Raw genomic sequence first — 1153433 nt, 5'->3', positions numbered from 1 at the left:
CTTCAGGAACACAGGATGTCCTGAGCCAGATCCTTGGTTCATTTAACTCAGCATCATCGTTCAGGCTGTTTGGAAATGCCAAGGATTGAATTTGGGACCCCTGGCATGCAGGCCACGTGCTCTGCCACTGAGCTGTGCAACAGAGGTGAAATCATGAACCTACCACTGCTCCCTTTCTGCAGATGTGTGTACCAAATTCATCACACACCACTTTCAGCCCGAAAAGGACTCCTCCGATAACAAACAAGGGCAAGCTCAACTGCTTGGGAATTAGAGGGCGTTCCGTGGCTTTCTCAGCAGAGCTCTACTGACAGTCGTAGACACAAAACCAACAGGTCAAAAAGGGGCACCCAGGAGCCTTGTCTGCTTTCAGCACAGGCCTCTTTGTCGTCTCCTTGCCTGTTGCGAAAAAATCTTAATCCTCAAACAGGCAAGGAGAGATTTCGCTGGATCGCTGCCAATCCCTGGCTGCTGCTGCTGCTACTTCTGCTTTCTTTTTCTTTTTAAATTTCCACTAGCTGCCATCTTCCGAAAAGGAAGCAGGTCCCTCTTTGCTCCGCACAGGGGCTGTGGAGCTTGGCAAGAGAGCACAAGGTGGCTTGTCTCCCTGTGTGGTCTGTTTTTAAGCGCCATCTGTCTTGAGTTTAGCACAACAACATGGCAATGAGAGCAATTAAAACAATCTGCTCAAGTTGAAGCCTGGATAAATTCAACGCTGTAAGAGGTTGGGATGCAGATAAGTAGACCCGGGTGGAGAGGGGTAAGGGTATGGTGGAATATATTGGACAGTGAGGAGGAGACAGTACTGGGGGAAGAAAGGGGGGGTTTAATAAGAATCACCAATATTTCAATATCATGGCAGCTTTGGATATCTGTGATTTCTCTGCTCCAGAAATGAGAAACATGCACTTTATCACCATCCTATCTGCAAATACAAAGCAGCGGCTTAACTGTACATGTGGCTGGTTTATCATGTAATTTGAACAGCTGTCCTTGCTTTTGAATGGACTGCAAGATGATGTGCAAATATGATTCAGGCCTGCTTTTTAGAACGATTGCATATAACGACACAAATGCAATGTGCAAGAACAATGCAGATCCTGTTTGCAAAAGAGAACCTATCCACTTTTATAGATGGATGTCCCATCCATGCGACAGCAGTATATGAATATCAGCAAAATCACCAGGTCAATTATTTTTCTGCCTGATCAACAAAGTCTTCAGGGGAGGTACCATTAGTGGCCCCCAATAACTTGGATGGACAACTCATATATACCAGGAACTGTGCATTTGTTATTGTGGGCCCAATTTTATGGAACTCTTTTCCAGTTGAGGCCAGACCAGTCCTCTCCATGTAGAACTTTCTGGCACTTACTAAATACTTTTTAGAAACTCCAATAGCTTTAAAACTGAATTCTTACTTTATTATTTTGGCTCATTTTTAGTTTCACTTAGAGACAACTGTGTTTAAATTGTATGCAAATTTTCAAAATAAAATAAATACGTAGAGAATAAACTTCATCTAGCATTGGCTGAAAATCTTCTCCCTCAGCAAATGGATATCCAAACACATCAGCTCCATTTAATCACAGCTGTGTCTCAGGCCAGCTTTCTGTTCCCTCACCCAGTCCATCCTCAATTCCAGGCACAGGAGAGCTCTCCCAAAGCCCTCACCTGATTTAGATGAAAATGAGCATCATGCCCACAGAAAGACAGCACCTCAACATCAAATATAATATATTTTTTTAAAAACTGTTGTTAATTGACAGTGGGTGAGGGTTTGCAAGAGAAGCACGGAAGTGATAAGGCAGCCAGGACCTGTGTGCTTTAGGGCTGATAAATGGTTGTTTCACTGCCTTTGTGAAAATCAATCCAATTTGCGAACGAGAAACGCAGTCCAAAAAGCAACCCGAACAATGTGGAGTGGATCTGCAAGAACTTGTTTTACAAGAAGGGGGGAAATGAGAAGCAGGGGGGGGGGGTGGAAGCCCTATGAAATTTCTAATGAAACAGTTCCAAAACACGGCTAATTGGTCCAAAATGTGAGACTGGCCCTCCCTGCTTTATGTTTTATATTCAGGGAAATCTCCCAGTGTGACAAGTGTTAGTAATTAGCGAGGACTTTTCAGGAGTAAGGGCAACACACATACTATTGTGTTCATAACTTGTGACTGAGAAGCAATCAATACCTATGTGTATAATCAGGAAAGGTTTCCAAAAGGCTGCTTTATGCGCTATAGCCCCCGTGCAAAGGACAGGCAAGAATATTAGGTGGTTTATGGTGCTGTGGCAGCAAATTCCTCAAGGCATTAAAAGCAAACAATGACATTTCTTTAAATACATGGAGAGAAGGGGAAATCAGTCAGGAACCTGAGGGGACTTCAGACAGCAAAGGTGTGAAAGGTGGACTGAAGCAAAACAGGGAGACTTCAGAGAAGTCAAATGGATTCCTTCCATCAGTCTCTACAGCAAGTAAGATGGGTGAAGGAGCAGGGAATACATTGTAGTAATAATAATAATATCAATATTAATAATGTTATTATTTGTAACCCACGCATTGGTCTGGGTTGCCCCAGTCACTCTGGGCAGAGCCAGGGAACTTCTGTCACACGAGCCAGATGTGGCCCAGCATGGCTCTTAATTTGGGCTACGAGGTCAATATCCCCGAACCAAATGCACCCAAAATCATCCTTTGTGATATCAGGTGTTGGTTGGGGAGACATATGGCTGGATCAGCTGAAAATCTGCATGGACAATCCCTGCACAGCCACAATCCAGGTTCCTCATGAGGAACACAACTATACAGCCAACCTGCTCAGGGATTATTAGCCATGATAAATCTATGAACAGCTGTTAGGGGCAATAGGGTAATTGACCATCCATGTTCAGAGACAGTGTATCTCTGTTGCCTCCATGCTTTGCTTCTGAACTTCCCAGTGTCACCTGCTGCCTATGGTCGATGCCAGACCCAGTGGGCCGTCAGTCTGATCTAGCAAGGCTCTTTTTACTTTCATAACTGATATCACATCAAAGCCAAACACTGGAGTAGCTAGTTGGATATTTGGCCATAGCATTACTCTTTGCTGAGGTCATGATGATTTGGTTGTTGCCAGCTGAAGAGATACATTTAATATCTAGTAATGGGCAGCTGCTGCTGACCTCATAGCATTCCAACGGCAGTACCATCTCAAGTTTTCCTGCAGAAACAGATTCATTCACAGTTTGAAGTGGCTTTGGAGGTCAGTGAAGGATCTGTTCAATGGAGCATCTCTGAGAGATGGCCACCCAGCCTTTGCTCCAATGCTTCCAGCAAAGCAGGGCCACACAAGATGCAGGAAACTGCCTAATACGGAGTCAGTTCATTGATCCATCTAGCTTAGTATTATCTACACAGACTGCTAGAAGCTCTCGAGCTCAGCCAGGGAGTCTCTCACAGGGGGTGAACATGGGACCTTCTGCATAATTATTATTATTATTATTATTATTATTATTATTATTATTATTATTATTATTATTATTTATACCCTGCCCATATGGCTGAGTTTCCCCAGCCACTCTGGGTGGCTCCCAATCGAGTGTTAAAAACAATACAGCATTCAGTATTAAAAACTTCCCTAAACAGTGCTGCCTTCAGATGTCTTTTAAAGAGAAGTTAGCTGCTTATTTCCTTCACATCTGAAGGGAGGGTGTTCCACAGGGTTAGGCCCTCTGTCTGGTTCCCTGTAACCTCACTTCTTGCAATGAGGGAACCGCCAGAAGGCCCTCGGTGCTGGATCTCAGTGTCCGGGCTGAACGATGGGGGTGGAGATGCTCCTTCAGGTATACAGGACCGAGGCCGTTTAGGGCTTTAAAGGTCAGCACCAACACTTTGAATTGTGCTTGGAAACATACTGGGAGCCAATGCAGATCTCTCAGGACCGATGTTATGTGGTCCCGGCGGCCACTCCCAGTCACCAGTCTAGCTGCCGCATTCTGGATTAATTGCAGTTTCCAGGTCACCTTCAAAGGTAGCCCCACGTACAGCGCATTGCATGTAAAAGTGGACATTCTACCACCTGACTATGAACATTCCCATGGTAGTCTGTTCTACTGTCATGCAGTTCTTGCTATTGGGGAGTTTCTCCTAATGCTCAGCTTCCTTGCAGCCTTGAATCTGCTTCCTTGCAGCCTTGAACAAGTCTGCTCCATCACCTGCTGCAGCCTCTCAGACAGAAAAGGTTCACTGGGTGGGCACAGAATGCTTTGGTTGCATGGAAGAGGAACCCGCAAACCCAGGTCCAGGAACTCACTCTGCAGCTGGAGCAAACCACATGAGAAACCCAAGCCGGCCAAACCATGAACATGCCCTGTGCCACGGCTATCAGTTTGGATAAACATAAGTGAAAGTATCCTTAGCACCAACACCCGTGTGGTCACTTACCTGCTTGTGTTTGCCACCCACACACTGCTTTATTAAGATGTAGTAAGCCTCCAGAGAGAAATGTTACTATTGGCAAAATTTATTCTAACATGTGGCTGACTCAGCCCAAGGAAAACATGTAAAAAAACTTTTTTTTTTTTTTTACAACACACAAGAAAAACCAGGACTACTCTTTGCATAATGGGCGCGTTACGGACACACACACACACGCCATAATATTTATGAGTTCCAAATGTATAAACTTTTATAAAGTAACACCAGTCATATGGTTATTTGATAAATGAAAACAGGCTTTGTATTGGTCCAAAAATGTCAGCAGCGTTTTAATTTCCAGTGTGGGTGAGAGGTAATTTGTGGTTTCATAAATGGTGTTCGCGCCATCATGGCTGATGTTTTGCTAATGGCTGCCAGAGGTACATGTGCGATAACAGAGGAGAAGTGGTGTTCAGAGAAGAGATGGGCTGCTGGCATGGCTATTTGTACAGAAATGACAAAAGGACGTTGACGTGCAGGCAAGTAGTTGTGGGGAAGATGTAGTAGCATTAGCATATCCAACGTGGTACCCTCGGGGTATTGTTGGACTACAACGCCCATTAGTCCCAGCCAACATGGCCAATGGTCATGGATGATGGGAGTTGTAGTTCAGCAATGCCCAGAGTGCACCGTATTGGCTATACAGTGGTACCTCAGGTTAAGTACTTAATTTGTTCCGGAGGTCTGTTTTTAATCTGAAACTGTTCTTAACCTGAAGCACCACTTTAGCTAATGGGGCCTCCCCCTCCCGCTACGCCGCCAGAGCACGATTTCTGTTCTTATCCTTAAGCAAAGTTCTTAACCCGAGGTACTATTTCTGGGTTAGCGGAGTCTGTAACCTGAAGCGTATGTAACCTGAAGCGTATGTAACCCAAGATACCACTGTACCTACTCATTGCTAGTGGCTCCAGCTCAACATCAGGAGTCCATGTCTAACATCTATATGAAATTCAACAGAAAAGAAGCCACTCAATATGTTCCAATGCATATGTTCACATGTGGCAAATGCAAGAGTACCAACTAATAGGGCTTCCATTTCTTCCCATGTGCACAAAGTACACACTATTTACTATTTATTAATTTTATTTATACAATTCCTTACTCACCACATGCTCCCAGGGCAGGTTACCGTAATGGAAAACACAATTATAAAAACAGATAAAATCAATACAAGGATAAAATGCCTCCAGACCATTCCAAATAGAACAGAACAATATGAATTCAGCGAAAGAGGTGGCTCCCACTAAACAGTATTTCAGGGAGCCAGATGGAAGATGAGTGTCGGTTTCACAGCCATTCCAGCCTATTGTGGAGGGGACAAAATCTCTCGCTGAAAAGGACTGTTCATACATAATTGAATTCCAATCTAACAGTCTTGCCTCTTGCCTCTTTCCTTCTCAAGCTTTAGGCATAAGCTGCTCGTGCATTACCTTACGTTAATATTTCATGGGGATTTATTAAGTGACTTCCTCGTCTTAGGCTGCAAACTGACGGATGATGGAGGCAGTCACATTTGTTTATTCACCTGTCCGTGTGCCACAATCACAGACGACAGTGAATGAATTCGTAATTTATAATGGAATAGGGCAAGGGAAGGCTAATGTACTCCTTTTCAGGTTAAAATAAGATCTTAACTTAGGGAAGACCCACAGGCAACGACCATGGCTGGATCCATCATATCTAGCTTGGCTCGATATATCTACAGTGGTACCTCAGTTTAAGAACACTCCTGTTTACGAACGATTCGGTTTACAAACTCCGCAAAACCAGAAGTAGTTTGCGAACTTTACCTCGGTCTACAAATGGAAACCGAGTCTTGGTTTAAGAACGGATTCAGTTTAAGAATGGACTTCAGGAATGGATTAAGTTCATAAACCGAGGTTACACTGTACAGTGGTACCTCGGGTTACAAACACCTCGGGTTACAAACACTTCGGGTTACAGACTCCGCTAACCCGGAAGTAGTACCTCGGGTTAAGAACTTTACCTCAGGATGAGAACAGAAATTGTGCGCTGCCGGCGTGCCAGCAGCGGGAGGCCCCATTAGCTAAAGTGGTACCTCAGGTTATGAACAGTTTCAGGTTACATACGCTTCAGGTTACAGACTCCGCTAATCCAGAAATATTACCTCGGGTTAAGAACTTTGCTTCAGGATAAGGACAGAAATCGTGCTTCGGCGGTGCGGCGGCAGCAGGCGGCCCCATCAGCTAAAGTGGTGCTTCAGGTTAAGAACAGTTTCAGGTTAAGAACGCACCTCCAGAACGAATTAAGTTCATAACCAGAGGTACCACTGTACTTGCTTCTTTGATGATTAAAACAAAGCCACACTTCATGCAGTTTAGAAGCAGGGCAGACTCCGGAAAGATTTGAATTTGTGGTGGCCAGATGTTGCTGGGCTCAAAGTTCTGCCTCTACTGTTGGAGGCAATGTGTCTCTGAAGACCAGTTGCTGGAAGTCACAACTGGGGAGAAAAGGCTGTTGCACTCAAGTTATGCTTGCGGGCTTCCTGAAGGCATCTGGTTTTCCACTGTGAGAATGGGATGCTGGACTACATGAGCCAATGGCCTAATCCAGCATGACTCTTCTTATGTTCTTAAGTTCCACCAGCCTCAATCAGCATGACCAACGGTCAGGGATTATGGGAGTTGTGATCCAAGAACATCTAGAGGGCCACAGGCTTCCCTCCTGTGAACTGAAGGAACATGATGAAGGAACCTTGTGAAAGTAAGCAGGTCTGGGTCTGCTTAGTCCTTGGATGGGGGTCTCCTGGGAACCCCATGTAGGTGAACCTGAGTTCTGTCAGAGAAGATGGAAAATGCATGTGAAAAATAGCTGTTACAGGGTTCCTCCCGTAACAGCCTTCCTCCTCTAGTTTAAATTCCAGAACAGATGCAATGGAAGCTGCAATCCAACAACATCTGGAGGATACCAAGTTGGGGAAGACTGGACAAGGACCATCTCCATACTACAGCACATAAGGTAAAGGTAAAGGTACCCCTGCCCGTACGGGCCAGTCTTGCCAGACTCTGGGGTTGTGCGCCCATCTCACTTAAGAGGCCAGGGGCCAGCGCTGTCCGAAGACACTTCCGGGTCACGTGGCCAGCGTGACAAAGCTGCATCTGGCGAGCCAGAGCCGCACACGGAAACGCCGTTTACCTTCCCGCTGGTAAGCGGTCCCTATTTATCTACTTGCACCCGGAGGTGCTTTCGAACTGCTAGGTTGACAGGCGCTGGGACCGAGCAGCGGGAGCGCACCCCGCTGCAGGGATTCGAACTGCCGACCTTTCGATCGGCAAGTCCTAGGCGCTGAGGCTTTAACCCACAGCGCCACCTGCGTCCCTACTACAGCACATACTTGCCTTGTAAAACACATGCTGAATAGCTGGAACAAAATTAGTGCCATGCAGCAAATCTGTGACTCAGTACCTGGTTGATTCATGCAAATTGAAACTGATGCAGTGGCCAATTAATGTCATAAAACTCTCAAGAGGAGAAATATGAGCACAGGTCAAGGAAAGAATCAAGATTACTCCAGATTTGTGTGTTGTTGCAGCCAAGATGAATCAGAAGAAAAAGTGGCAGGCACAAAGGAATAACTCAGAGACTGTTTGGGTGGGGTACATCGTGTATACTTAATTCTCATTCCGGCCTCTTCACCAGCCACACAGATTTGCTGCCAAGTAACAGGAAAGTCAGATCAACAGTTTGAGCCTGTTCTTGAAGTACAATTTGGTTTGCGAGTCTTTAGCCATCCTACACACACATGACTTCAACTAGAATCCAGTGTTAGACATGAGACAGCTCATGGTTTTACACAGCCAGTATGTTCAATCACGTGATGGTTTGCTTTAGGACAGGTGTGGAGAACCTGCAGCCCTCCCACTGTTGTTGTACTACAACTCCCATCATGCCTGGCAAATCTGTCAATTTCAGTTCTCTGAGTTTCTCGATTTTGCAATCTTAGATTTAGTTCCCCGCCTTTCCCAGCAATTTGCATTTTTGTTTTCAAATCATGAATATTCATCAGCATTTTAGTGTGTATTTCCCCTAATGAACCCATTTTATACACAGTTTTGACTAACGCGCACGTCTTTTAGAGCAATCTTCTCTGATATAATGCATCTCTGTATTATATTATTTTCACCTATATATGTATTTTTATGTACACTTTCCTTTGAGAGATGCAATTTTGGAAACACTACTTGGCTGGAGAACCGCATTGCAAAAAGTGGGTAAGTGCAAATGTTAAAGGGTAGCTCTTTTTTTGGAAATTCTGGATTTGATAGATTCGCCTTTAAGTGGGAACTGAATCAAATCTCTCTCCCATCCCTTTGTGACAACTGATCATGCTGACCTCTGAAAGGCCACAGGTTCCCCTTTAAGAAACCTGCCTATCTCTACCACGGTTTCCTTGTATGGACAGTCATTTTCTTTAACCATCACTTCCCTCTTTCATCAGTATTAGGCTGGTAGGGACCCATGGCAGAGCATTTCTGGTTCTGAGTTTCAAAAAACCCCAAACCCATTTCTGAAGAATGTTTTTAAGAATCACATGTGGTTTATTGTTTGTTTGCTTGAGCTTTTTGTGGCTTTCTGTGGGTTCTGTTATTGTACTTGATTTGCTTTATTACCGTACTTTATTGTGGCCCTCAAGATGCTGCTAGATTCCCGTTCCCATCAGCCACTGCTAGCACGGCCATTGGCAAAGGATGATGGGAGTTGGAGTCCAGCATTGTCCGGAATGTCACAAGTGACCCTAGGCAAGCAGCAGCAGAACAACTGGGGAGAAGGTAAGCAATCGCTATCTCCTCTCCCAGTGCCTGTGTGCTCACACTAAACAATGGCTTGGCATGACATGCAAGTCAGACCATACCAAGTTTATCACAGTTCCTTGTTGAGTGCGGGTGTGTTTCAGATTGTATCTGCTGTTCCCCAAACGCAGCAGAATACACACTTACAGCAGCAACTTGCCTGCTGCTCAGCGTTACACTGAGCTAGGTCTGTCGTGCAGAAGATGGGCCAGACTTGTTCTCCGTTGCTCGAGGACTAGAGTCAGCAGGAAATGCAGGGAAGCAGATTGGGGCTAAACCTTAGGAGAAACTTCCAAACAGTCAGAGCCATTTCACAATGAAACAGACTGTGTTGGAAGGTGGTGGTGGGCTTTCTGCTGGGTTGCATTCAGCAGGGCCTTCAATATCCCAATTCTATGATCCTCCAGCTCAGCTTCCCCTGGGTGTTGCTAGACTACAACACCCATCAGTCACTGCTTGTTGTTGTTTAGTGATTTAGTCGTGTCCGGCTCTTCGTGACCCCATGGACTAGAGCACACCAGGCACTCCTGTCTTCCACTGCCTCCCGCAGTTTGGTCAGACTCATGTTGGTAGCTTCGAGAACACTGTCCAACCATCTCGTTCTCTGTCGTCCCCTTCTCCTTGTGCCCTCCATCTTTCCCAACATCAGGGTCTTCTCTTCTCATGAGGTGGCCAAAGTATTGGAGCCTCAGCTTCACGATCTGTCCTTCCAGTGAGCAGTCACTGCTAGCGCTGCCAATAGTAAAGGAACATGGGAGTTGTAGTCTGACAACATCTGGCAGGCACCAGGTTGGCCGAGGCTACCCTAGCTCCTGCTTCCAGAGCAAGTGCTAATTGCGTCTTCCTCCAAGTGTGCTGCAGTCACACAACGAGCTCCTGGAATTAATTCAGTCCGATCCCTGGTTCATCACTGTTGCAACCCATGCCTGTTCTCTCTCATATATCTTTTATACGGGTGGGATGACTTGTTACCTCCGCTGACTCAAAAACTCCTTATAATTAGTTTGCCAGTTTCCATGGCAACAGATGCCAGCTCTGTTTTAATAAGAAACAGCAACAGTGATATTTTAAAGTAGTAGCATCACAGTGCCACAGCTCTCCAGAGCGATGAGGGCGGGGGGGTGATGAGCCAAAGAGGGGAAGGAGAGGTTTTTCCCTTCATAATTGTGGCAAGAGTTAAACAATGCCCGTGTCGTGCAATTGCTGCACCCAAGAAGGAGCTGGTGGTGGGAGAAGGAGAGTGACACCTGAGGCGCTAAAGAAAGCCACCCTTGGCGATCCAGTCAGATCACCTCCTCCCAGCCCCCAACTTTGAGCGGGAGCGGCGAAGACAGACGATGTTAAGAAGGCAGAACTGCTCAGCGCCTGCTTCTTCTGAGTCTTCACGGGGAGAGGATAAGTTATGATGAGACGATAAGCAGGTGGGGAAATAAGTGCTTGCAAAGGAGTGCATCAAACAAGGCATGGATGTCGCAGCTTCACTCAGTGGTGAAACACGTCCGGGAAGCCAGGAGGAGGCACTAAGCAAGAGATAGGGAACTCGATATTTCAGAACTCACCAGAGGGTGGTGGCAATGTAAAGCTATCACTGCTTTGTGCCTGGGCATGGAAAGAGGGGCCACATCAGATCTCCCCCCGCCACAAAAAATCTGTCACCTACTCTACGTCAATTCCACTCTCCACTCCACACTGACAACTGGCATTGCCCCAATGACTGCATGACCTGAGTTGGGGGGGGGCTATAAGCCATTAAGTCCAGGAAATCCAGAGTATGGTATCCTAAACTGCCTAGCCCAGGCTTCCTCAACCTCAGCCTTCCAGCTGTTTTTGGCCTACAACTCCCATGATCCCTAGCTAGCAGGACCAATGATCAGGGATGCTGGGAATTGTAGTCTCAAAACATTTGGAGGGCTGAGGTTGAGGAAGCCTGCCCCAGCCTCTGTCTGAAGACCAACACCAAGAGAGACACCACCATCCCACAACTATCTCGTTGTCAGGCTACTGTTATCAGCAAAAAATTTTGCTGCAACATTCACGTGAAATCTGTCCTCCTAAAACATAACGCCGTTAGATCTTGGCTGCATCCACACAGGCGTTTATTCCATTTCCCTGACGTTTCCCCAACTGTTAAGTTCCAATATTATATTTGAGTTTTCACATGATGTGAAAGCTTCTTCTGTAAAGCTAGTTACAGATAGGTAGCCGTGTTGGTCTGCCATAGTCAAAACAAAAAAAATTCCTTCCAGTAGTACCTTAAAGACCAACTAAGTTAGTTCTTGGTATGAGCTTTCGTGTGCATGCATCTGAAGAAGTGTGCATGCACACGAAAGCTCATACCAAGAACTAACTTAGTTGGTCTTTAAGGTGCTACTGGAAGGAATTTTTTTTGTTCTGTAAAGCTAATGTAATATATCATGCTTCTATGTTATTTGATTATGGGGGGGGAGGTTATGGGTTATTTGATTATGGGGGGGAGGGGGAAATCCGTTTACAGTCTCCTTAAGTCGGAAAACTGTGGGAGTAAAGTGATAGAATTTGGGACTGTGTGCCAGCATGCTGTTCTTTCCTGTCATTTTCCAGGGGGAATGGGGAGAGAATAGGGACGTTGTCCAATGTCATTCATTGTTGTGTCACAACACAGCCGTCGGTGAGAATGAAATTGAGTTTGACATGCTGGTATCGGCCGAGAAGTCACAGTTGTGACAAGTACTGCAATGCGAAAGGAACATTTGAAAACAGGACAGGTGTGTTAGCATTATAATCAGGGAAACTAATGCAATATTCCCCACATCTCAATGCATCCCTAATTCTGCCTTCTGGGGCAGCAGCAAACAAGTTTTGCCCTTTTCAATGTGATGACCCTTCAGGTTTTTGAAGATCATCATCAACCTTTCCTCTTCCAGTCTAAACAAACCAGGTTCCTTCATTCTTTCCTTACGGGACTTGTTTTCCAAAGCTCTTCTGAAGACATTCCAGTTGGTCTGCATCTTTCTCAAAGTGGACACGGCATTCCACATGAGGTCAGACTAGGGCCGAAGAATGCGGAGCTACCTGCAGAAAGTGACAACCAAAATGTATCCAGCAACTCCTTTATCAAAAGAATGCTTTGGGGCATTTTTGGTTTGCTGTTTTTTTTATAAAAAAAATAGCAGTTGAAAAAGGATATGATAGAGGTTTATAGAATTGTGCATGGTGTGAAGAAGAAAACATAGATGGTCATTTTTCTCCACTAGAACTCAGGGCTATCCAGTGAAGCTGACTGCAAGAGTTCTTGAGTATGAACAAAAACAAAAGGCTTCTTTGCATCGTTAAACTGTGGGACTCACTGCCACATGATGTGGTACACGGCCATCAACTGACATGGTTTTGAAAGAGGAATAGGCAAAGTCATGGTGGATAAGGGGGACTGTTAGCCATGAGGACTATGTTCTACCTCCATGATCAGAAGAAATGGGCCAGTTGTTGGGGTCCAACATTGGGAGAGGACCACTGCTTCTTTCCAGAAGCTTCTGACTGGCCACTGAGAAACAGAACACTAGACTCATAGTCTCTAGTAATATCCTTGCAGGTCTCTCCTTATGTACCTAAAAATCCTAATGTCAAAACCTGGTTAGTGATAAAAAAATAAGATTGCTTGACTTTAGTAAGGCTTTGCTAAGTGGCCCCCTCCCTCCCACTTTAAGAAATGGAGGCAAAAAAAAACTCTCTGCAAAAGCGTGGTGGACAAAACAGCAGCCAAAGAGTAACAGCAGATAACAATCCAACTAGAAAACAGATCAAATGAAGTTCTACAGGTGTCACAACCCTTGGGACAGAGCTGCTCAGCAAACCTCGCTGCTAAGTGATAAAAAAAAGCACTGAACGGAGGATTCGAGCAACATATTCAACACGTATGAACTTCTGCTAACTGTAAGCAACCGAAACAAAATAGAAGAAATAAAAGGGCAAGTGGCATTGGATGGGAACCTCCATCAAGCAGGATATACCATACCCTTCAACGGTCCCATGTTAAGCAGAACATCCTGGAATCACAGAAGACAATTGTGGCGATCACATAGGGTCCCTGGACGTTTCACCGTCTATTGATCCCTGTGCCACCACTTTATTTCTCGCTGCCACCACCCAGGCCCTACCTGGTACAATACTGAGTCCAGTCAGGGTTAAATTGGAACATAAACTTCTGTTTATTTATTGCAATTTAACAAGCGTGTTTCATGAACGTTATCAGTCAATTACAATCATGGAGTGCCTATCCAGACCTATAACTTCCGCTACCTGCTCTCACTCACTAAACCAGCTCTCAGATATTTACTTGTCTTCCTAGCCCCTAACTGTCCCTGACTCAGCTTATTTCGCTACACTAACTCAACCTACCCACAGACTCTATCCCAATTCACTCCCACTCCAACCAACCACCAAACTCCCAACGAACTCCTCCCTTCGCCCCTCCCAGAGCTGGTTTTATAGTCCATCTGACTCCACCCCCTGGGCTCTGATTGGGTAGCCTGTTTAACTATTTCACCTCCAGTACTCTCATATGTTAACATCACACCAATCCTGGCTTCTGATTGGATCCTGTAATGTCCTGCTCTGGCATAAGTCAGCAGGGTCACACCAGAGCACCCAGCCAAAAGATGCTCGTTTCTTGTCTCGCAAGACCAAAAAATGAGCGCCTTGGTCTCGCGTTCTTGCACATGCGCGAGAGCTCGGGACGAGAAAAGGAGCACCCCGCTTTGGGCCCTAAGAATGTTGGAGGGTATCATACACAGGTTATAGTGAATAACAAGTCACAAGTCAAGAATCTGATGCTATGGTGCAAAATTCCAGTGTACTCTCTAAGTTCTTTTAAAAAATCACCACAAGACTAGGCAAGGAATAAAAGCAATCCTACTCAGTACTGCTGAAGTTCAGTCTGGGAAACCTTAACAACTGAAGGCCCAAGGCCTGGAAGACGCCTGCTTTAAGGATGTCTCTCTGTCACCCACTTGCCTTAGTATTCCCCAGTTCTGGCATTGTCTCAACATTTCCCATGGTTAAGGGTGATGGGGAGTTGTACTCTGACAACAGTCAGAGGACTGTTCCCCATCCCTGCCCTTTTGAAAACTACAAGCAGCAAAGGCCGGCGTCTGGTATCAGGCGGCGGGGGGGGGGGGGGAAATCAAGCTACCAATGTCATTGCAACAGCTCTGACTCCAGCAATGAATTCACAGGTGAGAGCCTATGAAAGCACCATGCAGTATAAGACAGCCACAGAAAAGTAATCTGGAAAGCTTCTTCTTCTTCTTCTTCTTCTTCTTCTTCTTCTTCTTCTTCTTCTTTCTTTTACTTTAATAATGATCTGGTGCGGGTGTCAGGAAACGAGAAACAAGCCACACCTACCGTGAGCCGAGCGGGCTACAGAAGATATGACATATCTCTGGCAGCAGCGCGCATGAATCATGTGTGGATGTCTACGTTCTGTTTCTAAAGCAATAATACATTTGGCCAGGCGTCTGTAGCAGAAAGTGAAGTTAAAAATACGCGAGGGGGAAGAAATCATTTCTATCTGACCTTTCTCTACAAAAGAAAACTCAAGCAGCTAGCAAAACCCATTTAGACACACACACACACACACACACACACACACACACACACCCTAAAATGGCTCATTCTTCATTTTAGGCTGCATTGCTCTTTGTAGGAGTTGGGAAAGGAGCTGAGATTTTGAGACTAGCACAGGCAACAGCCGGAAGCATAAGTGAGACAACTGGAATTAAAAGCAAGACATCAGAAGAGTGAAAAGCAGCTGGGAAGTGCAGGGATACTAGATTTATTTAAAGCGAGCTGGTCAGTTTATAGCTTCGTGACAATAGCTGGCAAAAACTATGGTTTGCTGTAACGCTTGTGCGCAAATGATAGTTTGTTTGGGGCTGATAAAGCAGAACTGGAAACCACAGTTTGAAGATGCTCCACAAAGCACAGTTTCTGTTAATTTACAGACAGCTGACAAACCACAGGGAAGGACATTTCTCCGCCTTAAAGGCTGCTGCACCATGAAAAAAGGGCAGAACATGTGAACCAAAGAATAAAAAAGAGCCCTGCTGGACCAGGCCAAGGGCCCATCTAATCCAGTGTTCTCACAGTGACAAGGTGGCTGTGGGAAGCACACAAACAGGACCTGAGCACAACAGCTTTCTTCTCACCTTGCAGAACTGGTATTCAGAGGCATCCTGCCTCCAACAGTGGAGATGGATGAGTCCTGAACAGATGGAGGCGAAAAACAGGCCAAGCAGCTCACAGATGTGGGTTGCCTGCCATATATCTAGCTGCTCAAACACAGGTTCTTAATTGTGTTTAGCACAAACCACAGTTTAGTGGGTGTTACGTACTGAAGTTCTCACCCTGGGCCAACAGGGGGATACTGTAGATAGTTTTCACTCAGGTCCACATATGCAAATAAGGGATTGAAAATGACGTTCAGTGATTGGATAGTTACAGAAAGTGGTTACTGTTGCGTTCTAGTGGAGCTCTATATAAGCAGGCTGGCTGAAGCCTTCAGTTCAGTTCTGTTCTGGCCTGTGAATAAACAAGAGCTGTTTGAAGAATCGCTGTGTCGTCTGATATGTTCACCCACAAATTAACAGTGTGAATGTGTGAATATGCTGGCTCCCAAACAGCAGCTGCTTAACCATCCCAGCCTTGAGGATGTTGTCAGGTTACAGCTTCCATAACCTCTGACTAGAGGCCATGCTGACTGAGGATGGTGTGTGTGTGTGTGTGTGTGTGTTGTGGTCCAACAACATCCGGAGACCCAAAGATGGAGAAGGCTGCTTTAGGGAAAGCTCGCCTGCCCTTACTGTTCTTACAAATGAACCTTGATAAGCTCGTGCCTTTAGGGTCCACCAGAACACAGCTGGAAAAAACCAACAGAGCAGTCTCTCAGTAAATATCACCAGGCTCCCCAAAGAAATCAAAGAGGAACTTTTTGTCTCCCTTCATACAATGTCCTCATAGCACTATAAGCTGCAGATGCTAAGAACGCCTAGATTTTTTAAAAAAGGAAAAAATCCCTTAGCAACAGTATGGTGTAAAGGTTGATTTTCCCTTCTCTTTCTTTTGAAACGGCAGCAAATATGTTCAGTGGGTGTCGTCAAAATCCTTGGAACGCAAATCACATTTTTTAGAATCGGCGGCAATTGGGAGAAGGAAGGTAAAGGTGGGGGCAGCTGGGCATTGTTCAGAGGAAATGGCCAAATTGCTGGCGCTTGTGAGCCTCTGCCTTCCACCAAAACAAAAATCACTTTAAATGGGTGGCAACAAACTGAATATTCAACTTTCGCATTTAATACCTTACTAGAGTTTCGTCAACATATTTATCTGCCTACACACCGTAAAGGTCAAGTACAGTCAAAATCTGTTCCATGTATAGCGCTGGTGCACAGAAAATGTATTCTTTCTGCAATTCCATTCTTTTGCAGTTCATTTAAGAGGGCTGCATTGCTCCCCCCCCCCATTAGGTGCTGGAGAAATGTTTTCTTTCTATTGGCATGCAGCCCAATTCATTGGGGGAGGGGACCCTCTCTCAATTTCTTAGCAGTACAGAAATGGGACCCGTTATTCACTTTAACTCTTCTGTTACATTTCAGGTATTTGTTTTGGCTGTCTTTTTTCATTTAGTTTTATTTATTTTCAATAACAAGCCAGACTTCCTTTCTAGCTTTGTCATGCAGCTAGTTGCTGAATTCTTCATCAGATGCTAAAAGCAACTATGAATTCCAAGCATTGCTGTTATATCTTGTATATTTTCTCAAGGCTGCCACCATTGCTGGGCTTCTGGTTTCACATACTGGACCTGTTCGGTTGATCGTATCGCAGCTACAAAAGCCAAGATATGCCCAAGGCTTTTGCCTGCTCACTCGGTCCCTTCGCAATGCACCTCAGTAAGAAAAAAAGGGGAGGAGTAATTGACCATAGTTTACTGTTTCACTCAAACCAGTAAACTATGGTTACCAGCTTCAAAAAGGAAATCAGGATTTTAAAGAATGCTTTGTGGATCTGGCTTGTTCCGAACTATATTTAGCTATAGATAGGGAAGGGGTTACATGAGTGGGCAAAAGTCTTTCTTGTGTCTGAACTTATTAGGCTAAGATACGAACAAATGAACATAAATAAGCAGAAATGTTTTTACTGCAGCAAACTATTCCTGACTGTCAGTAGCAGAGAGGGGTTTCCTGTCTCTAAGCCAAAGAAACAAATAGAATGAGCTTTGTTGCTAGTCCAGATGCAAGCTATATTTACCAGATGTTGGCACAAAGTTTCACCAACCAGTTAGAATTTTACTGGGCAACTTAGCACTTTATGACGTTTTGCTGTCTGAGGCAAAGGACAAGATGGCACCCCCCTCCAAAAAACCCCCCAATGTACTAGCTTCTTCTGTTCTTCTATCACTGCTCCTGGCTGGATCCAGCAAAATCTCAAACGATCCTACAATATCTGGACATTCCATGGAGAAACGGGGGGAAGGGGGGAGTGTCTGCCTAAGCATCCTTAAGAATCACCTGCAGTTTAGCCAACATTCCTTCCACCCACCCACCAAGAAGTGGTCCATTCCCATCATCCCACTCCATGCATGATCTGGCCTCTCTAGCCTTGCATGAGCTTATTATTGCTTGTTTGATGCTTCCCAGTTTTAAGCCCCATTGCTTGCCTGGGCCCTCCCACGGTTATCCAATTAAGCTGCAGTTTTGCACGGAGGTCTACAATGCAATATCATAAAGCATTTTAACTGTGTGTTTAAGTAGTTCCCATTTATTGACATTGGCACAGGCAGGTTTTTAATGCTGCGGAACAATGTGGGCTTCCATTGGCTCAGTTGTTACGAGAGTAAATTGGTGTTATGAATTTTTTTTACAAACAAATGCAGGCGTATTCGTGATGAACACCTCCTGTGACTGCACCTTCTCAAATGGCCAGAGTACGAAGGTGCCCTCATTCCAGGGCAGCTGGCACCTTTTGTTCTTCCTAGAGCATTGCTACAGCAGAGGAGCACAACAAAGCAATATTAGAGATGTTCTTTGGTGCAAGAGAGCCATGGGTGGTGCAGTGGTTAGAGTGTTGAAGCAGGACCTGGGAAACCAGAGTTCGAATCCCCACTCATCCATGGAGCTTACTGGGTGACCTTGGGCAAGTCAGCCTGACCTACCTCACAGGGTTGTTGTGGTGATTAAATGAGGATGGGGGAAACAGTGGGCGCCAGCTTGAGCTCCTTGGAAGAAAGGTGAGATAGAAATATAATAAATAAGTAAGTAAATAAGAATCCAGAGACGTGGCGATGGAGGGCAGGGGGCCAAAAAATGCTTGCCAGGCCACAGAACGTCAACTCATCTGCCCTAGAAAAGACTGCTTTAGCTCAAACTGCTGAATGGTGGGGTCAGCTTGCTCTTCTAACACTGACATCTTGCCCTATAAGCTGATTCAGAAACTACACTGATCCTGATCTTGCAAGGGATACCATTAGACTGCAGTTACAGTAAGCTGCTTATGCTGACTCCTCTCTTCAAGTCCTGCGCTACCTTCTTGTCTGCTCCCGGACCCTGCGCAGGCTTCTTGTCCTTGCCTCCAAAACTCTCCAGGGCCAGTGTGGTGTAGTGGTTAAGAGCGGTAGTCTCGTAATCTGAGTAACCGGGTTCGCGTCCCCCGCTCCTCCACATGCAGCTGCTGGGTGACCTTGGAAAAGAAAACGTGTATATTCTGCTAAGAATAACAGTTTTAAACTGATAGTAAATTTAAACATAACGTGTAAGTGCGACAGTTTTAAGATAATAGTAAATTTAAATACAACAGAGAAACGCAAGAAAATTTGGATTCAATTATCTAAGACGCATGTTGAAAAAGAATTGAATGATATAGACTTCCAACAGATTTATAGTCCTCAAAAAACCGAGCTGAAGAAGGCGTTTACTCCGAAACAGGGCCCTGTCCTGGTCACCACTACTGAGTCGTACATCTGATTCACACTCCGGATACTTCTTTTTGGCCCTATTTGATTCTTTATTCTTTATTCTGATTGTATATAATATGGACTCTTTTTGACTGCCATTGAGACTTGTATAAAACAATTGTTGTGTACTGGTATTTTATGTACCTTTATACTATATCACTGCATATTTGAAACTACATTATTTCTGCACTTAAACGTTGTATTTAAATTTACTATTATCTTAAAACTGTCGCACTTACACGTTGTGTTTAAATTTACTATCAGTTTAAAACTGTATTTGTACAAAGTAAGTACAAACGCGGGTGGCGCTGTAGTCTAAACCACTGAGCCTTGGACTTGCCGATCACAAGGTCAGCTGTTTGAATCCCCTCAACGGGGTGAGCTCCCGTTGCTCGGTCCCTGCTCCTGCCAACCTAGCAGTTTGAAAGCACGTCAAAAGTGCAAGTAGATAAATAGGTACCACTCCGGCAGGAAGGTAAACGGCGTTTCTGTACGCTGCTCTGGTTCTCCAGAAGCGGCTTAATCATGCTGGCCACATGACCCGGAAGCTGTACGCCGGCTCCCTCAGCCAATAAAGCGAGATGAGCGCCACAACCCCAGAGTCAGCCACGACTGGACCTAATGGTCAGGGGTCCCTTTACCTTTACCTAAGTACAAATTGCTTTTGTATAATTCTTCCCCAATTCTCCGTGCCGACATTACCTTCCCCTTCTAGATGGTGAAATGGTCTAGCTCCAAAGGCAAGTCTAGGGGAGCACAATGGGCTTGGATGCAAGGGTGATGAGTTTCTGGGGTACCGCAGCAATGACATCCAACAGAAGGCAAGAGGCAGAGGTGCCAAGGTCCGCCACTGCTAGCTCAGTGGCAGAGCATTTGCTTTGCATGCTGAAGGTTGACAGTTCAATCCCTGGCATATCCAGATAGGCCTTGGAGACCCCTCTGCCTTAAACCCTAGAGATCTACTGCAAGGTAATATAGTGAGCTAGGAAGACCAATGGGCTGACTCAATACAAGGAGTTTTCCAAGTTCTTTCCTGAGTACCTACATTCCACTGTTTTTTGGTTGTAAAATTCTTTTTTATATATAATTTTCATTTATAGTTTTAATTTCTATACATTTCAATAGTTTAAAATTAGTTCTATCATTTCAAACCTCAACTTCCTTCCTCTTCTTTCTTCTTAAATTTATTTTATGATTTTCCTGCATATTCTAAATTAACTTATTCTGTTATTCATCTATTTTGACTATATATTCTTTTAAAACTGCAGGTTATTACAATAATCCTGCCAATGGCTTTTTCTGTTTATAATTCATTTGTAGATATTCAATAAACCATTTCCATTCTTTTATAAAATATATTTATTTATTATCTTGATTTCTTATTCTTCCAGTAAGTTTCACAATTTCTGCATACTCCATAAGTTTTTGTATCCATTCATCTCTCATCAGGACTTCTTCTTTCCATTACTGGGCAAGTAACATTATTTTACTCTCATCGTTCATATTTTTTACCAGGAGTTTGGTTTTTTCTTTATTAATTTTAAGACCTGCTACTTCTCCAATAAAATTTAATCTCTTTTAGTGCTTTTGGGATCGACACTATTGGTTCTTCTACAGATATCACTGCATCGTCTGCAAATGCTTTTAGTTTATATTGTCTCTGTCCCACTCTTATACCTTTAATTTCTTGATTACATCTTATTCTTTGCACCAAAACTTCTAAAACTAATATAAACAACAAGGGTGACAACGAGCAGCCTTGTCTCATTCCTTTAGTTATTTTACAATTCTCAGTCAACACTTTGTTTACTATCAATTTTGCTGACTGTTCAGTATATATTGCCTTGACTTTTTTAATAAAAGTGTTCCCATAGTTCATATATTCTAAAACTTTAAACATAAAATCCCAGAAGACATTGTCAAATGCTTTCTCTGCATCTAAAACATTAAGGCTGCTTGTTTTTCATTTCTCACTTGTAAATATTCTATTATATCAATTATATTCCTAGTATTGTCCTTCATTTGTCTTCTTGGCAAGAATCCGGCCTGATCATGATGGATTACCTCGTGATCATGATGGATTACAGTTTTCAACCTATTTGCTAATATATCTGCAAAAAGTTTATAATCATTATTCATCAAAGATATAGGTTGATAATTCTTAACCTGCTCTGGATCTCTATCTTGTTTAGGGATCAAAGTTATATGCACACTCTTCCAAGATTCTGGCAATACCTTTGTATTTAAGGTCATATTCATAATGTCTTTTAATGGTTCCATTAGGTAATCTTGTAACTTCTTATAATATATTGCTGAAAGTCCATCAAGTCCAGGTGCGTTTCCTACTTTTGCCTGTGAGACTGCTTGCTGTAATTCCATCATTCTCATCAGTCCATTCAAAATAGCCATTTTATCTTTTGGTATCTTATAGTCCACTGTCTTCTAGATATTTTTGCATTTCTTCTATATTGCCCCATTTGGCTCGATATAGTTCTGTATAAAACCTCACAAATTGATCTCTTATTTATTTAGGATTTTCCACAGCTCTACCTCCTATATTAATTTTGTTAATACTGGATTTTTCTTGTTTTGATTGTAGGTTTCTTGGCACGGGGACCTGTCATCCCCTTTCTGAGTAGAGAGCCAGATACCTAGGTGGTGCTGTAGAAGTGGCAACCTACCACACCATAGGAAGAGCCCTGCTAGATCAGACCAGGGGCCCATCTAGTCCAGCGTCTTGTTGGCACACTGGCCAACCAGATGCCTGTGAGAAGCCCAAAAGCTGGACACCAACATGATAGTAATAGAGAGAGAGAAAAGTGCCAACAAGAAAGCTGAGACCAGCTACAATCCTGTTCATGCCACCTTCAAAGTAATTCTGGAAATCAAGTGGGCTCTGACTGTGGGATGTTTCTGCTGACCATGAAGGCGTTCCCTGGCCATTAATCCCAGGTTCTGTAATTGGATTTTTTTACTTTGTTCTATTGAGCTAGTTATACAGTGGTTCCATGTTTCCGTCATACAAGAATATGGTATGTAAACTTGTTGTTTAATTTCTTTGTTATGTTACTTAGTTTGTATAAGGATTATGTTACATCATGTTTGTTTAATTTAGAGTATGCACGGCTGACAAAGCCCGGTTGGGCGAAACAAGGTATTATCCCGGAATCCTTGTCGTGCCATCTGATCCGATATCTACATACAGCGATATGTGGAACATCATAAAATAAGCACACCATATTGTGGTTACTGCGAATATGCCAATTTACGAACCGAATGGACTTTATCCCCTGACCACCCATTGGACTTTAATTTCTCTTGATATGTTCTGTTTGCATTATGTGTTGGTCTATGGAATGACACTTTGTGAGAGATTATATGTTGAATTGTGTTTGAAATAGAAGTTACATAGTCAAAAACAGCCTGTTACGTTGTGTGTGTTGTTACCAGTTATACAGTGGTACCTTGGTTTTTGAACGTAATCCGTTCTGGGAGTCGGTTTGACTCCTGAAACGGTTCAAAAACCAAGGCACAGCTTCCGATTGGACGTTCAGCTTCCGAAAAATGTTCGCAAACTGGAACACTCACTTCCGGGTTTGCGGCGTTTGGGAGCCGATTTGTTCAGGAGCCAAGCCGTTCAAGCACCAAGGAACCACTATATTGCAATACTGTGGTTGTTGTTTTATCTGGTTGTGAACCATACTGGTATTTCTTTTTGTAATGAAAGTTGTTACACAAATTCTGTTAATAAATAGCTCATTGAGTTCAAATGGGGTTTTATCCCAGGTCAAAGTGGATTGCATCCTTTTCCCTCCCCCTGCATCATCTCTAAGATCATTAGTTTCATACTTTTGACACATCTTATCAACACAGCGAGTTGATGCTGGTCATTCATAAAAGCTTGGCTTCAACGGCAGGGGGGAAGGAGGAGGTCTGGGTGCCTTGAATGTTGAATTCATTTCAAATTAGTGGCTAATATTCTAAAATTCAGCAAAGCATTTTATGGTTCCGCCATAAAATGCATGGCCGAGAGTGTAATACTGGAACCCCAGCTGCTCTGAGTAGTTTTGTATCGCTGCGGGAAAGCAAAAGTTTAAATTGAACACAGACTTGGCATTTTCACCGTTACACAGCTACTTGTGGAACAAGTGCCAACCTCCAAGCTCCCTTCTCCTATATAAAATGCAAGGTTTGTTTTTTAAGGGAAAGAATCCGTTGGAGGTGATCCCAGCAACACAGAAGCTAATGGTAGAATTCCTGTCAGCTTCCACAGATCCAGGATAATTGTACTGACCCAACAGCTCCCTTATGCATACGTGAACTCTGCGTGAAGAAGAACATTCTTTCCATGAGTGGAGAATGTGCAATGAGCAGAACAGATACACACCATCAGGAGTGTAACACGCTTTGACATTCAATTGCTGTTCACACATAATCTCCATGTGTACCCTGCGGTCCTGCCAAGTTTGGGATCAGAGTTGTAGGCCCAGATCCAAAAGGCTGCCTGGCAAATTTCACGCTCGCAATACAACTTCCGAAGCCACCATCTGCAGAAGAACACAAAGCACCTCCCAAAACCCAAGGCAACATCAGGAGCAGTTTCAAAGGCATCCAGAAGAGAAAAGTGGTGAAAACTCCAGCGAGCGTATTCAGGCCTTAAGAAGGCTCCTTGGATCATAGCTGCAATTGTTTGTACAGTTTTACCAAGAAGTTCTTTAGGAAAAACTTCCTGACAGTAAGAGCTGTTTGACAGTGAAATTTGCTGCCAAGGAGTGTGATGGAGTCTCCTTCCTTGGAGGTCTTTAAGCAGAGGCTTGACAACCATATGTCAGGAGTGCTCTGATGGTGTTTCCTGCTTGGCAGGGGGTTGGACTCGATCAGGGGCGCCGACTTATAAAAAATATTGGGGGGGGGGCGAGGGCCTATACCGACTTATAAAAAATATTGGGGGGGGCAACCTTAAGTGAACCTGTGAGGGCCCGCCCTTTGTGGCAGCCGATTGGCTGCCGCCGTGGGCGGTGAATATTAATGAGCTAGGGAGAATCCCCGCTTCTTGCGGGGCTGACGCCAGTCCCGCAAGATTGTTGATGGGTCGAGAGCCCGCAACCCCACCCCCTCTCTAGATCGGGAGTGGCTTTGTTTTAACTCATTACTGAATGTATTTTAAAAGGTAACTATCGTCAAACAAGGAAAATAAAAAATACCAACATAATTTTGTGATTTTAGAAAGCATAATATAACTAATAATTTTCTTAAATTATTGGGGGGCAGAGCCCCCCCAAACGAATTTTTGAGGGGGCTCGGGCCCCCTCAGGCCCCATGGAGTCGGCGCCTATGGACTCGATGGCCCTTGTGGTCTCTTACAACTCTATGATTCTATGATTCTAAGAATGCATTCCTTCTATCCATGTCTACTCTAAAGTAATCAAACAAATAGCAGTCACAAATTGAGCCTGAAGCACAAGGGATGACCCTTCCTTTCCCTTGTGCAGTGTTCCATGCAAAAATCCCCCTTCCCCTCAGTGATATTTGACCGAGGAGGAAAGTTGCTATCAATGCAAAAACTAACTTCCTTTCCAGAACAAAGAGCAGCTTCAGCAGGAGGTGTGAGAATTTCAGTCAGAAAAATAGTGCAGGGATAAAGGTTAAATAAAAATGCCCCCTCCCAGGTGGCACCCCTCACACACACAATATCACAATTGGAAAACAGCAGCTGCTTAGCACTGCAAGGATTCCTGTTGCCTGGTGTCCAAACAACTCGCTTATCAATTACAATCTGGGCTTCACTTTTTGGCTAAAAGCACTGATAGGAGGGAACAGCCAAGCTGACTGATTTCACATAAACTGCTTAGAACGGTACTGGCACATTTTGTTTTGTAACTTTCTTTCTAGAGCACTGGCTTCTGGGAGCACCAATGAAAGTCTTCAGGGGTGCTATATTGGTGACCCCTGTTCTATTACTACAGGCTCCCCACATAGTGATTCCGCAGGATTCTAAATCACGAATGGAGCCTCCCCACTTCAGACTTTGCTTCTGACTTGTGGAGAACAACGGGCAGAGTGGTGTGTGGGAGAACTTCGTGCATTCATCCCTGCTTGCTCTGCTCACGCTTTACATGCACGATGCATGTCTGAATAGGGCTGGTGTTAATCTGGCATAACCATCTCAGGCTCAAAACACCCACGTGCACTTAATTTCCATCTTCATATAAGAAACAAAACCTGTTCAGAAGTCAAAGCCAAGAACCATTTCTCATGCAGAGAGAAAACTGTGTGCTCTCAACACGAGATGCTTTGCTGCAAGAAAGCAAGGAGATGGCGGGACACTGAGGTCTGGATCAGACGCAATGGCGAATAGTGACTTGCCACTATGTGAATAAGCCTTAAAGGACAACCAGTTCCCTCCTTCTCCACTCACGCCCCAAGGATTCCCTTCCCAGTTTGTGGCAAATAATAGTTTCTTGTCCGTCCCCCCTCAAAAAAATTGGGGAATTAGAAACCAGGAATGAAAAAAACTACAATCAAATCCCAGTCTCTGTTCTTGCTTCACACGACAAGTGCAAACTTTAGTAAGAACCAACCCTGTGTCGTCTTAAGTTCATGGACTGTACAAACAATTGAGAAATCACAAAATTTCACAGCAACTTTTTACCTCTTCTAGGTCAAATAAAGAAAATGTCAGCTTCAGAATTTACATATATTTGCTGAAGTATATGCAACAGTGTGACCTGGGTGATGTTAATTTGTGACCTGAAGTTATAAATGCCGCTAAGAGCAACTTGCTCTGCTCTGCTCTCTCAACAGCTTATTTATTTAATTGCTCAACTGCTCATGGTTTTCAAAGATATAAATTAAGTGGGTTCCTCCCCCTGCCCCAGGATTCTGAATGGCAATAAATTGCTTTTAAAGCGTATCCTGTCTACAGGTTGCACTCCTCTGAGCAACACGCTGCGAGCATTTACTACAGGTTAATTACTTACTGAGATATGGAACGAGTAAAATATTAGCTTGCTGGTTTATCAGAAAGCCTTTGTTTTGGAATTGTTTTGGTTACCTCTGGCCATGTTACTTCAGTGGCTCATTCTCTGACATTGTCATCCCGCTGCTTCTATGCAAATAAGGTAACAAATGTGAATGGGAGAAAATACAGTATTATCAATGGGTCAACTCTGAGGATGACTCATCGCAGGTAAGCAAGATTGCTGCTGTGCTCAGGTGGTCCCTGCTTGCGGGTTTCTTGTGGTTGGCCACTGGGAGAAGAGGATGCTGACCCAAATGGGCCTTTGACCTTATCCAGGAGACTCTTTTTATGTTGTGAAACCAACATAAGATGGAACTGTTTGTTCTGCAGGCAGCTCCCTGGCAGGCCTTGACTGTATTGCTTCCATATGTGAGTTGGGTGGGTGGTTATGATCCTGCCTAGATGGCATATGGTTCCAAGTGTAGGATTCCAATTACTTTTCCCTCTGTTCTTAAAACCAGCTCCTTATACACCAAATTATCAGTTAGCTTCAAATCTACCAGTAGAAAAAAAAGGTAAACAATAACCAACACAACAGGTCACAAAATTGCCTGCAGAAATTACCGGTACTTTATCCTCCCCCAGTGAGGTGTGGGGAAAAGAAATCAAACAATCCAAATTCATATAGTTTTCATAATATGGGGGGGGGCACATTTAAAAGGTGCAGCTTAGCAACATAGGCTGCCATCTGGTGCTTGCTGACATAAATGTTCTTTTTTCATGAAATATTAATATTTATAGCAATCTTTTAGGAGGGGGAATCTTTATTAAAACAACGGTTGCGAGATTCAGATACGGAGAGGTGTTGGTGCCTGAAGGCAGACTGTTTAATATTTATGTTTCATACACCCTACGTTCCGCTTCACCTCTCTAAGAAAGATAAATTTGCCCTCTTCTGACTATCATGTGACCCGTGGCAGGGTTGACTCTGTGTGTGTATGTATCTTAAAGGTTCTCTTGTTTATACTGAAAAACCAAAAGGAACTGAAACCAGTGGTGGGTGGAGACAGAGGCAAAAGTGGAAAGAACAACTATTATTATTATTATTATTATTATTATTATTATTATTATTATATTATTATTATTTGTAAATGTAGCCAACAGGGTACTTTCTGCACACATTCAAACATTCCCCTTTGTCCTCCATCTGTAAAAGCAAGAAGCATTATCAGAGTTCTAGGACCAATCCCAGCCAGGCAAAATCAGTATGAAGAAAGGCCAATAACGAGTGTAGGCTGGGAGAGTTCAGAGGGCCAGACAGACGACCAGAGGGCCACATTTGAGGTTACCTATCGCTCTCTCAAGATGTATTTTCCAATATATATATAGAAACTAGGAATGTAAGAAAATCCCTCTTGCTGGCTGGACCCTCTCAAGCCAACCATTGGCCATGTAAATAATTTGTCAGGAGTGAGTCAGCAATAAATCACACCGAGTAAGTGAAGTTAACTCTTTATTAGACAAAACAGGCTGCTCAGTAGTGCCAGGCCTAGTGAGCACAGCAACTCTTCCTGGTAGGTCTTGCCTCTATGAGGCAGTTGTGGAGACAGCAGGTCCCCGCCTTCCCACACCTGACTAAGCCTTTTCCTCCCCTGGGTCTTTCCCAAGCAGTCTGAGATTCAGCTGGTGCGCCTGTCTCTGCTTCTCCCTCTTTATACCATTTCTGGTTCTGGGGGACCAGGGGAGGGGGGAGCTTGTTGTAGAAGTGGGAGACACCCTTGGCTCCTACACCAGCCTGACTCCACTCTGCTTCTTGGCCTCCGTCCTCCTCTGCTTCCACTTCTGCCTCTGATTCTGGACTTCTCTCTGCCACAGACTCTCCCTGCTCATTACGTCCTGCTGCCTCTTCATTTTCCCACCCTTGCTCCTCCCAGTCTTCTCCCTCTTCTCCCTCTGACCACCCATTGTCATTCCAACACCAATTCCCAGGCTCTGAGCCTTCTTCCCTTGCGGGTTCCCCAGCTGGTGCCTCCCACTATTCCTCTGTGCCCAGCCAGTCCATGACACATACAGTGGACACTTAATTCGTTCCGGAGGTCCGTTCTTAACCTGAAACTGTTCTTAACCTGAAGCACCACTTTAGCTAATGGGGCCTCCTGCTGCTGCCATGCCGCCGAAGCACGATTTCTGTCCTTATCCTGAAGCAAAGTTCTTAAACCAAGGTAATATTTCTGGATTAGCGGAGTCTGTAACCTGAAGCGTATGTAACCTGAAGCGTATGTAACCTGAGGTACCACTGTATAGATGTGGGAGCACATTGTTGTTAGCCATTTGAAAGCATTCTGTTTCAGCTGTGGGAAGAGGACAGAAAAGAGCACCAATATGAAGAAAACAGAGAATGCCATCGAACAGAGGATTGTTCTCTGACAGCCTTTCAAAACAGAGCACACACAACCACCCTAGCATGAAAGCAATAGCCCTTCCTATCAGTTATCTCCAAACAACTGGTATTTAGCAGAAGATTACTTGGGAGTAATGAGGAATGCAGTCCTTGTGAATTGCTATCGGAAATGACCTAATCAGCATCTCTTGGACCAATGGGTGCCTACCAGATCTCATACTTCTGAATGTTGCAACACACTTCTCAGCTGTTGAAATGACCAAAATATGTATTTTGAGGGGATTGGGGGAAAAGAACAGCAGCTTACTACACAGGCAGAACTGAATTATGGGTTTAAAAAATGAGAAGGTGATATGGGCTGGAAATAGATTCACCCATCCCTAAAATTGTTGTGCAGGCCTAATTTGTTTTCACTAAAATGCACATTTCAGTCTAACAGAGCAAAGGAAAAGAGCCGCAACACTGAATACATTCAAATTTAAATGTTTATGATAGGTTGTACATCATGATAATTCCAGGGGCATATGTGTGTGTAGGTGGGGGCAGTGTGCTAAGCCCATAACACCTTTTTGTTGTTGTCATGGGTGTGGGGAACAAGGATATTATTGCGTTCACATTTTCTCCTCCTATAAGTTTGACTTTTGAAAATGTGACATTTAGAGACAATGCAATTTCCCCCACTTTAAAGATAAAGCTTGGAACATAGATTTAATACAGCAGGAGCGCACGCTTGCAATAAAATGTTATAATGAATTCCCCATGTGGAGAGAAAGAAAAAAAGAATTATCCTGCACCTCAGCACTGCATTATTTCTAGGTAGCTGCTTGTTCTCTGTTGTGTAATTTTGACGTTTAGAAGCACGAATCTTTTATGTGGTGGTAGCCTTTGAAATGCGAGTGATGACTCATAATTCTATGTATGGAGACAACCCAAGACATTTTGCAGCCTGAGGCAAAAGGCAAGATGGCGGTCCCTCACATTCCAGGCCTAAAGCTGACTGGATTTCCACCTGAATCTTATTTCCACACTGGCAATGGGAGTGTGTCTTCCACAGAGCCTGAGGGCACCATTGTTGCTTAGGGGATATAGGGCAGGCCACAAGTGTCAAGACGAGAGTTGGGCGCAGGTCAGCAATAACTCACAAGGTGCCAGTGAAGTTAACTCTTTATTCAAAGAAACAAAACAGCTCAGGCCTAGCAAGCACAGCAACTCTTCCCAGTAAATCTTGCCCCAATGGGGCAGTTGCAAGGACTGAAGGTTCCCACCTTCCCACAGCTCCCTAAGTCTCCTCTTCACCTGGTCTGCCTTTGCTCCACCCTCTTCAGACCTCTGCAGGTTCTGGGAGACTGGAAGGATGGGAGCTGGTTGCAGCAGGAGGGAGAGCTTCCCTGGCTTTTTCAACAGCCTGCCTGATCTCTGTCTCCTGGCCCTCCTCCTCTCCTCTGCCTCTGAATCTGGACTGCTTTCTGCCACAGCCTCTTCCTGCTCACTAAACCCTGATGCCTCTTCAGCTTCTGACAGCTCCTCCTCCTTGTCTTCAACCTCTTCTCCCTCTGATCACTCATTGTCATCCCAGCACCAATCCCCTGGCTCTGAGCCATCTTCCCTTGGGGGTTCCCCAGCTTATGCCTCCCACCACTCCTCAGCTTCCAGCCAGTCCATGACAATGGGGCACATACTGCTCTGTCCTCCAACACCTTGGTTGCCATTGCTTCCTGCTTCACAGTAGTTGCCACCTGAGGCAATTGCATCCCTCTGCCTAACAGTTAGGCTGACCCTGTCTATGCATCTAGATTCGGGTAGGTAGCCGTGCTGGTCCGACACAGTCGAAATAAATAAAAAAATTGTCCAGTGGCACCTTAGAGACCAAATAAGTTTGTTCTGGGTGTAAGCTTTCGTGTGCATGCACACTTCTTCAGATACCTGTCTATGTATGTTTACTCAGAAACAAGTCCCACTGACCTCAGTGGCACTTGCTTCCAGGTAAGTTGGTACAGGTTTGCCGTCAAAGACCTTCTGCAGAAACCAAACATTGCATTGTGGAGCCGAAATCTGTACAGTAGTACCTCGGGTTACAGATGCTTCAGGTTACAGACGCATCAAGTTACAGACTCCGCAAACTCAGAAATATTACCTCGGGTTAAGAACTTTGCTTCAGGATGAGACCAGAAATCGCATGGCGGCAGCGCAGCAGCAGCGGGCGGCCCCATTAGCTAAAGTGGTGCTTCAGGTTAAGAACAGTTTCAGGTTAAGAACGGACTTCCAGAACGAATTAAGTACTTAACCCGAGGTACCACTGTACTGCAAATGTTGGCCTGTTTGCATCAGATGGCGGGACTTTCTGTATGCAGAGCATGTTCTCCACATTGACCTATGGGCCTCTTGCCAACCAAATGGCTGGTAAAAAAACCCCCACTGTTTTCTACAGCCATTCCCAGAAACCTCCAGGGCCTCATTTCCTTGGGGGCTAATCTATAGAAGGTTGCAGTGAGTGAGGCCTGGGACAGAAACCATCGCTTTCTTGGGTTACCACAATTAAGGACCAAAAATGGCCAAATAGAGAGACTATAGCATTTTCTTCCTTCATCCTCCAACCAGCAGGGAATCAGAGATTTCCCGCACTCTTGAAGGAATGTCACATTTTAAACGTTCACGTCACCTAAGGAACACAGCAAACATCCTTTTCTGTTCTCCTTTTAGCAGAGCTCACAGAAGACTCATAAAGCCTGCCATTCCTGTGCACAAAGTAAACAGTTAAAATTCAGGAGGCAGAAATTAAAAGAAGACAAAGTGTGTGGGGGGGGACATATTGTGAATGCTCCCCGTGGTTACTGCTACCATGGATATTATTCTTCTGACATTGTTTCAGAAAGAAACCAAATCATGTGTTCTCAAGTCGCCCTTTCAAAACGAAGCACAAAGTGGGGAAAATGTAAAAGGGGAAAAATTACACCTACATTCAGGCACAACTGTTTCTCAGGGGAGGGGGAAGGTGGCACTGCTGTTCTGTTGGGTGAAGGAAATTCTTTTATTAAGCTGATTGCTTGCTAATAGTAAGGGACTGTGGTTGGTTGGGGTGTCCTGAATGGGAGCTAATGACGAGGAAAATGTCTTCCTGAATGTGCAATTTATCAGCTGAGGCCAGCGTTGCAGCTTTGAATTTGGACAGAGACCTAAAGAGGATTTAGCTGAATGAGAAGCGGGCTTGATGGCTACAGGGTCCCCGATGTTGCTTGTGAAATCTTGAAGTGGGATCAATAATTCTGGTGCCTGTTTTGGGGAGTCGTCTACCTTCCAATAGGCTCTGCTTCTACATCATGGGCTGTATGCAAAGCTCCTGTTCCACTAGCACAAGGGATATGCACTAGTGGAACAAAACATTTCCCTCTTCTCCTCCACAGTCCTCTGTCACAAAGAATGTGATTTCCCAGGCCACCACCCTCTGCTGATCTTAACTTCTGAGAGCAGGCATAGGCAAGCTCGGCCCTCCAGATGTTGTGGGACTACAACTCCCATCATCCCTGACCACTGGTCCTGTTAGCTAGGGATGATGGGAGTTGTAGTCCCACAACATCTGGAGGGCCAAGTTTACCTCTGAGAGAGTCTGTAGGGAAGGGGGCAGTCTTTCAGATGTTTGGGGCCTAACTCATTTATGGTTTTAAACATTATCATCATCATCATGATATATATATATATCCTGGCTTTTTCCCTGATGGGAAAAACAAGATGAAAACAACAACCACTAAAAGCATAGAGAAAACAATCATTAACCAACAATTAAACATCTAGCTTCCCTAGGAAGGGAGTTCCAAAGTCTGAAGGCCCTTTCTGATATCTCTACCCAGTGTCCCTGTGAGGGTGGCAGCATGAAGAGAAGGCCCTCTCCTGAAGTCCTCAAAACCCAGGCAGGTTCATGCGAGGGAATATGGTCTTTCAGGTAGCCTAAGCTGCGTAGGGCTTTATGGGTCATAACCAGTACTTTGAATTGTACCCGGAAACAGACTGGCAGCCAGCGCAGCTGTTCTAACAAGGGATTCATCTGACCCTATAACCAGATCCCGTCAGCAGTCTGGCTGCAGCTCTTTGAGCCAGCTGAAGTTTCAGAGTACTTTTCAAAGGCAGAGCTTATTACAGGACTCGGAGCAGGATGCAAAGCAGGCATGTGTCACTGTGGTCAAATCAGGCATCTCAAGGAATGGCCACAGCTGTACAAACACACAACTGTACAAACGCACAGAGAACTGTGCATCCAACGCTAATGTGAGCACCTTGAATTGGGCCTGGAAATAACCGGCAACTAGTATTTGATTCGTAATATATTTTATATATTACAGACAGGCAGACAGGAGTGCCTAGCGTGTTCTGCCCCATGGGGTCACGAAGAGTCGGACACGACTAAACGACTAAACAACAACAACAAAATATTTTATTGCCTTGATTTTCTGTTTCGATTTGTAGCGAGTTCCGTTTTGTGCATCGTTCAGAGAGGCTTGTGAATCTAAAACGATGAAGACGTTTTCCGAGTCAATTATAAAGGCCAGTCAAAACGTGTGGTCCCTCGCAGAGCAAATCTGTGTTTCGAAAACTCGGCCCTTCCTGTAGGGAAGGGGGCAGTCTTTCAGATGTTTGGGGCCTAACTCATTTATGGTTTTAAACATGCCTCTGCTAGGACCACCCCACCCAACCAAGTCCTAAAGCCGCCTTGTGCATTGCAGCGAGTGGGGTCGATGGGCGAAGTGATTTGTGCAGGAACAGAGCGCTCCCTCCTCGCCTGCTGCTTTGGGACCCTTCCAAAGGCTTGGGAAGGGTATCTGAGTTGCAATCTGGCAGCCGTAAATCAGTGGTGCGCACATGGGGATATCTGCAGCATCTTGCGCCACGGCTGGCAGATTTTCCTCCACTCACTTTGTGGAACAGATCCTCTCTTTGCAAAATAAATTTTAAAAAGCAATTTATTTATTTTTTTAAAAAGCCTCTGTAATGTGACTTGCCTGTGGCTGGGCTTGAACATTTTAATCTTGCTCTTGGAGAGTTGCTAGGCAGTCTTTCATAAGTCACAGAGGCTTGGTGTCAAGAAACGGGAAGAAAGCAGGAGTGGGGTGGGGAGAGATCTTTGCTTGAGTTAATTGCTTGCAGCTGTGACTACACAGCCCCACTTTTGCTTACCAGCTGGAGTGTGTGTGTCTTGTGTGTGTTGGAGGGAGGGAGGTTAGGAAAGAACGGCCTTTTAAGCCCTTCCTAAGCTTATGCAGTAGTTGCATGTCATGGAAGTGATGTGCAGGAAAAGCCAGGCCAGGGTGGCCTGTCTCTCCTATTGGAAAGGGCATATCTTGCCTTTGCTGACCAAGGGCTGGTGTAGTGTTGGGAGATGCCCCCTCTCCAGAATTAGCTGTTACTAATTTTCTAGAAGCATCTAATACAGTGTTACTTCGGGTTAAGAACTTAATTCGTTCTGGAGGTCCGTTCTTAACCTGAAACTGTTCTTAACCTGAGGTACCACTTTAGCTAATGGGGCCTCCCACTGCCGCCACACTGTCACCGTGCGATTTCGGTTCTCATCTTGAGGTAAAGTTCTTAACCCGAGGTACTATTTCTGGGTTAGCAGAGTCTGTAACCTGAACCGTCTGTAACCCGAGGTACCACAGTATTAGAATAATGATTAACTGCATTTACACCCCACCTTTTTCTCCAAGGAGCTCAAGGGGGCGTACGTAGTTCTCCCCCCCCCCTTCCCATTTAATCCCCACAACAGCCGTGTGAAGTAGGTTAGGCTGAGAGGTCCAAGGTCACCCAGTGAGCTTCAGGGCTAAATTTGAACCCTGGTCTCCCAGCTCCTAGTGCTCTAACAAGCTAATCGTGCTGGCTTTCACAATGTTTTATACTAATTGTTACTTGCAATAGTGTGTTTGTGTGCGCGCATGCGCATATTCCTCTCTGAATTCCCTGTTTGCTTAAGAACTCAAAAGCACTGAAAGCATAGGAAGTTACTTTGCACCAAGTCAGATCACTGGTCCATCTACAGTAGCTCTGTACTAAGCTTTCGGGCAGGAAGTCTCTGCCAGCTCCACTAGGAGACCATGTTGAGGGCTGAACCTGCATGCAAGGCAGATATGATCTATCGCCCTTTCTCCCCAGCTTCTGTTCTGCCAGCCTTGCTTCTCCCTTACTCCTCTTGCCCACCTCCAAACTTCCGCTTAAGCTCCATGTTTCTCTTTTGTTTTCCTAAGAGAGAACATAATCCGTTCGATCGTTCGGCTGCAGAGTTTACTGGTGGCATGGGAAACCCACATTGGACATTAAACAAGAGATGTATACTCAGGGTGTGTCCTCGCGCACACACAGCCACACATCACTACTGCACATTGTCGGTGTAGCCAGAAACAAAGAACATCTCAGAGTCAAGAAGGAAGGAGACTGGGGATCTGCAGGTTTTTTCCCCCTTTGCTGGCAAAGCTTAACAAAGAATCCCAGTGGCGGTTGGTGCTCAGCAGGACTGGAAGTGCGGAACGCAGGGAGACCCCCAATAGGTGGATGACAAGCAGAGCCAGACCCTGATTGGCTGCAGGTGGGGCCTGGATGAGGACAGATTGGGATAGGTGGAACAGTGCTCCACTCACCCTGATGGACCAGCCTCCACAGCTCGCGGCTGGTGGAAGTCTGAGTCGAAGAACATCTGGAACATCTCCTAGATGTTCTCCTCAAACATCTTTCCTTCGCCATTTACCTCACTCCATATCCTTAATACTTCGTCTTCTCTTTTTCTGAAAAGGCCAGCCTGCAGGCGAGACCGTCTCTGTTTTCAATATTCCAAAAGGTTTTTCATAGACCCATAAAATGTCAAGCAGCAGATCTGCAGATGTCACTGACCACTGTTCCTGTGAGGCTGCGATCCCTGCGCATGCCTCTTGGCAAACAATTCCGGCCCCGTTGGACTCGCTGTGACTGATGCCTCACGGAACATGTTTAAGATTGGGATGAACAAAAACAAGCTCTATGTAAAAAACAAAACACTGAAGTATTTATGTCTTGAAGACCACCAGATAAGACAGTGGCAGCTATTCATTATTGTTCTAACGCCACCTAGGGGGCCTGCTAGGCACTGCACCAACACAAAGGGTATTTCTGACGCCTTTCTCTTTTGGGGTAAATTGGGTGTGCAAATGTGGGAAATCCATATAGAATCGTAGAACTGTAGAGCTGGAGGGGACCATAACGGCCATCTAGTCTGACCCCCTGCAATGGAATCTTTTTGCCCAATGTGGGGCTCAAACCTACAAACTTGAGATTAAGAGTCTCACGTTCCACTGACTGAGCTATAGGTTTTCCTACGTCTTTAAAAAGTTGACTAGCAACTGCAGGGATCTCTGATTTGAAGCAGGACCATGGTGATGGAGAAGGGAGTTTAACCCTGATCAAAATTGCTGTTTCCCCTATTAGCATCAGTTACCTTCACAATTCTTCCTGTGGATCAAATAGCAGCTTTGGGAGAGTTTAAGAAGAAAAAATGGTGTGGGAGGTGGGGAATTAGCCTCCCTCCCACTAGCACTGCATTGCTGGCCCAACCCACAGATTCTATTAAATTGTTTTAAAAATTGTGGAATGTTGCATTCACAGATCTCCCGGTTCGTGGTTAGTGGCACCCTAAGCTTTGAAAGGGGAACAGTATTGTTTCCATTTTACAGAAGGGGAATGTGGAGGGGTGGTTAACCTGTGGCACTCCATGTGCTGTGAGTCTTCAGACCAGCTCCAGTCAGCAAGGCCAATGGTCAAGGGTGAAGGGAGATGTGCTCCAAAAACATCTGGAGGACCTCATCTAAGGTTGGTTTAGAGACCCTACATGAGAACATGCATTTCGGTCCCCACAGTAAAGTCTTCAGAAATTGTATACTCAAGTCAAATGACCTGGGCCCTGACATATCAAACTAATCAACACAGATTTCTGTGTGAGCCTATTGTGAGTTTCCACATATCATTCCGGCAGACCCCTGGAATTTTGTACTGAGCAGAACAAATATACTGTACAAGACATGCTGTTATTGTTTGGGCCTGAAAGTGCCTCTTCCCCGTAGCTCATTTATGGCCTCAGAAGCAGCCTTCACGTGACACTTGGCTGAACTGAGCAGAGCTGTGTGCGAAGGGTCTCTCAAAATCCCCCCCTCCTCCTCTTTGTGGACGGAGAAATTGGGAGACCATCTCAACAAATTTATCCAAGGAGAAGGGTAAATCTCTAACATTTTTACAGGGGCAGGGCAAATGTGAAGGCAAAGCACCTGCTTTTCACACAGAACATCCCAGGTTGAATTTCTGGTGCCTCTTCGGTGGAAGACAGCTTGCTGTGTTCCTGTTCAAAGGATCATAGAGTTGTAGAATCATACAGTTGAAGGGATGCTGAGGGTCATCGAATCCAACCTCTTGTGATAAAGGAATCTTTTTTGCCCGATGTGGGGCTCAAACCCATGACCTTGTATGCTCTACACAGCCTCATTCTTTTCTGTTGTTGCAAGAGGCAGCAGCAGAGGCAACTGCGTCAACAGCCTAGATGCCATGGTGCATTCTCCATTGAGCGCCATTTCTTGTGTCATGCCAGGGCACTGTTGGAGAGGAGATAGTGGGGGCCTCCTCGTGAGAAAAATGGTGGAGGATATGTTTCTTCTTATTTTGCAAAGCGGCCTTCTTTTATTAGTGGGGGTGAGAATCTTCTGAGAGATTTTGGCTCAGCTCTACTAAGTTATTTATTGACAGGCTACAACTTCAGGAGAGAACAACATCACGAGAAGGAAGTTTGCAGCTACCCAACTTACTGCCTCTTATAATGAGTTGTTGCAGAAGAGGGATTGTGAGCAAGGGAGAGGTGTTTGTTTCTAGGTCCAAGGTGACACCGTCAAGCTCCCTTGTTATTTTTGCTGTAACCTTGCAGTGTTTACAGAAATGTCTATTGTTATAATGTTATATTTGCTATTATGATGTTTTATCGTGTTATTATGAAATTGTTGAGTTTGAGATGTGGCCCTGTTTTCTTTGTCGTAAGGAGCTTTGAGCACGATTCTCTTTCTGGAAAACCAGCATACAAATAAAATTATGAACAAATGAGGAAGTGAATCTTTCGCAATATAAGCTCTGTGCATTTTTAGTGGGATGGGCTGCCCTCCAGGTGTTATTGGACTACTACTCCCCAGAGCCTCAGCCAGCATGGTCACTGGGAGTTGGACCATCAATGCTGGGAGTTGGACCAGGTTGACTACCCTTAGGGAATTAAAGCATGGGGCAAGCAGGTGTGATCAGGGTAAGATGTAATGACTTCCATTAGCAGGGATGGAGAATGACTTCCCAATGGAGGGCTGGACCTGGAAGCGGATGACCCCCTATAGGGCCACCCACCTGTCAATCACCTGATGTCATACGACATCAACTGCATGAAACTTCAAGCTATGGCTGCAGATGAAGAACCAGGAGTGCGCTTTGAAGGAAAGGTGTGTGTGTGGTTTACGCTACGGTGACCTGGAGGGACTAATCAGGGCCACAGGCCAGCAGTTCCAACCACTTTCCTATATTGCTATCCCTTCCTCCATTTATGCCTCCAGGAAACCATCATCAGATCTGGAGGCCGCATAGAGTTTAGTCCTGTGAAGACTATTATTATAGGCACAGATAATTGGGTCAATGGGAAGAGATTCATCCCAAGAACAAGCACATATGTATATGTACTTTCCCCGTGTTGAGTGAAAATGCCACCTTAGCTCAGAAGCTGAACAGCGAGTGACAGAGCCCGGCATTCGGAGGCTGCAGCAGATCCTTGTCAGCCTCAAATGCCATTTCATATCCTTCCGCAGCAAATTACAGACGCCTTCGGATAACCTGGCTCCCATATGCTGAGGGCAGGATGGAACAGGGAGTCACTTGATCTTCCTGTTCCTGCTACTTCTAATAGGTTTCCTTGCTGGTATTTAAAAAGGATGTTCAGAGACTGTGAGTAACAATATGGCTCTATCGTCATTGGCAGTGCTCATTGTTCCTTTCTCTAGTCTGTGGATCCTCCTTGGATTAGATTTGCTGGATTTTATGTTCTGCTAATTCAGGAAGCCCTCAGCGGTTTACCAAGATCTAAACAATGCTGAATATTCAGGAAGGTTTCAAGACCCCATTGTGGTAGGCAGTGAATATGAATATATAGTATTGGTATATGCACACACACACACAATAAAAAAAATGGGGTGAAAATATGCATGCTACTTTCCTCATTTTGCTTTTAGCAAATTTTATTGATGCAAACTGATTAATGTATTCCCCTTTAAAGCCAATTGTTCTCCATCAGTGACAAAGGGAATGGCAAGCATCTTTGAGACAGAATTTTAATGGAAATAGTTCTGTTCCATTCTGGGGAGCCAGAATTCACCTCCAATGCTTCCAGAGCAAAGCTTGAACATCACTTGGTCCAGAAATCCAGTTATGTGAAAGGTGCTTTCACTGAGCAACACCTTTAACTCCACAGTCCCATTCACCATATGCAGGGGCAGCACCTATGGGGGCCAAGGGGGCCAGGGCCCCCCAATATTTTCAAGAAGCTCCCCCCCCCATTCCAAGGCGATCCTCAAAAGGATGAGTCAGGACATAGACATTTGGCCCTGACACTTCCTTTTGTGGAATGCCAGGGACATTGCAGAGCGAAGTATCTTTGACCCAAGTGTCCCTTTAAACAAGGTACGTTGGCTGGCGGTGGGGGTGGGGGGTGAGTTGTCCTGGCTGGGTTGGGGAGGGGCATCAGGTGTGTGATGTTATGAATGCAAAATTGACCCGTCCCAAAAAAATGTTGGGTGCAACTCGGAGCCGCTGACCATCTCCCACACTATCTGGGGGAGCGGGGGTACAAGAAGAAGAAGAAGAAGAAGAAGAAGAAGAGTTTGGATTTGATATCCCGCCTTTCACTCCCTTTAAGGAGTCTCAAAGCGGCTAACATTCTCCTTTCCCTTCCTCCCCCACAACAAACACTCTGTGACGTGAGTGGGGCTGAGAGACTTCAAAGAAGTGTGACTGGCCCAAGGTCACCCAGCAGCTGCATGTGGAGGAGCGGAGACTCGAACCCAGTTCTCCAGATTACGAGACTACCGCTCTTAACCACTACACCACACTGGCTCTCGTGAAAAGCAAGTAGGAGATTGCATAATCAGTGAGACCTCCTGCTTCCCTAGATCCAATCCACACTCTCTAGTTGGTACAAGAAAGTCATGTCAAAAGTGAGAAAGTGAAGTCAAAGGCTAAGTGGAATTGACACTACAGTGATACCTCGGGCTAAGAACTTAATTTGTTCTGGAGGTCCATTCTTAACCTGAAACTGTTCTTAACCTGAGGTATCAATTTAGCTAATGGGGCCTCCTGCTGCCACCATGCAATTTCTGTTCTCATCCTGAAGCAAAGCTCTTAACCTGAGGTACTATTTCTGTGTTAGTGGAGTCTGTAACCTGAAGCATATGTAACCTGAAGCGTCTGTAACTCGAGGTACCACTGTATTTATGAACTCCTTTCAGATGTGTTTATGGCTCTCATGTCAGTCTACGTTCTTCTACTTCTCGTCAGCCTGGTTCTTTTTCCTAAAGAAGTAATGGCTTCTTGTCTCCCACAAATTCCTTGCCCGTCCCTCTCCCACTTTCCTCTTGATGGGTTGCAGAACCATCACTGCATCTCCCCTCTTAGTGGAAAAACAGTGGTGGGTGTCAATAAGGAAGCGTCTAAACCAGAGATGCAACAGCAGATCCCACTGTCCTCCAGCAAACCCATATTCCTGACAGATCTCCTTAAAATAAATGATGGGGCATCTCTGTTGCCGAGGCCAGAGCAGGAATGGCAAATGTTCATTTACATTATAAAACAATGTGTGTGCAGTTCAGACAACTTGTCACTGTTATCAGTTTGATCATAGACAGTAGGAAACTGGCACATTTCCTCAAGTATGAAATGGGGAGGACGACATTTTGTTTAGTCTAGCAGGGAAGGGATAGATGACATCAGAACTGATCAGATTTGGGGCGGTCATTCCATGCCAATCAACGTGTTCATACACACAGTGTAAGCTGCCGGTCCCCCAAAACACCGTTTATTTTTTTGTTAAACCACATCCCAAGATATAGAGCATGTGTAAACGACGGAACACCCCTTTGACATCCAATACGGACAAAGAATCCTATTCCCTAATTTAAGTACCAGGTGAAGCCCAAGGCACCAAATGTTTACTGGCGGCTGTCAACGTCATACTCTCAGCTCCAGCGCCCGTTACGCCAGCTGTGGATTTGCACAATTGATCTGAAAAGTAATTCAATCAGGCAGCTTTTCAAAGCCCCTTTAAACCCTTGAAATGTAATCCAGAGTAACTTGTAAGAAGTCAAATATTTTAGACAGAGTCGCCTTGTATTTGCCAAGCACAAAGTGTACGCTACACCTGCTCCTTTGTCTCTTTCTCTCTCCCTCACACGCACACGCACGCACACACAACACTTTAATAAATAATAAAATAAAATAAACCAGTCTCTGAGCCCTTGGTGGAAAAAAATGCAATACATAAGAAAGAGAGTTGCCCACCACTTTTTTAAAAAAATAAAGGCTATAGAAACCAAGCAACTGAGACAGGCTTCCTACGTAACCAATCTCTGTGCCTTTAAGAATTGCCCAGTATTGGGAAACTCTAGGGAGGGGATGAAACTCAATGGAGTGCAAATCAGGCTTTGCCACCTCCTTGCAAAGTCCATTTCAAAGTGATATTGGTCACACTGTTGAAGAACTCTACTGGACAGCAACAGCAGGTGAACCTCTCTTCTTACACAGAGGCAATATTCAACATGGTTTTATTCCAGGGATCAGTTTCCTTTGGTTTTGCATTGATGGGCAAAGACATTTCTTCTCTCTCAGGCATTTATTTGAGCGTTTTTCTTTCCAGCAGTTGGAAGTATATCCCTCCCTCCTTCTGCTTTGGCTATCTGTGGTGGTGAGACCCATGTTAGGGAATGCAGTCGTATTTCAGGCTTGAGTATTGTATCATACTGCACTTTGCTTTGAATGATTTTGCACTGTGAATTTTAGCATTATTTGTAAGCTGCTTTTCAACTCTTGTGTAAAGTGACTAGATAATAATAATACTTCAGCAAAGCTTTCTCATTTCACAAAAAATGTGCTTAGGAAAGTGAAGCAAGGAACTATAGACTGAAGTTCCAGTGGCTGATTTTTATTGTTACTTTACGAATGTACCAGGGAAAGCTGCATTTCACCAAATATCAGGTGTAAGGTAAAGGTAAAGGGACCCCTGACCATTAGGTCCAGTCGTGACCAACTCTGGGGTTGTGCACTCATCTTGCTCTATAGGCCAAGGGAGCCGCCGTTTGTCCGCAGACAGCTTCCGGGTCATGTGGCCAGCATGACTAAGGTGCTTCTGGCGCAATGGAACACCACAACCAGAGCAGTGCATGGAAACGCCGTTTACCTTCCCACTGGAGTGGTCCCTATTTATCTACTTGCACATGATGTGCTTTCGAACTGTTAGGTTGGCAGGAGATCAGGTATAGTTCTGTCCTAATATTAGATACCACATCCAAAACTGCACTGAGCTCAGGCCGGCCCACCCATGAGGCAAGGTGAGGCGACTGCCTCAGGCAGCAAAATCCACAGGGACAGCAGATCACGATATCGCTCTTAACCCTCCCACACACTTTTGGATCCTCACTCACCCCTTCTTCCCTGGCAGGGAGCAGGGTGCCAATTCATGGTTTGCCTCAGTTGTCAAAATATCTTGGGCCGGCCCTGACTGAGTTGCAACTATCCATTTGGATCATAGCCTCAGTAGGTTCCCCCCTATTTCAGCAGCAGAGGTTAAGTGCTCGAAACAGAAGTGCATTGCATTAGCCAACATCCAGGGGCCTCCTCTTAAGATTAAAAGCTGTTTTATAAATCAAATCCAGCGAAGCTGAGCAGACTGTTCCAAAGCATGTTACTCATGAGAGGAACGAAGTGCAAATGTGGGTGTGAAAAATTACAAAAATACTTGACGCATATGGGAGCAATAATTCAGGCAATTTTGGGGGGGGGTGTGTTTTCTTCCACCAGAAACAATTGCTTCATCATTCACTGTTATTCATTCCATTGCTACTTTGAACAGACACTTTTAACACCCCCTCTCTCTCTTTTTGCCCTTTGAAAATCTGTGCCAGTAGTCAAAGCAAAGACCGAAAATAAACCCAGTTAGCTAGGAGTCGGAATATTCCTGAAATTCTGCAAAGAAGAATTAGCACTTAAAGGCTTCAGTTATTAATTGAATGTCTAAGAACAGGAGCATCTAAGACCCCGGCTCTTTTGTAGGGCCTGGACCACGCATAAATCTTGGTGAGAGCAAGGCAGCGAGCAGCCTCCTGGAGCCACGGTGGCAGGAAAAGTAATAACCACCACAAACAATGCTCTCACGCAGATACGAGCCATGCCACTGCCAGACAGGTCGCAGAATAGTGTGCCAGAAATGGCCGCACCAGTAGATCACAACAGGCAGAATAATAACTGAACGGTCTGTTCGTGCAGCGCTCGGGAAGACTGAATAAATCGGCTAATTAAAATGAGATTTCTGCATGAATTCAAAATGGTGTCCTTGCAGTCCTGGATGTTGAGGTTTGAAAGTGCTAAGTGCCTTGCTGGATCAGACCAATCTAATCCCAGCACCCTTTCCCTACACGCAATGGCCAACCAAATGCCTATGGAAGGCTGGGGAACCTTGAACCCACAAGATGTTGCTACACTACAACCTCCACCATCCCTATCTTCTAAATCCGGGCCACGGATGGTCTGGGAATCAGTGTGTTTTTACATGAGTAGAATGTGTGCTTTTATTTAAAATGCATCTCTGGGTTATTTCTGGGGCATAAGAATTCATTCATTTTTTCCCTTCAAAATATAGTCCGGCCCACCACAAGGTCTGAGGGGAAGTGGACTGCCCCCCCTGAAAAATTTCATGACCCCTGGTCAAGAGAAAGTTAGCTTTCTTAAGTGCTACACAGCAATATCCAATTTTTGATTTAGGTAACTTAAATCCATTGATATTCTGATTGGAACATTTAACATTTTATGTTTTTATATTCTGCTGGAAGCTGCTTGGAGTGGCTGGGGAAACCCAGTCAGATGGGCGGGGTATAAATATAATCAGTGCTTTTTTCCTAAAAAAAATAATGTTTAGGGGTACTCTCATTTTTCTACTCATATTGAAATACTGCCCCTCAATGAGGCCAAACTTAGATTCACAAAATGTTTAGGGGTATGCGTACCCATGCGTCCCCCAAGAAAAAAAGCACTGAATATAACAACAACAACTTAGTAACTATGGCTGCAGTCCTAACCATGTCTATTCAGAAGGAAGTCTCATTTAATTCAATGGGGTTTACTTCTTTGTAAACAGAGTTCGGATTGCAGCCTAAATTGGATGCCACGCATTGTAACAACTAAGCATGCTGGATTGGACCTGAGAAGACAAGGGGAAAGTTGCATGACACAATAGGAGACACCTGGCGTGGTGAATTCTTGACAGTCCAAGATGATGGGATGGCAGCGAGAGGCAGATCCCAGCGCTCCCTCCGCCAAGTGTGCAAGGACTCAGGAAAGTGGAGCTCTAATGTGATTGTTACACGTGCCAGTCAAGAGTCTTCCGCACTCTCACCCTGATATTTTAAGCTACTGCAAAAAAGGAAACATAACTATGGCAACAACATTTCCAGTCGGGAGAGTTTTAGCGGCAGCACCCTCCTCCCACACAAGAATGAAATAAAGATCCATGAGGTGCCTGCACACACATTGATCAGAAAATACCAGGCCCCAACCAGAATATTTTACGGCCTGCAACAAAAGGCAGTGGCGCATTTAACTTCAAATCATGTCCATCTGAATAGGCCATTTATTATCATCCTCAAAAGGCCTCAGGATGGCAAATGCAGCTTGCCTCATTCATCTCTAGCTAGTAACCATTTGTTGCCCTTAAAGGTTTAGATATTCATCCTAATTGCATTAGGGACAGGCTGTAAATTCCCTGCCCTATTCTCTCTGCAGACCACCGCTTTTTTCCCTGGGCCTTTTTTTGTGGAGAGAGAGAGAGAGCATTATGCAAAAGGCACTCCTAATAGCCATTCAGCCACCCAGCTCCAATGACAGCTTTATTCAAGGCCCAAAGCTTGTTAACAAGCTGAATGGAAGGCAGATTAAGGCAAAGCAGATCTGATTAGGAAACAGCAACCTGACTCCCTAGGAGTTAGCAGGATTTCACTTGCACACACAATGCCACCTTCTCCAAGTGCCACCACAGCTACTTCTCCTCATCTGTTTAAAAGGGGGGGGGGGGATATAAGGACATCCCTGGGACTTTCCACAACATACGCAGATGAATATTTCAGATCTCAGTTGGTTTGCAGATGATTTTCTGTGTGGAAAATTCTCAGGTATTTAAAATAAGAAAGCACTTTGGTTAGCTGTGAAATCTAATCATCGCAAGTCAACTGCTATGGCGCGGACAGGTATTCAGATATTCTGACATATACAAATACACACACACACACACACACACACACACACTAGAGAAACATCTCCAGAGATTCAGAGCAAGCACAGAGAAATTAGGGGCAATTCCAGGTGATCTTTCTTTTCTTTTCAAATTATGGATTCAGCATGCCCAACAACAACAACAAATCGAACAGGAGCTTCAGCAACACCCACAATGAACACTAGCTAGTCCAACAAGAAGGAACTGCAACAGAATGTTGCAGCGAGAAGCATTACAAGTTTACGATTCCAGCGGCTGTTCTCAATCCTCTCTCCAACCCCATTTTTGTTGCCCCAGTGTTCCATGGCTACTGAGCATGCTCAGTCCCCATTATATGCTTTCTGAGGCTCCCCCTCCATTTAAAGTCCCACTCCCCATATTTTTATATATATATATATTTGTATTTCTGCAAACTTTGCAGTTCCGCCAGCCTGCTTCTGTTCTTCGCTCTTGGTGCCATTCCAGCTACATAAGCAACGCCACACATAGCCTGGACATCAGAAAAAGGGGGCATAACGTTAGCCTGGAGGTTTGCAAAAACATTGTGAGTGTCGCAGTTCAGAGCTATTGGAAGGGCCTATTGCTCAGAAGTGGAGCATCTGCATTGAGGTACAGTCATGCCTTGGTTGCCTTGGTACTCGGACATTTTGGCTCCCTAACGCCACTAACCCGGGAGTGAATGTTTGGGTTTGCGAACATTTTTTGGAAGCCAAATGTCCAATGGGGCTTCCGCCGCTTCTGGTTGAGTTCAAAAAGCTCCTGCAGCCAATCAGAAGCCTGGCCTTGGCTTTCAAACCGTTCCAGGAGTCAAACGGATTCCTGGAACAGATTAAGTTTGACAAGCAAGGTACCACTATAGTAGGAACTCAATAACTGGCATTTCCCCTAAAAGCTCAGTCTCAAAGCTCAGAAAGAACTCAGCCTGAGACCCCAGAGAGCTTCTACGAGTCAAAACAAGACAGTTTTGTGAAATGGTCCATTTTTAGCACAGCGTTTGGGCTCCCTGATGGAACTATCTGAACCCCCATATTCCAAAGAGGGTCAAGGGGTGTACCTAGGGGTCAGTGAGGTCACCCAAGGGGATGCCAAAATCATGCCTCTCCACTCCGGTTTGGTTCCTCTGACAGTCCGGGGCACCAATACATCTCCTTGCCAAGGGAGCCAGTGTGGTGTAGTGGTTAAGAGCGGTAGACTCGTAATCTGGGGAACCGGGTTCGCGTCTCCGCTCCTCCACATGCAGCTACTGGCTGCTGACCTTGGGCCAGTCACACTTCTCAGAAGTCTCTCAGCCTCACTCACCTCACAAAGTGTTTGTTGTGGGGGAGGAAGGGAAAGGAGAATGTTAGCTGCTTTGAGACTCCTTAGGGTAGTGATAAAGCGGGATATCAAATCCAAACTCTTCAAGGGTACAAGGGAGCCTGAGTATGTCTTTGAGTGGGACTGTAAAGAAATGGTTTGGTCTGGACTTACATGCCTACGATAAGGTTACCAGATTTTTTTCAATGAATCCAGGGACACTTTTCAACTTCAATGGATTTTTTGTGATTTGTAAATCGGGGGACTGTACCCGGGAAACAGGGACATCTGGTAACCTTAATAAGAGGTCATTTCCCATTGTGCTCCAAAGTCAGCAGCAAGTGCCCACTTAAGAATACCATTTATGCTCAGCAAAATATCATTGAAGAGTTCCCTCCTCCCCACAAAGCTTAAGGCCAAAAGTTTTATGGAAGCTTTTCCAATATACATACAGTTGTACCTTGGTTTTCGAAAAGCTTAGTTTTCGAACGTTTTGGGTCCCGAATGCCACAAACCCAGAAGTGACTGTTCCAGTTTACGAACTATTTTTGGAAGCCAAACACCCGACGGGGCTTTCCCAATATATATACAGTGGTACCTCAGGTTACATAGGCTTCAGGTTACATAGGCTTCAGGTTACAGACTCCGCTAACCCAGAAATAGTACCTCGGATTAAGAACTTTGCTTTAGGATGAGAACAGAAATCATGCGGCGGCAGCGCAGCAGGCCCCATTAGCTAAAGTGGTGCTTCAGGTTAAGAACAGTTTAAGGTTAAGAACCGACCTCCGGAACGAATTAAGTACTTAACCCGAGGTACCACTGTACTTCCAAGGTACGACTGTATTTTGTATTTAATCTCATTTAAGATTGGGGGTTGAGTATGTATTATGTTTCAGTCTTGGTATCTGCTGTATAATTAGAGGGCCTTACATCTTTTGTAAGGCCTGCAGCATGTCCCCTCTTTCTGTCAACATCAGTATGGCTCCAGCCCCTCTCCCATCTTCTCTCCTCTCCACTCTATTAAAAGCCAGCTTTGGGAAGATCGGCAGGCCAGTGGGATCTCCTAGCAAACAGCAGGGAGGGAGAAGAGGTGGATGCCAACACAGACACAGAGGAGGAAGAGGCAATGATGGCAGGGGCAGGTGGAAAGGAGGAGTCAGAATTGATGAGGGGGTGCTGATAGGCCCCCAGGGCAACTTCCTGTTGCTGCCAATTGGCTGGACTATAAGATGGTACTCTTTTCTCTCCCCCCCCCCCCACTTGTATGGATAATTGCTCTAATTGAAACTGTACTTTCAGGAGAATGTTTCTGAAAGCAATTTAAGGAAAGGACAGATTGTAAAACAGGCCACATCCTGTAAATTAAAATAACGAACTAGAAGTACGGTGCAAATTAGCTCTTAAAGGGAGAGGAATGAAATCACATAAAATGAAATGTGTGTCTCCAAAGAGAACATTTGGAATTACATTTTTCTTTTTCCTTTTTAAGTGATGCATCCTACAGAGGAGGAAGAGAGAAAGATAGATCCAGGAATATTTTTCAATCGTCAGTCAAGACATTCTCCTCCTTTCACGAAGGACTTTTAAACATCCCCTTTGATCTTCTAGCCACAGCAATTTTTGCCCGGGTTAATAAAACGGCAGCACAGATCATGGCGAAAAAGAAATCATGGCTAATTAGGAAGCATAAGGTTCCACATAATGATAATAAATGCACAACGCTTGCATCAGCAATTGGGACAATTTGCTTTCTGAATGTATCACAGGCTTAGAACTCTAGCCTCCCCGAGGTATCTTGTAAATTCCCATCTTTGAAGCCCCAAGTCCAATTTACATTTAACAGCAAAAACTGTACAGTTAAAAGATTACGAGAAAGAAGCTTAAGAACCCCAGTGGTTAATTGATCTAGCCTTGTTTCCTTAAGCTGTACATTCCCTTGAAACCTATTGTTTTCTTTTAGCTTTATCAAGCATTTTAATGTGGCTGAAACAGGCTTGTAGCTTTTCCCTCTGTGTACAAAATCACAAAAGCCAAATTATTCGGGGCTGTTCTGAACACCAGAACAGGCTGTGAAGAACTCCCCCCCCCCTCAAAAAAAAAATCTTTTCAGGCAAGGTAAGTGAGCAAGATGGCAAATTATAGATTAGATGCACAGAAAGTATAAAGCCATTCACACTGGAATAACTAGTCACCAATGGGGGCAAATGATCCCAATATCAGATTTCCTTCAGCACATATATTTCTAAGGGTGAATGAGAGTGTAATTGCTCAATAAATAAATAAGTAAAGAACTTGATTCTGACTAAGGCTGCCTTCTATGGCCCAGAGGCAGCATTCAACCTTGGCCAACCAGCTAAAGTCCACATGCTGGGAGTGGCCACCCGCCCACAGTCTGCATCCCCTCCTTAGTTGATTAGAAAAAATTGCTGGAGGGATTCAATCAGGCCTCCAGGCCATGAGTCATCCTAAGAACATACAAGGAGCCCTGCTGGGTCAGGCAAATGGCTCATCAAGTCCAACATTCTGTTCTCACAGTGGCCAGTCAGGTGCCCATGACAGAAGTAAATAAACAGGGAATCCGCAAAGAGTGTCCCTATCTCCTCTAGCGACCACAAAAGCAAGTCCCCATCCTCTTTACTGGGAAGAAGGGGTGTCCCCTGCAGAGATGCTGGGCTTTGGGGTGTCCCAAAGGCCTCTGGAGCCCAGTGTAATATAGGAGATGATGTTCTGCCTCTTAGGAGAGGGTATTGGTTCATGGCGATGGCATATTTTGGCTGGTTCTCGAGGTGGGGGTGGGGGGAAGCAAGGGGGTGAGGGAATCGTATCTCAAGGGTTCACAGTGAAACTAGTTGGCTGTTGATCCAGGGACTTCATAAAATGCATAATTAACACACAAAATTCATAGAATTGTAGAGTAGCATTGCAAGAATCTCAACTAAAGCATCCATGACAGATGGCCATCCGACCTCTGCTTAAAACCCTCCAATTTAATACTGTGGGTTTAGGTGGCTTTCAAAAACGAACCAGCACACGTTCACGTAGGTTAGGCATAGATGTCATCTTGGATGGAAGAGATGAAGCTCAGTTGGGTGATGGCGCTTGGCATAACAAGGTCTTGGTTTGGGTCATTAATATGGTTAAAGAAAGGGTGTCTTGGAAGGTCCCCTCCTCATTTACCCCCCAAAAAAAGGTTAGGCTGAGAGAGGCAGTGGCTGGCCCCCAAGGTCACCTGGTGAGTGAGTGGTTTGAACCTTGATCTCCTGGGGTTCATGGTTGAGTGGGGATTTGAACCCTGGTCTGCCAGGTGCTGGTCCAACACTTTGAACCACTGCGCCACACCAGCTTGTCTTCACCTGCAGAGGCAGAGACAGCCCAACAGAACTGCAGCACTGCTACGAAACGAGATGCAAATAGATCTTCTCACATCCGTGCAGCTCTGATACCTCCACACTGCATATTGGAAAAGGTCTCCTCTGTGTGGCTTTTTTTGGAGATGGGAAATGCCTTTGGTCAGCTCCGTGGATGAGAACAAGGGCAACAGCCAGAAGAGACCCTGTGAGGTCTCTTAAGCCCTTCCATGTGCACAGCCTCAGCCCTGGACCATAGGAGAATTAGGCATCAGCCTGAGGTCACCCTACTGCCCATCCCCTCTTCAAATATTAGCCCTTGGGTTAACAAAACACAAATAAACATGGAAAAGTGCATAGAGCATGTCTCCTTTTGATTCATAGAGTCTTTTTCACTGTTCGTTTACATTTGGTAAGAGGAGAGAGAGAGAAGGTGGATCATGATATTTCATTCTACTGCATAGTGTTTGTGCAAAGATTCTGTGTCAGCATCAAGTGAGTAGGTCCTTTATTTGTTTATATATATATTATTTTTGGCATTGCAAGAGATTGGAGGGTTCCAGAGCTTCATTGGTTGCATTCGGTTGGCTGCAGTGTGGTTTGTTTGTAACAACACCTTCACCCTAGTGTGGCTCCCCTTTATCACATATTAGCCCTATACACAGGGAGGGGAACTTCTGAACAGGACTATACGCTTCTTGGGTGCAGCCTGGTGGCCTGCATATGATGTTGGACTATAATGCACAGCAGCCCCCTCCATCATGGTCAGGGGCCAGGGGTGATGGGTGCTGTAGTCCAACCATGGTCTCTCGGACCATGAGAGCGATTAAGAGTTGGCATGAATAAATCTAAGGAATAATATATTTTTTTAAAAAAATCTAGAGGGCATCAACTTGGCTACCCATGGGCAGCTATGCCATCAAATATGAGTGGGAGAACTGGAAGAAAAGCTTGAAACCATGCACTGTTTATATTTATTTTTAAATAGCATGAGTTTAAAAAAAACCTGTCCTCAAGATCGTCTACCAAATAAAAGGGGAAACAGAAAAAACCACTATCTTTATACATACCATATCACTTAACTAAAACAATAGCATTACAATAGTATGCCATAAAGCCATAATGATAAAATCAGCACCAATTAAAATTATATATTTTTGATTATATCTTTATGTCTATGTCTATGCCTGTCTGGCTGGCTGGCTATCTACCTACTTACCTACCTACCTACCTACCTACCTACCTATCTAGTGGTCTTTATGTTGATTGTTTCTGTGAACTGCCCTGAAACCTCCTGGTATAGGGTGGTATATAAATTCAATAAATAATAACAATTATAATAAAAAATAAAAATAGGGAGGTTGCCAGTAATCCCTCCTGCATAAGGGCATCCTGTCAGGATGGAGCCACCACAGAAAAGGCTCTGTCTCTTGGGCCCACCAATCTGATACTTCCCCCCGCCCCCGCCACCAGCAGGTCTATGGTAGCTTTTCTCCCTAAGATTTCTCAACAGCATTGCCAGGATAAAAAGGGAAAGGTACTCCTGACCATTAGGTCCAGTCATGGACTCCTCTGGGGTTGTGGCGCTCATCTCACTTTATTGGCCGAGGGAGCCGGCGTACAGCTTCTGGGTCATGTGACCAGCATGGCTAAGCCGCTTCTGGCGAACCAGAGCAGTGCACAGAAACACCGTTTACCTTTCCGCCGGAGTGGTACTATTTATCTACTTGCACTTTGACGTGCTTTCGAACTATAATGGCTCCTCCATCTAAGCAGGGCTTGCAGCCAGCAGTAGAAAATGTCCTATTACAGCAAACTGCAAATGCACCCACTCAACCCACAGTGAATCATGTAATGAGACAGGCTGTACCATGGGGTTGCAGGAGTTTCTCACCCTACGGTAAGGCGATTGCAAGACGTTCTTGCACAGAAACATGCAGATCTTGCAAAAAGATGTGAGGGCTGAGCTGCAGGCAGCTGTCAGAGGTGAGTCAGAGTTAAAGGACCGAAGCAGAGCCAGAAAGAAGTTATTCACGCAAGAAGCGTTCCTGTCCAAAAGGGCCCAGTGGGGTGGGGAGTTGAAAATACTTCACTGATAAGATGTCCCAAGCTCTGGTTCTGATGGCTCACCACACAAAGGTGCCACACAAAACCAATGGCTCATCGTGTTAAATGTTTATGTACAGTACTGTTTTTCAAAACGGGTTTTATAAATGTAGAGTGTATGACCACCTCTCAAAGAATAAAGTAGTAATAAATCAGCTTGCGGATAATTGCACGATGCCTTACGGTTTTCAATAATATACTTTCTTATGCAACGTCATACAATAAAACTAAATTAAAACAAACCAACTAACCAATGGCACTTGGCTCTATAGCTCAAGTCAGTAGAGCATGAGACTCTAAATCTAAAAGCTGTGGGTTCAAGCCCCACGTTGGACAAAAGATTCTGGCATTACAGGGGGGTTGGACCAGATGGCAATTGTGGCCCCTTCCAACTCTACAATTATATGAGTCCCTAAATTTTTTTGTACCCCAAGCAATTGCCCTGTTAGGCCTCTCCCCCCCCCCTCCACACACACTATGCATCTGGGTAGGAATAATAATAATCATAATAATAATTTATAGCCCGCCCATCTGGCCAGGTTTCACCAGCCACTCTGGGCAGCTTCCCACCAAATATTAAAATACAATAGTGCGTCAAACATTAAAAGCTTCCCTAAACAGGGCTGCCTTCAGATATCTTCTAAAAGTCTGGTAGTTGTTTTTTCCTTTGACATCTGGTGGGAGGGCGTTCCACAGGGAGGGCGCCACTACTGAGAAGGCCCTCTGCCTGGTTCCCTGTAACAAAAGCTGTTGTTGCCATCTTACGGTTCTGGGTCACAGTTAAGGAAAAGGCAACCATGGTCAGAATCCTTAAGGTATATGACAGGGGTAGGCAACATGGTTTTCTCCAGATGTTGGAATTCAGCACTCATCAGTCCTGACTATTAACTGCTCTAGTCCAAACACATATTGGGCAGGCAGGGTTACCAGCTTGGGGAAGGCTGGTGTATTCTTATTGACCTTCATGAATTTATATGGTGCTTAGCTGCCAAAGCCGGCCTCTAAGCAGCTTGCATGTATAAAAACCAATTGCAAAACAATGTAAAAGCATGGAAATAAAAATGCCCAATCAAACCATTTCATTGAAACATTAAAATAGGCATCCACGTTATTTAAAAATACAGTAAAGCAAGCGCATTTGAACAGCGCAACAGTGAAGGACTCTCAGTGCATCCAAAAAGTCTGTAGCAGAGTCCAGAACTGTGCTGGTGCTTCGAGAGTACCACTGCCTTTCCCAGCAGATGAAGAGAAAAGAAAGCTCACCTGGCAACTGTAGCGGTTTTAGGAATTCACTTTCCTCTCAAGTGGCCACAGAGGGGTTCACACGTTGTATTCAGCAGGTGTCCAGCCTCTGTGCACAATAACTGAGCTGTACAAGTCAACAAGTGTACCCTCCTCCCAGAAGCAGATTTAGGGGAGTGTGAATTGATGCTTTTGAATTCTGGTGCTGGAGGAGACTCCTGAGAGTCCCCTGGACTGCAAGAAGATCAAACCTCTCCATTCTGAAGGAAATCAGCCCTGAATGCTCACTGGAAGGGCAGATCCTGAAGCTGAGGCTCCAATACTTTGGCCACCTCATGAGAAGAGAAGACTCCCTGGAAAAGACCCTGATGTTGGGAAAGATGGAGGGCACAAGGAGAAGGGGACGACAGAGGGTGAGATGGTTGGACAGTGTTCTCGAAGCTACCAGCATGAGTTTGACAAAACTGTGGGAGGCAGTGGAAGACAGGAGTGCCTGGTGTGCTCTGGTCCATGGGGTCACGAAGAGTCAGACAGGACTAAACGACTAAACAACAACCAGTTCAGTCACACTGGGCACAGAGCCTTGAGGGTGCCACAAGGGGCACCAGAACTATGAGGCAGAATGGAAGGGGGAGAGGCAGGGGGCGAATTTTAGTGTCGCTGAAATTTGAGACGCCCAAGGTCTGCCACTGCTTCTCTACACTTCTACATATGTAGAGACAGCTTGCATCTGTGTGAATTCTTTCTTTCTTTCTTTCTTTCTTTCTTTCTTTCTTTCTTTCTTTCTTTCTTTTTAAATGTATTTTTATTAAAGATTTTCTTGGTTTACAGTTCCAGTGCCTCTTCAGCACTCATTTTATTTTTACTGGCTGATTTTGCTAGTCTATCCCTCCTCTCCTCCAAGGAGCTCAAGGTAACATCCAAGCCTCTCTCCCCGCTCTCCATATTGTCCTCACAACAACCCTGTGAGGTAGGTTAGGCTGAGAAATAGGGACTGATCTCCAAGATCAGTGAGTTTCATAGCTGAGTGGAGATTTGAACCTTAGTCTCCCAAGTCCTAGTTCAGCACCCTAACCACTACATCACACTATCGCTAGGAAGACAATAAATCACTAATGCAAGGAAGTTTTGTTTTTGTTTCTTGGTTAATGGTTAAGTCAGGTAACCATCTTCAGATTGCGACAAAATATAGACCTCAAGGCTTCAAGAGCCTACCAATTTTTCTGTAACAACACCCCCCCAACCCTGCAATTCTCAACCTCTGCTTTGTAGACCATCTACCGGTATCTTGAAGATGACTTCTGGAAAATTCAAAAGATTGCACACTCTTTAGTGACATTTTGGTCAGTATTGCCCGACTGTGGATTTCAGAGTTGTTGCTTTTCTTAAAATCAGAGGCACCTGTCACTACATAAAAACCTACAAACAAAGGGCAGGTCCTGCTCACAAATGAAGCACTTAGAGAAATGCCACCCAATGTTGTTCGTCAAAACTGAAGCAACAGGAGTAATAATAATGGAACTTTGTGGTGAGACCTAGCGCAGATAATGCCACAGAGAACGACTGCTGGAAAGGATGATCACAAGCCGGAAAGAAGTCTTGAACAAACCCAACAGAACAGCACACCGATATGACAGGGAGGAATCAACAGCACCAACCACCAAGTTTTATTACACGTCCAGAGATCACATTTAAAGCACACAAACACACATAGGGCGTAAGGCTTTCCAGCGAGCTTGCACTCTGCCTCTCATTGTTTTCACAACTCCTTGGGGAGTGTGTGTGTGTGTGTGTGTGTGTGAGAGAGAGAGAGAGAGAGAGAGAGAGAGAGAGAGAGAAACGTTTGTCTCCTTACCTCCATTTATGAAGCGCAAAGCCCGGACACTGGTCACCGCAGTTGTTGCAAGGCCGCTCTCGTTCCAGCTCACCCAAGGCGGTCAACTTCATTGAAGAAAAAGAAGGAACCCCATGAATACAAACAACATGCTCTGTGTCTCCCTCTCCCACCTCCCTGGAAAGAATGGCGGGGGTGGGGGGGGAACAGACCCAACCTTGTTAAAGACGCACCAGCTGATTGCTCGCCCATTGATAAAATGAGGAGTAGATCTGTTTGCAAACATTTTTTTTTTAATTATCTAAAGACAAATTTAACAAATCGCTCCATCGGGAAACGGCATCTCCCTCCACGGAAGAGTAGCGCTGGGTGGTGGAAGGAGATGATTAGCATCTGAAAAGGTCCAGCTGGTGGGATACTGACCCGGTTCTCCCCGCGCCTTGGACAAAGGGAGCAGCGAGTCAAGGTGCTTTGACCCAGCCATGGCTGGAGCTTTGCCTTTGGAAGCGGGTGGGCGCCACAGTGGGGCGGGGGGTCCCGGACCAACCTGTTCAAAGGGTGGAGAGGAGGTGCCCAGTGAGGCGCGATGCCCTGCCCAGGGCGCACGAAGGGGGGGGGGTCTCTTGCTTGCCAGGGTGGGCTCTCTCTCCGGGACCCATTTCTTTTCCCCCGCCCAGACAACGAAATAATCTTAGACACACGCGGCAGATTCCCACCCCCCTCTCTCCCCCATCCACCGGGTCTCCCAGACCACGCGATCCTCCGCGGACTCACCGATCGGCTGGAGAGGCGCTTCCGCGCGCTCCGGCTGAACATGGCAGCAGCGAGAGGGGGCTGTCCGGCCGGCCTGGGCGCGCTTCGGCTTGGCTAGGGTGGCCGCGCGCGTTGCGCACAGGGCGAGCCGAGGCTGCTGCGCCTTCCGAGCGAGGGGCCGCGGCGCAGCTGCTGGCGCTCCGCTTTTGCTTCCTCGCCTCCCCCCCCCCCCCGGCAGGCTGTCCCCTCCCCTCGCAGCCCTGCCTGCCTGCTTGCCTCCCACTCGGCCCCCGGCTGCTTCCCCTCACGTGTCTCGGGCGCCCTTTGGGGCCGGGCGTGCCGTCACCGCCGCCTGCTCCTCAATGCGCTCTAGCGCCTTGATGCTTCCCTACGCGTCCTGCCGCCTGCCTGCTCCTCCTCTGGCATCTCCTTAGGGGGCCACCACCACCTCGCCTGCGTTGCGCTTTAGCGCGTTCCTGCGCTCTGGCTAGTTGGCACCTGGCGCCTCCAGTGTCCCCTCCCCCGGTCCTCTCCCCCTTCTACCTTCGCTTTCTCCAGGTGCCACTTTCACTCACTTGCGGGTTGCGCGCACGCGGCCCACGTGGGATTGGGGGGGGGGGTCGCCCACCTGCCCTGCAACACTCGCTCCCACATTGACTCCGCTCCCGCCGCCGGCTAGGGAAGCCGGGTTTGCGCACGGCGTTGGTAGCCGCACGCACCATCCGTCTCTGTCCCGTATCGATCCTGCACCGTCTTAGGAAATATTGCATTTTTATGTGTCCAAAGCCAGCTTCGATCCGAATTGGGGGTGGGGGCGTGAGAGAGGCGAGAAAATGAGATAGATGTGCTATACGCAGGTAATGCTTCTATAAACAGTAAGGCCCGTTCAATCTGTAGGAATACATTGATTTATTCACAAATCATGGAGTAACAGTAATGGCCGCATGCCATAAAGTCACGAAAACATCCTAAAATTATGGCGTCATAAAATGCAGGTCGTGCATCTGCAGAAAGCGTTACCTGTCTTCATTTTCTCGGATGGTTCCTAACTACATTAGACAGTACATTGCATGATAGTACTACCATTATAGTACATTGCATCTGTACAGCACCAGGCTGATGGTTCCCAAGGCCATTTTTGCCCCAAGTAATCAGCCAGACTGAGAAATGCCATCTCCAGGGGTGGGGAACCTTTGGCCTTCCAGTTGTTGCTGAACTACATCTGCCACCCCACCCCCCAGCCAGCACTGCCAATAGTCAAGGCTGATGGGAATTGGAGTCCAGCAACATCTGGAGAGTAGAGAATGTCTGGTATGGGCTGGGCTCTCCATGGCTGCAGCATCTTCTCAGGAATAACCTTGGTGATTGTGGTCACTGAATAACAATAATAATTATTATTATTACCATTATTATTTATTAAATTTCCAGGCAGCCCTTCATGTGAAGTGCACAGGGCTGTCTACAACATAAAACACATGCACAAAAAGACACCCCATAATAACAAACAAAAACAACACCTCTCCCTAGTTTAAATGTCCATAGATTGCTTAACTGGCCAAAGGCCTGTGAGAAGAGAAATGATCAAGATACATAATGAGCCTCCTTAGGGAGAGCATTCCAGAAATGGGAAGCCATCGCAGAAAAGGCCCATTCTCGTGTTGCCACCCTCAAGACCTATTGTGGAGGAGGAACATGAAGAAGGCCTCAGATGGCAATCACAGGGTCTGGGTCAATTCATATGGGGAGGGGCAGACAATCACCTTTCCAGATTTTGCAGGAAAGAGACAGTGACTGTATTTGGGAGGATCCTAGTTCATAAGGGAGATCTGTAGCTCTGGGAGACAGTGTTCAGTGGAAGAAAGACGAAGGAGTGCATCTTCAACCCTTTCCCACCAAAGGCAAATTGTGTGCATGAAGGGAGGGGGCTGCACTTTCCCACCACCTTGTCTGAATCTAAACTTCTGTGCATTTTAGAATGTTTGTTAGCATTCTGTAATACCTCCAGAGACAAATTAGTAGCCAGGGAAACTTCATTCCTATGTACCAAATCCTGAGCTCTTAGAACTAGAGAGACTTGAAAGAGGCTACACACGCTACATCTCATTACTTTCTTTTGCTAAGTTTATCTCTATTCAGGACAGTGCCGGATTTACGTATAAGCTAAACAAGCTATAGCTTAGGGCCTCACTCTCTTGGGGGCCCCCCAAAAAAAAATTAAAGGGAAAAAAACTGGATGTACATTTCCAAAAATTTATGATAAAAAACAAATAAAAGAAAACCTACATACAGCAACAGTGTTTTGTTTTGTGTTGTGTAGGCTCCTATTTGTTATGTACAAATGGCTTTAGATACCTATTAGGTCCAGAAATTACCATATAGCATATAATACACGAAAAACAGTGAGAATTTGTTGTTGACAGAGGACAGCTGGACATACAGTGGTACCTGGGGTTAAGTACTTAATTTGTTCTGGAGGTCCATTCTTAACCTGAAACTGTTCTTAACCCGAAGCACCACTTTAGCTAATGGGGCCTCCTGCAGCCGCCATGTGATTTCTGTTCTCATCCTGAAGCAAAGTTCTTAACCCCAAGTACTATTTCTGGGTTAGTGGAGTCTGTATGCTGAAGCGTCTGTAACCCGAGATACCACTGTATAAAGGGCACCATTACCTTCAGTAGTTTAACCTCATCAAACCTATATCTGGCCCTGATTTAGGGTGAAATGGCAGACCCCTTTCCTCTCCCATCTGTCTTCTTCTTTGCTTTTGTTTGAAGCTTCCATCTCCCAGTGAATGTAGTAAGTGCCTTAAATGTTATTTTTCACAGCTGGCATTGGTTCTGAAGGAAATTTAAGAGAGACGCGGATGGTGCTGTGGTCTAAACCACTGAGCCTAGGACTTGCCGATCGGAAGGTTGGCAGTTTGAATCCCTGCGACGGGGTGAGCTCCCGTTCCTTGGTCCCTGCTCCTGCCAACCTAGCAGTTCGAAAGCATGTCAAAGTGCAAGTAGATAAATAGGTATCGCTCCGGCGGGAAGGTAAATGGCATTTCCGTGCACTGCTCTGGTTTCGCCAGAAGCAGCTTAGTCATGCTGGCCACATGACCTGCAAAAACTGTCTGCGGACAAACGTCGGCTCCCTCGGCCAGTAAAGCAAGATGAGCGCCGCAACCCTAGAGTCGTTCGCGACTGAACTTAACTGTCAGGGGTCCTTTACCTTTACCTTAATCATGATCACAGGGTCAGGAATTGCACCCTCGCAGGACGGATTCAGGCAGCCGTGCTTTCTCTCAGGCATAATTATGGAGATATATTCCAAATGTTAGAGGTGAAGTGGAATTAGGAGCGAATCTTGACAGCTGTACCCCATACTGTGGACAAGTTCCAAAATCTTGCTTGCCCAGGTACCTCAGGTTACATACGCTTCAGGTTACATATGCTTCAGGTTACAGACGCCGCAACCCAGAAATAGTGCTTCAGGTTAAGAACTTTGCTTCAGGATGAGAACAGAAATCATGCTCTGGCGGCGTGGCAGCAGCAGGAGGCCCCATTAGCTAAAGTGGTGCTTCAGGTTAAGAACAGTTTCAGGTTAAGTACGGATCTCCAGAACTAATTAAGTACTTAACCCAAGGTACCAATGTATATGATAGTCACGGAGTCCAGTTGTGCATGTCGGACTCTTTCAGACAACTTTGACCTACTCAATTCCTGCTGATCGTCACTGAAGGTGCTTGACTCTCTACCAGTGGAAGTTTTTAAGCAGATGTCAGGTGGCCATCTGCCAGGAATTATTCAGCTGTGATTCCTGCATTGCAGGGGATGGACTAGATGACAGGAGTCTGTTCCAGCTCTACAATTCTATGGCTCTAGGATTGCTGTGTGCCACGCATAACAATCTGTATGTATCTCCGACACAATATACAGGGTAAAGTAATCCACACTCAGCCATAAAGCTCACTGGGAGACCTCAGGCCAGTACTATCTTTCAGCCTAACCTACCTCACAGGGTTGTTGTGAGTATAAAATATTTTCTTAAATTTATACCCCCTCCCTTCCTCTAAAAATAGGTGAGGAGAGAACCATGGAGGGACATAACAAATCTAACCAAATGTAACAGACCAAAAAAACCCCTGTTCGTTCTCCTGGGTGTCTCAGTGGTTTCTGAGACCATCAACCATCGTTTCCTGAGGCGCCTTTCTCACTTATCAGTTCCAGAAGTGGTGTTGGGAGAGCTTTTTACAGTGTTCAAACCTTCTTTTAGTGACTCTTAGTACTGTACTTAAAGGGCTTTTAAATGTATCATGATCAGCGATCCTCACACTCCCCCTGCCCACTTGAAAATTGCTGAGTGCCCTGGCCGACCGTGTAAGGATTTTTCTGCCTGCTGTACTAATTGTAATGCACCGTGGTAGATCCTGTATGGTTTTTAATTATGTTTGTATTGCTGCTTTTATTCCTTATATTGCATTACAATTTGCTTTCCATAGAATTCAGAGGGTCATACAACAGAAAACAACACAGGAAATAAAAGAAGCAATAAAAACACAGTTAAAAATAAATATGAATATTTTAATGTGGGCATGCTGTGGACCACCTGAATGTATTTTGTGGGATGCTGTTGCTGCTGGAATATGCTGCTGCTTAAAAAGATGAACAAGGGGGAACTATCTTTAGAAAGATTTTTTTAAAGAAAATGTTTCTAATCAGACATCACACTGAAGCATTGTTTAGTGCTATGTGAATGAAGCTTGGGATCATTCACCAGCAGTGCAGTTAGATAATTTTAGACTGTTATGGTAGAAGCTGCTCTTTAGATGGTATTTTTTTCACTTTTTTCAGAATGTGGTGAACCATGTCTGCTGCATTTGGGGATGTGGTGAGGGGCTCCCTCCTGATCATTCTGGTAAGTCGAACCTAGCACTTCTGCCCCAAAGTCTTGTCCTGGTAGTGCCATCATCGTGCTGTCTCCTGAGGTTGCTCACCCCTCATTTAAACAAGGAATTATGACATCCTAGGAATGAAGAGCTGGAGGACAAATGCTTGTAACAACAATAAAAACTCATACTGTATATAAAGACATGATTTTCCTCCAGCTATTAATTCCTCCCATATGGCTGTCTTCGGAATGTGAGTATTTTCTTAAGCCTGTCTGTAATGGAGAGCACGCTTCCTTTCAGCTGCTGCCGTAGCCTTACGATTCTCATTATTTTACGGAACTAATAACTTGGAAGCAGCCATAAGAGGAAGGCAACTTTCAAGAGGGCTTCTGTATTAGTCCCTCACGGCCAGACGCTCAGGTGCTCAGTTCCTCTCTCCACACGAAATTATAGTGGTTGTTCTGTTTTAATAGATCTTATATGGGGGCAATTCTACTGTGCTTGGCAATTCTACAGCGCGGTTGCAGAGAGATGCAGACCTGAAAGATGCCAAGGAACCAAAGATGGAAAAATCCGTGCGGTGGTTCTCAAAGGGTGCTGCGTGGCACACCTTTGTGGCAGGAGACGGTGGCAAGTGTGAAGACTGAAGGATAACCATACATTTTAACATTTCAGTGTGGTATGGATATGCAGCCAGAAACAGTATCCACGCCTCTCTTCAAGAGTGGTGCAGCAAGAAAACTGTTAGTATGTTTGCAAAGCTAAACAAGGGTGTCTTATAAAACAAGGTTGGACTCGATGGTGCTTGGGATCCTTTCCTAGAATGCCTTTTTTAAAAAAAACAACACCCTGCTTTTTAGGTTTATACATTTCACTAATTTTACAATCATTTTAACATTTCAAAACTTGAATTCCTTTCCCCTCTTTCTGTGATTCCTTAAATTTATTTTTAATAACTTCTGCATATCCAAATGCACTTAATTTGCTCATTTATTCATCTACTTTAAATATATACTCTTATAAACCTGCAGCTTATTACAATAATCCTGCCAATGTTCTTAACTGTTTACAATTTATCTGTCAACATTCAATAAACCATTTCCATTCTTTTATAAAAAGTTTGTTATCTTGATTTCTTATTCTTCCAGTAAATTTCGCCATTTCTGCATATTCCATAAGTTTTTGTATCCATTCTTCCTTTGCTGGAACATCTGCTTCTTTCCATTTTTGGGCGAGTAACATTCTTGCCACTGTAATAGCATAAATGAATAAGTTTCCATCCCGTTTCAGTAGTTCTGTTCCTATAATTCCCAAAAGAAAAGCTTCTGAGGTTTTTTAAAAAAACAAATGTTGTTTTAAACATCCTTTCCCAGTAAGTTTTAACCTTACTACAAGACCACCACATACGATAAAAAGAATCTTCTTTCTCTTTACATTTCCAACATTTCTTTGATTTAGATTTATACATTTTTGTCAATTTACTCTGTGTTAGATACCATCAATATATCATTTTCATATAATTTTCTGCTTTGGGGTCCCTTCCGACTCTTCTTTGAGTCTATGAGCACCAGGTCTTCTTCTACAGTTGCCCATGACATCCTGTAGTGAACAGGGATTTTCAACGCCGACAAATATGAAAGATCGGAAAAGAGAAAGGCTTCTTTGTGTTATTGAGGAGATGAGAGTTGGACTGTCTCAAATGAGACCTAATGTACAGTGGTATCTCGGGTTAAGAACTTAATTCGTTCTGGAAGTCCGTTCTTAACCTGAAACTGTTCTTAACTTGAGATACCACTTTAGCTAATGGGGCCTCCTGCTGCCACCGCCGCACGATTTCTGTTCTCATCCTGAAGCAAAGTTCTTAACCCGAGGTACTATTTCTGGGTTAGCAGAATCTGTAACCTAAAGCGTCTGTAACCTGATGCGTCTGTAACCCGAGGTACCACCGTAAATGAGATTGCCTGGCAAAAGCAAGCTCATGCCTCTCATTGAGTTTGTGTATATGCTTAAGGTACATATGTAAGAGGCTCGTTTATCATTATATTTTGGGAATGATTTATGTTCTCATGTAGCTGCCTTGTTTTTCTACTTTCTGGATGTCCCGTGATCATATTATAAAGTAGTTGCGTTCTATATCATGAATCAAGCAATGTTGGAATCGTTTCTTTTTGTTTTCCAATGCATTTCTTGTCAATAAAAGATCCAGTGTGTTCTGGGCAAATTTTTATTCTGAAGGTGTGGCGCAGAGAAAAAGGTTTGAGAACCACTGGGCTAAAATGAACAGCTAAACAGGGATGGACAGCTCACAATGTAGAGTCACATAGAATTGTAGAGCTGGAAGGGAACTCAAGGGCCATGTAGTCCAACCCCCTGAAACGCAGGAAACTTTTGCCCATGTGGGGCTCAAACCCACAGCCCCAAGATTAAGAGTCTCATGCTCTATGTGGCATGCAATGCAATGGACCTGCTCAGGGTTCTTGGTGTTGGGACATTCTTGAAGAATGAGAAGCTGGCCTTCAGATAGCTTAGACTACAACTCCTGTCAGCCCCAGCCAGCCCCAGTGGGAGTTGTAGTCTAAGGCCCAGGGGTCAGCAAACCTTTTCAGCAGGGGGCCAGTCCACTGTCCCTCAGATCTTGTGGGGGGCCAGACTAGATATTTTTTTTGGGGGGGGGATGAATGAATTCCTATGCCCCACAAATAACCCAGAGATGCATTTTAAATAAAAGCACACGTTCTACTCATGTAAAAACATGCTGATTCCCGGACTGTCCACAGGCTGGATTGAGAAGGCGACTGGGCCGGATCCAGCCCCCGGGCCTTAGTTTGCCTACCCATGGTCTAACACCAGGTTGACAAAGCCTGTATTAACAGCAATAGTCCAAGTAACTGATTTCTTAGTAACTGGCTAAATTCAAGATGCTGACTGTGACCCATAAAATTCCTGTGCTTTTAATATCTACATGAAAAAGCTGGGGAAAGAGATCAGGAAGTTTGCACTGCTGTGCCACGGGGCTTTTTGCTACTTTTAGGACTCTTCCCCCCTTTTAAACACTTTTGTTTTGGGGGGAATAAAAAAAAATATACTTCTGCAAATCTCAAGATCTCTCCTCAAAGCCAGTCACTCTCGTATTTATAGGGTGGCACTTCTCTCATTACACTAGCAATTAGAGTGCACAGCCAAAGCATCAGAAATAGACTGATATTATGTTTTGATATTTAACAATCCATATTATACCTCTCTGCACACTGCCTTGCAGGACATCTCTGGAATAAGAAACGGCTAAGGAGTAAACCCTACACAAATTCAGAGCAGAGTCCCTAAGGCGGTTTGGTGGTGCCTTGTACACCTCCTTCCAGCAATTCCTGCAGCCAAGCTTGTACCAAACATCTTGCTCTGCTTTGCTTTGGACCACATCAGCGAGGCCAAGAAGCAGATCTTGACGTCTGGGCAGCCCAGGACTTCTATATACACTGCCAAGGCTTGCACCTCAGGCAGAAGCCACACTCCATTGTCTCTAGAGACAGATGGATGACAACAATTATACCTCTGACGCAGGTGGTGCTGTAGGTTAAACCACTGAGCCTAGGACTTGCCGATCAGAAGGTGGGCAGTTTGAATCCCCACGACGGGGTGAGCTCCCGTTGCTCGGTCCCTGCTCCTGCCAACCTAGCAGTTCGAAAGCACGTCAAAGTGCAAGTCGATAAATAGGTACCACTCCAGTGGGAAGATAAACGGCGTTTCCATGCACTGCTCTGATTCACCAGAAGAGGCTTAGTCATGCTGGCCACATGACCCGGAAGCTGTACGCCGGCTCCCTCGGCCAATAAAGCGAGATGAGCGCCGCAACCCCAGAGTCGGTCACAACTGAACCTGATGGTCAGGGGTCCCTTTACCTTTACCTTTAACATTTATGGTGCTGTAACTCATCTGTCCTAACACATGTTAGATAAGTTTTTTTAAAAACCTAAACAAGCAACAAACAACGCAATCCTGATCAGATTTAATCAGAAGCAAATTCCATTATGTTCAGTGAAACTTACTAGAAAGCGCACTGAGGATTGCAGCCTCATCTACTCAGCATGAGCTCTGGGATCTGGGAGGAAGCGAAAGAAATACAAGTCGTCTCTTAGGACAGAGTTTTATGAAAAATACAGTGGGGAAATCTGGGTAGCGGAATATGAAGATGAGGCAATATAGTTTTATTGTTTCCTCTTTAAACAGTTTTCTTTCTCATTCGGGTTGTTAATGGTGTGGCGGCTTTGAACAATTCTGACAGAATTAATGGCTTTTGAATGATTTCCCAGTATCCATTCTTGTTTCAGATTCTTGATGATAACTTGTTCCAAAATGTAACTGATAAAAAGGCAAGCTCTTTTGTGGGACTTTTGCAGAGTCCCCCCCCCCCTTCCCAGATTTTAATGATGTATTCACAGCATGTGTTAATAAGCTGCTTTTTCCGTTTTAATATCCCACAAAAAGTGCGGTTTTATGTATTTTCACTCATAGGTGTGGCCTCAGGGTGATTATTACTACTGTTATTATTATACTCCTGCAGCCAGGCTGGTGCCAAACGTCTTGCTCTGCTTTCCTTTGGACCACATCGGCGAGGCTGAGAGGGTCGTCTAGGACCTCCAGACGCACTGCCCAGGCTTATGCCCTGGGGAAGGTCACTTCAGCAGTTTGACTTCACCCCCAGAGGCACACTCCATTGTCTCTCGAGACAGATGCCAATAGCAACCACGATTATTATTATTATTATGAGTCATGGAATCATGGAAGGGACCCCAAGTATCACCTGGCTCAACCACCTGCAATGCAGGAATAACAACTAAAGAATCTCTGACAGGCGACAGCAGCAGCTTTTGATGCAACCCACTGAACCATGTTTAAGTACCACATGGTCTGATTTACTAAAAAACTAGAAGCAGTGCTTGAAGGAAGCTGGGAGGAAAGAGGAGTAACTCACTGAATATAATTTCTGCAACAGAAACAACAACAACAACAACAACAACAACAACAACAACAACAACAACAACAACAATTTATTTATACCTTGCCCATCTGGCTGAGTTTCCCCAACCACTCTAAGCGGCTCCCAACAGAACACTAAAAACAGAATAAAACTGCAAACATTAAAAAACCTCCCTAAACAGGGCTGCCTTCAGATGTCTTCTAAAACTCAGTTCTTTATTTCCTTGACATCTGATGGGAGGGCACCACCACCAAGAAGGCTCTCTGCCTGGTTCCCTGCAACCTCACTTCTCTCAGGAAAGGAACCGCCAGAAGGCCCTCAGCGCTGGACCTCAGACTACAGCTCCCATCACCCATGGCCATGGGCAGTGCTGGCTGAGGCTGATGGGAGTTGAAGTCCACAACATCCAGCGGGCCGCAGGTTGTGTATCCTTGGCTTGGAAGTAGTGTAGGCCTATATTTGCCCTGCAGACAACTATCCTCTGGAAAACACAGCTTCTCTCATCTAGCCCTTTCAGTGATGAAAGGAGACCTGGCACAAACCCTTTAAATGTCAGCCAACGCTCCAGTTGAAAGACCGAGTCTAATAAAATGGAGGTATATACTCCACAACATTGCTTCTCTCCCCCCCCCCCCCTTATTCACAATCTTCCCCATCAGGCCCTTTATACGAAAGTGCAATCTGATGCCTCTGTTTTATTTGCGAAGCTCTCCGCTGTTTGTCAGAGAGGCGAGGGAGGGCAGGGAGCTGAGGGCCATAGGACTAACTGACTTCGTCTGGCCTTCTGAGGTGTCCCTGTCATTAGCCGCGTCTTGGTGCCATTTGTAAAGGTTTTGCGATGGGTAAAAAATATATCTCAGAATAGCTCGGCCAGATACCAAATCAAACCAGCAGGCCGGCCTGCCAGTCTCTCACGTGTTCATCACTGTGCTGAAATTGCTGTGCGGCGCTCTGCATTCAACTGACGAAAGTTACCCCAGCCATCTGACTAACATATGAGCAATGCTTTCGTATGTCTGAATCATCTGCTGCAACTAAGTCAGGGCAAAATTCTGCTATCTATCACAGACGTCCACCTCTCTTTCTCCCTCTCCCTTATGTACACACCGAGGTATTTCTAAACAAACTCCCTCCTAAGCTTTGGGGATTGGTTTTTTTTTTTTATTGTGTTAGTTGCTAGGGAACTGAGCAAGATTTATAGTCATCTATTGTTAATTTGGAAAGGCTGGTCTTTGCTATGGCTGTTAATAAATAAATAAATAAATAAATAAAAGCATTTGGAAGAGGACAGCATGCCATAAAACCTCCTAGCTAGTTTCATCACATTGAGATAAAAGACCCGGAAACCCAATTTGGAAGAACGACAAGGAGCAAAATGTACCCCGAACTCTTCTAGCGGAACATTCAGAGCAGAACATTTGCAAGGCTTCTTCTTTTAGAAAAGAAAAAGTTGCAGCATTTCAAAAGCAGCTCTTTTGCGCCCCCTGGTGCCACTTCAGATAAATGTTTGTTTTTAGAATTTCAGAGTATTCTCCCAGCGTGGCAGAGTTCTACATCCTACACGGAATCACTTGACCAATGTCAAGATTCGATTTTACCTCTGTGCATGCAAAGTCTGTAAGTCAAAAGTTTGTACTTGCCAAAGAAACGGGATAATAGCTCCCACTAGAAACTTATGAAAAACAACAAGAAGATGCCTTTAAAATAATGAATCGTTTTGAGCATGTCTTTTACGACAAGGACTAGCGATGAGCAAACTGTCACTGGCTTAAAAAAGAAAAGGAGGGGGAAACCCTTGTGGATGTTAAAACACACTCACTACTTTGGCCTTCCCAACTCTTCCAAGGGAAAAAAAAGCAGCAAGTGGATTAGACAATCCCTTCTGCTCGCCTATGAACTGTTTCATTTCCCATCCCTTACCTGGCCTCCGCCCAAATTTACCCAGCAGCAGCAGTGAGTCAGAAAGGTCTCTCTTCCTCCTTCCTCCACTAAAGTGCCATGGATTTGGGCTGGTTTTCCCTTTGCCATGATGTGCTGCCTGAAAGGTTAGGGGCTTCAGCCTCTGATACAGTGGCATAGCGTGGGTTGTCAGCACCCGGGGCAAGGCAAGTAATTTGCGCCCCCTAACCCGTGGATTTGCGCCCCCTAACCCGTGGATTTGCACCCCCTAACCCTAACCCCCAGATGTTGCGCCCGGTGCGGCCGGCCCCCCCTGCACCCCACACGCTACGCCACTGCTCTGATATAGCCCTTGCTCAGTGGCTGGGGCCACTCCATCCTTCTCTTCAAATCTGAATATATATTTTTTTACTGTTGGAGCTGATCAGGGCCGACCAGCTTTCTTCTTCTTCTCGCTGCTGGAGGGTTGTTTGAGTGTGTTAACAAATTGCAACCTCTTGGCTTCTTGCACAGAAATATGCCGAGGAAGTAACAGCTGCTTAATAAGGTGACCAGAGGCAATGCTTAACAAGTCTCCTGTAAGTTTTAAAAGCAGCACGGAATGTATTGTTTTCTACACATACACATACTTTATTTTATGTTACACTTTACGTTTTTAGGTAAAGTCAAAGACTCTTCGTGTAGCTAGTAAGCAATACATTTAATAATAATTTTAAAACACAGCGGGTGGCATTCAACTACGTATCGCTTTGAATAGACCTGTTGAAATCCATGGACCGATTGTAGCCATGTTCATTAGCTTCAATGGGCCTATTCTAAGTAACACTTTGTTGAACACCACTCAGTGGGTTACAGCTGAAGAAACCAGCAGATGTAGAGGATTTCTTTAGCTCAGTGCCAGTCCCACCTGGAGGGCATCTGTTGAAACTGATGAACCTAAATTGTTGTTGTTGTTGTTTAGTCTTTAGTTGTGTCTGACTCTTCGTGACCTCATGGACCAGAGCACACCAGGCACTCCTGTCTTCCACTGCCTCCCGCAGTTTGGTCTAACTCATGCTGGTAGCTTCGAGAACACTGTCCAACCACCTCGTCCTCTGTCACCCCTTCTCCTTGTGCCCTCAATCTTTCCCAACTCCAGGGTCTTTTCCAGGGAGTTTTCTCTTCTCATGAGGTGCCCAAAGTATTGGAGCCTCAGCTTCAGGATCTGTCCTTCCAGTGAGCACTCAGGGCTGATTTCCTTCAAAATGGAGAGGTTTGATCTTCTTGCAGTCCATGGGACTCTCAAGAGTCTCCTCCAGCACCATAATTCAAAAGCATCAATTCTTCGGCAATCAGCCTTCTTTATGGTCCAGCTCTCACTTCCATACATCACTACTGGGAAAACCATAGCTTTAACAATACCTAAATTAGTCATGTCCATTAACTTCACTTGGTCAACTCTGGATAGGACTATGAATGGCTACAACCCAATAAAAAATAATGCCGAGAAATGGTTTTGCTTTATAATGTGTGGGATTGGTAAAACAAATTTTAAAAAATAATTTTTTCATGTTGATTTTGATGCGTGAGAGGTCCTTCAAAGCCAAGGGGGAGAGAGCAATTTCTAACTTATTCCACGTGACAAAGTCTGTCTACATAAACATGTGCACTTCTCTGTTGCTTGTTAAACCCCTTGAAGCCAGCCATCATTGTCTACTACAATGGGGAAGAGCAGCCAAAGAATTTTACTTATGATACTTTTTCCCCAGTGCAGTAGATGGAGGTGTCAAATGAGAAGGTCACCAGCCGCTGGAAAGAATGGATTACTCTGGGACCAAGTCACAATGCGCTGATTAATTGAATTGTTCTTGTGCACGGTAGTTAAGGAGAGGAAGCGGATGATGAAAACGATCAACATATGAAAGGAGTTGAGTAATAATCACTTTTATGTAAGGGAGAAGGCGGGTAGATAACCTTACGGAAGCTTTGCAGGCAAGGATTAAACATCAGTGTGTTCAGCCGCTTTGTTTCAGCCAACAATTAATATGCTTATTACACCACTCTCAAAATGTTCCAATGGGTTGCATGTCATGCAGTTAATTCATAACCAGGGCTGCATTAACGCTTTGCCTTTGTGCATCATAGAGATTGCCTCCTCCCCGGTTCTCCAAAAATAATCCAGGGAAGCCGAATGAATTCCTTGCACATCCTCTGGGCATGTGGAAATGTAATCTGGACTCCCGATTGTTAGGGAGGCTAACAGCACAATCATCGTAATCACAATAATAATTTATCAGTTGCTTTTATGCAACTTGGCGAAATAAAATGCAACACCTAAATGCAATTTAAAACCGGTGTGTGTGTGTGTGTGTGTGTGTGTGTGTGTGTGTGTAAACAAAAGAATGACATTGCAGAATACATAACATGCTGATCCATCAGTGTGTTAACCAACAGCTGCTACCTGTTCAATGAAAAGATGTACCTGTTCAATGAAAAGCATCATTGTAATTATTAATTATGGTCAAATCCACACTGTACATTTAAAGCTCTCTTATCCAACGTTAAGAGTCATGGCTTCTCCCCACAATGAACCATTAGAACTGTAGTTAAGGTGCTGACCTCACAGAAGTACAATTCCCAGCATCCTTAACAAGTTACGGTTCCCAGGATTCTCTGTGGCAGTGCAAAGTGCTTCAAATGTCTGGAGTGGGTGTGATTTCTGTTGTTTGCCTTTATACACTGCCATCAATGTACATGGCTCTGCACACAATTAAAAGATGTACCCCAAAGGGCATACAATCTAAAACAACCAATAAACAAAACCATGAAATGCATGACTCCCCGTGATTATGTGATCTGTGATTCTGCATCTGAGGGCTTTCTCACATTTCCTCTTGTGCCACTGCTTTCCCTCTGGGAAAACTCCCTTCTTTACCACTGAATCAGAGCAAATGTCAACCAGGTTTTCGGTGAATTGACATTTGCTCCGATTCAGCAGTAAAGAGCAGGTTTTCCCCGGGGGAAAGTGGCGGGGCAAACAGAAAACAGTGCCTGGAAAGAACAGGGCAGGCAGGAAACCTCTCAGACGCACACTTTCTAGGCAGAGGACAAGCAAAAGTGTGGCCAAGCCCAAAGTGAGCTGATCAGACTGTGAGCAGACTTTCGGATTCTTGGATTGCATCCCTGTTTGGCAGAGTGTTTTGCTCCAGGTTGTGCCAGTATGCAGGTAGTGGTGCTTGAGTGATATTGGGGCAGCATGACTCGTGGATCATGTGCCTGGATCTCCAGATTGTGGTTCCTCCTCCCTTACGTAAGGTAATTAAAAACAGTTAAAAACACCAAATACATTTAAAACAAGACTCAAACCCTAACAAAGTAGATACTTGTGGTAAAGAACCATTTATCCAACGGAGAATGCCTGTGGGAAACAAATGAATGTCTTCAATAGTTTCCAGAAAGGGCTGTGTTATGTACTGAGTTGAATAGGATCCAAACTGCAGCAGTCTGATTGGTCCTAGAACAATAGGATCCAAAAGGCAGCAGTCTGATTGGTCCTAGAACAATGCAGCAGTATGATTGGTTGGCAGGAACCAACCAATCATGCTCCAGATAGAAGTGAATCCACAACCTGATTGGCTTACAGTAGAATTCCGGAATTAGCCAGTCATGTGCAGCCCATTGTGTAAATAATGTATATAAAGCAGATACTTTGAGGGGACTTGCATTCATTCCTCCTCACCGCTATGAGCTGAATAAAGAGCATGAAATCACTTTGCGACTCTGAGTATATTTCAGGCTGATAGCGAGTGCCTGTCGTATCACAGAACAAGGGGCAACCACACAAAAAGCCCTGCTCTGAATTACTGAGGAGCGGGCTTCCAAGATTGTTAGAACATGCTTTTCCACTTGGAAGAAAAAGTGTCAATTGTTTTCTCAAGGCTCCTAGATCTAACTCAAAACACTTACATGAACAGCGCTGTGGACATTTGTTTGGAATCAAGTTCCACAGCGTTCAATGGGGCTGACTCCTAGGCGTGTATAAGATTGCACCCTTTAGCATTTAATGTGCAGCATTAAACATTTAAGTGTTCTGGCTGAATTACTGTGTCTTTTTTCAAGAAACCTATGCTAATAACTGCTTTCATTTTAAGCACATTTTTTTTCTAGCCCTCATGATCCCAGAGAAAAAGAGCTAGAAATTATGTATTAAAGCCTCAGAAATGGAGAAAAAAGGCCAAAGTATTATTTTTAATGCATGATTTTAGTTAAATTCTTATAAAGGAGCTGACTGGTGTTTTTTTCTAGGCCTCTAAGTGGAATCTGTGATTAGAAATTTCACTAGGCTATTAACAGAATAATAATTTTGTAATGCGAGGAATATTTTAGTCTCCTTTACATGTCAGTCAGTGCATTTACCATTACTATTTAACAGCTCTAAAGTAATATTTATTTTATGGATAATGCCTACTTTTCTAACATAACATTGAAGAATGAAATAGAGATGATCTGAGTTTAGATCAAAATTAAATTCTAGCCAAATATCACACGGTCCCATTATTCTCAAGAAACATTTGCTGTCAGAGGCGAGCCTTCTTTTGGTTCCTGCAGAGGTCACACAGATTTTTGGACCACTGGGTATACGGTATTTGGGACTCTGAGAAAGTGCTATGAGTGCCAGGCACAAAATGGCAGCCATGAGGTGTGCAGCTTAACACACAATGGCGGGTCTGCAGTGTAGGTGTGTGGGTGTGTTTGGCACAACACAAAATGGCTGCCAGAATTGAGAGAGAAGGAAATGATCATCACCCCACATCAGTTCCATCAAAAGGGATAAAAGGCACCAGCCCCCACCAGGCTCACTCAGAGAGAGAAGCTCTTTGCACCTACCATACCCTCTGACATCATGAGTCCCCAAACCGGGATGTGGGTCTTGCTTCCCATGCTCCTTCACAAGAAAACAGGATGTCCTTTTTCCCCCCGGGGCGCTTGTGGTGCATGAGCTAATGCACACCCTCTTGGTGTCCCTGGGTTTGGTGAGAATATTTTAACGTTGTTTTTAAATAGCTGCTCCCCATGGTGAGCAGGTAGAAAGGGGTATCGCGAAAGTTAAAAACCACTCGCAGGATTGTTTTCAAAGCTAAGAAGCATTTTCACATACAGGTGTTCCCTGTTGCATCTTAATGCCTATGGACATCACTGAAAACTTAGGGAAAGGTGGACCATTGCTAACAGAGAAGATGTAGAAACAGTTTGATCAGCTCAGTGTGCAGGTGCAAAAAAACAACAACCAACAGATCCCTTGAAAGACCTACCCTGCCTCCAGTACGTTTCCAAGCACAATTCAAAGTGTTAGTGCTGACCTTTAAAGCCCTAAACAGCCTCAGCCCAGTATACCTGAAGGAGCTTCTCCATCCACATCATTCAGTCTGGACACTGCGGTCCAGCACCAAGGGCCTTCTGGTGGTTCCCTCCCTGCGAGATGTGAGGTTACAGGGAACCAGGCAGAGGGCCTTCTCAGTAGTGGTGCCTGCCCTGTGGAATGCCCTCCGACCAGATGTCAAGGAAATAAACAACTATCTGACATTTAGAAGACATCTGAAGGCAGCCCTGTTTAGAGAAGTTTTTAATGACTGATGTTTTAATGTATTTTTAATCTTTTGTTGAAAGCTGCCCAGAGTGGCTGGGCAAACCCAGCCAGATGGGCAGGGTAGAAATAATAAGTTGTTGTTGTTGTTGTTGTTGTTGTTGTTGTTGTTGTTGTACAATCTAAAAACACATGGATGAATAAGGGAAATAGAGGCAGGGAAAGTTGGTAGGACTGTTTTAGTTACACATGCTTTGGCTTACAACTGGGTTAACTGGAGCAGAGTAGAGGTGGCTAATGTAGTGCCTTTCAAATATTGCTAAACTACCATTCCCATGATTCCCAACCATTGGCTATGCTGTCTGGGGTGATGGGTGTTACACGCCTCAACATTTGCAAAGGGGGGAGGGAGGAGTGGGAACTGTTAAGGATAATGGTTTAATGTACTGAAATGGGAATGTTTGCTTGTGTTGAATTGCAGTGTATTTTTTGTTTTTTAGCATAGGGTTTTCCTTGGGCAGAATCTCTCTCATGTGATTGGCTGACTGTGAGTCACATAAGAGCGGCATTCCATTCTGTTGTGACTGTTATTCTAGTAACTGTCGTTTTTAACTGTTTTCTGTTCTTTTCTCTGTGTGTGTCAGGAGAATGGCTGTTGAAAGGTTTCTTTCTACTGCTGAGGATGGTGTGCACCGATGTGTTCTGTCTGGGGTGAAGCAGACAGAGGAAGATCCCTAAATGTTAATAGGGAGAAATCTGAGCATGGCATTGTACACTCACTCATGCATGCATGCATGCACGCATGCACACACACACGAGACCACACTGTTGATCCCTATAGTAGGACATGAGAACAGGGTGGATGTGTATATGTGCATGTATAAAGTCAAAAGTTTCACAGAAAAGATGACTTTTGAGGAGGGATTTGAAGGAAGTAAGAGAAGTCTTGGATACAGTACTTTAGCTGAAGTTCCTGTATCGAAGGGGGTTGGACTAGATGGTCCTTCCAACTCTATCATTCTATAAGTGGTATTTTTTTGCAGGCAGTAGCAATTTATTGACTTCTGCACCCATTGCAGGAACAGCAGAGTATGGGGTTTTTCTTTTCTTGATTTTACAAGCACGCCTCTCTCCCACACATAGGTTTCTGCCCACGAGGAGGTTATATTCTAAGTTTTGATACAGAGGAAGGGGAGGGGGTGAGTGATGAATAATGAGCACCACCTTTCACGAACGCATCTCTGTTTCCCTCGAGAAGCAGCCTTATCACAACATACATCTCCTGACCACAAGGTAGGTCTAATCTTCAGCTGATTAAATGCAATTCCTCTGATTGCAAAACACTGGAAGACACAAGATTTACCCACGCTGGAGGAATGGCAATCACAGTTGATGGACTACATGGAATTGGCTGAAATGACTGGCAGAATCCGAGACGTGGGAGAAGAAACAATTGAGGAGGACTGGGAAAAGTTTAAGGACTATTTGAAAAAACACTATAAGCTGTATGAATGTTAAAAAAATGCACCTTTCAGGAAACTCTAGCTTCAGCAAATGTAAGTTAATGAAATGAAAATTAAGACACAAGAATTTAGAGGTAAAATAATGAAACAACTTTATTGTGTTTAATACAAAGCATATAAGAATTGGGTTACAGTAAAATTGAAATTAGGGAACATGATAAAATGGAAGATACAATAAGTTTTGAAATAAGTTAACAAATTGCTGATGCTTTATAAGACAGGGAACGTAGGGCTTGGAGGATGTGGGGAAGTCCTTTAGATTGGATGGAAAAAGAACATGGAAATTTGTTATTCTTCTATTCTATTTTCTTATAACTATTCTTTATTCTTTTTTCTGTATTTCTCAAAAGTAATAAAAATATTAATAAATAAATAAATAAATGCAATTCCTCAAGGTTCCTACAAGGCATGTGCTTAATGTCTTCAGTGCATTTAAGCAATTTGCAGAATACAAAGTTCACACACTTGGCATTATCGCCAATACATCACCCGCCTCCAGACGCTTTGCTATCGCCGAAGGGATATATCAGGAAAGGTTAACAGAGACACTAACTAACTTGAAAGAGAGCGAAACCGTGACAGTGTGCTGAGGAAACAGCCAAGGAGGTTATCCAGGAGTCAGGGATTGCTGCGAGAACATCCAGGGACTTGTGGCTGCAGTCGCCTTGCTTTGCTTGCCCTGATTTATTATGATCATTGGGATTACCCATCCCTGAACACATTCAGCCTGACCAATAAACACTGTGGAGGTTCATAACGGGAGATGAGGGGACGGGAGCAGGAAATAGTTAATCCATGTGTTGCAGGAAATTGACCACAAAGGCCATTTGGGGGTTCCAGAATTTGGGGGGGTTGGGAAGGCTATTTTTACATTCATCTCATTAACTTCCTTTATAAATCCGTACGTGGAAATTCGTAATCGTTTCTGCAATCCAGCCGAAATGTGTGAAGCATTTGCCAAAACTTTTTATCTTCCTTTGACTCATTTCTTTTAAACTGCCCCCCTTTGAATTTCTTCAGTGATTATTATCATCATACTTTGCAAATGTTTCTGCTAGATACTCCTTTCCTTATAGCTTGGCTCCAGTATCTATCAGCTCTCTGCAATCCCAGTCTCAGGTTTCGTTCCCGCAAGAGAGCTTGTTTTGGAGTTTGCTATTATGGAAGTACTGGCAGTTTATTAGAAATGAGCAGAAGCAGGAAAGTAGATCTGAGCACCTGTACAGGATTACATAGAATGGTTGTGTAGTGGTAAATTTTCATATGCAAGTAGTGATCAGCGAATCCATCCATTTCGGTTTCTTTCCGTTTCTCAGATTCTTTTTTCTATTCTTATGTTTACTTCTCCACATTGCTTTGTGATTTTAAATTGAAGTTTTTAAATTGAAAAGCAAACCATCTTGCAGAGGTACTACTACCTAAATTGCACACACACTTTATGGCCTTTTAAATGTGTTTGTGAGAGGGGTTATTGCTTTGCTTTGCTTTTATTATGTATGTTGTTCTCATTTTGTATTTTCCTATTGTAAATTGTCCTGTGATCTTTGGATGAAAGGTGGTATACAAATTTAATAAATGATGATAATGATAATAATTATATACAGTCGTACCTTGGTTGCCAAACTCCCTGGAACTTGGAGGTTTTGGCTCCCAAATGCTGCAAACCCAGAAGTGATTGTTCCAGTTTGCGAATGTTCTTTTGGAACCTGAACATCCGATGGGGCTTCCGTGGCTTCTGATTGGCTGCAGGAGCTTCCTGCAACCAATCAGAAGCTGTGATTTGGTTTTCAAACGTTTTGGAAGTCAAACGGACTTCTGGAACAGATTCCGTTCGGCTTCCAAGGTACGACTGTATATTGAAGAACTCGAAAGCCTATCACTTCATTTGCTTGCCAAGGGGGATCTGCCAATTTTCCTCATGCTCCAGCAGAAGGCATCACTGAAAAGAAGTCCTGGAGCTGCAACCCCCTGTATTCTGCCTCCTCTACATGACTGGTGTAGAAGATAGGACTTGCAGCATGTACAGGTTTCCCCTAATGTATGGCAAGGTTATGACCTTTCCCCCTTTTGCCGAAGCCTTGTCTGCCTTTGTACTTGACCACTCTAGTGGTTTTGCTCTGGCACCAAGGCTTTGTCAAATAAAGATGAATGAATGAATGGAAATCTTGTGGTCTATATTATTCATTCTGGTTTAAATTGATGGTGAATGGAAGACCAGGCTTCCAAACTAAGGAAGAAAATAATGGACTTTATTCAAGCAGAAAATCGTTACAACATCTGGAAAATAAAAGAACTTCATAATGTGGGTTGCATGCGGTTTTTTGAAGCGCCCAAATCATTTGGAACGCGTAAGCCTGGGTCCAATAGATGGAACGACTTGTTCTGCATGCCCAAGGAAGCTCTTGCTTCTTCTTTTGTTCCCAAAGTGGTTTGTGGCATTACATGGGGGACTTGCTGTTCAAAAGGGGGAAGGATCTGCTGCAGATACCCTTAGGATGGTAAAGGTAAAGGGACCCCTGACAAATAGGTCCAGTTGTAACCGACTCTGGGGTTGCGACGCTCATCTCGCTTTATCAGCCGAGGGAGCTGGCGTACAGCTTCTGGGTCATGTGGCCAGCAGGACTAAGCCACTTCTGGCGAACCAGAGCAGCGCACGGAAATGCCGTTTACCTTCCCGTCGGAGCGGTACCTATTTATCTACTTGCACTTTGACGTGCTTTCGAACTGCTAGGTTGGCAGGAGCAGGGACTGAGCAACAGGAGCTCACCCCGTTGTGGGGATTTGAACCGCCAACCTTCTGATCGGCAAGTCCTAGGCTCTGTGGTTTAACCCAAAGGCCCGCCCTTAGGATAGCTCTAGAGATAACCACAGCCACTGTTAATTGGATCCCTTTGAATGTGGTACATCCATTTCCAGAGAAGGGATATGATGAACATCTACTTTGGACAATGGGGGAACACCTCAGTGACCAGGAAGAGCTAGTGCAGAGCCACCCTCCAGACACCAGCATTGCCACAGCTTACATGGATGGTGCTGAGGCAAGCCAGTGGTGAATTTGGGGCTGTGCAGATGCACAGGCATGGCTCATCCATGCTGCCCTGGTACAACCACACCGGCCACTACTGCCAGCGACAAAACAGAAACACAGACTCAAAAAGCTTCTAAGGATTGGCAACGTTTATCAGCTTGTGGGCTGCAGTTTCTAAAGGGCACATTAGAGGCAGGGTAAGGCAAAAGTAGGTGGAGCAACAGATGCAAATTAGCCTGCATTCCAGCCTTGCGAAAGTCAGATAAGTACCCACCAGCTTTTATCCAGGCATTATTGCAATTCACGTTCCAAAAGAGAACATGGCACAGCTCATGGCCTAGAAGAGTCTCAAGGGCCAAAGAAGTCTGGAAGCATTTGGCTAGGCAGCTCCAGAGATTTGTGGGGATTTCCTATTGGAACATTGATAGCTGGGCAGGTGCCCAGCTATAACCACCTTTGATGCCAGCCCTGAATCTTCTCCTGAAAAGTCTGCTCGCATCAGCCAGTGTCGCCTGATCTTCTTTCTCTTCCTCAGGAACGAATACAGCCATTGCAAGATCTGACAGTATTCTTTTTTTAAAAAACCATGTTATTAATCCCATGTGTGCAGTGTGTTTTGTGTCTAGGATACCACGCAAGTGATTATGCTGGTGAACAAAGGAAGACCACACAAACTTAAAAACACAATTTTTGTTTTCTTTCTGGTAGTCCAAACGAGAGAAGGAACAGAAAAGGTAGAAAGGAAGCAAAATAACGAAAGTGCTTGCAAAAGTTATTTTCATTTTAAAAAATGGCATTGGTACAACAAGAGAAAAATAATTATATATTTGCTTTACAGGAAGTGTCTAATCATTCAGTGGTCCTCCTTTTGCAAAACAAACCAACCCCATCAGGCACACTACAAATTAATATCTATCAACAGTTTCCTTTCATTTTATAATTTTAAGGCTTCCTCTTTGCACTGTTGTTGATAGCCATTATGATACTACATAGTATAAAGGAATGTATAGATTTCCCCCCCTTAATAATATTTCTTTGTATAAATACTCAGTCACTTCATTACTGAAAATAAAAAGCAGATTGCAATTTTCTAAATATCAATTAAGCACCATTGTTTCTGTCCTAATGCTTATAGTGCAATTTCCCCTTTTCCCTATAGAAAGAAGATCTTTAAGGATAAGTGGTGGGCTTAAAAAAAATCACTACTCCTTTAAACTACTCGTGGTTTTCCTAGAATGTACTTTGAAATGGTATTTTTGGCATTTTCTCAAAGTAGTACACAAACATTACCACCATGCATTTGTTAAAACAATAAAAAAACCATGTATCTGAAGAGCTTAGCTTGCCTGAGATATGGATTTATTCAGTTCTTGCGAGACTTATGCTAACATGAATTATGCAGAGAATAGTTTTACTACCTGTGGAGCTAAATGAAGTGCAGCCTCCTTCATCTGAACAGCAGAAAGCAAAAACATTTAGTTGGAAGTTTAGATCAGTGGAGTGAACATACAAAACTGCCTTGTGCTCAATATTATTTACTTAGACCAGGGGTCTGCAAACTTTAAGACAAAAAGAGCCACTTGGACCCATTTCCGAAGAAAAAAAAACTGGGAGCCGCAAAACCATTGCGACATTTAAAACAAATATATCTCCGGAGCTGCGATCTGACAGTGGGCGGGAAGGTGACGTTGGGACGGTGCGTGACTAATGCACACACCGCCCCCATGCGACGTCACAGCCAGTACAGCGCCCACCACAGTGGGGAGTGTCGGGGCGCACAATGCGCCTCCTCCCCTTGCTAGTATCCACCCCGGAGCCGCGGCAAAGGTGTAAAAGAGCCACATGCGGCTCCGGAGCCGCGGGTTGCTGACCCCTGACTTAGACAGACAGCAATTCTCCTAAGGCCAGTTTTATGCTACTGTTGCTACTCAAGAGCTGTTTCAGAGGGGACATGAAACTGTCCCCCAGATCTTCCCATAGCTGTCAACGTTTCCCTTTTTTAAAGGGAAATTCCCTTATTCCGAATAGGATCCCTCACAAGAAAAGGGAAAAGTTGACAGCTATGGATCTTCCACACGAGTTGTCCACACACTGGCCTTGATCCAACTGTAATTGTGTGGAAGCAATTGTGCACAACTAGTGACCATCGTGGGGCACCATGAAGCCAAAAAAGGTGTGTAAAATTAGTATAAAAAAAGGGGGGAAATAGAGATATTAATTTTGCAGACAACGAAGCACATTTTGAAGGCACCTTCTCAACATATGATGCCTATTTTGTTCTGCCAACTGGATACCATGCTTAAGCCTTGCTAAGAGTTTGATTCGGGGGAAACCACAGTCCTATTTCTGGAGAGAAATCCAATAATTTTCCCCATTCCTATGCAACCAACTGAACTGAACAGATGGCTTTATCTAGAGTGGAAATTATATTCTGCATGATTTAAATCTAAGAAATGAAAGACATCTGTATTTCTACATGTAAACTTAAAATTTTGAGAATGGGAGGGCGTTTCCCACACCCAATTTGACAGAGATTAGATGGTAATACAGCTAGAAGATCCAAGACATGGGAGAAACCTTCCACAGAAACAGCCATAGCATGCATACAGAGGCATATATGAATCCATATTATCCACCTGTAAGACCCCATCTATACTCATTAGTGCTAGGTTCTCCTTTTGACAGGGGTGGGGATATGAATCAGTATGCTGGGTCATTTGATCTTGCATGCTACTAGTGAGGCACGAATAGAGTTTGACTGGAGTCAAGATATTTAAGAACAGTCAAGCATTCTTTGGGTTTCCAAAAGAAATCGGCTAAAACTGAATTTCTGACACGGAAGAGGAAACACACAGTTCACTCTGCATAAAAAACATCAAATTTTGATACCATTTAAAAAAATATGAATTTCTATGTAGACATTTGAAATGTGTGTTATGCTTTCAGGGAGTGCTGGGGTTCTTGATAATCAACATTTTTTTAGAAGTACGTTCATTTCTCAAACCTTGAAACATTCACTAAAAAGAAAACAGGATTCATTTTGGGAACCAAACCCAGGGTTAATTATTCGGCTTCAACTGTAATGTGTGGGATTAACCTAACACTGATCCCATGCAGCAACCATTTCAGTTTTTTCTGGAACACTCCCTATGCCTTAGGCCTTAGCCTGGACTTGCTGCAGGTGTAGCACTCACCCCTGTAACTGAGGGAAATAATGATCTGCAGCCCTTGCTTCTAGTATGAGCTTGACCAAGACAGCACTTGACTGTGACCTTACGCCACCTCATCAATTTGGTGGTGGAGGCCTTCTCCTTCTGCTACGATTAGGAAAAGGGACCTTCCATTGTGTGCCAGGGTGTGACACTCCATCGGGGGAGCAGACCAGCTGGCAAACATCTCTACTCTTTTGCTCCATGGGAGCAATATTGGAGGCTTCTGCCAGGCATTGCTATATCCTCCTGCAGGAGAGTCTTTGGTCGAGATCCTGTAGCCTGGATGGATGGGGGCAGTCAGTCCCCATCTCAGCAGTGTTTCCCCACCCAGCTTCCGCTCTCCCTTGTGCATGAGTGGATTGGGGTGGGCATCTTTACTGCAGAAGGGCATGGGGTAGGGGGGAGGCTTGAGAAGCTGTAGCCTGTGTCTTTCCAAAGTGTCCCTCAATATGCTGGGCCAGGATGAACAGGAACTGTTTTTGCTGCAATTTGAACCCACTGGTTCATGCCCTACCATCTGGAGGAACAGAATACAAAGGTGAGGCCAAGTTGGGGGTGGACATCTCTGCCTTCTCTTTCACTCACTAACATTTCTCCATCTTCTCTACTCAGCTGATCTACCACTCCCTTACTCTTCCTATTGCTCCAAACAGAGCAAAAATATAACCCCCTATAACTATTTTTAACATCTGTCACAAGGTCAAGTTCCTTCTGAGGTTTAGCCTTCCTGACATTCTCCCTACAAGCTTTGGCTACTTGTTTGTAATCATCTTTGGTGCTGCTGCTTCTTTCCCCATCTGTAGATTTCTTTCTTGGTTCTCCTGGAGCCTCAACGGAGCCTGCCTCTCAGTTATGATGCAGGAAGTCAACTGGGGATGAAACTCATCCAGAAGAATGCAAGGTGGTCACATCTGAGGCCTGGAAGACAGGACATTTCCCAGTCTTGATGGCCTCCTCCACTTGAGGAGAGATCTGTTTCTATACCACTGTGACTGCCACAGGATCCCAAGACAAAGGAAGGGCGTACAGACAGTTCACAATGGGGTGCTGGTCACAGGACTAGGGCCTGTTGCCCCATCCAAACTGCAAGTACACCCTAGAATTACACAAGTAGTCTCCTGTGGATGCACAACGCAAGCTTAATAGTGGCAGTCAAATGTTATTTATCTTTCCTTTGGGGAAGGAGCTCTTTTTGAAGGACTGAGAATACTAGGATTCCCTAGAACAGGTTGTTTTATTAAATGCTGCCTCAGATTAAATATTTGAACACACCCTCAATTTTACCTATAGTACTTACTCGTTCTCCATGGCTATATCGTATGGTATGGGATTCAGCTTTTAAAGCCTACAGGATACTAATAAATATTACCATGTTAGCACCAAACCAGTAGCTGTTAGCACTGGCCAAAAGAGGTCACATGCCATTAAAAAAACACACCTAAGAAACAATTGTTGATAAAACCATTGTATCATAATGTGTGTTCACTGAGTCCCTGTGTAGTGCTGATTGCCTTGTGAGTTTAAAAAATAATAATCACAATCATCATTGTATTCTTTTGCTCATAAGAAAAAAATGCCAAAAATACCCCAATGCAAACCGTTTAGCACCTTGCAAATATCAGTGCAGCCTGTAACAGGAAGAGAAATTACTGATTGAAAGTAAACAATTGAGTACAGTGACAGTAAAAGTATCACTTTTGTCATAATGCTACATATAATGTAGAGTACGTAAAATGCAGTGGTGTGACTGCAAGATTTTTTTAAAAAAATTAAAAAACACACAGGATAAGCAGCCTTAATATAAACATTTTACGTACAAAAATATTAAATCAAAAATAAATAATTCGAGACATAAATATTATACTTTACAACATTAAGAATATACAATATATATATATATATATACACACACACACACACACACATACACGCACACACTTGCACACACAGGTACACACACACACACACATATTTGGATGTGCACACACACACAGGAAGAAGTACAAAAAGGAAGGCAGAGGTATTGCTTCATTGTCCTTCATCTGTCTTGCTTCAGCTCCCGGTGATCAGAAACCCTGGGAATTAAAAGCATAATGGAGAGTTCTCATCTCTACTTTCAGCACTATTAATGCATTTAAAAGAAAAGCGCAATCCAGCCCTTCACAGAGGCAGATATCTGCACAGCAAGGAATATGAAAAGGGCTCACTGTTTCCCTCTACTCTTTGTTGCACAGCTGAATCAGGGCCAGATGCTTTTGATTTCCATTCGAACAGTAATGTCCTCAAGCGTAAGCCCTGATGTTACCAAATCACCGTTGTGCCATTTCGCTTGGGATCTGTAATGCTGATTATTCTCCATGGGCTGCACACAAGAGTTGCAAAGTTGGAAGGGATCCCGAGGGTCACCTAGTCCAACCGCCCCCAGCAATGCGTAATATTCAGGTGACTGGCAGCCATTCCCACAAGCTCGGTGCAAACTTTGGGAGCTGCCAAGATGGCGGGAATGGCTGCCATCTCATGTCTGGGACTATTTCCACCTGGCTGAGTCATGAAGAAGCCCAACGGCTATTGCATGAAAGTTCAGTCTTACTACTTTCTGCACATGCTGAGGGCTAAATTAGCAATGGACACACTACAGTGGTATCTCGGGTTACATACGCTTCAGGTTACGTACGCTTCAGGTTACAGACTCCACTAACCCAGAAATAGTACCTCGGGTTAAGAACTTTGCTTCAGGATGAGAACAGAAATCGTGCTCTGGCGGTGCGGCAGCAGCAGGAGACCCCATTAACTAAAGTGGTGCTTCAGGTTAAGAACAGTTTCAGGTTAAGTATGGACCTCCGGAACGAATTAAGTACTTAACACGAGGTACCACTGTATAATTAAAGCTAAAGTAAGGTCCCAGCAGTGGACAAGGGGGAAAACACAGGGTTGTACCAGCTTTCTTTTCAGTTCCCAGGGCACTGTGCTATGGTGTTGCTAACCTACTGCATTTCCTCTCTCCAACAATGCAGAGAAAATTGCATTCCCCATCCCTCCTATGTGGGCAATGCGGTAGTTGGTGGTTGCTATCCCGCTGTGCTAGTTCAATTATGTCATTAAGCTTGAATCAGTTGGGAGCCTTATACCCAACTGCCTAAAGCTTAGCTGCTCGCTCAATGCACCATAGTTTTGAGCTGTGGGGTTATGATGCAAAGCCTGAATACGTGGAATGAAGTTTCCCTTGAAGTAAATGTTTACCTGATTTGGTGCCAGGTTACTACCACTGCTATTCAAATGTAGGGCTTTATAGTAAAATGCACAAATCTGAACTTACCATTGCTACAACACTTGTACGTCGAGGCCAGTTCCAGATGATGGAGTACACTTTCCGCAGTAGCCGCCACATTTCCCTATTACTTTGGTACCATCCTGTAAGTAAAATCACAAAGCAGATCTCAGGAGAAAGCAACCAAAATCTGTATCAAGTAAGACTAGAGCTGTGACCGTAAACACGTTAACTGGGGAGCAAGTCCTTTTAGAGACAATGGAACTTAACTTTTGAGTAAGCCTGCGTTAAAAAAATAGAAATACAATTAAAAACTGAAATGTGTGTGAGAAAGGTTGAGCGAGCGAAGGTTGGAACGTGAACATTGTGTTTGCAAGAGGACTATGACACAAGGCTGGAACAACACGAATGCAGGAGCTATTGCTTATAACTGCTGAGGACAAAAGAAGGAGGGAAAGTTGCTTTGCCTTGTGGTTAAACCAAGAGAAGCTAGTAGAAGGAAGCACTGCCATATGTGGTCCTAACTCCCCCTTTGATTTTAAGTGTATAAATGCTTGTGCTATTTTCGTACTTGGTGTGCCACCACTCAAGGACTTTTTGCTTAAGGTTGAGTCACACTGGCCTTGCAGTGGCTAAACAAACATCCTCCTTGATTGACAACTGGAGTCAGGCTCTAACTGGCCGTCCAGGCTGAACCCACAGGGTATTGGTTACTGGTATTTCCCCAACGCATGCCCAACGTGGGAAATATCTGCTTTTAAAATATGTGTTTATTTTGCAATGAGAAGGGTGGGAAGCAATCACCTGACACTGAAGACAAAAAGGACATGCAAGAAAAACCGCCAGCCCATCCTAAACTGATCCCCGTGCCAACGTTTTAAAATACTGTGAATATTAATGAAATTTTAATATATACAAAGTAACACAGCCTCTCCCTTCCACAGTTCAGCGAATATCAAATTCTGGCCAGCGTAATCTATGCTAGCATACATAAAACCACAGCAAAGCCTTCCGCACCCCGTTGTGTGGTTGATAGCTTGTTCTACCTTCGTATGGTTTTACACTCAGAAGCAGCAAAATATATCAAAGCTCGACCAAGCTCAATGGACGACTTTCCAAGCCTTTTTGTTGTTGTTACGCTGTGGTGTCTGAAGCTTCTGCGCTTGATACTATTGATCTGTTGATGCTGCTACCACCTCCTAAGAGCATCTTTGTTCTCATATTCTCCTGCCACCTACGCTTCAAGAGCTGTGCCTCACAGGTGAGCCAGGTAACGTGATGTGCCCTACATCGATTGCCTCTTAGGTTCGGCTTTAATTTGGTCAGTCGGGACTCCCTCGGTCTTTGTGCTTCAGATTTCCTGTCGAAAGGTCCCTCTCTGCGCTGTCCCTTTCCAGATGAGCCTAACGTCTTTTATTTTTCACTTGTCTTTTGCCATTTTAATTGCAGCAGCTGAGATGGCAAATGGCTCAAACGGGCCAACAGCTCTCTTGCTTCAGATGCCAACGCAGTGCAGCCAGCCACTAACAGCAAGGTAGACACATACATTCTCTGGGCCATTCCATCTTCTGCGGCCTTGCATGCCTGGGACTCTGTATGGAGCCTGCTAGTGTGTGGCAAACCCATTTGATTCTCGAAAATATCAAGCCCAGTATTCACGTTAATCGGTTTGACGTGTTCGAAATGGCCCTAGGTATGAGGAACGAAGGCCAGTTTGGTATTCTGGAAAAATGAAGGTCCTTGTTTTGACAAGAGGCCTTGTGGTTCCCAACTTCCTGCTTATCGATAGCATTCGCTGGGTGGGTTTGGGGAAGGAGAAACCCCCTCAGCCTACCCTTGTCCAGTGGGCAATGTAAGGACATTTCCCCCTTTACAATTATTGCATTTTGTGTGCTGAAAAGTGCCACAGATGTGGCAAACATGCTAACACATAACCGATGCTAAATAGAGGCTTTACGGTGCTATTGTTGTACCTGGATCCACAAGGATAGGAGGAGGGAGGTGAAGAACCGCAGGCACTGGAAAGTAATCTCTTTGGTACTTTATTATGCTCAGTAGCACTGTTAGAGCAGGCTCCCAACTGCATGCTTCCTGAGGACTCAGACAACTAATTAAAGAAGTGTCTGCACCACTGTGCTCAGTGTTTTTAGCTTCACGGTTAAGCAGACCCACTAATTAATTGCAATAATACAGATCAAGTTGAATTTACTCCAGTCTGTGGCTCTAAACCCACCAATTACAAACCATGCTTCACAGTTCTTATGCTTCACATTAGATTTCAAGAGGTTATTTTAAACTCCCCCCCCCACCGCCCCATATGTACAAGGCACAATTTACAAAGGTACATTACAATATGATTTGATAGGTTAACAGGTACGATGTCACAATTAGCTGCAAGGTAAAACATTTTCCTTACTGGTGATTTTATAATTTCAGAAACCGCGTAATTCCCTTGGGAAAGCCATTTTGACGTTTGTGTCACGGACAGGCCGGTTCCAGAGAGGTTGATGCTAAAGCGGCCCTTGAAAATGGAAAAGGATATGCATCAGGTCTGAAATGACAGCTGAGTAATAAAATTTGCTGAAATGAAGGAAAAGAAAGAAAACCTAATTCTGAACGGTGCCGGTCTCCACTGCCACAACCCTGCAACAACAAGCCATTGTGTCGTTATTCTAACAAGATATCCCCGGCTATGTTTTCAATTGTTCCAAGCCCTCATAGCGATTAGCACATACTGTACAAATCACAGCAGGAGTGAGATTAAGCATTTCTTCCCCTCTGCAGCTTCCTGAGGAAAGGCTGTTTTTGCTGCAGATGGCCAGCTGAGGGCATCCTTGCCCTTTCCCTAGTAATCTCTGTTGCTCACTGGAGAAAGTCAACTTTCCACTTTTGAAGAGACATCATTCCCCCCCCCCCTTTTTTTAAACCTGGATGGGGGAAATTCGATTTAAAACATAAATAAATTGTAGCATCTGCCACACTCTTGTTTGCTCACTGGAACGCCAATCATCCTTGGTTCCCCTCCCCACGCTTGCAACAAAAGAAATGGGTCTTTGTGCAGGACTCTCAATATCTTTAGGAAACAATGTAATCACACGTACAACTAAATGGCTTAGGACCACTGTGCCTCAAGGACTGCTTGCTCCCACACACACCTCCCCAGGGATCCACAAAACCTTACTCCATCACCCTTTTCTGAGTTTCACTGGCATCTGAGCTGAGGGTAGGAGTAGGGCCAAAAGCAGGGATTTCCCTGTGGTCAGTCTTTGGAGTTAACACCCAATAAAGGTTTACCTAGCAACTGATTTTGATATCTTTTCAGATACCTGTGAAAACCTTTTTTTGTTTGCCCCGTGCTCTACAGGGAGCTGGCTTCAGACAGTAGGCCTGTTGGCAGACCAACTCTGCGTTACAAAGATGTCTGCAAACATGACATGAAGTGACATGACAACGTCAACCCTGCCATGAGGGAATCCCTCGCAGACGACAGCAGTGCCTGGAGACAGACAGTCAGGTTGTGTATCCATAGCGGTGACCAAAGGAGGAATGACCACTGGAAGAAGCATACAGTAGAAAGAAAAAATGCCATGGTGCATCTGCAGCAGCACAACCAAACGCCTTCATCTGTTCCGGCTGCAACAAAACATGTCACTCCCATATCGCTCTCTATAGTCACAGCAGGTGCTGCAACCTTCCAACGGTCTGACTTTTCCCTCCTTCAACCATCTCCCAAGAGAGATGGTTGCCAACAACAGCTCTCTAAAGGAACCCCTGACCATTAGGTCCAGTCGTAAGCAACTCTGGGGTTGTGGCGCTAATCTCGCTTTATTGGCCGAGGGAGCTGGCGTACAGCTTCCGGGTCATGTGGCCAGCATGACTAAGCCACTTCTGGCGAACCAGAGCAGCGCATGGAAACACCGTTTACCTTCCTGCCAGAGCGGTACCTATTTATCTACTTGCCCTTTGACGTGCTTTCGAACTGCTAGGTTGGCAGGAGCTGGGACTGAGCAACGGGAGCTCACCCCGTCACGGGGATTCAAACCGCTGACCTTCTGATTGGCAAGTTTAAACCACAGCGCCACCCATGTCCCAGCTCTCTAGGCATGTGTTTTTACACCAGTGTCTCTTTTCTGTCTCTCTAATGTTTAATCTCTTTGTCCTTTTTAATGTTCATGTTGTTTGAACAGTAAATTATTGTTCTAATTGTCTGCTGTCCTGAAAATCCTTTGTGGTCAAAGGGTGGAACGTAAGTATACAAAACCAATGCCTGTCATGCTGACAAAGGAAGTGCTAGATTTGGAGGGGCAGCGGCTGGAATATAACGCTAGAATATAACAAATGGAATCATGGTTTGAGAAATATTGTTGTGGAGATACCTGTGGGCACTTAGCTGCACTGTAGCAGTCCCCAGCAGTGGCGAAAGGTACAGGTCGTCCATCAAGCGTCTGCGCAAACTGCAAATCGGTTGCTGTGAAAAATATTCAGTAAGAACCAGAGAGACAAAGGGAATGGAACAGCAGGGAAAGGGAAAGGAAAACCGAATGCATTATCTGATCCCCATTTAATATGGCACACCTGCCTTTACACATTAATCTTGTGAACCCGCTGGGATCCTCCCTAAACAATAAGGTTGGCCATTAAATGCGACACTTGGCATAACACGTGTGCATGTTAAAATTGAGGAACAACTCATTTATCTTTAAGGGTGGAGGCATTCTAAATATGCAGGATGCCAGTCTTTTAACAATATTTTTTTTACATAGAGAAAATATGCTCAGGACCACAGGGGCGCTGATGGTGTATCTGACCACCACCACCACCTTTGGGCTTATTCCTTTATTATGTTTTGCATCACGCTTGACACCTTAGGATTGTCCTGGGCGTAAAGCAGAGGACTTGAATTCAGAAATGCTTCTCGAGTTCTTCTGGGAATGGCATGAACAGGCTTTGGATAGGGCCCTACCATGTGTAAAGAATCTAATTTCCTTTGGCCTGGCTCAAATTCCACTTCAATCAGTAGGAATTGTGTCCAGTTCCAACTGTGGTAGAAATGAAAAATAAGCTACCACCTTGCTTCAGTGGAATTTCTATGATTTCCAGAGGGACTCAAATCTGAAGGGAGCTCTGGGGAGACTATAGACCTTTTATCCTGAGGGTCTATCATGCCACTGGAGAAAAGGCAGGGGAGTCATATATGAAACATAACTTGCAGGCCAAACGTTTATGATTTAAATTCTGGTTCTGAGCTCAGGAGGAGGAGGAGGAGAAGGGAACAACCTGAATGTGCAACAAAGTGAACAAATTCAGACTAAAAGGAAGAGTTGTTTTTTCTTGCTTCAAGTGAACTGAAGAGAAATCCATTTTTTGGTGGTTTTAAACTACACGACCATTCAAGTACAAAGTGCTGTAGTATAAAATGTTAGCCTAGGTATTGTAAGGACCTTACCCTAGCTTTAAATTGAAAATTGTGCACACGTGCATGCACAGACACACACACACACACACACACACACACACACACACACCACAGAGCATTTTGAGGGTAAAGCCCTATTGTTACTCACTTATTATCTGCATAGTGTTCAGGTCCAGCCTAACTTTGCTGAAGGCGGAAAACCCAGCTGCTGTGTAATCTTTCCGACACTGGCAGTCTTCTCTTCTGCTTCCATTATATGGACATTCGGTCGGGTTATGTAATCTGAATCAAAAGAAAAGCCCTTTTCTACTCATGACAAGAAACATAACACCAGGAAGAGAAAACAAAGCACTGCCAAATGCAGAGTGCCTTGATGCTCTTACCTGTAGCTGTATACTTCCGAGAAGTTCTCCGCTTCGCCATTTGCCAGAGTCACATATTCTTTTGGTCTGTCAGATTCCATGCCAGTACAATAAATCTGAGAGAAACAGGCCTTCAGTTTAATCAAACATCTAATGTTAGGTGTTAAATGAATGACTAGGAAACCAAAGGATGGAAAACACACAGGTACAAGTCACAAGAGAACTGAAATGAATATGAATTATTAGTTTTTCATACACACACACATGCACAGTGGACACTCGGGTTGCGAACGTGATCCATGCGGGATGCACGTTCGCAACCTGGAGCGGTGTGTCTGCACACGTGCGGGTTGTGATTCGGCGTTTCTGCACATGCACAACCGCTGAAACTCGGAAGTAACCTGTTCCGGTACTTCCGGGTTTCGGCGGGTGCGTAACCCGAAAAAAAGCAACCTGAAGCGGCTGTAACCCAAGGTATGACACTGTGTGTGTGTGTGTGTATCAAAATGCAAATTGGCCTCAACATGCATGCACATAATTAAAATTCAAAGGATTAATAGCACATGCAAACACCCTCACATGGACACAAAGGGATTGTGTACTTCCCACCCCCCAGTTAAAATCAAGAGGTTGAATGTACTGGATGAACCAGGGAGTTCTATTGACCATGAGGCCAAATGTGGAATGTAATATTTCCAAAAGAGGGATTATAACATTATAAGCAACCAAGTTTTAGTTCTTCTAGAAATGTACCATGGACAGTCATTCTCCAAAGTCATCTGATCTCTGAGAACTCATGCAGCCCTGGAAATTCAATGAAATGCACACACAGAAACGATGCAGAAGTGGCTGAGCCATACCTTGAGGAGCTTTCCTTTAACTTGAAGGTAATATTCTCCATCTTCAGTGGTGACTTTGAGCCTTTTTACTTCTTTGCAGCTTGTTGGTAATTCACCTAAATTAAAGAATTATTAGTAAATAATATTAATACAAAATTTCAGAATGCAAGCTCTAAACAGCTGATTTTTTGATTGACTTGCCTAAGATCCAGGACAGAAATCCCCCCTGGTAATGCCCGGAAAAATCTGAACATAGGCAGCCCTAATCTGTATCTATCTATAATCTATCTATCTATCTATCTATCTATCTATCTATCTATCTATCTATCTATCATCTATCTATGAGATGAACACCAGTAATACTGGTCCCATTTCCTTTCAGCAGTGGCCTGGTAATTTTAAAAATGTGGTGTTTAGTTATTGGAAGGCTATGTGCTCCTATTGCCAGCCAATGACAACTCCCCTAACTGAAAAACAGAATGACACACACACACACAACCCAGCAGCAGCATCTAATGGGGCATATGGCTACCCACCTGTGTAAAGCTTCATGACATCAATTCAGTGGGGACAGGAATACAGAATGAGAGGCGCTTGATTGTTGCCAGGGATGGTTATAGCATTAAAGGGAAAGTTCAGGTTCTTTAAAAAACAAACAATTTGCAAAAGGCCCTTACAGTCATGAATATTGTGGCATGTCCTCCTTTCTTCAGGTTTCAGTTCATCAAGACACAAAGGGCTCACTTGGTCATTGTTTGTAAGGCACTGAACTGACCGGTGCATTACTCCATTTCCACAAGTCACCGAACACTGGAAAGCAAAGGAAGTAAGTTCAGTTCAACTGCTGAAAACACCCGAAAGTAGGTAAGACCTCAAGCAGCCTCCATTCTTATTCCCAGGTTATGGGTGCAAAGAGACCAGAAGTACGGCAATGCTATTTTGCTCTAGTGGAAATATACTTTATTCTGAAGCCCACAATTCCCGCATCTTAAGGCAATAATAATCACTGCAAGGAAAGAACTATGGTCTATTATTCCACTTGTTCAATACAATGGATTAACTCCCCTCCTCCCCTGGCCATCAGCAAAAATGTGCAATAAAAGGCCATGCACAATGCAATTTCTGAAGCCAGGTGAACATCTATCTTAGAAATATGAAACTCACTCACTCTGGCTGGAAACGCTTCTGTCTAAAGTCATATGGGCTGGATTTTATTTTTGTATCCAAGCGTACAAACGGTTGGTTACAGTCAGATTAGATCCGTCTGAACTCCAAACAAATGCCAGAAGCTCTCTGATTGCAAAGGGTTTGTGTTAAAAGGAAAGATTTGTATGTGATCCTGTAAGTGGATTTCCTAGTAGCAAAATTCCATAGTTCCGAGACACACGAGGACCACACAACAATGCATTTGGGTCTGAGAACATTTTAATTTACAGTAGTTCATTTAATGGTGCCCTGACAGCCTCCTCTCTTCATTTAGTCTCATTTGGCCTGTGAGGCTGTTTTATCCAAGCCATGCCCAGCCATATACATCAAGTGTGGGACCTGAATGCGAAGGAACAAGTGGGGGCCTTAAAAAAAAGCTTTGGACTTGTTGCTTATAAATTTGGCACCAAATGCAAGACAATCAGAGCAAATGAGTGAAGCCAATCCCTGCTAAAAGTGAGGCTTGAAGTCAGTGCTGCTCACCTAACTTCAAGTGGTGCTCAGGAATGACTTCAAGCGCTGTTGGGACTGGGTACATTCCAGTTTCCAGTCAACTATCAGCTCAAACCACACCATATGAGAAAAATGGGTTTCCCACCACTGAACTAAATGATGGATCATCATGGTGATGCCAGGTGTTTTACAGGTGAGCAGTCCTGCCCACCTATCCCAGCCACCCATCAGAGGTGGGGGAGCTTGCGGTCCATCTTGGAGTGGGGAAAAAAAATTGTGCCTGATTTAGCCCCATAGCTGCCAAAGGATTGCACTGGTTCTCCTTGAGGATGGGGATTATTGGCAAAGAGAGATCACCTATGCGATGGAAGGAGAATCTCCCTGTAGCTACACTCAAACCCAGAGCATATTCTGTGCATTGGCTGCTACTTCCTGTTCATAGCAACTGGTTGCTCAACTCACAGCTCATCAGCAAAATTTGCAATTTTGTTAAGCCACCCAATCAATGCAGGCTGAGCAGGGGATGAAAAATCATGGATTTCTCCCACCCCTCCTTCCAAGTCAGGGAAAAATGAGTAAATTCAGATGTGATTGACTGTGGCAGATTAATGTGATTTCCCCCAAACCTCATTTCCTATTGGTTCTTCAAGGTACCTTTCCTTTAAGGCAGATAATATTCCCCACCCCCTATGTTTTCCTGTTCTTAGAGCAGAGTGGGCTACACATTAATATTAAACAACAAATAATAAAAAAGGAGTAAGATTAGAAACATACACTTCCCCAATTTCCAACTCTCCATGATGCCAAAACTGGGCACTCGCCTAGATAGCATGACTGCACGTTTGGTGGTTGTGTTCCTGGACAGTTGACTGTGTTCTGATAACCATACTCATAATGATCCTTCCCTGTGTAAATTTCGCTGCAGGAAACCAGCCTTTGCTTGTAGCCTTTGCCACATGTCACGGAGCACTATAGGAAGAAAGAAAATCAATTTGTTTTGGTAACATTAGGGACGCTCAAAGTAAGCTTTTGAAAAAGAATAAATGACCTAGCCTTTAAAGCCCTAAACGGCCTCGGTCCAGTATACCTGAAGGAGCGTCTCCACCCCCATCGTTCAACCCGGACACTGAGGTCCAGCACCGAGGGCCTTCTGACGGTTCCCTCGCTGCGAGAAGCCAAGTTACAGGGAACCAGGCAGAGGGCCTTCTTGGTAGTGGCACCAGCCCTGTGGAATACCCTCCCATCAGATGTCAAAGAGAACAACAACTACTGGACTTTTAGAAGACATCTGAAGACAGCCCTGTTTAGGGAAGCTTTTAATGTTTAATAGACTATTGTATTTTGGTGTTTTGTTGGAAGCCGCCCAGAGTGGCTGGGGAAACCAGGTATATTATTATTATTATTATTATTATTATTATTATTATTATTATTATTACTACTACTACTACCCCTTGGTAATACTTACCAGCCAAAGCCCACCAAGTGCAGGTGGGATCTGGTGTTTCCCATTATTCTCTTCCTGCACTTAACCACTCCTACCTCTGATATTTAAGGCCTCTACCTTATACCCTAGTCAGCACCTCCACTTAATCTGTGATCCAAAAGGAACCCTTTTGGAGCAGGCACCAAAAATGAGATAGTAAAGGATCGGAAACAGATTGTCCTCTATAACCAAGGAAGCTGGCCACCAAATTTGCTATTCCCTTCTTATTCCCAGGCAGGATTCCTAGTATTCTGTCTCTGTGACACAGTCCGAAAATTCAGAGTGTGCCAAGGAGATGAAAATGAGTAAAGCTGCCCCCACATGCAATTTCCTCCCCGCACTGCCCAAATGACGTTACTGTCATCTAAATGCCAGCCCTTTTCAAACGTTTAGTCTGGATTTCCTCTTACTGCAAAAAATATATATATTATTAGGTAAAAATAACACTGCTGGTGTGGAAGATTGTTAGCACAATGTTTCAGTGAGTGGTTTGCAACAAGTAGGATTACATTTCGATGTGTGGTCTCTATCACCACATTCCTCCTTCGGTTTGCTCCCCACATGAGCACAGCTTAGCACAACCCACTTTAAGGGAACTAGTCCATCAAAATATGAACAAATGTGGGGAATTCCCTTGCAGACGATCATTGCAGCATGCACATAAAGACTTAAAACAAATTAATACAGAGATTCTGCAGAAGACTTTTTTATCGGAATTTTGCTATAATTTGCTGTTATAATCTACTAATGCACACACAATCACATTGTTTTTACATGGTATGGGGGGAATAAACTATTATGTGCTGCCATTGAAGAGAGTGCATTTCCCCACACTCCCGTGGTGAGGAATATATTACAAGTTACTGCTGGATTGAATATCCTGTGGTTTCCCTGTAGCGTAATATCAGGGAGTCTATGGGCCACACACTGTAATCTGCAAACAATTCTACACAGGAAATGTTACCACGGGATGTCAAACCAAAGTAAAACAAGGTGGTTGCAAAAGAAGCAGATGAATATTTGCCTGCAATTCTAAAAAAAGAGAAAAGAATAGAAGTTCTTTGCCTTTATACACCCCCCCTCCTTCAGCATCAGCGCCTAAGAAGAGCTTGAATCATATATTCGAAGAAGAGTTTCATATATAGATGGCAAGGCCTCATGAACCTAACTGAAGCATGACTAGAACTATGACAATTTAAAGAAAGAATATGCTATGGAAATTTGCTTTGAGGCCATTTGGGAACAGCACCATTTCTGGTAAAGGGCCAGAAAACAAAATGGAGGCACTTCCAGTGGCAAAGGCACAATCTCTGTTGACTAACCAATCCCATTCCCTTTGTTGTTGTTTAGTCGTGTCCAACTCTTCGTGACCCCATGGACCAGAGCATGCCAGGCACTTCTGTCTTCCACTGCCTCCCGCAGTTTAGTCAAATTCATGCTGGTAGCTTCGAGAACACTATCCAACCATCTCGTCCTCTGTCGTCCCCTTCTCCTTGTGCCCTCCACCTTTCCCAACATCAGGGTCTTTTCCAGGGAGTCTTCTCTTCTCATGAGGTGGCCAAAGTATTGGAGTCTCAGCTTCAGGATCTGTCCTTCCAGTGAGCACTCAGGGCTGATTTCCTTCAGAATGGATAGGTTTGATCTTCTTTCAGTCCATGGGACTCTCAAGAGTCTCCTCCAGCACCATAATTCAAAGCATCTATTCTTCAGCGATCAGCCTTCTTTATGGTCCAGCTCTCACTTCCATACATCACTACTCTTTACCAACTCCTGTAGCTCATTCTGTCATCTTCTCCATTTATTCATTCTCTTTTATCACTCCATTCCCTGCCCACCCAGAATCTGAAACTATAGAGTAATTAGGGAATATTATGCAAAATCCACCTGCTCTGGATAATTTATTAATTTATTATGGCAGCATCATTTAGATTAGTAGTACAGAAACATAGCCAGGTTTCTCTTCTACCCATTTAAGGATGGTACCAAGAACCATCACCTCCCTCAATAATCTAGATTTGGGATATAGGCGGGCCCAAAGAAATGTGGAATGGGGGGATCAGCTGAACCTCTTAGCTCCTTCTTGCACCAGACATCCACATGCATTTTCTTTTCATGCTTCAACTCCATTCTGCTCTAAACAAATTCCTTTTTCTGCTAGGTGAGCAATAGCACTGCCATTTCTCGACGGGGCTTTTTCCCGGCGCGAAACGCTTCTTCATATGATGCAGAAGGAACAGGCCAGGATCCGTCTGTTTCCTTCTGTGCTGAGCTTGGGCATACATGGGAAGCAGCTGATTTCTCTTGACAGGTGTGCTCAGTGTTGTGGGGGTAGAACTGCCAGCCCAGATTTGCTCAAGAAGTAGAAATCTGATCTTTGTATTTACGAGAACGAATTGTTATTTTCAAAGTTGTCAGGTAATTCCTTAGCCTTCTCCCTCCCAGCCTAATTTTCTTTTTGTTTCCTCAACAACTGGACCAACAGTGGGCACCTCTGCCGGGTATAAAATATAGGGACTGAATAGTAACCTCTCCTGCTATCATTCCCCATCCTGACTCACTTTTTGACAAACAAATCAACCAATGTAAAGTGCTATTTTGCAGAACATCACTCATCAGCTCTTGGAGAAAATCAAGGAGCATTATAATATATGATTTGCATATATTATTCTTGGCATTCTGGGTGGATGCAATTAATCAGAGCACAAAAGCAGAGTCTCCCCCTTTTTGCCTTCCTGCAGACTTACCTCTGACCAGTCCCCTGTAATCCAAATGTATTCACACGGTGCCAGGTTGCAGGCCTCAATATCAGACGGCCTCTTGCTTGAATCGCAGTGAAGGCTGTCGGCCTTTTGCATATCTTGATCCACACAGGTCACCTTGCGATATCTAGAGCCTTCGCCACATGTTTTGCTACACTGTTGAAAGAAGAGATCGAAAAGAGAGGTTGGTGACCGTGTGGCAGAACTGATGCAGCGAGGGAGAAATATGGTGGACGGAAGGACTGGTGTTGGCTGTTGAGGGAGATGTCCTCTCATTGCTTTTTCAAGTTTTGGAAAAGCTTCAGCTGCTTCCCACTTCCCTCCTTCTGTGCTGGATCTAGGACGGAGGCTTAGAACACTAGTGGCGCATGCCATGGGGTGGAACTGGGAAGCTGCCCACTTGACAATGGCTCCACCTTGCACCACCATGTGCCCCATGATTGGGGCTTGGAGTGGAACATACCTGAGGGACAGCCAAAAGGAGAGAGGCCTAATTTGAAGCATAGTAAAGGTAAAGGTACCCCTAACCGTTAGATCCAGTCATGACCGACTCTGGGATTGTGGCGCTCATCTCGTTTTACTGGCCGAGGGAGCCGGCGTACAGTTTCTGGGTCATGACCAAGCCGCTTCTGGTGAACCAGAGCAGTGCACGGAAACGCCGTTTACCTTCCCACCAGAGTGGTACCTATTTATCTACTTGCACTTTGAGGTGCTTTCAAACTACTAGGTGGGCAGGAGCAGGGACCGAGCAACGGGAGCTCACCCCATCGCGGGGATTCGAACCACTGACCTTCTGATCAGCAAGTCCTAGGCTCTGTGGTTTAACCCACAGTGCCACCCGTGTCCCAATTTGAAGCATACAATTACCAAATTAATAGGAATATGCTGGTAAGTCTACTATATGACTTCACACCAACACATGGTCCCGTGTCACTCTTCCTTCTGCAAGCCTCTATAGCTGTCACGTTTAGGTAGATATATTAGAACCACGGTGGCAGAAACAAAATAAAGTTCTGTGGACCAAGGAGGTGGAAGCAGCCCTATGATATATAAGCACTGCCTGTGATATATGGTGTGTTTCTTACTTGACAAGATCCTTCTGAGCAAGCAGTGGGGAAGAAAATGGGTTTGTGTTTCATTCGTTTATTTAATTAATTGAAATGTGTAACCCATCGTTCAGCCTTCGAGTTATTTTTTTGACGTTGGAAAAAAATACCCCACGATTTAAAACGCAATGAAACAAAGCAAATATAATCATAAAGCACAGCAGATTAAAAATACAGACAACGAAGGAAGAACAAGATCCACAGTCTGCACTGGAAAAAGCGACAGTGAATTGCACTGCATCTGAATGCTACCGATGAGCCAGCCGGCTTCGTATATACCTCAAGGATGCTAAGAGAATTTAGGCAGGGCAAATGGCTCCACACCACAACTTTAAGGTAGTAAGGACTAGGCCCTAGGTGGGCAAAGGCCAGAATTTGCACTTTGAATTAGGCCCAAAGACAACCTGACAGCCAGTACAACTTTTTCAGCACTGGCAAGATGTTGTCCCTATAGGAAGTCCCTATTTGCCAGACCATCTTCAAGGGCTGCTCCACGTAGAACGGCATTGCAAACAATTAAATAACAGTAGAATAAGCTCACTGGAACTCAATGAGAATTGTAAACAGGACTGCGGAAAATTGAACCAGTCAGGGATGGAGGTTCAAATGCAGGCCTTAATGAGGTTGTAACCTTGTTTCCAACAGGTTTTACGTGTCAGTTTGGATTTACTACCAGATGGCTTAATTCAGCTTGCACCTCATCCCTCAATAAATAACATGAAAACTAGTTCTATGGCAGACAAGGTGCCGTTTTTGGCAGTTTATCAGTTTGAAAAAGAGGGGGTTGCGGGTTGGAAGTGGTGTGAGGGGTGCAGGACTGCTGGAAAAAAGATATCCGAAGGACCAAGTGTTTAATGTATGCAAGATCTGGACTGTCATTCATGATTTCTTATGAGGAAGATGTCAGGGATTTAAAGGTTGGTGGGTTGTTTTTTTTAAGCATTCCTTGAAGTCTGTTCTGTCACATGGTAGAGATTTACAGAGCACAGACGCACACACACACGCTCACACAAAACCAGCACACGGGGAGCCTGGAAAGCGTTAGAAAACCAGCGTGACCCATCAAACATTCACCTCCCACAAAAAGGGCCGGCAGTGAGAGTGGGGGAGGGGTCCTTAATGCTTTCCAGTTGTGTAGAAGTTATAACAAAATTTGCGAGAAACAGACAGAAGGAGAAAGAAAGAAGAGAGTGAGGGACTGGGGAGAGAAAGGAGCAGTTGCTTTGGGAACAAAGTTACTCCGATTTGGGTAAGTTCCGCCAGTGCATGCTATTTGGTGATCTTTAAATGTGCTACCTGGACCTGTTTCAATGTGTTCTGTTCACACTGTGCTTCCTACAATCTTCCACACCATTTTTTTACAAGCAGTTCTGCAGGAGACAACAGCTCAAGGCTGAGTCCTCCTTTGTTTCTTGCTTACAGAAAGGACTAGGCTGTGAGCCATTGTAGTGAAGCTCAAGCCACAACATTTTTACACCACTTGAAGTAAGTGTTTCCTTGGAGCTTCTATAGATCCTCACTTGTCACTGCACAGGATTAGAGTATCTCTGGACCTTAAGACAGCAGCAGAATGTCAGAAGGAGTATCTTTTCTATATATAAAAACCATCCCTGGGGCCCACAATTGACGTGGGAGTTAGCTGAGGGTAAGGAACTCTGCCATGTATGCTGTTAATGCAACATTTTGTGGGAATTCGAGGACAAGCAAATCTGAAGGAGAGAGCTGTTGACTTCACCTTGAACATTCTCTCTGCTCTCTGAGGAAAGTTTGTTCCTTCAGAATCTGAAGAACTGGGAGTTGCTTTTTATTCTTCCTTTCTCTCCCAAGTAAAGGGGGAGGAAGAAAGTGTTTTATGCAACGGTGAATGTGCTAGAAGGAAAGATATACTGAACATGGAATTCAACAACCTGAGCAGACCATGCCAGCTACCAGTTAATGCAAAAGTGCCCTCATGGTGCTAACATTTTACACACACAATATACTGTAAATATATTTGTGTGAGAGTGTGTTAGGCAAACAATCCCTCAGGCTCACTTACAACTTTATTCTGTGTTTGCATAACTCAAGTATGTATTACAAATGTATACTTTTAATCTGTTAAGAGCTGCACACCTTTTGAAACAAATACCACTATACGCCCACAATGTACGCTCTCTCACACACTGTTTCTTCTCCTTTTCAGGCTGTTTGATTTAAAAAAATATATATTCTGTTTCTTGCTTTCCTTTTCTCATACATGCCTCATAATCTGATCTACCTGTCTAGAAAATGTTTACGAAACAAAGGAATGGGAAGACAAGAGAGGGGCAAGAAGGAGAGCTCTCTATTTATATAAGCTAGCAGAGGTTTCTTTTTGCTTTTTCTTTCTTTTACTAATCTGCTGTGAAATCTTGACTGTGTAGGGCAAGATTAACAAATGCCGGCTGCTATAAAGCCACAGACACCCAGAACTTTCTGGTACATCCCTTTTCCTTGCTTCTGAATAATGACAAGTTATTCTCCACCTTATAACCTTTTCCATAATCAGATCCATTTTTAGCAGGCTCTGGAGAAACATTTTTAAAAGCACCACAACAAAACGTTTAAGGCAGACATTTGTTTCTAGATTCATTTATAACTACATGTGTCAGCAAATGTGCTGGTACGCCACTGTTTTGTACTAGATGGTGCGTATTCACATCCAAAGATGCCTGACCCTGTTTGCAAAAGATGAGCTACAGGTGAATTCTCCAGGTGAATTCCAAGCACTTGGGTACATCAGGATATGCTCAGACACAAGTGAATAGACCAAGGTTGCATTCACACAGCAGCTTATTCCATTCCCGCCATTATATCTGAGCTTTCATACCACACAAAAACCACTTCTGAAAATATAGTGGAGTAAATAGAGGATATTTAGTGCTCATTTAGTCTCTCATCATAGAGAGCCAGTGTGGTGTAGTGGTTAAGAGTGATAAGACTCGTAATCTGGTGAACCGGGTTCGCGTCTCCGCTCCTCCACATGCAGCTGCTGGGTGACCTTGGGCCAGTCACACTTCTTTGAAGTCTCTCAACCTCACTCACCTCACAGAGTGTTTGTTGTGGGGGAGGAAGGGAAAGGAGAATGTTAGCCGCTTTGAGACTCCTTCGGGTAGTGATAAAGCGGGATATCAAACCCAAACTCATTTATGTTGGGGGTTTTTTGCAAACCGGTGTCTTTCTGGACCAAGTAAAAGGGAAATAAGCACTAAATTTGTGCCACATTCTGCTGTATTTCTGGAAGTGGCTTTTATGTCATTTGAAAGCTGAACAATGATGCAGAAAATTAGGGAAACTTTGAAGAAACTGTCGTGTGAATGTAGCTTAAGTTCCAGCAAACATTGGATTCAAAAGGGCCAGCCTGTCATGAACAATTTGGGGATCTAAGTAGTCATTTCTAGAGCTGGTTTACTGCCCAGAACCATGCCTCCAGTCAGCCAGTGCGAGACACACTCAAAGAGAATGACCATTTCTAGATTCTGCCCAGACACATCCAGATGTATCCTAGGTTTAGCATATATCGGAAATATATACACTATTGCCTTTTCCTAATATGTTGTTCTCCAGATGTTTTAGATTACAATTCCTATCAGCTCCAGCCAGTGTGGCCCCTGGCCAGTGCGGATGGGAGGGGTGGACCAAAATATCTGGCATTACGACCAGAAATTCACAGAAGACTGGAGTAAATTTACGGATTATTTGAAAAGTATCTGTGAAGACCAGACGACGTTTGTAGGTTTACAAGAAGTTCTGTGAGGAGTATTATTGGAAGTATTGCAAAAATAGATAAAGGAAAGGATAATTTGTTAGGAGATTTAAGGGCAATATAAAGTTAAGAAATGTATAAGAAGTGGACAAAATGGTGGATTATCAGAGGTGCTGATGGAAGTCTAAAAAGATTGTATAAGTGATAAGTTTCGTGGTACATTTTATAATTTATATGTTAAAATCAATAAAAATTATTATTAAAAAAACCCCACAAAATACCTGGCATTACAATAGCTATTCACTACCAATGGGGACAGTATTGAAATCTGTTTCTAGAATAGCAAAAATAAAAACAAAGTACCGGTAATTGTATTCAAAGGAAGGTGATCTTACATTTAAAATTATTTAAAGAGGCGCGTTTTTTTAATAGAACAAACTTGCTTTCTTCAATTATCCTGTATCAGCTCAGTAGATTACATTGATGAAAAGAACAACAACCCTGGTAATCATATGCCATGCATAGTGGTAATTAAATCTGCTTATGCCGTCCACTTCTTATGTGGGGTAGATCAAACACTTCTCATTTAAAAAGCTCTGCCTTTTACCTTCTGAAAATTAAGCTTCCTGCTTTAATTAACAAACCAAGTCACCAGCATTAATAGGTTTGTGAACATGTCCTGGTGTTTCCTTAAGAACTTAATGCTTCGCATTTGCCTGAACTAACATTCCGATGATCGAGCCGACTCTTGCCCACAGCAGCATGTCTACTCTATGCCTGCTTGCCAAATGAAAAGCGGTAATGCAGGATTTAGCTAGCACAGCAGAACTGATAAACTTTCTTACTGCACACTAGGTCCAACAGGTGTGTGTCAGTGCTTCTGTAATAAATCTGCCACATGTGTTCCTACTGGCTCGTGCTGTAGCACTGAACACTTGGTAAGCATTAAAAAGGGGGTATTTTGCAAAGCGTATCTCCAGACTTGGTCATGTAGAAAGCATAAACAAGGTTTCTAGAGAAAGGAGAAAGCCATCACACTGGTGCGGGAACTCGGAGGGAGATCTTATTATACCTATAGGTAAAGATAAAGGGACCCCTGACCATTAGGTCCAGTCGTGACCGACCCTGGGGTTGCGGAGCTCATCTCGCTTTATTGGCCGAGGGAGCCGACATACAGCTTCTGGGACATGTGGCCAGCATGACTAAGCCGCTTCTGGAGAACCAGAGCAGCGCATGGAAATGCCGTTTACCTTCCTGCCGGAGCGGTACCTATTTATCTACTTGTACTTTTGCAGGTGTACTTTTTGCAGGTGGCGCTGTGGGTTAAAGCCTCAGTGCCTAGGACTTGCCGATCGAAAGGTCGGCGGTTCGAATCCCTGCGGCGGGGTGCACTCCCGCTGCTCGGTCCCAGCGCCTGCCAACCTAGCAGTTCGAAAGCACCTCCGGGTGCAAGTAGATAAATAGGGACCGCTTACCAGCGGGAAGGTAAACGGCGTTTCCGTGTGCGGCTCTGGCTCGCCAGAGCAGCGATGTCACGCTGGCCACGTGACCCGGAAGTGTCTCCGGACAGCGCTGGCCCCTGGCTTCTTAAGTGAGATGGGCGCACAACCCCAGAGTCTGTCAAGACTGGCCCGTACGGGCAGGGGTACCTTTACCTTTACCTTACTTTTGACATGCTTTCAAACTGCTAGGTTGGCAGGAGCAGGGATCGAGCGACGGGAGCTCACCCCGTCGCGGGGATCCAAACTGCCGACCTTCTGATCGGCAAGCCAAGAGGCTCTGTAGTTTAGCCCACAATGCCACCCACGTCCCTTATTATACATATAATTGGTGGCTAATTTGTTCAGTGCTACTTATTTGTGTATTTTTGTACCTCACTTGTTCTTTGGGGATCTCAGTGTCCCCCCCCCCACTCAAGGATTCAACCTTTGCAATGACCTGATACATGAAGCATGGTGACAGTGTGTTTTTAACCGGCCAACTATCCCATCATCTCTCTGTGCCGTCTAACTCCCCACAAAGACAAATGTGATGGCAAAGAGTATCAGGAACACCTTTGCTCTGATTCAATGTTAGCATAGTTCCACCACATTATAGTCTGCTTACATCTGGAAACAATTAAATCACTTAGAAGAATATGGAACATACTGGCTAATAAAAACAAATTTGATCCATTTTCACATGCTATATTACACTGTGGGGAAACTGCACACGAAGAATTGCAAAAATAGATGGTGATATGGGAAAACTGGATGGAAGCAGGTGTATTGACATTGGAAAAACTGATATAGATAGGGAAGGTGACTTTTATACTTTTGCTGTTTTAAGACAAAAATATCACCTATCAGATGCAGCCCAATGGAAATATCTTCAATTACAACATCTCCTAACAAGGTTGTTTGGGCCGTCAGCCCTTTCAGCTTCCGAGATACCTGAGATTTTGGAGCAATTGGACAACTCATTCAAAAATAAAAAGCCAGCAATTACTTTTTATACGTATCTATTAACAATACACAAGTTTAATATGCAGACTGTAAGAGATGATTGGAATAAAGAATTGGACCTTACATTATTACCCAGCTACTGGGAAAATGTATTAGCTTCAATGCCTAAGGTGTCATTAGATTTTAAATTAATATTAATACAACAGAAAACAATATTTAGAGTTTATTGGACTCCTGTACGGTTGTATAAAAAAGGGTTAGCTAAGATAGCTCAGTGTTGGAGATGTGGCAAGGACAATGCCTCTCTGAAACACATGTTTGTACAGTGTTCTTTACTTAACAAGTTTGGGGAGAATGTGCTGGACTGTGTAACTATGACTAGGCAGAAAAAGTTAAATCTTTCAGAGGAGAATATTTTTATGGAAATTATCAATGGCACAACAGAAAATGTAGTAGGCTATTAGTGTTTACATAAACACTAGGACAATAACACTATACTGTACCAATTTATACAAGAATATATGGGAATATCCGGGACACGGGTAGCGCTGTGGTCTAAACCACAGAGCCTAGGGCTTGCTGATCAGAAGGTCGGCGGTTTGAATCCCCGCGACGGGGTGAGCTCCTGTTGTTTGGTCCCATCTCCTGCCAACCTAGCAGTTCGAAAGCACGTGAAAGTGCATAAATAGGTACCGCTCCGGTGGGAAGGTAAATGGCGTTTCCGTGCTCTGGTTCTCGAGAAGCAGCTTAGTCATGCTGGCCACATGACCCGGAAGCTGTACGCCAGCTCCCTCGGCCAATGAAGCAAGATGAGCACCGCAACCCCAGAGTCATCTGCGACTGGACTGGTCAGGTGCCCCTTTACCTTTATATGGGAATATAGAATACTGCCCCTCCCCTATATTTTCACTTTTATATGTATCTTAGTTGTTGTTGTTTTTCTCCTTCTCACTTTTCCTTCTTTTTTTCTGTATCACTCTATTTCTTTTAGCTGAAATCACCTTAATAATATATAAATATTAAAGGCAAAGCGTAATGAATAACTTTATAAACTAACTAACTAACGAATAAATCAATAAATTATCTACTTACATCTTGCCAATCCTCTGTTTTCCAGCTGTAAGAGGCACATCCTGCCATTTGGCATTCTTGTTCAGAAGCTGGCCTGCTGGACTGACTGCATTCGGTGTCGCTAGTTGTTTTGTGAGTACCAAGGTGGCAGACAACGCTTCTCTGCTGAACTCCTCTCCCACAGGACACTGAGCACTGAAGAGGCACAAAAAGTAAGGCTCAAAAGTTTTGCCTATTTTCACCCCCAGTCTCTCTTCAACATTGAAAGTTTTTAGTTCAGATATTAAAAAAGAAGAAGTTGTGAGGTCTCCTCCAGGCAACATGTTCATTGAGCGTTCACTCTGATCTGTTTTCACAAGTTTGTGTGAAGGTTACACAAGCCCTGCACTTTATTGAGCTTTTATTATGATTTGCTTGTGTGGAGGTTATAATATCAGTGCCGGATTTATGTATAAGCTAAACAAGCTATAGCTTAGGGCCCCACTCTCTTGGGGGCCCCAAAAAAATTTAAAGGGAAAAAAAAACACCTGGATGAACATCTCCAACATATAAGAAAAAAACCAAATAAAATAAAACCTACATACAGCAACAGTGTTTGGTGTTGTGTAGGCTCCTATGATGTAAGTAATGGGCCCCACCTGCTAGCCTGCTCCCTGAAATATCACTGGTTTGCTCATTTCTATATATAGGGTGCCTACATTCTACATGGACTGGTTGCAGGGCAACATGTGCAAATGGCTTTAGATACCTATTGGGTCAATAAATCACCACATACTGTAGTATATATTCAACACAAAAAACAGTGACAATTTGTTGTTGAGAAAGGACAGCTGGGCGTATAAAGTGCCCCATTACCTTCAGTTAGCTTAGGGCCTCATCAAACCTAAATCTGGCCCTGTATATGATATTGCATAATGCAACTGTTACCCCACACTTCACACTGCATTTCCCCCCAGTGCTTTCCTTGTCACAAAGGCCTTAAAAAAAAAAAGTTTGTTGTGCCAGAGTGCCAATCACACTTTGACGTGAGCAGACTGAATCTCACCAGCGAAACAGCAACAGTCCGAATCCTAAGAAAGGTAGTTCCTATTGCTGTTTTGTAGGAAATGCTGAAATGCTACATGCCAGTGGTTTTCAGCAGGACTAGTCCAAGACCCTTGTGGACCTGAGTGGTACCTCACTTCCACATATGCAGTATTTATTTAAAAATGTTTTCATGCTATCTTTAAAGATATAAACCATCTCAGGGCAGTGTATATAACATAAAGGTAAAGGGACCCCTGACCATTAGGTCCAGTCGTGGCCGACTCTGGGGTTGCGGCGCTCATCTCGCTTTATTGGCCGAGGGAGCCGGCGTACAGCTTCCGGGTCATGTGGCCAGCATGACTAAGCCGCTTCCAGCGAACCAGAGCAGCGCACGGAAACACTGTTTACCTTCCCGCCGGAGCAGTACCTGTGGTTGAACCCACAGCGCCACCCACATCCCTGTATATAGCATAAATGCATGTAAATTCTTATGCTGTGTTGATAACTGATACAGTATGACTGAAGTAATCTCAGTTGTTTCACACCTTTTCCATTAGGGTAACACACTCAAAATCAGTGTGCATTACTTTCTACAGGACAGAGGGTAATAGCACATACACAAGATCACTTTTCCAACTCAGCTACTAAAAGAAGATTATAACTGACAATAAAGCTACCGTTTAGTGCTGTCGAGAATCTGTTGACTGAGGCAGCCACCTCAATTCTGTATCACATTAGGGCCAGCCAAGCTTTTAAGCCACCGAATTCATCTTTTTGTAAGGAAACATGTTGCAGGGCCACAGGGCCTTACAGAAACAAGAAGAAACATTTCCAGCTACGGGATTCTAGCAGAATTATTCAGTGCACAGCTACACGTACAGAACTCCTTGTGCAAACGTTTTTCTCCTTCCATTGTGTGAGGTAAATGACAGATCACAGTCACATAGAGAAGACCTGTGTGAAATTATCAACTTATTGAATGTCACAACTGGTTCCAACAGCTCCATAGAAAAATGAAGAATGGAGCTGATCTAGAAAATTGCAAGGGTGGCAAAAGGTGGCACTTGCAGATAAACAAAGCAGAGAGGCAGAAAGGTTGCCATTGTTGAAAACTATGGAGTAACAGGATCATTATCAGGTTGCTGGATATGTCCCTCTTCCCACATCATGCTACAAGCTTCCCCACAGGTACTAAAGCAGACTTGAGCATATGTCTAATTCCATAGCTAACTATCTTTCCACGTTATTTCTCTCCCCCCATCCTAATTTACTATTATTTTTGGAATTATTTTAACATATTCAGTCTAAAGCTAATCCTAATGAAGGTTAGGAAAAATAGTTTCATTTGTCCTTGTTTTTAGAAGATTCATTAAAATCATATAAAAGTAAGCAATAATAATGTCTGGAGTACGTGAACAATCTTATATTTGTGAGTCAGTCTCACTGAGCTCACTTATTCACAGGGAATGTGTTACCAACGACATACTGAAAGTACTTCAGTCCAATCCTACACATTGTTTACACGGAAGTAAGTCCCACAACTCAACTGGACTTTCTACCTGGCAAGTATACATGGAATTGCTGCCTGAATATGGCAAATGGATATTATTGCTCATTGAAAGTAAAGGTAAAGGACCCCTGGCAGATAAGTCCAGTCACGAACGACTCTGGGGTTGCGGCGCTCATCTCGCTTTACTGGCCAAAGGAGCTGGTGTTTGTCTGAAGACAGTTTTTCCAAGTCATGTCGCCAGTATGACTAAGCCGCTTCTGGCGAACCAGAGCAGTGCATGGAAACATCGTTTACCTTCCTGCCGGAGCGGTACCTATTTATCTACCTGCACTTTGATGTGCTTTCAAACTGCTAGGTTGGCAGGAACTGGGACCGAACAACGGGAGCTCACCCCGTGGCGGGGATTTGAACCGCCAACCTTTCGATTGGCAAGCCCTGGGCTCAGTGGTTTAGACCACAGCGCCACCCGTGTCCCTTTTTTGCTCATTAGTAGATCCTGAAAGGCAGTTTGAGTGTGTGCAGAAGAGGATAATTAATTTTACGAAGAAAAAAGTTTAAAAGTCAAGAAGGTTTGTAGCTAAAACACAGATATTATGGCTGACATTTAGCATTTTTGAAGATTGGCTTTTGCTAATAATGCAAGGACCATTAAGCAACACTTTAGAATCCAGTAATGTAGTATCTTTAAGCTTCCTTGAACTTATAAGATACTTGAAATACAGAGAACATGAATAACATTTGCAAGTATTAGTTTAACAAGTTTTAGAGCATTTGTTAATATAAGAGTTATTAAAAGCAACTTTATAAACCCAATAATGTCGTATCTATCAAAGCAAAATGTCCTTGAATTCAACACAAATTATCATTTTCCTGCAAATAACAATTTCATATCATTTTCTTACATTTACAGCTAGTTGTCAATTACAATGCGCCCCCTGGCAAATCACCATTCTTTATTGAGTAAACAACTTTAAAAAGGGCTTCTTCAGTGTTGCACGCTTTAGTGGTGGTATGCCCTGTAAAGTGAAGAGACCCAAAGAGCAAATGGACTTCAGACATATATATATTTATATATATATATATATATATATATATATATATATATATATATATGCTTTCGTAGATTTTCACGGGTACAGGAATGCAGGTTTTGGTGTCCTCGGGTGTCTTCCCGTGTAAAAGTTGGGGTGTCTAGGCGACGTTTCGACGAGGTCTCACTCGTCATCTTCAGGCTGGTGCTTTCGGCTTCTTGTTACTGGAACAGAGCCAGTTCCAGTAACAAGAAGCCGAAAGCACCAGCCTGAAGATGACGAGTGAGACCTCGTCGAAACGTCGCCTAGACACCCCAACTTTTACACGGGAAGACACCCGAGGACACCAAAACCTGCATATATATATATATATATATATATATATATATATATATATATATATATTGGGGGGGGTTATAAACAGTTATGAAAGGGTAGTTTTATAAGTTGAAAAAGGGGAGCACAATGCAGCTTTATCTGTTCTTCTTTGGTGATCACTCGTAGCCGGGTAAGATTATCTTCCATAAATATGGTTTTAACAATGATTCCATAAGTGACTGTGGAGGCCAATTCTGGATCCACATGTCCTTCCACAGTGGGGACATTGGTTTCCAGGCGGGAGTTGATCATGGTGTGGTCTTGCCAAGCATGCCTTCCTCTTAGCTCATTTCTCCCTTGCGTCTTGCGTTTGAATGTCTTCAAAGCCCATGAAACCTTTGGTAAAGGCGGTTCTCCAATTGGAGCGCTTTTTTAGGATCCACTGCTCACCCCCAAAAGGGGGAGGGGCTAGAAAAGGTGCCCTAAACATAGTCTGCCTCCCTTTCCTTTGACTGCATTACTGCGCAAAGTGGGGTCACCACCCAGCAGTTGTAAAAGACAATCAAACTTTGGAACATGGAATATATGGACCTTGTCAGATAATGAGTGTCCTGAATGCAGAACTGCCATCATTGCAAGAGAGCTGCGATGTTTTAACATTGATATTGCAGCACTTCAAGAGACTCAAAGAGCAGGTGAGGGACAACCGAAGGAAGAAAAAGGAGGCTACAAATTCTTCTGGAAAGGTCTATCTGAAAAAGAACGTCAAATACATGGGGTAGGCTTCGCTCTCAAAAACGATCTTGTGAAGCTCCTGTCAGAAGTCCCTACCAGCATTAATGAACGACTCTCAACCCTTCGAATAACACTCACCAAAAACCAGCAGGCTACTATTATAAGCCCTTATGCACCAACACTGGATGCCGATGAAGACATTAAAGAAAATTTTACTCTCAGCTGGATACCGTCCTATCAGAGACGCCTAAGGAAGATAAAATTATCCTCCTTGGTTATTTTAATGCAAGAGTTGGGCGAGATTTCAATCTGTGGCCTGGGACTATTGGGAAAGAAGGAACTGGCAACAGCAACCAGAACGGAATCTTACTTTTGACGATATGTGCAGCGCACTTCCCTTTGACCTTGCCGCCTTGGGTAACCCTGCTGGGAGTACGAGATTCCTGACGGCTTCGCTCACAAGGGTCATAGGAACGTGCAAGCCCACTCACCATGACAAGGTGAGGATACAGCAAGTGAGAGCTTGATCTGTACCCAAATGTGGTGTGGTGCCTTGCATTGTGATTAATAACACTGCTTATCCTCTGCAATCCTTATGGAATAGTTGAATAGCAGAATCACAGCCAGAGGAATCTATACAAAACCGTTCCCTTTAATGTATTTCAAAAAGGAGTTTATCCCTTGTTTCTCATACTTACGGGCGTTCATTTTCAGGAATGCTGTGATAATATAGAAGACTGATACAAAACGAGTTAAGCTAAATTGAACTGGAGGACTTCTCCCTATTAGTAATGAGTCAATATCCTAGCGAGATAGTAATAGCTCCTTAGAGGCAGATGTTAGTAGTACTTATCATGTGAAAGCAATCTTGCTGTTCAGATCTCAATGTACATAACTGATATTTGTGAGATCTGTCACAATTCTAGCAAATAACTACTTTACCTGAAAGAAGAAAATGCAATACGGCATTACCTTTAGTATTTACCTGGTAGAAATCAGTATTGTGAAAAATGTTGCTTTGCCCTTTTTTAAAAAACAACAACCAAAACTTAATTTAAAATGTGCTTTACCCCTAATTAAAAAAAAAATGTTGACAGATGAGTCAGGATATTATGCCATAATTAAACCATGGCTTAATATCATGGGTCAGTTTAGCTAACACCAGCTGTTGTGGACTATAACTCCCATTATCTTGATGGGAGTTGTAGTGAAATACAGCTGGATGGCACCATGGCAGCTCCTTCTGGCATAGGTTACTAGCAGTAATTTCTGGGTTCACACGTAACAGGAAGCTGTGGTTAACAGTGCTTTAGGAACTCACTCACTGGGCAAAGCAAAGCATCGGGGAATGGTTGTATATGACCGCATACCTCTCCTTTACATCATGGCTTAGGAAACCAGGATGGGACCCTGGAAAGTCACTCATTGTCCTAATAATTATTTGCCACTTCCAGGATGAGAAGCCGCCTGCCTCTGTGTACCAGCCACCAGGGAACCAAAGCAGTCCTGTTTGTGGGCTTTCCATAAGCATCTGGCTGGTGACTGCGATATACAACTCAGGGCACGCAGCTTATGCATATCCTGACTTACGTAGCCCAAGATATGATTGTGCAAACTAGGCCATTGTGACCCTTCAAGAAAATTTGTTGCTGACCAAAACCACAGAGAGTGAGAACTTGAGTCATTCGTAACTCATGGTCGTGAGTTTTTGCCTGTCTCTCCCCTTCTTCCATAGGCTGACAATTCTGGAAACCTATGGGGCAAATCATACTTTCTGCAGGCACTTCCCCCTCCCACAAGTCCTGCCTCCAGGCACCTTAAAGAACACAACAAGGCTGCATATCTCCTTCCCTGAGATTAAAGTGCAAGGCACCATCCACATCTTTTTTTTTTCTTATCTTACACCCAAGTTCCTTCCCCTTGACGTAAGAGGAGCCCACAAAACCTTGGGTGCACTGAAATCCCTTTTATATTCTCTGACGTCCAATGAAAATACTGTATGAAGAATACATTGAAGCAGCTAATAAATCCACCCCCCCCAAAAAAAATATATATGTCGGCATCTAGCAGAAAGAGCCATGACATTCCAATGAGGCATTATTCAAGCCTCCTTGTACTCTTGGTTTTCCTACAGCAAAGCTAGACAAAATGTGTCATTGCACGGCATGGTGATGAATGATAGCCCTTTCTAGACCAACTATATAAGGAACTACTGTTGGAACACTGACAGCAGATTTTTAAAAGTTCTCTGTGGGTGTCATTAGATATATATTTGTAAATGAAAATAAAAACCAAAAAACAAATCACTATCACCACAGCTTGACGTCCAGATGGCTTAGATTGGTACCACTCACTATACTAAGGTGACAGACATTTCGGTTTACACCATCTGAAGAACAAAGTCTAGATCTCAATGGCCTGTTCATGGGCTAACCATTAGCATACAGATTAGCTGTTTACCCCACTCTTTTCAATGGGGCGAAGCACAGGCAACCAGGCAGAGCATTGCAATCATAGCCTTTAATTGCCAAGTCACAACAGATTATCGCAGGCTATAAATCATACTATATCCTTATTAATTTGCGTCCTTTCTGAATTGGGCCCCAATAATCTGAGATAATACTTGGAAATTTCAGAACGTCTGTTTTTATATAAGTTCAAGCATCTGACAGGCCGTCGTGCGTCGGCTGGCATGCCTTCATTAGCCACAAAGATTGCTTTCAGGGCAAGATGTGATTTCAAAAGCAGAGGTGCAAAAAAGAAAAAAGAAAAGCCTGGGCCCAAAAATAGTATGGCAAACTCACTGCCTCTTAAAAATGATGTTCCCACACTTACAAAGGCCGTTCTCCTCAATCTGCCAATAATCATATGAGTTCCACAGAGAGCTGTCTGCTTAAGTTAAAAGTCTGTGACCAGCGACAGCATGTTAAGGGAGTAACCAAATTATACATTCGACTAAAGCTGAACTAAAGCTGCCTGCCCCTAACCAGCGATGGCGAGTGACTCAACTCAGCAGCTTGGCTCTAGGAAAGCTGAAGAGACTGTGAGTGTGCGTATATATGAATTTGTATTTTAGAAGTCCTTCCATGTTAAGATTCTCATGGTCTTTAGGCCCTCTGCCTATTTGCATTATGATTAAGAGCAGGTTCTTGGGGCCCTGAAGGAGAGAAATTACCTGCTTTCCTAGTCCAGCCAGAGAGATAGGAAGAAATATGGTTTGCATTTTAATGTGAACATACCCGATTTGCATATTACAGATCAATACGCAAACTGAAATTCAACTACAGATAGGTAGCCGTGTTGGTCTGCCATAATCAAAACAAAAAAAATTCCTTCCAGTAGCACCTTAAAGACCAACTAAGTCAGTTCTTGGTATGAACTAAGTCAGTTCTTTCGTGTGCATGCACACTTCTTCAGATACACTGAAACAGAAGTTTCCAGACCCTTCTATATAGTGAGAAGGTGGGGAGGGGTATTACTCAGAAGGCTGGTGGGAATGGGTGATTGGCAGATAGCTGTGATGACGACTGCAATAGGTCTTACAGGAAGAAGCAAGGGGTGAAAACAAACCAGGAAATCCAGGACGCCCCATCATTTCAGGTATTGGCACTATTACAGTGGGTGTCTCCGGTTATATGGACTCTGTTCTGAAACCATATGCCATCAGTGCTCCCAGCTATGTACGTGACACCACAGATTTTCTGAGGAAAATACAATCTTTAAATAATCTTCCCAACAATACTATACTAGCTACTATGGATGTGGAATCTCTGTATACCAACATCCCACACAACGATGGTTTACAAGCTATAAGGAACACCATTTCAGATAAAACCACAGCGGACTTTGCCACCAAACTCTGCCAATTTGTCCTTACCCACAACAACTTCAAATTCGGTGATGACCTGTTCCTTCAGATCAGCGGCACAGCAATGGGCACCCGCATGGCCCCACAGTATGCCAACATCTTCATGGCAGATTTAGAACAACGTTTCCTAAACTCCTACCCACTCAAACCTCTCTTGTACCTGCGATACATTGACGATATTTTTATCATCTGGACACATGGTCAACAGACCCTGAACACCTTCCACCAGAAATTCAATGATTTTCACCCCACAATCAACCTAACTATGAATCAATCTATGCAAGAAATACATTTTTTGGACACTACTATAAAAATACAGGATGGGCACATAGACACCACCTTATACCGTAAACCAACTGACCGACAAACATATCTACATGCCTCTAGCTACCATCCCAAACATACCAAACAGTCCATTGTATATAGCCAGGCACTACGTTACAGCCGCATCTGTTCCAATTCTACAGACAGAGACTCTCACCTAAGAGATCTACAGCAAACCTTTTTAGAACTAAAATACCCAACAGATGAAGTTAGACAACAGATCAACAGAGCCAGACTGATACCCAGAGAGAACTTGCTGCAAGACAGACCCCAAAAAGAAAATAACAGAACACCTCTAGTCATCACATACAGCTCCCAAGTTAAAACAGTACAACACATCATCAGAGATCTACAACCTCTCCTGGACAATGACAGTTCTCTTTCTCAAGCTCTGGGAGGAAGACCTTTCATTGCCTACAGACAGCCACCCAGTCTTAAACAACTCCTAACCCACAATAATACTACAACCAGACCTAACACGGACACTGGCACCAGAGCCTGCAATAAACCCAGATGCCAACTTTGCTGCCACATACACCCGGACAACACCATTACTGGCCCCAACAACATCACACATACCATCTCGGGACTATTTAATTGCTCATCGTCTAACATTGTGTATGCCATCAAATGCCAACAGTGTCCTTCAGCTCTCTATATTGGACAAACAGGCCAGACCTTACGCCAAAGAATAAACGGACATAAATCGGACATCAGGAATCACAAGACAGAGAAACCAGTAGGAGAACACTTCAATCTCCCAGGACATTCTATACAAGATCTCAAAGTAGCTGTTTTACTACAAAGGAATTTCAGAAATAGACTGGAAAGAGAAGCTGCTGAATTACAACTTATCACCAAACTTAAAACCATGGAGAAACCTGGCCTGAACAAAGACCTTGGATTCTTATCTCATTATACATGACAAAGCCATTTTTCACCTTTTCACCCCTTGCTTCTTCCTGTAAGACCTATTGCAGTCGTTAAGAGTCGTCAACAGGCTCATCACAGCTATCTGCCAATCACCCATTCCCACCAGCCTTCTGAGTAATACCCCTCCCCACCTTCTCACTATATAGAAGGGTCTGGAAACTTCTGTTTCAGTGTATCTGAAGAAGTGTGCATGCACACGAAAGCTCATACCAAGAACTGACTTAGTTGGTCTTTAAGGTGCTACTGGAAGGAATTTTTTTTGTTTTGAAATTCAACTGTCTTTCAAAATTCCCACTTCTCCGCGTTGGATGTGTATACCGTATTAGGAGAAACATGCACTAAAATGCTGAGGAATTTTTTGTGTGTGCAGACTTTTTCTTTTAATAGCAAACTGATGCAGAAATGGCAAGGTTTGACAGCAAGCAAAAGCACTCCTGTCTGTACTGAAGGTAGGCGCAACACTTTCTCTCTGACACTGTTACTCTTCCCTTTGGGGCGGCCAACGATTTGTAAGGTAAGAAGCTGTGGCAGGTTGATGGCTGCCTGAAGAGTCTCAAGTCTTGTCATCTCCCTCTGCATGTCCTTCAACCATACCCCCTGCCCGCTCCTTGCACAACCTCATTTTATTCCCTCGCCTTTCCCTCAGTTAGCCCCAGCAGCAACTGCTGAAGCACAGGCCCGGATATTTTGCATGGCCCAGGTTGCTTATGTATGACACCAGCCCTGACAGCAGCCCACAGTTGCTTAGCAACCGCAAGGGCCGATCTCCTCTACTTTTGTTTACAAAAGGAGCTGTACTGTATTAGCTGGAAGTATGCTAACTGGAATGGCCACAGCATAGATAAAAGTGAAGGTCTAGGACAGGAGGAGATCACTGATCCAGAGTGACAGGAATTTGACATATGATTTCTTACATCCTCCCTTCCGTCTCTCTTTCCGTTAACTAATGGAACCTTCCACAATAGGCTTTACAAGAGGGGTAGTGAAATGTATCCAAGGAAGCTATTAGCTGTGCAATTCTAATGCCCTCTGCTGGGAGCTTACTTCTGAGTATCATTTTCATGCAGCCTAGGACCCACATACCTACGGGACCGCCTCTCCTGGTATGCCCCGCGGAGGACCTTAAGGCCCCAAAATGACAACACTTTGGAGGTCCCAAGTTGCAAGGTGGTTAGATTGGTCTCAACTAGGGCCAGGGCCTTTTCAGTACTGACCCCGACTTGGTAGAACGTTCTGTCACAAGAGACTAGGGCCCTGCGGGACTTGACAAATTTCCGCAGGGCCTGCAAGACAGAGCTGTTCCACCTGGCCTTTGGTTTGGACTCAGTCTGACCCTTATGTTTCCCTTTCCTTACAGTTTTGATCTATGGGCTACTTTTAAAATGAGGCTGTATTTTAAATTGCATTTTAACCTGTATTTTAAATTGGGTTTTTCCCCTATTATGATTTTATTGTAATTTTACTGGTGTTAGCCACCCGGAGCCTGGCTCTGGCTGGGGAGGGCGGGGTATAAATAGAATTATTATTATTATTATTATTATTATTATTATTATTATTATTATCATCCTCCTCCTCCTCCTCCTCCTCCTCCTCATCATCATCTCAGTTTGTGAGTTGTTGGAGAAGAGCTATAGTTCAGTGGTAGCGCATCTGCTTTGCATGCAGAACATCTCAGGTTCAATTCCCAGTATCTCCAGGTGGGAGAGACTCCTTCCTGCAACCCTGGAGACCTGCTGACAGCCAGTGTGGACAATGCTGTGCTAGATGGACAATGGTCTGAGTTGGGAGAAAGCAGTTTCCTGTGTTCCCACAAAAGATTCAAAGGAACTTACAAAAATTAAAAATCCAACACAAAGCAAAATGTTGAAAACAGTACTAAGGGGGTCACACAATAAAGCACATCCGTCTATGTCCCCCCACAGACTCGACTACCAAATATCCCCCCCAGTGATAGAAACCAAGATATGAAAGCTAAGAGCTAAATGGCACCTTAATCCTAGGTTATGGGTACAGCAATGGAGTGTCTATGCACACTTTTTAAATAACAAGAATACAAAGCTGAAAATGAATGAACTGTTCATTTTTCACGTGCTCTAGTCCTTCCCCTGCCCACCCACCTAATGTTTTTAAGAGGGTCTCTTTTCCAGTCTTCAGAGAGTGGATGGAAGTGGGGAGGCAGAAAAGGGTCCCCCTTTCCTTCCACTCTGCAGAAACTGAAATCTTAGGTGCAGTACTGCACTCAGAGCTCAGAAACTGCTCACGTTAATGAAATTCCTTGTCGCAAAATGTGCCTAGAGCAATGGGAGTTTCGAACACTGATTCCTCCCCCCCCCCAAAAAAAAAAATTCAACTGCTGCAGAAAATTAATACTCAAAAATGCCTGGAGAAATAAAAGGCGACTGATGGGGGGGGGGCGAACGACCAAGCAAACAAAATGCCAGCATTGGTCCAATGTTCCATAGACAGGGAACCACTACTGAAAAGCCTGACAAATATATATAGTACTGTAAAATACATTAAAAAGGCAAAATTCTATGTCAAGCTACAGAGGAAGGTTAAAGCTTGAATTTACATGCCACAGTGGAGGATTCCTACAGCCAATGTTAGATCCATCTGCCTTTGACTGTCCCATTTAGAGAGATTGGACTGAATGAAGCCATCTGCTGGGAAACCAAGGAAGATTTGCAACCCAGGGGTACGCAGACATCTCTCATCCCATGCCTGCATGATGAACGTGGGGGGGGGGGGGAAGCAGGATCATGCCCTTGGACCTTGTCTCTCAACATTGTTGCTTGGACCTTGTTGCTCATTCAACATTAGCGTGGAAATTTATGCGCACACAATACTTTTCACGTAAATGCTGAACAAATGAGAAGTGGGAAGAGGGGCAGGGAGAGAGGGCAGGCATGATCCTGCTCCCTCCATGTGTTCAAAAAGAAAAACATATAGAGGTGTAGGGTGGGAAGGGAAGTCTACGTGCCCCTTCCATCTTGAACAATGACACCATATATCCAGGAGGAGCAGCTTTAATAAACTGGAAAATAAAATATAGATCAACCCCCTTATCCATCAAGCTCAGTACTTTCAGGTGACAACTATACAAGGCCTCTTGCAGAGGTCAATCTCAGTTTTGTTACTTGGAGAGGGTGATAATTGAACTGGTGCCTTCTGAAGGCAATGCACGTGTCCTACCACTGAGCTATGATTCCCCTCCCTTAAAACAACCACAACACCCAGATGTTTATTAACAGCCATAGCTGTTGGCGCAAAAAGTAGGATGTCACACCTTACCTGTCCCCAGTCTCCTGTTTTCCATTTTGGGCACCTGCCACCTCTACACTTTCTTTGCACATTCGGTTTAGCCAGGTGTTTGCAAAGATTGTTTTCTAAATGTGTCCCATCCTTCGACAAGCAATAAACTTCTCGATACTTCTGCCCTCGTCCACAAGAGACAGAACACTGAAATGTAAAGGTAAAGACAAATATATCTTATACAGCTAGTTTTACGGCCTTCCACATGTTTAGCGAAAAATACAGCATAAGACTATTTGGGTGTTAAGTGAGCAAGGAAGTGGATTTCATGTCCCCCACTCAGAGAACTAGAAAGAACAGAGTACCCTGAGGCTGCTTAGCAATAATAATAAGCAATAGCTGTCCCTCAACCTCTAACTTCCCATAAATACGGCACAGGTCATTATCCCAAAGCATAGCAAAGGAGGAGAGAGAAGTGGCAACTGAGGAGATTTGGTGAAAAAAACCTGCCTCTTCCACACTATATTTTCAGATCTTTTGTAGGCAGTGCTATTTTTCTAGAAAAAGAGGTCCTGGAACTCACCACGAATGCCTCCCTTGTTCTCATATAATGGCAATGGCGCCTACCTGAGAGGTGCCAGAATTGAGTTCCAGTGAGTTCCACCTGAAAAAAGCCCTGGTTGTAGGTCTTTTACCAAAATTACTGCTGTGAATATAAACATTTTGTGTCAAACTTAACGGGCATTTCGATATTCTCTAGAAAGTTCTGAAATGCAACATTTTTATTTTTATTTTGAATATCTAAGATTAGCAAAGGATCAATGATGAGGGAACACAACTGACCTGCATGGATTTGTGAGTAGCTAGGACTAAGGAGTGACTCTGAAAAAAAGTTTGGTGAAGCAAAGATTGTTATTAGGGGAGCAAGAGCTTTGCTGTACATGTTAAATGCAAACATAGCATGAGAAAGAAGTCTGAAATATACTGAGGAACGGTGGTGGTGGAGAAGGTAGGAAAAAATATCTGGGGCAAGTATCTGCCACCTCTCACTATCAGCGGTGACAGGAATCAGTTCTTTACACTTCTATATTATGATAGAATCGGGGTGTTGGGGAGGCAGGAGCTCCAGAAGTCCAAATTTTGTTGTTGTTTAGTCGTTTAGTCGTGTCCGACTCTTCGTGATCCCATGGACCAGAGCACGCCAGGCACTCCTGTCTCCCACTGCCTCCCGCAGTTTGGTCAAACATGAAAAGCAATTGGACAGAACACAGGGAGGATTAACAGTGCAATCCTAACTATGTTCCTCCAAACACTGTCAATCATGTGTGACAGGCAGAAATGGGGAGTAACACACTCGCTCCCCAGCTTTTACTGCATTTCTGGTCTACACCCATTGGAGGGTGGCTGCTGTGTAGGCTCCCTCTGCATTTTCTAAATCTTGTGGGGAAATCTACCTAACTAAGCTGGCTCCCCACTACAGATGATCACCTTCCAATTCATGGCAAACATCGGGAATGCAACTGATCCAGTGGGATAAGAATGTTTGCCCCCTTTTCCTCCTCTGTACCACGATTTACCGCAACACATGCTAGGAGACAGTGTTGAGGGTAGAAATGCCTCAGTCAGTTCCGTACAAACAGTTGACTTGATAGCAACACAATGACAGATGCTTCTGCCAGCAGCCTCAGTGGTCACTGCTGCCTCCAGCAGTGATGGAGAAATGTGTCAGAAGCAGGAAGATTAGATGTTAACAGAGTGAGATGTATGAACTGAATGAAAAGTAAACAAGGAATTGATTCTGTGTTACTTAAGTATATCGTTTTGTTATACAAGCGGGCATCATCGTGGAAACTGTAAAGATCTCCTGCAGTGGCAATTCAAAGGTGCTGGATTATATAAATAGTAAAGAGCTGCAGAACTTTGTTGGAAGTACAAACAGTCCTGAATAGCAGGTCATGGAATAAAATTAGTTGGATAACTAGCCTGACATATCTTGGCACATAATTTTCACCTTCTGTTTTGCAGAAACCTGTCTTTTAAGGACCGTAACAACAGAAGGAAGGACAACTACAAATATTTAATATTGAAAATGTTACTAGTGCTGCCTTTTAAAGTGTGGGTTGGTGACTTGCTGCTGCTTGTTAACTACACGTGTATTTAACCAGAAGGGGTTCAGTATTTTTTACACTTTATGTAGCCAGCTCCAAAGAAGGCAAAGCGGTCACAACAGGACATTACAAGCCCAAGCAAAAAGCAAACCAGCAGGTGTGTTGGCTGCAAGCTTTGTAGTAAAGCAACAAATTTCAACCTCCTTCTGCAGGTTCATTGAACTTTTACAAATGTGACCACTTCTGGCATGTGGGCCCCTGAACCATTTTGATTTTAGATTAGTCTCCACCAAAAGATTTAGGAATCAAAAGGGGTCTGGAAGCACAACAAGAATTTAATATGACAGTTCCTTGCCGAACGGGCCTCTTACTCAGCATGACGCAGGGAGAGATTCAATTTCGATTTCTTCATTACATGTTAAACAAGTCATTACATGTTATATCACACACAATGTCAGCTTAATCCTTTAGCACAAACACATTCTGTGGTGATCTTTCGAAAGTAACACTCTCCTGTTTTCTTTTCAGAGCTGAATCGATGCAGGAGAATGCAGACCACTAACATCTAACAGGCCTCTCAGCTCTTCTTTTGATTTACAGAAGCCTCGTTCTGTGCAGGGCTTTAAATTGCAATTATGTGCGTGCCCCCAAGCATTTAGATTCCTGCATTGCAGGGGGTTGGACTAGATGACCCTTGGGGTTCCTTCCAACTCTACAATTCTTTGATTCTATACCCCCACCCCACCCCCAAAGATTTAAGGTAGCTAGAAAGAGGTGGATACAGGAGTTGAGAGAATCCATCATTTTGTCTGGGGATTTAGGAAATCTTCAGATTATCTATTTATCATACTATTAACTGCACCTTAGCCACCTCTTATAATTACAATGCCATTAACGCCAACACATTAAACATTTCCATTCACAAAAAAAACCTGGCAACTGCCCTTCACTGGCATATATTTCTGCTACACATGCTCACCCACTTTCCACAAGAAGCCCTGCCAAATTGCACGACAAAGTGATGTCATGACCTTCGGCTATAAGTATTGTAGGGTTGGCAGAGTAGCTCTCCTCTTGCTTTGCTCCCGGTCTAAATGCTCATTTGCTACTGGTGGGATGATATTAATAGGGCTCTGCTTCTGCAATGTGGAATTAATAGCAATTTGGATAAGGGATTATTGCACAAAACAAGTTGCAGAAGCAGAAACACGCATTGTAGATATTTTACTTGATATAAGGTTCATGAAACACAAAAGCAGGGAACTGGGAGAGGCCATCGCGGCCTGCACTTCAAATGTGGCTCTCAGGAGACTTCCATCTAGCCTCTCCTCCTTGGCTTTTGTGCATCCAATTTTATCTGCTGGGACCCCATTCTACCTTGGGACCACAACAGGGGTCCCAGCAGTGTTAAAGCAGTGTTAAAAACTGAGATAAGAAAGCTAGGAGCTAAATGGCACCTTATGGGCACAACAACAGAATGTCTACAGGCACACTTTTTTTTAATAACAAGAATACAAAGCTGAAAATGAATGAACTGCAGCTAAAATATTATGTTCATTTTTCACACGGTCTAGTCCTTCCCCTGCCCACCTGCTAATATTCTTAAGAGCCTCTCTTCTCCAATCTTCAGAGAGTAGCTGGAAGTGGGGAGGCAGAAAAAGGTCCTCCTTTCCTTCCACTCTGCAGTTTTAATCTGAAATTTTAGGTCCAGAGCTCACGCTAATGAAATGCCCTGTTGCAAAATGTGCCTAGGACAATGGGGGTTTTGAACACTGGTTTAAAGCCCTCTTGTTCTTCACACTATGGTCCACATCTGCACTGGACCCCTGCTTCCTACAATTTGCATTGCAGAGGGGAACTCCCATTGGAGAGAATGGAGGGTGTGTCTGCCCCCAGTAGTTTGCAAAGGGTTAAAGTCGTCCCACTACCATGCCAGGACCCTTTGCATTGGAGGGTTGTTTTTTTTGCAATGCAAATTTCAGGTGGACTGTCAGGGATTATGAATCATCTGATGGATGGGTTGCACTATGGATAAGGGTGCAAATCACTGTGGGGCAGTCCTGCTCATTTTGACTCCAGCCTTACCTACCTGCTGTCATGCTGCCCCCAACACATTACCCCCATGGGGATGTGCCCTAAGAGAAAAAAAATTCCCCAACCCTGATCTGACCGTTCAACCTAAAGACAGGACCAGATTTTTATTTTTATAAAATGTTCATACCATTTTCAACACAACATTATTTTCCTAATTATAAAAAGACAGACAACAAAACAACACATACATTAAAAAAACAACAACTCAATTTTCTTTAAAAAAGAAATAATTATGAGGGGAAGAGCCACCAGCAAAATCTTGCTTTCATACCTACCTATGGATCACTCCATAGCAATTAGCCCATTGTTCTGTTTGTGAACTATGTTTATTAATCTACGGAACCACAGAATAAATAATGAAATTAAAGCAAATAACATCAATAATAAGGAACTCAGTTATGCCACATCTACCACATACACATACAGGTGCCAGAGCCATAGTGGTGAAACCACGTTTTGAGTTCTCTATGCAGAGACTAGAAATTTCACCTACTTCCCCCACAATTTTTATTCTGGCATACTCATACACAGTGAGTTCCATCCTGACAGAAATGTATGAGCCACGTTCAGATACAGAAGGCAGTTGTAGAGTTCAGATTGCTATAGCATGTGGTTGACTTTGCATGGGTCATACAAAGAGGCCAAACAATCTCCTCTTGATGTTATATTTTTCTTTCATGAACTTCTCATGTCACTGGCTGACTCTAAGTCCTGTTTTTACAGCTGCAAACTACACGTCCTGTTTGTAACTTCCATCTCTAACAATTCCACAGTGAGGCAAGATTTGACCCTAGGCTTCTTGAATACACAGAAAAGAAGAACAGAGCAATTGCCTCTCTGGTTATATCTGTTTGAACTGAAGGGTTTACAATCTCTTTCTGATACTCAACTGCCTTGCTCTAAGCTCTATGAACTTGAGAGAAAGGTTCTCTATCAATTTCATTTGAGGAACTCAAGTAAGTCACTCCACTGACCTCTTCCTTATGCCAGTTAGTTGGTATAGATATTAAAGGTCAATTTCAACTCTACTTACTCATGAAATATGAGTTGCAAAAATAACTTCTGAATGGCCATGACAAGTATATATGAAAATTAACATCCCCCAAGTGCCCCTGTCCTAGGAATATGTGGTAGAGACTTTGAAGAAGGAAAACAAAGCAAGCCAAACTCTCAACATTGATAGTGAGGATTAAATAAGTAGTAAAACAATTATCAGCTGAATGTATTAGCACTGACAGCCAACTGTCTTAGAGTAAAGAAAATGAAGATCCAAATCTCTATAGAGCCTCAAAGTCGATACTAAAACAATATCACACAATCTAACTCGCCTATCAAAATTAATGTGGGTATAAAACAACTGCACAACACATTAAAAACTGAAAAATGCCATACAAATCATTAACTCACTTAAGAATCAACACACCTGCCATGGACAATTAATTTCAAATTAAGTTCAAAGTCAAATTCAACCATTCAAAGTAAAAGAAAAACCCAACCCCATTCAAGTTTTAAAGTGTGCCTTTTGAACAGTGATGACACAAACTTCTCCAATTGGAGTAGACAACCTCATTTACACTGTGCACTGAATTGTAAAATACATTATGAGCTGCAGAAAGCTATAACTCCTCTGCATGTTTTAGTAATTGTATGTTTTGCATATGCTATTATTATGATGGATGCAAAGCAACAGTGGTGCACATGCTGATTTCTTGATATTCCTATACTGGAAATGATGACTCCAAAGAAGAGGAACATGAAAAAAATAATGACAGCAGAAGCTTTGGAATTCTGTGCTAAACAAGTTCTGGTTACTAAATTTATCAGATTAGGCACATTTACTTTTATCAAGTTAATATATATGTATTTGATTGTGAGATTTTTGTGGGTTCAACAATGGTAGTATATGGTAATTGGTAGTTATTAGTAATTAGTATTAGGTAATTAGTAATACTTGCTTTCCTTTTTTTAGTCATAGATTTAGGAATGGGCAATATATACAACAAAGCAGAGAGACCAAGACTGAAGGACCCACAGAGGCATGGAAAGCTGTGATGAAAATTACAATATGGCAAGAGAAACACACACAAAACCCCAGACCCTCAAAACGATTTCATTTCTTAGGATTAAAACTGAACTCCAAATATTTCACGATCTTTTAAACCTGCAGGTCTACCAATGCAATCGGAGCTGTCATATGAACTATGAGATCACTGGAAGAGAAATATTTTGTGGTAGGACTGGTCTAAATATTACTCTCCACACACAAGTGCCTGACTGCAGAGGCCTGAATTATTCGATTTCCTCTTTGCAAATTGAACCAACTCTTTGCACAGCTGCTTTATGCAGAGGGCCTGCCTGCATGCTGGAGGCTCTGCGTGGTCGAGTGAAGAGTATCACGCTGATTCTCCACTGTGCTATTTCATTGCCACTCTCAGCAAAATGTTATGAACTGAGTGGAGCTAAGTCTACAGGTATTCATTCAAGGTCATTTTCTTGTCATCAGAGTTAATTAAGACAGAGTAGTTATAGCCAGCATGGCCCCTTGGACAGATGAATTTTACATATGGATCTAAGAATTTCTTTTTTAATCTGTATTCATTTACAGCCTGGGGCAAGTCAGTGTAGTCCTCAGGCAACAACTCATAAAAATGTGCTAATTTCAACACCACCATCGTTATTAATACCATTACTTTCTTTCCGTTCCCGTGATGATAAATGGGTAAGGATTGCAATGTACTGTAAATACTGTCAGAATGCTAATTAATACTATCAGCATCACCTCTGGATTTATATTCAAAATTACTACCCTGGTTTTGGATAACACAGAAAGGCTTGAAAAAAACAACAAAAAAACACTTTAACTCATTAATAGTCTTAGCCTGTCCAGTCCTAAAGATTTAGCGAGTTTAACAGCATCACCTTATACATGCCTACTCAGAAGTATCCAACACTGAGTACAATGGAATTTACTCAGAGGTAAGTTCATATAGGCTGCAGCCTAAAACAAACATTGCAACAGAATAGGGGTGGCAAAACTTCTGGAGTTCCACAAGCCTGATTCTTATCCGAATGAGCGCTGTGGACCAAATTTGGAAGGTGGACAGCGCTGGCTGTCAATCACAACATCACATATTTGCTGGTGGGTGGGGCAGCCCCTCGTGGGGGAGGGGGTGTTCCTACTTGGGAGGGGTCCGTTGCCAACCTCACGTGCAGCAGACTGGGGAGCTCATCGAGCATAGTTCTGGCAAGCTACTTGCTTCCCCCCTCCTCACCACTTACACAGAGGGGAGAAAAAGCTATCTTTTGCAAGCATAAGCAGCCAAGTGGAGAAGCTTTGCTTGTTGCTGTTGCTTGTGAACACCCGGATGAAGGAAGCAGCATCACTCTCCCTTCTCTTTAGCTGATTTGGGGACGGGGTCCAGCTAAGAGATGAGTTTGGTTGTGCAGGAGAGCCCAGTGCTTAGCAGGATGGCTGTCCTGTTGCATCAGCGGCTTCAAAGAGTGCTTTTGAGAAGCTCCTCAAACATCCCCCAGGGTTGGGAGATGCCTTAGACTGCTTCTCAGAAGCATTGTCTGAAGCAGCTTGTGTGCTCCTCCTGTGCAAGAACACAGGAGGCAGCGGGGGTGGGGGGTGGAAGAGACTCTTCTGCCACCTGGTTGCAACAGAAGCAAATGAGCTACAGTGCACCTGAGCAGGATTTAATCACTGACCATCAGCTGAGATTAAATCCTGTTGCCATGGCTGTGTGGTTCTGTTCCCTGCTGAGAGCAGGCATGCAGTCAAGTGCGGATTAAGCATTGTCGTCCTGCCCATCAGCTGATGTCTCCATGATGCCAGCTGATGGGCAGGAGGGTGTGGTTTGGCAGGAAAGGCCTGGCAGTCCCAAGACTGGTCCGCAGAGCAGAGGTTCCTCACCCCTGCGATAAGTGACAAGGTATGGATGCTGGACTCAAGCCAAATAGAGATCACAGCTCAAAAACCAGAAAGTTGAATTTAACCTGGAATACTATAATGCTGGGGCATCAGTGTGACAGGTTCCCAGGTACCATTTACGGAGAGGGGGGCAGGTGTTAATTTTAGTAAATAATTTATAGTATGTGCAGTAGTCAATTCATGAATAATACGTGCCAGAAATTTGGTGGAGTTTAGCTGTCCTGTCAAGGCAATTAAAAATACGCATTCCTTGCCCTGCAAAATGCAAGCTGGATCCAGGAACACTCCTAGTTGTTGGGCGCTAGAAGGAAGTCATGAGCAGCAGAATTCTGTTCTAAGTTAGTTTATATTCAAAAGCATGTTTGAACTATGCTAGTCTAATTTTTTTCTTAACATCCCAAGGCAGCTTGTTATATTGCTAGAGCTCTTTTGGTTAGAATCACAACCCTGTGAGACTTAAATCAGTTTTGATATACACCAGATTTTTGCTTGCTCCTAAATGAGTTGCTATTTCCCAGGATATATTTCGTTCATTCACCAGTCATGTGGGCCCCATTCACAGGGTCTCTTTAGCAACCTCTGAAAACAAGGGAACAGTCACACGAATGCCAATTTAAGTTCTTCCATGTACTTAAATTCATGTTGATGACATGGAAAGAGTGTTCACACATTTGACTTGCAAATTTAAAGAGCACTGCATTTTTCAGGTCTGCTATTTCCCCCCACATTTTTAACATTCACCTAGCTTTTGCAACCTATTTCTATTTTATTTTTTTCAAAGGCATTTCTAATTCATTTCTAGATAGCCTTGTTTACTCCAGCCACTGCTCTTTCCTTTACAAGCCCTATGCTTGGCACTTTGAAATGTGTCAATCACCTCCCGTTATGTGGTGTCAGATAATTTACCAGCGGGTTGTCCCAGCCAGCTATCAAAATGGGTCCGAGGAGGACGGAGAAATAAGGATTGGTTTCACCAGGCCAAAAAAAGGATCCCCACCGCTGTACCTTGAAAACATAATATTAGTCCAAGTTAACTATGGTGACAGATATTAAGTGATCTTTCTGCTACAACTGCGCTACTCCTAACATGAAGCCTGTGGTTGTATTCATGAGAAATTCAAAACCATGATTTTGGATGAGTCCCAACAAGCTCAAGAATAGTCTTGGGTTCATTTGCTTCCCTCTCCTCCTCCCGCATCGCTGGAAAGAGGATTTTGATAGAATTTAGTTTCACCTTTGAAAGGTTTTGACTTAATATTGCATTCAAACAAAGCATCCTGGTTTGAACGCACAATGGTGTTGAACAAATCAGCTTTCTAACATTATGCTGAGATCCCTTAAGAGTGCAGCTTCTGAAGATCTGTTCACATGAACTCCCCCCCCCCCTCCAAATAAAACAAAGCAACTTTTAAAAACTATGGAAGAGCTCTGCATACAGTGCTGCCTTAGAGATAATTTAACAAGCATTTTGACTGGAAGACCTGCATTTTGACCTTGGTTTTTAAAGATACGTGGGCAAAGCTGGCCTGAATTTTGAATACAAGTGGAACTGTATACAAAGGGCTGAGCCCAATGAACTCATTGAATGAGTGGAATAACTTCTGTTCATGCAATGGAACTTCCCCTTCCCCTCTTCCCCCTTCCAAATCCGCTCTGGGGACTGACTTCACTGGCTGCAAACCAAGATTGGGATGCGAGTGAATATGTCCCAGCTGGACCACACGAGTCCAACTTACCAAAAACTCCACCTGTGTTAGCTGCCCCTTCATGTCTAGCTAAATACCAAGCAGCTTTGTATTGTCTGAAACCATTTGCTCCTGTACAAATTGGACCAACTGTTAGCAACTTATTTGCTTATCTGCATTAGTTGTGCTCTCAGACATGGAACAGCTCCATGTTCTGGCACCCGATCAGGGGGAAAAGAAGCCAGCAAAATAAATCAGTAAGCCAAATTCTATCAAGTGCTCTGAGGACAGAATAAACCATGTAAAACCATACAAATATTTATTTGGTTTTAAATAAATCAAATATTGCACATTACATCATAAACCGAATTCTGTTCTTACCAACAGAAGTGATAGCTGTTTACTGGAGATTATGATACCCATATTAGGTTAAGTACTTTGCCCTAATCACAAAACAGAGAATTGTGCACTGTTAAAGAATCATAGATTGTAGAGTTGGACAATATTACAAGCCTTAAGAGTCGTATTGTTCAACTCATTCATCAGGACCTTCTTCTTCCTGCTATTATAATCTGGGTCACGGGGTGCCGGAATCAGACAGCAAGTTTGCTGAACAGGACGGATCATTAGTTGTAGTTTCCCCTCAATAGCAGCTAGCTCAACATTCATTTCTGAAGAATTTGCTTCTGGTGCATTATTTATAGTGTATCAGTTAAAAAGAATCTACTTCCAATAGTGCACTGTGAAAATTCATGAGCTTGGAGCACATATACTTCTACATCACAGAGTCCTATACGTTTAAAGACATAAGACACAATTCATTTAATGGACCCTGACAGTGCTCCCACTTGCACCATAGGACTATTTTATTTTATTTTTATAGCACCCTTCACCACAAGGTCTCAGGGTAAAATACAGGATAAAAATACAAGGTAAAAGCACAAATGAATAGCTAAAACAACAACCAAACCCTCCCTCCCACTTCCTTACCCTTCTCCCTGAAATTGGGGGGGGGGGGTGGGAGAAACCCCAGAGGGGATTGTTTCATTTGAGAAGCTGCAATGCTTGTGCAGACGGAAGGTCTGACACAGTGCGACATTGAATTCCACCCATCATACGTACATATTCAATCCTTAACGGGGGTAAAAATCTGGACAGGTTTTTAGAATTTGCTGTAGCCATTCCAGCTCAAAGACTAGACATTTCATCAACCATGTAGGGCTCCTATAAGGGAACATGTTATTAAATCACTACCTGTAGAATCAGTACTTTGGGAGAAGACAGATGTTTCCTTAACTAGAAAAGCCACAGTAGAGCCACATGCTATTAAGTATCCTACTGCGGCTTTTGGATTTCTTCCAACGAAACAACATGGCATCCTTTTGTATCCTTAAACAGAAGTTGCCATGGCCACGTTTTCTTTGCTATCCCCTCACATTCTCTGGTAGCAGGATCTTTATGGAGTCAAGACATTGCATGGCGTCAATGGAATAACTTAAATAACATTCTTCTAGGCAACATCACACTCCAATTTGTATCTGCTATTCTCCCTTCTCCTCCAGATTTGCGTAACTAACACTGCTACTTATGCAAACTTCAAATTTCCCAGTATGTTTGATGACAGCCAGACCCTTTGGAAAAATTGCATACACTTCCGCATTTTGCAAACCAGCTGAAGATCTTTATAACAGATATTCATGAAGGTCTGACAAGTACTAGTCCCATACTTCCGCAGGATGCCCATCTTGTTAGGAAAAGGGATATCAAGATTTATTATTTTTTTAAAAAGCAAACCGGTAAAGCACTTACTTTATAGGTTTCAGCTAAATCGAAGTTAAACGCACTCAGCAATTATGCCTTCCTCGCTTGAGGACTCTCTCCCTAATGCATTTCGAAGTAGAAGAGAAACTGGGTAGTTATGCACCAAATTACTAGGCACCAGTAACAGGGTTAGATTGCAGACTTAGGAGCTCTCTGGAAGAAGGAAAGAGAAAATTGTCTAATTCCCATGGGCATTTTAGTGCAGGAAACCCATACAGAAATAACAATGAAGAGAGACCAAGAGCAATGTGTTGAAAGAATGTGTAAGCAATGCCTCCAGACACTGGCGCTATTGTAGAATGAAAAAATTACCTAGGGAGTAAAGGAGTTTCAGCTTATGAAGTAGTGTTAGAAAATAATTTTGTTCCTGCTCTCTTTCTGGTCCCCTGGGAAGAGGGCAATCATCAGAGTGGCCCCTTCAGGGCTTGCCAGTCCATGTCTGCAGCACTCTAGCATATTCAGGTATTTCTTGCATACAGTGGTATCTCGGGTTAAGTATTTAATTCGTTCCGGAGGTCCATTCTTAACATAAAACTGTTCGTAACCTGAAGCACCACTTTAGCTAATGGGGCCTCCTGCTGCTACCGCCGGAACCCGATTTCTGTTGTCATCCTGAAGCAAAGTTCTTAACCTGAAGCACTATTTCTGGGTTAGCAGAGTCTGTAACCTGAAGCGTATGTAACCCGAGGTACCACTGTATATGCAGCCATCATTACGCCCAAGGACGGCAGCTGCAGACTGCTTCTGTTCTTGGATCAGGCCCTCGGTTTACGGCACTGAGAAATTCAAAACATGGTGTGCAGAATTATTAGGAAAGGAACTGAATATAAAAGGTAAAGGGCAATTTATGTCCCCATACAAACACTTGAGGTTGTTCACTAAACTGCTAGTGAGGATAAACTACCAAGCTGTAGGGCTCACTAGGGCAAACGGCTTTTAAAAAGAGGCAGGTTAAAATCTTTAGATCCAGCCCCTGGCATTTGCAATTGAAGGATATCGGATTGCAAAGCCAGGAATGCTTGAGACCCAACTAGAGCCGCTGCCAGGAAGATTGGAAAATTCAGAGCTCAATGGAGCAATGGCCCGATTCAATAAAGACAGCTTCCTATTTGCCAGTGTTAGAAAAAGAATTGCAAATCTATTGGTAGGTATAGCTATGACCTCTGCGGGCGTCATATAACCATTGGAAATATATAGTCCCAACATTCTAATTTCACTGGGGCTGCTCAGGCCCATGCCACAAGAACCTCCACTATGCGTCAGGACTCTCTCTCTCTCTTGCCAATGCTTCAGAGTGGATCTGCACTGGGGCAGCCTGTCCTGTCTCGCCACCTGAGGAGAAACGGGGAGGTGCCACCCCTACCAAAGCCACACTTTCCAGGGTCACAAGCCTGTTGCATCTTCTGGCAATACTCTGTGGATCTCTCATGAGATCTCACGGAGCTATCACAAGAGTTCCACAAGATTTCGCCGGAAGCTTCTCCTCACTTCTCTGGTGGCGGCGGGCGGGCTGCCACCTCATAGGATTCTGACACCTGAGCCAGCTGCCTTAGGCCAACTCATGGGCAATCCCAGTCCTAGATCTGCATGTTAACTTAAAACACTGAAGCCCAAGCATGTGATATTTGCCACAGTCTATAAAAGTCTACAAGCGAGAGTTTCATTCCCAGTCCTGGTTCCCAGGGACTACTTATCTCTATACATAGGAGGTTTTTTTGCGTGTGACATTACTCACCAATACAGAGTACTGGCACTTCTTTTTTTCTTTTGCTGCCCGTGGCGGCCATTTTGTGCTGGCATCCACAACACTTGTATCAATGAGTACAAGCACCTCACTTTTTACAAAAAGAAAAAGAAAAAAAGCACTGTCCATATGGGCTAACTTACATGACCTATTCAGATGTACACCCACAGCTGATTAGAGGGACAGAGGCATCCATTATATAATAGTAATGATAATAATACCCTGTCCATCTGGCTGGGTTTCCCCAGCCACTCTGGGTGGCTTACAGCATATCTAAAAACACAATAGAAACATCAAGCGTTAAAAACCTCCCAATACTTTAGATGTCTTTTAAAAATTGTGTAATTCTTTATCACCTTGACATCTGAAGGGGGGGGGGCATTCCACAAGGAGGGTGCCACTACTGAGAAGGCCCTCTGCCTGGGCAAAGAAATGTGGAGTTCAAGCATGTTAAGGACAAACACGAATCTCTCCCAGGCTGTAACCTTTGATGTACAGAACTTTTGTTAACAGTAATTGCATTTACTTGCTCTTCCCTAAATGGAAAATGGGTTCATAAACAAATATATTCAACGAGGGCAATATACAACAAAGTCATAATCAGAAAAGAGCCACAGAGTAGAAATACTTAAGTACCAAGTCCATTGATGGTCCATAAAGGCTTAAAATGTTGAATATGACTAATGTTACTATGTTAAGCTTGGGCAAGAGACAAAGGATGACATTTGTAAATCCTTGCTGATGCCACAGATGTACAAAGGAATAATGTGAGATGGAAGGAACCTGAGTGGCACAGGGAATCAAGCACCACTCATAGGCCCTCAGGTAGAAACAATATGTGAACTCACTTCAAATTTCTGATTCGTTTAAGCATTCAATAAATTATTTAAAGCTGTGTCATGTGGAATACTTTGTATCTGGGAGCCAATTCCTCAGTGAAATGTGTCTTGATAAATGGCAACCATATGTATACATTGCTTTTTTTTGCTTGCAAAAAATAAAATAAAAATTGTGGTAGATGGGAAATGCATGCTTGGATGCATTTTTGGAGATAAAAATCGGACTGTGGAATAAGTTAAGATTCTCAGCAAAAGAATGTAGCAAAAGAAAAACAGACGGCAGTGCTTTGCTCACTAGAACAGGAAAAAGCAACAACTCTGTGCTAACAGCCATTGCATCTTGGGTGTAATGAGGCCGAATGAGAACCACAGCTTAGCTACAGAGCAGTTTTCAGCAGGAGCGAAAGTCCCAAATTAGACTCCCCCCCCCCCAGCATTTCCAGGCAGAGTTAGGAAAGAGTCGCGTGTGAAAGATGTTGCCAACCGATGTGCACAGTAATGATTTAGAAGGACCAATGGTCTTAAAGGGCCTAAGACCGCTTCCTATGTTCTTCCTAACAAAGAAGCAAGTAAATAAAACGAATTCCGTCCTGTCTTTTCTGGTTGAGTGTTAAGACTATAATCCTACGCATACAGGAAGTAAGGGCTGACACACAAGTTCGATTTAGCATGCTGAAAGCAGCTGTGACACTCAGTGCTATGCGCATGAACACATATTGCATAGAACACATATTGTTCTAAACGAATCAGGCATGCCCGATGGACTAATTTCATCAAAATAAGAATAAATTACTAAATATAGATTTGTCACTGCTTCTATGTGATCAGGCCCTACAGGGTAATGTTTGTGTAAGGGAATGATGTGGAATGGTTTGATAATGTTGGTACTTTTCAGTTCCTCAGGAGGCAGTGTTGTGGTAAATAACTATGAGCTTTTGCTCATGGCATTTGGTCCCTGCTGCTTTCTGGTGCAGATGGGACCTGGCCACGTAAACTGATCAACAATGGTCATGTACAAATAGAGATATAAAGAACGGGGGTGGAAGGATGACCCAGGGAAAACCCATGGTTTTTTTCCATTTCTGTTTTTAGTCCTTTTAATCTCTAGTACAAAGTGTCTCTAATTCCCACTGATTTAGTTGAATGCTACCAAGTGAATATGTTCAGCACTGTCAGTTTAAGAGTCAATGCTAAACATGGTTTAACTGCGAAGAAGTCCAACAGCTTTTAAAGGAAGTCACTTCCTGATAAGGATGTTCAGTATACCAAGAGCTGACTCAAGTTAACAGTTTTCCAAGTGAGAACATGATTCAGTCAGTTCGGTTTATCTCTCAGTTGAAGTTTGGTTCCTGCCAAGCTACTGTGAATGATATGCAGTGTATGTCAATTACCTGCCACTTAAGGTATGCCCTCTGGGTCTTCAGCCAGCATTGACAAATTTATGAGCAACACACTGAAGAAAAAATTGCCTCCGTCTATTACAGATTAAGTTCTACCAGCGACACCTTATTTTAAGTCACCCAAACAGAAATATGAAGAATATTTGCAGGGCTCTCTGCATGGCTGCTCTGGGATCCTTCAAACATTACCATGTCTGACACAACAGTCTCTGTGCTTTTGACTCATATCCCACAGGAGAGATAACAGGGAAGCCAAAAAAACATTAAAAGCACCATAATCAAAATTGAAACCTCGCCCCAGTCCCATCAATTTATGCAGGAAGGTATACTCGGTTATTTGCAAGATATTCACTGGCAATGCTGCTCAAAGATCAGATCTATACTCTGTTCCATGGATCAATTAAAACAGATACAAATATATGGGGCTGGTGGGAACTTGCTCATCCTATATCCTTTAAGCACAGACACGGAGATGGAGCAATAGACATATATTTAAGAACTAAGAAGAGTTTGCTTGATCAGGACAGGGGTCCATCTAGTCCTGTTCTCACAGTGGCCACCCCAGACACCTGTGGGAATCCTTCAAGCAGGAAGCCCTCAAACACTCTACACTCCTGTGGAGTTGTTTCCAGCAACTCCTATTCAGTAGTGCAGTGGTGGCCAAACTTGGCCCTCCAGCTGTTTTGGGACTACAATTCCCATTATCCCTTATCACTGGTCCTGTTAGCTACTGTGGATCTCTATTTTTTACTTTCTGGGAAAGGAATAAGGATCAACAATACAGTCGTACCTCAGAAGTCGAACAGAATCCGTTCTGGAAGCCCATTCAACTTCCGAAACATTTGATTTCCAAAGCGCGGCTTCTGATTGGGTGCAGGAAGCTCCTGCAGCCAATCGGAAGTCGCGGAAGCCCTGTTGGAAGTTTGAAAACTGGAACACTCACTCCCGGTTTTCAGTCATTTGGGAGCCAGAATGTTCGACTCCCAAGGCGTTTGGGAGCCAAGGTACAACTGTACAAGAGCTAGTATAAGTGCCTCTACTCAAGCTGTGATCTCAGGCATGCACAATTTGCGACCCATCAAGTTGCACACAGCCTGCCAGAAATGGCCTGGGGGGTCTGTCTTCCTGCTGCAGCTCCTGTGTTAATCATAGCCAGCAAAACCAGATGGTGTTCATACCCGCAAATGGGCCACAATACACAGCCCATAGCCTACGTTCAATTTATTGGGTCTCAAAAGGCATACCCTGGCTGCTAAAGCACTTGCCAAAAAACCAGGCCAGAAACCTTTTGGATCAATGTGGATTGTGTGGATTGTTTGCATTCCCATGCAAACAATGTCCATTGGCTGGAATGAACTGATAATACTTTTAACACAAACATAGTCTTTTTCGAGTGTTATGGGAATGCGAACATGAATAGAGGCCATGAAGATGCCCCCATCTGCCAACTTTGAGTTTTTCTCCATTCACCTGGAAGGAGATCTCTATGCATGTTCAGCTGAACACAAATAGAGGTCTGATAACACAAGATTCTCTTGACAATTGGAGGAAAGCTTCTAAGCACACCCAGATGAACGCACTTAGAAGCCCTCTTCCGACCTTCCTGTTCATGCCAAAATGGATGGAGAGGTTTGGGGTGGGGCACATGGACGCGACTTGTGCCGCCATTTTTGAGTGTTCACAGCCTTTGACATTAGCACATATGTTAGAACAGTAATCGGCGCAACAACCCAGTGGGGGGGTCAGTACTATTACCACAAATGGAGGAGAGACAGTGGTTTGTGTAAGTGCCTTCATTGACGAGACAGAATCTGAAGCCCAAAGTTTGGAGAGAAATTAAACGTTGTACCTCCCTCCAGGTATAGGGCGGTATATAAATTCAATAAATAATAAAAAAAAATTTAAAAAATCTGATTGTTATGCCAGCACAAATATTTCGGCCAGAGGGAACGCTCTCCACTATCTTCCCCTCACACAAGGTTCTGGGGGCTCCTCCAAACTCCCAGAGCGGATTGTGGGGGAGTGAGAGGGCAGAAAGAGAGGAAGAGGTCCCATTGTGCAACGGGACTTGTTGTGTCGGCTGTCACTGGCACCTACTTAGCTGAATCCGGCCCTCAGTTTTTTAACCATGGCACCACACTAGCTCTGCATTCTGTCAGCTTGAATGAACCTGCCACGAGGCTATACAGTATAGTGGTCTTTTGAACACTTAGCCTTTGCATGCAAATTCATGTTTATATTACTTCATTATATAACGGATCAGTTCCGCTCCAGCAGGCCTATCGATCTTGTGTTCTGTAAATAAATACGCCTCATGACTCTATGATTATCAAAGCCAAGAAATCATTCTGCGAAACGTATTGATGATTACATTCTACTTTTAATTTCTCTGTCTCCTTTGCCCAGCATTCAAACATTGTAAATGCAATGCGACGTTTTTATAAAATTAAATAACAATAGTTGAAAAATAAATACACTTCATTAACATAAATACATAAAGAGATCCATTCTGCTGAAGAAAAAAAAGCTTCAGTCAATACTATACTCTTGTTTCAAAAGTGTCCAAAAACATGGAAGCAACACTCCATCTGGGGCAGATGAAGTAGAAACATTTACAGCAGAAAGGTGGTGATAAATGTCAGAGCCAGGAGAAAGTGTGTGGCGACATGAAACAAAAAGACAACTTCTTTTTGTCCTCTACTACCTACAGCAGTAGCACATGGTCTCAAAACGAGGTAGACAAACATCATTGGTTGAATTTTTCAGGTGAAGCGAGAAATCTTAGTTTAAGCTCATTTATCAGTGTTTTAGTTCTGTCTTCATTCAGCACCATTTGTATCATCGGCCATCTAAACTGTAAGCAGCTTAAAGTAAGTTTGTGTGAAATTTATGTACTTTTTTCACACTCTCTCTCTCTCTCTCTCTTTAAAAAAAATAAATCATGATTTGCAAATAAAGTGGCTCAGCCCTGCAGACTTTTTCTCTGGGGAAATTTTTCATCTGGATGGATGGCTGGAATTTAATAAGGAACTCTGAATGCTTGGATCACAAGACTCCCCACTGAAGAGCCAAAGACCATTTGTGTTAAGAACAGGAGGACAGTTTAGTGTTCCATGCATCATTTCAAAAGAGTGGGGGGGGGGATCTGAACCTGGAACTACTTTTGCATTGAGCAGCACACCCAGAACGTAGTTCAGTTCTGATACTACCTGCCCTTTCACCTTCGAACCTTGCATGTTGAGTGGGCAGCAGAAGAGAATGGGCCAAGAGATTGCAGTTGTACTGTGCTCCGTGTGCGTGGCAAGATAGAGCAAGAGGACACAGATATGCAACTTAGGGCACATGTTACTTCTGCACCACAGAGTCTTGTCCATTTCAGGATCTGGCAAGCTTTCATTTGTGCACATTAAGCCATGCGCTGTGCACGAGACTTTATAAACTACGTTGATTACATTTTCATGGCAAGCTAGCAGACATTTGTGTTGTTGTTTAAAAAAAACGGCAGCACTACATTTAACTACACTTTGTACCAACAATTTAGATGTTTAGATGTCTAGTTCTCAGAGCTGTTTATATATAAAAAAGATGAAAATATCATTTGGGTTTATCCTATACACACAAACACACACACACACACACACACACAGAGAGAGAGAGATAGAAGTATGCTTACTTTTGGAAGTGCTTCCCTGATTCTTTTTAAAACAACATAATGGGAACTGTGGCCTGCCTAGTTAAGGAATCAGAGAATCATAGAACTGTAGAGCTGGAAGAGACCCAAAGGGTCATCTAAGACCAACCCCCTGCAATGCAGGAGTCTCAGCTAACTCATCCTTGACAGATGGCCATCCAACCTCTTCTTAAATACCACCAGTGAAGGAGGTTGACTGAAGCCTGTATTATAAATTCAGTGGGAAGTCTTACTATGGTGAGAAAGAACTCCAATGGAATGGTCTAGAAGTTTCTGCAGGGCCTGCTGCTGAAGGAGGAAATTGCCAGAATGCATATGAATCATACATCAAAACAGTCTCAATGTCATACCTTTGTTTTTGTTGCTGTTAATGTTCAAAGCAAGTGTAATCCAGTGTCAACAGAAGTCTTTGGTACATAGTTTTGGGCTAGAGTGGCCCACACTGTGCCTCCAGAAGCTGTGGACTACAACTCCCATCAGCCCAGGCCAGCATGGTCAATGGAGAGAGGCACGATGGGAGATGCAGTCAACATCTGGAGGACCGTCATGTTGGCCAACCCTGGTTTGGGGAGAAAGTCCAAGGCATGCAGATGCCTAGCCACACAGAGCACATTTGCATTTAGCACCAACTCTGCCCCCTCAACATAGAAAGGGCTACAGCAGCACCTTGGATGAAAGTGTTTTATAGCACTGTCCCTTGTAATGATAAAAAGCACCATAGACATACAACTTGAGCAAATGTGCGGCTATTGACATTGTTTGCTGAGGTATGAAAGTGAAAAATGGTCACAGAACTCTCCATAGAAACAGCAGGGAAGGACGGAACAAAGGAAGGACTATTCCAGCAATAAGACTATGGCAGTTTTGGAAGTTCATATATTGGATGAAAAGGAGCTTCTTTTATATAAAGTGCTTTAGAGTCAGATTAGGACTTTAAAAAAACCCAAACCCTTTAAATTACATTATACCACAATAATGGTATTTGGAGGCTGATTTGCATGAGGCTTTGAAACGGGCACACTTATGGTTTCCTATCCAGCCATTATTTTCCACCGTCTTAAACTTATATGGGCTTCAAGAGCCCAGGAGAAGGTGGGATAAGTTCCTTCTGTCAACTCACATTCACCCATGCCTACATTCCAAGCTGCAGTGGTTTCTTGAGAATCGGCACCCATGGGATGCTTGTGAAGAAGCAGAATCTCTGTTGCGGGGAAGTTCATTGTGGAAGAAGAAGGAAACAAAAGACTGCCTAACCCCTTTGGTGGAACCTGTGAGACAAGGGCAGCTGTAATAAAGGTCTATCTTCCCCTTCCCTCTCCTCTCCACAATGGGCCTGGGAAATGTACCTAAAAAATATCTGTGCAACCATTTTATGGCAGCGTTCAGAGGGACAAGGCAAGTGGATAGGCAGCAGCAATGAGGAGCAGACGGGGAAACTTAAGGAGAAGTGGTCCTTTTGAGCATCTTGTCCAAGAGTTTCCAAACTATGGATATAAGATGGATGCTACGGTTTGATTCTTCGGACAGTGATGTAAGTGAGGAATTCTAAAGTGAGCAACTATTCTCAGGCATACCTGAATTTCTGAAGATCAGGGGTGGGGAACCTGTGGCTCTCAAAATCGCTGCTGGACTCCAACTTCCATGAGCACAGCTGATCATCAGGGATGATGGGAACTGTAGTCCAATAACATATTGATGGCCACAGGTTCCCCCATCCTGGCAACAGATTGTGTTCATGTAGCTTATCACACCAACATGGCAACACTGACCTATGGAAACAAAAATGCTCCAGATCTCTATTTTGTTACCCACTTGTGGGTTTGTGATTGGGAGGGATTTTAGGTATTTTGACAATCTCTTAGGGGTGGTTAATGTTGGGGGTTTCCCCCTCCCCCCATCTTTCTGCTGGAGGTTAAGAAGCATTGCGCAATGAGCTTATGAATATGTTTATGCCGTCCAATCAAAAGGGCTTGGGACAAGTAACACAGAACTTTTAAATCAAAACCATCTGCTGTTGTAAGGTTACTCTGAAATGCAAGAAGCCACTGTTAAAAGCATCCCCCTTTGGTCTTCATCATTGACATACAACACAGACACCCAGATAAACAACTATGCAATACGTTGCTATTAAAAATATTAGCTATCCTTTGATGGAGCCCAAAGGCAGCATCTTTCTGTGTCATTCTTACTTATTGTTGTGGGTTGTGTTTTTGTTGTTGTTGTTGCTAAAAAGGATGTTCCTTCATCTGAACAAGTAAGTCTGTATTATACAGTTCTAAATACACAGAAAGAGCTACATGGATGACAGCAGCTTAGCACTGGAATTATCCCGTAACTATAGTAGCTTTGAAGGTGGCTTGTTAAGTGTTAAAACAGGAGCTTAAAACAGATCTACGAAGACAGAAGGAAAGGTTTTGGAAACAGTCGAATACTTCGACGACTCTCATTTGCTTGCAATGGGTTTCCTTCATAGTGAAGATCAGTATCGTGCAGCACTTGTCATGGGCTAATAAAATGTACAAGCTTCATTAACAAGCAGAAAGTGCCTTTTAAAACGAACAGATTTCCTAGCTGATGCTCTTCCTGAATGCCTATTTATTTGGAATGCATCATTTTGTTTTTGTTTTTTAAACACCTTTAAGTGCAGTTTCCTTTTTTAAAAACACGGGCACATGCACCAAGTATTAGCACCTTGACATTAAGGACACTCATTCCGTTCCTATGAAACATCTGTGAAAATGACTAACAAAAAGCAACAACAACAACAGAAGTATGTTATGGCCGTACCGAGCTCCAAGGACCAGTATTCCAGGCGGTATCTCGAAGGCAGTCCTGCATATTGCACTGCTCACGGTCTGGTGGCTTGTCAAGGATTTCGCAGCTCAGATCAGTAAATCTCTCCCCATTGGGATGCTGGCACACAACCAGTCTTGTTCTGGTTCCTCCACCGCATGGCTTTGTACACTGGGGGGGAGGAAGGCAGTAGGTGGAGATCACATTAGCAACGGCTAGGTTCATTTATACTTCATGATTGCTACTTTTGTCTTCTTTGATCTGACTCACAACCAGTTTAGATGCTGCTTTCCTTCTGATGTGAGAGACTCAAAACTCTAGACTCCAGGGGAAAAAAATACAAACATATGCCTTATACCAAGCTGCACCCATTGGTCCATCTAGCTCAGTATTGTCTACAGTCCGGTTGTAGACTACAACTCCCATCATCCCTAGCTGGCAAGACCAGTGGTCAGGGATGATGGGAGTTGCAGTCCAAAAACAGCTGGAGACCCATGTTTGGGAACCCTGGTCTAAAGTACCTGGCAGTGACTCTCCAGGGTCTCAGGCAGGGACTCTTTTCCAGCCCTACCTGAAGATGCGGGGAACTGAACCTGGGACTTTCTGAATGCAAAGCAGATGCCCTACCATTGAGCTATTGTGAGATCTGTATGTTAAGATGTGTATGAGAGCGTCCTGATCTGACTTCAATGTATTGCTACTTTTCACATGCCTTTATTTTCCCCCTGGGACTGTGGATGTGTGAGGGACTCCCACAACTGTACAATCTGGGAAAGAGAAAGCATCTAAATTTGCTCTCATGAGTGAAGTGAATGACACCTTTGTTATTTGTTTCAAAATAAACTGGGGAGCAGGTTCCAGATTAGGTCTTTTTGTGGGTGGGAAGGTAGAGCAGGGAATAATAAAACCTATGCATAGTTTCTGGGACTCTTCCCCAATGTTGGAGAGCCATCCCAAAGGAAAACACAAAGGTTGCTAAAATCTGGTTTTATCTACACTTCTTAGTTTTATGGCTGATTCAGGTGTAATGTCTTGGTCTTACGAACTGCTGATTAGAGCGAAAACCAGGCTCCACATGTACCAGACTACCTGCTCTTTGCATACCCAAATCTGGGGCTTCTATTATGGTTTATTAAACCACAGTTTCCTTTTATAGCCTAATGGGGAAACTGTGGTTTAATATACCTTTGCAAACCAGGCCATGGAACTGGGATTTTGTTTTTACTTCCTGTGAACAGTAAACAGAGATTAAACCAGTTTCCCAATTTGGATGGATTGTGAAATGGTAGCTTTAGCAAAATCTTGGAAACCTTGAATTATGGCGCACAAGAGGTGAGAGGACATACAGCCAGGAGGAAGCCCACGGAAACATGGTTTGCTCCTGGTCTAATAACCATAGTTTATCCAGACGAACAACAGTAAGTCTAAACTATGTCTCAACAGTCCTTTCAGCACTACTGGATAAATAAGTGTTATTATTTCCAACGAGGAAAGGTAAACAAGCAGGATAATTAGAACATCTGGATAACGGACTTTCTGTCGAAACCTATTGGCTTATGCTATTTTGTTGATTTTTTAAAAAAAGGTTTCAAGGAAATTCAAATACAGCCACATCTTTAAAATCTACAGTCAAGAATGCTTTGCCTTGGGAACGGGTTAGTTAAAACAACAACAACAACAACCCCAAATGAAGTAGCATTTGCTCACCTCACCCCAGCTGCCATAGGCCCATTGTGGGCAGGGCCCTGATTCACATGATCTTTGCTCATCTGGTTTCATTCTTACATCACAGTTACTGGCAGTGTATCCATTTTCATCCTGGCACACGACAGCCCGCCGTTGGAATCCACCAGCGCATGTACTGGAACACTACAAAACATGGTTTCATATGACTGAGGAGGCTCCACCGAGCTTAGCGCACAACTAACTTAAGCGATATAGCCTAGTAAAGTGAGGAGTCCCAATGGCTATGAAACCTGCAGCCATAATCGAAAAGTCGTCTTCTTGATGGAGCCCCAGTGCCGTTCCTTAAAACTGTAAGATCAGACTCTTGGCATTAAAAATTCAGTTTGAGGTAGCATTAGCACAGCCGCTAAATTTTTTCTCTTTGACATCAAAGGCGTTTTAGGCAGAGAGTACCCTGTCCACTTTTATCAATGTAGGTACTAACGAGGGGAAGTCCAGTGGGAGATTTCAGAGAAGAAACACATTGCCATTGCATTTAAATCAGTGCATTTTGTCTGAGAAGAGACAAAGGATGTAGACACACCAGAATTTCTTTCTTTCTTTTTAAAGAGGCAAGTTGCTAGTCCCTGTAATGACAAGGACAATCTTGGCAACTTTGCAAAGCCTAAAAAATTAGGACAGTGCCGGAACAGGGCTTCTCAACATTGGGAGGGCAGATGATAGGTTCCTATCACCACCACCACCCCATGGTTACTATTCCTTGCCCCTCTAATCCAGTGTTTCCCAACCTTGGGCCTCCAGCTGTTTTTGAACTACAATTCCCATCATCCCTGACCACTGGTCTTGTAGCTAGGGATGATGGGAGTTGTAGTCCAAAAACAGCTGGAGGCCCAAGGTTGGGAAACACTGCTCTAATCCTAGTGATTGTGTAACTAGGCCCCTTCAACTCTTCCCATCCTCATTGATAATATTTATATATAGTAAAATGCCTTGGCGGAGTCTTGGGGTTGTATCCATCCTAGTTCTAGAACAGAATTAATGAACCTAAGTTAGTCCTGCCCATTAACTTCAGTGGGTCTACTCTGACGAGGACTAACATCAGATACAACCCTTAGGGGTGGAGGAGGCTGTAACCCAACTCACAATGGATTAAGAGTATCTCCACCAGCTACTCACCGCTCCCCATGGGCCAGTTCTCCACTGGTTGCCTCCGTGCACATGCGCACGGCCTTGGTTTCGGTTCACGCTTCCACCCTGGTTGTTCTTTTGGCGATAGTCAGGGTAAGGGAAGGAAGGGATTGGTCTGTTGTACTCAGGGCTGATCTGCTGGCACGACGGCATGGAGCAATCTTGCTCCGTTGCAGGGACATCCTCAGCATCGCACTCACTCCTGTCAACCATCTGGTCGCTGTAATCGATGCAGACGACTTGCCGGGTCACCTTGCCTTGCCCACAGGTTACAGAGCACTGCGTCGATAAGAGGGGGAAACGGGGAGATCAACGCCCTTGGCAACAAGGCACAAGTGTTAAGAATCGCAGAACGAAACATATTTACGTAAAACTATTTTTTTTATGTATGCGAATCTCATGTGGTTGTTGATTTCACATGATTAGGAAGACGGGAAGCTGCCCGATCCCATTCGCTCGTCTAGTTCTCAAGCAGGAACAACCAGAGGGGAGGGACGGTACAGCAGACTTGTCCCCCAGGAAGCAGTGTCACTGCTGTGAGAGTGCAGGATGGTGTGTGGGGAGGGGAACAGTTGGGGTGGTTTGGGAGCACTGGTGGAGGCAATCCAGTACTCCTGCCGCTAGGCCTGGTCCCTCACCATCCTGGCCGTGTAGCAGCAATGCTAGTGCCAGGAGGTTGGGTGCATGGCGGTGGAGGCCCTCCCCACTGCTCACTCCCACTTTCCAAGATTTCAGGCAGAGGCGATTCATCTAGCTGGAGATGGCAGGGGCCGGACTCAGGACTTTGTGGATGCACCGAGCTCCAGCCCCTTCCTTAACTTGTGTCAGCTGGTATAAACTGATCCTCTTCGTCCCCAGCTTGCTGTTCAAAGAAAAGCTCTTGTGAACTGCAATGACAGAATGTACGGTGCTAAAGGAGAATATAATGTAAATGATGTATAGATGGTATTTGACTCCTGTAAAATTAGCAAAGATATACCACAACAGTGATCATTTATGTTGGAAATGTGAAGAAAAAGAGGGTACCTTCTATCATATGTGGTGGACCTGCCCCAAGGTGAAAGACTTCTAGGAGAAGATTTATAACGAATTGAAAAAAAATCTTGAAATATACATTTATTAAGAAACCAGAGGCCTTTCTTCTTGGAATAACAGGTTTGGAATTGCCCCCAAAAGATGTTAAATTATTTTTGTATGCCACAACTGCAGCAAGAATTTTGTTAGTGAAGAATTGGAAAACACAAGAAATACCAACAGTGGATGATTGGCCGATGAAGATCATGGACTTTTCGGAGCTGGCCAACCTGACTGGAAGAGTCCGCGACCAGAAGGAGAAGGAGTATCAGGAAGAATGGATGAAATTTAAAGACTATTTAGCTAAATATGTTAAGATAACTTAATTGGAAAAGCTTGCAAATAATAGATAGGCTTAGGATTCAAATATGTAAGGATAAGATTTAAGATGTTTAAAGACAAATTAGAAAGAATGAAAGATGTTAAGTGATCAAGTTAATTTTTTGAGAAAATAGATTTTGGAAAACTGTTATAATGATATATAATGACATTCAACCAAGGGGATTTGAGAAAGTCACTTAATAATGTTACCAAGATTTAAACAGATTTATTACCAAGATTTATGTATGTCTGTTTGTCTGTGTGTTTGTTTTGAAATTTTGAAAATCAATTAAAGAAAAAAAGGGAAAAAAAGAAAAGTTCTGCTGCTACTGCTGCTGCCACCACTACACTATTATCACTTCTGCTCCGACAACTACTTCTACTGGTTCCCGATTACAGGAAATTCTGCTGCCTCCATTTGAACCAAGCGTTATCTTCAGAAGGCCTGATAAATGTTGAATAAGCAACAGGCACCTGGGAGAGACTACACCTAAACAAGAGGAAGCTGCTTACTGGGCTCCACTCCATGGCCTTCCACTGTCCACACGGGGTCACAGAGCAGGCTTCTGTCGCCGATGGCCTTGGGAGGTGGAAGCAGGCGGCCTCGTCAGCCACAGAGCCTTGGTCGTCGCGGCAGCTGACGTATCTCATCCTGGTGCCTTTCCCGCATGTAGTCGAGCACTAGGGAAGATGGACAAGGAGTGACAATGGGGGTTGGAGGGGGGAGCAGCTGACCCCTTTTTGACAATAGGGGGGAAGCCCCCCCCCCCGAGTCGCAGGACTGTGGGGGAGTTTATCAAGGGATCTCCTTGTAATCTACGCTGACCAGTTTAACGTACGGGAGTCCAGGATCCAAATCTCCACTGGGTTCTGTGGCTGCTTTGCTTCGTTTCCGGGCTTCCTGGGCGGAGGCGGCATGGCGCTGTTTCACAGTCCTATTTTATCGGAAAAAGCAAGCTATCAGCAATTCACAGGGGTTTCAGCGTAGGTTAGATGGTTATAGCAATGCAGTGATGGAAGCGGGAGGGGGCAGTGGAGGGAGGAAACCCCTCCCCCATTACATTCGTCATCACATCTTTTGTTTGATACAAATGGCTCATCTTAACCCTAAAGGCGGATGCTCCTGGAGCATCTGCCAAGCTGAGAATATACATGCCTGAAGGCTGTCACCTCGATTATTTTGCTCTAGATGCATTCCCTCCCACCAACAAAATGCCAGCCCTCACAAGCATGCTAATTTACAGAAGCACCCATCATTACTATGAAAATGACTTATATAGCACCAAATTGCACCATGTCCTGTATAAATCACAAAGGGCTTACAACCCGTGCCACTGGGATGAGGCCCAAAATTAATCTGAAGAGAAGACTGCAATTAGCGGGGACTCTTTGAATGTCACACTAAACCATGATTTAATGTGAAGGGAATGTCCCTCCCCTCAAGGTCACATGCTTCCCCCTCCTCTCCGCCAGTGTGCTCACGAGGAGATCAGAATCTTTCGCTTCCAACGTCAGTTAAATGCATGTTAGTACAGTGGTACCTTGGGTTTACTTAATTTGTTCCGGAGGTCTGTTCTTAACCTGAAACTGTTCTTAACCTAAAGCACCACTTTAGCTAATGGCACCTCCCGCTGCTGCCATGCCGCCGGAGCACAATTTCTGTTCCTATCCTGAAGCAAAGTTCTTAACCCGAGGTTAAGTTCACTAACCCGAGGGTTAGTGGAGTCTGTAACCTGAAGCGTCTGTAACTGAAGCATCTGTAACCCAGGGTACCACTGTATTACATCTAAACCACGGATTGTGGCTAATCTTAACGATGGTTTGTTAAAAACAAGCCAGCTTTGTAAATCATGTTTGTTGTTGCTGCTGCTTTTTACTGCTTCGAAGAGGGCTTGTTTCAAAGAAATCAGACTGAGCACACTTTGACAAGTTCAGACCAAATGACAAGCTGCTTTTGAGCTCCTCCTTGTGGCCATGGGAGAGGAGGAGTGGGGCACATGAGCCCGGGGGGGGGGGGAGGAGAAAAAGGTTGGTTCCTGGCATGATGCTCTGAACCTGACAGATTAAGTGCTGGCAAATAAATAGAAGGGCTCAGAGGGGAAAGTTTTAGATGAGAGATAGGAAACCTGTGCCCCACCAGGCTAGACTGGTGACTGGGAGTGGCTGCCGAGACCACATAACACCGGTCCTGAAAGAACTACATTGGCTCCCAGTACATTTCTGAGCACAATTCAAAGCATTGGTGCTGACCTTTAAAGCCCTAAATGGCCTTGGCCCAGTATACCTGAAGGAGTATCTCTACTCCCATTGTTCAGACCAGACACTATGGTCTAGCTCCGAGGGCTTTCTGGCGGTTCCCTCACTGTGAGAAGCAAAGTTACAGGCAACCAGGCAGAGGGCCTTCTCGGTAGTGGCACCCACCTTGTGGAACGCCCTCCCATCAGATGTCAAGGAAATAAACAACTATCTGACTTTTAGAAGACATCTGAAGGCAGCCCTGTTTAGGGAAGTTTTTAATGACTGATGTTTTAATATATTTTTAGTATTTTGTTGGAAGCCGCCCAGAGTGGCTGGGGTATAAATAAATTACTACCATTATTATTATTATTATTAGGCTAAGCTGAAATCCTTGCCCCTAACATGCTCATTTTTCATTGGGAGCGAATGCTTGCGAGAGCATGCCACCATGGACCATACTTCTCCATGACCCCTTCATCACACCATGTGTGTTTCAATCATTTCCCAGCAAGCTTAATTCACCCCCTCCCAGTCGAGGCAACGTTGGTGGCTGCATGCCCTTCCACTTTTCTTGACTGACAACACACTGCACCCACCCCCTTTCACCCTGATATATATATATATATTAATGGAGATTCTTGTGTGGCTGCCACATCAACGCACTTACCTGTACATCTGTTGGCTTCGTAGCAGCATTGCACTCGTTGTCATCTACCACAGACACGTAGGCACCAACCACGCATTTCACCGCTCTCATCTGATAGCCCTGCCCACATGTTGCAGTGCACTGTGGGGAAGGAAAGAAAGCTGTGGGGATAGCTATACGGCAAGCAAGCCTAAGGATGCGAGAAGGCAGCTTCCACTGAATCAGGCCAAAAGCCAATCTGGTCCAGCATCCTGTTTCACAGTGGTCAACTAAACAGCTATAGCAGGAGGAACGTGCTTTTGTGATTGCCAAAAGATGGGAACTATTGTTTTTATAGGACACAGAAAACCCCAGCCTGCCTCTATAGTTTCCCACAGAGAGGGAATTAATATCAAACCAGTTCAAATATATGCCCTATGTCCCAGGCTTCATAATGCACCTGCCTTAGTTCTAAATGCATTAAAAAGAGGCAAGGAAGTTCAAAGCACCTAACTTCTTTGGCCAAATCCAGAGTGATTTAAAATATAAAAAAGGAGCCCTTTCTCCTTCTTCAGTCGCTTCCATTTAAAATTAGGTCAAACGGTTAAAATGCGCTGCTTCCGCTGGAATCTTCCATGCTTCATTTATTCCCTTCAAATATACATGTGCAAGTGTTTAAATCATTTACCATACTGTGGATTACGAGCCTCGCATAATCTCTGTCACATTTCTTTACCAATTGATTCCTGCAACAACCTTAATAGAACACGATCATGACAGGAAGGCATGACCGGCTGAAGAGAAGTTTGTGTGGTCTGGACAGGTTTATTCATTTACTTGTTTTGAAAGTATAATTAGATGAGAGCTGTTACTGCACTGGAGACGGCAAATGAAGTCTCTCTGACAGATTGCTTGGAAGTTCTCATTCTGTGTATGATGTATTGTTAAAAAGGAAAAGGTCAACACAAAAAGTTGTGTCCGTGTGGGTTGTTTTTTTTAAAGGATCCTTAAAGCCAACTCTAAAGCAGACTTTATCAAAACCTGCCTTTCCTTTCCAGTGCTTATTCTTAGCTAAGTTACTTGCTTTCAGGATCACAGCTGCATTGAAGAGTAATGGACTTTCAGCAGTGGCTCACAAGGTGGGGTGCAGCTTCAGTGCTGGTTTCCAGGGAGGTCTGATGCAGCAGGGAGGTTGGTGCGGTGCAAGCACACCGGTGGTTCTGCAGACGCACCTGCACCATGCCATCCTACCCGCCACCTCACCCCTCTCTCCCCACCAGTAAGAAGCACTGGCACGCCTTCTGGGAAATGAGTGCTGCTGCTCTGTGCCACCACTACTGTATGCTTTGCATGTACAATGGTACCTCAAGTTAAGTACTTAATTCGTTCCGGAGGTCCGTACTTAAACTGAAACTGTTCTTAACCTGAAGCACCACTTTAGCTAATGGGGCCTCCTGCTGCAGCGCCGCCGGAACACAATTTCTGTTCTCATCCTGAAGCAAAGTTCTTAACCTGAGGTACTATTTCTGGGTTAGCAGAGTATGTAACCTGAAGCGTATGTAACCTGAAGCGTGTGTAATCCGAGGTACCACTGTATAGGGATCCTTGCCAACTGGTATCCAGGCTGGGAACCACCTCTCCCGGAGAGCACATTAAGTGGTGGACTGCAAGTCTGCGCTAACAACGCTGGTCTAAAATACCCACAGTCTGATTCAGCAGAAGGGATGAGTTCTTTGGAAGTCCAAGAACACTTTATTATTATGGTCAGCAAGCGAGCTAAGGCCAAGAGCCTCCATTTCTGTGATAAACATAAGACGGCAATGGATGTAAATATTTAAAGAGAAGGCGCAGCACTTCAACAGCGGCATGAGGCTGGCTCCCCTCTGGTTTACATTATGAGTAATTGTGGTGGAGCAGTTTGGAGACTGGGCTAGATGTGGCTCGAAATCACCGCTCGCTGGGTCACTCACTCTCGTTCTTTGCTTAACCTAGGGTAATTGTGAAGGTAAAATGGGAACTGGAGCCATGAACGTTGCCTTGAACTCCCCCAAGTAAAAGCAGGATATAAATGAAATAACTCAGTAAGCTCAGTAAGCTCAAAGTCTTGTTCCTCCTCCTGGAGACTCCCAGACGTAAAGAATGCAAAAGCCCACCCAAAGAAACATTCATTGGTTTATATATACATCACCTTATTTTAAAGAAACACAAATATTTCCAAAGCAACTGCAAAAGTGGTCCAGAGATGGAAGGGAGGAATCTGGGTGAGGCCAGGGAAGTTATCCAAGGTGGTCAGGGTACTTCCAAACCAGCCAGGTTGCTCTATGAACATTATATCTGTGTTCATCCATAGGCTATTTGTCCAAGTAACAAAAAGTTGTCTTCTGCAGCTGCACCTGTGGCTCCACCATTGGAAGCCTTGAGCCTCTCTTTTGGGTGCTGGGACAGAAGTCATGACAAAGAGCCTGCATATTTTTTTTAAAACACCACCCCAAAACAACATCTGCTGGAGTCCATGAAAAGCCCCATAGCAGTAAAAATGAGAAGAATGGCTTCAAATACCTGGCCCCAGGGTCCTACTTGCCACGCGGCACACTCCTGTTGCTGACAACTTTGCACGGAAACTGGTTTGCTCTCGGGATGGCAAAGCCTGTCGTTCAATCGGTCTCCTCCAAACTGGCACCAGATCTGGCGGTGTTTGTGCCCTTTCCCGCAGGTTACCAAGCACTAAAAGAAGGAAACGGCAAGCTTTAGGCATGCATAAGCAGCTGCTCATCCAAAGCCAGTGAAACAATCACTGAAAAGCTAATTAAGATTGGTAAGATTTTTATGGAGTTGCCCTGGGACATTGGAACCGAAGGACAGCAAACTCTGGCCTCTGCTAATACCCAGGGGGCGAGGGAGCTGGCGTTTGTCTGCAGACAGCTTTAGGGGACCAAGGAAGAGCTGCCAAATATGCAGGACTGGTTGCAAAATGGATGGACCTGCAGCACAGGGAGGACACACCCAAACTTCCACTTGTCCCATGCCTAGAAAGCATGCTTCCGAGTGGTTTCCCCTTGTCCCTTTCCCAGGAAAAGCTTATTATTTTATATTATATTGTATTATGTTATTCATGTACACCGTTTAATTTCTGGGAGTTAAGAATAGGGCTAGGATAAATTGTGTTTGCTGTACCCATATTTTATACAGTTTGTATAAGATGTCTGTTTGTTAATGTGTGGTGTGCTATGCCTAATAAAGGATTTTGAATTGAATTGAAAAGCGTACTCTTTAGCTCAAAGCCTGTTTGCTGTTTGCTCCGAATGTGCGCTAAAGAGCAGTTTTCCCCAGAGCAAAGCAGTGGGACTTGTCTCTGTCCTCCACAGCCACTCCCTTCACAAACCCACATCTGCACTGCCTTCATCCTAAAAAGACAACCGTTCAAGTTAGTTGTGACTTCAATGGAATTAAAGCCTCTCCCACATGTCAAAAAGGAAGGTGGGCCACTTCCAGATCTCACCCCTGCTTTAGTCCCATTGAAATCACGACTAACTTGTATCATTGAGTTAAAAGCCTGATTAACTTGGTCTGAATTTAACCTGATATAGCACTGCAGTTCTAACACCAGGGAAAACCCCTTTTCTGCTGCCCTTCAATGAGCAGGCAGAGGTTTTTCCTGCCTCCTGCCCTTTTCTCCTCCTTGCTGCCTTTCAAACAACAGGCAGTGGCTGATCTCCGATCTTAGCGCTGTAGTCTGACACCATTAAGATCGGATAGAGGCTTATCTTATTGCAATGGTGCTTAGCTCCAAGATTACAGATAAGAGATTTTTTTATCTCCGATTTTAGAGCTTATATTGGAGATAACAGGTCTCTGTAACTCATGTCTCACAACTGATAGCAGTGGTTTGCCCAAAATGGCCACACAGACTAAATTTAGAGGTCTCACAGCCCTAATTAGGCCCCTGGGTCAGAAGTTTCTCAATGCTTGACTAAAGCGCAACTAATTTAGGCTATAATCCTCAGCGCTTACCTGGCACTAAGTCTCACTGAAGACATGTATGAAGACGTTTGCAATCCAACTCGATATTTTTTTTTGTCTGTGAGTGCAAATATTGATCCCACAAACCTTGAAAATCATAAAGGTCCACAAGATATGACGTTTTAGTTGGACCTGCAAACATGTAACACAAAATGGCAGCAGCTACCATTCAGGAAAAGGTTCAACGGGCTTTCCACTGGGCTTCAGATTCTAAGGCATTATCTCTAGGTGGTGAGGGATAATTCCAACCTGGAATTAAGGAGTGCAACTTAGCTACCATCCCTCACTAATCAAGGAGGAGAGTGTGAGCAAAGTAAATCTAAGACTTGCTGAGAAGGAAAGGAAAAGGGAGAAAGAAGCATGCACATATTTTCCTAATGATGGTGGCAAACTGATTCAGGGTGCTTCTGACATCACTGCACTGCAGCTTTCCTGTGAGCAAAATCTACAGTGCTGTTTACACCTTTAATGCAAAAAGCTCCTTACTTCTGACCAGTCGCCGGTCTTCCACTGCGGGCACGAGAGTTCGTTGCATCGCTGCACGGTCACCTTCTCCTGCTGGCTGCATTTACTGTCCTCCAGGACGTCGTTGAAGGTGTTCATGCAGACAGCTCTGCGCCTCTTTGTGCCCGCCCCACAGCTCTTGGAGCACTGGAAGGAAGAAAAGCAGAGTCAGCAACAGCAGCAGAAAGGCCCACTCCCTGCTTGCCCCAGGTCAGGAGTGATGAGCTCCCATTCGTCAAAGAGTGACAGGAGGTAGTTCAGAAAAAAACGAGGTAGGAATCTCGTTTCAGAAAATCCTATCTATAATGAATAGTTCTCCCCTAATTTTAAGGAACTGGGGGAATGTTCTTAAGTTTGGTCTTCAAAAGGTTTTATCACAGGGGTAGGCAACCTAAGGCCCAGGGGCTGGATGCGGCCCAATCACCTTCTAAATCCAGCCCACAGACGGTCCAGGAATCAGTGTGTTTTTACATGAGTAGAAGGTGTCCTTTTATTTAAAATGCATCTCTGGGTTATTTGTGGGGCATAGGAATTTGCTCATTATTATTTTTCAAAATATAGTCCGGCCCACCACATGGTCTGAGGGATTGTGGACCGGCCCATGGTTGAAAAAAGGTTGCTGACCCAATTTATCCATTCTAGGAAACGGTGAAAATGATGAGCCCCTTTCACTTCTGTACATGGTATGTAACCCAACAAACTTACAATATTCAATTATTGCTATTTGGCTTGCTAGCCTCCAGTTGACTAACAACATGTTTAAAATCAAAAACATTTCCTCATTAGCAGAGTCGTGCAAACACACACACACACACCAGCAGCTACAAGAATGTTTAGCGGCACACTGGCAACAAAACAACACCATCTCAGTTCATCAAAAGCTGGGGGTGGGGGGTAAGTCTTTACCTGGTGCCAAAAAAGATGTCAGTTTGGGAGCCAGGCGGACTGCACTGGAGAGAGCATTCCACAGACAGGGAACCACAACTGAGAAGGCCCTGTCCTTTTCATATATGTCTGTGTGTGTGTGTGTGTGTGTGTGTGTACACACCCAGACACATTCAGTACAAAAAAGCATCAGTGGAAGGAGCCACAGTAAGTGGCAGCACTTACTTCTGTCCAGGCAGAATAGCGCCACCCCCCAGTGTTACATTCTGCTGAACATTTTTCTCTAGAGCTTGGCTTGGGGATGCCGCTGCAGTACCGGTCATCAAATTTCTCGATTTTCCCTTCCAGCTTGCTGTACTTGGTGCAGGATATCTCCAGTGTCTGGTACCCCAATCCGCACTGAGCAGTGCATTCGCTCTTTCTCGCAACGTGCCACCTAGGGACAATCAAGGGCACCATGTTAGAAAAAACACTGACAAGACAGTGACAAATGAGCCTGAAACAGAGAAGAGAAGCAGAAATACAGGAAGCTGCCTTACACCCAAGTCAGACGAGTCCACGCAGCTCAGTATTTCCTTGGCACTGACTGGCAGCAGCTCTCCAAGGTTTCAGTCACGTAACATTCCCAGCCCTACCTGGAGATTCAATTCCTGGAGAGGGCTGGGCTAGATGAAACTCAGGGTTCTTTCCAACATTACAGTTCTGTGATTCTATGAGATGTCACAATTTGAACCTGGGCCCTTCTGCATGCAAGCAGACACTCTCCCACTGAGCCTCAACCAAAGAAGACTTACAGTCCAATCTTAAACATGACTATATTCTCAAAAAGCAAAAAATCCTATATGAAGCTGCAGACTAATTGTCCATATAGCCTGGTACTGCCTGCTCTGACTGCCAGTGGCTCTTGGGGGACTTAGGTGGAGACCTTTCACATCACCTGCTACCTGAACTTTTCGCTAAATGGAAATGCCAGAGTCTGAGGCTGGAACCTTCTGCACGCAAACCACGTGCTTTTTACCACTAATCTATAGAACCTCACTGAACTTCCTTTAGACCTTGGATTTTTTAATAGGTGTTTTGAGCTTAGGACAGACACGGGGAACCTCAGACCTGGGGGCCAAATGCAGCCCTCCAGGCCTCTCTGCCTAGCTGTTGGAACTCTTCCAAAGTCACAGCTTTCGACAGTCTTGTCTCACCCCCTCCTGGAGTGTTTCTGCCTGACTAGAATGTGCCCTTGCGCTATTTTAACGCCTCTTGTTTGCCTGGATTAGAGGGCAGAGACGTGGGCGCATAGAAACTAGTCTACCATGCAAAATTTATGTATCTTGCTCCACCCACTTTTGCCAGTCTTCACCCAACACTGGCATACGGGCCCTGAAGATTGTTCAGAAGGGAATGTGCCCCTCAGGCTGGGAAAGATTCCCACCTTGGGCCTTGGTAATTGCCTACTCCAGGAGCAAGCAACCATTTTTCCCCATCGAGGGCTACGCTCCCTCATTCCCCCCTTATTTTTACTTAAACAATATTTTATTAAGACCTTTCATAACATATTACAATTTTTAAAAAACCTGAACAAAAGCAAAGGAAGAAGAAAGGAAGAATGCAAAGTTCTCTTTTGCAGTTAAATCTTAACCTGTCCCACACAGAGAAAGGTGAGCCCTTCCAGCACTCACCTGGGAGCTTCCCTTTCTTCTCCCAGCCTCCCACCCTGGGAAAGTATCCCTTCCCTGCCTATCACACACAGGGTCCTTCATCCATCACCTTCAACTGCATATTAACCTGTCCTTAAGCGTGAGTAAAGGTAAAGGTACCCCGACCATTAGGTCCAGTCACGGACGACTCTGGGGTTGCACGCTCATCTCGCTCTATAGGCCGAGGGAGCCGGTGTTTGCCCGCAGACAGCTTCCGGGTCATGTGGCCAGCATGACTAAGCCGCTTCTGGCAAACCAGAGCAGTGCACAGAACCACCGTTTACCTTCCCGCTGGAGCGGTACCTATTTATCTACTTGCACTTGACATGCTTTCGAACTGCTAGGTTGGCAGGAGCAGGGACCGAACAACGGGAGCTCACCTTGTCGCGGGGATTCGAACTGCTGACCTTCTGATCAGCAAGCTCTAGGCTCTGTGGTTTAGACCACAGTGCCACCCGCGTCCCCTTTAAGCCTGAGTAGAAGACTGCAAAAAATACAAAAGAATGGAGCAGAGCAAAAACACAAAGTGTTTGATACAGTGGGACAAAGTTTTGAACCATGGAACTGCTTCATATTGCAGCCTCTCCAGTAAGGAGCTGGTGTTTTACGGACACATGGAGAGAACAACCTTAGCGCTGTAATCTCACAATCCTCGGGAAGGCGCCTAAAGAGCACACGAACAACGAAGAGTGCCAGGAGCCACTGGACATTGCCCTGGAAGTGTGGCAGTCACAAAGTTTGGAAGCTTTTGCTAGCTTCCTCTCCTTGGCAAAACCACAGCATGGCATGCAATGCTCCAGCGGAAGGAACACTCTGACACCACAGGGAGCAGCCATTCCAGGCCTCTACGCTGCCATCTGCAACACATTCGGAAACATTTTAACGCCCCCCCAGCTGCAAGTGCAGAACACAGAGGAAGGTGGGGCTACTTTTCACTGGAAGATGCTCCTTAAAGAACAGAACTTTCCACGAAATAAGGAACAGTTGCTGTTGGATAGACAATGGAAGATGCTCCTTAAAGAACAGAACTTTCCACGAAATAAGGAACAGTTGCTGTTGGATAGACAAGACTTTTTTCCATCAACAGGCTCTCGTGTCCACTGCATTAACAAGTAAGTGGCTGGCAGACGGAACTGTGTAAAGAAAGCATGGAATGAAACACTCCAGAGTAGAGTAAATCTCACAATGCTATTTTAAAGCCTTGTTTTCCCTCTGCCAGGACTGGGCCAGCTCCTCCGGCAGTAGCACTGCTCCTGAATGGAGTATGCTACAGGGTGACTTACGTAAGCTGGCAACCCAGCCAGATGGGCAGGTAATATAATGATGATGATAATGATGAAGATGATAATAATAATAATAATGTTCTGCCCATTTCCTATACCAAGGATAACTCTGCCCCTGCACTGGCTTTTAAAGAAGGTTAGTAAACTTGTAATAACAAGTTTCTTTAAAACAACAACCAAAGAATACATAGCAGAATTTTAATCTCATAAAAGATCTGGTTGTGCTTGTTCTAGAATGAATGCACATTCAGCAACATTTACTATCTGGGTGGACCACTATGAAGGGAGGCACGTGACGAGAAAGAGGAGCGAATGCAGATGCGTTCGTGTTAACACAATGCTTTAAAAGGCATCCCCTAAGTCTTCTCCCCAAAGCCAAAACGTTTGTGTCTGTGTGTGTGTGTGTGTGTGTGTGTGATCTGCCAAGGACAAGTGCCAGAAAAAAAAGGGACTGTCCCATGACAAATAGGGATTTTTTCGAGTGTATGCAATTCTGGTTGCCAGATGGATGCAGAACTAAGGGAGAGAAAAAATGGAGTGGGGAGCGAAACAGAGAAAGACTGTTGTCATTTGTTTTGTGGAGCTTAAGTGTTCTGAAACCGGAGGAATCATTTGTGTTCTATGGGACTATGATGCTCTGAAGGAAAAAAAGAGAATACTGTAAACACAGTGGAGGTTGGGCCATTAGAGTGAATGGGCAATTGCTCCACCACCTTAAGTCTTTCCCCAGTCAGGCTACACTTGCCTGCCTTCTTACCTACAACCAGTCCAGGGGGTGACCCTAGCTGTCAGCTTCCTCTTCCTTAGTCTCTGTTTTGCTGCCGGAGGATGGGGTCCAAGCTATAATCAGTTGGCCCTGTACTCCAGAAACCAAGGAAAACCTCAACACTGCACTTTGATTTTTAGCAAAAATCCGCCATGAAAACACAGATGTTAGGAAAGGCCTGATATATATGATGCACCATATGTACAGACTATTTTTGGGGCAGCAGTAGGGGAGAAGGGTGTCAATACCTTAATTCACAGTTTGTATTACACAACTCAGTTACTGGGTCCGGCTGGGGAATCCGATCACATCTTTGGTCAGATACCGTGAGCTGGTCAGATTCTCGGGTGCAAACAAGTTTCCTTTTTCGTTCCCCTACAATAGAAAAGCGTAGTTTTATGAGGCCTATAGAAAGAGATACATACCCCTTATTTCTCAAAACTTCACCTCTCATCTTCCACAAACTGGTTTACACGTCCTTGCATCAGGCTGCACACAGGCCTCGCTTCTACGAAGCCCTATATATAGTTTTTTTTTTAATATATGTGTGCAAATTGTCTCTCAAAAGCCTCCTCCCTGTTTGTGGGCAGAGAAATTGGGAGGACCAGGTTCGGGGGGACGATGCTCTCCATTACCAATGGCAGTAAGCACCACTGCTTTCTAACCCCCCCCCCCCCAAGGTTAGGAAGGGACGTGACAGCAGGAGCAACTATGTTGGCAGCCAGGACATCATTTTACATGCTCCACAATGTGTCTGTTTCGCATAACTGCGGGTGGTGTGTGCGTGCAGGGAGGACAGGAGGATGGCAGCTGTAGAGAATATCCAGAGAAATATTCTATTACATAAGTAGTCTTTTATTTGGTTGTGGTGGGTGAGGATAACAAAAACCTCAGACATTTTCTCAGAAAGATGTCTGACAAACTTTGGTTCAGCTGTAGTTTTAACTCCTCCTTCTTTTTATCCTTTGTTAGGGCATCACATTACTCCTTTCCTGTTGTCCTTTACATTACTGGACCACGACTTCCATAATCCCTCTGCACTGGCCATGAATGGGAGCTGGAATCCAACAACATCTGGAATGACATAGGTTCTCCACCCTTGCTAAAAAGTAGGGCAATGGCTTCAAGACTTATTTTGGTTGTTAAAGACTGAGTGTATTGGAGACCTTGATATCTGCCTTGGTGGCTATCCTCAAATGCTCAAATGCTGCCTTCAAGAAGCAGGATTCTGTGTACAGTACTATGCTTTGAGGCTTGGTTAATGGCAAAGAGAGGCCTGGGTGTGACAGGCCTCTCTTTGTTAAGATAGATCCTGTTCCACATCTCATTAAGGCCCAAATGGCCAATCTGTAATAGTGAATGGTTGCACCAATGCTGGAGTTTCTGCCTAGTGAAGGAAATGGAAAAGAATACTTCGGCCAGTGTCCATAATTCATTCTACTTGCTGTGTATACATTTGTGACATCTAGTTATCCTGACTACCAAGATTTAGATCTTTCATTCTCAGTAAACTGCAGGCCGTTTTGTTTATGCATCCTGAGCCCAGGGGTATTCAGTGCTCTTCCCAGGATGCAGCTGCTGTGTACCTGGCTGTGAAAAGAGGATTCAGCTAATGGCTGATTCTGCTAGGCCAGAAGAGGTTGGGGTGACTTTGCATGGTATCCTGGGAAGAACTTGTGCTTCCAGCTAAAGAGGAACAGCCAGAACCTGTGAAAAAGCACTGTCGAAAATATGGTAACCAGGGGAGTAGACTTTTCTGTGAGCAGGTCCAATTTGTGGTGCTGACAATGAATTTACAGCCTTCAATATGGGGTTTAGAGAACCACAATGCTGGAAAAGGCAAGTAGGCTATCAAGACAAGCAGGGTCCTTCACAATTCAACAAGTGTTTCTTTGCCAAATTGTTTGCCGCCCTGCTGAGCTGCTCATTAGCAGTTCTTTCAATACAGGCACTTACCCTCCCCTCCAATGCCACTAACCAAGGAAGCAGGATTTCTGACTTCACAGTGAGAGCCAGAGTGGTCCAGGAAATAGAGTACTAGCCTTGTTTGGGAAACTTGTCATGGACTCATTGCATGCCTTTGGGCAAGTCGCTATCTCTCAGTTTCAGTTTCCTAGCTGAAAAACTAGAATAATGAAGACTTTCTTGTCAGGAGCTTTCAGGACCAGAACTGCGCACTCTGGGTTGTGAGTTATCTGAACTGCAGCCTGTCATAGCAGGAACGTGGCTCTGGACTGGCTCTGCCAATCCAGGCTGGCCTCTTGGACAGGAAGTGCTGTAAAAGACTTCCTATAGGGACTTGGATCTCTCCTGAGTGATGAGGTTTTCCTGGCTCTTTTTCTGCATGATCCTCAGTTCTGACTTGCTGCCCTTTGTTTCCCCAGCTTTGGTTCATTTCTAACAGTTGCCTAAGGCTCAGCCTTGACACTTCCTCAAAGGGTTTTTCTATACACTGGGGCAGAGGGGGAACCTCTGGACCACCGGATGTGTGCTGAACTTCAACTCCCATCATCCCTGGCCTTTGGCCGTGCTTGCTAGGGCTTATGGGAGTTGTAGTTTAGCAAACATCTAGAGGGCCAAAGGTTCCCCACTCTTGCTGTGCAGGTTCAATCTCTGTCATCTGTAGGTAGGTCTGGGGAAGACCCCTTTCTGAACCCCTTGGAGAGCCACTGCCAGTAACTATATGAGCCTATGTTCCACTTTGCAAATTAGAATCATGGGATCATAGAGTTGAAAGTGACCACGAGGTCACAAACAAAGCAATAATCTTTTGCCCAACATGGGGCTCAAACCCACAACCCTGAGATTGGGAGAATCACACTCTACCCACTGAGCTATCCAAGTGCTATCTAAATTAATTGTAGGGGCAGGGGGAATTCATTCATTTAAAAACATTTCTAAACCTTTAAAGATCAGTAGGAAGTATACAACATAGGTTCAAACCGTAGTGAAACCTATGATGGCTATGGGCAGTAGTTGCATTGTTCAGATGTTGTAGGAGTTGGGACTGATTCATACGTCATTTGGGATGTTGTTCAAGGAGAAGCAACTCCTTCCTGCTCCTGCTTTCACTTCTTCCACCCCACTCTTACGATCAACTGTGTAATCTCCAATATCAGAACAGTCTGCATGATGCTCTAAAGACAGGTGGACACCAGGATGCACTAAACACGTTCCGTTCCATACGCTTCACTTAGCAGCCCGAGCTGCCTTTGGACAGCACCTTCCAAAAGGGGGCTCAGATTTCTGCAAGCAAAACTGCAGTGTCTACTTGCACATACTTAACCATTTACGCTATGGCTTTGCCTTGAGCAGGGCAAGGTAAGAAGCCACCTGCCAGCAGAATGGTCAGCCATTAGTCTGTGGAGGAAGCAGGAAATCTGAAGCGTTAAGGGGGGGCCTCAGCATTATCACGTGACTTGCAGATAGTATGCATCATTCCACTATGACAGTTCTCGGAAAACAAAACACTTGAATTTTATCAGAAGCTAAAAGCAGACATGAGAAAACGATGGTGATAATGATAATGATTTTTTAAAATAAAAAACCCCCTAAGACCACATACCTTGGCATAGTTTACTGCAGTGCTGCCAAGGGCCATAGATATTCCAATAAAACTGCTGAGGTTTATCTTCAATGGGGATATTGAATGTGTATCGAACATCAGGGTTATATAAATTACCCACTGATAAAACCTAAGAGGGAGGGAAAAAGCATAAGGTGAAAAGAATTATCTCAGCTATTACAATTTAGAAGAACAGTATTTATGAGGTTTTCATTTTAAAGCGAGATGTTTCTAACCTGAAGAACTATTTCTTGGTCAATACGGTATGTAGAATTGATCCTTTCCACAGGGGTGTCTGAGCCACTGTATTCTATCACTGCATTTCCAACTTTGATTTCCTTCTTAAACATGCTGACAACGTAGTCTCCGTTTAATATGAACCCTTCGTTACTCGACAATGCTGTGCAGATAGAAACAACAACAAGCAGGGACACAGAATCAGTGTAATCTGCTTGCCTAGATAAGAAAGGACGTTATTCGGAAGCCATCTGATTTACATAATGCTCAAAATGAACTCGGGGATGTCTATCTCCAGAAGCAACCAAGACAGAACAAGACTGGGAGGGAACCAGAGACCGCCTGCACTGATTTATGTACTCCTTATTCATTTTGTTCCCTTTATTGCTTCTGTCTCACTGTCCCTTCCTGACAGAAGCCCAAAGCAGCCAGTAGCAAAACCAAAAGCAACTAGATTAATACAAAAGCATCAGGCTCTCAATATAATGAAACACTGGCGGACAGGAAAACATAAACCAAGTCAAACTCAAATTCAAGTTGAATTCCTTGCAGCGCCGGTGTCCCCATGCTCCCATTCTTGACCTCATTTGTACAATGATGGGAGCTGCTTCTCCATGTTGTGATCCCACTGTCTGTGTCTGTGTGTGTGTGTGTGTCTAGTTCTCCCACTACTGCAGCCTAACCCCTGACAGCTTTCCACCTTGGCAATACAGCCCAAAGTTCAAAAAGGCTTCCCTACTACCCCTGAACAATGACTTGGAAAATCAACACAAATCCACCAAATAGTTGGAAATCCAGGAATAATTAGCCCCTACTAAAGGCTGTTCTTCAGGTAAGCAACAGTAGAGACCAATTCAGTCAGTCACTGGAACTCAGGCAAGGCAATGGTGATTGCATCACACTTTTTTTTTTGGCTGCTGCAACCAAGTAGTTGTCAAAGGGTTGGTGTGGGCACCGGCTGGCCCTGTTTGTTAAGGAGCTACTGAAGTCCCTGAATGCAAGATGCAGATGCTGCAACGCTGCACTGCAGGGGCACAGCATAGCGCTTGCACATGCTCTGCTTGGAAAGATTCCAGGTTTGATCTCCTGCATCTCCAGCCAGGGTTGTAGCTCAGTGGTATAAGGAAGAACCCTGGCTCAGCGGTAGAGCAGCCACTTTGCATTCAGAAGGTTCTATGTTCAATCCCAAGCTCCTCCCAAGTTGGGATGGGAGAAAGCCCTGTCAGAAACCCTGGAGAGCTGCTGCATAGGCAATGCGGAGCTAGATGATCAATTGTTTGACTCTGCACAAGGCAGCTGTCTGTGTTGCAAGCTCTAAAGTAAAAGGTTTTCTGTATCAATACTGTGAAGGACATGCATCTCAAGCTTGCAGAGAGGGAGTTATTAAAAAAAAAAAAGACAATTCTGGAATGGTGCAAATTTGAAAGGGTGCAAATATGGAGGGATATGTGAAGCTCCTCAGTGAAGTCAGGAGAACCAGCAACCATAAAAAGGTGCCTGATTCCTCCTTCACGTTCCTGCTGGACCCTGATACCAGACGTGGCGTGATTGGCTACAGCCCTCACACTTCCAAGTGGTGGGTGCTGTAGAAACACCTGTCTCAGGAAGAGGAAGACCAGCAGCAGCAGAAGAGGAAGTGGGATGACAAAGGTGAAAGTTTTCCAGGGGTCCTTTACCTTTTACCTTACTCTACCCAAATACTGGGACGCAGGTGGCACTGTGGGTTAAACCACGGAGCCTAGGGCTTGCCGATCAGAAGGTCGGCAGTTCGAATCCCCGCAATGGGGTGAGCTCCCATTGCTTGGTCCCTGCTCTTGCCAACCTAGCAGTTCAAAAGCACATTGAAGTGCAAGTAGATAAATAGGTACCGCTCCAGCAGGAAGGTAAACGGCATTTACGTGCGCTGCTCTGGTTCGCCAGAAGCGACATAGTCATGCTGGCCACAAGACCCGGAAGCTCTAAGCCGGCTCGCTCGGCCAATAAAGCGAGATGAGTGCTACAACCCCAGAGTCGGCGACGACTGGACCTAATGGTCAGGGGTCCCTTTACCTTTTACCTTTACCCAAATACTACATTTAAGAAATGCAACAGAGGCATCCATTTGGCCTCTTTTTTCAAATTTCCCTGGATTGTGCTTGCTTCAGATTCAAATACATGTATCAAATATACACAAATCAGCAAACACGCACGTGCTCATGTACAAAATCTGGAGTCTACAAGCATGCAGCATACCAAAACCCAAGACACAAATGCTCATGGACACAAATGTCTATATCCTCTCACATCAACCCAACCTTTCACACAACCAGTACAGAGACACTTCAACACTCTCCCTAATGCAAACGTGAACATCCCACACCTGTATCAGTTCATTCTCTCTTATCTTCCTACACAGAACACACTTGTAGGATGGAAGTTAACTCCACCACACAACACCTTGATTTAGCTGTAAAGAAATACTAAAACAAGAGGATCTAGTCAAAACATCTAAAGCTGACCGTCCAAATGGGAGATTCAGAGGTGTTTGGCCAGCACCGTATTTTGCGTTTTGCTTCATGCCAAACATGAGCAACACACAAAAATGTCAAAAAGCTTAAAAGTCTAAAAGCTTTCTCTAAAAGGGACGGTTTCCTGAAAACAGCAGTCTGCTGCACAAATTCACACTAATGCGATTATGTAGTTAATTTCCTAAGTTAGTTTCCCCACCATTTCACCCATCACAGCTACTATATTAGCCCTAAAGGAGTACTCGAGTTGCACAGAAAGGAAGGTGTTCTCTGAAAAGGCCTGCAAGAGATAAAAAGCTATCACACTGCAAAGGGACAAGGAAGGGGAACTTTCAAAGCACACAGAATCCAGCCACTGTTGCTTTTCACGCTGGGGTGGGCTCTTACGGTGCCAAACGACACTGAAACCCACAACAAATCTGAGTCCTTCCTCTCGCGGGAGGGTGAAGTAGTGAGACAAAAAAGGTACACCTCTCAGTTGAAGATGTGGTTGGATACTTACTAAAGCATGAATGTCACCTTTGACACAAACAGGCCACCATAAGAGGAAATGAAAAGTTCTCAGGGCGAGAGGAAATAAAACACTAGCTTCAAGTAAGACACACTGGATCAGGTGAGAGTCGCTCCGCCATCTTATTTGTGCAAGGAAGCCTTTGCTAAGTTGTTACCCAACAGATGCTTTTGACTACAACTCCCATCAGTCCCAGCCAGCACAAGGCTGATGGGAGTTGTAGCACAAAGCATCTGGAGGGCACAAGGTTGGCGAAGGCTAGCATAAGGTATATTAGTGGCTCCCCATTTGTGGAATGCTTTCCCCGGTGAGGTCCATTTTTAGGAGCCAGGCGAAAACATTCCTCTTCAACCAGGCCTTTGGCTGATTAATATTCTACAGCCTTTTAAATGTGCTTCTGGGAGCAGGGGGCTATTGTTTTGTTGGTTTTGTTTTACCTACTTATTTTTGTCTTTATCTTATATTTTTACCTTGTGAGCTGTCCTGAGATCTTTTGACGAATGGCAGTATATAACTCTTAATAATAATAATAATAATAATAATAATAATAATAATAATAATAATGCATTTTATTAAATACTTCTGAAGGCAGCTCTGGGTGAGTTTCCTTCTTTTGCTCCATGCTAGGTTTTGATTGAGAATGGGCTAATACACATTTTTGCTACAGAACCATCAGGACTAAATATCCAGCACAGAGGAACTCTGCATCAGATGACCTTTGAGTTCTTTCCATACTAGAAGTCCCGTGTTAGCCCGATGGAAATATAAGCACGTCAAGAAAACAGCATGGTTTTGCCACTGCTAACAAGTGCCATGTCTTACCAAGGTAGTTATCATCTTCTGGTTTCCCTGAGTAACTATGCTGCCGCACATCGATATTTGTAGCACCAGCCGGTATGCGTATCACAGTGTTATAACCTGGGGAAATAAACTAGAAAGTCAAGCTTGCCATGCATTTGTATCCTCTGCTTTTCTTTCTAAATCATCTTAGTAAAGAGGGCAGGAAACCAACGTAAAAATTTGCAGTTATGTCAATTAAATTAGTTGTTTGGTGTGATCACAAAGTAGCAAGAAACTCACATTTCTGGTAGCTAAAGTGAATTCCTCCTTATTATAAGTGTTATAAGTGTTTGAGCGCATCATGCATGGTTAATGGGTTTTCCATCCTGGTGTTCTGCCCGAGTAAAGTTTTCTGTGACCAATTCTTACCATAGTGCACCGTGTTGAATGTCCCTGCAATGGTTTTGCACGAGGAATTGTCACCGCCACACACACCGCACTTATCTCTCCTGGCTTTCGAATTGAGCACGTGATCACATCCAGCTTGCTTTAGAGAAAGAAAAGTTCAGAACTAGATTCAACAAATACGGAAAACAGGATAGCGTTTAGCAGGGCTCCAAATTGAAAACATGCATCTGCCACCGAAGGCCTCCGACTGCCTCGCTCATTCGTTTCTTTTCCAACGTGCTCTGCTGAAGCTATAATTATAGCCATCTTCCAATTAGGACTTGAAAAACGAGTCTCTTCCAGGCCCGCCATGTGAAGAGCAAAACCACTCAGCGTGGCGGGGAGAAAAGGTGGGGGGAGAGCTAAGGAGCTGTGGGGGGCAGGATTACACCGTGGTTAAAAGTCACACGGACGTGGGATAGGGTCATTATCAAAATGGCATTGGTGTATTTATTAAGTATTTGTAAACTGCTCTTTTCATAAAAGCATACTGAGGAGGGAGCACAGCATGCAAAGTTATAATAAAACGAGCAAAACCGTCCATTAAGACATAATTAAAATATCAATAAAACAGTAAGTAGATACCGGTTGGTTAAAGGGGGAAATTCATGTTGTGAAGGCCTGCGTAAACCACACAGTGAAGTGGAAATGCCTAAAAGAAGGCAGGGGTGGTTCCTGTGGAAACACCATTGGCAAGGCCTGAACCTGCCACACTATAGTCTTGGTTCCCAGTGAAGGCCAGCTAAACCTGAGAGAAGTGGGAAAGCATCAGTTGTAGGGCCATCAGAAGTCAGGTGCTCCTTAATGTGAAGTTACTTTTTTCCAGGCTTTGTATTTTAACAATTTCCCCCCCCTGTTTTAAATTGTTTTGACTGTGGGGTGGGGGGTGGGGCAGGCTGGGTAAGGAGGGGGACGTGGCACAGGTGGCTAGTGACTTAGCCATGTGCCAGACCTGAGGAATTGTGGTTGTCCTGTCAACCAGCCCTCGGGTCTGCAGCTGCTGTTGCTGAATGCCAGGTTGGCTCTGAGGTTGGCCACGATCTGATTGTGGATGAGGAGGCTGGTCTGGTCTGTATCACTGAGACCTGGATGGGTGAGCAGGGTGGAGTTGGTCTCACCCAGCTGTAAGGTAAAGGTAAAGGACTCCTGGACGGTCAAGTCCAGTCAAAGGCGACTATGGGGTTGCGGCGCTCATCTCGCTTTCAGGCTGAGGAGCTGGCGTTTGTCCACAGACAGCTTTCCAAATCATGTGGCTAGCATGACTAAACTGCTTCTGGCACAATGGAACACCGTGATGAAAGCCAGAGCGCACGGAAACGCCGTTTACCTTCCCGCAATAGCGGTATCTATTTATCTACTTGCACTGGTGTGCTTTCAAACTACGAGGTTGGCAGGAGCTGGGACAGAGCAACAGGGGCGCACCCCGTCGCAGGGATTCAAACCTTCTGATCGGCAAGCCCAAGAGGTCCAGTGGTTTAGACCACAGCGCAACTTGCGCCCACCTGGGAACTTGGTGTAGCTTCAGGGCACACTTGAGGGTCGGGGATGGGGAGTTGCTGTGGTGGAGGAAAACGCCAGTCAAATGCAATCAAAGACTGGTGAGGGTTCATCATCGAGACTACCTAGTGCCAGTGAAGAGAGCGAAGAAGGCAGGCACTCTCAGGGAAACTGATTTTCTAGATCCATTTCAGTCTGGGGTTAGTTTGGATTTTGGCACAGGAACTACAATCCTTTACTCCTTTGTATTAATGGTAGAGGAAGCAGCAAAATCTGTTATACGATTTAGATGCCGGAGGTTCTGTGGAGTTCATATCCCACAGAACCATTTTGGGAACTGACTGGCCTGTTTGTCCCATCCAAAGTGGATTCTGTCTGGACTGTATGAAGCCTCCAGGTTCTGGCACATAGCCAACACACAGGCATGCACCAGGGCCCCACAGAATCCATCCCTATCATGGCTATTATGTGGGGAATGAAACCTCACTCCTCATACACTTAAAACCCCTCATTATTTTGTGATTTGGGGCTTTGGCAAGATACACCAAATGCGGTTGTTAAGGCAGCTGGGTAATACAAAACAGAACCCTAAAGGGAATATATTACAGTCTAAAGCAGATAACAAGGCTCTTGGGTTTAATTTAAGATAAAGAGTATGGAATAGAGCAGAAGTGGGGAGTCTTTAGTCCTGATTAGGGCCTCCAGGCCTTCCCATTTGCCCCACAAAGCCATTTAGGCCAAGTCATGCCCACATGCCCTATATCTGATGTCATATTTGCAGAGCACTATGCAGAAACTGGTCATCGTGAAGACAGGTGACTGACTGGTGCCGCGCCCACCTGTGAAACCTGGAGGAAGGCGCTCATGGAAGAGGAATGAGCTGGTTCCTCAAAGAGAGTTAGCCAGTTAAACCGAAGGAGGCTGTATTTACCCGACAAAGTCCTTGTACACAGATGTCATTTGTGTCTGGGCCACAAGGAGTGCCATCAATAACTCTGTCCCTGAGCTGATAATACGCCGTGTTTCCTGCCACTCTGCAGAAGAGCTTGCACCTATCTTTCATTAAAACTGCCAAGAGAAAGAAAGGAGAGAGAGAGAGAGAGAGGAGAAAACCAAGTTAACTTAGTGCTGGTTGTTTACTTTGTATGGTGAGAGAACACTCTTATTCACTCTCCCACAACTCTGAGCTAATATCCCTTCCCTCACAGGCCAAGAATCAGATGCCAGCACCTCCTTGACCAAATGAGGCACTCATTTGCCCAGCTGGGTTGCTCTCAGCTCAGTTGCCATGGCAGCAGAAGGTTGGTGGCGGTGGTGGAGCGGCCTATGGCTGCAGGCAGGCGACTGATTCTACTAGGCCAGGTGGTAAAAGTAAACTGGACAGCAGAGGCAGGGCTCCAGTGAAGAAGAGTGGTAGGAAATCATCATGAGGCAGCTCCCCACAAATTCCTCCTTAGACTGTAGTTTTGCAAGGTTGAAATCACTTTATCCTGAAAATCTCTAGAGATCTTGCCTACATTCAACAGCCCCTCACTCCCAATATTGTAACTTGCTATTTAAATAATGTAAGGGAGCTTTTGTCAGACCAAACTAGTCCCATGAATATCTTTTCTGTGGGGGCAGAGATGCCTCAAGTTAGGGCTTTGCTCTTAAAAATGGTGGCGCAAATCAACCCTGGGGCTAGGAATAATACACAGAATTAAGCTGCAAGGTGCATGTTCCTTGCATCTAGTCCACAGATGAGGGACCCATTAAACTCAAGGGCTTCATTTCCTTCATGGCAACTTCTCAGCTCCTGGACTTGGGCTTACCCACCCTGATCTAATTGCTAGATTGTTTCGATATACTTACTTCCGCTGTATTTTGGAACCCAGCGCACATTAGGAGGTAGACCGTTAATGTTAAAATGCTTCCCATCGAAGACTGCACATTGCTCATCGCGGAAATCTTTCTTTTGCTTTGAACATGGTTCAGTGTTGCAGGATTTAAATTTCATTCGTCGTCCCACACAGTATTTTCCACCATTTTTGGGTCTTGAAAAAAAGAGATGGGATAAGTATACAGTTACAAATTATAACATTAATTAATAAAACCCAACCCTCTCTCATCCATTTTTTGAAGCCTTGACTAGTTCTTTGATCCTTTCACTTCTTTCCAACTTTTAAAGCCCTACCACAATCTTGGTCACATCAGACATACTGATAGCTGTGGTGGTACTTTGTGCCACGTGGTTTAAGAGACAAAGAAGAAGCGTTGCGCCCACTCACTCCTTGCTTCCTTCTCTTGTGTGCCTAATGCCATACTTCCAGGGTTTGTCAAACCAGAGTTTCTTGTTACGTCCAAACCAGGAAACTGTGTTTTAAGCTCTTTCTAAAATCCTGGCTTGCAAACAAAAATCAAACCAGGTTTGTAACATAGGAAGAAATTCAGGGTAACATTATCATAATCTTTCTATCGCAGCGAGCATTTCAGCTTGCCAGACGGAACAGTACCCCCTCTCTTCCCCCCATGTGCTGTTCTGGGGCTTCTCTCAACCCCGCCAGAGCACAACACTTTTTCTCAGTCTAATAGACCAGTGGTTCCTAAACCTCTCCCTATGGACTGCTTGAAAATCACTGAGAGTCTTAGAGGAACACTTAGCAGCTTTTCTGCCTGTTGTAGCACTTACAATGCATTGTGCTAGGTACTGTATAATTTTAAATTGTATTTTTATTGCTTCTTTTATTTCATATATATGGTGATTTGAATCCCATATAATTCAAATTATAACCCAATAAAATGAATGCATGAAATGAAAGCAGCAAGAAAAATCCAATTAAAAATCAATATGAATATTTAATGCAATGGATGTGCCATCTCTCCCCTTCAGCCACAAATCCGCAGACCACTTAAACAAAGCTCACGGACTACTGGTGGTCTGTGGACCAGTTTAAGAACACCTGTAATAGTCCATTGGATTGAGATCATTATGTCTGAACTGGTGTTGTATGGTCAGGATTTCTCAGCACAGAAGGAGAAGATGAGGAATCTGAACTGACTTCAGTTCTCCAAAATATTTTTGCCACTCATGGCAAACACAACCCACCAGCCTTGTATGACATGCCTGCAGAAGCTAGTATTTCAATGCTTGCCTGGACTGATATAAGATTACCAGGCAGGCCACAATATACGGGTGGTGGGCTTCATTTAGAGTGAAGAGTCACACACTGTGCAGGCTGGCTTCCTTGTTTCTGAACAGAATTAGAGAGCGCTGCTTCATTCTGATTATGAATCACTAACATGACCTTCCAGTATTGTTATAAGGATTGATGAGGTAAGAATTGTCAAGCACGTGGGTGTTCTCCTTGCAAAACAAGTTTGCACACTGCATTTCATATGTGACAGCACTTACATACCATTCCCCCAGTGGAGATGATCTGTGCAGAATAAAATGTCACAAATAAAGCCGTGTTGAGACCAAGAGCCAAGACATACCAGTCACTTAATATGAAAATCTGGATTGAAAACAGTACACACTCTACTGGACTATCTTGGTTCTCAACAAGATACTGCAGGATCCATTTAAGAGCTAATTACGTGACAGGAAATACCCCCCCCCCTTTGTTGTGAAAAGCTAATAAATTAATCCACAATTGTTTGAAAGAAAATTAGGCTGCAATCTTATGCCCACTTTCCTAAGAGTAAGCTATGATGAACTCAGTGGGATTTACTTCTGAGTAGGCATGTACAAAGGTCCATATAGTTAAAGCTATGGTTTCCCCAGTAGTGATGTATGGAAGTGAGAGCTGGACCATAAAGAAGGTTGATCGCCGAAGAATTGATGCTTTTGAATTATGGTGCTGGAGGAGACTCTTGAGAGTCCCATGGACTGCAAGAAGATCAAACCTCTCCATTCTGAAGGAAATCAGCCCTGAGTGCTCACTGGAAGGACAGATCCCGAAGCTGAGGATCCAATATGGACACAACTAAACAACAAGGCATGTACAGATTTTTTTCAAACCATGACACCAAAAACAAGTTTTTATGAGGATGGAACTTTTATTATTTGAAGAGAGCAAGCAACAATGTATGGATTCCAATCCACACGAAACTGGGTTTGAAGGTTGCTCACAATAAGTTTTCAAGGCAATACCATTTTCCTGTGCAATTTTTGATGTCAGAGGCAACACACTGCACATATGGTACTGTCACAAGCCGCAGGAAGCTGGGCTTTGCTGCCAAGCTATCATTCATCAGCTTCACAGTCCCATAATGAAACTTCCTTTCAATCAGGATGTTGGGGTTAAAACATACTTACAGCTCTGAAATTGATTTTTTTTCTTTTCTAAACTAGCCCTTAACCACCCTAACAAATTTTATGACAACTTTGAAGCCTTTAAGGCTTCATACCAGCTTTGTCAGCAGCAAGCAGAGACAGATCTAAACCTGGCTCGATGTACTTTGAAGCGGAAGAAGTACCCACTGGCAGAGAGGGTATGTTCCCAATTAAGTACTGTCTCCAATATTGCCATGCCTTGTTCACAACTGCCATTTGGGACATTTCCTATTCTTATACAATCAAATTCCATTCTGTTTTTTCAGTAGATATACGAAATGAAATCTTTTTATGCATTCAGACAGTTGGAAAGACTCTTGGGCTATCAACCCAAACTTTCTGCTCTACAGCAGGAAAATATAGGCAGCTGTAGTCAGAAGGTTTTCTAGACTCATCTTAAGCTAAGGGACCTGGCATGAGAGCAACATGAAGGGACAGGAGGTGACACAGAGTTCTGATTGTTTGCATCAGAGAAAGAGCAGGGGGGCGTGGAAGTAAGTGTGCCCATGTACAGCCCTGGCACAACCTGTTCCTGCTCCCACTCCTGTGGCCGGAACACCAGTGCTAGCGGGCATTCCCATTTTGCATACTAGGGGACCTCTGGGGGCGTTTACTGGTGGTCCTCCCTCGGTCAGTAGAATGGCCTTTGTGCCAGTGGTGGCACTGTGGGTTAAACCACAGAGCCTAGGACTTGCCGATCAGAAGGTTGGTGGTTCGAATCCCCACGACGGGGTGAGCTCCTGTTGCTCAGTCCCTGCTCCTGCCAACCAAGCAGTTTGAAAGCATGAGGTGCAAGTAGATAAATGGTGGGAAGGTAAACAGCGTTTCCGTGCGCTGGTCTGGTTCGCCAGAAGCGGCTTAGTCATGCTGGCCACATGACCCAGAAGCTGTACGCCAGCTCCCTCGGCCAATAAAGCGAGATGAGCACCACAACCCCAGAGTCCGCCACGACTGGACCTAATGGTCAGGGGTCCCTTTACCTTTACCTTAAGAACGTAAAGAGCAGGGTTTCCCAAACTTGGGTCTCCAGCTGTTCTTGGACTACAACTCCCATCATCCCTAGCTAGCAGGACCAGTGGTCAGGGATAATGGGGATTGTGGTCCAACAACAGCTGGAGACCCAAGTTTGGGAAAACCCTAGCCTGGCGGCGTTTCCAAGTAAATACAAGATTGTTCCCTTAATTTTATTTAAAAACAAAACAAAAACAAAAAATATCTATAGCTAAAAACACGGAGAGCAAAAAATATTAAAAGGATGAAAGAATGCCATATAAAAAAGTCCAACACAACAGACGTCTCAGCTGTTAAAGTGAGTTTATACTTCTGCCATATTTACTCCAATTTTACTTTTACTGTTGAAATTATGACCATTCTTTTAATTGCTGCTTTTTATTGTTTTGCTGTGACGCTATCCCACTTGCCAGCTTGTAAATCAGTTATGTCGAAGAGATGGGATACAAACATTTTTAAGCATATACGATGTGTATATGATTGTCAACATAGATTTGCAAACAGTGGTTGAGGCCAGTCTTGCTTTGCTGAAAGTGTCTTCCCCATGTGGCATCCAGTAAGTACACCAATCCCATCCATCAGTGGCTTATCTTAAGCCTTTTTTCTACCTTGGGGACTCAGCAGAGCTTCGCGAGGAGACGGGGTCTGCTCTGCTCATTGCTTTGATTGCTATGAAAGCATAGTCTGCTTGCAAAGCCACTTACATCTTCTTAGAAAGAGCTGGTCCGTGTATGTGTCAGAATAAATTCATTTTAAATAAAATAAAAAAAGAACGACTGGCAGCAAAAGCTCAGGATAAGGCAGTGAGTGTCTTGGGCTTTTCAAGCACCATCAAGTTTAATGGGGAGGCAGCACTAAGCCAGGGAAAAGAGGCTTCACATGGCCTCCTCCTCCCTTTCTTCTCCCAGCTCACTCTTCGTACCATTGTCCTTCAACACGGCCAACTCGGGATGAGTGAAATCTGCCAATTTCTATTTCGTCCCCTTTCTCGTTTTTCCAATCTTAAGTTCAGTTCCCAATATTTCATCACCAGTTTGCAACTCCTTTTTCTTTTTAAAAAATAAGTCTTCATGAAAAACCACCTGCAGTTTAGGGAGAGAATTTCTCCTAATGTACACATTGTTGAGGGAAGTGGGTGGCGCTGTGGGTTAAACCACAGAGCCTAGGGCTTGCCGATCAGAAGGTCGGCGGTTCGAATCCCCGCGATGGGGTGAGCTCCTGTTGCTCGGTCCCAGCTCCTGCCAACCTAGCAGTTCAAAAGCATGTCAAAGTACAAGTAGATAAATAGGTACCACTCTGGCGGGAAGGTAAATGGCGTTTCCGTGTGCTGCTCTGGTTCGCCAGAAGCGGCTTAGTCATGCTGGCCACATGACCCAGAAGCTGTACACCGGCTCCCTCGGCCAATAAAGCAAGATGAGCACTGCAACCCCAGAGTCGGCCACGACTGGACCTAACGGTCAGGGGTCCCTTTACCTTTACACATTGTTGTATGTAATTATGCATATTTCTTACAAAGCATCCCCAATATAACTTGTTTCCCCACTAAAATATGCATATTTATGCACACTCATTATGCATTTGCGCATTTCTGCATACTTAACTTGGCTAGACAACCGCACATTCAGAGATGTGTGAACATTTATAGATGGCTGTGGTTCAGTTAGCATGTTGATTCTGAAAGTGAGAATTTGCTACGTTTGTCTTGTATTTGTGAATGGAGTCCTATTTCTCCCTCATGCCTACTGCTACACCACACCCCAAGCTCTTTAAGAAATCTACTGACGTATGAGAATGAGAGCAGTCTATGGTTGCCTTGTGAGACAAAATCACTTACAAGTATTCAGAAGTACTATTTGGCCCAAAATGAATATGACATTAAAAACAAACAGCATTTTAAAAGAAATTTGCACTCTGGAGAATTCCTGAAGTGGCTTCTGATTACACACACACACACACACACACACACACACACGCACAATGTCAGTAAATTTAAAAGGAGTAACACAAAAATTAAACCACAACAGCAAACTGAATTAAAAGGCTTGAGAAAGTTCAAACAAGGTATTTGACTGATGCCAAAATTAGATCAGACACCATGTGACCCTCTCTTGTGGAAGAACATTCAACAATTGACGCATTACTTCTTCTCATTCTGCTTATTTGAGATCAGTACTGATTAAAAATCTTCATCGTCAATTGTATGACTTCCACAGCTGGAAACTGAGGGCTGAAATTCGCAACACAAAAGAAATTTGTTTTAAAGCTAAGTGACCTAATTGGCCAGTTTCAGTTTCATAAGCTGGTCATAATGCAGCTACAAATCAGACTATGCACTTCTCCAAATTGGGTGATGTAGCTTTCCTTCAAAAAAATACGCCAAAAATGAATATTTTAAAGAAAAAGATGTGTATACAGATGCATGTTTTACTGGAGAATATTGAAAAACATACAAAACGTGTATTTCAGAGTAAGAATATATATAAAATGAATATAATTTAATATATAAAATGAATATAATTTAAATGCAAAACGAGGATGGAGTACATATAACTGAGGGCTAAGAAATAGGTTGATCCATCCATCCTTAGATGAAATACTTCCTTGTGATATAAGAACAAGACATCCTCGCAGGTGATATATGGTTTCTACAGCACTAGAGATATCAGCATTTTAGCAACATTATTTTCATTTGGGAGGGAGGCCAACAATGGCTGTTACTTCATCAGTAAGCTTGACAGTTGGTTAGCACTCCTGTACTTACTCAGGCCTGTTGCATTCTCGAACAGCATTTTTTATGCCCCCACCACATGTTCGTGAGCATGCGCCAAAGGGACTCCATGTGCCCCATGCTCCATCCGTCATGGATATCTCTCGCTCTCTGGGAACACAGTGGCCATATTTGCAGTGCTACACTCCAGAAAGGGCAACAGAAAAAGAAAGAGTTTCACAACATTGTTTCATTTCTATGATCTGGATCCAAGCATTCTAAAATGAACCCGAGATACTACTACTACTTTATTATTTATGCCCCACCCATCTGGCTGGGTTTCCCCAGCCACTCTGGGTGGCTCCCAACAAAAGACTAAAAATACATTAAAACCTCAGTCATTAAAAACTTCCCTAAACAAGGCTGCCTTCAGATGTCTTCTAAACATCAGATAGTTGTTTATTTCTTTGACATCTGATGGGAAGGCGTTCCACAGGGCAGCTGCCACTACCGAGAAGGCCCTCTGCCTGGTTCCCTGTAACTTGGCGTCTCGCAGTGAGGGAACCGCCAGAAGGCCCTCGGAGTTGGACCTTGGTGTCCAGGTCGGATGATGGGGGTGAAGATGCTCCTTCAGGTATACTGGGCCGAGGCCGTTTAGGGCTTTAAAGGTCAGCACCAGCACTTTGAATTGTGCTCGGAAACATACTGAGAGCCAATGTAGGTCTTTCAAGACTGGTGTTATGTGGTCTCGGCGGCTACTCCCAGTCACCAGTCTAGCTTTACCCCTGAATGTGGTGTTGTCAAACTTAGCAGGAAAAGAAATTGCACCCGTCAGAACACAATATTAGAGATCAACCTTCTCTCCTAACCCAAGTTGCGCAGGAGGCATTTTCCTGTTTACTGTGAGGTGGGGAGCTGCATTTGCATTTTGCTGCTGCTCAAAATCTGGTTGTAACACTATGATAAACTGGTATTTTCCATCCTACTAAAATGAAATTCTTCTACTCATTATTTTATTGAGGGGGTTGATTAAACTATGGTTAGTGAGGATAAGCCAAGATAAAGACATAGTTTCAGGTGCCGACTTGTTCAAAAACACATAGTTTATACAAGCCACAGTTTTTCAACTTCAAGCATCACAAGGAACCAAAGTTTGCTTAAAAACAGAAGTGGATGCTTTCAATGTTCTCTGTCTGGTGCATGTAAGAGGAGAGGGGAGGGCACAATCTTGATGTATGTGTAGCAGGAAACTACAGTTTCCCATTGTATCTGAACCAGGGCAGTGAATTTATAATCAGTTTTTAGTTATGGATTAAGAAGCTTCCACTCCCATCAAATTCTACTGCAGATATGAATGAGGTTTGAATCTCTGAACAATGAAGGGCAATCAATCTGCTGAGGACAGTGGAGTGGCAACTCCCCAAGCCATTGAGTCCTGCTCATTTGCTGATCCAGGACAAGTAGCACAAGCTGTAACAGCTTCTGAGGAAAGCAGCCTGGCTGATTTTCTGATCACAGGTTAGATGTCACAGTGTGTAGAAAGAAAAGATGCATCTGCAGATCAGGCATGTTGAAAGAACCTCTCAAATACTGAAGGCTAAAAAAAAAAAGATGATGTAAATAACAGGGGTGGGGAGGAAGGAGAGAGTGGATTCATGTCTCTGCCCTGTCAAGCTGGATGCCCTAGGCACAATATGTTCCCCTTCTGAAAAGATCCTGCACCACTTATGTGCAACCACATCACTCCCAGCGAAGGGGAAGCTCGGAGAATTTAAGAACGGCAGCATCAATTCCTACGCTAACCTTCTGCAAGAGCACAGAGGTTCTGCAGCTGTCAAAATAAAGATACACATGGCATCAATATAGACAGCGCTATCCCCAAAGAGGAACATCTTGCAGAACAGCTGCCATGTGCAGTGAAAATACTGAATAGCAATCGCGCTCCGCGCAGAACAGACCAATTTGGCTCAGGAGCGCCTAGAACTCACACGACGCGGCATGTTTTACGCATGTTTGAGCCAGCAGTGAAAGGCGGAAGCCTCACTAGAGAAACTGGTGTAATCCAATGATGGCAACTGCAGGTGAGTGCTACATCTAGTTGTGTGAATCAGATGAATCTGAAATAATGCTGATTTAAAAACAAAAGCAGAGACATCACCTTGCCAACAAAGGTTCGTATAGTTAAAGCTATGGTTTTCCCAGTAGTGATGTATGGAAGTGAGAGCTGGACCATAAAGAAGGCTGATCGCCGAAGAATCGATGCTTTTGAATTAGGGGGCTGGAGAAGACTCTTGAGAGTCCCATGGGCTGCAAAAAGATCAAACCTATCAATTCTGAAGGAAATCAGCCCTGAGTGCTCACTGGAAGGACAGATCCTGAAGCTGAGACTCCAATACTTTGGCCACCTCATGAGAAAAGAAGACTCCCTGGAAAAGACCCTGATGTTGGGAAAATGGAGGGGACAAGGAGAAGGGGACGACAGAGGACGAGATGGTTGGACAGTGTTCTCGAAGCTACGAACATGAGTTTGACCAAGCTGCGGGAGGCAGTGGAAGACAGGAGTGCCTGGCGTGCTCTGGTCCATGGGGTCAAAAAGGGTCGGACACCACTAAACGACTAAACAACAACAACCATGGCATGACCACGCTTGAAATATTGTGTACAGTTCCGGTTGCCTCCCCTTAAAAAGGGTATCGTAGAGTTGAGAAAGCTTCGGAAAATGGGAACCAAATATGGTCAAGGAGATGGAGCAACTCCCCAAAGGTTACGACATTTGGGCCTTTTTAGTTTAGATTGGGGTTTCCCAAACTTAGGTCTCCAGCTGCTTTTGGACTACAATTCCCATCATCATCTAATGCCTCTAAAAGAGGATTAGGCAAATTCATGGAGGAAACGGCTAGCAATGTTCCATGGCCATGCTTGGAGGCATTACGGCTCACGTGTTTGGGGTTAGCAAGAAAGAGTCAAGGAGCTGCAACAAACCTTGCCCTGGCCACATTCCGTCCCATCAGCCCATGGCGTGTGTTGAGTCCGACATCCTTTATGTGCTCCATCAGCATTGATGCACCAGAGTCTCCTGCACTGCTTCTGCTTAAGTGAGTTCAAAAAGTCTCAGCATTACTGAACAGCCAACCCAACATACATCATAGCCCAGAGACATAGTTTAGATTATCTCCCTGGTGTTGTTACCATCGTGTGTAAACAACGAACGCAATAAAGCAGGGGAAGATGACTCGGGCTCTAGTTGCAAATGTAGAAGCTTTCTGCTCAAGTGCCTTAACCATGGATTTCAGCGGCCAGGTTAGTAGCCAACAGCTCAGTCCAAACCGAAGATCCATTGGGGCGGGAGAATTTGGATTTAGTGGATCTTTGGTTTCCTGGCTCAGCTGGGGCTTTCTGTGTAAGACACTCACCCTGGCTCAGCCGAGGCTCAGCCAGGGGAACTTAAAGCATTAAAACATCAAAAAGGGAGTATTCTGGGGGCAGGAGAGAGCAAGGAGAGACTTACACCCCTTCAAAACCCCTTTCAGCTTGGTTACGTAACCTAAAACAAACCCCTGTGTTGCAATAAGAACCAATCACAACAATACAAACACAACATGTAGGCTAATAGTAGAGAATATATAATAGAATAATGATACCATTCAAATTATAGGAACAAGCCAATCAAAATTCATATGTACAATATAACAGAGGACTGTGTGTTCAAAACAGATGTCTAAGGACAGTCTCACAATAGTCTTTCAAAAATTTCAACAGAAGACATCTCAAAAGTTTCAAAAGTAAAGTCTCTCAATAGGCTTTCAAAAGTTTCAGCGGAAGAGGTCTCAAAAGCCTCAAAAGGACAGTGTCTCCGAAATGATACTACTAATAGTCTTTGTCAGCTGGAAATAAGACACAAGGCATACAAATCTTGGCTTACTCCTATAATTTGAATGATATCATCATTCTATTCTATATTCTCTACTAACTATTAGCCTACGTGTTGTTTTTGTATTGTTGTGATTGGTTACGTGACCTGGCAACCCAGCAGAACTCAAGTTTGCAAAAAGGGTGGTGTAAGACACATTCCCCCAGATTTTTCCTGAACAGATTCTGGAATACAGTTAACTTAAGCCGCTGCTTACAAAAACAACAGCCCTTAAGTCAGCGCAATTTACACTAGACTATGCCTTGGATTTCCAAACACAGAATTGCTCTGTTAGTTTGTATTCACACAGAGCAGCCTGAAAGTCAGACTATGGAAAGCTGGTGGGACACCCTGCCAAATAAGAGTAAACATAAAAACCTGGACAACCCAGGAATATTTCTGATTGTCCAGAAACGTGGCTGCATCATGAAAACAAAATGGTCCCCAAATTATTAGCCTTGTCTGAAGCATTGTGTTTTTTTAAAATCAGCCATATCATTTGCAGTATGGAGCCTCTGAAGTGTAGAAAGAAAATCAGGTTGGCAATCACAGTTTCCAATGAGACTGCCTTACATTCCAACTCTATTACTATTAAAACATGTGGATAAGCCATTTCCCCTCTGTGATTCCTAATTTGGAAGAGTTATATAAAATTTTAAGTTCTTCCTGTAGAAGCATACAGAACCTGCTCTAGGTGAGAATTTAGTGATATAAACAGGGATTTCTGCGACATCAGCCCTTCCAAATCCTATCATGTTTCCTCACCTGGCAAATTTAAAATTGGGCACAAGTTTTACCACATATTGTGCTTGTAGACTGAAGTTACCTAACATTGCCTGTAAGCTTAAATGTTGCTGCTCAAGCAGGCCCCATTCACACACCTACCCAGAGGCATCTCTCACATGGCTGTGTAATGAACATGAACAACCAAAATATATGGACTGGGCAGACTGCATGGATTTCCCAAATCTGATCAGCACTCTGTAAGGAAGTAGGGTATTGACTGGGTAAGAAAGGTCCATGAGATTAACCTGACCCATTCATTGTGGTATTCAAACACATACAGTATTTGCTATTGGATTTCTTGCTACAATTTTATTATTTTAATGTTAGTATATTCAAATTCGAAATGTGATATCCTTGTAACATCCCTGGAGCCATTTCATGAAGGGCGATCTGTAAGTATTAATACTACTATTACTACTACTAATAATAATACCACAGCCATGTGAGAGGACCTGGGGAAGTGGTTTTCCTGTGTGTGTGTGTGTGTGTGTGTGTGTGTAAGACTCACATTGTAAAGATTCAAATCCAAAATGACTGAAAGGCTGCAATCTTTTTCAACAACAAAGATTTGACTCATTTAGGAATCTCACATACAAAACACATGCATGCATCTTATTCGAAATGTGGCTATCGGTATTTCATACTCAAAGCAAGTTTGGTTGCTTTTTTTTAAAAAAAGTGTTCTTACCATGTAGGGGCAAACCTTAGCTCCAGGCCCAAAAATTAACTCACACTGCTTATTGACATCATATATGTATCCTGGAAGTTGTTGAGGCAACGCATACTTTCTCGGTGAAGGTTCATCAAGCAAACACTCCCCATAACCAGTGCTAGAATGAAAAGCGTGACATTTATATCCACGGCTGCACTTGAGAAGACGGTTAAGATCATTCTAAAAATCTCTCAATGGTTAGTGAATAGAGTATTATAAGCACGGAATAGTAACATACAGCATAAGGCCACTTAAGCTTACCAACCCTCAAAAAGCCCATTTATAAAAAGAGTAATCTACTAAAGGACCACAGTTGTGCCATAAAGTTGCTTCACTGCATGATAACCACTTGCTCACAAAGACCAACAAAAAATTAATTTTCACATAATATTTCTGTACAGTGGTATCTCGGGTTAAGTACTTAATTCTTAACCTGAAGCACCACTTTAGCTAATGGGGCCTCCTGCTGCCGCTGCGCTGCCGCAGCACGATTTTTGTTCTCATCCTGAAGCAAAGTTCTTAACTCAAGGTAATATTTCTGGGTTAGCGGAGTCTGTAACCTGAAGCATATGTAACCTGAAGCGTCTGTAACCCGAGGTACCACTGTAAGTTATAGCAGTAGAGAGGGGTTTAAGAGGTGCACAAGGCTGGAGCCAAAAGTTAAGTGAGAGTGGAAGGTAAAAATAACATCCTACTCTTCTCATTCCCCCCCCCCCGCTGCCAATAATAATAATAATAATAATAATAAAATAATAATTCATTATTTATACCCCGCCCATCTGGGTGTGTTTCCCCAGCCACTATGGGCGACTTCCAACTGAATATTAAAAACAATAGACATCAGACATACACTATGAGGCCAACCCTCCCATCTAGCACTGCATCATTCCACAATTAAAACAGAGAACCTAAAGGCAGTGCAAGCTGCCTCAAATCACCTGTCACCCTCTTAGACTGATGAGAAACTCTGCCCGAGAAAGAAACTCTGATTTCTTTATTATATAAATTAATGTATAGTTGCAGAGTTCGCCTTTTAGGGTTGGAGAATATTGCTTTTAGACTGGCAGAAAGCAAACAGCTGTTCTCAAATGCATCTTAGTAATGTGCACAGTAGGGCTTGGAAAACTGGGGGCAGGGCGGGGGGGGGGGGGAAGCTGCATACACCCCATACATTTAAAGCACATTTTCCTCCCTGCAAAGGAATTGTGGGAACTGTAGTGTGTTAAGGGAATTGTAGCTCTGTGAAGGGGTAAACTAGTCCCCAGGATTCTTGGGTGAGATATGTGTGTGTGCTTTAAAAGTATGTTGTGTGCGTAGCCTCAGGACATAATTTTGGCCTGTTTCCCACCCGCCAAATTTTCACATATGGAATCATGTTGGAAAAGCACCCCCATGTGGCACTCTTGGAAGAGTGCTGTACACATGTGAAGAAAGAGGATCAGATGATAACCCAGTAATACAACCCAGTAGTTCATTTTCCTTTGGTGAGTTGCTGGATACAACACTCATGTGGGTTTTGCACTTTCGCCATCACTCACGGTGATTGTCTTTTTATTGCCCACTTCTACAATTAAGAGTGTTTTGCATCACAAACCACTGAACCTCTTTATCACTCCTTCTAACCGCAAACTCAAGCATTGACAGGATTATAGCCGAAATAAGGACACTGGGGGAAAAACCAAGAGGGAGGGAGGTATCTGCATGCTCAAGGGAACCCCAGAGGCTGTAGAAGTGCAAGAAAGCTATAAGAAAGCCTTAACTTGAAAAACACCAATAAGAACTAGGAAAGGCCCAATTAAGGACTGAGTATGCTCAACAGTTGTGGAATGTCGAGTATCAGATGGAAAAGAAAAACAGAAAGGGAGGCAGCGATTGAATGGCCTGATGGAGGAGAGCGGTAACCTTGAACAGGAACACTTTCTTTAGGATTTGAGGATACACTCCAAGGTTTTTTGCTTGCAATCACCAGATTTTTCTCTTTTGTGGCTGGTACACTTTGCTTGTACCTTTAACACCCTCCCTTTCTTTTGTTCTGCTCATCATGGAGAGCAGCACTGATATCAATTGCTGCTGGCCATGATGTCAGATACAGTCTACCTCTGTATACCATTTGCTAGGAATCGCAACTGGGGGGGGGGGGGAGTTCTTGGGTCCTGTTTGTAGGCTTCTCACGGGCATCTTTCAGGCTATGGTGAGAACAGGGTGCTAGATTAGTTGATCCAGCCCAGCCCTCCTCTTGTATTCTTACGCTTTTGCCAAGGAAAAGTTGCAAGAATGAGGTATGAATGGACCAAGCGCCCGGACCTTTTGATTCACCAACGCGTAATATGAGCAAACGAATCCACAGTGTGCATGCAATGTATATTTGCATTCCAAACCTCCCCCCCTGCTGCTCCGCCCCCTCTGCTAAGCATGCATTCATATCCAGGCAATTTCACACAAACTCAGGAATCTATGAAGTAGTCATTAAGGCTTTACTCTAGAAATTCTGTGATATATTTCCGGCTACATTTTGACCACATCCAAGGGTTGGTGTTGTAGTTCAGGGTGGGAGCCATCACGTGCTGCTGGTTTTTCCCTCCGTCTTCTTTGCACTTATTGTTGTCGTCGTGAGGCATGTTAAATCTACAAGAGACAGCATACAGTGGCCAATGTGTTTAGCGTGAATTTTGAAAAGGAGGCAAAGTTAAAAACACCTGCAAACATAGGGGATTTCAGTGGAAGTGAGCCAAGCACCTCGTCAACTCCCCTACTTAGAGTCATAAGGTAAAGGTAAAGGGACCCCTGACCATTAGGTCCAGCTGTGACTGACTCTGGGGTTGTGGCACTCATCTCGCTTTATTGGCCAAGGGAGCCGGCCTTTGTCCGCAGACAGCTTCCGGGTCATGTGGCCAGCATGACTAAGCCGCTTCTGGCGAACCAGAGCAGCACACTGAAACGCCATTTACCTTCCCGCTGGAGTGGTACCTATTTATCTACTTGCACTTTGACATGCTTTCGAACTGCTAGGTTGGCAGGAGCAGGGACAGAGCAATGGGAGCTAACCCCGTCATGGGGATTCAAACCGCCAACCTTCTGATTGGCAAGTCCTAAGCTCTGTGGTTTAACCCACAGCGCCACCTGTGTCCCTACTTAGAGTCATAGAATGTTAGAATTGAAAGGGGTCATCTATTAAAAGCATTTCATTCAGAGTGCTCTGGGTAGGAATTATGGAGCAAAGGTTTACAGAATTCCTACATAAACAGGGGTTTGTCCTAGGGCTGTGTTCAGAAATTACGGCCCATGTGAGGGGTCTCCTGCCTCATCTCCAAAACAACAATTCCCAGCTCTCCATTGGCAAGCAAGCAATAGTATTTCAGATGTTTTGGACTTTCTGCTTTGGAAATCAAAGGGTGACTATATGCCTAACAGAGTGCGTAGGCACTCCATAGGTTTTTAAGTAGTAAAGCAAGCTATGCACATGAATATATATATATATATATATATGCTTTCGTAGATTTTCGTAGATTTTCGTAGATTTTTTCGTAGATTTTCACGGGTACAGGAATGCAGGTTTTGGTGTCCTCGGGTGTCTTCCCGTGTAAAAGTTGGGGTGTCTAGGCGACGTTTCGACGAGGTCTCACTCGTCATCTTCAGGCTGGTGCTTTCGGCTTCTTGTTACTGGAACAAGAAGTAACAGTAACAAGAAGCCGAAAGCACCAGCCTGAAGATGACGAGTGAGACCTCGTCGAAACGTCGCCTAGACACCCCAACTTTTACACGGGAAGACACCCGAGGACACCAAAACCCATATATATATATATATATATATATATATATATATATATATATATAAAATTCTTGATGAAGCATTGTCAGGACACGTAACTAATGATCTGGGGCGGTGGAGAAAGGAAGGCATTTTGCATGCTTTACCAAAACAACCACAAGGGGAAATGTTGTTTATTGTATTACCCAATCAGAAATCCAGAAAAGCAAAAAATTTGCACAAAAATCTCCCACCTTATAGCAGGACAGTGTCACCAACTTTCCATATGGCAACATGCTCTGCTAATAAGCCTAGCAGCATCAATAGTGTAGTAAATGATAGTCTACAGTCACCCAACACCAAAAAAATTAGTATTCATTTTCTCACTTTTCAAAATATTTCCCACTACAGTATTTAATGCTCATACCACAATTTCAAACATTGAGAAAACATTGCCCTGAAGCCTAGCTCGCTCCTCCATTCACGTAAGGGAGCAGCGGATTGATTTCTGCCATGTGGCAGGTTGAGTGGAGAGTTTGTTTCAAACCTGGTGGCTGAGAGGGAGGGTGTCTCAGAAGGGAAATGAATTCATATTGATTTATATATATTAGTAACTCTGTATTAATCTAACATTATTATATGTAACTGTTTATTTTTGTAATATTCTGTTGAAGTTGTCTAGTTTTGCTTCAGTTTTCTGTACACCACTTACAGATGTTTTATTAAATTAAGTGGTATAGAAATTAAATAATCAAATCAACTCTCCCGTCTATTTACAGTCCCCAGTGCCATATCACACACCATTATCACACCCCAACTCCCTTAATCAGATTTTTGGAGAGGTCAGGGGGATGCAGAGGGGAGGGGAAGGCCCTGTTCTATAACTCTTCAGTTTACAATGGGAAAGTCTGGACCCAAGCCAATATTGGCATTTACAGTTGTATCTTGAAAGTCGAACAGAATCCATTCCAAAAGTCCGTTCGACTTACAAAATGTTCGAAAACCAAATCACGGCTTCTGATTGGCTGCAGGAAACTCTTGCAGCCAATCAGAAACCACAGAAGCCCCATCAGACGTTCGGGTTCCAAAAGAATATTCGTAAACCAGAACAATCACTTGCATCCCCATGTAAGCTTTATAGTTTACATATCTCTCTCAATGCTGTTATTTTTAAATATATCTATGTTTTTATAGAACATACACATGGCCAAGTTCATGTGCAATCGTAAAAGCAGTACTTAGTCCACTGTCTTCACTAATTGAGCAGCTCCGGTATGGATCACAGACTGTACCCAATTCAGCCAGACCTGGAAAATCAAAAGCAGAACAAGAGAGAGAGTTTGCTCTCTAAATAAAGGCACGCAAAACGTTCTGTCAAAAACATGTTAACATTGACACCTTAAAGAGTAAAAGAAAAAGGAGATTAGGCTTACCTAAAGTATCACATTTGTCGTGAGCTCTACAAATATCCTGTCTGAAAGCAAAACAGACTTGATGCTTTTAATTTCCATGCAAGTTAGCATTCAGAACACACAATAATAAACATAACACCATTTAATTATATGGCTTTGGGTTTCTTGCTTGGCATTAATTTCAATATGTAGCCTGCCCAATTCCAAATGTTCAAGACGGGGATAATAGTAGATTAAAAAAGCAGGAATAAAAATCCAATTTGATTTTTCAAAGGACTATCATTAAGGCCTGATAATCTCACATTAAAATATTTTGCGGCATTATAAATAAGAGACATGAGCGCTCACTTTAATGAAAATTTCAATGCAAAAATCCAAGGCCCTGCCTTGACTGAGTGCTGTGCATTGCTCATAACCGGTAGCTATTTTAAACTAATAGCAGAAATGAAGAAGAAACCAAATGGGTCTTTCTATTCACTTTTTTTTTTATGCGCTCTGGAGTAAAATTCAAACTGTCCAATGTTCTGAAGGTAGCAGGCAATGCTCCCCATCCACTTGGCATCTAGCCAGATTTGAAGTCATGGAGGCAGCTGCTAGTATCCTCTAACCCAGAGGTGGCTCATAATATTGAGTAAGAGCAATCTTCCCCAACCTGGTGCCCTCCAGACGTTTTGAAATACAATTCCCATCACTGCCCCCTAGTCAGCATAGCCAATGATGCAAGTTGTAGGCCAAAACCTCTAGATGGCATTGGTTGGAGCAAGCAGGACTAGAAATAAGTGCCTACTAAAAACAGCCGATGTTTTTACTATCTTATGTCACTAGTACAGGCCAGTGTTTCCCAAATTTGGTCTCCAGCTGGTTTTTTGGACTACAACTCCCATCATCCCTAGCTAGAAAGACCAGTGGTCAGGGATGATGGGAATTGTAGTCTGAAAACAGCTAGAGACCCACGTTTGGGAAACACCGGATAGGCTGTGGTGCTTTATTAGAACATTTTTACAAAGGCAAACACTTACTGCAATTTCCCCCACTTTGCCAAGGCTCAATTAGGTCCCCACTTGAAATACATGACCACTTGTGAAAGTAGATTTTATTTCTTTTTTCATTTCTGGTCCAGTTGCTTGTCCCTACCTGCCCTACCCCCCAGCTGACAAACTGTTTTAGAACCCTACACATCTAAAACATAGTGTGCAACAGGGAGGCTGTGAGAGCAACAATGAAATGAAGATGTGTACATGTCAGATCACGGCCTCCAGCCACAGCTGTAGTGCAAATGCTTATGTATTCATAAAGCCACTTCCGCCCCAGCTTGAAATCCCTTCCTCAATACCTCTCCTTTTCTGAAAAGGAGAAAGCATTGTCTTTATTGCTAACTGGTGTGGCTTAATAAGAAACTCCCATACATTGCAAACTTAGCACCAAAACCCCAGAAAGCCTCACTTTGGGTTCAGCCAATGACCATATGGCTGAGTAATAGGATTGTATACTCTCACTCCAAAAATAATAATAAAAAATATTGATCCCCTGGTAGGGATGGGCTAATTTCAGTTCCTCTCAGTTTCTTGCCTTTTGTTCAGTTTTCCACATTTCCATACCAGTTTTTAAACATATATTTTTAAAGCCCTCATGAAAATTCAACAAAATTCTAGTGCAAATTTGTAATATTTGCAAGCAACTTCCCCGATGTAACACACATTTGTGTTTTGATTTCACTAATATATGCATTTTTATGCACCCACTACCATTCATGTATGCAGCATGTTATTTGGCTGGCGAACTGCGCTGCACATTCTGTGCTTTGTTTGCATTATCGTTTCCAAAAGGGGGGAATTCAGTAGATCCGCCTTTAATTGCAAATAGAAATGAATTCCTGATGGCCCTATCCGTAGCCCTTAGAGCTCCTGTTCTCATCACTGCCCAAAATTAGACAGCAATATAATACCTTTCCCCATCATGCCTCAACATTTCAATTATCCTTGATGATAACATGCATTGTCGTTCAGTTGTGATCTGTAACATTGCATTCTAAGGGCAATTACGGTGAGGCCAAAAAATAAATTAATCTGCCCATGACATACCTTGTCACCAATACAGCTGTGTCATGCTTTTCTGGATGATCTTCGTTAGGGTGGTTCTGGGTCTGCTGCCATTGACAGAAATTTTTTAGTGTCGTCTGAGCATTGTAAGATATGGAAGGGCCATCCTAGGAATAAAGCAAACGTGTCGAAGGATTAGGACTCCCTATCCTCCCCAGTTCCCATCCCTCTGTCTGCGGTGCCTTTTATTTATTGACCATTTTATTTTACATTTATGGGCCACCTTTCTACCTGATAACATGTCTCAGAGATGGACGGCCGCAGGAAAGAACACTGAACGTAGTCATCAGAAAAACAGTAAACCATCTCTCTCTGCTCAAAAGCATTCAGCACCGGCATTCTACTTGTGGATTACTTTCAAATTCCTAATGACTTTCAATAAGGTAGCAGTGTTGCTGTTGTTTTTTCCACTCTCCCCTCCTCCATAAACACATTAACGCTATTGTGAGACTGATGGGTGCTGTAAAATTTAAATAAAAAGCCCTCTTCTCCCCATGATATTCCCATTTGCTCAGTAATATAACAACAAAAAAACATGGCAAGTGCAGTGAGAAAGGGGGGGAAACGTTCCTTCTGAAATCCTCAGCAAGAATACGAAGCTCTGCCTAGGTTGTATGGTCCCTGAGCAGGAACTGCTTTGCTAGGAAACGGGAAAACACTGCAACAGCTTGTTTAGTAGGGAAGCATTGGTTTGCCCGATTGGGGGTGCTTCCAGGTGGGTGATTAATTGAGGAAATGGTACCCTTCGTGCATACATGTTATTCTGTAGCATCTATCATTGATATTTATATATTAAATATTTGTTATCCCTATTTCAATTGGCCCCTGAGAACAGGATGCTGGAATACTAGGGCATTTGGCCTGATCTACAATGGCAGAGGAGCTGTGTTGGGGAGGGAGCTCCCTGACTCCAAGCTCATGAGGAGTGTTGAGGATCTTCCATGTGGTGCTGTTGTTTGAAGAGCACCTTCCAGCATACACGGCACGGATGGTTCTTTGTCACTCTCCTGCAGACGGCGAGGAGATGTTTGGATTCTGTTGGACGCCATTTTGAATCAAGATGGCTGAACTGAACCTTTCAAAACCTCACAATGATCTTAACCAAATTGCGCACAATGGCTCCTGTGACCAAGGAGTAGGTTTCTATCTATGCTTGGATGCACAATTTTGAAAATCAAGAGTCAATATTTCAAAACCACACTGATTTCAACCACCGATTTCAAAACTGCCCTGAAGTTTTGGCTTCTCAGAATTCTGAGCTACGTTGTACACAAGGCTGCTGGTAATAAATAAGTGGGAATGTTTCTGCCATTGCAAATAGTGGGGGCAAGGCCCCCCGATTCTGATTGATATTGCAGCAGTGGCAAAGCGTTAACCCCTTCCCGCACCCATGGATATGGATAAATCTCCTAGTATTATCCCAATCACACAAGTGTGGATTACATCGTTAGGGAAGGGCGATTGCTCAGTGGTAGAACATCTAGTAGAGACTCCTGTTCGGAACTCTAGAAAGCCACTGCTGGTCCATGTACACAAATCTGTGGGCCTCTGAAGCTGAGACAAGCTTGCCTCATACTGCCTGCCCCATACACCCAACTTTCAGCAATACAAATCTCAGTGAGCTTTTGGGAAGGACATATCATGTTTTTTTCTCAGTTTTAGAGCATTTAAATGACCAAGAATAAGACATTCCTAGAAATATGTCTAGGCGAGAAAGAGAGTGAGAGAGAAGAACGAGGGAAGGAGTAATTACCTGCTCATTTTGTATGACCTCTAATCTCACGATAACAATATTAATTAAATTTCCAATACTTGGGTCTTTATATATAGAAGCTACCTGCATTAAAAAAGGATAAATTTTGAAAAGTTAATGTTAACACTATACAAGCAAGCAAATACTTGACTCTTTTTTAAAAAACAACAACAAACACACACCTGCAGTACAAAAAGCTGATTAAATCCTGACCTCAGGAAGTACATTCTGTTAGCGACAGATTCTGAGAGCAAGGAAGGGGTGGGAGACCTCATACCTAAAGGCCAAATGCAGCCCGGCGGGTATCCTTATCTGGCCCTTAGAGGTCTTCCTGGGCCCTGCTGAGCACCACACCTTCCTCAATATCTTCTGCCTGACTAGGGTGTACCCTTGAACCCCCATAACTCCTCTTGTTGCCTGGATGGAGGATGGAGAGGTGTATGTTTGCAGAGAAACCACTGGCCTGTTGTACAAAGCCAAGAGTCACATCTTTGGACTCCAGGTTGGAGGTTCCTCATCTCTGCCACCACACAGCAACGAAACACTCGGGTTCGTTGTGTGCAAGTGCCATGGGGGGAGGGGGAAGAAAGTGCCCTCTGAAATGCCCAGGAGTACTCCAAGTCTCCATCTGGGCTGTCTGGAACTCTGAGCAGGAGCACTGCAACAGCTTGTTCCCCAGGCAAGCATTAAATTGCACAGATCTGGCATACTTAAAATCCCTACAGTGGGATTTTAATACCTACTATGGACATTAAGGTCAAAATGTAGTGCTGTAGATTTGCTCCATGGTAAGCAACCATCCGACTGTCTGCCACCACCATGACCTCCACGTATCGAGGGTAGGAGAGGAACCGCTTGGTTCTTCGGCGCGTGCTTTTCCTCCTCACGCTGCTAGTCTTGTTTTTACTGGATGCAGGAGACTGCGCTGAGGCTAGGCCACGTTTCAAGGCCTCCACGTCAGACAATATGCTCGCCGTGGGCCACTGTCCCGTCTTGCTCCGCCTCTTAAACTTTCTGTGGCTTTTTTCATGCCCTGCAGTTTTAAAGAAGGCAGGAAGACAAGAGACATTCTTGAAAATATGCCTGGATGAGACCAGTATTTTTCATTCATTCATTCATTCATTCATTCATTCATTCATTCATACCCCGCCCATCTGGCTGGGTTTCCCCAGCCACTCTGGGCAGCTTCTAACAAAAGATTAAAAATACATTAAAACATCAGACATTAAAAATTTCCCTGGCAACAGCCAGGGCTAGGACTGCAGCCCAGATCACTGTGGCTCCATTCAGAGGTGGGGGTATATTGGGTTAAGTTTTCCTAGTTATAATGCTAGCATTTCTAATGTTCCTTTTACACTGCAGTACCTGTTACGTTATGGAACCGTGGCTTTTTGAGCGACATATATCGGCCATGCCGTGCTAAATTTTAAACAGCAAGGAAGAACTGTGTGCCAGAAAAGCACCCTGAATTTCATCACATGAACAGGGGCAGCACGATAAATGCAAAACAAAGGTAAACTGCAACACAACACAACAACCCCCCCCCCCAAGTTTGCCAACATTTTTTTTCTTCTGGAAACCATTAGCAAGGAAATGAACATGAAACGTCTGCTGGGTTGTGCTAGATTTCCAGAAGTGGCTTTCACAGCCAAACCAGGAAGGGGCATGGGCTTGGCAAACACTGTTTTTGGTTTGGTTATTAAGGCCAGTCCCTGGACTCAATGCTTACTTGTTGGCATCTGTCTGTCTCAGGAGTCAATGGAGGAATGCACCTCTGGGTGGGGAAGTCAAATTGTTGGAAGGTTGTAGGGCTTGCTCTGGATCCAGAGACCGATATGGGAGAGACATGTTTTGTTGCAGCTGGGGCAGGTGAAGGTGCCCAGTTGTGCTGCTGCAGGTACACCAGTCACTAAATTCCCAGCACACAATTTCTTTTATTTATTTTAAGAGAACACCCTGTGAAATTGAGGACAATGCAATGGTATCTAGAGGTTCCTTGCAGACTCCTTTGTCTGGAGTTTCTCTCTAACAGTGTTTCTCTCCATATGTCATTGGACAACAATTCTCATCAGCCCCAGCCAACAGCCAGTGGTTAGGGTTGATGGGGGCAGTATTCCTACAACATCTAGAGGGCCTCTAGGCAACTATCCAGTTGAGAACTTACAAGGGGATTTTCTGCAAGAATCTTCACCTCCACTGCTGCCTCCCAGTACCCAAGGCTAGGAATTTTCCTCTCCCTTCTAACATCCGGCAGCAACCTGCCAGCAGTTTCATCGAGCAAACTCTCTCTCAGACTGTGACTGTTTCTTCCTGAAGCCAGAATTTCCTTCCATGCCACAGAGCTTCAACGCATACAGGGGTTTTTCTCTTTTCCCATTTCTAAAGTATTGACGTTCCACAGGTACTGAAATGCTCACACAAGCGTTCCACCTATGCCTTTGAGTATCTAGGTCGCTCTAGATCAAGGGCTTAATCTTTAGAATCTCAGTCCCTTTTTGTTTTGAAGATTTGCTTTAATTTACATCATGCTGGCTGAAAATATTCAGCACCCTACTGGGTCCACAGAGAAGAATACATGCAAAGTCATATAATGGAATTAAGAAATCCCATAAGCTGGCACAACATCTAACAAGAGCTAGAGTGCCTTTCCTGTGAGGAGTTCTCAGAAATTCAGATATTAAAAATACAGAAGCGTGCATCAAGATTCACGCTAGTATTATTTTGCAAACTTTAGAATTTAAAAAAAGAAGCACTTTCCAAACTAAGCACAACTTAAACTTTACGCTCCCCACTTTTGTGATCTTGACATTTAAGCTCGGCCAACCATGCACCTTTAAACTCTGCCCTCTGATGTGAGCTGTGACAAAAATCACACTGACCCGGCCCGCTTAGCTTCAGCAAAATGGTGGTCTAACTGCCTTCACACCAAACCCTGGGCCATTCCCTTGCAAAGGAAAAAGCATCATTTATATATGCTCCAGGGCACCTTACTCGTAAGGCCCTTGTTTGGAAGAAAGGGAGGATGAACTCTATACACTCATACCTACATGCCAAACAAAAGGCAGAAACCTTGAGCACACACACAAAAGCTGTAACCGAAGAGAGGAGTACAGAAATCTTGTCACTTTCTTTATGTGCAGTTGTTCCAATGACCTTCTGTCAATCTTAGCAGTGAATTTCCTTGTTAGTTACAACAGTGGAACGCAGAACACAGCCTTGTTTCTTTACTAAACAATTGAGCAGAATATTGCCTGTAAGGTCCCCTTATATCTCAGGCACTTTCTCTCCCTCTATATATACCGTATTTTTTGCTCTATAAGACTCACTTTTTCCCTCCTAAAAAGTAAGGGGAAATGTGTGTGCGTCTTATGGAGCGAATGAAGGCTGTGCAGCTATCCCAGAAGCCAGAACAGCAAGAGGGATCACTGCTTTCGCTGCGCAGTGATCCCTCTTGCTGTTCTGGCTTCTGGGATTCAGAATTTTTTTTTTCTTGTCTTCCTCCTCCAAAAACTAGTTGCGTCTTATAGAGCGAAAAATATGGGTGTGTGTGTGTGTGTATATATATATATATAAATTTATAATGTTAGTTTTATATATATATATATATATATATATATATATATCTAACATTATAAATTTATTTACGTTCCAATAATAATTATAATGATAACAACAACAGATTTATATACTGCTTAATTGCCCAAGTGACTTCTAAGTCATTTGCAATTATAAAACCCGATTTCAAAAAATATAAGCAGACATACTCAAAATACATAACAATTCCATAAAAACCATTGAAACAGAAATGTATTTTGTAACAAAAGAAAACGTGAATCCAGTTCAGGCAGCTAATGCCTCAAACAGGCACAAGGTGGCAGGCCTAGAATCCCAGCAAAAATTTGGCTCTCCGGGCAATATGGCAACGCTACACGATGCATAATCGCTGTGTCCACAAGCATTGTTATGCTAAACTGAGAAATTGAAAGAGGGCAACCACTTATGGTGAGTCACTCTAATCCCCTTCGTTTCCACAATAACGTGTCCTTCAGAAGAGACACCATTTTGCACTATTTAATGGGACATGTGACAATGGACGCAAGTCCAGTTCAGGCTCATGACAGATTGGGGGGGGGGGGGGTCAGTTTCTATAGCTACTCTCAGCCAGCCTTGCAGTAACTAGGAAGTTAATTATTTCACAGGCCTTTGCAGAGCTGATCAAATGTTAACCAATATACCTTCAGGCAGATACACATGTTATGAACTAAAAACAAAGGTTTGTTTGTTGTTGTTGTTTTAAGCAATTGGCACAATCCGAAACGGTGTTGGTTGGTGCTATGTATGACTACAGCAAAAATAGATTTTACCTCACGATACAAGACATTCTGTCATAAGCGAGGGTGCAAGGCAGCAACATGGGGTTCCTGCCACAGAGCTGCACATCTCTAGAGCTGTCAATGGAGGCAAACCTAAACTGGAAAGGGGAATTTTACCCTTGCTATCTAGCAGGGAAGCTGTGTTGGCTTTCTAGCAAGTGGATCGCTGGTGCTTACTATCAGGGAGAAAGGCGACGCATTGGGGAGGTTGGTGCAGGGAGAGGGTGCCAGTGTTTCTGTGCCTCATCTTTCTCTCTGCCACATCGGCCCTGTTCTCTCAGCGAGCTGTTACTGTATATACTGCATGGATGACCCAAACAGATGTCCATTAGAACTTTGTCTGCATCTCTGTAGAAAGCATCTTGTATTTCTGTAGAAAGTATCTTGTCATAGCACAGCATTTCTCTGACCAGTGCACTCCAACTCCCTCTGTCCCTGACCACACTGGCTGGGGGTGATGGGAGTTGGATGGAGTCCAATATCTCCTGGAGGGTACCATGTAGGTGAGGTAAAGGTAAAAGACCCCTGGAGGGTTAAGTCCAGTCAAAGGTGACTACGGGCTTGCGGCGCTCATCTCGCTTTCAGGCCGAGGGAGCTGGCGTTTGTCCACAGACAGCTTTCCGGGTCATGTGGCCAGCAGGACTAAACTGCTTCTAGTGCAACGGGACACCGTGATGGAAGCCAGAGCACACGGAAATGCCGTTTACCTTCCCGCCACAGTGGTACCTATTTATCTACTTGCACTGGCATGCTTTTGAACTGCTACATTGGCAGAAACTGGGGCAGAGCAACAGGAGCTCACCCCGTCACGCGAATTCAAACCGCTGACCTTCCGATCAGCAAGCCCAAGAGGCTCAGGGGTTTAGACCACAGCACCACCCGCTCTCGCTTAGGTGAAGCCTGTCATAACACACTCCTTGTCAATTTTGCAAGACGTTCGCTGCACTGAAAGATGCATCTCTTGGTGTGAGTTTGACCGTAGGCAGGTGCTACTTGAAAATTGCTATGCTCTTCCGCTTATTTCTCTAATGGCATCTCCCTACTTTACAAATAGTCTGTGCAGCCATGAAAGAAGGAAAGAAAGAACTTTGCTTCAGGATGAAAACAGAAATTGTGCTCCGGCGGCGCAGCAGCAGCAGCAGGAGGCCCTATTAGCTAAAGTGGTGCTTCAGGTTATGAACAGTTTCAGGTTAAGAACGGACCTCCGGAACGAATTAAGTACTTAACCCGAGATGCCTCTGTACTTCAACTTCCCGGAAGAAGTCACATTGATATCAGATGTCATAGAACAGACTGTTTGGTAGGAAAAGCCTGTATTGCTCCTGAAGTCTAAGCAAGGAAGATTTCCACCCTCTTCCTGGATCTGCTTCTATGCTCTCAACCAAGCAGCCTGCCCCACCAAGAATTACAAACACTGAACTTCGACACAACATTCTTAGTATATTCAGAAATGTTTGTCCGAGCGTTTGTTGTTTTATTTTTTTATGTACGGTAACTATCGCATGTCACATGCTCTAATGTCAACAACGGTATATCGCAGTGCAAGCGTGTTAAATGGTTTGAGGGCGAAATAAAAATGACATTACAGAAAAACCCAACACTGAAACTTTTGCTACCGTTTCATCTCCATGCCAGACAAAAGTCCTCACCTGCAATATTCTGCATGCCAGAGTATTAATTATTATTGCTATTAATTAATGATGATCGTAATTTTAATGTAACTTGTTAGTTACCTAATACCAAAGAAAAAAGTCTCTAAGCGACATACAAAAAAATTAAGAGTCAAAGGCACAGTGGAAACACAGACAAAATGTTTGGTTAGTACTGCTATGGCACAACAGGAGGTCCAGTAAAAATCTGGAAATCCTAAAGGCTCGTTGCAGCTTCATCACCCAATTTGAGGACATAAAGGTTAAAACTGCCCCAGGGTATTGTGCACTTTGCGACCCTTTCCTCCAATGGTCAACACATTTACCTTCCTCCGTCTACCTGAGTCTGGACAGCAACAGCAGGCAAGAGAAGAAGATGAATGAGAGCAGGTGTGGTCAACCTTTTCAGGGTTTTGAGGGCTCCATTTCCATGGGAAAGGATGTTCTCATGAAAATCCATCAGCATTATCCCATGAATTATTCCCACTATACACATTAGCTCAGGACCACAATACTTCAAGGACCGCCTCTTTCCATATGAACCTACCCGGACCCTGAGATCATCTTCTGAGACTCTCCTTCATGTTCTTCCTCCTTGAGAGTTCTGGAGGGTGGCAACATGAGAAGGGGCCTTCTCTGCAGTGGCTCCCCATCTGTGGAATTCTCTTCCCAGGGAAGTTTGCCTGGCACCTTGATTATACACCTTAAGGCGCGAGGCAAAATCGTTTCTCTTTAACCAGGCATTTGGTTGGTGCGATTTATATCCTATGCCCTTTTAAAATGTGGGTATGGGGGGGGGTATTGGTTGTTGTTTTTATTTTCATTAGGTATTTTTGTGGTTTTATATCTTGATTTTATTCTGTGAATCGCCCTGAGACCCTCAGGTATAGGGCAGTATATAAATTCAATAAAATAAATAAACAATTTTTTATATGCAGTTTCCCCTATCAGAATGCATTTTTGTACGTTAATTTCCACAAATATACACATTTATAGGCACACCAGTATCTGCAGTTTTGTAAACAATAGTTAGCTGGAGAACTGCACCGCAAAACCTGGATAAGTATGAATTCTGAAGGACAGCTGTATTCCAATGTGTGTTACTGTACAGTGGTACCTTGGGTTAAGAACTTAATTTGTTCTGGAGGTCCGTTCTTAACCTGAAGCTGTTCTTAACCTGAAGCACCACTTTAGCTAATGGGGCCTCCTGCTGCAACTGTGCCGCTGCCGCATGATTTCTGTTCTCATTCTGAAGCAAAGTTCTTAACCCGAGGTACTATTTCTGGGTTAGCGGAGTCTGTAACCTGAAGCATATGTAACCTGAAGCGTCTGTAACCCGAGGTACCACTGTACTGGAAAAGGCAAATTAGGAAGGTTTGCCTTCAAATGTCGAATTTCTCCCTAATCTGGGGGCTCTACAGGAAGTGTGAAGGCTGTAGCCTAACTCAATGCTTCAGATCATGTCAAGTTGTAGCTATTCCCTGAAGGTGAGGATGCAGCACCAGTATAAGCCAGAAGGCCACAAAATGGATTTATCAGGGAAGGAAGAAGTGCATTTTCCCGCTTCCTGTCACTCAAGGGCACTATAGGAGGTGACAGCACCATGGCACACAACTCTGAAAATCCTGGCTAGGTGGAACTAGTCCTAGATCACCCATAACAACAAAGGTGTCTTTTCAGTTCAGCTTATCTCTAAATGCACCCATTATAAATAAGTTTCCATGATTTCAAAAGACCCTTTGATTAAAACTAATGAAAGCTGCTATGGCTGGAGATAGTGGAAACCAAAGCTCTATTGCCACTGGCATTTAAAAAGAGAGGGAAAAATTGCTCCCAGCTACATAGTACGAGTTGCAGTAACCCAAGCTCCTCATATTCTGCTAATGTGTTTCAACCTTGACTTCATGGGGGGCTTTTACGAAGAGTTCCATTTCTTATGCCCAGTCAAGTGCACACAGCCAACTCAGGTCGATGCTTTCTCAAAGTGGACTCTGAAACTGATAGCATTTCACGAAGGCAAGGCTGGAAAGAAATATGCCAGCGCTCCCCGCTACACCCCCCCGTCCTTTTCGAAGGATTCCACTCAAGCACGCTTCTCGCAGTTATTTCTTTATTTCAAGCATTTACACCAAATCCTTTCTATGGGGATGCGCTCAAAGACGCTAAGCGGTAGCGTTTGTGTTGCACGCCACCCCATCTCAGAGGAGTGTGAGATTCCAGGGGCTCCAAGCATTTACCCTGGAGTTCATGTTTCCTTTTGGAACGAGGCATAGCGGAGACTGCGGTGTCTTTAGGATATATGGTTTATTTACACCTATATAAATCGTGAACCCACGATGGAGGGGTTCACAGCATGAACACCCCAAAAGGGTCTTGTTTCTCATTGGATTCAAACAGAAATCTGACATGGCGCTCTCTCTCTCTCTCTGCCTGCTGCTTTGCTTCTACGTCACACCAGTGCAAACTCTCCACTCCAAACTCTGGCTTTTGCCCTTCTGAATATCTGCGAGTTGAGGGAGAGGCCCCACCCATTTGCCATCTCCCTCATAGCCCCTTCCTTGGTTCCCCTTACACCTCAACAGCAGGCTAGCCTGCCTATTCCAAGAATCGGAAGCCTTGATTAGATTGTAACACTTGCTGGATCCAGGAATTAGAGGAGTCTCTGAATACAGCCTACTCCCCCCCCCCCCCCACGGCATCCAAGTTTATATTGGGGGAGGAAAGAGAGCGGTGACTAAACAGTGGACGTGTAGAGTAATTAAAAATTTCTGGGAGATGATATATAATGAATTGAAAAAAAATGTTTAAAATAACCTTTGCTAAAAAAACAACCAGAAGCCTTTTTATTTGGAATTACAGATACCAAAGGACCAGAAAATTCGTGGACACAACAACAGCCACACAGATGCTACTAGCATAGAGATGGAAGGAAGAAACAACCCTGACTAGAGAAGAACGGCAAACCAAGTTGATGGACTATGCCGAAATGGCAAAATTAACTGGGATACTCAGAAATCAAGAAGACAAAAACTTTTAAAAAGAATGGGAAAAGCTTGTGATTTACTTACGAGACCACTGCAAGCAAGTTAAAACTTCGGCGGGATTTTAATCACACTTGTAAAGTAACAGAAAGGATGGATAAGTTATAAGAATAAAAAATTGGATAAATATTGATATGCAGTTGTAAATATTATCATTAGGACCCATGGAAGGGATGGGAAGTCAGAAGATTCAGAGTTGTTTGTAATTTCTTTACATTATTTAAAATCAAATAAAAAATTATGAAAAAGAGAGAGGTGACTTAACAAAATATCACTTAGGTGGAACCCTAAGTGGAATTACATCTTTACTGCTCCACCTCCCCCGATTCTTGCTTCTTTCAATCAAATGTCATTTGAATTGCAAACCACATCCGACACACACACATATCCTGAAATCTGCCAGCTATTTCTCCTGCAGTTAAGCCTCAGTGAGGAGGGTTCTTGGAAGTGCAGAAGAGAAAAAGGATCTCAGACCAAGCCCTTACTTTTGGTCTCCCCTCCACCTTATCAGCCACTGCTGAGAGGCGAAGAAAGACTTTGGCGTCAGATCCTATATGTTCTCCCAGAGGCTGGCACTGTGCTGAGAACCATTTCAGCTTCTTGCCACCACGGTGAGAATCGGCGGAAGTCCTTTCCTTCCTTGATTACAACCCCTTTACCTCTTCTCAAGGAGGCGAGGTCTCTGGTCACCTTTCCTAGCCACAAACGAAATGTGCAGGTTTAGGTCGCTGGAGCGGTCAAGCCTTTGTGGAACTATGACACATCAGGATTGAAATTGACCTCAGATCTAATCTGTTGCAATCCCTGCCCTCACCACAGATGCTTTAAAAGGCACAAGAAGTGCAAGGCGCCTCACATTCCACTTGGAAAAAAGGAGAAAAAGTTGGCCCCGGACAACTGCTTTCATTTCCCATTTTGACATATCAAATCCACCCTTATCAGTTGCTGCAGCCAGAGGCAGACCCCGCTGCAATCCAAAAACAAAGGTCAAGGGGGAAGTGGCGTGGTGCACGATGAGGGCAACTTGGATTACATTTCTTTTTTTGGGGGGGGGGGGATCGTTAAGGTGAGGCCAGGAAGGAAACCGAGTAAGCCCAAGGAAAGGTCAACTGATAAGAAAACAAGAGTTTAAAACCATTCATGACATTGAGAAGGAAATACCAGAAACAGCTAATTAAAAATACAGCCTCTGAATGCAATTTTTTTTAAAAAAAGGAAGACAGAATGCAAAATTGGAAAATAAAATCAATTGATCAAGACAGAGAAGCAGCCTGAGACTGCAAGCTACTTGCAAACGTGACAACAATCACATATGAAGGTATTCCATAGGTATTACGCACTTCATTTGGTAAGGAAGGCCAGCACAGAATTGTTCTTAAAGCTGGTTTTCTCTGACACTTTCCCCCCCTTGACACTGGCTGACTCATTCGCAATCTACAAGTTTCTGAACACCAGCCATAGGTTTTGTAATCAGGAGCTGAGCAGGACTTTCTGTGTCTTGTATCTCACATGTAAGTCCAGTATTACTGACTAGAGATATCTGGGGCTTCAACAAGGGGCATCATACATACAAAGGATGTGTAGCACTCTACTGACCTATGACCCTCCTCTTCTACTAGAGCAGGCATAGGCAAACTCGGCCCTCCAGACGTTTTTGGACTACAACTCCCATGATCCCTAGCTAACAGGACCACTGGTCAGGGATGATGGGAATTGTAGCCCCAAAACATCTGGAGGGCCACGTTTGCCTATGGCTGTACTAGAGAAACCCCTGAGAAAGGGGAATACCTACCACTAAAGTTACCTCAGAAGTAAGGGGGGGTGTAACTGTACTCAGTAGCTTGTGGGTTCCTTCCTCAGCGCTTCCACAACAAATTTAAATACTGCTTACAGCATACTGATCCTGTGCCACCCACTAGTCCATTTTATTTCCCCCAAACGTCTCTACAGCAAGGTCCTTGGACTACCAGAACCTTAAAATCCTCTTTGGATGCCCTTTACGGCTTAAGCAAGGCAGGTAACCACCAGGGACAGGGACTTTTCAGTGGCGGCACCTGTTATAAAATAGCCTTCCTGGGAAGGCTCTCCTGGAGCCATATTTGTGACCCTACTGGCATTAATGAAGAGCTATTTGTTCACTTAGTCCTTTTAAATAATTTAGGTAACGTGGGCCTCTGTTCTTTTTTAAAAAAACAAACAAACCTGAAGGAGCTCTTTTTTCTCCAATTGCCTTGTATGAATATTACAAAGTTTATGAGGCCTTCTTGATTGTGCCACAACCTTTGGAAGTTTGGTTGGTGGCAGCGACAGGGAGGACCTTGTCTGTGATGGAACACTTATTGCGGGGATATGACCCCTTCTGAGCTTAGCCAAACTCCATCATTATTAACATTCAGCGACTATTAAGGTGACATTTATGTTCCCAAGCCTTTGCTGCTTAGTCCCAGTACATTATTTCATTTCATTTCAACTGGGTTTTATTCTGGATTCTAACTCTTCAGTGTTGCTATATCGTAAACATAGCAAATCTGTTTTTAATTTTGGGTGTGTGGCGAGTTCTGTATTGTTGTTATTTATGTGGGATTGCCCCCCTTTTCTAATTGTTTGATCTTTTCCACTTTGTACAGTAAGCCGCAAAATGTGAGGGTTACATTCTGGGGTTTGCACCTAAAGCCAAAATCGTGCACAGTCAAAACCCATCGGGTTCAATGGTGGTTGGGATTGCCCAAGTCATTTTTCCTGGAAAAAATGTTATTTTTATTCTTTGCCAAGCACATAAAGCTGAATGCACACCAGTTAAATGTGCATAAGTTGTGGACTTGCTGCAGTTCATTGTTGTTGGACTACTGCAGTTGGACTACTGCAATGCGCTCTACGTGGGGCTACCTTTGAAGGTGACCCGGAAACTACAACTAATCCAGAATGCGGCAGCTAGACTTATCAAACTCAGATTTTGTGGCCCAAATTTGGACAGTATATGCTAGATTTTAGGGCATCCTGCCATTCTGGAAAACAGTTGGACCATAATGACAACAGTTATCATCTACCAGGAACGAGAAAGCCAAGGGTGCACCAGGCCATAATGTCTTTCCTATAGGTAGATTTGGAGGGGGGAAACCCCACCTGTAGTATAAAAATCTAGGAACAATGGATGCTGCCTCAGGCCATCTAGTCTATGCTGACTGGCAGTGGCTCCCCAAGATATGAGGCAGGGTTCCTCCACAGCCCTACCTGGAAGTGCCAGGGTCCCTCTGTATGCAGAACAGATGAGTGATGTCGCTTTCCCAGCATGGAATACTTGAGACACATTGTAAGAAAATACGTGCAGAACTCTTAACCAGGAACGATGAGAGTGTTATGAAATGAGCATCCGGCATTTTACAACAGCATGACTCGGTAGCATTTTATGACCTTTTCCGCTCTGAAGGGTCACACCTCCTGCCCTTAAAACTATTCTCCACCTCCTCCTCCTCTCCCACAAGTCAAGCGAGCATCCGAACTATTGAGCCAATCTCTTTTTTTCCTCCGTCTCGTTCTCAAGCCCACCCTCCTCCGTGGCTCACAGGAAAGACGAGGCTCCCGAGTTCTGCAGTGCTTCCTTTCTTTATTAAAGATTATTTTTAAGTTCCCAGTCCCTCCTTCTTCCTTCGCTTCCCTGCCCACATCCCCTCCCCACAATAACTGGAAATGTTTAGATCAAATGTTATTTGAAGCTGGGATCTGAAAGGCCAACTCAACAGGGATGCTGGCACACACCAGCAGAGAAAGCACTCGAAGTTGCCTCTGATTAGAGGAGCGCTAAGCGACACAAAACCCTGCACACTGGTGCTGCTGTCTTGACCCTTCTGCATCACAATCCCGTTTAAATAGCCTATCCTTTTCGGTCAAGGTTGAAGGTGCATGGAACTGGGGGAGGGAAAACTGCTTAACATTTCAGCAAGACCTGCTGAAGCTGAACACCACACAATTTTTTTAAATCTGGCAAGAGTTGTGGTTCAGTGGCAGAGCATCCACAAGGCCTCAGATTCAATCTCTGGCATTCTGAGGACAAGCTAGGAAAGCACACCTTTCAGGATGAGGCTGTAGCTCAATGTTAGGGCGTCCTCGGTTGAATACCAGGTCTCCCCAGGCTGGGAAGCACTCCTGTCTAAAACTCTGGAGAGCTACTGCTAAGCTTGAAAGGCCAATCTGTCCAATTTAGTCTAAGACTAAGTCCCTATGAAACAACAGGGAGCTGGTTGGCCAGTCAGTGTTGTAGACAGTACTGAGCCAACGCCCTGACTCTGGTAAAGAAAAGCTCCCTATATCTGGCATGTACACTATTGGTTTCTCTGGACCTTGGCCCCTTAGCCCAATCTCAAGCTCCACAATCACTGTGATACACAGATGGAGATCTCACACAAGTGATTTTAACCATTCATTTCAATGTTTGGCCAGCTCTCTTGTGTATAACCCCTTCATGGATCACTGCCTTGCCGTGGCGAAGGGGCTTGAAGAACTCAGAGAAGCTATGAACTATGCCGAGCAGGGCACCCAAGATGAACAGGTCATAGTGGAGAGTTTTGACCAAACGTGATCCACCTGGAGGAGGAACCGGCAAGCCACTCCAGTATCCCTGCCAAGAAAACTCCATGGACAAAGACAACAGGCATATAAAAGATATGACGCTGGAAGATGAGCCCCTCAGGTCGGAAGGCGTCCAACATGCTACTGGGGAAGAGCGGAGGGCAAGTACAAGTAGATCCAGAGCTGATGAAGCGGCTGGGCCAAAGCCGAAAGGACGCTCAGTTGCGGATATGCCTGGAAGCGAAAGGAAAGTCCAATGCTGTAAAGAAAAATATTGCATAGGAACCTGGAATGTAAGAACCATGAACCTGGGTAAGTTGGAGGTGGTCAAAAATGAGATGGCAAGAATAAATATTGACATCCTGGGCATCAGTGAACTAAAATGGACGGGAATGGGTGAATTCAGTTCGGATGACCATCATATCTACTACTGTGGGCAAGAAACCCATAAAAGAAATGGAGTGGCCCTCATAGTCAACAAAAGAGTGGTGAAAGCTGTACTGGGATGCAATCTCAAAAATGATAGAATGATCTCGATACGAATCCAAGGCAGACCTTTTAACATCACAGTAATCCAAGTTTATGCACCAACTACTTGTGCTGAAGAAACTGAAATTGACCAATTCTATGAAGACTTACAAGACCTTATAGAAGTGACACCAAATAAGGATGTTCTTCTCATTATAGGGGATTGGAATGCTAAAGTAGGGAGTCAAGAGATAAAAGGAACAACTGGCAAGTTTGGCCTTGGAGATCAAAACGAAGCAGGGCAAAGGCTAATAGAGTTCTGTCAAGAGAACAAGCTGGTCATCACAAACACGCTTTTCCAGCAACACAAGAGACGACTCTACACATGGACATCACCAGATGGGCAGCATCGAAATCAGATTGATTATATTCTCTGCAGCCAAAGATGGAGAAGCTCTATACAGTCAGCAAAAACAAGACCTGGAGCTGACTGTGGCTCAGATCATCAGCTTCTTATAGCAAAATTCAAGCTTAAACTGAAGAAAGTAGGAAAAACCACTGGGCCGGTAAGATACAATCTAAGTCAAATCCCTTATGAATACACAGTGGAAGTGAGGAACAGGTTTAAGGATTTAGATTTGGTGGACAGAATGCCTGAAGAACTATGGATGGAGGCTCGTAACATTATACAGGAGGCAGCAACGAAAACCATCCCAATGAAAAGGAAATGCAAGAAAGCAAAGTGGCTGTCCAATGAGGCCTTACAAATAGCGGGGGAGAGAAGGCAAGCAAAATGCGAGGGAGATGGTGAAAGATACAGGAAATTGAATGCAGATTTCCAAAGAATAGCAAGGAGAGACAAGAAGACCTTCTTAAACGAGCAATGCAAAGAAATAGAGGAAAGCAATAGAATGGGAAGAACCAGAGATCTGTTCAAGAAAATTGGAGATATGAAAGGAACATTTCGTACAAAGATTTCCACAATAAAGGACAAAAGTGGAAAGGACCTAACAGAAGCAGAAGACATCAAGAAGAGGTGGCAAGAATACACAGAGGAATTATACCAGAAAGAAATGGATGTCTCGTATACCCCAGGTAGTGTGGTTGCTGACCTTGAGCCAGACATCCTGGAAAGTGAAGTCAAATGGGCCTTAGAAAGCACTGCAAATAACAAGGCCAGTGGAAGTGATGGCATTCCAGCTGAACTATTTAAAATTTTAAAAGATGATGCTGTTAAGGTGCTACACTCAATATGCCAGCAAGTTTGGAAAACTCAGCAGTGGCCAGAGGATTGGAGAAGATCAGTCTACATCCCAATCCCAAAGAAGGGCAGTGCCAAAGAATGCTCCAACTACCGCACAATTGCACTCATTTCACATGCTAGCAAGGTTATGCTTAAAATTCTACAAGGAAGGCTCAAGCAGTATGTGGACCGAGAACTCCCAGAAGTGCAAGCTGGATTTAGAAGAGGCAGAGGAACCAGAGACCAAATTGCAAACATGCGCTGGATTATGGAGAAAGCTAGAGAGTTCCAGAAAGACATCTACTTCTGCTTCATTGACTATGCAAAAGCTTTTGACTGTGTCGACCACGGCAAACTATGGCAAGTTCTTAAAGAAATGGGAGTGCCAGATCACCTCATATGTCTCCTGAGAAATCTCTATGTGGGACAAGAAGCTACAGTTAGAACTGGATATGGAACAACTGATTGGTTCAAAATTGGGAAAGGAGTACGACAAGGCTGTATTTTGTCTCCCTGCTTATTTAACTTATATGCAGAATTCATCATGCGAAAGGCTGGGCTGGATGAATCCCTAGCCGGAATTAAGATTGCCGGAAGAAATATCAACAACCTCAGATATGCAGATGACACAACCTTGATGGCAGAAAGTGAGGAGGAATTAAAGAACCTTTTAATGAGGGTGAAAGAGGAGAGCGCAAAATATGGCCTGAAGCTCAACATCAAAAAAACGAAGATCATGGCCAAGGGTCCCATCACCTCCTGGCAAATAGAAGGGGAAGAAATGGAGGTAGTGAGAGATTTTACTTTCTTGGGCTCAATGATCACTGCAGATGGTGACAGCAGCCACGAAATTAAAAGACGCCTGCTTCTTGGGAGAAGGGCAATGACAGGCCTAGACAGCATCTTGAGAAGTAGAGACATCACCTTGCCAACAAAGGTTCGTATAGTTAAAGCTATGGTTTTCCCAGTAGTGATGTATGGAAGTGAGAGCTGGACCATAAAGAAGGCTGATCGCCGAAGAATTGATGCTTTTGAATTATGGTGCTGGAGGAGACTCTTGAGAGTCCCATGGACTGCAAGAAGATCAAACCTCTCCATACTGAAGGAAATCAACCCTGAGTGCTCACTGGAAGGACAGATTGTGAAGCTGAGGCTCCAGTACTTTGGCCACCTCATGAGAAGAGAAGACTCCCTGGAGAAGACCCTGATGTTGGGAAAGATGGAGGGCACAAGGAGAAGGGGACGGCAGAGGACGAGATGGTTGGATAGTGTTTTCGAGGTTACCAGCATGAGTTTGAGCAAACTGCGGGAGGCAGTGGAGGACAGAGGTGCCTGGCGTTCTCTGGTCCATGGGGTCACGAAGAGTCGGACACGACTAAACGACTAAACAACAACAACAACAACTTGTGTATAAGCTTTCTCCCAAATCAGGGTTGCTGGGCTGAAAGACAGAGAACATATACGTGCCTTTAGATCTCCCAACGCAGCAGGAGATCAGAAGTTCTGCGACGTCTCCTGCTCATTCCCTCTATGTCCCAATTGCCCAGCCCCCTCCCAGGCTTGCTGTGTGGCATACCTGGGACTCTGACAACATTGGGGAGGAGGGATGGATGAAGTGTTCCACTGAGACACGTGTTGGAAGGAATCAGGAAATGGCCTGTTAAGCCATGCATGAGAGGAGAGGAAGGAAGGGGGGAGTTTCAGAGGGGAGGATTGGGAATGTGATCAGTGATTTTGTGTGAGTCATGGGAAATTCACCAGGACGTGGTGTTTCGTAGCACCTTGGAAGAAGAGGCAAAGAGAAATAACTTATTGAGTGTAGGTGGTGTTCCAAACAAAGACTAATTTCCCTTGCGAGGTCCCGGTTCTTATACGCCATCTAAATAATCATCGTGTTTAAGAAATATTTACTGGATACTGGTACTCAGAAACCCTCATTTCCAGTTAAGCTACACTAAGCTCTTCCCTGTCTCACAGAGCTTAGCTATTAAGAATGCAGCTTGCAGATCTCTCCGCAAGTTTTGCCGTTTTTATCCTTGAGCCACTTCACCCCTTTGCTGCAAAAGTTGTGGCGTTTATGCAACTGTTTGCTCCAGTAATGCTGTAAAAGCTAACCCAAGCATCCCACTGGAATACAGCTGAGCTTCAAAGACTCCACGAGATTATTTCTTTTCTCTCTGGTTGGCTGGCAACTGTGACTGATGGAGTCGGCCCGCACAAAAGGACCGGGGCGAGCCAAGTTGCAATGATGAAGCTGACAATAGCCCCCGCCAGCCCCCCACTCCTCTTTTGATGGCAAGCCACTCTCTCCAAATAGAAAGGTCAGAGCAGGGGAGTATGAGCAAAGGAGCACACTGCCTCCCATACATCTTCAAGGCGGTTGACACCAGCACAAGAAGATACACTGTGATGATCATAGGAAATGATGAATGGCAATGCAGGCATCTTCTGGAGAAGAGGGAACGTAAGAACATAGGAAGCTGCCTTGTACCAAGTCAGACCACTGTCCTAGCTCAGCACTGCCTACACTCCATGGATTCAGGCATTCTCTCTGGAGATCTGGGACCTTCTGCATGCAAAACAGATGCACTACCACTGAGCTATGGATCTGAACCTTGTCCTACTGAATCTTCAATCAAGTAACAAACAAAATGGTGGAGTCTTCCTTGGTTGAGTTACTAAAGAAAGCCAAGCAATGTGAGGCTAGTTAGAAGATGGCCCTCATTATCCTCCCCAGATGTGTGGACTACTGGATCAGTGAATGAATGGAGGGAGATTAACAGGAGGATGCCCAAACAAGTTGTTGTTTTTCCAGGGTCCCTCCAACTACCTTTGATTCAGTGGAATCCATGCTCTGCTGATCCACTCTCCCAAGGGTTGCTGATCAAATGTGCCAGATCCCATGGTTCTTTCCAACTGTTCTGAGTCTCCAGCATCTGATCTCCAAGAAGGGAGCAGAGACAGCTGGAAGAGAGAAACCAGAGGGGCATAGTCCAGCAGCAACCTTTGGAAGAACAAACAATAAAAAGCCTTGTCAGAGGTACCGTTCTCTTGAGAGGTCAGCCCTTCTTACACCTCTAGGTGAGTGTTGCTAATTGGGGCCCCAATAAAATTTTTAAGGGGGGGGGACACCTGTATGTACATTTCCAAAATATAAGATAAAAAACAAATAAAATAAAACCCACATACAGCAAGTGTTTTGTGTTGTGTAGGCAATGATAATGATAATAATTTATTTATACCCCACCCATCTGGCTGAGTCTCCCCAGCCACTCTGGGCAGCTCCCAATCAAGTGTTAAAAACAGTACCGTATTAAATATTAAAAACTTCCCTAAACAGAGCTGCCTTCAGATGTCTTTTAATGATAGGATAGCTGCTTATTTCCTTCACATCTGAAGGGAGAGTGTTCCACAGGGTCGGCACTACTGAGAAGGCCCTCTGTCTGGTTCCTTGTAACTCACTTCTCGCAATGAGGGAACCGCCAGAAGGCCGTCGGCGCTGGATCTCAGTATCAGGGCTGAACGATGGGGGTGGAGACGCTCCTTCAGGTATACTTACTTATGATGTAAGTAATGGGCCCTGCCTGCTAGCCTGCTCCCTAAAATATCACTGGTTTGCTCATTTCTATATATAGGGTGCCTACATTCTGCATGGACTGCTTGCATGGTCCATATAGCATATATTCAACACAAAAACTAGCGACAATTTGTTGTTGACAAAGGACAGCTGGACATATAAAGGGCCCCATTACCTTCAGTAGCTTAGAGTCTCATCAAACCTAAATCCAGCCCTGGCTGGGCGATATCTGGTTTCCAACACTGTAATACATTGATATATCACAATGTCTGAAATAAGCATGGCGCTATGCAGAGTCAATGGCTGGCTTGATGTTTTTCCCCACATCGTGATTTTTCCTGTCAGGGGAGAGCTGAGCTGGCAGAGATAAAAGGGGCTGCAGGAATCAAGAGAAGCACTGGCTGGCTTCACAGTTTTCCCCACATTGTGATTTTTGCATAGCACACATACCACGATTCATGATATATTGCCAAATTACGAAACTGGTATCACAATATGGACCGGTTTTGGACGATTTACAGTGGTACCTCTGGATGCGAACGGGATCCGTTCCGGAGCCCTGTTCGCATCCAGAAGCGAACACAACCTGCGCCCCCGTGTTGCAATTTGCCGCTTCTGCACATGCGCGACGTAATTTTGACCGTCTGCGCATGCGGCGAAACCCAGAAGTAACGCGCTCCGTTACTTCCGGGTCGCCGCAACGCGCAACCTGAAAATACTTATCCCAAAGCTACTTCTACCCCAGGTATGACTGTATTGACATATCGCCCAGCCCTACTGATTGCCATTAAGACACCTCTCATGCTTTCTCTAGTTCTCTTCAGCCATAATTTTCCTGTACACTGGTACCTCAGGTTAAGAACTTAAGTCGTTCTGGAGGTCCGTTCTTAACCTGAAACTGTTCTTAACCTGAAGCACCACTTTAGATAATGGGGCCTCCCACTGCCGCCGGAGCACGATTTCTGTTCTCATCCTGAAGTAAAGTTCTTAACCCGAGGTAATATTTCTGGGTTAGCAGAGTCTGTAACCTGAAGTGTGTGTAACCTGAAGCGTATGTAACCCAAGGTACCACTGTATTAAATTACCATATTTTTCGCTCTATAAGACGCACCAGACCACAAGACGCACCTAGTTTTTGGAAGAGGAAAACAAGAAAAAAATATTTTGAATCCCAGAAGCCAGAACAGCGAAGGGAATTGCTGTGCAGTGAACCCTCTTGCTGTTCTGGCTTCTGGGATAGCTGCACAGCCTGCATTCGCTCCATAAGACGCACACACATTTCCCCTTACTTTTTAGGAGGGGAAAAGTGAGTCTTATAGAGCAAAAATACGGTAACATGGGGTGGGTGCTCCATGGGAGGGGTGAGTGTTAACTCCACCCCCACTACTACCACCCCCACTACTATTCCACCTACCTCCCCCATGAACTGAAGGAGCGTTGACTGAAGTGGGGAGCCCCATGTACTTGTAGAAGGTCCCCACATTGGAAAATCAGGATGCTAACATGAGGAGCCTCCTCTGCTGTTGAGGGCAGTGGAATCCCAAGTGGGGAGAATGTTGTTGCCCTCATCTCCAGCATGTCAGCTTCCTTTGGCTGCTGTGAGAACAGGAAGCTAGACTAGATGGGCCTGTGGTCTGATCCTGCAGGGCTTTCGTTATGCAGATCCCTGCTCCAGGATTTCGGCTTCCAACTCATGGCAGGCCATCGGAACGAGTGGTGGACAGCAGAGCTGGCAAGCTTACTCCCCACAGCCTTCTCACATGTTAGCGCAACTCCTGGCAAGGGGTTTTGCCTCACCCACTCGCTTTACCCCTAATACTAATTTTTGCACCACTAGTTCCAGTCAACACGGCTAAGTAAACTGGAATCAAATGAATTCCTGCTTCAAATCAACACAACATGAAAGATTAACGATAAAGAAAAACCACAACAAAGCAGCTATGATTAAGGTGATGGCCTGGGCAAAAGACTACCTGCTCATAACACAAAGAGAATTAGCTCGGGATGAGTGCTGTGGCAGATGCCTGGACCTTGAGAGCCAAATACCGTTTAAAAGCACATCAAAACAATGAACGTCATCTCTAAGGGGAATAGTACACAGATATCTGGCACAGGATATTAATACATAAAATATCACAAGAGAAACTGTGGAAAGCAACTATGGTAATGGGGGGGGGGGAGAGAAGTCTCTTTACGATGTTGGCATAAATAGATCCCGCTACAGGTTTGTAAAGTTCTATATAAAAATATTGGAAAAGAGGTATTGAGAGTGGTTTAGGAATCAAAGCAATGTTTATTATTAAGATAGTGTTTCATAAGAATTGCAAGAGCGGTGGAGGCAGCTGTTAACCCTTTTCCTGTAGTATAGGAACATCGTGTACTTTATTTTCTCTGTTTATGCGATTACAAAGACGTGTGCAAGTATAGATTTGTTTTCAAATTTTGCATTATTTCATTATTTACTGTGTATTGGCAAACTGTTCTCTCCAACCCCCATCCCCCCCTAGTAATTGCTAAGGGGGGAATTGTATGCCAGAATATTCCACTTGAGTATTGGAATGGGTAACAACGGATTAAAAACCAAAAGTTATTTTTTAAAAAGTCTATCTTCATTTGAAATTATCTATAAATGCCCACAGCTTCCAGAGGTACATATCTCCTGGAGTATATCTCCTGGGTACAACCATATAAAATCGATAATAATTAAATCATTTTCAGAATTGTCAATCAGCTTGAACTTGAACTATGTATTGAGCTAGGTTTGATTTTTAAAAGGACTGGTGCTGAATTCAATGACTGGGGATGCAAATACAGCACAATATGGGAAGTAAGAAAGAAGTGACCAAGCTGCATTAGAAAAAAGGTGGAAACGTCTCCAGCCCCCCCCCCCCCCCGCAACACGAAAATTCATAGTGAAGGCAAACGATCAGCTTCATTATGCCTTAGTGATATTCTCACATACTGTATTGGCCAAAATATAAGCCGCAACCAAAGATAAACCAAACCTTTAAAATTCGGGGGGCGGGGGAGAGAAAAAGACAATACTTGAATATAAGATGACCACATGGCGGCGACCACATGGTCCAAGCAAAAAATTGTGGCACTATAGGGCCAACATGGCTCACTGGGAAATGAAGGGGGCCTGCGGAAGAGGCCCCCACACTCCTCCAAAGTGCCAGCCTTACACAGTGCAGCTGGGGGAGGTGGCCCAGCCGGGCACCCGCAGCCAGCTGCCCCCTCCATGCTGGGTGGGCCCTAACAGCAGCAGTGGGAGCCGACTGGGCAAGAAGAGACATTCTGTGGAGGGCACAGCTCGCCTCACACAGCACCAGGTAGGCGTCCCCTGCTACGTTAACAGCGGCGGGACAGGCAGAGGGGGGTCGCATGGCAGTGGCAGCATGGCAGCCCCCGCCGGCACTCGCCATCTCACCGCTCCTGGCACTGGGCGGGCACCCCACCCAACAGCAGAGGCCCACAGCGGGAACCGGCGGCACTGGTGGCCGGCCACCAGCAATCTGCCACCCCGTTTGCTAGGGCTCCAGCAGCAGTTACAAGGCTTGGGAGCAGCGGGCAGGCTGTGCGCCATTGCCCCATGCTCCTGCCCACTTTGCCAGCGGCCTCCCCCCCTTCGCTCTGACGGCTCAGGGGAGGCTTGGGAGCGGCGGACGAGGCAGGCACCATTGTCCCGCACCCCCAACAGCCCTTGTGGTGGCATCCTAGGCTGTTTCAGCAGTGATATCATAAGGCCGCGAATATAAGTCGCACTTTAACTTTTCACTGTCAGAATTTTTGGGGGGAAGTGTGGCTTATATTTGGGCCAATACGGTAGTATGGTTGCATATAAACAAACCCCTTTGCGCATCTTAAACATGTTTGAGGTCAAGGGATAGCCCCCTCCCTGGCCACTGATTCATCTGCCAGTCATGCTATTCACTTCCATGCTCAGTGAGTACAAAGGACCTGAGACATGTACTGATGTATGCAAACAGGGCTTCTTCTGTAGGACCCAGAAAGACCATTGCAAAAGGTTGTTTTATGTGCATAGCTAGTACACGCGCAGGGGACCTCTTTACCCGCTCGCCAAACATGCTGCTACAGGCAGGTGTGGTGAGCAGTCTCAGGGAACAGCCACCCCCTCCATGTGGCATTTAAATATGTGAGAGGTTTGCCTGACCACCCCCAGCATGGTATTTGACAAGCTGGAATCATGTTACGAATAGCAATCAAAGATGGCACCTGGAGCAGAAGAGAGGGGACCTGGAACAAGAGAGACTTAAGTTATTTCACAGGCAAAATTCTGACACAATCCTACTCAGTGTGAGGACCAGCACTGGGGGTTTCAGGTTCAATATTCATTCTGCAGAAGCCCACATTTAAAGCGCTTATTCCGCATTGAGAGTCATGGCTTCCTCGCCAAATAATCCCAGCAACTGTAGTTTGTGTCTCCAAACACCTCACAGCTCCCAAATCTCTCCTGTTCCGGGTTGCCTCTCTCCTGCGTGGCATGGACGGCACACAACCCGAGAAAACAAACAACAGCTACACTAGAATGTGTGGCTGCCGTTGAACTAGGCCGGAATGCGCCCAGGCAGTTGGAATACAGGGACAGTAAAAAGTAAATTTCAGTGGTATCTCGGGTTAAGTACTTAATTCGTTCTGGAGGTCCGTTCTTAACCTGAAACTATTCTTAACCTGAAGCACTACTTTAGCTAATGGGGCCTCCTGCTGCCACCGCGCCGCCGGAGCACGATTTCTGTTCTCATCCTGAAGCAAAGTTCTTAACCTGAGGTACTATTTCTGGGTTAGCAGAGTCTGTAACCTGAAGCGTATGTAACCTGAAGCGTATGTAACCCGAGGTACCACTGTACTGGATGCAAACAGACACGCAGAGAGAAAAAGACATGTTGTGTTGAAGTTGGGGCAGGGGGAATCTAGTTATAGACAGAGAGTGTTTGTGCTGATCATGCCATGGTTCAACCCTTGTATGAGACAGTTGCATATTCCTGTATTGAAGGGGTTCAAGGATTCTGTAATAACAGCAAAGCGCAACGTAAGTCAATGGCATCCCTGCTCCCCAAATATATGTGGACACACACACACAAGTCCATACATGTGTTTTAGGCAAATATGGCTCTTTATGCCTCTCTCATAAATGCGCGGATGTATTGCAATGAGGCAACTGGCGGGAACATTGTAGTTGTCTCCTGGCACAGCGATGGATGGTTCCCCCTATGCAAACCCGCTACGGATATTTACGCCGGATGCTGGGGAAGCGTGTGAGATGGGAGTGGAGCAGGGCCTTTCTCCTGGAGTGTCGTTTTAGTGGTCAACATCAGCCTGAGACCAAGAGGTCTCATCTGAAATGTTTTGCAAGGTTCTATAGGCCTGTATCGTTAAGTGGTAATCTTACTCCCAGCTCTTGTCTTCCAAATCAGTGTATAAGATTGTGCATGGTGTGAAGAAAGTGGACCTTTCTCTAATACTAGAACTCAGTGTCATCCAGTGAAGCTAAATCTTGGAAGAGCCAGCACAGATGTAAGAACAAAAGGCAAAAGAAAGTAAGGCGATCAGGGCTCTCCTTACGTTCTTATGTTAATGAAAGTAGCAACACCAGCCTGCATTGCATTAACTGTATCTTCAGTTTTAAGCATGTATCATAGAGTTGGAAACTTGGAAGGGACACCAAGGGTCATAAATAAATTTATTTATGTATTTATTCTTATAAGTAAATGTAACATAAAGGTAAAGGACCCCTGGACGGTTAAGTCCAGTTAAAGGCAACTATGGGGTTGTGGCGCTCATTTTGCTTTCAGGCAGAGGGAGCCGGCGTTTGTCCACAGACAGCTTTCCGGTTCATGTGGCCAGCGTGACGAAACCGCTTCTGGCACAACAGAACACCGTGACAGAAACCAGAGCACATGGAAACACCGTTTACCTTCCTGCCGGAGCGGTACCTATTTATCTACTTGCACCGATGTGCTTTCAAACTGCTAGGTAGGCAGGAGCCTGGACAGAGCAAGGGGAGCTCACCCTGTTGTGCGGATTTGAACCGCCAACCTTCTGTCGGCAAGCCCATGAGGCTCAGTGGTTTAGACCACAGCGCCACCCGCATCCCTTACTTGCATTATAAGTAAATGTATTTGTGCACAAACACTATGAGAGAGAAGGCCGAAGGAGCTCTCCCCTTCCCTCCTGCCTCAGGGCATTATGGACTGAGTTTCATGCAATATTGTGCCCTTGTAGTTTGAAGGAGAAAAGGGGCACAGCTCCACAAGCAGTGCGAAACAAAAAAGGGAAAATTCAAGCACAAGAGATGAAAGGCAGACCTGAAAGGAGCTGAGCTTTGCCTTGGGGGAATCAATAAAGCTAGAGCCCAAAGCAAACTCAAATGAGCAACGGGACTAGGTTATCCATTCCAGGGAGATATTCTTAGAAAGTAAGCAGCCCACATCCATCAGTTCTTCATCCCCGATTTAGGATTCCAATCCTCGTGGGCTATCTTGGATGGTTTCAAAATTATTCTTACCTCCTGCAAACTCAATGCTAAAGGTCAGGGGAAAGCAAAATATGGGATTACCTGAAGTGTCGCAAGTCTGCTTGTCCCTTGGCACGGCTGTCGGAGGTATGCTGTGTCTGTAGACCACGTGTGGCTTTTTGTGCTCTTCTGCATACTCCTGCTGGTCAGGCGGTATCAGTGGCTCTACAAAATACTCTCCATCATGAGACCTGAACGTGCCGAGCTGAGAAGGAATGAAAATAATACCATGAAGCTTCCGACAGAGCTGTGCCGAGGTGGGAGAAGATTCATTCAAAGACTCTGAAACAGGGCAGAAGGGGGCAAAAGAGAACAGGACTCCTTACCTTTCAGAGGTTTGCAGAAGAAGGGATTCCAACAGGCAAGGCTTGCCTCATCATCATCGTCGTCATCATTTTATTATTTATAACCCACCCATCTGGCTGGGTTGCCCCTGCCACTCTGGGTGGCTTCCAAAACATATGCAAACATCTGGCCACTCTGTTTCTAAACTCCTGCTAAGAATGGGAATTTGCGCAAAGGCTGCATTTGCATGACATTTGGGTGGCTTTGGTACACATGGCATGTACAGTATTTGCTTTGCATCGTCGGCTCTTTCCCAAGATTCCATAAGGTGAATACTACGTGACATGTTTGAAGGCCTGCAGAGCAGGGATGATGAAACTGCATGCCTCTGGACATTGCTGAACTGCAACTCCCATCATCCCCAACAACTGGTCATGCTAGCTGGGGTTGATGGGAGTTGGAGTCCACCAGCATCTGGAGACCACACCAGTTCCCCACCCCGGCCGCAGAGGAACAACATCCACTTGCAGCTCCTTGAATATAAACTCAATGGCCAGAAAGAATCTTAGGTACCACAATGAAGTAGTAAGCAAATGACTTTGTCCTGCTCTTTGACTCCTTGAACTGTTTAAAAAACTGTGCAAACCACACACTAACTCTACCACTGGGGTGCAATCAAATGAGCAAGCCAGCAGGGGGGAATTTCTCAGATGTTCTGCTTTTTCACAGAGTTCTCCCCGGCCACAAGCTGCACCTTGAGGTATTTATGTATTCTTGGACGGAGGTGGGGACTACCACTTTTTCTGGACTAACCGGCAGCACTGGGCATGGATCAGTGAACTGAGAGAGAAACTTCTCTTTTCTCAGGCTGGATTTCTATAAGAAGCTAAAAAAGAGCCAAGAAGAGCCTGTTGGATCATCCAGTCCAAGCATCCTGTTCTCACAGTGGCCAACTGGATGCCTGTGGGAAGCCAGGATTCGAACACAAGAGCACTCTCCCCTCCTGCGGTTTCCAGCAAGTGGAACTACTGCCCCCATCCGTGGAGGCTCAGCAGAGCCCTCTTCTCCATGAATTCATCTAAAAGAAACCTCTTTTAAAGCCATCCAGGTTGGTGGTCATCATCACTGCCTCCTTCTGGAGGGAGTTCCATATGCACTGAGTGAAGAAGCACTTTGCTTCATCAGTCCCAAACCTTTCAACCTGCAGCTTTGTCGGACGTCTTATCATCCTGGATCTCTCAAACACGATCAAGATTGGAGGTGGCACAAGAGATCACATCTCAGGAACACTTAAAGACACTCGCTGCTGCAGAGGTGGCCCCTCTTACGGATCCAATCAAATTACAAACAGGGCCCTGCTCGGTCCCATTCCCACCATTCCCCACAGGGGCTTGTGGAGGGAAGATCTCTCTTGATGTCTTCCTTGCCTTTCCACCTTAAGTTCCCAGCAGGCTGAAGAGGCTGGGAAGTTCCTGGACTCCCTTAAGGTCGATCCCAGTAGGAAGGCGCAGTGCCTGAGCTCAGTTAGGAAAATGAGTGTTATTTCCCCTCCTCTTCTGGTAAGCCATGCTTATCTAGAGGGCTGGCAGAACACACTCCCACCCCCTGGTGGCTCTTTCCGCAGAACCCTGGGCCCTCCCTCCCCTCCACTGCCTCCGCCCCCTAAGCATCAGAACATCACAACAACAACAATGGCACAGAGGTTTACTACAACTGCGCAAGCAGAATCTTGGAGGAAAGGAGCATGGTTTTGCGGGGGGAGAAAACGGGCTACCTGTCACTGCATCCCTTTCCCACCTCTGATGTACACCTGTGGGGCACTGCCCCAGGCAACCCCAACACCAGGACAGTTCTGCCTGGTAAGTATGGCGAAAACTTAGCTGCTTGCACCTCTCTCTCTCTCTCTGGAACAGAGGGGGGGTTGGGGAGGGGGGAGAAAAGCAAAACCTCTCGTCTTTTTTCTTCCCCTTGCAACTGGGACAGAAAGCTGATTTGCGTCAGGTTTTGACAGCAGGAGCCAAAGCTTTCTTACAACTTCTTAAAACAGGACTTCTTCCAAGTGGGGAAATGACCGCTTAATCAAATTGCTCTTTTGGTGCTCTGAAAGCTGGGAACCGTACCACTCTTCCCGCAAACCCACCTCCTGGATCAAAGTAGCAGTATCTATCCTGACTATATACCCCCATCCTTGGGCAGGCTTCCTTAGCAAGAACTGCGCACACTGTCTGACACCATGCCATGCTTTTCAACTTAAAACCTGTTAAACTAGAGAGGAGCCCTGCCGGCTTTAAGGACACTTTTCAAGAAACTTCCAAGTTGCAGAGCTGTAGAGCAGTAAACTTTCGTCCCTAGGGGGAGCGAGGGGGGAAGAAAAGGGGAAAACACACGCTGCTTCTATTTGTCTCCTTCCACCTTAAATGGCTCTGGGCTCAGAGCACCACCCTTGTTTGGGGTTCTTCTGACTGCGAATCCTCCTCCCACCAAACCCACCCATCTGCCCCTTCCTCCAAAAAGCTGCCTGGGGTAACCCCACCTCCCAGCTTCCTCTCCCATCGCAATCCCAGCCTCACGTCAGAGCCCTGCAGTTCCCCTGTTAAGTCTCCTTGGCTGGACACTGCTCATGTGTTTGTCAATGGGAATAGGAGGGAGAGAAGGACTTGGCTCTAATGACCTTTGGGAGAAAAAAAACCAGAATTTGCTAATGATCACTGCTTGTTCCTGGCAGATCCTTGCCCCCCCCCTCCTTTCTCCCTCCCCACATTGCTTTTCCCTCTTCCCCATCAATCAAAACGAGCTCTCCTCAAAAGTGAATCCTTTGATTTTTGATCTACTGCTCTAGCCTCGGAACACAATGGCAATTCCTTAACTTTTGTATCGCTTTTTTTTTAAAAAAGAGTGCTTTGTAAATAAGGCGGGGGGGGGGGGGGGAGATGCTGAAGGAAGGAAAGCAGCCAGTTCTGATATCCATCAGCAAACAACTTTTAACAAACAGGAGTTTTGCTTTGTTTAAAAGTCTTATCTTTAACTTCAGCACTCCTCCTACATGCAGACAGGTTCCAATAGCACCAAGGGGCAAGGATGTTTAAAAAAAGTTTAACATAATCCCAAGCACCCCCAATTGTGGTTCAGAATCAAGGGCTGAGAATGAATTCCTCTCACCCCACCCCACCCCTGCCCCTATAAACAACAAGAGGGGCTGTCCATCTTGTGACAACAAAACTCCATCCACAGCCAAGACCAGCAAAGGAAGGCCACTTAACTTACCATCCCAGAGCAGAGGCTGATGACTGCTGTGTGCTGGGGCTCGGTATTGACATGTCCTTTGTAGAAACAGTGCTTAATGTCACTTTCCTCCTCCTCGGTGTAAAAGTTTGTTTGGTTAACCTCAGGTACTCCCAGGAGGCTGACAGTGAAGAGAGGAGCAATAAATCCCGAATAGGCTGTAAGGTTGAAAAAGAAGTGTTGCCCAAAGGCTGTGAGCCTATAGTGCGCTTGAACGGCGCTGGAAGATGGGGAGGGGGAGGAGGTAGCATCCGGGCCCCAGGCCTCAGCGTCCAAATGGAGACTCCGCTTCTTCCTTCGAAAGTGGACCTTGGGAGGGAAGGGCTCTCCAAACTCATTCACCCGGGTGGGGGTCACTATCTCGTACTCACTCAGAGTCTCCAGCAGTTTAGCTGTCGAGAGGGAACAAAACAGATCCCCTGTGAGCGGATGCGAGTGTGTGCGTCTGTGCACTATACAATATTATTTCCACCCCATGGGACTGTGAGAAATCCAGTACCAAGGGAAACCAGCAACTGCTCCATAGAGGGGCCATTTCCTTATCTGTGGGAAAGACACAGTGAGTGACTGTGGAAGGTGCTTTTTCTGAACACTGCCCATCTTTCTCCCTTGCCTCATTCACTTGAAATATTTGATGTGCATTCTGCAAACGCTCACAAAGGTAAAGGAGGCTGGCGGTTTAGAGCAATAGGGCAGAGGCTGCCTGTGAGGGGGGGGGAAAACTTTCCGCTCTTATGTAACCACGCTAAGCACTGCGAACAGCACATGCACTCAGCAGCAATTGCAAAAACGGGATGTAAAATTCCTTAACCACCGCAAAATGCACACAGGTATATATGAATGTATGTGCACCGGAAGGTTGACATCTCCTAAAACCCTATGCGGCTCTGGAAAGAAAGCACTTAGTTCTGGGCCACTGCAAACAGCATCCTTCTGAGGCTGAGCCAAGCAGTTCAGTTCAGCCCAAGGAAACGTTCGGGAGGTGAACGAATTAACAGGTTTGCTAACAGGAGCTCCCTTCCCCCCGCCCTCCCCAATGCAAAACTTTTGCCTTTAAACACTGAGCACAAAAAGAGCCAACCGAAATGTCCAGCTGTTTGCAGCAGAAGTACACATGGCACAAGTGCTGGAGTTCTAGGTTTTGTGTTGTTTTTTTTAATTAAAAAAAATGTTTAGGGAGGCTGCTTTCCAGCCACAGGCAGCGAAAGAGAAAAGCAAAGCAGGCTGAACTATCGACAGCAATGTTGCGGGGCTGCAAGTGTTTCGAAATCTTAAGCACAGCATACATATATTTGTAGGCGGAGCTGCTAGCAGACTGGATACGTCTGGAGCTCCAATTGCTTAGGAACGCTTTCTGCGCTTTGCAGATTTGCGTTGAAAAGAAAAGCGTGACACCCCTTTCACCCCACCCCGCCACGAGCAAAGCAATGCCAAACTTAAAAAGAAAAAGACAATTATTTTTATTTTTTAAAAAAAGAAATATTTCAGGCGCTGCTGTTTCTTACCTTGTCTCAGATGCAACCTTTCCTTCCTTGCTGCTGCACCGGCTACATTCAAGAAGTCTTGCAGGAAGAGCGTGCTTAATCCCACTGCCCATAACACAAGCTGCATGGTGGTTTGTGCCGCTCCGTTGCAGCGGGTCAGCCTTTCCACACCCCCGTTTCGTCCCCTTCTTTCGCCTTCTTGCTGCTTGGAGGTGGGGTGGGGGGAGCGAGGAGAGCGGGGGGGGGGGTAGTTGGAGCCAAAACTTCAGAGAGAGCTTTTTCCCCCACTCTCCTTGGCTGCCTCCCCTCCTCCCTCCCTCTCTCCTTCTTCCCTCCCTCCCTCCCTCCTCCTCCACCTCCCGCAACTTCACTTTTATTAAACGTGGGGATCCCTCCGATCCGAGTCGCTTTCTGCTGTGGCCACCACTGCCCGCTCTGGAGAGTTGTTGATCGGCAGGAGCGGAAAGACTCGAGCGCGGTGGATCGGGTGCACCATAGTGCAGGGAAGAGAGACTGGTGTGCGGGGGGGGGGGCGGGAAAGACGCCGCTGCACTTTTGGTGGGCTGCCTCCTTTGCTCTCCCACCCACCCCTCTCTCCCTCTCCCCCCCGTTTGCCTGCCGGACTAGAGAGTGCTTGGGAACCACTTTAGGATACCGGAGTAGGGGCGGGATCGCAGAGATCAAATGCCCGGAGATCCCGCCTCCCTTTAAGGAGGGGATTGAGAGAGAAGGAGTTGGTTGCGTGCGTGCGTCCGTGTCCCCCGCGTTACTTGCGAGAAGGGTGTCCCGCAGCGAGGCTCTGGGATTCGCCTTTCCAAATGAAATGTTGGTTCTTGCAGGTTCGGGTGGAAATCGAAAGGGCTGGGCCTCCTTCCGAAACCGAGCCCAAAAGGCACGAGAGATCCGAGATCTTAAGCTTTTGGAAGAGCAATCAGGGCCGGGGTTGGGGGTGGTGGTGGTTGAATTATGCAGCCTGGGCTGCCAATAAATGTGGCACAATATAATCATTTCCACAAAAAGTTTTTAGTGGCCGGCTCTTCGGTTTCCTTTTTGCACTCCTCCTTCGTCACTCACTCACTCTCTCCACCCCTGTCTGCTGAAAGCCAAAACTGCCCGCTTGAATTACTCCCCTTCTCTATAATTTGTTTTCTTCCAAAAAGAAGAAGAAGGAAGCTACTTTGAAAAGTATAGGCGGCGGCAGGCAAGGTTCGCACCTATTTATCGTTCCTTGGACTGAGAGTTAATCTGGAACAATCGCGCGTATTATTAACACTTTATGGAGTGTGGAAAAACCCTTTGTCGCTTCCTTTGATACTGAGAGAGAAAGAAGGGGGGGGGGGAGAGAGAGAGGTCACCAGCCACAAGAATCTTACCTTTCTCCCTTGGTTTTTTGTTTATTCTGTGCTTATTTGGATTTTGTTGTTGTTAGTTTTTCTTAGTGAAACCGCCGGACCTCTTGCAAAGTATTTAGAACAAGATATACTTCCTTGGAAGTAAGCCCCATTCATTGTGATTTACTCCGGAGTAAACTTCCACAACATGAGTTGCCTAATTCAAAGGAAGCCAAAGTTCACGCTTGATAGGGTGATCCTATGGCCCAGCTAGGTGCTGCCACTACAATACCAATACATATGCGGCACCAATCAAAAGCTGGCGACAGCTCCCACTGGCCAATCAACATATGGCACCAGAGGAACATCAAGGTGATGCCACTCAAACCAGAATAATACAGAATGGTAGTTAATGATGAATTAAAGCAGGCATAGACAAACTTGGCCCTCCAGATGTGTTGGGACTACAACTCCCATCATCCCTGACCACTGGTCCTGTTAGCTAGGGGTGATGGGAGTTGTAGTCCCAAAACATCTGGAGGGCCGAGTTTGCCTATGCCTGAATTAAACAGCCATTGCTTCCCCCAAGGAATCCTGGGAACTGTAGTTTGTTAAACACGCTGAGAGTTGTTTGGAGACCCCAATCCCCCCCGCCCCCGCAGTGCTGTAATTCCCAGAGTTCCCTGTGAAAAGAGATTGTCTGTTGAAACCATTCTGAGGATTGTAACTCTGAGGGGAATGGTGGGGGGGGGGGGTCCTTCTAGCAAGTCCCGGCACCTTTAACCACCTACAGCTCGCAGAATCCTTTGGGGGAAACAGTAGAGTGCTTTAAAATGCATGGTGTGAACAGGACCAGGAGTTTGGCTTCTTAAAAACCCTCTTCGTGTGTTACTTGTGTGAAGGGGCAACATGGACACAAAATGGCTGTGGTGTGGCCTCGTGTTTAGTCCCACCCCTAAGGCTGTGCAGCTCCTCTGCCCACCTCACATTGTTGAGGGTTAACTTCCGAGGTGGGGAACCTTCCTCTCTGTGTAGATTCCCTGTGTGATATATATATAAATACAATTTTATCTTCAACAAAATCATTATCACATATAGCATATATAGATCCCCCTCAGTTCCTTCAGTTGCCCCTTCTCATTCTTTAAATATTGCTTGTCCTGCCTAATTTGTTGTACCTAAATTTTGTCATCTTTTAATTAAATATTGTTATATTCTTACCATTTTATGCCCTATTTCCCAAGTCACATCTTACGTTTTATTATTTACTCCTTTATTGTCTCTTAACTTTTTTTGTTTATTTTCTTAATTGTAAGTGTTTACCCTGCTTGTGAGTCCACTTCTTTGCAATGTTTCTGTAGATACACCATAAACGGTTCCCAGTCCTTTTTAAAGTCTCTTATTGTCCTTGTCTCTTAGTTTTCCAGTAAGTTTCACCATTTCAGCATATTCCATCAGCTTTTCTTGCCATTCTTATTTTGTTGTTATCTTGTCGTCTTTCCATCTGGGGGCTAGTTAGTAGCATCCTAGCCGCTGTTGTAGCATACATAAAGAGTTTCTTCCATTCTTTTGCCAAGTCTTGGCCTGTAATGCCTAACAGAAAAACTTCTGGTCTTTTCCCAAAAGTTATCTTAAACATTTTTTTTCATTTCATTATAAATCATTTCCCAATAGCTTTTGATTACTTTACAATTCCACTACATGTGGAAAAACGTGCCTTCTTTCTCTTTACATTTCCAACACTTATTAGAACTTGTTTTTGCTATTTTAACAGATTCCCTGTGTGATTTGGACCCTTGAAAGATCAGAGTCCTAAATCACATGGGGAACCCATGTGGATAGAAAAGGTACCCTCAAAAAGTTAAGCCTCAACATGGGAGAGGTTGGGTGGAGCCATGTAACCTTGGTGACAGGCTAAACCCCTAAAAAAACCAAAAACCCCACATTGCCTTCTCAGGCAAGTAATGGGTGAACAGGGATCTAAATACCCTAATATTACAGACCCAGTCAATGGCTTGCTTTCTCTCCCCGCCTAAACTGGAAAAACAACAGCAATAGGGTCATCAAGCACTAGACAGACCCCATAGCCCGCCAACACAATTCTGGTGTGTTGCGTATAGGTCACAAGTTGAGCAGGTGTGGTTTGATAAGGTTTTCAGCTTCAATGCAGGACAAGGGTCCTATTCATAGGTGCCGTTTCTCATCTTGTAGAGCAGGCCTGAGGGGAGAAAACCTCACTTGCTGAAATTTGCCTTTCTGGGAAATGGTTTCCACCAGCCATTTCAAGCAAGGGTATTTGACCCTCTGCTCTCTGTGGTAAACTTAATGCGGGGGGTGGGGGGCAGTAAATGGAAGAAAATAAAAGCAGTGATTAATATACAATGAGAACAAGCAGTATGCAGTTCCAGGCTAGGGTATTTGTTTTTTTAGTAAATAATCCAAGTTGCACTACGCAGAGTTTAGGTAAATCTGTTTTTAGGGTGAAGTTAGGTCAGTAAATTAATGTAACAAGGTTTTTTATCTATATTTTTATGACACACACACACAAACACACACACTACAGTGCTATTTCTCTAGAAAAAGAGGTGCCAGAACTCACCATGAACACCTCCCTTGTTCTCTTAAAATGGCAATGCAGTGGCGTAGCATGGGGGGTGCCAGGGGTGCCGGCCGCACCGGGCGCAACTTCTGGGGGGGCGCGAGTCCAGAGGGAAGGGACAAGTTCCTTCCTCCGCCGGGCTCCCCGCCGCCACCGCCAGCCTTGCGCCCAAGTGCGCGCGTGCCCCCCGTCGCCGCCGCTGCGGCAGCGCTCCACTCACTGCTCGCAGGAGGAGCAGCCGCTGCAGCAGCGCCGCCACCGCCACCAACGCCTGGCCGGGCACGAGCAGCCTTCGCACCTGCACCCGCCGCCATCCCCTCGGCCCAGCCACAGGCGGCGGCTGCTTCTGCCGACTGGGAGGGAGGAGAGCTCCGAGGGGCCTCGCCGTGCCCTGCGCTCCCCAAAACCCTCCGAGAGGAAGCCGGCGGGCGGACGAGGGTCTCCCGGTGGAAGGGAGCGCCGCTGGCTCCGGCTCTCACGCAACTCTCAGCCGCGGGGGGGGGGTGTCGGGCGAGGACGGAGCGCGGCTGGAAGCCCCCGGACCAGGCCGGGGGGAGGAGAGGCGCTCGCCAAGCCCCGATCTGGAGCGCCTCGGAGCGTGGGCTCCACCTACAGCCCAAGGAGAGGAGGGGGCGGGGAGGCGCCCGGAGGGGAGGGGGCTTCGGCTGCCTCGGCCCGCGGGGGCGCCGCAGATAATAAATTTAATAAATTCCTGCTGAGCCTTAAGGGGGGGTCCTTGGCTCCTTCGCTCGCCCCCAGCCCCAGTGGTGTAGCGTGGGGGGTGCAGGGGGGGCCGGCCACAACATCTGGGGGGGGCGCGCTCGCACTCGAGTGCTAAAATCCAGGGGTTAGGGGGCGCAAATTACTTGCCTTGCCCCGGGTGCTGACAACCCACGCTACGCCACTGTGGCAATGGAGCCAACCTGAGAAGTGTTGGAACTGAGTTCCCTTGAGTTCTGGCTGAAAAAAGCCATTGGGGATAGTGGAGAAATTCATTTCAATTCAAGGAGAAGCTACCAAATCTGCAAGACAATATGGGAACCATAACACAGCTACTGTACCTTTCAAAATTTGCACTTTGAATTTTACAGTGCAGTTCTCCTGCTAGGTAACGTGCGCAATAATGCATGTAGGGCAAGGATTGCATTAGAATGCATACATTAGTGAATTTATGTTAGGGGAACTAGCATTGGAAAATGTGTGTATTAGGAAAAATAGCGACAAAAGTTTGATGAATTTTCTAGAGGACTTTTAAAAATGTGACTGGTGTGGAAATATGGAGAACTGAAGACTGGAAACATGAGAAACATGGAGAAACCATAATCTATTTCATAAAATTTATACTCCACTTGAAGGGACATGGGTGGCGCTGTGGGTTAAACCACAGAGCCTAGGACTTGCTGATCAGAAGGTCGGCAGTTCGAATCCCCGTCCCTGCTCCTGCCAACCTAGCAGTTCAAAAGCACGTCAAAGTGCAAGTAGATAAATAGGTACCGCTCCAGCGGGAAGGTAAACGGCGTTTCCATGCGCTGCTCTGGTTCACCAGAAGCAGCTTAGTCATGCTGGCCACATGACCCGGAAGCTGTATGCCGGCTCCCTCGGCCAATAAAGCGAGATGAACACCACAACCCCAGAGTCGGCCACGACTGGACCTAATGGTCAGGGGTCCCTTTACCTTTATACTCCACTTGACTGTAAAAAAACACCCCAACAACCTCAGTTTACAAAAAGACAAAACAAGAAAATCAAGAAAAATTCACAGCCATACTTTGAAACACACCAAGGTGAAAATACTAAAACGGATTAAAATTATCTCAACTTTCTAAGAATCTAAGTAGGCTTGTCTAAATGAGAATGTTTTTAGCAGACATCAAAAAGTAAAGTGATGGCGCCTGCTAGATCTTAATAGGCAGGGAGTTCCAAAGTTCAAGTGCTGCCATACTAAATGACTGAGCTCTTACAAATAATAATAATAAATAATAAATTTTTATTTATATCCCGCCCTCGCCAGCCAAAGCCGTGAAAATGATATTGATTGACCCCTCCCTGCATGGTACGTTACCATTGTAACTAGTTTACTAATGCGGTAAGTACAGTGGTACCCTGGGTTAAGTACTTAATTTGTTCTGGAGGTCTGTTCTTAACCTGAAACTGTTCTTAACCTCAAGCACCACTTTAGCTAATGGGGCCTCCTGCTGCCGCCACACCGCCGGAGCACGATTTCTGTTCTCATCCTGAAGCAAAGTTCTTAACCCGAGGTACTATTTCTGGGTTAGCGGAGTCTGTAACCTGAAGCATCTGTAACCTAAAGCGTATGTAACCTGAGGTACTACTGTAATTGTGGTTGATTTCAGTTGACCTTATTGCTACAGAATAGTCATGCCACAAAAAACTAGAAGGACATGCAATTCACAGGGTCATTCTTGTACAGGGACGATTGACTGGCACTGCCAACATGCCCAGTGAATGCGCCTTTGACTTTCCACAACCCATCGCAAATCCCACATGGTTTATATATTGATACAGAATTAACCTAGACTGAATTAACTTTTGGTGATGACGAGGACAATACAATGCTCTGAAGAAGAGCAGGATTTTAAAGTGCCTTAGTTTGCCTGGATAGTTCAAACAATAATAGTAATGATATTGTTTTTATAGCTTCTCTTGTCTATTGGCACATAAGGCACTCCATGTGAAAAAGCGCAATAAAATCTAATAGCGCGCCATCATAATCCATTGTGATCTTATATCCAGATTATTTCGAAAGATGTGTGCTATGTATTAGCTATGCTTCCTTGGGCTTTTTAGCTTGCTGAAAGCTTAGAGCAAGCATTTACATTAATAAGCAAAATGCTGATGTTGTTGTTGTTAAATTAACAATGTATTTTCAAGTGGTGCAGAAAGAAATCAGCCATTGAAATAATCCCTTGTTCACCCACATGAAAATATTCCTATCTTAAAATTTTTTTTTAATTATTTCTGCACTCCTTTCCCATCTTCATAAATATACACAAGGAGGCTTACAATAATGTATAAAACAGCAGCACAATAAAGCCACATAATTAAAACTAAAAGCAGGTTAAAAGGCAGCAGCAGCAATCAAAATGACACTTTTAAGAGCAGTTCTCAGGGAAAGCTTGTACAATTGTATTCCCTGCCTGTCTAAAAGCAAACAGCTGTGTGCCAAATAGACCTCCTTAGAAAGGTTATTTCAGATTTAAGATGAAAAGGCCCTGACCCAAGTACCAGGCTCAGCACCAGTAGTCAGGCTGGCACTGCATTACCTCTCACACTGACTCAATGCAAATCTTTATTACGGTCATAGACCAGCATTTAAAATCTAAAAAGCGTTTGGATTTAAAATCTAAAAAGCGTTTAGACAAGGTGAATATAAAAGTCTATAAGAATTTAAAAGAAGCTAAAAGAATCCAAAAGAAGGGTCAGGAACATTGGGCGAGTGTGGAAGAGCACAAAAGCTTGATATATAAAGGCTTTAACTATCATTTACAGAGCACTCTGATATGTTCATTAAAGCTGATTTGTGGCACAGGTCATCCTCCTACGAATCTCGAGCGCTGCTGTGCAGAACCTAGCAAAACTATACGTTGCAGCAGGATCGGTATCCAAGAGCAAAAGGGAGGTGTGAAATTGTCCTGTGCACCCTCGGTACTTATGAAGTAATGGGGAAATCAGACTAGTAAGGATGTCTCTGGAATACAGTGGTATCTCAGGTTAAGTACTTAATTCATTCCGGGGATGCGTTCTTAACCCGAAACTTCTTAACCTGAGGTACCACTTTTTTAGCTAATGGGACCTCCTGCTGCCGCCACGCCGTCAGAGCACGATTTCTGTTCTCATCCTGAAGCAAAGTTCTTAACCCAAGGTACTATTTCTGGGTTAGCGGAGTCTGTAACCTGAAGCGTATGTAACCCGAGGTACCACTGTACAGGCACTAGAGAAGGACATGCTCTAACGTTTCTATTTGTCCCAAGTCACAGGAGCATTGTCTTCTGGGTAGTCAATCTTCCGGTATCGGCCTTCAATAACAGCTGAGGGGAGGGCATGACATTGAGCCAGGGTGAAAGCCCTTCTGTGTTTAGGGACTTCGATTTTAGTAAGATATGCCATAGGGGAGGCAAGGTGGATTCCTTGGCAGTAAAATTTGGAGTCCTGGCTAGATCCAACTGGCGCTCTGTGTCTACTACCTCATATTGACTCAACCCAACTATGCTGCCACTCCTCAGCCTGCCCCCAGGTCACCATTTTAGCAATGGGTGGCCAATGAGGCCACTTTCAAATGGGATCCATGCTTGACTGCATGGCCTTATAGTGTGTGTGTGTGTGTGTGTGTGTGTGTGTGTGTGTGTGTGTTGGGGAGCCCATTGGTAGCACTGAGCTGAGGGCCTCCCAAAGTCTGGTTCTTCCAAGAATCCTCCAACCATATATCTGATGGTGGGTGGACCAAAGGCAGGGGCACTGAATGTTGAATAAAGCACTTTGAGCAGGTTTGTATGAAGGACGCCATTATTGAGATACTCTTCCTATCCCTTTCATTACAATTGTATGCTCAAATTATGTCTTCTCAGCCGGATAGGATCATTACTAAGCAATATTACTTTGGCAGAACGGATGCTACCTAGATTTACTGGATTTTAGCCGTAAACCTCAGCTGAAATGTTTGAGGAAGTCTGAAGGGATGGAAGAGAAATTAATAAGACCAGCGCAGCCTATGAACCCTATATGTGCTCAGTAACTCGGGCACTGCAAGTCCCATGATGCAGTGCAGAATAAATCCACAAAACAATCCACAGGTCTGAAAATTGTACTGAAAAGCCACCTGATGATTCCAAATCAACAATCCCGGGAACTGATTTTTTTTTCTTGCAGGAATCAAAACAATGGTTGTAAAATCAGAGTTTAATATATAACAACAACAACAACAACAACAACAACAACAACAACAACAACAACAACAATAATAATAATTTATTATTTATACCCCGCCCATCTGGCTGGGCCTCCCCAGCCACTCTGGGCGGCTTCCATAAAAACCAAAAATACAGTAAAATATCACACGTTAAAAACTTCCCTGAACAGGGCTGCCTTAAGATGTCTTCTGAATGTCAGGTAGTTGTTTATCGCTTTGACATCTGCTGGAAGGGCGTTCCACAGGTTGGGCGTCACTACCGAGAAGGCCCTCTGCCTGGTTCCCTCTAGCTTTGCTTCTCGCAATGAGGGAACTGCCAGAAGGCCCTCGGCGTTGGACCTCAGCGTCTGGGCAGAATGATGGGGGGTGGAATATGAATCACCTTGCCATTTTTATTTTTTTTTTGGAAATTTCATGTATGCCTGATTCTGTTTTCTACTTTCTCTTAATAACCCCCCGTTTCTTATTGGCTGACACAAAATAATAATGGAAATAATTGCTAGAATTCTCATTTCTGCAGCAAAGACTAGGGAAAGGGATTTTGTTAAATTTATTCTATCTCAGTTTGTGTCTGTCTTTGGCTAATAGAATTATGATATATTTTAAAAAGGTGTATATGGACTTTTTTGTTTTTAACAAGTCTATATAAGAAAGTTTGTTGTTTTATTCAATCAACCCACAGAACCCCTTGGTACTGTTTTGATATGCAATACTTTAGCCATCTTTCCCTATTGAAATATTTCAGTTCATCACAAATAAGGGAAACCTCTTTGTGAATAAAACAACATTTACAGACATGCAGAGTGGGGACAATGTAAGGGAGGGAGAGAGAGAAAGGTTTCAAGCATGTGAAATGAAGGAAACAATCTTGTTTAAGCTGATTAATTTAAGAACCTTGAGGACTGATGGGTTTGTGTATTTAAAAGAAGAGACATCACCAAAGTTTATAGGCTCTGAAGAACATGGGCTTGTACAACTTTCAGGGTTCAGATGCACGGGCAGAGGAAGAGGGGGCCAGGGGAGCACACTGCCCTCAGCAGTGCGATCCTGGTGGGGTTCCATTGCAGCTGTCCCCCCACCCATGCTGGGTGCCCCTTCCCCTCAGACGGGGCCCCCCACCCCCAGGACTTGCACCCCGCCCCTTTGGGCGGTGCGCCCCACTCCAGGGACACACACCAGCCCTGCCCCCACCTGCTTTCCGCCCCCGGTGCTGGAGCATGAAGCTCCGCCACTGTTCAGATGCATTGCAAATACCGCTGCATGTTCCTCAAAAGTTGTTTTCTGGCTACAAATTAAAACAATCACCAACTTCCTTCCCTGGTGCCTTAAAATTTGCATAATAATAATAATAATAATAATAATAATAATAATTTATTTATACCCCGCCCATCTGGCTGGGTTTCCCCAGCCACTCTGGGCGGCTTCCAACCAAATATTAAAAACAATACAGTGTGAGACATCCCAGAGAGCAAAAACCCTGGGAAATGCAATTTTGCCTACATTGACTGGCAGCACTTCTCCAGGATTTCAGATAAAGAATATTTCGAGCTCCACTGGGGGAGGGGGGTTGATCCTGAGCCCTCCAGCATGCAAAACGGATGCTTTACCACTGAGTTGCAGGCCTTAGTGCAAATACTGGTAGAGAAACTCTATTATATTTTGCGCATATGGTCATTATGTGGCAAAGTGTGGTTAACCCCCCACCCCACCCCCAGCAACAAGCCCAGACCAGCTGGAAGCTGAGTGCGAGAAGCATGTTTGGCAGAATTAGGTATGTTCCTGGATGCATGTCAGGATGTTTCTCAACATGCTTTGCAGCCACTAGCTAGCGCTACCCTGCAAGGTCCAATTTTTGTAAACCACATCAGCCTATTAGTAACTAATGTAATATACATGTCCAAACAAGTTAAAATAAACCCCGGGAATACAAAAGAGGCCAATCCGTTCTTAAAATTACTTCAGTCTGTTGGGCACACTTTCCCTGAAAAGCCATTGTTCTTGCGTTCTGTCCTGGCTCGGGATGAAAGCAGGCCTTTGAAGGCTGAGGGAGGTCAACCACGTCTACGGTGGTGGAGCTCTGACGTTACCTGCTCTGGGTAAGGGACTGCAGAAAATAGGTGAGCCTGTGGGAAATTAGTTGGGGAAAGAACACAAGGCTGGACAGTGCCTCCTACTGTGGAGAGAGGATGGATAGGTGAACATCTGCACAATCAGGTGCAGATGTGGTTTGGGTCAATGTGCAGGCCAGAAGGAGCCCACAAATGTTTGTCCAAATAAATATTACTAACATTAGGACCTCTTCACATCACCTTCACCATTCATGCTAGAGCAGTGTTCTGTTTTGCTGCAGAATAATGACCTCATCACAGGTTCCCCTTCCTTTTAAAAAAAAATCAAACATGGCCAAAGTGTGCTATAGCACTGGAAAGAAAAACAGCATGTCAAATAATTAAAGAGACTAAGAAAAGAAAATCTGTTTGTGAAATGGGAGGAAACTGCCGGTGGGATGAGAGGGAGGGATAGTTGCTGGTATCCAGCAGCTTAGGTTTTATGTGTGTGCTTTGTTTTATTTTAGAAGGCTGTTTAAGGGCTTCTGTTGGATCAGTGCAACCCCTAAAAGGAAATCAAAATACTTTTGGTATTCTCAGAACATTGCATGCATGAGAACAGAGTATATGGTTGTTCTTCACCAGTGATGCCACAGGCACTAGCCAATAGGCACCCATGGCAATCACATGACTCACAGCCTATGAAATTGCAAGGGCCAAGTGAAAACTTTGCATTTATTCTAGCCACAAAAAACTGAAGTATGTGGCAGGAAAAACTGAAATATGATGTATCTGAAAAGACGCTGGAAATACTGTAAAGTTGCTGCCTTCCGTGAGGTACTAATTCTAGCTCTCAAAACACTGAACACAAGCAGGTCATAGTGTTATGATCAGGCTGCACACATTACTGGTGGTATCTATTTGAGTAAAGCTGCAATTCTATAGTATGCACACTTATCTGATAGTAAATCACACTAGACCCAATGGGACTTACTTCTGAGTAGACATGGCTAGGATCCATTCATTCATGGCATTCTGCCCCATAACACAAAGTTCTCTGGATGGCTCAAATTAAACAAGAAAGAAATAATTTGAATGCAAGTAAGATGTAAAACATAATGGCATGATTGTCTGTAAATTGCATTAAAGAGGGCCAATGGGGTCATATCCTCAGATTGTTCCAGATTCTGAAGAGTACACAGGAAACCTGGACAACCTAAAAAGAATCATGCAAAAGAAACCCCAGGATCTAACCAAAATATTTCATCCCAAGCCTGTAAAGCGAATGGTGACTTTTATAGCACAATCCTATCTGCTTACTCAGAAACAATTTCCGCTGTGTTGACTTGGAGCTCCCCCACCATGTAAGTGTCTAGGACTGAAGTCTTTAGGATTGCATCAATGTTTTTGAGAAAGGATATGATAGTGGGATGTTACAGATAGGTAGCCGTGTTGGTCTGCCATAGTCAAAACAAAAAAAATTCCTTCCAGTAGCACCTTAAAGACCAACTAAGTTAGTTCTTGGTATGAGCTTTCGTGTGCATGCACACTTCTTCAGATACATGTGTATCTGAAGAAGTGTGCATGCACACGAAAGCTCATACCAAGAACTAACTTAGTTGGTCTTTAAGGTGCTACTGGAAGGAATTTTTTTTGTTTTGATAGTGGGATGGTTTCTTTAAGGAACAGTATTTGGCATTAAATCCTTTGAAATAATATTATGCCGTGTGACAAGACTATATTGGCAAACCCAGTCCTTTCACTGTGGTTAAGAGGGGAAAGATACATCCTTTGAGGGTAATGATGGCCATCTGAATCCCTTAGCTTTTTTCTTCTGTATTCTTTAAAACCAGCTCCAATCTCAATGCTAAAAGGTCAAACAATAAATGCTTTTGCTGTTGTTTGTATTTCCAGGCTTAATCAACATACTTTTATGCTAACACTTAAAAGAGCCATCAACTGAGGAATGGTATTATAGATCAGCCCCTGCTGTGGCCACCAGTTCCTGGGTGGTATAGGGTTTGAATGACTTTTTATTGGCAGTTTGGATGATATACAGACAAGTCTCGTACAGCTCGGCGTTGTGAATCTTTGCAGATGGGACGCCCGGAGGAAAATCACAGCCTAAGTGAATAGATATGCAACATCTGAAGGAATGGAGCCGTAATCCTAAATACCAACTCAGCAAATAGCTTCCCTATCATGAAGGATCTGTTTTTACTTACAGACAGCTCTGGATATAATATTAGTGCAAACATTACACTATGCACACACACAGAAAGAGAGGAATGTTTCGTTTATGTAGGTCTGAAATCCAGATCCTTCCCACTCTATAAGATAAAGGTAAAGGGACCCCTGACCATTAAGTCCAGTCGTGGCTGACTCTGGGGTTGCGGCGCTCAACTCGCTTTATTGGCCGAGGGAGCTGGCGTACAACATGACTAAGCCACTTCTGGCAAACCAGAGCAGCGCACGGAAATGCCGTTCACCTTCCCACTGGAGTGGTACCTATTTATCTACTTGCACTTTGACGTGCTTTCGAACTGTTAGGTTGGCAGGAGCAGGGACCAAACAATGGGAGCTCACCCCGTCACGGGGATTCGAACCACCGACCTTATGATCGGCAAGCCCTAGGCTCTGGTTTAACCCACAGCGCCACCCGCATCCCTTTCCCACGCTATAGGATTGGATTAATTACTGAGTGAGCAGCCCGAATCTATGTGCTTGAATATTCATTCAAAATATTTGGGCGTATTGGCCCAGCCTTTTGTCATTTTTATTCTGACAAAATTCACCAAATCAGGGAGACTTAAGCTAGTAACAGCTAACTTGCCTGATGATTTTCACCAGCGTTTAGACCTGGTTCAATATATTAACGGATCTGCATGTGAACAGGTCCCCTGAGAGCCAGTCCCAGGCAGAGATGGGGAGAAATTCATCGGGTAATTTTCACTTCGCGAATCAGTAAGCGAACTGAAGACAGCTGTCGTGTGGAATTTGTACTTTTCCGAAATTTGCAATGCTGTCCTCCCAACATTAGGTGTGGCGAAAAGAACTGGTGAAAAATGTTAGGTTGCAATGAGCTGGTGAGTCCCTCAGCTTTCAAATTGGAGCCAGCTAGATCAGAGCCAGTGAATTTAATGAGCACCATGAATACAGCTGCAGCCCATGTTCTGTAAAACCTCAGACTGGGGAGGGCATGGATTCAATCCTTTAAACAAGCGCCTAAATACCAGGAACAAATGCTCCTTTGCTGTAATAGAACTTCATCAATGCCCCTATGGTTTTCTTTGCTTTGACTTTCATGGGCTCCATATGGCACTTCACTAAAGAGTATACAGTGGTACCTCGGGTTAAGAATTTATTTCGTTCTGGAGGTCTGTTCTTAACCTGAAACTGTTCCTAACCTGAGGTACCACTTTAGCTAATGGGGCCTCCCGCTGCCGCCACACGATTTCTGTTCCCATCCTGAAGCAAAGTTCTTAACCCAAGGTACTATTTCTGGGTTAGTGGAGTCTGTAACCTGAAGCATCTTTAATCTGACGCATCTGTAACTCGAGGTACCACTGTACCTTGATATCTAAATGAACAAATTTGTTCTACAGCTTGTGGATCTAAACATCATTTATACCTGCCCAAAATCCCACTGAAATTAATGGGCTAACGTAAGTCAACCCAGGCCCTACCCCTCACTGGCTCAGTGGGAATGTGTCCATGAACACTGGTAATACCCCTTGCTTGCCTATATAGAGGATAGACACCTATATAGGTGTGTTTATAGAAACTTGCCCTCTGTACAAAGGCAAAATTTCCATTCCTTGCTCCACCGACTTTTGCCTCTGGCATGTGGCCCTAGGGAGGTTGTCCAGAACAGAATTTGGCCCTCAAGCTAACTGACTCTTAACCATCAACCACTGAACATACCCAGTACATTTCAGAGAGCAAATATAGTATCTGAAATGTTATACTAGGCAAAATGTCTTTGTCTCTACAGAGTCAGAACTGTTTCAGGACTTCCGGGTTAGCGCGAAAGGCTAATGGCGGATTCCCTCCGAGCTCAGGAGGGAATCGACTCCGTGGAAGACGGGTCCTGCCGCGCAGGCAACGCGGGGACCCTTAAAAACCGCAGGCGCGGAAGCCTGTGGACTTGGTGACTCGGTGGGCACCATTTGCGCCCCCCCAACTCGCGAAGAAGCCTTTTTAAAGGCTCCGGAGCGGGGGACGGAGAGTGGCGCGGTGCTGAGAGTAGACCGCTACTTCTACGGAGCGAAGCCGCAAGCCATGGCCAGAGAGCGCTGACTTTCTTCCTTGAAATTTGGACTGCAAAGAAATAACCCGTGAGTAATACGGAAATTGGAACGAAAAATTTCTTTTCCCTTTGAATTTTGTAACGACCGGGGGAGGTGTCAAAAGGAAGTCCCCCCCCCCCCCCCAGTATTGTAGTGAACTTAAAGCAAGAATTGGATAACTAAGGTTGAGAGACTACTTTCTCTCTTTTTGTGAATGAAAGTTATTAATTTCACGATTTGGATATATAAGTATTGTGTTAGAAGAATTGCAACCCACGAGACCCGGGAGTGAACCGTGAAAGAACTGGCTGGAGACATAAGGATTTTGACAGCTGTCAAATGAGCTGTCAAAGTTAGAAGTATCTGTCTGTTGCTACTTTTGCTGAGTTTTTTCCGCTACATTTGATTTTAAGTTGTTGAAAATAAAGAAAAAAGAACAAAGTAACTTGATTGTTGGAGAAAGAACACTAAGTAACTAGAATCCCTCTAGAGGGGTTCGGAGACATTACAATGGCTGCAGATGGAAAAGTACTGGCTGAACTAGAGAGAATATTTTCTATCGTGGGAAAGTTACAGGAACAGAGTGAAGCTTTGGCTGCAGAAGTTAGGACCTTGAATCTCAATGTAAACAAACTTGTAGACTGTACCACGGATTTGACTCAAGAAAATCTTGCAGCTGAACAAGAAGAGAAATGTGTTGTTTCAGAAGGGCCAGAAGGAGGAGCTGAAAAGTTTTTGGTGGAAAAGAATAACCAGAGGCCTCCAAAAATGGATTACAAGGAAATTAAGATTTGGATGACCAAAATTTGGTTTGAAACTGAGAAGGAAGATTGCAGAGACCTTCCAATGCGGAGATCGGAAGATTTAAGGATTATAAATCTGTATAAGGTGAAAGATGGAGCCTTTGGACCATTTGGGACATTTGGATTTAAAAGAAATGTGGAATATGATTTGGGTTCCACTTTTGAGCATGGAGGCCAGGTTGGAAGAAATACTGATCCTTTTGGGACTGAGCTTCTCCGCGACATGATGTTCAACATAAAGGACTACCACCAAAACCGGCTGAGAGGGCCTGAGAGAGACTTAAGAGCCTCGGACGTGAGGGATCCAGGATGAGAATTGACTGGTTGATGGGCATTTTTTGGGATCAAAACCGGGAGAGGGGGGGAGGAGGAGAATTTTAGAATTTAAACTATAAGTTGTTTTTTCTGTTTTTTATTGTCATTTGGTTTGGAATCAATATAAAATTGGGAATTTTGTGGAAGGGAACTTGGGTCGACCTTAGAAAAAGGGGTAAGAATGTGCAAGTATATAAGTTAAATCTATAAGTTGAGTATATATAAGCTCATAAAGTTAAGTATATAAGTCATATTAGTAAGAACTTGCTGAACTAACCATGGGAATTGGGATACAAGAAGGGGAGGGATGGGGAAGTCAGGAAAAGTAGTTAAGAAATAAGGGATTGGAAAGTATACATGTTTGTCTGTATATTAGTGTGTATGGTGTGTGTCTATAAAAACTGTGTAAAACCTAATAAAAATTTATTAAAAAAAAAAGAACTGTTTCAGACTCTCTGCCAATGAAAATAATCTACAGAAAGGTGTTTCCCCCTTAACCTCTGGATTGGTCATTTGAGGGTGCAATCTTATCCTCCCTTATTTGGGAGTACTTAAATCTGAGTGGACATGTATAGCATTGCACTATTAAATTATGGGCACAATCCAGATTTTCTTGGCATTACACCTTTTAGTTATCATATATTCGACAGAGATTTTGCCCCTTTCTTCCGAGGTTCTACTATTTTCTGAATTTAGTGAGTCTTATCTTTACAGGAAGGGTTATCTCTTACAAATATATTTTCAGTTATTATGTCAGAGCGTTTGCTGTAAACCCTACAGCATCCAAGATTTTCAACCCTAGTCAGGAAGCCAAAAACCTGCAGGTTCTTGGCATACATTTAATTTTCAAAAGTCTGCCTGCCAAGCAAAAGCTTTTGATCATGCACTGGTTGAAGGGTTTTTAATTTATGACCAAACTCTTACCCAGTAGCTAGTTCTTCTGCCTCTGGCTTCCACTTCCCCGTTCCCCCCATATCTCATTGGCCCCACATAGAGCTCAGGGATTTGGGGCAGTGCATGTGTTTGAGCGAGTGTCTGCAGAATGCTGGAGACAAGTTATAACTCAGTGCCCTCCAATATTTGCCAGACAAAACTAGGTGTACTTGTTTTACATTATATGGTGGGAAATGGCTCCTTGTAGCAGAGCAGAAACTAATCGGAACAAGCGAAACACTTATTTATTTATTTTATTACAGTATTGAAATTTGGAGGCTTGGAAAGCTTGTTACACAATTTACGAATTGCGGTTCACTCTTATAAAACTGAGGGGAAAGAACATCTATTTCCATCCTGCCAATTCTAGAGATGCTGAATGAATGCTGAATCTCTAGATGCTGAATTCTAGAGATGCTGACGTTGTCAGGTCTTTCATTTTTTTTTAAAAAAAGATGTATTATATTTTTCACAGTATCTGAAAGTTGCGATGGTCATCATTCAAAAGGCGATATTCCTACCACATCCGGCCAGCGCAAGGGGCCCCACTAGCATGATGGGACTAACCCTAACCCTAACCCTTCCCTTCTCCCTGGATTAATAAATAATCCATTTTTGCAGGGAACTCTGGAAATTGTATCTCTGTGTGGGGAATAGGGGGGTCTCCTAACAACTCTCCCTAAACAAAACTGTACCTCCCTGAATTGTTAGCACAAAGCCATGATGATATAGAGTGGTACCATAGTGCAATAATAATAATAATAATAATAATAATAAATTAAAAAAATACCATGCCCATCCTGCTGAGTTTCCCCAGCCACTCTGGGTGGCTTCCAGCAAAATATTAAACTACAATAATTCATCAAATATTAAAAGCTTCCCTAAACAGGGCTGCCTTCAGATGTCTTCTAAAAGTCAGATAGTTGTTTATTTCCTTGACATCTGGTGGGAGGGCATTCCACAGGGCGGGTGCTACTACCCAGAAGGCCCTCTGCCTGGTTCCCTGTAACCTCACTTCTCACGGTGAGGGAACCGCCAGAAGGCCCTTGGCGCTGGACCTCAGTGTCCGTGCAGAACAATGTGGGTGGAGACGCTCCTTCAGGTATACTGGGCTGAGGCTGTTAGGGCTTTAAAGGTCAGCACCAACACCTTGAATAGTGCCCAGAAACGTACTGGGAGCCAATGTAGGTCTTTCAAGACCGGTGTTATGTGGTCTCGGTCTTAAATGTATGGTGTGGATGTGGCCTTAGCTGCATACCATCCTCTGGAATATTATCATGGTTCCTCAGTGAGAAGATCACGAAAAGTTAACATGCTTCCTTGAAAGGCAGGTAGCTCTACTACCTCCACTATCAGAGACACCTTGTGTCGGAATTCCAGCTGCTGGGAATAACAAGTGGGAGGATGGCTGCTGTGTGCAAGCTTTCCATAGCCATTTGGTTGGCCACTGTGAGAAGATGCTGCTGGACTAATCGGATAGGCCTCTGGCCTGATGCAGCAAACCACCTCGGACAGGATAATCCAGAGGCTTTCTTCTGGATGCACTGATGTAGTTGCCAGGCCCAAGGAAGCTGGCATGTTGCCAAGGTGATGGAGGCGCAATCCAGATGCTTCTTTGGAGACCAGCTGCCTCTTGCAGGACTATGCTGCCTGCCAAAGATGAGAGGCCAAGGGGAGACAACCCTTGCAATCGCTCTGCATCCAGGAGCCTCATGTATGCAGTCAGAGGAGAGTGTGTTTCTGTGCCAATGACACAGATGTGGCAACCAAAGTTGGAAATGTAGTATGGTCTGCAGCTTGAAGAAAATGCTTGATTAAATATTGCATTTGGGGGTTGTTGCAGAGATTCATGTATATGTTTGTGTCCGCTTTTTAAAGCATAACAGTTTGACATGCTAAAGAAAGATTTCATGTTATCTGAAATACAGAAAAGGCTTTTGCAGTAAAACAAGCAAGCAAACAAACAAACAAATGTCCATTCACTTCCTGTCGCTCTCCTCCCTTCATAATTCACAGTACCAGCCTTCTTGCAGATGACAGTGATACTTTTCGTGGAATACCGTACGATTTTTGTACTCAGATGTGGCCCTCAGGCTGAAACATTTGCCCGTCTCAGCTCTGACATACTATATAAATACTAAAATGAACACTAATGTGGAAGGCCCATAGATTTCAGTGGTGTGGATGGACTGTGGGACTGCAGCCTTATTGAGAAAGAATCTTACAGAGGAGGAATTGCAATGGCTTATGGATGCTTCCCAGTTTATTTCTGCCTTTTCAGCAATTTCACATTTTTCAGCTCATATTTCACTGAGCGGTATTTTTTGCCTGGTGTGCAGCAACCCTTGGAGACCCTAGCCAAACTCATTTCAAATACTTCTTCAGTGTTGTTATATCCCTCTATATAACAACAATGTAAGAACGTCATCATGCCCCAAAGCAGGACCAGTGGTCAGGGATGATGGGAGCTGTAATAGAACAGCTGCTGGGGGCCCAAGCTTGAGAAACACTGCCTGGTATGTGTGTGTACACACACACACACACACACACACACACACACAAACAAACACCCTTATTGTTATCTCAGGAGGAGTTTTTACCATGCTTGTTCAGTCCCTCTGAAATCAGTGTGGTTTCCTCACAAGTAAGCAAGCATGGGCTTATTATACCATGACCCGGTAATGAAGCTGCAGGAACAAGTGCACTTGGGAGTGTGACCCAGGTGTCCTTGCCAATAAATTTATAAAGAGTACCCAATTAAGATAAGCTATGGGAGGAGCTTATCAGAGCTTGCAGGGCAGCAGCTGAAGAAGGAGCAAAAAGGGTTTTCTTGTGTGTGTGTTTCTTTGTGGCTGATTACCGTATTTTTCGCTCTATAACACGCACCTGACCATAACATGCACATCGTTTTTAGAGGAGGAAAACAAGGGAAAAAACATTCCAAATGAAACAGTGGATGTATCATTTTTGTGCTTCATGCTGTGGCCACAGACATGTGATCTGATGGTGAATTTGGGGTGACCCAATGCAAAGATCCTGAGGATCCATGTAGATCCATGCTTTTTAACCACGTTTTTGCACCATTGCAGCCCCAGGCAACTGGGTGCGTGATTTTTGGGGGGCAGGCTGTAGCCATGGACATGCTATGTGATCTGATGGTGAATTTGGGGTGACCCAATGCAAAGATCCTGAGGATCCATGTGGATCCATGCTTTTTAACCACATTTTAAGTGGGGAGGGAAGGAAAAACACAGAATGGACAAGGAGCACGAGAGGGGTGTGCAGAGAAGCAGCTGGCTAAGAATGCAGGAGAGGGGTATAACGGGAGGGAGGAAAGGAAGGCAAAAGTTTTCCCTCACCTACCCACCCAAGCCAGCCAGCTCCCTCCCTCCCTCCCTCCCTCCCTCCCTCCTGCATGTTTTCAGCAGCACCGGAGCACAGAGACGACACTCTGCTTTCCCCTCTGCTTGCCTGGAGGGAAGGGGCTTTCCCTGCTCTTTGTTCCGTTTGAGCAAACACAGCAAGGAAACAAAGGAGGGTGGGCAGTAAGACCCTGAGGCAGAATGCAGGAAAGCAGCCGCTTCCTCTTTTCAGGTTTCCCTTCTCCGAGATGCGCGATTTGATTTTTGCCTGATTTTTTTTGCCATTTGGCTCCAGGGACCACACATTTGCTCAATAACACGCACAGACCTTTCCCCTTCCTTTGTAGGAGAAAAAATCTGTGTGTTATAGAGAGAAAAATATGGTAGCTGCTCTCCCTGTGCAAAGGTCAGAGGGGGCAGGGTTTCTGTTGAGGCAGGTGATTAGCTGTGGGAGGAGCTTATCAGAGCTTGCAGGGCAGCAGCTGAAGATCCATCTACGCGCGCAGTTTGATCCATCTTTTAGATTTAGGGGAGCTAGTCTCAAACGTTTGTTGGGGGAGACCTAGGGTTTTTTTGGGGGGAGTTATTTGTCCTGTCTTCACACTTTTTATGATGGAGGACCGCTGTAGCCACCCCCAACGACACGTTCTCAAGATGGAGGGTGAGGGAACAGCTGCAGTCGCCTGCGGTTCCTGCGCAATGTTTGCCAAGGTTGCAGGCAGCTTTACCTGCAGCAATTGCATGTTGATTGCCCTCTTAGAAGACAAAGTCCAGCAACTGGAGAAACGTGTAGCTACGCTCCAAAGAATTAGAGAGCTGGAGCTCTTCTTGGAAGCAACAGAGCACACCGTCTCCACCAAGGAGGAGACAGGGGACTCCCCTGAGAAGGAGTCTAGTTCACCAACACAGGAGCCAGATATATGGAGAAAGGTGACTCAAAGAAGTAGGAGGCCCAGGGTTCGCTCTGATTGTTTAGAAATACACAATCGCTTTGAGGTCCTCTCCCCTAGCATGGAAGACGAAGAGCAGACTCCATTTGAGGATCTCTCCCTCATTACAGTCGATCAGGTATATGAAGACGAGCAGCAAAGTCAGTCCTCAGGGAATGTGCAGGCGATCTTGGAACGGACAGCTCATGAAAGAACCCCGACCAGACCTAAGAGGAGGCGTGTAGTGGTGATAGGGAATTCCCTACTGAGGGGAACAGAAGCAGTAATCTGTGTGCCTGACAAGATGTCTCGGGAAGTGTGCTGTCTCCCCGGGGCTAAGATCCAAGATGTAACTGAACGACTGCAAGGAATCATAAAACCCACTGACAAATACCCCTTCCTCTTGGTTCATGTGGGAACCAATGACACTACAAGCAATAGCCTCCAGAAGATCAAAAGAGAATACGAGGCTCTGGGCAGGAAATTGAAGCAATTAAATGCACAAATTGTCATCTCATCTGTCCTCCCAGTTGAACGACGTGGCCCAGGGAGAGAGGGAAAAATAGTGGAAGTGAACAGCTGGCTTCGCAAATGGTGTAAACAGGAACGGTTTGGATTCTAAGATCACGGACTGCAGTTTCTTGAAGATGGACTTCTGGCAAGCGATGGGCTGCACCTCACAATGGTTGGGAGGAATGTTTTTGCCAAAAATCTCAGAAACCTCATCAGGAGGGCTTTAAACTGACTAATGTGGGGGAGGGAGACAGTGCTCCTGAAGGTAGGAGCCTATCAATTGATGAAGATGATCATCCAAATGTCATAGACCAAATGGAGCAAACAGCACGCACACCTAGTGGTGGGAGGAAAAAATCCTTAAATAAGAGACACGGGGGAATGATTAATGGACTTCAATGTCTGTACACTAATGCGCAAAGCATGGGAAATAAACAAGATGAGCTTGAGTTCTTGGTACAGCAAACTAAATATGACATAATAGGCATCACTGAAACCTGGTGGGATAAGTCCCACGATTGGAATGTAATAATGGAGGGATACAATCTATTTCAGAGAAACAGACCAGACAAGAAAGGTCAAACAGATTCCTCACTGGCCTTGCAGACAACTTCATTGTCCAGAAAGTGGGAGAAGCAACAAGAGGAACAGCCATTTTAGATCTGGTCCTAACCAATGTTGATGACCTGGTTAGTGGGGTAGAAGTGGAAGGATCATTAGGCACGAGTGATCATGCTCTTCTGAAGTTTACTATATAGCGGAAAGGAGCAGCCAAGCATAGTAAAGGTAAAGGTACCCCTGCCCGTACGGGCCAGTCTTGACAGACTCTGGGATTGTGCGCCCATCTCACTTAAGAGGCCAGGGGCCAGCGCTGTCCGGAGACACTTCCGGGTCACGTGGCCAGCGTGACATCGCTGCTCTGGCGAGCCAGAGCTGCACACGGAAACGCCGTTTACCTTCCCGCTAGTAAGCGGTCCCTATTTATCTACTTGCACCCGGGGGTGCTTTCGAACTGCTAGGTTGGCAGGCGCTGGGACCGAGCAACGGGAGCACACCCCGCCGCGGGGATTCGAACCGCCAACCTTTCGATCGGCAAGCCCTAGGCGCTGAGGCTTTTACCCACAGCGCCACCCGCGTCCCGCGCAGCCAAGCATACTAGGACTCAATTCCTTGACTTTAAGAGCGGACTTCATAAAACTTAGGGAAGTGCTGGGTGAGATTCCATGGACAGTAATACTAAAAGGAAAGGGAGTTCATGATGGCTGGGAGTTTGTTAAGAGGGAGATAGTAAAAGCACAACTTCAGGCAATACCAATGAGACGGAAACATGGAAGGTGCCTAAAGAAGCCAGGGTGGCTATCTAAAGAACTTTTAACTGAGTTAAGATTAAAAAAAGGATGTGTACAAAAAATGGAAAAGGGGGGAAACCACCAAAGAGGAATTCAAACAAATAGCCAGCATGTGTAGACACAAAGTCAGAAAAGCTAAAGCACAGAATGAACTCAGGCTTGCTAGAGAGGTTAAAAGCAACAAAAAAAGGCTTTTATGGGTATGTTCATAGCAAAAGGAAGAACAAAGAAACAGTGGGGTCACTCAGAGGAGAAGATGGTGAAATGCAAACAGGGGACACAGAAAGGGCTGAACTCCTCAATGCCTTCTTTGCCTCAGTATTCTCCGATAAAGAAAACAATGCCTGACCTGAAGAATTTGGAGCAAATGATTCAGCAGAGGAAACACAGCCCAGAATAACTAAGGAGATAGTACAAGAATACTTGGCTAGTTTAGATGTATTCAAGTCTCCAGGGCCAGATGAACTGCATCCAAGAGTATTAAAAGAACTGGCAGATGTGATCTCAGAACCACTGGCAGTCATCTTTGAGAATTCCTGGAGAACAGGCGAAGTCCCAGCAGACTGGAGGAGGGCAAATGTTGTCCCTATTTTCAAAAAGTGGAAAAGAGAGGACCCAAATAATTACCGCCCAGTCAGTCTGACATCAATACCAGGGAAGATTTTGGAGCAGATCATTAAGCAAACAGTCTGTGAGCACCTAGAAAGAAATGCTGTGATCACCAATAGTCAGCATGGATTTCTGAAAAATAAGTCATGTCAGACTAACCTGATCTCGTTTTTTGACAGAATTACAAGCCTGGTAGATGAAGGGAACGCAGTGGATGTAGCCTACCTTGATTTCAGCAAGGCATTTGACAAGGTGCCCCATGATATTATTGTAAAGAAGCTGGGAAAATGCGGTCTTGACTATGCTACCACTCAGTGTATTTGTAACTGGCTGACTGACCGAACCCAAAGGGTGCTCATCAATGGTTCCTCTTCATCCTGGAGAAGAGTGACTAGTGGGGTGCCACAGGGTTCTGTCTTGGGCCCGGTCTTATTCAACATCTTTATCAACGACTTGGATGATGGACTCAAGGGCATCCTGATCAAATTTGCAGATGACACCAAACTGGGAGGGGTGGCTAACACCCCAGAGGACAGGATCACACTTCAAAACGACCTTGACAGATTAGAGAACTGGGCCAAAACAAACAAGATGAATTTTAACAGGGAGAAATGTAAAGTATTGCACTTGGGCAAAAAAAATGAGAGGCACAAATACAAGATGGGTGACACCTGGCTTGAGAGCAGTACATGTGAAAAGGATCTAGAAGTCTTGGTTGACCACAAACTTGACATGAGCCAACAGTGTGACGCGGCAGCTAAAGAAGCCAATGCAATTCTGGGCTGCATCAATAGGAGTATAGCATCTAGATCAAGGGAAGTAATAGTGCCACTGTATTCTGCTCTGGTCAGACCTCACCTGGAGTACTGTGCCCAGTTCTGGGCACCACAGTTCAAGAAGGACACTGACAAACTGGAACGTGTCCAGAGGAGGGCAACCAAAATGGTCAAAGGCCTGGAAACGATGCCTTATGAGGAATGGCTAAGGGAGCTAGGCATGTTTAGCCTGGAGAAGAGGAGGTTAAGAAGAGGAGGATATGATAGCCATGTTCAAATATATAAAAGGATGTCACATAGAGGAGGGAGAAAGGTTGTTTTCTGCTGCTCCAGAGAAGCGGACACGGAGCAATGGTTCTAAACTACAAGAAAGAAGATTCCACCTAAACATTAGGAAGAACTTCCTGACAGTAAGAGCTGTTCGACAGTGGAATTTGCTGCCAAGGAGTGTGGTGGAGTCTCCTTCTTTGGAGGTCTTTAAGCAGAGGCTTGACAACCATGTGTCAGGAGTGCTCTGATGGTGTTTCCTGCTTGGCAGGGGGTTGGACTCGATGGCCCTTGTGGTCTCTTCCAACTCTATGATTCTAAGAGCAAAAACAACAGATGCTTCTTGTCTGAAAGCCAAATGGCCGAAATATTGGGAAATTTTGGAACAAAAAGGGGACAAATTGAAATTGCAGAGTTTTGAGAAATTAAAAGATAAAGTGCGAGACTGGCTTCATTATTATCAGATAATGGAGGTTTATAAGATGGACAGGAAAATTGGCTTCCAGGTGGAAAAATCAAAATTGGAAACAGGATTGTTAGAATCCAATACTAAAAATTTGTCAAAAATGTATAATTTGCTGTTGAAATGGAATACGCAGGATGAAACAGTGAAATCAGCTATGATTAAGTAGGCAGAAGACATTGGTCATAACATTATGTTTGCTGACTGGGAAAAGTTGTGGACCACCGGTATGAAATTTACGGCATGTAATGCCTTAAGAGAAAATATTATGAAAATGATTTACAGGTGGTACATGACCCCAGTCAAGCTTGCAAAAATTTACCACTTGCCTGATAATAAATGTTGGAAATGTAAAGAAAATGAAGGTACATTCTTTCACCTTTGGTGGACGTGCCCTAAGATTAAGGCGTTCTGGGAAATGATATATAATGAATTGAAAAAGGTATTTAAATATACCTTTCTGAAGAAACCAGAGGCCTTTCTCTTGGGTATTGTCGGCCAAACGGCGTCAAAGAAGGATAGAACATTTTTTTGTATGCTACAACAGCAGCAAGGATACTCATGGCAAAGTATTGGAAGACACAAGATCTACCCACCTTGGAAGAATGGCAGATGAAGGTGATAGACTATATGGGACTGGCAGAAATGACGGGCAGAATCTGAGACCAGGGGAGAGAGACAGCGGAAGAAGATTGGAAGAAATTTAAGGACTATCTTAAGAAATACTGTAAAATTAATGAGTGTTAGAATGGCGTTGGCTTAGAAATTGCATGGTTTCCAGCTGAATTGGATAAGAAAAAGAACAAGAAAAGAACGGTTAAAAATTTAAATGAAATTAAGGGGAAGGATTTGCTGAATTAACATAATAGAAATTGGAATACAGAGAGGGGAGGTATGGGGAAGTCGGGAAAGTAAGGTATAAGAAAAATAGGGAATGAAATTATACCTGTTCTTTTTTGGTTTGTTTTTCTTTGTCTGTGTTTTATTACTGTTTTATTTTGCTTTTATACAATTATTGAAAAACTTAATAAAATTCTTTAAAAAAAAAATGAAAGCCAGAAAAGGACTTGTGAAATGTAGAGGTTATATACAAAACCAGAGAGCTTTCAGCCCTATTGCTATATATTCTTACAGCAAATATTTCATAAAGCATGCAGTAATAGTAATTACTCAAGCAAGCCCATAAGGAAAGGCGGGTTGGTTTTCTGTTTTGTTTTTGTCTTTCAGCTGGAAAACCTGCAGCAATCAGATTTTTTATCCAAAGGCACACAATCCATCAGCAATGGAGCCCAAGAGGACCAGACTTCTAAATACACATGTTTTTCCTTTCTTTGAAAATGGGCCGACACTGTGTGTTCAATACCTTTGCACCTGCATAAAGTATGGACAAACCTGATGCGTTCCCATTGAATTATTAACACCATAAGACCTCAGAAACCCCGACAAGTTGCTTCCTTCCCACACACTTGCTCTTGTAGTTTGGCACGTGTTAGTTGTATTATATCTCAAAGATTGTCACTGTGGAAGAAAACAACTTGAAGCTTTCCCGTAGGATGTCATCTCTTCCTTGTCAGCGAGGAACCCTGTGGTGCAGGCTTCCTGCATAGCAGAGGACTGATGCCTCAGTTGACGAAATAAGCCACACCTACCTACATAAAACACTCCTTACAGCATGCAATAACTTACTATTCCAGCCAGGTCAGTGATGGAGTAATTCTATTTTAACCTATGACGCCTTGAACGGTTAAAGAACATACTTTAGAGCAGAGGAAGGCAGATTTCAGGCTTGCAGGATCTACCTTGGTGTTTTGTTTTTTAATCCACCAACTGAAGCCTGTTGCAAAAACTACACAGAATGAAATTCTGAGTGCAGGAATTTGTTTTGAGTACCAAAAGTGAATGGAGTACACTGCTGTAATGCGATGGAGGCACTCTAGAAATACATTTTTAAATGGAAAGTCTCTGAAAACACCCTATTTCAGCAGGATATTATTGGAGGTAACTTTATTGTTATACCTCAGGCATCTTTGCCAATCTACTTCAGCTCACCTGGAATCTGTCAATATTCCGATCTACATTCTGCCACTCCTGCCTTAGAGAATTCCCTTTCCAAAGGGTTACCAGATTGGAGAAGCTCCTCTGTCCCTTTAGTAATTCTGGAGCCACGAAGGAAGAGGGAGCTATTGTCTGCTCCCATCACATATGCTGGGCCACTAAATGAGAACTCTACCAGGTCCAGCAGGTGGAGAGAAGGAAGAATGACAGGACAGGGGTAAGATAACCTTGGCTACACATTTTCCTTCAGATTGTTGACAAAGAGACAATGGAGTTCTCTAGGTTGCAGCTACCAGGATCTGAGTATGATGGGGTTTATACAGCGTGGTACAGTGGTACCTCAGGCTAAATAATTCGTTCCAGAGGTCCGTACTTAACCTGAAACTGTTTCTTAACCTGAAGCACCACTTTAGTTAATGGGGCCTCTTACTGCTGCCATGCCGCCGGAGCACAATTTCTGTTCTCACCCTGAAGCAAAGTTCTTAACCTGAAGCACTATTTCTGGGTTAGTGGAGTTTGTAACCTGAAGCATATGTAACCTGAGGTACCACTGTATATGCTAAACACAAACTCATATGTTCACAACAAACTCTTTCTCTGAGTGTGGATCCTTAGAAAGCCAAAATGGCACCAGTTGGACATGAGCAGAAGGTATCTGCTTGGGGGAATTTGAAGATTTGCAGGAGTACAAAGACTCTTTCCAAACACACAGAGGGTATGAAGTAGCCCATTGACAACTGAGCATATTGCATGGGCATGGAATACTGATGGGGGAGGATGGAAAATGGATGGCTGGATGTGTGCTGGCACACCGTCGACCAAGACATGGCTGGCCAGAACTCTGAACAGGAGCACTTGCAATGTAGCATTTTTGTTGTAGCTCTCACTTATTGCTGTATAGTGAAAAATGCCACATTCTGAGATAGGCTATGGGTGCCTTTTCCTGCCTTCATAAACCTTTTAATTCCCTATCCCACTGCATAGTTACATTCTTCACAACCAAGCAACATGAGCACAACAATAGGCACCATTTTGAGATGTTGAGTTCACTGCTGTGGCTTCCTGTGGAACGCTAATGAAGTAGGAGTGCTAACCCTTAAAATAATGGGTGTGGAAAGCAAATGGAACATTACAGCACCCCACCCAAACACAGCCTAATTTCTTAAAGAAAGGAAAAAGAAGAAAGAGAGAGCATTTTGGCTAGTGGTCAGCAAGACCACAACTGCTTTTGTTGGGATCACTAAGAGACTAACACAAACCACCCACCAGTTCTAGTTAGGCTCTGTTGTACTGCTTGAAATATTCTGTCTGAACTAGTACCCAAGAGAGTCTAAGATTAGAAGCAGAATCTTCTTCTAAAAGAAATAAAATGACTGTGTTTCTTGGCCACGAATGTAAGATACCAGATGGTTTTGGAAGAATATTAAACAGAAGACAAGTTCTCCTGGCATGCCTAAATTCATCTAGGGGTTGTGTTTATATTTATAACAGAGCATTTCTTTCGAGGCAAAATTTGTCCATATCGTCAGTTCTAGTCACTATAAAAATATGAGCTGGCTAATAAAAAGGGAAACACAACAGAACCAGGGCATTTTCTAAATATAAAAAAGGTCGGCTGGTAAGGAAGGGGCTTGCTGTCTGCCCCCTTTCCTCTGAAGACAAAGAGACAACTGTGCGGAGCTCAAATGGTTTGTGCCTCCTGTTAAGTTCACAAAACCGATAACATTTAGAAGAGACTCCTAGTTCAAACAGTCACTTTCTAATACCGCAGGATACTGTCCCCCAGGGGCAGCCACTTGCTTGAAAGGACCCTCCAGAGAAAAACTGTGTGTGCCGCATGACGAAATGTACCTGGAAAAGAACCTGTGCCTCTTGAAGGAACAAGGTTTGATGCAGAACACTTTCAAAGGAGTAACATCCCACATTAAACAAACCCAGGGACATAGGATTCATACCCTCAAGATTTAAAACCCACCCACTCAAAAATATTGGGAACTATAGTCTAAGAATTCTGAAAACTGTGACTCTGTGAAGGGTAAATTGCAGTTCCTGGAATTCTTTTTGGGTGTGTGTGCTTAAAATGTATGGTGCATATGCAGCACTAGGATCTACTGATACATATATAAACATACACATATACAATACACACCAGACCACACCTGCCCATTCCCTTAGGTTGGATTCAGTGGTATCTCTCATAGGCCCAGAGGGCTTTTCGATCCAATGAAGATTTTTGTCAGTGAAATGAGGAATGAGGCCATTTTTGTCGGTTCCCCTTCTCCCCTGTAGCCTTCCCACACCAAATCAGTTCCAGATGAACCTTTTGGGACAGTTTGACCCGGGGGGCAGGGGAATCAGAAGACATTGCCCCCCTCCCCATTGTTGTTGTTGTTGTTTAGTAGTTTAGTCGTGTCCGACCCATGGACCAGAGCATGCCAGGCACTCCTGTCTTCCACTGCCTCCCACAGCTTGGTCAGACTCATGCTGGTAACTTTGAGAACACTGTCCAACCATCTTGTTCTCTGTCGTCCCCTTCTCCTTGTGCCCTCCATCTTTCCCAACATCAGGGTCTTTTCCAGGGAGTCTTCTCTTCTCATGAGGTGGCCAAAGTATTGCAGCATCAGCTTCACAATCTGTCCTTCCAGTGAGCACTCAGGGGTGATTTTCTTAAGAACGGATAGGTTTGATCTTCTTGCAGTCCATGAGACTCTCAAGAGTCTCCTCCAGCACCATAATTCAAAAGCATCAATTCCTCGGCGATCTGCCTTCTTTATGGTCCAGCTCTCACTTCCGTACATCACTACTGGGAAAACCATAGCTTTAACTATACGGACCTTTGTTGGCAAGGTGATATCTCTGCTTTTTAAGATGCTGTCTAGGTTTGTCGTCGCTTTTCTCCCAAGAAGCAGGCGTCTTTTAATTTCGTGACTGCTGTCACCATCTGCAGTGATCATGGAGCCCAAGAAAGTAAAATCTCTCACAGCCTCTATTTCTTCCCCTTCTATTTACCAGGAGGTGATGGGACCAGTGGCCACGATCTTAGTTTTTTTTATGTTGACCTTCAGACCAAATTTTGCTCCCTCCTCTTTCACCCTCATGATCGCCGAAGAATTGATGCTTTTGAATTATGGTGCTGGAGGAGACTCTGGAGAGTCCCATGGACTGCAAGAAGATCATACCTCTCCATTCTTAAGGAAATCAGCCCTAAGTGCTCACTAGAAGGACAGATTGTGAAGCTGAGGCTCCAATACTTTGGCCACCTCATGAGAAGAGAAGACTCCCTGGAAAAGACCCTGATGTTGGGAAAGATGGAGGGCACAAGGAGAAGGGGACGACAGAGGACGAGATGGTTGAATAGTGTTCTCGAAGCTACCAGTATGAGTCTGGCCAAACTGCGGGAGGCAGTGGAAGACAGGAGTGCCTGGCATGCTCTGGTCCATGGGGTCACAAAGAGTCGGACACGACTAAATGACTAAACAACAACAATTCCTCCTTACTTTCTGCCATCAAGGATGCGTCATCTGCATATCTGGGGTTGTTGATATTTCTTCCAGCAATCTTAATTCTGGCTTGGGACTCTTCCAGTCCAGCCTTTCGCATTATGAATTCTGCATATAAGTTAAATAAGTAGGGAGACAATATACAGCCTTGTCGTATTCCTTTCCCAATTTTGAACCGCTCCCCATACAGTACTATTGACAAAAGCCTCTGCTGGATCAAAAGATACTTTTGGCAGTTCAACAGACACCACTGGATCATACAACCCACAAGCTGCCATTGACCCTCGTTGCAAAGATACTGAGAAAATGCAACACAACTCTCAGAACATTCCAAAGTGCCATATAAATGCCAAGTGTGTGCTTGTTGTTACACTGAGCAGGTAGCAATGAGGTTTTATCACGCATCAGGTACAAAAGCTCTGGTAACAAAAGGGCTCCCATCTAATCTTCAGCAACTATGAGGACTGACAGTTGCATAAATACATTTCCACAAGGGATAGGTGCCAGAGAACCAGCCACAGTTGTAAAAAGTCAAGCCAAGATAAACTTCACTTATTTAGTTCCACTTCTACAATGATGATATAGTACAGTTCTGGAGAGTAAAAAAAATAAAGATTAAAATAAATTAAAATAACAATAATTCAACACACCGATTAACAATGGCTTAAATCTGGAAATAGCTTAAGGAAGTAGAGTAAACCAAATAATCACAGAGGAACTAATAATATCTTCAGAGGCACAAGATTTGTTTAGACTGTGATAGATGGGACACATTTTTAATCAATCCGTAGAGAGGGGCTATAGAAAAACATAAACCTCTTCAGCTGGGGGCAAGTATGGTGTCCATGATAATGAGAGCAGATGCATCCAAAGGATACAACCAATTTTCTCAAAGAAGCTGCATTTCTTCCCCCACTTTGTGATACGTAAGGCTAATCAGTTGACTATTGCATCTTTCCAAAGGCAGAAGCATATATAGCTGTGTTTTGTATTATTTGGTAGTCCAATGCTATTTGTTAGGGTGGGTATAGGGACCTCAGCCATTGTCCTAAATCAGGGATGGGGTACCTGTGGTCCCCAGGAAGCTGCTAGAATCCAACTCCCGTCACCTTGAGCCATTATGACCAATGGCTCCAGCAACGTCTGGAAGGCCACAGGTTCCTGGTGTCCATCCTAAATCTTAACATTACTGGTAACATTTAGACTGGGTGTATTCGTCTACTTTGAATCCCGATCAGCACCATATACTTTAAGCAGTATCACACCATGTTAAACTGTCATGGCTTCTTCCCCCAAGTAATTCTGGGAAGTTTAGTTTGTTAAGGTTCTGAGTGTTGTTAGGACAGACACACACAAACAAACACACACACACACACACACACACACACACACACAGAGCTACAATTACCATGGTGGTTTAACAATCTATCCTTCTTCCCAGGGAACTCTGAGAATTGCAAGTCTGTGAGAGGAATGGTGCCCCAACAACAACAACAACTTAAATCTGTATACCACCCTTCATCCGAAGATCTCATAGTGGTTTGCAGCATAGAAATACAAAATAAAGAGACAAAATACATAATAAAAAACAAGAACAAACCAAAACAATCCCAGGATTCCTGAGGGAAGCAGTGACTGTTAAAGTGTTTTACGTGTATGCTGCAGATGTTGCCTTAGTACCAAAACAACTTGGCTAGCCTTGAATGCCACATACCCTGACTTGGGGAGGGAGCGGGTAACATTTGCTATTGAACCTCAGGGAGCAAAATGTCTTGGGCAGGCCCTTTCCACAGATTCGGTCCCTGGTAGGAACATAAGGAGAGGGCATTAGAAGAACTTGCTGAATGAGGCCAATGGCCGATCTAGTCCAGCATCCTGTTCTCATAGTAGCCAGCCAGATGCCTGTGAAAGTCAGCAAGCAATCCTAACTAAAGGAACTCAGCATGAATTTGGCGAGCCATTGCCAGCCAGAGAGGGCTTTTCAGTAAGGCTTCAGTTCCAGCCTGCGGTGTGTGATTACTAGGCCTTACTGCCAATTGGATTGGCCTAAAACAGCAGGCCTTGTGCCAGCGCCAGCTTCAACACCATTCACGTTAATATACATTTAACATGGGAGTTAAAAAGAAAGAGAAAAAAGAACTGTGGAGCAATAGATCCATTTATTATTTTGATGCCTAACAAGAAGGCAGATAAGGATGAGAACAACTCCAGACCAAACTAGGGACTGGGTTTTGCGAAGAGAAGGACAACTTGTATCGTCCTGCACAGATACAGATACCAAATAATTCACACAGCAGACGATGAGAATGCAGAAGCCATTGCTTGATAAGAAATTTGAGGAGAGGAGACAGAAGCTGGCAAGGTTACTACTCAGTTTGTTGTTACAAAGGGGATTGGTGAAAGGCCTGCTCTGCAATTTCATTTTATCTTTTCGTCAGCACGCTGCCCCAGTCTTCGCTGGTGCGGGTTAAGCTCCCTTCTACTCCAGCTTTCTAAAATGGGCAAGTCAGGCTGACCTCTGTTTTCAAGTTAGATGGGGATTCTTGAAGGCTATTGCTGAGGAGGACTCTGGAGCCAAGGACTTGTTGCTGTTATTGAGAAACAATTCTGAAGAGAGGCTGAAAGTGGGGCAAATTTCTTTTCGGCTGCTTCAGTGAATCTTGCAGCATGTTTAGATTTGCTTTGCTACATGCCAGTGGGCCTTGTGCAAGGAAGTGAGGTCAGATCCAAAAGGCAGGTCTCATTGCAGATGCATGCTGAACGTGGTTCTGAAGCAGGCCTGAGATTTACCCTGGATTTTGTGCTTACTAAACCTTGCTGCAAATTTGAGTTCCTTAAACTGCACGGCTGCTGTAAACTGCCCAGATTGGTTGGGGAAACCCAGCTATGTGGGTGGGGTATTATTATTATTAATAATTAATAATAATAATAATAGCAAGGAGCCAGGAGTGAAACCAAAAGTAGACTGACCAGCTAGCTGAATCAAATTATATTGCTATGGGGGGGGGGGGAATAAACCTCTAACATTTTACTTTTTGATACTTCCAGTTTACTTTGTAAGAACCCTCCCTCCCTGGGAAAAGCTAATGTTTGAATAGCAGCTGGTTAAGGAACAACATTGGGCAGACACCATGATTTGATTTTATCGGGACTGTGTGTCGATAAGGCAGCTACCTGCAGTGGAAGGCTCCTGGACTGATTCGGCAGAAACACCAGTTTGTGAAGAGAGGATGTGAATTTACAGAGGGGAATCTAGGACTACAGATTTGGGCTATAAAGAAGAAGAGTAAAGACATAAAATCCACACAGAAACATTTTATATGGACTTAAACTCACTGGCAGAATGAACGCAGAGGCTGTTGAAAATAATGAAGGATTAACAGCAGAATGTATTAAGGGAATTATTGTAATATTTTGAAATGCAGTAGAACTATGAGATGATTAGGATTCCCTCTGATCTCGAAGCTAAAAAAAAATAATAATTTATAATTAGGCATAACATTAGGATTGTTTGATTATTGGATAATTTGTATAATTTGGAATATATAATTTGGTTCAATTGGAATTTTTAAAATAAATATTATGTTTAATAACAACAACAACTAGGCATCCTTAGGCAGCTGCCATGGTCTCAGTGCAGCTGAGAAGCAGGTCCACTTCTGATGCCTGCCGTGCGTCCCTCACCGTCGGTCCAGTACTTTGGGTCTAGACACCCTTTTAATTTCCCACAATGCCTCTGACCTAGTATCACCCCAGGGGATTATGTGGAATTAAAATGGTATCTAGACCCAGCTGCCTGGTTCTGATTGCAGCACTACCACCACAACCAGGAAAACACCTTGAGGACCACTGACAGAGGTGAGGGGACAACAGATGAACATTTTATCCAGGACCCTCTTTCCCTCCTCCCCAAGTTTTAAACCCTGCTAAACAGATTCTAAACGCTAAACGCGGGTGGCGCTATGGGTAAAAGCCTCAGCGCCTAGGGCTTGCCGATCGAAAGGTCGGCGGTTCGAATCCCCGCGGCGGGGTGCGCTCCCGTTGCTCGGTCCCAGCGCCTGCCAACCTAGCAGTTCGAAAGCACCCTCGGGTGCAAGTAGATAAATAGGGACCGCTTTCTAGCGGGAAGGTAAACGGCGTTTCCGTGTGCAGCTCTGGCTTGCCAGAGCAGCGATGTCACGCTGGCCACGTGACCCGGAAGTCTCTTCGGACAGCGCTGGCCCCTGGCCTCTTGAGTGAGATGGGCGCACAACCCCAGAGTCTGGCAAGACTGGCCCGTACGGGCAGGGGTACCTTTACCTTTACCTTTAAACAGATTCTTTGTGGAGTAACCAGCCTCCCATTTGGCATAAGTAGGAAAATGTAGGTACTTCAATTTTATTGAAAAGCTGCACCTAGCATTCTAAGGAATAAATTGTTATAAAAACCTGTTCCAATGATATGCCAGCAGCTGGGTTGTGGTTGTTGTTTTTTTAGGGTTATTGTTGTTTTATTAAAAAAAAATTCTTATACAAAATGCGCTTGTGTGACTAGACTAAGATAGGAGCTATGAGATGGCATGTTGCCATTTTCCATTTTTGGAAGTAAAGGGGTTATCCCGCATGAGTTAGAAAAAGACACAGGTGTTTGGGCTCAGATCCACCTGGGTCTGAGTCATTATTTGAAGGCAGTGGGGTCTTGTCTATAAAAGTGTGTTGGTTGCACTGTGGTGTTCAGTTTGGATTCTTATTCCATAGTCCTTGTTTTATCATCTAATAGTGCAGTGGAGAGTTTGTCGCACTGCCTTGCTTTCTGCCTTAACTTTGGCTTTGTAGCTTAGCATCTATCATCAGCTTTCGTGCTTTCCTCCTAGTTTCTCTTCTCTTTATCCTTTTGTTTTGTGAAGGGACCTTATACGAAAGCACAAAATGCTCATACTTGTAGAGAAGCAAACTCCAGCATGATGGATTCGCATTTAATTCTGGAAAGAATTTGTGCCAAACTTTCTGTTCTTTCTTCACATTGGAAACAATCCCAAAAGCCACGACGCATTTGGAGAGTGATAGGAATGATTTTGAGCACAGAATTGAGCAGTTAGATCAGGGGGTACCAATGTGGTGTGTCCCAGATGTTTTGACTCCAACTCCCATCAAACCCAGCCAACATGGCCAGTGGTCCGGGACATTACTCATGGGAGCTGGAATCCAGCAACATTTGAAGGGCACAACAATGGCAACCCCTAAGTTAGATTTATCCCAAAGAGTTAGGACAGAGTGGAAATTAAATGGCTCTATGTATTAAAAGGGACTTCCAACTGAAATAATGGGGGGGGGGGGATAGAATTCGTTAATGTTATGGAGTGCCTTTTTTGTTATAGTATTGCAGGGCTATAAAAAGGTAAAGGGACCCCTGACCATTTGGACCAGTTGTGACCGACTCTGAGGTTGCGGCGCTCATCTCGCTTTATTGGCCGAGGGAGCCAGCGTACAGCTTCCGGGTCATGTGGCCAGCATGACTAAGCCGCTTCTGGCGAACCAGAGCAGCAAACGGAAACGCCGTTTACCTTCCCACTGGAGTGGTACCTATTTATCTACTTGCACTTTGACTTGCTTTCGAACTGCTAGGTTGGCAGGAGCAGGGACCGAGCAACGGGAGCTCACCCCGTTGCGGGGCTACGAACCGCCGACCTTCTGATTGGCAAGTCCTAGGCTCTGTGGTTTAACCCACAGCGCCACCCGCGTCCCATATTTGCATAAAATAAAATGGAACCACACTACTTGCAATTTACTCAACAGCCACTGCATACAAAGTCCCCCTTTTGTTCCAATGTGTGCTGACTCTGCTAAGCTTTGCTCAGAGGAAGGGCTGATGGGAAAGAGGAGCCGGGTTGTGATGATGACCCATTTGTGCATTAAAAGTTGTGTGTCTGTCTACTACACCACTCTGTGGTGCAACTTTCTCTGTCTGAACACAGTGGTCGTTCTGTCAATTCACAGATGTCCATCTCCACCCCCTTTTTGATAACATCTTATGCAAAAATGAGGCATTAGCAAAACTTTTGTATGGTGTGGCTAACTTGTGGCCCTTTAAACGTTGGACTCAAACTCCCATCTTCCCAGCCAGCATGGCCAATAGCCAGGGATAATGGGTGTTGAACTCCAGCAACATTTAGAGGGCCACATTTCCCACATCCCCAGTGTAACAATATCCTGCACAAGAAGAACCTCACCTCATATTCCACAACTGCTTCGTCAGGAATCTTCGATGAGGTGCTTTATTGAAAGCTTTTTTTAAAGTCCAAGTAGTCTATGTCAACTGGATTGCCTCTGTCTATATGCTTGATGACACTCTCAGAGAAATCTAAAAAGTTAGTGAGGCAGGACATACCATTGCAGAAGCCATGCTGGTTTTGCTTCAAGCATGGCTTGTTCTTCTATATGCTTGGTTGTTTAACCATTAACGGTAATTCCCATTAGTTTTCTAGTGTCATTTCCAGGATTCCCCCTGGATTCCTTTCTAAAAATTGGTGTTACATTGGCCACTTTCCAGGTTGTTCCTTGGGACACATTACATATTTTTTGTTAAGAAACAAGCAATTTCACATTTGAGGTCTTTAAGAATTATTGGGTTGATGCTGAAACTGGACCAGATGTATCAGCACACCTGCCAAAATGGTACCAGTTTGTGGTAAGGTGACTTGTACCCTAAGCTGAAAGAGATCTATTTATACTGGGTGGGGAACCTTTGGTTTTTTCTAATGTTGAAACTACCACTCTCATCATCCCTTGGCCATTGGCCATGCTTGCTGGGGATGATGGGAGTTTTGGTTCAACAACACTTGGAAGACCAAAGGTTCCCCATACCTAATCTATAAAATAAGAAACAAATGTGTGGATTTAGAGGAAAGACTGCTCTTGCTGTTGGATAAGGTTGAGAAAATGTGGAAACAAATATTTGTTAAATATAAAAAAGGATTCCAAGGTGTAGTTGGCAAAATGTACCGCAAAATTCTTCCTCAGGTCACGGAATCAGGCAGTTGATCTTCAGATCTCTGGCAGCCTTAGGAGCTTCCTTGGCCTAAATCTCCGATATACTGATTTGAGCACTTCCACAACATATGGCTCTTCATTTATTCATTTACCAAATTTCAACCCAGCCTTTCCACATATGCGACCAAGGCAACTAAAAACAATTTGCTGTCAGAAAATGGCCTGTAAAATGCAGAACAATAAAAATGCAAAATGTTCCAGTTAAGTACATCAGTATTAAAATCAGATTTTAAAACACTATTCTTTCCCAAAGCCATGTCTAAGTAATAAGAATAATGTTGGCAATCTTCCAAAAGCTAGGACTGGGTCACGATGAATAAGCTATGTTGCTAAACTACACCAAGCCCTTAAACTGTGATGATAGGATAGTGGCTTCTCTTAAATCAGATTGTTTCCAGGCAACACAGGGTTTTAAAGATAAGCACCAGCATCTTGAGCCTGGAAGTCAATGCAGCGGAAGGGAAGTTATCTGATTACATCAGTGGTATAGTGGAGGACAGCATGCGGGAGTGCACAAGCACAGGACATTTTCAAAGCAGAAGCGATGACATCATCTGCTGGCGCACCAGAACAACTGGTGGACTCTCCTTTGCCTGGAATGAGGTGATAACGAGGCTTTTAAGTTTGTTTGTAACAGATTAGCTTGGAGGAAGTCAGATAAGGAGGGAAATAATCAAGCAGAGGCGGGATAGTTTTGTCCTTTGATGGAATTCCGAGTTCACGCTAGCAGTTTAAATGATAACACTTCTGCGCAGTTTTAATTTGCATTTCTAATTGGACATCTTAAGGTTGTGTTTCGGCTGATCTTTCGCCAAAGCTCGTTTCAGTTGGCCGGAATTCTTTCATTGAAGTTCAGTGTGATTTACAAGCTGGACCCATGCTGGCAATGGTAGACTCATTCCCAGGAAACAAGGCACAGGATTACAGTTGCACTGAGTCTAAATAACTGTGTATTATGGCTGTGGCAGGACCAACACATGTGGCAGGGTGAGGATGTAGACGCCACCTTCCTGATAGCGGTATTGCTCCTGTTTACCTGGACAGATCAGGATGGGGTTGTGGCAGTGTTGGGGTCATGTGATTGTACCGCCAATCCATCCCTCTCACTGGGGCAACCGCACACCACAGCCTCACCATTGACCTGCCTGGCCCCATCCTCATGCAGGTTGAGAGAGCAGTGACACACTGCTCCTGGGCTATAGACTCTCCTTAGTGGACTGATGGTGGTAGGAGAGCTCTCAAGAGGAGCTCCTCCTAGTCAGACTTTACTGCTATGCTGACAGGAGTGAGCCAGCAGTAAATCACACAGGGCAAGCTGAAGTTAACTCTTTATTAGCAAAAAAGGATCTGTGAAGGATCTTGTCCCCAAGACAAGACTAATGGGGCTCCCCACAGCCGACTACATCTCCTCCTCTCCAGGATGTTTCCCAAGCAATAAGAGACTGGGCCTGTGTGTGTGTCTTTGCTCCTCCCAGTTCATGCCCTTCCTGGTTCTGGGAGACCAGGATGGAGGGGAGCTTGTCATGGCTTGCCATGCCTCTTCACAAGCCAGACTCATCTCTGCTTCTTGGCCTCCCTCCTCTCCTGCTTCTGCTTCTGGATTTCTCTCTGCCACAGACTGTCTCTGCTCCCTAAGGCCAGCATCTGCCACCTGCTCCCTCAGACCACTCATCATTGTCTCACCACCAATCCCTGGGCTCTGAGCCTTCTTCCTCTCACCATTCCTCTGCGTCCAACCCATCCATGACATACGTCACTGTAACGTCCTCAGTTTCCAACAGCCTTTAGAAAGCAAGGTGCAGCATTCTGTAGCAGCTGAACTCCAAAAGCCATCCCATACTGTATAAGCAACATTGCAGCAGCCAGGCCTTGAAGTGAGTTTTTTAAATTAAAAAAATAACAACCACGAAAGCTTCTACCTTTCCTATCTTTTCTGACAAGATGGCCACCAGTGAATAAGGTGCAAATGGCAAAACATCTTTAGCCCAAAGTACTCCCTGTAATTCTTTACTCTCTTCCAAGCTGTAAACCTATCACACTTTATTTTTGGGGGGGAAAATTAGTCCAGCATTCCTGCTAAAAAGACTGGAGGGCAGCTTGCATACAGTTGATTAAAAGCAAGAGGGCCTCTGTCTATCGGCTTAGAAACCTAAAATACATGATATAAAAGGAAAAAAGGAGGCGGCGGCAAAAGGCAACTCAGAAATATTCAACCAAAGCGAGGGATAAATTCCAAAAGGGTAGCCTTATTAATCTATAGTAGAAACAAAATAAAAAAATTCCTTCCAGTGGTACCTTAGAGACCAACTACTAAGTTTGTTATTGGTATGAGCTAAGTGTGCATGCTAAGGACGCAGGTGGCGCTGTGGGTTAAACCACAGAGCCTAGGACTTGCTGATCAGAAGGTTGGCGGTTCGAATCCCTGCGACGGGGTGAGCTCCCGTTGCTCAGTCCCTGCTCCTGCCAACCTAGCAGTTCGAAAGCACGTCAAAGTGCAAGTAGATAAATAGGTACCACTCCAGCGGGAAGGTAAACCGTGTTTCCGTGTGCTGCTCCGGTTCACCAGAAGTGGCTTAGTCATGCTGGCCACATGACCTGGAAGCTGTACGCGGCTCCCTCGGCCAATAAAGCAAGATGAGCGCCACAACCCCAGAGTCGGCCAAGACTGGACCTAATGGTCAGGGGTCCTTAAGTGTGCATGCAATAACACACTTAGTTGGTCTCTAAGGTGCTACTGGAAGGAATTTTTTTATTTTGTTTCGACTACGGCAGACCAACACGGCTACCTACCTTTGTTGCAAAAGCAACAAAGAATCCTGAAACATTGTTAGAAATTAACACTTTTGTTTTCAGCTTTGGAGAAACCAGCACCAGCTAATTCCCTCCTTTCCAGACTCCAGCCCTTATTCCCTCCATCTCTCCGAGAAATTGTTTGTTTTCGACCAACTACCAAGGGCTTCCAGGCCATGCTCTGGGTTAATCAACAGAGCTTCTTCTTCTGAATGGATTTGGGGGAGAAGACAAATGGAATTGGGTGTCATCAGCATATTGGCAACAGCTCCCTCCAGATGATTATTCCCAGTGGCTTCATGTAGAAGCTGAAGGTTTCTGCATTTATTGGTGTAGCTGTCTGTTGGCAGGCATTACATTATCTTCAGCAAATGAGACAAAGGAAGATGAGTTGGTCTTAATTGGAGCTACTAAGCCAGAAGAAAAACAATCATGGATAATAAGTTGCAGATGCTCAGGCCGGGGCTGGTGGTGTTCTTAGTCCTAAGGTTGCCCCTGGATCTCCTCCACTCCACATAAGGAATAGATTTCAAAAGCTATTAATGCAACATAGATGTGCGGTTTGAATGCCTTAGATCAGCATTAACTCTAGTCTAGTCTGTTAATCAATAAATGAAAACATTGTGGTTGCTAGAGAATGCTCCGTGTAAGCTTGATCAAATTCTTCTAAACCAAACAAAGCCAAAGCTTTACATCTTAAAAATGGAACATTTTAAATATAAGCAGGGGATTCTGTGGAGGTCCTGCCAATTGTTTCTTTTCAGGGCTTTGCATTATAAAACCCTACCTGTCCTTGCATATAAAGTTTGTTTAAGTTGGCGTGAGGATGTGGCCATTTCCCCAGACACCCCCTCCTCTTCCACGCCCCCCAACCACACGCTCTCTTCTCAATATGGGACCTAAGGCCTGCTAGCCTTGGTCCCCCCCCCCCGTGGCATGCATTTTTGTGTTATTATTGCCTTTCAGATGAAATGAGGTATAGACATTTATTTAATAATAACAGTAATAAGAAGGATGCAGAGACAGAGTCCATTTGGGACTCATTTCTAGCTTTACTGCTCTACACAGCTACCCCAGTTATGTAGGTGTTGAAAACAGCAGCACCAGACTATAGAAATTCTGTGTTTTACCCTGGCTTCTAGCATCCTGGTATAGATGAGGTATTCGGTGACTGACCTTTGCCAAATTTCCCCTTCTTTCCACCCATTAGCCCATTAGCTACCCTAGCAGGGTTGGTTTCGCAACTGCTTGACAAGGGATGTAACTAAATAGACCAATGACAGAAGCTCCCTTCATGCACAAAATGAAAATGTGGATACTAAAGTACCATATGGTGTACATTTAAGCCCCCCCCCCCCCGGCTCATGTGGCTTCTCCCGGCCACTCAAGTGTTGAGGGATAACCTCACAAGTTGGGGGCCTTTTCTATTTCTATAGACTCTCTGTGCAATCATAGAATTGTAGAAATCTTTCACGTTTCCAAATGGTACAGGGAGCCCCTTTGAAGAGAAAAGGCTCACTGCTTCAGAAGTTATCCTTCAACATGCAAGAGGCCGGGGGGGGGGGAGACTGCATGACCTCATAGTCGCCCCTCCAGACCTTTAGGATCTGTATTGTACACTTGCATGTGAAAAGGGCCTCTGTTATTAGTCTGCGTGGTTATGGTCCCTGTGCGAAAGGCTAGAGGGCAATTGGACACTTGTTTCGATCATTCAGTCGGCCCTCAGCGTCAGCGTGGCAGTGCTGGAGATCAACACAGTCCCCACCACCACCATTTCTGTGTGGTTTTCTGAAAGCATTATAAAGTAAACTAGATTTGTCATAACAAGCTTTCCCCTGTCAAACAGCACATTTTCTCAGAGCTAAACTATGTGGACAGCATCGTATACAGATAAGAGGGATTTTTTAAATGTTATGTGTGTGTGTGTTTTAAATTAACACTCCACTTCAACCCAGTGATGCCTTCAAGGCAGGATTGGGGGGCAGATTAACAGAAAGGCCCCCCGAAACACAACATAGCTGGTGTACCACATTTTTAAATTAAAGAAGTAATAGTATTTCCATCCAAGCGCGTCTCTATCACCTGAAGAACAGGACGTCCAGAGCCCAAAGAGCCAAAATTAGCCCTATTGGGCTCTTACAGGAATTGAAATTGAAATACTTTATTGTCACTTGTATAATTTCTATACAGTGAGATTACACGAGCACCCCCCACTCAGCTCTCTTAGCCTTAATTCCCCTCCCCTTGTTTACTGACGCACACCCACCAAATCCGAAAGTCAGTTGCCCTGTTGTTATCTTTTCATTCAGCAGCCTAACAGCCCACGGATAGAAGCTGTTCTTTACTCTTTTGGTGCAACTAATCATGCTTCTATATCTTCTGCCTGAGGGCAGGAGATCAAGAAAGTGCTGGCCAGGGTGTGAATCATCCCTGAGAATTTTCCTCTCTCTCCTGAGGCAACGTTCTTCCGCTATTTCATCCAGCGGATTCATGGGACAGCCCATAATATCTTGTGCTGTATTCACCACCCTCTGTAGGCACTTCCTATTAGTTGATGTCAAACGAGCGTACCACACCGTGATGCAGTATGAAAGGACACTTTCTGTTGTGGACCGGTAGAAGGAGATCATCAAATGTTGATTGACATCATTCTTTCGCAATACTCTGAGGAAATGGAGTCTCTGTTGGGCTTTCTTAACCACCTGGGTTGTATTTATTTTCCAAGTAAGGTCTTCACTGAGATAAACTCCTAGGAATTTAAAGGAAGAGACTATTCACAATGAATTCACAATGAACATATAAGTGACAGAAGAAAACCCAAATGCCATCAACCTCAAAGAATAAAACAAACAAAACAAACCTCACCAGCCTCATATACCTTAGAACTAGGGATGGGGAAGAAATTTTATTCCGTTTGCATCTGAATGTGAACCCCATCTAATTTGCAACCTGCGAACCAAACCACAGCCCCCCCCCCTTGAAATTTGTTTTTCTCCAAATTTTGCAATGCCACCCACCAGCCAGCTAACAGGTACAAAAATGTGCATACTAGGGTAAAGCGTGCATAGAAATGTGTACTGAAGTAAAAATAACATACACAAATGCATTTTATTAGGGGACACTGTTTTGTAACCCCCCCCCCCAAAAAAAACCTGTACATTAGGCTTAAGAGTATATGAAAACGTGTGTGAGAGGGGAAATTGACACTAAAATACTGGTGAATTTTCATGAGGGGTTAATTTTTTTTTGCAAACTGATGTGGAGAACTGAACTTAATATTCGAAACATTAGAAACTGAAATTCAAAGAATCATAGAATTGTAGAATTGGGAGGGACCTCAAGGGCTGTTCAGAGCAACCTCCTGCAATGCGGGAAACTCTAAAGGATCCATGACAGATGGTCACCCAACCTCTGCTTAAAAACCTCCAAGGAAGGAGAATCCACAACCTCTCGTGGGAATCTGTCAGACAGCTCTTACTGTCAGACAGTTCTTCCTGATGTTTAGTCAGAATCTCCTTTTTATAACCCCTCCACTTCAAAGCGATGTGATACTAGGATGGTAATGCAAATTAAAACAAACCAATATGATTATAAACTGAAAAATACAGGGAGCAGATAAAAATTGCAGCAAGAGCATCAATGGTAAGAATAAATCAGAATCTAGCCACTTGTGTCATTAGACAGGCCCTTCTCATTTGCCTACAACCACCCTCCACACAAATCTTTATGATTTGCTATTCTTCTTCCTTTTTTGCTGGTTTCAGCTTCTGATTCTTTACTTTCCGTGATGATGTTTATTCTGCAGCTCCTTTAAGCAGATCTCTACCCCCTTTTTTTTTGCCTTGGCATTTGCCATATCCATCTGTGGCAGGCAAGCCTTTATTGAATATTTTAATTTCCATTCTGCCCTCCCCACTTTTCCCCTCTAATCCCAGCATGCTTAACTGATTACAGCTAGGATTCTCGCTGCTTCTAAGATTTTTGTCTAGCATAAGGTGTAGCAGAGCAGAACTGACTTCCTGGCATGGTTTCACATGCTGCCTATCGGCTGGCTCTCATATCTGTAGGCTCCCTGTTAATGAATCTGAATAGCTTCCTATGCCAGTAGACACGCTTATTAAAACTGAGATTACTTAGAGGTGATTTGCCAAAGGGACAGAGGGATTTAATCCCTCTCACACACCCCTCCCCATCAGGTTATATTTTAAAGCAGGCCTGGATGAATTGTGACCCAGCAAATTTAACACAGCCCACCGGGTATATATGATTGCAGCTTGCCAAGAGTATTTAACAGCCATCCTGGTTTTACTGTCCCAGAACTGGAGGCAGGAAGGCAGCCAAAATTGGAGGGCCATTGAACCCAGACCTACCAATGGGTTTGGGAGGCATTTCCTCCGCCCCCCCTTGCCTAAATTAAAATCTGAAGCATTTTTTTCCTGGGGCAGGGGGTGTGTTTATCCATGTGAGAATTTCAAAGGAAGCACACAGAATAATTTTGTCCACTGAGTGTGAACTTGCAAGAGAAATGGACTTTGTGGAGACAATTCATGATTTTTCAGTTGGGGGGGGGCAGAAAAAATAAAGCTTAAAAGCTCTATTTTATTTTATTTTGAAATGTATGCAGCTGTGTTGATCCATTATAATGAGGAGAATCAAAACACTGACAGATGAGGACCAACCGTAAAGTTGTAAAATAGTCAGCAAGCTTTAAACAAAAGTAGCCCAAAGCAGCATGGTCGAAAAGCCACAGTTTGGACATTAGTGTAATTTTAGAAATGAAATTTCAGAATTAAAATAGAAACTTTCCTTTCATAACTTGTGTTAGCATATGTAAGAGACAGAATCATGGCATGCTTGTGGGAGGGGGACCATGTTACCAGTTTGTACTCCATGTGCCCCCCCCCACGCAAAAAAAAAAGGATACTTGGGGCCTGCATCATTTACCGTATTTTTCGCTCTATAAGACGTACTTTTTCCCTCCTAAAAAGTAAGGGAAAATGTGTGTGCGTCTTATGGTGTTCTGGCTTCAGGGATAGCTGCGCAAAGCCTCTTCAACAACATTGTATTCAGATTTTTTTTTCTTGTTTTCCTCCTCTAAAAACTAGGTGTGTCTTATGGTCTGGTACGTCTTACAGAGCGAAAAATACGGTAGGTCTTGCTAGACCCACAACATAGCTGGGTTGTGCTTGGCTTGGTGGGTTGGGAGTTGTGCAAGCATATATTTTTTATAATCCTTTTATTTCAAAGCCTGTTTTCACGACTCTCACAAAGGCTTCAGCAGCCCACTTACGGCAGTTGATAGTCGCCTATTGTGGTTCTGGTGGTAGATGGATGTATGCCTGGTGGTGCACTGGAATCAATGCCCGTGAGGTAAATTCTGGTCCGAACCTGAGTCCATTACTGACTGCCAAGTGCTAAGCTAGCTCCATAATTCTTATGGGAGACATAAAACCCTAAATCAGATGAGCAGAAAGTTGTGAAAGGCAAATTGGACATGATAATATTTGGCTTAATCTTATGTTTTTGCTAAAGGGAAGGGAGTGATGTTTTCAAGGCTCCAATTATAAGGAAAACGACTTGGAACTAAATGAGATTTACATCTGATTGAACCTGATTAAGATCACCCTACAGTAGTTTTAAACTAATTTTCTGAGTACCTGGAATTTAAGAGTGATACCCCTGCAGCCTTAATTTTTATTGATGCCGAAAAGGCATTTGACAACGTATCTTGGTGTTTCCTACTAAAGTGCATGCAGGGAGTCGGAATGGAGGGGCCATTTATGGAAGGCATAAGGGCAATTTACTCGGGACAGAAAGCCAAGATGATTATTAATAACAACTTAACTAACTTGTTTGAGATCTCGAAGGGCACAAGACAGGGTTGCCCCCTGTCTTCCCTCTTGTTTATTATGGTGTTAGAAACAATCACAAATAATATAAGGGAAACCCCGGAAATAAAAGGAATTAGTATCGGAGAGAAAGAATACAAACTAAAAGCCTACGCAGATGATTTGGTAGTAACATTAAAAGACCCAGTAGAGCATTTGGATAAACTTATGGAGTTGCTGGAAGAATTTGGGAAGCTGGCTGGCTTTAAACTGAATAAAGCTAAAACCAAGATGTTAACAAAAAATATATCGGAAGATCAAAGAAACCAGATTGAGCAAAAAATGGAATTAAAGTAGTGAAAAAGGTGAAGTATTTAGGTATTTGGATTACTACGAAAAACATAAATTTAGTGGAAGATAATTATATAAAGACCTGGAAGGAAATAAAAAAGGATTTGGAGATCTGGAGCCGGTTAAAGCTCTCCTGGTCAGGGAGGATGGCAGTAACCAAGATGAGCATCCTTCCAAGGCTGCTGTTCTTATTCCAAAACATCCCGGTAATTAGGGGCACGAAGTTGTTTAAAGACTGGCAGAAAACCCTGTCCAGATTTATTTGGCAGGGAAAAAGAGCAAGAATTAAATTCAAAGTGCTCACAGACCGAAAAGATAGAGGAGGGTTCGCGGTTCCAAACCTGAAATTGTACTATGAGGCCGCATGTTTGTGTTGGATTAGGGATTGGATTGTGTTGAAAAATACTGACCTGTTGGATCTGGAGGGATTCAATGCTAGATTTGGCTGGCACGTGTACCTGTGGCAGGGTAAGGAGAGGGCACATAAAGGATTTACCAACCATGTTTTTAGGGGAGCGCTATTCGAGGTATGGAACAGAAATAAGAGACTTTTGGAAAAAGACACCCCTTGGTGGCTATCGCCAATTGATATTATTACAACTAAAAAAACCAACATGGAAGGGCAAAGATGGACTTATGAGGAAATATTGACAAGATCAGATAAAGGGTGGAGACTCAAACCTTATGAGGAAATAAAAGACAAATTAACGACCTGGCTGCAATACTATCAGATTAATGCGGTTTGGACTGAGCATAAAAAAATAGGGATGAGCGAGAGAAAGTCCAGATATCAGATGGAAATAATAGAAGGGGAGTCAAAACTCCTATCTAAAATGTATAAACTACTATTAGATTGGGACACCAAGGATGAAGAAGTGAAGGAAGTTATGATCAAGTGGGCCATGGACCTTGGATATAACTTAGAATTTGATAGGTGGGAGAAACTCTGGAACAAGGACATGAAATTTACAGCATGTGTTGGACTCCGAGAAAATTTACAAAAAATGATGTACAGGTGTTATATAACCCATGTGAAATTGGAAAAAATGTTTAAGTCCGGGGACAAGATTTGCTGGAAGTGTAAATCAAAAGAGGGTGACATCTTCCACATGTGGTGGACATGTGGAGAAGTGAAGAGGTTTTGGGGACTTGTCTATGATGAACTAAAAAAGATCCTGAAATACACCTTCCCTAAAAAACCCGAGGCTTTTCTCCTGGGAATGGTTGGGGAGGAGATAAGACGAGAAGACCAAACCATGTTCCAATATGCAATGGCAGCAGCCAGGTTACTCTTAGCGCAAAACTGGAAAACCCCTACTATCCCAACTATTAAAGAATGGCAATCCAAGCTACTTGAATACATGGAGCTAGCAATGATGACACAGAAGATCAGGCATCAGAAAAATGTTAAATTTATTAACGATTGGAATAAATTCCTTACATATATAGAAAAAAACATAGGAAACATCAAAATTACAGTAGGTACAATATAAAACCTGAGAGGTACTGATTTAGATGGTAATAAGAAACCGCAGAGATATAAGGCTAAAATAGAGCTCAAACCGTGATGGAGGGAAGTCTTTTAATGTAAGTGGTATGTGTTTATTTATGTTATATGTGTGTTGCTTTGTTTGTTTTGTTTTGTTTTTAAATTTGTGGTGAAAATTAATAAAAATTAAATAAATAAATAAAAAAAACTAATTTTCTGTATTTGCCAGCATGTTTTATGATATAGTATTGCTGCCTTTGTAATCTGCCCTATGGCAATAGCGTAAGACAGTGGGATATCCTACGAAACATAGAACTGGGTTTAATAGCTGCTTAGCCTTAAACACATTTGGTAGGGCTTTTGTTTTGTTCTTAGGTAACAAGCCTCCTCCCCCCACCTTGTCTATCCATTTCCTATGTGTAGAACAGGAACTGTCACGATATTGCTCACTGGATTTTTGTTGGGATGTGAACTGGGTAAGGGACAGAGCAAACCTTATACTCTGAAAGTGTGTACGGAAATTGTTTTGATTAATTGTAGCATGACTGCTAAGTAAATGTGTTTTTGACACGGTCAAAATTAGACCCAGATTGGCAGAAAATGAGGGTTCTGTTCTGTGTATGTTCTCATGTGGAAAACACATGTCCGCTGGGTGGTACATAGCTGAGGGCATGTTCTTCGAATTCTAGCACAGGGGATCACCAACATCTTCCCATCTCCCACTCCCAGTCTTGTCAGATGTGGTACTTACAAGGACATAGTTTTGTCAAATTATTATTATTAAAATGTGTATACCGCCTCCCATCCATAGATCTCATGGCAGTTCACAACATAAAATTACAACATGCTATTCAATAGACTGAGTGGAATGGTCTTCCACCCACATACCAGACTGATCTAGCCACTTCCAAACCTTAGGGTCATGGAGGGTGATGGACCTGAGTTCAAATCCCAGATCAGTCCTGCCTCCTCTGCTCTGTCCATAGAATGGAAATTGCAGGTATTAGCCCCATAGGGACAAGTGACAGATACGGAGCAAAACACTCTGAGCACAGAAAGGTTTTCAAACGGTATGTAACTTAACTCAAAGAGTACGCAGCCTCACGGCCCATTGCTGAACTTTGTGGATAACCCAAAGCCAGATGCAGAGGGTGAACTGGGGCAAACGCCTAGTGGTACTATGGCAGCCAGATCGCAGATAGATCTACCTGCAGTTCACATGCCAGTCATGTGTAGGACTCTAATAGATTCAGGCCAGAGTGGGGGAACACTTCTTACTCACATGAACTGAGATTTCACCGCAGCGGACACCACTACAGTGACTTAGGGTGGAAGTTGAGAGGCGGGTTGGGGGGTGCCAACTTTTGGCATTGCACAGGGCACCACTGAAATTTGAAAGTCCGCCCCTGCTCCAACAACCGCATACCGAATGAAGTTGTTTTGCCAGCCTGGGATCCACACACAGAGAGCCTTTTTAACTGCTCCAAGCATTAGTGACAATGAGTTGCTGTTCAGAAAGACATGGCCCGACCACAGTTCTAGAGAGCCAGTGTGGTGTAGTGGTTAAGAAGAAGAAGAGTTTGGATTTGATATCCCGCTTTATCACTACCTGAAGGAGTGTCAAAGCAGCTAACATTCTCCTTTCCCTTCCTCCCCCACAATAAACACTCTGTGAGGTGAGTGAGGCTGGGAGACTTCAGAGAAATGTGACTGGCCCAAGGTCACCCAGCAGCTGCATGTGGAGGAGCGGAGACGCGAACCCGGTTCCCCAGATTACAAGTCTACCTCTCTTAACCACTACACCACACTGGCTCAGAGTGGTAGACTTATAATCTGGTGAACCGGGTTCGCTTCCCCGCTCCTCCACATGCAGCTGCTGGGCGACCTTGGGCCAGTCACACTTCTTTGAAGTCTCCCAGCCCCACTCACCTCACAGAGTGTTTGTTGTGGGGGAGGAAGGGAAAGGAGATTGTTAGCCGCTTTGAGACTCCTTCGGGTAGTGATAAAGCGGGATACAAATCCAAACTCCTCCTCCTCCTCCTCCTCTTCTTCTTCTTCTTCTACGACTACTACTACATAAAAGTGTCTTAAATCACAACCCTAAACCAATGCATGTGCAGAACTGCAGCTTATGTATCGCAGTGGACCATTTATTCCGTGCAGCACACCTTAGTGTTTTCTTCTGCACCTCCATTCTTTGCTGTATCCCCAGTTTAGAAACTCTTTCCACATGGAATCAGTTGCCAAAGAGCGCAAGAGACCCAGTTAGGGAGGAAGAGAGTGTCTTTCTACAGCTCTGTGCACTGCGTAGGAAACACTGCAGTGAAGGGATTAGGAGGCTATTTTCAGGCTAGCATTCTTTGCTGTCTTGGCCATGAGGCAGAAATCTGTGCAGAAGTGGTTGCATAAACATGCTAAATTAACAAACAGAAGGAGCATATTCCGGAAGAGATTAATTCCAGCTACCCTTTTTCCCCCTATAGAGCAAGTTGCCATTTTCATCAAACAAGAGAAGCGAGGCGGCAGTGAAAACAGCAGGTGGGTGGGGGGGAGGGAGAGGGAGAACATGCAAGGAGCTTGGAGGCAAGTGTAGGAGGTTATACAGTTTCATTGGAACTCCCCCAAAAAGCTGGGTGTGCAGGCTGAGAGTCGGCATAAGCAATGTGCACCACCTCTGAGGTGTCAGTGGGACAGGGAAGTCTGCCATGTCTGTGCCACACACCAAAAGCAGTGTGAAATATGGTATTAGGTGAACTCCCTGTTGCTCATCTCAAAAACTATTTGGGTTTTAAAAAGAAAGCACCAGCTTTCTTCCAACCTCCCCCCAGCTGTAGAGCGGCTGAGGGCACGCACAGTCTGTATGTGCACGGCATCCGAACAGGCTGCTGCTCTCATGCGCCATCCATATGGGCATCCATACGGGCTGCCTCTTGCATGGCGACCGTACAGGATGCCGCGCATGCGCGGTCCATACAGGATGCCACACATGCATAGTCCGAACGGGATGCTGCTCACGCGGCAGCCTGTACATTCACCGTGCAAGTAGCATCCCATATGGACCGCGCATGTGCAACATCCCATATGGTTGCTGCACAAGCACAGTCTGTATGGGGTGCCGCTTGCACGGTGTCCATACAGGCTGCTGCACATGCACACTTCGTATGGGATGCTGCTCACGCGGTAGCCCGTAAGGTTGCTGTGCAAGCAGCAGCCCGTATGGATGCCATGCAAGCGGCCGTGCGTATGGACGCCGTGCAAGCGGCACCCCTTATGGACTGTGCATGTGCGGCATCCATATGGGCTGCCGCACATGCGCAGTCCGTACAGGATGCTGCACATGTGCAGTCCATATGGGATGCCCCGCCCCGGGTGCTGGAGAGGGTTCCTCCAGCACTGGAACTATTAGAGGTGTGTGGTGGGGAGGGAGCAATTTGTTTCTGTGCATTCTACAGGAATGTTTGGAAAATAAACAAGGGAGCCCCTTCCCTGCCAGCCCGCCTGAGCTTTTTCCAAGAAAAAGCCGGAGAAACCGCCCCCTTCCTTTGAGAAGTGGGAAAGAATACTCAGTAATCATCACTAGAGCAGGGCCTCATCATCATGGGCCTCCAGGTTAGCAATGGGGGAGAGATTCATTTCAGAGTGCATCTAAAGGCAAACCTACCTAATTCACACTTTCTGAAATAATACAAGAACCAATGCAAAGACATCCTTCAGCTGTAGAGCATCTGCCTTGCAGGCATAAGGGCCGGAGTTCAAATCCCGGCACCTCCAGCTAGGGCTAGGAGAGACTCCTGCCTGAAACCTGGAGAGCTGCTGCCAATCAGTGTGGACAATACTCAGCTTGATAGACCAATGGTCTGACCAAGTATAAGGCAGCTTCCCATGTTCCTAATGTGCACTTTTCTGAATTTCACAGTGTTTAATAGCAATGGGAAGCCAGTGAGGTAGCTGAGCCCAAAAGCAGAGTCATGTCTCCTTTCCCACCATCTTATAGAGCAGAAGCATCAATACAATTCATTGAACAACAACTGCAGGGCTAGGATTGCTATATAAGGCAGATGTTTGGTTTGTGGTATCTGTATCATGGAAGCATCACAGTCGGTCAATGCAGTGGTACCTTGGGTTACATACGCTTCACATTACATACGCTTCAGGTTACAGACTCTGCTAACCCAGAAATATTACCTCAGGTTAAGAACTTTGCTTCAGGATGAGAACAGAAATTGTGCTCCGACGGCGCAGCAGCAGCAGGAGGCCCCATTAGCTAAAGTGGTGCTTCAGGTTAAGAACAGTTTCAGGTTAAGAACGGACCTCCAGAACGAATTAAGTATGTAACCAGAGGTACCACTTTACATATCTTGTGAGCATATGTTTTGTTTGTATACAAGGCTTTCTTCCCCATCTAACATGGATCCATATAACGTCCTAGTTATATGAACAAATATCAGAGTGTTTTGTTCTTGCTGGGTTTTTTTTACTGTTCTACATCGCTACTTATTTACTTGGACATAAATCCCACGGATTTCAATGGAAGTCCCTTTCATCTAAGGGTGCTGAAGATCACAGCTTCAAGTGTTTTTTAATAGAAATCACCAGAGGATCTTTTAATGAGAGAAGTGACAGAGTACGCCAGCCTCAAATCTTTTGACAATAGGCCACCCGATTCTTTCATCCCAGCATGTCTACAATGAGATGAGACAAAGGCAATAAAAAGAAGGGAGCTCAATGAGGCTGAAGAGACATGAAACTGCAGCCTTGTCATCAGCTGCTGAAGAAACAGAACAACATGCTAATACAATTATCTTCTCCAGAATAAAGTAACTTTTTGCACATAAATGTGAGAAGGGGGGGGGGGAATCACAAAAAGTGACAATGCGCTAACACTACTCTGGTGGTGGTGGGGAATTCAAGGGCAGAGATAATTACGAGAGGAGGAAAGAACTTCACGCTTATGTTTCTATTAAACTAGAAATGCTTCATTGTGTGTGAGGATTATTAAGTAGACAGGAGATCAGTTTATTCCCTCATCCCTGGTGGTCCTCAGTCCAGTCAGAGACGACCAATGCGAGAAGTGAGGCTACAGGGAACCAGACAGAGGGCCTTCTCGGTAGCGGCGCCCGCCCTGTGGAACGCCCTCCCATCAGATGTCAAAGAGATAAAGAATTACCTGACGTTCAGAAGATATCTTAAGGCAGCCCTGTTCAGGGAAGTTTTTAATATGTAATGCTGTACGGTTTTTAACACTGATTGGGAGCCGCCCAGAGTGGCTGGGGAAAACTCAGCCAGATGGGCGGGGTATAAATAATAAATTATTATTATTATTAATGGAGGAACCAGGAATAGCCAAGGATCCTGAACTTTGTGAATTCCAGTGCGAACCTTTCAGGCTAAGGTGCAAAACTCCGAATTAAGCCTCACTGACTTCATAGGGGTTCACTTCCAGGTAAGTGGGGTTAGAATTATAGCCTTTGTTATTCATCAATTTTTACACTTGTTGAACCTGACCAAAGAACTCAGTTATATGGGATGTATACAAATATAATGAATACATGCATAAATAAAAAAATGATCCGCCACAGGTCTTGAATAAAAAATGCATAGCCTGACCTCAGGTGAAACCTTGGTGGTCGTGCCGTCACTGACCTGTGGCAGGGCCTTTTCAGTGATGGTTCTCCAGTTGGGGAATGCCCTCCCTAGAAAAGTGTGCCTGTCTCTGTCATTATTAACTTTCAGGAAGAATTTGAAAACATCCCTGCAAATCCAGGCATTTGGTGCATGAAGCATGCTGCTCCTGGCAACCTTGAACTCAATTTTTAAAATTGTAATTGCCTTTAGAATGTTTTTAACTGTAACTGCTTTTAGATGCTTTCAATTGTAATTGCTTTTAGCATTATTTAAACACGTTACTTTGTTTTTAAATTGTATATCTGTTTGCCTCCCTGAGCTCCTAGGGAGGAAGGGAAGGATGTAAATTTAAAAAATAACAACCACAACCACAAATAATATCCTGAGAGAAAGGACGTTCAGAAATGTATGTTTAAATACATATTTAAATTTGAATTACCATGGGTGGTATTCAGTGACATATCTGTGCTAGAAGAAGAAAAAGAGTTTGGACTTGATATTCCACCCTTCACTCCCCTTAAGGAGTCTCAAAGTGGCTAACAATCTCCTTTCCCTTCCTCCCCCACAACAAACACTCTGTGAGGGGAGTGGGGCTGAGAGACTTCAAAGAAGTGTGACCAGCCGAAGGTCACCCAGCAGCTGCATGTGGAGGAGTGGGGAAGTGAACCCGGTTCACCAGATTACGAGTCCACCGCTCTTAACCACTACACCATGCTAGCATAAAGATGAGTGTTAGCTCACTGGGATTCCCTCCTCTCTCCTTCCCCATCCTGTTACCAAATCTGCTGTTGAGTGTTGGGGTAAGCCCGGAACAGATTTGGGGAATGCTTGTGGGGAGGAGAAAGGGAGAACATTCTGCTGCATGAGGAGAAATCCTTGCACTGATGGGACATGCTTCGTTGAATGCAACCCCAAATGGTTTGTTTCAACAACAACAGCAACAGATCAGTGCATGAATGGGAATGGTGCAGTGATAAAACTGCTAGCACATTTGCAAAGCTAGGTATAGTTTCAAATTGGATGAGGGACTGCGTCTTGAGATGCCTGCATTGCAGCGGGATGGACTAGATGACTCTCACGGTCCCTTCCAACTTCTATCAGTCCATGATTCTATGAACTGCTGTATATGCAAAAGTGACAAAGACCGGAAATTAGCTGATTCACCTGTCTCTGGGTGGAACCTTGGAAGACATTGCAGAAAACTGTCTGCCACTCCTGTTCTGTTTCTGGAGCCAGGAAGTAGCTGGAGCCAAATATACATTTAAATATGCATGTTTTGTCCCACAGGGATCACAAGACTGAAACATAACATAAATGTTGTGCATTATGCCTATAAGTTTAAAGACATGCAAATAGAGGAGTGCAAGTTGGGAGTTTGCTTGAAGGAAAGCTAGGTGCGTTGAGCCGTAACTCTTTGCAGATAATTTCTGGATGAGGCAATATCTGCAATAAAAACATATGCAAAATACAGTGCAAGTCCAAAACCTACCAAAACAGGTTGGTCCCCTTGCCCTCCAGCCATGTAGATGACTTAATGCAGGGATGGTGAGAACCTGTGGCTCTGCAGATATTGTTGGACTCCAACAACCATCAGCCCCAGGAGCCATGGCCAATAGTCAGGGGATGATGGGAGTTGCAGTCCAACAACACCTGCAGGCCAGGGTTACCCAATTCCTGGTCCAGTGGTTACCCAGCACATGAGTACTCACAACCCATTACTGGTACACTGCTAAGATTACAGTAGAAGAGAAGAAACAGGAAGTTGTGAGTGCTATTTTGCTTCCTCATCATTCGCTACTCAAGAGAGGAAGGACCACAGCTTAGTGATAGACCACAGCTTCTTTACATGCAAAAGGTTCCAGGTTAAACTTGCAGCACTTCCAGCCAAAAGCTTATCAGGTCAATGGAGTGAGATCTGCCTGAGATCTTGGGGAGGAATTGTCTCGTATATAAGACTAGACTAGAAGACCAATAGCCTGACTCACTACAAGGCATCAGCCTATAAGTTTGTATATACTCTGAGCACCCAGAAGAGCAGCTAAGTTTGGACCAGATGGAAACTGGTGAGGAGATACTTCTGTCCCAAGTGAAAGCGATACAGTGGTACCTCGGGTTACATACGCTTCAGGTTACATACGCTTCAGGTTACAGACTCTGCTAACCCAGAAATAGTACCTTGGGTTAACAACTTTGCTTCAGGATGAGAACAGAAATCGTGCTCCAGCGGCGCGGCAGCAGCAGGAGGCCCCATTAGCTAAAGTGGTGCTTCAGGTTAAGAACAGTTTCAGGTTAAGAACGGACCTCCGGGACGAATTAAGTACTTAACCTGAGGTACCACTGAATATGAAAAAGGAAAGACAGGGCACTTACACCCTCACTTCAATTTCTCTATACTGACAATATTCCTGCAAATCAAACCGGTTGATAGGGAAAGGGCAGGACTCCCAGTTTTCTGTTGCTGTTGTGATGGAAGTTACACCTGCATGAGCCCCACTGATTTCATTGGACATAACTGAATGCAGGCCTACAGGCAATCAAAAGGACTCTCTGCTGATCCTTTGGTTCAGCTTAAGCTGCGGTAGCGCAAAGAGCGACAGACAACAGTGTTGTTGAAGTGCGATCCTATGCTTGGGAAACAAAGCTGTCTGGCGATGCTCTGCAAGAGAGTAGTAAGGTAAAGGGACCCCTGACCGTTAGGTCCAGTCGTGGACGACTCTGGGGTTGTGGCGTTCATCTCGCTTTATTGGCCAAGGAAGCCAGCGTACAGCTTCTGGGTCATGTGGCCAGCATGACTAAGCCGCTTTTGGCGAACCAGAGCAGCACATGGAAACGCCGTTTACCTTCCCGTTGGAGTGGTACCTATTTATCTACTTACACTTTGATGTGCTTTCGAACTGCTAGGTTGGCAGGAGCAAGGACCGAGCAACGGGAGCTCACCCCGTCTCAGGGATTCAAACTGCTGACCTTCTGATCGGCAAGCCCTAGGCTCTTTGGTTTAACCCACAGCCCCACCCATGTCCCTTAAGAGAGTGGTAGAGAGAGCCTTATCCTCTACTTCATGCCAATGCCAGAGAAATGTATTGGCCCAACCATGCCATGTGGTATAGTGGCTAGTGGTTGGGCTATGACCTGAGAGACCAGGGTTCAAATCCATGTTCACTGGGTGACCTTACCCTCAGCCAGCGGTGTAGCATGGGTTGTCAGCACCCGGGGCAAGTGCGAGCGCCCCCCAGATGTTGCGCCCAGTGCGGCCGGCCCCCCCTGTGCCCCCACGCTACGCCACTGCCCTCAGCCCAACAACGGACCTCACAGTAAGAAGTTGTGTGGATCAAATGGGAAGGATAACTATGTAAGCCATCTTGAGCTCTTTGGAAGAAAGGTGGGAGACAAATGTAATTAATGGTAATAGTAATGCAACAGCTGTCCATGAATTGCGCAGTGGAACAGACCAATGCCCACCATTGGGATGAGAAGGCAACTTCTCTTTGCACTAGATCCTGCATATTCCAGAAGCAGGAATGGATCTCTGGCTTAGCTGAGGACAAGTAATATTGGTTTAAACAGCCCATAGGCTACAGCTTTAAATCACATATGCAGAAAAATAACCAATACGCTGTGATTGAAAGAGCTGCAAATGAACCCTTTCTGTTGGTTGCAATATGTGGGGAAGGAAACTTCTTTTTGATGTGCCACAGATTCCTAAAATACAAATGAAGAGATCACTGAGCGGTTCAGTCCATTTCCTTTTCAGTCTGCGGCTTGCTGGGTGTCCTTCCGAGTCCTACTTATCCTGGTTTTTAAGGCAACGATCAAAGGTGATGTTGCATCTAATGTGGTGAAATGGTCGCTAGGGCAGAGGCCCCACACCCATCAAGGATTTATGACTTGTTTGTTCGTTGTGTGGTTTGAGTCTTCAATAAACCAAAACAAGGAAAACCATTTAATTTCAGGGTACAAATATATGTATGTGAGAGTGCAACCCAGATGAAAGCTGCCGTTCTCAGGACTGAAGACAAGATACACGAAACCAGCCAAGAATGACAGAAGCAAGGCAATGTCTGCCAGATTTCCAGTTCGGGTGGATAATGAATGAGTGCAGCTATAAAACGAAATGACTTCTCTCCCTCTGCCAATGTATGGCTTTTTAGAGGGTTGCTACGAGGCTATTATGAGGGAGGAAAACAGGGCAAATTAAAATACGAGCAACTTTGTAAAATCAAAGATGTTCCAGGCCACTTTGAGTGATGCTATGTCATTTGGTAGCCTTCTGTGTGGTTTAAAAATAAATAAATGGTGTGTCCTACTGATGAATGACGCTATTCGACAGGGATAGGGAACCTCAGGCCTGGATTCAACTAATCTGGTATGCTAGTGAAAAGCAGAACAAGGGCTCCTACTAGTGCAAAGGGCCTTTCCTGCACCCCATTTCTGCTCTGTGAGTTGGGGAAAACAGTGCATGGGGGAAGGAGAGAGGGGATTGTTTCATCCAGCAAGTGGAAATGCTTCTGCTGACAGAACAATTGGAAAAGTATTCCTCTGAGAGGAATACTCAGAGATCTCTGGGCCTAAAAGCAGCTCCTCAGCCCTCTCTATCTATACCTCAGGACCTTTCTCAGGCCACATCTCCTCCAGACCAAACTCCACAGTGGCCATGTGTCCTTCGAGTGAGGTAATGCCTCTTGCTTGCCTTGACAGACGACTGAGATATGTGTATGTCTCTGTGTTGAAACTTCTCGCAATTGCATGACCGGATTTTACAAAGAAAAGAGTCGCAACTCTGGCCTTGCCCACTTTTGCCTCACGGTCGGCATGTGGCCTCTAACAGGTTGTTCATAGGGGAATGATGGCCTCGAACTGGAAAAGTTTCCCCACCCTGACTAGATGGCAATATATTGTTGCTTTCAGGGGTATTCAGTGCTTTTTTCGGGGGGGGGGGGTACGCATATCCCTAAACATTTTGTGAATCTTTGTACTTTTGTCCATTTACTGTATTTATTTACCCTGATTTGAACTATAAAATGGTGATTTTCCTGAGTCAAAATGAGAGTACCCTAAACATTTTTTTTTAGAAAAAAAAGCACTGGGGGTATTCTGATTCAATACATGATATCCATTCATGTAGCATTATCAGGTTTTGTTTCTACTGGCATTGGCTTTTAAGCTCTGAGTTGCAATTCACAACTTGTGGGTTTAGACAGCCAATCACGATGGGAGTGGGAATGGCCCAGGCCTTCAGAAATACATACAAGCAGTTGCTTTTCCCCTTTTGTTCAGTTCTATTAGCTCAATAAAGTCTCTTGCTGTTATCACTGTGTCTCACCTTGTAGAAACCATGTACAGTGGTACATCGGGTTACAGACACTTCAGGTTACAGACGCTTCAGTTACAGACTCCGCTAACCCAGAAATAGTACCTCGGGTTAAGGACTTTGCTTCAGGATGAGAACAGAAATTGTGCTGCAGTGGCCGTGTAGCGGCGGCAGGAGGCCCCATTAGCTAAAATGGTACCTCAGGTTAAGAACAGTTTCAGGTTAAGAACGGACCTCCAGAACGAATTGACTTCTTAACCCGAGGTACTACTGTACACTTCAATTGGGATGGAGAGTGTTGGCACTGAGAAAAGTCCTGCTGTTGCTACTGCCAAATAAATGGCAGTGGAAGGACGCAAGGCATAAAGAGGTGAGCAGATTTCACGTTCCCCTTTTGCCTCCCATCTGTAGTATCCACAATACTATCTTCAGTGGTAGTTCTAAAATGCAACACAGTCCAGCAGCAACCTTACAATAGTGCTGGAGGAGATCTGTTGCCTCATCTTCACCAGGAATGTGATCCTTTGCTTGCTGATTTGGGTTTCTAGGCCCTCTTGGTTTCTGGTGAGATGCAAACCCCACGTAACAGCTCAGGAATGTCAGAATCGCTATGTACTATCAACTCTTGCCCATTTCATTTTCGCTTTGGGCTTGCTTCCAGCCACTGTACATGATGAACAGCCTTGTGGGATCCCAACACGTGAGGATAACTTATGATCTCAAACATGTGATCCCCACCTCCCACCCCTCAAGTCAGCAGTCATACACAACTGAGTTTCTGGGGAAGCAGCAGACAAAGCATGCCCAAAATGTTTTCGGATTTCTCAGACACATGGAAGCGATACAACTGCAACTTGGAATGGAAAGCTACATACTCAACTTCTGAAGCTAAACATTCTGGACCCAAACATTTATGCAAAGCTTAAACAACTAGCAGTGATAATTTTCGTCAGCGGTTTCACTGGCTGCTTCGTGAAATAATCTAGAAAGCAAAACAAGCAATATCTTTTTAAATGACATAAAACATGACATGTATCAGATTAGAGCCCCCTGAAAAGCGCTATGTAGTACAGCTGTATCTGACCACTCGTTTGTATACTTCTCTAGTTTCTGGGTCACAAATTCTATTCATTTTCCAAAGTTGGCTAAGCATTCCTTTGAATTGAATCCTGCTGGCTTCATATTTGGCCGGATAGCAGCTTCCTGGCTGTACAGATGACATTCTGCAGCAGTAAGCAACAAATACTTTCAGAGGAGTCAACTTCTAAAGTAATCACTGGATGCTGGGGTAGCTATTCAAAAGTCCCCTGATAGATCACTCACTCCCATGATATGTCAAAAGAGAGAGAAGCAAAATTAGAGAAAGCCAGAGAGGGGGGGGGGATGGAATCCCCATGCAATGAAAGCGATGGCTACTAATATGCGTAACAACTGCCCGAATTCATTAACCTGTTCTCCCTTGAGGAGTCACAGCCCCAAGGCAGAGGCAAGCACAGGAGACGCCTTGGCCAGGGATCCTGCAAAAACTGGAGCTGGTGTGGTGGAAGGAGACAATTTCACAAGGGCGCCTAGGGCTGCTCGCATCATTTTTTCAGAAGGAAGGAGTGCTAAGACCTCATAGGAAGCTGCCTTATACCAAAGCAGACCACTGGTCCTTATAGCTCAGTACTGTCTACACTGCCTGCCAGTGGCTCTCCAGAACTCCAGGCAGGGAGTTATCTGGAAATGCCAGGGATTGAATCTTCTACATGCAAAGCAGTTGCTCTGCTACTGAGCTACCGCATTGTTTTGTGTTCAAAACTTGACATCTATGCTTCACAGAAAGCATTATTTTTATGAAGAGTGATTTGTTTATTATTCATTTAAGCTGGCCAGGCCTTGGACCTGCTATGTAGGTGTGCAGGGTATGGGGTTGTTTGAAGAGACAAGACAACAAAAGAATAGTAAGCGGTTGATTATCGGTCCTTTTGTCTCCTTCGCTTCCTGTTTTGGGCCTCTTGCTACATCCTATAAACAGCCTACCCCCTCCACTTGTCAAGTCACTTCCTCATCCTGTTCCACATCCCTCCTCGCAGTTCACGCAAGAGTGCCATTTAGGGACAGCAGGGGAAAGGATACAAACTGCCTCCCCACTCCACCAGTGTTGAGGAACAAGTCAGGAACATCTCCATCTCTCTGGCTAACACACTTGCTCCATACACTGAGTTATGGAGTTCCTCTTCATTAAATAAAGAAAGAACAAAGTCTTGTATATGTGGCATATGGTGAAGTGATGCTGGGTCCCATGACTTCGTTCTGCTGTTTGTGTGCTCTCAGGCCCCATCAGACCATACATTTAAAGCACTATGGTACCATTTTAACTGTCATGGCTTCCCCCAAGGAACTGTCATGGGGGTAATAGTTTGTTATGGGTGCTGAGAGATATTAGGAAACCCCTTTTCCCCTCATGGAGCTACGGTAGTCAAAGTGGTTTAACAGTCAATCCCTCTGCACAGGCAACTCAGGGAATTGAAGCTCTTTGAGAAGAATAGGGGTCTCCTAATAACTGCCAGCATCCTTAACATTTACAACTCCCAGAATTCCTTGGGGGGAGCCATGATAATTCAGAGTGTTATTGTTGTGCTTTAAATGTGTGGTGTGAATGTGGCCTTATGTAGGCTTTTAAATATGACATCTTCCAACTTAAGTAAGGACTTCTGCACATTTGCTTCTGAGGAGAGGAAAAGGGAAAGTAACTTTTGGGAGGATAAAATAGTTAATTGGCGAGTTTTCTCAGTGTTGAATAACTTATGCTGCTTCCTTACTCTCATAATTATGTCCTGAAGAAAAGTCCTTACTGACAATTTTGGTATTTCTCCCTGGAGATTAATTCACTAGTTGGGATAAGCCTAGAACTGAAAATGGCCAATTAAATTGTCCCAAAAGGAAGGGCCTTTATTCTAACTGCTGCTGGAGCCGTTCCCTCCCTCCATTGATTCCACTAAATAGTGAGCACTGCAGCATCTATGTACAATTAAAATTAATGGCCAAATTAATGGCCGCAGTGAGAAATCAATGTAACCATCATTAGAAAAATAGGGATAGCTCCTCGTGTGTATCACGGTGGCAAAATGGCGATCCGTGCTGCAGATAGCAGTGGAACAAATAAAATCGATGGTGCATTTTTATTGTTCGTAGAATGTTTGTAAAAACAAATGTCGCGCCAAGGAAATGGATTCCGTGCCACTGGCTAGCATGGGCAGCTCACCCATATTTCTGCCATGCAACAAAACCAAACCGTGTTATTCCACAAGTTTTATTCACCTTCCTGTGGCAGGATGCTTTATGGCTGGCTTTGTTAAACTGCTTATTTCACCCTAGTGGCGATCTTCAGGGCTTGGTTTATGATCCCTTAAAAAAAAGGTAATAAAACCAAGGTTCCAAATTGCCCATATGTCCCGGGAAGCACATTTATGAAACCAAAAGATTTCAAACCCTGGGAAGATGGATCAAAATTAAATCTGGTTGCCCCATGGAAATGGACTAAACTGTGGTCACTAGTTTATTTTGCTTTTCAATCAGGTAAAGGAACAAAGAAAAGGAGAGATATTGATATTGGCAGTGCAAAGACTACAAAGAACACGTCCATACTGGTAGGGGCTTTTGTGTGCGCGCGCAAAGGTTCTCTTTTATCTGATGACATTATGAGGGTCTTATAGGATGTGTTTCTTCTGATTATGATACAAAGGATGCTTTGTCTCCTAATTCCATCTCCACATCTCAGCTGACCTCTAGATATTTTCCTTTGGTTGCCATGCCAAGTGCAATGTTTATCTTGTTATGCTCACGTTTGTACAGAAAAGACAATGTTTTTTTCCTTCGACGAGAGAAGAAAATATCATGTATCAGATACTCGCTCAAAAAGATTACAAAGAAAACCACATTATAACTTCCCTTGTTACAGTTTCCAGAAGGGTAGTTGTATTAGACAGCTGCAGCAAAAGCAGCAAAGAGGGTTTTTTTTGTGACACCTTAAGAACTCACACATTTATTGTGACATAAGTGTTTGTGAACCATGGATAACTTGCCTGAAATTTGGCAAGCTTAATCCACTCTGGAGGGGTTTCTTTGCCTGCAAATTTCATCCACTTATGTGAAAAGCAGGGAAAGTTGCAGCCATGTTTAGATTCTCCATTTTAATCAATGGGGACAAAACAGAACTTTGTGTTTAACAGAGCAGATTTCAACCTAAATAAAGAATTAAATGAGAATGACACCTAGCCGTTCTAAAACAGATCGGGCTGTTCCCAAATGCCACAGATATGAGAAAATATTGTGGTCATTATACACACCTTAGCATACACCAGGCCAGACTATTTACCTACCAAGCACATTGTTGTTTATTCTGACTGACAAGGTCCCAGACAAAATATCTTTTCCATCATCTGCGACCTTTTAAGTGGAGATGCCTGGGATTGAACCTGGGACCTTCTGCATGCAAAGCATTTGCTCTATCTTCTGAACTATGCTATGCTCCCTATCTAACCTCGTGGGCAGGACTCTTTCAGTAGCGGCGCCTAAAATGCAACTCCCTTCTTATGAGAGACTAGCACATCTTCTTCAGTTAATATTGCGATAGTTCATTAAGAAGGACCTTCAGAGGACCTTGGGGATAACAGGTAATAACTTTGATCCTCACTAGGCCTCCATGAGCAGAAGGGCACCTTTCATCAATGGGGGGAACAAGGATCCAGAAGATGCCCCATTGGAGTATAGGGGTGGGGCAGCATTTTTCTCTGATGAAGCCTTCACCCTGTGGTAAAGGTAAAGGGAACCCTGACCATTAGGTCCAGTTGTGTCCGACTCTGGGATTGTGGCGCTCATCTCGCTTTATTGGCCGAGGGGGCCGGTGTACAGCTTCCGAGTCATGTGGCCAGCATGACTAAGCCGCTTCTGGCGAACCAGAGCAGCTCACGGAAACGCCATTTACCTTCCCGCCGGAGTGGTACCTATTTATCTACTTGCACTTTGACGTGCTTTTGAACTGCTAGGTTCCGAGCAATGGTAGCTCACTCCGTTGTGGGGATTCAAACCACCGACCTTCTGATCAGCAAGTCCTAGGCTCTGTGGTTTAACCCACAGCGCCACCCGCATCCCTTTCGCCCTGTGGTACTTGCCTGCTTTATCTGAAACACCCTCCAACCCTCTGGTGCAAATCAGCAGAAAATGCTACAGCCCCCCTTCCACTGGCATGTGTATCCCGTTATTGGAACTTCTGTCATGAGATGCTTGCATGAGCAGAACCTCAGCTGGACTCTAAGCCAATTAGTATTTAGATATCTGGATTTCCTGTGTTGGCAGAGGAATAGACTAGATGTCCTTTGAAGTCCCTTCCAGGTCTACAATTCTAGCTGCTCCTATGCCCAGTTCAGTTCTGGTTCATGATACTGCTGTTTGCATTGTGGTTTTCATTTTGTGTGGTTTTCATTTTGTTATTAGGTTGTCTTGCAGATCCCACTGAAAAGAAAGGTATGGTGTAAACGATTAAAGACCTATTCATTCTTACCAGACAGTAACCCGTACTTCTGAATAACTATATAGATCAAGCACAGTTCATAACAAACATATTGTGCAGGATCTTATGTGGTGGAAAAAAAAACTTTGAGGAATCCAAAATTTGATGTAAAATAATCACACAGAGAGACAAATCAGCAATGGATGCCAGAAAAGTCCTTCTGTCTAACCCAGTGGTTCCAAACTTTTTTTTGCCATGCCTCACCTAAGCATCTCTAAAATATTGATTGCCCCCCCCCCCATGGCATATAATTCTTATTATTAAAAAAGTGAACTCCTATTCAAGTGGAGGAAGGCTAAAATGCCATTAACTTGGTCTAATTCATTCTTGAATTGCTCATTAAAAATCTAATTGCCTCCCTGTGGGGTGTGTGCCCCATGTTGGGAACCCCGGGTCTAACTCCTTCTCAAACCCTTTGCTTAGTCAGTGAGTTGGACATAGTAGCTTTGTAGGGGGCAACTGGTTAACTTCTCCTCTTTGGCCCACTGATGTAGGAGTTGCCCTTTTCTTTGTTATTTCCACACATAGCTTAGGGTTGTTATTAGATGGGTTCCCCTCACTCAGTTTACTCCTTATTGCGACTCTCGCTACTGGATTGTTTCGGTTGATGCCTCTCCTTGGTTCAGAAACCTCCTGGAATTCTCTGTGCAAATTAGTCATGCATTGTTGTCCCAGGGTAGCTGTGTGTCCCATTCCTCTGACAGTCCTCCATTGGAAGGTCTGTCTAGTCCAAGACTGGTTTAAAGATAAAGAGATATCATAATGGAGACCGGGGCCTTGTAGTTGTCCATCTACAAGTAGCTCCTGGAGAGCAAGGTGAGCAGGCATGCAGGTTATCTGGTCACACACTCCCAAACTATTGTACTATACATCTATTTAAGTTATAATACTTCTACACCTAACGTTGGTGCTATGGGTTAAACCACAGAGCCTAGGACTTGCCGATCAGAAGGTCAGTGGTTCAAATCCCTGCGACGGGGTAAGCTCCCGTTGCTCAGTCCCAGCTCCTGCCAACCTAGCAGTTCGAAAGCACATCAAAGTGCAAGTAGATAAATAGGTACTACTCCGGCGGGAAGGTAAACGGTGTTTCCGTGCGCTGCTCTGGTTCGCCAGAAGAGGCTTAGTCATGCTGGCCACATGACCCGGAAGCTGTACACCAGCTGCCTTGGCCAATAAAGCGAGATGAGCGCCGCAACCCCAGAGTTGGCCACGAATGGACCTAATGGTCAGGGGTCCCTTTACCCTTTACCTTACCTTTACTTCTACACCTGCATCTATTCATACAGATAACACAAGCGACTTGCATGCAAATATATATCTTTTGCGGGGGCAATGCATATGTGGCTACCATATGCGGTGCTTAACCAACTGGTTTGGCCTCTGCCCTTCCCCCAGGAAGGAAGAGAGAAACAAAGGACTATCTTACCATTTGAGATGCCTGTCCTCAACCCAACTTCGAAAACAAAACAAACAGCTTGGGAGATAACAGTGTCTTCTCCTCTGTCTTCTGACCTACTGTGCCAATTGTGTTTCTCAACCCTGGAGGCTCCTGTGGTGAAAAACGATACTGTCTCTTTATATCTCCCCTTCCTTAACTGATTCCTACATCAGCCCAAGGCCATCGATGTTGCTTCCTTCCTGCTAGGGGTGTGTGTGTACCGGTAAGACATCAATGAAACCCAGCTCCTATTTTCTACTTTTCTCTCCCCTCTTCGTGCAATTGTGCAATTGTAAACCATGCGCTCAGTACTGCCTGACTGCCTCTCCCCTGTTGTGCTAAATAAGCACTTCAGGAAGTGTCCCCCTCTCATCAGAGTGTGATCTCAGTAAGATGTGAAAGGGATATTGAGCTCCCTGAGGAGCCCAGGCAAAGGACAAGTGGCAAACTACCAACTGAAGAATAAAAAAAACAGGTGGGGTGTGTGTTGCAATCCTGCCTATAGGTGTACCTGGGTTAAGTCCCACTGATTTGGGGGGATTTGTGCATGAATAAGGAGGAGCATCACTGCCGTTCTTATGCCTTACTTATTGCTATTTGAGGCACTATGCAGAACTCAAAAGGGATATAATTCTCCATGGAAGCTTGCAGTCTGATAACAAAGGGGAAAGGAACTGGGCTGTTTTTGCAAGAGCAAGAGCATCCCAAATGTTGACCAGGAATCAAAGAAGGACCAAGAAGGAAAAGCAAGTGTAAAGAAAATAATAAGAGGAGAGAGGTTTCGAAAAAGATCTTAAAGGAAGAGAAGAAAGCATTTGGATGTATGGTGGAAGAACGTTCCGAGCAATGCAATTTGACAAGAAAGAAAGGGGAAAAGGACAAAGCTAAGAAATAGCAGGTGATAAATGGGATTTAAAAAGAAGATTTGTGACTGAATACAGAAGAGGCCAAGATAAAAAGAAGGGAAGAATGAAAGATAGCAGGGGCTAAGCCAAACTTGTAACAATACATTTATAATATCTATCTCATGACACCAATAATAATGATGATAAATGAATTGCTGTGAGAGGAACATGCCCTTATACAATCCATCTGTATAAATCACCACTGGTCTACAGGCCTTTTTAATAGGAGAGTAAAGTCATGTTATTTGAACAGACTTGGTGTTTAAACTCTAGCACAAGAAAACTCCCTTCGGGAAGGCTGCATATTGTGTTAATTTACATATGGTAACTTGGCATTCTTAGTCAAAACAAAAAAGGGGTTGATTTTGTTTAACTTGATTAATGGGGATGGATTAATGGAGATTAGTGGAAGAGGGCATTCCCTGCACACATGTCCCCAGATACAGGTTGCAACCCTAAACACAACTACAGTGTGATCCTATATACATCTACTAGAAATAATTCCCATTGAGTGCGATGGCACTTACTCCCTGGTAGGTGTGTATTGGTTTGCATCCTTACTAGGAAGTAAGCTTCACTGAGCACAGTCAGACTTAATTCTGAGCAAACACATGATAAGATTACCCTGTCAACCCTTGGCATCTGCACTTTAAAAAGATTGCAGCTATGGATGGGTGCATCTTCTCTGGCGGTAAACAAAGGCAAATGCAATACAGATTGTCCTTGCAAGAAATGTGACGTGAGAAATTGCGATAATGGTTTCTCTGAAAGCATGATCCAAAACTTTGTGGCAAGTAAACAGAAGTTGGAATCAGCTGTGGGAGTTGAGATGGACTTGTTTTCTAGTGGTGCCTAACTTCCAAAGTGCTTGGGCTAGATTCTTCTGCTCTGGTGCAGAAGGCGAGTCTAAATAAGCCATTGGGTTGGAGCCCAACTTCAATTTCCATGAGTGAAAAGGCTTCTTCCATCCTTGGAAGACTTTTGATCCAGCAAAGGGATACTACTGATTGGGATGGAGTGTTAGGAAGGCAAGTTGGCTGCTTCCTCCCCTCCTGCATTCCTGAAACACTGTATGAGTGGGAAGTCTCTCCAGGTAGTACTGAGGAAAACATCTTCACAAGACTCTGGAGAGCTGCAGCCAATCAATGCAGGCCATATTAAGCTAGATAGACTAATGGGTCTGATGTGGCATAAAGCGTTTGCTGCCTAAGGCTGTTGCCTCCTTGCCCCTCACGGTGAAGCTTTTAGTCTGAGCATTCAAAATGGCGCAATGTATTCAAACCGCAGAAACACATGACAACTAGATTTTCATTGTAGAGTTCCAGGTTCCCCTTAAGCCAAAGGAATGTCCAGTTCAGCACCAAAGGCCACTATGGAGGTGAGACAAGGTGGGATCCATAGGAACTTCTGCACAGAGCCTAACTGCACAGTTGTGGACTGGATTCTTGAGGAAGGACCATCCTCAAGGCTCTCTCCACAAAAATGCAGGGTGCAGACTAGCCTACATGCATATTGCTGGTACATGTGTTGGGCTCAGCACAGGTGAATGCCAGGTGAATGTGTGACGCTAAGGGGCAAGAACAGAAAGCGTGTTCTTCATCCATTCCTATATGCACAAAGATTCCTTATCCATCAGATGTGGTTGATGGAGCAGGGCTATTATTGGACGCTTTGGAGAAAAAGGAAGTGTGGCGTTTGCCCTCCTAGGTGTGTGACATCATACTGAGTTCATAAGGAAAGGGTTAACTAAGTGTAATATGACTAACCAATAGGAAGCCAAGGGGAGGAGTTAGAGTTAGAGTTGTTAATAAGTCAGTCTGGAGTTAGAGAAGGGAGAGGGAGGATAAGTCTGTGGGTTGGGCTAGTCTGATGTGAGAGAGTGAGAGAAACTGTTAAGTTGAGATAATCAGTCAGAAAGTATTAGGAAGGTATAGGCCGATAAAGAAACTAAGGATAAGAAATTGACAAGAAAATTAACTGAGAAACCCTAAACTTGTTAATACTTATATAATAAACTTGTTTATTTGATTTAATTTTAACAACTGTCTGGACTCAGTGTGTACCTGAGAGTAACGGGTTGGTGGCAGTGGGGAAGTGAGCACAGTGGTGGCACAGGGATCAATAGACCGTCAAACGTCCAGGGACCCTGTGTGATCGCCACAAGAAGGTTTTCTTTTCTTTTCTTTTTTTGTTTTTATATATAAACAAATGCCACTTGGAAGGATCAGCCATGAATCCCATGCCTCAGAAATCCATTCTGAAAAGTCAAGGTCTTCTTTTTCTGATTGCAGTTACTGTTTCAAAGTGAGGCAGTGCAGAAGGAAGATCGTGATGTTGCCATAGTACTGCAGATCATCTTTACTCCATTGCAGAGCTTTTGAAATGGATACTTGTTTTGCTCAGAAAGATCATTGGAAACAACTGGAGAGGTTGCTCAACCAGAGCTGATTCTGCATGTGGAACTATAGGGATCCTTTGCACCCATCGCAGCCAGGATCCAAAGGGGCTGCATATTTAGCCCTGCCAGGCATTGTGCAGCTCCTCTCAGCCTCTCATGTTTTTAAGGAATAACTTTAGAAGGGAGGCACTTTTCCCATCTGTGTTGGTGCCCCATATAATTGAGAACTCCATTCAGTCCCCCCCCCTTCAATTCTGTGCATCCATGTACCCCCTATGCATTCATGGGAACTTGAAACAGTGGAGTCCCACAAGAATTACAAAAGCGGCAGGTCCATTACTAGGACGCCACATGCCACTAAATGTCTGTGCCTGCACAAAAGCACCAAGGACACTGATAAAGGCAACATATTTGACATGGTGCAAATTGCAGCCTTCTCACAGAAGCAAAGGATGCTGATTGATAGACTGAGACCATGTGTCCAGCTCTGTCAGTATCATCTACAGTGGTACCTTGATTTACAAACTTAATCCGTTCCTGAAGTCCGTTCTTAAACCAAAGCCGTTCTTAAACCGAGGCGCACTTTCCCTAATGAGGCCTCCCACCGCCGGTGCCCTTCCACCATTCGGCTTCCATTTGTAGACTGAGATAAAGTTCACAAACCAGAACATTACTTCCGGTTTTGCGTAGTTCGTAAACTGAATACAGTGGTACCTCAGGTTACAGATGCTTCAGGTTACAGACTCCTCTAACCCAGAAATAGTACCTCAGGTTAAAAACTTTACCTCAGGATGAGAACAGAAATCATGCGGTGGCGGGGTGGCGGCAGCGGGAGGCCCCATTAGCTAAAGTGGTGCTTCAGGTTAAGAACAGTTTCAGGTTAAGAACGGACCTCCAGAACGAATCAAGGTACCACTGTAGTTTGTTAACAGGGCTGTTTGTAAACCGAGGTACCACTGTACACCAGTGGTTCCCAATTAGCTAAGTACTGCAAATGCCCTGTTTTTCAAAAGCCAAGCCATTGACTTTTCATGGAATCTTAGAATTGGAAGGGACCCCAAGGGTGATCTGGTCCAACACCTTGGAATGCAGGAATCTCAGCTAAAGCATCCATGACAGATGGATGTTCACCCAACCTCTGCTTAAAAAACCTCCAAGGAAGGAGAGTCCACCACCTCCCAAGGGAGTCTGTTCCACTGCTGAACAGCTCTTACTGTCAGAAAGTTCTTCCCGATGTTTAGTCAGAATCTCCTTTCTTGTAACTTGAAGCCATTGCCTCGAGTCCTACCCTCCAGAGCAGAAGGTATTTTGATATCTCCATGGTAGTTTTTTTATGTGAAGGGTGACATGGCCGCAGACTTCCTGGGGAACCAGCAATTGGGAACCACTGATCTATACTGACTGGCCAAGGCTTGCAAGATTTCAGATAGGATGGAACCTGGACCTTCTTCAGGCAATGCCTGCTCCCTACTATTGAGCCTCTTCCCTTTCCCCTACACTTCCGATGGATTGTTGGGCATGGTTGGGAGGGTTTCCTCCTTGCTGTGCAGGTCAAAGGGCTCTAGGCACTGACGGACAGCACTGGAGACGTATTAGCATCAGCAAGCTTTTATGGCTGGGGGCAGACAAAGGAAAATCACCTCATCGTCCACGTTGGGAGTTTGGTTTGGCGCTCACGGTTATATATATATAAAAGGAACCGTCCCCTATTAAAGATACCTATGTCGATGGTTCCCATGGGATTACTCACATTACAGTGAAGCCTCATATGGTGCTTGGAATTAGGGATGCATAATGCATGAACAGACAGAGAGAAACACAAGGCGAGGTCAGTGAAGTGAAAAGCTATAAAATAGCTTTAGAATTTAGGTACTTGGGATCGCGGGGAAGAAAATTCTATCGCCACCCAGGCCTATTCCTTCCACGCTGCTAACAGAGGGCAGCCGTTGGAAACAAAGTCTTATTATCCCGAGCAACAGACAAGTCTATTTTATTTTATTTTATTTTATTTGGATGTAGAATCTGTCATCTCTGCCAGGCAACGAACAACATCTAGGAATACTCCTTCCTGCAAAGTACAGTGGTGTATTTTGGCTTCTATCTCTGCAGACATGATATAACAAGCAGGGGCTGCCAGTAATTCACCCAGTGAAGCTGAGCAGTGGAAGATTCAGGTCAGTTTAAGGCAGTGCTTTTTATTTTTTCTTTCTAGAAAAATAAGTGCTGGTACTCAGGGGGTGAAATCAGGCTTTATTTCACCCTGGTCAAAGACCCAATTTGGTATCCACAATGCATATTTGCACACATACACATGCAGACTGGGAGCCTCAATGGCGGCCCTCTGCAGGTTTCACCTGGGGCAAAAAACCTGGCTAACCCTCCTGTAGCTACGGCTCTGTGGTACTCACCATGGAGTTGTTACCGTAAGTGCCACACTTTTTAACAACAAAAAAGAGGTGCTGGTACTGCATACCCTCGAGTACCCCCTAAAAAAAGCAGCACTGTTTTTTTTCCACACAGCACACAGTTAGTCAGTGGAATTTGCTGCGCCAAGATGTGGTGATGGCCACAAACCTAAGTGGTATTAAAAGAGAGTTAGATAAATTCATGATGAATGAGGCTCGCAATGGCTATTTGTCATGATGGCTTTATGGCCCCTCCAGGATCAGAGGTAAACTGCCTCTGAACACCAGTTGCTGAGGAATAACAGGCTGGAAAGGGGCCTTGTTTGTGAACTTCCCATAGGCATCTGTGGGGCTAGATAGGCCTTTGGTCTGAACCAGCAGGGCTTTCATACTTTTATGTTTTTATGATCCTGTGCCCAGTCACCGAGTTACAGCCTGTCTCTCTAATACACACGTTTGTTCATACAAGAAACACAGACTCAAACACAGAAACACAAAAGCAGATTCACGCATGGTCTCACATGGAAACAGACTCAAAGCTAAAGTCTTTCCACGAGCCCAAATCCATCATAGCTCCTACCAGAGTTGTCCATTGGCAGAGAGGCTTATGTTGGCCAGCTTGACACGGGTAGCTTCCAGAGGGCAATTCTCAGTTTTTGCAAATCATCGAAGCTTGCACACTGGCTAGCTGTCCTGTAAACCAGTCATTTGTACAGGAACTTCCAAAGCTCTAATTTCTCAAGCATGCCTATGATGATGAGCAACTCCCCTTTATTTCTAATGTGGTAGTCAGGCAACCACATGGTTGAAGCCATTTTGAAATGGCCTGAAATGACAATTATACTTTCTTTTTCGGTTTTGAAATCTACGTGATCTAAATTTTATTTTTTTGGTAATGTTGAATTTATTCTGTGTTTACCAAACTGTTGATTTTTGTCATTTTTTAATTTTCTGACATGCTCTGTATTTTGTCTAAACTGAGCTTTTCCCACCACCAAATTCTCTTTTGCTTACTGGTGAAAACTGATTTTTTTCAACTGGAACTCACCAGAACTCAGTTCAGGCGCCTCTCAGGTGGCTCCATTGCCATTATAAGAGAACAAAGGGAGGACAGATGGTGAGTTTTGGCACATCTATACTTATACCTATATCTATCTATATCTGTATCTATATCTACTTAGACTGTACAAGTCTAAGTGACTGGGGGGAAATCAGTTTAGGCCCTGTCTTACACAGGAATCAACTCCAGTTCCAAAGCACAAAGTTTGGGGTGAAAGGCAGCTATGCAGCCCCTTGGTCCAAAACAACGATAATAAATTGGCACAGATTACTTGCAAGCTCTTGAAATTTAGGTAGGGTTTCAGAGCTGTGGGAGGTTGGCTTGACCTCTCACTCTTTTATTGCTTTGCCCAACATTCCCAATTTTTACCCTCACTTCTCAGCAGGCAGAACGGCAGCTCAGAAATAGATGCCAGATGTTCATAAAATGCACATCACCGATACTATATTTTGCTAGCACTCACCCTTGCTTAACCAAGGCCATCAAGCTTTTGCCCTTGCATCAGCCCTGAGGATGCTTGGATTCTGGCAAACCTCAAGAGGGTATGGGGAGCAGGGGCGAAATGAAGCCAATGCCCACTGCAGTTGACGTCTTGATCATTTTGGAACAAACTCTTCCTGTGTCCATAGCAAAACTATGGAACTCTCAGGCAAGGCTGTGATGGTGACCAGCTTGGATGGCTTTAGACAACTTGGATGGATTAGACATGGATAATTCATGGAGCACAAGGCTACCCAAGGGCTACTAGCCACAATGGCTCTGTCCCACCGAAATTATCAGAGAGACATCATGCCTCTGAATGTCAATTTCTAGGAATTGCATGTGAGCAGATTGCTGGTGTGTTCATACCCAGCTTCCCAGCTTCTGGCAGTCATCTGATTGGCTACCATGAGAACAGGATGCTGAATTAGATGGACCCTTGGCCTGATCCAGCAGCCTTGACTTACATTCTTATGTTCACAATCACTGCACAGCTGCCACACCCGCAGCTGTGACTCTCATTTTATTTCTGCTGCGCACTGAAGAACTCAGTTGCAATTTGCCTTCTGTGGCATAATGTCAGATGCAGGAAACAAACAGATTTCCGAGGTTTATTTAAACAATACGAGGAAGCCATCACTGTTGATTGTTTAACAAACTGCACAGGGTTGAGATGCCACCTACAAGTTATGCCCAACGGTCCGCCCAACGAAGCCATGCGTTCAGCTCTTTGTACACAGCTCGCTTCAGATTTTCTGACGTTCACTGCAGTCGATTTCTCCTGCTAGGAAAGCTGGCAGATGGCTGTTAAGCAAATGATTGACTTTCAAGCTAAATCTCCCCACTCACAAAAGTCAACAGAGGGGAAGGGTTCTCCATGGGATTTCTTGCCCATGATGGAATTAGGATGGAGCATGGACTGAGGTGAGCAGCCAAGATGATAAAGTGTCTGTGAACAAAGTCTTATGACAAACAGTTGAGGGTATGTTTAGCCTGCAGAAGAGGAGACTGAGAGGTGATATGATGGCCATCTTCAAATATCTAAAGGGCTGCCACATGGAAGATGGAGCAAGCTTCTTTTCTCCTGCTCTGGAGGCCCGGACTTGATTATGTATTTGTTTGTTTGCTTGTTTGTCTTATATACTGGCCTTCATAAACAGATCTCAGGGTGGTTCACAAGACAAAAATACAAGATAAAAGCACAAATAAACAGAAACAAGAAAACAATAGTCCCCCTCCCATAAGCATATTTAAAAGGCTGTAGAATATTTATAATAATATTTTATTTATATCCCGCCCTCCCCAGCCGAAGCCGGGCTCAGAACAGCTAATGACAGTAAAATGATACAAAATTCTAAAATCAGTTCATTATAAAATCAGTTCAAATCAGATTAATGGCAACCATTAGGCTGGAGTTCTGTGAGTTACAAGACAGGAGATCTTCTGCTGCTATGTAACTTTTCTTCTTCCTCTTCTTCTTCTTCTTCTTCTTCTTCTTCTTCTTCTTCTTCTTCTTCTTCTTCTTCTTTTTCAACAGCTTTTTCTGTTAAATACAATCCCTGGGATGCCTTTATACACTTCCAATTTAGAGCAGGTCAAGCTTTTTCTGTGCTGAAACCTTATGCGCTAAACTGATCAGACAGAACTCCCTCAGCATGAGATCATGCCTTTCTTAATGACTGCAACTGACCTAGGCCAGACCATTGAAAAAGGCAGGCTTCAGAACTCCATTCAGAGAACAGCAAGCTATGTTTGAGGAGCTGCGTTTCAGTCTCCCTTGCATTTAGGGCATGCCCCCCTGCTACAAATCTAATATGTCCAGGGACTGTTAGGCAATGCAGGAGTGCCATGTAGAATGCTATGGCTTGGGTGTTCTGAGTCTTGGGCTAGAATATTCTTTTCCCCCTTTCCACTTCCAATTCTGGAAAGAGGGTTGCTGGGTGTCCTACTTTACAGAAGACAGTTCTTTCTTTGAGGGGCTATCTGGCCCAAGGCTGTTTGAAAGATAATAATAATAATTATTCTTATTCTTATTATTTATACCCTGCCCTCCCTGGCCCAAGCAAGGCTCAGGTTGGCTAACAACAGTAAAAATTACAGTAAAAACATAATGGGGGGGGGAACCAATTTAAAATACAGGTTAAAACGCAATTTAAAATGCAGCCTCATTTTAAATGTAGCCCATAGATCAAAACCATAAGGGGAGGAAAACATAAGGGTCAGACTGAGTCCAAACCAAAGGCCAGGTGGAACAGCTCTGTCTTGCAGGCCCTGCGGAAAGATGTCAAGTCCCACAGGGCCCTAGTCTCTTGTGACAGAACGTTCCACCAAGTCGGGGTCAGTACTAAAAAGACCCTGGCCCAAGTTGAGACCAATCTTTTTTTTTTTAATAAGATATTTATTCAAAATTTTCTTAACACAATGTAAAAAACAAACAAAACGACATATAACTTTACAATAATCATACTTTCTTCACTTCATTGGACTTCCTCACGTCTCTCGTTCCTGCGTTCCAAGTTTATCAAACTTTGTCCAGCAATTTATTACCTTGCTTCAATTCTTATTTTATAACTTTCAGATATTATGTCCAATTGTTAAATAAAGACCCTGGCCCAAGTTGAGACCAATCTAACCACCTTGTGTAAGAATGGTGAGCAGCGCCCCTGAATGTATCCATCAGCAGTCAGCACATAGACAGCAGACTGAGCATCCAATCACAGTCTACTCCCACTATGGTGAGATTTACTGCATTTTAAAAATCTTAATTATATCAAGTATCTCTAGATTTGTATCTGTCTATGAAAAAATTATGCAAATCTGTACTCCCTTCTCTGATTATGAATAAATGGCTACCCTGTTTGCAACCCATTTTGATTTGGAAATGGCTACCCTGTTTGCAACCCATTTTGATTTGGATTGAGGCATTTGTTGTTCCATTCCAGGAATCAAAATGTCTTGGGCTAGCCATGTTTGGAAACAGTGCCCTCTGACCCGGAAGTGCTTCCTTTAATCCCAGATGTGGGAGATGAACTCCCTCTACTTGCCCAGTGAAGTTCATCACACTCTGAATCAGTGCAGGTGTGCTCCCCCCCTCACACTTCAAATTTAGGTATAGAATGGGTTGAAATTCATTGAAAATTATTGTTTTGTACAAGTGCTAGCAGTCTGGGTCTGTATGAAGAGATACAAGAGAGGCCTCAATCTATAAACAGAATGAGGGACTGCCCTGTGTCTGCTCTGCTAGATCAAGTAAAAGAATTTGAGAAAGCAGGGTTTCCATAATATATTTAAATTGCTTAACCATTCCAGACCTTGTTCGTTTTAATGGCGTTCTTGCCAAAAAGCATCTAAGGCTGCAATCTTCTGCACACTTGCGTATGGGAACGTTTGCACCATTGAGCACAGTAGTACTTACTTCTGAGTAACCCTGCATGGGATTGCAATGTATAAGATCCAGTTTCTTGGCAAAAGAAGTTGGACCTTTGTTCAAGCTGGAGTCCCTAGTTACACTAGATCAACTCTGAAGAATGGCTTTGTTTGTCAGATACAGAGAAATATGACTGTCCTTTTGCCCAAAACTTCGCCATTGTTTTGCTTAGTAACCACCTGAAATGTTTACATTTGCACACTGCAGTGGTAGTAAAAGGAAATCTTATCTCGTAGCAAAACCAACAAGCTGTTTCAACACAAGAACAATGTCTGCAAAACTGTCATGCCATCTGTGCCTGTAAAATTCCGTCTTTCATAGACACAACATGAAAGCCAAAAAGAGAGAGCAAGAAACAAGAAACACCCTCTGGTTTTTTTGGGTTCTGGAAGACAAAATATTCTGTATTTTGTTCTCCAGTATGCATTTGCTGAATTATGCTGAATTTTGAATTATGGTGCTGGAGGAGACTCTTGAGAGTCCCATGGATTGCAAGAAGATCATACCTCTCCATTCTTAAGGAAATCAGCCCTGAGTGCTCACTGGAAGGACAGATCGTGAAGCTGAGGCTCCAATACTTTGGCCACATCATGAGAAGAGAAGACTCCCTGGAAAAGACCCTGATGTTGGGAAAGATGGAGGGCACAAAGAGGAGGGGACGACAGAGGACAAGATGGTTGGACAGTGCTCTCAAAGCTACCAGCATGAGTTTGACCAAACTGCGGGAGGCAGTGGAAGACAGGAGTGCCTGGTGTGCTCTGGTCCATGGGGTCACGAAGAGTCAGACACGACTAAACAACTAAACAACCACAACAACAACATGCATTTGCTTTCCTAGAAAGTAATATGTAAGTATAGGAAAGAAGAGGAAGGATTCTGTCTTGTCCCAGGGCTGCAGAAGCTGCATCCCTCCAGATGTTGGTGGACCACAACTCCCATCACCTCTAAGCACACACCATGCTGGTTGGGGTTAATGGGAGCTGGAGGTCAACAATATGGAGAGAGTGCCACAGGTTCCCTATCCTTTCTCTACTGCACTATATAGACGACTTACAAAACATTGTATTGAAATGCTGAACTCTTGGCTCAATTTCCAGCCCTTGTGTTGCAAATGAGTCCGGTGGTATTTTGAGTGCCATGGTAGGACAGAAAGGAATAGATCTTCTGTTCATGAGAGCAGCAGTGGAGATTGCAGGGCTGGGGTAGCTGCTTAGATTTTGTAATGCAATTGGTTGCAAGGCTCTGCATCAGTCTTTGCTAGCCTTTCAGATGTTTTGGACCACAGGTCCCATCAGCCCCAGCCAGTATGGCAGTAGGCTACTGGAACTAAAGGGTCAGGATGCTGTCAGTGGTTCCCGGCTGGTTGCCCAGGAAAGTATAAAGACAAGGAAAAGTTTCTTACAGTCCTTTTTTATTTCAGTCTTTACAGAGAGAGGCTATAGAACCCAGCCTCTTGGATAATGGCGTTGTCCTGAGTGAATCTCCACCCCCCGTCTCTCCCACTTCCTCATTCATCTCCTCTACGGGTGCTGCTACATGCCCTCTGTCTTTTGAGTTCTTTGCTCTCCTTCTTTTAAGGCTCCCCAGGTTCTGGGAGATGAAGGGCCTGGAATGCTATCTAGTGACAACATGTCAGCCAGCTGCTGCTCCGGTTCTGCCTCCCCCTCCCCCCCATCATTTCCCAGCTTTCCCCCTCATCTGTCTCTAAGCTGCGAGCTCCCTCAAACCCCTGTTGTAAATCTATACTGTCTTCCTCTTCCTCTTCCCTGGGAGGGTCAGGATGGGGAGGCGGTCTCAACCATTCCTCCTCTGCCCAGTCCCTGACGTAAATGCAGCTGTAGCCCAAAACATCTGGAGGGCAGGAGGCTTCTCTCGCATCCTCTCGATTCAGTTGCCACCACTATTCTGTATCTCCTGAAAACTCACAGGTTCTCGTCAGCCCCCCACCTTCTGCCCTAACTAGCAGGCCATTGGCTGCGGTAGTGGCTCTCAGTCTTTCAGTGGCCATTAGTTATTATGGTTACAGTGCTACCTTGGTTCTCAAACGCAATCCATTCCCGAAGACCGTTCAAGTTCCGAAATGTTCGAAAACCAAAGCACTGTCTGCAAATTCAGTTGAGAAAATTGAAAAACATGCACCATTTGACTTCCAAGGCACATTCGAAAATGGAAGCATTTACTTCTGGGTTTTCGGCATTCGGGTTCCAAAATGTTCGTCAATGGAGACATTCAAGAACCGTGTTACCACTGTATATGTATATGCTAACACCAGGTTCATGGGCAGCATAGTACAGTGGTACCAGTGGCGTAGCGTGGGGTGTGCAGGGGGGCCGGCCGCACCGGGCGCAACATCTGGGGGTTAGGGGGCGCAAATTACTTGCCTTGCCCCGGGTGCTGACAACCCACGCTACGCCACTGAGTGGTACCTCGGGTTAAGAACTTAATTCGTTCTTAACCTGAAACTGTTCTTAACCTGAAGCACCACTTTAGCTAATGGGGCCTCGCGCTGCTGTCATGCCGCCAGAGCACAATTTCTGTTCTCATCCTGAAGCAAAGTTCTTAACCCGAGGTACTATTTCTGGGTTAACAGAGTCTGTAACCTGAAGCATCTGTAAGATGAAGCGTCTGTAACCCGAGGTACCACTATACTTGTTGCTGGGGAGCACCAACAGAAGATGGTTGTTGCCTTCAAGCCCTGCTTATAGAAGGGCACCCCAGAAACACCTGGCTGGCTACTTTGGAAAACAGGATGCTGGACTGGGTGGGTCAGAATCCAGTGGGGCTCTTCTTATGACCCAGACATCTAAAGAGAAGCATGTGCGGTTTGGGGAGTTAAAAGGACTGTCTTCTGTGTCCCAGTACTTTGCTGAGACCTTGGTTGTAGCTAGCATCCTCACTGCTGGTATGGCAAGCATCATTTATCTTGTGCTGAAAACCTACCATTTCACAACAAGAGATATTTTATCCCTCCTTCTTCCCCCTTCGAATGCTCTCAAGCAAATCTGTCTGAGGGATAATAGAGAGCCGTGTGCCCCAGCATAGCGTGACCGGCTCTGAAAAAGATATTTGCCTTGAGAAGTGCTTTTCAGACTTGGCACAGACAAGGAGAAGAGGAAGGCGGTGAGCTCTATGCATTTTGCATGTGATTATATGTTTCCTGAGGTGGAGCTATCCTGCTAGGAACATGAGGCAAACAGATCAGGTGCAAATGAAAGGGAACAGGATTGCCATAAGGTCAATGCTTCATGGGGCCAAAGGGGGGCCCATATGATAGAAATATCATATGAAAAGCTGCCCCTCAGGAAATCCTTCCCCTTATGTAACTATCTAGTTACAAAATGCCCCTTTTGGCATTGAATGAAGGGATGGGGAGAAATTTCGTGACAGTACTCCATATCGGTGAGTACCATCATACAGGTAAAAGGACTGTTTTCACAGTTTCCGTTATTTATTAAATTTATATACCACCCTTCACACGAAGATTACAACAGAAAAACTACAAAACAAGAAAACAAAATACATAATGAAACAAAAACAAACCAATAACCCCCACCCCTTATCATTAAGGATCAGGCAGTAGTATTATACAACAAATAGCTTTATTTAATCAGGCTTTCTTTCATTCCTAACTTTCTCTGACCCTTCTGTGTGTGTGTTCTCTCTCTCTCTCTCTCTCTCTCTCTCTCTCTCTCTCTCTCACGCTGAATCTTTTTCTGGTAGCTGTTCCCTCTCTATGTGACTAAGTGGACTGCTTCCACGTACATTGACACATTTACGTTCCATATTTTGGGATGCTTAAGTAATCACAGAATTGGAGAGTTGGAAGGGATCCTGAGGATTATCTATAGTCCAATCCCCTGCAATGCAGCTGCCCCATACAGGGCTCGAACCTGCAACCAGCACCACGCTTTAACCAACTGAGTTATGCAGGCTGATGAATGGAACCTGGAATTTAATAGAGACGGATTTATACACTTCAGATGCCTGTCTGTGAGGAAGAACAACACACACACACACACACACACACACACACACAGTTAGCTTTTCTAAGTATTACTCAAGTAATCTCCAGCCTTGCCTTTGTCTTCAGGCAAGGTCTTTCTGAATGCTGGAGCCTATAGTCTCAGCTCCCTTGTTTCCAGCAGGCAGGCAGGGCTAAGTTCCACGCCTTTAATTTCTCTTTCATATGTTCCTCCAGAGCCTTAGAGGGTGTGGTTTTTTTTGGAGGGGGGAGGAATCTATTTCTTTAAAATGAATCGAAAACTGTACATATTAACACAGTGGATTAAAAAACACAAACCCATAGAGTAAATGTGGGCTGGCCGGGGAGGGGCAGGGCAGGGGGCTGCAATAAGGCTAAAATACTTATTGTTGGGCGGGGGGAATTGTTATGAGGAATAGATAAGAATGGTTAAGAATGAACTGTCCTACTCTATCCTAGGGATCAGCACAGTTTGCTTACTCAGAACAGCATGTTCTTATTAATTTGGTTTACTGGACACTTCAAGCATGGTGGCAAAACATATCTAAGGGGCCATCAGATGGCTGGAGAAGATACTTTGAGTACATCGCATGGGCTGATGCCATCTTTGGTCCACTTTTATGTGTAATGTGGGCAGCAGTTTTTGCGCATATATATGGTGAAGCAGTATGTGGACCGAGAACTCCCAGAAGTGCAATCTGGATTTAGAAGAGGCAGAGGAACCAGAGACCAAATTGCAAACATGCGCTGGATTATGGAGAAAGCTAGAGAGTTCCAGAAAGACATCTACTTCTGCTTCATTGACTATGCAAAAGCCTTTGACTGTGTCGACCACGGCAAACTATGGCACGTTCTTAAAGAAATGGGAGTGCCTGATCACCTAATCTGTCTCCTGAGAAATCTCTATGTGGGACAAGAAGCTACAGTTAGAACTGGATATGGAACAACTGATTGGTTCAAAATTGGGAAAGGAGTACGGCAAGGCTGTATATTGTCCCCCTGCTTATTTAACTTATATGCAGAATTCATCATGCAAAAGGCTGGGCTGGATGAATCCCAAGCCGGAATTAAGATCCCTGGAAGAAATATCAACAACCTCAGATATGCAGATGACACAACCTTGATAGCAGAAAGTGAGGAGGAATTAAAGAACCTTTTAATGAGGGTGAAAGAGGAGAGCGCAAAATTGTTATTCTAAAGCAGCAATGCTGCAGCAAGCAAAGGCTCTAGCAGCTCAGTCTGCTGCTTGTGGCTGGAAAGCCAAACAGGAAGTATGTGACTGTTGCCATGAAAACGAAGGGGCAGTCCATTCTCCTTATTGAGCTCAGGATGTGTTATATGACCTGTACAGGATGTACGTGGGTGGAGTTTGGAGTTTCTCTCTGTTTGTTGAAGAGAGCAGACATCTTTTACTGTATGACTGCTAAAGACAGGAATAAAAGCATGTAGTTACATTTCTGTCTGTGTCTGATTCCCCTCCCTGGGGATATGCAGGGAGCAGGGAGGAGGAGAAGCAGTTGGTGTGTTTTTCTCACAGCCTGAGGAAAATCGCCGGAACGGACCTCGTATGTTTTTCCTGCCGGGAGTCGCCGGAGGGAGGTCAAAGGAATTCAGCCGGTGCCTGGACTGATAGGCACATACCTCTGACCGGGCCAGAATTCCAACAGTGGTAGCAGAGGATGGTTTCTACGATCCATGGAAGTCTGCAGAAAGAGTGGCAGAGCTGCTGTATTCATTGCTCCATGGAGGCCTGAGGTGAGAAAGCTGATTCTCTGCAGCCAGAAGCTGACCAGAAGAAGCTGAAAGCCAAGCTACGGAGCCCAGGTATGAGATTTTCGGGCTTGGAAGTGTGAATGCAGGTTGATTCATTCTCTGCTTCAAGGGAGCAAGGTTTGGGAAAAACAGCTCCGAGAGAGAAGAGCTCTGCATTCCAAACATTCCTGTGGTTAATCCTGTCCAAGGAAAGGAATGCTGTTGCTTAGCAACGAAGGCCAGTTTCACGAGAGGGCTGGAAGTCAGGCTTTGCCTCAGAGAGGCAAAACAGCCTATGTTTTGACTTAGGCCCAAAGGAACTGTTGGAAAGGGACTTTCCAAAGCGGCCAGTGTTATAGCTGCCAGGTGCACAGAGTGTAAACAAGCCAGCTTTTGGATTTTAGAGGCTTGTGTTTGAGAGTCAATGCAAGGACTCAAAATGGATGCCAAGAAGGGGGGAGGCCTGCCTTCTCCACCCTTCCTGACCAGTGACAATTATGCATCTTGGTCTATTAAGATGAAGGCCTTGCTGCAGAATCAGAGACTGTTTGGGGTGATTGAGAACCCCATCCCTGCAGCACCAACGCGTGCTTGGGAGTCACAGGATGTGAAGGCCAGAACAGCTATAATTCTGTGCGTGTCAGACTCTCAGCTTATCCATATACAAGATTTACAGCACGCGAAAGATGTTTGGGACACGCTGAGAAGGACACATCAGAGAGATGCAGGTTCTTCAGCGTTGCTGTATTTTGAGAAGCTGACCAACCTGAGGCTTGCGCCTGATGGAGATGTTCAAGCGCACCTGACGGAAATGAAATTTCTGCGTCAGCAGATGGTGGAACGCAATTTCCGTCTGCAGGAGGAAGTGTTTTGCTTCATGGTGATCAACAGTCTGAATCGGACTTACAAAACAGTTGCCAGTCAGCTGGGGTCTCTCCCAGCAGCTGATCTAACGTCGGACAGGGTCTTTGCCGTCGTTCTGAATGAACATGACAGACTTGCTGCCCTGGAAGTCAAGGACAGGGGGAGACATGAACGGAGTTCTGACACCCCCACTGCTGAAGCTACTGGAGAAAACGCTGTAGCTTTGAACGTCGTCCGATGCTACAATTGTGGGCAAACTGGGCATCTTCAGCGGTACTGCAAGAAGCCACGTCAGAACAAAGGAGCCAAGGGAAGCTCCACAAAGTCTGGGGCGTCAGACAAAGGTCACACCAAGCAAAAGGCAAAGGCTGCAAAGGCTTTGATGTCGCTAAAAGCCACACCAGAAGTGAGGAATTCTTTCGTTTTGGACACGGGAGCGACAGTTCACATGACAGGACACAGAGGACTATTTTCTACGTTTAAGAAGCAAAGCTTCGCGGTACAACAGGCCAACGGTCAAGAGCTGGAAGCCACCGGAATTGGGACTGTGTATCTTGAAAGTCTGAACTTGACTATAAACAATGTATATTTGGTTCCAGAGTTGAAGTACAATCTGCTCAGCGTTTCGCAGATTGCCAAGAAGGGACTAAAACTGTCCTATGATGATCAACACTGCGAGATCTACAAAGATGGAGAGTTGTATCTTTCTGCCAAAGAGAAAGATGGACTGTATTTGTTGATTTTTGATCAAAGTGATTACATGGAATGTAATTCTTGTGATTCTAACATGATTTCTTTTGCAGGTGTAGCCAAGGAGAACACCAAGAAGGTGACCTCGAGGGTCAACAGGGCATTTCAGCGGGTGTATGCTGATGTGATTGGTCCTTTAGCACCATCTAGAGGCAATGCTAAGTATTACCTAATATGTGTTGATTCTTTTACAGGTTTTGTCTGGATTTATCTTTTGGAGAGACCGCAAGAAGCCTTAGAAAGGTTTAAAGAATTTTGTGACAAGGTTAAAAATATGCATGATGCTGACATAAATTGTCTTTGCACAGATGAGAAGCCAATTTTTCTTTTACAGGATTTCCAGAGGTTCCTGAAGAAGAAAGGGATAAGACACAAAATTGCTAGTTCCGAAGAAGCTTGGAACAGATGTGTCTGTGTTAGGGTGAACAAAGAATTGCAAAAGGGAATGGAAGCGCAATTGCTTAGTTCACATCTGTCACATGAGTACTGGGCTGAGTCGCTAATGTCATTTTGTTATACGTGGTTGAGAAAGTTTTCAAAAGAGTTGGGAAGTTCTCCTTTTGAGAAACTGTTCCACAGAAAACCTTCTGTTGCCCATTTCAAGGTGTTTGGGTCTCATGTGAGGACAGAAGCTCCAGGTGGAGTAAAGAATGCCAGAGGCATTTTTGTGGGTTATGAAAAGGGTCTCTACAGAGTAATTTTGTCTGAATCTGGTAAGGTGATTCTCACAAAATTTCTAGAGAGTGCTCCTGAACAGGAGAGAGTGATTGTTCACACATTTCCCACAGGTGATGATGATGATTCTGATGATGATGATGATGTTGATTTTATTGAGTTCAGTAGTACTGATGATGACAGTGATAGCTCAGACAGCTCAGTTGTCACAGTCATTGAGAGGAAATCTCACATAATGACTAGACCCTCAGAAGAGGAGGATGAACCACTGTTTACAATTGGTACTGGTTCTCCAAAGGGTCCAAAGGTTGAACCAGAAAGCAAAGAAGAGCAGCACCTCTTACGTAGGTCTGAGAGAGCAACGAAGGGTGTACCACCCAAGAGGTATTCACAAGAGTTTGCTAACTTAGCTGTTGCTGTTGTAAACGACCAAGGTCAAATTGAAGCTGTGTCTGAGTCAGAGACAAAGGCACAACAGAGAGTTGCTAACCAAGGTAATGCAGAAGCACTCATTCCTTGGAAGTCACACAACCAGAGAGGTACATTGGTAAAACCAGTGGCGGGTAGTTCCAAGGGTGGAACTGAAACAACAGGGGAATGTTATAAGTATAACAACTGTTTGTTTTCTTCTCTGGATGACGCTTTGCTCGCAGCACGCATTGATACTTTAGGGGGAGTATGTTATTCTAAAGCAGCAATGCTGCAGCAAGCAAAGGCTCTAGCAGCTCAGTCTGCTGCTTGTGGCTGGAAAGCCAAACAGGAAGTATGTGACTGTTGCCATGAAAACGAAGGGGCAGTCCATTCTCCTTATTGAGCTCAGGATGTGTTATATGACCTGTACAGGATGTACGTGGGTGGAGTTTGGAGTTTCCCTCTGTTTGTTGAAGAGAGCAGACATCTTTTACTGTATGACTGCTAAAGGCAGGAATAAAAGCATGTAGTTACATTTCTGTCTGTGTCTGATTCCCCTCCCTGGGGATATGCAGGGAGCAGGGAGGAGGAGAAGCAGTTGGTGTGTTTTTCTCACAGCCTGAGGAAAATCGCCGGAACGGACCTCGTATGTTTTTCCTGCCGGGAGTCGCCGGAGGGAGGTCAAAGGAATTCAGCCGGTGCCTGGACTGATAGGCACATACCTCTGACCGGGCCAGAATTCCAATGGTCTGAAGCTCAATATCAAAAAAACGAAGATCATGGCCACTGGTCCCATCACCTCCTGGAAAATAGAAGGGGAAGAAATGGAGGCAGTGAGAGATTTTACTTTCTTGGGCTCCATGATCACTGCAGGTGGTGACAGCAGTCACAAAATTAAAAGACGCCTGCTCCTTGGGAGAAAGGTGATGGCAAACCTAGACAGGATCATTAAAAGCAGAGACATCACCTTACCAACAAAGCTCCGTGTAGTTTAAGCCATGGTTTTCCCAGTAGTGATGTATGGAAGTGAGAGCTGGACCATAAAGAAGGCTGATCACCGAAGAATTTATGCTTTTGAATTATGGTGCTGGAGGAGATTCTTGAGAGTCCCATGGACTGCAAGAAGATCAAACGTATCCATTCTTAAGGAAATCAGCCCTGAGTGCTCACTGGAAGGACAGATCCTGAAGCTGAGGCTCCAATACTTTGGCCACCTCATGAGAAGAGAAGACTCCCTGGAAAAGACCCAGATGCTGGGAAAGATGGAGGGCACAAGGAGAAGGGGACGACAGAGGACGAGATGGTTGGACAGTGTTCTTGAAGCTACCAACATGAGTCTGACCAAACTGCGGGAGGTAGTAGAAAATAGGAGTGCCTGGCGTGCTCTGGTCCATGGGGTCACGAAGAGTCAGACACGACTAAACGACTAAACAACAACAACATGGTGAAGCTTGAATTGGTTTAGGGGCACTTCTGTGCCCCTGCACCCCAAACTGGCTGAGCATAGAGGCCTCTGACATGCCACACATTGACGAAACTCAGCATCATTGTCAAGACGCAGAATGCGCCATAGACTTCCATGTCTATTCACACTCAACAAGCCAATCAGATTCTGCCATTCCAAAAAGCAAAGAATTACCCAAGCCAATAGTGAAAGCTCAGCAAGATCTATCTGACTTTTAACATTCCATTTAATCCAAAACATCATAGCGCCTCTACTCATTTTCAGTCTTTCTTTTTTATTTCTTTACATTGCCAATTATAAAGAGGGTATTTTTACTCTATTAGCAAAACTACTAATTTCTATGTGGTATTTTTGGACCCTTGCCTGCAACCCTATATACACTTACTTGGGAGTAAATCCCACTGAACCCCATGGAGCTTAATTCCAACTTAGTAAAGACAAATGTTATGCAAATAATAACTTTTATGCAAATAAACTTTTCAGTAAATCCTTAGGAAGAGGAATACTGAAATTGATAATCACTTTACTATTCTAAACTATAGCCTGTGTTCAATAGAATATAGATAGCCCACTCTTTAAGAGTTTCCAAACACCAACAAGTATGACAAGGAAGTATGCCTCTGTTATTTTTGATTTATTTTTAATTGATTTGAAGTTCTCACTTTAATTTATTTTTAACTGATTTGAAGTTCATTCCTCCCGAAATTATTTTAATGAGCCAAACACACATTTGTATTTGTTCACAGTCTAGTCTTACACTTTAGGATCAAGGTACTGGGGCCATTACTTCTTATCCTATCTAAAGTGTGTAAGATAAACACTTCATTCCAGCCACAAACATCCCTTCCACCCCCCTGCCATTCTTTAAATATTTGAAAGCAACCAGCTTCTCCCCTGAGCTCCCCATGACCAGTTTCTCCCGCTGTTCTTCATATCATCAGCCAGACATACACTTAGGATGGAGTCTCCAACCCTTTTGACCTAAGACTGTTATATGTAAATGATCCTCAAATGGTGTTTAGAGGTAAGTTTCACGTATTTACAGAGGTCCTTCTGCTTTCCAACAGAGATAACCTATCACAGTCTGAACGATAAAGCCATGTGAGATAAGAAGTCAGAGCCCACAAACCAGACCTGAATCAATATTTACTGTACACCCGAAGATGACTTCTCTGCTGCCAGTCTCAGACAAGACCCTCAAGAAGATGAGATCCTCAGTCGAGCCTCTTTGCCAGGGCGGCGTGTTTGGGGACACATCTTGGGATATTGGAATGACTTGAACTCATGAACCTCGTTCTGTTCTACATCACTTAAGGGACTGAGCAGGCTCAACGTTGTCAGGGCAGTTTAGTAGCCAGGTTAGCCGTAGCGATGGAGATATCTGTGCCACCTCCACCAGCTGCTGCTGTGCAGAACAAATCTTAACAATTTACACAAAAACTTTCCAAAGTGGAGGCATCACCTCCTAGAACTATTCCAACACAGGACTAGACTGTGTTCTGGATTCCTCCTGAGAGTCATCTGCTATAATATACTGGAGGATGTAAGTGACTTTATCATAGATTTGTCGCGTTGGAAGGGAACCTGTTTGAAATGCTTTGCAAACAAATCACAGTGGGCCACTGCTGTTTCTGGCCAGCATGTAAAAAGCCAAGAACTACCCCCCCCCCCCCAAAAGCTCTGCTGGATGCTATAACGAGGGTGCAATGACAGCAGCCAAGTGTCTTCACTGGCACCAAGATAATGATTCTTGAGATCTTAGTAATGATTCAAGAGTCAAGACCCATCAACAACTTGACTCATCCTTGTGTTCCACAAAGCCAGGGCTTTGACAGGTGTGCCATTTTAGCTGGCAAATCCTTCAGAATGGTCAGAAACGAGTTGAATTCATCAACCTCCAGGGACAGGCCTTTCCAAATGATCCTTGTCTGTGAAACTACTAAAGTAATTGTGAGAGGAAAAGGGGTCTCCTAATAACTGGATGGCTATATTGATCCTCTAGGTTCAGAGACAGTATGGCTCTGATTAGCAGCGGAAAGCACGTAACAATTGGAGCAGGCTGTTGCTTCATGCCTTGGTTTGAACCAGTAGGTTCAACTTCTCCTCTCATGGGAGTTTCCTCCTCTGGAACCCCTGACACAGATCTTCCACTAAAATAAATAGATAAGTCTGTCTTCCCCCATTGTCACCAAAACGGTATCAGTTCCAAAGTCAGGTCAGAAACATAACTCAATCAACCAACCAACCAACCAACCAACCAGCCAATCCAATTTTATTACGCAACCACAGACCCATGGGAAATCTTACTGGGGGGAAATCGATATCTTATCCAGAAATGTTCTGGGCTGATCATGTGCTCAGTTAACTGCTCTAAGGAAGGAGATCAGAAGCAGGCAAGTATAGTCGCCAGAGGTTAACGCAGTGGCGTAGCGTGGGTTGTCAGCACCCGGGGCAAGGCAAGTAATTTGCACCCCCTAACCCGTGGATTTGCGCCCCCTAACCTGTGGATTTGTGCCCCCTAACCCCCAGATGTTGCGGCCGGCACCCCCTGCACCCCCACACTACGCCACTGGGTTAACGTGCAGAATCACAGCTGGCCACAAGAGAACCTTTGGACTCCATCAACTGCAGTTTTAAAAGTGCTGCTTTCTAAAGGCAACTCCACAACTGTATTCACAAGCTTGCAACACATAACTGGAAAATACAGTCCTAAAGCAATGTCTGATTATTAAACTTGTTTGGAAATATATAGAAATGAAACACAGAAACTGAAACCCTACATAAAAAGTTGGCGGATCCTGCATTTTTAAAAACTAACTATGACTAGGATGTTAGGGTCTTAACATTAAGGAGTTCACATCTCCAGGGGCCATTGATGCTGGCCAGCAAAATTTTATAAATGCCCATACAGGGAGAATGAGCCGATAAGATGCAATTCTGGCACAAGTCCCAAAATCATTTATATTGGTAACTCCTTAAAGTGCAATTTTTCATAGCAACATTGTTCTACAGTTTGTACAACATACTGGAGGTTCTCTCCCCCACCTGCCACCCCCAGCTAAAGAAGCCCAAGAGGCATAATTGACGGAAATGTGATGTAAAATGCCAAGGTCATTTAAATAATAGGTTCCTTTCCAGGCCAGATTACAGCAGAAAGGTAATCCCCGAGGGAAAAGAAATGAGCACATGTGCTAAGAAATGTGTGGATGTTATATGGCAATGCTTGGCTATGTTACAACTACGTCTAATAGCCCAAAATAAAAGCAGTTTGGTCATGGCGGAAACATGCACATAACCAGGCTGGGGGAAAAACCCCTCTTTAAGAACTGTATTTAAACCTGTATCTTCTGACTACTAATAGAGAACCCAGGGACTGAGTGTTAATTCATTCCCAAGTGAGACAAGCTGGATTTCATCCCGAAGAAGGAAAACATCATAATTGTGACCTCATTGTCCTGCTGCCACTACACCAGCAGCCTTGAGGTTGTGGACTTGGGGGTGTAGAGGGTTATGTCATCACAGTGAGGTTGGTGAGCCACACATTGATGCTCCAACCTAGATGAAACCTGGGATATCTGTAACAGGGTCTCCTTGTTTTTTAAAAATTGAGAGCAGCCTTTGAGTGGGAGGTTTGTACTATGGTGTGGGAGAAGGAACCCTTGCCCTCTGCCATTTTCCTGATGTAATTTTGCCCTCCTAATGCTACTTCCTGTTACACATTAAGGCATTTTTTTTTCAACCTACGGGGAGGAATTTGATGTAGTGCTAAGATAAAGCCCCTTAGTGTTCACAGTCATGGAATTTTGACCCCCAAATAGTGGGAAACGCCAGGAAAACCATCTGAGACCTTGCAAAAGGCAAGGAAGGAAGGGAGGGAAAGCTCGCTTATTTGCCCAGACTCTCTCCCTTTACTCCCTTCCCACCATAGCTGTCAACTTTCAGATTTGAAAATAAGGGATCAGCAGCCTCGAAAATAAGGGATCAGCAGCCTCACCTGTCCCGGGGACAGTCTATGGGCTATCTAACAATCCGGGATAGCAGTGGGAAGCAGCGGGAAACGGCGCTGGAATAAGGGAATTTCCCGCAAAAAAAGGGAAGGTTGAGAGCTATGCCTCCCACATGGTTTCTGGAGAAGAAGTTGCCACAAACCAGCAAAAACACAAAAAAGCAAGGCTTGCTTGAGGCTGCTTATTGGCTACACACACACTACACACAGGTCTGGCTGTTTGGATATCTGAATCCAGGAGAGCTGTGTTCATTGCAAGAAGAGGCTGAGTCAGTGCAATCAGGATCTGAGCAGAATTTTTGAGATTTTTGCCAGACCCTCACAGGCACTACCCCTGATTATAAGGCTTTATTTATTCTGTTTTAATGAGTTGACTCTTATACGTATGTTTTAGCCATATTGATCCCACTGCTCCCCAAAACTTTATGGATGGGGTGACCTGCTAAACAAATGTGGTTGCTCACCAGGCAAGTGTAGCCTACAATGCTTCTGCCTGCCTTCGGAAGGTGGTGGACTGTCCTTCATTGGAGGTTCTTAAACAGAGGGATTATTTAGCTGTGATACCTGCATTGCAGAGGGTTGAAGTACATGACCCTTGGGTCCTTTCCAATTCTACAATTCAGTGGTTCTGTGAAAGCTCATGGCATCCCCCACCCCATATTTGCTGCAAGCATCTTAAAAGGGCACAATTGGTGTGTGCTTAGGAGCAGGTGCTTAGTCAGTAATCAAAGGACTGGCAAGAAGAAATAGCAAGTTATCGAGTGAAAGTCAGGATATTCACAGTGGGAGCAGTCCAGAGCAAGGTTTGTTTCTGGCAATCATTTGCTGCAATCGTTCAGTTTCTGCTTGGAGTGGCTGGTTCGTAAACCCACAAAGTGCTCCCTTTAAAACTCGTGGGATTGAGGCGAAGTCCGAAGACAAAGAAGCGAGATGTCTTGACTTTGAGGTGGCCTTTCTTCAAAGCTCAAGGCAAACGCTGTGCAAGGCAATTACAGCCGGGGCCATTTCCCACCGCTGCACCCATTCGGAGGGAGCTCTAAAATGGCCAAACATGGTTAATAACTGCATTGAGCTCTTGTTTGGGGATTAACAAGCCCTTCAGAAGAGTTTAACCTGCCCCTCACTTGGCTCAGAGCTCTTCACTAACAAACTGGGCATTAACCACTGCTGAAGAATCGCTGAGTGGTTTCCTGGGATTACATCAGCGGTAATTAAAAAACCTAATCGCTCCCCACAATGGCCTGCTAAATTACACTAATTTATCATTCCACCTCTTGAAAAGGCCTCAAGTAAGTGGGCAACAAAGAAAGGGACAAAAACACTGAAGGGAATGTGATCCCCTGAAGATGCAATGCAAATTGAGAATTTCCTTGGCATCAGATCTTCTTTTTTATGTTACATTTGCACACATGGGCCAAGACTCCAGTGTGCAGGGGGGTTGAGGGTGTGGGAGCTTTTGTGTGTGTGTGTGTGTGTGTGTGTGTGTGTGTGTGTGTGTGTGTGTGTAGCTCAGGATGGGTGGAAACAATGTGCATACTAACTGGAATTTTCACAGGAATCAGATTTAAGGCTTCCTTGCAAAAAAAAGAAGATAGGAGAATTATTTTAATTAAGGGATCCAAAAGGAAAAAGAAGCATTTTTTTCATTGGTTAAACTACCAGTCAAAAGGCAACACTTCTCAAACAGCTGCTCTGTATCTTAACGACAGCACAGCAGTTCTTATTAGGGCTTGCATGCATGTATGTGTATATCTCCATTTTACTGATAACTGTGATGTAAATATTTACAGCAATTACTTATGCTATTATTGAAGCTATTTGAGGAATATCTTACTCAGCCACCCCTACCTGCTGGCAGCATCAGACTTTGTGGGTGTTAAAAAGCAGATGTGTTGAGAGGAAAAGGCAATTGTTATGAATGGGGGGAGGGAATTTTAATGGGGGAGAGAATAGCTTGTTTTAGATAGGCTTACCCTCCTTGTGTCTAATGCCTGAATCCAGATTGCTGTTACTATGCCAAGTTACTTCTAGTTCTTTAATGCACAACATGCTTTAAAATTCTGACTTATTTTCACCCTACCCACCACCTCAATGTTTCCGGATTAATCCATATCTGTCCATATTGAAGGCCATGGGGGGGGGGGGGGGAGAGTGTGGAGCAGAGGTTAGGATTTCCATTGTGCCCTGAGTTTCTTCAGGTCAGGGGCAATTGTGCCACCTCCTGGTGGCTGGCATCATAAAGGGGGGGGGGCAGGGAATCAAACAGAGTGTGATTCAAGAAAACACGGCAAGTGCATGTGTTGATAGAATTTGATGAATTACAGTGGTATCTCGGGTTACAGATGCTTCAGGTTACAGATGCTTCAGGTTACAGACTCCGCTAGCCCAAAAATAGTACCTCGGGTTAAGAACTTTGCTTCAGGATGAGAACAGAAATTGTGCTCCAGCAGCGCGGCGGCAGCGGGAGGCCCCATTAGCTAAAGTGGTACCTCAGGTTAAGAACAGTTTCAGGTTAAGAACAGACCTCCAGAATGAATTAAGTTCTTAACCCAAGGTACTACTGTATTGTATTTTAATATTTTGCTGAAAGCTGCCTAGAATGTCTGGGGAAACCCAGCCAAATGGGTGGCGTATAAATAAATTATTATTATTATTATTATTATTATTATTATTATTATTACAGCAAGGAGCGTGAATGTAGAGGGGACGAGGCCTCAATGCACCCAATTGAAAAATATCTTTTAGGGAAGCGTTGCAGGCTAACGCTTCTTATATGGGTATGGACATTGATGACTGCATTGCTTCTTATACATTTGTTTTTATCCATTTATCTCATAACTTTTAAGCTGCTTTTCAACACACACATTTTCCCAAGGCAGTGTACAAAAGGGAGAGAGAGAGAGAGAGAGAGAGAGAGAGAGAGAGAAAATGGAAATAAATTAAGATCCTTTATCAACATAAAAATTGTAGAACGGACACACAAGGACAATGATGAACAAAAAGTGCAGCAATCAAAGCATTAATAAGAACATAGGAAGATCCTACTGGAAGAGGTCAACGGCCTATCTAAGTCCAGCGTCCTGTTCTCACAATGGCCAACCAGGTGGCTGTGGAAAACCCAGGCACAACAGCTCTCTCCCTCCCATTGGTTTCCATCAACTGATATTCAGACGCTATACTGCCTGGTTGTAGAAGAAGAGCATAACCATCATAGCTAGTAGCCCTTGATAGCACTGTCCTCCATGAATTTGTCCAGTTCATCTAAGTTGGTGGCCATTGCTGCCTCTTGTTTGAGTGAGTTCCATAGTTTAACTATGAGCTGCATGGTAATTTTAGCCAGCCACGTTAGCAGAATCAGCTGGTGTGGTAGGGCAGGTTTTGGGGCATACCTGGAAGGGGCTGGGGTGGGACAGAGTGGTGATGAGGTCAAGGCTTCCTGCGCACATTGGCAGGGATGCTGCATTGGCTCTGTTGCCGGTGCCACCCTGTCCCAGCCTAGCTCCGTTCAAGTAAGATACTGTACAGCAGCGTCAGAGTGGTATCTGAGTGGGGAGGATATTTCTGCTCCTTTGCCTGACTGCAATTTGGCATAAAATCTAAGCAGCCTATAAAATGCCACCAGGAGACAGAGAACGAGGAGCAAACAGAAGGATATAGCTTACAGAAATGCCCTCCCTGCCTTTTGCGAACCAAGGAGCTGACGAGTAAATGAAACACATAGAGCAATTTTACTCGAGGTTAATTTGCTCAGGAATAAATCCCACTGAGTTCAGCAGAGCTGGGTCAGTTGGATTGCAGCCATATTGCGCTGAGGTAAATCTTCAAATGAAGCCAAGTTAAAATACTCACCTTATTTGTTTTAACTTTCTATAAAGAGCAGCACAGCTCAAAAGATGCATGTATGGGTTGGGTTTTGTTTTTGTTTTTAAGTCCAATAAATTCTTTGTTTCTCTTGACCAATAGATTCTGCTCCCCGCCGGCTTTTACCCACCATCCACTCTGCTATGTGGTAGAGTGTGATCTTTACTCTCTCTTTCCCTGTAGGTAACAAACTTGGCTGCTGCACTGCCTAATCCTGTGATCTGATGCCCTCCTGGGAAACTCAATTCCAGGCAACTTCCTGACAAAGCTATTCATCAGGCATATGGACCACATTGATTCTGGAAGAGCAGTCATCATCTCTGGGGTCAAAACTCACTCAGCCTTTGAAATGCTAAACTGCAGAAATGTCCACAATCAGGTAAACATTTCCCAGTTACATTACTCATTCAGTATCTGCACCTAATTATTTAATCTGCATGATTAACTGTGTGTATGTAAAGTCTACATGATTAAGAGCCCCGGTGGATTAATTTTCATTTGAAAAGCAATTTGTACCTCTCAGACATACATTTGTGAACATAACAAGATTATCCCAAGAAAAGACAGAGTATTCTCCTATGGAAATATTGCAAATGGGTAATGAAGAGAAGAGAAAGGGAAAAAGTCAGCGAAACATGCCTTCCTGTTCTGCAAAGAAATGTTTTGCTCACCGAATTTCAAACATCTCAGCCTACGGTAACTTTGAACTTCCCATCCTTGGAGCCTCTTCACACAATTGTAGTTGTAGTGTATGGAACTCACTGCCACAAGATGTGGATATGGTTATTGGCTTATATAATCCACATCTTAAAGGGTAAAGGTACCCCTGACAATTAAGTCCAGTCGCGGACGACTCTAGGGTTGCGGCGCTCATCTCACTTTACAGGCCGAGGGAGCCGCCGTTTGTCTGCAGACTACTTTCCGGGTCATTTGGCCAGCATGACTAAGCTGCTTCTGGCGAAACCAGAGCAGCGTATGGAAAGGCCATTTACCTTCCAACCGGAGTGGTACCTATTTATCTACTTGCACTTTGACTTGCTTTTGAACTACTAGGTGGGCAGGAGCAGGGACCAAACAATGGGAGCTCACCCCGTTGTGGGGATTCGAACCGCCGACCTTTTGATCGGCAAGCCCAGGTGGCACAGTGATTTAACCCACAGCGCCACCTGTGTCCCTAATCCACACCTTAGATTATTATTTTTTAAATGGAAGGCAAATCAATCAATGGGTATGACATATGTTAGAACCCCATCTTCAGAGGCAGCATATCTCTGAATATGGCTGCTACTTTCATGCTTTGCTTGTGAGAGTCTCGGAAGCATATGTCTAGCCATGGTGGGAATCTGCCTACTGGCCTGGAGGATATTATTTGTTTATTTGCAACCATCTTTATAGACTGCCACCTCATATAAAATATCAAGATGGAGTCCAGCAAAACATCCTTCTTCTTTGGCGACACAGGTGCAGTAAAGGATTAGCTACTATCAAAACAATACAAATAATCATTAAAAAATGACCAGCTACTATGGAAAAGGTTTAAACAACTAAATAGGCCCTTTGGCTGCAGCTGTCCATCTCCAAAATCCTTGTCCCTGAAAATGACTCTTATATTAACACTTTCCACACCAATGTACTCACTGCCTGAAGCAATCCAATGCTCCAGCCATCTCTCCCAGTTCTTCATGTTCCACCACCAAACACATTTCCTATTACTCTTCTTTTACCTTGTAAGTAACAGGGGCACTAGAGGCAGGTGGAGTGGTTCATGGCCTGAGGGTTCCCTCCTTATTCTCCTCTTTCTATTGCCCCCAAGCACCAATTTGCAGTGTGTCAGGGTGCAAAAGCCTGGAGATAGTCCATAGTCTTCCAGGCCTTCTGCTTTGCCACGCCGCTACCCATCTTGCCCATTAACAGGAAGTGAGAGAAGAAGCAAACCTCTCTCTCCTCTCTCTCTCTCCCCACTGTTCTCACTGACTCAACAAGTTGCAACCTATGTGAACAGGAAGGGGAAGGGGAAGGACTGGCAAGGAGGGCTTTTGGAGATGGTGAAGGCTGATGGGAATGTGCCAAGTGAGGGAATTCTTCTCTGGCTTGGATTTTGATCCAAGCAGCAGTGGAATTCTGGGGCTATAAAAGCTTGCATCTCTGAGGTGGGTTTTTGAGAACCCCAAATATCCAATCCTGGCTGCTGGGAACTGCTGCAGCACCTCCAGTTCGTTCTATTTCACACAGAAGCAAATTCGGCGAGCTTGGGCTCGATTGGCGGTTAGGCATTGGTAGGGGTATGGTTCTTCTGTTATGCAGATGAAGGGGGGAAGGAAGCACCATCACCTTCCCCCAAAATAAAGGGTAGTCCGGTAAAGGATTCCGGGGGGTGTGGCCTTGTCCTAAGCCTATGGAGGTGTGGGACCACGGCACGCCCCCGAGCAGTAATTTTGGGGGGATCTCCTAGTTGACGTGCCTCAGCAGGACTTCCCCTACTGGTAGTTAACCCTCACCGGTCTTCCAGCCAGCGGGCTGAAGCCGGTTAATGATTAGGACCAATGCCTAAGCCAATACCGCTCAATTCCTGTAATCAATAAAGTTGTGGCCTAATTTGACCCATTAACTCGAATTCTTGTGTCTCGTGTCTTTATTTCTGAGGGAGGAGGCAGGAACTCGCCACGCAACTGCTCCAGCACCTCCAGTTAGTTCTATTTCACACAGAAGCAAATTTGTAATTGGCACCAAGTGCACATTTGACAAGGAGCTGCAGCCAGTCGTGTTTGACCGATGAACATACCTGTATGATGCACATTTTTGCAAGGATGTATTTGTTGCATTGCATTTTTTAAGTGCAGGCTTAGAACATCTTGCAACAGCGTGCAATTGAAAAGGGAACGTGTTAATTGGGCATTAGTCTCTAAGAAACGAAATAGCACCTTAGGTTCTAACTGGATTGTTTTTGCATAGGCTTTCGCCTGTGCCAAATAACCTAGAACACAAAAACTGTGTTCTTCCGGTAAGGAGGTGATTGCTTTAAGCACCGTGTGATAATGGGGACCCGAATGAAGCTGCTATTGTTGATCGGGATTAAGATTGGGCTGACTCTTCAAAAGAGGCTAAATGGATGGAGAGGCATTGTGAATGAATATGCCAAGACAGCAACTCCAAGGATTTTGCTAGCCCTGACCATTCACCGAATGGCAGCTGATAAGGTTTTCAGTAACATGAACTCCACTTTTTGGATAATGCCCCCCTGTAATCTAGGCATAATTAAAAGTGTTAACAATTTTGTTGCCTTTATCTGAACACATTTTTCCCACATGCTTGAAGTGACCCAGGTCATAATCTAAAGACAAGCAGCCTTCTTGTTTTACACGCTATTAGTCTCGTGAGCTATTCCTTCAGCGGGTGTGCAAAGGTCACTGTACCCCAGGCAACATCTTTTGCCAGCATCTCCCACAAATCCAGGATGCACCAAAACAAACACAGATGGATTACATGTTGTCTGTGAGCTCAGCATTTCTTTCCCCTACTTTCCTTGGATGCCAGAGAACAATTAAAGGCTCTTTGTATGTAAGCTGTGATGATGCAGACAAATTATTTGACAATTACCCTGTCGGTTACCTTTATTAAGTCCTCCATAAAATGATTCAAGTGGGTGCAATGTGGTTCCACTATGTTCTTGTTGCACAGGCTTCCTTTATTAAGGAACAGGAATAAAATTTTAAGGTGAAGTGGAGGACAGAATTGATGATAACAGGTACTGAACCCAAAGTTGAATTTAATTTTTTTAAATAAATGGTATCAGGAAAAAGTAATAATTTCTAAAACACTAAAACTAAATCCAGTGCAGTACAGCAGCACTGTACAATTGCATTGTACAACACTGTACAAACTCATAACCATACAATTAAAATGGGTGGGATTTACAAAAAGACCCAAAAAAACCTCAGCAGGTTGGCTACGCAATGAGTACATGAATGATCACTTGATTACTTAGAAATCTTTACGGTCTCTGCTATAATTGAGAAAGATAAACATGCCATTTGAAATGCACAAAAATGGTGAATATATTTATAGAATGTGTAAACCATTTACTTAAAAGACAGCAACCCAAAACTCTAAATGGCGTACAATAGATTAGCCAACAGTTGTCAAAGAAAGAATACCATTTCCTACAGGGCATCATTGCCAAGAGATTCTCCAGCAGCAGGGAGGGTCAGTTCATGAAGTGAGACCATTTGGTTTATATTCAATAGTCATTTGATATTTGACAGCCACTTGGTTTCCTCAGTTTTCATTATTACCAGAAGGCTGTGTGAATGCCAACAAATCAGCTTGCTCATCCTTGATTGGGTCTCCTGAGGGAGGTTTTGTGTGTGTTTGTGTGTGTGTGATTTTTTTTTAAAAAAATATATTTGCTCTTCAAACATTGTTTAAGGAACTTTCCAGTTTGTGTGAAGAATCAACAGCTTAACCCTCTTCAGGTCAGTAAGAAAAATGATAAGTCAGGACAGTTACACATAAGGGAATGAGAATGTATAGAAGAACGGGAAAGGAATAGTCTCCACCAGCTCACTACACCTCTTGGCGCCAGTCGCTCTGTGTACAGTTGCCACCCAACTCAAAATTCATGGTTCATATCCAGAAAGTGTGGTGTAGTTTAAGCTTCAGACGGATTGGTACGTTAGCTTTGTGGCAGCAAGGCTGAGCTGGCTGCAGGGATGGCCCAAGACATTTGGGCGCCTGAGGCAAATCCCAAAATGGCAGCTCCCCCCGCCACTGCCAGGGAAGAAAGAGTGAGTGAAGATGTACATTAGGAACAAGGGGGAAATAAAGATCAACATTGGGATCTGCTGCCCCTATGGGTCCTGCTGCCTGAGATGGTCTCCTCACATTGCCTCATGGGTGGGCCAGCCCCGCCTGGCTACGTAGATAATATATCAAAAACCAGCACCTTTATGCAGTTGTTGGGGTCACAGCATCCCAGAGGAACCCACCTGCCCCTCCCCAAGTAGACTGCTACCGACTTTGAGCCGCCATTTAAATTTCCCACAATGCACCAGAGTGATATTACATTGTGTGCTTTGAGGCATTTGGGGAAACTTCAAATGGTGACTTGTGGACTGGGCTAGGTGAGCTCAGTAGTGCTTCCCACGTCTTAAATTTACAATGAAATGGCACTATTTCACTATAAAAATGAAATTTGAACTTTTATTTATTTATAGAAGTATTTTTATACCTCGACCTCATAAAATATATCAAGGTGGTGTACACTATAAAACATAGAATATCAATTAGTTCTGTTTTTTAAAATGTACAGATAATCAATTGTGGTGACTCACTACCGTATTTTTCGTTCCATAGGATGCTCTGTCCCATAGGACGCACCTAGTTTTTTTGGGGGGGGAATAAAGGAAATTTCCCCCCCCTTTATTTCCCCCCGAAAACCAGGTTGGGGAACAGCAGTATGGCGGCGCTGCGCCTCCCCGCTGTCCCCCGAGCTTGTGGGGCTGGCCGATGTCTGCCCAGCGCGCGGGGCGCTCTGCTTCAGGGCGCCCCGTGCGCCGGGTGGCAGGCTGCTACCCGCAGCGGGGGGAGCCCTGCGGGAGTTCCCGCAGGGCTCCCCACACTGCGGATGTCTGCCTGGCGCTAGGGGCACTCTGCTTCAGGGCGCCCCGCACGCCCGGCGGCAGGCTGCTATCCGCAGCGTGGGGAGCCCTGAGGGAACTCCCGCGGGCTCCCCAGGCTTGCTGATAGCTTCCTGAAGCCTGGAGAGCAAGAGGGGTCGGTGCGCACCGACCCCTCTCGCTCTCCAAGCTTCAGCGAAAGCCTGTATTCGCCCCATAGATTTCCCCTTCGCACACAGATTTCCCCTTCATTTTTGGAGGGGAAAAAGTGCGTCCTATAGGGCGAAAAATACGGTAATAACAAATTAAACATAAATATAAAATGACTCCATCCAGAACAAGCAACTGGCCTATCTTCTGCACACAGGAACTACCCACCACAAAGCCTTCATTCCCCTCCCCCCCCCAGAGTTCAAACTCAGTTTTTTGGCCCTCATCCAATCCACCACTGCATTAAGGCACAGCCCAGGGCTTGCAAAGCCTCGCCTGATTCAGATGTTAGGGAGAAACAGAGCTGTGTGTCATCAGCGTACTGATGGCACTGTGCGGCAGAACTCCTCATAAAGTCTCCTAGGAGCTTCATGTAGATGTTAAATAACACAAGGGGACATAATGGTGCCCTACAGAACCCTATAGTCAAAGTGCCAGGGGGTTGAAGAGCAGTCCCCCGATGTTGCTCTCTGGACTTGGCCACACAGGTAAGATTGGCATCAGCCAAGTATGGTGCTTCCAAGAACCATCCCACTCAGTCATCAAGGAGGAGCTACATAGCCACATAGAGCTACAACTGGTCCCCACTCGTTCTGATTTTAGGTGTCAGATGAAGACACATTTGATTTCCCATACCTATGGAAACTGATGTGAGACTGAGAGTCCTGCTGGATTGTTCAGGCTTTCCTCTTCTTGTCTTCTCCTCCTCCTTCACCCTCTCAATTTTTTGCTTTTCTTGATGTCTGTCTCATATATGGTTGGTTCTATGGTTTATGTATTGATCTGAGTATTTTAACAGATTGTTATGTATCACCATGGGATTCTTTAGGTTGAAGTGTAGGCTACAAATGGTGTGTGTGTGTGTGTGTGATAGACACCTTGCCTGGTTGAGTATTGAAAGTGTTGGTTGCCTGGGGTTCTTCCCAAATCAGCGTTTTATTTTTACAGAATCTGGTAGGCTAGAACTTTTGGGTGGGTGGAAAGGGATCTTCTTTTGACTCTCGGTGCTGAGAAGTGTAAAAAAAAGAGGGGGTGGGGAGAGGGGAAAAAGAATGTCTTCTTAATTGGTAGGTGTTGAGAACTTTACAATATCTGGTTCCAATTGTGGTTGAAGAGTTGGCCTGAACTGGAGAAATCCTGGCCAAAGGGATAGGCCATAGCCATAAAACAATGAGGAAGCAATGACTCCCAGGACAGACTTTTTCAGTAGTTTCAAAGGCCAAAATAAATGGTCCGGTAATAGCTGGAGGATATAAGCTAGCTTATCAATCAAAGAGCCTTTCATACAGTCGCTTGCTCACTCCGGGTGCTGCTGGTAATGCCATATAAGCTTCTGAATGAGGCCATGAATGGGCTGTCTGGAGGATCCCCTGGAGATAAGACTTGTGCGGAAAGCTGAAAATAGGGGTATTTGCAGATGTGAATTACTGGCCGTGGGACTCACAAGCATTATTACAGTTGCCAACTGACAGCCGGGAGAGGGAGAAGCGTGGTCTGCCTCTGTATCTCCATCCAAGTTTAATATGCAGAAACCGGCAGCTGAAGCTATTGGGGCCATTGAGATAAACACAATCACCTGCTAATTGCTGCAGAGCCAGCCATTGGTGATGGGACAGGGGCCAGTGTTGATGTGGGAAGCCTGACTACTGCTTCCAGACCTGAGGGAAGGAGCAGACCCAACTCTGCTTATACGCTCCTCTACTTCCCATTCCATTCCAGCTCCAGTCCCTGGCTGAGATCAATGAGCCTCGGCTTCTGTTCAGCTTAGGTTCATCCCAGCATTGTTTATCTCTTCACAGCTCTGCTCCAGTGTCCTTAACAACTGCATGGGTGCAGAACGAAGCAGGATACTTCACCCCCATTACTTCTCCCTGCCCCCAATTGTTGTTGTTGTTGTTAGTTGTTTAGTCGTGTCCGACTCTTCTTGACCCCATGGACCAGAGCACGCCAGGCACTCCTGTCTTCCACTGCCACCCGCAGTTTGGTCAAACTCATGCTGGTAGCTTCGAGAACACTGTCCAGCCATCTCGTTCTCTGTCGTCCCCTTCTCCTTGTGCCCTCCATCTTTCCCAACATCAGGGTCTTTTCCAGGGAGTCTTCTCTTTTCATGAGGTGGCCAAAGTATTGCAGCCTCAGCTTCAGGATCTGTCCTTCCAGTGACCACTCAGGGCTGATTTCCTTAAGAATGGATGCGTTTGATCTTCTTGCAATCTAGGGGACTCTCAAGAGTCTCCTCCAACACCATAATTCAAAAGCATCAATTCTTCGGCAATCAGCCTTCTTTATGGTCCAGCTCTCACTTCCGTACATCACTACTGGGGAAACCATAGCTTTAACTATATGGGCCTTTGTTGGCAAGGTGATGTCTCTGCCCCCAATTACTCCTCCTCTAAGCACTGAAAGAAGATATACAGGGCTGGTGGGGAATAGCCCCGCCCCAACCAACGCATCCAGAAACCACATCTCCCTGCTGTTCATGTTTTTGGCTGATGTGCAAAGAGTCTGGACATAGTAATGAACTGGTTTCCATGACACAGTAAGCCAAACTATGGTCTTGCTTACAGCTCGTGATTGGTAAGGAGAGAGCTTAGTTGTTTGGGTGACATATACAGTGGTATCTCGGGTTACAGACGCTTGAGTTACAGATTCCGCTAACCCAGAAATAGTACCTCGGGTTAAGAACTTTGCTTCAGGATGAGAACAGAAATCATGCTTCAGTGGCGCGGCAGCAGCAGGAGGCCCCATTAGCTAAAGTGGTGCTTCAGGTTAAGAACAGTTTCAGGTTAAGAACAGTTTCAGGTTAAGAACGAACCTCCAGAACGAGTTAAGTTCTTAACCCGAGGTACCACTGTAAAACCAAACCTTGCCTTAGCTCAATGCATTGTGGCCCACCTTGCCTTAGCTCAACACATTGAGAGCCCACAAGTCTGCTCACTGTGGCTCACTGTGTTGTGTGACCCAAATCAATTTGATTTATTTACATCTGTTGTATCTACACCCCTCCTTTTCCTCCAAGGAGCTCAAGGTGGTGTAGATGGTTCTCCTCACTTAATCACCACAACAGCTCCGTGAAGCAGACTGGGCTGGGAGGCCATGACCTTCATGGCTGAGTGGGGATTTGAACCCTCATCTACCAGGTCCTAGTCCGACACTCTAACCACTACTGCACACTGGCTCTGTATTTCGGCATGTCGAGTTCCTCTGTGTTAGAGGGGACCCAGTTTAGGCGAGGTTCCCCATATGGAGAAGCCCTACACACATGTATGTCTACTTCCGTAGAGTCTTTTCATCTGTTGCCCAAATGCACAGCCGACCCCCCACAATATATATATTTCAACAGTTTAATCCCTTTGTCATGGAATGAGCACTCACACTTACACTGTGGGTGCCCTTTGTGGGATCGTGCACGGTGCTTCAGACCCATGGGAACTTATCAGTTGTATGGGCTGATCTGCCTCTCCAGGTTATTCTTTGGAGGTTCATGCCCAGCCTCAGTTAGTCAATTTACACTGCTGGGAGGTGGGGCCAGTCCCATAAATAGGGGGTGGAGTCAGCAGCACCCAGACAGTTGGCTCAGCAGCTTCACCCACCCACCCAACCCTCCCTTTGTTTAATGTTTCTTGTTTGCAGGTTAACCTTTTTCTTCCTGTTTAGTGGGTGCTGCGGCGGTCTTTTGATTGGTTGCTGTTGAAGAACCAGGAAGAAATTTTCCTGCATAGGCAGGTTTTGTCTTCCCCGTAGCAATTCGTCACAACTTTGGTGGTTTAAGGCCTTGGGGGGAATCCTTTAGTCTTTTCTTCCCTAAATTGGGGGGGGGGGGGGCGTGGCGTGGCATGAAGTAGTGATTCTGCTTTATATACATTATCTGCTTTATATACATTATTTACACAATGGGCTGCACGTGATTGGCTAATTCCGGAATTCTCCTGTAGGCCAATCAGGTTGTGGATTCACTTCTATCTGGAGCTGGATTGGGTGGCTCCTGCCGACCAATCATACTGCTGCATTGTTCTAGGACCACTCAGACTGCTGCATTCTGAATCTTATTGTTCTAGGATCAATCAGACTGCTGCAGTTTGGATCCTATTCAACTCAGTACATAACAACCCCCCTGCGCGGCCGCAATTCTAGGGTCCCCTCTTAAAGGGGTTGTAATATGGGTGTCACTGGCCATACATTAAAAGGTTGTCAGTGAACTACGCTGCTTGCGGGGATATGGGGTGGGCTGCCTGCCTACACATGCAACTTGCAGGGCACCCTCATATCCCATTTACCCTGAGGAGCCCCAGTTCCCCTGGCTGGGGGGCTGGGAGGGATACACACCCAATGTCTAAGCCAAGATCTTCCTACATTTGAAAGTTTAATAAAGTTGCAGACAAATTTTAATTCCATAACACATTGTCAAGAGTCTTTATTCCTTTCTGGTGGTCCCTTGGGCTGGGACAGTTGCTGCCTGGTCACGCAAAGTTAAATTTCTGCAGAGCATGGTGATGTTTAAGACGTAGGAGTAAGCTGGGGTGAAGAGTTGAGAATCCTAATTAAACTCTAGGAATATTGGGAGAACAGCTGAGGGACTAAGAGGCTCCAATAAATAGCTTTTTTTAAAAAAATCATGGCTGTGTTTCCCATTTGTGTGATACAAATGCTAATGCTTTAAGAATTATTAATGTTCCCCGGCACACCCACAAGCTCTAGAATATTGCTGAAGTACACTGCCAGGGAACTCTTCTGCTGCAGTCCTATGCACACTGGTCTGAGAGTAAGTCCCCTTGAGGATTTGCTGCTAGGTGTACAGACAAAGGATTGCACCGTTAATGCCTATTCCTTACTCACACAAGAAATGTGTGTGTGAATTCAGAGGCAGGAATGACAACCCCAGATGTTGAGCTACAGTTCCCATCATCCCTGGTTGGGGCTAATGGGAGCCCAATAATATCTGAAGGCCACAATGTTGGCTATCTCTGGACTAAGGTTGTAAAGGTAAAGGGACTCCTGACCATTAGGTCCAGTCGTGACTGACTCTGGGGTTGCGGCGTTCATCTCGCTTTATTGGCCGAGGGAGCCGGCGTACAGCTTCCGGGTCATGTGGCCAGCATGACTAAGCTACTTCTGGTGAACCAGAGCAGTGCACGGAAACACCGTTTACCTTCCCACGGGAGCGGTACCTATTTATCTACTTGCACTTTGATGTGCTTTCAAACTGCTAGGTTGGCAGGAGCAGGGACTGAGAACGGGAGCTCACCCCGTCATGGGGATTTGAACCGCTGACCTTCTGATCGGCAAGTCCTAGGCTCTGTGATTTAACCCACAGCGCCACCTGTGTCCCTCTCGGACTAAGGTCACTTCAAGATATATTCCCCCCCATTAACTCCTAGTCCAACTACTACACCACACTGTCTTGTTGTAAGTACAGGAAGCCAAGGAGATTGCCTAACATCTTGCTGGCAGCTGCTCTGTACAATTTATTTTTTAAGTCATATTTTTACTTTTAAAGAAATCAGCACAGAAATATTTTTTTTAAGGTGATAAAAGGTAGAACTTCCCTTAAAAACCAAAACCAGTGAGTGCACCAATTTCATGTGCTTCTTAGCCACCCTCCCTGGCTTCCCTCATTTCAATTAAAAACTCAGGAGAAGGTGTCATGAGGTAAGTCCTTCCACTGAGCTTTTTCAGATCAGGAAATTTCAGATCAGGAAGGCTGCCAAACCCTGGAGAAATAAGTAGCGGAAAGTAAAACATGCACACCAGCCCCCCTCACAAGGATAAAGTAAGCTCACCCACTAGAATTATTCAAAATTCTAAAGTGTCCATCAGATGAGGAAGAAAAACCGAAGGCTCTTTCACAAGTGTATGAAACTTTTGAGAAACTGGAGGACAGTTTTGGCACAAAACTAGTGTCGATCATCCAGTCTGAGTTAGAGGACCCCAGATGGAAGGAGGGAGACTAAAGAGACCAACAGTCTGTGTCTGGATTCATTATTCATCAACACTTGGTAGAAGCACATCTCAAGATGGTTGTTGGGGTGGAGGATCCTGGGTGGCAATGCTTGATGGTTGCAAGGGGCGATGCAATAGGCTAAGATTATGCTGTGTGTATTTGCCAGACACACGACGAAATGGCTTTCAGATGGAAGATGCAGGTTGGGTGGTAAGCTGCATCTAAACATGTGCCAAACATATGTCAACTGAACATTCATGGCATAAAACTATCCTTACGGCCGCACTCACAACCCCCCAAATAGTCAACACCACCCTTAATATCCATCACCTCATCACCATATTTGACTGCATCTTTTGATGTAGAAGCTTTCAGTGTCAAACTGGCTTTAGCACACCCTTAGAAACTTAGGAATCTGCTTTTTACTGGGTAAGACCAATGCTCTCTCTAGCTTGGTATCCGGGAGTGATGCTTAAGTGAAAAGAACACATTTGATCACTCACTTGAAACATGGCACCCTGCCATGGTACCACCTCCTCTTTATTTGTGTGGCATGTAGATTTTGTATTACATAGGCTAATCTGGGTCTGTGGTGTGCAGAGGACTCTGCCTTAGAGTAGATGTTCACAGTGCTATTTTTCTAGAAAAAGTTGTGTCGGAATCACCAAGAATGCCTCCCTTGTTCTCTTACAATGGCATTGGTGCCCACCTGAGAGGTGCCAAAACTGAGTTCCGGTGTTTTGGCTGATGAAAGCACCCTGGATGTTCAGATTTTATTGTCTTTCCTCCTAGGAGTGCCATGAGTCTATCAGTTTTGGTGTTCAACCATTCAATGTCCAATGCACTGGTTTTTAGAGAGCTATGTGTGGACATGTATACACATATATGGGTGTTTAAAATCAAAATCTGCTCAGAAGATTGCAGAGATGGGGAAAGAAACTGAAAAATCAGGAAGGATAGAATTAAGCAGATTGTACAGAAGCAGCAATATTTTTCTAACGAGTTAATGAGGAAAACGTGCAAAGAAGAGGATTTGAATAATGTTCCTAGTTTTGACATGTAAAAGCAAATATTGTGCTTCAATAGCTAATGTGTTGATGGATATTTACAGGAATTTTATAACAACATAGCTAAGCTTCCAAAATTATCAACCTGCACTGATATGAGATCATTTTTTTTCTGGTGTTGGCTCTTTGCCATGCAAAATCTGAAAATGATTTCCGGTTATTAAAAGAATCCATTCAATCTGACTTTCATAAAGTTAAGGGAAATTTGGAGCTTTATTAAGGGCAATCCGGAGGGACCTACAGGGAACTATAGTTTGTGACTCACATGCACCTGACCTATGAATCACATGTCATCTGCTGATTGGATGAACTGGTGTGAATAACCAGTTGCCCAAGACACACGGCATATTGCAGTCCAGGTTCTGTGAGGGAACAGAAAGCTGTTTGTTTCATTAGGATTCGGGAAGGGCCATAACTCAGTGGCAGGACATCTGCTTTCCATTCAGAAGGTCCCAAGTTCAATACTCAACATCTCCAGGTGGGGCCGGAAGTGTCTGAAACCCTGGAGAACCACCTCCAGTCAAGCTTAGACAATACTGATCTAGATGGACCAACGATCTCTCTCAGTTTAAGGCAATTTCCTTCCTATCACCCAACACGATTAAAACCTCCCAGGGTGGTGCAAGTGAAGAAGAAGTGCTGAGAGTTAAGAAAGCTAAGGGCCAGGGATTTTAAAGGCGGATTTGTCTCTTTCCACATAGAGCGTGAGAAGGATTTATTATGTGTGTCTTCGTTCTCATCATCACGAAGAAAACTTTTCCACTTCTCTGTAGGTAATTGTGGGGTTTTTTGTGGGTTTGTGCTCCTTTCCAAAGATTTTAATAGCTAGGGGGGAAACCAGCTGTTCAGTGGCACCACCCCACATTCTTTTCCTTGATAGCAAGATACCAATCTGTGCCAAAGCCCTAAGCAGTCTGGGGCTTGATTATCTCAGGAAATGTCCCTTCCAGCGTGACTCCTCGCCTCCTGCCCTGAAATTTAAGATCGAATGCCCTGCTGCAAACACCATCCTATGTTGAGGTCAAGTCAGATTCCAAGAAGCACAGGGTCTTCTTTGTTTTAGCTCCTGAACTTTGGGAGGCCTTCCTATCTGGTCATCTTTCCAGAAGCATCTCAAGAGCTTCTTTTCCTGTGATGCTTTAGGAGGCCGAGCCTAATGAAATGTGGTTCTGCCCAGTGCTATTTAATGTATTCATTGGTTTTACTCATCCTGCACCAACCTGGCACCCTCCAGATGCTGTTGTACTACAACTCCCATCAGCTGCAGCCAACACATGCTGATGGGAGTTGTAGTCCAACCAAATCTGGATGGTACCTGGGTGGCGAAGAGTGGTTTACTTGTATTGTGTTTGTGGTTTTTACCTCAACCCTTATTTATATAATATATTTTATAATGTATTGTGATTTGATTGTTGTACGGTGCTTTCGTATTGCATACCAATATGTTTTATATCTTATAATTTTATTCTAAAGTACTTTGATGCAAGCATAATTCTGTTCTGTGCCAGCATCATATTGTAGTTCTTTAATAAGCAGTGTGCCATCAAAAATTATTATAACTATCTGTTGCATAGTTTTGTTTTATTTAAAGCTTGATACATTTCAGAATTTCTTCAGGGCTGCTATAAATACACTCTCTCTTTCTCTCTTTCTCTATACAGAGGAAATGGGATCATAAAGTATACTACAGTCTCATGTTTATTAATATGGTGTATTACATACATTTTGCTGTCCTTGACGTAGTGCTCTGGTTTTTGGGAAGCTAAAAAAAAAATCCATAAGTAATTTGGCAATTTTCCATCCTATTTATTTAGTATGAACATTCACTACCCCATTCCCTGTGCGTGTATTTTGTATATTTATAGTGCCCCAGAAGAAAGATTCTTCCAAAATGTGTGGGACTTGAAAAACATCCTCCCTGCCAAATATCCGGAGCTCCTTTCTCTACCTGAACCCCCCTGTCAGCAGTTTTGTGGTAATTTCATCTTTATTCCTGCAAAGAAGGAAATTAAGAAGAGTTTATGTACTGGGATTTGCCAAAGGACCATTGGACACTGTGTGGATGGTATGAAAGTGCTCCCAAGGAGCAGGAGAAATTTATCTTTAATAAGTTGTCATGCTGTGGTCTAACAGCACCAATCTGCACACTTTACAGGGTTGCATTCAGAGCAGACCCACTGAAATCTATAGTCATATCTATTCATTTCAATGGATCTACTCTATGGTTGGATACAGCCCCTTAAATGTTAATTCTGCATGTACATAGTATTGGGGCCAGGGTAGTACAAGAATGGCAGCATGCAGGGAAGTGGAGCAATGCTTTGCTCCTGCACCACCATCTTTATGAATATTGCCCAGTTCCTAAAGCAGCTATTTGATACGAGAAGAATCACCTTTATGGGGGATAAGGCTACCTTTGAAGGTGACCCGGAAACTGCAACTAATCTAGAATGCAGCAGCTAGACTTGTGACTGGGAGTGACCGCCGAGACCACATAACACCGGTCTTGAAAGACCTACATTGGCTTCCAGTACGTTTCCGAGCTCAATTCAAAGTATTGGTGCTGACCTTTAAAGCCCTAAAAGGCCTCGGTCCAGTACACCTGAAGGAGTTTCTCCACCTCCATCGTTCATCCTGGACACTGAGGTCCAGCGCCGAGGGCTTTCTGGCGGTTCCCTCACTGCAAGAAGCGAAATTACAAGAAACCAGGCAGAGGGCCTTCTTGGTAGTGGTGCCTGCCCTGTGGAACGCCCTCCCATCAGATGTCAAATAAATTAACAACTATCTGACGTTTAGAAGACATCTGAAGGCAGCCCTGTTTAGGGAAGTTTTTAATGACTGATGTTTTAATGTATTTTTAATCTTTCGTTGGAAGCTGCTCAGAGTGGCTGGGAAAACCAGCCAGATGTGCGGGGTATAAGTAAATAATAATAATAATAATAATAATAATAATAATAATAATAATAATAATTAGCTACTAGCCCCGATGGCTGTACTCTGTCTCCACAGTCAGAGACAATGTGTCTGAAGGCCAGTTGCCAGAAAACACAGGAGAAGAGAGCGCTTTTGTGCTGAGGTCTTGCCTCCAGGTTTCTCACAGGCATCAGCAAAACGCTTTCCATCCTGACCTTTACTGAGTTCAAGCCCCGTTGGGTCAGACCAAGGTCTAGTGAAAAGGAGCCTGATTTCTCCTTCTCCTGGGGACCACTACTGGTAGAGGAGATTACATAATCTCAACTAATGTTCTCCATGTTCACCATGTTCTCAAAGTGGCCCAAACCAACTGCTTATGGGAAATTTATAAGCAGGGCATGAGTGCAACCGTACTCTCTCTTGTTGTGATTTCTAACTCTTCTCTGAAATTCCCAACAAATCTCTTGCCTGCTTGCCAATTCTCCTTGTATTCCCTACTCATACCTCCCTCTCCCAACATCCTGGCCAGCCAGAAGGGCAGCAGAGCTTCTTTTGTTTCTATTTTCCCCTTTAGGTTTCAGTTTCCTCGGCTGACCTATCATACCTCCTATAGCTTTCTGGACCTCTTGTAACCTCCAGAATCTCATGGCAAAAAACAGCTTCTGAACAGAAAAGCGGCTGTTCTCCAAGTAAGAACGGAACATAACATGGCTGAGCTGTTCCATTCTTTCATGATATAAAAAGTCGTATCTGCAAAGTGAGCAGTGTTTCACAATACCAATAGGGGTGGGGTGGGGAGAAAGGGCATTTTAGGATTTAATGTGCAGCATATGGATCAAAACTCTGAGCTCCATAAAACAGTTTTTGTGGATAAAGCTGTTTATCTCCTGCTTTTAATTGCTGGTTTCCAATGTGATTTGGTTTTGTTATACTGAACGTATTGTTCTGTGTTTTATTGTGAACTGCCCTGGAAACCATTTGGCTGGAGGGCACTATATAGATGTATAAAATAAAAATCTAGATCAACAAAACCTGAAAACAAAATCTTGCACACACCCACCCTCCCCCATGCTTAACTTGTTTGGCACCATTTTCTCAGTATTCCTTCCTTCCCTTTTTTCTTTTGCTTAATCCTTCCAATAATTATTTCATTACACTGTTGATCTCATTCAAACATTTTGATACCTCTTGGTACTGAATTAGGCAAAAAATAAGCTGTAACAACGAATCCATACACCTATGGAGGACAAAAAGTGCTAAAAAGGTTTGCACTCTTCAGAGTGTCCTACATCCTGGAGATAGGTCATCTACAGTTTTGCAGATGAAATTTTACATTATAGTGGTACCTTGGGTTAAGTACTTAATTCGTTCCGGAGGTCCGTTCTTAACCTGAAACTGTTCTTAACCTGAAGCATCACTTTAGCTAATGGGGCCTCCTGCTACCGCTGCACCCCCGGAGCACAATTTCTGTTCTCATCCTGAAGCAAAGTTCTTAACCCGAGGTAATATTTCTGGGCTAGTGGAGTCTGTAACCTGAAGCGTATGTAACCTGAAGCATATGTAAACTGAAGCGTATGTAACCCGAGGTACCACTATATAGCCAAAGAATAGTGTGTTGTGACCCTGGCCTTGAACTTTGAGTCAAAGGAGGATGAGCTGGCCATGGAAAGACTGATGTGTCACCGGCTGAGGAGCTAGACTGGATTCCTGATACTGAACCTGAGGCTAGTGGTCAGCAGCCAAGCCATTGTTGCTATCCCTTGAGCTCAATTCAGCAGATTTGAGTAAAGTCCCCCCTCCCCAATGTAGCTGCCCTACAGTGCAGGGAATAGGTAAAAAAGTAAAGGTAAAGGACTCCTGGATGGTTAAGTCCAGTCAAAGGCAACTATGAGGTGTGGTGCTCATCTCGCCAGCATGACTAAACAGCATGTTGCCAGCATGACTAAACCGCTTCTAGCACAATGGGACACTGTGACGGAAACCAGAGTGCACAGAAACTCCATTTACCTTCTCACTGCAGTGGTACCTATTTATCTACTTGCACAGGTGTGCTGTCTAACTGCAGCTAAAAAAGCCAATGCAATTCTGGGCTGCATCAATAGGAGTATAGCATCTAGATCAAGGGAAGTAATAGTGCCACTGTATTCTGCTCTGGTCAGACCTCACCTGGAGTACTGTGTCCAGTTCTGGGCACCACAGTTCAAGAAGGACACTGACAAACTGGAACGTGTCCACAGGAGGGCAACCAAAATGGTCAAAGGCCTGGAAACGATGCCTTATGAGGAACAGCTAAGGGAGCTGGGCATGTTTAGCCTGGAGAAGAGGAGGTTAAGAAGAGGAGGATATGATAGCCATGTTCAAATATATAAAAGGATGTCACATAGAGGAGGGAGAAAGGTTGTTTTCTGCTGCTCCAGAGAAGCGGACACGGAGCAATGGTTCCAAACTACACGAAAGAAGATTCCACTTAAACATTAGGAAGAACTTCCTGACAGTAAGAGCTGTTTGACAGTGGAATTTGCTGCCAAGGAGTGTGGTGGAGTCTCCTTCTTTGGAGGTCTTTAAGCAGAGGCTTGACCACCATATGTCAGGAGTGCTCTGATGGTGTTTCCTGCTTGGCAGGGGGTTGGACTCGATGGCCCTTGTGGTCTCTTCCAACTCTATGATTCTATGATTCTAGGTTGGCAGGAACTGGGACAGAGCAACAGGAGCTCACCCCATCACATGGCGCTGTGGTCTAAACCACTGTGCCTCTTGGGATTGCCGATCGGAAGGCTGGCAGGGAGTACAGCATGAGGAAAGCCAGAAAAAGGTGAAATGCTCATCTTAAGGCCAGGGGGTTGGCCCTTTAAGGATTCACACCCTTCAGGCAAGCGGTGGAGCCAGGGCTGGCCCACCCGTGAGGCAAGGTGAAGCGACTGCCTCAGAATGCAGGATCCACCGGGGCAGCAGATCCTGATGTCAATCTTTCTTTCTCCACTTTATTCCTTTTGTAGATCTTCCTTCATGCCTTCTTCCCTGACGGGGAGGGAAGCACCATTTTGGGGTCCGTCTCAGGTGCCAAAATGCCTCACGCCAGCCCTGAGTGGAGTGTGAGGACCACAAAGTTGGAAGGGACCACAAGGTTCTACCCCCTGTAATGCAAGAATCTCAGCTAAAGCATCCATATGGTCTTACTCACTGCATCTCCAGCCTAAATTGGAGCTAGTTGCTCACCTGGAGCTTTCCACAGTACTGGAATTGCCTTGATTCATGGGGCAAAGATGCCTCAGTATGCAACCCACTGAGAAGACAAATGAAAAGTGGTTCCCAGACGGTGGAACAAGCATACACAATAACGGGTCTTTACAAAAATTCATATAGGGCTTAGGATGGGTTGTGCACTGTGACAGGAAGGAAGCAGAGAAGCAAAAGTTTCAAGCTTGAACTCTGAGCAGGTAGGAATGGGGGAGGAATTCAATTCAGTTCACATTTCAAGGTGAACCTGCCTAATTCACACTTTCTGAAACGACACACGAAGCAAAACACAGCCATCCTTTGAAAGTTGCTCTTCTCCAGCAGGGTGCAATTCTCCAGCCAAGTGATGTGTACAAAAACACACATATATTAAGGCAAAATGTGCATTAAAAGGTATATATTAGGGAAAATAACAAAATGCATCATATTTGGGGAAATTCCTTTGCCAAAAATAAAATAAAAAATACTGTGTATATTCGGAGAAATCCACACTAACATGCTGGTGAATTTTCATGAGGACCTTAAAATAAAATTCAACTGATGTGGAAAACTGAACTTAAAATTGGAAAGATGAGAAGCTGACATATTCGCCCAGCCCTATCAGCAGGGAGTTCTGTCTGTTGTACTTGCTATTGCCATTGCAGCATTATAACCTGGAAACCTGAAGGGGCCAATGAAAGCCAAGAACCAGAGGCAGCGAGGCTGAATTTCACGTGCTGATTTGACAGCTCGTTGTTAACTCTTGTCCCTTTTCAAGATGTCAGCTGAAAAATGTAAGACCCAAGGCTGAAGCTCTCTCCTTAAACCAAGAGTGTAATTCACATTATTCTATGCCTCCTGTGCATCCCATCATGCACACAGTCTGGTTTGTGTGAACTGAGATTATTTTGTTTAAAAATAATTGTGATGGGTGACCTTTGATGTTACGGGTCTCACACACTGGGGTGGGGTGGGAGTCAGTGTCTGAATACAGAGAATCTACTGTAGCTTTTAGAAAACCATTCACAACCAATAGTACAAATGTATAGGAGAGACAAAAACGTGTTCTCTAAACCACAGGGTTTATAAGAAGGCATATTGGTTTCATGCATCTAGAACTCAGCCAGCACATCGTAGAGCCAGGACCATATAGTCTCTTGCACTCAGACTTGAGGTTCTACCATGAATGATTCAGCCTTCCCATATTGGCATATTTCATGAAATCCAAGTGGTTTTTGGAACGATCATTGCTGGGAGATACGAACTGTGGGCAGGATAAGATGTGGAGAGTCTGGAGGGAGTGGGAAAGTACACCTCTCTCCCCCCCCCCCCCGGTTCTATAGCATGTACTTGAGGTCAAATTGCAAATACTGTGCTATATGCAATTTTGGCAGCCGGGGGGGGGGGGGGGGGGAGAGAAATACATAATCACACTGGCATGCAATCTGTAGAGAAGGCTGAGACCAGATAGGATTACACCACCAGGAAGCCAACCAGCCCTCATTTGCAAAAGCCACATAAAGCAAGGCAATTGCTCCATACCTCTCTCTTGTGATTTAGAAATGAAAACAATAATTGCCTCTTTGAAAACGCTTGGATATTAATTGAACCATGAGACATGCATTATGCAAATGTTGCCTACAAAAAAAGCACCATTTCCCTCTCCGCTTTCAACCCAGACTCCTGACTGCGGAAAGCCAGCGTGCTTGAAAAGGGTTGTGTTCGTTCCTGTGACATAGCACAGAAGATCAACACTGTTGCCTTTGTCCATCAGATGCAAGCAGCGAGGTGATGTGTAACATCGTTTACCTTCTTTGCCCTCCCTTTCCATTCAGACAGAAGAAGATTAAGGTCTTCAATGTGCTTGACAGATACAATACAGACACCTGCCCACTTGTCAGAAGAAACGGCTGTAGATTTGGCGGGAATGGGAGACACTCCAGGAAACCTGGGAAGTGCCACACAAGGGCACTGGCACAACCTCAAGCTGGATTTCTTCCTGTCTTTGATGTTTTCTGAGCATCTGTTATACTAGATTGTGCAAGCATAAAAAATACACATTTTCATTTGTTACGTATGGGAAAACAGGAAACCTCAGATGGGAGGTAACAGACAAATATTTGCTCCTAGGTTTATCTCGTTCACTCTTTACCAACTTGACTACAACTCCCATCAGTCCCAGCCAGCACTGATGGGAGTTGTAGTCCAACAACATCTGGGTTGCAAAAAGCTGATTCAGTTGTTTAAGTCAGCCTTTCCCAACCTGGCACCCTCCAGATGTTGCTGGACCGCAACTCTTGTGCATGGGACATATTAGAGGTGTTCACACGTTGCACTCAATGAGCATGTGTACCTGCATACACAGTAGTTGAGTAAACACTCATACAGATGTAACTTTCTATGTGCGCCCAATAGTTTACCTGCACAAATCAACAAGTGTAGACTCTTTCACACAAACATGTGTACATGTGTGGAGAGCAGCTTGTACCTATGTTCTGTATCGCATTGGCTGCCGTTGATGGGACATTGGAATGCACAACATTTAGAGGACATCAGCTTGGGGGGGGGGAAGCTGGTGTGAAATATTTTTTTTTATCCTGCTCTCCAGCTGGTGAAAAGGCTCCCACAGCGGATTACATAAGGACATCAAAAACAAGAAAGCCCCATCCCAGAGGCAGGTTATGTTTTCAAAATTCAGGCCCTGTTCTTTGATGTTTGTATAAAACTGTGAATTATTGATTCTCTGGCTTGATTGTCAGGCAGCTTCATAAATAATCCTGGAGACTTGACTAACTATGTTAATCAGATTTTACCTAGCCTGTTTCTTTTAGCCCTTTTCTCCTCGTGCGTTCTCTGCATGTCGAGTGGTCTATTATAACACAGCTACACTCTGGAAAAGTAGTTGGGCTTTTCAAAGAGGAGAGCTGTATCGACCAACCCAGGTTCCAGAAACGCAATGTGTCTCTGAAGATAAGAAGCTGAACTTTGCAAGAAAACGTAAGGCTCATTTATTTATTTTGTGCAATCCGTATAGCTTGCTTATGTATGTTTAGGTATACATGTGAAGGCATGTCTGCAACATGCCAAAGAACATGTCTACAGCAGGCAGCTGGAACTCAACCACACTTCATGGTATGACATTCAAGAGAAGTGGCCCAAACTTCTGAAGCAAGCTTGTGTCTTCAGTTCGAAAGGAAAGAAGCCATATCTTTACCCCCTAGCTCTAAAAATCCTCCTATTTTTCAAAAATTCATAAATTACTGCTAAAAGTGCTCAGGCACCCCAAGTGATAGAGTCGCCATTTTGAATGAATGTGCCATGTTGGTCCTTTGCTATGCATGCATTTGATGAATTGAGGCTTCTGTGAATTGTCTGGCCTCAGCTGACCTGGGGGAGGGGATCAAGAAAGATTAGGCTCAAGCAATTTAATCTGTGAGTTCTCTATGAACAACCATAGATAACCTCAAAGCAGGTGTTACTTCTAATCCAATCTTGGCAAAATCAGGCGTGTCATTTTAAGAATAATGTTTCATGCCACCAGTTTGCTGAGTGGTGGGAAGTCTGAGCCAGCGTTTCAAGAGGCCAGTTTCCTTCTGGAGGGCAGGAAGCAGGAAAATTGTGGTTCCTCTGCAGGCATTCAGCTTAAATGTCTGAATGAGCAAGTGGGGGCACAGCTATGCCTCATTCCCAATGTTGATGTTCCTATTGGGCCCAACACCATTGCTGGTGTTGACCTTTAAAGCCCTAAATGGCCTCGGTCCAGTATACCTGAAGGAGCGTCTCCACCCCCATCATTCTGCCCGGACGCTGAGGTCCAACTCCAAGGGCCTTCTGGCGGTTCCCTCATTGCGAGAAGCAAAGCTACAGGGAACCAGGCAGAGGGCCTTCTCAGTAGTGGCACCTGCCCTGTGGAACGCCCTCCCATCAGATGTCAAAGCGATAAACAACTAACTGACATTCAGAAGACATCTTAAGGCAGCCCTGTTCAGGGAAGTTTTTAATGTGTGACATTTTAGTGTATTTTTGGTCTTTGTGGAAGCCGCCCAGAGTGGCTGGGGAAACCCAGCCAGATGGGCAGGGTACAAATAAATTATTATTATTATTATTATTATTATTATTATTATTATTATTATTATTATTATTATTAACATCCCTGCCAGTTCCATTCCTGACCTTCATGCACTGAGTGAAAAGGTCTAATGCAGGAATCTTCATATGTTTGGCTGAAGGTATTTGGAATTCTCCACATAACTGAAAATTCAGAACTCGGATTTACAGTCACATTGAGGATTGTTGGGGGTGGAATGAGCACTGATGGAAACATTTGGGGCATGTCCAATGTGCAGAGCCTCACTTCCCCTCCTTACATTTTTTTTTTTAATGTGGAGGAATAATTTCTGAAGCAGACTCTGGTTTGTTTATTAATGCCTAGGTCACACAAGCATTATATGGGCACAGAAACAAGCACAGAGTTGGGAGTTAGCATACTGACATCATGACTAGTGGCCATGAATAACTTTGTCCTCCACAAATTTATCTACTCTCTCTTTAAAGCCATCTTAAGTTAGGGCTGTTACCAAATTTTACAAAAGCGAATTCATCAATTACCAACGCATTGCATGAATGAGTACTTTCTTTAGTCTGCCAGCCTCATTGCATGATTCCAGTATTATGGGGGAAGCTTGCTACAAACCATGCACAATTCTATAAGCCAGAGGTTTTCTTTTTTTTAAAAAAAATATTTATTAAATTTCATCAATAGACATAACAAAAAAGAAAATAAACAACAACACAATAGAAAGGTGAAAAAGAAGAAGAAAGAATAACAAGCTTAAGATACCTAAACAGAAAAAAGAAACTCAATTAATTAATTAAAATGCATTTTTATAAACATTTTGGTTGACTTCCTCTAATCTCCTCCACCTGAATTTCCTCTTAATTTAAATATAGCAGTTTCCAATATAATTATTTCATAAAACAATATTACAGTCGTATTCCAGTTTCTTTACCTTTCTTATAATACATTTTCTTATTTATATATTTAAGTCTAATTTAATCCTAGGCCTGATTGGTTCTTTCAAGTGGTTACATAGCTTTAATATGAGAGTATTTGTTCAAATAGTCTTTAAATTTCTTCCAATCATCTTGGTAGTCCTCTTCTTTCTGGTCGCGGATTCTCCCGGTGAGATCAGCCAGCTCCATAAATTCCATCATCTTCATCTGCCATTCTTCTACCATTGGTAATTCTTGTGATTTCTATTTTCTGGCTAGTAAAATCCTAGCAGCTGTTGTGGCATACAAAAATGCTTTCACATCTTTTTTGGGCAATTCAGTACCTACTATCCCAAGGAGAAAGGCCTCTAGTTTCTTAATAAATGTATATTTCATCATTTTTTTAAAAAAAAATCATTATAATTTTTTCCCCAGAAGTCCTTTACCTTGGAACAAGTCCACCACATATGATAGAAGGTACCTTCTTTTTCTTTACATTTCCAGCATACATTGTCACAATTATGGTACATCTTTGCCAATTTAACAGGGGTTAAGTACTATCTATACATCATTTTCATAGTATTTTCCTTTAACATTGTACATGCGGTAAACTTAACCCCTTTCTTCCAAGTCTCTCCCAATCCTCCATCATTATGTTATGTCCCACATCTTGTGCCCTATCAATCATAACCGACTTTATTTGTTCATCTTTTGTGTGCCACTCCAGTAGTAACCTATACATCCTAGACATATTCTTAACATTAGTTATAAGCCAGAGGTTTTCAACCTTTTTGAGTCCATAGCTCCCTCAACCAACTACATTCTTTCTGCTTCACCCCTGTGGGGTTCAGGAGCCCAGATGTGTCACCCCTTGCCTGGAGAGCATCCTTGTGGAGTGTTCCCTAGCACCCTTTCCTCTTCCCTCTCCTTGGGAGTCCTCTGAGCAGCCACAGCTGCCCCCCTGCCCCAAAGAGAGGTGCCTCCTCCCACTGCCCCACAGGGGCCTGGGAAGCCAGTCCCAGAGGAACCAGTCGCCTGGGGAGCTTGTAGCCAGGGCTGTTGCAACAAACAGCTGTGCAAGTCTTTGGGAGGCAGAGACACAAGAGGGCATCAAAGGAGGAAGGGAAGGAAAGAGGGACAGAGGCCAGTGTTGCCCGTGGCACCCCAGTCCATCTGCCACAGCACACTGGTTGACTATACAGTGGTACTTCTGGAAATTGTATCTCTGTGTGGGGAATAGGGGGGTCTCCTAACAACTCTCAGCACCCTAAACAAAACTACACCTCCCTGAATTGTTAGGGCAAAACCATGATAATATAGAGTGGTACCATAGTGTAGTAGTAGTAGTAGTAGTAGTAGTAGTAGTAGTAGTAGTACAGTGGTACCTCAGTTTACAGATGCTTCAGCTTACAGACTCCGCTAGCCCAGAAATAGTACCTCGGGTTAAGAACTTTACCTCAGGATGAGAACAGAAATTGCACGGTGGCAGCGGGAGGCCCCATAAGCTAAAGTGGTACCTCAGGTTGAGAACAATTTCAGGTTAAGAACGGACCTCCGGAACAAATTAAGTTCTTAACCCGAGGGACCACTGTATAGGGTTCCATTTTTTTCTAAACTAACCCCCCCCCCCCAAACATTGTACCTCTTCCTCATATGGATATTGCTTTAACATTTTGATCATTTTTGTCCCCCCTTTCGGCACCTTTTACAGCTCTATAATATTCTTTCTGAGAGGCAACAATCAGAACTGTACAAACAGCGTTCCAAGTGTGACTGCACCATAGATTTCTACAAAGCCATTGTGATATTTGCATTTTCTAGCTCTTTCCAAATGAGCCTTAGCATGAAGTCCACCCCTCCCACACACACATCTGCCATACTCTAGATCTATATATTGAGTTATTTGTCATGATACCAATAACTCTTTCCTGGGCAGCTCAGATCACACAGGTCTAATCTAGAATTTATTCATTTACGTACCCCATTTTACACCATCTTCTACTTCCTTACATTGAGCCACACCTGCCAGTTGCTTGCCTATCCACCCCCCTTTTTTTAAAGATCCTTTCTCAGCTTTTCAGAATCTTGTTTGGTTTATTCACACTCCCAAATAATTTGCTGTCATCTGTAAATTTGGCCCCCTCATATCTCTGGATCTTTTAACAATTCTGCCTACCTACTGCAAAACTATTTCATTCCTCGGTTCTTGCATCACGAACAGTTGCCTTCAGATAAAAATGGTTTCCTGCTTTCCCTTGAGGACGTGATTCACATTCCAGACATGTAGAGAAAGAAGAGAAGCCCAAGGGCTCATTCAACGTACCGGTGACAATCAGGCTGTAAAGAGGCTCTGCACCCAAGACACATCACAAAATGGCTGTGACAATATTGGTTTGAAAACAAACATACAAACCTATATGTGAAGACTGTCACAGTACATGCTAAAATGGGATATGGGCCTTATCTGGTTTTGCAATGTTGATCACGGTGTTTACTTTGGCTAAGCGTTTAGTTCTTATTTTCTGAGTACTGTATACATTTTGCAAGCCCCTTTGCTCTGAATAAAAAGCTTGACGTACACATACTTTGTTGTTTTTCAGAGGGCTGAATCGTCCACATGTAGCCAGCTGTCCCAGCAACAACGTGGAGATTCAGCTGCTTCTGAAAGCCAAAAGGAAAGCTAGATTTAAGCCCGCTGAGTGCCAACTGCTGCCTTGCATTATTAACATTCTTCTGCGGCATCTTTTCCCTCAATAAATAGTGTGTACACATAATCCTCACATATACACATTTCTTTCACATCACATCAAGTTCTCTGGTTGCCCCTGCCCCAACTTTTAAAGGAAGGAATCAGGAAATACCCAGCAAATAACTATTTGTTTATTTATATATTTATTTTCATACTTTATATATATATATGTAGACTGTCATCCCAGCGAGGGCAGCTAACGGCACTGAAATACAAGTAAAAATACAAAATAATAACCAAAAGCATAACAAACAGGTAGTTAAAACATCAGTAAACTCTACAGTGGTACCTCAGGTTACATACGCTTCAGGTTACAGACTCCGCTAACCCAGAAATAGTGCTTCAGGTTAAGAACTTTGCTTCAGGATGAGAACAGAAATCATGCTCCAGCGGCGCAGCGGAAGCAGGAGGCCCCATTAGCTAAAGTGGTGCTTCAGGTTAAGAACAGTTTCAGGTTAAGAACGGACCTCCAGAACGAATTAAGTACTTAACCCGAGGTACCACTGTATAGCCCAGTAGAGTGCAGTTGGTACCCTAACCTTAGCTGTGCCCTACTGAAACCTAGGCAGAAAGGAGAAGCAGATTTAAGTGTCATCAGCATATTAGGGGTACCAAAATCCGAGACTCCAGGAAACTTCACACAACAGCTTCATATGTTAATTTAGTCATATGCTCCATGGGAAACGTTGATACTCAGCAAATTGCTGGAAAAAGACAAGCATGTTAGTGCCAGGTGGGCGAGTGTTACATAGTTCAGGGCAGAGGCACAATCTTCTCAAGATGATTGAGGGGACCCAATGCAATATCCAAGTGTCATATGTGTGATGTGGTGACACGTCCTGACAACATCACAAGGAGCCAGGTGGTGTAGCCGAATACCCTCTGAACATTCAGGCCCCCCCTCAATAAAAAAACAAACACTGGGGCAGGGGAAGAAGTCGTGCTTTGGTTCAGACAAGCCCCAAATCTGTCCCCAAGGTGGCCTGGGGGTTTGAGGTTTGTCCAGCTCCATAGTCTGATTAGTGCAGGGTCTTAGTTCAGTGGTGGGGCACATGCTTTGCGAATAGAAATTGCTTGGCTCAATTGCTAACCCAAAGAATTTTGGGGAGCAAATTTTTGGAGGCCCTTCCTTTCCACTAGAGATCCCAGAAAGCCATAACCAGTCAGAGCAGACAGCACTCAGCAGGATGGGCCAATGATGAGATAATTTCATAGTAGTTAGCGGAATGTACCGTATTTTCCCTTCTATAACACACAGATTTTTTCTTCTAAAAAGGAAGGGGAAATGTCTGTGCGTGTTATAGAGCGAATGTGTGGTCCCTGGAGCCGAAAAAGCATGCAAAAATCAAATCGCGGCGCTGCACGCTGCACGGAGAAGCGAAACCTGAAAAGAGGAAGCGGCTGCTTTCCTGCATTCTGCCTCAGGGTCTTACTGCCCACCCCCCTCTGTTTCGTTGCTGTGTTTGCTGAAACGGAACAAAGAGCAGGGAAAGCCCCTCCCCTCCAGGCAAGCTCCGGTGCTGCTGGGGGGGAGGGAGAGAGAGGGGGGAAGGGAGAGAGAGAGGGGGAGGGGGAGGGAGAGAGAGGGGGGAGGGAGAGGGAGGGAGGGAGGGAGGGAGGGAGGGAGGGAGAGAGAGAGAGAGAGAGAGAGAGAGAGAGATATGGCTGGCTTGGGTGGGGGGAAACTTTTGCCTTTCTTTCCTCCCTCCCGTTAAATCCCTCTCCTGCATTCTTAGCCAGCTGCTTCTCTGCACACCCCTCTAATGTCCCTTCTTTGTTTTTCCTTCGCTCCCCACTTAAAATGTGGTTACAAAGCATGGATCCTCAGGATCTTTGCATTGGGTCACCCCAAATTCACCATCAGATCACATAGCATGTCCATGGCTACAGCCTGCCCCCCAAAAATCACGCACCCACTGTTGCCTGGGGCTGCAATGGTGCAAAAATGTGGTTAAAAAGCATGGATCCACAGGGATTCTCAGGATCCTTGCATTGGGTCACCCCAAATTCACCATCAGATCACATAGCATGTCCATGGCTACAGCCTGCACCAAAAAAATCACACACCCACTGTTGCCTGGGGCTGCAATGGTGCAAAAATGTGGTTATAAAGCATGGATCCACAGGGATTCTCAGGATCTTTGCATTGGGTCACCCCAAATTCACCATCAGATCACATAGCATGTCCATGGCTACAGCCTGCCCCCCCAAAATCACGCACCCACTGTTGCCTGGGGCTGCAATGGTGCAAAAATGTGGTTAAAAAGCATGGATCCACAGGGATTCTCAGGATTTTGGCATTGGGTCACCCCAAATTCACCATCAGATCACATAGCATGTCCATGGCTACAGCCTGCCCCCCCAAAATCACGCACCCACTGTTGCCTGGGGCTGCAATGGTGCAAAAATGTGGTTAAAAAGCATGGATCCACAGGAATTCTCAGGATTTTGGCATTGGGTCACCCCAAATTCACCATCAGATCACATAGCATGTCCATGGCTACAGCCTGCCCCCCCCCCAAATCACATACCCACTGTTGCCTGGGGCTGCAATGGTGCAAAAACGTGGTTACAAACCATGGATCCACATGGATCCTCAGGATCTTTGCATTGGGTCAGCCCAAATTCACCATCAGAGCACATAGCATGTCCATGGCTACAGCCTGCCCCCCCAAAATCACGCACCCACTGTTGCCTGGGGCTGCAATGGTGTAAAAACGTGGTTACAAACCATGGATGCACAGGGATTCTCAGGATTTTTGCATTGGGTCAGCCCAAATTCACCATCAGATCACATGTCTGTGGCCACAGCATGAAGCACAAAAATTATACATCCACTGTTTCATTCAGAATGTTTTTTCCCTTGTTTTCCTCCTCTAAAAACAATGTGCGTGTTATGGTCAGGTGCGTGTTATAGAGCGAAAAATACGGTAGTTTGGGAGACTCGTGAGTGAAATGACTGGGGAAAAAATAAATAATTGTGCAGGGCTTTGTTTTTCTGTTTTTTAAAGTGAAGGTCACGTGATTAGTTGATTTCCTACTGCACCGCTTGTTATGTCATTAAATTCTGAGTGAAGGCCTGCTCCTCCTTTTGGATGTGGTCTGAACATGTTTTGCAAGCACATTGCCATGTATTGCTAAGTAGGACCCAGGGGTCTCCTGGAATAAAATCACCATTCAAAAATGTACTGTACTCCTACAGCTGGATTCCTACTTTGTTTTGCAAATCAGAAACAAACCCTGAATGCAATTAAAAAAGAAAAATAGAAAGCTGGAGGTTTATACTGGCACACAGAGGATGGTGGCCCTGATCCAAGAATATGAAGAATGATGTGTGAAAATCCAGGGAGGACATATGGGACTTCTGTTTTAACTTGGGACCGGGGGGAGGGCAGAGGGAACGAGTGTATTGGATGTATCTGCCAAAACTAAATCACCTATACAAAGTGTGGGGAAGAAACAGGGTTGTGTCATGGAAATTTGGATAGGTAAAAGGCAAGATGGCTTCCAAGAAGGTACCAGGGCTGACCCTACCATTAAGCAGAGTGAAGCAGCTGCCTCAGGCGGCAGATGCTGGAGGACAGGGAATGGTGAAGAGGCGTTGGAGCACAGGGCTGTGTACATTGTGCGTGGCTTGCCATACACCTCCCAAGGCAGCCTGCTGGCCTGAAATGCAGCAAGGGATGCTGTCAGCTGGCTGGCTTCTGTACACGGACTTGGACATCAGGCAGCAAAATGCCTTGGGCTAGCCCTGGACGGTACACATCACCGACTTTCGTTACTCAACTTTCCTTTTATGGATCTGGAAGGCCAATGTGCTTGTTTATAAGCTGGCCGGTTTACTTAACACATGCTGCTTTGGGAACAGTGAAGCATAGGCCAGTACACAGTGAATGGATATAGCAGGCAGAGAGGAACCAGCAGCAACATTTAATGGGAGGGAGTGGGGAGACCGACCATTTTTGTTTCTCTGTTTCCACTTCTAAGTTCAGTTCTTTACATTTCCAATTTGTATTTGTATTAAACAACAACAGCAAAAACTCCTCCTGAAAATTCATGTGATTTCCCCCCCAGATACACACAATTTTGTGCACACATGTACAAAATATACACATTTTTGCAAAGCAATTCCCCTGGTGTAATGCATTTTTGAACGTTACTTTCGCCGATATATTCATTTACATTCATACTTCATCCTTGCATATGCATTTCTGGACACATTACTTGGCTGGAGAACTGCATTGAAGAATTCAGAGAAGGGCACATTTCTAAGACTCTTGGTTCACATATTGTCTCAGAAATTAAGAATTAAGGGGGCATTCAATTTAGAATTGGATTTCTGCCGCATCCCGAGGGAACAGTAATCCTTGGTGTGAGGATATGGGTGGAACAATCTAATGTGATTTCTACTGCATTCCTAAGAGCCCATCCTTTTGTTTGAGCTCAACATCTACAGCTGTAAGGCTGCTCTTCATGTGTTGGCTCCCAGTTGTGAACCACTCTAATCTGTATAGGTCAAGCTGCATCTGAAGTATTGGGCTTTAAAAAGGACCGAGACAAATTGCAGTGCATGTAAAGGGAGGCAACAATAATTCTGAGGAGTCTAGTAACAAGTAACTCATTACTGTTCTTCTAACAGAATTTATTTCTTTTCTGACCTGTGAATTTTATCACTACTCCTCAGATAAAATTCTAGCCTCCTAGTGAAAGTGGAGTGAACCACCTGGATTTGACTGCCCATTTCTTACCACCCTAAAACCTCATTTAAAAAGTAAAATTAAATTCAAAATTCCTCTCCTCACACCCCTAAGGCTTTCTTGACTTATAGTTAAACTATCCATCTCTGGTGTGGGGGAAATGAGATAGGATGACAAGTTTATAAAAAGGTAAAGGTAAAGGGACCCCTGACCATTAGGTACAGTCGTGACCAACTCTGGGGTTGTGGCGCTCTTCTCGCTTTATTGGCCGAGGAAGCCGGCGTACAGCTTCCGGGTCATGTGGCCAGCATGACTAAGCCGCTTCTGGCGAACCAGAGCAGTGTGCGGAAACACCATTTACCTTCCCGCCAGAGCGGTACCTATTTATCTACTTGCACTTTGACATCCTTTCAAACTGCTAGGTTGGCAGGAGCAACAGCCCGTCGCAGGAATTCGAACCGCCAACCTTCTGATTGGCAGGTCCTAGGCCTGCTAAATCAAGGCAGTGCGAATGATTGCAACCCTAACTCTTGCAACCCTTACCTGGCAGTAAACCCCACGGAATTCTATGGGACTTGCCTCTTATGGACTCACTGTTAAAACCGTGTTTATGGAAGACAATCTTACTCGGTTACGAGTGATCGCTGAAGAAGAAGAGACATGAATAAGTTTGCATATACAGTAGGCACTGCAATAACTCTGAAAGGTCTGACTTGAGAAGGCCATTGATTTGCAAATATGTTGATGGATGAGATATGTTTCTATCATGTGCTATGTTTAAAATATGTGAATATTTCCACATAAGCAAACTATGAGATGAAACACAGATTTGTGCAAAGTAAACAAGGGGCAGCAAAACAGAAAATGCCAGATGGAAGTGCAAATCAATATCAGAATTAATTGACACATGTCCATGCATCCCTGCACCAGTATCATGATGGGGCTCAACATCATCCTCTCCTCCTGAGAGCCAGTGTGGTGTAGTGGTTAGGAGCCGTAGACTAGTAATCTGGTGAACCAGGTTCGTGTCCCCGCTCATCCACATGCAGCTGCTGGGTGACCTTGGGCTAGTCACACTTCTCTGAAGTCTCTCAGCCTCACTCACCTCACAGAGTGTTTGTTGTGGGGGGGGGGGGAAGGAGAATGTTAGCCACTTTGAGACTCCTTCGGGTAGTGATAAAGCGGGATATCAGATCCAAACTCTTCTCTACTCTTCTCCTGCTCATCATTGTCACACAGGTCTGGACAGAGAGAGGTTGAAACTTCTCTGCTCACAAAAGTATGATGATGGGGTCCAACAGTGCCACCTCCTGCTTGGTAAAACAGCAGCAAAATTACTGGGCAGCTTGGGGGTCCATCAGAAATTGCTTGGGGAGTAGGCCAGATATGGTGCACTAGCTATAGGTTAGCCACCCTTGACATGAGATATGTTTTCCTGGGTTATTTGACCAACTTGGACCTATCAAATCCCCAGTTGTATTTCTAACAGGAACTAGTAGCCAGGTTCCTCTGGACAAACAGCATCATGACCTCAAAACTATATTCTCCCTGTCATTTGCTTATCATGTCCAATAGGCTGCAACTGAACTGTGGTCCATGAAGATGTCTAGACCTCTTAAAAAGTCATCTGTGCTGATGGGCATTGCTATACCTAGTGATATGCGTCATTGTGTAAGGAAGTACATCTTTCTGTCTATATTGAATCTGCTCCAGTCTCTCCCCACACTTATAATTTTATCAACCTTGACCATGTTTATTTTATTTCATACGCAGCGTGGCACTGTGATTGACCCTACCTTTGAGGAGGGGAGTTCTCAAGTGCATGTGGAATGCAGAAAGATATGTACTCCTGGTACAAATGCCACAAATTTATCAAGTCTGCAACATATGATCCTGTTAAAACTGTAGTGCATGATACATCCCATAGCATAAAAGCATTTTAGACAATCACATAGCATCTTTCCTCTCTAAATTACATTATTTAGAGATGGGTGAAGTGGCCTCCACCTGCTACTTACCTATCTTCTTATCTTCCTTTCTTCTGATTTTCTTCCTTTTTCAACTTCTAGAAATATTTAAAACGCACACACACACACACACACACACACGGAGAGAGAGAGAGAGATAAGCTGAAGGATTGTGCTCACTTGCCATAAGATGGCAGCAGGTGGGCCTTGTACTGTAGCCAAAAAGTACTAGGGACTTAAAGATCACCGTCTCTTTTTTATTATTTTATTTTTTTAAGTTTCTCCTGGATGGAACTAACTGTTGCTCTGTAAAGTTGTAAATTCGCAGCAGGGAAGAGGAACTGTAAATGCAAACATACGGAAACCTCCTGGACTTATTTGGATAGCTAAGATGTGAGTCACTGAGGATAGCGCTGCATCTGTGGTAAATGACTAGTTTTACCTCCATCTCCTTACAGGCACCACAAAACCTTGTTATCTCAGGGCCAGACAAACACATTTGCCTGATAGTTGTCTGTTTTCCAGACGGATCTCTTTATACTTCATCTCGCTATCTACACTTTGACCTTCTGCTCATTCCTTCCCCACTTTTTAAAGATACACTCTTATTGCCTTCCAAATAATTGGAGGGGAGAAGAGGGCATAGGATGACAGTGGATGAAATTTACAGTCACAGGATTAAGCCTGCCAATTTATAGCCAAATAGGTCCAGGGGCTTTTTGTGGGGGGAAGTGATCGAATTTCCTCTATAATTCTATATTGGGAAGGTGTTTTAATCTCTTGCTCTTTCTTACCTTAAAATAATAGGGGTGTGCACATTTGGTGTATGTATTATTGCTTGTATATAAGTTTATAGTTTTGCACATGCCGTTCATTTCTGATGCTTGTGTCCTCTCATGCACCTTACAGGCCTCTGACAGGCCTCGCAACACGAGGCTGTCTAAAATGTTGCATGCTTTATACTTTAAAAAAATCCTCCTCCGCTGGGCTTTAACAAACAAACAACAACCAATTCAGAGCCCTTCAGCACTCTGTGGGAAATATTTTGGACAATTTTACTTCTTGCAAGGCTCATGGACCTAGAGAAATGCAGAGCTTTTGGAAAGCATAGACTGCAGGGGTCAGCAAACTTTTTCAGCAGGGGGCCAGTCCACTGTCCCTCAGACCTTGTGGGGGGCCAGACTATATGGGGGGGGTGAACGAATTCCTATGCCCCACAAATAACCCAGAGATGCATTTGAAATAAAAGGACACATTCTGCTCATGTGAAAACACACTGATTCCCAGACCGCCTGCGGGCCGGATTTAGAAGGATCCGGCCCCCAGGCCTTAGTTTGCCTACCCATGGCATAGAACCTTGCTCCAAAATGGGTGGTTGTCAATTGGCCAGTAATTAGTTTGATTTTCTTAACTCAGGGCAGGTTTTCTAGCAGGCAGGGACCACTCCCTCTTGTATGGAGGCATTAATCTCCTCCCTGGCCCAGCCAGCTGTCCCCTCGCTGCTAATTTTTTATCAGCCAAGAGGGGCAAGGTTCCAGAAAGCAAGTGGTTGCTCTTACCAATCCAAACAACTTGTCCATGTCGAGCCTTACTAACGGAAACTCATCCAACACAATAGGAGTAGACAGTGCTGTGGACACCCTATGAGTTCCATCTGCTGTAACAGCGCAGTCAAGGTTCTGGCGGATGCAAGCATTTTATCATCATCATAACCCCCCCCCCACCATCATCATAGCAGCTCTGGAAGTGCAAAATATTGTGCCAGTCCCACTGAGGTGCATTTTTGCAGTGGAGTCGTCTATGAGGTGCCACCAGCCTTTTTATCTTGATAATTAAATTTTAAAAAGCAATATTACCAAGGTGGGGGGGGGAGGTGATGTTAATTTGGAGAGAAAGCAACACATACAACTCACGTGTTCCCTCTTTCATCAGTCTTCCTGAAAGCATCATTGCTATCCTTGCAAACTCCCCCCACCAAAAAACAGTTTGCTGTTGAGATTCCACCTGAAAATAATTAGATGTAAGCAGATGTTACTGCTGACTAGACACTGAATCATCCAAACATTTTAACATGGCTTTTAAACATCCAAATGGAGTGAGCTGTAACAGAGTGATAAATCAGATTAAGGTGATTAAGGAGCACAATAAAGGTGCAGTCACTGCCATGCTCACACTGTTATTAATCAGGCCATCAGAGCCCATTTAAGTAAATGTAGAGGCACCAGTTCTGATGCGAGATCAGCTGCCTGGCATTCCTTAATTTTAAGAAATGTCTCTTTTTCAGCCTCTACCACTAATATGGTGCCCCCCCCCCCCCGATTTTGGAATGCAAGAACCACCAGCCCCGCCCTGCATGGCCTATGGTCAAGAATTCGAGTAGTTGTAGTCCAAGACATCTGGAGGACCTGAGGGTGGAGAAGTCTGCAGTAGAGAAATTAAAAGGACATCCCTTGTTTTGGAAGACTCTGGAGTTCAACATTTGAACTAGCAGCCTTGAAAGAGAATCATATCTATAGTCTTTTTGCTTAGTTTAACATTTGCCACCATGCCAATAATAATAATAATGATGATGATGACGATGATGATGATGATGATAGAGTGGTCTTCAGGTAGTAACTAATATGAAGACTGAAATCTCCTAAGTGACCTGACTTGTTTCAGTTTTCCAAAAACTATTAGGGCAGACTTTTAACTTTCTCTCTCCTGCTGCTACCCAGAGAATTATAGATTAGGCTTTCCTGCTTATTTTTCTGACAAAACTAAATCCTAATATCTGCACCCCACACATTTTATATATCATCAACAGGAAAACCTTGACAGAAAGCCGACCAGCTGTTTACATAACCATCCCCTCAGTTAGTGATGTTCAGAGGTGAGTTTTGATTCTTATGTAGACAAAATTGCATTGTCCACACCCAAAAGGGCAGTATCAGCAGCCTCAGAAGCAGAATCTGGGTGTTTGCAGAAACACAAAAAGTATTTAGGAACAATTTTGGGGGGGAGGGAACTGTTTCCCAAAAACTGCTCAGTGAGAACTGAGCATGTTCAGTAACCATGAAACATTGTGTTATTGGGCAGGGGAGCAGGCTAGAAGTGGGGCCGGCCCTACCATTAGGCAGAGTGAGGCAGCTGCTTCAGGTGGCAGATACTGAGGGCTGGGGGCTAAACAGAATGGAGTGTGTCATATGTAAGGTTTCCAGGTGGCCCCATTTCCCGGGGACAGTCCCCAGATTTACAAATCAGTCCCCTGACAAAATCCTATCATTCCTACTGGCGTTAAAAAGTGCCCCCAGATTCATTGAAAAAAATCTGGTAACCTTATCATACGGCCTGCCCTGACGTGCTAAGCTAGCCTGCAGTCCTCAGGCATAGTGGAGGATGGTGCCCCATTGGCAATGGAGGACTAAGATTTGACTGCCTGTCTTTTGCGCTTTTGTATAGGGATGTGGCAGAAATTTGTTTCTGTTTGCATTAAAAAGCCTGGAGCTGACCCTGAGCGCAGGTCCCCGAACGTACAACAAAGGCATAAAGGATGTGTGGCGTGCCTGGGCAGGAGCAAAAGGGCTATGCCACCTTTGCTCAGATTCCATCTATTGCCTTGGACCTCCCAGGCTCATTACTTTGTCTTTTGCAAAGCAGATGTTCTGCTGATGCAGCAAATGTGGGTGCAAAGAAGTGGCTTGGGCTCAGAGCCAAACCAGATGTTGCACTAATTTAGTGACTCATGCCTGTGATTTTAGAATAAAATATTAATCCATGCAGGGCTCCCTGGTTTTCATCTGGACAGCGGCACAATGAGAGGGGAGGTTTAACTCTTATATCTCCACCCGTGAACCTGGCACAGTTCATCTACACATCACCATCAGCCTGGCACAAGACTATAGCATTGTTGGCCACGGAGAGAGCTGTTTTTCTAAGGGTAATTGCAGCACTGGGGATAGTTGTGGGTTTTGTTTTTTAATGGCATTGCAGCTAGAAGGATTAAACCCAATGAGTTGTGGCCCCAGTGAAAATCACCCTCCCCCCACACACCAGAATTTCTTTTAAAATCATCATCATCATCAGGACATAAGAACATAACAGCCCGCTGGATCAGGAAAATGGCCAATCTAGTCCAGGATCTTGCACTCAGAGTGGCCAACTAGATGCCTTTGGGAAACACACAAGCAGGATCCGAACACAGGATTCAAACAGTTTCCAGCGTTGGTCTTCATAAGCACTGCTGCCACCTAGGCTGGTGGTCACCATTGCCCACTGTGGCAGTGAGTTCCACAGTTAAGTACGCCCTGTGTGGGGAAGTATTTCCTTTGATCTGCCGTCCTGATTCTTACAAAATTCTGTTTCATTGTAAGTCCACGAGTTCTAGTGTTTTGAGGGAGAAAAAACTTCCCACTGTTCATTCCCTCTGTGCAATGCATAATATTATAAGCTTCCAGAGAAAACTACATGTCAGTGGGAAGGATTCCAGCTCAACCCTTTTCCTTGCGTAAGATGGTACTCGGTAGATGGAAGCAGTTAAAAAGCTGCTCCGTTATTTTTATTTGCCTATTCAACACATGTTTGAATAAATAATGTTATAAATGCTTGAAGGAGCCATCTGGAGTCTTGGGAGGGTTAAATATATAATGCTGTTACATAGTCACCTATTTTATATTGCGGTTTTGCTGATATTAGGGCTCTGTTGTAAGCTGCCTTGGGGTGATTTTGTCAGGAGAAGACAGTATTAACCATTTTCGATACAAACAAATTATGACAGTAACATTAAAACGGCAAACCAGAATATTACATACTTTAGTTCAAATCCTGACTGTGATGGTAATCCTATGCAGCCATCATGTGGGTAAAGTGAGAAACTTTTGCACAACCTGGGATGCCTTGACTGTTTCCCCCACAGCTGAGCTGTCTTACTGGCGTGTTGTTGTTTTTCCAGCAACTCGGTTGTGATTGCTTCTCTCCTTCCCTTGTGTCTGCCTGGAACTGGAATTGCACCTTAAATGGGTATTTTGCTGAGCAGATTCCATATGAGGGCCTTGGAAACATCATTTTCATCCTTCATGTGTTTGATCTCCCTGGCTTTTTTGTTTTGTTTTGACCATTGCACCATCAAACTACTGTCTGTAATGATGGATACTTGCAGTCCACATAACTTCCTGTACTTTAGCTCCTTCTCTTTTAGTTTACCATGGGTGCAACATCTGTATAAGCAACATCCAAATATTTCACTTCACTTTAGATTCTGGTAAGATGAAACTAATGAGACTTGTGTCTGTGTGTATTATATGTATGCGTGCTCTAATTCAGATTTTTAAAAAGAGAATATATAGATACTTAACACACACTTCTTCTTTGGTAATCACTCGTAGCTGAGTAAGATTGTCTTCCATGAACATGGTCTTAACAGTTACAGATAGGTAGCCGTGTTGGTCTGCCATAGTCAAAACAAAAAAAATTCCTTCCAGTAGCACCTTAAAGACCAACTAAGTCAGTTCTTGGTATGAGCTTTCGTGTGCATGCACACTTCTTCAGATACACTGAAACAGATACACTGAAACAGAAGTTTCCAGACCCTTCTATATAGTGAGAAGGTGGGGAGGGGTATTACTCAGAAGGGTGGTGGGAATGGGGGATTGGCAGATACCTGTGATGAGCCTGTTGACGACTCTTAACGACTGCAATAGGTCTTACAGGAAAAGGAAGGGGTGAAAAGGTGAAAAAATGCTCTCTATATTAGACAAACAGGCCAGACCTTACGCCAAAGAATAAACGGACATAAATCGGACATCAGGAATCACAAGACAGAGAAACCAGTAGGAGAACACTTCAATCTCCCAGGACATTCTATACAAGATCTCAAAGTAGCTGTTTTACTACAAAGGAATTTCAGAAATAGACTGGAAAGAGAAGCTGCTGAATTACAACTTATCACCAAACTTAAAACCATGGAGAAACCTGGTCTGAACAAAGACCTTGGATTCTTATCTCATTATACATGACAAAGCTATTTTTCACCTTCTCACCCCTTGCTTTTTCCTGTAAGACTTATTGCAGTCGTTAAGAGTCGTCAACAGGCTCATCACAGCTATCTGCCAACCACCCATTCCCACCACCCTTCTGAGTAATACCCCTCCCCACCTTCTCACTATATAGAAGGGTCTGGAAACTTCTGCTTCAGTGTATCTGAAGAAGTGTGCATGCACACGAAAGCTCATACCAAGAACTGACTTAGTTGGTCTTTAAGGTGCTACTGGAAGGAATTTTTTATGGTCTTAACAGTGAGTCTGTAAGTGACTGTGGCGGCCAATTCTGGATCCACACGTCCTTCCAAAGTGGGAACATAGGTTTCCAGGCAGGAGTTGATCCTGGTGAGGGTTTGCCAAGCGTGCCTTCCTCTTAGCTCGTTTCTCCTTTTTGCCCTGAGTTTGTGCTTCTTCAAAGTCCATGACACCTTTGGTAAAGGCTGTCCTCCAACTGGAGCACTTGCAGGCCAGTGTTTCCCAGTTATACTATATTTTTTAAGATTTGCCTTGAGGACATCTTTAAACCTCTATTGTTGTCCACCAGTATTTCACTTTCCATTCTTAAGTTGGGAATAGAGTTGTTGCTTTGGAAGATGATAATCAGGCATCTGAACCACATGACCAGTCCAACAAAGTTGATATTGAAGAATCATTGCTTCGACACTGGTGATCTTTGCTTCTTCCAGTACACTGGCATTAGTTCATCTATTGCACAGTCCTGGCTTTTCAATAAACACAGCACATACTTAAACTATGGAACGATGACCACCAACCTAGATGCCTTTAAAAGAGGATCAGACAAATTCATGGAGGATAAAGGCTAGCAATCGGTACTAACCCTGATAGCTATGCTTGATCTCCAAAGCTGGAGGCAGTAATGTTTCTGAATACCAGCTGCTGGAAATCATAGTAGAGAAGAGTGTTGCTGTGCTTATGTCCTGCTTTCAGATTTCCAAAATACATCTGGCCAGTGACTTTGAGAACAGAATGCTGGACTAGATGGACCATTGGTCTGACCCAGCAGGCTCTTCTTATGTTCTTAATGGACCCACATACCCTACTTGTAAACCATATGAATAGTTTGACATTCCTGGTAGAAGGTCTGCCATGTTGAGCACACTGATTTATGGAAAAACAAAAAAATTCCTTCCAGTAGCACCTTAAAGACCAACTAAGTTAGTTCTTGGTATGAGCTTTCGTGTGCATGCACACTTCTTCAGTGTATCTGAAGAAGTGTGCATGCACACGAAAGCTCATACCAAGAACTAACTTAGTTGGTCTTTAAGGTGCTACTGGAAGGATTTTTTTTGTTTTGACTATGGCAGACCAACATGGCTACCTGTCTGTAACTGATTTATGGAAGTGAGTCATGTGCAACTTACACTTAGCAGGAGCAATGCCTTAGTGCCTTCTGTATGAGCTGTGTCAGGAAGATTCTGGGCATCACAAGGCAAGACAAAGATGTTCTCTCCCAAACCCGCATTTCTTCACTCCTTTCTCAGCGACATCTACACCGGCTTGGTCATGTACACAGAATGGAAGATGGCAGGATCTCCAAGGATGTGCTTTACAGGGAGCTGGCTTCAGGCACCAGGCCTGTGGGCAGACCAACTCTTCATTATAAAGATGTCTGCAAATATGACACGAAGGCTGGCATTGTTAGCCCGCCATGTAGGAGTCCCTTGCAGATGACCACAATGCCTGGAAACAGACAGTCAGGTTGTGTAGCCACAGCAGTGACCAGAGGAGGAATGACCACTGGGAGGAATGCAGAGAGGGGAAACATCATGGTGAAACTGGGTGAAACTGGACATGCCTCCATCTGTCTCCGCTGCAATAAAATATGCCTCTCCCATATTGATCTCTACAACCACCGCGGGTGCTATAACTTTCCAACAGTTTTACTTTACCCTTGATGGTGTACTCTTCCATTGTCTCTCAAGTCTGATAGATGCCAACAACTTATTGATATTCACAGGTTGTCAACAGAACCATTTCAAAGGGAGGGTTGAATTCTTTGTAAATACAAAAGAAATGTGAAGGCTTTTGGTTTATCTCCAGGAAGCCATGTTTTACATTAACAATGCTATCTTCCTCTCTCCCCTACTGTCACCCTCAATTACCCTGCATAAGATTACTTCAAACTAGATCTGCCGGTTGCCCAGGAATTGCCATTTTGTTCTTCCCCCCTACTGAAACAAGAGCTAGGTAGTAAACGACAGATTCAATTGAGAGTATTGAGATCTTATTCCTGGTGGGCTGGATACCTGCCTAGACAAAGAGCTGCTGTATATAAAAAAATAAAATACAAAGAGTTCTTTTGTGCTTTATAGAGTCATATTAATAAAGTCCTCCAGGACCAGGGGCTCAAAATGTCTTTGCCTATAGCCTTGATAGACAAAACAAATATAATGGCGCCCGGTATTACAGGGACTAAAATAAAGAGCAGAAGATAACTGATCACTGGAAAGGTCCTTGACAATTATGGTTTCGATTCCGTATCCATGGGGATGGCATTGCTTCACTCGTTCCGTTCCCCATCTTCAGAATAACAGAGCTTCAAAGATGGCAACTCTTCCAGAACAAAGGCTGTTTGAAGGAGGGAAGGGCATATTTGCAGGCTGTAGCTCTTGGGGAGAAAAGAAAGGAAAACAGTGCGGATCTCATCAGAATGTAAGAAGAGCCTTGCCTAAAGTGAGTCTGTGTGTCCTACTTTACAGGTGCAGTCCTCTGAGGTCCCACCTCTGTTTGAAGGAGTCCTCTACTTGAACGGCTATTCTGTCAGAATCGGGTCTAAAGGTAAAGAACCCTAAGCAGGGAGGGAGCACCATGCAAGAGAGTCAAGCCTCATGTGACACTATATTTCTGCAGCCTTTCATATATATATATATAATTGAATCTCAAGTATTTTTATACTTATATGCACCTATCCATCTACACATCTATTTTCTGTAATTTCCCCCTGTGGCGTTTGCCCTCCTAGGTGTGTGACATCATACTGCGTTCATAAGAAAAGGGTTAACTAAGTGTAAAATGACTAACCAATAGGAACCCAAGGGGAGGAGTTAGAGTTGTTAAGAAGTCAGTCTAGAGTTAGTGAAGAGACGGAAAGGATAAGTCTGTAGGTTGGGCTAGTCTGATGTGAGAGAATATGTTGAGAGGAGTCAGTCAAACAGTTGAGATAATCAGTCAGAAGGTATTAGGAAGGTATAGGCCGGTAAAGGAACTAAAGTTAAAAAACTGACCAGAATATTATCTGAGAAACCATAAACTTGTTAATACTTATAAAATAAACTTGTTTATTTTGTTCAATTTTAACAACTGTCTGGACTCAGTGTGTACCTGAGAGTAACGGGTTGGTGGCAACGGGGAAGCGAGCGCAGTGGTGGCACAGGGATCAATAAACCATCAAACGTCCAGGGACAACTGTGTGATCGCCACCCCCACCCCCCCCATTTCCAGCAATCAAACAAATATGAAGTTGCCTTCTGCAAAGTCAGACCAATTGTCCGTCTACCCCTGTATTGCCTCTCAGACTGGCAGTGGCTCTCCTGGGTCTTTCTCATTCTCTCTGATCTCATCCTTTAAAGTGGAGTTGCCACAGATTGAACCAGAGACTTCTAATGTGTAAAAAGCATGCACTCCACTGCTGAGCTTGTGTTGCATCTATGCCACTGAGCACTCTTCTTCACTGGCGGCTGCTTCTCATGAACACCTCCCTCCCCCTTTCTCCTTCTTTGCCAGCACTGCCCTTGACATCATTTACCCACCCTGCCCTTCAGTTTGATTGGCTGTGACAGCCTATGTGATTTTGCCAGTGGTGATGTGACGCGACACCTGACATACTAACCATCCTGCATACCTGTGGAGATATGCACACTCCATGCCAATCCGAAGTATGCAAGGCCGTGAACTCCACCAATGGGGCAAAGGGTGACGCAGAGCTAAGTACCACTTCATGCTTCCTTTTTCCATCCAGATATACCATTCATGTTTTGTACTAAACAGGAATCTTCTATGGAGATATGCCCAGAGAGAGAGAGAGAGGGAGGGAGGGAGGGAGGGAGGGAGGGAGGGAGACTCCACCTTGTGCTTAGCTCCCAATTACTTTTAAACTTGTACAGTGGTACCTCAGTTGACGACCTTAATGCATTCCTGAAGTCCGTTCTTAAACCGAAAGCTTTCTTAAACCGAGGCGTGCTTTCCCTAATGAGGCCTCCCGCCGCCGGTGCCCTTCCATCGTTCAGCTTCCATTCGTAGACTGAGGTAAAGTTCGCAAACTGGGACACTATTTCCGGTTTTGCGGAGTTTGTAAACCGAATACAGTGGTACCTCGGGTTAAGTACTCAATTCGTTCCGGAGGTCCGTACTTAACCTGAAACTGTTCTTAACCTGAAGCACCACTTTAGCTAATGGGGCCTCCTGCTGCTGCCGCGCTGCCAGAGCACAATTTCTGTTCTCATCCTGAAGCACTATTTCTGGGTTAGTGGAGTCTGTAACCTGAAGCGTATGTAACCTGAAGTGTACATAACCTGAGGTACCACTGTAACTACATTAATATGGATCATAAAATACCTGGGCGAAAGAAACTATTAAGTTTCTTCATTAAGTAGTTTGTAAACAGGACTGTTCATAAAGCGAGGTACCACTGTATTTTAAAAAGGGATAAGGAAAAGCTTTGGAAATGTTTTCACACGGGGGCGGGGAGAGAGAAAAAAACTGTGAATGCCGGGATGTGTGTGTGTGTGTGTGTGTGTGTGTGTGTGTGGAGATCACCAAAGATAACTTGGGGGTTGTTTTCCCCCGCCAACCCCGGGGAAAAAGTTATCTCAGACTAACCCTTTTTGTGTGAATGAGGTCATTGGGTTCCTGAAAGGGCACCGTATAATTAGGCATGAAGGAGACTGGGAAACAGATTCAGATTCCGGAAGCACAGCTGTGGCTCCAAACAAGATGCTGCCAAATGTGTGTGTGCAAGGAGAAGGCGTGCCGATGGACTTGTATGACAAGTCTCAAGAGGATCTAACAAAGGGTGGCCACTGAGCCAAGTGACGGTGGATGCCATCACTCTTGGAAATGTAGCCCTGGCATAGGCAACAAGAGCCGTGCCTTTCGATACAGGAGAAGTTAAAGGTTTAACTCCACACATCTGGATGTATTTCCATGGGCATCTGGTTGGCCACTGAGAGAACAGGATGCTGAAGTAGATGGTCCTTAGCCAAGAGGAGCAGCACTCTTACAGCAGAGTCACAGAAATCAGGACTCCCAAGATGCAAGCTGATCCATCGCCAACCAAATACCTTTCCAAGCCTCTTCCTGGATTTGTTTATGAAAGCCTTATCCATTGGCAATGAAAACAAATCTTTGCTAATTGGGGCTGCTGCTGCTGCTGCTGCTACTAGGTCACAGGGCTTTCTAGGAAACCAGCTGAGCCCATGCTCAAACTGTTCCTAGATTGTACCACTTTGGATTATATGGAGATGATTTTATGGCCGCTCCCTTTTTTGTGTGTGTCTACAAATATTGCACACGTATGTATGTGTAGATTGACTCATTTGGTTTTTATTAATTGAATCTGCACACAACCGCAGAGGAGGACCCATAAACTACGTTGGATCTGAACTACATTAGTTGTCCCTACTCCTCAATGAGACTTGTAATCAGGCCTAACTTTTCACACTGATTTCAATGGGAGCTGCATTCACAACCGATTTCAAAAGGACTTCTGAGCGGACTTGGTTAGGACTGTGGCGTTAGCCTGGATCCTTCATGTTTGGATTGTGAATGCATATATTTCAGCTGATGCTATCTAAGAGCAGGAGAGGGTCCTGCTACTTAGATAAAATACTTGTTTTAAACCATAAGTAACTTATTTAAAGAAAAGAAAGTTTGCCAGGCTAATTGGGGATGGCTTTTTAGTCAATTTAAAACATTTGTAATTGATAAAGTGAGATTGCCCTGCTTTTTCAAGAGAAAAGAAGGAACACATTTCTAATGTGCTTATACTTTTTTTAATTAAAAAAGTTCTATTTAAATAATTCAAAATGGCCACTGAAAAGTGCAAATTTCATCCACCATGAAGACCATGCTGCCATTTGCTTGTATAGCTAGAATCCAGAGTGAACCTGTTTTGTGTTCTTAGATTAATTACCTTGTCAATTTTTTCTTCAAAGCCCGAAAAGGCGTAATTTGAAGGTTACTCCTTTCTGTAACTTGATGAAGGGTATAATGATTCCTTTTTAGCTACACTAAGCAGATGGGGTATTGTTGTGAGACAACATAACATTAAACAGGGTAGATTAAATTTCTTTTCTTATGTAGATTGCTTTGGTGGGGAAACTGGACACACCCTTGTTTCTAGCATCATTTGCAATGAAAAATCTTGATTATCTACTGAGGAGCAGAGGGAAATTAAAATCTTACACATATTTGTTTCTTTACTGGAGAAAAGGGTTATCCCATCCCATTCGGAATTTGTGTTCAGACATCTTTATTGGCAAAACTTCACAAGCCATGTAAACTGACCTAACATGCGGAAATCTAGAGTGAAACAATGCAGTATAATCATGGATGTAACCTGGGGGGAGGGCAGCTGCCCCCCTTCGATCAAGTAAAACAAGAGAAATACTTAACTGACCAATAATGTTGGTTCTGCCCGCCAACAAAAATCCTGACTCCGCCCATGAGTATAATCCTAATTTTTTAAACTCTGAAGTAGAAGAGAAACTAATATTTTCCTCCCTTCTAAGGCCACATTCACACCATAAATTCAAAGCACTTAAAGAGTTTCCAGTGAAGAGAGGTGTAGGGTTTTTTTTGGTTAAGCCACTGTGGAAATTGTAGTTCTGTGAGGGGAATGGAACTAAACTCTCAGAACCCTTAACAAGCTACAACTCCCAGAATTCCTTGGGGGAACCATGACCTTTTAAAGTAGCATCATGGTTCTTGAAATGCATGGTGGGAATGTGGCCTAAGCAGGGCTTTTTTTTCCGTCAGAACTTGCTGGAACGTAACCATCTTTGGAGAGGTGTCTATATGGTGCTGTATTTGCAAAAAATCATGCTAAAGAAATTCTCTTCAGTTACTTAGGGGAACTTTTTAGTTGACTGCACAGTCTGTCCCCAATCCATTCCCTACAAAGAAAACAATTTTTAATTGATCAATATAACTGATTAATTGATTAACTATGGCAGCTCTGTTTTTAATACGGTACATTGTACAGGCACCAAAGTAGATGTCGCCCAGCATTTCTTGAAAACTGGGGAAAGGGTTAGAGGCAGGTTCTGCACATCATTTTAGAGCTGTACGCAATAATGAAATGTAGCCGGAGCTATTAGTCTTGCTAACATCTGTCCCATTGAAATGTATTAGCGTTAAAAGTAGGCTGCAGGGTATATTCACAGTTAAGCATTTTCAGTGCAAATATAATGCATGTGGCGGGGGGATGCTAAAAACCTACCAGACTTTCCCCTTGTTTGTTGTTGTTTAGTCGTTTAGTCGTGTCCAACTCTTTGTGACCCCATGGACCAGAGCACGGCAGCCACTTCTGTCTTCCACTGCCTCCCACAGTTTGGTCAAACTCATGTTGGTAGCTTCGAGAACACTGTCCAACCATCTCGTCCTCTGTCTTCCCCTTCTCCTTGTGCCCTCCATCTTTCCCAACATCAGGGACTTTTCCAGGGAGTCTTCTCTTCTCATGAGGTGGCCAAAGTATTGGAGCCTCAGCTTCACGATCTGTCCTTCCAGTGAGCACTCAGGGCTGATTTCCTTAAGAATGGATAGGTTTGATCTTCTTGCAGTCCATGGGACTCTCAAGAGTCTCCTCCAGCACCATAATTCAAAAGCATCAATTCTTTGGCGATCAGCCTTCCCCTTGTTTACTCATTGTTTAAGAGCTGGCAGCTCTTTTGGTGCTGTCAGTGGTGTAGCAAAGTCAGGTGATACCCGGTAAGGAAAATTTCTTGTCTCCCCTCGCCCCATTAAAATCTAGTTGGACTCCAATGAGACTGCGATCTACTCACAGTATAAAAATACTGGCTGTGACCCATTGTCATGAGTTGCTGAGCTTTTTTTTTTGGGGGGGGAGGGTTGACCAAAGTTGTTGAGCTTTGGGGGGGGGGGGTGTTACAGGGTTTGGGTCCTGACTTGAGGGAGCTTCTGTTTCTCTCCTTCCATCCACCCTCCACTTGTTTTCTTGCCAGCCTCCTTCCCATCATCTCCCTGCCTGCCTCCTCCAGCAGCCCAGGGCAGGCGCAACGCTGAATGTCACCCCCCTCGTTGATGACACCTAGGGTGGACCGCCCCCACGTTGCTCAGCCCCCAGATGCCATCATCCCTTGGGTTACCACATAGGAAGTGTGATTGTCTTGCAATACCAATATGTCATCACATGGTCTGGTTGGGCCATATGATGACATTACAAAGCCAGTTAGGAGAAAGAGCAGAGAGCATGGGTGTCAAGGAGGGTACAATGCTGCTACCACTGTTGCTTGTAGCCATCCTTACCAATCAAAGTGTGTGTGTGTTTGTTTGTGTGTGTGTGTGTGTGAGAGAGAGAGAGAGAGAGAGAGAGAATGTTTTGTAGGGAAGAATGTTCAGAAGAAGTTTCCCCTTCTTCTGGATCATGCAATGTGTCTTTTGTCTTGATAGTGTTTTTTATTAAAGATTTTCTTGAGTTATTTTTAAATTCCTCCCTCTATGAGGAGGTTCAGCAGCCATGGCCCTGCTAGTTCAGCTTATAACAGAACAGTTGAGCTCTTTTTCCACCTGCTGAAATTAGGTTTGGAAGAAGCATTATACAGTGGTACCTCGGGTTACATACGCTTCAGGTTACATACGCTTCAGGTTACAGACTCTGCTAACCCAGAAATAGTACCTCGGGTTAAGAACTTTGCTTCAGGATGAGAACAGAAATCGTGCTCTGGCGGCCAGCAGCAGCAGGAGGCCCCATTAGCTAAAGTGGTGCTTCAGGTTAAGAACAGTTTCAGGTTAACCAGAGGTACCACTGTACTGCCACCAATGTAATAGGTTGTGGTGCTTAGTTGTGGTGCATGTGCAATAACCACGACAGTTCCTTTGGCCTGCAAATGTGCCCAGGTGCCCAGCCAGGTTGGTGACACCCCCCCCCCCCCGGCTGATGGCTATTCTTTTCTGTTGGCAGATCTGCCTTTTGTTTTAGCGGGTCACATTGCGGCAACAAAAAGCCTAACCCCAAGGAATGAATTAAAGTAATTTTCTTGGTGATAGCATGTGCAGCTGACATGGGAGCAGCCTCCAACATCTTGTAGGCAGCTGTGAACATCTGCGTCAGTGCCAATTAATAGCATCGTTGGTCAGGGAGGCAGCTCAGCCAACACACAAAGCTCTATTCAGCAACGATAAAGAAGTTACGCAGGTGTTCAAGGAGCTTACCCCCGCCCTGACCTCTTGCCGATGAAATCTTATGCCTGAAATTTCGTAGGTGCAGCTTGGGTTTTACAAAATAGTTGCACCACAGAGGAGCTGTATTCAAATTACTGCGTTCCTGATGGTCTCAGATCCTGTCTTTTCTGTTTGGCATTTTCAAGATCTCCAGCACTCTCACTATCTGAGATTCCCAGCAACTGGTGTTCATGGGTAGACTGCTTCCAGCACAGGAGGTACTGCACAGTTAATGTGGCTATTGATATCCGTGAACGTCTCCCCACCTCTTTGAAGCCATCCAGCCCAGCCACCCTTGCTGCACCTTGAGGCAGCAAACTCCATAGTTTAACGGTGCATTCTGAGGCATGCTGCTTCCTTTTGACTGTCCTGAAGTTTCGACACCAGGATTTCTTCGTAAAGTTTTCATTCTGGCAGATTCCACAGTAGAATCTTCCGAAATAGTAATAGTAATAGTAGTACAGTAGTAGCAGTACAGTGGTACCTCAGGCTAAGAACTTAATTCGTTCTGGAGGTCTGTTCTTAACCTAAAACTGTTCTTAACCTGAGGTACCACTGTACTGCTACTACTGTACTACTATTACTGTTAATATTACTATATTACTGTTAATATTACTGCCGCCGTGCCGCCACCGTGTGATTTCCGTTCTCATCCTGAAGCAAAGTTCTTAACCCGAGGTACTATTTTTGGGTTAGCAGAGTCTGTAACCTGAAGCATCTGTAACCCGAGGTACCACAGTAGTAGTAGTAGTAGTAGTAGTAGTAGTAGTAGTAGTAGTAGTAATAAAACAAGCAGTTGGGGTTGGCTGTTGAGAAGGAAACTTGAGATAGAATCTCCCCCACACGCACACATATTTCCATACCAATCTGTGTGAAACTCCAACCTGTTTTAAAGGTGGAGGGGAACCCCAGCAGAGTCTAATAGATTTGATGTTTCAATGGGGAGGGAAAGGGAAAACTAAGTTGTATGAATGGCAGGCAAAAGTCACCAGCATCGGTGAGCATATTAATTAAATTAATTACTTAAATTTATAGACTGTTCTTCACCCAAAGATCTCGGGGCAGCTCGCAATTATTGCAACTTGGTTATAAAAGGACTGCACACAAGTGGTGCAGCAATAAAGCTATTAGCACATTTGCAGAGCTTAAGCAGGGTCTGGTGTGGTTTCAAACTGGATGTGGGACTACAGAGGGTTGACCCCCGAGGTTCCTTCCAACTCGACACTTCTACCATGTCTCTAACTCATGAAGATATAGTGCAGAGAAACACACTTTTTAAGCTGAAGGGCCATGTTACCTTCTGGACAGCCTTTCTGAGGTCCGCATGCCAGAGGTAGGCAGGGCGAGGGGCAAAAGTGTGCAGGGCAACAAAAGCAAATTTTACCTTTGCACAGTACACTGGTTCTCTATTCTGCATCCAGGCATGCAAAAAGCATTGTTGAAGGACACAGCTCTGAGTGCCCCCGCACATCGTCCTGTGGGCATCTGGTTGGCCGCTGAGTGATCCGTTTGCTGGATATTAGATAGGCCACCGGCCAGCTCCAGCAGGACTCGTACGTTTTTATTCCAGCAGGACTGGTGAGGGGCATGGCCTGGGAGGAAGGGATGTGGTTGGATAGGGAGTGTGGTGAGAAAGAGCCAGGTAGAGAGGTTTGGAGAGCCACATTTGATCCCTGGACCTGAGATTAGCCAACCCCTGATGCTGTGTTTAAAGTTTTTGTTGTTGTTTTGTCATTTAGTTGTGTCCGACTCTTCATGACCTCATGGACCAGAGCACGCCAGGCACGCCTGTCTTCCACTGCCTCCCACAATTTGGTCAAACTTATGCTGGTAGCTTCGAGAACACTGTCCAACCATCTTGTCCTCTGTCGTCCCCTTCTCCTTGTGCCCTCAATCTTTCTCAGCATCAGGGTCTTTTCCAGGGAGTCTTCTCTTCTCATGAGGTGCCCAAAGTATTGGAGCCTCAGCTTCACGATCTGTCCTTCCAGTGAGCACTCAGGGCTGATTTCCTTCAGAATGGAGAGGTTTGATCTTCTTGCAGTCCATGGGACTCTCAAGAGTCTCCTCCAGCACCATAATTCAAAAGCATCAATTCTTTGGTAATCAGCCTTCTTTATGGTCCAGCTCTCACTTCCATACATCCCAACTGGGATAACCATGGCTTTATCCATACGGACCTTTGTTGGCAAGGTGATGTCTCTGCTTTTTAAGATGCTGTCTAGGTTTGTCATTCCTTTTCTCCCAAGAAGCAGGCGTCTTTTAATTTTGTGACTGCTGTCACCATCTTCAGTGATCATGCAGCCCAAGAAAGTAAAATCTCTCACTGCCTTCATTTCTTCCCCTTCTATTTGCCAGGAGAGGTTGCTTCCCAAACCAACCCTGCACTTGATCAATCTGGGATAGCTCTGTTGGTAGATGATGAGACTCTTAATCTCATGGTTGTGGGTTCAAGGCCCACAATGGGCCAAAGATTCCTGCATTGCAGGGGCTTGGACTAAATGACCCCCGGGATCCCTTCCAACTCTATGATTTCATGATTCATTTGTTGCAAGTGACTCCCATTGGAGTTTATTGCGCCGCGGAATGAATGATGCATTCAAAAAGAGCTAGCAATACAAATGTAAAATGATGGTCACAGGTTAAAAGAATTAGGGTGTTCCAGTGAATCTCTCATTACTACTAAGAGACACGCTCTCTGTTTGCTTTCGCCCAGATGCAATAGGTTCCACCGGAATGGCATTATTAAAAGCAAACATGGAAATGACTTTTAAACGACCTGAGTCAGCAGCAACAACAACAACAGCAAGAATAACAGAATTCCCACACCCACTAAGATTTATGTGCAAATACTTCATAAAGTTTGGAATAATCCTTGCTTATGACAAAATGTTTGGAATAATCTTTGAAGGACCAGTTTCTTCATTTGTCAAGATGGTGGTAAATGCGGACTGAGAACAAGCAGCCTGAGTCAATATTGTCTTCTAAATAAGCTTGTAAGCAAAGGCTGATCCTTTATTTCAACACATAAACAGGGCTGAAATTTCGCTGGTGTTTCAAAATGAACACTGCTGAAAACACACGACAAGGTAGCAAGTGCAGAACATGGGAGAAAAAAGCAATGTAGATACAGCAAGCAGTTCTGAAAAAAACAAAACACACACACACAGATATTCAGCATTTTCCTAAATCAGGTAATGCCTTTCTTTTAAATCAAACACTCAGGACCTATTAAATGTGATACTAATGGTGTGCTTGTTCATGATGCCATGTTTAGAAAAATTAAATACAGCTGCTGGGGGGGGGGTATTATCAAGGTCACAGCATGCTGGGAGGGGAGGGTTCAGCCTTCCTTCCCCAGCCCCGATCTCCATCAAATTGCCCTTTTCCCTTGCAGCAATTCCCATTGGTGGCCAGATAGCAGGAAGGTATATTCATCAGAATAAGCATGGAGATTGGGTCTACACCCACACGCTCACAAACAGTAAAAAAATTCCTAGTACATGGTTAATCCATTGTGCTGAAACTTGTATTTTTATACCTTAAAGGAATTACACACACGCGCGCGCGCACACACACACACACTGGAAACACAAGAGTATACCTGAGAACAAAATGAGAAAAATGGTAATGGCCATCAAGGGGAATGATCAGCCTGTTGATTCAATAGCTGAAATTTCAAGGTCGTCCAGGGATCTGCAAATGGACAGATGTATAAATAAGGCAGTCTCCTGGAAATGAAGAAAGCAGCTATGCCTGCTTTTGTATAATGATTCATTATACAGTATAGGGACACATGTTTCCCAGCCCTGGTAATGGGGAGTAGGTCCCCTTGAGCTCATTTCTGGGTAGACATGTACATTGTATGGACAATAATTGTGCTGTTAAACAACTATGTAGAAAATACTTTGAACTCATGCGAAAGTGGTTCTTTGTAAGCTTAATCAGTCAGGGGAAAAGGGCCAGTTTTGGGACAGGGGAGAGTTTGGATAATAATAATAATAATAATAATAATAATAATAATAATAATAATAATTTATATCCCGCCCTCCCCAGCTGAGGCCGGGCTCAGGGCGGCTAACAACAATAAAATAACACAACATTCTAAAATCATTACATTAAAAAATTACTTCAAATCAAATTGATGGCAACCATTGGGCCAGAGTTCTGTGAAGATTGCCAAAGGAGGGAGTCAGGCTGTGCCCTGGCCAAAGGCCTGGTGGAACAGCTTTGTCTTGCAGGCCCTGCAGAAAGATGTCAAGTCCTGCAGGGCCCTTGTCTCTTGTGACAGAGCGTTCCACCAGGTTGGAGCTGCAGCCGAAAAAGCCCTGGCTCTGGCTGAGGCCAGCCTAACCTCTCTGTGGCCTGGGACCTCCAAGATGTTTTTGTTTGCAGACCGTAAGGTCCTCCGTGGGACATACCAGGAGAGGCGGTCTTGTAGGTACGAGGGCCCTAGGCCATATAGGGCTTTGAAGGTTAAAACCAGCACCTTAAACCTGATCCTGTACTCCACTGGGAGCCAGTGCAGCTGGTATAGGGACACAGCTCAGTGTTGGGTCATCTGCCTGGCATGTAGAAGGCCTCAATCCATCCACCATCTCCAGGCAGGCCTGGGAGACACTTCCTGCCTGAAACTGTGGAGAGACACTTCTGGTCAGTGTAGACAATACTGAGCTACATGGGCCAATGGTCTGACTCAGTTGCAAGGCATCTTCCTCTGTTTCTACCAGAGTAGCAGATCTGGCTGCTGTAAAAGTCAGGTTGAGTTTGTAATACGGTGAACTTAGTAGAAAATGCACATGTAATTCAGGCCTATGAAAGTGTCTGGGGATTTCCTTATTCCAGAGTATTCCCTTTCTCTCCGCCCCCCCCCCCCCACTCCTGAGCCAAATCTCACATCCTTTCCCTCCAACCAGCCACCCCATTTTCTCTCCTAGTTTCTATTTCCTTAACTCTCCCCCAGCTCCTTTCTTTGATCTTTAACAGACGCTTTGGCGCCCAGCAGATTCCTTCCATTTCATGATGTCACACTGGGGATTCTCGGCAGATCTGGTAACTTTCGTTTTTTGGCGGCTGGCCACTTTCTGTATTAACGCTCACACTCACCGGGGCTTTCTCCGAACGAGAGGTGGGTCAATTTATGTCACTGCTCGCCCGGCCTTTGGGGAGCCCCACAACTCACGAGCTCTGGAAGAAACAGGAGAGAAAGTCAAGTAATGGCTCTGGAACATGCAGAGTTCAATTTCAGAATTAAGTGTGACTGAATCCTAAAAGGGTCCTGTTGGGGCACTTAGGCAGACGTTATCTCAACCACCTTTTCTTTCTGATGAAGTGGCTCTGTGCTGCTGAAAGGGGACACCAGCATTGGTGAGGAAGCAACACAGCCAACAAGACTTGCTATATGAACAGGTCATACACTGGGTAAGATTGTGGGCCCATTTCAACCAGTATGTGTACTCCAAGTGGCAGTGCCCCTACACCCTGGTAGGCTTTACCTAGCCCTGCCATCCAGTCCCCTTTTAAGAGAGCCAGTGTGGTGTAGTGGTTAAGAGTGGTGGACTCGTAATCTGGTGAACTGGGCTCGCATCCCTGCTCCTCCACATGCAGCTGCTGGGTGACCTTGGGCTAGTCACACTTCTCTAAAGTCTCTCAGCATCATTCACCTCACAGAGTGTTTGTTGTGGGGGAAATGAGAATGTTAGCCACTTTGAGACTCCCTAGGGTAGTGATAAAGAGGGATATCAAATCCAAAATCTTCTCTTCTTCTTCTTAACTGGAGAGGCCAATGTTTTCACCTTGGATCTGCCCATGCTGTGCTCTAGAGCTCCATCTCATTTGCACAGTCTTCATTTTCAAATTGCTACTGTTCTTTGGCTGCTGAGTTGCCACTCGCTCCTGGTTTCTCACTCCCAGTCTACTGATCTTACAGACTGTACCTGTGGTCAGAAGGCTATGGACCAGTGAAATGATGAAGAAGTGTCCTGGGGACTAGATACAAAATCCAGTCATTGCATGGAGCGGTTGATGATTATGATGATCATATGAGGTAGGTTTGGCTAAGAGGCAGTGAATGGCCCAAGATCCCCCAGGAAGCTTCATGGCCAAAATGTGAACTGAACTCTGGCCTTTCAGGTCTAGTCCTACAGTGTAACCACATTGGAAATAAGCAGCTATTCTATCTTTAAAAGGAAATAAGCAGCTATCCTATCTTTAAAAGACATCTGAAGGCAGCCCCGTTTAGGGACGTTTTTAATATTTAATGCTGTACTGTTTTTAACACTTGATTGGGAGCCACCCAGAGTGGCTGGGGAAACTCAGCCAGATGGGCGGGGTATAAATAATAAATTATTATTATTATTATTATTATTAGCTCTTAGGAAGGATGAGGGATGCAACTGGCACTTGGCACGGGAGATAAGGCGAAAGATGTTATGTGGTGAACAAGGCCAGGGAATTTTATATGTCCCAGAACAATGCATTTAGCCTTGTATAAGGTGATACGAGTAGAGGGCAATGTGATCTGAGGGTATTACTGGAAATCAATACCCATCTGGTATCCAGGAAAGGCTACTTAAATTATGAAATGGAATTAATCCCTTGCACAGGAGAGGCTAGGATTGCATATATTGATCTAATTAGGAAAGCAAAGGAATGACTTACATTAAAGCTCACAAATTTGGGACGTGGATCCACCACCCTCCTTAAAAACAATATATTTGGTATTGTGAATACATGTCCCAAACTGAAAGGCCTCTTTCTGGACATGTTGGTCATCTGTTTTGGACCTGGTTATAGGCAGCCCCATTCTTTCTCCTTCCTAACAGGTGATTCTTTCTCTCTCTCTCTCAGCTAACACAGTCAACAATCTGTTCAGCAGGAGACACTACCTGGTGGAGATGTTTAGTGGGGCCATATTCACACCATAAATATAAAGCTCTATGATGCAAAGTGTTAAGTTGTGGGTGAACATATCAGAAGATACAGAAATTCTTCAAACAGCTCTTGTTTATTCACAGGCCAGAACAGAACTGGGCTGAAGGGTTCAGCCAACCTGCTTATATAGAACTCCACTACAAGGCAACAGTAACAACTTTCTGTAACTATCCAATCACTGAACATCACTTTCAATTCCTTATTTGCATATGTGGACCTGAGTGAAACCTAACTACAGTACCCCCCTGCAGGCCCAGGGTGAGAACTTCAGTACATAACACAAAGAATCTTGGGAGCTATGGTTTCTTAAGGCTGCTGAAAGCTGTTAGGAAGCCCCTGTTCTCCTAAGAGTTACAATTTCTGGAATGTTTTAAAAATTTACCCCTCTTCCACAGGGAGCTCTGGGAATTGTAGCTCTGTTCCGAGGGCATGTTTTAAATGTGCATTGGATGTGCTTTAAATGTGTGGCATGAACCTGCCCCATTGAACTCAATAGGGCTTGCTTATGAATGGAGAGGGCTGGGAATGCCTCCTGTCTAAACTCTCATCCTCCCTAACAATGGGGATAATGGCCCCAAGGTTACCAATCCTAGCTGTAAGGAGGCAAGTCCTCCCAGGTGTGAGGATCTTGATTGAGACCCAGGTGCCACAACTTTAATTCATTTTTCCTTCCCAGGTGTAAGAGAGCTATTTGTTAACTTTTCTCCTGTGCTAATTGATCATTTGTTTTATAATTAGAAGCCAACCATAAATGGACCTTCTGCTTTTTTGTATCTTGTTGAGCAAGACGTACCTGCTTATGTGATTCAGCCTGTTGATGGCTTTCAAGAAAGCAAGCACAAAATCATTATCTGAATGTTAATTTATTTACTGAAGTGTCTAAGAGGAAGGCGGGGTTAGGAGTATTCTTAGTGGTAACTGTAATGCTTCCAAGGAACAAGAGAAGAAGAAGAAGAAGAAGAAGAAGAAGAAGAAGAAGAAGAAGAAGAAGAAGAATCAAACAATCCCGTTGTTGATTGGTACCAACAGTCTAGGTGGAATTACATTTCTTTTGCTGCCATGGCAATTCGCATCTGTAAGAACGCATCTGTCAGGGGTTCAGAAGGAGAGACACAGGAGGGGGAGCAAATGGAGAGTGAGGAGGAGGAGTACGAGGGGGGCGCAGGCAGTGACAGTGGCCAGAGTTATTCCACAAGCCTCTCTAGGGAATCGGAGGACTCACAGAAGGGAGCGCCGGTGGCCAGAGCGAGGGGGGCTCCAGGGGGGAAGCCCCAGGAGGAAGGGGCCAGCGGGGAGTCCCTGAGCAGCAGTTGGAGATCAGGACCAGCGTCTCCACCAGAGCGCAGTGGGGAGGGGGAGTCCCAGGAGTCGGGACCAGTGTCCTCACCACCAGAGGGAGGAGAGGAGTCAGGTTTGGCAACGCCCACATCAGGAAGCGGGGAAACGGTCAGAAGGAAAGTCACCGGCTGGGCGCGCGCGCCAAGTTCAAATGTACAGGAGCGCGGCACAGCGGGGAGCCCGGGAAGGGAGCCAGGTCCTAAAGCCTGCCGGAGGGAGGGGCAAGACTCAGGAGGCTCAGCGTCAGAGGAGTCCAGGAAGGAGGGAACCCCAGAGGGCAGAAGGACCCAGCGAAGGAAAGAACAGCGTAAGAGGTGGAGCCGGGCTAGAATCTTAAACTGGTGTGGGTGGAGCAGTGAGTCAGAGGGGACTTAGCCGGTCTAGCGTCGAGACGTGGGTCTGCGCGCCCAGAGCTTGGAAATGGAAACTAAACTTTAATAAAGACTTTTGTATATAACATCCACTGGGCGTTGGTCCTCTGTGAGCTGGGACCTAGCGGCAGTCCTGACAGCATCTCATCCAAGCCACATTAAATACGTTCTTCTTCCAAACCTCTTTTGCTTGCCAAATATTCTCCAGACCTTTAAGTCAACAGCTGCTGTTTAAATTGTCAATATTCATCAAAGACGACTCGCCGCAGAGTTGTGAAACATATGTGTTGCGCAGGGTTGGTTTTTTCAGCTGGAACTCACTGGAACTCAGTTCCAGCACCTCTCAGGTGCTCACCCTTGCCATTGCAAGAGCACAAGGGAGGTGTTCATGGTATGTCTGGCACCCGTTTTTCTAGGAAAAAATAAATAGCACTGTTGTGCGTGAAGAATACGGGTCCCATTCAAGACTAAAGTTAATAGACATGGTAAATCTGAGCTGTCTCTGGGGTGGCCAGGTGAAAAGGAGGACAGGGCTCCAGTACTGTTAATAGTTGTGTTAGGAAAGGAGTTTTCCGCAGGTGTAGCTTACCATGTAACCTAGTATGCAGGGCCTGAGGCTACTCTGCTGCTTCCTGGTGCTCAGTGATTCATTACACTAGCCACTGTATAGAGATCCAGCAGTTCCTGAGGCTTCCATGGAGAAAACAAGCCCTACTTGGAGAATGCAAGCATGTTAAGATGAAGGCTAGACTAGGGCCCAAGTCCTTGACATCTAGCTTTTGAGGTGCAGAGACTCTTTGGTGTGCCATAGGAAGCTGCTCAGAGTGGCTGCGGAAACCCAGCTAGATGAGAGGGGTATACCGTATTTTTTGCTCTATAAGATGCACTTTTTCCTTCCTAAAAAGTAAGGGGAAATGTGTGTGCGTCTTATGGAGTGAATGCAGGCTGTGCAGCTATTGCTGAAGCCAGAACAGCAAGAGGGATTGCTGCGCAGCGATCCCTCTTGCTGTTCTGGCTTCTGGGATTCAGAATATTTTTTTTCTTGTTTTCCTCCTCCAAAAACTAGGTGCGTCTTATGGTCGGGTGCATCTTATAGAGCGAAAAACACGGTAAATAATAAACAATAATTGTTATTATTATTAAGCTGCCTTGTACCACCAGGTCAGATTATTGATCTGTGTATCCTAGTATTGCCTATGCAAAATCATAGGAGGAGGAGGAATCCATCACCAAAAAAGGGAGCAGAGATTTCCGGAAAGTGTGCCTTTGCTTATTTATATGCATAGCTGGTTGTGTGGAAATAATAGCTGCAATTTAAATACAGCCATCTCACCACACTGGGGAAGGTGACCTATATAAGCATATAGCCTGCTGTCCAGATGCAGCTTTTAAATGGACAGGGGTCCTGCCTTTTCACCTGCCCCCCACAGTCCCCTGAATAACTCCTCTAGATGACAACCAGTCATTCCCTGGCCTGCGTTGCACTCAGCTGTTGCAGGACTCTGTACTGAGCAGCACGGATGCTCTTAAGTAAATCCAAGTCCACACTTCTGTGGAATGGCTGGAGGTCAGTGGCAGAGCATCTGTCTTGCATGCAGGAGGTCCTGGGTTCAATCCCCAGCATCTCCCGGACGGTTCCAGAGAGACGCCTCCCTGAAACCCTGGAGAGCTGCTGGCAGTCAGTGTAGGTTTGACTCATTATAAGGCAGCTTCGAAGACTTGAATGCTTTTGAATTATGGTGCTGGAGGAGACTCTTGAGAGTCCCATGGACTGCAAGAAGATCAAACCTCTCCATTCTGAAGGAAATCAGCCCTGAGTGCTCACTGGAAGGACAGATCGTGAAGCTGAGGCTCCAATACTTTGACCACCTCATGAGAAGAGAAGATTCCCTGGAAAAGACCCTGATGTTGGGAAAGATGGAGGGCACAAGGAGAAGGGGACGACAGAGGACGAGATGGTTGGATAGTGTCCTCGAAGCTACCAGCATGAGTCTGACCAAACTGAGGGAGGCAGTGGAAGACAGGAGTGCCTGGAGTGCTCTGGTCCATGGGGTCACGAAGAGTCGGACACGACTAAATGACTAAACAACAACAACAACAACAACAACAACAACAAGGCAGCTTCCTCTCTCTCTCTCTCTCTCTCTCTCTCTCTCTCTCTCTCTCTCTCTCTGAAATAAACAATGGTTCTGATCTTTTTTAAAAAAATGCAAATCCTTCATTCCATTTTCCCCCTTAAGTGTTTCCTCTGCACCAAACAGCCTTTTTTTATATGGAAAACTGAATATCTGTTAAAATAAAAAACATCTGTGCTGCTGGATACGCTGGTCTCATCCGGCATTGGGTTTCTTCACCATACTGGAATTATTCTCTCCCTCCCTCCCCCCTTCCCTTTCTCTCCACCTCCCCCCCCCCAAGCTGCTGAACTGATCACATTAGTCAACGGAGTTTATTAGGCACAGTGTTTGTTGAACTATAACATTTTACACAGTCTGTTGCTGCCTAATGCCTTTTATAAGTAACACATTTCTAATTCTCATTGCCCAACACCGCGCTTCCCCTCCTGTTAAAAAAATGTTGCTATTTAAACTGTGACAAAAGATCTGATTCTGTTATTAATTACATCCACGTCAATCAAAGCTAACTCCTTCAAAGCCAAGACAGAATAAATCAGGTATGAGAGTGGAATCCATCTACAATGTTTGGGGCTACCCCTTGAGGTCAGAAGCTTCCAGTTGGATTTGCTCAGGCTTTGAGGGAAGGTTTAATGCTAAGGTGGTAAGAGAGAGAGGGCACGAATTTCCTTCTAAACTAGAAGAGAGATGCTTTCTGCAGCAGACAACAGCAGAGGCAGCAGCAAAAGCAGAGAAAGGAATTGATTGAACAGCAATGAGAATCAGAAATGTGTTACTTATAAAAGGCATTAGCCAGCAGCAGACTGTGTAGAATGTTATAGTTCAGCTCTGTATAGTTCAGCTCTTGTGCCGCTCATTTATTTCAGTGGGATTTGCTTGAGGGAACTTTAGCATGGGAATCTGTTGCAAGGTAAAAGGTAAAGGACCCCTGAACGGTTAAGTCCAGTCAAAGGCGATTATAGGGTTGTGGCGCTCATCTCGCTTTCAGGCTGAGGGAGCCAGTGTTTGTCCATAGTCAGCTTTCCGGATCATGTGGCCACCAGGAGTAAACTGCTTCTGGCGTAACAGAACACCATGATGGAAACCAAAGCGCACAGAAACGCCGTTTACCTTCCCACCACAGCGGCACCTATTTATCTACTTGCACTGGTGTGCTTTCGAACTGCTAGGTAGGCAGGAGCTGGGACAGAGCAACAGGAGCTCACTCCGTCACGGGGATTTGAACTGCCAACCTTCTGATCGGCAAGACCAAGAGGCTCAGTGGTTTAGATTGTAGCAAACCTTCAGGCTCCAGGCAACTCCACACAGACACACACACACATCTTCCCTGGGACTTTTCCCATGTGACTCGAGGGAAGAAGGCAGAAGCACATGCCAGGAAGCTTATGAAGTTGGCCTAAGTATACTTAGGTACCATTTTTTGTCTAAACCCCCTGGGGTGCCTTTAGAGAAAGACAGTATAAAAACGAGATAAAATAATAAATACCAGTCCTTGGGGAACATGAGCAGGGAGAGGGCTCGTGTCTTGCTCGAGGGCTTCCCCATAGGCCATCTGATTGGCCACTGTGAGATCAAAGATGCTGTTCAAGTAAGGCGTTTGGTCTTCTTATGTTCTGAGGATGCATGAAAGTGTTTCAATAATTTGTATCTAAGGTGAGTGCATGCCTACACAGATTCATGAACCTTTATCACAGTGCAATAAGAAAGTACACCAATGTAGAGAAGGAAAATAGAAAAAAGCAAGAATAAGGAAAGGAAGGAAATAAAGAAGAAGAGAAAGAAGAGAAGAGTGCAGAATTCAGCAGCCAGGTTGCTCTCTGGAGCAAGACAGTTTGAGCATATTACACTGATCCTGGTTCAACTGTATTGGCTACCAATTAGTTTCCGGGCCCAGTTCAAAGTGCTGGTTTTGACCTATAAAGCCTTAAACGGCTCAGGACCGCAATACCTCAAGGGATGCCACTTCCCATATGAATCTACCCAGACCCTGAGATCATCTTCTGAGGCCCTTCTTCCTGTGCCTCCTCCTTGAGAGGTCTGGAGGGTGGCAACATGAGAAGGGGCCTTCTCTGCAGTGGCTCCCCATCTGTGGAATTCTCTCCCCAGGGAAGTTTGCCTGGTGCCTTCATTATACACCTTTAGGCGTCAGGCAAAAACATTCCTTTTTAACCAGGCCTTTGGTTGATCCGATTTATATCCTATGCCCTTTTAAAATGTGTTTTTTTGTTGGGGGTGGGGTGGGTTTATTGGGTTGTTGTTTTTATTTTTATTAGGTGAATTTCTACTTCCCCTAGATAAATTTGGTAAAATGTCCCCCTCCACTTTCTCTCCCACAAGCAGAGTGGAATTTCTTGAGGGGACATTTGCACATATCGCTTTTGTCCAGAAGTGGCTCACTGGAGTGGGTGGGGCAGAGCTGCAGGTGAGTCACGGGATGAAGAGAGCGGCAAGGCAGCAGGGAGGTTGGCGCAAACACACCAGCAGGGCCCATCCAGTACTCCATCTTGGTGCACCTCCAATCTTGCCCTCCATTCCACCTGGTGAGCTACTGCCAATTATGTGTTCTCCAGGAACAGAGGCATCCAAAGAAGCTGGTAAAAGCTTACCTTAGCCGCTGAGGTCACCTGAGCCTCAAATGGCAAATCTGGACCCAGGAGTGCCCCACACTGGGCAAAAGTTTGATGCATTGCAGGGGGTGGACTAGATGGCTCTCAGGGTCCTTTCCAATTCTAAAATTTGGCTGTGTAAATAGGGAGTGTAACCCTGTCCAGAGCAGACAACTGGCCTCCCTCCCAGACACAGCTTGCCAATACAATCTAAAGACATTGAGTTTCCATATCCCATAAGCTAGTGCTTATGTGGAAGATGCCAAGTGTGGTGAGGCAAGGTGTTATGGAGGGAGTTCTGCCATTTTCACCAGCAGTAATCGTGTGAACCCAAGCGTCCCTGGTCCAAGTCCAAATTGTGAGGGAGCCACTTACGCATCACAAAAAAGAAGACAAGAAGAAGAGAAGAAGAGTTTGGATTTGATATCCCGCTTTATCACTACCCGAAGGAGTCTCAAAGCGGCTAACATTCTCCTTTCCCTTCCTCCCCCACAACAAACACTCTGTGAGGTGAGTGGGGCTGAGAGACTTCAGAGAAGTGTGACTAGCCCAAGGTCACCCAGCAGCTGCAGGTGGAGGAGCGGGGAAGCAAACCCGGTTCCCCAGATTACGAGTCTACCGCTCTTCACCACTACACCACACTGGCACATGGAAGACACCGATTTGCATAAAATTTGCACATGCTAATTTATATGCATAGATGCAGATTTAGAATTAACTACTATATTGTAAACAGAAATACTGTGTGTGTCTGCTTTGTCTGCTCTCCAGATGCTCATTATTGATGGGAAATCGGATTCTTTATCTTTAAACTAGTCTAGGACCAGGTAAAGGGAACCCTAACCATTAGGTGCAGTTGTGACCGACTCTGGGGTTACGCGCTCATCTCGGAGCTGGAGTTTGTCCACAGACAGCCTCCGGGTCATGTGGCCAGCATGACTAAGCTGCTTCTGGCGAACCAGAGCAGCACACGGAAACGCTGTTTACCTTCCCACCGGAGCAGTCCCTATTTATCTACTTGCACTTTGACATGCTTTCAAACTGCTAGGTTGGCAGGAGCAGGGACCGAGCAACGGGAGCTCACCCCATCACGGGATTCGAACCACCGACTTTCTGATTGGCAAATCCTAGGCTCTGTGGTTTAACCCACAGCATCACCCACAGTCTAGGACCAGACATCCCTGCAAATAGGGAACTGTGCTCTGCAAAGTAGGGCACATGGCCGCCTTACCTTCCTGGTGAAAGTTCTACCGTGCAACGCCATGCATGTCTTTTCCAAAGCAAGTCATGCAGAATCCATTAGGATTTATTCTCAAGTAAGTGCGTAATGCATTGTAGCCTTAACCTTCTGCTCCTAACCTTTGGTTTGCTACGCCACGAAGTCATAAACTGAATGCCAGGCTAGGCGAGCCATATGACATGGTCTACTATTTCAGGTTAAAACATTTCCAGAAAGCACTCTTCTATGACTGTTTTATTTAAAACCAGGAGATAAATAGGTCTTCCTGCTGGAGCAATCTTGTTCTCTGGAGTACTGCTGCTGATATCCAGTTACAAATCACTTCTTTAAAAATAAAAACGAGAAGGTCTGTTTGGCAGAAGCGACCAGGAACGAATGGGTAACACAGAGCAAAAGCAGTTGCTTTTTCCTCTTTTGTTAAATGGGGATATGCTATCCATCAGCGGGGATGAGGCAGAAAATTCACCCCCAGGCTATATTGGAATGAAATGGCATGTAGTGTGAATGCATCTTGTCTCTATAAAGCTTTTTAGCTGAACAAATGAATTTTACAGAACTCCAGTGGTTAACTTAAACAGCTGGGGCAGCAGGGAGGGAGAGTGATTTAATAACTGAACACTGGGAGTTGGAATTATGGGAGAAAGATGGCTGATGGTGGTACACAATGGCCACCACCTGTGGTGTTTCTATTTATTTATATACTTATTAAAGAATTTATACATCACCCTCTCATAAGATATTAGGGCAGTGTATAAAAACATTTTAAAAAAATTAAAAGAAACGATCAGTAAAATGACTAGCTACTAAAGAAATGTTTAAACACCTGGATAGGCCTGTTGGCATGATGATGATGATACCTTCAAGTCATTTTGTTACTTTGCATACAGTCATTCCTTGGAAGTCGAACAGAATCCATTCTGTTCGACTTCCGAAACGTTCGGAAACCAAAGTGCGGCTTCTGATTGGTTGCAGGAAGCTCCAGCAGCCAACTGTAAGCCACGGAACCTGCGGTGGATGTTCAGGTTCCAAAAGAATGTTTGAAAACCAGAACACTGGGTTTTGATTGTCCCAGAGCCAATTTATTCGGGAGCCAAAGCATTTGAGATCCAAGGTATGAATGTACTTTAGCTTCCGGCTCCACCTACCATTGGAATGTGGCCCCTGGAAAGTTCCCCGAGTGGGAATGTGGCCCTCAGTTTGAAAAAGAAGTATCCTCCACCCCTGCTCTACATAGCATAGTATTAGCTGGCATCTGTCTTGCAGGAGGGCTTTCCCCCCCTCCAGGACCTTAACGAAAGGTATGTCTCTGCCCTCCGAACTGTGATCATTGTGGTGAGAGATGCCAGAGATTGAACACAGCAGCTTCAGCATGTAGGAGGAATGCATTTGACTTCTTAACTGTGGTGAGAGGGAAAAGGAAGTAACCACACCTGGCAGTGCCTTCCCCCTGACGACGAACATCAGATCCAAAGCACCTTTCTGTCAATGGATTAAAATTCATTAATTCCACCATCTCATTAGTTTTCTTTATGATAGCTTTTATATAATGAAAGTTGACAAATGAGATTAGCTGGTGCAAATTAATTTCCAGTGGCAGGTGTATGTAATGGAAGGCATAAGTACTGCTCATGACATGGACTGTAATGCTTTCTGGTGGACACCCAACAGGCGTAGTTTCTGAATATGATACATTCATTATAGGATTAGAAGTCATTTGAAAAGGCATTCTGCAGAAGGCCATTTCCTTCTAATGTGTACGTAACCTGAGCCATCCACGAGCTATGGCCAACAGCAGGGATCAAAAGTATATTTTGAAAACAGACGGAAAGGACCGAAGAATTTGATGGTTTTCTTCTTGGGGTTCTCAAGCGATTTAGAGGACCCTTTGCCTGACCTTCTGCAGTGATGGATCCAGCGATGCATCCAGTAATGGATCTGTTTGTAAGGGGAAAGCAACATCTTCTTGACAGATTAGAAAAAATGAAATTGAAATTGAAACTGCAGCCTGCTAGAGCTGACAGATTGACCCTGAGCTCTCAAGCTATCCTTGTTCTAAAGTTGAAAACTTAAGTCTTCAATCCACCAGGCAGCTGCCAGGCTCTGAAGGCTCTGGGTATTTTTACGAGAAAGAAGAGAGAGTGAGAGGCAGCTTGATTTATTTTCGTAATGACATGCTTTAAAATCCCACTCAACAAATCAGCATAGGGTGCTAAAATTGGGACCTACCTGAAAAAGAAAGATCCAACTAGCCATTCTAAATGGAGAAAGAAGGCAGTCATATGAAAGAGAAATGGAGCGTGTCTTCTTATAAAGCTGCTTATCTTTTTATAGCACCCCACTACATTCTTTCCAATGGTCTCCAGTTAAGAAAGACTTTCCACTTTCCAGGTATGTTTAAGGTCCGCAGGAACATCATTCACATTGACGTTTCCTCATACATGTTCTTACCTGGAGCAGCCACAGTTAAAGAAAAGCATTCCAAAAGCAATTAAGCACATTCTTCCATCTGATGATCGTAGGGTTGCCTGAAACAGTTCAGTTACCAAATTCCTGGGTAAACAGGAATGTTTTCAAATTCCTTCCGAAAGTTAATAATGATGGAGACCGGCGCACCTCACTAGGGAGGGCATTCTGCAACCGGGAGCTGCCACTGAAATGGCCGTCTCATGGGCCAGTGCCCACCAGGCAACCCCTGGTGGTAGTGCCAACAATAAGACCTCATTTTCTAGAAGTTCACTCTTTAAAACTTCCTGGGGCCAATCCATGAAGAGCTTTAAAGATGATCGCTGGAACTTTTCACTAAGCATGACAGCAAACGGATGGCCACCAAAGCTGATTCAACAGTGGAATGCCATGTCCCTGAAACCCTGGTTCTGTTCACAACCCTGGCATTTTGCACCATTTCAAAATATTGTTCAAGGGTCTCTCCATGTAGAGCTCATGACCAGCCTTGGTGTAACCATGGCATGCATAACTATGGACAAGGAATGTTTGAGCTGATCTGTAGTTTGGACTTCCAAGTCTGTCTGCTACTACTTTGAATTATAAGCTGCCTGATAAAGTGCTTGGGGCTATTTGGAAAAGACTTCACCACAATCCGATTCCACAGAACACAGCTATTCAGTATACAGTACACAGCTGTGTGGGTTCCCCCCTCCCCCCTTGTTCCTTCATTATTCCTTCTTGATCTAAGCAATTACACTGGGTGCCGCAGCACTTAAGAGCTCATCAGAATTTATTAACTTCCAGTCTCATCCCCAACAACACAAGCCTTTTCCCTTCCCTTTAAACCCTGGCAGCATCTTATTCAAACAGAATCCTGGGAAGGAACTGAAGGTCACCTAGCTAAAGGCTTTTTCAAATGTTGTCAAAGTGAGCTAAAATCAAGGAGGAACCTATTTGGGTCCCTCCAAGTGTCACTAATGGCAGATAAAATTTTAAAAGAGTGGGCAAGGGGAAAAGTATCAGCCTACACTATTGATAAAGAGGGCAATTGCAAGGGAGGCATCCCAGCGAAGCAAAACGCCACACAAAAGAGAGATACAAATAGCGGGTTACTCCTCAGTACTGACAACCAACGCAACAGCACATTGTGAATTCAGGCACTTCCTAGTCCAGTGAACACAACCATAGAAGCATGTGTTACGAAATCTGTGGCAATACTACTATGTAAATTTTCTCTGATATATGTGAATGTATCTTTAAGAAGCTTACATTTTGCCCAACCATAATATCTGTGAGTATTTCACAAGGTTGCGTTCTGCATCCTCTGGTTTTTGGGAGTGTAGAGCTCCCAAAACTCCTCCCTTTCTCATTCTCTCTCTCTCTCTCTCTCTCTCTCTCTCTCTCTCTCTCTCTCTCCCCTGGAGCAGAGCTAAAGGGAGGGGTCCCCACTGCAAGAAACTGGACCACCTGAGTGTTCAAGGCATGTCAGGAAGTAGGAAGCCAATGGTCAGGGATGATAAGAGTTACAGTCAAGCAACAACTGGAGGGCCATAGGTCCCGGGGCCGGGGCCTTCTTTTGCTGTGCCTACCTCTTCCCAACTGAGGACCCTCTCGGCCCACATGGGACATGGATTCTCCATTATAAACAGATTGCATTCAAATCGGCGCCAAGCAGAACACAGAGCAAAACATTGCCCACTGTACATTTTGGCACAGTATTATGGTAAGAAAAGTGATGTTTGGTGATACGCAAATATGAACTGAAAAAGAGAAAGTGCTTAAGGAAGCGAACAATATAGATGTGGGCAGAAAATGGCACTGATAACTATTCACTGTTGACTGACACTAGCCCCTGGTATGACATGTGATACTAGGGCACCGGGCAACAAGATTGGGAAAGAGAAAAGTAGCCCTTCTGATTACTTGCACAGTTTATTGGGTCCTCCCTTAAAGAGGGCACGTATTGCAGTGAAACCTGGAAAACTGACACCCTGTGTTGTGGGTGGGTATGTTTGGATAGCCACAACACCCGATTGGTAGGTCCCTTGATGCAGGGTTCAATCAGGCCAATGGAACGCAGCCTAAACGGATCAAGGGGCCTATATATACCCATGCACGTGACCCAGAGCTTCCACTTTTGGTGCGTGCATCGGAATACCTGCCCACCTCTCCCTATATTTAGGGCTTGCGCGCCTGACCTTGCTATGCTGTTGTGTGTTGCCTGTCATTGGGACAGGGGCATGGCAGGAATTTTCTACTTGGCTGATTGGCTGTTGCCATTTGGGTTTCGCCTGCCATGTAGCAAATTGTCACAACTTGTAAGGTTGTGGACAGGCTCTGGTTCAGGTGATAGGGATGGGAGAACGCTCTCGCCATCCCTATGTGAAGGGTATTCCGTTAAAGGAATCCAGGGACTCGATGGTTTGGTCAACCCCTGAGAGGGGGTTGTGCCTGTGCCTGAGTCCAGGGGGACATTTGGGTGGCGGAGATAGCTTGTTCCCGGCTTTCCACTTATCCAGGTGTTCCTATGCTGGAACCCTGGGTCAGCGCTACCTGCATGGCAGGGAGCTAGTTGAACCAGAGCCTATGCAACCAGTCACTTTCTGTAATCAATAAAGTTGCGGGCTAAATTCTGCCAAAAACCAAAACCAAAATTTGAGTCATGTGTGAATTTATTTAGGCGGGAGGTTTCTGGGTCTGAACATGCAAATGGTTTTGCACACGAAAAGAGTATAGAATGTAGGGGAAAACTGCTATTCAAAGTATCATATCTCAATTTTGCATTGTGTAGGAATCAACATTTTCCATTTGGAAGTCTGTGAATCTGTTTGAGGACAAGGCAAGGTGATGGTCTGATGTTGTCCCTTTGGGGGATATGTCCCCACCGATTTTCAAGAAACTGACATTTGCACGATCCATCCTCTGCAATGGACAGGGTGCCTCCAGGCTCTGGCAGGTATAAATCTTTGGGACGCTGAACCCTCCGTGTCATTTGAGTTCACTTCATTGATGCTTAACAAACACAGAGATTTTCTTCTTCCAGCTAATGCGCTCGCATCTAAAATGTTACATGCCAGTTCTTTTCTTAGACTTTCAGTATTGTAAGACCTGTTCAATGGTGTATTTGAAGCAGCTAATTTCCTGGCTCGCAGTCAGCCCTAACAAGTCTCAATCTGTATCCAAGCAACAGAGTCTGTAAACATTTCATATGTCTTACCCTCCCATCTGCAAAGAACAGAGCTGGAGAAGGCATTCCAGCAACTGCACGGCTTGTATGGGTAGGAGTGTCAGGGCAGGGGAGAATGGAGGAGGCAGAACCCAAAGGAGGGTGCTTATTTTATTTTTAAAATTCACTAAATTTCCCCCTCCCCACTGACCCACCCATATTAGCCCTGTATGACTTTGGCTGGTGCAAAATCTACCTGATGTGACGAAGGTGTTTGCACTATTGATAAACCTGGTTGGAATGCAAGCTCAGATTGAAGTTACTTTTACTTCACTGCTCCTGTTGCTTTTCACTTTCTATTTGGAAAGCATCTTGGAAAGCTCTGAGGCTTCCACTGTATTCCTTGAACTGAAGTGGTCCAGGGAAAGGTATTCTCACAAATGGAGTGCTCTTGTTTTGCTCCCAGTGGTTTCCATGGGGCTCGCACAGGAGAGCTATTTCACTTATTGACTAGAGAGGGGGAAATCTGTCCCTTCTGGCTCCTCTCAGTTTCTCATTTTCCCAATCTTAAATTCAGTCGCTTACTGTTCCACATCACTTTGTGCTACCCTGAATTCCTTCAGTAGGAAGCGGGGAATATTAATTGAAACAACAACAATTTTTACATTCCCCAGAAAATTCACCAGCATTTTAGTGCATATTTCCCCCAAAAAACAATTTTTTGCATGCAATTTCACCTTATATATACATTGTTACAAAGCAATTTCCCCTAATATAATGCATTATTATGTGATTTTCACCAATATATGTGTTTTTACTGCACATTTTGCTGTAGTGTATGCTTTTTTGTATGCATTAATTGGCTGGAGAACTGCCTTGCGAAATCTGGAGAAGGATTGCTGTGTTGTTTTGGGAAGTACAAATTACATAGGTTCGCACAAAACGAGTCAAAGTCCTCCTCCATCCTTAGTGAAGACTGTGAGATGCCCCTTTGTGTGCAAAGAGAATGAAGTTCTCCTCGGCAGATTTGGTTCACATTGATTACAAATCATTCCCTGGGTTTCCAGTGTTCGATCTGTGTGAGTGTTATGTAGCCAGACAGCATCACTCATGTAGGCTAGGGGAAAGCCCAAAATTACAGCAGAGGAAAAACTCTACAGGATGGTAAGGAGGAGAACCCTTAGAACAGCCCAATGAGGACTGAGCATGCTCAGCAACTGCAGAATGTGGTTTAACTGTTGGGTAGGGGGAAATGAACCAAAACCCACTGAGAGGGGGGATGGAACGGAGTGCCTGGTACTCTGAACAGAGTGTTATCCATGCTGCAACATTTTCTTACAGGTCCTACCCGACTTGTGTCTTTTAGTCTCCTTCTCCGTGTCTCTTTCTTTTCACACCTGATTAAAAGGTAAAAAAGGTAAAGGACCCCTGAACGGTTAAGTCCAGTCAAAGGTGACTATGGGGTTGCGGTGCTCATCTTGCTTTCAGGCTGAGGGAGCCGGCATTTGTCCACAGACAGCTATCCGGGTCCTGTGGCCAGCATGACGAAACCACTTCTGGCGCAACAGCACACCGTGATGGAAACCAGAGTGCATGGGAACGCCATTTACCTTCCCGCCGCAGCGGTACTTATTAATCTACTTGCACTGGCATGCTTTTGAACTGCTAGGTTGGCAGGAGCTGGGACAGAGCAACGGGAGCTCACCCTGTCACAGGGATTCGAACCGCTGACCTTCCGATCGGCAAACCAAAGAGTCTCAGTGGTTTAGACCACAGCGCCACCAGACACATGGGTCCAGCTTTCTTTCTCCATCAGCCTTCCAGAACAATATTGTAAATGATGAAAGACATTTCTTTCACTTTTTAGGCAATCACATAATACTGGAACAACACAATTGTACTATGGGGGTGAGAGAAACCGGCAAGCGAGGGCACATTTATGCCCACCCTCAATGGACAACTCACGGCATTCCTGTTTCACCTGCATCCTTGTTTCATAGCAAGCTGAGATTATGGCTGTTTGCCCAACTCAGATCAGGCACGGAACTGGGTTGAAGACATGATCCCAAAATGCTTGTTGGAAACACAATCTCTAAATTATAGGGAAATCAGGGCCAAATTAAATGCATATAATTAGCAATTGCACATGTGAATTTTTGAAAGTAAATTGCAAGTACGGAACTCTAATCTGGTCTGAGAACCAGCCCAAGCGTAGAGGTGGGGGCATGGGAATTTAAACATTGCTGCAGTTCTGCGGGGGGGCGCAGATGGCAGCTTTTATTCTAATAGCAAACCTAAATTCCAATCTAAATCATGAGCCACAGTGGAAGGCAAGGATTAAATCACACACACACACACTACTAAGATACGGATCTAGATCAACACCTGAGCTTGCTCTTGTAGGATTATTCAAAAACAACAGCGTAAAATCGTTTGGTATGACCCCACGTACTTCGCTTTATCATTAAAAGCTACCGGCAGAGAAAGGGATGAAAGCGGCTGATCTGCAAAAATATCCTCATTTATTTTCCTCTCCTCCATTCTTCTCGCCTCCTTTTGCTGACTCAGAACTGTGCAGAGCAGGAGAGCAAGCAGCACAGAGCGACTAACCCTCTCATCCTCCTCTTCCTCCTCCACTGACAGAAACCAATTACTCTGGGTCTCCTCGGAGCATGCTTCTACCTCTTCCTCACTAAGGCAGGGCATTGTGTTCCCTGTTTATGTTGCATCACAGAAAACACAGCTGGGAGACCGGCAAACTCTTTTAATTTCTCTCGCTCCAAGGAAAGTTAATTATCCCCCTTCTAGGATCTAACGAGGGGAACACATCTTGCTGACAGGGCAGGGCTGCAGAAGTTCGGGCTTGTATGCATTCGTGTGTTTTCTCTCTGCGGTGCCAATTTAACCCACCCCAAAAATGTGTGTGCGTGTATGATTACATTTAAGAGAAGCAAGGAAGGGAAGGACATTGTCAGGACAGTGCTTGGGGGGACGGGACGGAACACAAAAGCAACAATAGTTAACACAACACAGTGCCTTTCCAAAGCTTGAGACGCTTTGGTTTGGTAACTGGTTTCAAAATGATGAATACCATTACAGTGGTACTTCTGGTTGTGAACGGGATCCATTTCGGATGCCCAACCACAACATGAATAGAATGCAACCCGCAGTGGCGCACCTGAGCATGCACGGGTTGCGAATCACCACTTCTGCGCATGCACGTGATGTCATTTTGCGTGTCTGCGCATGCGTGAACGGCAAAACCCGGAAGTAACCCTTTCTGGTACTTCTGGGTCGCCGTGGGACGCAACCTGAAAAAAACGTATCATGAAGCAAACATGAGGTATGACTGTACCACAGGCTGAACTCCAGGGCCGGCCCTACCATTAGGCAGAGTGAGGTGGCAGCAACTGTGCATGCTATATTTGCCTGCCCCACCTCTCAGCGCATCTGCTGCCTTCAGGCACAGTGAAGACTCTGTCCTGTGTGGACCTTGCATTCAGAGCACTATTATACCACTTTAAAGGTCATGGCTTCCCCCCCAAAATCCTGGGGATTCATTATACAAAATACTATTCCACTGAATTACATCTGTACTGAGGGGAACAGGGGTCTCATCCTGCTGAACAAATTACAGTCTCCAGGATTCTTTGGAGGAATCCATGCTTGTTTAAAAGTGGTATAAGAGTGCTTTAAGTGTAAGGTGACCAGTGTCAAATGAAGATTCAGCTGCTAGTCTGGTCAGCTTTAGCACATGGAAACAAAAATAAATTTAGCGTTGTATCCAACCAGAGCCCCATCTGTACTATACATTTAAAACAGTACTGTAGCACTTCAAACAGTAATGGCTTCCCTCAAAGAATTCTGGGAAGTGTAGTTTGTCAAGGGTGCTGAAAGTCGTTAGGAAGCTCCCTTTCCCCTCAGAGAGTTACAATTCCCATAGTGGTTTAACAACCAACCCCTCTTCTCAGGGCACTCTAGAACTACAGCTCTGTGAAGGGAATAGCGGTATCCTAACAACTCCAAGCATCCTTAACAAATGACATTTTCCAAGATTCTTTGAGGGAAGTTATGGCAGTTTAAAGTGGGATGATACTGCTTGAAATGTAAAGGTGCAGGTGTGACCAGCGTCAAATTGAGATTCAGCTTCTAGTCTGGTCAGCTTCTGCACATGGGGAGGTGCCATCTTGTCTTTCAACTCAGGCAGGAAAATGTCTTGAGCGGTTCCTGCCAGTCATTTTGATAATTCACTGATACTTCATTTGGTGCCAGCAAATACTAACTGATGGTGCAGAGGTGGAAAGGCACATGTCTACTTTTTTGAAGCCTCTGGGGCTCTCATATTCTCCTCTTAACAAAAGTACAGTGGTACCTCGGGTTACAGACGCTTCAGGTTACAGACACTTCAGGTTACAGACTCTGCTAACCCAGAAATAGTACCTCGGGTTAAGAACTTTGCTTCAGGGTGAGAACAGAAATCGTGCTCCGGCGGTGCGGCAGCAGCAGGAGGCCTCATTAGCTAAAGTGGTACCTCAGGTTAAGAACAGTTTCAGGTTAAGAACAGACCTCCAGAACAAATTAAGTTCTTAACCCGAGGTACCACTGTAACAAGAAACAAAAAAGAAAACAGATGGCAGTTTCTTTGTTTATTGAATTTTAATTACTCTCTCCTGCGCTGAGGTTTTGGTAATTATACAGATGTGTTTAAAATGAATTGATTAATTGGTCAAAAGGCAAATAATTAATCAATAAAATGATCTTTCATCAATTGACAGCTTAAGTAATTATGTTTTTCAGCAGCAACGGAAGGCTATCTGTGTAATTTCAAGATGCAGAGGTCTTATCTACAAGGCTGTCAGCTTTTTAGTGGCTGCCAAACCTAAATTCAGTTTGCGACTTCTCACTATCATTGTTCCTTTATCTTCAAACCAGAAAAGGCTTCACTCCTAAATATCTGCATATCAATCTGCTGTTAAAGGCACAACAATTCCAGTAGAAAGGCTGACAACTCTATCTAATAAGAGTGGTTTGCGCTTGACTCACTTTCTGCTTGAGTTTTAAGCTCTTTCCTGCAGAGTCCCTGTTTCTGAAACTATTTTCTGCCTCAGTGTTCCAGGTCTGTAAAATGGGTAGGCATTAAATTCCTTGGCTTGACTCAAGTCAGACTATTTTCTGGAATCTTAGGGGAATCCCAAGGGCAAAGCCTCCTAGTTGTTTAAATGGTCAGGCAAGCCATCTGAGGCTTGGAAAGCAAAGAAAGCGAAACAAGAACCTGCAGGTGACATGGCTTCTCCTGCTTTGATTTTGTCTGTAAGTTTATTGGGAGGCTATTGAGCATATATGTTGCTGGAAACGTTGGGATACAACTCAGCTTGCACTGGAGGCTGATGCGTCTGCATAGGAAAGAGCCGATAAGAGAGGGGAACTGTCCCTTCTGACCTTACCTGTGAAGTCCTCCACCTCTGAAATATACACATACAGTGGTACCTCGGGTTACATACGCTTCAGGTTACAGACTCCGCTAACCCAGAAATAGTACCTCGGGTTAAGAACTTTGCTTCAGGATGAGAACAGAAATGGTGCTCCGGCGGCGCGGCGGCAGCAGGAGGCCCCATTAGCTAAAGTGGTGCTTCAGGTTAAGAACAGTTTCAGGTTAAGAACGGACTTCTGGAACGAATTAAGTACTTAACCCGAGGTACCACTGTATATTCAGACAGGACCTAACTTCACTATCAGCCTACAACATCCTGTTCCTCACAGTGTGGCCATTCCCACTACTGAGAATTTGTGCTTCTTTCTACAAAAGGGAGACAAGCAGAGGGCATTTGAGGAGGAAAAGTGACAGCTTAAATATTCACAAACAACAAGCAAGGGAATGTTAACTTTGGTGCCTGCCACCCAGGAGTTGCTTGTTAAAAAACACAAAATCCAGACAGACAGGCTGAAAGGTATCCATTGGGGGGAAGCCCCAGAAGGATCCAGCAAGATGTGCTGACAAGACTCCCCTCCCCAAAGAGTTCCACTGCTTGTCAATTATCAGCTATTTAACATCCCTGTGTGATTTCCTCATGTGTGCTGAAAAATGTTATTCACAGCTTTGATGTCTCCTAAACAACAGGAAGTCCTGAAAGGGTGGGGGGGGGGGATTAGTAAAGAAATGTGTTGCTAAGGAATGATTTACATTTGCCAGGATTGGGGACTGAATCTCATTTGCTATCATCCAAACAGAGTTGAAACAAAATAAGGCCTCTGAAACATGGCCCTCTGAGGCCCTCAACCCATTTCCTAGCGGCTGGCCTCTGTATTCTGCTTTGTACTACACTGACACACTCATTTTCGTTCCAACACACACCCCTAAAGGTAGTGGAGAGCACTTCTTGGCTACTTTCTTCCACCTACCCCTGAAGTATTGCCAGTACTGATTAGGAAAATCCTGTCGTAACTGGGATATATCCACACTACAGACTAAAAGCTGGTTCAACCTCTTTGATCTGCAGTGAACCGCCCTTAGATCTGCGGATGAAGGGTGTTATACCAATTTATTTAATTAATTTTAACAACAACAACAACCAACCAACATTCCCTCAGTCTAGGGAACCTTGGGAACTGTAGGTCTGTGAAGGTGTCTAGGCATTCCTTACAGAAAATTCCCAACATATCACCAGCCTATAATTCCCAGAATCCTTTGAAGGAAACAATGAGACGTTGAGCCACATAAAGCAAATTACTATTTTGTAGCGTGATACATTTCTGTCTTTCCATTTCACTCTTAGATGTCTTTTCTGGAAGGCTTGGCAATTATGTATTTATGGATCACATCTGTATTCAGCTTTATACAGTGCAGGAAACAATAGTGCTTTGAGAGGAGCTTATTGAGATGGTCTTCAGAAACCCTACTCAAAGAGCTATCTAGTGCAGTGCTTTGAACAGGGCTTCTGAAGACAATCAACAAAAGCGTCACCTGATGTCATAATGATCCACAATGGAAGCACTACAGTTTCCTGAACTTCACCAGCTTCTGAAAGTTGGGAGGACTTTTCTTCTTCTTCTTCTTCTTCTTCTTCTTCTTCTTCTTCTTCTTCTTCTTCTTCTTCTTCTATAAATAATTTTTTATTAGTTTTTACACATATATTCCAGCATAACAACCTTATAAACATCATTTCAATTTTTTTGGCTATCACAGCCTGAGATTTCCTTCAAGTCTTTCTAATTATGCATTTTATTACTATAGTTATTGCTATAAACTCAGATTTCCAATACATCTATTCTTAATTCTCTTCACAATAATTTATAAATTACTCCTTACAAAACTTCTTTTAACCCTACAAGCGATACAAGTGATTACAATTGCTTTCCAGATATGTCGAAAACTTCTTCCATTCCTTTAGGAAATTCTGGTCCTGCTAGTTCCGAATTTTCCCTGTTAGTCTCGACATCTCGGCATAGTTCATCAATTTCTCTTGCCACTCTTCTTTGGTTGGTATTTCTTCTTGTTTCCATCTTTGGGCTAATAGTATCCTTGCTGCAGTTGTCGCATATAAAAACAGGGTTTTTTTATCATTCTTATGAATGTACCCACAATACCCAATAGAAGGGCTTCTGGTTTTTAACAAATGTATATTGCAACATCTCCTCCTCCTCCTCCTCCCCTCCTCCTCCTCCTCCTCCTTCGTTTTTTCCCGTTGCCTCCAATGGAAGAAAAATAGCAACACCTGCTGTTGAGTTCACATAAAAAAAGCTCTGTTTGACATAGCTGTCAACCGTCCCTTATTTGGTGGGAAACTCCCTTATCCCAGCGCCATTTCCCACTGCTGTCCCTTACTGATGATGTCCCTTAAATTTCCCGGGTTTCAAAGGAAGCAGCTCCTCTCCCTCCCTCCCTGCCGGCCAGGGAGGAAGGAGGCTCCAACTGTGCTGCTTGGCTGAGTTGCTCACCCAATAAGGAGTCTAAGAATGACTGGGGGGTGGAGCTTGCATGCCTTGTGCCGATCAAATCGGCCGTGTTTCCTGGGGACTCACCTTTGCTCAGCGCTTCTCAGCGGAGAGGTGATGGTGGTTTTCCTTGCTGCATCCCCTTTGCCAGGTTGCTGCACTGTGGGAACCACAGCATGAGGCTTCGTTTGGCTGTTGGTTGACTAAAATTCCTTATTTTGGCTGCTGATCCCTTATTTTCGAGGCTGCTGGTCCCTTATTTTCAAATCTGTAAGTTGACAGCTATGTCTGTTTGGAGAGGTCAGGGAATAAGGGAACCTTGGTCACTCCCAGCACCCAAAGTGCCCTGCTCAAAGTGCCCTCTCAGCACTGTTTAGAGAAGACCTCTAGCAGCAGCTCTCCCAACCCAGCAGGTGCATCTCTCTCTCTCAAGTTGCAGGCGCCCATGACATCCTATGACACTCTCCCAGGGACCATAGGATTTCACCCTGAATCTCTTTGGCTACAGATTTTATTATGTGGGTGCCTTAGGCTAAGGTTTGCTTTAACATGCTCATGAGAGAGAGGGGAGAAAGATTACAGATGAAATCATATTTTTATCCTTCAGCTTTTCCCAGTACAGTGTTTACAAATTAAAAATATTTGTGTCTCTTTTTTTACGATTGTGTATTAAGTTGGGAGAGATTTCTTAAAAGGATTTGTTAAAACTTGTCTTGGATCATTTTTCATTTCCAAGCAGAACCTGCATATTCAATTAGCCCCCGATGAAATCTAATTACTCTTGATATCAAAAGAAAAAGGAGGAGGAAGGACAGGAAGAAAGCAAGCCAGCGGTCAAGAACACAGAAAAGTGACTGCTCATTCACATTTCCATGGAAATGAATCCCACTCACTCCCAATGAATTATTATTTATTATTATTATTTATTTATTAGCTGCTTTTCAGGAGACAACTTGAAGCAATTTACATAATAATGTATATAAAACATGCATATAAAAACAGGTAAAACAATTATGTATATGAAAGCATTTTTTTAAAAACCAACTATAAATATAAAAAGCAGTATGGAACCACAATAGCCCCTACGTAAAATCAAGCCAAGGCACATACCAACTGAGATAAAGATTTTAGAAGGTTTGTTGAAATATGCATAGGGCTGAGGCCTTGCTGCAGATTGGGAAGTATTGCTTTGGTTATGAATACAGATTTTTTAAAACTGCTGTGGTAAATAACTACATTCCTATGGATCATAAAAAAACCTGGGCGAAAGAAACTATTAAGGTTCACCAGGTCAGTGTTTTCATCACACATTTTCAAGAAGTATGTACTCACAGAATAAGTTCTAATTGCTCCAGCTGGATTTCACAAAGCCGTTTACAAACTGTAAATAGCTGTCACTTGAGCCACAATAGATATTGATGTTCTTCTGAAATGTGCACATTATAGACTCAATCCAGTGCCTTAAACTTATTTAAGGCAATTTCAACGAGAAAATGAACTATACAGTTCTACCTTGGATCTCAAACAAATCGGCTCCCGAATGATCGAAACCCAGAAGTGAGTGTTCTGGTTTTCGAGCGATTTTCGGAAGCTGAATGTCCGGCACGGCTTCCGATTGCCTGCAGGAGGTTCCTGCAGCCAATCAGAAGCCATGCTTTGATTTCTGAATGTTTTGGAAGTCAAACAGCCTTCTGGAATTGATTCCGTTAGACTTCCAAGGTACAACTATACAGAGGAATGGGACTTCCTACCCACAATGAGCCACCCTTGTGCTGGATATTGGTTTAAATCAATATGTTTGAGAAGGATCATACAATGAAACTGACGAGGCTAAGAAATCCAGTAATATAAATTAATGTACATAGGAGTGTTTGTAAATAATCTGCAGAACAGTGGTGGGGAACCTCTAGCCCATGGGTCAGTCATGGCCCACCAGGGGTTCCAATTTGCCCATTTTCCCCAAACTACAGCTACTGCCGTGTGTGGGTTGAGGCTCCAATCCTGCTCTGCTTCTAGTGAAGCAGATCCCCTGGGGAGAGCAGGATTTGAATCCTCCACTTATCAGCTGTTGAGTAGAGAGTTCAGTTTTGCTTGGTGTTGTTTCACCTACATGTGAGTTCAGGTCTCAGGCATGTTAAGTTCCCTGCCATTGCCTATAACTAGAATGGGGAATTTGTACTCTCTCTCCCCCCCCCCATTGTTGTTGGGCTTCAACTCCCATCAGCCCAGACAGCATGAAAAATGGTCAGGGATGATGGGAGTTGTAGTCTCACAACTTCTGGATGACCATAGGCGTCGCACCTTGGGCTACAAAGTGTGATGTATGATGCAACAAAAGCAGGGGAGCGGGGAATGAGATACGCCAGGAACTCTAGATTATTTTATCCTGCAGTTTGATGAGCAGTTTTCTTATATATAAATCTTTAATAACGAAACCTAATAAATAAAATATACAGCATGATGGTTTAGTGTTTTGTTTGGGTATTTTTAAAGAGAAACTGCTGTTCTGGGCTTTATGATTTTGAGTTGCCTCATGAGTCCTGACTGCAAAATGAGATAGAAATAATATTAAATATCTGCAGCAAGTTCTCAGTGAAGTTTTGCTATTGCCTCTTCACACTACTGTCATAGAATCCAAAAACATGGGGAGCAAACAGGGAGAGAGTCCTGTGCTTGAGGCTTCTGAAGTGCCACTGATCACATGATCCTGTGTGGTTCTGCTGAAGCCCCAAGGATCACCTGATCACGGGGCCTTCTGAAGCACCAACTATCAGCTGATTGGCTTCAGAAGCTCCTCTTGTCCCAGCCCAGGCTCCTTTTTACCTGCCCTCATCAAACATCATATATCTCAGGTGATTGGAAGGTGGACGTGGCTTGGCCAAAATGACCTGCCAGGCCAAATGGGGAAGCCTGGTGGGTTTCCCCACCCCTAAGCTCAGTGAAGCCCCCTTCATTCATTTTTTGATGTGGTGCAGTTCCGTACCCCCAGCATCTGCATAGAGGAAGTCTATGTATGTACACTTCTAGAACCCTGCATGTTCCAAGTTCCAAATAGTGCAGAAGCCTATGTGTGTAGCCCTCAAATATGCAGATTTTGGGAGTGGAGCTGGGAAGCCAGATGACACTGGTGTGAAGCCAGCCATTTGACCCTACTTCCCCTTCTATGCAGAGCTGCCTTTATGTAATGGGAAATTTACAAATTTAAATCGTACATCTACAAATTTACTCTAGAAGCCCACCTTTAGTTCTTCATATCTGTCTCAGCTTTACATCTTGTTTGCTGGGATCTATGCACAGGTGTCCTGTGTGCCAAACCACTGAACTGCAGGTGAGAGCCTTTTCAGTGAAGATCCTTCCATACTCTGATGAAAATAGGGACATTCCTCCTCCTCCTCCTCCTCCTCCTCCTCCTCCTCCTCCTTCTTCTTCTTCTTCTTCTTCTTCTTCTTCTTCCTCCCTAACCCATGTGACTAGGTTGCCCCAGCCACTCTGGGTGGCTTCCAACATATATAAAAGCATAATAAAACATTAAACATTAAAAAACTTCACTGTACAGGGCTACCTTGAAGGACAGATCCTGAAGCTGAGGCTCCAATACTTTGGCCACCTCATGAGAAGAGAAGACTCCCTGGAAAAGACCCTGATGTTAGGAAAGATGGAGGGCACAAGGAGAAGGGGACGACAGAGGATGAGATGGTTGGACAGTGTTCTCAAAGCTACCATCATGCGTTTGACCAAACTGTGGGAGGCAGTGGAAGACAGGAGTGCCTGACGTGCTCTGGTCCATGGGGTCACGAAGAGTCGGACACGACTAAATGACTAAACAACAAAAAGGTTGTATAGTTACTTATTTCCTTAGCTCGAAGGTCACATAACTCCATACCCTCCAGCATTTCTCCAATAAAAACAGGGACATCCAAAGGAAAAGCGGGACATTCCGGGATCAAATCAGAAACCTGGACAGTTTCTGTAAATCCTGGACCGTCCCTGGATAATAGGGACACTTGGAAAGTCTACCCTTCTGGACCGACTCCCAATTTCCAGCTGAGGTCTGCTTATACAACAAGGCTTTTCTGAGCTCCAGTGTGATCCTGTTCTTGGGACCTGCTTCCCAATTTGTCCTCAGGTCCTAAATTTGCTCTTTGGTCCTGCCTCCTGGCATCCTCCTTGATCCTGATTTATTTGCTATTCTCTTGCCCATCCGTTCTGGCCACTGACCTGTCACGTGACTCCTGGCTCCTTATTAACTTCAGACTGCTGCTCATAGCCTAGACCTAACAGTCTGAGAGCAGTCATTTTTTTCTTCTTGCCTTCCAGTCTCATTATTTTGTTTTATGAAAGGAAGGTCACGGTCAGGTACTAGAATAATAATAATAATAATAATAATAATAATAATAATAATAATAAAACCATTTACATGAATGTCTAGCAATATCTCCTCCATCGCCTCTTCTTTGTCAACTTATAATTGGCCTTGCATGAAGATATCCTCTCCTAAACTTATGCACATGTATTACTACAGATGCCTGAACAATAATGGCATAGATAATGAATAGATGTTCGACAGCTGTGAGAAATTCTCTTTAGACGTATGTCAAAGCCAAACAATGACAATCTTCCTTAAACATTAAATGTTTCCAGTTCATTTGAGCTGCCAATTCATGACAGGAAATAACTTCTTCTTTATAAGTTTGAGAGTTGTATCTTTTTCTGTTTTTTTACATTTTTTTATTGTTTGAATTGAACACTGAACTTAGATCAACTGGTATCTTAACTAAGATTTTTAATAGCAGGTTGCAAATTGGTGAGGCTCATATTGAGTGGCATCTCACTCTATAAGGATGGGAAAATGTGCTCACCCTCCTCATCATGTGCTAAACTTTTGTGGGCTGGGAAGTTTTTAATTTTGTCTTTTAAATAGTATTCAAAGCCAGCAACTGAGTTACATTTCAAAATGCAACCACTGTGGCTTTCCGTCCAACAATATGTCAAGTTTCCTAATTCCCAGTTAACTCAGGAAGAAGAGTTTAAGGCTTATAGTTTAAGGACTGGGTGGACTGGGAAGAAAATGGCAGAAATAAAATGAGAATACCTGTTTCTGTTCTTAAACCTCTGTCCTAAGTGCTGCTGCTCCTTTGATATTTTCAGCTTATTGTTTTGATCGTATTACATCTTTGTACTACTCTCTTCGCCCATTCTCTCTCAACTCTGATTTAAGCATCTTATTTACTTGTAAATGCCTCCAATGCCCTGGTCGACTGTATCTGTCTTCTCTTCTTTCTGAATATGCTGCACTTGGATGCTTTGCTTTTTGGTGCCCGTCTTCAAATGCAGTCCAAGATAACTTTCCATATTCCTTACTTATACTCTGCTTCCTATCACTTCCTTCCCAACTGCAGCTCTAAATTGCACAGCTACCCTCCTGGGAGGACCACAGCTTCAGACCTTTGATCTCAATCAAAGGTCATATATGTCCTCAATCAAAGGCCATTTGTCCTCTTTTTCCAGGACACATCCTCTTTTTTTGTCATAACGATCCATAGTTAAAATGAGAAGTTGGCAAATGTGTCCCTTTTTTTGCTCTTCAAAATATGGCAACCCTAGCTTTAGAGGGGACCTGCCAGAAGAGGAGAGGCTTGACAGCAAGTCCCTGCTTCCTCTCACATGTTGGATGTGAGTATGAATGCTTGAAGAGGGCTGTGCAGTCAGGTCCCAGAAGCCCTGTTGTATGTAAAAAGCCCACAGCAAATCTCTCTCACTGTTTGGAACAGCAGTCGATAGATACCATGAGTTTTTAGGTGGCTTTCATCCACGAGATAGCACTTTGACAGCAGCCTTCATCTAAGGGAACGCTCCTGATAAGGGAGCACTCCTCTGGCTGTGAGTTAAAGCAGGAGCGGTGCAGATCCTGCATCCTACCCGCAAATAAAGAATGCAAATACAGAGTTCTCATGCCACATGGCCATTGCCTTTTCCAGGATATGTTGGAATGCTAAACTGGGGAAAGGTGAGACCTGGTGGCTATACACCATGTTTAAAAGAAGATGGATTATAGGAGGCGGAGCTATTTTGATAATCAAGTAAAACTCTGTTGTTGTGGCTGCATAGATATTTGGCCTCAAAGGCAGGGTTGGCTACCCTTAATGGGCATGCAAATGTCAGATTTGTGTGGTTTTTTTTAAAGTGGGTTACTTCTTACATCCAACTCATGCAATAAACTTAAATAATTCTGTCTTTGCCTCTGCTGCAGTCTATTAGAAAAGTTGTGTTTTGGTTTGCTTCCAAATTGCTTTCTTGAATATTATTTTAAACAGAATGAAGATGATCTGAAACAAGATTAAGCTAAAATCCTTACTGGAATCCCCCATTGACCTTCATTGGACTTAGTTCTAAGTGGGAATGTAAAACTTTGCACTGTAATTGCATTAATTTACATTATGTTGTCAATGAAGATTTTATATATCAATATATATTGGCCTGACTTAAAAAATCCCACAAACTTGACTTGTTGTGTTTTTTAATCATAATGATCTATAACAGGGGTCAGCAAATGTTTTCAGTAGGGGCCAGTCCACTGTCCCTCAGACCTTGTGGGGGGCCGGACTATATTTTGAAAAGAAAAAAATGAATGAATTCCTATGCCCCACAAATAACCCAGAGATGCGTTTTAAATAAAAGCACACATTCTACTCATGTAAAAACACGCTGATTCCCAGACTGTCCGCGGGCCGGATTTAGAAAGCGATTGGTCCGGATCTGGCCCTCGGGCCTTAGTTTGCCTGCCCATGAACTATAAGGTACCTCTGTGTATGTAAAACTATACTTTGTCATAACAAAAAAAATTCCTTCCAGTAGCACCTTAAAGACCAAGTTAGTTAGTTCTTGGTATGAGCTTTCGTGTGCATGCACACGAAAGCTCATACCAAGAACTAACTTAGTTGGTCTTTAAGGTGCTACTGGAAGGAATTTTTTTTGTTTTGACTATGGCAGACCAACACGGCTACCTATCTGTAACTATACTTTGTCATGTAACTGTGCAGTTTTGTTATACAGGCACCTCCCCCCCCCACTTACGCAGGGGTTATATTCCACGTCCCCACGCACATAAGTAAAAAGAATAAGTGGGGAGCACCCTATAAAAAGCTTCTAAATGCCCATTCTTTTTCATTCTCCCCAGTTCTCACTCTCTCCTGTTCTCTCTCCACATAAATCTCTCCAGCTAGAGTTGAAGCTCTGGGGCCGGCTGAGCACATGCAGGAAAATGGCTGTTGCTGCTGTGCTACCATTCACGCCAGCCGCTAGGTGGGTTGGCTAGCTGAAACAAAGCACTGATATGCCTCTGGTCTCTGTGGAGCTTCCTCCACCCTTACCAAAGTGCTCTTCGGTGTGGTGTAGTGGTTAAGAGCGGTAGACTCGTAATCTGGTGAACGGGGTTCGCGTCTCCGTTCCTCCACATGCAGCTGCTGGGTGACCTTGGGCCAGTCACACTTCTCTGAAGTCTCTCAGCCCCACTCACCTCACAGAGTGTTTGTTGGGGGGGGGGAGGGAAAAGGAGAATGTTAGCTGCTTTGAGAATCCCTAGGGTAGTGATAAAGTGGGATATCAAATCCAAACTCTTCTTTTTCTTCTTCAGGCTCCAGGGAGCATGTCTCCAGGTCTCTCCTGCCATTTCCTGGTTTGAACCTATTTATTTATTTCCCGGCATCGCACATATACGCGGCTGCGCACATGTCAATTGTGCATAAATTGTGGGGAGCCTGTATTCTATTTTTATGCCAATGCACTCCTTTGTTTCTTGCCTATGGCTCCTGCACTTTACAAATACCTAGGATCCATTTTAGACAGCGACGTAAAAGGTTCAGTTGTCCCAGACAGCTGATGTCAAAACAGGCTAACGTTGAGCCCTATCACATTGGGGGGAGGAGGGGGGAGGATGTATAAAATATTAAGATAATTCACTCTTAAAGGGTGAGCAAATACTTAAAAAATACCAGTCCTTGAGGTCGTCACCTAGTAGCTTCTACACAGATCTGCTCTTAGCCATGATCTGAGTTGACATGTGTTGCTGAAAGGATCTTTAGAACAGTATTGCTGATGGAAGAGGACATATTTAGGGCATATCTCCTAGCACTGTGCAAAATTTCACACTCAGACATTTTTTAAGATGAAAAAAGGGGTTTACCAAAATGTCTTCCAACCCCTCTCCCAGACTGTTTTTTCATGGGGTTTCTTTGGTGGCTGGTTGTAGCAGTTGTGGTGCCGTTGCTAGAGGTCTGCTTAGAAATGCACACACTGAAATAAAACGTGCGTTTAGTGATAAAATACATATTTGAAATCAATTTTCCCCCCTCGGGATTTTTCTCTCGCTTGCAGACTGTGACAGGCATGGCATAGGACAGACTTATGAAAGGAGGCGTGTGAAGTGGACAAGGTCCAGGAATGGGCTGATCCATCCGTCTGTGATGCTCGCAGGTGATGTTGCTCCAAAAGCTTGACCTCTGTCCATTGCTGTTCAAACCTGCCAATGGGAAGGTAGGCTCAGTAAGTTGGTGAGTGGGCTCATATGGGGAGATGCATTCCTCAAGGTAGGGGAGGGAAATACTTGGACTTAAGGCCGGGTGCAATCTGGCAACCAGTGCAGCTGGTGCCAAACAAATTGAACACTACAGGTAGGCCAGCTAAGTATACAGTTGCTTGCCTTACAAAGCTATTGCACTACCAACCTTACTGTATGCTTGTGAAACATGGGCCACTTATAAACGCAATCTCCAACTCCTCGAAAGATTCCATCAACGGTGTCTCCGAAAAATTTTACACATCACTTGGGAGGACAGGGAAACTAATACCAGTATACTGGAAGAAGCAAAGATAACTAACGTTGAAGCAATGATTTTTCAACATCAACTTTGTTGGACTGGTCATGTTGTTCGGATGCCTGATTATCATCTTCCAAAGCAACTACAGTGGTACCTCAGGTTACATATGCTTCAGGTTACATACGCTTCAGGTTACAGACTCCGCTAACCCAGAAATAGTACCTCGGGTTAAGAACTTTGCTTCAGGATGAGAACAGAAATCGTGCTCCGGCGGCACGGCAGCAGCAGGAGGCCCCATTAGCTAAAGTGGTGCTTCAGGTTAAGAACAGTTTCAGGTTAAGTACGGACCTCCGGAAAGAATTAAGTACTTAACCTGAGGTACCACTGTACTCTATTCTGAACTTAAAAATGGAAACCGTAATGCTGGTTGTCAACAAAAGAGGTTTAAAGACTGTCTCAAGGCAAATCTAAAAAAATGTAGTATAAACACCAACATTTGGGAAACACTGACCTGGGAGTGCTCCAACTGGAGAATAGCCTTTACCAAAGATGTCATGGGCTTTGAAGACACTCAAATTCAGGACACAATGGAGAAACGTGCTAGGAGGAAGGCATGCTTGGCAAATCCACACCATGATCAACTCCCACTTGGAAACCAATGTCCCCACTGTGGAAGGACGCGTGGATCCAGAATTGGCCTCCACAGTCACCTACGGACTCATTGTTAAAACCGTGTTTATGGAAGACCATCTTACTCAGCAACAAGTGATCGCCAAAGAAGAAGAAGAAGAAGACAGTCGCTTGCCTAATACTATCTTATAAGTGTGGAAGTGAGACTTGAACTAGGAACTTCACAGCTCACACTCTTAGCCACTATAATTCACTAGTTTATCCTATATTAACTAGAGGCAGATAGATCTGCCAGTTTCGTTTTCTCTCAGCTTCCGTTTTTTCCAGTGTTGAGTTCAGTTTGCCACATTTACACATAACTTTGTAATATTTTTTTTAAGTTCTCATAAAAATAAGTGCATTTCTTCTGATGTACATCTTTCTGCAGGCAGTCCCCCCCCCCCCCCAATATGCACATCTTTGTTTTTTTTGTCAGAGAACTACGCGGCAAAATCTATACAGTAGAAGTGTGAATTTCATAGGACAGCTGTGTTCGTTTCGCTTGTTGATTTCAGAAGGGGGAATCAGGACATGAACCAAACTCGATATTTCTTCCATCCCTGATATCAGCCTAGTCACACACAAAAAAACAGATTAAACATTTTTCACTACCAAGGAGGCGAGGCAAGAATAAACACCATTGTAACTGTGAAAGGAACCCTTTTAAGATTTTACCAGAGAGATAGTTTCAGCACATCCTACAACGTATGATTTCCTTCTGAATATTACGTAAAGGCATGGCATATACCTGGTGTGCCTTTTCTTTACCATAGATTTCAACAACGACTCACTGTATTACTTGCAAAATGAGACGTGTGGCTTTCCTGTCCATGCCAAATGGGCAAGACACCAGCTGGCTCAGGTTTATAGTTAGAGGGGGTAAATGTTTGAACTGCAGATGCAATTAAACATGAAAGCATATTCTCTTTTAAAAATAAAATAAGGGCCCCTTTGCTGAAGGCTTCACAATCAGATTTTCAGTGCCTATCAGAGCTAATTTTTAATGACTTCTATGAAATTAATTCACTTGGAACCTACACAGAAAAAGAGAGGAAAGAGTTTGTGGGGGTGGAGGGGGGAATACCCCACTATTGAAACTTCTAGGTACAATAACTGAATTTACTGCGTGCCATCCATAGATTTCCCTGCCTCTTTCTTTAATGAGCAGTTCCATTTATATACCACTCCTAAGGGACCCTGTCAGTTGCACCTGCAGAAACAGAGATCTGCTCTCCTGCAGTAACATTAACCTGACAGCAACTTCTCTGCCCCAAAGTTTTATTGTGGGCAATTTGCACTGGAGAAATGGCATGGGGGTGGGGTTCTCAACCCCCCCCCCCACTTTTCACCTAATTTCCCCCAGCACCTTTTACCTTTACATCACAAACATAGGCTGGAATCTTGTGGGCAGAAAAATGACTTTGGGGAAGGATAGTTAAACCTGTGGGACGCTGGTGGTGCTGTGGGTTAAACCGCAGAGCCTAGGGCTTGCCAAACAGAAGGTCGGCGGTTCAAATCCCCGTAATGGGGTGAGCTCCCGTTGCTTGGTCCCTGCTCCTGCCAACCTAGCAGTTCGAAAGCACATCAAAGTGCAAGTAGATAAATAGGTACCACTCTGGTGGGAAGATAAACGGCATTTCCGTGTGCTGCTCTGGTTCACCAGAAGCGGCTTAGTCATGCTGGAGAAATGACCCGGAAGATGTACGCCGACTACCTCGGCCTATAGAGCGAGATGAGTGCCGCAACTCCAGAGTCATCCATGACTGGACCTAACAGTCTGGGGTCCCTAATGCAAAATATAGAGGCATGCATGTGTTTGTGTGTTTTTGTGTGGGTGTATGAATGTACACCTGTGATATGAAGTTCAAAAGCTATTACATGTTCAGATAGGTAGCCGTGTTGGTATGACGCAGTCAAAATAAAGAAAACAAATAAAAAATTGTCCAGGAGCACCTTAGAGACCAACTAATTTTGTTCTGGGTATAAGCTTTTGTGTACATCTGAAGAAGTATATGGTATTTGGTATCTGAAGAAGTGTGCATGCACACGAATTTTTTGATTTTTTAATTTATTTAAGAGATTATATGTGTTTGTGTTGGAAGCTGTTTTGTAGGACAGGTTCTTTTGTTCCTCTAGTGAAAAGTGAGCAATAAAAGATTTATGAATATGAAAATTTAATAGATTTTAGTCAATAAATCTTGCTAGTAATTTTTAAAAATCAGCCTGCACCCCCATTTCCCATGAAACAGGCATCTCCTTGGGTGGGGAATGACATACTTTTTACAACCCCCATTTTGAAATGACAGTGATTTAAAGTTCATCAAAACTTGACGCAGCAAAATCCTGACATTTAATGAATTATCTCGTAGCCCAATCTTATGCATGTCTAGCTGGGATACTTACTCCCAGGGCTGCAGCCTTAATGGGATTTCCTGCATCCTCACAGCAAGCAGCGATTCCACAAATAGCTGCACTTATATCTAGATCCCTGTTTCCCAGGTGCCCCTGTGTCACATGACTTTGCAGCTGCTTCAGTGCTGCTTGGCTGGGATTTTAAGAGCTGCCCTGAACTTGTGTGGTCCTGCAGAGACACAGCTTACGTGCAGCACACATAAGACACAGCTGCCGCCAAATACACTCTTTGTCCCTACTCAAGGCAGGACTTGGATGACGGTTTGGGTCATCCCCATCCCCCCCCCATCACACACCCTTTTGTGTACGTGTGTTTTCTTTGCCTTTTCTCCAGTCTTTAGATGCTAAACCGGAATTATTTTCACATGGGCTCATAAGCTGCTGCAGATACCTGCTTGCATTTGAGAATTAAGCAGGGCCACAAACTGTACCATAGAACAAATTGTGGAGAAAAGCGGTGCCTGTCGTTTCGCGGTGCTGGAGGCACAAGGTTGGGAAACACTGCTTTAGAACAGCTGCCATGTGCACAGATCCCCTCCTCCATAGACACACACAAACACCTTCCGGTCATCCAGCTGCCAAGAATCAGGCTGAACCAGTCGAGAGAGCATTACCACAAGGCAGTGCTTTGCTGGCAAGGTTAGAAGGCTCACAGAACACTTTGCAACTCAGAGGGATGTAATGTAAACAGGTGCTTCTGGTTTAAGCATAGGTAGCACCAGAGTTCCATGAATACAAGAACAAGCCAAGACAGCGGCTGTGGGTGCTCCCTGCAGTGTTGCTATCCTAGCTAGGCTTCTGGCTAAGGCTGCCATTCACTTGGGTTTTCCTGGACACATCCGGCAATTGGGCAGCGAAATGGCGTCCGGGCTGATTTTTGCTGAATTGGCAAAATATCCGGGAAAACAACCCCCCCCCCAAAAAAAGCTCCTGATTTTCACTATGGGGAATTTGGCAACCCTACTCCTGCCATTATAACCAATGCCGCCTAGAAGAAAAAGGTGTGGGGGGGGTGTTGAAATGCTTTTGAGACCGGCCATTGATGTGACTGGCACAAGATGTGCACGGCTTGCAGAACACCGTGAGAAATGGTGTGAAATTGCACTGGGTGGGTGGTTCTAGCTACAGGTGTATTCAGTCAAGTACATCTTGTGTTTTCAACCCAGCAATTTCCTGTCAGTGGAAGTGATCGTTTCTGCTCATTCCTGTGGGAAGTGGTCATTTTAGAGCCTTTGCAGAAGGTGGAACCAGCACTGCTTCGTAACAGCCTTGTCTCAGCATTAGCAGTTCCTCTCTGCATAAAGGAAGTCATGCCATGATCACAAGTGGTGCCAGATACACTATGCAATTGATGGCTCTGAATGTGAAAGGTTAAAACTTTCTTTTGCTCTCAGGTGTGTTGATGGCATGGGATGATGAACTGCTTTTGCTGACAATTTTTTTTTTATCTGTAGTTAAATGTGTATTCTGCCAATTTGATTTCTATGAGATGCATGCTTCTTGTATTATACAATTCCTTATTGTTTTATTGTTGGTTTTAAACTATATATCTACTGGTATATATCTATCTGTAAGCCACATTGGCTCATTTTTGAGAAAGGTACTTAAGAGCAGTGTTCTTTATGTATTTCATAAAATTTAAATGCCACTTGGTCGTAGAAAATCTCAATGTGGTTTCCAAAAGAATAAAACAATAGGATTATTAGTAAAAACAATCATAGCACTTGAAGTACAGATGGAAAAGACCATGCTCTGGGTGTTTCAGCTGGACTTGCTCCAACTGTGGCATCCCAACTCTGTTCAGATTGTTGAAACCCCTCCATGAGGAAGCAGTGATAGATAGGAAAATATATTGCAGGGTATATTTCAGCCATTGGCCCTGGAGGAACTGTAGGTGTCACTTTGCATGCAACCAGTCCCAGAGTCAATCTCTGGCAGTCCCAAGGAATGATGGGAAAACTCCAGAGAGAGCCAGTGTGGTGTAGTGGTTAAGAGCGGTAAACTCGTAATCTGGTGAACTAGGTTCGATTCCCGGCTCCTCCACATGCAGCTGCTAGGTGACCTTGGGCCAGTCATACTTCTTTGAAGTCTCTCAGCCCCACTCACCTCACAGAGTGTTTGTTGTGGGGGAGGAAGGGAAAGGAGAATGTAAGCCACTTTGAGACTCCTTCGGGTAGTGATAAAGTGGGATATCAAATCCAAACTCTTTTTCTTCTTCCAGGCAGAGTTTCAGATATATCCTGCAGAGCCGCTGCCAGTTAGGGTAGGCACTACTATGCTTGATAGAGCCAGGGGCAGAGGAAGGGGGGCCGTGGGGACAGTCCGCCCCGGGTGTTACCACTGAGGAGGGTGACAAAATGCCCAACGGTACTCATCGCGGGGCCTGCAGCACGCCCAAGCCACGCGTCTCTCCTGGAAGTGACATTGTGGCTTGGGTGCCTGCAGGCTGCAGGCTGCCCTAAATGGTCCATCTGCTGCCTCCCCCTCAGCTGTAGGGCGGCTGAGTGGGAGGAGGCAGGCAGACTCCGCGGAGGCCCCTTGGAGCGTCCTGGCCCAGCGTGCCCCAACCCACAGGTGGCTGGCTCAGCCCCTGGGCACAGGGCACACGCACCGCCCCAGGCGCCCGATCAACTTGTTCTGCCACTGGATAGACCCACTGGTCTGACTCCGTGTAAGGCATCCCAGTCTGCTCCTTAGGCTTTCTCTCTTTCCCTCTGTTGTTTTCTAAGGATCAAGGCAGCACTCTTTTATTTAGCTTTGAATTATCAACAAGGAACGAACATGCATGTCATTCTGACAGGCAGAGAGGGTGTGCAGAGAAAGCTTAGAAATTGCCAGAGCATGTTCTCACTGCATGGATACATATTTCCCCCTCCCGCTTTAATGCCCTGCTCAGTGTAAGCTCATTGGATAACCAAGTGTCATGCCTACGGAGAAGAAGGTTTTTTAAAGATCCACTTCAGTCGTCTTCCCCCAAAAGGTATCCAGCCTGCTCCAGCTGACCCTCCGTGCTGGTTTTTGAATGAATAAAGATCTGTTTTATTTTACTGGTACTATTTTTAGCTGCTGCTATTCTTTTTGTAGACGTGTTATGTTTTACCTTACAATCTTAGGCTCATGATGCTTTGTGTTTTAATATAAATGGTGAGTTTACTTGGTGCTCTGTAAATAATGGAATAAGCCAATGAATAAAAATGGCAGGCAGTAGTTTCCCTATCCTTCCCATGTTTTAAGAATTCTAGCTCATTTAGTTTTTTCCATAGAACTCGATGGGAGCACTGAAGCTTTTGGATTTGATATCCCGCTTTATCACTACCCTAAGGAGTCTCAAAGCGGCTAACAATCTCCTTTTCCTTCCTCCCCCACAACAAACACTCTGTGAGGTGAGTGAGGCTGAGAGACTTCAGACAAATGTGACTAGCCCAAGGTCACCCAGCAGCTGCAGGTGGAGGAGCGGGGAAGCGAACCCGGTTCACCAGATTACGAGTCCACCCCTCTGAACCACTACACCACACTGGCTCACACTGAAGTCACTCCTTCCTTACCTGTGTGACCTGGTCACTGTATCTGAATGGCTCCACCCTACGCTCCACATATTGGTGACTTGGAAATGTAACAATGAGAGAAAAGTCTAGGAAGTGGCTTTGACCATGCCCAGTGCTTGGAGCAAACTAATCTGGATGAAGTAATTAACTAAATTAATTAAAGATATCTGAATTACCAATGAAAGTAGTTCCTGTAATTTCTGGGTGAAGTGGCTGTGAATTAAGTTTCCTTTGCAGCATAACTGTGGGCAACTTTCACTTCAGTTTTAATTTTAAGTCAACAATTTATCTATGTACGATAAATCTGTGTAGGTTCATCACACTTAACTCATTGCTTGATGGTGTGACCATTGCATTGCTCATTTTTACCAATCTCAAAAGTGAAACTGTTGAAGCATGGAGGTCATAATTGCTGGGAAGAATAAATACAACAATTGTTCACATTGCACATTGATGTTTTCTTAGTTTCTTAGCTTGTAAAATTCTGAAGGCTGGGGCAGGGAATGCTGAGGACCATGTGAATTGAACTGGAATTCTATTAGTTGCTTTTTGGAGGGGAGGAACTGGAACTGGAATTAATTCATTTTTAAAATGGGCTTTCCAAGCACTGACACACCACACATTTAAAGCATAGGGACCCTGGGAACCAAGCTACAGTTCCCAGAACAACAAACTACAGTTCCCAGGATCCTTCAGAGGGAGCAGTGTACTTTAAACATATGGTGTGGGTGTGACCCAAATATATGTGACCCATATCATGTCACAGTTGGGATTGCAATAGAGCATTCAATACAGGAAAACAAAATTTAGGGGTTTAGTGGAAAGTGTGCTTTTATTATTCTTTTATCATTTATATAATACATGTGTGAACTGTATTATTGTAAATAACCATCTTGGGGACATTTCTTTTAGAAAGCAGAAGGGAAGTGTAGGAAGAAATTATTTTTAACAATGTGTAAGTCCTTATTCTTGTACCGTTGAGCAGGGACAAATCAAAGTTTATACCAAACTACACATAACGATGGATATTGACCTAAATAACTGAAGCAAAATGGAGCCCGGTCTTCAAAGCACTGCCTACAGCTACCCCACTGTGTGGGGTTTTCCTTCTTATCGTGCAAAAGGGTCAGCTTGCAGATAAGCCAAATATATGCTCTCCCCCGGTATAAATTATCCACCACAATCTCAAATTCCTTTCTCCCACTTGGCTTCATTTCTCTTGCTTGTCATTCTCTTCTCTTTATTGATGATCTGGGACTCCTCCTGACAAGAGTGTTTTATCAATAAAAGCTATGCCCAGGCATTGGGATCAAAGTAGGAAGTCCATTGCCTGGGTTCTTCCCCTCCTTTGACAGAATCAATCTTACCTGCTGCAACCCTTTCAACTCGCCTAATTTATGACCGCGATGTGCAAACATTCCCTGTGTACCAAAGCTATTTATATTGTAACCTTCAGGGGTCTGATTCATCAGCGGTGCTCCTCCACGTAGTTTCGTATCATTAAGAACAGCCTCTTGCTCAATGAAAGATGCTGCTTGCTAATGAAAAGAAGGTAATCTGGGAGATCATAAGGTATAAATAGCAACAACAACAACAAAAAGCAGCGTCAGGATTTTAAGCGTTGCTTACGCAAGCAAGGCCAGGCAAGTTAACATAATTATTCAGTGCCGTTAAGAGAAAATGGGAGCCAGTAATAAGCCCCACAGAGAGCTGTAGACTGCCTTGTGTTCTTGGGCAATAACTTCTGTTTTAACAGCTCTCATGCTTTCAGCGTTGAGTCGTAAATGGCTAAGGTCACAAGAGCTGAAGAACAAGGCATAAGGACAGATCAGGTCTAAGGCTGTTCTTCTCCAGCCTCCATGTTTTCACATGGTCATCCAGATGCCTACAAGAAGTCTATTAAGTAGGACATTAGCACAACATCACTCTCCACACTTGAGTCTCCCAGCAAACAGGTATAGAGAAGGTACTACCTCAGATACTGGAGGTAGTACACAGCCAACATGGCCACAAACCATTGCTTTGCCTGTGTGTGGGTCACATGTAGGACGTTAAGACAAATAGCCTCTCCCACTTTGACTTTCTAACAACTGGTAGTCAGCAGCAATAATAATAATAATAATAATAATAATAATAATAATTTATCATTTGTACCCCGCCCATCTGGCTGGGTTTCCCCAGCCACTCTGGGCGGCTTCCATAGAAACCAGAAAACACTAAAATATCATACATTAAAAAGTTCCCTGAACAGGGCTGCCTTAAGATGTCTTCTGAATGTCAAGTAGTTGTTTATCGTTTTGACATCTGATGGGAGGGCGTTCCACAGGGCGGGCGCCACTACCGAAAAGGCCCTCTGCCTGGTTCCCTGTAGCTTTGCTTCTCGCAATGAGGGAACCGCCAGAAGGCCCTCGGCACTGGACCTCAGCGTCCGGGCAGAACGATGGGGGTGGAGACGCTCCTTCAGGTATACTGGGCCGAGGCCGTTTAGGGCTTTAAAGGTCAACACCAACACTTTGAATTGTGCTCGGAAACGTACTGGGAGCCAATGTAGGTCTTTCAAGACCGGTGTTATGTGGTCTCGGCGGCCGCCCCCAGTCACCAGTCTAGCTGCCGCATTCTGGATTAGCTGTAGTTTCCGAGTCACCTTCAAAGGTAGCCCCACGTAGAGCGCATTGCAGTAGTCCAAGCGGGAGATAACTAGAGCCTGCACCACTCTGGCGAGACAGTCCGCCGGCAGGTAGGGTCTCAGCCTGCGTACCAGGTGGAGTTGGTAGACAGCTGCCCTGGATACAGAATTGACCTGCGCCTCCCTGGACAGCTGTGAGTCCAAAATGATTCCCAGGCTATGCACCTGGTCCTTCAGGGGCACAGTTACCCTATTCAGGACCAGGGAGTCCTCCACACCAGCCCACCCCCTGTCCCCCAAAAACAGTACTTCTGTCTTGTCAGGATTCAGCTTCAATCCATTAGCTGCCATCCATCCTCCAACCGCCTCCAGGCACTCACACAGGAAGCAGCAAATTGTTCCTGAACCTGGAGGAACTGCATAGACATCATGATTCGTAACCATTGACAGTCTCGTTCTCTGTGAATCGGTCTAATATAATCTGTCTGAGCTGGTGGCCAAAACCACAGCTTTATAGCAGCAAATTTCGTAGTTCAACTGTGCACCACAGTTCTTTTTGCCTGTCCCGAATTTCCCACCGCCCAGCTTCATGCATGACCCGAAGTTCCAGTATTGGCTGAGGGAGGAAAAACTGCCTACACACCATGCATTCGTTATTCTATACAACTCTCTCATGTCCTTACTCGTCTTTGTTTCCTAAACCAAAAAGCCTCAGATGCTGTATCCTTTCCCAACAGAATACGGTCCAGAGACTGGTATACGATGCACTGCTACTATGGAGAACTGGAGCAAAGGACAGGAAATGATGTAGTCAGGTAGAAAGTCATTCATAGGAAGCAGTATTGTGGAGGGATGGAATTGGGTTAGGAGACCATAGGCTGTCTAGGGAAGAGACTGGAGAATCTGGGAAGCAGAAAACACAGACAAGGAACGTTGCTGTTTCTGGAAAGATCACAGGGTGAGGGGGTGTTGAGCGAGTGGAAATGTGCCCTTATTAATTCTCCTTGAGTGGTTGACCATGGTATCCTTCTGGGGCGGCTGTCTGAGTTAGGAGTGGGTGGCACCGCTTTGCAGTGGTCCCAGAGGGTGATGCTTAGGAAGTGCCCTTCAGCCCCATGGAGCCTTCAATATGGGGTTCCTCCGGGTTGGATTTTATGGTGTTTATTATCTGTAGTGTTTAATACCTACATGAAACCGCTGGGTGGGGACACCCGGAGTTTTGGAGTATGTTGACAGGAATATACTGGTGACACCCAGCTCTGCTTCAGTCCTCAGGATCTCCAGGTCAGGCAGGGAATATCCACCTGAAGCCTTGGAGAGCCATTGCCAGTTAGTGTAGACAGTACTGAGCTCCATGGACCAGTATAAGGTAGCTTCCTATGTTCCAAAAGTGGGAGCTGGACATAAGGAAGCAAAGCAAGAGCTGGACATAAACATGGGGACTGGAGGCAGTGTGCAGTCTCTTCATTAAACTCGGCAGAGGCCGCTCTCTTTCTTTCTTCAATATATATTTTAACTTTTGTTCACGAGCCGCTTTACTTCACAGCATGGACGTTTTTCATCAAGAATGGCCACTGATTCTGGGCTTTGTTTCCTCTAAGGGCACTGTTAAGAGGTAGGAAGTGGAGCCAAGTATTCTAAACATTAGAAAGCGCCGTTTTAAACCGAGCAGATTCCATTTGCAGGGGCTCATTTTTGGTATCTCAAACCCTTCTAAGAAAACATGCCATTCCCGGCCGACACTTTGATATTTAACATTAATTCCCTGCTCGGGGTTGACATGGTCTCTTAGCAACTTCCTGCCCTTTGCCCCCTTTCATTCTTGTTCCTGTTAGAGCACTTCCTTTTGTTGCCAGCCACTCTCTCTCCCTTTCAAGACTGCTTTGGAGAAAAGATAATAAAAAAAAAATCCCTGAGTGGAGTGTGTGTGTGTGTGTGTGTGTGTGTGGAGAGAGAGAGAGAGAGAGAGAGAGAGAGAGAGTGATAGAAAAAAGCCAGATACAATTGGGCTATGTGTGTGTATTTATGGTAAACAGCACTGAGGAACAAGCTGTTCTGCGTTCTGGTTTCCAACTGTAACCATAAATCAGTCGGAATAAAAGTTACACATGCTGGAGGAGGAGAAGAAACTTTCTCCACAGTTCTTGCAGGGGTGTGAGGCCTTCACAGTGGGTTGAAAGAGCTGTCTGCCCATGGCACTGGGCACCAAACGCATGCACATCACATTAAGATCACGGACACATGAAGTTGCAACACGAGGAATCTGGTCCTCTTTTCATGATGCTGATGCTCCTGTTGCACTGTTCTTGGCAGCAAAAAGGGATTGCATGGAAATAACCCCTCTCCGCAAGAATACCCCCTGCTTAGGGGTTTAAGGAATCCATGTTAGCCACCCCACCCCACCCCCATTCTTCACCCTAGTCGAAGGGAGATGGTGGAACACACCAAACAGTGGCTGTTCCTTGTTTCCCAGGGTTCATAAAGGGCTCCTGCCTGGCTCCAGAACACAGGAAATGCAAAAGTAGCTTAAAGCCACCTTAATCCCCATTCTTGTCCAATTCTGAGCAAAGAGCCGGAATGGAGTAACCGAGTAGTTAGCTTGAGGAAGGGGCTCTCCTTTTCAAAAGACGGGCCATAAATTGGCTACATTGAACCTCCCCTCCCCCTGCAGGGCTCATTCATTCCTAGCAAATATCCAAGGAGTTTTTTTTAAAAAATGTTCATTTGCATACCTATTTAGTATGTTGGTGCAGACCAGCATCTGTACATGCAAAGAAGCACTTGTGTCACAAATGCGTGTGTACAAAGTCATTCTATAAACTGCAGAAACTCTGTCCAGCTGCCTCTGTCCTCTCGCCCAAGGAATGTTGCATAGCTCAAACGAGAGCTCAGTCAAAATTTCAGCAGACATTCCGGTAATAGTTTTGATTCTTGAAACCCTCCAATTTGATAACATTGAAAAGTTTGAAGTGGGGAAGGCCACCTTGAACGAACTTGAACGAACTCCTGTTTTCCAATGATGTCTCCTGGCTGCATTGAGAACATAACCATTCTTTTGTTTGTTCATACATTTTAAATTGTCGTGTATTGTTGTAGGTTCAACCCTATCCCCACCTACCTGGGAGTATGCCTCATGAAACCCAATGGGATTTACTTCTGAGTAGACGTGTAAGATTTGCAGTATACAGTGGAACCTCAGGTTACATACGCTTCAGGTTACATACGCTACAGGTTACAGACTCCGCTAACCCAGAAATAGTACCTCGGGTTAAGAACTTTGCTTCAGGATGAGAACAGAAATCGTGCTCCGGTGGCACGGCGGCAGCAGGAGGCCCCATTAGCTAAAGTGGTGCTTCATGTTAAGAACAGTTTCAGATTAAGAACAGACCTCCGGAATGAATTAAGTACTTAACCCAAGGTACCACTGTATAGGCTTAGATATTTTTTTACAAAATCAACACAAAATGTTTGTCCAAATAAAAAGTTGTTATACGACATCTGGAATATGGGAGATACATGTGTATTGTGTTGGATGTGAAGATGCCTGCTGAAATAGAGTGAGGTAAAGCCTACTTTATTTGAAAAGAAAAATCTGTGCCTTGAGAATATGTCTTGTTTTAAACTGCTTAGGTTGTAAACCTGATGGTGGGGCCTGTCTTATTTTTAGTGATTTGTAAACCACTCTGGAATCTTTTCCAGCTAAACAGCCTTTAATGAAATAATGAATAAATAAATAAATAAATGTGTACAATACATGAACACATTGGTGGCTGTTGCCACTGATGGAGCTCCTACGAAGTCACGGGTGTGTGGCCAGCGAAAGCTCACGTGAGCTGGTGGGGTGGGTTTCAAGCACATGTTTTGTTTAAAGCAGGATTGAAAATGACAAGAGTCCAGACAAAAGGAACAGCATCTATATTTGCATTTTGTTTTCCCAAAATGTAAATGCCAAGCAGATTCGAAAGGACACTTCTTGAGGAGAATTTTGAGCTTCCTGAGGGATGGTGAGAGGATTTCACTCACACGTAATAAGTTTTTTTAAATGCCCTGCTTTCCTCTATTGCAACACACAAGCTATCCACAGGCAATTTCTCCTCCCGATACTCATATAGTACCCCCCCCAACCTATTCACAAAAATAAATGCAAATGGTTTGAAAGGTAAAATAAATAAATAAATAAATCCCAACAGGTAAATATATATAAGTGACATGATGGTATCATACCATCCCAGCCAATCAGATTTGACTATGTGATGAAGTTACAAAGCTAAATAAGAGTGAGGTCTGTAAGCATTCACCTTCCTCTGAGTAGGCTTGCTGATGATGCCTTTGTGTTATGTGATTATACAAAGGCAGATTAAAGGCAGCAGTTCTCTTCATATATCCAAATAGGCAATCATTTGCTCCCCATTTTTTGGTCCTTCCTTTAAAAATGCCAAAATGTGGGTGCTTTTCAAAGAGGAATCTTTTTAGCTAAACATGGTCCTCTTTCAGTTCAGCCTTAAAAATAGCACAAATTAAATTGTTATTGTGAAGCGAAACACAACGAGTCTTTACAGTTAGTTGGCAAGTCCACTTTGTAAGATGTCTGCAGTTTTATAAACCAATTTAGCTCAGATCTAATAGAAACTGTTCCTTCACTATAATCATATTGGCCTGCATTTTAGGTTAATGGAGATGAATATTACTGCCAGAATTTGTTCTTTCCTTGCATGTAATCTAATGCCAGATGGTTCTGAAAGGGTATTAAAACTCCCATGCTCATGACCTCCCAGAGGGTTTTTTTTTATCATTAGAAGTGCAGCATAATTCAAGGAAGTTTCTCTGCTCGGCTCCTGATCATAAATCTTCCTAATGAGGCACTGAAGCCAAAAAAACAAAATAATTTTGTTAATTTCAGTTGTTCCTTTTTCATCAGATGAAGTGAGAATTCACTACACCAGGTATCATTTTAAATAATGCTAGTGAAACACCATGGAAATTAAATAGTCAGGTCAAGAGTTCAACCCACCGTGGGGAGTTAGAAAATGAAGCGGAGGTGGAATGGACCCACCTTGTACAGTTTAGTTTCTAATTTAGGACACAGAGATGCTATCCTGTGTGGTATTGAATTGCGCTTAGCTTTGCATAAAATCCAGGGGATTTATTGCATAAGCAAGGGTTAATTTATGTTGCACAGAATTTGTCGTATTTTGAGGATGAAACAAAATGGAGTCCCTGTTGCAATGGAAGACAAAAGTGGGCAACTGTTCCAAGGAACTGAGACCACAAGCCGAAAGCACTGATCTGACTTTTTAAGGTCCAAGTTGCATCACAGTCATGTGCTGTTCTGGGGGTTCTCCTAATTCCCCCAGAGCCAATGGCAGGGGGAGTATGTCCCAGGGAGAGGGGGGCAGCCCCATTGTACTAGCAGAAGGCATTGCATGGGTTTTCGCTGGCAGTGCCAGTTAGCTGAATCCAGTCCTCCGTTTTTAAAACAAATAGTAAGACTAAATAGTCAAACAATATAGTTTGAGGTTTTATAAGCAGATTCGAAAAATCATGCACCTGGAAAGTAATTAAAAAGCACAGGCACGAATATATAGAAATATTTTTGTAATTCAGTATTATATATTCTGAAAAGAGAGAGATTAGACAATGAGATATAATAACCATGGTGTGATATTTTGAAAATCCAATACCATGTCTTCTTTTGAGAGACCATTCTGCTTTTGATGATATACATTGAGTCTGGACAAAACACGCACACATTCAAATCAATAAAGTATGTCTTTAAACTTGAACATCTGATCTACAAAAGGATGCATAATTCAGGCTAGACCATTCATTTTAAACAAAAATAAATTCTAAATCAATAGACCAATAGTTTTGCCATGGGAATTAAACTTTTGTCTGTTCACGAAACTGCTTTCAGAATATATTTTCCCTTTGAACTGTGCTATGCTATGTTAAGAAAATACATACATGCATACTTACCCAGATTGCTAAATCCACATAAAATTGTAAGGGCTTTTCTCTCTGTTTATATAATGACAATGGCTTGTATCCAGTTAGTCATACTCAGAGTAAACCTATTGAAATTAATAGACATAATTAACATAGGTCCATTAATTTCAATGGGATACTTTGAGTTAGCTGAATTCAATTTGATATCTGTATGTATTTTTTTTATAGAGTGTCAATATTGGGAGCTATATTTGAGCTAATTGACATTATCAGCAAAAAATAAATAATATTAAATTCCACTGAAGCAGTTGCATTTACAGTACAATGTTAGGCATGCTTACATACCCTCCAACATTTCTCTGATGAAAATAGGGACTGTGACGTTAACATATGAGAGTGCTGGAGGTGAAATAGTTAAACAGGTTACCCAATCAGAACCCAGGGGTGGGGTCAGGGGGACTATAAAACCAGCTCTGGGAGGGGGGAAGGGGAGAGTTTGTTGGGAGTTGGGTGGTTGGTTGGAGTGGGAGTGAATTGGGATAGAGTCTGTGGGTAGGTTGAGGTAGTGTAGCGAAATAAACTGAGTCGGGAAAAGTTAGGGGCTAGGAAGACAAGTAAATAGCTGAGAGGTGGTTTAGTGAGTGAGAGCAGGTAGCCGAAGTTATGGATCGGGATAGTCACCCCATGATTGTAATTGACCGATACCGTTTATGAAACCACACGCTTGTTAAAGTGCAATAAATAAACAGAAGTTTATGTTCCACTTTAACCCTGACTGGACTCAGTATTATCCCAGGTAGGGCCTGGGTGGTGGCAGTGAGAAATAAAGTGGTGGCACAGGGATCAATAGATGGTGAAACGTCCAGGGACCCTGTGTGATCGCCACAGGGACGTCCCATTCCATAATGATAATTTTACTATTTATACCCCACACATCTTACTGGAGTGCCCCAGCCACTCTGGGCAGCTTCCAACATATATAAAAAACATAATAAAACATCAAACATTAAAAATGCCCTACCCTATACAGGATTGCCTTCAGACGGCTCGGGGTTGGATAACTCCATACCCTCCAACATTTCTCCAATGAAAATAGAGACATCCTAAGGAAAAGTGGTACATTTGGGGATCAAATCAGAAACCAGGATGGCTTCTCCAAATCAGGGATGTCCCTCAAAAATAGCGACACGTGGGGGTGGGTCTGTGTTTACAGAGACATAAGCCCCACTGGCTTTAATGACAATTATTCCTTGGTAAGCATGTCCAGGATTGCATCTGTAATCATAACTGACCGAAGCTTAATTCATTTTCAGTGGGGCCTGCCCATTGAAATAACAATAAAAAAAACTGCAAAATGTTGATTTAGTTGAAAGTAAATTCAACTGAGATCAATGTGGCCTACCTCCAAATGTGTTTAGAACCAGACATAATGATAATCCTTCTAAGTATAATATTCCAGAATAGCCTGATTTTTCTCTTGGAAACTTGTTTATAACTAGTAGACACCTTTATCCTACAAGAGTGAAAAGTCAGTGTTATCATTTTGAAGCTGGCTGCACAACATATAACCTGACAAATGAGCAGTTGTTGCTTAGTTCTGGCAGGAGAGCCAGATGTTGACTCCCTTCCACAAAGTGCTTCTATTTGAGGGCTATCTATCACATTTCTTAAACTCTCAAATGGTGGCATCTTACTGATTTGTATTACAATTGGGAATGCCCTCTGGAATATTACATGTGTGGGGGGGTATATCACCTTTTGGATATTGCCAGTGGATTATTCTTGAGGATCAACACAGCTATGTTGGTGTGCTCTCACCGTGTTGTGAGCCTCACGCTAGCACTCAGCCTACAGAATGGGGATTCACCGCAAGAAACTGAACTATTTAAATGCAAAGTAGCACTGTGGAAACTCCTTCATCCTTTCATCCTTTGTACCTTCCGCTTGTTGGTTCCTCTTCTCCAGGCTTCTCCAGATTTTTGCTTTGATAAGCTGATAACAATCAGTTTTGGCACCTTTGCAAAGGCCCTCTGTGCAGAATGAAAATTCAGAGCTTCTTCAAACATCATCATGGCTCAATCTTTTTCATTTTTTAAAGGAGAAATTGGCTAGTCCTCCTCCCACAAGGGCTCTACCAGTCATGTGATAGTAGGACTATTGTACTATCACCTTCAAACAAGGCCAGCCACATTTCCCCACTAATACTTTTTAATTTAGTTAGCTATACTTCTTAACCTCTCTTCACCATAAGGTTCCATAAGGGTAGGTTACAATACATATAAAAACGATGGAAACATTGTGACTGTACAACAAGTAAAAATGTTCCAAGTGGAACAAAAACAATACAAATTCAGCACAAGAGGTGGCTCCCACAAAACAAAATATCTTTACTGTCAAAGGCCAAGAGGCGAGGGCTGCTTTTAATGTATTGCGTTGGAAAGCCCTAATAAACAGAGCTGGGGGAGAATGGTCAACCATGTCTCACTGCAAGCGCTATCATGAACTTTGATGGTGGTGTGGGAGAGGTCAGCATTTAGCCTCCTGGTCCAATCAAGGCACTCATAAAAACTGGTCTTGAACTAAGGAAGGCTTGTAATTTCTCCCTGCTTTGTCCCCTTTGTCTATATCTCTCTCTCCCCCCCCCCCCATCTGCTTGACGCTCCACTTAACTGAAATGTCAGCATCGCCCGGGCTGTTTGAAGTGGCAACTCTCAGGATTATGTTTAGATACCCTGTTCACTTGCTTTTTTATACTAGTTCCCCAGGTCTTTTTTCCCTTGGGTTTTCCCAATAATATTCAATTGAGTTTTCTTTTCTTGGTTAGCTGGAGTTGAATAACCACATGTATTCGGAGTCTGTGACTGGTTGAAATCACAACCAAATAATAATAATAATAATAATACCCTGTCCATCTGACTGGGTTGCCCCTGCCACTCTGCGTGACTTCCAGCATATACAAAAACATAATAAAACATTAGACATTAAAAACTTCCCAATACAGGGCTGCCTTCAGATGTCTCCTAAAGGTTGTATAGTTACTTACCTCCTTGACTTCTGATGGGAGGGCATTTCATAGAGTGGGTAATGATGACCCCTACTTGGAAGGTGTTTTTCTTTTTTTAAGCACAATTTCGCAATATTCTTTGGTTTGGACCCAGCCTGGACCATGCACAATTTGATTCAGTTCTCATTTGAAGGCAAAACTTACCAATAATAATAATAATAATAAATTTTATTTATATCCCGCCCTCCCCAGCCGAAGCCGGGCTCAGGGCAGCTAACAACAATCAAATAATCAAACAGTCAAATAATCACACATTCTAAAAATATTTCATTATAAAAATTAATTAAAATCAAATTGATGTCAACCGATTAAGCAAAATTCTGTGCGGGTTGCCAGAGGAGGGAGTCAGGCTGTGCCCTGACAAAAGGCCTGGTGGAACAGCTCTGTCTTGCAGGCCCTGCGGAAAGATGTCAGGTCCCGCAGGGCCCTAGTCTCTTGTGACAGAGCGTTCCACCAGATTGGAGCCGCAGTCGAGAAGGCCCTGGCTCTAGTTGAGGCCGGCCTAACCTCTCTGAGGCCTGGGACCTTGAGGATGTTATTATTTGCAGAACGTAGGTTTCTCTGTGGGGCATACCAGGAGAGATGGTCCCCTAGGTACGAGGGTCCTAGGCCGTATAGGTCTTTAAAGGTTAAAACCAGCACCTTAAACCTGATACTGTACTCCACCGGGAGCCAGTGCAGCTGGTATAGTACCGGATGAATGTGATCTCGCAGCAAAGACCCCATAAGGAGTCTCGCCGCGGCATTCTGCACCTGCTGGAGTTTCTGGGTCAGTCTCAAGGGCAGCCCCACGTAGAGCGAGTTACAATAATCCAGTCTGGAGGTGACCGTTGCATGGATCACAGGGCGAGAGAGATAAGGGGCCAACTGCTTAGCTTGGCGGAGATGAAAAAATGCCACCTTTGTTATAGCTGTAATCTGCGCCTCCATAGAGAGGGAGGTATCGAAGATTACACCCAAACTCTTAACGGACGGTGCTGGCACTAATTGCACCCCCGCAAGAGATGGGAGTTGCCCCCTCAATCCCATATCGTCCCGCCCCAGCCAGAGGACCTCTGTCTTCGAAGGATTTAACTTCAACCGGCTCCCACGTAACCATCCAGCCACAGCTTCCAGACATCTGGTCAGTGTGTCTGGGGCCGAGTCAGGATGGCCATCCATCAACAGATAGAGTTGGGTGTCATTGGCATACTGGTGGCAACCCAGCCCAAAACTCCGGACAAGCTGGGCGAGGGGGCGCATAAAGATGTTAAAAAGCATCGGGGAGAGAATCGCACCCTGAGGCACTCCACACACCAAGGAGTGGCGCGATGACAATTCCCCATTGTCTCCATTTCCCCCCAAAAATACGCAAATCAAAACAATGCCATCCTTCCAAATTTGCAATTGAATGAATTTTGCAGTGCTGTTTTTCAGCCAAATTATGTGTACCAAAATGCACATACTGGGATAAAGTGTGCATCAAAATGCATATTGCTGAAAATCACATACACAGATGCACTAGATTGGGGGAACTGATTTGCAAAAATGTCTATATTAGTCAAAGTTGTGTATAAATATGTGCACAGTCGAAAAATTTGAACAAAAATACTGAATAATTTTCATGCGAGATATATATATATCTGGTGGGGAAATGTGGAGAATTAAATTTAAGACAGGGAAAATTAGATAAATCAAAACTGACTTGTCTTCCCATCCCTACCCTGGGCTTAATGTGCTTATAGCACGCGGGGGTGGGGTACCTTTAGATGGTCAAGTGTAGTACTTCAGTTACAAAGCACACAATGGCATTTCCCTTCTCTCTGTGTCCCTCCCCCCCCCCATCATTCCATACTTTACAACTGCTTCTTCATTCCTGGTATGTTAGAGCAAAAAAAAAAAAAAAGCGAGCAGTTTGCAATCCTGGGTTTTATTTTATTTTATTATTTTTTGAAAAAGAAGGAAAACAAGTACTCTGCATAGCGAATTTTTAACTCACTTAAATTGTGGCACCGTCACGACTACGGGAAGTAAATTGAGTTTGCTTCTATTTGCTTTAGCTGATGCTGAACTCATTTAATTAGGAATAAGCACCGCCTCGCTGTATGAAGGGACAAATAATAAATTGAGCATCTGTAACCACGCACATGTCTGGTCAGCCACTCCCTTATTTATTATTTAAATAAGAAGAAAGAAAATATGCTTCTGTGACTGTTGCCAGTCCTGGTGAAGCCTGGAATTATAGTGCAACTGATGCCAGGCCTGTTGCCCAGTACCCTGACCATCTGTCATGTTCTGGGTGCACATTTGGGTTGGGCGTGGCTTGGGCTGAAAACCCTCTGAGTTATGACCCTGAGGTTCAGGCAGTAGTGTAGTGGCAAATTCAAAAGTGTAGGGACCATTCATGATAGTCAGAGCCAAGCCCTTTGGAAGATTATATAATAATATTATAATTATGCAAAACAACAACACTGAAGAGATCAATGCAGATCTCGATGTGTTTCAGATTTGCTATTTTTGTGTGCAAACTTGGGAAATGATTTGAAGTGCTCCAATAAAAGGGCCTCTGGATGGTTAAGTCCAGTCAAAGGTGACTATGGGGTTGCAGTGCTCATCTTGCTTTCTGGTGTTTGTCCACAGACAGCTTCCTGGGTCATGTGGCCAGCATGACTAAACCACTTCTGGCGCAACTGAACACCGTGACGGAAACCAGAGCGCGTGGAAATGCCGTTTACCTTCCTGCCGCAACAGTGCCTATTTGCCTACTTCCACTGGTGTGCTTTCGAACTGCTAGGTTGGCAGAAGCTGGGACAGAGCAATGGGAGCTCACCCCGTTGTGGGGATTCGAACTGCCAACCTTTCGACTGGCAAGCCCAAGAGGTTCAGTGGTTTGGACCACAGCGCCACCCGTGTCCCTAGTGCCCCAATATCTTCTTCCAGATAGGTTGTGTTTTTCATGAAGTTCCATTGTATGTAGCAGAGCTACATTCGCTGGAAACTGAAGCTCCCTATGTTTTCAGTGTTCTTTAATGTTTTGCTGTGGAACACACAGTGGCTTAAAAAGCCACTCCCCTTTCATGATGATTGGGTGACTCTAGACTGCTGGAGACTGGGACCTTGCAGGCACTGCACTGCAGAAATAGTAGTGGGTCTACTTTTACTACTACCGGTGTACTCGCATTGAAGTTTAACTTGTAAGCTCCTTGGGGCAGAATCCTCCTGTACTTTTATAAAGCACCATGCACACTGATGGTGCTGCATTAATGATTAACACAGTGGTTTTAATGTTACGCCTGGACTCACGTTCTTTCCGTATGATACCAAAAATTCCCCAGGAATTCCTGGGCATGCACATATGTTGCTAGTGATGTAAAGACAGTGACAGATATTTTTGAAAACAGAGTATATAAACTCAAGTCAGTATATATATATTGACAGAGTATATAAACGCAAGTCAGTATATACATTCAAGCTGTATATATTGAGAATGCAAAAAGAGAGAGCCATGCATAAACTTAGTTAGCCACTTAAATTTTATTGATGCCTAAGAAAATTCTGTTGCTATTAGAGGATCGCAAACTCATTACAGAAGATAGTCCAAAGAGGGGAAAGTGAATTTTTTTTCGCCCTGAAGCCCTAAGTAAATTTACTCAGAAGTAAATCCTATTTAATATGAAGCTTTTGTGCCATTTTGATTTACATAAATGGAACACCTTCCCATCATTGTGGATGAAGAGGAGTCGGTCCATGGCCTGGCAAGACAGAGCCAGAGCTGGACTAGTATTTCTCTAGTTTCTCAGAGAAGGGGAAGGAAGACACAAAGGAAGGGAGGATGTGAAATCTCCAGGCTGAAACTTCTGCTCTCAAATTCTACTTAATCCAATAGGACTAATTCTTAAACAAGCAGACCTAAGCTTCCATCCTTGCTTCATATTTCTTCTGATTTAATCCAAGCACAGTAGCAAGGACTCAAAATGAAAAGCCTACCAACTAAAAAGTCTCCCTCAAATCAAAGCGGCTTCATAAAAATCTCCCATCTTATCATCCCAGCTCTGATAAAACTGGTGGTGATGTCTTCTGTTTGTATGCATGCATCATTAATAAGGCTGTATTCCTGAAGCGCTGGATCCAGAGTTCAAGCAACATAGCTTTCAAACAAGACAAGCTTTCAAAAAACAGCAGCAACCTGGGCTTTGTCCAGAAAAGCAGTTATGAGAATGACACAAAGCCCAGAAGAAACTGTCATAGAGTAAAACCTTAGGAAGCTCAATCTATTTGGCTTGTCTCTGGCAGACCGATCTGAAGGGGCTATTCAAGCTGAAGCTGTGCCCAGAGGTTTTCCTTACTGTGGTGAGTTCAGTAACATCCAAATTAAGATAGATAGAGAGATGGATAGTAGATAGATTAGATAGGTGATAGATAGATAGATAGATGATAGATAAATGATAGATAGATAGATGATAGATGATAGATGATAGATGATAGATGATAGATGATAGATAGATAGATAGATAGATGATAGATAGATAGATAGATTAGATAGATAGATAGATTAGATAGATAGATAGATGATAGATAGATAGATAGATGATAGATAGATAGATAGATAGATAGATAGATAGATAGATAGATATAGATAGATAGATAGATAGATAGATGATAGATAGATAGATAGATAGATATAGATGATAGATAGATAGATAGATAGATAGATAGATAGATAGATGATAGATAGATAGATAGATAGATAGATAGATAGATAGATGATAGATAAATAGATAGATAGATGATAGATAGAGATAGAGATAGATAGAGATAGATAGATAGATAGATAGATAGATAGATAGATAGATAGATAGATATAGATAGACAGATAGATAGATATAGATGATAGATAGATAGATAGATAGATAGATATAGATAGATAGATAGATAGATAGATAGATAGATAGATAGATAGATGATAGATAGATAGATAGATAGATAGATATATAGATGATAGATAGATAGATAGATAGATAGATAGATAGATGATAGATAGATAGATAGATAGATAGATAGATAGATAGATGGATGATAGATAGATGATAGATGATAGATAGATAGATAGATAGATAGATAGATAGATAGATAGATAGATAGATAGATAGATAGATAGATGATAGATAGATAGATGATAGAGAGACAGATACACATGGATAGGTAGATAGATGATATAGATATAGATATAGATATAGATATAGATATAGATGATATAGATATAGATAGCGCAAAACTAAAACCAGCCATTTGCCATCGATTAAGATAATTTAAACTCTTGCTGCTGCTTCAAACAATGTAGTACTCACACAAGTGATCTGGAACCTGTATGAAGATTGCTAGAATCTGGCACAAAGATCTGCTGTGAAATAGGGGCTCTTTTCTATTTTGCATACAGCCACTGGAAAGCTATCCCATGAAGCAGAGAGTACCATCAGGCTATATTGCCAACAAGACGTGTTTATTAAGCACTTTCATTTCTGGCCTTGGAGAAGGGAGTAGGACTATCCTACTGACACCTGCAGATTGTGTTAATCCAAAAAATGTGTCACATTAGGCAGGATGATTGGGATAAGCTACTGTAGCATTAAGTCAATAGTACTAATGTAGTGTGATAGACGCGGGAAGCACTGAGGATTAAACCACAGAGCATAGGACTTGCCGATCAGAAGGCTGGCGGTTCAAATCTCCGTGGTGGGGTGAGCTCCCGTTGCTCGGTCCCAGCTCCTGCCAACCTAGCAGTTCAAAAGCATGCAGTGCAAGTAGATAAATAGGTACCGCTCCGGCGGGAAAGTAAACAACATTTCTGTGCGCTGCTATGGTTCGCCAGTAGTGGCTTAGTCTTGCTGGCCACATGACCCGGAAGCTGTACGCCGGCTTCCTCGGCCAATAAAGTGAGATGAGCGCCACAACCCCAGAGTCGGCCATGACTGGACCTAATGGTCAGGGGTCCCTTTACCTTTACCTAGTGTGATAGATGTGGGTAGGGAAATAAACTATTCATTTTATTGGTCCAGGGCTCATCCACTGGAAGTGACAGGGCATGAACAATCTTGGAGTTTTGTTGGCTGCAAGATGGTTATGATCCGGCTGGCTATGTTGAGATCAGAAGGAGACCAAGAGCAATTATTTTATGCATTGGGGAAGGCGTTTCTCATCGGTGTGGAAACACACTTGTGCCTTTGATAAAAGCAAGCTAACTTGGACTTGCAAGCAGAGATTAGAAGAATTCAGAGTTGGTATCAAGGGTCAGTATTGCAGGGCACCTGCTGCAGCAAGGAGAACACTGCTGGTCCCCAGAGGCCCTCCATCTCCTCCTTGCTGTTGCTTCCTATCCTCCTGCCCTATCCAAGCAGCAGGTGAAAGCAGCAGAAAGAGCAAGGAAGAATTCCAGCCTCCACTTGCCTCGTCTTCTCCTACTGAGCAATGCTGAAGATTGGTCCTGGAGAGGAAGACCAGGTGAAAGGCAGTGACAGCTTGTGACAATGAGGCAGGCCGGCGACACAAGCGCTCTTGCCCATATCAGTTTGCAATTAAAGAAAAAGTATTCAAATTGTTTTAGTGCACATTAAACCATAACACGCACATTTCCGCAAGTCGTTTCTCCTAATATATTCATTTCTGTATCACAAATTGTTTCAGGAAGTACCGATTAGGTAGGTTTGTGTTAAGGTACAAGCCAAACCAAATTTCTCCCTCAATCCCTATAAAGTAGAGGGTGGTGCTATTAGTGTCATGAAGTGAAGATTTTCTAGAGTTATTAGGTTATTAGGTCATGGCCATTAGCACATTGCATTTCCAGCAGTATCGTATTGGCCCAAATATAAACTGCACCCGAATATAAGCCGCACCTTTAAAATTGGGGCGGGGGGGGAGAGAAAAAATACCTGAATGTAGGCTGCTTGATTCCTCACTGCTCCTGGATGCATCCTGGGGCAGCCATGCTATATTGCCGGTGGCCTTTCTCCTTCCTCGGAAAGGGGACTACGCACAGGGCGGGTGCCACTTTGTCACGCTCCTGGTGCTGTTTGCCCCACACTCCTGGCTGCATACCATAAAGTCACGAATATAAGCTGCACTTTAACTTTTCACAGTCAGAATTTGAGAAAAAAGTGAGGCTTATATTCAGGCCAATACGGTATTCCTTGCTAGCCACATTTAATTCAGGCAATCTTTCGGTACTCCAGAACTGATCAGTTTTTACATCCTAAAGGTAAAGGGACCCCTGACCATTAGATCCAGTCGTGGCCGACTCTGGGGTTGCGGCACTCATCTTGCTTTAGTAGCCGAGGGAGCTGGCGTACAGCTTCCTGGTCATGTGGCCAGCATGACTAAGCCACTTCTGGCAAAGCAGAGCAGTGCACAGAAACGCCATTTACCTTCCCGCCAGAACGGTACCTATTTATCTACTTGCACTTTGACATGCTTTCAAACTACTAGGTTGGCAGGAGCAGGAACCGAGCAACGGGAGCTCACCCCGTCGCGGGGATTCGAACCGCCGAACTTCTGATCGGCAAGTCCTAGGCTCTGTGGTTTAACCCACAGCACCATGCATCCATGTATGCACCATGCATCCATGGATGCATGTAACACCTTACAAACTTCTATACCCTTGTTACATGTGTAAGCTGTTAACTATGAATTCTTTATTGCTACTCCTTGAAAGCAATGAAACTTAGACAATAAGTAACTTCTAGCTGTTGGAAGGAGGGGGAACCTGCATCCATGTACATCCTGCCAAACAGTAAAGAGAATTATACAGCACCCCCTAATCACATCAGAAAACTGGAGAAGCCAGTGAATGGAAATATTTTCCTCACTACTTCCGCAATGCTTCAGACTGCTAGGGAGAGCATTCCACAATCAGGTAGCCACTGCAAAAAAGGCCTGTTCTTGTTTTGCCACCCACCGGATCCCTCATGGATAAGGCACACGAAGAAGGGCCTTGGTTAATCACCTCAGGTTCCAGGCTGGCTCATATGGGGAGAGGTGGTCCTTGAGGTATTGCGGTCCTGAGCCAGTTAAGACTTCATAGGTCAAAACCAGCACTTTGAATACGGCCTGGAAACTGATTGGCAGTGCAATTGGGCCAGGATTTGTCTAATATGCTCAAACTGGCTTGTGCTCTTGAGTGATGTTATGTACTTAGTGGTATGGAGCACCATCACTTTTTAAAAAAATACCACAAGCTGCCATTTTGTGGTGGTACCCGTGGTACTTTGACCAAGCTATGAGTAGTGGCACTTGACTCTTTTACAAAAAAAAGTACCACATGTAGATGTATTCATTCATTGTGGTAGAATAATATGGAGCCTTCTATCCACATGCTTCCATCCAACACACACCTTGCCCTATTAATTCTACATTTCCATGCCATGAAATTATATGTAGAGTATATTATTTGCCCAAGCTATAGGTGATATGGAGGCATGTAAAAAAATACCCACAAACTCATCAAGGTGGGCTTCACGTGTTCACCGCACCTGTGTGTGTAGCCAAGTTATCAGACCCAAGTGGTTTGATGGGAATAGCACTAAGAGAAATTCACAGCAACAGTGGCAATCTTTTAGACACAGTCAGTGACTTAAATCTGCTATTTTGATGCCTTGGCTGAGTTTTTCCTTTACTCCTCTAGTTAGCTATTGACGGTCTGTCAGTGAATGTTGCTAAGTAACACCTTACAAACTTCTATACCCTTGTTACATGTGTAAGCTGTTAACTATGAATTCTTTATTGCTACTCCTTGAAAGCAATGAAACATAGACAATAAGTAACTTCTAGGTGTCGGGAGGAGGGGGAACCCACTGTCAAAGTCCATCCCAAGTTATTTTACTTATTTATTTGTTAGATTATTCTGTTTCCAAAGAGCTACAGGGAGATACATTGAGTCATGCCTTTATCTCCTCACAACAACCCTATGAGTTGGGCTAGAGAGAAAGAGAGGGCACAGGTCAGTGTTTTATTATTCAACAATGATATAAGTAGATCATACTAGGAGTAGAAGGATTTGTCAATTTCATTTCTTTCCGTTTCCTTTTTCCGGGCAGAGCTACCTATCAGTTTTGGCAGTTTTGTCCTCTGCTATAAGGAAATGAAAACATATAACTAGCACGAGTATAGGAAATCAACATTTATTTCCTTTTTATCCCTCTGAGCTTGCTGGGGTTTTTTGTTTTTTGTTTGCATTGTTTTTTCTCAATGCTTGAAGCAAGCTTAACACCCATCCCACATCAAGATGGGGATAGGAGACTTGGCACTATGCTACTTTCAGTGGTTAGCTTGGTGTATTTTAAAAATACTTATTACAGGCAATTTTCAAGAATTCAGAAATAACCCTTGGTTACACATCTATTTCTTGGGAACCGTTTGCTGTTGATGCCAAACACAGCTCTCTTTTTTTGTCCATTTGAATTTTGTTTTCTTTTGCTGCAATTATCAACGTTTAAACTGTCCCAAGCAAGCACAAGAGCTCTATATATTTTCCCTCCAAAATGTTTGCAAGGGCTTTCCTCAGATCTATCTGGGAGACACAGAGGATGGAAACCAAGCCCTTCTACATGCAAGGCAACTGCTGTACCACAAATATGACTGCAGTTATGCAGCAGCTATGAAGCTCGCCCCCTGTTTCCATAAAAGGAGTACATATCAATAAACATAATCATGTTAAAGATCTCTTGAACTTCTCCACAAAGAGAGGCAAGCCTGTTTATTATCATTAGCGCCATTTTGATTTCCCTACACTGTTCTTTGGGGCAATGCATGGGGCCTACCTCGAAAAAAACTCATTTCTTTCCCAAAAGAAATTATTTCCTTCCCAAAAGAAATCAGATGATTGTTTGAAGGATGTACCAATTTGTAGAACACATGTTGATGATCTTAGCGAATCCTGTCATTTTCAAAAGGTCTGATAGCAATAAAAATTACATGCTGATTACTGGTTGAGAGGGAAAATTGGCCTAGCAAGATTCTAACCTTTTAGAAATAACAAAAAGTTGAGGCTTAAAGAGGGACAAATCACCATTTTAGTCTGATTGTTCTAACCACAAATGACCAATTCCCTGACTTTCTCTTTTCTTCTTCCCCTCAGTTCTGCAAAGACTGATGAGTTACATGCCGAGCCAACAATTTAACATTTTGCATTTGGTTAAGGGGGGCGGGGAGAAAAGGGAGGGATGCCGTTCAAAATGCTTTGATATGTTAACTGAAAACAGGAGTTTTTTTCTGATACAAGGCAGGATTGGACTAAAATTTTAATTTTTTCTCGCAAATTGGACAAATAAGAGGCATGAACTAACCCCACATGAGTTCAGCTTCACCTTGGGAGGTTATGGGCTTACTTCTCAATGGAACCCTCTTCCCTTTGCCACCATCTCCAAACAGTCCTAAGGTCTACAAAGTGCAGCCCACTGTTTGGGGTGGCAAGTGGGTGCATGTTTCCTATTTAGCCATCCATATTCCTCCAGGACCCTTATCTGCAGTTGTTGTATATTGCTCTGAATATTGGCTGAGAAGGGAGAGATGAGACTCCACTGAGGCTTATGTCAATGTCCACATTTTGTTTTGTTTTTTTCCCATTCTATGTCCCATGCATCACCGTTTGATTACTGCTGCAGTTCATCTTCCACCCAAAAAACTAAACTATTTGTTGCACTGTCTGCTGTGGTGAAATAATGCAACTTCTGCAACTAATTACATAAATTACCCTGTTACATTATTCCACCTCTTTTGTTTCATTGCAAAGGAAACAACAATGCAAATGGGGAGGAGGAAATTATAAATTACACACCCTTTACAGACTGAAAACAGCAGCAGTAGTGAACACAGATCATATCTGCTGGATTGACTTCTGTTCTGCACATGGGAGAAATAAGCAAACCCTGATAATTTCCATTCCTGTTCCAGCTTTTGTTGGAATTCTCTGACATCCTTCTTTTTATTATGTGTTCCTGGAAGAGAAAGGAAAAGGAGGTTTGGGTTACTGCATCTGGCAGCCACTGTACACCTCCAATAGCTCCTCATTCTGGTTGAAGTCCCATTGAATTCAATGAGACATAGGTCTGAAGAAAACATAGGAAGCTGCTCTGGCACCCAGGGTGGTGTGCCCATAGGGGTGGGGCGAGCCACCCTTAGGGGCAAGGTGTGCCCTTAGGGGTGGGGCGCACTGCAGGGCCTTCAGAGTCTGCCTGCCTCCTCCAACTCAGCTGCCCTACAGCTGGGGGGGGAGGCAGCGGGCAAATTGTTTGGGCAGCGCGGAGCCTGTGCATGCCCCAGGCACCGTGTCTGTCCTAGGACATAATAAAACTGTCTTAGGAGAGATGCGTGGCTCTGGCATGCTGCAGGCCCCACGGTGAGTGTCGCCTGACATTTTGTCACCCCCCCTCAGGGGTGACTCCCAGGGCGGTCCACACCCACCGCATCCCCCTTCCTCTGCCCTTGGATCAGGCTGAAAGGTTTTTGATCCTATGGAAATGTAGTGAGATTTCCACTCAGGTAAAAATCACAGTACTAAACTGTAAGTGGCAGTAAAGATCTGAATCTTGCTCACAAGAGCGGAACTGGATTACAGCGGGAAGAAGGCCTGGGATGGATGTAAACAACGCTTGATTCTGGTGGGAGTTTTGCCCACATAATAATGGAAAGGTCAGGTCTATAATTACTGGGTGAGGGGAATATATCTTTTTACTATGCCGAGAAGAGTCAAAACTAAACAAATACCTATAGGAACTTCAAAATGCCAGGCTTTCTCATTAATCTCTATTCAGCATAAACAATCTCCCACGAGGTTCTAAAGTTGTGTTTATGTGAAAGCATTTCCAACCCCCAAATCAGGCTGTGTATATTATGGAGTGTTCCCCCCCGCAAGAAAATTAGGTGCCAGTACTTGCCATGAAGTTGTTACAGTAAGTGCCACACTTTTTAGCAACAACAAAAAGAGGTGTCGGTACTGCGTACTCTTGAGTACCTTCTGGAAAAAAAAACATATTATGAGACAATGAGTTTCGAGGGCAACAGACATTGAATCGGTTTATGTACAAAATTTTACCTCTTTTCAAGGGCACTAAATCTTTTCAAACGGCGTACAGTGGTACCTTGGTTTACGAACCTAATCCGTTCCGGAAGTCCGTTCTTAAACCAAAGTGTTCTTAAACCAAGGCGTGCTTTCCCATAGCAACGGGGGATTCAATTTACAAATGGAACACACTCAACAGGAAGCGGAACATGTTCCTATTCCAAGGCAAAGTTCACAAACCAAAACACCTACTTCCTGGTTTGCAGCATTCTTAATCCAACTATAGGTTATGGAGTGAATACAAAAAGGTAAAGGTAAAGGTACCCCTGCCCGTACGGGCCAGTCTTGACAGACTCTGGGGTTGTGCGCCCATCTCACTTAAGAGGCCAGGGGCCAGCGCTGTCCAGAGACACTTCCGGGTCACGTGGCCAGCGTGACATCGCTGCTCTGGCGAGCCAGAGCCGCACACGGAAACGCCGTTTACCTTCCCGCTGGTAAGCGGTCCCTATTTATCTACTTGCACCCGGAGGTGCTTTCGAACTGCTAGGTTGGCAGGCGCTGGGACCGAGCAGCGGGAGCGCACCCCGCCGCAGGGATTTGAACCGCCGACCTTTCGATCGGCAAGTCCTAGGCACTGAGGCTTTAACCCACAGCGCCACCTGCGTCCCATTTAGTGTTGAATACAACACAACACTAAATACAATTTGATATGCTTAATTCTGTCCCTACTGCCATCACAGTTTTGCTCTGCTGTAACCTTCTGTTTACATATTGTGTTATACAAATGTTTATTTGGGAAGAGGCTGTTGTAATAAAGCAATGAAAACATTAAATACATAGTTTGTTTTAGGGTAGTTATATGTTATTAACTTTGCATTACCCATACTGTACATTCCAGTTTCTTTAAATGAGTTTCTGAAGCATCCTGACTAACCCTGACTAAGTCGCAGTGGTAGTACAGTTGAGGATGGTTTTAGGTTCCTTAGCACAATATTCAGAGTACTCGTCTGCATTTCTCCTCAAAGAAATTTGAAAACTGAATTGTTAACCCCATGTTGGGCAAAAGATTCCTCATGGTCCAGTGCAACTCTACGTTTCTATGAAATGTTACCTCCCTACCACCACCGGCTCCACAAATTCCAAGAAAACAGCAACAACCATAAGGCATTTCATTTGGGTTGTCTCATACTCAGAGTAGACCCATTGAAACCAATGGCCAAAAGACTAATTTGAATGCACTTACTTCAGTGGGTAATGCCATGGACTCGCTGGACACAGGAATGGGGGGAGGCACCAGCTGGGGAACCCCCAAGGGAAGATGACTCAGAGCCAGGAGATTGGTGGTGGGAAGACAGTGAGTGGTCAGAGGGAGAAGAGGGAACAGAATGGGAGGAGGAGGTGTCGGAAGCTGAAGAGGCAACAGGGTTTGGTGAGCAGGAAGAGACCGTGGCAGAGAGCAGTACAGACTCAGAGGCAGAAGCGGAAGCAGGAGAGGAGAGAGGCCATTTGACAGGGATTTTAAAGCTGTGGTTCCTTCATTGCATGGGTTTGAGCTAGTTGACCCCTGGGAATTTCTTCCAACTTGGCAATTCAGTGGTTGTGCTAGTCCCTTTCCACACAATATGGGGGGTGGGGAGGTTGAACTTTTATTCAGTTTGTGTTTAAAGAAAATGCATAAATACAAAAATGCTCAAAGAATGTCCAAGGAAGATGCCTCCCACCATCTGCATACTTTACATTTCACAAATAGACCTGTAGGTTTGGAGGCAAGAAGGCAACGCTGTGTTTTGTGACTCATTCCCCATGACTTGCCTTTTCCCATGGGCTGGGTTACAAAGCAAGGCCCTGTTCTACAATGTAGGAAAATGCAAAACACTAAAAACTAGACAACAAAAATGCTGAGGGAGAATACTCTTGAATTTTTCCTTTACTAAGGAAAAAGAGCTGTGAATGGTGCAGGAAGTTAAAGAAACGGCAATAGATTTCCTTCCATCCCACCCCCCACCCCGCAAAAAGAGCTAAGAGCTGAGCAGAGCTTTAGATCGTTCGTAAACCTGGGAGGCCCAGATGAGGTAAATTGACCTGAATTTATAACCCTGTTTTGAACGAAATGTAATTTAGGGCTTGAATGATCAGATAATTTGCAGAGCAGGATTATTTCTGCTGCTCCAGGCCAAGCTCCCAGCTTGAGAGTAAGCCTTGTTTTGAGAAAGCGTATATGTACCAGACTGCAGAGAGGTTTCAGCATATGACGCTACAAACGTACACTGAATTTGTCTGCATGTGTGAATGCAGAGGGGAGACAATGATCGCAAGTCCAGTTTGATCAGAATGTTGTTCATCTTTTACAAAAAAAATATACCCTACTAAAGGTAAAGGTAAAGGTAAAGGTACCCCTGCCCGTACGGGCCAGTCGTGTCCGACTCTAGGGTTGTGCACCCATCTCACTTAAGAGGCCGGGGGCCAGCGCTGTCCGGAGACACTTCCAGGTCACGTGGCCAGCGTGACGAAGCTGCTCTGGTGAGCCGGCACCAGCACAGCACACGGAAACGCCGTGTACCTTCCCGCTATAAAGTGGTACCTATTTATCTACTTGCACTTAAGGGTGCTTTCGAACTGCTAGGTGGGCAGGAGCTGGGACCAAACGACGGGAGCTCACCCCGCTGTGGGGATTCGAACCGCTGACCATACGATTAGCAAGTCCTAGACACTGAAGTTTTACCCACAGCGCCACCCGCGTCCCAACCCCTACTAAACACCTATTCATGATAAAGATATGCCTCTGACTCTTTGAATGTACAGATTGAAAGGCTGAGTCTGGGGAAGGGAGAGCAGAGGTTTCCTAGCTCCTTGCTCTCCCTCCAGCCCTCTGCATGCCCTCAGAAAAGCTGTTCCGGATGGCTAAGGGGACCCTCTGGGATGGCATGAAGGCTCCAGAGGATGGGGAACTTGCAGAATTCAGGGAAAGCTGTTTTCAATGGAGAGATGTGTGTTTTGACTCACACAAGACACCTTTGGAGCCTTCTAATACTTTGGCAGTAACCTAACAATTAGGCACATAGGATTTCTTACAGTACAGTGGTACCTCGGGTTACAGACACTTCATGTTACATATGCTTCAGGTTACAGACTCCGCTAACTCAGAAATAGTACCTCAGGTTAAGAAATTTGCTTCAGGATGGGAACAGAAATCGTGCTCTGGCGGTGCGGCAGCAGCAGGAAGTCCCATTAGCTAAAGTGGTACCTCAGGTTAAGAACAGTTTCAGGTTAAGAACGGACCCCCAGAATGAATTAAGTTCTTAACCCGAGGTACCGCTGTATTAGGTTGGATCTAGACTTAATTAAGCTTAGAATACATAGACCCATTAAGATCAGTGGCTGGTATCAGATGCAGCATGAAGTAAGCATCCTGTCAGCACAAGAAATTTCCGCTTGCACAATGGGACTTTCCCCTCTCTCTCCCCCCTGCCCCACACCCTGCGCCCTCCACAGATCTGCTCTGGAGGATTGTGGGGAAACTCAGAAACAGATTCTAGGGGTGTGAAGGGGAGGAGAGGAGGGAAAGTCCCATTGTGCAAGTGGAAATTTCTTGCTCTGACAGGATGCCTATAGAACTAGAGAAGCTATTTAGATGCATCTTTGCTGTAATATTCTCCGGCTTAAGTTTTATTTTTTTTAAAAAACACCATATATGCTGGCCTAAAAAATTAAAATGAACAGACCAAAGTACTAATGTTATGTATGCCAGCTCAGAAGTAAGTCCTATTAAATTCACTGGGACTCACTCCCAGGTAAGTGCATATCCAATTGTAGCCTAAATGACCATTCTTACAATTCTTACAATGGTTATTTGCAATAAACAACATTGCAAAATGGATACAAAAGGAATCGGCTTACAAAATTGTATATATGGCTTCCAATGGTTTATAAACAGTTCTATTTTTGTGTGTGCCTTCTTCCATCTGTTGGGATCAAACAGCACCCCTCTCTCCTTTTACTTAAATTAATGCAACATTGGGAAATTATAGTAGTGTAGATCATATTCATTCATTTCTAGTCATTATACCATTATTATTATTATTATTATTATTATTATTATTATTATTATTATTATTAACAGTGTTTAACGAAATAAAAGTAAGAAACAGAAGTTAACTTGGACACATAAATGACAACATGAACAAGCTTAGAATACTGAATTTCCCTGGTAAATCACAGCATGTTGCTTTTAAAAGAAAGGACTGTTTGTCTTAACAAATATTAAAATGCAACACACACACAAAAATCTGGATAAAATTACATAACACCAGAATGAATAAAACCATAAGACAAATGTAAAAGCCTGAATCATCCTGGCAAAAACTGATGTCAGGCAAGGGAGGGTAGGCTTATCTCTCCTCTCCCTAATGGTCCCATGTACTTGGAACACATTTTTTCAAACCTACAAAAGTATTTTCCAAGGGTTGTAATCACACAGGAGTGGTGATATTAGTTTCACCCAGGATGGGGAGGGAAGAGATAAGCCTTCCCTCCCTGCATGCTGCATTCCTGACAAGGATGCCCTCCTCTCGCACACCTGCAATTAATAAAAATAAAAAACGAGAGGTAACAACCAGCTACAAGTGACCTGCAACATGTAGGTGGACCCTTTATATAATCCATCAATTTGGTCATTACTGCGTAGTCACGCATTTCAGCAATCCATCCTTTTTATTTTTGCTTTCCAGTATTTTGCCCGTAGTAACCAAGCAGCAGTTTCCATCAAGCTTGCCAATTCCGAATGTTCTTTTTTTAAAAGGCACCTTTTATTGCATCTATTTGTTAATATCAGCAGGTTTAAACTTATGTTGTAACTCAAGGTTCTTTCCACAAGGATCCTTTCTTTATTCCATCCCCTCCCCTGCTTTTTTTTTTTGGGGGGGGGGTAAGATAATGAATCCTCCTCTTTTGAAAGATGTGTCTGTGAGCTGTTTGGCATCTCCCTCAATGAAGGCTGTGCTGCTTCTTTGTTTCAGATAGCATTGCTGGGACAGCACACCAGCTACCAGCCATCATTTTCAAGCAATTATTTCTTCTTCTTCTTCTTCTTCTTCTTCTTCTTCTTCTTCTTCTTCTTCTTCTTCTTCTTCTTCTTCTTCATCTATAAAAAAGCAATGAAGTAACCCTTTTTCCTATATGCTTGTTGCAAAAAAATTTCATGGACACAATTCACCTGTGAAGAGCCCTGTCAGCACAAACCCTACAGCAGTGCCGAATTTACCTATAAGCTAAACAAGCTATAGCTTAGTGCCCCACTCTCTTGGCCCACCCAAAAAAAATTAAAGGAAAAAACCCTGGATGAACATTTCCAAAATATGAGATAAAAAACAAATACAATAAAACCTACATACAGCAACAGTGTTTTGTATTGTGTAGGCTCTTATGATGTAAGTCATGGGCCCCGCCTGCTAGCCTGCTCCCTAAAATATCACTGGTTTGCTCATTTCTATATATAGGATGCCTACATTCTGCATGGACTGGTTGCAGGGCAACATGTGCAAATGGCTTTAGATACCTATTAGGTCCATAAATTACCATATAGCATATATTCAACACGAAAAACAGCGACAATGTGTTTTCGACAAAGGACAGGTGGACATATAAAGGGCCCCATTACCCTCAGTAGCTTAGGGCCTCATCAAACCTAAATCCGGCCCTGCACAAGAGGGATTTCCCCTCCTTGCTGTGTGCCCCCTGCTGCCCCCTGAAATTGGGGGTTCAGGAAAACCCTCAGAACGGTGCAAGGGGAGAGGAGAGATTGTTCCACCTCACAAGCTACAATTCCACCCTATATATATTCATTAGAGGAGGAGGAGGAGTAAGAAAGAGTTTACATTATAAAACTCCAAGTGCAGAATTTTTTATCTTGTTCTAGTGCCTAATAAACATAGACCAAATTTCAACAAAAAGTAGACTTTCTTATCCACCTTTGTATATTTAATAATGTCTGTCAGATTTCAGCATTATCTACCACATCCCAAATCATGCTTGGCCAATATCTTATGAATGGAGGTTTTTCTGTTTCCAGTTAGAGCTGCTTGTTCATTTACTCACTGCAGCTAGGATGGCAATCATTTCTCTGCCCGCCCCACCCTTAAATACTCCTCATTTAATGCTGCCAAACTGGATAACTATCTGCTTGAATGTTAGCTGGTATCCTGTGATTTCCTCAATATTATCCAGTACTTTTAGATACTAATGCATTCCCCCCAAAACATGGGCCATATCCTTCCACATCTCCAATGTTTGTCTTCTGGATAGATATGGCTCATTCTTTTAGGTGTTAGATACCATCTGCATAAGAGCTTGCAAACCGTTTCTTCAGATCAAGACATATGGCTTCCATTCCCCACACCTACAAAACAAATTTCACTTATATTCATATGTGGAGAAAGAGTATTTCCTTCTTTCCATATGCATCGTTAGGTCTGCCTTTTTATGAACCCTTTTACTTGTTGCTTGTATGTTATTATGCGTTCTTAAGAAACTGGGGTGCCCATAGTAATATTTAAGGAGCCAGAAAACAGGGATGAAGTTCTGAAGTTCAGTGCTATCTTGTTTACTTTACTTTGGAGGAGAGAGCACAGGTAGCACCCAATATTCACTTTATTTACAGATGTTCAAGCAGAGGCAGCAGAACTGCCAACCCTCATAAGTACTCAGAAAAAGAGCAAGAGACTCTGTGCCCCAACGTGTTTCAGCTAACATACTATTGTCTCTCCCTGCTTCTATGTTGTTTAAGCTGCTCCCTCTCAGCTCCCACTATGACCAAACTTGCAGGTGAATTGCCCATGCAGAGGACTGTCCATGGTCAACAAGAGACTCTGAGATTTATTTGTCAAATCCTGCATTCTAATCAGGTGTCACTTTAAGGCTCACTTATAATAATAATTTTATTTATTTGTACCTCACCCATCTGACTGGGTTGCCCCAGCCACTCTCAGTGGCTTCCACTGTTGTATAGTTGTACAGTTGCTTATCTCCTTGACAACTGATGGAAGGGCATTCCGCATGGCAGGCGCCACTACTGAGAAGGTCCTCTGCCTGGTTCCCTGTAACCTAACTTCTTGCAGTGAGGAGCTGTCAGGAGGCCCTCAAAGCTGGACCTCAGTGTCCGGACCGAATGAAGGGGGTGGAGATGCTCCTTCAGGTATACAGGGCTTTCAAGGTTAGCGCCAACACTTTGAATTGTGCTCAGAAACGTACTGGGAGCCAATGTAGATTCTTGTAAATACTAACCTGCTGGTGGCTAGTTGAAGAGGGACGCTAGTACTTACAGAAGGGATATGGGGAGGTGTGAGATGTGGAGATCTCATCTCTGTGCTGACAAGACTGTTGGATTGGCTGAACCACACCTCACAACACTGATCTCCCCACTCCTCTTCCTTCCCCATTTCATTCCATTAAGCACCAGCAACGTACTGTGTTCAGAAGCCGGGAGAGCATCAGTGATCTCCCCACCGCGCAGGCCGCTACCGTGTGAAGGATTGCATTGTTAGCTATCGAGATTTGCAGGAAACGAAGGTTCGCCCTCACTACAAACGCTTCTTCCAAAAGTTAAGCAGACAACTTAAAAACTAATCTGATGGATTTCCACTCGGTCGGAGACGCAGCGGAAGAGCCAGCAACTTCCACGGCAGTGAACTAATCTGAACTTTGTGCAAATTTCGAGGCTTGCCAACGCCGCTGCTCAGGATAGAACTTGTAGTAACAGGACTGGCGGAAATTAGCCAACGAGAGCGATCTTTGGCAGCCTCCGCAGTGCAGCTGTCACTGACTTTCACTGGGTCTTCCTAAAGTTACAACATGCGAGCAGCAACTTTGCAATAAACTTTTTATCTGGCAAAGGAGAGCAAAAGCAACCAAGCACGACCTCGTACACTTCACCCCTTTCCTTTTTCCTTTGTGCGTTATTATTATTGTTGTTATTGAGGATCTTCTCAGGTTTCCACAGTCATGAAACAGGACCTCAGTGTGGTGCATAGCGGGCAAATACCAAAAGGATAAACAACGCCTGTTCATAAGGAACTTACAGTCAAAATACGAGCCAAGTTATAAATAAGTTTATGCAACGGAAAAGAACTGCCTTCTGTGTCACAAACTACAGCTGTAACACAATTGCCTGCTTGTGTGAAGCCACCGTCACAAGTCTGCCAACTAAGACTATTGTTTCTATCAGGTTGCCTTGCTGTGGAAGCATGAAGGGGGGGGGGTATGAAAATAACTCCCAATCCCAAGCCACCATTTTGTGAAGCAGCAGCGCACATCGATTATCATGGAGGTATCATGTATTCAAACATGAACGCATACATAAAGGCAGTCTTTGCCAACCTGCTGCCCTCCAGATGTTTTGGATGACAACTTCCATCATTTCTGACCACCGGCCAGGCTAGCTGGGGCTGATGGGAGTTTGAGTCCAGAACATCTGGAGGGCATTGGGTTAATGAAGGTTTCACAAAGATCATCTAAGGTGCAGTATGTGGGAATAAATAATAGACTTTTCAAAGGTGGCGTTTTTCTATGCTCACCCCAGGGAAACTCACCTAGTACTAGGAGTGTGAAATGAAAGCATTTTTTGTTTTGTCTGGCATTTTTATTTTTGAGGAGACGTTTGTTATATTTTACCACAGTTTTCATTTCCCCGCTGATTTCAGCGAAGACCCAACCTGTCTTCATTTGTGTGCAGTTTTTTTTCTTTTGTGCCCAAGTGGCATGGAATTTGTGGACATACTGCTGGTCTGAACAAGAAGAAGAGGTGAATCTTGGGTGTTAAAAATGTATTTATTCACAGACGCATGCCAGGATTAATCTGACTGCTGACATTTTTTCAGTTGTGTCCTTTTTCAAGGGAATTGAAATACAACAACATAAAAGTTAAAACTTTTCAAAATCATTCAATATCCATTGCTTCAAAAAATACTCATTGTCACTACTAAAATTAATAAAATACATATTTTGATAAAGCAATCTGATTATCGCTCCAACAGAAAAGTTGTTGAAGGAATAGAAGAGGCGGCTTATGAAATAACAACAGTCTGGTAAATAATCATCTTCCCATTAAAACAGTTAGAACATAATTTCTCTAGAGCACACGGACCTGTAATCAGGGCTTTTTTTTAGCTGGAAATTGCTGGAACTCAGTTTTGGCACCTCTCAGATGGGTGCTATTGCCATTATAAGAGAAAAGGGGGTAAGTTCATGGTGTTCATGATGAGTTCCAGCACTTCTTTTTCTAGAAAAATAGCACCACACGTAATATTGCAGTTTGTTAATATATGTGATATAATAATTGATTGTGTATCTTTTCCTGGGTACATTTCAATAAAGGGGGAACCTAGTTCACTCACCAATATGATTGTTCTCAGATGCAAGCAGTTTCAAAAACTGCAGAATAGCTCAGTCTTAGGATATTATAGGAACTGAACTGGCTGACAAATATCTTCCTACTTAACAGTGGCCATTAAAGTAATGGCTCCCCCCCAAAAAAAAGTATTATTTAAACCCAAGGAAGAGTAGAAGCCCAATGTACTCACTGATATTAGTTAGCCCTTTACTTACCTTGACCCGGAGGTCACCACTGGGTGCTCCTGTCAAGTGAAGCTGCTATTAGGGTCTGAAATTAAAAATACCGTATTTTTCACTCTATAAGAAGCACCAGACGACAAGACACACCTAGTTTTTGGAGGAGGAAAACAAGAAAAAAAAAATTCTGAATCTCAGAAGCCAGAACAGCAAGAAGGATCACTGCGCAGTGAAAGCAGCAATCCCTCTTGGTGTTCTGGCTTCTGGGATAGCTGCGCAGCCTGCATTCACTCCATAAGACGCACACACATTTCCCCTTACTTTTTAGGAGGGAAAAAGTGAGTCTTATAGAGCAAAAAATACAGTAATCTCACCGTACAGTGCCAATATTTTTTCTCCTCTCTCTTTAAGAATGTGGAAAGCTTACCTTGGCAAATACACTGTGATTTCTTTTTCAGAATTGTAACGTGTGATTCTCCTTCCTTAGAGGTTTATAAGCAGAGGTTGAATGGCCATCTGTCATGGATGATTTAGTTGAAATTCCTGCATTGCAGGGGGTTGGTCTAGATGACATTTGGGTCCCTTCCAACTCTGAAATTCTATGACAAAGCGTAAGCTAGATATTTGGGGCAACACATTAGTAATATAAAGTTAAAGCTTGTTTAGCAAGCAGCTACTTGCTAAGAGGTTTTCAAAGGTTGCAGCCTGAGTTTGCCTCAAGTGTTTATTTCATGTTTAAGAGATTTTATTTATGATGCGATTTTACCTTCAAGGGTAGGTATTGTGCATTAAGGCTTTCACCCTAAACATATTCTCTCTGAAGACAATTATTTTGAAGGACTTAACTTCCAAGTAAGGATGGATAGATGAACGTGTCAATTTTGGTTTCTCTCAGTTTCTCATTTTTCTAGTCGTAAGTCTGCTGCTACATTTCCACAACACTTGGTGACTTTCTAACAAATTGTCCTCATTAAAATTCATCTGCATTTTCGTGCAAACTGCACCATTATATATATATATATATGCACACAATTTTGCCTGATATACTCATTTTTGTAGAGCGTAATTTCCCTAATATTTAAAGTTCTAACACAAATGCATATTGAATGTTATTCCCATGAATACATGCATTTTAATGCAACTTTACCCTAGCTTATGCATTTTGTTACTTGGCTGGAGAATGGAATTGCAAAATTCAGAGAAGTATGAATTCCAGAAGACAGCTGTGTTTGGGCTTGCATATTGTTTCAGGTAGTGTGAGTTAGTTAGGTAGAGTCACATTTAAATTCAAACCAAATTGGATTTCTTCCCGATCCTGACTTCCAAGTAAGAATGCTAGTGATTGCATCCTTATATGTGCACGTGATGAGTGTCTTTCATTCAGGACTAGCAACTGGACAGAGGGGTGAAGCGACATGATTTTCCTACCCGTCTCTTCATGTGTAGGACACGGGTGGCGCTGTGGTCTAAACCACTGAGGCCCTTGGGCTTGCTGATCGGAAGCTCGGCAGTTCAAATCCCCACAAACGGGGTGCGCTCCTGTTGCTCTGTTCCAGCTCCTGCCAACCTAAGAGTTCAAAAGCACACCAGTATAAGTAGATAAATAAGTACCGCTGTGACAGGAAGGTAAACGGTGCTTCCATGAGTTCTGGTTTCCATCACAGTGTTCTGTTGTGCCAGAAGTGGTTTAGTCTTTCTGGCCACATGACCTGGAAAGCTGTCTGTGGACAAACACCAGCTCCCTCGGCCTGAAAGCGAGATGAGCACCACACCCCATAGTCGCCTTTGACTAGACTTAACCATCCAGGCGTCCTTTACCTTTTTTTAAAAAAACAAACCTTATGTGTGTCCAGTATGGGTGCTGCTGAGGTCTTGGGCCTGTAACATATCACATGATGTGTGAGAGTTCAGAAAGGAACGTCAGAATAAGACAGAAAGGGACACAAATTTGTCACCCTGATGGGGCTGAGCCCAGTTAGATGTAACAGCCCCTTTGCACGTCTTGGCAATGAAGCTGCCTGATGGCTAATTATTTTTATGCAAACAGTTTCCAGTCCCTTGGGCTGAAGGAACTAGGGCGATATTTCAGTGAAGCCTACAGGTATTTCAGAAAGGCATAATTGCATTTGTTGCTGTCCGTTGCTGCTCCCCAACGCAAGTCAGCTTGCTTGCCGCAGATGACAAAATACTAGGAGACTGCTTTCACCTCTGGTATTTATAAGCATTTTCCCAACTCCAAAAGCTGGTGTGTGCATTTGTGAGTGTGTTTTCCTAAGGCCTATTTGTGTGCATTGCTGCGGTTGTCCTTTTACTGCTTGTTTACTCTTTAATATGTTCATTTTTTCCTCCTTTTGACCCCCCTCTCCCTTCTGAAAAAAATCCCCTCTCTTTGGTGGTTAATTCTAGAAATGTTTGTAGTCCAAGCCAACAGTTATCTTAGAATTCTGTACGCACTGGCACAGGCTCTGGAGGAGTACTTAAATGTACATGTAATTCAACAAACTGATTGTTCTGCCTGTCTCGGAACCGTGTTGAAGATGCTGGTGGGAAGTTTCATAAAAATGGCCACATCATGAAGAAAACCCGCTTTTGGAAATCTGCTTGTGAAAAGTACAATGTTGGTATGAGATTATTGAAGAAAGAAAGAAAGAAAGAAAGAAAGAAAGAAAGAAAGAAAGAAAGAAGCCCTTAAAACTATGTACAATTATATATAAATATAAATAAATATAAACATCCCAACCAAACCTTGCCAGCTTAAAATCAGAGTTAAGGCTTGTGTTGCTTCCTCTTCTACAAAGCTAGAATATTAGAAGCTAAGGCCGATGCTGTAACAAACAAATCTCATGATCCACAACGATGTAATGTCATAAATTGTGCTTGCTTACCCTCTTAGCACTCACACATTTTGGCTATTCAGACAGAAATTCAGATGGAGAGGACGGAGTGACTGGGAGCATCAAAGTTGCCCCGTGTAGTCCTGTCCTGGTCCTATATTGCCTTCTGAAGTCTGAGCCTTACCAAATTGCTGGAGGAGCCTTCCTGTGAACTGACCCACACTGCTTTGCTGTTTACATCAGTAGCTGTCAGGATGGGTTGAACAGTGGGAGGGTCCCCCTTCCAGCATCCTTCGCTGTGCTTATGCTGGCTCACCAGCATAGAGCCAGTGTGGTGTAGTGGTTAAGAGCGGTAGTCACATAATCTGGGGAACCGGGTTCGCGTCTCCGCTCCTCCACATGCAGCTGCTGGGTGACCTTGGGCCAGTCACACTTCTCTGAAGTCTCTCAGCCCCACTCACCTCACAGAGTGTTTGTTGTGGGGGAGGAAGGGAAAGGAGAATGTTAGCCGCTTTGAGACTCCTTAAAGGGAGTGAAAGGCGGGATATCAAATCAAAACTCTTCTTCTTCTTCTTCACCACACAGAATGTTTTTTTTTGTGTGTGTGTGGCTCAACAGAAAGACTGGATGACATGAGGGTTCAAGTTTCTTATTCTGTGCATGCACACGAAAGCTCATACCAATAACAAACTTGGTCTCTAAGGTGCTACTGGAAGGAATTTTTTGTTTGTTTGTTTCGACTATGGCAGACCAACATGGCTGTAACTTATTTCCGTGTGGTATTTCAATGTGAGATGGGGTGTTGGGGGGCTATCTATTGAGTGAGGGGTTCAGTTGTGTGGTGCGGTGTTATTCTGGAGAGGGTATTTGTTTGAGGTGTTTTGATTTATGTGATTGGCTGTATTTCCTCATAACGGGGGGGCATTCCAAGGTGTAGGTGCCAGCACGCTAAAGGCCAGGTTCCTAAATCATACAGACTGGACTTCCCGATAAAATGGTATCTGCAGGAAGCTGACCCCTACAGAGTGCAGTGATAAGTGCTAAGCCAATCTGTTACGTATCCTAGTCCTGAGCTGTTTTAAAAAATGTTTTAGCTCTTCGCATGGTACAAATAATTGCTTATCTTCTTTGATCAGAATTCTTAACTCTGCTCTATATTTCTGCAGTTCCTTGTGCTTTTGCTCAGGTAATTTTGAAGTTATCACCTTCTAGTGATTAAAAGGAGAGCCCTGTAATTTATTTTGCAATTTTTCTGTCTAGTTTGTCTCTTTTTGTCACGAACGTTCCAGCGGAAATGTTCATTTTTCTCAGTGATCAGGTCTATCCCTCCCCTCACCCACCCCTTCTATCCAAAACCATCATCTGCCCCACTCTCAGAACTCAATAAGAAGTGACTGTCAGCTGGAATCTATTTTTAATGCTTTCGGGAAACTTTTTCAAATGAGAAATGTTTGAACATAGTTGGAATTCAAGTCACTTTTGAAGACAGGAAATATTTTCCCCATGTTAGCACAATATACTATAATACTGTCATCTTTGAAATTAACAATTCCCCCCCCCCTTTAAATTGAAATTCAAATACGTTTATGCTTTGAATTATTTATTTCGCTCACTGGAAAGGCAAGGTGCAGTCTACAGTGCTAGAATAGCAGCCACAGAAAATGTTGTTGTGTAAGCAAATGGGTATGATTGTCTCTTGAGTGCACACAAAGCTGCACAAACCTTTGCTGGGTCCCAGTCAATGAGGGTGGGTGGGAGGGAGAGAGGCTCTGAGATCAGCCCTCTCCACATCGTTGGCTATTAGATATCACCAGAATTGTATCCAACAGTGTGTAAGTGCAATTTTGCTCATGCAACAGGACTTCCCTTTTCCCTGCTCTAGCCATGTGCTCCCTGTTGGGAGGGACAAACCAGGAAGCACGACTGAAGGAAAAGCCAGGTGTCACCATCCAGAAAAATAAGCAAGGGTGGCGGAACTCAGATGCCAGAATTCAAGAAGGCCTTGATTGCTTGAGCAAAGCCTAACTGGCACAGGGAGCCCTTTACACGTCTACCTGCCTAGAAGGACCCAATGTCCAGCCTAGGTAGCTGGAGTCAGTCCAGAAGCTTGGAAAGGGTATGAATCAGGAATGCCTCGCTCCTTACTTTAGGAGTGTGGCAGGGGGAATAGGGGCTGGGAGTAGTACCAGCCTGACTCACTGCAGGGTGGACTCATCCAGTTCCAACAGGCTTAGACGTCTGACAGGGCTTTTGGATGGTTTCCTGCACATGGTCTCATCCCCCTTATGCAGCTTAGAAGTTTAGAAGTTCTTGAGTTCTGTTGTTCATATGTTTTTCAGCTATAGTTAATAAATCTGCCCTAGTTTACCCCACACTTGTGTCTTGCCTCTTTTATTTCCACTTTCTTAATACAAAGGAGTCTTTCAGTTTTGGATTTATATTACAAATATAAAAGCGAACACAAGGTAACCCCATCATTAGAACACAAAATGTCAAACCAAAGACAGCAGCAATCAATCAATCAATCAATCAATCACACAAAGAGGAGTACTCAGAATCAAAACATTAAGCAGCAACTACAGTGGTACCTAGGGTTAAGAACTTAATTTGTTCTGGAGGTCCGTTCTTAACCTGAAACTGTTCTTAACCTGAGGTACCACTTTAGCTAATGGGGGCTCTCACTGCCACCATGCTGCCGCCGCGTGATTTCTGTTCTCATCCTGAAGCAAAGTTCTTAACCTGAGGTATTATTTCTGGGTTAGCGGAGCCTGTAACCTGAAGCGTCTGTAATCCGAGATACCACTGTAAGTCAAAATCCTTGTTTGTAGTAACAGGATGCTTTCAATTGCCTGCAGAACGCATATAAAGAGGGTGATAACCTTGGGGCAAGGAGTTCCACAGACACAAAGCCACCAAAGAGAGAAGGCTCCCTCGTGCATTGCCACCAACCTTGTTGCAGAAGCCAGTAGCACAAGATGCACAGGCTTTGAAGGCAAGATTGGCAGTACTCGAGCAAAAATAAGTGGTCACAAGTCACGGGTTTGGAGCTTAGGATCATCTCAGTTAATGAATATATTATGGTCCCCATGTACCCTCCCCAACACATAGAGCTTAAGAGCAGAGGATCAGAAGAAGAGCCATGCTGAAGGGAAGAGCCAGTGGCCCTTCTCACATCCTGTTCTCACAGTGCCCAACCAGATGCTTGGGCAAGAAGAGGGGTTGGTGCAGCATGCCGGATCCCAATCTCCACTCCACACCACGTCCAATCTCACGCCCGGGGGAATGCCTTCCATGAGGTTGTGATCTGCTGCTGGCTCAGCCTTTCCCTTGACTCCATTGGGCACCACATCAGATGCTGCCAGAGCTTCTGTTCAAAATGCAATTTCTCAGCTGGTTTTCCTTGCTCCAGAGGTTTTGCAAGAATTAGATTTTACTCGTCATCGAGGAGACTCAACGCCACATTCTGGTTCTGGAATTCAGACCAAGCTTTTGAGGGATTAGATGTCCCAGGCTAACCTCAGCTGTTCGGAATTACTTCTGAATTTGGCTAATGTAGGTGAACTAAAAAGAGAACAAAGGGTTTTGTTTGGTTTTTTTCCTTGCTTCCCTCCCGCCTTCTCTAAAACAAAACAAAACAAAAAAACCCTCCTTCTTCTCCTGCTTTGGTTTTTATTGGGTATTGTGTGCTTAACTGGTATGTTTTAAATTCAGAAATACAAACGAAAATCCCAGGAAAGGAGGAAGTAAAAAAGACCCAGAGAAGTTCAAATACAACATTCTTGCTCCCATTGGAAAAGCTAAGCCCTAAGCAGAATAGTGAAAGGAAAATAATAATTCAAGCACAGATCATCCAATGTGGCTATTGTGGCTGGGTTGATCTGCTTCACATTTGGCACCTACCTGATGTTGCCATGTCAAAGTTTGTCTTCACCTCCGTTTCAAAGTGTTCAGTGTTAAATGGCTTTCCAAGATGATATCCAGCATTTCCCCCTCCTAACTTGTCTCCATGTAATGATGTGGGGTTGAGGAGGCTTGGGGGCGCGCAGTAAAAGTTAGGGAAGGTAGGAACTCCAGCACTCCAAAAACACCGAGAGATGGGAACAAAGTTCCACACAGTTTTTCAAACAACCAGATCAGGGATGAGACCTTCCAAGCAGTGCCAGATTTACATATAAGCTAAACAAGCTATAGCTTAGGGCCCCACTCTCTTGGCCCCCCCCCCAAAAAAAAAATTAAAAGAAAACAAACCTGGATGTACATTTAATAATAATAATAATAATAATAATTATTATTATTATTATTATTATTATTATTATTATTATTATTATTATTTATACCCCACCCTCCCCAGCAAATGCTGGGCTCAGGACGGCTAACAACCAATAATAAAAATGAGTTGAATGAATACAGCTTCAAAACAAGATTAAAATACAACATTAAAACAATTAAAATGCAGTCTCATCACAGTAGGAGAAAGGAAAAGGAAAGAGGGGGAGGGAATCAAATTGACTCCAATTCATATGTTTAATGTAAGAAGAACATGAGAAGAGCTCTACTGGATCCAGCCAATAGCCCATCTAGTCCAGCAGCTTGTTCTCACAGTGGCCAGCTAGATGTCCACAGGAAACCTGCAAAAAGGACCTCAAAGAGCACTCTCCACACTTGTGATTCCCTGGCAGCTGGTGTTCAGGGACATCTTGCCTCTGACAAGGGAGGTAAACATAGCCACTGTGGCTAGTAGCCATTGATTGCCTTCTCCTCCATGACTGGGTCTAATCTTTTAAAGCTTTCCAAGTCAGTGGCCAAGTTTAAGTCAGGATCAATGGGATATTTTTTATTGTTAATGTCAGCTGGCAATTTTTCTTTCTCCCCTGTTATATTTACAAAAATTAGATTAAAACAAAACAATATGAACTTTGCTACACCAACAACAGAAGCACACACACATAAAAAAAACCCTTCGGAAAAGACATCTGGATCCAATGCAACAACTAAGTAACAATTTTGCAATGACTTTTCTCGGTGCAATTATCTGGGAAAGGCCCTTGCTGTACTCTAATTCTGTGATCCTGGCGCTCAACGACAAATGGTGCTTAATCTAATTTCAAGCATTATTAAAAAAAACACGCTTAAATGTGAGAACAGTTGGGCCAGCAACCAGGGTACTAGATCTGAAACTTAGAAACTTGCATTCGAATCCTCGCTCAGCTATGAACTTGGCAGACAGCCCCGGCTGTTGTAAAATGGGGGTGTGAGCTTTGTGTGCTCACAAACCTATGTTTGCCATGATAACATGAGTGGATAGAGGGGCATTTTAATGTAAAATCAGTGGGAGGGAAGAGTGCCGATCTTGCCTTCACTGTGCCTCCAACGGGGGCACCATCCAGCAGGCAGGAAAACAAGAACAGGTGGCCTTAGGAAAGATTCCATGATCAAAGGAAAGGAGGGGAAGCTTCCCCTCCTGTGTCCATATTACCCCTTGCAAATGCCCCACCACTGCATTAGTGCTACAAGCACTTTTTGGGTCCCAAGCATTTTGCTGCCTGGGGTAAATAACAAGACGGCACTAGAATTCATGGAAGCTGGACGTTGGAAAATTCAGAGGATGGTATTTGCTCTCACAGGATGCAGTGATGACCATCAACTTGGAGGAGGATTGGATAAATTCATGGAGGACAAGGCTATCATGGCTGGTAGCCATGACAGCTCTGCTCTGCTTCCATAGCTGCTGGAAACCACAGGAGAGACAAGTGGTCTTGTGCATCTGATTGGCCACTGGGAGTACAGGGTGCTGGACTAGATGGGCCCTTTGCCTGATCCAGCAGGCTCCTCTTATGTTCTTATTATCCTCCTCCCACCTTACTTCAATACTAAGACAGTGTCCTTCACCACACCTGATGCTAGCAGACTAGTTGAGGGCATAGCTGTCAACTTTTTCCTTTTTTTAAAGGGAAATTCACTTGTTCCGAATAGGATTCCTCGCGAGAAAAGTTGCAGGTTGACAGCTATGGTTGAGGGGGTGCAGGGCAGGCCGTGTGACACCAACAGCTCACTGTCATTCACTGCTCCCCAGGATATGCTGCGTGAGGTTGCCACCTGATTTTAACAAGCGTTCGGGGCAGCCCTGGCTTCATGGAAGCTTTTAGAGGATGCATCTTTCTGGAAGTTGGATTAAGCCAGGGCAAAACAACGAGGGAGGCTACTGACTCCATCCAGATGCAGCTAAGCCTAGAGCTACCTAGTGACTCGAATCTCATGCATTCTCCAGACAATGAAGAAAGAAGTAAAACACTCTTGCATACTGGAAGTGATGTGGGTAAACTACATGTTACATTAAACTATGTGTGAGAGAGTTAGGGTGGCCAGTAATGTAGTGCCCAAAAAAAAGAGAGAACAAATGAAGATATCATTTTGTGTAAAATCTGCATGTGGCAATTTATATATAGAGAGAGAGACATACACTTTAAAAATAATTACTATGCTTTAAGTAGTAGAACAAATCTCACCATAGTGAGGCAGGCACTATGTGAGAAGACTTCCGCAGGGAGAAAGACTTTGCCTGCCTGCACAGTCTGTTGACCAGGTGTTGGGAGCTGTTGATGGGCAACTTCAAGGCCCCTCCAGCTCTCCCTTTTAGGATTCCTTATCTTTAAACCAGACTTGACCAGGACATCTTTCAGAGAGATGGCTATCCTCCACCACCCTTTAAAAATAGAGGAGTGCCCTTTATGAAATATGAGAAATGACTTGGTGTGTGTTTATTAAATAACAGCCAGGGGCTGAAATTCTGCTCATACTCTTAGCAAGACATCTGCGGCAGTTCTGTGTTAAGAGTGTGCCCTGCTGGAATAGGACCTAAATTCTGTTCCTACACCTTGAGTTCAAAGAACTGGGGAAAGGCCCTGACTGAATTAAGGACTTGCATCCCTTGACGAACTGTATGGTAGATCTTGTCTACCATAAGGGCCCAACTTTTATCCTGTCTGTTTTAGAGGTCAAAGGTTGTTTTAGAGGTCAAAGTCAGTAGAGCAAGGTGCTGAGGTGGATTTGGAATTCAGTCTAGGTTTCAGTGCAATGGGAAAATAGCACAGTTGAAAACCAAAGCTCACAGTTAAGTAAGATCATGGCTCCCACCACCTCCCATTTCAAAAGAGGTGCAATCCTGAGCAGTGTTAGATTTCTAGTGGGCAGAAAGATGAGCACAGAAATCCTATTGTTACAAGCCGTAATTCAAAGCACTTGTACTCCTCTAACATATAAGATAGTGACATACTTTGCTCCAGGGCACTGTAGATCACAGCACCATCAAAACCCTTTCAGTTACATCTAAGATAACTTGCTAAAGTTGTGAAACCCACATAGCAGGCATCAGATGGAGAGAGAAGAATGGCTCTTGGCTAACAAGGCTGTAAATGCCACTCCACTCCACTAGGAAAAAACCCCCAAACACCTAGAAACATCTCATGAACATATATAATGAGCTGTCTTATACTGAGTCAGACTAAACAGGCTATCTAGCCAATCCCATGGAACTGAGAGAAATCTTCTGTTCTTCTCTCCCAGACTGGCAAAAGCAAAGTCGGGAGAAATGAGGACATACAGTACCATTTGATGTCCACATCTGCAACAATTCCCCTGGCTCTAATTCACTATGGTTATATTCACCGACTGCTGGAGAAGAATGTAGAGGCAACTTAGCTTCTCATCATCAAATCATAGGATCATCAACACCACCACCATCATCTATAGCCCTTTGGGGATATTCAAGGTGCTTCACCCTCCATTCTCTTAGTAATCCTAAAAACAACTTTGTAACACACATTAGCACTGAAACGTGTTGGGAGCCATCTCTGTTATGCAACTTGTCTTTTTTTGTTGTTCTTGGGTTTTTCTGCTGCTGATATTAATCCCTCTCTGTTTCTGTTTGGATAATTTCCTGCTGAGGAATAGGAAAGCTTCAAGGAGGGGTGGACCCTGTACACTATACGTAGATTTAGCCCCCCGAGCCACTCACAAAGGATGACATAAATTTGTGTATCCTTCGTGTCATGTGCCATTTTGTGAAAGGCCCCAAAATAAATAAATGTAATTCAAATGTCTGAGAGGCGCAATGTAAACAGGTGAAGCTTTCCTCAAATTTACATTTCCATACTACAGAAGGTATAGCCCAGGGGTCTGCAACCTTTAAGACAAAAAGAGCCACTTGGACCCGTTTCCGAAGGAAAAAAAAGCTGGGAGCCGCAAAACCATTTAGACATTTAAAACAAATATATCTCCGGAGCCGCGATCTGACAGCGGGCGGGAAGGTGACGTCAGGACGGTGCATGACTAACGCACGCACCGCCCCCATGCAACGTCACAGCCAGTACAGCGCCCGCCACAGTGGGGAGTGTAGGGGTGCACAATGCGCCTCCTCCCCTCGCTAGTATCCGCCCCGGAGCCACGGCAAAGGTGTAAAAGAGCCACATGCGGCTCCGGAGCCGCGGGTTGCAGACCCCTGGTATAGCCCCACTTTCTCCCAGTGCCAACTCTAAACCAAAGGAAGCACAAAACACGTCTCCTTTATTGGGCCTTTGGCTCAGCTGGCTAGTTTCCTTGATCTGATTGATTCTGCTCTTCGCTTTTCTTTTGATTGTTGAGGCTGTTCTGTTTGTTTTTCGACACTGTATGGTTCCTCCAGTGCTGGGAAGACAGCAAATCCTTAGGAACACAAGACCATTGGAAACTGCTTTATTTATACCAAGTCAGACCATTGGCCTTAATAGTTCAGTATTGTATGCAATGACTGGAAGCAGTTCCCTATGGATTGAGGAACATTCCCAGCAATACCTGGACAGTCTGGGGATTGCACCAGAAATAACCTACCCCTGAGCTATGGCTTGTCCATCATCGCCATCATCTTCATTGTTGTTGTGTTAATTGTTATTGTTACTCCAATTGTGAAAATGGCTTCTTAGGAAATGTCAAGATTGCTTTCCTGACATGGAGAGCTGCGAACTCAACTAGAGTGACAGTCTAGTTAGTATAATGCTTGGGGTTTTTTTGTGTTTTTTTTTGCAGGGGGTGGGAGCATTTTGTATCTGAGTTATACAATTACTATGTTAAAAGATACACCAGCCACATTATCCTAACTCAGACCATGAGTCACTTTCCCTGCATCAACAAGGCATTCAGTAACTCCTAACAGGTGCGACTCTTAACAGGAATAATCCATAACATTACACCTGATGGAACAGTAACCTTTACAAAGGAGAGCTGTGGACGTCAGAAGAGAAAAGAACCAGGAAATGAGGTGTAGAAACTGGTTGCAGAATACTTAAATCAGATAAATACTCTCCATAGGTTAGTGACCTTGAAATAAATGGGCAACGTAGCCAATGCAGAACAGTAGTGATTTATGTGCTTGCCCTGCACAAATATTGCAAATGCTTCTTGAAGTGTGCAATATATTATGAAAAGCTTTATTGGATTCATGAAGAGAGAATTTATAAAGGAATGCTGAGGAGTTTAGACTTCCTCGCGGATTTCTCATCATCAACACCCCCCCGGCAGACCCAATTTAAATCTCCTTTTTTTTTATTTGTGTGCTAAGCAGTGGCATTTTGCTTGATAGTTCCTTGTCATTTACCTGGAACCAAATATTATACATGCCGACAGTAAAGTAAGTCCCAGGTGATAGTGCACAAGACTGCATCCTTAATTAATTGACATAAATCTTTGTTAACATCGGCACGATGGGGAGGGGGGAAATGTGCTTTTCGGAGTAGCAGCTTGGAAAAGGCAAATTTCAGCAGCACATGAACAAAACAATCAGCCATGCCATTAACAAAAATCTTCAGAAACTCTGTATGTTTCATGAGCTTGTTAAATCAGAGTTATGGATGCACAGACCATGTTCGGCTGATTATATCTCATCCTAATAAGCCAAAGTACAAATGTGCATTGTGGCCTCACAAACAACCTTCTCATGCCATCATCTGTATGTGAACAAGCCTGGAAATCTTTAGCTATATATTTATTTTTACCTAACAAAATTTATATGACACTTAATTTTTTTTTAAAAAAACCCTCTGAGTAGTTTTACAAGACATATCAATTATCAGCAAAACAGTTAAAAGCAATTAAAACCCTTTAAAATAACTAAGATTAACAGTGAAAGTGACTCATACTTAGCGGGCCATTATCAAGCTATTCCAGCAATCAAATCTGCAATGGATCCAGGAATTAGAAGGCTTGATAGTTTCTTTTAACACTCGCTGGATCCTGGAGGCACCCCCCATCCCATAATGCTACCTCCTTGCAAGAGTCAGATATCTGCCCCCAGATGTACAACGAAACAGCAATGTTTACTTCCACATGCCTGTTTACTTCCAGCACTTGCTGGGAACTTCCGTTTGTATATAGCTTTTGTGTTACTGCTGTTTTGCTGGAGACGAAGGGAAGCAGACATGTTTTCCTCTGTTCCTGAACTATGCTGAATAAAATGCTGTGCATTATGCTTACACATTTCTCTGTCTGCCTCTTCTGCTGTGAGAAGATTTATGCACTCTGCTGATAGAGTGTGCACGGGTCTCTAAACGTATCTGAGGCTCGTGTTGCTAATTGATGCTGTTCCAAGGGAGACCGGCTGCCAACAGTATCCCAACACATTTAACCCAACACCAGTGCAGTGACAGCTTATTCCTTTCAAGCAAGCTCCAGTCCATCAGACTCTCTTCAGGCCTGCCTATTTCTCCTTGGCGCATGCTCCCAGTCACAGCTCAGCATCCCAAAGGGGAGCCTTTAGCTTCAGGCTTTGCCCACCATCAACATCCAGCCCCCGGAAGGCTGCCCATGAGGGAATGTGGTCCTCACGCTGAAAGAGAATCCAAACCCCAATCTAGACAGCATATGTTGGTTTGGGAAAGCCTGTGGAGAAATATTTTTGTTTCTGTTCATAAAGGGAAGTCTAGGTTGGGAGTGCCTTGTTTAGCGACTGCATTACTAATGCTGGAGGCTTCACAAGGTTATGGTTAAATATTGTAGATAATGGACAGCTCAGGGATAGTTGAGGGTGGATTACATCTCTGATGAAACCCTCCTATCTTCATCTTTTATTTTTGTAGGCTGTGGAAGAACTTGCCCACCATGCAAAATGAAAGCGGAGAAGGTAACCGATGAGAGTAAGAACTTGCCAGGAAAAGAACGATCAACCTACCAATTAATCTGGGGCTTAGATGCCTGAAGAAAGGTAACTTTATTCTTCCACAAACGTTGCTCACCCATGTTCAAATTGAGGTATTTATCAATTTCACATTTCTTCATCCCTTAGGAGAAATCTGCCATTTATATATAGAAGTGGGCAGGATAAATAAACAAATCCCAGGAAACATTTACTTGATTCCATGAGGCTTAGCCCACACATGATTGGAGTTTCAGTCTCAGTTATTAAAATAATAATAATAATAATAATAATCACCTGAACTCTTGATGAGTAAGCTCAGTGGAGCAGCTCATTAATAGCTAATGAAATTGTGGCAGAGGCCTAATAAATAAATTTAGCCAATTATTTGGTAGCATAAATAAGTTCTGTAAATACTGCCATGAACTTACTACTTGTTATCTGTGTGGAGGGGAGGAGGGGAGGAAGAAGTTGATAGGAATAAGAAGGGCTTACCATTCATGTGGAAGATTACTGTTACATGCAGTACAGTGAAATGGAACGGTTTAATTTTCTTCAGTTGAGAGAATACTGGAGACTCAAGCTTTCTTTGTTAATATATACAAGAAGAGATTTATGGAACCAAATGGGCTCCTCAAAGCAAGCAGGCAGCAAATCTTCCAGATAGCACACCCCCATTTTAAGCTACCTCTAGGCAGAAACTCTAAAATGACTGTTTTGCTTACCTGCAGGTGTGAAAAGTGCTTTGCTTGAACATTTGTGTATACAGTTGTACCTCGGGTTACATACGCTTCCGGTCACATGCGCTTCAGGTTACAGACTCCGCTAACCCAGAAATAGTGCTTCAGGTTAAGAACTTTGCTTCAGGATGAGAACAGAAATCGTGCACCGGTGGCACGGCGGCAGCAGGAGGCCCCATTAGCTAAAGTAGTGCTTCAGGTTAAGAACAGTTTCAGGTTAAGTACAGACCTCCAGAACGAATTAAGTACTTAACCTGAGGTACCACTGTAATAGCAAATGTTACCAAAAGAAGCATATCACCGCTGCTGTCCTCCCTGGAGGAAAACTTAAGCCTTGCAGTGTTCTCACTGACCAGAGAAGTGGTTTGTGTATGCATTTATAACGCTGGTGAAAGACGTGGGGTATTGTTTCTGTGAGAGACTAAAGGTGAACTGGTGCGTTTGAGCTCGCATGGGGGAAATGGTAACAACGTTCCTTGCAGAAATCACTGTATTCCAATAGCAAATGGAGATATTCAAAGTGAGCCTGAAGGAAGAACACGATGCAACAGTTAAGGGGAGTTTGGAGCCCCACGCGTAGAGCAACAATGAAGGGACAGCTGATGAGCTTTGATAGTGTAGCATTGTAATCAGTAGCAGAGAATCAGCAGCTTTGTCTGTCCAAAGAGCCTGGCAGCAATAACGGAGATGAAAAGCTGGAAGAAACTTTCGCAGGAAACAAGAGAAAGTAAGAGGAGTCCCACCAGCATCAGACCAAAAGCCCATCTAGTCTAGCATTCTGTTTTCACAGTGGTCAATCAGATGTGGCTTTTCTAACCAGCAGGGCTCGTCTAATATTTTTAATGGCTGAGATGGTGGAGAGAAAGGGATTAATAGTTGGGTCAACTCTAGACAGTGGGTCAGACAATTTGTCTAGCTAGCAGAAGATCTTTGTAAAGTGCTTTGAGGTTTTGTTTTGTTTTGGGTTTTTTTTTACAATAAAGCAATGTTTAAATTTTATGGAATGAATGAATGAGCTCTCTAGACAGAGACCATGATTTTCTACTTACTCCTTTTCGTTGGGGATACCACTGACTAAGATTGGAATGTTCCACATGCAAAGCATGAGCTCTATAGCTGATGATGCTACTGGGTTTATCACTGGATAAAGGCATGTGAGACCTTAGATGAGCAGTTTAGATCATGATACCAGCCAGAGTAGACCAGGAATGCAAGAAAAGGAAGAAAGGGGTACCTTATGCAGAAGGGGTGAAATACATTTGTCAGCATGGCACATGGAGATACTCAAAGCAAGGCCAAAGATCATGGTGAAAGACCACTTCACTGTGATTGGAGATTTGATTGGATCTTCACTTTAATGTTTCTCGAGATCCTTTGCTAAGCAGCAAAAATCACTACAAAAGTGAGGTCTTCCTCTGCAGTCTCTTGACAAAGAGAAATGTGGCTTGTCAAAGGGAAAGTATGTGTTTTGACAATGTGGCTGCAAAATTAAGTGTTTAGTTTTGATAACTGCTGGAGTTGTATGACGTTATTGGATATTTGGAATGCCTGAAAACAGAAATATGAAAAACCTATTTTAGATGGATAATGAAGATGCCTTAGAATAATTAGAAGAGGTGTTTGTTTTGGGGTTTGGGGGGAAGTCACGTGTAGCAAAATAGCATTCTTTAAATCCTTGCCCTATCGATTTTAGTGAAACTCCATTTATTTAGAAATTGCCTATGTAATAGGAGACTCTGGAGGGGGTCTGGCTGAGGAAATTCTAACTGGTGTTTTGTGAAGAGCAAGAAAGAAGCTGGTTTGCCAAATGGGTGTCTGGTTTCCTGTAAATAAGGAGACACTGGGGACTGGGGTTTTCTTAAAGACCTAAATACTGCATTTTTGTCTTCCACTCACAGAAGGAGTCTCCACCTGGTTTTTTATGGACCCCCCCCCTCCTTTCCTCTCAGTACCCACCCCAGGCTTTGACCCTCAAAAATAGGAGATGGGGGAGAATTTTGTTGTGTTTGTATTTTAATGTGGTCCTCCTAATTTCACACTTCCCAAACCTATAAGCAAACTGAAACACAGCTTCCCTTTCCAAGTCAGTGCTTTCTCCCAAATTTCGTGATGCAATTCTCCAACCAAAACGTGTGCAAAAATGTATACATTCATGAAAATAATGTACAGAGCTACATTATATTAGAGAAACTTGGTAAATTTGCATACAAAAATACAATGCACGTGACATTTCATATAGATTCTTGTGTGGATTTTTTTTTTAAAAAAAGGAAAAAAACCCTGCAAATTGAACTGAAGGGCGAAAAAAATAAGAAACTGGGAGAAACTGATTTTTTTAGAATTATCCATCTCTACTCAGAAGAGACACTTCTCTGTTTCCAATCCCTTGGCGATAAGCAAACAACACAGCAGCAGGTGAATGGCTGACAAGACATCATCTTGTATGTCCTTAATCTTTGTTAACCTGGCAACTGCCTTCTACACAGGAAGTGCTGCAGGCACAAAGTTTCTTTGGGATAAATTTTATGAGTGTTACAGCAGTTGTGAAGCTCAATTCCTTGCTAAGATTGCTGATCATCTGACAGCATCTCACTGCTAGGGTAGTGTAGTGGTTAGAGTACTGGACTAGGACCTGGGAGACCAGGGTTCAAATCCCCACTCAATCATGAAGGTCACTGGTGGCCAGTCACTGCCTCTCAGCAATAAATAAATAAGTGTATGTTAGGAGGTGATTTCTTGTCTAAGTTGCAGGCATATAGTCTGAGGCATAAGATCTCTTCAGGTGGGAAGATTGGTGGGAATGAAGGTGTGAGCTCCACCCCCCCCCCCAATCTTCATGCCCATAGCCTTCCGTGAGTTGTTGAAGACCAACTGCATGAAGAAGTGAGGCTGCCTCTGCTTGTGTAAGTTCTGGTGTAGAAATCAGGGGTTCAGCATCAAGCAAGGAGCCTACATGAGTAGAAGCTGGCTTCTCACTTCAGGTTGTTGCCCTCCAAGAGCTTGGGTGGGGATAGGGATGGAGATAGGGTCTCATTCCCATATCTCCTCACCTGTAGGGTTGCCATATTTTGAAGAGCAAAAAAGAGGACACATTGGTCAACTTCTCCTTTTAACTATGGAGCACTATGATGACTCTACCCATGAAAAAGAGGACGCGTCCTGGAAAAAGAGGAAATATGGCAAGCCTATGTGACTTGAACCACATTCCTGACATTACGGAGATGGCAAAAGCTCCTTAGGTCTACAGTATTCACCCATCCAATAAAACTACACCCTGCAGTGGCAACCAGAGATGTGGTCTGCTAGGCCAACCTAGCCTTTAGCAGGGAGAAATGCTCCATCATACTGTCTGCATGCTGGAAGCTGGTAGTGGAGGTAGAGGGTATTATAACCAGCCCCAAGCAAGCATGGGTTGCTGCCTGGGCAATCTTTCCCAAGAGCTGGCCTTTGCAGATTGCAGCAGTACTAGGGCAGCTATCCAGAAGCGGTGGATGGTCCCAATAGGGCAGCCAGAACCAATGGCAGACAGCTAATTCTAGCTTTGACCCCATCCTCCTCCTTGCCAAGTTCTGCATGGGCAACAATAAGACCAAGGAAGAGGAAGTTGTCAGTCAGTGCCAGTCATTGCTTGCAAGAAAGAAGACAGGCAGGTGGGGGGCTGGCTGAGAGCAGACTGAGGTTGGTGGGGCAGTGCCCCATTTGCTCAAATGGACCGGTCTTCACAGCATATTGACATACTGTTCAATGCTGGCTGCAGCAGCCTCTACCTCCACCATCCTCCTAGCCAGAGCTGGCCCTACCATTGGACACAGTGAGGCAACCACCTCAGGTGGTGGGCCCTGGGGAGCAGCATTCACCTAGACTAGCCTGCTGCTCTCAGGTGCCTTGGAAGTAACATTCAGCTGCCAGACAGTTTCTGTATATGGGGTGGGGGAGTGTGCATGTGAGAATTCAGCCTAGTTCTTTGCTTCAGGCAGCAAAATGCCTTGGTCCAGCCCTGCTCCTAACACATAAAAGGAATGGATGGGGATTCTCCTCACCCAGTACGTTTCTGAGCATAATTCAAACTGTTGGTGCTGACCTTTAAAGCCCTAAACAGCCTCAGTCCAGTATATCTGAAGGAGCGTCTCCACCCCCATTGTTCTACCCAGACACTGAGGTCCAGCGCCGAGGGCCTTCCCTCGCTGTGAGAAGCCAAGTTACAAGGAACCAGGCAGAGGCCCTTCTCAGTAGTGGCACCTGCCCTGTGGAACACCCTCCCACCAGATGTCGAAGAGAACAACAACTACCAGACTTTTAGAAGACATCTAAAGGCAGCCCTGTTTAGGGAAGCTTTTAATGTTTGATGTATCACAGTATTTTAATATATATTTTTGGAAGCTGCCCAGAGTGGCTGGGGAAGCCCAGCCAGAATGGCAGGGTATAAATATTAAATTATTATTATTATTATTATTATTATTATTATTATTATTACCTCTTAAGCAGTCACTGTTGAACCACTGTTGCTCCTGTCTCCAGAGCTTCTCGCCACAACTGGAAGTTGGGGACACACGGCCATCTTCTGACTTTGGAACGAGCCCTTTTTACAGAGCAGATATGGGAAGCAGTGGTGCGGGTTAGGGATATGCGATACGAGGGACCTTTCTTGCAGCAACACCACGGAATAAAAGTTATGTCCAGAAGCGAGGACTCTCACCACAGCCAAGTGCTGATGAATGCTGCCAGGTGCCTTTTGTGCTCAATATGGATGAAATATTAAGTGAAAGTAGTCCGGGCAACGTACTTCCCAGTAATGGAAGCTATTCATATATGAGCCGTTTATATCAGTGGCAGTGATCTGGTCTGGAAGCTACAGCTACCTGGGGCTGTGGTTGCATTTGCCCTGCGTCTTTTTACAAAGCATTCTCCAGGCCAGGAAAGTATTCGAAGTATTTGGCTGACAGCTCAGCATTCTTTATTTAGAACCCCCTTGTCTTTTATTCGCCATCCATTATTTAGCATTTTTGACAATGTCATGAATATCTTAATGGAAAGCAAATTAATGAAAAAGAAGGCTGATAGGATGGGGAGCAGCACCTTCTGTTCTCAAAGGAGGTCCTTTGTGCTTTTAGGGCTAGCAATGGGAAACGTCTCTCCAGCTGCTTAGCAAGCTTATTTTCAGATGACACATTTCCCTTGCGGTGTTGGCAACGGCCGTGGGGTACATTGTAAAGCTCACAGCTGCATTTCACTCCTATGTGATGCTGTGAATAGCTCAGGAGTATTGCACTAAGTCTGGATGCACAGACGTACTGGGAGACCAGCAGAATAATAATAATAATAATAATAATAATAATAATAATAATAATAATTTATTATATATACCCCACCCACTCTGGGCGGCTTCCAACAAAACAAAACACTAAAATACAATAACCTACCACATTAAAAGCTTCCCTAAACAGGGCTGCCTTTAGATGTCTTCTAAAAGTTTGGTAGTTATTTTTCTCTTTGACATCTGGTGGGAGGGTGTTCCACAGCGCGGGGGCCACTACCAAGAAGGCCCTCTGCCTGGTTCCCTGTAACTTGGCTTCTCGCAGCGAGGGAACCGCCAGAAGGCCCTCGGCGCTGGACCTCAGTGTCCAGGCAGAACGATGGAGGTAGAGACACTCCTTCAGGTATACAGGACCGAGGCCGTTTAGGGCTTTAAAGGTCAGCACCAACACTTTGAATTGTGCTCGGAAACGTACTGGAAGGAAGGAGGGAAGCATAGAACCCAGCTCCCAGGGGCTGGGGTCTCTTTGGCAACCCCCCGATAAAATATTTGAGGAGGCCATTCCCCCAAAATGGATGGCCATTGCCATTCAAATGATGTGCCTGCACTGTGTCATTGATCAATTATGTGAGGCAGGGCTTACCTGGAGGGAGGGCTAGCAGCAGTGCCAAAGACCTCTTATTTAAAGCATGGAGCATCCTGAGTGTGTTTGGGATTGCCCATTTCTCCCCTGGAGAACACAGAAGTTATAGTTTTCTGATCTCAGGTGGCACAATGTGTCAGTGTGTCTGGCTGTTAAGCAGAAGGTTGGTGGATGAAGCCCACCCGGGGATGACAGTGGTCAGGATTCCCAACCTTCAGGGTCCCTTCCAGCTCTATAATTCTATGGTTCTATTATTCTCCTAGATGGATCCATTGAGTAAGGAGACAGAGCAAACGACACCCCCCTGCTCCTTGGTGTTAATGAACACAACAGATGAACATCCAAGCCTTCAAGATGAGGCCGATCCCACCCAGGCCTTTCCATTTGCTATGCCTAGGGATGGAGGCCTATCAATTTGGGTGTCTCCTGCTTTCTAATTTTTCCAGCTAAAAATTCAGTTCTCCCCAATTCTACCACAATTTGTGTGTTTTCTTTTTTAAAAAAATAATGCTAACAAAAACTGGCCAGCATTTTAGCGCAAATTTCTCCAAAAATATACATTTTTGTTTGCAGCTTTGACTAATAGACACATATTTCCTCTAATATAATGCATTTGTGTGTGCTATTTTAAATCACGTGTGCATTTTTATGTACCCTCCCCTGTTGCATGTGCATTTTTGTACCCATTGTTTGGTTGGAGCACTGTGCGTTCCAAAGGGTACTTGTGTTTGCGCATTTGTTCAAGAGGTGAAAATGAGGTAGTTTCTCATTAAAATGCTAATTCTCCCCCATGCCTAGCTATAACCACCAACCTCTTTTTCCCCACAAGGGTAAATTTTGGGACATGCTATCTGAGAGAGCTTATTGGCAGCAGGGGAGCCAGGTGCTGGATGAACTCAATACAACTTGGGCCGTAACTGTGGAGAACTTTGGACTTGGCTCACAATGCCCCAGTCCTTTTTGCCTGCTTTGGGGAGGAATTCAATGAAAGTGCAACACCCACAAATTTCGGTGGGGCTGTTATACCTATCAAACGTATGTGTACCCTTATGAGAAGAGGGAGCCACCTTCTGGATTTAGCTCTGTACTGCTTTGCTTTGATGACTGACTCTGTAAGTACCTGGACTTCAACTACTTTCTTTAGAGTTGTTGTTGTTTAGTCGTTTAGTCATGTCCAACTCTTCGTGACCCCATGGACCAGAGCACGCCAGGCACTCCTGTCTTCCACTGCCTCCCGCAGTTTGGTCAAACTCATGCTGGTAGCTTCGAGAACACTGTCCAACCATCTCGTCCTCTGTCGTCCCCTTCTCCTTGTGCCCTCAATCTTTCCCAACATCAGGGTCTTTTCCAGAGAGTCTTCTCTTTTCATGAGGTGGCCAAAGTATTGGAGCCTCAGCTTCAGGATCTGTCCTTCCAGTGAGCACTCAGGGCTGATTTTCTTTAGAGTAGTCCTATTGAATTCAACACAATTACTCTGAAGCAAGACATCCAAGGACAGGCACCAAAGTGAGGATTTGTGTTGACCTTTTTTAAGAGAGAGAGAGAGAGAGAGAGAGAGAGAGAGAGAGAGAGAAACACAGGGACTGCCCCTGCAGCAGCAGGAAATCGAAATCATAGGGGGAAACCCCTCAAAACTCTCAGTTCTGGTCGGTTATTTACTGTGGAAATAGATGCCAGAAGCCTTTTGAGCTGCTACTGCAAAAAGCTTTTATGCAAAACTCTGTAAGCAGCATCACTCTGAGTTCTGGCTGAAATTGGGCAGACCATATAGACATGTTACAAAAGTCCCTTCTGCTTATTGCAGTGTTTTTGGATGAAAGTGTTTCCCAGCTTTTATCCTTCTCTAGGAGGAAAGCCCGCTCAACAATGCAGAGGACACCCAATTCCCCAATAGATAGTTGGCACCGGCTGCAGATCTCTTTTTAAAAGACCCGTTGAAGCAATCAAGTCCCCTTACATTGAGCCATTTAACCCAATTAATATTTATTATGCACGGAGCGCCTCAGACTCTCCACACTGTGCAATTATGAAATTAAAAAGAACAGATCCTGCCTGCAGGCTTACCATATATATATATATATATATATATATGGAAGAACAGAGCAAACAATAATTGCTTTGCATTATTTATACAGAACAAACAGTGGAGGCATGTTTGGCGGTGGGACTCCTCTGCTTCTTAATTAAGAAGCCAAGCCTGCAGCCTAATAAAGACTGTGATAAAGCAAATTGTTCCCTAGTCTAAACATTCCCACACTAGCCTTGGAATATCAGATTCAGCAGAAATGTGTGCACAGTCCTCGAGACAAGGACAATGCTGTGGAAGGGCTTGTTGGGTGCACCAGTCGGAAGTTACACAAAGACATTGTTGTTACAAACCACCCCAGTTTCCACCAAGCTTGCAGGGGTTCCAGGAGCTCACCCAGGGTCATGTTTCTGTGTTGTGAATTCGGGTCATGGCAGAGGCTGGAATGTTTTAAGATATATGGTTCCCCCCCCCCCCGTATACATCTGGACCTACATTCCAGCATTACATCTCCAGAGTGTCTCCAGAGGCACAGCATTACATCTCCAGAGTGTCTCCAGAGGCAGAGCTAGCTGCTCATGCACCCAGGGGCGGGGCTAGTTGCCCGTGGGGGCAGGGCTAGTTGCCCGTGGGGGCAGGGCTAGCTGCCCACAGGGGTGGGGTGAGCACCCCAGGGGGCGGGGCAAGGGTCCCAGGGTGTGTGCCACCCGCCACGAGTCTCCCAGGGGCTGCACCACCCGCTGCGAGCGTCCGGGGGGCGGGGCAGCGATGTCACCCTCCCCTAAGGAATGGCACCCGGAGCGGACCACACCCAGGCCCCCTTCCTATACCTCTCTCTTTGTTTCTCTCACAGCCAGCTGGAGTCCAGAGAAGCCAGCCATGCTCCACAGTCTCTGGGTTGCAGCCTCTCCAGTCAGATGGTTCTGACTGCATGACCTCCCCTTCTTCTTCCCAGCACTCTTTGCAGGAAAAATAACTCCACTTCTGCTTCCAACATCCCCACTGCCTCTCTGTAACTTCTGTTTCAAAAATATCCCGTAAAAGGCACTTTTTTTCTGTCATCGCCTTGGTAACCTGCCAATTCCGGGGGAGGGACTTTCATCTTTCAAATTTCAGTGGGGTCCTGTGTGACTCCAAAATTCTCTGTGTTCCCACCTCTTGCTTTCCGTTCTGCTCAGTTCACTATGTCATCATTGGGATGCCCTGCAGCATCCCCTAGACTTGGTGTCCAATGTGGTCGAACCAGCCACACTGCCCTAAATCTGACTTTGCCAACTCTGCCGATTCTCCTGTCTCTGTTCACTCCTCAGAACTTGGGGTGGTGGTGGTGGTGATGATGAGGACAGTTCTTTTGCCCTGCCAATGGCCCTTAATGTCCCAGTATTGTTTCTTAATGGTGCTGCACTTTTCTAGCCTGGGTACGGAGCTGAGAGGGTGCTGTTGCAGGGGGCCTCAGTCGCTGGATCATCACCCTGTCGTGATGATTGGGCTTGCACGTTCCTATTAACCTTTGAGTGAAGCCGTCAGGAATCTCGTACTCCCAGCAGGGTCACCCAAGGCGGTAAGGTCAAAGGGAAGGAGCTAGACAAAGAATAATCCAAGAAGTTCTCAACGGCTGAACAGGTGGATGATAACAAGCGGTATGCTACAACGGCTGTGAAGCCGGATGAAGGCTGCAGCAGATAAGAATCTACCGCTTGTCGTGACTACTCATGCCATCGGAACAGGGCCTTACTGCAAAGACTGTGTGTTGGTCAGCGTGCACTGATCTACACACATAAAACAAATTCATGCACAGGCATCTTCTAAAAACCCAACCCAAACCCCCAAAGTCCCATGGTGATCGGCAAATGGTAACAGAGGCATGATTGTGAAATCTGGAAGCCCCTAGTCATGAACCAGCACATGGGCGGTGGATACAGATTCAGTCGTTCTGACTCAAGGAACGAGGCAGTTGAGCAGCTCGGCAGCTGTATCCATGAGCAGCCCTTTTTAGGATCCATTCTCTTTCTGAAGCAAGAACAGCACATCCAAAGGAAACACCACCAAGAGGCAGTTAGGTCCAATACCACTAGTTGACTCAAACATACTATAGCACTTTCCATGCAGGCAGTAGTAAGTTATAAGGACATAGGAAGCTGCCTTGTCCTGAGTCAGACCAATGGTCAATCTAGTTCAGCATCTAATGACTCTCCAGGGTTTCAGACAGGGGACATTTATAATATAATAATATAATTTATTATTTATACCCCTCCCATCTGGCTGGGTTTCCCCAGCCACTCTGGGCGGCTTTCAACACAATATTAAAGCATTAAAAGCTTCCCTAAACAGGGCTGCCTTCAGATGTCTTCTAAAAGTCTGGTAGTTGTTTTTCTCTTTGACATCTGGTGGGAGGGAGTTCCACAGGGTGGGTGCCACTACTGAGAAGGCCCTACATTTCCTGCCCTACATGAAGATGCTGGGGATTGAATTTGGGACCTTCTCCATGCAATTTGGCTTAACATTGGAAAGTTATCCTCTAGACACAGAGCACTGTGGCCAATGAACAATATCCTTATTTGCTGTGACTATGTTCCAAGGATGTGGGGAAATTTGGGCTGATTTCCGCTGACATTGTCTGAGCATCAAAGGTTAATTTGCCCTGAAATTCTGGGGTTTTATTTTGGTTGCTTATCAAGCAAGCAATTACACAATGCTACATCCCGTGAGACATCCTTCATTGGCCTTAACCTTTTTTTTTTTTTAAAGGTCTCTGATCTAAATGATGTTCCGTCCCTTACAAAGACTCAGACCATCTGATTCAGAATCACTGAATCATTATTCTAAAACCAAGGATGTTCTTCAGCATCAACTCTTGCCTGAAAATTGATTCCCCCCCCCCTCCTCCATTCTGTGGATGACACATTGGACAAATTGGCGTTCACAAGACGAGAGACTTCCAGACTTCTGCTTGAAGAGTTGCAATATCCCATCTGCGCTATACATTTAAAGCATCATCATACCACTTTAAACAGTTCTAGCTTCCCCAAAATAATCCTTGGTTTGCTAAGGGTATTGAGAGTTTTTAAGAGTCACAGAGGTACAATTATCAGAGTGGATTAAAAATCAGTGCCTCTTCCCAGGAAACTGGTAATTGTAGTTTTGTAAGGGGAATCCTAACAACAACACTCCAACAAACTACAATTCCCAGGATTATTTTGGGGGAGCCATGACTATTTACAGTGTTATGATACAGCATTAAATGTGCATTGCAGATGTGGCTGAGATAAGTCAGCCCAAAGCAATTTCCACTTACTTAAAAGAGAGGAGACCTAGGTCCTTCTTACTCATTTCACAGAGTCAAGATGCCCAGCTTTCCCTGGAGTCTATCTATTTTATTGGATTTCTTACTTGGCCTTCACCACAAGGTGCTAGTGTGGATTGCAACAATAAAATACACCATTAGAAAGCGAATGAAACAATTAGAAACCTAAAGCAAGAATAGTATAAAAACCAAACAAAAACGCTTCCATGTAGAGCATAATGCAAAAAACTATTCCACATAGAACAATAGTTCTACCAAATTCCACCAAGTTCTACCAAGTCACTTAGTCCATCCAGTTCAGTATTGTCAACACTGACTGGCAGTGTCTCTCTAGGGTTTCAGGCATGGGTCTTCCCCAGACCTACAAGAAGACACCATAGATTGGACCTGGGACCTTCGGCATGGAAAGTATGTGTTATGCAACTGATAGGGGTGATCTCAGACATGGTGTAGTTTGGGCAGAGTTTATCATTACCTGTATTAAGGTCTTGATGCATGTCAGGACTCGTCCACACACATCTTTGGGGGAGAGGCTTCTTTGCACCCCCCATCAAACTTCTCTGTAGCAGCAGCCAGACTTTGGAATGCCCTACTCAAAGAGTTCTCAATCCATTTCCCACCCTCTGATAACATGTCAATTCCAGCTGACAACTGTTTTGTTCCAATGAATATTCAGGTTCAGTAGAATTATGATTTTTAGACATGGTTGCCTAGATTTATATTTTTTGTGTTGCTTTGTTGTTGTTGTTGTTGTTTTAAAGAAATGTCCATGTTATTTATTTTTTTAATATATGTTGTTGCTGTGCTGTATTATTGTGTCATTTGTAATCCAACTGGGAAATTGTTATTCGGTGGAAAATGCAGGATATACGTGATTCATCCAATATATTCTTTTGAATGTGCTACAGTAAGTAGCTGCTTCATTAACATCAGTGAGCAGCTAGTTCAAATAGCCATTTGGCTTGTCAAAACACTCAAAATATGGTGGCTTCATCACATCGTTTGGCTTGTTAAGTGAATGAATAAATAGATACATTAAGGCCGGTAAAGACTTGTTGAGCTCTAGAAATGAATTCAGGAAATCATTTTAATATGTCAGCTCATATTATTATGCCACCGTCAACTTCCACACAGGATTGTTAGTCCTATTAACTCCTGCAGAACTGACTCACCTTAAATCTAAACTCTAGTTTAACTAGCATGTGAAATGGGTTGGCAAATGGCGAATTCCCAACATCTGCGAATAGCATATCAGCAAGCAGTATGAAGCAAGCTGAAGAGCCAGACCAGTGAATATATTGAGCTGACCTCCCTACACAATACTCTTTACTACACTGTTAAAGTCTTCTTCCTTGGGCTTTTGTTTTCATAAGAATCAACACTGCTGGATCAGAGCATTTTACCCAGCAGTCACTCTCCAACAGTGGCTAATAATAATAATAATAATAATAATAATAATAATAATAATTTATACCCCGCCCATCTGGCTGGGCTTCCCCAGCCACTCTGGGCGGCTTCCAAAAGGATATTAAAATACTATAATACATCAAACATTAAAAGCTTCCCGAAACGCCCTTCCCTGAAGGGCTGCCTTCAGATGTCTTCTAAAAGCCTGGTAGTTGTTGTTCTCTTTGACATCTGGTGGGAGGGTGTTCCACAGGGAAGGCGCCAACTACCGAGAAGGCCCTCTGCCTGGTTCCCTGTAACTTGGCTTCTCGCAGTGAGGGAACCTCCAGAAGGCCCTCGGTGCTGGACCTCAGTGTCCGGGTAGAATGATGGGGGTGGAGACGCTCCTTCAGATATACTGGACCAAGGCCGTTTAGGGCTTCAAAGCACCAACACTTTGAATTGTGCTCAGAAATGTACTGGGAGCCAATGTAGGTCTTTCAAGACCAGTGTTATGTGGTCTCTGCAGCCGCTCCCAGTCACCAGTCTAGCTGCTGTGTTCTGGATTAGTTGTAGTTTCCGGGTCACCTTCAAAGGTAGCCCCACGGAGAGCGCATTGCAGTAATCCAAGTGGGAGATAACCAGAGCATGCACCACTCTGGGGAGGCAGCCTGCGGGCAGATAGGGTCTCAGCCTGCGTACCAGATGGAGCTGGTAAACAGCTGCCCTGGACACAGATTTGACCTGTGCCTCCATGGACAGCTGTGGGTCCAAAATGACTTCCAGGCTGTGCACCTGGTCCTTCAGGTCCTTCAGTTACCCCATTCAGGACCAGGGAATCCTCCACACCTGCCCGCCTCCTGTCCCCCAAAACAGTACTTCTGTCTTGTCAGGATTCAACCTCAATCTGTTAGCCGCCATCCAACCTCCAACCGCCTCCAGGCACTCACACAGGACCTTCACTGCCTTCACTGGTTCTGATTTGAAAGAGAGGTAGAGCTGGGTATCATCCGCATACTGATGAACACCCAGCCCAAATCCCCTGATGATCTCTCCCAGTGGCTTCATGTAGATGTTGAAAAGCATGGGGGAGAGGACAGAACCCTGAGGCACCCCACAAGTGAGAGCCCAGGGGTCTGAACACTCATCCCCCACCACCACTTTCTGAACACGGCCCAGGAGGAAGGAGCGGAACCACTGTATAACAGTGCCCCCAGCTCCCAGCCCCTCAAGACGGTCCAGAAGGATGTTATGATCGATGGTATCAAATGCTGCTGAGAGATCCAGCAGAACTAGGAAACAGCTCTCACCTTTGTCCCTAGCCCGCCGGAGATCATCAACCAGTGCGACCAAGGCAGTTTCAGTCCCATGATGAGGCCTGAATCCCGACTGGAAGGGATCCAAATGGTCTGCTTCTTCCAGGCATGCCTGGGGTGGTTCGGCAACCACTCGCTCAATCACCTTGCCCAAGAATGGAAGATTTGAGACTGGGCGATAGTTCGCTATCGTCCAACTAACTAGATGACTCTGGGAAGCTCACCAGAGAAGCAAGATGAAGACAGTCATTTTGCTTGCCATAGCATCTCGTAATCAGAAGCTAACTGCTCTTGAATGTGGAGGCTTCATTTTGCTATCACTCATGGGGAGCAGCAACTAAAAGTTTCTCCTGGAGCTGGATTTAGATACCTTGCCCTCGCCAAACAGCTGACTGGCACTGACGGGAGTTTTGCCTGCACGGCCCTGGCCACAGCATGTACCCAGGATTGGATCAGGGCCCAGAAATAACAGAGAGGGCAGGGTGGCAATTCCACCAGACGTCCAGGGTGATGTGGTATGCCAGGGATTCATTAGGACAGCATATGGTGATTTATAGCAGATAGCATCAGCAGCAAATTCCTTACCAACCCGATTTGAAATTCAGCTCGGCTCCCCTGACAAAATTCATTGTTAGGAAATCAGTGAGGTGGCGAAACTAATCAGGATGCCTCTGCTAGCTGGATACTTCACCTCATGTGTGGGATGGAGGGTTGAAGGAGGGGGGAAATGAGCTGACAGCAGAGAAATGGACAATCTCCAACCCGTACAGAACTGGCCCAGGGTAATCAGATTCCTCACTTCCTCCTTTGTTCCTGGCTTCCGTCCCGTTCCAGCCTGATAAAACATACCCCAAGCACAATGAGCAGCAGCGCCATTGAAAGCCAGCAAAGTGATGGATCATCCTGGCACTACGAGTCGTCAGATTTATGAAGAGATGCTGTTCCCTGACTCCCTTCTGGAGGCTTGGGGTGATGGGAGGGAAATCTAGATTTCACTTTTACACTGCACAAGTTATTTGCAGGGTGTGCTTGATTTTCCAGCAAGGTAAAAGGGGGAGAGTGAAAATGCATGGTTTTGTTGTTTTGTTTTTAATCTCTTTCCAAAGTGATTCTAAGACTTTGTTTTAAAACACAGGCACATTGAGGATCTAGTCTTTTTATTTTAGCCTCCCCGTTTTACTCAGGTCACATCCCAAAACTTTATGAGGTCTCCGTCAGTTTTTGCATTGCTAAAAAAATCCTGATCTCTGCGGGCCGAGGTCAGAAGGGCTGCTCCCTGACTTATTCCTAAATAGCTGTCCATTAGTGCTGAAGAAACCAGGAGCTGTGGGGCTCTGCAGCCTGTGAATCACACTGCTCTCATTTACAAATCATTTGCAAATCTTGACCACTCACACTCAGCAGTCGAAGACTATTCAGCAAACCACTTCCTGTCCAAGCATGTGAGAGTACAAAGGACAATTAGTCTTGGGCTGTCATAAGCACACTGTCCCCTTCCTTGACTTCATCCTGCCTAGAATCTTGCTTTTGTTTTACTGTCCCACCTAGCCTTGATCTGCCACCTCATCTCTGTGGCACAAAGGAAGCGGTCTTCTATTGAGCTAAGCCATCTGGCCATTTGCAGTGTCTCTCCAGGGTTTCAGACAGAAGTCTTGCCCAGCCCAACCTGGAGACACTGGAAACTGAACCTGGGCCTTTCTGTGCTCTGTCACTGAGCTAAGACCCTTTCTCAGGTGGTTAATTACTGATTATCCTCTAGTAGGCTAGTCTTCTCCAGTCTGACAGCATCCAGATTCCCATCAGTCCCAGACAGCATGGCCAATGGTCAGGTATGATGGGAGTTGTAGTCTGAGATACCTGGAAAGCACCAAATGGGGGAAGCCTGCTCTAGGTAGTCTCCAATCTATTCACCAATTCAGTAATTTCCAAACTTCCTGCTTTCAGGAGAAATCCTTCTTCAGTGTTGACTTATCTGCCAAGGTATCACTGAATTCTACAATAGAACAGCATCTTCAGTTCACGTAACGAGCTGTTGAGCAGTGGTAGACTTTGGGCTCTCAAATTTCAGTGGTGTCCTGTGTGTTGCTAAAATTCAGCACCCCCCACCTCTCACGCTCCGTTCTACAGCATTGTTGTGGTGCCCCCTGCAGCATGGTACCCAGTGTGGCCGCACCGGTTGCGCTACCCTAAAACAGTCTCTGTGTTGAGCCTCAGCATTGCCCTGTGTGAATTTGTATAACTCCCTGTAGCTTGAACATATAATCTTGAACTCAGGACGCAAGGGAGAAATGTGCTAAGAGGAAGGCATGCTTGGCAAATCTACACCGAGATCAGCTCCTGCCTGGAAACCTATGTCCCCACTGTGGAAGGACGTGTGGATCCAGAATTGGCCTCCACAGTCACTTACGAACTCACTGTTAAGACCGTGTTCATGGAAGACAATATTACTCGGTTACGAGAAGAAGAGAAACATATCATATTCAATGGATGCACGTTGGTAGTGGTGACCTAGTGGTTTTTCATGGAAACTTGTCCACATTATTATGGGTGCTCACACTGAAGGAACCCCCCCCCAACAAACCTCCAAGTAAACCCCAAGTTTGTTCCCTGGCACAATCTGAAACCGATGGGTCTAGAAGCATCTGGAAGGGAACACAGTCAGCCAAGCTCTATTTAGCAGTAAGTTCAAGGGCATTTATTGTTGAACTCCTGAGGTGATTTATCAGAGTAAACCATGAAACAATCCTGGGCCTGTGATTTATTGCTTATGTGTGCTGTGTGTGTTTGGAACAGATTGGGGCTTATTCCCAGGGGAAATACTAGTAGGCATTTTTAACACTGCCTGAGCAAGGACAGAATGGCAGGTTTCCAGAGGTACGTATCGTTTGAGTGGTCTAGTCCAACTGAGTTTCATTCCCAGAGCAAATTCTGAGGGTGATGATTGTGACAGCAGCAAAGAGGAATGGGTCATTCAAAGACTTGACAGAATATAACCCTAGTTAATGTTAATAAATAATGTTAATGTTAATAAATATAACATTAACGTAGCTTCGTCTTGAAACCAAGATCATGCCATTCCCTCACCATCTTCAGTCCATTTGCATACTGCCTTTCTACAGCACTGTACTCAAGCCAGTTTACAATCCATGGAAACGACAAAATGTGCAGTGATAGCTGTGCTGACATCTTATAACAATTCGGGGGGGGGGGCAAAAACAAATTTACAAAATTCAAATCCACAGGAGGCCCTGAGGACTGCCAACTTGGATAGCTTTAAAAGAGAATTTGACAGGTTCATGAAAAGTAAGGCTTACAATGGCCGCTATGTTTTACCTCCACTGCTGAAGGCAATATGCCTCTGGATAACAGTTGCTAGGAATTACAAGTGGGAAGGCTGCTGTTGCGTTGCTTTCAGGTTTCCCACAGGCTTCTGATTGGTCAGTCTGCGAACAGGAAGCTGGAAGTGTGCGAACAGGAAGATGGACCATTGGCCCAATTTAGCAGGAGCCAGTGTGGTGTAGTGGTTAAGAGTGGTAGTCTCGTAATCTGGGGAACCGGGTTCGCGTCTCCGCTCCTCCACATGTAGCTGCTGGGTGACCTTGGGCTAGTCACACTTCTCTGAAGTCTCTCAGCCTCACTCACCTCACAGAGTGTTTGTTGTGGGGGAGGGAGGGAAAGAAGATTGTTAGCTGCTTTGAGACTCCTTAGGGTAGTGATAAAGCGGGATATCTTCTTTTTCTTAATGACCAATAGTATCTGAAGGACCACAAGTCCCCCATCCCTGCATTAGTCCTCCTTCTCCAAACAGGATCTCCTTCCTTCACCCTTGTTTGTTGCCTCTTTTCTTGGCATGTTCCTAACATTTTTTCCCCTTCCATCCAGCAACAGCTGTGCATAGTTGGCCAAGCAATCCAAGTTGTTTTCCACATTCCCTCCCCCCCCCCCGCACCCGGCTTTTCATCTCTTCTAATATGAGAAAACCGAATATAAGTCAATGTGTTGCCTTTTACATAAGCAGATTAGTTCAGAACCCAAACATGCAGCCTCAAGTTTGGCAGAGGTTTTTAGCAGCTAGAGTGTAGAGTTCAGAAGGAGCTTGTTTCCAAGAGGGGGGGGGGGTTTGAAGGTGTGGCAAATATTTTCCGATTAGCATATTTGAACTTGGATGCAGTGCTGCTTACAAAGCCAACTCCTTTTCAAATAGAAATGTGCAATTTCCTATTGGATGGTGGATCGGCAGGTCACAGGCCTGCGGCCAAAAGGTTTCGCAGACATAAAAGGCGGTTTGTCAGAAGTGACATTTCCGAAGGGAAGCCTCTACTTTCAACATCCTTTTAATTCAGAGTTATTTCTCCCTTGTTCCGTCAATTGGCGCTGGACCAACAGGCACACTTCTCACACACATCTTTTCCTATGGCACCAGTGGCTCACTTATATTGCACTTTCTTTCCAGCCTCTAATATTTATTGAACATACATATGGGTTTTATTCAACAAAGTTCTACTCCGAGCAGACAATTGGAATTAATGGACCTTAGTCATGTCCATTAACTTGAATGGGTCTACTAGAATTGACTACCACCCAATGTTTGCCCCATCCCTCAAATAATCATCTGTCTTCATGTCACATGTGTCCTTTAACCTTCACTAGATGCCAAATAGCCATTTGCTTCATATATCTTAGTTTTACCATCCTGGTGTTCCCCAGATGTTTCAGACCAAATTCCCTCCAGCCCCAGATGGTCAGGGTTGGTGGGAATTGTCCAAAACATCTGGAGGCCACTAGGAAAAGAAGGCTATCTTAGATTTCTATCTTAACTCATCATCTTCTTGGGCAATATGTGTAATACATATGATCTTCTAGTCCAGGTATGAGGAAATGATGGCCCTCCAGATGGGTTCCTACTGCCATCATCATGGTCAATCGTCAAGGATGCTGAGAGCTGTCGTCCAACATCTGGAGGGCCCATCCTTGTTCTTGTCTTGACAGAAAGCTGTGTATGGCAGAGACCCGAAGCTAGAAAGCCTGAATTAAATTGATGGAGCTTTGGCAGACATGGCAGAGTGGCCTAGCAGCAGATGGTGAGACAGGTCACAGGTGGTGGCAATAGGCTTTAGGCCAGCCATTGACTAGTAAACAGGGGAGGAAATGGCTTCTGTGCCCTTACAGGAGGGTGCTGTGGGAGGTGGCATGAGGCTAGCAGTGTGGGTGAGAGCCATCATAGCTTTATTTGGATCTGGCCCTCACCAAGAAAAAAGAGGTGCAATGCAGCTTTCAAAACGGCAATGGAATTGGCAACATAGTATAGGAAATATAGTTGTGCTGTATATAAGGCTAATGAATACAGTTCTGGTCCCCTTACACACACACACACACACACACACACACACACACACACACACACAGTGTAGAGTAAGAAAAATGATACAATACATAATTTAGCCAAGTATTACATTTGATATTTTCATGCCATCCAAATACCACTAAGTACACACTTGAACATAGATCAAGCTAGTTGAACTTTGTTCTTACTGAAATCAATAGTGGACCAACTTGCCCCATTCAGGACCAACTTGCCCCATTGATTTCAATGGGAACTAAACTCAACTTCCTCTGGATCCAACCCAATTTTTTGGAGCGAGGAAAAGCAAGTTTTCCTAGGAAGGCACTCTTTGCTCCCATTGCATGCCCATTTTACTGCCAGCCTTCACTAATTGGTGTGATACAATAGTGTCTGAATGGAAAGTATACTTTTGGAAGATTTTCACTACCAAGTAATCTTTAGATGTGTGACCTTTTGATGTGTTCATTTTTCTTTCTGTCAAGGGCAAAAGTGAAGGTTGTCAGATGGACCTCTGTTGCGGAGACTCTGTTTCATTTTTTTTCTTGACTCAGGGAGACCTCCTATTGATAACCTTGGAGCCAATATAGGAAAATATTCAGTCCACTTCTGGCTAAGGAGAGCTTGCTAGCAAACCCAAGCCTGAATGTGTTTGGATGGAAAAATGTACTGAAGAATTTTGATCAAACACATGGTGGAGGTTTCAGGGAGACATAAGGCTTTGATTTCACGGTTCGAAAAAAGGTCACCATCACATATCAAGCCAGAGCCAAAAAACAAGCTTACATTATTTGTTGCAGGAAGAAATAGTAATCTTTGGCAGGGTACTCTATTTAATTGAATTAAAATTTGCCTTCATCTCTACAATTGGACCAGCCACTATTAAAAGGAAGGGCAAGGCAATAATAAAAGGAGGGCTGAGGATTTTAGCTGTGTTCACAGTTTCACTGTGGAAATGGGGGAGAACCGTAACCCAAGAGCGTTGTTAGCTCAAGCCTTTAGACACTGTCCTGTTACATTCCTGGAAAGAGTAATATGTAGAATCCAGGTGTCACCTAATCCAGCGCTAAACAACAGATATATTCTTGCTACAGTGATCTGCATCCGGACAGGCCTGATCCAGAATTTTAATTTCAGATCCATTAACATAACTAGCAGGTCCATAAATGTCATCTTTCCCTTACCCCTACAGAGTTCTGCTGTAGTGGGGTTCCAAATAGGACAGAGACCCAAGGGCATCTTACCCATAGAGGCTAGTGGTGTGGGGCGCCAGGGCACCAAGTTCTGGAGGGCACCAGGAAAGAGGCGGAGGTTGGATGCAACACCTCATGGCATCAGTTTGCCACCCTTGCCCACCTCCGTCATGCCGCACCAAAGCAACGCAGTGCCCGGAGCCTCTGTCTGCCATGGCCACCAAGGCACGAAGCTGCCAGCTGAGCTGGGAGGTGCCGTGCCCAGCCTCCGTCTCTTCCCCGCCGGAGGAACCGCCCTTCAGCCGCTGCCCGCCTCTTCCAGCCCCGCTGGCAGCGCCGTCCTCCCTAAAAAAAGGTGGACAATTCTGGGAAACGGGGGGGGGGGCACCGGAGGGAGCTTTGCACCACAGCGCCAGATATGCTTAAGACGGCCCTGCAGAGACCACATCAGTCCAGAAATCTGATGAGACATTCATAAACACTCCTGCCATGCCCCTTGGAAACTTGTCTATTAGCTTGTACACAAGGCACAGTGTTAATGCGTTTGTTGTGGTCAGATGCCTGCAGATTTGAGCAATACTTACAGCAGAGCTTTCCAAACTGCGTGTTGCAACATGTTAGTGTGTCAGCTGCAGTTTGTAGGTTTGTCACGTGAACACTCCCCATGCTCTTCCTGGGGCTGGAAAGGGGTTAGCTTAACCTTCGGTTTGCTAGTAAAACTGAGTTACTGTGTCACAAAATGATGCATGTCTAAAAAGTGTGTCACCAACATGAAAAGTTTGGAAAGCTCTGTCTTATAGCCTTCTGAACTGGGCTTCTTAACAGTAAGTTCTTGTGAATAATTATTCTGGTCCTATATTTGGAGTAGAATACGATTAGATTAGCCAAGGTTATTTAGCATGACTTGGCATGTTTTGCTAAGAGATAAAAAGGGGAAAATAACTTTGATGAGCTACACTAACATACTTATCTTTGATAGGTTGCACCACATTCGACAAGTTAATTCTTTTAATCCTCTTGTACCATGTGGAGATGACTAAGTCAAGTATCTCTCCTCCTCTTTTTGTTTCTCAGTTAATAACACTCATTTTTTTTGCTAGCTATGCAATATTTATGCTGATTGTCAGGGTATGATTTGCTATTTCTTTCATCCTCTTTCTGCGGGATGGGGGGGGGGTAGAAATAGTGCAACATTTCCTTTTATCTCAAAGGATCTTTAATCTTCAGCACCTTTCCCAGAATGCACACCACCTTTGCACTCAGTCCTCAAATCTGCCCTGTGTCTGGTGTAGTTGCAAAAGAACATAATGCAAACAAAGCCTGATGCATTTGTCAGCAGATTAAAGCTTGCCATCTATTCCCACCAAAATCTAAAGTTCTCTCTCTCTCTCTCTCTCTCTCTCTCTCTATATATATATATATACACAAACAGAAGAAGCCTGCCAGAGCAATTTAGTTTCTCCACAACTCCCTTCAGTATTCCTTCCACACACTGGTCATTGCTCCCTCTCATGCTGGCTTACTGCTTCTGATGTTCTTCAGAAATGTTCAAGCGATTATTAATGGTCCCCTGTTTAAATAGTGCCATTCTACTGCGGCTACAGTGGTGCTGGTGAAAGAGTGTTGGGCACGAGAGACCTATGTGTAAATCCCTTAACATATATCATATTGTCACTTTCTACATCAGGAAATAATGGCTTCTTCTTTCAAAGAAAGGCACAGTGTTTCCAAACCAACATCAAAACTTGGACCAAAATCTCTTTTTAATCTAATAGTCTGGGGCCTGATTTATGAAAGGTTCTCAAAGAAAAGTCTGCATTCCCCAAGGCGAGACTCAGAAGAATCAACTCATAAAATCTTGGTCAAAGTTCCATAAATACAGGCATCTAAAAGAAGCCTTCTCAAACGTTCTCCCGTCCAAGCTTTTCATCAGCACTTCCCCTAAACCTGCCCTTGTTACAATGCAACCTGAGTGGGGTTTGCACCCAGGAAAGTGTGTAATGTACAGGATTAATGTCTTAGATTGTTTAGTCGCATTTATAGAAAGCTGGTTTTTATATGGGAGATGAGTCATGTTGTCTGATCAAAGCTGCAATTCACTGGCCTCTTTTCTGGCATGTCGATGTGGCCATTTTTGCAGGACTTTTACAAGCCCAGATCTTCATTGTGTGCTTAATTGTGTGCATTTAGTGCCTGTCAGTTTGTTAGTCAGTACAAATATACAGTAAGTGTAAAAATGTCGCTTTGACAAGATTTATTAAGTCTACCCTTTCGCTGACTCAATTTGTTGATTTCGTGCTACCATTTCTAGGGCTCTGTTTTTGTTTGTTTTTTAATACAGACATTTCCCCACTTACATGTGTTCTACTCATGCTCAACCACATATATGTGCAGCACTAGTAAGTAAGCAAATAAAGAATCATACCAGTCCTATTTGTTCAGACCAGTCCTGTTTGTTCTGACACTGACCATTAGCTACTACATCTACTAAGGAGACTGTTTCCCTTCCAGAACTGCCAATCCCACACTGCCATTTTGAGCAATGGCAGAATATCACACCTTGAAATATAACGTGCACATATATCTTCAGAAAGCATTCATTCTTGTAACCATCCTGTTCCTTCACCTTTCATGCCCACTCAATTTTTGTATCTACCACAGATAAAATAGAATTCTTTACCAGAGCACCAAAAACAACACTTCAGAATCGGATATTTAATTGGACAAAACTTCGGATACAGTTTTCTTCTTGCCACCTGGTAACCTTTTGTGAAATGTTTTGTTTTTTTTCACCCTCAAAAATAAAACATTTCTCCTTTGTGGGTGCTAAAGCTCACCTTTTTCAGAACAACTCTGCTTGCTACAACATGTCTCTCTGTCATGAATAATGGAATTACAGTTGCCAAATGCCAGACTCATTTTCTGTCATATTATTCTTTTGTAGACATTTTCTGAGTGCACATTATGTTTACTTGGCAATTTATCTGCCCAAATACTTAAAAGAAAACCAAACCTTTCCCACCATCATCAGCACATCGTCACCCTCCTCTCTTGAATTATGGTAACTAATTGCCTTAGATGTTTTGCTGTTCTTTTTCATTTCAGCAGATGCATGGAAATGAGTTGCCATTTTTGAACTTGGATGTGGTGCTTGAGAAAGATGCCTACTCTTCTATCTGAAAGGAAAGAGCCAGAAGCTCTCTGCGGATGTTTTGCTCACATGTAGAAACTGCCTGTGTCCTGTTGTGTAAAGGTAAAGGGACCCCTGACCATTAGGTCCAGTCATGACCGACTCTGGGGTTGCGGCGCTCATCTCACTTTACTGGCCGAGGGAGCCAGCGTACAGCTTCCGGGTCATGTGGCCAGCAGGACTAAGCCACTTCTGGTGAACCAGAGCAGTGCATGGAAACACTGTTTACCTTCCTGATGGAGCGGTACCTATTTATCTACTTGCACTTTGATGTGCTTTCGAAGTGCTAGGTTGGCAGGAGCAGGGACCGAGCAACGGGAGCTCACCCTGTCGCAGGGATTCGAACCGCCAACTTTCTGATCGGCAAGCCCTAGGCTCTGTGGTTTATCCCACAGTGCCACCCACGTCCCACCGCACCACAGTCCTGCTCTTTTCATTTTGGCCTGAGAAATACCTTCTTTCCAGCACTCAGTCCAATTTCCCTATCCTAGCTTCCTCAAACCTCTCCATATTCCCAAATGTGTTGCTCTCTTACTTTATTGCTTGTCCATTGGCAAATTAGCCCAACGCCATTGCAGCTAATTTTTTGGTTCCTTCCAATTTTGGAGAGCTTTGAATTGGGCTAGATTGTTAAACATACTGAAGTGCATTCCTAGAGTGAAGAATTAGGTGGTTACTGCTGTAGTTTTGAATAAGATGGTTCATTTCAGGACAATTCTCCCATACTGATCTGCTCCATTATGAGATGACCACCATTAGGAGGCCATGCTAAAAACAAATATTTCTGACCCAAGAATGAGTTCAACAACATTACAGCCCATTAGTTTTCCCTGTCCTTGAAACATCAGTTGATAATGCAGTGCCAGAAATCGAACCCAGAATTAATAAACCATTTGTCTAGAAAAACAAATTCTACATTCTAGCAGGGTAGAAAGTTCGGTAACCTTGTGCACTTTGTGATCTTTTTGTTGAGGCTTTGGTCAAGGTTAGCTCCCAATTAGTCTCTGGTATACGGATGGAATTTATTTTCTATAGGGATGTGTCAGTACGGGATGGAAACAAATGTTTTATTTCTTAAGTTTTCTGTACTTAAAACAGATACCTCCCCTAATCAGCTTGAATGACACATCCTGGATTTGTCATCCTAGACTGGATTTCATCCCAGTCCTATTTGTGCACTGTCAAATATATATTTTAATTAAGAGCCTGAGATTTTTCACATGTGTATGTTGACCGCAGTCACAGTGCATCATAGATTGGGTGACCTTCAGTCTACATAAACAGTTGGTCGTAGTTGAGCACGATATCCTGAAGCTACAGAGAAAATGAACTAGGCAGCAGAATTCGGTATACACATGATTGAATATTGGGCATGGACTAACACTATAAAATACTGGCTGCATTGCCATTTTCGTTCCCAACCTTTAAGTCTGCTTTCCGATTTACTTAAGGACTCCTATAAATCCAGATGGCTCCAACTCATACATAGCAAAATTAGATCTATTGGTATTGACTTGGAATTATTGTATAATTCTAGTGAGGAATATATTTATCAAAATATCCAAATTAGATTAAGGGATATTGAAAAACAAAGCATTGAGCCAGCTGTAAATAAAATCTGCTCCCCCAGCTTCTGTGGTTTAAATACAGCCGATAACAGGATCATTTATATCTCAAAGTTAATAATTCCAGCCCAACACAGGGCATTTATGTTACCCCAACTGAACGTTTGTTAAGGGCAGATATTTAAACATCCCTAGAAATGATAGACATTGCGGATGTTATTTGAAAGTGCCGGACACTGTAGAACAACCAGCTACATAAATGTGTGTTATCCTCCTTTTTGGGTAGTTAAATATCATAGCACAATGAAAATATCATATTCTATCTGTCTGATATTAACCCGGAAGTAACTGCAAGGGTGGCTGAATTCCTGTCAATAGGGTGAATGGCACAGTTTAGCGGGAAGACATTCCAATGAAAATTTCTGTTACTGTATATCTTATATGGCTGTTCCTTTGTATGCTTTTTTGAATTTTTTGTATATGGATGTTTTAAGATGGTCTATATCTGTAATGCCTAATAAGGGTTTAAAGAAAGAAAAGGAACCCTGGATAAATATGTAACAGCTCTCACTAAATGGGATTTTAAGGCTTCCTCAGCTTTTTGCCCATAATTCCTCACTAATGAAACCTCGTATTTTATAGGAAACCCTAGATATAGTAAGTGATTTCCTTCCAAGTGCCAGGGCCATGAGACATTGCAGTGAAATAATGTCACATTGGATCAAGAGGAATTGTCCTAGCAGCAGCAGAATAATTTGAAGGCAACTACCAGATAGCATGGGATGCGGGTGGCGCTGTGAGTTAAACCACAGAGCCTAGGACTTGCCGATCGGAAGGTCGGCAGTTCGAATCCCTGCAATGGGGTGAGCTCCCGTTGCTCGGTCCCTGCTCCTGCCAACCTAGCAGTTCAAAAGCATGTCAAAGTGCAAGTTGATAAATAGGTACCGCTCTGGCGGGAAGGTAAACGGTGTTTCTGTGCGCTGCTCTGGTTCGCCAGAAGTGGCTTCGTCATGCTGGCCACATGACCTGGAAGCTGTACGCCAGCTCCCTCGGCCAATAAAGCGAGATGAGCACCGTAACCCCAGAGCCGGTCACGACTGGACCTAACGGTCAGGGGTCCCTTTACCTTTACCTTTACCTTTACCAAATAGCATGGGACAAGGGTGGCGCTGTGGGTTAAACCACAGAGCCTAGGACTTGCCGATCAGAAGGTCGGAAGTTCAAATCCCCGCGACAGGGTGAGCTCCCATTTCTCGGTCCTTGCTCCTGCCAATCTAGCAGATCAAAAGCATGTCAAAGTGCAAGTAGATAAATAGGTACCGCTCCAGTGGGAAGGTAAACGCCGTTTCCATGCACTGCTCTGGTTCACCAGAAGCGGCTTAGTCCTGCTGGCCACAGCCAGTAAAGTAAGATGAGCGCCGCAACCCCAGAGTCGGCCACAACTGGACCTAATGGTCAGGGGTCCATTTGCATTTACTTTTACCAGATTGCATGGGTTCTGTAGTTTTCTCTGCCTCCAGTCCAATTAAGAAAGAAGAGAAAATTACAAATCAATTGATTGTGTGTGTGGAAGGATGCTGCCGAGTATCGGTTCAGTAGTGCCATTTCCACTTCAGGAGAGGGCTGGCTGGCATGGCCTTTCCTCTTCCAAGCAATCCTGTCTTACTCCCTTTTAATCCTTTCTCCCTTCTTAAAAAATAAGAGGGTTTGCTTGGAAAGAGAATGGGGGGAAACTGACGGGAGTAGGGGCATGGTTTACTTATTTTTCGAGCTTTTACCTCGTTTTTCCCTTCAAGTATTCTCAAGCTGGGGGATGTGTGTGTGGAAGCCACTCTGTTTCTCAAAAAAAAAAAGAGAGAAAAGCTGAGGCTGAATTAAATTTCACAGTTCCTCTTGCCCCCTCCACAGCCACTTCCCTGGGAGCAAAAAAAGTGCCATTTCCCATGTGACATTTCAGATCCAATAGCACAATGACCATTAAATTTTAGATGTTTTCCAGTTCCAGTCTTGTTTATCATAGTTGTCTAATTTACAGAGAAATGTAGATAAGCGAAATGTTTTAAGAGGCCTGCAACCAATAAACAGAAATCACAAGACCACAGTTGCATTTAATTTACAACTTAGTGTGGGTTTTGCCTTTCTCATTTCTTTTTGCTGCGTTGGCCAAAATGTGCTGTTTAGATCGCTTTATTACTGCAGACTCAGCATCATATTCTGCCATGTATCGCAATGTTTTAAAGCCCTTGCTATTGTTCTGGTTGAGATGTGCCTTTATTAATCCGATAAACTGTTTTTCTGGAAGTGCATTTCCTTGACTTATTATTGTCTAGCAGCAATAAGGAAAGTGCGGTGAGCCTGTGAAAGGTTGAGATAAAGGTAAAGCAAAGGACCCCTCGACCGTTAAGTCCAGTCAAAGGCGATGATGGAGTGCGGCGCTCATCTCGCTTCAGGCCGAGGGAGCCGGCGTTTGTCCACAGACAGCTTCCTGGGTCAAGTGGCCAGCATGACAAAACCGCTTCTGGTGCAATGGGACACCGTGACAGAAACCAGAGTGAATGGAAACACTGTTTACCTTCCTGCCACAGCAGTACCTATTTATCTACTTGCACTGGTATGCTTTCAAACTGCTAGGTTGATAGAAGCTGGGACAGAGCAACGGGAGCTCACCCTATCACGCAGATTTGAACTGCCGACCTTCTGAGCCCAAGAGGCTCATGGAATATTTTCCCCAGATGCAGGCAAGAAAGGAATGCCCAATAACCAGCAGATGGGAGACTCTCATTTTCACACATGACAGAAGGATCAAGAACTTGGCTAGAGTACATAAGAGCACCAGAATATTTAGGCACTGGGTACAAATTGCCCATAAATTGTGTCCTCTCCCTTTCCTCCAGGCTTTTCAGAAGAGACTTGGTCTGCAACCATTCCTTAAAGCTTGAGAATCTTGCCACAACTGGTTACCAGGCATAAGTCATGAAATTTGGCTCGGCCAGAGATAGCTGAGTTCAGCTCACTCAGGCAGCTCAGGTCAGCCAAGTCCAGTGGGAGTTTCCAAAAGGTGTGTTCCAGGGACATGGAAGATGGGGGGATGGGCAGGTGATTCCTTATCCTGGTTCCTAAGCCTGTCGTCATGTGACCTGACAACCCAGTAGAAACTGCACTTGCAAAAAAGGGTGGTGCCAAGTCAAACTCTATTTTAAAGCCTTGTTTTCCCTTTGTCAGGCTTTGGCTAGCTCAGTAGTAGTCTCACTTCTGAACCGGGTTTGGAGATGGTGTCCTTTATGCTTGTTTAACTTAAACTGGCATAAATTAAGCTCGCTTCCCATAGTTAGGGTTGCTTCCTTCTGGCTGTATTCAACTAAGTACCACTCAGTGTAGACTCACTGAAATGAATAAAACTGTGCATTAACTTCAGTGGGTCTACTCTGAGTAAGACTAGAATGAAACATCACCCTAAACCTCTGAATTCTTTTAATAGTTCAAAACTTTGTTGTGCTGCTTGAAAGTTTGACTTTTTTTTTAATTATCCAGGGCTGAATGTTGCATTATATATAATTTCATTCTTTTTGCTTTATCATTTCAACCCCCCCTTTTTTTTGCTTTAAGCATGGATGAATTTATTGAAAATGTGGTGCATAAATAAATAGACTATGACTACAATTGTATTTTAATGTATTTGTTGTTATTTTAAAGCACACAGAACACTAGAATATCAAGTGGCGATTCAATAACATTAATACATAGATGTTGTGCATTATGCATATTACAGATTGTCTCCCTTGATTGGCCTTCTGCCTTTCCTCTTTCATTATCCTGGCTCTTTAAACAAGCCCCCCTCCCCCTCTGCCCGGAGCATGACATTTAGCAGTATGTAAATAGATACTCAGACAATATTGTGCAAATTCAGCATTAATGAAGACTTAAAGAACTGATCCTGCACTTGGGTGGGGGTGGGGAGACAGTGTGTAGGCTTGCAAAACAAGCCAACACAGTATCAGAATAACAAAAGCATGATGCAAGTTCAATTAAATGCCACAGATTCTCTTCTAGACACACCCCACCTTATAGCCTAATTGCAGATAGTCCAGCTCCGTAAAAATGGTAGCATCTCTTAGAAACTCAACTAATTGGAATTTGGCCTGGCAAACTATGATATTTATAGACTTTCTCTCTGTTAAATTGCACCAGTGATCTTGGATTGACTGAGTCAATGATCCGAAGCAGAGTTAAGTGAAATTTGCAGGATGGTTATGCCATTTCCTTTACCACATGGGAAAGCCTCACTACACTTATTCCCACCAGATTCACTGTTTCAGAATCTGAGCAAGTCAGGATTCGGTCTCTTACTCATAACAACGTAACTTACGGGAATTTGGAAGAATCCTGGGTCCTTGAGGGCTAAGGCACAAGCCTCACAGGACTTTCTGTTCCAGACAGAAGCTGTAAGAAGGAAGAGTCAGAGAGAGAGAGGATGGATTCCCGGAGGAATGCAATGCTCTAATTGCAATAAAAGCTCAAATAAAGTGATTCAGCACATTGATGGACTGGGCACATAGGAGCTCATTGTTAAAATTCTGCCTCTTCGCTCAGAGGAAGCCTAGACCATTTCCCGGCCACTAATGGAATTCCCCTCACTGCTTACCCTGAAGAGAATACTTATCCTCCACACAGCTCGTAAAAATATGCCCTCATAATGGATCTGATAGCACCATCTAGTTGAGGTTTCCTCCCCATCATTATGACTACTTTTTAAAGACATCCTTTCCAGGAACGGATATGATGAAGCAATTCTCTCTTGCAGATTATGTCACCTTTCGGCCTTACATTTTCAGATGGCATTGAAGAGCGAGAAACACAACATTCGGAGCAAAACTTAAAGTGAATTTAGTTGCGGGGGGGGCGACAACATCTCAGAGTTAAATGGGAAAACATCACACTGCTCAATACAGGAAGTCTAGCTTTACCATGAATATCTCTGCCTCTGCAGAACACATTACTACCTCAACAAGCAGCACAAACAGATCCTTCCAAAATCCCCTACCTTAACACATTGCCAGTTCAGCTCAGGAGTGAGGTCATATAATATTGTACCCTGCACCGTGTGGCATATTCCTTTTCGCTGGCGGCAAGCTAACTAGCAAATTTACCTGGGGTTTTGTAAGACCACTTGCCTTCCCAGCTTACATTCTTATGCTGCTTCAGCTGTGTCAGAAGCTACGCAGAGCATGGAAGATCCGTGCTGTGTCATAAATTGTGCGATTTGTTAGCGTGATCAAACACAAGGGAATAAATACCTAGGAGAAGAGCAAGTTGCTAGACATCTCAGGGAAAGACATGGCATCCTCTATGAAAAGGAAGCTATCTATGGTTACATTTCCCCCTCCTCCATATCAGGGGCTAGGAAACTTAGAGGATGCCCTGAGGGTGGTGGGACTACCAAGAGCTTAACACATGAGAAAGTCTCTGGACAGGAATAACCTGGCTGCAGTACTTTATGCTGTGGAAACCTTAAGACTGGAGGGAAACCTTAAGACTGGAGGGAAGGTGTTCCACAGGGTGGGCGCCACTACCAAGAAGGCCCTCTGTCTGGTTCCCTGTAACCTCACTTCTCGCAATGAGGGAACTGCCAGAAGGCCCTCGGCGCTGGATCTCAATTTTTATTTTTATTACATAAATTTTGGTAGAGTTTGCAAGCCACCTGCTGGCTTCGACCTATAAAGCCCCGTATGGTTCTGGACCCCAGTATCTTTAAGATATGAACCTAGATGGCCCAATGTCCTGATCCAGCAGGCACTTCCTATGTTTTTTATGTTCCCAACACTTTGGTCTTCACCTGAGGCCCTCATCCAGGTGTTTCAGGGAGGTTTGGCAGCTGGTGACAATGGAGAGAGACTTTTCTGTTGTAGCTCCACACTACTGGGAGAACATTCCAGAAGTCCACCTGGCACTATCACTGGCACCATGTAGAAACTTACCTCTTCTCCCAGACATTGGACAGCTCATGATAAATGTTGCTGTTTATTGATTAAAGGTTTTCTGCTGCTGCCATTTTTGCTGTTCGCCTGGGACTGTTGTGGGTCATTGCAAAGTTGTTGCTGCTTGTAATGCAACAGTTTTATCCTGTACCATCAGTTCTTAATTTCTGGTAAGTTGTCAGTCACTTACTACCAGAAAAAAGGTCCCCAACTAGCCAAATAAACATTTCCTCTGAAATAGGATACACACAGGTCCCGCTCTCCAAATGCTCATTTTCATTTTTATAATCACTTATCCAAACATGAGGAAGTAGTATGCAAAACCTCACTATACACACCACAGATTCAGATATCCAAACAGCCAGACCTGTGTGTAGTACCCTAAACAAATAAGCTGACTCAAATAAGCCTTACTTTCGTGTTTTGCTGGTCTGTGACAGCCATTATGCCAAAATCAATAGTGGGAGTGGAGGAGGAAGGGGAAGAGAACAGACAAATAAGAGGACTTTCCCTCTTCTTCTTTGCCTTTTGCAAGGCTTCAGAGGGTTTTCCGGGATTTTTCTTTTTCCTCCCCATTTTATGGTCAGGAACACATTAGCATTTTCCCTATAGGAATTAAAGGAAATTGCTGACTTGTTGTGCAAATGCTCACCTAACGAACCATTGCCTGAGGACGCACTGTGTTTGGATAGTGAGATCTGAGTTTATTTCTGAATACAGTGGAGATTACTTGGCATCAAGATGCTGAATTCTAACTGGGAGATGTGGCTGGCTATTGCTAGCTCAAATGGACCAGCAGGATTGATCAGCATGCGTGCATCTGTATTGTAAAACCAGCAATCACACTGTGCAGGTACCGATTCACTGAGGTGCTTCCTACTACTACCTCCCAGTCTGGTTCATAAATCACGATAATGATCTAGAATCATAGAATCATAGAATCATAGTGTTGGAAGAGACCACAAGGGCCATCGAGTCCAACCCCCTGCCAAGCAGGAAACACCATCAGAGCACTGCTGGCATATGGTTGTCAAGCCTCTGCTTAAAGACCTCCAAAGAAGGAGACTCCACCGCACTCCTTGGCAGCAAATTCCACTGTCGAACAGCTCTTACTGTCTCATGTAGCTCATACTGTAGCTCATGTAGCTCATCTCATGTAGCTCATACTGTAGACCATCCTGATTTTTTTCTTTGGTTTGTGTACATCGAGCAACAGGACCAGGCATTAAATGTTTTTTGATTAGTTACAAACGTGGTACGAAATGTTGATACCATATTTTTTTTCTTTAAATTATCTAAAAAGAATAGTGTGTGCATTGGGCATAGTTGCATGAAACTCAGTCTATTGCTTCTTCCTTTTTCTTACACAGACAAATAAGTGAATACATTTTATTTACCACTGATTAAGATTTATTATTTTACTCTAAGGAATAAGCATACAATCTAAAAGCAATTTTGGCTAACTTGTTGATGGTTTTATACACAAATTAAGAAATGAGTTATGACAACAGCTTTGAAAAAGACAGTGATTTATGCTGGGTTTCCTGAGATTGAAATATTTAAAATTATTGTGAAAAAAAGAATTGTGATTTTCAAAAGCAGAGCAGAAAATCAAGGTTTACATTACCATTACGTATAACAAAAATAAAACCCTCCTAGACCACCAGCAGATCTTTCCTGATTCCAAACTAACCTACCTCCAAACAAAACTCTACCATAATCTATTATTACTTATTTAGAATAATTCCAGCCTGTTTTAGATCCCCCAAGGCTCTAAGGTGACTTACAAAAGATACTCAAATCATCTTCACATATCTCCTAGGAACAGAAATTACATGGAGCTTGTATGGAAGCAGCATTTCCTGCCCTCATCCTTGTTCTAGCCTAGTGTCCTACCAGGTAGCAGAGGTGGTTTTAGGGCAGCACGATTGGTTCCCCCACACTGGGCCCCGTAAGCAATTGCCTGGCTACAGGAAGGAGGTGTGAAGGCTCTGACAGGGTCCTAGAGTCCTCTCATCTACATCCCAAAGTCTAGTTAGGGTTTGCCTAGCTTTGGGAAGGAGATGGCAGGGCTCTAGGACCCTGCCAGAGCTCTTACACCTCTTCCCCAAAGCCTAGCTTGATGAGTGGACCAAATTTTGGCCTGCCTCAGGGTGGCATAGCACTAAAGTCTGCCCCTGTAGGAAGAAGCTCACCCTGGACCTTTCTGAGACAAGAGAGTAGGGCTAAGCATCTAGAACTCACTCAGCCCAAGATGGGAGCAGTCTTCCCTTGGTGGCAACAGCTCATCATCCCTAGGAAGCTTAGCCGATGATAAGAGAGTTACCGGTGAAACAATACTCTAGAAATCCACAAGCCATCTTCATAGAAATCTCTCCTCACCCATCTCAACCCATGTTGTTTCTTCTTCCAGCATGGCTTTTATCCTGATTGTTCCTGAGTATTATGGAGCTGGAGGTGACAGTTTGGAATTTCAACTGTATTCCTCTGAGAGGTTTTTCTGTATTTTGGTGAGCCACAGAACTCAGGCAGAAGGTGCCATTTCCATCCTATGCAGTTAGCGCAATCTCTCGATAGTCTGGGTGGCTTTAAAAATGCACCCCCACCTATATCTTCGAGAGAAGCCACATAGAAGGTAAGGAGATGGAAACTGGAGAGAGCTGGAGTTTGTAAGACAAGGCAGTCTTGTGGAGGAAAGCTACGAACCTGGGAGGAAACCATAGGCGCTGACTCCATGGGGCCTGAGGGGGCCCGAGCCCCCTCAAAAATTCGTTTTGGGGGGCTCCGCCCCCCCCAATAATTTAAGAAAATTATTACCGTAAATTTCACTCTATAACACGCAGATTTTTTCTCCTAAAAAGTAAGGGGAAATGTCTGTGCGTGTTATTGAGCGAATGTGTGGTCCCTGGAGCTGACTCGCCGGAGCGCAGGGGCAAAAATAGGCAAAAATCAGGCAAAAATTAGATCGGGCGGTTGGGCGGAGGGAAGGCGGAAGCTGCTGCTTTCCTGCATTCTGCCTCAGGGTCTTACTGCCCACCCGCTTCTGTTGCTGCGTTTGCTCAAACTCAACAAAAAGCAGGGAATCCCCTGCCCTCCTGGCAAGCAGAGGGTTAAGGAAAGGATCGAGTCCTTCCTTCTAATTCTTTCCTAGTCACACTGCATGCAGGCTCCAGCCCACCACCTCCTCCTCTCCCTGCTCTAGGGACTCGCAGGCAGCCGAAAAACAGGTGGGAGAGAGAGAGAGGGCTGGCTTGGGGGGGGGGACTTTTGCCTTCCTTTCCTCCCCCCCACCTCGTTAAACTCCTCCCCTGCATTCTTAGCCAGCTGCTTCTCCGCACACCCCTCTTGTGCTTCTTGTCCCTTCTGTGTTTTTCCTTCCCTCCCCATTTAAAACGTAGTGACAAAGCACGGATCCACATGGATCCTCAGGATTTTTGCATTGGGTCACCCCAAATTCACCATCAGATCACATTACATGTCCATGGCTACAGTCTGTACCAAAAAAATCACGCACCCACTGTTGCCTGGGGCTGCAATGGTGCAAAAACGTGGTTACAAAGCATGGATCCACAGGATCTTTGCACTGGGTCACCCCAAATTCACCATCAGATAACATAGCATGTCCATGGCTACAGCCTGCACCAAAAAAATCATGCACCCACTGTGGCCTGGGGCCACAATGGTGCAAAAACGTGGTTACAAAGCACGGATCCACATGGATCCTCAGGATTTTTGCATTGGGTCACCCCAAATTCACCATCAGATCACATAGCATGTTCATGGCTACATCTTGCACCAAAAAAATCATGCACCCACTGTTGCCTAGGGTCACAGTGGTGCAAAAACGTGGTTACAAAGCACGGATCCACATGGATCCTCAGGATTTTTGCATTGGGTCACCCCAAATTCACCATCAGATCACATAGCATGTCCATGGCTACATCTTGCACCAAAAAAATCACGCACCCACTGTTGCCTAGGGTCACAGTGGTGCAAAAACGTGGTTACAAAGCACGGATCCACATGGATCCTCGGGATCTTTGCATTGGGTCACCCCAAATTCACCATCAGATCACATAGCATGTCCATGGCTACATATTGCACCAAAAAAATCACGCACCCACTGTTGCCTACGGTCACAGTGGTGCAAAAACGTGGTTACAAAGCACGGATCCACATGGATCCTCAGGATCTTTGCATTGGGTCACCCCAAATTCACCATCAGATCACATAGCATGTCCATGGCTACGTCTTGCACCAAAAAAATCACGCACCCACTGTTGCCTAGGGTCACAGTGGTGCAAAAACGTGGTTACAAAGCATGGATCCACATGGATCCTCAGGATTTTTGCATTGGGCTACTCCAAACTCACTGTCAGATATTAAAAATCTTTATAAAATAGAGAATTAAATACATACTGTCAGGGAACTGCCATCGGAGTTAGAGGTGCTGGACAGGCTCCAGCAGAGTAGGAGAGACTCTGCAGCAGAAGCAGGAACCAGCAGGGGGAGTGCAGGAGTTACAGCGGAGGGGAGGCTCTCAGACGCTTCTAGTGAGAATAGTGAAGAGGTAACTAGACCCCCTTTAGGAATTCCCTCCCTTCGCCGGAAACTGTCACGCAGAGAGTCACGAAAGCGCATGTCCGTCAAACAGCTTTTATGTTGGCGTAAGTTCCGTAGACGCCCACTGTCAGATTCTACCAGCGACTGACGGAGTCATGCTTTTGGGGGCTCCGTTAGTGCCTGGGTTTGGATGACCGGCCAAACCCCAGCGGGATCAAGCTTTTACGCACAAGCAGCTCATTATCCCATCACAGCAATCTGACAGTCTCCGAAAGCTGTTTGTGCAAGCAGAGGGCATCATGAGTGAACCAGCAGGAACCGGGGCAGCTGGAGCTGGAGCAGATCCAAGCCTGGAAGAAAGGTACAGGGCGTTGGAGGTCCAGCTCGCACTGCAAACGGCGAGGCTGGAGGAGAGGAGGGCTCAAGATGCAGATAAGGGGAAAACCACCCCACTTGCCAGAAGGGTGCCTGGATTGGTGCAGAAATTTGGGGGGAATCCCAGGAACTATCAAGCCTTTAGAACAGAGATGCAATATGCTCTCAATCTACTGTTTGATGACTTCCCCGATGAGAACTCTAGAGTGGCGTACGTGATTGGCCATCTAGAGGGAGGGGCGAGGGACTGGGTTCGCCCCCTGATGGCAGCCAATAATGAAATCTTAAAGGACACAATGAAGTTTTTTCGCGCCATGGACTTGATGTTTTCCAGCGAGATTGAGCAGGGGATGGTGCGCAGGGAGTTGATGGCTTGTAAACAGGGGAGCCGATCTGTACGTGAGTACTGGACTGAGTTCACCATGCTGATTCATAGACTGGGGTGGAACCTTGCTAGTGAACCTATTCAAATGCTATTTGAAGAAGGTCTCTCTCCGGCAGTGAAAGATGAACTTTCCCGGGCGCCTAGGGCGGAGTCTATGGACCAGCTGACTAAATCAGCGCTGTCCATAGGAGCACGCCAGGAGGCTAGAGCTTTGGAAAAGCGGGAAGGAAAGGGGGAACGTTGGAAGGACTTCCGCATTCCAGAGATTCCGGAGCAGCCTTTCCCGCCAGCAGAGCCGATGGAACTTGGAGCAGCGCGCGCGCGCACAGTTTCAAACACCAGTGAAGGGCGGAAGAAGGAGGGAAAGAGCGGCAAGAGATGCTATCTCTGCCAACAGCCAGGTCACTTTGCCAGAGTCTGTCCGCAAAGGAAGGAATGGCAAGGGATGGCAGGAACTGTTGGGGGGAAGGAGGAGGATGAAATGAAGGAGCAAGTAAAAGCCAACGCCTGGTTGCCAACATCGGGGCACAGCAGCCAGGCCAGGGAGTAGTGAACGTGCCCACGCCGGAACCCCCAAGACCAGCACTTGTGATAGAGGTGTTGCTGGAACTGGCAAACGGACACGCACTAAAGATAAGAGCGCTATTGGACTCAGGTAGCTCATGTAATTTCATGAGTAAGGAGTTTGCAGCTGAGCACCAGATACAGACTATCCCATTAAGTAAGCCTTTGCAGGTTACCACGATTGATGGGAGGGAGCTGTTGGGAGGAGAAGTGAGCCAACAGACTGTACCAATGATAATGAGGGTGGCACGGCACACAGAACTGATAGCGTTTAACGTAGCCACCCTGGGAGGAGCCCCTATTATCTTGGGAATGAGCTGGCTGGCACTACATGATCCGCTAGTAGGCTGGCATCAGCGCGTGGTTTCCTTTGGATCAGCACATTGCCTAGAACACTGCAAGGAGGGAGAGGCCCAGGCAGGCAGCAGGGCCACTCTAGCAGGGGTGGAAGTGATGGACAAGGGGAAGGTGCCACCACAATACGCTGACTTGAGTGACGTATTCAGCGAAAAGGAAGCGGATAAATTGCCCCCGCACAGACCCTTTGACTGTCAAATTACCTTACTCCCAGGAGCACAATTGCCAGTGGGGAAGCTGTATGCAATGTCAGACAGTGAGATGCAGGAGTTAAGGGAGTTCATTGACAAGAATCTCAAGAGAGGTTTCATCAGAGAGTCACGAGCGGTGGGGGGCAGTCCAGTGTTCTTTGTGGACAAAAAAAACACGGGCAAGCCCAGACTTGTGTGTGATTTCAGGTCCCTGAATGCAGTGTCAGAACCAGTGACTTTCCCTATGCCTAGAATTGATGACATTCTGACACAGGTGAGAAAAGGGAAGATTTTTACCAAGCTGGACCTTAGGGGGGCATATAACTTGATACGTGTGAGGAAGGGGGATGAGTGGAAGACCACTATGTTCACCCCCTTGGGGGCGTTTGAGTACCTCGTTATGCCTTTCGGATTACAAGGAGGCTCCGCCTGTTTTCAATCATTCATGAATCACGTCCTGGGGCCATTGCTCTACAAGAACTGCGTAGCGTTCTTAGATGACGTCCTGGTGTACTCAGAGAATGAGGAGCAGCATGTGCGAGATGTAAGAGAGGTACTGAGCAAACTGCGAGAAAACCGGCTGTGGGTGAAACTGGAGAAGTGTCAGTTTCATACTAGGGAGGTGGAATTCCTGGGGTACCGGTTGTCTGACAAGGGATTGGCCATGGATCCCAGCAAGGTTCAAGCGGTACTGGAATGGAAAACACCAAAGACCAAGAAGGACGTGCAAAGGTTCCTGGGGTTCGGAAACTTCTATAGGAAGTTCATCAAAAACTTTGCCCATTTGACCGCGCCCATCACAGATTGTCTTAGTAGCAAAAAGAAATTTGTTTGGACGGAAGAAGTGCAGCGGGCGTTCGAACGCCTAAAGCAGGCGTTTGCGTCGGAAGAACAGCTTCTGCACGTGGATCTACAACAACCAATGAGAGTGGAGACTGACGCGTCAGACCGAGCAGTGGGGGCCGTGCTTCTCCAGCCGGGAAAGGATACGTCGGAATGGAGACCGTGTGCATTCTTTTCGCGGAAATTGAACAAATCCGAGAGGAACTACACAGTGTACGACAGAGAACTGCTCGCCATTCATGAAGCATTCCGGAAATGGCGGCACTTGCTGATTGGGGCGCAACACAAGGTTCAAGTCCGAACTGACCACAAAAATCTGGAATATTGGAGAACAGCCCGTGTCCTGAACCAGAGACAAGTGCGATGGGCCCAGGAGTTCTCCAAATTCCACTTTGAGATTCGTTACGTGCCAGGTTCAGAGAACGTGAGAGCGGATGCCCTTTCCAGGAAACCTGAGTACTTAGAGGGGGAGGGAGCGCCTGAGGCAAGGCATGTAATCTCCGAAGACCGCTGGGTGTGTGGGGCGGCATTGGTGGGGCAAAGGGAACTGATGGAAGGTACGGAGAACGATGAATACGCCCAAGAGAAACTCAGAGAACTCAGGAGGACAGAAGAGAACACAGGGGGATTTGAAGAAAAGAACGGGGCGTTGTATTACAAAGGGGCACTGTACATACCAGATGGGGAACTGAGGGGCAGAGTACTCAAGCAGTTGCATGACAGCCCCACAGCGGGACATTTTGGACAGCACAAAACCATGTGGTTGGTTACCAGGGAGTTTTGGTGGCCCAAGGTGAGGGAGGACGTGCGGGAATATGTTAGGGGTTGCGACAGGTGTCAGCGAGCAAAAGGAGAGAGGGTGGCGCCAGCGGGGCTATTACAACCCTTACCCACGCCAGAAAGGCCTTGGGAGGCAGTATCCATAGATTTTATGACGGACCTGCCAAAATCCAAAGGCAAAACAGCTGTTATGGTGGTGGTAGATCTATTAACCAAAATGTGTCATTTTATAGCCTGTTCACATGCGGTTACAGCGGAGGAGACCGCCAAGTTGTTTGTAGAGCATATTTTCAGGTTGCATGGCGCCCCCTTGAGGGTGGTCAGTGACAGAGGCAAACAATTTACTTCCAGGTTCTGGAGGAAACTTATGAGCTTACTGCAAGTAGAACTCAATTTCTCCACTGCCCGACACCCAGAAACTAATGGGCAAGCGGAAAGGGCAAACGGCATTTTGCAACAATACCTGAGGTGTTATGTAAAGGACAGAGAAAATGATTGGGTAGATAAGCTACCGCTGGCCGAATTTGCCTACAACAACGCGGAGAATGTGTCCACAGGGATGAGTCCTTTCCTGGCAAACTATGGGTGCCATCCCCGGGCATTCCCAGGAGAGGGGGGGGAGAGATGGAGCGTGCCGGCAGCGGAACATTTTTTTGAAGAGATGGAAGCGATCCACCGTCAGCTTCAACTTAACTTAGAGAGAGCCAAGGAAGAATATAAGAAGCAAGCAGACAGAAATAGGAGGGAAGGTGAAATCATAAGGGTGGGAGACCGAGTGTGGTTGTCCACCCAAGGACTACCGTTCAAGGGTGGGAGTAAGAAATTGAGACCCAAGAAATTGGGACCCTTTGAGGTCATACAGCAGGTCAACCCAGTAGCATTCAAACTCAGACTGCCCAGTCACATGAAATTACACCCAGTATTTCACAGGTCATTACTGTCGCCGTACCGAGAGGGACGTGAGTGGGGGGAGCGTGAGAGAGAGGCCACCCAAACGCTCGTGATAGAAGAGAGAGAGCGCGACATGAACGTGGCAGGAATCATTGATTCCAGGTGGAAGGGGAATCAGGTGGAATATCTGGTAGAATGGGAGGGGGAAGTAGAGTCGGAAAACACTTGGGTGCCAGCAGAGGTAGTGAATGACGAGATCTTAATAGAAACATTTCATCAGCGTTTCCCAAGAAAACCGCAACCCGTGGCACGATTTAGAAGGGAACACTTTGGGACCACCGATGAGGAGGGAGAGTTTGAAGGGTTCCCAGAGTCAGGGGTGGGTGAGGAAGCTGCCTCCGACGAAGAAGAAGAAGACGGGGAGAGAGATGGGACGCCGTGGCTAGAAGTGTTTGAATCCTCTGATGACGAGGATTGCTCTTTCAGGGGCTTTCCGCCCTCACCGCCAGTGGGAGAGGAGGCGGGAGGGGGTGAAGGGGGGCCTGGGGGGGAGGTGGATGTCAGGGAACTGCCATCGGAGTTAGAGGTGCTGGACAGGCTCCAGCAGAGTAGGAGAGACTCTGCAGCAGAAGCAGGAACCAGCAGGGGGAGTGCAGGAGTTACAGCGGAGGGGAGGCTCTCAGACGCTTCTAGTGAGAATAGTGAAGAGGTAACTAGACCCCCTTTAGGAATTCCCTCCCTTCGCCGGAAACTGTCACGCAGAGAGTCACGAAAGCGCATGTCCGTCAAACAGCTTTTATGTTGGCGTAAGTTCCGTAGACGCCCACTGTCAGATTCTACCAGCGACTGACGGAGTCATGCTTTTGGGGGCTCCGTTAGTGCCTGGGTTTGGATGACCGGCCAAACCCCAGCGGGATCAAGCTTTTACGCACAAGCAGCTCATTATCCCATCACACATACAGAATGTTAATTTTTCAGTTTCGAAATATTAGTACTAGTTTAGTACTGTATTTCTATATTACTATAGTACTGTATTAGTTATTTTCAAATACTTAAATATTTTTAGGGTGTAAGACCCAATTAAAGCCCGTTATTTACATACAGTATTACAGTATTTACATACAGTATTAGGCATACTGTATTAACTTTATTAACTGTATTAAAGCATTAACTTTGAGATATTATTTTTATTTAATGAACCCTCAGCCTTATTCAAAGTAAGCTTAAATTAGCTATTTCACTTATTAATCAAAGTGCTATTACTGTGCGACAGCAATATTTTATGTTTTATTCTTTTAATGATAGTTTAGGATTTATTTAAATATCATTTCAGTCTTTTCAGAGCTATATATTCACTGCTCTGTAATGGTCTATAAGCATAATTGTTACTGTAAATTAAATTAGCTTTTTACGAAAATACCGTGCGTGTTTATGTTTTGTTTCTTTTTTCAAAGCCAAAAAGTGTTTCAGGATTGTCGAGTTTCCCGGAGTGTGGAGTTATAGAGAGTCGAGTTTTCGGGGATCTAATGTTGATCATATGACTCTAAAATACTTTTAAAAAACTTTAAAACGCACTAATTTTCATCTAAAATTTAGAAAACTTCCCGGGGCAGGACCCCGGTATGGGCCCCCCCAATATTTTTTATAAGTCGATCCCCTGGAGGAAACACAATATACAGGAAAGAATAAACAGGCATGGTAAAGAGGCTGATTTAGACTCTGAACCTGACATAAGCAGCTTATATATATGCAACTGAAAAGCAGGGTTTCTGATCATGCAGAGACAGTCCTATATGTATGCAACTTTGCATGCACATACTATGTATAGACTTTCCCCAACCTGACGCCCTCCAGATATTGTTGGACTGCAATTCCTATCAGCCCCAGCCAACAGAGTCAAAGGTAAAGATGACGGTGTTGCAGTCCAACAATATCTGGAGGGCGTCAGGTTGGAGAAGCCTGGTATAGACCTTCAAATGCTTGAAGCAGGACCTGTCACTGCAAGGTTGATCCTCTAACCATTTTACTTCGCATGTTGTCTGAAAAAGATCACAATTGAAACTTTAAATCATGTAAAGAACAAGATGTGCTAAGAATAGAGTAGTGAACGAACTGTTGCTTATAATATATAGTGATGGAAATGAGCAGACAATCTCCTGGAAGCGGGTGAACTGGAAGATGAGAAATGGCAGAGAAAAAGTGAACTCAGATGTCAGAGCTTCGAATGTTTGGATGAACCTATCCAGGGATATAATTAGAATCAAATCTTAAAAGGACCCCTGATGGTGATCTTGCACAATAAAAGTTGTTTAGAAACACCATGGATCTATCTACAATGCAAGAAGTCACTGTAGATGTCTAAAGGAGCAAAGTGGAGGGAGGAATATATTTATGGACTCATTATGCGATAATTGTATTCTTATGTTCTGAAATAACTCCGTTGAAATGCAACAGTAAGAAAAATTATTTTGTTTAAAAGAAATCGCAAACTTACAATGAATACAGGGCAGCCAATTCTCATTTTGTATTTTTAGCAGTATTTCATGTAAAGGTTTGCAAGAAGCAATTAATCATCCTTGATTTAAACAGCATGCTGTACAATCCCCATGTTTGATCTTCCATTGTGCTCTCTTCTTACCTCCCAAAACATGGCTTTGACATCAGAAAAAGGCCAGCGAAACCCTTTCTCATGGGCCAAAACTCCTGTTGTAAATGGTACCAAAGCTCAGAAATAAATGTTAGTTGCCTTCCAGTCTGTGTCTAGACCCTTTTATTTTGAGGTTGGCTCACTCCACAGTCAATTTCTTTTGAATGTGGTACTGCCATTGAAGTTAATGCCAACATGTTTCTAATACTGCCAGCCACAAATCAGGAAATTGCACCAAAGCTGAGTTCAAGGCATTAGATTATTCCAATTTTGCAAAACTTTAGGGCACAATGGTTAACAATTTTGGAGTCCTTGAATAGTTTAAAATATAGGACTGGCACAGAGAACCTATTCAGGGGAACAAACTAGTGAGTTGTGTGCAATTGTTTTCACAATAGGCAGTAATGATTCCATAATTCTACATGGAAATCACGATGGTAGCCAAAAGTTACAGTTGTACTGCGGCTGACTTATTTGGTTGGTTCTTTCGGTCATCTGCTGAAACGCACTGGGGGATTTTAAAGTTTCATTAGTGACTGGTATTATTTGATAAAGATATTGTTCAGCACTGTTTTCAAGGATCTGCCCTGTTTTTTATATCCTTTCGGGTTTTGCTGCTCCTTCCTCTCTTCCTCTTTGTCAAAAGTAATAGATGACTCGCTCTCACATACAGAAGTCACACACACTTAAGAACTGGTGAAACAAATCTTTTAAAAGAAACAGTGTCAATGAATAGAAAACTCAGCATAGGAGAAAACAATAATTTACGTTTACCATTACTGGGTTTTTGAACTACTGGTAAAATTAAATTTTTAAAATACTACAAGTAACCTAAAAAACAACTACTATTTAAAACAGCAATAGCCCTTTCCTAGTTTGGTAGTTTTTTCCATTCTGAAGGAAATCAGCCCTGAGTGCTCACTGGAAGGACAGATCGTGAAGCTGAGACTCCAATACTTTGGCCACCTCATGAGAAGAGAAGACTCCCTGGAAAAGACCCTGATGTTGGGAAAGATGGAGGGCACAAGGAGAAGGGAATGACAGAGGACAAGATGGTTGGATAGTGTTCTCGAAGCTACCAGCATGAGTTTGACCAAACTGCGGGAGGCAGTGAGAGACAGGAGTGCCTGGCGTGCTCTGGTCCATGGGATCACGAAGAGTCAGACATGACTAAACGACTAAACAACAACAACAGTTTGGTAGTTTGTTTTTTGGGCACTCACCAGCACCGGACTTGGGCAGCTCACACAAATTCATTAGATGCAAAACCAAAACCCTGCAACATTTATTTTGCTTTTGTAAAAAGATTAACCTAGTTTTATCGATCCAGAAGGAAAGATATATAACCAAAGGCAGGGTGCGAGAATAATAACTTCCTATCCTCCTTTGAGTTCTAAGCTCTAATCGGAATCAAGCATGTAGAATGCAGCATGATAGATGCTAGCTAATGAGACCTAGGAGTTTATTTATTTATTTTTAAAGGTTGAGCAAATCCTTTCCTAAAGTAGTAGTGGTACCTTGGGTTACAGGCGCTTCAGGTTACAGACTCCGCTAACCCAGAAGTAGTACCTCGGGTTAAGAACTTTACCTCAGGATAAAAACAGAAATTGTGTGCCAGTGGTGCAGCGGCAGGAAGAGGCCCCATTAGCTAATGTGGTACCTCAGGTTAAGAACAGTTTCAGGTTAAGAATGGACCCCCGGAACGAATTACGGTAAGTTCTTAACCTGAGGTACCACTGTACTGGAGAAGGACACTGATGTAATCTCAATTCATGGTTTCACTCTGTCTTCTTTCTTCCAACAGTTTGCAGAAATAGCTTGTCCCCGTCCCTGTGAGGCAAGACCTTTTTCCAGAGGTGTCATCATGGTCCTGCATATAAATTTTCACATTTGAAATAAAGCAAAGCCCCATATATTGCACATAGCTTCCAGTTTCTTGGCACCACAGGTTTTTAGAGTCTTTCTACACTATCATTCATTAATGCATCTTAACTGTCTTTCTTACTGTATCTTACGAAATGCACGCACACATCACCCGCAGAGTTTTGAGCAAATATAGGCTGAGACATCTTAGTATAATTTCTGTCTACTTTATGAGTACAGTTTGGTTATTAATACTGAAGGAAGACCCAGCAGAGTGACCTATTATCCTTCAAATCTTCCAATTAAAATGCAGAGGAAGGAAGCCGAATGCTTATGTTTGCTAAGTAAATTCCAAGAGAACGTCGTCTTCTCTGGATCGTTTATATGTTGTGTGCAGCTGGAGCTTCCACATAAAAATGTCCAAAAATATTAATCCCATATTGCTGCTTTTGGCTTTTTGGGGGTGGGGGTGGATACAGCAGATTCGATCTATTTACAAGTTCCAAGATGGGGGAATATCCTACTCCCAGCCTGATGTGTAATTAATCCAGGAAATTATTCAGATTAATATTATTTTATCAGTTTAATTATCAGCAATTCATTAGACTTGTTCTTAAACCCAGTGATGTCAACACAAGTTACTTCCTCTCCACTCTACCTACCATAAATCCTTATGCTGTTTACCAAAGCAAGGCAGTGGGCTGGCAGCATCCTTTGCATTGTGGTTCGTAGGATCTGTATGGTGAGTGTTAAGTATAATTGGTTTAATTGACACTGAAATGGCAATGGCTATGTGTATTAATGAAGGCTTTAACATGGGGATTTTTCATGCGGTCATATTAAAGCCAAGTATGGGCTCTCTGAGCAATAACTGAGTTGATAATTTACTGTTACAGATAGGTAGCCGTGTTGGTCTGCCATAGTCAAAACAAAAAAAATTCCTTCCAGTAGCACCTTAAAGACCAACTAAGTCAGTTCTTGGTATGAGCTTTCGTGTGCATGCACACTTCTTCAGATACACTGAAACTAGTTGGTCTTTAAGGTGCTACTGGAAGGATTTTTTTTTGTTTTGATAATTTACTATTGTTGTTTCCTGCTAGCTAACACATGGGTGTTTAACCTTAGATCAGGTGACAAAGGTATTTGGTTGCAAATCTCCATTTTGAAGGGAGTTGCCTCAGGTTCTTTGCTCCGTGGAAGTAAGGACATGTAAATGAAGGTAAACAGCCTAAGGCGGGTCACAGGCTGGAATGCAGGTTGTGGGGAGAGAGAGACCTCTGCTTCTAGGTCTGTTGCAATTATTTCATATTTTCTGAGATGCTAAGCCTATGCCTTGGACTGGCATATGTCTTATGGAGCTGTTTGGATGTATCATTTACTGCTTTTGGTTATTTTTGAAGGAAGTTCTGCAAGTAAGGTTTTGAATAATATCTAATAGGTCTGTACATTGCTTTATTTCCAAAAGGAGTCAGTTTTCATGCATCCAGTCACTTCAAACTGCACTATATTAGTATCTGCAATAGTGAGTTACACATGGTGACATATTACACCCATTATGTAGGTGCATTTGTGACAGGAAAAGTATTTCAGGGGTATTCTCAATGGCTAGTATAGTGTGTAAGTCAGTTTTGGTTCTTAGACATATTTCAGCCTTTGGATTGGGTCCTTCAGAAGCATAAATTATCAAACTGACTACTGGGTCATTCCACTGTTTTAAAAGCAATGCCAAACTCTCTGTGGAGCTGGGACCACTGGTGAGTTTTAGCCCACTTTTAAGTAGGCCTCATCCCTCAGCTGTGCTGTAGCCTTTTGATTAGACTAATGGCTGCAGCGGCATCCTGAATTCATGAAGTGTAGACTTCTGTGGAACAGGAGCTGATTAGAGAGCAAGGCTGGAGCATGCTAAGCTGGGGCGGAAGAAGGGAAAGAAAAAGAGAAAATGGACAGAGTGGCCAACTGAGTGGGAAGGAAGAGAGAGAAAGATGCAAAAGGAACAAATGGACTGAGGGACTGGAACAGGAGAAACAATTTCCAAAGAGGGACTCAATGTCAATAGTAAATAGTAACTGCCAACTGATTGTGCCAAGCGCCGCCTCAAATTTGCCCCCATTTTACGACTGGCTTTGCCCCTGCACTGCCATTTTGTGACTGGTGGGGCCATGTAATTTCTATCCCTCTCAATTGGGCCCTGGGGATAGGTAAGTTCCAGAACCTCCGAAGCAGAAGATGCCTTCAAATGGAGGACAGTCCTCTGTAAAGTCAACCATGTGGCAGTTCACACTGACTCCTGATATGTTTGAAAGCCCAGAGCTCTCATAACACAAGGAGAGGCCCTGGGGAGGTAGAGAAGTGTAAACTGCCTGCACTTCTCTAGGAAAGCTGAGCTGAGCTCATGCTGAGTTATGTAGTAGGTTTATACAAATGGCTTTGGGTGGCACTGAGTGACTCACGACATTACATAAACAGTACCTCCATATGTAATAATTAGCCAAAGGTAAACTGCTTTTTGACTTTATACGCACTCTTGTGAATGGGGCTTTCCATTCTGATCAATGTAGGCACTCTATATCCTTCATTTTTATGTTCCTTTGTCCTGTATTGATTCCTGAGGGCCTGGAGAGCTCCCCCCCGGGGGGGTTATATTCGGTGTCAGTGAAAACAGTATGAATTTATTCTCTGCACTGGAAACAATAATTCTTATAGTCTAATTAGTTAGTTTGGCTCCCTAGAGAATCTATGTAATTATTTATTTTCAGCCCAGATGCCTTCACCAGCTCTTATAGGGCCATTTAATAGTATGCAATACACAACCCAGATTAGATGTTATTGCTGATATAACCACTTCAGGCAATATACTGAGGTAAAATTTAATACTCGGAAGGTCTTAATGTAACTCGCCGTCTCCCTATTGAGCTTTTGGTATATTTTATTGATTTCTTCCCCTGCATGTAAATGAAGGGCTCAGCACTCACACTTAAATATTGTTCCACTGGAAGCAGAAATAATTCTTGAATGTTTTTATTTGCTTTAAATTAGCATACTCCAAGTTCACTTAGTGGGAAAAGTTGAGCCAGGGGTTGCCAAACAATTTTGGGTCTGTGGACATTTGCAAACCAAGGGAACTACACACGTAGGCACTCTGCAGCTTATTCTATTGACGTCAACAGAATCTTTGTTTCAAGCTTAATTTCAGCAGCAGAAAGAGATCCTGTGGTTCCCCAGGAAAGCCTCTGTGGGTGTATGTGCACCTGTGAATAGCACATTGGGAGTGGCTGGGCTAAGCTAAAGAAAAATGGCAAGCAGCCATAAATAACATCCAACAGGCAAACACACACACACACACACACACACACACACACACTGCCAGGGATGTGAAACCTGTGATCCTCTATGTGTTGTTGGACTAAGACTCCCAACATCTTGGGCCATTGGCCAACCTGACTGGGGCTGATGGGAGTTGTAGTCCAACAACATCTGGATGGCCATAGGTTTCTTGTCCATTAGGTTGATGCAGCAGATGCTGGAAAAAAGGCTTCTCTTCTTTTTTAAGAAATTAGGAAAGGAGAAACAGTTTTGTATTTCTTCACACCCAAAGTCCACATCTGGTTTACTGGCACATTATCTGAAGTTTAGAAGATCTGTATTGCATCTGCACTTATGAAACATCAGGTGTGAGGCAGAAAAAAAACAAGTCATGCCAAAGACACCAAATGCCAGATACGAAGTTGAGAATTGACAGAGTGCACAGAAAGCAGGGCCTTAATCTTTTATTTTGGACACATATTATAGATAGTTGCAGGTGTAGATGTCTCCACAAAACCCACAAGACTGGTTAGGACTTATGAGGGGAACCCCACATTCAAATCCAGGTTAACACATATTCTCACAATATTGTCCTGGCTCTCACTCTTGGACTTGGAACTCCAACTCTACACACAATTACACCCAAAAGCTGTCTTGAAGAAATCAGTACATGACCTGTACATGAGCTCAGACTACAGGCTAGTTTTACTGGCAATGGAGAAGCGTTTTGGATTTCTTCACACCCAATAGCCACATTTGGTTTACTGGCACATTACCTGAAGTTTCAAAGAAAAACCTATACAACATCTGCACTTACAAAACACCAGGTGTGAGGCAGAAAAGTCAATGCATGAGAAAGACACAGATGCCAGATACAAAGTCTGTGAGTAACGGACTGCAGGAAAAGCACTAGGTGACGCTTATTGGGGTGGATCACCCATAAACTGAAAAGTATGAAAATCTCAGGGATGCCCAGGCATAGCTGTCAACTTACAGATTTGAAAATAAGGGACCAGCAGACTCGAAAATAAGGGCTCAGCAGCCAAAATAAGGGATTTTAGTCAACCAGCTGAAATACGAAGTTAAAAGGGACCAGATAATTTGGGAGAGCAGCGCCGGTTTTTAGCCGTTCGTTTCCAGAGGTTGCTGCTCAAGACACCAGCTAATGAAACACTGCAATTAAATAACTACAAGCAGCCACCACTTGCCACCACCTTTCACGCAAAACGAAGTCCAAGCTACGAAGATGCTGCTGCAGTTCTATATCTTTTCTCTCGTGCTCCATCTGCAGCTCTCAGTTCCATCAGGCGGGGCGGGAGGAAGGGGGGGAATAGCGTGTGAAGCAAACCCACAGATCAGACCATCTATGCTAATCTACCACTACAAATCTATGGGAAAAGCGCTTGTGGTCCTTCCTCCGCTTTCCTCCTCTATGGTTAGCCCTTGGAACACCTGCCCACGCCTCCTCCTCTTCCTCTCTCTGAACTGCTTTCTCTATGGTTGCCCTCACTCTCCTCTCAAGGCTCCTCAGTCCTGGTGGGGAGGGGCTCCTAGGGGCCAAGGCTGGTGAGAGGAGGCCAGAGGGGGACAGGCCAGGCAGCCAAGCAACACAGTTGGAGCCTCCCTCCTCCCTGGCCGGCAGGGAGGGAGGGAGGGAGAGGAGCTGCTTCCTTTGAAACTTGGGAAATTTAAGGGACATCATCAATAAGGGACATCAGCGGGACATGGCGCTGGGATAAGGGACTTTCCCGCCAAATAAGGGACGGTTGACAGCTATGTGCCCAGGTGGAATCAAGTAATAAAAAAGGAGGGAGGACTCTCCCTGTGGCTGGAGTGGTGCTGTTCCCCACGGAAATGTCATGTTGTTGAGGGCTGCCTATGCCTGGGTGCTGTGTAGCAGCAGGGATAGAGGAGAGATGTTGCTTTCTGCTAGCTCATACACATCTACCAGAGGTCCGTCAGCAGCCAAGCCAGTGGGAATGGGAAGACTGGAGATTATTGAAGGTAGGGATGGATGCAGTTTGAATTCAAAAAGCTTGAATATTGGTTGAGTTGTTTTCCCATGGGGGGGGGGGAGGCAGAAATAATAGCTTGTCTTATTTCCAAGCCTGTCTAATTTGAGCCAGGGGGCAGTTCTTCCCCCTTCAGTATCCATGATTCTGCCCTGAAATCTTGCCTGGTCTGTTTGCCCTCAGCTTACTCCCGATTCAGCAATGCCGCCCACGCCGGCGGGCGACTCCAGATAAAATTTAACCCTAGTACTAAAAAGTGAAGCTAATGTCATTTTTAAGGACAAAGAAAAGAGGGATCACCTGACTATTAAGGATTTGGGGAGAGCAGGAGACAACGTTAGCACACAGCTGCAACTGGACAAAGGGCTATTTGTAAAGAAATGAGTCATGACAGAATTACATTCTCTCTCTCCCCACAGACTTTATAGGCCAAGCAGACAAATAAATTGTGCCTGTAATATGCTTGGTTCAAAATGCTTGGTAAGAGAAAACCTTTCTTTTGTCTCCTGGCAGCCCAAATGACAATAACATGCTTAAGGAGCAGAAGAGCAAATGGCTCCCTGTCTTTTGTGTGGTGAGTTAAAAAAAAACACATGAAGGCCTCCTTTTCCCAACCACAAAACCAGGAGTTTGTTTTCTAGCTGGTTTTTACCTTCCAGGCAGAGAAAATGACGATGTGGCAAATGAGAGAATAAAAGAACAAAAGATTCTGAAGGCACTGATACTCTTCTAAAGTTATAATGATGTAAGAGTATATTTACAAGCAATTTTAAGGGTGTTTCAAATTACTACAGGATGGCATCTAATAGGCAACTAGGCTGCAGTCTGTTCACATATGTTCTTCTATTGGTAATAATGCAAATAGCATAATTTGTAGTGTATCTTGTGACAGAAAACTGCTGCTTCATTTCCAGAGTTTTCCATGTAACTCAAGTTTAATTATAGTTAAAGAGCCCCATTTCTGGGTTAGCAGAGTCTGTAACCTGAAGCGTATGTAACCTGAAGCATATGTAACCCAAGGTACCACTGTACCTGTCTACAAGCTGAATTGCAGTCCTGAAGAAACACTGCCAATGTATGAACAGAACTCATCAATACTAAGCTGCTGATAATTCACATGAAACAGTCAATAAACAGCCCGAAGGATACTGATGTTTGAACACCCCTTTCCTTTTTCTTATCTCTTGTATGTTAGCTTTAGGCTTCATTAATCCTTCACCTGTCATTTGTGTGTGTGTGTGTGTGTGTGTGTGTGTGTGTGTGTGTGTGTGTGTTTATAGGATAAAAGGAGCAATAAAGCAGAACTTTAACTCCATAATTATTTGTTCCATGTTGTATTTAGACGGTGTATTATTATTTTAAAAAACAGGGATGAAATAATGAGATAACCTTTTTAGTTAAATAATAATTAACCCAAGTTAATCTGTTTCCTTTGCTGTTAAGAAATGTTTTTATAAACAAGGAAAGCTGGAGAAAGAGAGACGTCCGAGGAAAGCTTTGCAACAAAATACCTTTAATCAATCATTTAATAAGGCAAGCAACTAGCATCATCCAGTAAATGCAAGTCTCACACATGAAAGGGTATAGTTAACTGTTGGGTGGGTTAAGACTCTCATCAGAATTACTGGTACTACATACTTGCATGAGTGACTCTTACATGTTCGTACAACTTGTTGATAACACAAAGGCTTGGGAATTCATGAAACCACTAGTAATTGAATTCACTAATAAAACCCTTTCACGAGCTGCCGATTTACACAAGAAGTTGTCAAACTGGTCTAGGAACTCCCAGTGAATATCCTTGCAACTTCTCAAGTTTTGAGGATCATGCCCTAGATCATATGATCAAGCTGAATGGGGTTTGGAATCGGTGTACGTTTCCAGTCATGCCATGCCACACTGCCAGAATGCTCCTTTTTGTGGATTTATGCCAGCATAAATTCCATTGGCTTAAGTTCTTCTGGTTGAGCCCTGCCTAACCTGTGGTGAGGGACTTATGCCAATGTACCTCCATCTTAGCTAGAGTAAGAGACTTGTGCCAGCACAGTCCTGGCTAATCCAGGAAAGCCCTAAATCCACCAGATCCAAACACTGCAAATCATTATATATCCTGCTTCTATTTTGTCTATGTTTTCCCATTAATAATACCTTTTCCATTCATTTTCCTCATTAATACACATGTCAATGATCAAAATCATAAGAATGAAGGACAATTTATTTGAAAAGAAATAATGAAGAACCTATCAGTACACATCACCTTCTTTATTAATTTGTACATCCAAAGGGATCTTTTCATCTCTTCACTTTTAAAGCAGAGCAGAGGCAAGGCATGCAAATATGCTTTTCAATAATACCCTTCTAAGTTCAACCAGGCTGGCTGTAAAAATAGACTTGTTGAGTGTGAGAGAAGCACTGCAATGGGAGCTTGATTTAACAACTTTTCATCGTTTCTATATATGTAATTGTTTTTACATAGGAAATAGTTTTCAATTGTTTTAATTGTTGGTGTTTGGCTGTGAAATTGCTCCGAGGCATTTTATGAGCACTGGATCATAAATGGAATTAATTAATTGACCAAATTCATATCCACTGCTGTAAGCTTCCATTCCCACCCGCATTGATGCTTTGCTCCCCTCAGCTTTCCCACAATTAACATGTCTCAGATTCCCCTTTTTATCAGTGAAGGTAGTACAATTATTGAGCCCATTTACCTGACTCGAAAGAATTTCACCAAGGGGGGGGAGGGGTATATCTGTCCCCATCTGCATGTTTCCATCAGGAAGAGCATAGAAAGAGGACGATGTCCTTCAGTTTGTTAAACCTCCTTAAGTCGTTTGCATACTGTCTTTTCTTGTACATTATTTACTACAAAGCTTGATGACTAAGCTCTTTAGCGACAAAACGTCAGATTACTGGAACGCCATCCAAGCACTGGTTATCACAAGTGGAGCCTTATTACTGCATTTGCAATTGTTTAAGAAAACGAATTATTTTGGAAAGAGAAGAAATGAGCACTGAACCACTGAACCACAAGAGAGCTCTTTATTTACTGTGTTTGCTATTGTTTAAGATAAAACCTATTTGAGAAAGAAACTACTTTTGCCATTTTAATGGATGTTTATTGTTTGTTTCCAGATAGTTGCCTTGGTGATATTATCTTGTGTCGATTGCAGTAGTCATTGTATCACCACCCTCTTCATTTTTTATCGAAAGAATTTCAGCAGCATTCCCGTTTCAGACTACCGTCTATTTATTTATTCAACAAAATTTATATACCACTTCGTTGCAATAAAACTAGATATTTGTAACATGTGTGCATCTGATACTGCCTCCAGCCAATAATGTATCATTTCAACATTTTAAAATTCAGTTTGGGGGAAAAAATCAAAGGCTACCCATCGCTTGCTCTGCGATTTCCCCCTTCTCTTATGCTCCAATCCAATTCTCTTATGCTCCAATCCATTTCAAATGTTGAAACTCAGCATTCAAAGTTGCTAACAAATGCAAACCACAGTGCAAAAGGCAACAGTTGGTACTGTGTGATCTGCATTAGATAAAAATTATTTGCCCACCACAAAGGAAGATACATGGCAAGCCAATAACATGCTTTCTAACTTTACACAGTCAAAATAGGGGCACATTTGTGAGCTTCTGACGTTCCTTTTCTCTCACCAAAGATCTGTGCTTGAGGACTTCCTTCAATGCTGCCTTAATACCCTGCTGGGGGATAGTTTCCCACTTGCTGCACACTGCATTAATATATGGATAGTCACTGCAATGACTTAAAACCAAATAGGATGTCCTTTTGATTAAATATATTCTACAAATATAATTGCCCCATAATACGTAACCAGCAGTTCGAAATGAACACCGCCAGCAACTTGCAATTTGTTCAGCTTTCATTACGATGCCTTTGTGTGAATATGAGTGCTTCATTCACGCATATGTATGCTAGAGAAATCTGTCTCCACTCCTGTTTTATTTCATTTTTATTTTCTAAAAAATCACCAGACAAGGATGAAAAGAAAAATGGGCAACAAATGTAGGATGAGCCATGTAACAGGTGAGACCCAACTCATCAAACTTTTGGATTTCTTTGAGAATGTCCACCAGGATCTAGTTGGAGTGATCCAGCAGATACTGACAAAGTTCCTGACCAAATACTCATTGGACTCAAGATCTGGAAAGGAATCAGAACTGTGTGGAGTTCTGGTTGCTGCACCTCAAAAAAAAAGGTGCAGAAAAGGACAACCAGAATTATCGTAGGGATGGAGCAACTCCCCTGTGAGAAAAGGCTACAACATTCAGGGCTTTTTAGCTTCTTCTTCTTTTTAAAAAAGAAGAAACAAATAAGCAGGAAGGTATAACAGACGTGTATATTGTGAAGAAAGGGGATAGTGGGATGCTTTTCTCCCTCGCTCGTTATACTATAACTTGGGATCATGCAATGAAGTTGCGCTCTATTGAGGTTTCCCAAAACCTCCTTGGACTACCCCTCCAGATGACCTGTTTTTTTTAGTAGTAGTTATCCTCTTCCCCGCTTTTTCTTCCCCAACTGCTTCCAAATTGCAATCGCTCTGGATCCAAAGTCACACTGCAGAACCACATCACTCACCCTCAATCCCTTCCATCTCGCCCTCTCTCCATTCCTGGAAAGTCTTCAACAGCCAGTGGTTCAGTTAATAGTTTGTTATACTTCCTCAATAAAACATAGTTCTGCTGTTCTCTCCATTACTCCCTTGATTACCTTATGTGCCGAAGTGCCAATGTGGGCCTGCAATTGTGGGTGCCCAGGGCTGTGGGTGCATGGCCCTGGCACTGAAATTTGTGAGTGCCCAGACCCTTCATGGGGAATTTTGTGGGTGCTCAGGGCCCCAATGAGTTGTCACCTATGCTCACATGAGTGCTCCCATGTCTTGACTAGTTTTCCCCACAGTCTCTTGTGCTCCAGAAAGATCTGTTCCCTGAACACAGAGACACTGACCTCAGCAAGCATGATGACAAAGTTTTTACCCAAAGAATCACAGTGGTGCAATGGTTAGAGTGTCAGACTAGGAATGGGGAGACCCAATGTTTGAGTCCCGAATCAGCCATTAAACTCACTGAGTGACATGTGTCCTTTGTGCTTCTCCTCATCTGATCACCACACAAAAAAAGACAGCTGGCTGCAATTATTAAGGGATGAGGGCCAAACATTGGCTCCTTCATGTCCTTAGAGCTGAGTCGTGCCACTGAAAGACAGTTTCTAGGGTTAAGCCCTGGCTCAAGCCAAAGGACGCAAAGGGATTCCAGCAAAGCTTGGTGAAGCATCACAGAGACATAAGTTGCCAAATGTTATCAAATCTTGGAGCAGAGATGATTTCGAAATACATCTGGCAGCAGTTAAGGTATGAGATTAGCAGGCAGGTCTAGGGCTTTAGAGGACTAAGCTTAGCGGAACTGACGAATAAGACATCGGGGAAGGAGCCCGTCATCAAAGCCAAAATAAACCCCTCAGAAAACCCAAAGGAAGAACTGCTGGAAAATAAATTGTGAGCAGGTCAGACACTCTTGAGAGCGGGCTTCCCGCCTCATCACCATGAATTGTCATACTATTTCCCTGCCACTGCCATTCAATTGCCTTTTTATTGACCCAGAAGTGTCTTTTCCATTCCATTAGCACCTGAGTGCCAACCAAGAAATCCGGAAGAAGTTATATAGAGCAGCAAATGCCTGCTAATTTCATCCTGTCACAATAAAACAAGGCCTGACAAGATTTGTTTTTTTAAAAAAAGATGGAGAAGAGAGATGGCCAAGAAGCGAAGCAAAGACCATCATTACGCCATGTGACAACAAAGTCTTAAATACTCACTGTGAGGGAAAGGCTTTGGAATAAAACAAGGAGTTTTGTCCTTAAGATAGAAAATAGTTTGGTATATAAGGTGCTGCTGGTCCTAAAAGCAATAACTGCAGCAGCTTCTCATGGTGACAGTTTTCTTTCCACATAATGTAACTGTTAAGGAAAGATCTCCTCTGAAATTACAGTGATGTAAACGGTCGAGCCTGAAGTTCTTGACAGACATTACGATAACTGCATTGGGGTAGGGGGATACATTCATTTGAAAGTGCAGTCAGTTCTACTTGGAATGACTCTCTGCATGCTACTGTAAAACCTGGAAAAGCAATTGTGCAAAAAGAGGCCTCTACAGATAGAAATGTGCATGCGTAATATCTCTAGAGGGAAGGGCTGTAGGTCAGCAGTAGAGCATAGGTTCAGTCCCTGGCATCTACTGGTAGGCCCTTGTCTGAAATTCTGGAGAGCCATGGCTAGTCACTGTGGACAGTTCTGAGCTAGATGGACCACGGGTCTGACTAGGAATATGTACCTATGCTGGTATTGAATTGAAGGGCTGTGGAGGTCAGGATCTGGGAAATGTTGTGTAATCCCATGTGTCCAGTAGTGTAGTGACCAATTCAGAAGTGCAGAGTCCCTTCGTGATAGTAACAGCCATGCCATTTCCTAAGATCATGTAACCTTCTACGATCATACAATAAGGGAAAGGTAAAGGACCCCAGGGTGGTTAAGTCCAGTCAAAGGCGACTATGGGGTACGGCGCTCATCTTGCTTTCAGGCCAAGGGAGTGAGCATTTGTCCACAGACAGCTTTCCCGGTCATGTAGCCAGCATGACTAAACCACTATTCATGCACGGAGGACCATGACGAGTGCCAGAGTGCACGGAAACGCCGTTTACCTTACCGCTGCAGGGGTACCTAGTTATCTACTTGCACTGGTGTGCTTTTGAACTGCTAGGTTGACAGAAGCTGGGACAGAGCAATGGAAGCTCACCCTGTTGCACGGATTCAAAATGCCGACCTTTCAATTGGCAAGCCCAATAGGCTCAGCGGTTTCGACCACAACACCACCCGTGTCCCTTGTTAAACAATAATCTTATCAGGATAAATAATAATAATGAGGGGTGTATTGCAATGATCAATGCAGATCTCTATGTATTGCTTTTCAGCTTGATCTACAATATTCCAGCCACATATATGGGCCAATGAATTGGAGTACTCAAATATCTACTTTACTCGTTGTTTTCCACGACGTTCTGTTGCACATAACAGAACTTGTACACCATTCTCTTGAAACTGGAGTGTCATACAGTGGCTAAAAAGCACTCCTTTCATGCTGATTGGGTAGTTGGAAACAAGAACCCAGCTGCAGGGGTAGGAATGAGTCCTCAGCCCCCACCCACTTGAGCCCAGAGCACTACACCGCTGTACTCGTCCCTCCATAAATTCACTGCAATGTCTGCACAGAGCTGCATATACCGTACATTCCAAATGGTTTGAATGCCAGTTCACAGCATTCTGAGGCATTTGTTTTGGAACCACTTCTGCCTCACTTAGAATGTCTGTCTTCACTCTTAAATGTAACAGGTTGACTCTTTGCCTTCAGTAGAGTCAACCAAAAGGCAGAAGAGGAGCGGGAATGTAAGTCAACTTCTGCATCAGCTCAATGCTTTATTTCTTCACTCCAATTAAAAAATTGCAGCAATATCTGAATCCAAGGAAGAGCTTGCATCTGTCCAAGCAAGTGTCCAAGTTTCTTCAAGTTCCTCCCCACAAACTTTGAGAATCAGGGAATTTAAGGCTGTTTATGAGCCACAACGGCTCTTTTGATTCAATATGAGATTAACAAGCCTGAAACAAAACAAAACACTCACCTTGTGTATGGTTATCACTGACACTGTTAAAATGGAGCAACAGTTCTTATCGGGGGGGGGGGGGTATCCTAACTCTGACTCCCAGGGAGCTTACCTGGTTCCTTGTTGCTGTTGTTTAGTCGTTTAGTCATGTCCGACTCTTCATGACCCCATGGACCAGAGCATGCCAGGCACTCCTGTCCTCCACTGCCTCCCACAGTTTGGTCAAACTCATGCTGGTAGCTTCGAGAACACTGCTCAACCATCTCGTCCTCTGTCGTCCCCTTCTCCTTGTGCCCGCCATCTTTCCCAACATCAGGGTCTTTTCCAGGGAGTCTTCTCTTCTCGTGAGGTGGCCAAAGTACTGGAGCCTCAGCTTCACAATCTGTCCTTCCAGGGCTGATTTCCTTAAGAATGGAGAGGTTTGATCTTCTTGCAGTCCACGGCACTCTCAAGAGTCTCCTCCAACACCATAATTCAAATAATCAATTCTTCGGCGATCAGCCTTCTTTATGGTCCAGCTCTCACTTCCATACATCACTACTGGGAAAACCATAGCTTTTACTATACGGACCTTTGTTGGCAAGGTACCTAGTTCCTAAAGCTTGCTAAATGCTCAGTCAGCACAGCAACGAAAGTTGCAATCTGAACTTGGGTCAAGCTTACCTCTCTTTATCTTCACTCCATGTTAACGTGCAAAGTTAAAATTCTAAGAATGGTTTTTGAGATCTTGGGCTCTACCATTGAGTTCTCCTTCAGCATCCTTTGAAGGTGATTGTGTGGGGAAATAGTTTTTGTGTGCCAAATGATGGAATACATCAGGTATTGCTATTTACACTTAAAATGATGATAAATCATATCCCACTTTGGAAGCAAATAGGAAGCCAGCACTCCAGTCCTGACAAAGGATATTGATAAATCCCACAGACCTATGAACTTAAAAGGGCTCATATGTATCTAGGACATATTTTAAGGGAAAAGGTGGTGTGGAGGTGCAAAGGCAGTGGGGGGAGAGGGAGAGAGAGATCAGTATGTCTTTCCACTGACATCTTAGGGAACAGAATGTGCATTTGCCATAGCAGCTGATCTATTCCTAAAGGGGGAAAGTGGAGTGTATATTTCTTGCAGCGAAGAGGCTAATGTAAATAGAAGAGACTACTGTAATGTATATCATCTCTTCCCAAAAACAGACACTTGAAAGTACTCCTAAGAAATAGGACTGTTTTGACTCACTGACCCAATTCCTGGAAAGGCGTCTGTGAAATACCAACTCTGACAGCAGCAGAGTTTAGCCCTCTTCTTATGGAAACATAAATGCACGGAGCTAAAATGTACGTACACTTAACAGCCAGAGGAGCTGAGCCAGCACTGATCTCCAGCCACAGATTTGTGAACGTCGAGAAGGGAAAGGCTTCAGATTTCATTGCCTGCAGGCCCCAAGGGATTCCAAAGCATTTAGGAGAAATAGCTTCAGAACGTTATTAGCCAGTGAGTGAGTGAGTGAGGGTGGGTATGATGGCTAGCAACTCAACAAACGTCAAATGCCACCTCTGAAACAAAGTTATTATCTTTGAATCCTTATATTGCATTGCAGATGAGAGGGAATCTCATTTTGCCAAGATGGCAGCAAATACAGATTGAAGTGAATTTGTAAACTCACCACGAAGATTAAGCTTACTTTAAGCAGCATTTGTCAATGTCACAACTAAGTGCCAACTTAGGGGGCGAACTAAGTGCCAACCTGGGGGCGAACTTGCCCACGGAGCCTGAGGAAGGACCCCAGGAACTGACTCATATACAAGTGGACAGAGATATACTGGTTGAAGCAGGTGGTGAAGATGTTTTTTAGTTTTCAGGAGGGATGCAGGTGGTGCTGTGGTCTAAACCACTGAGGCATTTGGGATTGCCAATCGGAAGGTTGGCAGTTTGAATCCCCATGACGGGGTGAGCTCCCGTTGCTCTGTTCTGGCTCCTGCCAACCTAGCAGTTCGAAAGCATGCCAGTGCAAGCAGATAAATAGGTACCTCTGCAGCGGGAAGGTAAACGGCATTTCTGTGCACTCTGGTTTCCATCACGGTGTTCTGTTGTGCCAGAAGCGGTTTAGCCATGCTGGCCACATGACCCAGAAAGCTGTCTGGACAAATGTGAGCTCCCTCGGCCTGAAAGCGAGATGAGCGCCACAACCCCGTAGTCGCCTTTCACTGGACTTAACCATCCAGGGGTCCTTTACCTTTTTTATATAGTTTTCAGGACAAATGGGATCTTTGGCTGGTTATGGAGTTTCTACCGGGAAGGGTTATGTTGACCTTACTAATGAAGAAGAGCATTTTATCAGAGCAAGAAACATGGTTTTATGTATCTACTGGTCTTTGATGCCCTTCAACAGCTTGGTTTCACTCGCATAGATATTAAGTCAGCAGCCTTGCTCTTAAACAGGGCTTGGGATTTGGCATAACTTTATACCAGCCAAACTTATTCCAGCTTACTTTGCGCTAGCTTCTCATATGTAGGCTTGCTCCCTGTATGGTATTCAGGCCCATTGCAGCAAGGCCTACTGTGCACAATCATCAGATCCCCAAAACAGTGTTGTATATTACCCCAAATTGTATTTCTTTGAATGCATGTTGAAGGTACACAGGCACATAGGCACAGATCTGGTAACACATGATTACCCCAGAGAAACAAAATAAGACACAAGACATTGTGTATTTTGTGTTTTTTATATTGTAATTCTATGTTGTGAACCAGCCTGAGATCTATGGGTATCAGGTACTATACAAGTTCAATAAATAACAATAATAAAATAAGACTCTTCTGGAGGAGATGTGCTGAAAGCAATAACAGTTATATAGTAATATTCTTTTTTCAACAACAAAAATGAAACAAAGCATTAGCACAGTGTGGGTTAGCCATTCATAAAACCTACCCTGTAATTTCCACTGTATATTTATGGAAACATATCAGCATTCATGCTTACAGCAAAAATGCCCTATATATTAAAGGAAGAAGAAGAAGAAAGAATAGCTGCAAACCTATCTGCATTTGCCTTGTGACATTGCCATTAAACAAGCCCTGAGGCAAGGGAACCCTCTGTAAAGCTTCATGAGAACTATTTTTGTACATATGGGTCTCCCAAAATAATAACAATAATAAAATGGCATTTTTGGATGTTTATGAGATAACCATGCAAAGGAACCATTAATGTTTGGGAATGGGTTTACAGCTGTGGTGCTTAGTTGTGCTTTACCTCTCCCTCTATTAATTTTGCATAATTTTGTCATTTAGCAACATTCAATGTTTTGCTGTCTGTAGGATGGTCTTTGGCAGCCTTCTCCAACCCGGTGCCCTCCAGATGTTTTCGACGATGGCTCCCATCATCTCTGATCATTGCCAGTGTTGGCTGCAAAAGCATATTCACCAAAGTCTCGTTATTCTAAAGGAAAGGGGGGAAGCTGGGCTGCATCTATTTTTGATTAAAGCTGGACTCCGAAGCCCGTTTTCTCAGAGGTCCCACTGAACGCCCTGGCACTTTCCTCTAAGCAAAAAAGCACATCAGTTCAGGCAGCAGTTGGAGGGAAACAGCCAGCCTTGTGCCTCACATTCTTCTGCTCATCTGCATGATTTCTCCCTCCCAGTTGCCATCACAATATGGCTTCCTGCCAAGGGCCTGAGGTGAGCTTTGAGCTTTTCTTATTTCATTCAATATCCCAGCTCAGCTGTAAAAAATTAATTCCCAGTTCTTCTTCTTTTCTTTTGTTCCTGAGGGACTTTGTTCTAAAATTGGGAGGGAATTAATTTTTGTGGTGGCATGGTTAAAAATAAAGCTAACAGGAGATTCCCTGGTGGTGCTATAATCATGCACTCTTTGCTGAGGCTCTTCCCAACCTCCCTAATCTTCTACATGATGTGCTTTCCCCTTGACCTGAGGACAGCACAGCACAGATGCTTGGGAAGGGTAGATATGGGAAATACTAGATTAAAAACTTGCCAAACAATCACTGGACTCAAGATGGGGACTCACCCAGGTTTCCTCCTGCGTATCTTCTTTCTTAATAGCCTCTTGGAATTATGCTTTTACTAGATTTCTTATAGGACTACTAAAACTATTCAGCTTAACTGCAGTGTAGTAAGTGTAATTGTGCTATATATAAATATAAGTGTTCCTATATAAAACCGTGCTAGTTAAATGTTAGCATTACATTACTAACAACCGTTCATCATAAGGCTTGGTTTCCAGATAGGGTTGCCATCTTTCAAAAAGTAAAAAATCACGACAGCTTTTTCTCTTTTTTTTTAGGCAACCACCGGAATTTCTGAGCTTATTTAAAAATATATAGTGCCAAACCCACCCACCCCACCCCACAATTTTTCAATTGACTTGCTTAAGATCCAGGACAAAGTGCCGTCTTTCGTAAATCCCCGGCAGACTTCAATTCCAACTTTGAAATCCCAGTAATATCAGGGGAAATCTGGATATATGGCAGCCTTATTTCCAGACCCTTGATCATCTTGGGTACCCCCCTCAGCACAGATTCCATCTTGCCAATATCCTTCTTGTTAAGTTGTGGGCCAACATATCAGACGACACAGCGATTCTTCCAAAGCAGCTCTTTATTTGTAAGCTTGAACAGAACTAACTGAGGAGCTCAGTCAGCCTGCTTATATAGAGCTCCAGAACAATGTAACTGTTCCATTTTCTAAAACTATCCAATCACTGAACATCACTTTCGATCCTTCATTTGCATACAAACTATCCAATCACTGAACGTCACTTTCGATCCTTCATTTACATAACTATCTACAGTATCCCCCTGCTGGCCCAGGGTGAGAACTTCAGTACATAACACTTCTTAAACCGTGGTGCCCAGAACAGGACACAGTACTCCATGTGTAGTCTAACGAAGACAGAATAGAGTGGCACTATGACTTCCCTTGATTGGGACACTATTGTCTCCAACTGTAGAGGTCATAGGAGCCAACTCATAGGGGCCGAGGGGTCTTCGCCCCCCATAAAATATTTGAAGGGGTTTTCCCTCCCCAAGTTGATGGGCATTGCCAATCAAATAGTGTGTGCACTGCATCATGTGATCAATTACGCAGGGTAGAGCTTACCTGCTCCCTCAATATTTTATTTAAGTTGACACCCCTGATGGAGTTAGAGCACAGCCATCATGTCTAGTAGCCATTGATAGCTTTACCCGGCATTCCCTCATGGGCAACCCTTCTGGGACCCTCTACTGAGTGGCATATGTGGGTAGGTGTGTCTCTTACCTTCATTGCAGAAGGCTAAATTCCAGGTACCTTTATATGGTCTTAGACTTTACAGGTTTGCATCCACACCTACGCCCCCTAGATGATGGAAGTTATAATTCTGCAATGTCGGAAGAATCACAGGTTCCCCTTGTCTTTCCATTCTTCCATGAGGTATTTGCATCTAAGTGGCAATAGGAAGATAGCCACTTTGGTGAGCCTCACAAAACCTGCCTGCCTCTGATTTTTCTCCTTGCAATCTGCATTCATAAACTGACAGCTTGCTCCCGTGTGCAGCTTTTGTCTAAATAACTCTTCCTGAATTTCTGCCTGAAACTCAGTGATTTTAGTCAAGCATTCCATGGTCACTTTTAGAACCATAGTTTGACGGCTATCCAAGCAAGCTGTCCAGCTTGGGCATTGTAGAAATGGGAGGTGTTTGTTGTGTTTGCCTGGGAAATTCTGTTTTGCAGATTGAGTGCAGCCGAAATGTAATTGGTAGTTTTAATGGCTACAGCTGAAAGGTACACATGTGGCTATGATTTTAATACAACTGCTAAATGATCATTTAAACCCCTCCTGTGTTTGATCTTGCAGTCAAATACACAATGCATATGCATTTGAAATAAGGGAGGAGATAGAAATTTCAGTAAATAAGCTCTGTGTTTCCAGAGTGTTTTAAAATATGTACCCACATAATCAACCAAGTGGGGACATTTTGAATTTTGAGATTGTGTTGGGGGCGCCGGTCACAAAATGGCTGTCAAGTGGCACCACACAAAATGGTTGCCAGGCAGGGCATAACATAATATTAGATAAACCACCATACCGATAACTTTATGCTTCCCATAGGAAGTCAGTCATGTCCTGCTGGCCCTGATTATAAAGATCACACAAACACTGATGCTGTTGTTGTCTAATAACCATCCCTAAGTCCCCCCCCCCCAATAGAGAAGGGTACATATTTTCTGTGGCAGATCAATTTAAGATCATGTACTCCCTACAGATGCCAACAATGGTACTTCCTAAAGTTACTTTACGCAAAGACTATTACACAGTAAGTGTGGGTGGATGCTAAAGTATTCCCCCCTCCAAAATGGCAATGAAAAATGTCAAATATTTTGCTAAGAGGTTTAGGCATATCTCCTGCTGTGCAGAAGCTGCAGACCAGGCACTTCTTGAGAATTAACTTGCAATATAATGGTATGCATCTCTAATCAGAAGTAAATTACTTTGTGGTTAATGGGGCTTCCTCCCAGGTAAGCGGGTACAGGAATGCAGCCTAGGCTGTGGTTTAGGGTTGGCCTTGGGAGAAAGCTGGTGTCCTGTACATAGCTGTCAACCGTCCCTTATTTGGTGGGAAAGTCCCTTATCCAGCGCTGTGTCCCAGTGCTGTCCCTTATTGATGATGTCCCTTAAATTTCCCGGATTTCAAAGGAAGCAGCTCCTCTCCCTCCCTCCCTGCCAGCCAGGGAGGAGGGAGGCTCCAACTATGTTGCTTGGCTGTGTTGCTCACCCAACAAGAAGTCTAAGAACGACTGGGGGGTAGAGCTTGCATGCCTTGTGCCGATCAAATCGGCCGCGTTCCCTGGGGACTCGCCTTTGCTCAGCACTTCCCAGCGGAGAGGTGACAGTGGTTTCTGTTGCTGCATCCCCTTTGCCGGATTGCTGTGCTGTGGGAACGACCGCTTGAGGCTTCGTTTGGCTGCTGGCTGGGCTTTCTGCCTTTGGCTCGGAGGGGCTCAGAAGTTGAACATACCTGTGCTTGGAAAATCCCTTATTTTGGCTGCTGATCCCTTATTTTCGAGGCTGCTGGTCCCTTATTTTCAGATCTGTAAATTGACAGCTATGTATCCTGTATCCTTTGCAGCTGCATGGCAGGCAGAAATTCAAACCTTTTATAATAATAATAATAATAATAATAATAATAATTTTTTTATTTATCCCCCGCCCTCCCCAGCCAAGGCCGGGCTCAGAGCGGCTTACAAGCAATAATAAAAACAAGATGAATGATTACAACTTAAAAACAAAAATAAAATACAACATTAAAATAATGGAACATTAAAATATTAAAATGTAGCCTCATCGCAGGAGAAGGAAAAGGAAAAAAAAAAGAGGGAGGGAATCAAATTGGCTCCAAGCCAAAGGCCAGGCGGAACAACTCTGTCTTACAGGCCCTGCGGAAAGAAATCAGATCCTGCAGGGCCCTGGTCTCATGAGGCAGAGCGTTCCACCAGGCCGGAGCCAGAGTTGAAAAGGCCCTGGCTCTGGTTGAAGCCAATCTAACTTCCTTAGGGCCTGGGACCACTAGGGTGTTGTTATTTATGGACCTTGAGGCTCTCCGTGGGGCATACCAGGAGAGGCGGTCCTGGAGGTACGAGGGTCCTAGGCCGTGAAGGGCTTTAAAGGTCAAAAGCAGCACCTTAAATCTGACCCTGTACTCCACCGGGAGCCAGTGCAGCTTGAAAAGCACTGGGTGAATATGCTCCCATGGCAGAGACCCCGTGAGGAGCCTCACTGCAGCATTCTGTACCCGTTGGAGTTTCTGGGACAGCTTCAAGGGCAGCCCCGCGTAGAGCAAATTACAGTAGTCAAGCCTGGAGATGACCGTCGCATGGATCACTGTGGCCAGGTCGGGGCGGGAAAGGTAAGGGACCAACTACTTGATGCGGCGAAGGTGGAAAAATGTCGCCTTGGCTGTTGCTGTAACTTGCGCCTCCATGGAAAGGGAGGCGTCAAGGATTACACCCAAACTCTTAACGGAAGGCAATGGCACTAATTGGGCCCCCGCAAGAGAAGGGAGTTGGTCCCTCATCCCCATGCCATCCCGACCTAGCCATAGGACCTCTTTCTTCGAAGGATTTAGTTTCAATTGGCTCCCACGAAACCATCCAGCCACAGCTTCCAAGCATCTGGTCAGTGTGTTCTATTTCTATTACAGAAATAGAATTATGGGGAAAGCTTTGCCTGTTCACATTCTGTCTGACCAACATTTTATTACATTGATTTCCCCCCATGTATCTGCAACCCTACCTCCAAAAGAAGACACAAATTGGCATATGTCCCAGAGCACCTGCACATTTTATACATCCTGTTTGGCAAGAGAGTTGGAGGGCTCAATCACCATACAATGCATAGGGCCCAGAAAATCCACCTGGCACCCTGAGCCTATGTATGTATGTATGTATGTATGTATGTATTCATTCAAATGTTGACTTTTCTGTCAGAAGAAAAATCAAGGACAGAATGGCTACAAAGGAGAAGACAAGAGGACTTGTAGAGGGATCAGCTTGTGGAAAGACCCCTTTCCCTTTCCACCTTTATTTATTTATTTATTTATGTTTATTTAAAAAATACAGTTAAGAAAACCAAGCAACCTTTGGGTCGATGTGTCCCTGTGGTAAGCAAGTTGTTCATGCTCCAGTTTGTCTTACTATATTGTTTTCGTTAGCATTATTATAACCAGATGTAATCTGAGCATGATTCTTTGAAGCTGTGGTTGTAACATCTGATGTTCCAATAACCTAGGGAGGCTGTGGGGAGGAGAATAATAAAAATTTATTTCAAATGCCAAGAGTGGTTCCAGAACTCCCCTCCCCCCACAATCCCAATGTTATGTTGACATAAATCCAGAAAACAAGAAGCTCGTTATGAACATAAATTTGCTCCTCAGTTTCTTCCTCTTGGTCTGAACATTTGCTGTGCTCAAACAGTAGAATATATGAAACAGTTTAGAATATACAAAGAATAGACTGCAGCTGTTCCTACAATCAAGCATTCAGGTGTACCACACAACTTCTGATGCTGGCACAGGGATGCAACCCCTACTCAGAAGGTCCATTACAGAAAAGTCCGTGGTAGGCAGCCCAAGACATTTTGTTGTCTGAGGTGAAAGACACAATGGCACTTCTCCCTCATCTCATGCCCAAAAGCCAACCAGACCTGGGTAGTGGAATATTACTTCATCACTGGTGAGGAGACAGCATCATCCCTGGCACCTGAGGGAGATCTGCCCATTCCCTTCCCCTCTGCACCTGCTGTCTGAGGTGGCTGCCTCATTCAGCCTCATGGTAGGGCCTGGTTTTCTGCTAGGTTTGGGCCAGAGCAATTCCACTTAAAATGGTCTTGGTTAAAGAGAAAAGGCATGTTCTCTGGTGAAGGCCTGATGGTAGTAGAGGTATTACACTAGGGGGACCAATGGTCTGATTCATTTTTGGTAATAAGAATGTGTTCAACGTGCATTTTGTTATCCTGCTCATATTTCTTTTTCATCTTGGTTCGCACACTGGACAAGTAATCCTCTGTTTCATTACATACGAACTGGAGGAATGTACACACACTTGGGTATCCATTCTTAAGGGAAGTTCCATAGCTTATGCAAGTAGCTTGCCAAGCCCCAACCCTTCAACCACCCATGCCACCCTCCCTTTCCACCCACAACTCACCAAAACAGCCCTCTGCTTACTCCTTGTCAAAGCCACCCACCGCTCTCCAAGCCTATTCAGCTCACCTGTGATGCCCACTTGCTGGCCTGGGCTGCCTACCCATCCACCCACCTGCCCACCTGCTCATCCACCTGTCAGCCTCCATCTCTGGTTCCTCCTCCTCACCCACTGACACTGCTGCAGTGGTTCAGCAGCTCTGAGAGCCCAGTTTCTTGCAATGCTGCAGTTCACAGCAGCACTTGTCTGTGACTAAGTGAACTGCAGCGTGACAACATTCTTACATTTCTATTATATGTATGGAGAGGCATGGGCAGTTGCTGCCAATCCTGCCTTTCTAATTTCTAATTGGAGAAATGGTCATATTCTCATGTTACATTCTTTAGGATATGTTTGAATGATCTTAGGTGTATACCTAAAACACGTAATGTGTGAAATAGCCTTAAATCATGAAAGATGTGTGGATTTGCATGTATGCAAACATAACATGGCAACAGGCTTTCACAGTAGTTTTTAAAACAGGGGTTGATGTGGATTGGAAACTCTGCTCCATAAAGCAACACGTCAGTGCAAAACTGTGGTACTGATCTGCTCTGTAAACCATCTAAAGGGATACGATTACCTCATGTGGGTGCACAGTTGCCCTCCTTGCTGGTTATAGAGAAATTGGCTCAGAACTGGATAAGATTTTTGAGAAGATGCAAGCTAAACGTTAACAGGAGAGCTAAATGTCAGATCATTCCATTCTTTAAGAAGCTAGCCTTTAAGCATTTTGATGAATGGGAGCAACCTGAAAGAAGCCACAGTGGGGGAAAGGATGTTAATTGAAATTAAAATAACGCATAAAGTTCAGCTTTAGAAGACGAGTATCTCTTGTGCACAGTACAATGGAGAAAAGGAACCCTCCGACTTCAAAGCTCTCCATAATTTAAGAGTCAAAACTGTCAGTTTACTGCTCTAGTTAATCTCTCAACCCTTTTTCATTAAGACCTTGACTTGGCGCAAGACAGTCATTTGTGACATTGCCTATGAACTAATGAAATTTGTTATCAGTGATTTTTTTTAAAAGCTTCCTGTATTCAAAAACAGCAACCCCTCGCCTTTTTGCAGCATTTAGCTTGTTATGTTACTCTTGAGGCACCCCATTTAGTCTGTCAGCCAACACAAAATAATTCATCCAAGCAATTGAAGCTGCATGTTTGGTTGTAGCAGAGGGGATTAAATGTTGTTGTTTTTTCTTCTAAAGGGACCGCCATCGGAGAAGCGAGCCTGAGAAATGGGACACCCCTCAAAAATAAACCTCTGTAAGCAATCACCACCTTTCCAAATGGAGGAGGAGACGTGTAGGTAAGAAAGGTTCTCCTCTGAAGGAAGAGATGCCATACCTTTGCTGGAAAATGTTAATTGGTCAAAAGGATAATGTATTTCTGAATAATAACCTGGTGAACTGTTACTGGTTTCCCCTACTCTTAGGAGTTCTAGTTCAAAACAACTACCTCAGTGGCAGCCTCTATTAACAGTGGTGATCATTTCTTCATTGAACCCCCTTTTCTAGATCATAAAGGTAAAGGGACCCCTGACCATTAGGTCCAGACATGGCCGACTCTGGGGTTGCGGCACTCATTTCGCTTTATTGGCCAAGGGAGCCAGCGTACAGCTTCCGGGTCATGTGGCCAGCATGACAAAGGCACTTCTGGTGAACCAGAGCAGCGCACGGAAATGCCGTTTACCTTCCCGCCAGAGCAGTACCTATTTATCCACCTGCACTTCATGCTTTTGAACTGCTAGGTTGGCAGGAGCAGGGACTGAGCAATGGTTTAACCCACAGCGCCACCCGCGTCCCTGTTTCTGGATCATAGAGAGATTTATTATATGACATCATTCTAGGACATGCTGAGGGAAGCAAAACAGTGAGCAGAGCAGCGAGCCCTACAGGATTGGGGTATGGATTTAATTATGTTGCAAGTATGGACCCATCAACTCTGATTGCCTTCAACTCCGTCCCCAAAACCCACCTTCTCCAGGAAGTCTTTGAAACAACTAATAGCACAGTTCTAACCATATTTGCTCAGAAGTAAGTCATATTTAACTCATGAGGCTTACGCCCAGGAAATAGGATTAGTGTTGCAGCCTGAGCCTGTAACTAAGACTAAGGATGTACAACTGAAACAATCACTTCCTGTCGCTGGTGATCATGTTGTTCTTTTGTGATTATGTGTGTGTGTGTGTATGTGTGTGTGTGTTTGTGTGTGTGTGTTAGATGGAATATTGTGCCAGGAAATGAGAGGAAAAGGAAACAGGCCATTTGATTTCGGAGGTCTGGTGCTATCGTGGGCTGCATTCCAACCAAGCCTTCTGTGCTGAGCTGTTTTGCGTCCCCTGCACCCCCAAGAGGCCCCATCCTGGATGTAGGAAGCTCCCATCAACATCAACCTTATGCAGAACTTAGCACTCTCTCAAAAGGTCTGCCCAGATAGACAGGGGGAGTTGCAGGCCAGGAAGAGTAACGTTTCTGGAAATGGTTCTGCTCAATTCCAAATGTGCCTGAAAGGGGATTACGCTGGAAATAAACTATTGCTTTAAAAATACGTAAACTGATAAAACAGCCTTGCTTTGATGCTTTCCTTGGCAGCCCCATTCCAGCTGAACCACTAATAATGGAGACATGGCGTATTCTTTCCTTCCAATATTCAGTGCAGGCAGAAACGTTTTCTGCTTCCTCCCCAATCCCTTCTTTTTAATATATGCTGTTTCCAGGAGGCCTGGGATTCTATGAATGCTGATATTTGACATGGGTTTAGCAGAACATATTATACCAGCAAAGAGCTATAGGATACACAGCTGCAGGGCTTTAGGCTTTCCTCAGTAAGCGACTTTTTTTGGTTTTGTGCACAGGATGTGCTATTTTCCATTACAAGTCGAGCAACATGTGGGGATTCTGTTTGGCTTTTTCCTGCTCCAGAGACAATAGCTGCCCAATATAGCCTTCCAATATAGCCTTCCAGAGGCCTGGCAGCAGGAGAGGAAAAGCTGAGTTGATTTCACATCATTAGTCAAAATGCAAAGCCTGCTAATAAGCATTCAAAGGCTTGGCCACAAAATAACAGAACAGACTTACTAGATACACTCCACCCTCAATTAGTTGTAGTCCACCAAAATAAAAATTACAAGGATGTTTCAAGACCATACAGCCCCCGTTCTTCTTGTACCAAAAAATAAATCCGTGATCAGAAAACAGAATTTCAAAGAACCTGATTATGTATTCAGAAGGGGAAAGGGCCAAGTTCAGCCTTTATGTCCAACCATGTAAAACTGGAAATGCAATTATGTGAAGTTTTGTTTCTTATTAGGAATACAAGAGGAAATGTGTGTCTTTTATTGTTTGCTTCTTCAGTTAACGGGTAATAAATCATCTAATCAAATTTGCAATATTTACTTCAGTTCAAATGGAGGGGTTCCTCCCTCCGCTCTTGTTTACCTATAATGGATATGAACCCCCTTGGGCCTGTTTCCTATTACAATCTCATTCCCATTTCTCTGTTCGTTAAAAGAGGTTTCCCCCACTCTGCTCTGTTTTCATTTGCTTTCTCTTTCCCTCAGTATTTAGCCACTGTGTTGTTCTGCCCATTACTCTTCAGTTCTTCTCATCGCTGGTGATTTCTGTCACACCACGGGTTATGTTTAAGACAGGTCACATTCATATGTTCAAAGCATGTGGCTTCCCCTAAAAGAATCATGGGAATTGAAATTTACACCTCCTGAGCCAAAATTCCTAGCATCTTTATCAAACCACCATTTCTGGGGAACTGTACACCAGGGGAATCATTGTGTGGGTGCAACCATACATTTTGCTTTGGCCTCTCACACTTTGGTATTGTGTAGCACGGGGTAAGCATTCCTTAACTGACCAAATTGCTATATGCTTCTACTAAATCCCATCATTCATCAGCCTTAGAAAACACTAGCCGGTCTGGCGAAAACTCCCTTAGATTTTCTGGCGTGTGCTTTCTGCTGGGACATTCTGTGGTATGCCAAATTTCACCATGCGCATCTGTCAGCGAGCAAAAAGGAAGCAGTAACGTTAACATTCATTTCAAGAGCTCAAATTCAGTCCAACACGAATTCATCTCAAAACTCTGCTTCTCCACCAAGAATACCCACCCAGCACTCATAAGAAAATGTGGCGTAATTACTCTTAGAGTAATCAAATGAACCTTTAACACATGGCACGATAAAAGTCAGTAGTTTTATCAGGACAAGTTCTTTGTTGTTTACTTTTGTAACAATTGTTTTCTCAAAAAGTATCTTCTGTACTATGAAAATAAATAAATTAAATAAATCTTATAAATAAATTAAATAAATAAAAACAGTATTTTATTTTATTTTAAACACTCTGTTTCTTATAATGGATAACATCAGCCAGAATTTTTTTTAGCCAAACGCCCTTACTATAGGGTTTACTTTTGAGTAAGCCCATTTAGGATCATACTGTTAACGTACACACTGTTTATATCTTTATATTGATGCACTTCCAAGCAAACAAACAGCTCACTGATATGTGATGGGCAGCAATTTGATGATGAGGAGGAGGAGGAGGAGGAGGATTAGAGAAATTCATGGACAATAAGGTGATCAGTGACTACTAACTACAACAGCTATGCTCTACTGTTAAGCATAATTGTTTAAGCAAAGCAGAGGATCTTCCCAGAAGAGTTCTGAATAGTGGGAGAATTGGTGTCTTTCTACACTCACTATATACAGGTTACAGTGCAAGAAGAATGTGATCAACAGAACCTATTGCTCCAGCTCCACAAAAACCTGGGTCCTCTTTTGCCAATATTGTTGGTGATGTGTAAGAGGTCACCACCTCACCAGAGTGGTGCACGCTCTAGTTATCTTCCACTTGAACTACTGCAACGCGCTCTATGTGAGGCTACCTTTGAAGGTGACCCGGAAACTACAATTAATCCAGAATGTGGCTGCCAGACTGGTGACTGGGAGTGGCTGCCAAGACCATATAACACTGGCCCTGAAAGACCTACATTGGCTCCCAGTACATTTCCGAGCACAATTCAAAGTGTGGGTGCTGACCTTTAAAGCCCTAAACGGCCTCGGCCCAGTATACATGGAGGAGCATCTCCACTCCCATCGTTCAGCCTGGACACGGAGGTCCAGCGCCAAGGGCCTTCTGGCAGTTCCCTCACTGCGAGAAGTGAGATTACAGAGAACCAGGCAGAGGGCCTTCTCAGTAGTGGCGCCTGCCCTGTGGAACACCCCCCCCCCGTCAGATGTCAAGGAAATAAGCAACTATCTGACTTTTAGAAGGCATCTGAGAACAGCCCTGTTTAGGGAAGTTTCTAATGTTTGATGCTTTATGGTTTTTTTAATATTCTGTTGGAAGCCGCCCAGAATGGCTGGGGAGGCCCGGCCAGATGGGTGGGGTATAAGTAATAAATTATTATTATTATTATTATTATTATTATTACTACTACTACTACTACTTAGGCAATGTGCTCCAATGCCTTCTTCTATCTCAAGCTACCTCTGTGCTGAGCTCTACATCTCCATCTCTCAGGTGCCCCCTGCCATCAGAAATAAGATGGGAAGCAACCAGAAAGCCTTCCTTTTTTTAATGATGATGCCCTACTTTTGGAAGACCTCAGTTCCCAGGAAGCTTCACCTGGTGTCTGCTTTCCTATAGTTTTGGCACCAGGCAAATTATTTCATTTTTCTAGTGCTTTCAACCTTGCTACATTTAATTAAAAAAATGTTGTAAGCTGTTGTGGATGTTTATTCTAAGCTGCTTTTTCCCATTGTTGTTTATTTTATGTGCTTTGTAACATCTGTATTTTCTTTTTACTCTTTTGTAAGCTGTTTTGGGAATACTCATGAACTTCTGAAGGGCAGGGTATGAATCTTAGAAATAAATGATGGCCCTCTCGTAATTAAATACTATTTGGAAGTTTTGAAGGAGGAAGCATAAAAGGAAGAAGATGAGGTTGAGGGCAGGATGGAGCTCAGGGCACCTACTTTGCATGCAAAAGTTTCCATCTTCACTTCCCTTGATATTTTTCCAGTTAGGGCTGGAAAAGCCTCAGGTCTGCAACACAGAACAGCCACCGTCAGGCAATGTGGACCAGCCTTTTCCAAGTCCCTTCCAAATATTGTTAGACTATGATTTCTATCATCCTATGACCTGTGGCGGAGGAACCCTCTCTGGCACCCGGGGCAGGGCAGCCTGTACGCACATGCGCAGGCAGCCCATACGGCCGCCACGTGTGAGTGGCATCCCATACGGACTGAGCATGTGCGGCATCCCATACGGAGTGCGCATGTGCGGCAGCCCGTATGGTCATCTTGCGAGAGGCAGCCCATACAGATGCCCATGAGAGCATAAGCCCATATGGACGCCCGTATGGATGGCGTGTGAGAGCAGCAGCCCGTATGGAAGCCATGTGAGCAGTGCCCATATGGACTGCGTGTGCCCGCGGACACTCTACAGCTGGGGGGAGGCAGGGGCCATCTTGTTGCCACCACCCCCCAGAGTGGCACCTGAAGCGGTCCGCCCCCCTTCCTATGCCCCTGCCCATGACTATTGACCATGCTGGTTGGGGCTGATGGGATTTGTGGTCCAAAAACATCTGGAGGGCAGCAGCTTAGGGAAAGCTGATGTTGACAATCCTGAACCACATGGACGAACCATCTGATTCAATGCAAATAAGTGTTCCATATTCCTATGGAGTGTGGGGAAGGCAGTGCTGATGCTTTTGCAAAGGAGAAAAAGAAGGTAACTCGGTAAAATTCCCTGTTCATGAATGGCAGCTGCTGTAGTTTGGTATACTGATGTGAGCTACCAAAAGTGGCCAACTGCAACGTTATAGTTTCTCCGAATTCTATACATTCGGATGTAAGAAATATGCTGCACACCACTAGGACGACACTCTGAAGACACACAGTGCAACTCTGCTGCTGAAACTGAGAAAGACTAGCTGCCTAAAATGCTCAGATGGGAAACTCTCAGAGTCATGTGCCCATCAGCCTGATGCATTGGAGGTTTAGAGGAAGAACAACGCAAACAAAGTTGGGACCGTGATTTTGCCATATTGAGCCCCCATAAGTTAGCGGCTCTGAGAGAAATGCTCGTTCCATCTTGGTTTCCATGCTTGGATTCTACTTTAAACACTATTTAAACAGCAAAACCAGATGCAGGAGATTTATTTCAAGAGGAGTTGGTTTTGGGGTTTTGTTTTTTTTACAGTCTCCATACACAGGCTAGGAATACTTGGTTTGTTTGTTTTTACAAAGTTTCCCTTGAGAACCAGCGATTCAGCAGAGAAAAAGAAGGGTTGTGTCTTAAAGCATTAGATGTGAAATGCATCCTTTTGAATCCATTGCAACAAGAGAACAGTTTATAAAACCCTAAAACAAGCCTAAGCCATAAACCTCCCTGCCTGAAGAAAGATGAAGGCAGGCCTGGTTTCAGTCAACATTGCAGTTTTGTTGAAATTTCTCTTCCTTTCTCTTTATATAATAATTTCTCCAATCATCCCTGACCTCTGACAATGCTAGTTGGGATTGATGAGCTGTACAGTTCAGCAACATCTAGAAATCACCACATTGTCTACCCTCTAGCATAAGGCAAGGTTGGTGCGCTTTTTTAAAAAATGGGTGTTTTTTTTCCTTTTTAAAAAACAACTGCTTCCAAACACCAGATAATGGATTCACGAAATCATGAACATTTCCTTTAGAACATGATTTAAGAGCCAACATAGCTCCCTCTGCAACTCTAAATTGGATTATTTGGGCATCCGTCACACTTCTTCATAAACTGAAAGCAGCCACCCCACAGACAAGGCAATGAGACTTCTAGGCACTTTTGTATTTCCCCAATATCAAATTGAATAATATTTGTACAGATGGATACTTGCCATGTAAAATATCCTCCTGGCATTTGCAGAAGGCATCCTTTTTGCTTTTTCCTAAGTGTATGTAGTTGAAGAGCAGAAGCACGTGGAACATTGTACAGTGGTACCTTGGGTTACAGACACCTCAGGTTACAGACACTTCAGGTTACAGACTCCGCTAACCCAGAAATAGTACCTCGGATTAAGAACTTTGCTTCAGGATGAGAACAGAAATTGTTCTCCAGCGGCACGGCAGCAGTGGGAGGCCCCATTAGCTAAAGTGGTACCTCAGGTTAAGAACAGTTTCAGGTTAAGAACAGACCTCCAGAACGAATTAAGTTCTTAACCAGAGGTACCACTGTATGTAAGAGAGAGAAAGAGAGGGAGGAGGGGGAGAGAGAGAGACTGATTTCTTCTTGTTCTGATTAACTGGCTCTGCAGATAGTGCTCGTGGAGTTAAAATTCTCTTGTGCATCTCTGGCAAGGTTAACGCAGCCCGGAATTCCAAACCCATAATTCCTTTCTGACACACGTTCCCTGCAGAAACATCTTGAGAACTCAGTTAACATTCATGACTTCATAACATTGCTGCGTTGGGAGAACAGGGATTGCAGCTATTCCTGTTACGTGCGTCTTATCGGAAGTGGCTGTTTATAAAAAGGTTTGAAAATGACGCTCACTGGATCGAGTGTACACACTGCATACGCAAACAACCTAGCGGTGCCAAAGTATCCCAAGAGAACGGTAACGTGCTGTACTCTCTTTCCAGGCTTGCCATGACTGAAGAAGTTCATTTCTCTACTGGTCTCACCAGAAAATAATTGCATTCTGCATTCATAACATCCTCCCCTTATTCTGTTTGGGAATCGTTGCAGCTTGGGGGCAAGGAGCAACAGAAATTTTATTAGGAATTCTATCTGAGAGCAAAATAAAAATGAAAACACTTTGTTATCACTCTGACTTTTTTTTAAAGCATGTTAAGTAAAACATAGCTTATTCCTCAGAACATGAAAATTCAAGGAAATGTAATTCATGAAAATGTAACAGTAAGTTATAAAACCTCAAAGAAATTACTTGTGGGGAGGATATATTGATTGTTGTGTTACCTGCAAGCTCTGCATTAAAAAAAAAACTTTAGCCTATTTATGGCATATGCATGTTGATGAACGTGAAGGTCACTACTGTAATTGGGCTCTCGAGTATTGGTGTATGTTTTGTTGGAGTTGTTGTTCAAAATAATAAAACTATTATTACAGAAAACAAAACAAAAACGGAAGAGATAATACGTGTGAGTGTGCATATATTTGCGTATATATGTAGTGCAATTGCCTTGGAGCATTTACTTCTGAGGTTCTGGTCTAGGTGAGCTGGAAGCTGTTCACTTAATAGCACAATCCTATGTTGACTCAGAAGAAAGTCCTATCAAATTCAGTGGGGTTTACTCCCACATAAGCGGGTGTTACTTTCACAACTTAAGGCAGGAGTGGCTAACCTGTGGCCTTCCAGTTGTTATTAGACTGCAACTCTCAGGATCTCTGACTATTGACCATTGCTGGTTCATGCTCCAACATGGACCATTGCTGGTCCATGCTCCAACATGGGAGTTGGAGTCCAACAACATCTGAAGGGACACAGGTTAGTCAAACCCACTTAGACAGTCTTTGGGGTAGACTGAAGGAAGTCCATATCCTTTGCTCCTATTCAACCCCATACACGACACTTTTAGCTTGAAGCCTTTCAAATCCCACAGCACAGGGACAAAGAGCCTGTGGCCCTCCAGAAGCTGCCAAACTACAGCTCCCATTAATCCTAGCCAGCAATGTCAAACCTAGGCAGCATCTTAAAAAGCAGAGACATCACCTTGCCAACAAAGGTCCGTATAGATAAAGCTATGGTTTTTCCCAGTAATGATGTATGGAAGTGAAAGCTGGACCATAAAGAAGGCTGATTGCCGAAGAATTGATGCTTTTGAATTATGGTGCCGGAGGAGACTCTTGAGAGTCCCATGGACTGCAAGAAGATCAAACCTATCCATTCTTAAGGAAATCACCCCTGAGTGCCCACAGATCCTGAAGCTGAGGCTCCAATACTTTGGCCACCTCATGGGAACAGAAGACTCCCTGGAAAAGACCCTGATGTTGGGAAAGATGGAGGGCACAAGGAGAAGGGGATGACGGAGGGTGAGATGGTTGGACAGTGTTCTCGAAGCTACCGACATGAGTTTGACCAAATTGCGGGAGGCAGTGGAAGACAGGAGTGCCTGGCGTGCTCTGGTCCATGGGGTCACGAAGAGTCGGACACGACTAAATGACTAAACAACAACAACAAAATCAGAGAGTTGTAAGGCACCTTGAAGGTCTTCTGTTAACCCCCATGCTCTGTACAGAATGTAACTTCAACATCCCTGGCAGATGATAATCCAGACTCTACCTAAGTACCTCCATAGATGGAAAAGCCACCACCTTCCAAGGTAGCTCATTCCACTATTGGGCAGCTCTTAACATTAGGGAGTTTATCCCAATGCCCAGCTGAAATATGCTTCTCTGCCATTTCTCCCCATTGGTTCTACCCATCAGCCTGCCAGCTGAAGCAACAGAAATCAATTCTGTTCCATCTTCTGTGCTGCTAACAGATACTGGCATTTGAAGGCTACTATCATTTCTCCCTTTCATCTTTTCTTATCCAGGCTAATCATACCCCAATCTTTCAACTATTTCTCACAGGACGTAGTTTCCAGACCCTGCACTTTGCCCATGTCCTAAAAATGGCCACAGTGGAACAGTCTGACCAGCACAGAATAGAGGAAAGATATGACTTCTCACTTAACACAGCTTAAGTTTGAATTAGCTTTTTTAGCCAAAGCATCACACTGCTGGCTCATGTTGAGCTTGTGATCCACTGAGTACCTGGATCCTTTTCACGTGTGGGGTTGACAAATCAGGCCTTCCCTGTCCTATACTTGTGCCTTTTGTTTTACTTATGTAAGGTAAAGGTAAAGGGACCCCTGACCATTAGGTCCAGTCGTGGCCGACTCTGGGGTTGCGGCGCTCATCTCACTCTCTATTGGCCGAGGGAGCCAGCGTACAGCTTCCAGCCAGCATGACTAAGCCGCTTCTGGCAAAACCAGAGCAGTGCACGGAAACGCCATTTACCTTCCCGCCGGAGCGGTATCTATTTATCTGCTTGCACTTTGACGTGCTTTCAAACTGCTAGGTTGGCAGGAGCAGGGACCAAGCAACGGGAGCTCACCCTGTCGCGGGGATTCGAACCGCTGACCTTCTGATCAGCAAGTCCTAGGCTCTGTGGCTTAACCTACAGCACCACCCGCATTACGTATGTATTTGCACCTAAATGCAAGAATTTACATTCAGCCCTGAAATTCATCTTGTTAATTTTAGACCACTGTACTAGCTATTACGTTAAAGCTATTGTAGAACGGGAACCACTGCCCCACTTACTTGATTGGAGGTGGGGAGTCAGGACCCCCTCCCCCTTTTAATTCTTCACAGCACAGGGAATTTATAGTCATTTGTTCTGTTTTCAATCCTAAGACATTAGCAACAACTAATGAATGCCAACAGTGATAAAAACAACAACACATAACCACATTTCCAGATTGGCTAGGAAGTGCCTCATTTCCAGATTTGCTGGGAAGCAATCACAATTGATTCCTGCCCCCCCCCCCCAATGTTGCTTTTCTATGCAACATGTGATTCTAGTTAGCCTCATAGTTCTTTGTTCACATTCAAAAGTAGCAAGATAAATCGTATGGCCACCTAACAAAAAGTCAGGGCTAAACCTTGGTTCTTTTAAGGCACACCCAATTTCCTATGGAAGCAACACGAGCTTTGGAGATACGGTTGCAAAATATGCAGAATTACAAAACCAGAAGGAGCCATCAAACTTGCTCCTGGGGAATCAGTTCTCACCTCTGCTCATTCACCATGCATAATGCATCACGGCAAGGAAGCAATACTGGGAACCTCATTACCGGGAGCTACAAGGGAAATCTATACCTTACAGCAGCCGTGTTGGAATAAAGGAGTCACTAACAGCTGACTAAGCTGTCCACAGAAATACTGCTGTTAAAAAAGCATTTTCGAGGCTATGAAATACAAACTCCTTACTGGAAATCAACTGAGGGTCAGCGTCCCATGACACTGGGCTTAATCTGTGGCTCATTAGCAGGCATGACACCTATGCTCTGCGGTGGCTCATTCCCATAAACAGTTAAGCCACACCTTCCAGGTGTCCCAAATTTCAAGGGACGGTCCTGGAATGACAGAAGCCATCCCAGTTTCTGATTTGATCCCAGAATGTCTTGCTTTTCTGAAATATACTCAGAGTCCTTTAGTGATTTCATGATCTTTATTGCAGCTTGTAAAACAGTGATTGAATTGCCCCCCAAACCTCAGGCTTTTATATACATTATTTACACAACGAGTCCCGTCTGATTGGCTGATTCTGCTTCCCTCCTGGAGCCTGATTGGTCTTTTCCTGCAGACCAGTCAGTTGTTGCACTGTAGGATCCAAGCTTAGTACATAACACCTTCCTTTTTCCTCCCCTCCTTTGTCTCAATTAAAAGTGGTGGAGAGATCAGACATTTTTGGAAACAGGGGCCTTTGGTGTGTGTGTGTGTGTGTAGTTGCAAAAATGGAGTCCTGTTTATACTGAAAATAAAATAAAGGTAAAGGTAAAGGTACCCCTCCCCGTACGGGCCAGTCTTGCCAGACTCTGGGGTTGGTGCGCCCATCTCACTCAAGAGGCCAGGGGCACCAAAATACCTGCACCAAAATACCTGCACCAAAAGAAGGAAACAGTGAAGCTGGCATTCAAAGCCCTTCCTATAATTTTGGAGGGAAATGCAACCATTCCACTTTACATTCTTTAATTGCAATGCTTTAGCAGCCAACCATTTTTAGGAAACACATGGGGGTGTTTATTCCATTGTTGTAAATGGAACCTTACACTTTCTACTCAAAAGTCCCACTGTATTCACAGGTAACTGGGTAAAGACTGTGCAGCCTTACACTACAGTCCTGAACATTTTTACTCAGAACTAAGTCCCAGTGAGTTCAATAAGATTTACTGCCTGGTATGTTCATGATGATGATGATGATGATTACTACTACTAATAATAATGATAATAATGATAATAATATATCCCGCCTTTTCCCCAGACAGGGACTCAAGGGAGCTTACAGCTAAAATTTTATTTCATTCCATTTATCTGTGGAAGGTGTTGTACGTGATCCACACACATTTTTTCTTTACAACAATCCTGTGAGGTAGGTTTGGCAGAGAAATTGCAATTGGCTCAATGTGACTGGTGTATACATGTATATGACAAATATGTGTGCGGGGAGATCAAATGCGGGAGAAGCTTCCTGATGTAGAATAGAACGCCCCTATTTTCATCTCAGAAACGTTGGAGGGTATGTTCATCATTTATGCATTCAGTCCACAGAACAAAAGAGGCCCAATGCAGTTGAGTGGCTCAAGCTTTATTTTGCAGAAACGGGCACCGTGAAGTGAGGTCCATGTTGTCGGTTCAAGGGCAGCTCACATGAGGAGCTTGGAAACATTGCAATAATCCATTCTGGAAGATACAAGACCACAGAGCAGAGTGGCCAAGTCATTTCTGTCCAAAAGGAGCTGTATCTGGCAAACGCTGTATACACTATGATCATAATGAGTTCTTATTAATGTTGTAATTGTCATGGTTAGCAATTTTCAGGCAGGTGAACCAGAGGCAAAGCGTTGCTTTTGGTGTTCTGGTCATTGTCAGGATCTGCTAAGAAACTCAGGTATAGTTTCTGTACCCATCAAAACAAGATCCAGCTAACAAATAATGCCATGTGTCTTGTGGCCGGCTTCCAAGTAAAATAAATACCAAAAGATGGGTCAAATTCTGATCATACTGTTTTGTGGGTTTAGCAGACACCTCGGTGGTTCTGATGACTGGGAATTTCTTCAATATCTGCTTTCCAGATATTTTGAGCTCATTCTACACCCGATGGTAACTGAAATTTATGTTCTTCTCTGTACGGTGATGTTATATTTCTATGGAATCAAGACATCTATTAAGGAAGTTTTATTTGCTATGAGATTTATAGGAATGATGTCAGATGAGCTGGCATTAATCTTCATATCAGTCTGCACAGGGAGCTCCCTCAGAATCTTAACTAATGAAGTTCAGATTTCCCCCAAGATCTTTATGCATTTATAGTTCCCAATGCAACCATTGGCTTGTCCATTTAAAATTGTGGTCTTTAGCCACCATCCAATAGGTGTAGTTTATAGCCTGAAACATGTATCATGAGCCCTGATTTGTGAGTTTTAAAAATCATTAAAGAGGCAACATCATCTACTGCAAAAGAGCAAAATCATTACACACTGATAGCATTAGAGCTGTCTCAGGGAAGTCACACTAGTGTTCCAAGAAAATATGCCCAAGTACCTAGAACCATAACATTCTATATACACATACCCTAAGTTTTTGCACTATTTTATTTTGTAAAATTATTTAATTGCTAATTGTGATCATGTTCCTTGTATTCTGTAAGTCACTTTTGCAAACTATTATTGTAATCTGAATTAGAGCTTTTAAACAAAAAAGAATTACAGAGTTGGAAGCGAACTTAGAGGTTATTTAGCCACCCCTTACTCAATGGCATTTCTACAATGCAGGTTGCAATTGCACCGTCCCTGACAGAGGACCATTCAGCTTCTTCTGTTTAAATATCACCCTTGCGAGAATGCCTGTTGTGTTGCAACACTGCTCTCATTGTCAGGACATTTCTCCCAATGGAAAAACATTTAAAGGGGTTAGTTTTGAACACACTGTTGTCTCCACCTTCATCCAAAGCTTATCTGGGAAAAGGGTTCCAAGCCCCTCCTTCATCACTGGAGGCTGCAAATCTGTTGAACTAAAATAGATTTGTTTTATTTTGAACAAAATCCAGATGCCTGGAGTTGACTAAGCATCAGCCTAACCTGGATAGCTCAGCTGGGATAGCTGAGTTGGTAGAGCATGAGAATATTAATATTAAGCTCATGGGTTCAATCCCCACATTGGACAAATAAGTATTCTTGCATTGCAGGGGGTTGGACTAGATCAGGCATCCCCAACCTGTGGCCCTCCAGATGTTTTGGCCTACAACTCCCATGATCTCTAGCTAACAGGACCAGTGGTCAGGGATGATGGGAATTGTAGTCCAAAACATCTGGAGGGCTGAAGGTTGGGGATGCCTGGACCATATGATCCTCATGGTCACTTCTGTGATTCTGTGATCTACTTTATTCTACCTCTGGCCTCTCACGCCAGCAATTCTTGGTTATATTTTCTGTTTCCTTTCTTATTTTAGTTTTTCTGCTGAACAAAATCCAACAAATATTATTTTAAAAAATAATCAGGGAATAAACATTGAAGCCACAACTGGACTTACTGTAAATAAAAAGAAAAAGGTAAAGGACCCCTGGATGGTTAAGTCCAGTCAAAGGCAACTATGCGGTTACGGCGCTCATCTCGCTTTCAGGCTGAGGGAGCCAACGTTTGTCCATAGACAGCTTCCCCGGTCATGTGGCCAGCATGACTAAACCGCTTCTGGTGCAATGGGACACCGTGACGGAAACCAGAGCACACGGAAACACCGTTTACCTTCCTGCCACAGCAGTACCTATTTATCTACTTGCACTGGTATACTTTCGAACTGCTAGGTAGGCAAAAGCTGGGACAGAGCAACAGGAACTCACTCCATTGCAGGGATTTGAACTGCCGACCTTCCAATCGGCAAGCCCAAGAGGCTCAGTGGTTTAGACCACAGCGCCATAGATCCGACTCAGCTTTGCAGCTCAGCAAGGGACCAACACAGGTTGAAGGGTTTCTGTCCAAAGATATGGTAGGATTTGGGAGTCAGCAGGAGCAAATTAGAAACAGAGACACAGGAGGGATGTGAACACAGTGGGGGTGACTGTCCTTGCCTTCTTTATCAAGCTCCTGAGTTTGGACAAGAACCCATTCACAAACCTTAATAAATGTTGAATTCATGTGGGAGACAGCAATCATCCAGTATGTGCCGCAGACAGAGGCTGCCTTCATCATACCCACAGTATGGTCTCTGCCCATGTGGCTGCTTAATTCGTACTCTTTCCCTGCTTCTGTGAGATCTCATTAAAGTGGCCCCCAGGATGCTTCATGCATCTGTAATGGTAGCCAGAGACTGTGAAGAAGGTGCAGTGATAATCTCCAAGCACGGAATAGCTCACCGCTAGCCATAGTTCAAGAGGACATGCTAGTCTTCTGCTATTCAGTTACTTTTCCTCTCAACCTCATCCCGAGCCACTTTATCTGTCTGCTACCATGCAGTCATTTTAGTAAGATTTATCTATTTCAGAGTTAGCAAACCCCCCTCAGTCGTGATGTAGTTCCAAGAATAGCAACAGGACTTAAAATGACTGGCACATATGTAGTGCTTTGGAACATAAATAGAGGGTAGATATCATCTTATCTATAGGAGCTCTTCCCTACCTAAAAAAAATCCCCCTAAAATTCAGTCTTTAAAATCTATATTTTATTTTGTATTCCAAAAATAAAGATCCTCTTTCTTGGCCAAACCACTTGAGAGTAATTTCATCTCCTGTTTAATTCCTGCCCAATCATTTTTTATCTTTCATTTCCTTCCATTGTACTCCACCTGGCAAACATCCCATCTGTTATGAGTCCCAGATATCATAAAGGTTTTTTAAAAAAAGATTTATGAAGAAGTAGAAAATAAGAATCAGGTGGTTTGAGGCTAAGGAGGTCTGTGATTTGTAGATATTGGAGAAGAACTGCATGAAATTTGCAAGGGTATAATGGTCTCTCTGTGGAACAAAGTTTCGGAGATGAGAAAAATGAATTGTATTTTTCTATATTAACTGCCTTGATGCCAAGTCTATGATAATTACATTAGTTTCAGGAACCTCATGGGGAATGGTACTGGGCAAAATATAAGTCCATTAGCAAAAGGGTATGTCATTATTTCTACTCATTCCTTTTACAAATGATAGCAGTGGCAGTAATGATGGCCAAACTGCAAACAATAGGGTTCCTATATTTTTAACAGGTGTTTAGAAGAGGAAATTTTTGCAAGCTGAAGCCAGCTCCCCAAATTATAATATAACAAGGGGCACCTGCTGAAATTTTGTCTTCTGCCGCTAGTGCTTGGATGAATTAGGAGGAAAACAATAAAGAATTCATGAGAAAATGCTTTTCTTTCTTCCATAATTTAAGAACCACATCTCATGCAAGCACCTGAAAATCCACTGTTGGGACTCAGCCCCACCCAGGGAGAAGGAAGAGAACCTCCCTCCATTAGGCCTCCACATGGCCAGTGACTCTGAAGAGCTGTTGGATCTGGACCTCCCTTCTTCAGAACTGGAAGTCACCCTACTAGCTGATGTTTAGAAGAATTTTAGCTTAGTAGCAGAGCATCTGTTTTTCACACAGAAGCTCCCAAGTTTGATCCCTGGCATCTCTTGTACTGCAGTAAGTTATGCCACCAATTCAAGACATTAACATTCAACATTGTTTTCCAGTTTTGTACAATTGTGAGATGAGCTGTGCATGAGCTGTTCCACAATTGTTTTCATTTTAACATTGCAGCTTCAGATTTGTAGGTGCCTTGTAGTTCTTTTCGTGTTGTTGTTTAGTCGTTTAGTCGTGTCCGACTCTTCGTAACCCCCTGGACCAGAGCACGCCAGGCACTCCTGTCTTCCACTGCCTCCCGCAGTTTGGTCAAACTCATGCTGGTAGCTTCAAGAACACTGTCCAACCATGCCGTCCTCTGTCGTCCCCTTCTCCTTGTGCCCTCAATCTTCCCCAGCATCAGGGTCTGTTCCAGGGAGTCTTCTCTTCTCATGAGATGGCCAAAGTATTGGAGCCTCAGCTCCTTCCAGTGAGCACTCAGGGCTGATTTCCTTAAGAATGGATAGGTTTGATCTTCTTGCAGTCCATGGGACTCTCAAGAGTCTCCTCCAGGACCATAATTCAAAAGCATCAATTCGGTGGCTTAAATAAGTAAATAAAATGTTTTGTTCCCAAAGTGAAGGAAAGAGAAAAGAGGGGTTGCTACTGAAGGAAAGAGACACTACATGACTGATTGTCCCTACCAGCAAGTGCCTGACTGGGAGAATGGAAAGTTGTCATGCTGGGATACCCCACTTTCCCAGACTCATCCGTATCATCGGCTCCCCCCTGTGGCTCCTAGAAGCTGTCAGCATGTGACAGTGGCCACACTCTAGGAACTGGCTTTGACTAGCCAACTAAACCAAGTGAGGGTAGCTGATGGGTCTCAAACCCCCAGTGAGTTAGGGACTTCTCCTGCATGTGAATACAAGCTCTGGTGGATTGAGTGGGTGAGACTTAAAGTGGGTCAAACAGTCAAGAAAGCAGTTACAGCATGTGCTGTAGAGACAAATGTAGGGCAGATGGAGCTAGTCAACCAGGGATGGTAGCCTACCTTGTTGTTGTTGTTTAGTCATTTAGTCGTGTCCGACTCTTCGTGACCCCATGGACCAGAGCACGCCAGGCACTCCTGCCTTCCACTGCCACCCGCAGTTTGGTCAAACTCATGCTGGTAGCTTCGAGAACACTGTCCAACCATCTCGTCGTCTGTCGTCCCCTTCTCCTTGTGACCCCCATCTTTCCCAACATCAGGGTCTTTTCCAGGGAGTCTTCTCTTCTGATGAGGTGGCCAACCTCCTAGCCTACCTAGGAGAAGGAAAATTCTGATCTTAAACCTCCACTACCTTACAGAAGAAAAAATCTGTACTTGCTGCCTTGTGGGACATATTCAGGAGAAGAAAAGTCTAAACCCTACACAAATCCAGAGTGGAGTCCCTAAGGCAGTTGGATGGTGCCTTGTACGCCTCCTTCCAGCAGCTCCTGCAACCAAGCTTGTGCCAAATATAATGCTCTGCTTTCCTTTGGACGGCATCTGCAATGCCGAGAGGTCTTGTCATCTGGGCAGCCCAGGACCTCCACACACACTGCCCAGGCTTGCACCCCAGAGAGAACACTTTGGTGCTACTAATGCAGCAAAAACAACATGGGAGGCAGCAGTTATGAGATACTGGCCTCTGCAGCCACAGCAGGTGCTAGGATTCTCCAGGGGTTGAACTTCACCTGCAAAGGTGTACTCCATTGTCTCCAGAGACAGACAGATACCAACAAATGGGGCAGCAACCAGTCACAGTGTAGAGGGCTGGACTAGGTTGATGAAGCCGAAATCCTTTTCCAGCAAGCCTATACCTTTCCCGATAGGATGGAAATGCCCATAGCTACTATTACAATTATAAAACTTCTTGCTACTTCCTTAACTTTCTTTAGCTTGAGCACTGTATGCTACAAATCTGCTAGTTGGAAGCACACCATTTGTTAGAAATATGGAATATAGAAACCTACCTTATACCAAGTTGGACCTTTGGTCCATTTAGCTCTGTGGGGTATTCCTGAAGATGCCTGGGCTTGAACCCAGCACTAAGCTACAGCCCTTTCCCAAAGCGGATTAGATCCTTTATTCTCTAAAGTCCTTGGGAGATTTGTGGGTGTGCTGTATCCACTCCTTCTGCTTAACCAAAAAATTGTAACTAGGAAGAACAAAAACACGCGCCACTAAAATTATCCCCAGAGTCATCAGTGGTCAGAATGACCTCCGTTTGACATGGAAACAGTCGTATTTCTTACAACCCAATATGAAATAACAATAAGCTTTGGTCAGTAGCATTACTCTTCTTGGCATGATTGCATGAGCAATGGAGACTATTAAAATGTGAAAAGTTATTGTTTCTTGACTGCAAGGCAGAGTTCCAAGAAAATATATATTATTATTATTCCCTGCTCAACTCCAGCTTTTGCACCAGATATTTGAATCAAATCCAGAGTAGATTTGTTGAACTTTGTCCCCACTGATGATGGTGGTGGTGATATTTATTTATACCATACCTTTCTCCCCAGAGTCAAAATGCCAATGGGCTTTACTTAGATCCCTAGAATTATAGAGTTGGTAGGGACCCTAAGGATCACCCAGTCCAATCCCCTGGGATGCAGGAATCTTTTTACCCAATGTAAGTCTCAAACTCATGACCCACGTTCTACAAACTGAGACACCCCTGCAGATTGATGTCAATGAGACAATCTCAACTAAGTCTGTATCTAACCCTTTGGCTACGCTGAGAGAGTGCAAGGAATCCAGACTAAAAAGTCTTGTTTTGTTCATGTATGGTATAAGGCAGCTTCTAATCTACTGATACATAAGTGTAATAAATATTTAAGGACCAGATTCAGTGCAGTCACCACTTAATTTTGTCTCAAGCAAATTTAGAAGGCAACAGAAAATTCGAGGGAAGTTGAAAACAGCATTATAAGGTTTATGAAATTTCTCAGGAGTGTCTTCCACATCCCCAGCCCCAAGACATAGACAGTTTGGGCTGTTCAAGGCAGCAGTTGATTATTGGGAGAAAATGAATTTCTCATGTTTCAAAAGTCCAAAGCAAATGTGGCTGTTATCAGAACTTCCTTAAACCAGGCTTATCTCACTCACTCCAGATTTATTCAACCCAGCTAAAAGGAAATATAAAGATGTTGAATTAAGGCTATAGGAACTGCCCTTTCCTCACCTTTTTTATTTGGTAGAGAATGGGAAACCCAGAGTCAAAACTGAGTTCTCCAGATCTTTCCACATCCTCTCATCCACTCCATCCTCATTTAAGCTCCCTGCTTGTTGGATGAAGCACCAGAGCTCCAAAGAGGAAGGGGGTCTATAGGTAAGCTTCTCAAAATGTGAATGCAATGCAAAAAAGAGGCATGTTTATTTGGCATGCATAAGATGTGCAGACAGCATCGTCATCCTTGCTGTGAAATAAGTGGTAGTAGCACTTCATCCCTGCTCCATTGGCTATGGCATCAGTTCAATATTAATTCACAGGGACAAATGTTTGTGTATCTTTAGGACTACAGGCCCCATAATACACATGTAGAATGCATGTGCTGCGACAACAAGGGGCAGGTTATATCAAAAATGGAGATTATGGCTTGAACTATGGGTGTGCACAATCAAACAGGTTGGTTTTAATTGAATTGAAGCCCCTTGCTTTGAAAGTTCCTTTTGTATGAAACTAACTAGGGTTGTAATTTTAGTATCCATGTTCAAATCTCATGCATTGAGCATGCCTTTCATGGAGGCAGACTTTGCTTTATCTGTAGAGGTTATGCTATATCCCCAACAGCTTTAGAGGGGAGTTTTAGTCTCTCTCTCTCTCTCTCTCTCTCTCTCTCTCTCTCTCGTGTGTGTGTGTATGAGAGAGAGAGAGAGAGAGAGAGAGAGAGCGCGCGCGCGACCTTTTGGCAGATTTTTTTTTTTTTTAAATGTAAAACAGGAAGTCTGGCTTCAGTAGGACTTATCTTTTGTTTATACTTAGATAAAAGCAAAAGAGGAATGTCAGACTTCACAGAGCAAATCCTTAGAGCATAATCTCCAGACTCCCATGGCAGCGTAAGAGCAGGACCACACTGTGAATATTCATGCAGGCACTTAACAGCCCATACTAATAGCAGCGTGGGGCATGGTCAGTGGACAATGGCTGCGTTCAGACATGACACCAAACACCCTCCTCTCCCCTCTCCTTCTCTGATATGGCTGCGAGAAGGAGGTTCAGAGCATCTGCTTCTGTTTCAACTTACTAGAATTGTTGTTTTGTCCAAACTGGGGCTAGTTTAAACTATGGTTTGTCCGAACAAAACCATGTTATACTACAGTTTATGATCTTGGCTTGTTCAGGTGAACAATAGCTTAAGTGCAATTGGTGGATAGGACGAAATTACAAACTGCGGTTAGTTTAAAAATGGAGCGGGTGCTTCTGTTATGAATAAAGAGTAGCAGCCATGGTAGTTGCTTGCAGCAAAACCAACAAAGTCTTTTGGCACCTTTAGCAAATTTATCATGGAATAAACTTTCATGGACTGCAGCCCACTTGGTCAGATGCAGGTACACATATGTACAAGTGGGGAGGGTGTAAACAGTGAGGTCAGAAGGAAATGAAGTGCAGAAAAGTACAGGCGGTGACAATTACCTTATTAACAGTGACACCACACAAAAGAGCAGTTGATAACACAAACATGCTAGCATTGGTAAGCCTATTTAACACAAGTAGTGTGGGTTGTTGTTTTTTAAGAAAAGAAATGAGCCAATTTAATTCACATGTTGTTCACCTATTGAACCTCTCGATGAACTGTAATTCATGTTTTGGTCTCCCTTTGGAGTGCCTTTGCTCACCAGTGGCCACTTTAAGGTCGAGTACAGTGTCCTGGGAGGCTGAACCAACCATTAAAATAAGGCATTAAATAAGGATCAAAGGCAAAACAACCACATTTATTGAATACAGTTCAGAAAATCCAAGAGCTCTTTCCCCTACACACTTACATTCACAGGTGTTAAGTTACCAGGCATAGGTGTTCTGACTGCTAGATGGCCAGTCTAGGAGTTTAGATAGAAGGATGGAAGGAAGGAAGGAATCAGTATGGCTGTGGCATCTGCATGCTGCTCTAGAGGGATGCTCTAGAGGGATGTTCTTTGCACACTTCCCCACTGCCTTTTGCCAATAGATGCTATCTGGGGTACAGGCTCTTACCAGCTTTCCCCAGCTAACAGGAGATCAATTGCCTCCTTCCTTCACACTCCTTGTCATCTTGGCCACAGGCTGTTAGCACATGGTCAGAGAAACTTTGGTCCTATAACACCAATGATCGGGTCTTTGCTGACCTTGGGCTGTTCTTCCATGCTGAAGACAAACTTACAGGGCATGGTGGGGTGCTGTTTCTTCAGCCAATTATGTTTTGTGGAGTTGAAATGCCCATCTTTGAGATGACGCTACAGATTGTCTGCTGCTTCTTTCCCAATTGGAATGTTTTTTTTTTGCTAAGCTAAACATTCATGCCTCGCTCACACCATTTACAATTAATCCATATTACATTGTGAAAGTCTGGCATTCTTGGAGGAAATCAAAGGCGCAATATTGTGGAAATGCAAAATGCCGTTTACAAAGAAAAGACACAGAGTTTATACTTGTAAGCTTGACGGGAAGCATTAAAGGCCTCTTATAAAGGAAATGCATACATTAGCACATTACACTGCTGGATACAGAAAAAGCTCATGTTAGTACATACATCATAGCAAAAGCGTAACACTTCCAAGCTCCAACTCACGGCCCCACCCAACGGGAGGAGAAGCATGCTAAACTTCAGTTTAGTGCTTCAACCCAAGCAGGCCAAAAGGTACCACCCAGAACTGCTTTCAACAAATTCTCATTATTGTTATTTTGAGAAAGATTCTGCAAAAGGAAGGAAATCTACAGAATCTTTAGGCTTGACAATACAACTGCTATTCTCAGAATACACTCTTGGTTCATTAGGGATAGCATCCTTCAAGACTGTGCAGGATACTGCCCTTGGGCATATCCTGCTTCTGGGCAGCATTAACATTATCCAAATTCCCAAGGAGTGGCTAAGAATCAGCCCACATTAAAATACTTCCATGCACACCCAGATTATTCTAGAAGAATCCAACCCCAGGCCAATCAGGGATGGGCCATAGTTCAGTGGTGGAGCACATGCATTGCACACAAAAGGACCCATGTTCGGTCCCTGGCAGGTCCAAGCAGAAATCTTGGAAAGCAGCCTCCAGTCTGTGTAGACAAGTGGTTCTCAACCTGTGGGTCCCCAGATGTTGTTGGACTACAACTCCCATCATCCCTGACCACTGATCATTGCTGGCTAGGAATGATGGGAGTTGTAGTCCAGCAACATCTGGGGACCCACAGCTTAAGAAACACTGGTGTAGACAGTACTGAGCTAGATGGACCCAATGCTCTGACTCGGTATGAGGCAGCTTCCTATGCTCCATTTTTGATGCAACCATTCTGACGCATTTGGAAATGGGGTCCAATGATCACACACAGGGCACATCTGCAGTCCCCATCCCTGACTTACATATGTCCATGATTCATCGCACTACATGCATACAAGTCCGGGCCGGCCCACACATGAGGCGACTGCCTCAGGCACTAGGATCCGCAGGGGTGGCGCACCTCAATATAGGTGTTTATTTTTTTCCTGCTGTAGTCCTGCGTCTCCCCCAAACTCTGCTTCTGAAGTCTGAGGGCACAGGGAAGGGAGAAGCCTCCTAAATCAGGGACCTCATCTTGTGTACCTTCCAGCTGTGCAACATCACCTTTAGGCCCAAGACACACTGGTACATACATTAAAAGCATAAAAAGCTGAAAACAAGCTAAAAACAAAACAAAAAAAGTTAAGGGAAAGTGGCTATTGCATGCAAGTATTATAATGTAGAAGATTAAAACTAACTACAACTTTAGCCATTGCCAAATCACAGACTGGCCCACCTAAACATTGGCCCTCTAGTTAAATCTCAGTATGTTCCCAACTGTCCTAACTGCACAGCATTTTTGTTTAAGAGAAGAACATGGCTACAAATTCAGAGTGGCATCTCGGGACTGCTGTGGTCTTAGATGCAGGGCCCATGATCTAAGACAAAATCCGGTGAAGAATGTGGAACTTCTCTCTGATCCACAAGCTTCCAAAACCTTCTTGAACTTCTTTTGCACATTGATGGTTCCTTCTATTCCCCCTTTGCTCACAACTAAAATTTGGTTCCATGCTGGTAAATGCCATATCAAGAGGGGAAAGTTCATCATATCACTTTACACTTACACCACTTACTTTTGAGGAAACTGATATGGGTCCCTTTATCAGGGGAGACACTCTGAGCCCAAGGTCACTGAAAGACTATTTAACTTCGTATCTTCTTTCCGCTACGGTTCATTGTGGCACTGCTTGGACAAGGCCTAGTCACCATAGCAACCATTTTATCTATCTTTCCCCTCATTTCAGAATCCAGTGGCTAAAAAAATAAAAATAAAAATCTCTGCCTTCCTTTCCAACAGGAAACTGGCAATCCGGGCTGTTTATGAGGCACAGTGAGAGCCAGCCCAATGATGAGGTGGAGTGAAACACCTACCTCAGGCGGCAGAAATACAAGAGGTGGTGCCCTACCCACTCCATTGCTTCTGTCCCCACTAGACTGTCCTCCTCTTGCCGGTGAGAGGGAGGTATTCCAGCTTGTGGCATTGGCGCTCATCTTCCCTTAGGCAGAGTTCTTAAGCAATGACTTCTTCCATTCCATACCTCTGTAGGTATTGTCTTCAGTACACGTGGCCTGCCAAATTAAGAGCAGGCCTTCAGGAATGAGTCCCACCAATTTCAGTGGATCATCACATATACTCAGAAGCAAGCTCCATTGCCTTTAATGCGACTTACTCACAAATAATTGTATAGGGGATTGCAGTCATAGAGAAAGAGAAAGCCTTAGGGAAAGTACCCAAAAGCAAATTCCATTTCAAACACACAATTGCTGTGCTTCATCAAACTCAGCCTGCACCAGCAAAGCACGGTAGAGGTTTGTATACAAGCATTTGAGACATATTAAGACTGATGCTACATGTGTATTTATTTAAATGCAAATTGATTCCTTAAAATGTGTTTGCCGAAGATTAACACCTACCCTACGTGATACAAACACAGTACTAATTATAAACGCTTAGAGCCGCTCTTTATAATTTTCGAGTGATCAATTTGCTTTGCAGTAATGTTCTCTGGTTGCGAAGGCATTGTGGAGTTTTGAAGTTTACAAACATCCATCTCACATAGCAAGCCAATACGGAGAGCTGATTCTCCTTCTTGCCACTAAATATGCAAAGACAATTGTTTTTATACTGAAGATGTATTTTATAGGAAGAGTTTGTATGTCTTTGAGTCAGATGTAATCCCGGGCAACTAATCATGTACAGTACTTGGTGGTCCAAGATGTAGACATACGTTGTCCGGATGAAAAGACACATAAAACCCATTCACCACAGCTCAGATGTGCATCAGATGTAATGCAAATGGGAAATATATATTCATAGATAGATGCTGAAAATGTGCATAGATTACTTTTTCTAAACAGGTAAGTACGTAAGACATTTGTCTTTCACAGTAGAATGCTCTTCAAAACGTAACCATACTGGCTACATTAATTACTAAATCAAACATTGAATTCTGAGGCATGAACCTGACTGGCAGAGCAATGGAAAACCCCAAACTCATTGTGCTAGTGTCCCTCTGCCCAGCTCCACCAGACTCTGCTGGTGGGCAGTCTTCACCAGTTAGGAGCACCCCAACACACCCACCCCAAATGACCAGCAAGTGGAACCAGCAAGTGTCACATTCCTCTGTGTCCAAGCAGTCCCTGACCTGTAGATATTATATAATTACGTGATTACATTGTATATTACATTATTTATGTGCCTATTGTATTAGGTGCACTGTTTGATTGGCTGCCATGTGCACTCATTGCCAAATCTGGGTTTGCTCTGTATGTGTGAAACAGCTCTTACTAAAGGTTCTAAGGCACTGGAGAAACACAAGTGCACCCTGATTTTTTTATTCTGAAAGTGACTCGTCCTTTTGGACACAACTCTCAGGACAACCACCTTTCATTTTGATTTTAAAAGCTCTCTCAGCACCCCCAAGCTGTCAGTCCATATGACTAGATTTTCTAAGTGTGCTCCAAAAACTGCCAGCAATTCAGGACACTGGCAGACAGCTGCAGTGTTTACTTTGCATTCTGGCAGGACTCCAACACTGGGATGCTCCAACTGTGTGGAATTGTAAATACGCCATAATGAACTACTGCAGCCCTTTCTAACTGACAAGTACAATGAAAATGATCATTGATCTAATTTCTCCACCAAGGCATGTTGCAATCAGGTACACGAAACTTTGCGCTTTATCTCCTTCCAGCACTACTTTGGTATTAGACACATCAAACACCCCAAACAACCTAATAACTAATACATACAAGGCCCCATTAGTGAAGCCGGAAAAGTGCTTGCTCTGGATCTATGAAATCTTTAATTTAGTAAGTTCTGTTTGCCTTCTCAGTGGTCTTTAGATGAAGCGATGAGAGACATCAAAGGCAAGGGGGGATAACATACAGAGGGATACATTATTTGTATTACTGAAAACATTAGATAAAACCATGAGGGGTGGCATTCTTGAATGCATGAAGAAATAGACGGGTACGTGATTCTTAGGCTCCAATAAGAACCACGAGAAAATGCCCTAGGGCACACAAAGGGATGTTCTTTTGAGTGAACGTGCACCTGTAAGTTCCTAGTGCAGGGGTTGCCAGTGTGGCATCCACAGCCCCACATGTGCCCACAGAGGCCTTCACCCATACCCATAGCCTCTCTGCCACCCCCACCCCCCGCCAATCTGAACTCAGGTTTGAAATATATTATATTTCAGGGCATGTTTCATCATGCACATGGGATGGAGGGTTGCCCACAACCAACTCTTCCATTTGCAGTTGTGCCCACAGGCTCTCAGAGGTTGGCAAGCAACCCTTGTGCTGTAGAATCATGACAGCTAAGTAGGGTGGACCAATGGCATGGAACTGGGATTGGCGGTGGGGAAATGGTTGTGCTGCTCAGAGCACATGACGTGTTTTTCATTGGTCTTCCTAATAAAATCATAGAAACAAACAGAGATGAGACAACTCCAGTCCTGTCTCACTTCCTCACCTTAGCCCAGCCAAAAGGAGGAAAGAGAAACATAAAAGGCAGTAGGCTACCAGAAGAAAAGAATCCAGATAAAGTAAGAGATAAGATGAAAAGGCTAAGCGACAAACCACATGCGGTGCAGGAGATCTCTGATTGGACGTCCAGATGGGATTGTTTTGTTTTATATTAAAGTAGCCATACGGACTCAGATTTTCAGTGGAAGAATGGTGTGGGTATAAGGTGGCACTGTGGTCCAAACCACAGAACTTAGGACTTGCCGATCAGAAGGTTGGCGGTTCGAATCCCCGCGACGGGGTGAGCTCCCATTGCTCGGTCCCTGCTCCTGCCAACCTAGCAGTTCAAAAGCACATCAAAGTGCAAGTAGATAAATAGGTACCATTCCGGCAGGAAGGTAAATGACGTTTCTGTGCACTGCTCTGGTTCACCAGAAGCAGCTTTGTCATGCTGGCCACATGACCCGGAAGCTGTCTGCAGACAAACGCCGGCTCCCTCGGCCTATAGAGCGAGATGAGCGCCGCAACCCCAGAGTCGTACCTTTACCTTTAACCTTTTGCTGTTTGCCCCATCTGAATCACACACATGCACATGCACAGAGCTGGTATCAGCCTACCTGGGGCGTGGGGCAGGGAATACCGCCATAGAATACAGGTGCCTTTTTTCTGTTATAGGACTAATTCACTACTAGGGGTGAATTTAGACTGGGAATACTGTACAGAAAGAAGGGTTAGCCGATCCTTTACCCAGCCCTGATGCTACTCTGATCACAGCAACTATTTTAAAAGGATTGAAAAACTGGAAAAGGTCTGGTCATAATCTCCTGAATCACATGTGGTTTAGCCCTAAATATAGAAGATGAAATAAGAGATCGAGGAGGAAGAAGAAGATGGGGTTCGGGAGAGGGGTCAAGGGGAAGTGCAGCAACAGAGCGGTGATTTTGTTATCGCAGAAAGACTTATTTTCATGCCGTGATCTAATCAGTACACATATGGGACGGTGCACATTGGCAAAGAAGAATAAGCTACACAAATAAGAAAACTATGCTCTGGCAACCTTTAGGCTAGATTGCTGCAATGTGTTATATGTGAGGCTGCCCCTGAAGATGGTTTGAAATTCAGTTGGTACAGAATTTGGCAGCCAGGTTGCTTGCAAGGGCAAGAGGATATTGCAACACTCCTGCCCTGACCTCACTGGCTGACAATTAGTTTCCGGGCCTATTTCAAACTGCTAGTTTTGACCCATAAATCCTTAACGGCTCAGGATCACAATACCTCAAGGACCTCCTCTTCCCATATAATAAGAATAATAAATAATAACATTTTATTTATATCCCGCCCTCCCCAGCCAAAAGCCAGGCTCAGAGCGACTAAGAGCAATAAAAGTAACACAGCATTCTAAAATCAATTCATTTTAAAATCAATTCAAAATCAAATGAATGGCAACCATTGGGCTAGAGTTCTATGAGGATTACAGAAGGAGGGGGTCAGGCTGTGCCTTGGCCAAAGGCTTGGTGGAGCAGCTCTGTCTTGCAGGCCCTGCAGAAAGATGTCAAGTCACGCAGGGCCCTAGTCTATTGTGACAGAGCGTTCCACAGCCGAAAAAGCCCTGGCTCTGGTTGAGGCCAGCCTAACCTCCCTGTGGCCTGGGACCTTCAGGATGTTTTTGTTTGAAGACTGTAAGTTCCTCTGTGGGGCATACCAGGAGAGATGGTCCCCTAGGTACGAGGGTCCTAGGCTGTATAGGGTTTTAAAGGTTAATACCAGCAACTTAAACCTGATCCTGTACTCCATCGGGAGCCAGTGCAGCTGGTATAGCACCAGGTGAATGTGATCCCACGGCGGGGACCCCGTAAGGAGTCTCACTGCAGCATTCTGCACCCACTGGAGTTTCTGGGTCAGTCTCAAGGGCAGCCCCACGTAGAGCGAGTTACAATAATCAAGTCTGGAGGTGACAGTCACGTGGATCACAGTGGCTAGGTCAGGGCAAGAGAGGTAAGGAGCCAACTGCTTAGCTTGGTGGAGATGAACAAATGCCGCCTTTGTTAAAGCTGCAATCTGCAACTGACCTGGAACCTGCAATCATCATCTGACGCCCTTATTGATGTGTCCCCTCCATGAGAGGTCTGGAGGTTGACAGCACACAAATGGGCCTTTTCTGTGGTGGCTCCCCATTTGTGGAATGCTCTCCCCAGGGAGACTCACCTGGCACCTACATTCCATCTTCTTCCAGGCCTTCGGCTAATTAAACAATCTGTGGCCTTTAAATTCGTGGTGGGGTATATTGCTTCATTTGTTATTATGTTATGGAATTTTGTGTTTTTGTATTATAAACCGCTCTGTGGTCCTCAGCTGAAGGACAGTATAATTAATCAATTAATTAATTCATTCATTAATTATTAGTCCAGACATCAAGTTAGGAAGAATAGCAGATCCCTAATGCATTGGTGCTGCTACAGAAACAAGCAGTTCAGGAAGAAGAAGAAACCTTCAAGGAGATATTCAGAAGGGGTGATTTTATTTTATTTTAAGCACCACTGCCAAATAAATAAATAATTTCTCGATCTACACACATGCAGAGGTGGTACCGTTTGGAAGGCAAAGAATCACAAAAATATTTAGAGCCCTCCTCCAGCTGTTTGCAGATAAAATCTGCATGACTTATTCATCTTGCCTCTGGATCGAAACTGGCACAACAGAGATTTTCTCCATCAGTTACTGTCCATGGGGAATTGGTGTGTGCGCATGCGAGCACATGACCCAAAAGAGAAAGAGTTCAGCTTGTGCTAGCGAAAAAAGTTGCTTCACTAGCAAAACAGCTGAATGGAAATTTTGTTGGTGGCTTCAGGAGAGTTGCTTTCCGCATACCCCCTTTTCCCTCTCCATTTTTTAAATAAAAAAAAAAAATCAAGAACTGGCTCCTTTCCCAAGTCTAATTAACAGCTGTTATTTCTGCCCTCTCCAGCTGCGAAAAACAAAACAGTTAACACACAAGTGCCTCCGACAACACAACTTCAGCCGACCCCATGCTGCCCCAGTACCTTTCCCAACGTTACACAACATTATATTCAGGCAGCAGTTTGAATACGACATGAAAAAATGTCAATTCATACTCCCTCCTTTCTCTTTTTTGCTTGTCAGCTGAGAACCATAAAAGTGTCTGACTTGTCTCTATGGTAGAGATGGATAACTGGTGGTCCCCAGGCTTAATTTGTTTATTACTCACATTTATTAGTTGCCTATCAACCTGGCCTTCTAGGCAATGTTACAAACAAGCAGTTCAAGCAAAAATGAATACAAAAATGCAAGCAGCACAATAAGCTAACATTCTAAATCGTGACATCAATAAACACACACACACAGAGTGATGGCAATCCCACCAGGTTAAAAAAAAATGCTGTAAAAGTGAAGACCGAAATAACATTGATATCAAAGTTTTAAAAGAGTACATCTGGTCTTAAAAACATATTGCAGATGGTACAATAAAAGCTGAATGTTATTAAAAGGCCTGGATGAACAAGAAGGCATTTACCTGGTGCTGAAAAGGTGTTACTGTAAACCCTCCATTGCTGCCATCCTTTGTACTTCAGATGGAGGAGATACAGTGGTACCTCGGGTTACATACGCTTAAGGTTACATATGCTTCAGGTTACAGACTCCGCTAACCCAGAAATAGTGCTTCAGGTTAAGAACTTTGCTTCAGGATGAGATCAGAAATCATGCTCTGGCGGCCGCAGGAGACCCCATTAGCTAAAGTGGTGCTTCAGGTTAAGAACAGTTTCAGGTTAAGTACGGACCTCCGGAACGAATTAAGTACTTAACCCGAGGTATCACTGTACTTGGAAATGGGCTTTAGTGGGTGATCTTAAGGTATGGGTGGAAAATAGGAGTTAGGTTTGGAGCACCCATGTTTGTACAGTGCCATATAGCAAAAGCAACACTTCAAATTGGCTCCACGTTGTGTACCTCCAAAAATCAAAACAAAATGCCTCCCTGAACAGGTTGAACATCACTCATCTGTGTAGAGAAACCACCTCCATCTTGCCTGGAAGGAGCATCAGTTTGTTGGACTTCAGCCAATCCCTTACCATGGCCAGACAATGATCTAGCTCTCCCACCACCACATCTGATTTATGTGGTGGTGGTGGTGATATATGAAATGGGGAGGGAGAGCTTCATGTCATCTGCATACTGATGGCAAAACACTCCAAATCCCTGGATGTCCTCACGTCAGCGGTTTCATGTAGATATTTCATATTGTGGGAGATGAGATGGAGCCCTGAACCATAAATCCCATGACCCAAAAATTCCACAGTAGTCAACCTACCTACTCAAAATCCAGGTTTGAGTAGAACAACCAAAGAGCAGTGCCACCCATGTCCAATCCAGAAGGATGCAATGGGCAACAGCATCAAAAGTTGCTGAGTGATTGAGGAGAATCAATAGGGTTGCACTCCCTCTGTCTTTTTCCAGACAAACATGATACAAAGCAGCTTCATTAGTATAAGTAGGCCTAAACTCCAATAGCAATAGATCCAGAAAATCAGTCCCATTCAAGAGTGATTGGACTTGCTTTGACACTATTCATTCAAGAATCCTATACTGGAAGAGGACCTTTGCTACCAACGTATAGTTCTCCGATTTAAGATCTTCTGTGTCTAAATAAGATTTCTTCAGGAATGGTCACACTGCTGCCCCTTTGAGAATACCGAGACCACTCCCTCCCTTAAAGAGGATCACAACCACAGAGTAAATGTGATGGGCTCATATTAATGTTTGGTTGGATTCATAATTAGTTTCCTTCCACCTGTGCTGTAGACATCTATCTGTTTGCTTCATTAGCCTCAATTCTGATATGCGCCAAGGAGCTGTCCAGACTTTGGGGGGGAGGGGGAGATTACTCAGGAGTGGTCATGTCAACCCTCTGGGTTATTTATGCATTCCACAGATCAATCAGTGTTGTCCACCCTAGAAGCTAATGGATCCTGATAAACTCCAATGGCCTTAGAAGATCCCACAGAGCCCTTGCAAAGGGAAGTGGCAATTGTGATTCTAAATATCAATATCAAATGATCTGACCACAACAAGGGAAGACTAGCCTTCAATTCTGGAGCACCTTCCTTCTGTCTAGTATAGAAAACCAAAACAAATGTGTGTCCTGCTACCTGTGTTGGACCCCTTCCATGTTGAAATAGTTGCCCTGGATTCAATGGACTTGGTGTAGATACTGAGATCCCCTTGAACAACCATCCTGAACACCAAGGGCTCAGGACTGGCTCTACCATTAGGTAGAATGAAGCAGTCATCTCAGGCAGTGAGATGCTGGAGGATAGTTCTCTATGTGCCACAGCCAACTTTGGTGCTCTCAGGTACAGTGGAGGATGCTGCCCAATCACCACTCCAGTCAGCTTCCATACATAGGATAAGAGGGATGCCACCTTGCCGTTCACCTCAGGCAATAAAGTGTCTTGGGCTAGCCCTGCAAGGACTTAGTCCAAATTAGAAAGGCCACTCCTGCTATCTGACTAACAAAGAAGCTCTTATTAGCTTCAACGGGAGCTTTTCTCCAATGCAAATAGGAGGCATGGCAGTCCAGATTGGTAACCAGAGCAAGGAAGTCAGCCATCTTCCCATGTCAAGGCCTCAGTCCACACCTATTTTTTTATTGCAGGTGGGGAATCCTGCATCTAAGATGAAATCACGTGAGCTCTTGCAAGGGTAGGCCAGATCATGCATTATTGGCTGGCAAACTCTGGCCGTGTATTGTTGGTGTGGTTCAGCTGAAAGATTACAGAGCCTTTGGAGGAGAAAGCTCATACTTTTGCTGATCATGCTTGCAAACATGATGCACTGGTTGCAATATTTGCCACAGCACTCTAGCCTGATCTTTTGGCGACAGAGAAGAGAGAAGCAAATTTGAAAAGAGAAGCAATCAATTAACAATGAACAAAATTTTGGTGACTTGAATCATGTCACCAATCATGATTCTTCTGTGCAGGCCACCACTGCCCAGTTTATTTTAGAGGAAGACTCATGATGTGCAATTGTAAGTCTTGGCCTCCTGCTGGAGATCATGGCTCTTTGACCAAGCCAAGCCAATCTCTGAACAAGAGGGTTGCAGTGACATGCATTTGTATTCCTGTTAAACCTGCATTGATTATTTCCTGCTGTGAATGCTGAAGAAACTTAATGAAACACCTTAGGAGATCAACCCAAATCAACCCCAAAGTTGCTATAGTCACAATGGGAACTTAAACACACACACACACACACACACACACACACAAATAAATAAATAAATAAATAGCAAATGGGAGGCTGAGATATTTGATTAAGTACAATGTTTGGTTCTTATCAACAGATACTGCTTCGAGGGGAAATGTTATATACCCAAATCATATAACTCCAGCTGATCTTCCTTAAGTACCAGAGCATCTGTAGAATCACAGTCCAGCCAAAAGGTTGGAATCCATGTCAGATCTAGAGTTCTCCTTATTTATAAGTCATATAGGAAGCAGTTGTTGTTCATTCTCTTCCACCAGAATGGAGGTTTGCAGCACAGAATTCATCAAAGAAGTTCAGTTGCTGATCTGCCCAACTCCGCAGGTCTGCGGAGGCAACACAAACTTCTGTAGCCTGAAAGTAACTGAGAAAATATCAAGTGGTGATGGTGGGCAGTTTGATTAGGCGTACAAGGAACATGCTCCAGGAAGCAGATGAAGAGACAATCAGAACTAGTGGAGTTCAGAAGACAGCCCATAGGTGACAGACCAAGGGCAAAGCTTTAGGGAAGGATGAAAAACCGGAGGGACGTGTAAAAATCCAGAGAAGAGGTATCAAGATGATCTAGCAGCCAAGTCAGCAGTTCATCATATCTTGCCAAGGCTGGAGATCTGAGGTCATCCAGGAAGTTACAGAGCAAAGTGCTGTGTTACTGGTACCCAAGTCACCTGATGGAGCAGATGTCTCTCAAGTCTTCTGAGCCAACTTCTAGAACAGGGAGCTTGTAGCCCTCCAGATGTTGGACAGCTAGAGTTTCACTGCAGAGCTTAATGTTTAAATAATGTTATAGGCCAAGTCTACCCAACACCTGTGCTTTGTCTCTTTCTTCTGGAAGTGGGACTAAATGGGATGTGCTTCTCCATCCATTTATTCATCCAGAGCTCCATGTACACATCAGAAGGCCGCTGAACTATGTTGCAATAGAACACCAGCACTCTGATGCACCAATGCAGCCTCCGAAATATTTGGAACTGCAAAGCTGTTGCCCGAATGTATCGACAGAGAACTGGTATCACATTGTGTGTGCTGATGAAACTACATCCTACTTCTGCTCTGAAGCTAAAGAATAAGTGTGGGGTGTGGGGCGGAGTAGAAGCAGCAGGAGATTGCAGAAAGTGGGGGATTTTATGGCACTTAAGTTTTGGCTAAGAGAAGCACTAAAGCCAGAGGAGGAAGAAAGAAAGTACCTAAGTAAGAAAGATTTTATTTATATGCCACTCATTGATGGTGTGCAAAGGTTAATTCGCCTAGTAAAATACAAGGCCATCAATCAAAGCAAAGCAAAGAGAAAGGCTGTAGCAATTGCCTTTTGCCAAAATAAGCTGCCAGAGGGCACTGCATAGCCTTCTGCTTCCCAATCCTTTACTGGCAGCTTAGGGTAGGCCTGCAGGGATACCTTCTCTAACCAGTACATAGGAGCAGCATCTCTGGTTTTCATTTTGATCATATGTAACAAGTGTTGTTCCCTGAAGCATCTACTACTGGTCAATTTCAGACAATGGAATTCTGTTCAAGAGTGCTAAATGAAGCTATCTTTATTCTACCCAGTCCGTCCGCCCCAGTAAGGATGACGCAAAATTAATGGCTTGTGATCATAGCACAAAGGTGGCATTATACTTTCATCCAATATCTTCTTGTCCACATTGAGTGCTCATTTCAGGTATGTAACCCAATACTCAAGCAAATTTGCAAGCCGCATCTCTTTGGCTGACGCATAACAGCTTAAATTGGCTTAAGAAGTACTCATTTCTTCTGTCTAATTTTGAACGGAATGATCCTGGCATGCCATTCCAATGATAATGCCATCAGTCTTACTGGTTATGTTTGTGCTATCTTTATCTGTCTCTGGCTCCCATGATATTCCGCTCCAGCTACAGAAACAACAGTCTGCAAGGCCAGGAAGAACCCAAATAAGTTCAGTAATAATCACGCTGTGTTCTACCACAAAAAGCAATGGCAGCAATTGGAAATTGTCCCCTACCTCCCATTGTACATACTCCAAAATAAGTCAACTTCCCTGTCGTACGACCACTGCGACAATTTTATTTCAAATATTTTGATTGCTGTAATCTGCCATAGAGTACGCCAGCGCTAATGGCATTTTATGATGCCTAATTCGACGTAACACTGCCCTCTTGTGCCTCTTCTCATTAGAGGCTTTCCCTGCTTAAAGCTGGCTTAAAATCAAAGAGGGGTGTGTGTGTTTGCATGTGTGCATAATAATAAATATTGGTGGCATTTTCTCATATTTTCCATTCCTGGGCAATTTTGGTAGTTTAGGTTTTTATCTATACTTAGAAGCAGCAGTTGAACCTCAATGGGCAACTTGAGAAGAGAAAGGTCTGGAACCCAGTCTAGCTAAAATTAGGTGAAGCAAGCAGAATAGTCTAAGTCATGCTTTCAGTGGGACTTACAGCACAACCAAATACAGTGGTACCTCGGGTTAAGAACGTAATTCGTTCTGCAGGTCTGTTCTTAACCTGAAACTGTTCTTAACCTGAGGTACCACTTTAGCTAATGGGGCCTCCCGCTGCTGCCGCCACACAATTTCTGTTCTCATCCTGAAGCAAAGTTCTTAACCCGAGGTACTACTTCTGGGTTAGAGGAGTCTGTAACCTGAAGCGTCTGTAACCTGAGGTTCCACTGTATACGACTACTCAGAAAGTAGTGCTATTGAATTCAGTGAGACTTGATCCCAAGTAATTAGGTGTGAGAGGGGGCATAGCTCAGAAATGGATCATCTGCCTTGCATGCAGAAAATCTCAGCTTCAATCCCCAGACAGGGCTGAGACAGAGTCCATGTTTGAAACCCCAGAGAACTCTTGCCAGTCAGTGTAGAAAGTAGAGCTAGATGGACTCTGTACAACCAAGCTTCCTGTGTTCTTTGGACTGCAGCATTAGTCAAGACAAACCCTAGTGTGGTCAATGACTGAGGAAACCTGGGTGAAGCTTATGAGGTGCCCCCAGATCACTTTCTATGTCTCAGCCTCATGTTTTTGTGATTATAGAGAAGGGAGAAACTATGGGTACTATCCTGGGCTCCTTGGAGCAGAGAGTACCATCCATAGGTTGAAAATAATAAATATGCCCACTGCAAAAATAAGGCTAATGGGAAAGGCCGGGTATACTTTTACTGCCTTTCGGAGACCAGATATTACAAATTGTACATTAATGAATGCTTGGATGGAACCTTGTTGTTGGGAATCACATATTCTACCCACGTGCCAAAAAAGGAGAAAGAAATCAACAATGATTAATGTTCATTCTACCAAGAGAGAGAGATAGAATGGCCAGAGCTGCAAATAAACACCTTTTTCCCTTGGTGCACTAAGCATTTCCAATAAAAACAAAAAAAGAAAGAAATATTAGCTCAGATATGTATGTACATACAGAGCATGTAATTGGGGTTTTGATTATACTACTCTGTTATAGCAGAAGCCTAGAGGAGAGGGGAAGGAAGGAAAGGAAGGGGGAATAGTTAATATCAGAATAAATCCACTGAGATATTGGAGGGGGCATAGCAATTAGAAGTAGCTGGGAAGGAATAGCTTTTTCCTTCTCCTGGATTGCTACAGGGCAAGGTATCGGTAATGTAGACACATCCCTTTTAGGAAACCACAGAAATCCAACCAGTGCAGACACTGAAGATCCTGATAACATGTGACCCAGAGAGAGGCATGTCGCTGAATCAAGCACAATGCACATAATAATAATAATAATAATAATAATAATAATAATAATAATAATAAATTTTATTTATATCCCGCCCTCCCCAGCCGAAGCCAGGCTCAGGGCGGCTAACAACAATCAACAATCAAACAATCAGATATTCACACATTCTAAAAATATTTCATTATAAAAATCAATTAAAATCAAATTAATGGCAACTAATTACATTGCACATACATGGGTGTATTTGTGCTACCTATTATTTCCCATGTGCACTGGTCTGCATGCAAAGTCGTTACTCGGTCTACATGCCACAATCTAACAGGATCTTCAGCCATTAAACCAGGCCTATTTGGCCCATGGATTATGGGGACTGGAACGTATTAAGTCCGAGTCCAGGTCTAGATACCCAATCCACATTTTCCAGCACACCTAAGTATTCCGTTGTGCTTGGATGCATAGGAAGAAAAGGCAGCCAGTGTCTGAGCTTGAGCTCCAACATGTTTTGCCCTATTAACCTGAGGGAGGAACATTTCAGAGGCATCCAAACACAAGCGAAAATGTCAATGGAATACAGCTGATGTTTTTAGCGTTACACATCAGATTCGGTGCCTGGCCACAGGAAGATGGATGCTTCACACTTCTAATTTGAGATATGCCAAATTCATGCGTTCTCTCTCTCTCTCTCTCTCTCTCTCTCTCTCTCTCCTTGGAGAAACCATTTCAGAGGGAGCAGGGAGATTCACAGCCAAGTTCAAAAGTCCAAACCTGGATATATTCAAAGCCAACTTGCAAAACCTACACATACAAACACACGGTGCTGGCCCTGTCGTTAGACGGAGTGGGGCGGCTGCCACAGACAGCCATGACAGGGCAGCAAATTGCAATTGATTTTATTCATTATCTTTGTATTTTTACTGCCTCGGAGAAGCACTAATAGGCTTTTCTCTCTCTCTCGGGTGCCAAAATAACTTTGCCAACCTAGGATAGTATGTGCTTTTACTTATGGGGTGGGGGGTGCCATTAGCTATTCCACTTAGGACAGCAACTTGTCTTTGGGTCAGCCCTGCAGACATGCACCAGCCACCCAACGTACTGTGGATGGTTGCACCCCTGCTCCCCCACGAATCAATCAGCATCCAATTTTTCTTTAAATAGGGACATTATGTCATAAGGCAGTCCATCGTGCGGAAGCAGTGACACAGCTGCAGCAGCAGACACTGCCTTGAGGTTTGAAGTGTCACTTCACTTCAGTATTCTAGAATCTCACATACATTGGATGTGTGTCAGGAAGGTTTCCTTCTTCCATAACATACGCACGGCACCCTACTTAACACATAATAAGGCAACTGGGACACTCTCTCTCTCCCCTACGACATTTGCTTGCTGTGGGTTGCTTTTTTAAAAAAAACCAGCCCCATCCTTGTGAATTTCATTTTACAGGCACATGCTGAGACCAAAGATCATATAGATTTGTTTTGCTCTGCATTTCACCAGAAGATATAATTTTAATTATGGCACCCTGGAGAAAGATGTCAGTGAAAGAACATTCAACAGTTTTATTATTCATGACTGAACTTGAGCAATATTTATTTATTTAGAGCATTTGTACCCCATTCTGGATTCACAGCTGTCCATGGAGGCGCAGGTCAATTCTGTGTCCAGGGCAGCTGTTTATCAGCTCCATCTGGTACGCAGGCTGAGACCCTATCTGCCCGCAGGCTGTCTTGCCAGAGTGGTGCATGCTCTGGTTATCTCCCACTTGGACTACTGCAATGCGCTCTATGTGGGGCTACTTTTGAAGGTGACCCGGAAAGAGCTTTTCCCACCCATCGTTCTGCCCAGACACTGAGGTCCAGTGCTGAGGGCCTTCTGGTGGTTCCCTTGCTGCAAGAAGCCAGGTTACAGGGAACCAGGTAGAGGGCCTTCTTGGTAGTGGCACCCGCCCCATGGAATGCCCTCCCACCAGATGTCAAAGAGAAAAACAACTACCAAACTTTTAGAAGACATCTGAAGGCAGCCCTGATTAGGGAAGCTTTTAATGTTTAATAGACTGTTGTATTTTAATATTCTGGGGAAACCAGCCAGATGGGTGGGGTATAAATAAATAATTATTATTATTATTATTATTATTATTATTATTATTATTATTACCCCACTCTACAGAGCGCACACAAAAAAGGCTTCCAGAGTAGCTTAAATGAAATCAAATCTACCCAGAGAGTCACCTCACTACAGTGGCCAGATTATTAGACTTGATCCGGAGGAGACTTGATCTCTTGGACTCTCTCTCTCTCTCTCTCTCTCTCTCTCACACACACACACACACACACACACACACCAGTAGCATGCTTGCTACATGCTTGTGGATTCAGACAACTTACATATTTTTGGTACAGCTTGCAAGAAGTCTGTCCTCACAAGGCAGAAATCAAAAAGGCATACAAAGGCTCTAAGACAATGACATGTATGACTGGGTATGGCGAGAGAGAGCTGGGGTCGTAATCCCAGAATCCAGCAGCAATCCAGGTTCGGAGGCAGAGGCTGCAGCGTCCCTGGCTATGGAGCCAGGCTCTGAGCCTGCTCCTGGAGACTGGAGGGAGCACGGAGGCTGATAAACAGGAACCTACAGGGCAACTTCCCCTACCACCAAGGTCTGCAAGTCCAGGTCCATCACAGGGACGTTCCTCTAAGTCTGAGGAACTCAATGCTTCCCACAGCATCACAAGGAACACGACAGGAGAGAGGCTATGGAACAGAGGAGGAGTGTGTGTCTTCAGGCAAGCGGGTTGGCCCTTTAAGACAGTGAAGTTCTCCACAAGCAGATGAGGCCTGGTGGGGGTAGTCTGAGGGCAGAGGCTTTATAATGCTCAGTCCGCTCTCCACCTTTGTCATCACAAGTTGTTCACTTGGAGCTATCAGTGGTCTTGCAACTTTTGACCTACCTTTCTCCATGAGAAAGGGAAGGGGCAGAAAGTGGTCTGCTGCAATGTTTTCATACAATATGTCTCAAAAACATTTTTGAAAATGATAAAGTTTATTGAATTCCATTTTTGTGAATTCTGCTGTGATATATATATATATTGAATTTATATCTGTACTTCCCAGGTTAATATGTGGATTGGAATGGAGCTATCCCTTGGATCTTGACATTCTTCTGCCATTGTGACACAGTTTTCTGCTTAAGGGGGGTGGGGTCAAGGTGTGGGTTGGCTGTCTCTCAGTGCAGACGTAGGTAATTGAGCCTGAGCTTCCACAGCTGCTGCCCACCATGTACCACCGTTGGCAGGACTGGCAGCAACAGCAGCAGATATGTTCTGTGCTTATGCCAATATTTTATTCTCTTGTTAATTATGCTGTTTAAACTGTGTCCTTTAATAATGTTTTCCTTTAAAATGTTTAAGGTTTTTTTTGTTAACTTTGCTGCATTAAATGTGCATTCTGTACTTGACTCCCTTTGTAATGTTTTATTTTGAAATCTTTTAAGATAATATTTTAGTTTCCTGTTAATTACAGTGGTACCTCGGGTTAAGTATTTAATTCGTTCCGGAGGTCCGTTCTTAACCTGAAACTGTTCTTAACCTGAGCCCAATTTCTGTTCTCATCCTGAAGCAAAGTTCTTAACCTGAAGCACTATTTCTGGGTTCGCTGAGTGTGTAACCTGAAGCGTATGTAACCTGAAGCGTATGTAACCCGAGGTACCACTGTACATTGCTTTGAAAGCATACTTTACAGATGACTTTCTTCAGTAATGTTCTAATGTGTTGTAAACCACTTTGAGATTTTTTTCCCTTAAAAATATAAATTGGCATAGAAATGAAATGGGGGGAAAGTGGGGTTTTTGGTTTTTTTTAATGAAACCACTTTGTGAAGCAGTTCTCCCTCTGTTAAACAGCACACCTGGACTGTCTGTCCCCCTGCACTGCTTGCTTGCTCATCAGCCTGCATACTGCTCTGGAGTTGGCAGCCACACAACCTGCAGCATGACAACAGCCTTACATTTTTATGTATATAGGAAGATAGCAGTGTGCAACTTATTGCAATCTAGAATTAACTAGGGATGCTTTGTAGTTCATTTGGAAGAAGAAGAAGAAGAAGAAGAAGAAGAAGAAGAAGAAGAAGAGGAGGAGGAGGAGGAGGAGGAGGAGGAGGAGGAGTTTGGATTTGATATCCCGCTTTATCACTACCCTAAGGAATCCCAAAGCGGTTAACAATCTCTTTTCCCTTCCTCCCCAATAACAAACACTCTGTGAGGTGAGTGAGGCTGAGAGACTTCAGAGAAGTGTGACTAGCCCAAGGTCAGCCATGTGGAGGAGCGGAGAATCGAACCCGGTTCACCAGATTACGAGTCCACTGCTCTTAACCACTACACCACACTGAGCAAGAGACAAACCAAAGAGGGACAAAGCAGGTAGAACCAAACTTTTTGGAAATAAATGTTTCATGATTAATAAAAAAAATGTTTGCCTTGTAGAGGCTGTTCCCCCTCCCCTTTCCTATACTTTCTTTTTGGGTGATTTCCAGCCAACCCTGGAGACTTTTCTTTACAAGAAAGAGGCTGTGAGGGAAGGAAGAGTGACTGAGAGGAAGCCAGTACTGTAATTGGACAAATCTATCTCTTAATGGAATAATGGCTCCCTCCCTCTTGGCTTGCAGTACTAAAGGTTCCTGTTAATTGGTTCTACCTCTTTCATGTCTTGTTCTTCTTCCAATGAAGTGATTGGGTAGAGACTTTGGGGGAGCTTCTGGCCTCTTTATCAACCCATCTTTGTGTTAGTAAGGCAACAGTTTTAGTGACTTTATGACAGCTGGACAAAAATTAAACGTTTAGTCAGAAAAGAAATGCTTCCGCCATTATAAGCCTCAAAATTCTATCTTATAAAAAGACACCCAGTGAGCTAATAACTTGAAACCCATCATATGTGAACTATCTGATGAGATCTATGAATGTGCCAAATCTCATACCTCTACAATAAAAATTGTCCCAGATAAAATAAGTTAAAAAGGCCTAGAAATTGGTCAATTTTTGAACAGAAATGTTATATATTTCTTTCCCATGTTGGTGAAAACTATTGATGTACTTTATTCAAGATGATGAAGGAAGGCAATCTTTCATTGACTTGGTGAAATTCTTAGCAGTAGTTCAAAAGTTATCAAGGTTTCCCAGCCCCATTAAACTGAGGGCATTAAACTAAGGGCAGCAATTGCTGGCAAAATAAGATGGTGCATGCACAGTTAAAATATTGAAGTGAGAATTAAACCAGTACCACAATGTTTGCAGGGGGAGCCACCTAGTGGGTGCTATGCACAATGCCTGTTTTCAAGGTACAGACTTTTCTATGTTGCTGGAGCTCTTTGCTCTGTTAGTCAACTACAGAAAGTAAAGAAGATTGTGGTACAGTCAAACCACGGTTGTCGAACGTAATCTGTTCTGGAAGCCCGTTCGGCTTCCAAAATGATCGACAACCAAGGTGTGGCTTCCAATTGGTTGCAGGTGCTGTGTCGTCGGACGTTCGGCTTCTGAAAAACGTTTGAAAACTGGAACACCTACTTCCGGGTTTTTGGCATTCGGGAGCTGAAACTTTCCAAAACAGAGGTATTCGGAAGCTGAGGTTTGAATATACAGGGATTGCACTGAGGGATCACACACATATTGTGAGGATTGGGCCTGTTACATCTACTTCTCTGAAGCTCAGCACTGGCACCCCACAGGGATGCATGCTGAGTCCCTACCTGTACTCGTTGTATACAGATGACTGTATCTCATCCGATCCATCTACTGTAATTATTAAGTTTGCAGATGATACCACAATAGGTCTAATTACAGGTGGAGATGAATCAGCGTATAGGGAGGAGGTTCAAAAAGTCTTGACATGGTGACTAGAGAACCACTTGCACCTAAATATCATTAAGACAAAGGAGATGGTGTTGGACTTTGGGAGGAAGAGAGGGGAACTAGCCCCGTTGTATATCGGGGGGGTGGGGTGGAGAGAGTCTCTTCCTTTAAATTCCTGGGAGTTTACCTTAGTGAAGACCTCACTTGGAAAATCAATACAACCCAGGTGGTTAGGAAGGCCCAACAGAGACTCCATTTCCTCAGGGTCATGCAAAAGAACAATGTCAAACAAAAATTGATGTTCTCCTTCTACTGGTCCACAATAGAAAGTGTCCTTTCATGCTGTATTACAGTGTGGTACGCTGGTTTGACTGCCATGGACAGGAAGATCCAACAGAGGGGGGGGTGAATACAGCACATGATATCATGGGCTGTCCTTTGAGTTCGCTAGATGACATCACGGGAGACCGCTGCCTCAGGAGAGCGAGGAAAATTCTTAGGGACGACTCGCACCTTGGTCAGCACCTCTTCAATCTCCTACCTTCGGGCAGGAGATACAGAAGTATAGTCAGCAGCACCAGCATGTTAAAGAACAGTTTTTGTCTGTGGGCTGTTGGGCTGCCTGCCCTGGAACTCTTGGCTGTGTTCATGACTGTCTTCCATGTATTCCTGTGAGGTGTGGCATGTGTTTAATTGGCATCATCCTGTGAGTTGCCCATGCCTTGTTTGCTGCTTACTGTCAAGCTTTGTCCAGTCTGGTGGAGCATTTCACAGAGGAGGCGGCAAAGCTGGGTTGGACACAGGACTAGGGTGTGCTAGGCTGGAGGCAGGGCAGGGCAGCTGTTGCAGGACCACAGATAGCTGTGAGAAGCAACTTGCTCTAACAAAGGTTGTCAGCAGACGGTGCCTTTTTCAGCTCCTACTCTCGGACTACCTCAGTCTCCCTCTCATTGTGACTCATAGTTTGGTTCTTAAATTAAGCCAGTATACTCCTTGCTGGCTTCAAGCATATATACAGTGGTACCTTGGGTTAAGTACTTAATTCATTCCGGAGGTCCATTCTTAATGTGAAACTGTTCTTAACCTGAAGCACCACTTTAGCTAATGGGGCCTCCTGCTGCTGCCATGCCGCCAGAGCCCGATTTCTGTTCTCATCCTGAAGCAAAGTTCTTAACCTGAAGCACTATTTCTGGCTTAGTGGAGTGTGTAACCTGAAGCGTATGTAACCTGAAGCATATGTAACCCGAGGTACCACTGTATAGGATTCGACAATTATTCTGATGCAGACTTGCAACATGACAGACCAGGGAAATGTTGGTATTTTTACCACCAGGCATTGGTGGTAAAGGTATCTGAGGTATCTTAGGACCCTGAGTTGGAGATAAAGCATGTTGGTGCTAGAAAAACAGTGGAAGGGTTAATCACTCTCTCTCAGCACACAATAGATTTGCTTCAAATTGCATCCTCCCAAGATCACATCAGAACAGAAAAGATACATGGGCTAAGGTTTGTGAGCTCAGTGGTCTAACTTGATATTCTGTCAAAACAAAAAAAATTCCTTCCAGTAGCACCTTAAAGACCAACTAAGTCAGTTCTTGGTATGAGCTTTCGTGTGCATGCACACTTCTTCAGATACCTGTATCTGAAGAAGTGTGCATGCACACGAAAGCTCATACCAAGAACTGACTTAGTTGGTCTTTAAGGTGCTACTGGAAGGAATTTTTTTTGTTTTGACTATGGCAGACCAACACGGCTACCTATCTGTAATTGATATTCTGTGTAAGCCCTTGTAAACACCTTTAGCTGGGAAGAGGGTACTGAAACATTAATATTTAGGGAACCAATACCTGCTGAAAATCAGCATCTTCCCCACCTCTGCCTTTCCTTTCTGCCTCCGAAAATTCTATGAAGCAGGTGGATTTTTTTCAAGCTCGCTTTGACATTTTTCATTAATAGCACCATCATCAATCACAGCAGTGCTAGGAAACACAGCTATACGTGCCACACCCCAAAGTCGATAACAGCAGTACCATTCTTTCTCTTAGTGCAACTGAAGAGATTCCCACCTCCCAATTCCCATTTTGCCAACTACTGATGGAGGCAACAAATAGGCATAGGTCAACTTGAAGAAGATTGCTCCAGCAATGCCGCAAGGCCCAGATGCTTCAAAATGGAACACAGAACCAGGACAGCATGGGACATCTCTGCTGATCCCACATTCTCCACCCACTCCATCTGGATTGGGGCCTGAAAGACCAAGAAAAAGTGTGAGTGTGTGGAGGGTAAGTTATAAGCAAGCACAATTTATGGCACAACACAACACCATTGCTGATCATGGGGCACATAAACTTCTAATTTTCCGGCTTTATGGAATTTGAGGCAAATCTTAACACTGATTATAAATGAGCAGGGGTTTTTTAGTTTTGATAATTGAATAGTATTAAGAAATAGCTTCAAATGCTTATTTTTCGTGTATATTGGATAACTTCTGAACCCGAAGGCTCGAATTTAATTTGGGGACTGAGGCATTGGAAGGATTTAAAGGGTCCAGTTAATGATACTACAGTCTCCTTTCTTACAAAGGACTGGTGAATAATTGAAAGTGCAACGGTCTAAGTTAGGAGGTTATACTCTTCAGGCAATAGACATAGACATTTTGAAAGACTCTAGATCTCCCCCCCCCCCCTTCTCGTTGGATGTGATTGAAAAGCATGATTTAATAATTTTCGTAGAAGGGACTTTTGAGCTTTATAAAAAGGGATTTTTTTGAAAACTAAGAAAGAGATTGCGAGCCCTTTAAGGGGGAGACTTGGTTGTTAAACAGATAAAGAATGAAAATAAGGGCACAATGTTGGGGGAAAATGGAAAAAAGGTGGGAGGGACTCCTGGGGAAAGGAAGTCATCCCGACAAAAAGAAATTAAAGATCTAGATATTTTATGGCTAAAAATTAAGGAGGAATTTAAACAAAGTGAATTGCACATGGAAAATAAATTAGGAGAAGTGCAGGAGATGATAGATAAAAAGGGTTTTTTAGTTTTGATAATTGAATAGTATTCACAAATAGCTTCAGATGCTTATTTTTAGTGTATATTGGATAACTTCTGAACCCCAACACATATCCATGAAAAAAATTTGCAGGGAATCTTACCAATGGACATGTATACATTCTTTGTGAGTTTCATGCAAATATGTGGTACAAAAAAAACCCAAATGACATGTCTTTTTTAAAAAACAAAAACAAAACAGCAACACTCCAACTTTAAAGATATTCAACACAAAGACTCCTGAACCCGTTTGTCTTATATTTGGCAAGCCTCAGCCCCTCAAAGGGTACATCCATCCTTAGCAACGTCAATCAATTCTGCTAACAATTAAAAAGTCATATCTCATTTTCTCTTTTAATTGATCGAAAATATGAAAAAAATGATCCTACAGATCAAGAATGAAATGAAGCAACAAAATTAAGCTGTGGAAAGAGGTTCTTTTTGTACAGTTGTAGCATTTAAATACATATTTAAATGCAAAAATGTGCTGATTGTTTAAAATTGCAGATAAATCCAGAAATACGATGGGATAGAATTATGAGGGAACACATGCCAAAGTAACATGGACCAGAAATAGACAGATTTATCCAATGTATAAAAAAATGAAGATAGGATAAGTGACATAAGGATTGCATAATATTTCATAAGGCGGTAGACTATCAGTATTATAGCACTAGGCAATTAACAATAAATCAAGTAAAATTCAGTTTAGACTACCAAGTTATTCTGGAATGACAAGCTAAGGAATGGCATGTAAGAAAACTTCCTGGAATCTGTGGCTACAGATACTATCTAAATACTTAATGTCTTTTTCCTGTAAGCCAATCGCATCTGCCAACTAATTGTTTTCTGCTGCAAGAAAAATAATCCATCAGCAGAGCCCAACAATGTGGGAGCTCATTTAGACTTGCCAGCCAAGCAGCCTCACTGCCACTGTTGAAGTAGTTTTAAAATGTGACAATAGTGACAATGACTTCTTTGCCAACTTCAACACTTTAAAGTCTCATTTATCATTTCTAACTAGTATTCTAACAGCCAAATGCTTTGGGCATGTTCATTTGCTTACAGCATTTGTGCCAGATTTGGGGTGATCTTAATTTAAACATCACAATCGCTGAGTAACAAAACACTGAAGTCCTTCTGTACAACCGTACAAATTTAGAAAATGCCAAATGCGCTCAGGGAAAGAAAAATATATCTTTTGATAGGGGGGGAAAGTCAGCATTCCACAGTTGTTCGTAGCAAAACTGCAATTGACAATGTGTTCTTTCTGTGTCAGGGAATTTACCATGAGGCTAAGCATGCAAATGACTTTTGGAAGCGGGGAATGACAGGAATTGATTAATACCAGTTGACAGCCAGTTCTAGGCAGGAAGGTAGTGGAATGATTGATTTACCCAAATGTACACAGGGTCGATTATATGACCTCAATCCAATTTCATAAAGTGTAACTAGAAGACCAAATGGTGAGCCCACTGAATGGAAGATTTTTGGTTGGGCAGCTTATACGTAATACAGAACACAACAATACTTTTTAAAAGGCTAGCTTAATTGTGCTGACAATTCACAAAGCAATTGCTATAATGCAAGCACTAACTCGCAGCAGCAAATGTGTGAGTTTTGGTCCACACAGCAGAGAACAATGTCCTCCCTGTCAATAAATTCTTGCTATCTGTAATGGAAGAATTTTTTTTCAGATTTCAGAGGATTCTGGGAAATGTTTCAGGGTGTACACTTAGTTCACAAAAGGTGAACCCTAGGTTCACCTAATGGACCTCACCAGTCTTCCACACAAGTTCTAGCACACATCCTACTCTCCCTTGCAATTGGACATTTTTCAAGATGATCAGCAGTGCTGTATTTCAGGGAACCTTTCTGCTTTACATTTCTGGTTGCTTTATTTATGTTATTACATTTCCACACCTGTTTGTATGACTGATGTATACAGTTAGCCACTGAGTATTATTTTTTTTAAAGAATGGTGGCATAGAAATACTTTTTAAAAAATTAAGTGTTGCATGCAATGCTGATTGTTCACTTGCAGAACAGTCTTTAGCTCACACAACAGGATTTCACCTTCCTCTATTCCCCTCTGCTGCCCTCCGCACACCCTCAAAATATTTGTAGGGACCCCCTAGAGCAGATTTGCGGAGCATGTGAGGGATGAGAGGAAGGCGACGTTCCACTGCGTGAGCAGAATCTACTCACACAACATTGGATTCTGCCAAAAATAAATACTGAGGAATCTTTAGAAGAGTCCCAGGGGTCTAAAGAATGCAAGTAGAAAACAATTGGCACAGATGACCGTCAGGCTGCTCAGGTTACGAGAGCACAACTTACAACTGCCTTGGAATGAGTAACACATTTACTTCAGATTCTGAATGAACTACAGCAGACCCAGATTCAAACAAAGATATATCTCGCAATTTCCTGTGACCAAGGATCAAACTCAAAAATTTAGGAAATTTCAAAACAGTCCTTGCCTAAAATATCTGTGTTCACAACTTCCTTGGTTACCAGGACAACAGAAAGCATATTTTCATCCTGCCCCTGGGTCAATTAATGGAAGGCCTGAAGTGACAATCCTGATGTGCAAGTCACGAACTTTCCAAAGGTGCCTTCACCTTGGGATGATGTTCTCTCCAAATACTCAATAAGAAGCAGAGACCCGTCCACAAAGCCTGTGAGCTGCCTGCATTTGTGCCATATGTATTCAGTAAACATAGCAAGGCAGCAATCAAGAGGCACAATGGAGTGACAGAGCCACCCACAAGCCTACATCCCAAATCAACTCAGACTGAAAAATGAATTGCGCCGAGATAACAGCAATGTGAAGAGCCTGCTGGATTTGACAGCTAAGATCACACACGCAACAGACATTTCCAAACAACGATCGGCAGAGAATTATACAGAATTTCTAGGCGGTGGATGTAACAAAGGGAGAGTTAAGGCAGAAGGCAGGCATCTGGTCAAAGGGTGAAGAAGTGACAGCAGGAAGATGGAGTTGTGCTGAATGCATGCCAACAACATTTGTCTGATTTTAAAGGAGGCCACCTGTAGATAAAAGCAAGAGGGGGAAAGGGCCAAGAGAGAGAAATTAAGAGTGGGTACAACTGTGGCTGACTGTAGCCATGTTCAGATACATTTACTTCATCACACAATGTTTAAGAAAGTGACAATAAAGTTCTGCACGCAAGCCTCACCATCCCTGAGTGTGTTGAGCAGGAGAGGTCTGCATGGGGGCTTGAACATGAGCAGAACCTCTCCACACTCTAAATACTCCTTCCTACATTATATCGTTGTGCAAATTATCAGATGCTGGTGACATTGCAGTCTTTTGCTGGCTGCCCATTTCCTGGTCATCTTCTGTTGTTGTTGTTTAGTCGTTTAGTCATGTCCGACTTGTCATGACCCTGTGGACCAGAGCACGCCAGGCACTCCTGTCTTCCACTGCCTCCCGCAGTTTGGTCAGACTCATGTTTGTAGCTTCGAGAACACTGTCCAACCATCTCGTCCTCTGTCATCCCCTTCTCCTTGTGCCCTCCATCTTTCCCAACATCAGGGTCTTTTCCAGGGAGTCTTCTCTTCACGTGAGGTGGCCAAAGTACTGGAGCCTCAGCTTCAGGATCTGTCCTTCCAGTGAGCACTCAGGGCTGATTTCCTTAAGAATGGATAGGTTTGATCTTCTTGCAGTCCATGGGACTCTCAAGAGTCTCCTCCAGCATCATAATTCAAAAGCATCAATTCTTCGGCGATCAGCCTTCTTTATGGTCCAGCTCTCACTTCCATACATCACTAGGCCATCTTCTAGGACAGCCCTAAATAATAATAATAATAATAATAATAATAATAATAATAAATTATTATTTATACCCTGCCCATCTGGCTGGGCTTCCCCAGACACTCTGTGTGGCTTCTAACAAAATATTAAAATACAGTAATGCATCAAACATTAAAAGCTTCCCTAAACAGGGCTGCCTTCAGATGTCTTCTAAAAGTCTGGTAGTTGTTGTTCTCTTTGACATCTGGTGGGAGGGCGTTCCATATAGACAGCGCATTACAGTAATCCAGTCAGGAGATTACCAGAGCATGACTTGCTGTGGGCCAGACTATCCCTGTCTAGGAATAGCCATCATCGGCAAAACAGCTAAAGCTGCAAAACAGGCAAGCTTTAGAATAAGAGTTCATAGCTGCCAGTGCCCAATCCACTGTAGAGGCTATCACTATGACATATCTGAAGATGAAAAGGTGAGGTTGGCCTCCTGTATTGACATGACAGCCTTTCCTCTGCCATCATTTTGGCCCTGCATCTGCTGGGGTGCTGTTGCCTTGTCACCCAATGAAATCCATCTCACTAAGCTTAACTAAAACGAAAGAAAGGGAAGGAGCTCTTGCTGTGGCTCTCATCACGGCCATATGAGCCCAAGAGCATGAATTAGGCTTCAAAGTAATGGGTGCCAGGGAAACTGCTGCAAAAATGACTTGATCCTTTGGCACTCTCAAACAGGTTGGAAGCATGCCTGCCACCCATATTGCACAGATTGCAAGAATGTTGAATTCACACTTCATCTCCTGAAATACCATATTTTTCGCTCCAAAAATTAAGGGGAAATGTGTGTGCGTCCTATGGAGCGAATGCAGGCTCCTTGGCTTCAGCGATAGCAACACGAAGCCTCCGAAGCGCAGAGGGAGCGCTCCCTCCACACTCCAGAAGCTACACATTGTTTTAGCTGAAGCCTGGAGAGCGAGAGGAGTCAGTGCGCTCTCCAGGCTTCAGGGATAGCCGCCTGAAGCCTTTGGAGTGCAGCGGGAACTCGCGCTGTGCTCCAAATGCTTCGGGTTCCTTTTGCTGAAGCCGGGAGAGCAAGACTCTCCCGGCTTCAGCAGAGAGGGAGAGCGAAGTGGGAGGAGAAATGGAAGGGGTTTCGTTTCTCCTGCCGCTTTGCTGAAGGGGCGCTGAGCAGAGAGGGGGAGAATTTTTTTTTCTTGTTCTCCCCCTCTAAAACAAGGTGCGTCCTATGGTCGGGTGTGTCCTATAGAGCAAAAAATATGGTATATAAACCGAGTGACATAAGGGTCTGTTCTCCTAGCCTCTACTGGCATTTCCTCAGATTACACTTTGGTGAGGTTTTGAGTTGGAATTTGCATTTTCTTTACAGGCCTGGTATCTGTGAAACAACATGATGAGCAGCAGCTGAACAAAATTTAGAATAATTACATCGTGGAAGGCATCTCAAAGGCCATCAAGTCCAACCCATACCAAGAAATCCATTGCTACATCAACCCTGATAGGTGACCACCCAACCTTCTAACCAAGATTATTTGGATGTGGCAGTGGCCAGTGGGGTACTCTTATCTATTCTATTCACCTTGCAATCCAGACAGAATTTCTAGGGAAGTTGTGGCATTAGCTACGAAGCGCAACATACCAGCTTCAATAGATACCCTAATGCAGCAATCTGAAATCCACACAGTACTAATCCAATTATGGAAACCACCCTAGAGGTAGAGGAAGTGTAAACATCTTTGCATAGAACTGGGTTGGCAAAAAAAAAAGATGGACAAATATTTAACTGCAGGAATCTCGGATTTTCTGGGCTTCATTCCAAAAGAAGGAGGGAGTCTCTTTTCTCTCTTTCTCTCCACCACCCGCAGTATCTTTCCAACAACATGAGCATGGCAAAATTCAGTTAGAAACCCAGCACAGCAAACTATTAATGCCTGGGAGAATAAATATGCATTGTCTTACCTTCCCTGAAGGTCTTTGTGTGATGGATTGGCAAGCCCAGGAAAGATGCTTGCAAATCTCTCCGTTTGGTGGGGAGGAGTGGCTGGTACAAATATGCAAATAAAACTGAGCCAAGGGTCTCTTTCCTCCAGGGGTGATTTAGTTGAAAGCAACAGCATTAGCAAATACTTTTCTCTGTGTGTCTCTACTCAAAATTAATGCTTCCCCCCACACAAAAAAAGAAAAACGTTTCCGGGAACAGGGTAGCTCCTGAAAATAATTCAGTGTGAGCAACTAGCTACAATGGCGATGTTCTACCTCCACTGTCAGAAACATTGTGCCTCTGAATACTAGTGGCTGGGAATCGCAAGTGGGCAGAGTGCGGTTGCGCTGATGTCCAGTTTGCCAGCTTCTCTCAGGCATCTTGTCCGTCGCTGTGAGGACAGCATTCTGAACTTGATGGGCCATTGGCCTAATCCAGCAAGATCTTCTGAAACTCACACGGAAGCGGCAAATTTGCAATTCGCTCCTAAACTCATGAACTCCAAAGCTCTAGAATTCTTCCTGAAATGGATGAGATGGCCGTCTCAGAAATTCTATTCGAATCACTCACATCACATGTTTCTGTGCGTATCCGACCATGAGGATTACTGGGGCTGTTGACAAATAGGGGTTGTCTTTCTGCATTATCCATAGGTAAGGCCTGTGTAGCAGTTGCTACTACAACCTTCTGAGCAATGGGGGTCGTGGGGGGTGATGGAGGATGGACAAGAAACCTGAATTGACATATGGTCTTGACTTCTTCAATGAGCCTGCCTCCCTTGTTTACTTGGGGGTATTGCCTTTTCGCTGCAGCCTCAGTTGCCAAAGGGATCAGAGGTTCCTAGTGGGCATTGGTAGGATAGCAGTAAGGGTCCCAAGAAGATGCCCTTTTCATCCCAGGTTGAACAGTCAGCCCTGGTTGTTGTTGTTGTTGTGTACACATGCCTGAACACACAGTGTCCCCTTTCTGCAAAGATCCCCATCATCCAATGTTTTAAATTTTCTAGTTAAGAGGGCAGAGTTTTGTAGTCTCGTGCCTCTTGCTGACATATAAGGCAGATCTTGTATATTCCTACTGTAATACAGTGGTACCTTGGTTTGCAACCTTTTCGGATTACAACCATTTGGGAATACAACCATGTCAAACCTGGAAGTGTGTGTCCCTTTTTTTGGATTACAACCCCCCCCCCCTTTTTTTTTGAAGCCACATTGGCGGAAGCACGCCTTGGGTTACAACCTGTTTTGGTTTACAACCAGACCTCCAAAACGGATTATTGTTGTAAACCAAGTTACCACTGTACAATGATTGTCTGCAGTGTGAGTCAGGGCTCATCCAGACTTGTGCTTGTCCCCTACCTAGAAAATGTGTATGGGTCCAAGTTATTTTTGCCCTTGCTCTGTCACTTTCCCTGGGAAAACCAGCTCTTTATCAATAAATAGGAGAAAACCCTATTATGTTTGGTCTGTTTCAGTGGTAAAGGTTGGGTTTCTGTGGGGAAAAGTCTGGATGAGCCTGCAGAATAATAGTTATTTTAATTAAATGTGCATACTGCCTTTCATCCGCAGATCTAAGGGTGGTTCACAACCTCTCTGGCAGCAAAGAGGGGAGCTGTGGTGCAGTTCGGACCTGCGTTAACTTCAACTGAAATGTTGAAATTGTTAGCATTATGCCTGGGTGAAGGCGGGCATGGACAGTAAAAATTGCCACAGACGGACTATTGGCCCTCCTACTAAGCTATGCTTCTTTTCCATCACAACCCCACATTTCCCTCATTGCTACTTCCCTACAGTTGTAACAGTTTTGTCTTCGGCAAGGGTGCTGCTGTGCCAACATAGGTTTGGCCTTTGCTGGAAGATAGAAGCAATCCTTCCCACCTTCTCTTGAGTCTAACCAGGGGATAGGGATTGTGGTGAGTTACAAGAGAGAAGTAGATGGCAGTTTGACAGTGCAGCTGTGACAGTATCCCGTGAATTATTTACTTGGTTCTGTATTTGTGCACTGAGGTGCAATATACATCAGTCATTGGGATTTGTATTATTAACTCCTGCTTTGGGTAGACATATGTGAAAGCTATAGGTATTATACTAGAATATTTGGTGATATGGGTGAATCTAGGAGGAACGTTTGGTTATAGAAATTCCCAGTGCTCACGTCTTCTCTGCATCAGGCAAACTTTTCTCTTCTCCCAGTCACGTCTTTTCTGTGCCGTCGGTATTACTGCTTATTCCTGGAGGGCCACAGATTCGCCGCCTCTGGTGTAGAAAATTGCAGCCTAAGTAATATTATTTACCCTAAGTGATAGTGTTGAGATAAAAGGTGTCTATACAGGTTCTGGCAAAGCAAATTTATTTCTTCATAAAAATAAAAATAAATCGTTCACCCTGGCAATTGGGCATTTGGTTTTTGAACAAAGTGTTTCCTCAGTTCAAAATGTCTAGAACCTAAAGGTTCACTACCAAGTTCTTTTCTTGTGGCTTCCTGGTTTTCTGACCAGGGGAGTAGAACGATGTAGCCCTAAGCTGTACCCCTGAGAGGGGTTTATAGTTCCCTGGGGCTGTGTGGTGATTGGCTGCAGAGTTAGTCAGGTTACATACTTCAGGTTACATACGGTTCACATTACAGACTCCGCTAACCCAGAAATAGTGCTTCAGGTTAAGAACTTTGCTTCAGGATGAGAACAGAAATCATGCTCTGGTGGCGCGGCAGCAGCAGGAGGCCCCATTAGCTTAAGTGGTGCTTCAGGTTAAGAACAATTTCAGGTTAAGTACGGACCTCCGGAACGAATTAAGTACTTAACCCGAGGTACCACTGTAGTAGGGAAGTTGTCTAGGGGCCTTCTAATGACATGAGTGGGACTGTTTTAACTTTTATCGTCTGCTTTGCAGGTGAAATATGAGACTAAAAATAATCCCTTATAGGATTCCCCACTTTTATTCCAGCTCTGCTCTCAATTCTGCACAGTTTTCTTCCTTGTGCTAAAGAAGTCAGTATTACTGTACTGCCATGTTCCCCACCTTTGCCAGCAAAGCATTATGATGGATTGGCTCTAAGGGGTTTTAAATGTGATCCTGCCTGCCCAGTAGTTATAACTCGGGGGCAGGATCACTTTGGAATAGCTCTCCGTAGCTCAAAAGCTTGTACATTCATACAATAGCAAGAAACTGTCCTTGGGAAAAATGATCTTACCTATTTTGCATATCTGCTCTCAGAAGCCAGCATTGTCTTTACTAACTGTGCAGTGAAACACCAGCCTCTGTAGCTCCAAGGATGGCATTATCTCTTTTTAACCACAAATTGCAATCAACTTCCTCTTGTGATTTCCTTTCAATACCCATTTAGAATGTATATAAACAAGATCGGCAGACAGAATTCTAACTGGAGCCCGCAAACTCCATTCAGATTAACGAAGGGCTGAAGAGTCTCAGACAATTCAGTTTGCCATACATTATCCAGCCAGTACAGAGGCATTGTGTTTCAAGAACCATTGACTCTCAGTCAAAGTGAGATGGCCAGCAGTTAATTAAAATATAACCTAGCTGGCCACAGAAACGCTGTATTAGCTTTTCCAACTGTGTCATTTGACTTGCAGTTGAATGATGACATAGGGCCAGTTCACATATGGCCACTCTGTTCGTTGCTGGCATTTTTCTTTCCCTTTTTTGGAAAGCCAATCACACAGCGAGCATGGCAGACAGGTAGTCTGAAATGTGCTGACGATATAATAATAATAATAATAATGTATTATTTATACCTCGCCCATCTGGCTGGGTTTCCCCAGCCACTCTGGGCGGCTTCCAACAAAACACTAAAATACAATAACCTATTAAACATTAAAATCTTCCCTAAACAGGGCTGCCTTCAGATGTCTTCTAAGTGTCTGGTAGTGTGGGAGGGTGTTCCACAGGGAGGGTGCCACTACCGAGAAGGCCCTCTGCCTGGTTCCCTGTAACTTGGCTTCTCACAACGAGGGAACTGCCAGAAGGCCCTTGGCGCTGGACCTCAGTGTCCGGGCAGAATGATGGAGGTGGAGACGATGAACAGAGTGAACATTTTGCTGTGCAATTCAACCCACATCAGGAAAGTTTGAGATGCCGTGCCAGAATTGTGACTTCTACTTGTGATTCGAACAACTTGTTCAGCTCATATGTGGTGTGGTCTGTTTCAGAAAATGTGGAAAGTTGTTTCTAGAGTAGTCATTTCATTTGCCCATTACACTCAGAGCCTATTCCAGAAGTATATGTAATATATACATCTCTCTACGGGTGTGGGGGCATGTTAAAAAAATTCAAAAGTGTATTTTTTGTCACTATGTAATTAACATCTAGCATCCAGCTGGCATAATATTCCCACATTCTCAAATATATGAAAATGAGAAAACTTGTTATTGTAGCTAAAAATGCATTGTGAGGCATACATTCATTGCCCCACCATCCTCATGTGTGCGCAGGGAGGGAACTGATGCAATTCATAATGGTTTAGCACATTTTATCCATTCCTGTCCCAGTACAAATACCCCTGCATTTCCTGCACATGAATGCTTCCACTTTCGTGTTCCTCCCACCCACCCAAAGTTGTACCATTGGGCTATGCACCCATACAATTATTATTTAGCAATACATTGACTGTGGGGAGATATGATAGCCATCTTCAAATATCTAAAGGGCTATCACATTGAAGATGGAGCAAGCTTGTTTTTTTCTGCTCTGGAGGGTAAGACCCAAACCAATGACTTTAAGTTACAAGAAAGGAAGGGGCCTATGCTGTGATAATGAAGTAGATTGTGACGATCACACACAGGGCCCCCGGACGTTTGACGGTCTATTGACCCTGTGCCACCACTGCGATTGCTTTTTCCGCTGCCACCACTCCGTATCTCACAGGGACATACGGAGTCCAGTCAGTTGTTAACATAAACAAATAATCAAGTTTATTTTTAAATGCAAGAACAAGCTTATGGTTACAGTTAATTTTTCTCTTGTCAGTTTCTTATTCTTAGTTCCTAACAACTCCAAACTGATTATTCCAACTATCTGTCTGACTCCACCTAACAATTCCTCTCACTCTCTCACAATACAACTCTACCAACCCACACCTAAACCTCCCTCTTCCTTCTTCAACTCCCAAACCTCAACCTCAACTCCCAAACCTCAACTCAACTCAACTCAACTCAATTCAACTGACTTTCAAAACCTCCCACTCTAACTTTTATTCCCCCCCTGCATTCTCACTGGCCAATCACATCACACCTGTTTTAACCCTTTCCTTATGACCCATCCTAGGAGGCAATCGCCACATAGATCAACAGAGCTTAACTTGGTTTTGAAGTAACTTCTGTTTAACAATTCGAAAACTTTGCTTCTCAGCAAAGGAGCCTGATGGACAATGATAATGATGTTTCATTTATATGGATCAGGTCAATGGCCCATTGAGCCCAGCATCCTGTTCTCACAGTGGCCAATCAGATGCAAGCTGAAGTCAGTTCGCAAGCTGAAGTTTCCAACAAGTTTGTTATCTCAGGTTGCAAGCTATGACTTTGTCCCTGATAGCAAGGACAGTGAGCACTTAGTGGCTGGCAACTTAGCAATTTCTTCTTTTTCTGAAGCTAAAACTAGCATCTTAGAATTGATGGAGCACTTTGGCACCACTGCCCGTTATCTAACCAATGCAGTCTTAACATTTATAAGAGACTGGGGTAGGGGGTGGGCGTTAACCAACCCAAAAAGTACTTCTAGTTATAGCTTGAGCTTTAGGATCCTGCAACCTTTGTCATATTGCATAAACATTCTTTAATGGCTGCACTTGGATCAGGATGAAATCCATCAATTAGCAGAGATAAGCATGCTATCACACTTATTTGGGCTATTCCTGTAAATCTTTACTTAATGATCTATTGGGCACTGTAAAAAAACACCACAATTGCATTTTCAATGACCGTTAATTTAAGTGATCAATTCCTTTAAGGAATACTTTAATTGCATACTGTAATACTAAACAAAGGCATCAACCTGCATCATAAGCAAGTGCGTGGCCAAGACTGTGCTGCTGTTGATGTGTTTGTTTGTTGTTGGTTTTTTTTTTTAAAAAGTGGGATGCTCAGGATTGCCAAGATGCAGGTTCAGACTCACCTTGAAGAAAAACCGCATAGTGACTGCAAAGCCAGTGAATCAAATGATAGCAGGAAGTTTCCTAAATGGAATGCTGGAAGGTTCTCAGAAATCAAAGCATGGAGCATCACATGGAAATTAAAAGACCATTTCTCGACACAGAAAATTTAGACCCACTCACTTGTCTTAGATGTTCCAGCCACTTTCAGCTGTTAAAGATTGCTTCAGATATCAGAAGTGAATTGTGAATCTGTTTTTGCCCGTTTCCAGTTTTAAGGGGATGGTAGGGAAGAACTTGAAATAACTCCCTCATGGCTTCCTCTCTTGGATCTTACATAAAAAACGCAAAGACCCATACCCTATTCAGACATTCAAAAGCCATTGAGTAATAAAGAACTCTTCTCTTTGGCAATCACTCATAACCAAGTAAGATTGTCTTCCATAAACATGGTTTGAACAATGAGTCCATAAGTGACTGTGGAGGCCAGTTCTAGATCCACATGTCCTTCCACAGTGGGGACATTGGTTTCCAGGCAGAGGTTGATCATGGTGCAGGTTTACCAAGTGTGCCTTCCTCTTAGCACGTTACTCCCTTCCGTCGTGAGTTTGAGGGTCTTCAAAGCCCATGACACCTTTGGTAAAGGCTGTTCTCCAATTGGATCGCTTGCAGACCAGTGTTTCCCAGTTGTCAGGACAGTAGGGACACATAACAAAAGAGGGGACAGGACCTTTCAGGAAGAAGAGGAGCATATGCAAACCACTGCATGAGGCAGTTACAGGGGCAGTTAGGCTGGTGAAGAGGTCCTCACTTGTTCACCTTTCCCTCTGATGAAGCACGTAGGGATTTCTCCCTCCCAACCTACCTAAACTGTGAGAAATCTTTATCTGCCACACAGTTATGAATGTCATGACGGTCACCTTCAGGTCAAGAATTGACAAGTATGACAGCAAGTGAGAAGGAGCAGAGTCTGAAGAGCAAGTTGTGGCTCTTTGTGCTCAGTGGCCAAATGCAGCTCCACAGATGAAAGGTCCGGTGCCTTAAACTGGAAATAATATGGGCCATCGAGAAAATATTCCTTTCTCAGAGCGTGGGCAAGGCGGGAGAGCCACATGAGGGTCAAAGGTGAGCTTTTTAATCACCAGTGCCTCTCCAGGCAGCAAAACACCCAAGCTGTGCTTGATCACATAGTTCAGATTTACCATATCTGTTGTTTTGGATTACAGCTCAGCTCTATCCATTGCTATCATGTGCTACTTTGGAACATCCTCTAGACAACCCTACTTTGCTTAAAGGCATAAAAATGTCTTTTGCTGACTCATTAGGACTTTTTATCATCATTACTATGATCTTTAAATCATTTTTGCGTGCAGCAAATTTGGAATTAACTTATTGTAGACGAATGACCATTAAGTAAGAGGGAAATTGCCTTACTTCTGTGTGCCTTAGCAACAGTGATTTTGCTCTCCTGTTGCCATAACAACTGCAGCCTGCACATCAAGGTCACCAAACCCACTTTGCTTTCTGCCTGCAGCTACATCTGATGCCTTCCCTCTATGCCTCCTTTTATTGTAGATTTCATGAAGGATGGCTTGTTAGGAAACACACTTTTTCCACCTGGCATGTAAAGCAGACATAGGAAGACGAGGGTTTGCTGAACCATATTTAAGCACCTGATGTCTTGAGTAGCACTGATATGGTTTTAACCGGGAAACGGCCTCAGGGCGGGTGGGGAAGATCCTCAATTCAATATACGGTAATCCCTTTTAAAGTAAAGCACAAGCAAATCACATAAATCTAAACAAACAGAGATGGAAACTGAATTTGCAATTTACAACATGAAACGTTTAGTGTAGTTTTCCCCTCCAATTAAAACCATAAAATTATTCTCTCTACTGAACATTGGAAACTGCATTATACTGGCTTAGACCAGAGGTCCATCTATGTGGTATACTGAGTGGAAGTGGCTCTTAAGGGTTTCAGACAAGGTACATTCCTAAACCTGCCTGGAGATGTTTGGGATGGACTCTGGGACCATCTTCTGCATGAAAGGCAGATGTACTATCACTGAGCTATGCTCCTTCCCCAACTAAGGGAGGAATCAGTGAGTCTTCCCTTTTATTTGGCTGTCTTGTTTCACACATTACAGAACATTTGTTACTCTCTTAGTATAAACTGTTTCCTCTCAAATCACCTCATGTATGGGGGTATCTCATATTTGCATTCATTTTTTTTAACCTACCATGGCACCACCCTGGCTTGGCAATCCTTTCTCTCAGGTTGATTAGAATCCAGGCTTTTGGAGAATGCAAATTCTCACTTTGAAAAAAATATTAGGTAGGTCTTTTGGAGAGCCAGTGTGATGTAGTGGTTAAGAGAGGTAGACTCGTAATCTGGTGAACCGGGTTCGCTTCCCCACTCCTCCACATGCAGCTGCTGGGTGACCTTGGGCCAGTCACACTTCTCTGAAGTCTCTCAGCCCCACTCACCTCACAGAGTGTTTGTTGTGGGGGAGGAAGGGAAAGGATAATGTAAGCCGCTTTGAGACTCCCTGGGGTAGTGATAAAGCAGGATATCAAATCCAAACTCTTCTTCTTCTTCTTCTTCTTCTTCTTTTGACTAGTCTGAAGGATACACAGAACACCCATCAAATGTCACATGGGTGGTGTTTGGGACAAACTGAAAACTAAGAAAATATCTACCAAAAGAGAATATTTAAATTATTAAACTGGGAGCTTTCCCCCTCACCCGCCCCCGCCTTCCCATCTTTCCACAGTGGTTTGCAACAGCTCATCATGGATGTCAAGGTTTCCACAGAAGGATGAGAGAAGGAAAGTGGGAAATGTATAATGTAAGGGTCTGTATGCAGCCAGCAGGCTCATTTGCATATGGTTCTGTGGAGAGGGAGTTGAGAGGGTGGAATTTTCAACTTGTGTGACAGTTGAAATGACAGTTACAACAGTTTTCCCTAAACTGAGGGCTCAGGCAGTGTGTAAGGGGAGCGTTACCTGAACACCTCAAAGTGAAACTCAGCCTCGCCTCATCACACTTCCATGCTGAAATTCAGGTTCATCCAATAAAATTGGGTCACAGGACTTTGGGGGACAAACAAAGGAAAGTACTTATTCGCACAACTCATAAATGGTTTGTGGAATTCACATCCACATGATGCAGTGACAGTCACAAGCTAGAATGGCTTTAAAGCAGGGGTAGGGAGGTTCAATCACTGAGGTCATATAGAGACACCCACCTGGTGATGCCACATGCCTGCAAGATTTTGTGTGGCAGCTACTTGGAAGACGGTATTCAGTGAGATGGAACCTACTTAATGGAACACACTCCCTTCTGATATATGCATGTTTCAACAGTTGATTGTTTTTAGCGCACGTTTAAATCGCTTTTGTTCAGGCAAGCCTTTGGGAGTGGCGATGCTTCCTTTTATTCTGATTTTGTAGGTCCTTCAGTTACTTTATATTTATCTTTATGTTATTCTTTGTATTTTGCATTGTATTCCCAGTAGTGCTGAGGAGATTGTTCCATCAGCACAAGCATTTTTGCTTGTCCGACAGAACGATCTTCTGTCTCCTTCTTCCATGTGTCTTATTGGCGGTTCTCCTGACCTTCTCCTGATCTCCTGACAATAACATAGTTGCTTTTAATAAGATGCAGACCACTTGGAAACCCTTTGCATTAGTGGTCTATAAATTACGATCAATCGTTAAAATATATAATAAATAAATAATCTTCATGGGAATACCAGCTGCTGCGGACAAACAGTGGGAGCTCTCTATTGACTTCATATCCTACTAGGCACTTTATGAAATCACCAGGGAAGTAGGAAGCTGGGCTTGTTCTGATACGGCAATGTTCATCTTATGTTCATACACGTAAAAGGTTTTGTCTTTGTTTGACAGGGTGGGTGGGAATTGTTTTGAGTGAGTGACTAAGAGTTTGGTGCGAGTGCTAGAGGTCAGGGCCCACTAGTACACATCCAGTAATGTTCAAGGCCAGACGCAAAGCTTTTAGTGGTTGCGTTGCAGTTGATAGTTGCTTGAATGCTACAATAGGCTGTAAGTGTGGATGCCAACTCAGGCCAAGGCTACTAAATGTGTTTAAAGTAACAAACCCATCTCTATAAAATTCACACAGACAACCTAGGAAACCCTAGCACAAGCACATGGCAGGAACGTAATGTGGGGTCTTCTTAATAATGGAAATTCCAGAGAAAGGGTTCATGTATCTTCCACATCAATTTTTAAATCTATTTCCTTGTAATTCATTAGATAGTTTATCTTTGCTTATTTGAATTAGTTTTTCTTCTGGATTTATGAACTTGCTAGAAAGGATATGTGTATATGTTGAGAACAAGTTAATAGTATTTTTTAAAATAATAATGTTGTATCTTATTAGGCTTTTTAGAAGCATTTTTCAAAACAAGACTCCAGGCAGCACAGAGAGCATTTAAAACATGCAGAAATTTAAAAGCAAACCAATGGCCTACAACAATTATCATGTAATACTAAAACCACACACCCCTATAAAAATAATCAGAGTCATCAATAGCAACAGTAACCTACTAACAAAATGCTGATCAAAAAATTGCAGCATTCAGTTGCAATAATTTCTGAAGGACTTGGCTGAGTTCAATATGAAAAATATGTGCTATGATAGAACCAAACTCCAACACTTTAAAAAGTCCCATTGACTTCACTGGAGGAGTTAATTCCATGCTTCAGTTTTTACCACGGAAATCAATGGGACTGAATATGTGGTGTGTACACAACCAGCACAGTGTCAAGAAGTAGTTCAATGACCAAGTAATCAAACAAAAAATAGCTGAATGGCTAGTTAAACACCTTTTCATATAGTTAGATGGTAATTAGAATTGATTTATGAACAATAGTTCAAACTGCCTAGCCAAACTACTTTTGGTGATGATTGACTACTACAGTTTAATTACTCAGAACAGCAATTACTTTCATTCAGGTGGAAGGGAGCTAATATTTAAATTATTCATAATTTATCATCTTACTGAAAACTGTGGTTGAAATCCATTGTTAGTCATGCTCAGAGAAGATCCAATGAAATCAAGTGACTTAAGTGAGGTCTGCTCTGGGTATATTACCAGATATCACCTTGTATAAGAAGAATACAGGCAAATTTGCAGGTACCAGCAAAGAGTCTTCCATAGAATCACAGAATTGTAGTGTTGGAAGGAACTCCAGGGGTTCATCTAGTCCAGCTCACTTCAATGCAGGAATCTCAACTAGATCATACACAACAGATGACCATCTAACCACTGCTAAAATGCCTCTGATTATGGAGATCCACTGTCTCCCAGGGGAGTCTGGTGAACAGTTCTTATTGCACACCAAGGCACCCAAGCCACAAAGTTCCCAGGAGAACAATAAATCACACTGACATTGAGTATTTTGGTTTATGGGTTCAAATAGGCCACAACTTTATTGGTTACAGATGTGAGTGGTTTGGCTTAGGCATTGGGGTGAAGCCAGGCTATATCTTGACTCCTGCCCGTCTGCAGGGAGTCCACTTAAGGGTAAACCGCCGATAGGGGCGCCCTATGACTTACATCAAATAGGGACACCCCAAGGGTCCCCATAGTTCAGGCTTCAGACAGGATTCACACCCAGATCCCTTTAACAGGATACCCTTACTGAGGAGGGGCAGGCGAAGGCCTCGACTGTTGAACAGCTCTTACCATCAGAAAGTTCTCTCTGGTGTTTAATTGAAATCTCCTATCTGTAGCTACTAAGAAATAAGTCCCATCAATACTGGCCCAGTTGTGCCCATTTTCCTCCAAGGATGGGATGAGAAATCTCCTAATTTAGCATAGTGGGGAGTACATTTTTGTCATGCTTATCTTCACAGGGTTACTCTCATTCCCATATCCCGAGATATCATATTGAAGATTGGCCCATTGACTGATTGCCTGCCCTGCTCCGTTTGACAATCAGATAATGTTTCCCTTCCTTTCAGGCTCTAAAAAAACAAGTCTTTTTTGTGACATATAAGAACATGATTTGGGTAATAAGAAAGAGCCTTCAAAAGCTTTTTGCACATTCCACTTCAGGGCTTCTTTTATTCTGTAACAAGTTTCCATTCTTCAGACACCACATTACCAGCCTCACTTAAACAATCCCATTCTGCATTAACAATTACCGGGCTCTTTGCCTTCGTTAAGAGGAACAGCTAAAAATGAAGGGCAACTTTCCTGGCTGCCTCCACATGCTCGGTTCCTCAGTGGCTCATTTTGTTACATGGAGGGGCCTCCAGTCTGTGCAGGTACGGTGATTCATAAAGGTAAAGGTAAAGGTACCCCTGCCCGTACGGGCCAGACTTGACAGACTCTGGGGTTGTGCGCCCATCTCACTCAAGAGGCCAGGGGCCAGTGCTGTCCGGAGACACTTCCGGGTCACGTGGCCAGCGTGACATCGCTGCTCTGGCGAGCCAGAGCCGCACACGGAAATGCCGTTTACCTTCCCGCTGGTAAGCGGTCCCTATTTATCTACTTGCACCAAGGGGTGCTTTCGAACTGCTAGGTTGGCAGGCGCTGGGACCGAGCAGCGGGAGCGCACCCCGCCGCAGGGATTCGAACCGCCGACCTTTCGATCGGCAAGTCCTAGGCGCTGAGGCTTTAACCCACAGCGCCACCTGCGTCCCTGTACGGTGATTCATAGCTGCTCCAAAAATCTACTCTGAATGGTCTCCATGACACTGCTCATTCTTATCTGCCCCGTCTTGCTGCCCTATGGACTTCTTCTAACTTGACAACAAAATGACAAGTGAAACACCATCATTTGAATTTTCACTCCATTTATCAATGGAGGCATTTATCCATTCAGGCATTTGTTTCTGTCCCATGGTGACAGTCCAGCTAGCACAATCCCCTCAGCAAAACACCAGCAATGTCCGCCAGCTGATGCAGGATTGACACAATCTGAAAGGAGCTACCTCAACATATGTATAGTTTCATCCATGGGATGGATAGGAATCCTGGCTAAGCAGAATGAGGCAATCAGATGCCAGCTAGGAGCGTGGTCAGTGCAAGTGTGTTGGCAGGAATCTTACATACAATATGTTAGCATTCTGTGCTTTTGCAGCAACTGTTGGATGTGTTGGGATACAACTCAGCTTGCGCTGTAGGCTGACATATCTGCATGGGAAGAATAGATACAGAAGAACTTCCAAACCTCCTAGACTATCCCACTTGTGCTGACCTCTTGCTCTTCCTTCAGTGTTAGACTGATACTCTCAGGGTTGCTAGCTTCTTTTCTACGTCCTGCTTCTTCTTCCTTACCTTGCGAGAGGAAGCATCTTTGTGTGTTTCTCCTGCTGAGATGAAAGAGCAAGTGTGGCTCTTTGCATCTTAGTTACATAGAACTGGGATCTTATCAAGTATGTGCTTTCTGCAATAAATAAATATGTCTTTTTTCTTTACTAATCACATTCTGATGGTAAAGTGCTCCTCCAACAGGGATTGGGTGCTCTGTTCTGTTTGAGTTCTGAAAGCACCAACAATAACCTCACACACAAAAAGCAGCAGTCTTAAATTCATTATTTCTACCTTTCAAAGCATATTTCTATACTTTCTCAGAAAGGGGGGTTGAGGAAAGATAGACAATGCCTTGAGGAAGAAGAGAGGCTGGATAGTGCTTCCAGGGCACAAGGGGTGAAACTCTTCTCAACAATTAGCCAAACTAGAATGCATCTAATTTGCACAAGCTATTTAGAGTACAGATCTCAGCCTTACTTGGCATGGAAAAGGAAATGTGTCTTTGTGTGTGTACCGAACCCACAGAGGTAGGCATATATCATTTTGTACAGAAGTTAAAGAAAATGCATTTTCTGGCTCAGTTTTGCAGGTGGAAAAAAGAATGCACAATTTTCCACAGCCTGATCTTATGTGGTGCTATCGCTCCAAAGAGGTATATCCTGGTAGCATCTCCAGGGCAGCTTGCAGCATCTGTAAGCTTTTGTTTAGACAAGTCTTTATAAACATTCTTCACATAACAATGAAAACGTAAAAGAGGCCCAAATGAATGTGTTGCTGTGACTGGTTTGTGGAACAACCTTGCTAATGTGGCAGCTCGTATAAAATATTTATAACCCACTGAGTACCATCTATTACAGCATGCAGCAGGAGAAGGGGGGGGAGAGAACAGCAACATCAGCCGAGCATCTGCACACTCACTGGTGTCTGGAGAGAGGGGGATATTTTTAAATCAAGCAGGGATCTAATGTATGCGACTGTCGGGTGAATTTCTTCCAGGTGGATGCCAGAGGAGGGGTGTGCAGGCAGGCATGGGTCAAACAAGAGAGGTCTCTCTCTCAAAAAAGTGAGAGACAACAACACCAATGAAGACAATCCATGCATTGTTGGACTACAACACCCATCATCCCTGACTACTGGGCATCCTGGTTGCGGCTGGTGGGAATTGTAGTCCTCCAGGAGGATGAGCAATACTTTGGCCACCTCATAAGAAGAAAAGACTCCCTGGAAAAGACCCTGATGTTGGGAAAGATGGAGGGCACAAGGAGAAGGGGATGACAGAGGACAACATGGTTGGACAGTGTTCTCGAAGCAACCAGCATGAGTTTGACCAAACTGCGGGAGGCAGTGGAAGACAGGAGTGCCTGGCGTGCTCTGGTCCATGGGGTCACGAAGAGTCGGACACAACTAAATGACTAAACAACAGGAGGATGAGCATCAAGTTGTGATGAGATACAGGAGGCAGGTGGAGGAAGATACATATCGGAGGAGGCAGCAATAAAATGAGTATTAGTCCTTGAAACATGAAGCTATGGCTGAGAAATAGGTAAACAGGATAAATTTCAGTTGACTTATGAGTGCACAAGCCATAGGCCAGGGCATAATTCAACCCGCTACGCACATTCTCTGTAATAAAACTACCCGATATTTCAAGCTGCCAGCACACAATACACACAGTCTTCAAAGGAGCACATAATCAAGAGTCAATCATATTCTTAAATAATCATAAAACAGGCAGCAACGATCAGATATCCAGCAAGCGAGGTCCGTACACAGAAGCAGCCTTCGTCACACAGAGCCACTGTGGGGGCTAGCGATGCTCATCTTCACCCCATTCAACTGACTGAAGGATAAGGGGGCCAACAAACAATGTAAGTTGCACAAAGGGATTCAAACCGAGGGAGGTATGATGCTTCAGTCGGTACAAAAGGTCAAACCAGTAGAACCAGTATTCAGAATTGAGTGGAACCAGTGAAAGCAAGCCAACTCATAGGGAGATTAAGTGAGAGGAATTGGGGATAGCACAATGTATTAACCAAGGCTCCCTAAACCCTTTCATAAGACCTGTGTCTGTAATGGATTGGGTTGGGCTTCTAATTGTCCCCTGAAAGGAGACAATGCCACCCCAAAGGGATATTGTATCCCCTAACTTTAAAGCTCATTTCAGGTAATATAATTGTGAGGCGATGGGAAGTTTATCCCTGTCCTTGTTTATGATATTTCTGCACCTCCACAGAAGTTCATCTAACAATAATAATAATAATAAATTTTATTTATATCCCGTCCACCCCAACCAAAGCCGGGCTCAGAGTGGTTAACAACAGTAAAATAATACAGCATTCTAAAATCAATTCATTATAAAATCAGTTCAAATCAAATTGATGGCAACCATTGGGCCAGAGTTCTGTGAGGATTACCAAAGGGGGGGGGGGTGTCAGGCTGTGCCTTGGCCAAAGGTCTAGTGGAACAGCTCTGTCTTGCAGGCCCTGCAGAAAGGTATCAAGTCCCACAGGACCCTAGTCTCTTGTGACAGAGCGTTCCACAGCCGAAAAAGCCCTGGCTCTGGTTGAGGCCAGCCTAACCACTCTGTGGCCTGGGACCTCCAAGATGTTTTTGTTTGCAGACCGTAAGGTCCTCCGTGGGACATACCAGGAGAGGCTGTCCCGTAGGTACGAGGGTCCTAGGCCGTATAGGGCTTTAAAGGTTAAAACCAGCAATCTATAGCAAGTGATTTCTAAAATTCTGAATACAATGCAGCAGCAGTTTTAGAAAAAAGAAAAAATACCTAAAAATAAAGATGAGCCTTATCTGGAGAGGACCGAAACATTAATTGCAATTATTTCGAGAAATACGGTTGTTTCCACAGTGATACTCACAGCTAATGAGGTGGAGATAAATTAAGCCCCGGCCTGACAGATCTTTTACTGGGGGAGGAACATCTGGCATTCAAGAGCTACACCAATCAGGTCTCAGATTAATCTCTGCAAAGCAGCACGTTTCTCCCTTGCTCACTCTCTCGCGCTCCAGTCATGACTGCTGGTTCAGAAAATAGGTTGTTGAGTGAGCCACTGCAGAAATCTTCCTGTCATGAAGAACTCATTAGGTCAGCAATAAAGTGATTTATCAAAGTTTTGGATAGCAGCCACCGGCTTTGCCTGTACAACAGATTCAATTGTGATGCTTAAAAGCAAAAGCTTTACAAATTGCCATTATAATCTCATAAGTATGCCTCCTCCATAGACAGGTTGCTCCTGCCTACTGAAGTGGACCAAGCAATACAATCCTTCTTGACCTCTATTATGCATTGTCACCCATCCAGATATGATCCATCAAGCTAAGTATTCATATTTCAAATTCTGATGAAAGGGAGATTGTGCTGGGGGAGTTCCTACGAGGCAAGAGATACTGAATAGCATATTATTACCTTCTCTCGAATGAACAGCATTGCTATTTTGTTTTGTTTTGTCAAAGGCCTGTAAAGTATTGAGGAAAGGAACAGAGAAAGCATATAGGGGAAAGCTCAACCACAGGCAAATATTCATTTCATACACACAGAGAGGCTTGTACACAGAGAATATTTGATTTATCCTTTGCTGCAGAAACACTGCATACAGCTCTGATGTCCCATATTCTCCCAAGCTGGCAAGAGATCTGTGTACCTTTAACACATATACATGCATGCATACAAAAAACAAATTACGAAGTGAAGCACATAGCCCATCCTAGGGACTTGCACACGCAACAGTTCTTAGGATTGGCAAAGGTGAAGTGCTCCTTTCCTTGGAAGGATGGGTGTTTGATTGACGCATTCATGTCTAACATCTCAGGCAGATCCACAGGATTATTTGTTCCCAAAATGTCAGATCCCCACGGGTCCCAAACCTTGAGATCCAGAAGCCCTGCATTTGGTTGGTAGCAATTTGCCATAAAAGGGAGCTACTGATGCCTTATGCCTCTTAAGTTCTCCTCTTGGGCACCTGCAAGGCATCTAGCCAGAAGAAAATACTGCCACCTGCTACATGATGTGGCCCAGGCTGATTGAGCTGTTTCCTCATGACTAGTGGGTTTTCAGGTTTCTACAGAAACTTACTTTGCTCTTAAATCTGAACAATTCTTACTTCTTTGTTTAAAGGCTTCTTTAGTTAAAAGCACTCTGTGTGCAACTGCCATCTATGCCAATTTACTTCCCCCACCTTTTTGGCTGCCTGCTACAGTTCCACACTGCTGTAGGTTCTGTTTTCTTCATTACACCTTGATAGACACCTCTTGGATCTGAACCTTTAGTTTGATAGGTCCAGGGCATTAAGAACTTGCAGGTGCACCGATCTTGGTACCGCATCAATGGAGAAGGTAAAAGGTAAAGGACCCCTGATCATTAGGTCCAGTCGTGGCCCACTGTGGGGTTGCAGTGCTCATCTCGCTTTGTTGGCCGAGGGAGCTTCTGGGTCATGTGGCCAGCATGACTAAGCCGCTTCTGGCGAACCAGAGCAGTGCATGGTTTACCTTCCCACCGGAGCGGTACCTATTTCTCTACTTGCACTTTGACGTGCTTTCGAACTGCTAGGTTGGCAGGAGCAGGGACAGAGCAACGGGAGCTCACCCCGTCGCGGGGATTCGAACCGCCAACCTTCTGATTGGCAAGTCCTAGGCTCTGTGGTTTAACCCACAGCACCAGCCATGTCCCAAGCGGGTGGCGCGTCTCCATTTCATCAATGGAGAAAGTGGAGAGCATTTCCAAAAGCCAGCCAATGAACTTCCCAAGAGTTCCATAGTAGGCACAACCTGGATGACCTTGAAGGACTTTGCCCATGGTCCACCTCACACAGCAGAGTGCCCCTCATGCTTGCCTTTCCTCTGACCCCGAGGTGAGAAGACAGGAGGGTGGAATGAAAGGTCAGAGATGAGCCTCCAAACACATAAATGCTCAAGAGAACCTGAAACTAGTTAGAAACCATCTCACCCATCCCAATTGTTTAATGTTAAAGGCTTCAGAGGCATAGATTCAATCAACAATGAAGAGGAAGCCAAGGAGTAAATGAATTAGAAGTCACACCTTGCCTGCCATTTTTCTTCCTGGGGTGAGACATATCATAAAACATTTACAGTTTCTTTGGTGCTAGCAATCAATGTAAAGTGCCATTTGTATACAGCTCACATCTTCCCAAACTAGGGGAAGCCCTGAAAAACCTTCCTAATGTCAAGCAGTAATTGCATTTTTATAACATTAATCACCTTTTATCATTACTTTTCAATTTGTTGAGTCAAATGCCACATTTGCTAGCATTAGGCTTCTGTACTGCCTCTGCATTAATTACACAGACAGATTGAATTTGTTACCATGTTGTTAAGACCCAGCACATAAATAAAAATAAGTGGACTTCCTTTCTCAAGGTTCTAATAATAGGTTAGGCCAAGACTCCGATTAGTACTTGTCACATCATCCAAAGAGTATGATGAAAGCTTCTGGGCAATGGGGGGAAATGGACTGTGAATTCAGAAATTATCCCTGCCACCTGAGGCAGTTCCTGGTGCACTTGAAAGACAAGGGTGGGGCAATCATTACTATAGCAGGGCATCTTGCTGCTTTAGCTCTTTGGTTCCAGGCTTCTGGGGTGAAGAACTTCACGGGTGACTTCTGTGTTAAGAAGACGTTAGAAGGTTGGGACAAGGCGTTCCTGCATGTCGCTGACAAATGCAGACCTATCACACCCGATGTCTTAATGCTGCTCCTGCCTCAATTCTAGTTCCTTTGTTCTCCTTTATACAAGTCACAGTTGCTTTCTGCTGTTGCTTTGGTAGCATTTTATGGGCCATTCTGGCCCAGGCATGTTGCTGGATGCTGTCAGTCATGTTGTGTGGACACTCCATCTTGTTCTGGGTATACAGAACAGCTGCTTCACTGGCCATTGGGATACAGGGATACTTTTCGGCCCAGGCTACTTGTAAGTGGGTGACAAGGCAGGGGTTGCATTGGGAGGGACTGTTGCCCAGCTTTCATTGCCTGGAGGCAACCTTTGCTCACAATTTCGTCATCGACGTGGTGAGACTGATTTCATCCAAGATCCTTGCCAGCATGTTGAATCCAGACACAGGGTCCAGGTACGTAGTTGGTCTCATTGGTGCTCTTGGAGTGACATGTATGTAAAGTGGTTGACCACCCCACCAGGGTGGATAGGGGCTACCCCCCTCCGCCCCCCCAAAAAGCCTGGTTAAAGGCTTTATTTTGTCTCACAGGGAGCATCCATTCCACATGGGACAATCCATTCCGAGCTTCCCCACTTTTACTGGGATGGTGGGTGTCTACTTCTCTGTTATGGGTTGCGGCCTCTTCTTAGAGAGCTCTTTTTGAGCTATTTTTTGTTTTGGGAAGGGGGGAAACACACACATACAAAACAAGAATTTGCATTATTACACAATCGCTCATTGAATTTCTAAATAAAAGTCTTCCAATTCTCCCCCCCCCCCTTTTGTTTGTTGTCTTAATCTTTTCCTTTTTATCTTTATGTATGTACAGTGGTACCTCAGGTTAAGAACTTAATTCGTTTTGGAGGTCCGTTCTTAACCTGAAACTGTTCTTAACCTGAGGTGCCACTTTAGCTTATGGGGCATACATACGCTTCAGGTTACAGACTCCACTAACCCAGAAACAGTACCTCGGGTTAAGAACTTTGCTTCAGGATGAGAACAGAAATTGCACAGTGGCAGCCAGGCAGCAGCAGGAGGCCCCATTAGCTGAAGTGGTGCTTCAGGTTAAGAACAGTTTCAGGTTAAGAAAGGACCTCCGGAACGAATTAAGTACTTAACCTGAGGTACCACTGTAAACATGCCCAGGAGTATAGAGGGACTTTATACCTCCAGTAATAGAGAGTCTCCCTGCCCAGACTATGTTTTTATCTGGTTAATCAGGTTACATGTTTTGTAGATCCTCTGAGCTGAAAGATTTTTAACAAACTATTCTCCAAAGTTGGTGTCCTAATCTTCTTTAAGAGTGTGATGGCAATATAAGCATACAATAGAGTTGCAGCTACGTGAGAACACGCCAGGGAGTTTGTAATAATACGAAGAGAGAGAACTCTTCGTGATCCCAATATTTTCAACTAATTTATAGCATTCTCAGTCTTCTAAAAAAAAAAAACATTATATAATTGTCTAATATTAAATATGAAATGTCTGACAAAGGTTTACTAGGAAAAATTATTATCTGGAATTCATAAGAGATTGCTGGAGTCTAAAAAGCACATGGATCGTAATTTTGAAATAAGATGGGAAAGTGTCTTGGGAACTCAATTATCTGAAGAAAAATGAGAAAATAACTGCTTCAGCTGTGTTTATGTGTGTAAATGTTTAAAGTTTATATTTCAGAGACATTTCACACCTGAAAGGATAAGAAAAGTTAGGACCAAAAAAAAAAATCAAAAAAAAATTGTAGGATATATGGCACTGATAAAGCTGATTTCATGCATATTTTCTGGGATTATCCCAAACTCAAAGTTTATTAGAAATATATTTTAGTACTATGGGCTGAGCCACTAATTGCTCCACTCACTAACCCTCTTGCTATTCCCTGACATTAATGCCTTGGAGCTCCACACAAAACTCTGCTGTTGTTTAAAACATATTTTTTCTCCCTTTCCCATGTCCTTTCCTTTCTCACTGTACTCAAACCTCTGCTTGTGGTTCGAGGACCTGATCCCCGCATAGTGGAATGAAAACACACGGACACGTGATATAAGGTTAATGGGCAAGAAAAGGCCACAACTTTATTGATTACAGCAAGTGAAAGGTTATTGGCTTAGGCATTGGATTACGTCAGTTGACTCCACCCACTTGGAGAGGGGTGAGTCTAAAAGGGGGGTTTATTCACCAGTAGGTGGAGCCTGTTGATGCTAATCCAACTATAAGCTCTCCCCTGATGTCACCAAGGGTCGTGTCATGGCCCCCCGCCACGCAGGCATCGGACAGAATACACGGCCACCGGATTCCTTTAACGGAATACCCAAAAATTGAAGGTGTAGGCGAAGGGCCACACCTAGCCCTTCCACACACCACAACACTTTATTCCAATGCCTAACGTACCCACCAATACCACGAAAGTTGTGACTCGCGACGGGACAACGAAGAATGAGGCCGCATGGCTGGCACAGCAGCGATTTATGCTGCCGTCCACGCCCCTTCGAAGGCACCTGGTTGGGTGCTTGCCCATGGGCGTGGAGCCAGCCAGGTGAGTGGGAGGCAGGGGGCTAACGCCCCCTGCTTGAGGCGGAGACCGGCTCCCACCCACAACCACTCCCCTCTTTTGCAGGAGGAGAGTCTTTCTTCCATTCGTCATCTGCCACATGTGAGAAAAATAAAGGATGGTGGTCCCTCAAACATTCTCTAGTACTTTACTCAAACTTCTGCTGTGGTTTAAACCTACAAACCTACAATTTTCCTCTCAGTTGCCTCCATCCCTGCTTCACTCAAACTTCTGTCATCGTTTTAAACTACCACTTTTCCCCTCTCAGTGTTTCCCTCCCCCAGCCTTCTCACACCCATGTCATGGCCACTGCTCTCGTGCAACCTGCCTACTCTTGTACTCCCCTTCACTACCCTGACTTTGTGTAATTCTAGGATTGTTATGAGGATGCGGGTGGCACTGTGGGTTCAACCACAGAGCCTAGGACTTGCAGATCAGAAGGTCGGCGGTTCAAATCCCCACGACGGGGTGAGCTCCTGTTGCTCGGTTCCAGCTCCTGCCAACCTAGCAGTTCGAAAGCACGTCAAAGTGCAAGTAGATAAATACGTACCGCTCTGGTGGGAAGGTAAACGGCATTTCCATGCGCTACTCTGGTTCACCAGAAGCGGCTTAGTCATGCTGGCCACATGTCCCGGAAGCTGTTCGAATTTGCTGCCAGGGAGTGTGGTGGAGTCTCCTTCTTTGGAGGTCTTTAAGCAGAGGCTTGACAACAATATGTCAGGAGTGCTCTGATGGTGTTTCCTGCTTGGCAGGAGGTTGGACTCGATGGCCCTTGTGGTCTCTTCCAACTCTATGATTCTATGATTCTATGATTAAGCTGTACACCGGTTCCCTCGGCCAGTAAAATGAGATGAGCGCCGCAACCCCAGAGTCGGTCACGACTGGACCTAATGGTCTGGGGTCCCTTTACCTTTAGGATTGTTATGAGGTACTACAAATTCTTAAATGGGGGCTGCACAGTGACAGCCTTACATTTTAATGTACATTGAAAGAAATTAGGTGCTGTTGTTGTTTTTTAAAAAAAACACCATGGAAAATTCCAGATACAGTGGTACCTCCAATTGCGAATGGGATCCATTCCGGAGGTCTGGCCGGATCATAGGTTTTCGCAACCCGGGGATCACTGTTATACGCATGTGCGCAGTGGTAGACCGCTTCGGAGCATACGTGCATGGCAAAACCCGATCAAATACTTCCAGGTTTGCCACTTTTGCAACCTGAAGTTTACGTAACCCAAAGGTTGTGTAACCTGAGGTGCTATTGTATGCCACAAAGGGGGGGGGGTCTAATTATATGAAATCCTTCATAGATCAAAGTAGCAGCTTCCATTTTCAGGTGGCTTAGTCCAATCCTGTATCTAATACAAGGTTCGCCAATGTGATGACCTCCAGATGTTGTCATGGTCAATAGTCATGGATGATGGGACTTGTAGTCCCAGAAACATCTGGAGAACACCATGTTGACTAAAAAGAGAGAGAACCCGCTGTCTTTGAAAGGTTCACTTGAGCTAAGTTTTCAGTCCCAAAGATGTTTGAAATAGCTCAGTTTGCGCATTAGCATAGCATTCCTGGTTTTTTCCTCTTCCATATTTCTAATGTTGGCAACTGATCCTGTTTACAGTATTTAGCCATCTGTATTCTCCCCACAACTGGCAGTGTTATTATCAAACATCTATCCTCAGTTTCAACATAGCAATTCACATATCCTAATAATATAGTTATGGGGTCACTAAAAGGATACCCATGGGCACAACAGCACCCTCAGTCACTCTCCCTTGCACCTCCCAATTCTTAATTTTTTTAAAATTGATTTTTTGTTTGGAGGGGGTGTTGCCCAGTTTTATTTTTGTTTGTATCTTGTTTATTTTGGGGTGCATACAGGAGTTTGGGCTGGGGGGTTCTAAGCATCACCATTTTCCCCTCTGTGAAATGGGTATTTTTTTGGTACCCGCAACAGTTCCTTAGCTTTCCAAATGTGGCCCTGGGCCCAGAAAGGGTAGGGATACCTGCTATGGCCAAGGACATTATAGAAATTTCATATTTTGCAATATTCTCATGCAAAACAAAATATTCTGCTATTTTTGTGCCATCTTACACTCCGGCCAAAAATGTTCCATGTTTTAGAATTACTGTGCTAACTTGGCTCCAATGCGTTTTAAAATTATAATAAGATTATTTATTTAAGGGAGCCAACTGGGCTCTATTCTAGGTTGCTCCCTATGCAGGAGCACAGATGACATTCATGACTAGGGCAGGAAAAAACCAAAGCTTTAGACTCTAAAGCTGAGAGTGTCGTTTTTATAGTAGTTTTCAAATGCTCCAGATTCTGATTTCCCCCACTCCCTGTGATTTTCTCTCTGTGTCTCTCTGTCTCTCCCTCTGCAGCTGCAACATATTTGCAAGGCGTTTTATCCCATATATTACCAAATAGTGTATGAGAGACAGAGCTGTTCAGAACGTGACATGCGGGGGAAGCAAAGGGTGCTGGGCAGTGATATAAAGGGCATCATTGTTACAGGGCTCCAAAACGTAACCAAGTATATTCTGTAAGCTACAGTCCTCCCCTGGACGTCGCAGTCAAGAGCTGCATACATAATTAACACCACCGAAAGGACAGGGCTGGTTTGCGTTCGCAAACCACACATGGATTTCAGCACCGAATAACGTTTCCAGAAAGTGATGCAAAACACAGCACCGCACGAAGCACAAAATAGGGCAAGCAAGGAATTCGGCAGCAGCTGAGGACAAATTATGCAGGCGGCTGGGTATGTAGAGTTTCTGGCCAACGTGGGAATCAAAGTAGTGACAGGGAGCTGAGAAAGGAAGAGGTAATTTGGCACTATTTTCTGCCTCTTCCTTCCCTCCATTTCTTGTGGAGAGAAACCAGCCACGCCAGTAGGAAGGAACGCTGCAAAACACTGACAGGACTGGCAGTTCCCCGGGAAAACTGGGTTTGAACAGGACACGTAAATATTGGTTTGCCCATGGGAAAATAGAAACCTATGGCAGAAACAGTTTTGTGCAATTAGGCTGATGGGAATCGTAGTCTATATTGCTGTCTGGAAAATTTGAAGGGTCCCAGCTTAGGGAAAGCTGACCTGCACCCTTATTTGACCCAATGTTTCTCTCAAAAAATAGGAGGTAGGGCAACAATAAACACTATATTTCTTATTTCCAGCAGAAAAACAAACAAAACCCAAAGACATGTAATATATGAAAAAGCAGTATTGCTTTACATTCCTATTGAAACCACCATTTCCATATGCATTTCCCACTTAGCACATATAGCCACTTCAGCTCATGAGAGAATCCTTTCCTATTTTATTTAAGCATTCGGGCAAAGCATGCTTCATATCTGTCTTTGGCCCAACATCCTTCCGTGACATGGAATGACAGCCGTTGCTCTTGCATCTGACAATGGAATCAAGCAAATGCCAGCCTGTCATAGTTCAATTCACAGTGGACAGATGGTTTATATATGAATAAAATGAAACCCCAAAGAGGGCTGAGTAGACTGTCAAAAGTCCACATGGAGAAGGACGGCTAAAGAGTTTGACATGAACTTGAGGAACCTATCATTAAGTCATGCTTCTCCTATGGACTCATTTAACCCCAATCCAGCAAGGGAGACACATTTGCAAAAACAGGTTTCCATGCGTGCAGCTGATTTGACTGTACCTGCAGACTGTACTGCAATGGTCACCAAGGCTCCCCTGATCTGACTGGAGGTTTGTTTTTTTTTCATTTGGATAGGGATATCCATCCTATCCACACCCGCTAGCAGATGTTCATGGCTCGAGTTATCGTGTGGCCTCGGGCAAGCCACATTTCCTCAGGTCACCATCTGTGACATTGACAGCTACTGCCCTGGCAAGGCTGTTGGGAGGAAGAAGACTCTGCAAACATTTTTCAAATCAAAATGCTTCACTTAAGAAATAAAGCAATCAACTAACAGCCTGCCTACATATTCCAGTGTGCAATGCTGGGAGCAGAGTGGGGGACCACTCTCACCCCAAAACAAGGTGGGATCGCCGTCAAAATCGAGACCTATCTGACCAAGAGCTGGTTTGTATAAAACAAGGAGGTGGTGTTGGTGCATCTTTGAAATCCTTCCATTTGGCTACTGTCAGTGGTGACACTGACACATTGAATTGTGCCTCAGGCGCTTCACTTGCTCCACATGGTGTTTGCTACCATGTGGGAAGCTAGGCCTCCACAACAACTGAGGGCCAAATCAATATATGGTTTCCATAGAGGCTGCTGAAATTTCCTTTGATGAGACATCAAAGTGATGTTGAAAGACATTTTTTAATATCATCCAGACTAATCAGATAGAGACTCTTCATGCTAGGACGACACCATCCTAGCAAGATTCTCCATGCTGATAGCTATTAGGTTTAAGTGAGAGAAAGGTACCTTTCAGACACTTCAGTCATGGAGTTACTTCATGGGATTCCTCTCCCACTCCAAGCCTCTAGGAAACTAGGAAAGGTTGAAAGGAAATAGTGCCCCTATTTTAGCTAGAACAACAACAACATCAACCACAACCACAACCTTGCACTCTCTCCTGCTGCTCCGCAACTTGGACTGCATAACACCTTTCTTGGAAGTCCCACCTACCTTGGGGTGTGAATGAAAGGAGCAAAACAATTTGTTTTTGATCCTAGACAGACAGACTTGAGAAATTTGGGTTACTAGAGGAATGGCACCAAAGATTAAAAAAAAAAAATCTGCCCAAAAACTTGCTCCGACCACAATGCTGTAAAGATGGTGATGAAGCAAACAACAGCTGGCACCTTCAGATGGCGGATGAATGACACCTTATTTGGAGACGAGGAAGTTTGTAAAAAGGCCCAAAAAACCTTGAAAGACTATTTTGAAATTAATATGAAGACTAACGTAGAAAAAATAGTAATCTGGGACGCAAGCAAAGCTGTTATGAGAGGATTCTTGATACAACAAAATGCAATAAAGAAGAGAAGCCAAAATGAAAAGAAAGATAAAATTCTGGAGAAGATAAAAGATGGGGAAAGGAAATTAAGATCAAAACCAAAATCGCATGAGATTCTGAGAGAAATTAAGTTATATCAAACACAATATATGGAATTGATGAATCAAGAAATAGAATGGAAAATTAAACAAATGAGACAAAAGACTTTTGAATCAGCAGATAAATGTGGTAAATTGTTGGCTTGGCAAATAAAGAAAAGACAAAAATTGAATACGGTTACAAATTTAGAAGTGGATGGAAAGAACATTTATAATCCAACGGAGATTAGGAACTGCTTCCAGAGATACTTCAGACAACTTTATTCACAAGGGCCGCAGAAAGATATGAACATAGAACAATTTCTTGGAAAAAACGGACTGAAAAAGATTTCACAAGAAAGTAAAAGAGTCTTGAACCAGGAAATAACAGAACAAGAAATAGAAGGTGCCATTCAAAATATGGCATTGGGCAAATCCCCAGGACCGGATGGACTGACTTCCAGATATTATAAAGTTTTGAAGGAGTAGTTATTACAACCTTTGAAGGAAGTTTGTAATGAAATTTTGGAGGGGAAAAGGGCACCAGAAACGTGGAAAGAGGCTTATATTACACTTATACCGAAGACAGAGACTGAAAAGACTCAACTTAAGAACTACCGCCCCATTTCGCTATTAAATGTGGATTACAAAATGTTTGCTGACATTTTAGCAAAGAGACTGAAAACAGTTTTGATGGAGGAGAGTCATAGAGATCAAGCGGGCTTTCTCCCGAGAAGACATTTGTCAGATAATGTAAGAAACATAATTGACATTTTCGAAAAGTTGGAAGTGAACATAAACACTAAAGCAGTTTTGATATTTGTGGACGCCGAGAAAGCCTTTGACAATATTTCTTGGAGTTTCATGATGAAGAATCTCCGGGGGATGGGGGTAGGCCAAGGGTTTGAAAATGGTATAGGTGCAATATATTCTGAACAAAAAGCAAAGTTGATTGTAAATAATGTGGTTACGGAAGAATTTAAGATAGAAAAAGGGACACGTCAGGGATGCCCAATCTCTCCATTACTTTTTATGCCCTGACATTATGAAAATGATTTATAGGTGGTACATGGCCCCAGTCAAGCTCACAAAAATTTATCACTTGCCTGATAACAAATGTTGGAAATGCAAAGAAAATGAAGGTACATTCTTTCACCTCTGGTGGACGTGCCCAAAGATTAAGGCGTTCTGGGAAATGATTTATAATGAATTGAAAAAGGTATTTAAATATACCTTCCTGAAGAAACCAGAGGCCTTTCTCTTGGGTATTGTCGGCCAAGTGGTGCCAAAGAAGGACAGAACATTTTTTATGTATGCTACAACAGCAGCAAGAATACTCATCGCAAAGTATTGGAAGACACAAGACCTACCCACCTTGGAAGAATGGCAGATGAAGGTGATAGACTATATGGGACTGGCAGAGATGACGAGCAGAATCCGAAACCAGGGAAGGGAAACAGCGGAAGAAGATTGGAAAAAATTTAAGGACTATCTAAAGAAATACTGCAAAATTAATGAATGTTAGAATGATGCTGGATTAGAAAATATGTGGTTATTAGCGGTAATGGATAAGTTTAAAAGAAAAAGAAAGGTTAAAATTAAGTGAAAAATAAGGGAAGGATTTGCTGAAGAATAATTTAGAAATTGGAATACAGGAAGGGGAGGTAAGAGGAAGTCGGGGAAGTAAGTTATAAGAAAATAAGGGTTGAAATTATCTTTGTTTTTTATATTTTTTGTTTGTCATTTTTATTGTATTGTTTTGTCTTGTTTTTGTTGTTATAAAAAACTTTTGAAACTTTAATAAAAAAATTATATATATAAAAAAAGAGAAAGCAGCTTTGCTTGCTCAGATGGTGATAAACACTGGGCTATTGTATTGGTTTTATGGCCAGTGCTGTCTTTGATGCAGAGTAACTTGGAGACAATGTACTGAAAGGAATATTTTTTTTCATCTTTTAACATCCAGTGGCAATCCCAAGAAGTTAATTGCAATGGGAAAATGTCATGCAAAGGTAAAATGAAATAATGCTTCCTGATCCTGAGTAATTCATTTGACCTGCTCAGTTGCCTGCTGTCTCCTGGCAGGTTGTTGCTCCTTTGGTAATATGATCTTCAAGATTGTGGGCTTCACCATTCTAGGGAGCAAGATGTTAGACTAGACAGACCTTTGCTTATCCAATCTGAGCTGGAAAGAGTGTGGTAATCTCTCGGGCTGGTACCACTACAGAGATTTCATCTATTTGTCCTTTCAGTGACCAAACTGCTGGTGCAAGGGAAAATATAGAAAGGAGAATTCCTGGGTGCCAAGATCCAATATAGGCTGTTAGACCTTTAAAATATGCTCTTGTGAGTGCCAAAAACTTCCCTCTAACATAGAAAAAGACCATGCATTTGGTAATTTAAAAATGGTTTACTTACCAACTCTCCAATGGTCAGATTCATGTGCTTTTCCGTACAGCATTCATAAAAAGTTGCACAGGAAGTAACACTTAGTTTAGTTCCAAAGTGGAGAAAATTCCTAAATTACGGGTATAGAAACTCAAGAGTGGCTTGTGAGAGCCATGCAGCTAAGTTGAAGGAATCAGCTTAGCTTCTTCACATGCTGAGTTCATCAGGGAGACTGGAGGAACAAAGGCTTGATAAACCTAGTTCCTGCCAAGGTGAGCTAAGCCTGGCAGGACAGCTTACTCTGGGGTCTTAACCCCTTCATGCATTAATTTAGTCTTAAGCCAGATCTGCACCCTACATTAAAAGCACTGTTGTACTACTATAACAGTTTTGGCTTCCACCGAAGTATCCTGAAAACTGTAGTTTGGTAAGGGTGCTGAGAGTTGTTAAGAGACCCCTATTCCCCTCCCAGAACTACAATTCTCAGAGTGGTTTAACAATCCCATCCCACACACCTAGGTGACCTGCATCTTCCTGGTATTCAGTCACCAGGTCTGAGGTTCCCTACTGATGATGTAGCTGAACACACACACACACACCAATTCATGCTGCAAAAGCATACAAATTCTTTTAATTTAGTATCCGCTTTCCAAATATAAATTAACAGCTGTATTCACAGTATGTCATCCAACTAATTCAGCTACTTGAAGAAGCCTGTTAGATCTCTCGGTGCACTGAGCAGCCTCTTCCTCTGATCCATTTTTCCTTTTCTTCTCCTTTTTAAATTTAGGGTGAAACAAGATTGTTCCAAGAGTCCAGCACAGCAGGTAAACTTGCTTTATGTTGCCTGTATGCTTCCCTGCAGCCAAGCGCATTTGCACATCAACAGTATTGCTTTGCAGCAGGGCTACCCAGTGACATTATCTTCAAAAGTACTTCAAGGCCAGTGGAACGCTGCGGGGAGCTCTGCTTTTTTTTAAAAAAAAGCGAGAGCCAGGAATAAAGGAAACCTCACAAAACTTATTTATGAATTTCCTTGGCAATGTTGATTCTTTTACCAGCCCTAGCAATAGTGATTAGGGTGGGAGTTAGCAGAGATTCAGGACTGCACCAACTCAATTTGCCTGGTCACCTTGCTGCACATCAGAACATTTCAGCATCCTTGGTGTGCTTTGGGAAATGTTTGACCGCTGCAGAGGGCACTGAAATCTAAGGCTATGATGTGGTTTCTGTCCCTTCTCCTTGCACACTGTATTTTTCAGCTGCAGGTTTTCAGCTGTCAAAGAATCTGACATCCCAGTTTTCAGGGCTCCACTGTGAGAGCGGTCTTGGGTGAGCCAGGAGCTGGGAACCAGGGGCTGTGGGGCAGAGCAGTATTCAGGACCCAAGAGTAAGTCAGAACCCAAGGAGAAAGCAGAAGGGAGGCAGGAGTTGGAACCAAAAGGACGAAGGAGACAGGAGAAGGAGCAAGTCCGAATTCAGGATTGAAGAACAACCAAGGACATAGGAACATGGCAGAGCTCAGGCACTGCCCATACTGCTTTCCGTCTAGTAGGCTCCAAAGGCCAGCCTGGAAGGGGGGAGGCAGTCCAGGGCCTGAAGTACTTCACCACAAAGCAGCCAGCTGTATTCCATGGGGCAGCTGCACACAGATCCCAGCAGCTCCTATAGTACCACATTGGCCCGAATATAAGCCGCATTCCCCCCCCCCAAAAAAAAATCCGCCCATGAAAAGTTAAAGTGCGGCTTATATTTGTGACCTTACAAAAATTACCCGGTATGCAGCCAGGAGCATGGGGCAAACAGCGCCCGCCCCACGCGTAGTCTCCCGTCCTCTCCCCCAAGGCCAGGAAGGGAGAAAGCGGGGAAGGGAGTGGTTTATATTCAGGTATTGTCTTTTTCTCTCCCCCCACCCCCCTTGACTTTTAAATGTGCGTCTTATATTTGGGTGAGGCTTATATTCGGGCCAATGCCCGAGTATATTGTTGCAACAGTGGCACACCAGCCCCCAACCTCTGCCAAATTCCAGGGAGTTCCAGGCGCTCACCCAGGTCATGTTTCCATTGTGAATCAAGATGGGACAGAGACTTTAGTGACTTTATGTGCATATGTACAACCTGAGTGTAGGTGGGGGGAGTTGCAGATCTTGAAGCACTGTCATCTCAAAAGTGTCCCTCTCTGCTTCCCTCATGGAATCAACCAGCTTGCGTCTAGAACTGCTAGCCATGCTCCCTAGTCTCTGGGTTGCAGTCTCTCCAGCCAGCAGATAAGGTGGTTCTGGCCCTCCAGCCCCCGCATGGAGTTCTAAACTGTCCAGCAGCTCATGGACCTTTGTTCTCCCTTCTTCTTCTCAACAACTCCTTCCCATCGTCTTGGCAACCTCTGTTTTGCCCAGACTCACACACCTTCTTTGATGTTTGAATGCCTGGCCGTTGTTTCATAATGGCCTACAATCAACCAGCGTGGCCTGGCCTAGTCTACTGCTGCAGCCTGTATTTTCCCTCCAATATAAAAAATATAAGCTAGATTCTGACGTTCATTATTTTATTGGGTTTGGGGGGGTCTCCCTCCCAAACTTATAACAATGTCCATAATGTGGGCAACCACCTGAATGTCATAATTCCATGCATATGTAGCTAAAGAGACAATTTAGAAGAGAACATTAACTCCTATGCTATTCTGAGGAGAACAGCACTGCGGGTGGGTTCAGAATAGAAAGGGTGACTAGAGAATGGAGCATTCTGTCACAATCTGTGCCAGCCACAGAAAGACCCACACAGCTGGGCATTTCCCCAAAACCATACTGTCAGGACTGCCGCTAGGTCCCAGCTCACAGAGGACCAACGCCCAGTGGATATTATATACAAAAGTCTTTATTGAAGTTTAGTTTCCATTTCCAAGCTCTGGGCGCGCAGACCCACGTCTTAACGCTAGACCGGCTAAGTCCCCTCTGACTCACTGCTCCACCCACACCAGTTTAAGATTCTAGCCCGGCTCCACCTCTTGCGCTGCTCTTTCCTGCGTTGGGTCCTTCTGCCCTCTGGGGTTCCCTCCTTCCTGGACTCCTCTGACGTGGAGCCTCCTGAGTCTTGCCCCTCCCTCCGGCGGGCTTTAGGACCTGGCTCCCTTCCCGGGCTCCCCGCTGTGCCGCGCTCCTGTACATTTGAACTTGGCGCGCGCGCCCAGCCGGTGACTTTCCTTCTGACCGTTTCCCCGCTTCCTGATGTGGGTGTTGCCAAACCTGACTCCTCTCCTCCCTCTGGTGGTGAGGACACTGGTCCCGACTCCTGGGACTCCCCCTCCCCACTGCGCTCTGGTGGAGACGCTGGTCCTGATCTCCAGCTGCTGCTCAGGGACTCCCCGCTGGCCCCTCCCTCTTGATGTTTCTCCCTTGGAATCTCCCTTGCTCTGGCCACCGGCGCTCCCTTCTGTGAGTCCTCCGATTCGCTAGAGAGGCTTGTGGAATAACTCTGGCCACTGTCACTGCCTGCGCCCCCCTCGTACTCCTCCTCCTCACTCTCCATTTGCTCCCCCTCCTGTGTCTCTCCTTCTGAACCCCTGACACATACATAACAGAATGCTCCTTTCGTTGTATCCCACTTGGTTAGACACACACTAAGCAGTCATGCCAGAATACCGGTTTAAGGCTGTTTAACCATCCGGCTTTAAGAGCCTAGAGAAAAGCCTATAAGCAGACTATTAGATGTTTCAGATAAATTAACAAACAAGTTAGCAGGCTCAATAGGGTATGGAAAGGAGAGTAGATGCTAGCCGTGAGGGGTACACCCCACACATTCTCAAAACACTTCCATACCAGTGGTTCCATAGACTCTTTTCTTCATCAAACAAAACTTCACAAATCCACTGCTTTTCATGCTTTTTTCTCACCACAATCTTTGCATTGTGCTTAAGGATGCACCAGGCAGTGAATGTTTTTAATCATTGGTCTCCTGGGCAGTATGAATTGGGGGCTTTCGTACAGCTGGTGAAGAAGAACTGCCCAGGATTTGGGGATAGGTAGGATTTCAAATGAGAACTTTTCTGTTAAGGATCCAGAAGACATCTAATGTAATGGAGGAGGGGCTTTTTGCTTATGAACATGTTGCTGGTTATCAATAGAATGGTGGGCATAATGGTAGCACAGTATTGTGTCATGCCAGTAGTGGGGACTCCCGCATCCAAATTCAAATCACAAACTCAGCCATGGAGTTTATTGAGTGACCCTTAGGGGAAAACAGACTGTCTGAAGGCATATGGGGCAGTGCAAGAGTAGGGGCAGCAGTCCATGCTCACCACAGTGAGCTTCTTGAAGAGTGTGACAATAAATATAGGCAATAAATTGTTGTTGTTTAGTCGTTTAGTCGTGTCCGACTCTTCGTGACCCCATGGACCAGAGCACGCCAGGCACTCCTGTCTTCCACTGCCTCCCGCAGTTTGGTCAAACTCATACTGGTAGCTTCGAGAACACTGTCCAACCATCTCGTCCTCTGTCGTCCCCTTCTCCTTGTGCCCTCCAGCTTTCCCAACATCAGGGACTTTTCCAGGGAGTCTTCTCTTCTCATGATGTGGCCAAAGTATTGGAGCCTCAGCTTCACGATCTGTCCTTCCAGTGAGCACTCAGGTCTGATTTCCTTAAGAATGGATAGGTTTGATCTTCTTGCAGTCCATGGGACTCTCAAGAGTCTCCTCCAGCACCATAATTCAAAAGCATCAATTCTTCAGCAATCAACCTTCTTTATGGTCCAGCTTTCACTTCAATTAGCTAGCAGGACTCATTTCCTGCAAGCTTGAATCAGCCACATGGGAGTATATTGAAAGAAACCTGACAATCATCCACTATGTCAGGGGGCAGGAGGAATGTGGCCCCTCCAGATCTTGCTGGACAACAACTCCCATCATGCATGACCATTGGCCTCACTGGAGGGCCACAGGTTTCCCACACTTGCTCTAGGGGCTATTTTCCACCCAGGCAAACAAAACATACCCACCAACAGTGGGCCACATCCAAGGCTGCAGCTCTGTTGGCACCAGAGACTTGCATGTGTGCAATGGAATTTCTTCCTCTCTTGTTCCCTCCGCTCCCTCACACACTCTCAAAATCAGCTCCTGAGGGTTGGCAGATCCTCCAGAGCAGATTTGGTGAGAGAAGAAACAGAAGCTCCATTGCACCAGCAGAACTGAGTTGGGATGCAATGCCTTGGCAATGCCTTTGAGTGGCCCCTTTCCATGCCTAACCTTTAATGTAACTTCTGCATATTCCTACCCAAGTTCCACACTGACAAACAAAAATGTTTCTTCATCCACCTCCTTTTTTCTTCACCTCCTCCTCATACAGGAGCTGAGGCAAGGCAATTGATAGAAGAGCAAAGGGGTGTCTCTCAAAGTGAGCTCATGGCAGTTTCAGTTTTGAGCAAACACTTGAATGCTTTCCAGTTTGGCTAAGGCGAATACAGCAGACAGCTTCAGAATGGAATTCTCTTGCTAGACGAACGGAAAGAGGTACCAAACACCTAGGCATGCAAAATACTCTCTCGTCCCCTTGCTACAGGGCCTTCTTTAGTTTCCACAAAGACAAGCTTGCCTTAATATATTGCTTGCCAGATGATTGGCTGAATCCATTGCCCCAGTTCCACCAAGGCATAGCTGGCAGAGCTATAACTCTCCAAAGCTCACCAAGGTAAGCAACAGAAATGCTTGATACAGGATTTCAATTATAATTCTGAGCAGCGTCAAACATCTCAGACCCGGAACTCAAAAGAGTTCAAAGGCAGCTTGCGAACTGTGCTCAAACTCACAGCAGAGTTATAATGGAGGAGCTTTCGCACTGTTCAACTTTCCTCTTCATCAACTGTAATGCCACACCAAGATCCCTCTCGGTATCTTTTGCCAGTGGCTCTTTTAAAGTGGATGTTATATTAATAATCCAAGAGCTTTTTCTAAAAAGAGTTAACCTCTCGGGATAAGCTCAGCATCACTGCCAGCAGAACATTTCTCATTCAGGTTGCTGTGTCTCGTAAAAGGATGGAGGGGGACCGCAAAATGGAGGAGAGGAAAGGACAAGCGGGGGTGTGGGGGGAGAGGAGATGGTGTCCACAAGGAAGAAGCCAGAGCAGGAGTTTCTGTAATAAAATGATACCTAGTTAGCTATAACGGTGTGGGGAGGGCTGTGTAGGAAATCAGGAGGTGTAGCAGGAAAGGCTATTCATCCTTCATGTCTCATCACAGTTCCAAAGGGAAACGGTGACCCAGAGCAGTGTCATGGCAGCCTTCAAGAATGCTGGCAGTGTGTGTTAGTTGCCAGTTCGGAACAATGGGAAGAGCGGTGTTTTACTCAAATGGATTCTAAATAAATAGTATTCAAATCATGTGACTCCCTTCAGTTTAAAACTCAGAAACTTAGGGAGCATGAAATGAGTTGCTTCAACAATTAAATTGCACGCCCCTTCTCTCCTCTCTGCCCTCCAAATCAAGCGCTAATCAGGTATTCTCTGCCACCGATGATTACACCACGTGACAAGCAGAGCACGGACAAGCCTCTTGGCCCCATCTTCTCCATTGCATTCCTGTAGCAAATAACATTGCCATCCATGTGTTGATGAGGCAAAGCTGGGCAACAGAGACTCTTCCCTGCACACACACAAAATGATGCTGAACTGTGGAACAGTGAACTGCAAACAGGTGCAAAGAAGTGAGTATTTTTGGGCAGGAATTTGGGAAACTCTTCAGCCTCTCCCTCCCAAAGTCAACTTTTTACAACAAGGTTGTCGATTTGTATGAAGGCCACAATGAGACTATCAAGCTTTATATTTAAAGTGTGGGGACCAGTCGGATAAAATTCCACCCCACACATTGAGGTACAGTAACTTGAAGGGTTCAACTTTTCTAGCTTTCTCTCATCCAATAATCGGTGTGTGTCCAGTTGGTTTTCTCATACTTGCCATCAACTAAAGCAGGCATGTCCTAAGTCCGTTTCAGGGGCCTAATCTGGCCCGCCGATTGGTTTAATCTTTGTTTCCTGGGGTAAAATCCTAAAAAAAAACCTCTCAACAACTTCAATCTTAAAAGAAGCTCTACAACTTTGGTTGGCTCCCACGGCCCTTCACTTCATCAAATCTGGCCCTCCTTGAAAAAAGTTTGGACACCACTGATTACTAAAGTAAGCAGTTGTGCAGATGAGAGTGAGGTAAACCTGTGCCAGACATCTTGAAACATGAATTGTGTTCTCTTGTTTGGACTTTACATACACCTACAGTGCTGAGGTTACAGTACAGAAGCTACTGAACCAGTCAGCAAGCTATCCTCTAAAGTGGCTGGGATGTGAAGGAGGGACAGTAATCTGGGCTTCTGCATTGCCTCCAGTCACCACCTCTTTTGCAGGCATAACTATATTTGGAAAAGTCCTGGTTCCAATTAAGTTTTGAGTGAAACAATGGCACACAGCCCTTGTATTGGCATCAGACCTGCCAGCATCAGGGTTCCACCATCAATCCAGAGCAAATTCAGTAAGCTGGTGTGTCATCATATTCTGCCAGTGTGATGGGATTTGTTACTTCAAGTTCAAAAGTTTGTCGTTCTAGACGAAGAGCCAAGACAAACTTGTAGCAATGGTATTCATCACACAATATTCAGTGTATATTCATAACAGAAGCCATGCTGTAAGAGGCAGAAGATACTGTCAACACCAACAAGGCAGTGTGATGGGCTTTATTAGCAATGCTGCAGACATTAACTCCAAGGAAAGATTGCTCTGTTTGTCATATTGCAGTGGGACTTCTGCAGCTCTCCCATAAAGTCCTGCAAACTCCACCAGCAGCTGCACCAGAGTGCGCATTTGCCAGTAAACATATGGCTGGAGCAAATCTTTATTTGAAGAATGCAAACCTATGGAGCGAGATATTGTTCCACAGCACCTGCAGGGCAGCTGAAAGACATCTAGCCAAGACCAGATAGATAGATTCAATAGCGAGTATGGAAGAGTTCGTTTCAACAGCACACAGCACAGCAAGGATGTTCCAAGCGTTCCACCCTGTGAAATATGTTGCCTTTCAAAAAGGATAATAGCTTTTGCAGTCTTATGAAGCATGACAGATGCAGCCTTGCATCTTTTACAGTGCAGAGTTACTAATATACTCTCTTCATTCTATGGCTAAGCTCTGCCTATATATGTACTCAACACATTCCCTTTTCTACTTAAGATTACGTTGCCCCATTGCCATTTGTCTATCAACACATCCCATTTCCTACTGAAGCGCACGTCGCTGCTATTGCCATTTGTCTGCGAGATTCTCATAAAAGGCGCATTTCAGTTGCCAGTAAAGGACATGAAGAAGTTCAAACACTAGATAGATAAAACAGGCACGAGTTGAACACAAGAAGAGCCCACTGTTCTCACAGTGGCAAATAGGAGTGGCAGACCCTCTAGGGCTGGCCTGAAGTTCCCAGATTGGGTGTCCCCCCCCCCATCTCCTGTGCCCAGGTGGCAGGGGGAAGCCTTAAATCTCCAGGTGAGCTCCATAAATAAATAAATAAATAAATAAATAAATAAATAAATAAATAAATAAATAAATAAATAAATAAATGTTAATAAGACTGTGGGAGTAGGGAGCAAGGTGGTATCCAATTTCATATGGACATAAGAACTCTGCTCGATCTGACCAAAGTCCTATTTAATCACAGAATCATGTTTTCACAGTGCCTAACCTGACGCCTCTGGGAAGTCCAAAAGCAAGACACAAAGGCACTATCCTGCTCATGCTTTTCCTCTGTAACAACAACATTATTGTTCACCCAGACACTCAGTGGCAGTAGAATACTCTTCCTGGCAACCTTAAGATCATTGGATGGATTAATGTGTGTGTGTGTGTGTGTGTGTGTGTGTGTGTGTTGGCTTTCTTTTTCTTATTCAGTTGTGTATCTGTTTAGCACCCTGGGCTCCTTCCTGGGGAAGGATAAGATATAAATTCAATCAATCAAAAAAATCCAGAGGTATGTTGTTGCCATTGAAGCCACAACAGCCAGATAAGGAGATCTGAGGGCATTTGGGGAAGGGATCTGTCATGCTCTCAGTGGCATCCTTGGAACCATGCCAATATCCTAAAAGAGTCCTTGTAACAGAGATGATAAATAACCAATTTATTTTGTGACATTTCAAGAAAATAGTTCAGTTACCCAAGCACACAAATTGAACCCAGAGGGGTCTGACCACCACAACTAATCAACTCATTTTGTGTTCATTTTCATGAATGTTGCATAGTGGTATTCCTAGGAGATTTTCATTGCGAATGAGACTATTCACATAGTTTCGGTGTTACTTTTTTATTTACTACACTCGTACCTCAACTTTCCTCATAAGGAAATCGAGGCAGCATACATAGTCCCCCCTGCCTCCATTTTATCCTCACACCAAACTTGTCAGGTAGGTCAGGCTGAGAGATAGTAACTGGGCCATGTGAGCATCATAGACGAACAGAGATTTCAACCCAGGCCTCCCATTTGGTGGGGTGTGATTCAATTATATACCAGCAAGTCCAGGTTGTGGAATTAACGTTGATTTGGCACTTTTGCACAACAAACTCATTTTCTCCCAAACCAGACTGTATGCAATAAGGAAAGTGAGGGGAATAGGCACTGGAAAGTGTGGGACAGCACTTTCTTGACACAACGCATTCTAACCTCCCTGTAAACAAATCATAATGAATGCTCAGTAAACAGCCAGTGTCATCTAACGTCCCTGGAAACTTGGTGTAAAGAAGTCTTAATGAATGCTCAATAAACCTGTTACCTGCAGGTGATCCTAGTCCGATACGCTGCACTATATCCCCTCATGCCATTGGCTATGGAAAGTCACATGGCCATGTTGATGATGCCATAATATATATACGCTGCACTATATCCCCTCATGCCATTGGCTACGGAGAGTCACGTGGCCATGTTGATGATTGACATGATGGCATTATGGATGAGTCCTTATAGCCAACAGGGTTAAGCAGCAGCATGGACAAATGAGGAGAAGGACAATGAGGAGAAATTTGACACTGAACAAGCAGCTGCCAGAAGAACGACGAGGTTTCAAGGAATATTGAATATATTTGACAACTGCTGATTGCCATTATTTGGCAATGTATTTTTCACTAAGATATTTAGCTACATGAAATGAGCAACTTTCAAAGTGAATGTAGAAATTAAGGAACATTCTGCAGAGCTCTAACCTTTCCACAAGATCTAATGCAATATGGAGTGACCCACAAACTGCAGCACACTCAGTTAATTCATAACCTGAACTCTTTAAAATTCTACTTGGACTAGAGCTGGTGAGGAAACAGGTATTTTATCTTCATGCTAATTAACAGAACATGGCAATCAGCAGTTGTCAAATATAGAGCCCCCCACCCCTGTAAAGTTTATCTTAAAAAGAAAAATGCAGAACACAGTAGGCATTTTGAATTTCTGAGGGAATCTGCAACTTCAGAGGGTCTAAAATCAGTTGTTGCCAGGGAAATGAGCTGACAAGAGTCAGATATCATGAACGTTGTCAGGCCTGGCAAACACGACAGGGGAAAAATGGATTAGTAAATCCATATGGATTCCTAAGCTTCCCGGGTGCTGAAGCTCCATCTAAAAGCATTAAGAAACAGTATACGCTTAGTGAGGCATCAGATACAGTGATACCTCAGGTTAAGTACTTAATTCGTTCTGGAGGTCCGTTCTTAACCTGAAACTGCTCTTAACCTGAAGCACCACTTTAGCTAATGGGGCCTCCCGCTGCTGCCACCGGAGCACAATTTCTGTTCTCATCCTGAAGCAAAGTTCTTAACCTGAGGAGTCTGTAACCTGAAGCGTATGTAACCTGAAGTGTATGTAACCTGAGGTACCACTGTACATCGCATTTTCGAATGTATTTCTGAATCTTCCTTAAGGAGTATTGTGGTGTTTGTATGGAGCCCCCGGTTGTCTCACGGACTATTGACCCGTACACCACTAATCCGCTCCCACCAACCAGGTCCTCCCTGGTAAATCACTTAGTCTCAGTCAGGTTCTCAAGTTAACAATGAACTTTAATGCATTCGAAACGCTGCTACCCTTTACCTTCTTAGTCTTATTTTATTCTGTCTCTAACTCTTCTACCTCCCCTCACACAAGAACCAACTGCACTAACTGTCTCTCTATTTCCAACTGCTTTCCCAACTAACCAACTAACTAACTAACTAAACCTTGGGCTAAGCTCTTTTATAAACAGGTAGGCTCTGCCTCTGGCTTTTCTATTGGCCTACCTATTAACTCTTTCTCTCCCCCTGTACAGACATTTTCAAAAGAGCGGGCAAACGCCACAAGTATCTTACCAGTTTTCATTCTGATATCAGACATTGAGCTATCAAGGCTGTAAATTTGGGGTGCTTGGAGCACGCAAGCAGTCAGTCTTTCATGCCAACTTCACTGGCTGCAAGTCTGCATCTGGCCACAATTCAGAATGCTGGCAGTTGCATTTGAAGACCTAAATGTGTTGCATCCAAGAATTAAGGGTCGTCTCCCACATGATCCCACCCAAACTCTAAGCTCAGTGGGAGTATTCCTTTTGTGTATTCAGTCACTGTATCAGTATACAGTAGATCAAAAGGGAACAGGTGGCGCTGTGGTCCAAACCACTGAGCCTCTTGGGCTTGCCGATCAGAAGGCCGGCAGTTCAAATCCATGCAATGGGGTGAGCTCACATTGCTCTGTCCCAGCCCCTGCCAACCTAGCAGTTCGAAAGTGTGCCTGCACAAGTAGATAAATAGGTACCGCTGCGGCGGGAAGGGAAATGGTGTTTTCATGTGCTCTGGCACTCATCACGGTGTCCCGTTGTGCCAGACGTGGTTTAGTCATGCTGGCCACATGACCCAGAAAAGCTGTCTGTGGACAAACACCGGCTCCCTCAGCCTGTAAAGCGAGATGAGTGCCGCAACCCCAGAGTCATCTGCGACTGGACTTAACTGTCAGGGGTCCTTTACCTTTACCTTTACACAGTAACTTGGAGCAGGGTTTTCGATGTGGCTGCCACATTCTGTAGAAGTGAACAAGGCAGAGGGTCTTCTCAGTGGTCTCACCTGCCCTGTGGAATGCCCTCCCATCAAATGTCAAGGAAATAAACAACTAACTGACTTTCAGAAGACATCTGAAGGCAGCCCTGCTTAGGGAAGTTTTTTTAAAAATATATATACTTTTAAAATATATTTTATACATTGCCTTTGGACATATATGTGGAAGATGATTATTAAACAATTAATGTATTGCTATTGCTATTGTTGTGCTTGTGCTTGTTATGTGTGGCTGGTGCAAACAAGAAAGAGGCACTTTCTCTGCTGCAGCACGCAGGCTGTGGAACTCACTGCCATAGGAATTTGATTGAGCCAGTCCTTATCAGACTTCTATCACCATTAGATTACTTTTTGTTTGTTTGTAGACCTTTGCCTCCCATGTACTTTTTTGATCGGTTTCTACTGGTGTGAGTATTTAATTTTGATAGCATTACTTTACCTTGAGTGCTTCATCGTGAAACTGTAAGTTTGGAGAAAAATCTTGAAAGTGAATAAATAATTACCCCAGGTAGTAAGAACATGAAAATTCATTTACAAGGCAAAAAATATTTCAGCTTTTTAAAAAAAACCTACTGCCAAGATACATTGAGCACTTCACATCCTACAGAATGAGAAGGACTGTCAAATTTGAACACGCACACACTATCCATTCCTTGTGAGTTCCCCCAGCACACTGGACTTTTCTAAATGTGCTTTTCTTTCTCTCATCTCCACCTGCCTGAATCTTAAAATATTTTACTGAGGCATCTCTCTCAGTGTGCCACCACTATCCAAGATCAAGCAGATGGCAAAAAGAAGAGGAATTTTCTGTCTCCCTCAAGAAGCCATCCAGGCACCCACTTTTAGGCATTTTAATAAGCTCCCATCTTTAAGTGCTGAAGAGAAGCTGTTCGTTAAACACTGAAGTTTTGCACAATGCTGTTCTAAATTGCTGTTTAATTGAGTTAATCATTTTATTGATTTATTGAGTATTTTACTGTATAATTATTTTTATGGGATTAATGTTAACTTGCATTGTAAACTACACAGGGATAAACATTTGTGAAGGGCTGTATATAAATGCATTTAACAAACAAACAAAATAAAAAAATCTCACCTTGGTCTTTCCCTGAGATTAATGCCTGTCAGAAACATTGGACCAATAGAATTCCAGCCACAGATCATGCCAAATATCTATGGGTTGTGGAAGGGACAATGATTTTGAGCATTCAGCTAGAAGTTTTCAGGTGATGGGGGCTTATGTGTTGTAGATGTGACTGTTGCTATAGGATAAACTCCCAGATGACATTCAGCCAGAGAATATTGGTCACACGGATAGAGCCTGGGAGGTTTGTTCACTGTGTACTACTCTAGGAGACAATTGTCATTGTACTACAACTTCCATCATCCCTGACCACTCGTCCTGCTAGCTAGGGATTATGGAAGTCAAAGTCCAACAACAGCTGGGGACCCAAGCTCAAGAAACAGTGGATGCAGCTTTTCTACTCAATAAATACCGTAGTTGTTGTTCACCATATCACCTGCGCAACTGTTTCCTGACCTGAGAAATACTACACTAAGGAATTGTGTGATTATTGCGGATTGCATGTAGCCAACTCGGTTTCCCACACTTAAGCCCTTCATACGTTCATAGACAGCATCTTAAAAAGCAGAGACATCACCTTGCCAACAAAGGTCCGTTAAAGCTATGGTCTTCCCAGTAGTGATGTATGGAAGTGAGAGCTCGACCATAAAGAAGGCTGATCAACGAAGAACTGATGCTTTTGAATTATGGTGCTGGAGGAGACTCTGGAGAGTCCCATGGACTGCAAGAAGATCAAACCTATCCATTCTTAAGGAAATCAGACCTGAGTGCTCACTGGAAAGACAGATTGTGAAGCTGAGGCTCCAATACTTTGGCCACCTCATGAGAAGAGAAGACTCCCTGGAAAAGACCCTGGTGCTGGGACGAGAGAGGACGAGATGGTTGGACAGTGCTCTCGAAGCTACCAGCATGAGTTTGACCAAACTGCGGGAGGCAGTGGAAGACAGGAGTGCCTGGCGTGCTCTGGTCCAAGGGGTCATGAAGAGTCGGACACGACTAAATGACTAAACAACAACAACGTTCCAGGTTTTCTGCCTGCACATCCAACCAACTTGGCCAGGCCAAATGCAGACGTGCTTTACTCAAAACAAGTTATGCGAGCCCTGCTTCAAATTAAGCTTTGGCAAAACTATGGCTTTCGTTGCCTACATTTTTGACAGTCCATTGCATCTTTAATATGTCTGTATGGTCTCTCAAATATTTGCACACCAAGTAGCTCTTCCTCTATGCTCACATATATAAACAGAATAAAGTAATTATTACAGAAGCTTAGCTGAACTTTGTGCAAATGAAAGGCAGCTGGTTATCTTTCAGATAAATCCAAAATAGGTTTTGAATCAACGCAACTCCTTGATTCCGCTCCTATTCCTGATCTTACATGACGCTGGGATTTTGCTCCAAAAGCATTCGAGGCATAACGGACGCTTTGATGATTGCCGTTTGAAATCCATCAGCATTAAAGTCTGAGGCAAGACTTCTGAGAGGGCTCAGAGAGAATGAACAATTAGAGGGTGCAATAAGGCTGATCAAGACAAAGAATGTGCCAGAGAAAAGGAATTGGCTAGAGGTCGCATATCAAAAATGGACATGAAGAAAGGAGGCTAACCATTACAATGCACTTGTATGAAGGAGATCTGAGGTAACAGGACTAATCAAATTACCCAAAGTGAGCAGCAAAATACAGTAATGTACAAAACCTCATCCATTATTTGAGTAGCAAGAAAGCCAGTTTGAATATTGGGCTCGTGTTTTCTTTTTCTTCATGGTTTCTTCTTATTTGTTTCCTCCTTATATATGCCCTTAATTTACACAGGAGGTGCACTCCAGAGATCGTGCCTAAAGCCAAAATTGCGTAGTCAAAACACACTGGGCTCAATGGCAGGTGGGATTGCCAAAGTATTTTCTCCCAGACACTCGCCCCCTTTCTGCCCCCTTTTTTAAAAAAATAAATAAATTGCCAAGCACATAAAACTGAAGGCGTTAAATATGTGTAAGTTGTGGGCTTACTGTATCGCCTTTCTGCCAAGGCACTGAGGGCGGTTTACAATTTTAAAATACAAAAATGAATAAATGGACTAATACGTAAAATAAGCTGGGAGGCTGTATCGCCTTTCTGCCAAGGCACTGAGGGCGGTTTACAATTTTAAAATACAAAAATGAATAAATGGACTAATACATAAAATAAGCTTGGAGGCATATTCTGTCAGAATATGCGCAGTTTGCAGACTTAACATATAGAATAAGAGAACAAGAAGAACATACGTTTAGAGAAGATTGGAAAACGTTCATTGACTATATGGGAAATAATTGTGTACAGCTGATAACGTTGGCAGCATTAAGATAAATTCAACAGTGTGAATAAGTTTTGATGGATGCAATAGTGAAATACTGAATGGTACAGTTTTTGTAAAATATGTGGGGATTTATGATATGTAAAATGAACCATGGAAAGAGAAGAAGGGAAGTCATTGATAGCTTAAGGATGTAAAAACGAGTATTTTATATTGTAAAACAGAAAATTTAATAAAAAATTATATACAAAAAAATAAAATAAAATAGGCCCTGAGGCGAGGCGACAGCCTGACTGGAATAGGCCCCAGTGCTTCCTTTGCCTGCTTCCCTCACTCTCTTCTCCCTTCCCAAAGGACAGATGGTATCTGTTGGCCCTTGTGGGTGGCACGCGGGTGGATAGGTGACATCTTGCCAACTGCCACATATATCATCATTTCTAGGGCGCTCAATGTGCTAGGCATGATGCAAAGCTTAAACAGACAGACTTCCTGCTGGAACAAACCAATCAAGAGATGGACTGGAAAGAATGGGGAGAGAGGGCACTCTGCCAAATGCTGGGACTGATAGATTAAAAACAACCACAACTGGACTGGAATAATTTGAAAAGGGAAAAACTGAGACGGCGAAAAGGGGGGGGCAGGGAACAGCAGAAAATGAAAGGAATGCAAATGTGAAATGAGAGGTGGGTGGCAAAAGGTTTTTTAACAAGAAGGTTCCAGTTTCAGAATAGTAGTAATGAAGAGAGTTCAGGCAAGGAGGAAAAGATGCAAGGATGGAACAAAGATGAGGAGGAGTGAGGCCGTGGAGAGACTTGAAGGTCAGGAGAACCTGAACAATTAATATGAGATGGAAGAGGAAGTCAGTGGAGGGAGCAGTTGAGAGGAGTAATGTGGTCAAATTGGGAAAGCGAAGAAAGATGAGATTGGCAAAAAACTGAGCACAGGAATAAAGGGTCTGAGAGGAGAGTCAGTGAGCTCAGATAGCAGCCATTCTTCGGGCAGAAATGAATAGGGGCTTGGAGAGGAAATTTTGAAACAAAGTGGGGGAAAGTAGAAAGGAAGAGATGGGTTATGGCGATATAATGAAGAAAAATGTGACAGGAAAGGTTTGGGCAAGAGAATAATACTGTCTTCTGGTGACCTAATACCTCATAAAAGAACATAAGGCCTTATATTCAGGGCTTGTCCATACTTTGGCTTGTCCCATGCTGGGAAAGCACAGGTCTGAGGAGTTTCCCACTTGCCTCATGCTTTCTAGGGACACGGATGGCGCTGTGGATTAAGCCACAGAGCCTAGAACTTGCCGATCAGAAGGTTGGCGGTTCGAATCCCCGCAGCGGGGTGAGCTCCCATTGCTCGGTCCCTGCTCCTGTCAACCTAGCAGTTTGAAAGCACGTCAAAGTGCAAGTAGATAAATAGGTACTGCTCTGGTGGGAAGATAAACGGCGTTTCCATGCGCTGCTCTGGTTCGCCAGAAGCGGCTTAGTCATGCTGGCCACATGACCCGGAAGCTGTACGCCGGCTCCCTCAGCAAATAAAGCGAGATGAGCGCCGCAACCCGAGTCGGCCACGACTGGACCTAATGGTCAGGGGTCCCTTTACCTTTACCTTACAGGTTTTGAGATGCTCTCCAGCAACAGCATCTCATTCAACTGCTGCTCAGGCTCTGCCTGCTGAATGCTATCCTCTTCCTCTCCCATTATTTCCCAACTTTTGCCCTCAACTCCATCTGAGGTCTGTGAAATATACTCGGAGTCGAGTGTGAATTTCATGCTCTTTATTCAGCTCGTAGTAGTAGCAATGAATGAATCTCATCGTAGTAGCAATGAATGAATCTTTCCCCAAAACATGTAGCTATATATACATTATTTACACAATGGGTCCTGCATGATTGGCTAATTCCGGGCTGCTGCTGTAGGCCAATCAGGTCGCTGGTTCACTTCCACCTGGAGCTGGATTAGTTAGCTCCTGCAGACCAATCAGACTGCTGCATTCTGGATCCTATTGTTCTAGGACTCAGCTCAGTACATAAAAGTCTGCCCTGTGCCAAACCACTCCTGGAGGTCTATGATATCTGCCCCTTCCTTCTCTCTAGATGACGCCTGGATTGGCGGTCTCCACCATTCTTCCTCATCTACTCAGTCCCTGACAGGAAACTAGGCTTGTATTTTACATACAAAAGCTCTCTTCATAAGCTAGTACAGAGCTCAACATGAAATCCATTTCCCTCACCAATCAGAGCAATTATTCCAACAGATCGCTTTCCATTTCCCTCCCTTCGAACGTACTATTTAGAACGGAATTAAAATTGCACAGCCATTGATCCTGACATTTTTGTTGGTTCCTTGAGTAATTCAGCACCCACATGCCATTTAGGATCTGTGTCTTTGTGGTGTAGGAAGAAAGCACCTTTTATTCTAAAAACGACGTTGGTTTTGTGTGAGGCAGCTCCTCGTTTTTAAATGGTGCATTTAAAAACACATTGGATATCACTTTGTCCCCAGGGGGGCCATTCTGGTGTGTGTGGAATACCTTAATAGGCATTTTACAGCTTCTTAACTGTCTCCTGCTGGAAAAATGTGAAGGAATATTGCACCAGGTTAAAAATACTAGAATTAATAGAACTCTTGAGAGCCTGTTGGATCAAACATCCCCTCAGCAATTGCTTAATGGCTTTATACAAATGCTAACGCCACGAACTGCCGAGAATACCTGAAATGTGCAGGTGGTCTCAGCAACACATTTAACATAAAAAAACCCCCAACTGTGCATATGGTACAAAATATATTGTAGAATCTCAACCATTTTGTAATGCACTTCAAAGACATGGAGTGACAAATGAGCTTTTCACAAGGTATAAGGGGGAAGAGGAGAATGAATATGAGATTTGGCTTTTGAATCTGGGCCACAATGGATGTCCCACTACATCAGGAATGGGCGGCATTAGCTCACCACAACTCCTCTGCCTGCAATGGGTGTAACCACCGTGGAGACCGCAAACAGTGCACCCCATGTTGCAATAGCAAGGTATATGGCATCTGCTAAACTCTTCAGAGAGGGACAAGGGTGGCGCTGTGGTCCAAACCACAGAGCCTAGGGCTTGCTGATCAGAAGGTCGGTGGTTCGAATCCCCGCAACGGGGTGAGCTCCCGTTGCTTGGTCCCTGCTCCTGCCAACCTGGCAGTTCGAAAGCACATCAAAGTGCAAGTAGACAAATAGGTACCGCTCCGGCGGGAAGGTAAACGGCGTTTCTGTGCACTGCTCTGGTTCGTCAGAAGTGGCTTAGTCATGCTGGCCCCATGACCTGGAAGTTGTATGCCAGCTCCCTCGGCCAATAAAGCGAGATGAGTGCCACAACCCGAGAGTCGTCCGCAACTGGACCTAACGGTCAGGGGTTCCTTTACCTTTACCTAAGCTCTTCAGATCCTCTTCAGTGAGAGACTTCAATCCAACTGCACGCCCCTGGGTCAGTTTGTCATTGGTCAGATGTGCCAACTCTAGGGGGCCAAGGTGTTTCCAGCCTCCTCAATATTTGTTGGAAGGTGGCCAGGCCCCCTCTATGTTGAGGAGGTGGAGGAAGAAGAAGAGTTTGGATTTGATATCCCGCTTTATCACTACCCGAAGGAGTCTCAAAGCAGCTAACATTCTCCTTTCCTTTTCCTCCCCCACAACAAACACTTTGTGAGGTCAGTGAGGCTGAGAGAGAAGTGTGACTGGCCCAAGGTCACCCAGCAGCTGCATGTGGAGGAGCGGAGACGCGAACCCGGTTCCCCAGATTACGAGTCCACCGCTCTTCACCACTACACCACACAGGCCGAGTGTGAAACCAAGTGTGGCGCAGCTTCAGTGACGGCTCCTCCAGAGCGCTCAACCTCCTGGACAACATGACGACAGGCAATGTTGCATGCTTGGAATGTGCATCAGGCCCCCTTAATCTTGAGGGCAACTTGGTGTCTCTTGTCAGTGGTGGTGAACAAGGCACTCAGAACTGCTCCAGTGCTCTCCAAGCACTCAGGAAGTGCTCCTGCAAAGATTGCCAAAACACCCCAGGACAACGCTATTGGCATCACAGCAGATTTGGCCGTCAATGCTGCTGGCAGCAAACTGAGCAGGTGACTGGAGGAAGGAGCAGGTACAGGAGGAGGAAGGGAATCTAGGTTGGAATACCAGCAATTTATTGCACCAGCACTACAGAGTCGCAGCGCTGGCAGCGGAGGTGCGGCAGATATCAAGCCTAATGGGGATCAAGCCCCTGGGACAGGAAAAGACTAGTTTGCTTGACATAGTGAAGTGGCTGTATAGAAAATGTGATGGTTGCGAACTCCGATAACTTTAAAGGGGGATTAGGCAAACTCACAAAGGACAGAACTGCCAATAGCGACACAAAAGCAGAACAGAGCTTCCATGTGCAGGCAGTGCCATGGAATCCTAGTTACTAGTCACTCTTGAACTAGTAGGACATCTATGTGGGAAGCAAAATACTGGAGAAGATGAATGTAAGTGTGGGGAAGGCCATATCACACTTCAGATTCAGATAGGCTCCCGGATCTCCAAGTAGGGTGGGGAAAGGCCTATTCCGAAAACCCAAAAAGACACAAGCCAGTTCACTGTTGCAGATCATCCTTAGCTAGGTGTTCCAATGGTCTGGCTTGTCATAAGGCAGCTCCCTCGGTTCCTCTGGTCTGATCCAGCAGTGAACTTCTTTTTCTCTAATGCTCTTTTGGGAAGGAATGAAACACTAATAGGAATGTAGTTCCACGCTGGGTATTGTTGCAATTGATGTCGCCTGTTGCGGCAGATTTGGCTGTTCTTTTTCTTTTTCCTTTTTGCACAGCCAGGCTGATCATCAAGTACCTGGAAGCTGATATGACTAAACAGTTCGTAATTAATAAATAAATAAATAAATAAATAAATAAATAAATAAGCAAGCAGGTCCCCCAAGGAAATTGATTCAGTTTCCCACAATGACTTAGTTTGGGCTCCAGTAAAGAGATTCCTGTACAGCAGGTGTAAGGTAAAGGTAAAGGGACGCCTGACCATTAGGTCCAGTCGCAGACGACTCTGGGGTTGCGGCACTCATCTCGCTTTATTGGCCGAGGGAGCCGGCGTACAGCTTCCGGGTCATGTGGCCAGCATGACTAAGCCGCTTCTGGCGAACCAGAGCAGCACACGGAAACACCGTTTATCTTCCCGCTGGAGCGGTACCAATTTATCTACTTGCACTTTGATGTGCTTTCGAACTGCCAGGTTGGCAGGAGCAGGGACCAAGCAACGGGAGCTCACCCTGTTGTGGGGATTCGAACCGCTGACCTTCTGATCGGCAAGTCCTAGGCTCTGTGGTTTAACCCACAGCGCCACCCGCTTTAATCCTCCATGTTGCTGATCTACAACTCTTAACATTCCTGGCCATTGGCCATGGTTGTTAGGGTTGGTGGAAGTTGTAATTCAGAAACATCTGGTGCACCAAAGCTTCCCCCACCCCTTGCCTTACACTCTTGGTGTTACTTTTTGTCTTTATTTCAAGTATCTAGATTACCACAATGTATGACTGGTGGGTGTGTTCAACTTGGTAGGACCCAGAGAGTAGAGACGGATATTGAAGATCTTAAACCACATTTAATCTTTCTTTTATGGTGCACTGGAGTCAATTGAACTAGGGTTTTTCTCACCTCCAAGAAGCGGAGACACAAAAGTGACTAGGAGGATAATAGTGTTTATCAGAATTTCTTTAAAGAAGAATCCGGTCAGTACACACATTTTATCTTTCCTTTGTGGATTCTGATGACCTATAGAGGATTCAGGCTGTGCTTTCTCAGATGACAACAACAGAGCATCTGCTTCCAATTTATCTCCCTTTCTTTTCTTTTCTTTTCTTTTCAGTAAGAACCCACGGAGGGATCTTTTCTAGCAAAGGACAGGAGCAACTTCATGAAGCTTTGAATTTTTGCACCAGGAACAAAGAGAGAGAGAGAGAGAGAGAGAGAGAGAGAGAGAGAGAGAGAGAGAGAGAGAGAGATATTTCTAATCAGGCTAATTGTGGCTCATTACTCAGACTCAGTATGTTTTAAATAAAGGTTTATATTTAAGCCTTCTATTTAGACATTATGCATTGAAAGTTAAATTTAATTATTAAATTTTATTGGGAACATGCCATTTAGGGAGCACTATGCTGCCTCCCCCGTGGCTTATAGACCATTTGCAGATGACTAAACTTTTCTTCCTTCTGGTATGATATATCTATCAATTCAGATTTTTTGAAAACATTGATTTTGAGAGACCTAGAGAAGATTGAAGATCAATATAACAGCCTTTGATCCAACATAAGTAGAGATGGAAGGACAACCCTTAAATAATTGGCCAAATAGAATTATATACTGTGCACACTATATACACAAGGCTTCATTTAGGACAGTGGTTCCCAGTTAGCTAAGTACTGTGGACCCCCAGTTTTTCAAAAGCCAAGGAATTGACCCCCTATATTCAAAACTTTTGAGATCTCTATGGTAGTTTTTGCTATGCAAATGGGGCCACAGACCACCCTGGGTGAGTTATGCAGACCCTGTGGGGTCTGTGGACTACCAATTGGGAACCACCAATTTAGGAAGATAAGTCTGCTAAATAAAGCAGCAAAGATGTTGTTTTTTTCCCCCTAGTGAGTAATACTATTTCATTTTTTGGCATCATTATGTTATATGGTGTATAAAGTTCAGCATTTGTTTTGAATCTAGGAAGGGATAAATGTTTGTTTATATTTGATTTCAAGTTGCTTTATGCAGACGGATTCTATATAGGTTTGCAGCTCATCTGGTATCCGAATTGTCCAGCTCCTGAAATAACTTTTCTTCTTTGAGGGAAACATCAATCCTTTATATATTTGTTCTTAATACAGTGGTACCTCGGGTTACAGACGCTTCAGGTTACAGACTCCGGTAACCCAGAAATAGTACCTCGGGTTAAGAACTTTGCTTCAGGATGAGAACAGAAATTGTGCTCTGGCGGTGCGGCGACAGCAGGAGGCCCCATTAGCTAAAGCGGTGCTTCAGGTTAAGAACAGTTTCAGGTTAAGAACGGACCTCCAGAATTAAGTTCTTAACCTGAGGTGCAATGTATGTCATTGTTTCTTTGTTGAATTATTGTTTGATCATTATACATTTCATTATGTTTTATGAGAAGAATTTTTAACTGAAGTTGTTGATCATTTTCATGTATTTTTTTAAAAAATAATGTTCCCTGAATTAAGATGGTAGTTTGAAATGTTTTTGCGTTTAACATTTATACCATGGAGTTCAGAAAAATCAGACTCTTGCTTCTGCTGGTTTTGGGGGTTCTGTCTTGTGGTGGTACCTCTTTGGTGCAGTCACTGTTGGCCTGGGTTAGGAAATGAGTACACATCCCACTCCAAATACAAATCTACCTGTAATGGTTATATGGGGTTGCTCGTGTGTAAGTTGCCGCCACTCCTGGCTAGGTTGCCTGGTTAAACCTTTTCCTGGCTGGACAGCCCTTCACTCCGTGGCTGTTTCAGTCGCTAGCAGAATCCGTCAGTGGGCGTTTCTTGAACTTCTTCCAGCAAAGAAGTTCTTTGACGTCAAGTCTATGCCTACTTTCCCTGCGTGGAAGTTTTCTGTGCAGGGTGGGTGTGGGTAGTGGAGGACCTGTGCTCTCCCCGCTGGTCTCCGGCGAAGAGTCCTGGAGCCCCTTTACTGATTCCCTCATCCGCCCCCCTTTATCCCTGGTGTTACGCTGATTTCCTTCCCCAGTCGATGAGTTCCCTCTCTCCCTGCTGGGCCCTTTTCCGGCATCGCTTGGGAGCCTTGCCTCCACTACTGGCTCCGATGTCAGTTCCCTGACACTATCAAAAGCCATTATAGAGCTTATTGAAAAAAGTGTGCCAGTGATGGTGGTCAAGGCTCTACTCAATGGTAAACCAAATACCTTGATATATAATTCTGCATTAGAATATTTGATTCAACTGACTTGGGTACAGCAAGAGCCTTCTGGGCTTCTGTCGGTGCAACAGGTAGAGCACCACCAAACGTTTGGCTGCCCTGAAGCTTAGGAACTGTACAGTGGTACCTCAGGTTACATACGCTTCAGGTTACATATGCTTCAGGTTACAGACTCCGCTAACCCAGAAATAGGGCTTCAGGTTAAGAACTTTGCTTCAGGATGAGAACAGAAATCGTGCAGCGGCAGCGCAGCAGCAGTGGGAGGCCCCATTAGCTAAAGTGGTGCTTCAGGTTAAGAACAGTTTCAGGTTAAGTACGGACCTCTGGAACGAATTAAGTAGTTAACCTGAGGTACCACTGTGGTTGGCTCTACCCCAGAATAATGAGCCACACTCTCTTTTATGTTTCCATTTATGCACGCTATGAGTCATGCAAAACTCTTCATTCAGAACTTACCCATTTCTAATGAAGCACTAATCAAGCGAATGAAGCTTCAAGTGGAACTGGCGAATTGTTTGTTCTGGAGGTCACTCCATTCCTCTGCCAGCTTTTGAGCTCTTTTCCAACCACAATTAAAGATGCTGGTTGGGAACCTAGGAATTTGCTGATGCCAGGCCAGACATTTTGCCCATCTAGTCCAGTATTGTTTACTTTGACTCTCCAGAGGCAGAGGTCCACTTGATCTTTCTAACTGAAGATGCATTTCCGAGCTCAATTCAAAGTGTTGGTGCTGACTTTTAAAGCCCTAAATGGCCTCGGCCCAGTATACCCGAAGGAGCGTCTCCACCCTCACCGTTCTGCCCGGACACTGAGGTCCAGTGCCGAGGGCCTTCTGGCGGTTCCCTCACTGTGAGAAGTTACAGGGAACCAGGCACAGGGCCTTCTCAGTAGTGGCGCCCGCCCCGTGGAACGCCCTCCCACCAGACATCAAAGAGAACAACTACCAGACTTTTAGAAGACATCTGTAGGCAGCCCTGTTTCGGGAAGCTTTGATGCCTTGCTGTATTTTAATATTTGTGTTGAAAGCCACCCAGAGTGGCTGGGGAAGCCCAGCCACATGGGCGGGGTATAAATAATAAATATATTACTATTATTATTATTATTATTATTATTATTATTATTATTATTATACCAGGGATTGAACATGGGGCCTTCTTCATGCAAAGCACTTAGCTCTGGTCCTTTACCATACCATCGTTACAGTCCCAGACTGTTCAGATGGGAATGAGGAACTTATAGTTCTCCAGATGTCACGGGACTCCAATCTCCCATTGGTCACAGGCAGAATGCCAAAAACTCAGGGATGATGGCCCTCACAGATCCAACACCTGGAGGGCATGGGTCCCCTGTCTCTAATGTAAGGCCAGAATATTTTAAGGACCATCTCCTTGGTTTTTGGCTCTATCCACCCGGTGTGTTTAGTTGGATATGCCTTTCTGTGTGTCCTTCCACCAGCTAAGGTGCTTCTGGGGACAAAAAGATTTCAGTGTTTAGCATCACCAAGTTGTGGAACGCCTTATCCCAAGTGCTTTTCTATTTAGGCCAGGCCCCTCTTCTTTGAATTAGTCTCGCATGTAGTGAAGAATCATTCTTTATTGGAAATGTCATGATTTCAGCATCTTAATGTTGGGCAACAAATGTATCTTAAGAGAAGAGTTCACTTAAAAAGTTTGGGTGTGAGTAAAGTCCCTGACTGAGGGCTGCACAGCATTCTTCTGAGGTAAACTGAAAGATGTAGAAAAGAACATCTTTCCCAGGCCTATAGCACGCTTAATATATTTCATCAAAGCTGTTCAGAATATATTCCTAGCAAATTGTGACCCCAGTTGTGCAAAACTTGAGGACTAAAAAAATAGCATCAAGCAATGTTATCAGCTTATAATATTTTAAATGCACTCACATTAATTACCAGAGTAATTACCTTGACATACCTAGTATTTCAACTTTATTTTATTTTATTTCCCCCCACTAACAGCAGCTCTGACATACTGGATGAAAACCACTTTTAAATTTTGAATGTTATAAAATTAGAGCTGCGTTGAGAAAGAAGAAGCTACCTCTATGGGAGAAGAGGATGACTAGACTCAAATCTTACAGGATGCATGTGTCCATCAGGGCTTCATTTATCTTCCTTCCTCCATGTGAAAGAAAAGGAATAATCATTTGGACCCACTCTTAATATCCATCAGCATTTGAATGAGTCTTTGACCTTTTTATCAGTTTAGCTCATAGAATCATAAGAAAACTGTCACACAATTACTGCTTTGGCTCCTGTAGCCAACCCAATATATTTAAATGTGTGGTCGAATTCATTATTACACTCATGCCATGCTTTTTCTCCAAAGGGACTTAGATGTGGTCCTTCCCCAGGCAGGTTGCACTGCTTAGACCTCTTCGCTCCAGCAGTATAACTCCATCATATACTGGATGGGTCCAAGATCAACTGAGACGTTGCCCTGCTGATAAGGGATTCTAGTCAGAAAGTCACTGAAAGGCAAACCCAAGAAAGGAAAATGCACACAAGAGGAAACCTAGAAAGCTGCCTTTCACTGAGCGAGGCCATTGGTTCATTTAGCTCAGAACTGACTTCTGGCAGTTCTCCAAATTTTAAGACAGCCCTGGAGCCAGGAATGACCCTGGAAACTCTACTGTTGACCTATGGCCCTTACTCTTCTCCACTGGCTATTAAAGCTGTTGATTGATGTGATTTGGGAACACAACTGCACACTCAGCTGGTCTTCCACTGGTTCAGCCAAGACACCCACATACAAACCTATTTGTACCTCCTAAGAGAGTCTTGCATACCTCTTTTGGCAAGTACTATATAAAGAGAGCAGGGCAAACTTGGCCGAGTTGTACCGCAGACCTTCTTCATCTTACCACTACAGCCGTATGTTTACTTTGTATGGAAATCTTTATTTGATAATAAAAATAGCATTCACAGACTCTTTCCTTCTTAGTAGCTACATCATATACATTGTGTTTTATCCCAAGGAAAGAATTTTATACTGGGTAAAGTCCACATCTACTTATAACTAATGTCATGTATAAACCCGATTAAGTCAAATAAAGCTATGAACAATGTAGTATTTATATATGCATAGTGTTTTATAAAAAAGATTGGCCCACATACTGCTTTTCATCGACACAGAAGAGAGAGCATTATGACTATAGCACACTGCAAGAAATGAGGACTGAAGAACACAGACCGCACACAAGTGCCTAAGGGTCAAACAGGCAGCCCCCTCCCCCCCCAACCATGAGGAAAGATATGATATTCAAACCAACAAAAGCTTCAGTTACTTATACAGTCTCCTGTTTAAAACAGCTTTACATACCTGATTCAGTTTACATTAAAATATATCCTCATGAATCAATTTGTTCCTTTTTTTTTCCAGAAATATAAACACTTAGCACATTCCCCACAGCTAAATTTTGTCATAAAGTCTCTTTTATATAAGAAAAAAGGCAACAGTTTTTTTGTTTTGTTTTCAACAGGCTCTATTAATTACAATTTAAACTCTGTACACACAATGATTGGCCATCTCTTTTTTTCCTTTTTCTTTACAGTACCATGGCAACAACAGTGATAGACTTGTAATCCTTACTCATGTGTATGTGTGTGTGTGTAAAAGATGGTGAAACAGTATACATGTACACATCAATGCACTGTAAAAAAAAAAAAGCAGCAGTCTTTAAACCTTTAGTGGTCCAATGGTAATGGCAAACATTTTGGCTCAGCTAGGCAGTAATCCATTAATATCTCATATCAGTACTACAGCAGACTTACCACACAAACTTGCCATTAAAAAAAATAGAACCTTGTATTGGTTTCTCCCCATTCTTTACAGTCCAGAAATACAGCATATACTTGGTGTTAAAACCCCAAAGCCAAACTTTCCAGCCACTGCTTCTTTTAACAGTCCTCGACACATCACATTTCCTTTGCAAATGCACTTCTTTTGTCTCAAGTAAGTGTGGACCAGCAAATAGGAAAAACGAAACAAAACAAAAAACAGAATCCTAGAGAGGCAGCTCCATTTGGCAATAATAGTAATAAAAACATTTAGCCTGAACTGAAGGCATTAAAACCCAGTCTGTGAAAGGAGCGTTTGTTCCTCAAAATGCATCTTGACTCAGGAACCAAAACAAATATAAATTTCCCTTCAGAGTAGACAAATGATATCGTCCAGACTCCAGTTTCATCTGCCCAGTCGAAGAAGACTCACAGTGGTGCTGCCTTTGTGAAATATTCAGTGTCCAGATAGGGAAGAAAAAAAAGATGGTTGATCCCATGTGTGACACAATGGCTCCCAGTCCTTGGCCACCTTGCTTCCTTTTAAAGGAGACCCAAAAGTACATATTGTTCATGGAACACACTATAAATTCTTTTTAACATCTTGTGCTGTGTGGATTTGTATAAATATCCTTCATCCTAATAGTAGTCTCTTCAAATAGTTCTTAATTTTAGCAATACGTTCTTTATATGTAAAGGGGGGGACACACACTTCTACCACAGTAGTTCTCGGTTATTAATTATAAACCTACTCTTATGAGAACACTCTTCCTCCAACCCATCTTTTAGGAAATCCTACATAACGTCACTGCAGTGAATCGCAATGAGAGCAAATCAGTGTGGTTGGTCATAAAACCCTTAACCGTTGTTGGCTCACCCTCCAAATAACTAGGAAAGGGACAACAATGAAACAAAAAGTTATCAATGAAAGGTTTTATGCTCGTTATGGTTACTGATTATGGAAGAACACAACTTTCATAATCCTTCAAGACTAACATTTGGCGACATTTTTTTTTAATGAATACATTGGAAAATACTTTAATGTTGTCATAAACCAGGCACAAGACTTGCACAAACTCTCATGATTTAGATTTCATTGCACTGTTGCTGTTGGAGGCATTGGATGTGGGGAACTAAAATGGATTCCCAGCTTGCTACCTTCGCGCTCTTGGGAACTCTGAATGCTGGAAAGGCCGCAGTTGTATCTTGAGCTTGCAAAACCCACTAGATACTGAGGTCAGTACTGCATTCCTTATAGGGTCGCCGCCTTTGCTCAGGGGGGTGCCTGTTATTTTTATTAGTGTCGTATTTTAGAGCGCGCTCTTCCTTCTCCCTGAAACCCACTCTATCATCTCTATTCCTTTTGTCAGGAGACCTCTCTCTCCTCCGTTCTGGGGTCCTCTCCCTTCTCCTGTCAGTTGACTTTGCCCTCCTTTCAGGGGGGGAGCTCTCCCTCTTCCTGTCAGGTGACCTTCGTTGATCCATAAGCCTTTCGAGCGACCGCCTCCTTCTGCTTGGTGAGCCATCCCTCCTGTGGGCTGGTGACCTCTCCCTCCGTCTCTCTGGAGAAAAGTCTCTCCTTTTCTCATGTCTTTCCCTTCTCTCCAAAGTGTTGTCAGCACTCCTGGTCCCTTCCCTCCTCTTCTCGGGAGATTTCCGTTTTTGTCCATTGATCACCACCATCCTCTCCGGTTGCCGGTCTCTCCTGCCTTCCGGGCACCTGTCTTTTTTCCTGCCTGCTATGCTATTGCTGTTTTCAGAAGTTCCATTCCATGTGTGGTGCTCATTAGATTGTCTGCCAAACTCTCTGCTGCCTTTTGGGTCCTTAACATATATCCGCTTGTCTCCATGTTGTGATGATTTGTGAAGATCTGGTGGATAACTGGGCTCCAATGATGAGTGTTGTCGTCTGTCAGATGGCATGTTTTTCACTTCCGATACATTTTGTGAACCTGTGGCTGGACTGTTCCTGTCACTGCTGGGGTCTGAAAAAAAGACAACAAACATGTTTGGTATCGGCACCTTCGTCTTGAGAGTCTGACACCAGTCATTCATTCCTCAGGCTTCATTAGTGACAAAAACAAACAACTGTTAAGCAGTCAGTAGGAGACTAACTGATGCGTTCGTTAATTTCAGAGAAACCGCAAAGGCTGAGGGCTGGAGAAAAGCACTGCCATTTGTCCTGGCTGGGGCCATCTTAGGCCGGTCTCCTCTACATCAGGGAGAATTTTAAACTTTCTCAGGTTCAAATGAGAATATGTTTACATATTATGCCAAGTCGGACCATTGGTCCATCTAGTCAGTATTACCTACAATGACTGGCAGCTGTTCCCCAGGGTTTTAGACAGAAGTCTTTGTTTGCCCTATACAGTGGTACCTCAGGTTACAGACTCTGCTACCCCGGAAGTAGTACCTCGGGTTAAGAACTTTACATCAGGATGAGAACAGAAAGCGTACGACGGCAGCAGGAGGCCCCATTAGCTAAAGTGGTATCTCAGGTTAAGGCTGGTTTCAGGTTAAGAACGCACCTCCGGAACGAATTAAGTCTGTAACCAGAGGTACCACTGTATTTCCTGCTCTGCTTGGAGATGCTGGGTGTTCTGCAAGGTTTTACATGCCAAGGATGCACCTCACAACTGAGTTATGGCCCTTCCCTCCCCTAATTCCTTTAGAATTAATAAGCTTATATCCAATTAATATCTCCATATCCTTTTCCTTTCCTTTTTGCCACCTCCCCGCATTAAATGTCTGTTAAAGAAAAGGAGTGTCTTGCTTGTTTGAGGAAAAATTGGGAGGCAGGGAGGAAATGCTCTTCTTGGAAAGCTTAGTGTTTTATTCATATGGTTTTCTTTTAAGTGTACAAACATCTTGTTGAGTGATGTGCCTTGGAGATACAGATTTCAATGGCATAGCGTTTATACTATGACCCTTGCGTTCCTATTCTTGGAAACAGTAGGCATACAGCTTAACTCCAGTTTGTTTCAATATATCATGGAAGTGTGGTGGGAACAATTTTGGTTTTGCCACAATGACTCAACTTAAACACACACAATGAGAGGCAGCAAGGAGGATGGGGAATGGAGAAGGACAGGATCTCATCTTATTAAAGCAATGGAAAGCTGTTTAGATGTGCAGAATGGAGCTCGTAGGAATATTAAAATCTCCTTTGCAACAAACGTACATGATGTAAGCTCAATGACATTGTAATGGCAATATGAAAAGCAAAGAATTGGTGCTAGAGTGAATTTTAAAATTTGACACACCATTTGCAATGGATGGTTGTGAATTGTGTATTATAAAAATGTCAAACTATTGCAGTTAGGTTGCTTTGAGGGGTGTGTGTTATTTATATATACACATATGTCTTCTATAAGACAATTTTATATCAAGATACCCAACATGTGCCCAACAGGTGTTTTAGGAAAACTAAAATGACCAAATGCTTTAGAGTCCATGACTCTTCTTTCTCTCCTCCTGAATATTAAATAAACTTCTGAGATGTGAGCTCTTTTCTTGATCAACCAGCTTAGTTTTGGTTTTCTGCAGGCCATTATTTTGATGATTTCTAGATGGAAACCATGTTCAAGTTTCATCTTATCAGCTGGCTTTCAAATATATATATATATGGAGGACCACGTTCTTCTCTTCTATTGATGCCAACTTATTTTGGTATCTTGTGGTCCACAGTAGGAGACCGTGTTGCTCAGTGTACTTACAGTAATTCAAGGAACTGCAGGTTGCTCAGAATGAATTGCCGTATATACAGAAGTATAGCAAAGCGGAAAGCAATGTGAGAGAATTAGGCCACAGCACAGAAACACCTAGTATTGATTTTAGCTACAAACCGTAGTTTGATTATGGCCCATAAGGTAGAAGCAAGACTCCCCGAGCTTGTCATTTCTCATACATGCAGCGATATTAGGAGGTATCATCGCTGAGGAAGGAAGAGCCCGGCACCAAGAAAAGTAGGAGAAAGAGAAAGAGAAAAGTAGAATGTTTAGATACCCTATAATAAAGAGGAAAGAAGAAAAAAAAAATCTTCATTTGTTTTTATCTTAGAATAAAGAAAAGTTTATTTATTTTTTCCAAGTCCGGATCACCCAGATATAAGGCTGCAGAGATAGCAGTTGTTAAAGCGACATATTATAATTAAACATTTTAAAAAGGTGATTAGGTAACCCAGACAACTAAAGCATCCATTCTGAGAGAGAGAGAGAGAGAGAGAGAGAGGGAGAGAGAGAGAGGAAAAGAGGAAAGGAGAGAGAAAGACGGAGGAGAAAGAGACATAATTGGAAAGTGAGACAGAATGTTAGAGGAAAACCAGTTAACATTCAACGACAAAAAGAAGCCCACGAAAGATCACAACGTTAAAAATAAGTACAAAACTCATTACAAAAATATACAGCCTCGTTAGAGAAGCACGTTCCAATCAAGTCAGAAAAATATCGGAACCTAACATATTATTTTTTTGAAGCAACTTGTTAGTGACTGCAGCGAACTGTAGATGCCTTAAGCTCCCCAAATGTTACAAGCACATAGCAGCAGCAGCAGCAGCAGCAAAGCCCCTTGCTCAGAAATGGAATTGGTTACGTGATTAACATTTGTTACGTGCAGCCAAAAGACAAAGAAAATAAAAGAAGCTGCCCCACCCCATGCCCTGGTGTTAGGATTTTCATCCTCGGTGCAACAGACTTTCTTGAAGATGTGAAGCAATATTTTTTGCCCCCAGGTAAAAACAACAACCCAGGATATATTTACGATGCTTAACATATGATTTTACAGCCAAAAGAGCATAGGAAAAGACAGAGTAAGAAAGAACATTACACAACTTTAGTCCTGCTGAAAGATGGCTAACAGAGTGGTTTGTACAAGAGAATTGCAAACACAAAAGAGCTTCGATTCATTAAGTACTACAAATGGATTTAAATTTATAGAGTGGAATCGGCCAGGCTATTCGGGCCCCGTGTAATTTTGCGGGCAATTGAGTGCACGGTCTTGAGTGTGTCATAAATAAAAATAGATGATGAGCCTATGTTTGATACATTCGCACTGTTCCTTTTTTAAACAAATAATTAGCAATTGGAGTGTGGGGTGTTTAGTGGAGATATCAACACCAGCCCAGCTTGGGGAAAAGCACTCCAGTGTGTCCGCAAGCAGCCTTACAGCTTCCTCTGACATTCTCTCTCTGTGTGTAAGGGAAAAAATCCCATCCCAGCACTTGCGGCATTGCTACTTCACGCCAAAGCAGAGCCTGGCTGCCTCTGACAGAACAGTGGAAAGAACTCATTTATGTGTTGCCTTTAGGGAAGAATCTCACAAGTTGTTTTTTAAACCATGTTAACGTCAACATGTTAGCTTGACTTTTTGAGGTGATTGTGTTTCTAGACCTGGCCTTATAAACAGTTTGGGCCTAGATCTACGGGCCTAGAACAGCCTTCCTGGTGCCCTCCATGTGTCCTCCAGGCCAACCATCAGGGATGAAGGAAGTTCTAGTCTATGTCTGGGACGGCACAAGGCTGACAATGGCTGGCCTAGATTGTAACTCCTCACACCTCAAGTTCAACTTTTCAGGACAAGCTGGACTGACACCTGGACACACGCTCAACCATTCATAAGATCAGTTCAACTTGGTGCAAATTTACTCTAGAAAGCCCAGCTTGTGACCCTTTAAATGTGGAACGCTCCCATCCACATGTGGCCTTGTGCTAACCAACCAACCCCTCCATTCAGTTTGTGGAGAGAAAAAAGGACAATAAAGGGAGACTGGTTGGGACCATTGTAATTTCCCACACTGGGATAGAAGGAATATAATTTATTGATATATTATTATCCCAAATATGGGGAAGCATAAAGGACATCTCTGTTCATTTATGTGCTTATAACTCATAACTGGTTGGAAACCTGTTATATAGCTGGGGAAAACCCCACAATCCAGGGCATACCTTCAAATAATTATCTCAAATAAATAAGACAGCGTAACATTATATACAATATTAAGCCACCCAAAACCTCTACCTAGGGAACTCAAATACAGTGGTGGGAAAAGAGGGTCATTTAACATTGACCTTATTTATTTGTTTTTAAACCCTTGGCAAGAAAATTTTATGTGATCTCACCGGACATGACAAAACACTGAGAATGGCAAATTGAATTTGTTCATAGCTTACACAGTTGTGAACGAACAAACATTAAAGAAGGTGGCAGGAGAGGGGTCCAAGTGTGTGTGTATATTTATATTTATATATATATATATATATTGTATTGCATACTTTTAAAAAATAAATTTATAAATATTTACATAAATATAAGGGGACAGTAAAAGCCCAGACACCATCTTGGAATTCATGCCTACAGTTACAGACAACAGCCAAGGACAAAAGCCAAACAAAGGCTACAGCTTCAGAAGTATAATACAGGATTCCCATTTCTGCATTGATCAGAAGACGAGAGAAACAATTCATCCGCTGAGAAAGAGTTTGGCACAGTTCAATAAACATTCCTTGTTTGGTCGGACAGGATAGTAGGGTTTTTGTTTTTGTCTCTCTGGGTTTTTTTTTTTGCCCTCTCTGATCACCAAAAAAATACTGCTTTGAAGATGATCTTGCCTGTACACTGTGCCCCCACAAAAGTCCATAGTAGCAAGCAAAGGATGAAAATGTGTAGAGAAAATTCAGCACAAGTGAGGCAGTTAAGCCACTTGTTGCCAAGGTTGGTAAGACACTGGTGGAAAAAAAAGAGAAAGAGAGAGGGGTGGGGGACAGAAAAGAATCCCCGCTTCAGATCTTGAGACATATCATTCATGGTGTGATGCCAGGAGGAAGAAAAGGAATGTTTTCATAGTTTGACCCACCATATTCTGGTACAGAGCCATCTCCACGTTTGAGAAACAGGCGAACTTTGCGGCCACCATTTTTAATTAGTTCTATGGCTCGGGCGTGCTTCATGTTTTTTGTGGTTTCTCCATTGATCTCCAGGATTTCATCACCGATCTGCCATAACAAAATAATCCATGATTAAAGAAAAATGCTGGAAGAACATGAATTTGGGCAATGTACAATGCCCTTGTTCTGTTAGCACAATTATTTATAATGATGATGATGATTTATTTATATCTCACCCAGCCACTCTGGGCAGCTTCCAACAAATCAAAACACCCAACACAGTTAAACACCAAACATCAAAGACTTCCCTATACAGGGCTGTCTTCTAAAGGTCAGATAATTGTTTATTTCCTTAGCACAACTGAATACAACTGCTTGCACAACTGAACTCTTCCCTTCTTTTCCTTCCACATGCGCCCTCCACCCTCCCCAAATCTGCCCCAGAAGGTTGAGGGGACAGAAACCAAAAGCACTGCTTTCACTATACATACTAGTACTGCTCAAACAAATGATAGTTTGCAGGGAACTGTATGACACAGCATTCCTGCATTGTCCATTCTGTAACGGGCAACACATGAAGCTTATCTCAGGGCCCTAAAAATCACTGTACCTAGAGACCATCCTCTTTCCCCATGCCCACACCTCCCCCAAACAGAGCAAGAGAAAGAGCAGGGAGCTGGGGGTAGAGATTCTGGTTCTCAACAGACTTTTCTTAGATCTAGTGAAAAGGGGAGCTCATGGAAAATGTTTTCTTTTTACAGACATACCCTCATTTTCCCGCATCTCTCAGCAGGACCGTCCTCCGCTAACCGCAGCACATAGAGATCCATGTTATATTCTCGGCCCCCTCGAAGGCTAAAGCCAAACCCTTTGGCTCCTCTTTCAAGCTCAACTGTGTAAAAATCCTGGTCCGGCTAGAAGGGAAGTAATAAGAAGCAGTTTGCGACCAATTTGAAAGAGATTACAATTATCATTACTTTTAAGTTAATACGAAAAGTGCATCAAATCAGGCTTGTTTTCAGAAGAAATCTATCTGCTCTTAAAGACCCAATTTAGGATCCCAAATTAAGAGCAGACAACAGTGACCTTTCTTTGTTAATCTCATTCTGTATACAGAATTGAAGTTAACTACATAGTCATTACAGTGGTATCTTGGTTTAAGAACAGCTTAGTTTATGAACAACTTGGATTAAGAATGCTGCAAACCCAGAGCAGGTGTTTTGGTTTGTGAACTTTGCTTTGGAAACAGAACATGTTGAGTGTGTTCCATTTGTAAATTGAGTCCCCCGCTGCTATGGGAAGGCACACCTTGGTTTAAGAATGCTTTGGTTTAAGAACGAACTTCCGGAATGGATTAAGTTCGTAAACCAAGGTACCACTGTACTAATAATTGCTAGGAAGTCTCCTATGTGATCCTTAGGCATACTGCTGGTACATCATATATCCTGTTTTCTAATTATTATTGTTTTATATACAGTGGTACCTCGGGTTACATACGCTTCAGGTTACAGACTCCGCTAACCCAGAAATAGTACCTCGGGTTAAGAACTTTGCTTCAGGATGAGAACAGAAATGTGCTCCGGTAGCGCAGTGGGAGGCGCCATTAGCTAAAGTGGTGCTTCAGGTTAAGAACAGTTTCAGGTTAAGAACGGACCTCCAGAATGAATTAAGTACATAACCAGAGGTACCACTGTATTGAGGAATGCATTGCTAAGAAAGATACAAAAATGTCTTCCGCCTTTATCCTTTCCATATCGTAAACTAGCACTCAAGAGGGAAGAATTGCAGCAGTTTCTATGGCAATTGTCAGCAGAAGAGATAACAGATATGTGAGGCCATAATAGTCAATGAAACAGGCACAAAACCACCTATGGAAGGGATGACCGGGGAGCTACTTCTACTTCTAGGGATCTTTTACGACGCTGAGTTTTTACCTTCTAAATGTAGGCCTGGAACACAACTTATCACCATGGTGAACCTGAAGCAGTCTTGCAAACACACCATGAATAGTATCATCACAGAATATTCACCACCCTTCTCATCAGTCATGTGTAAGCTTTGTCTGCTACAAACACATCTCTACTACAAATATGGTTGGGGCACCATTAGTGCACTTGAGTACATTAATTAGTGATTTATATTTTTCAGATAAGCTAGACGGAGGAAGGACGTAGGGCGGAGATGTGGAAGCAGTGTGGCCTTCTGGATGTTGCTGCTGTACAACTCTCTCTAACCCTCTAGCTGTGATGGGAGTGGGAGTTGAACAACTTCTAGAAGGCCACTGGTTCCCCAGTCCTGAAGTAGGGCCTTCGCAATACAGATTTCCTGCAGGCATGCAAGGGACAGCATAAAAGACGCAAATTGGATAAGGACGCCTTACCTGTGAGGCTGTGGGTGGTTTGAAATCGAATTGGGACTCTTGCTTTGGTTTTGTGTTGTTCCTGTTCAAATTGATAAGGAATGTGGAGGTGGGGAGTAGAGAGGGAGAGAGAACAGCGTCAGTGTTATGGTTAGGAAGATGCATGGGAAGTAAAAGGGGAAAGAGAAGATCAACACACTTTCAGAAATGAACATTAGGCTGACCTGGTCTCCTGCGGCATTTGTTGAGGAGTATGTGTGGTTGTAATTGTAGCAATTTTTTCTGCATTGGTCAATAAGGTTGCATTGGAGGATTCTGCAAAATAAAACAATGCCCTTTGTAAGGCAGGCTATTCTTGTGATAACGATTCACGCACAGCTTTCCTTTGCCAAAGTAACCCAAAGTCATCAAATGCATTTTTAAACAACACGCTGCCCAACAAAGATTTGTGCCAGCTCACATAATCCAGTAACAGACAGTGAATTATATGAGTGGTTGCCCACTGAGTATTTATTTAACACCACACTGGTTAACAGATTGCCTACGAAGCCTTAATATATTAGTAAGGTGGGAGGGGACTAGTGTATCTAGAAAAATAGTCGTGGAATTTCCCCTTCTTCCATCATGGCAGTGAACACATAATTGCATACAACATCAATTTTAGTTGTATGTCTAGGTTTTTATCCTTGTTGTTTAGGGCTTTTTATGCTTTGTGATCCTGATATCTTTAATTTTCAATTTGTCTCACAAGACATTTTAGACCTCATGGTTGCAAGCACACGAGTGGGTTGGAGAGGCTGTCATTCTGGCACATCCAAAGACATTTCTTTGTCACTTTTTGACTCACTCTCACCATTTGACTCCCGATTTAAACAGAAACACTGAGCAATATCAGCATGTTTAGCTTTCTGTTGACTTGATGATACAGCTGGTAAAAGGGATTTGTTACACTTCATAATGTTTAAGAGCTGTTTTTCAAAAACAAAAAAGCTGCTTCTATGAAGGGTCGAGACAAATGCTCCCTAATTTCAACATTCACTTTCAAAAGCAGCATTCACATGCACACAGCCAAGTTGTTGAAAAAATAATTTGCTGAACACTCACACAGTTTCAGTATTGTTTGGCAGCCTTTTCTCAACATCACTGCCCTTCTTTTTTTCTTTGCCCTCCCTGTCCTTGCTCCCTTATGGTATATTTTAGGGAAGTGTTTATTCAAATACATAAACTATAAAAAATAACAGTCAACAATCACTTAATCCAATTGGCTTTGGTGACCTATGTGATTTTGTCCTTGACATCATCTTGTCTGGTGTATTATTATGTTGTCTTTGATAAAATCACACAGGTGACTGTAGCCAAACTGATTAAGGCAAGGGATGCCATGAACAATGATAGTAAAGAATGAGAAAATGTGTTTTGTTCTTCAGTTCTAAAGCAGGGGGTGCTGTTGGCCAACCCTTCAAGGGCATGACCAATGTCTTTGCATGTGTGAGTGCTCCTACAGCCATGCAGCCACACAAAAACACACATAGAGACATGCCTGCCTGTTCTTCCACTGGTCTTTGGGGAAGGATTTTCTTTCCCATAACAGCACTGAGCTAGGAGGAGAACTTGAGAAACAGGAAGGAGCACTAAGACACCAGGAAGCAGAACTAAGACCTCATCGCAATGGTAGCATGCAAGAGAGAGAAGAGGGGCCTTTGAAAGAGGAAGAGGTTCAGCCAGTTTTTACAGAGGCTGGCAGACTACGCCAAGCAGCTTGTTACGGAGTACATGATCTGAAATGCCAGGATCGTTCTTCACTTCATGACTGCAACATCACTGGCATGCAGGAATAGATGAGAAAATCAGAAATGCAGAATCTTATGGCACCTCAAGCACACTGCTTTTTAATGAGTCTATTCACTAGCTGCCAGCCATCAGCTAAAGAAATCAAGTGAATTATATGGTTGACTCAACCAGCCCTTAGTAAACTTGCAGGTATTTTTTATATGTTAGTGATGGAATGTTTTTGCAACAATTCTTTTTCCGGCTGTTTGGGAGCCAGCAGCCATTTTGTGTTAGGCCACACCCATGGTAGAAGTCATTTGGTGGCTGTTGCCCTACAACATCCAAGCAATTCAGGCCCTCAACAACTGAACTGGTTTGGGTGAACACACAAAGGTTTCCAGCGTTAGTTCTATTCAGAGATGGTTTATTGAAATAATGGGCATGACTAACTTTGGCCCTTTAATTCCACTGGGTCTACTCTGAGTATAACTTAGTTGGATATGAACCAGTTTAAGAGAGCATCTTAGCAGCCCCATGATATACAATCAATTTCAAAATGTAGCGAGTCCAAGTTTCTTAAAAATTTCATGAATATTTCAGAATAAGGATAATATTTGCCTCAAATGAAAACAAATCCTTGTTTTCTCTACTGTTTCCAGACTTGAAAACAGAAAGTATATTGAACCTGCTACAATGCAGGTCTGACTGGCAAAAGTCCAGACTGGCAGCTCTGACTATTTTGTTAATGTATAGTAAAATGGTACATTTGCTGAATAGTCTCAGAAAATAGTAAGGGTTGTATCCACCGACAGTCCTACTCCAGAGTAGATCCACTGAGGTTAACAGGCATTACCAAATTGTGGTCTTTAATTTCAAGGGATCTACTCTAAGATCTTAGTTGGATGCAACCCTAAGTCTGCTGAATTCTTTAGAGAACTGAATCTATATGGTAAAAACTGCATCACTCAATCTTTGAGACAACTTATTGACTTCTGGCATAGCGTAATAAAATCATTTGAAATACAGAGGTTAATTTTCCCCCTGATTTCTTCAGAAGTCTAAGATACAAACTGTCAAATCTCTGATTAATCAAGGTCTCTACAACTTGTAAGGATATTAATAGGACAGGTGCCAGCAGTTCTGACACAAAGGGTGGACTCCCTTTGGAAGAAACAACAGGGTAAAAATGTAACAAATAAACTATGTATGCTTCTGAATTACATTTTGTTTTTTGTTTTTGTTTTAAATAATATTTATTACTTTTCCAACAATTTAAACACTACATCATTTTGTATCATTACACCAAAGGGCAAGCGGACATTTGTGCCTATTCCAGCAAAAGAAAAAAAAAGTAATTTATTAAGTTCTTTCCTCCTTACTGCATTGCTAATAATTTGTTTTATTGTTTTACCATTTTGGGATTGTATTTTGGGCTTCTTAATAAGTTTGCAAATCACTTGTGAGAACAGAGTTGTGTATATGGGTGGTGCATAAATGAAGCAAAGTAAATAAATCCAACGTTTGTGGAGATATAGTTTATTTGAAATGTTTATACCCTACCTATCAAACTTATAAAGTTCAAATCTCAGAAGCAATCCGAGATTTCAAGTCTGTGAAAATGCTGCCCTTTCAGCAATTGTTCATGGGGGCTTTTGAAAAGAGGGGTGACATGTCTGTTTCATGACCCCCCATCACATAGACAAAGTCATTTCAGAGAAAACATGGAAGAACTCTAAAAGGCCCTTGCTTCATGCCCCAAATATGACACCATACATTTAAGAATATATGGCACAGCGCTACTTTCAAGTTCCTCCATGTTATCTATCTGCCTTTTCTTGGAATCCATGACAGGGATAATTGTATTCAAGGGTCTAAATATGTTTCATAGGGATATACATGGATTTCGAAGCTTATAAAGAAGTCATATAACAGAATCTTTCTTTCTTTTTTTCTTTCTTTCTTAGAATTCCATGGGCAGTTTACAACAAAAGTAGAAGTGTGTCAGTTTAATCACTCTGCAGCACTTAAAAGCAGAGTTGGAGAAAGGTGACCATACAAATTCTCCTTCCCACCAACACCATCCCGTTGAGATCAATGGACACCCAAATTATGGTACTTTTCTCTGTAGCATCTATTCTGAAATAAATGGCATATGTTAACTTTTATGGGCCTCTGAGAATCTGGAATATGTAAGCACACTCCAAAATAAGAACGCATCTAACGAAACAGTATCTTAAGATATGATGAAGCAACTTGCTGAATAAATATACTACCCTACTAACTCAAGACAATGTAACTTTCTGTCCTGTGCTCTGTCCGTAAGACTACAAATCCTCAATCTGGTTCTATCTTCTGAAGCTAAAAAGCAAGCACTCTCGTGACTACAGAAAAGCTTTTAGAGTGATCTAAAGAGAAGAAACAAAGCTTCTTTTCAACAGGCGCTTATCCCTTTTGCTTCCTAACCTTCCTTTGCAACACATAAAACTTCCGGATTACAAATAGCGAAAGGCAGAGAATGAGAGCCAGCTATCCTCGTGTTGCACGCGCAGCCATCCCTTAAGACAAAAGCAGATTCGAAACATGCAGGATGTACATTAGATTTAGTGATGGTATTTTAAGACTGCAAACAGAAGGGAAAGGGGTATCAGTGATTCTCCAGAAAGAGTGTGTGTGATTCATGGCTTCTCCATGGAATAAGGGACCAGAAGAATCACATCTAGTGCTTTCCCAGATGATTCTGAGCATGTTGTAGAAAGAGTACCGTTTATTCCAACCACATTCCTAATGGATCGTAGTCTCAAAGTCAATACAGTGTTGTGCTTCCAGCACAAAGATGTCACACCCCTGTAACAATCCAAGAACTGCTTCAGAATTTACTTATTCTGCTTCTTAGGAGTCAAGTTAACAAAGAATAAAAGAAGTAAGGAGGAGAAATGGTGAGACTTGAATATATGGATTGTAGTCAGTAGGCAAGTAGATGGAAAGGAAACAGTGGTCATGAATGAAGGTTCACCGAACTGCAAAGGACCAAATTGTCCTGGATCAAAAATATAAGCTTCCTCTCTCATGTCTGAGCTGGGTCCTGCTCCATGTACTCCCTATATGTAGCTTTTTGCCTTCAGTTGAACTATCAAGCAACCATGAGGACTAAGAAGGGTTTTGGTTTTTTAAAAGTAAAGTTGAGATTTCCAGGGCATGTAATGCTGTACCAGCTTCTGTGGGTTGGCAAAATGCTTTAGAGTTATTACCACAAGTTAACACATCCAAATGGTTAGAGCTGTTCTTTAGGAGATGCTTCTAAATCATGCTCCACAAGTTTCAAATGCCCCCGATTTCTGATAATCACCCCAAAATATTCCTAATGCTTAAATGGCCTTGCTGAGATGGAAGGAAGATCCCCAGTGGTTCATATCTCCAACTATGCACAGTAAATTGACACTGAGCATGCTTTTGGAGTGGCTATTTGGAACGCATCTGATCACTTAATGCCAAAATGCACATCATTGGCACTGCGAAAGCACCGAGATGTCTTGTAGATCCTCTACACCAGGGCTTCTCAAACTTGGGTCACCAGCTGTTTTTGGACTACAGTTCCCATCATTCCCTGACCACTGTTCCTGCCAGCTAGGGATGATGGGAGTTGTAGTCCAAAAGTAGCTGCAGACCCAAGTTTGGGAAGCCACCAATGGGAGAGAAAGAAATGGACAATGAGTGTGAGGGAAAAGTTTTGTCCCAGCTAGGAATTAGAACTGTAAAATGCCCTTCCATTCAACTAGAAAATTTCCATACACTACTCAGCTCCCACATAAAAAAAGACACAATGTTGTGGGAGCAAAGTCTACTCCTCACTCCCCCCCCCCCAAAAAAAACCCCACCTGCCTATTGCAGCATTTCTACAGAAGGAAAATAAATAAATAACAGTACAGCACAAGTTTCTCTCAGAATATGCCCAGGGCTTTAGAATTGCTCGGACCACAATCTCCTAAGTCGGTGTAGGTCAAAGCAACTCAAAAGCCCATAAAAAAGCAATGACCAACTATGATGGGAAGTGGAAAGGGTGGGTAGAGAAAAATTAAGAGAATATATACTTTACCATCCCCTGGGATAATGCGCAGAGTAACCATATTTCCCGCTTCTTTAATTAGGTTGACGATGTCCGAATGTGATTTGTTGGTGATGGAGCATCCGTTAACAGCCAGTATCCGGTCCCCCACTTTCAGCTTCCCACAGCGGTCTGCTGGGCTCCCCTCAATAATTCGACCTATTTTGTGAGGCATGGCCACACATGCATTGCCCGCTTTTGTATTGATATTGAGATATATATATATATTTTGTGTGCGTGTGCATGTTTTTTTGGTTTTTGTTTAACAAATCGTTTACATACGTTGGGAACGTGGTGAAGGGGGAAAGGAGAAAAAGGGTTGAAAAGGGAAAGAGAAGGTTAAGGGTTAATTAATTAATGCATCAAGCAAAAGTTATTAAAGGATAGCTTTGCTGCCAGTGCTCAAAACATTGGCAATTGGCTCTGGGAGTGCAAAGTAAGCCTCACAAAACTGCATTTCCTACATCTTGCTCAGTAATCCCCACTCCCTACCCCCCCCAAAAAAACACAAAAAATTCTCTCCCATTAACATGGTTGAGAATGGCACAGTTTCTTCAGATGAGCTGTGGTCCCCAAAATAAAATCACAGAGGATTTTAGTTGCAAACGTCAAGGTTTGCTGCTGTATGGAAATGCAACTCTCTATTGTTTTCCTAAGCTTGTAATATCTTATCATCATCATCTCAGTGAGTGCCTGCTAAAGCTTCTGCCAATGTTTTGTTCTTTCTCCATTTTGAAAGACAATCATTCTATGTCTACCAAGGAATAAGGAAGTTTTGTTTGATTATTATTTTTAAAAACTCATAGGAATCAGCAATATAAAATAAACACAGCATGGATAAAAGCAGAAGGGAACTGGGTGTTGTTTTCCCCTCCTATCTGAGGGAACTATCTGAGGCAAGGAGCAGAGCTACTACAGAAGGGACAGGAGGACTGGAATATATGGGGCGGCATTCAGTCACAGCCTCCCATCAGCGCAAAGGTTTCCACTTGCGCAGTGGGACTTTCCCCACTCCCTCTCCTGCGTGCACACTGCACCCTCCCCAAATCTGCTCCAGAGGGTTGGGGGGAGCCCCTAAAACAGATTTAAGGGGCATGCAGGGGAAAGGAGAGGGGAGGAGCACTTCGTTGCAAAAGCAGAAATCTGTGTCAAAGGAATGAGAGACTTAGCGCTATGATGAATTCCACCCACGGCCTTCCAAAGCCACTCGCCTCCAAACCATTTGATAACTCTTCCCCTTTTGCAATCTTGGTAAAAAGTGGGTGGGAAATCCCCAAACCCGACCACAACAGCTCTTGACTGCAAGCCAAAAAACTAAATGCATTTATTTGTTTTAGGGTCAGCCCCACTGGTTTCCGTGGAACTCATTTCCAGGTGTTTGTGCTTAGAATTAGGTGTGGGAACTGTGGCATAACCAAGTGTTGCTGGGTTCCATATCCATCATCACTGTCAACGGGCCACAAGGACTGGTTGTTGATGGGAGCTGGAAGTGCCATCAGATCTGGAGGCTTACAAGTTCCCCATCCCTGGTATTGGAGAGCGCAAGAGAAAACAAGCAAGTGATCTGGGATGAATGCATTTTATTTCCTTTCACCACCTAACACATATTGTGAATTCTAACAGGTGAATTCTTATTTCTTTGCTGCAGCAGAATATGAACACTTTAAGGGTTGAGTGCTGGCTACTTGTTCCTTTTACTCCAGTGATGGCAAACCTGGCCCTCCAGCTGTTTTGGGACTACAATTCCCATCATCTCTGACCACTGTTCCTGTTAGCTAGGGAATGATGGGAGTTGTAGGGCTGGAGGGGCAAGTTTGGCTATCACTGCTTAACTAGAACCTTTACTAGAATTTAACCAGAAGGGATCAGCTGTCAGGAAATACTGTGCAGCATGTGATTAACTTTACAAAATCACTGGGGATGATTCAGCCTAAATCAAGGCATATTCCAAAGGTAGTATTAACTGACCTACCCTGAAATCCACGAACAATAAAGTTTCTCAATTTTCCCCACTGTTCCATTCACCCTCACAACGCTATTAGGTCATGCTGTTGCATTTCCACCCCTCTTCTCTCTCTATTGTAGCTCCATTTTAACTGAAGGTGGAGAAACAGTGAAAAGCTCAAGGTTTCCCAGTGGGGCGATGGCTGAAGTGTGATTTGGGCCACTGCCTCCTGTTTTCAATATGCTACTCACTGTTAATGCTACTCATAACACACCATGTTGTGTTATGAGGGGGTAACAAAAGTTGTGGCAAACGGGAGACTGAAAACGGTTAAAATGGGAGCAATGTGTGTCAAGATGTTTGCTAAAAGTACTTAAAATGTGACTTTAAAGTCAAAATCTGCTGTCTTGACACTGCTTAGCTTTCACAACACTTCCTTTCCACATTTGTGTATACCTCTCAAAAGTTGCACAAGGCAGATATAGAGACTAGCATTTAGTAAGTGGGTGCAGTTGAATGTGGTCATATCCATCACACCTATGTAATTTTTTCCAAGTGGCTGGAAATAATATTCATTCATCCAAAGATATGCTTGCACTGCATTTTTATTAGTAGTTTGAAACACATGTTTGTGCTGTGCTTTATCAAAAAGATCACAATGAAGGATGAGTTAAAATGGCAACATGAGGAAAAGCCTACTCACTAACAGAAGGCAGTATAACTGATGATAATTGGTCGTTATATAATTTACATTGGTGTGTATCACCCACTCCTGGCTTTGTCACATGAGAGTAACTTTAACTGGCTAATTCCTTAACACACCCAGACAACTAAATGAATACAATTTTGAAGTAGCTCAGCCCATCTCAGCAGACTACCTCTGTGAGATCGGAATAACGATACAAAGAACCCCTATGGGAATGAGTCACACACTTTGTAGCTAAGGGCAAGCATCTCATGCAAAATATCGTGGAGAAGTGTTTTCTGGGTAGCAGAAGGGGGGGAGTCAAGTCAAGACATAAATTTGCTTCCACATTGCTCATATTTCTAGCCACGAAAATTTATCTTTTCACAAATGAACACATTCATCATTCTTATTCTGGCTGATCTGGGCAAGCAGAGGCTTTGGAATACTCTTATTTAAGAGACCACTCCAATACATTTCACAACAGTTAATTAAGTTTTAGAGTAAAAGAAAAATACATATATATATGTGGAATGGGTGCTCATGTGCTACACCATCACAAGGAAGGACTGTCTCCTTATGTTAGCCCCCTGCACCTCAGAGTTACTACCAATTTGGTGTGTCTTGACTGGTTCCGTAACTGTACTTGCTTCATCATCTCATCTGCAATGATGGTTTCTTAATAGCCATCACAGATGGTCAGAGAGGCCCTTTCAAAACTGAATGGCTATCCCATGCAATTCCAAATGTGCTTTTCTCTCCTCTGGGGACAGAAGAACTCTTATCTCTCGGAATTTGCAAAGGACCATTTAGCACAAGTGGTTCAGGAACCCCTGTTGTCATAATTAACAGCAGTGCATGTTATATGTTGCAGGCAGGATTACAAAATATTGCCGGGTAAGCAATGCAACGAAGCACACCATATTTTAAAGTCTATTATAGTAAGTTTTAGGTTTAGACAAGTTAGAGTTGGATAACGGAAGAAATGAAGCCCTTCCCTAACCCAACATTGAGATTGATTTGAATAGACTCTGCTGTAATATCTAGATTCAGGTATAAAAACAGTGGAAAAAAGAAGCTCTCCTATTTCTTTTTATGTCTGGGGGGTTCCTTTCAAGAACCTCCAGTTCCATCCCCGTGCCACATTTATTTATGGGGCAGCTAATTACCATTGATGGATGCTTGAGTTAATTTAGATTATGCTTTCTCTGGTGCCTGGAGAAACAAAACCTGAATGGAAAGGACTTGCTATGTGTGTGTCACATCTACGGTCCTCAGCTGAATGTTGAAGAGACACGTAAGACACGGCCACAGACAAAGTACATTGGCACAAGCATCCCACTTGTTGGCATCAAGTTCAAAAACATGCCTTACCCCCAGGCACGGGCACCATGCAGGGCAGCCTGCACATGCCAGCACAGAACCCACAGGGGATCCAGACTGCAAGAATACATACAATGTACACACATATGCTGGTGTGTGGGTGAAGCACTTCTGAAATGTGATGCTGGCCACATGGAGTGCTTATAGTGGTAAATGTTAAACTGAGACTCACTGGAACAGCAGGAGCCATTCCTTATCTGGAATGCCTATTGGCTGCCAGAGCTTGAAATAAATGGCATTTCCCAAACTCACAGGGTGGCCATAATGCGAGAGACAGCGGAGATACTGAGAAGGGGCCGTAAAAGTATCACAAACAAAATTTAAGTCTAGCATTACCTTCAGTGATTTCACAGGCCCCACTAAATGTCTGCATGTTTCACTTAATGGGAACTTGGGAGTGCATCCCGAAGAACAGTTAAATTAATATTTTAACAAAATATTTTTTTATGTATATAAATGTGAAAGGGCCATTTTTTATTTTTTTAAAAAACCCAGAGTTATTCACAAGTACGTATATAGAATAAAGCACCGTTTGTTCCCAGGGATAGCCATCTGTCAGAGAGGGCACTTGTGTTAAACTCAGGCCTACAGGTTTGTCGCTGGAGAAGAGTTCAGTGAGTGACAACCTCTTCTACTACTGTCATTACTCAAGAGTTCAAAATGTCAGTCTGCTTTCCAAAAAACAAAAACAGCCCCTCTCCTCTAATACAGCTTTGAACAAGACCCTGGAGGGAAACAACTCCCAAAGCTTGACTTTCCAATTAAACATATTAATTAAATAGAATAGGGAGTACATTCATGTACTGCAATTACTGTTTGGTAGCTGTAATTATTATTCTCACTGTACAGAGGCAACTCAGGCTCTTTTCACATTGTTGCCTCAGTGTTGGTCATAAATAAGTCGAGTTTTACTCGTGAGATACAATACCATGGGTGAAATGAAGAAGACCTCACCCAGGTCATTAATGCTTATAGCGAAAGAGTTGCTGCATTCAGCTGCCTCGATACAGGACAATGCAAGACAAAACTCCCCATCAAAATGGGACCCACTATGCCAGGCTTTCTCAACCTCGGCCCTCCAGATGTTTTGAAACTACAATTCCCATCATCCCTGACCACTGGTCCTGCTAGCTAGGGATCATGGGAGTTGAAGGCCAAAAATATCTGGAGGGCAGAGGTTGAGGAAGCCTGCACTATGCAATGGGATGTGCAAATCAACGGTGTGCCAAGCTGGTTTATGTACCTCGGAAACGTAGAGGTGCTTATGAGTGCAGGTAAAAGAGCCCCAGCCACCAAGGAAACAGATTAAAGAGCCAAAGCAATTCTAAGCATGTTCTGCACTTACCAAACGTCGTTCCAGCTTCTGGCCGGCTAACGGAAGACACGATGACAAAGCCAAAGCCTTCATTCTCTCCGCGGCGTATTTCCACATCATAGGGCTGCACCACAGTGCTGACCACACCGCTGCCCCCGCCTCCTCCGCTGCCGATTCCGCTGGTGCTGCCGCTGCCGGAACTGACGGTGTTGAGCGAGTTCTGGCTCCCCTGCGGAGTGCGCTTCTCCTCTGTCAGAGAAGCAGGCTGGTTGCTGCTGTGGTGAGATGAGGCTGGGGAGGGGACCTCGTTCTCTGCTTTCGGAACTGTTTTGGAAAGAAGCAATCATCTCTCAACACCAAGAGATAACTGAACGAGGTGCTGAATTTCTGATTATGTGAGGGAAATATCAAGGTCTACATACTACAGTTGTACCTGCGCTTACGTATTCCTCCGGTTACATAAACTTTGGGTTACGTAAGTGGCAAACCCAGAAGTATATTTCCGGGTTTTTGTCGCGCGTGCATGGCCCAAAACGGTCTCTCTGGTTGCGAAAACCTCGGGATTTGGCCGGATCTCCGGAACGGATCCCATCCGCAACCTGAGGTACCACTGTATAAGACTATCTTAGGGAGTGTTTTCTTCCATGTATTCCTCCCCAACAATCCCTGAAGTCATCTGAGGCTTCCTTGAAATATGCCCCTTCTTTGTGCTGTTCTGTCAGCTGGGGCTTGGAGCACAGTCTGTTCAGAAGTGACGACCCACCTTATGAAATACTCTTTGTCTAGAGAGAGGGGGGGCATTCTGTCAACTCCTTTCACTCACTGATAGCATGAAGACCTATTTATTCAGGAAAGAAAATATTTAACTGGGGATTTAGTTTTTTCTGGTGGTGGATTTCATGGTGGATTAACACTGGGTTATCACACTTTTACTTGGGGACTTTTCATGCCAATTTCTTGTTTCTGTTTTGTTTTCACGCATTTTATTTATGGTATTTTACCTTGATTATTATTATTATTTTGTAAAGTCACTTCAAATAATTATGTACAGAAAAGCAACCACCACTAGTACTAAACATGGCCACATCAGAAAGAAAAGGCACACTATAGCCAAATTGTATGCCAGGTTTTTTTTCTTCATGGAGGCATACTGCGCAGAAATTCATGAGAGGTATGTTAAAAATCAAAAGGCAAATTTCCTTCAAATAGATTTTGCGGGAAATATATGCAGGCATGAGACTGGAAGCCTGCTTGTCCCTGCTAATGAATCTTTCCTGCACAAAATCATGCAGTGGGGTTTGTATTCTGCCTTAACTTTATTTCCATGGCTATCCCTCCATTATTATTTTTATGCAGAGGAAATGTATCAACACTGACTCTGAATATGATAAAATATAGTTTTCTATAGGTCCAAAGGCAAAATTAAGAGAATGTCATTGGGGAAATAATAATAGTAGTAGTAGTAGTAGTAGTAGTAGTAGTAGTAGTAGTAATATATTTACACACTGCCCATCTTAATCATCCTCCCAAATCCAGACCCACTGGCAATTCCAAGTTCATACTGACACTTCAATTGGGGGCCCAGCATAGATCATGCAATTCAATTGACCTGATGTTTGATATTGAGCTATGCCATGCCGACACCAGGAGCACTTCCTATACTTCTGGGTTAGCACTAGCACAGTCATATATGCAGGACGCTTGTTGGGAACAACCGGGGGGTGGCTGTTCATGCTAGGGAGGCTTCTCCGAAACATCTGCTGGATACAGATTGCTGGATAAATAGTGCAACCCCATGCTTATCTACTCAGAATAAGACCCACTGAGCTCAATGGGATACACATCCAGGTGAGTCCGCTCCAGCAAGGTCCTTTTTTAGGGCAGAACTATCGGCATCCAACCGATTTGGATAACATGGCTAGGTAATAATGTGCTCCTTTGCAGGTAGTACTATAAAATGATTAGCACTTTACCGGCCTATCAGTTTCACAATATTTTTTATCCTATAAGAGATTATCCTTTAAAATGGTAAATTGAAACTAAACCCAATGGGGGGAAACCCTTGGAAAGTGGCAACATATCTCTTCTAATCACAAGCAGTCAAATTCTCAGCTTGAAAACATTTCAGCCTATATTTATACCGTGTTCGAAAAGCCTCAAACAAAACCCAGGAAAAAAAACCCGGAGGTTAAAAAGCAAAATATAAATAACAGAACGGTGCATTGCTATTTTTTGCTAGAACCTGAAGCTTTTGATCTTTAGAAAGTAGTTCACTTTTATCCAGCGACAGGAGTAAAGACAAAAAAAACACTCTGCGAGTCACATTGCAACCTACCTGTGTAAACCACTTTGCGCCTGACAGTCAGATTGACATGGCCTTGCTTGGCGGCCTGTTGCATAAGCTGAACTACAAGCTGGTGAGATTTCCCGACAACAGGGGTCCCATCCACGCAGATCAATTCGTCCCCAGATCGCAGGCGGCCATCGGCATCTGCAGCACCCAGTGGCACAATGTGACCAATGTAAATCTGCGAGAAGCATGTGCATGTGCGAGAGAAGAATCGCTGTCAGAATTGCAGAAGAAGTGAAATCTCATTCCACAGCAGCAAATCAGGACTGTCCACAGCCAGGGAACCTTATATCAGGGTCAAGGACTGCATCCCCTTGTGGGCAACTGTAACCAGGGGGTGCACACCAGTGCAATAGGGGGCAGTAGAACGGGCATAGGGGACATTCCAGCCATACATAAGTCAAAGGCTGCTTAGACACGCCCAAATGCTCAGGCAACCCAGAGATTTAAGGACACATTTCAGCTGGGAAAAATACTCTGGGAAGTTGTGGGTCCATGGAGTTGGGGTATGACTGGGGAAAGTCCCAAGCAGCAAATAGAGAGGCTTGGAGGGCTGCATTTTGCCCACCAAGTAGAGGTTCCCTGCCCTTGGTCTATACCCAAACATCTTCTAGCCAAGTGGGCCAATGTAATCCAGGCTGTTACGTGACTACATCTGGGTCATGTCAGATGTGCCCAAAGGGCCAGACCCAGATGGATGATACCAGTGAGGCAACAAAGTGGAAGGGATGGCAGAAAAGGCCCAAAGGGTTAGTCAGTGCCATACTTTGGTCAACTACCTTACTTTCCAAAACTTTGAACATGGAAGCAGTACATATTCTCAGAGCTTCCCAACAGGGTCATTATCCCCTTAGCAAAAGTATGCCCTAGCTTTATTTATATAGGGGGCATATCTCTGCACTGCCCCCACTCCCGGTACTATGACAGAGGAACCTAGAGGCTTCTTCACATGCACACAAGTTGATGATATCAGTTGACCATGTGAAGAAGAATAAGAGGAAGAAGACGACTTTGGACTTGATATTCCGCCTTTCACTCCCCTTAAGGAGTCTCAAAGCGGCTAACAATCTCCTCTCCCTTCCTCCCCCACAACAAACACTCTGTGAGGCAAGTGAGGCTGAGAGACTTCAAAGAAGTGTGACCAGGTCAAAGTCGCCCAGCAGCTGCATGTGGAGGAGTGGGGAAGCGAACCCGGTTCACCAGATTACGAGTCCACCACTCTTAACCACTACACTATGCTGGCTCTTATGAAGGCTTCTGTGTAGGCTGCAGTCTTCATGGCATGGCAGCAAATAGCCCATCATCCCATCATTCTCAAAAAGTATGTTTTTTCTCTTCTGAATGTTTCCATTTCCATGAACTACTGTTCCCATGGTGCAACACAGTTAAGAGAGCCACAGGCATGCAAGGCACCTTACAAATTACCTGTAATGACAGTTACAAATTTTGGGCCGTAGCCAACTAAGTCCAATGCGGAGTAAAACCACTGAAATTAATTATCCAGCCAGAGCAGCTGTTAACTAGGCTAGATGGGACATTGGCCCAATTTGATACAAGTCGCTTTCATATTTCCCTATGAACACCCTTCTTCAAAAGAATATATGTATTGTATGACTTTGCCCCGGGGAAACGAATTCTAGAATTTTGATCCTGAGATTCATGGAAAGGCTCAGCAGATCATTACTAGCACAAATCTCTAGACTTCTGTTCCTTTACCCATGATCGTGCCTTTCCTCCTCTATTTAACATGACATTCCTTTTCTTGGAGAGTCCTGCTGTATGAGACTGTACTTATTCAGCTCAGGGGGTTGGTAATAAGATCAGAAGCCTTGGCTCGAGTGTGACCTAAATCAAAGCAACCCAAAGTTGCTAACATCTGTTGACGTTCTGGTCAGTAGCTGCTGCAAAACAGCTCGGGGGTCTAAGCCAGTTGATAGCAGAAATAGGCCTCTATGTGAACAAAGATCAACACTCTTCATAACCTTAGCTATTCAGAACATAGCTCAGCACTCTGTTCTGGTTTTGCTTGTTTTTAAAATCAAGTGGCTGAAAGGATGCAGATTAAATATTACTGGACATGTATTCTGGCGAATGCGGCTCTGAAAATTCCGGGGTAAAGAGATAAAAAAAGGTAAAACAAGCCTAAAAATATCAAAATACTTACAGGTTCTCCAGGCTCATTTCCACCAAGAATCCTAAATCCAAATCCAGTCTCTTTCCTCCATAGAAAAATATCCTGCTCTTGATAATCTGGAACTGCAAGAAAATAGGAAGAATTAATGCTTTACCACAGAGCTGACTTGAAAAAAAGCACATATACACAATGAAATCCCCTTCTAAGCAGACCATTTTACTTACGCTGAATGGCACCACATTACATAATTCTCAAAATGCATGTGTAGCTATCTATGATGTCCTATTATAAAATGGCTCGGCCTCTGGGGATTTCCCTGGACAGATGGGGGACAGCTGTGAAAGGAAAGACCCAACAACTTGCCTTTGATCTTGGGAGGAACTCTGCATCATACCAAGCTCCACAGGGTTGCGCGGGAAATAAACCTTTATGTATGTACTTTTTCTTTATTTATACCCCACCACACAGTCCCCCTGGCCCCTACTGGCTTAAGGTACCAGAGAAAGTCATGTCAAAAGAATATTGCATTTGTCTGTACATGTCCATTACATATCCTGCCCCTTGCCTGCACATGCCAGGGATTCCTGGATTCCTGAATACTGTTCACACCAGATGAAGGGGATTCCAGTAACCTCGCTGTCTCTCGGCCCTTGCAGATGACAAATCAAAATAATGCTCTTGCTTTTGAGGGATTAGCATTGTGCCGTTGCTCCGCTCCTCTTTTCTGGTTTAGAACAGCACCAACCTGAGATTCTGGGTTTGTGGAATAGTTGCTATAATACCCTCCTGATATAATATTCTCACAAACCTGAAGGCACCAGGTTTGTAACTTCCTAGTAGTATATTTAAAAGAAAGACTGAGAGGAGTGGGAACAAAATGCAACCTACTATTTCCTCTGCAAAAGAGAAGTGCAAATATGAAGAGGAGGTTAGACGATCCACTGGGAAATTAGAATCCTGGGCAAGGAAAGTAAGGTCTGTTAATCTCTCAGATCCATAGTTTTGAAGTCATCTTTTAGTGTTAAACCGGGAATGCTGTTCCTCAATATTTTCTTGCTGCTTTACTGGATATTTCCTTCTTTTGCTTACAGACTTTAATGAGGCCCGCCACCAAGATATACTGAAGCACCTTTCGGGATTTTGTGATTATGCTAAACAGTTTCAGAACAATCATGTTATTAGGCATAGTTTTCGTTTTAGGTTTGCAACGGGATGCAAATCAGACATTTGCCTAGCACTGCAGTATTAGAACTCATCTGTTGTTAGTAATAAATCCAGGGTCCTTTTTGGAAATTATGAGCAAATAGACTTTTGTCATTATACAAATGAGGGTCTATAAAAGAGTGTAACTCCATTAGTAACATAAAACAGTTGATTTTCTTTTTATAAGGCTGGAGAGAGGAGAACAAATCAAGAGCTCTGCGCTGCAACGGCTGTTGTGATAATTGACATCTGTGCGACATTATTTCTTATTGTCAGCATTACTGCTATTGAATAATGCTATAAATAGCTGGGACAACTGGGCATAACCCTTGCAAAACCTCTCTTGCGTAAGTCCCGATGAAATTGTTAGGAGCTTCTCTCTTCTATACACCTGCATTTGTTTTAAACATTACTTCCGTAAAGTTCATGTCTGCCCAATGACCATAACCAGACCTGCTTACATTCATTATGTGACCTCAAAAGAGCATGTCTCGGCTATCATATTAATGTCAAAAAGTTGTAGCAGTAGTCCTACGCCAGTGATGGCCAAACTTGGCCCTCCAGCTGCTTTGGGACTACAACTCCCATCATCCCTAGCTAGCAGGACCAGTGGTCAGGGATGATGGGAATTGTAGTCCCAAAACAGCTGGAGGGCCAAGTTTGGCCATCACTGTCCTACACCAAATCCACTGGGAAATTAGAATCCTGGGCAAGGAAAGTAAGGTCTGTTAATCTCTCAGATCCATAGTTTTGAAGTCATCTTTTAGTGTTAAACCGGGAATGCTGTTCCTCAATATTTTCTTGCTGCTTTACTGGATATTTCCTTCTTTTGCTTACAGACTTTAATGAGGCCCGCCACCAAGATATACAGCGGGGGCCGCTGAACTGTTCCCTCATAAAGTCTTCGGGCACTTTTAGGTGATTGTGCGAGTGCGGTTCTGTGGTTTCCCTTCTCAGCTACCACTTTGGAACCATTTCTATTCACCCAGCTTTTGCCTTTATCAAGCGATCCGGCCAATCAGGGATCAGGTGATAAAAGTGAGGGCATCAATGATGCCACATATCAGATTTGGTTAAATGATAAGAAGGTAAAAAGAGCCCACCGAGCCCAGCATCCTGTTCTTACACCAGATATCCACGGGGAAACTTTTAAGTGGGACCTGAGTGCAACAGTGCCTCCCCATTTATTTTGTCCTGAATCTCCCAACAAGGAATTTCACTGGATGGCGCTGGACTCTAGAGAGGGGGGGAAAACTCTCTCTAATGACATTCTCCACAGCATATGTAATTTTATGCTGCTCTATCATGTCCCTTCTCCCTCGCCTTTTCCAAAGAGCCCCCAGTACTCCAACCTTTTCTCATAGGGGAGTTGCTTCACCCCTTTAATGGTTTTGCTTACCTTCTCCTGAAACCTTTCCCGTTCTACGATATCCTTTTTGAGGTGTGGCAACCAGAACATAGAATTCCAAGTGTGGATGCACCACACATTTGTATAATGGCATTACGATATTATTAGCAGTTTTATTATCAACCCCTTTCCTAATGATCCATAGGATGGAATTTGCTCTGGTTATCTTCCGCTTGGACTACTGCAATGCACTCTACGTGGGGCTACCTTTGAAGGTGACCCGGAAACTACAACTAATCCAGAACGTGGCAGCTAGACTGGTGACTGGGAGTGGCCGCCGAGACCATATAACACTGGTCTTGAAAGACCTACACTGGCTCCCAGTACGTTTCCGAGCACAATTCAAAGTGTTGGTGCTGACCTTTAAAGCCCTAAACAGCTTTGGTCCTGTCTACCTGAAGGAGCGTCTCCACCCCCATCATTCTACCCGGACACTAAGGTCCAGTGCCGAGGGCCTTCTGGCAGTTCCCTCACTGCGAGAAATGAGGTTACAGGGAACCAGGCAGAGGGCCTTCTTGGTAGTGGCCCCTTCCCTGTGGAACACCCTCCCATCAAATGTCAAGTCAATAAGCAACTATTTTACTTTTAAAAGACAACTGAAGGCGGCCCTGCTTAGTGAAGTTTTTAATGTTTGATGCTGTACTGTTTTTAATATTTGGTTGGAAGCTGGCCAGAGTGGCTGAGGAAGCCCAGCCAGATGGGCGGGGTATAAATATTATTATTATTATTATTATTATTATTATTATTATTATTATTATTATTATTATTTTCCAGAGCTGCCACACACACACTGCATTGCATTAAACTTTTCTTCCTAACATGGTGTGCTTCAATTTTTATCTAATTATGGATGAAAGGAGATATTTATAGAAGAATTTTTTGGTATATGGTGGTGCTTTATGATTATTTTCACAACAGCATGCAATATTTGCTAATTATTGGCCATAGTTTTCTAGGGTAAGGGATTTATTTTACGGGCCAAACATCCCATTCAGTGTACCACATTAACCACTGAAATATAGAGATAAGCTACTGTAAAAGCCGGTTGCACCAACTTTCCAGAAGGTGTCGACAATTAAATGTAAAATGCACCAAAGCCCTAAGCGTCAAATGCAATTAACAAAGGTGATGCATATTTGAACCTGGTTATTAATTATTTTAAAATGCAAAATTAATTTTGCCTATGAACTAACACCAGGGGACAACTTCAAATACATTTACTATTTATTGGGTTGTAGGGGACTGTAGCACTTTGATTAATTTTGGTATGTCTATGCGTAAAACTTTTCCATGATGTATACTTAAAGGTAGAGAAACAACTCTTCGAAAGACCAGATATCCAATTTCCATTAAAACACAAACATAAACACATGCTTTTAACTGTTTTTTTCAAGACCCCAAAATACATTCAACATAATTTTTGAAAGCCAGAAACATGTGTTAAATATGTGTGATTATAGTAAAATAATGTTTAGGGCCTCTGAAACCCAACATGTGAATAAAGCAACTGCTCTGCTTAGTGGAGCTGAAGGAGAAGCTTCCTATCAAAGACAGCATTCAACCCTGAAGGCTGTCCAAGCAGAGAAAGCCCAGATAAAGGAGTCCAAAATGTAGAAGTCCATCTAGTCCGGTGATGGCCAAACTTAGCCTTTCAGCTGCTTTGGGACTACAACTCCCATCATCCCTAGCTAACAGGACCAGTGGTCAGGGATGATGGGAATTGTAGTCCCAAAACAGCTGGAGGGCCAAGTTTGGCCATCACTGATCTAGAGCATGTGCTATGAGACTGTGAGAAAGAATTTTCCTAGATCAAGGACAAAAAGTGTACAATGGCACTCACTCCTATCCCAAATCTGTGAAATGATGAATTAGAGGAAGTGAAAGACTTCAGGTTCCACTTTAAGACTCCACTTAAAATAATACTTAGGCAAAAGACATTTAAAACATGATTGACTCATCAATTTGTATTATGGTCCACTGGCAGAATGAGCCAGCACTAAGTCGCACCAATTGTGAAACTAAATTTGAAGCTTTCATAATCAAATCTGCACAGAATTATGGTGAGAGGTGGCCTGGTTAATAATAATAACATCAAATAGCTGCATCTATGTTCCCAGCATCGTATCAGTAGAATCTGTGTCAACCCTGAATTTCCAGGTGTCTCTTTTGTTTCTCCATGATCAAAGACTCATTCAGAAACTGAAATAATCCTAAATGAAACACCAACCAGAGAGAGATGGCTCAAATGCAGTGTTCCATCTTGTCCCTACATGAAACTGCTGGTAGATTTGGGGATTTGGAAAAAGGAGCCATTGTGATGTTTAAAATGTTCACCTCTCTCTCTCCTTTTTATTGGATTTAGCAGAGGCCATTGAAGTGCTGAGCCAGTGCCCAGAATCAGTAATTGTCTGGATGAGGGCCAATAAACTGAAACTCAATCTCAAGGAGATGGAGATCAACCTGTTCTAGATGGGATTGTACTTCCAATTCGGTGCTCTGCCACATTCATGACATCAAGCAGGTTTTGCTTATTGTTGCATCCACAATCATACCATTATAATTCCCATCAGCTCTGTGGATGAAAGCTGCCATCGACTGAACACACCTGGCTCATGGAAGCACCAAGGAGCTTCTTGACATTTCCACTTAGAAAGTCAAGTTACTGTACTTTGACTGGGATGCTGGTGGGAAGCTAATGAATTTAAATCAGCTTAAATACAAGTACTCTGGGTTCCGTGTATTGTTGATTATATCACACCAAGCGGGTGCTATGCTGTCAGAACTGAACTCACAGTTTTAACCTCCCTAAAAGGGGTTTGGCTGAGATTTCTGAGCTGCTATCCTTTTTCAATGGCTCACAACAGAGGGTTTATTCAAGTAGGAACACCAAACAAGTGCATAAACAAAAAGTATAGAAATGAAACAGGGCAGACATCTGCTAGTTTCTGTAATGCTTTACAGCCATTGATCTGTGTGCACATTTTGTATGCACTCTCATCTTAATTGATCAGTGTTTATTAAGCTAAGATATTTTTAAAACTCCCATGTATTAGTGCACTGAGCCATGGCTTAACAATCTTCTAAATACAATTACAGAATAATAAGGTGATAAATATCGTGGAAGACCATAATTGGACTCAGTTAAGCCTTAGTTGCTTGAAGGATGGTTTGCTGGAAACGGTGACTCTTGCCTTCTTGCGGCAGCGCAGTGAAAACAATGCAAGCTCAATTGCATTAAAATTGGTGAACTCTGACAGTAACCTCTGACACGAGGTGGACCGCATCCTAAGTTAATTGGTATTTATCATTGGCTTTAGACAACCAAAGCAAAAGAAACCAGAGATAGATGGCAAAGGTTCTGTCCAGTGACTCACGTCGGAGCCCGGGCCAAACCAATTGAGAATACACAGCTTGTCTGATAGAGGCAAAAGAGCTTCTGCTGGGCACTCCAGCATGGAACACTTTTTGTCTCAGCATCTCCTCACACCTTTCCATTTGTCAACTCTACAGTGCTTCTCATCCGCAGCCAAAGCGTTGCCTTCTGTTTCTTGTTCAGATACAAATCTATTGTTTCAGGCTCTGTTCTCTTGAACGACATATATACCATATTATCATCACGATCTTTGTAAAGTTCAAGCTGGAGAGGATGAATTAGATCTCATCTTGAACAATGCTCCTCTGTTTAGGGCTCCAGCTCATCAGAGAGCTATTCTTAAATTGAAAAGGTAGCAGTCTGGTAAACAGGGCAGCTTGTTTCATGACGACTATAGTGACAGTTTACACGGACTTTTGTTCATACGGATGCGATTTTATGTAAGGGAGTTGACATTTTCAAGGTTAAGAAGGGTGTTCGGTCTGCAGTATACTGTTCAGGATTTGTATGCTTAGTCACTCACTCCACTTAAAGATTCGTTCATCGATCCTTGTGTATTTCATGGAATCTTTCTTTTACGGCTTTGCCTACACAATTATTGTTTATCCCCCTGCTGTTGTGAATTTTAATTGTTGTACCCTATGGCTAGAACACTTAATGATAAATTTGGTTTGAAACAATCCAATCCAATCGAAAAGCCAGCATGTGTGACCCCGAAGCTATACTTTTCAGCCAGGGCTTTAAATCAATACAGTACAAGGGAACAAGGCAAGGAAGCTTCTAATACCCCCTTTCTTTCATTAAGGTTGATATAATCCAATACTGCATTCTGAACAAAATGCTATGTTAAGAGGACAACAACACTCTGAAACACAAACACACACATGCACAACATACGGCACAACACAAACAAAAGTGGGACAAAATTCTTTTTGAAGACTTTTGCACTGATGGGCCCAATTTAATGGCTGACATTAGGAGTTGACCAGGCTGCCAGCCAACCAAAGCTCATTCCCAGTTCTGACCGGCACATATTGTTTCTGCGTGTTTAGGATTGGGCAAACCGGGTGATCCTGAACTCATAAGATTACTGAAGATCAGCCACTGGTTGTTGTTGCACAAGACTTGCTCTTGCTATGTATCTTACAAACACGCGACTGGCATTTTTCCTATATGTGAATATAGAGCCTAGTATGCAACATGTGGCAGTGGCAAAAACTAGCCACATAAATCGGAAGACATCTGTGAAGCCCGAAAACAGTAAAGGTAAAGGGACCCCTGACCATTAGGTCCAGTTATGGCCGACTCTGGGGTTGCGGTGCTCATCTCGCTTTATTGGCCAAGGGAGATGGCGTACAGCTTCCGGGTCATGTGGCCAGCATGACTACGCCGCTTTTGGTGAACCAGAGCAACGCACAGAAACACCGTTTACCTTCCCACTGCAGCGGTACCTATTTATCTACTTGCACTTTGACGTGCTTTCGAACTGCTAGGTTGGCAGGAGCAGGGACCGGGCAACGGGAGCTCACCCCGTCACGGGGATTCAAACTGCCGACCTTCTGATCGGCAAGTCCTAGGCTCTGTGGTTTAACCCACAGCGCCACCTGCATCCCTTTGTTTGCCTATTTACCACAGTATGATTTCTTTTCCACCACAGCAGGGTTTATTTTAATTTATTTGTTTCATCAAATTGTAAATCAGTTTTTGTAGACTGATTAGCACACTCAGATGCTGCTGCGAATAGTCATAAAATACTTAATTCAAATCTAACTTAATTAAAATTTTGACTGCACACCCCCACACAAAAAAAATATTAATGGAAAAAATTGTGCGTTTTAGCACAACTACTTCTTAATTCTAACCCCACCTCACCCCGTGACATAAGTAGCATTTCTAAAACCAGTGGTGGCTTGAGGGCAATCCGTGTTGGCTCATTACTGCCATTCTCTCAAGGGCTTCATTGCAAAAGTAATAGAAAGAGTTTTGAACAGCTGATGAGAAAGAATGGTCCCAGATGGATACAGGTAACCCTCCCCTATCCAATTGCTATTCAGGTAAAGCTTACACAACACAACAAGATTCTTCCCTTCTTGCTCTTTGGCAATGGAACATTTGAAGAAGGCATGTGAAACCGTCAGCGCCCATCATGCTTCACCCTCCAACCCCACCTGACCGTATGAATTGCCCCCCAATCACAGACACTACCACAAGATGGACAACAAGACAGATATAAAGCTCTCGGCTCATTCTTACATTCTCCAAAATTCGTGGAATTGATTTCTCTCTCTCTTTCACCCTTGCTCAGTCCAGTCGCAGGCGAAGGTGACATAGCTGTGAATATTAATTTTAACATTTTGCAAAGCTTAATGGGATTTTGCTTTCTTGTTTGTTCATTTCAGTTTAGCGCTGACTGATAACAGCTCTGATTCAGCTTTCATGCCCTTACTATTACAGAAAAGATTGCTGCTGCTAAGGATTAGAACAGACCTACCTGTTTTGCCAGGTGTATACAATACTGGCCTTATCTGATGTGGGAAACAGTTGACCAGAATACAATATGCATCACTGTAAATACAGTCAAACTGGGTTTCAGAAAAAACTAGGAAATATTTGCCATTATTTATTTATTTTAAGTGCTTAGACGTTTGACAACAGACTTATCTTGTGGATTAGGAAACAAAAACTATACACACAAGAAAATTATATTGAATGCTTTTCATTAAGTTGCTGCTTTATGGTGCTACTTTTAAAACCAAAGCTAACCAGTAGCAGCAGGAGGTTGAGTAAAGTCTTGCCTTGTGTCCCTAGAGTATCTGCTTAAACCAAATACATGCGGTAGTTGAAAATTGGATTCTATTATTATTTCATCATGCACATGTGTTCACGCAAGTCTAAGACAATGCATGTATTAAGTTAACCAACAACTCCTTATAGCATGAAGGTTCTGTTATTGGTGCGCATATTGGATATTCACATAATGTGGCTTCCCGTTATCAGGATCAAAATACACAAGTGTGACCTGCAACACAACATCCAATCCTCATGTTCTATCAGGACCACTCCTATTCAGGGTTCTTGTTGGTCAGCCATGCCTTCCTCCACGACACTCCACTATTTCCCTTTCCAAATGGCAGTCAACATTCCTTGGCTGTCATTGATGCTCAATTTGCACAGAGCTCTTAAGAGTTCCTACCTTAGGTTGTGCTCCCCACCCCAATGAATGAATGAATGAACAGGCTGGTTGTACTTCTGCTATCACTGGGGTTCCCCCAAATATTCCAATATATTTCTGGGTTTGGGCTTCAAATCATGATGGCAGCAGTCACAACCCGAGTTTGTTATTCGAGGGAGAGATACTTGAGCTCTCACCCTTTAGCCCACCCTAGCGTACCCAAAATAAAACAATGTTTATCAGTACCTCGAAGCTCTTACTGTACCTCAATAGCTAGAATACAGTGGTACCTCGGGTTACATATGCTTCAGGTTACATACACTTCAGGTTACAGACTCCGCTAACCCAGAAATAGTGCTTCAGGTTAAGAACTTTGCTTCAGGATAAGAACAGAAATCGTGCTCCGGAGGCACGGTGGAAGCAGGAGGCCCCATTAGCTAAAGTGGTGCTTCAGGTTAAGAACTGTTTCAGGTTAAGAACGGACCTCCAGAACGAATTAAGTGCTTAACCCGAGGTACCATTGTACAGATATTTTGGCCTGCCAGTCACAAAGAGCAATTTTAAGGTCTTTACACTTGAACCTATATTAAGCTTATGCCTGGGAACAGAAAAGGCCCGAAGACCTCTAGACAACACAACCATGATCCAAAGTTTAGAACTGAACTAGTAAAAAAAAAATAAACGAGCAAGCTCTGCAACAACTCTGCCTCTTGGACATCAACAGAGGCCTGTTTTTGGTAAGATGGCCAAAACTAACAAAGATTGTGGGTGTTTAAATGTAGGTGCTTTGTTTCCTAGTCATAAAATGGATAAACACTCCTTCCTGTTACACAATTACTCGATTTTTAAAGGCTGCCTCATCAGCATTTCCTTAGTTACATGGTGCTCAGATTTTCCCCAAGCCTATTTAATTGTGGATGAAGGAATAGCTTCACGTGCTGCTTTTTATCTATTGTGTGACTGAAAATAAAATCCAAATATTTTTTTTAAAAACCCCGCAATATTTTAAAACCTTTAGAAAGCCTCGACCCTGTTCTGCTTTGCTTTTAATTAAAACACGCTTAAGCCCTTCAAAGGGGCTCATTAACACATCTGCAATTCAGATTAATTCATTTTGTCACTGCTGTTTTGACAGATGGCCATGCGTAGGATATAGCAGCTCCGCAAAGCATGCAGGCAGCACAACAACAGATTGTTGCAATCCTCAAGGAAGTTTAAGAGTAAAGCAATAAATGAGAGAGGAGAATATTCTATCCCCCCCCCCCCCGAAATAGGTCCACTTTTAAAATTCATGACCCTAAATTTGCCTTATTCTCTGGAGAACTCTTAATCTCTGAATAGGTAAAGGATACTTCTTGGAAATGATCAAGCCAAGAATTATGTCACTCATTATCACTTACAGAAATAGCATTTTTAAAGCAGTATGAAGGTATGCAAAAGAACAGGTGGCATGAACTTTAAGGGGAAGAAGGCAAACAGCAGTTTATCACCACAAGCCCACCATTTCTTAGAAGCTGCCATCTTAGTGGACAAGGTTCTTGGAAGAAAAAGGTTCTTTGTTTTGCCTTTTTTTAAAGACATGGGCTTTAGCATAGTTTTACAACATTCCAATAGGATTGGCACACATCCAAACTAAGTAGTAATAATTATTCCCATTCCACTGAGGGAAAATTGTGACTGACTGAAGATGACGGACTGTGCTGTGTGACTAAACTGTGATTTAGATCTTGGTACTGCAAGACTCAGAGATGACCGTGGTCTCTGAGACAAGTCTAAAGCAAGGTAGTTCTTTCTGTCTCCACCGTTAAAGGATTCCCCCACAAGGGAGGAATTCAGCATGACGCTCTTCTGAGCATTCAGTCAGCGCAATCTTTTCCCCTCTCCTCCCTGCCTCCCTTGAGCTGCTCTGGGGTTTCTCCTGACTCTGCCGAGTGACTTTGGGGGAGATGCATGAAGTGTGTGCGTGGAGAAAGGTGTGTGTATGGGGAGACCCATGGCACTAGCGGGAGCCCCTGAATTGCCTTTTGCTAGCTTACCAGGTTAACTGAATACAGGCCAAATAAACCAATTTCATGTGTAGGACATGAAGTGATATAGTCCTGTGTGTTCAACTGAGGAAACAGCAAAGAGATGAGGCTTCATGGCTCAAGCACTGGATAAGGTCTTAGAAATATGAATGAACCAGTGGGACCTGCAACAAAACGTTGCAGTGCAAGGGTGCTCATTGCTCAGGATTCCGTCCACTCCTTTGGCCATTTTAATTTATTTATTCTTTTATTTTGCTCTTGCAGACTTTGGGGTTCCCCCCAAAGCCTACTTGCCTGAGTGTGCCTGGTTCCAGGTTGGCTGCAGAAGCAGCAGTGCTCCTAGCCTGGGCATTGGAAATAGAGGAAATCGTGCTCCTGCTGTCCTTGGATTATTCCACACCATAAACTCCTGGAACCTCCAAGGCCCTGGAGTATCCCAAGGACCAATGCCTAATTCCCTCCTAGGTCTCAGTGTCTGACTTTGTTTAGGTGCAAATATTTACTAGAAAGGTTCCACTAAAACTGCCAGCTTCTCTGATAGCTCTTCCAATTTCAGATGTCTGTTGATCCCACCTAAAATCTACCCTCCTATTACAGTTAAAGAACCAAGTAGCATCTTAATCCCTGCAGTCATGAATAATGTCCCAGGTTGTCAATTTCACACAAGCAAGACAGTAACAGCACTAAGAGGGGTTTTTTTTTGGGGGGGGGGGGTTGGAGAAGGGTGGGTGAGGAGAAGACAGTTGAACCTAAAGCGGGCATGTGGAAAACCACATGATCCAAACTCCTTAACAAACAAACAAACAACTCAGCCCACTTTAGAGCTGTTCTGTTGAACAGGGTCTCTCAAGTGCCTCCTGGGGCTGAATCCTGCACCGCCAGCTGCTTCTGTGGGAGCAGCTCATGTCCATCAGAAGCAGCTTGGCTTGTTCTTGTGCAGGAGTACTTCTGCAACCTGCCTGGCGCTTTAAGAAAGAGGGAGCCACTATTTTTATTCCGCAGGATTATGTTATTGCCAGTATCTCCGTCTTAAATAAGGAAAGGACTGTGAGTGAAAGTCACTTCTGGGAAGACTGCCAGGATGGAGACAGAGGCACATTGCTCCTCACCCTTCGAGGACAGGCTCATTTGCCTTTGCAGAGAAGACAGCATCCTTAATATGATTTATCTCCCAATGCCTTGGTAGATTTCAAACATCAAATACCAATGCAGATCTCCTGCATGGATAGGTGTAACTCACAAAAAGGCTACAACCAATAAGCTGGTCTTTTAACAACAAATGCTTCAACTGAATGCTGGCTTAATGACCAAGGCAACAGTGGGGCAGAAGCAGGACACCCACACATGATTTCTGCTTGTTAAGATTTTCCCTATCATTAGCTGAAGTCAGGTTGTGCTCAGAATGCCTTTTTTAAAACTCAAAAGTCTGAGAAGTGCTTAAAGGAAAGCCAGGTGTGAAATGAACACTGAGCCAAGGCTTTTTTTTTAATCACCCCCTTTGCAAAAGAAGGCCACTTTGCAGAATTTTCTCCAGCAATTTTTTTTATTTATTTTTTTTATGGCAGGGACCATTTAACAACCCTTCCCTGCCACACAAACACAGTAACTTGGAATGAGATTTGACCTGGAGTATCATGGAGGATGTTCCAAATGGTCCAACGTGCAGCAGCAAAGAAAGAAGGAAAAAGAGGTGGAGAGAGCGAAAGACAGGGAAGCTGTGCTACCGCAACGGCAAATGGCGAGCCCCAGCCCAAAAGACTATTGGAGAATTTCTACCCCACTGAGAAATTTGGTAAAATGGCCACTCTTAATGTCAAGAGGCCATTTGAGCTCAGCTCTAGAGAAATGACCCTTGCAGTTCAATCTGCAGTCTCTTAAATGTGACAGTGTTTGAAAGATAGTTGGGAGACTGCATGGAGGCAGCTGGGGACAGGAAAACTCTCAAAATTCAAATTGGTGTCCTTCTGGATTGTTGTCCAAATCAAAATTAATCACCACCGACAAATAATTATCAACTGGGGAAATTCATCTTAGACACGCAGTGCTTGAATTAATAGTAAAATGTGCATGTCAAGGTTACCATGCCCTCTGAAATTTGCCTGAAAATTTGGAATTACTGAACTGGTGTTGACTTATTGAACCCATGGTACTGGTAATTTAATAGTACATGGTGTTGATTTTTGTTTAATCAACTCATTTTTAGAAAATGATGTGTTTGGGATCAAACTCTTTAAGACAATGGTGAATTAAGGGCTGAATCCAAATTTTATCAGGAACTCTAGGTCCTAGCTTTGTGGTGCTAGCTGGGAGTGCTTGATCTACTGCCTATTCAGAAGGCTCAAAGACAATTTCTGAAGGATAACCTTTCCCTGGGTCTTCATATTTTAGGAACTCCTCTTAACTTAATCTATAAACCCATGGAATGGCTTGGTTGTTCAGAAGGGCCCTAGTACATCCAGCAATCAGTTTCCTATAGTGGCCAGCCTAAATCCCATCTTTGATTTCAACCTGGGCTCTTCTTGCAACTTCAGTAAGAATCATACCTCCACACCTCTCCATTTCTAAGCAAATTATCTGTAAGATACGAAGTTGTGTGGTTTGCAACTGCAGTAGACTAGAAAGGAGCTGGTCTCCAACCAAACACAGTAAGCTAGCGAAGGACAGTGAAGTGCAAGGTGTCAAGTGGTACAGTGAGAAGCCAACAGAAAAAGGGTATGGGATGCATGCAAAACTTCAGAAATAAGTAGTCACTTAAAGCTTCCAAACTATTTGCACATATAAAATAAAATAATTTGCACATGCAGCAAACCTGTGGAGTGCTACTGTAATGCATAAAACTTGCCATGTTGGTGGACTGGCTAGGAAGCAGTTGTGTCCTGCAGCACATTCCCAAGTTATTTTTTTTTAAAAAGGCAGAACAGGCAGCAGTTAATACTGCTGAGCTAATCCTAATGACTAATTAGATAATTTCTAATTAACTGTTTAGTTGGTACTGAATAGCTGCAGGGGGTCACAGACAATGACAATGTGAGCATCCAGCTGGGGAAGGGGGGAATCCAGAGCAGTTTAGTGGGACAAGAGCACAAAAACCTTCACAAGTGATGCCGTCGCCAAAAATGGCAAAAGGGCAGTTTATTCCCTCCTGTATTATCTTGTAGGGCTTGAATGTGTCCAGATATTTCACCGTTTTGCATTTCCCTGCTGCTAAACAGTAGGCAGCCAATGCACAATTTTCATAATATGCATCGTTATCTACAGTCCAATATGTCAACCAGAGATACTGTCTGGCCACTTCATATTTTTGGCAGTAAAGACTGAAGCATCTAAAGTGGTATCAGGAAGAAAAAAAACCCCACTTCCTAGACCCTCATTCATTTCCTAAGTAAATCCCCAAACTTATTGGCATCCAAACCTTAGTCTGCCATAGGCTGGGGAGGCCGCTTTAGAGAGGCCCTGGCCCCCCAGGAAAGGGAAGCCATTGAGCTGCAAATTAAATTGGTAGAACCACAAAAGCGCTGGAGAGCAATCTCTTCCTTCTTTTCACTGGGTTGTTTTGGCACTGCATCTGAATGCATCGAAATAACGTGCTGATCTATCTCCAAGGTTTTAGTGAGTTCATCCATCCATGCAGGTCTGCAGTTTGAAATGTGGGGCTGCTGAGGACTTTTTACTTGGTTAACGCTTATGTCCCACTCTGCCAAAGTCGGTCTCTTAAAAGGCTCGGGCAAGGGAAATCACTTTAGAAGAAGCTACCGTGAGTGCAAGAACCCCTTTCTTTTTAAAGGTGGCCCTGGAGGTGTCTGCTCCACCTTCTTCAGCCCCAAAGTGGAAATAACTTTTAACGTTAATGGGAGGAACTCCACCATTTTCAAGAACCGCCCTGCCCCAAACCCCAGCCACTTGCAAAGCATTTGTGCAGTGGTGTGAGCAAAAATACATAGACTGGTCCACAGCGGGAATCTATGCTATCCAAACTAGGCCAGGCTTCCCTGTCGTCTGCACATACCACATTTTTTGAGAGATGCGTCCTTGCTGGTGCCTTATCCAGTACACAGATGTCCCTCATGGAACTTACATAAGGTACCGACCACCCTGACCAAAGTGCCTCTTGGACCGCTAGCCTCCATCGCCCTGTGGCTAACTTTCAAAGTGGCATTTCTAGGGGCCATTACATCAGCTCAGAGCGTAGCTGAGTTGGAGGCACTGTGGTGTTAGGAGACCTGTTTTCTTCAGGCAGATAAGGAAGCCCTTCGCCCAGACCCCTTCCACATACCCCAACTGCCTTTCATAGAGCCCAAGAATTAGTTTTGCTTTTGTCCTAATTCTTCTCACTGTACAAAAAAGGTGTTGCACTAGTAAAGCATGAGAAGGGCACTCAAGACACAGCCCATAAGATGAAGCAATAGCCTCCTTGTGAATAAACAGAACAGCTGCTACCCTTCTCCTAGGTAAGGATGCTTGTCTTTGACAAGGCAAATCCTCAGTGGCTGATCAGCAAAGTTCAAAACCAACATTAGAGCTCCCTTCCTTGGAATGACTTCTACTGCATTAAAAAGTAACAGGCATCCTGTTTCTAAGAATTTAAAAATGCTATTATTGTGGGCCACAGAGGCCAGTCACTGCAATAATTTTCATGGGGTGAAATCCAATGCTACCATTCTGAAGAATGGCTTCTGATGCAACAGAGGCATCCACTAATGCATGAGAAGGAGATGTGTGCTTTTTTTCTTTCTTTGCCAACTCTCTCTTTCAATGCAGCTCCCTGCAGCCCGCCCCCCCACCTGAATATCCATTTCATAGGGCTGAGGGACTGGAAGGTGGCAGGGAGGACTGAAGGAGGAATCGGGGGGGGGGGGGAGACGGACCCTCTTGTCTTACATTAGCAGATGCCCCTGCTGGATCAAAAGTAGTCCCATGAACAAAATGGGGGCACGAGATTCTGTGAAAACAATTCCTGAGAGCAGAAGATTGTGTGAGGATGGGTTGTGTATCCATGCCATGCCCAGAAAAATAAGAAAAGAAATGAATGTTGTGAAGGAAAACAGACGAAACACAAGATATCATGCTGCTAAAATACATTTTCCCAAAGCCTCTGCTTCCAAGTTCTTCCCTTTCCTTTTTTTAATGACATTTTATGTAACCGATTCAACTGCTCAGCCATTCAGATGACTCCAAACTATGCAGAAACCCCAAGTCTACAAGGTGAGCAGCGTTTTGTGATGGGAGGTTGCTTGAGAGCTGCTTCACTCTACGGGATGCCACATAACTCTACAAGTGTAACTAATGCTCTACAGATTGCAACTGAAGAGGAAAAGGAGGTTGATTTTCTTTGAAGAAAAGGGGGTTGATTGAAACCCATTTTGTATTCTCGGAAGCAAATCAAAACCCTGCTGAATTATTAGTGTGGTGCATCTATTAATAACCGACAATAAAAGTTGTTTACTGTATCTATTTGACCTCTGCATTGTTGAAATAGTGCACAACGATAAAGGCGAGCATAGCTTGGCAGCATGTGGGTCAGCTAGGCAATGCTATCATTAATTTAGCAAAATTATTCCTTTGGCCTTAACCTTTATGCCTGCAAACAGCAAGACTTAATACAGTGCTTTTCTTCAGGAGGGGGGGACACAGGGGTACACATACCCCTAAACATTTTGTGAATCCAACTTTGGCCTCGTTGAGGGGCAGTATTTCAATACGAGTAGGAAAATGAGAGTACCCCTAAAGATTTTTTTAGAAAAAAGCACTGACTCTCTCTCTATATATATATGAATGAAGGAATAACTGAATGAATAGGCATTGAAAGGGCATGACATTCCTACAAGTTGCCAAGCCATTCTACAATACTGTGAGGCTATATTTCAACTACTTCATGAATTAAGAGCTTAGAAGGATTGGGTCCACAAGTGTGTGCAGCACAAAGCTTGGAAAGCAATTTGTGCAACCTCTTATGTTATGCTTGTCTGACATTACCCCGTTCAGAAATTGATTTCTTTTAAAGAAGTAAATGCTGAAGGAGAAGAAAAGATATCAGTACTTGCATATTGCGCCGCAAAGTTCATAGAATCATAGGATTGTAGCATTGGAAGGAGAATCATCTAGTCCAACCCCCAGCAATGCAGGAATATGCAGCTGTCCCACATGGGGATCAAACCTACAACCATGGAATTATCAGCACCATGCTCTAACCAACTGAGCCATCCAGGCTGACAGGAGGCAAAGCTCCTGCGCCACCATCAAAAAATGATTGATGTCAACCATATGTAAACTGCTGGTCTCTCTGGCTCCTTGGCTTTGTATTCACCCACCCCATGCCCATCTCCAGAAATGCTCAGCTTTGCTCATTTTCATCCTATCCAGAAATGAATAGACATATCTAATTTTCTAGGAGTGGGAACTCCCCTTAAACCAAGAGTTACAGAATGCAATGATCTAGAGCAGCTGCCAAAATAATGAAGTCTCCTTTGATACTCACGTCGGCTTTCATACATGCTCCTGGACTGGGCCCAGATTTTGAATGGATCTGGCTTCTTCTGCCCAGCGTTGTCTGGCTGCTCCGCAGCTGGTGCTTCGGTGGCAGGGTAGTCGGGAAGCACCTGGGTGCTGCGGACAGGTGAAGCGGTGTGGGTGCTGTGGTGGCTGGAGACGCTGTGCTGAGAGCTGTTTTGGCTGTCTTTCCTTTCAAGTGGTTGCTGTAAGGAAGGAAGCCAGAAAAGAAGGGGGAGGGCGAGGGGGGGGGGGGAATCCCAAGAAGGTTAATGGCCTGCAACTGAGCCATTCCCCCACTGCTTTTCCTCTACGTTCAGCATTTCTGCGTGCTCCTGCGTAAATACATAAAGTCCCTCTTTGGGCTTCTACCATTTCCAGTTTGTGCTGAGCGCAGGTGAATTTCCCCAAGGATAGGCAGACGGAGTGACAGGGGGATGCACAAAAAGGGAAAGCCATTCATCACACACACAGAGAGAGAAAACCATGCAAGCTTTCATATGCCGACACAACACAAATCAAGGTTTCCTTATGCATTAGTATCTCCATATGTTTTCGCCCCCAGTTAAGAACACAATCTAAAATCTAGCAGCGGTGCAGAGCATCAGTCAGAACCGGACAATACCAGATAAATAAAAATGCTTCCTTTGACATGCATGCATGCTCATGCACATTCAGGATTTCTCATGCATGCAGCCCAGCCTTTTGCCTGCCACCAAAGCCAGGTTGACCAGGACCTGTGATGAACCTGAAGAAGTGGACAAACGAAACTCCATTACTAGAAATTAATCTGAAAGATACAGGCCCCCCTTGTTTTCTGTTCTGAACTCAACTTCATCTAGGGAAACTCTGTTAGACACACACACACACGCGCGCGCGCACACACACACCACCCACCCACCCACCCACACCATGCACCCTCCATGTGAAAGCCATGCCCCATACTAATGGACCTGCGGCCAGATCCAAAGAAGGGGGTTGCAAATTCACGCAAGCTGTGATGGAGATGCAAGAAACAAAATGGACCAAGAGCCACATCAGATGAAATTCCCAATCAGACGAAACAACTCAAAACCAAAATTTAGGAGTAAAGAAGTTAGGAGAAATTGGGCTGCATACAGTACTTAAAACTGCTGCAAGACTGAAGCATGCCAAAATTCTTTGCAACCTAAGTTCCAGTAAATGGGCAAGTGGGAAATTTGAATTCCCGTGTCTCAATTTCCCTTCACTTCCATCAGTTTCTATTAGAACATGAAACATCAGACAAAAACTTCATTGTGGGAACTTCATTGACAACTCTAGATAACTGCAACTTTTGGACAATACATTTTACATAGCATTGTCTATCTTCTTTTTAAAGTTAGAAGTGGTTAACCTGTGCCCTTTCTAAGGTCACAAGACTTTACAATAAGCCAGTACTGGAGCAATGTTATGTCCCCATACTGAAACATTTGCCCCATGCAGGTATTGAGAAGTATCACATAAATTAAAAATAGTAAGTGGAATTCCCATTTATTTTTTTATTTAAAAAAACCAACCCAGTGGTTTTCAAACTCTTTACTCAGGAAATCTTCGTCTATCACTGATTTATCTGCCAAGGAACCATTGTGGAGGATTCCAGAACATTTTCCTGAGGTATGCTTAATGTTTAAGTTCATGTGGAGTGCTCAACACTCCTTTCGGACATGGTCACCTGCCAATGGAACAGAGCATGCTCAACAACGCTCCCAATCCTTTCCTGCAGCAACTCCTTGTAAGTGGAGAGCAGTAATAAAAGGCAAATTGTCATTCAGGGAAGCCTGCGTGCCTTCACTAATCTTCTTGAGGACACTTAGCTAGGATTGCCAAAGAATTCCCAACAACAGAGCTTGAAAAATACTAAATTAAGCATCTGACTGCTCAAATATTCTTCACGTCCCCTCAAAGCATAAACATAATTTCGTATTAACAGAAGAGGACGCGCACCCAACAGATAAAACACATGTAAATTACGAAGACTGCAGGCTGGAACCAAGACCTCTTTTACAAGAGATACAAACAGAAAAACAGGGCTTAGTTAAAACAGGCCTCTAATTTTGCAGCCCTATTTGTGGGCTACAATAGGTCTCCTCTCCTTTTCTGGCTGTTCTTTAGGGGAGCATCTGCAAATAGAGCAAAATATTCATCCAGCCCATCTCAGCAGGACATCGGGCAATGTTGGCACATGGAATCAGGGCCAGCCCAATACATTTTGGCACCGGAGGTGAACCACAAAATGGTGCCTCTCCTCACCAGGGAAGAAGGGGTGAGTAAAGATCTATACTGGGAACAAATCAACCTTATCTGATGATTGAAGTGGGAATCAAAACTGTCACGGTGGGGAGGGGGAGGGACTCTATTGGAATCACATTGGGAGGGTGAAGACCCTAGGAGACTCCAGAGGACATCCCCTGCCATTTCCTCTCTAGGGGTGGGAGGAAACTAGCAACTGCCCCTATGAATCCTGACGCCCGAGACAGTCACCTTGCCTTGCCTCATGGGTGGGCCGGCCCTGCTTGTGATAAACCTCCATGCCATTCCCCAACATTCGTTCCAATCTCAGTGGAGCGAGGAAGAGATAAGCCGCCATTCTCTGGGTGCTACCTTCTCAGTAAGAATCACCTTGCTGCAGTGGTAGCTAATTAAGGTGAAAAATGAAGAGATAGCTACACATGTCAGTGGAACGTGCCATGTGGCCCTTCCTCCACCGTCTCTACGTGAACTATACTAAATACTAGCAAGCAGGAGCAGAGCTGGGCAGAGAAAGCAAAGTAGAGTTGACTACTGCCACTTCACTAGAAGCTCTTTGTGACCGAAAACGCTGTGTTCTATTTAACAATAGTTTTGAATATAGCTGTTGGTTGGAGGGGCGTGGCAACTCCCGAGAGCAGAAATTGCTTTGGAACGCTTTATTGAGCTTTATTGATGTCTGCTGAAGCTTTTGACACACCAATGGCATTTCTTTAAAATGATATACTCTCAAGTGACTTGAATTTGAAATTAACTCTCGACTTCAAATGACATTTTGAGCAGTGTGTGTGATATCTCTGATTTCTCCACCCGTGCTTTTCAGGTGCCTTAATGCTGTCGACAATTTATTTCCCCAGCAAATATGGCTAATTCCCACTTGGCTAAGAACAATAATATGGAAGTTTGGGACAAACACTGTGAAAACCACCTTCAGATATAGACAAATGTTCTTTTATCGAGGTACGCTAGCATAAGACACTGCAGATGCCCTTTTGGGTGTCCACACTCTTGCCACAGGAGTTATAAAGATGGGGACAAACCCCCATCTATAAATGCATATGCCAAATTTCAGGATGACCGGATCAGAAAGATGGTTTGAAACGCTCTCAGCCATTTTGAAAGCTGGGTAGCAAAATAGGAAGTAAAAGATTAGCCCAGCCTTGCAGATAAATTGTGGTGGAGGCAGTTGTTCAACCAATCCAGTTACCTGAGCCTTTCTCCCTCATCCTGCTCCCTTTCTTTTGCACCTCCAAAATACAGTGAAGAAACTATTTCTCTCTCTCTCTCTCTCTCTCTCTCTCTCTCTCTCTCTCTCTCTCTCACACACACACACACACACACACAGGTTTAGGACCCAGGTGCTGTTTCTCAAGAGGGCAGCCAAGGGGCAAAACAGCCTCAGTCTACCTTTCCCTCTCTCTCAGTAGCAGCATCACTATGGAGACTGAACAGGTAGATGTTCATTCTCCCTCTCGCTTCCCTTTACTGATGGAAAGTAGGGAGGCAGAGAAGGAAAGAGAGACCAGCTCAGTTCCACTGGTCCAGACTGACCCTGTGTCTGACCTTCTCCCTTGCAGAGAGTCTTTCTTCCCTTCAATCAAACAAAACAGAGGTAGTAAAAAAAAAAATTGTCCAGTAGCACCTTAAGGTAAAGGGACCCCTGACCATTAGGTCCAGTCGTGGTCAACTCTGGGGTTACGGCACTCATCTCGCTTTATTGGCTGAGGGAGCCGGCGTACAGCTTCCGGGTCATGTGGCCAGCATGACTAAGCCGCTTCTGGCGAACCAGAGCAGCGCACGCCATTTACCTTCCTGCCGGAGCGGTACCTATTTATCTACTTGCACTTTGATGTGCTTTCGAACTGCTAGGTTGACAGGAGCAGGGACTGAGCAACGGGAGCTCACTCCGTCGCGGGGATTCGAACCACCAACCTTCTGATTGGCAAGTCCTAGGCTCTGTGGTTTAACCCACAGCGCCACCCGCATCTTAGTTGGTCTCTAAGGTGCTACTGAACATTTTTTTAAAAAAAAATCAACTACATCAGACCAACCCGGCTACCTACCTGAATCTAAAACAGAGGTAGTTTCTGTATCCACCCACTGCTGGGGAAGAGTCACTCCAGGGAACTAGAGTACCTCTGGCAACCAAGCATCTGTTTATTTTTTTAAAGCCAGCTCATTCAAACTTTTCCCTTCTAAGAGCATCGCAAACCACTAGTTTATTACTGTTACATTACGAACTTGTATGTTCCTCCATAGTAAAGGTAAAGGACCCCTGGATGGTTAAGTCCAGTCAAAGGGTTGGCTAAAAGGTTCTTAGCGTAATTCCAATCGCCACCCCAATGAACTTCCGAGTCATGCTTTGCATCTTCCTCTACCTAGATGTATAAAGGTCCACCTTCTCTATTGCCCACATTAGATGTATGGAAGCTTTCTTCAGCCCAAGGGCTATGTTCTTAGGGCAACCTTGGTGGTGGTCCTGCATGCTAATGGCGGGTGTTGCCAGAGACAAAGTTGGGCAGCGCGTTGGATATGACTCTTACGTATTGGCTATCGTCAAATAAAGAAAAGCTCAGGGGTTTGTATAAACACAAACTGTTGCAAACATTTAACTAATCTCTTACCTGAGATCTGACTTATATACACCTGGGCTGGTAAAAGGCTCCATGAAGTAGGGAAGTGCTATGGGCGCTTCTCCCTCCTCTCCTGTATGAACTCGTTTTATTATCCTGCCTTTCCTCTAGACCAGTGATGGCCAAACTTGGCCCTCCAGCTGATTTGGGACTACAGTTCCCATCATCCCTGACCACTGTTCCTGTTAGCTAGGGATGGTGGGAGTTGTAGTCCAGAAACAGCTGGAGGGCCAAGTTTGGCCATCACTGCTCTAGGTGACTTAGGCCAGAGTACATGGTCATTAAGATGGCTTGTGAGCTGGTTGTTCCACAGAAGGGCCCAATCACACTAAGGCACCCTTTGCATCATTCTCCCCCCTTCGCAGAATCAGCAGAGCTACCATGAGCTCAAAACTTTCCTGGAGCATGCAGCTTACACATCACTTTATCTTTGGGGTGGGAAGGGGGTACCTGCACAACATCAAGCCTCTCAGCGACTCAAGGGTGTACTAAATGATATGGTTTTGATAAAATAAATAAAAAATAATTATTATTTTTAAGGCAGCATGAACTGGGGGCTTACATTTTAGCACACCATGTGAGGCTTTTCTTCTTTGAGACGCTGCTGCAGTGGTATGGCAGCCACTTTCTCATGGGTTTATTTCATGTGGCTACTTAACATTGAAAGGTCTGCCTCTATGGGTGGGGCCCATTTCATGGGTCCTTACCACACAGCAGAATATGGCATTAGAAAGGGTGAAAGGGGACACAGTTTACTTTGCCCATGTGATAGCAAGTTTTTATTTTAGAACGATCTTAGCATGCATTCCAAGTGGGATATGTGCACACTCTGGAGGGCTAGAAACATTTCTATTAGATACTGTCCCTTTTTAACTCAGCCGTATTAGATGTTAGGCACCCACACTGGACATACAGTGAAAAGAGAAGCTGCTTTTAAAGGCTGGAGATCCTTTTTGTGTGTGTGCAGCAGCCTGTTTATACAGTCAAGACAGAAACTTCATTAAATTGGAAATGGAGAGATACAGAAACATATTACCAGCTGCATAAATAAATCCATGAAATGTGTTTTTCCTCTCACAAGAGATCGTTTCTTCGAAATCTGCAAATCTAGATTTTGTGTCATAAGACTAAGCAACAGAAACCATACTTAAGAGAAATTAAAAATTAAGATAATGTGGAAATACCAAACAATTCACTGAATTTTCACATATAAATCTTCAGGGGAACATGGGAAGCTGCGTTATATTGACTCAGACTACTGGTACATCTATCTCAGTATTATCCACACTGCAAGTGGCTATCCAGGGTTCCAGGCAGGGGCCATAGCCAGGCCCAACCGGGGATTACCAGGGATTGAACCAGGGACTTTCTGCATGCAAAACAGATGCTCCCCTAAGCTGCCACAGTGGTTTATCCCACTTCACAAGATGCATCATATGGACAGGAAGGGGCCACTATTGTAAAGGGTGGCACAGGAAACACCTAAGAAATACTGGAGTATTTAAATAAGGTGCTACTAGACTGTCTTACTCTTACTGATGTAAGGAAGAGTGCAAAGGGTCGTTTTATTTTTATACTTGGCTAGGAGAAAGAAGAAATGCCTCCTCATGTCCACACTGGGATATCCTTTCAGATGTGCCAGATATCCAGTTGTGATCTGTGGACTCTTATTTCAAACCCTGATCTAAGGAAGTTCACTTCTGCCACAAAGCACATAATCAAGTGCGGTCTGCAGATAAAATTGACAAGTTGTCTGTCTCCAAGGTTGCTAATCTACTGTCACGCCTAGTCGTCTCACTTCATCCAAGACCCCATTTCTTTCATTTTGTATATTTATGGACCATATATATATACTGTACACACAAAAAATAACACACCCACCATGGTTGAGGAGTGGAAGAGAGCCCATAGTTGTAGGAATCCATGGGAGATGCACAGAAGGCACAGAAGGGAATTGTGGGTGTCCCAAGAGGGCTTTGTCAGCAAAGGATGGACTGCCCAGTATCAGAGATGGGAGAGGGATTTGTTCCCTAAACTCAGCAAGGTCCCTAAGAACATCACTTCACTTTCTGCTTTTTAAGTGAGTGGTATCCATTCATGTCTATGGAGAAAAGTAAGCAGCAGTTAGCATGTACTCATTAGAGGACCCTAGGTGTCCTGAAGGAGGACCCATCCTTAACAGTATCAGGTGGGCATAGCAGAAGCAAAAACGCCTGTCATATTAGTAAGTACTGCAGCCGACTCTGGCCGTTTTAGTTCCCCCATATACCTCTGGAGCAACACTATGTCACGAGCTCCAGAGGAGGGGTGTCAGAGCATTAAAAGTGGCAAGTGCAAACCTTTCCTTTGCCAAGTGCTGAGAGGCCTGGTTGGTTTGGCAGCGGACCTTCCTAAGGGTGCTGCCCATTGGCAAACACCCAATGCTGTGGTGGGCCAACATTGGAGCAGCATGCATCATCCAAGCACGATAGGGTGCAATGGAAGCTCTAGTCCAGTTGTGAGGTGACCATGCTATGGGAGCCAGGGGAGTGTGGGATGAATTCATCTCTCTCTCTGTGTGTATGTGTGTATACACACACATATATCATAAAAATATTTGTTGATGTGCAAAATCTATAGACAAATACAGAGGATTGCAAGCAACTTTTACTGAGAGTAGACCCAATGAATGTAATAGATGCCAGTTGATAATGCTCGTTGATTTCAGTGGGTCCATTCTGTGTAGGCTGAACATTGGCTACAACCCTTCAAACCACTGCATTGATAGTAAGATGAACTAGACGACCACTGAGTTCCCTTTTCAACTCATATGATTCTGCATAGTAATAATGTTGGTAACATTCTGTGTACTTTAGTATCACCAGAGATTTTGACTGGGATGGGAGGGGGGAAGTGAATGGAATCAAGATACACTGCAGCCAAATTTCTAATGCTTCTCTTTTCTGTAAGCTGAAACCATGCAGCAGAGCTACCCTACAGGTCTGCAACAAATTATTGGGCTAAAGAAGTTTTTGCCTGATGTTGTGATACATTCCGAACATGCTGCTACCTAGAAAAGCGTAGCAGAGCTGCGCATCTATAGAATGGATGAGGGCTCAGTAGACATATTAGCAAGTGACTACACCAATATTCAAATGAAGGCCACTTTCAGAATGATAAACATTGTGAGAGAGAAGGGGTGCAGCATTTTTTCTTAAAGGAAAGCTACCTTCCCCACTCATTGCCTCCCTTATTAGAATTTGGGTTGCAAACTGATAATGAAGCAGCCTTCTTTGAACAGCTCTCTTTCCCCCAGATCATCAGCTATCTTGGGTATATAGTTCTTGGTGGACTACTCTCTGTTGTTTTTCATTCGCCTACGGACCCTCCTTTCTTCCTGTACTGCAAAAAACTATCGGCACTGGGATTCCCAGCTGCTGGGGTCTCAGACGGGCAGCCGCGGTCTTTCTTCTTCCATTCACACATCCATTCATTCATAGGAAGCAAAAGACAGTTGGGTCTTTGTGGAATGGGCTGACACCAATATTTTGGATCGTGGCAGCTGGGAATTTAGCTATTGGCACAGGCGGATATTCCACAACAGCTTGCCAGTCTTAAAACAGGCTCGTGGACCCTCCTGGAGACGAGAAAAATTCAATATCGTACTTCTTGTTCACTTTTTTGAGGGCCACATTCCCTTGTGGGTAATCTTCCAGGGGCCATTCTGGCTAGACAAAAGACTCAAGGAGGGCATGTAGCAAGTGGGATGGAGTCAAGGGGTGCATCCTAAGGGCCAGATTAAGAGGTGTGGGATTAAAGTTTCCCACCGCTGATTGGCAAGAGACAGCCTGCACATGCATGATAAAGGGAAATGATCCTTCCACATGTTTATGTCTCGACAGGCATCTTTTATTTTCTTTAGAAAATCTTGCTACTTAATTTGAAATCACAGGTGCGCAGGGGTAGATAGGACGCCTTAGGAGGCAGGTGCTTCTATGAGATTTACTAGAACCATATTTTCCTGGCAGTGCTATACTTGCAAGGCTGTAAGCCTGCTTCTTAAGGTCTCAAGAAGGCAGCTTCCGCATGTGCCATAGAGGGAACTGAGGGGCAGATGGGGCTCATCAACCTGAGAAGGCAGCCCATCTAAGAGAAGTAAAACTCTGATCCTAAACCTCCACTGCTTTGCAGGGTATCTGCAGGAGAAGAAAAGACTAAGGAGTAAACCCCACACAAATCTGGAGTGGAGTCCCTAAAATGGTTGGTGGTGCCTTCCGGCAACTCCTGCAAACCAAACATATAGCCCTGCTTACCCATCAGCAAGGCCAAGAGGAGGGTCATCGCCTGGGCGGCCCGGGACCTCCATCCACACTGCCCAGGCTTGCGCCCCGGGGAGGTCACTTTGGTGATGCTAACGCAGCAGTTTGACTCCCCCCACCTCTTGAGACAGATGGGCGCCAACAACAATACATACATAGTTTGTGTCCTGGCATCAACCATACTGATACATTACATGCAAATTTGGCCTTCCAGTGATAATCATTACCTGCAAAATATGGCCCAGTTCACATGATGTGCTAAGAGAATCCCTAGCTTAGCGGCCCTCCGAACCCCTCTCTCTGGCCCTTGGCCCTCTCCCCAGGCCACAGACCCTCTGCAGCCAGACCCCTCACTGGTCCTGTTTCACATTGTACTTGAGTGTTTTTGCCTGGCTCCTTGAACTTTGCTTGGCTGGATGGAGGAAAAAGCGGTGTATTTAAGTGTGTACAGAATCTAGCCTTCTGCACCAAGGCAAAAAAAAAAAAAATCTGCATTCATTGCTCTGCCCAATTTTGCCTCTGGCCCCACCCACCACTAGTATGCAGATCCCAGAAGGTAATGGCTGAAAAAAGGTTTTCTACCCCAGATGTAGTGAGGCCACACGAACATGTAGGCTCCTGGAGAAGGCTTTGCAGTCGCCTTTGCTAGTCCATTTTGCTGCCACACTGCGGTGAGCTAAATCAAGACTTGGCTTGGTGCATCCTCCAACTTGGGACTCTTGGTTAACTGGTAAACTGGCCATGAACAACTCCTGGCTCCAGCTGATGGCTAGTGAGTAGGGGGTCCTTCATCACAAGTCCTCGCATGGACAACACACGAAATCAAACCTTGGCTTAGCACAGCACAGCAGCCACAAGAACCAGGGCAAAGGGGCAGCGGAAGCTTCTCTGGGAGGCTGCAAGTTCATGCAGTCTCACTAGGTCACCATTTGTCTTAGGATGTTGTGTGAACCAGGCCTATGGCTGATCAGTGGCAGGGGCAGCAAAGGAAGGGTCAAGCTGAACTTTATTTGAATTTAATTCAGAGGAGGAGGATGGAGTGGTGGGGGTGGGGAGAGAAGAGGAAGATCCCCCACCCCTTTTAATGCCGCAAAGGGCGTCTGCACATTGCTCATAGCAAAGGAGCTAATCTATTATTGATCAAGAAATAATTAGTGCTTTAAGGGACTCCTGGAGAAAAACCGGAAAGGTGGAAGGCAAAAAGGAGCACGACCACAAGACCACGTAAGAAGCCTCAGGGGACTTCCGAGGGCTGACGCTTGGCATTTGCGTGGTCTGCGTCATCACACTAAGCTGTCAACATGCAGGCATCTCTGAATAGCAACAGCCAGTGGAAATATTTCATGGCATTTTCAAGAATTGGATTCAGGGAACTCCCACATGGATTGGCACTGGGCGTAACATGTCCACAGAAAACTTGAACCAATTTGCTGCTCACAGCATTCAGCAACGCCGAAGCTTCATTATTATTTTTCTACCTCTCCCTTAAAAACAAACAATGGATTGCTGAATATAATACTGTGTGTGATTTCATCTCAGTAAGATATAAGTGCCCTGGATTGGTGCGGACCTGCTCATTTTTCTACAGCAGGATACCACTGTCTCTAAGCACTGTATTATTTAGAAAAGAAAGCAGCAACACCCTCAACACAATAGCATTATAACATTAGCTGAACAACGGCCCCTTTAGAAATCTCTTTTTAAACAAGGAAAAACTATGTTGGGGGGGGGGGTGTTCCTCCTAGAAGAGGATGGGCTCTGACTGGGGTTTCAAAATATTGTGAAGGAAATGAAGAAGAGGTAGAGGGAAGCAATGTGTCATCCAAGGATTCCATTTTCCTTTACTGACAAAAATAATAATAATTAAAATTAAAACAAAAATCCCATACAATCTCCTGAGGTAATCTGAATTCTGTTTGAGGGTGTGCGTGAGAGAGAGAAGAGTGTTGGAGGAATGGGAAGAGAAAGGGCTACAGAACGACACCTGTTTGTAAACAGTCTCTTTGTTCACTAGGGGAGGATTATCTCTAAACGGATTTAGGATCCACACACAGGATTTCAAAGCTCCTAATGTTATCGCCATTCACTGGAGAGGCCGGTTCACGGCAACTCCAAATGACTGGAGGAGATTTTCTATAAGTTGATTGCAGTTGACTGCTTTTTTTCCCTCTCCCTCTTTTCTTTTTCCAAATCAACCTTGTTAATCCATTCATTAGATGCGGCTTAATTAACAGAGGCAGTGAGACAAGGACGCCAGGAAGAAGATGGGGAACCGATACCCTTCCCCCAATGTTGGTTTTTTGTTTGTTTGTTTTGCTTGAAAGCTAACAGCTATCTCTCCTCTTCCCAAATAAATCTGATCCGCTTTCTACATGTTTTACACACTGGCTTCTATTTTAACCAAAGGCTAAATTCCTCCCTGACTGTGACACAGAAGTAAACCCCATACGGTTTGACATTTGTGGGATTTGAGGCTGAGCGCGACCGGCGCTCTCCTCCCTTGCCAACGTTAATGCAAACTGACAATAGTAGAGGCCCGAGGTCATGTGACTTTAATCAGCGCGGCCCTAAGCCAGCAGAACCACATTAATTATTTCGGGGCTTTCTTTTCCATGGGCAGAGGGGTGGGGTGGGGTGGGGGAAAACTTGTATATCAAGAGGAGGAGGCTTCTTTTCAGCCTTCCCCTTTGGGTAGCTTCTCAGAAAAAGGTGGGGCATCGTAAAAGGTCCAGAGCCGACCGCCAGGGAAGTTTTACAGCATCTTGCATTACCCGCAACAATCTCTCCATCTTCGGAAAACTGGTTGGTTACAGCTCCCCGCCCCCCCCCCCTGCTTTTTCTGCTTCTCCCCCACCACTGCACACTCTTCAAACAAATGGAGAAACTTTCACTCTGCAGCCAGTTAACTCCCTATAATGCTTCTTGATCTGTGTCACTCCCTGGAGTGGCAGAGTCCTCTGTTTTTAATTGTACTTTCCGGACAACAGCCTAACAGCTATTAGCTGGCGTGTCAACCAGGTAACCGTTCCACAGGGAAACAAGATCAGGACGGACAGGGGGATATTGATTCTCTCCCCTTCCCCCCACACTCCCGCAGCCCTCCATCTTTCCTCTAAAAAGGCAATGGGCTGGGGGGGGCGGTTTGAGGGGGGGAACCTACACCTGCAGCATAATACTGATAAACCCAGGCAAAGCCAGCAAACAACAAAGGATGCCCTACAGAGAGCAGAAGAGACCGTCGGACATGCGAAAGGCTCAGGCAGGGAACTAGGATGATACCCTTACAAAAAGGGTTCTCTCCCCACCCCCCTCCTCTGTTGCCGCTGTTAGGAAACAAGCTTCAGGAATTCCCTCTCCCCCAATTATCCACCATATAGTGCATGATAAGGCTCAAAACGAGTGCAGCCCGCTGCTAGCGGATGCCATCTGAAAGGGAGGTGGAGTCTCCACGCGCAATTGTGCCAAGAAGGAAACAATGGCATTTTCACGGGCAAGTTAAATGCCTGCGAAGAGCAGTCCACCAGAAGTAAGGCTGAATTTCGTCCAAGCCCACACACCCCTCCGCCTGCCCACCCCCTCCAGCCTGCTGGCCAAATCCTCTCCTGCGCCGCATTCTTCCCAGGCTAACCCCTGCTCAGCACAAGCCATGCAAAAGCGATCAAGTGCAGCGACAGAACCGCAACTTTCAAACGGAATGACAACCACCGGGGTGGGGTTGGAGGGGAAGGGGGGGTGGGAAAGAGGGGAGCCCCGCGGACCCACACCGTATTTTTTTTTATTTCGCATTTCCAGAAACGCCCACCCATGCCTCCGACAAGAAAATAATCAAACAGGTATAGTAGCTCTGTAAAAGTGCTTACCGACTTTGGGCTCTTCTTAGGGGCTGGCAGTCCTGGGGAAAAATGGCAACAAGGAGGGGAGGAAGAAAAAAAACAAACAAACCATTAGCAGCATATAAATCTTTACCTTCCTTAAGGGGGGTGGGGGGGAGAAATCCCTAGGTGTATCATCCGAACGTAGCCATCTGCAGAGTTATGTCAGATTTTGCTCTAGCATCAGAGTTGCCAGTCTGTTCATATCGAATCAAAGCACAGCGTTGGAGGTTTGTGGAGGGGGGGGGGGGAGTCGGAGAGGGGAGGGGAGAGAGAGAGAGAGAGAGAGAGAGAGAGAGAGAGAGAGAGAGAGAGAGAGCTTGGAGAAGGGAGGAGATCTATCTGCATTAGCTATGCTGACTTGTGCTGCAGCAGCCTGGAGGCTGGAGAAAGAAATTCACAGACCTCAGCGGCATGGGAAATTGAACACTTGGACAGAATCTCAAACGCTCCCCGGGATTAAGAGGGACTTAGCTCACAATTAAGCCAAGGATATTACCTTTCGACACGGCCGGCGTGTCAAATTTATCAGACCAATTGGAACGGTAGTGCAGAAACACAAGACAGACAGGCAGATAAGATAGATGATCTGCTTCTACATACTTAAAAAAATAAAATAACGCAAGCCTTTTTGGGGAGTGGGGGGTGTATGTTTTCCCCACCACAGGCTTAGGAAAGCAAAGGCAGAAGCAAGAGAACAAAGAAGGGTAAGGTTTATCTCTAAGAAGGGTCAGTTATAAATACAGATGCTCCTGGCAAACCCTTTAGTTTGCTTCCAAGTCCAGTCTGAATGAGTATAGGCAGCGATCACCATCAACTAGTTAAGAGTACAGCAGATTCACAATGAATGCAATGTTATTTTGGGATAGGGAGAGGTGAATGGATGGCCAGGGAGCAGAGGCAGGGAGAGATTTTCTTTCTTTCTTTCACTCTCCTGGGCATTAATGGTGTTGAAAATGCAAATGAGAAAGCATTTAATGCTGAGAGGGAAAGCCTAGAGGAGATTTTACATTTTGGAGACAGACCCGGAACACAACACTGCCGCAGATCATTGTTTCTCTGACAGTGGGGAAACTGGATAAAAGGATTCTCCCAGTCCCTGCCATTGGCATTTTCTTTTCTTTTTTGGTAGCACAATGTCCCATTGGAAATGGAGTTCATGCTTAAGGGAAATGAGTCCTAATAAAGGAAGACAATGTCCCTAAGCAGATGTGAGAAGGTAAGAAACAAATTACTTTAGAAATCCAGGAAACAGGAACTGTGGAGCAAATAGCTAGAAGTGCTGTTTCAACTATGTGTTAAAAACTGCAAAGCAACTCAACAGTGTGAAATCTGCTCCCATTTTTTTAAAAAAAACCACACACATAACATTATGCTCTCTTTTCTTTCTATTGCTCCTTTAATGCATTAATGTGATAGCTTCACAATCAAATGCTACGCAGAAAATGAAGCATGTTGTGTGATTGAGAAATTATTATTATTATTAATAATGTGTGTGAAGAATGGCTTCTGGTGACATGCAACATGATGTCAGATGTCCACAATAAATTCGTATTGGCTTATTGATATATAATGGATCTTTAGGATCAATATGGAGTAGTCAGCTTGTGCTCCTGTATATCAGTGATTTCTAAAACCTTAGAAATCATTGATATACAGGAGCACAAAGCTAGTCCATGATATCAAATACTTACTAGATAGGAGCCAAACCTGAGAAATGCTGAACTAGAATGGCCCTTTATACACTGATGCAGTTGTACTAAAAGCACTGTATTACATTGGAAATGTTCCATGTCTGTTAATAGCCAGTAACTGAGATATTTGTCTATACATGGTCTTCCTTTAATACAAGTGGGCCCCTGACAAAATTTCTTGTTGACATGGTGCACCTTCAAGCTTAACACTGTCTAAACATCACCCAACAAGGGCTTCCTTTTGCCCCACCCTCCTCCAGCTCATATGTTCATTTATTTTATTTTATTTTTACTGGAGTGCACACACAACAGATGAATCTGTTTGCTGGAGCCACATTTTACTTAGGAAACTTGTCAAGGGCCCTTTCCACAAAGTAGGCTGCTAGAAGGAAAGCAAAGGTGGTGGCCCACAAAAAGGAGCAAAGCAAAAGCACTGTCCAAAAACGCAAGCAAAGAGTTTGGTTTAAATATACACACTGAGAGGCTGAATTCTTCTGACAAGTCACTAGTGATGGACAGTCTACATACAACAGCTTCAGCTGATGAAAGCTGCAGATGACACTGCTAATAACTGAGCATTTACATATAAAGCATGCAAAGCAGCTCATATTCACTGTTTTTTAATGACAACATCCTTAAAATGGGCTGTTACCCATATTGCAGATGAAATGACTGAGGCTCATACAGAATGGGTTGCCTAAGTCCACCTGGGAAAGTTTGAAGCTGGAGGTAAAATCTGAACCAAATACATATAAGTCCTGTGTCATACTCTTAGCCACTCCACTCCAACAGGTGCACAACCCTGCAACACACACACACACAGACACACACACTAATCTTCACTTCACCTTAGACCTCACAATCCCAGCCAGGGACTGAGGGAGAGCCTCCCTCATTATTATTTCCTAATAAAGGGTGTTCTCGGTCCCCACAAAATTTTCAAGTCCACTTTCAGAGAGAAATTCTAGGATCGAAAAAACCTTTGGTTTGAGAAAGAGTCAAGGTTTTCTGTTTTTTAAATGAAATTTAATTACACATGAGCCCTGTTGAGGAAGAGGGCAGAAAATTTAATTCCATGGATCTGTTATAATAATAGGTCTAAAAATGAGCTGGAAGGAGTATAGATTTGGGCATCGTATATTGTTTTAGCTGGGAAGGCCTCTTGACTCGCTTTAGACAAAAAAAAGCACCTCAAAATTTATCTTATGTTACAAAAGATACAAGTGAATATATTTTTTAAAAAAACGAAGCATACCACAAAACAGTACGGAGCGTATTGTAGATCTTAATCATGTCAACAAACAGGTTGTTTCCTACATAACAAGTTTCCATCAACTGGTGTATGTAAAGTTTCAAACCTTCAACTCCTTACTTAGGTGGCAAGCCTATATCCACTTACGTGGGGAATAAACTTCAATGAACTAAGTGGGACTTACTTTCTAAGGCCCCTGCTTGGGCAGGTCCCTTCATAACACATGTCCAGCACCTGCAAACCTACAAACCCTTCACACAGAAAATTTCACAACCTCTTCACACAAAACACATGTGAAGACACTTCTGGCACACTTCAAAAATGCATACAAACTGAGGAACACAACTCTCTCTCTCTCTCTCTCTCTCTCTCTCTCTCTCACACACACACACACACACTCATTGCGGCCCCCACTTTCCCCTATCTACTGGACCACAAGCCTCCTCAGTCAGGAGTCAGCCATCTTTTTTTTGGTAACATGCTCCTCATATGACACTCACTTGCCTTTACTGAAATTATCTGTTTAAATGAGAAATAAGAAAAATTACACTTTTATGAACACACAGTTGATTTTCGCCAAAAAGGAAAGGCAATACCCCCAACAATTTCCTTGATTTTTTTGAGAAAACCTAAATCAGCAAAAAGGAAAAAAGAGGCATGGTGTGGTGAGCAAAAAGGGATGGGGAGGGGAGGTCCCCAAAAGGGACATTTGAAATTCAAGGAGAAATGCTTGAAAAGCCATTTCTCAGCTTGGTTGGTTGGTTGGTGGATTGATTTAGCTAGCTAGCTAGCTAGGTTCTCGCATAGACATTCTGGGTCAAAGATTAGATGGTTGGGACAAATCTAAGAGTTGAAGCAGCTTTCCCAACTTGGCACCCTCCAACATTGTTGGACTACTACTCCCGCCAGCTCTGGTCAAAATAGCCAACGGCCAGGAACGATGGAGGGCACAAGATTGTAGAAGGCTGCCTTTGGCTGTGTTTCCTTTTCAAAGCTTACCTTTATGTTTCCAGGGTCATCTCAACCTGCTCTGAATCTATGGGGCAGTGTGACACCTAATGCAACTTCTAATTAAAAAGTGTGTGAACTGACTCATTGACCTGCTGCTTGCTTGTGAGAAAGCTTGCAGCTCTACAATGGGGGAACAATCCTTGTCTCCAAGTCTCTGTTCAACTTTAACAGCTGACGTACCAGGAAGCAGAACAGAACAGAACATTGGCACCTGAGCTGCCTTTATCTAAGCCAGCCTTCACCAACATGGTTGGCACCAAGGTCTGCTGCCCTCTGAAACGAAACCATATGTCCACCACACTTGCACAAGGAATTCTAGGAAAGCCAGCAAAAGCCACTCACTATCTAAAGAGTTGGACCCGGTTGCAGCAAAATTCAGTGCAAGTTCCACCTCTATAAGTTCCTCCCAGTTGCGGTTTGCCATATGTATAGAATTAGATTATCAGTGAATCTGATTAAAACCGCGAGGTGTCGTGTAAATTATAAATGCTTTCTACATATCATAAATAGTAACATTCTCGGAACATTTTCATGCATTGGATGAATCCTAGAAGCAAGCAGGATGCCTCGAGAGAGATTGGTGGCTTGCTCAAGAAAAAGTGGGCTCTCTATGAGGCGGTGCAAGTCAAAATGCGGAGAACTGCAAGCACTTCGAGGTAAACTGGCAATCCAGACAGGGGGGTTTGGGGAAGTTTCAGGCCAGAATCTGCTGAAAGCAGAAGGAATGCCTCTCGACAAATGATAGCATCTGAGTGGGATGATGGGAAAAGGGAGACTACCACCGTTATGGACAGAGGACACAGTGGGAGGAACGGTTGTGACTGATAGGTCAAGCTTGTAATCAGAGGGGATGATTGTACCCAGAAAGCTAAACATTTTTAGCTCTTCTCCACAAAAAATATTTAAAAGTATCTAGCACAAAAGGCCACGGGTGGCGCTGTGGGTTAAACCACAGAGCCTAGGGCTTGCCGATCAGAAGGTTGGCGGTTCGAATCCCCGTGACGGGATGAGCTCCCGTTGCTCGGTCCCTGCTCCTGCCAACCTAGCAGTTCGAAAGCACGCAGTGCAAGTAGATAAATAGGTACCACTCCGGCGGAAAGGTAAACGGCGTTTCCGTGCGCTGCTCTGGTTCGCCAGAAGCGGCTTAGTCATGCTGGCCACATCACCTGGAAGCTGTACGCTGGCTCCCTCGGCCAATAAAGCAAGATGAGTGCCGCAACCCAGAGTTGGCCACGACTGGACCTAATGGTCAGGGGTCCCTTTACCTTTACCTAGCACAAAAGGCCATCAACCTGTATCTCTCACAATTTTCAGGATTCTTACGCAGGGGCATCTCTCAAAATGTAAGAACAATTGCCCACAAAGCAGGGAGACACACATGCGCGCATACACGCACACCCTAAAACTGAAATGGTTGCTATTGCAGGAAAACCACTGAAGCTATCCTTCTGAAACCTGGCAGAATTCATGCACTCAGAAGAGGTAACCTTGCCAGTAAATTACATCCCCCAAATAAACACATTATGGAAGTTTTCTTTTCTCTCCCCCACCACCCAAAAAGCAAGCTAAACTTTAAAGTTGCCCAGCACAAAATCCCCTATTTTTCAGTAATTCTGCAGGTTTTATTTAGTTTAGAGACATTTAGTATGCCTGTATTATTTCACATACTTCTGTCAAAAGCAGGAGGGGGAGTGATAGCCATTTTTGATACCTCAATCATGAATGGAGGGAGAAAATGAAGGAGAGATTGGGTAGACTATGACATGTCTTGCTCTGAAACTGTTTGCCCAAGCACCAAACCGGGGTATCAATAGAAGCTGGTTCAGACTCCTAATATTCTATAAACATGCATTGTGTTCTCTCTCTCTCTCTCTCTCTCTCTCTCTCTCTCTCTCACACACACACACACACACACACACATTTGGTCACTCATTTGGACAGAACAATCTCAGCAATGAGATATTCCTTAATTAATAATAATAATATGGCAGCAAAGAAAAACTTTTGCATTTTTAAAATGAACAAGGGATTTGCTTATGGCACTGGGGTTATTAAATGTTAAAATGTAATAAACATGAATGACTGAAAAAACCTTCCCTCTCAATGTTTGACATTAATTCCAGCTGCCCCCCCGCCCTCCCCCCAATGAAAATAGCTGGGGGAAATTGGTGGGAAATATACACAAGCTACTGCTTGGCGTTTCAAGGGCCCATGAATCTTGCAGGGGTTTTGCTCTTTGCCAGAGTTTGTTGCAGAACAAGCAGTAATTGACTTCTTACCAAAACAAGCTAACACACACAATTTGTATGAAAAACACACATATACAACACAGGCGGTTTGCATCCAGACAAAACGTACCATCACAAGGAACAGCCTGGAGAAGACTTTCTTGTTAATACTTGCCTATAGAGTGGTGCTTTCTAATTTAAAATCAGGGCATATTTACAACAGTAATTCTAGCTGCCAAGGACCGAGCCAGGAAATAAATGTGCCGCAATCTGCATTGTGTATTCTCAACTGAAGGACAAGGAGCAGCAGTACCAGCCAACAAGAAACCACAGCTGAGGATTTCCCTGTGCATTTGAAGATTGGCAGTATTAACACTGCCTTTCTTTAGCTGACTTCCATAGACACTGCTGTCCTTTATTAGGGTAGGAAGGTGATGCCCTTCTGAAAATGCTGTGCTACAACTTCCATCAATCCCAGCAAGGAGGGTCAACGATCACAAATGATGGAAGCTGTTGTCCAATGACATTGGGAAGGTATCACACTTGCGCCTCCTCCTTTGTGTACTCGGCTTAAGCACATCCCTTAATCAAACATAGAGAAAGAAATATGCAAAAGGTTGTATCTAACCAAGATCTACTCAAAGTAAAGGTAAAAGGACCCCTGACCATTAGGTCCAGTCATGACCGGCCCTAGGTTTGTGGCGCTCATCTTGCTTTATTGGCCGAGGGAGCCGGCATTTGTCTGCAGACAGCTTCCGGGTCATGTGGTCAGCATGACTAAGCTGCTTCTGGTGAACCAGAGCAGCGCACGGAAACGCCGTTTACCTTCCCGCCGGAGTGGTACCTATTTATCTACTTGCACTTTGATGTGCTTTCAAACTGCTAGGTTGGCAGGAGCAGGGACCGAGCAACGGGAGCTCACCCCGTCACGGGGATTCGAACCGCTGACCTCCTGATCAGCAAGTCCTAGGCTCTGTGGTTTAACCCACAGCGCCACCCATAGACCCACTGAAATTAATGAGCCACATCCATTAACTTCGGGGGGGGTGTCTGTTCTGAGTAGGATTAGCACTGGATACAGCCCAAGGTTAACAACAGCATCGCCACCAAGACTGAAAGGGGGATAGGTTTCACAAACAAGTATTTTTAAGCTAATGAATGCCATGGATTAGAACTGTCTCTGCTAGGGTAACAAACAGAAACTCCCCCGAGAAGATTTCATTAGCAAGCAGCAAGAAGGTAACTTGCTGTAAATGTCATGCAGTGAAAGATGAGACTTAGCCTTCCCCTTGCCATCAGTCATTGTCTTTGGGGAATATAGCCATCTACCCAAGAAAACTTACTTTAGCATTTATATAGTAAGTTGGTCATCATCACTAAGTTTGGATATTCTGATGTTCCTCCCCCATTCTCTGATTTAACAGGGATGCATGGCAAAATGTTCACTCTGGAGGTGTTATAAATGTCCAGCTTGAAAATGATTGCATGCATAGTGTGCTAAGCTACCGCTTGTTGCAAAGTTGCATTCATCTTTCATCAAGGCTAGCCTGCAACATGGCCTGAAGGGGCGTGCTGTAGAAAATGAAAGTGCAGCAGGATCATTACACTCCAGAAAAGGGTAGCATGGCATGGCAAAACTGAATAGGGAAACCTTTTTCGCCCTCTTGCGCAACACTAGACCTTGCAGACATTCAATGAAGCTGAATGCTGGAAGATGCAGGGTGGAGAAAATCAAGATTTCTTCACACAGCGCATAAACAAAGTATGGTGTTCACTCCCAAAGTTGATTCTTCAAACAGCTCTTGTTTATTCACAGGACAGAACTGAACTGAAGGGTTCAGCCAGCCTGCTTATATAGAGTTCCACTAGAACGCAACAGTAACCATTTTCTGTAACTATCCAATCACTGAACGTCACTTTCAATCCCTTATTTGCATATGTGGACCTGAGTGAAAACTATCTACAGTATCCCTCTGCTGGCCCAGGGTGAGAACTTCAGTACATAACAAGACCATCTCATGGTGGATAAGACTAGCCATGGCTACAAGCTACCAGGTCAGCCCATTGCATTCATCTGGCTCAGGATTGTCAACATTGATTGGCAGTGGGCCTCCAACGTTGGAGGAAGGAGTCTTTCCTACCCCTACCTGGAGATGCTAGGGACTGAACTAGGGCTTGTGTATACAAAGCATGAGCTCTATCACTGAGCAATGGTCCTTTTGTAGTAGGAGAGAAGCATTAGGAGTAGATAGAGGTGGCTTGAGCACAAAGAAATGGAGACATGAGTGAATTGAAATAGTGCCCTCTGCTGGACGGGAAGTCTCACAGCAAATAATTACAAACAAATCTAGCTCCTCACAGAAATAAAATAAAATAAAATAAAATAGAGGCTATATTCATTTTAGCTATCCGTGTAATACGTTAAAACTTACTTTCTTTGCAAAAGGGAATTCATGCCCAAGACTAATTTAATATTCCTATCAGTTAAAGGAATCATGTGTATGCACAGGGTTCCTCCCAAAAGAAGGGAATAGAGCATTTAAATGAAACTAATTATCACTGAGATTATCATAAACATCTGAACCAAAACATTTCTCTCATTGTTCAGTGCTATTAAAGCCGTGTTTGGGAGCAGCTTCTTCTACTTAGCAAATGACACTTTGGGAAAAAGGATAATCACGCGCTATTAAGCATTTCGTATGTAATACTTTTACTGTTTCATAATGACTTTGATGTTTTACTATATTACGGGGGGAAACTATCAGCTACAGAGTTTCTTGCTATATTAATAAATTCCCTTTGCACAACATTTCTGCTGCTCTGTGAACGGGAAATTTTTTATTGCTTTCTAAAATAGATGGTCAGTCTGGAGTTCCATGAATCATGCTGGCAGCTACCAATATAATAACATAAAGTAATTAATAATCAAGCTCATTAACCAATGGAACTTAAGACCTTCTTGAATGCCCCCTTTCCCTAATATTAATGCAAAACTAATCAACCCTGAGAGCTCATGGACCTCTGTATTGGCAGATCAAGACTTCAAGATGAAAGGCAAACAGAGCTGGGTTGGCGATTCTACAGAAAGTTAGAACACTGGGTACAGTGGTGCCCCGCAAGACGAATGCCTCGCTAAACGAAAAACCCGCAAGACGAAAGGGTTTTCCGATTTTTAGCGGCTTCGCAAGACGAATTTCCCTATGGGCTTGCTTCACAGGACAAAAGCCCATAGGGAAATCTCCGGGGACAGCGGGGAAGCGCAGCGCGCCTTCTCCTCTGTTCCCGGACCTGTCCTGAAGGCTTGCGGTGGGAGGTCCGTGAACAGAGGAGAAGGCGTGCAGTGCTTCTTCTCTGTTCCCGGGGTTTGCGGTGGGAGGAGGGTTTTTCCTCCCCACCGCCAACAACCTAGGAAGCTGCGAATGTCTGCCCCGCGCGAGGGGTGCTCTGCTGTTCTGAAGGCTGGCGGTGGGGAGAAAAGTCCTTCTCCCCCCCGTCAGCCTTCAGAGGAGGTCCGGGGACAGGCGGTCTCCCTAGGAACGCATTAATTGATTTTCAATGCATTCCTATGGGAAACCGTGCTTCGCAAGACGAAAAACTGGCAAGAAGAAAAAACTTGCGGAACGAATTAATTTCGTCTTGCGAGGCACCACTGTACAGTACATTCCGAGATAAGGGATGCCTCTCAGCTTCCCTGGGAACCTGAAAAAGGGAGACATTTCTATGTATTTTTAAAACAGGGGCATCCATCCTACTCTAGACAGACAATAAAAGTGTAAAACAAATCTCTCACCACGTGGCCAGGGAGCCAATGTAAGCTCCCTGTGACTCAGGAAATGCACGTCAATATGTTTGACTTCCAAGTGCAAAACAAGGAGCTCTTAATTATTAACACTAATGGTCAATAATGCTCTTTGGTGGAGAAGGCAGGAGGATACTAAACTAACTCTGCATAAAACGTTGCCAGCAGAATTTTAATAAAAGATTAGATGAATAAAGCCCCATTTCAAGGACTTTGCGAAAGTCAAAACGACTCCAGGCTTGGTACAAAATAAAAAGAGGGGGAAAGAAGACAGAAAGTCTGGATGGATTGGGTTTTTTGGGGGGGATTTGATTGCTTGCGCAAGCAAGTCCTTTAGAAGTGTGTGTTTTTAATGAAAAAAAGTATACATCATAACTTATGAAGCACAGTGTTAGCTTTGTCAAGAAAATGCAGGTCCAGAAGATACACGCATGCAACTCATTTCTGGTTCTAATTCTACATTCACTTATCCCAAGCCAGAGCTCAGAACTCCTCAAAGTTTGATTATTATTTTTTTGCATCTTCAAGGTGTAGAATCAGTGGACCTGAGCTGAAAGAACAATTTCTTGCAAATAATTCTTCATTGGAGGGCTAGTGATCACATCAAACAGGGAAATGGCTACCTTTCCACCATGCAGTTCATATTCAACAGGAAAAGACCAAGGTAATCAACATACGAGTTGTGAATCACCATCTACTGACTTCAGTTGTCTCCTTCTTTGTGTGCTTAGAATCATTCTCTTCTCGCACCAGTTGCAAACAGTTGAACCAGGCAGGAATGGGCAGAAACAGAGCAGCCACTCATGCTTGCACCTGGATCCAGGTGTCAGCCCTCTGTCTTGAACCTGTTGCTTCACTAAATCATTGCTTTTCTCAAACCACTGGTGGACTGTTGGACTCAAGTAGGATGGACACATGCTCTTTAATATTTCACGGTGGAGGAGGGACACAGTTGCTTGCACACTTGCTTAGGGACACACAGGCTAGCTGCCTCAAGGCCTCACCCAGCAACAGGTGAGTACGCCACTTGCTGTACACTATGCAACAGACTGTCCAAAACGGCTTAAAAATCCCAGAGGATGCTTGTTATGAAGCTGTCATATTCTGAGATAGACCACTGTTCCATCTACTCCAGGGCTGTCTCTTCTGGCTGGTGGTGACTCTACTTTCTCATGCAGAGATCTTTCCCCTGATGCAGGGGGTCATGGTTCCCATGGAGCACTCTGATTCAGACCAAGAGAAGGAGGCATTTGAGGAGGAGAACTTGGAAGGAGTCTACACAGCACAGGCTTTGTGATGATGCCCCCCACCCTTGGATGTTCCCAGATCTACTGACAAGGCAGGAGACTCCCTGCCTTCTTCCCTACCTGTGAAGGATGAGGACGGCTCACGGGCATGACCTGCTCTGACCGGGGGGGGGGGGAGAGGATTCAGAAAGGGTCGTGCTGTCTCTCAGGAACTCTACACCTACAGGCCAAGAATTCCCACAGGGACACAGATTTTCATGCGTAGCTTGGCCATTTGCCACCTCTGCTTACAAGCTTGGTGGGTAGGGCAGGGAAACTTGTTGGAACAACCTCACAGCTCCTGTGAAGTTGCTAATAGTGAACTCCTGAATCTTGCTCCTTATTCCCAGACTGGATGTGTAGATATTACTCCTTTGCCTTGTAAGACTAGATTTTGCTCCTTCCCAGTCATGGAGTTTGTACCAGTAAGGCTGCTATAATAAAAATCAACTTCTTTACCTGTAAGCAAGGGCACCTGTTGATGGTTTTATGCAGGAATCAGGACACCAGGAACTTGGTGTCTTCTACATGCAAAGGACTTGTTCTACCACTATGCTGTGGCCTCTTTTCCCTCAATTAAAGAGACACCAGAAAAACAAAATTACCTCAGAATATATTATCAGCATTCAAAATACACCTCAGCAGCAGCTGCAGTGTGTGAAATCACAGGCTGCACAGCATCTTTGTGTTAATGCACATGCAGTCTTTTTAGTTATTTATTTAATTTAGAATAACTAATTACCGTATTTTTCTATCTATAAGACGCCCCCATGTACAATACAACTCTGATTTAAGAAAATGGGAGGAAATCTAGCCATGTATAAGACGCCCCCAAATTTTGTAAATTATTTTTTAGGGGGGAACCTCGTCTTATACATGGAAAAATATGGTATATCCCATTTTATATCCCCAATAAGTTCTCAAAGGGGCTTTCAAAAAATTCTCACAATACCCACTTTATAACTTTTACTGATATACCATAAATAAAACAGAGGCCAAGCTCTGATAAGTGTTGTTTCCTGGAGTTCTCATTCATGTTATTATCATGAGGCAACTCCAAAAGAGAAAAAATGAGAAGGGCAAAATAGCGACAGCAGTTTACCAATTAAACTGTATGAGATAAAACTTTGTTTTCAACAATGGCCAGGCTTCAGACAGCACACAAGGCCCTTCTTGGTTGTTTGCCTCCCTCTACCAATGGAATCCACTTATTTCTTGCTTATGAAAAACCTTCCCCAAGCTGGTGTCCTTCAGGTGTTTTAGACTCATAACTCCCATCATCTCTGGCCATTGCTTATGCTGGCTGAGAATGATGGGAGCTGAAGTCCAACAACATCTGCAGGGGACCAGACTGAGGAGAATGCCTCAGAACATGGAGTTGCAAGCCACCTTTTATGGCTAATTGCTAATAGGTATTCATGCTCCATTAACTTGATTAATTGGGGAGGGCGGGGGTCTTCCTTAAAAAGGCATCGAAGCTAACTACATCTTATGATGCTGAACACAATACATTATGTGTTGTATTAAGTGGGATTGTCTTGCCTGAACTCCATCTGTGGCCGGTCTGTTCAACAGGTAATCCCCAAGAGGGAGGGAGGGAGAGAGAGAAATTTCTCCCACTTTTCACAAAGCCACAATATCAGCTTAAAGCTCGGGCACAAAGATGGGCAGCCTGTGGCTCCTCAGATGCTGTTGGACACCAACTCCAATCAGCCCCAACCAGCGCGGCCAAAGGTTAGGATGATGGTAGAGCATGAAACTTTTATTCTCAGGATCCTGGGCAAAAGATTCTTGCATTTCAGGGGCTAGATGATCCTGATGGTCCCTTCTGACCCTAAAATCCTATGATCCTATAGGGAGGGCCCAATGGTTAGCCTATATTAATGTAAGCGACACAAGCAGCAAAAGCAAACAAAAGCGAGCCTCCTCATATTTGCATTTTTCTAGCCAATTGCTGAAAGGGAAGGGCCGTCCTGTAGATGAGGCAGGGAAGAAGAATTAAACCAAGGTGTTTCAGAAATGTGACCAGTTAAATTCAAGTATCCGGTAATAGCCAAATCCCAAGACGCTGCAGAGCCGTTCTCAAGAAGCAGAACGCACCTGCAATCCATTTATGCCTTCCCTGGAAAACGGATGTGCACTAGGGGTCCCGTGACTCACTCTGAGCAACTACTACAGCCATTTCCTTGAATCCTAGGCACATAGCTGTCAACTTTTCCCTTTTCTTGCGAGGAATCCTATTCGGAATAAGGGAATTTCCCTTTAAAAAAGGGAAACGTTGACAGCTATGCCTAGGCACCTCCTTGAGGCTACTGGCGTCGTGTGTTTACGGGGATGCTTAATCAATCACTCAGCTGCAACCTTTCCAACCAAACTCAGCTGCGGCCTCGGTATTTCATGCTTCCCAAATTATGCACAGAAGCCCCTTGCGCTGAGCATAGCATGGCAATCTGCTCTCAGCAAGCCAGGATAAAATATGGTTGTCCTCTTAGCTGAGACAATTTAACGTCTGCTCGAGTTACCGGCATGTAAGGAATAGCTGGGAGAATGGAGAATATCATCTCTAGTTAAATCTGCCTTGTTTAATGCACAATATAAGGTTCTGCTGTGCCACCTTGTGTTATATCAAATCACATCTGATATAAAACACCAGCACAAGGCTAGGGAATGCCTAGCAATAAAACACAGATAATAACTGAATTATTATTATTTTGCAGAAGGGCCCATTACTGAAATTTAACAGTGTTAGCAAGGACTTTGTTTAAACTAGATGGTATTGTCCACTAAGCACCAAGAACTGGAACAGGGTCTTGTAGCAGCTTAAACGCTATCAGATTTATTGTAGCATAAGCCTTCATGGACCACAGCCTACTTTATCAGATGTATCTGATAAAGTGAGCTTTAGCCCATGAAAGATTATGTCACAATAAATCAGATGATCTTTAAGGTGCTACGAAATTCTGGGTATTTTTTCCCCCTGAGGGGGGAGTTCCAATGACTTAACACAACTAGCCCTATGGAATTGGCACCAAATACTTGAGGTCTGTTCAAAGAACTTGTTTTTTTGTTGCTGCTGTTGTATAACCCAACAGAAACAGGACTGGCTTTGGCCACCTTTTCCTTATCCTCATTTCAAGGGTCTATTTAAAACATCTGATCGATTACTCAAAAGAAAATCCTCTCCCACTTCCTAGTACTTTTAACCAACAAACCACCAACATAACCAGCCGACAGCTGCATACCCAAATTTTGCACATGTTGCACAACAACCGTGTTAAGCAAATGGAAGAGAATTTATTTCCACCATATTCCCTGCGGGCTAAAATTATTTTTCCATCTCAATTATACTAATTGCCTATTTGCTTAATTTTCTACAACAGTCTTCCCAGCATTCCAAACTTCGTGCCAATTGTGCAAGCTTAGGAAATGGTATGAGATACTGTATCTGCAATTTAAATAATAGAATCATAGAACTGTGGAGTTGTAAGGGACCCTGTGGGTCATTTAGTCTAACCTAGAGCTCTCAAAATTTCTTGGGGGAAGCCATGGCTGTTTATAAAGAAGCACCACAGTGGATTAAAAGTGTGGCAGCAAACTCTTCTTCCAGTTGCCTGATTCATACATTATAATCTTGATGCAACGGATACTTCAGAACACATGGCTGCTGATGGTACAAAAGCAGCTAGCTCTATGGTTCAATAACAGTTCAGTCATACATTTTGACTCCTCATTTTTGTGGAAATACGACAGCATAGCTGAAACCAAACAAACAAGACAGAGAATTGCTTTATCCAAAACAGCACCCACATAGTTCTGTTTTCAGGCACTTACTGTAACCTATGAATCAAACCTCGCTTTATTTGATGAGTAACTTTGAGACAGCATACGCAACAATATTGTGGGTTTTATTTTCACACGGTGCTTTATTTTTCCTCCGCATCTGCTTCATTTACCTCCCTCTTCCCGTCCTTTAACCTGACAGGGTCTGTGGGCACAAGCAAGTCTAATATCGCAAGTCACAGCTCCAGATGAAGATGCATTGTAGTAAATATTTTACGGGCTGCTCTTTCCCTGGCTATGCGCCTTGCATTTTAACAATCAGGCATAATTGTCAAGAGCACACGAGCGGCCCGGAGCTGGCTGAGCTTTTCAAATCTATTACTCATCCATTTCTGATATTTCTCTGCCTTAGTAACCACCGCTGACAAAGTCTTTCGACAACTCTGAACACCAGCCTTTTGTGCCACGCAGCAGAGGATGCCTACTGAAGCCGGTGTGAACACAAGCAGCGTGTTAATAAAATAAACGCCTGACATCAAGGCGTCTCCCCAGCACTCTCTTCAGTGGACAGCAGAGGGAGAAGGAGGGAAATGCAACCCGCAGAATCATCTCCTTCAAGAGAGATGGGGAAAGAGTTTGATCATAAAGGGGGAGCCACACAAACACTTCTCAGAAGCGTAGCAAAATTATGAATACTGATACCCGTATCAGGGACCTATAGCTCTAGAAAAGGAACAGGCAACAGTCGGTGGTTGTAAAAAGAAAAGAAAAGAAGAGGACTCTGTTACCTAAAATAGTTTTGTGGAACTGGGTTCTTCAGAAAGTAAAATATTTCTTATCCCCACAGGAATGAGCTGCATCAGTTAATGCTTCCTTGCCTATACAACTACTAAAAGACTCATTTCTCTTTGCTACTCTTTGCTTTGATCGCCAGAGGCACAAGTAATAAAGGAAGTCTAGAAACCACAAAAATCATTTCAAAACTTTGGGCTTGCTCTGTGTGTGCGTATATAATTTTTTACAATACAAATTGTATGTGCAATTGCCTATTCTTCAGTTAGCTCAGGCTTAGTGTGCATGACAATACTATGCCAAATTATACTTCAGGTGCCAACTCTCCAGCCTGCCCTTTTCCCTGCCTTCATGCAAAGGCAGTAATGCACGCAAAAAACGAGGCAGACACCATTAGCAGCTCATAACATCTGTCATAATATCTTCTCCCCATTTTGGAATGGAGTCATCGCAAGGTGACTTCTAACCCATATTGTCTATTCTCCAACCTTGTTGCCCCATACAGTATACATAAGGTAAAGGTAAAGGTACCCCTGCCCGTACGGGCCAGTCTTGACAGACTCTAGGGTTGTGCGCTCATCTCACTCTATAGGCCGGGAGCCAGCGCTGTCCGCAGACACTTCCAGGTCATGTGGCCAGCGTGAGAAGCTGCATCTGGCGAGCCAGCGCAGCACATGGAACGCTGTTTACCTTCCCGCTGGTAAGCGGTCCCTATTTATCTACTTGCACCCGGGGGTGCTTTCGAACTGCTAGGTTGGCAGGCGCTGGGACTGAACGACGGGAGCGCACTCCGCCACGGGGATTCAAACCGCCGACCATGAGATCATCAAGTCCTAGGCGCCGAGGTTTTACCCACAGCGCCACCCGCGTCCCTAGTATACATACTGTATACATAGAAGTTACCCAATCATCAAAAACTCTAGAAATCTGAGATGGGTCAAGCCATTACTGCTGCTTTTTGGGGGGGGGGAGGGGCACGTTCTGTGGTTGTGAATTGTCAGATCTCCTGATGTCGAGAACTGATGCATTTACTGTGCAATGATTTATAAAATCTCTGAGATACTCAGAAGGTATGCATTGCATAAAGAGGACGTGGGTTTGCCTATGATAGAGCACAGGCAGGTAGGCACAGCCCACCCGGTATATGGCTGAGTTGAGAAACCCCTGGACTGGGATGGATGCAATGCGGCAGGGAAACACAGGGAAGATAGGAGAGAAAGAAAAAGCCCCTGTAAACATGGCGGCATGGTTCCTGCCCTGTTGCTGGGAGAAAGTCAAACGGTTGGCAGAGATTTCCTAAATAGGGATGGAACAAGCCCCCAAAGGTTGCAGACCCATGGGTGCAGCGAGTCTGTAGGAGCACAGTCCATGTGGCAACCTGTTGGGTGAATCTAAGGCTGAGCAAAGGTCCGTGTATCCAAATTCTAGCTCAACAAGTAAGGATGAGCTTCACCCACTCACAAAGTAGTCTTTTTCTCCCTCTTTGCACTTCCCTTCGGGGAAGTGGGGAGATAAAACCAAGAAGCTGCAGTTAACCACAGCTTCCCAGGATGTGCAAAGTGGGGGGGGGGGGAATAGGGTTAATGGCTTCCGAACAAGCCTGGATTTGGAAGTCCACATTAAGCTCACCTGTAGCTTCCTGGTTTGTTTCCTGCCCATTCCCAGGAAACAGGTGCAAAAGGGCTGCATGTAGGTGAAAGCTGCATGTGTATGTCCTGGCTGTGATCACGTGAATGTAGACAGCTGATGTCAGGCAGGTTATGAGAAAGCAAGAGACACAGCTCAGAAGTGATTAGCCCTCCCTCCTCTCAGAAAAGTACTGGATCACTTTCCCAAGCAGGTGGAAAGCATAATTAAGCACTGAGCATCAAAGCAGGGTACATAAAAATCAATGATTTTTTTAAAAAGAAAAATGATTGTTTTATTTAAATCAGGTTTTTAAAATTTAAATTGGATTTTTAAAATAAAATGCTTTTGGAAGAAAAAAATCTATCTAAGGATAGTTTTCTATTTAAGTTACATTATAGTCCAAAGGCTATTCATCAAGAAATAAGGATTTAAGTTTTTCATGTGTGCTAAAATGCAGTCTAAGGTTTGTTTGTTTGTTTGTTTTAAAAAAATTGTTTAACCACATCAGTTAACAAACACGGATACATATGCTACAATGTTATTGTTTTACTTAAATGAATTGTTTCAATTGTTACTAAGGAAATGATTATTTTTCTCCTTCTAATAAAGTACAGCAGAAAAGTTGTCCAAATATAAACAGTTAACTTATTAAACCTCACAATAATTTCATAATTATCGGTCTATGTATTTCTAATAGTATAACCAAATCAGTCATTTTTGATAGAACTGTAAAAACTACTCTGGAAATTTATTATTCCAGAAATGAAACCTTCATCTGGTTGTAAATATTAAGATTATACCAGCAAGATTGAGTCTTTCTGTAAAAAATAATAATGATTTAAATCAAGTCTTACTGACTAGTGATTTAAATCATGAGTTAAATCGTGATTTTAATGGATTTGAATCAAATCCACCCTGCACCAAAGAAACCCTTCTGGGGGTGCAAAAAGTTGAGCATGGCAACTAAAGCGAGGTCATAGCAATTCCTTTCCTTTGTTTCTGCAATAAGGTGATAGACTGATGCGGGACTAAAATATAAGACAGAAATGAGACTGATTAATTAAAAACAAATAAATCAAAAATCAGCTGACTCATCATTTCAGATTCTCATTAAAACTGGATACCTGCAGTTTCTGATCACACCATCTCATTATACCCAGGATATATAATGAGGAAGTTTAAATGTCAACCATGATTCCTATTTCCATATGCAGTTTGCTATGGAAATATTAATACTATGTGTCATTTTCTTTTTCTAATGCATCGGTACGGATGCATGTAAAATAAAATAAAAAATCGAAACTGCCAGGCTTCTAAGTATATGATGAAGAATCTCAATATTGAGCTTGCTTAACTATTCCACTTTCGGCGAGAAAACGCTTCTCAGCAATTCTGAGCCATATTGACTCGAGTCTCTTCCATATCTAAAATAAGCTTAGAATACCAGGGACACATCTTTTGTTATATTTCTACAGGGTTATTCAAAACAATGATCCAAATGAAGAGGCAAATGACTATCAGTTTTCATCAGCCTCAGGTGACTGTGTGTATTCAAACATATATGTTTGAAGCCAGGCATTTCCAACCTGGTATCGCCCAGAAATCGTTGGACTACAACTCCCATCATCGTTGGACTACAAACTGACCACTGGCAGCGGATGGGAACTGGAGTTCGACAACATCTGGATGGCACCTGGCTGGGAAAGGCTGCTTTTAAGTCCATGCTGTTCTGTGTGAATGAAAAGAAAATACACATCACACCTACCTCCTCGCTGTACAAGCAGTGTCACCTCGCTTCCTTTCGGGCATTCGATAAGCATATCCACCACTTGGTTGTGAGTGAGATTCTGGACATTCTTCTTACTGACTTCCACTATAAGATCCCCTTCTTTTAGGCCTCGGCACCTTGGGCTGTCAACGATTTGCTTCACTCTCTGTCCCCCGCCCCCGGGACTGTCTGCTATAGTGAAGCCAAAGCCCATGGGCCCTTTGATTATATGTACAGTGATGAGTTCAGGTTGCGTCGCTATAGAAGAAGCCAAAGAGACGGTGTCATTGGGGTAGCCGTGGGATCCGTTTGAGGAAACCTCAGCCGGGCTGCTGGGCCTGGGCTCCTTCATCCCGTTTACTTTCCCCGTTTTGCTGCCGTGACTCGCCGGGGAGTCATAGTTCTCCTGCCCGTTCACAATGATCGGTTCTTTATCCAAGATGGCCACAGAGGTCACTAGGCTCGTGTTGGGATCGTCGGGGTCGAAAGGCAGAGGATAGCCTCGGCAGAGTTCTAGATCCACGCTGGCGCCGATGGGGATCGACTGGAAGATTTTGACAACTTGAGCGTGCGTATGGCCCAGCACACATGTGTCATTCACACTGACGATAACGTCCCCTAGGGAGCAAGTGGACGAAAAGTCTGTGAATTTACACGCCCAAGCCTGTTGCATCAGCATATCATGGCATGGGGACTACCTTAGGTTTGCCGAAGTGCATATCCAGTCATCTTTTTTAAACATACATTTGACCAGCAAACCCTCAACACATTTTGCTATGTCAAAAGCTGTCTGAAAACCCCCACACTTTTATGGCAAGTTTTTAAATTTTGTGTCGTGGGTGGTGGCTGTTTTAAGAAACGTTATGCACAAACCTATTGGGCATGAAGCATCAAGTGCATTTGTCTTTGGATGCCTCAGACTTTTTAATCACTTTTTAACAGCAACTGTGAAGAGGAAAAGCACAGGAAAACCAAAATGGAGTTTTGTATGAACGACAAGCAAGCCGATGTGGTCAAATGGGCAGAATTTAGAGTCCAGACCTGGGTTTCTCTGAATCCTCGGTTCCTTATCTTTAAAGTAGAAACACCATGAAAAACAAAGGTGAAGGATGAAATATTGACCATAAGTTTGCTTTAAGATGGGAATCCCTAAATATCCCCAACACAATGAAACTTTTATAAGAAGACAAGGGCACTTGCAGAGGTGGTCGTGCAGACTAACTTACTGAGAAATAACTCCAAAAGGCAGTGGAATCTTCTTTTAATTTCTGGAACAAAGTAGCTGGGTTCCAGACGACTACAACACACTTAACTGCCATTCAATGTTGCTGATTAGAAACTCTTCAATTACACCCCCCGCCCCAAATAAAAAACCCCCAAACCTGCCTTATAACTGTGATAATCCCCTTGCTCGCTCGGATAGAGGGTGTGTGGAGCCTTTACATGGCTGGAATATAGCCTCCTGTAAAACGGTATGAGTCAAATCAGCCTCAGCCAATAAACAGGGATGGCCAATAAAGAGTTGTGGTCCATCGACATCTGGACGATGTCTAGGAGCTACATAAAAGGGGTCAACAAATGCTCGCCAACCCCTTTCAGTAGAGTGCCATGTTTCAAATGGATCCCATCTAGGTACAAAATATTACTTGTCAAGCATACGACACTGTGACAAGCCTGCTTGTTCTGTTGAGCATCAGAGATTCATTGATCAAGTGGCAGTTTGAAAGCATGTCAGAGTGCAAGTAGATAAATAGCTACCACTCTGGTGGGAAGGTAAGCGGTGTTTCCATGCACTGCTCCGGTTCACCAGAAGCGGCTTAGTCATGCTGGGCACATGACCCAGAAGCTGTATGCTGGCTCCCTCGGCCAATAAAGCGAGATGAGCGCCACAATCCCAGAGTCGGTCACGACTGGACCTAATGGTCAGGGGCCCCTTTACCTTTTTATAAACTGAGGTCACAGCAAACCGATACACCAGGCGCACCCCACCCCACCAATTCTGTGTCTTAACTTGCCATTTGACCTCAGATCTTCACGGTTTAAAAGCTCAAAAACCTCCATTCTCTGGACCACACCAGCTGCCCGAACCTGCTACTATTACATGAGCGCAAAGCATTTTGGGAGTGTTTTTGAAGCCAGATTGACAACACTACCTGTTTCCATTTTGCCATCCAGAGCTGCAGGCCCATCAAGCACCAAACTCTTTATCTGAAGAAATTCATCCGGTTCATCCCCGCCGACGACAGTGAAACCAAAACCCCTGCTGCTTTTCCTCAGTTTGGTGTGAATGAACTTTCCTTTCAGTTCAGATGGGTTCCGTGTGAAAAACGGCTTTCCTGCTGTGGAAGTTTCAGAAGTTTATAAACACGCCAAGAAAGGAAAGGAAGAAGAAAAAAAGAGACAAGCACGCCTCTCCACTACCCCCTTTCCTTAACCTCTCTCAGCAACACTATGAACTCACTTCTAAGGATGAGCAAGCTTTCAAGCTCCAGAGGGCTCCTTTTTTCCCCAAGCAGGTGAGAAACTCCCAGGAAGCTCAAAAGATGGGAGTACATTCTCCCCCAAGAAGGAGGCTCAATTAAAATGCATCGCTGTGACCATCTCTCCTCGTTTGGAACTGTTACAGCAATTAATACAGTAACATCCAATTCAAAAGGAAATTAAAGGCCAGCGATACAAGTTAATTCCCACTGTAATGCACATCCTAATTGCAAAAGTGCTTCTCTTTTTAAAGCAAGACAACCTTATTAAGTACAGCCGGTTATCGTCAAAGGCCTGGCCTGCACATCACACTTAGCCAAACTATGGCTTAGTGCAAACTCATGAGTGTCCTAGGACAGCTGGCTTGGTGCACCAAAGTGTTACAATAAGCTCAGAGCTTACAATCTCCAAATTGAGAAATATTTGGCCCTCAGTTCACGTGACCTTAGAAATTGGCTCTTTGACCAAGATGCCAATCAAGATAGAACATCCACTGTAGCTGCCCATAACTCTACTTGGTACCCCCAAATTAAGATCAACCATTCAAGGCCCCACTAACTTGAGACGCTGACTTTCCTGCAACTGCGTAGGGCATTTGTTGAACTAAGGTTCCAGCAGATGCCATCAGCATACTTAAGAGGGGAATTCCCCATATGGAACACAAATGCATTTATGGAGGCAATCAGGTCAATGATATCATGTCCTACCTGTAGATTTGCCCCCATATACATTGCACAGAGATTTTTTAAAAAATAATCTATTCTTAACTAATCGCCCCAGGAGGTGACAGTCAAACTTTTAGCTGATAAAAGATCTTGATATTATACACCTGGCAGCCAAATTTGCTTTGGCAGCTAAGAAGCTCATTCCGGATATGTGAATGGTCTCTAATTTTTTTAATTTTGTGCTGTAAACCTTTGTAGGGTATGTCGTGCGATTTCAGAGCAAACCCTTGCCTTGTCCTTTGGTCTACATTGTAAAGGCTATGCACAATAAATTGACTGACTGACTGACTGACTGATTGATTGATTGATTGATTGATTGATTGATTGGCATCTCCTCTTTGATCCCCCCTGGTCCTTTTGGTTGCCACATTGAACTAAGGAGTCGTGTGTGTGTGTGTGTGTGTTTTCTGGTTTATTTTGAGTGACAATAATAGCTTTGTAACACAGAGAATGGTCCTCTATGCACTAGCTGCAAAAAAATAAAAATAAAATAAAATCAGGTGAAAGGTGTTAAATAAAATCACTGCAATTATTGTGGTGATTCAGAGGTTTAATTTCAAATCAAGGTGGATTTGACTTTGCTGGTGCCTCTGGTAACCTCTGAATTACATCATGGATGTTGGCTCACATTACGGACACATAATCTGTATTGTTTTATTGGTACTGTTGCTGTGGGTTTGTCGTTGCCTGTGGCTAGAACAATAAACTGATACCGTACTGTACAGAGCTAAGAGGGCTCGTGGTTAAGCTCTCTTCAAACTAACCATGAGTAATAACCAAGGTTGGCTTTTGGTTACAGGTCATGGTTAGTCTGCAGAGAGCTTAACCATGAACGCAGGCAAGTCAGAACACAGGTTCATCAGATACAGTATTGTCTGGCAGCTGTTCCTCAAGTTCTTGAGCTGAGATATTTCCTGATATTACAGCATGCGCTGGAGAATGAATCTAGGCCCTTATCCATGTGCTCATCCATTGACCTATGGAGTCCTTTCCCCTTTAATTCCAACCCCACCCATGCCCACAACATCCGTAGGAACCGATTTGCACACTAGTATTAGAAATAACATTTTTCCTCCCATTGCTTTATAGGGCTGCAGCCTCATGGAAGTATCAAAACAGATGAATGCTATTGTTCAATTTGCAGCTGAAACTGAGAGCATCATATCTGATGAAAAGTGAGAAGGGGATACAAGGATGAACTGCTTGGAAACACGCACAGGCGAAATGCATAGGAGGGACCAAGAAACCGCAGATAATGTTATGTTGGCATTGTCCCCTCGCAAATAGCCATGATAAATACATCTTCGCCACAGGACAGCTATGGAATTGAAAGCTGCAGAAGAATTACACACAGCAGAGGAGAATACTTTTCAACACCGCAAGGGTGAATTTGGTATTTACAAAAATAGGTTTTTGCACACACCAGCCAAGACGACAAGGTGATACATAATATGACTCTCAAGGGTGACTCAGAACACCAAAGCTTTAAGCGGTGCTAATTATTTTTGAGCCTGAATGGATTTTTGAAAGTATAAAATCACCAAGCAAGGAGATGAGTATGCCATGGGGAACCTCTGAAGAAGAGATAAGTTATGTATTTATTCACTTAAATTCATTAGCAATTTTACCATTTGCATCTTTACATACCAGCAATAAAAATATGTTAATAAAATAATAAGAAGGCAGCAGAGTTGGTACTATTTTAGTGCCTTTTCCAACCTGACTTCATTTTTTCATTTCAGCCTGTGCAGCTTAGGCCCTAGTTCACACAATGGTTCTTTTCAATGAGCTGAACTCAACATGTTTTCCACGGACTGGCACATGCTGAACTTGTTTTCTGAATGGGCTCAACACATGCCGCCATCCTGACTCAACGTGTCCCAAAGAGGCATTGGCAAGTGTGCCGAACAAGCGTGAGAAAGGCAAGCACCTTTCCTTGGTCTTGAGAGCAGCAAGCTACCAGCATCTTCATGCTTCTCATACAATGGATAACTCCACCAGTGTATTTGTTTGGGGGCGGAGGCAAAAGCTGCAGGACAGGAAGTGACCTAGTCTCAAGCTAGTTTGTGTGTGAGAGAGATTTCTTTGCACAGTCACATGCACTAGCACTTCTCGTTAAGTCATGGTTAGCTATTGAGCACGAGAAAGCACTAGTGTGGACCTAGCAGTGGTAAGAGGCTTCAGTTCTGGGGGTTGGTGCACAAAGGGAAAATTGTGCAAAGTCAGGAACGCCTGGAAACCACCATGAGCCAGAAGCCTTCTTAGTGGCATCCCACGACCTCTCCAGAGCCCAGTAATCAAGGAGATGTCTTTTTTGCCTGCCTCTGGGATGTTCTCAGAGCCCTCACATCTCCTTCCCAGAGGTTGGTAAGGAAGGCACAGCCATGCTTATCAGGCTTTGGGAAGGCAGTGTGAGGGCTCTGGGATGCTGCTGGAGCCCTCCTGCTCCCTTCCTGAAGACCAGTAAGTGAGGAAAACCCCACCTACCTGAATGGGTTGCCCCAGCCACTCTGGGCAGCTCTATTTAGCCACCCCCCCCAAGGTTGTGATCACAGAGTGCTTGAAGGAGCTGGGTATGTTTAGCCTGGAAAACAAGAGACTGAGAGGAGATATGACTCCCTGGTGGAGTACAGGGTCAGATTTAAGGTGCTGGTTTTGACCTTTAAAACCCTTCACGGCCTAGGACCCTCGTACCTACGGGACCACCTCTCCCGGTATGCCCTATGGAGAGCCTCAAGGTCCATAAATAGCAACACCCTAGAGGTCCTGGGCCCTAAGGAAGTTAGATTAGCTTCAACCAGAGCCAGGGCCTTTTCAACTCTGGCTCCGGCCTGGTGGAACGCTCTGCCTCATGAGACCAGAGGCCTGCAGGATCTGATTTCTTTCCGCTGGGCCTGTAAGACAGAGTTGTTCCACCTGGCCTTTGGCTTGGAGCCAATTTGATTCCCTCCCCCTCTTTCTTTTTCCTTTCTCCTCCTGTGATGAGGCTGCATTTTTATATTTTAATGTTTCAATATTTTCATGTTGTATTTTAATTTTGTTTTTAAGTTGTATTCATTCAACTTGTTTTTATTATTGCTTGTTAGCCGCCCTGAGCCCGGCCTTGGCTGGGGAGGGTGGGGTATAAAAAATATATATATTATTATTATTATTGTCTTCATATATCTTAAAGGCTGTCACATGGAAAAGGGAACAAGCTTGTTTTCTCCTGCTCTGGAGAGTACAACTAGAACCAATGGCTTCAAGTTGCAAATAAGGTGATTCCAACTAAACATTTTGAAAAAAACTTTCTGACAGTAAGAGCTGTTTGGCAGTGGAACAGACTCCCACAAGAGGTGGTGAACTCTCCTTCCCTGAAGGTTTCTAAGCCGAGATTGGATGGTCATCTGTCATAGATGCTTTAGCTGAGATTCCTGGAAGGGACCACCTTCCAACTCTATGATTCTATGATTCTACCACTGAGCTAAGAAGACCTTTCCTCTAACTGTAAATCATGCAAAACCTTTCCCTGAGCACTTCCGCACACCCCCAAGGAAGGATATCTTATTTGATAATGACACTATCTGAATCATTTTTTATTTTTTATGCAAAAGAGAAATACTTATTACAGCAACTTACCTTGTACTGGAGCATCTCGAACTGTCTCCTGGTTGTTGGGAGTGTGGTTTGGAACAGCAGGAGGGGCAAGTGGCGGGTGCTCCGCTGTCCATTCTGAGAAAAGAAAACAGATGTGCATTGGCTTTTACTCTGTTGACACCAGGGGGAAATCAGCAATCGAGAGGGACTCGACATGCCGACCATGATGGCTCTTCAAGTGCCTAGTCAACTTTCTTTGCAACCCTACAGAAGACTCATCACGATGGGGGTCTCTCAGAGCCTGCACAACCATGGGAAATTACCTGGGGGGGGGAGTGATCCATCTCCCTAAACCAGATGTTGCTGGAATCTGCCAGGCCCAGCCAGTATGGCCAACTGTCAGGGATGGTGGGAGTTGCAGTCCAACAACATCTGGAATCGGGAATCCTTGTCTAATGTGATCAAGGATGAGAGCGCAAGATTAACCACACGTTGGGAGTATGGAAAATGAGGAGCGATGCCTGACTAGCGAATGGATATTTGTGGTCACAGAGGATAGACAGATGCAGTAGTTGGGGTTAACCGCCCATGCTTACACTGTCAGGCCACACACACAGCATTTCAGTCCACGTTACAACTCGTTCAACCTCCCGTCTGAAATTGCCTTGCCTTTTATTGGGCCTTTGTTTATTTTGAATCTCAGACAAATCTATGGAGGAGAGTGAGCTTTTGTTGTATGTGGCAGATCATGTTTTTATGCTTGGTTTTTTAAAAAAATGATCCAGTCTCCTTGGCTCTGTTTTATACTGGTTATGTTGATGACATCGTAATCTTAAACGTTGTAAAATGCCCTGAGTGGTGGGGAAGGGTATACGTGTTCAAACAGATGAAATAAACAATAACTGTAAGGAAAGGAGAGGCACTTAGTGCTGCTTGGCTTAGAGACAACTTGCCCATTAACCAGGCAATGCCTGGAACCAAGCTGTCTGCTGCCTTTGCCATTTTTCTGGAGATCAGGGCAGGTGGGGACAGCTTCTCCTTCCCATTGCAGCTCCTCATGATATGCCTGAGTTCAACTAAGCTGATTATAGTTCAAATTCATCTGTGAACATGTGAGATTATGAAACTATCTCAAACAGAGGTAAACCTGTTGACGGCATTTTACCATTGCAGTGTGGAGAGTGTATTAACTTACGGTCTCTGTGTGTGGTTTGGGAGCTGCACGGCCAGGGAAAAAACAATGCTGTCCAGGGTTGTAAAGACTGCAGAGAGAATAACTGGGTGCACTCTTCCCACCCTAGATCAAATCTATGCTGTCAGGTGCCATAAGAAAGCGGCAGAGATAGTGCAGGATAGTACGCACCCCGGAAATGATCTATTTCAGCTTCTGCCTTCTGGAAGAAGGTATAGGGTTATAAAGGCCAGGACTAGCCGCCTGAGAAACAGTTTCTACGCAAATGCAATTCTGGTTCTAAATGCAGCATAAGGGGTCTCTATAGTATAGTGTATTTTAAAATGGGGTTTCAGAGTTTTTAGGGGTTTTTGAATGTTTTATGTAGTTTTTCAATTTCATTGTTCTGCATGGGACAATGACAATAAAGATATTGTATATCGTATAACTACTGCTTTATCTAGCCTGATCCTACTACCTGTGATAGCTGCTCTCCAAGCTCTCTCACAGAGATGTTTCATCCTGATACGATGTAAAAAACGAACAACACACACCTGGAAATGCCAGTGACTGAAGCTGGGCTTCCTGCCTGCAAGATGTGTGCCACAGGACTCTGTTCATTGCAATCACTGATCTTTCTTTGGCCACCTCTCAGTTGTCCACATTGGATGGGTTTGCGCAAACACCCACATGGGTTTGCATCCTTTGCGTTTGGAACTTTAGATCATGGATACTGAAATCCACACAGGAGAGAATGCCTTGCATCGCACTTGCATTACTTCTGGAGCAGCTCTGTGCTTTAAAGCAGTTGCACATATCAGTCCCCCCCCCCCGAAAGTATTCACTGGTTTGCCTATTGTGAACACACAGCAGCAACTTGAGGAACTAGACAAGTTCTTTCTCATCCACAGACACTGAAGGGAGGGCCAGCCATTTTCAACGACAGCTTTCTGCTTGTTCTATTTCCTAATGCCTGCAATTTTGTCATTGGGCGCTGCAATAATGGTCAGCTGCATGAAGCATTTACGCATTAAAACAAAAAGGATATCTGAACCGTCAGCATCTATTCACATATACTCTGTATTCTACTATGCATCCTAACCCAATAAACCAATAGAGTAAAGAAACTCTAAATATGCTGGCTCAGTTTGCACAAATGCAAGCAATGTGATGCCAACGGGATGAAGAAACATGTGGGTTCCCAAAGCGAAGATCATAGCTATTGCACTCCCAACTAATTCTGCATTTTAGGGCTTAACTGTGGTTTGGCTTAGCATTATGTCCGAACCCAGGCTCATGGTTTGCTTCTGCAAAACAAACTGTGAGTGGCAAATGTTGGTTACAGCCCGTGGTACGCAGTTCTGGGAACCTGCCATTTCGCTTGCTTGTGCTAAGCTGCCTGTGGATGCTCTCAGAACAGTACTCTTGATAGATACCGTAAATCAGAACCTGCAGGACTCTGTATGGGGACTCTGAAAAGGTTGCATATATTTCATAATAGAGGCAAATGTAGTTATATTGGGACTGGTTTTTGCAGGCCAGGATTATTAATCAGTTCTGGTGTATTTCTGTCTATGCATTGTTATCTCTCTTCAACTGCGCCTGGCTCTGTATGGAAGGGCAGCTGGGCCTAGCCAGGAATTCAATAATTAAACAATACAAAACCTTAAGGAAGTACATGTGGTGTTTAGCAAATATTTCAACCCTGACAATTTTGCAGAGTAGTTGCCAACCTTCTGGTGGTTGTGGTGGTTGCTGCTGCTGCTGCTCAAGCTGTTTCTTCCGTTTAGCTTCCAGAACTGGGTTTTCATATTGTGTTTTCCGGTTGATGTGGCTAAAAAGAAAGATCACTGTTAAATAAGGGAATACTTGGCGAAAACAGAAAAGAAAAAGAAACCTTAAGCAAGCTCAAAGACTCCTCTAACAGAAACGTGGCAGGGATAGGAGAGAAGTCAAATGCAAGACCTGTGGACTATGTGTCAGAAAGCTGCTCTAAAGGGGTGAGGAAATGTTCACAGCTTCTTATCTGGCATGGCATCTTGAAGAGGTACGGCTAATTCTTTCAAATACTCTAAAGTAGCAGTTTATCTGCGAACAATGATATTAAGGCAGGAGAGTCCATGCAAGACAGTCATCAGATTCTCAGATGTGCAGCCATTGTTGGGTTCAGCAGAGTTTAATACGGCAGCGATATCTCTAAGATATCTGAACAACATGCTATATCATCACAGTACATGCAAGCTACTTATAAATGCTCCGGAATAAACTTTGCAAAAGCGGACTGCAGAGAGGCTTAGCTGAAAGACCACAAACAAGCCACGGACACTATCGCTGCGAGTTAATAACCCTAGCAGAAATCTCCAAAAAAAATCAGCATATGGGGACTCCAAAGTCTGCCACACAAATAAAGGATGGATGGCCGAAAATTAAAAACACCTGTGAAAAGGTTAGAAGAACAAAGCAACTGTGTTATCAAAAAGTTAAGCCAATAACTTTAAGCCATTAGTAGTCTTGCTACAGCCAATTGGAGATCTCGCCTATAGGTTACTTTAAAAAACAAACAAAAACAAAACACAGCTTCGTGATTCCAAAAGCAAGAGTTCTTTTGAGCATGTTCATTTTCCCTGGGGTGCTCCATTGTTTTCAACGAACCTGAGCTAGAGTCCGACTGGCACTTCCTGAATTACTACATGGCCGTGCCTGGATGACCCAACGAAAAAGAAACACAATCGGTGTCTGTCTGCCTTTGGCACAGCTCCATTGAAAACAATAGGAAAGTTCGAACACCTGGGGACCGGCTGGATGCAATTGGATGCAATCTTAGAGCCTGATCTGCTATGATGGTGCAGTGGTGGGTAGGATCAGGCCCTAGACTTTTTGAAGCACCACGATGGAACAGGTTTAAGGCGCTGTGTGAATGGCTGGAGCAGCGCCCGTATCACTGCACTTGCCAAGGCTGTGGGGCACCGTGGTAGGGAGGAGACAAGGCTGCCAGCATCTTGTCAAGGGCACCCTGGCAGCTTTTGAGCCACTAAGTATAAGAGTAGTGCAGGTTACCTTATAAGCTAAACGCTGAAAGACATCCCCTGTTACTCCCCTATTTGTGCCTGTGCATTATTCACATGAATTCTTTGAATACAAACCTTGAGCCCAATGCAAAGTTTACCCTCATGTCCATCTGGACTCCAGTCCTTGTAGCAGTTATAGAATATATAAACAAAAACTATTATCAAACAACAGCATTGCACTCACAGGGTCCAGCTCAGATTTCTTTTGGCTCAGCTCGTAATAGAAGCTTGCAACGTAAAAAAAAGCTATTAGGGAGAGGGGCTGCATTTGACAGAGCAACATTAATTTAATGAGTGCAATAAATGTGAAGGAAACGCTTCCCAGATTCCTCTTGGTTATGAAGAACAGGGCTTGGGCCGATTCATGAGAGTCTCCGTGTTACTGCAAGCCAGCAGCCCCTTCTTGAGCCTCTGTGGGACTCCAGTGCTGTGACCCAGACCTTCCACCCCCAGACATTGGTGGGTGAGGGCACGTGAGGTTATTCGTAACTCTCTTTGTCATTCTCTCCCATTTCCCAAGTGGGGCCATGCAGAGCAAGTAGGAAGAATGAGCAGAACTGGTTTCCCTATTGGCACACAGATGGATGGAACTGGAAGGAGAAAGTCCATTCTCTTCCTCCAGCTAAAAAACAAACCTCCCCTGGTAGATGCACCAGATGAGTAATACAGCCGTTGTTGGCTCTTTTGCAGCTTCTCATGGGAGACGCAAGTCCAGTTTTGGACCAGCAGATGCGCTTGCATATTATGAACAGATGAGCTGGTGTCAGTGTGAAGGATGATGTTGTTCCTGGTCTTGCAAAGCGCTAGCCTTATGAAGTACTCCTTCAGAGGATGTACATCTTGCTCAAATGCAGATAATTCCTCCTGGGGCAGACCTCACTCATCTAAGTCTAGCAAGCCCCCATATTGCTATTATGCATGCTTTGGAGCTGGCCTTCAGGGCGTCTTTCCATTTGGTTGCTGGAAGGGGTAGATGGAAGGGGTTGCAAGGCTCAGGTCTGGGGAACAAATGCAGACCTCCAGGCCACATATCCATTGCCCGCTTCAGGCCACGCTGTTCATCGGCCCTGCTCCATGCCCTCTCTAAGCTGTTTCTCTTGGCTAGACGGTGTCCTTGATCTATGACAATGCCTCTTGTTTTCTGCATGTGGAAACATGTATGGGTGTTAAAACTGCTGGGATTTGCATGGCTGAGATGCAGCCAACTGCACGCACCTGTTGCTCCAACCCCTTTTGCCTCTGGCCTTGCTCACCCCTGGGGGTTCCTCAAAATGCAAGGTGTTCTTCAAGCTGGAAAAGGCTCCCCATCCCTGGTGTATGAGAAGCAGCTGTACAGGCAACAAAGCTGACTAACTGAAAAGTCTGCTTCCCTACCACACACACACAAACACACACACACACACACATGCAAACAATGTTTAGACGCCTCTCCAAAGGCTCAGTGTGAGAAATAATGCCTTACCATCCTATACTGAGAATGGATCTTGCACAACAAAGGTGGAAACCTTCCAGCTGAAGATAATCCAAATCTCTCAAATGCAAAATAGTGAGTGAATGGTGATAAAGTTTTGTCTTAGTTCTTAACTGCACTCAGCACTTCCTCAAAATAGGTTACAAATGCCGTCTCGGACGAGGGCGAAGGCCTTGGAACAGGCAGGAAAAGGCCAGAAAAGTCAGCTGAAGTGTTTATAATGGGTTGAAATACTAGGAAAATGAGATACAAGGGTACATGTGGATGTGCATGCATCATGGTGGGGTATGAATGCATACGCAAAATGAGTATTCTCTCCGTGGGCTTAAACTGCCACAAGCATGGAGGTTCTCGGGTTCATGGGTAGCAGTTAGGAGCAATAGGCCAGGTGGCTATATTTGGTCATTTTTTAGAAAAAAGACTAAGGCAAAAGTGAAAAAGTATCAGTATGACCTTATCAGACCTATTGCTATCTTCATCATCCACACAACTCTTACATATACGTTGATCCTACTTGCAGGTAGGAATGGCCGGATAAGGAGAAAAAAACCCCAACTGTGGTTTCAAAGGAGGAAATGACAACAGACAAGCTTGGAATTGTATTATTCTGAACATGCATTCATACTATTCATCAGATTTGATAGTCTCATTAAGCAATATATTTCCCCTATCTAAATAACATGTGTTGAAAAAAGCTATCCCAGAACAGCAGCAATATAGTGAAGCATCAAATGGTCAGGGTATCGGTGGAGAAGTGAAATTACGGTGCGAAAAGCAGAATTGTGTGAATCCTACCTTTCTAGCTCCTGGAGTTTTCTGGTGAAATGAACGACGGCGGGCCTGCCACTTACACAAGGGCTCCGTTGTGGGAGTTTGTGCGCAAAGGCACAACTGTGCAAAGCCAGGAACCCCTGGAACTGCCCCATCCTCTGCAAGGCTGAGGGGTGCTTACTGGGGTCAGAGAAGGTTGAGGAAAGTCACATTGGTACCCGCGACTTTCCCAGATTCCAGTAATCAAAGCACGGGACTTTAGGAAGGATGCACACAGGCTCTGGAACGCTGTCAGGAGCCTTCGTACTGCCTTCCCAAAACCTAGTAAGTGAGGAAAAGCCACTGGGTGTGTGGGAAAATGAAATAAAATAAATGGAGAGTGGGCTTCTCTCACTCTGCATTCATTTATTTGTCCTCCCACCACCACCACCAGCATAAAGTTGTGATTGTGTTAAGCACACGTTGTGGGTTTATCATATACAGATTTCAGCCAGCTGGTCTTTTGGCATGGAAACTGATTCGGATGCTCTATGATCTACCGTGGAAGTGTGACTCTGTTGGTTTTCCCAGTGTTTTTTGATACCATCGACCATGGGCATCCTTCTGAGGCTAAGTTAGGGGTTCAGTGCTGAAGTTGCATTCCTGGGAGACAGGCCCAAAGGAGTGAATCTGGTAGATTGTTGCTCTTCTCCTTGGCCAGTGGCTAATGGAGTTCTGCAAGGCTCCGTCTTGCTGGCACAATGCTGTTTAACCTCTAAATGAAGCTGCTGGGGGAGGGCATCTAGGTATTTGGGCTATAGCATGTTCTGAGTGTGGTTACAGTCCACCAGAAAGTTCAGGTTTGTAGCTTGGGTGTGCTCCTTCACCCAGCGCTGTTAAATGTGTCGGTGGCATCAGTTGCAAAAGGCTCCTTATTCCAGCTTCAACTGATTTGTCAACCAGTCCACCCTGACAAAGTCAGACATACCTCTAATGGCCTTCAGACGATGCGACCACTGTAACACGCTGTGTGTGGGGTTGCCACCGAAAAATGTTTGAAAATGGCTACAAAGGTTGAAACCAGGATGCCGACAAGTGCTAGCCATTTTGATTCTACCATGCCAGTTTTCTAAGATTTGCATTGATTTGTCCAGTCGCGGACGACTCTGGGATTGCGTGCTCATCTTGCTCTATAGGCCGAGGGAGTCGGCGTTTGTCCGCAGACAGCTTCTGGGTCATGTGGCCAGCATGACTACCACTTTCTATCTGAGCTCAATTCAAGGAGCTGGTGTTAACATTTTAAGTACCAAAGGGCTTGGAACTAGGGTAACTTAAGGTCTGCCTTCTCCCATACATTCCTCCCTGCGTGCTGTGATCATCGCCTAGAGTAGGGGTAGCCAACTCCTGAGGGACTGCAATCTACTTTCAGAATTAAAATCTGACAGTGATCTACCCCCGTTTTTAGGGGTCAGGTAAAAGTTATTGACCTTTTTTATGCCATTTTGTTGGGGTTCTGTTGGGGGGGACTTTTAAGGGGGAACAGGATTAGTCACTCACTAAAACAGTGCTGTGAAACTCAGTCTTCAGCTACGGATATCAGGAGAAAATCCAGGCAGGAGAGAGGACTGGGTGCTCTTAGGCAAAAGCAAAGGAAAATGAGCCCACGATCGGCTGCAACCTCCCGGGGACAGACCTGTTGGACATCCCTGGCCCAGAGCCTTTCTCTAGATCCCTTGATCCTGGTAAACAAAGCAGCAGTAAAGATTTCCCGGCTGTGGCCTCCCACCTGTGGAATGCCTTGCCAAGTAAGGTATGTCAGCCCCCATCACTGCATTGTTTTTAGGTGGCTGGGAAAAACTTGGCTCTTTCAAAAGGCCTTTACGTGATTTTTCTGGCATAGTTTCAGTGGCAGTTATGAAGCATGGGGTAGCTTGGTTCTTATGTCCATCTTGGCCATGAGTCCTGGAAGATCGTATAAGGCCTTACAAGCCTTTCCCACCTGGAGTGGAAGGGCAGGGCCCCGACTGACTCCAGCTACAAAAGCTGAGGCTACTGAACAGGCTCTTGGGCTGGGGTATCATTTCAGGATTTTTGCTGCAGGAGGGGGTGTCGATGTTATTGCTAATTTTTTGCACTATTAATTTAGATCTTAGTATGATTTATGTGGGACGCGGGTGGCGCTGTGGGTAAAAGCCTCAGCGCCTAGGGCTTGCCGATCGAAAGGTCGGCGGTTCGAATCCCCGCGGCGGGGTGCGCTCCCGTTGCTCGGTCCCAGCGCCTGCCAACCTGGCAATTTGAAAGCACCCTCGGGTGCAAGTAGATAAATAGGGACCGCTTACTGGCGGGAAGGTAAACGGCGTTTCCGTGTGCAGCTCTGGCTCGCCAGAGCAGCGATGTCACACTGGCCATGTGACCCGGAAGTGTCTTCGGACAGCGCTGGCCCCTGGCCTCTTGAGTGAGATGGGCGCACAACCCCAGAGTCTGGCAAGACTGGCCCGTACGGGCAGGGGTACCTTTACCTTTACCTTTATGATTTATGTGGAAATTGTTCTGTTTGGTTGTGTGCTTTTTGATGTGTTTAATTTATTGTTTGTGGCTACTTTTTATGTTGTAAGCCGCCTTGAGCACGGTGTTAATTATAGAAATACAATTAAAACATATGAATGTATGTCGATATTTGTTATTGGAATTGTAATGTATTTTATTATTGCTTTATGTTTTGGGTTGTAAGCCACCCCGAGCTTTTCTTAGCAAATTAGGCAGGAATGATGCTGATAATAACAACAACTTCCAGAGGTAAACATGTACATACTCATGCAATGTTTGTGTAGTTCCTCTTTCCACAGCAGCCCCTCATGCCATGCTGAAAAACACTCCAAAGATGTCCCTGTCTTCCAGAGTAACTTTTCAGAGGCACACAGGACTGTTGTGGAAAGGGAAGACTAAGAGGCCCAAGCACGTGTGTCCAATACTACAGACCAGCTCTTTAGATCCCAAACCATTGTTTCTTTTATGCTGCTTTCTCATGCTGCCAGCCAATTTTTCAATGAAGCAGAGGACTTAATATAAATGGATTATTTGTGCACCATGCATACACACACACACACACACACACACACAAACACAGTGGGTTGGAAGATACTGGAGAGATTTCTTAGTATGGTGTTTAATAGCAAAAAAAGAAAAAGAAAGAGAAAAGATAAATATTTCCCCTTGATGTCTCCAGCGAAATAAATGTCATGTTTTAATTATACGGTTTGCTAACGTTGGAGTCCAAGGCACCGAGGCCATGAGTTAAAACAACAAACATACACCATGAAAGGTTAACTCTTCCAACTAAAGAAAACACTGTGAGCTGAGAGATACCAGGGAGCTCATCTATTCATTCGTACATATAATTAAATATGCATTCTTGTGGGGGTTAGCAATGAAACTAAAATGGAATCTCATTTTCTTAAGGGAGAGAGCTGCCGTCTAAATCAAGAGCAAGGCAGAATTGGGGGGTGGGGGAGAGAAGGAAGTCATCCTCGTAAATATGTTGCCCCCCCCCCCCTTAAGCAACTGCTCACTGCGGGATTCCTTCTGGGTAATGTTTGTTTCCATACATTTGGAATAAAGTCACAGTGGTCATTTTGGCTACACTGCAACGCTAGCAGAAGCAGGAATTAAAGCCCCAAACTGTGACCCAGTTCAGTTAATCTAAGAAGATGCCTGTCATTAAGAATGCCAGTTTGCTGCCATTTTCAGATACTGAATCTGCAAATCCTGTGCCCCTGCTTTTCAGACACAGGCAATGTTTCTGAACTGGCATTTACTTAGGAACCCAGGACTTAAAACTGAGGTCTGTATTGTCTTCGTTTCACAGCAACTCTTTTCAATACTCGTTTTCATTAAACAGCTTATACCAGACCGCTAGGATATCATTCCAAAGCATACAGGAAATGGAGTTTCCCATCTCTCAGGCTGAATTTGTGTTTTCTCCCTTAATTATCACTAGGGGGCGCACAAGAGCAATGCATGAGGTACCCTCCTCTCTCTCTTTCCCTTTTCAAGCATCCATACTACAAAAAGAGCCAAGTATGTGCAGTTTTATGCTGCTAGCTACATATTGGCACATAGCACCACAGCCTGTTAACGATAAATCAGTCAAGGTGGCTAAATTTCCAATGGCAAATGCCCAGGTCAAGTGGGTTTCCACACAGTGGTTGGATGCCGCTATCTGCAGCGTGTTAAGGGTCACATAAAAATCATTACGGCGACAAAGTTACTTACTCTACATAGTAGACACCATATACAGGATCTTCAATCTTTTCCCAACCAGTAGGTAGTTCTGGAAACAAATGGATATTACTTATTTAAAGCATTTTACTTTCACTTGCAGATTTATCCTCCCCCGCTGCCCCCAACTACGTTTTCACATAACGCTTGCTGCAATCCTAGAGCATGCAACTTTTAAGAATACACTTTTTAAAACCATCTATTCACTCACTGGACAACACATTCATGGAAATGGCTTCTCAGGACACATTGTGCAGCTTAAAGGGTGAGGCACACACATTTCCTTTCCCCCCAAAAGGTAATCTGTTGCAGTAAAATGAACCAAGATCCAAATATGTCATTCCTTTAGTGCAAAGGACTCCCACCTGTGCAACAGAACTTTTTGTTTTCTTCTCCTGGTGATCCCTTTCCCCAAATGCACAGGAGGCATGTGGGCTGAATATGTCATTTTGTGCAAGTGGGGAGCCCTGCCACTAATAGGAATAACTCGCTAGATGCAACCCCAACAGTCCTAAGGTACAGCATCAGCTTTCACAGGTCAATCTCCTGGGAGCTTTCGTGCAGCACTTAGTTCGGTGTCAGAAGTTTTTGTTATGGCTGTCGAAATGCATTTGGATAGACATTTAATGGCAAAAAGGCTTACAGAGCCCAGAAGGTAACAGGGCCCTGGAACAAGGATCAAATGACAACAGGCTCATATTCATTAGCTACGTCTACAGAGCGAGATTTTTGAAATTCTTTACAATAGAGAGTAATACAATTCTATTGCAAAATAGGGGCAGCGTTCCCAGCAACGTCACATGATCTGGTGTCTGTCAACATGCCCAGCTGATGTCCATGTGAGCACCCCAAAAAAAGGCACATCTTCCCGCAGCACCTAGCAAACTGCTAATGTGGCCCAACTTGCAGCAATTGTCTCTTAGCTCTATCTAAGCACTTCACATTTCTATCACAACTGAAAGGGATCAGAATCCCGGTGCTGACAGCATAAATCTCTGTGCACGTGCAGTCATTTTATCATGTTACAAAACCTGTCACAAAATCATTATCCCTTAATCGCACCTTAAAGTAATTTTCAGTTTTACAACTGCGGGGTGGGGGGGGGGGGGAATGCAGCAAGAGGAAGATTGCTCAGGAAAAGCTAAGAGCTCCACGCCTGCAGGTTTGCAAAGCTGGAGGCGTAAATACTTCTATAAGCATAATTAGTCAATGAAGAAAAACCATTTGAGCGTACATCGGAGTTTGCTTTTTTAACTTGTCTGTTTTGTTTTCTCCTGCTCTCGATGATAGAGAATGGCGCATCAAAAGGGCCACAGGCACCAAAACATGAGATTTGCTCTGAAGAAGCTCTACTTATCAGAAGCAAATTGCTACCTTTAAAAAAAAGAAGAAGGGGGGGGGGAAGCTTAACTTGGCCTAGTAGCTTTAAGGAGGATGGGATGTGCCATGCTTTTCGAAAGGCAGCCATGAACAACCTCAGAAGACACAAATCCATCATTTGTCCTCTGTGGACACAATACAGATGAGGGCAATTGTGTGGGTTGTGTAGTCTGAATGATAAGAGCAATTCTTCCAGCTCACGGGAAACCTTTTCCAATGAATCACTATTGCTTTCCCCAGTTTATGAGTTGGTTCAGACTTGCTGGTTCTCCTAGGTGTGCACAATGCTTCCCAAGGGTATCTGGTTGGCCACTGTGAAAACAGGATGCTGAGCCACTGACCTGATCCTGCAGGCTCATCTTATTACTGTACTATATTTATTTATACCCCGCCTTTCTCCCCAATGGCACTCAAGGCAGCTTACAGACAAAAATACAGTGGTGCCTTGCAAGACAAAAAGAATCTGTTCCGCGAGTCTCTTCGTCTTGCAGTCTTTTCGTCTTGCGAAGCAAGCCCATTAGCGGCTTAGCAGATTAGTGCTATTAGCGGCTTAGCGGGCTTAGCGGATCAGCTGTTAAGCGGCTTAGCGGCTTGGGAAAAAGGGGGGGGAGGAAAAAAACCCCGCAGGAACTCGCAAGACATTTTCGTCTTGCGAAGCAAGCCCATAGGAAATTCGTTTTGCGAAGCACCTCCAAAACGGAAAACCCTTTCGTCTAGTGGGTTTTCCATCTTGCGAGGCATTCGTCTTGCGGGGCACCACTGTAAGAACCACTAAAAATACAATTAAACACTGAAAAAAAAATCAAAGCTACATACATATATAACATTTATTAAAACCATCTCCAACATGTTAGGTTCTGAAGAGTTAGCTAATGTGGTGCAATCCACATGTTGCTGGACTTTGGCTGCCTGAGCAAGCAAGGGGGGGCTATGAGAGTTGCAGTCCAATAACATCAGGAAGGCACGGTCTTGGATCAGAGCTACACTCCTCAATAAGCCAAGCTTTCACAGGCAGGAAGTTTTTGACGTGAATACAAAACAAGAATTACCTTGCTGGAGCAAGCCAAACATCCATCTAGTCCAGTCTTTCTGAAACTTGGGTCTCTAGCTGTTTTTCAACTACAATTCCCATCATCCCTGACCACTGGTCCTGCTAGCTAGGGATGATGGGAGTTGTAGTCCAAAAACAGCTGGAGACCCAAGTTTCGGAAAGGCTGATCTAGTCCAACATCCTTTTTCCCATCCTCAGCAGGGAATATTAAAACACACACACACACACACCACCTGAATTCTGACATAGAACACTCCAAATAGGGTTTTAACCATGGGCTTTTCCTAAACTCATAGGGTGAATTCAAAGAAAGAAAGAGAGAGTAAGGAGACACTCTATGCTCAGCATATCAGTGTCTTTTTCAGAATCAGACCGTTTCATTGAGCTTACCTATAATGGTAAAAAATAACCAGTGTGAGAATTATTCTAAGACCACAGCAAGAAGCAATGTTGTGAAACGAGCATTAGTTAACAGCACAATCATATGCATGTCTACTTAGAAGGACGTCCCCATAAAACTTGTTCCCAAGAAGCGCATATAGGATTGCAGCCTTGAAAAGAAAAGAAAAAACACCCAAACCCTATTTTGTAGTCTGTACAATCAAATGGTTGCGCAACACGAAAGAGTTATCTAGTGTGCTCTCGACAGGCTCCAGCTACAATGCCATAAGGACACAAATAGCTCCAGACTGAACAGCAATGAAACCCTTATAAACACACATGGGCTAATTACTCAAAATGTATGTTTGCAATGCGGAAACTGGCTGAAAATCAAGAGAAATTATTTAATGAGTTCTGCTCCACATGTTCCTTGTTTGCAAATAAAAGGCAGGTTTCCCTCCAACTTCCCCCACCCAGATCTTTTTTTTTTTAATGCTATCCTTCTGAAGCATCTTTGGATTCCTTGAGATATAAAGAAAGGAAATGAAAGCCAGCACTGATTGGGGGTAGAGGATGAGTAGTTTGGAGGTGCATGTGCAGGAAAGGAAACACTTGGCAAAAATGATAAACTGGTCTTTGCTGCAGACCAGAAACAAGGGCTTTCTGGGTACAGCATTAGAAGACAATAAAATTGCCTCTCAGAAGACCCAAATTTTGCAAATCTCTGATCTGGAAAACCGTTAAATGGATATACATTGAAACCCAACCAAGGGGAAGCGAGGAAGTCACTTAACAAAGTTAATAAGTGTAATTTTAATAAGGTTATGATTTATGTTTGTTTATAATTTTATGGAAAAAATATTTTTAAATTTTTTTTGGGGGGGGAACAACTGAAGACCCAAATTTTGCTCTGTAATCCTTCAGCAAAGAAAACTGAACAAAATATGGTTGGTTTGTTTTCTTTGTTAGAGTCACATGTGAGCTTAAAATCTGGGCTTTAAAAGTGCTTCCAAAGATATTACACCTCTTTAAAAATCAATGTCTGGGTGTCCAGAGCACTTCCAAAATGTGGAAGTTGAAGCTGGCTGGAATGTCACCGAAGAGTGAAATCAGCTCTGGGTCTCTGTGTTTAGTACCTGTGCCATTTTTTCTAAAATGTACCAAATAAAATGTTATTAAAATTCACCTTGGAGAGATTTGTCCCTGCCTTTTCTTTGCCTTTTTGATCTGAAGCATTTTGACAAACAAGTGCTAAATTCCAAAAACAAACATCAATATTGAAACTGTAAGCAATGTTGTTGCTAATCCACCACCAAATGTGAAAGGTTGCCACTTAAAACATTACCAAAAAAAGAAGAAGCTTTTTTTGTTTCTTTTGTTTGTTTTCTTTCTATCTTGAATGATTTGCATTTTAACAGGTGTGCACAGGTTTGCATGCAGCTTCTCTGGAAATTCGCACTTAGGGGGAAAAAGACGCAACATTGGGGAAATTGTAAAGCCAATTGGAGAATAAATTTCTCATACTGGAGTATCGTCTCAGGGGTTTTATTCGGGTTGCTGCTGTTTATTTTTTGTATCTTTATTTTGCATCTTATTATGATTTATGTGGAAACTGATCAATTTTGTTGTGTACTTTTTGATGTTTTGTTTACAACTGCTTTTCTGTTTGTAGTTACGCAATTTTTGGATGTAGTACGCCACCTTGAGCGTGGTTTTAGTTTTGGAGAGGTGGCATACAAACAAAACGATTCGCAGACCCACAGAAACATAGTTGGAAGGGTTCCTGAGTATCATCTGGCCATCACCTCCTGGACTAGCTCAAACCTGCAACCTTGGCGTTATCGGACCACATTCTAGCCAACCGAGATTGACTGACTGATACGTTACTTTACTTCTTTCTGCCCATGCGCAGACACACAGAAGGTAGTGACATTGGCTTTCTTGGTTGTCCTCACCCTGGATAAACTTATGGCTAATTAGTAACATGTGTGACAAGCAGACTGGCCATGTGTGTATCAGTGTTGTTGTTTTTTGCAGCTGTAAACACTGCCATTTTTTAAAAAAGTTGGCCAAGCATGTGGGAAGGGGTGAGCTGAGCATTGCTTTGTTCACCATGACTTCTAACCGTTAAGGCAGGGGTTGGCAACCTCTTTCAGCCGTGGGCCGGTCCACCATCCCTCAGACCATGTAAGGGGCCGGACTATATTTTTTTTGGAGGGGGGGGGGGAATGAACGAATTCCTATGCTCCACAAATAACTCAGAGATGCATTTTAAACAAAAGGAAACATTCTACTCATGTAAAAACACACTGATTCCTGGACTGTCCGTGGGCTGAATTGAGAAGGCGATTGGGCCGCATCCGGCTCCCAGGCCTTAGGCTGCCTACCGCTGCGTTAAGGTATGTAGTTTGTGGTTTTAATACAGGGGTCAGCAAACTTTTTCAGCAGGGGGCAGGTCCACTGTCCCTCAGACCTTGTGGAGGGTTGGACTATATATATATATATATATATTTGCTTTCGTAGATTTTCACGGGTACCAAAACCTGCATATATATATATATATATATATATATATATATGCAGGTTTTGGTGTCCTCGGGTGTCTTCCCGTGTAAAAGTTGGGGTGTCTAGGCGACGTTTCGACGAGGTCTCACTCGTCATCTTCAGGCTGGTGCTTTCGGCTTCTTGTTACTGGAACAGAGCGGGATCTCAATGTTTGAGTTCCTATAAATACTGTAGAGGGGGTGTGGTGTCTAGCCTCCAATGTTCTGGGCAGAGAGGAAGTTCCCAGGCTAGTGTGCCTTTTCTTCTTTTGTTCCTTAATTACTTGAGAGATACCTTGAGTGATTTCTTGAGTGATATCCTGAGTACCACTTAGGTGGGTCATTAGGTGTGGATTAGTTGCTAAAGTCTTTGTGTCTTGACCTCTTGAACTTTGTGAAGAGTTTTCCTGAGAAGATGGCTGTATTGCACTTAGTTGTGCTTTGGCTTGGCTTCGTGTATAGGGGCGAGCTGTGGTTTTGTGGCTTGTGTCAGCCAGATCTTCCAAATTGCTCTTTAACACGGAACATCACCACAAGAGAATAATCATGGAAGCCATCGAGATAGAGAAACACCCTCACAACATGAACAAGCGTGACGACACATCCCGCTTGCCAGACATCTGGAAATTAGCCCTCCCCACAAAAACTGACACCAGATCCAGAGGCACACAGAACGCCAACACCATTCAACCACACCAGACCCAAACCCAGACCCTCTCCACAGATGAATTACTGACACCATCCAGTAGCCAATCCATGGTGGCACCTCCGGATGCTGCACCCCCCTGCAATCCCTACACAGATCTGGCTGACACAAGCCACAAAACCACAGCTCGCCCCTATACACGAAGCCAAGCCAAAGCACAACTAAGTGCAATACAGCCATCTTCTCAGGAAAACTCTTCACAAAGTTCAAGAGGTCAAGACACAAAGACTTTAGCAACTAATCCACACCTAATGACCCACCTAAGTGGTACTCAGGATATCACTCAAGAAATCACTCAAGGTATCTCTCAAGTAATTAAGGAACAAAAGAAGAAAAGGCACACTAGCCTGGGAACTTCCTCTCTGCCCAGAACATTGGAGGCTAGACACCACACCCCCTCTACAGTATTTATAGGAACTCAAACATTGAGATCCCGCTCTGTTCCAGTAACAAGAAGCCGAAAGCACCAGCCTGAAGATGACGAGTGAGACCTCGTCGAAACGTCGCCTAGACACCCCAACTTTTACACGGGAAGACACCCGAGGACACCAAAACCTGCATTCCTGTACCCGTGAAAATCTACGAAAGCATATATATATATATAAATCTACGAAAGCATATATATATATATATTGGGGGGTGAACGAATTCCTATACCCCACAAATAACCCAGAGATGCGTTTTAAATAAAAGGGCACATTCTACTCATGTAAAAACACACTGATTCCTGGACCGTCTGTGGGCCGGATTTAGAAGGCGATTGGGCTGGATCCGGCCCCCGGGCCTTAGTTTGCCTACTCATGTTTTCATATATATGCCGTGTTACAGTATTTACTACTTGCTGCACAGCACCATGAGATCCCTTTGGGATGTATATTTAGAAATATAACAAATGAGTGAATGATAAAGTAGTACAAGCTCCAAATAGTCAGGGACGCACAGCTGAGCTGCCAGAGAGAGCCATGGACCAGCTGCAGCTCTCCAACATTTGTCCTAGAGCATTTGGAAACATGAACCGTCTCTTTCACCTTTCATAGAGTTTAGTGCTTTGAACACCAGGGCGCATGCTGCAAAGCAGGCCTGCTGCTCAGAGTATGGAAGAAGAATTGTTCATGAAGTAGAAGGCCCCATGAATATCAACAGCAAACAGAACACCCACAAGTGGGGTGCGCCTGACAAACCCTGTTAGCAGAAGATCTCCGCGAGGGTTTTTCCACTTGCATAAGGGGGCTTTCCCCACCTCTGCTCCTCCTGAAACTGGCTCAGGGTGGGTGGGGCGGGAGAACCCCTCAGAACGTAAGGGGGGATTGCTCCTCCATCTGGCAAGTGGATATGTTTGATATGCAGATAGGTTTGTGCAGATGGAACATTTGTAAAAAGCACAACGTTGCATTGTATACCAAATCTCTAAAATATGTTCGGTGGAAATCAACTTCTGTTTTACTCAGAGTACATCTGTTTATTGAGTATACACGTTTATTGATTTGAATGCTTCTACTCTGAGGGAAAAAATAACTTTGTTGAATACCATCCTATAACCCTAAGCGCCAGAGGCAGCTCCTCTTTTTGGGTACCTGTCCTAAGTGTATCACTATTTTGCTCTATTTATATTCACCTTGTTAACATTTTGTTAGAGTAAGTTACCAACACTGTCAGTCTTAAGGGATCAGCTTCCACCTCGGATTCTGTAAAAGTTCATTCTCTAAGTGGGACTGGATGCATTTTATCCTTAGTAAACACACACACACAAACACACACACACAAATGCATGTATCTGAATACTAAGGCACTGCACAGTGCACAATCTGCCATTTCATACACTGCAGCTGCCGAGCTACATTTTGAAAGGGTGATAACATGTTGTAGGACAACAATGTTTCCTAATACGCTTTAAAGAAAAGCTACACTCGTGGCTGCTGTATCAGTGAAGGACTAACTGTTGTGCAGTAAACGGATGCAGTGTACAACAAAGAGACTTCAGGGAGAGCTGTTTGGACAAACCGCTGGCCAGCTCCATAGTTAGGCAAATCAAGTCTGTGAAGGAGGTGTGTGATGCTGCACTCAGCTCTCTGCTCCTCCCTTCCTTGAGTCGGGAAGCAAACCACAGGCCATCTCGAACAAGCTGCAAGCACTGGTTCAGCTGCAGGTGCTACCCAGCCACACCATGGTTTGTTTTGCCCACTCAGAGAACAAAGCAGAGCCTGCTTGGGAAGCGAACACAAGCATACAACTCATTCACAAACAAACCTCCCTAACTATGGTTTGTAGCCATCATTACATCCAAACACAATCAAGTGTCCAATAGTGGGTGGAGGACGAAGCAATAAGATATAATTGCTTGATGGTTTCGGAGATACGATGATGGCAATATAACCATGCCAGCTGCAGATCTAGTCTAGCTCATCAGGGTTAGAAATGGCCATGCTCTGAAAATAGAACCAGGCTTATAATCCAGATTCTGCCTAATTTCTGGAATCGGTTCTGGATTCTTAATTCCCAATGCTAAGAGCAAGCTTGATGAAATATACAGAATTCTGGCAGTTTCAGGTACGGTTTAGGCCGTGTGGAACCATAGATATCCCCCGCCCAAAAAAAGGTGGGTTCAAGAGAGGGCATGATACAAAGTTGTGTCATGGCAGAAAGCAATCTGTATGCAAGCACTAGACCCTACACTATTATGGCGGCATTCCAGACTACTGTTAGATTCACAAATCAAGTGCCCAACTTCAGATGCGAACTGAATATAAAAGCAATAGCAGTTAGCATTAACGAGAAGCATATACACATGTCCTGTAGTACAGAAACACTTTCAAACAGTGAGTTGTATCCAACCAAGTCATTAAGTGAGTGGAATGACTCCCGTTTCTGCACTGGTGCTTCCATCTCCCTGCAAATACACAACCCCAACTGCTCCAGGGTTTCCCCCAACAATACAGAGCAGATTTGGGGCAGAGCGAGGGGGCTTGCAGAAACAGAAGAGGGCGGAGAAGTTTACATTGTGCGAGTTGAAGTCATTCTGCTTGTCCAATGACTTAGCCGGATTTGACCCAGAGTCATGTAGGGAAAAAAGGGTTGACGGCTCCAAAATCTACTGGACAGCAACAACCCTGCTTGAAAATGACATGCTTAAGCAAAAACAAGCAAACAAACAAAGAAAAGAAAACACCTTTGGATACGACTATGTTAGATCTTGCTTGAAATTAAAAGAAGAAAAAAGTGATACAAAGAAAAGGATGTTAAAGCAGTTAACGGTGCAGTCCAACCAACAGTGCAAAAATGAGAGATGGATGATTTACCTAGTTCACTGTCCAGTTCCTCCGTGTGTACCCCTTCTTCTCCAAAGGAAGAGCAGTAAGTGAGATAGGAAAAAATTAAAAGAAAAATTCAGACACCAGCACCAAGCAAGAAATTCCTTCCAGTATACAGCAGAACCAACACCAGGTTTTGTACCAACCTAGCCCAAACCCATATGCCACGACACCTTAGTCAGGAGGGACACTGTGGCCACTGACAATTATACTGAATATATATATATATATATATGGCATTCCAAAAGGCTAATAACATGGATCTGCTCTCCTCCCGCCCCTGCCCCCTGGCTCAATGGGGGCTGTCTGGTCTTCTCAGTTTAATTTGCCAAATCTAGAACTTGGGCTTCCCATTCATTTTTGTGAATGGTGAAAAGTCTAAGATGACTCTGCCTGCATATCCCATTTGGAAAGTCCTTGTGACTAGGCAGAGCTCCAGTGCTTAACTCAGAGCCCTTGCACATGCAAGGAATTGGAGCCTCAAAAGGAAAGTTGGTGTACCTTCAACTATTACATTATCTAACTTAAATGATTACTTCTTTTGTCCCAAAATAATTAACAACTAAACCCCAGTCCAGTTCAGCTTGTTCTTAAAGAAGAGCAGAACCTCCTTAGAATGAATTGAGACTGCTCAGGGCCCATGCTCATAGGTTGGTGAACCCATCCAGCTACCTTTTCAAAGCCAAATAAATGGATAATATTAAGCTGGTTATTCAGGTGTGCTTCAAGAGTTCAATATACGTGTTGATTGCTGCATATTGGACTTTGGTCCTACTCTAGAAACTACATGCCTCAAGTATAAAGTCCTACTTTATACTTTATGGTTGTGTTAAAGGACAACCACTTGCAGAGAGCTTCTATTAAATAAAGCGTAATTTAATCATCCATTTACTTATTGCATACCATTTCCATCTGCTAACAATGTTATGAATGACTGGGGATGTCATTTTGTCAAGAAACAAAATTGCAGCCAGCAAATGAAAGATGATAAAACTTGCAAGCAAATGATTGATAAAAGAATAATGGATTCGGTTTAGCACAAGTCAGCCAGAGAATCTCAGAATTTCTCCAAACATGAGATACGTCAACGTAAAAAGATTTGTATTTTGTGGTTAGATTAATTCAAAATTGGTAATAGATAGCTGCCATATGACAGACAGTGAATGCATCCAAAAAAATATGTCCATTTATATATTTTTCTAATGGTTATATCTGTAAAAATGACCTGCATAATTTTTAAACACTTCCCCAAGTTGGAGGGCCCAAATAACATACTTTTTCATGTGTAACAACCCAGAGCAAATTGCTGGCACATCTTGCTCAAAGATCTCAAGGAATATCACTGGGAAACACCAGTGAGAACCAGGGTCAGTCAGAGGAGACCACAGTGGAGTAGTTGAACTACTGCAGGATTCACCAACCTGTTGCCCCGCAGATGTTTTGGACTACAATTCTCATCAGCCCCAGTCAGCATAGGTTGCAGTCCAAGACAGCAGCACGGCACCAAATTTGCAAAGGCTGAACTACTGGGCCTGATTCAATATAAAGCATAATCACATCTTTATATATTCATATGCGTAAACCATGCAAAGTTACCAGTGTTATTTCACTGAGGTCACATTCCCATACTCAAAGTTGGAAATAATAATAATTTAAAAAAGGGATTTCCCTTCATTTGCTCCGCAGGACATCCTTCACAATTTAAAAAGAAGAAAATCACGGTGCACATCAAAATAAAGTAACATTTATACCCCCTGACGATGCATGTATTCATTAGCTCAGTGTTTCCCAACCGGTGTTCCGCGGCACACTAGTGTGCCGCGAGAAGTTGCCGGGTGTGCCGTGGGAGGGAGGCGGGCGAGTCGGGCTGCTTTAGCCCCGTGCCTGCTCTCCCAGCTGGAGAGGTGACGCGCGCCTATGGAGGCTCCTGCCATAGGCGCGCGTCACCTCTCCAGCGGGGAGAGGGTCGCGGGGGGCTGCTTTAGCACGCACGGGGCTAAAGCAGCCCCCCGCGACCCTCTCCCCGCTGGAGAGGTGACACGCGCTTATGGCAGGAGCCTCCATAGGCGCGCGTCACCTCTCCAGCTGGGAGAGCACGCACGGGGCTAAAGCAGCCCCCCGCGACCCTCTCCCCGCTGGAGAGGTGACGCGTGCCTATGGCAGGAGCCTCCATAGGCGCGCGTCACCTCTCCAGCTGGGAGAGCACGCACGGGGCTAAAGCAGCCCCCCGCGACCCTCTCCCCGCTGGAGAGGTGACGCGCGCCTATGGCAGGAGCCTCCATAGGCGCGCGTCACCTCTCCAGCTGGGAGAGCACGCACGGGGCTAAAGCAGCCCCCCGCGACCCTCTCCCGGCTGGAGAGGTGACGCGCGCCTATGGCAGGAGCCTCCATAGGCGCGCGTCACCTCTCCAGCTGGGAGAGCACGCACGGGGCTAAAGCAGCCCCCCGCGACCCTCTCCCGGCTGGAGAGGTGACGCGCGCCTATGGCAGGAGCCTCCATAGGCGCGCGTCACCTCTCCAGCTGGGAGAGCACGCACGGGGCTAAAGCGCGACCGTCTCCCGGCTGGAGACGCGGGGCTGGGGCGGGGGAAGCCCGAGCTTCCCCCTCCCCCAGAACGGGACCCAGAGCTCTGGGAGCTTGCGGGGCTGGGGGAGGAGGAAGCCCTCCGCCAGCCTCCAAACCATGTCGGGAGACAGCGGGTGGGCGCGCTACGCCTCTCCCGCTGTCTCCCGAGTTTGCGGGGCTGGCGACGGGGAGGAGCAGGCTTCTCCCCCCGCCAGCCTTCTAGCCAAGTCGGGGGACAGCGGGAAGGGCGCGCTACGCCTCTCCCGCTGTCGCCCAAGTTTGCGGGGCTGGCGACGGGGAAAAGCAGGCTTCTCCCCCCCCCCGCCAGCCTTCTAACCAAGTCGGGGGACAGCGGGATGGCGGCGTTCCTTCGGAGGACGCCCCGTGCTCCGCGCTGGTGTTGGCCAGCCTTGCGCACCCGGGGGATCTCCCCCCAGGAGCGCAAGGCTTGCGGGCGGCGCAGAGCACGGGGCGCCCTTCGGAGGACGCCCCGTGCTCCGCGCTCGTGTTGGCAAGCCTTGCGCACCCGTGGGGGCGCGTGGGGCGCCCTGAAACAGAGGGTTCCCCATGCTGCGGACTGTAGCCTGCCGCCCGATGCGCGGGGCGCCCTGAAGCAGAGCGCCCCTCGCGCCAGGCAGACATGGGCCAGCCCCACAAGCTCGGGGGACAGCGGGGAGGCGCAGCACCGCCATCCCACTGTTCCCCGACCTGGTTTTGGGGGGGGAAATAAAGGAAAAAAATTTTTCCTTTATTTCCCCCCCCCCCAAAAAAAGTAGGTGCGTCCTATGGGACGGAGCGTCCTAAAAATACGGTACTTACTATTTCATAATAAAGTAATTATAAAATACCGGTACTTTCTTTGTGTTTATTTGATGCCTATTAAAGAGAGTTACTTTATATATAGTCAATATAGGCACAGAGTTAATTTTTTAAACATTTTCTAATGGTGGTGTGCCTCGAGATTTTTTTCATGAAACAAGTGTGCCTTTGCCCAAAAAAGGTTGGGAAACACTGCATTAGCTACCCAATAGGCTGCAGAAAGTAAATTTGCTGAATAAAGGAGTTGCCGTACAATCACACGCCTACTCATTAAAAATTATAATACTGGGATATATTAATTGTGCCTATTTGCTGGTTCACCACCTATTTGTTACCCTAGTTTTGAAATGGGAATGGCCGATTTGTGCAAGAGGACAGGAGACGTCAATGCCGAGGTAAGTCCAACTGAATTCAGCAGGACTTGCTCCGAGGGAAGGGAGTGCAGGGCTGCAGCCTTGAGGCTTCTCATAAAAATGTGGTCTGGAGGCTGGGGTTAAAGAAACTACTTAGTGTAGGGCAATGTGGGCAGTGCATTATTTGGACGGACACCTCCCACACACGGGCTGGTGTAATACAAATTTCAATATAACGGAAATGCTTCTTATAAAGCCATTTTGGAAACAAATTCAAAAAAATTGTGATTGCTAGTTTCTGAAGAACAACTGTTAATGCATTGATCAGCTAAGGGCCAGGCTAGATGTGAAAGTAGCAGTATCATTTCTGCTTGTTCAGAAGCCTGTATAAATAGGGCTGAGAGCAGGGCCAGCCCACCCATGAGGCAAGTTGAGGCAACTGCCTCAGGTGGCGGTCAACGTTGATCTTTTTCCCTACCTTCCACTTGTTCCTCATGTGGATCTTCCCTGATCTCTTCTTCCCCAGGGACACCATTTTGGGGTCCACCTCAGGTGTCAAAATGTCTTAGGCAGCCCTGGCTGTAAGTGTCTAATTCTAAGCTCCAATGGGACATGCAGTTGAGCCTTCCTCACCTTACCTCTCCCAGGTCACTTTTGCCCCAGAGCTGCCTTAATACCCGATTCATATGTGGATGGGGAAGTGTATGAATAACTGTGCCTGCCACCATCACCTCTAGTTTGGTCCTAATGCATAGCAATTTGACCTACAAGTTAAGTTGAGGGCGTTTAACTATTTTGTTTCATTTTGCTTCAAAATGAACTTAAGAATCAGGCATGTGTTGCTGCCCCTTTCATTTTCTCTCCTCTCAGCTTTCTACCTGTTGTTTTTTAAATTGCTGTGACATACCCCATTTTCTTCTCCCAAGTTAAATTAAAGTAGCCGGGTCTCTTGAGTTGGAAACTGGCTGGCATCCTGAAGGTCTCAAGGGGTGCAAATATCAAATCTGATTTATTATTTCAATAACTGCTGGGAAATAACACTGCAAAAATGGAGTAACATATATATACACACACCTTTTATTTTCACTAAGATAAGCAATAATGACCATTGGATCAAAATGAAGTAATGAAACTGCAATATCCCATACACTGCATTTATACAGTGACTTAAGACTAATTGTAGGATTCTATAAGAATGGAATTAAATTGTCTTTTCCTTTTTTTCTCCTTTTTCAGTGGCTTCACCAAAGAGTAATTTTCAAAGCAGGAGAATTGTAGCTATGATTTTAGCTGCTGCTGCTTCTTTTAAAAAAGTAATAATAACCAGCTCTGAAAAGCTGCAAGGTGATTATAGTGGAAAAATCATAGAATCTTAGAGTTGGAAGGGACCCAAGGGTCATCTAGTCCAACCCCCTGCAATGCAGGAATCTCCGCTAAATCATCCATGACAGATGGCCATCCAACCTCTGCTTAAAAACCTCCAAGGGAAATCAGCAAGCTGAACTCGCTGAACTGGACAATTGCTGAGGATGCTTCTTCTGCTAATGCCATTGTAGCTAAGTCCGCCTTCAGAGTGGCCAGAATTCTATAGCTGAGGGGATATGCAAAAATTATGCCACCTAGAACTTAGGAAGATTCTGTCCTGCATGTTGCCATTTAAAAAATGCTTCTGGTACACATAGCACATACCCAGCAAGGGAACTCTCTACCAAGGATATAGTTTAGCATCCCCACCTGCATTATGATACAAATCTCGGCCCCACTGAACCAGCTGTGTGATTTTGAGAGGAGAATCCGGTTCCACTCATTCCTTTGCAACCTTAAGTTAGGTAAAATGTTTTCCAGATTTCATTTCAGCGTTTACTCCCTTACCATCATCTTCACATTCTTCTAGAGGCTTTTGCTGTTTGTTCAGGCACCGTGGGTCTAGCCAAGACGTCGTTTTAGTGTTATGGCTGCAAACCAAAAAGAAAAGAAAAAAGAAAAGAGACCTTTGTTAAAAATAAAGTATCAGTGACAGAAAAATAGCCTGTGGCCACCACTTTGACTCATCTGAGCTAAATCCATTTTCATTTAGAACGGAGCATAAAAATTAAACTTTCTAAGACATGGCTTCCAGTCTAGTCTCTGAAAATACATAGAAGAAGAAGAAGAGTTTGGATTTGATATCCCGCCTTTCACTCCCTTTAAGGAGTCTCAAAGCGGCTAACATTCTCCTTTCCCTTCCTCCCCCACAACAAACACTCTGTGACGTGAGTGGGGCTGAGAGACTTCAGAGAGGTGTGACTGGCCCAAGGTCACCCAGCAGCTGCATGTGGAGGAGCGGGGAAGCGAATCCGGTTCCCCAGATTACGAGACTACCGCTCTTAACCACTACACCACACTGGCTCTCACACTGGAGAAAAAGGAAACTGTGATATTTGAAGATGCAATGGTGGTGGGCCCATTTGGATGGACCTCCCCTCATAGACCATGTTCCTGAATGATCTGGGGCAAATCTTTCCCCTTACAGACCACTTGAAAATTGATGAGGGATGAGTTAGAATTGTAGAGTTGGAAGGGACCAGTTCACTCCCCGCCCCCTGCAATGAAGGAATCTTTTGCCCAACGTGGGGCTCGAACCCGCCACCCTGAGATTAAGAGTCTCATGCTCTATCCGAGCTCTAAGACGCAGGTCGGATTAAAGGAATGCCTTTTACACTGATCAGGTGTTATTGAAAAGTGCCAGGACCAGAGCTAGCAATGTGCACATGGCACTCCTCTGAGCTGGATGGCACTGTATGACAGGCCAGATGCAAACACGGCCCTTCAATGATCCTGCTCCGCCTACCCCAGCGGCGTGGCTAGCTGCTCGGGTGCCCGATTCAGCGCATACGTCCTGCAGCTGGGGGCGGGGCGAGCCAAGGCAGGGCGCGTTGCTTGGAACCTCTCCACAGCCTCCCCCTCAGCTGTAGGCCGGCTGAGGCAGTGGGCAGATGCAGCATGGAGCTTGCAGGCAGTCCGCCCACCGCCTCCCCCTCAGGAAAGGCACGTGGCTCAGGCACCCTGCAGGCCCCACGGTGTGGCGCCCAGTGCCCCCCATCTCACCTAGCTACCAGTGGTGTAGGAAGGGGGGTGCGGTGAGTGCAGGAATTATTATTTTTTCAAAAAAAGTGTCATGAGCCCTTTTTTTAAAAAAAAACAACCAACCATATATTTTTGCCATTTTGTCACCCCCCTCAGTGATAACACTTGGGGCGGCCCGCACCCCCCTTCCTACGCCACTGCCCCACCAATCTGCCTGGTCACCTTTTTGATGCATCTAAAGGAGTGGCATTCTAATTCTTGCAGCGGATACATCATTCACCTCCTTTCCGTTCCATAACCTCGATGGCTCAAACACGGCCCCCGCTGACAAACAGGGAACTATATAGCATTCCTGTTCCAGTACCACTTTAAATAGCATGGCACAGTTCCTTCCGCAAGTCTCAAAGGGGGTTTGCAACACAACCTAACCCTCCTCTGAAATTATGAGGGGCATGTACCTTTGAAGACTTCACTACTAAACAGCAGACCCGTTCTCAAAGGATGGCCTTCACAATCCCTGCTATAGATTATTGGCGATATGAAAGCTGGAGTGGAAGGTCGCTGTTTCACACACTACTTTACCCACCCTCGCAATACAGAAGGCAAAAACCGTTTTAATTCTTTTGTGCACTCCAGGGCAATTAATCTCTAACTGGTAAACCGGGGGCATAGAAATCCAGCAAGCAAGTCAAATTAACAATAATGGAGTAAAAGGGGTCTGCCAAGGTACAAAACATTTTATGTCCCAAGGGGATAAGGGGATTTTTATACAGTATTTGGATAGCCTTCAGAAGTGAGAAAACAAGATGCTTCTAAGACAAACGGTGGCAGAACTTCACAAGGTTCTGGGCCCTGTGATGAATGAGAAGCCAACTTTTTAGCTTGCCACACTATGATTTCTCTGCTATTGAGGGAAATGATGACTAACTTTTGAGAAGAGCAATGCATTACCTTCTACTGCCAAACTGTTGATGCTTTGACCTGCCGGAGAATTTAACAGGGGCTCACTTAGCTTTTGGTTTGTTTGGCAAAACAGTTTGATTGCTGCAAACAATAGTGTTTCCTAAATAAATTCCTCAACAATTATGCTTTTGTTTTCAGAATAAGCGCGAATGAGTTACGGTTAAACTGCAGTCCAATGTGTGGGGGTTAGTAGCATGGCATTCAGTGTGATGCCCTTCTAAGCCGCAAGTGAGGGAAACCTGCAGTCCCCAGGAGAAAGGCAGCCCTTAGCCATCCTTTGCCTAACTCCTTGTCACTTCCAGCACTACCACCAACCAGTAGAAGAAAGCCCCAAAGACTGCCCGCGCTGTGCCTAGTTCGGCCTCAAAAATGGTGCAACGGTTCAACCCTTCTCTCGTTTATCTGCAAGTTCAAAGAACACACAAGAAAATGATCTCTTTACTCTATAAAGTAGACTTCTCCATTTTCTGTATAGGCCATCTCCCAGTTTTCAGGCAGAGGACCCAAGTTTTCCTCTGCACAAGGAGGTAGGTATTGAGGGAGCTTCTGAGAAGGTTCCGTGGTGGGAACAGTGGTGATGCTGCTATTATTCACAGATGGGGGAGCCGAATCTCTTGTGCTGTGTGTATTGTGCTCGTCTTGTTCACCAGAGTCTGCTGCAGAAGGACACACACACAGAGAGAGAGAATTAGACATAGTGATTATTAGTCAATGGTACATTACTATTTTCACCCTGCTTGCTTCCATAATTGTTTGAGACACTTTGTTAAAAAATAAACATGCAAGCTGGATCCACCAAGCTGGGGCTGTTTCTTAAGTAACCAGTGAGTAACAAAGACTATTAGATCATTCAGAAATGGAGGCACATGCCGTATATACTGGAGTATAAGCCGACTCGAGTATAAACCGAGGCACCTAATTTTGGCACAAAAAACTGGGAAATCTTATTGACTCGAGTATAAGCCGGTTCACCACACCACAAACCGGGGGGGGGGGGGGGCAGCGACGGAGGAAGAACAAACAGCCCAAAAGGGCTGCTTTCAGGCTGCTGGTTCCTCTGCCGCCGCCGCCACTAGCGGCAAAGGCGGAGGAGGAGGAAGGAGCAGTCTGAAAGGACCCTCACTCGAGTATAAGCCGAGGGGGGCCTTTTCAGCATAAAAAATGTGATGGAAAAGTCAGCTTGTTCTTGAGTATATACGGTAATTACTGTATAGTTTGTAACTATATGCCTGTCTTGTCCTGTTGTTTTCACCCTTGTCTGTTTTATTTATTTTAATCCATATTTCTTACTGGGTTGCTACAAACCATACAGGAATTTTGCAAAAGGTTAGAAATGGAAGCATGTCACATTGGAAAGATCGGGTTTTAATACCGTACATCCGACTGACTAGCACCCAGGGCTACTTGACCAACCCGCAGATGAGATACACATTTAATTGTTCTACAGCATGGGTAGGCAAACTAAGGCCCGGGGGCCGGATCCAGCCCAATTGCCTTCTAAATCTGGCCCACAGACGGTCCGGGAATCAGCATGTTTTTACATGAGTAGAATGTGTGCTTTTATTTAAAATGCATCTCTGGGTTATTTGTGGGGCATAGGAATTCGTTCATTCCCCCCCCCAAAAAAAATACAGTATGGCCCCCCACAAGGTCTTAGGGACAGTGGACTGGCCCCCTGCTGAAAAGACAGTTTGCTGACCCCTGTGCTAGAGGAAAGATGGGGGGACACATCAACCGAGGAAGGGACTAGGCTCATTATCATAATGCTAAACAGTGGTTTACTATTACATCGGAATGCAACCTATGGCAAAGTTGCTTCTTGCAAACAAGCGTTCCCAAAATGAAGATCAGGGCCACTGCACTCCTCCTCCAGTCTTGCTGCTACTGCACTAGAATAACAGAATCATAGGACTGTAGTGTTGGAAGGGACCCTGAGGGTCATCTAGTCCAACCCCCTGAAATGCAGGAATCTCAGCTAAAACATACACGACAGACAGCCACCCAACCTCTGCTTAAAACCCTTCAAGGAAGGAGTGTCCACCACATCCCTAGGTGTCAAACAGCTCTTACGTGATTGCAGCCGCATAAAATGCCAAATGAAAATCAAAGTCCTATTTTATGTGACCTCAATCAATTAAACATACATTCTGGTTCAAACCACGTTCACTCAGACATCCCACAGCTTTCTGTGGTACTCGTCTCCAAAGACGTGTGCTTAGGATCATAAGACCCTGCAGATCTCCTAAATATTTTGCCCTTTATTTAATCAATGGCAGGATATTTTTAACATCTAACTCTCAAAGTAACGGATCTGAAGTCAGCTGATTCTTGCAACAGGTTCCTCAGCTGATAAAGGAATATACTAGCGGGGATGAGAAAAACATAGCCGTTTCAGCTAGGTGCCAACTTCCGATTGTTATTTTTAGCCTATCTGATAACTGAAAAGTCAAGAGATCGCACAGGCAGCTACCCAAAGTTCTTTTCACATGCTCTGCCAAAAGCTGCGGTTCAGAGCCTTAACTATGAAGTCAAAGAAATGGGTTCTGCTAACTCATTCATATTGTTAACATAGGAACATTCCTAACAGTAATAACTACAGATTTTTGTTGAGGGAAAGGGGGAAAGCAGTAAATGGTGAGCTGTGCATCCCTCAGATGCTAAAGATTTTGTGAATAAGTATGCGCAGGAATTTTCTTGAGAAGAAGCACCAATTTGCACATCCCAATTCCTTCCCCCACCCCCACCCATTGGTCGCCTCCTTCTTATACAAAGGCAAGCAAATAATTTATTTACCTGTAAAGCTACTGTTCATTTCAGGGACATCATCTTCCTCTTCATTCTCCGTATGCACTATGCCAGCATTTTGCATATCATTGTAAGACTTGGTTCGCTTGGGGGTCGACTGCTTGGAGCCGGACTGGAGGTTTTGCAAAGCATCAGTATTATTCACTTTCCCACTGAGGGGTTGGCTGGGAGGCTTGGGTGTTCCATAGTAGTTACCTAGGCAACAGAAAGACATTTGCGTGTTTGTTTGCTTTTGCAGATTTCGTGTCATTAAATATTTCTTCTCTCTTTTCTCTCCCACCACCACCACTCCCCTCCTCAGCTCCACCCGCCATAATCAAAGCCATTTCTCGTTCTTAGCTAACAGGAACAAATATTGTTCCCTCCCCCCTCCCTGCCCACCAACTGAAAGAAAAAGCATTCAAAAGATGTCGGCTGTTTTACCTTCGTGAAACTTATTCATGTTTGAATTTTAAAACCAAAGAACCAAAGCCTGTCTTTTTGAGGTGCACCAGGCGTACAAGGACTAAAACAAAAGAAGACTGTGGTGAATTGGGGGCGGCCGGGGGGGGGGGGGAGGCCTTCATCTCATTACATTTGAATTTCAATTAGTAGCTTTCAAACACACACAGAGAGAGACGGAAGCACCCACATAATGCTGTGCCAGATTGAGAGTGAACCCTGCATGAAATAAATAAAAACTCAGTTCTTAACATCATCCAGAAAAGCAATACAAGACTAGCATGACCTGCTTTAATAGGGATCCTCAATGGGTAGCAGTTAAACTTTTTTTATTTTTAAAAATAAAGTGCTGTCCAAAAAAAGAGGAAAACTTTGCCAAAAGAAAAGGGGAATGGCAACACGTGGTATCTGCTTTGCTGAGACAGGCTTTTGGCTTGGCTAGGTCAGGGAGAATAGGGACAAAAGGCATCCGATACACATTTTTGGAGGCACACCCACTGGACGTGCGTGCTCCACACACACACACACACACACACACACACACACACACACAAAATTACTTGGACACTGCAAACAAAACCTACATCAGAGCAGGTTTACAGGGGAGTCAAGCATACGAGATGCCAATCCTTAAACCTAGGCCACCATTGGACCTACAATTTCCACAGGTCCCTGGGAAGAGGGATTGAACCACTGTGGGAAGATGGTCAAGCCACCCTGGGAACTGTAACTCTGTGAGGGTGGGGGGTAGGGGGCCTTAACAAACAACAGGATTCTTTGGGGGAAGCCATGACTATTAAAGTGAAGTAAGAATGCTTTCAATGCAGGGTGTGGATGTGGCCTTAGATCAGGCATCCCCAACCTTCGGCCCTCCAGATGTTTTGGACTACAATTCCCATCATCCCTGACCACTGGTTCTGTTAGCTAGGGATCATGGGAGTTGTAGGCCAAAACATCTGGAGGGCCACAGGTTGGGGGTGCCTGCCTTAGATCCTTCAGGGAACAGGGATGGGCAGAGAGACAAGGCTTTGCAGCCTCCTCCAGAGACATGTCATGTTACATGTGTGTGTCACACGTGTGATGCACAATGAGGTCTGTGTTGTCCCGTCCCCCCCCAATGTTGGGTGGAACTCGGAGCGTATCCATATGTAAAATCCCAGTTCCATATTGTTTTACTTTCTGACCCTCGCCACAGTCTCAGGCTGTTCCTGTATGTTCCTCCCCCCGCAAAGAATCCTGGGAAATGTAGTTTAACCCTCACAGAGCTATAACTCTCAGCACCTTTAACAAACTGCAGTTCCCAGGATTCTTTGGTGGAGAGGAAGAGAGGTATGGTTAGATATACAGCATGTAAGCAAACCAGTGTTTGCTCACACACTTTGGCCACACACTCTCTTGTTTAAAGCTAACAAGTGTTAACATTGGTGAAGATGTGATACTGTGCCGCAGTTTACCCCCAAAAGGAAAGAAATGAAACTCATGTGAGATAGCATGAGGTCAGAGGTGGAGTGGGGGGTTCAATCTTTTGCAGGATTCCTATCCACCTACGTACAAAATTCAAGTCCAGTTGAAGATGTGAGGGGAATAGGTAGAAGCCTGATTTCCCTGTACATACCTTCACTGAACCCTGGACCAAAGGTTAATACAAACAGCACAGAGGAGTTAAAGAGTCAGGTTTAAAAGTTATTAGAAATATCTACTGTACAAGCAGAGGTTTGTTGTTTGGAAGAACTACAGTTGTCTCAATAAAGCCCTTTAGCAGATCCAAGACTTGCTAAAATCACAGAGTAAGGGGATATCCTGATACGGGCGAGGATTTGTAATATTGCCTGATTTTACTGCTGCTAGTGCTTTAGGTGAACAAGATCTACTGCACAATGTTGCATGGTGCTGCTGTGCTTCAGCTCTGAATTAACCTCTTAGTTGCGTAACTAAGTCAAAATCAAGCTATCAGCTCCGGATAATTTTCACATATGAAACGAGTCCAGTCTGGGATAGAATGCTTCATTTCGCCACATATGTTGAAAAACCAGCAGCACAAAGATGGATTATATCTGGTGCATTCTTTCCTCTTCTCTTCCCATTCCTTTTTCCTTGTGTATCGTGTCCACTAGTTTGTGAGCCTGCAAACAGGGACTGTCTTATGCTTTAATATATTCACAGTGTTCTGAAAATGTTAGGGAGTATTAATAAGGTGTGTGTTTTTAACAACAGCAAACACATTGTTCTTATTACATTTTTCTTCTTTCCTTTCTATAATGAGCTTAGGACGACATAAAGGACTCCCCCTGTTTACTCTCACAACCACCATCTGAGCTCGGCCAGGCTAAGTAAGATATAATGTTTGAGAGTTATGGCCTAGCAGAGTTTGAACCCAGGCCCCAGGCCAACACTCTTCTCAGTTCCACACCACCTTGGCTCTAACATCTTAGAGAAATTCAGAATTCCAGGCTCGGGCCATGGGAGGAAGTTTATTTCCAAGTTTCCGTGGGGTGGAGGTGGTTGTGGGGCAACGGCCCCAATCTGCTTTTAAAGGACGGTTCCAAATCTCAATGCGCCCCATTCAAATCTCTGTAATGAAGCATAAAGTTTTCATCTCCACAGGAGGAGCAGCACCTTTAACTCATCCTTCATTTTGAATGTTGAATGCACATACATGCATTATTGATAGAAAGGAAACAACTTATTCTACTAAAAGCCTTAATGGAAATAAGGAAGGTACAGCAGACCCACTTTTTATTAAGAGAAGGTATTTCTGTGCTCTATATAAAGCCAACTAAAGCAGGGGGTGGGGGTGGGGAGAGGGAGGGAAGGAAGGAAGGAAGGAAGGAAGGAAGGAAGGAAGGAAGGAAGGAGAGAGAGAGGGAAGAACCAACACTTCATTGATCTTTTCTTTTCTTTGCTCTGTTTTATAGAGGTAACAAGAAGCAACGGTAACAAGGAGTTGGGATGTCTACATCCCGATTCCCATTCCTGGGCTGGGTTGAACAAATGAAATTTAGAATACTCCCAACCCAAGATTCCTAGCTTACTCCACAAATTCCTACTGCTAGATTTGCAGTTAAACATGTTGTTGTTGCTGCTGCTGCCGCTGTTCGGTTCTGGGTTCCATTTTGGTCACCACCGAAGTTCTACAACCTGTAACCCCATAGCCTTTTTAGGAATGTCAGAATCACCTTTTGCATCTTAATTAAACATCAAGGAAAATTAGACGAGGATCCAACCAGAGCGTAAGAGCATAAGCGGTATGCTTCCCTTTCAAAAGGGGGAACGAAGTTAACCTGGCTTCAGTCAGCAGCAGTAATTAAAGGTTAAGTTTGGTTTTCTAACAAGGTGGAGACACAAATGTCAAAACAGATGCCAAATGTTTCACTGCCGTGTGTATATGTCACAGACTGCAAGCAGAAATACACAGCAAAGCCTTGATAACCTTCTCGGAGGCAGTCTATTCTGTTTCTTTTTTCTCGATAATCATCTAACTGGTGGAATAATTATCATGCTTCATCCTCTGTTAAAGGCTATCTCCTTTTCAGGTTTTCATCCCTTTTCAGGTATTCATTTTTACAGGAGGGCGGTGGGGAGATAAAATGGAAGCTTATGGGGAGGAGGGGAAAGCAATAAATACGTAAAATTAAAATGGCATGGAAATGTAAAAAGGTAAAGGTAAATGGCCCCTGGATGCAAGGACAGATTAAAACTGGCTAGGGGGCAATTCTATCACTCATAAATGAAACATTCCTATTTTGCTGACTTTGACTATCCGGCAGCTAAAATGCTGAGCTGACCCAGAGGCCTGTTGTATGCGATGAATGTTGATGGGAATGCTATCCTGATTCCAAAGCCTCCTCCATTGTATCCCATTTGTTCTTTTCACCTCCTAATAATGTAAATTGCCTCAGTCAACCACTTAAGAAGCACAAGTACCACCCTATGATTTAGCACAACACACCCACTGCAAATAAGGAGAACAGTCAAAGCAAAGAGCATGTAGAACAAATCAACCTGCCGTCTGGAGACCTACTCATTCAAAGCTAAGAAAAGAGCAAGGGGGAGGAAGGGGGAGGAGAGAAAAGGCATTCAAGGAAACACAGCACTACAGTGATACCTCGGGTTACAAACACCTCGGGTTACAAACACTTCAGGTTAAAAACTCCGCTAACCCAGAAGTAGTACCTCGGGTTACGAACTTTACCTCAGGATGAGAACAGAAATCATGCAGCAACAGCGCAGCGGTAACACGAGGCCCCATTAGCTAAAGTGGTGCCTCAGGTTAAGAACAGTTTCAGGTTAAGAACGGACCTCTGGAACGAATTAAGTTCTTAACCCAAGGTACCACTGTACTTGGAGGGGGGAACCCAATAAAAATGCCCAATCAATATCTAATCATCGTCTTGGTTTGCACATGTATTTGCATTTCACTGTGGATGCAAAAGTGATTTTATTTATTTAAACAAATTTATTAAAATCGTTTGGACGCCACCTTTTATTTCACAGAAATACTAAGGCAAGTTTACAGAATAATACAATAGGCAGCATATAAGAAAATATAACACAAAAACCATATTAATAAAGCAGAAATATTATTATTGTCATTTATAATAATAAATTACATGTATGGACCGCTGCCCTTCATCAGTAGCTCTGAAAGCAGTTCGCAACATGAAAATACAATATAGAAATAAAACAGTATGACTTCTAGTAGCCAGAAATGCCAAGAACTGATATGGTCAGAAAAAGTTCAGGTAACAAAGTAAGTTTTTAATTGTTGACAGAAGCACCTAAGAGTTGGAGCCCATTCTACATCTATAGGATATCAATCTGCCACAATTTAGTGATAAAGTTAAAATGCCTTTGATTTTATTTTTCGTTTTATTTTATTTTATTTTAGGTCATTTATATACCTGTAGCACCTGACATATAAAATAGATCTAAGTGGTGTGGTATGAGTCTAAAAAGACAAATATGAAGCCTCAATGCAAATCTATGCAATGCTAATAAATATATACAGGTATCAGTAAGAGAACTTCTAATGTGCCTTCCGAGGCACCTCCTCTCATGCTCCTGGCTCTGCCTCAGGACTCAGCCCACGCACCCTGGTTCTCAGCCAGAGCCCAAAGAAACCCGCAAGTCACCCCAAAATCTCTCTCGACAAAGAGGATCCCCTGAACCCTTTGGTCTCATCCTAGTCTCTCACTGTAGGCTGCCCACAGCAATCAATGAGTGGCATTCCGCACACTCAAGTTCCAGGCTACAGAGGGGTGTTTGTTTCATGGCAAATAGGACTCCCTCCACTGATATTTCTTTCTCCAGCCTTTGCACACCTCTTCTCTTCCAGATGCACATTGTAGCGACTCTACTGGGAAGCCCGCACCCATGATTCATACAGTAATACAGCGGTTCCCAAAGTATGTCAGGGACAAGCTTGCTTGACTGAGTTTCTTCAACCAAGAGCAACAAAAAACAGACCCACAACATCTTACGTCTTACCATTTGCACAGCAGTTTCTGGCCATATGCATCCAGCCAAAGTTCAACTAGATTCAAGCAACAACAGAGGAGATCATAGCATAGGACACACATGGGGTGGTTCACACGTAACACTAGACCAGGGATTTAACACTGTGTCCAGGATCAGGAGTCTGTGAGCTTCCAGGCGTTGCTAAGACTCGCAAGTTCCCGCCAGCCCCAACAAATATCACCCAATGGGCAAGAATGATGGAAGCTGGAGTCCGGAAACTTCTGGAAGCTGACAGATTCCCCTGTGCTACACTGGACCAAATGGACACCGGACATGTGCCCCTTCCTTCTTCAATGCCTGGATAGCAATTCAGAAACATTTGATGAGCAGGTGTGTAGAACCATTAATACAGGTATCATAGGAGGGACCACAAAATAATGTTATTATTTGTAACCTGCCCATCTAACTGGGTGGGCCCCAGGCACTCTGGGTCCAACGTATATAAAAACATAGTAAGTGATGTGGCATCATCACATCAACATTTTCTCTACACTGCAAAGGACAATCAGTTAACTGCCGGGGTGGGAAAAACTCCACTCAAGTCTTTGGTAACGTTTGGTTCCAACCAAAGATAATTTGTAAGGTTTTGATGGAGTAGAAAATTGTTTACCATATGTTTGATTGGTTGCTGTGTTGCAGGACTGTAATTTATCACAATTTACCCTTTGACGCCTTTTACACAGATCCACATTTATTGTTACCCTTTAGGCTCCTTTGGATAAGGCAAAGTTACCTTAGTTCCCCAAATATTATCTCAGGAATCCACAGACCATTAAATTATAGCCCAAATAACAGTGCTGCAGTGAGCAGCATTCAGCTTTCTAACAACGCAGAATCATAATAGCTCCTTTCTCACGGCGGGTGGAATGAGTGGCCTTCAGTGGACAAAATGAAATCTCAACAATGCATTCATCATAACTTCAACTTCTGAAATTAAAAGGCCACTGCCAACCCTTGTCAAGGACAAATTGCATCGTGTTGGAAATAAGTTGAAAAGTAATAAAGACCAAAGAAATAATAATCACCAACACCTTTTAAAAGTAGAACTTACACAACACTGATGTTATTTCAAAAAGAAAACTGTCAAGAAAAATAAGAGTTTGGATTTGATATCCCACTTTATCACTACCCTAGGGAGTCTCAAAGCGGCTAACAATCTCCTTTCCCTTCCTCCCCCACAACAAACACTCTGTGAGGTGAGTGAGGCTGGGAGACTTCAAAGAAGTGTGACTGGCCCAAGGTCACCCAGCAGCTGCATGTGGAGGAGCGGAGACGCGAACCCGGTTCCCCAGATTACGAGTCCACCGCTCTTAACCACTACACCACACTGGCATTGCCTAAAAAAGTTTTAAAAGAGCATAAGCATAAGGAGAAAATAAAATATTCCACTGCAATTAGATCTTGGTGATCTAATGGGGTTAAAGGACCATTCGGATTACAGTGGTACCTCGGGTTAAGAACTTAATTCGTTCTGGAGGTCCGTTCTTAACCTGAAACTGTTCTTAACCCAAGGTACTATTTCTGGGTTAGCGGAGTCTGTAACCTAAAACGTATGTAACCTGAGGTACCACTGTACTGAGTTGATCTGTTGTATAGAAACATTAGTAAGTACATCTTTTCTATGAATGGAAACTAATTGCTCTGCACCTGACAAAACCGCTCACCTTCCCAGGGGGGCGGAATTGCAGGCTGGCCATGAGCACTCTCTGTGTACAGCAGGGGGCGTCATTGGGAGTCCCGGCCGCGTCACGACCCACGGCCAACCAAACTGGTTGACCGGGGGACGTGGCTCACCTGATTTAAACATCTGTGCGGCCGGGGCTCAGTCTCCTTTTCTCCTCCTGCGTCGGATCTCCCGCCCTCCCGCCATATTTTCGTGCGTTCGCCATCTTTCCTCCCAATTGTACTTTTCAACTATTAAACCCCTCAGTGGCCCAAGTCGCGGAGTGTCTCTCCTGATAGCAGCCTGTCTGTGTCCTAAGCTCTGTCAGAGAAAGCTTCTACATGCTATATTTCAATGAAAGAGCAAGCCTTCTTTGTTATGATACCATAACTGTATCATAACAGCTGTATCTCAGTTGTGTAGTCTCTGATGGTGGTTTACTGCTTCACTGCTTTGACTGTATTTCAACAGTTATATTTTATAGTTGTGTTTTTGGCCTTGCTTTGTACATCACCGTGGCATCTAACTGATGAACGAGTGAGCCTAAAAAATCTTTTAAACAGTAAATAAAATAAAAATAAACAATAAACTATCTGAGGGCTCCTCCATTATTTGCAAAGAACAGGAAAAACTCAGAGCACACAACTGAACACTCCTATGCATACAGCTTCATGTGTAAACATGAAAACTGGAGTGAGTCGGTTTAGGGGTTGTCTGCAAGTATTTGCAAAGTTTCATAAATTTGGAATAAAGGCCTGAATTATTTTATTAATAAAAAAATAATGAGCACGAGGTTCTGAAACACAATGGAACCCTTGACGAATATTCCTAAGGCAACTGAGTTGTTAATTGCTTCCGAACAGAACTAAATCTTCATTGTTCAAAATGTATGACTTCTTGTTGTTTTAAAAGGCCACCTTATTACATTTTGAACAGACCTCGACAGAAGTAATTAAAGATAACTTCTCCCTCTCCTTGACAAATCTATGCTTCATGCCCAGAGGATGAATCATAGCATCTTAAAATACTCTTAAACGAAATAAACTTGGACGGGGTGGTACTTTGCTGTGATACAAAGAAGCCTTGACTTGACAAAAATCTATAAATGCATTTCTTGTCCTGCCTCTAGAACATCAGCAGCCAACATGGTAGCTTCTGAATATTGTCGAACCACAATTCCAATCATCCCTGACTGGCTGGGGGTGCTGGGAATTGTTGTTCAACATCCAGAGGGCATCACACACACAAACACACACTTGCTTACTGTTTATTAATATTATTACTCACCATTACAAAATCCTGAAAATAATAAAATGTCCAACTTTAAGTCCTACATAACTTGCAGTCAAAAGCCAAGATGCTGAGTAAGTCAGTAAAGTTGTAACAATTGTATTAATAGCTATCTTTAGGGAAGGTTTTAATATTTGATGAATGACTGTATTTTAATATTTTTCTGGAGCCACCCAGAGTGGCTGGGGAATAAATTATTATTATTATTATTCTTACTACTACTACTAGTAAGTGCCTTACAATTCTTTACAGTTCTTCATCCTCACAACAAACTTGAAAAGCTGGTCACTAGTGATTCCCATCACTGCAACTTGTCAACTATAAACTCCCATAGTTGGGTGGGCACAGGACCTGTATATTCTAAATTCTCAGCCTATAATTCAGCATTTGTTACTGTAATTTTAGCATTTTTCTGTAGATTAAAAAGACAAATGTCATTACCTCTTCAAATCTCAGCTAGGAAGCCTTCCTAAGTTTAAGAAGGAGAAAAACTATTTGCTTTATAGTCAGAAAAGCTCAAACACTGGCAAATTCAGGCTAGCGAAAAGCAATCCCATTCAACTCAACCCAAAGAAAGCGTCGCTAAATGTTACAGAACTTTCTCCCAGGTAAGTGTGTAAAGGATTGCAGTCTAAAAGGCAGCACTTGTCAAACCAGGCTGCAGCACCATTAACAAACCAATACATCCAAAGTGGTTAGTGCAGCATCCGCCCAGGCAACCCAAAATAAGTAAATAAATAATGAAAGCAATAGGTCTTCATTAACTTCAGCAGGCATTTGGATGGGATTGAATGTCAAAGTTGCCAGAGCTCTTATTGATGAACCCACGTAGACATATTTGCAGGATCTCTGAGGGCTGCCTGCCTATACGTAACAAGGCTCAATTCAAAGTGTTAATGCTGGCATGCTTGACTTGAATAACTTGTGGTCTAAGTATTTGAGGGAACACATCCCAACCCTGCAAATTAGCCAATCTGGATCATGAAATGGGGGGTGGGGGGACACTATACTCAATGATGGCTGCAGTGACATAAGACAGAGTCTTCTCTATAGTGGCCCTCTGAATGTGGATCTCCCTCTCCTTAGAAGTATGGATGGTCCCTACACTTTTAGGCTTCTTATGGCTAATAAGAAGTGTTTGCTCATGCAGCCCTGAGGGGAATTTGTTGTTGTTGTTAGGTTTAATATTATTCTCATGTTTCACTGCAGCTGTTTGCATAGAAACACCCCTCTTTTATTGCTGCTTTTTAATAATTTCCTAATCTGATTACAGTGGTGCCCCGCAAGACGAATGCCTCGGTAAACGAAAAACCCGCAAGACGAAAGGGTTTTCCGATTTTTAGCGGCTTCGCAAGACGAATTTCCCTATGGGCTTGCTACACAAGACGAAAGCCCATAGGGAAATCTCCGGGGACAGCGGGGAAGCGCAGCGCGCCTTCTCCTCTGTTCCCGGACCTGTCCTGAAGGCTTGCGGTGGGAGGTCCGGGAACAGAGGAGAAGGCGCGCAGCGCTTCTCCTCTGTTCCCGGGGTTTGCGGTGGGAGGAGGGTTTTTCCTCCCCACCGCCAACATTCAGAACAGCATTCTGAATGTTGGCGGTGGGGAGGAAAGCCCTCCTCCCCCGCCAGCCTTCAGAAGAGTTCCCCGCAGGGCTCTCCAAGCTGCAGATAGCAGCCTGCTGCCCCTATCCGCAGCTTGGAGAGCCCTGCGGGGAAGTCCTGCAGGGCTCCCCAAGCTGCGAATGTCTGCCCCGCGCGAGGGGCGCTCTGAAGAAGAGCATCCCTCTTGCGGGGCAGCAGGCTGCTATCCGCAGCTTGGAGAGCCCTGCGTGGAAGTCCTGCAGGGCTCCCCAAGCTGCAGATGTCTGCCCCACGCGAGGGGCGCTCTGCTTCAGAGCGCCCCGTGCGCCGGGCAGCAAGCTGCTATCCGCAGCCTAGGCAGCCCTGCGGGAACTCTTCTGAAGGCTGGCGGCGGGAGAAGGGCTTTTCTTCCCACCGCCAGCCTTCAGAAGGCTGTTCTGAAGGCTGGCGGTGGGGAGAAAAGTCCTTCTCCCCCCGTCAGCCTTCAGAGGAGGTCCGGGGACAGACTGTCCCCGGACCTGGTCTGAAGGCGGTCTCCCTAGGAACGCATTAATTGATTTTCAATGCATTCCTATGGGAAACCGTGCTTCGCAAGACGAAAAACTCACAAGAAGAAAAAACTTGCGGAACGAATTAATTTCGTCTTGCGAAGCACCACTGTATAACAATACAGTGAATTGGGTTCTGTTTTGTGTAACGTTTTGAAATTGCCCTGGGATCTATCTTTGATGAAGAACAGTTAAAAAATACAATACAATACAATACAATACAATACAATACAATACAATACAATACAATACAATACAATACAATCCTCAGCATTCCCATGTTAATTCCTACCTTTCAAAACACTGTTTTAAAGCTTTTAAAGGGGTTGGGATTGAAATGGTGCCATTACAATAATAAAAAGCAAGCGGTGGCCCTAAGTTTCCCAAAGAAGTTCCTCAAGCATTTCTAGAAGCTGTCCTTCATCACGGGCATCTCATTGAGCCCACATTACTATGACATACCTTCATAGGTTCCCACTTCAAGAAGAGTCCCGCTTTTTTCAAGCTCAAGAAACTCCTGCACAGTCAGAAAGTTATAGTCCACACCAGGCACTTCTCCTTCTCGTGGAGGACGTGTTGTGCCTAAGGGGAGACAAAAAAGGGTAACACAAATGACTTTTCAGGCTTCCTTACCACCATGAGGGCAAAACAAGTATCATCGCATCAAGACACTACTGAGGGAAATGGAACCACGGTCTTCTGGGGAAAGAGGCCACGTACCAAAGGAAAAAGACAAAGTAAAGTAGCACCATACATGAGTGTCTGCAACAACAAGCATCCCACACCAAGCACAGTGCAGTCTAGCAGTGCCTTAAAAGATTTGCATTTTTTTAAAAATGGCATAAGCTTGCAGCAGCGGGTGATGCATTTCTTGGAAGCTGGATCTGTTGTCCCTGTGGATCCTACTGCCTAAGGCATTTGCTTCACCTTGCCTCATGAGTGGTCCGGCCCTGGCTCTGGTCCAGGTGTCTGCAAGATACATTTTAACTGACTCCATTTCTGGCCTTTGCAGGGAAGCACCATGCAAATTCTCCCCAATCCGATATCCTCTCCGAGTCAACTTATATTGGGGAACTTGGGTGAAAACTCGCTTTATTCGATTTCACAAAGCTTTCCTCAACAACCCAGAACTTGCATGAAATATTTATTGGCATCCACCCCCACATTTTCCATCTGTCTTTTTATGACAATTACTAACGTTTTATCATCCTTCTCCGCCTTTGTTTACATTACATCAACACATCTGTCAAAACTGCAGACTAATTTTCTAAGGCATTTGAATAGTTCTACTTGTTTGAAGCCATTGCTCTTAATATTCTGGGGATGCTGAAATCTGAATGTTGCAGAGGCCCTTTGCTATCAACGTAGGGTGGTCTGCTAAAACACTCTGTAAGAATTATGAATTCAGATGGACTTAGATAATAATGGGCTGGATCTAAAAGAACACAAATGGAAGGGGAGGCTGGGAGATGAGATGCTTCTCACTGAAAGTGCTTCCTCGTTCCTCCTTATTTTTAAAAAATAATTTCTCCCCCTTTCCTCTTGACACCCCAGGCCACCCCATTCGGCAGGAACCACTCATCCTTAGGAGAGTCTTTCTGGGGAGGAAGAAGGGGTGCAAAATTCACTTCCCATGCCTACTCCCTTAAGCCAGTGTTTCTCTGGATCCAACCCATTAAATATAACTAAGGGAAAGCTAAGTGCATCCATCTGCCGTTAAATTCAGTGGAAGAGCTACACATATTAGTTTTCTCTACATACAACCAAAATACACGCACACCACACATCCTTCAGGGGAGGGGAAATTCACAAACCAAGGCAGAGTATACTTGCACTGTTACTGAGATACAACTGTAGGGCTTTAAAGTTTCCATGTTCTACTTCAGCAATGAGTGCTTAGAGCAAAAACAAGCACATCTGAATCAAATGGAGTTTGTTCTTACAGGCACAAATTAAGTCCATTGCTCATCCAGGATGCTCAGAGAACAAAGAGTTGCCAGGATGTTGATTTATTCATTCACACTTAGGATGACCCATTGCGTCTCATCTGGCTTTTTACTTGCGCTCTGAAGATAAACGCACCTACAAGAGCCTTGTAACGTCAAGAAGCTAGTAACTTAAAACATACAAATTTCCACTGTAGCCTAAGATATAGTTTCACTGGCAAGTCCCTCTCATTTTGTGGGATCAACGGGGCTGCAAACGCCCACATTCTGCATTTTTGCGTAGCGCAAGGATTACACTCGCCTTCACTGCATCTAAGCAAATGTTCCCAACGACAATTCAGAAAGGTAGTAAAGAAAACAAGGGGCAAGGGAATTCCTGCCTCCGCTTTTCTGTAGCGAAATGACAGGCTGCCGGCTGGACACACGCCTGACAGATGGCATTTCAAAGGGTTTTTATGAACCATCTGGGGTGTACACAATGACTACAAACCACACTTACTACCAACTCAGGAGGGTTTTCCTGTTCAATGTTATTTAAGAGGAGACACAGAAAAACAGGCAAACCAAATTCAGTCTCTTTTCCCCTGCAATCTTTACATCAGCAATAAGTTCACCCTTTTTCTCTGCTGAGTTCCTGAACAGGGAAAAACCCAAATTTCACTATTAATTTCTAAAGAACAGTGTCAGAGGCCACGACTCTACCTACTCTGCAAGGTTTTGAGATAAAAACCAGTTGAGCAACTGATTTCACACAATCAGTTTCTTTTTAAGGAGTAGTTTTGTCAAAGAGAAATTCCAGTTTCGAGTTTTCCTTTCAGCAAAAACCGATCTAAATTAATAGGGAATTTAGTAGAGAAATTAAAACATCAGATATTGAAGAAAAGAAAAGCACTTAAAATGCTCAGTGAGGCATTTTGCAAAATTTTGAAACCGTTTGAATGATAAATCTTTGAATAAGAACGTGTTCCCAAGCAAAAGTAACTTCGTTAAAAAGCTAACCACTTGAAAGGAATCCAAAATTAGACCACAGACAGAAAGTTATTCTGAAAAATCAGAGCTCTTGCTCACTGTCTCTCTCTGCTCTTTCCCAGATATGCACTTCTTTTGTTGTGCAAGGTTTCCTGTTAGGTTGCTTAATAAAAGTTGACACCCTGAGGCTAAATTAATCAGAAACTTGCTTACTGTAATATTAGAACAACACTTCAAGAAGCCTGCATTCAGTCACCTCAATTACTTTTGCATTATATTAAAACAATTATCTGATATTGCACCACAATTAAAGCTTATAAACAGTCTTCAGAAAGCAGTTTAGGGATGTGCATGAACAAATGAGAACAGTTAGAGAATTTACGATGGGGCAGTTGGGACAAGTTAGGTTAGGTTTCCCCAGCCACTCTGGGTGGCTCCCAACAGATTAAAAACTGAATAAAACATCAAACATTAAAAACTTCCCTAAACAGGGCTGCCTTCAGATGTCTTCTAAAAGTCAGATAGTTGTTTATCTCCTTGACATCTGAGGGCTTCTTTAAGAGCTGTTGGTACTGGTCTTCTCCTTCGGTCTTTAACACCCCTGTCTGAAAGATCTCTTTGGTCTGGCCCCCCACAAGGTCTGAGGGACAGTGGACCGGCCCCCTGCTGAAAAAGTTTGCTGCCCCCTGTACTGGTTTGTCACCTGACATTAATCCAGAGTTTCCCAGCAGAGATTTAACAGGGGACTTCAGCCAGGACCTTCGCTCCAAAGAACCGGAAAGGAGGAGGGGAGGAAGGGAACTTGGTCCCAACCCTTGTTTCTGGTTTCATAAACCACATGGACACGAAGCCTCAAAAGATCACCTGAACTGGGCCTGTATTTGTAAAATATTGTAAACGTTCCCAACTCTTTGGGATGAACCCAGCACCTAAAGTCTTCCAGGTAATCTAGGAGTCAGCTTACTTTCACCTGCAAAAACAGGGCTCCTTTGAGAGGAAGTGCAGGATATAAATTTAATAAATGATAACTGTTACTTCACTGTGCTGCAATCTGAAGCCACTCTGCCAATATGTGTAGAGTTTCTCCTACTGGAAACCTGGAAGCCACAACCCAAAATAAGCCAGGCAAATTTTAAGATGATCAACTCGGATAGACACATACACATTTCTTGAATCAGTTGGTTTTTCCTGGGGATCAACCTCTGCCATTATACCTATAACGTACACATAACGACTTAAAAACTAATTATTAAAGAATGGGGGTGGGGAGAAGTGAATGGTACTCTATCAAATACATTTTCTTAACCAGGAGTTTCTTTTACCCAGATGAAAGACAAGGGTGAATTTTTGGGGGGAGGGGAAATCCTAACAATAATCCTCTGGGGGAAAATCTGTGTGTCCTAGGGTGGTACCACAGTACCCCCAGAAACTCACTTTTGGTGCCCAACAAGGGCCCCTTCCAATCCATCTGTATGCTTTTAGATATACATTTTTAATAATCCTTTTACCTTTGGCTGTGGTCGGTAGATTTGAATTGATTTGGATGATGGCAATTTAATAATAAGGTTTTAATAATAATAATAAGCGGGTTGAACAATGGTAAATGGATGTCTTTTGTCTATTATCTCCCAGGAAGCCTTATGCCAAAATACGCAGACCTTGAAAAGTATAAAGTTAAATTTTTGCATATAGTGTAGTTGGGTGTGTCTCCCTACTGACTTCTTTGAATCAGTGACATAGTTTTACTCATCCAACTTGGAATCATCTGAGAGGGTCTCCACTTAGATATTATGTTCTTGTGGTTCTGAAAATCTTCAACAGCTCAGGGGATCCTGTATCATTTAAAGGTCACCCTCTTCAGCCATGTCATCTGATAATTTGGAAAGACTGCCTTACCTCTTTTGCATCTGTCACCTAAATCACAGTTAAATGGTAGGCAAGGGAGAAAGAGAGCTCTGCAGATCTGCTGACGGCAACACGAAAATGGAACAGACAGAGACAACCTGCTCCATATTTCCAGAAAAGGCAACCTGATTAGTGGCCAGGCACAAGTATGAACTAATTACCTGTGACACATAATCAGAACTATCCCAATAAACTGTGACAAAACGCTGAAAAATGCACCCAGCTCCAACACCTCTACGCAGAACTCTTGGTAACACCGACTGTGTGCCTAACAACCCAAAGATGCTGCATTGTTGAGCCAGTTTTTACCCCAAGGGTCAGTAAACTTTTTCAGCAGGGGGTCGGTCCACTGTCCCTCAGACCCTGTGGGGGTCCGGACTATATTGGGGGGGGGGATGAATGAATTCCTATGCCCCACAGATAACCATTTTAAATAAAAGGACACATTCTACTCATGTAATTCCCTACTCATGTGATTCCCAGACCACCTGCAGGCCGGATTTAGAAGGCAATTGGGCCAGATCCAGCCCCCGGGCCTTAGTTTGCCTATTCACGGTCCAGGCCCTCCAAGAAGCTTAAACCAAGAGGATGTTAGGATATTTCCGTTCCACCTTAAAAAGGGAGCAGGTTGTTGTGTCACAGCCTGCGTATTTCCTGTTCACAGGAAGTTTATGTTTTGTATATGCTTTCGTTTTCTCTCTGTGCCTGAGACATCGAAGCAGGCAGTCATTTTTTTTTCTTTGTTCTGACCAACGCTGAATAAACTTGTAAATATGCTCTCCTGAGTGCATCTTTCGTTGTGCGAACTCTGCTGATAGAGCATGCACAAGCTCTGGAATGTGGGAAGCTATTTCTGAGGCTTCGTGTCGCTAATTGACTGATACTGTGTCTACGGGAGATCGATGGATCGTCCGGCATCGGCGTGGGGGGCATGATGGACTTTGTCTCCCTGGCAGTATCCCAACAGAGAATTCCTCAAGGAAGTCTTGCTCCATAGATTCGGGTCACATTCTGGGTCAAAGAGTCATGGGAACCCCACCCCACTCCAATATAGTTGGAAAGGGTTTGTGTGTTTGATGCCCACAGCAATTTCTCCAGTTTGTAAATGTGCCAAGGAGTCCCCAAAAGTTGGCACCCTGTAGTATCTTTCTTTCCTCCATTCAAATTTTCACAAGTGACTGCATCAAAACAGAAGCAGAAGTGGATCCATTCTACAGCAAGGAAGAAAACAGCAGCTCAACTTTGGCAGTGCTAAAGCCATAGCAGAAACAGTGGGAGTGGGTGGTGACTCTGGACTCCAACCCAGACCTCTTCCCCTCACTTTCGATACATGCAAACTAGTTTATGTGCAGGTGGGAAGAGGAGTCAGCTGCTACCCGCTTCTCTCTACAACCCAGTGTACAAATGAAGAGGAACAGCTGCTGTCTGGAGAAGGGAGACTTCTGTTCCTCCTTGACTCCTGGCAGGGACTGTGAATGACAAAAGAACAACAGCTGTTGTTCCAAGGCAATTCAGGCTCCTAAGGGCATTTGCCCTCCAAGCAATGTCCACCATACATTGTAAACTACTGTCAGTTTGGTCCCTTTGCAAGGAGAACTACTTGATCCTAATTTCCCTAAAAGCTGAGTGAATAGATTGTAGAGCAGGTCTCTAAAGTCAGGCTTGACAAATTAATCGCACTCACACCAGCCCAATAGTTCAGAAGGGGAAGCAAAGGGCAAAAAAGTAAACATGTGTGATATTCATTATACAGGATCTGGAGTATTAAAAACAGTTGGGTAACTATTCTACCTATAAACATCTGATAAAAAAACAGTATGTTTATTACCAGTCCACTCATTTTGACTACAGTGGTACCTGGGGTTACATACGCTTCAGGTTACATACGCTTCAGGTTACAGACTCCGCTAACCCAGGAATAGTACCTCCAGTTAAGAACTTTGCTTCAGGATGAGAACAGAAATCGTGCTCCGGTGGTGCGGCGGCAGCGGGAGGCCCCATTAGCTAAAGTGGTGCTTCAGGTTAATAACAGTTTCAGGTTAAGAACGGACCTCCGGAACGAATTAAGTATGTAACCTGAGGTACCACTGTATCTGCTTATAGATTTATTTGGATTTGTAATGTGTCATCACACTTCAGGTTAATGCAACACAGTGGAAGCCTGCCTCTCTCTGTATGCGGAATATGCCAATTCCACTTCCTCCAGACCTGACTGGCAGAGCCCACTTTTGTCCCGGGATCTAGCCAAGCAGATCAGAGGAGAAGAAAGACAATATGAAATGGCAATCCCTTTAAAGAGAAACTAGGGAAATCCTGCAATAAAGGCACAAGCAATGCAGGGAGAAAAGGTGCAAAACTGATTGGGAAATGGAACAAGCCCCTGCCGTACATCCAGATCCAACCTGAAAGCTTGGGCAGAATGGGGAAATTAAGAGGAAAGATTACATACACACACCCCAGCAAGTGCTAACAACCTCTGTAAAGAGTGCCGTTTCATACCCTGAGAATTCTTCATTGAGTACATCAATGCACCTAAAGGAACAGGCCACAGGTCAGAGTGGACAGCACATGCCCTGCAAGCAAAAGATTTGATCCTTGGCATCTCCAGGTAGGACAGGGAAAGTCTCCTGCTTGAAACCCTGCCAGTTTCAGTACAAAGAGCTGCCAGCTGGACAGACAACTCTGAGCAACATGGGCTGACTTAGTATAAGGTAGCTTTCTATTTCCCCACCACACAGTTCCTAGTACCTGCTACTTCCTTCTGGAACAGAGAACTGGCGGAAACAGCTGTATTTGCCCCAGTCTCTAACAGGAAGCCCAGCCAGATGGGAGGGGTATAAATAACAAATTATTATTATTGTTGTTGTTGTTGTTTCATGGCAGCACACAATCCAACACTGCTCCTCATTGTAGACAAGATACCAATGCATTCTAAAGCCACAATGCAATCAGAAGCAAGCAATGAATTTCTGTTCTGTCAACACACACAATAATAATAAATTAACAACCCTTCCCAGGGCTACTATATACACACACACATCTGAAGTAAACCCTTAAATCTGTTACTAGGTCAAATAACTTGTGGGCTTGTTACGACGACGATGTATAACAATAATTATAATCTGGTAGAATATTTATGTAACGGACATTCAGAACAATGTTGTAGAACTGCAGAGACAACACAGACCCCAAGAGTTGTCCGTTACAATTCATGCTCCTAAAGGAACATACCCATATCAGGAGTATCCCCAGCAGATACCTACAAATCCTTTCCTTGTAGACTCCACAGGGTGGGAAGATGGTGGCAATGGTGTGATCACAACAGTGGGCTGTTAGATTTATATCCCTGGAACTTTGCCTGAAAGCAAGCAAGCTATAGAATGCCACCAGCTGAATGTACCAATTATAACAATAAGGTTTCAAGCCAAGAGGAGGGTCGGTGAGCAGTCTTAGATGGTCTACAACTGAGTGGCTTAAAGTAGAACAAAGTGAAGAGGAAAATGAGTTCTACGACAGGAATAGGAAAATCAACGGTATCACTGGAAGGGAGAGAAGTCACGGCTTGGTACTAGATCGCTGATCTAGAAGGAAAGCCAATATTTTATGCCTTGGCTCCTGTTACTACCTTTCTGCGTTTAATTACCACAATATAAAAGCTTTTGTACTGCTGAACTTGTGTAATATTTTAGAGTGTTTCAACCGAATCTACTTTCTTTCGATGTAAACGGATCTCTGGTTTAACTTTGTGTTTAGTAGTGTTCCTCAAGCTTTCTGAATTCCTCTTCCCCTCTAAGAGAGAGGATCTTCTGAGGATCTCCAACCCAGCCAACAAGAACCTGTTAATGTACAGAGAATCTAGCATGTGGCTATGTCTACAGCCTGCTCTTGTGTGCAAGGTTCGGTAGATTAGTTAAGCAATCCCTGCTGGAGATACAAAGCAGAATCTCTCTCATCCCATCCTACAGGAAAAAATAATAATTGTGAGAACAAAAGCAGCAACTCTCCTTAAGCTCTCGCCATCCAAAATCACCCCGCAGGTTACAAATCCAGTGTGGATCTGTGAGAGTCTAAACACTGTCATGTGGGGAAGGAAAGAGATTGCCTGTACCAGAACTTCAATGCTCCCTGGAATGTCACACTATCACCCCACACCAGAACCCTGTATGTGCACCTAGACTGTGGACTGCTCCCCAAATTATGAATGACCGTTGCATGGTGAACAATGTGCACGCTGTAAACAAGGGAGAAAGTTAAGATATTGAAAAGTGTTTGCGTGGTGTCTAGACATTAGACATCCTTTGTAAGTAACAGCAACATCAGTTTCCATTCCAGCATTGTGCAGAATGGATGCACTTAACTGCCAGCAAAATAATATGCCAAATAAATGCTACCTTGTGACAGAAAGCAATTAGAAGTCAACGGATTACACAATAAGTGCCACAGAGTTAACTCCTTTTAAGCTTTTAGTGGAATAGGGTTCATATAGATTTAATTCATTTTTAAACATGCATTTTAGATCTAGGTTTTCTTTTATTATTATTTTTAAAAAAATACTCTTCCTGGCCTGAGGCTTTTAGGATGAGGTGCGAGATAAAATTACTACTCCTCATAATTCCTAACATGTTTTTGCAATCAGTGCCAGATAACCATACAAGCATTCTAAATGGTCACCTGGGGCAAGACACCAAATATTTCCCTTCAATATTAAGTGGCCAGAAGTGAATGCAGAGCATGATTTAAGGAGTGCATTGCAGGTTTCCCTTCTGACAACACAAAAAGATGCAGGGGCATAGCTTTGACTGAACTGCATGAGCCAAGAGTTGAAATGCAGGATTTCCCCCCAACATCACAAATGATCTTAAGAGTGCAATCTAGACATTTAGGATCACCAAATCAAAAGGGTTGATTTTTGGGCTCGTTGTGGACATATATGCAAACTGGATAACACTATTGCGGCTACACACACACACACCCACACACACACACACACACAAAAGAACACACTGCAATCTATTATATTGGTTACAATTGCATGCTTCTTCCATGCCTACAGTGGTGGTGGTGGTGGGGATAAAATCCTCTGTGCACCAGTCAAAACATACTATATAATACTATTAATATTAATATGTGTGCCCACAGGCACCCCATTGGTAACCCCTTGCTAAATGTCTTTGGGTGTACCTGTTTAGAGTTCTGATTTCTCAGGCTGGGCTGAGACATTGTGATTATGCCCTGGGGGTCACCCAGTGGTTTCCATGTCTAGTGTCTGACACCTTGTCCAAGACATTACACAAGCTCCTTATTTATAAATTAACCAATAAATCACAATATATCAAAACCAAATGTTGTGCAACAGAGCAATGCCACAGTGAAAGCAAGCATGTTAGTTAACTCTAGGGCCATAAAGACTTGTTTGGAGATGTAGACTTTCAAGGTTCCTTTATGTAATACACAACAAACAACGGATTGATTGGGAAGGAACTACCAAGGCAAAGGGCAGGCACAAAGTGATTAGTGGAGGTCACTAACTTTCCAGGAAGAGTTACAGATAGGTAGCCGTGTTGGTCTGCCATAGTCAAAACAAAACAAAATTCCTTCCAGTAGCACCTTAAAGACCAACTAAGTTAGTTCTTGGTATGAGCTTTCATGTGTATGCACACTTCTTCAGATACCAAGGTCTTTAAGGTGCTACTGGAAGGATTTTTTTTTGTTTTTCCAGGAAGACTTGGAGCAGGGGTCAGCAACCTAGGGCCCATGGGCTGGAAGCAACCTGCGGAGGTCGTTTGACCGGCCCCCAAGCCACCCCCAAACTGAGTTGCCCGCGCACACACTGCGCTAAACCGGCGCAGCGCAGCGTGAGGACTTGCTTCTGTGGCGCTGGAAATCACGTCTGCACACATGCAGGTGCCAAAAATTGTGTCTGCGCACATGCAGATGCTGAAAATCGCGGGTGCGCGCGCTCACACACACGCGATCCGGCCCACAGACGGATCTCTGAGGGACGGATCCAGCCCAGGCAAGATAAACCTTGCTGTCCCCTGACGTACAGGATAAAGAGTATTTCAAGATCACCTTTACAATCTACAGAAATACAGACAAGCAAATGACCAACATGATTAAAGGGAAATTCAAACTATACTGAATAGTGAGCAGAGCTACAATTCCCAGAGTGGTTTAACAACCAATCGCTCTCCCCAAGGAACTCTGGGAACTGTAGCTTGGGGGGGGACAGAGAGAGAAATAGGGGTCTCCTAACTATTCTCAGCACCCTTAACAAACTACCATTCCCCAGATTCTTTGGTGGAAGTCACAAGTGTTGAAAGTGGAATGTTACCAGCGAAAGGGAGGTATGGGGAAGTCGACTGAAAGAAGTTACAAGAAAATAAGATTATGAATTTATTTTTGGTTGATTTGCTTATGTTTGTTTGTGTTTTGTGATGTGTTTGTCTTTTAATTATGTGTTTTAAAAATTGAATAAAAATTATTTTTTTTAAAAAAAGAAAGTGGAATGTTACTATTTTAAATGCATAGTGCAGGTGGGCACTGTGTCAGAAGTTGCCTGATCTGTACAAGGATGTCCAACCAGTAGATCCTGATCTACTGGTAGATCCCTGGCTGATCCTGGGATCCTTATCGTGTACAAAAGTTATGGAAGAAAGCTCAACAAGTCTAGGCAATCCTTCCCCCAAAAAGCTTAACAATTTGTGGGCAATCCACCCACCCCACACACACTCCTCCTCCCTCCAATGACAATGGGTAGATCACTGCCAGTTTTTTTATACTGGGAGTAGATCACAGTCTCTTGGGAGTTGGACATGCCTGTGTTAGAAGTTGCCCCGTCTGGTGAAGTGCAGAGTTGCAGGCAGCAGTCTTCTAAGAGAAGAACCTTCCGACATTTGACAGACTCTTCCGGTCCAGCATGACCACTGGATCTTCTTGGACAGGAAAGGGTATCAAAATCAACCTGTATCAGCTGCATCTTGCCAAGCGTTCCTGAGCTCTGGCACATTCCTGCATCCTTGGTTATCTTTTGGCCCTGACTCCTGCCCTTGCTCCTTGAAGCTCCCTCCTGGTTTTCCTGACTTGCTCTTCAGTCCTGACTACTGGCTGGGTCCCACAGCTCCTGGCACACCCAGACAATGCCCTGACACAAAGCTTTCATATTTTTAAGGCGGGTGGGGTGAATTGTTAATTGAATCCCCCCAACAATTTTCAAACTAGAAGGTGAATACAAGCCAGCCCTTTGCCTGCTGGCTGTCTATTTGCAAGGGGATTTTGTAACGGAGCTTTCAAAGATGTGATTCCCCGCCTCTGGTCCAAAACAGCATTGTCCATTTGTCCACTTGTCTCGGTCTACCGCACATGTAGACCGGGACTGTTTACTGAAGACTTGACATTCTCGTCGTCTCTGGCATCTCGACACCACAGCATCACATTTACAAACCCATATTTATAGGGTTGCCTTTATTCAGTGCGCTCCTATTCCTGAACAACGAACACTAGAGACAACTTCTCTACAGTGTGCTTTCTTCCCACAGTGCAGAAGCTGTGAAATGCTATAAACTTAATGGACTTCCAACTGGGATAACCTCACTGGTTTCTTACAAATCTGTGGCTCCTGTGACATGCCAATTTTCAACAAGACGGACATCTGCTCTCTTCCTTTCCTTTTGGCTCTTATTCATAGGGAAGCCATTGTACATCTTGGCTCGGATAACTTGCAATTTTCTACTTGCGCAAGACTAAAGGAACTGAAGTTGGGCAGAAAAACAATTACATAGTTCTCCACATTCAATACTCCAAACTGAGTTACAACGACGAGGGAGTTTCACAAGCAACTGCAGCAGCTTGCCAAAGAACTGTTTTTATCAAGGTTTTCTTCCTTATGCAGACACTTTCTATTTTAATTATCAATAAGAGACTACCTCTTCTCCCATGATTAAGGACAATTACTTAGATCATTTGTGGGTATTATTATTATTATTATTATTATTTATTATTTACTGAATGTATATACCGCCCTATACCCAGAGGGTGGTTCACAGAAAAGATCACAATATATAAAATCAAAATAAGAACAATAACCCAATAGTGCCCCTCAAAAAAGAGCCACATTTTATTTTTATTTTTTTAATAAAATTTTTATTACATTTTCAATTTACAGGAAAGGAAGAAAAAACAAGCCAGAAGAAAGAAAAAAGAAAAATAATCCAACTTTCAAAATGCATTTTTACATTACTAACTGGACTTCCCCACATCTCCCTCACCCTGCGTTCTTTACAATAAACATATCAGCAAATTATTACCTTGTTTCGTATCTTTTTTATATCTTTCAAAATATTTTACTTCTAAATTTAAAGTACCTTTTGTCAAATATTTATACCTTAAGATAATACATAAAATAACTTTAAATTTCAATTTTTTCTTACTTATAACTTAACTTTCTATTTTCCCAATCTAGTTGCAGGAACTAAAATTTCCAAATCATGCAGATTCTTAACATTCGTACAACTTATAATGTTTTTGTAAATAGTCCTTAAATTTCTTCCAGTCCTCTTCCATTGTCTCTTCTCCCAAATCTCGGATTCTGCCAGTCATTTCAGCCAGTTCCATATAGTGCATCAACTGCGTCTGCCACTCTTCCAGCGTGGGAAGATCTTGTAACTTCCAATATTTTGCAATGAGTATTCTTGCTGCTGTAGTTGCATACATAAAAAGTGTTCTATCCTTCTTTAACACCTTTTGGTCCACAATGCCCAAGAGGAAGGCCTCTGGTTTCTTAGGAAAGGTGTACCTAAACACCTTTTTTAACTCATTGTAGATCATTTCCCAGAAGGCCTTCACTTTTGGACAAGTCCACCAAAGGTGAAAGAATGTCCCTTCAGCCTCCTTACATTTCCAACATTTATTATCAGACCGATGGTATATTTTTGCAAGTTTGACTGGGGTCATGTACCACCTGTATATCATTTTCATAATAATCTCCTTCAGAGCATTACATGCCGTGAATTTCATTCCAGTGGTCCATAACCTTTCCCAGTCTTCGAACATAATGTTGTACCCAATATCCTGAGCCCATTTTATCATGGCTGATTTGACTATCTCATCCTGAGTGTTCCATTTAAGCAGCAAGTTATACATTCTCGAAAGTACCTTGGTCTTGGGTTCTAACAGTTCTGTCTCTAATTTCGATTTTTCCACCTGGAATCCTATTCTAAAAAAAGAGCCACATTTTAAAAGGTTTTGGACGTCAATCAGGTCAACCAAAGGCCTGGTTAAAAAGGAACCTTTTTGCCTGGCACCTAAATGAAGGCGCAGGGGAACTTCCCTGGGGAGAGAATTCCACAGATGGGGAGCCACTGCAGAGAAGGCCCCTTCTCATGTTACCACCCTCCAGACCTCTCAAGGAGGAGGCACACAAAGAAGGGCCTCAGAAGATGATCTCAGGGTCCGGGTAGGTTCATATGGAAAGAGGTGGTCCTTGAGGTATTGCGGTCCTGATATTAGATATTCTAATCTCAGATATTAATAAACATACCACCTTTGCCAGCATTCTAACCTGCAACAGGAAGTATGCCGTTGTTTCCTCAGTGACTACCCCCCAGTTACAGAACACTCTTCTGCTGGATTATTTTCTCCTGGCTTACTAAATCCAGAGTCTGGCCACCTTATGGAAGCATTTCAAGATCTTTGCAGCTGTATTAGATCCTGTTGCTGAGGTTAAGCTGATAGGACTGGCACTTTATTTAGCGATGCTACACATATCCACGGCTGAGATGGGTTTTATTGTTCACGCTATATTGTGAGTAATTTTAATATCATTGACATTAGTGTTAATTATTGCCACTTGAAAACCGCAGTCTGGGTAAACAGGGAAAGAGATGTGCTAATATTGGACTGATTCAGGAGGAGGGAGACATGAGTCTCCCACTCTCCCCCAGCAGTGGGAAAGTGAAAGGGCAGAGGTCTGGCCTCACCTTAACTTCTGCTGTACACGTTTATGGATCAAATTCTCTCCTTATAATTGAAAGTAAACCTCTAGACAGCGGGGTGGGGAACCTGTGGCCAATCACATGTTGCTGGACTACAACTCCAATCATCCCTGACCAATGGCCACACTGACTGGGGCTGATGGGAGTTGGAGTCCAACAGGATGTGATTGGCCACAGGTTCCCTATCCCTGCTCTAGCACTTGGGAGCACTTGGGCTGGGAGCAAAAGAGGTTGAAGACACGTTCTGCAGGGACTTAAAGAAGTGGCGACGGGAAGAACGAATTACTTTAGCTTACTCACTTGCCACATCCAGGTTTCACATGGAATGGGGAAAAACATGTATATCTTTCTGCAATGAGAAGTTAATTTCACCCAAGGTAGAGAGAGGGAGTGCAGATTTCTCTGTAGGTGGCCCCTTTAAGTGTAAGCACAAACATCAGAGTGTTGTGGAACAGCAGGAAGATAGGAATTGACTGCTATAATCCACTATTCTTAGGCTTTAACATACCAACACTTTACCTGCAAAATGAATTATTTACAGTCTGGTTTCAGGCTATGCCATTCTTCTACATTTTTAGCTACAAAAAAATATCTCTACAACTATTAAATCACAACAAGGTGGGTTTTTTTTGGGGGGGGGGGGAGAAACCGTACAAGGCTTCCTGAGATGCAAATTAATTCATCAGCTGATAACTCTCTTCATTTGCATCACTTCCTTCTACAGGGAAAAATTATATCATGATACATATAACACATTGTATTTCTGGGGCACTATTTCAATTCATTTTGTGTTATGTGTTACACTTTCTAGATGGATGAGTCACATTAATTATTATTTTTCACTCTGACTGCTAAGCCAAATTAGGCAGCTTTTAGAGGTGAAGGGGAAAACACAATTATTAATGCTTCTAAACATCTGCTAAGGAAAAATTCTATGTAGGCAATGGGGTTGGGAGGGTGGGGAAGGCAAGGGAAGACCTTTGGTGACACAACCACAAATGATTTGGGCCTGGCATCTTTACTAAACTGTTTCCTGTACTGTAGGGGCTGAAGTAACAAATATGGTGGCCTCAGTATGTTCTAAAACTACAACTCCCATCATCCCTTACCATTGGCCGTGCTCTGGCTTGGCCTGATGGAAGTTGTAGTCCAATACCTCTAGAAAGCGAAAGGATGGGAAATGCTGCTCCAGGCTCTCTGTTACCTCTGAATCATGCTCAGCTACAACTTCACACACATACACACACACACACACACACACACACACACACACACACACTAATGACACACATTCAAAGCCAGCAAACAAATGTATTAGATCGGATAAAGGAGAGCCATAAAGCTTACTGTGTGAACACCAAGATTGCAGGTTCCATCCCCATTTGGGACAGTTGCATATTCTTGAATTGCATGGTATTGGACTTGATGATCCTCAGGGTCCTTTCCAGTTCTACGATTCTATTATTCTATGATCATTATCAACAACAGTCGGCCAATACAGGCATACCTCCTTACAAGGATGTGGGTGCAGCTGAAGACAGCCTGGCTGCTTTCAGGGGAAGGAAGCCCCCTGCCACTCCCACTCCCACCCCTTCTGGCTTAATAGACTACAGTATAGTGTAAACATAACTTTTATATGCACTGGGAAACTAACTAACTAACTAACTAATTAACTGTGTGACTTGCTTTATTCACTTTATTGTGGTGGTCTGGAACGGAACCTAAAATATCTCTGAAGTATGCCTGTTGTGAGACTAACATGGGAGAGGGAGTACATTTTCCATCAAGCTTCTTAATAAATGGAAAATAAATCTATTGTCTGGAAGATTTCATTAATTTAGCTGGAGGAGCTGCAATAAAGTTCAATACAATAATTGCTAAAGAGCATTTTCAGTTTTGCACATAGAATAGTCAATAGATCAATGCTTCCTGTATGAAAACATATTTTCAACAAAATCACTGGGGGTGTGGGGTTGAAAATCAAGAACTGACAGGTAAATGTAGAGAATAATAAACATCCTGCAAGACAACACCAATTTCCTCCTGCAAAGTGTTGTGAAAGTAATTTTGTTTTGTTTCATAATTTAAGCAAGAAGCCATTCATTTCTTGCTCTAAGAAATCTACTCTTTCATAGTAGCTAAATTGAAAGATGGCACACACCTTAGTCTTTCTTCAAAACATATCTGAAACCTAATACATTATCAGGTCCATAACTTCATTGTTCAACTGGTCATGTCAATACCTCAAACTCAGAAGTTCCCAACTTGAAGCCAAGGATACTGTCACAGTTACAGAGTTGTTGTACAGATTGCCAAGAATGCATGCAAAGCATTTTTAAGAAGCAACTTGAGGGTGCATTGCAAGAAAGAGCCTCGCTGCTCTATTTCAGTGACTTCCTAAATTATCCACTTGGGGTAGTTGGGTTTGTTTCCCATGCTGATAAAGGAACCAATCTGCTCAAATACAGCCACAACACGTGGCTAATAAAGTATGGTAAATATATTATTGTTCGTAGTTAGAATATAATCCAAAATTTACAAATCATAAACATCATTATATAATGTATGTATAAGTCCATAAACAAGAAATAGTCAACGTAATGAATTGCTGTCGGGGAATACCAACAGTGTTTCCAGATTAAGTCAACTGTTTCGAAGATGAATCTTCGTCAGCAAATAATTTCTAATAAATTATCCATTCAGGTAAATGTGATACTTATAGACCAGTGCTCACTAACCAGTGTAGCCAACTGGTAAAGGAACCAAAGCATTGTCCACCCAGAAAATTGCTGGGTAAATGACAAAGTCGTGCCAAACAGCTGCCTGCGCCCCTCTCTTGGTGGAGAATATAATTTGTTTTGGGTGATTAACATGGTTGTGTCCACATATCATGGATACATCCTAAGCGTAGTTCAGCAGCCACAGATCAGCTCCACCCACAATGCTGCACATATCACATTCTCCAGTAAATAAGAGACAGTGGAATTTGACAGCTTTGCCTCACTTGTCAAGTGCTGGACACCACTAGAGCTACAATTGACGTGAGCTACTCTTTTTGCTGTCACAGCTGTAGCACATCTATAGGATCAGAGTGCCAAACTCTCATTAGGAATCCAGCTTAGATGCCTGTGCCAAAGAAAAGTTTGACATAAGACACAGGAGAATTCCGTTTTCCGGAGCCTGGATGCCAGGTGCAATCTGAGTTATTCACATCTCTGAAAATGAACTTGATTCGTAATGCTTGAAAATGTCTTACCCTGTCTGCGAGGATTTAAGACCAGAACATGGCGTGTATCTTGCCACTGGCTAACTGTGGGAGTTAAAGCCGTCAAGCAGAATGCGCAAGTCACAGAGTACTTAAAGAAGATTTCCGTTTCACTTCAGCCTTACTTAAACATACAGGGCGGCATACAATTAACCCAGCCCACAAGTGCAAGGATTCCCACTTCCGCAAGGCGACTTTCACCCCATCTCTCCCCCCCCCCGGTGTGAGCCTATGCTCTTTCCTAGTCTACTTCAGAGAGTTGGGTGAACCCCTAAAACAGATTTGGATGGTGCTCTTGGGGAGTTGGTGGGGGCAGAGAAGGAGAATGTTCCATTGCAGAAGCAGAAATCCTTATGTTGACAAAACATTCATTTAGCACTATATGTTGGATTCCACCCACGCTATTTCCCTTTTCTGTTCTACATGGAACATAGGGCACAAGGCTTGCCCTATTTTACTCAGTACACTTATAAAGAGCTGACTCTCCACTCGAAGAAAGGTACAGTGGTACCTCTAGTTACAAACTTAATTTGTTCTGGAGGTCCGTTCTTAACCTGAAACTATTCTTAACTAGAGGCGTGTTTTTGCTACTGGGGCCTCTTGCTGCTGCTGCGCCACCGGCACACGATTTCCATTCTCATCCTGGGGCAAAGTTCTTAACTCGAGGTAACTCTTCCAGGTTAGCAGAGTTTGTAACTTGAAGCGTTTGTAACCTGAGGCGTTTGTAACTCGAGGTACCACTGTACAGAGAAGCAGGTTGGAAGAACTCAAAACCAAATGCTGAAAGGATCCAGCCAACCCTCAACATCCCCTTCCCAGATTACCATACAAGACCCAGGCTGTGTTATGCAAGCAGACAGCTTTTGTTTTTGTTTTTTTGCAGAATGGAAAGTACAATGCAAATAGCTCAAGGTATCTCACCCAAGTAAGTCAAGTCACAAACAACAGGGCAGACAAAATGCAAAAGAGTTAAAAACAACAACAACACCCAGATACCAATGCCACTTGTCAGTGTTAGTTCACTTTCTGACCCTCAACGTACCAGTCACACCTCTGAGCAAAACCGACTGACGGAATCAACCCAAAGAAAAATTAAATAGGTGTCATCATCCTCTGCTAATGTTTTTCAAACTTTCTACTTGTAGCTTGTCTGTGGGCCACAAAGCATCCATCATGGTCACATTCTGAGTGATAAATTCATGTAAGGAACCAGCCAGACCTGTGAGGCTCACCCTTATGACGCACGACCTCAGAGTGCCTTAGACACATCCAGCATTCACCTGAAGACTGTAGAGATGGGCAAGCTATTTTTAAGGCGAGCTTGTCTGCTATGACTCATCTTAGCCCAGCTAAGCTCTGAAGGATTCCTGGTTGCCCAAGAACACAGTCTGAAAGCGACTACCAGAAGCACAAATAATCTTTCAGAATGGGGGAAATACTGCCTTGTTCCAGCTTTCCTTCCCACAAGCTTCACTTGGTAATAATTTACTTGAATAGTATTACAAGTAAGAGGTTCGGATTCTTGTCAAGACATTTTCTTCTTTTCTTTCCAGTTCAGTGGGAACCAACAAAGCACAGTTGGACAAGCTTTGTTTCTATAAGAGCACAAATGAAAGAGCGGCTGAATTAAATCTGAATATATCAGGCCTTCGTGGCTTTGATCCCTTCTGTTTCTAATTATAGCCAACATCACTGTAAACACCAGAATAAATAATGAAGTAATAGGCCAATGTGTCAAAACTCAAGAGGTATTTATATGCTTTCTATCCTCATAATCCTTTGTAGGCAAAGTTAACAAGGCCACAGTCTTACATCAGTGTAAATGGAAATACAGGGCAGGGATTGGCGTCCTCGTATAAAGCAGTTTAGCGTTATTTCTGTTTAACAGTGACTTGCTTTCCCAACATGACTGGAAAACAGAAACCATGATAAAACAGCGAATGGATTCCAACATACTGGGGATGACAGACCACCCCTCCTCCCAGAACTTTTACTAGAAGAAAAATCAAGAGTGGCCTTGTATGGTCCTTCCTTACCACTCACACAGGGATAACGTGTCTGAGTAGGTTCTTGGTTCCTGCGCTGCTTGAAAATTCAGAAGTTTGTCGGAAGATTAGGACCAAAACAATTATCTACATTAAAAAAACCAACTCAGTCCAGCCAGTCATGCTCCATAGTGCTCAATTGGCACAACCAGTGTTTGGAATAGGTAAAGATTACTTTTTTACCTATGCTTCGTGTTGATTCTCCATCCTCGTTGAATTACAGACCCCAGCTCCTCCTCCTCTACAGTGAATAACTCCCCACTCCCATATATGCAACATATCAGAGTTCATTCAAAAATGCTCACTGCTCTTCTGTTTCCCAGAATCACATTGCACCAACAGAGTTCGCGGTCAATCACCTTCTGTCCAAAGCCTTGGCGAAGAAGGAGGAATTTCAAGAAAGCCAACAACCTTTTAGAGCTTTTCTGAGCCAATTCTGCAGGCAGCATTGTGCCCGATAAGTGAGATGATAAATACAAAACAAGAATGAATGGGGGAAAGACTGGATGAATAGATTGTTCATTTTCATTCTCAGAGGAGGATATGAACCCGTGTTAACCGCTTAGAAGGCTGGGAACGGACGGATTGAATTGAACTTAACTGATATTACTCTCGATTAAATTACTTTTGTTTTTATGGGAGGGGACTAGAAGAAGAGTTAATAAAATCAGCTTAAAATCAATCGGCGGAAAAGCAACACAGCATCAAACAAGTGGAGTCTGTGTGGTAAATTTATGTTGTGCATGGGCATTCAACACCTTCTCTGTGTATACAATGCCCATGTTTCACACATTCCCCCATTTATTCAAACTGCACACAAATACACCACATACCACCATCAAGAATGCCAGTGACTAGCAGTTGACTATCAAGCAATCATACCTTCATCTCAGAAACTGAGCCAATGGCTCAGTCAAGCCAACTGAAGTCAAAACTCTTCTCATACTCAATAGACAGTGTGGTATAATGGTTAGAGCATTGAACTACAAACAAGGAGACCAGGGTTCAAATCCCCTTTCAGCTACGAAGCTCAGTGGGTAAACTTGGGACAGTGTCTCCCACCATCTCTCTCTTAGGATTCTTCTAGTGAGGATTAAATGGTTAGTTGGCCATCTGTCATGGATGCTTCAGATGAGATTCCTGCCCTGCAGAATGTTGGACCAGATGACACTCCAACTCTACAAATTCTGCGATTCTATTAAATTGCAGGTGGGAGAGTGATCGCTACATGTCACTTAATAGTTCCTTGGAAGAAAAGGAAAGGTAGCAATACCAATAGATATGGGTTATTCAAAGGTCTGTGAATTTTGTGGATCTGCACTATTATTAAACTAAGCATGCTGCATACATAGGAGCCCTGCTGCTGTGTGTAAATAACCAATTTGTTCCACAAACGATTCCGAAATGAAGTGAAGGACACAGAAGGATTTAGTGGGGAACACATCTAGAGGTTTTATGGACCTTTGCATTCGAGAATGGCTGGGGATAATTTTCTCAGCACCACCATATAGCACTGTAAGATTACTGAATGAGATTTAATATGGTTTAATTAAAGCGTTAGAGGGCATCTCAAATGTCACGCGGGCTATGGGACCTAAGAACCTGAATTCAGCGTCACCTTTATGTAAGTGAAAAGTAGTTTTGATGGGGAAACACTTGTACATCTCCACAGCACATTCCTCACTGAATTGTGACATTAAAAGGTCAATGGCAGCAAAGTCATGGAACTAGGAGGAAACTGCTGATGCAGCTCCACTACTGAAATGAAGTACCCCGGGCTGAGGCAACAGCACTCCTTTCTCAAGGAAAGGTCAGCTGAAACTATAAAACAGAATGGTAAGGCTCAACAAAGAAATGCATGAGAGTGAAAAGTCCTTTCTGACAGGATGGTAAGGGTACTCATATAATGCTAGCTGGCAGGCATCACCCCAGGAAAGAGCAACCAACATGATCAAGGGTTTGAGGAACTCTGCTATGAGGAAAGGTTACGGCATTTGGGGCTTTTTAGCCTAGGACAAAATGGTGAGTAAGGGAGGACATCATAGAGGGATATAGAATGATGCACAGTGTGGAGAAAGTGAACAGAGAAAAGCTATTTTTCTCCTCACACGAAACTAGAACGTGCAGCTGGATGTTCAAAGTATTCTTCACACAGGGCATAATTAAACTACGGCAACCAAAGTGTCTAAAAGTGGATTAGACCAGTGTTTCCCAACCTTTGGTCTCCAGCTGTTTTTGGACTACAATTCCCATCACCCCTGACCACTGGTCTTGCTAGCTAGGGATGATGGGAGTTGTAGTCCAAAAACAGCTGGAGACCAAAGGTTGGGAAACACTGGATTAGACAAATTGCATGGAGGACAGGTGGCCTATATATGATTACGTGCTACTATGGCCTCCACTGTCTCAGGCTGCTGGGAACCACAAGCAGAGAGAGCGCTGTTGCTCACATGAACATCTGGTTGGCCATTGTGAGAATAGGATGCTAGACTAGATGGGCCTTTGGGTTGATCCAGCCTCTTATGCTCTTTGGGTGACATCCAGCTAAGTTCTACTCAAGAGTAGACCCACTGGAATCAATCAACCTAAAAGTTTGATTAATTCTATTAACTGCTTTGAGGAGGACTAGCACGGGATGCAACCCTTACGATTCCCTACTGGTATCTTGTGGAATTTTGCCAGAGGATGGCCATGCCTTGGGTGGCTTAAAGGGGTCAAAACATCAGCTAATTTCCCTCCTCCATTTAAGTTGTTGCAGCCTCAAGAGACTCCTGCTCAAGCCTCCATGGACCTCAGTTAATCCAGGCAGCTTCTGCTTTACCAGATGGGTTCTCAAGCTTTCTTGCAAGTGGGTGTGTTTAAAGTTCACAAATCACAGACCTTCCAAGGGTCCCTATTTTCCAAGGACAGTCCCAAATTCACCGACGCGGTCCCAGTTTTTTTATTTGATCCTGGAGTGCCCTGCTTTTCCTTAGGACATTCCTACTTTCATTGGAGGGTATGGAGTTATGTGACCCCCTGAGTCAAGGAGATAAGTAACTATACAACCTTTAGAAGTCATCTTCAGCTGCATTGGGAAGGTTTTTTAAAAAAATGTTTAATGTTTTATTTATTTTTTTTATATTTGGAAGCTGCCCAGAGTGGCTGAGGCAACCTATTTTCATCAGAGAAATGTTGGAGGGTATGAAATCACAGAGTTGTAGAGTTGGAAGGGACCCTGAGGGTTATCTAGTCCAACTCCCTGCAATGCAGGAGAGTACAGGAATGTTGTGTTGTAAGCAGTTGTGGTTACCAGGACATTGCATCCTTCCCTTCGCATTGACCTCATACTGTACCTCCACAGGGAGTCGGATACAATCCCCTACACTGCTCCTCAGCGCCAAGTTTCTGCTGGAAAAGGAGCTTGCCAGAACAACAGGAAAACACTGGGTGTGCTCACATTTGCATGCAATTATGCAGTCCAGGCATTATTTGGTTCCCCACCAAGGAAATGCTTTAACCAGAATGGGGACTGACTGCTGTAAAAAGTGTATTACATTTATTTATGACATTTGTCAATGCCAAACAGACTGATGGGCTTCCCAGCATTTATACAGCAAGGAAAGAAAATTCAACTCTGTGCAGACACAGATGAAATAATGAAAACACATTCACAGAGAGGAGAAACAAACATTCCTGTTAACATTTCAAGCATGCCACCTAGGAAACTGGCCAAGTGTCTTATCCACAAGCCTAGACATCATATTTTAAACCAGAAAGTCATTTCTATGCATGTGGTTATGAACCTAGTACAGAGCCTGCAGAGTAAAATCAGAATCTCAAGCAATAAACACTGCTTTAGCTTCTGTTAAAGGTAAAGGGACTCCTGACCATTAGGTCCAGTCATGGCCGACTCTGGGGTTGCGGTGCTCATCTTGCTTTATTGGCCAAGGGAGCCGGCGTACAGCTTCCGGGTCATGTGACCAGCATGACTAAGCAGCTTCTGGTGAACCAGAGCAGTGCACAGAAACGGCATTTACCTTCCCGCCAGAGCGGTACCTATATATCTACTTGCACTTTGAACTGCTAGGTTGGCAGGAGCAGGGACCGAGCAACGGGAGCTCACACTCTGTGGCGGGGATTCGAACCGCCAACCTTCTGATCGGCAAGTCCTAGGCTCTGTGGTTTAACCCACAGTGCCACCTGTGTCCCCTTAGCTTCTGTTAGAGTAACGAAAATTAAGTACAGAGCTTGTTGCTCACTGCAACTGCTTATCTAAACGTGTCTCTATCATAGATTTATGTAAGGGCATTATAATATTGGCTGTTTTCATTCCAATCCCTTTCCTGATAATCCTCTGCATGGAATCTGTTCAGATTCCTCAGTCTGTTTGTGACATTGGGTTTGTTTGCATTGATTACAAGTAGGACCATGAAAAACTATGGGGAAAGTAGGGCATTTCCACTGGTCATCAGTCACAACATCACTACTCAAAAAAGTAAGGTGCACACACATCACTAAGATATGTATCACTAAACCATACAATCAAATAACTACCCACCCAGTCACTTGGAGAGGTTTCAGAAAGAGGACTTTTGTCTTCCCCATCATCAACTTGTGCTTTCCTTTGGGGGAACCTGAATTGGTTACACCCAGCAAACTATCCACAAATGAATCAAAATTCCACAGTTGCTTCCTTGTCTCTTTGCAAGCATCAACTATGTGAGTCAAAGCAACTTCTTTGATTTGTGAAGCTGTAGTTGGAAAATGCTGAATCCACCTGCCAGGTTGACAAGCAGGGAACAAACATTGTCCCTTTCAGACCATCTTCAACAATGGACAGCTTCAAGAGCCTGTGACTGTCAGATGCCCTATAACCCCTTGCAGCTCCTCTCCATTAACAACTGTGACTCACCTGCTGTACCACATGACAGCCAGAGGAAAAGCATTTCTGTCTGCCATTCCTTTATAGCTCAACCATAAAGGCAGAACCATCGTTCCTAAAGGCATCAGGCATAATAACTGGCACACGCAGCTTCATCTATAGAGCCAACTTGCAGCCATGACGTGCCCGGTTGTTGCTTTTTTCTTATTATTAACAGTTTTATGGAATAACACATTATTAAAGAAACAAAGGACGTCTGTATGACACAAATGAATAAAAAAATGTAAATGAAACCTATATTCAGCTCAAGTCTTATTACAAATAAAAGAAACTGGATTTTTGAGGCTTAAACAACTCAACTGGCTATCAAGTCAACATATGTCTACAAATCAGTTCCAATACTGATCTCACCTTTCAAGTAACTGAGAAATATAACAGTAAATGGTACACAGATATCTGGACATTGTGGCTACGATTATTGCCTTTCTAGCAGTGCCATATGGGTGGGAGGGTGGGGATGGATCCTGGCTAGATCTTGACAGGGCCTGCTGAATAAAGAGGTCCCCAAACCTCATTATTATCCAATTCAGAATAGGAATTTTCCTAGCACGTAATGTTGAGATGAAATACAAATTTAATGTTATTCTACCGTTTAGAATGCTAAAGAAGGTTTTGCACAAGAATAGAGAGTGGTAGTGTATTTCTATTTTTGCTTAAGTCTCGAAAACCCATTGGTACTCAAAAACAGCTAAGGAAATTTTCTTAAGAATACAAGTCTTCTTTCTTCTTCTTCTTTGGTAATCATTCGTAGCCGAGTAAGATTTTCTTCCATAATCATGGTTTTAACAATGAGTCCGTAAGTGACTGTGGAGGCCAATTCTGGACCCACACGTCCTTCCACAGTGGGGACATTGGTTCCAGGGTGGGAGTTGATCACGCCATAACCGAAGGCCAGGAAGCTCCACAATCCTGGGGGAAAGGAGCTGTATGGTCCCCAAGTCTGCCTGGTTAGGAACTGAAGAAATGCCTATAGCTTTTGCAAATACTTTCTATGCATTATCTGTTACCTATGCCCCCCTCAATATTTTCTAGACCTTTTCAGATTATGGTGAGATGGGGAAGAGGAGCAACTCAAAAAGCTTACCACATTAGGGCAACTAGCCTACGGCTCTCCAGAAGTTGTTGGACTCTGGTTCCCATGAGCTCCAGACAACACGGCCAATGACGAAGGATGATGGGAATTACAGACCAACAACATCAGGAGGACCCCATAGGTTAGCCATCCCTGCTGTAAATGAAAGTGCATTGGAATGCCATAGGAGAAGCCAGCATTTAGCAGCCATTTAAGAACTGCCAATGAAGAAAACCAACACTACTTTCCAAAGATCAACTTTATTGTTGACACATTCATGAATGAAATTCGTGCCCTGATGAATTCCCTAAACCTCCCCTAAATTCTGTGGTAGGTTCCACCACCAGAATTTTTTTCAAACCTGGCAGAAACTGTAATACACAGACACTTAATTGTACTGATAGTTCTTGTACTGTGTGACAAATATCTGAGACAAAACATATTTTCAACACATGAGGAATCAGTTTTCAACAAGCACTACTCAAGCTATTGATCTTGTGATAGTGTCTGCTCAGCAAACAAAACACCTCATCGGTGATTCCACCATTTCTCAAGTTCTGTTTCTGCTTCACATTGATGGGCTGGACGACTCTGTCCATGATTAAAAGCACTTACACCTTTTTATTTAAGATATCTATTATTATTTTTAAAGAATGGTTTGAACAGTCCAGGGTCTTTCTGAAGTCAATGCACATGGTATGTCCATCGTACTGGGAAAAATCCTTATTATTTTTCTGTCTATCATCTTGACACATAACGCAGGCAACCTAATTAGCCACAAGAGCATACTTCCAATAACAGCTCCAGTTCCTATCGGTAACATTCTCTATGCAATACTGTAATTATGCAAGCAAGCTGTCTGGATTCCATGATCTGCATGCAAATTATTTCCACATGCTATGCATTTGCTATAATGAAAGCATTACAACATGTGATGTATAATGAATCCGGTCCTTTTATGGCATCCTTGTACAATTAATTTATTAATATGCTGCCTCGAAAGCCACCCCCCTCTGCCTCTAATAGTCCCAAACAGAAAACGCAAGGCAGAATGACATCCATTCACATACCTACAAGCCAGGGGTCAGCAACCTTTTTCAGCCATGGGCCGGTCCACCGTCCCTCAGACCATGTGGTAAGGTAAAGGGTAAAGGGCCCCTGACCATTAGGTCCAGTCGTGGCCGACTCTGGGGTTGCGGCGCTCATCTCGCTTTATTGGCAAAGGGAGCCGGCGTACAGCTTCCAGGTCATGTGACCAGCATGACTAAGCCGCTTCTGGCAAACCAGAGAAGCACACGGAAACGCCGTTTACCTTCCTGCCGGAGTAGTACCTATTTATCTACTTGCACTTTGAAGTGCTTTCGAACTTCTAGGTTGGCAGGACAGACCATGTGGTAGGCCGGACTATATTTTGGAGAGAAAAAAATGTGAACAAATTCCTATGCCCCACAAATAACCCAGAGATACATTTTGAATAAAAGCACATATTCTACTCATGTAAAAACACCAGGCAGGCCCCACAAATAACCCAGAGATGCATTTTAAATAAAAGGACACAGTCTACTCATGTAAAAACACGCTGATTCCTGGACTGTCCACGGGCTGGATTGAGAAGGCCTTAGGTTGCCTACCCCTGCTACAAGCCTTTCAGCTTATTTTTCCTTTAAAAATAATAATAATACTGAACAAGAATGCTTCTTATTTTAGGGAAATACCTAAACCATATCTACACACACAAAAAAACAACAACACACCACTTGCTTCCAGAGAAGTACTGCACTGAATTGTCCCGAGGTGAGCAAATATACCCCGATAATGCTCTGAAGGCTATGAGATGAAACGGTAATAATCAAATCAGCAGCTGTTTGCTCCTAGCTTTGACATCAATCATCAGCTGCTGCTGACTAACTACTGGGCGCTGAAACTCAACAACAGGGGAGAAGAACATCAGATCCACAATCACACTGCAAAGAAATTTAGAGAGAAAATATATAATATCCAGAGTACCTAACAGAGTGTTCACAAAGGGAGGGAAACTGATTATAATCTAAGCATTTAAACTTCTGCTGTCTTTAAGAGATTCCTGCTTTGAATAAGGCACACAATTCCACCTCTTCAGATTTCTTAGATACATTTGAGCTCATCCAGCCAGCTAGTCTGGGATGGGAATGCAATATCGTGAATCTCGTCTGCTCTCTTTCTCCTCCTCTCCTGGCTGCCGTTGTGTTTCAGCGCTTTAATATCAAGGGAGAGGCATCCTCTGCTCTCCCAAAGCATGCAACAACATTTCACAGTGTATCAGCATCATGAGGCTCAGATCTCTGCCTTTGGTCCTCTGTGCCTTTTGAATGTGGTATTCAGAGTTGGCTTCAGAGTGAATTATGCAATTTCCCACAAACCTTATTTGCAGTGATTAGCCTCTGAAAATAAAAATCAATATAGCACTTACTGCTTTTTCCTGTGCTCATTTTACGGATATGTTTCATTATATTCTCATTAATGGCGCTACAGAATTTTTTAAAATTGCTCTTTCTTTGGACAAATATATCAATAAAATTAGAGCTGTACGCACATTAAGGAGAAATCAGTTTCTTATATAAGGGCTTAAGTGGCTCACGTGGTCACCCTCTTCAATGACACAGACCACCACTATTAAATTAAAATTTGAAACAATGGAATCAACTTCTGAGAGTAGGCATGTTAAATGCAAAACAAAAAAACAAAAAACAAACCTCCAACAAAACCCCAAACCACACATTTTTCTTCTAGATGTATCAATGCTTTATTACAAAACCACAAAGCATCTTGTTTATAATCAAGACCGACAGGGAGATCCCTATACCACTGAACAGACTTCATGCTTATGAACTCGCCACAACAACTTATTAGCCTTGGGCAAGCAAGATTCAGGCATTGTCGCAAATGTAAACATATGTCAGAGCAGCTCTGACATAATTTATTATTCCCCCATCTTCAAATTGGCACAAGTTTGGCCCCCCTCCCCTTTGGGATGGAATGAAGCCACCAACATTGCCAATGTTGAATGGCGACACAGACATATTACTGGGACAGGCATGGCCTTACTCTATTTAAGGTGAGCCCATTAGGTGCCTCCATGTCTCTATTCTCTCAGTGTGGCTACCCATCTTCCTGCCCTATGACTGATAATGTGGACTTCACTTGCTCATCCTTTAAAGAGTCTGAGCAGGGTTTTTTAGCGAGGCCTGAACCAGCCATGGGAGCCATCTTTTCTCCTGCTGCTCACTATCTTTGCCTATCAGGTTGTTAGATATTCTCAATGTTAGGTGGACCGGGGAACAACACCTGAGGGGTAGGAGTGTGCTTTTGGTGAACAACTCAAGGCAAATGGGATCCTAACCCATCCTACCCCTTGGAGGAAGAGGAAAGGGGCAGACCTTGCCATGGGCCGACCTCTTCTGTTGATAGCTGCCTGCCATGTGGCCGTGTGAATGTAGGGTTCAGCAGAAGCCAAACTGCAGCAGAATTGAAACAGCGCTGATTGTAAGAACACAGGGCAGGATAGAAACTCCTGCCTCCTTACATCCCTAACTGGGATTGGTGGTGACCTCCTTTGCCAGGTCTGCGCCCTGAGCCAGGGTGCTCCCCCTAGCCTTTTTCATTTACAAATTATCATGATTTTCATATACACTTATCATGGTTTGCAAGAGAGCATACAAATTAATGTGTTTAGATCCACTGCATCTGTGTACAGGGAGCGCCACCACTTCCAGCACCTTGGTAGCAATTCATAAAGGATCTTAGAAATTCTCTACTCCTCCCTCTTTTTCAGAGGTGACCAATGGCTATTCTAGATTACGCATGACTAAACTTTCCACACAGCTAGTTTATAAGTGCTTAATAGACTATGCACACAGGGCCTGGAAGTGGCTAGTTCACTATAATAACAAGCTGTCCCTATTTAGTTCCTCATTTATACCCAAGGAATGGAAGGCTGCCGCCTGCCAGTCCTGTCAATCTAGCTCGTCAGACTCACTCTAGGCCACAGTCCTCACCAGCTCTCTCTGCTCTGCACATTTTACATTATTCATCTTGCTATCCATCATCAGTAGCTGCTAGCTGGGTCTTGCATTCATATGGTTGGATTCTGCATTCATTTTGCTCTCTGCAAAGCAGTGGATGAGCCTGCTCTCTCCTTTACACATCTGGCAAAGTGGGCTCTGGTCCTCAAAAGCTCACACCACAATATGTTTGTTAGTTTTTGAAATGTCAGTCTGTAGAGTCAAGAATAGCTTGAGATCCAGGTGGATACAGTACCAAATACAGTGGTACCTCGGGTTAAGTACTTAATTCGTTCCGGAGGTCTGTTCTTAACCTCAAACTGTTCTTAACCTGAAGCACCCACTTTAGCTAATGGGGCCTCCTTCTGCCACTGCGCCACCGGAGCACGATTTATGTCCTCATCCTGAAGCAAAGTTCTTAACCTGAAGCACTATTTCTGGGTTAGCGGAGTCTGTAGCCTGAAGCGTATGTAACCCGAGGTACCACTGTATAGACTTAAGGAGACCAGATTTCAAAACTTGCTCAGAAATAAAGCAACTAACTCACAGGTTTGGTGAAAGAAAACTAAGGAATGGCAATGTAAGCTGTCCTTATGCTTGGAGGAATGGCAGACCCATATAACACAGGCATACTATAACAAGGGGGCCGAAAGGAATCCCTATGGAGATATAGCATGCACCAGGGTAGCAGGGTTAACAAGTGGTTTTAGCAATTTCATTGCATTTTGTTGTTCAGCTCTGTTGGGTGAGGGCCAAGAAGAGATTCAGTAAGGGACTCAGGGAGTGCTCTCATATTGCCTGTATCTGAAGCTCGCAGCATTGTCCCTTGATAACATGAGTTGCTGAAACTGTTACGGCGAGGTATCACAGAGGTGACTGCTTCTTGTCAGTAGTTGCTGGGGCAATCAAATATAGCCTAGCTGGGAGGCAACTCAACTTTCAGAGCTGGCTGATTCTGTCACTCTGTATGGCTAAACTGGGGTGACGCATGTGCTTCAGCCCCAGAAGCATTTCCCTCATTGGCAACCTTCTGGGATCTGCATACGCCAGTTGGTAGGTGGGAAGAGAGACTAAAGTGTGCTTGGCGAATGTGGGCAGAGTAGGTCACATCCCAAAGAGAGATGTTTCTCCACAGACACACACCACTAGCTCCATCCAGGCAGGCAAGTGAGATTGTCACCATTCTAGGACACGTTCCACCCCAGGATAAACACTCAAGGAGAGCATGGAGCAGAGGGAGACAGTGTTGAGGGCTGGAAAGAGATGATGAAGAAGAAGAGTTTGGATTTGATATCCTGCTTTATCACTACCCTAAGGAGTCTCAAAGCGGCTAACATTCTCCTTTCCCTTCCTCCCCCACAACAAACACTCTGTGAGGTGAGTGGGGCTGAGAGACTTCAGAGAAGTGTGACTAGCCCAAGGTCACCCAGCAGCTGCATGTGGAGGAGCGGGGAAGCGAACCCGGTTCCCCAGATTACGAGTCTGCCGCTCTTAACCACTACACCACACTGGCTCTCTAAGCACTGCATTCGGTCCTTGAGCCTGAGGTTCCCCATCCCAGAAGCTAAACTACCAAGCACTACTAACTTCCATTGAGCAATTTTGCTAGAATGCTTCCTTTTTTCTTTTCTTTATTACAAATGGAATGATGATGCTAAGCATTTGCCAGAAAGGTAGCCTTTAATAAAGACACAGACACATCACCTTCAAAACGATGCCTTCATTACAGTCGGACAGCTCTCGACGGCACAACTGGGATGCTCAAGATGATCACAATGATAATACTGGAAATAATTAGTAGTGTTAAGACACTGCTTCCCTAATCTTCTTCAACTTGGTAGTAGCAGCACTTTATTTGGTTTTAGTCATGGTTTATAAATGCACCAGCCAAATGCCACAGCAAAAAAAGAAGGAGAAATACACACATGCTAGCAGCAAAATAAGGAAGGCTGCTGTCCAAAATAGCCTTGGGTTGCTAACTAAAAGGGCTCTGTCCATTTGGTTCCAGTTCATGCGATGTATTTCTTGAGCATTGTTATATCTTGCTCTTATGGAACATCCTAGCCACAGCCACGAAAGGTTTCTTCAGTAAGGGTCTGGAGAGGGCAAGGTAACCAGTTTTGAGAACACCTGCCACTAAATGATGCCTTTTAATAGTATCATCATCATCATATTATTATTATTATTTGTTAAATTTATATGGTAAAGATAAAGGACCCTGCCCTGACAGTTAAGTCCAGTGGCAGACGACTCTGGGGTTGCAGCGCTCATCTCGCTTTACAGGCCAAGGGAGCCGGCGTTTGTCCGCAGACAGCTTTTTCCGGGTCATGTGGCCAGCATGACTAAGCCGCTTCTGGCGAACCAGAGCAGCACACAGAAACGCCGTTTACCTTCCCGCCAGAGCAGTGCCTATTTATCTACTTGCACTTTTTGGCATGCTTTCGAACTGCTTGGTTGACAGGAGCTGGGACCAAGCAACAGGAGCTCACCCCGTCGTGAGGATTCAAACTGCTAACCTTCTGATCGGCAAGCCCAAGAGGCTCAGTGGTTTAGACCACAGCGCCACCCACGTTTATATTTATAATTTATAAATAATTTATAATTTATATACCACCCTTCATTCCAGGATCACTGGGCTTTTTACAATATAAAAACACAAAAATGCATAACACAGTAACAAAGAAAATTGATAACCCTAAACATAGATTGTTTAATAAGCCAAAGGCCTGGGAGATGAGGAATGTTTTTGCCTGGTGCCTAATATTACCCATCTAAGCAGTCCTCTGGTCACTGCATGAGCAATTAATCCCATATATTTCACTTACTTTCATTTCATTTCATCTCTGACCTCTTTAGAAAATTAGTCACAAAGAGTGCCAAAACCATCATTAGGAAAACACTTATGTATTTTTTAACAACAAATTCACAAAAACGGTTAGAGAACCATGTCTAATTTTCTAAGTATCAAATCATTTTTTAGTATCACATTACCATCCTGGGGCTATTAGGTTCAGGGTCCGTAAGAGTACACAATGGTCGATTCACACTTCCGCATGTCAAACTCATCATGACAAATGTTTTGGTTCCATCTGACAAGGGCCCCCAGCCTTCTTGAGTAGCTCTGACCTGTGGAGACCATCCCACAATGACCCTCAGCTTCATGGGACTCAGCACAAGATCCCCAACCCCTCTTCAGTTCTAAAGCAGTGGCTGGTCAAGTTGGTGGAAGCTCACTGAAGTGCCCAGAGTGCTTCAACAGCCAAATACCAAGTACAAATACCAAAACAAGCCCCAATCCTGGTTCTGAGGAGAAGACTTTGGCAATGGGCTGCTAAGGCTCTCCAAATACCTTGGCTGCCAAGAAACAGTAACAAGTCCCTGCTCCAAGCCCAGACGTTTGCAGCTGAAGAGATGAGCTGGAGATCTTTCGTGAGTGCCCACAGATATGCAGGCGGAGCTCAGGAACAAGGGTTGCAATCCTATTCTAACTTTGTGGGACTGAACACATAGGACTTACTGTATTTTTCGCTCTATAAGATGCACCAGACCACAAGACACACCTAGTTTTTGGAGGAGGAAAACAAGGAAAAAAATATTCTGAATCCCAGAAGCCAGAACAGCAAGAGGGATCACTGTGCAGCGATATCTCTTGCTGTTCTGGCTTCTGGGATAGCTGCGCAGCCTGCATTCGCTCCATAAGACGCACACATATCTCCCCTTACTTTTTAGGAGGGAAAAAGTGTGTCTTATAGAGTGAAAAATACGGTACTTCCAAGTAGGCATACAAAGGAAGGAGAAGAGTGTCGACAATCTCAAAGCCAGCCAAACCTTGTGGACTAGAACTCTTATACTCCTCTCGTAGTTAACCATAAAGGGGCATTAGAGACTAGAGAAGAGAGGCTTCTGATCTATAAAGACACTTTGAATTGGGGTGGTATCTGATCACGTCTGCAGAAAATGTAACCTTCAACAGGTTAATCCACTCAATTAAGACTGGGAAGCAACACAATAAAAGCTATAAACTGTGTCTGTACAGTAAAAGCCAGTAAAAACCTTGCATGCTGCTCAAGCACAAACTACTGTACAGTATTCTACTTGCTACAGGAAATGAGAAACTTTGGAGTTGTTGGTTTTTAATCCTGATCTCCCAGAGTGTCTAAGTATGGCACTCTAACCACTATGCCGCACTGGCTCTTAGTCTTATAAACCTTCATATGTCTCTGTTTTTAAGAACAAATGATAGCTAAAACCAAAACCACAAATATTAAGACATTCAGTATTGTGCCCAGGGATCAGAGACCAAGCACTGAAGGTATGGGTGGGATATTCCATATACATTTAAGTCATCTAAATAAACAAGATTGGGGTTTTAATGAAACCTGCAGTCTCTCTGTCTCCTTGTCTCTCCTTTCCCTCTCTCACAAAAACCCAGCTATGTTTCAAATGATTGGCATCCACAGTCATTTTGAGCTTTTTGCAAACCTAATTTATTCATTTTAACGTAACTTAGTTACAAACGGTTTTTTAACAAGGGTGGGGACTGCAATTATCTCTTTTCTTGATGTTCTCAGGACAAACCAGTGTTGATCTGAGAACAATGTCAGAATTAAAACATAACGTGTGGCTCGGTTTCTTCACAATTTGATCTGTTGGCCGCATTCCTTGGAAATACCACATTTTAGAGAAGTAACAGTTTTATCAGAGGGAAAGGTACAAAGAGTGGACACACACGTGGACACACACACACACACAAGAGATTTGCTCCTTCCACCTGTCAAACTTGCCCTTTGAGGAGTGGGGGAACAATGGCCTGATCCACTTCCCCACCCCTGAGTCAGACTAATGGGTACCAGAAACAGGTTTCCCGGGCTTTTAAAGGTTGCCCCATATCTATAGAATATGTTCCCCCAGGAGGTACACAAGTGCGCTCCAGAAAGGATGCATGACCCTTCATTTGAGATTTTTAAAGACGCTCAAGACATTTTTATTTTGATCGGCATCTTATTAATTTCTTACACCTGCCGCATTTCTCTTTTGTTTTCATGCCACCTTGTAAGTAATTGTCCTAAAACAGCAGGGTATAAACATATAAACAAACAGACAGACAGACAGACAGACAGACAGTCATTGAAGAAGCAAATAGAGTCCCATGTGTTTCAGACCTGTCTGGAGAAGCTGGGGGCTCTGATATACAGTGGCTCCACTCCTTTCTCCTGGGCTGTGTCCAGAAAGTGGTGTTGGGTGATGAGTGTTCAGACCCCTGGGCTCTCACTTGTGGGGTGCCTCAGGGTTCCGGCCTCTCCCCCACGCTTTTTAATATCTATATGAAGCTGCTGGGAGAGATCATCAGGGAATTTGGGCTGGGTGTTCATCAGTATGCAGATAATACCCAGCTCTACCTCTGTTTTAAATCAGAACCAGTGAAGGTCCTATGTGAGTGCCAGGAGGTGGTTGGAGGAGGGATGATGTCTAACAGATTGAGGTTGAATCCTGACAAGACAGATGTACTGTTTTGGGGGGGACGGGGGGGCAGGCAGGTGTGTGGGACTCTCTGGTCCTGAATGGGGCAACTGTGCCCCTGAAGGAGCAGGTGTGCAGCCTGGGAGTCATTTGGGACTCACAGCTGTCCATGGAGGCGCAGGTCAATTCTGTGTCCAGGTCCATCTGGTACACAGGCTGAGAGCCTACCTGCACGCAGACTGTCTCGCCAGAGTGGTCCATGCTCTGGTTATCTCCTGCTTGGATTACAGCAATGCGCTCTGCCTTTGAAGGTAACCAGACTGGTGACTGGGGTGGCCGCCGAGACCATATTACACTGGTCCTGAGGACCTTCTGGCGGTTCTCTCACTGCAAGAAGCAAAGTTACAGGGAACCAGGCAGAGGGCCTTCTCAGTAGTGGCGCCCACCCTGTGGAACGTCCTCCCATCAGATGTCAAGGAAATAAACGAGTATCTGACTTTTAGAAGACATCTGAAGGCAGCCCTGTTTAGGGAAGTTTTTAATGTTTGAAGTTTTATTCTGTTTTTATTGTTCTGTTGAAAGCAGCCCACAGTGGCTGGGGAAACCCAGCTAGATGGGTGAGGTAGAAATAATAAAATTATTATTGTTGTTGTTGTTGTTGTTGTTAATAATATTGATATTTCATATCATCTCTAAACTCAGTGCATTCTTTAACATGGCTTTAATATTTGTTCCTCTTTCTTTCTTTTTTATAAATAATGTTATAATTACTATGGTTAAGAATAATCACACTGAAATAACACAAACCAAGTACTCTCTAAAACACACATATTTCAGGAAAAGGCAGTTTTAAGCACAGCTCCAAGCACACCCCTTGAATTAAAAGGACCCTAAGTGTATTCACTAAGCACTCTTTCCTAATTGAGGTTGCTATTCTATACCTGTGCACTTGGAAGTAAGTGCCATTGAAATCAATCTGACCCACCACTCTCCAACAAATACTGAAAGCTGAACAATCCAACCTACATCTGATATCTCAATTCACATTTTATTTCTAAATAATTGTATGTAAAAAATAAAAAAGTTAATACAGATAAAAGTTTTTTTTTATTGTTGAGTTGCATGTACAAAATCTTAATCTTAATGGACTTTGGGGGTAACATTTCTCAATATGAATCCAAGCAGAGAAGGTAGATCTAACAATCTCTCTCAATGGGTTATCCAGTTTAAGCTGCACTCTTTTAAAAAGATTTGCATCGAGATATTTGCATCGAGAAATTCCTTAGTTTACATGCCAATAGTTTACTGCCCTGGAAAACACAACCAAAAATAGCTTGCAGCACATTAGATAGAAGTTACCCAGAATTGGATTTAAGTACAATATCAACCGCTTGTAGCTATGGGCTGCTGACGTTACAAAGAAAGGGACAGACTTTTAAATTAGCCACAGCTATCCTAGCCATCCAACCACAACTTATTTTGGTGTGAAATGGTTATTAATGACACATTTCGTATGACTGCAGCTCACCTCTCTACAAAATAAGCCTGCGCAAGTTACGTGTGCTACTTACTGCTCTATTTACGTTCTATCGCTGCCAGGAATTTGTGCTGTTAATGGAAACAACTGGTTGCCCAGTAGGGTTGGCACGGCGGATCAGTTGTGACTTCAGCTCATCCCAGTGTTTGCTTGGCAGAGCTCTGCCGAGTTATTTATAGACACTCATTACTTTGCTACTAGTTCAAGTCTCGAATCCCATTCATACCCTTGGAAGCAAGATCCTCCTAAGTGTGTGTCACAGAATTCCAGTGCAATCTCTCCGGATGTTCTAGGGCAGGATTATTTTGTCTGAGGAAAATAGGCCAGGCGATTTTGTTGCCACTGTTAAACGCTAGAGAGAGTCTCAGCGAAGAGAAAGCAGAGTCCTAAATACATCCCCCATCTCTCTCCTTCTGATGGAGAAAACAGTTAAGATTGAGCTAAGACTCCTGGTGGCATGACTATAGACAAGAACATACCGTATTTTTGCTCTATAAGACTCTCTTTTTCCCTCCTGAAAAGTAAGGGGAAATGTGTGTGCGTCTTATGGAGCGAATGCAGGCTGCGCAGCTATCCTAGAAGCCAGAACAGCAAGAGGGATTGCTGCTTTCACTGCGCAGCGATCCCTCTTGTTGTTCTGGCTTCTGAGATTCAGATTTCCCCCCCCCCCTCCCTTGTTTTCCTCCTCCAAAAACTAGGTGCATCTTATGGTCTGGTGCGTCTTATAAAGCGAAAAATGCGGTATATTCAAGATGCAACTCCAGGATCTGCTAAAGGGAGGCACACCCTCTCATATGCGCTTTTTAACTACCCTTGGTGGTCTAAACATTTTCACTATTCTTATCAAACACATTATACCACCACATGAAAGGTGAGCAACCTGTTTGGCTCAGAGGGATACATTATAAGGTCACCATTAATTTACATATGTTTACTGGGCATAATTTAAATTTCATAACATTTTAATAAACATAGCAGTTGCCAAAGCACAGCTAGAGGTCATATTCACTTATTTTAGACTTTTTTTTATTCTGAAACTTTGCTCATGAATAAGTTACAATAGGCACAATGTAAGCTGGGGAAAATAAACTTCTTAGAGGGGTGGGGGGGAGGCTAAATCGGTCAATTAATTCCCCACATTACGTTTACCAAGAGATTTCTTTCTCTCCCTCCCCCGCCCCAATAGTACAGTTTAAAATCTGGGCCCAAATATTTGCATCATCCCCCAGAATGCAGACGTGGCACGAGAGTCGATGGCCATGTTCCAAGTCTCTCTTTTAACATAGCAAGTTCAACAAAGCAAATTCAACATACAAGTTGGTCCATCTGAGTTCCAAGGTCCCTTTGAACTCAGTGGCCTGGTACGAATATAACACTAAGTTATGGTTTATTAAACCATACCTTAAGCTTTTCATGTCAACCCAGTATACTGTTTGGTTTATTAACTATGGTTAATAAACTTTTGTTTAGTTAAAGGTCACTCATTAACTAAGCTTTGCAGTTGGATTATAAACCTTTGTTAACATGAACCATAGCCTAGAGCAGGGGTTGGCAAAGGTTTTTTTGTGTGGCTTGGGCCAGTTCACGGTCCCACAGATGTCAAGGTGGGCCGAAGTGCACGTGTGTGCGCATGCATGCGCAAACGCTATTTCTGGTGCTCCTTTTGGCATGGAGGAGGCGTGTGCAGCTTCCCATTGGCTGCAGGAGCTTCTTGCAGCCAATGGGAAGCCGGCCAGCATTGCGGAAGGCGGTCCCTGCTCTGCTTCATGCCTGTTTCGCGTGGCGCACGGGAGCCAACTGAGAGGGCGGAGGGGTTCTATGGGCCGGTTAAACAACCCGCATGGGCCGTAAGTGATGAGCAGCTAAAAATTCAAACCCTGCAAGGATCAGCTGTTCTCACTTGTGCTTAACTATTCTGTGATGTAATAAACCAATGTTTCAGTGACTTTAACCATGTTTTATTAACTATGGTTAACGTTAAACCATGACTTAGTGCTATGTGCTAACCAGACAAGTGATTCTATCTCAATCCTATTTTGTTGATACATAACAGAAGCTGTTAAAAAAATAAAAAGCACCACAAATTGAGTATAAAGGTTATTGTCATTCTTTTGCTACTCATCCTTAGCTTCTGGTATACAATTTGTTCAAAGCTTCTAAATGTAGGGTTGTGGTCAACACAAGTCAGAGTACACCCATTCAAATTAATGGCCAGGACTAACTTCTGTCCAGTAATTTCACTGGGTCTGCTCTAAGTAGGGGTCCTTTACCCTTTATCTTTACTCTAAGGAGATTTTTTTGCTGAATACAATTTTAATTTTGCTACCATGATACTATTACACACACACACACACACACACACACACACACACATTCTCTACAGATCTGTGTAATTGCCTTTTGAAAAGCCATCTAACCTAGCCATCACTTTGTCTCCCGTAACTTAATATTACCATTACATATATTTATGGGATTGTTGGATACACCAGCCCATCCAATGACAACAGAAGAATACTGTTACCCACAAAGAGGAATAAATGCGCAAGTCTACAACTTCCTGAGAAAAGTTTAAATAAGAGACCGGCTGACAGTGCAAACCCCAAGAGGTATTGCTTATATTGCAAAATAAATTGTCTTGTGTGATGGCATCAGAAGGTAAGTTTCTGTATCCTGACAAGTCATTCATCACAGCTGCCAAAAGTTGGAGGAAAATAGCTGGGCTTACAAGAAGCTGACCTGAAACCCAGGGTGGCAATAGACCTGAATTTCTAAGCTATCACAAAAAATGGCCTACACTTTATAGAATATGTGTTGTGCGTGCGTGTTATCCCCAACCTATCTCCCATACTAATCATGTCAGCTATTTCTTCAATATTAACACTCCGGCTATTGTGAATTACCCCGACCGCAAAGAAGTGTGGAGAAATTAGCAGGCAAGAACAGTGTGTAAGCTAAGCCACCCAGTGGCGTAGCATGGGGGGTGCAGGGGGGCCGGCCGCACCGGGCGCAGCATCTAGGGGTTAGGGTTAGGGGGTGCAAATCCATGGGTTAGGGGGCGCAAATCCACAGGTTAGGGGGCGCAAATTACTTGCCTTGCCCTGGGTGCTGACAACCCACGCTACGCCACTGAAGCCACCCAATGCCACTAGTAGAGGGGCTGTTCTTACAGAAAGCAAACAGAAAATCAGAGTGAATGCACCAAAAGCCATTCGGGGGGGAAAAGCACACTACAAATAATTCATTTGGTGTGGGATCTCCCCCACCGACAGACACAATCCAAAATTGTGAGGAAGCCATGGCACCTGCAACAAAAACCCATGCTGCTGCTTTTATTAATAAGAGCCTCCAGTTATTTTAATTCCAAAACTCAAAAGCAGTGGGGTGTTGGGGAAGTGGGGGAGGGAAGTACAGAAGGGATGTGCTTGTACTATGTGAACAGAAAGCTGTGAACTGCAGTGCTTGGCTGAATATTTTATGACTGTGATCCACATGGTATGCAATGTAATTCTGAGAGCTTACACTGCGCTACGTCGCCTGCATCATCAATGCTGTTTGCAGTTGCTTCACGGGAGAACAAAAAATACATTTATATATAAATGAAGACGGTGAGCTCCGGCAGGAGAGAGCAGTGGAAATCTAGCATCCACTCGAACGTAAAGAAGGGTCTTGTCCCTTGGCCTTTTAAAATAAACATTACCAAGTATTATCATATATTGATAACATGTTAGCGTAGCTGCTTTTAGTTTGCTACTTAATTATCTCATGGTACTATTCCACTTGCAAACCAGTGAATATGGGTTCTGCCATTTATCTTGATTTGTCCACAATGTAGATTCAGGAAGGTAGCCGTGTTGGTCTGACGCAGTTGAAATAAATTAAAAAATTAAATAATTGTCCAGTACCACCTTAGAGACCAATTAATTTTGTTCTGGGTATAAGCTTTCATGTGCATGCACACTTCTTCGGAATTGTCCACAATGTGTTGGTGCAATAAGAACTTGGCCATTTAGTGTGGAAGCACCTGTGTTTTGCAATGCTTTAGACAAGCCTACCCCGATGCTTAGAAAGTTGAGGTCATTTGAATCTGTTTTAGTATTTTAACTTTTGTTATGATTTACAGTACGGTTGTGATTTCTCTCTCTCTCAATTTGATTGTTTTATCTTTTTGTAAAATCGCTTTGAGGTTTGTTTGTTTTTTCTAACAATCAAGCGGTACGTAAATGTTACGAAATAAAAATGAAAACATAAATAATATGAAAATGATGTTAATCGTAAACACACAGTGGCCCAGTCTAGATGTCACACCAACAGTCCAGAACTCCACTGTATGTTGCATCAGCCATGTGCCATGCATAGAGAGATGACCTGGTTTGATAGACCAGTGTGTGGTATGAGCACTCCCAGTTTCCCTGGTTTGGATGTTATGACAAACTGCTTTGACCTAAAATAAAAATCCCTGGTTTGTTAAACAAGCATGTAAGGAAAGGAGGGAAGGTGGGGGTGAGGGGACACATTGTGTATTCCCAGTCCAACAAACCATGGCTTCCCAGGCCAGGATTGCAACACCTGAATTAGGAAAGTGAATCTCTGGTGTCTCTCAGTGCCAGACAAATCCATTGTCCTCAGTCAATCATATACCATTAATGATTTTCTTTTCAATATGATTTTTCATTCCTGTATCCGGGCAAAACAACAGTGAAAAGGACCAAATGGTATTAAGAGAAAGGGCATCAAACAATGATAGTTCAGCAGTACAAATGCCGCTTAAGATTGTTATTAAGAAAAAAAATAATGAGGTGGCGAAAGAGACAGCTTCTCTCTTAAAACCAACAAGTGCATGCACACAATTCATTTTGAATTAAACCCCAATTTAGACAGTTAAGGTTAGGGAATGTGTGCATGTTTACAGTCTTTAGTAACAGATACACCTTTCTTTTGAGATGGGATGGGGAAAGCATATACAGTATGGGTATAAGGGAGGAGGGGACACTATCTAGCTTTACAGCCACCAAGAGATTTGCTTTGTAAAGGGAAATCATTTTGGTAGTGCAATGTAACAGATGGTATCATAGGTCACATGATGGTTTATGTTTTGGAATTTAACAAGCTATATGGCAGACTGTCACTGGAGACAATTATAGCAGGGATAGTAGAGCATTCTTCAGGAAGGAGTAATGCAATGCAATTCTGAGATGTGGGGGAATTTTGGAAAGCATCTGCAGCCAGTAAGTAAGCGGTTGTGCTACAATTTGGGTCAGAACTTCACAATCTCTCAACTGCCCACAGCAGGGGGTGGTTAACCTTTTCCCACCCCCAGCCAACTCACCCTTGGCCAACTCTCAAGGCAGTGTGCAGAGAACACGCCCTCTCTCCCACTACTTTCACATGCAGACACAGACACACAGCTCAGATCAGCTGAGAAGGAGAAATTACTGTCCACCCTCCATTCATCAAATGGCGAGTCTGATAACTGGGGATGTGGTAATTTGCATCCCCATTAGGGTGCTGGACTTTGCCCACCCCAGCACTGTGCATACTTATTTTTTTGCTGCTGTTAGAGCCTTTGGGGAGGGGGAAGGAGACAGATAGAAATGTATATGAACTGGGTGTTAGCCATCCCTGACCTACAGCTTCCATCATGAGAAAAATTAATGAATGAGAAGTAGTAGCTTAGTTTTACTATGACATAAATAGGAGTTCAACTGGATGGTGAGCAATTTTACTACACCGGCTCTTTTCATGTCTCGATAGGCATAATTAGTTGGAAGCTTTTTTTTCCAAATGCCCTATTTTCTTTAAATGTCAGCATCACACCACCCCATAAGTGCTTCCAAATTTTATTTTAAATATATGAACCTATGTACTGGAGCTAACATTAGGCTATGTATGCTGTGAGAAGGGGTCCAAATACCTCATCCCTATTCTCCGCCTTCCCCTGGATTCCCTTTTCCTGTTTCCTCTCAAGTTGTCACTGTCATCCCCAAGTCACTATACCTTATTGTAAATAAGCCAAAAGGCATATAATGGAAATGATCACATATTCTTCCCCTGCCCCCCAACCCCTGCCTTCCTCTGTTGTTTCCCTAAATCTGTTTTAGATTGTTGGCTCCTTGGGCTATCACTTTTTGTAAAATATCATGTATACAGATGGTACTAGAAATATAAACTCCTACTATATGAGAATGATCTTAAAGTAGGTTAGAGAACCTCAGGCTAGATGTGGTCCTCTAGGCCTCTCTATCTGCACTTCAAGGGACGCGGGTGGCACTGTGGTCTGAACCACTGAGCCTCTTGGGCTTGCCGATCAGAAAGTCGGGGGTTCGAATCCCCACAACAGGGTGAGCTCCCATTGCTCTGTCCCAGCTCCTGCCAACCTAGCAGTTTGAAAGCACGCCAGTACAAGTAGATCAATAGGTACCGCTGTGGCGGGAAGGTACCGTAAATGGCATTTCCATGCACTCTGGTTTCTGTCACAGTGTTCTGTTGTGCCTGAAGTGGTTTAGTCATGCTGGCCACATGACCTGGAAAACTATCTGTGGACAAACGCCGGCTCCCTCAGCCTCAAAGTGAGATGAGCACCGCATCCCATAGTCGCCTGTGACTGGACTTAACCATCCAGGGGTCCTTTACCTTTATCTTTTATCTGCACCTCAAAACCCTTCTTGTTTTTCTGAATGGGGGATACAGAGGTGTATATCAGCATGTGCAGAAAGCAACCAACTGCACAAAGGGAAAATGTACCACCGTTGTTTCACCCACTTTTGCCTCTACCACCAGCGTGCAGCCCTCAGAAGGTTGACCAAATAGGAACATGGCCCTTGAACTAAACAAGTTCCCCCATCCTGTCTTAAAGACTCTCTCATGTGAAAAGTCAGTACTGTATATTCAACACCATGTGCAGGATTCCCTAAAAAAACTGCTATTCCGTTATCCCATGATGGGCAACCTACTACGTATTGGTGTCTTTGAGTGTCTTCACTTGAGGCCTGCTGCCCATGCAGGATGAAGATGCACGGAAGTAACACATTGGCTATAGCAATATTTTCCATTCAGAATCCTCCAGGTTTAAACATTATGGTTCAGTAATGCTTAGAGTTTCTGAGCTTGCTCCAAAATCAGCAGCACACATGTCCTATTGTTCTTCTACAGAAGAAGCTGATGTGTAAGTAGTTGAGATTTAATAGGGCTGAGCATCTCATATTTTTTCAGTCTTTGGTAATGAAGCACTATAGGGCAAAGGATTGCCCAGCGCAATTCTGCAATCTCAGAATTAAATGCCCACAAATTGTTAAATACGAGCATGAAACAAAAGCTTAAGTACAATTCCCATTTCTAGTTAATTTATTTCCCCACTTTAGTCTGCATTTTCCCATTTGCTGACCATTATCATGCCAGGCTTCTCAGGAACTCTAGGAACTGCTCTAATTTGTCAATTAAAGGGAAGCAAGAGCAGATGAGTTCTATCTCAAGGAGCAAAGGGTTCATACAGGTAAGTAGCGGAGAACCCTTTCCTTTCTCATCACTTGCTAGGGACCCTTCAGCCCCTCAGCTCTAACCACTGCTATTCTAGTTGGGATCACTCTCAGTTTCTTAAGCAGACATTGGGGGTGGGATGCTTCCAGCTACAAGAAATTAAGCGGCAGCTGAGAATGAGTTTAGAGACCCTGATGCTCTCAAGTTGACCACTCTGGTTTTCTTCCTTAACCAGTGCACATCTGGACTTAAATCTATCACTTTGGTTCGGTGAAACATAACACACACACACACACACACACACACACACACCAGACACGTAGAGCCAAAAGGCAATTATCCCTCCAACTAATAAACAATAAATACTATTCTTGAGCAAGAGTGAACAGATCACCTGGTACTATTTTTTTGAATGCATAGCTAACATATGCACCACACTATTAACAATTCATTCAATGCCCTTTGGGCATGGCAGTATATGTTTGAGGTCAAAAGAATAGTAATCCTAGCCATTCTCAAGTGTGACATACCATGTTGCCAAGCTATTGTGGCGATATAAATTAAAGAAAACCAAGAACCAAGGACATGCAATTCAAATGAGCATCCGACAGAGGACGAGATGGTTGGACAGTGTTCTCAAGGCTACCAACATGAGTTTGACCAAGCTGAGTGGGAAGCAGTGGAAGACAAGAGTGCCTGGCGTGCTCTGGTCCATGGGGTCACGAAGAGTCGGACACAACTAAACGACTAAACAACAACAACAAAACATAACATTTAGCGCAAAACAGTGGAAGAAACAGGATGTGGGATTGAGGATAAGGTCCCCTAAAGAGAGGTCGCCAGGAAGCAAAGGCAAGGATCATGAGAAAATGGAACTGTTAGATTCCAGTGCTAACCAAACCCCACATGGTACTGGGGGGCAGGTGGGGCACACAAAACTAACTGACCATAGTACTTTCAGGTTTAGGAAAGACATGCAATACAAATGGGGCATTTTAAGAGGAAGAGGGTGGGGAGACCTATCAAGGAGCTGGTTGTGATTATTCTGTCCATCACTATGACTCCCCTGAGGAGTCCTTTATCACTCTCTGAGAGGCTTGATACAAACAGAGGAAAACTGTTTAAGTTTTGGCCAAGTGTAATTACCACAAAGGCAGATGGCTTATGGGGCAGTCTCCACGCCTGTCCTCAGCCCAGAGCCAAGCAGAAACAAAGGAGAAGGAAGGGGGCCCCAAGCATCAGTGTGGTAACATCCCTGAGGGCATTGGCTCTTAGTAAATTGTTCCTCCCTTCCCCCCACCCCCTCTTACAAAAACACACATTCACACCACTCCTGTACCAATAGCAAGTACAATGAGAAAGCAGCTTAGTGTTCTGCATTTATGGAAGGGATGAGAAGATGCATTTTTGCCAATGCCTAATTATGTGTATATAGTGGAAGAGAGGCAGCTGGGGAGAGGTTTACCTCTCTCCTACAACATTTAACAGAAGCACATTTGCCATTGCAAAACACAAGTGCAACTGTAAAGGTATCTTCCAAGGATATGGAAGCCTCTGATTAAACTGAATGGTTCCAGTGCAGTTGCAAATAGGCACATACTGGCATTATTATTATTATCATTGGGACCCTCTTGTTCCCTGCAGCGACGCCAAAGAAGGTTAGAACTCCAACATGAAAAACATACAAGTAATCAAAAGTTATGTTTCTTTAAAGGCTAACCTCATGCTAACATGTTAGACCAAAGCCAAATATTTCTTTTCCGTGCGAAACCTAAGAAAAAGTCATTCCCTAGAAATCTCTCACAGTGGTGTCATTTTTTCCCCTTGCAAAAACACACACAACACACCAAAAAACACTTACTATACAATTGCAGCTCTTTGCATTCCACCCATTTGCCTTTGAATGCATTTATTGCAAGCAGGGAACAAAGATTTGACAATCCAGAAATAGAAGCAAAGTATTGGCAATTGCTTAGCATTCAGTGATGAGCCTGTGGCAACAGAATCGTTCACACCCAGAAGGTGGAGGGAGCCAGACTGCTGGGAGTTTTGGCATTCTCCACAGATGCAAGTTCAATATCCAATCCTTTTGCTCGCTTCTGCCCAAATACTGTATACCACACATCTGTGTGTGTGTGTGTGTGTGTGTCAAAGAGAGAGAGAGAGAGGTGTGTGACATCTTCAAACACTATGCTGAAATATAAGGAGAAAATTGAACTTCTTTTTTAATCAACTACCAGGCGATTTCGAGCCTGATTTATTAAAGCCACATCAAATACCACTCCAGGAAAGAAAGAAAAACCGTGGCAGAGGCTGCTGTTAAGAGGAACCTGAGAAATGCAGCGCTCATGAAGCCAAGAGAACAGCTTGTCAATAAATGGGGAGGGCGGAGGAGGAGGAGGAGGGGAGGCAGGTTCACATACTACACTTTTGGCTAAGTTGACAGCCTTTTCCCAGCCTACAGTTTCTGAGCCGCCTTCGCCTTCCGCATCCTTCTGATATTGTGACTCAAACCCTACCCCAGTGTTCTCCCCAGACCACAAGGGTCAGCAGACCTGTTTCTTCAGGCAATAGACGGTTAACTCACAAGGGGGTGCTCTCTCTGGTGAAGCTGAAGGGGGTGGGGAGAGGGGGGGTAGAGAAAGAGAAGAGGCAGAGGGAAGGAAAGGGACTGCACAATAGCGCGCAACACAAAAGGCCATCCTTCTCACCCTGCCTGCCTCTCCATTTTCCCCAGCTGAGACCCAGCTTCATTCAAACAGCATCTTTATTATTATTATTTTTAAAAAAGCAAGCACAATGCAAAGGAGGGAAACTAAATAGCCGCCGTACAAGAATCAGGAAAGGGAATGGGGGGGGGGAGAGATCGTTGGGGGAAAGGGGTTGTTTCATCTCGCCCCTTCCATGTAAATATTGCTACCTCCTCATTCTCCCTGGAAAATATTGTGTGTGTGCATCTGTAAGCCACCAGTAGAATATTGCAATTCCCCCATATTGCATTGGGCGCAGCTGCCTCCGAGAGAGCAGTGAGCATCCTCGCTTCTCTCAGCAAGAGAGGCAAACACAGTAGATAATCGCACGAAAAACATGGCTGGCTGGTGCATCGACAGATGCAAACAAGAACTTACCGACTGGGGCTTATTTAGAGCAGCACAGCATTCAAAAGGAAAAGGCAAACATCAGCAGCACCCTACACACCCCACGGCCACTCAGGAGCTGCGCCCCCGTTCATTAAAAGGGCAAAGAGCCTTTCGCATTTTAAATCAAAGTTTTGCCGCCGACAGCCAACTGCAGCCCGCCTGCCTGTTGGAAAAAGGTCTGGCCGATATTGCACGGATCTCCTTTTGCATCGCAGCCTTATTCTCCGCCCGTGCCTTCCGCTCACCCGTCACTCAATCGGAAGCAAAGCAGACGAGGATATGAACAAAACAAAACAAAAATCGCGAAGGGAAATGTTGTTTTTTTACCTGATTGCACGCAACTTCACCGGCGAGAGCGCGAGGCAGAGATTCCGGAGGTAACGCGGCGAGGAAGAGAGAGAGAGAAAAAACCCGGCGAGGTTTTCAGGTCCCTCCTTTCCCCCTCCTCCTCCCTCCCCGCTTTTCGCAGTCCACCGTCTCATCTACATGCATCTGAGCGAGCGGTCGCCAGCAGCTGCTTCTTTTTCTTAAGCCCACAGGCAGAGAGCCCAGGAGTCCCCCTGCCCAGAGCCCCCGCGCGGTGGTGGGCGCGCACACCCCGAGCGCTGCTGCTGCTGCTGCCTGCTGCTGCTGCTACGAGGCGAGCCTCTCCCGGCCCTGCCGCGTCCCTCTGGCGAGCAGCGCCCGGCTACCTCCACATGGCCTTTGGATAAATAAGGCTCTTCTGGCACAGCAGCCACGGAGCAAATCGCGGCACAGTTGGGAGGTGGAGGGAGAGGAGAAGCTCTGGGCTGGGCTGATAGGTGAAGACAGCCTATTGAACAGGCAGCAGCAGCAGGAGGAGGTTGTGGTTGTCGTCGTCATCATCATCATCATCATCATTATTATTTTGACAAGGGGCTGAAATCAGGTTTCTTCTATCCTGGGAGACTCTTCACCTGACTCATTCCAAATCCAGTGGTACCTCAGGTTACATACGCTTCAGTTTACATACACTTCAGGTTACAGACTCGGCTAACCCAGAAATAGTGCTTCAGGTTAAGATCTTTGCTTCAGGATGAGAACAGAAATCGTGCTCTGGTGGCACGGCGGCAGCAGGAGGCCCCATTAGCTAAAGTGGTGCTTCAGGTTAAGAACAGTTTCAGGTTAAGAACGGACCTCCAGAACGAATTAAGTACTTAGCCTGAGATACCACTGTACCGGTTTCATCCTCCTTGCCTTGAAATATCTGGCACACAGAATAGTAGAGTTGGAAGGGGCCCCAAGGTTCATCTAGTCCGACACCCCCCCAATGCAGGAATCTCATGGGCTTGAGGAACATCAGGTTGAAAAGAGGCTGGGAGTGAGAGGTGCACCCTTCCAACCCTGTTTCCCCGAGGCAATCTCCTATGCCACAGGCAAATCTCTATGCATACTGATTTTTGCCTTGCATGAGGAACCTGTCTTTGTTTAAAACCCGTATGTGAAGTTGCACACATCCGCTACAGAGCCCGCCAGCTAGCTCTCTTTTCCACCCCTTGGCTTTGTAGCCTCTGTAGGGTCAGCATGTGCCTATATCAAAATAATAACTTTTGCTGAATATCTTTGAAATGCAGCGCCCATTGTTTAACAAGCACAGGCCCCATCTGTTGCGAGTGCAAAGCACCCTATTATAGCATTCTCATGTGTGTGTGTGTGTTTAAAAAAGGAAAAGGGGGTGATCAGCTTATCAATACCCTTGCGTCAGAAGCCAATGCAAACAGGCTAATAATGGAGAATAAATACACCAGGGTAGAAAAGTCCTCATGAAATGGAGGGCTGGGGAGAAGGCAGGGAGATGCAGATTTTGGCTAGGGACCTTGGTCTGAAAGAGTCAGATGCATTACAATGATGCCTTACGCAAGCTGAGATTATTTGTCTCCATTACTTTATTTAAATTATCCCTACAATGCTTTATTCCTGCCAACCTAGCAGTTCGAAAGCACGTCAAAGTGTAAGTAGATAAATAGGTACCACTCCGGCGGGAAGGTAAACGGCGTTTCCATGCGCTGCTCTGGTTCACCAGAAGCGGCTTAGTCATGCTGGCCACATGACCCGGAAGTTGTACGCCGGCTCCCTCGGCCAATAAAGCGAGATGAGCGCCGCAACCCCAGAGACGTTCGTGACTGGACCTAATGGTCAGGGGTCCCTTTACCTTTACCTTACAATGCTTTATATACATCAAAGGAAAAACAAAATCTCAAGGCAGGTTTTGTATCAGACAGGTAAGCCCTCTATTATCTTTTCAGCACCTTCCATTTCCAACAAGTCCTTTAAGTAGAGATTGGCAATGTGATTTGATGATCAAATATTTGGCCAGGGGTCAGATACTGACCAAAAAAAGAAAGAAAATAAAACATTGTCTGAATTTTCTTATGCAGATTTAAAACACTGAAATTGGCTAGTCCCCATCCCCCCACTGCAAATAGCATTTTGAAACAGACAACTTTGGGTGGATTTGAGTTATATCCTCTAACTGGTAGAGAAATACTACAAAGGATCAGCCAGAGCTCAGAATAAAATAACATCAACAACAGCGTGAGACTAGAGCTTGTCTTGATAATGGAAGGATACTTAGCCTACAGAAAGGGTGGGAATCCTTTGGTCTCCCAGATATTGCTGCACCAGAGTTCCTATCAAGATGGAGCCTTAGCCATGCTGATGGGATGTGGAGACCCAAAACTTGGGAAGGGGCCCACATCCATCACTTCCAGAGTACAGGAAAGCTTTCCTTTGGCTAAACTCTTAGTTGTTCATTCAACCACAGTTTAGACCAGAGATGATCACTCCTGTGCCTTTATTAGAAGAATGCACAAATGTAAACCTTCCATATCTGAGATCACTGAAGTTGTGGCGAAACTAAACATGATACATTCATGTTCTTCAAGTTCAGAAGTTTATTGTTCTAGTCAAAGGACCAGAGAGACTTGTAGTGATAGAATTAAAAAATATTATTTATAATATTGATCATATATATAAAAGAATTGGGAGAACTTCATTGGGAGAAATTCCAGATGGATGGCTAGATACCATAGAACCACAATGCTTTTGTTCTTTAATCACTGTGATTTAATCTTGTAGCCAACTAAGTTCTATTCGGAGTAGAAGCACTGAAATTAATGAACCTACAGCAGTCATGTCCATTCATTTCAATTGACCTACTCTGAGTAGGACTAGCATTGGATACAACCCAATTTTCTATGCTACTTTGTAGACAAGAACCATTCAACTTGTTGACAGCATTGTACTTCACAGTATGTTATCACCAAAATACTATATCACCAACTGCCACCAAGAAAGAAAATCTGTTTCTTTGCTCTCATTCAGCTTCACAGCAACAGCAACTGCTTAAACAATAATGAATAGCAACTAAATAGCCCTCATTAAAAGCTCTACTAAAAGTTGACAGTACGTTTGATAACTCCCTTTCAATATGTAATTATTAAATATGCTGCCGAACAGCAGATTGATTTAGAGGCTTTTATACTTATGCATTTAAATGTATTCTGATCGCATCTGAAATGTTTTCTCAATGGCCATTGTTCACATCAGGAATTCTAATTGTAACACTTTAAAAAACAACAACCCCAAAGCATTCTACAGTCTGATGTTAAACAACACACTCTTGAAGTACATCACTATTATTCCTGTTTTATCCACTGGAAATTAAACTAAATTACAGTGTCTTGCTCAAGAATGAATGGCAGAGATACATGTTGAACCTAGGTTAGCACACTAAATTTACTACCATAAGAAGCGGTGGTGGCCATTAGTCCATCCAAGGTATGGTCTGAAAGCACATGATGGAACCACGGTACTGAAGCTGATTTAAAGCACATTTTCCCGACAAAGGATTTGTTGGGGGTGCTGGGATTTGCAGTTCTGTTGAGGGTTCGTTACAGTGCTTTAAATGTGCCATGTGGTGTGTATACAGTCTAAGCAAACCTTGGTCTGGTCAGTTCCTGGATGGGAGAAAATGTGGGAATCATCTATCTATTACCTTCACATTTAATGACAAGCGGGATACAAAAGTTAAAATGAAAATAACTTAAAAACAGCTTCAGCAGGGGGCTGGTCCACTGTCCCTCAGACCTTGTGGGGGGCTGGACTATATTTTGAAAAAAATTTAAAAATGAATGAATTCCTATGCCCCACAAATAACCCAGAGATGCATTTTAAATAAAATGACACATTCTACTCATGTAAAAACACGCTGCTTCCCGGACTGTCCACTTGGAAGTGAAAATGAAGCAAGCAGCAACACCCAAGAACCTTAAAAGATTCCTTAGAACCAGGACACCATGGCAAGAATTTTTCACAGGATGTAGCAATCCTGCACCTCTAAATCTACTTTCATAATGGCTCTCATGCAGAAAAGACCCCACACAAATATTCGGCCCTCCTACATCTGCCTTCTTTATCACATCTGTGCATTCACAGATGTCCTTACTGACTCTCCCACTCCTATGCATTGCAGATGCAACTAAAGTAGGGATGGTGAGGAAACTGGTGCCCTCCAGATGTTGCTCGTATCATTCCCTGTCATTGCTGCCTGCTGCTGAAAAGCACCTGGGTCAGTTGAGGAGACCGGTGATGTAGCCGAGTCAGAGTGAGAACCCCTTCCAAGTCAGAACTGGGCACTTGCCAGAGTCTGACCTAGCTCACAACTGACACTAGGTCTGCTTTTTACATTCCTGGGCCTTCTAATCTAAACTCTTTTATCGCTTGGAGGGCATTATGTTTTCTTCTACCTTAGCTTTTTGATCCTCCTCCTTCTAGCCCCCAGTATGTTGTGTGCTTCCTAAATGCTCTTATTGTTCTAGCTGGGCTCTGAGGTCCCTTCCAACTCTATTTGAAGGTTGGGTTATAAATTTCTATAATGCGTCCATAACATTTTTAGCTTTGCTTTGCTTTGGATTGCCAAGAATATGCCTTTGATGTGCATACAGCTGTGTGTCATGTTATTAGATGTTTTACATAGCTTTTTAAAACAGCAACCCATGCCCAAAGCCCTAGGACTACAGTTAAGAAGACTTGAACCAGCAGTTTAACTACCTAAAAAAGTGGCTGTTCTGCCCCCTCAGTAGGATTCCCTTGGGAGATTCCCACTCTTCGTAGGAAGAGTAGCAATATTCTCAACTGCAGGAAAACATAAAATACAGATCATCTGCCAATTTGGAAAGCGCTAGATGGCTGGAATTATTGGGTCTGGAAAGGGATGTTTGGCTGTGACTGAATCTCTGTGCATATATACAGGAAGAGAAGGACACACAGCACATAGTTCAAAGGGCTGCAGGGCCCCCAAATATAGTTTGGAACAGGAGCTGATGTCCTCTGCTCCACTATCACAGAATAAACAGCACAGAATGAGAGATGCTGGCCTTCTGTTGTGCCCTTCATCAAAAACAAAGAGCCTTAGAGCATGAGTACCCCTGGAGACTGATTTTTTAAAAAAACAAGTCTCATTTCATCTGTATCAACTACATGCAGATGGTTAACAGTACTTATTCCTATATGGTTTGGGTTTTTGCTTTGCTTAGCTGTGGGGCACCTGAGACATCCTGCCAGCACAGAATACTGATAAGTAATCATGGATCCAGGAGGTCTATTACCTGCTGGTGCCCTACTTCGCTAACTGCAACAATGATGACGTGCTTCAAGAAGGAAGCAAACAGCATGGCCCTTGCCTAGTTTCCATATGCATTTTGAATTTGGCAAGGAGGTTTTTACATCGGTCAGCCTGATGAATGCTGGCACAGCTTATTTGACACATTTGGTTAGGGCTTCTGTATGATGCACTGGGTGTGTAAAGGTAAAGGTACCCCTGACCATTAGGTCCAGTCGTGACTGACTCTGGGATTGCGGCGCTCATCTCGCTTTACTGGCCGAGGGAGCCGGCGTTTGTCCGCAGACAGCTTCCGGGTCATGTGACTAGCATGACTAAGCTGCTTCTGGCGAACCAGAGCAGCGCACGGAAACGCCGTTTACCTTCCCGCCGGAGTGGTACCTATTTATCTACTTGCACTTTGACGTGCTTTCGAACTGCTAGGTGGACAGGAGCTGGGACTGAACAACAGGTGCTCACCCCATCGCGGGGATTCGAACTGCCGACCTTTTGATTGGCGAGGTTCGCACCTAGCCTCAGTCACACAGTCTCCTTGACTGCCCTGGGCAAGCTGCTATCTCTTTAGCCAAAAATAACACACAGGATTGCTGTGAAACGAAAAAGCAACTCTGAACTCTACAGGTGGCCTAACAAACAGGTCTATTGCTCACTGTTGAATATTTTAAAATAATTTGCAGATAAATTTACAGAATAGAGATAATTTCTATTATCTCTACTCAGCCATTACAAATACTGGGAAATAAACGTGTGTGTGTGTGTGTGTGTGTGTGTGTGAGAGAGAGAGAGAGAGAGAGAGAGAGAGAGAGATATTATTTTATTTATTTATTTCCCTTCCATCACCATAAAACCATAAGGTCCCAGGGGAGACTATATTAAAATGCAATATTTAAAATGTTGTGTGGAAGGCAGATAGAAGTCTGTAGCAGCAAGCATTTTTTTCTTGTATCCATGGAGATTCCTTGTGCTTTTCGGAACCCTGGAGAAAACCCTGGAGGGTTCTGAAATGGAGGGGGAACTTCCATGGATCCAAAAGGCTCCCCCACATTGCAGGATTTCCATGAGTTGGAAGGTGATGGAATCGATTGGGGTGGGGTGGAGGGAAAAATCAGGGTGCTCGTCCCCTCCACCCTCTCACACCTTTTATTCCTGACATTTGTAAAGCCTGTATGTAGCTATCCTGTTCAGTAGAGACTGGTGAATTGTGAATCTCTGCTAATGCCATTTATAGAGTGCTATCAATGTACACGATAGTTTCCTAAGCACAGTAACTTAATCACAACACGTAGGCTCCAAGAAGCTTACAAGTGAAATGTTTCTTGCTGGGATGGGGAGAAAATCAAAGGTAGGCATGGGTTAAAGAGGATTACAAACCACAGACCTTAGGTTTAAACAAACTATGTTGCTGGCATAGATACTGTGAGACTTATTTAGAAACACATCCTAATTTTCTAGCAGTGGTCTATGATCTCTCATCTACAATGTTTTGTGGATATATTTGTATTTCATTTCAAATAATAATAATAATAATAATAATAATAATAATAATAACAACAACAACAACAACAATAATAATTTATACCCCACCCATCTGGCTGGGTTTCTCTAGCCACTCTGGGCGGCTTCCAACAAAATATTAAAATACAATAGTCTGTCAAACATTAAAAGCTTCCCTAAACAGATAATGCAATTTATTTGAAACAAGAATTCCACACACTTAGTACTGAAGTCATAAGCTTTTACATATTTTCAGAATTTTTTTACGTGTTTGAGATTTGTTTCAATAGTATTTTTATTTGTATTATTTTACCACTTTGTTGTTTGCCACCTTGGGTAACTGTGGAAGGAAAGGCGAGATAGAAAATAACAGCAGTAGCAGCAGCAACAACAACAATGACACTACACAGCAACAAATATATGCCAAAAAAAATTGACATCTAATTGTGACAGTATACAGAAAGTTGTGCTTTAAAGCCTGGAATTCAAAGCACTCATTAGCAAAGCTGGCTTTCTATCATACAAGGAACTCAATATTTTACATAAGTCAATAAAAATAACCCAATTTTCTACTTTTGAATGCTGGGAATGTACGGCTGTGGTACTCAGGTGTGGTCACCTGAATTAGAGTTGGGAAATAGATGCTTGAACACCAAGTTGCTGCTGTTACCTTTTCTAGAAAGCTAAATTGAGAAACTTAAAATGGAAAATATTATCTTCGATTGCTTTCCCCCTTCCTAACTGTGTTGGTTTTTTTTTAAGAAAACCCAACAGTGAGACTTACTAATGTTTAGAAACAAGCAAAATTTAGGGTGCCCACATTCAACTTTGGGTATCATCTTAAGGAAGTTTTTAACGTTTGCTGTTTTATCGTGTTTTTAATATTCTATTGTGAGACACCCAGAGTGGCTAGGGAAATCCAACCAGATGGGCGGGGTATAATAATAATAATAATAATAATAATAATAATAATAATAATAATAATAATAATTTATTATTTGTACCCTGCCCATCTGGCTGGGTTTCCCCAGCCACTCTGGGCAGCTTCCAACAAAGATTAAAAATACATTAAAATGTCATACATTAAAAACTTCCCTGAACCTTCAAATAATAATATATTATCACCACCATCATAATCTTTTTATCTTGATAATTTGTAAGGAAGAAATGACACATTTTAATATCTCCACATGGGTAATACCCCATTATGGGCAGTGCCCTAAACTTTCAGTCAACACTGCCCCACTGTAAGCCTGATTCCATATTGCTAATAGGAGATTCAGCCATTCAGAAAGCGCATGCAATGTATTTTTCCTGGCTGTGGCAAGCTAGCTAGCAAGTGCGTCCCAAGCCTAGCCTTTCCCTTGGCATGTCAGTTTTCTGCGTACAGTCAGATGTAGGGAGAGCAATCAAACCAGCCCTCTCCCCCAGCTGCATTCTTATGTGGTCCAGTCCCTGAAGAATTGCACCATGTGGTTCTTTTTTTAGCATTTCAATCAGCTCAGAGACAAGTGAAGGTAAGATAAAGGCAGAGTCCACATTCTCACAGGGCTCAATTAACAATAATAAAGAAACATCTGATTCTAGTCACTGCAGACTACCATAAATTCTTGTCAGATCTTTCAGAAATATGGGCTTCCCAGGAGATGAGCAAGATACCTCACCCATGAAGGGTAATTATATCAGACTCCTTCTGTACAGAAACCATCACACACTTTCTGCCCATCAAGGTCTTTCCTGCAGGTGAAAGTCAGAGCAGGTTGTACCCAATTATATGTGAGGTTCCATTTACCAAGGGATTTTTAGTTCGTTTAACAAAATGAGCAAGGAGGCTTTATTGCACACGTAGTTGGCTATAAATCTTTGTGAATATCAAAACTGGAAAAAGTGTGGGGGTTCCCCCCCCCCATCTCCTAGCGATAATCATAACCGAGTGGACTTAAGATTAGACGTTTGCCTAATTATGATAATTCAACACACATTCTGGTTGCTCTTTCTTTCGCAACCCCTCAGGAAGTTTTATTAATACTGCTTGCTATGCGTTATTAAAAAGCTCATGACATTTGCAAGCTTTGAGGCAAATTACAACGGTACAGAGACCCTCAACACCACCTAAGTCTTGTGTGCTTAGGCCTCCCAAACAAGCCATGATCAACATCTGCTCTGCAAGAGGTTCCCAAATATCACTTAAAGAGAGTCAGTCACACTTATGGGTCAACTGTGGGATGTAGCGATATAGATATCTAAAGCAAACCCGGTTTCTGGCTTAGTTTACATGTAACACTAAGCCAAACCATGGTTTAGTGTATACTATGGGTTCCTAGTGCAAAGTTTATGGCTGAAGTGCTCCTTCTCCTGCTGCTGCTGTGCTATCCAGGACTAAGCTATGGTTTGATTTAACATTACAGTGGTACCTTGGTTCTCAAACGCAGAAAACCCAGAAGTAAGTGTTCTGGTTTTCAAGTGTTTTTCGGAAGCCGAACATCCAATGTGGCTGTCGTCTATTGTTTCCGGGGCACCTGCACGAATCAGAAGTTGCGCCTTCGTTTTTGAACATTTTGGAAGTCAAAGGGACTTCCGGAACAGATTAAGTTTGGTGCTTTTGTTTTTGCTATTTATTTTACGTTTTTGTTTTTGAGGCTTTTTCGGTTCATTTGTTTTTGTGACTGTATGGAACCCAGTTCAGCTACTGATTGTGACTGTGGAAATGGATAAAAGCCCCCGCCATCCAAACAATGACTATCATCAGCGCAGGTGAGGGGGGGGAAATAATTTTAATTTCTATCATCTACAATACTGTCTTATTTATTTTATAGTACAATCCATTGATTATTGCTTTTGTTTTATGGATCAATGGTCTTGTTAGATAGTAAAATTCATGTTAAATTGCTGTTTTAGGGGTTGTTTTTAAGAGTCTGGAATGGATTAATCCATTTTGCATTACTTTCTATGGGAAAGCGCGCCTTGGTTCCAGAACGGATTAAGTCTGAGAACCACTGTACATCCAAACCAAGACTTGTGGCTTGTCTTGGCCCAGACAAAACTGAGGTGAGGAAGACCCAAGGCAGGGTCTTCCCTCTTATGCTATTCTAACTTGGCATTGTTCTCAGGGAGATACCAGTGAAGACTTCCTTCTCCATCCCAACACCTGTGCATTCAGATTCCCTCCCCCCCACCTCAGTACTGTTTTCATCTAATTTTTAATCCTTTGACTAATTGGTCTTACACTGTTTTATTGTACATTCATTGATCTGGCTGTCTTTAAAAAGGGTGTAACTAGCTCTGAGAGGCTTTAGCTTGAAGAGCAGTAGATAAATAACTTAAATAAAATACGTGGAACCAAATTAAAACCAAAAAGTAATACACACTTCTATATGCTTTAGATGGGTAGCTTTAAAAATAGCCCGTTCTCCTGAACTCCTGAAGTCTATGCTGCTATCTATAACAACTTAGAAGCCTGGTAGACTGGTGCATGTCCAATATAATGACATCAAACATGAGATACCTTTTGAGGCACAAGAAAATATGTAGGCTACTGTAAAGTGAGCCATTCATAAAGTGTTACAGTTGTGGATTTTGGTCCAGAGAGAGAAAAGACAGACAGAATGACTCAAAGTGACATAAACGCAGAAGAATTATTCCAAAATTTGCCTCTGCTCCAAGGGGTGGAAAATAGCGCTCTTGCCCAATTAAATAAAGGTAATCAAACCAATTAAATTGCCTAAATTTGCATATGAATAAACAGTAATTCTGAAGGAACAAGTGTACTTTGTTTGTCCTGTACTTGATATTTGCTTTGCTGTGTTAATTGCTTTTGCTTTTCTGGCCCTACCTCAGTTTTAGTGTATTGTATGTTAGTGGCTTTTACTTTAATTTTCCAAGCTGCTGCAATATATTTACGTAAAGCAATACACATTTTTTCTTTAATAAAATAAATAAAATATATCCATTATTCTAACCAATTGTTGATTTAGAAAGCTATGCCACCCTTCACATTAAACACTTTCAGAGCAACACACAATAAGATGATAATATATATATATATATATAAAGCCACCACAAAGCAAAATAGCAGAAATGGGAATCAAAGCAAAACTAAAATTCATGTAGAACAGATAAATTCATGATCGGTCCTACTTATAAATTCATAGCATTATATTGGGGAGAGGGGAGAGTATTTGTCTAATACTGAAATGACATCAAAATTGGTGTGTCAGGGCCCATCCCAAATAACACAGTTATCTTATAGTTTGATAGTTAACCCTTTATTAGCAAGAGAAACACTCACAGCAGCTTCTGCAGTGCTCTAGATACATATGTACCCACACTTCTAGCCTCAGTCTAGGCAGCTGTCTGCTGGTCTGGGCCCAACAGAGCAGTTGCAGCAACAGGGAAACGTTGCCCCTCTGCTGGTTTATATAGCCTCCCCAAGAAAAGGCCAACATAGTCACATTTTATTTGATTTCAAGCAGGGGAAATTCTCAGAAATGACGGGTCTGGGTTGAAAGGGGAAGTCAAGAGGGTCAAATCTCTCCAGAACATTTGTAGGTTATTCAAATCAACAATAACAGCAGCTCAACAGAGATGCATTCTGCAGATTATGCACCAACAAGTCCAAGAGATTTGGGTCTTGGGAAGTAAATAAATAGTAAATAACAAAGGATATCAGCATGATTAATGAGCCAAGTGGTGGTATGGAGAAAGTGGATTGTGAGACTTTTTCTCCTCTCCTAAAGCTCATCCAATGATGCCGAATGGTGAGACACAATGAAGTACTTCTTCACACAATGCATAGTTGAACAATTCAATTTGCTACTGCAAGATGTCATGATGGTTGTCAACCTGGACAGCTTTAAAAGAGGATTAGGGTAAGACTATCAATGACTGCTAGTCATGATGTCTATATTACCTCCAGTACCAGAGTCAGTCTCCCTCTGAGCTCTAGCTGCTGAGCATCACCACTGGAAAGGGCTATTGCACTCAGGGCCTTCTTATGACCTTCCCATGGGCATCTGGCTGATATAAAATGCTGGACTAGATGGGCCTTTGGTCTGATCCAGCAGGTATCATCTTATGTTCATAATCTACACAAGGTATGGAACCCTGTTCTAGTCAAGTACCAGTATAGATGGGAGTTGTGCGTGGATGGGGAATGTGTGTGTTTATATTCAAGAGAGAAACAAAAGGAATTTACATGCCCAAACATGTAGGAGCATGTAAGCCTACACAGGTGTGTACACATCTACATACTTATTATCCTTGGACTGTAACTCTGTCCAATTTAAACATAGCTCCTAGAGGAGCGGTTCTCAACCTGTGGGTCCCCAGATGTTGTTGGACTACAATTCCCATCATCCCTGAGCTCTGGCCGTGCTAGCTAGGGGTGATGGGAGTTGTAGTTCAACAACATCTGGGGACCCACAGGTCGAGAAAGGCCACCCTAGAGAAACACTGGCCGAATTCACGTGTTTAACAACACTAAACCGAAACATACTTTAGCTCGAATGAGCAAACTTGTCATTTTCCAGATCAAAGACTGCAGCCCTAGTGCTACCTGCAGCTAAGCTGTAGTTTAGTTTAGCATTCTGTCCTAATCCAGACTGTGGCTTGTCTCCTCCTGGCAAACCATGAGGGGTAAAACGAGAACAAACCTTGGTTAAACCTTGGAAGTGAGACAAACCTTAAGCCTGATTTCAGATGCAACACTAAACCAGTATTTCTCAAACTTGGGTCCCCAGCTGTTGTTGGACTACAACTTCCAACATCTCTGACCACTGGTCCTGCTAGCTAGGGATGATGGGAGTTGTAGTCCAACAACAGCTGGGAACCCAAGTTTGAGAAACACTGCCTTAGGCCCAGGGCGGCATAGCAGCAGGACTAAAGGAGGAGCACTTATGGCCTCGATATTCACTCTGGGAACTTACACGTTTGCTCACTGGGGCTAAGCCAAGGTTTGGCTTAGCAGTACATCCAAACTGGACCACTGACTGCAAAACATTCCATCCTTTTAGATGTCTTTATGGGTGGAGCGGAGTCATTCCCTCTATTTGTCATATTTTACATATTTTTAATAGTGAATGCCTCCTTTGTTCTAAGTCTCCTCTTCATCCACTACATCATTTACTTTGTGGATAAGTCCTCTAATGCAGACAAATGAAGTCCCCTATCGCTGAAGTTAGAGGATGATTTATGCTAGCATTGCGAAATGAACAATAGCCAGTATAGAATATCAGGAGATGCTGAGCTGTTATCTTTAAGATAGGAGGTTCCCTAATAAGGATGGCATGGCAAGGCTGGAGTTGTACGGCAAAAGAAGAGGAATCCAAATTAAGCAAAAGCCAACCCCACTCTAAGTATTATTTATAGGCGGTCTAAATATAGACCAACTAGGAAGCTAGCTAGCCACATGGATTTTGTGGCAGGTTAATACAACGAATTATATGGACAAAAGAGGGCCTTGATTAAGAGTTGTCCATAGGTGATTCTGAGAAGCACATTCATTGTGCTTTCCCCCCAGAAAAGGGTCTTGCCTAAAGTCGTTCTCCCCCACACACGTACCACAATATAAAATTTTGAAAAGTCTTTTTTTAATGGCATTCACTGGATTCAAGGTAAGTTGGTTTTAGTATTTATATATGGCCGTCCCACAAAACATCAGGGCTCTCTACAGTAACACAAAAACTTTTAGAATCAATTAAGATGACAGACGACTCAAGAAAATTTTGAACAACTACTTAGGGCTGTCAGCATTTTTTTAAAAAAAAAAATCTTCAAGAGACACCTGAAAGTAAAAAGCGAGGGTGATTGCCTGCCACATCTCTGCTTGATGAGTGTTCCTAATTATTCCAGAGTTATCAAATGGAAACTGTATTTGCAAACACAAAACAGTGAACTATACTGGAATAACCAAAGCAGAAACTTGTGCAGCTCTCAAATTATTACTTCCTTCTGTTTTAGTTTCTCTGTTAATACACACACTCTGAAATAAAGATACTATCAGAAGACGTTGCCAGGAAGAAGTTTCCCCTCTCCCCAAACCTCCTGGGAACATATTAGGAAATTAATTACCTGCAGAAAAGTTACCATGAAAGAGAATGCCCACGAGACTTTTTGATCCAAGTGACAAAAAATGAAGGTATTCAGGGCAAGGACAGGGCATCCGGCCAATGTTGCTTTTGCATTAAACGGTGTGCAAACCATTCTACTGCATAGCTTCTATTACAAGGAAAGGGCGTTCAGAGCTGAGCATTCAACCCAATAACCTACAAATTAGTTGCTTCAGTCTCTCACGCTGGTTTCCACTCACCATACATTTTTCTTCCGGTCCTAAGAGGTTTTTATATAGATGTCAGCAAACTGCGCAGTCATGCGAAGAAAAGGGAGAGAACTCCTTATGTCTCACAACTTGTTTCTAGCCCATTTAATTAGGCAAAGTATAAAAAACACACAGAGAGAAAGATGCATGCTGAGGGCCGAACAATATTTTGGTCAAGTGCCCTTACACAAAAGCTTGAACAGAAGGAAATGAGGGCAGGCATACTTTGTTTCCAGAGGATCCTACAGAAGGACAGTCTTCCCCTTCCTGGTGTCCCTCCAGGTGTTTTGTACTACAACTCCCATAATTCCTGATCACGGGCTATGCTGGGTCGGGCCGATGGGAATTGTAGTGCAAAAGTATCAGGGAGGGCACCGGGTTGGGGGAAGTCTGCTGTACAAGATGCCTCCAGGTTGGGTTTATTGCCATGTGGACTCAAACAACGAGAAGCGGAGCTAACCGTTTTTTTGGCATTAAGGGTGCACTGTTGTTCATGGGACGAATGGGGACTCTCCAAATCTTATTTTGGCCATGCAGTAAAAGAAAGCATCCCATAGGACAAGCATGGGAAAGCCCAGCCTTCAGGGTCAAATTCCTGGCTGAAACGTGATCCTGATGATGCCTCTAACTGTGATGGATGGGGAAATGGTGTGTGCGTTTGAAGGAACCTCTGTTTTTGTGTGGCTGCTATGTTAAGGTTACCAGACATCACCGTTTCCCGGGGACAGTCCCCGGATTTACAAATCAGTCCCCATACAAAATCAATGGAAGTTCAAAAGCGTCCCTGGATTCATTGAAAAAAATCTGGTAACCTTATGCTATGCCGCCAATGGTACAAAGGTAAGAGCAACATCCATTACACTTTTATCTCTGGACCCACCCATGACTGGCATGCCCAGGGTTGCTCATGAGGGGATGTGAGTTGAAAACATTTTCCCAGACCCTGAACCTTATATTCTTGAGCCAAAAGACAACCCACCACTGGTAGGTGGAAAATCCACTTCCCAGAGCATTACCAAAGAAGCACATTAAACATTTCTGAATTCCAGTCTATTACAAGGGTCCTAATAGTTCTCTTATTCCAGAAACAAAGACCTTTTTCTTTTTCTTTTTTTAAAAAAATGTTATCAGGTTTTTCCTACTCCAGTAAATGGGCATCTAAATACTTCTGCCTGTCTGGGTTGCTATAGCAACCACGCGACGGGTGCAGCTTACAGGGACCCCAGGCATCACCTAATGCGGTTGCTGACCATGCTAAAGCAGCAACACATGTGGGCAGATGTCTGTAGATAGTCTGTTACTGGAGTGGGAACAGCTATAGAAGCAGCAGCAGCCACACTGATAAAGGAATATAGAAAGGGGCTTCAATCGCATGGTTGGGAAGAGACCTAACTTCTTGGAACTACTTTATTTTTCACTTGATCCCCAAGATCCAGGCGCAAGAGGATGAAAGACACAAGTTGCCTCTGAGGAGATTCTGAGCCCAGCGATTTGAGGCGCAAAATCCTTTCATTTAGCCAAGTCCACACCTGATTAGATCTCTTCAATTCAGCAGCCTAAAGCAAGTGGGGGAAATCATATTGTTGCTGGTGACTGTTCGACAACTGAGAGTCTGAAACTATAGCAAATTGTCCAGAGGTCTTCTGCTCCAGAGGGTAGCATTGGACTCAAACCAATGGTTTCAAGTTATAAGAAAGGAGATTCCTATTGAAAAACAACAACAGAAAGAACTTTCTGACAGTAAGAGCTGTCCAACAGTGGAATGGACTCCCTTGGAAGCCTATGGACTCTCCTTCCTTGGAGGTTTTCAAGCAGAGGTTGGATGGTCATCTGTCATGGATGCTTGAGTTGAAATTCCTACATTGCAGGGGGTTGGACTAGACGACCGTTCCAACTCTACAAAATTCTATGGTTCTAAGTTATCTAATATGAAATATAGCATCCATTGCATGTTTCTTTTTTCTCTTGATGTCAAGAGGACACATACTCAATTCCTGAATACAATTCATAGTAATATTTATGGTGGCAGAAACTAATGAGATTCAGCTCTAATGAGATTCTCCACCCCTAAAAAAATAGCTTTCCTTCCTTATACTTTATCCTTGTGGACATTAAAAGGCACAATTTTTATTTAATTGGCCCAGATCTGGGGAGAAATCAAGAACAATCCAGGCTGCCCAACTTTATTTGATGTAGGGCCACTTAGTGATACAGCAGGTGATCCTACATATGTGAAGAAGAAATATGTAACCATTTTCTTTTCAATACAGTGGTACCTCGGTTTATGAACTTAATCCGCTCCGGAAGTCTGTTTTTAAACTGAGGCGCGCTTTCCCTAACGAGGTCTCCCACCACCAGTGCCCTTCCACTGTTCGGATTCTGTTCTTAGACCAAGGTAAAGTTCGCAAACCAGGACACTACTTCCAGTTTTGCAGAGTTTGTATACTAAATAGTTCATAAACAGGACTGTTCTTAAACCAAAGTACCACTGTATGGAGGTTAAATTTTATGATGCCCGCAGTTGTATTAGACAACTTTCTACATTAGATTAGCTCTTTGCAATATCACCATGGTCACCACTTTCGCGGTTAGTATACGCCCAACCTTAAGTACAGTGGTACCTCGGGTTACATATGCTTCAGGTTACATACGCTTCAGGTTACAGACTCCGCTAATCCAGAAATAGTGCTTCAGGTTAAGAGCTTTGCTTCAGGATGAGAACACAAATTGTGCTCCGGCGGCGCGGCAGCAGCAGGAGGCCCCATTAGCTAAAGTGGTGCTTCAGGTTAAGAACTTTTCCAGGTTAAGAACCACAGCAGTGACCAGAGGAGGAATGACCACTGGGAGGAGAACAGAAAGAAGAAATGCCATGGTGCATCTGCAGCAGCACAACCAGATGCCTCCGTCTTCCCCAGCTGCAACAAAACATGTCTCTCCAGTCTCAGTCTCTATAGCCACGGCAGGCGCTGCAACCTTCCAACAGTCTGACTTCACCTGCAAGGCACACCCCTCCGTTGTCTCCTGAGACAGACAGTTGCCAACAATAATTTCAATGCAGTATCAAGAATATAAATTAATAGGCTTTTTAAGGTTCCTAGGTACAGATCAAGTTATAGATTGAGTTATTGCTGACTGAATTTAGCTCTAGTTGCTCCACGGTTACTTTTAAAAAATTCTGATGTATTCAAAACTATACTCCCAAGGCTGAAATATTAAACCTGCTGAAATCAGCCGAAGATCTGCCAAGACTTCACCCACTGACCTCCCTGGAAAAATTCTCATTGACTTCACTGGTTGCAAGTGTTTTGTGGAATGTATGTAGCAATCTCACCCTTGCCTTCTAGGTCAAGAGTGAAATGAATAGCAAACTGTAAAAGCTACAAACAGAAGCAGCCAATGGTGGACTCTCATTGTAAGAAACCCAAGATGCGAAGAAGCCCAATTTGAATGTTGGGTGAAGCTGTAATAATACTAATACTACTACTACTACTACTAATAATAATAATAAAAGTAATAATAATAATAATAATAATAATAATAATAATAACTCTGGGCGGTTTCCAAAGAAACCAAAAATACAGTAAAATATCACACGTTAAAAACTTCCCTGAACAGGGCTGCCTTAAATAGATACAGTTGTCGTATGTTATTCAACAAATACATGTGCCCATGTATGTAGAAACTGCACAGGGATCATACCAGAATAATAACTCTAGCTGAACATATTTGAACTGTTAATGCCAAGTTTTTCTTATAGCTGCCTCCCTTTAAACTTAAGAGGTTGATATGGCTGAGTTCTTGATTTGTGGGAATCAAGACTTGGGGGCAGGGGCACGGTTATTCTGAAACAGTCTCACGTGTTGCTAAGGCAAAGAAGCTTGATGTCAGCATCATAAACTAATGATTTAATAATATCAGGGAACAACTAATGATTTAATAATGTCAGGGAACATCTAAAATTACTGATCTCATTCTATCAATATTTGGAGTTTGTTCTTCTTGTACAAAAGTTGTGTGCTGAATCTTTTAATGACAGATTTAAGTCATTTATTGAAACACACTTCCTTTTTTGGATTTGGCTGCTGCTGGTTGTTTTGTTCTTAAAGGAAGTCTGGTTTTCACAGGCTTTTATTGAACATCACATTGTGATAGTCATTATACTTTGTCAGTCTTAGTGGAAAGAATGTCTTTGTTCCCATTCACACCTGAACTCCAAAAATGGTTGCATTAGAGTTGTGTGGATTTAGCTTAACACATGAAAAGGACAGTGCTGCCAGAACAGGCTATGAGACCATACAGAAATAGGTTTTATTTATGCATTCTGTTTCTTGTTCTAATAGTGCAAATTTCACAAACTTATTTTGTGGCTCTCAGTGTCTTCCCAATGGAAGCATTTACAATTAGTCACTATGACCTAATCAACTATGACAGGAAAAGCCTCTCTGCAGGGTTGTAAGAACAGCAAATGTCTATCTTTAACATTTCAATTACCATTCCTCTCTCAGCATTTACCACTTGACAGTGGCAAGGTGTGCCTATTCTGGGACATTTATCCCAACTAAAAGTGAAGAAGTTATTTGAGTGAATGAGTGAATATCACCTGAAATTTTAATTCATAATGAATTCTACCAGAAATTTGGAAAACATTAAGAACACAGAAAACGCTGCACTTCAAAATATAGAAGTGACATTATTCCAAGATGTAATTCTGGATTATGTCTAAATCTGGCATCTTGGACCCTTCCACAGAGCAAGGCATACCAAGCGAGGTGGCCTGAGATGACATTCTGAGTGCACATGCCTGAATTGCTGTGCTTTGCTATGACGGCTAGGAATCACCTTTCTAAATTTACTTTGGTTACTTTTCTCTTTTTTGGGGTGGGTGAAGAATTTATAGACACAGCAGCACTTTCTGAGACCATCCCTCCCAGAATGCCTTGCTTTGAGGAGCGACCCTTTTCCTCATGTGGGTGGTGCTTTCACTCTGGAGATGCCACAAAAGATGGATGGGTGAGTGGCGGCTGGGCAATGCCTAAGAATGTTGCAACCAGTGTACCAAGTGGCCTATACAGTGGTATCTTGGTTTTCGAATATACTGTATTTCGTTCCGGAAGACCGTTCCGAGTTCTGAAACGTTCGAAAACCGAAAACCCAAGAGCCAACAGCTAGGCCTCAGGATCTTGCACTCAGCGGAAGCAGTGTGGCATGTTCGACTTCCAAGGAGTGTTCGAAAACTGAAGCATTTACTTCCAGGTTTATGGCGTTTGAAAATCGAAATGTTCGTCAATGGAGACATTCGAAAACTGAAGTACCACTGTATATTCATCCAAGGCTTGTACTGACATAGTTTGTACTGGGCACCTGTTAATCTGATATTGTTTTGATGGTGCTGTTTTTAAATTTATGTGATGGTTTTAGGCTTTACAGGACCCTATCCTGCGATCACTTTTGTGATGAAGGGCAGGATACAAGTGCTTTTAATTCATTCATTCATTCCGCACAGCTGACCACTTTTTCTTCTAACTGCCTGATCAGCTGGTTCTCAAGTCAACTTGCCTGGTAGAGTAAGTAATTCTCTGAAATCATCTTACAGAACTCAACATTTTGCCAAGAGGAAACATAAAAAGAACAAAACCGTGCAATTAAATGTGGGATTTATGCACATAAACTGATGTTTTGGTGCAGAGCAGACAAGACTCTATAGCATTGCAAATGGCTTGGAATTCTCCTTTTGGCAAGTTTATTCACTGAGGCAACTCTCTTTTCAAGTAACTGCTCCATTCTACTCATGCTGATGAAAACACACCACCTTCTCAGTCTTAAGAAATGCCAGCTCAGAAGGAACCTCAAATGAATTGTGATTGTGTCTCACCAAACTGCAGGGAAAAATATCTATTCTTATGCCCATCTCACACAGTTTAAATGCTTGAACAGCAAAACACAAAAGACACGGATGAATCCAGCTATATAATAGCATGTACAAGCTCACAACCAAATTCTCCCGAGAGCTATTTCCTACAATAAAATATCCAGGAGATACAATGGACCATTTGAACCATCTGGCGATTCACTGAACGCACTCAAAACTATACGTTTGAGGCAGCAAATTGCATTAAATGGATTTTCTTTGTAATCTATGGGCCACTCTCTTTTGCAAAAGTTTGCAGTGCCTTCACCTTGAGGCGGGTGGCGGTGGTGGAGGAGACCAGCATTCAGACTTAATGGCCATTAAAAAAGATGAGGGGAGGGAACAAAGCTGCAGAGAGCTTTCAAGTTAAGAATTTCCAAAGACCCCAGGATAGACAAGTGGCTCTGTCAGGCATCGTTAGTTTTATTCCCTTGATTTCATTGCAGGTTATCATCATTGGTTATTACTAATTACAATAAAATTACTGAATGAGTTAATTCTCCAGAATCTCAACATTTCAACGAAGAGTAGAATCGACTTTCCAAAACTTTATAACTTAATCTCGGTAACTGTTATTTTTCTCCTGCATCTAAGGTGTTCCTGATATTTCTGTCTCTTTTCCGTTTCAATTCTTTGTTGCTATCAAGGAAAGATAGCCACAAATCATGTACATGGCCCCATTTGTAACTGTGATTTCCAATAATACGTTTACATTGGAAGGAACAAAGGCTCAGGCATCACCCTATGTAAGCTTCATAGCTTGTTGATCTCTTTTGCACCAACATAGGAGGAAAGCAGATGTGACCAGGCAGTGTGACTTCTGGGAGGGACCAAAGCTCAGGGACTGAATGTCATACAGAAGATCTCAAGTTCAGTCCCCAGCATTCCCAGTTAGGGCTGGGAGAAAATTCTGTCTGAAACTCTGGAGAGTGGGGGGGTTTGATATATCAATATATCGTCCAAAACCGGTTTGAAGTTCATAATTTCTGATCTGGCAATATATTGCAAATCATTGCGTGTGTGTGCTATGCAAAAATCACAATGTGGGGAAAAATTGTGAAGCCAGCCAATACCTCTACATAGCTCCACCCTTATTTCAGACACTGTGATATACCAGTATATTGTGATGTTCAGTGGTGATATATCACAAAGTTGAAAACCAGATCCATCCTTATTTCAGACATTGTGATGTATCAGTACATCACAATGTTGAGCAGGTGATCTATCACAAAGTTGAAAACCAGATATCACCCAGCCCTACTGTTCACCTCTACATAGTCCCATCCTTATTTCAGACATTGTGATATACTGGTATATTGTGATGTTTAGCTGGTGATATATCATGTTGCTGAAAACTAGAGCCACTGCCTGTAAGTGTAGACCATACTGAGATAGATGGACTATGTTTCTGCGATTTAGCACATTGCTTGTTTTCAGTAAGCCTTTACATGCAGTTTATTGTGAAGTGCACTGAGCCACTGTTTGATCTTTCTCCCACCAACATTCCACTTCTTAAAGTTTAGCTAGCAGCTCCAGTTTTATCTTCATTTCAGAGCAGGTATAGTTGAAACCTGTGACTACCTAATTTACATCCAAACCAACAAGAGACAAGCCATACCCAGCTACCTCAGTCTGAAGTGCAATATCCAATCTGGCCTGGGGAAATGTTTATTTTTTAACATTTGTCACTTTTTCAGCCATAGCATCCATAGCTGTAGCATCCACAACAGCTTTGGGGCAGGCGGAGAACAAATTTAGGCAACTAAAATCAAAACATAACAAGCTTTTCCACCTAGAGATGCAAAGGTCTCTGCTTAGGTGTTTATATTATTCCATGTTGCTTTTAAAAAGGTGTTCTTGTACTGTTTTTAAAATTATTTTAGCTGTTTTAAAGGATATACCTGCAAATCACCTTAGGATATTTATGTAGAAAGTGTTTGTTGTTGTTGTTGTTGTTAACAACAACACATAAATAAAATAAAATAAAATGTAAACAAACACTAAAAAGGCTTGGGGGGAAATAAAATAAATTGCTACCTGGTGCCAGGAGAAAGGCAGTGCTGGGAAATCTGAAAAGCCTCTGGTCAACACCTGTATTAAGAACATAAGGTGAACCTTGCTGGTTTAGTCCCACACCAACCAGATGTGTATGGGAGACCCACACACAGGATATGAGCACTACAACACTCTCATTTGTGTTCCCCAGGAACTGGTATTCAGAGGCATGCCGTCCCCGACACCAAAGGTAGCATACACCTAGCGTGATTAATAGTCATCTATGGTCTTATCTTCCGTGCATTTGTGGAGTCGTTTCTTGAAACAATCATTTCTAAGAGAGTTGCTGCATCCTTCTCTTTATTTGTGGGGCACAGGAATTTGTTCCCCCCCCAAAAAAAAAAATATATAGTCCGGCCCCGCACTAGGTTTGAGGAACAGTGGACCGGCCCCCTGCTGAAAAAGTTTGCTGACCCCTGTTATATTCCTCTGTTTTACATGACTGGGAACAGGGTGAGTTCCAGGGTTTGTGGTGCTTGTGGGCAAGGCTGTGTCAATGGGCCTCCTCTCTTGAGCGCCCCCAGTGTGGTGTAGTGGTTAAGAGTGGTAGTCTCGTAATCTGGGGAACCGGGTTCGCGTCTCCGCTCCTCCACATGCAGCTGCTGGGTGACCTTGGGCCAGTCACACTTCTCTGAAGTCTCTCAGCCCCACTCACCTCACAGAGTGTTTGTTGTGGGGGAGGAAGGGAAAGGAGAATGTTAGCCGCTTTGAGACTCCTGAAGGGGAGTGAAAGGCGGGATATCAAATCCAAACTTCTCTTCTTCTTCTTCTTGCCCACCATTATCACCACTGACCATTCACCACTATATATGGGGTCAAACAGAGGGGGATTTAGGGGGAGCACGACCAGTTCGGCCGCACTGGGTGTGGAGTCTCAGGGGCACCACAACTATGATTTAGAATGGAGTGCGAGAGGTAGAGAGGCACCAAATGTTGGTGTTGCACAGGGCGTTGCTAGAATTTGAGACCCCAAGGTCTGCCACTGGCTCAAACCACACCATTTTCCAGAAAGGAAGAGAGAGTGCAAGGACAAGGAAAGCAGAGGTTATAGTATCTTCTCTCCATTGTTCTAGGAGCATAGCTGTCAACGTTTCCCCTTTTTTAAGGGAAATTCCCTTATTCCGAATAGGATTCCTCGCAAGAAAAGGGAAAAGTTGACAGCTATGTCTAGGAGAGAACAGGCACGGGCCTTGTCGTGTGCCCAATGATGTCACAACTGACCCTAGACCTGCCTGCTTGCTAAAGGACACAGCCCTTGGTATTCACACTTTACAAAGTTGCTGCAGAATACGCTGTTGTACCTATTGCAACATGAAAAGGAATGATATACACAACTACTCAAATGCTTTGACATGCAGAGACACTAGGAATTAAGTTATTTGATATTGATTACTGAGACCACTCTATTTTGGAACTTTTGGGATGGCACACTGCTGCATCAGCTATGATTTGAGGTAGGAATTTTTATTATATTCTGGAGTCACTGCATCCATCTTTGTGAACCTTTGCCACACTGGTTCTGCAGTGTGCGACTGTATAAATTCTTGCAGCTTGAAAAAGCCAAAATACTATTGCAGTGCACTGCCTCAGTCCCCCGCCCCCCCACTTCCTCCTAACGGAGGAATAAGGTTGAGCAGAAAAGGGGATCAGAGAACAGTCACTCCAAGTCGGTCCCTCATTATGAAAGCACCCATGGGAATCGTCAGATCAAAGTGTTCCTGTACAAAGAGTTTTTGTCATAATGGGGATATCTGGTTTGGGCCTTAGTGCAGTCAGATACTTTTAAAATTTCGGGAAAATCGTCAACAGGCTGCTGCTTAATAAGGGGAAATCATGCAGCTACTAAAGGAACAGGTCAGCAGGTAATTCAATGGGAGTGAGTTACTTTTAAATATTTTATACTAAAGGAACCCCACTGAGATAATGACATTCTCATTTTCCAACATGCCCTTCAAGTTGATATAACCAATAGTGATTTTTTTAGAGAAGCGAAAAATGGAACTTTATTAATACAAAGACCGTTCCACAAAGGATAATAATGTGATGTTTGCAGTTAGAGAAAGGATTTAAGAGCACCCAAAAAGGTGTCGGGTTTTTAAGATTACACACACACACACACACACACACACACACACACAAATTATACACACACACATATATATCTTTTTAAAATATTGGAGTTGGATTATAAAAGGAAACTGGGAGAATGATTTTATGTTAAATAATGCCCATATTAGCATATTAATTGCAAAATTGTAACTTAGATGTAGAAAGGGAGAGCATGTTAAATTTTTGTGTCAAGGTGGTGGTAAAGAAAAAATCAAGGACTGTGGCTGTTTGACAGGTGCCCTATCATTTCCAGGAGGGATACAAAAGGTAAGTGATACACAAACCCCAAACCTGGTTCAGGTGTTCCTTCCTACTGAGTTGCAGCTTGTGGAAATTATCACATGTGCTTTACTCTGTAGTAGACGTCTGCACTGTCCCAAACTAGGGCAGCCACCAATTAAATAAACATATCTGAGAGTCAATTAAATCTGCAGAAGCTTGCACGTGAGAAAACAAATGTTTATTTATAAGTAAACCAAGCAAACAGGCTCTGCATAACCCAACCTGGTATACTGGCATCCTGGGCTCTCTTGGTTAGGTCACAGCCACCATCTTAAAGGCAATCCCGCCCCCCAATAAAACTAATGCCCATTTGACAACACCGCCCCTAATGGCATATAAAGGGCGGAGAATGATCCCCATTGGAACCATTTAAAGAAGTGTTTACTATCTGAAGTGCTTTTTTTTTCAGGGGGTACTCAAGGATATGTAGTACCAGCACCTCTTTTTGTTGTTGTTGTTAAAAAGTGTGGCACTTACTGTAACAACTTCATGGTGAGTACCGACACCTATTTTTCTATTTTAAAAAAAAGCATTGACTATTTGGGTTTCCTTATGTATCCTACTCAAGAAGATGGATGCTTCTTGATTCACCTTTGTTAGTGAATGAGCCAGTGGCATGTCTTGTTAGAACTCTTCTTATAAATGGGGATCTTGCTATTATTCATGAGAAAAATCAACACCCGCACTTGCTATATATAAAGAGTGGCACTGGAAACTTCAGCAGATACGGAATGTCACTTAGCTGCCTCTACTGTTTACCCAAAGCTTCTGGGCCTAATTCAGATTGTGGGCTTTGACTGAAAAACATATGACATCAGAGGCTTCTCTTCCCATAACTTATTTTACCTCCTCTCACCCTACTTTATTAAAACATTCAGAGGAAGGCCAGTTTGTTCCTGGTGCCTCCAAGAGAAATCTCGCATATGGAAGGAAAACATCCTTTCTGCTCAGTCATCTCCTTGGAGGAAAGGAGTTGTCTTCCGCGGCTTGCTGAGCTTTTGCATGGTGTGCCCAGCCTAAAGGACAGAAACCAAGAGATTGAGATTGGTGGCGGCTACAAATATTACCGTATTTTTCCGTGTATAAGACTAGGTTTTCCCCCTAAAGTTTGGGGGCATCTTATACACAGGGACCATCTCCCCCCATTTTCTTAAATCATAGTCCCCCAAAATAGGGGGCGTCTTATACATTGGGGCGTCTTATAGACGGAAAAATATGGTAGTTCGCTAGCAAGCCAAACCAGAATCTGTGGAACCCTCCCTAGAATTCCTTCTCATGGTATTCCAAATAACAGAGTGTGCATTACTGCTGAACACTCCATCAATGCCGGCTTAATTTTGTTGCCTCGTGCCCTTGCCAGCCACAATGCACATTGGACCGGCCACTTTGGTGACCCAAGGGATCTCACAGAAAGTTCTGTTTGCATCTAATTATAGAAAATGAGCAGCTTTTTTTTGGGGGGGGGTGCTTATTTACAATGGCAATTTTCACGGCCCCAAAATGTAACTCATTGTAGGATTTGGGGAGAATTTACAGCAACATCCAGATTTCGTCTCTTTACCATTTTCACTGAACTTCCGCTTTTCTGAAGAGGAGTTCAGAAAACCACTGGAAAAACATACTAGTCTGGTAGTCTTCCTTAGCACCCCGGGCCTGTCAGCATTTTTCAAAATATATGCATCTAATTGGAGCCTTTGACATTTGCTTGTATCAGTTTTGTTGGCAGAACTAATGGGGTGTGGAAGATGTAGAATAGGAAATCTATTCCTCCTCTGCACCCTCACACTGAAATAGCAAACTGATTGATCCATATTTTTGAAAAGAATCTGCAGCTGATTAGTTAGACAAAATCTAGCAAATGCTCCTCCCCCGTTCCTCAAACACTGAGGCAGTGAACTGTGTAAAAGGAACGAGTGCACAAAACCCACCATTTATAAAATATCTGTATTTGATTAGTCAAGACAAAAGGCTAACAGATACCGCCTCAGACAGCACAAGAGTTTCAGACGTTATCATCTGAACGAACATGGCTTGGAAGAACTATAAGCAAACAGAGTGGGGAGGAAGGCAGAGAAAATTCTTGCCATCAGTGACAATTTCTTACCAAGATCTTCTTAAAAGGCTGGTACGCTTAGCCTTTGAAGACATCAAAGACCACAGAACTAATAAAACTATAAAAACACAAGGAATTATTAGAGAGATAAATGGGGGGAAATTCTGATAAAGAGGCTTCCAATCAAATAGCTACTACAAAGTCTAAAGATAAAATGGAATTAAAAGTTCTTTGCCGTGCCACAATAATAATTATTTTTTATATATATAAAAAAAACTTCAGAGCAATTAGAAAGGCAGCACTCACGCTTCATGTTCCGTTACCCAGGGATCTTTCAATCAGGAACCCGCATTTTCTAATTGGATAGCCAGATGACTCAGGGGTCTCAAGAGGTTCGTGAACTGCTTACTTATGCACAGCTGTGGCTCAATGCTCTTATTCCAGTTTCTCAATAAAAGCTCCCTGGCATGCTTATATATTATTAGAATTAAATCAGCATTAAAAACCCAAAATCCTAATCCTGTACAAAATATTAGGAACACTATGGACACTGTCCACAGGCCTGCAATCTACAATTTATTGGTAGCTGGTTGTGTTCCAGAGCGTCCCCCCCCCCCAACCTCGAAACAAATATGCCAGTTGCACTGATTAGTATTTCATTTCTACCATTCTGGTAATTTTTAGCAGAGCATGAGTTTCCCTTTTCCATCCAGTCCCAAACATATATACGCGGTTATAATTCACACAGTTAATTTCTCTTGCCTGGCTTGCACCTCCTTCAAAGGTCCCCAACCTAGGGAACAGAATCCAAGAGGAGAAAACTGGTGGCAACTACAAAATTTGAGGTGGTTAACAAGCCCTGCATCAAATTCCCTGACTGACAAGCTTAGCAGGTACAAATTCCAGACAATCCTTGTGTTTTTATCCCTGTTTAACTGCTCTTCTTATTCTTCTTAAGGTTTATTCCATAGCAGCTTAAAAATACAGCGTTGAAACACAAGAAGGGATTGCACAAAGCTCCCAGTCAGTGTGTAACTTGCAGGATAATACCGGTCATAGTTTGTCAAACCTTCCAAAACTGGAGCCAACACTAACAAATTCCCAAAAGATTTCCCAGGAAGCATGTCTGAATGACACACTCTTGTCTTCCAAGAAGGTCAGAAATTAAAACGCAGGAGACACAGTGGAATAATTGTTTGCCTGTTGTGTGTGGCTCGTTTTCAATACTTTCCAACAGCCTGATTTTCTCAAGTGTTAAATCCTTGCAAACATGTCTATAGACGGGGGAGTGGGGAAGAGAAGAATTCACCCACTGTTTCCTAAGCCGTGTCCACACAATTCTTCTGTATGTGAAATTCCATGGAGGAAACCAATTTGAACCTGTAGGCAAGGGGGGGGGGCTGCTTTGGCATTTGAAAAGGGCAAGGCAAGGGAGGAAGCCAACTGTGACACAACTCAAATCAGTTGCCTTTACAGCCTTTCATAAAGAGGATGCCTTCTGTCTGTTATGAGATTCCAAGTAGAATATAAAGGGGCTCACAAGCAGGACCCTAGTGTAGCAGCGCTCTCGCTACTTGTGATCCACAGCAACTGTATTCAGAGACACACTGCCTCAGACAGTGGAGGCAAGTAGAAGAAGAGTTTGGATATGATATCCCGCTTTATCACTACCCGAAGGAATCTCAAAGCGGCTAACATTCTCCTTTCCCTTCTTCCTCCACAACAAACACTCTGTGAGGTGAGTGAGGCTGAAAGACTTCAAAGAAGTGTGACTGGCCCAAGGTCACCCAGCAGCTGCATGTGGAGGAGCGGAGATGCGAACCCGGTTCACCAGATTACGAGACTACCGCTCTTAACCACTACACCACACTGGTTCCACAAGTAGCCACAAGATAGCCTTGCTCTCAATGGATTTGTCTAGTCCTCTCTTAAAGTCATCCAAGTTGGTGGCCAACTTGTAGGCAGTCAACTACATGGTTTAACCGTGCGCTGTGTAAAGTACTTTTCTTTTCCTGAACTGAATCTTCCAACATTCAGATGGCCCTGAGTTCTGTTTACTGGGTTACTTGTTTATGAAATTAATTTTAAGGATCCCTGGGCAGTGAGCATTTTGAGAAAAGGAGAAACACTTCACCCACTCTACTTACTGCAGCAGACCAAGTCCCTTCTTACTTGTCTTTTTGCTCAGGTCCTATTTGTGGGCTTTCCCATGGGCAACTGGTTGGCCACTGTGAGAATAGGACAATGGATTGCATGGGTAGGCAAACTAAGGCACAGGGGCCAGATTCGGCCCAATCGCCTTCTAAATCTGGCCCGCAGACAGTCCCGGAATCAGCGTGTTTTTACATGAGTAGAATGTGTCCTTTTATTTAAAATGCATCTCTGGGTTATTTGTGGGGCCTGCCTGGTGTTTTTACATGAGTAGAATATGTGCTTTTATTTTAAAAGCCATCTCTGGGTCATTTGTGGGGCATAGGAATTCATTCATTTTCTCCTCCAAAATATAGTTGGGCCCCCACAAAATGTGAGGGACAGTGGGCCGGCCCATGGCTGAAAAAGTTTGCTGACCCTTGGTGATTGAATCCAGCAGAGTTATCCTTATGTTCTCATGCTCTAAACAAAAAAGGCCCAAATGGGGCAAAAGTTTCTCACAGGAGAAATGCTTCAATGCCTCACACAGTTTGGTACAAAATGTAGAAGTGTTCTCGCAAAGCAGCATCAGCTGTTGATTTGCTGATAGTTACTGTCCAACTCCAATGGAGACTAAAGGACATGGGGAATCAAGGTCATACATGAACTTCTGCTACACAGCGTAATATTCACTTTCAGCCGTAAGTGTAGTAGATCCGTACACAAGAGTGGCACACATCTTGGCAATTTACAATAAAACTGGGGAACTCTGAAGACGTCGAACTGGCAATCAATGCAGCTGGCACCAGCTTTTATAGCTTGGATGGGTTCCTGACATCTCATAATAATATATCACTCTCTTAGGATGTTAGACAAATAGAAAAATAATTGTGGCAAGTTAACTAGTGGAAAAGCTGAGTCACAGAGCGAAAAGTAGCTTTTGTTTTGCTTAGGAAACACAGAATTAATTGGGACACTGGGAAATCTGCATTTACTGCATATTGAGGCTTTAATAATAGGTAATGTTTGTATTATATTTTATAATGCTTGTATTATATTTAATACAGTATTTAATGTTTACAAAACTTTAATAAGGTGGTCAGTTTATTATGAAGTGAAGAACACGTTGCCAAAAGTCTCCAGTGATGTAAAAGATGAGAGACAAAGGCTTAGGGAACAGCATTATCAAAACAGACATAGGGTAATGATAGAGGAAGAACAGAAATAAATAAGAACAGGCTGTGAAACTGGAGTCACAGGTTCAAATGTCACCATAGGTATGGACTCCGCAAATATGTTTTTTCAGTCTTGGCTTCCTATTGGAAATAAAGTGATGATAACCTTTCAGGACACTTGTAAGGATTGATACATCATCACCATCACTGTTGTGGCTCAGAATCTCAATACAATTTTAGAACCAAATGTTAGGAAGGAGTTGTTTTCTACATTCAGTGAAGATCAGATTTATTTCTTTTTAATCACTTTAGGTTTACTGAACAACAGGTTTAAAAAGAAAAAACTTCAGTTCCATTGCTGAACTCTTGTAGGTATGAACATGCTGCCTACAGGGATTGTGAAATCTCCTGTCTAGAAAAAGACGAAAAACCACCTGGGAGGAATAGGTGAGCTTTTTCTGAGAATTATCCCATGACTTGAAAAGTCCTAGCCCATTCTGAATGACGAATGGGTGAGTTTTGTCCATTGCTAAGTAGAACATATCTGAACCTATTTTTTATTTAATAATTTACATTGCTTTTTCTTTTCAGTTTCCCCAGAGAATGAGTTTATTTTTAACATCTCTAGCACACCGTTAAGCATGAGAAAAGCCCGCCAGAAAACTCTTCAGGACTTCAACTCTAGAACCCCACAGTTTTACATGAAATCTCAATTGGAAAACATTTTTTTAAATGGACTGGAATCCCTAAGATTACAGCCTCCATTATGGGCTCACTCTGCATTCTTATGATTAAAAAAAATGACAAAACAGGCAACAACAACAACAACAACAACAACAACAACAACAACAACAATAATAATAATATAATATTTATTATGTATACACTGCCCATCTGGCTGGGGTTTCTCCAGCTACTCTGGGAGGCTTCCAACAAAATATTAAAATACAGTAGTCCATCAAACATTAAAAGCTTCCTTAAACAGGGCTGCCTTCAGATGTCTTCTAAAAGTCTGTCAGACAAGAAAGGCACTGACACATTTCTCACATCAATCCTCTTACTAACTCTTCCTTGCTATGCAAGGAAAACCATAGTTGCATGACGAGGGACCAGGCCATTCAGCAGCATCAACCTTCCTGGTCAGTCAGGGGTTAAGCAATATGTGATAAACCAATTCTTATTTAAAAATAAAAATTACACCAGACATCTGTAAGCGCTCAGGTTCCTATAAACATATGCAACTAACCAAAAAATATTTGAATAGATATTAATTATATTTAAAAAGATTTTCATAACGGAAACTGCAATTAAGCTACAGGGATCAAGAAGCATCAGCAATTATGCTTTGGATATCTCAAAAGGACTGAAAATTTGCATTCAAAAGGTCTGAATATCAGGCCTTAACACCAGGATGTATCTCCTTTAAGATCTTAAGACTCAACAGCTTTTGAGAGGAATATTAAACACATACAACTCAGTTTCATCACAAGGATATAAAAATCAAGACCATGTTGGAATATGGGTGTCAGAGCTTGGATCCTTCACTTTCGGGTACATGCAGTTTGGCACTTGTGATATGGTTTATGTAAGGTATATGCTGCGCTTGCTCCATAGTAAGTCTTATTGAGATGGTCATAGAAAGCCCAACTGAGACACAGGACTTGCAGAAGGGTCACAGCTCACAGCTCACAAGTGGAACATGTGATTTACATGCAGAAGGGTCCCCAGTTTGACTCCTGGCATCTCCAGCTAAGCAGTAAGGTAGCAGGCGATAGCAAAGACTTCTGCTAGGGAGACTGGAGGGCCAATGTCAGTAATGGAAGACAACACAGTGTTAGATGGATCCAGAAAGAAAGCAGGTTCATAGGACCTTGCCCAAAGCTCCTGCATCTGGGGCAAAATTTTTCTTCCTGTCTCCTTTCGATGAACAATTCATTGCCTGGCAATTCATTGCACCATTGAGCCATTTTATTGTCCATGAATTACCTTTGTAATTTGTATCAGGGACAGGCTGGATAATGAGGAGTGGTGGGAGGCTAGCCCAAGAGCCTCCCCCAAGGTTGGGTTGCCATATTTCAAAAAATGAAAATCCTGACAGAAAAGTTGTCGAGCTTTCTTCAGTTTCAGCGTTTTCCGCCCGGACGCTGTTTGCGAAGGACGATTGCCAGCAATGTCCAGGAAATTCTGGGTGGATGGTAACCCTACCCCAGGGCGGATTCAGACTTGCTGGATGGATGAAAAAGACTGGTGGGAGCCTGCCTCACAGGGGAGGGTTCTGAAGATGACACCTTAGAGCCCAGAGCCTGGTGGTGGGACACTGAGGAGCAGTCAGCAGAAGGGATGAGCTGGGAGCCGATAGAAACCGGAGACTTGAGAAAGTGTCAGGAGAAGGAGGGCCCTCCAGGAGAGGATTGGAAGCCGAGAGTCACAGCGTGGGCACAGACATTCCCAGTCCTGCTGACTCTCCTCTTCCTCCGACTACCCACTCAAGGAGGAACCTGCACATTGCTGAGCAATGCACCAAACAGGCCCAGAGGAGGAGCCCATCCTCTTGATGAAGCCTTCGTCTGCTTGGGAGGGAGCCAGAATGAGAGGCTAGAGGGGAAGGCTATGCCTAGAGCTTAGCATCAGCAACGCCTTCGTTGAGTTAAGACGAACCAGGGGCACTGCTGTATTGTTTTTTCTGCTAATAAAAAACTACCAGTAATTGCATTCTGTCCCTTCCATGTGTGTGCCTGCCCTGTGGATGACCCGGCTCGTTGACAGCTCCATGATATTTTGGTACAAGCAGAACTCTTAGTTGGACCCAAAATGCAAAACCCTTGTCTAAAATCCAGCATGTCTTTGATAAACTGCCCTGAGATTTGCGGGTGAAATGTAGCATACAAAATAAATAAATGCATAAATGTGCTTGGGTGTGTATTGATATATTCTTGATGTACTCATTCACAAGGGTGTGTATTGATGTATTCTTACAATGTTACATACACTGGCATCCAAGAACATGTTCTCATATCAAGCCAACTTCCTTTGCACAATGTGTTACTCCTTGATGCAGTGAAACTGCGAGTGATATTAGTCTGTGTTCCAACAATCAATTACAAATGAATGGGACGAATCCTGACATAGTCCCAGCAGTGGTTTTCATGTAGCCGTGAGCCTGGTAAACCAACCTTATGCAACCATATCTTCAGTTAGAATGAGAAAGCTTTCTTCACCCATTTTCAAGCAAAAGTCTTTAACATGGCGTTCTAGTTCTACACTGGAACCTGAAAGTATGAATTAAGGAGGACGATGATAATATAATATATGTGTGGAAAACGGCTGCCTTCTGAAATTCTAATGGATATTAAAAATAGGGTGAGGGTTTGACTCATTCCTGTATGCAAATGACAGCAGCTCAGGATTAGCTGCAGACAGGGAGCGTATGTGGGATTAACAAAGTGAAACCAGCCATCATACCTACTAGAATATTCAAGAGGGAGATCTGTGCAGCGGATTTTCAGGAGAAGATTTGAGTGACAAAGAAATGGCACCACATTTCTCAACACATCACATCCAACCGTCTTTGTCAACAGCACAGATTTTTTTTATTATAATGCATGCTATTTTTGCAGGCATTTGTAGCATAAATTATTTCCCAGGCACAGTGGCAAGGAGTGAATGAAAGGCTGTCAAGGAAGGCATCAGAGTGGATCTTCAAAGTGCATGCATGAGCCACACCGATAGGACTTGGATTTCTTGCCTTTTTATTAAAAAAAAATTGACTAAAATCCAATGTAAGCATTCTTACTGTCAGGCAAGGAGTCAGAACCCCGAGCTAACTAATCAGCTTGCATTGCTGAATTAATCCCTTGTGCTGTTGTGTCCCAGCCCCTTTTCGAGACACTCTGAATGCTATGACAAGCCTGCTTTTACCACAGCATGCTATTTGTATTCACCAGGGTATATGCTCAGTCTGAATTTACGAATCTGGATATTAATCTAAGTAGCATACACTTTTAAGATCAATCAGTGTGTTTGTCTGATTGCAGATATAGTTGATTTGATAGAATCTGGAAAGGCGTGAACACCTGTTTGTTATTAATGTGGGATGGAGTAGAAGCATCCGTTCCCAGCTTAAAGAAAGCTCAGGATATGGTCCTTTCGATTCTGCTGTGAGCACTCTGAAAATAGGTTTCAGGATTCTAAGGTGGTGTTACCACTTCTGAATTATATTATTCTGAGCAATGAGGTTTGTTTAGCACTGTATTTAAATAAAGCCGTAAAATTTTATGGGTTCTTTGGGTCATACCCTCTAGGCAAGGTCAGGTGAAAATAATTTTTAAACTTCCTCAACAGATATTTATTCAATGATAATTAACTTCTGGGGATTACGACTCCATAGCCACCCTTGATGGTGTCTTTTGTTCAGTTTCACCAAATTTATCATTTCTGTTCTTGCTCTCCCCAGCTGTGCTCCAGCAACAGAGCTTGTGAAATCTCGCCTCTCTTGGAGTTCTTCTTAACAGAGGTTTGTCCCTTCCCTCTGCAATTAAAGCACTTCTTCCCGCAACACTAATTATGGGAAGCTGATTTGATGTTATGTGGATTAAACTTAGTCTACACCAAGCTGCAAAGAATCACCTGTATCAGGTATGTTAAGAAGCCTTCAGGGTTTCTATCTGCTACTGACAGGAAAAAGGAAAAGATCTGGAGTCTAAGGAAACTCTTTGTTTAAAAATCTCTCTCACTTATTTAATACATACATCAGTATGCAGATGACATCCAACTCTACCTCTCTTTTAAATCAGAACCAGTGAAGGTGGTGAAGGTCCTGTGTGAGAGTGCCTGGAGGCGGTTGGAGGATGGATGGTGGCCAACAGATTGAGATTGAGGTTGAATCCTGACAAGACAGAAGTACTGTTTTGGGGGGGACAGGGGGACAGGGGGCGGGTGGGTGGGTGTGGGGGACTCCCTGGTCCTGAATGGGGTAGCTGTGCCTCTGAAGGACCAGGTACACAGCCTGGGAGTCATTTTGGACTCACAGCTGTCCATGGAGGCGCAGGTTAATTCTGTGTCCAGGGCGGCTGTCTACCAGCTCCACCTGGTACGCAGGCTGAGACCCTACCTACCTGCGGACTGTCTTGCCAGAGTGGTGCATGCTCTAGTTATCTCCCGCTTGGACTACTGCAATGCGCTCTACGTGGGGCTACCTTTGAAGGTGACCCAGAAACTGCGGCAGCTAGACTGTTGACTAGAAGTGGCCACCGGGACCACATAACACCGGTCCTGAGAGATCTGCGTTGGCTCCCAGTACATTTCCGAGCACAATTCAAAGTCTTGGTGCTGACCTTTAAAGCCCTAAACGGCCTCGGTCCTGTATAACTGAAGAGAGTCTCCAACCCCATCGTTCTGCCCGGACACTGAGGTCCAGCGCCGAGGGCCTTCTAGTGGTTCCCTCATTGCGAGAAGTGAAGTTACAGGAAACCAGACAGAGGGCCTTCTCAGTAGTGGTGCCTGCCCTGTGGAACACCCTCCCTTCAGATGTGAAGGAAATAAGTAGCTATTTTATCTTTAAAAGACATCTGAAGGCAGCCCTGTTTAGGGAAGTTTTTAATATTTAACGCTGTACTGTTTTTAACACTCTATTGGGAGCCACCCAGAGTGGCTGGGGAAACTTAACCAGATGGGCAGGGTATAAATAAATTATTATTATTATTATTATTATTATTATTATTATTATTATTATTATTCACAGCTTCATAGTAGATCATCCATGTCCTTCAAACTCGAAAGCCACCAATTGCTTTTCTTTCATTGCCTTTACTTCTAGGAAATGTTGATTTAACTACAGATCTAGAGGCCTATGGTGATCAGAAAGAGTGAGGAGAGTTTCCATGGTGAAGGCGGAGTGGGAGTTTTCCCTTTTTTTTTTTAAACTGCTTTCTGCATTCAAAAAACATAGAAAATTTTTAATTTACACCAATGGGAGCGGAAATAACTTCATCAGTTGCAAAATAAGCCTAGTTGGCTCAGGCCCATGTAGTCCAGCCTCTTGTTCTCATAGTGGCCAACCAGATGCCAATGGGAAGCCCAGAAACAGTGCCTGAGTGCAACAGCACTCTCGCCTCTTGTGATTTCCAGTAACTGGTATTTAAATACAGGTAGTGACCATGTTGGGATGCGGGTGGCGCTGTAGTCTAAACCACAGAGCCTAGGGCTTGCCGATCAGAAGGTTGGCGGTTTGAATCCCCACAATGGGGTGAGCTCCCGTTGCTCGGTCCCTGCTCCTGCCAACCTAGCAGTTCGAAAGCACGTCAAAGTGCAAGTAGATAAATAGATACCGCTCTGGCGGGAAGGTAAATGGCGTTTCCGTGCACTGCTCTGGTACGCCAGAAGAGGCTTAGTCCTGCTGGCCACATGACCTGGAAGCTGTCTGCAGACAAACACCGGCTCCCTCAGCCTATAGAGCAAGATGAGCGCCGCAACCCCAGAGTCATCCGCGACTGAACCTAACAGTCAGGGGTACCTTTACCTTGTGACCATGTTAGGGGCATCCAATTGATGTGCAACTGTTGATGTGTGGGTCCCTTTGGGCCCAGAATAAGGCGGAACAGGGTACGGAACAGGGGCAAGGTGGAACGTGATGGGATACTCTTATACCGGCATGTGTGGGGACCAGGAAAAGAACCCCCCAAGCGAAACGGTCACCATCTGTACATTTTTAGCACTTTTCAGCATTTCTAGGGGTGTACTGGAGAAGTCCATCAGATTCAATGCCACCCCAACAGCTTTTCACATACCTGTAACTCTTTCCACATACCCACTGCCCACACAGCCCCACTGGTGGTGAAGTGCCAGCAGGAGAGCTGGCAACGGCTGCACTGACTTTTCCTTCCACCAATGGAGAAGGAGGTCCACAGTACCCAATAGGATCCTCATCTGCTGTCTCTAGGAGTTTAGGGTTGCTCCCCGTGTTTTTCTCTGAATTACCCGTGTCACTCTGGCCATTCAAAGAAACAATGAAAGCACAGAGATAAGCAGCTTCCTAGCTCTGGAAATCTCTGCCCCTGCCCCCTTGAAAGCTTTTCCACAACCCAAGAATCTTCAGGAAAAGATGCAGGGTAAATATGTGGAATGGTATTCAGCGACCAGGTGTAAGCAAGAAACCATTTGTCCAACTTTTGCTTTGCACTCTCATGTGGCCGAGGTCATCCTAGAATTCATTGCTACACCTGTAATGCTAAGAACAGGGCAGGCACATTCCAATAACACCATGCTGCAAAAACACTAGAATATGTCAGTCAACAGGGGCAGATGACTGTAATATAGTTCATTTTAACTACTGCTCAATTCATGTGGAAAATCACGGCCCACCTCCTGATAGGTATGAGTCAATGGGATCATCTTACAATAGCATACCAGTTTCAAAGTCTTAACTTCAAAATACCTTGCACAATTAAAGGTGCAAATTATAGCCTATTCTTAAAGTTGCCCTCCAGCTTATCATACCCATAATTACCTCCCCTTTACTATTATCTTGTCCTGATCTAAAAGACTGACAAAGAATCCCCTCTTGAGTTAACCATCCATTTGCCAACTCGAGATACCAGAGGCAAGTAGAAGCACATCCACTACAACTGTGGATTTAGCCCAAAGACCAAACATTTTTGTCTGGCTTTTGTCCATAGTGAGGCCATAAAAGGAGTCACAGGTCCAAGCAAATGCTAAATTGCCATCTAGTTTAGTTTGCTTTTATATGACTTATACATGTTTCCTTTAGGACATTTTAATGCTCGCTTTAGTCCCCTCCATCTCGATGCTTGTTTTAAGAACTAGAGAGTCCTGCTTGGGCAGACCAAAAGTCCAACAGGTCTTCCATCCTGCTTCCCAAAATCGTCCAGAAGATGTTTCCAAAAAGCCCACAAAGAGGGCTTGACAGCAACAGAGTCCCCCAGTTGCTCACAGCAAGTGATATTTAGCGATATACTGCCTTTGAAAATAGAGCCAGCATATAACTGGAGCTATATAAAAAGCATCTTATAGCCATCATGGATAAGAGCCATGGATACAATGGCTGTATTCCATGAATATGTCTAATCCACCTTTTGAGGCCAAACGAGCTACCATCTCAAATGAATAAATGCTCAACACAATTGATAGAGAAGGTCTAGAAATCCAAATAGGTGCATGGAGGGACAGCACCCTATAATTTTTTTTGAGGTCGCCATAAAGGAGTTTCTTATATGCCACCCCAGCTTTGCCCGCCATGCCTGCCTTTTTATGACCCACTTCTACTCTAAAAGCAAAGCATTTAAGAAATAGATGTGCAAAGGCAAGGGCTTATTAATCTTGAGAAGCCACTGCCATTGGTGTCAGCATTAAAAATACATCACGCTTGGAAATATTGCCTGCTTGCACACAAGAATGATATTTAAGTAGCTCAGTGGGATGGTCAATAAGCAGTACTAGGTGATATGAAGTGAGTTGTGCAGGATTTGATTACAGAGGATCTCAAGTGGCTTGGCCGTAATCAGAGCTAGTCTCACCAAGTCAATATGATCCGCAAATCATAACTCATCTCTGAGAAGAAAGGGGTGATCAATCTTCATCCTCACAGGCAAAGCTCACAAGGCAGCGGGGGTAGTGGTGGAGGGACAGAATACCACCCTTGCTGGTAAGTTCAGTGCTGACCAATGAGGAAGAACCAGTGGTCTGCTACAGTCATAACTGCATTATTTTTTCTATGTGAATTCAATTCACATAGAAAACAAAGTGCATAAAGTTACTAGCAGACATTACCATGCATGGCTACATATTCATTTCCTTTCCCACTGCACTTAATGCACACAAAAGTCCCGTATGTTTCCTTGATAAATACTTGCAATGTTCATAACTGAAAGCAGCATAAGCCCTGTTGAGCATCCAAATACCTATAGGCATCCTCCGTATAGGTACAACCTGTTAAGCAAGCTTTGCAAAGAAGCATTCTGTTTTTAATGGGGTGGGGGTGGGGGGAGAGACTGTGTTGCAGGAACAAAGCTGCCCATTTGCCATTTCGGGTCTTTCCCCAACAGCAGAATGGAACTCGATGCTCATAATATCTCAGAGTCGCAACCGCGCATTTGTGAAAGTGGGAGGAGACATGTCAACACACAGCAATACACACATTTTCCTCCTATAATCACCCATTATAAAACTGGTTAACATACCTATTACTACTTAGGGCAAAGAGAAATTGCCCTCCCTCACCCCCACCCCCCCACCTAAAACCCCATCCTGAACGGAACCAGGAGAAAAATAACATTTAATGTTTTATTTAACATGAATATCATTGTGAGAATTCTAGATCACACAGCGTTCAGTGGGTAAAAACACAAGGCAATTTATTTTTTAAGTAAAAACAGAAGAACAGCATATATAAAAGATGTGGTTTTAATTCTTCGGCCAACAAGAAACCCTGATCTATGTTAGCAGATCTACTTAGGATCTCCCAAGCAACAGCAACAGCCCAGCATTCCTAACTGATATCAGCCTTCCTGGTTCTACTGCTTTTATAGGATTATGCACCGCAAATTAAAGCCTCTGCTGTCCCTTTAAGGAAACATCCAGTCTCTTCCCGCTTCAATAATTTGCTTGCCAGAATCAGGCACCCAAAGCAGGCGATCAGTGTAGCAGCTCACAGCTGTCTCCCTCACAGATCCAAGCTTCTTTCTGTAAGTGCTCCTTGCTGTCTGTCTCTCTCACACACATTCATCCCTCCCCACAAACCAAAGGCTTCTCATATATATATATATATATATATATATATATATATATATATACAGACCACACAGGAGAGCCAAAAAAAGGGGGCTGATATTTGCATCCCCTCCCTCCCAGCCAAAGCCCACAACGATGCCTGAAGAGCAACTGGATTTTCTATTCCAACTGAATTGCTTCACACACACACACACACAAGGAATTCCCTTGCACACCCCACCCTCATCCTTTGGCTAAGCTGCAGGGGAAAACACAGCGCGAGGAAATAGTTTTGCACAACACCTGCCGGACCCTATTGAAATGCACGGGGATGTATGGATGGATTCTCCGCCCCCCCTCCCTTGTCTCCCCCCCCCACACACACACTGCCAACAACAACCGAGACAGCATTGTTCTGCCAGTGTGCAATCCATTGGGCTGCTGGGCTTCCTTCGCCCTCCTCCCCCTCAACCTCAAGCCGCTTTTGACATGTTCCTCCCCCCCCTCCCTGGCAGGAGGAGGGGGTGTGCGGAACTCCCCCCCCCCCCCAGCTACAGACTGACGACCACATTTCGGAATGCACTTCATTAAAATATAGCTGCCCGATTCCAACCTGCAATGCGGAGGCAAGACAAAGCGAGCGCCACGCTTCCCCTTGCATCTCGCTCAAAGGCCCCATTGTTCAGCAGGCATCTGGTCCTGATCTCAACCTATTCGTGCCCATTGACCCCGCTTTTCACAGCGCAACCCGTTCGTGAATGGGCCTCACGTAAAGCTTGCTTGATGAATTGTGGGGCGGGGGGGGGGGGGGGTTGAGAGAGAAGAGTGGAGTGGGGGGGGGGAGAAGCAGCACTAGCCATCTGTCCTCCCAAGCTGAACTCAGACAGGGTGGCAGAGGGGCTGTACCTCCTTCCCCCCCCCCCACCCTCCACCTTTTCCAGCTGCCTCTCTTTCTCCCCATCACAACCCAAATTTCCCCATTTCCAGCTTCTCCTTTCCCCCTGGAGCAGGAGGAAGAACCTGGGCTTTTGGCTGGGTAAAAATACCGCCACCACTTGCTGCTTTTAAGCATCTCTTGCTTGAGCATCACACAGAGAGACAGAGAGCATTCCACACCCAGAACATGTACACACAAACACACACACACAAACCAGCATTCTGACTTGCCTGGGTCCTTCGAAATTCAAGCACCGCTACCAGATTAATCCTTCCTTTGTGAGATATTTTCTCCTGTGCATGTAATGATCCTCAACAGTACTGCAGTAAAAAAGGGGGGGATTTATTTTTTTAAAAAAATAAAAAAGGAAGGAAAGGAGGAAGGCAGGAAGGCAGGGAAAAGCAAGACTCAGAAGTGGGAGGGGGCCAGGTGGGGGTGGTCGATGCTTACATGCATCACAGCTTTTGCCACATGACAGAAAAAAAGAAGAGAGGGTTTTGGAGGAAGGTGGGGCGGGGGAGAGAGACAGAATAAGCTGGTGGCGGCAGCTGACAGCACAGAAAAGGGGAAAAGAAGGAGCCTGCCTTTTATATTACTGGTGACATTTCTAACACATGACAACAACTTCCATCTGTGTTTAAAGCCGGGAGTGTGAGGGGGAAAAAGAGCATTACATCACAATTCCTTCTATTCCTTGAGGTGTCGGCACTGTAGGCCAAGGGGGGATTAAAAAGCACCTGTGTGTGTTGAAATGTGAAATACCTACGGAGGGGTTTTCAGCCCCCCTCCCCCCCTCTCCGCATCTCCCTTTTAATTTTCTCTCTGCCTTTGTCTGGGAGGACGCCCAGGGAAGTGTTGAAATGGTACTGCCCTCGTTTGCAAGGCAACAGAACTAGAGAATGAATATATATGTATGCATGTGTCTGTAGCAAATGCAGCAGTTTGGTTTCTCTCCCCCCAACCCCCTTCCCCGGATTTATTTTTAGGCCAAAACCAGGCATTCTTTTTTCTCTCAGTTTTTTCCTTCATAGACATTTTGCTCCTCTCTCAAAATCTTGTTTCCCAGAAGGACATTTGCTGAAACTTAGGCATGTGCGCGACGTTAAATAATGATGGTGTTGCTGATGATGGAGACAGGTTGCAAGGTTATCTAATTATTGTTGTGATTCATGAAGAGTCAAGCAGGTGTGTGCATCTGGGGTGATCTCCATCCGTTACTCTACAATCAGTTCAGTGTTTTTTAATGGAAGAGTGGGGATCAAAATGAGGAGGGAAATCAATCCTAGTTCAAAGGCTGATTAACTGGACTGGCTGCAGGAGCTGAGAATTACTAGGTGGGTAGCAGCCCTTAGAGCTGAGGTGCAGAAATCCAAAAATCAGCATTGCCCTCAGGCTGAAAGGGCAGGCAATTTCCACCTGCTTTTAGGGCAATACCCAAAATATCACTACAGGAGGGCAGGGGCACTTTTGGACATTACTAGAAAGTTTTAGCCAAAAAAGCTCAGGCGCCCTTCCTCACCCCTCCATGTCAAACTATTCATTTGAACTTTCTTGTATCTCTGCAGACCAACGTAAAGGAAACAGTCTTGAAATGCTTCGTTCTCCTCTAGACACATAGGTAAAGGTAGAGGGACCCCTGACCATTAGGTCCAGTCGCGGACAACTCTGGGGTTGCGCACTCATCTAGCTCTATAGGCCAAGGAAGCCGGTGTTTGTCTGCAGACAACTGGTCATGCGGCCAGCATGACTAAGCCCCTTCTGGCAAACCAGAGCAGCACACGGAAACGCCGTTTACCTTTCCGCCGGAGCGGTACCTATTTAACTACTTGCACTTTGACGTGCTTTCAAACTGCTAGGTTGGCAGGAGCTGGGACCGAACACCGGGAGCTCACGCCGTCGTGGGGATTTGAACCGCCAACCTTCTGATCGGCAAGCCCTAGGCTCTGTGGTTTAGACCACGTCACCCGCGTCCCTTCTAGACACATAATTAATTTTTTGCCCAGTTCTTCCAACAACCTTGCTTCCAGAAGTCCAGAGATGCTTGCAACTACATACATGACCTTTGGCCTAATGCTGGTCTGCAGTATTCCCAGCCATCCAAGGTGGCATCATTTTCCACTGATGCTGCTGGCACCCTAACTACAGTCAGTAGTAGAGATAAACCAAGCTGGGTGGAGGTGGGTGACGCCACCAACAGCAACACCACCAACATCTATATCAGGCTGGTCAGAGGTTATGCCCGAGACGACTGTTTTGCCCAGGCTTTCTCAACCTCGGCCCTCCAGATGTTTTTGGCCTACAATTCCCATGATCCCTAACTAGCAGAACCAGTGGTCAGGGATGGTGGGAAGTGTAGTCTCAAAACATCTGGAGGACCGAGGATGAGGAAGCCTGGTTTTGCCTTTCTTCTTGTAATTTGCTTACATGTACATCAGCAATTGCTATTATCCTCTCTTTCTTTAAACTGGAGTGAGTGTTTTTTAACCCACCTTTCATGGCACATTGCCCTCAAGGTGGCTTACAAAACTTTGAAATGCATGTAAATACCATTACCACAGCAAAAAGAAGCAGATAAATATTTTATTTTGCTCCTCCATCCATGCAAATATTTCCACTTTTACAATAGAACTTCCTCCTCCCCTGCCCTAAGTCCCCCTAAATCTGTTGTAAGGGTTCCCCAACCCTCTAGAGCAGATTTGGGAAGGATGCCGGGCAGTGGGCACTTGTGGGCACAAGCTCATACGGAAGCTTGCATTCAAGACCTCCACGTAGTGCATTGCCTATCCCGGACCGTTGCTTTAATTTTCCTGGTTACAGACCATTTTGTAGCAAGATCATGTCCTCTTCTGCCAAACCTATGGGTCTTACCTGGGTTTTGGCTTGTGAACAGCCATTCAGGATCCTTTCATTTACTGTGGTACCTCGGGTTACATACGCTTCAGGTTACATACGCTTCAGGTTACAGACTCCGCTAACCCAGAAATAGTACCTTGGGTTAAGAACTTTGCTTCAGGATGAGAACACAAATTGTGCTCCGGCGGCGTGGCAGCAGCAGGAGGCCCCATTGGCTAAAGTGGTGCTTCAGGTTAAGAACGGACCTCCAGAACGAATTAAGTACTTAACACGAGGTACCACTGTATAGTGAAATTAACCATAGCTCAGTGAGTAAAATACGTGATTTGAATGTGGAAGTTTCCATGTTCAATCCCTGACATGCCCTACTAAAATATCAGGCAACAGGAAAAACACCCTAGTTGCACGGACCACCTGCTTGACTCAATTTAAGGTAGCTTCGTTTATTCATCCGATCTGACCCTTGGGTTCGCCTTTTCAGATGTTTGAGTCACACTTGTCTGTGCCTAGTTGTGGGCTCATTTACAAGGCTATTGGGAAATCAAGGCATACTTTGTACCCAAATTATTAGCAAAAGTGGTGCTGCTGGCATTCATGTGCAGACTTTCTTAATCTGGCTCTCCTGGAAACTTCCCAGTTCTCCTGTTTTAAATGCCTCTCTAAGTCTTGGAGAGATGGGCCCACTTTCATGTGACCATTTGACTTGAATTCCTGACTTCTATTAATAATAATAATAATAATAATAATAATAATAATAATAATAATATATTTGTTGTTGTTGTTGTTATTTGTACCCCACCCATCTGACTGGTTTGCCCCAGGCACTCTGGGTGGCTTTCACATACAGTCAAACCTTGTTCTGCAGCCGCCTCCACTTGCATCCGCTTCGGTGAACATCCACGGCAAACCAGAAAGTATTTCTGGGTTCAACGCTTGCGCAGAAGCGCTAAATCATGCCGTGCACATGTGCAGACGCAGCACTTCGACGTACGTCATTTTCGGCTTGCGGACGGGCCTCTGGAACGGATCCGCAAAGCAAGGTTTGACTGTATATGAAAACACTAAACCTTAAAAGGTTTCCCTATACAGGGCTGCTTTCAGATGTCTTCTAAAGGTTATATAGTTACTCCTTGACATCTGATGGGAGGGCATTCCACAGGGTGGGCGTTCTTTAGGGTGCCAATCCACATCCATGTTTGTTGTTCTTGACTTTCAAGCTATAGGCCAGAGAAGACTGTCCAACTCCAAAAGCATATGCAGGTTCTCACTGGCCCAAAGTCCTATGAGAGCCAGCACATGTTCCTCCTTAGAAGTTGCTCTGCCTTATAGCTTGGCAGCCAAGTAGGACATACATGCCCTCCAAAAGGTGCCTGGTTGTCTGCAAAATTCACCAGGCCCGACAGGGAGCTTTACATGTCACACGCAATGGTGCAACAGGAATGAAAGAAACTCTTATCACATAATGCCAGTTCAAGTAGAAAGAGCCTTGAAACAGTTCCAAAAGCTAACACAGGCTCTGGAATGTCTCTGGAGGAGCAGCTAGGGAGAATACTATTTAAGGGCTGCTTCTCACACAAGAAAAGGAGTCATGTCACAGACACTTTAAATGTCCTTTGCATGGCAGCTGTTCCATACGGCAGCTATATTTGGAAAAAGCAGCCCTAAGTGCCATTAGTGTGTGTGTTTGGCACATGAATGGTATAGCTAGAAAAGTACTTATTCAGGAATGGATGTCACCTCATAACAGGACCAGGATTTAGTGACAAATCTCTGACTCTCTCTCTCTATAAATGCAGGGTTGCAGAGTCTGGGGCTTCGACTTGGGAGCTGATAAGAGTAGGGAAAACGCAACTCAGCATACTTCATGGGGAAAACCTGCTGTGGAAATAAATTAATAATAATAGCAGCGGCAGCATAGACAACGTGGGAGATGAGTAAGCACTTGTAAGCAAATTGTTCTCACGTTCTCCACCTTACACCTCTACAGTTCCACTTCACGCAGTTAGGTCAAGGAGAAAGGTATTCCCAACAGATCGCCAACCAACAAGAAGTTTATGGCAAGCTAGAAACACCAATGTTCTCAGGCAGAAGCTAACTTCTGCAATCAGACCTCTCTTGAGTTTCATCAGCACATATTGGAACCAATTTGCTTAGCATGTGGGAGCACCAAATGGAGAAACAAACTGTGAATTCACATTAGCTGAAAACTCAGCAAGATGTGGAAATCAAACACAGATGGTTCACTTCAGATTAAAGGGTCAGTATTTCGCCTTCTCTTCCCACTTTACATTCTCCTGGATAATATTTAACAATCACCTAGGGTTCTTTCTCCTGTGGGTGTGGAGAGGACTGGATTTTGACACAAAACCACCAAGGAAAGCACAGAAGCAAATGAGCTTCCATGCCAAGCAGAAGCAAATGAGCTTCCATGCCAAGCAGAAGAACTCTGCGAGGATTCACACATGCATATTTATTACCTGATGCTGCGGCATTTGAGCGATGACTTGCATGAGAGATACCAATTAAAGGCCAGATAGCACAAATAGCCTTCTTTATTTATGTTTTGCTTGCTTGTTTAAACTTATTACTCCTTTTACACAAATGTCTCAGCATCACTTACAAAGTAGGAGAACAAAAATGCAGCCCAAAAATATTTAAAACCGTTTCCTAATATGATCCCAAATACAGTATTCTTCACGCAGAATGTTCCTCCATTCAGCTGAGTCACAGACTGGTAAGTGATAGCATATTAAGCGACATATGTGAGTGCTTTCAGAAAAATTATTCATTCAGAAGTGGAAACCAGATTCTGGGAACTCTGGGATGGGACCATACAATCTAGCACTAGGGCTGTGCAATAAATCGCCATATCATTGCATACTCCCAAAGCCTTTCTCACGAATGAGTATAGCCACAAGGTAGCAGAGGTTTAGGATAAGAGTTTCCCTTTTCCTAGAATAGCAGCCTTCCCAGGTTGACCAGCCCCATCCACCCCTCCCTTCCCTCTACAGCACATGCAGAAACCGCCTTCTTGAACGTTGGACTATGGGTCTCGTTCACTCAATCCACCAGAGCCTGTCTTCACATGCAGGGCAAGTCCCTAACTCACTGAGGGTTTGAGAGCCTTTAGTGGCTATAGCATCTACCCTTTGGAATCCCTTCCTCTTGAATAACAGACATGTGCTGCCAAGGTTACCTTTTCCTCTTTCATCAATTATTTGAAGTTGGGATCTTTCGCAGTCTACATCTGCATTGGAATTGTTTTCAATGTGTTTTTATTTTTATTTTAACACAGTTTGCCACCCTGGGCTCCTCTGGGAAGAGGGGAGGGATATAATTTTAATGAACAACTAATGCCACCAACTATGCTGGCATACGGCTGTGTACACACACCCATCAAAGTCACCATGCATGGCTGCTGAAACAAACCAAACTCCTCTAAAGAGAGTTAATAAGAAATGTAGTTTGCCAACGGCGTTCTTTTCGCATTCTCCGAGCTCCTGGATTATGGCTGAGCTCATCCTTGTACTGAAGCACTCACCTGGTAGCCATAGGCAACAAGGAACCACATGCAGGGAAACATCTGGGATTCTATGCAAGAGACTAAGTGGGTTCCTGGGGGAGGAGGGCCAGAGTCGGCATTATCAAGAGGCAAATGATGCAATTTCCTTAGGCAGCGAGGGCGGCAAGAAATTAGTGACCCGGCCCCTCTTAACTAGCTCATCTCTTCTGACCAGCCCACAAACCCATCCAGACACCACGGCTTCCGTATGGTTCTTTAGAATCATACCTGGCCCCCTACATCTGCCCTGCTCTCACTCTTCCTCTCTCCCTGCCCACCTGTTTACTTGTTAACTGTTTTGCTACTGTTAATGTAGCCGCAGTACTGGCTACACCTCAGCCTCCCCACTTGCTCCCCAACCCCTTTCTTAGAAGTGGCCGAGGCACAGTGTTGACATTGTGTTAGCAGAAGTCAATGGGTAAGTGGGCAGGTTGAAGACAGACAGAGCCGTGGTGGAGGTAAGAAGGGGCAGCAGTGGCGAAGGAAGGAATCACCTGAGGCTGCAAAATTTCTTGCACTCTATGAAAGGAGCACTCTGTCGCTCCTCTCTGCAAGGCGTAGGAACCAAACAGGCTGCGAGAGCACAGAATCCCTCTCCTCTGCACCCAGTGCAGAAATGCAGCGGGCCCTCCTCTGCTAGTCCGCAGCAGACTAGTAAATAAATTTGCAGGTGACTTCCTTTTGTCAGCTTATTTACAAGGTTGAGCGAGCTCAATATCTGCGGCCTGTGATGCAAAGTAATTTATGCATGTCTCTAGCGGCTGCATTCAGATGCAATGTTAACATGTAATTTAGTTGGAAGACAAGCAGGACTATTGGGCAGCAGCTCCTACACTTCTCCCCCCCCCCCCTCATGGACCATATGAATATCGCTGAGGGTCCTGGCAGTCTAGAGATTTTTCTGCCTCTAGTAGCATTTGTAATGCACTGCACTTGGTTATGTGTGCTTTCCTGTGTTGTGTTTCACTGCGTTACAGTCTGAATTCCACAGAGTTCAATCTGTAATGCGATAAAATGTAAATGTAAGAAACAAATCAGCAATAAACATGCAAGATGAATGTGTAAAGCAGACAGGCCATGGACCACCTGAACGAAGTCCGCAGGCCACAGTTTGGGACCCCCAACGATAGGAGATTAGAGCTCTGGTGTTTCTGCATCCCTATTGCCAGCCTCACCCTCATTAGAAGGTGCTTTTTAAAAGACCACATTCCATTTCCCAGTCTTCTATTCCAAAGAAGCAGGGTAGACACTGGGGTCTCTGAGAAGCAGTCCTCTGAAGATAGCAACGCTACATCCTCGGACCAGAGGGGCACTAGCACCATAAACTTATCTGACAAAGCATTTCTAGGTTGGGATCTGCCTACCCTTCCCCTTCTCGGCATCAGGGGTCATGACAGGTAGTTTAAGAACAAGCCTGGTCTTGCATAAAAACCCCTCCCCTCTCCTGGTGCAACTGCAAGAAAGAGATTGCATCCATTTTCAACTGAGCGTGGTTACTCACTTTGTCTAAGCCAAGAACTGTCATTTGTATTTACAGGGGGAACAAGACAAGATAATTAAGAACAGTCTGAAGCTGGCTAGTTCCCCTAAACTGCAGTTATGGCTGACCAGTGCTTTTTTTTCTTTCTGGAGTACTCGAGGGCACGAAGTACCTGCACCTCTTTTGTTGTTGTTGTTAAAAAGTGTGCCACTTACTGCAACAACTTAATGGTGAGTAAAAGGTAAAGGGACCCCTGACCATTAGGTCCAGTCGCAGACGACTCTGGGGTTGCGGTGCTCATCTCGCTTTACTGGCCGAGGGAGCTGGTGTACAGCTTCCAGGTCATGTGGCCAGCATGACTAAGCCGCTTCTGGCGAATCAGAGCAGCACACGGAAACACCGTTTGCCCTCCCGCCGGAGTGGTACCTATATATCTACTTGCACTTCATGCTTTCAAACTGCTAGGTTGGCAGGAGCAGGGACCACGCAAAGGGAGCTCATCCCGTTGCGGGGATTCGAACCGCCGAACTTCTGATCGGCAAGCCCTAGGCTCTGTGGTTTAACCCACAGCGCCACCCGCATCCCTAATGGTGAGTACCAGCACCTATTTTTCTAAGGGGGGGGGAGCACTGGCGCTGACCACTGCTTGGCCTGGTTTTCGACCTCCTTTCTGAGAGCTTATGCAGTCCTGGTAAGCAGTGTGTCTTACTGCATTGTGCAAATAAGGCCTTTGTCGGGACTCAGGCATAACTTTAACCATGGTTTACCGAACGCAAAAAGCTTCTAGACTTTTCCTTGCGGCTGTGCCAGAGCAGGGGCAGAGGGACACCCAAGCACGGAGGCTACAGAACAGTTTAGATCTGCATGCAAACCAGGCCAATATCTACCTGATCATTTTACAATATACGTCTCATTTTCAAGATGCATTAGCCCTTCAAGGGCCATTTATTATGCATTCCCACTCAAATAATAATAATTTTCACGATTCTCGTTGAAACAGATGTGTCTCTTCTTAAATCACTAATTAAGTGCATCGTGGGACATTGCAATTCTTAAAAGGCTATCAGAGGAAGAACCCCCCCTCCCTCCTCCTCTCCATTCTTAAACAAATCGGCTCTGGCAACTTCCCAGCAATCTTGACTTCATAACTCAAGGCCGTAATTATTCAAGGAGGACAAGTCTTTGATTATGGATATTTCCAGAGTGTTATGACTTAAGCAGAGAGATTTATTTTCACCTTTAACAGAAGCAGAACTGAAAATATTTGCTTTATGTGCTAATTGATTTTTAGCAGCTGGACCTCTCTCTCCCTCTCTCTCTTTCACACACACTCGCAATATTCTCTTGAACCAGGGCAACTAATGTTCAGTTCAGCCATAAAACTTAAGGAATCAAGCAACTGAAGTACTTTCTTTCAATCTGGAACAGCTCGTAAATTCCTAACCATATGACAATGGAGAAAACTTTAATAGCGTGCTGACCACATTATTAAACTGTGAGAAACTGGGAGGCAGTATTAAAACAAATGGAGAAAGTACATGAGCAAGCTGACATTCATGAGGCAATATTATAACCTAACACTGGGTTTTGGATGTGGTGTGCAGAAACCACTCTCCCACCCAAATCCTGTTTGGATACATTGACTAAAGTTCAGCTCTAAGTATTTTGATGTGACATCGGGTTCCGATGAGATCAATGGGGCTAACTATAGTATGGAACTATGGAAATACATTATAGTGGTACCTTGGAAGTCGAATGGAATCCGTTCTGGAAGTCCGTTTGATTTCCAAAACGTTCAGAAACTAAGGCGCGGCTTCCGATTGGCTGTAGGAACCTGTGGAACCCGCATTGGATGTTCGGGTTCCAAAAAAAACGTTTGCAAACCGGAACATTCACTTCCGGGTTTGCGGTGTTCAGGAGCCAAAACATTTGACTCACAAGGCATTTGAATTCCAAGGTATGGCTGTATCCAAGCTAACATAAGCTATGGGAGAAGATGCAGAGGTAGGTGTTTGTGGAGGGAGAGGTATAAGTTTTTGGAAGGCAAACAGCATGACAACACTGGAAACCAGCTGCATAAAAGGGTCCATCACCAGCTGTTGATCTTTGCTAAGCTATCATACTTTCTTTTACTTCTAAACTGCTCCTGAGCTCCATCTCATAAAAAAACTTTCCCCCCAGATGGCTATATGAAGCTTTAACCCAGCAACCTTTTTCAGCCGTGGGCCAGTCCACCATCCCGCAGACCATGTGGTGGGCCGGACTATATTTTGAAGGAAAAAAATGAACAAATTCCTATGCCCCACAAATAACCCAGAGATGCATTTTAAATAAAAGCACACATTCAACTCATGTAAAAACACCAGGCAGGCCTCACAAATAACCCAGAGATGCATTTTAAATAAAAGGACACATTCTACTCATGTAAAAACATGCTGATCCATTCCATGTTCCCTTGATGGAACTCCATGATTAGGCTTTGGGAGACAGCTAAAAAAGAAAAAAAAGCTATCACTCCCTCTTGGTGCTTAGAATTCAATCGAGAGAGCATGCCACTGTTTTCTGCTGACGGAATATTATATTTGAGATGCATATCTTTCTTAGGTCTGAGATTGTAAAGAGCACTAATAACTCAGCATTAAGCTGCAATTTCTTCCCTCTTGGCCACCGGCTTTCAAGTCTCAATACCTTTTAGGACCACTTGAATACCCACTGCAGATTCCTTACAATGAGGACAAAGCCCTTTGGAAGCCCTTTGCGTGTCGTAATTATGGGAGCAAACTGAAGAGCACTGGGAATTAATAAAGAAACAAAGGCATCCAAAACCATCAGCCATCTTCCCACACTACTTACTGGAACACTGCCTGGCAAGTGATAAAGAAAAAACTTTCGAGATGAACTTCAGGGAAGTGTTCGCTCTGATTTTTCTTGTATTCTCTTAATCTCTGGCCACTTTGAAGCCGCTCTTCAATGATGCTGGTCAGCAGATGGGTTTCCCCCTCCCCCAAAACATAACAAAAAATTAAACCTGAAATGGTTTGCTAGGCTGAAAAATATAATGTGGGTGGCTGCTAAAGGCAAAAACAAATAGTTGGGTGAAACCAACAGGATATAAAACTTATAAAGATTCTTATTTTCAAAAAAGAAAGAAAGTAGTTCATATTTTGAACTTATGAACCAGTTTTAGCTCAGTGCTGCAGCACAAATTGATAGAAATGCAGCAAGCATTTTAGGGAAACTTTGTTGTTGTTGTTGTTTAGTCGTTCAGTCGTGTCCAACTCTTCGTGACCCCATGGACCAGAGCACACCAGGCACTTCTGTCTTCCCCTGCCTCCCACAGTTTGGTCAGACTCATGCTGGTAGCTTCGAGAACACTGTCCAACCATCTCGTCCTCTTCCAGTGAGCACTCAGGGCTGATTTCCTTAAGAATGGATAGGTTTGAACTTCTTGCAGTCCATGGGACTCTCAAGAGTCTCCTCCAGCACCATAATTCAAAAGCATCAATTCTTTGGCGATCAGTCTTCTTTATGGTCCAGCTCTCACTTCCATACATCACTACTGGGAAAACCATAGCTTTAACTATACGGACCTTTGTTGGCAAGGTGATGTCTCTGCTTTTTAAGATGCTACCAACGACAGAGATTATAATGGTACCCAGAGTTCATCTGAGCATACAGCCTTCCTATGGGAACCACCATGTTGGATTTCACTGCACACGACACCACTTGGAAAGCAGAGGAATCTATCTGCATAGAATATGCATACTGGAAATCTGAATAGTCTCAAATAAATAATAGGCTCACCACTGGCCTAGATGCAGTCTGATCCTACAGACACTTCTCCAGTAAGGCTTTTACAGTGGTACCTCAGGTGAAGAACTTAATTCGTTCTGGAGGTCCATCCTTAATCAGAAACTGTTCTTAACCTGAGGTACCACTTTAGCTAATGGGGCCTCCTGTTGCCACTGCACCGCTGCCACACAATTTCTGTTCTCATCCTGAAGCAAAGTTCTTAACCCGAGGTATTATTTCTGGGTTAGCAGAGTCTGTAACCTGAAGCGTCTGTAACCCGAGGTACCACTGTATCTATATTTATCTATCCATTGCACACTAAGTTCACTCTTCCACTCCACTGCAGTTCTCTTTACTTCTGTTTTCGACTTTCCACTAGAATCCCTCTGTTTTTAACCTTTTCTATTTCCCCTACATTTAGATCACCCTAAGTACCACCTCTCACCATTTTCACTCCTTTGGATAATTTCTCACTCATTGGAGTCAAAAATTGAGTACACAAATCTAATAAAACCAATATAATGAAAATCTAGCAGCACCTGCGTGAGAGAATCTGTACTAAAAGGGTCTTCTGTTTCGTGCCCTCAGTCAGATTGCAAAATGGCAACACAGGTGAATCTACAGTGGTACCTCGGGTTACAGACGCTTCAGGTTACAGACGCTTCAGGTTACAGACTCCGCTAACCCAGAAATAGTACCTCGGGTTAAGAACTTTGCTTCAGGATAAGAACAGAAATTGTGTGGTGGCTGTGCAGCAGCAGCGGTAGGCCCCATTAGCTAAAGTGGTGTCTCAGGTTAAGAACAGTTTCAGGTTAAGAACGGACCTCCAGAACGAATTAAGTTCTTAACCCAAGGTACCACTGTATAAGCTCTTCTACACCTTAGCAACAAAACAACACCTCATTTGGGGCTTAACTGCAGATAGGCTGGTGTGGTATCGCCTTGTTTAAGAAAGTGCCCGTTTGTCTTTCCTTTGCCATTTTTCACACTTGATTTAAACACAGTAACATATGCTTTTAAGTCATTTCCCCAGATCTAGAGATGCAACTCAGCTGCATTTAAAAAAAAGAACTAGTTGATTTTGCTGCATTTTTCTTTGTAAGTTCTGGGAGCAGTTTTTAAAGGCTGGAATATATCAAGCTAGGCCGGCTATTAGACTGCTCCTCTACCACAGCTAAAGAAAGCCAATTGATCACTGCAAGAACTGTAAAGCTGCCTGTGGCTGCTCAGTCTTGGCCGTGGCTGTTTTTCTTAAGTATGGCGGCTCCTTCCTAATTCAGAAAGAGGCAGCGGGGGTTGTTGATCAATGCCGTGAGCTGCACATTTTGAAAACGGCTATTGTTCCAAGAGCATTTCTGTGGTGGTCAGCCAGCCCTTCTCCCCTGCTACACATGTGATTTTATTGATTTGTGATTTAGTTTGTTTTTGCAATGTAACTGCACTACTTAGAGCCGAATTTTGAGGATTTCAAATGACTGGGGGGGGTGGACGTAGAGGAAAGGACCCATTTTACGCATTTTGGGCCATTAGTCGTCCGTTCAGCAATAAGGATCAGCAGGCAGTCAAGGCATGCTCAGTTTGAGTGACCTTGTGAGCCTTTAACATGTTTACCACATAATCAGCAGGGAATTCCATTTTCAAAATACAAGACTTCATAATCCATTAGCAACAGAGATTGGCCCAGAGCACTGGATTTTCTCATCACGTGCATCGAGGAATAAAAAAATATTAGTATGCAGCAGCCAGATTAATCTTCAGCCCTGGAAAAATCTCCTCCCTCCCCCTGCCCTCCCCCACTTCACCACTTCCAAGCACCAAACAGCCATACATACAGTAGCTTCATTCAGTTTCAAGCCTGCACATTTTTATCACATCCAAAGCCCATAGGAAAGCTCCTTTGCAGAAAAAACCGCCAGGGCGGAGGGGGAGGCGGAGAGGAGAGAATGCTATTCAGCTAACTGCTCTACAAAGGTAAGTATTGCATAACAACCAACTCCCCCTTCTAGGTTTGTCTGTCGGTTATATAATTGCGAGGCATGAATATAGATGTTCATTTTAATGCAAGAAGAGAATTGTCTCCCATTCGCAGTGTCACCACTCCCTTTCCTTTCATTAAAAATAGAATTGCAAAATGTATATTAAAAAAAAAGCATCTCCCTGCTAAACACCCCCTCCCCCCAAATACACACCCGATTCTATAATCAAGGCCTTGGGTGAGATTAAAAAGCAAGCAAAGTAGTTTAGCTCACAGTCAAGTCCAATAAATCAGAGAAAAGATTCAAGTCGAGAGCATTTCAAAACGTAACCTTGGCAACGCAGAAAAATGCTCCAACAGAACTTAGGCTCGTTTTGCTTTATTCGTCGTTTCTGAAACTGGAACTGTAAAGAAGAGGAAGATGATGCAGCAAGAAAGTCGGTGGCAACAAGCTGCAGTTACAGGGGGTTCAAAGGGCACGTGGCTCCCTATAGAGAAAGTTCTTCAGACCCTCAAAATCTGACACCAAGTACAGCTGACCACATGAAAACAATTCAGCATCTTGCTTTTTAAAAAAATATGTAGCCCACGTTGCCTTTAAAAAGGTGTAAGGAAAGTAACACATTTAGAATACGATAAAAATACCCAATTCACATAAAAGCCTGAAGCATGTAACAAGTTTTTATAAAGTAATTGCACAAGTGGAGTGCTTCTCTTCATGCACTGGAATTCTGCTCCTTTTTCTGTCTCCCCTCTTTGATGCACTCCCCAAAATATACCGTACTTTCCCGTGTATAAGCCGAGGTTTTTGAATTATAAAATAATGTGAAAAATTGGGGGCTGTTTTATACACGGATAGTGCATAGGGTGGACTGGGGATTGGTTGGTGCGGCGAGCAGGAGATTGCCAGTAGAAGAAGAAGAAGAGTTTGGATTTGATATCCCGCCTTTCACTCCCTTTAAGGAGTCTCAAAGCGGCTAACATTCTCCTTTCCCTTCCTCCCCCACAACAAACACTCTGTGAGGTGAGTGGGGCTGAGAGACTTCAGAGAAGTGTGACTGGCCCAAGGTCTCCCAGCAGCTGCATGTGGAGGAGCGGAGACGCGAACCTGGTTCCCCAGATTGCAAGACTACCGCTCTTAACCACTACACCACACTGGCTCTCAGTGGTGATTGGGTGGGAGATTGGTGGCTGCGTCAAGGGTTGGTGTCGATTGGCTGTCGCTGCGGCAATTGGGCGGGCGATTGGTGGCTGCCGGCGGCGAGCGGACCAATGATTGGTTGCTTTGACGAGGTGTGTGGGTGAGCGATTTTCGGCAATCCCTCCCCCAAAAGCTCAACAACCCTGGGCAATCTCCCCCCCCGCCCAAAAAAGCTGAAGAAGTCTGAGCAATCCCCCCCCCCATTTTTTAAATTTGGAGTCCCCCCAAATAGGGGGCATGTTATACATGGAAAAATACGGTACTCTGGGGGCTCCCTCTGGAGCAGATTTGGTGGGTACAGAGGCACGTGAGGGAAGGAAAGGGTGAGCAAGTTGCATTGTGGGAACATAGGTCATTCTGTCTGTGCACGTAATATGGCTGCATTCAGGTGTGGGGTTTTTCCCCCCTTATAACATTCTTTCTACATTGCAGTACCTGTTGGTGCCTTTTAAATCAATATACAGTGGTACATTGGGTTACAAACACCTTGGGTTACAAATGCTTCGGGTTACAAACTCCACTAACCCGGAAGTGGTACCTTGGGTTACAAACTTTGCCTCAGGATGAGAACGGAAATCGTGCGCCGGCAACGCAGCAGCAGGCCCCATTAGCGAAAATGCACCTCAGGGTAAGAACAGTTTCGGGTTAAGAACGGACCCCCGGAACAAACTAAGTTCGTAACCCAAGGTACCACTGTACTACCATGCCATGCTGAATTTTAAAGGGTAGGAAAGAACTGTATGCCAGGATACCACCCCAAACTGTGTCACATGGACGGCAGATCATGAAAACTGTGGGAAAGTTACAACACAAAACTCCTGCATTTTTCTGAGTTGACAAGGTTGCAAACGGATTTGTCTTTTTCTGGAAACAATTAAAACAGAGATGAGCACTAAACCTATGCTAGATTCTGCAACATTTCCAGAAGCGGCTTTTAAGCTGTTTGAAAGATCACATAAAACATGAACATTAGCAGGTAAGGAAACGTCAGGAAGACGGACTAAAGTTTAACACCAACTCTGTAAAAGCTGGCCTGTCAAGAGAAAGGCGATACAACGCTTTGCAAAAGAGTCAGGATTAAGTATTGAGAAGCTTCCAACTTGCAGGGCAGTGATCCTGCCTTTATACATTTTTTTTTCCTGTTCAAAGTGAAGGGCCCTCCACAGATATCCAAGTACCGTATTTTTTGCCCCATAGGACGCACCTGGTTTTTTGGGGGGGAAATAAAGAAAAAAAAATTATTTCCCCCCCAGGCGCTTGTGGGGCGGCAGCGGGGAGAAGCGCTCTTCTCCCCGCCGCCAGCCTTCAGGCCAGGTCAGGGGACAGTGGGATGGCGCGCTGTGCCTCCCCGCTGTCCCCGGAGCTTGCGGGGCTGGTGGCGGGGAGAAGCACGCGTCTCCCCGCCGTCAGCCTCCAAACCACATCGGGAGACAGTGGGATGGAGGCGTTCCGCCTCCCCGCTGTCCCCCGAGCTTGCGGGGCTGGCGCTGGGGCTCTCCTGAAGCCTGCGCACCGACGCCTCTCGCTCTCCAGGCTTCAGCGAAAGCCTGCATTCGCCCCATAGGACGCACACACATTTCCCCTTCATTTTTGGAGGGGAAAAAGTGTGTCCTATAGGGCGAAAAATACGGTATATTGGGGGAGAAACTAATCAAATTGTTGGTTTGGGGTGAAAGGCGGCTTTTGAGTCAAAGACAGCTTTTAGGTCAAAACCAACATTTTTCATATTGTTAACAGGAACTTATGAAGCTCTCTTCATTGATCCACATTCACCATGGAACATTTGAAGCTGCCAAATATTGGGCCAGGTAATTGTTCCATCTAGCCCACTGTCATCAGTAGCCTTCCATGGTTTAAGGCAAAGGTCCTTCTCATCACCTGGTACTTGATCTTTTAAACAGGTGATGTCAGGGATTTAATTTGGGACCTCCTATAGGCCAACCATGTGCTTTAACCACTAGGCTGTTGCTCCTTAATTTCTTAACCTTCTCCATCCAAGCACTCTGTGCAACTGGTGACAAAGCAAATCCAGCATTTTCTCAACCACCACCGGGAGCAAGCATCTCCTCCTAGTAAGAAAATTAAACAAAAAAACCCAGGTCTCCACACAACAGCCCCATTGGCTGTCATCAAAAAGTTAGCACCAAAGGTTGTTTGTTTTATTTTTGATTTTATTATACTAAATTCACTAGGTAAATTGTTAGCTACTTACAAGGCACAGCGTGGCGATAAAGGTTATCTCTAATAGTCTGTTGCAGCTCGTGATCTGGAGATCCTTTCTGAAACCTCTGGTTGAGATAATGTCTCAGATCTTTGTTCAGACGACTTCCTGCAAGAAAAAGAAAGCAATCACAAATTGAGCAGAGAAGGGATTAACATTGCCAGCTCTAGCTAACATTAGACCTGCAATCTGCAGTTCCTCTGAATTATGGTATGCCGCTTTCATGTGCGTTTTCTGTAAATGGCTAATTACCAAAAATAACTTGCTGCAAACATGAAATCTCCCTGGCTTTACAACCCTTCTTCCTTCCTGCTGGTGCTAAAGGGATTATCACCCTCTCTCCTGGCAATAGCACATATTTTTTCTGCACTGGGAGAAAAATGACATAGACAAAATGATGATGGGGAAAAATATTTTAAAAGGGAGAGCTTTTCTTCTTCTACAAAGCCCAAGGCTTGGGTAAAAAGGAAGGCTGGACACACAGATTAGCATAGCAGAGCTGCCTGGTCTTTAGTTGGGAAATACTCAAACTAACATTTGCAACCTCCACAGCAATTAGGTCTGGGTAAAGTCTAAACATTCACTAATGTAACTTAGACAGGCCTCTGAGTTTCAAATCCTAGATGTGTGTTTCCCAAACTTGGGTCTCCAGCTGTTTTTGGACTACAACTCCCATCATCCCAGGCTAGCAAGACCAGTGGTCAGGGATGATATGAACAGTAGTCCAAAAACTGCCTGAGATGCAAGGTTGGGAAACACTGTAGATGATAAGCAGTTATTAAGCCAGAGCTCCCCATTTGAGACAAAACTCTGGTGTAAACGAACGAAGAACAAAGCACCAAAACCAGGACACAAATGAAAGAGGAATGGCAAAGGTGTACACTTAGGTGTACACAAACGTGTACACTAAACCGCTAAGTTCTACTCAGGGAGACCTACTGAAATCAATGACCCTAGTTTAGTCATGTTCATTAATTTCAGTGGGTCTAAACTTAGCTGAATACCACCCATTATGACCAAATCTACCCAGTGGGTTTAAACAGTAACATAACAAGTCGTTTCCAACACCAGTCTGCTAAACTAATAACAACCTGCACATATTAACGGTATCTTAACCAGGCAATGGGTTTCTTGATTTAATAGTCCCCAATATCTAAGCTGCAATTGCATCTCGGTTTTTCTGTTGACCAAGAAGGATGTATAGGTTTCTTTTAAGTCAAATATATTACCGTGTCATGAGATGTTTGTACAAGTAGGTGAAATATTCAAAGGCGAAATTGTGCAGTATCAGCACACACAATTTATGCAGGATATAAATCACATATAGCTTCTTCTTCTATGTTCATAATCATATACATCAATAAATGTACTCATTAGTTATTTTGGTCATAGACCAGCAGGGACTTAATGTGCTGTAGTTAAAAATATGAATTTGAAACACTTAATTAAAAAAAATAATCAAGGATCTTCTAAGTTTTTCTATAGGAACAGAACTCCATTAGAGACTTCCAGGACTAATCACTGTTCTGGGATTTGCGAAAAAGACATTTTTATTAGTCCTGTTGAATTCCCACTAATGAGCTCCTAGCAGGGCATGGGATCAGTCAATTCCCCCCCCCAAAAAAAAAGGGGGGAGGGGGAACAATTAAGCAACACTTCTCTTTGTCACATACTCATCTATTTTTACACTTCCAAGAGTCCCACAAGGGCCCAGCAAATTCATTCTCCAGGCACGCGAAATAATTAAAATGAAATGAAATTGTTCCACTAACGCAAACTCCCACAGGATTTAAGATACCTTTGCAAATCCCACCGCCACCCCCATTCCAGTTTCACTGTACGTGCTCCAAGAGTTTTCCAGTGAAAATAAGTACATTTGCTTTGCCTTAAATGGACCGGGGTGCCCTCCTCCCCCCCCCCCGTCACATTCACATGGGAGCTACCTTTCATGGAATTGTAGAGTTGGAAGGGACCACAATGATTTTCTAGTCCAGGGTTTCCCAGAGTTGGGTCTCCAGCTGTTTTTTTGGGGGGGGGACTACAATTCCCATCATCCCTAGGTAGCAGGACCAATGGTCAGGGATGATGGGAATTGTAGTCCAAGAACCCTAAGTTTGGGAAACCTTGATCTAGTCCAACCCCCTGAAATGCAGGAATCTTTTTGTCCAACGTGGGGCTCAAACCCATGACCCTGAGGTTAAGAGTCTGAGCTATCTGTTGACTCTGAGCTATCTGAGCTATCAACTGAGCTATCTGTTGATGACATACTTTCCCACTGTGGGTTTTCAGTAAAAGACGTAAATATGTGGCTATGGCACACTGCTTGGGCCTTTCCATTGTTTAGGAAAGACTCACATGATTCCACCATTCACATACTGCTCCCAGAAGCACAGGATAACATTACAGAAGAGTGGCTCCTCTGTGGCTATGGGCAGAAGACACCTGGGTCTTCTCATAACAGAACAACATGCCACTAACGCTGCACTGGCACTGTAAATTCCCTAGCTGACAAGCGCCTCCTCACAAGCAAATGAGAGGAACTCAGTCAGTAGAGCATGAGAACATAAGACTCTTAATCTCAGGGCCATGGATTTGAGTCCTACATTTGGCAAAATATCCCTGCAATGCAGGGAGTTGGACTAGATGGCCCTCATGGTCCCTTCCAGGTCTGCTATTCTATGATTCTACATTCCAGAACCATAATGAACTCAGCACAGTGAATGGTCAGATTGCAAGCACTGAAGCCCTAAGCCTATATACGTTGAGCAGCAGTTTCCAGTCTGAACCCTCCTTTCAATCCTGTCGTTGCAATAAACTACTTTCCAGTAGCAGTTTGAATCATCTCCAACTGAAGGTTATGGACAGATTCTATGATTTAATTGGTTTAAAGATTTATATGCCGCCACGATGCCAAATGGCATTGAAGGCTGCAGGACAAAATTCTACTGAAAAATGAAGCCACCCAGAAGCCACAGAATAAAAAGCACAGAATCATACAAAAATGATAGAGAAGGTTATCTATTTCCAGCCTGCCATAGTCAGACATTCCAGCAAGGGAGGAGGAGTTGGTTGAGTCCTATCCCACCTCCGAAGAATGGGTTTTTCAGGGTAGCTGAAGAGGCAGTTGGCGAATTGGCAGAGCCTGGAGAACTGGAGGAGAAGGGAAAGTCAAGAGAATTGGGCCCATTATGATTGTCTGCACTGTCACAAACAGCCCCAGCAGCCACACCAACATGGCAGAAGCACTTAAACTCATGCCTAGCTCTGCATCTTAAAGGTAAAGGGACCCCTGACCATTAGGTCCAGTCATGACCGACTCTGGGGTTGCGGCGCTCATCTCGCTTTTCTGGCTGAGGGAGCCGGCGTACAGCTTCCGGGTCATGTGGCCAGCATGACTAAGCCGCTTCTGGCAAACCAGAGCAGCGCACAGAAACGCTGTTTACCTTCCCGCCGGAGCGGGAATCTTTAAACCTATTTATCTACTTGCACTTTGACGTGCTTTCGAACTGCTAGGTTGGCAGGAGCAGGGACCAAGCAACGGGAGTTCACCCCGTCGCGGAGATTCGAACCGCTGACCTTCTGATCGGCAAGTCCTAGGCTCTGTGGTTTAACTCACCCTAGCTCTGCATCTTTGAACTTTGCAAATGGATCTTTGAGCAGTACAGTATTCTGAGCTAATGCTGAGACTCTGTGCTGACTTATGGAATAAAGCTTTTGGGTTTCCTGGAGCCAAGAGTATCAAGTATTGTGCCCGAGGGTGAAAGCCCAAGGCACTTATATTTCTTAATTAGTTTCAGTCACTGTTTTATCAGCTTGTATATTTTGTAACTGTTATTTGTTTCAGGACATTCTTGAAACCAATCTGAGATCACTATAATAAGTGATGATGGGCAGTCTACAAACCTATGTGACAAATACAATAAATATATGTGTGCACATATTCCCTGACCCCCCCCCCCCCCCCGGAATTAAAACGTTAATGCATAGTTGTTGTTTTTTGTCAAAGGTAAAATAACAATTCTAGGTCAGTCTCAGCCCTGTATACCTGAAGGAGCGTCTCTATACTAAACATTCAGCCTGGACATTGTGGTCCAGAATCCATGGCCTTCTGGTGTTTCCCTCACTATGAGGTTCAAGGAACCAGGCAGAGGGCCTTCTTGGGAGTGGCGCCTGCCCTGTGGAACACCCTACCATCAGATGTCAAGGAAATAAACAACTACCGTAAATTTCGCTCCATAACACGCAGTTTTTTTCTCCTAGAAAGTAAGGGAAAATGTCTGTGCGTGTTATGGAGCGAATGCCTATAGATGGCGGGGGAATTTGCTGCAGTCGTGAGCAGTCCGTGGCTTGCTTTGAAACAGCAAAGCGGGTGTAAGCGGCTCCTGTCAGCTAGCGGAGCCGGGGAGGAGAGAGAGAAGCAGAGCGGGAGTAGGCTGCTTTAAAACAACCCCGTGTTCTCTGTCCCTGCCTGCAGTTTTTTGCTGTCCCGATTTTGGATTAGCCACTGTAGGGGCTGTGTGTGTGTGTGTGTGTGTGCTTGAGCTATCGTTCTCCTCCTCCTGCTTCCCCTTCACTCTCCCTGTGCCCCTGCGACTTTAGGATTGACACTCTGTGTGTCTGTGTTTGTGTGAGGCATCGTTCTCCTTCTCTTGCTTCCCGTTCACTCTCCCAGCGCCCCTGCGCGCCCCTGCGACTTTAGGATTGACACTGTGTGTCTGTGTATGTGTGAGGCATCGTTCTCCTTCTCTTGCTTCCCGTTCACTCTCCCAGCGCCCCTGCACGCCCCTGCGACTTTAGGATTGACACTGTGTGTCTGTGTGTGTGTGAGGGCTCCTTCTCCTTCTCTTGCTTCCATTCACTCTCCCTGCGCCCCTGCGCTCTCCCAGCGCCCTGCGACTTTAGGGCCAGTTCTCTCTATGTGTGTGTGTGTTTTGACCTCACTGCGCTTGTTGGGGGAGAGTGTTGGTCGCAATTTTTCTTGATTTGTCTCAGAGTGGTTACTATCGTGGTTTTCTTGCCGGGGAGGAGGGAGAGAAGCAGAGCCTGCTTGTTCTAAAGGAGCAAAGCCGGAGAGGAGCCTCTCCTGCATTATTAGCAGCATCCTTCTCCACACCCCCCACGTGTGCTCCTTGTCCCTTGAGTGTTTTTCCTTCCCTCCCCACTTAAAACGTGGTTACAAAGCACGGATCCACATGGATCCTCAGGATTTTTGCATTGGGCTACCCAAAACTCACCGTCAGATCGCATGTCTGTGGCCACAGCATGAACCACAAAAATCATACATCCACTGTTTCGTTTAGAATATTTTTTTCTTGTTTTCCTCCTCTAAAAACTGTGTGCGTGTTATGGTCAGGTGCGTGTTATAGAGCGAAAAATACGGTATTTGACTTTTAGAAGACATCTGAAGGCAGCCCCATTTATGGAAATTGGGAGTTGCCCAGAATGCTTGCGGCAACCCAGTCAGATGGGCAGCATATAAATAATAACATTCTTATTCTTATTCATTGAGAGTAATAAATTTGCGTGCTAACCTTGTCAAACACTTAACAAATGATGATGATGATGATGCTTTTAGGTGTAGGTGGACTGAACACCTCTGAGAATGCAAAGCAAAAGATAACTACCAAAAACCCTAATCATCCATTTGGCTCAAACCATTTTATGAAAAGCTATTTCTCCTAACTGCTGATACACTGTACACTTGAGTGCTACATAGTTGCCTTGATGAAGCTAGAAAATGGTATGAATGTAGGGAACTCAAGCTCAAATGCCTCTTCAACTATTAATCTGTTTTAATTACCTTGAGCAAGCCACGCTCCCTACCTCACGCAACGGAACTCACAGATTTGTTGCACAATGTAAGCTAATGAAAGAGGATTTTGAGAGGGGGGGGGGAGGAGAGAGAGAGAGGGAGAGGGAGAGGGAGAGGGAGAGGGAGAGAGTGCAATGGAACACATGGAGAGAGGCAGTCCTGCAGGGGTCAAGCAATTTGTGGCTTTGTAAGTCTAAACCAGCATCTTTATAATTATATCTAGTAGGCTACTGGAAGCTAATACAGAACATCATGCACTGGCAACACTCCAGATGGGATGTTTCTTGAAAGAAAAGTGGAAGATGCTGCTAAATCAGAAGGCAGCAAACTTCAAGATTAATCCCAACTGGAATACATTGCATCGGTGTTTCCCAAGCTTTTTCCAACCATGGCCCCCTTCCGACCTTGTTTCCTTCCTGGGTCCCCCATAGGCGTAGCCAAGAGGGGGCAGTTGTCCCCCCCCAAGTAAAAATACAAATCAATACAAATTTGAGGTTCTGCCCCCCCAACAAAAATTCTGTCTACACCCATACCCCCTCCATCCTACCAGTAGAAAGGTAGCTATTTAAATGTTTTGTTTGTAAACAGAACATATTTCATTTATAATTTTTATAATTTATACAAAATACAATTACATAAAATGATAGGAAATATTGTTGAAGCAGAAAAACACATAGAATCATGGCACTGGAAGGGACCCCAAGGGCCATCTTTCTAGTGCAGGCTTCCTCAACCTCGGCCCTCCAGATGTTTCTGGCCTACAACTCCCATGATCCCTAGCTAGCAGGACCAGTGGTCAGGGATGATGGGAATTGTAGTCTCAAAACAGCTGGAGGGCCGAGTTTGAGGAAGCCTATTCTAGCGCAACCCCCTGCAATGTAGGAATCTCAGCTAAAGCATCCATGACAGATGGCCATCCAACCTCTGCTTAGAAACCTCGAAGGAAGGAAAGTCCAGAACCTCCCAAGGGAGATTCATCTTCCATGTATTATAAAAAATAAACAACACTTATTTCACCCCAGTTATTTGACACTGAGGGGGAAACCTAAAGATACAGTCTGAAAGGCGCACAGGAAGTTCTGTATATATGGGAGAATTTTAAAAAGCAAATGGTCCTCACTGACCTGGTGCAAAAAGATCTTGTCATCCCAAGGAGCCCTGGCTGCTTAGATAAAACACTGCATCCCCACTCAAGCTTACCTGGGAGTAAGGCCCACAGAACTCAGTGTGGCTTTCTTTTGAGTATACATTTATTCACTAGATGCAAGTAAGTAGCACCAGATGACACTATAGGATGCTGTAATGATGTTTGTCTGACACATGCACACAAGAACTTAAGGTTCAGTAAAGGTAAAGGTAAAGGTACCCCTGCCCGTACGGGCCAGTCTTGACAGACTCTGGGGTTGTGCGCCCATCTCACTCAAGAGGCCAGGGGCCAGTGCTGTCCGGAGACACTTCCAGGTCACGTGGCCAGCGTGACATCGCTGCTCTGGCGAGCCAGAGCCGCACACGGAAACGCCGTTTACCTTCCCGCTGGTAAGCGGTCCCTATTTATCTACTTGCACCCGGAGGTGCTTTCGAACTGCTAGGTTGGCAGGCGCTGGGACCGAGCAGCGGGAGCGCACCCCGCCGCAGGGATTCGAACCGCCGACCTTTCGATCGGCAAGTCCTAGGCGCTGAGGCTTTAACCCACAGCGCCACCTGCATCCCTACTGGTTCAGTACTGGTTCCCAATAACCTTCCATATATAATTTCACAACATTGCTTGGAATTTTAAAGTCCAAAAGAACTCCAGAAGACTACTTCCTTCAGTATTTCCCCATTGCTTTCTCCAAATCCGATGTCCCCAAAAGGTACTCTCCCAATGTATAATTTTAAAAACAACCTAATCGAGACATGCTTGTTCATATAAAGACATCCCAACCGAAAACTGCACAACTCCAGAGGAAATGACTGCCAAATCTGAGGAGGGCTCCTCTCTACATGCCATTGCACCTTGGTGCTTGGCAATGAGAAACATCACCACTGTGAGTCCGTATTAGGACTGAATGGGAAACCCTGCAAGAGAACAGATAGGAAATGAGGCCCTCTGTGAGTTAAGAGGTCGCACAGTAGCGATTTGTACAGCATTCAGGCCACTGCAAACGTTCTGGTGCAGAAAGGAAAATTCATACATGCTGTTCCTGCTTGAGCAAATGGCACCCTTTAGAATTTTATTTGTTGGGTACTGCCCAGAATGGTCTCCCTTGTGAAGTGGAAAGCTTCAGGTGAGCACATACCATTTAATTTGTTTTTTGAAATTTATATCCTGCTCTTCACCAAAACGATCACAGGGTGGGTCGTTTGCAGCCAACGTAGCCATCAAACACAACCAATACAGCAAAATCAAAACACATATTCCGCCATCAGTCAAAAAAACCAAAACCCCATCATACTCAACATATATTGATAACTGCTCAGATGCAGTCACCCTGTTCAGAACAGAAGCGTCCAATAATGTTGGGGTTTTTTGGTGCATTAAAAAAAAAAAAAAGATTAACACAACATCAAGCATCTAAACTCCTGTTGCTGGCATAACCCTAATCCCAGGAGCAGATAACAAATGGTAACATTTTGTGCTATATTACTTCGCTCTGCTCCATCCTGGCCTCCCAGCTGTAGACCAAAAGTGATTATAAGTAATGGGGCTATAAAAGCCATTCAATAATTAGAACACTCACTGGCCTTATGCCAGCAGTGACAAAAGAGAGTGATTTATGTAAGTCAGGAATGTTACATCTGCCAGTCTACAGGCTGCAATATCCCTGTGGCTTTCAGGTCAAAGCTTCACACTGCTCAGTGAGATAAGGGGAAGAAAACAAACAAAACAGTATTGAATGGCCTGCTTCTTGTCTGCACAGTTTCTCTCTTTCTTTTTTCTTTTTTAAAATGAAGGGGACTTGGGTGGGAAGGCTCTGTTAGGTGACTGCCGTATCTAAGATCAGGAAGAAATTTCTGTTCAGATCGTGCTGGTTAGTGAGAATGTTTGGGGAAGTTTTTAATTGTGCTTTTAATTCTGTGGGGAGCTGCCCAGAGTGGCTGGGGAAACAAAGACAGATGGTCAGGGTACTAATAATTTATTAATATTATTATTATTATTATGGCTTGGCTGGCTGGCTTGAATGTTGCATAACAGAATGAACCTGTTGCTCTCATCTCTGAATTGTGTCTCTCTGTCGGGACAGGGAGTGTGATCTGAATCACAGCAGATGCACCGGGTTTTCTCTGATACGCCTTACACAGCATTATTTTGAATTTATTTTTTAAAGATGCGTATTCTCCCCTTCTTCGTAGAATTGTTTTAGGACAGGTTACAACACACACAAAATACATCAACACAGAACAAAGTTAAAATGTCACGGAAGCGGACAGTTCACTTATATAAAATGTGGGCATGCGCACACCCCTTCCAGCTAGCACAAGCTAGAAAAGCTATTTTGATTCAAGGCAAGCAAAACAATTTCATACATCATTCATTCTCAAAAAACATGTTCATGAGTGCGGTTGGTTTTCTACTCGTGCTTAAAGAGGTAGAAATAAGGCCAGGAAATGAGGGCTTGAATAACATCATTCCACGTAAGACCTGGAACTTACACAGTTTTCCCAGTTCCTAAACCAAGATCCAGGAGAATGTCTGGCATGCTAACAGCACACTTCTAATTCCTTGATTTGTGCTGCCAGAGGAAATGTGACTACCTACAGACTGTCGTGTGTGTGTGTGTTGTGTGTGCGCGCACGCGCGTGCAGCAGAGCAAACCATGGATCTTCTGATATTAAGCTGCAAGGCTTTGGTTAGGGTAGTGGTTCTCCAATCCCAAACCATATTTAGAATTGCTCTGTAATGGGCACTGCAACACAGTCTTATGCATGCTTACTTCAGAGTTCAGCAGGCTTTGCTCTCAAGTAAGCGTGCACAGAACTGCAACACTGCCGTGTGTTATAGACAAATGGATGGGGTGGGGGAGATTCTGTTTTCATAGGATGCAATAAACAAACAGTGCTAGATTTAGGGCTTTATTGTTATGGGTGCTTTTCTTAGACCAGCTGCTACTCTGGGCAAGCTGCAAATTGGACCTCTAGCTTAAGCACTGCAAAGGTGGGAGTGAAAAATATAGAAACTGTTTTATAGTGTGTGAATAAATATTTCATTGGGAGAGAACATTGGGAAATTGTGTCCATGGTATGATTATTTTCCACATAGTCATTTTGAGACGTTGGCACCCTATTTGCAACAATTCCAAAATTCATATGCGGTTTCACTTATGCAAGATTAAATATACTGCCTTCAGCTGTACTTGAGGGTCGATTTCCAAAAATTCCGCTGGAAAAACGCTTATGTCCATGTGGAGATGGTGGTGTTGAGTCAGTGGGTCATGTGCTTCTAGTCTGCACTCTTTATAAAAATTTGAGCAGTGAGATTACCCCTCTACTGCTATCCATACCAAGGTCTCTACTGTGTCATATCTTCTAGCAGATCAAGATAATCATGGGACAGCAAAAACTGCAAAACATTTAGCAGGGGCAATTAGAATAAGATCTATAATTTGATTATTGATGTAAACCTCCAGAATGTATTTTGTACAGTTAAGTTTTTTACCTCTATCTTCAGTACACTGTATTTTGTTTTATTGCTGCAGCTAGTGTCTGATGCAAATAAAGATTCCTCTGATCCTGATTCTTTCACTGGGAGAGAACAGATCAGCTGCAGCTTCTTTGGGAGTCAGAGACACCCCCCCCACACACACACACTTCACTGGTGTCCGAAAAAGAGACAAGCATTTGGTTCCAACTCTTTTCACCTCCTCCTTTCCTCTCTTTGAAGAATACTCATCAAACACAAGCTGATGTGGGAAAAGAGAGGAGAGGCATGCCTTCAAAACCTCTCTAGAATTGACACCAAAGAGTAGAGGCGAGCAAAGGTGAGAAAAGGGTGCCCAGGGGATCAAATACAGAAGGGCATTTATCCGATTGAAATGAAAATATCTAGGCCAAGCTAAGAATCAGAACTGATCCTCATGCACATCAAACAGGGGAAGCACTTGGGGAAAATCAGCACTCAGTGATGACCAGGGAGAAGCAATGGGCTGCAGAAAAAGGTGATTAGACCAAAACATACTTTGGAGATAATGGAAATTCTGCTACCTGCTTCACGAAAGAGCGGAAGCCACCAGTAAACGTGGAAAGCTGAAATAGCACAGGATACTTCCTCCTGCACTTGCTGCCAGGACACTGAGGGTTTTGACTAGGAAGAACGCAAATTTTGCTACATTTCTTAAAATAGTGGGAATCGCCATTAAATGTCTATTCTCCAAAATATCTGAAAAGGTACGGAAGTGAGGTGGAGGTGAATTGCCAGGACACTGAGGAATTGTGAGTGAGTGGCAGGTTCTAAAAAAAAAATACCAACCACAATTTCTTTTTGGTGATGTAGAATAATTTCTTAATGCATTTCTGAGCTCTTGGCTCCACAGGGTGAATGACAGCCACCAGGCAGCACTATAATGGGCACCCCAAGACTGACACACAGGAAACCATGCTGGTCCATTAGAGAAATTTCAGAATCCACAGCCAGGCAATATTAATGGCAAGGAAGCTACTCTGCACCACCTACTGAAGGCTTATCCAAGCCCTCTAGCTTCTTGTCATAAAAACCCCCCTGAAACATTCACTGTCCATAAGCAATCCAAAGTCATATACGATGATCAAGATCAACCCACTTTCAGACAAAGTGCATAGTTCAGTGCCTTTGGATGTGCACACAGTAGAAACAAGAATGGCCCATGCACATTTATGGACTACAAACAAGGCAGTGCGTGGTATGAAGAAGCATGACTCACCGATGCTTCCAGTCTGTGCCATTCTCTGGTGGATTAATGAAAATATACAGCTACCTGTAACTCAATATTGTACATTTCTACATTGCAGTGTCACAACTGCGCTTTTATTTCAAAATTGCTCTCAACAGCGCTGCACTTTCCCAGATAAGGCAAGCAGCCAAAGGAATAAAAATTGCCAAAAGGTTCCAGTCCTATTCAGCATTGGCCATCAAATATTTAAGCTCAGCACGTAAATCGGTACAGCATCTGTTAAGGTTAGCTGAATGGTACCTTGGTATGAGTCCATCAACCTGGTCCCATTCATGCTTCCTTGGCAGCAAATTCTGCACATTTCAATGTGCCTTGGTAAGCATGCATAGAATGCCACTCTTCGTAGACCCTCCCTGCAACTGCACCCAACCCTTGTGTTTTGCCTCCTTATATCCACATGTGGTTGTAACTACTTGCCATAGATAGAACCTTAGCTTTGCGGGGGCTTTTGCAGCACCTGTCAAGCAAAGGCCAGTCACTGGGAGCCATATAACTAGACTCACCATGCAGAGCAAAATGGGTGAATTCACCCTTGAATAACCGTAATAAGAAGTACAAAAATCGCTGCAGTCATTGCACGTTGGGCCAGCAGGTTGTGCATCGTGCATAGACCAGCATCCTGCGTGGTCCAAGTCTGAAGATTCTGGATGTCACAAACAGAAAGAGCTACAACATTTGAGCTGTCAGTAGCTCATGCAGGCATAAGGAGCTACTAAACTTGTAGCAGTGCAAGTGGAAGGCACAACGGAGCAGCTGCCAAAGCCCATCTCCACAAGGGAACCACTATCAACCACTGGAGCCTTCTGGCCTGTTCACCTGCCATCTCTGGGCATACAATCTATTCCAAGAGTGGAAGGATAAGAAGATAGCTTCTTTCACTTCCCTTGTGCTTTCCCTCTGGGCAGACATACAGCGGGCAATGACTGGGCAAAAAGTGAACAGTTGCTGAACCCACTCAGGGAGGGGGCCCACTGAGGGAATCTTGCCCAAGCCTGCTCCCCCACCCCCCAAAAAAATCTGCAGCTGGCACTGCACGTTTCCTTGGAGTCCAGATTACTCTTTCAGGAAATGTGTTGGCTGTATACAGAGTAGCTTGGGATATTTCCTTATTTGTGTGCCTGAATAGATATTTGGTTTAAACGAATACAGAGGCACATATGTAACTAGATCTATATGCAACTAGATATATATAAATATTACTACTTGAGCACAGGGAGTGTGTGTCCTCCCCCAAAGTTGTTTGTCTCATCCAAGCTTCTGTCTTCACTGCCTGACCATCCTCTTCCGCCTGCAACACTGTGCAGCGCCTGCTGTTGTGTCATCTCTGGTTCTGTGTGACTGCTACACAACCACAACCGCCATTGCCAATCGCAGAAACCAAGTGTTGTGTGTTTCAACCCCTCTTTGTGCACTCTTATATAACCAAAACGGGCAATGAAGTATAAAATAGAAGGTGTGAAGAAGAAGAAGAAGAGGAGGAGGAGGAGGAGGAGTTCGGACTTGATATCCCGCCTTTCACTCCCTTTAAGGAGTCTCAAAGCGGCTAACATTCTCCTTTCCCTTCCTCCCCCACAACAAACACTCTGTGAGGTGAGTGGGGTTGAGAGACTTCAGAGAAGTGTGACTAGTCCAAGGTCACCCAGCAGCTGCACGTGGAGGAGCGGAGATGCGAACCCGGTTCACCAGATTACGAGACTACCACTCTTCACCACTACACCACACTAAGAGTTAAATGAAAGAGATGGCTGGGCGGTGACACTGCTGGCCTCTTTGCTGCTCATTCCAAGGAAGTGTCTACTCAACCCACACCAGGAGCAAATTGCAGGGCATTAAACACACAAGCGGGGAGAGAGGATGTCTGCAGAGGTGTAAGGAGCCTTGGCATCTGCTTGCCTAAACATTAGAAACTCGCCCCAAAGAATGAAACATCCGCTACTCCAAGTCTCTGCAAGATCGGTGTCTATAAACATTTAACGCTGGCTCCTGAAAGGAACAGTGGCACTTTGGAACCCAACCATGTTTTGCAACCCTGAGTAATAGGGGATTTACATATTATGTAATAGAGTAATAGAAAAAAATTCATTTTTTACATAATTAAAATCTAGAATGAACAGAGCCTGAGTCCACCTCTCTTCACACTGGATCCCTTTTGCTGTTTCTGTCCCCCAGCCACGTTCCCTGCAGTTGCCGTTGCCAATTTACGTGTCCATTAAAACAGTGCTTTTGTGAGCAGCCCCACAGCCCCAATGCTCCCTCAGAATCATTAGACTTTCCTCCTAAAATAAAGCAACCCCCACCTGCTGTTCAACCAAACCATTTTATACTATTAACTAGGGAAGAAAGCTCTTTCTGGAACAACCAACCTAAAGCGATCTCTGAGCGCAATTCTCACCCAAAGGCACCTGATCGTATTGCGAAATCATACTGGGGGCAAATTCAACCGCCATCTGCCTGATAGACTCTGTCTACTAAGCGGTCAGCGTGAGGCAGCAGATAGGCCTCTCTGCTCATTTTGGCACTGTGCTGTTTCATTTTGCACTCACAGAAGGACATGAACCAGTCCTAGGGCCCGAGTCAGCCCAATACATTTTGCAGCCCGAGGCAGAGCAACAAACCCTGTCCCCACCTAACACCAAGGCCAGGCACATTATTGTGGCACCTGAGGCAGAAAATCTAACAAGAGCCTATCTCCCTTCTTGGCAGAAAAAAACAGAATCATAATAAATTGCTTTATACAGTTTTGGAGGGAGGGATTTTTGTGTGTGTGTTTACTTACTGATATTATTATAATTTCTGATTGTTATAATTTGTTTTTTGAATTCTTATACTAACTGTGCATTTTATACATTGAGAGGCAGTTTGGGCGTAATTGCTTAGAAAGATAGTACAGTAGTACTGTAAATAAACAGCTCATTGTTATGAAAACAGATGATGACCCGTAACAAATTAAATAACTAAAGTTGCTACCCTTTCGTGACACCAAAATCTGGTTCGAGAGGCTGCTGCCTGACTGTATATAAGGGTAGGGCTGGCCCTATTCAGTCCCCAATATTCCAAATATATTTTCCTCTAGAACATGGTCCTGCAAACCCTGCTGGGAGCGCTGACACCTAATGTTACTACAGTGGTACCTCAGGTTACAGACGCTTCAGGTTACAGACACTTCAGATCACAGACTCCACTAACCCAGAAATAGTACCTCGGGTTAAGAACTTCGCTTCAGGATGAGAACAGAAATCGTGACGCAGCAGCAGCAGGAGGCCCCATTAGCTAAAGTGGTACCTCAGGTTAAGAATAGTTTCTGGTTAAGAACGGACCTCCGGAACGAATTAAGCTCTTAACCCGATGTACCACTGCACATCATTCGTCCCGTTCCCCCTATTTATTTAACAATTTTAAGATGCAAGAGTGCTTCTAAACAACTATTTTCTGAAGAAAAGTCTGAAGAAAGCAGCAAGGATCGCTGAAACAATCCTAGAATTGTAGCGTTGGAAGGGACCCTAGGGTCCAGCCCCCTGAAATGCAGGAATAAGTTGAAGCAATGGCCAAATGGCTTGGTCTAGGATGCACATATCTTAGAAACCACCTTGCCTCTTACATACCTCTCCATCAATTAAGTTCTTCCACTGGGGCCCTGCTTTGTATTTATTCTCTGCAGGCAACCCTCACAACAGCAGGAAACAGCAGGGCTTTTCAGAGACTGCCTCGGGTTCATGGAACAGTCCCTCAGAGGTTTGGCCAAGCTCTTTCTGGAGAGACGTAAGAAGGGATTCTGAGACCTACGTCCTTTGGGAAGGCACTTGGAAGCTGATGCAGATCTTTTAATTCGGCTGTCTTTAGGGGTTCTACAAGATCATCACACACCGCCTTGTTCTAATTATTGTTCTAGGCTGCCACAAGTGCAGGAAATGCGGGATACAAATGTTTTATAAATAAACACAAGCACATAAGATTTCTGCGCGTCTTGCCTGTAGCCGTTGACTGGCCTGGCTCAAACCAAAGGGACTGGAAGAGAAGGGAGATAACCAGCAGCTTTTCACATTGCAGATGAGCACAGAAGCACTTAACTCCCTCTTCTGTTGAAGCACATGCAACACACTCAAGCATTGCTCAGTGAAATTAGCCAAGAGAAATCAGTTAACAAGCCTCTGCACAACAACACAGCCGCCCTTATTCCCACCCTTTGCTCATAACCTTCTCATACAGACCTTGCAGACCTTCCAAATATCCCTATTTTCCAGGGACCTCCCTGATTTAGAGAAGCTGTCTCGGTTTCTGGATTTGATCCCAGAATTTCCTACTTTACCTTACAACGTCCCTATTTTCATCTGAGAAATGTTGGAGGGTATGGAGTTATCCGCCCCCCCTCCGCCCCCCGAGCCATCTGAAGGCAATTCTGTATAGGGATTATTATTTTTTGAAATGCTTAATGTTTTACTATGTTTTTATATATGTTGGAAGCTACCCAGAGTGGCTGGGGCAACCCAGTAAAATGTGTGGGGTATAAATAGTAAAATTATACATATGGAATGGGACGTCCCTATTTTAATCGGAGAAATGTTGGAGGGTATGGCCTTCTGCATGCACTGAACAGGACTGCAAGTACTTCTAACCACTCTATCTAAACATTTGACTTAATACCCTTCAGGGGGGGGGGGAGGGGAGATCACTGAAGATGATAGCAGTAATGATGCAGCAATCAAGAAGAAAGGCAGACACCTAGGGGGATAACAGGAATACCAGGAGTGGGGGAAGTGGTTTTAACCGCACAGCTTTCTAACCTGTGGCATCACTTTTTCTTTCCTTTCTTTCTTTTTTACTGCTGCTGCTCTGTGGCCAATAACTAACACTTGTAATGAGCTACCTGGCTGAATTCCAAGGGGAATGGACTGAACATATATTTTAAGGTTTTTGAGATATTACAATAGTCTGATTTACCATATTTCCCCGTGTATAACACACACACACCCATGTTTATATTTGGGGGGGGGGCCTCCAAATGGAGAAAATGGGGGGAGACTCTATCCATGTATAAGACAACCCACAATTTTGAACATAGATTTTAAATTTAAAAACCTAGTCTTATACACGGAAAAGTACGGTTTGCCAATTTTTCCCTTAAAAAAAGGAGTTCATTGCATCTTTGATTGCCCAATCCTACACACCTCTATCCAAAGTATTTCACCTGCTCCCTTTTTACAGTGCGGCTACAACTTGCGTGCAATTTTACTTGTGTGTCATCAGAAATAAATAAATAAAGGGGAGGGGCAAAAAGCGAGCAAGGTTCCAGAAAAAAAATGACATTGGCACTCCCACCCACCACTGATTCCAATGGGTTTTGATCATACACAATTTTGGCTTTAGGCGCAATCTCTGGAACGTAACTCCCGTGTACGTTGTCTAGGGCTTACTGTAAGCATACACAGGATTGCAGCTTGAATCTTGTGTAAGATTCAAATAGTTGAAACCTTATACCAGCAATCTTCTCCCCCCTCCCCACAAATTCCTATGCTGTAACATCTCCCTCTTTCCCCGCTTCTCAAAAGCAGCCATCTCTTTTATATTTATACCTCATTTCCAACTGAAATAAAAAATGCAATTAACATTACGCCTGTACTTTCCCTTTGTTAAAGTTATATATATCAGAATCAATAATCCATAATCAATAGCTGTGGCTTAATATTTTATATCCAACAAACATAATTAGGCACAGTTATTTTTAGTTATCAGATTATTGTGGCAATGCATTCATAACCAGGTACACACTACTGGGTTCAGTTCTCATTGATTTTATGAAGAGCGAAATGTCACATGCCACATCCATACTTGAGGCGATGTAATTACCAAAGGTAAAAGACATTCAAGGCATATGAACCTATCAAACCTTTGTAAAAGTTAATGTCCCTTTTAAGGCTTTGAATTGCCTTATTTTGTAGAGTTATTCAGTATGAAATAACTGTTGTTACAACACTTCAGAGTTCTTTTCTCCCTGGAAGGTTCCAGATGATGTTAAGATGTTAAGTTACCATCTTGCTACAGTTTTTCACTGGCAAACTGGAGGGTACCCAATGAAGAAGTAGCATTTTCTATTACCGACAAAGCGAAGGGCTGGGGTTATTTTTCTGTCAGTGGTTCTTCTTTTTTTAGTGTTTATGGTTTGTACCAGCACCCTTCACTGCCTTCCACTCTTCCCGCTACGAATGGATTTTGGGAATGATTAATAACAGAGGCTACAGTGAGGCATTTAATCAATCTTCCTTGCCACTTATGCTTTCCTGCACTGCACAATGGTAGCCATAACCCATTAAGTACATCTACATAATTTTTTTCTAAATTAAACGTAGCAGCACAGAGAGAGGAAGTTCCCAAGCTCCTATAGCTCATTCGCCAACGTGCAGAAGAATTAGCCCATTTCTGCAGAACAGTCAACTACTTACCCACCATTATTTGTCATGTACAGTGGTACCTCGGGTTAAGAACTTAATTCGTTCTGGAGGTCTGTTCTTAACCTGAAACTGTTCTTAACCTGAAGCACCACTTTAGCTAATAGGGCCTCTCGCTGCCGCCGCGCCACCGGAGCACGATTTCTGTTCTCATCCTGAAGCAAAGTTCTTAACCCGAGGTAATATTTCTGGGTTAGTAGAGTCTGTAACCTGAAGTGTATGTAACCTGAAGTGTATGTAACCCGAGGTACCACTGTATTTAATACCAACAGCGGAGAAAGTGCTGTAGAATTAGAGAAGTGACAGGGCACCGAATCACAAGGCCTTGGTCAACAACTGATTTTAATGGCGCATGTCAGGAACCAGTGGCCAGCAAGGTCAGGGACCTGCCAATACCCCTGGATTAACACAGGAATGGAAAATGCCAGGCCTAGGAGCCAAAATGTGAACCTCCAGGATCCTCCCTGGGCTAAAATCCCTCCCCAGCCTTCTCCTCAGGCTATAACCATCACTGCCCCTGTTTTGTACCCTCCTTGAGGGTTTACACTTTGCTAGTATGCATCACTGATGCCTGATCATGCTTTTCCTTGCCTGGATGGAGGAGAGAGGGTGTGTGTGTGTTGCGACAGGCCTGCTGTACAAAGGTAAAACTAATGTTCATTGCTCCGTCTTTCGGTCCTGGCCCTGCCCACTCCGCACAAATCATCCTGCATTCCCCAGAAAATTGCCTAGAAGGGAATGCACTCCTCAAAGTGAAAAGGGTCCCCCGTCCCCCGATGAGCATGTAACCCACCGCCAACCAGAGATGGTACTGAGGCAAGGGTAAATCAGCCCGGATACTGAGATCCAGCCCCAAGGGACTTCTGGAGGTTCCATCACTGCGAGAAGTGAGGTTACAGGGAATCAGCCTTCTCGGTAGTGGCGCCGCCCTGTGGAATGCCCTCCCATCAGATGTTAAGGAAATAAGCAGCTATCTTATTTTTAAAAGACATCTGAAGGCAGCCCCGTTTAGGGAAGTTTTTAATATTTAATGCTGTATTGTTTTTAACACTTGATTGGGAGCTGCCCAGAGTGGCTGGGGAAACTCAGCCAGATGGGCAGGGTATAAATATATTATTATTATTATTATTATTATTATTACTACTGCTGCTGCTGCTGCTGCTGCTGCTGCTGCTGCCTCAGGGGCTTTGGGAACATTCTCCTTTTTCTGGCAGCGAGAAAAGGGAACAAACCATGGCTCCCATGAACCTTTGACACAGCAGGAGTGAAGAGCTACCATTCCAAAATTTGTCCTCACGGCTAAAGCAGGTGTCTGTGGAAGCCTCTGAAGCAGTGTGAGTGGAAGGATGGTTCTGCAGGTCTCTCAGCAGGGTGAGAAAACATGGCAAGTCTCTTGCCTGAGGGCCCACTTTGAGAAATGAGTGCAACATGGCGGACCAGTATACCAAGTCACACTTTCTACAATGGCCTGCTAGCCAGCTATGTTGATAAGGTTCCATTTTTTCCTCTCACATCAGGTCGAAGGGCCTGCTGACTTCAAGTGTAAGGTTTCTATGAAAACCACTACCAAAAGGAGCAAACTTATGGAACTCCGAATTCAGTATCACTTGTTACCGTTCAGCGCAGTTACAAAGTCTCATTCTTTCTGAAAATTCTAGCCAATCCTCACGTTCTTGTATTTTTACACAGCATTCTCTCATAGCCAGTATGGATGCACGTTGGGGCCTGGGTATCCTTCTTCCAACTCAACATATCAGCATTCCAATCAAGAAAGGAAGCCTCTGACAGGATTAGGTAGGTAAATCGGAAACACTTAAAACATATAAGGCAGGGAAAGCTTTCCGAGATAAAATACTGTAATGCAAAAAGTTAACGGTGCATTTAAAAATATCTATCTTTCAAATGTTTTCATCTTTTAAAAATAGTTAAAAGGCAGTCACTTACCCTGACCTTCTACAGGTAGGATGCATTTTAAATCAAAATATATGAATAATGAATAAGTGGAGGAAACTGTTTGCAGAGAACAGAAACAAATAAGCACACTCCGTTCTCCAAGTGAATATAAAAAACTCGTTCCAGTCAAATGGGGATTATTGCAGAAGCAGCAACAGGAGTTACGGAATGGAGACACCCAGAGATATTGCAATGAATTTTAATATCCCATCTGTACTCCTGCTGTACTGAGCACTCATTTTGCAGGTTTTGCTTCAACAGAGAGAACAGAAAAAAGCATTCTTCTCCCCACTATTCCAACCTTTCCCTTTGATTCAAAGCCTCAAAATATTCTCTTTGCTTGCTGCACTGAGACCATACCTCAAGGAGAAAAGTCCAGAATTTGGTGAAAGAAGAATCACCATAAGGGAAAACAACACCTCCTAGCTGTTTTGCTTCTCTGTTGTACATCATCATCTGCTAATGCTACTAACCTCCTGTAGGCGCAACAGGCAAGCATGCTAATGCACTGCAGTGCCTTCAGAGATTGAAGCACACCATGGGACCTCTCAGATGGTCAAACGCAGACACACACAAAAGAGCTTTTTCCTTTGTACCATTTTCTCAGCCTCATTAGGATGCTGACCAATTTTTTACCTTGCAGGGGAAGTAGCAAGTGCTTGGTATAAATAAAAGTGCAAGTGATCCTAACTACATGCAATGCCATTCTACAAAATCTATGGTGTGGATCAGGGGTGCCAACTTGAATAAAATATTGGGGGGCCCAGGAAAGCCCCGTCCTGCACACACACCATTTGAATGGCAATGACCATCAACTTTAGGAAGGCCCCAGCCCCCTCAAATATTTTATTGGGGTGTCCGAAGCCCCTGTTGGCCCCCAGGTGTTGGCTCCTAGAGCGTGGATAAATACCACTCGCTAGGAATCACAAGTGGGGGGAATTCTGCTAAAGTCCTGCTAGCAGGATTCCCTTGGGCATCCGGTTGGGCACTGAGAGAACAGGGTGCTGGGTCTCTGGTCTCATCCTCTGCTTATGCTTGAACGTTTTAGACCGTCTTGAAGATTGTGCTGCAGCAGTTCTTTTTTAAACGCAAATTATTAAAATAGCAAGCATCGTAATGGAGCACACATTTAGAATAGTGTGTGAAATTCTTTTCACCCGCCTTTAAATTGAAGTAGTAGTGCTGAATAAAGGGAGAAAGATAGAGAAATGATCCTATCTATGAATCATCTTCATTATGAAGAAAGCCTCAAATAGCTTGATCTTGTACCTTACAGAATTAGATGACTGAATGAGGACATACCAGAGTTTAAAACAATTATGAGTGGATGTGGAAACTATATCCAATCTCGAGACAAAAAACAGCAACAACACCAAAACCTTCCACAAAAAAATAAGTAGGAAGTGAAGTTAAAGACAAACGCAATATCTTTACACAACTGTTTATAGAGCCAGTGTCTGTGGATCATACTGGTATTGAAAACAGTGATGGAAATGCACCTGTGTAAGATTAACTGCATAGATTAGACTATCATTGCTTATGAGCTATGATAGGCAGAAAGTGCTACTGCATTTACATACACGACATCCTAGACAGATATTGCGAATAAAGAACTGAGGTTACGTAAACTTGAAATAAGACAGAAAGCAGGGAGACAACACTTTAAGATGTTTCTCTCTTTCTGTATACATAATCTATGCATACAGAAAACTAGTTTATCAATAGGAGGTCTAGATTTTACCTCGGATATCTAATTTGATGGTGAAAGAGAACTTTCAACCCCTTTGAGCTTGAAACCCTATTTTAAACAGTGTCAGCGTGTGATGATAAACCATGGTTTTGTGCTATGAAATGAGTGGCAGCAAGGTCAAAGAACATGCTGAGTTGGAAATGTAAAGAGAAAGAGGGAGACTTTTATCATATGTGGTGGGAGTGTGACAAAGTAAAAGCATTTTGGGAACTGATCTATAATGAGTTGAAAAAGATGTTTAGATATACCTTCCCAAAAAAACCAGAGGCATTTTTGCTGGGGTTGATGGGAGAAGAAATTGCAAAGATAGATCAAAGACTATTCATGTATGCCACAATGGCTGCAAGAACTTTATTAGCCCAAAGATGGAAATTGCAGGATTTGCCAATGATTAAGGAGTGGCAGACGAAGGTGATGGACTATGAGGAACTGGCCAAGCTGACAGGCAGTGTCTGGAATCAAGAAGACCAAAAATTCCAAAGAGACTGGAGTAAATTTATAGGGTATGTGATTAACTATTGTAAAAAATGTGAAGACACTGGCAGGATTGACATAAATTCTGCAACGAAAATGATATGCTAAAACCTTCTAGACCAAAAGAGACAGAGTTGCTTATCAGGATAGAAAGGTCAGAAGGTAAGGATATAAAGTGTGATATAAAGACTTGAAAATAAAAAAAAAAACTGTTGAAGGGATGGAGGGAAGTCACGAGCTCAGCAGAGCAAAGAACTTATTTGTTTTGTTATTGGTATGTTGAAATATTGTGTTAAAAAAGAAATCAATAAATATATATATTAAAAAACAAAGAACATGCTGAGTTCATGCACTCCACAGCCCATTCCCAATTCCTACACATAACATGTTTACTTCCAAAGAATGTTGTCTTGCCATGGCATGGCATACGAACCAGGAATCCTTGCTTACAATAACTTTAGTTAGGGTTTGCTTTTTAAAAAAAAAATAACAACCACTTCACACCATGGATTATGAAGCTGGTTTTTCTGCTGTAAAACAGGATTCTGATCTGTACAGTGTGGCAATACAACATCCTTGAAAGGCAAACCAATCCCTCATAAATCCCCTAACTGGCTGCATTTGAGCAGGAAGGTTCAAACCCAACATTTTGTTCAGCTTGCCGCCATAGAGTTACACGTGAATGCAGCCAATTAGTGATCCTCTGCCTTTGGGGGGGCAGTTTTAATTAATTTATCAACAGCTCCCAAATGAAAGTAAGTGTATTGAAATTTTAATCTCTGCTTCTCAACCCTTCTATCTCACCTAATTTTTCTTTTGTATGATTTTTAACTGTTGTCAAAAACTGTTGTTTTTGTGTTTTTAAAGAAATAGCAAAGAAATAACCAATAACAGGTTTGATACTCCGAAAGAGCAGCATCTCTAGACCCATACTCCTCCAATGGTACATTTATATCAGGCTTCATTTTTTTCAAACTCAGACATGGATTAAGCAGCATTGTTATATATTTTATTTGAGCTTAAAGTAATGTATTATATTTGCATTTGCAGCTCAAAGAAATCAGATCAGAGTGGATTTTCTTCCCACATGTGAAAATGTTCAAGATATTAAAACATTCATCATATTTAATGAATGTCTATATATCTAAGTGTGGATCTGCTGACGGTCAAGGCAGAACTCTCAACGTGCTGCTCATAAAAGGTGAATAATTACAAGGTTAAAAAAAGAATTATTCCTACATTAATATTAATAAATGACAGCACTGTTGAGCATTTCTTACCGCATGTCAAGAAAGAAGGTATCTAGACATAGTCAATTCTATGCAGTTAAATACTGTGAACTCTATACAAAGAAGCCAAGTATTACAGAAGTAAATAAATGTGTTCAACTAGCCTTTAAGAATTTGGCTTACCTAAAAATAAGTGTGCCTCTTAAAAATTTGACTAGAGCAGTTTGTCGTTGAAATTTCTTTCAGAAACTTTCTGTAAGTAAAAAAAAGGTGCTCAATGCTTTTCTACATTATATGATCAAATAAAAAAGACTAGCCTAGCAGCTGTCAATGAAGCTTCAACAGTAAGAGAAGGAAGGAAGGAAGGAAGGAAGGAAGGAAGGAAGGAAGGAAGGAAGGAAGGAAGGAAGAGTCCGCCCACTGTCCAACCAGAATTAAAGGGCACACAACATCCATAGACCAAAAAAGGCTAAAGATTTTGCTCCACCTACTGGCTTAACTAAAGCATGCCAACCCATCACACAGGAGAGTCAGAGGGCTACAACTTCAACTACTGGGCACCTTCACCACTGTGAATTTCCTGCAGCTGGAGAAAATAGAGCTGAGCCAAACACGTTCTGAGATTCTTCCTCATCCCCTCCCTGGAAAAGGCCATCTCGTCCCAGAGAAATAGGGTGAAGCAACCCCCATCCGATTTCTCTCCCCATGAATTAGGTGGAGCGCATTGAGAGATCACCTTTGCCACAACTCTAGGGAGGAAACAAGGCATTTCAGACTTCTAAATCTTCGATTTACATAGACAAACCACAAACCTGGGTTTGGAGGACACACTGAGCCCAAACCATAGCTGTGTTCCAGGCAGCACATCGCCAGGATAACTTGCATGTTTCGCAAAATGAACCACAGAAGTCAAGCAAGACTGATGAAAGTCTCCTCTTCAAACACTAACTCCGAAAGCAAGTTCTCGTTTTGACAAAACCAAACCATTATCAAACTTAGTAAACTGGCAATTCCTGCATGGTGCATGGGCTGTATCTGTTTTCCACAATATGCTGAGGCAAAGTAAAAAAAGAATATTTTATATATTTTCAGAAAACAGTGCACGGAGGAGAAATACGGGAAGGGGGAGTGAGGTTTGCTTCTTCTTGTTGTTGTTGTTGTTGTTGTTATTGTTGTTGTTGTTGTCATCTTAAAAGCATAGCAATGTAATCTAGTCCAACCCCTTGCAATGCAGGAATCTCAACTAAAGATTCTCAACAAAAGATTCCACCTAAACATTAGGAAGAACTTCCTGACAGTAAGAGCTGTTCGACAATGGAATTTGCTGCCAAGGAGTGTGGTGGCGTCTCCTTCTTTGGAGGTCTTTAAGCAGAGGCTTGACAACCATATGTCAGGAGTGCTCTGATGGTGTTTCCTGCTTGGCAGGGGGTTGTACTCGATGGCCCTTGTAGTCTCTTCCAACTCTATGATTCTATGATTCTATGATTCAACTAGAGCATCCATGACAGATAGCCATTCAACCTCTGCTTAAAAACCTCCAAGGTTTTTAAATGTTCTTTGAGAAATTCAGTGGTGAAGCACCTCACAATTGCAGCACTTCTTGTATTCACCCTCTCTTGCTATTCAAGTTAAACAAATAAATAACCCCCTCCCCCTTGATAAAACACACACACACAAACACCACCCAAGTAAATTGGTTCTTTTATTATAGCCCCTCTGGGCCTGACATTTATGGTCGCAAAGTAGTGACACACAGCAAATGCCACGATTCCTTGTTAATGGGAGATAAAATGGTCTGTAGCACAGACAAATAATTCTGTTTGTGTGTTTAGGCATTCATTGGCCATATACCCTCAGAACAAGGGCAGCACAGAGTCACAGTGGGAAACAGAAGATGGCGATAATGATAAAAGGATAGAGAATGACCTTTGAAGGAAGCTCTGCTCTTGTTTTAACGAATCTTTCTAAACATGTGAGGCTCTCTTAAGCCTTACAGTTGAGCTATCCGTTCACCCAAAAGGAAAAGGAAAAGGAAAAGAATAGGGTTTAAAGACATCTGCCGCAATGCTCTTCTAAAACTATTTCACTTGATCTATGTAATAGCATCTACAAAAACATACACAACATACGACAAAAGCAATGGTTCAGAGTGGAGATTATTTCCAGTAAGTTCCAAAAGAAAATACATCAAATAAACAAAACAATCGTGTACATAATATTCAGTGGTACCTCAGTTTATGAACTTAATCCATTCCGGAAGTCCGTTCTTAAACCAAGGCATGTTTTCCCTAATGAGGCCTGCCACCGCCGGTGCCCTTCCACTGTTCGGATCCCGTTCTTAGACTGAGGTAAAGTTCTCAAAGCGGGACACTACTTACGGTTTTGCGGAATTCGTAAACCAAACTGTTCGTAAACAGGACTATTCTTAAACCGAGGTACCGCTGTAATTATGAAACTGCACCAACCTCCCCTACATAATTAGGAAAAGGTTAGCACATAATGAAAACTATTAGCTGGAGAAGGGCAAAGAAAATCCAGGGAGAAATGAACCTCCCTCCCTCCCTCCCCACCTTCAGGCTCCATTCTCCTCAAGTTTTTCCAGTGGGGGAAAAATGGTATTTGGGGCAGGGAAAAGGCCAAAAGGATCTTAGGAAATATTTTTCCCTTTAGGAATAAATGAAATGCTTTTTAAGAAAAGGAATCTGCAGTTTGACGATTTGACGAACTATAGCATACTGGATTTGACAAACTATAGCACACTGGAACTAATTTTAACTGTTTTTAACATATGGATTCACGTTAACTGTTTAATATATTAGAGACTTGCAGAAATTCGTAAGCCCTAAGGTGGAAAATGAGGCTTTGGAGGAAGAAGCAATTAACAACTTGTGAAAACCGGAAATATATGTAATGCTTTCTTATGGAAAATGGGCATCACTTTGTAACTTAGTCTTGTATGAAAGGCTTGTATTGGGCTTGCTTGCTTGCTTGCTTGCTTGCTTGCTTGCTTGCTTGCTTGTTTGTTTATCTCACCTGCCCCTTTACCGTAACATCTGAGGGCAGGTTACAGCAATAAATACACAATTCTAATTCAAATAAAAGTTCAAAGTATAAAACAAGAAAAGTAAAATAAAAACTAAAAACCATTCATTCCTGTTACATCTGAATCAACCCACTGATTAACTGGCGAGGTGGGGTCCTCACACAAATTAAAACACTGGTGCCTCTCTTAGAAATTATGACCAGACTAAAAGCAGATAACACACAAACTCTGTTCCTCTCCGGACAATCCACTCCTAACGTTCCATCTAACTTTACTTCCAGAACTCTTCTTGAACTTCCAGCTCAATAAAGGTACAGTGGTACCTTGGGTTAAGTACTTAATTCGTTCCGGAGGTCCGTTCTTAACCTGAAACTGTTCTTAACCTGAAGCACAACTTTAGCTAATGGGGCCTCCTGCTGCCACCAGGCCGCCAGAGCACGATTTCTGTTCTCACCCTGAAGCAAAGTTCTTAACCTGAAGCACTATGTCTGGGTTAGCGGAGTCTGTAACCTGAAGCATATGTAACCTGAGGTACCTGGAAGCTTGCTTACCTGATCCCATATTTGCTCTGCTTTGCTTCTCCCCTGGCATTTTAAGGTCACATATTGCCTGCACACTGCATATTGACAATAATAAATTATAATAAATTACAAAATCATTTTAATTATAAAGTGATTGTATATAAATTATGCAGTGACTCAGAGCCCTATTAAATAATGATAGTGATTAATATGCATTGTGCAGGGCATCTTTGACCTTCAAAAGTAAAGATGAAATGTTTGTACACAACACTTTATTGCAAATTGCACGCTATAGGATCTGAGTATTTTCTTGTCTGCCACAACGTGAGCTACTTTGGAACTCCCTCCTCTTACATATCAGGCTGGTGGCTTCTCTGTTGCCTTTCTGGCATCTGTTCAGGACTTTGCTCTTTCAAGAAGCCTTCATATAACCACAGACTTGTAGACCTGGAAGAGAACCTAAGGATCATCTAGTCTAACTCCCTGCAATGCAAGAAACAAAGCTAAAGGACCCCTGACTGATGGCCACCCAACCTCTATTTAAAATTATCCAATGACTCTCTTTGAAGTGGAGATTTTTATCCCAGTTGGCATTAGCACTAGACTTGAAATTGTTTTTATATAAGTAATTGTATTAACAATGGTTTTTAGCTATACAGCAGCTTTATATGGGTAGCACTGAATGTAGCACTAATCAATTTGTTTCATTCATTTCTCCTTGAGCAATGGAATATCCCCTCCCCCGCATGCCTAATCTTAAAGTCCCCCCAATTATCCAGAGCAAATTGGGGGACAGTACAGACACCAGAGGGGTGTAAGGCAGGAGGAGAAGGAGGAGTTTGGATTTGATATCCCGCTTATCACTACCCTAAGGAGTCTCAAAGCGGCTAACAATCTCCTTTCCCTTCCTCCCCCACAACAAACACTCTGTGAGGTGAGTGGGGCTGAGAGACTTCAGAGAAGTGTGACTGGCCCAAGGTCACCCAGCAGCTGCATGTGGAGGAGCGGAGACGCGAACCCGGTTCACCAGATTACAAGTCTACCACTCTTAACCACTACACCACAATGGCTCTCTGGAGGGGGAAATAACTGAAAATTGCCTATCTCCACTACCATTTCCTCAAAGCATACAAATTCAAATCTACATCATTAACTGAAGGTGGTCCACTAAAAGCTTTCCGTACAATTGCATCTCTCTACACCAGGGGAGGGAACCTTCCTCACGCCTCGCAGGCCAAGTCTGACAGGTAAGCAGACCCAACCACCTGATGTCACAGTGATGCCAGATGACCTTTTCCACACACAGGGGTTTTCAGAAGCCGTTGATCAGCTGATCAGTATCCTTTTTGGCTGCTGTTACTAGGGATGTGGGTGGCGCAGTGGGTTAAACCACAGAGCCTATGGCTTGCAGATCAGAAGGTTGGCGGTTCGAATCCCCGCAATAGGGTGAGCTCCCATTGCTTGGTCCCTGCTCTTGCCAACCTAGCAGTTCGAAAGCACATCAAAGTGCAAGTAGATAAATAGGTACCGCTCTGGAGGGAAGGTAAATGGCGTTTCCGTGCACTGCTCTGCCCAAAGCGGCTTTGTCATGCTGGCCACATGACCCAGATGTGTATGCCTGCTCCCCCGGCCAATAAAGCAAGATGAGCGCCGCAACCCCAGAGTCGTCCACGACTGGACCTAATGGTCAGGGGTTTTACCTTTACTCTTAGGGCAGGTGGGCATGGTTTGGCCAAAATGCCTCATGGAGCCATATGGTGTGGCCTGCTAGGCCTAAACTGGGCCAGAGATTCCCCATCATTGAACCCATGCCATGTGATGACATTGCTTCATGGCAATTGTGGGGTGAAATATATCACCCGGCTGTACTGGCTTGCCCACTCTCTCTCTGGACCTTTCAAAATAATGCAGTTTACTTCAACAGAACAACACCCAAATAATGATGCTCCAGCAGGCATTCCTCATACTGAGTAATAAGGACCCACATCTGAGCACTCCTTCATCCCCTTTGTCTGAGGGGTAGTGAAGGATGCATTTCTGTTCTGTTTATGCCTTCCCCCCTCAGGAGCTTCTGCTGACCTTTGGAAGTGCACAATCCCATGTCTATATGACAAGTTGCACAGGACAGGATTTCTGGGGATTTAAAAAGCTGGTCTTAGGGAGTACACAGGGAGCACAATTTTAAATTGCTTGAGTCAAGAGACAAACGGATACTAGATTAGATCTGAGGAAAACCTATCTCAGCGGACAGAAGTATACTTTAAAGAAAGAAAGAAAAGAGTGTTCAACGCCATACATCTTGCATTAAGAGCAGGGCTCAAGACTGAAAGAGTCAACAGATACCAGAGCAAGACTGGCATGAAACACGATTATGACAAAACCCACACCACAGCAATCCTCATTCTTTATTTAGCAAAATTCATAGAACAGAAAACCCGTGCCACTGTCTTGACAATCTCTCGCTCTTCGCAATATCAGGACATAAAATTTTATGTATTTATTTATTGTTAATGGAAGGGAAATCTTGTTGCATATCTGGAGAGCATTTATTTTTTTAGGAGAAGGAAATTGAGACGCACTTCTGTTTATGAAATATGCTAACCGGGAATCTTAAATCCTACAATTTCAAGTGACAATTGGGAGTTCATTTCCTTCTTGGCATTGATGAAATGTTCTTATATTATTTACAAACCAAATTTTACACACACACACAGAGAGAGAGAGAGAGAGAGAGAGAGAGAGAGAGAGAGAGAGATATGAAGCAACTAAAGTACTATCTTCAAGATTCTGGAAACCTATTCCCCATTTGTGCTCAACACCTGCTACAGCATTCCAGTCATGCACAGCTATTATTTTGGTTATACCATATAGTCAAATAGTCAAGAGATCTAGTGGAGGAAAATAATATTTTATTTATTTGGTTTCACTTAGAAAGCAATTCCCATAAATCATATCATAGGGATAATAAAACCACCAACATCACCCAGTTTAAAAACAAAAACAGAGGAAGTTGCCTTATACTGGCCTTTCTCCATATTGTGCACCCTGAGTAGCAGCTGAACCCCTATATTCCCTGTGTGTGTGAGATCTCCATTATTTGGGTGCTAGATATGAGATAGCAGGTGTTCACCTTAGGGGCATCCACCATGCAGGGGCGGAGGAAGGGTGTGCGGTGGGGGCAGGCCACCCCAGGTGTCACCACTGAGGTGAGGTGACAAAATGCCGGGCGGCACTCACTGTGGGGCCTGCAGCACGCCCGAGCCGTGCGTCTCTCCTGGGAGTGACTGTAGGGCAGCTGAGTGGGAGGATGCAGAAAGACTCTGCGGAGGCCCTGCGGAGCGTCCTGCCCTGGTTGTCGCCGCCCCCAAGGGCGGATGGCCCCACCCCTGGGCGCAGGGCATGTGCGCCGCCCCAGGCATCCAATCGGCTTGCTCTGCCTCTGCCCCTATGTCTGCAGCATAGTCAAAGACAGGGCTGTTTGCATGCAGTCAGGTTATGCCTGAAACACATTCACTCTTTACCCTGCAAATGCACACACTTAACCAGTGGCTGCACGCAGATTGTAAAATACACTGTGAACTTCCACCCCAACCCCTATACTGTTTAAAACTGGCTGGCGGGTTAAAAAAATTCCTATGCAAAAGTGGAAACCTGCTGCATGAACAGAACAGCCCCGTGGGATACAACCCATTGCCTTTCTATGCATACTGGGCATGGAAAGAGGAAGAAGAGATGTTATCATCACCAGGTGATGCAGGGAGGCTGTATCAGTTTTCCAACTGATCTTCAGATAGAATTCAAGTCAGCTCCATGCTCAAAGGGGTGAACAAATTTTTAATAAGAGAATTCTATAAACAGAGGTAATTTCATTTAACACCATCCACCCAACCCCCCGCCTCTGCAAATGCAACACTCAAGGCAAAGTAAAAGGGCACCGCTATACAAACATCTCACCAAATAGTCTGCAAAAGCCCATCAATATTTTAGCACAAGCTCTCGGTGTGTACAGATGCACAGCATTTCCAATATTTGAACACCCAACACAATTCAAGTAAAGCAAACAGGGTTGCGGAACATTCAAAGAGCTCCAAAAGATTAATCGGAAAAGAGTTCCAGACACTTCTGGAGCCACGATACAAATATGCCTGCCCATGTGAGGAAAACGCGAAGTTATCACAAATAAGCAAAATCATAATGGACTATAAACAATACCTCCCAGTCCATTCCAATCTGATGCTATGAAAACCCTCCAAAAAAGAAGCTCACTGGTTTGACAGATAACTTGTATTCAGAAGGTCCCATGTTCAACCTCTGGCATCTCTGTGTAAGGCTCAGAAGACAACTGGGAGCGTCACTGGCAGTGTAGACAACACTGAGGTAGATCAAGGAAAGGGAAGTTCTCTTTCTCTGTGGGTTCCCCTCCTAGCTTCACCTCCAAACAATCACTTTTGGGATGGCCACGCCTTTTGAGAAGAACCCATTCCAGATACTATGGCTTGAACAACAGTGCTTACATTTAAGATCACACCTCTTCATAAGAATGAAAAAGAATTTTAAAAATAACCTGAAATTCAAAAGCCACATTCAAGAGTTAATACATGAATTAAGAAAGGGAAGCTCCATTTTTTGTGTGCTACATAAACTGCATACGTAGAGGATCCTTCCCTCTCACTTTAGGATACAATGAAGGCATTCTTAGCTTTCCCCATGACAATGACCTATGGCACAAAAGAAAAGGTTAGAAGGCTTAGGGAGGCAGAACGATTTCATGCAAGGCATGGGGCAAACCCCTGATATGCAGGAATCTCAGCAAAAGCATCCATGACAGATAGCCATCCAACCTCTGCTTAAAAACCTCCAATGAACAAGAGGAGGCCACAGGCCTTCCAAGGGAGTCTGTTCCACTGTTGAACAGTTCTTACTGCCAGAAAGTTCTTCCTGATGCTGAGTTGCCATCTCCTTTCTCGTAACTTGGGGCCATTGGTTCGGGTCCTATCCTATGGAACAGAAGAAAACAAGCTTGTCCCATCTTCCATGTGACAGCTCTTGAGATATTTGAAGATCACCATCATATCTCCTCCCAGTCTCCTCTTTTCCAGGGTTCTGTCAAGTCAACAAGCTATAAATCCTGAAATCAAAAGATACACTACGTCCACAGCATCCCCCTGATCTACCAAGCTTGTAATGGATGGATGGATGGATGGAAGGAAGGAAGGAAGGAAGGAAGGAAGGAAGGAAGGAAGGAGATGGTACTCATGTTTTCCAAATGCCCACATTACATCTTTTGGTGTGAAACCCAAACATGACACGGGAAGAGGTTTACTGAAGCAGCAGCCTGGCTGTCAGTCATCCACTATTTTTTAAAAGCACAGAATCAAGAAGTGCCTACATAATCTTCCTCCCACTAAAAAACAAAAGAAAGCCCTAGGCAGCAAAGAGAGAGGCTCCTGTTGCTAGATTTGCTGCTATTTGTAGGCAGCGAGAGCATGAACAGATTTAGGCTTTCCATGTGAGAAACCTGACCAGCTTCAGGGCAGCCGCACTGACCATAACTGCAGTTGCACCCTGCTCCACTTGAATTTTTTATTTTATTCTGTAATTGAACTGTCAGGCAAGCGCATGACAGAAAAGTGTCTTTGCACCAGCAAGAGAGGTATTATATCCCAAAATCTATTAAGCATCATTACTTTTAGAACTGAATCTTCTACTGCTTGCCATATTTCTGACTCTAGCTTCTGAAATATACTTCAGCTCTTCTGAAAAAAAAAAAAGAAGGTTTGCCTGAAATTTCCCCCAAATGCTTTGCATTCTCTGAAAAGTTTCCTCACACAGAACTTTTCCCACTAAGGCAGATTTGTAAAACGCTATGAGAGCAGCCTTTTAATGCAAAAAATGCACTTGATTTGTTCTGAAATTATTTGGAAAGCTCCTGTTTTCAGTGACACCTCCTTAAGCACACCTAATAAGTTGTCTGTTATGTACACCATTTCTGCCACCAATGTGGAAGAGAAAAGAGCCCAACACAAGCACAGAGCTGGACTGTGTAACAGCCAACACACACATCTTTACTGCCAACAAAGCTTAACAAGCCCTGCAGCCCTGCAAAAATAAATGGAATAATTTGGCACGCAGCAGAGGTACTTAATGACTGCTGACTTTAATCATTACTTGGAGATATGGCATGTTCTGTCTGAGATGGCAACTCTAATCATGGTGCCCTCCTGAGGTCGCTGAATGACAGCTCCTAACATCGCTGACCATTGGCCATACTGGCTGAGCTGATGGGATTTCCTGTCTGACATCACCTCGAAGGTACCACATTGGGTACCCCTACTCTTCCTACTGAAAACACACAAGTTGTGAGAGTTCAAGGCAGACCTCAAAACAGCGATGGCAACCAGTTACCAGAGCTGTGAGCACACTTTTTTAAAAAGAAAAGAAGAAAGAAATGAGGCCAGGTGGCAATTAGGAGTCAGAAGAAACATTTCCACCAAACACATTCAACCAACACCCAAAATGGAGCCCATAGAGACCCTGCTCTTTTACATAAGCAAGAACACTGCTGAAATGAAGAGTCAACATCTCCACATTTTATCCAGGGAAGCATCCCTAAGAAGCGTGACACTCATTTAAGTCTGGCCACACTTAATCTCACTCTCAGAGTCAACCTAGAGTCCACACATGCAAGTGCTGTGGACTTTGAGGTCTTCCTCTTTGACACTCAGTGACAGGATGACCTCCCCTCAAAACAGGGTACACAAGTCTTACAACAATTTAGACCTTAACAAAACATACAGTTGTCATATGCAAGGTGACATTTTAACAATTACTTTTGAAAAGTGTTTTTTTTTTTAAATCAAGACTCGTACTTTTTAAGCACATTAATTATTATTTAGCTGTCTTGCCCATCCTTCATCATAGGGTACCTGGACAGGTCTACAGCAAAGTAAAAGTACAATAATTAAATCAGTTAAATCAATTTACATTCAAAAAGAATAGGGCTAAGAGTCAAAGCATTTATTGCACACAGTTTTGCATACTAACTGAACATATCTCTACCACCTCTTTTATTCCTACTTTAAAACTCAACACAAACAAGTCTACAGAGCTCATCCAAGCTAAAACATATCAGTCTGCCAAGTGCTCTGCCTTCCCAGCTCTATTCAACTTAGCAGTTTTAATTAAAATGGAATCACATTTCCACTGACACATTTCTGGATATTTGGGAACTGAGCACATTGTCACTCTATATTACCTGGCTCAAGGCCTAGCAAAACTGTCCACCTTTATTTCTTTGATCCATCTGCTCATCCCTCTCACCTCCAGACTTGTCTTAATTTCTCGTTGGCGAAGTTTGACTTGTGAACTAACATATCAATTTATCCCTCTGAGAAGCATGTGCCCTCAACAGTGCGTTTCATGAGTCACAATCAACAAAGGATTCACTCATGTCCAATATATTTTTTTTAAAAAAGAAAAGAGGAAAGATTAACAACATGCATTTTCAAGTGCTGTATTTCCTGTCTCCCTCATGCCTGCTGCATAATGAGGACTGCAACGAGCAATTTACTTCCTGTAATTTAAGGTTTGCACATTAAAACCTTTAAAGTTTGTATATTAACTCATTCTCGTGTGAAATAATGAACCATTTGAATGCCGATCAGAAAAGCATCCAAGGCACTTCTGAATGGAAATGACACTGAATTAACCAGCGCTGCTAATGAAATATCTAGCCATCTTCAGCAGGGGAACACTGTATTGAAGAAGACAGGGAAATATTTCCAAATTCAAAACCACCTGGGTAAAATGTTTAAGAGGCAGAATCAGATTAGGTATCATTTGTATACAAGCATGGAAACAATATTTGCAGCCCCCAACATCAAACTTCTAGCTTCCTGGGATTCCTCCAGGCCTAAGGGGAACATAATCAACATCCTCTGTAGAAAGTGTTTGATTGTGAGGGACAAGCTCTTCCTGATAAACGTGACAATCTGTAGCAAAAGGTACAGAGCAAAGCCTAAATAGACTGCATGTTTCTTATCAGACACTCATATACATAGATAGATTGTTATAGCCTGGTGCTGATAATGTTATAGGTTCAATCCCCGTATGACTCAGCTGCATATTCCTGCATATTTCTGTGTACAATCAAACTGAATTGGCATGCTAGTATCTTGCCCTGTACTCACAATACACAAGCAAGTAGTGAAAACATCTTCCACTTGGGGTGAAGGAATAACTGCAAAGACTATCTCCATACAGGTTTTGCAGCATATTGAGGCAGAAGATATACATCTTTTATGTCATATGTGTACATTCAAAAATCAAACGGGCTAGAGGAGTTTCCCCTCTTTATTGATCAGGAACATTGCCTTGATTTTCAGAAACACAGCCATGAAGATAAGCAATCCTTATTCTTTCTAAAATAAATTTCTAGAACAGAGTGTTTTACAATCCCTCACTTCCTGGGACACAATAACTTGGTGGTGCAGGTCATCTTGTGAATGAGGAACTATTGTCTTGTTTGAACCCAAGCCTTCCACGTCAAAGTCCAGCATTGTGGTCACTGTGCTGAAACTGATAGTGATTCATGGTGACAAGGTGGAAACAAGCTCCTAATTCTCTTTCTGCAGTGTTCTTTGTAAATTTGCTGTGCTATTTTGTTCCAGTAAAATTGGGAAAGTATTCCCCCCCCCTCCTTTTATATCCAAATCCACTGGAATAAACAGGAAGCAGTATCTCTATCATGGAGAAGCAATGGAGGCAAGAAAGAGGCAGTTTGGGTTTCGATTGTTATAAATCGTGGATGGCTAACCCCTGGTCCTCCAGATGTTGTCTACAATTCCCATCAGCCCTGGCCATTGGTCATCTTGGCTTCGGTTGATGTGAGCTAGAGTCCAACAACATCTGGAGAGCTACAAATAAATCACCCATAGATACTGAGGAAACCAAGAAAAAAAGGGAGTCAAAGACATGAAACCACCATGTTGCAGTCTGTCAGATCATTCCTCCTGGAATATGTATGCCTTGGGGCCATCTCAGTGGTTTGGAATCAAATCAATGGATGACAGGTGGGCAGACATCAATTTATAAGGAACAGGCAATTGGTCTCTTTATTCCCCTGTTTAAAACATGTTGATGGAATTCTGGCAACAATGACATCATTTCCAAAGGATAATCATGCAGAAAAAGACTCTGCAGCACAAAAAGTGTGTGCTGGGGGATGCTGCTTGTTGTTACGTTAAGTGGTACACACAGTGCTCAACATTGTTCAATTATGGCTGCGATAATAAGGATTTCACTAGAAGTTCAACTTAAAAGGGAAATTATAGGCCAGGGTCAGGGACTGGGCAGAGGAGGAATGGTGGAGACTACCTCTCCATCCTGACCCTTCCAGGGAGGAGAAAGAGGAAGACAGTATAGATTTACAAGAGGGGTTTGCAGGAGGTCACAGCTCAGAGTCAGATGAGAGGAAAAGTTGGGAAATAATTGGAGAGGAGAAGGCAAAACTGGAGCGGCAGCTGGCTGACACTTTGTCATTAGAAAGCATTTCAGATCCTCCATCTCCCAGAACCTGGCAAGCCTTAAAAGTAGGAGAGCAAAGAACTCAAAAACAGAGGGTATGTAGCAGCACCCGTAGAGAAGAAGAAGAAGATGATGATGATGATGATGAATGAAGAAGTGGGGTGGGGGGTGGGGTGGAGATTCACTCAGGACAACGCCATTATCCAAGAGGCTGGGTTCTATAGCCTCTCTCTGTAAATATTGAAATAAAAAAGGACTGTCAGAAACTTTTCCTTGTCTTTATACTTTCCTGGGAAACCAGTCGGGAGCCGCTGACAGCACCCTGACAGCCAGTTAGCTGAAGCTTTGTTCTGGGAAGCTACCAAATATACAGAAGACCAGGTATTACTTTTTGCAGAAAGGTAAGTTCTGTCTCACTAAGCGTTCTTTGAAAGTGTCAACAAGCATATAGATAGAGGCACTGGTGGATGAAGGGTTTGCAGGGGGTGCGTTCCACCACGGGTGTTATCCCTGAGGGGGGTGTGACATTGCCCCCCTGCCTCCCTGGAACACTCGCCGCCCCGCCCCTGTGGGTGGCTCATCCCACCCCCATGGGCGGCTTGCCCCGCCCCTGGGTGCACAGTATGGGTGCTCCAGGTTCCAGAGCAGCTAGCTCCACCTCTGGATAGAGGTGATCCAGTTCACAATGTGTACATAGACTTTCAAAAGGCTATTGAAAAAACAGCTCTCCTGAGTAAGCTTAGTAGCCATGGTATAAGAGGAGAGCGCCTCTTGTGGATCAATAACTGGTTAAGAAACAGGAAGCAAAGAGTAAGAATAAATGGGACAGTTCTCTCAATGGAGGGATGTAGAAAGCAGGGTCCCTTGAGGATTGGTTTTGGGGGTTGTGCTACTTAACTTGTTCATGAATGATTTAGAAGACTTAAAGCAGAAAGGTAGCCAAGTTTGCTGATGATACCCGACTGTTCCAAGGTGGTTAAAGCAAAAAGATATTGGGAGGAACTCCAAAATGACCTCTCCAAACAGTAAAATGACAAATTGAAATTCAGTGCAAAAAAGTGGGAAGTGATGTTGTCAGGGAACTGACATCGGAGCCGAGTGGAGAGGTAAGGCTCCCTAATGATGCCGGAGAGGGAACCAGCAAGGAGAGAGAGAGAGCTTCCGCTGGGGAAGGAAACCAAGGTGACACCAGGAAGAAAGGAGAGGCTGAGAGTACTTCGGAGGGGAGGCTCCGAGACTCTTCCAGTGAGATCAGTGAGGAGAGTGCAGGACCACTGCTTGGCACGCCCACTCTGCGCAGAAGGCTTCCGCGCAGAGAAGCGAGGCGGAGACTTGCTGTTAAGGAATTCTTATGTTGGAAGAAGTTTAGGAAACGCCCACTGACGGATTCTGCCAGTGACTGAGACAGTCGCGCTGTTAGGGCTGTCAAACCGGGGAAAGGTCCAGCTATACAACCAGCTCGGAGCAGTTTGGAATTTACGCACAAGCAACCCCAATTCCCATTACAGATGTACATTGAGGTTGCAGTGGACAGTTCAATGAAGATGTCAGGTCAGTATGCAGCAGCTGTGGAAAAACCTAAGGAATGTTAGGGATCATTAGGAAAGGAATTAAAAAATAAACTGCTGGTATCATAAATATGCAACTCTATGGTGCAACACATTTGGAATGCAGTGTAAGTTCTGGTCATCTTACTCCCTAAAGGGTATTGCACAGCTGGAAAAGGTTCAGAAAAGGGCAACCAGAATTTTCAAAGGATTGGAGCAACTCCCCTATGGGGAAAGGCTACATCATTTGGGACATTTTAGTTTAGTGAAAAGGTGTTTAAGAAGGGAAATAGTAAGAATTGCATAAAATCATGCATGTTGTGGAAAAAGTGTACAGGGAAATGTTTTGCTCCCTCTCTCAAAATGCATTAACCCACATTTTCCTTTTAGTTCCCAATCAGTATAATCAGTATAAAAAGAATACAGCAAGCAAGTACAAAATTGGTTTTGTCATTGCTGAGTCATCCAACGTCTATGTGTATGTGGACTCAAGGGCATCCTGATCAAATTTGCAGATGACACCAAACTGGGAGGGGTGGCTAACACCCCAGAGGACAGGATCACACTTCAAAACGACCTTGACAGATTAGAGAACTGGGCCCAAACAAACAAGATGAATTTTAACAGGGAGAAATGTAAAGTATTGCACTTGGGCAAAAAAAATGAGAGGCACAAATACAAGATGGGTGACACCTGGCTTGAGAGCAGTACATGTGAAAAGGATCTAGGAGTCTTGGTTGACCACAAACTTGACATGAGCCAACAGTGTGACGCGGCAGCTAAAAAAGCCAATGCAATTCTGGGCTGTATCAATAGGAGTATAGCATCTAGATCAAGGGAAGTAATAGTGCCACTGTATTCTGCTCTGGTCAGACCTCACCTGGAGTACTGTGTCCAGTTCTGGGCACCACAGTTCAAGAAGGACACTGACAAACTGGAATGTGTCCAGAGGAGGGCAACCAAAATGGTCAAAGGCCTGGAAACGATGCCTTATGAGGAACGGCTAAGGGAGCTGGGCATGTTTAGCCTGGACAAGAGGAGGTTAAGGGGTGATATGATAGCCATGTTCAAATATATAAAAGGATGTCACATAGAGGAGGGAGAAAGGTTGTTTTCTGCTGCTCCAGAGAAGCGGACATGGAGCAATGGTTTCAAACTACAAGAAAGAAGATTCCACTTAAACATTAGAAACATTAGGAAGAACTTCCCGACAGTAAGAGCTGTTCGACAGTGGAATTTGCTGCCAAGGAGTGTGGTGGAGTCTCCTTCTTTGGAGGTCTTTAAGCAGAGGCTTGACAACCATATGTCAGGAGTGCTCTGATGGTGTTTTCTGCTTGGCAGGGGGTTGGACTCGATGGCCCTTGTGGTCTCTTCCAACTCTATGATTCTATGATTCTACGTACATTTTGGTCTCAGACATGCAAATATTATATAGATAAGCAACCACCCAATAAAAATCATGGGATACCACAGAAGCAGGCACTCGCAAGAGACATCCTGAACATCCAAGCAGAATATCACACACACCACTGTATTCTTTTGCTAAATATTTAGAAAGTTGGGGGGGGGGGCGCTTGTACTTAACAGAAAATCTAATATAAGCAATGAAAAGAGTGCAAGCATCACAAGCAACTCCCCTCCCTATACCTTGCTGATAAACTAAATCTTAAATTTATTGTTCCTAGAATTTGCTTTTGCTGAATAACCTCTTCAGACTGCAGCAACAAATGATTCTTTGTTTGGAAGCCTTATGAACCACTTCTGTTAAGTATTCGACTGGTATTTAAGCTATGCTAGCTGGTGTTATTTTGCTCAATGCACAGCTTAGAAGAGAAGGCATCTGGAATCAAAAAGAAACAGCTGATTAAGTGCCCTCTGCCAAGCTTCTGTAATGATGTCTGTAGAGCATAATCTTTCCACGAGCCCCACAGTGTTGTCTGGATTGGGTCTGAATTGGCAGGCACTGACACAGGAGGAGGAAGAAACAGCTGGGACCATCAGTTGGAGCAGGAGGGATCTCCTCTTTCTTCAACGACATCAGCAGCTTCAGAAGGGGAAGCAAAGATTCTGGTTCTTCCTCCCCACCCCACCCCACCTTTCCTGCAGTGCACAAAGTCTCTGTGGAGGCTTGGGAGGGCTTGGAGCAGCCAAATGGGGGTGTCAGAATTGCAGGAGGCAGCGACTGAACAGGGTTCCAAACAAGAGGGTGCAGTCTTGTTACCTAGAACCAGACACTGCTTTTACGGATAGGAACAGGCCCACCCACCCCAAAGCAACACATACAGTGGGCCATCCGCTTCTGCACATGCGGCGAAACCCAGAAGTGTATACACTTCTGGGTTTACTATATTCGTAACCCGGCAGTTACGTATCCAGAGCAGTACATAACTAGAGGGTCTACTATATTTGCAATCCTGTCATTCCCACAAGGCGAGAGATTCTCCATGACTTGTCTTTCAAAGCTTGGTGGGCAGGGCATGGAAACTTGTTTGGACATCTTTGTTGCTTTTGTCCAGTTCTGAGCTTCTTGCCCTGATCGTGGACTCCTGAGCCTCATGTCTGTTGCTGATCTTGTACTGTTATTTGCCTGAATAAAATTTTACGTAAGACATAGGCAAACTTAAATATTTTGGGCAGGAGCTACAACAGTTATTATTTGATGAACAACCTCCCAACACCATTTAAAAGATGGCCTTCGAATAACAGAAGCATGAGTTCCTGGTTGGCATCAAAGCCAGCTCTCTCCATTGCTACCTTCACTATTCCTTGTATGTTCAATATTTGCTCAATAAGCAAGATTCCCCCTCCCGGGGATGTGGGGAAATCAACAAACAAATTAAATTACAGTTATGAATCTTAACTCTTAGAAAATGGTGAGAGACTCTTTCATTCTTTTTTCCCCTCCTCTTCCTGGCTTCAAGTTAGATCAGCAGGATATTGCTAAAGAAAAGCAAATTGTTGCTAAACATAAAACTATAAAACTCTATTAATAAAAAAGGATACTGCTGCTTGATAAATACATAGGTGTGCAGTGATATGGAAAGGGGAAATTACCCTGCTGACAGCAAACAAAGCATCTATGGTGAACAAGAAGTTTGTTTGATTTATTACTTTTACGCTGCATTTCTTCCGGGGACACACAAAGTGACTTTAGAATCAGAGTTTCAGAGCTGGAAATGACCTTGGCAGGTCACCCCTTCCAATCCCTGTTCAGTGCAGGAATCACAGCATCCCTGACAGATCTCTGTCCAGCAAAGGAGAGAGCAGTACAAACTTTTCCACTTATTTGCACACAGTGAAGTAATATGAATAAAACACAACAGCAGAAACACGATAGTTCAAACCTAAGGCAGGTTAAAAGTCAAATGCACAAAACAGAAGCAAAAACGTAAACAACAACATAGGTTTCCCAAAACAAAAAAGATGTCAACAAATGTTTAAATACTTAAAGAGAAGAAACCTAGGAAAACTCAACAGGTTAGAGAGATAGGATGCTGGAACAGATTGGCCAACATCCTGTTCGCTAAAGTGGCCAACTAGCACCTCTAGGAACCCCACAAAATGGGACTTGAAGGCAGTAGTTCTGCTTTAGATCAATAGCAACTTGGCCTGCATTTTAAATTCAGAGAATGCATACAGGCAAATGGGGAAAATACCCGTTGGTAGGGTTTTCCTTTACACATTTAATTCCCTTTTAAATCCATGTATTCTGGCTACAGGCCACCACCAAATCTTACAGCAGTGCATCCATAAGTTAATTACGAGATTTATGAAAGAGTCCTTTGTCTTTCCTCCATCTCCCTGGATTCTAGTTTGAGTAGTCCAACACAATTACTTGTATTGCACACAATGCAAATCCAGAATACTAAGTATATTTTGTAGGCCAGATCCTTGGCATCTGATGTTTGTGGGTGGGATTTATTTTGGCAAAGCTGCATTCCAGCATTAATTTACCCTGCTGTGAATTCCGAAAAGCTGCACCTTAAAATATACTTTTCGAAGCCACACAAATTCTGCACTGCTAACATGTTCAGGGACATTTGTCTGTCTTCTGGGTGGTCTGAATCTAAACAAAGCTGTCAGACCCTCCTTAGGAAACCCTGAAACACAATTACTTTTAATCACTGGCTGGCAGCAGAGAGGCATGGAGCACTTACTTAAGAGCAATTGGATGTGATGGATTCAAAGCAACACAGATGTTTTAAAACTCTTATGTAAGTTCTGGTCCACAACCAGAACTTGTAGGGTGTTCTGGTCCACATGTAAGGTGTTACGAGACATTTGTTGCCTTTCCAAGTGACCTGTTCATTCATCCTGATTGACTTGCATAAGGCTCACACTGAGGTTAAATTATATCCAGCCTTTACTGAGCATTTGTACCAACTTGTTTGCAGGGCAAATTACAGGGCATAATTATCCTTCTGATTCTGCAGTTTTAATGCAGTTATCAGTTCAAAAAAAATGTAGCTAAATATATTAAATGTGCATTTTGTACAAGTAAATACATTTAGAAATGTGTATATTAAGATAACATACCTATTCAAATACCTATTTTTTCTGATAAAATACTACTTTGAATATGAGTTTTAATGGTTTTTCTTTTTTTAAAAAACCACTAATATGAAAACAGGACAGAACTGACTTATGAATGAACATATGCAAAGTCAACACATTATGAATGAACATATGCAAAGTCAACACAGCCTGGAGATAGACTGATACACATCCATTCCTACCCAGAACTGAAATTGATGATTACCAGGTGGGCCATTCACCTCTATCATATATGTATATATGATTGAAATGATATATATATATGGCGCGAATGGGGCAGGGAATTCTAGGATGATGAGAAACCTTCCACTTTGGTATGCTGAGTTGTTGGCAGTATTACTTTACTTCTCCCTTTCAAGGGTTCTTTTTAAAGGCTGGAATGATGCTCAGTAAGGAAAGAAGTTAAAAATCTTCTTTCACTGTAACAAAATCAATACTGGATGAACTTCAGATCTTCTGTGCTGGATTCTCTGCTGTGCCAAGAATCCCTGAACACCGAATGCAACAGAACAACCTTGCTTCAAAGAGAATATTTTGTCACCTGAGATGTAGCAAGGATCAGCTTCAACCGAAAGCAATTTAGCACCTCAAGTCTATTGCCCAGAAATCCCTGAATGATGAAGGCTTCTTCATCTTCTGTTATCACAGGGTGAGGAAGGAGGAGATTGCCTTGGTTTCTTTTTAACTCATAGTTTTGCAGAGCATGCAGCCTACCAATCGTGAATAAAAGAAAAACCTCAATCAGCAAACACAGTCACCCTGTGGTAACCCTATGTACCAATACATTAGGAGACAGTGCTATTGTTTATCTGGCCAAAATTGTTACCCTGTCTGCCCCTCCACACATGAGTGGTATCAGCAGAGAGAGAGAGAAGGGGGAGCGGAGATAACTGAATGAATGTTTGATGTTTGGTCTGTGTGTGTGTGTGTGTGTGTGTGTGTGTGTGTGTGTCACCATTTTTCTTTCTATTTCTTTTCAATTTTGGCACCCATCTGCCTAGTGCTGAGATGTGGCCCCAGGAAGTTTCATAGAATCATAGAACTGTAGAGTTGGAAATGATCATCTAGTCCAGTTCCCTGTAATGCAGGAATATGCAGCTGTTCCCTACGGGGAATCGAACCAGCAACCCTGGCACTATCAGTACCACACCCTAACCAGCTGTGCTATCCAGACTGATGATGATTTCCCACAAGGGAATTTGCCATTGACCTGCAAAATGGTTACCCGCTGTTTCTCTAGCATGTGAGATGGCATCTGGCCCAAGTTCACCCAGTGAGCCACAGAACTGGCTGAGATTTTGACTCGGGCCTCCATGTTCTTAATAAACAGTTTAACCTCTACACAACACTGGCTCTTGCATTTTTAGAGTGTTCTTCAACCTTGGGTCCCCAGACACTGTTTGACTGCAACTCCCATCAACCTGACTATTGGCCAGACTGGCCGGGGCTGATGGGAGCTGGGAGTCCAACGAGATCTGGAGGGCACATCGGCCAACCCTGCTCTGGCCTATGTTTTTGAGTCCCCCAGAAAGCAGAATATAGCATCTAGCAACATTAAAGGTAAAGGTACCCCTGCCCGTACGGGCCAGTCTTGACAGACTCTGGGGTTGTGCGCCCATCTCACTTAAGAGGCCAGGGGCCAGCGCTGTCCGGAGACACTTCCGGGTCACGTGGCCAGCGTGACATCGCTGCTCTGGCGAGCCAGAGCCGCACACGGAAACGCCGTTTACCTTCCCGCTGGTAAGCAGTCCCTATTTATCTACTTGCACCCGGAAGTGCTTTCGAACTGCTAGGTTGGCAGGCGCTGGGACCGAGCAGCGGGAGCGCACCCCGCCGCAGGGATTCGAACCGCCAACCTTTCGATCGGCAAGTCCTAGGTGCTGAGGCTTTAACCCACAGCGCCACCTCCGTCCCCTCTAGCAACATTACAGCCCCAGTAATCCTTCAACCGGCACTGGGCAGGGATCTGGCAGAGCCGAGTCTCTTAGAGGGCCTTTGAGGACACTGAAGAATATCGAGAGGACTCCTGAAGAGGGCCTGGCATCCTGATGCATCCTTAGCCCAGAATGTTTAGTACTAAGGAGAAATTGGGGCTGGCAGGTGGCAAGGAGGTGGGTGGGGATGTACTATTTTACAACACATAGATGGCTACTTTATGAGATTGCTACTGAAGTGTCAACACTCAGCAAAGCCTATGGACTGCAGATACTGCTTGCAGACCAAGAAATATCACTAGCAGATTGCTGGCTGGCTTTGTGATAATACGGTTCGTTGAACACAGGACATACTGTGCATGCAAAAATAACTTTCCCAATTGAAAGAAAACATTAGGAAATTAAAGCTCTTATATGTAAAGGCCTGATATTCATCAACAGATACTGTATGCTGTCACTGCAGTGTCGCCTAGTTTGCAGGGAAAGACAGCATTTGCTTCAGTTCTAGACTGATATCCACTGGACCAAAGAGTCATTCGCGTAGAAGTAGGTGGCTGCCTGCTGCACACGGCAAATGCAACAGCACAGCAGGTTCAGCTTTGCAGCTAGATAACTAAAATTAAGATTGCTTTGCTCATTAGTAGGGCTAGTGTAAAAATTCATTTCTCCCCAAGATTTTCAGTTAACTTTGACTGCACTTTGATCCAAGGTGGTTGTAAGTTTACGAGCTTGTAAGGCAGGCTTGATTCTGTGCGTGTCTAAGCATTGTTGGTCCTGATAAGTAAGCCTTAAAAGATAATAGATGCTGAACAGAGAGAGAACAGATACTGAAACAGTGTCACAGCATCATTTAAGTGTGCAGTGTTTGGGGAGAGCTGAAAGGGGAAAGTGAGACATACTCCAACCTCAGACAACTTTGTTTTTCCATCTTTTCTGCTACCCTATTTTGCCAGAGAAGGCAAAATATATTCGGAGTTGAAAATTATTCCTCTCTATCTCTGGATTTTCTTATTCTTTTATGAATAACACACACACACACACACTACCACAGCAATATAAGAAAACATATCCATATGCAATAGCCTTTTCATTCAGTTTGAGGTCTTTGCAAAATAAATTACTGTGCAAGGTAAAAGGTAAAGGTAAATGACCCCAGGATGGTTAAATCCAGTCAAAGGTGACTATGGGGTGTGGCACTCATCTCGCTTTTCAGACCAAGGGAGCTGGTGTTTGTCCACAAACAGCTTTCTGGGTCATGTGGCCAGCATGACTAAACAGCTTCTGGCGCAACTGGACATCGTGACAGAAGCCAGAGCGCACGGAAACATATTTTTACCTTCCCGCTCCAGCGATAATTATTTATCTACTTGCACTGGTGTGGTGGCCCAGCTGAGATCTTCCGAGAGTTAGTCCCAGACTGCTCACTGCTACTTCTTGATGAAACCTTGCGGTAACAGATCTTTCTAAACTTTTAAATTCAAATTTAAAGACTAAAGAAATAAGGCCACTGTCTTTGGAGAACACCCAGTGAAAAGTTTTAGGTAATGACATACTACTTTAAAGGACAACAGTGGGAGGGTTCATCCATAAAAGATAGAGGGGGAAACTAGTTAGGCGGTGTACACAATTCAACCTTAAGGCACATTCTTCCCCTCAAAGAATTATGAGTGCCATAGTTTGTTAAGGGTTGCTGGGAACGGTAACTCTGTGAGAGGTAAACTACAGTGCCCAAAATTATTTGAGGGGGAAATGTACTTCAAATGTGCTTTAAAGGCACGATGTGTACACAGCCTAGGTTTCAGCAAATCTCAGTTAAAATTAGCCATAATTTGCAGCATTCAGAAAACACAAGTCCATGGTAATCAAAACCAGAAGTGCAAGCCTGCAATCTCTGTCCCTGTATAGCGATAGCCTGGCCATGGGTAATTCATGCTCTGGTAACCTCCAAGATAGATTACTATAATGTGCTCTGCACAGGGCTGCTCTTGAACACTGTCCAGAAATTGGATGTAGTGCAAAATGCTGCAGCAAAAATGCTAGCAGCAGGCCATGAGCATCTTAAAAACAGCTACAGTGGTTGCTAATTGTTTTCTAGGCCCAATTCGAGGTCATAAAACCTCCTAAGTTTTAATCCTATTATTTTCTGCATGCAAAGCACAGAGTCTTCCTAGAGGCTCTCTGGATACTGATGTTTTGAGGAAGCAAAGTCAATACAAGCCAGTTTGTTAATTGGCAGCTCATCTGCTATTGCATTATTGGAAAAGTAATATTGAGCAATCAATGGCATGCATCTGGGTAACCTTTGTGGGAGGCCCTTGTCATCATTTCAATTACATAACAGCCATTGCAATGCCTTTCCCCCTATCAATAGCTTTAAAAATGTCAAACTGGGCAACTAGCATCAATATGGATAGCAAGGATGGAGAAAGTCAGCGTTAGGAGCTATAAATGTGGAGCGCTAAGAATATGCTCCCAACATCCATTGGGAAATGAGAGATAAATGGATGTACATTAAGGGCAAACGAAGTTCATGGTATTTCAATGAACACGTCAAATGAACCAAGTCAATATTTCTGGAGACCAGAGAAAAGACTCACTGTAATCCTAATAGGGAAGACATATTAGATATGTCAATATAATTATACTATGAATTATATTCCTTGTCATACATGACCAAGAAATATTTTCCAAATAATGAATTTAGGAATTAGGGGGCAACATGGTGGGAAATCCACGGTCCATTCCACAACCCACTGCCTGCATTTCTCTGGCTTTGGGAAAGAAGGGATGGGGTAGTAAAACCAATATTGTGGTTTGAAAACAAGCCAGAAAATGAACCTTTGTCTGATCCCAGCTTGTTCTCTTTAACCATAGTTAAGGTTAAGCAAACCAAGGTTTCCAAATATGGATGCCACTGGACTACTGTAGTTTGCCTAAAACTTCCAATATCCCTTTCACATCCACAAAAGACAAGGAGAGGAGGAGGTGTATGCAAGCCTTGTTCTCACTGGAGCTCGTTCACATAACTTGAAACCAGAATTTTCCATTACTTCTGCACCAGACCGGAAAGAAATGTAGGGAGAAAATGAGTTATTTACACAACTTTTGGGACAAAGAGGAAACCATTTCCTCCTGATATATACACATAACATAAACTTTAGGAGGGACTTTCTGACAGCAAGAGCTGTTCAACAGTGGAACAAAATAATTCGAAAGGTGGTGGACTCTCCTTCATTGCAGGATTTTAAGCAGAGGTTGGATGGCCATCTGTCAGGGATTCCTTAGCTGTGGTGAACCTTGGGATCCCTTCCAACTTTACCATTCTAATTTCTGCACAGAAGTAATTACTGTGTGATATCCCTATGTTAGGTAAGCCTCAGCTGAAAAATAATTTGCCACAGATAAAGGGCAAACACTACAACACATGAGAGACAGTTTCAGGAACCTCTTAAGTCTGAAGCTGGCCATATAACTTAACACTTTGACAAAAGCCATATTTTTCCTGCTGTAATAAGTATTGCTATTAGAGATAGGAGATAAGACTTGGTTTGTAATAATGGCTTTTTAAAAAAGCATTTCTTAAGCACAGATCTACTATAGGAAAAGGGGAGAAAAGTATCTGCAACTTGCTTAATCAATCGAGTGTGCAAAAGCTTCATTTATGTCTGCAGCAGGTTGGGGGGGACTTAGCATTTGCTACACCTACACAGAAAGACACGCATGCACAAAAACACCAAGCTTTTATCTTAGCAAATCAAAACCATTTGTATAAAACGCCTAGTTAATAATAGCGTACTGTACAACATTACAGCTGGCAACTGCTGACACCGTCAAGAGAGGTCTCTACCAGAATCTTAACAGCCTTTGATTGACAGCTAGAATTCCTAACCAGGCTCAGGGGAAGAAGGAGAAAAAAGGATGATTTGTAAAAATAGAAAGTCGCGCAATACTGGAAAATGTTTGATTTGCTCTTTCTGGCTTTAAGAGCCAAATCGTCAGTGTGTCCAGTGTCACTTCCATCTAGTTTAGAAAGGTGAAGGTCCTTTCTTCCTCTGCTGCAACAGAACCATCCATCTATTAATGAGGAGTGGTGGGTACAGGTTCCTAAATCTTCTGCTGTGGCAACATGCTGAAAGGTTATAAACAGCTTATCTACTTTGTTCTATACCTCATGTGCTACTGTGAGAATGGATAACAGAATGGTGCTTGGATGAGTGTGTGTGTGTGTGTGTGTGTGTGTAAAAAAGTTCAGATCACAAACACTGTTGCTGCAGCAGTTGGAAACGGTATACCAGGGATCACCACTGTTGCTCCCATAGCTGCAAGGGTGTCCTTGAAGCATCTGAGGCTCCCCACTCACTGCCCCATTGATCATAAGGTGATGAGGACAGTTGCCTCTTGCCCCCTGAAAAGTACATAGAGCAGAAGGAGGAAATTGGAAGAGCGACACACTTTTTTCAACTCTATGTGCTTTCCAAAGGCCCAGATTAATTGCATGCACCTTCTCTCTTTCTGTCTTGGGGGGAAAGAAGTGATCAGAGGGTGGGCTGCCTATAACCCGTTGAAATATCCATGTCTTTTAAAAAATGGTGACCCTTTGCAGGACACCATTGTTTGAAAGGATTCTTTGCTTAGGTACTTCTGGGTTGCCTATGCAGAACCCCAATAAAGGTCTCCTTTTGATGTTTATTGTTGCATTGAAACTGTGATCGCTTTAACTTGACAGCAAAGCAAAACAATTCCGTTACAGATTTGTGAGTCAGACATCTATTTCCATTAGGTTACTTGTCCCAGTACTGAAGACACATGTAGTTCAGAGCCCCCACGTCTTGGTCACCATTGCTCATATTGCTGCTATGTCTGACAAAGACGCAGCTTTAGTTTCTGAAAGAACACTAAGGCAGGATATTCCCTGCAGTCTTCCGCTCTCATCTTTCACTAGTGGTAGTAAAGCAAGAATCTTTACTACAGATGCAGAAGCCAACAATCATATGCAATGTTCCCAGTTCTTGAGCTCTTAAACTTGCATGGTTATTGACAGCAGGCAGTCACTGTCTCCTTGATAGCATAACCCAACCTGTTAGCAAATGAAACACAACTGCATTTGCTACAGAACAATTTGAAAGGTTTCTCTGAATCCTCACCTTCTTCAGATTTTGGTCCCCAGATGTTGATGGACTGTGGACATAAGAAGACAGTGATAGCTGTTCAATAGTGGAACAGTCTCCTTCGGGAGGTTGTGGACTCTCCTTCCTTGGAGGTTTTTAAGCAGAGCTTGGATGGTCACCTGTCATGGATGCTTTAGCATGACCCTTGAGTCCCTTCCAACTCTACAATTCTGTGATTCTGTGAAGAGCCTGTTGAATTGAATAGCGTCCCATTCTCACAGAGGCCAACCAGATGTACGTGGGAAGCCTGCATCCAAGACATGTGTGTAACATCACTCTGCCCATCTGTGTTTCTCAGCAACCAACATTCAGAGGCATATTACCTCTGGCAGTGGAGGCAGAACATAGAGATTATGGCTAGTATCCATTGATGAGCCTTGTCCTCCCACCTCCCATCATCCTTCACTAGAGATGATGCCTGGAGATGATGGGATGCTGCCTGGAGATGATGGGAGCCTTGAATACAGCAACATCTGGGGACTCAGTGATGGGGAACAGTGCACTAGACCACATCTCTCCCAACTATACCTAACCAGCGTGATTTTTCTGGGGGGATGCAGGGGTATGCATACCCCTAAACATTTCATGAATCTAAGTTTGGCCTCATTGCCATATTTCATTATGAGTAGGAAAATGAGAGTACCCCTAAACATTTTTAAGGAAAAAAGCACTGCGCCTAACTATTTAAAAACAAAACAAAACATACACCAAAATGCGGACGTACAAACTAGACACTGCGTAACTGATCAATAGGACACTGACACTGAGCACATCATATCTACGCAAAGGCATATCTGTAATTTGATCAATACCTGGGTCAGACAAGGATTGGGATGGCAGCCAGCTGGCAAAGAGTCAGTTAAAAACACTGACAGAGATAGTACTTGCTGCAAAACGGCAGTAAGCAAAACCAAAAGCCATTAACTCTCCATAAAATGAGGGTCTTGCTTTTGCACGTCTACAGTCTCTTTCCCACGCCTGAACAGGGAGCAATCTTTGTTACGCCATTTCTTTTCCATTGATTTAACATTTGACAAAAATATGTTCCTTTAACTTTGGCAAGTAGTGAGGGGAGGAATGAGAGCAGTTAGGCCAATATTCTCCACCGCCACTGAGATGAGAGCAGTGGTTCATGACTTTGGTCATAATGAGGCTCTCCAACACAAGGAAGCAATATTTCACAACATCCTTAACAGACCTTTCCTCCAGCTCAGCAGGTATAAGGCTATCCTTGGATTTCTCTCTCTAAATCAGCTGCATATTGACTTCGCTGGCACACTTAAGAACCAGGACTCATATGTGGAGCTAACACTCCGCTTTGCGAAGGCAAACCTCGCACCAAACATGCAACAGTATGTCAAGGAGTGTTGCGTCTGCTTTCCTTGACATTTTGCCTTCTTGGCTAGAAAACAGTTTTTCCCCCCTGACCTTTTGTCCTCTCACAATTTGTTTGTTAGACATATCGCTTGGCTGGAGCATGACGGGGGATGCAGACATAATCAACTATTGGGGGGAACATCTGAGGAAACATCTGCTGACATGTGTATTTGCCAATGCTGAAAATGTGCTTACATGGAAATACATTAAGTTCAGGGTGGTTTCACTACTGTTTCCAATTGTTGACTTCTGCTAATAAAAGGAGCCTCGGCAGAGCTAGCCAGCAGCTTGCTTGGAGCATGCTTGCCAGCGCTTCTGCACAGCTCACCTGCATTCAACCTCCTGTCGTCTCCATTATTCCTACACTCATACAAATACAATACTCTCAATTTATTAATCAAAGCAGGCTGCAGGATTATGAGATCTATCCCTCTAGCACCTTTACAAGAGAACTCCCCGCATCAGCCTTAACCATGACTAAGGGTTATGTCTGTAATGACCGTAACTATGGTTAATGTTACCTATAATTTGCATATTAAGCAGGATTAGAAACCAGACCCTGAGGCTGACAGGCAGCTCTGGCTGACAGGCAACTCACACTGACCATAGTTAACTGTTTTCCAAGCAGTACAGCAGTAGTTCTGGGGAAACAGGGCTTCCCACGGTCCTACACACAGCATACAAATGAAAAACCACTGAACCATCTGTACTCAAAACAGGTAGGGCTATAAAAGTAACTGTCTGCTATCAAGGTAGTCCAACAGTCCACTTAGCCCTTGATCATGAGAAGCAGCGCCCAAACAGAATACTATCTCAATCCTTCAACCCAGGATGCTTTAGCTCAGGGATTGGGTACCTGTGGCCGTCCAGGTATTGTTGGGCTCTAACTCTATCAATCCCAACCAGAATGGGCAATATTCAAGGATGATGGGAGTTGTAGTACAGCAGCATCCAGTGGTTCCCCACCCCTGATTTAGCTGGATTTATTGATGTTGGGTCATTTGCGCATGCCAATGTATCTGCTTGAGCTGCTCTAGTTCAGCAGTAAAACTATAACCAAACAATACTCTTTTTCCCTGAGCAAATTACCAGCTGAAATTTGGTATGCCAATAGTATCTGGAAGTGGCCTAGGAGTAAATTATATTTGCCCAAGGTTTCATTATGCAAAATCAAGCCTATTAAATATAGGCTTACGAAACAGACACACTGAATAGAAATTTTGAACGAGTTTGCAGACAAGTCATTATTACAAACTAATAACAGGCAAAGCTGGACAACATAATCAAACACGTAGCTTCAAAGTTCCATATCTTCATAAATGACGAAGCTCCTTTGATCTTATGGAGAATTGTAAGGCCAGCATTAAATGCCTCTACTTTGTCTTATGATCAGTACAATGGGGGGGGGGGAGAGAGATTAATGACATCTGCCTTCCTTCAAATCAATATTTCCACAACAGAAAGTATTTGAAAATAAAATAAGAAGATAGTGAATGTCCTAAATGAATATGAAAGATCAGCTTCGGCAAAGGAAAAAAGATTTTATCGCTTGCTGTTGAGATTATAGGGACCCTGGAAGGAAAAGAAAATTGTAGAGTAATGCAAGAAGAAAGTCAAGAACCTGGAAAAATATGTATGGGGTGATAACTCCTGAGCTTTCATTACATTTGATTTCAAGACAAAACTGTTATAAAGTCCTATTCCAATGACAACCTGGAGGAGATATAAAATATTAACACAAATCCTGACAGGTGCTAGAACTGTCAGGAGGAGACATAGGGAGACTTTTCCTGCGTGTGGCAGATTAGTCCAAACACGAAGCCATTTCAGAAAAAGCAACCAGAAGCACTAGAAAAGCCATATCCAGGAATATGGAAGAATAGGATGCTGCGTTTTAAATATGATTGTTTCAGCATTGCTCTGAGAAGAGTTGAAATCTCTACAGGACCCACTTAGGTGGTAAAACTGTGGGCATTATTAGAGGGATGGTTAGAGTAGGAAGGAGGGGGAAAACGCTAAAAGACAATGTCCATTAAGAAATTAAAAGAAGTTAAACGTGCTGCAATGAGCAACTGTCTATTATATTGGCATTTATATTTTTTTTTGTAAATGAGAACCACATGATGGGATGTTGTGCACTATGTGCATTCTGAGTGGTAATGTACAAAAGTGACACTATTTAACTAAAAGAATGGAGAGCGGCTCAGACTGGTGAGGCATTTCGATAGCAATCTTACTAACTGAGCACTGCATTCACTGTATCTCACGACAACCCAACATCTATCTTGTTTGATAAACTAGTCCCAGAGGGCCTAAGCCAGGGTGGTCTAATGTGCGGCCAAAAGGACTTTTTCAGCAGCCCTCAGAAACATTTGTTGTTGCTGCTGCCATTGAAAAATTTAATGTTTTACAGTAAACAAATTAAGACATTAGAAGGATTAATGCAAAAACGTGCAGTATTGAATTCATATATGAAATGGAAATAAAATATAAAACAGGTTTAAATTGGAATATGCAGGAAATATAAGGAAACACAGAAAGAGGAAGAAGAAAGTCGACATATGATATGTAAAGATGATTCTGTTTGAAATGTTTATTTGTCACAAATGAAAATTATAAAAAAGAAACACACAATGAAGAACACAACATACAAAACTTGAAAAGAAAAAGGAAATGTAATGTTTTATTGCATTCCCTTACCTTCAAACGCAGAAGCATTTTAATTAAAAAGCATTCTCAGTTCATTTTTATCATCATTTCTCAAGACAATGGCACCAATAGTAGTACCACTGATGACAAATATTGTTTTGAAAAGCAACCAAGCATGAATTGGCACACATAAGAACCAAACGTGTACATGCTTCTGCACATAACAATTACAATGAACAAGATAGGCCTTATTTAAAAGATAAATCCCAAAAAGAGTTCAGAAGTGTTGAGATTTTTTATTCTCCAGGGATGGCAGTCCTGATTTTTTAATTAACTCTACTAATCCTCAAGCACGGAGCTTCAACATTTTTAAAAATTTATCTACAAATGGAATGGAATATGGAAACAGTCAATCTAGGTCCAATTTAAAATTGACTAATACTAATCTGTTCTGATAACCAACACCCCACACACAAATAAAGAGGGAGGAGATTAGCCTCAATGAGTCTCTTGCTGTGGTTTTCTGACAAGCTTGGTCTGTGACTGAGGCAGAACCAAAAGACTTTAATGGTCTGGAATATCCCTCTAGACTTTGGAATGTGATACCCATCACAATTTGACCCAAAGTGGGTTATGTGGGTTTTTTTAATAGTTTAAATTTGAGACGTAAACTTGCAGAGTGAGTTTATTTGGAGTGCAAGGAAGGCGACAAACTACACAGGTCAACCCTCTTGCTCTGAGGAGTACCCCCCCCCCAAAAAAATAGACGTTGTTCTACTTGGCATAGAAGTTGATATTCTTCCTCCAAACTCTGCTTGCCTAAATGCCTAAAGGCATGTTAGGGTTAGCCTTCTTTCCCATGGTACCTTGAGGCTGAGGGAAGGAGCCCTCTGAAAATGCCACAGGGGGGGGGCATTCCATACCCCACAAGTGTCCCAGAAAAACCGGGACATCCTGTTTTGTTTTGTTTTCCTCGTGAGAGAACAGCAGCCATTTTGGTGTGCTTTTTGATACCGTGCCCCACAAAATGTGCTTTGGGGGGGGGGCGGAATTGCATAAGATCACGGCATCCAAAATGGCCGCTGCTATCTCGCAAGAAAAAACAACGGGAAGATTGAGTCCTAGAAGATTCTGTCCTGCATTTTGCCATCATGGAGGGTATGGCATCCCAGAAACCCGTACAATAGTCAGAAGTACAAGCAAAGCATATGTGGTTATTACAGACCAAAGTATAACCAACATGTGCTTCCACTAAACGTTGATGGTAGTAAAATTGTCCAAAGTGCTTCATTACTTCATTTTCACAGAGCCTGTCAACTGCAACCAAGTTACACTAATATGTTTCCTAAATAAAGTTGTCAAATACCTCTCTTGAACTGGTCGGGATAAAATTGTCTTGGCACTATGCTCCTGCGTCACATGCATAAACAATCAAAAACTACACTGGCAGCATGGTAGTTGTCTATAGGTGCCAACCATGAGTACAAATGAAGCCTGATTCCCTGTGAAACTCCAGAACTAGGCAGATATTGCAGGAAGTCGTGGGAAATGGAAACAGTGGATAAGCACTTTTTTTTTTAGCACAAGAAAAGCAAGGTGTCACAGAGGTGAGGTGAAGCAGATCCATTTTGCAGTTGGATATGCATGAAATGTAATTTAACATAATAGAGCAAAGGTTTGGCTATTAAATTAGCTCCACTTGAAGGAAAGAGGGGAAAGCATTTACCCAGGCTTGGTGAACCTTCCCGTGCTGTTTCTGTTCAACCTCCACACTTCGTTGTCAGAAGTAAGACAATTTGACAATTTCTTCCTTAAATGAATGGGTCAAAGATGGCCGCATCAGTGAAGCATACTCAGCCGGTATGACTAGTCAGCAGCTCAAGGGCTGCACGGGGGAGGAGAGTGTGAGGAAGGGGCGGGGGGAGAATTAGATATTTGGGGTCAGAGAGCACTCTGCCATAAGAGCAAAATTGCTGTCATCTCAAACAATCTGCCTCCAAGAGAGAGTTCAAGTATTTATGTAGGGGTGGAGTACAGTTTCCTGAGAGTCCTGAACCACTACAGCATAGTGACGGCAAGGTGATCCCAACCCAACAGATCTAAAAGCTCATTTCATATGACAAGCTAACAAATATGCCCCTCACCTGTTGTCAAGTAATACAGAGCTACATCTAAAGCGGAGCTAAAATTCAAGGGTGGCAAAAAAGGAAACTTGGTTTGGCCACTGGAGGGTGTGTGTGAAATTTCTTTAATTAAAGATGGGAGGAAACTCACTTCTGGAGCTCCTTCTGGGAGCTGAATTCCAGCCCCCACCCCACCCCCCGGAACTCCCCACTAGAATAGCATTACAGTGGCATCTCAGTTTAAGAACAGCCCTGTTTACGAACTATTCAGTATACAAACTCCACAAAACCAGAAGTAGTGTCCCAGTTTGCGAACTTTAACTCAGTCTATGAAAGGAAGCCAAACGGTGGAAGGGCACCGGCGGCGGGAGGCCTCATTATGGAAAGGGTGCCTCAGTTTAAGAACGGCTTTGGTTTAAGAACGGACTTCCGGAACGGATTAAGTTCGTAAACAGAGGGTACCCAAATTCTGTGCGATTGCCATAAAACTTAGGGAACAAGCTGTGCTCTCCTAATGATTAAGGCATTAAATGATAATTTTAGGTTATATGTTAGTGCCTAAGTTTTAATTGGGATGCGGGTGGAGCTGTGGTCTAAACCACAGAGCCTAGGACTTGCCGATCAGAAGGTCGGCGGTTCAAATCCCCCTGACGGGGTGAGCTCCAGTTGCTCGGTCCCTGCTCCTGCCAACCTAGCAGTTTGAAAGCATGTCAAAGTGCAAGTAGATAAATAGGTACCGCTCTGGCGGGAAAGTAAATGGCGTTTCCGTGTGCTGCTCTGGTTCGCCAGAAGCAGCTTAGTCATGCTGGCCACATGACCCAGAAGCTGTACACCGGCTCCCTTGGCCAATAAAGTGAGATGAGCACCGCAACCCCAGAGTCGGCCACGACTGGACCTAATGGTCAGGGGTCCCTTTACCTTTACCTAAGTTTTAATTTATATATTTGCTATATCTGTATTGTCCCTGTTATATGGAATTGCAAATTCAAATGTATCCCTATTTTTTTATGACTTCCTGAATATTGTATGTGGGCTGGAACTGGTCTGTGACCAAAATAATAAATTCAGTTCAATACTCAGTAAACAGAGGTACCACTGTACTTCTTCATGTAGCTCAGGTGCCCAGCTTTGACACTTGAGACAGAAACAGAGAGAAAGCTGGGTGCCTAACCCATTCTTCTGAGGCAAATGTTTTAAACTGTGTTTTTACTTTGTTGTAACCTGGCCTGGGACCTTATGTTGAAGGGCAGGTAAGAAGTTAAATTTTAATAAATAATAATAGCAGAAGAAGCAGCAGCAGCCATGAGTTGAAGGCTGCCAGAGGAAGTTCCAAAGGTAGGCATCCAATTCCCTTCTTACCCCCAAATTTCATGCTCGCCCTCTTCTGAAATCTCTGCAGCACACACCCTGTTCCAGCAGGTGTCCTGCGTGTCCCAGGGGGTCTCAAGTAGGACACCCATCCAATCACATAGCTTCCTCTTGCCTCTGCATACCAGCTTTGAGCAAGGAACAGTCCGGAATGAGCCTTTGCAGAAAGAACCAGGCGAGATTTTCCTGGGCTGGGATCACTGGGTGAATCATCAGGGATTAGGAGCATGGCTTTGCATGCAGAAGACATATAGTTCAGTTCCTGGTGTCTCCAATTAAAAATGGCCCGGTAGCTGGTGCTAGGAAAGACCTGTGCCTGCAATCCTGGAGAGCGGATGAAGCTCAAGAGTAGAGAATTCTGATTTAGGGGAATAAATAGCCTGACCTAGGCAACCTCCTAGGCATCCTTCTTTCTTCCTTCCATACAAAATGAAGGAAAAAGAAAAGCAATAAATAAAGTTATTTTAAAATTGTGATTCTCAAATCCAAAATAAATGCATGGACAGTCAGTAGAATAGGGGTGGCAATCTTTTTTTAAAAAAAAAAATGGGGCTGCATTATCTTGGGAATAATCTGTTGGGGCCTGCATTTCAGAGGTAAGTAGGGCCACTCCATCCCCCCCTCCATCCCCCCTCCATCCCTCTTGCTCTCCCCCCTGAAACAGTGTGAGACTGTTCTACTACTTAACCTTCTAATGATGTAAAAGGGTCCAGATGCATAGCTCCCTAGTCTGCCTGGTATGTACTGCACTACAGAGCATTTTCAAAATTGCACAGAAAACGGTACTGTAACATCATTGCATGTGATGATTTCCTAAGTGGAGTATCCTGCAAGTTGAGAACCCTCCAGAGGCTATAGAGAAAATTAAGCAGCTTATTTTTCATTGCCACTGGTTTGGTTCGGGACCATGCTATGCTATCCGCTAGACATCGATTCCACTTGGATGATCCACCACCATAAAGTATAATCTATAGTTTCCACTTTCCACTAATTCATGGCATAAATACCCAGTGCAACATAGACAGGCATAGTTTGGCTTCATGTGATGTGAATCAAAGTGCTTCCAAGCTGTTGCTTTGAAGTTGTTTCCAAATGCTCGAGAAGAAAAGGATGAGTGTCACAGCTCACTGAATCATCCACACCATGACTTAGATCAGGACTTGGGAAAGTATGCTATGATACTGGGACCCAACCTCCTCCTTCACCATTGGTCACATTAGCTGGGGCTGATGGGATTTGGGAATCTAACAACATTCAGGAGGTCAACTTTTGAAGCCCTTAATTCAATGAATGGCCTGTTTCACATCACATGAAGCCAAACCACAGTTTAGTGGGACTGTGCGAACTCCACACATGAGGGCTCCTACTTGCTTTGCTCTTCCTTATTTTATTCTTGCTGCTGCGCCGCACCATACTAAGCCAAGGTTTAGCTATGCATATTGTCTGAACCCAGGCTCGAGGTTAAACTCTCTCCTCGCTAACCACAAATTGTAGCCAATGTTTGTTTTTTTCTTGGTTACAGCTTGTGATTAGGGCAAGGAGATATTAACCATAAGCCCATGGTTCAGACAACTCAGTAAACCAAAGCTTAGCTGAGCTCAGCGCAACCGCAAAAAGGACTGGGGAGGAGAAAAGCCACTGCAAGCCCCTCTCTGTGCATTCCCTGAAGTCATAGTTTGGTTTCATGTGACATTTGAACCGGGCAGTTATGTACCCTGTTTTCAGGCAATATTTCCTGCTGCATCATGAGCTCAAGGATTCAGGTGTAAAGCTAAGCTGGACTGAAAAATAAGTGGATCTTCCAGAGTTTTCTAATAAATAATTAGTTTTCTAATAAATAATTAGTTCCTAATTAAATACACAGGACGCGGGTGGCGTTGTGGGTTAAACCACAGAACCTAGGACTTGCCGATCGGAAGGTCGGCGGTTTGAATCCCCGTGACGGGGTGAGCACCCGTTGCTCGGTCCCTGCTCCTGCCAACCTAGCAGTTCGAAAGCACGTCAAAGTTCAAGTAGATAAATAGGTACCGCTCTGGCGGGAAGGTGAATGGCATTTCCATGCGCTGCTCTGGTTCGCCAGAAGCGGCTTAGTCATGCTGGCCACATAACCCGGAAGCTGTACGTCGGCTCCCTCGGCCAACAAAGCGAGATGAGTGCCACAACCCCAGAGTCATCTGCGACCGGACCTAATGGTCAGGGGTCCCTTTACCTTTAATTAAATACACACACACATTTAGCTAAAAAAAACACACACCACCTCGGTCTCTCTTCCAAGCTGTGTTAGCTCTGAAGAAAGACAGCGGATCATGGCACACTAAGATAAACAGAATCATTTCTGTATTTTTTTTCTGCCTCACTATTGATCCACCACCCTTAAAAGGATTTTTATCATTTCTTTCTTCAAGAGAGATTCTGGGAAGTTTTTTTAAAAAGCTGCTTAATGGAGGCTACTCTTCAGGTAGCTGCATGCTTCTTTCAGCTCTGGTTTTAATGAACTATCACCCTCCTCCTTTCCCCACAAGCATCAAAGCTGCAGTGATTACCATGGAAACTAGCTTCAGAATAATAATGCAAGGGGGGTGGAGAGAGAGAGGGGGAAAGAAGAAGAATCAATGTACTCATTCGTCCAGAGCAAGTACACTGCCACCCACTGGGTGCTTGGGTAAGAATATCTCCAAGTATAAAATGAAAACGCTTCTGGCCTGGAAACAATGCATATACGTTTAGGAAATGCTATTACGGTTCTACAATCATTTCACAACCTTTTTTTGGCTTAACATTAAACACATTTGCTCTATCCAAAGGCCACTGTCTGCTACCTTCATGTGTGCTTAAGTAGCAGAGTGCTCAGGCAAGAACCCAATGCTTTAATACAGACATCAGACATCAAACGCACAGCACTGCAACTCAGACATCAAAACATGGTTAAGGGATTTAAGTATAGTATTTAGACAAGCCACTGCAAATCAGAATCAGAAACCATTTTGCTGTAGACTTGGATGGTACGGTTTCTGCTAACCATGGTGGGGTGTCTAAATAGACAAACCTTCGCCAAAGCTGTTTCTCTGCCTCCAGAGGCCAATGGACTTAAATGGGCATATTGACCAAATATATAGTGAAAACAGACAAGTGGGACTAAACCATTGTATGCCTGATTGTCTGGAACCATGACTATTTATTACCTATGTATTATAGAAATGTGTACCCCATCCTTCACAGTGGCTCAGTTCAAACATAACATTCAGCCCAACTATGGCTTATTGTGAATAAACAAATGTGCACAGCACACTTAGAAGATTACTGCAGCTTTGTTACTCCCTTGCTCCTGCTGCTATCACACAACAGAGAGCTAAGCCTTAGTTTGGGCTAAGCATTGCGTACAAATCTCAGCTTGTGGTTTGTCTCTCCCAAACCAAACCATGAGCCCAGGTTTGCATGAATGCTAAGCTAAACCATGGTTTAGGCTCCTGGTCAGCAAGAAGTCCAGAGAAGGGGCAAAGAAGAAACAATTATCTAAACGTGCACCAGCATGTCTGCCTGTTCACGCTAAACCATTGTTTGGCTTAGTGTTGCATGCCAACCAGATCATAGATTACATGTGTGGCTCGAAACATGGTTAACATAAACCATGGTTTGTCATGAAGCCTGAATGAAGTGATAGCTCTACATTACTGATGTGTTTTTGTATGGGACAGAAGAGGTTTGAGCAACAAATACTATACAGTGATTTATTTTTATTTTTTTAATGGGAGGTTCTGGCCATTTCAGTAGTTCCCTTTGAAATTATCTCCCTAATGGCTTTGATAAAAACTTGTGAAAACATGGTGCTGGCATTTGTCTGTGTGTATGTGTGTGTAGATGAAACTTTTTCATCCCCCCTCCCCAGCCCTTTAGATTTTAACTCTGTTCCTTGCTAGATATGTTTTTTGCTGCGCAATTTCATTGGCTATTATTGCGTTTTCTTAATTTTCTTATTGTGGATTTCAATTTTCTTGCGAGCCGCTCTGATATTCCTGCAGCTTGAAGAACCAGGGAAGCAAATCTAAACAGACAATTCACTCAGGCAGCGCCTTTATTGGGACCAACCAAAATTCATTTACTTAATTTACTGCATTTGTAGCCCACCTTCCTTTCAAGAAGCTCAAGGCAGTGTATCACACCTGCCTCCATTTAATCCTTACAACAATAAGGCTGACAGATAGTGACTGCCCAAGGTCACCCAATGAGTTTCATGGCTGAGTTGGCATATGAATCTGGGCCTCCCTGATCCTGGGCCTAGTTCAACATCTAACCATTGCACTGGTGTCCCCTAACCTGTGAGTCACAATCTGGTGAGTTTGTCCCAAAGCCTGTGCCATTTTTGTTTCTTCAAATGTATTGCAGATTGCAATTTCATTTACAGAGACGACTCTTGAAGAAAAACAGTGTGCGCGCCCACCCATCCACACACACACACACACACACACACACAGAGAGAGAGAGAGAGAGAGAGAGAGAGAGAGAGAGAGAGAGGCGCTTATTATTATTATTGTTCCATTTTCTGTTCCTACTCCAGAAACTTTTCATACTAAAAACATTTCAAAAAGAAAAAACAAGTTTCTGAGATTCCCGCGATGTTGATTTGGCATTTAACAGTTTTTATCTTGCGAATTCCACACAAAAGCTTAGCTATTTTTTCTCTGTGTGGGCTTCCACATTTACACAGCAGGTTTGAGACTGAAACTCGAAAAGCTGACTAGACTTCACTTTTAAAAAAGAAAATTAGGCAGATGACGCAAGAGCATAATTTCAAACTGTTTTGCAATTACAGCTATAGCATTCAAAATATTCTCATACCAGAATTTCCTGCTTTTTAATTAATAAAGCAAAGCACTCAAATTAAACCCTCTAGAGGGGACCACAGAGGGGAGACTTACTTATATTGATCTTGTGAATGTATCCTGTGGACCATTAAATCACAGGCAATTTCACTTGTCTTCCAGTACAACCTCGGACTAATTAATACAGGGATCCTCCCTTAAATTATTCCAATTGTCTAAATAACTAGCACCACAGGCTGATGAGGTCAGCCATTTGCTAGGATCACCAAGACTGAACAAGCATCAACAGCACCCCACCATCTCATTTTGCATGAAGCATTCAGAAATAACAAAGGACAGCACTCTCCATTTGGATATTCCTCCTCTTTTTAAAACATCCAAGATCATGGGTGGGCAAACTAAGGCCCTGGGGCCGGATCTAGCCCAACCACCTTCTAAATCCGGCCCGCGGAGAGTCCGAGAATCAGCGTGTTTTTACCTGAGTAGAATGTGTCCTTTTATTTAAAATGCATCTCTGGAGTATTTGTAGGGCCTGCCTAGTGTTTTTACATGAGTAGAATGTGTTTTTTTTTAAATTTAAAATGCATCTCTGGGTTATTTGAAGGGCATAGGAATTCGTTCATCCCCCCCCCCAAAAAAAATATAGTCTGGCCCCCCACAAGGTCTGAGGGACAGTGGACCGGCCCACTGCTGAAAAAGTTTGCTGACCCCTGGCCAAGATCAAGCTTCCACATCTTTGGCCACCATGTTGAATGTGCCACTGCCCTCTGATGAGCCTTCCTCCCATCCTTAAAGAGTTCCAGAGGAGGGCAGGGGTCACCCAACAGTTGGCATGCTGTGTTGGCAATGCTCTTCAGCCGCACAGTGTCCAAAACAGCATGTTCACTAGACCATTTCAAACCAAGTGGCAAGGGGTTTTTGGCTGCTCGGAAGCCCAGATGCCTAGAGCACCTCAATGGTGAAGCAGTCAAAGCAGGAAAGTTCCCAGGCACACAACTGAAATCCAGGCTTTGGCAACTACAGATTTAGGCTACCACAGTGTGGACCTAGACCTAGCTGCTGGAAGTGTTCCTGAGTATGTGCCCTACATGCCCTTTCCCTTCTGCTTCGGAGTTCTACCACTATCCCACCCCCCAAAGGGAACCCAACTCCATGATCTTTGCAATCACCCTGTTAGACAAGTCACTCTGCTTTCTAGTTTACAGATGCGGCTGCGATGCACTCTATTGCTCCAATGACAAGACAATGAGCTATAATTTAAGAAGTCTGAGAGCTAGTGTAGGGCAATAGCTAAGCTTGTCAGGCTAAGATAGCTGAAAGTCCGAAGCTGAAATTCAGACATACAGATGTGAAGACTTTGGGAGGGGAGAAAGAAAAAAATCAATTTTCCATTTTGTTTTGTTTCTCATTCCCCCCCCCCCAAAAAAAACAACTTGGCAAGAAACCAAAAAAATTAGGTTGCTGCTCTTTTTCCATTTTTCCATTCCCCCCCCCCCCCCACCTTCCAGGCATTCACAACTCTATTCAGTTTAGGAGTATGCTTGAGGCAATCATCATTTTAAATTACCTCACAGGGTTGTTGTGGGAGCATAATGGCGGGAGCAGAGAGAGAAAATAATATATGCTGCCCCTGAGCTTTCTGGGAAGAAAGATGGATGAAAATGCAATAAATTAATTCCAGCTCTTCACTGTCCAAGTCCACTGGACTGCAACAGCTGCTTAAACGAGGAAATTAAAAAATCTCCAGGGTGCCTATAAATTTGTAGGGCATTATTATAAACAACGAAGGAGGAAAAGCAGGTTATATTACATAAGAACTGACCTTTATTCCAACCGCTGTCTTTATGTAGCTATATCAATCCTTGAATAATAATAATAAAAAGATCTTAAAATAGAGCAACATGCCAGTAATCAAAGTCGACAAGAGCAAACAAACTCTACTGCTGGTCTGACTGATCTCTCTGAAAACAGCACACGCCAAACTAAACAACTCACAAGGCTAGAGACTTGCTTTGAGGCTAAGAGAAATCTCTGAAGATTATGCTTAACAAGACCACTGGAAAACAAAAATTACAACCATGGTATATTAGACAAAAACCCACGCCACAAAATCTATACAGAACTGAATACGCAGTATGTGTTAATTTATTCCTGGTCCCTGGATTAAGAAGGAATGGCTTTCTCCCACATTATTCATTAGTGAACATGCAACGTTATAAAGCACATGGCAAAATTTATGTGTACTTACAATGCATCCCTCGCCAACTATAAATCCCACATTTTACCGCAAGGAGATGTTCCTTGAGCTAATGTTAATTCTAATGTTCACTTAAAAAAAAGAAATCAGTGCTATGTTCTGTCCCTTTATACTCCTTTTTGGCTGAGATTATTACAAAATATTAAAATGCAGAAAAAATGATAGAACACTAATCTGCATTTGCTTTGCAGATTTCTTAGATACAGTTGTTACATAGGAAAAAAGGCAAAGAGATAAACTGAAGCTCCAGTGCAGTGCTCACATTCAAACATCTCATTTCCAGTCCTCCAAACCCATCATTTGGAAGAAAGGGGAGCTCCCACATTCTACGTTGCCTTAAAGATTTCCAGGTTTCTAAGATTACCTGGCGTGCTCTGGTCCATGGGGTCACAAAGAGTCGGAAACGACTAAACGACTGTTGTTGCTGCTGCTATTTATTTGTTTAGTCGTGTCCGACTCTTCGTGACCCCATGGCCCAGAGCACGCCAGGCACTCCTGTCTTCCACTGCCTCCCGCAGTTTGGTCAGACTCATGCTGGTAGCTTCAAGAACACTGTCCAAGCATCTCGTCCTCTGTCGTCCCCTTCTCCTTGTGCCCTCCATCTTTCCCAACATCAGGGTCTTTTCCAGGGAGTCTTCTCTTCTCATGAGGTGGCCAAAGTATTGGAGCTCAGCTTCACGATCTGTCCTTCCAGTGAGCACTCAGGGCTGATTTCCTTAAGAATGGAGAAGTTTGATCTTCTGGCAGTCCAGGGGACTCTCAAGAGCCTCCTCCAGCACCATAATTCAAAAGCATCAATTCTTCGGCGATCAGCCTTCTTTATGGTCCAGCTCTCACTTCCATACATCACTACTGGGAAAACCATAGTTTTAACTATACAGACCTTTGTTAGCAAGGTGATGTCTCTGCTTTTTAAGATGCTAAACAACAACAACGACTAAACAACAACAAAGATTACTGTCACTGTCAAAGAACAACTCAAGATTATAGCTATGCTCTACAGTAGTGTAGGAAGGAAGCTGAGGTGAAGTCTTTGGCTCAACCAGGACTTTCAGTCATACTGAGGTCAATTACCGTAAGTTCATCTTATTCTCCATATACCATAATGTGGGCCATTGGTGACTAAGACAATGGTTCAAAAAGCTTAAATCCTCAGAAAATGAGGGAGGGGAGGAAGAGAATAAATACATCAGAACATGGACCCAAAGTGCACTCAAATTCAGCACGTATGAATGTCATGCTAGAAAATTCCCAACACTTGTAAATTATCAGTGCATCCCCACCCATTGTCCTCTGGTTAATCCAGAGCCAAACTGGCTACTACTCTCTAGTTCCCTGCCAAGCACAGTGCTTTTAAAAAGTATTATTGGTTGGCAATGTTGGTAGCATCCAGTTGTTGATTAATAATAATCTGGTTACGTTATTAGATTATAATAGGTTCTCCAAGTGTCTGCCAGCCTAATACTGGGCATTAACTGTGCTCGTTCGTTAAAAGGGACTCTGTCCATGGAATAAAAGGACAATTTGCAGCTCAGAAAAACTGGTTAGAAGCCAAGTAGTTATGTGTCCTATTTCACATTCACCGTAATTTAGTATTATTTACTCTAGGATACAACTGAAGATTATCTCCATTCTAAAACTAATCTTGTTAAGTTTAATTTGACATAGCTATTGGTTTTATGGAGATATTATTGAGATATGATTTTGCTGTTTTATTTGTGTAGTGATTAAATTATATTAATAAGTATCCTAAGGCCCAGTTCAAAGAACAGTGGATATAGAATAATAACTTTAATGAAATCATAGTTGGGCTCACAATTTCCCCCCTTTCAAATTAATAAATTTGGTTCAAAACCTAGTGACAGTTATGTTTATGAATAGGCTAATGGGTTGCCACTTGTCTGCAACAGTTTTGTTCCAGATGAGGGGTCAGCAAACTTTTTCAGCAGGGGGCACCGGTCCACAGTCCCTCAGACCTTGTGGGGAGCAGGACTATATTTTCTGGTGGTGGGAAATGAACAAATTCCTATGCCCCACAAATAACCCAGAGGTGCATTTTAAATAAAAGTACACATTCTACTCATGTAAAAACCCTCTGATTCCTGGACCGTTCACAGGCCAGATTTAGAAGGCGATTGGACTGGATCTGGCCCCCAGGCCTTAGTTTGCCTACCCATGTTCAAGATCAACACAACTAGAGGAGAATCCCCGAAACTGATTTTCACAAACACAGCATGCACTTGAGTAGGGGAAGCCAAAGTAGTGCTGCCCAGATGTTGCTGGCCAAAGGGGTACCATCCAGATGTTTCACTATAACTCCCACAGACCCAGCTACCATGGCCAGTGGTCAGGGATAATGGAAGTTGCAGTTCAACAACTATGATGGCTATGCATGCACTAGATTTTAAGAATCATCTAGTCCAACCCCCTGCAAGGCAGGATTATGCAGATGTCACTTATGGGGATCAAACCTGCAACTTTGGCGTTATCAGCACCACACTCTAACTAACTAAGCTAACAACCAGATGTGTGTCCATAAATCTTGTGCAATTAGTAGTCTCCTACTTATTGTGTCCTGTCCCAGCTGGGCTGAGAGCAAGGAGTGACCCGGCCATCGGCAAGAAGCATCAAGGAACAGTTGGCAGGTTTCCAGGACAAATTTGAAGTCTACAGGACTTAGCTGAGTTCAGAGCTGCCAAGCAAGTCTTCAACTGTGTTCTAATCTCACCTGGAACTCTGGGTGATGGATGTGGAACCTACCCATAATGAGATGGCTGGAAGCAGGGCCACAGCAGATTAGTAGAGTTACCTGCTTTCTGTGCATGATGTCATAGACACAATCTCCCCCCCCCCCCCGCTCTCCAGTTAAAGGATCCAAGGCAGCAATCCCCGCCCAAAGCTTTAGAGGGCCTAACTGCCAGAGTAGGCAGGGTCACATTGACTGTAACTTTAATAACTCTTTTGGTGGTGTAATTAGTAGAAATATGGATGGATGTGGTACAACAACTGCACAACATATTTTAAAAAATCTGCCTGTGCGAGCTCCTTTGTAGCATTTTTGTACTCCTCCCCCATCGTTCTGACCAGACACTGAGGTCCAGCTCCGAGGGCCTCAAGTTACAGGGAACCAGGCAGAGGGCCTTCTCGGTAGTGGCGCCCGCCCTGTGGAACGCCCTCCCATCAGATGTCAAAGTGATAAACACCTACCTGACATTCAGAAGACATCTGAAGGCAGCCCTGTTCAGGGAAGTTTTTAATATGTGACATTTTAGTGTATCTTTCATCTTTGTTGGAAGCCACCCAGAGTGGCTGGGGAAACCCAGCCAGATGGGCAGGGTACAAATAATAAATTATTATTATTATTATTATTATTATTATTATTATTATTATTATTACGCCAATCCTAGCTTGAACCAGAGGTTTACACACCTGCTCAGTGTTAAAAGTATTCAAACTTCTTCATGGCCTTCTAAATGGACTTCTTGCAGCAAGTTGCAAAGTCTAGATCTTTACAATATGCCAATAGACAGAAAGATAATAAATACAAAAACTACACTGGGTTCAAGAAGTGATCACTATCATTCTAAATAGAGAGCACATCAGACTTTCCCTTTTTTCCTTTTTTGGAAACTTCAATGAAGCTCAGATGGGCTACACACCATGCAGTCCTGTATATGACTATTTAGAAGTCCTTCTGAGTTCAGCAGAGCATACTGTCAGGCAAGTGGGTATAGGATTACAGACTTGTAGATTTTGAGAAATTTTGCCATACACAGGAGACAATTTTCCTATAGACTAAGATTTAACTTAGCCTACTGTGAGCATCTTCAAGGAACATTGATGGCTGATTCTATTATCATTTTAATGGAAACAACTTCCGAATCACTGTCACAAATCCTGTAGCCAAGCTTTCCACAATCATAACAGACCAAATAAAACAGTCAAATACTTAACATATGCACGCATACACACATTTTATTGCACATATCAATCTCCCACGCTCATGTTCTACCTCCAATATGGCTAAACGTTCGTCCATTATATTTCATATCTCTGCAAAAACATTTCATTCATTAACATGCAGGAAATTCCACACTGCCAAATATTTTCTGAGCATCTGTTCAGATGACAGCTTGTCTGTATCTGCCGATACAGTGGCTAGCAATAAAAAAAGAAAAGAAAAATTGTATTGACTGATCAAAATTAGTACTAACTGGCTCCAACAGAATAACTGGGCTTTAGCTTTGAATGTCACATTGAAAAAGGAGCCCACAACATAAGGCGATTCACACAAATGGATCCTTTCGTCCAAAGCCCAGGAAGGCAATTTGCAGGTTCCCATCACCATATGCTGCTGCCTCCCACATGGCAATTAGGCACAGTGGGAGAAGGTCCCATTAGTGATGGTGGGACCTTTTTTCCAAGCCTAATTGCCATGGGGCAGGGAGGGGGAATAATGGGAGATAAACAGGCTTAAATGTGGGTGGGTGGGTGGATGTGAATACAGAACGGATGGATGAGACTGAACAGTGGTCTCTGCACTCACTTTTGGTTCGGGCTTCACTAGCCCCAGCCATGGTTGGTATGCTGCCACCCACTTCCCCTTGACTTTAAACAACTCTTCTAACCTCCTTGGAAGGCCTCCTTGAGATAAAAGTCAGTCATTTCCCCTTCCTGTTTGCATTCACTAAAGGAAATATCAAATACCTACTCTTTTACATTCCATTCCACCTCCTTGCGGGAACATCTGGCTCAACAAGAGAGTGGAAGTCTTAAAGAATACCTGAAAATGGTGTCCTGTTTGGCAGGTCATTGCAAGCCCAATTATGGCTTACTAGACCACATCAACATGCTAACTCCAAGAGAGGAGTTTGCACTTCCTCTGCTCCTCCCCACGGTCATCTGGGCTCAGGATCATAGTTAATCTCTCTCCTTTCTAAACCACAAGTGGCAGGTGTTACTCCCTAACCATGCCAGTGAATACCACGTTCCTCAAGGCAAGTCTTGGGACCACACCTTTCACCTTTAAGGTGACCTAAGGCTGCCTGGCGTGCTCTGGTCCATGGGGTCACGTAGAGTCGGACACGACTAAATGACTAAACCACAACAACAAGAAGAAGGCTGCTCACAAAACCTTTATTACCTCATAACTTTGTTTTAATTGTTGTAACCAGCCCTGGGACCTTGCAGGTGATGATGATTATTATTCCAGTTGACCTAGTTCAGTTCACTCAGAATACAATGAATTAATACAAGTTTCATAATTCTTTTAAGTTGTACATCCCTGGAATGGTCCATTTATTACGGATGCTACTACTGGTGCCTTCAAAATATTATGCAGCCATTCTTGTAGTCATGGAGGGAACTACTTTGTAAGGAAGAATTTCCTCAAACAATCACAGTACAGAAATTATTATCCCATGCCTGGAGTCTCTAAAATACCAAGCCCTATATATGACAAAGGAAATTCAAGGCTATTGCAGCCCACATACTGTACATAGCATGGCTTGTTCACGGATTATTATGAGCAAAGGAACAATACAAAAATCCTGCTGTGATTTATATGAACATCCTAGGAAGAGAGAAGAAGAGCAAGCCAAGAGACCATGGTTTTGCTACAATTTGCTGAGCCTTTCAGCTCATTTCAATCCTTCATTTAATCCGTGAGTTGGCCGATTCAGATAATCATTTTTATAATGACGAACTACTTCAAAACTCATCCTATGAAAACTGTAGTCACAAGGAGAGGTAGTAGTCCGTCAAAATAGTGCAGCAGTGGGAGTGGGGAAGAATTAAAAGTCATTTGTAACACATAAAGCTACCTCATGTCAGGAGCCAGAGTCCGGAGTAGGTCAGTAATAAAACAGCCAGTGTCAGTGAAGTTACCTCTTTATTCAAAGAAACCAAAACAGTGATCACACCAGTGATCTTCCCAGTCGGTCTTGCCCCAATGAGGCAGCTGCGAGGACTAAAGGCCCCTGGCTTCTCACCACTCCCTAAAATGCCCCCCCCCCCCCAGCAGCCTAAGGCCTTGCTGTCTTGTCTCTCTTTGCTCCACCCTCTTCATTCTTCTTTGTGTTCTGGGAGACCAGGAGGGAGGAGAGCTTGTTGCAGCAGGAGGGGGAGACTCCCTGGATTCTTCCACAGCCTGCCTTGTATCTGTCTCCTGGCCCACTTCCTCTCCTACCTCTGAGTCTGGACTGTTCTCTGCCCCAGCCTCTTCTTGCTCACTAAACCGTGTTGCCTCTTCAGCTTCCAACACCTCCTCCTCCCCATCTGCTCCCTATGACCACACATTGTCATCCCACCACCAATCCCCTGGCTCTAAGCCTTCTTCCCTTGGGGGTTCCCCAGCTGTTGCCTCCCATCATTCCTCTGCATCCAGCCAATCCATGACACCTTAACTGGAGGCAGAGCATTGAGCCATCTAGCTCAGTATTGTCTCCACTAACTGGTTTCAGGAAGAGGACATTCCCAGCTCTGCCAGAAGATGTGAGGAACTGAACCTTTTGCCTTATATGCGTAAAGCAAATGCTGTACCACTGAACTATAGCTTCTCCCCAGTCTGTTGCAGCAACATGGTAGAATTCACCTTCCCATGGAGAGCATCAACACAAATGTCAGTTACCATGCGAGTGTTCACTGTACCACATTCATCTGAAACCAATCAATGTGAAAAGAAATCAGCAACTAAAATTATATCCCAGGGCACTTGATGTATGAACAGGTAAATTAATTTTGATACATCTATTCCCCTCTGATACAAGCGCACACCTGAAGTGAAATTAAGTTGCTAAAAGTTGGTGGTATTCTATTTGTTTCCAAGGACCTGAGAACAGGTAAACTAAATGAGAATAGCCTGAATAACATTCTTAAAGCTGCAAACTTGTGGGACCAGAGTAGAAGCCTCTGCAAAATGATGTGGCGCAGGACATAAGTAGCAGAAAGGGAGAGTTTTGTTCCTCTGTAGATACCTCTGAGAAGGCATCTGCAGACGTCCCTCACCTGCAGGGCACAGTGATCGGGTGGGTAAGTAAGGGGTGAGATCATCCTTCAGGTATCCTGATCATAAACTGTATAGGACTTTGGTTACAGATAGGTAGCCGTGTTGGTCTGCCATAGTCAAAACAAAAAAAATTCCTTCCAGTAGCACCTTAAAGACCAACTAAGTCAGTTCTTGGTATGAGCTTTCGTGTGCATGCACACTTCTTCAGATACACTGGATGTATCTGAAGCAGTGTATCTGAAGAAGTGTGCATGCACACGAAAGCTCATACCAAGAAGTGACTTAGTTGGTCTTTAAGGTGCTACTGGAAGGAATTTTTTTTGTTTTGTATAGGACTTTATACACTAAAACAAGAACTCTGAACTTAGCAGTAACTTTGTCTGACATATTTCAAGTATATCACCACTATTCTTCAAAGCCAATAGTCACTTCATTTCAAATCTTTTCCATGAGAAGTCTTCAAGCACAGGATGTCAATAAATTAGGTATGGAGAAACTGAGGCCCTATGATGTTGCTGGACCAAGACACTCATCATCTTTGACCACTGATGGAATTGGGGGTTAGACAACATCTAGAGGGCCTTAGGAATCCTCATCCCTGTAAGAAACTTTCTGGATTGCTTCTCAAGTAGTATTTATTTTTAAAGAGTCCACACTATCTTCTATTCTTTCTGTATTTTTATACGCGATTGAGAAGTCGCTGGGAAAGATGGAAGGAGAAGAAGGCATGAATGAGCATGCAATGCGAGCTCTCATGATGTATACTTTGGGTTTCCTTCCTTGGAGGTTTTGAGGCTGGATGGCCATGTCAGGGATGCTTTGGCTGAGATTCCTGTATTGCAGGGGGTTGGACTGGATGACCCTCAGGGTCCCTCCCAACTCCCAATTCTATGGTTCTATGAGTATCTCTCTCCTTCATAAACCTTTCTGTCTATCTTTTCTCCTACTGAGTGTCCCCATTTTAGCTGAAGACACACAGAAGGGTACTTAAGGGAGAGAATTGTCTTCAGATGAAGGACAGTATGGAAACTTAATAAATAATAGTAACAATAATTATATATCCACTTATTGACATCTCCTGGGTGGAAATCGTGTCTGCCATACAATGATGGGGACACACACAAAATGCTGGACTATACTGCTGCTAAATATGATAGAGCTGTATAATGTATTCATGGTGTAGAAAAGGTTATCACACTAAAACGTTGGGACACCCAATGAAGCTCAGGAGAGACAAAATAAATTACTTATTCACAGATTGCTTTGTTAAACTATAGAATTCACTCCCCCAGGAGGTAGTGATGACCACCAAGTGGAATTAGACAAGTTCAGGAGGCTAAAGCACTCAACGGCTAATAGGCATAATTCTACTCCCATTGGCAGAGTCGTACCAGTTGCTGGGGATCACAAGTGGCGAGAGAGCTGTTGCACTCAGATCCTGCTTATGGGCTTCTTATCCGGCTGGACTAGAAGGACCTTTGACCTGATCCAGGAAGATTCTTCCTATGTTTATGTTAAATCATCAGGCACTTATCCACAGAATATAAAAACAGCTAATCTTAACTTCATAACCACTTTCAGTTGAATTAGAAGGCAATTTTTGGCCCGCCACATTCTATACAATGTGCATTCATCTTTTAACAGGAAATTGCACTCCTCTTTTCATAGGAAATTGCGCTAACTATTGAAATATTGATATGTCATTGACCTGCTTCCCACTTCCCTTCCCACAAAAATATCTAGCTGAATTCTGCCAGAAGAAACACAGCACGGTCCTGTTCCATCTCTGGCCTGTCAGTCTCCTCACAGTTTATATTTTACCAAACACTCCCTTAAGATATCTGTAATAATGAACAGCTGTTTTGGGTCCTGAGAGGGGGGGGAGAGTACAGTTTAACACATTACAGTCATACCTTGGGTTACAGACGCTTCAGGTTGCGTTTTTCAGGTTATGGAACGCCGAAACCTGGAAGTACTGGAACAGGTTACTTCCGTGTTTCGGTGGTCGCATATGCGCAGAAGCACCAAAGCGCAACCCGCAGGCGCGCAGGTGCGGGTTGCAAACATGCATCCCGCATGGATCACGTTCGCAACCCGAGCGTCCACTGTACAGGGAAATCTACACAACTTTACCAGAAATAGGTGACACTTTTGCCATTGCCCTTAGCAATGTCAGCATTTAATGCACAGCTCTGCCTGCCTACTACTAATCATAGAATCATAGAATCATAGAGTTGGAAGAGACCACAAGGGCCATCGAGTCCAACCCCCTGCCAAGCAGGAAACACCATCAGAGCACTCCTGACATATGGTCGTCAAGCCTCTGCTTAAAGACCTCCAAAGAAGGAGACTCCACCACACTCCTTGGCAGCAAATTCCACTGTCGAACAGCTCTTACTGTCAGGAAGTTCTTCCTAATGTTTAGGTGGAATCTTCTTTCTTGTAGTTTGGATCCATTGCTCCGAATCAAGGAGGCAGACCCAGCCAATGAGTTGTGTGTGTGTGTGTGTGTGTGTGTGCGCGTGCGCGTGCATGCACGTGTGTGTACCAAATAATTCTGGGGTGCTGTTAGTCAGTCATTTTCTCAGTTGGGGCCAGGCTCATGATTCTATACCAACAATCTTTCAATGGGACAAGTCAAGAATGGTTGTGGGACTTTACAAATACTGATTCTGAAATTGAAAGTTCTGCTTGCATGAAGCAGTCCTTCCCAAAAGCTGCGTTGGTGGGTAGGAGTGGATCTGCTGGCTCCCTCACAATTCTGCCAATATTTCCGCCCCACTCACTGAATGTGGTTTACTGCGTTAGGTTGCAGATAATAATTGCAGTGCATTCTGCCTGACCTCCTGATTTTAATTAAGTCTCTGAGCAAGACAGATTTTCATTTACCACCTTAAAGACAAGCTCAACTATCTCATAATTAATGGACAGCAATGCCTAACTTTTAATAACCTCCAAGATACAAAATTATTCCCTATGCTTGCTTTGCACCTCGGTCTACGTTGCACCAAGAAGATACACCAAAGTCAGAGCACAGAATGCACTGCAAAGGGATAAACAAAATTACACTACTGTCATGATTTATACTGGGCCAAAAGGTCAAAAATCGACATCTCCATAGCTATAATTTCATGTGTTATCAAGAGATGTCCACTGAGGCAATGGGTATTCAACATTTACTTCAGAACGTGTCACTCAATAATCACATCCACACCAGTACAGTTTTTGCCTTGCCATGTCAAGGAGGATTTTTTCTTTTTAAGAAATACTTACAAGTGGGGTCCCTAATTTTGTGAGCTAGAACATTTTTGCATGATTTGGCAGCTTACAAATGAGAGTAAAGAAGAAGCATCTGTCAAGTCCCAAAGGCAGCTTGGCTCAGTGGAATGCAATTTCTTACCTGAAAAACATAGAGAAGAAATGCGCATTTACATTCTACTCCACAGACATTAATAACACATTTACTATATTAAAACATATGCAAAATCAGCCCTTTCTGCCAAGCTCAGAAAGATGTCTGCATCAACTATTTTATACAGTATTAAAAATCCACACACATCTTCTAATTAAAACGACTTCAGAAGCATTTATATCTAGCCAGGCAGAAACAGGGGGGGAGGGGGGGGAGAGGGATGCATAATCAATATATTTCTACTGAAGATACATCTCTCCACCGACACCAGATGTCGGGTCCTTAAATGATTGCTACATTTTTCACACTTCCATTTTTCACATTTTCAGAAAAGGGAATTAGTATGTTTCACCCAAATCACTGATCTGAACCAGAATAAAAATGCATCTTTGGCTAAGTATACTGTAATGCCTTGCATAGGAACTTTTTAAACAGCACCACCAGTTCTTAATAAACTTGTTCTCCAAACAAATGCTGGTGAAACTTCAAAGCGTATCAGAGACTGCCTTCCTGTTTCTAGAGCCCTCCAACCAGCTCTCAATTGCACTGTCTTGCTCTACACCATCAGAGACGCTGCACAGGTTGCCATCAAACGTCTCCAGAAAGGCTATCACAGGCAGGGGATACAAAAAACTCCACTGAAATTGCTGGCTGTCCAACATGGGTATGACTGAAAAGCAAGGGGCATGGTGTGTGTGACAAGCTTGTACCAAAGGCGGTTTAGGGGTTGTGAAACCAGTGCAGCCACACTGGGTGCCACACTGTAGGGGGTGCAACAACAACACTTTAGAACAGAGCGTGAGAGGCAGGGGGCGCTGTATTTTAGGGTAGCACAGGGCACCGCTGAAATTTGAGAGCCCAAAGTCCACCACTGCTTGCATATTCCATGTATGTGCAAGCACACAAATTGTGGTGGCTGTACCACTAGTGGCATGTGGCCCTTGGTGGGCTGGTCAGCTGTCAACGTGGCCCTCAGGCTGAAGAAGGCGAGTAGCCTCAGCTCCAATCCCTATGCACTATAGCTTTTGTATTGTGAAAAGACATTACATGTGGCCAATAGCTTTTAATGTTTAATAGGTTATTGTATTTTAGTGTTTTGTTGGAAGCCGCCCAGAGTGGTTGGGGAAACCCAGCCAGATGGACGGGGTATAAATTATTATTATTATTATTATTATTATTATTATTATTATTATTATTATTATTTTAAACAGAGAAAGCGAGAGATAGTGGAAGAGGGAGAGCACAGTTCCCAAAATATATGTCTATCGCCCATACTTTTTACTGCAGGATACATTCTTGCTGTGCATAGCATGGAGCCACCTTGAATTGTCAAAAATCCTCACGGTGACCTACTTACAAACATAGCACCCTTCCCTCTCTCCTATAGTGCTTCCCATCAAGTCATTTGGAGTACAAACGCAGACAGCTTTATGAGGTTGGAATCATTCCAAGTAATCATCGAGCGGTCATGAGCCAATAACTATGCTGCTAAGCTTGCAATGACATGAGCCGATCTAGTAATTAAGTTCATAAATTTTTATTAATCTTGTAAAGTTCCCATCATGGCATGTAGCAAACATATTAAGTGACTAATAAATACCACAGACAAGAAGAATCAATAGCCTGCCATTAATGCATTACCAAGAAATGAAACACAAGCCAATAGGATACAGGCAACAGGTTGTGTAGTGAACATGCTGGGGTTGGAATTCTGAACTACAAAGAACCCATAATTCTATAATCTAAAAACATTCTGCAAAAAAAAACCACTTAAATGATGCTTTGTAAAAAAATAAATAAATACTTTTAATTATATTGGACAAAGAAGGGTGGGACTAATCAACATTGCAGATCAATGCTCACCAAGAATTGAACTGGTACATAGGACAGAAGATCAGAATCCTTATATACCTGTTTTGGCCATCATCTACACCAGGGGTTCCCAATTACTGAGGACTTCTTATTTTTCAAAAGCCAAGCCATGGACCCCTACTTTTGAAAATTTTGATAGCTCTATGGTAGTTACCTCTGCAAAACAATTTTTTGAACAATAAGCAATAAGCCCCAATAGGCTAAGGATTTTAGGTATACTTAAAAAATAAGCCCCAATAAACAAAGGATTTTAGGTATACTTAAAAAACAGAATAGGGCTAAGCGATATCTGGTTTTCAACATCGTGATATATCAGCAGCTAAACATTGTGATATTCTGACATATTATGATGTCTGAAATTCTGCTATATCACGATGTCACGGAGCTCGCACGGGTGGGGGGCGTGCAGATCAGGTGTGGGGATGAGGGAAGGGACAGCATTATCGGCTGAGATCATCATGCGATATCAACGAAGCCTTGAAATCAGCTGCCCTGCTCCCCTCGCATTAAGAGCGATATATTGCTGAGTATTGCCAGATTAAAATCGTTATGGCGGTGTGATTTCAAAACCGATTTTGGCCAATATATTGAAAAGCTGCAGAGGGCTAAAAGAGACCATAAAATTTGTGATATTACCATGCAAAAATGACAAAAATTAGTTGGGAGGGAGGCAAGGGATGCGGCCATGTAGAGAGCATTCTACGGACCCTCAAAGGTCCTCAGACCCCTAATTGGGAACCACTGACCTACACAATCCTCTAATTTCAAAGCATGTATCAAAAACTTTCCTCCTATTTTCAGGTTTCTTTCTTCTTACCCAATCCCCTCAGCTGTTATGAGGACCAGAATGTTCCTTCAACATACAAAGGAACTTGAAGGTCCTGGCTGCACCTCTGTGGGGAGGGAATTCCACAACTTAGGAACAGCTACAGATAATACCCTCTCCCAGACTGCTATCCTCCACATATCTGAGGGTGGTGGAACTACCAAGAGATCTTAACTCACAAGGGGTCTGTAGGAAAGGAGACAGTCTTTCAGACATCTGGGATCTAAATCGTGCAGGGCTTTAAACACTAATGCGATCGTTTTGACTTGGGCTTGGAAATGAACCGGCAACCTAGTGCAGCTGTTTTAATGCAGGAATTGCATGTGTTCCTAGTGGAACTCTTCCCTAAGCTGTATTTTGGATCAGTTGGAAGTCTCCCTTGTCTTCATATTCCTACATCTAGCCTGCATGAGCCGCTTAATTGGATAAGGAAGTAAAATCCTAGTCCTGCTCCCTGCAACTTACTTACAGTGGTACCTCGGGTTACATACGCTTCAGGTTACATACGCTTCAGGTTACAGACTCCGCTAACCCAGAAATAGTACCTTGGGTTAAGAACTTTGCTTCAGGATGAGAACAGAAATCGTGCTCCGGTGGTGCGGCAGCAGCAGGAGACCCCATTAGCTAAAGTGGTGCTTCAGGTTAAGAACAGTTTCAGGTTAAGAACGGACCTCCGGAATGAATTAAGTATGTAACCAGAGGTACCACTGTACTTACTTACTTACTTAATTGATTGATTATGAAATTTATATACCACTTTATGGTAAAAAACCAAAAACCCACCTCAAAGTGGTCTCCAAAAATGCCTTCCTGCTGAGTTCATAATAACATGCTATCAAACAGTCTGCTTTTTCCCTGAACTCCCTTCATTTACTGTACCATCCACTACTTGTCCATAGTCTATGTAAATTTGTTCCAAACTGGATGGCTGCACACTGGCAACCCCTTACACAGCCCAGAAGCAGAAGAAAGGGCGGCAATATCTCTTTCACCATAGAATCTGTGAAGCAACCAAGGCTGCTCATAAGTACAAGGAAGTGATGTGCATAATGCCATGATCCTGAAAACCACAAGGGATTTTTGCTTGCCTCAGGCACACAGTTGTGGCCATGCATAAACCCAACATTTAGCCATGGGCATGTAACCAACCTCATGTTCTGCTCGGGGGGTGGGGGAATAAAATGTGCAAAGCAGAGCATATAAATACAGTGGTACCTCGGGTTAAGTACTTAATTCGTTCCGGAGGTCCGTTCTTAACCTGAAACCGTTCTTAACCTGAGGTACCACTTTAGCTAATGGGGCCTCCTGCTGCCGCCGTGCCACCAGCACGCAATTTCTGTTCTGATCCTGAGGTAAAGTTCTTAACCCAAGGTACCACTTCCGAGTTAGCGGTGTCTGTAACCCGAAGTGTTTGTAACCCGAGGTGTTTGTAAATCGAGGTACCAGTGTATTGAGCATTACTCCATCAAAAACATCATGCCAGAGAGATGGTTTGGCTCTTCAAATCCAGGTAAGTCTCTCAGCGATCGCCCTCTAATTTCATCAAGGCCCAAGGCATGTTAAATGCTGGAACATTAGCATCTGGCTTTTGTTAACCAAGCTCCCGCCGCCAAAGTCAAGATCGATCAAGACTTATATACGAGGCACGAGTATTTATGAGATCTGTCTCTGTGCTTTCTAGTGGCTCTTAAAGCAGCAGCTTCTTAATGTTTAATGAGTACTTGCAGCAAACCATCATTAGAACAACATGTGGCAATTCCACTCTATTCTCTCCACTGCTTTGACAGTCTGTTTGCCCTAACGGGAATTAGTAACTCACTCACTCTCTGTTTTGATGCAGTTTGCCTTACAATCTACCGTAAGTAGCCCTCTACCTTACATGTTCCTTGCAAATGTAGTTTTCCCCTTCATGGCACAGGCTAAAAATATTATCAGTTAATCACAGGTTTTAAAATACCAGGGAAAGTGTTTCAGAAGATGTGAAGAGTATGTAGGCAACTCTTCTTTAAAAGGTTTTTGCAGACAATGGATTTAGCTGCATCACACAATCACAAGGAACCAGCTTCCATAAATATCTTCTAAATATCATTTGAACTTAAGGATTTATTTTAATCTTTTCTACCTGCCTATTTATGGCGTGAAATTACCATATGACTCATTCAAAGGGAGACAGTTCACTGACACACACAAATACCATCGGTTGGCAGCGTTCAATCAAGGTAAGATCGCTTGATCGCTTCCCCACTGGAAAGTGGAATCCTGGTTCTTCTGAAGAGCAAGTCTCATTTTTCATCTTTTTTTAAAAAAAAATCAATAAAATTTACAACTAGTTCCTAAGCGTGTTTAGTCGAGAAATAAGTTTGACTAAGCTTTCTGGGGAAGGCCCTACTGAATTCAGCAGGACTTACCTTTTAAGGGTTGAATCCAACAAAATAATTGTGCAAGCGGAACAAATTACATGAGCTCAATGGCTCCTCCACCTCCCCCCTGCGCTGTCTCTCCCCACCCAATCTGATCCTGGGGGCTCAGTGAACCCTCAGCTGCCATTGCAGAAGTCACATTACACGTACAATTATTTATTTGGATGCAATCCTTAGTAAGTATGCAGTGCTAGCATTCTAATTGCTGGTCTGTTAACAATAATAACGAAAGTTATTTATATCCTGCTCTTTCACAAGTGTGCTCTGCTTGTAATACTAGCATGCTTAGAACCATCCCCTGTCATGTTCCCTCTCTCCCGCAAATGATGAAAGAAGCAGTGAAAACAAGGCCAAGATTTAACTTTTGTGTATTACATCAAATCAGCTCCATATCGCACACATTTTGGGATATGTCAGAAACGATGTGCTTCAGGAAGCAAGCCAGGAGAGCAGTTCACATGAATTTTGGTCAGAAACAGTTGAGATGCCTTATTTACAAGAAAGAGAAAATGGGGGTCATTTCCAAAGGGTGTTAATAATAATTAAAAAAAAAAAAGAAATGATGAAACGGGCCATCAAGTACTATGATTTATGCGAGCCTTTTGGGAGAAATCAATATTTAGAGAGACTCGCGGTATTTTATTGCCGCCATTTTTCATTTTACTGTGCTGCTAATATGAACCTTGCAGACTACAGAGAGGTATAAAAACAAGAGCAAGAGCAGTTAAGCAAACAGTGGGATTCTATTTTAATTTTATTGTTTTGTACTAAAAGAGAATATTTCCTCTTTCAATGTAGGAGACGATTCAGTGATGCTTGACATCGAAAAGGAGCTTTGGCAAATTATTAATTTTAACATTTATTTAGCTTTAATGCCCTGACTTATGCCAAATACTACGACTGGGTCTATTCTAAGATCAACACCCAAAATAGAACGAATAACATTTCATAAGAATACCTCTTTCCCCAAATACCAAGAATCCAACCAATGAGAAACAGAAAACAGAACAGAATCCAATTCTTGGTGGGAGTCACAATTTGGGAATTGACTTCACCACGTGGACTCGCCAAAACCCAAAGATGGTCCTGGAACCTTTATTCACCCCACCCCACCCCGGCCAGTCATTGCAAATTCCTCCTTGCTTCTCAACTCCACTCTTCTTAATCCCCCTCCTTTGTGGCCATCTCTCACACGCAACCTGACAGGAGGAGGCAGGAAGTAGTCTGTAGAACCAGAGTGCAATTCTGACTCCTCTAGATGTTGCTCAAGAGCATGGGTAGGAAAACTAGGGGCCGCATCCGGCCCCATCGCCTTCTAAATCCGGCCCATGGATGGTCCCGGAATCAGCGTGTTTTTACATGAGTAGAAGGTGTCCTTTATTTAAAATGCATCTCTGGGTTATTTGTGGGGCCTGCCTGGTGTTTTTACATGAGTAGAATGTGTGCTTTTATTTAAAATGCATCTCTGGGTTATTTGTGGGGCATAGGGATTCGTTCATTTTTTTTTTCTTTTCAAAATATAGTCCGGCCCTCCACAAGGTCTGAGGGACCGTGGACTGGCCCCCTGCTGAAAAAGTTTGCTGACCCCTGCTCAATAGCCTGCCTTCCAGATCTGCAGGACGGGCTTTTCCCAAAGCTGAATGCCCTCCTCTCCCCTTGAGGGAAAAAATGTGAGGGGGGAAGCGACACCTTTAATAAATCAGTCGCTGGCATAGATTTATGGGCTTCTGGCACACAGTGAAGAATTTTTTGTTCTCTCATGCCTTCAGAGACAGTATTTAGATTCAGTTCAGTTTTGTTCAGCTTTTAGTCTTTATTTACAGCAGGACCAAAACTTAATGTAGGGGTTATGTTCCGTGGTCCATGTACAAAGGCCCCCCAGGAACATGCCCCCCCCCTTCATGACCATCCCTATTCTACTAAACTCTGGGCAGGTCGTGTGAGGCCTCTGGAAGGCTGGGGGTGGCTCCTGCAACTTCTTCCAAGAAGAAAATCAAGTACATAAAGAGCTTTTTCAGCCCACCGCCTTGCTTACTGGGCTCTGGGAAGGTTGTGCAAAATCCTGTGGGGTCTGCATAAGATCTCATGGGGCCTTCGCATCCTTGGGGATCCTGCCATCTTCCATTCTGTGGACAGGGCCAAGCCAGTGTAGACGTCGCTGAGACAGGAATGCAAACATACTGGAAATGTTGGCTTGGGAGACCACACCTTTGTTGGGAATTCTGTCCTGCCATGGGGTACCTACAATTCTCCTGATGCAGCACATATTGAAAGCATCAAGGCAGGTGCCCATGAGTTGCTTCCAATAGTATTATGATCCTGCCACAGTATGCCTACTGTTTAAAGGCATTCTCTGCCTTTCTGGACACAAATCCTCGTAGGCTACCTTACATGTAGAATCAAAATACAATCATGATTGAGTAGTAGGGTTTGTGAAATGTGTTAAGTTTCTTAACATCACAAGCTCTATGTTCCATAAAAATACAGCATAAAAATATAACAATTCACCAAGATCCTTCCGTAGGGCAGTTGGTGGTAGATGGCAGGGAGGGAGCAGTTCAGATGGAGCAGGATTTTGTGCCTCTGGCGACATGGAGAGCTTCTGCTCCCACCTCCTAGCTTTGTGTACCTTTTGAAGATGAGGGATCAAAGGTCTTTTGGTCCTTGATCAAAGGTAACATCACCACAGTGTTGACTAACATAAGGCCTTAGCAGCTTGTTATTCCCATTTGTAACATAGCTGATGAATAAACTTTGCAGAAGAAGCGAATGCATAATTTCACACTTGTAAGTTGCCTTCCAGTCCACTCGAGACACTAAGCCTTCAACAGATTCTTTGGAGGGTGTGTGAAATGCAAATGATTGCTACGGACCTTCATGGGAATGGTTCGTGTGTAGTAATTTTATCACCACAGAACTGCTTTGGAAAGATCCCCCCACAGATAGGTATGTCTCAAAAACATGTGTGAATGGAAGGTCCCTGCAAAATTCTTACAAGGAGGAGCAATTGTAAAGGATGATGTGGCAGATTCTATGTGGAGTCCATATTCATGTTTGTGTGTACATCATTCAGGGGTGTGTGGTGTGGTGTGTTGGTGGAGGGGTGGCACCTCTGGTGGGCAACATGTCCTGTTCCTTCTGGGGTAGTTTGTCCACCTTTGGTCCCTACCCTGCACTCAGCTATCACCTGTGGCTCTCAGAAGCTTTCAGTATGTGACAGGGGCCACACCCCAAGAGCAGCTTCAGTTGGCTGGCTAAACCAGGTGAGGGTAGCCGATGGGTCTCAAACCCTCAGTGAGTTAGGGACTTCCCCTGCATGTGAAGACTGGCTCTGTTGTATTGAGTGGATGAGACCAATTTTGCATGTGCTGCAGAGGGAAGTGAGGGGCAGATGAGGCTTCTCAACCTGGAAAAAGAGCCCATTTGGGAGAAAGAAAACTCTGGTCCTAAATCTCTGCTGTCTTGAGGGATATCTTGAGAGGAAAAAGCTAAGGAGTAAACCCAACACAAATCTGGAGTCCCTAAGGTGGTAGGGTGGTGCCTTGTACACCTCCTTCCAGCAATTCCTGCAGCCAAGCTGGTGCCAAACATCTTGCTCTGCTTTCCTTTGGACCACATCAACGAGGCCAAGAGGGGGGTCTTGTCGTTTGGGCAGGGTTAGAGGTCACTTCGGTGCTGCTAACACAAGACAATGGAGGTGCACTCCATTGTCTCTTGAGACATACAAATGTCAACAGCAGTGCAGCGTTCATCCACAGAAATCCATCTAAAGCACCTCTGCTATACCTGAACCAGTGCTATAATGGTGGCACTACTACTATAAAGCAAACAGCTTCAGAACAGCAGGCACAGCTAAAGGACTAAAACAACTGCCCAGGGGTTTGAAGCCACAGAGGAAAGAGAACACACACACAAATTCCACCACCTAGATACGGACTTAATATTTGGAGTTAAATACCATTACTGCTGGATCTTCAAGAGCTGCTATTCTCATTTCCTATTTAAAGGTTTATATTTACATTATAAATCATCTTATTGCATTCCCCACAGAGCAATTTTAAGCACTGATCATAGCCTTTAACCAGTTTTGATATGAAATTTAAACACCAAAGAGTGGTAATAGTGCCATTAAAGCCATCTACATTTCTTTTCCAGAAAAAAGTAATAGTATTCTACAGAGCCATGAAAGAGCAAAAATGATTGCCATGTTAACCTGCGGTAATTGCATTAATAAAGAGGGAAAGAGCACTGTAGGTATTACAAGGAGAAAAGAAATGCTCACTAAAATAACCTTGTCTAGATAAAACACACATGGCTCCTTTCAATGAATATTACGCTGCAAAAACCCTGTTAAAAACTCAATCCCAATTATTTGAAAAAGATTGTGGTTACCATCTAGCCTCATTTACATCTGCACTCACTGTCAAAATTTCAATCCATTCTTCAAAAACAAAAGAATGCAGGGATAATATATATTATACTAGAGGCTTTTATTATATAAGTGGTATTGAATGTTTAAGATCAAATTCGAATTCTCAGACCTTTATTGGCATATACAAGATTCCAGTAGGGTTCAGTCCAATAAAATCACTCATCAAAACCTGCATCTAACACTTAAATTAATGTTGTATAACGTTCATGAATCCCCACTGCATGTCGCAGAAAAAATAAAATCTTGAAATGGAAGCTAGAGTTCAGCTAAATGATTCTGGAGGCACCTGTTAACCCTACTTAGAATGGTTTCCAATGAGTTTTAGAAAGACCTGGCATCAGGTGCATTTATTTGAATAAAATATTGGGGGGTGGGGGCAGATAAACCACTCCCCCAATAACTGCATGCCTACTGTCCATTTGCCTCCATTGGTCCCGCCCTGCTCAATGTAATGAGCCAAGAAGGGCAAGGGGGCAGACGAAGAGGTGGGAGGCCATACGCCTTGCAAGCATCTAGATCTCCTCTGTATTAGTGATGCCAAGGTATTCAGCTTGAGACATCCTTCATACAAAACAGATGCCATGTTGCTAAGCCATGGTCACTGCCACGGCCAGAGAACATGTGCCTCTCTCTCTTTGCCTTCCAAGTCCTCAGCACTGGAAGCACAACAGCAAAAACGGAGGACTAGAGATTTTTGCTTGATTAGTTTTAAAAAATAATAATAAAAGCATTCAAGGGGCAAATGGACACTTGCATGCTGCATGTTCTTGGACACTACTGTGTAAGTTCATTAAAGGGCAGTCCCTGGATGTTAAATCCTCAACCATTTAATAGCTTTTGCTTAAAAATGAAAAAGCATTAAGAGCAACGTCACCCTAAGACACTCAGCAAGCCCACTTTGTTTAGAAAGGAAGTTAGCTGTCAGATTTCTACTATAAGCTGTCACCATTGCATGAACAGCCTCAATTACCCAATAATCTTCTGTCACGCAGGGTGGCAATGAGGTGACCGCCTTCACACAAAAGACAACAGCAAAGAGGTGGAGGGGATCACTTTCGATCCACAGGCACTGCTGTGTTTATTAAGCAAAATTTTCGAAATGAACCTTTCCGTAATATCCATTTGCCATCAACGTCCCTTATCTACAGACATGAAACACGCATGACAATCATGTGGCATCATTCAACGCCATAAAATTATCCATTTCTGGGGTTTCCAATTAGGTGTTTGATACACTTCTTTTAAAAAGCCCCTGTTGTCTCACTGACAGTCATCACGGTCTGCATTACCACTTAAAATTGTACCAATTTGATGGCTTCACCACATGCAACATGCATAGCCTGTCACTTGACATTCCTAACAGCAGCGGTTCTGGCAAGGAGAAATTCCATTTGGTGCATAACAACTTCTTGGTGGCCAGCAGCAACACAATATGCAACATCATAATACCTGTTTCAAGCTGTACACAGAATGGCCCTGTCAGAATGAAAGAAAGAATGCATGGACACAGTCTACACCAGAGGTAGTCAACCTTTTTATACCTACCGCCCACTAATGCATCTTTCTTGATGGTAAAATTTCCTGACCGCCCACCAGTGCTTGATGGAAGGAGACTTCAGCTTGTGCCATAGAACCCCCTACCGCCCACCTAGAACCCTGAAATGCCCACTAGTGGGTTGTAGGGACCTGGTTGACAACCCCTGATCTACACTTTTAAAGAGATTTAGGCATGTGCCTGAAGATGAAAACAAAATAAAATGCTAAAAGATGGACTCTTCGTTCTAACCCATAATACAATGTGACAATACACAGCCCAACAAGACGACAAAAATCCACCAACAGCATACAAATCAATATGGCTAACCTGATCCAAAACACCCACCCACCCCACTCACACATGAAAACAAAGACCACCACAGCCAACCACAAATGAATAACCACACCCTAGGCCAACCCCAACCTCTCTCACCACCAAAGGAACACAGCAAAGAATCTGCACAAGCAACGCTGACACCAAACCCTACATATAGTAAGTAAAATAGAAACATCGCCACCCGACCCCCACCCCACCCATCTTCCTCCCCCCTCCACCTTTCCCCCCTTTTCTTCCTAATGTCTCAACAAATGAAACTGATTTGTAAAAATGTTACATGGAAAAAAAATATGAGAGAGAGACATTGCAGACTTTTGTAAATCAACAAAATCTTTAATTTTAAAAAAATACAATGTGACAATATTTTACTCTATAACTACCAATTGCTGCAATAAGCTTGACTCGAGAATTTTATGTGGTGGTATCAGTGTCCAATACGATTGGAGATTATGTGAATTATATGATGGTGGTGCTTTGGCTGAGTGTTGTTATATGTGCATTTCACATATAACACTAAGCCAAAATATGGCTTAACTCTGGTTAGCCTGGAAGCAGGACAACCAGTACAGCACTCACACACTCATGCTGAACCATAGTTTGTCTTAGGGTTATGTGTGAACCTACTGAAACGTGGTGGCAGCTTATAGCGGAGACAGGAATAATGAAGATAATGAAGGCCTGTGTCTTGTGGTCATCTCACCGGGCAGTAAATTTTTAGGCGATCACCCTAATCTTGTTGCTGTTTCTACCAAATTTTGCCATGTGCCTTCAAGGGGGTTAAAATCAACACAAATTCATTCAACAGAATACCAAGAGCACGTTCATCTGGACTACAGAAGACAAAATACGATTGCATCAGCCAACTGGATCTCCCCTCATATAACTTCATCGCCTGAGGACCATTTCAGAGACTCAGAACTAAGTCTCCCACCAGTTGTTGTTTTTTTTAAAAAATAGTCTCACACAAATCACGTTGGCTATGGAGCAGATCTTGTAGTAGAACCAAGTTCTTCGCTGAACGGTGGGAGCCTGGCCAACTGAGCTGGAGACAGCTTTGCTAAAGGCCATGGATGCAAGAACAAAGCACTGAGCAAGCCATGACAGATGGAGCAGAGAGCTCTGGAATGTTGAAACCCATTGACAGGAGTGGGTGGGCGGGTGGATAGCAGAAGCAGGGGATCAAAATATTGCTTTGGCTTGTCACTGTTTTTCCTGAAGCTCAACGGCAAACACCAAAACAGCAAGCTCAGTACCATATGACAGATTTGTGCATTGCTTTTAATGAGTGTCATACGCCCCTCTCAGTTAACAGAAAGCATATGCCTGAGTGACAAGCTAAAAAAAACACTAGACTGAGATTCTGCCATTCACTTCTCCGTCTCCAACCTTTTGCTTAAGCATTAATAAATATGGTGCATCAACGCATATAAAGGAGATCACAATATTTAGCACAGAGTACCTTCTTTCAGCTGCACTTTTATAACTCTGCTAAAGCAAAGTACTTCACACTGATGCCAGAAGAACTGCTTCATAAAGCAAACAGAAAGACTTGGATTGTCTTATTAGGCTATCAACCCCCTTCGTATTTTATTTTATTTTATGAACCATTTAAACAATCAGCGCTCTTCCCAGAAAAAACTGGACCAGTTCCAATAAAATCAGGCTTTTTGCTTTTTCTGAATGTCTAACTTACATTTTCGGTTAGAGTATGATGACATTACAAGAAACCATGATTTTGTGTAATTGCAACAACAGGGACAAGTCTTAGGCTTCTGTGCATTCAGATATCACAAATGGGTCATCAGCAACAGGTTTATTTAACTTATCAAAGGGTAAATCCAGATTTAATAGGGGGAAATGCCAGGTGGCATGTTTAGGTCACTGGCATCATGTTGACACTGGAAAAATTTGCATGCATGAACAGCACTCATCTTCCTTGGCCATTGATCACCCTGCCCTATTATTGTGTTACAGAGGTTTATAGAGAAAGGGGCAGAAAAGCACAATGGCAGCTGCTCCATTTTACACTTCAGCAACCATTAGTGCAGATATGACCTCCTCCATTATTGATATTGTGCCTGCAACCCAACCAGATAGGAACAAAATCAATTGACATTCTCACTTCAAGTCAGTCTCAATTAGATTCGGAGAAGGTTCAGGCCTAGGCAGAAAAGGTCAGATGAGACCAATTTCTTTTTGGTCAGCCAGCTGAAGGTTGATATGGTCTATGCATTAACCATGGAATATTTGTAGCTAGATTCTACGCTTCAGACACCACTCAGCCTGCTGAATACAGGAATGGTCATTTTCTGCGCGGAACTCAAGTTAGCAGACCAAACTTTCAAGACATGAAACAGATCTAACTATGGACCCAATTCAGATGAAATTAGACAACAATGGTTTATTCAGTTGTTACTGGGCTACTGGTGGGGGCTCCCCGCTATGTTGCCCCCGCCCAGGTTCTTTGTACTTCTGCAAAACTGAGGGTTACCTCAAGTCAACTGGTACCACTCTTTTGTGTGCAGCTGTTACCAGTTTAGCTGGATATGGAATAGCGCTTATGAACTGGAATTAGAAGACAGATTGACAAAATATATATTTAAATCTGGCTACGTGACCATGTAAAACACAAACTGTTTATAAAATACTGCTGGATATGCAAACTCAGTAAAATCAACCAACTTCACCTTACATATGTCAAAAAAGTGCATACACTTTAAAAAGGCTATTCTGGTAGGACCACAACTGAAAAGTCCCCATCGCCAACTTCCTCTGATACCGCAGAGGTCCACAGTAAAAGATTAGGATGCATTGTTCAAGTGAGTCACTACGTGATATACAAATTTAGTTGAATACGCCCATTATGGCGGAACTAATGGGATGTGAGGGACGCTGTGGGTTATACCACAGAGCCTAGGAGTTGCTGATCAGAAGGCCGGCGGTTCGAATACCTGTGACGGGTTGAGCTCCCATTGCTCAGTCCCCGCTACTGCCAACCTAGCAGTTTGAAAGCACATCGAAGTGCAAGTAGATAAATAGGCACCGCTCCGGCGGGAAGGTAAATGGCGTTTCCGTGCGCTGCTCTGGTTCACCAGAAACGACTTAGCCACATGACGCTGGCCACATGACCCAGAAGGTGTACGCCGGCTCCCTCAGCCAGTAAAGCAAGATGAGCGGCGCAACCCCAGAGTCGGCCACGACTGGACCTAATGGTCAGGGGTCCCTTTACCTTTAGCTTTTTAATGGGATGGGATGAGAAGTTTCCTGGTGATATTGTTGTTGTTGTTGTTCTTATTATTATTAACTGCCCTTCATCCAAAAATCACAGAGCATTTACAATATGCAAAAATACATAACATAGCAACAAACAAAAACAATACCCCCCCCCCAAGTTTAAAAGGCCACAGATTGTTGTTTTTTTCCCCAGTGCCAAAAGATATGTAATGAAGGTGCCAGGCAAGCCTCCTTGGGGAGAGCATTCCACAAATGGAGCCACCACAGAAAAGGCCCATTCTCATGTTGCCATCCTTCAGACCTTTTGTGAAGGAGGCGCACAAAGAAGGGCCTCAGAGGATGTTCGCAGAGTCTGGGTCAATTCATATGGGGAGAGGCAGTCCTTGAGGAACTGGGGTATTGTCTTACTTAGGACCAAAAATGTTAACACAAATCCCAGATTGGCACTTCCTCTTGTTACCAGCTCCCTAAGCAATGTCTAGTTAGGATAGAGCAACCAACTGACACCTGAGTATTCATTTTGACACTGGCACAAGTTTGATACACTTTTACATTAAGGAGCAATTTTGAGGATTCATCTGTTGTTGGCAGAATTAGAAGAGAAAAATAAATGCAAAGATGGCAGCCATTGTGGGTTACAGCTACAGCTAGGTGCCCACAACAAACTCGCTGGGAGAATAGTTTCACTGGAGAGATGCAGCTGCTTCAATACACCACAAGAGGGGGCTTTTAAAAAGCTTAACGCCGAAAATTTATTTCGACGGCAGCTTCTGTTTATGAAACGGTCAGAGAGCAGAGAGAGACATCAACACATAGGATGATTTGTGTCCAAGTACAGTCAGCAGATATTCTCCTCTAGACATTTTTGATAGATTTATGGCTTCCTTATCAGAAGACTGTCTCTATTCAAATTCAGCACGGGTGAACAAGTTAATACCCTGTTACCAAGGCATCAGTTACTGTAAATAAATATGAAATGTCAAGTCAATTTCTGGCCACACATAATCTTAAGGGTCAAGCTACCTAGGACTTCATCTTCACTAAAGGATACAATGCTGATCTCGTTAACTTTCCAAAGTTAATACACATACACAATGTATTATTTGACTTTATTCATTGCTAGACTTAAACCACAACTTCTACTCAGATAAATAGATCTATATTAGATAGATTGATACACTTGTTACATAAATAAACAAACTGACAGATAAATAGACAGCAAGAGCATAGTGTTAATGTTTTGTTAAAGGGGGAGGTCAAAGCAGAAATATCATATAGAATCCCCACTGGTTTCATTGCATTCACTCCAATTTCACTAGGCAATAGTGTTTCTTAAGTCAGACTTTTAAAAACATGTGCCATGTGTAAAGTCCACAGTATCTGATACTGGCACATTACCATATTTAAACTGTCTCTGCCACTCAGAAGGGACCCGGGTGGCACTGTGGGTTAAACCACAGAGCCTAGGACTTGCTGATCAGAAGGTCGGCGGTTCGAATCCCTGCGACGGGGTGAGCTCCCGTTGCTCGGTCCCTGCTCCTACCAACCTAGCAGTTCGAAAGCACGTCAAAGTACAAGTAGATAGATAGGTACCACTCCGGCAGGAAGGTAAACGGTGTTTCTATGCGCTGCTCTGGTTCGCCAGAAGAGGCTTAGTCATGCTGGCCACATGACCCGGAAGCTGTATGCCGGCTCCCTCGGCCAATAAAGCGAGATAAGCGCCGCAATCCCAGAGTCAGTTATGACTGGACCTAATGGTCAGGGGTCCCTTTACCTTTACCATTCAGAAAGCAGGTAACAGCCTTGCAGAAGCATCACTGGCAGAAGTTCACTAAGCTATGGGTGTGGGGGTGGGGGGTGTAAAATGTATTAATTGCATTTATATCCCACCTGTGAGGTAGAGGCAGGAAACAGTGACTGGCCCAAGGTCACCCAGTGAGCTTTATGGTCAAACAGGAATTTAAATCCTGGTCTCCCAAGTCTTAGTCTGACTAAACCACACTGGTCCACTGCAAGTATTTCAAAAACCTGTGGAGTCGTGCTCACTTCTATGAGCAAAAGTGGTCACAGGAACGAAACCACATTTGCTACACATACAGTATCGCTGCGCAACATGAGAGGGTATGCAGTGCTCAGATTCGACAGATAGAGGGAATCAGATTGCCAACTCTTGCAGCAGATCCATGTCTTTAATTTGCAGGAGGCTTTTAATCGGTATGCCTGCCCTAAACTGGAGGTTTAACACCAAGGTTTCATGGTGGTTCACAAAAATTCTCATTAATGAAAGTAAGGCTACATAGTGACCCAAACAATCCTCATAAAAAAACCCATAGCATCTTTGGCCAAGGGCTGACTTGGGGAGACAACTCTGGCCTGGCTCTTTCAAGCCGTTTTCTTTCACCCTCCATTACTTTTCCTTTAATCTCTTGTCAAGCGATTTCCGTCCTTTCCTTTCCTTTCCCAGCTTAATTTACCACAAACTGCTCTGGTGGTCAGGCCGCAGAGTTCAGCTTTACAACGGGCGCTGGCAACCTCTGTGTCTTGCTGGGTTCCTCATGAAAACATCGAGGCAGATTAAAGTACTGCAGTGAGTCAGGGCCTCGGCCACCTATAAAAGGCTCGCCGGCAATGTTTTTTTTTGAATGGCGCTTCTGAACTGCTGATTACGGAAGAGAATCCCCTATGCAGCCTTGCAGGTGAAGTCCAGAAATACTGAACTGCTCAGAATGTTTGTGGGCATGCCAGCCTTAGTCACTGTCACACAAAAATGGCTTGAAAAGAAGAGCTAATAAAACAAAACAAAGAATACTTCCAAGAGTCCTCTTCGACTTCCCAGAGGTTTTCCTACCTGGTCCTGTAAAATCAGCTCTTGCTGCTATGTGAAAACAACTGAGGGATTAATAAAAAGGGTTGCAGCTCATTTGCATGGAGAAAGTCCTAGGTCAGGGGTCAGCAACCTCTTTCAGCAGGGCGCCAGTCCACGGTCCCTCAGACCATGTAGGGGGCCAGACTATATTTTGGGGAAAAAATACAAACGAATTCCTATGCCCAACAAATAACCCAGAGATGCATTTTAAATAAAAACACACATTCTACTCATGTAAAAACACCATGCAGGCCCCACAAATAACCCAGAGATGCATTTTAAATAAAAACACGCTGATTCCCAGACCGTCCGCGGGCCAGATTGAGAAGGCGACTGGGCCACATCCGGCCCACGGGCCTTAGGTTGCCTACCCCTGTCCTAGGTTCAACCCCAAGCATCTCCAGCTAGGTTTGGGAATGTCCCCTCCCTGAAACCCTGGACAGCTGCTGCCAGTCAGTGCACGCAATACTGAGCTAGATGGACCATTGCTCTAAGTATAAGGCAGCTTCCTGTAAGGAACATGTGCCCTTGCACTAAACAGTCGCTGTCGGCAACACAGCATGCCCCAAAGCACTTATGACCCACTGATGTGTCTCAATTTTTGTGGGGGGGGGGGGTTGTTAGGCTCGGAGCAGCCTAGAAGGTCACACAAATCCACACAAAACTTCTATGCAACAGTCTGGTCCACATCCCCATACACACATGCACGCACAAAAAGATTACGCAGACCACAGTGTGCCTGTCTTTGTTTCCAGGTTCAATTTAAAGTGCAGCTTTTGGCCTTTAAAGCCCTAAATGGTTTCGGAGCACATTACCTAAAGACCTGACTGCACCTGTACGAAACTGCCCAAGCTGGAGGCCCTACTCACAACTCATTAAAAAAAGAGAACAGGTACTTTTCAGTTGTGGGCCCCATTTTTGTCCCCCCCCCAAAAAAAAAATGTATCTCCTATTCTCCTTGTGCCTTTTGACTTTGTTTCAATCAACTTTTAATTAATTTTTATCAATTGATGTGTCTTGTGTTGTTTTGCTGAAGTGCAGATTTCATAATGATGCTTTTACTATGTTTCATTACTTTTTCTCTACTTCCCTGAAAGACGAGACAGACATAGACATAGACATAGACACAGACACAGACACAGACACAGACACACACACACAGACACACACACACACACACATATGGTGGGATTCAACTAAAGAGTCCTCTATGTATGGTACCTCAGGTTAAGTACTTAATTCGTTCCGGAGGTCCGTTCTTAACCTGAAACTGTTCTTAACCTGAAACTGTTCTTAACCCACTTTAGCTAATGGGGCTTCCTGCTGCTGCCGCACTGCCGGAGCACCATTTCTGTTCTCATCCTGAAGCAAAGTTCTTAACCTGAGGTACTATTTCTGGGTTAGCAGAGTCTGTAACCTGAAGCTTCAGTAATGTGAAGCGTATGTAACCCCAGGTACCACTGTATTGCTCAAGGACCTCCATGCTTATGCATTGGTCTTTCCCATTTCTCCTCCCCTCACCTGATTGGGGGGAACGTCAGGAGAGCACCAGAACAGCACATGGGGGAGAAGAGGCGGGACTGTTCCACCTGGCAAACCTAAATGCTTGCCCTGATGGAGTTATCACCTGAAAGTGAAACTTCATTCCTTACATAGCCTTTTGTACCGCCAGTACTCTGCTTTCACAGAAAGCCTTAAAAAAAACCCTCGACAACTAATCACTTGCAGGATTTGTCGAGCCTGTATCTTTTAAGCATTTGGGGTTGAAAGAAAGCTTGCATGCTTGAAAACGCCAGATCTGCTCCCCAACTCAACTGTTACGAACCTTCAGAATAAGACGCAATAAATCAGAACCATGTTCTCACCATAATTCATTTCTGCTTCGGTGTTCAGCTTAAACCTGCTCATACAGTGAAAACTCGACATTCCACCCTTTTATTTTTCATTAAACTGGTGTTAAACCAAGATGTAGATAAAATCCCTACAAACACTTGGGGTAAAGAGGGGCAAAGCAGTATCTAAATGTACTAGTTTGTTTTTTTAACTATGTCAACACAGCTGTTTGAAGCTGTTTTTGCACAAAAATGACAACAAACTGCAAGGAGATCACAGACCACCCCTTCCATGCAACTGAATACAGGGTTTGCAACTCGTTTCTTAAAAGGAAGCCTGCACTGATGCCAGCTGCAGAGGGAGCTGCTAGCTTATATTTGCAAACACAGCAGCAGCCTACTAAAGAGACGAAGGCAGCAGCAGCAGCAGCCTGGGTATTGAAAAGTGGAATAGAGCTCTCTTTCCTAAGAGAGTATTTATTGTACAGCCACATTTCCTACGACGATACATGCTTTGCTCAGAATCATGCTGTTTTTTAAAAAATTGGAAAAGAGCAACAAAACGAGGATGTTTGCAGTATCGCTGTTCATCGTGTTGCGTTAAAAGCTCTGCTTCGGGGAGGAGGGAGGTGGTGCACACTCCTACTGGCACCTGGAATGTCTTCCCGCTACAGATTCGGCTGCTTGCACACCACCCATTTAAAGCACATGACTTCCTCTCGGAACTACAGCTTCTTAAGGGTGCTGGGAACTGTAGCTCTGCTAGTGGCAAACTGCAATTCCAGGGATTCTTTGAGGAATGCCACGTGCTTTAAATGTATGATCTATACACAGACCATGTCCCTGATGCCTAGTGATGCAAAATATATTCCAAGCTTTGATCGAAGCTCTCACGGTCTCGTCCTTCTCAAAGGGGCGATGTTTTGTTTTGTTTTGCTTTGCTTTGCTTTGCTTACGGAAGAAGGAGAAGCAGGGTGGGGGAAAGATAAGGGAGGACTGAGTGATCTGTAGCGCCAGGCACTCTCACTGACACATACAGCACTGTTTTCTGCAGGAAACATGAACTCTGTATTATTTAGAATTGGGATCCATTCCTTTCGGTCCACTGAACTTTGCATAACTTTGCTTTAAGGGCCCAGTCCTGCTTGATCAGACAAAAAAAAGGTCCATCTAGTCTGCCAGCATCTTGCTTTTAGCACTAGCCAACCCAGTACCTCAAGAAAGCTCCCTTTCAAGCCAGTAACACTACCAGCAGGGCTGTTCCATATTACCACCTTCCTAGGCACTAATAGCAAAGTAATATGTCAGAGTAAGTCCTTATGTAGCCAGCACAGCATCACCCATGTTCAAGGGAGTATCAGCAAGCTTGGAAGCAAACCCATGGTTTGCTATGGCTGTCTACTTGACTTTTTTAAATTGTTTTTAATTGTTTTGTTGCATTCTGCACATGGTCGGCTTCTTTCCTGGAGCAAAAGGCAAGAGCATCTTTCCAGGTTCCAGTATCTGAAATACATTACTCTTGATTCTTCATGAAATAGCATATACAGTACATTATCATCTTTCCCTTCTCTTTCAGAGCTGAACAGAAAAGGCACGTTGTGGTCCATAGGGAATGCAGTATGCAATGTCCATTCAAAGGAGTACAGAGGACTCCTTTTCAGTCCGTCCAACTGGCACCAGATGTGTGAGGGCGTGTGAATGGGTGGATACACAGGCGGATGGAGTCCAAGTAACATTTCTCTCTTTCACAACGGTCCAGGAAGGGCTGCCAAATGCTAACGCAGCTCCACATTTTACTAAACCAAACAGCAGCAAGCAGGCTGTGCAAAGGAAATCACATTCCCAGGTCAAGTGAAAAAGGCAGCTTTCTTTTCCCTTTTCCTTTTGTTTTGCAGAAAGGGAGAGCCTCCATGAGAAGGAGCTGAAATTCCTCGGATGATAGTGCAACATGAGTAAACCCAGGAAAAAAGAAAAAGAAAGCACGCGTATTCTTTTTCAGGTAAATTGAAAACAGACGTAATAAAACACACACAGGCACACAAACGCTCCGCTTAAAGTTGCAGCTGACTTTTGAAGGATATTAAACTATGCCAAAACAGAAAACTCGGTTTTTAATCTTCTTGAAGCAACCTTTGTCTAAACAGAGGCAAAGTTTAGTCATTCCACATTCTGCCTGATGAGCAGCCCCGTTTAACCTAGAGACATGCACATTCCTGTAGCAACAAAAGTTTATTTGGGCATCAGAAACTATCCCCATAGGTTAGCTCAGTTGGTTAGAGTGTGGTGCTGATAACACCAAGTCACAGATTTGATCTCCATATGGGTGCATATTCCTGAATTGCAGGGGTTGGACTAGGGGATCCATGGGATCCCTTCGAAATCTATGATTCGGTATTTCAGCTGCTGTGAGCAGGCTGTCTCTCACACATTCCTATTATGTCGACATCACTGGCAGATGAAAAATTGCTCCGACAACGACATTCCCTCGCTATGATACAAAAATGCATCTTAGCAAAGGAGAAGAAAGCCAGCCAGAAAATAAATCCCTTCCCCTACCACCCAGATTCAGCCCCACACAAAGAATCTCTATGCCTCCCCTTTATCCCTCCAGACCAAAAAGCACAGAAATGATAGGCTTTGGCATTTTACATTGGTTCCTTAATTACAGCATTTGATGTTATTTGTGGCGCGGCGGCAAATGCCTATAGTGGAGCTATGTGTGCGTCTGCATCCCAGTACAGAGGTATTTTGCACAGCATGGCTGCTGAGGGAAGCCCTGAATTATACTTTTCCTTTTTTACAAGGAAGCTCTCGATTAAGCCACTCTTCGCCTTCTAACTCTTCGGTGAATACGCTTTACTCAAGAACCAAGGTTACTTGCCAACTTTCATTGATTAAAAGTCCTCCACTCGGCATTCATTATTTGCTCCGAACCTTTTTGCAGTGGACTTAGTTGTCGGGAAAAAATAGGTGTATATTATGCAAATATAAGCTGCAAACGTCCCGCAAGATGCTATAGCATCAAAACTGCTTGAGATAGGACACCATCTTCATCAGAACCACATGGGCAGAAAGCTCTTTAAAACTTAACAGCAGAGCTTCAACTTGAACTGAAGCGTCAACCTGGACTAATACAAGTATCAGGTTTATTTATTACTGTTGTTTAGTCGTTGCCTTAAACATTTCCAGGTTTCTAATATTACCTGGCGTGCTCTGGTCCATGGGGTCACGAAGAGTCGGACACGACTAAACGACTGTTGTTGTTTAGTCGTGTCCGACTCTTCGTGACCCCATGGACCAGAGCACACCAGGCACTTCTGTCTTCCCCTGCCTCCCGCAGTTTGGTCAAACTCATGTTGGTAGCTTTGGGAACACTGTCCAGCCATCTCGTCCTCTGTCGTCCCCTTCTCCTTGTGCCCTCCATTTTTCCCAACATCAGGGTCTTTTCCAGGGAGTCTTCTCTTCTCATGAGGTGGCCGAAGTATTGGAGCCTCAGCTTCACGATCTGTCCTTCCAGTGAGCACTCAGGGCTGATTTCCTTTAGAATGGATAGGTTTTATCTTCTTGCAGTCCACGGGACTCTCAAGAGTCTCCTCCAGCACCAGAATTCAAAAGCATCAATTCTTTGGCAATCAGCCTTCTTGATGGTCCAGCTCTCACTTCCATACATCGCTACATCACTATTTATTACTAGGCACTACAATTCACTTACATCAAAACCCTTTGTAGGCTCAGGACCACATTCCCTTCTGGGGGCCGCAAGCAGAGGGTGGGCAGGGTCAGAGGCAAAGGTGGGCAGGCTAACCAATGTGAATTTCACCTTTGCAAACTAGGCTAACTTCTCTACACTCACAGGTGCACATCGCTCGTATCCTGCAACCAGGCAAACAAGATTCACTGAAAGAACTCAAAGCCTTGAGTTCAAGGGCACATTTCAGACCCACTCAAGGCAGCTGCAAAGCAAGACCAGGAAGGTCTGTGGCCTGGGGGTCCCAAAGGCTGGAGGATTGCATTTGGCCCCCAGGCCTGACAATGGCTATATTTATTTGTCACTTACTACAAGAATTTTTTTCTCAAAGCGACTTAATTTTTTTTTTAAGCATTCAATACCAAATCAAAATACATCAAAATATTAAAATGCATTATTAATTAAAAGTGCCGGAGCCTGAAAGCTGATAGTGGTGGCACCCGATGCATCTCTCTGGGGAGAGAGGATTTCAGTGTCAGGGAGGCCCAATCGTGCGCTGCCACCCTCTCCAACTCCCTTAGAGTAGAGACACACAAAGAAGTTCCTTGGATGAAGCAGCACCTAAGGAATTGGGGTCTTTATTGGTCAAAACCTGCACTTGAACAGAGCCTGGGTGGACTATATCATGGACTCCTAAGAACTCCCTTGTACCAGAAACCCAATGATCACTACAGATATCTGCACACAAGTGTCTACTTGTCTATACTAGGCAAGCCCTACAACAGAGCCACAGGTGCTGCAACTCAGGACAGGTATTCACACCTGAAAGATTGACATCAGGCTAGCCTTAAACTACAATACCCAGTGAAGGAAGGAGGGGGGGGGGTGAGATCAGCAAGGTCAGAAGAGAAGGTGACAAACCACCACTACAACTCCCAGCTAAAACCACTCCAACAATGTATGAATGACTCTACAGTTCTGGACAACAAAACTTCCTTCTCACCGACCTTAGGTGGGAGAACCTAAAGCAGCTACTCACCAGGAACAAGAGACCACACGACAGACACACAAACGCAGGGGACAGAGCCTGCAATAAGCCCAAATACGCAATCAATCCTCTTGTCTGGCTCAGGCAAGATTGCTACAAGACCCGACAGTATCAGTGGCTCAGCAGCACATTTCTGCACTCTACAGAGGAGAAGCAGGTCGTTCTCTACACAAGAGAATAAACGGATGCAAATCTGACATCAGCAATGGCCACTCTGGTGCATGTTAAAGGAGCATTTAGCTGTGCAGCCCACAACCATGTGCATCAAATAGAAACTAGAGACTTTGCTGCCAGAGACAATACACAAGCCTTCAATTCTCTAAAGCCACAGAGCCTTAGAGGGAGTTCCAGAGGGCTTTGTGCCTAGAATAAGTTTTGATTTCTGTTTGATTTAATACAGCTGTTGAAAGAGCAAGCCAAATGGCACTTGGCCCCATCCACTGTCAGCTGTACAGAGGGACGGCCACCTTCGGTGGACAAAGGGGGTATTGTTTGGGTTGCATTTTCGTGCAAGTCGTCTGATCCAATGCAGTACGCATTAACGAGTCAGCGCTTTGATTAAGACATGACTTATGCCTGTATGTAACTAAAAATAAATAAATAAAGATGCCAGTTAAAGAATGAAGCCTTAAGAACGACAGAAGATGTCCTACAATCAAAGCTAATGCAGCGCATGAGGCCATTATAATACCACCAGCGGCAAAGGAATAGTACCTTCCATTCTGCTGAATCAGAGGGGGGAAGCTGTGGCCTTCCAGATGTTGTTCAACAACAGCTCCCATCCTCCAAGACCATTGGCCAGGCTGACTAGGATGGATGGGAGATGGAGTCCGCCTGCACCTGGATGGCTGCAGGTTCCCCATCCCTGTATGAAGAACTGAAATGCCTTATACCAAAGCAGACCACTGGTATTACCTGCTCTTACTGACAGTGGGTCTCAACACGGGTCCTTCTCAACCCTACTACACCTGAGGTCCTATAATTAGAGAAACCAGGTACACAAGGTTCTGCCACTGACCTACAGGGTCACTTAAAACTCACACTTTGCAACTACTAGGACACCAACAATTATTGTTTTCACTAAAACATATCCCCCAAATTAAAACCTGCATGTGGTATTTACCACTTGTGAACATGTGTTTATATTCCAGGATTTTAAATGAACACCTAAGGCAGGAGTGGGAAATCTATAGCCCATTCATTTAATCATTGAGCTGCTAGTTTGCCACCAACGTCCCTCTGCTCAGCTCCTGAAGTATTAGAGTTGGAGAAACTGGCAGAACAGAACAATGGAGCCTCTTTCCATGCCATTCATAAACCAGTGGCAAAGCGTTCCTTGGTGGTGTCTGTGGCAGGGCGCTATGTCTGAGCAACCCCTGCCCATTGGATGGTGGGGAGCCTGGCTGGCTGCAATCCTGTACTCACTTAGCTGGAAATGAGTCCTACTGAAGTCAAAAGAATGTTTCTGAATAAATTTGCACAAGTCATTTCTCAATCCCCCCAAATGAGCAAGTTAATTGAAGCCAATGTAACCCTGTCTGCAGTTAGCAACAGACCCCAGTAAAGATCTCAAGAGCTTTTTGAATTGGAGCTTTCTGTGAACATGCATGTAAGATACAAGTTCTTATGCATGTGTGCATAGACAGACGTGCCAGCAACAAAACCTAAATGTGGAGAGTTTATGGTCATTTGATAATAATAAATAATAATAATAATAAATCTATATACTGCCCTTCATCCAAAGACCATAGGACAGTTTACAACATAAATACAAAATGAAAACACAACATACACTTCATATTAAGAACAACACCAAGGTTACAGGTTCAATCCCTGTAAGGGACAGCTGCATATTCCTGCATTGCAGGGGGTTGGACTAAATGATCCACAAGATCCCTTCCAACTCCATGATTCTATGAGCTAAAGCTTCTATAACCACCAAAGCTTTTGCAGATGACCTAATTTTGACCCTGCAGGAGCCAGAATCTAGTACAAAAAGAGTATTACAATTAATTCAAGATTTTGGTCGGGTGGCGGGATTTAAATTAAATAAACAGAAAACTAAGGTGCTGGGAAAAAAATTGACAGATACAGAGTCAGAACGGTTTCAGAGAGAGACAGAATTAACTGTGGTTAAAAAAGTAAAGTACCTAGGGGTAAACATAACAGCAAAAAATCTGAGTCTATTTAAGGATAACTATGAAAAATGTTGGTCTGAAATTAAAAGAGACTTGGACAGTTGGACAAATTTAAAACTTTCTTTGTTAGGCCAAATTGCTGCTATTAAGATGAATGTATTGCCAAAAATGTTGTTTTTATTTCAAACATTACAGATCGTGGACAAGACGGAGTGCTTCCGGAAGTGGCAGAGAGATATTTCTAAATTTGTCTGGCAGGGCAAAAAGCCCAGAATCAAGTTTAAGATACTAACAGATGCAAAAGCAAGAGGGGGCTTTGCCCTGCCAGACCTAAAGTTGTATTATGAAGCCGCAGCTTTCTGCTGGCTAAAAGACTGGCTACTTCTCGAAGACACTGATGTACTGGACCTAGAAGGTTTTAACAATGCTTTTGGTTGGCATGCATACTTATGGTACGACAAGGTTAAGATCAATAAGGCCTTTAAGAACCATATTGTCAGGAAAGCAGTGTTTAATGTCTGGACAAAATACAAAGACTTATTGGAAAACAAAACTCCAAGGTGGCTTTCGCCTCTGGAAGCCAAGGCCTGAAAAAGACCCAATATGGAGGCCAAATGGCCAAAATATTGGGAAATATTAGAAAAAGATGGAGACAATTGGAAATTGCAGAGTTTGGAGAAAATGAAGGATAAAGTGCGAGACTGGTTACATTACGCTCAGATTAAAGAAGTTTTTAAAAATGATAAAAAGTTAGGGTTCCAGGTGGAGAAATCGAAATTGGAAACAGAACTGTTAGAACCTAAGACTAAGGTACTTTCAAGAATGTATAACTTGCTGTTAAAATGGAATACACAAGATGAAATGGTTAAATCTGCTATGATAAAGTGGGCACAGGACATTGGGCATAACATCATGTTTGAGGACTGGGAAAGGTTGTGGACCAACGGGCTGAACTTCACTGCATGTAATGCTTTGAAGGAAAATGTAATGAAAATGATATATAGATGGTACATGACCCCAGTTAAACTTGCCAAGATATACCATTTGTCTGATAATAAATGTTGGAAATGTAAAGCAAATGAAGGAACATTCTTTCACCTCTGGTGGACTTGCCCTAGGGTGAAGGCCTTCTGGGAAATGATATATAATGAGCTGAAAAAGGTATTTAAGTATACCTTTACCAAGAAACTAGAGGCCTTCCTTCTGGGTATTGTCGGCCAGCAGGTGTTAAAGAAGGACAGAACATTTTTTATGTATGCAACAACGGCAGCAAGGATACTTATCGCTAAGAACTGGAAAACCCAAGATCTACCCACACTGGAGGAGTGGCAGATGCAACTGATGGACTATATGGAACTGGCCGAGAAGTAAATTGAGGTTAAATTATAAATTTATTAGAGAATTAACAGACTATTGTTAAATGAATGTGACATAAGATTGCAAACAAGATGATAAATTGCGGGTAAGAATTGACAACGATGTAAATGGGAGCGGGAGACGTGAGGGAGTCCTAAGTAGTTAAGAAAATATGTTATGATATATGTTATATTGTTCTTTTTCTTTGCATTTATGTTCAAAAACCTTAATAAAAATATATTTAAAAAAAATAAAGCTTCTATAACCACCACAACAACAATACCCCCCCCAAAAGCATTTTAAATGCCATAGATCGTTTAATCAACCCAAGGTCTGGTGTTCACACAGGAGGAGATGAAAGAGATTAAACGCTGGGAAACACTGTGTGATTAGCTCTCCAGGAATACAATCCTCTAGCTAGGCCATTGTTTTTAAAGGAATTTGCACGAGACAGCCTACTGTAGAAAATATTATTTTTAGCTCCCGTCATATAAGCTCAGACAATTCCTTTTTTTTTTATACATTTTTTATTGCTTTTTTAAAGATACAGAAATACAGAAAAAAGAATAAAGAGTGGTTATATGAAAGAGAGATATAAATAACAAATTTCCATATTCTTTTTCCATCTAACCTATAGGACTTCCTCACATCCTCCGAACCCTGCGTTCTCTGTCTTATAAGGCATCAGCAATTTGTTAACTTATTTCAAAACTTATTGTAACTTCCATTTTATCATGTTCCCTATTTTCAATTTTACTGTCACTCAATTCTTATATGTTTTATATTAAACACAATAAAGTTATTTCATTATTTTACCTCTGAATTCTTGTGTCTTAATTTTCATTCCAATAACTTACATTTGCTGAAGCTAGAATTTCCTGAAAGGTGCATTTTTTTTTTTAACATTCATACAACTTATAGTGTTTTTTCAAATAGTCCTTAAACTTTTCCCAATCCTCCTCAGTTGTTTCTTCTCCCGCGTCTCGGATTCTGCCAGTCATTTCAGCCAGTTCCATATAGTCCATCAACTGCGATTGCCATTCCTCCAGCGTGGGTAAATCTTGTATCTTCCAGTATTTTGCAATCAGGATCCTTGCTGCTGTGGTAGCATACATAAAAAAGATTCTGTCCTTCTTAAGCACTCTCTGGTCCACCATGCCCAGAAGGAAGGCCTCTGGTTTTTTAGGTAAGGTAAATCTCAATACCTTTTTTAGTTCATTATGGATCATTTCCCAGAAGGCCTTCACTTTCGGGCAGGTCCACCAGAGATGGAAGAATGTCCCTTCCGCCTCTCCACATTTCCAACATTTGTTGTCAGACAGATGATATATCTTGGCTAACTTGACTGGGGTCATGTACCACCGGTATACCATTTTCATAATATTTTCCTTCAAGGCAGTACATGCCGTGAATTTCAAACCGGTGTTCCATAACCTTTCCCAGTCTGCAAACATAATGTTATGCCCCACATCCTGAGCCCATTTTATCATAGCGGATTTGACTGTCTCATCCTGTGTATTCCACTTAAGCAGCAAGTTATACATTCTCGAAAGTAGTTTACTTTTTGGCTCTAACAATTCAGTCTCTAGTTTCGATTTTTCCACCTGGAATCCAACTTTTTTATCTATTTTAAATACCTCTTGAATTTGCGCATAGTGCAACCAATCTCGTACCTTAGTTTTCAATTTCTCCAAACTTAGCAACCTCCAATTGTCTCCAGTTTTTTCAATTATTTCCCAGTATTTAGGCCAATGGGCCTCCATGTTGGGTCTCTTACGAGCCTTGGCCTCCACCGGTGAGAGCCACCTCGGAGTTTTACTCTCCAATAAGTCTTTGTATTTTATCCAGACCCTCCAAATTGCTCTTCTGACAATATGGTTTTTAAACAATTTGTGCACTTTAACCTTGTCATACCACAAATATGCATGCCACCCAAACGCATTGTCAAACCCTTCCAGATCCAGGACATCAGTGTTCTCCAATAAAATCCAATCTTTCAACCAGCAGAAGGCTGCAGATTCATAATATAGCCTCAAGTCTGGCAGGGCAAATCCCCCTCTTTCTTTCGCATCAGTTAATATTTTAAACTTTATTCGGGGCTTTTTGCCCTGCCAAACAAACTTAGAAATATCCTTCTGCCACTTTCCAAAACATTCCACCTTGTCCACGATCTGTAGGGCCTGAAACAAAAATAACATTTTCGGCAATACATTCATCTTTACAGCAGCTATTCGGCCTAACAAGGAAAGTTTCAGTCTTGACCATATATCCAAGTCTCTTTTGATTTCTGACCAGCATTTCTCATAATTATCTTTAAACAAATTCAAATTTTTGGAGGTCAAGTACACCCCTAGGTATTTTACTTTTTTAACCACATTCAGCTCCGTTTCTTTAGAGAACTCATCTGTTTCTGTAACTGTCAAATTTTTTGCTAAAACCTTGGTTTTTTGCTTATTTAACTTAAACCCCGCCACCCGACCAAAATCAGAAATTAATTCTAACACTCTTTTAGTGCTGGAGACTGGTTCCTGTAGTGTTAATACCAAGTCATCTGCAAATGCTTTCAATTTATATTGTTTCACTCCGACCTCAATTCCCCGAACCAACCGGTCCTTTCTAATCATATTTAGCAACACCTCCAGGACTGAAATAAACAATAGGGGGGATAGGGGGCACCCCTGGCGTGTCCCTTTTTCAATTTTAAACTCCTCTGTCACCACATTGTTTACTATCAATTTAGCTTTTTGTTCTGTGTAGATTGCTTCTATACCATTTTCGAACCCCCGCCCCACTCCCATCCCTTCCAAATTTTTCTTCATAAACATCCAAGAAATATTATCAAAGGCCTTCTCTGCATCAACAAAGATCAAAACCGCTCTGGTATTCAGATTTGTTTGTAGAAGTTCCAAAATGTCAATAATGTTTCTTGTGTTGTCAAACAAATGCCTACCAGGGAGAAAGCCAGCCTGGTCTTTGTGAATCACTTCATTTAGTACTTTTTTAAGTCTATTTGCCAAAATATCTGCAAAAAGTTTGTAATCCACATTTAGGAGTGAGATGGGGCGGTAGTTCTTAAGTTGGGTCTTTTCAGTCTCTGATTTAGGTACCAATGTGATGAAAGCTTCTTTCCACGTTTCCGGTGCCCTCCCTCCCTCCATTATCTGGTTGCAAACCTCCATCAAAGGTTGTATCAAATAGTCCTTTAAAACTTTATAATATTTGGAGGTTAAGCCGTCCGGGCCTGGGGACTTGCCAAGTTGAAGATTTTGAATGGCACTTTCAATTTCTTGCTGTGTAATATTACAGTTCAGGTTTGTTCTCATTTCCAGGGGTATTTTTTGTAATCCATTAGTTTTTAAAAATTGATCCACCTCTGAGGCTTTTTGCGGCCCTTGTGTATAAAGTTCTTTGAAGTACCTCTGGAAGCACTTTCTGATTTCCTCGGGTTTCTGAACCATTCTCCCTTCAATCTCTAGATTTGTAACCGTATTAAGCTTTTGTCTCTTTTTCAACTGCCAAGCTAGCAGTTTCCCACACTTATTCGCCGATTCGAAGGATCTTTGTTTCATTTGTTTAATTTTCCATTCCACCTCTTGGTTTATCAGTTTTGAGTATTGCGCCTGGAAGAATTTCACTTCTCTTAACACGTCCTTCGACTTAGGCCTAGATCTTAATTTTTTCTCACCTTCTCTTATTCTCTCCAATATCTTCTCCTTCTTTTCATTCCAGAGCCTTTTCTTAATCGTGTTTTGTTGTATTAGAAACCCTCTCATGACTGCCTTACTTGCGTCCCAGATTGTTCTTTTTTCCACAGTAGTATTCAAATTTATCTCAAAATAGTCCTTTAAAGTTTTTTGGGCCTTCTTAACAATCTCCTGATCTCTTAGAATAGTGTCATTCATTTTCCATCTAAAGGATCCGGTTGTATTTAGTCTCAATTCCACTTTCAAGGCATTATGGTCGGAGCAGGTTTTTGGGCAGATTTCCACTTTTCTAGTCTTAGGTGCCAGTCCTCTAGTTGTCCAGATTTGGTCGATTCGTGTCCATGTCAGATGAGCTTCAGAAAAGAAAGTCCCTTCTTTCCCTAGGGGGTTCTTAACCCTCCAAATGTCTACTAAGTCCATATTGTCTGTCATTTCAAAAAAAGTTTTGGGTAGTCTGCCGTCTTTCGATATGTTGGCACTTTGTGACTTATCCATATTTACAGACACAACCCCATTCATATCACCCAGCATAATGATGTTACTATAGTCCAAATAATCCAGCATAGTCTCATGCAGCTTCCTGAAGAATTCCGACTTTCCCTCATTTGGAGCATATATTCCTAATATCAAAATTTTTTCTCCTTGCGTCTGTATTTCAATCGCCAAAATTCGGCCATATTCATCTTTAAATAAAAATTTCGGTGACAGGCTCTCCTTTGCGTAAATCACCACTCCTCTCTTCTTAACTTTGTCTGAAGAAATAAATTCTTGGCCTAGTCTTTTGTTAATTAACACTTTTCTATGGAGCCTTGTCACATGTGTTTCCTGTAGGCAGATAACGTCCAATTGTTCCTTTTTCAAAATGTGAAAGACTTTCCTTCTTTTTTCCGGGGAGTTTCCGCCATTTATGTTCCAACTAAGAAGCTGTAGAGACATCCTGAATCAATTGACGGGTTCTACAATGGGGTATCTAAGCTTCCTCCCGATCCCGGGGGAGGTAATGCTGGTCCTGGTCCTGGTGGTATAACTCTTGGAGATGGTCCCGGTGGTGGTGGAGGCCAAGAAGCTGCAGCTCCTTTTTGCAGGTCCTCCTCGTGGTCGTGTAGGAACTTCTGCTGGTCTTCAGGTGATTTAATCTTTATTTTCCTTCCTTTGTAAGTAAATGAAAGTCCTTGTGGAAACTCCCACCTGTAAGGAATTCCGTTGTGTCTCAACAATTTGGTCAAATCTATATAGGTAGTCCTAAGTTCCAAGAGATATTTGGGTATATCTCTGTAAATTTCGGCCCTTTTACCTTCTACCTCCAAAGATTTCTTAAAATGTAGGCCTAGTATCTTATCCCTTTCTTCTCTTGATCTCAGAGCAACCAAACAGTCTCTGGGCTTGTCTTTCTTTACTGATTTTCCCAGTCTAAAGGCTGTCACAATTTTAAAGTCCTTTTCTTCCTCAATTCCCCAGAATTTGGAAAACAAAAGTGTCAAAAATCCCTCTAGATTATTTTGTTCCAATTCCGGGATAGCCCTTATCCTGAGATTACTATCTTTACTTTTCAATTCAACCAATGCCAGGTAGGCTTGTTGTTCCCCTACCTGCCTTCTCAAAGGTCTTACCTCTCCTTTAATTTCCTCCACCTTTAAGTTCGCCTGTTCTGCTTTTTGATTGGCTTCCACAGCTAATTTAAAGTTTTCTGCCGTAGCTCCTTGCAATTTCTCAATTGCCTGAGTGTGCTGCGAAACCTGTTCAGTTAATTTGCCAATAGAGGATGTAGCTTGGTCAATCTTTGATGTTTGATTGTCCACTTTTTGGTTTAAAACTGCCAATTGTTCCAAAATTTGTTTTAAAACTGTTTCAGATCCTCCAGTTGCCATGTCTTCTGCAGCAGGCTGCACTAGTTCCACCTCCTGTGCTGTCAGCACAGTTGGGACAGATGATCTGCGGTGATGAGTTAAAGTTGTTTGCAAAAGTTGCCCAGATTTTTTCTCTTTTTCTTTATCTTTAGCTTTAGCTGCTCTTGTTCTCCCTGTGCCGCTCATTCCACACCTGCCTCTGTTCAAGGTCAAATGGTCTTTTGTCCCATGGGAAAAACAAGTCCCAAATATAAATAAAAAGAACCACAAAAAGTTTCAATAAAGCTCAGTTCCCATGCAACTATATTTCCACAGTCCTATAGGGGGAGTATTTCAAAGCTTCAAAAAAGAAAGGAACTATTTTCCGCCATTGAAGTTCCTCAATTCCCCATATTGAGTTTTGTAATTCCCAAACACAAAAGGAAGGTTTCCAGAACTTCTAATCTCTTAAAATCCAGCCATAAAGTATCGATACAGGTCCATGCAACAATGTTTAATGTTAGTATCTCAGTCTATGCAACAATTTCGATCTCTGCAACAATGTCGTCAGTTTGACAGCAGTTTGACAGTTCTTTTTCTATGCACTGGCAGCCCGATGACGGGGTTATCTCTTTCAGCCCCGTTTAGCCCAAAAATTGGAGAGTAGTTCTAAAGAATAAAAGTCTATACAACCCACAGTTCTTTCCTTTTTATCTTCAAAATACAGAGTCTCTCAATGCACCCTTTGTTCCACTTTTACAATCCCTTTTTAAGTACTTCAGCTCGTTTCCGAGCCCTTGCTTTGATCTAATTAGCAGAGTCGGGAGGCGGACTTCCTGTTACTCGCCTCCCGCTTTCGGCCGAATTTCTTCAGTTTAGTTAGGAAATTTAGGACCCTTACTCACGGGTATGTTGCTCCAATTCCGATAATTTCAAGAAGAAAGGTCAGCGCTCATCAGCAGCAGCAGCGCGGCTTTGCTTCCACGAAAAGAGCGATGAACTCACAGCGCCGCTCCCCCTTTCACGTTCCGGAGCCTCTTACGAGGCTCCTTCCCCGCTTCTGGGGGGGCTCCAGGCGCCCGCCGAGTCCCACGGCCGCAGGCTCACTCTGCCTGCGGTTTTTCTTGATGGGTCTCCGCTTTGCCGTAGCGGACGACCCTTTTTCGCGGAGCCCCTCTTCACAGCGCAAAGAGGACCGCCATTGCTGTTTCGCGCCGCCTCCGGAAGCTCAGACAATTCCTGTGCTGTGCTTGTTTTAGAATTTAATATTAATTTATTCGCGCAAAAGAGAAATAGTCAAGTTAGAAAAGAAAAATGCTACTTCAAATATTTGCATTTTTCTATTAGTTTGAGTGAGGATGGGTTCACGGACCACGTCATGCCATTAACAAAAGAAAGACTTAAAGATTCCCTGCTCTGTGTACACGCAGTGAAGAAAAGACTTAGCCAAACAGTGCTCCCTGCAGCCATTGTTGAAGGAAGACAGTCCATAATTCCCAGTGGATTATGGAAACGAGACTGGTGCATGGGGAGGGAGACAGGAAAGACTTAACTGGGACACTATGGTATGACTTTGGGGTCAGAGGGCTGAGCAAAAGCTCCCTATAAGGGCAAAGCAGCAGTGATGGTATTGAGAGTGATGATTTAGAACTGAAAGTGATACAGGAGCCTATTTAAATAAGCCTCTCCCATTCCCAAAAAGAACATCACATCAGTAGCTCCATTCATGCATTATACCTGTGAAAGGGGCCCTTTTATTTATTTGTTTATAAAAATATTTATATGCTGCTATATCACAAATATATATCAAAGCTGTTTGCAACAATAAAACAAGATAAATCCATCTAATAAAAGCACACAAAAAACAAAGTTAAAAAAACCATATAGTTTTAAAAACAACAATTGTCAAAAAGGGTAGCAAAGCCACATTGTTTCTCCAGGCCTGGTTCTAATATTTGTGTGCTTAATAGAGACATCTGAGCAGGTTTGTCATATGCAGGTAGACTTCCATGGGAGATGGAATCCCAACCGCACCGCACAGCATTTGAACTCCAGCGGAGGCGTGCGCACATAGGCTTACCTGACTCGGGTGTGTTCTTGCTCAATGTGTGGGTGTCAGGGGGTGGAGGTGAAGAAGCTGCACTATGTCACGGGGTGGGGGAGGGAGACCAGCAGCATGGATCCATTTCGCTTTTCAGTGCGTGCACCTCCTTCACACATTGAGAGCGAACATCAGCTTTCAAACCACACTTCCAAATACATTTTACTACCTCTCCCTGTAAAGACCTGTAAGATCACTTAGCTATGAATACATTTTAAGTGCCATTGCACCCTACAGAATTACTGCTAGGCTTTGCACCCCCCAAAAACGGGGTGTTTTCTGCCATTGCCCCTGCACTCTGGAAGGTCACCTTCCCTCCGCCACAAGTGAAGCATCATTCATCAGTTGCTCCTGAAAACTAGGATTTCAAAACATATTTCAAACTATGACCATTAATTCGACTGCACTTTACAAGCACCACTGTATTGTCATCCACCCTTGTACATTTTTCCTTCTTAATGCTTACAGGTTACTGGTGCCACCTCTCCCTCTTATCAGTGTTGAAAGGGGGGGGGAGGGAAGAGGGAGGGAATTTTCTAATTAATTGCTAATTCTTCTCCAAGGCTAAAAGCAGCAGGGCTGAAGGTCAACGTGGAACAATTCAGAGACCACATTACAGCCTCCAACTGTCTGAGGTTTCATCGTTCCCTTCCCTTTCACAGCACTGCATCTCACCACTGCTGATACCATTGCAGTGCTGACTGCAAAGGACGCCTGATACGTGTTTCTACGGGGGAAAGCAACGTTGATGAGAAGCACTAAGAACTCTGCCTGTACGTGCATGGACCAATCAACAAGGCCTTCAAAAGCTTATGCAAGAAGCAGAGGGAGGGAGCTACAGCATGGAAATGAAACTGCCATAGGTTAATGGAATATACAGTCATACTTTGGATCCCAAACGCCTTGGTACTAGGACATTTTGGCTCCCAAACGCCGCAAACCAGGAAGTGAGTGTTCCAGTTTGCAAATGTTCTTTGGAACCCAAACGTCTGACAGGGCTTCCACAGCTTCTGATTGGCTGCAGGAGCTTCCTGCAGCCAATCAGAAGCCGCGCTTTGGTTTCCGAACATTCTGGAAGTCGAATGGGTTCTGGAACGGATTTCATCCGACTTCCGAGGTACCACTGTCATTAGAAGGGGGCACAGACAGAAAAGGAAAACTGTGGGAGCAAGTTCCATAGTTGGACTATGCTGAGCGAAGACATGCTTTCTTTTACAGTGGTACCTCGGGTTACATACGCTTCAGGTTACAGACTCCGCTAACCCAGAAATAGTACCTCGGGTTAAGAACTTTGCTTCAGGATGAGAACAGAAATCATGCTGCAGCGGTGCAGTGGCAGCAGGAGGCCTCATTAACTAAAGTAGTGCTTCAGGTTAAGAACAATTTCAGGTTAAGTTTGGACCTCCAGAACGAATTAAGTACTTAACCCGAGGTACCACTGTATATTCCTGAATCTTCCATCATTCAGCTTCACTGTATGTCTATAAGTTCTAGTGTAATGAGAGAGGAAGAAAAACATTTCTCTATACATTTTCTCCATGTCGTGCATAATTTTATAAACTTCTACCACGCAACCTCTTATGCACCACTTGCTTAAACTAAGAAATCCCAAGCGCTGCTCCATCCCCTTGATCACTTCAATTGCCCCTTTCTGAAACGTTTCCAAACTCTACAACACCCTTTCTGAGGTCAGAACCGTATACCGTTTCCCAAATGCGGCTGTGCCACAGATTGATTTAACGGCATTATGATATTGGCAGTTTTATTTTTATGTGTAAAAAAAGAGAGTCACGCTTGCTTAAATAGGATTAAAACCATTTTGTTGTTGTTAAAACTCTTCAAAGAATTAAAAGAGAAAACTCAGCATTATTCTCACAGAGCTCTGCCGCCTAAATTCTATGTGCACCACATTTAAGACTTCGCAACTTCAAAAAAAAGGGGGGGAGGCTCTGGCATGTCGGGGGAGGAGAATTATTAGAGTTACCAGATGCCAAGGCTTGTGGTAGACAGTAGGGGTTTGTGCTACTTCCCCACCCTGAAAAGCGTATGAGCCATAGGCTCCCTCCAGAGTTCGAACACAGCAACATCTGGCAAGTCTAGACATACAGGCAGATTACAGTCATCACAAAAAACAGCACAGAGAAAGCGGACAAGAGCCATTTTGTCAGTTTCTTCCTTCCCAAATGTCGCTAGGTGACATAGGAGGTTATGAAGACCAATAATGCATCTGGATTCTGTTTTATTTTCCATGCTCTCTCCAATTTGTGACAGACTGGCTCATTAATAGGTGTGGCAACTGCCCCACCTACTCACCACAAAAGCAGGTGAGACATGACTCGGAGACCATTGCAACGCTGAAAGAGGAGATGGCAAGATTTTCCTTCTCACTCCTCTCTTCAATTTGCTCTTGCCTGCTGGAACAAGGTGGTTTGCTTTGCCCCACAGCAAGCAGAAGGATGGCTGGTCTAAGAGAAAGTCTGGGCTGGGAGAAGGAGCAACTGGGTCATTCTTTGCTACCACGGTGCTGTTAAAAAGGGTGATGCAAGCTCTTAGGGATGGAATTTGGCAACTCTAGTAGGTAGGTCTATGTGTGGGAAATTATGAAGACAAATACTAGAATATTAAACTGGCTTCCAGGGTGGAATTGAACTGCAGGCATTCTGAGAACGGGACTGGTTAGGAGGCTGTTTGCATGGTGTCTAGGAGATGAAGGCTGAGCAAAGAACAAAGTGCTAAATAAAGTCACAGGGTGGGAGAAAAGGTGGGTCCACTTCACTGCAGAAGCTGGTCAGATGTTGGAATGCTCCCACATGTGTGCCTGACTAATTCCACACAAGAAGAAAACCACAGCATGCAGGAAGAAGAGCAGGCCACACCAGGATCTTTCTCTGTCTTACCTTTTTTAAGATCTATTCTTCTATCTACCTGGTGCAGTTCACAAACTCCACTCCTTGCCTTGTTCTCTATCCCAAAACAACAAACAAACCTGTGGTCACATAAGCATCCTCAATGAACACACAAGACCTAACCGGCTGTGTTCTTGGATAAATAAGGTATACAGTGGTACCTCGGGTTACATACGCTTCAGGTTAAATATGCTTCAGGTTACAGACTCCGCTAACCCAGAAATAGTACCTCGGGTTAAAAACTTTGCTTCAGGATGAGAACAGAAATCATGCACCAGTGGCAGTGAGAGGCCCCATTAGCTAAAGTGGTACCTCAAGTTAAGAACAGCTTCAGGTTAAGAACGGACCTCCGGAATGAATTAAGTACTTAACTCGAGGTACCACTGTACTATTCGTTGTATCAAATTGTAAATTTCAACAAAAGTAACTCATAAAGTTCAACAAACTTCTTCTGCTTTGTTCGTTTGTTGAACTTTATGAGTTCAACAAACTTTATGAGTTCTTTTGCCCCTGCTTCATTTGCCAGGGACCCCTTTAGAAATGGGCCTCAATAGCTTACCTCTCCCAATCCACAGTTTCACCACATCCTCCAATCAGAATGTTGTCTTAATGGGAATATACCAGGCTATGGACTTTTTTCTGTTCCTCAGCTAACTTTATTCCTCTACAAAAGCTGCCTCAGACCAAGTCAATTACCTGTCTATCCCAGGACTGTCTACTGCCATTTAGGGTGTACCTGCTCTGCGCCTCCCCGGCTTTTCACTGGAGATGTAGGAGTTAAAACGCACCTTCCGTTTGGTTAAGTGTATTCTCCATCATCAAGCTATGGTCTCTACCCTTACACATGGCTTCCTACCTGTATGACTGAATGAATCACGCCCTTTCCCAATTACTGCCCCAAACAACCACACCTCAATCAAAACAACACATTACATGTTTTTAAAAGGCAGATTTAGAAGGCTTATCTCAGCAGCCGCAGAAATAAATTAATCGAAGTATCCCCCAATTTCACCTTCCTGAAAAGTCGATAATCACATGCTCGTAAAAAAAGGGGGGCGGAGTTCAACCAGACTGAGTTTTGAAAGATACTCATTAACATAATTTTTGTCTTTGGTGACAACAGGCCCATCTGCTGATCTGCAATCAAGAGTAAAACTTGCAGTTCAAACTGATACTTGCTGGAAATTAAAAAGCAGAGCTCACATCCTCATACCACTTCCCCCAATTCCATCAACCCCTTTGGACATTAACTCATTCCCTTCTTACCACATACTGATTCATCCAGTGATTGTCATAGGTCCATTCCATATTTCATATCTACCACAAAGAGTCCACCAAGGCCATGGGTCTATGAAACCATGTGCTATGTGCAATATCTGAAAGCTGGTAACCGCATAGTTCAACATAATCATGTAGCGGTTTTGACCACCATCACCACAGATTATTTTATCATGCTGCTTTTTTTTTTTGTTTTGTTATTATAACCAACAGTTTCGAATTCTCTTTCATAAGGTGCAATGGGTCAAAAAGACCACTGGAGCCAGCCCTGTACATTTTGGTGCCTGAGGCAAAACATCCCAGTGTGTGTGAGAGAGGCTCTCCAAGGGCTTCCCCTCAAGGAAAAGCTTTGCAAAGCATTGCTGCCAAAAGGCGGGGAACAAACTCTGCAAGGGCTTCGGGGAGACCAGCAGCAAAGCTCTGCGGAACACCTCCTGGGCGGCTGGCCTAATAGTGATGCGGCTGTTGGTGTCGCCTCCAAAGTGGTGCTGAGGCTGCTGCCAACGTTGTGGGCTGCTGAGGACATGTTGCCTCAGCTTCACTGGGCACTTCACCGGCAGCGGCCCCAGTGCCATATTGGAAGCAGCCTTGGTGGTTGCTTCACCACCAGGCTGCCCACTCAGGAACCATTTTGGAGGCAGCTGCAGCCTCAACACTGTTTTGGAGGAGGCCCTGGCCACATCTTCGGCAGTGGCCTCAGAAGGCATAGTAGCGGGATCTGCCACCTGAGGCTGCCTCATGGTAAGGTCGGCCTTGACTGGAGAAACGACTGAAGAGCCTATCCCATTTAAAGCCGCAAGGTGAAACATCTGGGAGAAACCACACTGGCTAACCCTTCTTTATACTTTTAAAAATTTATCCATCACCCTCAGCTGGGATACATATTAATGAAGCTTTTCTTTTTTTAAAAAAAAAAAATCATTTACAATCAAACCTCGTGTTGCGTTCTGCTCTAGTTACGGACTTTCAGCTTACGAACGCGGCAAACCCGGAAGTGTTTATTTCCGGGTTCGCCACCCGCGCATGTGCAGAAGCTATCTGCGCACTTCGCATACGCACAGAAGCGCTCAATCGCACCACGCACATGCGCAGAAGAGGCACTCTAGTTGCAGGCTTTTTGGGGTGTGAATGGCACCCGAAACAGATTAAGTCCACAACTAGAGGTACCACTGCACAAGCAAATGATTGTCCTCTCATTAGGCATCTAGTATTTGAATTGTTTTAGTCCATTGTATGGTGGACAATTTAAAAACTATGTGTCTGGCCATTTTAGCACCCAGCTAAATCACATTTACAGTCAATATTAACAAAGTGGAACATTCAGACCCCACAACCTCTCCTGTGTGGGTCATATTGATCTCCTTGGTTTTGATCAACTTAATTAAATGATACGATCTGTATGGTACACATATATTGGCAGATTTTTAAAAAGCAATTTAGGATTAAGGTGCTCTATGCATTTTGCCAAAAGAACAATAGGCATTCTGCAGAATCAAAAAGCAGTTGTCACCACCTGACCCTAGATGGCCAGACTAGTATAGGGGACACAGTCTCCCAAACTTTGCTGAAAGGATTCAGAATAACACAGAAAGTGATTTTAAAGGAGATGGGTGGCAGGAGAGCCAAGTTGGATTTTTAAATAAAGATATTTAAAAAACCCCAACCCATAGGGTAGTAGTCAACTAACTTTTAATCAAAGTAGACCCACTGAAATAACTAAGGCCATGTACACACACACTTGTTCATTCTTCATCCAATGTGCTCCCACTACACGTTTGGAAAGCAATGTGCCCACAATGTCGGCCATAATCCGTATCTATCCCGCCTTTTCTTATGAAATACTGATGTTTCTCTGGGCAAACTAGCATTGATGTGAATTGAGAAAAGAATAGCTTGGCTGTATCTTAAGCTGGTGAGGTGCACTTGGACTAAGTTAATATCAATGTGTCTACTCTTGATCAGTACCTGCTGCCTTGCAGGACATCTTCAGGAGAAGAAAACCAGCCCAGAATGGTAAGTGACAAACCTGGTGCAAGAGGAAAGCAACAGTCAGAAATCAAATGGTTGGGAGAGTCTAGAAGCTTTCCAGAGACTTCAGTGCTGGATTTTATTGAGGAAGCAGTGAGTGAACTTGGATGATATCAAACCCCATATCTAACCAATTTTAAGAGCATCAGATATGAATGTTCTGAGAGAGCCCCACAACTTGTGATCCTTCCCCAGACAAAACCCTAACGCCAACAAATCATGGCCAAATCTCAACTTCTCTCCTTTAGCAGACTTAAAAGGACAACTTTATGGCTCTATTTCCCCTCCTTATTCATTTCTAGATTCCCTTATCACCACACACTCAGCCCTGCTCCTATCATTAGTTGCTGCATCTGTTCCTCATTTGAAACCCACCGCTTTGCTAATGCATGTCTTAGCAAAAGATTACTATATGCCAGTTTAATAGGTGGATGTCCTCCAAGGGCTGCCTTGTCCTCAATAGACACACGTCTGGTAAGCAAGTTTGTGTCAACAAAGAATGAGATGACCAATGGCTGCGGGAGAAATTGCCAGCTAACATTACCCATGATACACTGGCATGCCATGAAAGCCACATTAATGGATGGAATGATAACAGCTTTGCAATGGCAATGCATTAAAACTTTTTGCATATATAGTTGGATGATATTTGTCTTCTACACACATAGAAAAAAGAGCAGGCCCAAGCGAGTCTTTTTGTAGGGAGTGCCAACGTAGATAAGAAGCAACCACAAGATGGCTAGCTAACTTGTTGCTCAACTGTACCATTGCAGACTGCAATTTGGGATTGGATGCCAGAATATTGCTTACATAAAATGCTCCCTTTCCCATAAAGATAAGGAGGTTCTAGGTCAGCTCCTGGGACGCGGGTGGTGCTGTGGGTTAAACCACAGAGCCTAGGATTTGCCAATCAGAAGGTGGGCGGTTCGAATCCCCGCAACGGGGTGAGCTCACGTTGCTCGGTCCCTGCTCCTGCCAGCCTAGCAGTTCGAAAGCACATCAAAGTGCAAGTAGATAAATAGGTACCGCTCCAGTGGGAAGGTAAACAGCGTTTCTGTGCACTGTTCTGGTTCGCCAGAAGCGGCTTAGTCATGCTGGCCACATGATCCGGAAGCTGTACGCCGGCTCCCTCGGCCAATAAAGCAAGATGAGCGCCGCAACCCCAGAGTCGGTCACAACTGGACCTAATGGTCAGGGGTCCCTTTACCTTTACTTTTAGGTCAGCTCCTACATTTACAGATGCCAAGAGCTTCTTTTTTTTTGCGGAAGAGAGCATTCACTCACTCTTTTCAAGGCTTGCAGTCTGAATTGATACAGTCTAGCCACCAATACGTTTACTAAGGGCTTCTGCTTTTTCTGTGAATCTGTACCCTTCGGCTCTCAAAACAACAGAATTTTGTTGCTTGTGGCACCTAAATGACTAGACCCAGGACACCTTAGGAGAGACAAAATACCAAGTTCTTCATATGAACTTGAAAATATGAAAATATGAAAATAAGAAAATATGAGTTCTTCATAGCTCAACTCACCATTACTGTGAGGAGGAAAACACTGCACTCACTCTCTTGTAACAGTGACATGGGACCAAAGGTGCAGACAAACAGCTGCACATTCACCCTTAAAAATGCCATAACAGGAACGATACCACTACAACTTAGTGTGGAAAGGCCTCTCAGTCATGCTTTTGTAGAACTCAACAAGGAGGAGGGTGGGGACAAAACCAGACTGCCTGCCACTGGCTGTGGTTCATCTGACTATGAGCTCTCTGCCTTCTGCCCTGCCAGCTACCATGGGCACCAGGCATCACAGCATGAAGGAAATCCCTAGAAAACTGAGCTTGTGAACTCTGAATAAATTATTCTAAATCAATATGAATACCTGGTAACTTTCCATATATCAGTCTCTTCTGGATATCAGAAATGAGGAGCTGTGGCACAGGGAAGAGGTAGGGTTACAGGGATGCAAAAGGAGAGGTCTACCAGGCAGTACAAACTGAACTTCAAGTCACAGGGGGAGGGCATGTCATGCAGGCATAGTGAAGTTTACTGCATCGCCATCTTCCAAATGTGTTTGTTTTAAAGAGAAGAGGAAAGCTGAGGGCTGTCTTAAAAAAAAACCAAATACGCCTCTGCTGAGTTTTCACTGTTTTATTGCTTCATCCTGCTGCCCTTAAAAAAGAAGAAGTTGTAATTTGCTTTGGTTGTTTGGAATTACTGGGTTTAATCTGCAGCATTGTTTTTAATTTATGATAAAAAGGAAACGACAACCGGGGGGGGGGGGATACAATTAAATAAATAAATGCGTGGAAACTATATACATTTACTGACGCTTCAACTGCACCAATTCTATTTGCTATATTTTAGCCTCTACCAAATTACAAACCCATAATCGTAACAGTAAAACAGCTCATTACTCGCTGATTTATGGTGCAGGTGCACAAGAAGGAATGTCGCTTACGTTTGGAAGAATAGCAAACACAGCCACGAAGGTGACATTTTACGGCTGCGTGCATTTTATAAAAACTTGGAAGTGTGCTCGGGGAAGCTATACTCGGTCAGAACAATATACCATATTTTTTGCTCTACAAGACTCACTTTTTCCCTCTTAAAAAGTAAGGGGAAATGTGTGTGCGTCTTATGGAGCGAATGCAGGCTGCACAGCTATCCCAGAAGTCAGAACAGCAAGAGGGATTGCTGCTTTCACTGCACAGCGATCCCTCTTGCTGTTCTGGCTTCTGAGATTCAGAATATTTTTTTTCTTGTTTTCCTCCTCCAAAAACTTGTGGTCTGGTGCGTCTTATAGAGCGAAAAATACGTGTGTGTGTGTGTGTGTACACACACACACACACACACACACACATACACACACCCCTGCTGTCTCTCACTTTTCACTGACACTAGGTTTAACTTACGGAAAAAATTATCCTAACAGACTGAGCTTCAGATCATGAAAGAGTAGTGTGTAAACTTGATTCCTTATTATATTAGTTGGTAGCTAAGGATGTCTCTTCAAGCATAGGTATTTTACTGATGCAAACATTTTAAAACAAAATGTTAAAGCCACAAAACGTTTTAAAACCACGACAGGGTGAGATCCAGGAAGTCTCTGCTTTAAATCTCACTTCAGTTCTAAACATCGCCCAACGACCTATCTCAGGGCATAGGCAAACTCGGCCCTCCAGATGTTTTGGAACTACAATTCCCATCATCCCTGACCACTGTTAGCTAGGGATCATGGGTGTTGTAGTCCCAAAACATCTGGAGGGCCAAGTTTGCCTATGCCTGACCTATCTTGTGGTGGTGTTATAGGATTACTTAGACCAGCTTTCCTCAACCTGATGATTTGGACTACAACTCCCATCAGTCCAGAGCATCCAGAGGACACCAAGTTGAGGAATGCATGCAAAGCTGTGGAAAAGAAGCCATACAAATGCTTAATAATACTGGTTAGAAAAACAAGGGAAGTCTTTCTAACGATTGGAAGCCAATGGTATTTTAATTTTGAATGAGAGGTATGAGGAGGAGGCATGCAACAGTCTTTTCTTTATGTGTGAGAAGGGTGATGAGCAGTCCATTAAAAGGAAATAGAGAGATATCGTATCAACCTGTCACAAATAATTAACATCGTGATCTGCTTTAATCAAGTGGAAATCTTATACTATCCTTCCCCACCCTGTTGCCCTCCAGATGTTCTGGACTACAACGCCTATCATCCCATACTATTGGCCATGCAACACAGGATGATAGGAATTGTAGTCCGAAACAAGTGCAGGGCAACAGGCTATGGAAAGACTGTTCTACACACTATCAACCATGAGGCTTCCACTATTTCTCATTCTACCCAAGAGCCAAAAAACTTTTAATGGAAATCTCACTCGCAAAGGTGGATTTTGCACTCCAGCTCAAGCAAGCAAAGTGTCCTCTGCCAACAGACACAAAAACTGACCTTTTGAAAGCCATGAAGCTGTTCATCTGTTGCTATGAACCAGCTCCTCATAAATGCGTAATGCAAAAGCTATTTAGTTATAAGATGGCAAGTTCCCAGAGTTATGCTCCGAAAGTATAATTGGAATGCATGAAAACAATTAACTTTTAACTGCAAAAAAACTCAATATAGAAGATGCCGTTAACTGGTTGGTTCCAAAGTACTCTATTTCATATTAATTTTTGACAGCCCACAAGGGATAGCAGAGGGAACCAGAAAGTTTAAGGTATTTTAAAAGCTTCCCTACTGAAAAGCCCCTCCTAATGCTTTGACACAGCCTCACCATCACCAAATTATGTTGTGTCACCTAGAAACCTCGACAAAAAAACTGCACCTGGAATGCAGGCACAAGACACGTGTGTTGCAGCTTGCACACGTGCAAAAAAATTTCAAAAACGCGCAGCTCCACCAAGCTGCCCTGGGTGGGAATTTCCACATGCATTCAGAATCGCAGCTGTTCTGCTGGTGTTGTGATAAGTTGGGGAGGAATGTTAATCTATATGGTGCCAGAGTCCCTGCTACTTCTTGGGGCCCCAGGTCCTGGGTTGAAATCTAATGGAGAATTCCATTGTTGAAGTAGTCAGGCGTGTTTCTTTGTGAGTTAATAACCCTAAGGACACTTAGTGTAACAGAAGAAGTTGCTCTAAGCCAGAGGGCAAATCGGTGGGCAGCCCTCTCCTCACCTGACTGGTGGTTAGAAGACAAAAGCCAGGGCCAGGGTTTTGTGTGTGAGAGCAGAGAGCAGGTTGCAGCTAGAGAGACAGTACCATGCAGGACTTCTGCTGGAATCCATGAGGGAAGCAAGACCTTCTGGGGTGCCAATACTGTGATCCCCTCCATCTTTGACTCAGGTTGTATATACACGCAAATAGTGATGTTAAATTCTTGAGAATCATAGAATCATAGAGTTGGAAGAGACCACAAGGGCCATCGAGTCCAACCCCCTGCCAAGCAGGAAACACCATCAGAGCACTCCCGACATATGGTTGTCAAGACTCTGCTTAAAGACCTCCAAAGAAGAAGACTCCACCACACTCCTTGGCAGCAAATTCCACTGTCGAACAGCTCTTACTGTCAGGAAGTTCTTCCTAATGTTTAGGTGGAATCTTCTTTCTTGTAGTTTGGATCCATTGCTCCGTGTCCGCTTCTCTGGAGCAGCAGAAAACAACCTTCCTCCCTCCTCTATGTGACATCCTTTTATATATTTGAACATGGCTATCATATCACCCCTTAACCTCCTCTTCTCCAGGCTAAACATGCCCAGCTCCCTTAGCCGTTCCTCATAAGGCATCGTTTCCAGGCCTTTGACCATTTTGGTTGCCCTCCTCTGGACACGTTCCAGTTTGTCAGTGTCCTTCTTGAACTGTGGTGCCCAGAACTGGACACAGTACTCCAGGTAAGGTCTGACCAGAGCAGAATACAGTGGCACTATTACTTCCCTTGATCTAGATGCTATACTCCTATTGATGCAGCCCAGAATTGCATTGGCTTTTTTAGCTGCCACGTCACACTGTTGGCTCATGTCAAGTTTGTGGTCAACCAAGACTCCTAGATCCTTTTCACATGTACTGCTCTCAAGCCAGGTGTCACCCATCTTGTATTTGTGCCTCTCATATTTTTTTTGCCCAAGTGCAATACTTTACATTTCTCCCTGTTAAAATTCATCTTGTTTGTTTTGGCCCAGTTCTCTAATCTGTCAAGGTCGTTTTGAAGTGTGATCCTGTCCTCTGGGGTGTTAGCCACCCCTCCCAGTTTGGTGTCATCTGCAAATTTGATCAGGATGCCCTTGAGTCCATCATCCAATAATCTTTTGGAGAATATTCTCAAGAATATTCTCGATTAATGAGAACATTAGAGAATTTTCATTTAAAATAGGAGAATATTCATTTTAATGCATTGAAAATGATATAATTTTAATGCATTGAAAACAATATAATTAGTTAATATACATGTTTATTCATGGGTAAACATGTTCAGATGGCAACCAAAAACTGTACAGATACTTTTATTCAATGGGGCAATGCAGTGAATTCATATTTGATTTTTTGCTGCACCAAACTTGAAACTGAAAATTCAACGTGAATGACTCATGTTAATCACATCTCAGAACTGCCAATGGGGAATGACACAATGCCAAGTAATGTAACTGGATTTGTTACTTACACTGGCATTATGACAGCTTAACTTATTATTTACTAGATTTTTTAAATGTGGGTTGTAAAACTGGTTCTTACATTAGAATTTACAGTTTGTGGAGAATATTCTAGAGAATATTCTCATACACACACACACACACACACATACATATGGATAGATAGATATCTGATACTTTCATAATAAGGCACAAAGTACCTACAGTCGTACCTTGGATTCCGAACGCCTTGCGACTCAAACGTTTTGGCTCCCGAACACCACAAACCCAGAAGTGAGTGTTCTGGTTTGCGAACGTTCTCTGGAACCCAAACATCCGACGCTGTTTCCGATCGCGTGCAGGAAGGTCCTATGGCCAATCGGAAGCCTCGCCTTGGTTGTCAAACATTTTCGGGAGTCAAAAGGACTTCCGGAACGAATTCCATTTGAGCACCAAGGTACGACTGTAATTGGTCGTGAATGCAATAAGATCAAGACAAAATAATAATAAAGGTACTCTAAGTATGGATACCTCTCTTTCCCTTCACACGCTCATGGCCTTAGCAAATGCGACCCAGCAATGGATTGTTTCGTATAAACAGCTTGCTATTTCTGAAAACATTAGTGCTATTTTAAAACAATTAAAATGCATCTTTACCCAACAGCCTTGTGGCACAATATAATGCAAAAGTGCTATTCTCTGCAGGCAAGGATGTCATATGTATAGCGTAAAGGTAAAGGTAAAGGTAAAGGGACCCCTGACCATTAGGTCCAGTTGTGGCCGACTCTGGGGTTGTGGTGCTCATCTCACTTTATTGGCCAAGGGAGCCGGTGTACAGCTTCCGGGTCATGTGGCCAGCATGACTAAGCCACTTCTGGCGAACCAGAGCAGCGCACAGAAATGCCGTTTACCTTCCCGCTGGAGCGGTACCTATTTATCTACTTGCACTTTGACGTGCTTTCAAACTGTTAGGTTGGCAGGAGCAGGGACCGAGCAACGGGAGCAAAACAGGGCTGAGGCCAACACTTCACAGGTCTGATACAATAGGTGCTAGTCAATTAAAGCATATTTTGGAAGAAATTTGGAGGTCATTTGAGGTCTCTTTTTTATTCAGAATTTCAACTGTAACAGAAACTTCTGTTTGTTTGTTGCAGTTTCAAACGTGTGAAGCTTCTAGACCTCTACAGACACATGCACACATCAGTAACAAAGAACAAGTATATAGCTTCAACACGGCACTTTGTCAGAAGGACAGAAGCTAAATCTCCAGCAAGGGGTTGAGGATTTATACCTCTAATTCTAAGTGTTGCTAGCGACAACATTAAATCTGAGACAGATGTTTGGACACCAGAACAAAAGAGAATACTAATACTGGTGCGAAACTCTGAGCTGCTCATCTGCAAGAGTCAAACACACTTCAGTGTACACACCCAAAGACAAAGCATGAGCATTTGACTTGCCAAAAAACTGCTGCTCTGTTAAATGATACCCAAAACTGAAGACCTAACGAAATTGATATAGGCTTTTAAAGGAGTGTATTATCTTTCGTACCTTGTTTATTTTTAGTTAGCATCACTACATACATAGTCACAAAGCAAAATGCAAGAAAAAAGTGAAATGAATAAAATATATTGGACCATGCAACATATATTTTCTTCAAAATTACTAGAACTAAGTGTTATTATTATTATTATTATTATTATTATTATTATTATTATTTGTTTAGAATATAAAATTCACCAGTTGAATGGAAGCTTTTGCCTAACTCAATGACAGAGTGATTTATAAGCTCTGCAACACTTTTGCCTTAATGCATAAAGTGGTGAAATACCTCCATCATACAAAATGGGCTGACACCAATCCAGCCCACTGAGGCTGCCATACTCTTCTTACTGGAAGACTGCCCTGCAGCTAACTTGCCAAATAGGAGCAAAGGACTAGTGGAAGCCTAGGCAAGCTAAAATTGCTTGTCATAAGACATAACTGTCATGAATTAGGCAGAGACTTTGTTATCAGGAATAGGCATTGCCTGTTGTAATGAGATGGGAGGCACATAATAAAATTTCATTTAATTTGGCATGAGAGTTACCTATTTTATGGAGACAGCAAATTTGTACTTGTTTCAGGAATGAATCCAACCCCAGTTTTAAAAAACAACAACCCACAAACTTGTTTCAACCCCTTGCTGTGAAAAAATGCCAGGTTTGTGCTGGAAAAGAGAAAACATATAGGGGTATCATATGTATCCAACTCAGGGTGGATCCATTAGAATCAATCGCTTTAAGTTGTTTGTCCAGTGATTTCAATGCGTCAACTCTAAGATTGACTGCTATCACCCTAAATCAGAAGCGTAGCAATTCAGCCATTCTGTGGATTTTCCAAAGTAAACTTTTGTCAGAGTAAACAACAATACGTCTAATGTTGTGACATCTGCCCAATAAGCGTGATATGCTGGGTTCATTCAGACTGTGTTAGTGCAGGAGAATGCTAGTGGCTGATCTAATGGTAAAGGACCCCTGACAGTTAAGTCCAGTCGCAGACGACTCTGGGGTTGCGGCGCTCATCTCACTTTACAGGCCGAGGGAGCCAGTGTTTGTCCGCAGACAGTTTTTCTGGGTCATGTGGCCAGCATGACTAAACCAGAGCAGTGCACGGAAACGCCGTTTACCTTCCCACCAGAATGATACCTATTTATCTACTTGCACTTTTTTTGGTGTGCTTTTGAACTGCTAGGTTGGCAGGAGCTGGGACCGAGCAACGGGAGCTCCCTGCGTCGCGGGGATTCGAACCACCGACCTTCTGATCGGCAAGCCCAAGAGACTCAGTGGTTTAGACCACAGTGCCACCTGCATCCCGTGACTGATCTACACAGAACCAAATCCTGTGGTGCTTCATAGCTGAAAATCAGGACGTGCCCATGCATAAGTGACATAGCCAAAGTGGAAGAATCTAGTAATCTAGCAATGTAGACTGGTGTCACTGAGTTGCTTCCAAGGATGTTCATGCAATGACTTTTGCTTGTATAATCCAATTTCCCCTCCCTCTCCTCCTATCATATACTCACAATCTTTTCTGGGGGTTCTCCCAAGCTTCTGGACCAGACCATTTTTGGTTGGGGGGGGAGGAGTAGTTCCATTGTGCAAACCAAAGTCCTTTAGGGAAACTTTGTTAGATACAACCCAATGTAATCCGAACTCAGAATATACCCACATGGAGAAACAGGGAATTAAAAGCACATGCAAGCAGATCATTCTGGATGACAAAATTGATGAGAATTTATGCAGGCTGCAAACTACGTTGGCTACATGCAAAAGGCACATAGAATCATAGAGTTGGAAGGGACCACGAGGGTCATCTAGTCCAACCTCCTGCAATGAAGGAATCTTTCACCCAATGTGGGGCTTGAACCCATAGCCCTGAGATTAAGAGTCTTATGCTTGAGCTACATTACTTTTAAGTCATTTTACAGAAGCATAACACAGATGCACAGCAGCAAGTGTAAACATTTTGTGACTGTTTATTTTTATTTTATTCATTTAGAAAAAATATAAACCACTTCATCAGGAGAAAAAAAAACCTTCTAAGCCGCGTACAAAAATAATAGAATTCTTGTTTTCGTTTTATTCTTGCTCTGCAAACCACCAGAGTACTCCCGTTATTGCTATATAAACGAAGTAAATAGTTTGCTTGGCTAGTCTCTTCCCATTACCACTATGCTGGCAAAAACTCAATCCCAATCGTAGCACTCATGAAGCCAGGTTCTGCTGTTATTTCTGCTGATGTTCTTCTATGCAATTAAGAACCGGCTGAGGATACACCAAATGACTTTCTTCAGCCATTGCTTCTGAGCAGCAAATAAAAGTTTTAGAGCAGGACTGACAGGCTGCAATCCCCAAACCCCCCACCCCCGACAGCCCACCTGAAGGTAGTTTAGCAACCTTGTTCTATTATTAAATTGGAGCTCCTGAGCCATCCACTGAACTTCAAAAGAAAACTACCTATCTACACACAGTCAACAACAGTGGAAATTACCAAGGGCTCTGTCCGGAAATTTCCCCTCTGCCCATCACCAATTAAAGTCAACACTTTATTGCACATATGATTGATGCAGCTCGCAGGGTTGCCAAAGCATTTCCCAACGTGGAGATGGTGACCTTACTGGAATACTCTGAACACTCCTGGCGTGTGCCCGCAGGCTAGAGATGAAATAGCACAGGATGCAAGAAGAGGTGGGATCTATGAAATGGGTCCATGGAGAGGGAAGAGCTAAGAAGTGGGCAAGTGTTCTAGGACAGGGGTGGGAAAACATTTCAACCCAAGGACCTCCTTTCTTCACGAGGAAGCTTCCTGGGGTTCCATGTCAGTGGCAAAAGTGGCAAAAGTGTTTGAAACAATGCATGTGACTCTCTAACCTTCTACAGCAGGTCAACCCAAAGTCAGACATTTACAGACACCTCCTTCCATCCTCCAAGTTACAGGACAGGAGAATCCAACTACACATCAGGAAGGACTTTCTGACAGCAAGAGGCTTGTAAAGAGTTGCAAAGACTGCAGAGAGAATAATTGGGTGCACTCTTCCCACCTTGGATCAAATCTATGCTTCCAGGTGTCATAAGAAAGCTGCAGAGATAGCACAGGATAGTGCACACCCCGGAAATTATCTTTTTCAGCTTCTGCCTTCTGGAAGAAGGTACAGGGTTATAAAGACTAGGACTAAGCCACCTGAGAAACAGTTTCTATCCAAATGCGATTTTGGTTTTAAACACAGTGTAAGGTAGTCTTTATGGGAGTATATTGTATTTAATTATGGGGTATTTTTAAGGGGGTTAACCAGGCTGGGATAGCAGGGATAGCAAACGTGTTGGTTTATGAATGTCTTATGTAGATTTTTTCAATTTTGATGTTCTGTATGGGACAATGACAATAAAGATTATCGTATCGAAAGTGGAACAAACTGCCACAAAAGGTGGTGGATTCTCCTTTTTTTGAGATTTTTAAGCAGAGGTTGGATGGCCCTCTCTCATGGATGCTTTCATTGAGATTCCTACATTGCAGAGGGTTGGACAAGATGACCCTCAGAGTCCCTTCCAACTCTGCAATTTTATGATTCTATTCCATCTGGCTCAGAACTGTCGGCTGGTCGTGGCTCTCAACAAGCCCTAACTGGAAGTGATTGTGATTGAACCTAGGATTTGCAGAGCATGTGCTCTCCCAATGAGCTGCAGCCCCACAGCCTTGTCTCCTGCTCAGTCTAACAGCAGATGATACATCATTAGTATTCTCAGGTTATGTGAGCTCCGTAATCATCGCAAACATTTACTGACCCCAGGGTAGAACCTATTTGTTTAAACATTTACATAGCATCCCCACAATCTCAAGTGGGCGTCAAGACCTGAATCACTGAGCAAGGAAGCATGACTGAAAACCTACGGGAATAGCGGGATGGGTAGGCAAGGCTGTTAGTCAGCCAGAAAGACAGCCAGGAAATTAAACTGTCAATCATTAAGCGTCTTTTAAAAGGGTCAAATCAGACACGAGAAGAATGGCAGCGGCATGCCTGGCGCTCCTATGGGGAGGCAAGGTGAGACGTTACTTAGGCGTGTGGCTGCCATTTTGGGCATCCGCCACACAATTAGCGAAACATCTACTTTGGCTCTTTGTAACCACCTTTGAAAAGATGAAACCACATGAGGCTCCTTGGCAGTTTTATAAAGTCTCTTTCACACTTACAGTCAGGATGTGTGTGTCTTTTTTTTTTTTTTTTTTTGGCAGCTGCCTGCTGCTTTGTGAAACTTTACTTCAAAATTACAGAAATTCAGATATATGGCAGATGAGACTCTGATTAGCTCTCGAGGCCTTATTATGCTAACATGTGTTTGTGCATCGGGTTGATTAACTTGAACAGATTAGATCTAATTAAAAACTTTTTTTAAAAAAAAAAGGCCAACAAACACACACACACCACAGTGCTCTCTCATTCTGACATAAAACTTTCCTAACAGATCTTCTGCACAATTTCCCAACAACAACAGAAAGAAGCCATCTGAGGCTGGTGAGAATTGTAGTCCAAAACATCTGGATTAAGCCAGCTTGGGGAAGGCTGGTCTACAGTACTATTACAATGAAAATGACATTCAGATACCATCTCTTTCATTCAGAACTAGACACACTCCCCTTCTGCCCCGGGACCACCAATGCATGATAGATAGACTCTTTAATTATGCAGGTAGCCATATTTGTTTTTGGTATCTCCTATCATTTCTAGCAATAATTAAACTTTTGGTGCCCCCATTGGTGTCTCTCACGCTGATGGAAAGCCCTTTGATCTGGTGGAGGCTTCTATCATCAGAACAGGGGTGAGAGGCTAATTTTCACTGTTCCAAAGGGTGATTCAATCCCCTGGAGCGATTTATTTGGTAGGGGGGCAGGGGGGCAGAGCTTCAGAGGAATAGAGAAATCAGTTGAAATTGCCTCTCCCCCTCTTCTGCTGATGGAAGCCTGAGCTAGATCAAAGAGCCTTTTGTCAGCATGAGGAGCACCACTAGACATCACCCTTTCTTGTGAGGAATAAATTGATAACGGCTGTGGTAGAGCAATCAAATTTCTGCTCAAGAAATATATGAGAAAGCGTTTTGCTAGGGCATACAATCCCATTCACACCTTCTTCTGCAGTGGAACTAATCAAGCCAGGAAGCTTCTAATTAAACTCAGTTTACTAGTTTTCTGAACCAAAGTGGACTGGCCTGTTCCAACGCTGGCAACCAGTTTAGATGAACTGAAAACTACAGGTAATCAGAAGCTAGCTTGCTTGATTGCTCATGCCATAAAGGGAGGGGAGATGGAGCTATCTGTGTGGGCAAGAGGCTCGTTGATATCTTGGCTTGTTAAGCTGAGATATGCTCGTCCCAACCAGGTCAATAAATGAATTTATCATCATCAGCTTCTTCCTCCCTCCCATGCCAATGCATACTCATATGTACACAAATATGTCAAAAGACATTTCCTTTCAATGATTCATTCATGTTGACGCCACACTAGATGAGATGAAGTTGAAAAATCTTAATTAGGAAAGGCGTCACGGCTTGACACTGGTTGTTGTGGAGCTAATCCAGCAGCTGAGCTTTTCAATAGCAGCATTAGACTATCTGGCAGCTTTAAGCACAGCTCAAGCTGTTTAGAGAGAAAAATTCTACTGTATGAACTGTTTCACAAAGTTCATAATAATAATAAACAACACCTGTCCTTCTAGGTCAGATGCAGTGGACTGGAATAAATAAAACAGGCACCATTAAATGATGAGTATTGCCATTTGGGGAAAATTGTTCACTGCAGTTTTCTGTTAAGGGCTTTGCACGCATGACAAATTAGCTCAGATATTTACAAAAGAGTACCCAGGCATGATGAACAGGGCAGAAAGCAACACATCCTTGTCTTATCCCCTAAGGTAAGAGTCTCAAAGAGTGAGACAGAAGCTTCTGCATGATTCCTACTGCCAATACAATTTTCTGACTGGGCCAGGAAAGAATGATCCAACTTAGAAACAATGGGAACTTCCACATACTGGGTCAGACTACTCATTCAACCAGCTCAGTATTGTCTACTCTGAGCTGCTGCTGGACTACAGTTCCCATCAGCCACAGCTACCCTGGCCAACAGTCAGGAATTATGGGAGTTGCAGTCCAACAACATCTGGAAGACACCACATTGGCTACCCATGGTTCTACTCTGGCAGGATCACAGACAGCGAAAATCCTGTAATATCACCTGCTATCTAAATCTTTCAATGAGAGATATCAGGGATTGAACCACAGGCTCTCATTATGTTCTGCTCTCCAACTACAGTTTGTCCTCAACTTACAGTGCGATCTTATGCACGCCTACTTAGAAGCCCCCTTATACACGAGTTAAGCATATATAAGATTCCAGCCTTATTATTAGCCCTCGACCCAAAACGTGCACATCAACAAGACTACCAGCTATTAAGGAGCCAATACCAGAAGAAGTTTCAAAGTGGTTTTCAGGGGCAGCCCCCACATTCAACACACTGAACTGCCAAGTCTGGAACTGAAGAATTCTGGCAGGTGCACAGGCACGAATGTCACTTTTTCTGATGAGAAGGCACATGGAGGAGAACTGGAAATCACTCCTCAGAGAACTCCCAAGCTCTTCCAAACCTTGCCAGTCAAACATCTGTTTCTACCCAAAAAGCCCAGTCAAGTTCCATTAGGAAGCATCTAATTGCATACCACTGGCAAGATACAGCCATTTTTTAAAATATAAAACATTGAGCCCATCATGCCACAGCTATGGCTTATCTTATCCATTCTCCACATTAAATACACCTCTTCCTGGAAGAAAAAGCTATCTTGCTTCTGTAGAACATGCCAGGCTTTTTATCGCAACTGCAGACAGAAACCCATAACGTTGACGAATGCCTACAATGATGAGTAAAACACTTATTGGCATAGTGGTCCTTGGTGCTTAATTCCTAACATGCTGACGGAGCACCCTGATAAATAAAATTTCTCCCCTTGCACTTCTGAGTTGCAATTATGCGCATATATGAGCGAGCGCTCTTGGTCTTCAGGGCAACATGGACTGTAGTTCCTTCATGAAGAAGTGGCTGCCCACTGGAAGTTCAAATCACCTCCTTTCCAGGAGGAGTGGCCAGTGAAAGTATGGGGCTGCACTGTCAGAACACCCGATGTATAAACAGAGAGTCCTTCATGGTTCATCAAAAATGGATCTTTTTTTACTTGATATGGTATTAGTTTGTCTCCTATGCTAACTCAACTGAACAGCCCACTAAACCCCTGCTCTACAGAAAAGTATATGGAGGGGTTTTATTTAGAACTGAATGGACCAATCTTTTTCTTCTCATAAGGTAAAAGTAAAGGACCCCTGGACAGTTAAGTCCAGTCAAAGGCGACAATGGGGTTGCAGCTTTCATCTCGCTTTCAGGCCGAAGGAGCCAATGTTTGTCCACAGACAACTTTCCGGGTCATGTGATCAGCATGACTAAACCTCTTCTGGAGCAACAGAACACCATGACAGAAGCCAGAGCACACGGAAATGCCGTTTACCTTCCCACCACAGCGGTACCTATTTATCTACTTGCACTGGTGTGCTTTTGAACTGCTAGGCTGGCAAAAGCCAGAACAGAGGAACGGGAGCTCACTCTGTCGTGGGGATTTGAACCGCCAAGCCAAGAGGCTCAGTGGTTTAGACCACAGCGCCACCCGCTTCCCTCTCCTTCTCATATGAGACGACTGAATGTGGCATTGTATTTTCAGTAGTTCCCTGCTTTTTTTTCTATCCCTCCTCTGTATCTATGTTTCATTTTTCTACTTTCACATTTATTTTTATTCACCATAACCACCACTTTAATTTTATTCTGTATGCGTTTATGTCAATAAACTTTTAATTTTTTAAAAAAGTGAACCGCAAGGCCACATTGCCACAGACCAGGAATGGCAGTGGTGTCTCTTTTCATTCACCCTCATGCAACATGCTAGTTTGAATGTGCACAGCGCACTCAACACAGATTTCCGTGCAGCAGTGTGCATTTAATCTGTAACTACCGTTTTTCTTCTCAAGGAGAAGCGCAACAGTGCACAATCCGCATGCAAGCCAGTTGGTCATGTGGCAATCACACATGTGAGCTTTTCGCTATATGCATGCATGTGGGAAGATTAGTGGCAGCACATGCGCACAGTAGTGGCCTGTTGCCTGTGACACAAAAGTCTTTGGGAGGCAGCCATAACTGGATACTGTCACAGTGGCAATTAAAGCAGGCATTAGAGCGAGTCAGGTCACCATGTACTCAATTGTTTGAGCAGGGTACCAAACTGGCTGCCTGGATACGTTATGCAAGTTTATATGCGATCACCATGTCCCATATTTTATCCAGCTACACAGTATAAAATTAAGTGACAGGCTGGTGTGGGGAGATTTCCCAATTCCTGGCCACGTGAAACTTGTCCACACTGTGACAATGGCTAGGGAGATCTTTTATCATGCCCGGTTTTTGTTTTAATTGTAAAGGCAACTCCCAATTCCTGTGGGGGTTATGTTCTGAGGCACCAAACGTTTACGTGAAATCCTGTATATTTGAAACACCATTGGAAAAGCCTGCAAACACCCTCTAAACCTCTGGAAACCCTTTTAAAAACCAGCAGCACTTACCAGATGCCAAACCCTGTCAAATTCCACTGCAGTCGCTCCTTCCAAACCTCCTTGCTCAAACTTCAACTCTCCACTGGCCTCAACAGTTAGTGCAAGGTTTCCTGGGATTGCACTTGCAAAGGCTTGTGGGATTGCTAGGCTGCTGGGTTTGCCAATGATTAACCTGTTTGGTACATGGGCTTCAATGTTTCTTCCCTGTACCAAGCATTTTTCATTTAAATCACCTTCTGCAAACAAACGTTTATACGCAGCAGAACACTGTATAATTGGTGATGTGTCAGCTACATCATCAGCACACCAGAGACAGACAAACTGGAATTTATTCTTTTGAGTTTGCAAACCTTTTTTATGCAGGAGGGAAGGAAGTATTCATATTGAAGGGGGGGTATGTGCAAAGTGGTATTTTGCTTCTTTGTGGCAAAACATTTCTATGCTATTGGAAACAATACAAAAAGTTTATTCTCCACCCTCTTATTCTGCAAGTCACCTCAATGTCATTGTATCTACAAGCTTTGCAAAACTGAAAGTGCTTCTTCAGGCTGGACAAATTGTGAGGTGTTGGTGGGGTTTTTTTTTTTAGTATATACTAGAAGAACAAATTAGTTTTCTTGTTGTTCTCATTCCTCATCAATTGTTACAAAGGGCAGGCCAGCCAACATTCTGCTTATGTTGCTGAAATTTCCCCTAATTTCTTTATAGGCCTTGGACAATGTTATCCATTAAGTGTGGTGCTCCTTTAAAAAACAACAAGTCCATTGTGAAAAACTTTTCCATGATGGAAGACATATGGGACCCAAGGTGCAGCTTGGGCTAAAATACCCAGTTTTAGAGAACCGAACAGCACACTGTTCACACACAGTGTTTGAAAAAGAAAGCACCCAGGAATTTTAGTATCTAAAATAAAAGAGATCCCAGTTTTGTATTATGCTCACACAGAGTTATTTTAAAGGGGGATAGGATGGAGAGATGGGGAAATTATTTTAATGAATACCTGGCAATCTGTTGACCTTAAAGTCAAGGATTTCCCAGTTTCCATTGCAATAATGTCCACTTCTGATTCTCATTCACATGAATTAGAAGAAGGCATCCTAAAGAACTGGAGGGTAACATCCTATTGGTGCCCTTGTGGTCGCAGAAGAATCCAGCAGACGAATCAATGCAAGAGACAGGGAGGGGATGTTTGCCAGTTCTATCTCCCACTTTTGCAGCCCCCCCCAAAAAAAAAATCAGCTGCAGAACAGGGTGGACAGTGGTGTGGCAGATTGATGGCGAAGGAAAACCTTACAGATGTCATTGGCAGGGCCTGATGGAAGTGGTTCCTGGCTATGGTGATTTAGAATGCTATTCCTCTCTTCACTGTCTGCTGCCCCTGACTCTACACAGGCTTTCCAAAATTTCAGACATGCAAACCACACGTAAAACACATGCATTTTGTCAAGTATCATCACTTGATGTTGCTACAGGTAAGCATTTATATCACGCTCATCCAGTGGCGGAATTTCATGCTCCGGCACCAGGGGGCAGAGAGCAGGTGGGGGCAGGGCTGGCGCGCATCCTGGGGGTGTGGTAAGCCCCCCGCAGGGGTGGGGCGTGCTGCCTGCGGAGGGTGGGGCACCCAGCACAGGCAGGGGAGGCAGCCGCGATGTCACCGTGCCGGGATCACGCTGCCGGAGCGGTGTGCTCCCTGCACACTCCTCTTCCTCCGCCAGTGCCCTCGTCTACCTTTCAGAATAAATAAATGCAGAAAGATTCCATTTGCATAATGGCTCTACCATGGGCTTCTATGTGCACCTCAGCCACTGTGATGACAAGTCCCATAACCCCTTGAATACTGGCTGCTTTTGCTGGGGTTGGTGAGAGCAGGAGTTGGTAACGACTGGAAGGAACCACACTGGCTATTCTAGCATAGACTGTTGGATTTTTGTCTGGGGAGACCTAGATTTGAACCTATACTCTGCCAAGAAAATCATTAGATAACCCTGGGGCACTCAGTCTCTGTATCAAGGATGGGGATCCTGTGACACTGTAAATCCCATCATCCCCAGCCAGCATACTTGGTGCTCTAAGATGATGGGAATTCTAGTCTAGCAGAATGTGGAAGACACCAAGTTTCCCATCCCTGCTCTGTATCATAACTTTGTTATACAACTAGGAGACATGGGGGAATTTCTTGGAGACGTAGCTTACAAAGTTCCCAAAAGTAGCTTCAACTTGAGTCTCCCTCATTCAGCTTGAGGATCCAGCTTATATTTATCAGTTACCACATAATATAATATAATTTTTCTACATTTCCCTAAAATGAGCTGCCATGGGGAACTGGTCGGCAAACAGCTCACTTATTGATTCTCCATTTCTCTTCTCAATACGTACGGCAAATAAGACACAGTGTCCTTCCCCAGAACTTTATCCTCCTTGTCCTCATAGCCAAATCTCAGAAGGTGCCAGGAGTGACCTGGCAACCACCTATTTTGCAGCCATGGATAGGATGCAAAATTATACCTCTGTCCGCAACGGACATATTTACAGTTGTCAAAGAAATATGGCAAGAGGGAACAGATACAAAAAGCTCTCATGCCATTAAATGTAATCACTAAGCTATTAGCTTATTTGAAGAAGAGATGAAAGGATAATGGGCTGGCTTTGTGCAAGTCTCAATTGCATTGAAACACACCATATTTGTTTTTGTTTTAAGAACAGAACCCTTGCTAAATATGGAAATCTTTGCTTTATTTCATCCTGCACAGGTGGGATTAGCAAGAGATTTGATAGTGTTTGTTGTGATCTTTGATTTCCAGCACAACAGTCCCTCTACAACCAAGCTGTGCCTATTACGTCTGCCCAAAGAAACAAGCTCTTCAGTTTGGTACAACCTCTTAAGAGGAAATCTATTTACACACTTCAGTTGCACATAAAAGGCAGACCTCTTCTGAACATGAAGCTTCCATTTACCCATCATGGTTGCTTAGAGGGTACTACATTAGTAGAGCAAGCAGGATATGGTTTGTATGGATGGGAGTGGCTTCAAAGCATTAGTAGGATTTGTAGGATGCTACTGGGGCCCTAGAGATCTAACACATACACAGGAGTTCCAACCAACTAATCCTCCTTATTTCTTTTTTTAAAAGTAGGAGGAGATCACCGTTCTCTCTCATTCACACATACACAGAGACTTTCACAACTCTAACATTTATTTTGGCCTATTCTGCATGAATTATCTTGCATTCTCTTACCACTATCAGTCCACCCACTGATGACTGCGTCTATCAAACAATCGTGCCAGTGTACAGAAGCATGTTATGGACCTGGTGTTACCAGAAATACTGCACTACTTGCAGGATCCTGTTTTGCTTCCATTTCTAGTTAAAACAGGAAAAAAAGAGATCATATCCCAAGTGCAAATCCCCACCATCACCGCCAATATACACAAACCAATTTGCTACTATGTTCAAAATTTACAACCACAGATCTGGTAAGAAACTTAATTTTAAAAAATTAGACAATAATATCTTTCAATGCAAAAAATATATATTTTAAAAGTTCAGATTCTCATACCACTTTTGCAGATCAACTTCCTAATACACCAGAATGTTGAACTCGATAGCAAACAAAAAATCCACCTCAAGGTTTTGTCCCAATGACTTTAAGAAAAAGGAGGTGAGAGGATTATTAACTATTCCAATCATTCCTTACAGCAGTTATAATGAAGTCTAGCCTTTCTTGGATTTCACTGCAGTCTTGGCAGCCGGCCACTATGCTCAGCCGCCAACAGGAGAGGCGAAACGGCTACCAGTTTTACAGAATGTGGCTAAGGAACAGCGCCAAATGCAAGCGTCCAAAAATCATGAGTCAGCCAGCATATATCATAAACTGATTTCTTTTTAAGTGTGAAATGATATGAAAACATGGGGGGAAATTCCCTCCTTTTCATGTGTGTTTGAGCTTTCAAGGCTTTTAACATTAAAATGAAGACATGGGTGACAGCAAATCTCATTTCACTTGAAGTTGCTATTAATTCTTTACTCCTTTGTAATGTCCTCAGTGGGACTCTGGCTCTTTCCAAGCACTGACAATTAGCTGAGCCTTGATTCTTACAGAGAGCCCTGCTTTACGCTTTGACGCCTCAAAAGTCAGCCGATAGGCAGGGCTCAAAAGCAACTTGCAAAGGATTTCACAGGCTGATCAGCAGCCCCGCAAACCCTTTTGGGGGACCAGCTGCAACTTTTCTTGCCCCACACCTGATTGCATATAGTGCATCAGGTATAGGGCAGCTGGGCTTGCGTGGGGCACAATGGCCTGGCAGGCCACATGGGGAGGCCTGGTTGGCCCATCCAGCTCTGTGCTACAGTAATATAAGAAGTGCTCCACCTAGCACAGTACAGTGGTACCTCATGTTACATACGCTTCACGTTACAGACTCTCCTAACCCAGAAATAGTACCTCGGGTTAAGAACTTTGCTTCAGGATGAGAACAGAAATTGTGCTCCGGCTGCACGGCAGCAGCGGGAGGCCGCATTAGCTAAAGTGGTGCTTCTGGTTAAGAACAGTTTCAGGTTAAGTACAGACCTCCAGAACGAATTAAGTTCATAACCTGAGGTACCACTGTACGGTCAATTGCTCTCCAGGGTTTCTTTCTTAGCCATACCTGGAGGTGCCAGGGATTAAATCTGGGATATCATCCATACATAACACAGGCTTTACCGCTGAGCTATGACTCTTCCCCTACCAGACTACTTGAAGAGTTTTTGCCCATCTCCTTACTCCAGTCTGAATAGATGAGGAGCTAGCTAGCTGAGTTTTACGAATTTGTTCACTCCATTTATGTACAGTGGTACCTTGGGTTAAGAACTTAATTTGTTCTGAAGTTCCGTTCTTAACTTGAAACAGTTCTTAAGCTGTGGTACCACTTTAGCTAATGGGGCCTCCTGCTGCCAGCGTGCAATTTCTGTTCTCATACTGAAGCAAAGTTCTTAACCAGAAGCACTATTTCTGGGTTAGCGGAGTCTGTAATCTGAAGCGTCTGTAACCTGAGGTACCACTGTATTGCCTTTCTGCCCAAGAAATCTAAGTGGTTTGCATTTTATAATGATGTTTATGAATCTCTGAGAAAACAATAGGAAAAGGGGAATAGGAAATGCAGATAACGGGCGCACACAGCAAAACTACAGGTGTCACATGACAGCAAGGAGTTGTTACTGCAGAAAATTGTTCAGAGTGGAGAATCTAAATGGAAGTTGGCCACAGCCAAATTGGTGGAAGGGTCTTTTTTGGCCCTTCTTCATATGCAGCCAATAATGAAAATCAACACACACTAAGGGGGGGGGGTTCAATGTCACACTACGACAAAAGTTCTGTCTGTGCAAGCTTTTCAGCCTTCTAGATGGAATGATACCCCGTCTCCCACCCCATATTTTCTGTAGTTCCGCCGCTACCTATCAGTTTATGAAACAGCAAGGCTCTTAATACCTGTGAAAAATGACCCACATCTGGTTAGAGATCAATGTCGGGACAAGATGATAAAATTGCCAGCTTCTGATTTCTAACCAGCCAACTCCACCCCCACCCCCCAAAAGGGTCATCATACGGATTTGGTTGCGGCCATGCTCCCCTTCTTGCCCCATCCAAAAGGTAAACTTGGAACAAAACATAGTGAGCAGATTTCTAGGGGGTTGAAGGAGAACATCTAATCCACTTGCTTTTTGCAGTTGGAAAATCACAGAAAGTAAGATGAAATCAAAGTAAGAAGAGTCCTGGTGGATCAAGTCAAAGTTCCCTCTGGTCCAGCATCATGTTCTCATCTTGGCCAACCAGGTGGCCATGGGAAGCTTGCAACTAGCAGGACCTGAGCCCAACAGCCCTCGCCCCACTTGCACTGCAGCCAACTATCTCATTGTCTTTAGCACCACCTTATCCATGCAATCTGTCTCTCCTTTTTAATTTTAATGGTTAATATTTTTTATGAACTTAAATGTTGTGTTCCTTATATAAGCATGCACAATAAATCATTAGTGGCATTTTCCCCTGCCGAGTTAAGTTCTCAGGGTTTTTTTAAAACACATGAAACTGGAGCATGATAGTGATCTGCTAATGTACTAATTAATAAAAACTCCTCTCAATCATCAATTATGAACTCCCACGGACTTTTCTTTGTTAAGCATTCTTCACGCTGGCATTCCCTCATTGACATCCAGTTTTCAGACTGTTGAACGAACTTGGTTTTAACCCTCCTCTCTTCACTACCCACGATGTTTGTTTTTAAGTATTGTTTTTTTAAGTAATTTAAATATTTTGTACTACCTTTCATATAACATCCCAAAGCTGTGCACAACTGGTGGGGGAGAGAATCAATTGAATAAAATAAATATTGACACAACAGGGAAATCTACAAAGAATAAAATACCTTGGTGTCAAGGCTTCAGGGAATCTGATCCCTCCCACGGTGGCAGCCAAGAAGTAGAAAAACAAAAAGAGTCCTTTATTCAATATTCACAGAGAGAGAACGTAGAAATGCCGTTTCTCTTAGATCAGTGTTTCCCAACCGGTGTTCCGCGGCACACTAGTGTGCCGCGAGACGTTGCCTGGTGTGCCGTGGGAGGGAGGCGGGCGAGTCGGGCGGCGAGAGGTCTTAGGCGCCCTGCAGAAAGGCGTCCTCTTTGTGGGTGGGTTCTCCCCCCTCCCTTAGCGCATCGTATTTAGTTGGGGATTCTGGAGAGGGGGCGGGGGCGCGCTGGCCCCGAGCGGAACAGACGCGCCGTCGTCTCCACCTCCCTCTCCTCAGTAGCTCCGAGCCAACTGACTGAGGGTGGGACGCGGCCAGCGGCGTCCTCTCTCTCTCTCTCTCTCCGCCTCCCAGCACCGCTTTCCCCGAGGCGGGCGCGCGCCTAAGGCTGAATGGGAGCAGCCTGGAGGCTTGGCGGCCTCTCAGCGGCTCATGACAGGCGTCCCCGAGGCGGGAGGTGCTGAGCAGGGGCTCTGCGAGAGGGCGCGAGGGATGCGTGGTGGTGCCTGCGCGCGTGTGACTTAAGAGGGCGACCTGCTGCCTCTCCTCTCTCTCCCCTCCCTCCCCTCATGGGCACACCCCGGCACAGCTTGGCGCTACTACAGCTACAGCTGCTGCTGCTCCTGCTTGGATGAAGGCGGCTGCTTCTTCCTAACGCCCAGCCTCTGAGGGACCGCAGTCTCCCGCCCTCTTTTTTTTTTTTTTTTTTTTTGGGCGGGATGCTGAGGTAAAGGATCCCCTCGCGGGCGGGCATCTCTTTGGGCAGGGCGCGTGTGGAGGCTTAAGGTGGGGAGTGTGGAGGGGTTGCCGCTTGCGAGGGGAGGGTTCATATTGTATTGGGCTGCGGTGTGGGCGACACGGCTCTCCAATGGCCAGCCCGCGGAGGAACATTGAGTTGGAGCATTTCGAAGAGAGGGACAAAAGGCGCACTGAATAAAGTATTTTATAATTTTTCATATTTCTGTTTACTTACTATTTCATAATAAAGTAATTATAAAATATTTTCTTTGTGTTTATTTGATTCCTATTAAAGAGAGTTACTTTATATATAGTCAATATAGGCACAGAGTTAATTTTTTAAACATTTTCTAATGGTGGTGTGCCTCAAGATTTTTTTCATGAAACAAGTGTGCCTTTGCCCAAAAAAGGTTGGGAAACACTGTCTTAGATAATGGTATGTCCTACAGAGGACCTTATGGTCTTCAAATAAAAACATCTTGGAGGTCCTGGGCCACAGGGCTGGCCTCAACCAGAGCCAGGGCTTTTTTGGCTGTGGCCCCGATCTGGTGGAATGCTCTGTCCCAAGAGACTAGGGCCCTGAGCGACTTGACGTCTTTCCACAGGGCCTGCAAGACAGAGCTGTTCCACCAGGCCTTTGGCCAAGGCACAGTCTGACCCCCTCTCTCCTTCTGTAATCCTCATAGGACTCTAGCCCAATGGTTGCCATTAATTTGACTCTGAATTGATTTTAGAACGAATTGATTTTAGAACAGATTTCAATTAATTGATTGTGATTTTGATTTTGTGTAAACTCTGTTATTTTTACTGTTATTAGCCACTCCGAGCCCGGCTTCGGCTGGGGAGGGCGGGATATAAATAAAAAAATATATATTATTATTACTCCAAGTAAAGTCCCCCCCCCCTCTGTCTCTTCTATTCTACGTCATCCCTGCACCAGCTAACCTGTGTTTTCTGCCTCTGAGCTTTCTGTTCTGCTATTCTCAAAGCACGCCGTGTCCTGGGAGAGGGGGGTCAAGAATGCTGTCTAAAGACACTAAGTCTGTCAGCTGTCTCTCCCCTGGTGCTTCTTCTTCCTGCTCCTGATCTTCACCCTATATTTCCCAGCTTCTCCCCTCTGCGGCCTCTAAACTATGACCTTCTGCAAACCACTGTTCTAAATCTATACTGTCTCCCTCTTCTCCGGGAAGTGCAGGGGGAGGGGGCAGACTCCACCATTCCTCCTCCAATGTCCAGTCCCTGAGAGTTGGCAATCCTGAGCAAATTAATATGCCACCTCCAGAATTAAATACCAGCAATCGCCTGGCAGAAGGTGCTGAAACACCACAGCACAAACACCTCTGAATTCCAGGGGAGGTGATTCCACAGAGAGGGTGCCACCGCAGAGAAGCCCCTCTTACTGCCCACAGTTGTCTCTTGAACCAGTGAATCATACGAGATGCCAATCCAACCAAAGCCCATGGGAGGTAGGGCAATCATAGGATTGGTATCCAATGCTGCTGTTCCACTTGCACAGCATATTTCCACTTGTGCAATGGAACTCCCCCCTGCAGCCCCTCAAGTATCCTCAAAATTTACTGCACAGCATTGGGGGCTCCTCCAGAGCAGACCTTGGAGGCACACAAGGAGAAGAGAGGAGAGGGAGAGGAAGTCCCACTGCAAAGGCAGAACTCTACTTGTGCTGCACTGTACACTTAAAAATAAGCTAAGTTGGGTGCCGTATTTTTTGCTCTATAAGACTCACTTTTTCCCTCCTTAAAAGTAAGGGGAAATGTGTGTGCGTCTTATGGAGTGAACGCAGGCTGCGTGGCTATCCCAGAAGCCAGAACAGCAAGCGGGATTGCTGCTTTCACTGCGCAGCGATCCCTCTTGCTGTTCTGGCTTCTGAGATTCAGAATTTTTTTCCCTTGTTTTCCTCCTGCAAAAACTAGGTACGTCTTGTGGTCTGGTGCATCTTATAGAGCGAAAAATACAGTATTTTTTAATTGAGGTTGGATGGCTATCTGTCATGGATGCTTTAGTTGAGATTCCTTCATTGCAGAGGGTTGGACTAGATAACCACAGGGACCCCTTCTGACTCTGTAAGTACTGAGGTAAGACCGTAAAGGCTCTGAAACCGGTTTCTTGTTGCAATTCCTGCTTTTTGCAATTCCTGGTCCTGGAAGTTATTTGTTTTTCCTCCTGGACAGCTAGCATGGCAAGACAAAAAGAGTACTGGGACTGGCAAGGTCCTCAAAAAGTAGAATAATCTTGTTTAACAAAAGAAGGGAGGGAAACCCACTCAGCTTTCAGACCAGGCAGAAGACTCCAGCCTACACATACCTTAGACACATTAACCACGATTTCAGTCACAGGCACATTCTATTATATCTCCTTTCATGCCTCTGCTCCCTTGCCTGGCGCCACTTCCATCAGTATGGATAACTTGCGGTCATTAGGAAGCATTAGGAGCGCGGGAAGAGGAGAGAGAGGCACTGGAGACATCCAGCGGGTGGGTTTGGGGAAACCCGTCAAGAGGGAGTAGAGTGGTATTAAGAAGGACTTTGAAGAACGAACATCTCCGACTCAGAACCGCCCCCAGGTTGCGCTGTTAATGGCTGTAAAATATGCACATAAACAGCTGAAAACCAGGGGATTCAGATGTCGGCAGACACCCATGATTTAATGCAAATAAAAAGCTTATGGTGTCTTAATTCTCCGGCAGAAGGGGAGAAAAATAAATCTGCCTGCATCAATGATCTCAGATGCTTCTGACATCTCACACAGGATATTATCATCCCTGCAGACTGATATTAAAAAGAAACAAAGTTCTCCTCAGTAAGATTCCCAAAGAAAGGCCAAGTGTTAAGTGTAATGCATGCCAGAGATAGCAAGAACTCAGGCTTTCCTCACCGATGGTCTGATAGCCTCACTCTAGCGCTGCTTATGTACACAGGTTTTATGAGACCAACGGATTCAGAACAGGCCAGACAGCTCCAAGCCATCAGGTAACTGTAGAAGATGACCACTCATATGGAGTAGGACAAAGCAGGAGCAATGCAACACAGCTAGAAAGAGTGACCACTGTGGGGGCCCACAAATTAATACCAATGTCCTTTGAAAACAGCCTAGTCTAGGCTTCCTTAACCTAGTACCCCTCAAGTGTTACTTGACTACAACTCCCATCAGCCCAAGCCAGCAGGGGCAGGAGTCAGAGCTGATGGGAGATGTAGTCCAGCAACATCTAAACAGCAGCAAACTGGGATTGCATGGGATGAAGATTTAGGGCCTCACAAAAATAGCCTTCAGGTAAGCTATCAGTATTCACTTCCAGCATTGGCCAGCCAGATACTTCTGGAAAGCTTACAACCCAAGCAGCTTGTCATCAACTCCAGCATCTGCTTTCCTGCTTGCAAACATGGAGGCTCCGGTTAACTACCATGGTCAGCAGGCAAATCTTCAAAGCAGACGTTACCGCAGATATTAGAGCAGGCAGCGAGTTCTAATTAATATCACCCACAATTCCTGCCAGAGACTCCTCCAGGAGACAGATTGGCTCTAAACGAAGTGCAGAAGAAGCTGACAACATAGGAAACGGAGCTATGATTCAGGAACTGGCAACAGAGCTAAGAAAGTCGCATAAAACAGGAAACATCGAAGGCCTTGATTCGACCCTACTCTTGTGATTGATCTCAAGAATGTTAGCACTAACTGTTTTGGATGAGACTGTTTTCTGGATATTTAGCCTGTATTGGCAGTGGGTGTTATGAACACTGTGAAACCTAAGCAAACATGCGTAGGCATAGTGCACGATTCACTGTAATCCTTATCCTCGTGTACTTTTTCAGAGTACTATACTACAGCTCCAGACTCCACAAAAGCATGAACACTTAGCCCGCCCCAAAGAGCAGAGATCTAGATTTCTTTATTGCCGCTTGCTCACAATGCAAGCTAAGGTCTGTACGCTTAAAATGATGATCACGAACTTAGTTGAAAGGAATAGGAAAGCTTATGCCAAAACCAGCTGAACTGGACTGAAACATCTAGGCAAGAGCTCCTGAATCACTAGCAGCAAAGTGGGAACTGCTTTCTTACAGCAACTGCAGCCTTTAAGACGCATCTGAAGTGGTATTAAAAACAAAGGGATAAATGATGGCTTTCCTGGAGAGTTGATGAGCTATAATGGCAATATAGGATGCTTGCTTTACTTCCAACTTGTTTGTTTGCTACATAACATTTTGAAACCACTTTTTAAACACAAGGTTTTTTTCTTAAAAAAAACACCAAATACCAAACTGTTATATTAATCAATCAATCAATCAATCAATCAATCAATCAATGGCATTTGCAACTCACCCTCATCACACCGTCCCAGGACCGATAGTCGTACATCAATACAACAATAAATACAACATCTCTAAAATCCCATACATACCATACTGGCCTGAATATAAGCCGTACCTTTAAAATTGGAGGGGGGAGAGAATTTTTTAAAAAAATACCCAAATATAAGCTGCTCCATTCCTTGCTGCTCCTGGCTGCATACTTGGCGGGGGGGGGGGCAGCAGCCAGGCCGTGTTGTCGGTGGCCTTTTCCACTCCTTGCTCTCTCCCTTTCTGGCCTTGGGGGAGAGGACGGGGGACTAGGTGCAGGGCGGGCGCTGCTGTGCCGCACTCCTGGCACTGTTTGCCCTGCGCTCCTGACTGCCTACCGTAAGGTCGTGAATATAAGCCACACTTTAACTTCTCACAGTTGGAATTTGGTGGGAAAGTGATGCTTATATTCAGGCCAATACAGTATATAAAACATGAATATCCTCAGTAAATTTAGTAATTAGCTGTCATGGACAGGTTGCTCATGGAAGAATGGTAGAGTGAACTAGCTAGGGAACCCCCAAGGGAAGAAGGCTAATCACCTGGGGATTGGTGGTGGAACAACGATGAGTGATCACAGGGAGAAGACCAGGAAGAGGAGGCGTCGGAAGCTGAAAAGGTAGCAGGACATAGTGAGCTGGGAGAGTTTGGGACAGAAAGAAGTTCAGAATCTGAGGCAAAATCCAGTGAGTGGGAGAAGGGTGGCCAAGAGACAGAAATGAGTCTGGATGGTGAAGAGTCATGGGTGTCTCCTCTCCTGTTGTGACAAGCTCCCATCTCCCAGAACCAGAAGAGGGCTGAAACGAGCAGAGCAGCGACAGGTTGCAAGCAGAGACTAGTTTCTTTACATTCACACATTCCTTTATCCAGATGAGTAAGAAGCATTACAAGAGTTGAAGGACACATTTGAGCCAGGCAAAAGCACTCAAGAGGATGCAAAGCCAAGCAGGTGAGGGATGTGGCTTGGGGAAAGCCCTGGGGTCCAGGTAGAGAAGTCTAGAGTATTGGTCCCCAAGACTGAGGCTTCCCATACCTTGCATAGAATTAAACAAGTGAAGAATGTGAATTTATTCGGAGTTGTTTTTAAAGTAAGAATCGTTACAATTTAAATACAACTTTTAAAAGCTCGATCCTGGGGCCATAACAGCAGATCTTAAATACCTTCTCTGTTATCCTCCTTATAAATGTGCCAGGGAGATTCATTTACAATCACAAAAGAGGAGAATTCAAATATAACAGGCTATTAAAAAGTAAAAGCCCTTAAGTTCTCTCCTGAAGGGCATGGCTGGCTAGAGATTATTCCCTTCCTCACTCAAGAGATTTAAAATCCCAGAGGTCTTCACTTAATGCTGCCGTAAAGGATATCGTTATTTAACACTAAGAGTGTGTCCTTTGCACACCTATCATACGTCAGCATTTTGTAGGATACAGGGCTTCTCCCCCCCCCTTTTTTGTTGAACTCGTTTGATAATTCATTAATTGTTGCCGATTAAAAGTATGAACCACTGCAGCTACTCCCATACAACCCACAGACATGTTGCACACCCCAGATCCACCCAACTAAAGAGGAGCCCTCTACCTGCAGCCTGAAAAAGTACATCGCAGAATTCTGCAACTCTACCCTGTGAAACCCTGGGATGCGGGTGGCGCTGTGGGTTAAACCACAGAGCCTAGGCTTGCTGATCAGAAGGCTGGCAGTTTGAATCTCTGCAATGGGGTGAGCTCCCGTTGTTCAGTCCCTGCTCCTGCCAACCTAGCAGTTCGAAAGCACGAAGTGCAAGTAGATAAATAGGTACCGCTCTGGCGGGAAGGTAAACAGTGTTTCCGTGCGCTGCTCTTGTTCGCCAGAAGCGGCTTAGTCATGTTGGCCACATGACCCAGAAAAACTGTCTGCAGACAAACGCTGGCTCCCTCGGCCAGTAAAGCAAGATGAGCGCCGCAACCCCAGAGTCGTCCGCGACTGGACCTAACGGTCAGGGGTACCTTTACCTTTACCCTGTGAAATGAGTACATCAGCTCTAGGTTTCTTGAAGGCCACCAATATCTAAACAACCATGCAGATAGTTGCACAGGGCCTCCTCAGATGAAGCAGTCCCAATGTGCCCTTATCCCTACACATGGCAAACTGCTTTTGAAGCCAACGGAACTTTCAAAAGCAGTGGGTGAGATGCCACAGTGTGCTTCTCACTTATCTGTGCTCCTTTGTTATTGAATCAGCCATGGAATTAACAAAGCTGGGGGGGGGGGGGGAAATCTTGTATGACTTTATTTTGGTGACTATTAATGTCACCACAGTAGTCCTAGAGGAACACGTGGAACAGGCAAAGACGGGGAGGTTATGATGCCATAGATGAGTCTTCCTCATGATGTGCATTTGGTAATTTAGCACTAGGAAAGATTTGAGGGTGGGGAGTTAAGTCAGTAATAAAGAGCACTTTGGTAAGATTAATGGTTTTTCACCACAAAATTCCCCTTATGAATGCTTAATCTAAATTTTATGCAGTTTCAGAGTGCCAAGTCTGCAGCTTAGAACCAAAATCAAAAAGGAATAAATTAGCTCCTTAATATCTCATCAAGATTACTGCCAAATTACCCTCACAATTAATGTTAAATCGTATTTACCATGCCTCTTGCATTTCTTATACATGCACAACATTGTTTTGCCCTCCCCTTTTCTCCAGGATGGGGAAAAGGGGGAGCGGCTCTGTGGTAGAACATCTGCTTTGCATTCAAAAGATCATGGTTCAAACCCCAGCATCTGACTCTGTATAAGACTAGCTTTCTTACCCAGTATAAGCTTATGAGGTAAACGAGCAGGCAGCTTACAATGATTTGGTAATTTTCTAGTTACAAATATGAAGAATGAGCAGGTTTTGTGGTCAGGGGGAGCACAAAAATAAGCAGGAAATTGTAGAGCCAGCAAAACAGTATCACCCTGTAATATCTGAGAACTACATGTGGAACTACTTTTAATAAATAAAAATATGCATTGCCTTCCCCTAGCCTCTTAGCTACTCTGACAGTTAAGGCAAAACTGGCTTTTGACAGATAGGTAGCAAAATCTAATAGTAGTGATTATTTCCTGCAGCAATAACAAGCACCCTGAGCTTAAAGATGGGTATTGTATGTCTAACTACAGCAGCATCCATTTCAAATTATTTCACTCATCAAATGTGCATGCACCCCCAGGAAAATCTGCATTACATTTAAATAAATGTGTTCTGGTTTGGATGGGATGATGCCTTCAACATTTAGGAGCTTAGTACACTGAACCTTCAGCAGAATTTGCCACGAAATGCCAATTCTCTTTCCAGAATCCACAGGGGTTAGAACCTTGTGGAAGGAACTATCGTCTGTATGAAATCCACCCGTGTGTGTATGAATACCCAGAAGGCTCCATGGTTTTAGCATAGCCCAAGGGACCTGCTGAACGCAGTGCTCAAGTCAAAAGCCCATTACCCAATACTATGTTGTTAAGGGGCTTCTCACTTCCACAGTCCAGGCTATGCATTTTAAGTACCAGATCTAAAGTTTGAAGAAAGATCCCCTGAAATACGTCAGAATCAAATACTGTACATGGGATAAGCACATCTGATATTTCTCAGTCCTACCAAACAATAAAATTAAAATGCCCTTGTCGTATGTGTCATTAGTGGAGTCAAGATCACTTTTTAAAAAACAAAACAGAATGCCACCACCCTGTAATTCAGTGGTGTTTCCCATCAGCATCACCCAGCACAAGCATTTCAGTCGTAATACACTTAAAAGGACGTAAATCACAAGTTCAGTGGACGCTTCGAAACATTCCTTAAATAGAACGTTGAGTGCATGAATGAATAATGGGTCAGATAAAACTGGTTCGTCTATTACAATGTACACGCTGCAGGAGAGACAGAGAGAACACAGGAGTATATCTATAATACCACTGTGCACTGTCCTCGCAAGAGCTCTTCTGCACCCTGGTTTCCATTTTATCCTCACAACACTCCTGCGAGGTAGGTCATGCTGAAAGACAGTGCCGTTCTGTACTGCAGTGGCAATTGCAGTACAATGTGCAGCTGCTTATTGTGATGTAATAACCAATCCAACCCCCCAGGAGAAGAATAAGTAAACCTGTAACTCAGGCCAATGCTTCATGCATCTGATGAAGTGGATTTCTGGTCCATGAAAACTACTAGTCCATGAAAACATAAGCAACCGCCTTCTGGCGGTTCCCTCGCTGCGAGAAGCCATGTTACGGGGAACCAGGCAGAGGGCCTTCTCAGTAGTGGCACCCACCCTGTGGAACGCCCTCCTCACCAGATGTCAAAGAGAACAACTACTACCAGACTTTTAGAAGACATCTGAAGGCAACCCTGTTTAGGGAAGCTTTTAATGTTTAATAGACTATTGTATTTTAATATTCTTTTGGAAGCCTCCCAGAGTGGCTGGGGAAACCCAGCCAGATGGGTGGGGTATAAATAATATTATTATTATTATGATTATAAATTTGTTAGTGTTTAAAGAGCTGCAAGGCTCATTTCTCCACAACTGCTGCCACCATTACAAAGCAAACACTTATCCTATATCCTAGTAGTCGATACATGTCCCCTCACCTGATGAAAAGAAAGACTTCAACAGACACAGGTTTTTTGGCCACCCCATCCCAGATCTTCATTGAGCTGCACAGGCAAGAGCAGCTAGAAAATATACCAAATGAAACATCACCTACTTCTCAGATCTCAGTGGGCACCAACCACACACACTTGCAGGAATATCAGTGCAACCACAAAGGCTTGAAACTTGAAATGAAGATTGTCTAGAGGTCCAGTTCTGCATCCACTATCAAATCTTGGCTTCACAAGGTAATTAGTTTGGAGGGAAGCAAACTATTGTTTCCAGTTGGGATGCAACACTAAGGCAAGAATTGTGGTTTGTAGCTCCTGCAAGGGGAGACGTGGTATGGGGCCAAATTCAAAGCAAACCATTACCTGTGTGTGTGAAGGCAGCCTATAGGGGCTTGAGGAGCTAAAAATTGGTCTGGTTCAAGGGAACTTCCTACACAGTTACTTTAGTACCCATTGCTGCTTACTGCATATCACACAGCATTTGCTTTTGGCAACCATGTATCTGTCTGCAGAAGGATGCACACTATAAAGAAATTGCCACCACGAAAAGTAATTGGAAAAGTCTTAGCCAGTTAGCAATTGTCACATCATATCGAACCAATTTGGAAAGGAATGAAATGTATCATTTCCCAACATTCTTCTGCAAGCTTGATGTGAATAGGTCATACATTCCAAAATACCTTGTTGTCTAACACCACCTGTTTAATAATTAAAAAGGCACATTACCAATCTGGTGACTCTCAAATATTTACCTAGCAAATAGTAATGATGATATAATGATAATGATGACGATAATGATAATTGTAACAATGATAAGGTGGGGAGGACAAAAGGGTTTCCAGCTCCATATAATTCCTGTCCTATTTACCCACAAAGTACCATATTACTTTAAAAAGAAAAAGGCATGGGAACATAAACTGCACAATTATAAAAAGAGAACAAGCTACTCAGTTCCGAAAGCAATGTTAAACCTAGTTTCCCTAAAGAGCAAAATGCACACCAGACCTCCACAAAATATGGCCTTCCAACACAATGAGCCCAGGCTTCCAAACTTTTCCCCAAAAGGTAAAAATAGCGTGCACTTTTTAAAAAGGAAGCTGCTCCGTAACTACCATTGTGCTGCCATCCTTCAAGTTGCACAAACGCACCGTGCACACGTAAAACCCGTACATCACAAAGCTTTGTAAGTGACCCTGAAGTATAGAAATTGAGCTGTGTAAGTAATCTTTTAACACCCAAATGCCCAGCATCTTAACGATTGTGGGATTTAACATGCTCTATGTTGTCAGTCAGTGCTCAATTTACATGTTTAACAGGGAAGGAAGGAAGGAAGGAAGGAAGGAAGGAAGGAAGGAAGGAAGGAAGGAAGATTGTTGCTAACACAACTATGCCTAGGGGGTAAAACCCTCAACTTTGCATGGTAACGAATATCTTTAATAAAAATACATTTTAAAAAAACTTTACGTGGTAACAGGATTTAGCTTCACACAGTTAACAAAACTGAAGCACGTTAGAAGAAGGGCACGTCCCCCCTCTAAGAGAAATAACCTGGGCTTGCAGCTTTTATTTTTTGAAAGAAAGCAGGTGCGAGTGAGGCACGCTGCCTGTGTGCGTGTGTGGGTGTGTTTGTTGTAAAACAAGAATTAAATGTACACAGCTTCTTTGAACGAAAACATTCAGTCAGAGTATTCCTGGCATGCTCTGAAGCCCATCTGCCTCACTGAAGAGGCTACCACCTGAGCACCAGCTCCTGGAGAACTTAACTGGAAAAATACACCCCAAATAAATACACACTGATATATATAGAGAGAGAGGGGGGGGGAGAGAGTGCGCATACAAGATGGCTTCCTGACAAAAGAAGTCAGCGCAAGACGCCTCAAACAATAAGCAACAGAACTTGTGAACAGAACACAAGATCAGTTTTTAAAGAGGAAGTTGGAATTCATTTCTGCAAAAGGATTCACTTTGGAGATGCCTGTGGAATAATAATAATAATAATAATAATAATAATAATAATAATAGGAGCTTCTTACCTGTTTCTTCTTCACCCTTAGGATCTAAAGTCAAAGCCTGCTGAAGTTACTTTACAAAAAAACAAAAATGGTGTGTTCCCCTTCTTTACTTTCTGACTCCTTAAGGAGATTTTGAGCATGCCTAGAGCTGCCTTGCAACGCGGTTTCTCAAAAGGGGGGGGGGAGTTTTAGTGATGCACAGCAAGCAAAAAGGGTGTGTGCGCTTGTCTATGCGCATGAGGTAGACTTCCCCGCAAACCCAGAAACACACATGCCACCACAAAGCACGGATCAAAAGGCACGTGGTGATTAATGTTAAAAGAATAGTCTGCTGGGACTCCATCGCGTTTTACTGGTATTCCACACTTGTCCATTCCTGCCCCATTTTCAGAATTCTTGAAGAGTAGCAGTGATTTGATATAGTTCCACTGGAATTTCAAGTTGAACAAGGAAGAGTTGTCTGGGGAGGCAGTGCTTCTCTACACATAAAAAGGAAAGTGCAGTGATTCATGTAGAGTCATGCACTTAGATGGGGAAGAGTGGACTTTTCCCCTTCAAAACGGTCTCCGTTCGAATTGCTTACACTGAAGTTTTCATTTTGTTCTAATTTGTTCTTTTAATACTCAGTCACTCCCTAGCAACAAACTTCTCTGGAAGGTTTGAGGAATGAATATTATATAAAACCAATAGTCATTTGTATCATTTTCCTCTTTCACCTCATGGAAAATAAATCAGACACACAAGAGACGGAGAGACACTTGGTTTTATTTGCATATTTCATTTCATTCATGCTATTTCCGTTAATTTACGAATCGTTTCCTGTGAAAGATCTCCAAGAGATTTAACAATAAAAACATCAGCAACAGTCAATTTCCTATATTCATTTATACTGTGTGTGTGTCCAATAAAGATGCAGAGAGCGAATGCACATTGAATGATAATATGCATTCAGTTTTGAATGCTGGGGGTGCTGCACACACAACCTCATCCAAATATTGTCCCTGTCCAACACTATTTGTCAATCAAAAGCTGAAACGGTTATAATCCATTTTTTTTAATTGGGTTTTATAAACAAGAATAATGTTACACAAACAAGTTCTCTCACGCCATTTGTATATCACAAAAATAGCATAATAAATGTGGAAAAATATCTACAACATATGTTTCATTATTAGTAGTCAATGTATAGGTTCTTGGTTCATGAATTGGTTTAGTTTATACTCCATTATGTGTCGAGACACACTTCTCACGCACTTGCTGTATACCTGTGTACACAGAGAGCACTTTCTCAGATCAGCTCCTACTGGGACTGACCTCTTGGTTTATCAGGGCTGCAACCACAGCCTCTCACTAGGTTTGACTTGTGCATGAATGAAATAGGCAAAACAGGAATTAGCACGGTAACTTGAATGGAAGTACCATATTTTTTCGCGTATAAGACGCCCCCACGTATAAGACGCCCCCTATTTTGGGGGACTCCAAATTAAGAAAACACCCCTCAGCACTACCCGTGTATAAGACGAGCCCCAATATAAAACCTAATTTTTTGGTTTAAAAAAACCTAGTCTTATACCCGGGAAAATACGGTATCTCCTCTGTATCTCAGTATAGCAACACACCATTCCCAGCCTCTCCCTTTTGAAAGACTGACGGTGGCGTTTTGTTGTTGCTGTTGTTTTAAAGGTCTGTGGAAACACTAGCTGAGGGGAAGGTTTCCACCAGTGTGAAGAAGACATGCCCACATCACACACAGACAACATGAATAGCATCTGCCATGTTAAGAGGACAAATGGTGTGTACAACCACAAAACACTGTTGTCGAGGGCACACTGGGGATGGGGGAGAGAAACCTTGTGTGTTTCAAAGACTCCACTTAAAAGGCAGCATGAAAAAAGGAAGGTCTTCAATAGGTACTAAAAAAGAACTGCACCTGCCCAATATGCAACAGGAGGGAGTTCATGAGGGTACTAGGTGCCATTCACACTAAAGGCCTGGATTCTACCTCACACAGAACCGACAAGCTGTTGTGAGTGTATCTGCAGGAGGCCCTTTCCCACAGAGCACTGGGATATGTGTGTTTACTTTAAGGTATCCTAGTCCAAAGCTGTACAGGACTTTGTACACCCGTACCAGAGCATGCGCCTTAAGGGAAGTTCAGCTGATGCCTTCATGATATACCTTTATGTGCCAGGCGAAAATGTCCCTCTTCAACCAGGCCTTTGGCTGATTAACATCAGATACCCTTTTTGATGTGTTGGGGAGGGGTTATTGGTTTATTCTTGTTCTTACTATGAATTTTGGGGTTTTTTAACCTGTATTTTTGTGTTCTGAGCCGCCCTGGGATTTACAGATGAAGAGCAATATACAAATTTAATAAATAAGCACCAGCATGATCCAACCTATGTGGGGGATTGCCTTTAAAGTCATTTCAGAAACATCCACTGTTTTGGAACTCAGCTACCTATTATTCTGACCCCTTATCAATTTCATTGGCTGCCTATTTGTTTCCAGGCTCACCTTTTCCCGGCTTAAGGAGCACCAAATAATTGCATCGTTTTTCTAAGGCATCCCTTCTCCCTCCCTCAGAGGTACCCAGGGGAGGGGGTGCTCAAGAAACTTCCAGAATATTCAGTGGCCCTCAAGAGAGATTTGTTGGCCCTTTCATTGCTTGCTATTACACGGCGGATGTTGTTTTATTTCATCAGACATTTTCAGCCTGCACACTTCCTAAAAGTCTTCTGCTGACTTGCCGCTGCTGGATTTATATTATTTTAGACTTTTAGTCGCTGTCAATGCTGTAAAGCCAATTTGACTGTAGTCAATACAGAAAAGCAAGGAAGGACATTTTGGTATCAATATAATAAATAAATCCTGCCAAGGAGGGTGGACTCTGAGCCTTGTCAAGATAAAAGGACAGCAAGGATGTTCTGCCTGACAGGTCACGAAAATTAACTGGGCAGAGGTGTGACAACGATGGCAATGTTCTGCCAGCCATCAAAATTCTGATTTGTGTCAATAGCACAGGCTCGTGTCCTGTATTATATACGGCAAGAAATAATTCTGCTCTGTTCTACATCATAATACAGTTTGAAGCTGGCAACATGTCCTCATGTCAACTCTCACCCCCCTCCCTCTGCCACCGGCGCCCAAATCTCATTAAGATGTTCCCTTGCACCGCTGCTCTTCAACCACAGAAGACGTCTAATAGTCTCCCTGCCAATCTGGTGAAGGCTTAATGCCTGGCGACAGGCAGCCATGGATGCCTGCATCCAGAGGAAAGCAAACTGAAGCCGATCTCGTTCTAAATGATCCGACAGCTCCCTGATTCAAGATTATGTAATTTGGCTGCCAGGCACAATAAGTATTACCTATTTCCTTTGCAGGAAACCCAGGCTGTTACGCCGGCAGGCTCAACGGATCCAGGATCAAAGTCACCGTATTTTCCCGCTTGTTGCTACACACTCTCTCTTTCTGCATTTTGTTCCTGTCCTCACTTCCCCCATGAGGCTCCCATCAAGTTGCATTTATATGTATGAAATGCCACTCCACACAGACACCTTCAACCAGTGGCCAGAAGCAAGCATCCAGTCAGATTATTTTTCCTTACAGCCAGGCTGACATCAGTGGGTTACAGCAGGTGATCAGTGTGGAAACTCAGGACTGCTATCTGCATGGTCACAGACCTTGTTGTTGGGAATGATCTCTAAATGTGGTGAGCCAACCAGTTTCCTGTCTTGCAGCTACACATGGAATTGCAGAGAGACGACAAGTGGGAGCCCTGAGTTAGTCACAGGGATGCCCTCCAGATGTTGCAGGGCTAGATCTGGCTGAGGCTGATGGGGTCTTGAAGCCAACAATATCTGCATATGCAAATTCAAGTGAGGAGACTTTTTGCTGGCTAAAGCAGAAGCACAGCCAACTTCCAGCTCCTTTTCCTTTTCTGAAACACAGTTCTCTGTGTCACTAAAAAAAGTTTGCTCTTTTTTTTTTGCACTGTATAGTCCAGGCATAGGCAAACCCGGCCCTCCAGATGTTTTGGGACTACAACTCCCATGATCCCTAGCTAACAGTGGTCAGGGATGGTGGGAATTGTAGTCCCAAACATCTGGAGGGCCGAGTTTGCCTATGCCTGGTATAGTCAGTGCAAAAAAATATGCAAACTTTTGTATTACACATACAGCTTTCCTTTAAATAATCAAATTTCAAGGGGAAGGAAGCTGCAAACTACATGGCAAGTATATGTACCATAGTTAATTGAACAGTTGTTAAGGAGTGCATGTTCTCTGGGGAGAAAGCAGTTTCCAGGCAAACAACCCCAAGCGTTGCTCCAAACACAGCTTTCATTGATCAACAAAGCCTTTTCGTAGGTCTTGCTTGTGATGTATCTTTCTGTTTACAACTTGAAGTGTATAACATGCTACCTGTCTTCAGGACTGAAAGTTGAATATTTATCACTGTCATTGCCCTTGATAAAAAGTAAGGCATCATATCCAAGCCCAGCTCAGCTTTAAACGTCAACATAGAAGGGGAGGACACTTATATAAAAGAAATTGACCGTGCCGAGTAGCGAGCCAGGTTCCCAATCTGCAGTTAGAGCTCAAAATCATCTCCTCCACCTCCCTTCCAGACCAATCAGCAATGCTCAAAAAATACGACTTCAACTCCTCTTCACACAGCAAAATCCCAAAAGCAAAGATAGCAGCTCAGTTTCTTGCATCTGGTGGACTAGAAGCCCTCTTTCAACCTCCAGCAGCAAACTCCAACAAAAACGGGAAAACAGAGCCCTGGTTGGTTATTTTGGTGCAATGCCTGGGGTCTGGTCCCCAGTGTATGTGTACGCATGCTCATTCATACACAAACATGCATGGATTCCTCGCATATCCTACTCTGCTAATCAACCTCTTGCTCTATGTGGGAGTTATCTCCCCACTGCTCGTAAAATAAAATTTAAAAAGCATTAATGCCTTTTGACACTACTGGGAGAAAACAATGTTTCTCCATTTCCATGACTGTGCTACGCAAATCCAAAATATGGTACGAACTAAAAATTCAGCATCTAACACATCTTAACTTTTCTTTTTTTAAAAAAAGTGGCTGGGTTAGAATGCATATTCCTAAGACAACCTGGGATCACTAGGAAATAAAAGACTTCCAGCAGAACTGTTATATAGAGTCTGGTCTTTCCCAGTGATTAATGGAATTTCAGAAATTTCAGAAACGTGAAAATTTCCCCACATCATGGCAATCACAGGCTTCAGCTGCTATTGGCACCAAATTTAGCTTACCTTCGCACAAAAATTAGGGTTCCCTGGTAGCGTGTATACGATAATAAAAATTGTTCAGTGTTGCTGAAGCGCTGCCTTACAATCTCCATTTAGAGGCACCCATAGAAGGCTTAAGAAGAATATTCTGCTTGAAGTCGATATACGTATGTGCACATGGATTACACCAGCCAATATCAGTATAGCCAGATGAAACAAACAAGGGGGCTTTCTGTCTCACTCTCTTCTCTGGACACTGCAAATCAGATCATGAAGTATTGACTATACTGATCTAAGGACAAGACTAATTAAGAGAAAATGTCCAGGGGCAAGGAAAAAAACCTCAAGGGGAATTTTGCGGTAGGATTTAATTTCCCACCCCCACCCCTACTCTGTCTCTCTCTCCCTCCTTTCATTCCTTCACAGTTCTGTCTTTAAAGCTAGTCTGTTTCATCTTCCTAGGGGTAGTTACCAATTCTGGCCTACACTCACTTCTGTAGACAAGTCACCAAGAAGGACTAATTAGATTTTTAAACTAGCAGTTCCTAGGTTAAATACAGATCACAGCGTAAATTCATCATGAAAAGATCAGATTTTCCATATACAAAGTGTTATGATGTGCTTGTGTGTGTAGTTTTGTAGTTACTCCCACTGCAGTTTATTCACTTCTGTTTCTGTTAACTGATCTACATTGTGCAAGAAGTGAATAAACTGCAGTAGGAGAAACTACAAAACTATTGTTGTTACTATTTATTGAATTTATATACCACCTATACCCAGGGTTGTCAGGGCGGTTCACAGAATAAAATCAAGATATAAAACGACAAAATACCTAATTAAAAAAAAGCAGCAACCCAATACCCATCCACAAAAAAAAAAACACATTTTAAAAGGGCATAGGATGTCAATCAAATCAACCAAAAGCCTGGTTAAAAAGGAACTTTTTTGCCTGGTGCCTAAAGGTGTATGATGAAGGTGCCAGGCAAACTTCCCTGGGGAAAGCATTCCACACACAGGGAGCCACTGCAGAGAAGGTTCGTTCTCGTTTGCCATCCTCCGAACCTCACGAAGGAGGGCCTCAGAAGATGATCTCAGGGTCCAGGTAGGTTCATATGGAAAGAGGTTGTCCTTGAGGTATTGTGGTCCTGAGCCCAATACAAACTACAAACAAATGCAACTGTATTTTGAATACTGTGCAGAGTAAGAGGTAGAATGACAGAGTCTATAAAATTATACATGACACTGAGACGGTGGATAAAGAAAAGGTTTTCCTCCTTCTCTCCAGAATTCCAACGAAGCTGAATGTTGAAAGATTCAGGAAAGGTAAAAGAAAGCAGCTATTCCACGCAGCACACAGTTAAACTTCGGGAGGCAGTGATGGCCACCAACTTGGAGGGCTTTAAAAGAGGATTAGACAAATTCATGGGGGAGAAGGCTATCTGTGGCTACTAGCCATAATGGCTGTGCTCTGTCTCCACAGACAGAGGGAATAATGTTCCTGAGAACCAGTTGGTGAACACTGCAGGAGGGGAGAGAGTGCTCTTGTGCTCAGGTCCTGATTCCAACATCTGTGTTTCAAAAAAGGGTCCCCATTATGGTCAGCTGGTAGAGATGCCTTCAGAATTAAAGTTTCTGGGAAAGCTGACAAGATCATTCACTTTAAAACCCACAAATCCCACAAATTTGAATGACACAGTAGCTGTGTACATACCATACATTTAAAGCACATTATCCTGGGAACTATGGCTTGTTGAAGGTGTTGGAGGAAGAACTGTAGCTCTGTGAGGGATAAAGCACAGTTGCCAGGATTATTTGGAGGAAATGACATGCTTTAAATATAGGGTGTTTACGCAGTTCCGTGCAAACATGTGTGGAAGTGCAGCCAAATAAATAGCTTATTTTGACACCCAGTAGAATGAGGCAGTCAAGTCTCAAGATGGCAGAATAGACAGCCAACATTCAAACAGCAAGTGTGAAATATAATTTATAAACAAAATAAAAAAATAAAAAAGATTCCCCTATGCAAAAAAGAAGAAAAGAAAGAAAACAAACATCTCTCCTTCAAATGGAAAACAAGCATAGCAGAGAAGGCTCAAACCTAGTCCTGTACCTACCATAATTCAGTGGCAGAGAGGACAATACTGACCTAAATGGACCAATGGGCTGACGCGGCATAACGTAGCTTCCTAAGGGCCATAGCTCAGTGGTAGCTCAGTCGTACAGCATCTGCCTTGCATATAGAAGGCCTCAGGTTTGAACCCCAGCATCTTCAATAAGGATTGCCTGAAACCTTAGAAAGCTGCTTCAGAGTACTGAAGACAATACATCAACCAGTATGTCTGGTCCTGTCTATGGCAGTGTCCTCTGTTCCAACTAATTCTCTGCTTGTGGGGAACTGAGTTTGTTTGGACAACGAGTCTTCAAAAATGGCACCCCATCCACCACCTCAGGGCTCCAGCTCATTCTGCAGCTTCTAGACCTCCGGCCTATGTCTTTTTGCTGCAAACAGACTAATTAGTCAATTAGCAGTGCAAGTAAGTCTACTGCTGTTGCAAATTTTCATTTTATCTAGCTTTTCACATACAGTGGTACCTCGGGTTACAGATGCTTCAGGTTACATACGCTTCAGGTTACAGACTCCGCTAACCCAGAAATAGTACCTCGGGTTAAGAATTTTGCTTCAGGATGAGAACAGAAATCATACTCCGGCGGCAGCGGGATGCCCCATTAGCTAAAGTGGTGCTTCAGGTTAAGAACAGTTTCAGGTTAAGTACGGACCTCCGGAACGAATTAAGTACTGAACCCGAGGTACCACTGTAGTTATAATTGCTTATTTTTATTCTCAACTGTTATGATACGCCTTATACCAAATAATAATAATAATAATTGTCGAGGCGGTAAAATTGTTGCATTACGTAAGCTGTTGTTGTATGAATGGCCATGTTATTTATGTTCTGATAGCTAATAAAAAGAAAGGAAAGTCACCTGAACTACTCATGTCATTCATTTGCTGAAGCAATGTGTTTTGACCTGGCAGCTCAAAGGAGGCAGGCAGAGAGCTGTGGTGATACCTAGGGAACAACTAATTTTGAAGCCTGGGTGCCACTACCCAAAAGGCCTCCTCTTGCAAATTCACATGCCCCCGTTCAGACAACGGTGGAACGGGGATTGGGACCTCATCTGTGGATCTCCACATGCTGTGGGTCCACACGAAAGGAGGAAAAGCACCTGGAACCAAACTGCTTTAAGCATGAAAAGCTTTTTCTGCTGTTATCACCTTCTTGCACTGCCGGCATTGCAAGATTCCCATTCTCACCTGTCAACATGCTGAGAAAAATCAGGCTTCGCAAAGGGGTTTTTTTTTTGGGGGGGGGGAGGATTTAAAAGCATGGTTATCTCCTTCCCCAGCATCTCCTCAAACATCTTAAGGAGGGCTCATTATCTTAAAAGTCTGGGAAAGCAGTGTTTTGAATACCCAGCACAGCACAAAGAGAAGGAGGGGAAATGATATACATGCTAAAGGGAACAAGCTGGAACAGAATAACTTAGCAGAAAAAAAATGAGACAGCCCTGCAGCTACATAAGAGGATTATGTACAAAGTCATCATAGGGGGTCCCTTTCTTTATTGCTGGTTTGAATAGTCAAGCCAGAATATATTAACTTGCGCAAAGTGTGCCTAGAGAAATCAGAGCTCACCTGTCCAACAAATTAGGAAGTAGAGACGCCATCAAAATATAGCTACAGGAAAACCCTTAAGCCCGCCATTATATTTCATTGTGACTGGAAGTTTACAGCCAAGCAGGTTCTGTCACATGCAGCGAACCCTCTCTATATGCTAATGTTCTGTTTATTTATTTATTTATTTTCAGGTCCAGAGCCATTTAGCGAAACTCAGATCAATCATGTGCTTTGCAGCGCTGCTGACACGCTCCTATATTTTATCCAGGCCATCTCCAAATTAATGTTCACTTTTCAGACCCGTGTTACGCCAAGCCCTTTGGCAACGCAGGTAAGCTCTCATATGTCCCATGGATACGTTTCCCCCCCATACCACTAGGGGGTGCAGACAGAACTCTGTTGGAAAGAAATAGTTATGAGGTTAATAAATAATGCTTATAGTTGAATGAGCAATGACACTAGCCAGCCAGCCGGCAGGGCGGGAGGGTGGGGGCTGACCAGCCATCAATTCAGATTTCCCAGGAACACAAAATGCTGCTTAAAACCCAGAAGGCACCTATATATTCTGTCATGTGTGTTGGTATTGTTGCTTAAAAGTTTAGGAACATAGGAAGCTGCCACATGCTGAGTCAGACCACTGCTCCATCTAGCTCAGTACTTCATACATTCCGGTGTTTTTCTCAAACTTGGTTCCCTGACTGTTGTTGGACTACAACTCCCATCATGACTAGTGGTCAGGGATGGTGGGAGTTGGGTCTAGTTGGAGACCCAAGTTTAAGAAACACTGATATACTCCAACTGGCAGCAGTTAAACACCAAGTTGGTAAATATTATTAAACCTCAAGTTGGCACATACAGTTTTTTATACACAGATTCTATCAATAATGTTAACTCAACATGAATTCTTGTTTTGCATAACCTGCACCTAAACTAAATTAAACTCTGCAGGATGGTGGCAGCAACAGAGTTCTGTCAGCAGTTTGTAGTTAGGTACCTGGCAGCATCAGCTTTGAGCTAGCTTGGAAAAGGAACAGTGTTACTGGGAGATGACGAAAGCATACTGGCGTGTGAGAGCCAGTGTGATGTAGTGGTTAGGAGCAGTGGTCTATCAGCTCATAATCTGGTGAACCAGGTTCGATTCCCCACTCCTCCACATGCAGCTAGTCACACTTCTCTGAAGTCTCTCAGTCTCATTCACCTCACAGTGTTTGTTGTGGGGGAGGAAGGGAAAAGGAGATTGTTAGCTGCTTTGAGACTCCTTAAGGGGAGTGAAAGGCAGGGTATCAAGTCCAAACTCCTCCTCCTCTTCTTCTTCTTCTGAGGAACCAATGCCTTACAGATTTCAACTGCCTCTGTGCATGACTGCTCCGCCGTGCTCAACATGCGCATTTGTAAATAAACAGATATCACGGAAGTGCCGCAAGTCTCTGGCGCACACTCATCCAGAAGGAAACTAAATCCTTCAGCCCTGCCTCTGGAGTTTGTCACTGCATGTAACGGTATATGATCTTAGAAGAGAGCACGTGCATATCTGCACATAAATATTAATACAAAGCAAAGGAGAGAAAACATTGCAGGTGCATCCTGCATAAAAGGAAAAAAAGCTTCCTTCCCTTGCACTGTAGCCATATTGTTGGAAATCTGAATCCTGGAGCAGTTGCAGTCTCAGCACCATAGCTTAGGTAATTCGTGGGACCATTTTCTACAACCTTGCGGTGGGTTCAAATGTCCTGCTGTTCTTGAAGAAGAACTGTATGGCCCCCAATGAAAGCAGTAGTAGTTCGGGATGGGTGGGCGTTGGCTGCCTACAGCCTTGGCTTAAATTAAAGCAAACTGAGCTGATTTCAAAAGGAGGTAAGAGATTAGCTATTTTTACCTGCTGGAACATATGTGTGATGGGATGATGAGCTGCTTGTGCGTTAAAGCTTAGTCCCTCAGAGCTTGGGCCTGGTTCTCAAACTCTGCCTTAAGCGGAGCCCCCTTAAACATGACTCCCTCAATCGCTAGCAGAATCTGACAGTGGGCGTTTGCGGAATCTGCTCCAACGTAAAAGTTCCTTAACGGAAACGCGTCTCCGGCGAGGAGTGGGTGTACCTATGGGGGGTCCTGAGACTTCTCCACTGTTTTCACTGGCAGTCTCTCGGAGCCCTCCCTCCGACTCACTTTCTCTCTGAGCTCTTTCCCTCCCCCTGCTGGTACCTTCCTCTGCTGCCGAGTCTCTCTTAGCGTCCGAGAGCCCTTCCACCGCCTGCCTTTCCGATGGCAGTTCCCTGACAATATGTCTGTCTGTGAGCAGCACCTGTAACCACACAGGGGTGGCGGGGAGCTTGTGAAAAAGAACACTGTCTAGCAAACATAGATACCCAAGACAAGGTTGTAAGGATGTGGGCAACCCATTTTTTCCTCCTAGATTTCACCAAGGTGTTTGGTGCCCCCCAAAAAACACCAAACCTGTCCACACAGTCTGGTGTCAACAGAGATGTAGAGCAGCCATGTGTTCTGCTTTACAGAAGAGAACCTCAGAAGTAAAAGTCTTTCCCACTATAGTGAAACGTAGTGCATTTCTATTTTAACTTACTGTACTTGTTTACAAATTTCCATATGTGAAATGTTTTCATATGCACATTTCCTGCAAAACTGCACCCTCTTCTCTGGCGATACGTAAGTGACCACCATGTTGTGAGAGGCTTAAACACCTGTGTTTGTACGCCAGTGGAGATACATCACTGGGCAACAGATCATCGCACATGCTATATGTTGTGGGGTCAGTGCATAGTTAAGATGCATTTGTGTGTGCCACAAGGGCTAGTGGGTGCTTTTCATACAGCATCTGATATAGATAGGCTCCATAAAAACTGGAATAAATGGCAAGGAACTACTTTAAACACGTTCCTTTGCACATTACCAGCAATGACAGCCACGAAGGATCTCCGTTGTGATGGTGATGACAATATGCATTGTGAACTACCAAGTTACAACTGCTTCAGTGGCACTGAGTGGCCTTATAAAAAATACCTTAATAGGCGCTCAAAGAGGCGCAACACTTGTAAGGGCAGAGGGCACAGCAAAAGGTGTAAGAGAAATTTCATCCAGTGTCATTAAGCCCTCATTAAGCACTCAAATCTTTTATCTAGAACCAAGAATCTATTCAAGGTCCCTCAAACAGATCATGTTGTTGTTTAGTCGTGTCCAACTCTTCGTGACCCCATGGACCAGAGCACGCCAGGCACTCCTGTCTTCCACTGCCTCCCGCAGTTTGGTCAAACTCATGCTGGTAGCTTCAAGAACACTGTCCAACCATCTCGTCCTCTGTCATCCCCTTCTCCTTGTGCCCTCCATCTTTCCCAACATCAGGGTCTTTCCCAGGGAGTCTTCTCTTCTCATGAGGTGGCCAAAGTATTGGAGCATCAGCTTTAGGATCATAGCAACCTCCAGAGGACATTCCCCCTTCCCAGAATGTCAAGATGAAGATCAACCAATAATATCTGGTAAGTAAAATGTATAGCAGTAAAAGTTCGGTTATAACTTGCGGTTCGGGTACAATGTCTGCACTGCTCACAACTACCTGAAGAACAGTAAGGAGGGGAACAAGGGAGAAGCCACACCAAATATCCTCTTAAGTATGTTTCCAAATTCATTTTGCATTTTTGTAAGAACAAGGTAACTTGCGTGCTGTATTCCCATCTGAATTTGAAGCTGGATATTTTTAATTGCGATAAAAACTCATCTGTTTTCCATGGTTACGGTTCCAGGAATAAAAGTATTTACACCTTTGGAAGGCTGAAGCGATAAATTAAAGCTTGAATTCACAAAGGAGGGCATAAATTCTTAACTATTACAAGCATGAATGATGCCAGGGTTATCTTCGGTATTAACTGAATTTAGGTGCTCACTTCTGTTCAGTTTGCCAGCTTTAAAATAAATGACAAAGTCTTTTCATGCGCATGCTAGACAAGGCTCTTAGGAGTTGCTCTTTTTTTACCAATGCCAATTTATCCCTCTCTCTGTCTGTTTGTCTCTCTGTCTCTCTGTGTGTGTTTGTATAAAAAGAACAAGCAAGCATTCAACCATGTAGCATGACCTTCTCTGAAATGCTGCAGGAATCATAATTTTGCAAACACACTGGTCCCAGACTCTTTTCTCCCCACTTAGAAGTTACAGCAGCACCAGAGCCATCTACTACAAACAACTTGTCACTAGCCATCAGGTTATCCGAGGCTCAAAGAGTAGACCAGCAAAGAGAACACTCACTGCAGAAACTGTTGGGATAATCAGGTCAATTATCTACTGAAACATCTGCAGAGTGAGCAGCGTTTCGCCGGTAGGTCTTAAGAGAGTGGACTTTACTTGCTGCAATCAGACACAGAGAGATGTTTGTAAGCAAGGAAATAATAAAATTGTTTATTGTAGGAAACACATAACTTGTATAGAAAAATTTCTAGTTGCAACCTAACCTAATTAGTTCACCCGTCGTGGGGATTCGAACCGCCGACCTTCTGATCGGCAAGCCCTAGGGCTCTGTGGTTTAACCCACAGCGCCACCCGCGTCCCAATGAGTCATCTGCGACTGGACCTAGCGGTCAGAGGTCCCTTTACCTTTACCTAACTAGTCTAGAGAAAAAACAAGGCAGCCGTGTTTTCTCCTTTGTCCCTCAGAGGAGAGTTAAAGATGACCTCTCATCTTGAGGTCTGAGAGAGTAGTGTGAGGAGGAGGAAGCTGTAAACAGGACAAAGCCTATAATATATCTGTCTGAACAAGAAGACAGAGAAGGAAGCTGATAGGTTTAAGGTACAGCACGGGGATCATGTGGGAATGTGGATGTTTCTCACTCTGTCTGTAATATGGCTATATGTTTGCAGATCCATGTGCAGGGATGCATGTATCTGTGCAGAGCAGAATTATGTGCTGTAAGAAAAACGTAACCCTACATTTCCTCCAACCATTCTCCATCAATTAATGAGAAAGTGAATGAGAAGGATTTTATTTTTAAAAAGTTGTTGTTGTTGTTACAAATGTAGGTATAATCTGCTGAATGGTAAGGAACCAAGCATGCAAAAAACACACAAAAAACCAGAATGCAAAAAACAACAACAACACAGAAACCATCAGCATAATTGTAAAGCAAATTATTATTTACTCTGGAAATTATTATGTCTTCTCCCATTTTCCACAGTGTCAAGCAGAAATAAAAAGAGCTGAGAAAAAGCAGGGAGGAGGAACAAATCTAAATGAACATTCATGAAATTGAATCAGTCTCTTTTTTCTAAGCTATCACTATCAGATTCACTTTCTTCATATTTGTCATCATATTTATCATGGACCTCTAAAAACAGAAGGTTTGCCTAGATTGAAATAAGCTTCAAGCCTTTCACACATCAATTTCTTTCTTCATAGAACTGTTGGAAGGGACCCTGACGGTCATCTAGTCCAACCCCCTGCAATGCAGGAAACTCAACACAAAGTCCCGCATCCAGTTCGAAACCATACCCCACACTGCTCAGCTTTGCAAATGTGCTAGCAGTTTTTATTTGGAATGAAGTATTCCCGAACACATACAAGTTTATTTCACCTGCAGAAGGTACAGGGATCCGAAAAAGGCTTTGGGGGAAATGGAAAGAAATGTTGCCATCCCCCCTGAATTTTTTCAGGGTACCCCCCCCCCTCAGTCCTTCACATCTCTAGGCATGTGGACCTTAAAAGGCTGTTCTGGAGGGAACACGGCCCTTAGCACGATTCAGCCTTCCCCACCCGTGCCACAAGATGTTTGTTCAACAATGCAACAAAGCCTACAACTTTATTCTTATTGCTTGCGGAGCATAATCTTAGATCATGGGACAAAGAGGGCACAAAAGAGAAAAATAGATTATCCTTCTCTTTCGTATACAATTCTCAGCACATTGCTGAAGGTGAAGACAGATATTTGCAGCAGAGTGGCTTCAAGGGGAAGATATTTCCAGAGCCACGAGTTTCACTGAGAATCACCGGGAAACTTCATAGCGGTTTCCCTTCAGAAAACAGCTCTGAAGGCACGTGTCTCTAAGAGCAAGCATGCCTAAGCCTTTAATTGTGCCAAACAAGGCTTTGAGAACTGTCAAGTGCAGTATAGCGAGCTTTATTGTCCTTTTAAATAAGACAACAACCAGCCGTGAACATTTGAACTTTTAAAACACTGCATGGCGGTTTTAATAAACTATGCAGAATTTTTGTACGCTCTAATCTCTCCCTTAAAACTGCAATAAATATTTTAGTTGCAGCCATATTAACTTCATCATGTTGCCGTCTCAAGCCGTTGCATTTATGAAGTAACAGGAGACCACAGCCAGTTTTTAAAACCCAGCATGCAATAAAGTGTGACAAAATGAAATGCTTTACTTAAAAAACACCATCGTTTTCAGACACTTTGTACCATATTTATACTCGTTCCTCCTTCCACAGACCTGGGTTTTTAAAAACTATGCAGTCTGGGCAAGTAGTCGGTACAGCTAAAACAGAGTTAGCGTAGGCTCTTTTTGGACCCAAAATCTCCCAACTGCCCTGTTGCCCAACATGCATCACATGTCATTTAACAGCCATGTGGCTGGCTCACCTCAGTGACAGCTCACACTTGGCTGACACTGAAAGATTCCTGCCAGCTTGGGCTACAAGGTGATGGAAGGATGAGCAGTGAGGAAGAGAAAAGTAATCTTCCCCCAGCCATATAACTTGAACATAACCAGAGACCTTATGGTGAGTCAGATCATTGGCCCATCTAGCTCAGTATTGTCTACACTGATTGGCAGCAGCTCTCCAGGGCCTCAGACAGAGTTCTGTCTTGCCCCTGCCTGAAGATTGAGCCTGGGGACTTCTGTAGGCAAAGGAGATGATCTACACCAGAGCTATGGACCTTCTTCCCCACCTTCCACAATGTAGGAAAGCTGCTTTCTGTTATTTGCCGTGACGAAGGGGCTTGAGTAATTCGGAGAAGCTGTGAGCTATGCCGTGCAGGGCCACCCAAGATGGACAGGTCATAGTGAAGAGTTTTGACCAAACGTGATCCACCTGGAGCAGGAACCAGCAAGCCACTCCAGTATCCCTGCCAAGAAAACTCCAAGGACAAAGGCTGATCGCCAAAGAATTGATGCTTTTGAATTTTGGTGCTGGCAGAGACTCTTGAGAGTCCCCTGGACTGCAAGAAGATCAAACCGATCCATTCTTAAGAAAATCAGCCCTGAGTGTTCACTGGAAGGACAGATCCTGAAGCTGAGGCTCCAATACTTTGGCCACCTCACGAGAAGAGAAGACTCCCTGGATGTTGGGAAAGATGGAGGGCACAAGGAGAAGGGGACGACAGAGGACGAGATGGTTGGATAGTGTTCTCGAAGCTACCAGCATGAGTTTGACTAAACTGCGTGAGGCAGTGGAAGACAGAAGTGCCTGGCGTGTTCTGGTCCATGGGGTCACGAAGAGTCGGACACAACTAAACGACAACAAAAGGACATTCTGATCACTCCTGAAAGAAAAAGTATTTCCCAGTAGTTGGGAATCTGTTGCCCAAGCACATCCCACATCGCTCCCGACCCCTGGCCATGCTGGCGAGAGCTACAACCTGATATCCTTCCCCAAACCTACAAATGGTGACTATGTTCACATTTATTTTTCCAGAGAGTATATCTCACTGTCAAGACCCAGTTAGGGAAAGGACTTAGGAACCAAACAAAACTGGTTTTATGGACACAGGGCCTGAGCAAATGGCCTACTTTGGATTTCTGTTGCTCTAAGCACCAACAGACACAAGCATCATGTCTTCTGCTCCAACTTGGCTTGAGAATCAGAAGGCAAGATTATGCTGCGGTTTAACATTTTATGAGAACAAGCTTTCATTCAAGTGCAATTTTCACATGAACGGCAATGCATATATTAATTTTCATTATTAGTGGCTTTTTGGGGGGAGGGCGAAAGAGAGAACCTTTGGCATTTCCTAATGCAGGCCTAATGGAGAATTGCTTTATAGAGCACCAGGTTCCAGGAATTTGCCAAGTCTTAAAACATGCTGGGATTAACAGCCCCGAGGGGTGGGGGAGAAGGAGAAGGAGAAGATAAGTGTGTTAGATCGATTCCCACACGACAAATACAACCTTTGATTTCCATGAGTAACTGTAGCAGTATTTCATACTTTAACCTTGATGGGCGGCCAGTCACATGAGCACATATTTTCTGCTTGCCATATTTACAGCGCACCTACTAATGTAGCGATAAAGATCCATTACTGTTTAACCAGACTTTGTCCGAGGCGTTTTTGTTAAGCAGACTCTCTACTGTTTCAGAAACAGAATGACATAGCACAAACAGCATGTTTTCCCATTGTGAAGCAAGACTAAGACCAACACATTCTTGTACTGAGCTCACGGCCAATTTCTCAAGCATTCTCTGTGTGTCTCCTTGGCACATCTGAGAGCTGCTGGGAGTGGTGTGGGAAAGAGCCACAACTAACAACAGATATTTCCACAACCACCGTCCATCATGAACATAAATAATGAGGTCACCCATTTGGGGATTTCTTTTAAAATGTTAACACTGAAGTACCAACAATTCTGGACTTGGTACACAAAGTTTGGAGTCCTTTCGTTCTTAATCAGTCCGGAGGCGCCAGAAGTTTCAAGGAACATGAGCCCATCACAGGGATGGAAGGATGTCCAAGTGCTTAGATGATCCAATCACCTGGGGTTTCCCAGTCCTAGGCTATAGGAAAAACCCAGGCTAGCCTGATGGCAAACTAACCCCAAATTCTCAGACTCCCATCTGTTTCCTTTTATTGTTAAAAAAGGTAAAGGTACCCCTGCCCGTACGGGCCAGTCTTGACAGACTCTGGGGTTGTGCGCCCATCTCACTTAAGAGGCCAGGGGCCAGCGCTGTCCAGAGACACTTCCGGGTCACGTGGCCAGCGTGACATCGCTGCTCTGGCGAGCCAGAGCCGCACACGGAAACGCCGTTTACCTTCCCGCTAGAAAGCGGTCCCTATTTATCTACTTGCACCCGGAGGTGCTTTCGAACTGCTAGGTTGGCAGGCGCTGGGACCGAGCAGCGGGAGCGCACCCCGCCGCAGGGATTCGAACCACTGACCTTTTGATCGGCAAGTCCTAGGCGCTGAGGCTTTAGCCCACAGCGCCACCTGCGTCCCATTCCTTTTATTATTACGATCCACTAAAATGTCGGAAAGTAATGAGTTGGTTTCCAATTATTCAAGCTGGAAGATAAGCAAAACAACAAGAAAGGCTGAGGTTGTTAATTTTTGGAAATGGCCATCCAAGGAAGAGGGGAACCACTGCCAAGAGGTGTCTCTGTAGCAGGGCCTAACGGAACAACCTGTGCAAAAGGATAGCATGGTTCACAATATCAAAAAGCTGCTGAGAAGTGCAGGAACATAAATCTGTTTGTACGTCCCTTCTGTCTTTTTCTACATGAAGGTCATCGGACAAGGCAACCAAGGTTGCTTCTGCCCCCCAAACAAGGTCTGAAATCCAGCTGAAATGGCTTGAGTCAGTTTCACCCAGAAGCAACTGGAGTTACCAGACCTCCAACAAGGCTCATAGAACACTGAACTGATTTTAATACAAATTTAGCATGAATTTGCCGAGAGAGACAGAGAAAGAGAGAGAGAAACGTATGTACATGTATAACCACAAACAGAGAAAACCTTGTGAGTATTTGACCATCTAATCCAGTGATTAACCATTCTTGAATATTGTACTTAATATAGTGAAAGCTGCTGTTCTCAAAAGCCTTCCCTCTGCATGAGAAAGAGGGTATCAAGCTGTCACTGTCGTATCATATCCTACTATGTCTAGGAAGTCAAAGCTGCTTGCCACAGAAGAAAGCAGGATAACAACAACAACAACAACAACAACAACAACAACAACAACAACAACAACAACAAATTTATATGCTGCCCATCCAACTGGGTTGCCCCAGCCATTCTACGTAGCTTTCAACAAATTATAAAACCACAGTAAAACATCTAACATTTAAAACGTCCCTATACAGGGTTTCCTTCAGATGTCTTCTAAAAGTCAGATAGATGTTTATTTCCTTGACATCTGACATGAGGGCGTTCCACAGGGTGGGTGCGATTACCAAGAATGCCCTCTGCCTGATTCCCTGTAACCTCACTTCTCACAATGAGGGCACTTCCAGAACCTGCCTTGCATAACTGAACCTTCTAAAGGAGGTGAGACAACCAGCTTCATCCTCAGAAGCTGGCATCAAGAGTAGGCCCAGGCAGGCAGGCAAAGACCCCAGCAAGATCTCCACTGACAAAAGAGCCTTGGGCCTGCTCCTCTTCTTCTATTTGTTTGTCAGCTTCTCACTCTGTTGCAGACACCAGTGGTGACAAGAAGGAAGAGTAGATGCTCCCGCCTGCTTGCTCACTGGCGTTCTGCCTGGCAAGCAAGCAGGTGGTAGCACTGATGTGAAAAGAACAGGAGGAGCAGCTGGTGATAAGGGCAGTGAGGAGATGGACTTAATGATGGAGGAGGCAGGTGTCTTGCCTAAAGGCCCTGTAAAACCTGGAACTAACGCTGCCCAACTCTGATGGTAGCTAGACAAGCAGTGAAAATACTATTCCACCACATGGAAGTTTTTGACTTTGTTATCTTTTTTTATTATTTGATGTTGTTTGGGTTTGGTTTTTTTTATTCATTTGTGTCAGGAATGTGGAACTTGTAGACCTCCAGGTGTTGCTGGACGTCAACTCCATCATCCACTGGCAGCATGACCAGTGACCAGGAATGATGCAATTGGGAGTCCAACAACGTGCTCAGCAAAGTAATCCACAGGTTCTCCATCCCTGCTTTGTGTAAAAAGCTTTAAGGGTCCTTGCAAGGGCCATAAAACAGTACAGAAATTGTTTTATACATAAATAAACCTTCATCATAGGATAGCCAAGGAGGAGAATTGTTACCTATGCAAGAGGCATTAGAAAATGTTGTTTTAATGAAATACATCCTAAAACACTTTCAAAGTGCTATAAAATTGTTATTGTTAGTGGGCAATGAATTGGCTTCAAGGAGGGCAACTCACAGTGACTAGTTGCACACCCAAAGGAAGTTTATTCAGAGTATGAAACATTTTTGCAAAAACGGCCAGTCATTTGGAAGGCTGCCAAGATCCCAGTTATGGTCCAATGCAACAAAAGCGAGTGGAGGATCCTGGTCTGATCTTGTCTATCCATTCAAACTGACTATTAGAATTGAGGTGACAACAGCATGAAATGCAAGTGTCTTCAAAACAAAATTATAATCTGGCGGGGTGGGGTGGGGGCAGAGACAGATACCCCTCTGCAGCCTGAAAAACTGGTTACAAAAACATAGGCAAGTTCTTCCAGAACATGAGCAGGCAACATTCTGTCTGATACGACACACTGACTATGAAAGGAAAATATAATCACATTAAGGGAAGATTTTAGCTCACTTGTTCCCAAGCGTGGCGATTCTCTGAGCGCTGCATTTCAATGGTACCTGACTGCAATAAGTAGAGGTTGTTATATGCTTTCTTTCAAAATTCTCTTGCTCTCCTCATTGCTGCGACCCTGTCTGCTAAAGATGGGATTTGCTGAACCCCGTAGGCTAGGCAAAACTTTCATGTCTAGGCTGGATTCAGCTGGATGAGTCATCTCTTTCCTTGGACACTGCCTAGAAAAGCAGCTGTTTCCTAAGCTGGCAACACTACATAGGAGGCTCTGCAGGTTTTGGGGAGGGGAGGGGGAAAGGTCACTTCTGGGGAACTGTGGCAATGTCCTGTCAGCCAAAGAAAACACTCATTACTCTGCTGTATGAATCAGCAAAGCCAAGTTGCCAGGAGCTCTAGGTCTCCAAAGCATATGCTTCTTGCAATTGGCTCCTGAGCATATCTTATACATGCCGCTTCTCTGCACCGTTTTTGTTTGCTTTGCATGTAGCATATGCAAAGGCATCCCAGCACTTAATTCTATTGCTACACAAAAGTAAGTTTTGATTATTTAACAGGACCGATGGCCTATTTAATGAAGTTCACGGGTGGCGCCAGACCCAGAACGTGCTTATAAAAAAGGGACGCCATGTGCAGAGAGACTGGTATGGCTTTTTAAGGACAACAGGGCTCTTAAGGTACAACAAGTATCATAAAAGGGGAATTCTCAGTAGCCTTCTAGCCAGCCGCTTCACAGACCTATTCCATACTTTTCTTCCAGGCTTGTGGGCAGAGAGATGCATAGAAAACAAGTAAGTAAATGATTTCACGATACTTTCTCCAATTTTCTCATTCGGTAGTAATACCCTTCTGGGTGACATCATGAGTGCAGTGTTCCTTCTTCCTTAAACAAACAGCAATCTTCTGTGCTAGTAAGTGGTTGCTAGTCTCGCACATTCATCCCCAAAGGACAATGAAAGCAACAGCAGGCAGTGCCCTCAACAATGGCCAGGAAGCAGTTCACGCAACACACAAAATGAAAATGCAGCAGCGTTCAATTCATGCCTGGGCACAGAAGGGGGGCGGCTCTGGAATCGTACAACTGTTAATAAGTCCATTTACTCTTTAGTAAGTAAGCTGGAAGAAGTCAAAATCTATGTTCTGGTAGGATTCAGGGTTGAGTAGTTCCCATGAGAAGCAATTAGATTTGAAATGCAATGGAAACTTGAAAACAGAGCTTGTTAAATTAAGTCTGTCTTGTAGCCATTGGTTTTGCTTTCCCTTAATCCAATATCCCGAAGATGCCAACGAGTGAATTATGAACTAAAAGAACAAAAGCTCTGATTAGCATTCCCAAGCTCAGAAGAGATTAACACATTTGATTCCCCACTGTATATCCACCAAAAATATATATGCTTTGATGAGCCACTGGGATACAGGCAGCAAAATCCTTGCAGGATACCCACAGCAAAGTCTGGACTCTGAGTTTCCAATATGTAAAATGGGAATATCAGCCTACCAAAGAGAATCTTGGGTATAAATTGAGTGGTGTCAGGGAAAATGGCCAATGGCAACGGAGGACCTGCGGTCTCAAATTCAGCAGCACCCTGTGTGATGCCCAAATTCGGCATCCTCTGCCTCTCACACTCCATTCTAAATTGTAGTTGAAGCACCCCCTAGGACGGCTCTGCACCCAGTGTGACCGAACAGGTCACTCTCCCCTCAATCCGCCTCTGGCAATGGGTAGGCCTCTGATAATGAAGGCAGTGCATATCCATCAGGCTTAGTAACTGTTGATAGGCTTCGCCTTCATGAATCCTTCTAATCCTCTTTTCAAAGCCATCCAATTGGTGGCCATTATTGCCTCCAGCAGGAGTGAGTTCTATAGTTCAACTATGTGCTGCAAGAATCTTCCAACATTTGGCTTCATTGGATGTCCATGAGTTCTGGTGTTATGAGGGAGAAAGTATTTTCTCTATCCACTTTCTTCACACATGCTTTAGTACCTCAGACTTTCTCTTTCTGTCCCCACACTGACCACTTGAAAACTGGCAGGTCACTTGAGGACTTTTTGGCCCATTGTAACAATTGTAACTCACCGTGCTAGGCACTGTGTGATTTTTTATTTGCATTTTAGTGCTTCTTTTATTTATTATATTGTATTTCAGTACAATGTTGTTGAGTACTATATTGCTAGACACTGTGAGACTTTTAGTTGCATTTTAGTGCTTTTTTGTTGTTTATTATATTGTATTTCAGTGTGTACTGCAATTTGAACTCCATAGAATTCAGTGTAACATGAAATGATCCATAATGCAATATAAGAAGCAATAAAGTTAAAATTAAAAATCAGTATGAATGTTTAATGCACTGAGCCTGCCATTCATAGCCAATGATCCCACTGTTCTACAGACACACACCACAGACCAACCGGAATGAACCTCACAGACCACTTGCAGTCCATGGTAAAAAGTAAAGGTAAAGGACCACGGGATATCCAGTCCAAGGCGACTATGGGGTGCGGCGCTCATGTAAACACTGTTTACCTTCCTGTCCCAGCGGTACCTATTTATCTACTTGCACTGGTATGCTTTCAAACTGCTAGGTTGGAAGAAACTGGGACAGAGCAACGCGAGCTCGCCCCATCGCACGGATTCAAACTGCTGACCTTCCAGCTGGGAAGCCTAAGAGGCTCAGTGGTTTAGACCACAACGTCACCCACATCCCTTTGCAGTCCATGGACCAGTGTTTGGGAACTCCAAAAGAATATTTGGAAGCTTTGCCTTTATCTCCATGATCCGTAACATTTCCATGCAATGCAAACTGCAGTCATTTTAGAAGGTAAAAAAGAAACAGAAAAATTCAAGGCTTTTTTGCTTTCCAATCCATCATCTCCAGTATGTCACCTCATTTGCTTTCCCTGAACGTGTTCAAGGCATTCAAATACCAAGCATTCAGGCTATTCAAATGCCCACTTCCTCGATGGGAAAGTAACTTGGCTGGGAAAGTAATTGCATGATACACCCTTACCCTGTTTCTGCCTGCAGAAGATAGGCTGTGCTGTAGGGAGGGAAGAAATTTAATTACAATGCAACTGCATGTGGATAACCTGATTTACGAAAATAAAATTATGACTAAAATGGGTTTCACTGAAAACAGCTAAGACCATGAAGATCAACTGGGAATATGCCAGGGAATTTAAAAAGCGGAGATTTCTACTGACTCACTTCTATGGGTCTTGCTGTAGCCAACGGTTTCAATCAAAACTGCTTTGTGAAATTCACATTTAGTCAACAGCATCTGCTACAAACATACACGTAAAGAGCTGCTAGCACATTTTGCTCATCAGACTGCCATTTAGCTTCAACCAAGATCCCTGAATCATAGAATTGGAAGGGACCGTGAGGAACAACCCCCTGAAATGCAGGAATCTCCACTAAAGCATCCATAACAGGTAGCCATCCAACCTCTGCTTAAAACCTCCAAGGAAGGTGTAGTGGAATCACCACTTAATACCACGAATTAATAATGTGGCGGATCCACTCCCTATTCAATACAGTGCACCCACTTCAAGGTACACCAATTACATGACTTCCTACAATTTACCACAGATTATCTAGTGGGGGACTTGTGTGAGGGGAAACTTAATGATTTAGAGTCTCAGGCAAGAGTTGATTAAACAAACTAGAAAAGTTTTATTAAACAAAAGAGGTTTATGAAACAAAGTGGGTCAGGAAAAGCGTTCTTTCAGGTAGAAGTTAACTTGTTTGCTTTAACTAACTCTAAGATGTCTCAGGCTCAAACACAACACAATTGGCACAGCTCTTCTTAAAGTTCAGTTACTAAAAATCAGATGGTGGATGTTAAGGTTTTTAGGATAGATGGCAAAATGCTCAACTCAGCTTCTGTTACTTGGATATTACAGTTAAATATTTTCAACACCATACAGTTTCCTTCACAGATTATTACTGTGGTTCATGAGCGAGGGGCACTTCTCCTCAGGTACCCACTCTCTTAAGAATCCCACATCTGAGATTTTCTAAATGGTATAACAGACCCAGAGGTTCACCTCACCCCTTGTTACTGGGTTGGGAGTCTTCTCTACCTAGAAGAACTCTCCCCTCCTGGCTGCTATTCTGTGAACCGCCCTGAGACCCCCGGGTATAGGGTGGTATATAAATTCTAACAACAACAACACTGAGACCCAGGTAGCCTGAATTCCCACAGGATCTATCTCTCCCAGTTCAGACTCAGCCCTCCCAGAACACTCCTGTCTGTATACCTTTCCCAGACCCTCAACCCGGTCTCTCTATCCAAGCTGTGAGGCTCTGTCCTCTCACTATGGATAGTCTCTTCAATGTGTATGTTTCACTTCACTCAGAACCAGTTCTCCTTATCTCACTCCCTATCTCCCAACCTGAAACCTGTCTAGCATCTCAAATGAAATCCTAGAATCATAGAATCATAGAGTTGGAAGAGACCACAAGGGCCATCGAGTCCAACCCCCTGCCAAGCAGGAAACACCATCAGAGCACTCCTGACATATGGTTGTCAAGCCTCTGAAACCTGAAACCTGTCTAACGTCTCAAATGAAATCCTATCCCTCTTCTCAAATCCAGCACTATATCTCATCTTAAACCCAGCCCTATCTAACTCTCTCCCTCAGAAACTGCTCCTTTTATTTTCCCCCCACCCCCAAAAAAGTGCTGTACCCCACTGCTCTGTGGTCAGCTGACTCTGTAGCCAACCAGACTCTAGTCTGGCTCTGCTGTCCGTCACAGAAGGAGAGTCCACCACCTCCCAAGGGTGGCCTTATAATCTACCACACCCCAAAGAACACACCCTATATTTAGTTTACACAGTCCAGCCCATTATCAGAACCAAATTACAGCCTGGCACTAGAAAACACAGGAAAACACCAACTCACAGTGAAACCGAGGCATGGATTTAATAGCTATGAATTGTACGTCTCACAAAGGTGTGGAGCTGGTGGTGCCACAGAGAGGTCAACATTCTTGTGTTTATATAACACAATAAATACACACTGAGACGCCTTAGATGCAATGGGGCTATGATCAAGTAAACTGCTGCACTACAACAGTTGTCCTTATGCCTATGGAAAGGATAGATTTCTTTTACAGCCTCTTCTGCCACAGTGGTGTTTCTAGAGGAGAAGGCTAGCTGATGAGATGAACAATGACCCATCAACTATGGAGCACTGGGCCTGCCAAATACTCATGGGAGGAAACAAGCAGAACTTGAATGCAACAGGACTCTCTCCACCTGTGATTTGCGCCAACTTGTATTCAAGACCGGCTCTGAGAAAGGAACCCAAATATCTTCCTCTTTACTGCTGCATATGTGTGAAGCTAAGCTAACAAGCATTTGCTTTTTTAAAAAAAATTAAAAAACAAAGAATTAAAATCCACATAAACCTCTCGCCGCAGGTTGATTGTGGTCACCATTTAAAAGTCTGAAGTGTCCTTCAAATTAAGAACTAATTTGGCCAAATGGCCTGATTGGCTTTTTAAATCATTCCCAGGCGAGGCCTGGTCAATTACATTTTGGAGACAGTGAGCCCAGGTGTGCTTACAAGGCTGACCGGAGAGGCATGTTTATAAAGGAAATGCTGTTGCATATTAACAACGGTGGCCTTGGGAGCTTTGAGCTCAATACCAGCAGTCTTCCTGTCTCTAAGGGGGGTGGCCTTGTGTTGTTTTATCCTTTTCCAGGAGACCACCTCATTTGGAGGCTATGACTCAATTCCTGTTTTCGAAATAGCCACACCAACATTGCAGGGACACGCTTGCCCTTCTTTCATATATGGTTTCCCTATATGAAGACAACAGGAAAAGCAGGAAGCAGCACACACTGTGGAACAAAAGCTGAACAAAAGATTCTGCTAGGAAACTAAAACTGGCCAAGCGAAGCCCGCTTGTTGGTTTGCCTGTAGCTGGGTAGCTCCACTGAAGGCTATGTTTCTGAGAAGAATTTGGTACATTCATTCAGGACCCTGTTATGTGGTACAAGTTCAAAACCCAAACTCAGGCCTTGCCCTATTTTCAAGGGAATCTGGGAAAATGCAACCAAGCCCATGGTGTAATATATCATACCCTGCAAGTGCCCTGGAAAAACCTGAACATCTTGTTTTTTTTTCCTGTGAGAGAATGGCGGCCATTTTGGTCACCATGATCTCATGCGATTTTGCACCAAGATCTCGCCCCCCCAAAAAACCTTTCTGCACAGCACCCCAAAACACGTTCTCTGAAAAAGAGAACATCTTTGGGGCTCCATGATCTTGTGGGAGTGCAGACAGAAAGATGCGCATCCCAGTTTTGGGACTGAGCAAGTTGGAGGGTATGTAATATCTGAAACGAGGTTGAATAGATTGATTGTGAAACATGGTGTCTGACACAGCACCACCTTATACGAAGTCAGACCTAGGTCCACCTAGCTCAGTCTTGTTTACCTTGACTGGCAGCAGTTTTCTGGGGTTTCAGACAAGCTTCTTTCACAGGCCTACCTGGAGAAGCCGTGGGTTCAAACTGTGACTGTCTGCATGCAAAGCACACACTCTATCATTGAACAAAGGCTACATCATAAATACATAGGTGTGTATCCAATGCAAGGCTAAGCAACCATCCCATCTATGCAAGGATTTCCACTTGCACAACTGTACTTCCTCCCTCTGTGCACTCTGAACCTTCTCCAAAATTTGCTGCAGAGGACTGGGGAAAACCCCGGCACAGATTTGCAGGAGAAAGGAGGGGAGGAAAGTCCTGTTGCACAAGTAAAAATCCATGTGCTAATGGAAGAGTTGCAATGGATACAACTCATATTTATCAGCTTACAGTTTAAACACCTGCTTGCCTCATGCAACTTTTTTCAAGTGGGGAACAAAAGCTGTTGCACACATTAAAAAAAACCCTAAGTTCAAACACCAAGTTCCACATTCAGGTCAGGAGATGCTCAAACAATGTACTTTCCCGAAGACTGCAGAACACTGATACTTGCAGGGAATGGCATGCCTGCAAATGCTGGAGTACTACCAAGTAGCAACATGGCACTTTGTTTTTTGGACTTATATCCCGCCTTCAAAAATAAAATCTGCCCCAAGTTATCAAGGAAAAAGAAGAACAATATCCAACAGTTAAAAGCAAATCACCCCGTAAACAAAATATGTAAGACGTAGCACAAACAACCTAGCATTAAAAAGTCATGAAAAGTCTTGTGGAGCAGAAATATTTTCAATCAGGTAGGGAAAGAGGCTCGGTACATTTCCCCGGGGAACAAAATGACATAACTTCAGTGCCACTGCTGAGAAAGCCCTGTCTTCTTAACCTGCAATCTGATTTTGCTAATGACAGGCCAGGGATGCCTTCTCACGCCAACTGCAAGGTATGGATAGGATCGTGTAGGTTCACTTCCTCTTAATATAAGAACCAACTATTGAAGAATTGGTGCCTGAGTTTGTTTTTCTCCTCTTCCCTTCCTGTCACTTTTCCCTTGTGTGTCTTGTTTATTTGCTTTCGCAATGGTACGCCTGTGGGCAAGAATCTGTCTTGCTTTGATTGATTGTGTGTAAGCCATTCTGAGAGGCATTTGGGCTGAAGAGGGGGCGCAAACGCTATAAAATAAACAAAGTGAAAATTATGTAGGCCGACATGGAAGAACACACGTTTTATTTATTTTTCAACTGACTGCATTTATGAACCGCTTCCCATAAAATATCTCAAAGCAATTTTGCAGTGAAAACTGCAACAGCAGAATAACGAAACACAACTCCATCTATACAAACAATTAAAACCAACAAAAGCAAAAAACCGTTTCAAAGACAACACATATGCAGATGTGAACTGTTTAAATAAATATGCAAGCGAGTGTGCACATGTGTTTACAAAAAAAATGAAGACGGGAAAAAGGATTTTGTCATTATGGGAACTATTAAGACACGCAGAGGTTTGAGATCATACTCATATGCTGCTTCAGTCAGATTTCAAATCAGTGATTTTAAAAAACCCACCTTCAGTATGAAGTTCACAAGAGCAGAGGGAACACTTAAAAGTTCGCTCAATCTCAGACTCCATCCATCCCTAACGCCCTCTATAGAATTAACAGGCCCCACTTGAATGCTGTTTCTGTAACCATTCTTCCCACTTCTGTAATAAACCGCATGGCTCAAGCACCCTATCCCCATCTATCGACTCTGCACTACACCCCACCTGGCTGCCTCCAATTACTGCCGGCAGCATATAGTGACTCTTAAAAGATCCAAACATGTGTTCCTCATGTTCACATGGGATGAAGGGTAACAGGAATTGTTATATCTCAAGAGCTCTTGGGAATTTAAAAAATAAAAAAACCTTGTAAAAACTGTGTCTTAATTCAAAATATCAAAAAATAAAAACACAGAGAGGAATACAGAGTTCCCACTAGAATGCACAGCTGTACACATGTTCCAGCAGGCCTGCACAGATGCTGAACTCTTGTTGGCAAGCAAGCAAACAGGTTTTACAACCTCATACACTGCTAGCTTGGGAGCGGGGTTTCCCCGTAGAGGAAATGATCAGTTTAAGCCCAGCTGCTATCATTTGCACTTCTTGTTTTCCTTATTTTAGCTACCAGCTTGGAATTTCAGGATCTAACAGTGAAAAACAAGGGTAGGGAGATGAGACAGACAAATTAAAATCAGAGGTTAGCCAACCCTGGTTCTCTCCAGATGCTGTTGGACTACAATTCCCACCATCCACATTCATCATAAACAGTGGTCAGCAATGGTTATTTTTATTTATTTACAAAAGGTGTTTCTATACCGTCATATCATAATATACATTAAATGGCTGTACATCATACAATGTAAAAGAAAATACAGGAGATCAAGTCTGGCAACCGACTAACAAAACAGCTGCAAATGCTTCTCAGCACAAACAGTCTTCAAGAGATGCCCGAAATTCAAAAGCAGGGATGCCTGCCGAATCCCTGCTGGAAGAGCATTCCATAGTATGAGAGCGGTGACTGGAAAGCAAGAAAAACAAAACAGGCACAAAGTTTCTTTCTGGTGGTTGACTAAATGAAATTTATTCATTAAGGAAATGCAGCCTCATTGCCACCCATTCAGAACTCAAGCTCCATGCTGTCTTGAAATGCAGAGTCCCACATAATGATGTTAAAAGTTTGTTAAATAACATACAGATTTTGCAGGGGAGGGGAAGAGGTAAGGGGAAAATGCCCTAAAGCTGGACCAATAGCTGATCAGGGTGTTGAAGGCTGGAAACATTTCACTTTGACTACAATGTTCTAGCACCAAAGAGTTGCTCAGTTACCGATAAACTTGGCTTAACCTGATATCATTGACTGGGTACACTGCATAAATATAATGGAACAGCAAATTATTTCCAGGAAGGGAAGAATGGTTTCATTGTTGGGGTATGTTTGGTTTTGAGCCATTTAAAAATTCACACTTCCTCATTTGCATTAATGTATGCAAAAGGATGCACTGTTAATGATTTTTGCATATGCACAAATAAAGTTCCAGTTGTGCATGCACAAAATCGCTCCGTGAACCAGAAAGCCAAAAGGAGGAGGAGGGATGGAGAGAAGATAGGGGAAGAGAAGTAAGAGAAAGTTGAAGCATGTTTTTAGATGTTTTCCATGCTTTAACAAGTTCTAAAAGATTTTGAATTATTTTGAATTATTTTGTTTTTAATAGTTTCATTTTGCCACTTTGGTGTCTGCTGCCCTAGTATCCTTTGGCAGGACATTTTAGTAATATTGTGTTGTATGTCCTTTTCTCACGGATTTAATTTTCTTGTTCATTTTTATTTCACAGATTGTGCATGCTGCATTTGTGCATTTTCTTGATTTTTGCAAAGTGCCTAGGGGATTCTGGCCAATGGGCAGTCAAGAAGCGGTGCAATCATACAAAAATAAAGTTTCGTGGATACATGCACAATGGATTTTTATTTTGGCATGCTTTCATCCAGGTGTTTGTAAAGTCTACTGCTTAGTCCCAAAACATGGTCATTACGAAACATCTTAATGGGCTTGCTTGTGGTGCAGATGCTCAATATATAATCTGAACAACTAGTAAAGGTAAAGGTACCCCTGCCCGTACGGGCCAGTCTTGACAGACTCTAGGGTTGTGCGCGCTCATCTCACTCTATAGGCCGGGAGCCAGCGCTGTCCGGAGACACTTCCGGGTCACGTGTCCAGCGTGACAAGCTGCATCTGGTGAGCCAGCGCAGCACACAGAACGCCGTTTACCTTCCCGCTGGTAAGCGGTCCCTATTTATCTACTTGCACCCGGGGGTGCTTTCGAACTGCTAGGTTAGCAGGTGCTGGGACCGAACGACGGGAGCGCACCCCACCACGGGGATTTGAACCGCCGCGGGGATTCGAACCGCCGACCATGCGATAGGCAAGTCCTAGGCACTGACCCACAGCGCCACCCGCGTCTGAACAACTAGAAGATACTAAAGCATCAGTTCTGGTTTTATTAGGAATCCCATTGGGAATCAAGGAGGAGGCACACAGGTAGGAAAAGAAAGGGCTCTTCTCTATTCGGGTAGCAAATAATTTTTTTTTTTTAAAAAAAAAGCTGGTTGCTTTCACAAAGCAAAGTGTTGTGGCACAGAAGGACGCATTGGGAAGAGACATGGAAGAGACATGCACATCCCTTTCCCCCGTGGGTTCTCTTGATTTTAATCCTTGCACTCATTCTTGGCAGCAATGCCTCTGCTTGGCAAGTTCCAAGATCCCAAAGTTGTCTCAGAAGAAATAAGATCCTGTCTGTCGAGGCAGCAGACCTGCTGTACATATCAAAAGAAGGGCAACTCCCAAGGCTGGGAGGTTTCTAGGCGGCCACACACTCTGGCGCACAGACTGTTTACATGCTGTTGCCAAGGCTGAGAGGTTTCGCAACACTTATTTTTAAAGCAGCTCAGAGGGAGCGCTCCCCCAGCACAGGTGAAACTAGTCAAACCGGTCCAAATCCAAGGGATCAGGTGCACTGCGCTACAAGAGCAGCACTGGGAAAGGAAGCTGTTTTCTCTCCTTTTTAAAGTGCCACACACACCAGATACAAATGGCTACGGTAATCGAAATCCGTGAGGCCCAGTGAAAGACAGAGAGGAGAGCCAGGACTTGGAGCCTGAACAAGAATGTCCTGACAACAAATGACAAGAAGCCTTTTTCCAGCTTTGCAACCTCAGCTTGGGGACTGAGCCAGGGGGACCTCTTGGTCCAGGAGAATGGATGGAGAACAGCTCCACATCTCCATCATCCAGGCAGTCCACACAACAGAGTTCTAGCTTACTCCAGGGTTCCCCAAGGCATTTTCTGTGGACTTCAAAGATCAACTTGAATGACATGAACGAAAGTGTCCTCTCAGCTTCCTGGACCATAATTCAACTTCCCACTGCACCACCAGTGTGTCACTGGTCTCATCCATAAAACAGGCATTGGCGATTGTCGTGTTGCAATGCCCTCTATGTGGGGCTTCCCTTAAGGCTGAGCCTTGAGCTGCAGCTTGTGAGGAATGTCAGAGCAAAGTTGCCTTCAGTGAAAGGGCTGCCAACATGCTACTGAGCCAAATATAAGACATTTCAATTGGCACGTAAAATGCCCTGAACAACTTGGATCCAGGTTACCTCTGGGAACATCCTTCAAGGGACACAGGCTCTATGTCTAAAGGGCCCCTGAATGTGTGTTGCTTGTGGGCAAAATGTCACCCTTCCACAGGTTCAATCAACGCCAAAACAAGGCTAATGCCGAAAATCAAGGATATCAGTCCCGCAGCCCCCAAAAAGCCCAAGGCTCTTCATTAAAAAAGAATCCGACAAACCCCTGCAATGAGAAAGGAAGAACAAAGATTTTGTTGTTCAAAACGGCACCGAAGACGTAGCTCTATCCAGAGAAGGTTATTGTTTGAAGAGAACTGTGGTGTTGCTGTTTCTGGCCATAAGGATATCAAGAAGGATAAACTACCGCAAACGCAACAATGCAATGTTTGAATTCGTTCTGTATTTCACATCCTTGACAGACTTACAGGAAACAATGATTCAGATCAAAAATAGAATGATACAGATCTGACATGTCAGGCTTTGCAGGGAGGGGGAGAGAAACCTGTCATGTTCCAAAGTAGGAGAGTCCTTTTGTTCCGCAACACTGTAAAAAAAAGTCTGGCGTTTTAAAAAATAATGACATGATGGAAGGCAAATTCTACCAGTCCCTTCACCATAATGGGCTATGGCTTGACCCCTGTGAAGTTAGGAGAGTGTGACAGCGAATGACAACAAAGGTGTTACAGTCAAATGGTCAATATCCATCTAAAGCCCAGGTGGAACTGAATACAAATAGAAAAGTTAAACATTCAATTTTGAAGACAGAAACACATTGTTAAGCATAGACAAAAGCAGGCAACACAGAGACAATGCCAATTGCTAAGCAGCATGCAATGCTACTTTTGTCCTGAACTTTGCATTCATTTGACTCTTCGGTAGCATTATCCAAATATTCACGTTTCAAAAAAAAAAAAAAAGGTCAAAAGTGACTCTTTGGATTTTGCCCAGTTTAAACAACCTGCAGGAAATCGCTCCAGCAGAGGAGCAAAAAAACCCAACAGCCCTCAACTATGCTTTCATTGGCAGAGCACAACTTTCATTAAAAGTTGGCGCTTTGTGTTTCTAATGCTCCTGTTGTCTCGTTAAGGAGTTTACATGATGGAGAAGTGAAGATTTCACATTAAAACCAACTCACAGATCGAGAATGTGCACTGCATCAATTACTCAGTGGCTGGAGGCTTATTAGGACAAACGGAAGCTTAATTAAGTACCTGCTTTAGCAGTGCTATTGTTGTCTTACCTCTCAATGATTTAGATCACTCAACTTCCTTAAACTGCTCGTATTTCAGTTAAAATCAAGTCAAATATTCGAACTGAGAGCAGCTTGAAAAAGTGGAAGGGAGAGGAACATGAGTGCAACTTAAGGCAGGCTAGCCAAGGGCAGTTAAAAGCTATTTCATAGCAAACCAATAGCTTTTCAAGTCAATGGGGAGAAGAGAGAGAGAGGGAGAGAGAGCTAATCATTCCTCATTTAAAATGCTCACATTCATCCCCTACCCACCCCACAGTGCAGATCAATCACTTGGTTATTTGTTTCTTCTCCCCTAAACTTCACTGATCCTATAGGAGATAGGTGATAAAACTCAACTTGCTGATATTCAATTAGGAGCTGCTAATCTGCTCAAATGTCATCTTCCACAGAAGCTCTGAAGGAGTTTTGTTGTACTGAAAGGCACGGGGTGAGGGAGCTGGCATCCCTACAAAACTGAGAAGGAGCAGAGTTTGATGCTGTGCAACATCCAATTACCGTACATAGCTTTTGTTCAGGTGTCCCAGGGGATGACACAGGGTGGGAAGATGGCCTTCTCTCCCTCTGCAACAGGGATAGTAAACCTGTGGCATCTCGAGATGCTGTTGGGCAACAAGTCCCTTCATCCCTGACCACTGGGCCATGTTGGCTGGCACTGAGGGCATTCATCACACACACACACACCATCATCTAGAGGGCCACAGATTCACAATCCCACCCTACATCTTGGAGGCACTATGACCTCTTGGGAAGAAGCTAACTTTTTGAGTCCACTTTGCTAACTGGAGGAAAGGTTCTCTGGTTGCCCTGCCAGAGGAGTTGGCAAATAATACATTGGCAGTGCTCACCACAAGCGAGACGCAGGACTTTGGTAGAAGAATGAGTGGTCTTTGGCAGCTATAGTTGCCCTTGCCTCTACAGCCACCACCACCACCAAGTCCAGACAGCAGCTGTAGCCCTGGATTCATTTTAATAATCACATCTCTTAAGGTTCTGGGCAATTGTATTGCATTTTGTAACATGAAAGCATTTTGTAACATCATCTCAATTCCCACAGGCTATGAAACATATGCACCCTTGTGCACCAGTGTGGGCCTTGCTTGCACAAAAATGAATTCAAGGGCAAAACTTTTTTAAAAAAAAAATCGGGGGGGGGGGGGAATAGTATTTTTTAAAATAGTATTTTTTTAAAAAGTGGGGGAAATCACCCTCCAGCCTCTCTCGGGAATCACTGCTTATTTATTCCCGGCACAGACTTACTTCTGGAGAGTTTTCCATAGCTCTTTTTCCCTAATGTAAATTTGCAAGAAACCCCTGTACCTTAAATCATACAAATCCATTTTATGGCTGGCTTCCAAGAACACCAAAGATCAGAGCAAGAGCTCTACAAAAGAAAGCAAAATTTGTTATGTTTCTCTGTGCTTTTTTTTGCGCTCTTGACTGGCTGTAAAAATGATTGCAAGTGAAGTCTGGAATGATTAGCGTCACTGGAATCTCAGGGCACAAAAGCTATTTGTATTCCCCTACTTATCTAGTAATAAAAGCTCAAGCTCATTTTCCCCCCATTTGTCTCTGTTTCCCCAACTGTGGCTTTTGTTTTTTTCCTTAATTGAGAAAGGAAAAAGCACCCAAATGCACAGGCAGGATACAATCAAGATCCCTATAATTTCAAAGGCGATTTTCTCAACATGCCTTCCCCGCAAACAAATCCCTAGCAGCAATTCAAAATGCAAAACTACGCTGGGGGAAGGAAGAGGCAGATAGAGCAAAGCAGAACTCAACGTTGGTCTATTTCTTTTCCCTTCAAAAGCTGAACCACAAATCTGATCAAAAAGAGAGTACTTCTGGCCACAAGAAAGCTCAGAATTAACTCGAAATTAACTCTGAAGCTCCAGTTACCCAAGGCCCCTCTATCCTTTAACATTTCAGCCATAAGACCACCCAATGTCTGGAAACCTTTTGCACAAAGTCTAAGCACAGCAGGGTATGTTAACAATCACTCAAGACAGGATATGTGGCTGAAATTAAATATACAGAATACATACGCCAAGTGTGCCACACTCTGCATACTTTCCTTAGAACTGAGATTTGCATTAACCTTGGCGGAATGTACCACTTGCTCAGGTTTCCCGTTAAAAAAGGGGGGGGCACTTCCAAAAATTCTGCTTGAAAAAGGAAAGAAAGGAGAGCACCCCCACACTATAGAAGTCTGCTCTCTAGCTGCCCACAGAACTGAGTGCTGCACCTCCACAACCAAAGCCATTGTACCTGTGAAATTCTGTCAGAGCCTTCAGTTTGATTTCCACACACTGTTAATTCCAACCAATTTACACATCCCAACCTAAAATGGAGTATAATGATCAAGGGTTTGTTATAGTCGACCAACCAATGACGTGTTTTAACAGAATGAGTCATGGCTGCACTACCAGCTTCTACTTCCTCCGTCACTGGTGCTGTGCAATGCCAGGTCCATAGGCAACAAAACCGCCACCATGCGTGACTTTTTTGTCTCGCAGGGGATTGACCTGGCTTGCGTGACGGAGACCTGGGTACGGGAAGGCGAAGTAATCTCCCTACATGAGATAACACCCCCAGGTTTCTCTGTCCTCCATCAATCGCGGACTGTGGGTCAGGAGGGAGGAGTAGCGTTGTTATTCCGGGAGGATTGCTCTTTCAGAGCTCTGCCATCACCGGCGATCTCCGGCATTGAATGTGTTGGTCTCGTGTGGGGCACCAAGGAGAGCTTGGCTGTCTGGCTGGTGTACCGACCACCCAGCACACCTGCAGCCACCCTGTCAGACCTGCTGGAGGTGGTGGCGGGCTGGGCCTTGGAGTTCCCAAACCTACTGGTTTTGGGAGACTTCAACGTCCATGCCGATGCCGCTCCCTCCTCACAGGCTCTGGACCTACTGACTTCCATGGCAACACTAGGGCTCTGCCAGGTTGTTTTTTGCCCCACTCATCAAGCAGGCCACGCGTTGGATCTGATCTTTGGGGCTGGCATAGATGTGATCATGCTTCCTGCTGTGGAAGTGCCATGGTCTGATCACTACGCTCTGAAAGCCAAGATAGACTTCCCGCTCCTCCCCGGCTCGGGTGGCGAACCTATTTGGGCTCGCCCGCGAAAACTGATGGATCCTGATAGATTCCGACAAGCCTTGCGAAACCCTGCTCCTCCTGGCGACTCATTAGATGACCTTGTTGAGGACTGGAATAACCGGCTCTTGGCAGCCATTGATGAGATCGCGCCTAAGCGCCCTCTGCGACCCCATCGAAACTGGGCCCCTTGGTTTACTGAGGAGCTCCGGAAAATGAAGTGGGATCTCAGACGGCTAGAGCGAGTATGGCGACGGACTCGTGACGGAGCCTCAAGAACATCTTATAGGATGCTTATGAAAGCCTATGAGATGGCTATGAAAGCTGCTAAGAAATCTTACTTTGCAGCTTCCATTGCATCCGCTAGCTCTCACCCGGCACAACTTTTTAAAATAATTAGGTCAATAACGTCCTTAGGAGGACAACCAAATTTAAGCACAAATTCGACCCACAGCTGTGAGGCATTCGCAAGTTTTTTTGCGGAGAAAGTCCTGTTGCTCCGCCGTGACCTCCCTGCCAATTTAGATACAGTGAATGAACTGGAGGCCCCTCGACTGACTTCAGGTCCAGTGTTGGACCATTTCGATCGGATACTCCCTACTGATGTGGATAGATTCCTCCAAGTTGGTAGGCCCACCACCTGCCTCCTTGATCCGTGCCCGTCTTGGCTGATTAGGGAGTGTCCAGATGTTGTGCGGACCCCCCTGGTTGAAATTATCAATTTGTCCCTTGACACGGGGACATTCCCAGGGGAATTGAAGGAAGCAGTGGTGTGTCCACTCTTAAAAAAAACTTCATTAGATCCCTTAGACCTATCCAATTACCGCCCAGTTTCAAATCTTCCATACGTGCGTAAGGTAATTGAGAGAGCGGTTGCTGAACAGCTTGGTAGGTTTCTGGAGGAAACATCGGCATTAGATCCATTTCAGTCCGGTTTCCGTCCTGGTTTTGGGACGGAGACGGCTCTGGTTGCCCTAACAGATGATCTCCGTAGACAACTGGATCGAGGCGGGTCTGGACTGCTGATCCTTTTAGATTTGTCAGCAGCCTTTGACATGGTCGATCATGATCTTCTGGACCACCGGCCTTACAGACGTGGGGATACAGGGCATAGCCCGTAACTGGTTGTGCTCTTTTATCTCTGGTCGGGGACAGAGGGTGGCACTAGGGAGGGAAATGTCATCGCGCCACTCCTTGGTGTGTGGAGTGCCGCAGGGCGCAATTCTCTCCCTGATGCTTTTTAACATCTTTATGCGCCCCCTTGCCCAGATTATCCGGAGCTTTGGGCTGGGCTGTCACCAATATGCTGATGACACTGAGCTCTATCTGCTGATGGATGGCCACACTGACTTGGCCCCGAACACACTGACCAGATGCTTGGAAGCTGTGGCTGGATGGTTTCGTGGGAGCCGATTGAAACTAAATCCTTCGAAGACAGAGGTCCTATGGCTAGGTCGGGATGGCATGGGGATGAGGGACCATTGCCTTCCGTTAAGAGTTTGGGTGTAATCCTTGATGCCTCCCTTTCCATGGAGGCGCAAGTTACAGCAACAGCCAAGGCGACATTTTTCCACCTTCGCCGCATCAAGCAGTTGGTCCCTTACCTTTCCTGCCCCGACCTGGCCACAGTGATCCATGCGACGGTCATCTCCAGGCTTGACTACTGTAATTTGCTCTATGCGGGGCTGCCCTTGAAGCTGTCCCAGAAACTCCAGCGGGTACAGAATGCTGCAGCGAGGCTCCTCACGGGGTCTCTGCCATGGGAGCATATTCACCCAGTGTTTTTCAAGCTGCACTGGCTCCCGGTGGAGTACAGGGTCAGATTTAAGGTGCTGCTTTTGACCTTTAAAGCCCTTCACGGCCTAGGACCCTCGTACCTACGGGACCGCCTCTCCTGGTATGCCCCACGGAGAGCCTCAAGGTCCATAAATAGCAACACCCTAGTGGTCCCAGGCCCTAAAGAAGTTAGATTGGCTTCAACCAGAGCCAGGGCCTTTTCAACTCTGGCTCCGGCCTGGTGGAACGCTCTGCCTCATGAGACCAGGGCCCTGCAGGATCTGATTTCTTTCCGCAGGGCCTGTAAGACAGAGTTGTTCCGCCTGGCCTTTGGCTTGGAGCCAATTTAATTCCCTCCCTCTCTTTTTTTTTCTTCTTCTTTCTTTTCCTTCTCCTCCTGCGATGAGGCTACATTTTAATATTTTAATGTTCCATTATTTTAATGTTGTATTTTATTTTTGTTTTTAAGTTGTAATCATTCATCTTGTTTTTATTATTGCTTGTAAGCCGCTCTGAGCCCGGCCTTGGCTGGGGAGGGCGGGGTATAAATAAAAAAAATATTATTATTATTATTACTTATTCTGATACCCCAGTCCCAAGGTGGGAGCCCTGGGTTCAAGGAAATGAACTTGGGCTAGTCACGATCAAAAAGCGTTGCTCTGAGGGTAAAAAGTGTACAGACCATGGCCTGATTCCAAAGATCACCTAAACCAGAGGAAGCCAATGTTGTTGAACTACAACTCCCATCAGCCACAGTCAGTATCACCTATGATCAGAGACAGTGGAAGTCTAACAACATATTGCAGCTTCCACAATCGCCTACCTCTATCCTAGACCACAGTGTCCCAACACACAACTGTGGTTTGTCCTAGGGCAGAAGCATTTCACTCTCTCACACATACAAAAAAAGGAGGAGAGGGTCAGTTTGTGAACCTCAGGGCTTGCCAAACTCCTCCCTAGTCACCTAAGAAAGAGAGAACCTCTGGATCTCCAAATGATATTGGATGACAACTCCCATGATACCTGGCCCATCCATGCTGCCTGGGGCTAATGGGAGATGCAGGCCAACCACATCTGGAGGGTACCACATTGACTACCCACGCTGGCTAGTCCAGGAACATCTGGGAGAGTCACCCCCATCCCTGAACTACGGCATGTCTTAGGTGATGGCCTCAACTGGGCCTAACTATGTGTTAGGAGTCACTACACTGGCCATAACCCAGCTGAACCCGGGCAGAGTGGGTGTGTAACAGACAGAAAGTCAACCTGTTCTTCCTTCTCACTGATTCTTTCTTCATGCTTTATTTACTACTTCTCCAAGTTAGTCTGAGCCAGTTAGTATGAGCAAGTGTCTCCACATATAAAGCCTATATACTTAGAATGGCTTTGTTTGCCATGAGTAATTAACCTAAAGTTTTCCTCCATTCCTTCAACCAGAAGTCTTACCAGATTATTGGTGTGGTTTTTTCCCCCCTGCACACTGCTGTAAATATATTTACCAAACTCTTACAACAGGTTATCTCAAGCTCTTTGGGAGAAGGGTGGGATTAAAATGTAATAAAATAAGGAAATACACACACTAAAAAAAAAAAGTTCAAAACACCAGGCTTGCAATACTGGATGTAGGGAGTCCATGTCAGAACCAGTGCCATGTGAAATATGAGGGTGACCTGGGCTTGAAATCCTGGCTCAGCCACTGTGCTCACCAGGCAACATTATGATTGCAATAGTAAGAGGGGAAGAGGAACATCCAGGTATAAGGTTCCAGGATCTATGGACTCAGTTAGTTCCATGTGGTTAGAGTGTGTTGCTGACAACGCCAGGGTTGTTGGTTCAATCAACCTGCATAGTCCTGCATTGCAGGGGGTTGAACTAGATCACTCTAGGGATCCCTTCCAACTCTGCAATTCTATGAACCAAGAGTAGATTACAGCTCCCACTGCTATATTTCCAACAGAGTCCAGCAGAACGCTTCCAAAGAAGAGAAGAAAATGCACACACAAACAAACAAACATTGTTTGTCCTTACATAGAAAGACAAGAAGTATATTGCTACTGAACATTGCCACTTCATCATCATTGTAATATAAATTTGGTGAGGATCAAGTATGCCATTTTTAAATTAATGTATTAGCAAATACCATAAAACAGCTGGTATGGTGCCAACAATAGCTCTACAATCTGAATAAGTTATATATATATAGTTTTCCACTGCAATGACCTTCTCAGGCACCAAAGAACAATCAGATCACAAGAAGCTTGGTTTTCACTGAGGATCTACTTTAAACAAAAATTCCCTACACGAAGAAGCAGTTGCAATTCACAGGCCATTTACAACTCTTCTACAAAAGGGCCTGTCACATTTATGAAAAAGGTAGTTGACATCATTGCAAGCTATTAAGAAAACCCATTCACTATTTGGGTTCTTCTCTCAAATCATTCTTTTAACTATTCTTAATCCCCTTGTGCCACATTATAATTTTATTCTGCCAACCTTGAACAGGCTGCAAAAGTGGAAGAGAGAACAAAAAAATGAGAAGCTTACTATGCACAGAATACAGGCTCTAAGCACACTCATTTGGGAATTACGTTCTCATGAAATCAGCAGGATTCGCTTCTAAGTAAATATGTTTTAGGACCGAGGCAAGAAATCATTTACAAATAAATTATACTGCGGTGAGTTCACACCTTCATTTTCGTTGGGCTGTTTCATCAAAAGGAACCATGGAAATCCATAAGATTAAGAAGGATTGCTTTCCTTGCAGAGTCTCCAAGGGCATTTTGATGTTCACCTACTCTAATCCAGGGCAAACACACAAACACACACCCACCCACACACACACACACGGCTGGCTAAAATGATCTAATAAACTCCTGGCTGGATCATAACTACAACATGCAGACAAAAACTATCCATGAACTGCAAAATTGTTAACAGCGACCAAAGGCACTGAAACCCATGCCAGCCACAATCATCATTTAGCTAACTTCCAGCAGGTCACCAAAGGCTGAACCTATGCATCCCCTGAACTCTAATCAAGACTAGTTTGGGGGTCTTTAACTAGTTGCTCTCAAATATGTGGTTGCATTTGGGTATTAAAACAGACCCAGGCCAAACTCCGCACACGGGGGTTAGCATATGATCAAAGGTCAAAAAAGGCTAAAGAAATGCATGGCTGCCCCAAGGCCAAAGTGTTGCATGAAGATCCCCTGCCCCCTGGCATATTGTAAAAACAATTGTACCTCAGAAGTCGTACAGAATCCGTTGCGGAAGTCTGTCCGACTTCCAAGCTCCTACAGCCAATCGGAAGCTACAGAAGCCCTGTCGGATGTTCGGCTTCTGAAAGAACGTTCGAAAACTGCAACAATCACTTCAGGAGCCGGAACATTCGACTCTCAAGGTGTTTGGGAGCAGCAGTACGGCTGTACTGGCCTAGTTTGCACATTGTGCTAAGAGCAGCCATGGCTTAGTGCAAATGCATAACCCTGCAGGCTCCAGGAGAGGAGTTTGTGGCCCCTAGTCTTTTTGGTGCTGCAATGAACACACAAGCCATAACACGGAACCAACCTTGGTCACAGCTGATGGTTAATTTAGAGAGAGTTAAACCATGAGTTCAACGAGGTGTGGAGGACAAGCTGAGGCAAACAGTGCAGTGGCAGAGCAACTGGGAAGGAGCAATGTGATCATGATCTCCTCTCTGAGAGCCCGCATGTTGGAGTTAAGTCAGGATTGGCCTTAGCATAATGTGCAAATATCTTCTTCAGCCACAGAGTCGTTTTAAGGCCAATAGAACACTAATGGCCCAAATGCAAGGCTGTCTATATCACCATATTAAAATAGGCAAGCTTTTCTTTGGCCATCCGGGATTCCTAATCTCAAATGATAACAAAACTGAACCCGCCACCATAACCTGAGAGTAAACTGAACTGAACACAGTGGGATTTACAGATGCATAAGATTTCGCTGCCAAATTTTAAAACCCTCCCAGATTTTGGCAGTGAAAAGAGGGAAAGGTACATGACAGGAAATACTAGGAAATGCCACATTTTCCTTTGCTGCAATCAACCACTATAGCAATCAACCAGAGTGCATGCTGGGAACTTAGACCATCTGTATTCTAGGTATTGTCAAACCAGAGGTTACTTCAGCTCAGTTTCCATGAATAATTGTGGCCATTGGTGATAAATGCTTGGAATCATGTATGTGAACGGATTAATATATGCACTGCCAAATATTCTGCGGAAGGCAGAAATATACGGACGTTTGTTTTACCATCATTTGCAGAATTACCTCCAGGATTGGGGCAGAATGCCTCCAGATACTAGCCACTGGGAAACTAAAGCAGGAGAATGCTATTCATGTGGTCCTTCCATAAACTTCTTAATGGCCGCTATAGGAAAACAAGATTTGGTGTGATCCAGCAGTGCTCTTATGTTCTCAGGTTATGCTATGTGGAGGATCATTGGAATAAATCAAATTGGTCCTTGGTTACCTTAATTTGAACTTTTTTATTTAAAAAAAGCGTATTTGCATCCTGAAGGTTGGTAGCAGGCTTGAAATGCACACGCTAGACTCTTGACATTTCTTTATTGATGCAAATAAGTGTAGCCTGACATTTCCTGAAGTGCTATTATACTATAATCTTGGCAAAATTAGCAACACACACACACACATGGAGCAGTTTCACAAAAAGCAGCAGTCAATCAGCTATGGGGTACAAGATTAGAAAGTTCCTTTCCTAATCACTGGCTCTTGCTCTTTCCCCCAACCCCTTTTGACTGTTTGCTTTCTCTATTCACAGGAGAGGACAGTATTCTCTGCAGCCACCCTGTCACTAAGCAACCTCCCTTGGTCAAAGTGGCATGTTTCCCAAAGCCTTGTCAAGTTACTGTTGCTTCTATCTATGTGCCCATCTTCAGGGACACAGAGACCTGGCCCATATCTTAAAGTCGCCCACCTTCAAAAGGCTTTTTCTACTTATACTTGCATGCACAGATCCATGCAAGTACAGTGGTACCTCGGGTTACATACGCTTCAGGTTACAAACTCCGTTAACCCAGAAATAGTACCTCAGGTTAAGAACTTTGCTTCAGGATGAGAACAGAAATTGTGCTTCGGCAGAGCGGCGGCAGCAGGAGGCCCCATTAGCTAAAGTGGTGCTTCAGGTTAAGAACAGTTTCAGGTTAAGAACAGACCTCCGGAACGAATTAAGTACTTAACCCAAGGTACCACTGTATAAGTAGACCTGCAAATGCAAACGTCCTGGCTGGTTCGCAAATACATAAATGACACTTGATTCTCAGCTAAACATGTGAACTGCCCTCATTAGAAACCACTGCATTCAAGAGAATATGCCCATGCAACTTGTGGTGCCTGCTCTCCCAACAGCTCAGCTAACCCAAAGAAGTTGTTACAGTGGTACTTCGGGTTACATACGCTTCAGGTTACATACGCTTCAGGTTACAGACTCCGCTAACCCAGAAATAGTACCTCAGGTTAAGAACTTTGCTTCAGGATGAAAACAGAAATCGTGCTCCGGCGGCACGGCAGCAGCAGGAGGCCCCATTAGCTAAAGTGGTGCTTCAGGTTAAGAACAGTTTCAGGTTAAGAACGGACCTCTGAAACGAATTAAGTACTTAACCCGAGGTACCACTGTACTTCCATCAAATGCATGTGTGAAGTGGAGGTAGGCTGTTGCTTTTTCTCACTTCCCATCTAGTCCTTTCCAATCCCCCCAGCAAAGAAAACGGTGTTTTGCTATAGATAATTCTACATCTACATGGTGTGCCGAATCAAATGGTAACTATTTGATTGCACTTTCTGATCCACAATGCCTGTATTCACTTATTGCACTTATTAAAAGTTAAGGGCGACTTGCGTCATCTCCTTCAACCATTCTCTTGTTTCTTCACCCATCCATCAGTTTCGATCCCCATGAATGTTGGTGCCAGCACAGCCATTTGTTAAACAAATTGAAGTCAAACCAGAAAGAGACTTTGTTTGCTATAACAAAAAAAGCGATCCAACTGTCAGCTTCAAGGGATATAGTGTGTGAACTCTTCCTTCTCCTTTTCCTGACACGGTGGCGTACCCAGAGGGCGAGTTTTGTCCTGAGTCAGAGATCAGCAGCAGAAGGACCAACCTGGCGTACCTGTTTCCAGGACACAAGCCAGGCACAAATGAGAGAAGGGAAATATTGTGGGGCCCAGCTTGAGTGGCACCAATGTGTTTATGACCAAGCATGAGAATACACACAGAACAAGGCACTGCTCAGGCTGTGCCTTGATTGTGCTCCCTTGGCATACAGTCCCCATTCCTAACTTACCGTGCAACTTTCATCCACCCTGATTGGTCATGGAAAGTGACATGCCTTCAACTTTAACAGACAGAACTTTGTACTAACATTCCATGACATCACAGCAGCCGAGCCTTAAGATGGGTGCTAGTCTCCGGACAAAATCCAGTTTATAGTCTGTTACATGGAACAGACTTTTTAGACACTTAATAAAACCCATTGCTCATGGAATTAAATAGCATTTCTTGTCCTGTTGTGGAGTGCTTTATTTACATAAAGACAGTTAGCATTTCCATTACAGTGGTACCTCGGGTTAAGTACTTAATTCGTTCCGGAGGTCTGTTCTTAACCTGAAACTGTTCTTAATCTGAAGCACCACTTTAGCTAATGGGGCCGCACTGCCGGAGCACGATTTCTGTTTTCATCCTGAAGCAAAGTTCTTAACCTGAGGTACTATTTCTGGGTTAGCGGAGTCTGTAACCTGAAGCGTATGTAACCCGAGGTACCACTGTACAAACGTGTGCTACAGCATTCCTTTTTACACAGTGCATTTCTTCCTCTTCCATCCACCTTTTTGCCCAATTTCAGCAGCTGCCTTGTCCCTAAACCTTGACGTGCACAGGAGATTGTAGAACAATTTTCTGGACCCACTGCAATCAGGTGGCAAATCAGCTAGGCAGCTTCGCACTTGAGTTGTCAACATCTTAAGAAAAGTAAACCAGCATCATTCCAACTGTAAGCCATAGTATACCTGGCACTGTGGCAGGTACACTTGGAAAACTCTACCAAGTTCTAATCACTGCACCTCAGCAAGGGTGCTGTAGAGATAGAAAAGAAAAAGTTACACTTGGAGCCTTTTTAGGTTAAAAAAAAAAGAAAGTAAAGGGGGATATGGTTAGGATAGGGAAATGCATGGTGTTGAGAAAGTATAGGGGGAAGATATTACTCAGTCTTTCATAATGCTGGAATCATGGACCAATCAAAGCAGCTGAATGGTGAGAGATTTGGGACAGACAAAATTAAGTACCGGTACTTCCCAACAGCAGTACAGAATCTGCTACAGAATCTGCTACAAGATATAGCAATAACCATCGATTCATGATAGATTTTTTTTTTTAAAGGGGGGTTTAGACAAATGCATGGGGTACATTCTTAATCCCCCCAGGATCAGAGAAAGAATGCCTATGGCCCTCACGTTCTGTTTGTGGGATTCCCAAAGACTTCTGGTTTTGCAGAGGAAGAAACAGGGTGCTAGATTGGTCTCTGATCTAATCCAGTAAAGCTCATACAGGAGAGGTTTACGATTTTCCTTACCACCAGCAGAACTGGTTTCATTCTGACAGCATGAAAACAGAATGCCACAAGAGCAAATGCACCCAAACCCTCAAACTCCGTCCTCACACGACTGTGTTGTTCTTTGGAAGTCCTTCATGACTATTAAAATCATCTTCACATTACTTTAAAACTGTTGCGCAGAGTCTCCGTTCCCTCTCCCAAAACCATGCATTTTAAACCCATTTGCACATTTTTAATTACACCTATATTAATTTCCCTGGCAATTTAAAGCTAACTTTTAGATTAGCAGTTCACACCATTCCCTCTTGCAGAATAAAACTTGGAAGCATGCACACTTTTTTCATGATGGATGGTTTTAATTAGACTGCATTCTCTTTGAAGTGCAGGGATCACCTAGAAGAATTCAGATCCTTCTGGAGTGTTTTTTCACCTTCTTGCGTATGCCTTGCAGGAGACTGTAGCACTAGAATTTTTCAAGACTAGTCAGAGTCGTCAAAAGGAGGAGGAGGAGGAGGATAGAGAAAGGGGTCCTGTATTTTCATCCACATGGACACCAGATGATGGTTTTAGGAACACCTGCAGACTGACAAACTTAAAGGTTCTTGGATTCTGCAACTAGCAGTCACCTGGCCAGTTGACACATTTGCCAAACACAATTGGGGAGGATGCCAGAAAGCAGAATCAAGGCACTTAAGGACCAACTCAACCACATCTTCGTGTCATCCCGGCACCAAATACACCACAAAGGCGGCGAGGGGGAAAAGGAGCTCAATCATTAAGAACAAAAGTGATACAGCAGATAAAATCACCAACAGAATTTACAGTCATGTAACTGAAATAAAAACATGGTGTATAAACCTTCTTTTTCCATTCCACACCACCACCAATATGAATGTCCTGTGATTTGGGCTGCATATGGCAACTCACCATGTGCTTATTTAAATGAAACTATTAATGGAAGACCCTCCACGCTACTCTCTAGACCAGAGCTTTCCAAACTATGTGTTGCGACACGTTAGTGTGTTGGCTGCAGTGTGTAGGTGTGTCATGCAAATGCTCCCCGTGTTCCTCCAAAGGCTGCAAAGGGGGTTAGTTTAACCTCCGGTTTGATAAGTAAAACTGAGTTATTGTGTCACGAAATGATGCATGTCTAAAAAGTGTGTCACCATGGAAAGCTCTGCTCTAGGCCAGTTTTCAGCAACCTGGTGTCCTACAGATGTCCAGGACTACAACTCCCATCAGCCACGGCCCGGCTGCAATTGGTGGGAGCCATAATTAAAAAATCTGGAAGGCACCAGACTGGCCAAGTCAGCCTTCAGATTTGGGTAAAGGGTTGGAGAAACACACTGAAGGAGGAATCGACACATGTTCAGCTGAATGCACACAGGCTTGTTTGTGCCTTTGGGAGATGCATACAATCAGAGCTCCTGATCATATGGAGGAACCAATCCACATCCAGTAAAAAATATGCAGGTTCCCCCTTCAGACCTTTCCCTCAATGCATAGAGATCTGGTAGGAACCACAAAGGCCAACCTGTGCAACCCCATTCTCTGGTTTCTGAAGGAGGACAGCATGCATGGAAAGAGACATGATAAACTGCCTTGCAGGAAGCGAGAGTGATGTCACCTCAGGAAGCGAGAGTGATGGCACCTTCCAAGTCGTCATCCCGCCAAATAAAGTTCCTCTTGCCTCACCGCAAAACACTTGGGCTTATACTAAACAAATATTGCATATCCTCCACTGTAGACAAAACAAAGGCATTCCGCTTTTACAAATAAGAAAAAGGAGTGTTTTGTTTGGCAAAACCACAAATCAATAATCTGCTGGTGGGTGGATTCTCTCTTTTCCTTCAGGAGCAACTGGCTATTATCTCTATGGGTCTTGTGGCATTTTTTATTTTCAGAGAGAGAGAGAGCGCTTTTCTTTGGCTGTTCTCATTACTCGCAGCAGCTCTGCACATTTCCTCTAAAGCAACGTAACCCGGCAACCCAGGAGAGGCTGCGATTAACTTTTTTTGACAGCAGGGACAGCGAAGCAAGGCAAGGCAACCCCTTCCCTGAAGACAGTTAAATCTCCATCGGATTGTCTTTATTGCACAGATTCTCAAAGCACCGGAAAGGGCTCCAAAAGAAAACTACCGAGCCCCAGGAACAGATTCAGATCATAGAAGCCAATTACAAGCCATTTGGGAAGCTAGTTTGAGAGATTCCTCAAAAAAAGTCCCCCAAGTACAGTACTTACACACATTGAACTTGTGCACATTCAGCTTTACGCACTAAGCAAAAATATTGTCAAAAAAATGAAAAAAAGGGGGTGGAAAGGGGGCAGGCGACCAGAGGGGGGGACTTTGGCAATCCCACCCTCCATTGCACCCAATGTGCCTCAATGGTACATAATTTGGGCTTTAGGCACTATCCCCAGAACATAACCCCCACATAAGTCATGGGTCTTCCATACCCCAGTCAAGAAGCAATGCAGCCCCAATGGACTTCAGCTTCATATGTTGTTGTTGTTGTTTAGTCGTTTAGTCGTATCCGACTCTTCGTGACCCCATGGACCAGAGCATGCCAGGCACTCCTGTCTTCCACTGCCTCCTGCAGTTTGGTCAAACTCATGCTGGTAGCTTCGAGAACACTGTCCAACCATCTCGTCCTCTGTCGTCCCCTTCTCCTTGTGCCCTCCATCTTTTCCAACATCAGGGTCTTTTCCAGGGAGTCTTCTCTTCTCATGAGGTGGCCAGTATTGGAGCCTCAGCTTCAGGATCTGTCCTTCCAGTGAGCACTCAGGGCTGATTTCCTTAAGAATGGATAGGTTTGATCTTCTTACAGTCCATGGGATTCTCAAGAGTCTCCTCCAGCACCATAATTCAAAAGCATTAATTCTTTGGCGATCAGCCTTCTTTATGGTCCATCTCTCACTTCCATACATCACTACTGGGAAAACCATAGCTTTTACTATACGGACCTTTGTTGGCAAGGTGAGGTCTCTGCTTTTTAAGATGCTGTCTAGGTTTGTCAGGTTCATATAACAGGAGTCTATATTCCTGAGATGGGAAAGCTGTGACCTCCTGGATGTGGCTAGACTACAACTCTCAGCATCCCGGACAATTGGTCATACCAGCTGGGGCTGATGAGAGCTGGATTCCAATGACACCTGAAGAGCCACGAGCTCCCCATTCCTGCTATGTTATCTCAGTAAAACCAGTCCGCGTCCCTCATCATGCATCAGCAACATAGAAGGAAACCAGATCCAGCACAGCTGTACTTTTGTCGCCACGCAACGCTCTTCTCGCTCAGCAGAGTCCTGAAATTTACAGGAAGCTTCTCCCAGAGGAATGCCAAGAGATGATTGCCAGCACACCTGAGATACAGTGCAAAGCTGGAAACCTAATTTTAGGTTGTGCAAGTGGCTGCAAGAGGCATTTTGAGATAAGAGATACCCTGAAAAGAAACTCGTCTTCCACTTCAGAGGTTCAGGCACAAACTATCACATTGCTTGCAACATATCAAGTAGTGTGCTGGGATAAGAAGGAACTCGGCCCAAACACTTCAGTAACACAGGTTATATCCCATAAGCTGCTTTACATCCCCTTAACCAGCAGGGATGAGCATGGTTATGAGGTGGCCCAGGAAGCCCCTCGCTATGAGTTTCTTGTACTGTGCTCCAGACTTCCTGTCCCTTTCCCTCCCCTGTTTTCTTTCAACTTTTTTTAGAAAAGAAAACTTGTCTGCAGAGCAGCCAAGCACACTTCAAAAGTACTCTGCTGGTGAGACACTGGCACCATGCATTCTTAATTTACCCAGAGGCATCTGTATATAAAAAAATAGCATATGCAATTTTTATGCAAATAGATGCCATAAGCCTTTGCCCCAAGTCCTTTAAAGTACCTAGCAACACCTCTGCCAGTAAAGATGCTTTTTAAGTCCTGGATGAAGGTTGAATAGGGGACGACAAAAATACAGCTACATGGGCATCAGCGGCTTTCCACTCATCCTCCCTCTTCAAATCTCCTCCGCCTAACATCACAGCTTTGCATGATGGATTCTCAAGGTGGTTTGATGCTCCAGTTCTTTGGAACTCTGGAACTCCCTGCCTATTGACGTTAGGCTTTCAGCCCCTGCTTAAAGCATGTTTGTTTCAGCACATGCAGAATGCTGACAGTTTTTAGTTTATTGTTGGTTTCAATTGTGGTCTTTTTTGAACGTTTTAAATAGTTGCATATAACTTTTTTATACTGATAATTCTTTTTGTAAATGGCTTTGAGGTTTTATTACAATGGAGCAACATAAACATTTTATGAAATAAACAATGGAACGAACGAATAAATTTGACAATCTCTCCCTCTCTTTTTCTCTGATTCAGCACTTGCTTAGCAAATTCCCACCCCATCCCTGGTTCAAATGGGCAAGATTTGGGACCGCTGAATCCAGCAGAAGCCTACCCCATCTTTACTAAGAACCCGATTGAAAAACCCATTGAATTTTGCAAGCATCACACTAGAAGAAGCTGCTGAGAGAGAGGGGAACAACAACAACAACAGTGGAACAAATTCCAGAGAAACCTGACACACAGTGGAACTATTCCATTTTGGCTGGTGCATCTAAATATTTTAACAGGAGGGGAACATCTTCATCACCATTTGTGCTTCTCCCTTCCCCTACATGAGAAGCTGTTGTGTCTGAATGAGACGCAGCGCAACGGAGTAACAAGGCACTATTGTACTCCAGCAAAAGGAGCCAGCTGGGCAGAAGAACAAACAAGAAGGGGGAAAAACTCCAACAACCCCTCTGAGTTCAATAGCAAATGGGAAAACGGGACGCCTTTATTCAGCCATGTTTTTCTATTTGGGAAACAATCCTTTAGGAATGGGTTATCGGCAGCTAATGGCTGGTTTGTTACTTACAAGGCTTCAGATGAAGCGCGGGGTGGTTTAAGGTCTGTCACGCTGCAGTAATAAGCAAATAGAAGGGGATTACGATCATTACAAACTAATCATGCGAGTATTATATATATTTTAATTAGCATCTGCTGCTGCACAGTTCGAGCAGTTACGAGTTCTCTGACATCCCATGCCAGCCCCTTGCTGCTATCGAGAGACTGAGCAGAGTGCAAGACTGGCACCCTTGAAGAGAAAACGCACTAAGAAAATTGGAAAAGTTTGGGTCCTGTAAGCATTTTATCACATTGCCCATGATGAGCCTTCATCGAAGGCATTTGTGTTTTTCCTTTAAAGCCATTAATGGTCCAAGACACATATAGTTGAGGCAGCCCCACTTCCTTTATTAGCCTTCCATTAATCTAAAAGCTACAAGTCCCTAGGGATCTGTACCAGTTTGGGGACATCCTTTTCCAACCTCCAGATATTTTCAGTCGCAAGTCCCTTCCAATGCAGCTAGCAGTTGATTTTTATCACTCTCTGCTCGTTGCAGTGCAAACATGTGCTAAACCACATCAAAGTGTGAAAGGCAAGGCATATAGATATAGCTATGCACAGATCAGTGAACTAAAATGGACGGGAATGGGTGAATTCAGTTCGGATGACCATCATATCTACTACTGTGGGCAAGAAACCCATAAAAGAAATGGAGTGGCCCTCATAGTCAACAAAAGAGTGGCAAAAGCTGTACTGGGATGCAATCTCAAAAATGATAGAATGATCTCGATACGAATCCAAGGCAGACCTTTTAACATCACAGTAATCCAAGTTTATGCACCAACTACTTGTGCTGAAGAAACTGAAATTGACCAATTCTATGAAGACTTACAAGACCTTATAGAAGTGACACCAAAGAAGGATGTTCTTCTCATTATAGGGGATTGGAATGCTAAAGTAGGGAGTCAAGAGATAAAAGGAACAACTGGCAAGTTTGGCCTTGGAGATCAAAACGAAGCAGGGCAAAGGCTAATAGAGTTCTGTCAAGAGAACAAGCTGGTCATCACAAACACGCTTTTCCAACAACACAAGAGACGACTCTACACATGGACATCACCAGATGGGCAGCATCGAAATCAGATTGATTATATTCTCTGCAGCCAAAGATGGAGAAGCTCTATACAGTCAGCAAAAACAAGACCTGGAGCTGACTGTGGCTCAGATCATCAGCTTCTTATAGCAAAATTCAAGCTTAAACTGAAGAAAGTAGGAAAAACCACTGGGCCGGTAAGATACAATCTAAGTCAAATCCCTTATGAATACACAGTGGAAGTGAGGAACAGGTTTAAGGATTTAGATTTGGTGGACAGAATGCCTGAAGAACTATGGATGGAGGCTCGTAACATTATACAGGAGGCAGCAACGAAAACCATCCCAATGAAAAGGAAATGCAAGAAAGCAAAGTGGCTGTCCAATGAGGCCTTACAAATAGCGGGGGAGAGAAGGCAAGCAAAATGCGAGGGAGATGGTGAAAGATACAGGAAATTGAATGCAGATTTCCAAAGAATAGCAAGGAGAGACAAGAAGACCTTCTTAAACGAGCAATGCAAAGAAATAGAGGAAAGCAATAGAATGGGAAGAACCAGAGATCTGTTCAAGAAAATTGGAGATATGAAAGGAACATTTCGTACAAAGATTTCCACAATAAAGGACAAAAGTGGAAAGGACCTAACAGAAGCAGAAGACATCAAGAAGAGGTGGCAAGAATACACAGAGGAATTATACCAGAAAGTAATGGATGTCTCGTATACCCCAGGCAGTGTGGTTGCTGACCTTGAGCCAGACATCCTGGAAAGTGAAGTCAAATGGGCCTTAGAAAGCACTGCAAATAACAAGGCCAGTGGAAGTGATGGCATTCCAGCTGAACTATTTAAAATTTTAAAAGATGATGCTGTTAAGGTGCTACACTCAATATGCCAGCAAGTTTGGAAAACTCAGCAGTGGCCAGAGGATTGGAGAAGATCAGTCTACATCCCAATCCCAAAGAAGGGCAGTGCCAAAGAATGCTCCAACTACCGCACAATTGCACTCATTTCACACGCTAGCAAGGTTATGCTTAAAATTCTACAAGGAAGGCTCAAGCAGTATGTGGACCGAGAACTCCCAGAAGTGCAAGCTGGATTTAGAAGAGGCAGAGGAACCAGAGACCAAATTGCAAACATGCGCTGGATTATGGAGAAAGCTAGAGAGTTCCAGAAAGACATCTACTTCTGCTTCATTGACTATGCAAAAGCTTTTGACTGTGTCGACCACGGCAAACTATGGCAAGTTCTTAAAGAAATGGGAGTGCCAGATCACCTCATCTGTCTCCTGAGAAATCTCTATGTGGGACAAGAAGCTACAGTTAGAACTGGATATGGAACAACTGATTGGTTCAAAATTGGGAAAGGAGTACGACAAGGCTGTATTTTGTCTCCCTGCTTATTTAACTTATATGCAGAATTCATCATGCGAAAGGCTGGGCTGGATGAATCCCTAGCCGGAATTAAGATTGCCGGAAGAAATATCAACAACCTCAGATATGCAGATGACACAACCTTGATGGCAGAAAGTGAGGAGGAATTAAAGAACCTTTTAATGAGGGTGAAAGAGGAGAGCGCAAAATATGGTCTGAAGCTCAACATCAAAAAAACGAAGATCATGGCCACTGGTCCCATCACCTCCTGGCAAATAGAAGGGGAAGAAATGGAGGTAGTGAGAGATTTTACTTTCTTGGGCTCAATGATCACTGCAGATGGTGACAGCAGCCACGAAATTAAAAGACGCCTGCTTCTTGGGAGAAGGGCAATGACAGGCCTAGACAGCATCTTGAGAAGTAGAGACATCACCTTGCCAACAAAGGTTCGTATAGTTAAAGCTATAGTTTTCCCAGTAGTGATGTATGGAAGTGAGAGCTGGACCATAAAGAAGGCTGATCGCCGAAGAATTGATGCTTTTGAATTATGGTGCTGGAGGAGACTCTTGAGAGTCCCATGGACTGCAAGAAGATCAAACCTCTCCATACTGAAGGAAATCAACCCTGAGTGCTCACTGGAAGGACAGATTGTGAAGCTGAGGCTCCAGTACTTTGGCCACCTCATGAGAAGAGAAGACTCCCTGGAGAAGACCCTGATGTTGGGAAAGATGGAGGGCACAAGGAGAAGGGGACGGCAGAGGACGAGATGGTTGGATAGTGTTTTCGAGGTTACCAGCATGAGTTTGAGCAAACTGCGGGAGGCAGTGGAGGACAGAGGTGCCTGGCGTTCTCTGGTCCATGGGGTCACGAAGAGTCGGACACGACTAAACGACTAAACAACAACATGCACAGATATAGATATATTTAAACCACCAGGATTCTTGAAGTAACCTTTAACTTTAATACTAAATCATACACTGCAATCTCAGGGTGGGACACCCTTTCCAAAACAAAAGATTCTCTCTTTTGCCACATCTATTACTTTTCCAAACAACAAAAGTGGGTTTTAAAAATCCCTCCAATGCTAGATGTAAACAGTTTAGCTTTTGTTTAGCTTGCAGAGCTATGAAGGCCTACATTACAGCAGAGGGCTTTAAGGCGTATTTGCTGCATGAATCAGAACAAAAAAGGCTGTCTTGTGAGTTATCTAGTCTCTATGCTATCAAACCCAAGAATTGAAGGTATCATAAGAAATTTACATGGGCTTTTAGTAGCTGCATCCCATTAAACAGTTAAACTTTACAGAGAGAGTGTGTGTTTATGTGCTAGGGCTTATCCACACTTACCTTTCCTCTGCCGTTTCCAGGCATGGTCCGCGCTTTAAAGCTCCAAGTCTGAGCATTCATATGTGGAGCTTCAAAGTGCTGACCTGTGTGTCTGGAAAGAGCAGGGGAAAAGGTAATTGTGGATAATCCCTTAGACTTGGGGCTCTGGCACACTTACCTTTGGTCTGCACTTTCTAGGTGCAGATTCAGGTTTTCCAGGTCTGTCAGAGTGGCATGCTTGTTTGTTTGTTTGGCCCAACACTTTCCCTGGGAAAACCTGTGTTTTATCATAGAATCTGAGCAAACGGCAAACCCGATTGGTGTTCACTCTAATTCAGCAGTAAAATGTGGGTTTTCCTAGGAGAAGCACTGGGACACAGACCTGGAAAGCCCAGACTTGTACCTAGAAACACAGCACAAAAACAAATGCCGATGAGCCCTAGGACTGCAGCCCCACAATGTGAGTCAAGTAAGGCTCAATGGAATTTTGCTTTGCACTCACAGGAAGCAAGAGGGAGCATTGCAAGGCAGAGGAGATTCCCATGCTGCTTCAGTAAGCCCAGCAAAGTGCCATGCACAGTACTCATGTCAGATGGATAATGGGGAGAAACAGGCTCTTTGAAGACCTATGGAACTCCTCCTCATATGACTTGTTTCACTGCATTTTAAATGCAGCAGCATGTCAGCATTGCTTAGTGGAAGTTGTTCCACTAAACAGTGGATGCCTTACATAAAAGTATTCACTACTTTTGCCCGGTTGGTTTTGTCCAAGGATTCTCCATTATAAATCAGCCGATCAGTGTTGACCTTGGTTGCCCGCCAAAAAGTTACTCTGCGTAGCCTCAGTTTATCCATATTTGGCAGAAGATTATTCACCACCCATCAAGAGAGAACAGACAATCTTGTTTGAAGCACTAAGTACATATCTCAAATACATTACAGGCAGCACTTCCTTCCTTATGGACAAGATCATGGCAGGAACTGTGCAGCGTTGCTGCCATCACCTCTTCTCTTCCCGCACCCACTCTGCCCGCATGACGTGACACCGTCCTGCTCTGCCCACCTCTGCAAACCAAAGTAGAGGAATGACAGGAACTCGAAACTGCATTACTAACAGTTTCAGGGAGAGGAACGAGGAAACGAAGCAAAGAAAAAGTCCTGTGTGCTTCCTCTGTGCTACCATTTCCAAATCCACTTAAGTAGAAAATGCCTTTCATGCCACCAACACTTCTAATTCCTGCTTCCTAAAACATACCATAGAAAAGCAATGACAAACCTAGACAGAATCTTAAAAAGCAGAGACATCACCTTGCCAACAAAGGTCCATATAGTTAAAGCTATGGTTTTCCCAGTAGTGATGTATGGAAGTGAGAGATGGACCATAAAGAAGGCTGATCGCTGAAGAATTGATGCTTTTGAATTCTGGTGCTGGAGGAGACTCTTGAGAGTCCCATGGACTGCAAGAAGATCAAACCGATCCATTCTTAAGAAAATCAGCCCTGAGTGCCCACTGGAAGGACAGATCCTGAAGCTGAGGCTCCAATACTTTGGCCACCTCATGAGAAGAGAAGACTCCCTGGAAAAGACCCCTGATGTTGGGAAAGATGGAGGGCACAAGGAGAAGGGGACGACAGAGGACAAGATGATTGGATAGTGTTCTCGAAGCTACCAGCATGAGTTTGACCAAACTGCGGGAGGCAGTGGAAGACAGAAGTGCCTGGCGTGCTCTGGTCCATGGGGTCACGAAGAGTCAGACACGACTAAATGACTAAACAACAATAAAACATGCCATGTCAGAAGGTTATGTCTTTCTGAAGAGTCACATCTAGGAGGCGTACAGAGAAGACTCCTAGACTTTGTGTTTCATCTGGAATGCTGTTGTGCCACTGATGGCACTTCACAGGTCAGCCTAAAGCAGTGGTGGCCAAACTTGGCCCTCCAGCTGTTTTGGGACTACAGTTCTTATCATCCCTGACCACTGGTCCTGTTAGCTAGGGATGGTGGAAGTTGTAGTCCAAAAACAGCTGGAGGGCCAAGTTTGGCCACCACTGGCCTAAAGAGATCAAGAAGATGGAACTTTTCTCTTGTAATCAGAACATGGGAATCCCAAACATTTCTTGTTTCTAGATAGAGTCCCATACCTGAAGTCAACCATGCTTGCACAGTGGTTCTATATGCCAGGCGTGTCCAAAGTCCGTTTCGGGAGCCTAATGTTTAATCTGGCCCCCGTGGGGTAAAATCCTTTAAAAACCTCAACAACCTCAATCCTAAAAAAGGTCAACAACTTTGGTTGGCCCTCATGGCCCTTCACTTCATCAAATCTGGCCCTCTTTGAAAAACGTTTGGACACCATTGCTATATGCCGTTGTCAGAAAATGGTCATCCATCATGGATGTCAAAACCTGATCAGTTGAGTACTTCAGCACATAGCAAGGGCCTTGTTTGGTCAAAATCATCTTAGGTATATTCCACTACAGAATTTGTGGCCATCAGGACCCTGTCGCTATGAACACTTTCAAAAAAACGTGTAACTGTAATAACCCGAAAGATTGCAGATGATATTTAATAGAACATAAAATGGCTGCTGTGATTTACTTTCAAGGAAACTAATTATTTAAAGGATTTCTACCTCAACAACAGGCAATTTCATATCTCACCCAGTCCAAAAGCTCAACTCTAAGCCTTTCAATGAGTGGTATTGACAGATATGAAGCATTTATATAGCACTGAGCACTCAAATCACCACACATACATTATCTCAGGAACCTCAAGGGTAATAGATGGAAATATAGATGGAAAGCCAAGGTTCAGAGAACAGTAGTTTGCCCAAGGAGGGGTGGGAAATGCATGGCCCTGCAAATGTTGGTGTCACAACTCCATCAGCCCAGCCAACATAATCAAAGGTCCAGATGGGACTTGTAGCCCAGCAACATCTATCTGGAGGGCCTCAGGTAAAGGACCAAGAGTGTGTTCTCCATAGGGAAGGGGGAGGCAAATTAGTTTGTTCCAGCTCCGGAAGAAGTTTCCAATTACCTAGAAGGGTGGGTGTCAAGTTTTTAGTGGGTTTATTGGGTGGGGTGAAACTAATGAGTCCCATCAATGGAAGCCCTATGCAAGGACTTTCACTTGCTTCCCCGGAAAGGATTGGCTGGGTGGGCGGGGAATGGGAGAAACCCCAGGACAGCATGCAAGGGAATTGTGCCATCCAGCAAGTCAAAATGCCTGCCCTGGTGGAACAATTACCTTATCACAATGCTGAATTTCTCCCAGTTTTTATTCTCTTGCTATCTGTGTGGCACCAAGAGAATTTACTTGTATACTAAATAAATAAAACCTAATGGATTTCTAATGGGACTATGCCAGAATAAAAGTTAAAATTGTCTTCACACTCCAACTTCTGTATGTTAACTGGCCTACTTAAGATTCAGCTTCTTACTCTTGGAACCTAAACCTGGTAATTAAGTTAGCTGGCCACGGTACCTGGAAGTTATTTAGCACTCTGGAACGGTTCATCTACCAATAATCATTAAGCGCTTTAATGAGATCCACAGTCAACTGCAGTATTGACAGTGACCATTTAGCTGCTCATTCTCTGCCACACCTCAGTTCCCCCAAGGCACACCTGGGCCTGTTTCACAGCAGCATGGACAATACTCAGAACTGAACCTGTGCAGAAGATGCTTAAGGAGTTGTGTGCCTGCACCCAAAGTCCTGTGTCATGCTGTGTTTTTCCCTTCTACAAATGACAAATGGCATTTTGCAGGCCCAGCTAATCAAAACAAAGGAAGAGAAATGACTATGACAACCAGGAACACACCAGATTCTTCTGCTACATGGCCCATGGGTGCCATAATGACCTTGGTGTTTCTTAACAGGCCCCACAGAGCCTCGGAGTACTCCCTACCCCCTTGGACAAGAGGCGGTGAGAAGGGTCACCTTGAAAAGTACATAGAGCTAAAAAATGAAATCAGAAGAGTGACTCTCTGTCCCACTTCCTCTTTCATCTCTATGTGTTTTTCTAGGCTCTGATTTATTCTACTGAACCTGCCTTCTAACCAGATTCCTTAGTAAAACAAAGTGAATGTGCACACACTGTCTGTCTGTCTGTCTGTCTGTCTGTCTGGAGTGCTGATCGAGGGGGTGGCAGGTGGGGGGGAGATAAGTAAGCAGAGGGGATTATGCTTATGGCAGTCAACCAAAAATCCAAATGTGCCCATGGGCTTAAAAAGGGTTGACAACCGCTGTTCTACAGGAAGAAGAAAGGTGTGCAGTGCAGCATTGTTTGGCTTAGCTGATATAAGATGCAACAAAATTTGCTCTCCCATTGCTGTGTTCAAGCAGAATGCATGACTGTGGCTCAGGAACATTCGAAGCAAACCACTTGTGTTATAAAAATAAATATGTTATTTAAAAATCAACATTTTATTGTTGCACAAGCTGCTGGGACAAAGTGTTAATTGCCATCTCAGAATACTCAGTCACTTGAACAAGTCTCCGTAGTAATTTGGCTGGGGGGTTAAGAAAGTGGACATGTTTATAGCACTTGCAGCATCACTTGTCATTTTGAGAGTACCTTGAAACTGGAGTCCAGCTCACCCTAAATAATTCTTCACTGTTTAATTAGCTTTTACTTAAAGACTTCAATTTATGGCAAGAAAAAATCCTCAGCTCCATGTTGATCATCATTGGATCCAACATCACAAACTTTTACACAGTTTTGAACTGGCAAGACTGTTAGTAGATCCCATAATGTGGCCTTTTGGTATCACCTTCCCTAACTGCAAGAGTTCATGTTCCAGAGCAATTTCAGGCTTCTAGTCCCAAGTGGTTGTCCAGATGTTGTTGGACCCCAACTCCCATCAACCCCAGCCAGCATGGTGAATAGTCAAGGATCATGGGAACTGGAGTCAAGCAACACCTGGAGAACCACCGGTTCCTACCCTACCCTGTTGTAGACACTTGCATTTGTGAGAAGTATGCAAGAGTCTCTCTGCAGGAATTTCCTAATGCATGGAAAGGAATTTTGAGTTCATTCCAACCACAACCTCATTTTGAGCCAGAACTACAGCCACTCCTTTTGACTCCTCTTAGATTCCATCTTGCCCTGTGTGTGCTACACAATCTCATGGTCTATTATCACTCTTTCCCAGTCTCTGTCTGCATGCAGAATGCCCCAGGTTCAATCCCTGGAATTCCAGGCAGGCCTGGGAAGAGACCACCATCCCACCCTGAGACCCTGGAAAGCTACTGCCAGTCAAAGACACTACTGAGATAAAGGGACCAAGGGTTTGACTGGGTATGCAGTAGTTTCTTATGTACCTGTTCTATTAGATTGCCAGTGACCTCGGGACAGTTGCCATCTAACCTACCCTACTTGACAGGGTTGTTGTCAGGACAAAACTGGGTGTGTCCCCTATGTCACTACCTTGAGCTACTTGGAGCAAAGGTAGACTCAAAGTGCAAGAATAACACATAACATCAAAACAGTTCAACCTTCTTTTAAGCAACTTATCAAAATCCATTTATTTTATAGACAGACAGACAGACAGACAGACAGACAGACAGATGTTTAACTGCTCTAGTCACCTTTCCTGCTTTTCTGGCTTCCCCTCTTAACTACTGTACACACTTTCAGCAAGGACATTGCCATTTCCATGCCAAACAAGGATTCAGCACGATGCTAAAACAGGACAAGAAGGTGGGATCATCCATGGAGATGATGGAACACAGAGGCACTAGATAGGGGCAAGATTACAGAAAATGTCCTGAGCATAGAAATAACAGGGAGGAGTCGTACGCGAGATATTTGCTGAAGTTGTAAAATGTAAGCCCCTCAGACCGCAAACCCTTTAATGCTGTTTGATTTAGGGAAGGGGTGGGCAGAGATTTTGGCAGCAGGGCTCACTTCAAATTGCCAAGACTTGGTCCTGGGTTAAGTAAGTGCGTATAAACTGATGCTATGAGAAAAGCAGGCTAAGTAAAGTATTCTTTCTAAGAGAGCCACGTAACTTTTAATAGCAGCTTTGAATTTAAATCAGAAAAGAAAAACACATTTCTCTCTCTACCTGAAAGCCCACTTCGGGAAAAGATTTATGCAACACCGCATAAAAGTGTTCGCAGCAGAGGCGATGGGCTTTTCTGCCTTCTACTTTGCCACCACCGCCAAGTCAACTCTCTAGAGGCCTTCTAGAAAGGCGACACCACAAGTTGTTTTAGGGAGAGCTAGAAACTGCAGTTTCGAGAATGGTTTAGTGGCCACCAAAGGGGTTATGTGCTTTTCAGGTTATCTGCTCACCAAGACGGATTCTGAGATTTTCCTAAACCAAGGCACATTCCCAAATATGAGAGAAACATAATATTTTGTACCAGATGAAACTAGCCTGTTTGCCGCACAGAGCAATATGACAAAGCCCTTTGCTGGGTTCCTATTTTACTGGTGGAGGGTGGGGAGGTTGAGAGGCCAAGTTCACAGGTCTGCTCTTGAATACATTCAATACTAAATTGCTAAGTGTACTTGAAAGGCATTGTCACCTTTCAATATATCGCAAATACGTAGAGATTTGTGTTCCCAGGAAAATATATGTGATATATGAAGCTGTCAGTTCATCGGCCCTTTTCAGTGCTGCCTACACTGACTGGAAGCAGCAATCCGGGACTTCAGAAACGGATGTCTCCTAGCACTATTCTGAAGATGCTGAGGACTGAACCTGGGTGCTGCTGAATGCAAAGAAGATGCTCTACCACTGAACGAAGGCCCTTCACCAAAGGAAGGGTATCAATGCCCCTTGCCCTCCTCCTCACGACCACCACCTAAAGAGAGAAATCTCCAATTAGCCATATTTCCTATTATTTTTAAAATTGGGACTCTATGGTTACCAATCTGAGAGCAAACCAAGATGTTAAAACAACTTTATGCTATGGTTTAAGATACTGGCTTGTTCCAAGCCTAATAGCAGTACTTTCCCAATTCAAGCGCAAGAAGAAATTATGGTTAACTTGAGACTTCTGGGGACTAGAGTTTGCCAAGAGGAGAGCCAAGGGTGGTTTGGGAGGCACAAAGCTCAATCATATTTCTGCTTATTAAGCCATTAGTAGTAGTAATAGTAGTAGGGACGCGGGTGGCGCTGTGGGTTAAACCACGGAGCCTAGGACTTGCTGATCAGAAGGTCGGAGGTTCAAATCCCCGTGACGGGGTGAGCTCCCGTTGCTCGGTCCCTGCTCCTGCCAACCTAGCAGTTTGAAAGCACGTCAAAGTGCAAGTAGATAAATAGTTACCACTCCGGCAGGAAGGTAAACAACCTATCCGTGCGCTGCTCTGGTTCGCCAGAAGCACATGACCTGGAAGCTGTACACTGGCTCCCTCGGCCAATAAAGCGAGATGAGCGCTGCAACCCCAGAGTCGGCCACGACTGGACCTAATGGTCAGGGGTCCCTTTACCTTTACTTTTAGTAGTAGTAGTAGTTGTAGTAGTATACCACCCTTATCTGCCGATCTCAAGGCGGGTCACAACATATACCAGGGTGATTGATTCCTAGCACAGCTAATGTGTGTTCTGGGATCCCAGCCCGATCCTGCGTTTCCTCTGAAACAAGTCCCCTTCAGTTCAGTGCTGCTTACTCCCAAGTAATATAATATATTAAATAGTGGATCCCCTGAATGAGGTCAATGTATACATGTTGATATTTCCATATGCACCTCTCAAGTTTTGAGCTACACCCCAAAGATATGAGATGCCTCTTCACTAGTGTAAAAAAGAAAAAATAACACAAAAAAATATTAAATGCAAACCCTAGTCAAGGCAGGCAAGAGGCTTTTAAAAAGCAGTAACTCATTTCGTTCAGTGCAAAAAGCTCGGAAGCTCGTAAAACTGCGGTAGTAAACTTTAAAAGATGTACTGTTTTCACGGGGTTGCTGCTGGTGCATTTCCATTCTCAGATGCGAGTAATGGAACTTTTACAGTTCACTAACACACTTGTACTTACAGACATCTTGTTCATGAGCAAAGAAACGTGTAACAAAAAGGAAAAATCCATATCCATCATAAATGTTATATGCACTTTTCAGTTCAGAAGGACAGCCTGAAGTGGCCCCAAATAAAGGCTGTTTGTTATTCTGAAGGAGTCAGGTACATGTCAATTTTAACCTTCGAACACAGTCTTCCTAAATCAATTGGAAATTCCCTCTTAGTCACCAGAACTAAAACACTCTCAAATATTTATGTAGCTTATCGTTATCGTTAACAGCAAAGAGCAGAATTAAAATTGGTGGTACGGGGCACACTAATAGCCCAGTTATTATCACAAACTGATGGGATGGCAACACGGGAACCCAATGTCCTCCCATGAAAACCAGTTTGGGCACAACTTAACAATCCTGATAAGAGCTTGCTCCCTTGATCCTCACCCATGTGCCAAAGTTGTTAGACCACCATTATCCCCATCAGAGATCAATTCCCAGAGTTCCCCAAGAAGATGGATTTTTAAGCTACTCTGGGAATTGTAGGAACTGGGGTTTCCTATCTCAGCACCCATTAACAAACCATAGCTCCCAGAATTCTTTGAGGGAAGCCATCGGATCATAGTGCTTTAAATGTATGGTGTGAATGTGGCGTCAGATTATTCATCGACATCATGTGGTAGGAATCAAACGGAACTAAGTTTTGTTCTAAATGTCCTGGGCCTCCAAGTCAGCCTCATGGCATCCTGGAAGAGCTGGTGTAGCAGAAAGAGCCAGTCTGGTGAGACTCATGTACCTGTTCCCGTAACCTCCCACTCAGCCATGAAGCTCAATGGTTGACCTTGAGCCAGGCACCATCTCTCACCCAAATGTGCCTCAGGGTCATTCCATATCAAATGATCCAATTTTTTACCTCATGTCATCCAATTTTCTTATATTTTGTATACTTGCTGAATGATCAAAACTAAGTTTAAATCTAAAAGTGTGTGTGTGTGTGTGTGTGTGTGTGTGTGTGTGTGTATTCCCCAATTTTTGAGTTATGAGGGTTTGAAATTAAAAAAGAAGACAATTTTGACCTTGCCAGACTTCACAAAAACCTTAAAAGCTCAGCCCAGAATTGAGGTATTTCAAAACTAAAAACACCGATCTCTCCAGAACATCATGGGCTTGAAAATGATATGTCACATAATAGACTTACTTTAAATTTTAAAGTTAAGTTACAAAATTAAAAATTTAGAAATAAAAAAATGATTTTAAAAAATCAACATGATTCAAAATTCCAAAAAATGTATTATTTAATATTTCTAAGTACTACCTGCAAAATTTCATCTTGGGATCTCAACGGGATCACACACACACACACACACACACACACACACGCATATATATGTATATAGTACATACATGTCTGCCTTATTGGGTTCTATTTAGGATAAATGGGTCTTCTTGGAGTAAAATATAACAGAAGAAACAAGACTTCAAACTAAAATATCAGTTACTTCAGGCATTTCTTTAGAAAGTTATTCAATTAAAAGGTATCTGAAAAGCTAGTCCGGATTTTCTTTTAAAAATGTGTTCCAGTGCAAAGTGATAGCTTCCTGTTGCATGACAGTCTCGAACTCAGTAAGTGGCTACAGCAAGTCCCTTTTCTCTCTGAATCAGTCCCACCCACCCACACCCTCTTTTTGCAATATGGAGCCAGCGTAGTGCAGTGGCTAGAGAGCTAGACTAAGACCTGGGAGACCAAGGTTCAAGTCCCCACTCAGTCATGATGCTTAACCAGCATTGTTGTGATGATAAAATGCAGAGGTAGCTATGCTATGTATGCTATTGCTTTGAAGAAAGGAGATATATAAATGGGTAAACATGATGTTAAAAGGACTGGGCTGTTTGTAGGTATTACTGCAGGCAAAACCACCTTTCCAAATGTCCAAACCCTCCAGAAAAAGTCCAAATATTATAACTGAAAATCAATTCGTTCTCTGAAATGGATGATGGGATCTGCAGTCCAACAACAACTGGGGGAAGAGCCATGGCTCAGTTGCAGAGCATCTGCCTTGCATGTCATTGGTCCCAGGTTGGAGACCATGGCATCTCCAGGTGTGGCTGGAAGACACCCTGCCTGAAATCCAGGGAGCTGCTGCCAGTCAGTGTAGTCAATATGGCGCTAGATGGACTAATGGTCTGATTCACCATAAGGCAGCTTCCTATCTGGAGGGCTGCAGGGTCCCCCATACCTGCGCTGGCTTTGGTATTGAATACAGCTTGCTGCCATCAAAATCCCTATTTGCACAATTCAGTGCCTTCAGCCGAGTGAAGGAAAAATTCAAACCATATGCATAGCACTGTGCACCTTCAGAATCAGAGCAAAAGCAATTTTATTAGTTTTCTTTTTCTTTTCTTTTTAAAGCAAGCATTAATGACATTTCCCCTCAGGAACAGAGCATAATAGTTATTTGGCCTGGGAATGTGATTAAAGCGTTATAAAAAGAAGTAGAAAAGGAAAGGAAAGAAAACACTACTATAAAAACACACGCATCTCCAAATCTGTCTGTCCTACGACGAAGAATAAAGATCAGCTTAGGTCATACATTACGGAGAATTAAGAGCCAGAAAAGAGAGTGACACAGAAATATTGGAGGAGGAGAAAGCAATTTCCAAGCTGTTACGTAAAGAGGAAAGAGGTTTCATAATTGCCGGCTTCGGAGTACTCAATTTTAATAGCCAGAGATAAACAACCAGCCCAAAGATGGGGCTTTATATTAATTAAATAAATAAATATTATATACAACGTCCAATTCTACTTGGCTTAAGAGAATTTGCGAAAGGATTAGACAGGCTGATAGACAAAGAGGCATTCTGAATTACGTACAAGAATACATTGCAGACTGGGGGGCGGGCAGGAACCAGGCACTTCTTGAGGAAAGAATAATGTTCTTAACATTTGAGGCAGTAATGAAATATTTACCCCCAAGGCCTCGCAACTCCTAGCAGTCTCACGCGCTGGGAGGACCATGATGACTTAACTTGGCCACTACCATTTTGCATCAACCACTTTAGGAAAAAGCCATTGAGGCCGAGTCAACTTTGAGCAGAGGTGTTGTACTCATTCTGGGGTGCCGGCCACACACACACAAAAAAAAGTTATGTCGGCAGACAAGCTGATTTGTGCACGTGGATGAATCGCATGGTGCAGAGCTATAAGAAGTGTAACCCCCTTTGGCAGCCATGTTTGGATGTCGCCCCATAAATCTACAGCAGGTGTGCAGACACTTTTTTGGGGTTTGAAGGCCTCATTGCCTCAGGGGACATGTGCTAGTGGAGCGCAGGATGAGGAGCAAAAGGGGCTGAGCAAAAGGAGGCCACATCCAAGTCACACAGAAGTCAGAGGTTCCTACACACCTCACCTAGGGCAGCACAAAGCATGATCACATCACACGCACATGAGAAAGGCATGGAGCAGTCTGGCTGTTCCCTGGGGAGAGTCCTGAGGACCATATCAAGAGGGCTGGAGAGTCACAACTGGGGTCTCAGGCCTGAGGCTCCCCACCGCAACTTCGAGCACATTAGGGAGCAATGTAGGCGAGTTCCTTCTCTCTGTGAAGAAGAACTGGGAAATGTGGACATTAGGGAAGAATTCAAGCACCCAATAGCATAAGAAGCGCCCTACCAGAGGTGGCCAAAGGCCCATGCAGGCCATCGTCACAGCGGCTAACCAGATACCTATGGAAACACCACAAGGAGGACCTGAGAGCATCAGCAAGTCTCCTGAAGAGAATTATTATTACACGCAAGAGCAACACATCTGGTGCATTCTGGAGGTAAAAGACAGTTCAAAACCACACACTAAAAGCACACGTATGTTGACTGCCTGCATAAATGTAAGCAAAGCCTACATACCGTCTGCCCACGGAGAAACGAAGCTGACAAGAAAGTGGGTGGTGGAGGGAAAAGAGAAATGGGTAAAAATAGACATGCCAAGCTACAACATGCCTCCAAGTTATAGCAAAGGCATCTGGAATGTCCTCAGATCCCCTTGGCTTTGCCTACCACCGTGTGCCTGTTTATGCGGAGACATTTCCTCAAGCGGAGCAACAGGGCAAGACCCAGTTCCTGCCAGCTTAGGCCACGTGGGGCACTGAGCCTCACGGGCTTGTCTACTGCCTGAGTAGTAGGGATTTTTTATTTTTAAAAAGCTTATTATTGCAAAAACACTGTTTTCCGCTGGCATTCAGCAGAGCGAACTCCCAAGTATGACCCCACAATAATAATTTTTTTAAAAGGTCAGTGTTCAGAACACCAACCTCAAATCCTCCAGCACAATGGGTCTGATCCAGACTTACCTGTGCTAAGAGAAGACCTGCAAAAATCTATGAGGCTTAACTGCGAATCTTCCCCCTTCCTCCACAGGCCTAGTACATATGCTCAGGGGCAAGTGTCTCTGCAACTCACTGTTTGAAGTAATTCCTGTACTACAAAAAGGAAAAAAAGGTCAAAAGCTGGTGTTATAGCACTTACTACAGTGGTACCTTGGGTTACAGACACTTCAGGTTACAGACTCCACTAACCCAGAAATAGCACCTCGGGTTAAGCACTTTACCTCAGGATGAGAACAGAAATCGCGTGGTGGCGCGGCAGCAGCAAGAGGCCCCATTAGCTAAAGTGGTACCTCAGGTTAAGAACAGTTTCAGGTTAAGAACGGACCTCCAGAACGAATTAAGTTCTTAACCAGAGGTACCACTGTATTATGAAGCAAACACTGGGGTTCAGACTGACTCCAGCCACCCTTTTAAAACACCATTTTTGGGGAACTGGTCCTGTATATATAGAGGGCCAGGGCCAGGTGGCAACAACTACTGCCCGCCCCAGCTTTTTCTTTAGTTTGATTGATTGATTGATTGATTGATTGCATTTCTGTCCCAGCTTTTTCTCTGAGGAGCTCAAAATGACAGCATACATGGTTCTCCCTGCTCTTCATTTAATCCCTGCAACTGCCATGTGAGGTAAGTTAGCCTGAGAGACAGTGACTAGGCCCAAGGTCGCCCAGAGAGCTTCATGGCTATGCAGGGATTTGAACCATGGCCACCCACACATCATAGCGCAGTGGAAAAGCACCTGCTTTGTATGCAGAAAGTCCCTGGTTTGATCAACCGTGTCTCCAGGTAGGGCTGGGAAAGCCGCAAGCGAGCGACGTGGTCTGGAAACCACTATAAACCCAATGGAAGACATTTGCGGCCATCTGATTTGCAAAGCGTGCCTTTATTCCTTCAGCTTTTTTCTGCAAGCAGGTTTGCCTCATTGCTTTCAGTGGGAAGACAATGAATCCTTAAAGACACCATTGCTTCCTCTATTAACGGGCAAAGTGTATGACAGTTTTGGCCAACCTGATGTCCTCTAGATGTTTTGGACCACGATTGCCATCAGTCCCAGGCAGCCATACTGCAGCTGCAGACCAAAACATCTGGCGGGCACCAGGTTTGCAAAGGCTGCTGAACAGTACAGTGTTACTTCGGGTTAAGAACTTAATTTGTTCTGGAGGTCCGTTCTCAACCTGAAACTGTTCTCAACCTGAAGCACCACTTAGGTAATGGGGCCTCCCGCTGCCGCCGTGCCGCCGCTGTTCTCATCCTGAAGCAAAATTCTTAACCAGAAGTACTATTTCTGGGTTAGTGGAGTCTGTAACTTGAAGCGTCTGTAACCCGAGGTACCGCTGTATATCCACTGGACTGCTCTCTTCCCAACCACCTCCTTTTTAAAAGCATTTAAAAAGCTTCCGTGCTGCATTTTTAAAAAATGAACCTCTAAAACCCTGAATCCCTGCAACGCAAGCTGCACTCAACCAAAAGAGAAAAGGAGTTGGCTTCTCTCGCACTGGCCCAGCGGAACATTAATTGAAGCGAACATGAACAGCTATGTGTGAATGTTCGACACAGTCATGTAGAAACCACAAACCTTAGGCCTGAGCCATGGTAAGTCAAGTGCACAAATGCCTTCCACATGCCCCCAAAGGGGGTGGGGGGTGGGCAAAGAAACAGGAGCTAAGCTTTAAAAGGGGGAAAAAAACTCAACATGGAAACCGCTCTGAGCAATTTGTCATTTTAGAATGAAACGGCGAGGCAAAGGAGAGAGACTTTAAGCAAGTTCAGCGGCTCAAATTGCGGCTACCTATCAGGTTTGTTTATAGTTCTCAACTACAAGGCTTTCACATGTTGTTTAAAGTTTAATATAGGCAATTTGGAGGAAGCGGAATGCAGGAAGAGAAAGGAAGAGGCCCCCAAAAAATCCATCTTAAAAGCTGCATTCCAAGACTAGAGAGTCAAGGAATTGGCAGCAGTATAAAAGCAATTGCGGGGGAGAGGGACAGAATAGCCCAGAGAACCAGCTTACGCACAAGGAGGCAAACTACTGCTTAAAAAGCCAACAAGTTCTTGGGGAAGCAAGAGGAGGCCATGGGAAACACAACTGTCACACAGATTGTCAACGCAGGTTCACCTGTTCATGCATAAGTGCTCTGTACAAAATGTCCATACATCCAACGGCAGGGCCACTGATTTCTCTCCACAGCCCCTTCGTGCAGTTTTTAATTTTAACCTTCTTTTCAGATTGTCCATTCCATACTTCTGTTTCTGTAATGTGTTTTCCTTTTACTTCATTGTGGTTGTTTGGGTTTTAATCAGAATTTTGTACACCGCCTTGATACTCTTTTTTATCTTTCTGACAGTAAGAGCTGTTCGACACTCTGGAGGTTGTGGTCTCTCCTTCCTTGGAGGTTTTTAAGCAAAAGTTGGATGGCCATCTGTCATGGAAGTTTTAGTTGAGATTCCAGCATTGAAGGGGGTTGGACTAGATGACCCTTGGGGGCCCTTCCAATTCTATTATTCTATGAAAATAGAAATAAATGAAAAATCTGTTCGGCAGAGCTGCTGCTGCACTCAGGCCCTTCTTATGGGTTTTACATAGGTATCTGAACAATTGTATTTATTCAAGTATATAAACAGCAGCAACATCAATATGAGATGCAGAACACTGAATTTATCCACCAAGCCCACCTTCTTCCAAGGTCTGTGTATTTTGGACTTATTCAAGGATGGACTCTGTGAGGTAGGGCCCACTGCATAGTCCAAGAAGATGCAATAAGCTGAGAGTGTTGCAATATAAATACTCCGGCATGTGGTGGCAGGGAGTTTGGGCACGTTGCAAGGACTTCATCCCTCCAGAGGCAGAAGCGACTTTGCACTCTGACTAGCAAGTGGCTTCAGAAATTTGGCTTCTCCACAGCCACAGTCAACAGCAGGTGCAAGCAATAGCCCAGCTGCTAGGATGGCTTACAAACCTCCCAGCAGTGATTTCAGCCAGGAATAGATGAGCTCACCCAATAACAATGTCAACCAATAGGTATTAAAGCACATTTCTGGTTCAAGCATTGAAACACAGCAATAACTCAACTCTTACAGATGCCTGGTTTTATAGACTTGGTTCCAATTAGATCTAACAGCAGCAAATTATCTCATCAATCTTCATTCGAGAAGAGAAAAGAATGCTTCTTTATCTTAATCTGCTTTCCTGACCAGAGCTACATCTCTATGTTCCCAAATGAGACCTATGCTCAGGATGAACCAGCCTGGCTCTTCTTACTTGTTGAGGGTGGCTGCAAAAGAGGCACAAGGGCCACCAGCACCATTTATCGGTTAACATACCACAAGAGCTGCAGTTAAGCATAAACTGCAGCTCTGCCCAATATGCAAGTCATGCTCCTTCACAGTGATGCATCTTGTGATGTTTTATATACCATGAGAATGCACACACATCCAGCCTCCCCCATGAGGTAGCTTTGGTTTTGCTCTACTACAGCTTTGTACTGTTTGTGACGAATCATTTAGTGTCATGATTTCCATTCATTATCTCCTCCATAAGAAGATCCCTGCAGGATCAGATCAAAGCTCCATCTAGTCCAGCAGCTGGTTCTTACGGTGGCCACCCATGGGAAGCCCACGATCAGGACATTAGCACAAAAGCACTCTCTCCCCACGTATGCCCCCAAGGAACCAGGGTTCAGATGCAACACATCTCTGACCCCGAAGAAGAAGAAGAAGATGAAGATGATTTTGGATTTGATATCCCGCTTTATCACTACCCTAAGGAGTCTCAAAGCGGCTAACATTCTCCTTTCCCTTCCTCCCCCACAACAAACACTCTGTGAGGTGAGTGGGGCTGAGAGACTTCAAAGAAGTGTGACTAGCCCAAGGTCACCCCAGTAGCTGCATGTGGAGGAGCGGGGACGCGAACCCGGTTCCCCAGATTACGAGACTACCGCTCTTAACCACTACACCACACTGGCTCTCAATGCAACATATAGCCATAATGACTAGTAGCCACCAATGGCTTTATCCACCATGAGCTACCTAATCCGAGGATCCCCCGTTAGATAGCACTCTGCATGCTCCTGGCAGAAAAGATGGCATTTGCACAAGTTCTCTCTGCCCTGATTTGTAAGAAACGCCATTCAACTTTAATAATTAAAAATAAATGGGATGGGCTTTGATTTAAAAAAAACAAACACTATGCTAAACTCTTTTGTAAGTACGTGTCCAGCACAAAGAACTGAATGAAGCAAGCACACAATTTGTTTTTTCATTTTAACAGCCAGTTGTGCAGGATGCAGTTAATATTAACTTTTGTGAACTTGAAAGTTCAGGGTCTTATTGAACATTGTGCACTCTGATACACAGAAGTCTTGTGTTTGCTGTAGAACGGCTGGCTTGCCTTTCTAGACAGAAAGTTGATTGCCAGCTTTCTATTCCATTCTCAGAAGGATGTTTGAAAAGTGGAGATAATCATCTGGAAACACAACCAAATATGGTGGGGAGTGAGGATTGACACCACGCAAATACCAAACAGTATCACTGCAGCATAATGCTGTTTTAGAAGTGGGGGGGGGGGGATGACTACTGTCTATATTATCCCTAAGAACAGCTAAATTATATACCAGATTATCTCAGAAGAATTTGCACATAACAAACAGCAAGCCGTGCTTCTGCTGGTATCATGGAAAAAGCAACTTGTTGATCTCACTACCAAGACAGCTCAGGATTGTATCCAGCATTAGCCCTATGCAGAGTAGGCCCATTGAAAATAACGCACATGACTAACTTGGTTCCGTTCATAGCAGTGGTGCTACTCCAGGTATAACTTGGTTGGATACAACCCTCAGTCCTTTGCACATAACACAGAGATGGAAGGGATGGATATGAAGGCAAGTCAGAAATGTACATGACTTGTAGGATTCCCATTTCTGACACAAACTTTCACATTGAGCGCAAAACTACACGTTTGCAAGGCCTTCCCCCAGGCATACATCTGTCGTTCCTCCCTGCACTGCAAGGTGACATCCACAAGAAGCAGGGCTTTCTTGGTAGTGGCATCTTGCTCGCTAGAATCTTGACGGTCTCTCAATCTGCCTTTGGAAGACAGTTTGGTCCAGTAGCCCTTCACGGAGCAGTGCTAAAACTAGCTCACTTTTCTCCCTGCCTCTGTTTCAATGACTAGATTGTTATTTATTATACAACATTGTTGGTTTTTAATTTGCATTGCATTAAAGCCTGCAATTTCAATGTAAGCCACCTTGAGGGCCTCTTTGTGGGTGGAAAGGTGTGGTAAAAAGTGATTAAGAACAAATACAGATAACAATTTGATTGTGGAGAGCTTCTTTAGTTATGCAATTTTTTAATTTAAAAAAAAACCCTCTTTGAAGGATTATCATGGTTTTTTTACCCCGCCTTGTTATGAGAAAAGTGGTTCGTTTAAAATACTGGCCACAAGAATAAAAACGACAAGGCCATCTTTAAAATGACAATTAGTAGAGCAATAAGCAGCAGGTTAAAAAGAAAAACACACAGATAAGAGAGCAGAATGAAAATTGTCTTGGAACAGTATCTGGGTTCTTTCTAAAAGAGAGACGGGATGCAGAAACAGATTTCATTATTGAGTGTATGGATTAGTGCACCAATGACCCAAAACAGATGTTTGTGCTACCTGGGCATTGCAAGCAGAATATGCATCAGGGCAGAGGGACAGAACAGGTTTGCCAAATCCCCTTTGCTGAAAATAAGCATTAAGTTTGCCTCCCATTACCAGTACGCAAAGCTCAGCGGCACAGCAGAATTTTTGCTGCTTATGCTTTTGTCTCTAGCACTCGCTCAGAGCCTGTCCCCCAGCTTCTTATACAGAGCAGCAAACATTTCAGGAATGACAGTTGTTCAGAACTGCTAAATATTTGCGAGCTCTAAAAATTCCTCAACTTAAACCTCCAGCCTCTCTCCCGCCCAGCCTCCCAAGGTCTCATATACCACAATATTTGCCTGGATATCAGCTCACAAAACCCAGGCTGAGACTGGCTGAACCACCCTCCATTTATACTTTTGTCATTGCTCCGGCCAATCACAAAGCTTTTATTCTGTAACCGAAAAGGGATCAGTGTGCCTTTTGGAGCTATGAAACAGGAAGAAGTTCCAAGAGTTTGGGTTACACGCCCCCCCCCCAAAAAAAAATTGCTTCACAACTGTTGAATCGATATCTTTTTCCACCACTCTCTATTCCTTCCTGAAGGCAACCCTCTCAAAATCCAATTTCGGACCAGGGATGTATAGCAAAGATTAGTGTTATCTATTTGTTTGCACCCACAGGTTGCATTAAAGGTTGGATTGCTTAACTTGGACCAGAGAGACCCGGGTTCCGATGCCTTAAAGCTATAGCACATACCAGCTTGGAATCCAAGCTGCGAAGTTCGAATGGATCCATAGTGTTGGATACATTGCCCCCAAACTCTCTGGAAGAAGAGCAAGATCTGAAGCAATGCAGAAAACTAAACAATACTGTGCAGGAGAGAAAGCAAGCAACACCTTAAGCGACCTTAGCTGGAATCCTGCTTAAATTGACAATAATGCATTTATTATAATGTACAAGCAATGGTTGAGAAATAAGTTGTTGGAATAGAGTTTCCATCATCCACTGCCACTGGCCCCACTGGCTAGGAGCTGATAGGAGTTGGAGTCCAACAACATATGCTAGGTCACAGGTCTGAGATCCCCAGAGATAAACCATAGGCTTGCTGGTCAGCTTTAAGGAAAACACTGGATCTCAGATTCAGCTTCTTATGTAAGAAGACAGAGTGCCTAGGATTTATTGGAGCTATTATTAGGATCAGCGCAATTAGCAGTGCCGAGCATTTGTGAAAGTGCCTCATACTGTATACAAACATGGATTAGAAACCGCTCCCAAGCATCCGGTGCAAAAAAAAAAAAAAAAAGGTGGCAGCTCTCCATCTTTAACTGCAGGCAGAACAGGATGATTGAAGTGTGCTGGGGCAATGGTCAATTTGCATTAACTGGTCTAGAGCACACACAAGAAAAAGAGAAAGAAAGCCAGCGATGAAGATGGTACAAGCCATATTCCAACTTGCTTTCTAGGGAGAGGAAAGGAAGCTGGGCTTATACATGCAGCAGAGCTGTATGGTGCAGCATCAGTGTTAGAAAGTGAGATATGAAAGCTAGGAGCTAAATAGCAACTTAAAGCTAGGTTATAGGCGCAACAACAGAATGTCTAGGCGTGCTTTTTTATAACAAGAACACAAAGCTGAAAATGAATGAACTGCTGCCAAACTATTATGTTCATTTTTCACATGCTCTAGTCCTTCCCCTGCCCGCCCACCCTAATATTCTTAAGAGGGTCTCTTCTACAGTCTTCAAAGAGTGGATGGAAGCGGGGAGGCAGAAAAAGGTCCTCCTTTCCTTCTACTGTGCAGTTTTATTATGAAATCTTAGGCACGGTACTGCACCCAGAGCTCAGAAACTGCTCAAGCTAATGAAATCCCCTGTTGCAAAACGCACCTAGAACACTGGGTGTTTTGAACACTGGAATGTATTATTGCAGGTGAGAAAGTACCATTTCTTCAGGTTTCATGGAAGAAGAAGAAGAAGAAGAAGAAGAAGAAGAAGAAGAAGAGGAGGAGGAGGAGGAGGAGGAGGAGGAGGAGGAGGAGTCGGAGTCTGGATTCGATATCCCGCTTGATCACTACCCGAAGGAGTCTCAAAGCGGCTAACAATCTTCTTTCCCTTCCTCCCCCACAACAAACACTCTGTGAGGTGAGTGAGGCTGAGAGACTTCAGAGAAGTGTGACTGGCCCAAGGTCACCCAGCATGTGGAGGAGCGGGGAAGCGAACCCGGTTCACCAGATTACAAGTCCACCGCTCTTTACCACTACACCACAATGGAATCATGGAATTGTAGAATTAGAAGGGGCCACAAAGGTCATGTGATCCAACCCCCTACAGTGTAGGAATATTTTGCCCAACATGAGGCTCAAACCCAAGACCACCATGTTTTTTAAGCTAGCCCCTGCAGGCAGAAACCTAGCATAGCAAGGGAAAGCATATTTTCAAACTGCCTTCCTAAACTGCTAGTTCCACCGTCAACCCCTAACATACAAGAGAACTCAGAAATTGTATTTCCCCCCCCACACACACACACTTTTATTCATGCCTCAACCTCTACATTCAGTTACCTGTGCAAATCCAGCTTGCAATATGCAATATCTTAGCATCTGGTAAGCAGGAAGGGAGGAAAACCTAACTATACAACATAAAGTGTTTGCGTCCTAGTAAGTAGCACATAACCCCAGTGCTGGCAGCACTTGAGACATATTTGCTAAACCAGCCAAGTATGTTAGGAGCGATCAGCCTCCTTTGCCAAAGTAAAAATAGCAAAACAACAGCGTTTGGTAGCCTTTGTTCTGCCATCTCTTTAGAATTAGTCTTGCAGACAACCAAATGTTATTCTGTCCAGCTGCGGAGCCACCAGTTCAAATTATGAGGGCGTTCTATGCATCTTTCCAGGGTTCAAGGAAGCTGCGGTGAGGTTGAGCAGACCCCCAAACGCCAAACACAATTTACCCTCAGGCTTGCAAAGAAGCCAGGCATCCGTCTTTCCATTAGAGAAAGGGTGGGGAACTTGGCGCCCTCCAGATGTTGCTGGGATCCAACTCCATCAAAACCCAGCCAGCGGTTAGGAATGATGGGCCCAGCGATGCTAGCAGGTCACCACTTCCTCACCTCTGCACTGAAACTGCCAAAAAAAAGAACAACACAAAAAACTGGCCAGTGTCACAGGGACAGGAAATGACCTGAGCCAACCCTTGAAGGCTTTTCCACCCACTTCCATCTGGCCACTGTGTGAACAGCTTGGTTCCAGACTACTTGCCTTGATGCTGTCTCCAAGCTCCAATTCCTGGTGGAACTGCACCAGGCTGCAGCATCTGAGCCAAGCAAGGGGATTGGAGAAAGACACAGCAGAGCAACTGAGATCAAGGGGCTTGCTCACCTGGCAAAGCGGAACAGGGAACTACACGGCCGTCTTGATGTGGAAAGCCATTATTAAAGATCCAGCGTCCGCTGCGAATCATTGCATGACAAACGCAACATTCACGGCTTCCTCTCGCATGCCTCTCATTTTATACTGCCCTCTCACCAACTCAAGGGCGACGTACGCGATACCCACTACCACCGCTTGATCTTCACAACCAGCCTACGAGGTAGGTCACTAAATGGCTGAGCAGGGGTTTTAGCCACTGAAACGCAATGGCTAATCTGGAGGAACGCCAGCAATTTGCAAATAGTGTTTTGGTGGTTGGAATTGTATTGCTCTAAGTTCAGGTTCTTTTCCAACTGCAGTACAGTCATACCTCAGGATAAATGTGCTTCAAGTTAAGTATTTTCGGGTTGTGCTCCACGGCGACCCAGAAGTAACGGAGCGCGTTACTTTCAGGTTTCGGCACGCGCGCATGCACAAATGGTCAAAATGACGTCAGGCGCATGTGCGGAAGCGGAAAAATGCGACCCACGCACGTGCAGACGTGGGGTGCGTTCACTTCAGGATGCGAACGGGGCTCTGGATCGGATCCCATTCGCATCCCAAGGTACCACTGTAGAGGATTTGTGAAGCCTCAAGGATTTGAAAACACTAAAATGCCAGTCAGCTCAGTTGGTCAGAGCATGGTGCTAATAATGCCAAGGTCGCTGGTTCGATCCCCGTATGGTCCCACCTGCCTATTCCTGCCTGAGCACGTATTCTGACATGCTTCCCCTGAGGGTGTCTGGGAGGGATGTGATGTCTTCAATACAGTAGTCTGAATTTCTCCTCTTGTGTCCCTCCAACGACTGTGACTCTGTGATTATTCAGTCTCCAAGCTGAATAGATAGGATCTAGAAATAACCCTGGGGCAGGAGCACTTTTCAAGTTACTGAAGCACTGCTCACTGGCCCTTTATTGCTAGTAACCCCTGCTGCCCACCATGTTGCATTCCCAAGAAACGCAGATCTGCAATCATACTGAATCACAGAATCATAGAATTGGAGAGATGGAAGGGACGCTGAGGGTCATCTAGTCCAACCCGCTGCAATGCAAGAATCTCAACTAAAGCATCCATGGCAAGTGGCCATTCCAACTTTTGCTTAAAAACATCCAAGGAAGGAGAATCCACCACCTCCCAAGAGAGACGGTTCCAATGTCGAACAGCTCTCACTGTCAGAGCAGCAATACTTAACATTTCTATAATGCTTTCAAGCTGCCTCTATTACTTTGGTGCAATCCTTATAATGAGGCTGCAATGCTAATTTTATTATCCCCATATTGCAGATTGGTGCGTGTGCGCGAGGAAAAGTGATTTGCCTGAGGCCACCTTGTAAGTTCCATGGCACAGGTGAGATTCGAACAAAGTACTTCCTGATTAGTAGCACAACCTCTCTGTCTGCCACTATGCTACTCCAGCTCTTTGCCAGAATGATTATACACAAGTAAACACTGAGTCAGAATTCACATACCTGCAGGATCTGGCCTTCCTTGACGTACATGCGCAATTCACTTGCACCTCACAATGAAATCTCTCTCTCTCTCTCTCATTCCCCGCACTTAACATACCCACCCATCATCGACTACCTGAATTCTACCAAACAAGAATTGCTGCCACAAGAGACCGTCCTCTGTCTCAGCAGCAAACTTCACAGAGAGCTCTATCCCCAGATCAAAGCGCCACAGTTCTCTTTTTATGCGCCGCCACAAGCTTATGCAGCAAAGATAACAAGCGTACGCACCATTCCCCATTTCACGGGCAGCTCGGCTATTGCAAAGTCATCCGTTTCAATTAAATTAAGCTCACCCTGCTCTGAAATGTCTTCTGCTTAGAAGCTGGGTGCCAAGCACAGCCGCCTTGTAAAGTCCGGCAAGCGTCTTCGCTCACAAAGTTGAGAGCAAGGAGAGGAGACACTTCCCTTCAAGAGCAATCACTTGCTTTGCCACAGTCTTAAATGTTTGGCAGCCAGGAGGCTTATATCTATTTGGCTTAGTGCTTCTAAGAAGCCAGCTCCTTCAGCCTTGGAGACTGCTAATCTACGCAGGCCTTTCTTGAGAGTAAGCCCTATGGAGCACAGCTGGAGTTACTTCCCCGCTCACAATTGTACTGCAGTAATCTAATCCAATGGGACGCGGGCGGCGCTGTGGTCTAAACCACTGAGCCTCTTGGGCTTGCTGATCAGAAGGTCAGCAGTTCGAATCCCCGCAATGGGAATGAGCTCCCGTTGCTCTGTCCCAGCTCCTGCCAACCTAGCAGTTCAAAAGCACGCCCCAAAGTGCAAGTAGATAAATAGGTACCGCTCCGCAGGGAAGGTAAACAGTGTTTCATTGCGCTGTTCTGGTTTCAGTGTTGCGTTGCGCCAGAAGCGCCTCAGTCATGCTGGCCACATGATGCAGAAAAACTGTCTGCAGACAAACGCTGGCTCCCTCGGCTTGTAAAGCGAGATGAGCGCCGCAACCCCAGAGACGTCTGCGACTGGACTTAACTGTCAGGGGTCCTTCACCTTTTCTTTAAAAACAAAAACAAAAAACTAATCCAGAACATTGTTTGTGTGTGAGAGAGCCAGGGCAGCCCAAGACATTTTGGCACCTGAGGTGAACCACAAAATGGCACTCCCTCCTCACCAGGGAAGAGGAGATGAGTGAAGATATACATCAGGAGCAAGGGGGGCAGGAACTAATATCTACATTGCGACCTGCTACCTGAGGTGGTCGCCTAATAGGTGGGCCGGCTCATGCACTCAAGGCTGCAATACTAAGCACATCTGCTTGGAACCAAGGCAACATTCAATACATACACTTATAGTGCTACAACACCACTTTAAACAGTCACAGCTTCCCCCAAAGAATTCTGGGAGCTGTAGTTTGTTAAAAGTGCTGAGAGTTGTCTCTATTCTCCTCACAAAGAGGGACTGATTGTTAAACCACTTTGGGAAGGGGAGATAGAGGTGTCCTAATAATTCTCAGCACAAACTACAGTTCCCAATAATCTTTGGGTGAAGCCATGACTGTTTAATGTGGTATAACTTTAAATGTATGGTTGCCCAAGTCCCACTGAACAAAAAGAGACTTATCTCCAAGCAAACATGCTTAAGGATAAGGAAGCAAATGTCACAATTTTAAAGTGTATTTACTCCCATGTACCTCAGTTTGGATCCCAAGAGCTGGATAGAAAAAAAATAGGTAGAACCCAAGGCAAGGGAAGCTGGAATTGCCCATGCTCTCTGAGAGCAACTGCCCACATGCATCCCAGCGGGTACATTACACACTGCGCAAAATGAGGCCCATGCAGTTCTTGGCTTCAAAATCGAGTGTGGCCTATTTAGTATATCCATAGCTGTCAACCTTCCATTTTTTGCGGGAAATTCCCTTATTCCAGCGCCATTTCCTGCTGCTTCCCGCTACTATCCCAGATTGTTAGATATCCCGTAGACTGTCTCTGGGACAGGTGAGGCTGCTGATCCCTTATTTTCAAATCTGAAAGTTAACAGCTATGGTATATCTATGTCCCAAAGTTGCTTAGAACTTGGACAAATTGCAATGAACGAATTAAAGACCCTCACACTTGAAGAAAACTGGCCTAGCTGGAGCAGAAGCCTAGCCCTTGCCTGCCTCTCTCCCCTTCATGGTATTGTTCCTGGTGGTAGATGAGGTTTCTACACACTTTTTCCTGCCCTTCCCCAAAGACCTTAAGGTCTCGCCCTATGAGGTAGGTCAGGCTAAGAGAAAGTGTTTGGGTCCAGGGTCCCACATGCCCAGTTTTCACAAGATGCTAAACAACGGTTTAGCTTTATGAGGCTGAACTGCAGTAACCTTCTCTCCTCTCCCTCTCTGGCACGGCCACGAGGCAGAGATCAGAAGTTTCTGTTTTCGTTTTAGATTAACCACAGTTTAGAGCTCCCTCCAAAACCTAAACTGTGGCTAATTAAGTACGGTTAATGAAAATAAGCCAGCTTCGTAGATTGAAGTTGGCTTGTGTCCACTAATCATAGCTGAGATCACAGTTTGCTCATATTCAGACATCATGACAAGCTGTGGTTAGTTTAAAGTGAAAGATGAAGCTTCCAAACTCATCCTCAAAGCTGGGCTGGGGAGAACAGAGAGAGAATGCATAGTGTGCAAGCTCAAGGCTCACTGCAACGTGTCCTTGAAACGCTAAACCACAGTTTAGCATTACATGCAAACAAAGCCATAGCATAGTCTTAAAGTTTCAGTGCATCTCATTTCAAAGATCCTTGTTTGAACTCCAGGTATAAAACCAGACTCTTATTACTGGTGTCCCCCCGCCCCTGGCAAGAATAAAACACTCTTTAGCCTACAATCTTACAAGGAAGACTTACCGTATTTTTTGCTCTATAAGACTCACTTTTTCCCTCCTAAAAAATAAGGGGAAATGTGTGTGCGTCTTATGGAGCGAATGCAGGCTGCACAGCTATCCCAGAAGCCAGAACAGCAAGAGGGATTGCTGCTTTCACTGCGCAGTGATCCCTCTTGCTGTTCTGGCTTCTGAGATTCAGAATATTTTTTTTCTTGTTTTCCTCCTCCCAAAACTAAGTGCGTCTTGTGGTCTGGTGCGTCTTATAGAGCGAAAAATATGGTATTGACGTAGTTATGGTCAGCATGCAAGTTGAACAATAATACCATGGTCAGGCATATTTTGCATGCTCAACCCTTCCATTTCAGTTTGTATTATATGTTATTTAAGAGGGTTTGCTGGATGGCTATTGCCCATCAATGTACCATGCCTCTTCTATGAGTACCAGTTCTTGAGGGAAACATGCATAAGGCCAATGTTTGCAAGCCAAGAAGTTTGTGCTATAATTTGCATAAAACGAACCAGTCACTGAATGTGTCCCTTCTGGTCACAAAATTTTGATCTTGCAGAATATATTTCTAGTAGTAGCTAAGAACTGCACTGCAAAGCTATTCTGAAGAATATATGACAAACCACATTAGGCAGTCCTATGTGACTGGGACAAAGAAGTATTGACAAACGCATTTTGCTAATGCTAGATTAGCCCCAGAACTAATTAAGTCACTCAATTGCATTAAGGAAATAAACTCTGAGAAAAAGCTGCGAGAATCCCAACCAGAAGATGCCAGAATCCAGATGCTATAGATGAATAATGCATATTTTAAGAAGCATTTGCTAAAACCATGAAAAGAAGGGGGCAAGGAGGACAGAGATCCTAATTCAGGAGCAGCGAATGTGTTATTCAGAAGATGTTGGTGGGAACTGTGGTCCAACAACATCTGTAAGGCACCGGACTGCTGTGCAGCTATCCAGGATGCAAAGGGGATGTTTGGCAGACTTCTAAAACAAACTGCTATTGAGATCAAAATGGCAGCTAGAGTGGTAACTTATAAACCAACAAGTTAGCTCAGCCGGTGGAACATGAGACACTTACCATAATTTCAGGGTCGTGGGTTTGAGCCCCACGTTGAGCAAAAGGATTCCTAGAACACCCTTCCAACTCTGCAATCAAACCCCTGTTCAAATCTTTGCCTGTACAGTGGTACCTCGGGTTAAGTACTTAATATGTTCTAGAGGTCCATTCTTAACCTGAAACTGTTCTTAACCTGAAGCACCACTTTAGCTAACCGGGCCTCCTCCTGCTGCCGCGCCGCCAGAGCACGATTTCTGTTCTCATCCTGAAGCAAAGTTCTTAACCCGAGGTAATATTTGTGGGTTAGTGGAGTCTGTAACCTGAAGTGTATGTAACCCGAGGTACCACTGTAATATGAAGTCACTAGGTAAGCCTTAGCCACCATCTAGAGGTGCCAGCTTCAACTTGTTGGTCCTCATCCTGGCCTACAAGAACTGCGCTACAGTACTCCACCCAACCCAGCAGGGTCAGACAAACACAACTGGGTATGACCAGCAATCTTAGTGACAACATCTCCCCACAGCTTCATGTAGATGTTAAACAAGATGGGGGACAGAACAGAATCCTGCAGGAGACCCCACAGCCTAAGAGCCAAGGATCTGAGAAGAACTCCTGCATCACTACTTTCTGGCCGTGGCCCTGCAGGTAGGAGTGGAACAATGGTTAAGGTGGTGCCCTGCCTTGATAACTACAGTGGTACCTTAGGTTACATACGCTTCAGTTTACAGACTCCGCTAACCCAGAAATAGTACCTTGGGTTAAGAACTTTGCTTCAGGATGAGAACAGAAATCGTGTGGCGGTGGCGCGGCAGCAGCAGGAGGCCCCATTAGCTAAAGTGGTACCTCAGGTTAAGAACAGTTTCAAGTTAAGAACGGACCTCCGGAACAAATTAAGTACGTAACCAGAGGTACCACTGTACTAACATTCCTTAAGAGGGTAACACTGTAAAATGGCTTCTTGGCTACACTTTGGACAATCCCCTGACAAAAGCCACAGAGGTGTGACTTTGGCTTCACCAGCACCAGCCTGTACCACAGGGGTAAAGAACCTGTACCCTCCAGATGTTGCTGGACTGACCACTACAACACTGGCCATGCTGCCTGGGGACGATGGGAGCTGGAGTCTAACAACATTGGACAGCCACAGGTTCCCAACTCCTCCGGTACCACTTTATGGGATGAGGCAGGAGGGATGGAACAGACTGGCGTTCTCATCAAACAGAAAAAACGGTGGCCTTTCTCTGCTTACCTCACAAAATGCACTCAGTCCATATTTTTATCCAAAGATGGAGTTTAAATGCAGGTTGTCAAATAGTTGCTTGAAAGTTAAGAGGAGCTTCTGAGAAGAGGAGGCAGCACAAGAATTGCTTTTGGCCTTTTTTTTTTTTTTGCCACCAACCCAACAGGCCTCCTAAATAATAGATGGGCACCCTTTACTCCTAAAATGAAGCAGAAGATGTATAAGTAATGAGAATAAAGTCTTTAGCGCTGAGATGTTACTAGCTCTTAAATACTTAAAAGGACTTGCATTCTTAAAACAGCTCCATCCCAAGACAGACTTATTTTTGCTTTCCCTGTATGATCTCTCTGCTGCCCCTGTAGGATTTCGGAGCTCAGACAGACGTTTTGGATGCATGTCCATTTTAAGCTGAAAAAGCAGCAGGCAAATGTGGCCTTCTCTTCTCTTTTTAAAAACAAAACAAGACCTTACAACTGAACATATATAGCTGTATCTTTAAGGCAGTATTAAATAATCATGTATTCACAGATTTGTACACTAATTTAATTCACATTTCTATCTTTGTGTTATTCCAAGGGCTTAGGACAGGTGGGGGGGGGGAGAATCATCCTCTCCCTTTTTATAGCTGCACAAACACTGCAGTATAGTTGCGTTGTTCAAGGTGACACGAGGCTGTCTTCAGACCCAAGACTTGAGGGCTCCACAGTCAAAAAGCAGGACGGGAATTCCAGCTAATTATTTCTTCACTTGGTTATTTCATAGAATCAGAGAATGGTAAGAGTTGGAAGGATTTTATTTCATGTAATATAAAGATGCAAAAATGGGGTACGCGTGAAGGTATGTCTATAATTTTAAACACACGCAATGCAGCAAAATGTGAGCCAGTAAAGTGGTTAAAGGTGGGTGAGTGAGGAAAGCGGGGAACCTGGGTTCGAATCTCCACCCAGCTGTGAAGCCAACCTACCTCGCAGGACTATTAGGAGGATAAAATGGGTGCAGGGAGACAGAGAACCGTGTATGCTGCTTGGATGAAAGGGGGAGATATAAATGTACGGAAACAAAATGGGCCCGTGGTGTCTACCACATCACAGTGCATGCGTGTCTAAACATAGAGGATATAATCTGGCAGAAGTGTTCCAAAGTGAATTTCAAGACTTTACAGAGATTTGAACCACACTCAGCACTATACACACTGCCACGGGCATTTGGAAAGATTGAGGGCACAAGGAGAAGGGGAAAACAGAGGATGAGACAGTTGGGCAGTGTTCTCGAAACTACTAACATGGGTTTGACCAAATCGTGGGAGGCAGTGGAAGACAGGAGTGCCTGGCGTGCTCTGGTCCACGGGGTCATGAAGAGTTGGACACGACTAAACAACAACAATAACAAATTATGCTTTATTTTCCCACAAACTGGTTCTGAATTTTAATACCCACACCTCAACCCTTCTGTTTGTAGGCACTGCAGCCTACAAATGAATAACATTCCAGGACAACGATGTGGTGGTGGGGCTACAATGAGTGGTCACAGGAAGAGAGAGGAGGGTGGGAGGTGGTGTCAGAAGCTGAAGAAGTAAGAGGACTTAGTGAGCAGGGAGAGTCTGTGGCAGAGAGAAGTCTAGAACCAGAGGCAGAAGCTGAAGCAGGAGAGGAGGGAGGCCAAGAGCAGAGATGAGTCAGAGTGGTGAAGAGTCACAGGGGTCTCCACCCCCCCACTCCTGCTGCAACAAGTTCCCCTTCCCACTGTCTCCCAGAACCAGGAGAGGAATGAAAAGGGCAGAGGAGAGGTTGGCCGCATGTAGACGCAGTCTCCGATTGCTTGGGGGAAGTCCTGGAGAGGAGGGGACTTACGATGGCTGTGAGGAGGCAGGGACTTTCAGTCTTGGTGTCTGATTTTCATTGAATAAGACTGCTGGGAATGAGCTGCTGTGCTCATTAGGCCCGATCCTCAGCCAAGTCTGTGGAGATTGTGTTTTTGCTAATAAATAGTCCCTGGACAAGACCCTGATGTTGGGAAAGATGGAGGGCACAAGGAGAAGGGGACGACAGAGGACGAGATGGCTGGACAGTGTTCTCGAAACTACCAGCATGAGTTTGACCAAACTGGGGGAGGCAGTGGAAGACAGGAGTGCCTGGCGTGCTCTGGTCCATGGGGTCATGAAGAGTCGGACACGACTAAACGACAAAGTTAGCTCCAACTTTGAACTGTGTGATTACTGACTGACATGCTCCTGTGACACTCTCCCAATGGATCTGTGTGTGGTTGAGTGCTGTAAGGCCTTCTCCTTCCAATCAAGAAAGGTGACTTATGTGAGGTCACAGAAGTATCAACTAGTTTACAATACATCCTTTTCAGATGCATAAGCAGTGGGGGAAGAAGGTGTCTCCAATTTAAATTAAAGTGGGGAGAGAAGTGTGCACTGGCAGCTTGTGAAACAAGCTAGAAAGGCTGAATTCTAAATTCAGGCTCTTGTTCTTTGGGAGACCGAAATCACATTTAAATTTCAAGTTTGTAAACAGCTTTAAACACACATACACCACACAACCACCAAGAGTAGTTAAATTATTTAATACGCTACATGGCAATAATTTTCAAACATCGGTTGCAATTAACACTGTAATTTGAAGGATAATTGCACTATGATCTGGCAGCCCCTAAAAATGAAAGCCTGCAGTATTATTTAATAATGAGGCTGAAAGATTTAACCTTATTGTGGAAAACATAATCCAATTTTATCCCATTAAAGGATCATATTAATTCTTGAAAAATTGTAAACAGAAAGCAATTGAAGCCAACACCAAAGAACACAAGGCAAAAAAATATAAAGTGTTAACTTGCTCTTTGTAAAGGCGAATGGCAAGAACCAGTTCGCTGCTAAAGAGGATCCCTTTTTACATTCCATACCCTGGTAAATGCTTACAGGGAGCATTCTCTCTGAGATTTTAAGCACCCAGTACACAGATGACTTGTGTTAAATTTCACACCATGTGCAAGGGTATGCCAGCACTGAGCTCAATGGGTGCGTCACACAAGCATTCAACAATTAAACGGCTGCCGTTAACACAATGCATAGGTTTTTGGAACAAAATGTGTCATCTTTAATCAATGCTGCCTTTCCCATGGAAAGCATGGTTGGCGATTGCATTGTTATAAATCTGTACTTGCTGCAGAATAGCAGTTGCCAACTGGCAAGCTATGAACCATGAACAAGTGAGAAAGGGAACCATATGCAAGTGGACTACCAATTTTTCAGAGCACCACCACAGGTCAAGAGCAGAAACTGGAGGTTTCCTTGGAATAAAACTAGGGAGACTCTACTCTGGAGTAGGCTGTCATACATTACACTCAAACGGTTGTCTTCTGAATAGTATACACCATGGGTAGGCAAACTAAGGCCTGGGGGCCGGATCAGGCCCAATCACCTTCTAAATCCGGCCCGCGGACGGTCCGGGAATCAGCTTGTTTTTACATGAGTAGAATGTGTCCTTTTATTTAAAATGCATCTCTGGGTTATTTGTGGGGCATAGGAATTCGTTCTTTATCCCCCTTCAAAATATAGTCCGGCCCTCCACAAGGTCTGAGGGACAGTGGACTGGCCCCCTGCTGAAAGAGTTTGCTGGCCTGCAGCTTCCACCACTGCTCTTTGAGCACGTGCTTCCATAAAATTGCTGTTTTTTCCCCTTATTGTGTGCCATATGGTACTATATAATGGGAACTTATACAACAGGTGGCACAGTGATCCTGCAAGACACAATTAATGCAACAAACAATCTTGAAAAAGAAAATCGGCTCAACAGCCGCAAGGTAAAATTCATAGGAGAAAAAAATGAAACTTAAAACTACACATTGCAATATTGATTTAAACCTTCTTCCTAACTGGTCCAAAAAAGAAAGAAAGAAAAACATAATTCATAAACTACTGATTGTCAGTTGTTCAGAGCACTCTGGCATAATTTAAAAAAAATAAGCTGTGTACATCTGTTTTAATCTGCAAGTTTTGTAGTTTGAGCACTAGATAATGTAACTAATCACTGCAGTAATATAAACCAGGGAGCCATGCCTTTTTAAAAGGAACTTCAGCCAAGAACTTGCAAGCCAGAGCATCTTCCCAAATCCTGTATGTGTCATGTTTACATATACAAATGTCAGTAAGAAGAGACACATCAAAATCCTCAACAGCAAGAAACTTTTTTTAAAAAAAAATTAAATAAAGGGGGGGGGGGAGGTTAACCTGTTATGCATTTACCCAGCACAGGAATTTGGAAATCAAAACACAAAGAAATATTGCAACTATTTCTACACTTTGGCTGCAGATGGTTAGAATATACATATGGCCAGAGGTTTTGAGTTATCTGTTAACAAAAGTTGGCAGTTTGCTTCCCTGCATACATGAAGCTGCTGAAGGGGTACAAAACTTTCACTGAAGCACTGATCATTATGACCCACCCTTCCTTCCTTAACCAACCCTTCCAATATATATATATATATATATTTCTTTTTCTTTCTTTTTTGGCGGGGTGTTGGAGGGACACAAGAGGAGAAATTCAGACTATTGAAGACATCACATCCCTCCCAGACACCCTCAGGGGAAGCATGTCAGAATAAGTGCTCAGGCAAATAACTTTTAAAGAGCCTGTTTCATTCGCATTGGTAAATGTAATTGAGCCTAACATTCCACAGCTGGCCTGGGTAATTAATGCCAGCCCTTGCACAGAAATCTACCATCACATCCTTCTGCTTTCACATACATCTCAGGGTCAAATTAATGTTGTCAAAGCAGCACATGTGACAGCAAGCAGAAAATAGGACCACTGTCTTGCTTCGCCGGCATGCTGGGTTTTATTTCTTTTGTTTCCTTAAAAAAAAAGTAAATCAACCAAAAATAATCTAAATATATCACTGAAGTAAACTGATCTTCATGGGCTGTAACTTTAGAAGGATTGATTCATGCAGCGAATTAGAAAACGCAAGAGCAATTTCTTTTGTAAGAAAAAGAAAAATGGGGAGGGATTAAAAATCCATCCTGTCTGAAAACCTGGAGTGTGGACAACACTGAGCTAAATGGGACCAGGGATCCAGTTTGGGATAAGACAGCATCCTATGAATCTAGACATTCAGTTTTTAAGTGACAATCAGTTCATACTTTAATTTCATAATCTCTGTAGCCAACGGCCTACAACTCAAAACAGACACAAGGCCATGCAAGAAAATGCAAGTTTTAATCCCATTGTCAGGCTTTGGCCTTTTTTACCCACACGCAAGGAAACACCAGTTTTATTTCGTCTCCTATCAGTTTCACCACAGGGTTTTTTGTAGGTTTCAACCTCCACATTGCAAAAGCAAGGAGAATACCTACTGGCATCCGAAGCGTTCCATCGATTTGGAAACCTATTCTTACGGGGAAGCACATTTGGAGTTGGGGTCAAGGATGGGCTTGTCACTAGGCCTTCAAAAATGGAAACAGGCATTTATTTCAGCGACAACTCAATGTACTTAACAAGCATAACAGGATCCTGCTTGAGGGAACGAGTGGCATTATGTTTAATGACAAACAAGAGTTTGAATGCTATGCCCACAAGTGCAGTGGGGATCTCCAAGCAACTAGAAGGCAATCCAACACTGCTTTTACAAGACTGGCCAACCAAAGACATTTTGTTGCCTGAGACCAGTGACAAGATAGCACCTTCCTTTCCATTCTACATACAAAAGCTGACATGCAATAGAGCCTTACTCATCACTGATAATGAGACAACATCTTCCAGTGCACCCCAGGGCAACAGGCTAGCTTAGAAGTCTCTTGGGCACAAGAGCTCTACTGGCTCAAGCCAACAGCCCACCTAGACCAGCATCGTGTTCTCAAAGTGGTCAACCAGAGGCCTATGCGAAGCCTGTAAACAGGACCTGAGTGCAACAGCACTCTTCCCACCAGCTCACGTCCTAAACTTTGCTGCTGCACCTGTGTGGGAAGAAGTCTCCTGAAAACTCTGCCCAACGGTAGGGCTGGCCCTTTTACAAAATAAGGGGGAGAGGCGGACATCTAAACTTATTTTCTGTACCCACCCCAAGGTTATTTTGTGGGAACCCAGGCAATCAAGAAGGGTCTGCTAAGTATTAGTTTGTGCCTGTCAAAACATGAAAATTTTGGTAAGAATATTTCCAGTGTGACTTGCAGTCTCTGTGTATTAAGTAGAGGCAGAAGCAGAATGGAAGACAGGATCACTGCTCAGTAGCATGAAACACTCTTCCTGCTTCTATATCTGGCCAGCAAGTTCTGCAAGTTTTCCTGAAAGACCTGTTTGACCAGCAGATTAGAACAGAAGAAATGTGTCTGTACAGTATGATGCCTCTCAGAGACTAATTCCGGCCTCCAAGCCCTAGGCTAAATAAAACTTTGCCATGAGATGCATCAATAAGTGTTCTAGCAGAACCACTGCTTATCACAACTGGTGCATCTCTCATTTAAGCATGGGGGACATCTACATTAATGTCTCTGAGCAAGAAGTTACCTGAATGCCCTTTGGTACGCTTTTCAGTTAAATGCAAAGAATACAGAGTGGCTATGCAATGTTGAATGTTCTCTTTTAACTCTGTTCTGTTTCCCTTATGTTTTGTTGAAAATAATCCATGAACTAGTAGTTTGTACATTGACCACTAATAATGAACCATATGTCATGGATATTGCCTCAAATTTATTATGCTGGGGTTTGGGATTTTTTGCGATATACAAGTAACATGAAAAGACTTGGTCTACTGATTTGTGTCATTTATGATGATGATGATCCTTACTTATTAAACACCATAAAAGTTATTTTTAAAAAAAGAATACAAAGAAAAATTACTACTATTGTGCTAATGTTTGGCCTGAAGTTTAGCACAGATGATATGCCTTAAATGTCTCCAGAGTAAAAATGTATTTGTGAAAATTTATCAAGAAAGCAGGCTCAATAGGAGTAAAGAAGTAAATTTTGAAATAAAAATAATTACATTTTGTAGAAAATCTAGCAGCAGCTATAATTTACTGCCCTACATTATAATTCCACAGTCCTATGTTATAATTCTACCAACTGTGACAGGCACTAACTACTGTAATCCAACTGCTGTTGGATGTCCCATGGGTAGTTTACACCCCATAGCACAAGTACACGTAACTACGTTTATCAGCTGTGACAGATTCCAGATCATAGCTCACACATCTACATGTCATAACTTAAAGGTGCAAACAGAACTGAGACTTGCAGTTAAGTTCAATCAGCCGAACTCCTGAAAGCATTCAGAACTGACTGTCCAAGATCAATTGGTGCCAACTTGCATTGCACCTGTTGAAAGGAACAGTGGTCTAAAGGAAAGCAGAGCACCAGCTTGGCTGCAGGAGTTGCTGGAAGGAGGTGTGCCAGGCTCCATCCAACAGTCCCTGGACATCCACTCTGGATTTGTGTAGGGTTAACTCCTTAGCCCTTTCCCTAAAGCATACTTAGGATAACGTAAAAGCAGGTTGCCCGGCAGCTTTACTCAAGTTCACAACAGCAAAACACAGGGAGAAAAGGGAAGCAAGCAGGGCTGCAAGACCCCAACAACAGCCTCCGAGGAGGAATGAGAAAGCAGCTTCTTGGCATCTTTCATTTTGCAGTCGAGAGTAGAAGAACCGCCCTGCTGGATCAGCCTCAAAGGTTCTTCCCCCCCCCCCCCCGCTCTAGACAGGTGTCTGTGAAACACCACAAACAGGTGAAAGCTCTCACAGGTTTACTGCCTCTGGAAATTGAGGTTCCACTTAGCTATCCCAGCTAACAGCTGTTAAATAATCAGCTGGCACGATGAATCTGTGGTAGGCTGGGGACAAAAATTCCACTTGATAATTCAGGAGCTTGTTGGTGTCCAGGACACTTGGAGAAGTCAAGAGCTTTTCAGCCAATCCCCAGGCAATGGCCTCTAAGCCACAGAGGGGGACGGGTAGGGTAAGGTGGCTTGGCTTGCTTAATCACAGGGACAAAAGAGGAACAAGCACTATCCCTAGCTATGGCCCCTAAAAACTTGGTGGATGCCGACCAGAACAGGCCAGAAGTGAATGCCAAGCGTCTCTGCATAGGCTATGAGGGATCCAGAAGCATCCTGTTGCTAGGGAAGTCTGAAGGAAGAAATGTTTGGGATTTCAGCAAAGCAGAAAATAAACCATTCCTGGCAAGCAATGGGGGAAGGGGGGGAGAGAGAAATAATCCATTTCCCATGCAGAAATCCATGCCAATCTTTTGACATAAAGCAAGGGAGGCAGCTGGCAATCACATGCCTACACTTAAGAAACACACAGGCAAGGAGTCATCCTCCAGCAAAGCAGCCGAATGTTCCAATTCGAAGGGAGGAGTCGGTCTCTCCGGAAATTCCTCTAGGTCCAGTCAAGTGAAATATTTGTTTGGCTCCCTAATAGAGTTTGCCACCAGACCCAGGGACTCACCACTTGACAAACTGCAGAAGCCCTTCCCGGAACCGTCTGTGGCCAGGGGCGCTGGTGCAGTTCTTAAAAAGAACATCTCCAATTGAACGGGAGCTGCAGGGCGAAAGGAGCCAGCACAAGCCGTAAAACTTAGAGCCGAGTTCCCCAAGGGAGATGTATGGAGGGTGGAAGCCGAGAAGAATGCAGTTCGGATTGCCCAGGAGAATCAGAGCATCATTCCCAAATAATTACTGCCTTGGCATCAAAACAAAGCAAAGATGCTCCCCTCTCTCTCTCTCTCTCTCTCTCTCTCCTAGGGTGACTCCGTTATTTTCAAACTGGCAGAGGGAGGGAGAAAGGGCAAGGAGAGAGAAAAGGCAGACTTGATTTGTGGCTGCATTTTAAAAAAAGAAAACAGCAGCAGTAAAAAGCTCCCTGAAGGTGGCTTTGCCCATCGCAACTTTTGCAGGCAAAGAAGACTGCAAAGAAGAAAAGCAAAGAAGCCTACTCGTTCATCTATATAGGCAACAGAATGATTACACACACAAAAATACAGTGGTATCTCGGGTTACAGACGCTTCAGGTTACAGACTCTGCTAACCCAGAAATAGTACCTTGGGTTAAGAACTTTACCTCAGGATGAGAACAGAAATCGCGCGGGAGCAGCGGGAGGCCCCATTACCTAAAGCGGTACCTCAGGTTAAGAACAGTTTCAGGTTAAGAATGGACCTCCAGAACGAATTAAGTTCTTAACCCGAGGTACCACTGTAATCTTTTTTTGGTAAGGGGGGCAGGACAAAAACACTTGAAGAGCACATTATTTTGGTAGACTTAAAAAAAAAAACAACACTTTGTGGTTCTCCAGCCTTTCTTTTTTAAAAAACATATTAAGAGTTCCCCATTACTTATCTTTTTGTGTGTGATCTTTTAGGAGAGTAATAAAACTCTACTTAGAACTGATAAGCATCTGAGGTGCACTCACACCAGGCATTACCCAGCAATTTCCTTCCCATAGAAACCAAGCCCTCCCCTTTTCTAAACACACCAGCTACCACCCTCATTCACTTCCCAAGGACCAGCCAAGGAACTGACCTGGGAGGAAGCACACCTCCCACGCCGCTCAATGCAACACAAGAGCTTGTTGGGTTTGTCCACTCCCAAGGCAACTTTTATAGCTCAAACAGCGTCCAACAAGTGGAAACCAAGCCTCGTCCAGGAATGGGACTGAGAAGCAGCAGCAGCATCGTCTTCCTGTGATGGAAGGCTTGAGATGGGACTTATTCCTAGCACAGTACAAAAAAAGGAGGAACGGAACCAATGGAGTTCCTCTTTCTGGAGGCTTGGCAAGCTCTTTATAGGGCCACCTCGTATCTCAGGAACTAGGAATGGAATCCACCGTTCCAAACATAAAAAGTCCCAGTCTTCCTTTGAAGCAAGAGCAAACTTTAGCTAGTTTTTTTTTAATATTGCTTTTACAGGTCTGAGATTCCAAGATGTATTCAGTTTTCTGCCTGGTTTTTTTAAGGGATGTGTGTTGCCATCAGGGTTTTAAGAAGCAAACCTGACCTCACCCTACGGATGGGGCAGATTAGAAATTTTGAACCATCTAATTTGGGGGTGGATCATAGCTCAGTGGCTGAGTTTCTGCCTTGCACACAGAAGATCCCAGGTTAGATCCCCGGCGTCTCCAGAGAGGCTGACAACAAAGCTTGTCTGAAACCCTGGAGAGTCATTGGGTCATCAGTAGAGAAGACTGCTGAGTGGGATGGACCAATGATATGCCTCAAGGTATAAGGCAGCTTCCTACACCTTCCTATCACTTCCTCCAGCACCAGTCAGTTATAAGGCTCTAGAATGCAACAGAGTTTACCCAACCCTGATGGGTGGACTAAATCAGGACTTTCACACCTGTCAAAAAAAAAAAATCACTTGAAACAGAGCATGATGAAGTTCACATCAGGCAGATGTGACCTTGACCCTGACCTAGCAGAGAGCCATTTTACGAAAATAAATAAATAAATGAAATCTTGAGCAGGGTAAAATCCTGCTTCCATTGCTAGGGGTCCCCAAATCCCATAAGTCACCTTAAGAATTCCTAGCACATATTTCTGTCCTGGCTAAAGCAAGGCACATCTCCGACTCACGTCTCAAAAGCACCTTTCCCTTCATAGAATCGTAGAACTGGAAGGGACCCACAGGGTCATCTAGTCCAGCCCCCTGCAATGCAGGAATTTTTCGCCCAACGCAGAGCTCGAACCCACGACCCTGAGATTTTGAGAGCCTCTATTGCCTGAGCTACGCCAGCTCCATCAACCCATCACACATCCCTTCGAGGTCCCCGAAGTGTGAAGACCACCCCAGGGCGTCGTCTCTGACTTTTTAACAAAAACCAGGCACACGGACTCCACACAGAGACTAGAAGCCCCCGAGCCAGTCCGAGAAGGAGCGCAGCTTCTCCTGCGCCACGAGCCCCGTTCCCTTGTCCGCAGACTCGGTGCACTGCGGAGGAGAAAGAGAGGCTACCCCCCCCCTTCTCCAAAAAACCGCCTCCAGGACCAGCGGGAGCCTCGCCGTCGTTGCCCCGTCTCAGGAGGCGGCTGAAGTTCGTTCGCAGCCCCGCAAACTTCCCCCGAAGTCGCCAGCAGCACCCCAAGAAAGCAGGCAGTCGAGGAGACAGATCTCCAAGCGTCCTCCTCGCACCAAACCAAGAAAAAAGTGGAGGGATTCAAGTCCCGCAGCGGCGAGGCGCCCCTCGCCTCCGCGCCAAACTCCCGCAAGTGCAACCCCGCGTCTTCTTCGCCCCCCAACCCCGCACTATGCAAACCAACCAGCCTCTCCCCCCCCCCGCAATTTCCTTTCCTTTTACCTTGTCTGACGGCTTTGAAAAGCACGGGGTCCTTGCAGCTGCGGATAACTCCCAGCACGTCGTAGCGGGGCAAGCCCGACACCCGGATGCCCTGCACCTCCAACAAGAGCTCCCCTTCGCCCAGTTTCCCGTCGCCTCCGCCGCCGTCCTCCTCGGCCGTCGCCCCGACGTAAGGAAACTCTCCATATTCCGCTCCCCCCAGGATGGTGACCCCCAGCTGGCCCTGAGCCCCGCGGCTCACCGCGCACTGGTGCACCTTGGTCGTCCAGTGGTTCTTCTTCTGGATCACTTTCGACATGGCGCTGCTCGCCGAGTCCGAAACAAACACCGCCAGCAGCAGCAGAAAGAGGGAGAAAGGCGAGGCAGGCAGGCAGGCGCGCTGGGGCCGTCGAGCCAGCCTTCCCCGGGCGCTGCCGGCAACTTTCAAGCCATCACCGAGCAAACTTCGCGCAGGTCCTGCCCGAAGCGGCGGCGGCGGCGGCAACAGCAGCGGCGGTGGCAGCGAGCGCCTCCTCCGACGGCGCCGCTGCCATCGAGCCGGCCCTGGTCCCTCAGCAAGAGTCCGGCGCGCGTCCCCCTCGTCCTGCCGCTTTCCTCCTTCCCCTTTCCTTCTTGGTAGGCGAGCCTCCTTCCCCGGCGCAGTTTTCCCTCCGTGCGGCTCCGGGTCCCACCTGGGAGCGTGGAGGAAACAAACCAACAACAAGGTCCTCGTCCCCTTTGCTCCGGGCCACTTTCCCCGCGACTTGTTTCCCCCCCTCAGTTTCGCCTCCGAGCGAGCGCGGCTCCTTTAAGCGCGGGCGAAGGCGCCGCTTGTTTTGTTACATTTCACTCGGGTCGCTTCTTAGCAAGACCAAAGCAGAGCGAGAGAGAGAGAGAGAGCAGCGATAGGCACCGCTGGCGCAGGCGCCCGGCACAAGCTCCTCCCTCTCCTCCTCCCTGGCCGCCTCCCCTTGGAGAAAGCGCGCCTCTCTCCCCGGCATGTGAGCGCGCACAGGAGCGCCGGCGGGGAGTGAAGCCGTTGCCCTTAAGGCTGAATTGCCCATAAGCAGCAGCCCAGACCAGAATCTAGGCTGGCCAGATGTTTCTTATTTGTCCCCTTTGTTTTGCGAGGCTGGCCCAGACGATCGGCATAAAGGTCGGCGCTTGACTCCCAGAGTTGCAGCACATGTGTACTTTTTTAAAAAGTGGATGCCTATCTATTTATACACCCTTTCTGTTGCTTTATTGAGCCGGAAGGTGCACCACCTGAGACGAAACGTTAAGGCTGCTCTTAACTCGAGAGGTAAGCTCGCTCATTAAAAAAAAACGGAGTTGCTTCGAAAACTAGCAGACAATTGTGCTGCGATGATGCCAACGCTTTATTTACCATTGGATTCAGTTGGACCTACTTCTGAGTAAGCATGGTCAGGACTGTGCTGTTACTTAGCTACACCGTAATCCTAAGGGAGTTTAGTAAGAAGTACAAAAAGCATACATCCTAAGGAATTTTTTTTTTAAAAAGCACACAGTGAGATTTTCATTGTTTTTACTTAGAGGAAATTTATTAATTAGTGATTTTTTTTTACCTACCTTCTCTGTCTCGGGATAGTAACATCTCAAAAGATGTAACCAAATACTAGGGGTGTCATATTTCAAAAAGTAAAATTCCTGACCCTGAAGTTGCTGAGCTTTTTTTAATTTTTAGAAAAAACCCAAATTGTTGGGCTTCTTCAGGCAAACCTATCCCCAAAATAGTGATTTTAAGCTTTTTGAGCTGTTCCTGCTGCTTTTTCCATCATGTTGCCAAACACCCCAGACATTTTGCCAATTTGGCAAAATCCCCCCCACACGCCAGTTTTACACCCGGAAACCAGGACAAGTCAGGAATTTTCCTGATGTATGGCAAGCCTACCAAATGTCTACCAAAGCCTAGTTGTGATGTGGCATTAAACAATTATAGAAGCGATTTTGTTCCTGTTTGAGGGCGAAATTCTGATTAATTTGAATTCACAGAATTTACAGCCCACGATCCAACTTCCAGAAATATTGGTGCACATCTACATTCACCTGCCAAAGGAGATTATCAGTGCCATAAACTGGGACAACAACTACCACTTGTTGGGCAGGGGGGAGAGGAGAGCCTCAGTTGAGCCACATATTATTGGTGATTGGTGCTACATGCATAGTCCTGAGCCAGGAATCACACCAGTGTCATGAACAAACCTTGTAGACAAAGAAGGCAGTTCATGAGGGAAAGTCTTATTTCACATGAACATGACCATGTATTATTTATGAAAGCTTACACTGTAAAGCATACTTTTTTATTTTAAGAACAGCTCAACTGAACATCAGAAAATGAAAATAAAAAGTGGGGGAGAAAAGGTTTCCTATATCACTATATTTACAATGCTACATATACTTATCTAATGTATAGGTATTATTATTATCCAAATACATATATACCGGTAAATAAAAATACTTGAAGAAACGTGCGTGTCAACTTTACCTATTTTGGCAGCACCGGAGCGGTGGGGAGTAATTGTCAGTGTGTTTATTCTTGGCACCCCCTGTTGCGTCTTGCAAGCATGAAATTCATCATTAGCAACCTGAGAATCTCATGGTGTGAGTACTGCAGACACTCACTAAGCCAGTTTCTTATCCATTGCAACAGCAGGGATAAACATGGACACCTCTAGGTAGTGCCTTGTGAATACTGAGGCTAGAAATGAGCTAATCAGGATTTCCAGGTTGTTTGTGGGACTACAGCTTGTGCAGAAGGTCCGAAGTTCAGTACCAGCACCAGATTTTGGAGCTTGAAGGTCTCCTTGAGAAGACTGTTTTGATATTCCCCTTATGGAGCAGTCCTCCCCCCCCCCCCCAGCACCAGATGCCCCAGTGCTGCCAGGGAGCCCAAGTGGCAATGGCTGCAGGAAGGAAAGGAAAGCTTTTTGTCCCAGTGGACCCTGTGGTCAAGCTGAATTTAGCCCACCACTACCACCACACGCACACACACACACACACACACACACACACACACACACGGAATTAGCTCACACACCCAAACCAAGCAGGATAGAACTCCCCACCATCCATTGATGTGTGGGAAATATAAATTGTGCTTTTTCCAGCAGTAGGATCCAGCCACACCTTTTCCTGCACGGTGCCCGAACACCCCAAATGATGTCTGGTGTGATTCAGGGTGGCATGGGTTGGGGTCAAATGAGGAGGCCTGGAGGGCAAGCGGTGCTGACTGCGTAAAAAGCAGTTCCCTATGTCATTAAAAACACTTCTCCCTGCATGGCTCAGGGCACCTTAAAGGTAAAGGTACCCCTGACCGTTAGGTCCAGTCGTGGACGACTCTGGGGTTGCGTGCTCATCTCACTCTATAGGCCGAAGGAGCTGGCGTTTGTCTACAGACAGCTTCCGGGTCATGTGGCCCACATGACTAACCAGACTAACCGCATGACTAACCAGGTGAATCAGAGCAGCGCACAGAAACACCGTTTACCTTCCCGCCAGAGTGGTACATATTTATCTACTTGCACTTGACATGCTTTCGAACTGCTAGGTGGGCAGGAGCTGGGACCGAACAACAGGAGCTCACCCCATCGCAGGGATTCGAACCACCGACCTTCTGATCGGCAAGCCCTTAATATATATATATAAATAACCAGTATTCACAGAAACCAATATCAAGTTATCTGGGGGTGCAGGGGTAGGGTGGAAGTTGAGGCACTGGTGCTCTATGGAGTTCCATTTTCTCTGCTCAAGCCTATTGGAGCAAATTATATTCTAAGTGTGTGTGGGGGGGGGGAATGTTCTAAAGGTGCCATGTGATCATTCTGGCAGCTGGCTACAATTACTACATGATTCCAAGCTTTTCTGAAGTTTCATTGCAGGAATTGGAGAGGACAGTTGCTTTTAAAATCCTGGGATCTCTGGAGTGTTGCAAAAAAAATTAAAAAAAATTAAACGCAAACAATCCACTTTCCTGACTTTGATACTGCAGCCTGCCCCCAGCTCCTCTCTCTTTCTCTTTCTCTCTCTCTCTCTCTCTCTCTCCCATTCTCAGAAGCACTTTAGGTTCAAAAACAGCCAGGGAACACCCCCTCTGTTAAAACACACACACACACACACACACACCCCCATCACAACCGTTGGCTTTTGTCCACATCCCGCCCAGCTTCTTCCCTTTTAAAACTGTATTTGAGCTGTAATTGGCACAGATCCGCCTGTTCATTATTTATTGATTTATTGTTTGGAGGCCAAGTGGTGGTTAATAAGATTACGAAATGATGGCCCCCTGAGACAAGGTTTAACAAATGGTTCTTTAACAAAAATCTGCGTAGTAGCCACTGATCTCCCCCCCGCCCCACCCCAGCATCAAATCTGGCTTGGGGCATGTGTACACCTATATGTGTGCACGCATATATATATGCACATGTAAAACTAGACTGCACAGCAAAACTTGACGATACTGTGAGCCAAACTCCCCTTAAAATTTGAGAATGTGCAGGCATGAATTAGGATGGGAGCAGAAGAAACCCAAAGTTCTATGTCCCAGGCAAAAGGACCACAAAAGTACAAATCACCCCTTAGAATGGCTTTGAGAAAAGCTATAGGTAAATGGCAGAGCACTTCTGCATGCAAAGGGCCCCTGTTCAATTCCTGGCATCTCTTCTAGGGTAGCAAAGTGAAGAGAAAAGTAGAGGGCTCCTGCAATAATTTGCATAGAAGATAACGTTACAAGTGGACTGCATCCAAACAACACTTTCTTCCTCCTTCCTGACATTTCCTTACCAGTTAATTCCTACATTGTATGAGATCTTTCATATGATGTAAAAGTACCACTCATTGACATGTTTCTGGGAGGGTGAGAGTACGAAATCCATTTGCAGCTCAATGTAGGGAAAAAAATGCGGTTGAACCAGGGAAAAATGCAGGCATTTTGCGTTGTAATTTCACTTGGTGAAATTTGCGGCGGCATCCCAGCATACGTTTCTCTCCTGCCATTTAAAATTTAGCATGACATGGCAGTATATTGATTTGGAACACAACAAGTAAGGTAAAAGTAAAGGGACCCCTGACCATTAGGTCCAGTTGTGACCGACTCTGGGGTTGCAGCGCTCATCTCGCCTTTATTGGCCGAGGGAGCCGGCGTACAGCTTCTGGGTCATGTGGGCAGCATGACTAAGCCGCTTCTGGCAAACCAGAGCAGCGCACGGAAACGCCATTTTCCTTCCCGCCGGAGCAGTACCTATTTATCTGCTTGCACTTTGACGTGCTTTCAGACTGCTAGATTGGCAGGAGCAGGGACCGAGCAATGGGAGCTCACCCCGTCGTGGGATTCGAACCACGACCTTCTGATTGGCAAGTCCCAGGCTCTGTGGTTTAACCCACAGCGCCACCTGCGTCCCTCAAAACACAAGTATTGTAGAGTAAAAGGAACATTGAGGAATTGGGACGGAAGCACTAACATTATAATAATGAAAAGCAACACAATAAACCCTTCATCTGAATACAGCCTAAGTGTAGATTCTCAGGCCCTGTTCCCTCCCCCCCCCCAAAAAAAAATTGGTCATCTTATGCAGGGCCAGGAGATAATTGGTTGGGAATCAAATTCAGATTCAAGTAGAAGAGGGAGAGGCAAATAGCTGAGAGAGGCTAAGGTCATCACCTCACTCATCTGGCAAGAAGACTGATATAAATATGGCTTTGTGGTCATCTGATCATTATGTTGTGGTGGTTGTTCAGTTTAGGCTGCAGCTGGCGTAGGATGCGACTGCTAGGTCACTGAGTGGGCAACCTGAAGTGACCTTCTCTCACTGGTCCAGAAAGCTCTGCCCTGGCTGCCTGCAAATTACAGAATACAAAGCAAAATGGCTAGGGACCGGAGTTATTAACAGGCACTCCAACACCTTGAAGGCAAAAACCACAACTCCATCTTCTTGTTTTTTCTCGTGAGAGGATGGCAGTCATTTTGGGAGTCACAATCTCGTGCAATTTTGCACCACGCTTCTTTTCGGGGAGGAATCATGGCATGAAATTGTGCGAGATCGTGTAACCCGCCCCAGGACCTTAGTTAAGGTGAAGGGCGGGCAATGATAAAGAAACAGATCCTCAGCCCTTTGGATCATAACTCATACATCTGAACTGCCAATCGCGTTGCAATTGTAAAGCAGAAGGACTGCCTGGTTATGAATATGCAAACATGATCTCAGGTTCAATCTGCCCATCTCAGACAGTGGCTTCAAATGGCGTACTTCACTGTCAATTCTCAGTATGTGAAAATGGGGAAGTAAGCCAGAAATACAGCAAGAGCCGGGATAACAAAGAAGATAAGCATTTTGAGGATGCTCTAAATCTGAAAGCAGAGAGAACCCTGATGTCCCACTGGGCAAATGCTTGTTTATTTCTCTCCCAGCTTAAGCTTCTCCTGCTCTCCACCCCACCCCACCCCCCTTTTATGGGGTTTTGTTTTGCTTTGTGCTTTGTTTTAATCCTTAATTACAAAGCCGCCCTGCTGCCCCGGTTTGATCTGAACACCAGGAACAGTGACCTCTCCCTCCTCTATGCACATGCTGTATGGCAGCTGCTGTGTGGCCTCAGTGGATCTCTGCTCCATCCCAGACCTGCCATAGGCTGTGTACATACCACACATTTAAAGCACATGGCTTCCCCCAAAGAATCCTGGGAACTGTAGTTTGCCAAGGCTGCCGGGAACCACAATTATGCGAGAGGGTAAACTGCAGTTCCCAGGATTCTTTGAGGGGAGCAGTGTGCTTCAAAGATAAACAGTACAGTGAACCTGTAAAGGTAAAGGGACCCCTGACCGTTAGGTCCAGTTGCGAACGACTCTGGGGTTGCACGCTCATCTCACTCTATAGGCTGAGGGAGCCGGCGTACAGCTTTCAGGTCATGTGGCCAGCAGGACTAAGCCGCTTCTGATGAACCAGAGCAGCACACGGAAATGCCGTTTACCTTCCCTCAGGAGCAGTACCTATTTACTACTTGCACTTTGATGTGCTTTCGAACTGCTAGGTTGGCAGGAGCAGGGACCGAGCAATGGGAGCTCACCCCGTCACGGGGATTCGAACCGCCGACCTTCTGATCGGCAAGTCCTAGGCCTATGGAAATCTGCAAACCTAGCCAACTCCCTTTGTCAGGGAACACGAGGCAATAAACAAGCAGGAGTGACAGGAGCCGTGGATTGGTGGGAAGAGAGAGAGAGAGAAATGTAGATCCCAGTCTGTTCCTGCAGCAAGTGATCCAAATTAGAAGGAAAAGAGTTAAGCAACAGGCTGGAGGAGGAGAAGCAAAGAGCCGGCCTGCTTTTCCTGCTTGGAGAACAGCCCTTTCATTTATCAGTTCCTGCGATTTGCTTTGTGACAGCCTCCGCCGGGTCAGCAAAGCTCGTTTGGGCTGCATGTGAATGTCACATGCCCTGCCTTGCGTGCTGGAAAGAGCTGCTGCTGCCTCGCAAGAAAGCAGCCAGGGGAGACACTCGACATCGGGATACTCCTGCCAAGTCACAGCGGGAAAGTCTGGGCTATCTCCAGTGTGTTTTCTTCCCCATCAAGCAAATCCCTGACCAATGGGGGGGGCCACAGAATCACAGAAGTGCAGAGTTGGAAGGGAGCCCGAGGGTCATCTAGTCTGACCCCCTTCAATGCAGGAATCTCAACTAAAGCTTCCAGGACAGATGGCCATCCGACCTCTGCTTTAAAAAGGAAAGAGCGCACCACTTTCCAAGGGAGTCCATCCTGCTGTCAAACAGCTCAGGGCTGACGTCTGTGTGGTAAAGGAGAGAGGGTCTCTGAGAATGTGCAGAGTGCACTTCTTTGGCCACTGAGTAACCATATCCCGATCCACCCATCTAGCATTAGATGTCAGTGTTTCTAGGTCAAGTGGTGTGACTTCTTTGAAGCCCTTCTGGGATACATATTAAGCGTTCATTAGGAGCATTGCTAATTTGCAGTGGAATAAAGGATAAACAAACCTTAAAGTTGACCCATATTTCGCAGGCCTGTTGTTTGTCTGCTTTAGCAAATCTAACCCTCTTCCTATTATTATTATTATTATTATTATTATTATTATTATTATTATTATTATTATCCACTAGTAGCTACTGATTATTACACCACAACAAAATGTTGCAGTGTGAAGTGCTTCTGGTCCACCTTCTACCCACTCTGTCCCACACCCATTCCTATTTTATCCCCCCCCCTCCTCCCACAGTCAGTGAGCATTCCAGCTAGCATTGGCCTGTCTTGGGGTTTGCTTGTTTCCCCCAGAACTTTAAAAAGAAACCAGTTCTAGTTCAAGTTCATCTTGTCTGAAAGGGAACTAATTGCAGTTCTCATTCGGACGTTTACAAAACAAATTTGTTTCCATGGTTTCCAGGGAAGTTGCCAATGACATCTACCAAGGGTATTTTTCTTCAGGCCCCCTTGAAACTTCGATATCCCTCCCTTGTCTCCTCCTTACCCCCAATATCCAGGAGCCACAAAGAGTATGGAAGAATTGCTGGCAGCTCCCTTCCATTGACACCTATGGGAAAAGTAGTAAGGCTGGTCCTCTTTGTGCAATACAAATTAATCATTAGCATTAGGTTGGCGGTTCAAATCTGCTCAATGGCAGTGAGCTCCCGTTGCTCTGTCCCAGCTCCTGCCAACCTAGCAGTACGAAAGCATACCAGTGCAAGTAGATAAATAGGTACCGCTGCAGAGGGAAGGTAAATGGTGTTTCCGTGTGTTTTGGCTTCCGTCATGGTGTTCCATTGTGCCAGAAGTGGCTAGTCACATGATCCAGAAAGCTGTCTGTGGACAAAAGCCTGCTCCCTCAGCCTGAAGCGAGATGAGTCACCTTTGACTGGACTTAACCACCCAGGGGTCTTTTCCCTTTACCTATATATGCCAAACAAGGATACGGTTTGAGGCATTCAAGAGTCAAGCAAGATGCTCTTAACATCCAGTACATTCAGAGTCTGTCTGGGTAGGTAGGCTACAGTTTGCTTTTAGCCGGGTGGTGTGGAAGCAATAATCTCACAGGCCATTTCCACTGCTAACCATCGCTGCACTAATAATAGCACTTTATTCTCACAAAGGGGCAACAGGCCTCTTTGCAAACATTAATTAATGAAGCTCCAGAACACATAGGGGATAGTGAAATGGAATCATTAAGGCCATAAGAAGTTCAGCACTTTCTCTTCTCAAGAGGAACTGCTGAGGTTTTTATTTTATTTTATTTTATTTTTTTAAGAATTCTGTCAGCCTTGCACCTTGTAATGGGGGATCCACCGTGGAATGAAAATTAATTTTTGCGCACATTCAGAATTTGGCAGAATTTCAAGTGTTGGTGTTTACGTTTTGCTTTTAAAATGTGTCCTTTTCACCTAGATACCTGCTGTAATACCCAGTTCTGCCCCAAAGCGTTGCTGGAAAGTGACGGGTCTCCATCCCAACACTTTAAACATGGATGTATGCACTTGTTAGTTTGCTATATATAGGGGCAAAGGCATACAGTTTATGCAGACTTAAATTAAACTCTATCAGTCTGACTTGGAACCTGTGCTCAAAGACAGCAATGCTATCCTATTCATGCTGAATTTGTTCCATATTATACCCTTTCTCTTGCATCAGCTGTTTTATGCTATAGTTTCATGAAACTGTATTTTAAAAAATGTTGTCCCTGAGTGGTGCATCTGGACTAGAGAAGGATGGTGGCATCTAAATGCCTGGGGGGGGGATAAAAAACCCTCTAATTTCTTCTTCGAATTTCATTTTGCAGAGTCTGGTTCGTTATCTCAGGATTCAAGTCCTCTGCAGCTTGTCATATTGCATCATATTTATTTTAAGGCAAGATGGATGGGTACAATTGGCCAAATTCAAGAATAGCATCAATGTATGAAAAGCGTGCTGAGACTATGGAGGACTATGAAGGACAAAACTGAAATGAAATGGAGGGAGAGAGAAAAAAATGTGTCTGTTTAGGTGCACTTTAATCAGAGGTGCAAACCTTATACAGTGGTACCTCAGGTTACATACGCTTCTGGTTACATATGCTTCAGGTTACAGACTCCACTAACCCAGAAATATTACCTCGGGTTAAGAACTTTGCTTCAGGATGAGAACAGAAATCGTGCTCCAGCGGCATGGCAGCAGCAGGAGGCCCCATTAGCTAAAGTGGTGCTTCAGGTTAAGAACAGTTTCAGGTTAAGTACGGACCTCTGGAACGAATTAAGTACTTAACCTGAGGTACCACTGTACTTTTCTCCCTGCGAGAAGTTGTAGCATTGTCTTCTTCTGTAATTAAGTCTGGTCATGTTTGAAACAGTGAAATATAAAGCTAAAGATCAATCTCATCATCATGTTGAGATACTCCAGGGTGTGTTTTATGGCTCCATTAATACACCGCTTGGGTGGCGGAAGTCAACCATGGTATGAATTAATGGTTCCATAAAATATGACCCGTAAGTTATTCCTTTTGACTTAAATAACACACAAACTGACAGTACGTCGGGCAGTTAATTTCAAACGCTACACAGCAAAATGACTTTCAGAAACCGCTCCATTGAAATCCAGTGTGATGGAGCCATGGATTCAAAGACTACCCCTTGGGTGAATCCATTGTGTGAATTGCTACGGCTCCGTCTCAGCTTCGCATCTGCAAAATGGAAAGGATAATGAACACTGTAGGTAGGGTTGGGAAGGTGAGCTGGACAAAATAATTATAGAGGAAGCTTACAATAAAGGTAAAGGTAAAGGTACCCCTGCCCGTACGGGCCAGTCTTGACAGACTCTGGGGTTGTGCGCCCATCTCACTTAAGAGGCCAGGGGCCAGCGCTGTCCGGAGACACTTCCGGGTCACGTGGCCAGCGTGACATCGCTGCTCTGGCGAGCCAGAGCCGCACACGGAAACACCGTTTACCTTCCCGCTGGTAAGCGGTCCCTATTTATCTACTTGCACCCGGAGGTGCTTTCGAACTGCTAGGTTGGCAGGCGCTGGGACCGAGCAGCGGGAGCGCACCCCGCCGCAGGGATTCGAACCGCCAACCTTTCGATCGGCAAGTCCTAGGCACTGAGGCTTTAAGCCACAGCGCCACCTGCGTCCCCAAAGCTTACAATAGCTTACAATAGCAGGTGTTAAAGCTATGGTTTTCCCAGTAGTGATGTATGGAAGTGAGAGCTGGACCATAAAGAAGGCTGATCGCCAAAGAATTTATGCTTTTGAATTATGGTGCTGGAGGAGACTCTTGGGAGTCCCATGGACTGCAAGAAGATCAAACCTATCCATTCTTAAGTAAATCCAGAGCTCAAGGGAAGGACAGATCCTGAAGCTGAGGCTCCAATACTTTGGCCACCTCATGAGAAGAGAAGGCTCCCTGGAAAAGACCCTGATGTTGGGAAAGATGGAGGGCACAAGGAGAAGGGGACGACAGAGGACGAGATGGTTGGACAGTGTTCTCGAAGCTACCAACATGAGTTTGACCAAACTGCGGGAGGCAGTGGAAGACAGGAGTGCCTGGCGTGCTCTGGTCCATGGGGTCACGAAGAGTCGGACACGACTAAACGACTAAACAACAACAACCATAGCAGGTCATAGCAATAAATGGAAAAAATTGTGATAGATTTAGCCTCTGTCACCTCTGTCTAGACCACTTCCCACGGACAAGTCTATGTGGTATGGTGGTCAGAGTGTCCGTGTAGGATCTGGGTTCAAATCCCTGCACCATAATCTCTCTGTGTGGTAGTGGGGCTGAAACAAGCAGCTGCAGCAATTTTGAGATAAGAGCTGGCAGGCCTAGGCCAGATAAGCTCAGACTTTGCAGTTCTGAGAAATGCACACATTTCACTGGTTGGCCAGCTTCTCCCACTGGATTAGCACGAGTGTATTCCATTGGGTAGAACACTGGCTCAGTCCATTGTCAACTTGGATATGTGGAGAAGCTACTGTGGCATAGCGGTTAGAGTGTTGGACCAAGAGCTATGAGGCCAGGGTTCAAATCCCCCCTCAGCTGTGAGGCTCGCTGGCTGACCTTTGTCTCTCAGCCTAACCTTCTTCACATGGTTGTCATGAGGATAAAAGAGAAACAGGGAGACCCAAGAACGTCATTTTGAGGAAAGAAAAGGAAAGGGAGGGGATATAAATGGATTAATAACAAAAATAGCAACTTTACCTTTTATCTGTTGTTGCACACACTGTCCCCACCCACCCAGCATCCTTGCCCCTATACAGTGGTACCTCTGGTTACATACTTAATTTGTTCCCGAGGTCCGTTCTTAACCTGAAACTGTTCTTAACCTGAAGACCACTTTAGCTAATGGGGCCTCCTGCTGCCGCTGCGCCGCCGCCACGCAATTTCTGTTCTTATCCTGAAGCAAAGTTCTTAACCCAAGGTACTATTTCTGGGTTAGCGGAGTATGTAACCTGAAGTGTATGTATCCTGAAGCGTAGGTAACCTGAGGTACCATTGTAATGCCATCTAGGCTGCCTTTGAGAGCGGGTCTGTACCTGCACCGATCTTGCTACTGCCTCAGAACTAAGGGCCCATCAAAGGAAAACTAGCCACTAAAATATCAATCCTGTGAAACTCCCAAAATGAATTAGATCTGAAAGGGTTCAGCAGCTGGAGGATGATCTATCCGCTTCATCTTCACGTATCCTGACCTCCTATAATTCATTAGTCTAAACATTGGCTTCAACATCACAATCGTTTTCTTCTGTGCAAGCCGAGGCAGACAAGTCGACATTCCCATAGGGTAATAAATGCTTTTCTGAATGGATTTTCTTTTTCAAAGGAAGGATGCCCAGTACAAGGAAGGCCTGGAACGAAATTCCCGAATGATCCAGAAAGTGTTGCAGTGACTGCAAATGGCAGCAAGTATTATTGCTGGAGGTACACTTGGGCCTGTGGAAGCATTTTTAACGGGATGGCATGCTCCCCATTTCTACCAGTCCATCCTCAGCGTCCAACAACATCCACTTCTGTAGTAGTGCACCAGATGTCCTCTTTTTCAGCTCATGATTTTTCAGCTCACTTCCAAGTGTTATTTTGGAAGGTGGACCAATTCATGGGTGAGAAGATGGCTGCCTCTAAGGACTGTAGTAGCTCATCTGCTTTGCATGCAGAAAGTCCCAGGTTCAATCCCTGACATCGGCAGGTAGGCGAGGAAAGAACCCTGCCTGAAATCCTAGAGAGAGCTGCTGCCAGTCAGTGGGGGCAATATTAATGGTCTGGCTCAATATAATGCACCTTCCTATGTTCCTAACCAATGGTCTACTAAGGCATTCTATGCATTGTATCTCTTTGCTGCAACTGTTTTGGCTGTTCCTAATTAATGTGTTCTTATAATTGCCAGCAGTGATTATTTGATCGTTTGCTGATATTTCCTTGCTGCAATGGGTTATTGAATTGATGTTAATGAATCGAAATTGTTTGCTGAACATTTAAGTTACGGCGTCGGATTCGAATTGTCCTAGGATGCGATTTTGCTTGTACGTTTTGTGTGGGTCGAAAGGTAGTCTATGCGCATTTGAAAAAAAATACAGTGGTACCTCGGGTTAAGAACTTGATTCATTCTGGAGGTCCGTTCTTAACCTGAAACTGTTCTTAACCTGAGGTACCACTTTAGCTAATGGGGCCTCCTGCCGCCGCTGTGCGATTTCTGTTCTCATCCTGAAGCAAAGTTCTTAACCCGAGGTACTATTTCTGGGTTAGCAGAGTCTGTAGCCTGAAGCGTCTGTAACCTGAGGTACCACTGTATTTGACAAAGAAGCGCTGTCACCTGTCCAAAATACAGTGGTACCTCAGGTTACAAACGATTCGGGTTACAAACACTTCAGGTAACAAACTCCGCTAACCTGGAAGTAGTACTTCGGGTTGAGAACTTTGCCCCAGGATGAGAATGGAAATTGTGTGGCGGCAGCGGGAGGCCCCATTACTGAAAGCACGCCTCAGGTTAAGAATGGACCTCCAGAATGAATTAAGTTCGTAACCCAAGGTACCACTATATAGGGAGGCACTTCAGGGAGGTTGCTGAGTAGTGAGAGCTTGCAGTTTGCTTGCCAGCTTCCAGAAGGGAGGTAATTGTAATCAAAAACAGACCTGGATCAAATTAAGCAAGGACACTGTTTAATGAGTAATGGTGATATATGTGTATATTTTAATAGCAGAACATTTCTATATCCAATAATGACTAATATAACAGTACAGATGCATAGAAATTGACTCAAACAAATCCCACTATTCTCAATGGGACTTACTCGCAGCATGAAAATATTTTCATAGTTACAAACATAGCAAAAGTAGTCATAAACAATAAATAAAACCCATCAGAAAGTACACTACAAACTGAATAATTTCTGCATAAATCATAAGATCTAAAACGAAATATATATAAAGCAATACCAATAACAGCAATAACAACACCTACCCTGCAACAACAACAACCCAAACAACATTCCAGCACAAGAGTCTGTTCATCAACCTTAGTTTTTGTAGCTGGAGTCAGTCAGGGTCCTCCCCTCCCAGGGCAGGTGGAAAAAGTCCTGCAAGGCAGGGAGCAGGTCTTCCAGGGCTCAAAGTCAAGATGGTATCCATTGTTGAAATGCCCTGGCAACTCAGGGCAGATTGACTGTGGCCTTTTCCACTTGAAAATGCTTATGGGAGGCGCAAATTTGGTTCTTCGTCAATGCAACAAGGAGACAGGTAGGGTAACATGCTAACTTTCCACTAACAAGGGAGAGAGATGCATATTAACACCCCTGCATTGTGAAGTCTGGAAGGGGCCAGGTACATTTTCTGAATAGTTTGATGAGTGCTACCTTTCGACAGTTTTTAACCACCGAGCAGCACCAGCCTCTCTGATCATATTTGTTTTGTAAACAGCATGGTGGTACTGCTGCTGCATGCTGCTTTCTCACTTTAGAAATCTCTGGGTAATGAATCAAACTCGCAGGTAGCTTCATTATTCAGAATATGTTAACAACAAACGATTGTTGAGATAGTTCTTTGGTCTACTTGTGTGTATATATATATATATATATAAATAAATGCATCAGTCATTTTGCTTTTTGCTTTGTTGACTGATTGCTGGAGGAAGGAGTATTTGTTTTTCTTAACTATGTTTGTATTCTGTCGTTATTAAGAGATGCATCACTGGCTGGGGTGGCTTCTAGGTGACGTGAGTTGCTGTTATTTGCCAGGAGGGGGAAGGTGAGGGGCAAAGGGACAGGGAGGGTGGAGGCACTCTCGCCCTCCTCTCCAGACAAAGAACTCAGACTCCCAGCTCGGTTTCTGCCAAAGACTTTAATGCGTAAATCAGATTGGTTGCAAGGTGCAGCAGGTTTGGAATAGAGGCACAATTCCTGGCTGACCTCTGACAGCTCACCCTAACAAGTCCTCACATGCCCCAAGTCTCAGACCCTGCTCCTATCACTTTCAATCAGAGTGTAACCCAACAATAATGGCGACTGTCAGCTTTCTTTTTTACTACACCCCCCTTCTCAGTTAGGATGAAGAGCAGTTGAGCATGATATTGATAAGGACATAAGAAGATCCCTAGTGGATCAGGCCCACCTAGTCCTGCATCCTGCTCTCTCAGCCAGCAGCCAGGTCCCATGGAAAGCCCACAAGCAAGACACCAGCACAAGAGCATTCTCCCCACTTGTGGTTCCCAGTTGCTTTTGCTTCAGCACAACAGAGTGCCTAAGTCCAGGGAAGTGGCCTGGGGGCAGTCTTGAGGGTCAAATACCTGGAGGTCCGCATTTGGATTTCCCACCAGGCCAGACAGAGGGGGGCCATATGGGCCACTTGGCCCAGGCCTCCGATTCCAAAGGGGGCCTCGGTCACCATATTTATCTATATTTTCCATTTGGTCTTTATATGCAGATACTGCTCAAGCCTTGAAATAAAATTATTTGTCAGCATAACTTTTGTGAAGATTATTTACAGTGGTACCTCGGGTTAAGTACTTAATTTGTTCTGGAGGTCTGCTCTTAACCCGAAACTGTTCTTAACCTGAAGCGCCACTTTAGCTAATGGGGCCTTCCACTGCTGCCGTGCCGCCGGAGCACAATTTCTGTTCTCATCCTGAAGAAAAATGTCGGAATCTCTGCTACGACTGAGCTACTCCTCCGATCGAGCCTTCGGAATTTCCTCCGACGATGATTAACGACCTGAGCCTTTGATAAGGCTCAAAGCACGTTCCCCATTTAGCACAGTATCAAAGCAGCAGAAGAGACGAGAAGTCTGAGCTACGTTGCTAGGTTTTATTTCTAACTACGCAGACAGAAAAGAAATATGCATGCTCTCTCTGTGAAAGAAGAGCAACTGAAACACAAAGGAACAGGAAACCAGTAACATCACACCCGTCTCCTGTCTTCCGTGAGACTTCCAACAGCCTGGAATCTCTGGAATGCAAAACAGAGTCTTGTGACTCCAAGCACTGCACAGTGGCATAAACAGAAACCACCACAAAGTTCTTAACCCGAGGTACTATTTCTGGGTTAGCGGAGTCTGTAACCTGAAGTGTCTGTAACCTGAAGCATATGTAACCTGAGGTCCCACTGTATATACTTACCGTATTTTTCGCTCTATAACACGCACCTGACCATAACACGCACATTGTTTTTAGAGGAGGAAAACAAGGGAAAAAACATTCTGAATGAAACAGTGGATGTATCATTTTTGGGCTTCATGCTGTGGCCACAGACATGTGATCTGATGGTGAATTTGGGGTGACCCAATGCAAAGATCCTGAGGATCCATGTGGATCCGTGCTTTGTATCCACGTTTTTGCACCACTGTGACCCTAGGCAACAGTGGGTGCGTGATTTTTTTGGTGCAAGATATAGCCATGGACATGCTATGTGATCTGATGGTGAATTTGGGGTGACCCAATGCAAAGATCCTGAGGATCTATGCTTTGTAACCACATTTTAAGTGGGGAGCGAAGGAAAAACAAAGAAGGGATATTAGAGGGGTGTGCAGAGAAGCAGCTGGCTAAGAATGCAGGAGAGGGATTTAACGGGTTGGAGAAAAGAAAGGCAAAAGTTTTCCCCCACCCAAGCCAGCCAGCCATCTCTCTCTCTCTCTCTCTCTCTCTCTCTCTCTCTCCCTCCCTCCCTCCCTCCCTCCCTCCTCCTCTCTCTCTCTCCCTCCCCCCTCTCTCTCTCCCTCCCCCTCCCCCCTCTCTCTCTCCCTTCCCCCCTCTCTCTCCCTCTCCCCCAGCAGCAACGGAGCTTGCCTGGAGGGGAGGGGCTTTCCCTGCTCTTTGTTCCGTTTCAGCAAACACAGCAACGAAACAGAGGGGGGAGGGCAGTAAGACCCTGAGGCAGAATGCAGGAAAGCAGCCGCTTCCTCTTTTCAGTTTTCCCTTCTCAGTGAAGCGCCGAGACTTGATTTTTGCCTGGCGATTTGAGATTTGCCTGATTTTTCGGCTCCAGGGACCACACATTCGCTCTATAACACGCACAGACATTTCCCCTTCCTTTTTAGGAGAAAAAATCTGCGTGTTATAGAGGGAAAAATACGGTACTTATTTATAAGACTTCAGTTATCCCCAGGGTAAAAAAAAGGGGGGGCACATTATCTACCTGGCCCAGGTCTCTGCCTGGCTCTGCAAGATCAAGTTTCCCACCCCAATCTAAAGCAAATATTCATGGCCATCGATAACACTGATATGTCTGACACATGCATAGGATTTTTACCTGGCCTATGAGCTCCCCTCTTCTAGTGTGTGACAGTATAAATCAGCGAGCGAAAGCACAGAAGATTTCCTTTATTTTGTTGATGTTGTTAGAAGAGCAATAACTATCTCTCTTCCCAATTCTGAAGTTTAGTTCACATCACATTAAACTTCCAATTATCAAGTCTAGCTCTTTGGTGATGCCAGAATTGAAAGTCTTTTACGAGGCAGATTGTGAGTGTGTTTGCTCATTAAATATCCCCTGGGGGTGCTTTCAGCACCCTCGGCTCAACTTCTCGGGCGCCTCTTGCGTGTGCATTCTTCCTGAGTGACAGCAGTTCTTTCATAATGTATTTCCATTCCCGCTACTTTATAGGAAACGTTGCTGTGCTGAAGCAAAACCAAGTGCTGTGCTCTGTCTTCCTGGGGTTTGTTTATGCCTTATGTTTTATGAGATATTGGCCTCAAAGTTTGTTCCATCCTTTTGGGATTTTTTTAAAAAAGATTTTCATAAACAAGAATTAACTCCATAGGGGAAGCATGCAGTAAGAGCCACTAAATAATCAGAGGCTTTGTCTAGACTTCGGTTGTCACTGTGTTGTAAATAACAACAACAACAACAACAACAACAACAACAACAACAACAACAACAACAATAATTGGTGGCTTCCAACTAATTAAAACAGCTGTGTATATGCCATACATATAAAGCCTGTGACGCTCCCCCCCCTACAGAGAATACTGGCAACTGTACTTCACAGAGCTACAGCTGCTAGCACTCTTAATAAATTATGGTTCCCAGGATTCTTTGGGTGAAGTCATGTGCTTTAAATGTATGGTGTGTACAAGGCCCTTGTAAATAACTTCATAGCATTATGCCTCTACTCGTGGTCCCTCCAATAAGTGTTGCTTGTTGTGCATGTGCTTGGAAAAGGGCCTTCTCGGTGGTGGCCCCACAGTTATGCAACTCCCTCCCCTCAGGCTACAACATTATTCAGTTTTCGCCGGTTGGTGGAGATCCATTTGTTTTTAAAAGTTGGCTTGGACATAGGTGTGGTTCTTGTCTCGCTACAGGTGCTAACTAACATAGCGAAGCTTGGATACCTGTGAAATCGCCAGTTACTTCTCCTGTGTGTGTTGCATGTCCTTACTTTAAATAGATTTAAGCTTTAATGGGATTGCCACGGACTGTACGTTTTGCATTTTGTGGTCATTTGGACTGGGCTGTGGAGCTATGATGCAGGGCGCATTTACAGATCCAGAGAGGTGACTGCTTGAGATCGTGGGTCTTCTTGAGAGCAGGGAATCTCTGAAACACCTTTACCGTTGTCAGCCATGGCTGGGGTGTGAGTATATTAGGTGTCCCTCTTGAGCTTTCCCGTTGTTGGAGACAACGCAGGCTTTTGGTTCCTGGGAGCCTAGCTGCCTACACTGCAATGAGATTCCTGCTGTTGATTTTGGGCTGCTGCCTGACATGGCCTCTGGATTATGTTTTGGACCTGGATGGATTCCCTGACATCAGTTGTTTTGGATGTTGCTGTATCATTGCCCCTGTTTTCTTTCTTGAGTTATTTTGGGACATCTGCTGGGGTGTGGTAACAGGGCTGGGAGAGGCTTCTGTCTGAAGCCCTGGAGAGCAGAGACCAGTCAGCATTGACAACAGTGAGCTAGATGGACCAATGGTCTGCCTTAGTTTTGGACAGCTTCCTGTCTTGATACATCTTACATACCATATTTTTTGCTCTATGACTCACTTTTCCCCTCCTAAAAAGTAAGGGGAAATGTGTGCCCGTCTTATGGAGCAAATGCAGGCTGTGCAGCTATCCGAGAAGCCAGAACAGCAAGAGGGATTGCTGCTTTCACTGCGCAGCGATCCCTCTTGCTGTTCTGGCTTCTGAGATTCAGAATATTTTTTTTCTTGTTTTCCTCCTCCAACAACTACGTGCGTCTTGTGGTCTGGTGCTTCTTATAGAGCAAAAAATATGGTATATAAGGAATCAATATTTTAGTGTGGCAGCACCTAAAGTTTGGAACTGCCTGCCTGTTGACAAGAGGCAGGTACTGTCACTTTTTTCTTTCTTTTTGGCATCTGCTTAAAACATTTCTGTTTAGGCAAGAATGTCCAGACATGAAAAGTTATTTATTCATTTATTTATACATACCCTGCCCATCTGGCTGGGTTTCCCCAGCCACTCTAGGCGGCTGCTAACAGAATATTAAAAACCACAATAAAAAATTGAACATTAAAAACTCCCCTAAACATGTGCTTTATCTCTGTTGAGCTATTGTTAATGGTCTTTTGAATGTTTTTAACCTGTTTTTGTTCATAATTTTAATCTTTTATTTTATGTTGCTGAAAGCTGCTTAGAGGTTTCTCAGTAGCTGCGCACCCCCCCCCCCCAAAACCAAGTTGTATATAATTTTTGTTAAATAAAATGAAGTGGGAAAGCCATGGAAAATTCAGGAAATCATATCAGGGCTGAGCTCCCTTTAGGACAGGGATGGGGAATTTCGTGCCTGGGGCCGGACTGTGGCCCCTTAACCTCTTTGTCTGGCCCTTGGGACTCTGTCTAGGCCGCTCCTCCTGCAGCTCTGCCACATTCCTCACAAGCCCTGCTTTGTAACCGCTTTCTGCTAAGCTGGAATGTTTCTTTGAACTCTAATAAAGACTCTTTCTTTCCTGGATGCAGCCTCCTGCAGAAACCTGCCTCCTATACAAAGGTGAAACTTACAGTCATTGTTCTGCCCGCTTTGGCTTCACCCGCCACCAGTACGATGTGGCTTGCAGAGGACTGCGTAGAAGGGAGTGATGCTCTCCAACTGAGAAAGGTGCCCTAACCATGCTCTAGGTGGAGAGAGAAGGTCCTGGAAACATCTGGATGCATTTATCACTGATTTGTTTTTGCAAATATATACCTGGCAGTTCTGCTCCCCAGAGCTCCTTATACAATAAACAATCTATTGCTGTACAAATGTACAGGTTGAGAAGAAAATTGGGGCACACGCAAGCAAACAAAGCAGGAAAAACACCAGCACCTAATGGGGTGGGGGGTGGAACTTAGTAATTGTTGTTGCTTAGTCGTTTAGTCGTGTCCGACAGGCACTCCTGTCTTCCACTGCCTCCCGCAGTTTGGTCAAACTCATGCTGGTAGCTTCAAGAACACTGTCCAACCATCTCGTCCTCTGCCGTCCCCTTCTCCTTGTGCCCTCCATCTTTCCCACTGCCAGGGTCTTTTCCAGGGAGTCTTCTCTTCTCATGAGGTGGCCAAAGTATTGGAGCCTCAGCTTCAGGATCTGTCCTTCCAGTGAGCACTCAGGGCTGATTTACTTAAGAATGGATAGGTTTGATCTTCTTTCAGTCCATGGGACTCTCAAGAGCCTCCTCCAGCACCATAATTCAAAAGCATTAATTCTTTGGCGATCAAGCGTCTTTATGGTCCAGCTTTCACTTCCATACATCACTACTGGGAAAACCATAGCTTTTACTATACGGACCTTTGTTGGCAAGGTGAGGTCTCTGCTTTTTAAGATGCTGTCTAGGTTTGTCAGCTTCATATAACAGGAGTCTATATTCCTGAGATGGGAAAGCCGCGACCTTTGTTGGCAAGGTGATGTCTCTGCTTTTTAAGATGCTGGAACTTACCAATAAAAAAGGTAAAGGTACCCCTGCCCGTACAGGCCAGTCTTGCCAGACTCTAGGGTTGTGCACTCATCTCACTCTATAGGCCGGGAGCCAGCACTGTCCGGAGACACTTCCGGGTCACGTGGCCAGTGTGACAAGCTGCATCTGACAAGCCAGCGCAGCACACAGAACGCCGTTTACCTTCCCGCTGGTAAGCAGTCCCTATTTATCTACTTGCACCCGGGGGTGCTTTCGAACTGCTAGGTTGGCAGGCGCTGGGACCGAACGACGGGAGCGCACCCCGCCGCGGGGATTCGAACCGCCGACCATGCGATCGGCAGGTCCTAGGCGCTGAGGTTTTACCCACAGTGCCACCCACGTCCCTGGAACTTACCAATACTGGCCATCAAACTTTGCTCTCTGTTTTCCTTGATGCACTCTGCACACTCAGACTCAACTGCCTGCATTTTGGCAGGAGGATGCAACTTTCATTCTACATACTTGGAATAGCAAAAGTCGCACCCACCACCCACCCCCATCTTCCTCAGATCATACAAAACCTTGGAAGACAGAGCCGCTATAATGGAAACAGCATGGCTGTAATAACCTACAGTGTAATAAAAGCAAGTGTCTGTTTTGCCGCAACTGCACATGGTGGGAAGCTGCTGCTGCGTGTCACAACTTCACAACATATGTAGTTGTGGCTGAATGGAGAGACGTCCTTCGCACACCGGTTATTTACTTATTTTGATTTCTTGAAACCCAATCGATCAGGGGAGGCTGATTTGTATGAAGTCACACTTAGCTCAGTTGTGTCTACAGCTGAAACCCAGCCAGATGGGTGGGGTAATAATAATAATACAGTGGTACCTCGCGTTAAGAACTTAATTTGTTCTGGAGATCCGTTCTTAACCTCAAACTGTTCTTAACCTGAGGTACCACTTTAGCTAATGGGGCCTACCATTGCCGCTGCGCCGCCAGCGCCACACAATTTTTGTTCTCATCCTGAAGCAAAGTTCTTAACCCGAGATACTATTTCTGGATTAGCAGAGTCTGTAACCTGAAGTGTATGTAACCTGAAGCTTCTGTAACCCAAGGTACCACTGTAACAACAACAACAACTTATTATTTATACCCCACCCATCTGGCTGGGTTAGTATTAATATTATTATTACAATTACACTAACTGGCAGTGGCTACTGTCCAGGGTGTTCAGACAATAGTATTTCTTCACCCTACCTAGTGAGGCTGCAGATGGAACCTCAAACCTTTAGCTTTCGAAGCTTGTGCTTTATCGTTGAACTGTGCCATTATCCCAAATGTTCAAGAGAAAAGGTACAGTGTGATGCCCAGCATTGCACAAACAGGCTTCCACCTGCAGCAGGACTTTCTCCTCCAATTCCTTGTGCTTTACCCCATCCCTACCCAAAATCTGTTTCTGGTCTTGCATTCCTCTAGATCGGTGGGGGGGACAGAGCGGGGGAAGCCCCACTGTGCAAATCTGTTGCATTCACAGACAGACACAACTGGATGCCACCCTGTAATATTTTCGGTGCTTTCCATTTTTGTAAATGATGGAGAAGCAAGCAAGGCAAAGGTTTTCCTGGCCATTTGTCTCCATCACGCGTTACACCTTATGAATGTATTTTTGAAGAGTGCTTGGAATGGGGATTTCTCTGATTACAGTATCGACTGGGATATCAGTATCTCACGAAATAGCTGGGAGCAAGAGTCAGTGCCGAAACCAGTGCTTTCAAGAAAATGTACTCTTGCCTAGCCCATGGTGGAAGCTGAAAACGCTCCCCCATTGTCTGATAGGATTATAACTTCATGGCTTGGTTTCCATAACTACAGCTGATCAATTTGCAGCTTATTGCATTGGGGTTTCACTCTCTTCATTGCCTTTCTGATAGCTCTATTTTCACCTGTCAGACTCTTAAAGCGAGCAAGTTGGGATCTTTTGAGAGGGTAGAAAGAGGAGGAGGAGGAGCTCTCTTCGTCCAGCTAAACCGTTACTGAGCTGGACTTCTGCAGGCCTCCTCCCAATGACCTCTCTATCCAGCATCCATACGGATTTGGTTGCACAAAGCTTTAAAGCACATTCGAAACACGTTGCCCCTAAAGAATGCTGGGAACTGTAGTTTGTTGAGAGTGCTGGGGATTGCAGCTCTGTGAAGGGCGAACTACAGGGCCCAGCATTATTGGGTGTATGATTTAAAGGAATGGTGTGTGTGTGTGTGTGCCTGCCCGCCCTCTCCTGCCTTTCCTGCACAGCTTGCCGCCACTGTTTGTAGACCACCAGAATCTTATCTTGACGTGGAAGTCCTTTTAAGGAAGGGGAAGCTTGCAGTCCATATTTGGGTGAAAAATGGAGAGGGCACAGAGGAACTTGTTCTTCACCCTGGGGGGGGGAAGAGGTCAAGAGGTGGTGAGCAGAAGATAAGGAAAAGCATCTGCTCTGTGGGGCGAAATTAATAGATCTGAAGCCTCATCTGTACTGTACATTTAAACCAGTATCATACCGCTTAAAAAGGTTATGGCTTCCCCCGAATCCTGGGAGCTGCCATTTGTTAAGGGGGCTGAGAGTTCTTAGGGGACCCCTGTTCCCCTCACAGGGCTATAATTCCCAGAATTCACTGGGAAGAAGGATTGTTAGATCACTTTGGGAATGGTTAGAAACATTCTCGTTCAAGTGGAATTGGAAGGTGTACAATGCAGACGTAGCCGCAGTTGGTTTCCATGCCGCCTTATGCTTGGACATCACTATATACCTGTTCTCACCATTCACACAGAGACCTCTGCACTGTATAAATCTGATCTGTCTATCACCCATCTATCTATTTCTCCCATTACTGTGCTTCCTGCGTTGGCGCAAGGGTGGGCAGATATGGGAAGATGCAGATAGGCCATTTTCTTGCACCAGCTGTCTTGAGGGGGTGGGCGGGTAGCAGCTGTCTTGAGCTGCAGCACACCAACACAACTGGTTCTGTCAGAAAGTATTATCCGAACCATTTGAGATCCCATCTAATTTGGTTAACGTAATTTTTACTGTATGGAACAAAATTCCGAGGAGCTCTTTAGCACATATGTACATGCACGCCATCTCTGCTTCTGCTGGGGGGGGGGGGGAATCACATCTGTGAATCACCAACATTTCTACAACAATGTGCAAGCAGATAAGGCAGTCGGGGGGCTGTGGACTCATGAAAACTGTTGCCTTTCCTCTAGTATCTCTCCCGCTGAAAGTTGCCCATAGCACTCATCGGCTGGAACAGCGAATAAGCAGCTGACGTCCCTCCTCTGCAGAGCCCCAAACCTTCTCTGTACATATCTTGAGTACGTTTCCGTCCGCTGTGCAGCCAGTAACTAACACATTTCTTTGCAAACCTCCTGGGGATATAGCTTGACTGTGAAAAGTGCACTATAGAACTGAATTATCCCCCCCCCCCCCGTTTGTGTACATAATTCTCAGTGCATCTGGACAGAGATCTGCCCTTCAGCCTACAAAATATTGCATCTGATTTTCATTTGGTGCCTGCAGTTCCTTCCTGAGATAAAGCTTTTAATACTGCTTTGAGTGTTATGCGGAAGGAATGGTACGGCGGGCTGTTTATTTCATCAGGCTGCGCTGCTTTAGCTGTTGACTGGTCAACCTTCAGTTTTGTTCTAATGGACTCTGCTCTTGGAAGAGATTCATATCATCTTGCCATCCTGCATGGGGGGTGGGGAACCCTCTCAGAGAAAGAGCTGGCATAAAATGTGCGCTGCTCGTATCACCCAAACACAGTTTTGTAATTTGGGCTGGAGCTGGATTTTGTTTGCAGTAACTGGAAACTTGGGGGGGGGGGGGGAGGCGAGTCAGGGAAGGCAGGGTCTGCCTTTGACATGGGGCCAAATCTTTCCTTGGTGAAAATGAGAGCCTTGCCTTTGATTTCACTGGTCTTGGGCTGATCTACGCCAGTGAGCAGCTTTGGCCTTCTGTGCCTCGAGTGACAACGCAGTACAAATTAGTTACACACAACATATGGATCGCAATCTGTGCTTCCTTGCTCCCCTTCATGCTGTCAAATAAAGTCAGAGGCAGGCGCTGGACACTTTGAGCTATTTATTTCCTTAGCAAAGAATGAGAGAGTCGTCTCGGCAAGGGCATCTCATTCCTGCCTGCTCAAAAAACACCCCTCTTTATCCAGGGCAAGATTACATACAAGGGGTGAGGAACCGATGGCTTTCCAGATGTTGCTGGACTCCAACTCCCATAAGCTCCAGCCAGCATGGCTGGCGGGCAGGGACAATGGGGTTATTTGGAGGATCACAGGCATCGCCCAGCTATTAATCCCCTGATCTTGCCGTGATGTCAGGGGAAGCACACAGCCAAAGCAAGCAGGGTTTGCACCCTGTGCCGATTTGTTGATTGACGGTGGCTGGAAGCCTTGCTTCCATTAGGAGTCATCTCCACACAAGAGTTCCAGTTGAGAGCTCCTGTGTAAAAACAACCTCATCAGAGCTTGCATTTGGCACCATTTGTAAAAAGTTGAATATAAGCCCAAATTGCCAATGAACAGTTGGGAACACACTTTTAAGGCTGTGTGTGCACTCCCATTTACTCTGCATCCGATGTGCTCCCATTGCTGGTTTGGGAAGCAGGGTGCACATGACATTAGCCACAATTCAGATCTATCCTATTTTTTCATATGAAATACAGGTCCGTGTGTGTGTGTGTCCCCGTCCCACTTACACAGGGTTACGTTCCTGGTCTCTACGCATGTACGTGAAATCACGTCAAGTAGGGAAGCCGCTGTTGAGAGAGATCTCTCTCAGTAGATCCTGTCTATCCCACCAGTCTTCCCCGGGAGAGATGTACCCTTGCACGCATGCATCCTGCTTGCCCCCAGTGACCAAAAAAGTTGAGCTGGGGGGGTCAGTGGGTCAGTGGCTTGGTAGCTCCCAGTGCCCCCGCACCACTGCAGGACCTGTTAGTCTTGGAAGTTGCTGGAGTCGGCTTCTTTTTTATCCCCACCCCCAAGAAATCATGTTGCTGCCTGCTTGTTGGGCGGCAAAGGAGAGGGTAATAATAATGAATAATAATAATAATAATAATAATAATAATAATAATAATAATAATAATAAATAATTTATTTGTACCCTGCCCATCTGGCTGGGTTTCCCCAGCCACTCTGGGCAGCTTCCACAAAAACCAAAAATACACTAAGATGTCACACATTTAAAACTTCCCTGAACAGAGCTGCCTTAAGATGTCTTCTGAATGTCAGGTAGTTGTTTATCTCTTTGACATCTGATGGGAGGGCGTTCCACAGGGCGGGCGCCACTACCGAGAAGGCCATCTCCCTTGTTCCCTGTAGCTTTGCTTCTCGCAATGAGGGAACCACCAGAAGGCCCTCGGAGCTGGACCTCAGCGTCCGGGCAGAACGATGGGGGTGGAGACGCTCCTTCAGGTATACTGGGCTGAGGCTGGTGATCGGAGGGCAGAGGGACTCTTGGATCCTGCCCAAGGGGACAAAATCGACAAGCAAATGACAGTCAGGTGGACAGAGGGGCTGAGCACCCACTGCTGGCCAGGAAGAAGAAAGCACAGGAGGGTGAATGGGGGCAACGAGACAATCAGAGCGACAGTGCAAGCTGTCCCTACCCCTCCAGGTCTCTCCCACTCTTTTGTGCTGTTTTCACCATTTCCCAGTTCAAATTCTTTATTTATTTCACAGCGATGTGCATAAACATGGCCGTAGAATGTGTGTCAGTGGGGGGGGGTGTGCGCCTGCACTGTGCTTGATGTGTTCCTACCTCCCCAAAACAGCTTCAGTTTGATTTGAGAAGAATGACCTTGTTGCATGTGTAGTCTGTAATGTGAACACAGCCTGAGGCCCCTGATGTTCCTTTGCAGCCATACCTGCTCCACACCTGATGGGCAGGGCTTTGGGGAAATGGCCTACGGGTCTGAGGTCTCCCACCACAGATCTAAGGAAACCCAACCTATGCGCTAACACCCCTCATTGCTTGAGACTGGGTTGTGGGGTGTGCCATTTCCCCCGTAAAGCTATAGGTTCTCACAGATGCAAAAGGGATGCATCTGGCTGGGCAACACCAGAAGAACTCTAATTAATTCCACATTCAAATTTATTTTTGGGTAGGAGCTAATGCATTTTAAAATCACAACCGAGCAGGATAAAGGAAACATTTCAGGATTCATGAACAGGAGTCCTACATTCCCCTCCAGTTCCGTCCTCACCTTCAAAAGGAATATTGTCAGACAGACTCCCTGAAGCATATCAGAGGCATTGCATCCAGATGGAGCCCATGCTTGTACGAGAGACGCCTTTACCTTGATGTGGAAACTATCAGTTAATAAAGGAGGGAATTAAAAGCATTCAGGACATTTTTTTTTCCAGATGAAAAATGCATGCTGTAAACCCATGGGCTTGAATGAAGCCCAATACCCATGTTTGATTAATTGACGGAGAACGTCTAGGATGAGAAACATCTGCAACTCACATTTATAGTAGAATAACACATTTTGTGCCCATGTATTTAAAAAACTGGCACAAGAAAACTGCTGATATTTATTAAGCTTATTGGTTGCTTTGCACAAGTGTCTCAATTTGACTTACATTTAAAAAAACACCACCACCACTTTATGGGAACCTAGGGTTCTGACAGCGGGTTGCATCCTGCACCAATTCTACTCCAAGTAGACCCACTGAAATTAATGAACTACAGTCATTAATTTCAATGGGTCTACTCTGAGTAAGATACAGCCCTATATGGCAACATGGGAAAGGACTTCCTTGGTTTCTTCAACAGGCTGATCAGATGATTTGGGCATCTTCCTGTAGGAAGTTAAGGACACATACAGTGGTACCTCGGTTTACGAACTTAATTTGTTCTGGAAGTCTGTTCTTAAACCAAAGCTGTTCTTAAACCAAGGCATGCTTTCCCTAATGAGGCCTCCTGCTGTCAGTGCCCTTCCACCGTCCGGATTCCATTCGTAGACCAAGGTAAAGTTCGCTTAACTGGAACACTACTTCCAGTTTTGTGGAGTTCTTATACCGAATAGTTCGTAAACAGGGTTGTTCTTAAACCGTGGTACCACTGAACTCTGGTTCACATTCAATGTTCTACATGCAATGACAGAGAGCACACAAATAGGTCACCACATAGTATAAATGTACAGCCAAGCCCAACTGCAGTCTACTCAGAAATAAATCCTAGTGAATGTAACAGGCTTTACTCCTAGGTAAGCAGGGTTACGCGTGCAGCCTTCATATCAGTTATCTGACCCCTGAGCCGCCTGAAGGCAGCTGTGTGTAAAGGGAAGTTTTTAAAATGTACAGTGTTTCATTATGTTTTCATATACGTTGGAAGCCGCCCAGAATGGCTGGGTCAACCCAGTCAGATGGGTGAGGTATAAACAGTAAAACTATGATGATGATGATGATGATGATGATGATGATGATGATGGAAAAGGAGATTCCTATTTTCATCAGACATGTCAGGTCCATTTGGAGAACTGGCTTTCAGTTCTTCTACAAGCTGATGGAGGCGGACAGCTGCTTAAACAAAGGATGTTGTTGCCAGACCAGAATGCTGGATGCCAAGCTGGGGAGGGAGCCTTTTCAGAATGAATGCCAGGCCAGCAGTTCTGGAGCCATTCCAGAAAGAATCAGAGGCCTCTGGCATAGCAAAGGTTTCACCCGTAATGCTGGGGTGGGTGGGTGTCTCAGTCTCCTAACATGGCCCGAGGCTCTTGCTTACATGGCAAGAAATCTCCAACCCAGACAGGGGTCAGATCTATGTGAACATACCCTAAGTCGTCAATCATCACAACATGTGAGCATATAGCTCCTAGCAGCTTTTGCTAACTAGATCAAGCTAGCGTGCTGAGAATTATACACAAACAAAACTTGTTGTGCCTAAAGTCTCACGGACCAGGGGTGGGGTGGGGAGAGCCTTCAGCACTACAATTTAAAATATTGAAGGACGAGAAACAAAAAGTCAACATAGTTTTATAATACAGTGGTACCTCTGGATGCGAATGGGATCAGTTCCGGAGCCCCGTTCGCATCCTGAAGCGAACGCAACCCGCTTCTGCGTGTGCGTGGGTCGCGATTCGCAGCTTCTGCACGTGACGTCATTTTGAGCATCTGTGCATGTGTGAAACCCGGAAGTAATGCATTCCGTTACTTCCGGGTCGCCACGGAGTTTAACCCAAAATGCTCAACCTGAAGCAACTTCAACCCGAGGTATGACTATTGCCCTGGCCCTATAGTGTACCGTATTTTTCGCTCTATAACACGCACCCGACCATAACACGCACATAGTTTTTAGAGGAGGAAAACAAGAAAAAAAAATATTCTAAACGAAACAGTGGATGTATGATTTTTGTGGTTCATGCTGTGGCCACAGACATGTGATCTGACGGTGAGTTTGGGGTAGCCCAATGCAAAAATCCTGAGGATCCATGTGGATCCATGCTTTGTAACCACGTTTTTGCACCACTGCGGCCCCAGGCTACAGTGGGTGCGCGATTTTTTTGGTGCAAGCTGTAGCCATGGACATGCTATGTGATCTGACGGTGAGTTTGGGGTGACCCAGTGCAAAAATCCTGAGGATCCATGTGGATCCGTGCTTTGTAACCACGTTTTAAGTGGGGAGGGAAGGAAAAGCACTCAAGGGACAAGGAGCACGCGTGGGGTGTGTGGAGAAGGATGCTGCTAATAATGCAGAAGAGGGGTATAAGAGGAGAAGGCTCCTCTCCTCTCCTCTCCCACTTTGCTCCTTTAAAGAAAGCAGGCTCTGCTTCTCTCCCCGGCTCACTGAAAAACGTTGCTGCTATTTAGCCAGCTGAGTGGGGAGCCAACCAGACAGGTGTAAGCAGCTCCTCTCTTCTCCTGCTTTGCTCCTTTAAAGCAAGCAGGTTTTCTGTCCCTCTCTCCTCCCCACTCAGCGGCTCTTCTCCCGCTTTGCTGTTTCAAAGCGAGCCACGGAGGAGGGAAGGAAGGGGAACCATGGATCCTCTGCTCACGACTGCAGCAGATCCCCCTGCCATCCATAGGCATTCGCTCCATAACACGCACAGACATTTCCCTTTACTTTCTAGGAGGAAAAAAGTGAGTGTTATGGAGCAAAAAACACGGGTATATAGCACAGAAAGGCCTTGGCGGGGCTGGTCCAAGACATTTTGGCACCTGAGGGGAACCACAGAATGCTCTCCCTACCAGGGAAGATCTACATCAGGAATAAGGAAGGAATAGAGACCTACATTGGGAACAAGGGTGGGAGAAGACCAGCGGTGCTTCCTGTTTGCTGAGAGGCCGCTGTAAGAGGCAGATCCAACCTCCAAGGAGCTGTTGCTGCCATCTTAGAAGCAGCAGTGGGCGATGCATTCCTTGGAGGCTGGAACTGCTGTGGATCCCACCATCTGAGACAATCGCCTCACCTTGCCTGATGGGTGGGCTGGGTCTGGGTCCAGTGTATTAAATGCTTTCTGAAATGGAGTAAGGTCAGAGGTAGTCCCCTGTTCATTCATGTAAGCACAAACTAGTCCCGAGGCCTTTGGGGGGGGCACCTTCTCCGCAGCACTCCCGGTTCTGGAAAAGTGTGACTCCCGTCTCCCTTGGAAGCTCTTCCCATCACTGGTGTCACGGTCCGGTCTACGGGTGATCGGAGTCCCGGCTAAGGGCGTTGGGACCGGGGACAAGATGGCGGGGTGGGAGCAGGAATGAGAGTCCAGAAGCCAGGGGTCCGAGGGTCAGGTAGCAAGGAGTCATGAAGTCAAGGGTCTGAGGGTTGAGAAGCAAGGAGTCATGAAGTCACAGGTTCGAGGGTCGAGAAGCAAGGAGTCAAGAAGCCGAGGTCCGAGGATCAGGAAGCAAGAAGCCAACCACAGCAAGGCAGGAAATGAGTTGCTGTGGCAAAGAGCCGAAGGGAAATGCTGACCTTATATCCCTTCCCAGCTCTTGCCACCAGGTGCTGTGAGTTACCAAGCGGCCTCACCTGTGCGGCTGCACCTTGCCTCTCCAGAACAAACTTAGGAAAGCCCCAGTCCTGCAAAGTCCTATTGGTCACAGGGCCTGGCTCCTGCAAGCACTCCTAACAACTGGTGACCTTCTTTCCCTTATTAGAAGGTTTCGTTTGTTTGAGATAGGGGCAGCAGAGATACACCCATCTGCTCACTTGTTTACTTTTAGCTGTCCTCACAAGGTTTTCTCAGGGCAGTCACTCATCCTCACTTGTAGGTAAGCGTTTTGTTGGCAAAAGCCAGGCATTCCTCCACTCCATTCATTGCAACTGTAGCCCAAATACTTTACTTTGCAGGATCAAAGCCCAGATGCATCGTGCAGAAGAAGTTGCTACCACATCCACAGAGTGCTACTGCAGTCCCCAACTCACAGGAAAAGCCTCGCCATCCCTGAGGATCACTACCCTTAGCTCTGCTATTCTTGTCGCTGCAGCATCTGTCCTTGAGGTCAATGGTAGCTTATCCACATCCCGTCTCCCAGAGGCCAATCGCTTCCATGTCCTTCACACACCTTTGTCTCTCGGTGCCTGCAAGTTCTGATTGCCATAGTATCTGTCGCCCTGACACATAAGTGATTAGCAGTTTACTGATTGCTGCTTTGATTGAGGCAAATTGAGAAAGACTTTTGCTAACATCACTTATGCCTTTGAAAGGCTTATTGAAGTTGCTAAAATTAAGACTGTCGGCACACACATACACACACAGCAAAATTTAACAGCTGACAGATTTCTCTCAATACTTTGCACAAAGTTTTGTCGCTTGGTTTTTACTCTTATACCCCTTTCTAAAGCCACTATGTGGTTGAACCCTAGGGGTCCCCAAAGCATTGTACCTTGTTTGAGATTGTAGGACATAAGCAATAGCAAAACAATTGTTTTCCTGGAATCGATTACACCCGCTATTCAAAGTTATCTTTCAAACTTCTCTCTCTCTCTCTCTCTCTCTCTGCATTCCTCCTACACTTTAGAAATGTACATACGCTCTAAATAAAAATGAAAACAGCAGCTCCAGACTATGAAAATGAAGGGTAACTTTTGGAAAACACAACTGAGGGTCACAGACCATCTCAATTTTTGTTTATTAGTTTTAGTTTATTTAAAATGCTACTTTTTTACAAAAAAAAATTATCCTGGCACACTACACAAATAAAAATGTAAAATAAAATTCAGTTGCCTAATTAAAATACTATGAAACCACAATAAAAGCAAAAAAGGATGTTACTGATTATTTGCGTGCACTATATAGAAACAACTGTAAATATGAGATGATGCTGTTTTTAACTTTCTAAGTCCCACGGCACTCAGTTGGACTTACTTCTGGGTAGATATGTACAGGATTCAATTGCACTGTTAATTAATTCATTTGTAGTATATATGTTCTTCCCTTCACCTGTTTACAAAATAGTAGGCTGTCTACTAGTAGTTGATATGCCCACACGAGACTCAGGCAGATCATTACATTCAGTGCATCAGGTACCCACAAACTGCACAGCACCTGTGAGTAGCTCCCACCTGTCTTTTATCAGGTTGCCACCTCACTGGCAGCAGGATAAATGCTTCCCTCCGTGGTCACTGGAGACAACAGAGGCCTGCTTATACCTCTGAACATGTTCAGTATCGATAGACAGTATGAAGCATGCAGAGAAACATCATCCAGAGTAACGCATGCATGTAAGCACACTGCTGTGTCATTAAAGGCACTTTAAATACTCAACAGAACAACACAGACTGCAAAACTACAATGTTGGAAGCAGCTGAGCATGTGGAGGTTTGCTATATTTTCAATCATTCATTTTATTTACAGTGGTACCTCGGGTTAAGTACTTAATTCGTTCCGGAGGTCCGTTCTTAACCCGAAACTGTTCTTAACCTGAGGCACCACTTTAACTAATAGGGCCTCCCACTGTCGCTGCGTCGCCATTGCACGATTTCTGTTCTCACCCTGAAGCAAAGTTCTTAACCCGAGGTACTATTTCTGGGTTAGCGGAGTCTGTAACCTGAAGCGTATGTAACCTGAAGCGTTTGTAACCCAAGATACCACTGTATTTATTAAATTTCTACAACACCCTTCATTTGAGGATCACAGGGCGGTTTGCAAAATAAAAACACCAAGCATTCAATTTATAAAATACTTACATATTGCAATTTCATTTAAAAAAATACAAAAGTTTACCACAATGATATATGCACAAAACTTATTCTATATGGCACAAAACTTACCTCTTTTTTAAAAAAAGCAAACAAGCAAATCACTACGTATTGCAGAATATGATTCCACCCCCCCCCCCGAAATATTTGCATAAGCCTGGCAGCAAAGAGAAATTTTCAGCAAACGTTTAAAGTGAATATAGAAAACGGAAACTGAACCTCTATCAGAGGAGCATTCCGTATTAGCACCTTGCCCTCTCTTCCAAGGAGGTCAGAGCAATAATTTAACCTCACAGCTATTCTGTGCACCAATGCCCCACAATGAACTTTTGAGTCTGAATTTACCCACATCACAAATCAATGCTCGGAGGCCACTGTACTATGCTGACTGCACACTTTTCCACGGCGGTGCTGCTGCAGAGCTGGAAGGCTCTTCTGCAAAAGAATGGGAGGGGGTTTACATCTACATTAGCTATATAAGGGGAAAGCATTAGAGTTAAGGCTATAGGGTATATTCTGCATTTGGCTTCTCTATGTGTGTGGATAAGTAAAACATTTGTTTCCTAGGCTTTGCAGATTGCGAGTCAAGCATGATATAACAAGACAGGCAATAGATCACAATAGTTTATTCGGCCAGGTGTGTTACGCTGATTTTCATAAAGATTTACATACCCAGCAGCACTGGGGATTTCTCATTTCAGTACTGCAGCCTCCAAAGGAGTGAAAGAAGGCAAACACTCCTGATGCACTTCTTCCTCTGTCCCTCTTTTTCAAAAAATAAATAAATACCCTGTTGAAGTTAGAATTGCAGCCAGCATAGTATTCCTTCTCCCCTCCTTCCTCCTCCTTTTCTGTTGTTGAATGAAGATTAAGAATTTTGAAGATGATGTGCAACAGCGCCACCTGCTGATACTTGGCAAAACAAGGCATTTTTTTTTAGCGATGCGCCCTGCCACCTTATTCTTTTCAAAATGGGGTTTTGATTGGATGGGGGAGGAAAGCACATGTGATTAGTACTTCCTGTTTGAAAAGGAACTGACACGGGACAAGGGTGCGAGCTTGAAACCTGTCTCCTCCTGCTGTGTTCCTTTATTGTAATGCTATGCACCCTCCAACATTTTGAGTCCCAAAACAGGGGTATGCATTTTCACACCCGTGCTCCCATGTAAGTCATGTGACCTGCTCGAGTTCACAGGGCCCAAAAAGAAGCGCTTTCTTTGGGGCCGTGCTTGCAAGATCACAGCATCCAAAATGGCTGCTGTCCCCTTGCATGAGAAAAACGGGGTGACCTGTTTTTTCTGGGACACTTGCGGGGTATGTGCTATGTAAAGTGCATGTAAAAAGTAGGAACACCTTTGCACAGCTGCTCACTGTGGACCCAGATAATGTGTGAAGCCTCTCTGGTCTTGGCTGGACTTTTACAACCGGCGCTTAAGCCAGATTCTGCAAATGGCTTGCTTACCTTCCCTCTGATCCAACTGGGTGGATGTACCTGAGATGTAGCTGCGCGGCCCTGTCAGAAAAAGCAGCTGTGGGCAGGAAATAATTGTTCCAGTCATGTCCCCTGAAGAACAGCTGATTGACAGAGTTGCAGATTTCCTGGCTGGGGCCACACAGGCAAAGCGTAGATGCTGCACATCCACACAGGTAGTTTCATAAGGATTGCAAACCACTCTGCTGGCTCAGACTATGCACTCCCTGGGCTGTCAGGTGAACCAGCGGAGGACCTGTGTGTGCAGTGCCTGTTTGTGCAGACTGTTCCTCATCTAGTGAAGACAGCTGCTTCCCTGCACACCTGCCTCCTAGCTAGACGAAAGCACTGGCTAGAACTTAACTTTGATTTAAGGATAGGGCTCCTGTGATTTCTGCTGCAGTAATGAAATTCGCAAGTGACGCAGTGTAGACTAAAAGGCATTCAGCATCTTTTAGCCTTAGGCTGTGCTAGATTCTTTTTTTTAAAAAAGAAAGCTTAATATACCTTGATTATTAGAATGACTCATCAGCACAACAGGCTATATAACCAAAGTTCTTGATCCATTGAGGACAGTTTGTATGCAGCTAACAAACCACCTATGCACCAGTTCATCCCATGGGATGAATCGTCTGCATAATCTGTATAAATTATTGCTCATTTCATTGGTAAGCACTGCAGGTAAAACACCGGTCTCCTTCCTCAGCTGCATCGGCGATCCTCTAACGAGGAATTACAGCCGGCTTTGGCCTTGCAAAACCCGATGCCTGCCTGTGTGTTCAGAGAACAGCTAACATTTCCATTTGTAAATGAAGCCCGCAGTTTGTTAGTTTAGAAGCCGAAACAGTAGACGTGCTTTAAAAAAAGGGGGGGGGGAATAGCTCCAGGTTTCTACTGAATTTTTAAAGCAAAGCTCCCCAGAGAGATAGGCAAGCGTTGCTTCTTAAAGATAAGGGAGTTTGCAAGGGTCCTTCCAGGGCTGGCTTGAGACAAGCTGACCAGCACTGCTTCTCTTGCAGTTGAAACTACAGGAGATGCTGCTGCCTGGGGCTGCGACCACATCTGTACCCATGCATTCAAAGCACTATGACACCACTTCAAACAGTCGTGGCTCCCCTCAAAGAATCCTGGGAACTATCATTTGTTAAGGGTGCTGAGAGTTCTTACGAGGCCCCTTTTCGCCTCACAGAGCCACATTTCCCAGAGTTTTCTGTGAAGAGGGATTGATATATGATGAGCATAAGTCGGGAGGGCTCACAGCACTGCCAGCCTAGCAGATCCTGTTCCTACATTTGGTTTCTAGGTGGGTACCCAAGGCCTTAGCTCTGGATTCAAGCCTCTGGGTCTCCTAACTCTAACACAAAGCCATGGTCCTTGCTCCTCAATTACATCACATCCAGTCAGTGAGGAGGCCTGCCTTCTGGAAGCATCTCCAGCTGTTCTCTTTAGTGGCTTGACCATTTAAATCAGTCTCCTCCTCTACAGACTCCAATCTTATTGGTATAAAACCATAGGCTGTTTGGCCAGGGGAGGGAGACGTCTCCAAAGATGACATCTAGACTAACCCCCCCCCCCCATATACAACCTGTAGAAAGTACCTATCTCATTGGGTTGATAACTTCCTGTTTCATATTGATAAGCTATTCGTCAGTATCTCCTGGCGTGGCAGAGAGCTAGCCAATGAAGACATTTAATGTAGCTGGCATTGGGCACAATTGCATCCATCCTACACAGTAAAGGTCCCCACATGGAGAGACAAAAACCAGCATACACTCCATTGAGGACTGAGCATTCTCAGTGGACACAGAATGCTCACTGATTGTTGGGATGCATGTGTGGAATAGAGAGGCTGAAACCCTGAACAGAAACTATTTATATTTTGCTGGAGGGCCCCCCAGTTGAATAATGCCACAGCTGAAACTTCACTTCACAGGGGAATGGTTAATGTATCTCAAATGGGCAGCGCAAATACACACAGTGATTAAACCTAAAGCACACACAAACACGGCCGTCCATCTACGTAAATGATGCCACATTATCCTCCAAGCAATGGGATTTGTGGACCGTGTTTCTGCTTTCTCCAAAATTATACTCGGGGAAGATGCCCCTGTCATGCTCTTTGCAAATCATGTTTTAAAACTACCTTCCTCAAGCAAGCACTGTCTCAATTTGCTGTAAGTTTGTATTCTGACCTGATGTCATAGGAACTCAGCCTTGTGGAATCGAAGATGATTGAAAGTATACTCCCAGGGTCCTTTTTTGAACAGTATGTATGCAGAGGTCTGGTTAATATGAAAGAGAAGGTATCAAACTACACAACTCCCAAGCCACTGGTGAAATCAATACCCATACATGGTCGAGAGAGGGAAAGGGCCATAATGAATTCAATCTGACACACGCTTTAATTACTGTTATGAGTTTGGGGTGGGGTGGGGGTGTTAGAGTTAATGCCTGGATTCCTTTCTAATTCCTGGAATAGCCAAGCTAACCTCTTGGTGATAGGGAACAAAGGAAGAGGCACCGTGCAAGATGATAAATGGGTAGGGTCTCTGTCCCCACCAAGTTGAGGGCAGCGAGTGGAGTAATGTGAGTGAGGTGGGGGGGGGGAGCAGAAAGCTGGGGACTGTGGGAGACACAGCAGCGTTTGATTTCTGTTTGAATCCAAGGCTTGCGGGTATGGAGGGAGCAAGCGCCCTATTGGTGTGTTAATGCTGCGAACCCCTCCACCATAGGCTCAGGCTGTATATATGTGTAAATAAGCCATATATCCTAAAGAAACCGCAGTCTCCGCTGTGCCTCATTGTGAAGGAAACACAAACCCCAGGTAAGCGCCCGGAACGCCGTGGAATCTTGCGCCGCTTAGAGATTGGGCTGGCGTGAAAGATTATGTTCTCTTTTATTAGGAAAGTAACTTGCCAGCGCCAGTACCTACTAAGGTGTGGAAAGATCCTAGGGAATGTTTTGGGAGATTGTGTATGAGATAAAATGCACACATACCCTGCACACAACCAGTAAAAAAAAGAGGCATTGATAAAGAGAGGCTGCTGATTTAGGGTTTGGGGTGTGGCGTGCTATCTCTGTCCTTGCTGAAGCCTTTCGAGTGTCCACGTCTAGGGCTCTCCTCTTTAAGAAAGATAAGAGCAAGATAATACGAAAGGGCATGGCATGATAAAGATGTCACAATGATGGGCTAGGTAGCTGGAAATGAGTATTGTTTTGAGTTTGCTGGGGGCGCGAGTTAGGGTGATACTCCTCTAATTCTTGGATCCGGAAAGGATTCAATTGCTGAATCAGCCAGGTAAGGGGCATAAAAGCCCCCTAAGTATGGGCCATTAAGGAAACAAAGAAAATGGCTCTGTGCTAGAGAACCGATGGATGAGACTCCCCTTCCTCACCTGGCTGTTGATGAGAAGGACAATGCCCAGAGAGTTGTGGGTGAGAGCTAGAAGCAGGCTGGGCAGCTGAGAGACAGAGACATGCCTGATTTCTGCTAGAATCCAGGGTTGTGGCTATGGGAGAAGCAAGACGTTCTTGGGGTGTTAATGCTGTGAGCCCCTCCACCTTAGATTCAGGGTGTACATATGTGCAAATAAACCAGATATCCCAAAGATACCACAGTCTCTGCTGTCCCTCAGTCCAAGGAAACCGAACTCTGGGTTAAGTGCCTGGAGCTCCTGGAATCTCACACCACTCAAAAGATTTTTGGTTGGGGGGGGGCGTGCAACAATATAATATATATATAATAGGGTGCTATAGCAACCCAGGTTAGAAGAGACATCATATCATGTTAAATACACTGGAAGGGAAGTAGTGATGGGAAGGGAAAATACACTGGAAGGGAAGTATTGCCTGCTCCAAAATGCAAATTGTGAGACAAGTTCCATCCCCTGAAGTTTTCTCTAGCTGGGATTGTAATCTCAGGTCATATGCACCCCCCTCCTTGGCAGCTCAAGCACAAGATATACACAATTTAAAGCATAAAGTAAACCTCAGAAAATTTAAAACCTCAGAAATTTGGAATAAAAACACCAGAAAACACCAGAGAAGCATTCATGATGCAAAGGCCTCTTGAAACAAAATGGTTGTAGGAAGGGCACCTGAAACTCAGCAGGAACAGTGCCTGACTGACCTTGTGGGAAGGAGTTCCACAGAGTTGGGCCTACAAGACTCAGCTCTCATGGACAGAAGTCATTCTTCTATTCCACAGGGGACCTCTCATAGTGTGCCACCACTGTGATCACCTGGGGGATGGAGAGGGTAAGGCATTGCCGTTCACTTGGCTCTTTGAATTTCTTTTCTTTTCTTAAAAAAAGCCCCTCTCTGTCCACTTGGCCAGCTTTCCCCTCCCCTTATTTCCCGTTGCCTATTGCCTCATTTGGCTCTCAGTATCAACAGTGCCTTGGGAGCTCCAAGGGCAAGCCATAGTGACCCTGCCATGTCCCTTGCTCAGAATTAGCCCGTGATGTATAGCATAGCATTTCTATTAGTGTCTTAGCAGCCTTACTCAGCTAGGAGATGTGTCGTTTCCCAAGGCTGTCTGGCTTGGGCTCTGCAAACTGAAATGTCACATTCGAGGAGAGCATAAAGCAATAATCCCTCACAGAAATTGCTCATTACCACCCATTCTCTTTAAGTAATCCATTTGTGAGCAGGCAGATGATAAGGGGCTATTGCTATCATTACCTCTGCTAATGTAAGATAGTAACAGAGTGTTTCCACCCCCCCTCCAAGTGCGGATGTCTGTAATGAGCTACAGAGTCCAGCCCTCCCCAGTTCCTTTTCTGTACCATAGTATGTGTGTGAGTCCTGTTGTGCAGTTTGTGGGAGAACAGCTGTTCCCCCCAAAAAACCCTGTTCCCACAAGGGACAATGACAATAAAGATATCGTAATCGTAATTCTTGAATATAGTCATGGAAGAGAGAAAAAGCAAGACATTTCTGGGGGTCTTTTTAAAAATACAGTACTGCATTAAAACAACAAACATCATCATCATCAACAACAACAACAACAACAACAACAACAACATATAGCTATATCTGCATAGGACAAACAAGAATTTTGACCAAAGGAATTTGTGCATTTGCCATGTATACCTAAGACTTGTATAGATCCCCAAAGGACTGCTGAATTTCTCTCTCTCATTCTCTCTCTCTCTCTCTCTCTCTCTCTCTCTCCTTTTAATGTTTCATTTTATTTCAAGATTCAAAGTAACACTTCATCACTCAACAGTTATACAATGGTACCTCGAGTTACATACACTTCAGGTTACAGACTCCGCTAACCCAGAAATAGTACCTTGGGTTAAGAACTTTGCTTCAGGATGAGAACAGAAATCGTGCTCCAGTGGCAAGGTGGCAGCAGGAGGCCCCATTAGCTAAAGTGGTGCTTCAGGTTAAGAACAGTTTCAGGTTAAGAACGGACCTCTGGAACGAATTAAGTTCTTAACCAGAGGTACCACTGTAATCCTTTTCTACAATACAAATGTCTTCCTGCTGCTCAAGTTCTCTGTGTCTGAAAACGGAACTGCTCTCAATGGTGCAGAACAGGACTAGGACACCCATGTTCTGCCCAAAGGCCACATTCCCTCGTGAGCAACCATTGAAGGCCATGTGCCAAGTGGGCGGGGCAACGGATCAAATAGGAGGCTGCATGCCAGCAACGCAAAAGCCTTTTTTACATTTGTACAAACACACATATCCCTACCTACCTCTATCCAGGCAAAGAAGAGGCATGAACACAACCGGGGGACGGATTCCAGACAGGCAAAAGAGCTTGAGGGGAGAGAACAGAGGAGGTCTGGTGCGGTGTGTGGCCTTGAGAGACAGGGCATGGTCTAAGGACCACTTCAAAGGCTTGATAGAGAGGTCTAGAGGGATGCCATTATGTCTGAGGTTTTCCACCCCTAATGTAGAAAAAAGGGAAGTGGGAAGTCTGGTTTCAACAGCAGACTATTCCCACCCACCCCCTAGGGCTCTGTGCAGTTTCTCTGTTCTGACACTTGGAGAAAACTAGGTTCCAACACTGCAAAGGACCATGACATCCAGTGAGAGGGGCGGCAGAGACATCAGCACCAAGGATGGAGAGAGTTCAACCACCTTTTCACATGCAATTTTTTTGCTGTTAAAATTGGACTCCAGAACCTCCTCCTTTCTATTAGAGTCAGTGTGGTGTAGTGGCTAAGAGCGGTAGTCTCGTAATCTGGTGAACCGGGTTCGCGTCCCTGCTCCTCCACATGCAGCTGCTGGGTGACCTTGGGCCAGTCACACTTCTGTGAAGTCTCTCAGCCTCACTCACCTCACAGAGTGTTTGTTGTGGGGGAGGAAGGGAAAGGAGATTGTTAGCCACTTTGAGACTCCCTAGGGTAGCAGGATATCAAATCCAAACTCTTCTTCTAACTGGGGCGGTTCTAAGTTTAAGTAGGTGGCTCACTCGCCACCACATCTATTCTGGGCAACTGTTAGCCAATGCACTATCCTCCAGATTGTTGGGTCTACAGTTCCCATTAACCCTAGCCAGCATCAGAGGTGTTGGAAGTTGTAGTCCTGCACATCTGGAGAACACCACATTTGCTGTATCCAGATAAACAAGCAGACAGGGCTCCTACGGCTTTAGCCGACATGCAAAAGAGGGAGTTCTAGCAGGTACAGCTACACAATGATTAAAGTTGCAGGTTCTGTCGTTTGCATTTGGCCAGTCTACATCCACTCCTGATGCCAAAACTGGACAAGAAGTTGCGTAAGGCAACCTGTGTGGTGCCAAATCTCTTTAGAGGTGACGACGGAGGAGTGATGTTTGCTGCCAAGGTACCAATGCACACGCATCTGAAATCCTATCTTGATAGTCTTTCCTTCCCCCAACCCTCCTTTCTCTTGTAGCCTTATATATATATACATACACTATTGTCTGTCAACCTTGCTGCAGCTAAGCTTCGAGTACGGCTCTACAAGAATAAAAAGATAGGCTGGTAACAGTAACAAGGTTTGCGCAGATGTGGGCAGCATACGAAACAAACTGCTGTAAAAGTAATCAATAGGAAGGAAAGGGGCTTGCGTACAACATCAACACAGGCTTGATAATACCACTTGATTTATGAGTCCAGTTTTAACATCACCCACACACCAATCTGGTTTTTTTTGCAGCAAGGCAAGGTGGGAATAAATAACACCTTTCCAACTTGGGAACTTTTAATTCACTTTTAATTTAAGATGAGGCACGATCCACCAGCAGATGCCTCAGCTCAGCAATGGGGAACCTATTGCCTTCCTGGTTTTTGTTGGACTACAACTCCCATCAGCCTCAGCCAGCATGACCAGTGGTCAGGGATGATGGGAGGTAAAGCCCACCAGCGTTTCCCCAACCCTGCTTAGAAAGTGACAGGGTGATTTGTCACAGAGGTGCTCTGTGGTCTCAGCTATGTGGACTCAGCTGTCCAACAGTATATGAAGTGGGCATTGGTACAACTTGGGTCCACAGCAGGTCCTAGATGAGCTTCAGTGATGTCAAAGAAGGATTCAGATTGCAGTGGCCAATGAAAGAAAGAAAGAGCCAGACCTGCAAGGAAACCTCTTAGCTACAATAAAGAGGTTTCTCTGTGTGATCCAGGACTGGACCATTCACCAGCTGCCAGACCTAGCATGCACACCTAGCTAAATAACAAGGGGACTGTGCTATGGCTCACAGTGGTGATATGTGCAGTAGGAAAGGTCCAACTCCTGCCCAGGAATACAGCTACCATTACTAGCAGGGTATGGTGTTGGATGTACCAAGTGGAATCTGCAACAAAATGTTGCAAGGTGGAGTACTCCCCTTCAGGATTTCAGTCAGTCACACATGTATTTATTTTTAATAGGTTATTCCATTCCTTCCCCCTTTCTGGACCACTCCCCCATTTCCTTCTTGTATTTATTGCACTTCTGCAAAACTTGTTATTGCTTCAAGTCTGCTGATATGTCCCTCTTTGAGTCTGGATGGAGCTGTTTTGATCAACATTCAGAGAATGAATAGTATAAAGGATAAATCACATGGAGAAGGCAAATCAGTCTTAGTGATGATGATGATGATTAATTTATTTATTTGTTACTCACCCATCTGACTAGGTTGCCAGCATGGAGCTCCAGTGAATATTTAGTGAAGTACAGTGGTACCTCAGGTTACATACGCTTCAGGTTACATACGCTTCAGGTTACAGACTCCGCTAACCCAGAAATAGTACCTCGGGTTAAGAACTTTGCTTCAGGATGAGAACAGAAATCGCATGGCAGTGGTGCGGCAGCAGCGGGAGGCCCCATTAGCTAAAGTGGTGCTTCAGGTTAAGAACAGTTTCAGGTTAAGAACGGACCTCCGGAACAAATTAAGTACGTAACCAGAGGTACCACTGTAGTTTCTCTGTGGTTTTCCAAAGTGTAAGAATCAGGTGAGATTTTACATGTTTACTGCCAAGATCCTAAGGCACGACGCTGAAATAATTTCTCAGCAGTTGTTATTTTAATCATTTCCCAACTGAAGAAGTTCTCTTCCTTCCTGTATCAGTATTTGTCAGAGACAGCTTTTATAAGATGAATGCCCTTGACTGGTCTACTTTGCATTCCTTGGAATATGTGGTACTGAATCAATTTATTTATTAGAAAACCAATTTGCAACATATAACACTTTTCCTCTTCAACCTCTTATTGGTTGTTCAAAAGCTGTTGGGTGTGTGTAGAGTGACTCTTTAGTTCACCAACATCTATTTCAGTCAAAATCCTTCCTTTAAAAACAAAACACTTTCCCCCTTTTCTTCCCTGTTGTTTTCCTTCTACTATTCCTTCTGCTCCAGCTGTTGTGTATTCCTGCCCTTACAGCAGCGCTTTGTGGCAGAATATTTTCATAGAATCATAGAATCATAGAGTTGGAAGAGACCACAAGGGCCATCGAGTCCAACCCCCTGCCAAGCAGGAAACACCATCAGAGCACTCCTGACATATGGTTGTCAAGCCTCTGCTTAAAGACCTCCAAAGAAGGAGACTCCACCGCACTCCTTGGCAGCAAATTCCACTGTCAAACAGCTCTTACTGTTGGGATACTGCCAGGGAGATAAAGTCCATCATGACTCCACGTCGTCTCCGGACGTCCGTCGATCTCCTGTAGACACGCAGTATCAGCAATTAGCGACATGAGCTCCAGAAATAGATTGCCACATTCCTGGGCTGATGCACGGAGAGCATATTTACAAGTTTATTCAGCGTTGGTCAGAACAAAGAAAAAACATGACTGCCTGCTTGCGTGTTCACGCACAGAGAGAAACAAAAGCAACAGAAAAACATAAACATCCTGTGAACAGGAAATACGCAGACTCTGACTCACAAAGCCTGCTCCCTTTTAAGGTGGAATGGAAATATCCTAACACTTACTGTCAGGAAGTTCTTCCTAATGTTTAGGTGGAATCTTCTTTCTTGTAGTTTGGAACCATTGCTCCGTGTCTGCTTCTCTGGAGCAGCAGAAAACAACCTTTCTCCCTCCTCTATGCGACATCCTTTTATATATTTGAACATGGCTATCATATCACCCCTTAACCTCCTCTTCTCCAGGCTAAACATGCCCAGCTCCCTTAGCCGTTCCTCATAAGGCATCGTTTCCAGGCCTTTGACCATTTTGGTTGCCCTCCTCTGGACTCCTCTATGCCAGCAGTACTGAGTTCAACCACTTTTACAGCAGCTGATTGCATAACAGACATGCGGCTTTCAGGCTGTAGCAGTTACTTGCTGCAGCATCATCTAAGGCAAGGATAGGGAACCCTGTGGACTCCCCAACTACCATGCTTCTTGACTACTTGCCCTTCTGTCGGGGGATGATGGGAGCCAGAATCTAAAAACACCTGTAGGTTCATAGGTTCCCCATCCCTGATCTAAGAAGAAGTTCAGCTAAAAAGACAAGCTTAGGTGTATTTCTTGTTCTGTTGCACCTAAGTTTGCTTCAGATTTTCCAGGCAGTTGTATATACAGTGCAGTGGTACCTCGGGTTACATATGCATCAGGTTACATACGCTTCAGGTTACAGACTCTGCTAACCCAGAAATAGTGCTTCGGTTAGGAACTTTGCTTCAGGATGAGAACAGAAATCGTGCACCGGCAGCGCAGCGGCAGCAGGAGGCCCCATTAGCTAAAGTGGTGCTTCAGGCTAAGAACAGTTTCAGGTTAAGAACGGATCTCCAGAACAAATTAAGTACTTAACCCAAGGTATCACTGTACTAGTTGAACCCTGGAGTTCCATGGATTGCTGCAAGCTTCCCATAATAAAAGATAGAACCACCACCCCAATCTTCTTAACTCCCAGGCTTAGCACCAGGACCAGCCCTACCATTAGGCAGAGTGAAGCAGCAGCCTCATTTTGCGGATGCTGAATATGGGGAGCAAAATGTTGGAGAAGTGTGGTGACTTTTGTTGCAGGGCAGAGCTATGTTTTCCAAGCAACCTGCCGAAGCTAGCCTCCTGCTCCTAGTTATAGTGATGGATGCTGCTGCCCCATTACCAGCATGGAAGATATTGTCACCTGCCATTCCTGCTGGCTTCTGTGCATGTCATGGGAGACCACTAGGTCTGTCCTTTGCCTCAGGCAGCAAAACATCTTGGGCAGGCCCTTCTCAGTACATATATTTGTCACAGCTAGCATTCTAACAGAGCTTCAGAGATCATCTTCACCAAGGCCTCCGTCTTTCTCCACAGCATGACAGGAGCTGGGTCTGGCCTTGAAACTAGGACACAATCTCACCTCATCCCAATCAGTACAATGCTCGAGTTGAAGTGATTCTGCTGATCTGAAACGACACAACTTCTTGCTTCCTTAAAATAGGCTTTTGGGCACATGTGGCTCTGCTCCTTCTCTTTAATCTGTTTTGAGCTCTACCAGGCAAACTGTTTTGTTTATGCTTGCAGAGGCTTGGACAATGGACCAATGGCCTTAACTAGGTAGGGTCACATGGCTTCCTAAGGCCCACGACACCCCATTACCCATGTGTAAGCTCTCCAAGTAAATTAGTCCACATAGCACAGAAGCAAAATACTGCACATATCCTTATTCCACATTATTTTAAAAACAAATCCTAGCTTACCTCTAGAATATCAGGGATTCAAGTGCATACTAGAAATTTAGGTTTGCACAATTAAGGTGGATTAAAGTGCTCTGTCACAATACTGCAAAAAAATCTATTTTAAAAGCCTTGTGGTTAGGAAAGCGGAAATGTACTGGAAAATGTGGGGTGAACAAATGATGATTGAGAAGATGTATGAACACTGCGCAAGCAAATCAGGATGAATGTGTGTTGTTGCATAACCACTCTGCAAATAACTCAGAATGAAGGCTCAGTAAAAACTGACCATAGTCTAACCTCGGTGCATGCTTTGTGTGAGCAAATCAGAATCAATGCTCAATAAAGAGGTCATCTGAAAAAAACCCTTTGGATACAAATGTTGCCGTTGCTCTCAATTCTACAGAGTACTGAAAATGCCTTCAGTGGCTGTGCCTTCATTGCTACTTTATAAAAGTCACCATTCACAAACAACGATTCAAATATTCATAATACTTGTTTGCATTGCATCTTGACCAAGCAGAACAATTTTCAACAATGTATTTAATACGAAATACATTGCTATATTTCCTTTTTTAAAAAAGAAGGCTTAAAATATGTTTGTGTATTACAATGTGACTGTCATAATACAATATGAGTACCCAGCCTCACCCGCTATAATGTAGACTCAGCCAGTTCACCACAACAGAAGAATTACACTTGAAATAATTTTCTTTTAATAGCTTTGTTTGAAACACGACAAGTGTGTCTCTTCATTGCCACTTCTGCTAGCCTTGAAGCAACCAGAGTGAAGCTGTACAAGGAACCTCATGCTGTCATAAATAAACAATGACCAACAGGACCATTACCTTAGATGGCTTAAGTACATATTTTACATGGTTCACTAGGATGCTCCTTCCGCACTGCCAAAAAGAGACATTTAAAGCCTTAGCAGCATTACAGAGCCATTAATTTACCCACTTGATTTATCATTCTGTGTAAGGCATGTGACCGCCAGGTCAGAACTAATTACTACACGCAGGGGCGGACGCAGTAACTTAGCTCAATTGCATATGTATTAAAAAGCCACAGAAGGCTTGTGGCAAACAGGATAGCTCTAGTTCAGAACATGGAAAGGATATTTGTCTAAAGTTGGCTAGCCAGTTCAGTCAAAGGTAAAGGACCCCTGACAGTTAAGTCCAGGCCCAAACAACTCTGGGGTTGTGGCGCTCATCTCGCTTTACTGGCCGAGGGAGGCGGCATTTGTCCACAGACAGTTTTTCCGGGTCATGTGGCCAGCATGACTAAGCCGCTTCTGGCGAAACCAGAGCAAGGCACGGAAATGCCGTTTACCTTTCTGCCAGAGCAGTACTATTTATCTACTTGCACTTTGACGTGCTTTTGAACTGCTAGGTTGGCAGGAGCTGGGCCCAAGCAATGGGAGCTCACCCTGTTGCGGGAATCAGCAAGCCCTAGGCTCAGTGGTTTAGACCACAGCACCACGGGCTTATTCACACATGCATGCCTGTTGTTTGATGGTTGCAAAAAACCCGTGACGATGACTGAGGCATGAACAAAAGGGCCCTCCCAAAAATGCTGCATTAAAACCTTCGAACTGTCTCAATCACAATGCCTTCAAGTGCATTCAGTTCACACGTGCTGCTGTCAATCATCAAATGTAAAGGGCTCTAACGACCAAAGTGAAAGAATGTATGATCCAAGCCAAAGCCTCAAAAATATTTATTTGTAAAAAAACAACAACACCTCTAGTTGAAATAATAATGCAGCCAGCCATTTGTGTTATTGTGTGTGTGTTTGATAATGGCACATTAAACACTCAGTATTAATAGTTAGACAAGGGTTTGCATAATGTGCATAGCAGGTATGGACATTGATGACTGCATTGGTCTGTGTATATGTTTGTGTGTATCCTGCATATACTCTCTCTCTCTCTCTCTCTCTCTCTCTCTCTGTTTGTGTGTGTGTGTGTGTGTGTGTGTCTATAACTTGAGTTCAGTCAAGCCTAATAAAACACCATTGTGAAAATCAATAATAATTAAAGGACTGCTTACCTGACAGGGTTGATAGATCAAGAGTAAATTTAATGTTCTTTTCATTCCACTGGACCCCTTCCCTCTGCCAGAGGCTATATATATGGCCTATCAATTCATTTGTGATCAAACTTGATTTAGGTTATTTCTTAGCTTTCTATACTAGTGGTAAAAAATACCCTCCCTCTCTAGCTATTGTATAACTCTAGAACATTTTGCAGGAAGTATGTTCATTGGTTTCCTAGATGCTTCCTACTGGCATATTTGTGGCCTACACATGCTACCCAGATGTGCAAGCACTTCATTTGAGCTTGCTCACAGAGATTTCATTTAAAACACATAGGCATTGAAAAATGCCACATTAGTATATTGTATTGCATTGTATTATTATATTATAAAGTCATGAATTGTCAAAATTTTGCACAAATCCATGCACAAATGCTGACAATCAGGTGGATTTCAGGAGTGTCTGAAAAGAGACACCCCCCCCACCACCAATGGGCACACAACAGTGATCATTGCATTTACCTGATGGTCAGCACCCTCTTCAGATAATCACAAAATTTGCTTTCGATTGCAATATTCACAAGTGCATGCTGATAGTCACTGACAATGCAACTCTAACCTTGTTGACTCAGAAGTCCTGCTGAATTCATAGGGGCTTACTCCAAGGTAAGTGGGATTAGGACTGCAGCCTAAATGTTATATGTTCACTGTGGTACAGAGATACTCATTCATGAGAATAGCCTGCTCTTCCTCCAGGTGTCTGAGAGCAACTAAAATCCTGCAATGCAGGTGAAGCTAAGAGGGACTTGTCTGCAATCATAAAGAGAGCTTTCTGGATGAATGAAGGAGCTAAACCTGGATTTCCTACTCTGAAGTCTGACACCATAGCCATATATCACTGGCTGTCTTGTATTCAATACCAGAATGCTGTCTCAACACACGATCCTGCCATTAACATCTAATTCAGAAGACAAAGAACCCCATTTTGAAATTATACTGTCTTATATCTAGTAAGAGCAATTGCCAATTAGCTTCTGAGCACAATTCAGGCTACTGGTTTGAATGTCTAAAGCCCTTAAGAGATAAGAATAAGTCTCTCTCTCTCTCTCTCCTCTCTCTCTCTCTCTCTCTCTCTCTCTCTCTCTCTCTCTCTCTCTCTGCATGTGTGCACAAATATAAACAAGGATCCTCCCTTTAACTAAAAATCAATCACTTTCAGTTTCACCTACATATGACAATGACAGCATCTTCAACACCTCCCACGCCTTAGCCATAAATTAATAGCAGATTCTGGTTTATAGAATTCAGTGATCAGTATCTTTTACCTCCAGAATACTTAGGATTCCCTTTTGCGGTCCTTAATTACTGAGCAAGAAAACCTGGGCACACTACAGAGGGATCCTGAAGGATCCTCCTGCATGTTGCTGGCATCCATCTGTCTCGAGAGACAATGGAGTGCACCTCTGCGGGTGAAGTCAAACTGCTGCGTTCACAGCACCAAAGTGACCTCCCTGGGGTGCAAATCTTGGCAGTGTTTATGGAGGTCCTGAGCTGCCCGGATGACAAGACTCACTTCTCAGCCTTGTTGATGTGGTCCAAAGGGAAGCAGAGCAATACGTTTGTTACCAGCTTGGCTGCGGAAGGAGGTGTACAAGGCACCATCCAACCATCTTAGGGTAGGGTTATCAGATGTCCCTGTTTCCCAGGGCCTGTTCTCAGATTCGCGAATAAGTCCCCAGACAAATTCCATCCCTGGAATGTCCCCGGATTTCATCTAATGTCGCCGGGAAACGCAGCAGCGGCAGTCTCAGCAGCCCGGAGCAGTGCCAACTGCTGGCTTCAGGAGCTGCTCGGAAGTCCCCATATGATGGTGGTGCAGGGGCTCTAAGATGCAGCTTCCGGGCTGCCTCCACCTTCTCTGACCCCAGCAACTAAGCTGTGAAGGAAGGCTTCATGCTGCCTATGGGAGCAGCCTCCCAACTCCTACTTTGGGGCAAGCAGGAGTGGGGTG

At 44.0% G+C, this 1153433-nt stretch overlaps 4 protein-coding genes and 9 long non-coding RNA genes across 67 annotated transcripts in view; 6 read left to right on the top strand and 7 right to left on the bottom strand.

Annotated features, from left to right (window-relative positions):
• LOC310837919 (uncharacterized protein C3orf49) overlaps positions 1-41918 on the top strand; it is a 405030-nt gene extending 363112 nt beyond the window's left edge. The window contains exon 6 of the transcript XR_014560643.1: positions 41876-41918. The gene's annotated coding sequence lies outside the window, so the exon portion shown is untranslated. The remainder of the gene's footprint in view (positions 1-41875) is intronic.
• PRICKLE2 (prickle planar cell polarity protein 2) overlaps positions 1-56264 on the bottom strand; it is a 246066-nt gene extending 189802 nt beyond the window's left edge. The window contains exons 1-2 of the mRNA XM_083723501.1: positions 55754-56264; positions 55001-55086 (exon numbers count right to left, since the gene is read on the bottom strand). Coding sequence (XP_083579627.1) covers positions 55001-55086; positions 55754-55795 — 128 coding nt within the window. The 5' untranslated portion in view covers positions 55796-56264. The remainder of the gene's footprint in view (positions 1-55000; positions 55087-55753) is intronic.
• A 17593-nt stretch (positions 56265-73857) lies between these two features.
• LOC310838166 lies at positions 73858-124087 on the top strand. Of its 3 annotated transcripts, XR_014560753.1 has the most exons (7): positions 73858-73900; positions 74186-74335; positions 91404-91554; positions 99120-99182; positions 104983-105148; positions 115052-115130; positions 120570-124087. It is a non-coding gene; the product is annotated as an uncharacterized lncRNA (long non-coding RNA). The 3 variants fall into 3 exon arrangements; XR_014560752.1 differs by lacking the exon at positions 99120-99182; XR_014560754.1 differs by lacking the exons at positions 115052-115130; positions 120570-124087 and adding an exon at positions 111292-111607.
• Positions 78354-220434, bottom strand: ADAMTS9 (ADAM metallopeptidase with thrombospondin type 1 motif 9). Of its 2 annotated transcripts, none has more exons than XM_083722252.1 (41): positions 218845-220434; positions 217322-217731; positions 213815-213977; positions 189064-189353; positions 188321-188404; positions 186550-186674; positions 184490-184530; positions 184258-184363; positions 181787-181933; positions 179285-179426; positions 176883-176990; positions 173955-174100; positions 167719-167900; positions 166799-166935; positions 164353-164470; positions 163966-164061; positions 160125-160288; positions 159889-160018; positions 156572-156698; positions 152809-153019; positions 151681-151845; positions 149734-149898; positions 147217-147336; positions 145151-145246; positions 144825-144992; positions 142905-143195; positions 141750-141911; positions 140037-140213; positions 117973-118140; positions 104958-105131; positions 96577-96747; positions 93124-93318; positions 91368-91500; positions 90712-90806; positions 89873-89967; positions 89638-89771; positions 88450-88541; positions 86490-86594; positions 84122-84216; positions 79472-82880; positions 78354-79131 (listed from the first exon to the last, which is right to left on the bottom strand). In XM_083722252.1, the coding sequence occupies exons 1-39, from the start codon at positions 218948-218950 to the stop codon at positions 84127-84129; spliced, it is 5829 nt and encodes a 1942-aa protein (XP_083578378.1). In that variant the 5' UTR covers positions 218951-220434; the 3' UTR covers positions 78354-79131; positions 79472-82880; positions 84122-84126. The 2 variants fall into 2 exon arrangements, with proteins under 2 accessions (XP_083578378.1, XP_083578379.1); XM_083722253.1 differs by having other exon boundaries at positions 78354-79145; positions 79482-82880.
• LOC310838127 lies at positions 215689-277521 on the top strand. 3 transcript variants are annotated; one of them, XR_014560704.1, is made up of 4 exons: positions 215689-215916; positions 245564-245716; positions 264815-264857; positions 276953-277521. It is a non-coding gene; the product is annotated as an uncharacterized lncRNA (long non-coding RNA). The 3 variants fall into 3 exon arrangements; XR_014560705.1 differs by lacking the exons at positions 264815-264857; positions 276953-277521 and adding an exon at positions 252940-253387 and having other exon boundaries at positions 215695-215916; XR_014560706.1 differs by lacking the exons at positions 264815-264857; positions 276953-277521 and adding an exon at positions 251333-252922 and having other exon boundaries at positions 215695-215916.
• An 88373-nt stretch (positions 277522-365894) lies between these two features.
• LOC310838240 lies at positions 365895-369382 on the bottom strand. The gene is made up of 3 exons (XR_014560840.1): positions 369202-369382; positions 367648-367728; positions 365895-366237 (listed from the first exon to the last, which is right to left on the bottom strand). It is a non-coding gene; the product is annotated as an uncharacterized lncRNA (long non-coding RNA).
• A 54198-nt stretch (positions 369383-423580) lies between these two features.
• Positions 423581-1005688, top strand: LOC310838190. The gene is made up of 3 exons (XR_014560780.1): positions 423581-423596; positions 549431-549566; positions 1005086-1005688. It is a non-coding gene; the product is annotated as an uncharacterized lncRNA (long non-coding RNA).
• Positions 578546-582547, bottom strand: LOC310838168. Its single transcript, XR_014560756.1, has 2 exons — positions 582486-582547; positions 578546-582361 (listed from the first exon to the last, which is right to left on the bottom strand). It is a non-coding gene; the product is annotated as an uncharacterized lncRNA (long non-coding RNA).
• LOC310838201 lies at positions 582356-603646 on the top strand. Its single transcript, XR_014560793.1, has 3 exons — positions 582356-582759; positions 587613-587723; positions 603470-603646. It is a non-coding gene; the product is annotated as an uncharacterized lncRNA (long non-coding RNA).
• On the bottom strand, positions 628973-1104333 carry MAGI1 (membrane associated guanylate kinase, WW and PDZ domain containing 1). Of its 50 annotated transcripts, XM_083722597.1 has the most exons (26): positions 1103382-1104302; positions 858944-859060; positions 753738-753857; positions 742226-742432; positions 739875-740088; positions 737276-737358; positions 731654-731689; positions 722291-722348; positions 715873-715920; positions 714463-714563; positions 711601-711693; positions 706930-707115; positions 704774-705394; positions 685526-685557; positions 672456-672672; positions 663035-663112; positions 654828-654919; positions 652649-652841; positions 650344-650637; positions 644977-645180; positions 639338-639428; positions 639135-639195; positions 637522-637668; positions 636724-636862; positions 633719-633807; positions 628973-631858 (listed from the first exon to the last, which is right to left on the bottom strand). In XM_083722597.1, the coding sequence occupies exons 1-26, from the start codon at positions 1103677-1103679 to the stop codon at positions 631802-631804; spliced, it is 3876 nt and encodes a 1291-aa protein (XP_083578723.1). In that variant the 5' UTR covers positions 1103680-1104302; the 3' UTR covers positions 628973-631801. The 50 variants fall into 50 exon arrangements, with proteins under 50 accessions (XP_083578723.1, XP_083578698.1, XP_083578742.1 ...); XM_083722572.1 differs by lacking the exon at positions 633719-633807; XM_083722616.1 differs by lacking the exon at positions 633719-633807 and having other exon boundaries at positions 644977-645144.
• Positions 685422-690430, top strand: LOC310838230. Its single transcript, XR_014560830.1, has 3 exons — positions 685422-685498; positions 686670-686756; positions 689497-690430. It is a non-coding gene; the product is annotated as an uncharacterized lncRNA (long non-coding RNA).
• Positions 715922-719506, bottom strand: LOC310838300. Its single transcript, XR_014560905.1, has 2 exons — positions 717772-719506; positions 715922-716916 (listed from the first exon to the last, which is right to left on the bottom strand). It is a non-coding gene; the product is annotated as an uncharacterized lncRNA (long non-coding RNA).
• Positions 1032262-1044473, bottom strand: LOC310838271. The gene is made up of 2 exons (XR_014560876.1): positions 1034692-1044473; positions 1032262-1034542 (listed from the first exon to the last, which is right to left on the bottom strand). It is a non-coding gene; the product is annotated as an uncharacterized lncRNA (long non-coding RNA).
• Positions 1104334-1153433: the final 49100 nt, after the last annotated feature.

Source organism: Podarcis gaigeae (genome assembly GCF_964106915.1).
Source record: "Podarcis gaigeae genome assembly, chromosome: 2".
NCBI classification, from domain to species: domain Eukaryota; kingdom Metazoa; phylum Chordata; class Lepidosauria; order Squamata; family Lacertidae; genus Podarcis; species Podarcis gaigeae.
Note: the sequence above shows the minus strand (reverse complement) of the source record. Positions and strands in the feature narration are given on the sequence as shown.

Excerpts from the sequence above, each read along its gene's own strand:
- MAGI1 (XM_083722572.1), bottom strand. The coding sequence starts at position 1,103,679 with ATGTCGAAAGTGATCCAGAAGAAGAACCACTGGACGACCAAGGTGCAC. Across the intron at positions 672,673-685,525 it reads CTAAGAAGAGCCCAAAGTCG|CAACCACTTGAAAGGAAAGA; the intron begins GTAAGCACTTTT and ends CCTTCCTTACAG. Across the intron at positions 639,196-639,337 it reads CAAATGCCGCAGGAGACCAG|GAACAACACAAAACCAAAGC; the intron begins GTCAGCCTAATG and ends CAATTTGAACAG.
- ADAMTS9 (XM_083722252.1), bottom strand. The coding sequence starts at position 218,950 with ATGCAGCTTGTGTTATGGGCAGTGGGATTAAGCACGCTCTTCCTGCAA. Across the intron at positions 186,675-188,320 it reads AGGTCATACAAAATGAGCAG|GATGGCCCTTCCATATCTTA; the intron begins GTAATTACTCCT and ends CTTTATTCCTAG. Across the intron at positions 160,019-160,124 it reads ACCAAGAAATAGTTCTTCAG|GTTTTATCAGTGGGTAATTT; the intron begins GTTAGAAACATC and ends CCTCCCTCTTAG.